This window comes from Stegodyphus dumicola, chromosome 3, assembly GCF_044657685.1.
Source record: "Stegodyphus dumicola isolate Sdum_Otavi_A_Nest chromosome 3, ASM4465768v1".
NCBI lineage: Eukaryota > Metazoa > Arthropoda > Arachnida > Araneae > Eresidae > Stegodyphus > Stegodyphus dumicola.
The window spans coordinates 37555680-38629488 of record NC_140770.1 but is presented as its reverse complement, the minus strand read 5'-3'; the positions used below and the strand labels follow the sequence as shown (position 1 = coordinate 38629488).

The 1073809-nt window shown below is 32.7% G+C and overlaps 5 protein-coding genes, 1 long non-coding RNA gene and 4 other non-coding genes across 15 annotated transcripts; 3 read left to right on the top strand and 7 right to left on the bottom strand.

The window, feature by feature from the left end:
* Positions 1-37891: 37891 nt before the first annotated feature.
* LOC118187699 (endothelial cell-selective adhesion molecule-like) lies at positions 37892-186077 on the bottom strand. The gene is made up of 8 exons (XM_035357976.2): positions 185878-186077; positions 101206-101320; positions 81684-81898; positions 74988-75123; positions 57876-58009; positions 51273-51456; positions 47190-47271; positions 37892-39415 (listed from the first exon to the last, which is right to left on the bottom strand). Exons 2-8 carry the CDS (start codon positions 101255-101257, stop codon positions 39394-39396), a joined length of 825 nt encoding a protein of 274 aa, XP_035213867.1. The 5' UTR covers positions 101258-101320; positions 185878-186077; the 3' UTR covers positions 37892-39393.
* Positions 186078-350978: 164901 nt separating this feature from the next.
* LOC118187702 (U4 spliceosomal RNA) lies at positions 350979-351119 on the bottom strand. Its single transcript, XR_004758003.1, has one exon. It is a non-coding gene; the product is annotated as a U4 spliceosomal RNA (small nuclear RNA).
* Positions 351120-361723: 10604 nt separating this feature from the next.
* LOC118187703 (U4atac minor spliceosomal RNA) lies at positions 361724-361853 on the bottom strand. The gene has a single exon (XR_004758004.1). It is a non-coding gene; the product is annotated as a U4atac minor spliceosomal RNA (small nuclear RNA).
* A 56208-nt stretch (positions 361854-418061) lies between these two features.
* Positions 418062-418134, bottom strand: TRNAM-CAU (transfer RNA methionine (anticodon CAU)). Its single transcript has one exon. It is a non-coding gene; the product is annotated as a tRNA-Met (tRNA).
* Positions 418135-418276: 142 nt separating this feature from the next.
* Positions 418277-443549, bottom strand: LOC146997968 (uncharacterized). The gene is made up of 3 exons (XR_015040176.1): positions 443393-443549; positions 430677-430983; positions 418277-418727 (listed from the first exon to the last, which is right to left on the bottom strand). It is a non-coding gene; the product is annotated as an uncharacterized LOC146997968 (long non-coding RNA).
* LOC118184163 (death-associated protein kinase dapk-1-like) lies at positions 438597-613581 on the top strand. Of its 2 annotated transcripts, XM_085812775.1 has the most exons (20): positions 438597-439723; positions 544199-544312; positions 554093-554191; positions 558172-558270; positions 562772-562870; positions 566088-566186; positions 568423-568521; positions 577547-577645; positions 578839-578937; positions 580565-580663; positions 585267-585344; positions 585455-585662; positions 588438-588563; positions 589323-589517; positions 589700-589962; positions 596882-597070; positions 597522-597704; positions 599452-599658; positions 602433-602605; positions 611958-613581. In XM_085812775.1, the coding sequence occupies exons 1-20, from the start codon at positions 439625-439627 to the stop codon at positions 612634-612636; spliced, it is 3306 nt and encodes a 1101-aa protein (XP_085668901.1). In that variant the 5' UTR covers positions 438597-439624; the 3' UTR covers positions 612637-613581. The 2 variants fall into 2 exon arrangements, with proteins under 2 accessions (XP_085668901.1, XP_085668902.1); XM_085812776.1 differs by lacking the exon at positions 562772-562870.
* TRNAM-CAU (transfer RNA methionine (anticodon CAU)) lies at positions 510059-510131 on the top strand. Its single transcript has one exon. It is a non-coding gene; the product is annotated as a tRNA-Met (tRNA).
* A 6162-nt stretch (positions 613582-619743) lies between the features above and the next one.
* T3dh (Type III alcohol dehydrogenase) lies at positions 619744-696307 on the top strand. The gene is made up of 14 exons (XM_035356281.2): positions 619744-620050; positions 624597-624637; positions 624730-624782; positions 624889-624942; positions 642437-642591; positions 648189-648385; positions 652487-652564; positions 657263-657368; positions 657461-657613; positions 669350-669448; positions 670378-670456; positions 685970-686066; positions 690197-690354; positions 696116-696307. Exons 1-14 carry the CDS (start codon positions 619998-620000, stop codon positions 696197-696199), a joined length of 1407 nt encoding a protein of 468 aa, XP_035212172.2. The 5' UTR covers positions 619744-619997; the 3' UTR covers positions 696200-696307.
* Pino (protein pinocchio) lies at positions 696245-884262 on the bottom strand. 4 transcript variants are annotated; one of them, XM_085812771.1, is made up of 4 exons: positions 884199-884262; positions 708094-708280; positions 705714-705843; positions 696245-696796 (listed from the first exon to the last, which is right to left on the bottom strand). In XM_085812771.1, the coding sequence occupies exons 1-4, from the start codon at positions 884245-884247 to the stop codon at positions 696614-696616; spliced, it is 549 nt and encodes a 182-aa protein (XP_085668897.1). In that variant the 5' UTR covers positions 884248-884262; the 3' UTR covers positions 696245-696613. The 4 variants fall into 4 exon arrangements, with proteins under 4 accessions (XP_085668897.1, XP_085668898.1, XP_085668900.1 ...); XM_085812772.1 differs by lacking the exon at positions 884199-884262 and adding an exon at positions 828076-828109; XM_085812774.1 differs by lacking the exon at positions 884199-884262 and adding an exon at positions 759278-759398.
* Positions 830572-1034561, bottom strand: Gnf1 (germ line transcription factor 1). Of its 2 annotated transcripts, none has more exons than XM_085812770.1 (26): positions 1034402-1034561; positions 1034176-1034274; positions 1023183-1023219; positions 1008644-1008682; positions 987287-987429; positions 981616-981696; positions 975174-975213; positions 971934-972019; positions 969987-970032; positions 967299-967384; positions 964089-964199; positions 953738-953917; positions 953232-953555; positions 947352-947535; positions 940104-940204; positions 939892-940006; positions 936104-936195; positions 930478-930615; positions 925912-926007; positions 925684-925782; positions 925398-925549; positions 919099-919216; positions 918872-919017; positions 916126-916339; positions 910948-911124; positions 830572-830939 (listed from the first exon to the last, which is right to left on the bottom strand). In XM_085812770.1, the coding sequence occupies exons 1-26, from the start codon at positions 1034402-1034404 to the stop codon at positions 830916-830918; spliced, it is 2931 nt and encodes a 976-aa protein (XP_085668896.1). In that variant the 5' UTR covers positions 1034405-1034561; the 3' UTR covers positions 830572-830915. The 2 variants fall into 2 exon arrangements, with proteins under 2 accessions (XP_085668896.1, XP_085668895.1); XM_085812769.1 differs by lacking the exon at positions 830572-830939 and adding an exon at positions 904135-904553 and having other exon boundaries at positions 1034402-1034559.
* Positions 1034562-1073809: the final 39248 nt, after the last annotated feature.

Here is a 1073809-nt window from a genome sequence, read left to right as displayed (position 1 = left end):
ACCTTAGAAGAGATATATATATATTTCTTATAAGGTCCATGCCAGAGAGACGGGGAAAACATGATTTTAAGAGTCAAACGTCACTGGAAAATACAACTGAAGTGTCTGGTGTACAAATATAGAAAAATAACACTTCTCTGACTCCTATGGAACCAATATTTTATTCCATACGATGTTATAGATTCTTATTCATAAGATTTATTTACATTTTACATGCACGTAGCAGCGCGTGACAAAAACTCGAAGTTTGTTTACTTCGTTCTTCGCGGAGACTAGAAGGTGTTGCCATTCCGCTTTAACTAAATTTAATTAGAAATGTAACGGAACTGAAGCGACACTACACACCCCCTTCCTAGTGACAGCGATTATGGAAAATAGTCTTTAAAGTGACTGGGGAACTTCACATGTCTGCCGGTTCTAGTAGTCTTAGTTTTATGATGAGTTTCTGAATTTTCTTCAGTGTTCTTGAGTGAAGGTGTTTCCCCAAGTTCCGCTTTCTTGGAATGGGAGTTTTGAAAAGGAATATCAGAATCTTGCACTAGGAAACATGGCTTTAGTCTGTCTATTGAAACTCTTTTAACTTTTCCTTGGATTTCAATATCGAAGTACTTATCCTTTCTTGCTCTTACAGGATACGGTCCAAGATAGACAGGCTGTAGCGACGAATTATTAATGTTGTTGTATAGGAATACGTGAGAACAGTTGGAAAGATGTTTAGAAACAAAGACTGTTCTATTTCCATGGGTGGTGGTAGAACTTGGCTTCATAGCTCTTATTATTTTCTGAAGGTTTTGAGAAAATTCAGACTGTTTCATATGAGGTACTGTTGAAAAGAATTCACCAGGTAATGCTAAAGGAGTTCCGTATACAAGTTCTGCGGATGAGCAACCTAAGTCTTCCTTGATGGCAGATCTTATGCCTAATAGAACGAAAGGCAATGCTTCCAGCCATGATTTTGATTCGAGTAGATGACATTTGAGACTTGCTTTTAAAGTTCGGTGTTGTCTTTCGATCAGGCCATTTGCCTGTGGATGGTACGCAGTTGTAGTGTTTGTATGAAAACCAAGATATTTTCCTAAAGCTTGAAAAAGTTGGCTATCAAATTGCCGACCTTGGTCAGATGTTATGCGATTCGGAATTCCAAAGCGTGAAAACCAAGTATAAATCAAAGCTTTAGCAATAGATTCTGCTGATTGATCTTCTAACGGTACCGCTTCGATCCATCGTGTATAACGATCGATGATGGTTAGAAGGTATTTGAATCCTTTGCAAGGAGGTAGCGGACCCACCAGATCTATGTTTAAATGCTGGAATCTGTGTGGAGGTACTTTGAATTCTCCCAAAGATGAATGTGTATGTCTGTGAACTTTAGATCTTTGGCAAGATAAACATGCTCTAGTCCATAGTTGGCAGTCTTTATTCATATTGGGCCATATGAAACGTCGTGTTATCAATTTTATCGTGGATCTTATTCCAGGATGAGATAAATTATGGATTGAAGAAAATATTTTCTGCCGAAACTTTGCAGGGATGTATGGTCGATTATAATTTGTAGAAGTATAACAGTAAATTTTCTTGTCGCTGTCCGGTATAGGGATCTGTAGGATTTTTAAGTTTGGGTTGTTTTTTAGTATCTCCAAGTCGTCATCTTCTTGACAGTCTACTATAGTTTGTAAGTCTATTGCAGATGGTACAGAAATGGTGTCTATGCGAGAGAGAGCATCAGCGACGGTATTTTCATGCCCTTGTATGAATCGGATATCGGTTGAGAACTGGCCAATATATGACAGTTGTCTAGCTTGTCGTGGCGAAGCTTTTTCCAAATTTTGTTGGAAGGCAAATGTTAGTGGTTTGTGATCCGTGTATATTGCAAAAGTTCGCCCTTCTAAGATGTATTTGAAATGTTTTACTGCTGTATAGATGGCTAAGAGTTCTCTGTCGTAGGCACTATATTTTTGTTGTGCTGATGTCAAATTTCGGGAAAAGAAACTTAAAGGTTGTTTTTCATTATTCACAATCTGATGTAAAACGGCTCCAATGGCAGTATCGGAAGCATCAGTTGTTAGCGATATTTCAGCCTTTTCCGATGGGTGAGTTAAGTTTGTGGCATGAATAAGTGCATCTTTTAAGATCTGGAAGGCGTTTCTTGTTTCTGCCGTCCAGGTTATTTCTTTTCTGCATTTCTTTTTAATACCACTGAGCAATGTTGTTAAAGGTTGTTGCAATTTCGCACAATTTGGTATGAATCTGTGATAAAAATTCACCATACCTAAAAATCGTCTTAAACTAGTAAATGACTTTGGTTCTGGGAAATTTTTGATGGCATCAACTTTCGTTGAAAGAGGTTTAAGTCCTTCAGCTGACACTTCGTATCCCAGGAATGCAAGTTTTGTTTGACCAAATTTACACTTTGCCGCATTAATACACAGGCCATATTCGTTTAGTCTCTCAAGGACTGCTCGTAGATGTTTTTGGTGAGTTTCTTCATCTGGGGAGGCTATTAGAATGTCATCCAAATAGCAAAACACGAATTATAGTCCGTTCAACACACTGTTCATGAAACGTTGGAACGTTTGAGCCGCATTTCGTAGGCCGAACGTCATGAATGGGAACTCGAATAAGCCAAAGGGAGTGAGAATGGCCGTTTTCGGTATATCTTCTTCGCGAACAGGAATTTGTTGGTACGCTCTAATGAGGTCTATGGATGAGAAAACTCTTTTTCCAGCTAAAATGGAACTGCAATCTGTTAAAAATGGGAGAGGGTATCTATCAGGAATCGTGACGTTGTTTAACGCTCGATAGTCTCCACAAGGTCTCCAATCACCTGATTTCTTCATAGCGAGATGTAGTGGGCTCGACCAGTTACTTTTGGATGGTCTGCATAAACCCATTTGGAGCATAAATTCAAACTCCTTTTTAGCCGCTTTAAGTTTCTCAGCTGATAGTCTCCTGGCTTTAGCGAAAACTGGTGGACCTCTGGTTTCGATATAATGTTCGATGTTATGATTTTTAACTTTATTATTAACTACATTGAATTTTAACAAATCCGGAAAATCGTTAATGATACGTTTATATGGATCATTTACGGCATTTAAAATCGGAATATTATTATTGTTATTTTGAAAACAAGGAGTTCCATTGGTTGTTAAGAATGTAGTACCATCAATCAACTTGCGATTTTTAGAATCTACCAAAAGGTTAAAATTTGCAAGAAAATCCATGCCTATTATCGGTTTGTTTACGTCCGCAATTACAAAAGGCCATGTGAATGATCGTCTGAGTCCAAGATCAAGCTTGTGTAATTTTTGGCCATATGTTTTAATTTTCGTACCATTTGCAGCAAAGAGTTCTAATTTTGAGATGTTTTTTTTATCTGCAGGCAAGGGAGGAATGACAGAAATTTCTGCCCCAGTATCTATTAAAAATTGGGTAGCCGATTCTTTGTCGCTGATGAAAAGACGACTCAGCTGCACCCCTTGTCCCTCCGTCGTCAATGAGAGACGGGGAGCTGGTTTTCCGGACTATTTCTCTGTGATGTTGATGAGTAGTTGCAGGGTTGTTTACACTTAAATGACTTATCACCGAATTTTTTATGATAGTAACAAATATCACTAGATCTGTTACCACTGTAACTCCTATCTCTTGATTTGGATCGGTTACGACAATAGGGACGACTATGACGTTGCTTGCTTAAAGCAGAAACTTGTAAGCTAAGTTCACTAACCTGTTTTTGTAAACTTTCAATCACTTCCGTTTTTACCGTTATGGATGATGCAGTAGCTATTTGGGGAGTAGCAGGGTTTAATTCCCAAATCTTATCGGCCATTGTAGCCACTTTTGACAAATCTTCACTACTAACAGATATAATGTTACGCATATTAACGGGTAAACGTTGATTTTAGGAAATGATTTTAGGAAAGTATCTGTTACTTTATCGCCAGCCAAATTACGCATCTCACACAGTAATTGAGATGGCTTTTTGTCACCCAGTTCTAACTCACTCAGTAATTTTTGGGTTTTTTGAGTCTCTGAATCAGCATATAATGAAATTAGTCTATTTTTAATTGCCTCATATTTATTATCTTGTGGTGGACTTAGCAAAATATCAGATACCTGTGACAAAATATCGGGTTCAATGGAACTTATAACATAATCATATTTTGTTTGATCTACACTAATTTTTGCATTTCTAAATTGTGCTTCTAGTTGAATAAACCATATTTTAGGATCTGGCTTCCAAAAAGGAGGAACTTTAACGCTTACCTTGGAGACAGATGCAGTTGTTGCTTTAATTTCGGTTTCGTCTTCGTCAGCCATTGTAGAATTCGATCACGCCGGGATACACCAGTGAAGTGTCTGGTGTACAAATATAGAAAAATAACACTTCTCTGACTCCTATGGAACCAATATTTTATTCCATACGATGTTATAGATTCTTATTCATAAGATTTATTTACATTTTACATGCACGTAGCATCGCGTGACAAAAACTCGAAGTTTGTTTACTTCGTTCTTCGCGGAGACTAGAAGGTGTTGCCATTCCGCTTTAACTAAATTTAATTAGAAATGTAACGGAACTGAAGCGACACTACAACAACTATGGCAATTGCGAATCTACTTTGAAATGTCCATATCCGAGCTAAGCTTCGCCTAAAAAAGGTAGTGCACATTATTCTTAATTAATATTTCATTAATGCATACTTCTAAGAGAAAAAGGCAAAAATTTAATTTAATTTTTGTCTGCTGCTCATTCTTCCTCTCAGTTTCTCTATTTATTTATTAAAACTTTATATTTAATAACTAAAGTTTGCAGAATCGCTTTTAGTAATTGTGAGCCTTAAATAACAACTAATAAATGACATAAACAAGCTAATTATATAAATATGAAGGTACAAAAGGTGTATAAATCACGCCTCAATTTATTTATTTATTCTTACTATTATTTTTATTTATTGTTATTGCTATTTATTTTCTCTTCTGAGTGTGCTTTTTATTCTACCGAATTATTACGCAGTTCTGAAAACTTTAACATTTTAGTCAAGACACGGTAAGTAAATATTTATTAATTTATATTATCCCTTTGTGTATATTGCATTTAGTCAATACAACTGTTCTTCTACATACAAACGCTGGTTTACTAAAACAATAATATTCCTTTAATTTTCAGTTGTTAGCATTATTTTATGTACAGGTGTTTTGTACTGTGTTATATTCAAGCATAATATTTTAATACCTCGTGTCCTTCATCTTAGGCAAAGCTGATCTTGCCTTTTCCTTCTGATAAATATCGACTACTGACGACGTGCTGCGAGGACGTAAACACTTTTTTTTTCCCTTCAAGTGTTATTCTCAAATTATGCGCCCTTTATTTCTACAAATTCCAATTCCACATAGCCACGCCTTCCCGCTATCTTGCGTCACCAGCTCGAACCCACAGCCAACTCTATAATACAGTCGGCAACAACAACTCTTTAATACAACTCTATGATACAGTTGGCTGGGCTCGAACTGCCAATGTCAACACTTTTGATTACGCCGTATCGGCGAAGAGTTTACCGCTTGTTTTTCTTTAATTTCTTATAATTTTTATATTTGCTAGCGCCTCAGGGCAATCTTCCAAAACTATGGGTAAAAGCAGCGATGTTCACACACACCCTCTGCATCATCATGTCACAAGTTATCCTACTTACGCCCTCCCACTACTTACGCCCACTCATTATTACCATTTTCTCTATCGAAATTTTTGGGTTGCCTTTTTTATAAAATTTCCTTTTAAATTTTTCCCCTTCATAACTGACCTTGAAGTATATTACCAATCCTTGCAGGCACCGATGACCTGTAAAAGTTCATAAGAAAATATCGGCGTCTCATACACCATTTTTTTTAATCCGATGAAGGCGTGGCCGTCTTTTAGGAGGCGGGCCTATTTTTTTTTTTTTTACGTATTTCTCGTTACTGACAAGTCTTCAATTTGCCGCTTGTTCATTTACTTATTTCGCCTCCCTCTAACCTTACGTTTTAAAATACTTTTAATCAACATGTATTAACTTTTTTCTTTCTCCCATGAAGGCGCGGCTACCTTTGATGGGCGGGGCCTTCTGCCACCTTCAGAAATATCGATATTTTTACAGCATCTGTGCCTTCTTGTTCATTTATTTCATTGAGTTTATCCAAGGCCAACTTATGCCTGATTATAAGTTGACCTTGGTTTATCTAAGATTTACAAGAAACTGAGATAATGCAAACAAAGTTTAAAAAAGATAATGATACTCCGCTGGCTTATATAACTGTACTTTTATATTAAAAATCTGTCCATGTTTTCATATTTTCCGTTGGATAATAGTTCTTGATCTTACAAGAAGAGTTAGATTCCCTTTCACCTGCATTTCAGTTATTATGCAGTTTTACCTGCATGAACCTCTTTTGTTTATGTTTATACAAGGGGGTGTGGCGTTTGGGAGTGTTGGGCGCGACCTATGACAGTTCTGTAATGTAGTGACATCTAACGGTAGTTTGCTTCTTTTGAAATTGGAGCGGAAAGTACCACAGAAGCGGAAGCAGGAGTTTTGAACGAGCGTTGTGAATACAAATGTTTCTCACATGTATATATTACATTTGGTAAAAGTTTACAATTGGCCTTGTTTCTTGGCAATTCTTTTTTGACGTCAAGATCGGCACTTGGAAGGCACAATATCAAGATGGCCCATACACAAAACCAAAATAAAAAGTCAAAGAATTGCACAAACTCTGTGTCCATGTACACATCGATCTGTTTTCACTTAAAAAAAAAAAATCCTAGAATTGCACAAACTAGGCATTGCGCACTGCCTTAAATTTGTCCATGTACACATCAATCTATTTTCATTTAAATAAAATCAGGAGCTAAAACAAAGTTAAAACTATCATGGTAAACAAAAGTGAGGTTTCATCGCCAAAATAAAAAAAAAAAAAAAGTCGCTAATCAAAGAGGCACCCAATTCTACACTAGAGCCTTACATTTTTGTAAAAGAGGAATTTAATGGCGTTATCAAACTCAAAGGGCCATTTTGGCATTTTGCGTTGATTCACTATAAACGGCGAATCACTTTTTAAATTGTTCTAACCAAATATTAGAGCCCTTTGTTATATTTGAAGAAATTAAATAATGTAGAAACTGCATAAATATGTATATGTTTCTCCCATTGTGATAAAACAACGCTACCTACAGCCATCAAATTTTGAATAACGTGTCTCCACCCGAAGATAGGCATTTGGAAGCCCACATTTGGAATTTGTTCTACTATCTGTTTCATATTTTGTAAAGTATTTATGACTTTTTGATTACGAAACTCAACGATTTCAAAGCGAGCAAGGGGGGAGGGATTTTTCTTCGAACGCTCGAGACTGTGTATCGGAATAGCTAAATATATGCTCTTTTAAATATTTTGTGATATTGCTGTCGAATTGAATTTTATGGTTTAAGTGCGAAGAGTGCGATATTTAATAAATAAATATACACACAAAATGTTAAAAAAACGCCCCTTTGGGCGTAATATAAAAATCTGAAAGCTTTCGGATTTTTTTTAGGGGGGGGGGGAGTATATTTGCGCTCTTTGTCATTTTTATTTTTGATTTTCAGATTTGCACGGATGCTGCTGTTTAAACACGGGGAAACTATACAAAAGGTTATCAGTGTGAATCCTTTGCATTTTCGGTCGCCTCCAAACTTCTTACTGGCCGCAAGATGGCGCTAATCTGTTGCATCAATTCAAAACAGGTAAGAAAAATGTGTGTGTGTTTGATTATGGTAAAGCTTCGAGGGCTATCTGCCTAAGGGAAGGGATGCCTTCGTGGAGGACGTTCTAAGAAAAACTGGTTCCTATACACGTTACACATGGGGAAAACCACGAAAACGCCCATGCAGCCAGCCCGTTGGCGGGATTCGAACCTCGGACCGAACTACCAATGTTCAGCGACTTTACCGCTCGGCCGCTGGTGGGCCCGTAAGAAAGAAATGAATGCCGAGTTTATATATGTAACATTTAAAAAACACTGATCTGTAGTACACAAAAACAAATACTTATTTTAAAAATAATGATTTTTTTCTTCCCCCTCCCCCCTTTTTTTCTCTTTTTTTTTTTTTTTTTTTATTTCAAGTTTATGTTGCCTTTTTATGCAAACAGCCTCTTACAACAAGAGTTCTTTAGCGATTTTAAATTCCTGCCTAAATCATAATATCAGCTATCCTGAACCAAAGAAAGTCTATGTACATATTCTTTGCCTGAACTGCGTTTATTGGAACCATTTGTTTTATTTTAAAGGTAATTTAGAGCATATGTTTTATTTTCTTTTACCCTTTAAATTATACATATAATAAGATGTTAGCAGGTAGCTACAGAATGTACTAAACTATTTCAGTGAAAATTTTCAAAATATTTCAATCAATTTTTCTGTGCAAAAGGATAGTTTATGTAAATGCCTGTTAATACATTTTAATTTAAAATGTATATATATGCTGTTGCATAAGAGAAAAAGACGTGTTAAGATTTGATGTTAGATACTGACTACACATTTTGTTAATGATGAAATATTTATTTCTAGGAAATCATAAAGAATAAAAGTTTAAATAATGCAAAAGCTGAGCTCTGAGCAGTAATTGCTACATTACTGTGCAAGTTATAATTGTTAGGCATAAGAAAGCAAACTTAGTTTAGAGCATATTTTGGATTAAAAACGGAGTTACAAAATTCTTTAGCATAATATTATTTTTACATTAGCTTGTTTCATTTCCAATTGAATTGGTGAGTGGCAAGATAGTGTAGTGCAAAAAAACACATTCTGAAGTATTTGCAAAAACACTCCGGTTAAATATAGAATTACAGTAACAAATACAGTCGGCATTGTGGTAGCAGAATCTTTTTAATGTGTTTATTTAGTCTAAGCCATAAGAATGTCCCAATTTGCATAATTGTCTTTTCACATTCTTCAAAATTTTAAATAAAATATTAATAATTGCTGGACATGTACTCTTTTCTCGCTCAGGTTTGCTCAATTATATTTTCGCTGTTAACATTAAGACTTCAATATAATTAAGATACAATAACACGCCGAACAAATATAATTTAGAAGTCAAACAACAAAAATCAGCGTTAAGATTCTAGAAACCAAACTTCGCGAATTTCATTTCTCTTGCATCGAAATTGGTGAGCCAATTTCTCTCACTCAACTCTGTTTGAAACAAACGCATTTTGTTTTCCAAAATAAATATTACAAGCAAACTGAGGGAGTAGCCATGGGAAGCCCCTTCAGTCCCATCCTGTCTGCTATCTACATGCATTATTTATGAATCAAAATTGTTTGAAACTTTAAACCTCCCGTTATGGTACCGCTACTTAGACGATACTTTTACTCTGTTTGAAGGTAATAAAGATGATTTAAATAAAGTTCTTTCAACAACGAATTCCATTTATCCTGCTGTTCAGTTCACTTTTGAACTTGAGGCTCGCAATTCTCTTCCGTTTCTCGACATTCTGGTCACACATAACACATCCAACTTCAGTACTACGGTTTACCGTAAACCTTCATCGGTTTATCTTCCTCCACACTTCAAATCATATCATCCGACTAAACAAAAGTTAGCTTCATTTTATTCCTGTGTGTTCCGTGCTCTTCAAGTTTGCTACTCCAAACTATCCCTTGATGAAGAACTAATTAATTTAAAAGCAATAGCTATTGACAGGGGATTTTCACCCAAACATTATTAATCAAGCAGTTAAAAAATTCTCATCTCAACACGCCAAAAAGCACACTCTTGTTTTAGGAGATTATAAAGATTCTGTTGTCATTCCCTTCTTTCCATCAATTAGCTATAAAGTTGCACGTATTTTGCAGAAATTTAACTTTCGGGTCTTTTATTCTCCCATCAATAAAATTCCGAGTTCCATACTCAAGGACCCTATTCCGGATATGAATTCCTGGGGTATTTATAGGATTCCTTCATCTTTTTTTTTTTTTTTTTTTTTTGTTTCAAGATTCAAGATTTTTATTTTCAAGACTTTTTTGTTTGATTTCTAAATTACTAGAATATAGTGCTGCATACGAACGTGTTCGTAATAGATTGAATGCATAAATACGATGAAAGATTGATAAAATTTATTCTTATCACAAGAAATATAACAAAACGCTGGAATTTTCAGAGATATTCGTGCAAGTATTCACAATATCAGGTAGCAGTAATCCGTAGAACGCAAATACGTTAAATAGAACGCAATGCAGCCAGTAGCTATACTTTAAACTACTAAAAACGTTAAAATACAGTGCAGTTCAAAGAGAAAGCTAATTCAGATATCTTCGTTCGCACGGAACTAAACAGATCGCATAAACAGTAACTAAGCAACTGAGCTGAGATACTTTTATAATTGATATTTTGGTATTTTTCCTGGCATTCAGCAGGATGAATCGTTCCTGCTCTTGCCAGTAACCTCAGAGAATCCCGATTGGGCCTGGCATATGATGAAGTCCGAAGATGAGAGTTCTCCATACGAGGTAGAATTGAAGAGGTGATACCAGAAGAGGCCCTTTGCTTCGATGTTTTGGAAGCAACGCATGAGAATGGTCACGTGGGATGTAATGGCGAGTCCGAAACTCCTAACTTGCCAACTACCGTACAAAGTAAAACATACAAGATACAAACAGTAAAAGAAGAATCAAGTAAAAGTTCACTATTTACATTATATACAATAGACAGTCAGCTCTTAAAGAGCGGAAATAAATATCTGCGAATTTGCAGGCATACGGGGGCCAAAAGCTACCTGGCCGATCAGCGGCAGTTGCAATGTCCAGAGTTAGAAAAGGCAGAAATTGCATTTCGCACATGAATACTGGAAGAAACGTTTAAAATATAGAAAGTAACCACTCAAAATGTTTATAAAAATTCGTTCTTTGTGTTGGTTACATCAGAAGATTCTATCGAGCATTAAAAACAACGGAAAATATGAAAATACTTTTCCGTCGAGTCCCTCTTTCCGCCTTTTTAAAGCTTTCAATCGGTTGCGAGAGAGTTCTAGTAATTTCTTTGCTTCTCGAGATTTCTGGAAACCAACAAGGGGAGAGAATTACGGTTACAGCTAACACAGTACTCAATTGAATTTATTCAATTTCAGTACAAATAAAAGGGATATCCATTTATTCAATGTTAAATGCATGTGCTCTTATATTTGTACCTTTTCGGTGTAGCTTTTTCTTAAAACTTATCACGCGCTGGATTGCACTGGAATATACAATAGTTTTAATTATAATTCTACTAACCAGGGCTGTGGAGTCGGTAGGGAAAATAATGGACTCCGACTCCCTGAGATATATGTAAACATATACAAATGAGTTTCAGCTTATTTTTTTAATATAAAAGGAGTAATAGATGCTACAGAAAAAAAAATTGATGGCATAGCAAATTATTTATATTAATTAGCATTTATTATGAACTGGAAAAACTGGCATTAGTTATTTCTAAGAAACAGTATAGCTTCGGCAAGATCTTTGTTGGATGCCATAGATCCGATTGGATAAACTTCAGAGCTGAGAAGAGTCTTTCCACACTAACTTGAGTAGGAGGAAGAGCTCTTACTGTCTTTTAACATTTCAGGATAGATTTTTAGAAGTTCTAAAAGAGGTGTCTTGCAAGCGCAATCATATTTCTTTATTTCTTTAAACGCCGTGTAGAAATCTTGTTTGTATTTTTTTCATTTTTATACATAAAGGCTCTTGGTTCCTTATTTTCATTCGCTTTGCCTTAGCCTTTTCAATATTATCCAAAACTATTTTTCAAAATCTAATTCATCACTGGAAGAGGATGATAGAGACTCAATTAAAATGTCTTCAGTTTGACTGTCCTGATTCGAATTCTCCAATTGTTCTGAGAATAATTTCATTCTTAATGAAAGTTCATAGAAGACTTTCCTTGCCTTTTTAATTTGCTCGTCATCCAAAAAAATTCAGCGTTTCAGATCTACACATATTGAACCCAGCAAGATCTCATTGTCTAGCAAACTAGTTTCTTTTTTCGTCATTGAAGAAATGATTCCTTCTGCAATAAACCCTCCATTTCAGAAAGAACAAGCATCTCATTCTTCCATTCTCGCCTCCTGTGAATTCTTCAGATTGCAGCTTTTTTTCCAACTCTAGAAGTTCATTCCACAGTCTTTCTGTTGGTGAAACTTTAATGTTATCTACATCTTCTAAAAAAGTTCTTAATTCTGAAAAGTTCTTAATTCTAACAACCTCTTTATCATCAAATATGTACTTCCTTACCGCGTTGCTTCATCAATAATTGCTCCTTTTCCTGCTCGCGTCCTAAGAATGGCATCAATTTTGGGAGTTCTTGTTGCTTACCTAAATTTACCAGTGAGATTTGTGACTGAATGAATCAGTTTAATCACTAATGGCAAATATCACATCCATCCTCCTCCCTTATATTTATTTATCAATATGTCAATAAAATAGAAAATGACTATTTATTAATGTATATAATCCATAAAAAATAATAACTCAGCTTGTCATTAATTTTTTTTTCAATTCATTTAAATTTCATTTCAAATTCAAACTGTCCAACGAAAACTGGAGTCGGAGTCTACCTGTTTTTAGCGACTCCAGCCAAAGAATATCTAAGGTTTCTTTTTACATGGTTGACTTAAATCAAAATCAAGCCATCTGGTGATTTAATGTCTTAAATGGCGACATTTCTCTGTGATTTGGCAATTTCTCCTCTTTATTTCAACCTTATTTGATAATTTTATCTTTTATTAGTCCAAAGGGGCTTTGTCCCTGAAGGACTATTGTTTCCGTTTTGCGATTTTGCGTTGAATCACTATAAATGTCCATTTCACTTTTCAAACTGTTGCCACCAAATGTTAGAGTCCTGTATTATATTTGAAGAAATTAAATAATGAGAAATCTGCATAAATGTATGTATATTTCTCGTACTGTGATAAAACAACGGTACATAGAGCCATCGAATTTTGAATGACGTAATCCTTCTATGAATATGGGCATGTAGAAGACCAAATTTGAAATTGGAATTTGTTGTATTATGTATTTCATATTTTGTAAAACTCTAGCGAATTTTTGATTAACAAATTCAAGGATTTCAAAGTGAACAATGGCAACACGCTACAGCGGGGTAAAAAAACCTTTTTATCTCCAGCAGGCGCGGAACTGTGTATCGGAAATTCTAAAGATAGGCTCATTTTAAAATTATTTTGCGACATTTAACTGAATTTTATGGTTTAAGTTCAAAGAACGTGATATTTAATAAGTAAAGGTAACACACATAGCGTTAAAAAAACGGCCCTTTGGACGTAATTTAAAATCTACCTGCAGATTTTTTTTTTAAATTTAGTTTTAACAAATTATTCTTTAATATTTTGATGACATTAACAAACTTGTTTATTATAATAAGAGGTATATTTTCCATATTTTTGTATACAAGCGGGAGTAATTTAAGCTTTTCGATAACAACATTAAGCAGAGCCTACTCTATTATCAGTGTTTCGGATCATTAGTAAGCGCCGAACGTCCTTACATACTATCTACATATTAAACGAGGAGAGCCGGGAATCCTGGACTTCATACCCTCAGCAGGTTTCCATATAACACTTAGTGTACAGGATGAGCTCACGTGAAATATTAAGTTCTATTATTAAATCAGTAGGTAAGAACGCATATATTTATTGAAGCTGTTTATTAAATAAATGCATTTTAATTAGGTATTTTATCTTGTACGCACAATTATAATCCATACTGTAATTTTAGAGCAATTTTTTAAAAATTTTGAGTGATGAATGAAATATTCAGTTATTAAAAAAATAATACTATTTAACACAGAAATAAAATCCAATAGATTAAAAATAAAATTTTTTATAAATATTTTCTTTACTGAGTATCTTTTAAAAACTTCAGGAATACATCTATAAGATTTTAAACTGTATGTAATAAATGCACGTTATTAGTCCAAAGGGATTTGAATCCCGAAGGACTATTAGTTTCGTTTTGGCATTTTGCGTCGGACTCATAAATGTCGGTTCACTTTTCAAACTGTTGCCACAAAATGTTAGAGTCCTGACATATATTTGAAGAAATTAAATAATGAAAAATCTGCATAAATGTATGCATATTTCTCGTATTGTGATAAAACATATATGTACATAGAGTCATCGAATTTTGAATAACGTAATCCTCCAACGAATATGAGCATGTGGAAGACCAAATTTGAAATTTGAAATTTGTTTTATGATCGATTTCCTATTTTTTAAAACTTTGACGAATTTTTGATTAACAAACTCAAGGATTTCAAAGCGAGCAATGGCAACGTTGTGCAGAAAAAACATTTTTATCTCCAGCGCGTGAGTCTCTGTATCGGAAATTCTAAAGATAGGCTCGTTTTAAAACTATTTTGCGATATTGCTGTTGCACTGGATCTTATGGTTTAAGTGCGAGGAACATGATATTTAATAAAGAAAGGTAACAAACACACAAAATGTTAAAAAACGCCCCTTTGGACGTAATTTAAAATCTGAAACATTTCAGATTTTTTTTTTAAATTTGTTAAATGTATTTTTCATTTAAAAAACATTATTTATGCATTTGACTTTATTTCTTAGAGTAACCATTTCCTTTTTCGTCAGTTTATCCAAACTTAAATAAAGTTTCGGCATTTATTATTGAAACTTGAAAACTGTTACAATTTTATACTATATTGTTGCAAACTCTTAATTCTTTGACGATATCTTTTTAATTTCACCGGCTGAAACGGCCGAAAAGTGTTGACACCCAATATTTCTTAGATTAATCATTTTGTTTTGTTCATCAGTTTATCCAAACTTATATTTGGCCTTTCTTATTGGAACTTGAAAACCGTTACAATTTTGAACTATTATTGTTGCAAATTTCGCACTTAGTCTCACACTTTAGCACTTCGATGATATTTTTTAATTCCACTCGCTGAAAGTGTCAAAAGTGTTGACACCCAAATATTTCTTAGATTAATAATTTTTTTTTTTTGTTCATCAGTTTATCCAAACTTAAAATCTTTTCGACTTTTATTATTAGAACTTGAAAATTGTTACAATTTAAAAATATATTGTTGCAAATGTCAAACTTAGGCTCATACTTTGTGCTTCGATGATATCTTTTTAATTCCACTGAGAAAAACGGCCGGAAGTGTTGAAACTCAAGTAAATTTTCCAAAAGTTTAACATTTATTGATATTTGATCTGTGTGAACAATATTTGAAGATACTTTCGAGTTTGTCCAACCATTTTACAGATTTCGATGAGAAGGGATGTGGCCTATTCGTTATTCCCTTTTCTTATATTTTTATGAAAGTCAATTGACTATTTCTCCTGATATTTTGAATAAAGTGCCATTTTTGATTCAAACAACTTTCTTCAGGAGTGTGGCTTGTTTTCTTAGGTCATAAATGAATAGAATATGGAAATATTTTCTCGTGAATTTTGATAGCTTATCTTTTTTTTTGCTGTATCCTTTTGCGATATATTATTTTAGGGTGACGTTATAAATGCAAAGTCCATATGGACGTTTGTCTTTAGCGAATTTGTAAAAGTGAGTAAAGATATTTTTTTAGAAGAACAGTAATATGTGTAAAGGTAAAACTTACTATTTTTCTTCTTCATGGTGGGTCACTGAAAGGAATTCTTATAAAAGAATTCATTAATCTCAAGTGGAAGGCTTGCTTTTAACACCTTTAACAAAACAACATATTTATTTAGTTAACTGATAAATTAATTGAAGTTAAAGGAGATTAATTATAAATACGGTAAGCAGCACTAATTTCTGCTTCTGTTCACTCTACTGTCTCTCTAGTTTTGTCTTCAATTGACTTCAGTTAGTAAGGAAGAACTGCCGAAGACTGGCTCAGCAGCCAGAATTTTGGAAACTACTCGCTATGATAATTACAAATATAAACTTAAATGCAAGACAGCTTGGTAGACTGTTGTAAGATTAAAATGGCACTGAACTTATAAGATACTTTCTCCCTCCTTTCTGCATGCCTTCATGGCGTAAGCACACTCGGTGCGTAATCGAAAGGCCCAGGTTCGAGTCCTGGAGAGGGTACTGCACATTTTTCACATCTCCTGCTTCAAAAATAATCTAATGATTCTACAGTGGTCCCCGAACTAAAAGGTAGCAGATGATGATTCTTCACCACCATGATTTGGCGATTGGATCCTCTAATACCCAGTCACCCTTTAAAAGAGGAAGTACTTTTCTTTCTCCTTTCTGTATGCCTTCGTGGTGTAACGGTAGCACACTCGGCGCTTAATCGTGAGGTCCAGGTTCGAGTCCCGGCGAGGGCACTGCACGTTTCTTACATCTCCTGCTCCAAAAATAACCTAATAACTCTACAAACTGAATGTGTGTTGCACCGTACGATGAAATTATATTAAAATAGATTAGCCATTTCGGAGGATTGGAATTACTTGCAAAAGCTACAAATTATTTTAAACACTTAAAGGTTGTGCAATCGATTTACTGAAGTATTAGATTTATATAATTTCAGTATCTGACACTCAAAATCGAGAGGAGACATTTAGAGAAAAACAGGTTACTATTAAAAAAATTAAAACAGTTTAAATTGACTTCGAATCGTACCTATTAAAATGGGAAACATTCAATTGCCTTCATTCATTCGATTTCAATAAAATTTGAGTGATGTCATTTGAATTAAAGTATGCACATCTGTAATTTATGAAAACTGACTAGGCTGTTTGGAAGGGCACAAAAATCTTAAGCATCTATTTATATCCTGATAGAAGCAAACTCTGTTCAATTCTGTTCCAGAAAACGACGTTATTTTGGTGGAATGTGGATCCTCTTATTAAGTGATATCAGTATGAACAAAATCATTTCGATTTACCCCTGTACCCATGACACTCCTTCAAAATTTCAAAAATTTCATTTCATAAAAGTAGACCGAAGGACTAGAAAAACTACAGTACACCTAGTTTTCACAGAAATCTATCACGTGGTTTTCGACTAATATTGCCAATACACTCGAAGAATTAAGATAAAATATTCTTCATGTAACCAGGTATATTTAGTTTGACTCCTTTTAATGGACTGAATTTAAAACTGTAATAAGGTTTTGCTTGATCTGGTAAAAATAATCCAAAACACTAACAGACGTAAAGATGATCGCTATGTTTGAAAGTAACTTCAGAGACATGAAAATGTTTGAAATAAGCATTTTTATTTAAATACGAACTCTGAAAGTAAGTGTATGTTCTCGTGCTTATAAAATCAAACAAAACTCGTGGCGATGCTACTGAAGTAACAATCAAATTCTCATTTAAAACATAGAATAATAGTCGAAGAGTACACAGCTAAAGTTTAAATCCATGCGAATAATAGTTAACTATATACCTGATAATGGAAAGATATAAGATGATAGGTTCGAAATGTGATTAAAATAGTTATTATTCGATAAAAATCAGTCATTATAACTGGTTGTGTGCATTTTATAATAATGGTTTTGGAACAGATATAATTTCTTTTGGTTACTCGTTCGGCGTTTTACGACAAAAATCATTGTCAGAACCATTTCGAGGTGAGATTTGTCCAACAGACGTATGAAAAAAATCGACAGAAATAGTTAAATAGCTAAGGTGAGCGTCCAAAAGCAAAGAAACTCGATACAAAATCCCAGCAATTTTGATTATCAGGTATACAAAATAAAGAAAGTTCACGACAATGAACGTACTCTATACAGTGGTATAAATAGTAAGAAAATTAAATTTACTTGATTCAGTGATAAAGCTAAAAATTAACCAAAAGACTGTACACTTAGATCTTTTGCAACTGTCCTCATAAAAGAACAGTTTTCTCGGACGATAATATTTTTGTTATCATTTTCACCTTCATGGGTCTACGACATTGCCTCTCATCTTTGATCTATACTAGTCAAAGTCAAGTGTTTAGGTCCTTTCTACCCCCTTATCAACAACTGCTTGTGGAATATTTTAAAGTTTATGATAGCGCTTTGACCGCTCCATAGAACCCAAAGGTTACTGCAATTTTTCTTGTGTTTTTAAGACGCTTTTGAACAGCAACATGAAAGGTTGTCGATATAATTTGAGAACAATAAGAAATGTATATGAAAGTGTGTATATCAGAAAACGGTTTGAAAATTCTACATATTATACAACATTCTAAGTATTATAGAATAAATGACTAAGAAGATTTCGTGTGCCCCGAAACTGAAGCATACTTCATAGTGCAACAACGTGGGGCATCGATACCTCATTAAAGAGCAGTTGTTTGGACTTTCAAGAATAAAGACTAGAAAACTATACATATTAATAACAATGAGTAGATTAGAAATATGTGTTATATATTTCTAGTCTATTCATATTCAATAAGTTATTAATTAATAGACTGAATGAATGAACTAGAAAAAATGTATAAGATTTTAATGACATAATTAATATGAGAACATTGTTGAAGAATATTGATTGAAGAACAGCGTTTTTATATAATTTTGATTTTATTTATTAAATTAGAAATATTCTTTGATTTATTAGTTTAAAATGACAGAGTTAGAGAAATATAAAATATCAAGAAGAGGTATTAGACCGATAACTACGAACCATATCAGAAAAACTAATAATTTATAAAAAGAAACAAAGGTAATGAACTGATATTTTTTAGAAAATTAGATGAGATAAAAGATTTAATACAACGGTTACTAGGAAAAGAGAATAGCTTAAAATCATTAGTTAAAGAAATGTTTGAGTTAACAGATATAAAAAATACAGAAAATGAAGTTGTAGCAACCAAAGAATGGTCTGAAAACATAATTAAGTATGAAGGAAAAATTTCGTGTTTTTATTAAAGAAGCAAAAGTAAGTAAAAGTAACGTCTTGAATTTAGTCACGCAAATTGTTGATGAAATGAGTTTCTCAAATAATTGTAATAGTCTGAAATTAACGAAATTGATTGTAACAAAATTTTATTGTGAATCTAGTAATTTTTTAGAATTTTGGAGCAAATTGAAAATACTATTCACAACAATTATAATTTAAGCAAAATCGGAAAATCACTTATTTGAAAACATATTTGAGCAAAGTTTCACTAAATTCTGTTAGGAAACCCCTAACAGAATTTAGTGAAACTTGATATTTTAGTTTATTTAATTTAGTGAAACGCGTTAACTGATGAAAATAATGGCCATTGCATTAAATTGTTGACCGAAAGATTTGGGAAAAAGGATATAATTATAAATAGTCACATAATTAACTGAATTTAGAAAGGGTAAAAACTTCTAGCAGTTAGAATTATAAACGATAGATTTTTCGTTAAGTTACTAACAGAAAAAGAGGATAAAAATTCCGATTCCGTTGTTACAAATATGGCATGCATGCAGATGCAGTGAAGTATACCGGAAAGTGAAAGTATTTGATTCTGACGCAGTGAAGAAAGTCTTCTAACGATACACTGGGAGAATATCACAAAAAAATTATTATCCATGTTACCTCCTCCGCTATATATTCAGCTTTAAAGGTTCTTCAGCAACTTTCGAGGATACAAAATTTCCTTTTGCTAAAACTATTGAGAAAACTTATGAGATTGCTTAGCGTTTATGTTGCGAGATTTGAAGATTTACTCGGATTAATTCCGTCGTTTCTGAATTCGAATTACAGAAAAATTTAATTTTACTTCTTCATTCTTGTGGATTCCAACTGAGGCGATAGACGTCAAATGAACCAAAATTATTGGATTGAAACCGAAAGCTCATTTTCTATTTATGCTGATAACTCAGTGAAAGTTTCAGGAAGCATTCGTATACAGCCTCTGATTATTTCATTTTTAAAGTTAGCCTTACCACAGAAACTGAAAATATAATTAAACAAAGAATAATTTCAGAAGTTTCAAAACTTTTTGGTCACGTAAGGCAAGTTATAGTCAAATTAATTGTCCATCAACTTTGGATAGTTAGACTTAATTAAGAGATCGACAGTTGGAAACAAAGAACTCTCTAATGAACTCAAATCAGATTATCCCTCTCCCACCACCCAAATTTGGATCCCTGCGTCCCGCTTTGCCCTCCGGAAAATCTGATCACGTTATCTTAATATAAAATACATAGATCTCTGGAACGTGGCGCGTACTTCGCATAAGCCAAATGGCATTCTAAGAAAGGCGTAAACTCGTGATTTGTAAATAAATGCGGCTTTTGGCACGTCTTCGGGTTTCACACATATCTGAAACTATCCAGAGGGGAGGTCTAGCATCGTCATATATTTTGTTGATTTTATTTTTAGAATGATTACCTCGTTATTGGTAATGGAGCAAGTAGATATTTTGTTATGCTGTTTAGTTTGGCTTACGCAGGCTTTTGTAGTCAATTGCAAAACGCCATGCTTCAAAATCTGTAGATGGAAGAATATCTTTCTTTCGGTGCAGTACTACAAGGCCAGCGTAAGTGCTACTTATGGAGGTAGAATTCTATTCTTTAACATTTCTGTTATAGGTCGTTCAGTTATTTCTTCTCATAGCGGCAGGGATTGGGACAAATGGAAAGAGTGATTTCCCATTTGTTAACTGTAATTTACCACTTCAGCTCTGGGGCCTCATCAAATAAATCTGAGAATTTTCTTACCAAGTGCACCAGCTTCGTTCTCTCATCCTTGCTTAATTTCTTCACGTTCAATGTCTGCGGCTCGACTTCTTTTCTCACCATCTTGTTCATGTCCAATCGCACAGTAGCTTCCTGAAAATTAAATTTCGCCCCCACGACCTTCAAGAAATCAACCTCCAATATTACCTTCATCTGTAGAGTTTCGACTAAAAGAAAGAAAGAAAGAAAAAAACACCTTCTGGTTTCCTTCTGAACCTAAAAGCTAAAGCTACTTTTGTCAAGTAGTCACAGTGGGGGCGGCAATAATTCTCCTTCCTTTCAACACCAAATACTCTATACAGGTTAAAGATTTTTCTAAAACATTTTCTGCAAAGAAACTACTTTACACCTCTATATTCAATTATGCATCTGCGGGTACATTACTTAATAGAAGTTAAGTCCATGGGGGGATAGTTTTTTTAATCAACATTATATTTAAATGAATTTGAGAGGGATGTTTTTTCCTCCGGGGTGACTGTACCCACTGTATCAGTACCCCTGATTAGTTTAATTCTTAGAATCTCCCTGTTTTCCCTTTTGCGATTTGCCTTAAATACATGGACAAGTAGATTGAGGAACCTCCTAAATATTTTGCTAAGATAAATTTTTAAAATATAAATTTGTTCCTTATTTTGTATATTAATAAATAATTCGTATTAAGTATTTTGCTAAAATAATGTTTTTAAATATAAATTTAATTCTTCTCCTTTCCAATAATAGTCCTTTTCCAATTTGCAGCATAAATTTATTTCTTCTTTCAAATTATATTTTGCTTCTGTGACTAAGTGTTTTTTGCTGGCGAGCGGATCTCATGTAAAAACGAAAAATTAGATATCGTCGAAAAAAGAAGAAAATACATCCTCCTTTCCCTTCAAGCAATGGCTTCTAAACTTCACTTCCATTAAGAAGTAAACAATTGAGAGTGGATATGTAAACACTTGGCACTGAAATGAAATGAGGTATTGGCATGCATTTAGGATTAAGATTTCGGTGAAAGAGACAGGAAGTTCGATATCAAATTACTTCCTCATAAAGGAAAAAAAAAGTTTCGCTATCTTTTTTGCAAGCGAAACTTAACCTCTAGTGGCCTTTTTATCATTTGAGTGTCTCATTAAGACTGCTAAATTTTTTGCTTTTGTTTTTATGTAAGTATTTGTTTAAAATTATAATTTTTATTATTTTAAGAATTAATATTTTTAATTTCATCCATGTTTTATTTTTTGTAATTTATCCTCTTTTTTAGTCTAATTTTTTATTTAAATATTTTTTTATATAATTTGTCCTCGTCATTTTATATTCGTGGCCTCATTCTTTTTTTAAATTTAAAGATATTTTTAGCACTTCATTTTTAAGGCTTTATTATAAGAAAATGTGAATATCTTTTAAAATGTCTTAGTTCGATTAGTAATGTTTTTTAATATAAAATTTTATCTCTTAATTGTTTTTGGATATTTAATTTTTATTAAAAAAACAATTTAAATCCCAATTTCAAAGTTTGAGCCTGTAAATATAAACAGACTTGAAAAATTAAAAAGCTGTCAATTTAGACATATCTTTTTTAATTCTTTATTTGTTTTATATGCTTTCATATTAGAAAACTTACGCTCATTTATTATTAGTGTCAAGTTTTCTTAGCTGCGGTATTTATTAACTACTGTTATTCATCGTTATAAAGTCTCTTTTTCTTCTTATCATTGTCATTCTTAAATGTAGATCGTTCCGCAGTTCTTTTTAAAAATTTAACCATACACATTTCATCGTAATGTAAAATATTTATTCAGTACTGCACCTTGTCGCAGTACACTGTTTAAAATTGACGTTTGCTGCTGCATTTGCTGCTGATATCAAGTAAAACTGAAGCTTCCAGAGTGCCATCAACGCCATGTATTGGGTGTGCTGCGCTACCTATGCCTCATGGTTGATGCACACAAACAACACATGGCGTTGATGATGTCAGCATTCATCAGGTTGATTTTTCTCATTATGCTTTGTTTGAAATTCATATAAATTGTATATAGTTATCATTTTAAAAGTACACGATCAAACCATCTTGTTTATCAATAATTTCATTCTAAAAAGCAGGGTATAAGCTTACTATAGTTTGGAATTCCCTTACTAACAATTGTATTTACAGAAATATTTATTCATAACAGATTTTCAAACACTGTTAAAAAGTTTCATTTTTGAAGGAGTGTGATGTAGCCGTTCCTCAATAGACACTAATGCCGGCTAGCTTTAAAAGGATTTATTAACAGAGCACACAGGAACGGTTACAAACAAAAGAAATATATATAAAAATGAAACATAAACGAAATGGAACATCAAACATTGAGAATAACGTAACATAGTAAGATATCATCATGGCGGCTGGAGGTCGACTGACGTTTTTTCATATCGCCACGAGATGGCGTTTAAATAAAATAGTTCGGTTACAGTTCATGAGTTCATGGCGTGAATAAAATAGTTCAATTACACTTAAATAGGTAATGTGATGTAGCCGTTCCTCAATAGACACTAATGCCGGCTAGCTTTAAAAGGATTTATTAACAGAGCGCACAGGAACGGTTACAAGCAAAAGAAATATACATAAAAATGAAACATATACCAAATGGAACATCAAACATTGAGAATAACATAACATATTAAGCTTTCATCATGGCGGCTGGAGGTCGACTGACGTTTTTTCATATCGCTACGAGATGGCGTTTAAATAAAATAGTTCGGTTACAGTTCATGAGTTCATGGCGTGAATAAAATAGTTCAATTACACTTAAATAGGTCTGTTACAGGAGTAGAAATAGAAATATTCATTGTAAAATAAATGTCAAACATAGTCAAGCGTGAAACTGTGACAAAAAACACTTTTCTCCCAGCGGGTACAAAATCTTGACAAGCATTAAATGAGATTGCTTAGCGTCTTGTCTTCTTTGTTATTATGAAATCCGCATGTGATAGCTATTTGATTAACACTTAATGTTTAAGCAAGGATTTATGATATTTGGCAATAATTTGAGTCGTTTATATATATCTTCTTCCCCAGACACTTTTAAAATAAATGCGATGTTTGGTTTCTTCATCGAACCTTTGTTAGAAATTCTGCTTGCAAACTTTTCAGTTATTTTAGAATTTTTTGTGTATATACATGTATGTATGCGAGTATTACAGCAAGTGGGGATAAAAAGTAGCAATAACATAGTTCTGATACAATCCCTCAATGTAATTTCTTGCCTTGCCTACAGTCTTCTGCCAAACTACTGGAAAGTTTCATACACCATCAGCTGGTCTTCTGTTTCAGCAGTGAGCCCCTTAAAGTATAGATACGTTCTCTTTGCTCTTGTAATGGTTGCAGTGGTGTTTTTTTTTATTTTGGGAAGAAATCACAACTACATGGACTCGTACCGGGTGTGTATGGGGAGTGTTCCAGTATCTTCATTCTCCACTGTCCAAGAGATCCCTACAGATCTCGTATTATGGCACCGCATATTGTCACGGAGGATGATAGGATTTTTCAGCTGAGACATCATCACTCAGGACAAAGCATTGGGAATCCGAGCGTTCAATCAGGAGAGTTCTCCTGAACATTTATTCATTTTTTGTTGGTGAACATTAGAAACCATATCAGGAAAAAATGCAGCCTTCTATTGAGCATTTTTAAGAGTATATCTCTTTCTTTATTTATGGACAGCAATACAAAAAAAAAAAAAAAAAAAAAAAAAAAAAAAAAAAAAAATGTTTCACATTAAAAAACTAATTGAAGATAAGTATGTAAGGTATTTCTCCCACCTTCTTAGCGAGCCTTCGTGGTGTAGTGGTCAGCACCCTGAGCCGGTATTTCAGAGGTCCGGGGTTTGATTCCCGGCGAAGGCGGTTGCTAAATTTTCATTTCTCTTGCTTCCAAAAAATCCTAATGTCTACAAGTAAAGTATTTATTTAGAGGTTAAATAAACTGACTGTTGTTTAAATTGTTATTTATAAACAAAAAATGTTCTTTTTTGAAAAACATTTTTTAGATGAATTTCACTTCATCCACGTGCTCACCTAATGTTTTCAGTTCGTCAAGGCTTGATTTAGTCGTATTTAAAAATTTGCGAAAAAGTGATAAAATAACTAATTTAGAAAATCATTAGTCAGCTGCTTGTTTGTTTCAAAATTGCTGGAAAGTTCTTTTTGCTGCTTTATTTCTTCCACAGATAAAAAAAATATTCTTGCACGTGTAAGTTTCTTTTTACATTGCATCAACATACGTCACGGTCTCAGGCTTACTTGTATACAACAAAAATATTGAATATGAAACTATACTTTTCTTTGTTCGATCATTTGTACGTTAGTATAATTATTTATTACAGAAAAGAAATAGCTGAAAATATAAATTGTCCAGTTTAAGAAACTGTGAAAATTATCATTATCTGTGCATGACATTTTATATGTATTTTAGGTATTAATTATTATTTATGTTAGTCACTGAGAGAATTAATACACTTAGATATGTAAAAACATTACTGAGAATATTTGTTAGTTTTATCTGCAAGCTGAAAATTATTCCAGGAGTTCTTCCAGTGTATAAGTTTCAGAATAACAAAAATGGAATGAATGCGAAAGCAAATGACTTTATATCACTAACGATTAGAAAACATTTTTTTTAACGTCTCGAAGAGCTATTTATTGTTTTTAGTGCACGCATAGCAAAACAAAAGATACTACCACTTCAGGGAAATTTTTGCTGCAAGTCCAGTGAAGGAGCGATCCAGAGAAATGAATGCACAGTTGTCAATAATTCTTTCTTTTATTACATCTGTGCGCAAGTATCCAGCTGGTGTTTATTTAGGATGAAATAATATAGCAAATTTTTACTTACTCTTTGATTCTGTCATTTTTGAATATAAATTTTATGTTCTATACGCTTAATTTTTGGGAGATTAATTCTTAAACAACTAAAACTTTCGTAATTGCTTAGCTTAAAAATATTTCAGGTATTAAACCGAAATATGTTTACCTAGATCAGACTTCAATTTTTTTTTAGTCTTACTAGCTTACATATTTTTTAGTTTCTAAATAACTGTTTAATTTTTTTTACTTCCAGGTGGTAATCACTTTCCAAATTTGAGAAAGACATTGTAGAGTCATTAGGATATCTTGAAGCAAGAGATGTGAAAAATGTGCAATGTCCTCGCCGGAACTCGAACCTGGACCTCTCGAATACTCGCCGAGTGTGCTACTGTTACGCCACGAAGGCATGCGGAAAGGAGGGAGAAAATACCTTATAACATTTTCAATACCTTATATTTACCTAACATTTCTATATATATATATATATACCTAACATTTCAATACCTTATAACGTTCTCAAAATACCTTATAACATATTACCTTATATAATATAATTATTACTAGGTATAATATATCTTGCTTTTCATTAACAAACAATGTTTGCATTCAGTTACAAGCCATACGTGAAAAATACATTTATCTAGAAAAGCTAATTACAGTAGAGTAAAAGTAAAAAAGAGATATGACTATTTAGAAAAGGGAGAAGGATATTTTTTGTCAGTGTCGGTATACAGACTGACAAATTACGGTATTCAATGAAAAGTCTGGTCAAAAACTTTTTTTATACAACACTTTTCTAGCGCCTTACTAATTTTCAGCGATGAAGCGTTAAGAAGAAACTGCTTCTTTTTTTCATTTTCTTTTCTTGAATACTCTACTTATTTTCCATCTGTTCTTACGGTACTTTCATCAGATCTCACGCTTACTCATCTTTCTTCTTTGAGAATTTCATTTTCTTTCTATATTTAGAGGATGATAGTTTGGTGGATTCAGAGATTTACTCTTTTGATAAAGCTCTCAGTGTCTGAAAGTTTGGAGACTCGTAACCTAAAAGGAAAGGTGGAAAACTATTTTTTCCCGCTTTTTTCTGTGAAATTTAACTTCTAGTCCCAAGCATTAAACTTAAATCTTCAGCGAATTTGAAGGAATTGCTTTTTCGAGTTCATATTTTTTCTTGAAGTTCTACGAATAAAATAAATGAAATTTGTAACAACATCTTTGATTACTTGTTGCAAACCGATGAAAAAAAAAGTAAGCTATTTCATACGCAGTTTTGCGCTTTGAAATGCCAAACTCTGAAATGTAAGTGCTTTGTGCAGTCTTTAAAACTGGATGCAATTTTTAAAACTGGATGCAATTTTTAAAACTGGATGCAATCTTTAAACCTTTTTAAAATGTTTAATCTTTGAGCAATCTTTAAAAATTTACAGTCCCTAGTCTTACACTTCATACCTATTATACTTTTTCTTTTATTATGTATAATTTTTTCTGATGTTCATATTACAAATATAATATTTACTTAATGCTTTAATAGTTCTTTTACTCCAAAGTTTCTCGTACTGTATTAATATGTAATTCTGACATAAAAATATTTTTACCCTAATAAACAGGTAAAGGAGTTTTTCATATGCATTTCTGTAAGCTGCTTTTATTGTATATTTTTCAAAAGCTTTTATGCCATCATTAATATTAAAGCGAGCTCCAAATTCAGCAGATAAAGGGGGAAAAGGAAATGACAGGAATAACTAGCAGTGCACTCTTGCAGCATTTCTTCAGAGTTTTTAGTACAGTTTCATCAATTTATTTCCTAAATTAAAAAAAAAAATGTTTTAAACAGATTTGAATTTTAAAATTGTTTTTTTTCCAGCAGATAATTTCACGAATATATTCATTAACCGAGTTTCATAAATAGCATATGACTGAAATATTTATTAGGTATTTCTCCCACCTTTTTGTATGCCTTCGTAGTGTCTGCACGCTGAGCGCAAATTCCAGAGGTCCGTGGTTCGATTCTCGGTGAGGGCTTTGCTTATTTTTCATTTCTTCTGCTTCAAAATAACCTAATAGCTCTACATTGGCGCTCGAACGAAAAGGGTGGTGGATGATGATTCTCCACAGCTAGGATTTGGCGATTGGGTCCCCTAAAAAAAGGAATTGCACTTTAAAAGGGGGAGTATATAAGGTATTTCTCTCGCCTTCTTAGCACGCCATCGTAGTGTAATGGTCTGCACGCTAGGCGCGTATTCCAGAGGTCCGTGGTTCAATTCCCGTCGAAGGCGTTGCTCATTTTTCATCTTGTCTGCTTCCAAAATAAACCTAATGTCTCTACAGTGGCGCCCGAAATAAAAGGGTAGTGGATGATGATTCTCCACATCCGGGATTTGGCGACTGGGTCCCCTAAAAAAACACCAGTCGTTCTTTAAAAGGAGGGAGTATATAAGGTATTTCTCCCATCTTCTTAGCGTACCTTCATGGTGTGGTGGTCTGCATGCTGGGCGCGTATTCCAGAGGTTTGTGATTCGATTCCCGGTGAGGGCTTTGCACATTTTTCACTTCTGCTTTCCCCCCCCCCCAAAAAAATCCTAATGTCTCTACATATTTTCTTGAATAAAAGCAAAATCATCCCCTGGGGATAGATCCAGAAAAGTCTTAGGTGATGGCAGGAACAAAATTAGCATGTCCAGCACAATGGTCTAGCCGCTTATGAAATTTGCGGTCCTTAGAGCAACAAAAGTACGAATCTATCAATCTCAGTTAAACTTCGAAACTCAAAATCGAAGCCGTGAATTTAGTACTCTATTATTGGTCTGCGAGCTTATTCAAACGAATGTTGAGGTAAAATTTTAAGTTTGTAATAGTTTAAGAAATGTAAAACGAAAATGTTGTACTTGAGTGAAAGGTTTATTATCTTCACTTATTTTGTGTCAAATAAACGCATTTATAAGTTTAAAAAATCAAAATACTGTTAGACAAAATTATAAATTTAATAGCATGGCGTTAAATGTTACAGATTCATCCTATTAAATAACTCTTTGGGGTTTAAATTAAATTTTTAAACATTAAATGTTAGTGATGAAAAATAAAATTTGCATGCTATATCTTCAGCGCTAAAACTAATAAAGACTGTACTTCTATAATAGAAAATTAATTTTTGTATTTCTACTAATTATCTGTCGCGTACAATTTACTAGAGATAACAAATGCCATTATGAAATATCGATCATGAACTTTTTATCATTTTTTCAAACAGATTAGAATTCTTTGATATGATGCAAATTGGCTGAAATTTTTTCTCCCTCCTAAAAGTGTCACAGAAATTAAAGTATCCCTTAAAATTGAATCTTAAACGAACCATGTAAATTTCTTAATTTACTTTTCTTCCAGCTTTAGAAATGTTCTCTGTGAAAGGGTAATTGGATATAAATTTAATTGCACATTTGTAAAGTAGTTATCCGTTCACAAAATCATATAAAAGATACTTTTTAAATCTGTCTGAACAATTGGAAAAACTCTTTTATCGTTGCATATGTATCTTTTGTGTTAATGGACACAATTTCTGCTTCACGAAAATGCTTTTCCACTTACAAAGGAAATTTACAAATAAGTTCATTATAACCTCATCAGAATATTTCGAAATGCAGAGCAGCGAATTTAATTAAAATACTTATATTAGGAACAATTTCTGCAATAATCAAAAACGTTGTACCATGCTTGTAATAGGCCGGTTCAAATTACTTTTCTTTATACGTTACTTTGTTCAAAGCAATTCCTGCGTCTCTTTAATTCCATAGTTTACGACTTTTCTCGCTGGTTGTGTTATACGTCCTATATTAGGTCGAGAAATTTATCGCTCACGAAGCTTCTTTTTCATTCATATTCTCCATATATATAAACATGTAAGTTATATTCTGAATTTTCTTGCCTGTAGTATCTGAGAAGTTGTGTACAGCTTGAAGGAAGACAATAATTTTCTTTTACTTATGTATCTGATGGTATGAAATATTTTATTGTAGCACAGCATTCTATTATATTTATTTCCACACATTTAAATTTTCTAATTTTGTACTTCTATTATATTTTAATTAGAATTTCAGGTTATAGAACAACAATATCTTTGATTCAAGTAAAAAAAAATGTTATATATAAATCAAAGAACTATATATGTATATATGTATATGCATATAAATATATTTATTTCTCACTGATGTTAAAGTCTTTAACATTCATTTTTCTTTCTGATTTATCGGATTATTAGCATTTACGTGCTATTCGATTTCTACACTATATTTCTATGTGTATGCGCTAATAATAACTCGTGCAAATTGCATTTATCCTAAATGCTTTGTATCTCAAATAACCAAACGTGACAAAAGTAGAAGAATTAATCATCCTGTTTCCTTGTATTTAAAACAGCAAACAATTCGTCTGCAAGAAATAATAGTTAACTTTTTTAGGGAGGTTGATTTTACATTAAAATAAAAAAAATCTGATGTGTACACCACATGACTTCCTTGTACGGAATATTAAATTATACGCATTTTTTCTTGAATTTCATTTAAATTGATTGGATTGAATTAAATCTACTTCGTCGACAGCGCATAAACCACAATAGAATAAATGCACTCTTTAAAATTCACTATATTTGTTTACTATAACGACACTCTGAATGCACAAAATTTATATCAATCGAAAAATTATCGTTGCCACATGTTCTATTCAAATACTGTAATAAAACTAAAACGATGTATGAAAGAAATTAAGCAAACAAAACAGAAAAGAAACAGTTTTTCACAGACGATTTAGTATTTCTCCTTCAATTAATTCATCTCTCACTTCGCGACAAGGCAAAAATACATAAAAACTCAAAATATCTGCATTCAAAATTACGAAGTAAATCTTAAACACTTATTTCCTTGAAAAAATTCCAGAAGGGATTCAGCATGATTTAATTCGCAATAATAAATGAAGGCGTTATTTTTGTGTTGCGAAGCTTAGTCTCTCTAGATTGGCAACAAATCTATAATTCTGCTGTTTCAAATATAAACAAATATGTCCGCCATGTTATTTAAAATATAACCGCACTTAAACAGCTTTTAAATTGTTGATAATTGTACAAATATTGCTTCCAGAATTACGAAAGGCATAAAAACCTTAACCGGAAGATAAAAACAACATAATTCAATAATTTGTAAAGCAAAAAATGTACAATTTACAAATATATAAGAGTAAAGATACTGAGATCACTGAGCCGGGTAACAGGGTGGATATATATATAAATATATTTGTATACGTTTGGTGCGGCCGATTGCAACCAAAATACGAGGTGCACATCTACATGTTATAGCAGTCCTATATACAAAATTTCAACGTTCTCATTTTTGAGTTATGCGAGATACGTACGCACGTACGTACATAGATTCGTACAGACGCCACAAAAAATTCTCTTCAGAATTCATTTTAAAGCAGTTTTATAATTTTTTTGGAGGAAAGTTGTCTTATATTCTGTCCTTACGCACAGATATCACGCAAAAACATCGTTAAATTGCATTCGATAGCGGTCAAAATGGATATGTTCGTGGAAGTATGTTGCCTGAAACTTTTCGCGATTACAATACTTCCTTTTTACTTCGTACAAGGAAGTAAAAAAAGTGTTAACACTTTTTTTGCCGGCCGGATAGGTAACTTAGAATAAAATTTCCTTGGTGTTCTACTTAAATTAAATATTTCATGTCTCTATTCGTGTTAGGAACATTTGATAGTTCACTTATTTTGTTCTTAAAGTCTAATAATAAAGAAACTAATTTCAGCCGAGCTAAAATCTTATCATGCCTTACAAAAAAAAATGTTCTTTAATGAAGTCTACTCTGTTTAGCAGAAAACTATCTCGTTCAGTTTAGCCTCAATTAACAAACCTCTCTCCTTAACAATGCGTTAATCTTGACTTAGTGATAAAGATCTCATGATAAATATATTCTAGGACAAGCAAATCTGCTTCGTTAATTCCTGCTAAGTTCTTTTCTTGGTTGATAGAAGAAAATATCTTATTCCTTTGGCAGTTAAGCATGTATTTAAAAATCCTACTGCGTTACTTTATTTTAAACTCGAGTTATACTTTGTAATAAATTTTAATCTGTGTTTTCGAAGTTAGCACGAAATTTTAAATAAGCCTTCTTCGTAAGAAAGTTATATAGCTTCTTATTTCTTTTCTTTGTTTATTTTGTTGTTTTTGTGTAGGCACGCATCTTTTAACAGAAGCCTATCGCCATCTTCAAGAGATAATTAAGTTTTATGCATCCAACTAAATTTCACTTGAAAGAAATAAAACTTTAAGTGATTTTTCATAAGGAAAGTAACTTTGTGTAGTTTAATAGTAAATAAATAAAGAAGTTCAACATAATAATTAGCAGAATTAGGAAACCATTTTTCTGTAGTTTTGTTGGAGTTCAGTCCAGCTTTACCAAAGCACTGCTGTGGCGGTTGTGGATAAATTTGTAGAGCGTGATGTGTATCTATTGGAAGAATCATGTTTGCCTCGGAATAGTACCTTCTGTAAGAAGGGTATGAAAGATCTGTCCATTAAAAGTTTGCTACGTAGAAATATTTCGGAAACTTTAATAAGTTCAAACTAAGGAGAGAATGAGTGCACGCAATATATCTTGCTTCTGTAGATTGAAATTTATGATTTTTATTGCAACAGCAAGAAACCATTGAGCCGCTCAGCTGGTATAGTGGTTAGCGATGAGCCTGGGCTCGAATCCGGGAGAAGGTATGGTTGTAACTGTTCGTTCTTCAATAGGAGACAACAGTGGCCACCTATTAGGTACTTCCATAATGAAATGGTTACCAATCCCGGCCCTTTTAGTGGCGGAAGGCTTTTAGTGGCTTTTAGTGGCGGTGGTAAATAAAGCCCCCGGCCATTGTTAAAAAACAAAAGGAAGCTATTGAAGATCCTAGCAAAAATTGAAGAGAACGATGGGTTTTCAATACTACCTTTGAAAGTATATGCTAAAGTAGTAGTTAGGTGCTCGACTGCAATATCAATATGATTACTGGATTTAATTTCGAGGGGGGAGGCGAATCTTTTATTATTAAGTTCAAAGCGAAAATTGTCCCAGTTTATTGAGACAAGAGTCTGGGAATTTTGATTAAAAGCATTACAGTTAAGGTCGAGAAGTACAGGGATGTGAATTGAAGATAAACAACTTCTCATAGTCACATCATAAGTCATTTTTCGAAACAAAACCAGATCAATAATTGAGGAACTTACCTGTACGCCGTATTTTTTAGGGTGTTCCGGTGCAATAATTTGAATTTGAGTACTTTGAGCTCATTTTAGGAGGCCACACCAGTACGGTTCGAATTTTCATAATGCCAATACTAATGATATATAATGGTATTTTTAGAAATTGTGAGCAGCTTGTTGAAATCTTCCAGCTGTAATTTTACACTTTTCCTCTTTTGTGGAGGGAGATCTGCAGAGATCGCAATTAATGAGGGTGAATTTAGAATAAAAATTTCGATAATCGACGCCTCGAGTTTGCTTAGGCTTGGAATCCTTCTCTGATGGATATGATCTTTAATATAAACAGATGTGGGACTATCCCATATTTCAAGTGGACCAACAGCTTGTCCATCATTAGGATAAAAATTGTAATTTGCAAGCTTGAAAACTATAGCTGGCTGGAATTCGATCTTTTGGACAAGAATAATATCAAAGCTTTTCTCAGACACATAAGCCCTGAATTCATGAAACTTTGCCATAATATCGTTAGCGTTCCAGAAACAGAGTTTTATAAAATTCAAACCTTTAAAAGCATTGGATATTAATGATAGGATTGATCGGAAAATAGAAGGGTTCCATAACTCTCTAAGATATAGTAGGCAACATCAGCACCTGATGGAGCCACTTGACAGTGTAATTTTAAAAGCTAAAAGCAAGTTTTGCCTGTTAATACCAGGCTGTAAAGAAGTTTGGATTAAAAAAAAATTATCCAATGGCGGGCACTTGCCTATTCAGCGCTGGCTCTTCCTAAGGCAAGAAGTGGTGGCCATTTTGTTGTGGAGGCACCTAATAGGGGGCCACCGATGCCTCCTATGAATCGACGGACAGTTACAAATATGCCTTCTCCCGGATTCGAACCTGCGTTCTTCGGTACCGGAGTAGGCTTCCCTAACTACTCTATTGTGTGGGTGGTGACATTTGGATTATAATAGAAAGGATATCGGTGAAATTTAGGTTCGAATTGATTCTGGAGAGGACCGATAAATTTGGAATAGTTGTTGAAGCAGCGTGATGTTTTCGATTGAAATACTGGACTAGGAAAACTCCGGGGTATTATTTTATATATTATATTGTCAGTATTAAGAGGAGTAACAGTCGATTTTAGATTTGAATATTTGTTATTAGAATTTTTGGGATGTTTGATAGATGGATTTGGTACTGCCCTGATTTTGTTGGTTCTTGAATCCAGGAAACTTCAGACAAGATCTCCAGTTGGCGTTATGTGACCTCCACAGTCAGCACACTTGATGGGATCTTCAAAAGGTTTCCAACAATCTTCTGCTTGGTAAGGGCTCGCACAGCGGGCAGACTTCTGGGGCAGGTTTCAAACCTTAGAAGTGAGGAAGAACCCCTAGCGATGTCAACATTGCGAAGGTCCTTTTCGTCCTCGAAAAGATTCAATTTCTCACGTGGGGGCCGAATAGATTGGTCTAATTGAAGATTTGACAGCTTTTAGAATATTGAAGACTTGACCATAAAATAAAGGAAGTTTCATCTTGTTCTTGAATTGTTTCATTTGCAAGATTTTTTGTACTTTATAACAAAATACCTTTATCGCAATCTGCACGACATCAATGAGCGTTACAGAGTGTAACCCTCAAACAGCTAATTTTAGGGGGCGTCCTGATTTTAGATTTTAGAGTTTATATTCAATCTTTTGCTTAACTGAAAAGCGTGCTAAACAACGCTAGTTTTTATTGTTAGTTTAGTTAAGAGTTTAAGAAAATATCATTCTTGTTAAAATTAATTGAAAGTGCTTAGCTTCGTAACTATGGGAGCAGGAAAAACCAGTCAGCCCCAGGCTTGATTAAAATTGGTTTGGCTTTGGAGCTGAATTTTCAAAAGGCTGCTGCGAGGGCTAAATCGCTGAATATGACGCGCTATTAAGCGACTAAAATTTGCTTATTGGTTTCAGTTTTGGAATTTTCAGCTGAGGTTTTGCTGGGATATTTGTTGATTAAATGCCCAGGAGGTTCAATAAATCATTCTGAATCCTGAATACGGATGCGTTTATTGTAGAGTTTCGTTTTATATGGGATTTTATCATTTTTAGTAGTCTGGTCATGTTCCAAATGATTAGTGACTGGCTGGCTATTTTCGTCTGAATTTTGAGGTAGTTTAGGTAGGGAAGGCTAGTAGGGGAGTACCAAGACATTCACAATGTTGATTTAAAATATGAAAAATAGTATATTCACTTTGATGATGAAGCTCAGTGATCATTTTCTCGTTGACAGGATCCATACGTTGTAGTAACATGATTTAGAATGGAGTTCAGTATACCGTTTCTTGAGCTGATAAATGCGACCAGAGATGGTTTCAATGTTCCAGTACACAAATATCAGGAAGAGGTTGTGTATCCATAATAGGAATGCTGATAGATAGCTGGGCCGAAGTCTGAACATTGTTTTGCATAACATTAGCAGAAGTAGAGTCGAGGTTGTTATCATTAGCTTTGAGCTCGGAGCTAGCAACTACACGTCCTCATCATCGGCGTCCATGATGCGAATTCATGTCGAAGTAATCCGAAAATGAAAACGTTTTGCGCTACCTTTTTATACCAACTCTAGACAGTATTACTGGCGCACATGCATATGGGCAGCAATGCAATCCTTTTCATGTGCTATCGAAATATGTGCATGGTGGAAATTTGAAGCGTGTTGGATGCGTCATTTATGGGAGTGTAGTTATCTGATTATTGGAAAACACTGTGGAGTATTACGCTGATCATCTAGTTGTAAGAATGTTGTCTATAGTTGTCTATGGAAGTGAACTCGTGCAAACAGAACTTCAAATATCTAAACTAAATGAAGCCACATTCCACCGAAGGTTGAAAATATTTTAGATAAATTCTAGGACTTTTTCTGGAGGCCAAATAAACATTTACTACAAAGCTAGAGGATGTTTCTACCTTTTATTGTATTTTTTCCCAACAAATTAAAAAAAATAAATGATACACACTCCTTTTTGACTAAATTCAACTGTAAGTTTTTTTCATTTGACTAAACAATCCGTTTTTTGTTTTGAAATTTAGTTTATTTACGGAGATTTTGAAACTAGATGTATACTATTGTTATTTGCTATGTTGAAATTTATGAAGATATTATGTTTCATTTATGTAAAACAAAACGCATAATCTAATGTTTTTCAGTTATTTAGAAAAGGAGTCTGATTACAACAAAACATAGAATCACGGAGTATTGTCTGTTTATTTACTTAAATGCAGCAAACCACATGAGAAATGCCTACTAAGAGGAGGGATGCTATTGTGGAGGGTTGTTCAAAGGAATTTTGTCATGCGTAAACACCGCAAAGTTCAAATCACGAAAATACTCATGCTGTCAACCTATTCGCTAGAATTGGAATTCAGATCAAACTATCGATGCTCAAAGGATTTATCCGCTGGGCGAATGGAAAACCGACTAACGGCATAAAGAAATGCGCAATAGGCCTATTTGCAAGGCGTAATTGCCTTTCAACCAGTACTTAGGCTACAAATTGCCCCAAATTATAAGCCAACATAACATCTACATTAACGTAATATAACTTGAGTATATTATGCTGTGTTTTCATTTTTAAAGTGAATAAATTTAGAGAAAAAATAAGAAATTTCTTAAATAAACTGTAAAACAAAATTAACTTCATTTGGCCTGAAGGGAAAGAAGAAGAAGATGAATAAAAACAAATAAATCTATACAGGTAAGTTACCGATTTGGATAACTGGAGTCAGGATAGCTGTAGCTCTGCTTTAATCCTAAAGTATTTGAGGCTGGGGTGGTATTAGATGGGAGAATGCAGTTGCTTATTAATAAAGTTGTTCTTGAAAGGTATTCAAATTTTATATCTTAGAGTTTAAAATATCCATGAATATAATCTTTTGATAAAGAAAATTGCTATTTATCTTATTGTAAAGAAAGTTGGCTGAATTAAACATATGTGACAGCAAAATATTTCTAATCTAAAGTAATTATGGCTACTCAAAGGCGTGTTTTCGGCATGTAGATAATTTATTACTATGAAAATTTGGGGCTCTTAGCTTTAGGAGCTACGCCTTTGTGAAAGACATTTAAAAGAAAACTGATTTATCTATTTACGTTTATGATGGCGGAAAACATCTAATGTGCTATAACTTTGTACTTGCCAGTGGCAAATCTACTGCGATTAAAATGTTTAAAAAAATTTACAGCTTTTATTCTATCGAATGAGGACTGAAGATTTTATTTGCCATGAGGTATACTTCGCGATTTACCTCATGACCTAGCATATGATGTGAGTTTTTAAAAAATTGTTGAGTATAGGTGTAAAATATTTACCATCACGGTTTAAGATTATTTATGTTGCTAAAATTAGTCTAACTTAAGATTAATTCTGTATTTTATATTAATAGGTAATTTGTTTCTACTATAATTTCTAGCAACATTGTATTCTAACGTTTTATTAATATATAAATTACATTTATAATAAACATCATTTGTTATGTAAGTTTCATCAACATTTAGAGTCTTTCTTGGTTAATTATTGACTCAAAACAAGAAACAATAAAAAGAATCAATATTAGGATTAATTTCAGCTAGTACTTAATACTCCATCAAGGTTTTGCATTTGTTAAGCGAAAGAAATAATTTAAATAAATGATAACAGTAAACCATTTCAGATCGTTGTTTCAGTTCCAAATAATAGAGCTTTAAGAAATACGTAAAATGAGTTTAAGGGATGCGTAATTATAACACGAGAGGCAGTTAATAAAAAAAAGACAGTAAAGCTGACTATTATTAACACACATTGACTGTTTCAAGGCAGCGCTATTCGAAAAGGAATATTGCTAAATAGAATTTTCTAGAAATATGCTTTTGTGGTACAGCTACGTGTTATAACCATTACTGTTAAGGAAATTCGTCATAGGATGTTTAGAATTGTAATTTTGAAGCACATTTTAAGGATAAAATGAGAGCAGACAAAGTTAATGTTGTAAAAAATAATTGAAATGGCATTTCACATGCGTATTACGCTGTAAAATGCGGCGAAATATTTAATAGTATAATCTGGAATTTAACCAACATAACATAATTCACGGTCTTCGTTTTTTCTTGCATAGCAAAAATTTCAAAGAGAAAAAGTAGCGAACAGAAATTTTTATTTACAAAAATATTACATTTTGAAATATGTACAACTTTCAGGAATCATTTGGAAAACCCAGGTTATAAAAATTAAACATATTTCACAATATCTGACAAAATAAATTCAGTGTGCATAGCCAATACATTATGCAAGATAGATTGATTCATAATTAAGTAATAATTTGGTAAGATACCGTTGACATCATGAACATGAAGTGAGCATGATGTATTAAAAAAGCAGTAATGAAAAATTATTAACGTATTTCAGTATTACCTTATTTGAGTAGGAATTCGTTTGAGATTCCCTATATTAATAGACAATTTGCAATGGTATACTTAGAAAATGACAATTTCTGAGAAACAACAAGTCCCTGTCCGTATTTAAATTTTATTACTGCAATGAACCAAGAGAAAAAAATGGCTGATGTCTGTTCAACATTCTTCCATTTATCTCTTTATATGTCTGATTAATTTTCTTAATGGCTGATTTAAGATATCTATAAAAAACTAAGGCAATTTCAAGATGTGTACTAGGGCTGAGAGTTTTGCTTCATGTAATACTTTTAAAGGTAAATGATAATATTTTCTTTAATGTTTATGCCGCATTTTTACACACAGGATAGGACAAAATGAATCCATTTATGAGAAGATTTACATTATACATTACAGACAGAAACGTCATTTTCACGTCACTTCATATTGAGGAAGAAATTTTGAAATAAATATTTGGTTGAAAATATATTCAACGCAATGTTTTTCCTCTCCAATAAAGGATTTGTTACTATTTAGAAGAGTTGAAACATTATCATATAGATCATGCACAAACATATACTGGTTAGAAACGCGAACAACAGAATGTGATAATAAATACGTGCAGTGTTTTAAAACATTTGTTTTTGCATACGTATAACAAATATCTTTGAGAAGCACTATTATTTTTATTAAAATATATACAGTTGTAAAATTTTAGTTGATATATGCACATATCATAGATTATTTGAGAAACACACATACCTGAAAGTTTTTTTACATCTCTTTAAAATAAGGACTTGTGATTATTCAAATTATTATCTCTTTTATGCAAAATGAAAAAAAAAAAAAAAAAAAAAAAAAAAAAAACCAACTAGTTATAAAAGTTTTTATTTCGGTTTCTCAGTGATAATAAAAAATGATTTTTACAGTGCTTTTGGAAGGTCATCTGCTTATGAGAAATGATGAACAGTTGTCAAACTCAAAACAGTGAAAAGAAAAAGTACCTAGAAACTGGACGCTTTTATACTATGCTTATTCCAAGGCATAGCATTACGAAATTGTGAGATATGAATAGTGGCACATAAATAAATACTCGTGTTCAGTATAGTTTTTATTTCTCTCGAAGTTTGATCCATTCGAAACGAAATTTGCAGCAATGGAATATCCACTGTAGAAATTTCCCTTCATTCTCTCTTCCTATACATTCTCGCTCGGAGTTAGTAAAAGGAAAACACATCCTTTGTATCTTCTCAGGACGGAAAACCTACAAATCTAAAAGCAAAATTAAAATTAAATTTCACCCAAAAAATTTTTTTTACATAAATATACAAAATGTTGCTATTGCATAAAACATTATATCTCTTTTCATTTCAGTTTATTACCCGCCGCTTATTAAAATTACTTCCGCTATATCATTTTATTAAGTAGCAGAATTTAATAAACGGCGATTTAAGTCTTGCAAACCGTGATATCGATTTTAAAAATTTCGAGTAAAATAATAACTGCCGATTAATTTATTAAGTAACCTTAAAATTAATTTTATTATAATATTAAGAATTAATAATAAAGTTAAACAATGTACGCAATTTTTAGTTTCATATTAAAATGTTTTTATAAAATATTTTTATAACTACTCTTTTGTTGAAATTTTATCTCTTACAAACATCTATTCTATCTGTGTTTATTTCATATTGTTCAACAATATTTTTTAATTATATTCTGATAGCTTTTCAGTTCAGTATTTCAAGAAATTTTCTTAGAATTTGCAGCGCTTTTCTAGCTTCAATTACGATAGCATGTCATTGAACTTTACTGTATCCCTTTTGTTATCAGATTCTGCAGTTTTTTTAACACTTTCGTAGTCACTTTTTGTAAACGTTGTCTCAATATTGTTGTGAAATGACTCATATTCTAAAAATGAATCCTAATAACTTCCCTCACTAATATCTGAAACAGTAACTGTAGTTTGCAATTCCTCTGAGATTTCTTCTACATAAAAGCCACATTTTCGAAAACAGTTTTTAACTGATTTCAAGGGAATAGCCCCTTGCATTGACTTTCTTTCTTTCCACCGACACTAAGATCAAAGGAGATGGGAAAGTGACTAACAATGACGAGATGGAAAAAAGAAACGGATTGACTTAAGAGCAGCGAAGACTTTCTTTCCACCGACAGCGAGGCAGCCGGTCCACTGGGTAGTTAGCATATCGGCCAGGTAGCCCCGATGACGGAAATAGCTAGATCAACATAACACACTTGTATATACATATTGTGCTCATGACGAGTGCTGGGGGCAGTGCAAACAAGTGCTGGACGAGACGATAGTGCAGTGATGGAAGAAGGGTGCATTGCGGGTGAGAAGAACAATTTCAGTTACATATTTACAGAGTTATGGATAGGTGGTTACAAAAGACACCCACAACGTGAACAATAAATGAGTACAGTGCAATGTATGGGCAATTAACAAAGTGACTGATAAACAGTAAAAGTAATATCTAAAATAGGACTAAATACTAAATAGCAATACTAAAAATAATAAGAAGTAAAATACTAAAAAGCGAAATAATACATAAAATAAAAAAAGGCAAAACAGTGAAAACAATACATAAAATAAGGCAAAATACATAATTCAAGGTTCATAAGTCAGGGTTTACAGTTCAAGAAGATATACAGGGAATAAGAAAAGCCGAATAAGCTAACTTAAGATAAAATTAGTTCATTACAGGTACAGAGCATACAGGGGCTGTGCTGATGACGAGGATGGCAACTGAGAATTACTCCAGCCTTTTGTAAGATTGATGAAGATTGTTATTCAGACATGTCTCTGGATTGTTGAAAACATCAGAGGTCTTTCAGTAACTGAGTTCTTGATAAAAAAGCGTATAATACTAGAAATATTCATAAACGTTAAGGTTATAATCTATATTAATACTGCGCTTTTTCTTACCGCTGTCAAGAACTGCGTTGTGAAGTTAGGCAGAGAAGATTCTAAAGAAGCTATAGTATGGATACGCCCACCAAAGAAATATGCGCGTAAATCGAGAAATGTATGGAAAAAATCGATGTTTTTTGGTATTCGAAAAGAAACAGTAAAAATAAGAGCAGAATTTGAATATTAAAGGAGAGAATGCGTAATTTTAATTCGTAAATTTGACCAGAAATTAGCCTCTTTTTTTTTTTCTTAATAAAAGATAAGATCTTAGGTTTTAAATAACTTAGTTACACAAAACAGCATTTCTCGTAAATTAATAGCCGTATTTGTTAAATTAGATGTATTATGAAGCTATCTTTATTAATATTTAATAATTTGTTATGTATTTAATTCATCTGACGATAAAATCTCCTGACTTACTAGCAAAATAACTTCAATAAGAATTTCAGTTCATTATTAAAAGATTTTTAAACTGAGTAATAATTATAACGACAATAATAATAAATGGTGATTCGTAATGACTGATCTGAATATAAATGAGTTGAATAACTGAAATAACTGAAGATTAGTAATAGTGCCAAGAATGACAAAATTCTGTAAGTTTTAAAAGACCATCAAAATATTGATTATGTTTTCTTAACGAAGCGCTTCTGCTACGATGAATCAATCTGATGAGTTTTTACCGCTACTTGCCACATCATCGGTCACCATTTGATACCTTTTTCGCCTATTTTTTTTAAGAGTTCGTTTCTGATGTTGCTATATTCTTCTCTGAAATTGTTCACTAATTACATGATTTCAAAACTTTCACTGTTGTTGCGCGGTGGTTATGATAAATTATACGCTACAGCAAGTATGAGGAGAATGTAATTATCATCTTTTCGTTCCTTGGGTAACGGAAGGGACTCACATAAAATACCTATACGTAAGACTTGAACTATTTTACTTTCATTTCATATATTTCTTGTCATTTTTTGTAGTAAAATGTGGAAAATAAAACCATTTGAAATGTATTAGATGTTTTGAATTATCATATATGCATCACATCTTTCCCTCTCAAACTGATTTTCATAAGGACACAATTTTGATTTCACTTCTTTTCCCTGTTTTATAGGTGGACATTTAAAAATATAATAAACTAAAATTCTGATATTTATAAATTATTGCGAAACCACTGCTGAAAATGTCGATGTTTTATCAACAAATTTGTTGCCATTGAAAGATACGAAAACATTTTTGTTAATATTGTTGCGTGCTTACGGGTTCGTTATGAAATGAATGCACAAGTCCGATGAAAAATGAACAAAAATTTATTATTATCACAACAATAATGCTTAAATTTTCTCAAATTATCATGCAGTATTACAATATCTCACAGTAGTAATCTTTTAACTACTCAAATGTCCAATAGAACGTAATTCAAAACAGCTAAAGAAAGCTAATCCGCGAATTCGCTACAATCAACAAGAGCAATTTTCTAAACAACAACAAACTAAGCAACTACTACAAACTGAGATGTTTTCCTCCTTTTATAAGATTTTAAAATCACGCGCTAGAATTTTCCAGTACTTTCTCGAAATCAAAAAGAGATATTTATTTATTTAATGCACGCGCTCTTGTATTTTCAATTTTCCGGCTTAGCTTTCTTTTAATATTCGTCACGCGCTGCACTGCGCAAGAAATAAAACCATTTAATTTATAATTGAACTAACATTAGCTTTTTAAATACCAAATTCGTAACAATATGTAATAGTATACGTATTATTGTCATATGAAGGATATATTAGAGATGCCACTTACTTACAAATGATTCAACGTTATGTTGTTAGCTTCAGGAAATGTACGGTGTAGAAATATAGCCATATTTATAATATTTCTCAACAAGATAGTATATCTTTCAAAAGAATTAATGACATGGTAAGCAACAAAACAGTGTCTAATTTTATGATACAAAGAATATAAGTTTACTTGAGTAAGTTGATAAATGTGATATACAAGTTCAACTGAAAAAAAATTCTTTTCCTTTCTTTAAAGAATCGAAATGCATAAATTTCACTGCTAGAAGGCAAATGCATCAAAAATGGCGTTAATCTTCACAGCAACGAAGCTAATGAGAGTTACAGTTATAAGGTATTTGTATTTCTCCCGCCTTCCTAGCGTGCTTTCGTGGTGTAGTGGTTCTGCACGCTGGGCCGGTATTCCAGAGGTCCGTGGTTCGATTCTCGGCGAAGGCGACTGCTCATTTTTCATCTTGTGTGCTTCCAAATAATACACAATGTCTCTACACAGTTTGTAAACACATACTATTAGAATGCAGCATATCTTAAAACGAAACTCTGACATGGATTCATTTACATGCAAATCCATTTTGAAGTGGCATAAAATATTAAGGAAAACAGGTTGCGTTTGTGACCAAAGAAAGTAATATTCTGGCTAACCTTCCACTACGAAGGAAGTTGTGGATGGAGTGACTGTTTGCGACATTTTCTGCTTAGGTTTGAGACTGACTAAATATGTGCACCTCCACAATCTGCAACACTGAATGATCTTCAGGAACACTGCATCAGCGCTGCTTTCAAATATATCACACCAGATACGCTTCACTATGTGGTTAGAACTGGATAACCCTATTGGTGCATTCCGCTTATCAGAAGTCAAGAGTCTCGAATGTTTTGTGATTCAAATCAATACCATCAAAATGCCATGAACTTATGCAACTATCATAAAAAATTTACGAGATCCTTCCCCTTCAGTGCCAAAGTTATATGGCGCTTTCAAATTTTGGGACTGTTTTTGTGTTCATCCTGTATATGCATGTATGTATGTAGGTAAATATTTTCACAACTATGCGTGTATACGTACAGACATATATATATATATATATATATAATATACACGTACACACGCATATTTATATAAATATCTACACGCATAGTTATACAAATAACTAATATATATATGTGTATGTATGTACGTATATATTTTCGTAAGTATGCATGTATATGTGTATATGTGCGTGTATTTATATATAAGATTAAGTTAAAAAGGAGCGAGAATTATGGTTATACTATCTAAGAAAAAAGGTGGGAATATTTAAGAGGTCTTAAAAGTAAAACTGAAATTTAGATTCGTCAAAAAGGCCAGTTGTACGGGACATCAATGCTTGTTAAAACTTTAAAATCATTAAAATTAAAGTAGCTCTGAAAAAAATAATAAATGAAAAATAAATTAACATATCAAAAATTAATCATCCCTGTTTAATGTTTCAAACAGAGCTTACTGTTATATACTAGTATATACTTCTAGTTCATTTACTTCCAGTTCTGTTGCAAAAAGTCAGCTACAGAATATCACCAAATCATGTATACAACTTTAGTACCCAATGTTGTATCATATGACACTGTGAAGGTTTGGTACCTAAAGTTCAAAAACAAGGACTATGGCATTCAAGAAGCAGAGCGCTCTGGTTGGTGCACTAATGTTGATAAGGCCCGCCTATGAGAACTTGTGGAAGAAAATCAGTATGCAAATACAAGAGAGCTTGCCAAGGAGTTAGGCGTTAGTGCCATATCCATTAGTCGCGCTATGCATTGCATAAATTTGACATACAAGTTCAATCGCTGGGTGCCGTATGTGCTAACTCAAGCAAATAAGGACAGACGTGTTCGGGCCTGCACTAATCTGCTCAAATATCAACACAAGGACAAATTCTGCAATGGATCGTCACTTTTGTTGAAAAGTGGATTTACGTTAACAACATAGGCCGAAAAGGAGGTTGGTCTGCGTCCGGTGTGCCCGTCCGCAGCGTCGCAAACGCAGTTTCACCTACAAAAGATCATGCTTTGTAACTAGTGGGATTCCCGCGGTATTATCCTCAAAGACTACCTAAGAAAGGTAAAAACTTCGATAGTAAGGGTGTACAGCGAGATGCTAGTTCGTGTTGACACTGCTATCAAGAAAAAACGTCGAACTGATTTCCGACGCAAAAAGGTAATGTTCGTTCAAGATAATGCAAGACCACATGTGTCTGCAGTCGCCAGATGGACTCTGTAGGTCTCGAATGGGATCTTTTGCTACACCCACCATACAGCCCCGACATCGCTCCATCGGAACTCTACCTTTTTCCCACCTGCAGCTACATCTTCCTTGGTACTGTCTTCCATTCTATACAAGGACGTCCGAAATGAGGTTGATCTGATTTTGCATTCGCGCCCACTAAGTTTCTAGGCGAAAGGTTTTGAAGAAATACCAAAACATTGGCAGAAAATCATAGATTTGGGTGGCGATTACTACACGCACTAAAAGTGCTGCTTTCATGTTTTTTAATAACTTTATTAAGAATGTTTTTCGGAGGAAAACGTTTGTTATAACCAGATATTGATATATATTAAATTTTTATAGACATTTCATTAGTCACCTCCAGAATGTCACTGCGTCACATTTAAAAGATGATACAGTAAGGTAACATCATGAAATTCCTAAATACGTTTGTAATTAATGCATTCGTACCCATTTCAGTTTAGCAAATGTAGTTTACATATATGCAGATATTTTTGTAATTAGAAGTGATATAATTTTTTTTTCCATTAATGGGTTGTGGACTGCTACTTGGATGAAGAAACATTTTACAATTTACACTCTTTTTTCTCCCTCTTCGTAAAATTTCAGTTTTTATAAACCAATTAAGTTTTACCTCTACGCCTGTTTTACTTCCTCCAGCTAGCACATTTTGGAGCATATTTCTTTCAGATAGATTTTTCTTTTTGCTTTAATACTTAAAACACTGTTTTATTTGCTAAAAAAAACTTCTTTCATTTTTTACAGCAAATAAAAGTGTTTCTTTTCTGTTCCAGTTGAAATTCTCGCGTTTTGCGTTCGACGTTTGATTAGTGATCTTCATTTTTTGATGTATATGTTTCGAGCTTCTTGAAGGTTTTTTCGAAGATTCTGCGAAAATTAAGAATTTTTTCTAACATCTCGAAAAAATGCTTTTTCATTGATTATTCGTTTCGATGAGCTTTTACAAACAGAAAAGTAATTCACTAGGAAAGAAAGTGTTTTTGATGGCTTCAAACGTTACTGTTAACTTAATATCAAGAGGTGCTGCATGTATTCATATTGTGTAGATTTTAAATGAATTTAATTTAAATTTTAGTAGACCTGAATTCAAATGAATGATTTCTTAAAATTTATAAGCAAATAATGTATTTTATACTTCTGTATCTGCACGAGAATTAAACTAGCTGAAGGCTGGTATTTTTATTTTGCTGTGACAATGGGTTTTTCTGACATGTCATTTATGTACTTTATTGTGTACACAGCCAGCGTAAGGGCTAGTGACGCTGATTGCCGCACCGATGCACTGGGGTCAGAATCCCGGAGAAGGTATGAATGTTTATAAGCATATACTGTCTGTGCGGCAAGGCGGATCTCAATAAACTTGGCGGGCAAAAAATCCTCTGGAGAGGTTTCGCGGTAAGGAAAGAGGGGTGGGAAACCTCTGATAACTCTAGGCGTGTTCTTCGCTCAAAATTTGGGGGGGGGGAACTGCACAGTTAGTGCTGAAGGACTATACCTGTACGATCAATGATGAACTTCTGATGTCCCGCCACTTTTACCCGCATCTCTAAGTTATTAGTTAAGTTCTTTGTGTTCCTCCTTCGTAAATTTGAAAACACTGTGAAAAAAGATATAAAATCTTTCTATATTAGTGCTGAATTGCTTGTTTATTTTCTTTGACAATACAGTATACCTGTATATAAATACATACAATACTATTTATGAAATTTTATTGCAATTTATGCAGGATAGTGTTCGAATAGTTTCGATTTTTTTTTGTAAAACTGCAATTTTAAGAGTTCATTGGAAGTTTAGAAATATTATGCAAAAATTCTTAGCATTTCAAATCCTGGGTAAAAATTTTAGTGAAGTTTCCTCACAAGGTTGAAAAATTCTATTTATTACTTACAAATTTCCTGGAGTATGAAATTAACTCTTAACTCACAGCCAATAAAGAACAAGGCAACTGCTTTCTAAATTGACTTCCGAAGGCAAACTAAATAGGCTCAAAAATCGTAATTTTTTTTTTTTTACACAGAATTTTCAGCTACCTACCTCATAATGTAGTACCGTATGATATAAATGTAGAATGGAAGAAATGGAACCCCAAAGCAGAACTGAGAAGCGATACTTGCTTCTGTAAAACGGAAACAGAAGAATTATTATTTTAAATTTATTTTGTAACGCATATCTGAAAAAAAGAATTGCAAAAACACACTTTAAAAACATCAACGAATAGAACTTATTATTGTTTAATTCGATACGATATTTAAAGATTTAAATACATTAGACATTTACATTAAAATATGCTAGCATGTTCATACACTTTTGATATAAACTAATAAGGCAAGCAGATGGTATACATTTTAAAATACGTACAAAATATATAAAAAGTGCAGTGGTTTTTTAGCTTTCAGCTTTACTGACTAATTATATAATAGCATGTACTGTTTTGAACCTTTTTTTGATCAATTAAATTTTAATACTGTCGAAGATTACATTTTCGCTGAAGCCCTTAAGGTGTGAAAGAATAATAATAGAATGTGAAAGAGGAAAGTATGACTAAGTGATTAATACTGCTTTATTGTCACAATCCCTTTTTTTATTTGCTGCCGTATGAACCACTTAATGGAAAGATGTTATCTAAGCTGCTGTATAATATAAAATAACCAAGGATATTATCTCAGTTGCTGTGTATTATAAATAAAAAATCTCAAAAACTAAAATTAACTCTTGGTGAGCTATATTTCATTCGAAATTTGTTTAATGAAATTATAAGCTAAGACGGAAGCAGTCAACTTTCGTTCCCTTACGATTTAATTTAATTGTTATTGCGTTTACGTCTGATAAAGGCTTGATTTTATCGTACATCTATAATATCTATGTAAGCTGCAGTATTTTCTGCTTGCACAGTTCAATTTTGCAACTATACAGAAGTTTACGATAAATTAACTTTGTGAATTTATTGATCTGTTTATCTTATGCAATAACTCGCTTAAAACAGAGAGCCAACAGATGGAACATTCTAAAATTTCACAAAGTAACGACTACACAGCTGTACGTTTTCTAGTCATTATAATGTATTATGGTATAAAAATAAAAAATTTAAAAAAAAAGTTCACAGATTACTTAAACGAATGATACTAAGCGATAGTTAGATAAACGATTTTACGGTACAACTTACCTAAACTCAGAAAAATATCTAAAACATCAGAGATGCCCCTCACTTTCATGCATTGGTAAAAAATATGAAACAATTTACAGAACCACTAAATGTCATTTTATATCGAAAGTTTCATCTCTCAAGTATAAATTGTTTTTTAAATCCGAGTTGCATTAACTATGCTGTATTTACGATGGTACCAATCGCGTGAATTTCAGAAATAGCCTAAACTTCCAGATTAAAATTCTTTTAAATGCACAAATTCTATTGCTTTATGCAGAAAGCTCCTTCGAAGCACATCAATTTTGGTTAGCAGGAGTATGGGATCTATATTCAGTGATAGTATATTTGAATCTCTCAATAATAACATTGATCTAGTTGCTATTCAAAAATGCATTATATAAAATAAGCAAACTTTGGATAATATCCCCACTTTCAATTCCTTTAAAAATTGCAGCCACACAATTTTTGTTTATGCTAAAAGAAAACAACCAAAGATGAGTGTTTTTTTATGTCTTCAAAAGCTCTACTAGTTCACATAATGTGTCCAAATAATTTTCTGTATTATTTGGTATATTATATCTTTCGTTTTCATTATCCCTTTCACGTCTGGACCTTTCAGCCCGCGCGGGAAAAAAAAAAAAAAAAAAAAAAAAAAAACTCCGTTGCAAAATGTTAGTTTCTACTTGAGTTCTCGAATGTAGGATGTTGTGGAAATTGCTATCATCAGTTCTCGAGGTAAAAATTCATTAAGTACAAACATAGATTATAATATTGTTAGCATTTATCGTACACAGAAGTTTTAAAACATTATTATTTTTTTAAAGCTGAGCAGTACTTTGTATTTTTCACGCTGGATTCTGAAACATCTTCCACAAGTTTTCAGCGCCATCTTTATGTATTGACCAGCTCTCAATGTTGTCATATTTCATCCAAAAACAGGAACTACGTGGTGTTTCTCATGTTTTGATGGAATGGGGTGAATTCCCAGAATTAGGGGTCCACTGTTGCGATCTGCCTCGTCTTGATGGCCTGCTTACAACGAACGCAGAAAATGCTACCTTTCTGCGATTGTCATAGTGAATAATAAAACAATTGGAAAATTTAAACTACTTAGGTTCATATCATGCTGTCAAAAATAATAATTGCAGTTTCACTGTCTTTATTAAACCTTAAGTTTATATAAATCCTGTTAGGACTTAACGTGGCTCTGCGTTTCTTTCATGCTCTTTGGAATGATTCTTTTTAAACTTGCACAAGATGCTTTCACGCCTGTTTTAGTTATAATATTTCTTTTATGCTCTTTGGAATGTTTTTTATATGCTCTCTTCATGCTTTTGAAATATTCTTATTATGAATAGAGAAAGGGCGAATCTGTCTAGGACCTCAAAGCATTTTATTCAGGGATAACTTACAGATTTCGCATTCCCGAGAATTTGATTTTAATAATTTGTCGACAGATGCCCATATTTAAGCTTTAATTCCATATATAATAGTTGATTGTCCAATATAACTTTTAAAAATATTCCATTATTATTTTCTTAAAGTAGACTAGTTTGTCATATCCAGTGACACTAAACATAATTTAACTACAATTTTATTTTACTTTAAAATGTTTTCTTCCGTTCTTTGAAAGAGGAGCTCGAAAAAAGAGTTCTCTCTTTCAGTTTTAAAAACAGTACGCAAATATTTAACCAGAATGTTTCTGTATGTATGTATGATTTGACGTAGCTAGGTTTAAAATTAACATATTAATATGAATTCTTAAAATGAGCAATAATCAGCTTTAAATTGGTGATGGTGTCAACTGAAGAGGTTTTATGAATTTCTGAAAGAAATCTGCAGAAGCGTTTCACTGAAAAATTTGAATTCTGCTTTCATTTTAATATTGTAATTGCCAGATAAGATTAAGCAACAAACATTGCATTATTATAAGCATAGCTTCATTTTTCAGCCTTTATTGGGCGCGGTTGCTAAGAAGCAACATGTGTTTTTATTGGCTCTTAATAGCAGATTTGCCAGTTAAAGGGTTTAGAAAACAGACAATAATTCTAAATATGCTAAAAGTTTAACTTAATTTTAACTGAAAATACTAAAAGGAAATTATTAAATTTTTCCATTTATATATAGTAAATGATGAATGTACTTTCGCGATATTAAGATCCTAGGATTTGTAACAACATAACTCTTTTTCATCCTAATTATTTCATTACTATTACTATTGTACTTGATGTAGAACTTGAAATCGTATAAAATATGATTTGCACAACTATGAGATGAGTGAAAAAGCATGTATTTCAGTTAAGATAACGGGAAATCAGATGGCGTCGGACCTCCGATAACCGGACTATTCTTCGAACTACGAAACCACGACCCTGCAGCCTGCCCGTCCGTCAGGATACGATTCGGATTGAAATACCTGTTTTGATATGATTTATTGAGTTTACCGCAAAGCACATTACGGCTATTTTCCTAAGAGGAAGAATGCCTTTGTGGAGGAATTTCAAAGGCAAAATACCAGTACAATACTTTACCATTCGGCTGCTGTTGGGCCTCCTTCAAGTGGAAACGGATGCACTTCTATTTAGTAGACATTTTCTGATAACAAACAAAAGCTTTTATCTTTTGCATGTCAGATAAAGGGAAGATTCCACTGCACTTTAAAAACAGTTTATTTGGCATAATTGTTTTAAGAATTTTTATATGTTCTCTACAAAGAACTGTTGATCTATTCATGAAGAATTTAACAGAACATTTATACAGCCTTGAATACTACTGAATTTGTACAACTCATATAAGTATATAAAGAGGTATTTAAACTCTGACCTTTTGAAAGCATTCTTAAGGAAGTCTCTGTTGTCAAATACGATGTTTTTATTTTCCGTCAAGCATCTGCCAGCAGAGATTTGAGTATAAAAGAAGAAAGAAGTATCAAAGAAGTAAATCAAGAGTTTTAAAGGATTTTCTAAGCATACCTCGTATAGTGATTTCTTTACTGAGCATAGCCACTCTTCCGTAGAATGAAGCCTCACATTTAATGGCTATTTTACCTTTCTGAAATAATTTTTCAGTGATCTGCAAGCGCAGTGTTGCGCTGCTAACTTGTAAATTATCGCTGTCTGGTATCACACTTTGATCAACAGTCTCTTCTGTGGGTACCTGACGGAAAGAAGTAATAATTTTTAGCATTCAGCAAATCTGCATTTCGCAAGTGTATTATAATATAACTAAGACTGTTTCTGAAAAGTAATGAACAATGCAATTTTTAAGCGAATTTTAGAGTGTCAAAGAACTTTGTAAATAAAAAGTTGATAGTTTCAAAAAAGACATTTAAAGCTTAAATATCATTTCATGTCAGGCAAATGAAATAAATAAACCTTTTCGTGGAAGAATCAACTGCAAAGAACGTTTTTACTTTATTCGTATTTCCTCTATTTTATTAGCTGCATATACTTCGAAAAATTTAATTTTCAATCAGTTTCAAAGTTGATTATTACCAATATAAAACGCACAGAAGTAAAGACGCAAAGACATAAGGAAGAAAACGCATAGACATAAAAAAGGAGGCCTTCCATTATTAAAATCTCAATTTCTCTTTCTCCCAAGAGAGCATATGAAGTGGTATTTAAACTCTGCCTTTTAAAAGAATTCTTAAAGAAGTCTCTCTCTCTATATATAGCATTTATTATAATAAAAATCATATTATTGAATTAACTCTGGCTATTATACTTTTATTAACATAGCAGCTATTAATTTTTATTCCAAACGTCACTGGTACTGGGTGAGACTTTCGACTTTTCTTAACTGTTTTCCTTGACTCTTAACCAGAAAATATTATGTTTCTATTAAAGTAATTTATTGGTTTTTATTCAAGGATTGAATGTGACGAATCGAATGTGAATTGGTTTGTATTCAAGAATCAAATGTGCGATAACCACCAAATTATTGTGCATCTGCTAAAGGGAAAGTTATTTCCTATTAAAAAGTCAATTTTTCTTTGCCAAATAAACAATAATTTAATTTTTAATTTTTTCTTTTTGCTTTTATTGTAATTTTTTTAACATTTTTGTTTTATTCGTATAATTTCATAATGTATCATACATAAGTTCAGGGAAACTTTAATAGCGTTTTAAAGGTTACTATTCATCAGCCCAGTTTGGCGTTTATATTTCACACTTCTAAGTTAATCGAATTGCATATTAATTTAATTTACTTTATTTAAGTTACAGTAACATTAAAGTACTGTTCCTAGGTGGTAATAATTAAATTCTAATATTAAATATATACACATACATACACACATACAAATATGTGATATTTTAAGTGCATAGTCGATACTGGTACTTTCAGCAGCTTGCAGTTATCAATGGCCGAGGGTGGATATTTTGATACGATGCAGCTCGAAGTCTGCGTAGTTAGGTAGATGGATGCATAAACCAAAAGCTTCCAGACGTGACTGTTTCAAAACGCAATTTTATTCCATGGTAATTCACATGAGATAGACAAGGCATTTGCAGCTGCTTTCTCTGTTCACTGAATATGTGTTGAACTAACAAAAATATAGGTCGTATAAGTACGCTCGTCTGTATGTGAAACCAAATATTGCGAATCCAGAATTGCTTTCCTCAATAAAAAAATTATCTTGAATCCAGCCATGCCTCTTTTCTCAAGTTTCTTTGCTAGGCATCTATTACGCCACCACCAAGTTCCAAATCATTCATATCATGTCGTATACATAAACAAAAAATAGCTGTCATTTGCATAAATATCCCCCCCAAATATTACCAAATATGGAATGTTTGATCGTCAATGGTGAACTTTCTGATGAAAATTAGGCAGAATTTTAAAAGTTTGCGAAATTCTCAAAACAGCGCTGCGTCACTAAATCTGGATTTGCATATTTTTAATTTCCTTTCCATATTAATTCAGCAGCTAATTTTTTAACTATTATATGCTTCTGAATGAGAAAAAGCATTTGTAGTTTTCGTGTATTGCTTTAACTGCATGATAATTTCAATGTTTTATCGAAAATAACCAAAACCAGCTAAGGCTTTCAACTGAACTGCAATGCTAACTTGAACTTTTATTTGATACACGAGAAAATATAGTTGATACAGCACACTCAAAATGAAAGCTGTCAAGTTGAAATTAACTATTGATTTCCCATAAATCGGAAAAAATTAATAAACTGTAATAAAGGTTTTAGTTATCAGAGGTAATATTTTGCTTTCCCTGTGGCTGTTTGGTTAAGAGCAGTTAATGTTGGGAATTCAATGCGGTTTCTTCCCCAGGCAAACTGGGTGACTACATGTTTTCACTGTTTTCCTCACATGTAGCGAACCAGATTCTCTTAGAAAGGATATACCAATGGCCGAGTGGTTACAAGTGGTTAAAAGTGCTCAATACTGATAGTTCTATCTGGCTTCGATCACAGGCGTACGGACGCCTCGCACTTAGTTTTCCCTTCGTGTGACATGAATTTGAGCTAGTTCCCATGTGAAAGTCTTCTACGAAGTTATCTCTCCCGTTAGGCAAATAGCTCTCGCGAATTCTACTTTAACCTTATCTACAGTACACTATATTCCTTATAAAGTCTTCCACGAAGGTATCCCTTTCCCAGGGCAGACAGCCCACACGTTCTTTGCCATATTCAAATAACGTATCCTAACTTGGACCTAACTAAGTTTGCGTCATGTGAATCTAGAAAACAACTGAAAGTACTCACACAAGATTGAAGTTTGGTAGCTGGATTAATGCATTGAATAATTTGGATAGTGGGAAAGATTAACGTTTGATTTAGCTTCTAAGTTTCTAAAGAACAGAAAAGACATAGGATTAGACATAATTTAAACTCAGTTTACTTGCAGAGATTATCAGAGTTAGGAGATTTGATTTATCAGATTATGGCGAAACAAACTAAGGGGTGGTATGTCTTCGCGGAAGACTTTGTAGGAAAATCTTGTTTGTATTCGAGTTACAAATGGAGAATACCATGAAAATGTCTATGCAGACAACCTGTTTGCTGGGTTTGAATCCTTTTAGGATTTTCGGAGCTAGAAACGTAAAACAGAGACGAGAATTAGCCGGTCCTGCACGAGCGAACAACTAGCATCACAAGAAAACTCATGCGAGAACGGAATTTAGTTTTTTTTTTTTTTTTTTAATTTTAATCATAGCAAAGCGTTCGAGGGCTATCTGCCTAAGGGTAAAAATACCTTTGTGGAGGATTTCTGATAGAAATTGGCTCATATCCACGTTGTACATAGGGCAAACTACGACAATTTCCATGCAGCCAGCCCGTTTAATGAGACTTGAACCATGGAAAGACTTACCAGTGTCCAACGACTTTACCGCTCGGCCAACGATGGCCGTTGGGAGAATGTGATAATTCCGTTTATTTCTCCCCTTTTAAAGAACTATTGGACAAAGACATGAAACCCGTTGATTAAACTGTCTCCATCTGCTAACAAGATATGCCAATTAATTGCACATGACAGTGCATGAAAGAATACGATAATTCCTTATAACATTATAGAGAAATTAAGATAATTTTTAGATAAGTGTTTTGGTTATAATTTTGTTATTTGTTAAACTTAAAACCATACGAACGATTGCTTAGGATTCTGGAAAAAAAACACACTTATTCAACTTTTAATTATGCTTCATGGGTTTCTTAACTATAAATTTTTGATGAAATGTATTCTGATAGAACGATGATACTGCAGAGACAAATTATGGTCAAAACGTAAAGCCCTTATTTTGGGCAAAATTACCTTAAAGCGCAGAATTTTATTTAAAACTGCTCCAAAATAGAACAATTAATCCTTTAAAATAAGTTTAAAATAAAAGAAAATAAAAATCATAAAATCAGAAGATTAACCAAACGGTCATTTTTATTAATCAAGCAAAACTTCATAGCACATTCTTTATAAAGCAAATTATTAAACATTGAAAACAAAGACGGTTTTAATCATAATTCGGAGAATATTTAAAAATTTTATGAAATTAACCTTACAGCAGACGACACCTTAATAGAGGTAAACACATTACGGTTTTGTTGTTACATATGTCGCAAAAGCTGCATATTCATTTTTTCTGATTATGGATACAGTGGGCCTATATCCCTTACTAGGAGGATTTATTCGGTATACTGGAAAAGCGGCTGATGCTACAGACGCATGAAAGCAATGATGATTACTTCCCTTCAAAAACACATTTTTCTAGCTCTCTACAACAAATATTATTATAATAGAGAGTATTTCACTCAAGATTTGTCACAAAGACAGAAACCATTTACGAGAGGATCTCAATCAATACTTGCTGAAAAAATAGAACGCATAAGATGAGAAAAAAAAAAGTTAAGGCTGGGACTATATTACTCTTTGGATTTTATTACGTTTCTTTGGCGCTGGTTTATCACGGCGATGGTTATTTATAATATCTTCGTCCTACCAATTCAAAGTTAAAGTTTAGGATCTTCGCAACCATATCAGCCCTGGTTGATCGTAATGCCCTGATATGGATGTAAGGCGAAATGGTTATCGCATACATATCTGCCATGTAAACAAAAGCAAGCGCATTAAGCTTTTGTGAAATAAAATTGAGTTTTTCTCCGTGCTTTTGTGAAATAAAAAAAAAAAAATACTGAACTCCTTTGTCTCCATTTAAAGAATAAAATTTGGTACAGGCTGCGTAGATTATTTCTTGTTAATTTTAAGATGTTTCATGGAATCATGAATAATCTTGTACTTTCATTATTGAATTAAAGGAAATAATTTTAATTAGCAGTTTTGTTAAAAGCTTCTTTCTTAAAGTCCAAGAAACATTCATTATTCTGATTAGTTTCTCATTTCTAAAAAACAGAACGAATAGCCCTGCCATTCTAATTTTAATGTATTTGTAATTCTAGGTAACTCGTAAGTAATATAATGCAGCATTTATACTTGCCGCAACAATATTGTTGGAGAGGAAATGCGTCATTCCTCTGCTAGCCAGTCAAAAGAAACCTTACATCTCATAGCGTTTATTTATTCCTATAACCAAAGAATGAATATTTTCCTAATTGAGGTATGAATATTTTCCTAATTTTATAATTTTCCTAATCCTTTTGTCATAATTTCTTTTGTTACAATTAATAATTTCCTATTTTTGAAGTATAACTCTCTCTTACATGTTGCAAAATTCCTTAGAGTAAAAACGTTGAGACATGCGAAAATGAGATTACAAAATTAGATCAATGGGCCCACCAGCGGCCGAGCGGTAAAAGCTGCTGAACACTGGTAGTTTGGTCCGGGGAATTAGTCACGGCGAACGGGCTGGCTGCATGGGCGTCTTCGTGGTTTTCCCCATGTGTAAAGTGGATATGAGCCAGATTCCCTTAAAAAGACCTCCATGGGGCATCCCTCCCTTTCCATGTAGTGCCGTGTAGTGCGAAGCACGTAATAATAATAATAAAAAAATAAAAAAGTAGATCAATTTTTCCATTCTTTAACATTACATTTCTGAATTATTCTGAGGCATTTAAAACGGACGCAAATCTCTAGCTATTTCAAATTTTCTGGATAACATTATGGATGTGTACTTTGAAAAGAAAAAAATAACAGATCAATTTATTTCAATGTGTTTTTAAGCTCTTCTGCAAGCGTACTTATATGGTGCTTTCATTACTTCTAATCGCATAAATGCATATCAGCAATTCCAGACTAATACATCTACTAAAATCAATCATTGCCATATAAAAAATATGTTTTAATTTATGTTGTGGCAGATGTAATTTAAATTTCAATTCAAGTTTCACGTATTACCCGATAAAATATTCACGGTACTTAAATCCTTTAAGTTCAGCAACTAAACAAAATTAAGGAGGAAAAAAATCTAACATAATCTCTTTCATAACAATCATAGTTTTACCCTGCCATTTGAGTCATCTGGTGGATGTTTCTCTAATTAGTAATTTTTATTAATTATTAAGAGGATTCCAGACAGTAGTACAAGGTGAACTATCAATTATGCAAAACCCCTATTTTTGTGCACTTAACTGCTATTGCGATATGGTACTTAACTTTTTTATCTGCTAAAGATATGGTAAACTCCTAAAAACAATTACTATTTAATTATGCAAACTGCTTTCAAAGTTAAAATTTCATCATGCGTTAACTTTGATAATAAAGCCTAATTCTCTTACATAATCAATACAAATTTTGTTTTGCAGTTTTAAAAGATATAAATAATTAATTTAACAACATTCCATGAAATTCCGGAACTTCCAAGTTGCTTAAGACTTTTTTTCTTGATAATATTCCTAATAACTCACGTCTAATGCTCAAGTTCTTTCCTAATTTAATGCAATGAAAATGGTTTAACATATTTAATTTATAATAATTTTAAAACTGAAAATTATCTGCTTTTAGAATTAATTTTATTTAAAGAGAGGAACACAAATTTTTGTACATGAAACTCGTCAGAAGTGTATGAATAGTATATTTTGAGAAATAAATTCATCTGAATAGAGGAAAATTGGTGAATGAACGAAAACACTACGCTCAGTTTCAAGAAAATTGGCCTAATGTGATACTCACCGGCTGACCATTGATGAACCAACGGAGCTCCGCAGCAGGTTTTGATTTCGCCGACGTGCAGTTTAGTGTAACGTTATCTCCGGAGTCGTAATTCATTTGGCCTCCACTGATTGTGGGTCCTTCCAGGGGCAGTACTATGGATCAGGAATATTGGAAACTGTAATAATGCAAAGCACTCAAAAGAAAATCATTACCCTGCAGATTAAAATATCTGTGAAATATCTGTGAAATGGTTTCGCGTAAAATTGCCAAACGTTTTGCTGCTTTTGTATTTTTTCCCCATTAGATATATTTTGTGTGCAAAATTTCAAAGCATGCAATTTAGAAATATGAAATCAACAAGTGCTAGAATTTGAAAATTTATTATTGCAAATTATTAATAAAGTATCATATATCGTTTAAAGCATACATATGTAAATACAATCTTAAAAAAATAATTATCAAAAAAATCATTCAATATAAATTTATTTAAAATCATTCAATGTAAATTTTTAGACTTAATTCTTAAGAGCGCTTCTAAAAATCCACCAGCGGTCAAAATCACTGAACGTCAGAAATTTCGTCCAAGGTTTTTTTTTTTAAGAGATTTAGAAGATAGGACTAACAGAATTTTTTTCTCTGAAAAACCTAACTTCCTGGACAATTTTCGAAAGGATACTGATTCATATCTCCGTTATCAGTAAGGAAACTAAGAAAACTAATCAGCCATCCGGTCATTGCATAAGGAACTCAGGTTCATGGCTTTAACGAATCGGCCACCAAGTGAATATATAAAATAGGCAGTATTATATACAGGTGCCCACTAAAGTTCGGTACAACTCATTTAACTGACGAACGGCTGCGGCTAATATTCATAAAAGTGGTGTTCGGGTCTAGTAGGGTGGCTATGCACTACTAGATGAGATATCTTTCAGAGCAACCTGGTGGAAAACAACGTCCCTATCTCGAAAACGATACAAGATAGGAGAAAAAAGTGAATTACAAAGTTGTATAGAATCGTTGATTTAGTACGAAAAGACACCTTGTGGACATGAATATTAAGAACAGAACGTTTTAAATGTGCATTTGTTTGTTCGCGATTTTGGGTTTTGATCAATACTCGCTTTAAAAATGTCTTTAAAGGAAAGCCAAGAATGCATTTCTCCTGAAAATATTGGTAATTAAATCTTAGGTAAATGCACAACAGAATTTTCCGAAATTATTGAATTTTCTACTTTATTCTCTTTCACAATTCGATAATCTAGTATTTGTTTCAAATTCTGTATCAATAATACTACAACTGATTTCATCTTGCTAACTGAAGATTTTTTCGATATTTTCTTCACCACTTAAATTGATAATGGAATTAAAAATATTATCAAATTCATTTTGCAGATTTTTAAATTTGGTTTTTAACAATTCTAAATCACTAACACTTAAATCTAGCTCACAAAGTTTCTTTTGCAATTTCGATAAGATAGTTTTCTGAATTCTCTTTTTAGTGAGAACATCTTTTAATTTCGTAGCCATTTTTTGCTACACTTATCAATAATAACAAATTATCACACAAACTTAATTCTGAATTTACTAAATGCAACAGTTAATAATGATTAGAGTTTCAAGGGTTTTTTACTTACCCCTTTCTTTCAGCAACTGGCTATAATCCACGAACACAAATTCCATAGAAACAAAATGGGAAATCACAGTTTTACATTAGATTATTTACTTAGCCGATATCGCTCGGGCTCTACAGGACCACTCAAAATGGTCCGGCTAATTCTAAATGGACTGTAACTCTTAATTAAACTAATTAAAAAACTATAATGTAATATATCGTTATCTTTATTTGACTAATTTGTGAAAGACACTCTCAGGCTTCCACACTCACTCTCTGCTTCGCCATTGAAGCAAACTCTCAAAGGTAATAACATTCTTTCGTAAACAGTAGCGATGGCAGCGCCATCTGGTTTCAAGGGTATTTAACAACCCATTTTACGAATATAGCTGCAGAGCCGTTCAGCAGTTAAACAGGTGGTACCGAACTTTAGTGGACACCCTGTATATATATATATATCTATATATCTATACATATATATATATATACAGGTCTAAAAGTGTAGCTAAAAGGTCCAACCTTATAACTAAGTCATTGCATAAATCTTGTTACCAAAAAAAAAAAAAAAAAAAAAAAAAACGATTAAAGACAATGCGAGAAAGAACTAAAGAATATCCAGTATTTTCTAAAGCATAAAAGAAACCTAGTAAGAAAAACATTTACTGGAACTTAGAGAAATTAAGAAGTTACAAAAATCATGTAGTTCATATTGCATAAATCTGATATCTAAAGATGTTTTATTACATATTTGACAATTAGCGTTTTACAGCCAACTCTGCACGATAAAAATGTTAAATGTGTTAAATGAAAATGAATAACGTAATGCAGTTAAAAATATTGAAGCAAATATATGATAACAACTAAAAAGTTATTTTTGTTATGAATTTTACTTTAGTGAGCCAAACAAGTTGAGAAATTTAGGCGAAAAGGTTTTTTGAATCCAAGAAACATATTTTATATGTTTCTCGGATTTTTTCTTGGATTTCTAGGATTCGAATCATGGAATTTCTAATTGCCGGTTGGAACGCCTCTACAGAAACCATTAGGTATTTTAAAAGCCAGGAAATACGAAAAATCAACTGTACTCTCAACGACATCCAAACCATAGATCTTTCAGTTGCCAATTGGACGCGCAAAGCATTTGCACCACGAGAAGATGCATTGGGGTGAGGGAGTAATTGTGATAATTTCTCATAAGGTAGACAGGGTTGCATTCAATCAGTATGAGAAACATAGATTTTGTATTTTTAGCATTAAGTATTTACCAAGTTTCGTATTATTACCATTCACCGAAAGTTTAAGAAAGGAAGACGAATTGTATTCCTACGTTGAGGTAAATCTCATTTTTACAAATGGTAAGTTACTTTAACATAAAAGATTTTTATGCCCGAATATCATTCATTCTTTCAAATATTAGGGAAGTTTAAAAAAGGCGTCTGAAATAAGGTAAAAAGAACAGTTTTCGGTCTGTTATATTATTGTGTGTATAGAAATATATTCATGCAGATCAGCAGATTTGCCGTCTGGCATTCCTAAAACCTATGTAGTTAACGTTAAAGTTATGTAGGAAACGTGATTTGAGTTGAATTCTAAGAATATAAATGAACTAAAATGCTAAGCCAGTTATTGCAAAAACTCAAAACACAGAGTTCTGCTGGCTTATTTTTAAATTTGGTAACATAAATTATCCTTACATCCTTAGATTTGGTATCCAAATCGGTATTTGCGTCAGCTACAATTCGTTTCCTCGAGGAAATGCAGAGAAATGAAAGGCATAGCTTATTTGTTCGATATCGCTTTGTTTATTATGGGTTAAACTGCATGATTGTGGCTGTAGTTTGAGGAAGTGTTTAGACGTTATGCATGCAAAATTTCCTGTATCTGAATAAAGAATACTTTTCTAGTTACGTAAGCATGTATTTTGATTGCTGTGAAAGTATATATTTTCGAACGTCGATAAAAAGAAAAATATGCAGTTTTGAGAACTTGGTAGTTAACATAATCAGACTACACAAATTAACTTACTGCTATACAATCAGTCTTCGTAGAACAATCACTTTTCATAACTGAAAAAAACCTAATTCTTTTTTTAAGCGTAGAGTTATAATTCATAATTACTGCCAGAATTTAGAAAGTTTTGTATACAAAATATGTAACAAATGCAGACAAGTGTGCATAGCAGTACCCAAAGAATCTTTCAAAGTTTTATTTTGTAATAGCCTCTGCTGCGTAACTGTAGGCTGAAATATAACACAAGCATATGATTTTCTAGTAGTAAATAGAATGCTTACTATCTCTTGGGTTAGCTAGATGTGAGTCCGTTGTGACAGTAAAACGGAAATTTTCTACGAAACATCAGATTTGTACCTGAGGACAACTGCTCATGGGTGTTACGTCAAGCTCAGCTGAGAAGAAGAGTAGCATGTCAGCAGACGTGAACAGGCCAATTTTGGTCTTGCTGGCACAACAAGTCTATAACGCACTGAGGGTTTTTTTTAATCGTATATTTAAGAATGTTAATGGCCGAAGGCCATTAACAATGAAGCGAAGACTCGCCACGCGTTGGCGTGGAATGGAAAGGTGAACACTAAGTGAATGTAGATATTCACTAAATGAAATTTTAAAACAAAAGATCTTAAAATAAAGAAAACAAAGTACTATTCTTGAAAATAAAATAATAAAGTGAGAGTCTGGAAAAAAGTGTAGTGTCCATACAAAGAAATCTACCATTTGGCATTATCATTCTCAGTCTCTTGGCATTACAAATAATTGCAGGCTCCTAAAAAAGGAATATTATTTATTCACTTATTAATGTGCTTCGCCGTTCGGCACTACACGTAAAGGAAGAGATGCCCCGTGGAAGATTTTTAAGGGAAACTGGCTCGTATCCATGTTACACATAAGGAAAAACATGAAAAAGGCCCATCCACGTAAAGGAAGAGATACTACACTACACGTAAGGCACTACACGTAAAGGAAGAGATGCCCCGTGGAAGATTTTGAAGGGAAACTGGCTCGTATCCATGTTACACATAAGGAAAAACATGAAAAAGGCCCATCCAGTATAAGTAATTGCAGTGATTTCGAGATTGACGGAGATGGAAATATTATTAAAAAAGTGGCTAGAATACATTACAATACAATCATGAATGTTTGGTATGTCGATGTCGCAATGAATAACGCAATATCTAACAAACCAAGGAACACTAACCATGATACGTAGAAAGAACTTATATACGAAACAAATAAAAAATTTGGAGAGATTCTTCGCACCTTTTCGCCGTATTCGAATCCAAGTCAAAATTTTATTCGAATCCAAGACAAAATTGTAACTGATATGTTATAAATATGTAACTGGCGAATGCATATTGTTATTATAATATTGCGCCTTTCCACGAAACAAGATTTAGTTTTTATACTCTTTCAATTTAATTGAAACTCAAGTACACAGAATGAAAAAGGATAATTAAAGTGATAAAACTGTTAAAATTTCATTTAGGCATAATGAAACTTACAAATATGGTACGTTCCAAAAGAGAGGAATATTTTCTTAAAATATATATTAAAAGTATGCAATGTTGCTTTTAGTCAAATTAATTAGAATACATTAAAATATATAAATATCGTTTTTAGTCAAATTAATTATCACACTTATGGAGCTTAAATTAACTTCTTTCATAATGCAGAGGTAACACAACTGAAAAATTTCCCTCATTTATAATTAAATCATACGAGTCTTATTTTCTAATTCAATAAATTCGTGAAATTTTTTTAATCTCTTAAAAGCGAACTAAAAAATTCTTTACTGTCTTTTCTTCTTTTTAACAGTGATTTGTTTAGATATGCCCCTAACCTGTTTTCCCAGATATTATTGGATAGATTATTTCTTGTGAATAAACTTCAACAAGTTACTTTATTTTGTTAAAAAATTCATTTCTTTAATTGATTAGTTGCAAAATCTGCGTTCATTTATAGTATATGGAACAACATCAAAGTTTAAAAGGCATCTTATTTTCTAGTACAGAGCGGCAAATATTGAAATTTTTGTCTCTTTGATTCAGGAAATCAAAGTTACTGTTTTGGCAAAATGAAAAACAATTTACGACTTCTTGAAATTCTTACATGTCATCGATGTTACTGCTACATAATTGAATCAAAAATATATGTAAGTGTCATTTTATAAAAAGTAATTAAAATCCCAACAAAAAAGAAATATGTAATGCGTTTGGAATTAATAATAAAAATATTTAGTTTAAACTAATTTAAAATTTGTTTGACATACTTCATATAATTAAGAAATTATAATAAAATCTTACCATTCTAACTTTAAATGAATCCCTAAATCAAGAGGAATTTAATTTAAAACTTAAAAATTATTTATGTTTTATATGAACGCTTAAAAATATGCAAAGTATATATTATGTTATCCTTTCTGTGATTATTAATATTATGTAAATATCAAGTCTATTTTGTATTCGCGCTGATGTGTTTTATTTAATTTCTGTAAAATAAAAGTATTATTTTTACTCCACAAGAATAAAATAGCTGAAACTGGCATTTAAAAACGATGATATATTTGAAATTTTTCATAGGTTTAATCGATATGAAAATTATCACGTCGTCCTAATCAACCTATTCACATTCAGAATTTTATTTGCGTGCGCTAATCAGATATTTTTCGTGAATTAATTATTCGCATTTTTAGACATCAGCCCAAAAGTTTTCTTCTTGCGTCTACTCAAAAGAATCTTGAAGAAAAAATTGGGATTTATCTCCATTTTCGGAGTGAAGTAATCCACTTTGCTTCTCCCAAGACACTTTCAGCAGACAAAATCCATCGATGATTGTGCTGGGATCCGAATGCCGATAGAAATCCTATCGTACAGTATTAGTTTCTTCTTTCCGCCTTTTCCCAAAAGAGACAAGGATGGCACGGATCATCGTGAAGGTGATCGCAGATCTCATACTGAGACTGAAGATAGGATAAAAATCAAAGAAAGTAGTTTATTCATCCTCCTAATTCTCCACATTAGAAATGCACCATGCCCTAAAATCAGTTCTTCCCGCGCAGCCTTGGATATATACACACTCGTGCGCAAATGAAAAGAATTTGCACATTATTTCGAATATCTGAAAAACTAATAGACAGATTTTAATGAAATTTGGTATGTACATTTAAAACAATGAAAGAGATGTGCTATTCAAAAGTCAATGCGCGCAAGATTATCGGTAAAACGAAAGGTTCAGGAGTAGTCTAAAGTGAGATTTGGTCCCGTCTTACAGCCAGACAGGTTGACAGGAGACATACTAGACAGGAGGCAGTTGAGGAGAGCCTGTATCAACCGATTCCACTCCTGCAGCAAGGAAGATTTCAGCTCCAGGATGGTTCTCGGAGCGGGATGAAACTGCTCTCCTAGATATGTTTCACAGGGTTAAGGTCAGGCGATCTGGCTAGCCAATCCATGTGGCGAATCTTACTTTCCAGGTAATGAGCCCTATGTCGACAAACCAGAGCTAACTGTACCCTTGAAAAGTTGAACATAGAGCTCTAAGGTCTTCTCTCCATACCTCATAGCAGTGTGAGTGCTTGCGTTTATATGAAGATAGTTTTCTTCCTTTTTCATGATTTAAAATTATTAACACCCGATTATTCTTAGTTTTTTTTTTTTTTTTTTTCTTTTCGTTTTTCTAATCTTATTTTGCTATTTTAACTAACGGTTATATGGAAATATCGATTGGTTGTATCTTTTTATTTCTCTTAGTTATGTTTTAACTAATCTTTTAGTTACTCGAGACTTGGAGCTTTAGTTTTCCGTGGCTTTAATGTTAAATTTTCTATTCTTATTTTGATTTTTGTCATGTATTATTTGGGATGAAGCCGGGCTGCTGGATATCATTGTTTATCGATTTGAACCGGCTCAGCCTAATTAGAACCATGACATGATAATTCAACCAGGTTGTTCAGGCTGCACCCATTAAGCACCTCACAGCAGTCAGGAAGCATTTGCAAAATATATGCAGGGCTGTGAGACAGTCAAATATAATGCCTACCCAAACAATTACACCTCCACCAACGTAATGGTCCTTTTCTCTGCTGAAGGAGAGATAGTATCGTGTTCCAAACTCTCTAGATAAAGGTATACCAAGAGTCAATGTCCACGCTAATTCTTGACTGTAAAAAACACGGTCCTGCACTGAAGTCTGATCCGTGACGCATGTTGTCTGTACCATAATAAACGCGCTTTCTTGTGCGCTGCATTGAAGAGGACTCAAATAGCGAGTCTTCTGCAATACAGCCCCTATCTCATGAAGTCTTCGGGCAAGTACAGACTGTAAAACTCTGGTTCCAGTGGGAGCATATATCTCACGTGAGAGCTGAGATGCTGTAGCAGTTCTGTGGCGATGCAATGAAAATGTCAAATAACGATCCTCCATTCGTCGTTGGGGATCTCGATCGACCTTGTCCAGGTCTTCTCGATATGGATCGAGTGCCGTGAAACTGTTTTCATGAGTTGCAGATAACACTGGGCGTTGCATTGAAATCTGTTGCCACTTGTGTTTGTGATTGGTCCTGCCTGCAATTTACCGACAATTCTCCGTCTCTTTCCATCATCCCTACGTTCGTGGCTACACACTTTATCTAATACCTTATATATCCAACTCTTGCAAGAAACCTGGCGAATGTCGTGAAGAAATACAAGCCCTAAAATCGCTGAAAACGCCTCCTGCACTCATACTCCCTCCGTAATCACAGCTCTGCAGACGCTTAGGTGTAAGCTTACGTATCTGAGTTTGAATATTTTCATAATCCTTCTTTGGCATAATTAGTGACTCTGGGTCAATAGATTTCGTAAAAATAGACACAATGTGGAAATTCTCTTAATTTTGCACACGAGTGTAGAAACTCAAGTAAAAGACTAAAATTTAAGATGCCTATCAATTCGTAACTTGACAGAAGGGCGGCGATCTTGAGAATTGAAGCCATGAGTGCACTAAATTAATGTAAACACATTCTTTGTTGTTTTTAGTAAGAGTTCGCAAATGATTTTAGTCTGAATAAGGTTTCTCCATTAAACTCTAATTTATGCTTCACTTTCTAAAAAAGTGTACTTTAGCTGTATACCAATTAATTTCAATCAGATTCAGGTCAGTTACTCTGACAGTTTAATAGCATTTGCTAACGTGCTCAGTTTTGGGGATACAATTCTGTCATACGTAGCCAAATCTTTAATCTCAGAAGCGGTTCTACATGAAATATATTTTAGCTGTATATTGGCATAAGTTTTAAAATACGTTGACCATTTCAAACTTAGCAATTTTTTGCTAACATAGCATTTTTTTGCTAGGAAAAAGACTGAAGTGCTGAAGTTTAGAATATTCCTTAAATAATCTAACTCATTAAAAGTTACTAATTCAATCTCTCCTCGATTAACAAGTAAGCATTTGGATTTGGCAGCACATAATGTTATGAACCTTGAAAAGGAATTGCGGTTTTTAATAACATTACTTGAAACTTCTGGAGTAACTAATAGATGAAATTTATAGCAAGGAATTGGGGATAAATATTTCAAATTTTAAAGCATGGCTTTTAAAAACATTTCGAAACAAATTGCAGCAGAATAATAAGCGAGAGATTTCTTGGATAATTTTACAAATGCGGACATGTAGCAATTTTCATCTGAATTATAAAACAATGAACCTAAAATAAATGAAATCTGAGGAAAACAAATAATTTTCAATGGAAAAATTACACACATTACTTGGTAATGGTAATTTGGATATACAATATTGTTCTCATTATGCTTTATTTTCGGTGTCGAAGAGAAGCTAAAGTTTATAACGTAATTTTTACTGCTATTCTTTAATAATGAGAAATAGTAATTGATATGAGAGGACAAAAGAAATTTGATGTACTGAATTAATCGATTCCTTTGGTGAAAAGCAAGTTATCATTAAAAATTATTATGCATTCAGAAATGAGTAAGAATTATGCATAATAAATGTTCCAATCAGTTCCGAATTTCAACAGAGTTTAAGCCAGAGAAGCGAGAAAAAAAGATAATTTTTATAATGTACTTTTAAAAAAATAAATATTAAAAAAGCTGAAGTTTGAAATTGTTCTTTAAATTCTTAAAAATATTCAGTTTACTTTCTTAGCACAAGACTAATATTTCTCAATTTTGAAAAGATTGGGGTATAATTAAGAAAAAACTTATTTTATAAATTCTCATTTACAAACAATAAAGAATTTGCGAATATGTTTTCATCTGAGAATAAAATTGCATTAACTTGTAATGTGATACTTATAATAAAGAAATGAACTACTTCAATTAATGAAGTTTGAATATTACACGGCAGATACTCTGTAGAGAATATCGGTTTTCAATGCATGATTCCGTTTTTATTTCATTGTGTTGACTTATACTTAATAAATAAAGCATTCAGAAGTGTATGATTGAGGTTCAGATGCAATTTACGTTTTGTGACGCTTATAATTTATTTATTTTGATACGCTTTAATTTTTAAGATTTATTGCATATATCGACTCCGAGAAAGCGATAACGCTTGTTGGCGCCAATCTACAGCTATACAAAGAACTTCCCGCTACCGATTGAAAGCTGTCTGTGCTTGCTATTTCCGTCAATTTATGTTTTGTAGAACAAAAATATAGAAAGTAAAATGATCATGGTAAAATCCTAGTATACGGTGCAGCCTTGGCGCGATTTTGAAAATTATCGCCAACACCAAAAATGATCCAAATAACATCTATATATATACTATATACTATGTGTGTATATAACATAGTATATACATAGTATATACTATGTATAACTATATATATTCTTTGAATGATCCGTTTACTACTCATCGTATATGTCGCGTTTTTACTGCTCATCATAAAGTCGCCTAAAGTAGCCAAATCCCGTGTGCACCGGATACTAAGATTAAACCATGATCATCAATCCTTTGAAAAAAGGAAGAAAAAAGTAACATTTAAACGAAGTATAAAAGGAGATGGATATATAATATATAAATAATATATTTCTTTTAATTTTCGTCGGACCGGTAAATTAAAATCTATCCGCGAGCCATAGTTTGCCCATCCGTGCCTTAAGAGGATGCTTCTATGGAGAATTTTTAAGGAAAATTAGCTCTGTTTACGTTACACTTAGAGTGAACCATTAAAACCTTTATCAAGCAGTTGTTTGCTGGAAAATGAGCTCGAATGTTTAGCTATGTTATCTTCTCCGCGACTGGTGGGTTCAGATCCTTTTTAATTTTCAGCTGTTTAATACATGCTTTAATACATTTTTCATTCACTAATTTAGTATATTCAACAATTTTATATTGAAAAATAAGTATAAAGATTGAAATATGTATCTGTACTTAAATATAATAAAATATGTTTTGACAAATTTACGCTTTGTTGAATATTTTTATATTCTACACTATTTCTCAAAGTTTTGCCTTTTGAACCTCTGTAGATCGTATAATAGAAGACCAAGGAGTTTTAAAAAAGCTATTCTTTTTGTATTTGTGTTAATCCTCTAAAAATGTATATTTAGGATGCTCGATTATTTGATGCTTTAATGCTCTTCTACTATGGATTTTTATTTTGATTGATACACTCATGATTATATGAACAGATATCAGCAAAATTCATGTCAGTCTTTTTTTTAAAACTTTCAGATACATTTCGAAATAGGATACTGCGGTAAGATTTTGAGTTTGTTCTATGCAACTGATCACATCTTGTTAACTTTCTTCTATGGTAATGCCAACAATAGTGAATTGCTTCGTGTCACAATGTTTAACTCTTTAGCATATAAAAAGCACGATTTCATATTAAAATATAGGGGATTAATTTTAACTTTTATTCTGTATATATTTAACCATACACAAAGCATTTATTTCTCAGTTTTTTTTTTGTTATCAAGATGTATTTTGTAGAAGTATTGTATTGAAAAAGAAAATTAGGCAGGTGACAGGTGACGGAAGACGGGGACGCCTGGTGTTTAACAGTGGTAAACAGGCATATGTCCCACGCCTTCCCCTGTGTAGAAGCAGCAACTTTAAATTAATAAAAGTATTTACAGTGCAACAAGAGCAGATGAGTGATTGTGTTACATTGCAGTTCAGGTTACATTAGCATGTCATAAATAGTCAAGTGCAAGACATAAAGAGAAAGGGTCTTAAATTTAAAAAAAAAAAAAAGAAAGAAAAAGAAAAAGAAAACAACACATTAATCACATAAACATAAGGCGTAATTAGATGCCAATACTCTTCACTCAATACATAAACTTAAGCATATTGCCAATGCATGATAGTGTTGTATATTGGGAATACTGAGGTATCTAGAGATTCTATACTTACTACAGGGTGTACAGACAGTGAACAAAAGCTTAGTAAAAACATGATACTTGATAAAATACAGGACAAAATACATGAGACACGGAATACATTGATAAAATACAAGAGACATGAAATACATTGATAAAATACATGAAACATGATGCAACTTTAGAAATAGTACACAACACTAAAAATGTGATATACAGAGCGGAATACGTATACAAAGGTATTAACAGAATACAAAACAGAAGATAGTGCATTAAAGATTTATGTACAATGGATATATACACAGAATACCCACACAGAATATCCACACAGGTGACAGGTGACGGAGGACGGGGACGCCTGGCGTCTAACAGAGGTAACAGGCATATGTCCCACACCCGCCCCTATCCAGACGCAACAACTACACATTACACATTAATATGATACATAATTAAGCACACACATTTGAAATACATGACAAATAAATATACATAGAGAAAACACAGTTCAACACAAAATATACAAAACATACAAAACATAACAGTACAATGATACAAAGTACACACAATACGACATTAAACAGCATAAAACATATATAAACATTACGTTAAACACACACATTGCATTAAACACATAAAACATATAAGGTGCACAGTTATAGTGGCAGTTCAGTATAGTTTCAGGGAAAGTACTTTACAGTGGCAGTACTAGGCACATTGCGCAGAATGTACGCAATACCCACAAGTGAAACACTAGCGGTATACAGCATGTAGTATGTATTGTTGCACAGTTTGTTAAGGCAGAATGCAGTCACTGAGACCATTATGAATAGCACTGTTTTATAATGGGAGGCAAAGGTCTTGGCCGTAGGCCTTAATGGTGTTAACGATTTTGCACACTGTGTTGATTGCCGCTTTATTTTTAAGGATAAACTTGTGGAAGGCAGGTATGTTCGTGGGTTCCGGGAAATGGTGCTGTTCTGTGAGTGGGCACCGGAAGATCGGGTGTCCCCTCTTCCCCGCATACACAGCGATCCGTATTAGAAATAGTGCGTCTGTTGAAGTAGTCCGGGAAGGGACCGTGCCCAGTTACAAAGTTAGTAAGTGGAGCGTTTGCTATGAGTCTCTCCGTTGTCACCATCGGTAGAAAACCATACACTCTTCTTCCTGTGTTTCCATGTTCCCATACTCTTTGCCACCACTGGACTGCTGCGCCTTTCAGCAGTCTTTTAAGATGGGAAGGTGGCGCCGGAACAGCGATGGGACGTGCGTTGATGTTTGAGGCTGCCTCTTTGGCGAGCACGTCCGCTGCCTCATTACCTGCATTGCCTTCGTGAGCTTTCACCCATGTCATGTCCACGTGTACCTGTGGGTTATCTTTTAAGAGTTTTTGAAGGCGGATGATCAACGGGGAAACATGGTTGTGTTTGCTTAGGGCCAGCAAGGCAGACATACTATCCGTATAGAGATAAGCTTTTGAGATTTTTCGGCTTATTAGATATTCAACAGCAGCTGTAATTGCTATCACTTCTGCCTGAAAGACGCTATTGCTGTCACCTAGGTGGCCTTTCCAAATGATGTAATTCTTGGCTTTGCCAACAGTGCAGGAAAGCACTGCCAACGCCTTCAGCATGTTTAGAACCATCAGTGTAAAGTGTATGGTTGCTGATGTGCTGTATTTCCTTGTTGGGCTGTAGCATGATGTGGGTGTGGACCCCTAGTCCTTTATGCGCTGGATGTGTGTGCAGCGGTGTCTTGGGGTGCTCAGAAAGTGCTGGACTGTAGAGAGTACCTGCGAAGGAGGCGTCTTTCCTCAAGTGAAGGACTCTCGTATATGTCGCCTCTAGCTCGGCCTGGATGTGTAGAGGGACTATACCTGCTAGAGTAAGGGCGGAGCTCGTGGCTGTTGTGCAGTATGCCCTGCAGATGCTTATGACAAAAGGGCGTTGGAGTGATGTTAACTGCTTGATTTTCCTCGTTGTCATCGGTTGAGCCCAGATTGCAGCTGCGTACAGCGCAATCTTTTCCACCACCGTGCTATAAAGCACTTTTTGAATGTGGGGATTTAGTCCCCAATTCCTTCCTTGAAATTTCCGTGTCATTCTGGCTATAGCGGAGGTTTTTGCTCTCTGTTGCTGCAAATGTGGCACCCATGTTAAGCCAGAGTCCCAGACCACTCCTAGATACTTCTGTGTATCCATGAATTTAATGTTGCGGCCAAGTAATCGGATACAGGGACGACGTACAGGCCTCGTGCCCGGTCTTGGGATGAGGAGTGCAGAAGACTTGGTGATAGAAATCCTCAGCTTAAGGTCTTCGCATAGGCTTGCGAACTTGGCGCACGCTTCGCTGCCATTGGCTTCAATTTCGTCTCGTGTGCGACCTTTAACAAGGAGAGCCGCGTCATCAGCATATGCAATGATAGTTGTGTGATCAGGCCACGTCGCTTCGAGGATTTTGTTAAATGTCAGGTTCCAGAGCAAGGGCCCTGCACAGGACCCTTGTGGGCAGCCTCTGACTTGGGTCTTAGTAACAATGCCATTATTGTTTGCCATAAGTAATTGCCTATCTGTGAGATAACTCTCAAAGACTTGGTAGATTTTCTCCGGGCATTGCGCCTCTCTGAGGGCCTGCTTGATGGCGGGCCACCAAAGGGTGTCGAAAGCGCTCTGGAGGTCTATTGAGATGAATGCAGTCTGAAGATTCTGTGAGCGATTAAGCTGGACTTCATCATATATTCGTTGAAGGGCATGTGTGGTTGAGCAACCTGAACGGAAGCCATATTGCTTGGGACTGAGGAAGTTGTTTTTGTGAATATGATACTTCAGCCTGTTAACTATGATCTTTTCATAGATCTTACCCAACGCTGAAAGGAGACAGATCGGACGAAAGGAGCAGGGGTCTATTCGGTTCTTATCTTTTTTGAGAAAAAGTACCACGTGTCCCTTCTTGAAAGCTTGTGGAAATACTCTGTGGTGCAGGAGTTTATTGAAGTAGAGGCGAAAGAAGGTGGGCCGTGCTCGGAAGGCGACCTTTGAGATTGCATAATCAAGTCCGTCCGGACCCGGTGCCTTCTTCAGTGGTAGATGGCGGAAGATGTGAGTGATTTCCTGCATTGTAATGGGGACATCATCTGGCGTTCTTGGGATCTCTGTGGAGTTTCTCAAAAGTCGCTGGGCCGTCGTGTCATCCTGTTCTGGATCCGCTGGGAAGATTGCATCAAGCAGTGCTGTGGCCGTGGACCCTGCTAAGTCAATTGTTTGTGGTACATTCCCTGGCTGCACTGGCACTTGTGCCGGCTGGAAGATTTTCTGCGTGGCCAGTTTATGCAGGATTCCGTAAGGATTGCTATTGCTGGTACAAAAATTGCGCCAGCTGTTGATTTTGGCTTCTAGAATTGCTTTTTTATAAGTAGCCCGTGCTTGTCGGAATGCAGTTAGCAACCTTTCCGTTTCTGTGCCGTCTACAGCCGTTCGGAGACGGCGACGTAATGCTCTGCACCTTTGGCGCATTTGTCTCAGCTGCCTAGTCCACCACGTAATGCCTTGCAGTTTCTTGGCAGTCCTGATTGGTAGAATTCGCTCGCATGTGTCCTTGAGGGTGGTGAGAAGATTATCTGTGTAGATATTCATATCATACTGGTCATTATGCGTATTAAGCTCCATCTCTTCTCTTCTGAGAGTTTCGCTGAGAATGCGATGCAGATGCCTAATCTTGCCACCCGGAAGCTTAAACCTTTTTAAAATGCTAATGCTGGTGTCTACTTGAATGAGGAAATGGATGTACTTATGATCGGAATTGCTTTCATCATCCATGACAGTCCAAGAGTAAATATTGTTGACAATGTCCGATGTTGAAAGGGTCAAGTCGGGCCAGCCTTTATGATACGAGTTGTCAAATGTCGGCTGTGCACCGGGGCTGTTATGCAAATGCAGGTTATTGCTCGCCATGAAGTTTTCCATTTCGTAGCCCTTAGGAGTCGTGTCACGGTAGCCCCAAATGACGTTGTGGGCGTTGAAGTCGCCTCCAATGATGTGTGGTACCGTAGGACATTTCAGTCTAACGTGATTGTATGCTGTAGTTGCGTCAGTGAGGTCATCGCTGGGGGAGGAATAAACGGAGCTTAGTATGAACTGTTGATTGTTAAAGATAACTAGTACGGAGACGAAATCTCGTTCCATTGAAACCAGGAAAGGTGTCCAGGTAGGGTTACAGCAGGCAATGGCTGCTCTGGGTGCCTGCTCTGCTGTGGATTTCCTTTGGAAGATCTTCCATGCCAGGGGAAAACTTGCCACCTGGCCTTCACGGCAGTATGGTTCCTGGATTAGAAGAAAGTCTAAATTATGATGTATTGCATGTTGTATGGCTTGGGTTGAGGCAGCTTCTGCTCTCTGCAAATTAATTTGAGCGCATCGTATGGGTGTCTGGTGCTGGGTGGTTTCCAATTTTGTTTCTGGTCGATGTTCAGTGGGTGTATTTTTCGTTTTGTGTGGCGTCCATGCTGGTGCGGAGGTACTTGGTCGTTGTGCGTTATTCGTAGATTGTGCTTCGTCGGATTCGCTCAACATACCGTGCATAGGTTGGGCATCGGATGTCGTATGCTGGATGGTTGCAGGGCATTGTACTATGTGTTCGGAAATTTGTATCTGAAGAAAATTAGGCAGTAAAATGTCGTAAGCTTTAGTTCTTAATGCTAAAAATCATTCCAAGTTCAAAATATCTTTAAAATATTATCATACTATCTTTAGGCCCACCAGCGGCCAAGTGATAAAGTCGCTGAACACTGGTAGTTCGGTCTGAGGTTCGAATCCCGAGAACGGGCCGGCTGCATGGGCGTTTTCGTGGTTTTCTCTATGTGTAACGTGTATAAGAACCAATTTCCATTAGAAAGTTTTCCACAAATGCAGTCCTCCCCTTAGGCAGATAGCCCTCTAAGCTTTGCTATAATCACATAAACCAAATCATATTATCTTAAAAATATATTTTAGGTAAGAAACGCATTTTAAAGGACTGATGTTCTTTGTAAAGAAAGTTCCTTAAAAAATAAAGAATAAAGAAATTCTTCAAGTTGTCTATTCTTAACTATCTGATCTTGCTTTATATTGAATACATAGATTACAGTGTAAATTTTATAAATGGAATTAAACATCGTTAAGGCGGAGTTTTCCCGCGGATACTCACTGATAATGTTCATCTCTTTAACAGCCTGAACACAACTGTACGTCGGCGAATCTGTAGAGACTTGGCATTTATATGTTCCTGCGGAATCCAAGGCAACGTTACGCAAGAAGACGACATTGCTGCCAGATTTAGAAAGCTGGAAAAGAAAAAGAAATATTTACATAGAAAAATATCTTTTAGTGACTGACAAAATAACAAGCGATGGAATGGGCTCATTAAACACAAAATAATAACAAAGGACGCTTATTTAAATTAATCTTTCAAATTTAAAATTTTGCAGACGATAAATATAGCGATACTGCTTTTATTCATTTTTGTGAAATCATTGGATAAAGACTGAAGTCAGGGATTAGCCTTTGCTAAATACTCGTACTTAAGAAAATTGTATAATGCTGAAATTATTCGGTATTAATGTGAATTGGATAATTTGGCAATTATAATAAGCCATCAATAGTTAGCACAGAGCGTTCGACCATAAACAAGTCGTTGATCTGTTCCTAATGCTTTTGTGAACAAACAGAGCAGTGAGGTTCGAATTAATTCCTAGAAATTAACAGACGCCCAATGCTTAGAAACTGTGTGTGCTTATAATTCATTTTGTCGACGTGGTTAATGATTGAAATATACCCAGAGACCATTAGCAAGGTTCTGTTCAATAAAAATCGTCCGCAACAAATATTAGCATCTTTGTGTTCGTAGCTCTGCTTTAATACAAGGAATTATTTAAAGAATATATAGGTGTGAAAATATTATATCAACATTCAGTGAATATTAAACAACTTATATTAAGCAACAGAAATCAGGCAAGCGTGAGTCTCACATTATAATGATGCCTTTTTGCTTATTGCTAGTTTCTTTAGCATTTGTTTCAGCGAGAAATTCGAGAACGTGCCAATAAAAGCAAAGCTTCGCCAATTGGTGGACACTGGCGGAGTAGCGAGCAAAAACTTCGCAAAAAGAATAGGGAATGAGTGGAGGACTTTCGAAGGACATGTGTGGATGGTGAGTTTATCATATTTGTTCTGCCGGTATTTTAATATATGAAAATTATGTATGCTTTTGCGTGTGTTTGTGTGTGATAAATAGAAAGGCTCTCGTGAAGCCAATAATCTTCTTTGAGTTCCATGGGCTGTTTGATTTTAATTTACGGCCTCTTCTGGTTTCTGCAATGTATAGTGAGAAAGTCACCAACATTAAAGCATTCAAAGCATCATGTGGGCTTAAAGAATCGGCCTTCAAATTATTAGTGAGTATTCATCAAATTCATACCGATGTTTTATCATCTGACTCGCAAGCTTTGATTTTTAATCTCTGGATAGCAAGATCCGTCAGCGGTGACAAAGCTTGCGATGACGGAGGTTGCAGCAAACAATAGTAACACCTTGGCAAGAGAACAGCACAGTGGGCTACAGGAAGGATATCTTAATCTGGATAGATTGAGTAAGAGACCTTTACCTACTAACTCGGTCTAAATAATAAGTGGCCCATGATTTTATACCTACCTAATCTAACATTTAAATCTAAAGGATTGAGGGATTTAATTTGCAATCCCGAGCAAGAAGTATTTGTCAGACGATTATTTTGCCGTCTGTTTAATATTCAGTGACGAAGCGATCTTTCATTTGTACGGAATGCTAAATAGTATATCGCAGTATTTTGATATCGAACGTAGAATATTGTCATGCGCTTATTAACATAAAAGAAATTTACTATACTAAACCTTTTTTGCACCATTTCATACGCAAATGCGTACAGCCGCTTTTTTTTTCTTAAGAACACTGTGACGGGTGCATCGTACCTTGATATACTGTAGTTGCTACTATTTCCTAAAATGAAAGCCGTTTTAGAAATTTTATACGCCAGTGAGATGGGATTCTATCTTGTTGAGATGTATCGCTACCTAAATAACGAGCTGCCATGGCACTGAATTGGTATACATGTTAAAAATGGTTTAGTGTTGTTTAGAACGAATCTCCTTTGGAGTTATGTTAAAGCAGTGGTGCCACACATTTTTTGCTCCATCCACTCCCTTTCACCATTGATAGAATACACCTCTTTTCCAAAACTTTAAAAATGAGCATATTATTTAGATTATTTTTAACATGTTTTATAAATTAAACAACAAAAAGTATAAAAAATGTTGTTAAATAACAAAACTTGAATAAAAATAGTTTTTTTTTACATTCATAAACTTAAAACTTTTAACGGTTAAATAAAAATCTGACCGCATTACTCTTAGTGGGAGAATTTAATTCTATAATAAAGAATTTCATAAGGTCTTCCTATTCCGAAAGGAATATGTACTTTTTTATATTTTAGAATATTTAGTGTAAATTTCACGAATAAGCACTATATAAAGTTTTTTCAAAATCTTTTCTAATTAATTGGTAACCTTAATTACAATCTAGCCTTTGAAAGTTAATTCAATCTCAGATACAATTTAAACAAACGTACGGAATACAGTAAAAATATAAAACCAAAGTTTATTTCTTACAGTTCTTGACTTCAATCAAAACGGGTTCTATATGTGCTTGCTTCGATATAAATCAAAGAACTATAGACTTAACAGAAAATCTAAGTTTATTACATTACAGGAAAATGTTTCTGAAAGATTCTTTCTAATATCCTGAAACTGAAAGAATCTTAAATGCACTTTTCACAACAGTGTCTGAATTCAACCTTCCTATAAGTATTAATTCAGTGTGACACGTATCATCAGTGTCAGCATAAAAATATGGATAGATAATTCAATAAACCAACAATAAGATAATTATATTTTCATATTCTTAAACAGTTTGTTCATTAATTTTTAACTTTATAATACTAGATGCTTACTGATAATAGCAAAGAAAGAGAGCTTTAGAAGAGAGGTCTTCGTGGTACACCTTATTAAAGAAACTGAATAGTATTCACAATATACGTGTAATAAAAAATCCGGAAGCCCTCACGCCGCTAGTCAATTCATCAATATTCAAGCTTGAGATAAACTGCTGTTGGTCAGCAGACTTATCTACTTGGTTACAAGTAGCTCATATTTCTGGAATGATTGAATGATATTAAAATGCGAAATTGATAGGAAGAAGAAAGAAAACCTAAAATCAGGTAAAAACGTAATAAAATTCTCCCCAATTTTAATTTGCAGAATTAATCTTTCAGAAATTATAATTAGTTATGAAAACATCCTAGCATTTCTTTTCATCTGTAATTTCACTTATAACAGTTCACTCTATAAAATATTTTACATGTAAAATGGAATGTAATAACTAAAACAGTGTTAAAAATGAACTTTCTTCCTCTCGCAGTATAAAAAGGTTATCTCTTTCTGTATACAAGCCTCGCGCATTCTTTATATGTTTGTTAGACAGGAAAGGTAACTTAACCAGTGTTGCGCAGCATAATGAAATATATCAAATGTTAACTTTAAATCTATACTCTTAAAAGAAATGTTACAATAACATAAATCGTAGCTTGAAAAGGAAAGTTTGAAACAAAAACCATGGTATGATACGTTTTATTTAATTATGAAAATTAAACACTTGCTTATAAAATAAAAATGAATTACTCAGGAAAATTCTTTTTATTGCCTGTTTTAAATACTAAAAAACAAATGTGTCGAAAAGCAAGTGTAACGAATAATGAGATGACTTGCCTTATAACTACTAATTAATCTTTACCATTTCCAGAGAAATGTTTCCTTTCCTCATTTTATTTAGTAAAATAATGAGAAACTGGAAACAAAATTCTTCGTTTACAGTAAAGCTTAATTAGGAAAATTAGCAACGTTTTTCCTGTTTCTTGCTATTCTCTACTTCGTCTAAATGTTACCGACTAATTAACTTTCCCATGCTTTGTATCGGTTGGTTTTAAGTATCTTTATTCTTATTAAATATTAACATGAAACGGAAGTTCTATGCTAGTTAACTAAATTAAATTGAAGAGTATTCATAACGTATACAGCTAGCGTTCGTTCACCACGATTCTCCAGCTTTCGCGACAGAGAAATTCTTTGAAGATATTTACAAATAGTTTCTTCTGCCTTGCTTTGCATTCTATTTGATAATAAATATGCTTATTTATCTTCGTAATTAGTTCTTCATTTAAGAGTACATATTTCTAATTCTTTTCATTGTAGGTTGACTTACTTTTTTTAGTGAAAACTATCTACTTGTGTATTTGTTAATCATTGCATAATTTTAGTTCTGTGCTGTTTGTTCTAAAATTATGACTTCTGAGTGTTATGGATATTCTTCTAATTATCTAATTATAATCCAAGGCCACTGCGAATGCCAACGTTTTAATAAAACGTTTGTTTAATATTTTTGAAGATTTTTTTATTTGTGAATAAAAACAATATTACTGTAAGGGATCATAATGTTGCCACTGCTGTTTTTAATAAAATTCGCATCTAAAATACAATCGCAATTCGCTATAATGAGTAGGACACAATAGCGACCGAGTGGTAAAGTCGCTGAACACTGGTAGATTGGTTCAAAGCTCGAATTCCGCAAACGAGCTGGCTGCATGGGTTTTTTTCGTAGTTTCCCCCATGTGTAATGTGTATACGAGCCAGTTTCCCTTAGTCCTCCACGAAGGCATCCCTACCTTTAGGCAAATAGCCCTTGAGGCTTTGTCGTAATCTCATAAACCCAAACTAAAAACCACTATAACGAGTACAATGGAAAAGTGAAAATTTCCTCGTCACAGCTGTTACTCTTTGTAGCTATGCCGGGGGTCTCTAAATATTTTTGATAGTAGATCTCTCATGAATTTTTTAATCTTTCGTCGATCCCTTTTATTTTACTATTTATAATTATTACAAGACAACAAAATGCTAATGTGATTTTTAGATTTTGTGCTGTTTATTGTTTTTTGTTTTTTAGACTACATAAATCTAGAAAATTTATATTTAATAATGATGCTTTACAATAAAACTTGAAACAGGAGAAGTGAAAAATGTGTAGTTCCCTCGCCGGGGTTCGAAATCTGGACCTATCGAATGTGGTTGGTGACTCTTGGCAAGATTAGAAATACTAATTCAGAAGTCAAACAAAAAAAAATCAGCGTTATATTTTCAAAATTTTCACAGGACTAGTTTCGATGGTTTTACCGAACCACCATCCTCAGCTGCAAAACCGGGGAAAAAAAATATTAATATTTTTTTTGCGGTTTTGCAGCTGAGGAATATGGTTCGGTAAAACCATCGAAACTAGACCTGTGAAAATTTTGAAAATATAACGCTGATTTTTGTTGTTTGACTTCTGAATTAGTATTTATTCGGCGTGTTATTGTGTCTTAAAGATTAGAAATGCTTGGTTCAAAGTTAGTCTGTTTCAACCTTAAATCTCCAATATTACATTATATTATGTAACTTATTTCTCTCTCTCTCTTTCTTTTCTTTAAGAGATGGAATTAGCATGGCTAAAACCAGCTTCAACCACACACGAGTTTTGAAATGGAAGCAAAAATGGAAGTGCCACTTGAGAAAATTTGGGATTTAGTCCAAAAGTGACTAAGGGTCACATTTCTAAAAGCCATTTTACCTTCAGTAACAACTGACAATTCAATAAATTCTATTTGTGGGTTACTTCAGTCATAATTTCAAACGAAGTCGGGATAAGACTCACAGTTATAAAAGTAATTATCTTTAACTTTTTTAATTCGTTACTCACGTAATCATTTCAAACCATGTATAAATGTTGGATGCTCATTTAAGTAACAAGTAGAAGACGAATAATCCAGTTTCCGAGGTTTGCTATCATGCTGATACAATTCCTAGACAACAAAATGTTTATTTGCTCAATTGAAAAAAACAACAACAAACAGACTGGCAACATATTGCTTAAAGATACTGTAGATGAGATTCACCCCGTTTTATCGCGGGTACTACTGCAGAAACCGCTACTTTTTGCTAAGTATAAAAGTACTGTATCCTCGCTGAGATTCAAACCATGAATCTCCAGATGCTACTTCACGATATTTATGTGCGAAAACTAAACAATTATTTTTTTACAAATCCTATTAAGTTAACAGTTTATTTTAAAATAATTTGCTTTCACGACAACAATTTCATTGTAGTACTCGATGTACTTTCCAATTCGTTTGTATTCTTGACAGAAAACGCTTAATTTTGGGTTTTGTTAAGAGAAAACAAAAATTGCTGTTTCTATTTCCTATATTATTACATTATTTTCCACTTCAGTGAATGCCTTTTTATATTATTGCTTAATTAAATAGTCCAACTTTTGATTTCAATTCATTCTTTTAAAATTAGACGATATTAACAGTTAAGAGAAAGCTGGAAAACAAATAAAAATGTAAAGCTTTTCTATCTGAAAAACTAAACGCTTAGACAAGATTTGACGCAATTTGAAAATTAAAAGATTTACATTTTACAAATATTCTTTCATGAGAACAGAGCTACAAGAATTTCTTATTGACATTTCTACATAAAAGTTTTTCCCTACTAGAAAACTATTTTTCTACTTTTAAAGTTGTAGCTTTTATTTCTCATGAATTATTATATACTGACAAGAAATTTGTCCATTTTTGTCATAACAGTAACAGAAAACTTTCCAACTTTGAAATGAGCTTTGGAAGAAAGAATTTTCTACATTTCTTTCGCATTTCATTTATAAGCCTTGAAAATAAAAATGCAATCAAAATTTCAGGTAAATAAGAAATCTGCTGAATACTTGCATCGATATCGATTCCTGGTTGAGGAAAATATATTGATTGGTTATCATCCTTCGGCTCATAACGGTAGAACTCGAGATCGTCTTTGTACCATTTGACGACGTACAATTCTTCACTACCCAATTCGTAGCTACACACCAATGTCACGGATTCACCGAGCACAGCAGCTGATGGAACTCTTAATTCCGTGACCTTGACGCTTTTGCCTATGGCCAGACCTAGGAGGAAAAGAGCATAGTTAAGGCCTCTGATATTTCAAGGAAGAAGAAGTTGTTACTTATTCTGTAATTTTTTCTGTTTATTTCAGAACTTATGATTTATATCATGAAATTTCTGTATGAAGAATACAGTTAATTCAACTTATAGTTAAACACTGAATCTTAAAATTTAGCTAGATGGACATGCTTACCACTTATATCAGGAGAATACGCGTGGAGAAGGCTATAACCCCTTACATTCGCACTTTCATAAGATAATATTTACATAAAGATTGAATGGGGAGAGGAACGAGACCCGTGGACTATCCCCAAGTGCTGCCAAATTATCGCCAACCCCATTTTTAGCTCAAATGTTACTGTAGAAACATTTTTTTTTCGGAGAACAAAATAGAAAAATTTAGCTGTGTTCTAGCCAAGATTCAACAATGAGTCTCACACTGCTACCTGGACGTATTAACAGCTTATGCAGCCACAGCACGCACGGCGGAATATGATAAATCCTTATAACTTTGCATATGTAGAGCAAACTTGGTAAGTAAGGTAAATTATAGGCTATGTAATAAAAGAATCTTGCAAATATTAAGCAAAACTAAATATGTAAAAATACGAATAAAAGTTACATATAAAGTAAACGTGACCAGCCGTATTTCTATCAAAAAAGAAAAAACTTGGAAACTTATTAAGATTTTAAACATTTCAGCGCTCAATTTTATTAATTAAATAGTTCTTTCCTAAAAATTATATCGTATAACGTATTATACTAATTAAGAAATTTAAAGTGAAAACCATTAATCTTCAGAGTGTGAGTATTGGAAATTCTAAAGATATGCTCATTTTAAAATTATTTTGCGATATTGCTCTTGAACTGAATTTTGTGGTTTAAGTGAGAAGAACATGATGTTTAATAAATAAAGGTAACACACAAAACGTTAAAAAAACGCTCCTTTGGACGTAATTAAAAATCTGAAATTTTTCGAATTTTCTGTTTTTTTAGTTTTCTGCAGTTTAATTTCAGATTTATATTTCCATCGTAGATATTCGTTTTTGCCCAAAGACCTTTTACTTTATATGACGAAAAATAAATTAATGGATAAGATTGGCAATAACAAGCATATTCGCATATTTATCGAGTGATGATATTTTCAATAATGAACTCTTTTATTAGTGAGGGTGTTAGCGGATTTCTGAGTTAATTGTTTCGCTTTTATAAGCTGTATTGCCCATTATAAAGGGAAAGTCGAATATGTTTTTTATCTATATTCTATACAAGTTTGGTATATTCATGAAACACTTTAAAATTTTTATTTTTTTCTAAAAGATTATTTTTTCTTAATGTCAATTTTTTTAATTTCCGAAATAAGATTATCCTTTGGTTAGGAGTAATAATTACATAAGAATGAGAAGAAAGCAGTTTTTTTATTGGAGTAAACAATCCCGTATCATAGCTGTCAACGATAATTCTAAAAATATTATATTGGAATAACTTTCAAAATAGCTTGAAATTTTTCATTTCATAGTAATTACATTTATCCAGTATAATTTCTTTTGAGCTCATATTTATTAATAATTTCGAGATTTGTTAATGATATTCATAAATAATTGCCTAGAAAATATAAGTTCTCTAATTAGAACTCTGAAAGAAAAAAATTCAGCTCTAATACTATTAATAGAATTTCATTCATATAGTAAAATGCATAAGAAATATTCAATTTTACTTATTTATTGATTGATTTAATGTAAACTGCTGAGTTTTATTCTCCTCAGCTTCAAACGCAAACTCGTTTATACTATTAAATAAAATTTTTTGCCTCTTAATTTGACAATTTGAATTACCTTTATAAAAATAAATCTTTGCACAAAATTCTAGTAATGAAATATTGTACATAAAATAAAAAATGTGATGGTATTAAGACAAAATCGAAATCAGTATTACAGTTCAAATATTGCTTATACCAATATTATGGTGCAGTGACTGTTTTTATAATTAATAGTTCGATTGATTGATTTATAACTATATGGAAAGTTTAAAGTGCTGAAATGAACAGATTTGAACTCATTTCGAGTATTCTGTATAATATGTATTCGAGTATTTCGCCAAACGTAGACACGATCAAAGAGCCTTAGTTACAGTGTAATCAAATGCCACTCAAAGTCAATTCGCTAGCTGACTGAACAAACGTATGCTGACATAATAATGGAAACCCACTAAGTTAGTTAAGAGCCAGTAATCAATACATATTGAGACAGGATCGATTACCTTACATAATTCTGCCAAGTATTTGGAATCTAGTATTCATATTACGCAGGAAAAATCTAAAATCCGGGATGCCAAAGCATTTCACTATATGAATCTGAACTTTTCGGGAACCATAAATGTTATAAGCTTTAAAGAACAAAAACTGTAAATTCAATTTTCGCAACATCTTGTATGAGCACATGGCATGTATTAATTTTATCAGAAAGTTACCCAAAGTTATTACATGTGGGATTAATCAATTTAAATTGAGATGCTTACGAAATTATTTGCTATATTTCATGTATTTAAGGTTTTATTCCTATCTGACATGATATAATATTATATATTTTTGATAACCTGTAGAAATGGGTATTAATAAGCATAGCGAAAACAACTCAGTAATATGATCTGCTGGCAGGATGAGGAAAAAATATCTCATATTTAGAGAATAATTACGTAAATATGAGACATGTAATTCTTAAGAATGAGATACTATTTAGAGAATAATTACGTAAATATAAGACATGTAATTCTTAAGAATGAGATACTACGATTATGTATTTTATCGCATTATAGCACTCATGAATTAAAATGTAACCTGATGACGAAGAATTAAAAAATGTGCTTTAGGTATAGTGTAATTCCTAGTATCTGGAAACGGAGTTTATTATTTTAATTTCGCAATACAAGTAGGATTCCCTCTTAACCGGCTTAAATGGGATGAAATACCAGTTAAAACAGAGATTGAAAAAATTATTTAGTTGACGGAAATGCACTTTTGTATAGTTTTGTAGGTAAGAATTCATTAAATATGTCAATTTATTGCAAACGATTTACATATCATTAGTAGGAATGTTGAAAAAATTCATTCATTGTTTTCTGCTCAGGCTGGAAATTTGGCGATTCGCTGTATGCTTTCGCCTTTTTTACTTCCTTGTACGAAGTAAAAAGGAAGTATTGTAATCGCGAAAAGTTTCAGGCAGCATATTTCAACGAAAATATCCCATTTTGACCTATTTCAAATGCAATTTAACGATGTATTTCCGTGATATCTGTATGTAAGGACAGAATAAAAAAACTCTCTTCCTCCAAAAAAATTATAAAACTGCTTTAAAATGAATTCTGAAGAGAATTTTTCGTGGCGTCTGTACGAACGTATGTACGTACGTGCGTACGTATCTCGCATAACTCAAAAACGAGTAGCCTCAGAACGTTGAAATTTTGTATATAGGACTGCTATAACATGTAGATGTGCACCTTGTATTTTGGTTGCAATCGGCCGCACCAAACGTATATAAATATATTTATATATATATCACTCTGTTACCCGGCTCAGTGATCTCAGTTTCTTTACTCTTATATGTTTGTAAATTATACATATTTTCCTTTAAAAATGATTGAATTATGTTGTTCTTATCTTCCGGTTAAGGTTTTTATGCCTTTAGTAAATTTGTATGCAATTTTTTAGAATTATCAACAATTTTAAAATTGTTTAAGTGCCGCTAAGCCTAATAATGTTTTTGATGGCGGCATTTCTTGTTTACATTTGAAACAGCAGGATAGCGGATTTGTTACCAATCTAGAGAAACTTAGCTTCGCAACAACAAAGATAACGCCTTCATTTATTATTTAAATCATGCTTAATCCTTTCTGGAATTTTTTCGAGGAAATAAGCGTTTAAGATTTACTTCAAAATTTTTAATACAGATATTTTGAGTTTTTATGTATTTTTGCCTTGTCGCGAAGTGAAAACTGAATTAATTGAATGAGAAATACTCAATCGTCTGTAAAAAAAGGTTTCTTTTTTGTTTTGTTTGCTTAATTTCTTTTATACATCGTTTTGTTTGCTTAATTTCTTTTATACATCGTTATTATAGTATTTGAATAGAACATATGGCAACGATTAGATAATTCTTTAAATGATATAAATTTTGTGCATTCTGAGTTATAATATGAACGAAATATAATATTGTTAAGTAAACCTAGCGCCAGAGTGTCGTTATGGTAAACAAAGTGAATTTCAAAGGATGCATTTATTCTATTGTAGTTTATGCGCTGTCGGCGAAGTAGGTTTAATTTTAAATGAAATGGAAGAAAAAATGCGTATAATTTAATATTCCGTACAAGTAAGTCATGTGGTGTACACATCAAGTTTTTAATACCATCACAGCGGAGGAATGCCAGTTGTCCCAAATAGCACAAAGTCATTTCCAATGCTTTTGCTCCATCTGTATCTGATATAATGGAGGTCGCATATTATTGAACTGCATTTTAGTTAATACATTCCCCACCTATATTCCGGAACCTTTTCAGTTTTGAATAAAGGAGAGTGCGATACCGTTAATACACACTTTTTTAAAAATTCGTAACTATGTATTTTAATACGCATTAAAATACATAATTACGAAATTTTCAATTTGTTTGCTTATATTTTTATTTTTGTATTCTGTTTCATTAACTACAGCCAGTAAAAGGGGAGATCCGATTAAGCGGAAGCCGGTTGAAAGGGAATCTATTGTACTTTGAAGTAGAATTCTTCAGATAATTCTTAAATGAAGGAAGGGAATGAATTCTTCATTCCCTTGAAGAAATTATAAGAGTGCAAAAGACGTTTTTAGCTGATATTTGAGTCACTGTTTGATTTTACTATCAACCAGTTGCTTTTTAATTTAGCTGTATTTGCATTTCCTTTTCTTAAATTATAAACTGTAGTCTTTCAGGATGAAAACCGTTTATTCATTTCTTTTTGTCTTTACTCAATTTCATTTCATTTCTTTCTTTCTTGTCTTCGTTTCGTTTCATTTCATTTTTTGTTCAGTTTTGATATAATTTACTCGTTCCTTTTCCTTGATAATGTTAAAATAGTCTTTTGACCTAATTACCTTGTTGCTGTATGTACTCGACCTTCTGTTTTGTCTACAGCTTTCTAGACTTCTTTTTTTCTTTTCATTTTGTTTAGCAAAGCTAACTGACAAGAAATACTGCTGTTGCTTTACTTGCATTTCACACACTAATTAATAGTTAATTCTCTTGTAAAATGTTAAGAATGAGTTCTTAGTTTACTCTTTTATACAACAGCCGCATTCTCTTTAGAAAGAAAACTCGAGGCAGAATTGCGTCCAGCCTTTTCTAGTTTTCAGAATTTCCTTATCATCACGAGTTTCATACATCGGTTGGATATCGATTCCTATGAGAGAAAAAGTTCTGGTATTACGAAAACCTGAAGTTACATTTTTAGATCTCGAGAGATCACATAAAATTATTATAAATCTGACATTTTTCTTAATTTCTGTGAATACTTTTAGCTTTGATGAATCAGTTGAAGTATCAAACTCAATTTCAAATTATTTGTCAGGTAATAATAATATACTCTCTATTTTTCAAATCATAAACTTGTAAAATGTCTTTGCTTTACTCTTCTGAAAAGTTAAGCTTCGTCAAACTAATTAAGTTGCTCACACAAAAGGTTTTGATTCAGAAACAGATACATGTATTATTACTGCAACTCATTTGACATTAAAATCAGTAGCAAATTCTAGTATACTTCCTATTATAACAGGAATCTTAATTAACGGTATCCATATTAAACCATAATTTTCAATTTGATAAAAATTTAGATTTTCTTTTTCATTCAGAGAAATATTCATTTTATGATCCTCGTTAAATACTGACTCTATTTTATGTAACATTTCCTGCTCTTAACAAGCGAAGCCTGTCTTATTTTGTTCATAAAAATGTCTTTTTCTATTTCTTCTTCGTTTGAATTTAAGTATGGATTCGAAGCAGGTTCGACAATCGAACTTAGTATGTCACCGGGAATGCTCAGTGTCCATGTGTGTGGATTGAGCCCGTGGGTGTCCTTAAGATAGGCGCGGGACACCATCAAGATAGATCTTGAACTTCAAATAACTCCACAATCACATGAAATTTTATCCGGGGAGCGAAATGACCATGCAAGCGGAAAAAAGAGACTTATGACTCTTTTTCTGTAAGGTTATGGCACAACAGCCGAGGTACAATAGATTCCCTTTCCTACATAAGAGTTACCTGATCGAGTAACTGCCTCGGAGGAAGATGTGAAATGACAGAACTAATCAGCATATCATGATGCCTTGGTGTGATAGCGGTAAGGATCCTGTTAGAGCAATAATTAAAAAAAATGAATGGTCCGATGATGAAATCTGCTGTGAAGTCTCACTAAACAGCGACTTTTGGTAAATGCAGTGGAATTTCCTGAACTGTATGGGGTTATTTGGATGCTGAAATTCGGGAATAGTGAACAGTAACAGTCCATTTAGAGGAAAATGGGCGTCTTCTCCCCATAGGATTCTCCACTATCACGCTTCGTCGATTTCCACCCTGGCAAGAAATATCAGAGCAAATGACACCCGTTTATCATAATTCTTGTATGACAATTTATGCACGTGGCTTGAATCTTGTATGAATTGAAGAACTTTCCGCAAGATCTTCTGTACCGTAGAAAGACTTAAATCCAACTGTCGCCGGACCACTGCTGCCACCAGCAATGTTCCTGTATGTGTCGTCAACGACTGCAGTCACGACATTAGTTAACGGTCTATTTCTCATCAGTTTTCCCCCTGTAGCAGATACTGTTTCTTCAGACTTCAGAATCCTGCATTTTTAATGTATTAAATGATAGAGGGCCTTTACATAGGTTATTACGACTTCTAAACTCACGAAGAGCGGCAGCTGAGTTCGTTTGGTGAAAGTAAAATCACTTCACAAGTAACGCTAGCTGAAGTAAAATGAAACGCATGTTGAACCAACATTCAAAATACCCTTCAGTGTTGTTCCCCTATTTTTATAAGCTGAATTATTTGTACTGCTGTCGTTTACTCATATGAATTTAATATTTTACCTGCGTTTTTTGCTAATTTTTAGTTGTATAGACGACAGTAACACTAAAAATGAAAACAAATTCAAAATAATGCCCAATAACTTTTCTCATTGGTATCATTAAAAATCAAAAGAATGAAAGAAATTAACAAAAGTATTTTATTATAAATCGATTCATATAATGTATATCTGTTGTTATCATGTTAAGAAAGAAAAGGCAACTTTCATCTTGAACCTCGTGTTAAAAATTTCAAAAATTGACCTCTATTCAGATTTCACAAAATAAATTTCCATTACTTCTTGAGTTTTATTCTATATAGTCCTACTGTTCAATAAGTTATTTAGAAATACATTCAAATACGCACTGTGAGATTTATTTCAAATTTATGCTTATTTAATATAAGTAAGAAACTTTTATTCAAGATTCTGGGATTGGGAAAGGTAAATGATACGAATTGGTCTACATCCTCTTATTGCTGGAGAAATGGTAGCTTAACTTTCTCTGCTTGTATTTTCCAGTCATGTATCTCCAATGCACGATACCTTTGAGACTTACCTTATTTGTGTATTCAACATTGTTTACTATTCTTGCACAGCCTCCGTCTTACATACGAAAAAAGGCTTTAAACAAAATAACAAACAGTGCAGTGTTTCTCCTGACGCAAGAGGGGTTGGGAGGGATGTTGACCTTTTTTCCTTTAGCTCCTTCTCCTGAATTATATATACGGAACCAGTACTTTTTTGAACTCCAAGCCATTTTGAGAATGTTAACTTTAAAATGATACCTTCAGCAACAAGAATGAAAAGGCTATATATTCGTTTGTTGGAGAACATACTGCTTTTCAGTGTAGAATATATTGCTTTGTAAGTTCACACATAAAAAATTCTATTGCAAAATAGCCGTAATTGCTATTTTGAAAACTTTGCTATAGAAGCATACAAACAATTTTAGCATCGTTTAATTTTAGCATATCCCGAAAATAACCATCTACGTCTTCAGCATACAGGCAGTGTAAGTGAATAGTCATTCGTTTTTCTGGTTAGAAATCGGAAAGGTATTTGACGTACCGAATTTTATCAACATATCCGTTTCTTTATGTACTGAATAATATTGTTGAGACATAAGAATTCGCTGATGTCTTTTTAAATAACCACATCAGGTGAGCAGGGAGAAATAGACAATTTATCGTATTTAGTAATAATACAGCAATGTAAATAGTTGCAAATGGCACATAGAGAAGGCAGTCATTAGAAAAATCTTTCTTGTTATATGAGAAATATCGCACGTAAGTGATATCATTCACAGAGTAAAGATGTCAATCTCAATGATCTGTAAAATTCAGCTCTCTCTCTTTGAACCACAGTCTTTCTGAAATTACTCAGATAGTGTTGACAGCTCTTCTGGAAATGTAGGGAAATTAGCTCCTAAAGCTTCAAAAATTCATTTTCCGTAATGTTTCAAATATTTGCTAAGCTAACAAAAAACTCGCCAAATGTAGCCAGTGTCAAAATTTGGCGCTAAAGTGCGTTAGGAGAAATTTTTCCTACGTCTAAGCTATTTTCATAATTTAAACTCTTTGGATTCGAAATCAGAAGATCTAGAATTCTGTACAAGAAATAAGCTTCTGTATACAACATATGCGGTAAAAATTCAATTAGACAAAAATTCATCTTAAAATTGTTACCTAAAATGCAACAATTAAAAAGGAAATAAATCATATCATTGCAATACATTATAACAGCACACAAAAATAACTAGTTGACCAAATGGACTCATATTTACATTAATTTATAGCAAGGTTATCAATCAGTTTATGGGTGTGGGGACATTATGCCCCTGCTCTGAAACATCTGCGATTTATGCTGTTTCGGTAATATTTTTTTTTCTGTGTACAATATCCTTCTGCATTTTTTTCGTAGTTTTCTATAAAACAAGCATGAACCAGCATTGCGACATGAATTAAACCAAAACAGGTAAAGAATTGCCTTAATAAAATGTATGCCATTATTATTATTGATGTACATCTGTTGCTGTTTCCCACACCAAATCATTGCGTGCTGGGGTTCATTAATATTCATGAGGGTGGGATGCGCCTGTGTTGGATAATAGAGTTTGGCACTATGAATAGCAACACCCCTTTTGCCCAATCCTATCCTAGTTTTGATCAAGACCACTTTGCAAGTGCGAATCCAAAGTCCTTTCAAACCTTTTTTCCTACCACAAGCCTCTGGAAAGAAATTTTATTTTGATGGACTTTTATGCTTCATTATTTAGCAAAGACACCAAGTCTCGAATTCATATCTAGTATTCATACCTCGGACCTTAAGCGTCGAAGCAATCTTCACTGATCGCACACTTAATGGCTATTCAATTCATATCTACTGTATTACATGTCAACAAGTTATCCTTGAATTATTAAATGCTTTATCCCCCTTCAAGGAGAAAACAGTTTTTCAGAGGTTTCATGTTCTCATGTGGCTCAGGTTCACAAAGTCACCTACAGAATGTTACCTGACTTTAAAATTGTCTTTAAGTATCGAGTTTTCATGAATCGCTTGCGGTGTTTAAGAAGAAGATATCGAAAGATGGACTTGCTGTCAAAACGAAAAAAGGTGGAAGAAGAAAAAAAGATGAAATTCGCTGAATGGTCATGCAATAAAGCTCGAAATTTTATTACTTTTTTTAGATTTTTGTCAATAAAATTTCTCTGCTGACATTCAACACTTTTATTTCCGAATAAATGTACCAGATAGGATGAAGTAATGCAAATATATCGCTAATTAAATAAGCTTTATATTATACATTTTCAAAGAGATATTTCCTTTATAAACAGGCTCAACGGCGGCCGAGTGGTAAAGTCGCTGAACAGTGGTAGTTCTGTCCGAGCTTCACATCTCGGCTGACGGGCTGGTTGTACGGGCGTTTTCGTGGTTTCTCGATGTGTAACGTGTGTGCGAACCAGTTTCCCTTTAAAAGTCCTCCACGAAAGCATCCCTTCCCTTAGGCAGACAGCCCTCGATTGCTTTGCCGTAACTAAACCAGACTTAACCTTGCTGTAAAGCTGTCAATTTCTTGCAACAGTAAAACTGCTGTTACTTCATATTGGTCGTAGTGGAAGGTATGTTGATAAAGCATATTGTACACACATACATTTTATTTTTTAAACTAGTGTCTATTGCTCTGTAACATATTTTACATATAGAAAAAGCGCAATCAATATCGTTACTGGTTATTAGTACTCAGCAGACGTCGGATTTCACAAATCACGGACCCAAAGATGCTGAGTGGGTAACACAGCTTAACAGTGGTAGCTCGATTCGGGTAAGAAATCCGGAGAACTAGCTATTTGTAAAGATGTTTCCTTGGAATTTTCCCATGGTGTAACGTGAAATCAGCGAGTTTCCCTTAGAAATTTCTTCACAATGGTGTCCTGTCTTCAAGTAGATAGCTGTCATGTATTTTATCTTATTAGAATGAACCACGATTAACAATCTTACCTACGGTAGGAACGTTACCTTGCTTATACTCCAGAAATGGGATGTTATTTATTTTATTTCATACCTCTTTTAAACGAAGGAAATTTTTATACATTCTTATATAGTGGCGCATATTTTCGAATACAGGCAAGGACTAAAACGAAACAAATCTTCATTACCTAAAGGATCCGACGATTTTGTACAGTCATTAGGCTTAGCAATCGAGGAAACATGAATAATGTACCGTGTCATCTCCGGAATTCGAACTCCGAACCTCCCGATTACGCGTCGAGTGTGCTTCCAGTTATACTATGAAGGCATGCGGAAAGGAGGGAAACATATCATATATGCCCCCTTTTAAAGGGCGACTGAGAGTACGGGACCCAATCGCCATATCCTGGTGGTGACAAATTACCACCTTTCAATTCGGGCACCACTTATAAAGTCATTTAGAGTTTTCGAATGAAGGAAATCGAAGAAACACGCAATGCTCACGGCGAGATTTTGAATTCTGGGTCTTCCGAATAACGTCGATTGTGCATCCAGTTACACCACAACGACATGCAGAAAGGAAGGATAAAATACCTTACGAGTTGAACTGATCAACTCCAGACATTTTATATTTTTTGAAGAATTTTATGGCTGACAAAATGAACACCCTCATATTCTCAGAAAGTAATGCTTAATTTTTCATCACGAAAACTTTTCAAAACTCAGTTAGTTAATCAAGCTGAAGGTGTCTGCTTTAGGGTTTCAATTTGAAATATTAATGTAAGATAAATATACAGTACACTACCTTCTTTCATGAATTTTAATGAGATATTCTTATACTAGAATTAATTCAATTTAAGTAGTACAGAGATTAAATTATTTATTTATTTACTTATTCAATTTCATTAATTTTTAATTAATTTATTAATTAAATTTATTTTTAATTAAAAAATTTTAAATTTAAATTATTATTTGTTTATTTAAATATGAAATTAAACAGTTCAAATGAAAAGTAGAAGATGACAGAAAAAAAATTAGCTGACGAATTTATTTGATAATCGCCGAAAAATTTCGCAAAATCCCACGAAATTTTCCAAAATTTGGGATCTTCAGGAAATCCTCGCAGCGACAAAATTACTTTTTTTTTATTCATTAATAATGAATAAAAAAATGGATTTTGAAATTTTATATTTTCTGCTCATAAATACTAAAAACGAAAAAATCCTAAAAAACGCTGAAACAGTCAAGAACTTAACATAATGATATATAAATCTGCATTAAATATAAAAAGAAAAGAATGAACGAAGAATGCAACTGCCGTTTTGTTTCAAGTTACATACCTCTTATCTTTCGTGGAAACTCATTTGAGATTTAACAATGCTTCTCACGTGTCCGAAAATGACCTATGTAATTAAGCATTTGTATCACTCAAACTCCAAACTCTGAACTTGATTAAGCACATGGGCTTAGTTTGTGTGCTGCATGTGTTGAATATTCAATAGATGACGCACACAGTTGTTGAACTGAAAGCCGAGAAGGGAGCAAGAATTTAAATATTCCACTCGGATCATTCGAAGGTGTTCTTAAAACTATCGGAGCTTCAAGGGAAAAAGAAAGAAGCAGAATAAATATCACTTTAAGAAAGAGAGCTCGAAAGTTTTAAAAATATCAATTTTAACAATGTATTGACACAAGTTAGTTATGGCAAGACGGCTGAGCGCCATAAACCAGACGTAGCCACCATAAACCAGTGGTCTTTAAATTGTGCTTTGCGGAACCTTGGGGCTTCATGACACTCCACTAAGAGTTCCGCGAATCAGAAATAGAATTCGAAGATGTATTGAATACCATGTATAGCTAGACAATAAAACTCATCATCTAAATTAATTAATTAAATAATAATCAAAACAATACATTGTTATTACTGCCTAAAATAATACAAAATAGATAATTTTTGATGAGTAAAATAATACTGAATAATAATTTTCTTGACATTATTCACAGAACTTGAAACAACACTTCTAAATTTTGAACGCTTTATTAAAATTATTTCATTTTCTGAATGTAATGGGTATTACATAAAAATAAAATTTTGTAAATTCTCTGAATTGATAAAATAGTTCCATCGGTCTCTCGAATCAAAATAGCTTAAAGATTAACGGTACCAATTTTTGTTGTTATTCCTCTGTTCCTAGAAAGGTACTCTTTCCATTAGAATTACATCCGAGTAACTGTTAATTTAGCTTACATCTTATTTTTCGTCAGATTTTCAACTATAATTTCATTTCACTTTCTGTAGATTTCAACTACGTTGCACACCGAAAAAACGAAGATAGAATCTACAATTTACTGTTTGATACAATCCTCTTGTTTTAATTCATTCATGAACTTTATATGCAGAATTTAGGAATGAGCATAATGCGATATAAAAATAAAAATAACTGTATTTCTATTCGTGAATAGAGAAAACCATGTCATACATATATTCCTTTTGCAATGCCGCGAAAATGCCAAAATATTCTGTTAAAAAATCAAATAATAAGCAACAAAAATGTCCAACGAAATAATATTAAGTTTAATTTTACGCAATTAATTTTTTATCTTTAATTAATACTCACAATATTTTGATAATCAAGCTTTCTGCATTTTTAAAATTGACTATTTTCCTCGGAAATATGATTATAAATCTAATATAAATAAAGAAGAGTGTTCGCGCGTTTGTCTTTTGTGCAAATCTACAGTGTTTTTCTGATGTTGATAAAACTTGGAATATTTGACCTTCAAAACAAGAGAAAAGTCACTGTCAACATAAGATTTCTCAAAAAGCCACCCCACGGGGTCCGCTCTTTATATACATTTATTCTACGTTAATTTAACGAATTTTTCAATAAAAACACACCGATTCTCAGCGGAGCTTTGTGTAGCGACTCTGCAAAGCATAAGAACTTTATGTTCCAAATTTAATCTGATGTTAAAGATCTATATAAAAGAACTGTGTTGCCACTCGGTAAATTGCATTACTTTTTATTTGTTTTTCGAATTTAATGAACAAACTAAGAGATTTAATAAAAATATGTTGCCACTGTCCAAATAAAAATATTTTTGAAGTGTGTTATCCTTCAGCAAAGTGTCAGTTTTTAAATTTGTTCTTCATATTTATTTTATTATTAATTACCAAAGTTAGTGATTTAAAAGGAATAAACGAAAATTCATTTCAGATAATATTAATTTCTAGCTAGAACACTGAAATTACACGAGTTTATTGAAATTATTTCTATCTCTGTATGTAGCATATATATATATATATATATATATATATAGTGAAGAGTCTCCGCTTGTTTGTTTGCGTGTGAGTCAGTCATAGAAATTTTACGCTTTTATTCCGATTTTGAGGAAAATTTGCACACATGACTTTCAAAACAAGAGGAAGGTCATTAATACATCAGATTTGGAAACACCACCTTGCCGGGTCCACACTCACAACAACAAAATACTTTTGATTATTTGGCCAAATACCTACTCATGGTTATATTCTACTTAGATAATATATGATATTACGATAATAATTTCAAACAATCATGGGCTCTCAAAGATGCGTATCCAAATATCTACTCATGGTTATACTTTTCTTCCACATTTTGTATTGTCGCACTCATATGTTCAATACTTTTCTTCCACATTCTGTATTGTCGCACTCATATGCACTCATATCAAAAAAATTAAATTCTTTATAAATGAGATCATAACCTTGGAGATGGGTGTCGAAGAATCTAACACTGTTGAATAAAAAAACATAATGGTGAATTTTCTTTCACCGAGTTTTTTGTAAGCTCGTTTTTTACAGCGACCTTCTTCTATCGGTTACCAAGGAGGCAAAAACAGGTCCAACGAAAACTCTTCTTCACTCAAGGGTGGGGGTGGCAAGCTTGACCCTGTCTCTAAAGAACGATGCTAGATAAGATGATGCTAGTGCGGGCGTTCATTGATGTAACTCCATGTTACAACTCGATCGATGCAAGAAGCCATTCACTTAGTAAAGAATATCTCCGGCGTCTTCCTTTCTCCGGACGTCCCACTAGTGGTCGAAGAATTAAGACTGCTGAATAATGCTTGCAGTTCGATCTGTCTTCGAGCCCAGGCGAACGGGCTGGGTCTCATGTATAACGTAAATGTGATCCGGTGTTTCTTAGAAAGCCCTCCGCGAAGGTATCCCTTAGGCACTTAACCCTCGTGTAATTTGCCTTATTCGGATAACTTAACCTAATCTTTCACCAAATATGAGAATAAATGGAAAAGCTTTTAAAGGAAATGAAAGAGATTGATGTCTTAAACTTCTTTTCAGTTTGAACGTTACCCATCCTGTTAACTGGCAAGAGTTATGGCTCCGCGTTACTTTGTGTCGACTGCAATTTTAATGGCATTACAAAGACAGACTGTTAGTCTTTGCTCAGATTCAATGACAACTTAAGCATAGCACTCACAATTTGCATCTGAAGAGCGGTTATTGGCAACTGCAAATAGAATCTAAACATCATAAGAAGACTGCATTTTATACAGGTATACTTTGAGTTTAAAATAACATCGGTGGAATTGTAGAGTACTCCAGCTACAATTGAACGCCTGATGAAGATAGTTTTGAGAGAAATGTCATGTAAAGTCTGCCTTGTGTACCTCAAGTACCTTACATGATCAAACTGCCTTTTAGGGAACCTGTGGAAAATATCAGCAAAATACTGAGAAAGTTAGAGAACTGAGAAATCAAGGCTGTTCTGACTACTGTAGCCCTTAAAATGTTAATAAGTTAAAAAGTTTCCTCGGTTCTACATACTTATAATCAAATAGTTGTTAAAGGATTTCCTGAGATTAAAAGCTCTTTAAATCGTTTGATGGAAGCAAAACCGTAGATTTCTTGCATGGACAAGTGTAAAGAACTAATTGAAGCCTCAAAGGATGCCATTAAATCTGCCTTGCATTAGCTTATTTGAGTACGATTTTACGCTCGATAGAGACGCCAGTAAGAAGTTATTGAAATATTAGTTCTTTTACAAGAGATTTATGGACACGTGTGTCATTGCTTATTTTATTGAAAGCCTCTCAAAGGCTGAAGAAATCTACTTTGTCACAAGAAAAGAATAATTAGACCTTGTTTAGTCAGTAGAACATTTTCATCATTATGTATAAGGTCATAAACACTATTCATGCATCCTTAATTTGACAATATAATTTTGAAATCCAAAGGATGGAACAGATGGTAGATGAATACAGGGAATAGTAGAATATGACATGCATTTTTCAAGAACATGTTAGGTTGAAAGGTGGAAACACTACTTTAAAGCCGTGAATAATGTGGCTTTAAGTTTTTAGAGGTCAGGCAAGGCAAAATATACACAGCAACACAGAAGATTAATCTTTAGCGCCACGGAAAACTGAAAAAAAGTTTTAAATCGGGAAGACTGAATTGAAATCATTAAAGAAATTAATGGAAACAGCGAAGGGAAAATAATGGACCCAGCTTAGCAAGAAATGGCATCCTTCAGTCTAAAATGGAAAACGCACTCGGCTCTATGGGCTTCACTTCCCCTACGATATTGAGTAGTATATAAGATGGAGGACTAATGATATTATTCAGTCAAATAATTTAGGCCAAGTGTCTTATATCTCTTAGTATATGTAGCAATTTTAAAATGCTTTTCAAAGACACAGATCCTATGTTCTTTTATTTACTGTATATCCCATTTCCTCCACTAATTTGGTCTGTAATTTATGAGCTTTTTATTCATTTATGTCTAGAATGTTTTGTTACTGTTGGCGATGAATATCAAAAAAATATTTATGAAATTAGAAAGCGTTGAATATTCTATATTACTGTCTAAATGTAAATAAAAATTTCGAGTGTACCATAATTAGATCATATATTTCGAAAAATAGTACATTTGCAGCTTTAGATTGACTGCACGTTTCTTTCAAATATCAAATTCAATTGCTTGTAATTTAGGTCGTTATCAAAAGCATTTTACTCAAAAAATATGTGATACAGAAAGCAAAAATTTTATTCTTTAAGTTATTGAAATGACGCTTGAGAACGTGTAGCTACTTTTATAGTAAAAACTAAAAACATAGTTCGAAACTGTTTAGTTTATTTCATTAAATCCAAATACTGAAAGAATGCTTGTAATTATCCTACAATTCACTTCTGTTACAAAGAATTTACAAAGAAATTTTGCAACGGATTGCCTTTTACGCTGAATCATTGACATTTCACTTATAGTACGTCCTACTTCTATGAAATTCAGTTACTGATAAATAAAAATGCTTTCTTAAATATTTTAATGCTGAAAATGTCTCTTTTAAATCACCTTTTTAAATTTCTGCCGCAGTAAACAAACAGGAAACCCAAAATAAGTGGGGGAAAAAAGGAAAATTAATACATTCCTTTTCAAGTTCGTTATGAAATCGAAAGTAAGTGAGCGCCTACTTTAACGAAATGCATTGATTAGGATCTGTGCTTTTTTTAAATCACAGTCCAATTATGGAGATTTTTCAGTACTTCCCTTTAAATTTCAAAGCGGGAATAAATTAAATTCTAACTGCACGCTACTTACAAAAGAAAATGGAATATTACTTTTGAAACTTTGGAATTCTATCTTACATTCTAAATGAGTTTGGAATTCTTATCCCTCTTCTTTTGTGTTCCCGCTATTCCGTCCCGCAGGGTAAATGCGGGAAGTGAAGTTAGAGCAATTCAGTCTTGCAAGAGGAATAATGGGAGATTAATTCACTATGTCTATGATCGTAAAAAAAGCAAAGAAATCAATTAAAGGCAGACCGCAAGGCATTTTTATTTGCGTTGTTTACTACTTTTCAACTACCATATTTTTGAAGCTGAAATGGAATTAAAGTAGCACAAAATGCATGACGTCTGCTGAAATGAACGTTTGCTTACAAGAAGAATAAAATTTGTGTAAGATTCATGAATATTTACAAAATAAAGCTATTTACAAGTATGATAAAATTAATGTAATGGAATAGTACATAAAAGGATAAAACGTTTTGTTTAAAATTCAGCTACTTACAATTATGTCTAGAAATGCAAACGATAGAATAAATAATGAAAATATAAAATAAATAATGGAGTTTTCACAACAGCGTTAAAGAAAACGAATATTAAATTCACTTTTACATTTAAGAATACCGAAGATAAAACAATTGAATTGGTTACTGATTAACCGTTAATTGGTTACTAATTTAAGTAATAAAACTAATCTTTGTTTTCTCAATGTTTTTAACTCAGCTATCATTTTTAACTTTTTGGCCGAATTTTATTAGGAATCACCAGCTATGTTTCTGTTTATTGTTTACTGTAAAGCATTTCGAGAGCTATCATACTTCTGAGCGACTCGTCAGTTGAAATCAAACCATCACAGATTCCCTATACATCTGGTGAATCTCCGAGGAACAACATTTTGAACTACAGGAAAAAAATGAGACCAGGTGCTCGTGTTCAATGATGCTGTGTACGCAACGATTAGTGGGATTTTGACAGAAAACGTATTTTCTCACTACTTATCCGCTAAGAAAAGTAAGTCTTCCGAAAATTTATTAAAAGTACACTTTACCACTTATGTAAATGAGTGAAGAAAAGCTAAATATTTCTAGTACTAAACACTTTATGCCAATTTGAAACTAAAGTAAAATAATTAATTCATTTTCCTTCGAATGTCATCAAAATTCTTGATTTAATTTTTCTACTAACCCTATAATTTGTGAAAACTATCAGACTTAGGTACTAGATGGAAGAATAATGAAGTATTCAACCCATTTGCTCTACTTCTCTGAAAAGATGCAGTCCCCCCCCCTCCAAAAAAAAAAAAAAAAAAAAAAGAAAGAAAATTTGTCTATAAAAATTTTACTTTGCAATGCAGCAACTTCTTCATATTCTTGGGAAATGTGGATGGGGAAACGTAGCTAAAATAGGTTTAATAATCGAAAGATAATTATGTTGGTAAAGCCTTCGTTTAAGATTAGAGAAGTTTCTTATCAGACAACCGAGACATTTAACACTCTTTAGTTTTTCCTATAATATGTTGAATGTGGTCTCTCCAAAAACGCTTATTATTGATAATCATGTTGAAATATTTTCTTTTACTAATTAATGAAAATTTATTGTAGAAAAAGTAAATGTCCTCTGATGAAAATTTCTTGTAAAAAAATAAGTATCTTCCTTAATATTAATTTTTCTGGTCTTATTAATTAGTTAATACAGCTTTTGATATGTTTCTGCTGCTATTTAAATTCCCGTCAAAACACTTTTTCTAAAATATTATTTAAGTACCAAATTTTAATAAATATTTGGTAATTAAGTACTAAAATTAAATTAAATAATTAATTAAATTAAATTTTGTAATTAAAGTAAGTAGATTTGGTAATTAAATTGAGTAAAATTTGATAATTAAGTACCAATTAAAATTAAGTACCTAATTTTCTATAAAAGACTTATGATAATTTCATAAAATCTTCATGATCTATATCATTTTTAACGTGCATAATTTACAATGTTAATTACTGTTACTCTGAAAGCCCATTCTCTTCTTTTCTTTGCTTCAAACGGAGAATCATTCATTCGTACATAAAAGATTCTATAAATGTTAAACGATAATTAGGTCTAAGGAAAAGAAATACAAAATAGCTGCATTAGAGTTCCTTTCGCAGTTAATATTAAAGAGTTAAACTGAAGACTTATACTTACTTAGCACAATGATAGCAATAAAAATTACAATGGCATTTCTCGGCATATTCATGTGAAGCAGTTAGTTACCATCCAGTAATTAACTTCCCCAAATTCCTTCATCTATGAAAGAACCCTGGAAAGAAAAACATTTCTTCATAATATATGCAAAACTAATTTATACCGCAGAAGAAAAAAGTGTTCGCCAAAAACACCGCATCTGTTTATTCCGAATTGAATATGGGATGAATTTTAAACGTATTATTTATTTTAATTTATTATTATTGCATATATATATGTAAGATATAACAAAATACGATGGCTGCTTTAAAAAATAATTGGCGACCTCAAAATTACATTCTAAATTAGGTGCTCTCTCCACTAAATTCATCTGTTCTCACAAATTCGAGATCACTCCAAATTACACAGCACTGCTTGAAAAAGTTAACTAAAACTAATATTGACCAATCATAGCTTAGAATACTTTCTGCACCTACGAAGTGTAAATACTGAGTCACGAGCACTACGCTTCGCTTTTTTCCTGTCTTCTGCCATGCAAACAACTCAACACCGCTTATGTTTCCCTGCTTGAAATGACGTCGTAGCTTTTTATCTGTGTAGATAAAACGTAGACGTATATATAAAAATTATTTCTATTTAACTATGATTGAAAAGTAATTTATCTGCCAAAGAAATAATTTTTGATGTGCCTAAAAAAAGATGGTGATGCGCCAAATTTAGTTTTGTCAACATCTTATTCCTGCCTTATTCCCACAGAATTAATTTGCATTAATTTGCTTATAGAGCAGAACCACTATTAAAACTTAAAGAGGAAAAAAACTGGGTTCACCTGGTAGAAACGGAAAGAAACACGACATTTGAAAGACATAAAACGACATTAATTCAAGCTCTCGTCCTGAAATTTCCTGAAGCGGAAGGTAAATTAGAAGTGTCCGCAGATGAATCAGATTTTGGAATAGGAGCCGTGCGTATGCAAGACGGACAGGCGGTTGCATATTTTAACAAGACACTTAACCCAACTGAAAGAAATCATGTTAGCACCGAGAGGATTAGTAGTTCTTTTGGTGCTGCAGAAACTTCTAGAGTAGTTTGAAAAGGCACCAGTAAATATGTATACAGACCATACGGCCTTTATTCAGGCAAACCCAGAATTTTAAAACTTTATGCTCTTTAAAGCTCTTCATCGCTTTGAACACTATGATTAAACCGGTATTAGAGCTGAAAATTATGAAATAATTGACAGGCTTTTGTTCCAAAGTGAAGGATAATAATGAATTAAAACCGGTTATTCCAGAGACTTTAAAATTAAGTATTTTGCACAAATTGCATGATGCGACAGTTTCAGGCCATCTTCGAAATAAACAGCACAGAGAGTAAGAAAAGCTGTTTATTTTCCACAACTGAAAGATTTGTAACTCAGTATGGCAAGTCCTGTAACCTTTTTCAATTAGTTAAGCCTGATCAGATACCTAAATGGCATAAACGCTACTTTTCCTGAAGAAATAATAGGAAATGTCCTATTAGTTTCTGACCCATTAAGTGAAACAAAACAAAAATAGATATTTTTTTTATCTCTAATCAGTTTTCAAAATGAGTAGAAAGAATTCCAGTCACAAGAGCTTCCGCTAAAATTGTTGCAGGTTAATTTTTTAATGAACTTATATTAAAATATGGAGCTTCACTTAAAACAATACCAGAAAACCGAAAGCAATTTATTAGTCAAATTTCTGAGGATATATGTTGAGATATATTTTAAGAAGGTTCCTTATCGGTTACAGTCGAATATTGCAGAACGGGTGAATAGAAAAACAGAAAAAAATATTCTCATCTAAGTAAAAAATTATCATAAATGTCGGGATGACCGTGTTATTAAAACTTCATTTGCCTTGCAGACGACTGAACTTAACCCCACCGGAAAGATACCAGCTGAACAGAAAGTTAATATGCCCCTAGGTCGAAAATTTTTAGTTCAAAAGAGGTCTGTGAATTTTAAGATGGCAGACATTCAGAAATTAGTGGACGAGGCAATTAGAAATTCGGATATGGCCAGGGAGAAACAAAAGTTTTGGTATGTTAAGAAAAGACAGGAAATTGATTTTGAGGTTGAAGATAAAGTCTTGAAATTTAAACACTCTCTTTTGCATGCACGAGAAAGGTGCGGAAGTTTTTAAGAAGTTCGAAGACCCATTTTTGATTGAGCGAGAAAGGAAAAGAGTAGACCGAAAGGTCACACTGGTTTAAGCTCCAAAGCCAACTTAATCGGATCAAGCGCTATTATGAGCGCCCTTATATGACTCTGATACGAGAAGTTTTTGTGGGAATCACCAAGAGTGAACAACGAAGGACCATCTAGAAATGCGGCGGATACACCGTCAACATCTGGAGTACAATTTCCGCAGGGAAATGAAAGGAGACCGGAAATGATGAAAAAGAGAAGGAAAAAGCTAAGTTCGAAGAGTCTGGAAAATGAAAAGCTACAGATAACGGCTGTCCAAGAAGACAGAAAAGAGATTTATCTCAAAAGTAAAGTATAAAGATCCTGTAGATGCGGCAACCAACCTAGTGATCAGCAACGCCTGTTGGGAAGTCAACGAAAGAGAAGCCCAGTTATGAGAGAGGCTTGCAATAACGGGAAGAGGGAAGAGGTCGGGACAGTGAAGCCAGAATTTACTTCAGCAAGAGCGACTGATGGATGATGTGCCAGGGCAACGGGTGAATTTCTAAGTGAACCAAAGGAAGTTTCCGATGGCACATCAAGTAGCAGGAAAGCGGCCGTTTACAGCAGAGTTCCCGCAGCCCCATAGGAAATCCAGACGAAAAAGAACAGGTCCCAGAAGAGCAAACTACCAGTTAACGAACCAGGAAATGAACGGCCCAGACTCAAACTTCGGATTCATTACAGGAATACTTTCCATTCTTGCAAGAATGTCTGGGTAAACGAATGGAAGTGCTCCAAAGAAATAAATATAAGTGAAAATTTAAATTATTTTCTTTGAATATTCAGTTGATTTTATGTCTTAGTGCATGTATGTTAAGTTTTTCCTCAAACAAGAACTTCCCAGAGTTTATTCAGCAGGAAACCTTTAAATTTAGTTATGCATATATCTTGAAGGATTTTTAATTTTTAGTGTAAGCTTGATACGGTGATTTTAGTCAAAGAGATTGTATCAGAAAAGTTTTGACACATTTTGCAGAATAGATACGTATTAATAAATTATGTACATAGCGATTGCGATGTAAAGTTCAAATTGAGTAATCTTTTGAATGTAAGTAAATGTTTTTTTCCATGAAGTATGTTTGTCAACTGTTTTGTAAAAGTAAAGTGTTCTGTTAACGTTTCTGTCAAAGTGTTCCGATATTGTGTACGATAAAACTTAAAGTACAAGCTAGCAACTGATAATGGTTTGAAATAAAGTAAAAGTGATCTTTAGGTTACTTTAGGTTCTCAAGCCAACACGTAAGATTAAAAAAAATTAAGCTCAGAACACACTTTTGAAATAGGATGTCGTTGAAATCTAATATATCTAAATTATTCACATGTAGGGTTTCAGTTAGCAGATAGTTTGTTGAAAACCCCTTGCACTTCCACACGCACTTGCATACATTACAATGCTGGACAGCATAGGTGTGAGAAACTGAATTTTAAAAAATCAAAAAGTTTATTTTTTAATTTTTTGTGAAAATTAAGTTGATATGTATAAATATCAAACATATGTTTGCTAAATTATTTTTCTTCCAGGCATCTGGAAGGAGATTAGTTTGAAAAAAATGCTGTAGGTTTAGAACTTAAAATCTCAGCAAGGTTGTTAAAGACCTTCGTTGCGAATACTTAAACTCTAGTGGGCGAAAAGGGAATTTTATGCTAATTAACTAGTCATTTGTAATTTTAGTATTTAATATAAAGTCTCCCTTGCGTATTCCTCACCAGAATGCAAATGAGTAGTCATTATTTAAACTGAGGTTTTTACATTTTAAAACAGAGCAAATTTTTGGCATCGCGTGCAGATTAATTTCTAGTTGTAATTATTCGGCCATGCATTCTCTTACTGCTGACACTTAAAGTTCTAATGCTGCCGTAAGGTAGAGAGTCAGCTTCTTAATATAGTAATTAATTATCTAAAAGCCTTTGACTACTGTTCCACGTTTTTAAACATACGGATTTTTAAATCCCTGATATCTTAATTGAAAACCTGCGTTACTTTCAGAGGAGTTTCTGTTTATTTTCGAAACAGTAATATCACTCAATCGTTGCCCAAAATCAGTTATGAGTTTAAATTCGTGCGTACTCTGTAAAATCTAATGCTACTACTACATGTCAGTCGCTTCGAATGAAACACTAAATAGCAGTTAACTAAAAATGACGAAGTGATCTGAAAATATTTAGAATATAAGGTAATAAATAACCATTTTTGAAGCGATCCTCAGCTTTTTTTCCTGCTTAGACTTTTACTTTCTGTTCGTGGATATTAAATGTCAAGGAAGAAAACCCTGGAGGTAAAACTTCGAAGCAGATCTCATGGTTGTTTCACTGCTTTAGGCTGAAAGTCATTAATTTTCCCAACGCTGGAGAAGTATGGTAGAAGCATAAGAGAGCTTCAGATAAGGGTTGAGAGTCGAGGAATATTTCATGAAGAGGAATTTTTATTTTCTTTCTGTAAAGCCTGAGAGATACAAGTGCGTGCCCCTTTTACATCAAAGCGTAAATTTCTAATGTTGAGGGTACAAGTCACAAGAACTAAACAATTTTACCGCTGGCACAGCTCGAAAAACGCATACAATGAAATGTGTTTAATAAGAGCACATTAACGTTTAGAGAAATTATTAGCTTGCAATTTAGTTCTCAGGTATATAAAGGAAACTCTTCTGAAAGGTTACGATTATTGACCTTTCATTTCTTTGCTGCTCTTTGCTCTCTATTGACTGCTCTTTTCTTTCGTAAGTGTTCTAAACAAATGATTCCACTTCTTCTTAAAATAGTGATACAAAATTGTTTCTTTTTATTTAAAACGTTATTTTATTTACATTAAAGAATCAATATATTGCTCTGGATATTTAAGCTAGAATAAATATTTGTGTAATTACACCAGAATTTATATAATACCACAAACTTGATAGACATATCGAGAGATATCTTCACTTTCTAGTCTTTTGCGCAGAATATATGAATTGCATTTTTTGTTCCAGCCATATAGTTGAAGAGACATTAGGGTTTTCTTAATGCTGAGAGACATGAAAAATGAGCAATGCCCTAGCCTGGACTCGAACCTCGGGCCTCTCGAATACGCGCTGACCGTTACACTACGAATCATGCTAAGAAGGCGGGAGAAATGCCTTATACACTACGCATGTTTTTATTTCTTTCTGGTACTTTGCATATAAATTTCAAAAGAAATAATAAACACATTTTTACTAGATTCTAATATTGTTTAATATTTAAATTCATATTGTAAGTGAATAAGCTTTAAGGGGACGGTAGACACTGAAATAGTTAAAAATCCGCCAAAATTTTGAGTTCTTTCTATTGCGCTTAAAATATTTAGCATAATTAAATGTATCATAACTCTATTCAAATATTTCTAACTTTTTAAAAATGTAATAGACATTTAAAACGTGTAAACAACACAACCATTGCCTTTCAATTTGAGAAAATGTAAACATATATATTTTAACAGATATGTACTGGCGTCATAATTTATATAAGTAATTTTTATTATTCTATCTAGCAATGTCAATATTACAAACTGTAATGAATTTAAATTTGCAGGTGTAAATGCTATAAGTATAAAACGTATGTAAGAAAATTCGTTGTCCCTAGTCATTGCAGAAAAGCTTGAATCAGCATTGACTGAGCAAAAGTAAAGGATTTCCTGCTTAAAGAAACAAAAATATTAAAGGTAGTATAAAATACTGAAAACTCTAAAAAATAGTTTTAATATTACAAATGAAAGTAAAATATATCGTTAGGGTGAATTTTAACGTTTTCAATAGATATATTCAATAAAGCAGATTGCTTCTAATTATTCTTCAATTCATGCAGTAAATTATAATAACACGTTTAGTTCTGTTATATTTAATATTATAAAATTAAAAATCTTTAAACAGGAATAAAATAATATTTAATATTTGCAAACCCACCTATGAAGGTTATAATTGTGTTTCTCATGAACATGCATTAAAGGTACGAGTAGTTTATAGCTTTAAATGCAGTTTTCTCAAAGCACTTTCACGATTCACATGACTTGAAATTTAGAAGAAATTATCACGTTATATGCTACTATATATATGGCCATGCAGTTTTGCATATGCGTATATTAAGAAGTTTAAGGTGACTTGTCATCCCCAAATCCATGAAATTACTGATTTTTCATTTTTTTTTTCTAAAAATGTTCTTTAATACCTTTACTATACTAAAAAGAAGTTTTGAAATTATCTGATCATAATAAATAGTGTAAAAAGGTTTTTAAAAAAATTTGACATGCCCTTTAGAAATTTTGACTGCCCCACATTGTGCTATTAAACACGTTGTTAAACGAAACATTGTGCTGTGGTCATCATTATCTATTTTCAAATGAAGGTGATAATGGTGTTTCTCATGAACACGCATTAAAGGTACGAGTAGTTTATAGCTTTAAATGCAGTTTTCTCAAAGCACTTTCACGATTCACATGACTTGAAATTTAGAAAAAATTATCACGTTATATGCTACTATATATATATGGCCATGCAGTTTTGAATATGCGTATATTAAGAAGTTAAAGGTGACTTGACATCCTCAAATCCATGAAATTACTGATTTTTCATTTTTTTTTTAATTTATTTTTTTTCCTAAAAATGTTCTTTAATACCTTTCCTATACTAAAAAGAAGTTTTGAAATTATCTGATCATAATAAATAGTGTAAAAAGGTTTTTTAAAAATTTTGACATGCCCTTTAGAAATTTTGACTGCCCCGCATTGTGCTATTAAACACGTTGTTAAACGAAACATTGTGCTGTGGTCATCATCATCTGTTTTCAAATAGCATTTAATGATATAGGCCTTTTGATCACTGATATATACTGAACCACAGCATGAACTCTGTTCAGCCCTATATTACTTTGCTGATCTTTAAATTATGGTCATGGACATATTCTGAAATAGCCTTGCTATTTCTGAAATAGGATCACCTGAAAGCATACACCAGGTCGCCCGAAAGCATACACAACGTAGGCTATTGGCTAGTCACTTATGTTTTGAGCTAAATTACAATATCTAAGTTGTTATCGAAATTGGCAACTAATTAAAAATATATTTCGTTCTGAATTATTAATGTGATTAAATTAATTCAAACGGTGCAGCAACTGTGGTGAATGCCTAGGGCGCATACTTGAGCCGGGCTTGCTCCTTACTCACACTCTAAAACAAGATATTATAAGTACTAAAATTGCAACTGTTACCCATGCTCTAAAACAGAGCCTACCGGTCTCTTCTTTATAACCACTCCAAGTGTGCACTTTAACCCAGGAATGCTGCATTACGATAACTGCTGAACTCTAAAACAGAACTTAATACATTTAACGCTGTGATAAAAAACATCTACTGATGCCAATGATTATACGTTACGGACTGCCTATGGTTCAAAACCATGTACCTCCACATCAGAAAAATATCTAAGTAGTGAGCAGAAATAGGAAAATTGCATAATTGGTTATCATGATGCACACTAGAGGGAGCTACATTAGCTCGAGAAGTTTAGGGATAAGAAAAATCAAGTTTTGATTTTTTGGGGGGAAGTTTTATGATTTTAAACTTTTTTTTGTATTTTTTATTTTTTTATATTTTCTGGTATTATTTTTAAAACAATTTATAGCACATAAATACGACACTAAAGCAAAAAGCGGAAAGGAAAGATTTTACAGATTAATAGGCTCATTGGCATATGGCACTAATCATAGTGAAGTAAGGATTAAATTTTCGCGACGAAATATCCAGGGCAGCGGGCATGATGTGATTAAATAGTGAACAGATTGATAAGAATGCAGAGGTGGCCATTTTCCAGTAATACTGGAGTAGGAGAATGGTAGAGCAATTACATGGCGAAGTACGTCCTTCAAACATCTACTGAGTACGATGTTTTGTTCTTTGTGTGATGATTGCTGTTATGTGTTGTAAAATAATGTTCCGTAATAGTTGCGCTCTTTTTAGTACTCACACAAAAGTAGTATAGATAACGTTTTGCTGTAAAATAATCTCGTGATCATTTAAGTTACGTTCATTGATTATATTCTTCAAAGTAAAATTTCGTGAGCTTTGAATTATAATAATTATCCATGCTTTAAAACACAGTCTTGTGATCTCTGCTTTCTAGCTACCACGCGTACTTCAAAATACAGTCTCGTGATGTTTATAGTATAATGTCTGCCGTACTCTAAAACAAAATATATATAGATTAAATGCTACAATAAAAATCTACTCTAGCATTTGTTAAACAATATTTGCTTGAAAAAGATAATATGATCTTATTGGAAGTATTCCACTGTGAGTAGTAATATCTATGCTACAAAATTGTTTCAAATGATAATACGAGTACATTACTTTCAATAACTAATCTGAACCTGTCGACAAAATATTTCATTTCATATAGAATTCTAACTGCCTACTATTTAAACCGTTTCCGTGTTTCTCTCTGAATAAAATATTTCTCTTGACCATCTGTGTGAGCGAAGCAGACATTTAGACTATACCTTAAAAGCTACATCATATCTATCCAATTCTAAATTCGCCAACACGTTTTCAAATTTGCTAGGTAGTTAGTTTATGCCCGCCTCTATTCTAACTCATACTCAACACAGAACCTTCACTGTAGAGCAATAGTTAAGATTGAACTTTGCACGTTCCCCACAAGACAAAGTCAGATCGCACGCAAAATTCTAGTGCCGCGAAGTTCTGTATAGTAAGAGCAATTTGTAATTTATTATTCCAGCGGACGCCAAAATACAAAGAGCTACAAGTTTAAGCTCTCTCCGTGTTGGAAAATTCCATTAGCTCTTTCGCGTCTTAGCAGAAGCGAAGTAAATATTTAGGACTAATGGGCTTGTGGTTGATAAGATCTTTGTTATTAACGATTTTAGAGAAGCTGAAGTTTTCCAGATATAATAATTATCTCGATGCACGTGCTCTTCACCACATACATTATTTCTCGTTACAATGAGCCGGTAGGACAACTTATTAAATACAACGTTGCCCTAAGTTCATAAAATTAAATTTATGACCTTTTAAAGGTGAATATTTAGTTCGGCTGAGAGTTAATTCTTTGCTGTTGTCTGAATTAATTGAGGCAGATCTTAAGGATTATTATTTGTAATAATTTAGTGGCACAAGTTATTATGACTCAGCTTCTTTGAGAATATAAAATGTATCACATATATAGGATGGCCTTTAAATAACTTTTAGAAACACTTGAAAGGAATAAAAATATTTGTATTATTTTCTATATTGCCTTGTGGTGTTACTGCAGTGCGAGGTAAGTTTCAATATTCGACCCTAGATGAAGGCAAAGATTGTTTTCAGTCATAAATGTTTTATAAGATACCTATAATAATATATAACTTTATTGCGCGTACGTATAAATAAATTATAGGATATTGTAATGCGCTCTGACGAACAGAAATAACACAGTAAATTTATTTGCAAATAAAGTACTAGTATTCAATTAAAAATTCTCATTTAAAATTTTATTTTAACTGCATAAGAAAAATATTTTTTGAGTAAATTATGTATGAAATTTATGCTGTGGCACTTAATACATATTTCTTTTAAAATGTCTTCTAATTTTTATTTAAGTAATAAAAATATTTTAGTTGTCAGAAAAGCTTTTTGACGGTGTGAAAATAGTCTCCTACAAAAGCAGTGATAGGCAATTTGGACTCGAGATATCAGGAACACGGAGTAATAAGCACTGGATTCAAGAGAATAGGAGAGTCTGAACTGAACATTTTAGAAAAATCCCACTTGAGGACTAATTTTAAGCCTGTTTTGAACTAAAGACTGAACAGTGAACATTCAGGGAACTCTTTCTTAGGTAAATCACTCACGGTTACAGTTGACTTTATTCCTTTTCGTATGTGTTTGTTTAAAACAGCGGTTCTGTAGAATGCGTACCTCTAAGGATAAAACTTAACAGCAATGGCAGAAAACAACAAAGTATTGCAAATTTGGATAATTACGATTTCGTAATATGCAAAAAAGGCACTCGTTATTCAATTTGCATTACTCTTATAAATAAAACGCACAATGATTTAAAACTTAATACTATAAACTATAAATTTTCATTAGCCCTAAAAAATTTAAATACACATATTTCTGTGAATTTTCCATCTGCAAGCTTCTTGTTCTTGTTTCCTAGACCTAAATTATTGAAGCATAATAAATCTTTTAGTATTTGGATTTTTTTGCTCTAAGGAAGATTATAGAAACGTTTCTCGTGGCTGACATACAATCTACAAACTATTATTATACGTAAATTCTCAGTTTTATTAAAAAATCTTTAAAGAGGTTATTCCTGAGTAACAGGAGTAATACCGAGGACGACTTCCAAGTTTAATTCAAATTAACTGTTAACCAGAGGGAAACTGAAAAACACGAGAAAATGGTGTAATCCATACTAAAAATAACAGAAAATTTCTTATTACAGTTTACTGGTATTTTGAAATAATTAGAAATAAAAAAGAAAATTTATTTGTTTCCTCAAATTAAATCAGGATACAATGTCTCGAACACCCACTTGCAGCCTCCATCTTTCTATGATTGTTCATCTCATCGCGCACATGCTGTTTGTTTTAATTTTTTGATTCTTGTATTTTGGAAGGAGTCTTTGTAAAACATAAGAATAAGACTATTTGTATTTTTAAGATTGAGCAATTTACTTTGAACAATAGTTAAACAACAATAGTTAAATATTTAACAATATTTAAATATGCATTACGGATAAAGTGCAATTAAATTACATAATATTGTGGACAAGAACAACTCTCGGGTACAGTGGCATCATGTACTGTTTTTTTTTCTGCTACTGCATGTATTTTACGTTGACAGTTTTGTTTTAAACTGATGGCAGTAAATTTTTCATTCTTCCACAATCAGCAAATGTAAAGCCTTTTTAGGTAAAGCCCGCTTTATTCGCCCATGGATAATTAGGAATAAAATACGATTAAAAGTTCATATCAAGGATTAAGCAGTGCATTTTCCGCTGGCAGTTTTGTTTTACTCTGATAAACTGAAGCAGTAACTTTTGCATTCTTCCGCAATCAACTAACTTAACGCTGTTTTAGGAAAGCGCCGATTTGTTCGCCCAATCAGAAGGTAACTGTGATTAGAAGTTCATATCAAGAAGATACATAAGGAATAAACGGCAACAACTACTTTTTCCGAAACTGTTTAAAATTTCGATTTTATATTTACAAACCTATCCCACCCACATTACTGGAATTGTTCTCTTAGATAATTTATCTTTCTTTACTCATAAAGCTTAAATAGTCAATTCCAGATTAATCGGTTAATTATTTAAGGTAATTATCATAAAACTGGTTAATTAGTTTACGGATGCAAACATTGTTGGTTATGTTAGTTGTTTCAAATTGGCGGCAACGCAGGAAAGCGACTTCCGTGGCAATTTTACGCAGCCACGTATACATTTCAATTATATGGTGTTAGTATATGTGCGAGTGGAAGATAAAGGTATTTTGTTCCCGACCGAGGCAACACCTTGCTTTCATAGAGCCGAATTTATTAATTAAAACTGAACGATAAACATCTTATATTTTTCCAAATGACAACAGTCTCGCGCGCTGGAGATGAAAATTTTTATAATATGCAGTATTGCCACATGTTCGAGTGTATGACAACGTTATTCAAAATTTGATGGCTTTTAAAAGTACTGCCCTTTTTTCATAATGCAAGGAACATATATATATACAGGCAGATACTTCATTATTTAATTTCTTTAAAAATAATAAAGAACGATACTATCTGGTGGCAGCAATTTGAAAACTGACACGCCGTTAATGGTCAACTGACGCAAACTCCCTTGTCGAGACTAAACCCTTTTCGGACTAAAAAGAAAGGAAAAGGAGAAAGAAATGTAACCGTTTAGTTATTTTCAGATCCTGCTGTAAGCCGGCATGCAATATGAATTTGAGACTACTAGGTCACGTGATTCATGCATTCGAGAAGAAAAGAAAACACATATACACAAGCATAAATAAAATTAATACTAACATCAACATCATTGAAGGTTTAATTTTTAAGTATATTATTTTAACTGAATCATTTCCAAGTGGAAATAATTTGGTTTATGTTTTTAAATGTGCATATATAATATTAATGCTTAGATGTGAATATGTATAAAATACAAAATAATTTTAAAACATATATTTATTAATTTTCACGTGCTTTGAAATTAAATCATTTAGTTCTTAATTGATGTGTATGGTAATGAATTATGAAGAATAAGATCCATTTTTTTCACACAAATTTTAATTACCTAACGAAATATTATTTGTACTGTATTTTTTTAAATTAGATATTTTTTTAACAAGAAATCAAAGAAATTCCCAACGTCCTCGCCGGGGCTCGAATCACGGACCTCTCGAATACGTGCCGAGTGTGCTGACCACTACACCACGAAGGCATGCTAAGTAGGCGGGAGAAATTCCTTATATACTCCACCTTTTAAAGGGCGACTGGGGATCCAATCGCTAAATCCTGGTGGTGGAAAATCATCATTCACCACCTTTTTTAGTTCGGAAACCACTACAGAATCACCAGCTCTTCTGCTTTGAAATAACCTAATTGACCTAATAGAGGTTATTTCGAAGAAGGAGAGATGAAAAATGAGCAATGCCTTCGCCAGGACCTTTCGAATATGCACCGAGTGTGCTGTTTATTACACCATGAAGGCATGCTAAGAAGGCGGGAGAAATACCTTGCGGGAGTAATGGCATATTTTTATAGATATCAACAGACTAATGATAACTCCAAGATTGCGTACATAACTATTAATTGCTTTTTCTTATATTAGCATATCAGCTAAAATTTCTCAATGTATGCAAGATTTTGTAACAAACTTAATATGCCAAATTATCGAAATTTAAGATGAGAAATAAAAGGTAAAATACATACAGCAGTTATTTGAAAAATATTCTATCAATAAAGCTTTGGAAAGTTAATATAAAATATTAATTAATATAAAGTGATGTTTTTGATAAAATTTTAAAGGGGAAATAGCTGAAAGAAATAATTATTTATCAAACAAACACTTTGCTAAATTTCTTCAAATTAATGTTTTTAATTCATAGAAAGTTCAATCCAAGTTAAAAAAAAAGAAAGGGATTTTAGTGAATGTATGAGAGAGACTTTTAGTCTAATTAAAGACATTTATCATAAACATCTGTTTTCATCCATTAATTGCTAATACTGTTCTAACAGCTTGTATATACATATATGGAAATAGTTCAATTTTGCGCTGAATCACTGAGACGAATATTCTGTTAAATACTTTTCACTTCAAGATTTTTGTAAAATACAGTTATCGTCGGAAATTACATGAATTAATGTTTTCTCTAATTGATTCATATTAAACATAAATATAATAACATATTACTGCTAGAAATTAAAACACAGAGTAATATGAATAAAATTCAAAAAGCTGTTACAGTCATATTGTTAGAATAAATTAGTGCCACTTTTGCATAATGAAACACGGCAACATCTAAAACAAACGAGCGCCCAAACGATATACAGGGTGTTTATAAATGAATGAGATGGTTTTTAAAATTAACAATAAATCGATGCAGTACCTTACCCGTGGTAAAATTTGCGCCGTAAGTATTGGCAACTGTCCAAGTTTCTCATGCGCTACTTGCTGTTTGCTTGTCATGCTTACTGCGCAGCCGCAGCGTCAGTTTCCAAGATGGCTTCGCAATGGGAAAACGCTTTTGTGAGCTCCGTTTTAAGTATCCAGATCTGTGGTTACAGTGCAGCGTGAGTTTCGTTTACGAAATAGGAAAGATCTCCTCCATGCAAGAGTAAAGCAAGTAGCTGGTACCGAGTAGTAGCTGGTAGTTCGTAAAGTAAGTTCATGAAGTAAGTAGCTGGTAGTTGGTAAACATTGGATGTACGAGAGCTTCTTATTATCGTGTTCTTCACCAAAGCTGGATTGGACGTGCTGCAATGGCAAACAACAACTTTCTTCCATGAGCATTCCGTTTGAGAGATTTAACACCATTTCTTTCTTAGGGGGTTTGTTAAAGACCGAGTTTATGTACCGCCAATGCCCGTGTCTTTTTAGAAAGTTTGTGATCGTATAAAGCATGAATTGCAGACCGTCACGGGAGACATGTTACCCGAGTATGGAAAAAATTTGATTACTGCGCAGATGTGTTTCGCATGACCAAAGGTGCACATATTGAAGGGTTGTGAATAATACGTCAAAAACTTGGATAGTTGCCGCTGCTTATGCTGCAAAGTTTGTCTTTTTTAAAACCGCAGGAATGGATTCTACTTAGTTTCAGATGGAAGAAGTCTTAAAAAGATTTTGTGCTAACATTGTACTTGTGCTTTATTCTTTTCATCATTTTACTATCTCTAATGGAATATACTCCTGGTAATATTGCTTAATATGTAAGCTTGAAGCTATTTAAAACTTATAAATGATTCTCTTGTAAGTTCTTTATTTCAACACTTCAATTTAAATGTTTGTAAAGACTGTTAACTAAACAAACTCTCTGAATCGTTAAATAAAGATTTCATAGTTATTCTAACTTATAATTCTTTAATAAATTGTGCTAAATTCCTTACCTGTGTTAAATACACGACATATCATATATTTTTGGCGTTACAAAGTAAGTTTGCATAATATAGTGATGAAGTACACTGAAATTGATAAATTATTACATTAAAATTATTAGAAAGGACTTTGATTTCGATTAGGAAATAATGAAATATGTATGTCTGTCAGCCCCTCGAGAAAATATAATGCAGAGTTAGCAGACATATCATCCATAGCGTGAGTTCAAAAAGGAACACAAATTAATGCGTTCATTTTTATCAACATGCTTTACTATCTAAATTGCATAAACAGCAATTAATTGAAGTTATTCATAAATACGGAACTTTTAATGCAATGTCAAAAATAATTAACTTAAATAAAAATGAATCTCTGTTCATTTATTGCATCTAAATTACTGAATGATTGATAACGATTTTTGATCCAATTATATTTAAGCATAGGAGGAGAAATACGTTATTCGAGTTGAAATGTCTAGTCAAATGCCTTTTGCTGGTATTTTAGTTTGTTATTTTTTAGAAGACTTCTTCCACATAAAATTAAAATGCAAATCAATAGCTATGTCATTTTCGATGCAATTGAAAATAATGATTCCAGTTTTTTTCTGTATATGTAGAGAAGAATACAAGAAATTCGGAGATTTGAGAATAAATAACCTTTTGAATGAAACGCATTTGCGAGGCGGAACAAAGAACACACATTAGAGCAGCAACCAAAATTTTTATTGATCAAAATTTAAGTGTTATATGTGTGCGGTAGATAGTGGGTGTTAAATATGGTAATAATCCTTGTTGTATTTACTCGGGAAAAGTCGTAATATTATTGATTAATAAAAGCTAAATGCTGATTTCACGTTCCAAGTAAAGATTTTTAAAAAATCTTTCATTCCACAAATGGACTTTATTTAGAACTGCTAATTTTTCTAAAATAGCTATAGTAAGTAATACAATTTGGAAGGACATTCCTCTGAAATGTAGATTATGGAGATATAGAAAATATATATCAAGCCATGCAAAATCGTAGATATAAATAAGTTTTATTAAATATTTAAATAATAAGCATGTATAGTGAAAAAGATTAATCTGAAAAAAAAAATTATTATTCATGAGATATAAAAATGAAAAAAGTATCGCAGATTTAAATTTTGTGATGAGATTCCTAAACATCATGCAATAATTTTTTCTAATAAGGAATAATATCGCCTCACTTATTTTAAATAAATGAATTCGATACAAATAATTTTTATTAACATATAGTTTTAATTTGTTTCTTTTATGTTCTATGTAATACTACTATAAGCTTTAATATTATACTTTAATTCAAGTGTTTTTATAATTGTAGGAAATATTTTCAATGACTTTGTAATTATATGTACATAAATCGTATGAAGGATGATTAAATTACGTATTAAACAGACGTAACTGGTGTTCTCTTTTTGAAAAGAACTACGGGATAGTAATATTACTTTAATGCTTCGGCTATATCTCTTTAGTTTAGATTAGTTTTAGTTTACGTCTTAGCCTCTTAAGTTCAAGCCCAAGTGTCGGCTTTTATTGTACACTCCAAGACGGAGTTCTGTTAAATCTTATTGCAATAATAAAGGGTTATTTACCCTTCCATCTTGTTGTTTCTTGTCACACAAACTTAGCGATTATTCGCTTATTAGATCTTAAGATTGATTCTTCACGCTCAACTGTAACGTAGCTTTTACAAGTGGGTAACTCTACAAGTTTGAAAAGTGAAATGGACATTCAGAGTGATTCGATGTAAAATCTCAAAAAAGAAAACAACGGTCCCTCAGGGACAAAACCCCTCCGGACTGAAAATAAATATAAAAATATAAATTCGAAAGCTTTCGGGCTTTATATCACATCTAAAAGGGTGTTTTATCCATTTACAGAAACATACATGTTTCGAAAGTATTTGGACTAACGCCATGTTATGCTAAAAATATTTAAAAACAGCATATCTTTAAAATTTCCGATAGCCAGGCTCGCACGCTACAGATACAAATGTTTTATTCCCTACAGTGTTACCACTGCTCGGTTTGAAATGGTTCAGTTTTTTAATATAAAATTCGTTAAATTTTACAAAATTTGAAATAGAGAATAAAACAAAAATCCAGATTCCAAATTCGCGCTTCCAGGTGCCCATGTTCGGGTGGAGGACTATGATATTAAAAATTTAATATCGTAAACTCTAGGTACCGTTGTATTTTCATAATGCGAGAAACATACATACAATCATATAGATTCTTCATTATTTAGTTTCCTTAAATATAATACAGGGCGATAATATTTGGTGGCAACAATTTGAAAAATGATTCTGATATTTAAAGGTGATTTGTCGGAAAATGCCATTTTGAGAATAATAGCCCTTTCGTCTTTACAAAACTGCTCCATTATTGAAGCATTTCATAAGAATATACATTATCTTATCAAAAGATTAGTAGGTCTAGACTTTTAAGTACCTTTCTGTATATTTCTTCTTATTTCTGTAGAGCTCTTCAAAAGTACTAAATACTGTACAATTGCATGCATGCATTACTAAAAAAAACCTATACTGCATACTGAACCGTTAGTGAACAAATAAAAAGAACATAATCTGAGGGAAAGGAAAAGCTGAAAAACAACTTCTTTCTGCTTAGGCAATGAAATACAGTTATGGAATCACGGTGCGTGACAAATTTTTCCTTTCTTGCTTTTATTTCCAGCCCCTTGGGAATTGCTTTGATTCAACGCATATTTAACTGTTGGGCTTAGGGTATGTAAATTTTGATGCTTATAATAAATTAAGAGGAAGAAGTAGTACTATAACTAGGTCCTTCATTTATTATGCGGATCTTTCTTTAGAAAGCTTCTCCCTCTTTTTCGTGACCGTAATAGCATCCTTTGTATCAATTCTTGTTGTTTTTTTCTCTTTGTATTATGCATCTTAAGCTTCCTTAATGATCTTTCTTTATAAGACTATTTTATTAGAGCAACGTTTGCTTTGATTTTCACGTTTAGGAGTTATTAACATTTTCTTTCTAAGAACTTTGGCTTCATCGCTAACTATTAAATGAGAAATGCCACGACGCTTTACTTTAAAATCAAAACTATTGTAAGTGAGTTCTAATACTACTTTAACCTTTTATTGCACCACATTATCGTTCTTGATTTATTAGGAAAGTAAAGTTTTGCTTTGTTTATAACTTTTTTCAAAGGCATATTTATCATTACGAATGGGATAAAAACTGCCAAAGCCTTAATTCTTTTGACTAGAATACAATGTTTTTAAAACTGCACAGAAACAAGAAAATTTCCGGATAAGGACACAGTATGTCAGAATGAGACGGTTTTTATACTCACAAAAACATAAAAGCATGTTTTTTGTCATCATGAAACATATATCATTAAACTTTAAAAAGTGCGTTTAAAGAGGACTGAGTTAGCTTCCACTGTTAATAATAAAGAAGACCAAACTAAAAAAAAAATTAAAAAAAAAAAAATCTGAAATGTTTCAGATTTTAAATTACGTCCAAAGGGGCGTTTTTTAACATTTTGTGTGTTACCTTTCTTTATTAAATATCATGTTCCTCGCACTTAAACCATAAGATCCAGTGCAACAGCAATATCGCAAAATAGTTTTAAAACGAGCATATCTTTAGAATTTCCGATACAGAGACTCACGCGCTGGAGATAAAAATGTTTTTTCTCCACAACGTTGCCATTGCTCGCTTTGAAATCCTTGAGTTTGTTAATCAAAAATTCGTCAAAGTTTTAAAAAATAGGAAATCGATCATAAAACAAATTTCAAATTTCAAATTTGGTCTTCCACATGCTCATATTCGTTGGAGGATTACGTTATTCAAAATTCGATGACTCTATGTACCGTTGTTTTATCACAATACGAGAAATATACATACATTTATGCAGATTTTTCATTATTTAATTTCTTCAAATATAATGCAGGACTCTAACATTTTGTGGCAACAGTTTGAAAAGTGAACCGACATTTATGAGTCCGACGCAAAATGCCGAAACGAAACTAATAGTCCTTCGGGATTCAAATCCCTTTGGACTAATAAATAAATAAATAAAATAAATAAATAAATACAAATAAAAAATAAAATAAAAATAAAAAATTGTTTCACTTTAGGATGTTTAACAATAGGAATCATAATAGAAACTGGAGGAAAGTTTATTTCTATTTTATTAGCCCAAAGGGCGTTAAAAGGGCTATGAATTTCGTTTTGGCATTTTGCGTCGAAAACTTTAAATGTCTGTTCACTTATCAAACTGTTGCCACCAAATATTACAGCTCTTTATTATATTTAAAGAAATTAAATAATGACGAATTTGCATAAATATATGTACACATTGTGATAAAACGACCGTACCTAAAGCCATCCAATTTTGAATAACGTACGTATCCACTCGAACATGGGCATCTGGAAGCCCAAATTTGGAATTTGTTTTGTTATCTGTTTCATATTTTGTAACACTTTAATGAATTTTTGATTAATAAAATCAACGATTTCAAAGCGAGCAATGGCAACACTCCGCGAAAAAAAAACCTTTTTATCTCCAACGCGCGTGACTGTGTATCGGAAATATTAAAGATATGCTCATTTTTAAAATTATTTTGTGATAATGCTGAACTGAATTTTATGGTTTAAGTGAGAAAACATGATATTTAGTAAATAAAGGTAACCCACAAAACGTTAAAAAAACGCCCCTTTGGGCGTAATGTAAAATCTGAAAACTTTCAGATTTTTTTTATAATATATATTAATTTAAACCCTAACTCAAGACGTTATAGATCAAGACACGTGTTTCATTGACCATTCATTGATAATTCGTTCCTATGTGTGTTTCGTTGATTTGTGTAGGTGTTTCCTTTAGATGAAGTAGCTTCAGTAGAAACTTTAATTTTATCATGTAAAAATAACAACTAATAACTTTTCTAAAATAACAATAAATCCTATTTTGGATTTCCAAGGAACAGATGCTCATAAAAATAAAGAGAATGTTTGTTTTTACAATTCTTTTATTCTAATCTTGCATCCCAAATTTAATATAACCTAGACTAGAAGAGAAACACGCTAATTTGACAATCAATAATCGTAAAAACAACCTTGTATTTAGCTTAAGTATATTGAAACACTCAATGGATTTCGAGGGCATCTAAAGGTCCCTCCTCATCAGGAGAAAGGATTACCTAGAAAAAAAAAAAAAAAAAAGCAGGCAGAACTTACGAAACGAGGATTCTTATGTGTTAAATGACTATGTGGGTGTTTTGTTCAATATGGAAAATCTTAGTGTGGAGTTCATTAAATTTATTCGGATTGCTTGGGCATTGTGTTAGAAAAAATCTGTGTTATAGGAAAAACGTGTTATAGGAGGGTTCTCGCAATTTATGAATCGTGTTATAAGGAAACCGTGTTACAGGATGCCGTGTTATAGGAGGGCTACCTGTACAGTAAGCCTTTGCTTACTCAAGCATTCGGCCTTTCAATAAGGGTATACTAGTATAAGAAATATAAATTGAACGGAAGCACAAAATAAGATTTCACGTAAATAAACAGAAAAAATCTGAAAGAATTCAGATTTTTATCTCGCTCCATATGCCACAGGGCTTGACATATTTTATGTCACAGGGCTTGTTATGTTTATTTACGCACTGACCTCGCAAATTACCAATCTGCGCTTGGCTCTTAAAATAACTTTTTTTTATCTTTTCAACCTTATTCTTGAAAGCCAGCACATACGCCGCATGAAATTTAGCACAAAATCACAAAATTTTTAAAAACACAACCTGTTTACAGGGTTCTTAGCGGTCCTTACAAGTGCTTAAAAGTCCTTATATTTGAAAATAAAATATAAAGGCCCTTATAGGTGCTTACGTTTTCTTTAAAGCCCTTATTTTTTTGTTTTTAGTGCTTATTTTTTGCTTTTAGTGCTTTTTTTTTTAATCCTTTGTTTTTAATGAACGCGCATTTTTTTCCCGTACCAAAGCCGATACAACTTTTCTTCCTTATATGCAACGTCAGATGGTGAATCATACTCCCGAAAATTGCTTTCCCTCCCTTCCTCTGCATTAACGTAACCTATGGTGCGCGCGAGAGTACAGACAGGTGCACGTCGTTCCATTGGCCAAAGAATTGCGAAAGGTGCACGTCGTTCTATTGGCCAAAGAATTACGAAAACGTAGAAAATTCCGGTACATTCGGTATTCTTTTCCTCCCACCCAAATACTACACACGTTTGAATTTCTATCAACATTTTAATAAATTTGTATTCTCGTTCCGCGTGGTCAGTTCATATTCGTGTTTATTATGATCGTTATTCTTATATTATGAACATATGTATGAATATTTATAATAATATAATTGCAGTAACTGCTGAAGTATAGCTTCCAAAAATGGGTGTGTTTTTATACAGATTAGCTTTCTAAGGAATAATATTCGGAATGCCTTAAATAAAAGGAAAATAATCGAATAGTCAAAATAATTTCGTTTTCTTTGCCAATACACTATACAGTACGGAGGTTGGGAGTTTCTCCGCAAAATCTCTAATATTGAAGCAGCACACTTTTTTTTGTCACTGTCCAATCTGGATTGAATAGGACTAAAAGTTTTTGCGGTCTACCCAACCCAAGCGAAGATTGATTCTTTTCTGGAAATTTAATACAGTCTGTTGAAAATTAGAATCAGAAATACCCCAGATTAGTAAGTCTCTTTCTTTTCCTTTATTTAGTTCTTCTTTCTCCGAATACCGGCAGGTGTTGATTCCGATTGCGTAATATCACATATGCAAGAATTAAGCCGCACGTATTGCGCAATAACGTTTGTGGTATTTTGCATTGATAATTAATTTTGATGTTCAGTCTGAGATTTCTTTATGAACACTTAAAAGAGTTTTACTGTGCTTTCCAAGCAGAATATTTCTCAGTTCCGTTGGTTTTTATATGATGCACATATCGAAATGTCAAAATCATTTATTTAGCCTAAATTTAAATCTAAAGAACGGCTACAATCTCCCCCACTCCTCTTTTTCCAGTTACTATCCGGAAAATTCGGGAATTTCCGAGTATGCTGGTTAGTTAAGCTTTTACTGTTAAAGGATGACTGAATGAAGCAATTTCCCGTCTTCTGATTTCAGAAATGTGCCTCTTTTTTACTTAAATTACTTTGCTTGGGATATATGTTAAGGGAAAACTGTTATGCAATGAAAATTTAGAAAATGTTCAGAATTTTGATTTAAGTTAAATTATTTAAATATTAATATGAGTGGAAAAATAAATTGCATTTATTATTAGGTGCCAAACGAATACAATTAATATGGCTTATTATTATTTATTTTCTATATTTTCAACTGAAATATCATCATTAATTTTTTTAATATAGTTTAGTTCTGCATAGTTTTTTCCCTCTCATTGTAAACTAATTCTGTAAATTGAACTGTCATTTAAATTTTTTTAAAAAAAAGTTAATTGTTTTCCATTGTTGAGGTAATGCTCATTCTCTTAATAAATATTGCATTGCTCATATTTTAAATTACAAGTCTAATTTTTCTTTTAAGGTTATGCAGTTGTGTATAATGTAATTAGACAGGTGCTTATTTTTTCCTTAAAATTTGCTTGAAAAGTGCTTATAGGTGCTTATTTTTTTAACTAAAATGTGGCTATGAACCCTGTGTTTAGAATTCCGAATACAGTGTTAAGAGTTAGGCATAAGTTTTTCTATGTTTTTAGTACTTTCTCCGTTTATCCTAATGTTCATTTTAATTTTAATAAAATGATTTACACACTGTTTTTATATCTTCCTTAACTAACTTTTTGCGTTTTAACTCTACTTATTAAATATTGCACTTTTCGCAATTACGCGACATAAAATTCGATAGCGAAATCAGAAATACTTTAAAACAGCCTAGCTTTAGAATTCCTTATGGAGTGTTAAATGCTGCCGTACATTGTTTATATTCGCTAAAGGTTTTCATTAAAAACTAGCCGCTTGCGAGGCAAGCTGCCTAAAACAGTTATCATAAAAAAGAAAAAATACATATAATGATTGAAATGAGTCTAAATAATGTAATTTCAAAAAAATATTTAATATTTCTCATGAATACATCTCACGTGTTTAATGCATTTATATTTAAACCAATCATATTAAAAAGCACAAAAATATTTATAAAAGCTGTATTTATTGCTTTTAAATCGCTTGGTTTATAACTCAGTAACCTTCTAGATTAAATATGAAAAGGAAATATCTTAGGCTTTACAGAATGGTAACACTGTGGAAAATAGAAGATAAAAGTATTGTTTTTTCCACAATGGGAGCACATTGATTTCAAATAGCCGAGTTTGGTAATTAAAATTAAAAAATTTACATTTTCCTGATCCTACATTTTTCTAAATGGCAATAGTTTGGAGTGCTGGAGACAAACATGTTTTATTTCGAATACTGCTTGCTTTCAAATCGCTGCCTTTGTTAAACAAAAATTCATTAAATTGGTACAAAACATGAAATAAATAAAGAAATTCGAAATTCAAAATTCGGGTTTCCAAGTGACAAGTGAAGGCGTTATCTTTGTTGTTGCGAAGCTAAGTTTCTCTAGATTGGCCACAAAGCCACTAGTCTGCTGTTTCAAATGTAAACAATCAATGGCCGCCATAAAAAAAGGCTTAGCGGCACTTAAACAACTTTAAAATGAAGACACAATAACACTCCGAATAAATACTAATTCAGAAGTCAAACAACAAAAATCAGCGTTATATTTACAAAATTTTCACAGGACTAGTTTTGATGGTTTTATCGAACCACCATCTTCATTAAACCATCGAAACTAGTCCTGTGAAAATTTTGTAAATATAACGCTGATTTTTGTTGTTTGACTTCTGAATTAAACTTTAAAATTGTTGATAATTCTAAAAATATTGCACACAGATTTACTAAAGGCATAAAAACCTTAACCGGAAGATAAAAACAACATAATTCAATCATTTTTAAAGCAAAAAATGTACAATTTACAAACATATAAGAGTAGAGAAACTGAGATTAATTAAATTGCATTCGATAGCGGTCAAAGTGGATATTTGCGTTGAAATATGCTGCCTGAAACTTTTCGCGATTATAATACTTCCTTTTTACTTCGTGCAAGGAAGTAAAAATGAAGTAAATAAGGACAATTTTAAAATTTTATGAAGATGAATTTGCGTGCTAAGTTTGCAATTTATATGCAGTTAAGGTAGCTTAATAGTCATTTTTGCCATTTATACGGAGAAAAAACATTAAATTAGAGCAGCAGAAATTGAATAAATTGTTGATACTTTGATACAGAAATAATTAATTTTAAATGGAAGAATAAAATTCGCATACATTTGTCTTGCAATAATAAATGGTCACTGTCATCTAAACAGTCATCTAAATTTTAACGTTGAATTTGAGTTTTTCGAATAATAAAAATTTGGATACCTTTAGTGGATACAATCCATTGAACACTTAAATATTATTATATTCTCGAAAACGTTTTTTAGAATATTTTTTTGGAAGATGTTACTGGCTGTCTAGCAAGCTGTCTCAAAATTTCATAATTATTAGAGAGAAAGTAAAAGAAAAAGGAAATTCTGTGGTTAGCGATGTCTTTATTTTTAGGAAAATAAACTCTTCATACTCGATTTAATTCTTGAACTAAAAATACCTTGTCAAGTCTGCTATAATAATTAATTTCACACGGAGGACATTAGTCAACTTAGCACGCTCAAACAATCTGTCACACTCTTAATAATATGCAACAAAATCGCCTCCACATAGAGTTGATTACATTCTTTAATACTTCACGATGCTCCAGTAAATGTGACAGCTGCTCTTAATTAAAGTACCATAACTCCTACCTGCAACCCGCTTTCTCTTAATTGCTCTGTCATTGTCAGATACCATTTCTGTACTGAGAAATAAACAAAAAATGTTGTAATTGAAATAGATAGGCTTTTTTTATAAGCCTTCATTTTGTTTTCTAAACGTTATAATTTAAAGGAAGTTTTGAAGAAATATATCTAGCCTTTTGACGCATTACAGTGTAAATTAAATTTTTGCAGCTGATCTGTCAAATTTAACTTTGTTAGTTACCTGTTTAAAACATAAATTTAACGTATCATATTGAGTTTAAAAATGCCTAAGAGAGACCTTGCCGTGTAGAAATTCCTAACAATTCACGAGTGTTCCTAAAATTTCAGTTGATTGAAGAATTTTACTTAAAAGAACCACTTTAAAAATGTGGTACAATTAAGAACTAGAGATTTTTCAGAACCGAGGGAAATGCTAAGGTAAAATGCTAATTCACTCTCTATGCAATTAAACTATTATTATGTACCATTTTTAGGTAATTAAAATTAAGTACCATTCTTAGGTAAATCTGAGATACTTAAAATAATATTCGTTTTATACTCGTTCAGTAGTCAAACCTGCATTTAAGTGTTCAAGTCATTTGCTTATACATTTAGTGCATAAAAAATGAAAAAAGCCTATATTTGTGTTTCATATTCGAAATTAACAAAAGGGTATGCTTTAATGTTTCTTAATTTTAACACATTACTTATATCTGCTGATCGGTCAAAAAATAAGACCAATTAAATAAAAAACTTTAATAGCAATCTAAAAATTTCATGCTATAGTCTAATACCTCGAATAATTTATCATTAAAGTCTGAAAATGTTAACAATGCGGTTAAAAAGTTCAAAAATTACAATCTTATCATCGTATATTATTCCACTTTAACGTCAAAACTATTTCTCTTATTTTAGAATTTACGTATATTTTGATCTTCCAAACAGTCTTTAATGGAATATCCTAATGATTTTATTACATTATTACTTTAATTTTTGGTTAACAAATGGAAATTTATAGCTTTGTGTTTGACTCTATAAAGCCAATGTAGATTTTCTGCCAAAATAACGAACCAAACAATCACAATAGTCTGATTAAATAAAACAAATTTTACTTAATCAGGCTAAGATTAGCTTATTTATTTCAGAATTAATCTTCCAGGAATAAACAACAAAAAGGTTTCCTAGGCAGAGATCTCTAAGATATACCACCTAAAATCACATTATTAAAGCTAAAATTAGATACTAAAAATATCGAATAAAATTAATATGTATGTAATAGAGTGTAAAAGGAAGGAAGTCTCGCCTTATTATGTAGTGTTTTGTGTAAGAGAATTTTCCTAGTTTTCTTCAGCTGAAACAAAGTAGTTTCCTTTAACAAATCTTCTACTCTATCGCTACATCTTAATGCAGATAGCCAAGGCTTATTTTGTAGAAATTAATATACATGATTACTGAATATTAACTAAAATTTTAAGATTAAGATAATTTAATTTTTAGTTAATAATATTAACTAAAATTTTAATTTAACTAAAATTTTAGTTAATAATATTAACTAAAATTTTAATTTAACTAAAATTTTAAGAGTACTATTTCTAAAATAAGGAAGTGCCGCTCAGACGATATAGTGCTTACCATAGCAGCCATATTTGTTTACATTTGAAACATAGCAGAATAGTGAATTAATTCTTTCTGCACCTTCAGTCACTTTTTTGCCGACTGAGAGCAAATCGAAACTTTTAGTTTTGTGAACTGAAAACACTGGCTCTTGGCTGCTGGCCGGATTGCTTGTTTTTGCTTACAAACTGTAATTTTAATTGAAAAAAAATTATAATTTATTTAACTGTATTTGGTGTTTTATGTTTTTCTATATCTTTCAATTTGTAACGAAAATAGTTTGAGTTTTTATGTATTTTTGCCTTGTCGCAAAGCGAGAAATAAATTAATTGAATGAGAAGTATATCTCTAATGAAATTTGAGGAAATAAGTTTAAATGAAATGCAGGAAAAAATACGTATAATTTAATATTCCGTACGAGGAAGGCATGTGATGTGCACATCAGCTTTTTATATCTAATGTTATTCCAAAACTCAGTGCTGTATTTTATTGTTAATTTATATATTATTAGAAATTTATTTTTACTTCTTAATATTTAAAATGGTATAGATACTCTCACAACTCTATTCAAATATAATTCCAAATATTTCAGTTGTTCATTTTTTAAATCACTTGCCATTGACTTTATTAAGAAACATTTCTAAACTTTTAATACCACTCTGAGATTTACTATCATAAATTAGCTATTCATTTGTGAATTTGGCCCACCAGCAGCCGAGCGGTAAAGTCGCTGAACACTGGTAGTTCGGTCCGAGGTTCGAATCCCGCGAACGGGCTGGCTGCATGGGCGTTTTCGTGTTTTCCCCATGTGTAACGTGTATACGAGCCAGTTTCTCTTAGAAAGTCCTCCACAAAGGCATCCCTCCCCTTAGGCAGATAGCCCTCGTGTGCTTTGCCATAATTAAATACACACACATTTGTGAATTTCAGAACTTTTCCGTTTTGCCGGCGCAGGCGATAAAGTCGCCAATAATGGTATAACTGATTCCGAACGGAATATCCTCGCTGGTAACCTTTTACGCATAATTTTCAAAACAAATCACAGCCATTTCTTATCAGATTGATTGTTTCTTTCAACACTGGCATACAATTACAACGAATTTTTATCAGATAATTCAATTTTATGCTCTAAGGCCATTCGCGATAATTTAGTTAATTAGGATGCAATCCCACCGCTCACCCGAAGGCGAAAATATAGAAAAGGCAAAGTCAAGGATTAAATTCATCAATTCTAAGCGAAGTAAGTTTATTATAAATTTAAAATTATTTTAAGTTATTATTATTATTTAAATTATTTTAAGTAAATTAAATTATTTTAGAAGTCATTAGCGAAGTAAAGCACTACGGTTTTACATAATTTCTGAGTAAGCTATTCGTACGAATTAAAATAATTCTTGCATTCCAAATTAAGATTTAACTTGAAATTAATGTAGATAATTACTAAGAGAATTAGATTTTTATATCGTAATTTAAGCGAGATGCGATCACTTAGGGTCACGTGATATGAACCGGCGAATCAGGATGTTGAACCATGAAAACATAGTAAATTCTTAAATTAATTACAAATTTGTGGTCTTTATTTATTGGCTCTTTACAAAATTTTAAACGATATTAAAATGTGTATGCCTTCAAAATAAAAAAATTCTTAGAACTAACATTTTTTATGTATATACTGTATGTTGGCGCCAATAAAGTCTGCTTAGCAAGATTTGTACCGGCGAAACGGAAAAGTATCTGAATTTCTTATGACCTATTTTTTATTTTGAAAATTGGACACTTTCTCATCAGAAGTTTAAAATTTACTGCATTTTTTGTCTCTCGTATAATGAGATTCAGTTTCTTAAATGAAGCTTTTGAATGCCTGTTCATTAAACACAGCTGAGGTTCCGAATGTGGCAGCAAATGATTGTACAGTGGATCAACCGAAGTAATACGGAGGACGGCGCCCACGGTTAATCTGACAGCAGTTGAAAAACACAAGGAATGATAAATAACCTACACTATAATTAATAGAAAAATACTATTAGCAATTTATTTACAATATTAATGAGTTTAATTTGCGGAGTAAGCTCATTTCGTTATGTAAATTAAGTCATAATTTAAAAAGGAGAAGAAATGACTTCAAAATAGAGAGAGTGTTTTTGTTTAACAACAGAAACAGAAAAATAATAGCTGTATCTTTAATTTATTCTTGCAATTTAATTTAGAAGATGACTTAGAAATGCTTATACAGTAGACTTCCCATTAACTGGGGTAGTACTGGGTACGAAGTCTATGGTTAATCGAATATCACAGTTAAAACGACAGCAGTTAAAAAAGCAGAAAGGGATTATTAAGGAAACATGAAATAACGCATATTATTAAGGAAAGAGGAATAATACAGTTGCGTGCGTACGGGTTCGTTATGAAATGAATGCACAAGTCCGATGAAAAATGAACAAAAATTTATTATTATCACAACAAAAATGCTTAAATTTTCTCAAATTATCATGCAGTATTACAATATCTCACAGTAGTTATCTTTTAACTACTCAAATGTCCAATAGAACGTCATTCAAAACAGCTAAAGAACGCTAATCCGCGAATTCGCTACAATCAACAAGAGCAGTTTTCTAAACAACAACAAACTAAGCAACTACTACAAACTGAGATGTTTTCCTCCTTTTATAAGATTTTAAAATCACGCGCTAGAATTTTCCAGCACTTTCTCGAAATCAAAAAGAGATATTTATTTATTTAACGCACGCGCTCTTGTATTTTTAATTTTTCCGGCTTAGCTTTCTTTTAATATTCGTCACGCGCTGCACTGCGCGAGAAATAAAACCATTTAATTTATAATTGAACTAACATTAGCTTTTTAAATACCAAATTCGTAACACTGCCCCCTTCCCAAGGACTGCACGTCCCGGGCAGTACAATCCCTGGACAGGAAGCTAAACTTACAACTGTGGCATAAATGCAACTGAGGCATAAACATTACATTACAATATCAAACAATATAAACAATAAATGCAATAACTAACTTAAACAAATCAAATGCTATCAAATACTAAATACAAAACAAATACTAAATACAAATCAAATACTAAATGCAAATCAAATACTAAATACAAATCAAATACTAAATGCAAATCAAATACTAAATACAAATCAAATCAAATACACATTTATAAACAAAAAGGACCATGGTCTGATACTATTTACAATTATTTACATTACGTACTATGGCCATAGTAATGAGCTAACCTGTCGTAATGAACGACTTTAGGTTTAGAGTTCGAAGACTTACGAATCCGAACCACGACGTCATTCAGCCTTTTTAGGACTGTATACGGGCCATCCCAAGGTGACTGTAATTTCGGACAAAGTCCTTTCTGTCGAGTCGGATTCCACAACCACACCTTGTCTCCTTCGTGGAACTGATGTTCAGTAGCTCTTGTGTCGTAGCGGGTCTTCATCTTCTCCGTCGCCAAGTTGACTCGCTCTCGTGCAAAGTTGTGCATCACTTCAAACCGGGCCTGGAGATCTTGAATATATTCCTCAGACGATGAAGGAGCATCCGGAGGGCGGCCAAACAATAGATCACAAGGCAGACGAAGGTCACGACCGAAGAGCATCTGTGATGGAGAATAGCCGGTAGTCTCGTGGACAGCACTGCGGTAAGCCAGTAAAAAGAGTGGTAATTTCTTGTCCCAGTCCTGTTGGTTTCTGGAAACCACTAATGAGAGGTTATTAAGGATGGTTCGATTGAACCTCTCTACCATGCCGTCCGACTGGGGATGCAATGGCGTCGTTTGAGTTTTGTCAATGCCGAGTAGTTTGCATAGTTCTTTGATTACTGCCGAGGCAAAATTCCTTCCCTGATCGGAATGTAACTGAAGAGGCACTCCGAACCTGGAAATCCAGTGCTGTATCATTACCTCAGTTACTGTGACAGCCTCTTGATCAGGAATAGGATAAGCTTCAGGCCACTTGGTGAAGTAATCAATGACAACGAGTATGTATTTGTTGCCATCAGCAGTTCGTGGCGGAGGTCCCAGGATGTCAAAGGCGATACGTTCAAAAGGCGCCCCTACGTTGTAACGTTGCAGCTTGCCTCGGCTGCGTCTCCTCGGTCCTTTCCGACCTGCACAGGCATCGCAAGATCGGCACCACTTTTGCACGTCATCCTTTGCATTATTCCAGTAAAAGCGCTCACGAACTCTCTGCAAGGTCTTCATTATTCCAAAGTGACCTCCAGTAGGGGTGCTATGTAACTCTTTAAGGACATCAGGAATGCGGGATCTTGGAAGTATAAGTTGCCATCGGAACGTCTTCCCATCATCCGATTCGAATTTCCGGTATAAGACGCCGTTTCGAATGTGAAGTGAATCCCAGAGTGCCCAATATTGTTTGGTTGTAGGACTACAGATAGAAATGTCCTGCCAGGTAGGTTTCTGTTTGATGACTCCATTAAATCAATTATGGGTTTAATGTCGCGGTCTTCCAGCTGGTCTTTCCTGACTTCATCATCACTCCACGGTTCTCGATCAGCCGATGTTGATGTTGTAATTTGCCTTGCGACCGGAGTCAGCAGCTCGTATTTCGCTTCCACCCTGGAACAATATCGACAGTTTTCTTGGCAAGGTCTTCTAGACAGGGCGTCGGCGTTTCCGTGTGATGATCCCTTACGATGACGGATAGTGATGTCATATTCTTGGAGTCTCTGTATCCACCTGGCTATTTGACCCTCAGGATTCTTGAAATTTAAAAGCCAGGTCAATGATGCATGATCGGTGCGGAGCAGGAATTTTCTGCCGTATAGATAGTGATGGAACTGTTCTACAGCTTTGACTATGGCGAGCAACTCTTTCCTGGTGACACAATAATTCCTCTCCGGTTTAGACAGGCACTTGCTCCAGTATGCCACTACACGTTCTTGGCCGTCTATTTCTTGGGACAAAACAGCACCAACACTTTCATTACTCGCGTCGGTGTCGAGAATAAATGGAATCGGTTCACTAGCGTATGACAAATGTAGGTGTTCCATAGTGACGGATGTAGGGAATTATTTGTGCATATATTTGGAAGCAATTATCAGGTGCAAAGTCAGCTTATTTTCATTTCATTTTTTATCTGAAACATACAGATTCATGAATCTATATATCCTCATTCTATGTATTTCATTAATTGAAAAATAAAGGTAAGGATACGGGAAATTGAAGCATATATCTAAAAAAACATGCATTTTTAAAATACTCTTAGAAAATTACAGATTTAGGAGAACAATACAAAAGTGAAATATTCACAGGATTGTCATTGAGGATATAGGATATTATAGGATTATAGGATTTATATATTATTATATATATAATATATATATATTATATAGGATTGTCATTGATTATATGACATATAATCATAGTATATATTGTCATTGAGGTAAATGGCCTTATAGGATTGTCATTGAGGTAAATGGCCTTATAGGATTGTCATTGAGGTAAATGGCCAAACCATTTTAATGATTTAAAGATATATTTTACTTAGTGAAGTGAACTATCAGCTAACAGTAATAATATCGTTTATTTTTTCTACATTAAATATAATAATTGCGCTAGCACTTTTTAAAATTTAATTTCAGTCATTTCTACGGGGTTTATCAGCGTGACGAGAAGTTAAACCTATTTCGCAAGTTAAACTGTACTCTCTTGTTATGTTGTGTGTTGAAAAAGACAGAAAACATTACTTGAAAATTACTGCTTGTAAAAACACATTTCAGATTTTTTTAATTTGTATATTTTCCAGCTAGTCATTGTCTTTTATTTTACAAGCTGCTTAAGAAGTACATCAGTGCTGTAACTGACTCTCATTATAATGATTCATTGCATGCTAAAATGAATTATAGAGGCAAGTCTATTTAATGCCTATCTCGCTGAATTGGCGGGATATCGCCAAACTGACAACGGTTTTAACTACTAATTTTTATCGCCAAATTTAGGGAGGAATCGCTAAATGTCGCCAAACTTGGCGAACATTTGCCGGCATTTTGGAGAAAGGCATTATCACGAGTGGTCGTTATATAGAAAGCGGATTTAATAAACTTTCACACAATGGTTGTTATAATGAACGACTGTTATTATAGTAAGTTTTGAAGACTCTTATATCGATGTGTATATTATAAAACTTTTGTTCTAGTTTTATTTTTAATTTAACTGAGTTTAAGCCATTTATAAACAGTTGATCTAAACAAGGATGGTTAAATTAACGCTTATAAATTTAATTATAGAAAAGGAAAATAATTTTGAGGACTTATCAAAAATGATTGTCAAAACCGCATATTACACATTTTTTGTCTACATCACTGATTAAGTATATTAAGCAGTTATTTATTTTTTTAATTATTATTATTAACTGGAAGCAGTTATTTATTATTATTAACTGGAAGGTGTACAATTTTTAATATAAGTTATCCTATAAGTCGCTGCTAATCTTGCAAGAAAGTAGGCTCACTAAAATATTCTACTTACTAATTATATAAAAAAAGCTTTTACCTTTAGTGTATATATGTTTGCAATAGGTTTGAAACATTATGTGGAGCTGGGAAGTATTACATAAATATTTGACACAATATTATAAATTTTCCGAGAGAAAAGGAACACGAAGAATATATCTAAAATACAACAATTTAGAAAATAATGTAAGTATTCAAATATTCTTTCGGTTTCATTTAAGCAATAAATAAAACGGATGGATAAAACAGAAAATACACTTGAAGGTTTTAGAAAAGCATATTTATTATAAATGTTTTTCACTATTTTAAATGCGAGAAATATACATAATTCATAAAATATATGAAAAACTATATATTTATACAAAGCCGGAAAGCTGCATTTCTGACAGACACCGTTTTTCTCGCATATATTCAAGACTTATTACATTAGTATCTTGTAAATACTTGTATAATGTATTACATCTTAAATGCATGTGTTACCGGACCTTCCATTTCCACAATAACTGACAGCAAGTCAAAATATTATTTGAATCCTATTTGCTAATCTTATGTCCATTCTCATATATCAAGCCCGAATTGTTTTCTATTTAAAATTATACTAGTGTTCAAAATTACCTTTACATGAAAAATACACTAGTTCTTCAACAATTGAAAAAAAATCTGAAATGTTTTAGATTTTAAATTACGTCCAAAGGGGCATTTTTTAACATTTTGTGTTACATTTATTTATCAAATATCACGTTCTTCGCACTTAAACCATTAAATTCAGTTTAACAGCAATATTGCAAAATAGTTTTAAAATGAGCATATCTTTAGAATTTCCGATACAGAGACTCACGCGCTGGAGATAAAAATGTTTTTTCTGTACAACGTTGCCATTGCTCGCTTTGAAATCCTTGAGTTTGTTAATCAAAAATTCGTTAAAGATTTACAAAATATGAAATCGATAATAAAACAAATTCCAAATTTCAAATTTGAGATCGAAATTTAAATAGTATTTAATTAAAAATTATTTATTTGCATATAAATTATTTATTTAATTTAAAATGAATTTTAGAAGAAATTTATGAATTTTTGTTCTAAAAGAAACTTTCAAATATATTTTAAAAATAAGTTTTATTCTTCTGAAAAACAAAACATTACTTTCTTTTGGCATTTGTAAAATATTTTTTCTAGTTTCATGTAAGTATTCTATATCTTTGTGTAGAGATGTAAGCAATTAACAAATAAGAAATCGTCCAAATTAATTTTCAAATGCTTTTCATACTCTAAATAAAGTTTGCGTATAATACTAGAAAAGTAACTTTCACTGGTTAATTTTAACCTAAAAAAAGTACAGCAAAGGTTTTATTCTGTGTATATTGTAAAAGCTACACTTTATAAACAGAAGTTCAAAGCAGAAATATAAGCTCCTTGTGAAAGTTTAAAACGTACGTATATGGTAAAAAATTAAGACGAATATGTTTCATTTTAGGAAAAGCTATTAACTCAGCTTTAAGGAAATCGCATTTTTCTTAAAGAGAAACCTCTTAATATAAAACTGTTAAATATTGCACAAAGAATAGGTAAACACGAAGTGTTATTTTATATTTTTAAGCGACACAGCTCAAAGCTTCTGTCAGATGCTATTTTGTAATATGTATATTTTAATGGCGGAGTTAGAGGTTTAGCATGGGAGACCATACTATTTTCGGATTTAAGACGAGCTTTTTAAAGCTTCTTCGAACAGAGTATCCATAAGTTTTCTGGATGTAGAGTTTGCCATAATAAAATTCAATTACTCGTATTTACGCTTTATCATGAATCCTCAAAACACGCTGTTATGAAAATGTTTTTAGCGATGTATATTCCTTAACATCAGATTCAAAATTTATTGGTATCCTAGCTAAACGTCACTCATTTTCTGTTTATCCAGAGAAATCTGAACGCCATAAGACTATTGCTAAATTTAATTTTAGTTTACCTATGTCATTGGTAATCATTTGTACCTATGTCATTGTGGTCATAAAAATCACTTAAGCAATATATAAATTCCTAGCAGCCTAACCTCTCAAACAATCGGAATGAAATTTTAAATATTGTTATTTGAAGGTACGTTCTAGGGAGTTTGATGATTTAAAACAATATAACTGTCACGATTTAAATGAATGAAATACAATGAAATATTGCAATATTACAATGAAAATATTTCGAAATCTTTGAATGACAATACCCACGTTTTTCTTGCACAAATTAATCAAAGCATTAAAAAGCAATAAATTGCATTGAAAAGACAAAGTCGAGATTACCGCCGTAAATCATTTATAAAAAAACAAAAGCATTTTGCTGTCTCTCAATATGATTGTGCTTTACCTCCATCTGATCTCCCTCATCCTTCAGAAAGAAATGCTGTTAATATTATTCAATTTAGCAATACAATCGTAGATGATTCGCCTGTTTGTTATACTGACGGCAGCAAAATTGATGCCAAGGTTGGCCTCGCATTTGTTGTCTTCAAAAATAGTCTTGAATTTGAGCACATTCAATTTAGAATTAGAGATGAATGTACGGTTTTCATAGCTGAACTTTTATGCTTAAACTTCGCCATCAAATGAATCTCTGAACAAAATAGTGACGTTTCAGATTATCGCATTTTTACTGATTCCCTACCATCCTTGGAGATCCTAAAATGTATTTCTTCCTCTAATAATATCATCATCGAGATTCAAAAACAGCTTAAAAACGTAAAAGATAAAAGTAGTTTGGTTGCATTTTGATTTGTTCGTGGTCATACAGCAGTTGTACGGAACGTACAAGCCGATTATCTTGCTAAGACTGCAACTAAGCGTGAAATTGACACTTTTGTCAATATCCCTAATTCCTTTTATAAGAAGGTCATGTATGAAAGTATTGTGGAGTCGTGGAACCACGCATTCATTAGCTCAAATAAAGGGAGCTTAACTAAGAGATTTTTCCCTTCCATCAAAATGAGATTGTCATGTCATCAATTCTTCACAAACGATAAATTAACCCAATTTCTTACTGACCACGGAAATTTCAAAAGTTACCTGAGCAAATTTGAGTCCTGAGTCTGTCTGCGATTGTAGAGTCGGTGGCGAAGAGAATGTTGAACACGTGCTTCTTTTGTGCCCTAAATATGAGAGCGAAAGAAAAATCTTGAAACTGGGACTGAAAAACTTTAATATTAACTGGCCTTCAGAATTTTACCAATTTATTTCTGAGAGAAGTGACTTTAACAGTTTTCGTCAATTCAGTGTAAAACTTTGTAATCATTCTTAATTTTGTTTCAATTTTCTCTTCTATTTATTTTATATTGTGTTCCATACTTACTTCTGTAAGCCCCATGTGATACTATGTGGTACACGGGAAACTTCCTGTGCTCCTTTTATTGAAAAAAGCATTGTAAGGACCAGCGACAACACAAGAGAAGACAGGAAAAAATTATTATTAGAATTAAAAATTTTAATGTGTATTACGTTTTAAGATAGAGTCATCTCCCGCAACTTTGCAGTTTCGTGGCTACCGTGATCCTCGACCTCACTCCGATGGATCTCTGGTTCTGGAGTTACCTGAAAATCTAAGGTGCACATATCAAACTCACGAGATGTGTCAAAATTCTCAAGTGCTATAAAATGTGAAGTTATACAAATTCCTCTGTATTTAGTCGTTGTTATCAACAATCTCCTGCATGCAGTGCGTTATTACCTGCTAAGGTTGGCACGTAGGAAACTTATAATTCAATAAATTGTTTTTCCTCTGCTTCCTTTTTCTTGTCATTGATCCTTTACAATACTCTTCTTTGAAAATGCTTTCATCCGGAAATTGTTTTATATGGTATTTCGTTCCAATGACACATATGGTATTTCAGTGCCCTCATCAATTTACGCAGGAAAAAAGTCTGTGTTACCATTCGAAAATTTCGAAATTGTTTCACTGTGACCTTAACTGTGAGAGCCCTATGGTTTTAAATCATCACAATCTTGAAATCATCTTATAAATTCAAATAACAATGTTTGAAATTTCATTCTGATTGGTTGAGCGGACAGGCCGCTAGGGGTTCATATATCGAAGAAAATTTTTATGACCACCCTGTATTTCTGAACATGGAAATCTGAAATCCGTTGGTATATTGCTAAAGGCTTACCAACGTAATTCTAAACTATCGAGAAAAGAGTTCGTCCAATGTATTATGCAAAAACAATTCACCCTCAAGAAATTAATTCGGCACAAATATAAGGGGGGGTATCATTTCGATGAGTTTTAGTCTGTCACGGATTGTGCTAATAAAATTCGTGTTCGCTGCTCGAAATTTCAACATTGATTCTGATAACGTGCCTATTCAACATTTGTTTTCAAAACGGGTCATTGCCTGTTATAATTTATAATATGACTTGTCTTATGAGAAATAGATGTTAGAGAATAAAAATTTTAATGCAGTTGCGTAAATTTGCATCCTATACGTATTCACATAGACTTACATCATCAGCTCACAGAGTATTGTTAGCATATGTCTGACAAACATTTTTTTCCTGTGAAACATAAATGTGATTTCTGTTTTGTTGATTTCTGGTTTCGGGAAGATCATTGTCAAAGAAAAAGACAAAAATTGAAACTTAAATCTGTAATATTTAATCGTTTAAGACGTTTAAGTCGACAGAAATCGACTTACAACTTTCATATAGTTTTTAAATTTTGGCAATATGTATAAGATGCAAATTCACTCAACTGCATTGACATTTTTATTCTCTAAAATCCACTTCTTATAAATGACACAAGCCTTAATCGTGCAAGTCAACTTATGCAACTTAGATAATGCAGATCTGAAGGTGATACGTACATATTTAATTACTGATCTTCTTCCATTTACTCTCATGCAACCCAAATTATACTGGCGCAAATACATCAAAATTGCTTCTTTAAGCGATCACGTTGGAAGAAAAAGGGGATCCTTTCTTTTCTCAAAGCTTTCCTTTGAATTATAGCTGAGAACGAAGAAATAAACTATGTATTTTCTGAAGAGAAACATATATTAATAGAGGTTAGAGATTTAATTTTAAAATTCTAAACTTTAACAAAGACAAATTATTTTTCGATAAATCAGAAGAAATTTTATTTATCCATCGTCCTTATGAGGCAGTATATATTCTTACATTCACAGTAAACCAAACGTCTTTTATTGCGTGCCTATGCATGTACATCGTAGAAAATAGCAAGTAATTACTCACTGAGGTGTTGCCCACTTATTCGTCATTTAATATTAGTATTTATTATTAACAATTATAAGGTTTTATATTAGCTAACCCAGTCCTCATATTCATTTGCCTTTACTTTCGTCTGTTCTATCAGAGTACAAGTTAATGATAGTATAAGTAAGTTCAGATTTTATAAGTTTAGGGAGAGAGCTTTTGGCAACTTTTGCTAAGTGCTATTCTGTTTCTTTTCATAACTGGTTGAATTTAAACTCTGTCGGCTTTAGCTTCAGCAAGCCATTTTTGCATCGCGATTACTTAGGCGAAATCAAGGTTCAACTAGGTATAATTAATTTGTAGTATTTCACAATTCAGCTAGACTTGAACGTTTATGCTCTCAATTGCCCGTAAGTCGCAAAGATTTGTTTTTGTTCCCTGCTATCGTCACTTTCACATGTTACTAAATAGGTTTTACATGAAATATTTCCCTTTTGGATTGTGATTCCTGCATTTGCAAGGTAGACGAGACGATAAATCGTCTGACTGTTTCCAAGGCTCTAGTAGTTGTGGCACATTAAAGTAGCGTAGTAGAGCACTTCATAAGGGCAAAAAGAGTAATTACTTATGCGACTGGTGTTCCTTTACATTCATCACGAATTCGCAATATCATAATTCAAAATAAAAAATGCAATTAGAATAAAAACTTAGAACACTTTGAAAATTAGTAAAATATTCTAATTAAGCACTCTAAGAAATTTACATTTATAAAATTGCCGCCCAGGTGGTCAGTTGGTTCTTTTTGAAATTTAAAAGCCAGATCAACAATACATGATCTGTGCGGAGTAGGAATTTTCTGTCGAGGAGATAATGATGGAAATGTTCTTGTTAGAATGAATTAGTGTCATCTTTGCTTAATGAAACTCGGCAGCATCAAAAACAAAGGAGCTCCAAACGATAAATTGGCGAGAGGGGATTCTAACTATATTTTTTCATACACATGTCATGAGAAGATTTTATACTTGCGTTATATTTGAGTCTACGATTTTCTTTTTTGAACACTGTTACCTCATTTTTTGCAATATACTCCTGATATTATTGCCCAAGTCTGAAGATATTTAAAACTTATAAATGAGTTTTTAAGTCCTTGTTTCAACACTTCAGTACAAATGTTTGTGAAGATAGTTAATTTTGACTTGTTTTTTATTTTACGCAAACTCTCTAACTAGTTTAAGATTTCATAGTTAGTCTAACTTATGATTCTTTAGTGATTAGGGGAGCCTACTGAGGTACCGAAGGGCCCGGGTTCGAATCCCAGGGAAGGCATGAATGTATGTAAACGTTTAGTGTCCGTGCGGCATAGGAGCACTCTAAATATGCGGCAAGCCGAAAGTCCTCTCGAGAGGTTAGTGGTAGGGAAGAAGGGTGGGAGACCCTTGGACTCGTCACCTCTGGGGTCAAATCAAATTTTGGGGACGAACTGATCGAAGTCGTACTGTCACCTGTATGCGCAATCTTGCCCCCCCCCGGACTTGTTCTGATGTTATTATCAGACAAATGAGATAAATCACAACACAGCAACAACACACATTAAAATTACAACTCTGTTTTCAATTAATAAAAATTTTCAGCCATATGATATAGCAATTTCAGACAAGTATTAGTAACTTGAAATATGCAGAGTAATTAACAAAAATGGCTGCAGACTTCGCTTCTTTAAATATTTATCTTAGAGACGTAATTTTAAGAAATCTTAGGAAATTTTACAAAAACACTTCGATACTGTGGATATGAATATAAAATTTAACATTTTATATGGTTCCGTAAAATAAAAATTCCAGTTAATGATGTATTCCTTTAGTAATTGAAATAAAAGTATTTGGATGTGTTTACATGCAAAATTATCTGATTTCAGTAATTTTTTAATCTCTGTTACCTACAAAATTTTCGCATTCTTCCATAGATTTTAGGGAAAACAACAAAGAAAATGTTTCTCGCATTACTTATTAAGGGTTGCGTGTTGGGTATGAAAAGAGTTGCTATTAACTGTTTCGCCTGAAAGAATTATTAATTACTAATATTTGTACGAATTTCGCATGTAAAGATACAAAGTTTTCGTAACTTATTAAAGCATAATGAATATTTTGATAATTGGAATTGATACTTTGAAATCGATTTATACTAACAGAATCGTTACCTGACAGTGTTGAAATTATATGACAAAATGTCCTGCCTTATTTTGATATAATTCATTTCTGTAAACACATATCTAGAATCAATATTTTTGAAAATGAAGTTTTAGTCGTCTTCTCGGAACAACCCATGTATAGTAACTTATTAATTATGAAAACTGTGTAACGCAAAAGCAAACATTGAGCTAGGTTTTAAATGTAACAGTGCTCGTTAAATTAGGAATACCCGCTTTATCTATATGCAGCATTTTCAATTAAAAAATGTATTTTGAAAGTCTTTAAATACTATCGACCGAGTGTTAAAAATTGTTAAAACAGTGGTAGTTCGTTTAGAGCTCAAATCATGGTGAACGAGCCTGCTGAATAAGCGTTTTCGTGGTTTTTCCCATTCATAATGTTACAAGCCAGTTTGCCTAAGAAAGTTTCCCACTGAAGTATTTATTTCCTTGTGTTAATATTTCTTTTATAGAAAATCCGCTTTAAATTTATTTTTGAAAGACAAATTTACAATGTGTTCTTTTATATCGCTTATACAAGCAGAAGAAACATAAAATAATATGCATATTTAAAACCAACTTCATGGAAAGTGTTTCTATATACGTAATGTTCTTAATAAAAAGTTCAGCATGCGTAAGATTGTACTTAATTTGAAAGTGTAAGAATCTGCTAGCAGGGTGCGGTCAGACGTTACGAAGGATAAAATTGTTGAGCCTAACCCACTCATTTTTTAAGGAATTTTTTAAGCAAATGAATTGTAAGAATTATTTAGAGACGTTTTGGTTTTGAGACTACGCCCGAAAAGTGCACACGTTTTCTATTCATCAAGTGAAGGTAACAATTTTGCCAGACTAAAAAAGTATTTATATTACTCTCCCCTTGTTTTATTCCTCTAAGTGAAAACGTCACTTAACTGTGAAGCAGCGCGATTTAAAGTCCTCATCTATAGAAGAAAATTAAACAGTTGTCTAATATCAATATTTCTCTAATGTAAATGTTATTTAATTTATATATTTAGCTATTACTCATATCTAAGACTTTTAGCTATTAGGCAGTACTAATAGCTAAATGTCTGTAAGACGTTTAGCTATTAGTAATGTCTTGCAAAAATTTGGATGATGTATTTAGGTATTTTGAATTATATCTGTCTATATACATATATATAATATAAAAGGCGTATTTAAATAAAAGGCTACTAAATTCTTCTTATACAAATACTAAAATATTCAACACATAGCATAACATTTCGCAAAAATTCTGCTGCGCGTTATAGCTGAAAAGGTATTAACATCTTTGAATAAGTATTAAACAGCAGTAGTATAAAAATAAATCTGCTAGATGGGCGATTCTCAACCTTTTGACTAACGCGAACCATGTAAACAAAAACTGAAAAGCTTTAGTACCACCACCACATTTTACAACGATTATTTTTCAATTTCTCAACAGAAATACAAATATATATATATATATATATATATATATATATATATATATATGTAATAATAAAATTCCATAATCAAGAATACACTTAAAATTCTAACTGTATGTCTTTTCATTTTTAATGGCGACGTTCTCTTATTTGAAAGTACGTGGAATTAAATTCACAGCCCCGTAGTCAAGTTGTTTTTCCCGCCTTTTCTACACGTACAGTTTTAGAATGTTCTGGAAATATTTAAAAGCGAACTGGATTGGCTGACGAGGCTGACGTCATTTCTTGGAAGCTCCGCCTTTCCAGAGGCTATAAAAGGACTCGCAAAAGGAATATCGGGGCTTTTTTCTTAAATGTCACGATGCAGTAAACTTCATACAAAAAGTTATTAGTAATTCTTTTTATTTACTCCGTATATCTGATTTTTCTAACTGCTATTTCTCCTGAATAATAATAAATGGATCCTGTTTTTTAAACTTATCGTCTGATTATTTAAGCTACGACTAAAGCTGATACTAAAGCTGATACATATATATATATATTGCCGTTTGCACAAATATTGGCTATTTTTACTAAATGTGCACACATAAAAATATTGGATTAAAAATTGGTTACCATTTTAATTATCGAAATTTAAATTATAATAATTTAATTCTAAAATTTAGTGTGAAATTTGAGCCTGTTTTAGAGAGATAGATCAATTTCTTTATGTCTGGTCTTATGTCACTTAACTGTAACCGTAAATTAGTATCCAACTTTAATTTTGTTCTGTATTTTTTTAAAAACTAAAACGTGAAAGAAAATACTTGTTCACGCAAATAAGTTGTGCAAAAAGGCGATAAAAATTTAACAGCTTTATTTGAAACGCCTTTAAATTCCTTTACTGAGTTCAGCCAAAATTTAACAATTGTATTATTTCTGAAATCTTCAATTATAGTTCGATCACAGGAAACTTCTATCAATTTTCTTTTTCTCTCCGATATTTTTAATATAATAGTTAAAAATGCTTTGTTTCTTTGCGTACCAATTCTAGTTAATGAATATAAACAGATTTTGATTCCACAATGAAACATTATATCATGCAAGGATCTGCGACTCAAACGCAGGATTTAATCTTTGGGAAACGAGCAAGTTATAGCTGTCCGCTTCAAATCAGTGGCCAGTATAACTATCTCTCTACAAATTTTTAACATCTGAGGTAATTTTCAAAACTCAAACCTTGAATATCTTAATCACGTATCTTATCTCGTTCATTTGCACTTAGGCAGCTGAGGAGTATTGTTAAACCATCAAAACTAGTCCTGCAAAATATACAAATATTGCGCTGATTCTTGTTGTTTAACTTCTCCAATAATCTTAATCGCGTTCAGATTAATATTAATTTATTACATTTTAATTCTGCCTCCCTGTGAAATTACCTCTCCTTTATATTTAGTGCTTTATTTGTCTCCGACTAGAATCTCCTAATGCTCTATACTAGAATAAGACCGGTGTATGTTTTCATAGGCAGAAAACATACATTATTAATAAATTATTCTTTTCTTCAGTGTTTAGCGTAATTATATATTAAAGTCATAATTTTTAAAAGTAAAATTTAAAAAATATAATAAAATTTCACTCCTATTTCAAAAATTTCAGGTTTACACACGGAAATATTTTTAATCTTGAAGTTTACTGAAAATAGAATAGTAAATTAGAATATGAGCTCATTAATTCTATTTTGCAGCATTTAAAAACCAGAAATGTTTTGTAATTGCTTTTATCAATGTATATGTATAAGAAATCTTTCAGAAAAATTCATTAGTTAACTAGTTCAAAACCATGGATTTATTAGTTGATTCTGAAGTTTTCTAATTACTTCGATGATATTTAATAAAAGTATAGTTTTCAAAACTTTGTACCAAATAATTTTTTCTTCCATTAGCGGGCATTTAGCCAATTTAGGCTTGGCCATTGCTAAGGCTGAAATGGTAGCACCTTCTATGAAGGAACGGACAATTACAGCTATGCCTTCTACGAGATTCGAGCCGAGGCTCTTCGCTATTGCTTTGGGCTCCCCTAATCACTATACTGTTTCGGCAGCTTTTAATTGGTATAAAATTCTAAAGCTTGTCATCTGATATTTTTAATTTACTGCAAGGAATGAGCTTTTAAATAAATGTCTGTGTTTTTACTTTGCAATATATCCATCTATCGGCATATAGCTAAGCAGATCGTAACCATTCCACAAATGTCTTTTATAACACCGGGAATTTGGTTGCTTTTTTCTTATTCTATAGGTATATTCCTTTTCAGTACTTTATTCTTTAAAATTATTATTGTGATATTATTTTAATCATTAATAAGATACTTAAAAATATGGCAGTTCTCACTTTTAGAGGCAATTTGCTTCTTAACAAATTCAAAAATTTGAAATATAGTATCGACTGATAAAGGATAGAGTGAACAGCTGAAAATGGGGGAAATTTTAAAAGTTACGAAAATATGAAATTAGAGACAACGTCAATGCGGATATTTGATGCCTTTCATAGAAAAAGAATTATTCATATGATTTTTTTTTCAAATCAGAATGATTGCTTTCCTTGACATTTCCTTTCCTTGATAATGTAGCTTTAACATAGTCACCATATTATTGAATTTAAAAAAGTTACTACATTGGTAAACTTTGTTACATTGCTACATTCGTATGGGAACTAACCAATTATTGAACAAAGATCTAACATTTAACTTGAAATGTGATAAGGGACAAGCCATTATTGACCCTTTTGCTTACTTTGTTAAGTAGAAACAGATTATTTCTTCTCCTTCATATAAATTTTTGGACAATTTATAATGCATTGTTTATCAACTCCTAATGATGCTGAGGCTTTACTAACTTACGGAGAAAAGATAGTTTAAATTCAATCCTTTCTGTATAAATAACGCATTTTTCTACCCAAGCGCAAGATTATAATTACAACTACAAAGAGCCATTCTACCTTTTTGTCTCAAAACATTTTAATTTGGATACGATTAATCTGGGACTTAAAGAAAATATAAAGGAACAAAATTACGTGTAATCATATCACTCATATTACGTATAATATTTATACTTCTTACCTTCAGAAGGAAGTTCACATGTTTCCTTATTCATGTATTTTAAAATGATGTTATGAAGACCGATCAATGAGTTTTTGTACTGAAAGAAAAACTGTGTCAGATTAAAATAAAAATAGCTCAGGACCTTCACATGGGTCATCACATCGAATGACAGGTCAGCGCTGTTGATAATATAATGCTGTTTAAATTTTAACTAGGAAATTAGTAAATTCTGTAATTTATGCTTTTGTATTTAGTCCTATATGCATAACAATCATTTGGAAGTAATAAATATAACTGGACTGCACTTGATAGCTGTTTGCAGATACAAGGGAAAATATTTTTTGTTTAAATTTTCGTTTCGCTACATATTCTGATAAACACTTCAATAATCCATGATTTAAATGTTGTAGTGTTTTGTGTTCTTTAATTCATTATTTTATAATTTTATCTTGACTGTCATTTCTACTTCCATCAGCTACTACGAGGATATAGCTTAGTTAAAGCATACAAGATCTAAGTTCTTCAAGGTACAGGGAGAGCTTTTGGCCGGTACAGGTAGGAGCTAGGCTGGCACCTTTGCTGTATTACCGGTGATCGAGGTATTTACTGGTCTTAGCGGGAAATATTAAGCTCCTGCCCAGTTTTGAGGGAGAACAAACACCATAGGGTGAAGAGTATTTAGCATTGATCGCTGACTGTTTCTGAACTATTTTAGCAAGCTTTTAGATTTACTTAATCGACTTCAGCCTATACTAGTTGCTCGCATGATTTCATGATTCATGCGTTTGAGCCAAACTTACGGTAAGACTTTAACATGTGAATTAATAGTTTTATTTAAGATTTATCCCCACATTTACAGTCTGTTAATCCCACAAGAAATGAAGATTTGTTTTTCTATAACGAATCGAATTCTGACAAAAATGGTTTTTTTTATCTTAAATCTTCTTAAGATTTCGATGTGATTTTCACTGAAAATCTAAAAGAGGACGATAAGTCGCTTCACTGTCTAGACGCAGCCAGACAAATTAAGCTTCACGGCAGCGAAATGATAAAACTCGTATGTTTAACTGCAAATAGAGAAATGCGCTTATTTAAATATCGTCTCGGATAGAAATTTCTAAATAAAATTTTTTGATTTATATCTGACATATTAGACCTTTACTAGAAAGGTTATGTTTAAGCTTTATTTTATTGGCATCATATCTGATTGCTATTTTTACTTCCTTGTACGAAGTAAAAAGGAAGTATTGTAATCGCGAAAAGTTTCAGGCAGCATATTTCAACGAAAATATCCATTTTGACTACTATCGAATGCAATTTAACAATGTTTTTGCGTAGTATCTCTACGTAAGGACAGAATAAAAGACACGTTTCCTCCAAAAAAATTATAAAACTGCTTTAAAATGAATTCTGAAGAGAATTTTTCGTGGCGTCTGTACGAGCGTATGTACGTACGTACGTATCTCGCATAACTCAAAAACGAGTAGCCTCAGAACGTTGAAATTTTGTATATAGGGACTGCTATAACATGTAGATGTGCACCTCGTATTTTTGTTGCAATCTGCCGCACCAAACGTATATAAATATATTTATATATATATATATATCCACGCTGTTACCCGGCTCAGTGATGTCAGTTTCTTTATTCTTATATGTTTGTAAATTGTACATTTTTTTTTTTTTTTTGCTTTAAAAATGATTAAATTATGTTGTTTTTATCTTCCGGTCAAGGTTTTTTATGCCTTTAGTAAATCTGTATGCAATATTTTTAGAATTATCAGCAATTTTAAAGTTGTTTAAGTGCCGCTAAGCCTTTTTTGATGGCGGCCATTGATTGTTTACATTTGAAACAGCAGACTAGTGGATTTGTTGCCAATCTAGAGAAACTTAGCTTTGCAACAACAAAGATAACGCCTTCACTTATTATTGCCAATTAAATCATGCTTAATCCTTTCTCGAATTTTTTCGAGCAAATAAGCGTTTAAGATTTACTTCGTAATTTTTATTACAGATATTTTGAGTTTTTATGCATTTTTGCCTTCTCGCGAAGTGAGAACTGAATTAATTGAATGAGAAATACTCAACCGTCTGTGAAAAACTGTTTCTTTTTTGTTTTGTTTGCTTAATTTCTTTTATACATCACTCTAGCTTTATTATAGTATTTGAATAGAACATGTGGCAACGATTAGATAATTCTATTCTTTAAATGATATATATTTTGTGCATTATGAGTTATAATATGAACGAAATATAATACTGTTAAGTGAATCTAGCGCCAGAGTGTCGCTATGATAAACAAATACTCAATCGTCTGTGAAAAACTGTTTCTTTTTTTTTTTGTTTGCTTAATTTCTTTTATACATCACTCTAGCTTTATTATAGTATTTGAATAGAACATGTGGCAACGATTAGATAATTCTATTCTTTAAATGATATAAATTTTGTGCATTATGAGTTATAATATAAACGAAATATAATACTGTTAAGTGAATCTAGCGCCAGAGTGTCGCTATGATAAACAAATACTAGAGTAAATTTTAAAGAATGCATTTATTCTATTGTGGTTTATGCTCTGTCGGCGAAGTAGATTTAATTCAGTCCAGTAAGTTTAAATGAAATGCAAGAAAAAATGCGTATAATTTAATATTCCGTAGAAGGAAGTCATGTGGTGTACACATCAGATTTTTTTCCTACTGGTAAAAGAATTTCCCAGTGCAATTTAGTAAAACAGATGTTGAAGAAGTTTTATTTCGAGTGCTGTGTTGAGTGAAAACATAATCAAAATTTTTCCTATATATTTCTTTATGTAAAGGGGAAGCAATAATTATCTTGTGAATGCAAGCACTAAAAATTAAGCTTTTCCGTATTAAAATCAGTATGTTATTTCTTAGCGCATATACAAAGCAGGAACTGAAAAATGCACTTCTGGTATATGGAATATTCGTGTTTCTTGATCACTGCTTAACAAATCAGGAAATTCAAATTTGTGATGAAGATATTGTGATTCATCAAATTCGGTCATTAATATATTTTAAGGAAGAAAAGAATGCTTTATAATTTTTTTAGTTTTCGAAAAGCTTTCGTTTTAAAGCTTAAAAGATTGTATTTATGAACCTTATTTAAACAAAATCGTGGAAGTTAATATCTTAGATCAGTACGGCTAGTATCTTTCAAAACGGTTATGTAAAATGTCCAGATTTTTTTTTTTTTTTTCAATTAACATGGGACAGTATCGGAGGTGGAAAAAAGATGAAACTACTTTGTTGCTTGTAATTAATACGCTACATTTCCCTAAATTCCAATTTTTTACTCTAGCAAATTATTTAATCCTTCGAGTGTTTCATATTTTTCCCCAAATACAACATTTTGTCAAAATATTTATTGTCAGATAATGTTTCTCCATGAAAAGAATTTTATCCCTGGACGTTAAGCAATGAACATTTATATAATTGTTTCGCTCTTCAAGCTTTCTGAAAGATGACACATATCAAGTTCTTCATTTGATTTCACTTCACTATCATTTTTTTTTTTTTTTCCAAATAAGAAACGCAGTTGGATTAGAAATCCTGAAATTATTTCACAAACCGTTACTATGCCAAAAATCTTTTTGAGGATCTCCCGAATTCCCTAAAACATACATCTAGGGGACACGATTATTTGATTACTGAGTTTATTTCAGATGGGATATAAGACCATCTTCATGACCGTATAGAACAAATAATTAACAAATTTAATATCAGCTAAGTTTATGAAATTCGACAATATTTACAGAATGACAAACATTTTCCTAGAAGTGGGAATAAATAATGAAGTGAAGGACTTTTCCTCAAACTCGGTAAGATCTCATTATTTTAAGATAAATTTCTACAGTTTTTGTTAATAAAAATCTTATTTAATGATAAAAATTAAGTTTTAAGCCTTTATCTTGCCACGAATTGTACAAAATGTCAAATCCCCGTTATCCGGCATGATGTGGATCAATGATATTTCGGATAGCTGAAAGCTCGCGTAGAATGGAATGCAGGAACAAATTTTGGCTAAAATAACTATAGGCATAAAAATTTCAGTTTGGATAACCCTCTAACCTCTTCGTATAGCTTATAGAATTTAACATTATAAAAAAATTAATGCTGAGACTTATCTTTCTAAACGCCATTTATCTTACAGCCCACCAGCGGCCGAGCGGTAAAATCGCTGAACACTGGTATTTCCGACTTGCGTTCGATTACAAAAGAATGGTCTGACTAAATGGTTTCGTGGTTTTCCCTTATGTGTAACGTTTATACGAGCTAGTGTCTCTTGGAAAGTACTCCACGAAGACATACCCCAATAGGCAGATAGCCCTAGTGTGCTTTGCCGGAATCTACTAAACCAAACGAAACCATTTGTTGCATAGATTATGTGTCCTATACATTTGAAAAGTAAAATTTGCATTCCTACCGAAATATTTTAATAAATTTGATTTGCTTACAATGAAGTTAAAAATAAAATGATAAAAAAATAACAGAAACAAATCGTTATTAGACATATTTTACTAATTTTTAAGTTTTTTAAACCGTTCTTTAGATATCTTATATAGCAGCTGTTTTCTTTTTAACCGCGATTTTCTGCTGCTTCTCAGTATCACGACGCTATGTGTAAGTTAACAACAGGTTTATAAATCCTGTTGTTAACTTCTTTCTGGAAAGTTTAATTACTAAATTGCAAGTTTCACAGGGCAGTCTCTCACCAACTAATTTAAAAAGCAGTACCAATGACAGATAAAATCCTCTACCATTTATTAAACTACAATTTCTACTTTATTAATCAAAATAAAATGCAGAAGTGCTCTTTTCAGTGGAATAACAACGCATTAGCAGAACTTAAAAACTTCGAAAAATACAACGAATCTGATTTTATTGTAGTTATAGTACATAAGAACATCTAATCCTTCTACCAGTTAGACGACATAAAATATAAGTAAATACTTCGAAAAGTTTTTGAATCATTCTAATTAGCAAATTCAGGTAGGCAAGATTAGGAATCGCTTACGCATTTAACTAGACTTACGTTCAAAAAACTTATTTCTTAAGCGAACTCTTTTGCATAATCGTCTGGAATAAATGCTAAAGTATTTGAAATAAGATGGTAGAATACTAATTTAAGAAATCCTGGTTAGTAGCTTAAAATAAATATTACAGGTATAACATTTTATATTATTTAAATAATGCAAAAGTGCTATCTTGCTGGCATCGGTTTAACTCTTTTAGATCATAGGCGTAAGACCTTTTGAGAAATGTTTTGTGTCATGTATTTAATATTTATTACAAAGTATTTATGAATAGCTTGCGCAGACTATCCATTTTCAAAGCAAATAGCATAATTCTTGTATTTATTGACTGTTTTAGAATACGTAATAACCATTGACTTTGTTGAATGCATATTATTCCGAATGATACCTGTAAAATGATAAAGTTACAGAATGATCAAGTCCATAAATGTTTCAAATCTAAATAAATATATGTGAACGTCCTCATGTTCGCATTATATAAATGCATTATAAAATCTGTGGCATATGTTAACATCATTAGTATATCTTCTTATATATATGTGTTATATTGTTATTTAGTTATATTAATTTAATTATGTATTCTGTACTCTTATATATTATACTAGAAAGCCCGGCGGTCATACGAAATGACCGCTGTTCTAGATATTATAAATTGTAATTAAAATGATTTGTGCAAATATTATTGTATATGCTCAGAAAAGTCAAAGCAGTAGCAGAATGCTTACCTTTATGCTCCTCTGTAAGCATTTCCGGTTTCCAACATGCACACATTTTTCGGTTACCCAAGTGTTCAATTACAGTTTTATGCAGAATATAATATACAAAACTTCAGCAACCACCAATGAAAAATTTGACAACCATTTCAAAAACAGATGATTGCTAATGTAAACAAATGTTCACGTTCTCCCTGACACTCTCAATTTGCGTTCAGCTGAAAATTCAGTTTAAAATACAATGTCGGAATAAAATCGGGCAAAACTTTAAACTCTTTACGCGAAAGGATATTTAGCATAGGAGTTTGGGTAAACCTACCTGATGAGAATTTAAGAATTACGTAAACCTACCTACGCACAACTCGTTAGTTGATTTCGTTTCCTTTAATTTCTCAACGTTTGCAAGTTTCTAGGTAATTCATATGTAAATATAGTTAAATGCATAATAAGCAACAATTGTATGAATTAAAAATATTTAAATGTTCTTAAATACCATGATAATTTAATTAAAACAATGACAACTGCATGTATGGTATCAGAGTATATGGATTATTTGGATGCCGTGGCAACTTCACTCCATTGGCTAGTACAGTTATGCAAGCAACCAATAAACTAACGGCTACAAACAGACACTTAAGCCGCATTGAGATCACTACTCACTTATGGTAAATATTGTGTGACCTCTACACATATACCTACCTACTTACATAGCATTCTTTCACGAAATCATAAGTAATCATAACAACCTGCAACAACATCACGCGGAACACATATGATCTGCCCTTTAGTTAATCTAGAAAGGAGCTCCTGCAACCTGTGTAGAACATTTCAGGACCTTTACATACAGGGTGTCCATAATTAAACTTGAAACTTGCGAGTAGTCTATAACAAACAATATGCAGTAAAATTGCATAAAAATTGGGTATTGGCAGAATGAAATGATGGGAGTTTTATAGAGGCGGGAAAACAATGAGTTTCAAAAATCACCACTAGATGGCGTTGTACATGATTGGTATACGCAAATGTCGTAACCACAGTAATTCTGTGCGCACACAGCAACCCTATAAAGATGCGAGAGTCGAACTGCAGTCACACACGTTTCCAAGTCAAGAAAGGTAATGTTGTCTCTCCGGAACGTGCTTTACTTGTGAAATTGTTTTACTAAAACGGAGACTCTGCTACTGAAGCTTTGCGGAAATTTAGGTCTTTGAAGCGGTTACAAAAAGGTCCACTCACTAGTCAAGGACTAACAAACATGATTAGGAAATTTGAAGCAACGGGAACATAGGGGATTCAGCCAGGAAGGGGACGAAAGTGTGTTGCAGCACAGGTAATGGATGATGTAGCGATGCAAGTGGAGGAAGAGAGATCGCAAACCATCGGCAGCAATACTGTTCGTATTGCAGTATCTGTTGACCAACCTCGTTTCACGGTTCATAAGATTCTTCAAGAGGTCTGTATAATCCTACGCTACTATCCGTATAAACTGTCCCTAGTGCAACAGCTCTTACCAGCTGATCCGGATAGACGACAAACTTTTGCGTTGCGGTTTCTTGCGCGAGTTGAATTCCAAGATGAATGGCCATTATGATGAAGGAATATTTTAGTGGACCGACGAGACCCACTTTCATATGGAAGGTGCGGTTAACGCACAATGGCCGTATTTGGACTGCTACAAACCCACATCAATTCCTACAAATTCCATTTCACTCTTCGCATGTAACGGTTTGGTGCGGCTTTACCGCAACCTTTATTGAGGATTCGTTTATTTCGAAGACCACAGCACCGCAGGGTCTGTGACATGCACCGTCACCGGTCAACGATACGCTTCATTATTAGAGCAATCCGTTATTCCGGCTCTTCAGGCAAGGCGATGTGATGCAACCACAGTGTTAACGCAGGATGGTGCTCCTCCACACATCGCCCGTTGTGTGAAACAAATGCTCCGTCGCCATTTCGATGACGACAGAATCATCATCCGACAATTTCCTACAGTTTGGCCTCCTAGATCCCCCTACTTGAATCCTTGTGACTTTTGGCTGTGGAGATAGCTCAAGGCCATGGTCTACCGTGATCCCATCACATCTCTATACGACATTAAAGAAAGCATAGAACGCCATGTGCATAACATTCCCCAGTTCATGGTACTTTCAACAGTCGAACATGCGATGTTACGCTTCTAGATGGTAGCAGACAGTGGTGAACATCATATGGAGCATGTTTTGTAAACTTTTGTAGATTATTTATATGTTCTCACTAAAGCTATGATACGCCACCTAGGGATGGTTTTTAAAACTCATTTTTTTTCCTTTGATAAAATACCCATCATTTCATTCCGCCATTACCAAATTTTCATGCAATTCCGTTGCATAGTTTTTGCTACAGACTGCTCGCAAATTTCAAGTTTAATTATGGACACCCTGTATATAGCAAGACACGGTCCGTTTGCAACGTATATTTTCGCAACAAATATGATAGCCAATGATAAATGGGTATGTTTAGGAAAAAAACGCCAGATAATTATGTATTCACCTGTTCCCTGGCATCTAATGTGCACTGCAAAAAAATCAAACTTTGATCTCAAATATATCGGTAATATATACTTAGAACACAAGGCTTCTGCAATAAAATCGTAAAAAATCATGGCGAAACTACAGTTAATGACTCGTGAATAACTGTGCGAATATATAACAAAATTTCACATTTGTTCATGTCAACCATTGCCCAAAGGAATATTGCACCTACAGCTAAATAAAGAAACTCAAAGCTGCATAACAACAAACAGCTTTATACGGAAGTTACCAAAATGAAAAACTAAAATGGCTCACATACTAATAAAGAAATGTTACTAAAATCCTGCAGCATGCTCAAATGAGACAAGAACTCACGCTGCAGTATGTTATTTATCCAATAACATTCCATATGGGGATTTAATTCGTACGGAAATATAAGATTCTTGTAAACTCCCAAATATATACACGTCAAGAAGTTTTAAATGCCTATCCTTATTTGCATGCAGTCTAATGTATTCTTATAATTCTGCTTAAAATACATACATGTATGTGTTTATCTCCTTCTTTTTATGCAGCAATGTGTTAGAACATATTTTCTTTACTAATAGTATAGCTCTGGTACCCCACAAATTTGTCTTTTCGTAGCTTTACGCTCATTGAATCGTTACATAGTACAATAGTGCGACAGAACTATACATGTAACTCTAAAGGCAAAGTCCTGGTGTTCTCTCCTTTTGCTCCTGTCTTATCCTATTTTACGCAGTAATAAATAAATTGAATACAGTTAAGTAAATCAGTGTAAAAGATCCTTGATACAGGTCTCAAGTCTTAAATAAAACGTCCTGGAAATGTTCTCCATACACTATTGTTATCTTCCAGATTCACCTGTGACGGGAGGGATTATTTGTCAGGAGACGAGGAATGTTTCACAGGACAGTTTAACGTTGTTTCATAGCAAATGTACTTGGGAGATAGTAGAATCTCGTGATAATCATGAAGGACGTTGCACTAAAGAAGTGAAACCTATTTCAGGAATTCACGTACTTACTTAACCGTATTAAGTTATATTTATTAATGTGTACAATAAATATACTATCCTATTTTAAAAAATGGTTATGCTAAATAACCATTTTGTATGCAAGGAAAAGCAGAAGAATTTCACTACCCGTGACCATAGTCTATCAAGAAAATTGAAAAAGCAAATTAATTTGGCTGTCTATCTTCTATTAACCAAATAGGAGAAGGCGAATAGTAGCTCTTTTGTAGTAAAAATCAGGAAATTTTATTTTTCAATCACCCGCTTTATTTAAAGTAAGATAATACAATTATAAAAAATAAAGCAGACATATTATGAAAAAATTCTAAACATTGCCTTGTTTCTGAACTTATTCATATTCCCACTACATATTTAGTCTCCACTTTAGCTCCGACCTCTATATGCTAACGATATCAAATTTGCTCTCCTTTCCTATGATAATGTGTTTTCTTTTCGAAGGAATTTTTTCTGAATAAAAATGCTGCACTTTAGGCTGAAAAAAGGTAATACCTCTGTCATAAAACTACGCACATATACTCATAAATATCTATGACATACAACATAAAACTGATAAAAAAAAGCAAATGCAGTCGCACTGAAGAAAATACACTAGAGATAACTAACAAAGCATCATCATAACGTTTAATTTATTTATATAAATTTGTTTCGTTTAAAAATTAATCCCTGAGAAGCAGGCTTATATTCGATTTAATAGCTTTTAAATTAATATCTGCAATATGCATATTTATCAAATGTTATGTGCGGCATAATTATATGATGACATATTCCTGAATTAAATGAAAATGGATAGTGCACATTTCGGCTTATAATATAACGAACTGTCATAAACATTTACCTAAATTTATTTTATAGCCTCAACAACAGTCCATATATATTTCCTTATTATTTAAATTTATTAACAAATAAAATGTATGAATTTAATAGCTTTTAAAAAACGTAAATAAACTATTTTAGATAGCTGGAGTTCTGGATAATGGGAGTTTGGATATTTGGAGTATATTGCATTGTATTATATTACGGTTACAGTTTTTCTTTTTACATGGTGGAAGTTCGATGAAAGCAGTTCGGCCCTATTCTTAATATTCTTTCTGTACTATACTAATAAGAAAAACGACTTTTGCTGTAAAGAAATTTGATGCATTCATTTTAAAAATTTAAAACAGCTATTGTTGTTCTGAGAAATGCTAAAGTTTGAAGTTTGCTTAAAACTACGGGTTAAATGCTTTCGAGAAGCCTTTTCCCATAAGGTAGGCGAAAGCTAAAACTTTTTATCAGAATAGGTACTTCATTAAAATTTAAATTAGCATGAAGCCTTCTAGCATTCTGAAAAAGTAAAACTATGTTAGTAAATTCACGAGTATAATCTTACGTTTTTTAATTTGGGAAACATTGAAAGAATTTTAAGGGATAAATTTAATACTTTTAAAGTATCATACTAGCTTAAGATTAAAAAGTATTGATGCTTTTGATTAATAATCAGCTTTTAAGTCCTTAAAAATGGTCTCTCAAAAATTTACTATACTTGTTCAGATAGATTCGTGAAAGTATTAAAATTTTTTATATCCACATTTATTTCGCAAATGAATATTCATATTTACAATTATTAATTTGTATGTAGTTATAAACCATATTGTAATCTCTAAATATAATAGTGTTAAATAATTATCCATTCTTCATTATTTTAGAAGAAAAATGTAAAATATACATAGATTATGACAGCGTTTCTCAAACCTTTTTTTATGTGGGGACCCCTTTTATAAATTACAATATTCTTCGGGCCATCTTATTCTTGCCACGCTTGAAAGCAGAGCATAAATAAGTAGAAATTTACTTATATTTTAAAAACAGAATTAATTAAAATTTATTTAATTTTATGCAGATATTAAGTAATTATTTTAATAAAAGGAAATTTAAATTCGCTTTAGTAATTCAAGTTTTGATAATCTTTATTTTATTAACTAAAATTAAATAAATGTTGATACCAAGATTAATTAGGTGGATGGACATGCCAGTTTCTTGCACAATTGTTCTAAATTTGGATGTATGCTGGTAAGCTTAAGTATGAGATTGGCACATACATCAAGACCAGTTGATGATAAAAGTCCTTCTTACACAAATATACAGATGCAAGTAGAGTTGTAATTTTGAAAACAAATCTGCATAGCTTATGACATTCTGTTTTCCCTTGTATTGAGTCCAGCGCCAGATATGCAGGGAAAGGCAGCGACAGACATGGCGGTTGTAATGCTTTAAATCTCTTCTATTACTAAGACTAGAGTGGAGAGTCCAAAGGCAGGGTCAGCGATAATAAATTTCATAAAATTTCAGTTTTGGAAGGAAACGTGATAGACGATTGCCATGTATAAATTTAAGACTCTGAGACTTTAGCTGCAGTGTAGTATATGCGGTTAACCGGAATTTTATTTTTTTTTCTTTTCTGAAATCTAGGAGGATCAAGAGAACAAACTTTGTGGTCTGAGGATCACAGTTTGAGAATCGCTGGATTATGATATAAATCACAGTTATTCTTCAAAAAATCAAAGCACTATTCGCAAATATGGATTACATTCAGTTGCACAGTTATATATAAGTCGTGGAATGAATTTCATGGAACAATTTTTCTTAAACATGTATACTTATGTCATATTTATCTTGGCAAAAATAACATTTTAAGCCCATATTTAGTATTTATTTTGATTGTTAAGCAATGAAAGCTAAAGGTTACTGTGATGATTAGTAGATTACATTTTTTAAGTTTATATGCTCAATAATTGTGAACCCTATTCATAGTTGTAATTTATATGAAGTAACAAACCATTCTTTCTTCACTTGAAATATCACTTTTAAATAGTTATTCTTTCTATTTTTAAAGAAGAAGATAGAGCAAATTTTGATTTTCCTTTAAACGTTCAAACTTTGGACCTGCTTACTCGCAAATATGGAATCTACTGAACTGTACAGTATGGGGTGTATGGGGTGTAGCATAACATCACCGACGATTCTTTAAACATGCATACTTGTAGTATATTTATTTTCACAAAAATAACATTTTATCTTAAACGAAACTACCCTATTTATCTTAATTTTTAGATATTAATAGCTAAAAGGTCGCGTATAGTTAATAAATTACAACATGTCTTATTACGCACAAGTAGCTTTTGATCTTCCTTATTGTACGTAAATTGCTTTTCCTATATCTATTAAAGCACTTTTCGAAAGCATTATGCTGGGAATCTGAAAAGAAAATAATAGCTGAAGAAGACAGATAAGCTGTAAGATTAATAACATTAACTTTGGATCTGTTGTCCCTCCGGAGAAATAACCTACACAAAATATATACGTGATTAGTAGTTACATAGTCAAAACTATCAGACGAATGTTCGGAAAGAGAATTCCTGCATCAGAGATTTGTGCAACAGAATTCTCTCAGGAGTCAATATCGAAATGGCAAAGTCCAAATTAGATTTATAATGCATTATAATAAAATTCTTGCCAGCCTGAATATACACGAGGTCGTTGGCGCATTAAAAATATCACCCGCACATTACTCCTAATTCTCAAATTCTGCGTTAACAGTTAGGTCAGCGCAAATTTGCATTACATCGAGGGAGCTACATTATGCAAATTAATGGATCCCAAAGGGCCGAGCACTCAGCACGAAACAGGAGTTTCGCGAAATCAGGCCGAGTTATTCTATTCGCATCTTACTCGTGCTGTATAGTGGTTGTTAGTGCTGTATAGTGGCTGTGGTTCATTTGATGAGCAGAATTTATATGCGGAAAAGGAATCTTCTGGATATATATCCCGCAATCAAAACACTAATTCCCGAACTGAGTTCTTGGTTTCCGACCATAACACATTTTGAATTGCATCTTATTTGAGTAAGAGTTTCTTAATTTATGCGCTTTTTCTTAATTTATGCGCAATTAAATTATGCGAAAATTTTAGATAAATTAATGATGCAGTTAAAAGATTGGAATAAACGGTAATGAACTAAAATTGAAGTATCCAAACTAAAATAAAATATATAACGTATAATTAAATGCACTAAAATTTAATAAATAAATTTTCAGCTATCATATATCTTAGGCATTTGTTATTAAAATAAAACCTTAAAAGGACGGCTAGCAGTGAAAGATTTTTGAACCAAATCAGTTACAAAAATTTAATGAAATTAATTTAATTATTCTCGTATGCGTAATTTCAATGCTAGCAAGTCTATTGTTCTTTGAAATTCTGTTAATAGCTTAATACAGTTCTCATATAAGCGCCCACAATTTCATTTTTATCCGCATATGGCCAATAATATTTTGAAAGAAAAAAATTAGTTTTGCTTTTTTGAAAGCATTTAATCAATGCTGTGAAATTTCAATAAATTTTATACATTTTATTTCATAATTTTTAATCAGTTCAATTCAGTAAAAGTAAAAAAAGTAATAAATAAAGAAAATTATTACTACTGAACGTAGGAAAATCGTTCCTTCCAAGCAGTATGAAAACGAAATACACGTGATACAATTGCTTTTTCATTGTCTTGGTATCTTTTCGAATGCGTATAATTGCATTTTCATCAATGATCTATCTCATTTTCATTTTAAACGTTGTAATTTCTAGCAATGAAGGATAAAATATTTTAATTTAAAAATTATCATAGCTAAAAACTGCGAACCATACAAAAAACAGTGAACAGTTTTCGAAAATTATCTAAAAATCAGTTAACTTGCTTTTGAAAGATTAATTTTTCCGAATTATCCGCTAGTGTAAAGATCGAAAATCGTGATGATTAATATGATCATTCAGAAGGATACGGGAGAAAATTTTTACACTAAATAAAAGCAAATCTGCATCAAATTTTGAAAATGCCCAAAGAAATAGCTTATTTTCATTGCAACTCCATAAGTGGGAAACATTTCAAGAAAAAAGAGTGAGTTAAATATTGATTTCAGTACTTGATCTAATATTGCTTTCAGTATTTGACGCAAACCAGCAAGCAAACAAAAAAGACATAGAGGAATCATACTTAATAAAACCCATTAAAAGCATAAGTTTTTTAAAACCTATCTCTGCTGTATTTTTAATTTGCATAAGGAAACATACATATATATATACATATACATATATATAACATATAATATATACTACAGTTAATTTAAAATTATTTGACGCAGTTTTATTAACTTTTTACCTAACTAGTGAAACATTTATCAAGATCAAGATAAATACTGGAAAAACTTATTAAATTGTTTTCGGTTTTTAAATGAGTCGTACTAAATTTCATATACATCAGAAATCTAAAAGGAGGAACGCGTGATTTTTCTCTTCCCTGATTTGCAATATCTTATTTTTGGATATAAATTATTTTCTGCACATTTACGTGAAACCATTCTGTAGCTATGAAGAAAATATAAACGTTAAATAAACGTTAGAAATATTTTTAAATTTATTTCTTTTTGTGATAAGGCACTATTCTGGTTTGGAAGGAAAACCATAGAAAATGGACCATGGAACCATGGGAAATGGAATTTGCCAAACAGCGTTGGTGATTAATGCTATTAGGAGAACAATAATAGATGGTGTAACGTGAAGCGAATAATTACAAAAATAGGCTGTAAACGTTTCAACATCGTTTAACATTTTATTGCAACACAATTTCGTATTTTTTTATAAAGATATCTCATGCCATATCATGAATTAAACAAGTGATAAAGACTTCAATGAATAGATGGAATGGTAATGAACAGAAGTTGTTTTCTTTTATAAGAAATAATTATATTAATTTATCAAACAGTTAAATTTTTAGTTAAAGTTCTTTTCATGTCTTCCTGAATTTTAGCCCACCAGCGGCCGAGCGGTAAAGTCGCTGAACACTGGTAGTTCGGTCCGAGGTTCGAATCCCGCGAACGGGCTGGCTGCATGGGCGTTTTCGTGGTTTTCCCCATGTGTAACGTGTATACGAGCCAGTTTCCCTTAGAAAGTCCTCCACGAAGGCATCCCTCCTCTTTGACAGATAGCCCTCGAGGCTTTGCCATAATTACACACACACACTTCCTGAATTTCAACTTATAACTTCCGGCCAGAACGTAGTTTTAGAATCGCGTTTGAATGCAAATGAGGAGAAGTATTTAACCGTGAAGTTCTACTGACTTCGTGAGAGAGAACCAGTGATTCTGACTAGCGTGCGTTCGCCTTCTTAGGCTATTATCTCTTAAGCTATTATGACGCTCGGACGTACTTTAGGCCCTTGATAGCTTCACCGTTATTTAGAATAAAGGGCCAACTCTGTTACAATCTTGGTAGCTTCGGCTATATACTTTTAGTTAACATAAGTTTAGTTCTTAGTTTCCTAAGTTCAAGACCGAGTGGCGGCTTTAGTGTAAAACTCCAGAAGGAGTTCTGTTAAACCTTATTGGAATAATAAAGGAATTAAATAATGAAGAAATTGTATGAATGCATGTTTCTTTCACTGTAAAAAACTGTAGCCAGAGATATCAAGTTTTGAATAACGTAGTTCTCCCCTCGAATATGGGCATGTAGAAGTCAGAATTTGTTTTATTATCTATTTCATATTTTGTAAAACTTTAATGAATTTTTGATTAACAAACTCAACGATTTCAAATTCAACGAGTAATGGCAACACTCTACGGGGGGAAAATTTATCTTCAGTGCGCTAGACTGTGTATTCGAAATTCTAAAGATATGTTTTTTCTAAAATTATTTTGTGATATTGCTGTTGAATTGACTTTTATGGTTTTATGTGCGCAGAAAATGATATTTAGTAAATAAAAGTAGCATAAAAATGTTGAAAAACGCTCCTTTGGGCGTAATATAAAATCTGAAAGCCTGCAATTTGAAAAAAAAAAAAAAAAAAAAAAGAATTTTTTTTTTTGGGGGGGGGGGTTATTATAATACTTTCTGTGACAGAAATTTCACCCTCTAGAGTAATATAATTTTCTATGTTTTCAAAACTTCGATTAAAACTTAAAAATAAATACAAACTTAAAAATAAATTTTTATAAGTTTAGTTAATAATCGTTTTCTCATTACTGAGACCAAAAAAAAAAAAAACAACAATTGGTAAAAACTGATTTCAATCCTTTTACGTAATGCGACGGAATGTATTAAATACAATTCTCTATAATACTGTAATAGTATTTTAAGATATATACTCATAAAATACATTAAGTTGAATATTTCTTTTCATAAATTTTCTTGAGTTCTTCAGTAATTAATTTAAAGGTATTTATTTTAAAATTAGTTACTTTGAACAATAGAAATGTTTATTCATTGTCACAGAAAAAGAATATAATCTTTTATATTAAATCTAAAATGATATGCAGTTCTTTAAAAAACATTGGACTATTGGACCGAAACAATAGATGCTATATAACTGTGCTTAACTATTTCAAACACTGAATATAAATTGATTTTTTTAGATAGCTAAAAAGACAAAATTCGCTTTAAACAAATAACAAAATATTTAGAATTAAAAGAAGAAAAATAATGTATGTTTCTAAAAGTATAATGCTTTATATCCTTTGAATTCTTCGTAATTATTCGGTACAGTAAATCATAGTTAATTTAATATGAAAAGATCTTTTGTAATTCAAATTTTAGATTTGCAGAATCATTTTGAAGTTAATCAGGCAAAAGTTTTGACAATGTAGGGTCATCTTAGTTATGAAAAGGTCTCCTTTCTTGAAAAAGTAGACAACTAATTTGTAAGAAAAAATCGCATTTTTCATACGCATTCTTTCATTCTGTAATTGAATAACACCACCAATTAGTAAATGGAAGATTCATGATTTGAATCGCGGCAAAGTCCCTGCTGATTTACTGCGTTTCTTGCTGCCAGAAGCCTAACAGTATTTATAATGGCTCCCGAATAAAAACAGTAGACGATAACTCATCTTCAACTAGATTTAGTAGACTGGGAAAATATTCTTTAAATGGAGAAAAATGTAAAGAATTGCCGCATTCCTTCCTTTCCTCCTGGCCTCTTCTGATGTAGGTTCAGCTAGGGAGTGGATGATCTGTAGTTTGAATCATACCGATGCACAAATGATTATCATATTTTCTGGCTCATTTTTAAGCGTATTCAGTGAGAAATTATATCAGCAGTATTCAAATAGGTCGAAATTTCCAAATAGCGAATACACCTTCAGCGAAACTTTGTGCATAGCAATTTTAATATGCTTTCTTTGAATTCCAAATGCAAACACTGATTTTCGAATGCGAATAAGTTGAACACGTGTAAGAGAGATTCAATTCAAAATATGAGAATAGCTGAGTCAGTGTTAAAGAAACTAATACACAAACATTAGGGAAAATAAAGTTTTCTTGTGCTGACTCCGTAGTCTGTTTTTCTTCATAAATACATACAATGAATATTTCAGAACAAATGCTTTTTACTCTTTAAACTAAAAAAAAGGACTTAGCTTAACTCAATTTAAAAGAATTAATGAAAGGAATAACAACCGCTTCAGAAGCTCGCAGGAAAAGGAAAAACTATAAGCCGATTATCCACTAGTAGATAGTCTTATTAATACATTATTTATTAAAATATTAGATAAAAAGATCGTTATCGGTATCTTTCATTTACAATGGCTGGTATTTTATGAAAAAAAAGCAGCTGAACAAAGAGAAAGAAATTTTTTATATATCTATTGCACATGGGAATGAGAATTTTGAGATAACGCTCGCTTTCTAGCAAATGAAACACAGGTATGGAACTTTGTAAACTTTTTATTATTTTAGTCAAATAGTTTAAAATTTAGTTTGAACTTTTTGTTTATTTTCTACTTCTTTACGCTGGAGTGAATGAACATGTAAAGAATAAGAGAAACTAGCGTGTGGAAGTTTTCTAGTATGATGATCCACAGTGAGAGAAATCAAAACTGCTGTCTAACATTTTATATTATACAATTATGCCATTCATCTGTGATCCCTCTTTTCTCAGTGCTTTATTATATAGTCCTGAAAAGAATCCAAATACTTTACCTTAAATCAATTTATTGGTTAGTGCTTGTTTAATAAATTAATGGGAATCTTATGAAGTTTACTTGTCTAAAGGTGGATGACTTGAAAGAGGATATCAAAGGAGAAACTGACTTATAATCATGTAATAATATGTGAAAAATCAAGAAAGCGCTCATGCAGACAGATCGTTCCACGGAGTTTCAACTTGGATCGAACTTCCAATGTTCTGTGATCTTAGCTACCAGCCACTGGTGGGCTATTTTCTGCTAAAATGAGCTATACTTTTGTTAAGAAACTCGAGAAAAGTATTGATTAGAGTTAGAAAACTTGGTTGTATTATTTATGAGAATTCTGTGAGTTGGATTTAAATTTAAGATTAGATTGTCATGTACAAAAGTTTCGTTATACGTTCTAATTGCAACTTATGTGTAAGTTCTTTAGTAAATATTGGAGTCGGGTTCCTTTTAACTTCATTCTTAGAATAAGAGATACTATCTGTTCTTTAATATTTGGATAGAGGTCGATGAGCCGAAACCTGGGTAACCGTAAGCTGGAACCTTGAGTAAAATTATGATGGCTTTATGTCGCATTTTTGCATGTAATGTTTAGGCTGTAAATAATGTGGTTGTATAATATTATATAGGGATTCTTTACACTGGCAGTAAAACATCCATTCTAAGTCCCTTTCAATTCGGCTTTCTATGCAGTCGGTTCAAATTTCCTGCAATTTTCCTTATTAATTCACGTGCAAGCCGATATGCATGGCAGTGTCCTGGACATATTCATAAGGTTCCAGATAAAAGTGATAAGCCTCTTCATCATATTTTTTCACATCACACTCTCAGTTGTCCACAACATAACATCTACGATTGAGCGGAATTCACAAGTGAGATTTCCCTAGTGTTAGGGAAAGATTCTGTTCATCCAATAGGATATTACCTAGTTGTAGGTAATGTTTCTGTGGCGTTCGTCATATCCAAGTTCAGGGATTCGATGTAAAGTACGAACTTTGACTCACCTGTTCAAATTACGATTTCCCTTGGTCTACTTTACAGAATTTTTCCTCGTTACATAGACTGTACCAGCACTGAATGTTGTTGAGAATACCAAGGATTTTTGAATAGAAATTTTGCTTTGCCTGCACTCCTCTAACGCAGAGCGGTTATCTTGTTTTGATTTTCTAGGCCATAAGAAGTCATTAGCACTGACTTTTGTATGATCCGCGCTTTGAGTTTATTATAATCCTTGAATATGACATGCGTACCTTTGCAATGATCTGTTCATTGTAATGGTACGCATGCATACATTTCTCATGCATTTGCTTTTGAATAAATTCCAGATAGTATTCCGTAACTCGAGATGGCAAACAGACATATCCGAAGCACTGCGTCTGCACGAGCAGAACAGCTGAGTGTTCTACGGTTAAGGTGACTATGGTCCTGTGTTATAGAGCTAGCTTTTGAGGTGTTCAGCTATGATAATTTATCATTTTTAATCAAAATTACTGAAACTAATCGTATATGTCAAATATTCCCGCCACACTTCAACAGTGAATTCTTGAAACAGTGCATCTCATAATAATTGCCCAGTTCAGAACGCATGATGATGGAACTGAATATAATATATGTCGATTTTAACAATTAACTATGATGCATAGTTAACTTTCATAATTCCACTGTTAGTTGATTTATCTCAATGCTTTGTAGTATTACAAATATAATTTTATAGTCAAGAGGGGGGGAATCTGATTTTTTATAATTGCCAACATTTTTTTAACATTTGTATATTTTTGAGTGAGAAGCTTATAGAAGCAGCTGCATAAAGGTGAGGATAACTTAAAATTTAGCAAAGTATTTGTTGAATTAGCGAATACTTGATAAACATCAAAGAAACTTTAAAGTATAAATTTAACTGAGATTCCTAACGTGTATGAAGTGCTTTCATTTACAAAAAAAAAAAAAAAAAAAAAAAAAAAAAAAAAAAAAAAAGGAAAAAAACTGAAAACATACGAAGGAAAATTCTTAAGTAAAGTAGGGAAAGAAAAACTATTTTCTCTACTGATGCTCGTCGATAGAATTTTTAATCACGTGAATTTTTAACGATGCTTAAGTGCGGAATTTGATAAGATGGAAAAGCATGAAATAAAATATTAAGCATTTTCATCATTTTAAATGAAGGACGTTCCAAAACTGCATTACAGCCAAAGCAGAAATTCGTGGTAATTTTTCTTTCTAAACTTTTTCCTTTTCTTTGTTATCTAAGATCTAAGGTAAGCAGTTGAATATCAGTTTGTTCGAACGAAAACGTTTTCTTTTACAAAAAGTATAAACTAAAATTAATTCATTATAAGATGTTTTATGTTAGTTTACCGACAAACTTAATATTAAATTCAATTATGAAAGTTCCCTTTCAATAAAATGTCTGGCTGCCATGATGAGGGCTGAGATTCAAATCCCGGATAAGACATAAACGTCTGGTATTATAGTATCTTCGAAAATGGTGTCATTAAGAGTGTATCGTTCGAAAGTCTTCTTCAAAATGTAGAGATATTAGATTATTATTTAGAATAAGAACGCATGAAATGTAAACAATGCCCCTTGCCGAGACTCGAACCTGGACCTCTCATATATGCGCCGAGTATCCTACCGTTACACCACGAAGGCATGCAGAAAGTAGGAAGAAATTTCCCCTTTTTAAAAGTGCGACTGGGGATTAGAGAACCCAGTCGCCGAATCTTGGTGGTGAAGGACCTTCCTCCACCACCTTTTTTAGTTCGGGCGCCACTGTAGAAACATTAGGTTATTATTTAGAAGAAGGAGGCATGAAAAATGAGCAATGCTTTCGCCAGGATTGGAACTGGATTTCTCGATTACGCGCCGAGTGTGCTACCATTACACCACGAAGGCATGCAGAAAGGAGGGAGAAATACCTTATAAAAAATTTGGTATTTCTAAAAAAGTATATGAGACCCTCGTATTCCATTCTTAGCAGAATTTTTATTCTAGGAATTGCGTATTCGAAAGAGGAGTTTTATCATGGATGCTCATGATCCCCAAAAAAGTCAATGAAAGCTGCTTTTCTGGCAACTACAAATTATTAAGTTATCTATATATTAATTAAGGTTTGCTTTTGTGCTGGGAACAACTAAAAATTTTAATTACACTAAAAATTAAGTTTTTTTTTTTTTTTTTTTTTTTTTTTTTTAACCAAAGCAGTTTTTTGTCTGCTTCCTTCCTAAGATGCAGTTTAAATTTCCAAAATATTGCTCAGGATGCATCAGCACGACAAAAACAGATGTTCGTTGATCGCAAAATGTTTTGAAGAGCCTTTTTGTTTCATCATATTATTATGAATGCTTTAATTAATTTTCCAATATTAATTAATTACATATTACATTCATTTATTATTATTTCATTATACATTCTTCTAACTTTCCCTGTCTTCTTCGAAACAAATATATGCATATGGTTAGAGATAATTATAGCTCATATGTAGGTGCTTTGAGTAATTACATTTAAGTACAAAATTGCACTTAAATGCACGTTAGTAACGGTACGTAATACTATTAATACTGTCTATGTGGGAAAAACTAAGTATACTATTTTCTTAGCCACTTAATTGTCCTTGCTTCTAAAATAATGCAACGAATCTATTTATTTTAGCCCATTTTTAATCTCTCTTCATCAATGGAAAATTGAGTATGGAGTTCATAATTGCATGGATATTGGAAAATTCATTTATTTAATTTTTCTTACGGAAAGAAAATATAAAGAAAGTTAATCTAGCTTTCTATATTAAGGCTATAATAATTCTCCATGCGTAATAGCAGCTGCAAATTATCGACTGACAACGATTTCTTCCTCGATTGCAACACACGGGTTTCTATTTCCCTTAATAACTTTTAATGTAATTATGAGTGTCAATATAGAATTTTTTTCTTGACTATGGGAATTACAAATGTCTTCATAATTTTTGCTTTTCTTCATACTTTCCCTTATTATACTAGGTACTCATATGACTGTTATGTTATAGAGGTTATTCTAAACTAGTAGCAAAGTTCCAATTATTTATAAATTTCAATCAGGAAAGGCACAGAATTATGATAAATAACGTTCATTCGTAAAGAACGTTCATTCCGGTCAGACTATGATTCTTTCTTGCTACAGCTATAAGCCGAAACATCAGCTATTATACAGCGGTGGTTTTCTGACGAACGTTTATACTGTAGAGCAGTGTTTCTAAACCTTTCTAGCGAGTCGCATTCCAATAACTTGATCTTTTTTCAGATCACTATCATCCATCAAATTTAAGTCAAATAGAAATGGATCCAGTATCCATCTCCGAGTTTTGGTAATATTTCCGGTAGAAAAATATCCATTGAATGATTCCCTCAATCGTCTCAAATGTATTACAATGTCGGGTATAGTTGTATTCTTTTCATTTTTTTCCAAGGGAAAGTGCAAAATTCCCCTTTTCTACTCGACGTATCCAAATTTTTAATTTTGCGATAAATGAAGATAATTTTTCACTAGATATTATTATATTTATACCAAATCCTTGCATTGATAGATTCAATTCATTTAAATGGCTAAGTATGTCCGCTAAGTAGGCCAGCCTCAGCATTGCATCATTACTCTCAAAATCTTTTACTAAATAACAGTTTTGACTAGTCAGTAATTGAATAATTTCCTCACGCAATTCAAAAACTCTGTTAAGCATGCGACCCTTAGATAACCATCGTATTTCGGTGTGATATAGGAGCACGGTATGATCAGCACCAATTTCTTCGAAAAATGCGATGATTAAGCGCTCGCCCTCGGATGTACGTATTTTACTACATTTACTGCTGTAGTTAGATGTTGATTTAAACTTTCTGGCAATGCTTTCGACGCAAGTGCATGACGATGCAACATCCAATGCGTTATTATAACTTCGGTAATTCTCTTTTAATATGTGAAAAAAATCCTGAATTTTTGCCTAACATTGCTTTGGCTCCATCAGTGCATATTGAGCCAATCACATTCATTGGTAATTGATATTTAGTAAAAAATCTTTGATGCGATTGAAAACATCAATTCCTCTCGTATTCACCTTTAGTGGCTCACAAAATAGAAATTCTTCTATCACCTCTTTTTTCTTCACATACCTGACAAATACCAAAAGTTGGCTACAATTATCAACATCAGTTGACTCATCCAGTTGCAGGCTTATTTTTAGTGGACTGATTTTTATGTCTTCAATTACTTGCATTACAATATCTTCACTGATATCTTGTATACGCGATCGTATAATATCATTCGATAATGGAATCTGTTGAATTTTTTTATGTGCTTCCGAATCTAAAACTGTTTTAGCAATAATTAAAGAAGAAGGTTTAACTCTTAAGCGATCATGTGAGGTTTCTTTTTTTTTTTTTTTCACATAAATATGCCATTTGATATGACGCTTCCAATAAAGGTTTTTTGAATTGCTGGTCCGCACAATTTTAGGATAGTTCCACTGGCATCAAACCGAGCCTTCTTTGACTTCAAGCTGTTCATGCTATGCGCTTTTTCGCCACCATGCAGATTGTTGAAATGCTCTAATAACTTTAATGGTTTGAGATTGCTGTTTGAAAATATCTTAAAACACAAGATGCATTGCGGTCGTTGCATGCCATCTTTTCGGTTGTGCAGGTAAATCCATAACCGGCATACTTATCGTTCCATTGTCGTTTTTTTTTTTTGACATAGTGGGGTTCACTATTGTCGATTTAATTATTTAGAAATAATTTAATATAATATATATAATGTTCTTACGTTTGTAATATTACTGAATCCTATTCGGCTTGAACGGGCAATTAAGAATGTATTAGTCTCAAGAGGTTTCTGGACAAGTCAGAATACACAATACACATGTCGCAGACACAATAGTTGACTCAACCTAACACAGGCGCAGTAGATGCAGATACAAATCTGTGAATCCATAGATTCCATTGGAGTAGCACATATTGAACTCAGCGCATGCGCAAGTTGGGATAACGTTCTCCACTTGTATTCCCACATTTTTTTTTTCTTTTCTACGTCACCTAGCTGCCTGTTCGCGTTCGTTTGTAGCGTTTCATGCCTTTTCGTAGCGTAGTGTATACGCCCATCAGCACCGGCTCTTTCCTGTGTCTTTTGCCGACAAGTGAGCTAGGTGCTACCAATTTTTATGAACTTCAATATTGGGAACACTATTGCAGATTTTAAATATTTTATTATAAGAAATTTAATAATTTTTATGTTTAGGTAGGGGCTTCTCCCGCACCCCCAAAAATAGATTCCCGCACCCCCAGGGGTGCGGGCATCTCCGGTTAAGAACTACTGCTGTAGAGGAACGAACTTCTTCTTCGAGGGTTTATAATGTAGAACGGTCCTATATCACCCGTTCTATTGGGTGGATTGACGAAATTCTAACGGCTAATGATGCAAAGTATCGAGTTTCAACTATGTTGAAGGCCTCGCTGATCCATAATAAAATTTTAATCTATTATGGATCAACAAGATGACAGATAATGAAACAGAAGGCTACTAGAGATATGTTTTTGACGTGCCTCTAAGAGTAGATATCGTACTCCATTTGTCTCTTCCATGCCAAAAAAACTTTCTTTTCAGAAGCAACCTTAATTTTGGGGAAATAAAAATAATCGCAGGGAAATATAGCTAGAGAACATGCAATAGAAGCATTTAGAATAACGTTTCTGATTGAATAAATTTATGATTAAAAATCAACGTTTAAAATCATTTTAAATGTAAACTACTCCAAACATTTAAAATTTCAGTTTTCAGATTGTAAAATTGTTAAAATCTCAGATTGTAAGACACACCGAATATTATTTGATCTGAACACTTATTTAATCTTCCTGCAATGCAAGGACAACATTATTTTACATATTTATAAATAAAATAGTAAATTAGAAACTAAAAACCTGGATCCTAATTTAAGCAATGCCCAGCAGTGGCTTAGCTGTTGAATACTGGTCATTTGTCGGGGAGTTCACAACTCAGGCAAACGCCGTGGCTGCATCTTAGTTTTCATAGTTCTCTAAGTTGTTAATGCAAGCCAGTTTTCTTTGCAATGGTCCACACTGAAGGCATCCCTCCCTTTTAGGCGAATAGCCGCAATGTGCTTTGCCATATTCAAATAACCTACTAACGTACTTTAAGCGCAATTTCTGAATGGAGTTAGCAGAATCTAAACGTTTATTAAAAACAGTGTAGCTACTCAGTTGGGAGGAATATGAGATATACAGCGCCAATAATTGAATTGCCAATACTCTTTTTCTAAACTTGGATTGTCATTCGTTAGTTAAAGATAATTTGTACTTCCAGTAAACCTGGCAGGAAGAGTAGAAGTGCAGGTGTGGACATGATAGATTAAAATTAGCAATACATGTTTAGAAAAGGATGACTTTTGAAATGCTTGAATTATTTTATAAGGATTACATTTTATAAGGATTTATAAGGATTTACAGCACCATTTTGCACGTAAATGGTTTCAAGATCTTTCGTTTTAAAATATGTATATATGTACACTATACATTTACAAGGTGTGACCAAAAAAAAACCGAGTTTGATCCAATAAATCAAAAATCAATTAATCAAATCAATCAATAAAAGAAAACGAGACTGGTCCTTACAGAATCAGTTCTCTGAGCCATAATCACCTTCAAAGTAGTCACATTCAATATCCACACACTTCTGCATTCGGTGCTGCCACTGCTGGTAACAGTTCTACCAGCAGTAGTTTTCGGATGGACCATCAGGAGATTCTCCGTTTTTGCCTGAACATCTTCAACTGTGGTAAAATGGGGGGATTCCATTTAAGCAATATTTAACTTTAGGAAATAAAAAAGTCGCATGGAGCCAAGTCAGGTGAATAAGGAGGATGCCCCATCACAGTAATGTTTTTGCTGGTCAGAAACTGCTCGAAGGAGAGGACCGTGAGAGCGGGCGCATTGTCCTGGTGCTACAGCCATTCATCGCTCTCCAATTGTGACTTTTTTTCCTAGTTTTTTTACGAAGTCTTTTTAGTACTTCAATGCTTTAGGATTGATTAACAGTCTAACCACTGGAAACCCATTCAATCCTGATGAATGTTCTGAGGGCCCCCAGCAAGTTCATCATCTTCCACACTGTCCCTTTCCCTAAAAACCGCTTATGCTATTCAAACACACGTGCAGGAGACAAAGTTTCATTTCCATAACCTTCGGTTAACATTTGAAATGTTTCCTCCGTGGCTGATTTCTTAAGTTTCACAAGAAATTTGATGTTGATTCGCTGTTCGGTTTTTGCATTAGACATTTTTCCGCCAGAATGACGCACTCAATAACAAAGTACTCCCAACTGGCGTGATCGGTTAAGTCGAAACTGGCCTCATGGATAGAGAAGGTGTGTGGCATGACGTCACCAAAACAGTTGTTGCCAACTCCACTCTTTTTTCAAGCTACACAGTCTCTTTTTTTTTCTGTGTGTGTGTCACACCTCGTATATATATATATATATATATAAGATATATTTAATAGAAAGAAATTAAGGTAATTTAAACATCAAATAAAATTTAATATATTTATTCCATAATATAAAATGAATCGTAATTGCAACTTTAATTAAAGGATACGATTTCTGAAACCAACTTCGCAATTTTTTCAAACTTTTCAGTCCCAAATAATATATATATATATAGCAAACACAAATCCAAAATTATAAATGTTATAAAAAAATCTGACGCGGATATCACATGACTTTTTTCTACGGCCCCTTAAATTATACACATTTTTATTTTACTTCATTTAAACTTATTTCCTCGAATTTCTTTACATATATTTCTCATCAATTCAGTTCTCACTCCGCGGTTAAGCAAAAATACATAAGAATTAAAAATATCTTAATGAAAAATCGTGAAACACAAAAAACTCTAAAACACAGAATAAATTAGAAACAGCTTAAAAACAATTTTCATAATTAAAATTAGAGTTTCTACGCAAAAACAAGCAAATCAGTTAACGGGCAGAAAGACAAAAATTTCGAAATACTAAAATTTAAAGTTTACTTTTGGTCCTACTTGCCAAAAAGACACTGAAGTTGGTGCACAAACTGACTTAATTCACTATACTACTAAGAGTTTCAAATGCGAACCGATAGTGGCCACGTTAGGCCCCGCATTACTTTGTTGATAATTCCAGAACTACCGTATATGGATTAACTAATGACATAAAAATTTTAACCGGAACATAAGAACAACGTAATTAAATCACTTTTAAAGAATAAATGCACAATTTACTAATGTATAGCAATAAAAATACGCTGCTCACCCAGCCGACTAAGAAGGTGAGTACACCCATAAACACATACACACACACATATATACATATATATATATATACTGAAGAGCCAAAATATCATGACCAACTACTCGATAACGCGTTGTGCGAACTTTGGCCAGCAAAAAGGCTACAACTCGCCTTAGCATAGATGCCACAAGTTCTTGGTAAATGACTGGAGCTGTCTCCAGTCAGTTGTATTAAATATCCAAGTTCCGACACGGTGATGTTTGAGCTCTGAACTGCGGCTCCACGACATCCCAAATGTGGTCTATCGAGTTAAGATCCGGCGAGTTAGATAGCCAAACAATTAATTGGAATTCATCCTAATGCTCCTCGAACCACTACAACGCAATTCGAACCTTGTTGTCCGGCTGCACGATTCTATTTCCAGTTGGGAAGACAGATGCTATGTAAGGGTGCAGCTGATATGCTGTTATGTTCGGATAGTCCTCAGCTTTTATGATCTGTTCTACCACAACTAAGAGTCCCGGACCCGCCCAACGGAACGTCCCTCAATGCATAATACCGCCACCACCAACCTTTGTAACCTACTATACAGGGGGGGGGCAACTGTTCGCTTGGAAGACGGCGTACTCTGACACAATCATCAACATCATGAATGCGAAACCATGATTCATCCGGTTAGTCCAACTGTCTTCCACATACGCATGGTCCAGTTTCGATGTTTCCTGGCTTCGCCGTCATTTATCCATTTTGCATAAATACTAAGAATGGCAGGTCGTGAACAGCCTACCAGTCGTGCAGTTTCGGAGATAATCGTTCTGAGTCTCCCGGCCATCACAATCTAACCTCTACTAGATTCGCTTAGATCAGCAGCCTTTCCCATCATTTGCGAAAGTAAGTGCAAGAACGATTCCTTACCTTCTCCCAGCAGCAATTAAACACCATTCCCACTTAATCACTTGCCCTTTACGTCATCCAGATGAGTTCATTGTAACATGTGGGGATGATCATAATGCTTAGGCGCGTCGGTATGTATGTATGTACGTATATATATATATATATAGATTAATCAATATTATTTAGTAAATAAATTATATAGGTAGATAGATAGATAGATATACGGGGTGTTTCAGCAAATCGGTTATAAACTTTCAGGAGAGAAAAGAGTACGTACACCTAGACGATGGAAGAACACATAGCAATGCATGGTCGGAAACGCTTTTTTTGGCGCGGAAGCAACGACACAAATCACAAGAAAAGAAAGAAATGAACAAGGTGAGAAAACATATTTATTATGCTTAGTACAGCAAAAACTAGGAAATGAGAACAAAACGGACAACGATCGTCATCAAAGAAGGTGCTCAAAATTACGAACCCGGACTGTGATGCAGGAACCGTGCGTCATGCATCTTCCATGCGTGATGCACATAGTTGTCTATTTTTTTCTTATTTCTTGACTTATGTTGTATTAAGCATAATAAACATGTTTACTCACCTTGTTCATGTTCTTCTTTTCTTGTGTTTTGTATTGTTACTACCGCGCCAGGAAAACCATTTCGACCATGCATTGTTATGTGATTGTCCATCGTCTAGGTGTACTCTATCTCTCCTAAAAGTTTGTAACCCATTTGCTGAAACACCCTGTATATATACACGTTTAGTTCGACCGATTGCAACAAAAACGTTGTACAACTAGATGTTACATTTCAACGTTCTATGGCTAATCGTTTTTGAGTTATAAGAGATGCATACTTACATCCTTACAGACATCACAAAAAAAAAAAAACAAATCCTTTCGCAATCCGTTTTATAATCAATAGTGTACAACCTAGTCCTTTATTCTGTTCGTACATACACATACCACGCAAAACTAACATTCAAAGGGATTCGAGAGCGGTCAAAATAGATAGTTTCGTTGAAATGTTAGCCGAAATATTTGGCGATTACAATACTTCCTTTACTTCGGACAAGGAAGTAAAAAAGGGAAGAAAATACTAAAAAAAAATTCTCTTAATAAATGGAAGAATCAAATAAGCAGACAAACCAGCAGCTGAAAACAACTATGTTTAAAACGTAAGCTAATACGCTAAAACTTGGAACGGAATATTATTGTTTTGAATCCGTTCCTTCTCAAGGGAATGGCCAATTTCAACGCAACCAACTTGGTTTCATTATAGGAAATCCAATATAACGTTTCTGAATGTTATGAGATGTGTAAATATTTTAATTTATAACTCAATAAATGACACTTGCCGACGTTATTTTAACTTAAAAACAAAAGTAATAAAATGTTGCATAATGTACAATGTAGATGCAAACAAAAGAATGTTTAAATTGGGAACAACATAATCAAAGTAAGAACAATATTGCGTCCAAATTTTAAACTAGAAAAAATTGTAAATTGTACTGAACTTAAAAATTTTTGAATCCTTTATAATTTTATGTAAAAGAGAAAATAATGAGGAAAAATATATAAATTTTTAAAACAGTAAAAATAATGAACATATAAATGTTTTTACAATTAAATAAGACTAATTATTTTAATTCATTAATTAAACTAATTAATTTTTTTATTAATTAGTACTTTAAGAATCACAATTAATAAAGAATAAATTCTCTAGGATTGTTTTGAAAACGTGGAGCCAAAATAAGCACGAATTTGTTAAGGGATTGAATAACTGAGGTGTAGCAGGTCATGTGATATGTGGGTGGGAGGTGAATGTGAGTTTAAATTGGATTGCAGTTATGCGAAAGCGGAAAAATTTTGTTAAGAAATTAATTACGAAAGTAATATATTCCTAAAGATGTAAAAGCCATCTTCCTTTATTTGCTCGCATTTCTTACGAGGTCGTTATTTGGACGAATTTCTTTTTACGTTGCTTTGGTTTGTTTGAGTATTTTAGAACAGCTTTCATATTATTCTTATTTGTTTTTATAATGGTTGTTTGTATTAGAAATTTTGCTATTTCAGGGGCAAATCCTCATTTCATTTTGCAAAATTGAATAAGATATTTCAATTTCTTCAGATCCCGTTTTAATAAATATTTCTCTTTCTCTCTCTCTCTTTAAATATACATATATATTATAGAAGAAAATTATATATATATATTTCTTCTATAACAATACAGGATAAGCAGTTATCATTGCCCTTAGTCATAAGTAAATCGTTATAACTAGCTTTAATCCATAGAAATAATTTTGAATCATATTCAGAAGGCTCTACGTTATAATTATTACTTTTAACAAGAAAAATATATTACTTAATATTTTGATGTCTGTTCTGGTTAAGTAATGTCAAATTTTGATTTCAAAGACAAGAGTGGTATTTCGCCCGTTTCAGTCACTACATTCTTTTAAGACTACTTTAGAAAGCGTTTTTTATCGCTCCAAAAGTAAAGCAATCCATCAGTAAAACATCGGAGTACTTTGAAAGAACAGGAACAAAATAACTAAATTTAATACCTTTGCCATTTTTTCAAGATATGATTTGTATTTTAGTTTCGTCATTGTGGAATTGTATTCTCTGAGGTCTTGGTAGATAAAACAGCGAAATCCATCTTTTTACCTAAGAAGGATTTTAAATAATTTTTGAAAATATAAAGAATAGAGGAGAAAGAAATAAAGAAAGATTTGGGAGCGCATTAAAGATTTTCGTCGCCATTAGATTTGAATCATCAGTTTAAAATGGATTGCGATGAATTCGGGTATAATACTGAATTTGTGTATACTTTAATTATAACTAATCTAACTTTATCTGCGTAGCATAATATACTAATATATAATGCAAAATATACCGATTACATACAAATATATTTTTCACTTTATTTTCTCGTTGCCGAAAAAAAGGGCACAAGCAATCATACATCATTTATTAAAATTTTCTTTTGATCTTGGAATTAAATTTGCAGCTTTTCCTCTTTCTTATTGTACGTAATATTTTTTACTATAGTTTCCAAAATAAATAATTGCTGCATCAAAAATTACAACATATTTCCATTTTCGCCTAAATATTTTTTTCGGGAATTGTGTAGCATGTTTTGAGCCCTGTCTCATGCCTAGACAACAATTGATGCATATTAGATTTAGCTACTTTTATTAAGCCTTAAAATGTCGCTTTTCTTACATAATTTACTCGATTCAGAGATGTTTGAAGTAATCGCGATTATTTGTTTCTTCGCCTTTTAAGTCTACAAACATTATACTAATTTGAAATGGTTTTAAAAGTACTTATTCTAATATTCTTCTAGTATTCGCTTGCTGCATTTTTTAAAGTAAAAGCGTTAGTTGGGTGAAGTTACTTATTTTCCTCTGGAATGCTAATTCTATGATTTTCACATTTATTTTAATAAAAAAGTTCCAATAAAAGAATATTTGGAAAACGGATAAACATAGTCTTCGATTCCAAACTTGTACACATATGCAGTTTCTAATGTAGATGATATTTAATTGCATTAGATGATAATTTAATTTTCAAATTTATGCGCTGTTGCCAAATAACTGTTTCGTAAAGCTCAATTTTCCACCATCTAAATCATCCAAACTTATTCACGAAATGTGCAGAACTGCCGCTGTAGAAAGAATAGAAAATAAATTAACTGATTTTTAATAAATATTTTAAATCTACAAGCCATAGAACTCATAAATTAGGTTTATGTGTAATTGAAATTTTATGACTTCATAAGCAGTAGAAAAGCACAAATTAATATTATAAGTAGACATGATCCAAACATAAATAAACTCCATTTGTTCGATTATCTTGAATTGCTCTCCACCGTTACAACACTTTTGAGTACGCTTTTGCGAAGCAGGGAAAAATGAAAAATCGGTAGGCAATCGTAAGTGGAATATGTATTCATATTGACAACTTGGAAATTAGAGAGCTTTTATTGCACTACCGGGAAGAATACTCTTTTGTGTATTCAACATAAACATAGAATATTGCTCTTTGTCCATTATCATACTCTAAAAGATGTGAATTTCAATTCACAGCTTGCTATGCATAGATACATATAGCATATATACAGTGCATTATACTTCTAAGCATGTTTGCCGAGAACGAACGGGTCGGCTGCAAATTTTCACAGGACTAGTTTCGACGGTTTTACCGAACTATCAGCCTCAGCTGCAAAAGCGCAAATGAACGAGATAAGATATAGTTATTAGATAAGATAAGAATGGCTGGGCAGGAGTTAACCTACTGGTGCCATCTTTTAATGAAACGAGAACTAAAACATAATGTCCTTAGAGGCTGAAGGCAAAGATGGATTGGAATTAGGATCATTTTCGATATCAAGATATAAAGTTTCGATATCAGGAAACTGTAGAAATCTGTAATGCCCTTTCTCAAGAGGTTGCGTTACTAGGTTAGCTAGTAAGAAGGTTTGAGAGCCAACTTAAATTAAAAATAAACACTAAATTGAATCGTGTAGTCATTGATTACTAAACTTAATTTTAAATTAAAACGCACTCTTATTTTAAATTCATATCGCCACGAATGGTTGGCTGAATTCTGAGCACCGCTGGTGCATTTATGTTCCCGTTCTGTTTTAATGAAAGAAAGGTTTATTTTAAAAAACCTTCTTAAGACTGTCCAGATTGTGAGTTCTGTCTATACACAGTAATAATTTGCTTAACTCCTGTTAGAAATTTGGTATTAGTTTATACTACCAAATTAAGTCAAATATTATGTATGAAATAACAAATTCTAGTTCTTCCCCCCCCAACAAAAATGATATAAATAAGGTAAATATGGAAGCTTTAATTTATGAAATAAAACATTGTGAAATATGGAATAAAAGATTTTAAATAGTTTTCACGACAAAAATAACATGTTGCCCTTTCCCGATATACCATTGTTCGATACACGCCTATTTGGGTACTTAACTGCGTATTCTTTATAAAAGTTTCGCCTTTTTTGCTTTACTTTTCTTTTCTTTGGCCATAAGTATGAAATCCTCTTTCTTCAATGGATAGGTCTTGTTGGATTTGGACGAACGCTCGCTTCGGTAGTCCTCTTCATCAGAACTATCGAGTGGTGTCCTATAAAAGGACATTTTCTACCCGAAGGTAATTAATCAGTCAAATAAACTTTTTCAAAAATCAAATTCTGATAATTCTTGATCAAATTCTTCAGAAAAAATCGTAACAACGAACTGAAAAGAACAAGCTCAAAACGTAAATATCTCATAGAATTTTTCTTGTACTGCGACTGTGAGAATTGATGCTCTGTCTGGGCTTATATAGTTTTTCTCTAGCCGCCGAGAAATCTCTAATCCCTTCAATTTCTCGAAATTATATGGAGGTAGGTTAAAGTAGTTACATATAGGGATCGATTACAGTTACATATAGGGATAAAATACAGTTATTTAATCACGGTAACAATTACAGCTATACAGGAACCGAACCAAATTATCGCCAAATTCATACCAAATTTGAAAACTTTTGAGAATTTTTGCGTTATATTATAGAGAAGATACTACGATTATAAATGTAACTTCGATAAAATAATTTACATATATACAAAATTCGTAACAGTACCTATCACTTCTGCTTACAATTTCTTTTCAAAATCTTGCCACCAATTAATTAAAAAAATTAAATAACAAAGAAATTGTGTGTATATATGTGTATTCCTGGCACTGTAGAAAAACGATGGCACTCAGAGTCATCGAATGTTTAATACAGATGGTCCTCCACCCGAATATGTGTATCTCGAAGCCCGAATTTTGAATTTCGAATTTCTTAGCCCAAAAGGAGCTATCAGTCTCGAAACAGGATTTTACATACATGCATAATAAAACGTGTGTCACTTTTCAAATTGTTGCCACTAAATGTTATTGCCCTATAGCATTTTTAAAGAAATTAAATAATGAAGAATTTGCATGTAATGTTTTTCGCATTGTAAAAAAGCGGTGATATGTAGAGTCAATTGAATAACGTAACCGTCCACCCAAACATGTGAACCTGGAAGCCCGAGTTTTAAATTTCGAATTTGTTTTATTATTTATTTCATATTTTGTAAATCTTTCGTGCATTGTTGTTTAAAAAATTCAACGAGCAGTGGCAACACTTTTCGAAATAAAACATTTTCATCTAAAGATACGCGAAGATCGCAAGACCGTTGCCATTCGGGAAAATGTAAGATAGTATTCTTTCAGCTTAAATTAACAAACTCGATTCTATGAAAGCAATGTGTTGCTGAGGCCGGAAATAAAATACTTTTATCTTCCAGGCGCCAGCATGTTGCCTTTCAGTAAAGCCTAAGATATTGAAATTTATTTTCAAAAATTATTGAGCAACAAACTAAGCGATTTAAAAACAATAAACACAGTTCTTAAGTATATTCTCTTCCTACTTTTTAACGCGATTGATTTAAATAAACGTGTATTAAATTCGATGTACAATTAGAAATGTTCAATATTTTAATGAAATAACATTAGATGGAGACATAAAAATCATTATATACTTGTACCTTCTTATGATAACTATTTTAGGTGACTGACCACGCTAACGGCTAGTTTTTAAACAAATAATATAGAGAATATAAAAATATATATGGTAACTTCTAAAAATCTGTCGGGAATTCTAAATATATGCTGTTTTAAATATTTTTTGATTCTGAATACAGGGGCAAGCGCATTTAACATTGAGTAAATGTAATTGGCCGCTATGTTAACTGAAACCGTAATCCCACACTTATTGCTTTCCAGCAATTTCAAGTAGTAGAAAATACTAGAAATATTTCGCAGCCGGTGTAAAACTATTTAAGGCCGAAGAGAGAGCATCTGCTCTGAGTTGTTTAGTTAACTGCTATGTGTTATTGTTGCGAATTCAGCGTCAGATTGGATTAGCTTTCTTTTTAGATATGCTTTGCATTACGTTCTGTTTAACGTTCTCAGTAGTTTGAAGCCTACCTGTTGATTATACTATGAACACTTGTACGAATATTTTTGTGGTAAATTCCAAAGTTATGAAATATTTCTTTTGATAAAAAAATTAATTTTATTGACCAATTACCGGACTTATACATTCAGCCTGTTACGAACCCATACGCACTCAACAATATGATAAATTGAAAAAAGACTGAAAAAAAAAAAAATAAATATCTATGCCAAAACTTAAAACTGCATCGGGAATTCTAAACATATGCTGCTATGCAGAATTTAATATTTTGTGGTTTTGTTGTTGAACCGTATGTGGTGTAGAAAATTATGCTTAATAATAAAGCAAAAAATACAAAAACAATTCTAGTAGAAGCGTGTGCAAGAGCATATTGATAGCCTGAAATCTCAGCGAGATCGGGAAAATCCTTAATAAACCCTTCCGAACGATTGTTGAAATCTAAAAACTTTCTTTTTATTTTATTTTTCTTTTAAGGTTCATTATGCTTGTATTTAATACTACTAACTTTACGTAATTATTTATTTGCTTGTTAACAGAGTAATTAATGGTTTAATCATAATTATGCCTTTTCTGGAATGATGCACACTGTCCAGAAAGAAAAATGTGACAATTCTATATCTCTTCGGTCTACTGGACTGATTGACGAAATTCAAATTGCGTTTTTCATGTCTTGAAAGCCCGACTTAGAATATGTAGTACATTTATATACAGCAGTGTTCTAATATAGGTATTTTGACACAAAATCGGACTTTTTCTGAAATGATATGCCAATTATTTTCCATATTTCGATTCTACGACTCAAATTATGCCTAAAAATTAAATTTTGTAAAATTGGGTGCGACATTTACGAAAAATTCCAAAATTTATCTTGGCGCATTTTTTTCAGTTTGCGCCAAGAATGATTCACTTGGCGAACTTCTTAATTTATAGCAACCTATTTTTCTTTCCTTTATTTTCATTGTGCACGAGCGGGTAAAAAAGTCATCGTTCGTACTTTCAAATAATTTCAACAAAGTGCATAAACCACATTTGACGTTATTATCGCTTGTAACAAATACGCCAAATTTCAAAACTCTCCAATATGTAAATTCATATATTTCTTAGAAAATTTTGAATAAAAAACTCTAATTTTTTGCAAGTGTGCGTAGAAATACATCTACTTTAAGATGTCAGAAATTTTATAGATACAAAAACATTTTTCGAAAAATATTTAAAAATAAATCATAAAAAATGTGCGAATTATATTTAGATTATGCCTAAATTTCGAATTCTGGAAGAAGGAATCAAGTAAATTTAATAAAAAAGAGATATTAATAAATATATATCAAATTCAATTAACATTGAGGAGCTAAAAGTTTGAGAGCTAATTTTTTAAAAACTACTCGTACGATTTTTACAAAACTTGGCAAGTTGGCATAATTTGAGTCGTAGAAACAAAATATGGAAATATTTGCCATGTAATTGCAGAAAACGTCCGAATTTGTGTCAAAATACCTATATTAGAACAAAGCTATTTATAAATCTAATACATACCCTAAGTTGCGCTTTCGAAACATGAACAATTTGAATTTCGTCAAACGGTCCAGTAGAACAGGAGATATAGAACCGTCCCTTTGCTTTTTGCGCAATGTACCTTGGCAATGGCTTGGTCAAGCTTTGGAATAGTATTTAATGTTTTTTAAAATTTATTTCAGATTTTGTACAAAGTTAAAGAATTTTTATTTAATACAGTCAAAGATTTCAAAGCCACAAATGCCAATACTGCTCAAAATGAAACACTGTAGCTTCACTAATTTATATTGATGCAGGGACGTGTAAAATACACATTACTCTTGCCGGGATTCGAACTTCGGATCTCCCGAATATGCGCCGAGTGTGCCTCAAGTTACACCACGAAGGCATGCGGAAAGGAGGGAGGAAATAACCTTATATGCACCACCTTTTAAGGGCAGTTGGTTATTAAGGAGCCCAAACGCCAAATCCTGCTGATGGCGAATTATCTTTCGCTCACCTTTTTAATCCGGACACCACTTGAAGAGGTTTCTACAGAGTTCTAGAACTGTCAGGAAACTGAAGCTACCAGAAATGCAATAGCTGGATTCGAACTCCGAACCTCCCGAACACGTGATGAGCGTGCTTCCAGTTTTACCACGATAGCATGCTAAATACCTTATACAAATTTATAGAAATACCTTATAACATTTTTATCTCCAGTGCTTTAAACTTTTGCCATTCAGCAAAATATAAAATATTTATTTTCAATCATCAATTTCGGCTATTTGAAAGCAATGTGTTGTCACCTGCCTCAAACAGAATACTTTTTATATCCATGCGCTTGTGTGTTGCCATTCAGTAAAAGATATTTAACTTTCAAATTTAGCCCACCAGCGGCCGAGCGGTAACGTCGCTGAACGCTGGTAGTTCGGTCCGAGGTTCGAATCCCGCGAACGGGCTGGCTGCATGGGTGTTTTCATGGTTTTCCCTATGTGTAACGTGTATACGAGCCAGTTTCCCTTAGAAAGCCCTCCACGAAGGCATCCCTCATCTTAGGCAAATAGCCCTCGAGGCTTTGCCATATTCACACACACACACACTTTCAAATTTAATTTGTCACTGAGTAACAAGTCAAATGTCTGAAAAGCAATAAACGCAGTGCTTAAAAATACTTTTTCTACCTTTATCTCTGATTGATTTAAATAAAAATGCATTTAAATCATCGGATGTCTATTTAGAAATATTAAATACTTTCATGAAACAATACTAGCTAGACTTATTAAAATCATTATATAGTATTTTCTTTTTTATAATAAATCTTTTAGGTGGCTGGTGGCTCGAGCGGCTAGTCTACAATGAAACAATGTATCAAATATAAAAAAGCTGTGAGGCAACTCGTTACACTCTATCGAAAATTCTGAAGATATGCTGTTTTTAAATATTTTATGATTTTGCTTTTGAACTAGACTGCATATGGCGTAACAAAGCGAGGAAATCGAAGCTCAGTAATTACGTTAAAAAGAAAAAAAAGTGTGTTAGCAGGAGTGAATCCATGATGCTCAGCAAGCTGTCAATGAGCTCGCTGGTCAATGTCAATGCTCCTGGAATGCTCAGCGAGAGCATAGAGAAACCTAAATGAATACTTTGATGCGCAATTAAAATCTGAATCCATACAGATTTTCTTTTTTTCATTCATATTTTTATTTATTTATTTATTTGGTTCTTTTTATTTCCGTATGTTTTAACTGAAATGAATAAATCCTTTTTTAAAAATTCAGAGTTAAATACACATGAATGCACTTTCTTCTCATGTTTGTTAAATATGCGATTCTCTATGGAACTCGTCAAATTCTTATATCATGGAAACATTCTCTATTATGACTTGTAACGTTAAAGCTGGGTGCGATGATTCTTGCTACAGCAAGAAGTTAAATATAATTTTTTTTAAAAATATGAAACCGTAATATAAAATAAAAATTTTGAATAACATAATATAAAAAAGTCTGCGTTTTTGCCCCTTCAGAGCTGATATAGGAAACAAAAAATTTGTATAGTACTAAATAAAAAATTTAGAAAATATTCTTCCCAACAGAATAATATGAGAAATTAAAAAAATTAATTCATGGAGTTAATTGAAAGAAAACTGTAAATCGTATGAAATAAAGTTTTAAAGAGTTTTCGCTAAGCCAGAAGTAAAATATGAACTAAAAAAATGGGAAAATTACACTACGTAATAAAAATAGCGAACGTTCACTTCAGCTAAAGTTATATATATATATATAATAAAAGTGTAAAAATTAATAATCTGAAATAAAAATCTGCGAAAGAAAACTGTACGTATGTATGAAATAAAACATACGTATGTATGAAATAAAAAATGTTATAAAATTTGTGTGGAACGTTTACTTTAGCTAACGTTATGTATATAATAAAAACGTACAAAATCAATTATCTAAAATAAAATTTTGCGAAAAAAAGTTATATGAACTAAAACAGGAAAATTATATAGATGTGCATATTTATACGAAATAAAAAATTTGAAACAAAATTTGAAAGACAAGAAATGAAGCTGTTTTAAATTAATCACATTTTACATTTCATTAACATTATTACAACGTGCCTGTCTAATTGCACAAAAAATTAGACATGATTTTCCTCAAATTATTTTATTTAGTACTTTTGACTTTGTAATCCTGTCTTAGCTATAAATCCTTTATTCAGGAATATAAAATAAACTAAATGGACATTAATTAAGCAACTATATAAATAAACAATAAACATGTATAGTTTTAATTCTATCTAATTAAGCACACAGATAAGTATACAAATATCTGCTTTCTCCTCTTATGTTATGGCAAAATATTAAATGAATTAATACTAGTTAGAATAATTAACTATTTTTTCATTTAATTTTTTTATTTCATAAGAAGAAGTATAAAATTATAAAATTTACTCCACGAAAGAAAATTGCATACCTCTTAAGAGTGATTAATTCCAGGTTTGGGTTCTGATCATGGAGAAAATAAAACATCAATAAACTTTATTTTCAAATCGAACTGTAAATAGGAAGAAGCGGAAACCTCATTTAAAACTAGCACGATTGTTGACGAAATCGCAACATTCCTCGGTAAAGTTTTCGCGGAAAAAGTGCATTACAGGCGCACGAGACGAGAGCCGAAACGTTGTGAAGTGCCATCAGATGCATCGCTCACACGAGTGTTATTAAGAGCTATACACGAGCGCTATCTTGTGGCAGTTTCTAATTCCCGAAACGAATAAATGCAAGGATTCCTTCAGTGCGCCTACCTAAGCAACTAATTTCTTTGTGCAACTCAACTGATTTCATTGACAAATATATAAATAAAGGCTGACGAGAAGCATTGATATAAAAGTCCATTTCTTTCATTAATGCCTGAAAACTTCATTTAATTTTTACAGGTTTACAGCTTAAATTTAAGTCGAAATAAAGCGAATTTGTTCAATAATAATCTAAGTAATGATAGTATTTATTTTGTAGTCGAATGTTATCTTCTTAATTTTATTTTTGAAATGCAATTCTATTTTTTCTTAGATGGCACACTTAAGATAAAAAAATAATGAACGTCACTTATATGGATGTAGGATTTCGCTTCAGCTGATTCTTAGTAACTCCTGTATTTAAATCTAGTTTAAACTGTGAAATACTTGATTTTCTAGACTTCCGTCAATTCGTAGTAAATTTAATCAATCTTGAAAAGAAGAACAATTACCTCATACTTTCATAGCCTATATCATTTGTTTCAAACTGGTTAAAGAGAATGTCCCTTTTCACTGGCAGTAACATTGTCAGAAACTGAGAGTATAACCCTGCAGGTTCAATAAGAAAGACTACATATATCTTTGTGTTTATTCTCATGTAATAATTAAATAAGAAAAGTTGCTTTTAATTTGTTCGAAATAGCATTCTTCCCAGTATAGACAGCTATTCCTAGCATAGATAATAGTGCAAAATACTTGCTTCCTTTACCATAATGAAGTGTTTACCTATTTACCGTATGCAGTATTGAGGTAGATAATATTATCCAAATCTAGTGCTCATTTTATTTTTAAGTAACTCCTTTTTTTAATGCATTGTGCAGAAACGGAAAGTTTTAGTTTGATATAGCATAAATATTCCTCTTTTTGTCATCTGCTCAACACTCATCCTCCAAAACATTTTAGTGTGTCACTAAAAAACAAAGTCACTTTTACTGTATTGAAATTATTCCATCTTTTGCCATTACAAAGTATCCCAGAACTAGTTGGCCAAAACTAAAAGGTACAAGAATTAAGGTGCGCAACTGATACTCTAGGAACAAACAGCAGCAAATGGAAAGCTCCAGAGCAAATATGTTAAAGAGAAAAACTGATACCAATATAATATGCATACACCGTAATCTGTAATATTGAAACAGAATTCAGTGAAATAAATTACAGAAAATTCACGTGGATACGACAATAAAAGAAACGAAATTCATCAGGAGTGAATAAAAAGGAATATTGTTCCATAGGTTATCGTGCTTCAAAAAGGAGTATATGTTATTCCCTCGTTTGACGGCATCCTCAGTTCACTGGAACTCATCTGTTATGACAGCAAGAAGAACATAAAATTGCATCTTCATATATTTTATTATAACATTCTATGGATTGGAATAAGGGGATCGGACAATTCATCGATGTAGCTACTTTTTGCTAATGACTACGATGCACCTACTATTGAGCTTATGACTAAGATAGGCCCGATAATATGGTTCAAAATTGTGCAGGCGCTTTATCTTGCATGAGTCATACGAATTGACGTGTGGATAAAGGTAAAATTTCCAGTATCACCTGTAAGGTTTATCCTAAGTTTTTAACAGTTATTCTTAGTTAAAGCTGCTTTCTTATCCCTTCAAAATTCAGCTTACAGTATGTTTTTAGAATCGTGGTTAAATGCAAATGAAGGAAGAGCAGTACTTAAGTCGAAGTTCCACTGACTTCGTTCGAGAGCCAAAGATTCTGACTAGCACGTGTTCGCCTTTTGCCTACACTATTACTACACTCGGCCGTATTCCAGGCCCTTGATAGTTTCGTCGGTTAGTTAAGATTTAGGGGCCAGCTCCTGTAGAATTGTGATAGCTTCGGCTATATCTTTTTAGGTAAGCATTAGTTAAGTTTGATTTTTTTAGTACTCTTAAGTTCAAGCCCAAGTAGGGGCTTATCTGTACGTCCTGAGAAAGGGCCATCTGATCTTTGTTTTGAGCAATGAAGGGTAATTAACCCTTCTTGAGTTTACGTTTCTGTTTCCTGAGCTAAAGCGATTATTCGCTTACCAGTTAGTTCTCAAGGTTCCACACACATAGCTATAACTTTAAGGTTGGAACCTTATACACTAACAGTTTGTGTATTTATACACTAACAGTTTGTGTGTGTGGAGCGAAGACGTCTACCTCTTCAAGGCGCTGATGACAGAGAATGAAGTCCTGTGAGATCATCACTGATGAGAATGGAAGCATGCTTGATGCCGACTTTGGGCAGTGGCATGAAGACTAATTGTAGATCAGTGATCTATATTGTTAAAGGATATTGTCACAAAGGGGATTATTTGTAAACAGCTTGACAAAGAAAAAGGGAGAATTTTTACTTATTTCGAATAGCATAGTGGATATGTTGCCCACTCTAAGTCTCAGTCGGCGTATGTCTGAACATTGCGTTTGTTAGATATATCTTTGCATTTGTCTGCAAAGGAAATTCTTAGTGTTGGTTGGTACTTGGTCTGATACTCGTCTAATAAACTTTTGAGATAAGAGTTATCGCTAACGCTGATTAAGAACGCTGATTTTTGTTGCTTGACTTCTAAATTAATAAGAGTTAATTTAGCATTTTGTTGTAACAGTACTTGTACGTCGCGGTGCTATCTGCAGGCTGCCAATAACGCAATTTTACACACCTACTGGTGAAATGCTTGGAATATCGCTTTGTTGACACATCATAAGTTGAGATATGTTCATCAGTACAAGCATGAACTTCCGCGAATTGCAGATCTTATTTATGACGCATGACATCATATTGCGAATTCGAATAGTGAGGCATCGTACAGCTGTCGGTTGTTCCTTCAAGTATAAAACTGGATTGCGGAAGTAAGAATAGCTAATAGTTGCGCAATTTAATATTTATCTTTAATTATAAGCCTCAAGCATCTACTCTTTATGGCACTTGCTTTGTAGAAAACTCCTGACAGCGGAGCTATACAGCAGTGGGTCTGTTGCTATCGGCTGTACTGCGCCACGCATTCGCATTCCCTATAGCAATTTGATACTGGCTACTATATTTTGCCTAGTGGTGTTTTTCTTTGGGAAATATTACAGTAACCAAAATTTCAGTTAAAAATATATTAATTTGGCCTTTTTGACTTAATAATTAATGTATCTGGGTTTTATCGATAAGTGATAAATGGTTAATATAATTATACTAAGATACATGATTTTTCATCAGAGTATGTATGCCTTCGCGGTTAGTCATAAAAATTTAAACCTCAGCAAGATTCAAAAGGAGAATGGAAATTAGAATTTATACATCTTAGACACAATTGGCAATATGCAAAGTCTGACTTAATTCTCATTTAATTAATGACTTTAAGTTTTACCATTGTGTAAAGTGCATGTCATTCTTCATTGCTGAAATATTAAGCATTTAGCTCAGCCATAAGTTCATGTAATATATTTAGTTTAAAACTTATTATTATAGGTATGCAGTTTAATACTGAGAACCTAAATATTGATAAGTCTGAAGATTTTTCAGATACAGCATACCACAATATAAATGATTAAAGATACCATAAAAGAGATCTATGCAAAATCCTTGGTTTTATTAGAACCAATTTTACGCCACGAGTGATTACAATCTATTAAGCAATAAGATGGTTTCGTTATTTTAACTTTCTTATTTTTGCTCAAGAAGTGCTTTAATTTTTTTGGAACTTTTCAAGTGCATTCATGAGTTAACTCATCATTTGAGTAAGAAGTATAATTTTAGACCGTTTGAATGCCTTTCCTTTAAGATACTAATTTCTGATATAAAATGAGAAATGAACATCTCCTTTAACCTTGAACACTTAAAAATCATTGAAATTTAAAAGTAGTTTTAGTGAAAAAGTTTGATATGCTTCGGAAACTAGTATTCTGTTACTAAAAAGCATTAGTTAATAATTTACAATTACTACGATTAAAGAAATGCATTAGAAGGTTGATACTATACAAACAAATATTAGTCATTTGGATATATAATGACTTCGTCCAACTATTATTTCTCCTTATTTTAATAAAAGCTTGCTCGTATTTGTTGGTTCAGTATGCGCGACTTCTCTTATCCGTAGTTCAGAGCTGCAGAAAAACGTATTGCTATAGATTTGTAAGTTTCGAAATTTAAGCCATGTGTAACAATTCGTAGCAAAGCCGAAACATTATATCAGCTCGTATATCTTCAATGCTGGCTTCCTAAGCGTCTGCACGCTCGTTTAAACCCAGTTTAATAACGTGAATGACACTACTTAAGTTATTTGGAAACTACTGATGAATCTTTGAGTAATAGACTAGTATGAAATATATTTTTTAACACTTATTCAATAATATTCTGTGTACTGTATTGTTATTTAAGAGATACTTTATTGCTACATTAGTACATAGCAGGGCATAACATGCAAATGTTAGAATCCCCGAGTAATAGTGCATACGTAAGCTGAGAAGCTCCTTCTACATTGTCGTGTTAGTTATATAAATGGAGGGCTGTAAACTTAACATTAAAAGTAATGTTTCATTGTCAGCCAACCATGTTACTACGAATTACTATACCCCGTCTATAACAAAAGCCTTGATATAAACAAAATGTTTGAAAAAGACGAATAATAGGCATAGGAGAAGGAACCTTTTTCTATCAAGAAATCGCAACTCCTATGAGACATAACCGCCTTGTCGATGATATGTTTGTGAAATGTAGTGAAATGCAGATGTGGACAAGTCCTAATCATGACAGTGAAAACACCGAAATGTTATGTCAACATGGGAAAAGACGCCTCTTTGATATGATAGTGTCGGACCGTACAGGTTCATCTTGTCATTTCACGTTACGTTTGAGCATTGCTACTCAGTGTGTCACTGTCAGCTCCAACAGATCGTTAGCGTCTATTTAGCTATGTATTGCGTGTCTGCATTCCTTTGCAGAGGATTCTTCTGAGACAAACCTGAGGCTCATGAATATTGCCACTGATGTAACGTTGGCTGCAAATTGCCTTTTTCGATGAATCCTACTTCATTTTGGAGTGCAACAATGGTCAGATTCGCGTTAAATGCGATAGGTAGGCCTACCAGCGGCCAAGAGGTAGAAGCCGCTGAACACTGGTAGTTCGGTCCGGGGTTCGAGTCCCGGCAAACGGGCTGGCTGCATGGGCGGTTTCGTGGTTTTCCCCATATGTAACGTGTATACAAGCCAGTTTCCCTTAAAAAGACCTCCAAGGGACGTACCTACCTTTCCGTGTACTGCCTAAGGGCGGAGCATGTAATAATCAAAAAACAAAGCAGTAGGTATGAGAATCAACTTTCGGAGCGCAGGATTCTGCGTAATACTACCAAACGTGTTGGTCTTAGGCACACTTATTAGGATGAAATATCTCATTCATTAAGATCTGAAGGTATTTTCACCTGTAACCGTTATGTCAAGAAGGTATAGTGGAGACTGAAGACTTACCCTTTATTCAACGTATTCCTTAAGATATATTTTAACAGACAATGTCTAATCCGATATTCATGAAACTGTTCAAGACTTTTTCCAACATGTCAGATATATATTCTCTCTTGTCTTGGCTATTCATCAGACAAGTCGCCTTAAGAAACTGTCTAGGATTTCACGGGTATGCAACTTGCTTGAGCCAATACCAATCAATTCTGGGCTCGGATATAAATAATATTCCTCAGGTACACATTCAAAATCCATTTGAGTGTCACATGGGAGTTCTAATTTCAATGTGTACGTCGTTGCTTCACCTTATTTTTGGAATTCAGTACTCTCGCATTACTTTGTAAATTTAATATATTTTGTATCATTGAAAGCTGTGTATGGAATAAACCCTATTTAATTCTGATGAATCTTTCGGAATGCTGAGATTTTGCAAGCAAGGTGATAAATGATAAATCTTAAATATTTGATAGTCGTTTTAGACAGGAAGTTATCATGAAATTCCTAGATAAGAGAGTTGAAGTTAAGAATAAATAACTATTTTAATGTAATTAAACACCTAGCCGGAACCTGCTCTGCTTATGCTTTCTTCATATTTCTTACAAAATGCTTCTAAGCCGGTTTTGAAATAGCTGAAATTGAAATTCCTTTAATAACTGCCTTTGACAATTTGCAAAACAGGTTGGAGAGTCTGTAATATCAGGTTCTTCGCCTTGTTGCAGTCTTTGCGAAGACAACTACGCTGAATTATACTGACATATATTCATGACTCATAAGATAAAAATTTCGAGCTTAAAGCTTCTTCAGAAAATTCACAGGGCAGAAAGAAGTAAATCTCAGCAAGGTTTTGTTCAATTTGCTCTTATTGATAAATTTAAATATGAGTTAAATTTTGACATATTTACCTTACTGCAACCCGTGCTTCTCCTGAAATCCGAGGTATTTCTTTGCGATTGGACCTTTATCTACCTGAGATATTCGGAGATCGTTTTGAAACCAAAAAAATCTGTTTCCTCTAGCGATAGAGACGATTGAAGAATGTTATCAAAATAATGAATGGCTACATATTTACACAGATGGCTACAAGCTTGGTAAGGAGGGTGCAGCCAGCGCCCTTACCTTCAGCCCTATTTTCTCTCATTATTTACCTCTTGGTTTCCAAAGCACGGTCTTTAATCTTGAGACTGAGTCTATTCAGACATGCTTTGACTCCAGAACATTTCTCATTTTCCTCAGATTTCTCAAAAGCTTTCAGACTGCCCACATGATCGATATACAGATTAGCGACGCTAGCTGTCATGATGACAGGCTCGGGTTCGAATCCCAGGTAAGGGATAAATATTTGTAAGTATATAGTATTTGTGTGGCTTGGAGACACTTGAAATATTAATGAGCCAAAAGTCCATTCGAGAGGTTTGATGGCTGGAGAAGAGTGGTGAGAGATCCTCGAATTCAACCACAGAATGTTGTTTATTAATATTTGTGCTGAGTTGTGCAGTTAGGGTGGTGAGATTTTACCTGTACAACCATTGGTGAAATTATGATATGCCACCCAGTCCTTCCTGTCTTGTTCTTTCAATTTTATCTGCTGTACAGGTCATAGACAATCTAGGAAACTAGCTTCGTGTCTAAAAATTTTTTAATGAAGATTATTGTTCAAATATATAATTTGATTCCCAAAAAACAGTCTTCCTACAACGGACACTAACTCACTATGTGACAGCTGGTAATCAGTGTACGGCCAGGGTACGAAAATAACACAATAAGTTTACAGTAAAAGATTATTTAAAGCCATTTGTAAGATCGCAGAAAAAAAGCTTAGAAGTTCTTTCATTTGTATTCATCGAAATCGCATTAAAAACAAAGAACGAAGCAAGGGTTTAGTTGATTTATTTGCTTACCCTTGAGATACTGCAGTAGCTGCGTTTCAACCGCCATAACTGCTTTACTACCATTTGAACCAGGATCGGATTTTTCGGTAATCCAAAGTGTTCTTTCCTTCGCCAAGTTTTAACGGAGAGATGTCAATTCAAACGCCATTGGGAGGCCCCTTATAAATCACACAAGACTCTCTTCAAAGCATTTTGGTGAGTCCCTTCACTTTCGATTTGGTAGTGCTGGCATGAGGTGTTGCTGTTGATTAAAGAAATTGTTCTTTCTGTCCACGGCGTTGCTTTTCTTGCGATTTTGTGAAGTAAGGGAAAACGACATTGCTCTCACTACTGAAGCTGATCCTGAGTTGCTGTCGTCTCTTCTTGATGTTCACGATAAGTATGTTTTCTTTATTCTTTTCGCCATTAGGTTAAAAAGTTAGGATTCATGCATATCATGGACAAGGAGGCGATTGAAAACCGTATCAAATCTGTGTGTGATCACAGAAATCTGGAAGTTACCTGCGATAACTTAGAAAAATTTAAGCAACTTATGCTTTCTGAGTTTCATGCTTATCAAAATTCATTTAATCCAAATAATGCGACTGAAGTTCACTTAGCCCACGTCAATGCTATGGAAAAGGATATACAAATCTTAGAATTATACATTAATGAAATGAAACAAAAAGAAACCCTAAATAATCCAACAGAGGAAACAAATCAATCTGATATTACTGCTAGTCAAAAATCTAGAATCAAAAAGAAAACCACAATAGATAAAGAAGGATACATAACCCCTAGAAAAACTCATAAAAGAACTCTATCAAATTCCGAAATTGAAGAACCAGCTCAAAAAAATAAATTCGAGGAACTAAACCCTGAAGACAATATGGAAGCAGAGGAAGGTGAATTTATTACACCCAACAAAAAAGCAGGACACATTCCCCCTATAGTCTTAGCAGACTTCACGGGTGATTGGGATAAGATGAAAGAAGATTTTGAAGAGCAATTAAATATAAAAAAATATCGTGGAAACCTAAGGGGAGGTACACTGACCATAAGAGTTTATGACTCAGACCACTACCGCACAGTTACTGAATACCTAACTAAACTACTTATTCCTTTTCATACTTATAAACTCAACAGTGAAAAGCCTATCAAGGCAATAATTAAAAAACTTCCAAAAACAGCTAATATGGAACTAATCAAAAACGAAATTGCCCAAGAAGGTATCCCAATTCAAAAAATTCGACAAGTAATTCACACTATTGAAGGAAAGAAAATTCATCTTCCTGTTTTTATAGCAGAATGTACTAGAAATAAAGAAGGTAAAAGAATATATGATCTAAAGAAACTCAGAGGTCTGGATGTCTTCATCGAGCCTTTTAAAGCTCGCCCTGGACCCGTGCAGTGCCATAAGTGCCAAAGGTACGGGCACACACGGGACAAATGTCACTATAAACCTCGCTGTTTAAAATGTGCAGAGCCTCATGAAACATTCACTTGTAAACAAACAAAAAATGACAACAAACTCCCTGTCTGTGCCCTCTGTGGGCAAAATCACGTTTCTTCCTTCAAAGGTTGCAGTAAACATCCTTATAATGTTCAGAAGCAAATCGAAGAATCTAAAGCTTTCAAAGAAGAAAAGAAAAAAGAACAATTTAAATTTAACAAAAAGGATTTTCCTTCACTCCCTGAGAACAAACCAAAAAATGCATGGAATACTTCCAAGGAAAATAAAAACACTATTAAAACAGAAGACACAAACTCAAACCCACTTAGCTTTTTTGACTGGATAAAAATCCAATTCACTCAAGTTAAAGAATTCTTTCAGAAATTTAAAACAGCAAAAACAATATTAGACAAACTAGAGGTCGGTATGGCGGCCTTCGAATATTTCTCAAATCTAAACTATGGATTTTAATCAAACTCATAGTCAAATAAATTTTATCTCAGCTACAAATAGCTTCTTAAAGATTTGTTACTATAATGCAAACGGCATCAGATACCAACAAGTGGAAATTTCAAATTTTCTTACTAGACATAACATTGATGTTATGCTAGTAAATGAAACCCATCTCCGCTCTTGCGACAAATTTAAAATACAAGGCTACCGCATCTACAGAAAAGACAGAAGACATAATAGAGGGGGAGGAAACGCAATTCTCATTAAAAACCATATCAAAACAGCCAAATATGATTTAAATCCCGCTTGTACTATAGAAAATGCTGCAGTACTTATCTATAGTGGTTTTAGAGAACCTTTTCTTTTTATCTCTGTATACAATCCCCCCTCCAGCACTCTTGATCTCAATAATCTGAAACTACTTACTGAAAATAACTACCCCACCTTAATAGCAGGTGATTTAAATGCTAAACATTCCTCTTGGAACTGTAGAGTCACAAATAGAAATGGAGAAAATTTAAGCAACTTCATCCACAATAGTAACATCAATCTCATTGCTCCCAATCACCCAACGCACTATACGCACAACGGACTAGGGGATATTTTAGATATAGTTTTGATGAAAAACCTTCCTAATATTCCTAATCTTGATGTTCTCCCAGAACTTTCGTCTGACCATCTCCCTATAGTCTTCAACTTCTATGGATTTTATCCTCCTCTCCCTAAAGCTCATACAAAAGTTAATTGGTATATGGTTACCGAACAGCTAAATTCTGTTAACAGCAGAGCCACACTTCGTTACGACTGCGATATTGAGCTGGAAATCACCAGATTAAACTCCAAAATTCAAAACGCTATCAATAATGCTACCTATACAGTCAAGAATAAAAATCCCTATGACATTCCAGAAGAAATTAAATCCCTTATACAAGAAAGAAATAGACTTAGAAAAAGATGGCATATTACTCACAATCCTACTGAAAAACGTCATATTAATTATTTAAACAGAAAAATAAAAGAAGACATCGCCACCCATTGATCAAATTCGTGGGATAATTTCCTAGAAAACATGGATCTTTACCCAAACTCTGTTTGGAAAGTAGCTAAATCACTCAGAAATCTTTCACCCAATCAAATTCACCCCCTGTATCACATGGGCAAAATTCACCACTCCGAAGACTCCATAGCTGAAATTCAAGCAAAAGAATTAGAAAACATTTTTAAACAACACGAAAATAAAAATTCTGATCACGAAAAAGATATTAATTACTCTGTCAATAGCATCCTCAACAGTCCCAGCATTAATTTTTTTATGCCTGCATCTCCAAACGAAGTTCAGCAAATTATTAAAAAATTAAAGAAGCGCAAAGCTAAAGGATATGACATGATTTCTAATGAAGCGTTGCAAGCTTTACCTAGAAGATGCATAGTCTTAATTACAAATATTTTTAATGCTTGTATTAGACTCAGCTACTTTCCATCGCAGTGGAAACATTCGATCATTGTTACGATCCCGAAACCAGGAAAAGATCCAAAGCTAGCAAATAATTACAGACCCATCAGTCTTCTGCCAGCGCTTGGAAAAGTTTTCGAACGAGTACTTAGTGCTCGGCTCACCAATCATCTAGAACGCCTTAATCTAATAGACAAGCATCAATTTGGATTCCGCAAAGGCCACAATACCACACATCAAATATTAAATTTAGTTGAATTTATTGCCCAAGAATTTACAAAAAAGAACGGAGTAGCGGCATGCTTCCTCGATTTCGAAAAAGCTTTCGATCGAGTGTGGCATGCTGGCTTACTTCATAAGCTATCTAACTTCCTTTTACCAAACAGCTTTATTAAGCTTATGCATTCTTATTTTAAACATCGTACTTTTCAAGTGCGCTGTGGTGAAGCAATCTCTTCAAAAAAAGTGATTTACAGTGGAGTAGCTCAAGGCAGTGTTTTAGGACCGAAGCTTTTTACAATATTCATAAATGATATGCCTCTACTTTTTCATTCTAATATACTCAAATATGCCGACGACACAGTCATCCTCACCACTTCACGAAGTCCAAATAATGCTTTAGAGAAACTTCAGCTCCAAGTCAACATTATTAACAAATTTTGTCAAGACTGGAAAATCAAACTAAATACTGATAAATGCTGCGTAGTTCTCTTTCGCAGATACAGAAAAAATATCCCAGTGAATATAAATATCCGACTCAATAACCAAGATATTCCTGTTGCCAACTCCTATAAATATTTAGGTGTCTATATTGACAAAACCCTAAATTTCAAAGATCATATTCAATATGTTACAAATAAGGCTAACGCTGCTTTCATTGCTCTCTACTCATTAATTGGAAGAAACTCTAAGTTAAGCCTCCGTACCAAGAAAAATATCTACATCTCACTTATTCGACCAATAATCCTCTATGCAGTTCCAGCCTGGGCTACTGCTCGAAAAATAGACAGACAAAAATTAAATGTACTCCAAAACAAAATCTTACGTAGCATAGTGAACGCACCCTGGTTCGTGCGAAATTCTCAAATTCACAAAGACCTGGATATCAATCCAATTCACGACCAAATCCTAATTTCTGCACACAACTTCTTTGAAGATAAGAGAAATTCTCCCTATGAAGCTATTAAATCGCTTACAGACTATGACCCTACAATTGAGAACGTAGTGAAAAGACCTCGAACGATCCACCACAATTCTAAGTGGTGGTAGTGTATATAATGTATAAAAAAAAAATTACTATTCCTTTGCAGTTACTATTCAAGAAAGATGAACTTTGCAAAATTAGAACTTTATTTTTCATCGATGAATTCTTCGTTTTACTACTTATTTAACCAAGATGTTTACTTTTTATTTTTAATATTTCGTATCGTGTGTTTTAAAATCAAAGTTCGTGGTAACACCAAGTGCTTACTCTCACTCATTAGCCCTAGTGAGCTACATGACCTCATTTTCACCTTTTACAGTTTCCTATTCATTTAATGATTATATCGCAAGTTTAGAAGATTTTCAAGTATTTCAAAAGACATAAGACTCTTAAATTCACAAATAGATGTTGCTTTTACTATGTTCGAACTTTATTTATTGCCAAAAACTACAAAAACTTCATTTTTCGAACTCTGACTCCTCGACCAATCTAAATGAAGGACGCTGATCACGTGCTCCTGCTCTTCTTAACTCACGCAGAAGCTTAGAATTTCATTTCGCTTCTCGCCACCATTTACGTATATAATCACCCATGCTATGCCATGATATGCAACTTAGCAAAACTTATTTTATGAGTTCTCTCATTTATTGATCTCGCCTTCGGGCGCGGTGTATTTTAAATACACCTCTTAAATTTTTAACTTTATGGCCTATGGTAAAATGATAATATACTGGTAAGAGCTCCTAGTAGCTAAAGCCAGCAGTAAAGATATGATCCAAGATCCAAGATCCAAAGCATTTTAACTTTTTATTCTTGTGTAAATTCTGGTTCTGCAATTGAATTTTATATGTGTGTTTTTATTCTGTATTTTACTGTGTAAGGACAAATTTCTAAAAGTGTTTTGTGTATAGGAAATACATATATAAATAAAATTAAAAAGGAGGAAAAAAATCAATTACTCATTACCAACTATGTCAATTATTTAAATCTATAAGACAAATAGCGTAACATTTATCAACAGCGTAAGCCAATGCATTTTTAATAACATTTTGATATTTTTTAACTGTAACGTGACTGTTAATAAAATATGTACTGTTTGGTTAATGGTTTCATTGTTATTTAAAAAAATTATTATAGGAAATATTTACATTTCCTACACGGCATTCGCGAAAAGTAACAAAATAAATCGCAACCACACACAGCAGTAAAAACAAAAGGCGGCTAATTTGTTTGCATGGAAAATATTTATTTTTTGCACGGCAAAAATGTATCACACGTCTGTTAAATAAGACAATTTAAAAATTTGTATATTTGAAATTCTATATATATGGATACCTCTTAAGCCCGAATACATCAGAGCAATAATTGATGCTGTACTACATAAAAACGCACTTGAGTAAAATGCATCGCTGAAATCGGCCGAATTTCTTAAAATACAAACGTAAAGACGGCACAAATACGGTGAAAGAATTGTTTCTATTTTGTGAAGAGACGTAAAGAATAAAGTGGAGGGTCACAGGCCCCTATTGTTTTACAAAATAATTTTTTAATCGCCTTATTGAAATGAATAGAAACTATGCCATGAAATCTTTATTAAAAATCCCTCATTGGAGATGCATAATAAATATTGTAATTTATGTTTAAATGATTGTTTTCTGTTTAATGATGACGCTTAGCGGGCAGATGGTTAGGAAAGCTAGTTAATAACAGAAATAAATAGTCAGCGATATAACATCGAGAATGAAATGCAGCGTTAAGAGTGCGGTGATTTAAAATTATTATAAATAATAAAATTTTATTACTTAAAATATTTTGAAAAGGTCCTCCAGCAGGTGCTTCAAAACAGCAAGTTAACAATCATAACTTTTAGTTTTTTTATACCTAATTTTGTCTTTCTAGTCAAATTCTTGTCTACCTAAGCCTCAGTTACCTCAATTACCTCACCCTTGTTTCAGCCTCGTTAATTTTTGTTTCTATTATTCTGAGCAATTAAAATGATTTTCAGCATTTTATTATTCTTTTAGTAACTTGCTTCATTTCATTTGATACTTATATATTATTTGAAAAATAAATAAAATGTCAATAATAAAACAATTGCTTGATGGAAACTGGAAAAGATCGCAGTTCTCCACCCTTTTCTATTCAGAGGTAATTTATAACATGATACTCGTAAAAACTCGCAGAAATTCAAGCAAAATGATATGTTATTGAAATATTCATGTAAAAATCATTTTCCTAATGCAGATTAAGTACTGAGAACTTATATTTAGCATAGCTACTAAGGAAATAACGATATATTTGATATGCATAAATATAAGATGCTGTAATTGATTAATTTGAATAAACAACAGCATAATTAATTCCAAGGAACATAAGCAAATAGAGAAAAAACTTTAAATATGTACCTAAATCTTAACTAGAATAAAAATGCTATTTCATCTGAAAAGTGGATGAAATTTAAGGAAGTGATAACCATAATAAAACTGAATAATATTCATATTTTAAACACTGAACTAAAACGATAACGTCATTAATATTTAATGTATCTTTAAATTATTCGTTCTGTTTAAAAAGTTTCACTTTTATGTTTTTGTTCATCTTTAAAATAGATATTTTAGTTTCGGATAAAAAATTAATTAATATACGCTATTTTAAATTCAAAAGTTAATTTTCTGCATATATTTGGTACTCAAAGTTGTTTTCATATTATTTTTTCAATGAATCCTCAAATGTTTTCAATAATCAACCAAAGCATCATTTCGATCAGATCTCAGCTTTACATTCCTAGGAATATGAGAAAAATTTTGATTGTTGTTGTTCTCGTGTCCGTATTATATGAAACAACGTTTGCCAGAGCCTATTCCAAAGAGAGGTTGGACTTCTATTTTCCACTCCAATTTTGAGGAACAGCACCACAGGGAGGGGAAGTGATCCGAGGGATTCCCGACCTCTTTCCACTTCCAACAAGCCACATGAAAGGACTTTCGGTTCACTGCATATTTAAAGTGCCCCCTGCCTGGGAACATATGCTTTAAGACGGACACTCTAAATTTACAAACATCCATGTCTTTTCTGAGACTCTAACCCGGAGTACCAATTTGGCACTACTGTACGGTTCCCTGACCACCATAGCGTCTGGGCAACGAAAGGTTTGATTATTAAACAGAAATAAAAAAATATCCACCCTAAAGCAGTATATAAATGAGGAAACAAATGCATAAAAAATTAATTTTTAATGAATTCTAATTATTGAAATTTAATTCTCTTTCTATTATCTCAAATAATTAATTGCATATTTATTTGTAATTTACAATTGTATAGTATCAACACAAATTTTATTATGTTTAATATTATTATTTTACAAGAAACAAAAGTTTTCTCGTATACAAAAACCAAAAATGTTTATTATGTATGGTGCTATCACTATGTTTTATAGTATCATATCTAAGAATCTGCTGATTCAGTATTTGCTACTTCACTTATCCGTGGTTCAGAGCACCAGAGAGAGGGAACATATACTTTAAGTTTCGCAAATTTTGAAAACGAAAGTCAGAATAATCCGTACCTTAGACCAGTGATTTCAAATGTTTTCAATAATCAACCAAAGCATCATTTCGATCAGATCTCAGCTTTACATTCCTAGGAATATGAGAAAAATTTTGATTGTTGTTGTTTTCGTGTCCGTATTATATGAAACAACGTTTGCCAGAGCCTATTCCAAAGAGAGGTTGGACTTCTATTTTCCACTCCAATTTTGAGGAACAGCACCACAGGGAGGGGAAGTGATCCGAGGGATTCCCGACCTCTTTCCACTTCCAACAAGCCACATGAAAGGACTTTCGGTTCACTGCATATTTAAAGTGCCCCCTGCCACACGAGGACCGCGTGTCGCATGCGGTCTCCGAAGCAAATTTATGTGGCCCGCGAATAAATTTTCATTATGTATTTGTTGTAAGTACAGTGCTTATAGTTTTAGAGATATAAAAGAATGGATCAAGCTTATGTGCGCGAGTGCTATAGAAGGGAAAGTGAATAGAACAAATAGGTCGGGAAATTTAACTTATAAGCTTAGAGCTGTTGGCTCTTCAGTATTCTGAAATTTCCGGTTTTTCGCTTAAGTTTGTAAGTACAATGTTTGTTTAAGTTTGTAAGTAATTCTGAAATTTCCGGTTGTTGTAAGTTGTTTCTGCTTAGTAAATTAATAAATAGCGGGTTCAACACAGTGGTTTTACCTGAAATAAATTAAAGTCTAATATTTAATATTTAGTTGTTATTGCTTTTCAGTTATGAAATATATCCGATAGAAATTCCTTGCAGGTACCAATTTTGGACTTCAGCTAAAAAATAAGTAAACATTTGAATTTTTTCCTGTGTTATTATTGTAACTGTTTATGTATGCTTTGATAAATATTCAGTAAGTGTTCCAAAGTAAGTAAATATGGAAAATGGAACTATTCACTGCGAAATCTGAAGTTTATTCAATTGTTGCAGTAAACTCTTCAAATTATGAGGTCACATCCTAACTTCATGATCATAATTATAGCGGCCATCGGCTATCAGTGGTTAGAAAGTTTTGACTGTTATTGCAGCTCTTATGGTATTTAATGTTCTATTTACCATATTGAGGATTTCGAAATGTAGAAAAAGCGTTGCTTGTAATGCCTTGTTCTGTGCAGAGTATTTTGTTATTTAGTTAAATTATTTTAATAATATTTTATATAAATTATTTAATAATTTAACATTATTAAAAAAATTACGTGAATAATTTATTTACGTAATAAATTACGTAAATTATTTACGTATACAATTTATTTACGTATAAAATTTATTTACTTACGTATAAAATTTATTTACGTAATAAATTACGTAAATAAATATTAATTTAATAATTTAATATTTATTTACGTAATTTAATAATTCGTAGGAACAATCTGCTTTTATACAGCTTTCACTATTACTCATTATTATACGTATTCGCCGTAAGCCTTGGGATGTGTGAGCTGCGAAAAGAGTGTTCTATTACTGCATACGTTTCTTTCAAGTATAGCAATGAAAAAAATCTTAAATACTCTATGTATATTGCTTACGTTGAAATACTGGTTCTCTATTTCCTATTTCCTACTGGTTCTCTATTTCCTACTGGTTCTCTATTCTATTATTAGGATTTTTGAAAACTGAATTCACGTAAAGTGAAGAAGCAAATACCATTTATTTCTGGAATTTTCTAAGCATACTTAGATCTTTTTCAAACTGTCAAATTATGCCATACATACGTTAAACCTGAATACTGTAAACATATAGCTCCCTAAAAGGTTCCTTAAAAGATGAAAAATAGGTCCGGAAAACATCCCATAAGTTCCTTTTTACCTATTTTATTCACTTTTAAATACTTCTTATGTTGAAGAATCTTCAAAACGCTGTTTATTTTATCCTTATTTAAAGAGAACAACATATGCTGCTATATGTTGCATTCGTAGAAGAAAGAAGTATAACTACAAAGCTTTTGAAGCAATATGAAGAATTTATTTCCTATAGCTAGTTTTCTATTTAGTAGCAGTCTGCAAGTCTAAATGTAAACAGTTAACAGAGAAATTATTCCCACTAGGAAAATGCTCATCTCAAACAGCTTTTCTTTTATCTATTGTAATACACTAAACAACTGAGAGAAGAATTTTGGAAAATATTTGAAAGATTAATGAGTAGCTTTCTAGAAGTAAAATTAATCATGCCAAAATACTTCCCTGAAGTGATATTTCATTATACATCTTGTTGAAATCACCAAATAAAAAAATCAATTTAGTACATTGTTTCTCTTTCAAACTCGGAGATTTTTATTATCATTATCTTTTATTGAGCTTATTTTGCCCGTTTAAGGTTTCCTTTGTTGCAAGTTGCAGAAGCGGAAGAGCTGTAGTGATTTATACTCGTTAGGTAGAGATTTTCTTTCTTGTATTTTAGAGTTCAAAACTTTGAGATTCAGTTTCACATCTGGGAAGCGAAAGAATAATTGATCAAATCCATTAGTTTTGTTTTCACAGTTCCAAAATTAAAGAAGAATTATTTGATGCTGATGTACATTTCTTTTAAAAATAACGTAACAGGGAAATTAGAAAAAAGATTAAGAAAATAAGATATTAAATATCGTATTTTAATATTCTCTCTTTGTAATCACCAAAAGGATAATTTTTCATTGTTGATAAACTTTATAGGCTTAGTGAAGTGAAAAAGCAAATTTCATCATTGTAATATTACTGTAATAAAGAATTAATACTTTTTGCACAGCTTATTTTATCAAGCTATTTCTTAATGAAAGGGTTATCCATTAACCAATGAAATATGACTTAGAAATACGAACTGAATCAGTAATCGTTAAAACTTAACCACAGCACCCTAGTAAGTTCATTCTAAAACGTTGAAGGCGAGAATTAACTGTAACAAAAACAGAACAGATCACTTTGTTATAAGCCATAATTAGTGCTACCTAACAGAAACGACCTAGCTATCGTTTTAAATCGAGTACTGATGAATATTGTATTGCTAATTTCTAAACTGTAACTAGACATACATTGAACAAGTCTTTACACGCTTTCTAGCTACTGATGACCAGTGACTTTCTAGCTACAGATGGTAATATGCACCATGACTAATGAAAGAACTTTTAATGTTTTAATTTGCTAATTTTCAGAAATAAATTTCAAGAATTAGACGGCCTCACTATCATTATCAGTTACATTATTGTCATTAAACGTGGAATGTTAATAATGATTAAAATTAATTCTCTTTCGAGGAATTTCATTTCGATAGTAATTTAACAGAAACTCTTTATTTTAAAAAAATAGTGTACCAAGCCAATAGTCATAATTTTAAAAAATTTTGGCAGTTGTTAATATTGGGGTTTCATTGCTCGCTTTCAGCATCAAAAATTTTCAAATTGCAAATTTTCAGTCAGCACTAAACGATATAGCGTAATTTTTCTACTTTCCAGAAATATGTTGTTTGATTACTGTTTGTAAAATAAAAAATGATTTTGAGTTCTTCCAGAGCTTTCCATATTCATGAATGCTGAATAATTGTATTATGTTGTTATATCATAATCTAATGCAATATTTTGAGAACAATTCTCTAACACTTATTTGCTCCTAGTTTAAATTCCTGGTTTAAAATACAACACAAATTAAATGAGGGTTTCTAGTTCCTAAAAGTAATGCCATTTAACTGCAAGTCACAACCAAAACAGAAACAAAAAAAATTAGAAATTTAAATTAAATATTTTATTTAAATTACTTATCGTTTCCACGAAAACTGAAAAATAAAATATTAATCTGTTCAGAATAAGAAACCTCGTTGGAGTTTCAGTGAAGTTATTGATATTTTAAAAGACAATAAGCAATGTTTCTACAAATTAATATCAATAATTTTGAAAACATAACTATGGAAAGCGTAACCATACGAAAGAATATTTTCAATTTAAAAGGCGAAATTAAAAATTTGTATTTCACTACATGTTTTGTTAAAAATATGGTGCAGAGTGGAATATGCGTGCGTGGTGTGGAATGTGGAGATTTATGAATTGTGTCTGGCAGAATTCTGGAGTAAAAGAGTAAATTCTAAAGTATGCGTGTATGTACGTACAATGTGGATCTCTACAGAATTAAATTTGAATTCAAAACGAAATAAAAAAATTTAGCTATTCAATTATTCAAGGAAGAATTTCCATTAGAAAGGTGTGTCTGCAAAAAAAGAGTAAAAAACTGTTGATAATGCTTCGTAACAATGATAAAATACGAACAGATGCTTTACCAGTATTTGTAGATAATGGAATTTATTTCATTTTATGCTCATTTTCTTTCAAAGCATTGGGGAAATGCTTCCCGTAACCGAATTATACAAACCAAAGTATCCATCCTTATACAATCAAAACTAACTGAGGTAAAGATCAGATAAACTTTGTGAGGCTGTATATAAGCACTGATAATGAGAGCTATATGTTACGATTAAAGTTGCAGATTACCTGTTTTAAAAGCTACGTCAGTAGATTTTACGTCAGTAGATTTAATAGAGAAACATGAGTTTCGAATTACCATTTATAGAAATGCTAAAATTCGAAATTTTGTATTTTAATTTGGTATCTGATAAAAGTCGTTTAAACTATACAAATATGAAAATTTTACACAGTCAGTTTTTTTATCATGTAAAGTAATTTCTTTTCTGTAAGCTCTTTATACAGGAAATGTACACTTGCTAAATATAAATTTCTTCGCAGGACGTCCACATAAAAGTTTATATCACATATATGTTTATTAACATATACATTTATTAAAAGCCAAAATTATGGTATTAAATGGCATATATTAAATAATTCAATTTTTGCAAAAGGACCGTGGTTCTGTGACCATCAGTTTAAAAGTATAATTTTGGGAGCACCCTGTATAAGACTTATTTTATTTCTTAATTTAAATTTAAAATACATTTACTTAGTTTTGTTTCAAAGTAAATTTGTCAACTCAAAGCAAAGTGCGTTAATTTAGACTATTTATCTTTCTGGATGAACGCCTTCATTATCAAAATCATCTATCCAAGAATATCTTATCTCTGAAAGATCAACCACATTTTCTTTCGAATAAGTTTCCTGCTAAAACATCTTTAAAAGTCAACGGCTGTTTTATATGACTAACATCCATCTAATGAGGCAAACGAGCTAACACAGAAATTTTTAATTTCATAAATTTTGTGAAAGGATGTTGCATAAAAAATTGTTTTAATCGTTTCATAAATGCATGGGAGAAATATTTACCTGCATGCATATGAAACTAAATTTTACCTATATTTGCTTAAATATGCTGTAGAGACAGTAAGTTATTTCGAGGCAGGAGAGATGAAAAATGATGAATGCCCTCACCGCGACTCAAACCACGGACCTCTCGAATACGCGCCGAGCGTGCTAACCATTGCACCACGAAGGCAAGGCGGGAGAAATACCTTGTAGTGTTTCAAATTTCTAATATGTTATTTTTTACTTTTTGCGCGCATCAGACTTTGAAAAGATATTTACTCACATTCAGAAAATTGAAATCCAATAAGAATATAAATCTTATTTCTTTACATGTTTCAAATTAAAAAAAAATCAAATTTAGAAAGAGCAGAAGTACTTCAAATTCATAAATAATATTTCAGATTTAGTTATAAGACTACGAAAGATATTGTGCTTCTAAATTTGTAAAGATATATTACTGTGTGCAAAATATTTTGAAAGCTAGTCAGTGAATTGCAAATAAAAAATTAGAATGCATTTGGTCATGAAAATTTATTTTATAAAACTTTTTCCTTTTTTTATTTTAGGGTTTAATGTAAAATAAAATTGTAAGCAATTTGCTTTATTTGAAAGCCCAGTTTTAATTCTTTGTGACTGTATAATTCTCTGAAATTATAATTCATGAGCATATTAGTGAAAAACTACATTCGGAATCTTTTAACGAACATTCTTTTAGATATAAGAACATAATTATTTTCTGAGAGGATTTCGTCCGTGAATTGTTTTGCGAACATGCAAATGGATAATTCTAATCAAAAAATACATTCGCTGCTTTTCTCTTCTAAAGCAGAAGAAGAGCTTTTCTTTTCCGTCTTCATTTGCATAACATTTTCAATTAAATATGTTTTTTTCATTTTTTCTCCGTTCCGTAAAGCACGTGAAATGTTGTTATTGAATTAAAAGAGGTTTTCTAGGTATATTTATTACATATGAAAAAATCGAGATAACTCTTATGTTTCAATTTTTTTCTGTTATACTTCCGAAATCGCACTGGAATGAATTGCGTGCAATTGAAATGGAAATACAATCATTAGCATATTTAACACCTAAAATACAAATATGGAAATAAAGCATACTTCCTTGTTTTAAACAGCCCATTATTAAACTAAGTGCTTATGCAAATGCTACTTTTATAACTAACCACAATCTTTAATGCCTTTTATTATCGAAGTAATAAAATAATTACTAAATTACTAAGGTATTTACTAAGTAACTAGAAACTACAGATTTCGTTCATTACGTAGTTCCATTATTTTACCTTAAGTTTATTCATTTTAGTGTGTTGAAAGGTTTATTAAGCAAGAGGAAAAATTATTTTTCATAGTTTTTCTAATTTTAGTTATTGTTTAATTTATTAGGAACTATAGTCATTTCACAGGAAAAGGTAGAATTTATATCTTATAGGAAATAAGACTGATAAACTACAAGCAGTTTACCTACACGAAGAAGAGAAACTAAAATGTCCTGCATATATTAGCTACTTTATAAACATATTTAATCAACAGGAAGTTAGTAAAATTGCTTATTTAAAACAGAATTGAAGTGTAAGGTTACAATTTGAAATGCAACCGTACCACGGAGGATTTTTTCTACTAATTTATTCATATATACATTACAGATATGTATCAAATCCAAGATCATAATATATAAGCAATTCATGGCAATACGTAATTTTTTCAAGATGAAAATGAAATTTTCACAAAAATCAGGAGTCAGAACGGAAAATTTTGCATTTTTCCCAAAATAAATACAGCAAAAATATAGAAATATAAAAATGAAAAATAAATCACTTTTTTTTCCGAACTTACTTATACACTTACCTTCGATAAGCAAAGTATACAAAATGGGAAAAAAATAATAAAAAATAATTGAAAGATAACCGCGTTGTAGTCCCCGTAACCTCTTCGGTGTTTCTTTATTTTCTGGCCAGAATTACGATGTCATATATACTATAATACACTCTTTTGAAAAAACATCGAAGCACCAAGAAGGACTTTTGCGATCGTGACGAAATTTAGTATGCAAAAACATCTTGATCGAACATGTAAATTATTAGTTTCATGGCAAATGAACAGGAACTGCGATCATAGCGCGCATTTCTAGTGCGCAATTCGCAAAGTATAAAACCAGTAACAGAGGCGGAAATTTTATCTTTTTTTGTTGCTGCCATTGTAATTCCGTAAAGAAGCACTTCAAGATGCCATAACGACGATATCGAAGACCTTACTGACAACTAAACGACTTTGAACGTGGTCGCATTGTAGGGTTGCTTGAAGCTGGGTGGTCATACCGAGCAATAGGACGCCACCTGCAGCGTACAGAGAGTGCTGTGTAAAGATATTGGCAGCAATTATTGCTACGAGGAAATTGCCGACGAAATGAAGGCTCTAGAAGGCCTCCAAAGTACGGCAACGTCGTAACGACGTTGCAAACTGGTCCTAGAGGTTACAAAGTGGTAGCGGTAACTTTTACGACGTCATTGCGAAGACGCAAAATATTTGCCGTTGCAGCTTGGCAATTTGTCGACGTCGCTGAAACGTCATGATATGACCTCTTTTAGACGTGGTCGTTTTAACATCTTTTTCATAGTTCATCAGCGTTACTTTTAGAATGAAAAGAGACTAAATCTGCTCTTTCAAGAATCTGAAGACCGCATAAGATTTATTTTGCAATGTTTCATTACTTTATTTCATCTAAATATATTAATCTAAGGTAGATTCATCTAATGAAATATAAATTTAATATAAATACTTGAATTATTAAATTTAATTAGTACTAAAAATACGTGTTAAATTATTGTTAATATTTAAAATATATTTTTATAAACATTATAGTAAAATATTTAAAAATGAAACTAATCTATAAAGTAAGTTATTAAGTTATGCATTTTATATATTTTAAAAAATCATATTTCCGAAATCAATGCAAATTACATGCTAGCAATTATTTTACTGTTGAAATATGACTTTATTTATTATTTTTGAAGTAAGGAAGAATTTATTTGAATTAATATGTTGACATAATATGAAACATTTTCCCGCATACAGTGCAAAAAGTAAACTTTTCGCGAAAATATAATTGCGTGAAGATACTATATTCACGGATAAAAATTGGAGCGGTTTTAAGAATTCCGAGAAAACGTCCAATGTTAAAAGACGATGCATATCCATGCATATATGTCTATGTCATAACACAATTAAGAGGCAATCGGCCTAGTGCGGCCTTTACCAATATATTATAAATAGGGTATCTTTAATGATGAGTTGAATCCAGTAAGATGGAACGTACTTTTTGCACCTAGTGCAGAGTCTCTAGAAGTAAAATAAACGTGGGCCCATGATGTGAGGATCTGCAGCTTGAGGATTTCTGCCGCTCGGCTATGCTTGTCCTGAGAGAAGCTGCGAATTAATCTTGATCTGCGAAGTTCAGAATAATCTCGATGGCTTGGAAAGCTTAGACAAAGTTTCTGCATATTTGATTTAGCTGATTAGTTCTCTGAGCTTATTGATTTCATGAGATAAAGGGTTTTCTGATCTTTGAAGAAGTTAATGATTTCTGCTAAATTTCCCTGCGGGTTTTTCTGCTTAATTTTGTCACTGTAAAAGTTTTAAGGCATTTCTTGATTAGTTTGGGTTGAAGCTTGAATGAATTCTGGGAAGTCATCTTTAGTGGGAATTTCTTGTGGTTTTTCTACTCTAAATGATTGAATCTTTTTCTGTATACCTTACAACCACGATAAGAAGAAACGTGATTTTCGTGACAGTAAATGCAAGTTGGTTTTTGAGCTGGCTTTAATTTACTGGTATTGGATCTGTGATTTTGTGCTTACTTACAGCACCTGACCTTTTCAAAGCAGTTATTTTGGGAGTGCCCGAATTCCTGGCAATCCACGCATATTTAACGGCTGTCCAATATATATGTTCGTTATAACGTCCTAAGTGCTATAGCGTATATCATCCATATTAATCGATTATTGTGTTCATGATACAGGTTGGTGCTCAGACAATGCGCATATAATAGAAAAAATAGTGTTAAGGAAACATTAGCATTACTATGAAATATTGTAATCTATAATTATGCCATACTTAATTATGTAGTATTGAAAAACGCTTAATATTTTTTTTATTGATTGCAAATTGCAGTTTTATTACTTCTCGTTTGGTATCTATTCTTCCAAACACTTCGTTTTTTTAAATATTGCCGTTATGTATGTCTATTAGATTACCTCAATAAATGAATGTTGGAACTTAGGTTTTGTTCTTTATTAAGTTAAATATATTCATTATACTTAAATAAGTATATTAAGTAAGTCATTTAAGTATAGTATATTCATAATTTAAGTATATTCTTCGCTTACATTTTATGTGCTTGTGATAACAAAGAAATTCATAATAAACAGAAACAAAATGTTATTTAACGAAGAGCTTACTTTAACGTACTTAGCTTACTATCGTATACTATATTATTTAAATTATTTCTGTACAGTATCAAAAGGAAAGTTATTGATTATAAAAAGTGCCTGAAATGATCATTGTAATCTAGCACGATTCTAAAATGTAGAAACTAAAAATAGGTAAATACATTTACATATGATCAAAAGAAATGGTGTTAAGAAACATCAGCATTACTAGTAAATACTGCAATCCATAATTATTGCACTTTTAATTGCTTACTATTTAAAAAACACAAATATTTTTTTATTAATTGAAAATTTTAGTTTTCTTACCTTCCTACTGCTATTTATATTTTCAAATACTACTAGTTCATGTTTTTTTTTTTTTTACTTAAATAGTGCTGTCATGTATGTTGTTTATAAGGTTATTATTTCAGTTTAGATATTAATATGGGAAGTTATTAGATTTAGGTATATTTTTGTATGAAATATTTTAGATCACATTTATTAACTACTTTATACTGTCTTTCATTTGCATATCTTGGCAATATAGAAGTTAATGGTTATATTTTTTACTGTGAAACGCGAATAAATTTATACTTGACTTCAGATAAAATACTGATTATGTTGTAGAGTCATCATTAGGTTAATTGGAAACAGAAAAGATGAAAAATATGCAACCGCCTTCTCCGGGAATTGAACCACGGACCTCTGGAATACCGGCCCAGCGTGCTACCGTTACACCACGAAGGCACGCTAGGGAAGTGGTAGAAATACCTTATAATACTGCCTTTTTTAAAGGGCGACTAGGGTTTTAGGGGACCTAGTCGCCAAATCCTGGGTGTGGAGAATCATCATCCACAACCCTTTAGGTTCGGGCGCCACTCGTAGAGTCATTAGGTTAATTGGAACCAGAAAAGATGAAAAATATGCAACCGCCTTCGCCGGGAATCGAACCACGGACATCTGGAATACCGGCCCAGCGTGCTACCGTTACACCACGAAGGCACGCTAGGGAAGTGGGAGAAATACCTTATAATGTTACCTTAAGAACCACTTTCTAATTTATCATGACAGGGGCAATTTTCAATGCTCTGAGATTTAACAGCAATAAATGTGATAATGCTGTTATCAGAAACGCTCTTTTTTTACCTACATATGCATCTTTACTTTATTTACTTAAAACCTACTATTAATGTTATATATTTATAATAACCATTTTTATAATTACTCCTACTTCAGGGAAAAAATTATGAAATCTTAAATAATCGTAACTTAGAATTTAAGTTATTTAAAAACTATAGTTTAAAGTACTGAAAATAATTAAGGCTATTATTAATTATGCATATTTAGTCTAAAGAAAAAAAATTTTATTATCTTCTGCTTTTCAGGAAATGATAAAATACTTAAAATTTATATAAATACAAAAAAAATACAAAATTTTAAAAAAGAAGAAAAATATATTAATTATTAAGCTTATTTTTCTGCATAAATCAATATGTAACACAAGAACATAATAACGACATTTTCACAACGTTGCAAAAAGGTGGAATTTTGCGAACATTTAGGCATCTTTAAGACGTCGTGATATGATGCTTTCACAACCAAAATATAACCTGCGAAAGACGCAATAACGATGTCTATGCGACAAAAACCTCATCTGCAAAGACGTAACAAAGACGTCTTTGCAACGATTGCAAAACAGTGGATGTTCGCGGACATCTGGGCGTCTTAAAGACGACCTATTGCAACGTTTTCGCAACGACATCCGTGACGAGTTTGCAATGCCGTTACGACGTTGCTGTGCTACTTGGGCCCTAGGATTACAAATGCGAGGCAAGATAGGATGATTATTCGCCAGGCCCGAACCGCTCCAACGGTATCATAGTCGACTATTCAACGCACTACAGCCACGTCTAATACCTCCCGTGGTACCGTCCATCATCTCACTGCGCTTGTCTGAGGCGGAGTTACGCTCAGAGGTCTTTAAGTCGTTTGCCTTTGACCCCACAACTTCGGCGTAGTCGTCTGGAGTGGTGTCGCAGCCGATCGTAATGGCTGCTGTCAGACTGGCATCGTATAGTGTTTAGCGATGAATCCCGCTTCATTCTTGAAGCAGATAACCACCATGTTCATGTCTGAAGAGGACGGGTCCAACAGTCCGAACCAACCATTGTTTTACGAAGGCATACAGCCATAACCCCTCGTGTGATGGTGTGGGGCGCTATTTCTTATGAGAGCAGGTCATCCTTAGTCATCCTCCGTACATCTTTAACAGCTCAACGCTATGTTGATACCATCCTGCGGCCGGCTGCATTACCCTTCATGGCACGTCATTCTAGAGTCATTTTTCAACAAGATAATGCCAGGCCACATACCGCTCGCATATTTCTGGACTGTCTCCGTGCGGTTGATACCCTTCCTTGGCCAGCGCGGTCACCAGACCTTTTACCAATCGAGCATGTGTGGGGTATTGTAGGCTGCCAGATTCGGGCCTCACAAAATATTGCAGATCTGGAGCGATAACTGATGAATGCCTGACAGAACGTGTCGCAGGATGACATTAGGAGCCTCTACCAATCCTTGCCTTGACAAATTTAAGCATGGGTTGCCGCCAAGGACGGTTCGACCAACTACTAATCTGAACACTCAATGGGTGATTGTGAGGAGTGAACAGGTTCTGAACTTGATATTTTAATCATTTTATTACCTGTATATGAGCTATACACATATTCAATTTCATCAAAAACAACCAAAATAAATCTGCAGTCTCGAAATAGGAATTTTTTCTTAAAATCATCCAATCATTGAACATCGTCAAAGTTCACACATCCAGATCGTTAAGCGACCGGTAGTTCATCTTCATATTCTGACAATTCCTTGGATGGATAAAGCTTGTTCGTTGGGCAGCAGAAACATAACACAAATGTTTTCTACATTTAAGTAGTCAGATCGTTAGTTCATGACATTTTTTTCTATTTAAAAGGCCTGAATTTTGGTTTTGAAGTATGTGCTTATAAGCAAGTAACATGTGCTTATAAGCAAGTAACCCCCCCCCATGTATATATCTATATATCCATATCTATCTATTTATCTATATATATATACATTACGGGTAAAAAGATATGCATTTTAGCTTTACCTCTAAATAGTTTTGCTTCCTCTTTATGTTATTACTTTTAAACATTTCATTTAAATACAAGCTGAAGTTCCGTCTTACGAAAAGATCACTTTAAAAAGTAATTTTAGTTATGAAATGTAATATAATGCGAGAAAACATTCTGTCAAAAAATAGGAAATATTTTAAAATCGCCAAATATAAAAATTATATTTTGCAAATAAAAATACAAAAATGCAGCTGCAAAAAGTTCCTCAGATAGCTTTGTTCTAATATTAAGATCCATTTTTATCACACGTAGGAATTCATTTGAGTTAGAACAATATCTCGTCGTCTTTGGAAATAAAATGTGTTTATTATATTATGCAAAATAATTTTACTGTACTAAATGAGGATTCTTTTTCATTGGTAAACATGGAGAATAAATGTAACGCAATTCACAATTATATATGTTGGAGTGAATAATAACAATATTGTAGTTAATTAGGAGTATTTTGAGGATATCTAAAAATTCAAGATCGTGTTTGAGGAGGAAGTTTGAAATTTAGCCATTTTTCTCAAATATCACTAGATATAGATAACACTATTAAATGAATTCTAAAAACCATAAACGATAAAGGCATGAGATATTTAAATATGGTAATTTTCCCAAACTAGCTCTCGAAACTAATTTTGGAACGGTTGTCGTAATGAATAAATGACTAAATATTTCCTTAAATATTGATTCTTTAAATGTGTAATGGAAAAAGCAATTACGTCTTTCCAAAGATGGGAAGTAGTTACGAATTTTTCTTCCGTCAAATACGAATTCAAATTTCAAGTTAAAAATTTGCATGAAATGTTTCTAAAATTAGCGAATGCAATAATTGGAATATGAAAAGCATAGCATATCTGGAAACATATTAGTTAAAATTGAAAAATATATAAATTGCAAATAAGCTGCTTTGAATATTCTTAATGGGAAGTACGTGATCTTATGAAATATTTGACTGCAGTGGCTTTACAAACAGAAATAAAAATCGTTTGATATGTCAATTTTTAATTCACAAAATTCTTCAAAATATTTTGAATGTGTAGTATTACATTTAAATAAATAACTGTAATAAAGCAACTTAAGAAATAATATACCAATTAACTGGAGAAATAATATACTAATTAACTGAGAAATAATATAACATATCTTGAGTTTAAAACTTAGAATTGTAGCATTTGGTATCACATTAACATGCAAGTGCCTTTCAGTATCACAACAGGCTACAGTAGAAATGTAGGAAATGTGTCAAATGAAATTCCGCATGCTTTTCGGAAATAGAAATTGACCTAAATATTTTAAGATTGAAATGTAATGATTATTTCAACTGTCAAAAGAGTAGAAAGTATCAATTTTATCTGTGCCTATTATTAAATGCGGCAAATTAATGGCAGGGAAGTAGAAATCAATAAAAGACATAAGTCTCGAGTTTTCAGATTTAGAGCTTCTGAGCTTTAAAGCATCTCCTGCAGATTCAATTAGTTAACCTCAGGGTAGTTATAGTCTGATTTGGTTTATCGAGATTACGATAAAGTACTAGGACTATCTGCCTCAGGGAAGGGATGCCTTCGTGTAAGACTTTCTAAGGAGAGCTCTCTCGTATACACGTTACACATGGAGAAAAAAAACGCTAAAACGTCCATGCTGCCAGCCAGCATAGAACAGCATACGCAAATATCATATGTCATGAGCAATTAGAATTTGTCTACACATAACCAGAAATCTCGTACCCAGACTCGAATGAAAAGCTAAATCAAAATGAATTTTTTCAGTATGCGGTTTTCTACATCCACTGTCCTTTGCAAATATTGCACTAACTAGTAATTCTCCAGAGAGGCGCTCTGTTTTCAAAACTAAAAGCTTACAATTAGGCAGAAAGACAATTTGAAATTTCAACTGCTGTGGCAATAAAATCTCTTAAATATATAACGTTATTTTATTCTAATCTTTTGTAAAGATGTAGCATTGTATATTAAGTATTTACTTTAAAAAATGTGCTCGTTCATTTGCAAAGAATTAATGTATTGAACCTTTGATCTTCAATGGAGACCTTTGCCGAAAACATCTAATAAAAGTGAGTATTTTGATGACTATGCGTGGGCAAAGAATATTTTGGGCTGTATTGTGGCATAGAATTAATGGTACTATTCCGTTTTGAGGACCGTAAAAAAATTGCAGCGAAAATATATGCACAAAAGCGCCAAATCTAGCAAACGTGCCCATTTAACAGCGCGCCAAATCTAGCAAACGCGCCCATTTAACAGCGCGCCAAATCTAGCGTACGCGCTGATTTCAGATTGCGTAAGTTGATATAGTTCTATATTTCTTAAGACGCCATTGAAATATTAGTTTAATTTTTAAATCCTTTTTTGATATCCTATGGATTTAACAATTTGGGAATTGCCCATGACGAAAAGTCTGTAGAATTTTGAGTAAAGTGCAGAATCCAACACTGCTTGACGCGTTTTTAAAAATTTCTCATATTCTATCCATGTACACATCGACCTATTTTCACTTAAAAAGTAAAAGAAAATTGACAAAAATGCAATTCTTTTTACCCTTGTAAAAAGCGGCAAACAAATAAGTGTACGATTGCGCACTTTACCGAGAAAAGTTTCATAGAAAAGGCATCATTCATTATAGAAAATTATGTTTGAACAACCAAAGAGATGAAATTATGCTTTAGCGAAATTATGCTTATGCATTTTTTTTACTCGGTAGCGAAATAGCGATGCAGGCATCCATTCAGTTATGTTTAGCAGTTTTTATATAAATTACAAAAATGATCTGAAATAGTTATTTACTCTTATGCTTCCATTCAGTCATGTTTAGCCTTTTTTATATAAATTATAATAATAAAAAAGTATTATACGAAATTAACATTTCATCTAAACTAAATCATCAATCTTAAATAGTTATTTACTATTATACTTCCTTTTTTGCGTTAGGGTTGCCACAATTATTTTTGGCAGCACTGGCGTCAACAATAGTTTGGCGATTTTTTACGGTCCTCAAAACCGAATAGTACCGAATTAATTAATATACTTGCGCAATTGTTGAAACAGTATACAATCTTTGGTTACTTCTAAAATAAACTGAAAAGTTTGAAAATATTCGTATATTTTAAATTTAACTATAACTGCTTGCAGTAAAAAAAATTTTGAATATGCGGCCTGCGAGTATATTTTATGTACCTGTTGTAAATACGGTGCTTATAGTTTTAAAAACTAAAGATATGATGTGAGCTTATACGCCCGAACGCTGTTGAAAGGCAGAATGAAATAATAGATAAAATAAACAATTTGGAGCTTTTTGTCTTTGTATTTGAATACTTGTATGTCAGGCCACTTAATTAGGATCATATGGAAGACTTTTCCGCTTAGATACAGCTTGTTGTGAAATGAACTGAAGTAATAACCGGCGCGAGGCGCTGCTGCTTGTGACGTCAGCCTGCGTGCTGAGTGTTTTCGAATGTTTTACGTGTGGACGAACGAAAGCTGAGCTCGGAAGAGTGATACTGTTTTGATGGAAATAAAGAATGATTTATTAAGAATTTTTTTGTCTTTATTCATAATGCACCCAGCCTCGGGTAGAGGCAGGCCCGCAACTGAACGAACTGTTTTAAATATATTTGATTTATATATTTTCTGTGTTCTTCGTAACATAGTGGTACCCTCGGTGGGACCGGGTGCTTTGAATTAGAATTTTCCGATTGAACTTTTGTTATTGAATTTCGATTTTGAATATACTTTGAAGATGGATTTGATCGCTTTAAAGGCTCAAAGAAAAGGACTTAGAATTGCGTTTTCGCAAACCTCAAGGAAAACCGAAAGTGAATTAACTAAAGAAGTAAGAGATTTGAAAATACTTTCGATTTTGAAGTGTCAACTTTGTGATAAATTCCAGAGACTTGACGTATGCCAGAGTGCTATATCGCAGCAAATTCTGCAGACTGAAGATGGAGAAAAATTATTTAGTGATGATTTTCAAGAAGCGGAGAATTATCGAGATAAGTTTCTAGAACAGTGTGCTCAAATAGATGCGGAAATACAAGCCTCTTCTCCTTCAAATAATTCCGAATCTAGGAAATTTAAATTGCCTAAAATTGAGCTTAAAAAATTCAGTGGTGAAGCTAAAGATTACCTGACTTTTTGGAGTCAGTTCCAGAAAATCCACGATGACAAAAGTATCGCCGATGAAGATAAAATGCAGTATTTATTGCAGGCCATGGAACCCAAATCGAAAGCAGAACGCCTAGTCCTTAGCTTCCCGGCAACGGCAGCTAATTATCCTAAAGCCATCGAACAACTAAAAGAGCGCTTTGGACGCGAAGATTTACTTGTGCAAATCTATGTGAGAGACTTGTTAAGCCTAGTGATGAAGAACGCTGTAACCGGAAGAGCAAAAACGGATCTACCCTCCCTGTATGATGAACTAGAAGGAAAATTGCGAGCGTTGGAAAGTTTGGGAAGAACCCAAGAAAAATATGGGGATTTTTTGACCCCCTTAGTGGAAAGTTGCTTACCAGAAGAAGTACTGATGGCATGGGAAAGAAGCAGAAATCACGACTCCATTGAAACTAAAGGGAATCGATCTTTGAAATATTTAATGAATTTCTTAAAACAGGAAGTTAAGGGGGAAGAGAGGGTTCTCCTCGCAAGAACTGGTTTCGCTTCCCAACAGAACCATCGAAAGAAAGATTATAACCACGAACAGGTAAAGCAAAATGATCCCGTAACAGCATCAGCTCTAGTAAGTCTTGAGAATTCAGGTAAGAGTGTTCCGAACTGTAATTTTTGTGAAAAGAAACATTTTAGTGAAAAATGTTACTCTGCAAAAAAAATGACTTTAGCTGAAAAACAACAATTGTTGTTGAAAAAAGGTGCTTGTTTTTCTTGTCTGAAAAGAGCGAGTCATATTAGTAAATTTTGTCCTTTCAAAGGTAAGTTAAGTTGTTCTATTTGCAAAAGTTGTAATCATTTTGATGTAATGTGTAATCAAAAGCTAAAAAATAATGATCAGATAAATGTTTCAAAAGAGAGTTCTCTTTCTAACTGTAGCAGAAGCGAAACTGTATTTTTGCAAACGCTTTGCGTTCGAATTCGGTGTCAAGGTCGCGAGAAAATTATTCGCTGCATAATTGATAGTGGAAGCCAAAGTAGCTACGTTAGTGAAAATATGATGAGTCAGCTTAAAGCATCTCCACTTCGGGAGGAGACAGTTATACATGCACTGTTTGGGGGGGACGAAACGAAACCTAAACAACATGAAGTGTTTTCGGTCGAGGTCAGCAATTTAAAAGGAACATTCGCATGTAGTTTTGAGGCATTATCGGAAAAAAAGATTTGCGGTTTTATTCCTAAGGTTAAGGATAAAGAGATTTTGAATGAATTAAAAGAAAAAGAAATCGAATTTTCGGATCCATTGCGAAAGGAAATTGAAATTAACCTTTTAATCGGAGCAGATGTTATAGGAAAGTTATTGACGGGAAATTCTATTGAATTACAGTCCGGGGTAACGGCTGTCGAAACGAAACTTGGGTGGACGGTATTTGGCAAACGAAATTTGGGTGCAGAGGAATCTAATTCTAGTGCTGGGTGTACGTTAAAAAAGAGTATTGCACCTGATAAAATGGTGATGCAACAATATTCCTCCTCTGGACGACTTGTAAAAGTTCCAAAAAGACTTGATCTTTTAAATAATGTTTGTTATGAGTTTGAGACTCAACCTGAGTCTCAAGGGGGGGGGAGGATGTTGTGAAATGAACTGAAGTAATAACCGGCGCGAGGCGCTGCTGCTTGTGACGTCAGCCTGCGTGCTGAGTGTTTTCGAATGTTTTACGTGTGGACGAACGAAAGCTGAGCTCGGAAGAGTGATACTGTTTTGATGGAAATAAAGAATGATTTATTAAGAATTTTTTTGTCTTTATTCATAATGCACCCAGCCTCGGGTAGAGGCAGGCCCGCAACTGAACGAACTGTTTTAAATATATTTGATTTATATATTTTCTGTGTTCTTCGTAACACAGCTAGTTAATTTAATTTGGATAGCTGGTGGCGCTTAAGTATACTCAAGCTTTCGGTTTTCTGGTTAAGGTGTAAAGTAAATTATTATTGCTTGTGAAATGCTTCTTTGGCGATATGAAGCAACTCCAATGATGGAACACAGCAATAACTTTTATTTAACACTAAAAAAAATGGCGACATACAAACAAGAAGAGAAAACATATTCTAACATTTAAAAAATAAATTACATTCTTCGTGCGAGAGTCGCACGAGGCACTCGAGTCTGGTTTCAAATATTGCCATTCACAAATACCTTAATGTTCATCTATTTAAATTATTTAAACTACAAGATTTTAATATTATTTAAATCTGTTACACTTGTTTCAACATTTTGGAAATACCTGGAATTGATGTCTATTTGAAATTTAACATTTAACTTTCAGTATGTTTGAAATTCAAAGAAACAGAAATTTCTTGCAGGAACCGGCCTTTAGACTTCAGGTAAAAAATAAATATAAATTTTAATTTTTCTGCTTGTGTTATTATTATTACTATTATTATTATTGTTGTTGTTGTTAATGCATATTCTGATAAGTATTCAGTTAATGGAAATTAAAATAAATTTTCATTTATTAGTCCAAAGGGGCTTTGTCGTGAAGGACTATTGTTTTCGTTTTGCGATTTTGCATTGAAAAATTTAAAAGGCTGTATCACTTTTCAAATCGTTACCACCAAATACTATCGCCCTGTATTATATTTGAAGAAATTAAATAATGAAGAATCTGCATAAATGTATGTATGTTTCTCTCACTGTGATAAAACAACGGTACCTAGAGACAACTAATTTTGAATCCTACTGCGAATATGGGCATTTGGAAGCCCAAATTTGAAATTTGGAATTTGTTTTATGATCAATTTCATATTTTGTAAAATTTTAACGAATTTTTCATTAACAAACTCAACGTTTTAAAATCGAGCAGTGGTAACACTCTACAAAAAAAAAAAAAAAAAAATTTATCTACAGCGCTTGGAACTGTGTATCGGAAATTCTAAAGATATGCTCACTTTAAAACTATTTTGCGACATTTTAAAACTATTTTAAAACTATTTTGGATGAAGTTGTTCTGCAGAGTAAAATTCTGCGCAGTCTTTAAATTTAACATTTGGTTTCCCTTCAGGCATTTTTCCGGTACATTTAAAAGCCAGTCGTTTCTGCCAGTACAGGATACATTGAAAAAGTCGGCAAAGACTTGATGTGGCCTCCCGTCGTTAGCATGTAATGATTTTTTCCCATCGGGTTTTATATTCGCAAAACGTTCTGGTCTAAACGAATGCAGTAGCGTAAATCAAAAGGAAAATAAAATACTTCTGACTGTTAGTAAAAACAATTGTCACAACGAAACTGATGTATCAAATACGTCATTTTATTTAAAATTTCAATTATCATCCAGGATGCCCGCTTTGGAAACGTCAAACCATAATGCTCGTAGTCTCACCCTCCCTTGCCAAAAGTAAACGTAGCACATTCTGTGCATCGCCCATACCCAACAACATGTTACGGTCATTGAGATGTCTTAGGCAATAAAAAGCTAATTCCAGAATATTTCTCGCTTACTATTTTAAAACTCGATATAGGTGTTTATTTTCAATTGCTACATAAAATTAGGTCTTGGAAAAATAAAAACCTTACATACGATAGTGTCTGGCATACTTTATACCTTGTGTCTATATCTATGTACCTATCACTTTGCTATGTGCAATTTGCTTACAATTATGTCACCTCATTTGTATCTTATGTATATATTTCCCAGATCTTGTGTTTTGCTTTGTTTAATGTCGTCAGATAGATTTATTTATGTATTCATATATGTCACACATTTGACTCTTTCTTATGCAACTACTGGCATTTCTTTGCTTTGCACGGTACCATCCTATACTTACTTACACCTTTCTCCGCCTGAATTGGTCGATCGGCTACAGCCGTAGCACGCTGGTCTCTGTCGTCTCATCCTATTTTTCGCCATGGACTACCCGTAAGATTATGCCTATCTTTGCTTCATCTATGTCTTTCATCTGCATTTAATTGTTAGGACTTGCTTAAGTTCGAAGCTTCACATAATCGAAAATCGGCATCTAGATACTCCAGGGTAGCGTCAAGTTGCGCGGGTACCTACACTGCGAACAAATGTTTGCCTGAGCCGATATACTGAAAGGGAAGAAGAATGGAAAGAACATAGATGTAAGCTGAATGCTCCTGGCAAATACCAACGCCTGCCAGAAAAGTAAGACTTTTAAATTATCTTCCACTCACTCTCGCGCATACTATCAGGTTTTGCAGCTCAATAAAGGAAAAATATTTATTTTTAACTTTCCAGTTTCATCAGTCCATTACTGATTAACAAACTGGAATTTAAAAGCGAAAAAAATCGTTTTATAATAGTTTAAACATATTATTATTTTTATTTTTATTTTATTTTATTTAACTTTTTTATTTATTTATTTATTTATTTATTTTTATTTTTATTTATTTATTTATTTTGTAAAATGTGACTAATTAGGGGGTGTACTCCAACTGCGCGAATAAAAACTACTCCCCCCCTGTCTGGGTACAGTACAACTGCGCAAATCTAAATTTCTTCCCCCGTTTCCTGCCGGGGAACTACAGGGTTACAATTTTACTTTTCGAAGCTAATTGAAGCCAAGAGGAAAATAAAAATAAGCAAGTAGGATTACATAACACAAGAACAAGTAAATAATATCTAACATGCAGGCTAATTACTTGAATAACACTAATAAATGCGAGAGCTAACAAAGGAAATAAAAGGTATTAGTAAACATACATATTAGCATTACAAACATCTTTCATTAATTACAATATTAGAGCAAAGAGTGTTATAATAATATCATAAATTAAATAATTATAAAGCATACCAATTATTTTTTTATAAATTACATCAATAATAGTCATGATGTCAGAACTAGACTGAAAAATTTAATATAGTTCACTGGCGGGCAAAAGATTATTCGGTACCAAAGTGTGTTAAAGTGTGCTAGAAGTATTTTTTGTTAATTAAAATAATCATGTAAATGTTTGCAGAAATTAATAGCTAGATTTTAAAAAAATAGTTTAGAGTTAATTTCTTGGCTTATTTTTTTCTTATTAAAGGGATTTGTAAAGAGATATGCTAAGGTAAAGGGATTGCAGTGTTTTTAAAGAATAAATTTAAAAAGTATTTTTACTCTATGAACTGATTTTCCACAGTAAATATGTAAAAAAAAAAAAAAAAAAAAAAAAAAAAAAGAGAGAGAGAGAGAGCTGGGGGATCTTTGGGATTAGAAACTCGAGTCGAACTACCAATATTTAGTGACCTTTCCGCTTGATGTAAGCTCTTTTGAAATTAGGCTGAACAATATATTAAAGAAAATAGAAGATACAGCACATGGTTCACATGTTTAGTGAATGAGTTAAACTTATCTGTATGCCATTATGAAATATTAGGAATGTAGCATAAAACCATCAACGAAGAAGGCAATGTCAATCTAAATCATAGTAATCTAAATGTTAGCATTATCACTATCTGCTATTAATTTGAATACTGCTGAAAAAATTATAAATAAATTATATTATAAATCACATGAATTCGTTGCATTATAAATTACAACAGTTATAAATATTATTAGCGTGATTTAGCGACCATCTTTGTTTACAAATAATTAATTTTACAAATAATTCAGGGAATTTGTAAGAAAGTTAAATAACTTTAAAATAACTTCAATGATTGAAAATGGAAAGCTTAATAAGGCATATATTTCAATAATATTAGCGTGAACTTAGAACCATTTAAGAAATCCAATTTTTAGATTTAATAAAGAGAATTTTTTAAATTCAATTAGAACTGTTTACGTAAAATGGTAAATTTGAAAGTTAAAAGCATTCTACTATCCAAGAAGATTTGTTAATAGTATTTATCTAGACAAGAAAACTTATTTAAGGTGCGCTACAGATCTGATATTTGATAGGTTGATTATGTATCAGTTTTATGTATGTCATTAATCTATCAATTTTATTATTCAAAACTGATATATATATATCAGCAGCTAAAATCTACAACTTGGAAAGTTTTTAATTCATATAGAGAATAAAAATGATCTGGCTCATTATTCTTTTTAGCATCATAAAACTTTAAAATGAGGGCAAAAGAAATTCATTTTTACTTTAACGCCTGCTTTTAAATTAATATTTGTTTTGTATGCTCAGTTTTTACAATATCTGATAAATGAAAATAGAGGCTTGTAGTCTCAATAAAATGTACCATTAATGGCGATAAATGACTTGTTGTAGCACCCCTCTTCTTGGGTGCGTGTATTGTGTGTATTGAGAATACGGCAAAACACACTAGGGCTATCTGCCTAAGGGAAGGGATGCCTTCGTGGAGGACTTTCTAAGGGAAACTGGCTCGTGTACACGTTACACATGGGGAAAACCTCGAAACGCCTATGCAGCCAGCCCGTTCGCGGGATTCGAACCTCGGACCTAACTACCAGTGTTCAGAGATTTTACCACTCGGCCGCTGGTGGGCCCCTTTTCTTGGGAATTCAGGTTAGAAAGAGGGGACAGGAAAACTTGCGCAATTCGTGGATTAGATAAGAAAGGGGTCTTCAATTAAATTTTGCGCAGTTCGTATCCTACCTCAATTGGAATAAATTCAAATGCATTTAATTCAAAATATATATAACTGATAATGTAAAGGAATTAGCAGTTTAATTGTAACTAATAAGAGATATTTTAGCATTAAATATTTCACAACTAATACAAAATTTATTTTTAAAACTTGTTATGATAATTTACGGTTTTTTTCTAAAATTTTCCAAACTTTTTAAATTTTTAAATTTTATATTTTTTATTTATTCTTCATAACTATGTTTTTTGCTCATCAGTAGCCGAGAGGTAAAGTCGCTTAACACTGGTAGTTCGATCCAAGGTTCGAAATCCGGCGAACGGGCTGGCTACAGGGGCGTTTTCGTGGTTTTCTCCGTGTGAAACGTGTATACGAACCAGCTTCCCTTAGAAAGTCCTCCACGAAGGCATTTCTCCTCTTAGGCAGATAGCCTTCAAGTGCTTTGGCGTAATTAAATAAACTAAACTTTTTGATGTTGTAATCTGACGTCTGAAATTTTAAGATCTTTTACATTCATTTCATGTTTAATTACTGATATTTGTATGTTACATTTAACTTCATTCTGAAACACATTGATTAACATTTACATTTATTTCAGTTTTATTGTCTGAGTCGAAAGATTAAATGAATATCAGAAAGGCAACAAACGCAACGCCCGAATACTTTTTCATAATTAAGAATTAATTCACGTATGTAGATAAAAATAAGATTTGTATCTATGGTAATTAACTGACTATTCCACATCATATGTATTAAATTTGTGCCCATTACTTGCATTATTGTATTAGTTGACTTATATATCGTGTACAGAAATTAAACATCATTATACCAATAAATAAATTTACGTAATGAGAAAATCGCATTATTTTATTTCGCTATTTATTCGATGTGTTTTATTTCGCTATAAATGAAAGTTTTATGTCAAGAATAATGACTAAACTGAGCTCTTATCTATCGATTAAATAAATAATTTATCTTGCGCACGGGTAAATTTAATTATTCTCTACTTGGGACATTTAAAGCTTGTATGTATTATCATGTGTAAACAGACCAGATTTTGCAAAATATGCAAGTAAAGGTATGTTTCTTGCAACTGGAAAATACTATCACGAATGCAAATTATTACGTTCTTTAAAATTCCTGCAGGTTATATATAGTAATGATCACGCAAAGAACAATTAATTAGATGCTTTAACTTAATGGATTATTATTATTATTGTTATTTAAGTCGAGCATGCTTTCCGTATAAATAGTTTTTATATGATACATACTTAACTTTTTAAATGACCTGGAATTTTTCTAAATGAAACTTATTTCTAGAGAATAAAAAAAATCCTTTAATTACATAGGAGTTCCTAAAGAATAATTATTTCAACATCCCATTTAGTAAGCATAACTGCTTAAATGTACCAGAGATTTTTAAATGAAGTTTGTTGAAACCTAATTTCAAAAAGGTGCCTAAAACTTCCATTCTCATAAAATTTTAAATGCCATGTTAATCAGCAAAAATTCATGTCGAATACATTTCAAATTTCCAAGTTCAGAAAGTGCTGGATACTCAACAATCAATTATCAATAACACTAAATCAAGTTTACACAATAGGGAACTAATTTGAAGAGGTGGGAGGAAAAGAAAGCTATGAGTCGGAGTCACTATTTCTTCATTTCAAGGATAAAAATTAAAAAAGAAAAATCTGAAAGGTTTCAGTTTTTAAATTACGTCCAAAGGGGCGTTTTTTAGCGTTTTGTGTGTTACCTTTATTTATTAAATATCATATTCTTTGCACTTAAATCATAAAATTCAGTTCAATAGCAATGTCGCAAAATAATTTTAAAACGAGCATATCTTTAGAATTTCCAATATACAGTTCCACGCGCTGGAGATAAAAAGGTTTTTTTTCCTCGTAGAGTGTTGCCGTTGCTCACTTTGAAATCCTTGAGTTTGTTAATAAAAGATTCGTTAAAGTTTTACAAAATATGGAATCGATAATAAAATAAATTCCAAATTTCAAATTTGGTCTTCCAGCATGCCCATATGCGTAGGAGGATTGCGTCATTTAAAATTCGATGGCTCTATGTACCGTTGTTTTATCACAGTACGAGAAATATACATACATTTATGCAGATTTCTCATTATTTAATTTCTTCAAATATAATACAGGACTCTAACATTTTGTGGCAACAGTTTGAAAAGTGAAATGGACTTTTTACAGTGATTCAACGCAAAATCGCAAAACGAAAACAATAGTCCTTCAGGGACAAAGCCCCTTTGGATTAATAAATAGAAAAACAGAAATAAGAAGAGAAGAAAGACATAGCTAAATATACTTCGCCCGAGTCTTTTCACTCTCTCATTTGAAACTTTTAAAGAGGAGGGCTATTTGATTCATTCGGGACTGAAGCTGAGATAAGGAGATCTCACTTGGAAATGTTTGAAGTGTAGGAAGAAAAATTTGTTACTCTAAGAAACGTGATGAAAGGCAACAAAATATTCTACGCAATTCAAGGCATAAAACGTTTAATACGTTTAAATGTAATGTAACAGGTTTAAAGTCAATAAACTTTTACTTTTATAATCATAGAAATTGGTATTTCTTGTATAACTAACTATTCGCGAACCTTCTGCACTGGTATTGCTAATGTTAATAACATACATAATAATAACAACGATATTTATATCATACATATCTAGATCTGTGTGAAGTATATCAGATAAAACATTACTCTCAAAGCATTGAAGTATAAACCCAATCTGCATACTGTTTATTAAATTTTTACATTCAGTTATACGTGCACTTACAACCAGACAAATGTATGACATCTAGCTAAAACAGCAACGGCTAGCTATAGGATAAAAGAAACAAGCATGATATTGTAATACAAGTTTTCAATATTGTAATACAAGTTTACAATAGATTTGCAATGAATCCAATAGTTCATACCAGGCATGGCTGAACTGAGGCATGCGAGCTACATGCCGCTGTAAAATTCTTTATGGATAGTATCGTAGTATGCTACACAGTAGTTAAACAGCAGTTTTAGTTTTGAAATAATATTCTGAAGCAAAACAGAAATCATGCTATGATGTGACCGTGCCTCGATAATAAACAAAAGTACTTATATAATTTTTCTAATTATTTCTAACAAATTTATTAATATTTAATATTTCTAACAAGTTTATTAATAATTTCTAACAAAAGTACCTTCACGATTTTTATTTCAACTACTCTAAATTATCTGTATCTAGAAAAGCTTATGAAATTACCCAGGTTTTAATATTAAAATTTCGTCTGTTGAAATAAACATGAGTTTCATGACATTTACAAACGTCATTTTCAAACCAGTCAGTTTATAACATCAACAGCTTTGGAAAGAATTAATTTCTTCTTCTGAAAGAATATTATCACACGAATGTCTATTGCTTGTAAATCTAAGTATGAAATGCTATTACAGCATATCAATGTGAAATCATTTTAAAGTGCAGAACCGTTATTGAGTGAAAAGCATAAGCATTTACAGATTAAAAACAAATATGTCAAACAGCAACACATACGCCGTTTTTAACTTTTTATGTATTTAAATCCAAATGAGCATATTGATTTCATTTTATTTACACTTTTTTAAAATTTATTTCAAATCTTAACGTTTAAAACTATTTATGCGTTTTTATATGAATTCACATGCTGTAATTTTCAATTACGATCTAAGTTGCAAAAAAATTAAGAAATACTGATAATTTTATTTTTCTTTATAATTATATGAAGAATGCCTAGGTTCCGAAGAAATATATATGTAATATGTTTAGCACATAGACAATTAATTCAACGTGGCGAGTTTAATTAATTTAATAATGTTTTAATATTATTTACCATCATGTTTCATTACGTTTATACTACATATAATTGCACGATATTTTTTCATTCACTGTATTTTACTCTTCCATTTAACATATTTCCTAAATATTATAAAATTTGTATTTTTAAAGTAGTCAGAAAAATTTCAGCATTTCGCAATTTTTGTATGTAGCTATTGCATCAATATGTTGCTTGCACAAATATATTCGTTTGCACAAATATATTGCACAAATATATTCTAATATCTATGTATATTCAGATTGGAGATATTTATTTAGTATTTATGGTTTATGGAATTTGTTTTATTAAGAGAAAAAATATGCAAGGTAAAAATGACGGACTGTAATTTAATACGGATGATTTAAAAAACATTAAGAAATTTATAATTACACCAATATTTGATTGTGGATTCGCCGGTCAATGAGTCTGTAGTACGAAAATGGGTATTAACTCAGTTTTCAAAAATTGCTCGTTATCATGAGAATGTCAACATTCTTTTTATTTCATCTTTTTAAATTCTTTATGCTTGAAACGTGAAATTCTTGAGAGCGAATTATATTGTTCAAATGCAGAACTGTTTTCTCTCCGGAAATCAATTAATAGTAATATTCCCTGTTTTAAAATGCTTCTTCTGGTAACAACTTATTTGGGTAAATGTGTGAAATTTCATAGTTTTCGGCCTTTTCATTTAAAATAAAATATGCAAAGTTTCCATTTCTTTGTAAATAATAATTTAATATGAGATCAATATTATTAGAGCATTGAGAATGAGAGTTTCTAGAGATTAAATAAATATTAAACATATACCTAACAACTAGCATTATTTTACTTTTTCAGATAGATTAGTTCATTTACAGAACTTGTTAGTTTTACCTTAATTAATACATTAGTTTTGTGTTCAGTTTTCCTGTAGTTCTATTCCTTCCATCAATTCACAAGAAATGTAAATTAGAAAATTTTAAGTAGCAAGCGAAAGTTAAGATAGACAGAGTCAAATTTGGAAACACAACTTGCTAAAGCTACTTCTGTCTGAATCCACCCTTTTATTGTCCACAATATTTCTAGAGGTAGAATAGTAGTACTGGCCAAACAGTATCGCAATACTAGAACAATTTGCTAAAACTAGAATAACAATAGCTTAGATATGTAGAATTCGGGGCAGGCTTAATAAGCATTCTGGGGGGAGGGTTGTTTTAGATAGGGTCATAAAAGAGTCGTGCATAGTGTAACAAGTATTTATTAACAGGTTTAAGTTACAAACGAACATTACATTTAACTTTAAGAAAATTGCAGAGTAAGAGTCTGATAGAACCTATCAGGTTAGACACTTGGCGTTTACTAAAGTCCTTCTCTGGCTACTCACCAGAGGGCACCCTTGTTATCACAGTTAGTCTAACAGTTTATGTTAAAGGATTGATTACAGCATTTAATTTAGCAATAGGTATTTATTTTATATTACACACTTTTAACACAGTACACTCTGGTGTACTGACGATAAGCTCTAAGACTAGTCCAATGAATTTTACAATATCTGGGCTTCACCACAACTGTGTGTTTAAGCTCCCCTGCCCACAATCTAAAGTGGCAATACTAACAATTCGCAAATATGTGGCATCTCCTTAGTGAGATGTGTTATGCCTCCATAATGATACGTGTGTACTCCCTTTAACAGCATGTGAACAAGCATCTTCTTACGCAGTGTTAGTGAACGCTTGTGTGCCTCACGGTGCACACATTGCTGGGGCACTGCCCAATAATTAGTGCTACAACATCCTCGTGCCTTTTATCTATGTTCTTAGCGACATAGATAATAATACACGCCTTAGCAATCTAACTGCACTCTTCTGCACACATGAGTATTCGTGAACTCGTCATTCATCATTCAAGATGTACCTGTATTTATATACAACAGAACTGCCTTACACTAACATTGTGCTCCAGCTTTCATGTGACTTTATGTACTCCATTTATCTTTTTGTGCCTTAAGTGACTATGTATGTACCTGTTTTTTGTGCTCTCTGTTTATGCATTTTACGCATTGTGCTTTGTGTATTCTTGCCTATGCATTTTTATGTCTTTTTATGCGTACGTCTTATTATCCAAGTATTTTTAGTTTAACTATCTACTATCTGTAACACCACAGCTTGCCTCTTCAATCCTACTAATGCCCTTGTAAGGCCATGTACTTCCCTTTGACAACCTCAATAATCTCCTGGTGCAGCCTCGTGTGGTTCCAGGAAGCTTTTGCCGTAGTTAGAGGAGGGCTTGGAACACATGCCTGTTTACCTCTGTTAGACACCAGGCGTTCCAGTCCTCCGTAACCTACCTACCTACCTACACACTTTTAAGTGTGTGACCTTTCACAAATCCCTATAATTAAGTCGTTACCTTTTTAATTATATCTGAGATCAGTAGTAAAAATAAGCTCTTAGTTTGAGTTTTACTAGAACAATTTGCTAGAGCTAGAATAACAATAGCTTACCATACGTAGAATTCGGAGCAGGCTTAGTAAGCATTTAATTTAGTTATAGGTATTTACTTTATTTTACACACTTTCAAGCGTGTGATCTTTCACAAATACCTGTAATTAAGTTGTTACTTCTTTAATTATATCTGATACCAGTAGTACAAATAAGTTGTTAGTTTGGATTTTACTTTTATTGCATTTATTAGCGCCTTGGGCTTCAAGTTAAAATTCACATACCATAAATCGTTTTAAGACTAAGAAGTTTCTTACTACCTATGACTTCAGAAAGCTCAAATTACGCTACTCAATTTTATAATCTACCAGTAATAGGTTTCAGGTAGTGTAAATACATCATTAAATGCTCTATAAACAGTTTTATGAGCATTTAAAACAAGTAAGAAGTAAACAAAGCAATAGATTTCTCCTATAGGGGGAACGTTTCGACTTTCTATGGAAATTCTTAGTCAAGGAGAAATTTTAATAAAAAACAAAAGATTAACAATAACAATTACCTCTAAAATTAAAATTGGAATTTCCTACACATAAAATAAAATAATAAATTCGGTTTCGCACAGAAGTGTTTCATTGATTAACTACACAGTTTCCATAAAAAGACACTTTTTTTTTGGCACGAAAATGTAAGAGAACCTTCAGTGAAAAATCTAATATAGTAGACTTGGGATTAAGCGGAGAAACACCATTGATGCCGTCCACGGTTAACACAAAACGACAGTTAATTTAACAAGAATTAAAAAAGGAGGTATGGCCTCTATTATAATTAAAGGAAAATACTATTAACAATTTAACTATATTTTTAAGCAGTATTTATTCTGTAAGGTTATTAATATTTTGATTGATCAGTTATTTTAAGGTTTAGATATTTATTGTAACTTCTCTTTCTACCAGAACGCAAGTCATTTCTCGAGAATTTTTGAATGAAATTTCGAATGAATTTCTAGAGTACTTCGAAGTGAAATTTTGGAATTCCAAGACAGAGCGTATGTCTGCCTCTCGAGGCTCAAGTTACTATGTTTTGCTAGCTTAGATAACAATTTAATTGTTCGGCTTTGCGCGATAATTGCCGACCTTTAAGTTGTTACGCCGGTGAGAAGTTTGAGCCAACTTCGCGTTGAATCATTTATGTAGGAGCTTTGGCTATTATATTTAGTTTTAAATTTTGAATTACCATTACATTAAGTTACATCTCCACAGGTGGTCGGCATATTTGTAAGCATGATCTTTCTTTTATGTTTCTAATTTAATAAAAAAAAAGGTTTTTTTAAACCTTGTTAAGATTTTGTAATTCGTCTCAGACTAAGCGACAATTCGTTCCAAGTCTGTTAGAAGTTTGTACTTGGTCTATACTAACAAAGAATACTATACTTTGTAATTCAACTGTGTAAATTAAATTAGCATTCAAAACCAGAACTCACTTCAAAACAAAACTAAACGCTTTTCCTTTAAATTATTATTTTTATATTTCAGATTCAGTTTGAAACAGATTATAAATAGCAGCATTCTTAATTTATTTTTCGTTTAACAATTTTTTTAATTGATGATCTAACAATATATATATATTCTATATTATGTACAATTAAAGTGCATACCGCTAGGATAAAAATAATTCTTATATACTGTAACATTATCCTATATTATTGCATTTATCTCAAGCATTTTGCTTTCCTTTTCCCATTTCCTCTAGAAACTTTACTTTATTCTATTGAATTGTAATAGTCATTTTCCCATCAATCAGCTACAAACAAACATAACAATTTTTTAACAAAACGTCGGTTAACCCATAATCTAGTTAATCCGCTCTTGGTTAATCGGGAGTTTACTCTATTGTGTATTTGCAAGAATGCTTGTAGGTATCTCAGTTCAGATATCTCATCTCTATATTACAGTGACAAAACAACCTTGATATTTCAAAATAAAACAAAAACTTTCTAACAATTTTTGTCACAATCACTTATTTAAGCGTATTCTTTCCTCATATGTACACATATGTATATATACATCGCAATTTGCAAATATGAAGTAATAAATAGAGAATTTGTATAACTTATGTAGACAGTTAAAATAGCCGAAGATTTTTCCTGCAGCAAATACAATTAGTGAATTTTGAGTTTTTAAATATAAAGCAGCTAAAACGTAAGTTAAAATTAGAAATATGTATCGTAACCCAAAGTGAAATGAATTACTTCTAAAGGTAACGATCTAACATTCCTCACTCTGAAACATTATTTCTAATTGGATGCTTTATTCCCCATTAGACACGGTACCTAACCAAAAGCTCCCTATTTTAACGCGAAGTGGAATATTTGATCACGAAAATGGTGACTAATACGCAAGAAAATGAGAAATGATTGGGCATTTCATTTCCATTAAATGTAATTCTTTGTTAAAAGTCTGTTTTTTCTCATAACACAAGGCGAAAATTATGTACATTCAGATATCAAGGAAGTCATTCCGAGAATATTATTATTAAAATAAGGATCGTTACTTTTTAAGCTTCAGTTATTCATTTAAGAGAAACTGCCATGTAAAAATGTATTAAATAAATCCTTTACTGAGATTTATTCTATGATTTATTTCGCTTTCGTTTTCTACGTTAACAAATGTATGAACGAAAAGCTTAAAACATTTGGTGCGGATTATTTTTTACAGGATCATTCCGTAAAATAGTCTTTTTCTCGATGATATCTACGAGACGTATTTAAAGACGTATTTCTTAATAATAACCTTTAAAGTAATGTTGTGATCACAATGTTGACTTTGAGGTAATTTCTTCCTAACGCTCAGTTAAATAATAAGTGGAAAAAGTGTTTAAAAAATATATAAAGTTTATATTTAACATCTCTACAATAAGCGTTAATTTTCATTACCTTTGATTTTAACTAGAATGAATACTTTTGAAAATATCGTAGCATAATTTTAAAGTCAATGGTGTGAGATTTTTATACTATCAGAGGCAGAAGACCAAACATACCGTATTAAAATATGTACAGCACTGTTAACAAATGTATATTAATGTATGGCAAATGTATATCAATGTATAGCAAATACATATTAATGTATAGCTAACGTATATACGAGGGCACTTCGAAAAGTAAAGATACAATGCTCGCATTCCTTAAAAAAACATTTATTTAGAAAACGTCAGTTACATCTTATTAACTGGATTATTTATTATTTTTCGACATAATCCCCCCCGTTATCCAAACATTTGTTAAGTCGGTGCACGAGCTTTTGTATCGCACAGTCATAGAAGGTTGCCGCCTGTTGGAACCCAGCGTACACACAATTTCCTGTACCCTAACTTGACAGTCACAACTTCATAAAGAGTTGTCATTGACACTTCCTGTATGATCTGATGCCATTCTTTTAATTTGAGACGTCTATTCGCACGAATTGCTTCCTCTGTTCTCTGAAGAAGGGCATCAGAGATCACAGATGGCCGATATGTTCTTTGTTCGTTATGAATATCGGTCCTACCTTCTGAGAAATGACGTCACCATTTCGTTACATTTTGTCGATTCATAATGTTCCCATAAACAGAAACAATTCCTTTGTGAATATCCCCTGGTCGCTGACCTTTTGCATGAAGAAAACGTATGATGGAGCGCACTTAGCATTTGGCGGGATTCTGAATCGGCGCAGCCATTTTAAACACGACCTACTCCAACCAGAATCAACGTTGAAATGCCGAACGACCGCGAGGAGAAAGCTAACGGTTCAAGGTTAACACCTGTGTTGCCAACTTGCTCACCAAAACTTTTCTTTTCCTCTGGCGTACGGTGTATCTTTACTTTTCGAAATGCCCTCGTATGTGTATAGCAAAATGTTCTTCTTTGAATGCATAAGGAAACTCGCGCAAATGAACAATAAGCAAAGATATTACAATAAAAAGTTATATTTCAAATACAATTTATAGCTATATTAAAGATAATTAGTAACTTACGGACATACTTGTGTCAGACACAGAAAACTTTTCAAAACATTCTGTTAGGGAAAACTTAGAAGAAAGAAGAAAAACATTTGTTAAAATTATTTTTATGCATAATGTGCATTTCCCAGAGACTTTTCTAGACGTTATTTTCTCTTAACCATTTGCTGCATCTTGTGTGTTTGCTTTTTCTATACTTTTGCAAACTTTACTGTGTCATAATTCATGCGATGGCCTACATAACGCTATCGCTTTCTATAATAAGTGATTTCTTTCCTTTTGTTGGGGTATTTGTGAAACTCATTGCGCTATAACGCAATATCACTTTTATCTGATTTTACACATCTCACATTTATGATGCTTGCCGTAGTGTTCCTGATTTTCCCTTTCTGTGACATAAATCCTTCCCTTTTCATTATTCCCCTCCCCCACTCTTTATGAAGGGCAAATTCATGATTCCGAAAGCCGTAAATTTCTCAGAATTTAACCAACACCACGCATTATTCATTTACTCGTGTATTCCGTGGATTCCGCGCTATTATTTTGGCTACTTTTCGCTTTTTCCGATTGTTGTTCTTACCGGTATTGGATGGATGCCACATGAAAGTGTCTGCTTTTTTTTTATTCTACTTAATATTTTCAAGAGCATTTTTAAAGCAGTAACATGCATAGTTTTATGGTATTTACACGAAATTTCATATGAAGACAATAATTTTAAAATACATTTTGTAGATACTGTGATTTAATTTTTTTCTTATAACATTTTCAAATAAACCACAAGCTACAGTTTAAAATTAATAATTAAAATAAAATAATAATATATTAAGAATTAATAAATCATAAAAATGCTTATTGTGAATGCGATTCAATCAAAATCTTTAGTAGAGTTACTAGTAGTCTCTTTCAGAGCGATTAATATGTGTTTTAAATTATTTAAAACGAGGAGGGAAAAAATGAAAATTCTATTATACATTAAATTATAGCCAAACGAATCGCACTAAGAATAATATTGATATTTTAGCACTTTTTATTATAATGTTAAACAAAAGTTTTTTCCGTTACGTGTTAACGAAATCCCATCGTAAAGAATAGAAAAAATATAGAAAAATAAGGATAGAAAAAATAAACATTTCCTTTTCTTTCCCTTCAAAGTTAGGTACTTTATTTCTAAAACTTTCATTTCTTTGTTTTAACATAGAATACAAAGCTCTAATTAAATAAATGATATAAAAGTTTATAAGTTTTTTAACTGAAAGTATTTTTTAAAATATAAAATTTGGGAGCTTTTTATCACAATTCATCCGATAACGAATACCTATAGTAACTCGAGCACTGCATATGCAGGCAAAAAATAGTAAGCAGCCCATTTCATATGCATTTTAACGCAGGCAGCTCATGCATTGATTAAATCGGAATGAACAAGTGTATTGAGGTTTTGAGACTTGTATGGTGTAACAGCACTTATAATCCATTATAATTTCAAATGTTTACTTACTATTTTTATTTTAGTACAAGACAGATATATAATTAAATTATTAAAAAAACGAAACATTAAGTTCAAAAAAACAAGATCCAAATCATTCACTGTAAACTACATTAATTCAGTGATAATCATTGTTAAAACCCAAACATATACAACATGAGAGCTAATCCAAAATCTCGAGGGGAAATCGACTATTATTCGGGTTTGAAACATATATTGGAGAGATGAGGGCAATTTTCAATTTGAATGGTTCCGTCAATATTCACACTTTCGAATTTTGTCATGTGAACGGCTCACAATGCTACTGTGTTCTGTAATTCCCGAGTTAAATGCCAGTGTATTCTGTAAAAGTAACCGTATGTTGTGGATTCGCTACCAGTTTCATAATATGGCTATATGCTTGGTTTGAGAATTTACCATTACTGGAGAAAATCATCGGCAAATACTAAAAAAAAAAAAAAACAATAAAAAAAAAAAACAATCTGAAATGTTTCAGATTTTAAATTACGTCCAAAGGGGCGTTTTTTAACATTTTGTGTGTTACCTTTCTTTATTAAATATCATGTTCCTCGCACTTAAACCATAAGATCCAGTGCAACAGCAATATCGCAAAATAGTTTTAAAACAAGCATATCTTTAGAATTTCCGATACAGAGACTCACGCGCTGGAGATAAAAATGCTTTTTCTGCACAACGTTGCCATTGCTCGCTTTGAAATCCTTGAGTTTGTTAATCAAAAATTCGTCAAAGTTTTAAAAAATAGGAAATCGATCATAAAACAAATTTCAAATTTCAAATTTGGTCTTCCACATGCTCATATTCGTTGGAGGATTACGTTATTCAAAATTCGATGACTCTATGTACCGTTGTTTTATCACAATACGAGAAATATACATACATTTACGCAGATTTTTCATTATTTAATTTCTTCAAATATAATGCAGGACTCTAACATTTTATGGCAACAGTTTGAAAAGTGAACCGACATTTATGAGTCCGACGCAAAATGCCAAAACGAAACTAATAGTCCTTCGGGATTCAAATCCCTTTGGACTAAAAAATACTGCAAACTTATGACTTCTGAATTACAGCAAAGACAGTGCTTGGAATAGACAATGCAAGATGGAGCATAGTCATATGTTCTTCTTTTAATACCGAAACTTTTACTCCAGCATTTCGGTAATGAAAGAGCTACCAGCTAATATTTTCTGATACAATGGCCATTTCGTACTCCAGACATCACCTCCTGTGACTCTGCTTGGAAATTTCTTAAATCCGTTGAGAACGCGTTTGGAATTATAAGCCTTAGTTCGTTGGAAAAGAACTTCAGACGTCCTGTTACAAACATCCAAACCTACAGTTTACGCTCAGCAGTAGAGAATGTCGTACGATTTCGTATAGTGTCCGATACACAAAGAAAGTCAATACATCGAAAATGTTGCACATGGTCCAGAAGATTCTGCTGTTGATTAGTAAAAGATTATTTTATATTCGTAATTTATGGAATTATTTTTATAAGTGCACTTTTTATTACTGAAAAATTAATGAAATTTTGTGTAATCCCTTTTCTGTGCATTCATTATAATTATTGACCATGTTTTGGTTCTAAAATGCCCTTTTCGGTAGCCCCTAAACCTCTCCTATCTACGACGTTTTTATACTATTAATTTTCTTAATAATTTTTCCCATGTCTTCCACAGTCTGTGTGTCAAATTTGGTTTCATTCCATTCATTAGTTGAAAAGGACTTCAAACAGGAAAATTTATTTTATAACCATCCTGTGATCTAAATTACAACTTTTGGCTGCATATAGCTTTCATAATTTGATTGCATTAACAGAAATTAAAATGAAAATGATCACTAAACATTTTATGAAGTTTTAATCTCTAACAAACTTTTCCAACTGAAAAGATAATCCATCCCGAAGTGTTCAGTTTTTAGACGTAAAAAATGTATATTTGGGAGTGAGAACAGAAGGGCTTCTAAAATAAATAAAAAGAGAATGAGAATAAATTCCGAAAAAAAAAAAAAACACAAAACACACAAAAGAAAAAGAACTTATCAATCTATGAATTCTTAACTAAATTTCCCACCAAATAAACTTAGTATCCTGTATTAAATGCTTAGCAGTACTGTATTTTGAAATGCGCAAATTAATCTCTTTATATATTTTAATGCTTTGAATTTTTCAAATCTTGACAAAGAAAATGACATGAAGTTCCTGATAGAGAATTTCAAGGCTGTAGAAGCATAAAAACAGTTTAGCAAATCATAGTTTTCTAACAGAGTTTTGCTGTAGAAAATTTTTTTTCTGATTTAATAAATGTAATTTAAGCTGCTCTGTGTACCTTTCATATATCAACAGCAACTGCAAGAATATTTCCAACAGTGAAAAATAAATGATCATATGAGCTATTCCCAATGCAGAATTACGCCGTTTGATGAAAGAAAAAAATAAAACATTAATCGGCGATAGATTTTATTATTTCTTAAGCACTAGTTAACTTATCATAATCTGCAAAAAGTTATTAATTAAAGCGCTCTTTGCTTTCTTTTAGATAAGATTATGTATAACTAGTATATTAAGCAAATGAAATAAATGTGTTGATTGCATTTGGAAAAACCGAAATAACTATATATAAATAGAAAATTTGAATAACTTAAAATGAAGGTTTCATAGATAACTACAATATATTGAGTCTTTACATTTTGCTTTTCATACTTGTCAAACATAAAGTTATTTTAACAGTTCTACATAGAGTCCATCAATAATAATAAAAAGTAATATCGTAAAATGTACTAAAGGGAATGAAAGAAAAGTAAATATAAATTTAGGACTACTCTTTCAAATCTAGTAACTTTTTCTTGCTTACGTTCTTCCGAAATATTTTTAATGGGCGATCACGGTGGTTGTACTGCTTATTAGAAATGGCCCTGAATATCTTACGCCTTTTTATGCGATTGACAGAGCTCATCAATGATTATTTTTTCTGCTCTAAATCAAACAAATAGTAAAGAATTTTTATACACCAGCTGAAATTCCTGAAAACTAATCCGTGCTTATATTAAAACATGATTTTTTCTCTGTTCGATGTTTGTATTGAGCAGTTCATAGAGTGACAATAACCAGAAGTTGTTTATTGTCACTATATCAACTTCTTCCCTAATTTTGTCAAGTAATGTATTTTCAAACATTATATCTAGCAATTTCTATTTCCGGTTAGTCTAAGTGCTTTGATGTGATCCTTCTCAGTATTGCTTTAGACATGCAAGACTCAACTACTATTGACCTTCTGGCACCTCTATGTTTGGAAGGTCAAGGTTTCAAGAAGTTGCCTAAAACTATTCAGACTTAATTTAAAGTAGTCTCTCGCTTTTTCGAGGTGGCAATGAAATAGTACATGGCATTGCCATTGTCTGTTTATCTTACCTTACTCAGATGCCACTGCTTAACAATGACCATAAACTCTTCCTGCTTACAATTAAAAATGAATTTTTGCTTTACGAAATATGGAATCAGACAACTTCCACATCACCAGAAGGCTCTTTATAACAGTAGGCAGCAAATAGGCAGCGACCCATTATGCTGTCCTCTTCTTTCCGAAATCCCTCTGCGCCTCTCTTATTCTTGGCTAAGGCAATTCCAATGAAATAGCAACTAAGAGTAGAAAAATTTTTATTTGCCCACTTCTTCGCTCATTGTCTTAGTTTATGCATAGGTTATTTTTTAAATATAAGTGCTATGAAAACAGAAAGTCTTATGGCTTGTCTCACGAATCTGACTGTAACATCAACATTTTGTCGTTGTGAGGAACACAGCATTCGTTCTTTTGTTGGAATGGGATTTGAGTACCCTATAGGTAACTTTGCCTAGTTCAGCCTAAATTTTGCAGACAAATTTCTCAGAAAGAACGTATAAAAGAGTTTTCCACTTTTCTTCTCCTGCAAACAAACCATTCGAAAGGAGCATTTGCTCAAGATGTATTTTAAATGTTTCCATGCCACAAAGACATTATACAACATCCATGCCTTCACCAAGATTCGATAACATTCAACATGTGGTTCGTAATGCGTAAGCGGAATCTTTATGTGAGAAATTGAGCATGTTCATTATTCGGGACATTTGTTATGCGAGGCGTCATTGTATTTTTTATTATTGTAGCTTCTTTTTCTTTGATGTGATCCTTCTTTCAAATTCTAAATGCCTTGCGAGATCTAAATTGTTTCATTTCCATATTAAACCCTTTCATAATGTGAAAGTTTTTCGATTTATTACTGCAAATAGAATTTTTTTAAAGTGCTGTCATCCTTCATAATCTGTCAGTTTAATAAACGACTCAAACTTCACCATCTATATGTTTTAAAATAGTTAAATTCCGTCTATCTTTTTTTTTTTTGCATGAATAATGTTATCTCTATTCCTTATTTTTATTTTGCGTTTTTTCTATTTTGATTATGGAAAATGAGAAATTGCTTGCTTCTCTTGAAATGTCTCTGTGTTTTTAACATGCAGTTTATGATCAAACAGAATTTCAATTTTGATCATGGAAAATGAGAAACAGCTTGCTTCTTTTGAAATGTGTGTGGTTTTTTAACATACACTTGAAGATTAAATAGAATATTTCTTTTAATATTAGTTTTATCTTGTTACTTTAATTACGAGAAGTTATACAGCATTGTAAATCCCATCTTGTTATATTTAAACTGCTCTGAACTTTGACTAAAACTGTGTTTCAAATTATTTACTACTATAGCCGCATTTAAATGCATTTCATAAACTAGTTGTATGCATATTACTTTAAGCACGCATTATTTTAATGAAGCACGCATGTTATCCTGAACACGCATATCATCTATAATATAACCCCTTTGTTACGTTATTCAGGTTGCTAATATGCAAATTTTAAGTACAGTAATATATTTATTCTGATCCTTGAGATGCATTATTATACACATCAAACTGTGATATATTTTAATGGCTAGGTGATAATTGTTATATTAGTTACTTCTAAATTTATTTTCCTTTCAAAGTAACCATCAATTTTAAATAATAATTCTGCTTTTGAACAATTCAAAATTTACCCAAATAGTTTAACAATTAATAGAACTAATACGAATCAAGATAATATTGAATACTTAGACCTGCTCATAATTAAACACGTCAAAATTAAATTATATGCTAAAAGGAGGAATTTCCAGTTTGATACTATTAAACTAAGTAATTGGAACTCTAATATATTTAGAAAGGTAATAGGTAACACTTTTTACAGCCAAATAATTAGAATACAAAATATATGTACAGAAATAGAAGATTTAAAGGAAGAAATAATAAAGCTAATTAATGTTCAAGTTAATAACTAGGTCCCAACACAATTTATTAATTTATATATTAAAAAGGCAGGCATTAACCTTTCTTTTTAATTTTCTGACTCTTTATGGTATGATAACATTACCTTAAACCTTAACTGGAGGGTAATGGAAGATTTTGTGGAGTAGATGCATTATACTTTTAAATATTAATTAATTATTAATTAATTAATTTGTAAAAATGTATATTGGATTCTTTCCTTTTACTAATGACGGGTCAACTCTTTTCAAGAGACTCAATTATAGCCCAAATTGAGTGAAGATTTTTATCTTCTTCTAATTTTTCTTACTTTTAGCCAGTATTTAGTAAAGTTTTAATTAAACTTCTAGAAATTCAGTTTTAATAAATTCCGATTATTACAAAAATTTCTTACTTTAATTTTTTTATTTCAATTTTTCAAACTTAAAATTAAATTTAATTAATTTTACTTCACAAAATTTTTTCGAACTTTATTTCAAAAACAAATTTTTGATTTTTTACAATCCTTAGTAGTTTGCAACATCTTTTTTCACAAACCATTTCACAGTTAGAAACATTTTTGCACACAAAACACACATTTTCATTACTTAAGAGTTTACTGAAGAGATTTATACAATAGATCTCACAGGTAGCAACTTCACACTAAACTTTACCTTATATTAGCGCTCTCTATTTATACAGTAAGCAGAAACATACTTCTCAACCTTACTTAGTTTAGCAAATGCTACTCCACTCTCCGAAATACAAATGTATAAAAGGTAAGTTAAATTAGAGATTACTATTTACTTGCCTTTTTGGTATTATTTGTGAATTTGTATTAGTTATATGTAGTTTATTTTTGATTTACATGCATAATTCATGTCGGGGAAGTTTTCAAATAGGTAAATGTTTCTAAATTACTTTGGTTTCCTACTCTTTTTACATTGGCAATTAACATTTAATTATTTTAATTCTTAGTCAATTAGCTTTCTAAATTTCTTAAAATTCCCTTTATTTAAATTTTTTAGTAAGTCATTGCATCTGATTTTAAATATTACTATACCCATGCCTATATGGATGACGAAACACGAATTGAGTAATTGAAAACTTAGGTTTGGAGGCAATTTCTCCTTGATAAGATTTGTCTCCTGCCAGCTCGACAATTATTCACTAATGCAAATTCATTTAGTCTTAGAAATTTAAAAAAAAAATTTTTAGGATTAATTTTTTGGAATATTATAAATTTATTTATGGTTTTAGATACTTGCACTTAATTTACATATGCTTTCAGAATTTAAAAGATATTGTAAATTAGTTTTCAGCAATAATTAATCATTTATTTGTATGCAATTAAAATTTCATAATTTCATAATTTAAAATTTTAATTTTAATTAACTTTAAATTTGTTTTGTACGAATAGAGAATGTTTTTTAAATCCAAATTTCATTCGTTGCAGCAATGGCGCAAAAGAATTATTTAAATTTAATTTAACTTTACTCTTTATTATGAAACAATATCGTTCTAATATTGGTATTTTGACACAAAATCGGGCTTTTTCTGAAATGACATGCCGATTTTTTTTACATTTCGATTCTACAACGCAAATTCTGCCAAACTGCCAAGTTCTGTAAAAATTGCACGAGTAATTTTCAAAAAATTAGCTCCTCAACGTTAATTGGATTTGTTATATATTTGTTAATCTCTCCTTTTTTTTTTATTAAACTTAGCTGATTTTTCCTTTCACGTTTCCAAATTTAGGTTCATTCCAAATAAAATGCGCCCGTTTCTTATGTTTAATTTTATAATTTGTATTTTAAAATAATTTTCATACATTTTTTCGAAAAAAATTGTGAATTATAACCTATAAAATTTTTAACATCATCTTAAAGTAGATGCATTTCTAGGCATACCTGTAAAAAATTAGAATTTTTTATTCAAAATTTGCTAAGTTATACATGAAGTTACATATTGGCTCGTTTTGAAACTTGGCATGTAAATTTCATATTTATTTAATTATACCTAACCGAAACTAAAGTAATGCGAGTTTAATGTTATTTGACGCTCGAAAATGGCCATTCTTATGAAACCGAACATTAAATTTGTCAAGATAAAAATCGAAGCCCATTCATAAAGTAGAAGGGCTAACAACAATAGCTCGAGCCTTTAAAAAAACAATTGGACATAAATGTGTTTAAAAAATGCTTTTTCATATTGTTTTATGTAACTATGGGTTTGAATGCTTTCGCCTGTAGTTTCATTACGCCTTCTTCTCAAAAATAATAGATGCACATTCCAGTACAGGAATTCCCAAAGCGCAAATCCAGCTGAATGAATCCGAGAAAGGCTGCTATTTCATAGAGGCCGTGGTACCCGAAACAATACTCGTGGAGCGCTAAGAATAGTTTCGCTAATTATGCAGCAGCAGCCATCCTTGTTAACGATGGAAGAATTGACAGCGCCTGTTATTTGGTGCTGATTCATTTCTTTGGGTTGCATCTCATCCGAAACTAACGAATGCGGGCATTAGATTCCGGTTGAATAAACAAAATGCATCAACTTGATTTCATTTTCTCTGAGGTAAAAGAGACATTATTCATTTCCACGATATCGAAAGTTACTGTTCTTAAACTGAAATTCACGCAGACTTTAAAAAATGTAGCCAGATAATAAGCGCTGCCAATGAACCAACACCAAATGACAAATGCTCCAAAAACGTATCTTCTTGGGAATCATGAGAGAATTATAAATTTAAGCAGAAAAATTTACTTACAGAATATGGAACCTTATGCAATTCGAAACATATTTTCTAAAATAAATTATGATACATATATATGATAAGGAATATGCAAAATAATATACTAACGTTAATTTATAATAGTTCCTGTTAAATTAACTGATCAAATCCTTAACCAACCGATAGAAGTGAAGTGGAATGAAGTAACATAATTATTATTAAATTTGTTTATTTTTATAAATCCAATTTTATTAGATGCTTTATTTTTTGCGTTCATTTATAAGATGTACTGTAGTTTGAAAGCTATTTCTCTTCGTTTAAATGATGAAAAATGTAATTTAATTAAAACCTATTTTATTTAGAATAACGAATATTTATTTTAAAACGATTAATATCTGAGCAGTTAAAATGACGCATAATTATTAACAATATTTTATAGCAATGGTAAGATAGGTATATATTTTTATAGATACTTTCATAGGCACATGGCGCAGAACTATTCTAACATTTAATTTAGATAGATGCAAAATTTGCTTTTACTAGTATGTGTCTTAAAAAAGATTTCGTAATGTGATTCTGCAAATATAGCTTGCCAGAAAGTCCAACAGCCATACCAAAAGAAATGCTAGATATTAAAATATTTCCCTCGGGTAACAGTACTTTTTATTTTGCTAAGATACGACATCGGTTTTCTGGAAACAATAAGCCTCCCTTCACGATGTTCATCAAATATACTAAACATAGAATTATCCATACTATCTGCTACATTGGAAGTCAAATAAAATCAGACACGAGCGATCTAAAACTGCTGTTAAATTTAAATTAATGCATGGATACCGTAAAAGGTAAGCTCTTCATGAATTTTAAACAAACAATATAGACTGATATGTTTAAAATAGAGTTTAATAAAAATAAGAATAAAATTTGCATGCATATTTGTGTGGGGAAGCGCCTTTATTAAACACTGAGAAGAACTTGTGCAAGTTGTTTATTGTTTTTAGTTTTAAACACCTTGAAGGAAGCATTTCACGAGTTTTATTGTTTACATTCCACGGATCTGGCTTTCTGGCAAAACAGGAAGCTAGAGAGAAACACTTATAACAAACCTCGCAGTCCACGAGAAAAATGTATTAAATTATTAACTCGGCTTAAATTATTAATTCTTCTTTTATAATATAAATGCACAAAGTTTGTTTATTTTGAAAAAAAATTTTATATTTTAATAAATGTCTTTTTGCTCTCTTCAAAAATATTATAAACACTTTCCTTTGATCCATATTCCAGCCGTAATAACAACTGTTTACTGAGCTAATTGATTTGATACCACTTTACCATACATGTTTTTCGTAATAATTGAAAGAAATGCTTATTATTTTCAGGGAACAGATTTTGCTTCCTGGCAATATAACTGTTTTGCCACTTGAATAAAATATTTTTTGCAAGCATTTTGCACAAACGATCCAATGAAAGTAAAGCCCAGATACATCTTGTACAATTAAGTTCTTTAATTAAATAAGCATACAATTCCTTATGTAGCATTCGCTTAAAATTTAATATTACCGTCGCCATTTTTTCTTCTATCATTTTGCTTTACCACTTTAAACACATCATCTTAAATATAAGATTTTCTAATGCTTTTGATATTTGAATTACTAAGTGTTAAACTACTAAACCAAAAGTAATGTTTATCTTAAAACTGTGTCTGCATACCAAAATCAAATAGTAATTTCTTTTCAGTCTTGTTATTTTCATTATTTTCCTATTTCATAACTTTCATAATTCTTTTATAACTTTTGAATTATATTTTGAAACTGTTTGTAATTTTAATGATAAGCTCTTTGGGCTATTAGAGTGTAATCTTTGAGCAGCTTTCTTTTCTCAGGGCAGACATTCTTTCGGACGATATGGAATTACTTTATGTCTTTAGATCCGAACTCACTCATATTATCTAATAACTTGTTTGTGCCTCCCAGTATAAAACCTTGACAACTTTGTTCTTCCCCTTCATCTTCATTTTCCTTATTTGCTGCTTTTTTGTTATACATTAAGAATGACTTTATCTAATATATCCACTTAACATTTATCGTTTTTGTTTTTTTCTATTTACACATTTATGTTTTCATTATTTACTAGTTCAAAACCTTGAATACCAGATGTAATTTCTATGTCGTCAGATGCAGCAGGATCCTCTTGTTGACAGTGTAGATTATCAAGTATCAGATTTTTGAGTAATAAGTTTAAGCTGTTAATTTAAATCTTAGCATTATCCACACCATCAACAGAGCTTTTTCCAAAAACTCTCACGTTCTTCATTTTTTTCTAGTAGCATTTGGGAACATTTTTGGAGAGAAACGGATAATAGCTCATGGTTAATCCAGAGTTCTGATCCTAGGGGGTACTCACTTGTAACTGCATTCCTCCGTGTATCCCTCTGTTCATGATGTCAGTCAGTGGTTCTCAAACTTTTCAGAATCGCAGCGCCTTTTTCAATTCATATTTTCCTATGTCATCTTAACCTAAGTATGACTAATCGTGATAAAGAGATTACAAGGAAATAAAACTAGTGTTTATTCATAATTTTTGTTTACTTTATTAATATTAAATTATTAATTACTGCCATAGATGAACCTGCAGATCACTGCACATTTTCAAAACCATAGAATTAAACTAGACACGGCCAATTGTTTCCTTCTCCACGCTGATTTTTGCTCTATACTTGCTTTTTATTACAGCTACCGCTAAAATCCCAGCTTCGCACACATACAACTTCGAAAATGGAATTAATAGAGCTGAGCTTTACCACTCAGAAGAGGATATTCATCTTTTATTGAAATTCAAAATTCAGTCAATTCCACGGTGCCAAATTTTGTTCTCAGACTGTTGTCGCAAGATAACCCGATAAGATTCTCTTCTTCCTAGGAGTAAATTCACAGCGCTTGTGTTAAATGGATTTTGAATCCATGGAGACCTATCAAAATTTTCATTTTTAAAGTGTTTCTCAAATCAAATAATCAGCTGTGATAAGCGCCCTTCGAACGTGGTTTTCACACTTTCAGAACGATTAAGTTCATTTGACGTCAAAAATTGCTGCAATATTAAAAAACAGTCTTTTTCCAAACCTTCATTCAATTTTCTTTTTCATAGTTCGAAAGTTTTTTTCAAAAGTTTTTTTCTTAACTTATTGTCTAATCGTGCTGTTAAAAAGTCTGTAGTAGGTTCGACGACATTTTTAAGAAAGGAAAGAGAAGATAACTTACACTTTCGCATGTGGTAGCCTTATTTTCTATAATCTTTCAATCCTGAAGAATTTTAATACTTCGTTCATGTAGTGGAAGATTTTACATAACTATGTTAAATGTAAATTTATATGTTAAATGTAAATGTATTGATTCAATTTAACTTAACGTAATAAGAATTTTTAGGTTTTAGAGTTATCAGCTTAATAAGAAGGAAGACACATTTCCTTAACACAACCTCTTTGACTATAGTTTTTATGTTTGAGGAAAAAAAACCATTTGAGAAAAATTTCGCCCACTTTAGCATAATATGAGAGCTACTCGTATGTGCTCTTATTCTGATAATTTTTTTAAGACAGCGAGCTCTATTAACACTTACATCTTTGGTGTACTTGGCGAATGATTACTTCTAGTGCCATGTACTGCGTACCTCAGTTGCAGAAATTTTGCAAAGCTTTACTTAATTTTGGTTTCATTTTTGACATTAAATCAAAACCAAATTAAGTTTAAAATCGTGCTTTCTCGCTAAATTTTTCTTTACTCAATCTTAGTTGGATTTAAGCACCTAAATGTATTTAGTACATTTCCTAGAATGACAAATCTCGTCGCTAATTACGACATATCAACCTTCACAGAGATCTTGGTAGGCAATCGTGCCTGCCCCTGAGGATTTTAATCTAATCAGAAGAATATAATAAAATATTCAGTTTATCTTACAGAGAACTTCCCAGCAAGTCTCACTCAACATTCTAAACTCTTAATGAGTTCATCTGGCAGGGCGTAAAATAATTTATACATTCTACCTTACTTACTTGACAACTGAAATGACAGAGCGAATTCAGATGTGCTTGAAATAAATGGTTGAAAATTCGAAGTAATGCACGTCGCTGCTAACTTTATTACATTATGTAGATAGGGAATATCAGTCTATAACAAGTGCCCTCTTTGCGTCTTTAAATTTGTACTTCTTTAAAGTTATTCCTTAGGGTTTATATGGCATTAAGCTGAATATAAAATATTTGTCGTCTTGTAAAAGTAATTCTTTTCTGGATGAATGTAAAGAATATAAAATGAGGATCATTTTCATTCAAATAAAGTAATAAATTTTTAAACATTACTAGAACTGGAAAATAAAATGGCACGCATTTAATTAGAAATTAAAGCGACAAATAAATTGTCGTCTTCTTTTACAAGTTTTATCATGTTTTGTAAGTTATATCATGTTTTATAAGTTACATCATGTCTTATAAGTTCAAAAGGATGAAAGGTCCTTTTATATGTTGCCGAATATTCGTCAGTCAAGAATGTAACCTTATTGATGTCACCAAGTCCACGGTTACTACGCTGGGTGGAGCTTAAAAAGTTTAAAACGTACGCAGATGAAAGACGAAATGAAATTTTTGAGGTCATGATAAAATTTTACAAGATATGATTATTGGCTATAGTCATGGCTGTAAAGGATGCGAACACTAATCGTTCATTATGGGTAATGAGTATAGAACTAAAGAAGAATTACTACTCTAAGGGAATGAGCGTAAGCTTGAACTAAACTTCTTCTAAAATGTTTGATTTTCAACCGCTAAACAAATAATAACTGGTTTATTTAAAACATATTTAACTATAATTAACTAACAGTAACTGTAACAATCCTGTATTCTAAATAGGTCCTCATTCTAAATTTTTGGTCTCAGGAAGCAAAAATTAGACATCAAAAATCGGGCAGAATTAGACCAGTACTTACAATCTAAATTATAATGGGAAAGCAAATATCATTAATAAATAAATAAATCACCTCAAGATCATTCTTATCATGAGCTTAAGTATATTTTACTTAAAAATGTTATGTTATGAGATATGTGGCATTAACCTGAAGATGGAACTATTTAGGATAGTGACTAAAACAGGTATCACACATAAATAGTGAACAGGCATGATAGATACAGTGTAGATGTATCTCTTTCTGAGCATTTTAATGGGGTTATCACATTTAACCACGCGTGAATCTAGGAGAAACTTTTTCGGGAAATGAGATTCGTTTTTCCTACCATTACAAGGTTCCTAGCTGAAGCATGTCTCACCGGAACTGATATTCCGCGTTTGCTACCAGGTATGCTTCAGCTATGAACCTTCTAATGGTAAGAGAATGAGAATCTCGTTTCTCGAAAACATTTCTCTCAGCTTCACGCGTGGTTTGATATAACCCCAGTAAAAGTGCTCAGAAAGAGATAAATTTGCACTGCACCTATCATGCCTATTTTTATAAACACTTCTTCAGCTTAAGCTATTGTTAGAATTCAGGATATTAGGAAACTACCGGTTACACATATTAAAGTTTAAAGCATCACTGATGCATCGTGCTATTTTAGAAGTCATTCACTACAGATACTTTAAAATCAACACTAATGGAAACCATCTTCAGCGTTAAAGGTAGCATTTCATGAAAGCTAGAAATTATAAACAGGTCAGTTTCGAAAAATATCTTAAAAATGAAATATCGAACGACGACACCTTACTTCAGTCGTAATTAACTCAACTCCTCGAAATTGCATTCAGTGCTTTTAATAAAATTCATTCATTCTCCGCAGTTTTGTAATCTCTACTTCGGACACTTGTCTAAGTTATATTGTATTAAAGACCCCATTTCATTCCCTCTTCACTCACTTGGACGTTCTCATGTGAAAGGGCACCATATCTTATGCACATTTTACTGTCTTGTTCTGCCAAGAAATTTTCTCTGGTAACTTGAGAAAATTTCTTGGCGGAACAAGACAGTAAAATGTGTAAAATTTCCACTTTCTCAAGTGGTAACTTTCTCAAATGGTAACTGCAGTATCGTAAACTATAAGCATGTCTATCATTCGAGTATCAAATTATCAAGATTACATTGTTTTTTAAAAACTGAAAACAAAATGACTATATGTAGTCAGAACATGATCATTGAATAGATCAGGGGTTCCCAACACTTTTGCCCCTAAGAGCAAATTCTGGACTATCTGCTGGATGACGGGCACCATTTACTTTTTCAAGGTGAATTTATATTTGGATAGAGTTAATAATACAAGCACATAAAAAGAGAGATCGGTCGCCTTTCGCTTTGTGCTGGGATCTGAGTCGGACACAATTTCTATTTCATTTAAACTTTGAAAACTTTAACATAGAATTTTATTAAAAAGTAAAGCATTTTTATTGTGATCGCACAGCGGCAGACATACGTTAAACGATCGGCGGGTGCAATGCTGCCCGCGGGCATAGGTTTTGGAACCCCTGAAACAGATGGTTAATGGCTGTTGCACAGGAATGTTCATTTACTGTGTGACCATAGTATAGTTTACATTTGTTATTTTTTACCATAAAGTTTCTGAGAATTGTATTTTCTCCTTTTTAATTGACATTGTATTTATTTGATCACAAATTATTTCTTTCGGTTTAAAAAGAATCTCCATTGACTTGCATAAGATTTCTCAGATCTTCCCATTCTTAATTTCGCAGCTGAATAAAGTATCTTAAGATGCTTCCGTTATCTTTCTCGAATTCGACTTAATTTTAACCAATTTCCTTTATTACAAAATTCAGGAAGATAGGTAAAGAGCATTCGAGTTCTTCGACATATAAATAATTTATCTAAATTATTTTTTTAATTTACAAACTGAAAATAATCTGAGTTTTTCTAATTATGCTATTCATTTACCAAAAAATGAGTTCTTCTGATGAACTAGCAAATTAACAAATTTCTCGTTCTTAAGTTCGTGAATTTGTTAGGTAGTGGAACAATTTGGCTTTTTCATATTAATTATACTTTTCTTATCATCGAAATAGACGAATGTTGCTTGATACATTTTAACACAATATTTCCTCGTATATTATCTTTTTAAATGGATATTTTAACATAGTTACGAATAGTTATTTTTAAGTATTTTTCCTTGTAACAACATTCTGACATTCCAGATTTAATTGTGTTGTACAGTTGTTTATTCCGTAGTAGTAACGTATTTCCGTATAATTAAGTCATGTCCTTTTCTTTGTAGAGCCAAATGAAGAAAGTACTTATTGACAAGCAAAAATCTTCACAACGAATTTGGTTGCATTAATATAAAATTCGAACAGTTTAAATAAGTATTGCTTACATGATCCGAATTTTAATGCTTTGTATGTGATACAATTTTTATTTTCTAAGAAAATAATACTATAATTATCTTTTTATTTAAAAAAAAGGGCAAATCCATTCTTGACAAGATATGAAACAATTAATCAATAGGATACTTCTAATTTAAAAACAGATAAGTTATTAAAGTCATTTTTAAAAATAAGCCTTAGATGAATATAGTCTAATAATATTTATTGAAAGCTTATTGTAATTATATGAAGTATAATACTGAGCACATACTATATTTTGAACTTTTATTTTCTTACTCAATTCTTCAAATAATACATAGGTATGTAAATGAAGCTCAGTGCTTAACATCATATTGCAAAATATTTTATTATCAAGAATAATTTGTTATATTTCTGCATTCAAAGATGAAGTTTTTGAACTGACTTTCGATTACAATAATTATTTCTTGCAGAGCCACAGGAAATCCATCAATATCTTTTGAAAGATTTAAGTACGAAACTTGAAAAATAGGTTATTTCCAAAGGGATTCAAAATATTTATTCCTTTTATGCCTTTGTATTTCATTTATTTGCTCTAAGTAATTGTGATTTCGCATCTACTATTAGCAAAGGAAACTTCTAATGTTTGCAGAAGTTTTGAACAATAGAATGTCTTTTATAAATGGTAGTTTTTATTTGTACTTACAAGTGTAGAAATTAGCTACAGAACTCTAAGTTTGTTAGAAATATTTATATAGACTTAGCAGATTTTTTGTAACTTCGAAAGAATTTTTGTGCTGCGTAACTGCATTTCAACAACTCTTAATTATTTGTTATGGGAAATACAATACAATTTACAACGCTTTTCTATACAGCAGTAACAAAGGATGGAAATTGGTACTAAATCCCAGATTCGAAAGAAAGATATATAAGTAAGGAATTTCATTTAAATTTCATCTAGGTCAAAAAAAATTGTAAAAGATATGTAATAATTTTGAAAAAGAGTTTGAGCTGTTAGATGGAAATATTAAAATAGTTTCACCAGAGGAATGGTTCTCAAATTTCGAAGAACGAAATTATTACCCAGAGAATGTCTGGAACTGGAAATCAAAATTTGGATTTCCCTTCCCATAAATAGGTTCAATTATAGTTAAAGTACGTATTCTTTGGATTTAATTATAGAAAATTCCGCATGAATGATTAAGTCGTATATGCGTAGGAAATCTGTCAATTTACCAGTTCTACAACTCTGTTTCCGTATTCCTCACTGGAATGCAAATTAGTAGAGAATACTTAAGCTGAGGCTTTTGGATTTGACACGAAATGTGTTTCTGGCATCGCATGCGCGCTACATGTTTAAGCTCCTGCCAGTTGTAATGGTTGCAATTGTTCGGCTTTGCGTTCTTTAATTCTGACGCTAAGGCAGAGTTAGTGAGCCAGCTTGCAATAGTACCTAACTGTGTACTTGAATACTGTTCAAAGTTTCATTTAAATCTAGACTGTTCTGTGTTATTTTGCGTCACGTCGAATTGTAGGAATTTGCAGCACAAGAGAGTGAGCGCCCTTATATTCTAAATTCCGCTTAAATAAAAGTGCCATTTTAAACTTCTAAAGACTTTATCATTGTTCTCATATCGATGATTCTCTTAGCGTCTGTTAGAATTGTTAGATTAAAATAATATTATTAGAACAAGTGTAACACTGTAGATGAATGAAACAACCTTCTTCTCAGACTTGCCGAAAGAGCTCTCTCCTACTTGGTCGTATCGGACGTCAGACTTCGTCGACCTAAGGTCCCGTATCTCCTTAGCCGAGAAGCGTACCACTTAAGAGGACGCTCGAGGGTGGGAGAGACGATGCTGAAGAAGAGAGCGGTAAGGAGGGTCGCAACCTCAGAAGACTAAGGAAATATGAAATGTATATATGATATATAAAAATTAAATGGCACAACAAATATAAAATGATAGATGTTCACTTAGATACAGAGTAAGCGAAAATTATGCTAACACAGACAAAATTAAAAACACCAGGATATATAAATTATTACCAACCTTTCAGAATCTGGGAAGTATAAGTAATTCATAAAGTAGTATTTATTAAAAAGAAACTATTTTCTGCAAACAACCTGTTTCAGGAATTACTGAAAAACGCTGATCAGTTTTGAGTTAATTTTTATTTAGAATAATTCAAATTTATACACAAATCCCTTCTTTTACCAAGAACGCATCTCTTTGTGAAAGATATTATGTATTATTTAGCCTTCATATATGTTAAACTAACATACATAAAGAATACAATGATATTCGATGATGTTCATAAATGGAGGGAGTAAAGCTAAGAAAAGAAGAGCAAGCTTTAGGAAAAACAGCTAATTTGTGAGAAGATTATGCTGAAATAAATAAATTACAAGCCTAAAGCCATAGGTAGTGGAAAATATATATTAATTGGTCTTAGCAGAAAGGTTATGTTAGGCTATTCAAATTTGGCAAAGCCCGCAAGGTTTCCCACTGTGTAAGTGGGAAAATGTCATCGTAGAGGATTTTGTGAGATAAAGTGGCTTGTATTCACATTACACATAAGGAGGAAGCAGAAAAAAATAAAATCATGCAGATAGCTTGTTCATCTAGAAACAAAAAGGGGTCGAACTCGTGCCTTTGCTTCTCTTAGCCCGCTTTCATCATTTTTTGACTCGCCTTCATTTCTTCTTTAACTGAATCTTGACCAGCTTTCATCTCTTCTGTAATGGAATTGACGGCCCTTTACATCTTTTCTTGAAATGCAGCAAAATCTTATTCTTATCACAAGAAATATAACAAAGCTGAAATTTTCCTCAAAGGTATTCGTACAATATCAATGTAATCAGTAGCTATACCTTAAACTAGTAAAACGTTAAAACGTTAAACAGAACTCAATCCACAGCGCAGAGAAAGGTAATCCGATCAGCAAATGATTACAGCAGCTATGTAAACAACTGAAATGGGATGTTCTCTCTCTGGCTTTTTATAGCTTCTTAAATCGGCCGCGCGAGACAGTTCTAGCAATTTCTGAAAGCAAAATAGCAGAATATCAGAAGAATTACGGTTACAGTTAACATAGTAGTCAACTACATTTGTTCGAATTAAATATCAATTACAGCGATAAACTTTTATTCAATGTTAAATGCACGTGCTCTTGTATTTTTACATTTCCAGCTTAGCTTTCTCTTAAAATTTCTCACGCGCTGCATTGCACGGGGAAAAACAATTTTAATTATAATTATATTAAAAACATCTAACTAAATACACAGTTCGTAACACTCCCCCTTCCGAAGGACTGCACGTCACAGGCAGAGCAATTCCTGGATAGGATGCCATACTTACAATTAAAGCATCAATTCAATGAAACACATCACGTTAAAATAACGAACACAACATAAACAATACTTGCAATAAGTAACTTAAAACAAATAAAATACTAAATAAATAAATGAGTGCAAAAATTTACAAATTTAGATACAAAAAGGACCGTGGTCTTATACTGTTTACATTCTATACTCTACGCACTATAGCCATAGTAAAGAGCTAACATGTCGTAACGAACGACTTTGGGCTTAGAATTCGATGACTTATGGATCCGAACCACGAAATCGTTCAGTTTAAGACTGTGTATGGACCATCTCAACGTGACTGTAGCTTAGGAGAGAGCCTTAGTCGAGTCGAATTTCGAAACCACACCTTGTCTCCTTCGTTGAATCGATGTCCAGTAGCTGTGTCGTATCGGGTCTTCATCTTTTCCGTCGCCAGGTTGACTCGTTCTCGTTCGAAACTGTGCATCATTTCAAGCCGGGCCTGCAGATCTTGGATGCATTCCTCAGGCGATGAAGGCGCATCCGAAGGGCGACCAAACAAGAGATCACAAGGCAGACGAAGGTCACGACCGAAGAGCATCTGAGATGGGAAACAGCGGGTAGTCTGGTGTTTCTCCTCGAACTAGGTATGATTTTTGCAGTTTTCTGAGCAGGGACTTTAGACAAGACGTCGACGTTTCTAGGTGAGGATCCCTTCTGATGATGGATAGTTGTATCTTATCATGCTGAAAGCAATTTGTTGTTTTTGAAGTGCAAGGAAAAATTGTATTTCCTTAAAAAGTCCAATCCGAGTACGCAAGGATCTGTAATATCTGCCACATATACCGTGTGATATTAGGCTACACTTCCAAACGTGATGTTAACGTTTAACTTCCCATCTATGTTGATTTTATGGAGGGTAACACACGATGGCGTCTAAATGAGTTTATGTTTAAATTGTTGAGCTAAACCTTTCCAAAAGATGGTAACCTTAGCTCCTGTGTCAATGATCATATTGCAAGGAATTCCATCGATATGCCCATTAATGAACATTCCATTACTGTTGCCACTCACTGGAAAAATCTTGAGAGCTTTAAAATGGTTTTTTCCACTATATTTCAAACTTCACTCCGAGATATGGGTATTAAGTTGTTTCCTGCATCGTTGCTGAGAAATAGTCTTACTTCCCGTGCCCTGGGGTGTTCTGCAGTTCCTTTATGTGGCCTTCAGCTCCGCAGTTCCAGCACTTTGGTTTCTCGTCACTCTTTTTCCGTCTCATGGCATTTAATTGTCTGTTTAAATCGTATGTGTTATTTTCCGTGCTGTGGGATGTTCGGTAGTTCCACCATATGTGGCCTTCAGCACAGCAGTTCTAGCGCTTTAGAATTGGTTTCTTTTCTCTCGTGTTCCGTCTCGAGGCACTGAATTATCTGGTCAAATCATGTGTTTTATTTTTCGTATCCTGGGGTGTTCTGCAGTTCCGTCGTATGTGGCCTTCAGTACCACATTTCCAACACTTTAGAGCCAGTTTGTTCTCATTCCTACTCCGTATCAAAGCATTGACTTGTCTTGACAAATCATCTAAACGAGCCATCAATTGATCCACTGGCTCGTGGACTTCCGCAGCTCTGACTGGGTCGCTATCTCTACCGGTTGCTTGCTGGGCTGCTTCAAATTTCATGGCGTACACCAGAGTACTTTAAAAATCTTTCACATCCGCCCTTCTCAGAGCTTTCTGTATTTACTACTGGATGTCATCAGTAAAGTACTGCAGGGGCAGGATTTCCCGTTTCTGTCGGGCACTCCGAAAAGGCGAGATGAGACAGCCTCTCAACATCCGTGGCAACTTCCTGGAGTGTTTCGGGGGCTTCTGTTGACGGGATTTTAATTGAAGCCTGCTTTAATCTCTTACACATTTCTTGCCAAAGCGCAGCTCCAACGCTATATTAACTACTTTTCTCACAGAAATTACTGATAAATAAATCGCATGATAAGTAAAATAAATCGCATGATGAGTAAAATAAATCACATGATAAGTAAAATAAATCGCATGATAGGTAAAATAAATCGCGTTAAGTTAAAAGCATTCAGTCGTTAGCATGGAAACAAGCCCATACAGTTCGGTTAGAGAATTCTACCTGCTGATGATTACAAATTAGAAGTGCTGTATAAAATAAGTTTGTTGGCGCAATAATCAAGTGCAAATCTGATAAATACACAAAAGTTTTAAGCATCAATTAATTTAAAATCTTTCCTAATAGACGTTTTGACTGCCAGTTATTAACATTAAAACGGGCTCATTTACATAGCACAATTTCAAATTTCTTTAATTGTTCTGCAGTAGAGAGAAAACGTAATCCTAGATAAACACATACTTCTAGCTACAAAGCGATTCTTTTTTTATACAATTGCCCAATCACCTCATTAACATATTTAAAGTCACCTAATCTCGGAATGAAAACTCCTTAAGACATACTGACATTCCAAAATTCTGATTTGGATGATTAGCAATATAAATTAAGAGGATGTGAAGAATACTTATACATGAACGGACCTTGGGAATCTGGAATATAAATCAAATTTACGCAATGCTGAAGGATAATACACCGAGGATTCAATTGCAAATGAATTAATATAATTTGTCCTAACACAGTCACTTACAATTTTAATACTATTCGTTATTGTTCGTAGGGTGGAGTTGTTTTCTTCATCACGCTAAATATTACTTTGTAATGCATTTCGTAGACAGAAACACTCGACATGATCCTTTCACATCGTCAGAAGCCAAATCACTAGCAAATATTCGTCCGCAATATCTCTTTATAATTATTCGTAAATTGGAATGCAACGCCTCTGTAATCCCGTATCACCGATACTCGAAATCGTTAAATCGGGAATTTTAATGCTTACCCAACTTTTCACTTCTTTCACTCATCAAAGAAGAGTCCCGAAGACAGAGTTTCGGTTGATAATTACTTTTAGAGTCATAAACTCGGTATTTCTTTCCCTTATGCGCATTGTGACAAGAACACCGCACAGATCATCACAGCTTCTTCATAGGAGAATTTTCGTTAACGTCGTTCTCCTTCAACTCTAAATCATTCAGTACAGCTGATCATCTATTCGTCTTCAGTAATTTCGTCTTCATATTACTCGAGTTATGTCAAATTTGGCGAAGTAACAGCCAGATTTCTATGCATTTCTATAAAAACTTTATATACGGATCTTCTGCAAAAAAATTCCATTTCGTGAATTTTTTACTAAAGCAGATAATTAACTGCTGCCAAAGTAGGTCTTTGATTATCATAGAAAATAAGCTTAATAAATATTTACACTTATTTTACAGCTAATGCATGCTTTCGGCAAATTTGTGTCAAAATCATTCAACGAAGAACGAATGTAAATTATTATTTAGTATGATATGATATGAGGGACGCAGCCCGACCCTCCTGGCAGACTTTACGTCGCCCTATGGCCTTTTTGCGGTCTGCGCCAGATTATTATTCAGTATGTCGTGTAAAGGTGTGTCATGTAGCCTTAAAGGAAGGGAAAGTTGAGACAATTACCGTATTTATGCGAATCTAATGCGCCATCGAATCTAATGCGCATCCCCATTTTAAAACTTTAAATAATAAAAAAATTGTTTGTCGGCGAATGTAATGCGCATCAATGATATAAGGAATTTATTGAATCTTATTTTATACAACAATGGATTTGTATATAAACTATCAATTAATGGTATGATAATTTTATTTAAATTTAGATACCATATTTTATACAACAATGGATTTATACATAAAGTAGCAGAACATAGAATTAACCTATTAGTGGGCTATTGTCATGTGAAACAATCATTGTTAATTAGCATTACCGTATATACGGTACCTATCGTAAAATATGAACATGAAATAAATCGTAACATTTCTATCTAGCTAACAGTTTCTACAATCAGTGATTAATAGTAAACGTCTTTATTCACTAATGTTTTCATCACATTGTTGTACGGCGTTTTAGAGATAAACCCATCCGCTTCATAAACCGATCCACCCATCCACGGCTAGCCTTAAACTCTTGTTTCGGTATTCCAAGAACTTCAGCCTCCTCTTTTGCTTTCTTATGGTGTCACTAGTCACAGGTTGTCCATTCTTCCTCCTTTCACGTACAAATTCCAAAACTTTTTCTTCAATTTTAGGGTGTCTTCCTTTGCGAGGGCCAGTGAATTTCTTTCTACTAGCTTTAGTTGCAAACAGTGCTAATTTCTGTTGCCGCCACAAGCGAACATTGCTCTCAGCTACGTTGAATTCTCTCCCTGTCTTTCTATTGCCATTTTTTTTTCAGCATAAAGAATTACTTTACGTTTGAAAGTAGCGTCATATGACATTCTTCTCTGTTTGCCCTCCATTTCGTGACTACGTACTCTGCAGTTTGTATCCTCTATGCAATAATGTATCAACGATAAATGTAACGGTAAACGTAGTCGAGAAATTTGGTTGACGTCATCGGCGAACTTTGCACTCGAATCTAATGCGCACCCCAATTTTGAATACTACATTTGGCCAAAAACGATGCGCATTAGATTCGCGTAAATACGGTATTGCAATCACTGCATGGTCTTGTTCTCTGCGGCTGACGGAATATGACTAATCATAGCCGCATACCTACAATACGTAATGCACTGTAATTTCATTTATTTCAATTAATAATAAAAGCATTGGACATGGAGAGTTTTCATGGATTGTGTAATATGCCAAGTATATTGTTTCAGATATATTTTCTCTAAGGCAACCTTCCATGCAGGTTTTCTTTCCTTCAACTCTGATAACATATTCCTTAGAACCAATCTTATTAGTAACTGCTACTACATCTTGTTTCTATTAAAAATACTTTTAGTATGCAAAAAAAACAAATTTTAATCTTTTTGTACGTTTTTCTAAATTTATTTTTTACAATATATGTGATGAAAGTATTTATGATGGCATGGATATTTCATAATATTTTGTTACCACCAACTTTTCCTGAAGTTATGAGGATACAGCAATCTTCGGACTGAAAAACCTCAGCTACCACACCCTCAAAAGTAACTTTTCGCTTATATTTTAGTTTCGATACATAGCCATCTGAAGACCAGGAACAAAAATCAAATGTCGAAGATTTAAATAGAGACATCTTAGTTTTTAATAGTTTGATAAAGAGGAAACTCCACTTTTCTTCTTTAATTCAACTTTATAGGGGCATTGAGTAAACAGCCCAGAGTTTGATCGATCTGATAGAAAGTACTATAAGCTCTTCTCAGTGATGTTATTAACTTCCTCTTCTCAACGATTTTTCATCTTTCTTGCATAACCCTGATTTTACTGAAACATTATTTAATACAAATACCGAATCTGCCATTTTTTCAAATACTCTGCGGATTTACTACAGCTTAGTAATTTCCAGAGTGTTTGTGAATTTTACGTTTTAGGAGAAGTGTTTAGAGCGCAAAGAACAACTGACTCAGTCCTCAAACACTACAGTGGGTAGATATTGAAGCTTAAGAATTTCATTTCAGAAGTCTTATAATAAACTTTATATTTTGCACAGAATTAGGCTATAATGATAAGATTCTGATATATTACATTAAAATACAAAGTATGCAAAAAACTTCTCATGTATTTCCGATGAACAAAAGCATTTTATTACAAAAATCCTTATTAGGCCACCCACTTCATCCGCTGATGATACTGACTTCGAAAAACGGATAGCTTACTAAATTTTTATATGAACTTACATTTTAATTATATTTCTATATTAAGTAGCTCTAAAATAAAATTATACGATTTGGTTAAGAGTTCTATAATTTAAAATGAATTTGTCACTTTCATTTGCATTACTTAAATTTATTGATTGAGCCCGAGAATTTAAAGGCCTTTTCCATTCAAGTTCCTGAGAAGAAAACGCATCTGAGAATTCTAAAAAATTTAAAGATGGAACAAGATAAATTGAAGATTTTCTTTTCCTTTTCCCCGAAAACACAATTTTGGATTCGTTCTTCTCTACAACTAAAGATTCAGATATTCAAATTATATCTTTACCATTCCAATATGCAGATTTTAAAGTTCAGTTTATTTTGATATTTTTTTTTAATTTGAAGACAGGTTCTTTATTTTGTTCAAAAGTTTTGTTAATGTTTTTTTTATCCGATGGTTTCCAAGAATTCTGTTTTATCCGAATAAAGTGAAATGCTGCCATTTTATACTATACGCTTATAACAACTTGCAGAAACATTTTTGTTTTCAGTTAGTGGATTTCATGGCTTGGCAAAATAAAACGTATTGATTGAGAGACATACATGTTGCCTTCTCAGATGGCGTGCACCGTTTTTAGCATCTTAAGATGTAATTATTATTTTCAGTAAGCGGATTTCATGGCCTGGTAAAACAGAAATTATTGCTTGTAGAATGTATTACTTGCTGTACTTTCCGGATCACATGTGCTTTCAAGCGAAAGAAATTCACATTAAGTCTTGAAAATTAAGTTACTTCATTTTTACAAATTGAATTACATTTTGAAGCTTCTGGAGAGGCGCACTCAAATAGTAATATCATGATTCGCACCGCATGATAAAAATAGGCCCTAGGCAGCAATGTAATTTAATATTTATTAAAGGACATGTAATATTTTATAACGGCCGCAATTTGTCTATATTACTAATGAGGTTAATGAAATTGCATTTACAGTACTAATACAAAGGAAGAATGCAGCTTCAGTAATTTGTGAGCAGGTACAGCGTAAGGTATTATATATTTATTATCATTCATAAATTTACATAAAAAGCTCGTAAATTTATTGTTGCAGTTTAAAAAATATTCTACGCATGCACGCTTAGTTATATAACTCATATCTATTCAATAGTGCTGTTCATTTTAAACCGGTTTTTAGGCATCATGAAACATCTGCAGGGAAGCAAATTCAGAAGAAGCAGACATCACAAAACTCGGAGTTTTGCAAAATACGTTCTTATGACTGATTATCGGAACATCACATTTTGGCGCATGAAGAAAAGCTCCTCCTGAGATCTAAAAATGGAATTTGTAAGAAAGCAATTGAACAGATCATCGGAAATTTATTCAGAAAACTGTCAAGTTGCCCTAATGTAAATTTTCCAAGTTACATAAATTATGCAGGAAGTCTATCTGCTTCACCTTTATGCCTTCCATTTCATGTGAAATTTAGTGAATATCAGATACAAACTTTAAAGATTTACATTCACCTTGTCATTGTTCTTGTGTGATACTTGAGCTGTTTTATATGTTTTGACTGATCTTTCCAATAAAGACATATGTAACAACAACATTCACCAAGTTTCATTGGACTACATTATCTCTTCACAGATTTCTCACAAATTCATGCAAGCTTTCTTATTGGCTCTCAATAAGCAAACTTGATCTTAAGTAGTGACATGACCGTGAGTGAACCACTTTTCTTTCCGAAAGTCTTTCCAAAAGCATTACTTTCAAACATCTCTGCATTCATTTTCAGCTCTTTCTTCTAGAAGATGCCTGAGTTTTCCTCACCCCTTCCCCATCATCTTCTCTCCCATAGGAATCTACATTAGTTCCAACAACTGGTTCTCTTAAATTCACCAGAAAGCGCTATTTTAAGAGCAGACGTTCAATATAAATACTGTTTATCTTAGTAAAGAATAGCTATGATAGGTTGCTTCAATTCACTTAAATAGCGAGGAAAGCGAAGGATAAACACCGTATCTCGCATGTAAGAAACAAAAACCTCGGGGGTTAAGTCAAGAACTTTCAAATCTCTACACTGTGATTGGAATATTACGCTCTACATCCCATCCATTCCCCTTTTGAGCAAACTTGACGTAACTCCTCTGATTAGCATACCAATTCGATAGGGCTTCATCTGAAAGAAAAAATGAAATAATCGCTACTCTACACTAGTTGTAGCATCGATCAAAGACAGCACATTGAGAGAAAAGGTTTCAGTGCGAGACGCTTCTGAAATGAACAAGCGGACGTGGCGTATGCTCGGAAATCTTCACATAAAGCCTTCATGTTTCATTGAGATATCTTTCACCATGCCTTTTTGTAAATTATTATATTTTAATCTGATTTTGTGTGTGTGAATGTCTGTGCATTGCTATTTAATTTCTTGAACATAATAGTCATTACAAAGAGTATATTAAAGGAGTCTTCTTGTTCTTATTTTAATTTTTGTGTAACGTATACGAGGAAAACAGTTGCTCAAATGCTCGTGCTTCCGAGAAAGGGGTGCCTTGAATAGGAAATAACGGGAGGAACTGAAACTTTTTTCCTGAGATTCTAGTTATAAAAGTCCGATTAAATAATTTAGTTTTAAGCTGCGGCTTAGCTGTAGCAACTTATTTTGTTTAAGCTGCAACTTGCTTGTATATAAATTCTACTTGAAAATTTAAAAGAAATTTGATGTCGGTTGAGAATATACGTACGTACACAGAGCTGCATTTAATGTTTCCTGAAATTTTGAAATGTATTCTCAAGATATTCTGGGTGAAAATGGCGCATCATATATTTGTTACTGATTGCATGGCTTTGACAAATCAAAATTCTAGAGTGAGCTACGTTACGAATTCAAATGAGATTTCCCCAACTGCAGCTCAATTTCGGATGCTTTCATAGTTTGAAACATCATATATTGGTCCTTTTTGGCCTTGAGAAACCATTCTTTTTTTGAGTTTTAAGTTTGTTAAGTAAATGTCTCCGAAAATCATCCAACTAATTCTCATCTTTCAACAGTCCCCTTTAAATATGATTAATTTGCTTTAATTTGCATGAGTGTAACTTGTTAAAGGTTGTTAATTATAAAATGGAATGCTAATTTGTAGTTGTTGTAACTAATGACTGTGAGTTAGTTGTTGTAACTAACTCACAACTAACTCACAGTAAAATCAAATCATGCCTACGGTTTTTATCGTGCGAGAACCAGGGGATTGTGTTTGCCGCTGGCATTGGCCTTTGGTCCCTATATGTAACATTGTGACTTAATGCAGACCCGCCCCGATTCTGATAGAATAATCCCCTTCGGTAAACGTGTCCTCTCATCTTTCAAAGGTAAAAAAGTCTCTCATCCTTCTTTCACTACCACCAAGCCACTTGAGAGGACTTTCCGTTCACTATGCATGTTAAGAGCGTCCATGCTGCGAAGATACTGTATACTTATAAAACATCCAGGCCTTCTTTGGGATTCGAATGCGTGAATGATAGCTCCGACAGCGGTACTAACCACTGTACCAATCAGGGTGACATGTTGCATTTTAAATAATTTTTGCATAAAAGAAATATGAAAACCCGTCTTTAAGAAACAATAATGAGAATCCGTGTCTATAACTACTGTATTGTTTATTATAATGCTGTATCCCCACCTTTTAAATTAACAGGTAATTTTTATTTTTAAAGGTAGGGATACAGAATCAGAATTTATAAAAGCAACTGCAACATAATTTGATATTAAATATTATTATAATATTTCGAAAACATTGATTGTGCCAAAACATTGAAATTATGCTTTGAAAAAAATTAAAACTAGAATTATTCATTTTAATGAATTCATTTGAAAAGTTCCCTTTTAAATGAAAAATCTCGCATAAAATATTTTCATGCTTTTCAGAGAATAAATATTCTTGAAATTATCCCAAATGATTAAGTTTAATGGATTCCAAACGTATCCTCAAATGTATAGAAATTTTATGATAATAAGCGAAACCATTTAAAAATTTGTATTTCAATGAATGTAAAACTCACGGTAATGCATATAATGTATAAAATTCTTAAGTAGGTTGAAAATAGTTCCTTACATAAATTAATTACAATTACAAGCATCCGGTAGAGAAGTTTTACTTTGAATTCCTGAAAATAAGGTTTTGCTGCTGAACTATTACCACCACAGAACAGTATTACCCTGATTAAAAAAACTAGACATTAGATTTTGTAATATTCAAGTAGGAAGAACTATTATTATGTTTTTTTCCTGATACAGAAATTAATTACTCTTGTTTTTTGAAAAGCATTTAGTGGTAAACTTTCATTTTCAAAGTGAATAACCATCCAGGTCTCTATGCCTGAACATTGGGATTTTGGTTTATGGACTTCATCAGATGCTAGCAAGCTGCATCTAGCACATTCGCTAAAGGAATACAGCTTTAGAATTCCATGCCTCAGCTCGTACTCTGTCAATGTGAGAATAACCACTGTTGTACTCTCGTACTCTATTATTTGTATATTTTTGTGTTCTAGTTCGCATACCAGCAGATATATATATATATATTTGTTTATATTATTATACTTTTATTATTTATTATAATTTATATTATTATTTGTTTATATCATTTGTTTACATATATGGGGAAGGATTGATGATAAGCCTAACTACAACTAACGAAGTTAAACTAGGATTTATTTATTTACATTAGAATGAAAAGAAAAGTAAAAAGAATAATTGTTAAAGCATTTTGGACACGTCTGTCCTCACTATCATTCACGTCTCATCTCATCTGACCACACCCTAATCTAGAGGGGCGCTCTACATAATCTTAGTTACAGTTACAGTTTCCTTACATATGTATATTTTTTTTAGAAATTTCAATAAAAATAATATGAAATACTTAGACATTAGATTTTTACTTCACGTTTAGCGTAGTAGAAGGTAGTATTCAACATGCCAAATCGATTCAACTGCGCACCAAAATCTTTTAATAAAGGCACATTTTCTCTTCTTAATACTTACATTACCAAAGGTAGTAATTCTAAATATATACTATTATTATTATTGATTTAATACCACGTTAGATGGTGATCTAACTTGACTAATCAGAATGGCACACAATATTATTAAACCGGTTTAATACTAATTAAACTAATTATATACATCCAGCCATATACTGGGGGAAACATAGCACATCGCATTACATTCGTTCGCGCTACACTGTGTAATGCAAACTATACTTACTAAAAGATTTGAATAATAGAATTACTGAAAAATGTTGATATTGTCTCTTTACATTCTAACTGTGTTGTATACTGCAAAATCATTAAAACCCAAACCAAAGCATTTCGCCTGAATTTGAGGATTTATTCATTCAAGTTATTACTATAACACAGCTAAGAGCTTAAAATATTAGTTGCGTCATGTCAGAAATCAATCTTCTATGTCGTCTTTGTTTTTTCAAATGCTTATCTATGTAAGAATTGATAGATCATCCATCAAGAAAGTGCTGTGCTTTTCCCTTGATAAATCGCTTTCCTGCTAATATTTTTGTTATCTTTCCCTCGTTTTGACACACACGTATGTTTCATTTGTACTTAACCATGCAACACTATTTAATCATTTAACACTATATGTACCGCTAAATAATTATTACCCTGTATTTATGTAAGTGAAATACTAGGTACCCATTAGTAACCGGACAAATAAAAAGACCAAACAATAAAATTAAAAGATTGAAAGAATAGATGTGTGTTTACAAAGAGTGGTACAATAATTGGCTTTTTACTGCTAACGCACAGAAGTGCAGTTCATGTAAGTATCGGATTTCCTTCATCACAAATAATTTTTTATCCTAAATTTGGTTTGCCGTATGAACTTTTGTTCAGACGACTTCCCAACACATCTTCTTGACTTGCTCAATATCTGGAAAACTGCAGGTGTATTTTAAAAGGGTTCATCAGTTCGCTGCAAGAAAGATCAACATAGCAATTTGATACTATGTTAGATACTATGACACTAAAAAACGTGATACTATGTTAAGACGAAACTGAGAGAACTCAATAAAGTGTATAAAGCTGTTTTGGAACCCCAAGCGTAGTCGGAAGAAATCTTACCGAAGCACATATTTGGACATTCTTCTCCATGTGATCAAGGGACTAAATGACGAAATAAGTCTATACAAATAATTCCTTTTTATAAACATAAAAGTAGTGCACTACGATGGACTCGCTCCTGATCAAGATAATAAAAGTCAGTTTTCCTTGGTCTTGCAAATTGGACTTCCCTGCACGTGCAGTCCTTAAACATCAATTTACATAAATATTAGCCTTTATTAGCTTGTATTTTTAAAATTTAAATTAGTTTATGTACTTGTTTTACGAGCTTTAATTTATTTATTTGATTATTTATCAGATTTTGTATGCTGGTTTTATGGTTATTTATGTACTGTGTATTTTGTTTATACTGGATTTTCGTTAGTTAAATGCGTTTGTATATATTATTTCACATATTATTTTCCGTACTTTTATACTCCGAGTTGACTTACGTTGGTAGTAGGCATAGTTTAAATAGAATTTTAGATATAGGCACAAGCATTTCCTATTGGCTATTGGCAACGTTCGATGATTTTTCGTGAACTTGGGGACATCCTGCAGAGTTCCGGAAAACGCGCTTTGGAAGGACTAGGAATGATTTTTTTTTCCTAAAAGGTTGCGGAAGTGTTTGCTATTCTCTTTGAAAGACCCTGAGACTGTAGAAGACCTTAAGTCAGAATGAAACAGATGAGCTTTCTGGTTGGTAGCTTCTGCTCTAGACTTTGCTCTTCGAGCGATTCGTGTGATTTGCGATATGTGATATCTCTTGAAGATTAAAGACAATTTTCTCTTAATTCTGTTTTTTTTCTTTGGCTTATTTATAGATGTTTAATTTGCCTGTAACAGCTGTTATATTTTCTCAGCTATGTTTCCAATCTTCCTGTTAGTGTAATCCATTATTTACAGACCTCTACGATCTCGTAGCAAGTACCTGTATCTTCATGTATGCACACCGAGTGTCCAAAATAATAGAAAAGTAAAAATTCAAAAAGCATAGACAGCAGCAAAATATGGTTTCTACAGAAATGGAATCCTTAGGAAATCCATGGAATGTTTTTAATAATGAAGGATTTTATTGCAGGAATACTTGCATTTTTCATCAACGCGTGGTGCTTCAGTTGTGTCGGAAGTTCGTTAAGTGACATAGCGCAATTCACAACACAATTAGATATACAAATGTTAAATGCGACTTATACGTTAGAATGGCTCCCAGATATGGCACGAAATTCTATAGAGTATCGAAGAAGGTTCAGGTGCAGTTAATGTCACATGGTGGCAGATAGCTCCTTTCAATATAACCAATAATGTCCGATTTTTGTACATGTATGACTTGAATAGCCCCATATCAAAAGTCACAAAACGCAAGATCTGGAGACCTTGATGGCCATTCGTGCGGGAACAAAAGACTGAGGTCGTTGTCAAACGTCGATGGCAGTAAGTACTGGGTAGTACCTGTGCTTAGACCCTCCATCCTGCAGGAATTATGTAAGGATTATGTTAATTTTATTAACAGTTAAATTTTAAGTTCCTGTCAAATTCTGAACTTCAACTTACTACTTCCGGCCAGAACGTAGTTTTGGAATCTTGCTGAATATTTAATGAGGAGGAAAGGTATTTAAACCACGAAGTTACTTACAGAGGTAGAGAGAATCTGGGTTTCTGATTTACGCGCGTCTGCCTTTTTGGCCACTCTCTCTCTCAAAGCTGTTATTACGCTCGGCCGTATTCAGGCCCTTGCTAAGCTTCATCCTCAAATACGTTAAGGGGCCAACTCGATTTGAATCTTGATAGCTTCGGCTATATTTCTTTACATAATCTTAGTTTTAGTTTAATTCTTAGTCCCTTAAGTTCAAGCCCAAGTGAGGGCTTTGTTTGTACACTCCCTGGCGGAGTTTCGTTAAATCTTATTGGAATAATAAAGGGTTAGTTACCCTTCTATCTTGTTGTTTCTTGTCACCCGAACTTTAGAGATTATTCGCTTATCAGTTCTTAAGATTCTTCACTTCCAACAATAACTTAGAATTACAAAGGGAGGAATGTTAATCTATGTATCATTTACTTCTCTGAAACGAGAGCTTGATTGATACTTTATTTCTCCTTGGAAAGACAGATTGATGATGTCTCTTAAAAGCGTGAACGACGCACGACTGTGAGAGAAACGATTCGAAATATACCATTTTGGACTTTTTTTAAAGAAAAAGGGGGCATGAATTTCACTCTCATAAGGTCACAGGACACTTGTGCAGCCAGTCCAGTTTTCCTTCTACTGAATAGCTAGTTTGAAAGTTCATGCCATCTCTCGATATGGGTTGGTTTTAGTTCCTGTATACATTGGATGTTGTAAGAATTCATTTTGAGAATGTTCCCCAGTAATCGTTAAGCAATCTCAGTCTCACTTCTCCGGTACTGCCCCAGAGAAAAAAGAATATAACTACTCTGGCAATGCAATTTTTCGTTATCAAGAAAATTCTATGTCTTTCTCTGTATTTTTGTGAGTAACACTTTTTTCTATTATCTGTCTTTTTTCGAAACAATAATATTTAAATTTTTCGACATAATAATATTTAACTTATTTGCTTGCTTCGAATCACCCAGTATATAATTGTTATTATGATCAATTCTATTCGCATTTAGATTTGCATCTAGTAAAAATGCATGAGTGATTTCTATATTTAAAACATTTCTCGTCATTTTATACCCTAGTTAACAAAAGCATGATCCTGCAATTACTTTGCATGTCATGGTAAATTTATATTTAAGAATAAAAGAGAAATAAATCATAATAATTCTTTCTAAATTTAAAACTTTGAACTTATTATTTTCCCATTTCTGTTTTATCGTTTTTGTTCTCCCTAGTAAAAGGAATTACTTTCTTTCGATATGTGATCAGAAGATGATTGGAAGTAGAACCAGTAATTTATCATACATTTCTGCGCATTTATTTCCCTATCAAGCCCGCAAGTTGTCATTTTTATACAATAATACATCTATCAAAGACTTTTATCATCATTCAAATGCTATATTAGATACTGAAGTATTACGATACTTTCTACTCGTTCCGCTTAGCATATAAAAGTGATTAATAGAAAAGGGTACTTGGATAGAGGGTTTCAGAATTCTAATGCTTTCTTGCTGACTGAAGATCAAAGTTTTGGAAGAATAAAATTATATGGTGTGAAACATAAAGCTATCAACCCTTTTGCATCAAATAGCAAATGGAAAATTGATTTTGAAACTACCAGCATTAAACGGACCAAAACTTTTCTACCCCAAATAACAAACTACGAAAGCCATTTCTGCAGTAAAACTGGAAGAAATAAATGCGAATCAAACCAGCTGTCGAAATACACATTATGAATGATTTATTCTGGCATATCTATAGTAATATACAGAGTAGTAACTGAGACCTGCAATAGCTAAATCTGTGGACTTTTCCACTCGTAAAATTTGTTCTCAGTTAAGACACAATAACACGCCGAATAAATACTAATTCAGAAGTCAAACAACAAAAATCAGCGTTATATTACGCTGATATTTTTGTTGTTTGATTTCTTAATTGTTCTCAGTTATAATTATTAAGTTTCATAATTATAGTTATTAACTCCGAAAGAAGGAATATACGTAATGTAAAAGGTAGTTTATCATACTTTCATAACTGTTAATCGTTAAATATGATGTTAAGTGTACAATTTCCAAGTGTTATAAAGCTGAATTAAAATGAAGCGCAACAGAAGGAAATTTTAAGTCTTATTTTTTCTATGTTGCGTGCAACATGGAGTTCATGGACAAAAAGTTGGATTAATGGATAAAAAATAGCTATTCCGGCAGTTTCTCGTTAAATAGGAAACGTTCTGTAAAATCGAAGAAATCATGTTTTCAAGGCGTCAGTAATTTTTCTAAAGAATTCTAACAGTAACTCCCCCCTCCTCTACAAATTTACAAATAGTAAACTGGGAAGAGCTGTCAAATCAAATAAGAGTTGTGTATCTGATTGAGTTATTATACTACTAAATGTACTAGTTTAGTCTTTGTTGCGGAGTTTAGTCTTTGTTGCGTCAACGATTTAAATAAATTTCAATATTCTTCTTGTTCAAAGGAGAAACTTGGTCTGCTAACCTATGTATATAGTAAGGAGGTACTGCTTCCGGTTCAAAAATTCGATAATGAATTTTCAATGAATAAGTGCAAATTAGGGTCTCCCAACACGTTTTTACTATTTCTACATGATGTCTATTTGTCTCTGTGCTTGTATGTGTGAGACGATTTTTTCGTCCACGGTAACACTTATATGAAACTTATAAAAATTTATATTTTTTTAAGCTGTCTGCATTCATATAAAGATTTTATTATATTTTGGGTAAAAATGGACAACTGGAAGTAATCAGTCTTTAATGGATAACTGAAAGTGGTACTTTACTTGGGCTGTTAAAACTAACTTTACTTGAACTGCTAAAACTGTTATGCAGCCTATAACAGTTTTTAATACAAAATTATATTAAAACATAATCCAATACTTTTCAATTTTAGTATTGAATACTTTTATATCCCTTTGTAAAATATATTAGATTTTAGCTAACACTGATAAACCCGAAGTGATACTTTACTTGCAGTCCTGTTTAGACTTTCGTAAAAAAGTATATTATGAGATTATCTACAACGTCTCAAATTTGGTATCTAAGTAGGTATCTGACTGAGAACAACATATTACATTTATAAACATTAAATGTATTCTCGGAATTATGCTAAATGCAACGCAAATTATGAAGACAAGTTCTCGTTACGAATCAGTTAAATGTATTAGCCTTACTCCTCAATTTTATGTCCGTTTCTCTTTTGTGTAGAATTACTTTATTACTTTTCAAATAAATGGATGCTACTAACAGATGCTATAGCTATATATTATTTTTAAAAAAATAATATATGTAAATAGTATATTGTACATTATAATATAAAATAAATGATAGTGATATATATATTATTTAAAAAATAATAGATAGATAGATAGATATATTATTTTTAAAAAATAATATAACAAATATAAATAATATAGTGAATATAAAAAATTATAGCAACACTTGACACTTTACTGAGAATTTGGAAGATATGCTAATTTTGGAGATTTTGTGACATTGTTGTCGAATTTCGTGGCGCAAATGCAAAGAAAGTGACGCTTAATCAAGAAAGTTTAAAATGATAAATAAAAAAAATTGGTCATCTTAAGAAAAAGGAACATTGATATCATAAACTGAGAAAAGACTGAAAAAGAAATGAATGGGAAACACCTAACATTCTATTTATATTTCTTAAGGTATGCCGCTTTTAAAAATTGTGTGGTTCTGAAGTCACTATTTTGTGATTCCGCAACGCTGTATTTGCAGAGGATATAGTATAATTGATCCGATAATTTCAAATCAAAGCATGAAAATGGCTGCGTACATGAGCACAGAATAATAAAACATTAGTAGTATTTATAGTTAGCATTGAGTCATAAAGTTTATAAGTAAACTAGATTTTGTTTACAAGCGATTAGCTGGAAGTGACTGTTTCGTTAAATCTCTTTACTAATTAAGACATAGAATTGGCCGGAGGTCATACACTTACTAATCAGATATTTTGACGGACCATAATACAAAGCAGAACAAAATTCTGCACCAGCGGAATAAGCAACATCTCTTTTATTCGTCTGTAAATATTACTCAAGTAATATAAAATATATGCATAATTATATAAGCCTTCTATCGGTAGGTATTAATATAAGCCTTCTATCGGTAGGAAAGCATTCATAAAAAAGAAAATACTCTTTTGTTCTACCTTTTAATTTGAGGACATCTCTTCTGGGATTTAGTGTCACTATAATTTCTTTTGTAGTAATTTTTTTTCTTCTTTACCGCATGCTTTCGGGGCATGTCCAACTAACGGCTGGAGATCGAATCCCAGTGTTGATTTTCATGTTTCCTACCTATAAATAAGCTTAATAACGTCTGCAGTGGCGCCCGAACTAAAATGTGGTGAAATTCATCAGCACTTCGATTTGGCAATGGAGTACCCTCCTCCCTCGTCGACCTTTAAGTGGATGAAAATATAAAGAATTTTTTCCTTTCGTGCTTTCGTGATGTTATTCTCCCTGGCTATCGAGAAGTCAGGAATCCAAGTCCTGAGGAAGGCATTGATTGTTTTTCATGTCTGCCGACTGTAAGGGTTTTCAATGGACTCTACACATTATTCGAAAGGTTCGATTTCAGTATTACTGGATAGAAGCTTCAAAACCTTTGTTCAGAGTTGTATAAACTTTAAATACGTATTAGCGTCAGAGTAAGCATTAATATGTAATGATTTCCAAAGAAAGCAAACACTTTCGATATTTCAATCACTTAAGGAATGATACACTGAAACAAATGATGCAAGAAATTAAGATGGTAAATATAAAGAGATATTTGAATGGTATATGTGTTAAATCTATGACTTATATTATACATATAATTTGTCAGTCCTTGAGATAGATATAAGACTCGTATAGAAAAGAAAATTATTGCCTCATTTATTTACCGCTTGTATAGGATGTGCCCTGCTTTACGTGCCGCTGAGTGTCAGTTTTTTAATTTCAAGATCTTTTTCACTTAAAGAGAAATTAAATTTTAGGCTAGTATTTTAAATAATCCTACTCGATATCAGCGGCCTCTATTGTCAAATATATAAGCATCAAATATCATTTCAAGTAATTGTTGATAGTTATCACATGTTTATCTTAAGTTCTGCGTTTGAAACAAATTCACCTTACTGTTATTCAGGAGTAATTCTTTCAAAACCTTTTCAAATGTTCTACAAAAAAATACTAGAAAATAACTGTATTTTAGATAGCTTAAAGTATATGTAGGCTTGTTCCAAAATAAATCTAGCCAAGATTTCTTTGGGGTGTATTTCAGTGCTTCTGTTAGATACGGCCAGTGCACACAGTGACAGTTTTAAGCGAAATTAGCACCACGAGGGAATTTTCATCTTACACTAAATCTTACCTCACTGACTCGTCAAAAATCTTAATGTCTCTCATTGAGCTGATTTCTGAACGAAGTACAGAACTTAGAAGATGCGAGAAAGTTAAAAGTAGTCTGACGTTCCCCAAGAGGCAACTTGTACTGTCCCCGAAGTTATATTCCGCAACAACGGACTTCTCGTTCTATTTCCGTAAGTGGAGGATGATTATCCCTAAAGAACTAGAAAAGCTTTTTATCTTGTGGGAATGGAAAGTTTACAGCGGAAAAGAATTCTTTCTATTATAAGGGAATATTGGATAGAATTTTTTTGTGAATCCAAATTCAGTTATAATATGTGCTAAGAGAATTTGAATTCCTCTTAAAGTATCCAGACTAAATTTGGATTTTCCTATTCTTTTGCACATATCAGTTTTTTAACAACTCAACAATAAATAAGTCTGGAATCAATTTTTGAAATTGTTAAAGTTACAATAAATTGTTCAGTGCAGTTATAAAAGCATTCATCATGATTTTGCATTAATAAGAATTTCATGTTGAGTTGAAACTTCCTGCAGGACAAATTATAATAATGTAATTTATGAGCAACATTTTCTGCGCATTTTTTAGACATTTTAAGTGTTTAACTGTTTATACCTGTGTTTATGCTTTTTTAATAGGAACTTCATTTACTGTGAAAAACAAACCTAATTTAAACTTCCCTGTCAGAAGCAATCAAATGATTTCTGATATGCAAATAAAGACGTTAGGTCATCTAACGTTGAACCAACAGCTTTGCGCAAAGTGAATATTTGACCGAATTTCTCCAATAAAATATTGATTTCAGCGTATAGGGACACAAAGCTGTTGTCGAAGTATCATTTCGAAGAATCTGTGAAGTGACGAATCATGGGCCATTTAAAAACAGGGCATACAATCATGGAGGCAATGAGATGCGTGAATATTTCAAGTAAGGCAGTCTTATGCTATGGAAACAATTTCTAAACTCTGGAATGTTGTAAGGAAGCTGGGCAAGGACGTAAATGAATAAAACAGTATAAATATCACTATAAATCAGTATCAGTATAAATAGCTAGCCAGAATTACCAGTCCTAACAGGATGTGTATTTTTAAGTAGTTAAGTTCGAAGACTGCAACCACCACTGTAACTACAGTCATGGCAAACTGTACACTTCACGAAAAGTACTTTTATGCCAGAAAGCCAAGGCTATGTGTTTAACTGTCTTTACAACAAAAGAAGGATCACTGTAATCGATGTAAAGAATATCAGAACTGAAGTGAACACCAATGGTTCCAGTTCTCTTTGCTGGAAGTTTAGCTTAACACCTGATTCTAAACATGTTTGTATCTACAGCGCCTCAATATCTTGCGTTATGGAGCGTGATAATTTCGATAATGCGGATGCAGTGTTATGGGGAAGTGTCATGATCTATGGAGGTATATTCCTACACGTTTTCAGCAATGGAATCATGACCGGCCAGATTGATCAGAAATCAGATATTCAGAATGGAATCATTTCAGAATAGATCAGAAATCAGATATTCAGAATGAGGTCTTAGATCCTTATATAAGACTTTTCAGAGGTGCATATGGATCTGGCTTTTTATTTAGGGACGAAAATGCTCGTTCACATAGAGCATACTTCGTTAGCGAATTCTTTGAAAGTGAAGACATTGAGCAAATACCGTGATCACGAAAGTCTCTTTATCTTAACACGATAAGGAAACTTGTGAGACTACCTTAGAAAAATTGGAAAAACAGTTGCACAGGAAAATCCTCCTCTTAAAAGAAGGAAGCATTGCGCTGAAGAAAGCTTTGCCGGTGGATCGAAACTTAGTTCCTCAAACTGTGATTAACAACGTTACTGCCAGCATGACAAATTGAAGTGATATGTGTATACAAGTGAGGGGAGATCACATTCCATATTAAATTCATAAGCCTTAACTTTTTATGAGTTATTCTTTATTCTAAACTCTTCTTGTAACATATTTATTGTTTCATGCTACAGTTTTATATCATATGTTGTCTTTTACATTTTTTATTTCCTTGTACGAAGTAAAAAGGAAGTATAGTAATCTCGAAAAATTTCGGGTATCATATTTCAACGAAAATATCCATTTTAACCGCTATTGAATGCAACTTAATGCGCGATATATGTACGTAAGGATAGATAAAGGACTCCTTTTCCCCAAAAACAATATAAAACTGATTTAAAATGTGTTCTGAAGAGTTTTTTTTCATGGTACGTATCTCGCATAACTCAAAAACGAGTAGCCTCTCAGAACGTTGAAATTTTGTACATAGGAATGCATACAGATGTGCACCTCCCATTTTGGATGCAATCAGCCGCACCAAAAGTATATAAATATGTATCCACTCTGTTACTCGGCTCAGTGATCTCAGTTTCTTTATTCTTATATGTTTGTAAATTGTGAATTTTTTGCTTTATAAATGATTGAACTATGTTGTTCTGGTTAAGATTTGCGTGCCTTTAGTTAACCTTCATGCAATAATTGGGTAATTAGCAACAATTTAAAAGTTTTTTAAGTGTGGCTAAGCCTAATTTCTGATTAACATGGCAGCCATGTTTGTTTACATTTGAAACTTAGCAGAATAGTGGGTTTGTTGCCAATCTAAAGAAACTAAGCTTCGCACCAACAAAGTAACGTCTTCTTTTATTATTGCGAATTAAATTATACTTAATTCATTCTGGAATTAACATTTAAGTTATTAGCTTGTTTTGGCGTAGAATCTGTCATTGTAATTTAACTTTTTTTTTATTATTATTCTTTTAACTGTATTTGGTGTTTTATTTTTTTCCATATCTTTCAAATTTTGATGAAAATATTTAGAATTTTTATGCATTTTTCCCCGCGAAGTGAGAACTGAATTAATTAGTCGCGCATTTGCCTAATGCGCATGCGCTGAATCATCTATCGGATCTGATTCGGCGCTGAATCATCTGCGAAAAATTGTTTCTTTTTGATTTATTTAATTTCTTTTATACATCGTTTTAGATTTATTATAGTATTTGATTAGAACTTGTAGTAATTCTTCAGATGATATAATTTTTGTGCACTCCGGTTTATAAAATGAATGAGATGTAACTCTTTTAAGTGAACCTAGCGCTGAAGTGTGAATTTATGTATGGTAAATAAATATAGTGAACATTAAAGAATGCATTTATTCTATTGTGGTTTATGCGCTATCGACAAGGTGGTTTTAATCATTAACTATTAATTCAAAATGTTTAAATGAAACGCAGGAAAATTGCGTATAATTTAATATTCCGTACAAGGAAGCCATGTGGTGTACACATCAGGTTTTTTCCTTAGCATTAATATGTTAAGATGTTTTGTATTACGCCACATAAATTCATAAAATCGTAGATTACAGTTTTTGAGAAATCTCTAATTTCATGTATGTGAATATAATTTTGGACATCAGCGTATTTTCCAATAATTTCAGAATAGAAATGATACATAATTCACATATTTTTAGGTTTGGATAATTGATATGTATGCTGTCATCAGAGAAAGAACATCTAACAGACACTATACAAATCACTGTTTTATAAAATTTGATTTCAAATTATGAATTAATTTTTAAATTAGTTTTAAGGTGATAATGTTCACGTGAATTCAAGGCTTTTCCGGATACAAAGCTGCTTCTGAATTTAGTTCTTCAGAAGAAAATCTTAGCAATCTTGTAACTAAAATTATAATATCGAAAAATCGAAAATAGAGAATTAATAGTTTTTGAGGTATAATTAAAAGACGAATAACCCACATGCGATATTTTATTTGAGAAAATCTAAAAGGTGCCAATTGTGGAAAAAGCAAAGTGTAAGAGAAAAGGTCTATGTCTATGTGATTATGGCAAAGCTTAGAGGGCTATCTGCCTAAAGGGAGGGATGCCTTCATGGAGGACTTTCTAAGGGAAACTGGCTCGTATACACGTTACACATGGGGAAAACCACGTAACAGAGAAGAAGCGTCAGTCTGACTGCATTGTTTCAAATCATGGTAAAAATTATTGTTATAACTAACAAACCTTTATTCAGCGATGTGAGCATTACAAAATATGTACTTAATTTATATATTTTAAAAACATCGTTTCTATATTTCAAATATGTGTTTTATTGATTTTATATTAATTAAATTAACAGTGATAACTGTGCTGTAACTGTTACGTGGGCTTCTGTTTTGACTTTAGGCTACGAGGAAATGCTAAAAGTGCTACGAGCTGAGATTAATTGGGAATCATTGACTAAAGTAATGAAATGAGGCTTAAAAAGGTATGCAACTATTTAAATTAGCATAATTTATGTTACACATTATATCCTTTCAATTAAATAATGTGTAATGTTCATGATTTTTAATAAAAAATTATTGAAACATTCCCATTTTAGTCCGTTTTTTACATATTTGAAAGAACATTCCTCCGTATTAACTCCAATAACTAGGATTTTATTGTATTGTCATTTTTATGAATGTAATAATTAAAAATGGTATATATCTAATTTTGACTTTTCTATTAAAAATTTAATTTCTAATAACATTTTTAACTATTTTAATTTCTAATAAAATTTTTAGTCCAAAGGGGCTTTGTCCCTGAGGGACTATTGTTTTCCTTTTGCGATTTTGCATCGAATCGCTCTGAATGTCCGTTTCACTTTTCAAACTGTTGCCACCAAATATTATCACCCTGTATTATATTTTAAGAAATTAAGTAATCAAAAATTTGCATAAATTTATATATGTTTCTCGCATTGTGATAAAACAACATTACGTAGAGCCATCAAATTTTGTATAACGTAATCCTGCTACAAATTTGGGCATCTAAAAGTCCAAATTTGAAATTTTTGTTATCATCGATTTCATATTTTGTGAAACTTTAACGAATTTTTTATTAAGGATTTCAAAGCGAGCCATAGCAACGTTGTACAGAAAAAAAAAACATTTTTATCTCCAGCACGTGAGACTGTGTAACGAAAATTCTAAAGATATGCTTAATTTAAAATTATTTTGCGATATTGCTCTTGAACTCAATTTTATGGTTTAAGTGCGAAGAACATGATATTGAATAAATAAAGGTAACATACAAAATAGTAAAAAACACCCCTTTGGACGTAATTTAAAATCTGAAAACTTTCCGCTTTTCTTTTTTTTAAATATTATTATTTCTAATAAACGTTTTTTAAATGTCATTAGTTATAATTTGTTTGCACTGAAATGAACATATTAGGTCAATATATGTAAGAAGATACTTAACGCAAAAAAATAAAAGAATCCAAAACATAATTTTTATCTCAACATAGAGAATTTTAAAAATCTTTAAAATGTAATACATAAATGTAAAGTATTCAAAATCCGTTTAATCTATCTTTGTTTGCTTTTTATGAACAGGTCATCTAAAAAAGGAGGCAAGACTTCAACTGGGAATCACTTCCGAAACAAACAGAATTTGTAATTCAATTACTGATTAGAAAAAAGGAGACGGACACCAAATTGATAGCCTATTTGTAATTGGATTGGAAAAACTAAGCTTTACGCTTTACAGAAAAAAGAATTTTCTAAAATTGAAAACCAAGGTTTCATACATTTATTTCAGCTTATTTTTTTAGAAAGAGTGCATATATAAGTAAATAATTTGTCTCAATTCAGGTAATTTGAAAATAATACGCATTTTCAATTAAATGCAGCTCCCTTTTTTAATGTGATTGCTTTTTTTGTGTTTTCTTTAATAATAATAGAATTAGAAATAACTTCAATATCCATGCATTTAATTTTTTTTCCTTTCTGGAGAATATTTCATTTTTCCGCGCAGCTCTCAAGGAATGTAAATTTCAGAAAACTGCAGAACTATATAACGTTTATTGTTTATTATGCGCGATAAATTAAGCTATGAAAAAATTAGAAATGTATTTTAATCTAAAGCGCCATGATTTCCAAAGATAAAAATAACTTAGTAACTGCAATCGTAAATGAAAAAAGGTCAAAAGATTTTGCTTTAGAAACGACATGGCGTATGAGCCATCATTCACGAATTAAAATAATCTGGCAATTGTTTGTGAAAATTATTATTCAGATACACTATAGTTAGTATATGGGGACAATACCTACTTCACCGTTTGGTAAATAACTGGTGCCCTCCTATTCTTCTACCTAAACCTATACTTATTTAGGCATAATATTTTTAAATGTATTTAAAATTCTGTCAGTTAAATTATGAAAAATAAAATAAAAATTTTAGGAAAATAAATTTTAAATATTAATTACTGAGAGGTGCAGTCTAGATCAAAATTGATTTCCAAGTCTTTTAAGCAGATAAAAACTGATTAAATTTGGAAGATAAATTAAAAACCTTACGTTTCTGCCCAATGGGGAAGCTGCGAGAACTTCACGAGCACGATAGGTTAAAGACTTCATACTACGCTCAGTGGCAATACTTACCAAAATCATCAAATACTACATGCAGGATATAGTTAGCATAATATATCAGTTCAAAGATTTTGGAAAGTCTCCTTTAAAGTTGTTTTCATCATTAGAAGACTCATTACAGTGAAGGTAAAATGTAGTTAAATTTTTGAAACTTATTTTATGAAGAATACTAGCCCGATTAAACGAATTTTCCTCAATCGAAACCGGGAAATAAACTAAGACTGAGTCAGTAAGCCCTAAAACTAGTCAGCTACAAAGTTTATTTATTTTTTGAAAGTATTTCCTTTTGAATGATTTGATTAGATGAGCTTAGGTTATTTGAACACGGTAAAGTATACATGGATTATCTGCCTGATGGAAGATACCATTTATAGAGGACTTTCTATGGAAAACTGCTTCGTATCGATGTTCCATTTCTATAGATCAGTGGCTCATATCTCACTAGTGGCTGAATGGTTAAAGCGCCTGTGCTTTAATCACTCAGCCACTGAACTTGTGGTTAAAGTTCAAATCCATGAACAGTCTGGTTTCATAAATTTGTTTCGTAATTTTCTGCATGTATAACCTATTACGAGTCAGTTGAATATGAGTCTGTTTCCTTAGAAAGCCTGTAAGGATTATGTTAATTTTATTAACAGTTAAATTTCAAGTTCCTTTCCTGTCAAATTCTTAACTTCAACTTACTACTTCCGTCCAGAACATAGTTTTGGATTCTTTCTAAATATTTAATGAGGAGGAGCGGTATTTAAACCACGAAGTTACTTTCCGAGTGAGAGAGAATCAGAGTTTCTGATTTACGCGCGTCTGCTTTTCTTAGCCACTCTCTCTCTCTCTCTCTCTCAAAGCTGTTATTACGCTCGGCCGTACTCAGGCCCTTGCTAAGCTTCGTAGTAAAATAAGTTAAGGGACCAACTCGATTTGAATCTTGATAGCTTCTGCTAGATTTCTTTAGTTAATCTTAGTTTTAGTTTAATTCTTAGTCTCTTAAGTTCAAGCCCAAGTGTCGGCTTTATTTGTACACTCCCAGGCGGAGTTTTGTTAAATCTTATTGGAATAATAAAGGGTTAGTTACTCTTCTATCTTGTTGTGTCTTGTCACCCGAACTGATAAGCGAATTATTCGCTTATCAGTTCTTAAGATTACTCACTTCCAACAATAACTTAAATTACAAAGTGAGGAACTCTAAAAAGCCTTCCACAAAGGCTATCTCAGAAGGTAGTTTTTGTGTTCTTTGCCCCATCTAAACAACCTAACCGTATTACATTTTGTAATAGTTACGAAAAGCAAACCACAGGAGGTCTGTTAGCCTCGGTTCGAAACCGTATTCAACGGCCTTAACTATTTGGCAACTGTTGAGGTTAGAATAATCTAAACGTGATGGTAAATTTAAAAGAATAATTCAAATATATAAAAAAATTTTATTAGTGAAAAATCTATACGTAGAAACTAATTAAAACTATAAATATTCAGTATTCATTTTATTGGTGTTTAGTCACAACATATTCTATTATTAATTAATTATGATTTATAACTGTCATTATTTAGATGTAAGTAAAATTATAAATGCTGTTTACGAAAAGTAAATATATATTTCAAAACGTAAAATCATATTCAGATATATTTTATAATATAAAGACATTCTTACATATTCTTACATAATGAAACATTAAGAATTAGAGCAATATAGCTCATTAAATTCCATATACTATGTCTCATTTGCTTGTATAAAAAGAAAAGAACAAGAACCCTGTGTCTTGGAAATGGCATTTTATTACAGTAACGATACCTCTGTTAAGAATGTTGTTGCCAAGAAACAGGATATTCCCACGCTGAACCACTGTGAACTGGATTTTGTTTTCATTTGGAAATGTGTTTATTCATTGACAAATTTGTAAAGATCGCACACATATCACAGGCATTTTTTCGCATCTCCTAGGAAGGCAAAAAAACGTCTTACATCATATGGAGAAACTGCCTGTTAAATACTTAATGTCTGTATTTAATAAAGCCATATTTAATCAAGAAATGTCATCCAAACTTTTCTTTTGGCTACTTTACAGTATCTGTAAAGAGATTTCTCTGATTGGGATTAAACTACTAAAAATGGAAGCATCAAGAATTTCAATTAATTATAAAACTTCTTGCAGTATATCCAAACTAATTTTTGCTGTTCTGTGAGGAAATGCTCAAGACTTTAATTTTTCATAGATAAATTAGAATGAATTGCTGAATTAATTAATGAGAACATTAAACATGAAGCTGAGATTTAACGAGAACTCTTTTTGAGGCAAACTATATTTCTTAGAACATTATAAGTTAATAATAAGACATTAGGTATTTTTTGGAAGCAGGCAAGATGAAAAATACGCAACGCCTTTCGCCGGGAATCGAACCACGGACCTCTGGAATACGCGCCCAGCGTGCAGACCACCACACCACGAAGGCATGCCAAGAAGGCGGGAGAAATACCTCATAAACTAAGTAATGGTATTGAACATCACCAATAGCCATGTTCTCAAAAAGTGACAATTTCCACAGAAAAACAAAATTTCTTAGAAATATGAGTAATCGGCTTAGAAAGATTTCACAGAATTTATATTTAGTCTCATAATATTTTTATTTTAACGTATTCTATTCCCTTTAACATCATAAACCATAGGAATCTAACTCTTCTGTATAACAAATCTCATTTTAGTTTTTTGTCTTCTCTTGAAATGATTTCATGATTATGATAATTTTACTATTTCATCGAAAACTTCTGTCTAAAACTGAGGATGAAATCCATAAATTTTAGACAACTTAGGACTCGTAACTTATGTTTCGGTCGTCAGTCTTAATGAACATATGATTATCTTTATGAGAAATTATAGGGTGTCCAAATTACAATGTTGACCAACTCCTCTAACCATCAAATCTGAATTTCTGAGACTATGAATAAACACCATTATATATCATAATTTGTAAGTCATATATGAATTTTTTAAGGTCACCACCTTAGGACAGTCTGGAACCTCAAGTATTCTTCTTAGTAAGGTTCCATTGCATAATAATGAGCTTTCACGTCATGCTACTGACATTGGCACAGTAAGTGTGTATCTAAAACCTTAAATCTTAGCCTTCGGTTTTTGCTTCGAGGGTAGTGAAGAATCTAATATCTTGTTTATCCGCATAATGGATTACTAGAACAGATAAATCTCTTTAAGACGAATACTCTCAGTTCCAGATGATTCTAGAATTATGTGGAGATGTTCACATCAAAGACTATAACTATCAGTGTGTTCAACGCTATTATTTAATTATATTTTCTGAAATAGCTGTCATTTTCCGAGGTGGTCGTCTTGGGATTATGGTCGCCATGAAAAATTTCACGGTATCATCTGCAGCGATTGTCTGATTTGTGCTCACCCATCCTTTGTCCTACTCAATGGCTTCAACGCCTAATCTTTAGGCCCACCAAAGTATAAATCCTGTAGTTTTTCTTTTAGATTCTTGCAAAAAGATTGGTTCATAATTAAAAGATTCAGAACTATGTTTATCTGAAAGAAAGAATCACTGCAACAATTGCAAGCATCAATTCCGCAAGTGTTGATAGAAGACGAACAAAATAAAAATACATAATTCAGAATTAACTAAAATTAAGATTTTCTTAAATCAGAAAATAATTCCTCTGTTTTTTTTTTATATATAACGCGATCAGACAATTATCTGCACAACTTACGATCATTACTTACATACAATTTAGGCTGTTAGTGGCTTATACATAGACGAATTGTATAACGTTCATCAGAATGTATATTAATAATAAATTCTAACGGATTAGCTTATTTTGATGGCGTCTTTTACCGCTATTTTTTGTAACAATTTGCTTTACGTAGCTAATGTTTTATATACATGTTATTATTACTATAATCTTTATTTTGTTGTCAAGCTTTATTTGACACATCCCATTTATATTACGGTTGAAATGGAGCAAAGAATAGTAATAACACAATAATTTAGTCAAAATATATTTTACAGGTTTACTCTGTGTATTCTTTCTGCCAACAAAGATAAAGTTCTGTTCATCAATTAATTCAATGTTTTTATGCGAAGTATTACAATCAACGCTTGTCATAAAGACTGCTTATTGAACAGATCGTTCCTTTACAACGCCGATACAAACTGTTCATAAGTGAGAAGAATATATAAAATTCCCCGACGTTATAGGGAACACTCATTACAACGTTTCATTTTCCTTAGGATACCACAAAACGTAGGAATGATCGTTAACTAAATAAAACATTTTCATAAGAAATTAGCGTTTCCAGGCTATGGATAAGCTAACTCTTTTCATATTCAACAGAAATTCAATTTATTCATCAGATAAATAGTGTGTACCAGATAAACAAAGCAAAACAATTGCTAAACATTTCGAAATTATGGTTTTTGAAAATTTTCTGTAATTAAACTAGCACGAAAAATATTTTAAAACCATACATTGTAAGAATTTCTTGATAAATCTGGGCTGTAACAATAAAAGACCTATAAAATAAAAATGTTTGGCATTTTCGCTGTTAATTAAGTAAATATTTTTAAAAATTCGACTAAATTTTCAAGCAAAGTACAGCAAATATTTAATTTTTTTTTTCTAAAATTGTAAAATTTCAAACGTATATCAAGAAATTTCCTTAATTATGACAAAGGGTAAAAAAAAGCATACAAATTTCAAAAAACTATAATATGAACAGAAAGATGTGATTTTTAAACCAAGATAATAAGACGTTTTAATAAAAGATTAGGAATATTTTGCAATACACTGTAAAATTTAAAATAGGACATCTGTAAACCTAACGAACACAATTCGAATTCCATCCTGCCAAATAAATCTCTTAATTCACACTAAAAACATTTCCTAATATCTAGGAGCATTTCCTGAATGTTCCAGCGTATTTGCAAGAACTAACCTCACATGGCAGAAAATTTTAGTAATCAATCAACGAACTTGAAGGGGAAAACTGCATTTAAGATACAATCTGCGGCGTTCCTGAACTTACTGCGACGACGCCCTCTTGTTCTACCATAGTTGTTGAATATAAAAATAGCTATTAGCATTACAGAATCTTTTTATCTAAGAAAAACGTGGTTTAAATGCCACAAGCGCTCCATCTGATAAAAAAAAGTATTCAGAAAATCTTACCTTCCTGTAGATGCTGTATTGCTTAAAACATGAATGATGATTCTAATTTTCTTTTATCCTTTTCAGAAAAAGAAATGCAAGGACTGAAATCAAATCTGCATGATTTTTCTCCAAGTACAACTGCACAAACAAGGGATAATGACCTCATGAACTCTGATAGCGATCTTTAATGACCGAACCACGAATTCAATCAACTGAAATGAGAGTGCAGATTGAAATTTGGATTTACGAAAAGAATCTGTAATTTTATAAATAATTCGTTACGGTTTGATGCAAAATGGAAGGACAACCTAACCATATAGTTTAACACGCCACTGTTACATTTTAAAAGGAATTATTGAAATTTCGCATTAAGAAAAGCAAACTTTACATCAAGAAAAGAAAAATCAAATCTCCTTTTGTTTTTGTTTTTGTTTCTTTGTGTTTGAATCAGTCTGAATTTGAGGTCTTCCATATTTATCGTATAGTTAGCATCATCTATAATCTTTCAAAAATGGGTATGCAATTTCATCATTTCCATTCATCATAACCGAAAGAATGTAATGTATATTATTTTCAGAGATGACGTCTCCTGTCATACCAAAAGGAGAAAAATTAAGTGATTAAAGATATAATAAATATTTTATTACTGATAATGAAAATTTACAGTTTTGATAAATATTGAAAGAGCCTCTAATTAAATTTCATAGCACGCATATTTTTATACCCTTCAAGATATAAACAAAATTATATATCGTTGTGTGCGTAGGGGTTCGTAATTGATTGAATGCACACAGAATCAATGATAGCTTGATAAATTTATTTTCTTGAAAGAAACACTTTTTCCAAAAGTACTCATACAGCTTTTCTCAGTATGACAGAGCGGTAGTTACCACTACCGTCTAATAAGAATGTTAATCAAAAGACAACATAAAAAGCCTCAAATGCCTAAATTAGAAACAGTGATCTCTCAGCACTCTCAATATTCTGAGCTAAACTCTGAAAGAAACTAATGCTATTTTCGGTCTAGCTGTAGTATAATTATCTGGTCTTTCCGGACATACGTCAACCGGATACAGTTAGAGTTTCATAGTGATCGAACCAGTTAAATAGGTTTAGAACCAAAATAGTTGCCAAGTTTGACGACGTTTAGGGATTTCTTGCTAAATTTGGTGATAAAAATTAGTCGCCAAAACCATCGCCAGGTTGGAACTATGATGCCAATACGGCGAGACTGCCTTAAAGTTCAATGGCGACATACCCCTGTAAACCTATTTTTCAGGCAAAGCTCGCATTTCTGAGACTTTCATGTTGCATTATACTAGAAGGGATACTACAATTTACATATAATTTCACTAAAATTATTTACATATATGCAAAATTCGCAGAAGTATCATTCATATATTTTTATTTTATATTAATAATTAAAGATGGTATACTTTTAATACATGTATATATATGTAATAATAAAATTCTATAATCAAGAATACACTTAAAATTCTAACTGTATGTTCTTTTCATTTTTAATGGCGACCTTCTCTTATTTGAAAGTACGTGGAATTAAATCCACAGCCCCGTAGTCAAGTTGGTTTTCCCGCCTTTTCTACACGTACAGTTATAGAATGTTCTGGAAGTATTTAAAGCGAACTGGATTGGCTGACGAGGCTGACGTCATTTCTTGGAAGCTCCGCCTTTCCAGAGGCTATAAAAAGACTCGCAAAAGGAATGTCGGGGCTTTTTCTTTAATGTAACAATGCAATAAACTTCATACAAAAAGTTATTAGTAATTCTTTTTTATTTACTCCGGAGATATGAATTTTGTAACTGCTATTTCTCCTGAATAATAATAAATGGATCCTGTTTTTTAAACTTATCGTCTGATTATTTAAGCTACGACTAAAGCTGATACATCACATATATATATCGATATAGTAAATAGACATCGATAGTAAGCTTTTCTGTAACAGCTTCAAGAAGAAAATTAGAGTTGCAAATAATATTTAACATGCTTTGCTAAAAAAACAAACTTAAGTTCTTTCTCATTTTAGTGTTTTCTAAAATTAGCTAATTATAACTAATCCAGCGATCGTAAGAAAATTAAGAAAAATCTTTTGCTTTGAGCTGCATATATGTATCAGGGACAAAGGATTAAAAAATAAATGAATAAATAAAACAGAGAAGCATCAATGAGATAAGTGGAAGCTGCTTTGACTTGGTTGACGTAACTGATATAAGTATCTGCAGGAACATCACATAACTCACGTAATAGGATTAAATTAGTTAATAAAAAAGGTAAAAAGTTTTTATCTTTTAGTATTTTAATCTAAATTTATGGTAAACTTCAATTATTTACCTAAGATAAGATTAGCATAATAATAATCCAAAGCACAGACCTCGAATTTTAAATCAGGAGATACTTTTTCGTTAAAGTAATATTATCAGGAAGCATTAGGCTAATAAGCTGCGTACGGACTTAGAATGTAAATGGTTTTTTATCTTCATATCTTAAATATCTTTCTAAGTATTTTTTCCTTCTTTCTTCCTTGCACATCCAATAAATGACTGTTTCTTTCCATATATTTTGTCAAGTTCTGAACAAAGTGCATTGAACTAAAAGAAGAAATATTTGTTTTTTTGTTTAATGATGCTTCTAAACATCACCTTATTTTTCGGTTAATTACCAAAAATTAATCAATACATAAGATTAATTAAGGTATGCATTAATTATGATTAATTAAACTTTACATTAATTAATGAAATACCAAGTCTACAAAGTAAATTTTTAAGGTTGTTTCAGAGAATAAAATCACAGGATGAAGCTTTTATTTCTTTTCCTTTGATTATGTAGAAAAATGAAGAAACTAACGGCACTTTAAACTCTTTTCGAGCATAAATAGATTAAATTTAAATTAATTTCAGCTATGCGTTTATTAATTTCAAAACAAAGCTTCATTGCGTTGCTAAAATAGCTTCTAACTAAATGTACTTTACAAATTATATTATTTTTAATAAATTATAAAAATTCATAATTCATACATTTGAATACATTCATACATTTGAAATTCTGTATAGCTTTTTCTCCTAATATGCTTCTTTAAGTATTGTTCCCATCAGCGGCCAAGTGTTTAAAAGTAATGAACACCGGTACTTCGAATCAGTTTCGAGTTCCGATAAACGGGCTGGATGCAAAGGAGTTTTCATGTTTTGTTCATGAGTAGTGTGAGTACTAGCCACTTTCCGTTCTCCCTAAATGTTTTTCGAGAACACATCCCTCTTCTTTGAAAAATAGCTCTCGTGTGCATTGCTTAAAATAAAGTAAACCAGTTCTTTAAATATTATAATAAATTCATGCATGTTTTGAGGCTAACTATATGATTGAATTAAATATACAAGAACTAATGCATTTCCTTTCAATTCAGGATAATGCCTGCTTTAATACTGTAAAACTGCTTTTACCGAAATCTGACAAAACTAGAACTGCGCGGAAAAACAATGAATTACTAATTCCGGAAAACGGTTATCTCTAATTCTTGACGTTAGAAACATCTTTAACGGATTCTTCCCAAATATTAGAGCCATAACATCACATTGCAAGGAATATTCACTTCCATTTTATATCTTCATGCTGTTACATCTTTCTGCCTTTATCTTTATAAAGTTATTATCTTCAGGATTACTCATTAGCACACGTAATATAAATATAAATTAAATACTTGTAGGGTTTATATTTATTTTAACTAACATTTATTTTAAGCTATCTTTCCTGTCAAGCCTTTACTTTCCCCTAGAATTGCCAATGCCAGAGTATGTAAATCGTAGTAGAAAGCGCAGAGTATTCAAATTTTAGCAGAAGAAATTTGAGTTAAATAGAAGGGAAACGAGATTGTAAGTGTGCTTCTTGAATCACGAGCGTGAAGGTTGCTTGGTAGAAAATTCAAGAACCGCGCGTTTCGGCCTCTGTGCCTGTTTCGGCAGTTCGTTGAATCTTTCAACTTCTTAATCAGAAAGTTTGCTGAATCTCAGCTGTATCTTAGAACGCGGTTAAGTTAGTTACGATTATAGAGCCTCGTAGGTAGTGACCTCGTTATTTATTCATCCTGTCATTTATTTTTAGTTGCATTTTTGTCTATTTTGTTCAACCGCCGGGTCGGCGTAGTTTGTGAGCGTCAAGTGAACGCAACTGTGATTTCTAAAGTGAAATAAAAAGGGAGTTAAACCCTTCTTAAGAGTTTGTGTAATTTCCAGTTCATAGCAGTCACTACTACTGTTGCTGACAAGTTGGGGCTTCCCAACATCATATACTGAAAATTAATACTCAAACATTAGTTTTAGAAGTGTGAATTTACATTTTCTTTATTTAATTTAATAAAGAGAGTAAATAAGGTGTGTTTCGAATAGAAAACGAACATTCCAATTATTGAAATAAGTTCGGTAGAAAAGAAACCCTAGTTTGGCGTAGATTTTCTGTAAAACTCTATCGACTTAAAGGTGATCAAATACAAGTCTTTCAGAAAAAACAACCAAAAAAAATATGAAATAGAATTCAGAACATGAACGATGCTATAGGTATTAATTAATTAAAATTTGGTACCATTCCGTTTTGAGGACCGTAAAAAAATTGCGGGGAAAATGTATGCGCAAAAGCGTCAAATCTAGCAAACGCGCCCATTTAAATAGCGCGCCAAATCTAGCGTACGCGCTGATTTCAGATTGCGTAAGTTTATATAGTTCTATATTTCTTAAGACGCCATTGAAATACTAGTTTAATTTTTAAATCCTTTTTTGATATCCTATGGAGATCTAACAATTTGGGAACTGCCCATGACGAAAAGTGTGCATTAGAATTTTGCGTAAAGTGGCAGAATCACCCACTGCTTGACGCGTTTTTAAGAATTGCACATACTCGGTATCCATGTACACATCGACCTATTTTCACTTAAAAAAAATCCCAGAATTGCACAAAAATGGCACTGCGCACACCTTTGACTTTATCTATGTATACATTGATCTATTTTCACTTAAAAAGTAAAAGAAAATTGACAAAAATCCAATTGTTTTTACCCTTATAAAAAGCGGCAAACAAATAAGTGGGCGATTTTGCACGTTATCCAGATTTTTTTCAAAGAAAAGGCATCATTCATTATAGAAAATTATGCTTGAACAGCCAACGAGTAAAAATTATGCTTTAGCGATAACTCGGTAGCGAAATAGCGATGCAGGCATCCATTCAGTTATGTTTAGCAATTTTTATATAAATTATAATAATGATCTGAAATAGTTATTTATTCTTATGCTTCCATTCAGTCATGTTTAAACTTTTTATATAAATTATAATAATAAAAAATTATTGTTTGAAATTAACCTTTCATCTAAATTAAAACATCAATCTTATATAGTTATTTACTATTATACTTCCTTTCTTGCGTTAGGGTTGCCGCAATTATTTTTGGCAGCACTGGCATCAACAATAGTTTGGCGATTTTTTACGACACTCAAAACCGAATAGTACCTAAAATTTTTATCTATTTTCTTGAACATTAGCCCTAAGGTATTGGTGGTAAATATGAAATTAAGTGCACAAAACGCGTCTCCTTTTCAGGTGAAACTAATAGTTAATCAGAGGACATATGAAACTCACTGCGTCTTGTATGGACAGGAGGATTTTCTGGGAATTTTTATTTTCCTAAACTATCAGTTTAAAGAAGCGAAGAATACTATAAAACAAAAGGGTCAGGTGAAACATAAAAAATTTAAACTTGTGAAATGATATTGTGATATTCATCTGCATATATTTATATGGCCGAAATAAGTCCTTCTTCATTAGCTCGATGACTTGATACTTCGTAGGCGCATCACGGGTTAAACTTTGAAGTGGAATTCCATAGACTGGGAAAAACTGATGTTTGGAAAAAGGAGGTAATAAATGTCCCGAGCGTAGCTCATCTATTAATTTCTGGTAGGTTAGGACATACAGAATACAGAGTCAATTTTTCTAAAACTTCAGTGATTTCCATGGCTATCTTGATCTTTCGCCAGACAGAAATACTCGTCTTGCTTCTTTCGACGAATTTCTTCCCAAATAGCACATGGCACAGCAAAAAAGGTTATAAACTGGTCCGAAAAATTGTCAATGAGGTCATAATAATTTTTAAGACGTCTTTACAACTTACCGAAGACGCAAAATATATGCTGTCGTGTCTTGGAAATTGGTCGATGTCAGTGAAACGTCATGATATAGCCGCTTTTAAGCGCAATAATTCTAACCATTCTTCATGGATTGTCAATGTTACTTTTAGAATGAGAAGAAATCTTTTCTCATAAGAATTTAAAGTCTTCACAATATTCATTTTTTCATTATTTTATTTCATCTAAATATATTAATCTAAAGTAAATGCATCTGGTAAAATATAAATTTTATATAAATACTTTTGAAACCTTAAATCCAATTAGTACTAAAAACCACAAACTAAATTCAGAAGTCAAACAACAAAAATCAGAGTTATATTTTCAAAATTTTCGCAGGACTAGTTTCGATGTTTTTATCGGTTTACCATCCTCAGCTGCAAAACCGCAAATAAACAAGATAGGAAATAATGATTAGATAAGATAAGAAAGCCTGGACAAGAGTAAGCAAGTGGCGCCATCTGTTGGTGAAACCAGAACTAAAACATAATTTCTTTAAAGGTCGAAGGCAAAGATGGATTGGAATTAGGATCGTTAACTAGAACAGAAAGATTTTTTTGAATGTGAAATGCCTCTAGAAAATCCACTTCTCCAATGGAAGATGTTATTTGAATAATTTTGGCAGCAGAAAAATTGGAAGTGTGATTTTCGGACCAACAATGTTGAGCAACATACCGAGTGATATTGTATAATGACTTTTCCGTATTACTAAAACAAAACAAAGACGTTTACCCACTTTGCTGCTGGATTCAGTTCTGAAAATTAAATTTTTGAATTTCTACAATTAATTCCATTAAGAATAAAAGTATGATGCATATAATTTGTACAAATATGCTGCACATTTATAAAAATCCGTTAATTTAGAAAAATGAATTTATGTCCTTTTTGTCACTAGTTTTTTTTTTTTTCTAAACTAAATCACTGCAGTGTACAAAGCACAATGCTGCCTATTGAAACAAAATCTATTTGATATATTGACCCTTTTGTCAAAAAATGTTAAATCCACTTTTAAAGAAATTACATAAAGAAACCCAAAAACTTTCTAGAAGAGAATAACACAATTGATTTTTATTCTATTAACAACGTCTAACTCTTAAGAGTTTCAAACTTTAGTTTCTCTGCGTCTACAAAGCAAACTGAATTATTTCTCTCAGAGAGCGTATTTGCTGCATGTCCCCCATCCCAACTTCTTATTCTACTTCTTCTTTTTTTTTTAATTAAAAACCTTTATTTTATATCAGCTCCGATACCTGAAATATATTTTTTATTTCAGTTTCTAAATTTGTGTAAACTTATTTTCCAGATAAATTTCTTTCCTGCCATGTTAGAAGTATTTACTTTTATGACTATCAGTTGTAACTCTGACGTAAGGTAATAGAGCTATTGGTATAATGGACATTCTACTGTATTTATCAAAATTTCCTTCCTCATAGACCTCTAATTTCATTAGTCACCAATATTTGAAGCATTGAAACACTGTTTTTCTCTAAATAGAAAAATATAATGTTCTCTCTAAATAGCCACCTAAAGTTACTGCATCTGTGCTTTCAATACTGTTCCCTAGATGCAGCCTAAGAATTAGCCAGCTTTCTTCGAAAAGCCCTTCACACCGGCAACCTTCAGGATTTTATGCCTAGAAAAGCTACTCCAGACAGTTTTGGACTTTTAGTAACGTAATTATTTTTATTACTTTACTGAAAACGGAAAAGTACTTATTTTTATACATTTTAAAAGTGTTTCATAAAACAAAAAGTACTGCGTTTTAAATTTTGTTCTACGCCATTTTTTACTATATTATAACTAGTATATCGTTTAGTTACAAATAAATTATAACGCATTTCATTTTAGGAGCTTGAATATGTATCACAGTATATCTTACGATGATAAGAATGCTGCAATACTATAATGTAGCACATTACTATTGAAGTATACAATATATACTACTATTGTATAGGTAATGCTGTATATTATTCATATTTTACTATAATGTAGTATATTACTATTATTATATTTTACATGCTATTTATGTATTACTATGATGTAGTATATTACTATTAGTATTTCATATACTATTTATGTATTATTTTAATGTTTATGCTATATTACTATTTATAATGCGGCACAAAATATATCTGAAAGAATGAAATATAACTGTATAATAATTTCAAATGTATATATATATTTGAAATATATATTTGAAATATATATTTCAAAATTATATTTACTTGATTAACAACAGTCCCATTCTCTACGTACATTGTCTCGCTATTTAAGGGCAACTGAATAATTGATTTTAAACCTATGCCACGTGGCTGTATGATCGATTCTCCTTAAAATGTAAAGTAATTTCTTTAAACTTTCCTTACACATCCACGTGCGCATTTCTGAAATCAGATTAGTTTAATTATTCTCTTCCGTGTTGAATTTCACATGTCTAAAAAATCTGCTTTGAAACATAATATTTATTTCGAACTGCTTTTCTAAATTAATTTGTTAATTTATTCGTCTTTAACAACATTTAGACAACTAGTACTAAGACATTTAGACGGAGACTACTAAGACATTTAGACGGTCTAAATGTCTCCGTCTAAATGTCTTAGTAAAAGACTAGTTTTAGTAATGACCATGCACCTCTCCACGAAACTTTTAACTTTTATTTTATTTTGTTTGTTTTTAGTTTGCTTAGCTGATTATGGCAAAGAACACTAGGGCTGTCTGCCTAAGACAGATGCGCATTCGTAGAGGACCTTTTAAACGAAACAAGCTGATATTCACATTACACATTGGGAAACCCACGAAAACGACCATGGAGCCAACCTGTTCGCCAGGAATCGAACTCAGGTTGAAACTGCCACTGTTAAGCGATTTTATTAACGAGCTCGGCCGCTGGTTGACATACTTTTTCGTTTGTTATGTTATAAAGGTTTCTCCCGCCTTCTTAGCATGCCTTCGTAGTGTATTTAGCAGCCTTCGTGCGTATTCGAGATGTCCGTGTTTCGAGTCCTGGTCAATGATGCTTTGCGGGTAAGTGTGCTTGAAGCCTTCCAGCATGACACCGCAAATGCTAAAGCGGCTGCGCGAGAGGACATTTCAGGCGTATCAGGCTTTGCATATTAATGGTGGCGCACATATGGACGTTTTGGATAAATAAATGTGAATGTTATTAAGTACTCCCGCCTTCTTGGCATGCCTTCGTGGTGTAGTGGTCAGCACACTCGGTGCGTATTCGAGAGATCCATGATTCGAGTCCCGGCGAGGGCGTTGCTCATTATTCACGTCTTTTGCTTTGAACTAACCTAATATCTTTACAGTGGCACCCGAACTAAAATAGGTGGTGGATGATGATTCTCCACCATCAGGATTTGGCGATTGGGTCCTCTAATCCCCATTCGCCCTTTAAAAGGGAGAGTATATAAGGTATTTCTCCCGCCTTCTTAGCATGCCTTCTCGGGGTATAGCGGTCAGCACACTTGGCGCGTATTCGATAGGTTCGAGTCCTGGTGAGGGTGTTGCTCATATTTCACATTTCCTGTTTCGAAATAACCTAATGTCTGTACAATGTATAAAAAAGTTTGATTCATTTTATTGGACGTACGAATAATTGTTGAGTGTTTTTTTTTTATTAACTTTGAATCTTTATTCAGAGAAATTGGAAAAATGTATTTTATTCAAAATATTGTCCATTGTTAACCTTGACTTTCAGGTAGCATACGATCAAGCGTTTAAAAAATTCCTCATCTTTTGGGGCGATCCAAGAACCGATCCAATTTTTGGCTTCTTCGTATGAAGTGAAGTGCTGCTCAGCCAAGTCACGAGTCATCGACCGGAAGAAGTGGAAATCGGAAGGAGCAATGTCTGGTGAGTACGGCGGGTGAGGTAGGACATCGCATTGAACCGTCTCCAGAGTTTCCTTGACGACTTTTGCAGCATGCGAGCGAGCTTTGTTGTGCTAAAAGATCACTTTGCCATGTCGTTTGCATACGGCGGGCTTTTGAGCTTCAATGCTCGGCTCACTTGCATCACTTGTTGTTTGTAACGTTTTCCAGTGATGGTTCCGTAAGGCTGGAGTAGCTCATAACTCCTCCAACTCAGCGTCTTCAAACTTTACTGGCCTTCCTTCGCGTTCTTAGTCGCTGGTTTCAAAATCGCCACTTTTGAAACGCCGGAACAGTACTCACATGTTTTTATTGATGGAAAATGTTCCCCCATATGCTTCATGTACCAATTGATGTCCGTCAGCTGCACTTTTCTTTTTCATTTAAAACAAAAAAGAAACGCATCCCGCAAATTTCGTTTTGTTGCTACAAAAGTTGACATGAATCGAGCACAAAGAAAGTTCGCTGTTTAACACTTCAGCGAAATGAAGCAGACTGATTTTTAGACAGAAATACTGGCGCTTTAACATGAATATAGTTATAAGATTGTCCGATAGGATTTAATACTAGTAACGCCACCTTATGTAAATCCCTCAAAACTTATTTGTACACCCAATAAAAAGAAATGTTAATTCATTCTTAAGAAATATGATCTTAATTCTCGATCTTTTTCTCTACATATCTAAAATTTCTAATTTTCTTTTTTAACTGTTCCTTTAATACACTAACGTCGTAATATGATTTTATATTTTAACACAATTTTACTCCCTTATTTTCTTTTTCAGATACTGCAAAATTTTCCATATTTTTTTTTAATTTGACAGAAAATTTCAGAGCCAGGAGGAAAATGAAAATATGTGTGAAGATAATTCATTACAACTGTTATAAGTAATAAATCCGAATTTATCTTTATTAACTCTGTAAGCGAGAAATTAATTTTTAATCTCTCGCTAATCTTATTTTCTATTGGTATTTATAAAATTCATGTGTTCATGTGCATTGCTATAACTTCCCTGATAAAGTTACCACTATACCAACAGTCGGAACTGAAAATTAAAGAAGAAAATAATATATTCTACAATTCATTGTGTAAAATTAGCGTTTCTTTATAAAGTAATGAAAAATAATTAAACTTTTGTGCATTCAAAGAGTGAATCAATTATCTGCAGGACTCATGAAGAATCTGGAAATGAATTGTTATGCATTATTTTACAGTACTTAGTTAATATATTAATTTACAGTGAATAGTGAAATCTTAATGTTAATGTCTGTAAGAATTAACTTTTAATATATAGTACTGTTTAAACGCTTATCATCTGAATATGGTAAAACTCTTATTTAGCTAGCGGAAAGTCTTGTACAACTAAAGGCGGGTGATTTTTTTCATTTCTCATACAGCGACCACTTTCGGGTGGTCGGCAGCCAGCTGCCTTTTTCCGTCGCCTTCCCTTTAGATCTTGGACACGTGTTTTGCTCGTTTGGAGGCGAGAAGTTATTTCCACTTTTCTGAAGAAGAGAACTGTGTGATTTGTTTATTACCAACGGGTGTCGCAACTTTAACTGAATTACGTTTGAAAACATTCCTGGTTATTTGCGCAGGAAGTTTCTAAAATTTATTTAATGAATTTACTTAATATCAGGATTTAATATCTTAATATTATCTTATCAAATATTTATTTAATATCTAGATATTATCTACGGTCTACTTAATGTACAGGCACTTTCTCTCAAAAGAATCCCCTACAAAAGCGTTCCGTCTTCAGCATGCAACTTTTTATTTAAGTCAAATTATCTTATATTCAGTTAAAAGTAAACACTTAATATCTGGATACTATCTATGGTCTACTTAATATACTAACAATTTTCTCTTAAAAATTCCCCACAAAAGCATTCCATCTTGAGCATGTAACGTTTTTAATCATACGTATGTATCCAATTGAAGTCTGTTCATATGAACAGTGGAATTTTAAGTCAACTTAGCCCATATCTTGAAATAAATTGTATTTCATGTTCAGTTAAATATAAATAGAAAAATTATTTCCAAACGCTGGCTAAATTTTAGAAACGCGTTGATTTAAGTTAGTAAATGAAAACTGTTTTCAGTTTCGAAATGAAAAATGAAAACTGTTTTAAGTTTCGAATGGTACTTTTTACGCACCTAATGAATACAACCCTACCAAATGTATATTAGAGTTAAAAAACAATTAATATTTATTATTGGCATGATAATTTTCGATTGAATAAGGCTAATTCACTTTCATTTACCAGTATGCAACAATTTACATTTACATTATAACCACAATTTACCATTTCATTCAATGGCGCTATTCTTGATTAATGGGTTGCTGTGTTTTATAATAAAAGAGACAAATTTTATACTTGTCTACTAGATCTAATATCTAATGTATATTTCGAAAACGCATTTGCAAAATTGCTTTTCAAAGGAAAATCCCATTACAAGAAAAAGAATATTTCTACGATAAACCAAGAAGTTACGAAACCTTTTTTTTTTTTTTTTTTTTTTGTTTGTTTGTGTGTGTGTGTACATACCAAAAAATTATTCACTGATTGCAGATTTAGAGACAGTTATTAAGGTTTCTCTTTATGTATTTTTTTCCTACAAGCTTCATGTATAAATGAGCAACAGGAAGCAATACTGGAAAACATTCGATCTAGACAAGCATTCGATTAAATACACTCATGTCCATAAATTAAGGATAATGCAAAATCAGGCAAAGGAAGAGTTAGAAGCAAAACAAATTTGACTTATTTGTAAAGCTTATTTATTAAACAAAAGGTAAAGAGCAAAAAAGATGCTACATGTTTGATATTATTAAAAAAATTAGCGACTTTTTCTCCCTGGAGCAAATTACAAAAAAAAACTATTTACAAAAAACCAATATTACATAGTTGATATGATTGTTAATACATTGTATGTCTCCCAGACGATTCAATACAGTCCGTACAACACCTAGGCATGCTGAGTATCAAATTATCGATCTGATCTTGGGGGATATTACACCACTCAAAAAGCAATGCTCTCCGAAGTTCCGGTAGACATGTAGGAGGAGGTTGACGGGCTTCAACTCGTCGGCCAAGCATTCTGTAACATCCCACACGTGCTCTACTAGATTCAAGTCCGGTGAGAATGCTGGCCAGTACATACGGGTGATATCCTCCGATTGAAGGCATTCGCTTACGATGTTTGCACGGTGAGGACGGGCCTTGTCATCCATAAACACAAATTGTGCGCCCATGGCGCCCCGAAACAAACGTACATGTTGTTCCAGAATGACGTCCCGATAGATTTGGCTTGTCATGGTTCCAATTTGAACATGCAGGTCAGTTCTGGAACCCAGAATAATTCCACCCCAAACAAGCACTCCTGCACCACCGTAATGGTGTCGTTTAATGATGTTTTCTTGGTGGTAACGGGTACCTGGAGCTCTCCATATGAACGTCCGGCAATAATCAGACTGCAAGCTAAGCCTGGACTCGTCGGAAAACATCACACAAGCTCACTGTTGCGGTGCCCACAATGCATGCTCTCTACTCCAGGCTAACCGCAGGCGACAGTGAGTTGCAGTAAATGGAACGCATCTGACAGGTCTACGAGCACATAGACCAATCTGCCCTAAGCGTCTGTACACGGTCTGCCTTGAAATTGTCGTACCAGTGGCTGAAGAGAGCTGACGAGACAGGTCTGAGGCTGTGCTCCGCCTGTTTCTTTTGGCAGTAACTGCCAAATACCAGTCCTCCTGCCAAATACTCGACGTTGTAACTCTGAGGCGACCAGTGCTGTAACGTCTATTCATATTACCATCATCTTGGAATCGTTGCCAAAACTTGGAGATGACACCAAGTTCGCCTGATACTTCCAGTTGAGTACGCCCACATTCCAGACGGCCGATAATTCTACCACGTAAAAAATCATCCAAATGCGTCCTTTGTGTCATAACTATTCGGTTATTGCACTGAAATGCTTATAAAGCGCCTGCGAACAATTTTACTTCTTTGCCTTTATTCCTTATATATCACTCTCTTACACTCTCGTCATTGTGACGTACCATCGGTGTCATCTGGTTACTTCCTGAAATTTGCATATGATTCTTGAAGATGTTTGTAGTGATTTTACAGGTGATATATTTATTTTAGAGTTCTGTTTCCGCGTGACTCCGAATTATCCTTAATTTATGGACATGAGTGTAGTACACACTGCTCGATCCAGACGAACACTGCACGCTGTTTTAAATCTTGGCGCATTCCATTCCGATGCTCATTATTATAAAAGTCTTCCTCCAAGTGCGGTCGTCACCAGGCATCTGCTGCTCAGGTGAAAACGTGAAATTGCGAAAATTAAATTCACCACCTGAACCATTATCAACCTTGGTATCAAGTGACTCAACCCAATCGAAACATGAAAAATACGCATAAATAGTAAGTTCCATAACAGAATTAAAACACAAACACTTTCCTTCCTTTAAGTAGCATTGTAACGTATATAAGCAACTAGTGTATTATATAATTTAGTTTATAGATGTAAAAAAAGGCATTTATGAGTGCCGCTATCTTTTTAATATTGTTAACATTCAAAACCATTATAACGGATGCTAGCTCATTTTTGTGTACAGGAAAATGAGAGTGTAAATTCCCTAACAAAGAAAGGAATGGCTGTTCTCCGAAAACCCTGAACTTTTATCCTCCGGGAGATTGATAAATATGGTATTTAAGATGACTTATGGCGCAAATTTGAGCATAAAACCTAGAGGAAAGGTGTAGTAACTCCTGGACAAAGGAGAAAACCCAGATTCTCCTCCTGCTACAACTGTAGCATCATTCTGTCCTTTGACTGGACATAATTCCCTCAATGTTCATCTCTTTTATATAAGTTCAGGAATTCTTCAGTGCGTTCCATTTTTGACTCTGGATAATCCATGGACAAAGATCATTTAAACACACGCTCTGCACTTAATAATTTTAACTCTGTTATCCAAAACTACTAAAATGTAAGTGCCGCTCTAAACCGTTAATTGAGCGCTAACTGTGCTAAAGTATGGAACAATATTTTATGCATTTTTCATTTCCATTTTAAGAGTTCTGTATGAAATTCAAATTGTAAAAATGTATTGAATCAGAGACGGAGATTAGAATTTTTAAATTTAATATTATGGACGTTAGGATAAATTGTTCAGTGCTGTATAATCTTAGTTTAAACTTTACGATGAACGATATTATTCGCTAATTAATTTTCATACATCTTGGGTTTACTAAGCGACCAAAGTGCCAAGGAAAAAAATGTCACCAAGTTTAGGCGCCATACGGAAAAGTCCTTTCAAGTAATAGTATCATAACAAAAATTAAGTAAATTGATAAATAAGGTCTGAAAGGGTTCGTGTTCTCACGGTGACTGCTTTAAAGTTTAATATGCTTTTCAGTAAAGATTATCAATAGAGATGGCCGCCGCCCAGAAAGTATCGTGTTTAAGGGAGCCTTCTGCGGTACCGAAGGTCCCTGATTCGAATCCCAAAGAAGGTAGGGATGTTTGTAAATGTATAGTGTCTTTGCGGCATGGGAGCACTCTAAAATATATGGGGAATCGAATGTCTTCGGGTGTAGTTTTGTGCTAGGGGACCCTCAGACCACCTCCCGGGGTGTCCTACCTCAAACTTGGTGTGACAGTAGAAGCCCAACCTCTTTGTGGCTTTGACAACCATTCTTACTTGAATTTTTTTAGTAATTTATTTCTAGGTGGTCAAAAATCGACAGTAGCAGTTAACGGTTGCATTGTATCGTCAAAATGTCGTAAAATACTCTTTTCTAGGAAGAATGGAATAGTTTCATTTTCACTTGATGGTAAATGTTAAATTGCCTTTATTCCGAATAAATAAAAAAAGTATTTTCAAACAGATTTCTTACAAACGAAATTAATCACAATTCTTATTACTTGGTTTTGGGTTCGCTATATCGTTTGCAATAAAAGAAACCACCTTTGGCGATTAATCTCTAATCCCCAGCAAACCCGACAAGTACTTTGTTTAAAAGTACTTCTTTATGAAATAGTAGATACATTACAGCAAACTGCATTTTTCATTTAAATTTTTTAAGAGCTAAGACTAAGAGTTTTTAAGCTCAAAAACATAAATGTGAATGATTTAAAAAAAGAAATGAAAGACAGCGTTGAAATTTCGCATATTTAAAATTATTTTAATTTTTAATTTTTATATAAGCATTTATTATCATGCCAGTTGTTTAATATTTAATTAAAGGTAATTACAATTCGGTTTGTTTTCGCAATTATAAATTAACTTTACTCCATCTTTCCACTTTAAAAGTGACTGCATTTCAATATGTTAAAAATAAATTTAAGGCAATTTTTTTCAGACAAAACAGCCAAGAATGATTTTAACTCTTGGAGAAAAAAATTCAGTAAAAGTATGCTTAAATCTGGAGAAAATAGATTCACGAGATAGAAACGTTACTATAGATGCCCTAATTGCATATGAAATAAAAATGAGAAAAACAAAACACAGATTATATCTTTTCTAACACTTTTTCTAAATAGAAATAACAGATCATGTTTTATTCGATATGGTTGATGACTCAAAATTCTAAGAAATTCCCAACAAAACTATTTATTTCAGCTGAGCACGGTAACCCATTTTATCCGAGAAGAATGAAGTAGGAGAAAAAAAGAAAATGATTTTTCGAAATCTATTTTTAAGTGTTTGTCTGTAAAGACTTTCACTGCGGAACTGATTTCAGAACGCTTAGTAAAAAATGGTCTCATTTCATCGATTTTTCTGGTACTCTTCCTCGAGAGTTGAAGCAGTTCTGTACATAATTCTTAGCTGATGATTTCCAAAAGAGCATCATGAAAATCTTTGGCCCAATACAACAAATCATTCTGTAATCTCTTCGAAATTACTCGGCGTGGATTGGAGATTTTCTGATGATATCTAAACCTTCATTTTCCAGACCATTTTTCTGGTATAATCCTAGCTTTTACTTTACTGGTTCTCGGCTAGTTAATTGAATTGCGAAATAAATCATGAAGAATTACTGACGTGAGATTTTATCATAAATCATGAACTCGGAGCGAATGCAGACTGTAGAAATTATATGCGACTACATTGTAAGAAATCTGATTTTCTCTTTTTTTGATTTGAAAGTTATCTGTGAGGATAAAAATACTAACTTTTATGGTATATATTCAGCTGATGAGAAGATAAGGAATATTTTCATAATGCTTATATTCTTAAAACCAAATACGAAATATTCAAAATTCTAATGTATGAGAAAGAACTAATTACATCACAGAGTGAAATTTGGTTTTTAAAAATGCATTGTAAGATATTCCTTAAAAATTAAACTCGTTGAAACTTGCTGTGTGGATTCTATTTAAAACTTTTTTCAGTAGAAATATTTTGGTTCAAGTGTCGCAATTTGATGTGCAGCGAAGCAATGGAAACATATTTTTACGCATGTGGACCCGTATACATAAAAGAATTAAATAATTATTGAAGGACGTTTTGTTAATTAATTTTGAAAATATGATTTTAAATTGTAATACTATAATTATTGTATAACTGAGAAGATATTTTTCAGTCGTGATTTCTGCGTCTGTGAAAGTATTTAAGGTAGTATGAAAAATCGTAATGATTACAAAAATCTGTAAAATCAGACTTTCGCCGTCGGCAGGATAGCTGATCCACTGGGATAGTAGATTATTAACCAGCTATATCTTTAAAAGCGTAGTTAGCCCAACAATATGTGAGAATAAAAATTATAATCGAACCCAGCTATAATGTACTTCAAAAGACCAGACGTTTGGTTTATTATATCCAATTCGACAGGAAAAGCATATTATCTCACAAAAATATAAAGATTTTTATATTTTTAGGAAAAAGAAGAACAAAAATTACTGAAGTATTTACTTTTACTTACGATATGCATTGTTACAAAGAAACGATTCAATGACTTTTTTAAAGAATATCCTATATTCAAGCGACAGAACTTGAATAATACTTATACACTCCGCCAAAAAATGATAAGGATAAAAAGGTTTCCTTCTCTACATCATCCCATCATAAGCTTCACTACTCCCTTTTCTGTGAATAATGAAAAATTTCAGAATTTCCGGCATAGTATCAGCCTTGGTCAACTCTGTCTGAAAACCTAGTCAACCATTTCTGATTCAATTAAAGAACCCACTTCTGTTCTTTGGTTTAATGGTTAATTCGTTATAATTCATTACACATCGTACAAAAAGAATGTCTCGTGTGTCGTACGATTTGCTTATTGCATCCTCGTTCTGTTAGATTGAGTGTCACAGTTATTTTATACAGTCCTTGCTTAGAACGCAGAGAAAAGTGAAATCGAGCATAAAAAGAAATAATTTAAGGATGTTTTCCTTTATTGATGGAATATGCATCCTAACATCCTAAATGTGGAATATTTTAAGGTTTAGCAATTTATTTGTTAATAATATCAGAAACTCTAGAAGAAATGCGAAAAATGCAAAAGTTTCTATCAAATAAATTCATACAATTCCGATTTCCACACGTTTGCAATTTCGTTATAGCAGTATATAATAACAGCGAGTGTATCGAAAATTGGACGGCACCAAAATGTTTATTTGATACATCCAAGAATTCGTTCTAGCGAGATTCGACTGTATTTATATTATGCAAATGGAAACAAAAAAAAATCATTATTATTAATGCTGAACATGTATTCATATACAATGTTGGAGGTATGGTAAAAATTTTTAGCCTAGTAAGAATTAATTCAGACTATTCTTAACTTCTAATTGCTACGCTTGTGCTCTCCATTATACGCTTAGGGCGTATTAACTACTGCAGGTATTATTTACTCAGGTGGGTATGAGTTATTTGCTACCTACTCTTTGCGAAGATAGTGGTCAGCTGTCTGGTCGGTCAGCTGCCAAAGAGGTAATGATCAGGTACACATACCACTCTACATGTGCGCTGTAATTTTTTTTTTAAGCCAAAGCGATGCAAATAACTCATATAGGCGCCACGCTTTATAAAATACTGTGTAAATTGAGCGAAGCCACTGTCTAAGAACTAGCCTACTTTGAGAAGAACTTGTACACTCTTCTTCCGGTCATGTTAAAGTTCCAAAATTGCTGCCATCTTTTCAGAAGTTCGGTTTTCAACTCAGCATAAAAATGCGAGTTTGGAAGTGGTACATCTTGCATACGTACATTAGGCTGGGTGGCTGTTGCATCAGCTATCCGTACCAGTTATTCCGTGTGGGTGGGAATCGCCGACTGGTCTCTAGACTAAGATTCGTTGGCACAGAAATGAGAAGTTTCTATGCCTTTGACTATAGGATTTTTAAATCGTCCACCTTGAATGGGCTTATAGGCTGGAAGCGGGGTCTGTATATATGCTTTTAAATTGCCCATTTGAAAGGATGTAGCAAAGTGCTGCCTTCCTGTATCCAAATCAGAATTTTCTTGTCCAGATTCTGACAACTTTATTACCATCTACTAAGCAATATCCGCTACCGGTTTGATCGTGAATACCAATTGTAAACATGTATTTGTCCACAGTCGTTGAAGACTCAACACTATTAGAGGAATTGTAGCTCTGTGTCCTAAAACTAAATTATAATGCAGATTTTGATGTTGAAACTACCTTATGATACTCCCTGTACCATCTCAACTCGCTATTTCGGCACACACATTCAATATCAAAATCTGTTTGTTTTGCTTCCTACTGCCTATCTTAACACTGTTGTCAGATATTTTTGAATCAACCTGAATAAAATATAATTATGATATTATAATCTGCTAACTTCTGTACATCTCCTTTTTTGTTTCGCAAATTTACAATTTTATTCTTGCACTGTAGTAAATAATAATGAAGCATATAATAGTAAGTGTTTTCGTAAAGAAAAATATGGCAATAGAGGGACTTTTTTAACATTTTCATCTAAAGCAGAATTTTAAAAATCCTCAGTGGGATCAAAGTTTATGCGAATTAGAGAGTTTGGTGGATTAAAAGCCATACATTTCTATTTACATTTATCCGTACTAATTTTTTTACATCAATATGTATTATTTGCATGTGATTAATTACCAAAACAAAACCATATTCTAAGAATTATTTAATCAATATTTATAAAATATTATTGAATTTTTAAATACAGTTATATGCGAGGAAAATAATGCCAATACAAGGGGAAAACGCGGTGAAGAGAAAAGATGGATAAATTAGGGATATACTTTAAAGAAATAAAAAAAAACTCATATTATGTGTGAAGAAAACATTAGTACATTCACCACCAAAATTATTTCCATAGTAGCTGTTAAGCGCTTACATAGAAGAAAAATAAATAGTTAAATAAATACCATGATTTCCAAAATCCCTGCAATAAGGGTTCCCTAAATACAATCTGTACGCTTATTTCCACCATTATGTTTTAAATGTGTGCAAAATGATAATGAATACTGCTTGTAGTTAATAAAAAGAGCTAGAATTCAAATTATGAATTTATTTACGTTCATGACCCACCCTTTCTGTTTTTCAATTTCTGAAGCTAGGAAAGCTCTATAAGTGCTATTTTTCATAATCTAATCACATTCAAATCAAGGTTACTGTCTACCCACGTACCTTTGAGATTATAAACATATTAGGTACATCGTAGCAGAAAGTCCTCTTATACGTGCAGTTATTTTATTGTAACTTTTAGAGACATTACGTTATTTCGAAACAGGAAATAATGAAAAATGAGTGAAACAGATGAAAAACGAACAATGCCCCGCCGGGACTCGAACCTCTCGAGTACGCGCCGAGTGTGCTGGCCATTACACTACGAAGGCATGCTAAGAAGGTGGGAGAAATAACTTATATACTCCCCCCTTTAAAAGGGCGATTGGGGATTAGGGGACCCAAACGCGAAATCCTGGTGGAGAAGAATCATCATCCACCACTTTTTTTTAGTGTGAGAGCTTCTGTAGAGAAATTAGATTATTTGGAAGCAGGAGATATGAAAAATGAGCAACGCCCTCGCCGGGACTCGAATTTTGGACCTCTCGAATACGCACCGAGTGTGCTGACCACTACACCACGAAGGCATGCCAAGAAGGCGGGAGTACTTAATAGCATTTACAGTTATTTATCCAAAACGTCCATATGTGCAAATCCATTAATATGCAAATCCTGATACGCCTGAAATGTCCTCTCGCGCAGCCGCTTTAGCATTTGCGGTGTCACATGCTGGAAGGCTTCAAGCACACTTACCAGCAAAGCATCATTGACCACGTACCGCTTAAGGTATGATCTGATGATCCCGAACTTCCCATCCAAAAAGTTCTTCCAAATCTGTCGACTTTGTGGTCGAATATTCGCAAAACCTATCCATCACTTGTGTCATATTTTCGCTCTTGTGCTCATGTTCATGGACCCACACTTGTCACTTAGCTCTCCTCCAAAGTGAAGCTGCTAGTATCTGCTGTAACGTCGTCAGCTATTTTCCCACGGGCTCCCACGAAGTCTGGGAAAAGGAGACTTCAAATGGGCGCCAGATGACCACCCTGATGACACGAATTCTTGAGGTCGAACGTGACCCCCAACAAAGTGCGGAAAGCATATTGTTTTTACGAAAGGTGAAAACTTTCATACAAGTTCTCACGGGTTGTGGAGTGTCCATTGTGTGTATGCGATAGACTGTCGCCAACTGCCTGTTTCTCGAAATAATTTAGATAGACCTCCCAAAAAGACGTTCTGAATTTTCCCACGGAAAATTTCAGTTTCTCAGGCTGTCAAGAGAGTATCTGAGAACAAATCAGCGCCTGTTGACCAGAGATGCTCCGAAAAAGACGTTTAGCGAATCACTGCAGCAGACGCACAAGACACGCCCAGAAAACCTGGACATAAAAACAGTGAGTGAAAATAATTAGAGAGTTTGTTTTTAGTCTGAAGTATACGCAGTCGTTGCGTAGAGAAGAGAGAGCCTTTCTCTTGTATTTTACGGCTCTTCCCGAGTCGCTAGTAAGCTTTAGAGAGCCCCTTTCTCTCTTGTGTATTTTACGGCTCGTCCCGAGTCGCTACTAAGCTCTGTCAAGAGCGGAAAAAGAAACCCTCAAAGAAGCGTAGCCGGACTTTTTCTCCGCTACCTCTGTTTGAACTCAAGTGATTATCGTTTCCTATTGGAAATGGACTACTTTGCTAAGCAAACTACTTTGTTATGATAAGCAGTTGAACTTACCTTAAAATTCAATTTGTGAAATTTAACACTTACCTTATTTTTAATTACGCTACCAATAATAATTGCTACAGCTAAAATCGCTACAGCTAGAAGGTATGTGTTAATTGGTGGCAGCGGTGGGATCGTAAAAACCAATAGACAAACAAAGACGTGATCGTTTTGGAGAACCGTCCCGGTTCTTATCTTCATTCAGAATCAGCCGATTCTAGCAGTGGAAAAGAATTCTTTCGCAGTAAAATTTGGAGAGTTTAACCAGCAGCTGGAAAGGGATCATCATTCAGAATCAGTCCCGGTTCTTATCTTCATTCAGAATCAGCCGATTCTAGCAGTGGAAAAGAATTCTTTCGCAGTAAAATTTGGAGAGTTTAACCAGCAGCTGGAATGAGAAGCGTTCGTGAAGAATCAACTACTACAAAGACTAGTTCCGGATGTGCCTGGGAAAGAGTGTGAAGTAAAATTCTCCCTCGGGTGTAAAGACAAGACACAAGAAGTCCAGACAAGAGTGAAGTGTTGTGAATTCGCGTTTGGTGTTTACCACCCTCTGTGCAGTGAAAGTGCTTTTGGTGTTTAGTGAAAGAAGAATCGCCCAGTCGACTATTGTTCAATTGGTTTCCTTCTTCGGTCATTGAATCGCGTGTGCAAATAGAAAAGAAAGGAAAGAAGAGCTGTTATTTTTTTTGTCTGCAATGGGTAAGTTGATATGGCATTATCTTTTTAAAGAGGCATTTTAATGGAGTTTGTCTTTTGTGTATCGAAATTATATGTTTAAATGGTTACTCGTAAATGTTTTGTTTTTGATGAGTAGAGAATTTTATAATAGTGTTTTCAACCTTTAGAAAGCACGCATCAGTTGTAAATTGAGTCAATAAGTATTGCTCTTTGTGACTAATATTCTTTTGCCAATAAGTATTTAGCAATTTTTTTATATACTGCATTAAGTATGGTAATGTGTTAAGCTGCAACAGATTATTTAAGAAATGCTTAATTTACTTTAATTTTTTTTCCTATGTTGCTAATGGTACGTATTTTATGTCATACATACCATAAATTGCATTGCTATGTTGTTTTACTGTAGTATTTCTGGATAGTGTGAAACTTTCAGAGTAGACAAACTGGTACCTTTAGTTTTATTTTATTGTATCACTTTAAAATTTTGTCACTGGCAAAATGTCATATCTTGGCAAGGGTAGAAAGCAAGACCTCATAAATCTGTCTGTAGAATTAGGTCTAGAAATTCCCCCAAATGCAAAAATACAAGATCTTAAAAACCTCATTGTACAGAGCCCTCAGTATGACGAAAAATTCGTCGAGGCAACACTAGAGTCGATTATCGAAGCGCGAATCGAACAGCATAGACTCGAAGAAGCCGAAGAGCGTAAACTTGAAAGGGAAAGGGAGAGAGAATTTGAATTAGAACGTCTAAGGTTGACAAACGCCAATAATGGCAGAGAAAATTCTCAAAATAATATTCCGAGATCTATGAGAGATTTGCAAAATTTAATGCAGAGATATAATCCCGAATCATCGGATATTTCGCTTTACTTAGCGATGTTTGAGCGTCAGGCTCGCAAAGCGAAGGTAGAGGAAGGAGACTGGGTGTCACATTTGATGGCTGTATTGCCAATGGACATTGTTTCTATTATTCTACGAGAGCCGGAACAGGAGCTAGATAATTACTCCTACGTAAAGAAAATTCTTTTGCAGCGGTTTAAGTTGAACCCAGAGGCGTTCCGCGTCAAATTTGTTCAACACCAGCGTCGTGCGGGTAGTTTATATAAAGACTTTGCTTTTGAGTTAAAAAACTATCTGGATGAATGGTTAAACGGAGTAGACGTACGAGATTTCGATGCGCTAAAAGACTTAATGTTGACGGATCAAATTAAACGTCAAGTAAACAGCGAAATTCGCGAACACTTCGTGGATGAGTGGCCGAGTATAATATCTTCTGCCGAACTAGTGAAGAAATTAGATGAATATGAAGCAGTACGAAAGTCCGTAAAAAAACCAACAGGTTTTACTAAAAATACCGAACAGGATTCAAATATTAACGAAAGGAAAAAAGGAGAATTTTCAGATCGAGTACGTCGCCATGATAATGTTTCGAAAGAAAAAACTGCGGAGAAATGGAAGTCAAGTGTTTTCGAACAACGGAGAATACCTAGATGTTATGAATGTAATTCAGATAGCCATCTCCGACCTCAGTGTCCTCGGTTAAAAAGACAAGAGGCCGCTGAAACTGTAAACAAACTAGGCATTTCAGGATCTCCAGATACATGGTTAGCTCCCTATATGAGTACAGCGAGAGTAAATAATCGAGAACTGCCTGTACTCCGAGATACTGGCTCCACTATCGATCTGATCGGATGGGACCAAGTAACACATCAGATGCTTCTAGGAGAGACAGTGTGGGTTAAGCAGCCGCTAGATTTACATCCCTGGTGTTTACCCTTGGCTCGAATTGAATTAGAGGGAGAGGACTTTGGGAAAGTCATTACTAAAGCCGCAGTGATTAGCTCCGACCTGAATCAAGAATATTATCTGCTGGGAAATCGAACAGCCCGATTGATAGAACAGAATAAAATGCAGCCCCATAAAATCAATGCTGTTATGACTCGCAGTCAAACGAAAGCTTGCAGCAGGAAAGAAAATTCCCCTAGTCAAGGTCCAGAGAATAAATAAGTTGAGCGCCCCGCGGGGCGAATGAATGACGAGGAGGAGGGTGAAATTTTCCCCGTCCAGTCAGCTAACGTCCGAGGCAAAGAAAGGGTGAAGTGTCCTCACCGTTCGGAGAACAGGTCAAGAAATGGACAAATCAAGATAACAAAAGCGGTCATTAACCCACGAAGTGCATGGACTTCTTTAGATTTACGAAGAAAGCGAAACATTTCTAAGAAAAAAACGCTGGTCCGTCAGGACGAATTTTTGTCTGGAATCCCGGAAGAAAGAACTCGGAAAGAAAGAAGTGCGGGAAGACCCCCGGAGCGTTTCCATTCACGATGTGCTGTTCGGAAATCTGAAACTGAACATCGAAATCGAACAGATCACTGGCAAAGTAGTTTTCAAGATAGAAACACAAAATATTTAGCCGTAAGTGGGAAACCCACAGACATAATGAAAGCTCATAGGTGCGAAAACGCACCAAATAAATTGAGATTTTATCTGAATTAGGTACCAATAGGAGCCGACAACTTGTTTTGAGTACAATAATTTTTTGTTTGTTTTGTCTATTGTAGTACTTTGTATTTGTATATTGAGTGTTGATCCTTTTAGAATTACTTAGGATTTATTGTGTTCCTTAGCTTTATAGTACAGTTGCAGCCTTGCAACTTTGAGGTAGTTTACCGCCCAGGCAAATTGAATAAAAATGCTGATGGGCTGAGTCGTTTCGAATCGGGCGAAACATAGAGTGTAAAGAGGTGATCATGCCAGTTTCTTATCTGAATAAGTATTTTGTATACAGTTAAAGTGTAATATAAGAATATATCATCAGTTATTTTGTCCCTTTGTTAAGAATATTTGTGATGTGTATGTATATATATATATATGTGTGTGATTCTGATTTTAAATATTCCATTAATTCTCGCCTCTAAAGTTAATGCCTTATTGACTTATATGTGAACTTTTCAATAGTGACATTACTAGTACTGTTATTAATCAATGTAGCTGTGTTCCTGTAAAGGTGTGTTCCTGTAAAGGTGTGTTTGAAAGTGTTATCGAGAGAACAGTTTATTTCGTGTCATCTTTTAAGTTAGTGAAATGATGAGGAGAACTTTCCTCTTCGTTTCAACTCGAGAAAAGTTCTTCCGAAGGGGGAAGGAATCCATAGCTGTAACGTCGTCAGCTATTTTCCCACGGGCTCCCACGAAGTCTGGGAAAAGGAGACTTCAAATGGGCGCCAGATGACCACCCTGATGACACGAATTCTTGAGGTCGAACGTGACCCCCAACAAAGTGCGGAAAGCATATTGTTTTTACGAAAGGTGAAAACTTTCATACAAGTTCTCACGGGTTGTGGAGTGTCCATTGTGTGTATGCGATAGACTGTCGCCAACTGCCTGTTTCTCGAAATAATTTAGATAGACCTCCCAAAAAGACGTTCTGAATTTTCCCACGGAAAATTTCAGTTTCTCAGGCTGTCAAGAGAGTATCTGAGAACAAATCAGCGCCTGTTGACCAGAGATGCTCCGAAAAAGACGTTTAGCGAATCACTGCAGCAGACGCACAAGACACGCCCAGAAAACCTGGACATAAAAACAGTGAGTGAAAATAATTAGAGAGTTTGTTTTTGGGGGTCGACGTAGAGAACTCTGCGAAGCTACTGGCTAGGATCTGTACCTAGGCAGTCTCGGCCACGGGGGTATAAAATTTATGAACTTGGTGGTTCTGAAGGCTCTGGGAAAGGTCACTTATTGGCCGGCCTCGGAGTCTGGCACGTCCTAGCGCGGCGTGGTGCTAGTAACCCGTGGGGATTTCCCCCGGGGTCGCTGGGTAATGTCCCGCTGCGACGGGCTCGCCCGAGCGACTGGCAGGAGCATTTGACGACCGCTGCTGCCTGGTGACGTATCCAGGTGGTGCGCGGCTCTGCTGGAGGGTAATAGTGGAGGTTGAACCTCCACGACGTGCCCGAAGGCAGAGTCGACCTGTAGTGAGCTTAGTTCTCGGAACAGGGAAGCCAAAACCCATAGTCTGAAGTATACGCAGTCGTTGCGTAGAGAAGAGAGAGCCTTTCTCTTGTATTTTACGGCTCTTCCCGAGTCGCTAGTAAGCTTTAGAGAGCCCCTTTCTCTCTTGTGTATTTTACGGCTCGTCCCGAGTCGCTACTAAGCTCTGTCAAGAGCGGAAAAAGAAACCCTCAAAGAAGCGCAGCCGGACTTTTTCTCCGCTACCTCTGTTTGAACTCAAGTGATTATCGTTTCCTATTTAAAATGGACTACTTTGCTAAGCAAACTACTTTGTTATGATAAGCAGTTGAACTTACCTTAAAATTCAATTTGTGAAATTTAACACTTACCTTATTTTTAATTACGCTACCAATAATAATTGCTACAGCTAAAATCGCTACACTGCCATTGTTCTTCACCAAGCCCAGAAAGGCGAGACAATGAACTAACCAATGCACAGACTTTATTCACCTCCCCAAGCAGTTACGAGTCAATTACGTTAAAATTCATGTGAAGAGCAGTGTGGCCATATCAATGATCAAGAACGGATGTTCGAATCTGAAGTACCTTACCATCTTTCACTGTTACACACATTTCGCTGAGATATAAAGGGACTTTCTGGATACACTGTACAAGATACTTTTAAGTTGGGACTAACCGCCTGAAAATTTGTGGCAGATATTTTTTTTATATATTCTAATCCATACAAAATTAATATTAAAAAACAGTGGAATTTGTATCTAAAAATAGGAATTCCTTTAAAACGAAAAATTTGCAGAGATTCACAATTTACGTTGATTGTAAAACGAAGCAACTGATGAACAAGCAGAAAATTCTAAACAACTTCAATAATAAAATAAATTCCTTTCTTCAGTCCAAATATGTTACAAATGCAGTACATTTTTGTTAAAAAGTTTATTTGCATATTCATATGAAGAAACTTTACCATGATGAATTTGAGAAAATCCATTCAGCTGAATTCAACTGAAATTTTGTTTCTTTAGATCCAAAAATGAGCGCCAATTGCGTGGTGCATTATCGAAGTTCTACTGCATTATTTTTTTTTCGTGTGTGTGTGTGTGTGTGTGTGTATGTGTGTGTGTGTGTGTGTGTGTGTATGTGTGTGTGTGTGTGTGTGTGTGTGTGTGTGTGTGTATGTGTGTGTGTGTGTGTGTGTGTATGTGTGTGTGTGTGTGTGTGTGTGTGTGTGTGTGCGTGTGTGTGTGTGTGTGCCATTTCTGTGCAAAATAAGCATACTTTAAACAGAATTAAAATTAAATAAAAGATACTTTCATAGAATTTAAATAAATAAAAGATACTTTCGTAGAAGCCAGAATGTAAATGATGTACTAAGTTAAGAAGAAATGAGATAATAGGTGAAAGTTGGTTTCCAGTTTTTAAATAAGTTGATGTAATAATTAATATTTTCAAAGCTTTAATTTTATAAATATCATCATCAAAATATCAAGTCTAATATAAATCCACTTCGTACGTTTATTAAATAATATAACCTTTAAACTATATTTGATTATTTGTATAAACTAAGTATTAAATTGGTAAGATTTAATTTGTCTTCATATAAATTTTAATCCGTAGAAGAAGCTAAATTCCTTTCTTCATGTAGAGAAAAGAAAGAAAATATGAGAAAAATCTTAAAACATTTGCCAGTATGAATTAAATGAAGAGGTTTACTCTGGTTGAGAGATCTATTAGCTTTAATGACAAGTTTTAGTTTTTGTCGATGCTTAATATTAAGTCCCTGAAAAAATGTTTACCTTATTCTGCTCCGTGCTATTTGTGAGAAAACAATTTATTTTTTAAATAATAATTTGAATAAAACCGAATGATTTTTAAATGGAATCTTTGATACTATTTTGACTCACAGTTCTTACTATCTCACAAAGTTTAAATGTTTTTTTTTTTTTTTTTTTTTCCAAAATTTGAGAAGAGCGCAGAGATCTGAATAATCACAGTTTAGAAAGCCAGAGTCTGTGAAGTAAAACTGAGTTGAAAGAAGTATTTGAATTTATCTTTTGTCTTGAAAATCAAATAATATAAAACTGTATTAATCACAAATACTGAATTAATCAAATAATATAAAACTGAATTAATCAAACTGAATATAAAACTGAATTAATCAAACTGAATATAAAACTGAATTAATCAAATTGAATATAAAACTGAATATAAAACTGAATTAATCAAACTGAATATAAAACTGAATTAATCAAATAATACAAAACTGAATTAATCACACTGCAGGCGGTGAAACTGAACGATGATAGTTTTCCGCAAAATTTGGCAGTGTATATTTATTGCAATGCATAGCAAAGGAACAACTGCACAGCAACGGATCTACAATAGCGTAGCAATTACACTATAAGAACTCATTAATTACAACGGAAGATGACTATGATCATGAAGTGAACAAACTTAGATCACGTGGGAATACTGCGTAAAACAAATGTAAGTCACTGATAATTCACAGTGTATTCAACCCACTATTTTCGAACAGAGTGACTTTTATGACATGTAGTTCTTTGCCGTTAACGTCTTACTATGTGAAAGGCAAACTCAAATTTTGCTTGTCGAAAATTATGTTCTTTTACTCGAAAGTTCAAGATCATGATTCCTCTATATGCTTCTTAAATATGTTAATAGCATTTAGAATTACAGTTACGTCTGCCCACCAATTACAGAGGACTTAAGAATGCTGAACACTGGTAGTTTGTCCGGGTTGAGTGCGAACAGGCTGGATATAGGGTGCTTTAGTGGCTTTTTCCATGTGCTTAAAATACGAGCCAGCTTCTCTTGGAAAATACTCCATGAGAAAATTCCTCCTAATGGAAATAATCCTCGTGGCCTTTGTCATAATAAGTTATCGAAACTGGTGCTTTAACATGAATTAAACTAATGTCCTCTATTTGATATAAGTTAATTAGGATCTGAATAAATTTAAAATGTTGGAGAAACGTATTATTCAGCAGATGATTACCAAATATACCCATTGTTACTTCAAACAATTTCCTATTATGATTATTACGCAAATCATTTCGATTTAAATAGCTTAATAAAACATGAGGTTACTTTAAGCCACTCTGCATTATCCAATTATGCGATCACTTCTGGCTACGAATTAGCACTTAATAGTAGTTGAATTGACCCGCAGAGGAGACCTAATAAGTCTGGTGCCCTTAATATGTCACATCCATTTGGTTTCCGTCATCAGTATATGCCAAAAGTCACATAGCCAGGATTTGAGATTAATTACGTTTCTATTATCCTGAGTATTGCTGATGAAACTGTATACGTTTCAACTTGAAAGGTAAGGAAACAATGAGCAGATAATTCTGTAATACATAATTCAACTCTTATTATGCTTCTATAAAGAGCAATCGCTTAAAATCTCTGTTTTAAGCAAATGATTTTACGACTATTAATATGCAAATGTAATATGAATATGCACTGCTACTGAAGCCATGTTAGTAAACAATGTATTCCAACCGAACGTTGGCAGATTTAATTTGTGAGGGTAATTTTTCCTATTAAAAGAAGTTAAACCTTTTACACAGCAACTTTATTACCTTTTTATTACAATTTATTTTTTATAGGAAGTATTATTTTTTCAAAAAATTAACAAGTAAAGCATTTGTTTATTTTTAGATGACAGTGTAAAATGCATCTCTTAATTTCAGTACCACCAACAGACAGAAAAGAACTTTATTTCAGATAAAAAATTTTCAGCGAAAAGTTAAAATATATCTGATAAATATTTTTGTTACAAGAGATTTCGGCTTTAACTTTATCGCATACATGTTATTCATAGCCTCATGTTAGAATCTGATCCTTTTGCACCGCCTGTTAAAGTGTACCCTGTAGAGACATTAGGAGACATGTGCAATGACCTCGCCGAGACTCGAACCTGGATCTCTTAAATACGCGTCGAGTGGGCTAACCGTTGCACCACAAAGGAATGCTTAAAGGAGGAATAAAATTACATTCAGAGTCTTAATTTTCTTTTCATTAGGTCTATTATTCTGAAATATGTTCCTCAGAACTATTGAGAGCTTTGACGATACAATACTTTTTTTAATAAATAAATACTTAAAAACATATCCTTAGGCACCGTGCCTAGAATGAAGTAAAATTCAAGGATAAAAATTACCATTCATTCTAAGACTGTAGAGACAATTAGACAATTCGGAACAGAATGCAGCCGTGGATCTTCCACCTGCTGGCTATATCAATGCTTTATGTCTCGAGAGCACGAGCAAGAAACTGCAAAAATTTCTTTATATTTTCCACCATTTAAAGCTGATTGAGAAGAGATACAAACCTAGCTTCCGTGTTATGTTGCATCGTTATTTGAGCTGACAAAAGGTACTATCTAGAAAAATGTGTCAATTCTACAACAACAGCGATTAACGGATGCCAGTTCCTTTCAGGCCACTTAGTTGTTATTTATACAGTTTGGTGTTAATTCTATCAACTCTCTATACACTTTAAAAAATTTCAGTTCCACGTTGCACCACTGGCATATTCACAAAGCCTACAGACCATTTCTACTACGGTCTGCTCTCATTGGATGAAACATCTGCTTGTCGGTCATATTTGAAATGGCGAGTTATCGCCTTGTAGGCGTGGTAATTAACGTCAAACAAACCTTGCAGGCTTTCAGTACAGTGAGGAGAAACAGCGTTTATTTCCTTCGAAAATTGTTTATTTTATAAATGAAAGCTGAGGGGAATTGTGTGGAATATATTTTAAATAACCTACTGATCTTATTAACAGTTTTTCTTAACTACTGATCTACTACTGATCTTATTTTTTTTGTATTTGAATTTAAACTCTTAAAAGTACGATAATTGTTTTGCAAGAAAATAGGTTTACAATCAATCAAATTAAACATTTAAGAGCATCGGATACATATTCTTTTAATCTAAATTATGAAAGTTAATATAACTAAAATTATATTTTATTCCATTATGCTCTGTTTCTATAGAAACGCTTTTCGGGATCTTGGTGCATAATCTTGCTACTGGTACCTGCTGCAAAGAGTCCAAACCAGTAAATAAAAATAAGAAAAATTATCATTAACAAAAATAGAGAAAATGAAAGTGTTAAATTTTTAACACCGCACCCGAAGGCGAAAAGACCAATAATGATAAAGTCATTCAATAAAGTGAGGATAAAAATAAATCCGTCCAGAGCAGAATTCGTAAAAGTCTCGAGCGGGGATAGAACCGGCGACCTAGAAGTCCGAGAAATTTTTCCATCCTCGTTACCGTTGAGCCGCGGTTTTGCCGTTAGCTTTCGCACACTTTTCGGTACACTGATATAGAACAGGCTGATATAGAAATAGTATAGGCGATGAAGCAAAAGTCGCCAAGTAGAAGATTCTGTAACCCTACGTTTCCTGTTTCAACCAATCGGAGCAAACAGTAGAAGAAACGGTCTGTAGGCTTTGCGAATATGCGCACCACTGTTATGGTTCGAAATAAGTAGAAGTTCCGAAACATAGTTGACTTCATTTTTCTTAAAAGCTCTATTTATGGTGAAACCTCGAAATGCTTCAAGTTTTCACCAGTTTAGGGTAATATGTTGCAGCCAATCAAAGCAAAGCATTCAGCGCATTCCTGGTTTTTCCATGTTTTGAAAGTATGACTGCGGCTATTTGCTTGTGTTCGCGGGGAGTCGCCAGAGTACGTCATAATTATCAGGTACGTATGATTTTGGTTTATTCTTCATAACTATGTTTTTATTTATGTATGTGCATTAAACTTTGTGTATGGATAAAATGTAAATACAAAAAAACTCATTCATCAAAAACGTTCATTAAAACTCATCCGCACTAATTTTTTAATTATTTTGTTTAGGTAGAAGGCGCCAAGTGTAAGTATTGCGGTTACTACTATACATAACGTAGCTGAATGAACTCTAAAAAGAGATTCCTCGGTTTTCCTATGGTTCTATAACAGGGATGGCTAAACTTCAAGACAATGGGAGCCGCATGATTGGTTTTATGAACGTTCAAGTGCCGCGAGTCCAAATTTATATCGTTTTAAAAATAACAAGACAGGTTTTGAATATAAAGAAACTTTTGAAGTAAATTAATGAATATGTTATTAACATGATTATATATAAATATGAAAAAACACAGCTTATATCTACTGTTTTATGTTAAGTGCCAAGAAAATAAAAATCTGTAGCTCTTGTACTAGGCAACTAAGCATTTTTTCTTCTGGTAGAGAAACCAAATATTTTTTTCTGATTTCCTTTATACTTCTCCGTTTATAATTATTGTTGTTTTATTTTAGTAGAAGGTAAATGAATCGGAAACATATTCATTGGTGCACAATTACATAAAAAAATGTTAGAGTAAAATACAAATCATTATTTAAAAGAAATTGAGTGTTTTTTAAACAAATGAGCAGTCCTTTTAGAAAGGATAAATTAAATGATGCACGTCAACGCACACTGCAGAGAAACTTTTATTCGAGGAAGAATACTTATTTTAAAAAACGCTGTTAACTTCTTTAGGCTTTTGCTTAAAATGCAATTTTTTTCCCCTCCACGCAATTAACATAAGGACCAACATACTGAGATCATTCGAATCTTTGGATTCTAACCTAAGAAATTGTTAAATATTTTTTCTCAAAACTTTGGAATAACTACTTTTACTGATGCAGACTATAGAAGAATTCACCAAAAAATTAATATGATTGCAATTTCAGTTGTATTTGAATAATCAGTATATCTCATGACGGCCCTGACTGATACAGTATTTCAGCCTGACATCGAACGGAATCTGTCAGAATTTTTTAGTAATCAGTACACTGCGCAGCATTGAAAATTCTCGAAACTGTCCCTCGGATCGTTCCGATAATTTTGAACATAGATAAAGAAGTTCAAGTGCATCATTGAAAATTCTCGAAATTGCCTCTCGAATCCTCCCGATAATTTTGGACACAGATCGAGAAGTTCAAGTGCATCATTGAAAATTCTCGAAACTGTCTCTCGGATCGTTTCGATAATTTTGGACATAGATAATGAAGTTCATGAGCATCACTGAAAATTCTTGAAACTCTTTCTTGAATTGTCCTGATAATTTTGGACATAGATAATGAAGTTCATGCGCATCATTAAAACTTCTCGAAACTACCTCTTGAATCTTTATGGTAATCCTGGATATACATAACCTATTTTTAATATATCTAGTAGTTCATGCCAGGTTATACAAACGCTTCGTTGAGCACATATTCCATCTGTCTACCACCCGAAGTCTTTAATCTAGCTGTTTAACCTTTTAACTGTCATGCCCGAGATTATCTCGGGCACAGCACTGTTGTTCGAAAATGTCATGCCCGAGTATTTCTCGGGGTATTTTTTTTTTTTTTTTTTTTTTTTTTTTTTTTTTGAGTGCATCATATTGTCATACCCGAATATATATCGGGAGGTGTTTATTTCGGCTACATTTGGTTTTTCCAATAAAAAAATTTGACAATTTGTGTACCCAAATCATCAAAATAACTTGACAGTTAAAGGGTTAATTTTTAGCTGTATCAAGTACAAGGCAAATCAAAACTAATGTTAAAGAAAGAAACTTACCTGTCACTACTATAATGAATTTATTTCGCAAACGCAGATATAAAATGAATGCGTAACTCTTTATATTTCTATGGACATACACAGATGTTCAATGTGGAGGCCTTTTGTAGCACTGCAGACGTCTGCACTAAGCTCTTGACAGGTACGGATCCATCATATTCTAACTGTTCCACCTATAAAGGCGGTCAAATGACTGATATGTATTTGACTTATATATATATTATTATATTTTTCTAAGTAAAATAACCTCTGAGTTATTTTACTTAGAAATTCAAGACCAGAAGAAAATTAAAAATAAGTTATTGTCAGCCTAACGGTTAGATAGTACAACTTTCCATTGAGTTACCTAACCTGTGTATAGAAAATGAATCGCAAATGGTGTCTGTAAGCAGAGGACCAGTGGCGTAACTAGAAATCTTGGGCCCCTATGCAAAAAATTTTCCTGGTCCCCTTTCCCAATAAATTTAAAAATATTAAAAAAAAAAAAAAAAAAAAAAAAACGCGAAAAGTTTAAAAAAAAAATCAAGGATTTTTCAGGAGCCAATGTTTTCATGATGATTTTTATCACATCTGGATTAACTGTTAAAAAATAAAAGCACGTTCTTAGGGAACCAGTTGAAAGGTACGTAACATGAAGAAAGAATAAAAAGGAAAATAATTTCCCGTGACCAACTAGTGAAATGAAAATTTGCTTTAGTCTGGGTATTTGACGTCGAATAATTTTAATTCTGTTACTTAAGACTTTTTGTGTGAGTGCGAGAGACAGATTTTTCTCTCCTTTCACTGAGATGCATACTGATAATAAATGAATAAGTCTATATAAAAAAGGAACATGTCGACGTATAGCATTAAGAAAAGGAAGAAAGCCTAGATTTGCGGAGATTTTTTATATAAAATCCAAGAAGTTTTACATACTAATGTTTTAAATTTTTATATAAAATCTATTAAGATCAAAGAAAACTATTTGAACATACAATTTTTGTAGAAAATATGTATGGTAAAGTTTTTTCCGTCTTTCTAAAAAAAACCTTTTGGTACACTAAATTACTTGAATACATGATTTTTATAAAAAATATGAATGCTAAAGTTTTTTACTGTTTCCTTTTAATTTTCCTCAGTCCATACTGCTCTTCTCTAATTTTTTCCTCCCTCAGTAAGTGTAATGATAACATTGGTGGCCAAAATTCATAATAAAGAAAAAAAATCCTTCTTTTAAAATTTGCGTCTCCTAATCTTCATTTCCGCAAAATTATTTATCAATACTTGGACGTCCATTTACTCAGCCATCTCAGCTTCAACGCTCAATAGTGAAAGGTTTGACAACCGATCTCGTGTACTGTTTCTTAAATATGTTTTTATTATTTTCAGTATTAAAAATGACCTCTCACTCGTGGCTGTGGCTACAGGTAACGATAAATACAATATAAGTGAATTGCACACTCCCGAATAACTGCTTGTCATGTCATAATATTTTACCATTGCTAATTTAGCTAAATCCTTAACGGATTTCAAATTTTGGATTTCTGTTCTGAAAGTATTTATAAATAATAAAAGTTGCACTTCCAGTGCAAGTCTTCTTTATATGTTTTCTGTATTTTTGAAACATTATTAATAATTTCCGTATTTGTTTTCAATGGCAGTGTTTTAGGTTCCTTATTTCTCTTTTATTTTCCAAATTTAGTTTTTATGTCTCATTTATTTGCAATAAACTCAGCTTCTTTCACAATGTCTTCAAACTTGTTTCCCATATCTTGCATATTAATAGAAACGCTTTTTAGATGTTGATGTGCTCCATTCAAGTCGATTGATTTTCGATTGTCGAGCCGATTGATTGGTTGATCGATCCTGCACTATAGCGCAGGATGTATTTAAAAAATTTTGTTTTTAATTTTGGCCTGTTATGATGTTTCTTAATGTATGGAAACATAGATTATATTTATATTTCATATTTATCATAAAAATATTTAATTAAATTAGCTGAATTGAATTTTTAGCAAGTTTTAAATTATAAGAATTTAGTTTATGATTAATTTAGATATTACAAATCAATAACTTATCTTTATAATAAAGAATTATATTTGAGATCAATTTGAAATTTAATTTTAAAGAAAAACTTCTGTTTGTTCTCGCCAAAGACTAGAGAAATGGCATTAGAATAAGAGCAAGTTCAAGTTCAGTTTACTGTTCTGAGTCATCAGCCAATTTACAAGTATACTTGAGGGATAGCGTTTCACACGTCAATGCAGCTGTTTTTACGAAGAAAGGGACCCCACCTCCACTATAAATGTCCAGTGTCTTCCCAAGTTGAGTCACAGTAAAACTTTTATCCAAGACTTTACTGTAAAGATATCAATTGTCCATTTCCTTTTTAAAACGCTGAAACATCTATTTTTTTTCTTTTTCCCTTCAGTCGAATTGTACTACAGTCAAAAGTCGTTAATCCGGACTCGCCGGGACTTCGGCGATTCCGGATTATCGATTTTTCCGGATTATAGATCATCAGTTTAAATCTCGTAAGAAGGCATGCAGAAATTCTAAAATTAAAAATATGAAACCGTAATTTATGAAATAAAGAACAATTATGATCTAAAGGGTATCAAAATTTGCAAAAAGAAAAGGCTTGATATTTATTTGTTTACTTTATTAAACATTTCTTTCAATGTAAGTTGTTTAAGTTGCTTCATTTTATGTGATAATACTTTCTCTTTAATTCTATAAACAGACATAATTTCTTGCTCAGTTACAAAGTCCCGCTGTTCAAGTCCCGTTAATTGCTGTGCCGAGAATACCGACTAACTTGTCAATCGAAATTTTTTCGTTTTCACTAACCTCTCTGTCACATTCTTCATGTCTTTATCCATTTTTTGCAGCAATCCCACTTTTTGTTTGTTGGACATCGAAACATACTTTCGTTTTGTAGATCCTTTGGAAGTTCCAGCATCGGAAATTCTATTTGACATAATCGAAAGTTCAAGTTTACTTTTATAAAATTGCTCTTACAGTCTGCAAAAAATAATAAGCGGGATCCAATTCGAAGATTAAGGAACAACGCAATCATTAACATTAACTGAAATAGATAATTAGATAATTTTAGCTTACACCGTCCGTTATACATTAAACGCGCAGGCGAAAACGTATTCTGCACTTGCGCACACGCATATGCGCAGTAGTCAAGGTCTTACGCTCACGCGTAAAACGCCTGTGCGCATGTGCCAACGCGGCGCATGCGCAGAAAGTTTTTAGCTTTGAGGTCCGGATTATAGATCATTCCGGATTATGGGTGTCCGAATTAACGACTTTTGACTGTATTATTATTGTCATATTCCAATGATACATAATACACCACCTGTATAATCATAATACATAATCATCATTATTTGGTGGCAACAATTTGAAAAATGGATACACCGTTTATAGCGAACCAACGAAATACATATTATATTAAATTGTAAAAATCATTCACATTAATAAATTCAATTTCAAATTGAATATTAGGACTGATTTTTGGATTTGCGTTTAAGGGAAAAGCTAGTAAGAGATTCAATATATAAACAAAATTAAACGCTACCGGAATGACATATTATGAAAATTACGAAATGCAAATAATATACCACGATTTCTCTTAACTTGCAAAGTTCATTCCAAAGTACCAGAATCCTAGTTACTTCTTTGATTTATACTTAAAAAATATGTCTACTGATTACTCGATTACAATGTGAATTATACAGAAACAAATTAATATATAAAATAAGTACTTTATAATAAATAGTTACAATTAATTTCACCTTCCACCGCTTTTTGATTTGGGATTGCGAAAGGAGAAACCTTTCCTTTAGGGGGTCGCCTTTAATAATGTTTAGGTTTGAGACTAAGGAATACAAAGGAACTTTTCCTATTTTTCGCTCACTGCTATCCCTAAACTGGGGTAGGTCATGAAGTCATTATTTCATAGTCGAATGCTCGAATTTTAACTTTTGCAAACACGTGAATTTAGCTGTTTCAGGTGCTTCCAAGGGCCTCCTATCTGCGTCATACACAGAGAATTGCGTCACTGCATCATATAGGTAGGGGGCCCTTAAAAACTTAAAAGAAAACGAATTCTATTATCTACATATACTTGAAGATTCTAAAGTTAAAAGTAAATTGGAGTCAAAGCAAGGCTATTCCTCAACTATATTAATATTAATAAACATGTAAAAGCGGTTTAACACAAAATCAAAACATATCAAAATTAAAATAAGAATTTAGTACAGTAGTACAAATTGTAAAAATAAAAATGAAAAGCAAAAGGGAAAAAATACAAGATAAAAATATAAAAATAATAATTAATCTTCTTTTATTGAAATTCTAATTCCGAACTCATCAAGGGAAAATGAATTAAGGCTTCTAATTATATGTAATGGAATCCGTCTTTTAAGTTTAAACATGTAAATGTAGTTCAGCAGGACATTTAAGGGCCCCCTAAGCCTTCGGACCCCTATGCGACGGCATTCCTTGCATACCCTTATTTACGCCACTGCAGAGGACACTTTAGAAAATAAAAGATCAGACTTTAAAAAGGGTGTTCACCCATTTTTGTAAACATTTTGATTTTCTTCATCAATTTAAATATTAATTTTAAATTAAAAACGTTACTCGCAACAAACTGGAGTAAGATTTAATTATCCTTTGCAGCATTAAAAATACTCTTTTCTTTAAAAAACTGAACTTTCGCTGAAAATTAAACAATGGATCGAAAGATATGTTTTTGCGCTGTCCGAAGAGAAACATATATATAACATTCTTATTCAATTATTAAAAAAAAGATGTGAAAAGAATATTTTTAATTTTTCTACACGTAAAATAAGTGATGTAATTAATATGAAAGGATTGAAACATCAAAGTTTACATATGGCTGGAAAAAAAGGCGAAAAAATGCATATCCAACAAAGATACGTGCAGCTCTTATTAAATCTAAAGTCGCATCTCATGCTTTAAAGGAAAATCCATTCCCTCAAAGAGCTATTGCAAAATCTTTAAATATCTCTGTAAGAACCGTGAACAAAATTATAAAATCTATAAAATCTGATTTAAAGCTTGTAGGGTTTCTCGCCCTTTGTCTAAGATGAACGTCGAGGAACTTAGTGAATTATGTAGCGCGTGAACAAAATTATAAAATCTGATTTAAAGCTTGTAGGGTTTCTCGCCCTTTGTCTAAGATGAACGTCGAGGAACTTAGTGAATTATGTAGCGCGTGAACAAAATTATAAAATCTGATTTAAAGCTTGTAGGGTTTCTCGCCCTTTGTCTAAGATGAACGTCGAGGAACTTAGTGAATTATGTAGCGACTTATCGTTGAGTTCAAAACAACTAAGACGTAGCTCAAGAAGGGATAAAATACCCTTTTATTCACTCAGAATAGTTGTTCAGTTGGCCCTTTCTCGGGCTTACAGGAAGCCTTTAATAGGGCTTTAACTCAGACATAAGTAAATAAGAAATAACTAAGCGAGACTAGACACACTTATCTAAATGTAGTTGGCCTTAAATTAAATTAGCCGGCAAATATCAATACGCACGTATAGTACGGCCGAGCGTAACAGCTTCAAGAGCGATTTAGCCAGAAGGCAAACACGCGCTACTAAGGACTCCTACTCGAATACTTCAGTAGGAGACAAGATAAGAGATGGAGAGGAAGGTTACGCCAGGTCACATATGGCAGGGAGACATCTGAATGATAGTTCAGGAGGAAATTCCACCGTCATCATCTTCAAAGGTCGAAAAGTGATTTATTATTGCTGACAGCCTTACTACACAATTCAGTCCAAATAACGATGCCTACTATAACCGTCCGGTTACACAGGGGCGCATACACTAACGTGTTGAACATTTCTTAACACAACCCATCACGCCTGATCTGAGGCCGACTGATCCAACTGAGGTGCTGGAGTTCATCGATAAAATGAAACTGAAGAAGGCCCCTGGCATAGATCAAATTTTGAATCGCATGATCAAAAACTTCCGCATTATGTATAAGGTGTTACTTCCCTGACTGTTGGAAAATTGCCGCAATCATTCTTATTCCAAAACCGGGTCAAAATTTAAATCTCCTCGTCAACTACAGGCCTATTAGCCTCTTATCATCTCTCTCAAAAATATATGAATTTGTTTTACTTAAACGCCTGGAGGAATTCTGCCGTGATCGAAACTTAATAATCCCGGAACAATTTGGCTTCCGGCCTGAACACTCCACGGTACACCAGTTACTCCGTGTAGTGGAATTCATTCACAAGGGCTTTCGTAAACGAGAGAAAACTGGAATTGTCTATCTTGACATTGCCAAGGCCTTTGACAGGACTTGGCATGACGGGCTTATTTACAAGTTCATGCGGCTTGGTCTTTCGGCACAACTCATTAAAACTATCAACTCAACTCGTACCTGACGGATAGATCCTCTCGGTACGAGTTCGCCATGAATACTCAACTTCCCGTCCGATCTGTGCTGGGGTCCCACAAGGAAGCTTGCTCGGACCTCAAATGTTCAACATCTACGTAAATGACATACCTAAGTCACCTAATGTCGATCTAGCTTTACATGCGGACGAAACAGCCATCATGAACCAGCATTCCAACACCTCCACGGTAATTTCTGCACTGCAGAATTATCTTTCAAGCTAGAGCTCTGCCTCGTACTGTGAAAGATCAAAATTAAAATGTCGCTAAATGTGCTGCCACTTTATTTATCCTAAGTACTTTCCCAAATTTACCCCTAACTTGCAGTTCTTCGGAGAACCAATTCCCTGGGTTCCTACCTATGAGTATCTAGGAGTGATACTTAATTCAAATTTAACCTGGCAACCTCACATTCAAAATACAATTTCCAATGCGAAGGTTGTCAAAACCCAATTACTGCCTTTTTTTCGCTAGAAATAGCGACTTGTCCACGAGAAACAGGATTTTGCTTTATAAATCAATGATAAGGCCAATTCTGACATATGATAGCTCAGTATGGGGCGCAGCAGCAATTACTAACAGGAAACATATCCAAATCTTTCAAAACATTATGCTACGGCAAATTTATAAAGCTCCTTGGTTTGTTACGAACATTCATAATGCAGCCAAAATTCTCCCCATAAATCGTTTTATACAGCGACTTTCGGCTAACTTTTTCCAAAAGATTCCTTCGATTAGAAACCCCGTACTCCACAGCCTCCCAGTTTATCATCCGGGAATTGCATCGTCTAAAAAGAAACCCAGAGCTATTCTGGAGAACGCATATAATGCGCCTCCTTACCAAGAGACGTTGCTATGGCGACGAGGCGCCTCGAAGGTTTCAATACACTCGTTCGCTTGCCACCCCCCTCCCCGCCTGAGTGAATTCGCTGATCTTTCAGCTTCCCTCAGGGTCACTCTCTCTTTGTCCCGTAATCGGGCAATCTTACTTCTTTCAACCGTAAGCGGTTGTTATCAGGCTCTAAGCACATCTTTGTTCCCTTCTTAAAAGGGTTCTATTGCAAATTTAATCTCTTTAAGAGAATTTAATGCTTTTTCATTAGTTATCATGACACTTAAAGTTAATGCAATCTTATTATATTTGTAAAAGTTTCTCCTCAGAGGCATTGCTGGCCGTGTCTCTTTAATTCAAACTCGCCTAACGAGTTCCCGCTTTTTTCCTCCCCCAGACACGAAGCACTTGCGACTTGAAGTTTTTCGCGAGTGTTTCCGCTGTCGTGTTGTTAACACCAAATGACCATTGATCAAGAAAACATAGATGCTTTTCAAAATTCATGATGTAAGCCCTCCAAATTGATTCTGGCCCTTATTCGACACCAAAATTACTAAATTAAGTCCTTCAGTGTTTTTACCTTTTTTCACTTTCAGTGTTTCAGTCCTTCAGTGTTTTTACCCTCTTTTTGGTGATAAAGATAATTTTTTGACGATGTGGGGATAAAGGCTACATGCCTAAGAGCCCCGTCATAGAACCCTTCCTTGGTCGTTGGTCCAAAAGTGATTTATTTTCGAAACGGATTCTTTGCAGATGAAAACTCGTTTATAGTATCAAGACCAACTTATAGCACTTTTCTGTGGCTCCATCTATCGGTAGGTTTGGAAGCTGGCCAGGAAAGGAGTTTTAGGCTTAGTGAAGGTCTCATGTGCTGCCATCTGTTGAAGGAGTATACAATCGTCTTAGCTTTCTTCAGGAAACTTCTTGATACTCAACTCATTGTAGCGTGAAAAACAACTCTTAGTTTTTCTGAAGGGCTCTTTGCAGATTTAATTTTGCCGATTAATTGAATGACTGTAGTTAGAAATTGCTTGATCTTTACATCTCTGGGCCAAGTCAATATTTCTTCAGTCTCTTCCGGTGGCGGTTGTATCTTCTGCTTTAATTTTGAGCTGTAAGTGTAATTTTGTTGTGCCGATTTCTGCTGGGCTGGAACTTCAGCTGTTTTTGGTTCCGCGATCGTCTGAGGAAAATTGTCCAAACTAAAGCCTGGAATTTTTTGTGCCGGAGGTTTTGGCTTAGGTTCCTGATTTTTGTTTTCAAAACGCTTTTTATAGTAACTACACCCCCTGTAGCTACTGATGTGGGGTCCACTGCAAAAAATGGTTAATCTTCGAATTATGGTAACTTGGCGATTTTTTGGCGAAAATTTGGCGACCAACCCTGCTAGATTTTTTTGACGCCATTTTGTTTTCACAAACTAAAGGCATTTTTTTTTCTTTTTTTTTTTTACTGAACATTTTTTTTTCCAACAATCTGCTAGCCGAATTACGCTTACGCTAGAACTTTTATGGAACAAAAGTGCTTAATCATGACGAAGATTAGGTGCGATGTTGGGAGAAAGTGCAGAATCGCCCACTGCTTGCCGCGTTTTTAAGAATTGCACATGCACGGTATCATCCATGTACACGTCGACCTATTTTCACTTAAAAAAACATCCCAGAATTGCACAAAAATCGCATTGCACACACTCCATGACTTATTCATGTACACTGCTAAAGTCCTAGCTAGTAACCTTTATCGCCTTACCAAAATGTCGGCAAACTACCTGTTACCATATTCCAAAGATTAGCCCAAAAAATACATGTGGGTGTTTGTTCCTTTGGCATCTGGCATAAATTGCTGCAATGCGGTAACCGCATTTAATGCACCTCTCTGGCTTATTACAAACAGATCTGCGAGTGTTCATATTCTTGGCACTTGTAGCACTGCACAGGACGACTGCGTGGATTGAATTTCTCGATGGTACAGTTAAAACTGAACATGTTAGAAAAGTTATGAATGAATTGTCCGCCGGTATTTTTCTTCAATTCGAGGAGGAAACTCGGCAGTTTTGTTAACATAATACTAGATGGCGCCACAGTGTCTCTAGTCTAGTCTGTGCGACTATAGCCGAAATGTCGCGCGGCTGCACAACTTGTCCGGCTCTTGAAAATAAGCCCAAAGGGCACATGACGTTGCAGTTTCTTGACAAATTTAGAGAGGTCAAAGGTGATTACAGGGGGCGACCATGCGTCGCAAGGCCTTTAAAGGCGCGCACATAAGAAATTCGCAAAGCAGGAGCCGTGAGGATCTGTGTGAAGTGTTTGTGTTGTAACATTAAAGAAAACACAGACAAAAACCTACAGTATCAATCTTGACATCTGACTTTAAAACACATCATAATAATTAAACATATCATACTTTATTACATACATGCTACAGTAACGTGAAAAGGAAATATATAAATTACAAATGAGAAATAAGAATATATACACTATATACAATATGTACAAGAGCATTGCGTACCCATCATGAAAATCTTACGTGGGAAAATTTAAGTCCCTGGCGAGGTGGGCCGTGAGTGGTCTTAACGAAGCATCTTCTTCAAGAATCACATAATCCAAGACATTAAGATCAGTCATGTGTTCACATTCCTGAGCCTTATTAAAGAATTTGTTATTAGCATTGTGTAAATACGTCTCGACGGTGTCCATTTTCAAGTCACGGTGTAGAGTGTAATTTGAGACGTAATAATGTGCATTAGTTATCATTCGCAGAGTTTTATTTTGTAAAATTTGTAACTTGTCAATCTCCTTCTTCTGAACAGTTGCCCAGGCGGGAGAGGCATATGAAAAGATAGGTCGTATGATAGATATATATATATGTCTTTTCCTCTTTAAATCTAATTTGGAAGTCGCAGACAGAAGCGGCGTGAGACTTCGTATGACTCCGATAGTTTTACCTCTAGTGCAGTTAATATGTTCTTTCCAGAGGAAATTTGAACAATATTTTAGTCCGAGGTAGGTAGCACTTTTGACAACAGGCACTACAGTGTCAAAGAGTATTAGCTGTGTTGTCAAGGGATGATTCATCTTATTTTTCTTAAAGATTAGTAGTTTGGACTTATCAGCATTGATTGCTATTTTCCATTTGGCGCACCAATGTTCCAGCTTGGGCATAAATCTCTGCAGTTTCTTTAGGGCAAAATTCGGTGTCCCAGACTTGACAGCGAAAGCTGTGTCATCTGCATAGCACCCCATGAAGAAGTTTTGATCAAGTTGTTCAGCAGGTAAGTCTGCTACGTTAAAAAAGATAGAGTACTGGCCTCAAAATAGATCCCTGTGGGACCCCGGCCTTTACTACTTTCGTAATAGATTTACTTTCTCCAATTTGAATGTGGAAAGTTCTGTTTGTCAGGAAAGAGTAAATAATTTTAATCAGCGCATCACTGAACTTTAAGCTGATTAACTTGTAAATAAGCCCCTCATGCCAGACGCGGTCGAACGCCTTCGCCACGTCTAGCATAAGTAAGGCAACATATCTCTTGTTGTGCAGAGCAATGCCAATGAATTCGTTGAGTCGAACTAGCTGTTTAGTCGTGGAAAGTGCTTTTCTAAAACCAAATTGTTCTAGAGGTAGTTTATCCATGTGAGGCTGAATACGGTAAGGATAATTCTTTCTAGTATTTTACCCATAGTGGGTAACAGGCTAATGGGCCTGTACCCTTCTGTTTTCGTAAGATTTTTTCCCGGTTTAGGGAGTACAATCATTTTAGAAGATTTCCAGATTTGCGGAAAATAACTGTTATAAAGACAAGTGTTTAGAATGCCTGTGAGCCTGTTGACCATGTTAATAGGCAGCCATTTAAGCGCCACATTATTTACGTTGTCCTGCCCTAGGGCCTTCCTGTTCCTGAGTTTTTTGATGATGCTGAGTATTTCATGGGGTGAAGTGAGCTCAAGATGACTCTGCGTATCATAGTTATCCACCCAGTCAGAAACAGTGGAGTTTACTAAGGTAGCAAAATCCTGGTTAGATGGTGATGTGTTCTGGGTAAACTGTTTTTCAAAATGTTCAGCAAGCGTATTACATTTTTCACTATTTGTAAGTGCAATCCCATGCTCATGATAAATTGGTCTGTTTACCGTATTCTTATTTTTTAAACGTCTTACAAAAGACCAAAAGGAATTACTTGGCTCATTAAAGCTTTCTATCTTTTCGTCCCATAGTTCCTTACGGTAAATACTGATCTGTTTTTCGATTTCTCTACTGAGCCTATTCATGTCTTTCTTTGTGTTCGGGTCATAGGTAAGGTGAAACCTCTTTCTGATCTTGTTCCTGTCTCTGATAAGATTTTTAATTCTAATCGGTAGTTTATTTGTGATGTGCTTTCTAGGAATCTTTCTGGTGGCTGCGTCATAAGCATTTTATATATCTGTCGTCAGCTGCCTCGCAGCACGCTCTATGTCATCGGGAGTGCGTAACATAAGGTTTGTGCGACTTTCTGAGAGTATTTCATTATATTCCCTCCAGTTCGTCGTATTGATTAGCGCTTCCATGACTTCCTTAGTCGTGCCAAGAGTCGCAATGACTGGGCAGTGATCAGAGTCCAGATCCTGTAAGACCTCTAGGCTAAAAGACAATGAGATGGTAGAAAGGAAGATGTCAAGTATATCACCCGAATTACCGTTATTGGGCAAATAAGTGTGCTCACTCGGCACATGTAAATAAACCGGGTAATTATTAATGAATTCCGACAATTTAATACCGTTGTTATTAGTCCTCCTGCAATTCCATTCTTGGTTCTTTGCATTTAGGTCACCTGCTAAAATAACCTGCTTGTTGATATCCAAAATCTTTGCTAAGTAATTGACATCGAGAATATTCTTTGGAGGATTATACATAGAGTTAAAATACACATTCCCATAGTGCGGGAGACGGACAGATACCGTGACCAGCTCGTGTCCATTAAATCGCTCGTCATTGATAAGACAGGATTGTAGGGAGTTGCGGACAAAAATTGCGACCCCCCCACCTCGGTGACTTAGTCGATCGCATCTATAGCAAACATAATTCGGAATTTTCATCTGGGTACTCAGCGTAGCAAAAGTCTCTGTAATCATCGCCACGTCAATATCATGATCCCTGAAAAAGGTAGAAAGTTCCGTAATTTTATAAGCAATGCTTCTAGCATTCCATGTCATGATTCTAATAGGGGCAAGCGTAGGTCTAACTTGACCCATTAACGATTGTAGTGGAAGTTTTTATTTCCTGATTGTTTTCATGAATTCCTCTGACCTGCTGTGAAATTTGAAAACCAGCAGTTTTTATAACGGAAACGAGTTCCGCCAGGTCAGTGAAGACTTGCTTCGCTTCACTTAAAATGTCAGAATAAAGTCCAGAGGACAACGCCTGCGAATAAGTTTTGTTTTCAATAACCCTACTGGGGAAATTGATTGTTTTATCAGTTTTTCTTTTCGGGAATTTCTCACACCCCCTGAAACTGGAAGTGTGGGAACCCCCGCAATTTACACAAATCGGAGGCTTTTCTCTATTATTTCTATCAGGGCAGTCTTTCACATAGTGTTCTTTGCTGCATCTGACACATTTGGGTGCATAATTGCAACCCGCCTGTGTATGATTGAACCCCTGACAACGAAAACATTGCAGGGGTCCTTGTCTTCCCATATACTCTTTAACTTTGATTTTCATATGGCAAAGAATTCTTTCATTATAGATTTCTTTAGATTTCTCATTTTTTGGAAGAGATATTAAGAATAACGGTAGTTTAGTGACTTCCCCGTTGCGTCGTCTGGTCATTTGTTTGATTTCCTTTATTTGGTAATTTAATTGCTCTAATTCGAATTTAATGTCCTCAATTTGGGAGTTTACAGTGAGTCCTTTGAGGACAACTTTTAAGTATCGGTCCTCTGGGAGGATATATGAATGATGTTCCACGTGTTTTTTATTGAGAATTTGGACAACTGTCCGGTAATCTTCTGGAGTTTGCGTAATCACTTTGATACTCCCATTAGGAATCTGTTCTCCGTGAAATTTAATCTGTTTTTGTAGGAAAATATCACTTATTTCCCTCCATTTCAGTAAATTTTCTCTTAACGTAATTGGGGGAATTTTGGAGTTTTTATTATTTTGCTTTGGATTATTTGTGGCAGTGGAGTTATCATTATCCGGTTGTGTAGTATCCATGCTTTCATTATTTCGTGTGTTTGTGTTTTCATTGGCTGCTACTAGTGTAGCTGATGTATCAGCATTTCCCTCCTGACTTAGTGGTTTTTGTGGAGTACTTTTAGCAGGACTACCAATCTAAATTTTCTTAGCATTGGGTCTTTGGGTACGTATTCTGACAGTTTGGTCACCTTTAGTTTTAGGAAGATCTTCGTCAGAACTTGTGGGTTGATCTAGAGAAATTTCCTTTACGGAATCAAAATTATTATGTATTTTAATAGGGCTTCTGTCCCTATCAGTTTCAACTTTACTTTCATATGACGTGTTTTGCTGTGTTTTATTCAAATCCTGTTGTGTTAACTGCTTATTAACTACAACTAGCATATCAAACATACTCAGTAAGAAGTTATGCATCTTACCTTCTGTATCTGTGAAAGTGCCATTTTGCAGGCGAATAGTCTCTAGTTCTTTAATTTGAATCCTCACGGCTTCCAAAATCGTATCCATATCGCAGTCCAAATCCAAGCAATCCTGCGCCCAAGTCAGCAATCCAGAGTCCCGCGCCCCGGAACCGGACCCACTCGACGGTGTTCCGGCAGACGGATGAGCGGGCGGAAGTCTACTAGGCCCCTATCTCACACCTGACAGCGTGAGCCTGGGGGTAACTAAGTAGACACAACGACCAAAATCCAAAAATTTAATTACGCGCACGCAATTAATTTAAAATCTGATGTTTTAATTTATAATGCAAAAATAATTACGCAAAATAAAAGCGCCGAAAATCAGTAGCAGTATAGCGCGGTATCACTCGTACCAGCAATTAAGCTAATTCGCAAGAAAAGGCATAATTAATATAAAAAATCCTAAAATAATTCAAAATAATAAAATAATAAAAGCATCCAGGCTTTTATAAAATAATACTAACCGAGGATTAGCATTTAAAAATGCTGATGCAAGCGGATAGTAATTAGCACGTGGTCGCACTCCGCAACACACGTAAAAGATCAGACAGGGCGTACACGTGGTAACAGGACCGGAAGCAGGCACAATCTCAACGACGAACCTTCTCCTATGGCGTCCACCCCTCGAATGATGATGGCGTCACAGTGCCCACAGTTAAAAATATTAAGTACTTGGGTATGATTCTCGACGATAAACTTACATTCAAGCCGCATATTGTGTATATTCGTGAAAAAGCTTATAAAGCTTTTACATCTGTTTATGCCTTAATAGGGAGACATTTAAAATTACAACTAAGTACTAAGAGAATTAATTCTCTATCTTCAAGCTATAAGACCGATTTTATTGTACGCAGCACCAGCATGAGCCGCTACAGCCAGATCAAACCGCCAATTTTTGCAAAGATTGCAAAATAAATTTCTTAGAACTATTACAGACTCACCGTGGTTTGTAAGAAACACTGAAAAACATCGTGGAATGAAAATCAAACCATTAGATTGCGGGATCTTAATTGCCTCACATAATTTCTACACCAAATGCGATAATCACGAAAATGAAGCTGTGCTTAGCATAGGAGTTTATGATTTTACAGTCATTCAACGCTGCAAAAGACCAAGAACGATACACCATAACAAGTTATGATGATCGATGAACATAGTGTATATAGTGTTTTTTCTACTTTTCATATTTACTCTTTATTACATTTACTTAATTATGCTGGCAAAACGATATGGACTTTGTGCCCCCGTGGCAGCCATGGACCTTATAAGAAATAGACTAACCCAAACGGGTTTTCTCCTTCGTCTGAGGCGTTGCCGGCTGTCACATTGATCACATAAGTTTTGTTTAAAATTCTAAATTGTGCTGCTTTTTTTAAATTATGGATGAGTTTTAAATTATGTATGAGTAATTTCTATAAAGGAATTTTATTTCAATTATATTTCATAATACATCATAGTGATAAACATTTCTGCCTCCTTAAAAATGTTTATACATTTAATTCTAATATTAAAATAGTATTTAACCGTAATAATTAATTTTGCTTGTATTTTACAGTGATTATTTTTTTTAATTTATTTTTAGTTCTGCATAAGTTTTTTTTTATTTACTGTTAATTTAATTTATTAGCCCAAAGGGGCGGTAGCCTAGAAAGGCTGTTAATTTCGAAGCGGCATTTTGCGCTGTTTTACTATAAATGTCCGTGTCTCCTTGCAAATTGTTGTTACCAAATATTATCGCTCTGTATTATATGTAAGGAAATTAAATAATGAAGAATCTGCATGAATACATGTATGTTTCTCGCACTGTGACATAAACGACAGTATCTAGAGCCATCAAATTTTGAATAATGTTATCCTCCACCCGAATATGGGCATCTGGGCGGCCGAGTTTCGAATTTGTTTTAATCTATTTCATATTTTGTAAAACTTTAACGAATTTTTGATTAACAAACTCAACGAGTTCAGAGCGAGCACTGTACGGAAAATAACAGTTTTATCTCTGCGGAAATTCTAAAGATATGCTGTTTTCAAATGTATGTGGTTTACTGGCGAAGAACATGATATTCAATAAATATAGGTAACACACAAAACGTTAAAAAAAGGTTCTTCTTGGGCGTAATATAAAATCCGAGTGCTTATAGATTTTATTTTACCTTTTTTTTTTTTTCTTCTTCATTACACTCAGAAAATTTTATGCTCCGAATTTTATAAATTTCTAAAATAAATATTCCACTTTAATGTTAATAATTTAATGATCATATAATGAAATAAATATGATCGTTTTGTAATGTTATTATAGTTTGGAAAATCACTGCCTGAAAATGTTCATTAAATTTTTTAAAAAATTATCAGATCTTGTTTAATTTTACCTTATGTATTTCAAAGCATCGTGTACTATCAATCTTATTTAATTTAACTTTATTTTTACGCAAAATTAAGTTCATAAATTTTGTGCTTAGGGTTTTTACCGTTTTACCAAAGTAAATATGTTTGTACAAGAATTACGCGTGAAAAAAATGCGCGAATGGCAGTAGACTTAGACTCTATAATTGACCGAGCTATTGCGAAGAGCAATGTTGCCGGTTCCAGAATTAAAGCCCTAGGGCACTTGACATAAATAAATCCGGACGTGGAGAAAATCTCAGATGACATAACGAAGATAAGGGGAAGAAGAGAAGTACCAAAAGGAGCAAGACAATCCAATCGGACAAGTTCGCAAAATGTGACGAGAGATCATAGCTTTCAAGGAGGACCCAAGAGAGTGGAAATCAAGGACAACAATACGAGAAGATACACTACAGCAATAGTTCCAATGACAAATTCAAATACAATTAAATAACATCAATCAGTAGTGCTAAATACAACACAATACAAAACAACTATACAACATAATTTAAATACAATTATTCAACGAAGCTACAGAAGAACTTTAATCAAAATCAGATGCATTGGAAGTATAAATAGCTAACATTTGAGGATCTAAGTGTAAAAGTTGTCATCTCCTCCCATGAAAGTGCGAGCTGCAAGTGGTCTGACGCTTCTATCTTCGAAGAGAATTTCATAATTAAAGACTTGGGAGTAATTAACAAAGTCACATTGCACAGCTTTGTTGAAGAATTTTTCATTAGATCTGCTGATGTAATCTGGAATCGTCTCAAGTTTTAAGTCTCTGTGTAAAAGTTTATTGCGGATAAGATAGTGTGAATCAGTAATAATGCGCAGAAATTTGTTTTGCACTACTTGTAATTGATGCAGTTGAGTTTGAGTGACCGTGTTCCAAGCAGAAGCAGCATAACAAAGTATCGGTCGAATGCAAGTGGTATATATATGTTTTTTGGTACGCAAGCTAAGATTTGAATATTTTCCAATGACCGGGAGAAATCTGCATATTATTCCCATGGCTTTGCTCTTGACACTATTAATGTGATTAGACCATGTGAGCTTTTGGTTCAAAATAATTCCTAAGTATTTGGCCTTTGTGACTAGGGGAACAGCTTCTTAAAAAAGGTAGAGGTCTTTAAAAGCAATGTTTTTCTTAGTTTTACTAAGAATTAAAAGTTGTGACTTGCTAGCATTGATTTTTACTCGCCAATTTTGTGCACCAGTCTTCTACGGCATAGAGGTAATTTTGCATTTTGTCTATTGCATGATTAGCTTGAATGGATTTAATTGCAATCGCCGTATCGTCGCCATAACATGCTAACAGAGAGTAATTGTCCAAATCAGGGCGAGGAAAATCATATGTAGAAAAGATATAGTACTGGACCGAGAATACTTCCTTGTGGGACGCTGGATCTTTATAGGTCTTGAATTGGATTTTTCATTTCCTTGAGCGGCGAATGGCAGTAAAAAGTGCTTTAATGAGATATATTAAATCCTACTTGGAAAAAAACTGTGGCTTTCATAATCTCATCATTATACAACGTATCACATTTAATAATTAAAAAGAGTTATGCGATACAAACGCCATAGGCTTCAGTGTTGAAGTAAACCAGATCGTCCCTACTCTTTCTTTCCGACATGTCGGTGACGCGCGCCCCGCCCACTGGGTTAGTCTATCTCTTATAAGGTCCATGCCCACTAGAGCATTGTGTCACAAGCTCTAGAGGCTCGGTGGTCACGCCTTGAAACCAATGCTCTTCAGAATGGCATTTGCTTATTTCTCAAATAGGAATGTTTATTTTTAATCGGATATAGATAAGGAGTTTTGAAATCACAAGAGTTATTTTGTTACTAAGCAATACATGCACTTGCCCAGTAAAAAGGTGTTTCTTTTCCAGAGACTTTTCTCTAACCTCAACACACTTGCTCCCCAAGCTAGTATTGTGATTTTATAAATTATTTCTTGTGGTTTAAATTTAATCTAAATATACTTTGCTGTAATTAAAAATAAAAATCGCGTAAAGTTTTATTTAAATTAAAAATATTTTCTGAATATTTGGAGACGAAATACAAATAAAATAAGTATAAAGGGGAAACGAATGATCCGTACCAAAGCCAAAAAGATCTAGCCCCCTCCCCCAATTAACATAAAAAAACCACAAATATCATGTGCCAGATGAAAAGAAACTAAATAACACTGGACATATACCAGTGAAATTTAGATCCAATCAGTGTACATTTTGTAGTACAAAGAAGAAACATCATAGAAGAAGATGCACGTGCGAAACGTGCAATGTGGGTCTATTATGCATGTACCAAAAAGATAAAACATGCTTTGAACAGTTTCACAAAAAATATTTGTTCTTTGAAAAAAAAAAAAAAAAAAAAAAAAAACCAAGTCTTTTTTTATCCTTATTTTACTTAGTTTTTTTAATCCATGTAGCCAAACGTCCTCATTATGTAGGTACTTATAAAAATTACATAAATGTTTATTCTTTAATTTTTTTCTGACGATTTAGTTTGTAAAATAATGTAATTATTATGCAGTTCTTACATGCATTTTTTTTAACAATTCGTAAATTTCGTCATTTATTCGACGGAGAAAGGTAAGTTTTTTTCCCTACTACCTAGGTACGTTTCAAAGTCCTAGACGCGCTATGGTTTCACAGTGCGACCACCACCACAAAACAATGGGCAAGAGTAGATTTTTTTTAATTCATATAATATTTGTCTCTAGGATCATAAAATCAATTTCTAGAGTTTTTAGTTTAAAAAATTATAAAAATAATATCGCACGCGTCAAAGGGTTAAACAAAAACCATCATCACGTAAAATTTTAAAGCCTTAAAATTCTTTTGATATGTTTCTTTCCCTCAGCTTTTGTATGTAAACAAGCTTCTGAATATTGTGTGTATGTGTGTTCAGCTTCATGTCATTTTTTCGTCTTCCTGAATTAAAAATATCATGATTTTTTTAATCATACTGGAGATAATCTGTTTTCTGCATAAATGATATTTTAATCTATAATATATATATACATTAGCATTTCGTATAAAATATATACGTGGATGCATTCTTAAATTTTAATTGCATTAAAATGCTATATATCTATATACATATAAATTTAAATGCATTAAGTATATATATTAAATGCATTAAATATATGTATGTATGAAAGGCGAGCTTTCTACAATTTATATATATATATATATATATATATATATATATATATATTATTACTTTTTAGCTCTCGTATTTGTTATCTGTGATCCAGAAACATTTGAATGCTGTCTGTACTAGCTTCAAAATTTTAAAGCGCATCTCTCATTTTAATTAGTGATGTATCAATATGCTGTGCATGAATTTGTGTCTACTTGGTTGAGTGCTTTGTGGTTGCACTTGAAGTAATAGAGATTCATGTTGAATCCTTATATATATATATATATATATATATAATTAATAGAGGTAATACTTTTTGTTTTAGGGAAAATGGCTTTATTTTTTTTTAATATGCAGTCAATGACATTGAAATACTTGGTATTCAACACTAGCAGTCTCAAAATATTATATTCCCTCCTTCCCAAACTAGTTGCTACGCTTAGGTCGAAAGTTTTGTTTTAAATTATTTGCTACATTTCAAGTAGGTGGAGTCAAAATAACTTTCGATGGAATTTAGCATGATCAGTAAAATTACACAATGTGCTACAAGGAATGTAACGCTGCATACTAGATTTTCATTCTCAGTTTTTACTTTTCACAAATGTAGCACTTATTTTGGGACAATTATGTAAAGGGATCGCATGCTGTTAAGCCACGCCCCATTTTGTAAGGACTATACCCCCGTATGTCAGAAAGATCGTGTTTATGTGATTAAGGCAAAGCCTCGAGGGCTGTCTGCCTAAGGTGAAGGATACCTTCGTGGAAAAATTTCTGAGACGCATTGTCTCGTATAGACAAGACAGATCATTGAATTTTTATTTAATTAGCCTGAAGAATTTAAGCGATTACTGATGGAAGAGTCCTTACAAAATGGGGCGTGGCTTAAGGGTGTGCGAAAGCTGGATTTTTGAAACTAATTTAGTACTGATTTAAGGAGGGAATGCTTGGTATTACTTACGGTTGTTGATGATCCCTGACAATTCTGGAAAATGCTCATACAGAATCATAAAATCTTCCGTATCAATAATCAGTACTCAAATGTAGCAGCAAATTTGAGACAGAGGGAGTATATGATTCATACATGTTATTATTATATGCTGTAGGTAATATTGAAATACTTGGTATTCATCACTAACAGGCTTAAAATTTTATTAAAGTTTCATCGTAATTAATGTCATTATTATATGCTGTAGGTGATATTGAAATACTTGGCATTATTTTGAATATCTGTAGTGCTATGTTTACTCTTCAGAGCTCTAAATCTGCATTATTTAAAATTTTACTTTTTTTAATATTTCCTAAAAAAAGTATTTTATATTAATTAAAAAAGAGAAAAAGTCTTCAGTACCTAAAAAAAATCTCTTTTAGAAATACTTTTTCTCTTATGTATTAACAAATTTTAGATCATCATTCATTAATTTCTTAATTACATATTTAATATTGGCTCCAAATTATTTTGTTGCACAGGACAACTGTTATTAATACAATGAAAATTTTGCGCTGAAATATTTTATGTTCTGAAGCTACCTGCTAACTTCGTACTATATAAATATTTAAAACCAAAACATGTGCTCTAACTTACCCTTAAATTAGAATAGGTAACTCAAATAAGTACAATTAAAAATAGCTTATACCTAGATGTAAGCAGGAATTAAAATCAAGTAGCTGAGGTTATAAACGAAAAAAAAAAGGGGTAACTTGAAATTTCATGCTTTCTTTCTAAATAAAAATATTTTTATTAAAAAGAAATGTATGATTTCTGACTACTACAGATTAATCGTTCCTAAATTTTGTATATAACAAGATAATTATTTGTCTGGGATACCATTCTGCTCATTGTTAACGCAAGACCAAGTATAAGTTGGCCAAGTATAAGTTGGTCTTGAGTTCTTTCTGTATCCTACAGATGGCACTACATTACGGAACTTTTCTCTCCGTTCATCATGACGTCTGGCTTTCTCCACCCAGTGTGGTTGTGGCCTTCCTTTCTTCCTCCTTCTTCTGATTTCTCCTCAAGAGATTTTCCATGTCGAGAACTTTTTATTGCCATGTGCCTCAATGCATTAATTTACGGAGCAGGCATCGTTGCATTTTTCATAATAGTTCGGTATGACTATTCCTATGCCACGCCATAAGCACCTTTCTTCTTTCACTACGCTTTTCTGAAACACTTTACTAAGCACATCTTTTAAATTAATTCATTTTTATACATATATTTAACAGATTAAAGAATCATAATCCGATGTTAATTCGAAATAAAAAAAAAAGTCTTCTTTTATTTCCATAAAGAACACAGTATCTATTTTAACAAATATTAAATTTGCACGCTCTATATTCTGCAAAAAGAGGCTGCGACATTGGCCTTCACCACTAAACCACGCCTACTCTCAAATTTGTCCTGGCAGTGCACAGCCTGTTATTTATTATTCACTGAAACATTGCTTCATACTTTTTCAGCTATAAAATTATAAATTAATAGCATGTTCCTTCTGCTAGTTATTTACACTTTTATAGTTGAAAAAAAGTAAGAAACAGTAAATTTCAGGGAATCGTAACATGATACGCACTACAAGGACAAATTTGAAAGTAGGCGAAGTTAGTTCCTTCTATGTTGTTTATCACGTAACTATTAATTACTGTTTCTTGTATTTTTTTTTTTTTTTTTTTTTTAGTCCAAAGGGATTTGAATCCCGAAGGACTATTAGTTTCGTTTTGGCATTTTGCGTCGGACTCATAAATGTCGGTTCACTTTTCAAACAGTTGCCACAAAATGTTAGAGTCCTGCATTATATTTGAAGAAATTAAATAATGAAAAATCTGCATAAATGTATGTATATTTCTCGTATTGTGATAAAACAACGGTACATAGAGTCATCGAATTTTGAATAACGTAATCCTCCAACGAATATGAGCATGTGGAAGACCAAATTTGAAATTTGTCTTATGATCGATTTCCTATTTTTTAAAACTTTGACGAATTTTTGATTAACAAACTCAAGGATTTCAAAGCGAGCAATGGCAACGTTGTGCAGAAAAAACATTTTTATCTCCAGCGCGTGAGTCTCTGTATCGGAAATTCTAAAGATATGCTCATTTTAAAACTATTTTGCGATATTGCTGTTGCACTGGATCTTATGGTTTAAGTGCGAGGAACATGATATTTAATAAAGAAAGGTAACACACAAAATGTTAAAAAACGCCCCTTTGGACGTAATTTAAAATCTGAAACATTTCAGATTTTGTTAAGAAGTTGCCTCTGCGTGAACTGGTTGTACTTTTTTTTTTTTTTTTTTTTCATTTTAAATACCCTAAAGTGGTTGTATGCCTTCGTGGAGGATTTTCTAAGAGTAACTGTCTCATATACACGAGAAAGATCATTGATCAAAGATCATTACTGGTGTAAGAGTACTCATAAAATGAGGCGTGGCTCAAGGGTGTGCGAACCCTGGATTTTTTAAACTAATTTGGCACTGATTTAAGGAGGGAATGCTTGATAAGTAAATGTTGTTGACTGATAACGTAGCACCCTGAAATTTCTGAAAAATGTTCACACGAAATCAAAAAATCATCAGCATTTTTAAAGTAAAAAGTATTCAAATGTAGCAATTAATTTGATTCTACCTTGTATGGAGAATTCTCATCTTCGGACTTCATATGTCAGGTCCAGTCGGGATTCTCTGAGGATACTGGCAAGAGCCGGAATGAATCATCCTGCTGAGTACCAGGAAAAACACCAAAGTATCAACTAAATTCTTTTTCGTAATTAGCAATATTTATGAGTAACTATTGAAGGAAGAGAATAATTTAAATGAATAATTTTTAAATGAAAGTAGTTTGTGGCTTTTTCCACAGTTAGGAATTATTGTGTTGAGATATACATGTTTTCATGAAAGTCAGAGGATATATTTTTACTAAGAGATATAGTGTTGTAGAATTTGAAAATGAGTTGCATTTTCACATTTATTGAAAAATAATCCTTTTTTTATTTAATACCAGAGTACCAGAGACGGTATTATCTCATTCAGTGTTAAGTTATTGACTTACAGGGTGTAAGCTTTGAAGAAATATAATTTTGCTTTACTAAGTGTATGAATTTATAAATTGAGTTTAACTTCAATCACCACTTCATAGATTTCAGATATTATGTGAGTTTATTTTAATTTAGATGCTCTCAGTTATTCAACTATAACGTTCAAATTAAATATATTGAAAAATTATTCTTATTTTTTTTCCTACGTAACAAAATTACTTATATAATTTTTATTCCATTATTTTTTAGTCACGCTCATGCTAAGTGATAATTAAGAATAATTTTCCCGACAAATCGGAAATATTTTTGTAAAAATATTTAAGGAACATGATAGAGTAAAAAATAATATTTTTGACAAGCAGAACATAAAATGCAAATAATGTTTAAATTGCGCGTAAATATCATTTAAAACATATTTACGCGCTACACATTTTTACATACTAGAATGCAGTTTTCAAGTATGTCACTGATATTATGCTAGAACAAAATTTTAACACGTTTGCACTAAAAGTACTGTCACATTCTTGCCACTAGGTGGCGGGCATCTCTTCCTTTACTTTTGCTGTAATTAAGTTCCGAGAAGCAGTCGAGACTGGAACCGCTTTGAGGAGCGTAAAGACTCAGAGTTAAAAATGTACTGTCTTAAAATAATTATCACCTACCTTGTAAATAGTGTATATTAGCTTTTTATTCCAATAAATAATTAAAAGACAAGATGGCCTGCTAATTGTAATAGAAACTCTTACTGGAAAACGTGATTATTAGAAGCCTGGCGTCGAGAACACTGAAGATGCAGCAGGTAAGGAATTTTACATTAATTTTATTGTAAATAGAAGAACCTGATGCAACATTTTTATGGCGCCCGAACAGGGACGCCAGGTTTTTTGAAAAGTTCTAATAAAGTGAATTCAAAAGCTGAATATTAAAATTGAAGATTTTAATACTTGTTCTTGAAGTATTCAGCAAAAGAATAATTTTGTTTTCTAAGTAAGAGTTAAATATTTGTTTTTCATGAGACGTATATTTTTTGTGTAAGTGTTTGAATCTAAGAAAGATAATGGCTGAAGTAGATAAATTAAAAAAGAAAAGAAGTATCTTAAGAACTGCCGTTACAAAACTATTTAAGAAAATCGAAAGTGAATTAAATAAATCTGAATGTAGTATTAATGAGCTCGAAGAATTGTTAGAACAGCTTAATGCTAAAACCGAAACACTAGCTAATGCCGATGTAGAAGTTGAACCAATTCTGAGTGTAGATGAATTCGAAATTACAGAACAATATCGTGAGAAGATAACGTTATGGAAATTTAGGCTTAAGAAACGGATTAAGGAACTTAATCATGACTTAAATGCACCGAACACACAGCAAAATATAAAAGACACACCTAATGTTAAATTACCAAAACTTTCGATTCCCGTATTTTATGGGAACAGTAGTCAGTGGCTTACTTTTTGGAATAGTTTTGAGTCCTCAATACATAATAACGAATCATTGAACAAAGTAGACAAATTTAATTACCTGAAAGCATATTTAGGAGGAACAGCTGCTAGCTGCGTTCAAGGACTTCCGTTATCGCCAAAGCATTATGATTCAGCAATTCAAATCTTACACGACTGTTTTGGAAGGAGAGACATTCTTATTAATGCGCACATGAATAATTTGCTGAATATTGAATCATTAAAAAATGCGAATGACATAAAAACATTTCGTAACTTGTATGATAAAGTACAAACGCAGATTAGATGTCTCGAAGCGTTAGATGTTGTATCGGAATCTTACAGCGCTTTGCTGTGTCCGATGATTTTGAAGTTATTGCCTTCAGAATTAACGCTTGAATTTCATAGAACACAAAATGTTGGCACAGATTATAACATAAAAGATTTAATGTCATTTTTACACGCAGAACTTTCATCCCGCGAACGCACAAGGTCAACGGTTTCGCAACAGCAAAAAGTATCCGATCGGCGACAGTCTTCTTTCCCCCCTGCAACGAAAAGCGCATATGGTTTCTCAAATAGACATAATAAACCAAAGATTCCGACCGCTACAGATTTGTTTACAAAATCCGAAGGCAGAGAGGAAAATATGAACTGCGTCTTCTGTAATCAATTTCACAAGACTTATGACTGTAGTTTCGTTTCCGGCTTATCATTACAAGAAAAAAGGGACATTTTAAAAAGAAAATGTGCTTGCTATAAATGCCTAAAATTACACCATTTGGCTAAAAACTGCAGAACAAAAATAACTTGTTCTATTTGTAAAAAACAACATGCAACTATTATGTGTAATAAACAAAATCCTTCTGTCGAGGTTTCGGAAATTAAAAAAGACGAACAGATAGAAAATAAAGTACTTTCAAATCAAGCAGGATGTTCAGAAGTATATTTGCAAACTTTAATTGTTCGCATATATGGAAGAGGGAATAACCAATTTGTTCGAGCGATAATTGACACCGGAAGTCAAAACTCATACATAAGCAGGTATGCAGCAGAAAGGTTACAATTAAGAAGCTTAGGTGAACAAAGTGTAACCCACGGACTTTTCGGTGGCATAGAAGTTTCGGAAAAACATAAACGTTATAGAATAAAATTGGGTAGCGTAAATAAACGGTATAATTGCGAAATCAATGTATTGGATGAAAGAAAAATATGTTCTTCGGTCCCTAAAATCAAAAATATACACTGGATTGGGGAACTTAGAAGAAGAGGAATTTACGTCAGTGATGTTTTTGAAAATGGAAATTGCAGATTATTCCAGGAGAACCCCCAAGAGATTCATTTGTTGTTAGGGGCAGATGTTGCTGCAAATTTATTTACAGGTAAAATCGAAGTTCTTCCTTGGGGAAGATTAGTTGCTGTAAGTACAAGACTTGGGTGGACAGTCATGGGGAAAGCGAACACTGACAATTATGAAATAGAAAATTCCTTTTCCACGCTTTCGTTATCTTTACATATTTCTGATGCCACGTTGTCAGAACTGTGGAGGCTTGATGTTATCGGAATAACAGATCCAGTTACAAAAAAGGCTAGAGAGGAAAGGGATTTGCAAGCAAAATTGCAATTCGAAAATTCTGTATCTCTAAACGAAGAAGGGCGTTATGAAGTCGCACTTCCGTGGGCGGAGAATCATGTACCACTCTCCACCCACAAGGATTTAGCGTTGAAACGTCTACAATCTACCACCCAGAAACTTTTATCTCAAAATTTATTTTCTTCATACAATGCAGTTTTTAATGACTGGTGTAACTTAGGAGTGATCGAAGAAGTTAAAGAAAATATTGCGGTTGACTTTGGACATTATTTACCGCATAGACCGGTGATCAAAGAAAATAGCTCAACACCAATTCGACCGGTGTTTGATGCGTCTGCGAGGAAACAATCGTCTCCTTCTCTAAATCAGTGTTTGGAGTGTGGACCAAATTTGATAGAACTAATTCCATCTCTTTTGTTGAGATTTCGGGAAGGCAAGTTTGCTGCTATAGCAGACACTGAAAAGGCTTTCTTACAGATCAGTGTAAGGTCTCAAGATAGAGACTGGCTTCGGTTTTTCTGGTGGAATGATGTGGAAGAAAGGAAAACGAAAATATTTCGTGATACTAGGGTAGTATTTGGGGTTAAGAATAGTCCTTTCCTTTTGGCAGCTGTTATAGAATTCCATCTACAAAAGTACATGAAAAATTCTTCATATGAAACGGAGATAATAGCTAAATTCTTGCGTAGCTTCTACGTAGATAACGTTGTTGCCAGTTTTGACAAAGAATCCGAGATGATCCAGTTCATCGAAAAATCTCGAGAAATAATGTATGAAGGAAAGTATAATCTTCGAGGTTGGGTTACATAACGGAGATAACTTGAAACATGAAACTATTTCACCCGTATTGGGTCTGTTATGGAACTCTCAGAAAGATAATTTAACTTTGAATCTGAATTGGCTAGAAGATTTTGAAATGGGTATAATAACGAAGAGAACAATTCTCGTTGTAGCACACAAAATATTTGATTCTATGGGAATTGTGAGTCCTGTTCTCTTGTATCCTAAAGTATTGTTGCAGAACCTGTGGAAAACAGGAATTTCTTGGGATACTGAAGTTGACGAGAGTACAAAACAAAATTTTGTGAATTGGTATAAAAGCCTTTTTCTCTTAAAGGAAATATCCCTCCTACGTTGGATACATTCCAGCAAGGACAATAGGAAGTTCTGCAGCATTCACAAATTCTGTGATGCCAGTAGTAATGCGCATGCTGCTGCAGTTTTCTTGAGAACTGTGACGAATTCTGGAGTTGAAGTTCATCTGTTGGCATCGAAGTCTAGAGTAGCTCCCGTAAAATCTATTACGATCCCTCGTCTGGAATTGATAGCTGCCACGATAGGTGCCAGACAATGCTCTTCTGTTTTAAATGGTTTGCAATGGCAAAATATGGAAACGCATTTTTGGACGGATTCTACAACAGTTTTGACATGGATTCAAAGGGAAGAGATTGTCTGGGCTGTCTTTGTGGAAAACAGAGTCAGGGAGATTAGGAAACTGACGGATCCAAAAACGTGGAAACATATTGCTGGAACAAAAAATCCAGCTGACCTCCCATCAAGAGGTTGCACCGCTAAACAACTTTTAGTAGTTAGATGGTGGGAGGGCCCCGACTGGCTGAAGAAAAATCAGGAAGAATGGCCTAGACAAAGGGAAATACCGGACATGGAAATAGTGAATTCAGAAAAAAGGAAATCAGTCATTTCTGCACTAAATACGCAAAGGGTAGAACATTTTTTTGAGAAATATTCATCTTACCATAAAATGTTAAGAATAACTGCTTGGATATGCAGATTTATCAACAACTGCAGAAGACCAGATTCTAAACAATCAGGAGAACTCACGGTCCCTGAAATAGAAACTGTAGAAGAAGAAAATTTTCTCTGTCCAATTGTATTGCCCTCAAATCATGACTTAGTTCATAGGTTAATTTTAGATTACCATTTGCGACTAACCCACGCTGGTGTGCAATTCGTACTAGCCAATATTCGACAGAAATTCTGGGTCCTGAGAGTAAGAAAAACAGTACGTAAAGTTCTTATGAAGTGTGTTCGCTGTAGAAGATATAGCGCAAAGAATATAGAGACTGTTCCAGCACCTCTTCCTGAAGATCGAGTTCGAGATGCTCTGGTGTTTGAAGTGACCGGAGTCGATGTAGCCGGTCCTCTTTATTTACGAAAAGGAAAAAAGGCATGGATCTTGCTCTTTACTTGCGCGGTCTATCGCGCGATACATCTTGAACTGATAGAAAGTTTATCAACTAATGCGTTCATCTTGGGATTAAGGAGATTTATTGCCAGAAGAGGTCGTCCAAGTATTATTTACAGCGACAATGGCACTAATTTCGTTGGAACTGAAAATCTTTTAAGATCGATAGATTGGAAAGAAATAGAATGTAATTCAACTAGTATGAGAATACAGTGGAAGTTTAATCCCCCAACTGCTTCATGGTGGGGCGGTTGGTGGGAGAGGTTGGTACAAACAGTGAAGAAGATGTTGAGAAATGTTCTCGGCAAGTCCTGTGTCTCTTATGAGGAAATGTTGACTATACTTTGTGATATCGAATCAGTAATCAACTCAAGACCCCTTACGTACCTTTCAGAAGATCCAAATGATCTTACGGCACTAACTCCTTCAATGTTTCTACAAGATGTGCACGACATCGGAGTACCAGACTTAGACTACCTGGATACCATCAATCTGACAAAAAGATACAAGTTCTTGCAGAACGTAAGAGAACATTTCCGCAAAAGATTTCGTGATGAATATTTATTTAGCTATCCTAGTGCAAAAACCATCTAAACGATCTACTCGGACTATCAACAAAAATGACTTGGTGTTTATCGGCAGCGACAACAAGAAGAGAATAGATTGGCCAATAGGTCGTGTTGTAGAACTATATCCTGGGAAAGACAACGAAGTACGTGTTGTCAAAGTGAAAACTGCAACGGGTGAACTCCTAAGACCTGTGAAACGTATTTCTCCTCTCGAACTTGATAGACCTAACTTGTTTAGTGACTTCACCATGAACATAAAAAACTCTGCGGATAAGTGTTACAGTGATATGAACTATCAAACTAGATATGGACGTAAAACTGTAAAACCTCTTACATATTTTTAAATTGCTATATTAATTTTTGTTTCTTTTCAGTATTTTAGAAATTTAATTGTCCTAACAGTTGTCAATTGGAACATGTTATCTGGATATGGTATGAATGTAATGCAGAAAATATTTAGATGTGTAATCCTTCTTTGTAAGTATTAATTTTAGAGCATTAGTTACTTTTCATATTTGTGAAAGTTGTACTTGAATTTTTGTTTGATTATTGATAAATTTTGTTTTGATTTTCCCATCTTATCGAGGTAAAATCAAAAGGTGGGAGGATGTCACATTCTTGCCACTAGGTGGCGGGCATCTCTTCCTTTACTTTTGCTGTAATTAAGTTCCGAGAAGCAGTCGAGATTGGAACCGCTTTGAGGAGCGTAAAGACTCAGAGTTAAAAATGTACTGTCTTAAAATAATTATCACCTACCTTGTAAATAGTGTATATTAGCTTTTTATTCCAATAAATAATTAAAAGACAAGATGGCCTGCTAATTGTAATAGAAACTCTTACTGGAAAACGTGATTATTAGAAGCCTGGCGTCGAGAACACTGAAGATGCAGCAGGTAAGGAATTTTACATTAATTTTATTGTAAATAGAAGAACCTGATGCAACAAGTACATTTCAAAGCGCTCTGAAAACCAGTACAATTCACCAGCTTACGTTCGATCTCATGTATTAAGAGAGCTTACATAGGTAATTCTTTCGGAAACTCACACTACGCACTTATAGTTTACCTGTTTCATGCAGTTTACGAAGACATTCCAGTAATGACTACTGTTTTAAACAGTCGTCAAAGTTAAATGCTGCGTATTACTTACTTTCGTTAATAAACCCCCGAAGGGGTTCCCAAAAATTGCCTGAGCCGACGGTATTTCACGTCGACACGGCGGGGTATTGGGAAAAGTTTTCAACTAGCAATAGTCACGCCTCGGTAGTACCTCATTGGCTATGACACTGCCTCTGCGCAAAGCTGACGAAGCTTCAGTCGGGCATAATACAGTACACTTTTTATTTCTAGCCAAAGTGGTGAGTATGGATTAATTAGTGTGGAAAATTGTTTTTGTGCTAAGTAATGCACCAGAATGTTGACTGTTTACTCGTAGCAAGTATTGGGATCGAATAATAATAATAATAATAAAAAAACATTCCCCCCCACCAACACTACGTACGGAAATGTAATGATAGTTGTAATAATGATTCATTGTAATACTGATTTTTGTAGTAATGATTCATTTTAGATGGATTGTGAAACGTAATTTGGAAAGAATGGATTTAAAATAATTATATTGATATTTTGCATAGTAAGAATTTCAAAGCGATCTTTTGCTACAGCACTGTAAGTGGCAATTGTTGATATGAGCTCTGGACACGAAAGGTACAACGCAGAGCCTCTTGAAGTAGGCGAGACTTAGAGAGCGCATTTAAATATGTCGAATCCGGACACTTTGGTCCGTGAATCGGAGTTCCTAACCACTATACAGGCTGGGCGGGACTTGAAAATACGGCAGAAGTAAGGAATTGACGTAAATAAAGCTTTGAAAATTAAATATTTGCTAAAATTTAATCTTTTCTTTCAATAAAGAAATTCCAAATTAACTAAATTATTTAAAATTAACATGTTATATCTTTCATGCATTCAATTGACATGTCTACAGTTCCCCCCCCCCCCCCTCGAACATCAAGCATTTTCGCACAACTTCAATGCTTGCCGAACAGTAAGCTTCGGCGTTGATGAAAATGAAAATAAATAGCAATTTTTATTTTTTCCAAATAAACAATACAAATACATCGATTTAGTCCTCTCATTTATTAAATGATTTTTCTAAGAGGCAAAACCAAAGTCATGAAAAGGCATTCATATTTTAAGAAAGGTCTGGTTTACTTTGACTATGGTAAAGCATTCAAGGGCTATCTAAAGGAACTGATGCCTTCGGGGAGGACTTTCTAAGGGAAACTGGTTTGTATACACGTTACACTTACACACGAAAACATCCATTCAGCCTGTTCGCCGGATTCGAACATCAGACCGAACTACAGTCAAAAGTCGTTAATCCGGACTCGTCGGGACTTCGGCGATTCCGGATTATCGATTTTTCCGGATTATAGATCATCAGTTTAAATCTGGTAAAATGGCATGCAGAAATTATAAAAGTAAAAATAGGAAACCGTAATTTACGAAATAAAGAACAATTATGATCTAAAGGGTATCAAAATTGACAAAAGAAAAGCTTAATATTTATTGGGTTACTTTATTAAACATTTCTTTCAATGTAAGTTGTTTCAGTTGCTTCGTTTTTTATGTGATAATACATTTTCTTTAATTCTATAAACAGACATAATTTCTTGTTCAGTTACAAAGTTCCGCTGTTCAAGTCCTATAATTGCTGTATCGAGAATACCGACTAATTTCTCAATCGAAATTTTTTTGTTTTCAATAACCTATGTCACTTTCTTCGCTATCGGAAGCGAATTATAATGACGAGGCATTTGATTTAAATCATATCAAAGACAGAGTACATTGAGATGAAATACTACATTGAGTAAGCAATTATAAGCCAAATAAAATAAAAACATCTGCCCTTAAGATAAGGATAGTGCTGATAAATCAACTTCCAATTCATTGCACGCCGCCGCGGCGTTAAAGATAAACAAAGTTTAGATAAACAAATGTTTAAGTTTAGATAAACAAAGAATATGCCTTTTTCCATTTTTTGCAGCAATTCCATTTTTTGTTTAATGGACTCCGAAAGATACTTTCGCTTTGTATATCCTTTACATATTAGTAAATATATATCGGAAATTCTATTTGACATAATCGAAAGTTCAAGCTTACTTTTATAAAATTGCTCTAACAGTCTGCAAAAAATAATAATCCGGATCCAATTCGAAGATTAAGGAACAACGCAATCTGCAACATTAACTGAAATAGATAATTAGATAATTTTAGCTTAGCTTATCCCGTTCGTTATAAATTAAACGCGCATTCGTAAACGTATTTTGCGCACGCGCACACGCAAATTCGCAGCGGTAAAGGTCTTACGCGCATGTGTCAACGCGACGCACGCGCAGAAAGTTTGTAGCTTTGAGGTCCGGATTATAGATCATTCCGGATTATGGGTGTCCAAATTAACGACTTTTGACTGTACCAATATTTGGCGACTTTACCGCTCGGCCGTTCATGGGCCATTTTAAGAAAGGAGAAATCTGTTTACAGCAGTAGTTTCTATGAGAAATATCTTTACCATGATTCGCCCCATCATAAAGTATGTTTTTTATTTCATTATTTTATTATTATTATTATTATTTTTTTCTCTGTTTAAATATTTCACGTGCTGGACAAGTTTACAGCATTACAAATTTTGGTTGTAACAGACAAGATTTAGTTGTAACTTGTAAACAGACAAGTTAACAAATTTTGGTAGATCATAATTAAAGAACTTGTTCAATTAAAACTTCAACGCAAAACTCTAAATGGCAAAGTGGAATCATCGTAATCTCTCAATGGTAGACGCATAAGACACGTTGATAGTTAACCAAATTTTCACTGCATTTACATCCTTTTAATTTATCGTTCATTTTCTTACTAGTTTTTTTATTTGGCAACTTGTATATGTAACATGAAAAATGAGCTATGCCCTCGCCGGGACTAGAACCTTGGACTTCATGAATACGCGCCGAGTATGCCATTGCACCACAAAAGCATGCTAGAAGGCGGGAGAAATACCTTACATACTCCCGCTTTTAGAGGGGCGACTGGGGATTAGGGGACCTAATCGCCAAATTCTTGTAATGGAGAATCATCATCTACCACCTTTTGTAGTTCGGGCGCCATTGTAGAAACATTAGGTTATGTCGAAAGTAGAAGACATGAAGAATGTGCAATGTCCTTGCCGGGACTCGAACCGTGGACCTCTGGAATACGCGACGAGTATGCTGACCAGTACACTACAAAGACATGCTAAGAAGGAGGGAGAAATACCTTTTAAACTGCAAGATTTAAGCTAATATTTTCACGGATTTGAACATGTTGTTTGGCCCAATTGCGAACGCAAATTTGAAATAGGACTTATATATATATATATATATATATAATTTATCGAGCAAAGCAGTAATAACAATTTTGGTCAAGAAAACATCTTGCGCAATATGCTGCAAAATAAGTAAAAATAAAAATTGTAGAAAGCTCGCCTAAAAGTTACCAAGAACTGCTGCTCCAAAAGGTTAAAGACGTTTTCAAAAATTAATACACATGAAAAGCAAATCATTAGACATGTAAAACATAAATACAATAAAATTAAATAACAGAAAAAGTTAAAAAGTAAGCGGAAAATGGTAAATTAGCCCAATTCGACATCCAAACAGGCTTTTCAAGGGAAATTTCAATTATTTGAACGTCGAATCAAGCTAACCCCATTACGCGTTTCGCCGAAACAGACAATTGAAACTTTTTCGCTAAAAAATTTTTGACAAAGTGTCTTGGAAATTTTAATAGTCTCAATTCTCTGTTCCAATTTCCCGACGCGTCCGCTCAGAAAGACACATTAAGGTGTTAAAATATGTAAATCAAAATCAAACTTTCTAAATCTAGTCTAAAATTAAAATCAAAACGAAAATAAATAGCGATGAGCTATTAGTCCTTAAAATACAAATATATTCGGGCTGGGCCTGCAAGCTTAAAGATTAACAATTTAATTTTTAAAAACTGTAGATTTTATGAAACTGAAAGAAAACCTGTATATATATATATATTATTGCTTTCTGTACATTTTACAAGTATTCACTGTACTGATATTTTATGTGTGATATGCTATTATAATTGCAAATCGCTGTTGCAAGATTTATATGAATTGTCGTCACTTAAAAGCTACAAGAAATACTTATTTTACGTTGATGTACTCTTCCGAATTTATTAGCAAGACATACTTTTTCAGTTCTTCGAGCTCATAGAGATGGGAATGAATATTTAATGCTCTTTCTTGACATGTGCTAAGTATTGTTTCAGCACATTCCTCTCGAATGCTAGCTGAATAATACGATTTAGGCATCCAGCTTGTTATGAGTTCGCATTTAGAATCCCCTAATCCAATCCATTGTGCCTATGCTCGCGCTTTAAATCTGAAAAAAATAACTTTAAAATGTTAGGGCTATTCTTTCCGACAATCCTACTGAAGAACATAAAAGAACTGAAATTTCACTACATCGTAAGAAAGAAGTAGAAGTAGAAAGTTAAAGAAGTAGGGCAGATTATTCTGCAATCTGATTAGGAAGTTTGCGCTCGAAACTTAGCAGAACTCTGAGAACGTTATGTTAAATCTTTAGCAAAAGATAAATCTTCAGTTTCAGATAAAGATGACTCATGGAAAGATGCCCCATGAAGTAAGAAACTACGTAAAAAGAGTTCTCCCAATTGGAGGATGATATCCATCCATTGAATAGAGCATCAAATTTCAAGAGCTGACTCTGAAGAACACCAAGATGACCATAATATGGAAGAATAGGCGTCAGTTTGCGGAAATGCGTCTTACGTTATGTCTAAAAACCGGGCCTTGAAGATCCCAGCCATTGTGATTACCAAGTCTGACATAAATTGGAAAGCTCTTTAGAAAGAGATTAAGAAAGTTCTCAATGGGGAGAAGTTAGAATTTAAATTAGAAAAGGAGAACCTTAAAATTAAATTATTTAGCATGGAAGACTTTAGGAAGGTTAAAGCAAAATCTGAATCAAAGAAAATAGCCTTCCATACTTTTCTCATGAATTCAGGCAAATACTTACGCAATGTTCACAAAGGCCTGACAGTCCATTTCGTTTCAATGAAGTTAAAGAGGAAGTTGAAAAACTTAAAGTACTTGTTTTAAATTACAGACAATTGCAGAGAATGGCGGATGCAGTAGCAGTACACTTATCCATCTATTATCTCGAAATGCCTAGTACGGTAGAGGGAAAGAAAATTTTTGATAATGATAATATTTTAGACATGAAAGTGAAAGTTAAAGCGTACAAACAAAGACCGGGCCTGACGCAGTTTTCACTGCCAAAGATACCGTCATATTAACTAACCTTTTTTTTTTTAAATGACTATTACATCTTTTGAGTTGAATGAATTAATAAGTTCATATTCTAAAATTACAATAATGATAAAAAATCTTTGAATGTAAATACATTCTGCACACTCCTTTATTACGACGACTCTATTGGGTTCACATTCCTACAAGCACCAAAACTTTCAGGCATGTAAAATTGTATTGCATATAGAAGTAACTTTACGGATCTGACATAATTAAATCAATCGCCCTTGAGAGGTTGACAATAACACTTCCCTAAACAAATGCAAATGAAAAAAATCTGATGTGTACACCACATGACTTCCTTGTACGGAATATTAAATTATACGCATTTTTTCTTGCATTTTATTTAAACTTATTAGATTGAATTAAACCTACTTCGCCGACAGCGCATAAACCACAATAGAATAAATGCATTCTTTAAAATTCACTTTGTTTACCATAGTGACACTCCGGCGCTAGGTTCACTTAACAGTATTATATTTCATTCATATTATAACTCAGAATGCACAAAATGTATATCATTTAAAGAATTATCTAATCGTTGCACATGTTCTATTCAAATACTATAATAAAGCTAGAACTATGTATAAAAGAAATTAAGAAAACAAAACAAAAAAGAAACAGTTTTTCACAGACGATTGAGTATTTATCATTTAATTAATTCAGTTCTCACTTCGCGAGAAGGCAAAAATACATAAAAACTCAAAATATCTATATTAAAAATTACGAAGTAAATCTCAAACGCTTATTTCCTCAAAAAAATTCCGGAAAGAATTAAGCATGATTTAATTGGCTATAATAAATGAATGCGTTATCTTTGTTGTTGTGAAGCTAAGTTTCTCTAGATTGGCAACAAATCCACTAGCCTCCTGTTTCAAATGTAAACATCAATGGCCGCCATTAAAAACAGGCTTAGCGGCAAACATTTTACATAACTATTTAATTAGCAACGACCTCAATTTTGCTGCTCCCACTTCTCCAACAAGATTTGGTGCTAACGGAAACGGTGAAGTTTTGGACATTGTACTTCTTAAAAATATTCCTCATACCCCTCTCTTAGAAGTAATAACGGACTTAAATTCTGATCATCTTCCAGTGAACTTCGACTTTTATGGCTTTTATCCCCCGTTAAAGAAACACAGAACTAAGATAAATTGGACCCAATTCTCTGATACTATGAAAGACTATAATTGCAGAAATAATTATAATCATTGCGGTGATATCGAAGATAAAATTTATAAATTCACCACTAAAATGAAAGATGCAATCAATAATGCGACTTATCCCTGCAAAAGCACTAATTTTCTCTCCCTTCCTAAATATATAAAAGATATTACAGTCAAAAGTCGTTAATTTGGACACCCATAATCCGGAATGATCTATAATCCGGACCTCAAAGCTACAAACTTTCTGCGCATGCGTCGCGTTGACACATGCGCGTAAGACCTTTACCGCTGCGAATTTGCGTGTGCGCGTGCGCAAAATACGTTTACGAATGCGCGTTTAATTTATAACGAACGGGATAAGCTAAGCTAAAATTATCTAATTATCTATTTCAGTTAATGTTGCAGATTGCGTTGTTCCTTAATCTTCGAATTGGATCCGGATTATTATTTTTTGCAGACTGTTAGAGCAATTTTCTAAAAGTAAGCTTGAACTTTCGATTATGTCAAATAGAATTTCCGATATATATTTACTAATATGTAAAGGATATACAAAGCGAAAGTATCTTTCGGAGTCCATTAAACAAAAAATGGAATTGCTGCAAAAAATGGAAAAAGGCATATTCTTTGTTTATCTAAACTTAAACGTTTGTTTATCTAAACTTTGTTTATCTTTAACGCCGCGGCGGCGTGCAATGAATTGGAAGTTGATTTATCAGCACTATCCTTATCTTAAGGGCAGATGTTTTTATTTTATTTGGCTTATAATTGCTTACTCAATGTAGTATTTCATCTCAATGTACTCTGTCTTTGATATGATTTAAATCAAATGCCTCGTCATTATAATTCGCTTCCGATAGCGAAGAAAGTGACATAGGTTATTGAAAACAAAAAAATTTCGATTGAGAAATTAGTCGGTATTCTCGATACAGCAATTATAGGACTTGAACAGCAGAACTTTGTAACTGAACAAGAAATTATGTCTGTTTATAGAATTAAAGAGAATGTATTATCACATAAAAAACGAAGCAACTGAAACAACTTACATTGAAAGAAATGTTTAATAAAGTAACCCAATAAATATTAAGCTTTTCTTTTGTCAATTTTGATACCCTTTAGATCATAATTGTTCTTTATTTCGTAAATTACGGTTTCCTATTTTTACTTTTGTAATTTCTGCATGCCATTTTACCAGATTTAAACTGATGATCTATAATCCGGAAAAATCGATAATCCGGAATCGCCGAAGTACCGACGAGTCCGGATTAACGACTTTTGACTGTATTACAGAGAAGAATAGAAAACATAAGGAATGGCAGCGGTCCGCAGACCCTCGTGCCAAAAGGCACATCAACTTTTTAAACAGGAAAATCAAGCAAGAAATTATGGAATTCAGAAACAAAAAATGGAACTTTCTCCTATCAAACCTGGATCCTCAAGATCAAGCAGTATGGAAAATTGCTAAATCTCTAAGAAATAGCAGACCAAATCAAACTCATGCAATTCATCACATGGGAATCTCCTATCAATCTGAGGACGAGATTGCTAATATAATGGCTAATGAATTAGAGAAAATATTTCAACCTCACCCGCCTGAGAATAACTCCCAAGAAGAAGAAGTTAATTTTACCATTGACAGTATTAACAATTATCCTATAACAAATTTCATTCCCTTTACTTCACCAAGAGAAGTAAGAGAAATTATTCACAAACTCAAGCCAAGGAAAGCCAAAGGCTATGATCAGATTAGCAATGAAGCACTTAAAGCTCTTCCTAGACATTGTATTACTAACATAGTAAATATTTTTAATGCCTGCATCCGAAATAATTATTTCCCTCAGCAATGGAAACAGTCCATAATAAACCAAAGAAAGATCCTAAACTCGTCACTTCCTACAGACCTATCAGTCTTTTACCTTCACTAGGAAAAGTATTTGAGAAAATCCTCTGCTCAAGGCTCACTAACCATCTCGAAAGACTCAATTTAATAGATGATCTGCAATTCGGCTTCCGCAGTGGACACTGCACGACTCATCAAATTCTCAATTTGGTGGAATTTGTTTCGCAAGCCTTTACTAAGAAAAACGGGGTGGCTGCATGCTATCTCGATTTCGAAAAGGCCTTTGATAGAGTGTGGCATGCAGGCCTCCTGCATAAATTGAATAATTTTATGCTTCCAAACAGTTTCGTAAAACTCATTAGTTCCTATCTGAAAAACAGGACTTTTCAAGTTCGCTGCGGTGACGCCTTATCTGTCAGAAAAAGAATTCATAGCGGGGTGCCGCAAGGATCAGTTCTTTCCCCCCGGCTCTATAATGTTTATATCAATGATTTCCCGCACCCATTCAACACGAAAATACTCAAATATGCTGACGACACTGTAGTACTGACTAAATCCAGAAGTCCCCAGCTCGCTCTAAGTAATTTACAAATGCATCTCAATATGATCAATCACTGGTGCAAGACTTGGAAAATTAAGCTCAACGGCTCTAAATGTTGTATTGTGCTCTATCGGAGATACAAAACAAGATTAAGAGTTAATACTGATATCTACTTAGATAGAACTCTAATCCCTGTAACTAATTCCTATAAATATTTAGGTGTTTACATAGATAAATCTCTCAACTTCAAAGATCATATTTCTTATATCTTAAACAAAGCAAATGCAGCCTACATGGCAATTTATCCTATTATCGGCAAAAAATCGAAGCTCAGTCTAAAAATAAAGAAAATGCTTTACATATCTCTAATTCGACCGATCATGCTATATGCAGTGCCGGCATGGGCAATCGCCAATAAAACTGAGCGCAAAAAATTGGATATACTTCAAAATAAAATTCTACGTAGCATTGTGAATGCACCTTGGTACGTGAGAAACTCTATAATTCATAACGACCTGGATATTCCATCTGTGCATAACTTTATACTCATGACAGCTCACAACTTCTTCGAGAAGATGAAGCATAGTCAGTATAACGCAATTAAAGAAATGTTGGATTATGATCCAACCATTGAATATACTGTCAAACGCCCAAGGACAATTCATCACAATTCGTTATGGTGGTAACTTGTAAAATTTAATTTTAAAATTTACTTGAACTCTATCCTATTATTTGTGTTGCATCTTATACTTATGTTAATCAAGAAAATTTTTTATTCAAGATTTTTATGTTACTATTTCATTTTTTAAAATTATTTTGTATGAATTTTTACTTTATCGTATGATTCTACGAACTTTTGAACTTTTTACGGCCTATCTAACTACTGCATACTTCTGAAGGACTTTGAACTCTTATGCCATTCACAGCTTCAAACTGTCTTCGCGCCATTTTCATGATGTCTTACTATTGCTTATCCTGCACTCTTACTAGCTATATCGAGCTCACCACCTGCATTTGCCATACAACTCATTGAACCTGCCTACATGCTTCAATTTAATGCCATTGCTTACCACTGCACAATTTTTATGATGAACGCCTACTTTCGTAAGTATTAAGATATGCCTGCTCACGCAGCTGAATTTTCTTCGCCCACGGGTGTTGGTACTTCCCTAGTACCATTTATTTGAAAATATCTTTGCCTAGTGCACTTTAATGCGATCTACTACTCTTTAGTAGTTAATGACCAGAAAAAAGTAAGTCATAAGTCAAAGGCTTAGCGGCAATTAAACAACTTTAAAATTGCTGATAATTCTAAAAATATTGCACACAGATTTACTAAAGGCAAAGAATCCTTACAGATTCTTTGACTAAAGGCATAAAATCCTTAACAGGAAGATAAAAACAACATAATTCAATCATTTTTAAAGGAAAAAATGTACAATTTACAAACATATAAGAGTAAAGAAACTGAGATCACTGAGCCGGATAATAGAGGGGATATATATATAAATATATTTATATACGTTTGGTGCGGCCGATTGCAACCAAAATACGAGGTGCACATCTACATGTTATAGCAGTCCTATATACAAAATTTCAAAGTTCTGAGGCTACTCGTTTCTGAGTTATGCGAGATACGTACGTACGCACGCACGTACATACGTTCGTACAGACGGCACGAAAAATTCGCTTCAGAATTCATTTTAAAGCAGTTTTATAATTTTTTTTGAAGGAAAAGAGTATTTTATTCTGTCCTTACGTACAGATATCAAGCATAACAACATCGTTAAATTGCATTCGATAGCGGTCAAAATGGGTATTTTCGTTGAAATATGCTGCCTGAAACCTTTCGCGATAACAATACTTCCTTTTTATTTCGTACAAGGAAGTAAAAAGTGCGTCACTATGTAAAGGGTGGCATTTAATTAGTCCGGTAAATGTAATTAAAATTCATTCAACCCTACACGGGTTCCAAAAATTGCACCCATACACACCTTACAAAGGTGCGCGGTGCGGTAGACTATGTGTCACATGGTTGTCAGCACACTGCTCTCACATTGCGTTCACTGAGCAGATACTGCCCAAGACAAGAACGGTACCTACTAATTCTCTAAGCAAAAATCTCAAATAAATATTCTCAAAATCAAACTGGTAGGTAAGCGTTTTATGCTATCACTTAATTTTTGTTTTAAGACTTATTATATTACAGAATATGATGCTAAAAGAATGCTAAAATACATTCCCCTTTACATAATTCTAAGTTATGAAAATAAAAGTTTGAAAATTGCCCTTTGAAAAGTTAATTTAAAGGCATAATTCTCTTGGCCACGCCCCATTGATAGTCACGCCTTTGAAAAGATTCGTTTACAATTCTAAATATTGTAATTTTAATTTGTATCAGTATGAATAAATTGCTCCTGTTTCAACTCATGGATTTATAAACTACTCGGTTTAATCGTAGTATACAGTACAAACGGAATTTGGGCGACATTATGATGATCAGTAAAGGCTGTGTTTATGATGAGCAGTAAATGAGACATTTTGGTATTGGCGACAATTTTCAAAATCGCACCAACTACTCTAACTGGGATTTCTTTGTGCTCTAGTGTAGAAATGGGTGACCCTTCGATTAGCGACAATTTTTTTTTTAATTTTGGCGATGAAACCCCATTTCTAGTTACCATGATAGTTTTAACTTTGTTTTAGCTTCTTGATTTTATTTAAATGAAAATAGATTGATGTGTACATGGACAAATTTAAGGCATTGCGCAATGCCTAGTTTGTGCAATTCTAGGATGTTTTTTTAAGTGAAAAACAGATCGATGTGTACATGGACACAGAGTTTGTGCAATTCTTTGACTTCTTATTTTAGTTTTGTGTAGCGGCCATCTTGAAATTGAGCCTTCCTGGCGTCGATCTTGGCGTCAAAAAAGAATTGTTAAAAAGCAAGGGGCACCCAATTGTAAACTTTGATTGTTCTGATACTGTTATATCGACATCATGCAACACCACGAATCTGCGAACATGGACCTTATAATAGATAGACTAACCCAGTAGGCGGGGCGCGCGTCACCGACATGTGGGCGAGAAAGAGTAGGGACGACCTGGTTTACTTTAACACTGAAACCTACGGCGTTTGTATCACATAACTCTTTTTAATTATTAAATGTGATATGTTATATAGGAATGAGATTATAAAAGGGACAGTTTTCTCCAAATAGGATTTAATATATCCCATTAAAGCACTTTTTTGCTACATTTCGCACATTTTTTTCACGCGTAATTCTTGTACAAACGTCTTTACTTTGGTAAAACGGTGAAAACTCTAAGCACAAAATTTATGAACTTAATTTTGCGTAAAAATAAATTAAAATTAAATAAGATTGATAGTAGAGGCTTTGAAATAAATAAGGTAAAATTAAAAAAGATCTGATAATTTTTTTAAAATTAAGACACAATAACACGCCGAATAAATACTAATTCAGAAGTCAAACAACAAAAATCAGCGTAATATTTTCAAAATTTTTACAGGACTAGTTTCGATGGTTTTACCGAATCACCATCCTCAGCTGCAAAATCGCCAACCTATACTAACATTACAAAACGATCATATTTATTTGATTATATGACCATTAAATTATTGAAATTAAAATGGATTAGTTATTTTAATAATTCATAAAATTCGGAGCATAAAATTTTCTGAGCGTAATGAAGGGGAAGAAAAGTAAAATAAAATCTAGAAGCACTCTTTTTTTAAAATTTTGTGTGTTACCTATATTTATTGTATATCATGTTCTTCGCCCGTAAATCACATACATTTGAAAACAGCATATCTTTAGAATTGACGCATTGGAGGTAAACTGTTATTTTCCGTACAGTGCCGCTCTGAACTCGTTGCGTTTGTTAATCAAAAGTTCGTTAAAGTTTTACAAAATATGAAACAGACTAAAAAAAATTCGAAATTCGGCCGTCCAGATGTCTATGTTCGGGTGGAGGATTACATTATTCAAAATTTGATGGCTCTAGATACTGTCGTTTTTGTCACAGTGCGAGAAACATACATGTATTCATGCAGATTCTTCATTATTTAATTTTTTTACATATAATAGAGGGCGATAATATTTGATAACAACAATTTGCATGGAGACACGGACATGTATAGTAAAACAGCGCAAAATGCCGCTTCGAAACTAGCAACCTTTCTAGGCTACCGCCCCTTTGGGCTAATAAACTAAATTAACAGTAAATAACAAAAATCTTATGCAGAACTAAAAATAAATTTAAAAAATAATTACTATAAAATACAAGCAAAATTAATTATTACGGTTAAATACAATTTTAATATTAGAATTAAATGTATAAAAATTTTTAAGGAGTCAAAAATGTTTATCACTATCATGTATTATGAAATATAATTGAGATAAAATTCCATTATAGAAATTGTGCTATAATACTCATCTATAATTTTAAAAAAGCAGCGCAATTTAGAATTTTAAACAGAACTTTCAAAAATTCGTTTTTAAATATTTTAGTGTTTTTTACATATTTACACCAATAAAAAGCATAAAAATTGCAAGAGAAAATTGCTTGTTTGAAATTTTTTATTAGTTCAGATTTAAAATATTATTTTCTAAAAGAAGTAGTTATAAATTTCCTTACAGCATAGGAAAAGCTGAAAAAATATCCAATCCTGTAAGCATGCAATAGCTTTATAATTATTTGGAATACTAATTATGCTTGATAAATATGCTAAATTTTTAAAAATCAATCTCAATTTCAAAATTAAAAATATGTAGAAATTCTAATTTGTGAAATGAGGCGCTACAGACAGCCGCCTTTTTTTTTTTTTTTTTTTTTTTTTTTTGACAATTATACACGCTGGAATAGGCAACCAATGTTAAATTTCTGCATGTCGTCCCTACTCCTGCGGATGTGATCAAGGTGACAGCCGGCAACGCCTCAGAAGAGGGAGAAAACCCGTTTGGGTTAGTCTATTTCTTATAAGGTCCATGTCTGCGAATCGTTGTCTCGACAGAAAAGCGTCTAAGGAAGGTGTTGGTCCGCGCTTAATTTTGAACGTGATCGAATTTCAACATAAGAACAATTCTTTACTTCTTTGTATCCGGCTGTCTTTGCAAAGTGTGAAACATCAGTAAACAATAAGAAAACACAGACGTACACCAGGGCTAAAGAAAAAGAAGGGCTAGGTCATCCGTTTGAAGGGGAACGATGCCGATACGAACCCAGTTGGGGAGCAATGTGACGTCACTGGGTTCGTCACCTCGTCTACTGACCAGAGCTTCACAGTGCGAAAGCTTAAATCTTTACTTCTTATTTCTTTGAAAGAGGTTTCTTTGACTTGAAAATTATAGCTGAGGATATTTTTAAAATGAATTAGTGTTTGTAACGGGAAATTATTCAAAAAAATGGAGCCTTGTGCCGTTGCTACCTGCGGTAATGCGTACCATAATACGAAACAAACAAACGTGATATTTCAACAATTTCCGTACAGAAACCTTCAGTAGACGAAAGAATGGCAGCATAGCAAGCATACGTTTTTCTGTTTTAATTTTTATTATTATTATTATTTTAAGCCCAAAGGGCTATTAATTTCGTTTTGGCATTCTGCGTTGAATCACTATAAACGCGGCATCACTTTTCAAATTATTGCCAGCAAATGTTAGAGCCCTGCATTATATTTAAAGAAATTAAATAATGAAGAATTTGCATAAATTTATGTATGTTTCTCACATTGTGATAAAATGACAGTACCTAGAGACATCACATTTTGAATAACGTAATCCTCCACCGAATATGGGCCCTGATTTGCCTGATTTGGAATTTGTTTATTATCGATTTCATATTTTGTAACACTTTAATGAATTTTTGATTAACAAACTCAACGATTTCCATGCGAGCAGTGGCAACACTGTATCCCCCCCCCAAAAATATTATCTCCAGCGCGCGAGAATATGAATCGGAAATTCTAAAGAGATGCTCATTTTTAAAATCCTTTTGCGATATTTCTGTTGAATTGAATTTTATGGTTTAAGTGCAAAGGTGTGGGTCCAGTATTTAATCAGTTCATCATATCAATGTTCAGTTTTCTTACTGAGTTGGCTTTACGAATGTTTTTGGCCTTTTTATTATTAACCTTTTGATGTTTACTTTATTTATCAAACATCCCTTTCTTGGCGCCTCCTACACATAAAATTCGATTCAACAGCAAAATCTCAAAATATTTAAAAACATTTTTCTTTAAAATTTCCGACAGACAGTCTCGCGCGCTGGAGATAAAAATGGTTTTTTCCGTACAGTGTTGCCACTGCTTGCTTTGTGATCGTTGAGCTTGTTATTTAAAAATTCATTAAACTTTTTACAAAATATGAAATAGATAATAAAACAAATACGATATTCAAAATTCGAGCTTCCAGGTGGCCATGTTCAGGTGGAGGATTATGTTATTCAAAATTTGGTAGCTCTATGTACAGTTGTTTTTTCACAGTTCGAGAAACATGTATACATTCATGCAGATTCTTTATTATTTAATTTCTTTAAATATAATACAGTGTGATAATGTTTGGTGGCAACAATTTGAAACGCATACGCCGTTTACAGTGATTCAACTCAAAATGGCGTAACGAGACTAATATCCCATTCGAGAATAACATCCCTTTCGAGCCTAAAAATTAATCGAGAAAATGGAAAATTATGGAAAATGAAAATTTATGTTTTAACCATATATACCGAAATACAAATAACTGCATTAGTGAAACAAAAGCGAATTAAATTGTTTCCAAATGGCACTTCAGAAAGCATTGTAATCAAATGATTATGCGTAAAATGATTGGTAGATATCAGCAATTTTCCTTGAAAAGCCTCCCCGAAGGTTGAAGAAAATTCTTCAAAATGTATGGGAGCAATTGAAAATCATATTTCTAAACTTAAAAAACGGCCTTCGTCCCTCAATAAGAACACGATTCGTTTGTTTTGCTGATTATGAACAATCATAAGAGTTTGACACTTAAATTGGAATGCATCCCTTGTGTCGGCAATAAAAGTTAACCATAAAATAGGTAAATGGAAATAAATCATGTAAAGTAATTCATTTTATTGTATTTAAAATAAGATTTTATTATTTGGTTTATTATTCATAATGTTTTATGTGATTTATTTTATGCGTTTTTGGTTTTTTATGAAACTATACAAAACAAATCATGAAATTCTGCATAGAGATAAATTAGCATTAGAATACATGTTTTTAAAATATAAGACTACACTATTCCTAAGAAAGTATATAAATGTCAATTTAAAATATTTTTATTAATTTATGAGTAATGGACACTGCATAGTAATCCTGATGATCAATAATAATGCTTTCATAATAGTCATTGTCAAGACTTACAAAAAACTAATTATCTCATTTCCAGTGCTAGTTGAAAGACAAAATTAAATGAAGTGAAATTTGTTTGGATTTAATATATTATGAAATTTGTTGTTAGCATTCATTAGCTTTTAATCAGATGAGTTTGTAAGGACGTATTCTGAAAATACGTTTGCATAATTTTATTTGATATTTCTATAACCCAACTTGTGATATTTTAACTCAAAAAGAATTATTCGTAAATATAGAAATTTGTCAATGTTTTTTATCGATAAGTTACTATTTACATACATTTCAAAAAATATTGTAGAAAAAAATTAACCATAATTAACGAATATTCGACTTTAAATATTAGTTTAAGGGTTATATTTTACGCGTACTATAGTTTAATTAAATCGACCATAGCTACATTACTAGGTCAGCTATATATCCATACACATTGTAATTTCATTAGATAAAATCTCTTCCTCATATTATTTACCGAACAGTTGTTCAAAAACTTTTGATTTTCAAGCAAATACTCATGAAACAGGTGGTATAAGGCACTCTCAAAGCAGCAAGCGAACCCATCTACGTCATCACTCTCTTTTTCCGGTTTCAGCGGCGAGGAGCTGATGAGCCAGCCCTTTAGCCCTGCACGTACATAGTATATTATAGATTTTGGAGTGATGCTGGTGTTTGATAACAATAAACTTATTTACATAATAGGCGGAGTTCAATATCTCTCTAGTAATGGAAAGAAATTGTGCTACGGAATCGGTATACTGCGATACTGCTGTGGTATTCTACTTTTCTATCGCCAGGCCGATACTTCTCAGAATTAAAAGTAGTCCCAAGGCAACTTGAGAGTGCATTGCTCCTAAATGGAGCACGAGGGAAAAGCTTGAAGAAGCGGAATTGGTAAATTGCCACCTTCCTTAACGCCTGGACACGCCCCTCTCTTCTCGGTTTCAGCGCCCGGCCCATGAAGGAAGGACGTACTACCATATAATTGTTCTGCCATTAATTGCTTTCTCGTACTCTAAGTACTGAAAAGTGGCCACCTCTGTATTGTTGTCAAACGGTTCACTCTTTAATCACACTTTGATCTTAGCCAAAAGGCCGAGAAGCGATTCTTTAATCACACCATGCCCCCAGAAATAAATTTCTGCCCTGGATATTTCCTCGCGAAAATTTAATAATTTACTTCACTATGAATTAGTGCCATATGCAATGACCCTATTAATCTCTGAAATCTTTCCTTTCCGCTTTTTGCTTTAGTGTTGTATTTATGTGTTATAAAATTTAAAAAATACAAAAAAACTTTTTTTTTTAAATTTTATATATATATATTTTCAATTTTATATATATATAAAATAAAAAAAAAAAAAAGTGTAAAACCATAAGACTTCCAAAAAATCAAAACTTGATTTTTCCTATCCCTAAACGTTCTCGAGCTAATGTGGCTCCCTGTAGTGTGCATCATGATAACTAATTATGCAATTTTCCTATTTCCGCTCGCTACTTAGATATTTTTCTGATCTGGAGGTGTATGGTTTTGAACCATAGGCTTTTCGTAACCTATAATCATTCGCACTGGCAATATTGCAAATAACATGGCAAAACAGCCTATGATAAGCAATTAAAATTAAATAATGCTATTTATATTTTTAAATTAATATAATTTACTAAGCATATATAAGAAGGCGTATTTTATAAATACTCATAGCATCATTAACGCGTCAGCATGGACCTTATAAGAAATAGACTAACCCAAACGGGTTTTCTCCCTCTTCTGAGGCGTTGCCGGCTGTCACCTTGATCACATCCGCAGGAGTAGGGACGACATGCAGAAATTTAACATTGGTTGCCTATTGCAGCGTGTAAAAATGTCAAAAAAAAAAAAAAAAAAAAAAAAAAAGCTATCTGTAGCGCCTTATTTCACAAATTAGAATTTCTACATATTTTTAATTTTGAAATTGAGATTGATTTTTAAAAATTTAGCAAATTTATCAAGCATAATTAGCGTTCCAAATAATTATAAAGCTATTGCATGCTTTCAGGATTGGATATTTTTTTAGCTTTTCCTATGCTGTAAGGAAATTTATAACTACTTCTTTTAGAAAATAATATTTTAAATCTGAACTAATAGAAAATTTCAAACAAGCAATTTTCTCTTGCAATTTTTATGCTTTTTATTGGTGTAAATATGTAAAAAACACTAAAATATTTAAAAACGAATTTTTGAATGTTCTGTTTAAAATTCTAAATTGCGCTGCTTTTTTAAAATTATAGATGAGTATTATAGCACAATTTCTATAATGGAATTTTATTTCGATTATATTTCATAATACATCATAGTGATAAACATTTTTGACTCCTTAAAAATTTTTATACATTTAATTCTAATATTAAAATTGTATTTAACCGTAATAATTAATTTTGCTTGCATTTTATAGTAATTATTTTTTTAATTTATTTTTAGTTCTGCATAAGATTTTTTTTTTATTTACTGTTAATTTAGTTTATTAGCCCAAAGGGGCGGTAGCCTAGAAAGGTTGCTAGTTTCGAAGCGGCATTTTGCGCTGTTTTACTATACATGTCCGTGTCTCCATGCAAATTGTTGTTATCAAATATTATCGCCCTCTATTATATGTAAAAAAATTAAATAATGAAGAATCTGCATGAATACATGTATGTTTCTCGCACTGTGACAAAAATGACAGTATCTAGAGCCATCAAATTTTGAATAATGTAATCCTCCACCCGAACATAGGCATCTGGACGGCCGAGTTTCGAATTTTTTTTAGTCTGTTTCATATTTTGTAAAACTTTAACGAATTTTTGATTAACAAACTCAACGAGTTCAGAGCGGCACTGTACGGAAAATAACAGTTTACCTCCAATGCGTCAATTCTAAAGATATGCTGTTTTCAAATGTATGTGATTTACGGGCGAAGAACATGATATTCAATAAATATATGTAGTATCCGTAAGTGCGACACAACCACCAGAGGGCCTCACCGATGCGCCAGCAGCGAGGTGAAAGAGGAGTATGACAGAGACTCTTCTGCTATCCCACGCGAAGGTGGTGAGATGTCTGTCTACACGTGAAGGTGTAGAATAAGGAACTGTAGTTTTCCACGCGAAGGTGGTAAATTGACTTTATAACATTAGCAAGTGCGAGTAGGCACTAATCGATTATGTAATAAGACTGGTAAAACTATACAGAATCCTGTTTGTATCAAACGGCACTTGTACTTAATCTAATTTGTACCTTTTCTGATTATCTTTATTAAATGTTCTGTGGTGTGGAAAACAACGTTGGAATTGTTATTTAGCATCTTCAACTCCCCCACTACATATAGGTAACACACAAAAGTTTTAAAAAAGAGTGCTTCTAGATTTTATTTTACTTTTTTTCCCCCTTCATTACGCTCAGAAAATTTTATGCTCCGAATTTTATAAATTATTAAAATAATTAATCCATTTTAATTTCAATAATTTAATGGTCATATAATCAAATAAATATGATCGTTTTGTAATGTTAGTATAGGTTGGCGATTTTGCAGCTGAGGATGGTGATTTGGTAAAACCATCGAAACTAGTCCTGTAAAAATTTTGAAAATATTACGCTGATTTTTGTTGTTTGACTTCTGAATTAGTATTTATTCGGCGTGTTATTGTGTCTTAATTTTAAAAAAATTATCAGATCTTGTTTAATTTTACCTTATTTATTTCAAAGCCTCGCGTACTATCAATCTTATTTAATTTTAATTTATTTTTACGCAAAACTAAGTTCATAAATTTTGTGCTTAGAGTTTTTACCGTTTTACCAAAGTAAAGACGTTTGTACAAGAATTACCCGTGAAAAAAATGTGCGAAATGTACCGAAAAAGTGCTTTAATGGGATATATTAAATCCTATTTGGAAAAAACTGTGGCTTTCATAATCTCATTCCTGTATAACATATCACATTTAATAATTAAAAAGAGTTATGTGATACAAACGCCGTAGGTTTCAGTGTTAAAGTAAACCTGGTCGTCCCTACTCTTTCTCGCCCACATGTCGGTGACGCGCGCCCCGCCTCCTGGGTTAGTCTATCTCTTATAAGGTCCATGCGCGTCAGGTCCTGAGCCCAGGCGAAAATTGCGCCGTATTGCTTTTTCTCCCTCTTATTTCTCCCCTCAGAGGAAATCAATAAGGAATTTTTTAATACCAGGCTCTGCATGGAACTCTTTGCATGACTGGGAAGTATTGCTCCAGCAATAGAAAACCAGTACAATGCAGTGTACTGTATTGCTGTATTGTAAAAAATTTTAGTTTAACATTTTAACATGGTGGAGAAACAGATATTTACTCTTCTGTTGACTTTTCACATGATCATGGGAAAAAAAAAAAAAATACCGTTTTATATGTTTGAATTGATCTTTCCAATAAAGCCATATGTAACCAAGACTTAATAGAGAAGGGCTAGCTCATAGAGCTTTTCCCTCTGAAGCAGCAAATGAGACTCCAAATGCAAGCTAATCTAATCAACAAATACTGTGAAGATTGGAAAATTAACGCAGCTAAATGTTGTGTTGTTTTATACTGCAGATACAAGAAAAATTATCTTGTTAACTACAATCTAAAAATAGATAATTCACCAGTTCCTGTAGCAAGCTCATATAAATGCTTAGGAGTGGACGTCAACAAAGCTTTAAATTTCAAGGATCATATCCAGTATACCATCAATAAAGCTAATGCAGCATTCATGTCTCTTTACTCCCTGCTTGGAAGGAAATCTAAATTAAATCTAAACACCAAGTGAAAACTTTGCATCACCCTCATTAGACCAATTCTACTTTATGCAGTTCGTGCATGGGCAACTGCTGGAAAAACTGAACGCCAGAAAAATAAACGTCTTACAGAATAAGATTCTTTGAAGCATTACTGAAGCACCTTGATTTGTGCGTAACGCGCAAAATCATAAGGATTTAAAGATTCTACCGATTCACGATCAAATACTAACTACTGCACACAACTTCTCTGAAAAAAATGAAAAACTCGCAATATCTGGCTATTAAAGAACTCACAAACTATGATCCCACAGAGGAACTTGTAGTAAAAAGACCGTGAACTATCCATCATAATGCATTATGGTGGTAGTGTCTGGTATATATATTTTATTCTACTTAATTCACGTATTTTAATACTCTTCTGTTTTGGACTTTAATTGCAACTTATATTACTTACTTATTTTACTTATTATTTCTATTTAACCAAGAATTTATTTAGTATTGTGTAGTGTTTTATAGCAAAGACTTTGCTTACAGTGAAAAATTTTAGTTCGCAGTCTTATGACTCCTTCACTCGCTACTGGCCATCTCGCATCACATGGTGCTTATTCTGCTACTTTAAGGAAATAAATTTTCTTGCATGATTAATTAATTGTACTGTACCTGAATTGTGTTTCTGAAGAATAAGGACATTATTATCTCTTCAAATTCGCCTTTTTGAACTTCTACAGTCTTATTTTACGTTTTATTCGGCAATTTTATGAACCTTAGGACTTATTTTGCACCGGCCACTGCTAATGACATGCCATTTAATTGCATTTAAAAATTACTATTTATTGAGTTTATCTCATGACTTCGATCTCGCCTTCATGCTTAAATGCTTGCTTAAATGCTAATTGCTTATGCTTATATTAGCCCAGTTGGGCTTTAATAAGATATTGATCTAATCCCCTAAGGACAATCAGAATGTCAACTATCAGCTAGTTCCCAGCCGGGAAATCGGAGCGGGTAAGGAAAAGAGTGACAAAGTCCAATCATCAAAGTAACTTAACTCTCACCCCTGAGGCAAGAGTAATAATCACGTGTATGGAGCTATGAAGACGGAAAAGAAATGAAAATACATGAAATGTGCATAGGATACGGTGTTGAACATGTAATAAACAAATGAAAGTGAAGTAATGTACGCATAAAAATGTGTTATTTGCATATTTAAAAACGAGTGGGCTAAGTGACAAAATTGTGATCCCTCATTCTGTGAGCCGTGAAAGGCCTCATATTGTAGTCCTCAGGAATGCAGACATAGTTCAGTACAGCATTAAAGTTTCCTTTACTGCAATTCAAACTTTTTTCAAAGAACTTCCTGTTAAGTTTTTGCAGATATTTCTCAATATATTCAACTTGCAAATCATCGTGCAGGAGTTTGTTACGGATGCAAAAATGCGCTCCTGTAATGGTCCGTAAGATTGTGTTTTGAGTCACCTGCATATGTTGATATCTGAGTCCGTAGCAGTCGCCCAGACAGGGGACGCATAACACATAATTGGTCTTAAAATGGAAATATAAATCTGTCTTTTCCTTCTCAGATCTAACTGCGAGCTGCGCCCTAGCAGTACTTGTAATAGTTGAGCAATTCCTCTGGTCTTGTTTGTAATGTAATTGACATGCGTACTCCACGTGAGTCTTCGATTCAAGTAAACACCTAAATACTTGGCTTTGTTTATCATCGGAACACGTTGGCCGAATAGGTAAAGTGGCTGAACTGAGACCAGTATTTTCTTCCTTCTAACAAGAAGTAGCTGTGATTTAGTCGCATTGATGGAAATCTTCCACCTGGAGCACCACTCCTCAGTGCCCATAATTATATCCTGCATAACAGAAATTGCCCTGTTAGGCTGAATGGATCTGACCGCTACAGCGGTGTCATCCGCATAGCAGGCCAGCAATGTATTTCTGTTGAGTTTATCCCGCGGGAAATCAGCCGCATAGAAAAGATAGAGTACTGGGCTAAGACAGGACCCCTGGGGGACGCCTGCAGCGATAGTTTTGTATCCAGAATGACTTTGCTTGCAGCTAACAGTAAAGTAACGATTTGCAATATAAGATCTGGTGAGTAAGATCAGTTCTCTAGGCAAATTCATCATTATCAATTTATATATTAAGCCCTCATGCCAGACACGGTCAAATGGGTTGGCTACGTCCAGCATGAGCACTGCAGTACAACTCTTATGATGCAGAGGAGAGCCGATAAATTCCACAAGCCTAATCAGTTGTTTAGATGTGCAAAGTTCGCTCCTAAATTCGTACTGATCTTCCGGAAGTACCTGTAAATAAGGCTGGAATTTCCTTAAAATTATTCGTTCAAAGATCTTGCTTATATTAGAGAGCAAGCTTATGGGCCTGTGATTCTCCGCCTTAGTGATGTCTTTTGCAGGCTTCGGTAGTAGGAAAACTTTTGCGTACTTCCAGCAGTCCGGGAAGTAGCATAACGTAATGCACATATTAAAAATGCTGGAAAGTCTTGTGATTCCACCGCGCGGGAGGTTCATGATCATTAAATTTGTAACTCCATCAATACCTGGGGCTTTCTTGGGGTTCAATTTGGAGATAATATCCGTAACTTCTCTTAGATTAGTTAAACCATCGGCATTTAGAACCGTGGGAGCACCTAGCCATTCTTCTACTTTCAGACTTGGGTCTCAAAGTGAATATTACGAGGTGTCTGATCGGGAGAAAACTGCTTTTCAAGATGTGAAGCGAAAATCTGACGTTTGTCAGTATCTGAATAAGCAGTCACGCCGTTGGCAATAATTGGCCTATCACACTGATGCGTCCTCTTTAACATTTTTGTAAACTGCCAGAAGGCATCACTGTCTAAGTTTAACTCCTCCATTTTATCATTCCAAGCCTCACACTTTAATTTATGCATTTCAAGCTTAATATGCTTACTGATCCTATTTAACTCCGTTTTAATAATTGGGTCCCAGGTGATATTATACCTCCTTCGCAGCCTGTTTCTTTCGGCTATGAGAGATTTGATGTACCTTGGAATCTTAGCGATTTTACAAGACCTTTGAGTAACCTTGGTGGCCTCATAGTAAGAGTCATTAAGACATGTAGTAAACTTATCAATTTCCTTGTCAATATCAGAAGGGCTTTTCATAGCACCTAATTTAGGGAGCCTCACTTTCACAACATTGTGGTACATTCTCCAGTCGGTATGGGTCTTAACATTCGTATAATTAATACTGGTGACCCCTAGTGTAGCAATCACAGGATTATGATCAGAGCTTAAGTCGTCTCGAACCTCCAGCACCATATTAATTCCTGTATTAGACAAAATGATATCTAGAATATCAGGAGTGTACCTGATGTTGCTGGGCTTGAACGTCGGCACGTCAGGTGCAAATATACCAACTGGGTGGTTACTGATATACTCTCTCAGTACTTTACCATTGTGATTGATACTGCGGCAGCCCCAATCTTTATACTTACTATTGAGGTCGCCACCAACAATCATTATTGAGGAATCCGGAATAATATTTTGTAACATTTCCTCAGTTAGCCTATTAGTAGGGAGGTTGTAGATTGCCGCAAATAAGGTATCTCCAATCTTAGGCAAGCTAATAGAGGCAATCACGATTTCATAGCCCTTGTCTCTTTCAGTCGAAATTAAACAAGATGAATATTTACATTGAACGTAGATGAGTGCTCCACCTCCTCTGTGATGTAACCTATCACATCGGTAGGTTCTATAATTTTTGATGCTAACTCTGTCTCCTGGCGTGATGTGCGTCTCGGAGATCAGGCAAATATCAATGTCGTTCTCATGCATAAAGTCCTCCAACTCATCTTTCTTACCTCTCATGTTGTTAGCGTTCCACACTAACATCTTGATTAACCTAAAATTATTATCTTTCCTATCCATGATTGGGTTCATTATTGACCGCGTTGAAACTACTAGCATTTGCGCTGGGAGCTAAATTTACTTGTAGAATGCCGGAAGCCTTAATAGCCTCAACAAGGTTTTTAAGCCCTTCAAAAATACTTCTAGCTTCATTCTAGAGTATTCATTGTTTGCCCGCCAACAGCGGCGGCATAAGATTTATTGATAATTACTCTATCACTGAAATTCTTCAAAGGCGGATTTTGAGTATTTATTTTGGGAAAATTCGGGCAACCCCTGTAGTTGCTTTGTATGATCTAATTGGCAATTTATACACTTAGGTTTATCTTCTCTTGGCATGGTAATCTTTTGAATAATGATCGCCAGCGCATTTCATGCATTTCGGGTAATGCATACATCCTGCCTGGGCATGATGAAATGCCTGACACCGAAAGCATTGTACCGGCCCTTTCCTTCCTTTGTAAGCTTCTACTTTAACATTCAGCAAACATAATTTAGTTATATTATGTATCCCTCTCGCTTTTTCATTCCTCTTCAAAATAACTAGAAACAGGGCAGATTAAAATTTTCTCCATTTCTGCGTCTTACTAATTGCGAGACTCGTTCAACTGGGAAACCTCTATCTATCAGTTCATCAGCTATCTCTGAGGTTGGCGTGTCGATAGGTAAGCTGCGTATAACAACTTTAATCTTCTTGTTTTCGGGTAAAATAAATGAGTGATATTTCACTCCTTTGGCATTAAGTAATGCAGTTAAACTCTTATGAGTTTCTATACTGTCAACTTTTAGCTCATAGTGGTCTTGAGCTTTCATTATACCTGATTTTAGCTTAATTCCTGCATCTTTAAACATTTCCTTATATTTTGACCAGGAGTATTTACCATCTTGTATAATAATCAAGGGAGCTTTATTGCTCACTTTATTTGGGTGTATGAATTTATCCACATCCTGCTCATTATTTTCGGCAGAATTGGTACCAGTTTCATGATCATGAGCATCACCTATTAGCCCAGCCGGGCACGTGACCTCATCTGCAGCACCGATAGGCCGCACCATGCTTTCCGTCCGGGACGTACTCGCAGCCGGCTTCTCGGGGATCTCACTAGATCCCACCTTTCAGGCAAAGAATCTCCTAGAGATTCTTTGTTTCAGGTGTGGTGTATTTCTCAATATACCTCTTATTTTATTATGATTACTAAGGACCTTTGGTAAAATGCTTAACTACTGGTTAGAACTCTTAGAGGTTGATGCCAGAAGAAAAGATACGATCCTAGATCCTAGCGAGAACATGGACTTTATAAGAGATAGACTAACCTAATGGGCGGGGGCGCACGTCACCGACATGTCTGAAAGAAAGAATAGGGACGATCTGGTTTACTTTAACACTGAAACCTATGGCGTTTGTATCACACAACTCTTTTTAATTATTAAATGTGATACGTTGTATAGTGATGAGATTATGAAAGCCACAGTTGTTTCCAAATACTATTTAATATATCGCATTAAAGCACTTTTTACTGCATTTCGCGCATTTTTTTCACGCGTAATTCTTGTACAAACATCTTTACTTTGGTAAAACGGTAAAAACGCTAAGCACAAAATTTATGAACTTAATTTTGCGTACAAATAACGTAAAATGAAATAAGATTGATAGTACGTGATGCTTTGAAATAAATAAGGTAAAATTAAACAAGATCTGATATTTTTTATGACCATTTTCGGGCAGTGATTTTCAAAACTATAATAACATTACAAAACAATCATTTATTTGATTATATCATCATTAACTTATTAACATTAAAGTGGAATATTTATTTTAGTAATTTATAACATTCGGCGCATAAAATTTTCTGAGTGTAATGAAGGGAAAAACGAAAAGGTAAAATAAAATCTAGAAGCACTCAGATTTTATATTACGCCCAAAAGCAACTTTTTTTTTTTTCTAAAGTTTTGTGGTTACCTATATTTATTGAATATCATGTTCTTCGCCCGTAAACCACATACATTTGAAAACAGCATATCTTTAGAATTTCCACACTGGAGATAAAACTGTTATTTTCCGTACAATGCTCTCTCTGAACTCGTTGAGTTTGTTAATCAAAAATTCGTTAAAGTTTAACAAAATATGAAATAGATTAAAACAAATTCGAAATTCGGCCGTCCAGATGCCCATGCTCGGATGGATGATTACATTATTCAAAATTTGATGGCTTTAGATACTGTCGTTTTTGTCACAGTGCGAGAAACATACATGTATTCATGCAGATTCTTCATTATTTAATTTTTTTACATATAATAGAGGGCGATAATATTTGATAACAACAATTTGCATGGAGACACGGACATGTATAGTAAAACAGCGCAAAATGCCGCTTCGAAACTAGCAACCTTTCTAGGCTACCGCTCTTTGGGCTAATAAACTAAATTAACAGTAAATAACAAAAATCTTATGCAGAACTAAAAATAAATTTAAAAAATAATTACTATAAAATACAAGCAAAATTAATTATTACGGTTAAATACAATTTTAATATTAGAATTAAATGTATAAAAATTTTTAAGGAGTCAAAAATGTTTATCACTATGATGTATTATGAAATATAATTGAAATAAAATTCCATTATAGAAATTGTGCTATAATACTCATCTATAATTTTAAAAAAGCAGCGCAATTTAGAATTTTAAACAGAACTTTCAAAAATTCGTTTTTAAATATTTTAGTGTTTTTTACTTATTTACACCAATAAAAAGCATAAAAATTGCAAGAGAAAATTGCTTGTTTGAAATTTTCTATTAGTTCAGATTTAAAATATTATTTTCTAAAAGAAGTAGTTATAAATTTCCTTACAGCATAGGAAAAGCTGAAAAAATATCCAATCCTGTAAGCATGCAATAGCTTTATAATTATTTGGAACGTTAACTATGCTTGATAAATATGCTAAATTTTTAAAAATCAATCCCTATTTAAAAAATAAAAATATGTAGAAATTCTAATTTGTGAAATGATGCGCTACAACCAGCTTTTTCTTGACAATTATACACGCTGCAATAGGCAACCATTGTTAAATTTCTGAAAGTCACGAAAAGCGTCTCTACTCCTCCGGATATGATCAAGGTGACAGCCGGGAACGCCTCAGACGAGGGAGAAAACCCATTTGGGTTAGTCTATTTCTTATAAGGTCCATGGTCACCCCCCTCTTCTCACTACCAAGCCTCCTTTCACCCTGCCATCGTTATTCACCCTCCGGGCCAAAGTGTCAAGAGCCGGAAACGTACCTCGATCAAAGAATCTCTAAGGAGAAGAATGAAAGCTTCCATAGACGCAATGTAAACCTGTTTCGCCTTTGCGCGGCTGTACCGAAGAGCCACGGCTATGCAGTGAAACACCAGCGCAGGGTGAAATTTAAACAGCGCAGTTCGAGGAGATAGTAAATTTTTTACTTTGAAATAACTCAAAATGTTTTATTTTCATACATTTCTGGAGTTTTATGAGCAAAAGGATGTTAGTTGGAATTTTGGGGCGAATTATAGAAATCCTGTCCAATTTTTACTTTCAATTTAAACAGCAAGCCGTACGAAGACAAAATTTAAATGAAATAAATTTCTTAATTTATTTCTTCTGTAAACTTAAAAAGGGGGGAAAACACATGCCATACAAAACGTAATAAATTTTTATGGATCCATAGTTAAAATTTTACAGTGAAATTTTAAAAGCAAAATTTGCAATAACTAACTGAAAGAGAAAAAAATATTTAAAGACAATTAAAGGCACCCCTAAATAAATTGAAAACACTGAAATACATTATAATTATCCGACAACAACTTTAAAAACAAATTACCATGAAAACGTTTAAACAATTATTTGGAATGACCATTGTGAAAACCAAGAGCAAAGTTTTCACCCAATAGCCAAAACCATTTCACTTACAGCATTACATTTAAAGTCTTTAAAAGAATTTCACATAGCTAAAACCAAGTACCTCTGACTACAACAACAAAGAACGTTTTCGAACAACGTGGTAAAAGGTTGCTAACATGGCCGACGGCATGCTGCATTCTTTGATGCTGCTTTGTTGCCTCCTGATGTTATTTCGCACATGCGCAGTGAGGTACGGAGGGTGGATAGCTTTGGAATGGTTTGCCCCTTTAAAGTAATCTTCAGGAATATACATGATGTGTCTCTTCGGTCTGACGGAGCCACATTTGCCCCGGGGAACCTTTACTTCTTCTCCTTAGAGATTCTTTGCCTCGATGGTTTTAACAGTTTAACATGAACAGCAATATCCCGGCAGTAAAGATAATGAATGAAAGAATGAATTAAGGTGAGATAAAGAGTTCTTTTGATTTTGAGGGATAATTTAGAGTTTTTGCCTATTAGGCTGTATAAGTGCACAAAAAGCCATATTTGCTTTATTTGCTACTGCTTTAACATGATAAGCGAAAGTGAGCCTATTATCGATCATAACTCCTATATATTTGTAAGAGCTTTCACGAGGGACAACTTCATTCTTAATTTTAATCTCATTATGGACGAATACACTTTTTCTGTAACGTGTGAAAAGAACAACACAACATTTGCTTGAGTTTAAATTTATCTTCCAATTCTCACACCATTTATTTACAATGCTAACTGTAATTAAACAGTGGAAAATATTAAAATGATTTTTCCAGAAGGCTTCCGAGGAATTTTTTTCTGCCAATTTGTTCGTGAAGGGAGGCGTGGTGATTGGAGCCTCCGCTGCATTTTGCAAGTCTACTGAAAATATTTTAATTAAAAAAAAGAAAAAAAAATTATACCTGCCACTAACATTAATAAAAGATGGTTTATAAGTAAAGCACTCTTGCAGTTTGAACTGGAACCGGTCTAGTGTTATTCTCAAGAAAGAGTACTTCTCGCCTAGCGCTGGAGATGTACTTTTTAATTACTGACTCTGTGATTGCGTGTAATCGGAGAAGGACATGGTTTGGAGCAGCGGCAATGTGTGAATTGCGTGTGCAGATTATGTTGTTACGCTTTAGAATTATCCTAGGATCACCATGCCTTATCAGGAACTTGCTCTGCACCAATACCATTATCGTGACTACTACACTAGAATCAGCCTTAACCTATATACAAAACTTTTATCCAAAATGTATGAAGCATGATTCTGTTCTCATTAATAACAGAGGTAAATATGATTATCTCATTGATCGTATGAAAAGTCTCGTCTGGTATACGATAATGTACGCTGGTAGTTGTAATTATTGTACATATTTTACTTACTTGCTTAATCAAGATCTTACGTACTCAAGTTACATTTTCATTCTTACGTCACCTAGAGAGGGCGCCACCTGTCAACTACCTTAATATGCGTCATTTTAGACCTAGTTAGAAATCTAACCTGAAGGATCCGCCTTTTTGTATCGTCTTTCTATCGACCACACCTCTTGCATAAGATATTAACAAGAAAATTAATACTGAAAAAAGTAAACTTTTATATTTTAATGTTCACTTAGGAAAGAACAAATTTTTAACTTTTATACTAAGAACGTAGCTTGAATTCCTTCAAAAACTCAATTTCCATCCTCAAAGAAGCAAGTGCTTCAAAATCTGGTTATACCTACGCTCCGCCTACTAACGGACATATAATTCGTTGTGCGGAGCATTTGTGGCAGATAAATCTAAAATTTTTTAAAACTTCAGACTTGGTTCTAAGATAATTATTTTCAACCAGTTTGATACATTTATAACAAATAGTAAGAATAAAATCAGATTAGCAGATTATAACTTGTATTTTGGGTATAAAGCAATACGGAATGTTTATGTGAAATACAATTATGTGCATACAATTTTCATTATCAGAAATATTAAAATTAGCTTGAATCAATCAAAGAAGGAGCATTAAAAATCATAGAAGTTTAATATATGCAAGTAAATAAAAGAAAACCTTAGCTTATGTTTATCACTTAGTGACGATAAGCTTATGTTTATCACTTAGCACATAAACCGAGCCGAAATGGCAGGAATATCGCGCGAAACGCAATATCTATCACGCTCTTGCCAGCACCTTGATTATTCCTGGGTAGGGCAAACCTCGCATGAAGAACTTAGGTTGGTAAATTCTGTGAGTAATGGAAATTAGTTATAAATGAGGCCCATGCCTGTGAGAATTGTACGGAATGCACGTAGTAGGAGAACATGCTAAATAACTTAAAGAGAAATCATGTATTTGTGAGGGGCGGAGTCAAATCGGAGAGGAGGCCGTATCCTGGAGTTGGGAAATTTGAAGGTTAAAAATAATTTAAAAGTTCCAATTAAAAAAAAATTCTCAAAGGTTCCAGATTTTAAATTACGTCCAAAGGGGCGTTTTTTTAACGTTTTGTGTATTACCTTTATTTATTATCATGCTCTTTGCACTTCAACCATAAAACAGTTCAACAGCAATGTCGCAAAATAATTTAAAAATCTTTAGAATTTCCCATACACAGCTCCCTGCGCTGGAGATAAAACAGTTTTTTTCCCCCCCGTAGAGTGTTGCCATTGCTCGCTTTTAAATCGTTGAGTTTGTTAATCAAAAATTCGTTAATGTTTTACAAAATATGAGACCGATAACAAAACAAATTCCAAATTTCAAATTAGGTCTTCCAGATGCCTATATTCGCAGTAGGATTACGCCATTCAAAATCTGATGGCTCTACATACCGTTGTTTTATCACAATGCAAGAAGCATACATACATTTATGCAGATTCTTCATTATTTAATTTCTTCAAATATAATACAGGCCGATAGTATTTAGTGGCAACAGTTTGAAAAGTGAAACTGACATTCAGAATGATTCAACGCAAAACCGCAAAACGAAAACAATAGTCCTTCAGGGACAAAGCGCCTTTGGACTAAATTATGTGAATTGCGACTTATTACCCTTTAAAATGATCAGGAAAATATGAGTAATGCAGGGACAGAGTCGTAGCTACGGTTTTCAGCGCCCAGGGACAACTGAAGATTTCGCGCCCCCTACTGCTTGCCAAGGATGGAAAACATTTTATTCTAAAATGGCGTACCATCAGTTTGGCGCCCCTTGGATTCTGCGCCCGGGGACAGATGCCTCCCTTGCCCCCCTCTAGCTACGCCCCTGGCAGGGAGACAGAAAGGATAGAAGTGTGGTATTTTCACAGAAATTTCTAAAAGGAAAAGCGAAACGCTACTCTTTCGTATCAAATGATATAGCAGATTAATTCACGAAAAGCGTTATTCTTTTATTTTGAGCTACTTCCATGAATGCTAAAGATATGACTACTAAAATTAGTACAGAATTTTTGCTCTTATGAAAATTCCTTTTGTAACAAAGGTACGATGGACATGAAATATTTCGATATGGAGGGGGGAGGGAAATGTGGCACATGTCAGCGATAATAAACAAACGTTAACATGATTTCGATAGGGCACATGCGCTAACTGCTCCATCTATGAAACGAAAAAAATAATAATTACCGTGGAGTCTATGAGGCGATAATCCCCATATATTTCTAGTACATTTTCTAATTTCTTTACAAGTCTTTCAAGATCCAAAAGTTTTTCGACTCATTCACGACATTTCAGATATAGCTCATCAACTTAAAAATACGCATAGCACCATCCAGAAAATGCTTTTAGTATTCCCCACAGTTGAATTGATGCTAAAATTCGCAGACGAAAATTAATTTGTTACTATACTTAAGATTATGCCATGTTTATCTCTTCACGACTTGCAGATTTTACTCACAGAGGGCGACACATTAATCGCAACCTTCTACAAAAACTGGATACGTATCGCATAGACAGCGTCATATTAGATCATTCGCTGAAGGAAGATATGCTTTACGTTCCACCTTCTGTGGATTTTATGATTTTCTACTGCGCATATCAAATAGGGTCAATAGTTTTGGAGTAAAGGCCGTCAGGGCAAATACTTTCTATCACCTTAATTCACCGCTAGTTTCTTTATGCTGCGTGATCAGAACACTAAGCCAGAACGAAATTACACGCAACGTACAATTACATCACTTTCTTCGGGCATCATGTTCCCAAATTCAACCAGGCTGCTTACCTAGGAGCAGTTAACCGCTTTAGTTAAACCGCTCATTCACCTGGTCAACGCACATAAGACGAGCTGGTGGCAAACCCTGGGGAATTGCCATGAGGCTATACCCCCTCTTTAATATCAACTTCTGACGCTAATCGCAATATTTACCTTTTTCTTATTCAGCCCATACTTACATATGCCTCTCCAACATGAGCAAATGGCTGCGAAAAGGATATCCAGTCTCTGCAGATAATACAGAATAAGATTCTCAGGATTATTACTAGAGCCCCGTACTACGTACGAAATAAAAATCTTCACGATGACCTCAAAGTTGATCTCATCTCCGAGTTTCTACACGGACTAAACTCAAAATTTTATGACAAGCTGTTGTGTGACGCCCCTAGTGGGATTCCATCACAAGCTCTGGTAACAGCAAGATAAAGTCCTGCTGAATACCAGAATGCCAACTAAAGTACCAAAACACGAAAAGTACATAGCTAGTAGTCAGAGTTCGTTATCCTGGAAAGGAAGCAAAAGGTTCATAAAACAAGCTAAGATAAAGGAAAAACTTTCAAACCGGCTTGAATAAAAATGATACTCTAAAAGCACTTCACGTAAAAATACATCAAGTGAGATTTCAGAAGAGAAAATTTAATAAATCTGGAAAACAGGAGAGCATTTTCACCTAGGTTTAGGAGATCAAACCACAGTTCTAATGGATGGGAATATGAGATCAGAGATAAAAATAGGTACATGAAATACAAGCAAGAAATTAAAACAGAGGCAAAAAAAATAACTATGTACAATATTGTTACAGTTTTTTTTTATTCTTCTGACACCAATTAATGCGTTTTTCTCTTTCTTCGCGTTCGTACGGGGTTCGTAGATTTGGAGTGAATAACGACGACACTTTATGAAGTATCAAAACACACTTTATTTACCAATATTAATCAGGACAGCTCCAAAACACTTTTACAGTCGTCGAAGATCTACTATAAACACGCTCGAACAATCAGCGACACAGCTTTGACACTGTCAGGCAATAACGATAGAGATAGCTTCACTGCAAAGCACCAGAGTACAGCTCTGCTTGGTCGTTCTCGGAACTCCACATACTCTCGAGATTCTCCACGCTACAACCCGCGATGCAGTCGACAACACGCTTGGCACTCGCTGCCCAGCTGTCAACTCGATCCACTCCACAGGGACTGACGCGCTAGATGAGACACACACACTCTCGATGAGAAACGCACTCACCCTGACTGCGGACCAGCAGGGTTTATATAGCTTTCGGCTTGTGTTAGAGAACATTTTGGGCTAAACCGGTAAGAATTCGTTCCAGAAGGTTCTCCATCCGTCCATGGGATGTCGCCAAACGGGGGATTTCTCGCCAAATGCGGCAACCCTGCCTTCCCTTGCCATTTTAATGCAACCCTAAAACTGCTTTGAGGGGAAGCTACACTTACCGTGCCTTTACATTTCGTAACAATATATAGTAGTACATGTGTAAAGTTTACATTAAAAAATTTTAATGTCTTAGGATGTACAGAGTAAGGACATAAAATTAGTAACCGCCCGCAACCGGCCGGTGGAAGTGACGGCACAGAAAAAGGGCGCGCCGCCATCTTGGATCCCGTGACAATCGGAAGTGATGCGTTAGAATCACGTCATGCACAGTTTCGTTTTATTGTGTGGCAACAACCATATTTTCAAAGTTTTATTTGTTGTGGCAATGACATTTTGGGGGGGGGGTTGAGGCAATGAGCTCTTGAATATGACATTAGTTAGAATGACATTAGTTCTAATTTATTATTTTCAATTATTCAATATGCAATTATGTTCCTTTATTATTTTAATTATTAAATATGCGATTATTTTAAATTATTTACTCTATTTTATACGTGACTAATTTTTACTGCATTTAATATCATATTCCCTGAATTTTAAAAATAACCCCCAAAGGTTGGGATTCAAACCTATCATCTCTGGAATGGAAGACTTGCGCGTTACCTCAAGGCAACCCTTTCATTCCTACAAACCTGTTATTTCACCTTGTCCACCATTTTGTCCATTGAAGCATGATGTCATTAAACTGAAGAATTGCGCATGCGCGAACCAGCTTGGACATGAAAATCGCGTTACACATTTGTTTTTTCACGACGGCGAACGCATACAATCTTGATGAACAATCTGATTCTCGCTAATAATAACCTTTTTGTAACCACAAATGATCATGTTTGTTTCTTGAAACGCACATAGATTTCTTTTGGGTCCTAAATCATTACTTTATTCTTTGCTGTTCTAAATGTAAAATTTTGCCACATATTAACAATTTCTCTTTTTATTTTACAAGCATATTTTATTGCTTTTTTTTCTTCTCGTTCTTACTAAATTTCATTTATTAATTTTTTATTGTGTATGTTTTGCTTTTGCAAACGTAAATTTTACTGTCGAAAATTAATATTTCCACGATTTTATGCCTCCAAAAGTAAATTTACATTTTCTTTTCCCTTTTTTATTTTGCAAAAGTTTTTTCCCCTCAATTTTTTTCCTTCTCACTTCTTAGGAAACTAAATTTTATTAATTTTTTATGCCGCATATTTCTGCAAAAGAAATATTTTTTCACAAGTTTAATTTTTCTCTTTACTTTTTATTTTAAAAAAGTTTTTTTCTTTAGTTTAATTTTTTCACAAATGCAATTTTTTTTTCACTTTTTTAATTTAAGAAAGTTTTACGTCATTTTTAATTTTTCGTTTTTTCTTTTAAAAACTTTATATTTATATTTTTTACTTTATTTATTTATTTATTTTTTCTTTTTCGGTTACAAATGAAAATTTTTTGTACTTCAAAAATTTTTTCTTGTTACATTTTTTTTACCCTTATTTCTTTCCCGTGTTTTAAATACTTACTGATGCTACATTTCCATTTTTCCAAGAGTAAACTTACATACATTTCTCTGTCTATGAAATTTAAACTGGAATTTACACGCATATGAGATCACTCTGCAGGCCTTCATGGATAATATTTTCTGTAACTTACATGTTCATTCTATGCAATTTGCTTGTTAGAATATTACATTTCTTTCTTTTACACTGCTAACATTCAGAACTTTCCCTTCTAGTGTATTATACTGTGCTATTAACATTTAACAGAAGATCCTCGGAACTTTTCTTCTAATGCTCTTCAGAACTTCTCTTCTTTCTTCTTGCTCTAATGCCAAAATGGCACCAAAATCGAAGGAGCGACTTTTCGCTCTAGTAAAAAGCGGTCCCTTCTGACACAAAAGAAGGAGTGTCCCTTTCTTCTTTCGCTCTTCTCGATAGCGAGATATAGCCCGATATTCGGGTGAAACCACACACATTACAATTAGTTATAAATACTCTGCTCACTCCTTGATGGTGCAATTTTTTATATACTTATTTTATATTTATTTTATTTGCAAACTGAAAATTGGTATTTGCTGTATGTAAAGTTTATGGCTGAGGTAAAGTTTTAGATCTTTGGTTAATATTATCTCTTGAAAAAATGATTTACACTACTTTTTAACATACTATTGTGATTTTAAATATCTGACACATACTTAGGTCTTAGGTCTTCGTTTATTCAATAGGTATACGACCCTGAAGTCTTTACCTATCTATAACTGTCCTTAGTAGCAATCCTAAAAGTGAAAAAAAAAATTCCAAATATTGGAATAAACCTGTACACATGAAGTGTTGAATTACATCCAATGTGGCAGTATGTAACAGTGGCGTAACTTGGGCAAAATAGCGATTTAACATCTGAAGCATAACTTTCACATCGTAAAAGAAATTTAACACATCTGTAGCATAAAAACTTTGGCATAACTTTCACATCGTAAAAGAAATTTAACACATCTGTAGCATAAAAACTTTGGCATAACTTTCTCCTCGTTGGTACTAAGCTTGAGTGTCCTCCTTCCTCCGTGTCTTAGAGCAACAGAATAGCGTGGGCATAATAGTTGAGGCAAATAACAGTAGTGGGCGGAGCATGGTTGCACTGACTAAACGTTGAAGTTTTATACACATAAGACAAATCAAAGTCCTGCCTCCGGGGGGCGCAAAGTCCCTATCGCTTTGCAATAATTAAGCAATAATTAAGTAAATATAAATACGAGTAAGCAATGAAAAGTAGAAGAAACATTAAATTCACTATATACATCGATCACCATAACTCGTTATGGTGTATCGTTCTTGGTCTTTTGCAGCGTTGAATGACTGTATAGTCATAATCTCCTATGCTACGTACAGCTTCATTTTCGTGATTATCACATTTGATGTAGAAATTATGTGAGGCAATTAAGATCTCGCTATCTAATGGTTTGATTTTCATTCCACGATGTATTGCAGTGTTTCTTATAAACCACGGTGAGTCTGTGATAGTTCTAAGAAATTTATTTTGCAATCTTTTCAAAATCTGACGATTTGATCTGGCTGTAGCGGCTCATGCTGGTGCTGCGTACAATAAAATCGGTCTTATTGCTTGAAGATAGAGAATTCTCTTAGTACTTAGTTGTAATTTTGAATGTCTCCCTATTAAGACATAAATAGACTTAAAAGCTTTGTGAACTTTTTCGCGAGTATACATAATATGCGGCCTGAATGTAAGCTTATCGCCAAGTATTTAATATTTTTAACTTTTGGTACTGTGGCACCATCTCGTGTTATGTTGTTTACTTCTTTGAGGTTGTATCTAAAAAATATGACTTGAGACTCAGTTGCATTGGTCTTGATTTTCCAAGCGTAAAACCACTTGGTGAGGATATTAACGGCTTTTTGAAGCTTATCTCTTGCTCTTATGGGTCTAATAGAACTGCACATGATTGCAGTGTCATCCGCATAGCAGGCAAAAGTAGTATTTGGGATATTTGGCATATCGTTGATGTATAGACAAAATAATATTGGCGAAAGTAAACTTCCTAGCGGAAGACCGGCCTGAATAATTTTCTTGCTGGATAAAGTATCTTTAATTTTAACCTGAAAAGTTCTACTGTCTAGGTAGCTGAATATTGTTGTAATAAGGTCCGGAGGAAATTGATAATTTATCATTTTGACAAGGAGGCCAGCTCTTCGTAATCGCTAGCGAAAATGTTTGCTATATCCTCAGCTTTATGAAAAGCCTGGTTGTTATGTTTAATTGGGCCAATGTTGTTCTTCTCCTTTCTGAGCGCTTTACTAATTCTCTAAACAGTAGAATCTGTGTGGGACAGGCTGTCTACAAAATTTTCCTATGCCTCTGAGCGATACTTAATCATCATAAGATTAAGTTCTTTATTGCATTTATTAAAATTTCTTCTATCCTGCGGATTTTGAGTTCTCTGAACAATCTTCCGAAGTCTGTTTTTCTCTTTAATTTTTAATCTGATGTTGTAGGGGAGGGTTATGTCTTCATTTTTAACAAACTGCGCATTTTTTAAGGCACTCTGGATTTTAATATTTAAGTTTTGTATAGCACTGTCTATCTCTTCTTTTCAGTTAAGATTTGCGTTAGAAGTGATGTTATTATTAATTTCATTCTGGAACTGAATCCAGTTTGTCTGAATCTTCATGGGAGGTAATCCATGTCGTAGCCCGTAGAGGGTAAAACGAACAGATAAATGATCGGAGGATAGATCATTGTCCACACTGAGATAAGGCTGTTGCAAAACATTAAAAGTAAGCATAATATCTAAGACATCAGAGTTGCTGCGAGTCATAGGGCGATATACTACTTCTACTAGAACTGGAACTTACATGCAAAATTCCGTTACCACTAGACTGGTTTAAATCAGAACTTTGAGGATTCCGCACTGGTGGTACTGCGGTAACCGCATCTAGAAACTGCTTAATTTGACTACAAGCAATTATACATTTGTCATTGTATTCTTCGCTTATACTATAATCTTCTTCAATTGAGTTAACATCAATTAACTCTTGTGTTTCATCATCAAACGTTCTCAAATTATTTTTCTTTTCGATTAATAATTCAAACAATTCCCGTAATTCTTTTATCGAATTTTCTTCCACTTCTATTTTTTATTTATCTTCAATTACTTGTAACAGACGATCTCAATGTGAAACGTTTACGTTTCAATCTGTCTAACTTAGCTTCCATTTTATTTAATTTAAATACGCCCAAGAGAGCAGTAATAAATATATACTAGTTTACTATAAAATAATCACTAAATAATTACTTTAAGATTTCCTTACCTTTATTTGGAATTCCATTGTTCCTTGAATATGAAATATCCATTCTTAAATCCAAATCGAAACACTCAGATCGAACGCACAAAAGCTACTCAAAGTCGTATTCCCTGCCGCATGCACCATATAATAATTGTGCGTTTCTAAATGAGATGATGGTGGTTCAGTGAGTTTTAACACTTTTTACACTCTTAACAATATTGAGCATCAGCGCCCTCTAGGCCTTTTCCCCTTTCAAATTATGCAACAATGGTAAAGATATTCTTTTGACTACGGTCGATAAGATCCCAGTTTTTTATGCCAAGATATTGCGCGGAAGCGCAACGTCTCCGGCTCAATAACAGAAATTTTGCCTGTATGGCACATAATGAGAGTGTTACAAGACCGTGATACACTAAGGGAGGACTAAGGAGGTGGAAAGGGTTGTGGCTATCAGTAACAATGCCTGCGAAACAAGTAGAGCCGTAATATGGAGAAGCAATAAGTGTGAGGTGTGATCCAAAAAACTGCGCGAAGATTTAAAGGATGAAAGCAGAGAACATAAAACACACAAAAATACGATACATTTAATCAAACAAGTAAATAATACAAAAATAAAATACTAGTAATATAGTTAAAGCTATATACACTACGTATACTATATACAGCGCAATAGTTAGGTGGGGAAATTAAAGAGTTTCGGGTGAGGTGAGCCACGAGCGGGAGAATATCATGATTCTCTTAAAGTATTTCATAGTTAAAAATATTGTTACGAAATGTCCAGGCGCGGTAAGATAGCTTCCCCGCAAAGTAGGTTTAGGGTTGCCATAAAATGGCAAGAAAAGACAGTGTTCCCATATTTGGCGAGAAATCCCCCGTTTGGCGACAAAATTGGCGATATGGCATGGAAGGATAGAAAACTTTCTAGAACGAATTTTACCGGTTTAGCCCAGAATGTTCTCGAACACCAGCCAAAAGCTATATAAATCCTGCTGGTATCCGGAGAGTTAGTTCATTTCGGAGTGCCGATCTCATGCTAAGCAGACGTGTCACACTTAAGCTTGCAAACGCATCGTGCTTTATACGAAATATTCAGATTCACAAGGAACTTAAATCCGACCGATAGCAGACTCTCAGTACAAGCCATAACTTCTTCAGCAAAATAGAAAGGTCGAGTTATGAACATCTACGAGAACTGTTAGACTACCATCCAACTACCGATAATGCAAGAAAAAGACCGCGAAGCATTTTTGACAATAACAAGTGGTAACCTGTATCTATGTCAAAATTTCAATTTCACTTTAATTTTGTGTGCACTTTCCTACTATGAGAGACTTCTTTGCAAAGAAGGACTTATAGACTTTGCCTTTTACTCCTGGTAGACTAAAATTTTGTGTTTTTACATTTGTTTTCGTTTAATTCTTAACTTGCTCTGCACAGAGAGGATTTTGGACTTAATAAATACTACTAAATGTAGTATTTAATCTCGATGTACTCCGTCTTTGATATGATCTAAATCAAATTCCTCGTCATTATAATTCGCTTCTGATAGCGAAGAAAGTGACAGAGGTTATTGAAAACGAAAAAATTTCGATTGACAAATTAGTCGGTATTTTCGACACAGCAATTATAGGACTTGAACAACGGAACTTTGAAACTGAACAAGAAATTATATCTGTTTATAGAATTAAAGAGAATGTATTATCACATAAAAAACGAAGCAACTTAAACAACTTACATTGAAAGAAGTGTTTAATAAAGTAAAGAAATAAATATTAAGTTTTTTTTTTAAATTTTGATACCCTTTAGATCATAATTGTTCTTTATTTCATAAATTACGGTTTCATATTTTTAATTTTATAATTTCTGCATGCCATCTTACCAGATTTAAACTGATGATCTATAATCCGGAAATATCGATAATCCGGATTCGCCGAAGTCCCGACGAGTCCGGATTAACGACCTTTGACTGTACATATTTTTTGACTATGTTAGAAGTTAACAAGGCCATCACTGATGACACTAATAAAAATCAGTCTACGGCTAGCACACATCAGGAAGTTGTTTGGGCAGAGACATGTAGCAGTAAGACAGCCACTACAAATGTTAGATCACGTAGTCCTATTAAGCTGCATAGTAGGCAAACCTTTAGATCAGGCCACCAGTTCTGATAATGATATTATACCTCACAAATATGGTGATAAAACTGTGCGCACGAGGCAACTTAAGAATGTTGCTAAAAAAGCAAAGATTGTTGCACAATAAGACTCGGAATCGACCCACACTGAAAAATCCTTACATGTACCTCAATCACAAAACACAAATGAAGATATGGATACTACATCTAATGAACTAATGAATCCGCTAATGAAAATAACAAGCAAGATGACGTTAATCAAGCGAACTCTAAACTGCCTCCCATCACATTAAATGAAAATAAACTCGCATGGGAGACAGCCCACCAGCGGCCGAGCGGTAAAGTCGCTGAACACTGGTAGTTCGGTCCGAGGTTCGAATCCCGCGAACGGGCTGGCTGCATGGGTGTTTTCGTGGTTTTCCCCATGTGTAACGTGTATACGAGCCAGTTTCCCTTCGAAAGTCCTCCACGAAAGGCATCCCTCCTCTTAGGCAGACAGCCCTAGTGTGCTTTGCCATAATTAAATACACACACCACACCGCATGGGAGACATTCGTAAGCTTATTAAACAGCGTGGATATGGATATTATAGTAAAACTTCAAATGATAAAATTAAGATTTTTGCACACGATCTTGACAGTTATAGGGGTATTATAAAAATTTTCACGGATGCAGATGTAGAGCATCACTGTTTTGTATTACCAGAAGAGAAACATATCAAAGTCGTAATAAGAGGTCTTACCTCTTCTGTTAAAGTTGAAGACATTAAGGAGGAGCTTAACGCCCTAAATTACGCCCCCTCGGACATTAAACAAATGACACGCCGCCGAAATGGTGACGTTACGAAACTGCCTCTTTGCCTCATTACTTTACCAAAAAATGAGACTTCCAAAGAAATCTATTATGAGCACTATCTACTAGATTTTAAGGTAAATATTGAAGACTATAAGGGAAGACCAAGACTCCTGCAGTGCTTTAACCACCACACTCAAACTGGTTTCAATTATACACCTAAATGTGTTCGCTGTGCATAAGAACAATTTTCATACCTATGCCCTTTTAAAAACGACAAAGATAGAACCCCATGCTGTGGAAACTGCGGTTCTGAACATACTTCAAGTTTTCGTGGTTGTATTAAGTTCCCGAAAGCTAAAAATGACAAACAAAAAACTTACACCAGCAGAGTTGTGGAGAACAAGACATATTCACAAGCTCTTTCCGCAGGACTATTCATTGAAAAAATTCAGGAAGCCAAGGAATTATTTACTGATCTCTCAGAACTCTTAGCAGCCATAAAAACCACTGGTATTGAAACTACACAACAAATGAAGGAAATTACCCAACTAAATAAGAACTTCACTTCTACCAAACCAAAATAATAATGGGTTAGATACAACCATGACAGAGCTCCGATAAAACTTACTGTTTGGAATGCCTGTGGCATTTCTAATAAGATTATGGAGCTGCAATACTTTCTTACCAATTATGATATAGATGTGGATTTAATTACTGAGACGCATGTTTCACCATGCAATAATATTAAGATTCCGAATTATATGTGCTACAGGTGTGATAGGTTAAGTCATCGCGGTGGGTGAATCGCAATTTATGTTAGGCGATCCTTTCAGTCATGTCACATTGCAGACTTCAGAAATATCGGTCAGGAGATGATTAAGGTAGCCGTACTGCTCCCTTATTACGGCGTAGTGTATTTCTGTGCCTTGTAAAACCCGCCCTCGGTTCTATTGGATGAAGACATCTTAAAGAGTTTCTTGCCTTTAAACACGCCCGTTATTCTCGGAGGTGATTTAAACGCAAAAAGTGAAGAATGGAAATGCCGACGTACTAATAAAAATGGTACTAAGTTACATTATTTCATCATGAATAACCCTGTTTCATTCTATGCTCAGGAGGTTACACTTATTTCTCTAGCGATCCCAGTAAGGCTGACATTCTGGATTTAATTTTGACTACTTCTTCTATACCCATGTACTTAGAAGTTAAGCAGGAAATGACCTTGGACCATGTCCCGATTATTGCTACTCTTGCATCCAGAAGAAGGAAATTAGTTTCACTGACTGGACATTATTCAATCAGCTTCTTAGCGAAAAGCGCACCGGCATGCCTAAGCTTAAAACTCCTCAGGATATAGACATTACTATTGACAGACTTAACCAATTCTATTAGTCTCGAATTACCAGTACCACTCGTAAACTTCCTGCCAATCACGATGTGGATGGACTACCCTCTTTTATTCGAGAGCAAACCAGAGAGAGGAATAAGCTCCGAAAAATCTGAACTTCGACAAAGAAGACTTGGAACCCAGCCCACAAGAAAGAGCTAAATAAGCTAAATCGAGTTATTAAAGATATTTACAAATTCAGACAAGAAAAACGGAAGGAAAAAATATTCAGTTTGAACGAGCCTAACGGAGACTTTTGGTCCTTCGTTAAGCGCCTCAAAAATAGTTCCAATACAATTATTCCTATTTATAGCAATAATTGTATTGCATTGACTAACAAAGACAAAACGAAAATTTTCACTGATCATCTTGAGCAGCAATTTAAACCAAATGACTTACACTGTGACTATAGCTTCATTTATGACGTTCGCTACTTTGTAAAGAACTGGATAAATGCGCCTAGTGTCAGAAACAGGACTCAGTTCACTACCCCAGCAGAAGTGCAGGGTATTATCAAGACTCTGAAAAAAAGAAAAGCGTCTGGTCATGACGTTGTCTCGAATATGGCTATTAAGAATCTTCCCCGCAATATTATCACTCATTTTATAAGCATCATCAACGCCAGTTTAGAAAATTCTTACTTCTCGCGTGCTTGGAAGCTTGCCAAGATCATTCTGCTACCAAACCCAGGAAAAGAAGTAACCAGACCGGACGGCTACCGCCCAATTAGCTTGCTCTCGGGCCTCGGGAAGATTTACGAGAAAAATATCTATGTTCGCTTGCAACCCTACTTTAACAGACTACCTATGGAACAATTTGGTTTAAAAAAAGGCTTATCCACAACCAAACAATTAGTTAGACTCACCGAGTTTATTGGCAGCGCCTTACATAATAAGCAAAGTGTAGCCTTACATAACAAGCAAAGTGTCGCCTTACTCATGCTGAACGGGCCGAAAGCCTTCGACCGCGTCTGGCATGAGGGGCTCATTTATAAGCTGATCCAGCTAAATTTTGACCGAAAACTTATTCTGCTAATAAATTTTTGTATTGTTAACAGAAGATTTCACAGCAGCTTTCTTAGATTCTATGCAGATGACACTGCGTTAGTGATCAAATCTACCCGTCCGACGCACGCTATTCAAAAACTGCAGAACTTTTGAACTAACATTGAAGACTAATGCATCAAATGGCGCATCGCAATAAATGCTCAAAAGTCACAATTAATGATTATCGGGAGAAGGGAAAGAAAAAGTATTAATGCTAATCTCAGTCTTTTTAAGGAGATGATTCCATTTGTAAAGGCAACTTATTTAGGGGTTGTCATCAATCATAAGTTCACGTGATCGGATCATATTGACAAGCTCAGACGAAAGGCTTTGTATATTATTCACCAATTAAATCCACTGCTAAGTTCAAACTCAAAAATCAATCTGGTCAAAAAGAGCCACATCTACACTGCTGTTACCAGACCAGTGCTCTGTTACGCCTCACCGGCATGGGCCACGGCCACCAACTCAGAAGTTGCAAAATTACATGTCACCCAAAATAAGTACCTACGCCGAATTACAAACGCCCACTACTTTGTTAGTAACGATACCTTGCATATGGATTTAAAAATTGAGTATATGGATGACTACCTGCAGCTTACAAACGAAAAATTCTTCGCTAAAGCACGTTAATGCATACATCTAAGCTCTTTAAGTGTTTTTAATTATGAAATTCTGAAATGAATAATGAAATAATTAAAAATAATTTAATTAGTCGCCTCCTCGCAGCCCACCTCACCTGAAATTCTAATTTCCCCACCTAAATACTGCACTGTGAATAGTATAGATAGTGTATATAGCTTCAACTTCATTACTAGCATTTTATTTTGTTTCATTTACTCGGCATTATATTTTGTGTATTCTCTCTACTTTCACATGTTATTGTTCATGTAGCATTAGGTTCACACCTCGCTTTATTTGCTTCTCCATTTGCTTCACTGGCCTTGTTACTGTTGGCCACACACCTTTCCACCCTCTTAGTCCTCGCTTAGGATACCACGGTCATGTAGCATTCACATTATGTGCCATATAGGCAAAATTCCTGTTATTGAGTCGGACACGTTGCGCTGCCGCGCAATATCTTGGCATAAAATGCTCGGATCAGCTACCTCGTTCCTCGTCTTTTCCCATCACGTTGTCATCATTTAAAATTCGAGGTAATGAGATATTCGAAACACCTCTTGCATAGTTTTTTAAAATAAAACTAATGCATTTAAATAATTTGGAATCTCATAACAGGCGGGATTTCAAATATTTGCGTTTTTAATACATTGTATTTATTAAAGATACAAGTTTCCATGCAAGGATGTTTTAGCACGTTGTTTCTTTGCCTGGAAAAGCCGAAAGATATGATATACAATATTAATTTTTCAGTCGACCTTTAAATAGAGCAAAATAATACTAATAAATTGCGCTGGAAGGTTATACATAATGTTAATTTCAATTAGCCCAGAATTATAATTCTGCTATGATCAGTTTCCAAAATAAAAATAGTGAAAATTTTACCAAGTTGGATTAAAAAGTCGTCAGTATGAAGAAAAGGCTGCAAATTGGGTTTCTGATTTAAATCAAGATTGTAATTTTAAAATCTAAATTAACTTTTTGCTTTTAAATCAATATTTTTATAAAATGTGTAACAGAAGTTAGCATTAATTATTAGAATATTGTTGTAAGTTGTAGAAGTTATATATCGTTTTTTACAGAAACTGGTATTAGTGCACACATAAAAAACAGGATTAAGAGCAAATAAAATACAAAAAATGAGAACTATGTAACATATTGTGTGGAAATTAGTGGTCTGAAGATCTTTTGACTTTACAAATTGAATGCCCTTGTTATTACTGGTTCATTTCATTACATTTAAATTGTATTATATAAAATTAAACGGACAATTCTTAGCTTCTAAAAAGTTATAATTTTATTTTAAGTTGCATAACTGTACAAATATTAACACTCAACGTCACAAATATTCTAAAATTGTCCTCTGAAGCTATATTCAAACGACAAGCATTTAACAAAGTAATGAACATATTTCTGCAGTCGGTGAGCTATATGTTACAAAATGAAAGGAAACGGTGTTTTCTTTATGCACAAAAATCCAGCTATCTGGAATTTCAGAATTATTTATGCATTTTAAACAATCACTGAAAGAATTAAAATTATATCTATATTCATACTCTTTTTGATATTTAATACTTTCAGTGATAGCAGCTTCTATATGTCATTGCTCAGTCAGGTGTTGTCTTACAGGCTCTCGCACTGCTGAAATAGATGATGAATATTTTGGACAATTGGGAAAATAGTAGGAACAGCATCCTTCTGCAAACGAGGTTGTTTTAATTTTACTTCTATAGTTTCCATCGTTTTTTCATCAAACGCTTGAGTAGTGCGTCTGATGGCAGTGTCGGCAAAATGAAGTTCACATACCTAAAACATTATATAAGTTTACTTTAACTTCTACAACAAAAAGTTTGTATTAACTTTTATCATTAACTTAAAATTTTTTTTTCCTCATTTCAGCTTTGGTTTCAATTTTTATGATGTTCAAATATGTTTTATTAAACAGCGGGAAATAAAAGAAAAAAATTCAATTACATAGCATTCTACTCCCTAACATATTTCAACAATTTAAATGAACATGCATAAAAAGCGATAATTAGCAAATTTACGTCATCCAAATCTACTTTAATGTCAATTAATCCCATTATACGCTGCCGATTTCAGAGCACATAATATACACTGGTGTGCAAAAATTCAGGACGAAGTCGAAAAATGAGCATATCAGCTGAACGAAGAGGCAGAGCGGACAGAAAGACCAATCAGGAGATTAAGTAAGGTGATGTACAGTAGCACATGCGCAGATATGCAGGTAGACGTAATGGAGGAGTGACTGAGTAGTATAAAGCATGTTGTCGGTGTAAGATCAGTGTTTCTGGCAAAGAGATTGCACGCCGTATAGCAGTTAAAATCACACCGAGTTGCTGCCTCAGCGAGAAATGGCGAATAATCAATCTGTTAGACGACATCTGGATGCTTTTATCCGAGGTCGAATCATTGGGAAGTTGGAGGAAGGCCGCAGTGTGACAAGTGTGGCTGCAGATTTCGGAATTGCTCACAGCATCGTTTCACGACTTTAGAGACAATTTCAAACTACAGGAAAAGCTATCCGGGGGTTTAGTAGTGGTCGTCCACGAGGAACCACACCCGCAGATGACCGGTATATTGCCTTACAGGCCAGACGAAACAGGCGGCAGACAGCGGGAGAAATCGCTAGACACACGACACAGGCGACTGGACGACCGATATCACGTTTTACCGTGGCTAGAAGACTGCACGGTGGTGGTCTGTTTGCACGACGCCCTGTACGGTGTGTACCTCTAACGCCTGCCCATCGGAGAAGGCGTTCTCTGTGGTGTCGGGAACACCGGAATTGGAGAGACAATGAATGGGGACGAGTACTCTTTACAGATGAGAGCAGATTCAGTCTGAGTAGCGATTCTAATCGCATACTCATCTGGAGAGAGCAGGGAAGCCGCAATCATCCCTCGAACATCATTGAAAGGGGCAGGTATGGAGGTGGCGGTGTTTTCGTTTGGGGAGGCATCATGCTTGGTAGTCGTACAGACCTTCACATCTTCGACGCAGGTTCAGTCAACGGGACCCGTTATTGTAACGAGATTCTTCTTCCATATGTGCGTCTTTTTAGAGGCGCTATGGGTCCGCAGTTCCTTTTCATGGACGACAATGCACCATGTCATCGCACAGTAGCTGCCGAACAGCTCTTAGAGAGTGAGGATACTGAACGTATGGATTGGCCGGCACGATATCCGGATCTCAATCTCATCGAGCATGCATGGGATTTTCTAGGCAGACGCTTGGCAGCTCGTACCTTACCACCAGTAACGATTCCGGAGCTTCGATTGGCGCTGCAAGACGAATGGGCAGCAATGCCTCAACAACTCATTGACACCCTCATTCTCAGCATGGGCAGACGCTGTGAAACCTGCCTAGCAGTCAGGGGAGATCATATCCCCTATTAAAGACCGGGTGTTTCTTGCTGGACGCCCATCACAGGGATGTTTCGGCCTTCAGTCGCATTGCGCTCCATGCTACTTTTTCAATAAAGCTTCTTTTTATCCCTCTGATTTCTCTTTTAGTAAGTGTTGCTTACATTACTCATGTCCTTACGTATTGGGGATCTTACGGTATTAAATGTGTTGATTTGGAAAGCTTTTGTACAAAGTTATATTGAAAAAACCGTCTCGTCCTTAATTTTTGCACACCAGTGTAGTTCTAACTTTTCGAGTCTGTATATTTGATATGTTGGTTAATTAAGGGAAGCTTGGTTCAAAATTAGTGAGAGTTTTAAAGGTATTTGTCGAAAAGAATTCGACAGGCTAGATACAGTGCTAGAAAAGACTGGTCAGTAGCTAGATACAGTGCTAGAAAAAACTAGTCTTCTAGTTGTTCTTCTAAAAAGAATTTCTGTGCTTTTTTTTTGCGAATGTATGTTCCATTTATTAAGCCAGAGTTAGATTAAATCAACTTCACCTTGAAGCTTAGCATGCGCGTGGTGAGAATTGATGGAGTTAGTAAAGCAGTATTATCAGCATGTTTTGCAAACTCAATTACTGCGATGTTGGGTAAATTATTCATGTAAATAATGAAAAGCTACGGAGCAAGGATTCCTCCTTGTAGAACGCCAGCTGAGATATTTCTACTATAGGAGTTGGAATCTTTAATTTTAACTTTAAATGTTCTATTTTTAAGATAGTTATTAATGAGAATAATTAGGCTGAGAGGAAAACTGTAGTGAATGATTTTGTAAATTAAGCCAAGGTGCCACACTCTATCAAATGTTTTCATAACATCAAGGACAATTGCAGCCCTTTTCAAGGTTCCACCGATTTTCTCCACGGTGCGAGCTTTGATACTTCTGTATAGGGCGGCGCCAAGGCGAATTCTATAGTTCTATTTCCCGCACCTCAGGTAGTAACCCAGTGGGGTACTCTCGCGTCTGAAAAATAAACCATTACGATTTCTTAAGAGAGAATTAAAAGGAGAACAGAGAGAGGTTAGGCCTATGTCTACTTAAGTGGCGATCAACCGGCAGTCAATAGGAATAAAGCGGGGAAGTTCAGAAGTCAGGAATAAGTTGAGTTGTAATAAAAATGTGTTGCATAGCGCCTGAGGTTGATGTCAAATTTTAGTAGTTCGTTTTTAAAGTTGTAAGCATAATTTACAGCCTCATTAGTGACTGCTTTGTTAAAATTGCTATTAAGTTTAATGATGCATATTTTCAGGTGTTAGAACTTTAGGTCTCTATGTAGTTTGTTTCGAACGAACCAGGGAGCTCCGGTAATTTTGTGAAAGAAGTTGTTTTGAAAAACTTGTAGTTTATTGAAATCAGTGTTGGAGGCAAAACTCCAGGCGGGTGTGGTATATGTGAGGATGGGGCGTAGTAAGAAGCGTTGACGTGTTTCTTTCTGGCAAGGTCTAATGGAGATGAAGGATCGAGTAAATGTTTGAGCTTTGAGATTCCAATAGCTTTACCTACTGATATTGAGATGTGTGTATTCCATGTAATAGGGCTTTGAAATCTAATTCCCAGATAAGTAACCTGATTGTCCCTTGGCACCATATCGTTAAAAAGTGTCAAGCTCCCATTGGTGAAATAATGCGAGCAACCTGATGAACTGTCAAAAAGCCTTTACTAAATCCAAATTGAATGGGGAAGCTGATATTATTATTTATTACAGGTTCCTTTAATCTGTGCTGAATAATATTTTCGAATAATTTGGAGATTGCATGTAATCAACTAATTAGTCTGCAACTGGAAGTAAGTTTGCCATCTTTTCCAGGTTTAGGAATAACAGTAATTAGTGCATGCTTCCAGTCTTTAAGATATAATATTAAATTTCAATTGATTCCATAATTTTTTTAAAGCTCGTAAGCCAAATTATCAGGTATTGAAAGCCAGTGAACTTGAAAAACTTCATTTGCCTTCGCTTGCAGTTTACCTTTGAAAATGGGAATGATATAGATGGAAGTGCCGAAAAGCTATTCTAGGATAATTTTATTAATTTTGACAATATTAATGTCTTTCTCTTTTGAGATTTAAGTTGTTGCTGCTCGTGCAGATTTCAATAATTTTATCTTTGTCTTCAGTTTTTTAGCAGTCTTTACTTCAGCCTAACATTAATTGACAGCTTGAAGTCATTCATTTCTCCTTCAGGTATTTAATTCGATTGTACTCAAATATCGTTCCCTTTATAGTTATTATTTTCCAAAACTTTAGACTCCTCCTTTAGAGATTTCACTTTCTTGAATCAACAGAAAAGAATTATTTTGAATTAGATTCGAGAGATTGGAAGATATAATTCATAATTTATATTATGATTATAAGTTAAACGCGCGTTCCATAATTCTCTCTAATAGCTATGTATTCTGTCCGAATACATGAGATTATTGAATTTATGTTGATCATGGGATACACGTGTTGCGACCTGATGACTCTTATTTTGAAATATGAGTTAAAATAATTCCCCTTTTCGGAATATTTACTTATTTTGTACAGTATGCCTTTTACTAATTATGTATTACATTATTTATTTATGTAATCATTTTTATATGTCATAAAGTAATGTCCCATGTATACTTTACCCTAACCCATCACCATACAATGAATCAGAATAAAATTCGACGTGAACAGACTGAATGGAATGTGCTCAAGAGTGAAGTTAATAATAATCGAGCTTTTGTGATTACCGCTGAAATGAACAAATTTCGACTGTTAACATAGATTAATGTGCATCTAGTAATTAACATTCGTTAAGTAACACTAATTATTAACATTTGTTCAGTAACAGAAATTAAGTAACACATAATATTTGTTTTCACATCGCAACGTAATCGACGCATTGAAAAACCAAAATAGCATTGGTATCTTGAAAAGCGCTTGAGCAAAAGCACATGCAAAGAAGAAGTGGGAATGAAACGCAACATCTACCCAAACAAAATGTACAGTTGGAACCCAATCCGCGGTTTCAATTATCCGCAGCTCACAAAAAAGTGCTTTGAAGTTTCAAAATATGCTCCAGCTGACAAACAGCCTGTAGGCTTCGAAACAAGTTAATTCACGACGGAAATCACTACAGTGTGCATTTAGATCTGGAGGAAGGAATAAGGTCTCTTTCCTCCCTCCATGATGTACATGCATACACCTTTTCATGGTATTTTGATCAAACAACGTTTTTGTTTGTTTTTCAGATGTGTAAGACTGATTGGTTCTGAAATTTGTCAAATTCATATATTACATGCTTTAAAGCTTATTAGTGTGAAATTATTCTGAAGTGCTCTTTAAGTCTGAATCAAGGCGCTGTAACTTTTACAACGTTTGCCTTAGACAATGCTATACGTGCACAAAAGCATATTCAAAGTGCCCATTAGAATATGTACTTCTATCCTGTTTTAGATACAAGGCATCTTAATAGATCTAAAGAGCATTGATATTTTAAATTAGAACAAAGGAAAAATTATACAAGGTTATCAATATGGAATAATATATTTTGTATTATACTGGCAAAATTTAACTTTCAGTTGGCTAAGAAATATTATTTAAATTATCTGATTTTGTTAACTGTCAAACAATGCCAATGATTTGCAAGTTTCGGAGTGCCTATGGTTCAAAACCATGTACCTCCACATCAGAATTACTAAAAGTGAGTAGAAATAGGAAAAATTTTGCATAAGTAATTTACTTGATGCTCAATAGAGGGAGCCACAGGCTCGAGAAAGTTTAGGAATAGGAATAGGAAATTAAAAACTTAAACATCATAATTTTTTTTTATAAGTTTTTAGGTTTTTATAATTTTTTTTGTACTTTTATATTTTATACTTTTTTTGGTTTTTATAATTTTTGTACACGATACAAACACTAAAGCAAAAAGCAGATAGGAAAGAGTTTACGATTAATAGGCTCATTGGCATGTGGCTTGTGTTGGATAGTGCAAATAATAAAAGGAGAACGCGGTGAAAATATTCATAGGCAGATTTAAAACCTGCGGGAGATGTGATTCTAAGCGAACAGATTGATAACTTTGCTTGAAAATCTTGATTGCCGGTGCTGATAGTAGAATAAGCAATTATATGGCAGCTCGTTGAAGAGACGTCCTAAACTGTCAAACAAAATAATTAATATAATTGTTCACGCTTTCTGCGATATAAATGTACTGGTATGTGAGTCTAATATATTTTTTTCATGTCATTTGTTGGCTAACTGATTATGAATTTTATTATATCAAGTCATATTTGGTGTAATAATCTTCTGCAGAGCATATTTCGTTTTTTAGAATACTTTTTGACTGAAAGATTTCAGTTCAAATCATCGGCTGTTGATATCATTCAGTTGAAATCAAACTTTAGACTCATCAGTATGTTTATCTCCCTACTTCAGCTGTTATATTAAATGTTCAAAGTTTTGAACTCAGAACAGTTATATTTTTTAATTCAGCAGAAACGTAAACCTTGTATAAAATTTTAATGAGACAGTAGCGTAGTAACTTCTACCCCAACGGAAGGCACAAGTCATCATAGACGTTGGGAGGCCCTCTGGCTTTAGTAGAAACGGTCAGTTACAACCACGGATCCGTGGTTACAACCGTGACTTCTCCTGGATTCGAACCCGGGCCCTTTGGTATCGCATTCATTTTTCCCCTAACCAATATACTATATTGTCTGGGCAGTCTGCTCAGTAACAAAATAAGGTGAAAAAGTAAAACTAAATAAATAAATAATAATAAAAAAAAAAACATTATTATTCTTTTCTATATGCTTAAATTTTAAAATTTTCTTCTAAGATAAGATATAAAATGTTAATATTTCGGTTATACAAGTAAACAAAGTTAAAGAAATTTATTTAGATTTTTTTTTTTTTTTTTCCCTAGCAGAAACGATATTTAAATTGTCGAGATTATTAACCTTGAAAAATAAACGGTGAAAATTACTAACTTTATAGAATAACAAAAAATTTTGAGGATCTCCATCGAAATCGATTTTTGCAAGTGGACAGCTGCGGATAAAATTAATATCCTTTGCATATCTTTGTTTTCTCGGTTATAACACTTTCATAAGTGAAGGTATGATACTGGCTAGAAAATTTCCAAAATTATGTACTTTAGTTTAAACTGCGTCCTCGTATCAGAACGCACACATTCTTATAAATTTATCTAGTGGCCTTTTTGGAAGTTGTACTAGATGTATGTTGAAAAATAAAAATACAGGAAATGATTTTGAGTGAGTTCCATACTTAACCCCAGCGAAGCTGAGTAGGGTTACTTAATTTATTACTTAATTGACTCTGTGATGTTTAAAAATTAAAAATTATTTAGATAAGTGCAGAATATCAATTTTAAGCTAAGTTTATATAAGTAATGAATAAATGGAATTTGAATTAAATTAAAAAAGAGTTTTGAGGCAGCATTAATTATAGATAAAAAACGACAGCATTTTTGAAGCGGCATTAACACAAAATATATTTTTACATTATCATTTCACGAAATTTTTCAGAAACCGTCAGCTGATAATATTTGAAAAATCGTTTTATCCATAAACCTGATTAGAAATGTCTGATTAGCTAGCTTCACTACATTTTCAAGATCTAATTATACATCCTTATTCGACTATAGATGGCAGCACCATCTAATAGATTAGGGTAAAACTACGGATGGTAGTCTTTAATGTGATACGGATGGTAGTCTTAATAATATTTTTGAACCACAAATAGAAGCTTCGGCTCCAGAGTCGTAGCTAGGGTTTTCAGCGCCCAGGGACATCTGAAGATTTCGCGCCCCCTACTGCTTGCCAAAGATGGAAAACATTTAATTCTAAAATGTCGTAACATCAGTTTGGCGCCCCTTGGATTCTGCGCCCGGAGACAGATGCCCCCCCCCTCTAGCTACGCACCTGTTCGGCTCCCAAATAATTACTGAAATATGATTTTGAAATGATGAGTTTTGTTCATAAATGAAAAGCTTTAAAGGGTCAAAGTGTTTTATTCAATTATCTATATTTCCGAACTTTTTTTATACATGAAAGCTAGACTTCAAAGTATTTAACAATCTAATTTAGTAATACATTACTCCACAATGGTATCCATGAGTTGATGGCTAGTACATATGGCCCACCAGTGATGAATTTGTAAGTTACCGTGTCTTCTAACAAAGGCCATGGTCTCAACTGGCTGAGTGGCCTAATTCGAGCTTTGTGTTATACGTGTTAATAATTTTGCGTTTTTTATGTTTTAAATTTTATTTTATTTCTTTATTTAATCCAAGCAATATAATTAGTAACAGATTGGAAAACAGAATTCCTAAAAATATAGTTTAAATTTTGTAAATTTTCAGGAATTCTAACCATATCGGATGCATAACTAATTTACAATATGTTTATGCTGTTACCGGTAATAAATTTTTATTCAGTAGCTAATTTATCACTGTTAGAGAAATGGTACATTGGTTTCCAAAAACATAAATGCATTAATCATTGTTTATCTGTTTTGATTTTTATAATACCTTTCCAAGGTGGGCCCACCAGCAGCCAAGCGGTAAAATCGTTGAACAGGTAGTTCGGTCCAGCGGTCGAATCCTGGCAAACTGCCTGGCTGCACAGGCGCCCTGGCGAATTCTCCTATATATAGGATGGACATGAGCCTGTTTTCCCCTACTGTCTCCCATAGGGCATCCTTTTCCTTCGACGATACCATTTTATGGCGATACCAAAGTTTATCAGCAAAGCATGGTCGTGTAAAATTACAATAGCGATCAGTATCAGTCTCATTAGATATATTCTACTCATCAACTCTGTTTTTTAAAAACCCGCTAATGACCAAATGACTGTTGAATACTTGTAAGTTGTTTCTCAGTTCGAATGTCGACGAAAGGGCTGACTACGTGTGTATTTTTCGTGGTTTTTCTCATGTGTAACGTAAATGTTGTGTGTAAACAGTTTCCTTTACAAATCCGCTTTTCGAATTGAGAACATTGTTCTTAATTTCATGATTTTAAAAAAATCGACCATGTCACTAAGGGACTAATGTCACTAAGGGATACCTTAGGCAACTACAAGCAAATCCTATGTCAACTTCTAGTTATGCTATGCTGGTTTGTAAGGTATTTCTCCCGCCTTCTTAGCATGCCTTCGTGGTGTAGTGGTCAGCACACTCGGCGCGTATTCGAGAGGTCCGTGGTTGGAGTCCCGGCGAAGGCATTGCTGATTTCTCCTCATCTCTCCTGCTTTGGAAATAACCTAATGTCGCTACAGGCTATTTGGAGACATATAGAGGTCATCAACAGACCTCTACATGTCTGTTGAGAGCTCTAGAGTAAGTTTCAAAGTTCCAAAAAGAAGTTTTATTAATAATAGGTATGCAAAAACTCAAACCATCAAGGGAAATCCCAGTTTTCTAGTTAATATACTTCTCTTCAAAAAATCAAAGAAAATATCATATCACGTGCGCGAAACTTACAATAGCTGGATTTGGATGTTAGAGGGCATTAAAGTACATTACACAAGAAAAATGTGTGAAATGGCATCATTAGGGACAGTATAACTCATATTGTAACGCAAACGGAGTTAAATGTATTTTCGACTATTCAGCATGACGTATTGCATGTTAAACAATATGCGCAGCTAAAGAGTTTGTGTTTCTTTGATCAGGATCAGATCCCTATATTGCATGTTAAACAATATGTGCAGCTAAAGAGTTTATGTTTCTTTGATCAGGATCAGATCCCTGTCGTATCAGAACACCTCATTTAATATGCTTCTCATCTTCTGATCCTATCATTCTCCATTATAAAAAAAAAACAAGTCCAGTCTATTTACAGATATCAAAACAGGCATTATTCCATTACTTTCCATGGATATCATGTGCGCTGAAATGTATGTGTTGAATATCATATTGAAAGAGACTAGGTAATAAATTTTCACATTTCGAACAGAAATGCTATACAAACATTTCGCACGGAATTTTTTTGTAAACTTAGTAGTATTCCTATTTGTTAAAGAAATCAATGTGGAAGAATATTTCCGATATCTGATATAAACTCTTGCCCAAAGAATGTTTGATCTGAAAATAGCTGATAATATTATAACACTCTTTTTAGGGTATTAAAAAGTGTTTATAATATTATGAACTATTATCAGCTAGAACGAATAATAATTCAGAATAAACACTTCTTCCTAGATTTTTGATCCATTACCACCTTTATCAGTATAATTTTAAGACCTGTGCTCGAATCCCGCAGGAGGCATAGCTATTTGTAAGTCATCAGTGCGGCGTGGAGGCACTTAAAATACTGGAGATTGAAAGTCCTGTCGAGTGGTTTGTAAGTACGAAAAAAGAGTGGAAGACCCTCGGATCAGTCTTCTCTGAGGAGGTTTGATAGTTAAAAGATCAAGATTGAGAAAAGGGCTGTACAGTTAGTGTGAAGGGACTATACCTGTACAACCAAATAGTGAAATTCTGCTATCTGACCCACCTCTTTATGTCGTGTTAATAAGTCCCGTAGAATACTGTTATCAAACGATTCTCCAGCAGACTGTGTTTTCAAGAAGTAATAAAACTTATGCAGAAATAAGAATATAAGAATTTAGTATTACAGTTGTTGCAATTATTTATGTCATATCAAAAAATTAAAAGAAGTAAATTTAAATTAAGAATCCAAAGATCATTTTATTGTAAAGAATGTAAAAAGGAGCCTTTTCTTCCCCTCTTCATGAAAACAAGACGTGAGCCTTTTTTTTTTTTTTTAATGATAACCATGGCCTTATCATAAAAAAATGTTATCTGAAATTGCTCTGTCCCATTTAGTTCGAATAAATAAAGTTTCACTGTACATGCAACCAAAAACGTCAGAGAACTTATCTGTACAGCTTAGCTCTTTTAGTTCTAATCCTATATTGAACAATACATTAAAAATCACATATATTATATTCTCTTTATTTCACAAGAAAATTTATGTTTATGTTTTACCATTGCGGAAAATGGAGCAGAATTAAAATTATCATTTTGATGACATTTGAATGATCAAAAGAACAAAAAATCGTATGTGTACACCATATGACTTCATTGTACGGAGTATTAAATTATATGCCCTTTTTTTCCTGCATTTCATTTAAACTTATTAATTAAAACTTATTAATTAACTTTATTGAATTAAATCTACTTCGTCGATAGCGCATAAACTACGATAGAATAAATGCACTCTTTAAAATTCACTATATTTGTTTACCATAGCGACACTCTGGCGCTAGGTTCACTTAACAGCGTTATATTTCGTTCATATTATAATTCAGAATACACAAAATTTATATCATTTGAAGAATTATCTAATCGTTGACACATGTTCACTTCAATTATTATAATAAATCTAGAACGATGTATAAAAAAATTAAGAAAACAAAACAAAAAAGAAACAGTTTTTCACAGACGATTCAGTATTTTTCATTCAATTAATTCAGTTCTCACATCGCGAAAAGGCAAAAAATACATAAAAACTCAAAATATCTGTATTAAAAATTAGAAAGTAAATCTTAAACGCTTATTTCCTCGAAAAAATTCCAGAAAGGATTAAGCATGATTTAATTCGCAATAATAATATATGAAGGCGTTATCTTTGTTGTTGCGAAGCTTAGTCTCTCTAGATTGGCAACAAATCTACTATTCTGCTGTTTCAAATGTAAACACACATATTATCCGCCGTGTTATTTAAAAATTAGGCTTAACAGCTTTTAAATTGTTGATATATTGCTTGCAGATTTCCTAAAGGCATAAAAACCTTAACTGGAACATAAGAACAACATAATTCAATCATTTTTAAAACAAAAAATTCACAATTTACAAACATTTAAGAGTAAAGAAACTGAGATCACTGAGTCGAGTAACAGAGAGGATATATATATATATATATATATATATAAATATAGTCATATATGTTTGATGCGGTCGATTGCAATCAAAATACTAGGTTCACATCTACATGTTATAACAGTCCTATATACAAAATTTCAACGTTCTGAGGCTACTCGTTTTTGAGTTATGAGAGATACATACGTACCTACGTACAGATACCACGAAAAATTCTCTTCAGAATTCATTTTAATTTATTTTTATAATTTGTTTGGAGGAAAAGAGTCTTTTATTCTGTCCTTGTGTACAGATATCACGCATAACAACATCGTTAAATTGTATTCGATAGCGGTTAAAATGGGTATTTTCGTTGAAATATGCTGCCTGAAATTTTTCGCGATTACAGTACTTCCTTTTTACTGTCTGCTTCCTGAAATTTGACTAAGGTTAGCAATGCTTAACCTAACAAACGTTTTGTTATAAATGTTCTGATGTTTAACTTCCTTATAAGAATCTTATGTTTACTCTCTTGTTTCAGTTTGACATTAATCATTAATATAAATATTTCAAGTAAAGGCTATAGAGCTGAAATGTGGCCGTTATCTTACGACTACTAACTTCTGATATTTGTACCTCACCTCTTGGATTATGCTGCTCCAGTTATTCGCTGGCTTCATGAAACTTATAGTTATATGCGTGTTAACTTATTTATAAAGAATCTTCATAACGTTTTAGGAATATCAATATCTAATTAGAACTTGTATTCCAGAACCATTGCACTGCTGCTATTAATCTGCTCACATATTGTTATTTGCCTGATCTTCAGATTTACGGTGTAGCATATTCTGAATCATTGATTAGCATGCATTACCTGTGCATGAGTATCAGACTTCAGTTTCTTTTATATTCATTAGAAGTCCAGTTTTCTTGTTTCAGGGCCTATGCTAGCAGCTATAAAAATCCTTTTCGCAGAAACGTGTAGAACACGGATATTGATGGCTGCCGTAATAGCCTTGGGATTTTCGCTTATGTATTGCCAAGTGCTTTATTAAAGAAGTTTATGATACTGTGAAATTATTTCTCATGTCTTGCACAGTTCCTAATAGTTACTATTATTTTCGCAAGTTGTAAATTTTATTATTTTTTCTTCATACTATGATCGCTGAATTTTTTTTAAAATCATTAAATAAATCCTCCTTTTTAAGACTACTATCTGAATAAATGTTGAGAGTTTGACCGTTTTTAAGATATTTGCCCTGACCCATCTGACACCTTTTCATTAAAATTGCAAATTTCAGGCTCATGCGTCTCAAAATCATCACCCCAGAATTTTTAAAATTTTTAAATACAGAGCGTATTTGCACATTTTTAGAACGATTTCAGTGGTGTTTAATTAAAGTTTAAAATGTAAAAGGTACTTGTTTAAATATTCGACCTGACAGTCTTTTTTTCTGATCTGTACGACTGCATCGTGTTTTCCAAGATAGAAGACCTTTTTATAAAATATCCAGGAGTACTGATTTCCATTTCTCTTCCACTACTTTGTAGAGCCCATCAATTGTTCTGGGATTGAGCTCTGAAAATGCTCTTTGCAGAAGATAGTAGTCCTTAGGTAAAACGTCAGGAGACTTCGCAGGAATACTTTGAAAAGTACATTTGCAATACCTGCATCAGTCCTCATTTTTTCAAAAAATCCAGTGGTACTTTTTGAAGCATGACCTTGTTGCTTTGTCTTGATGAAGTTTCACTCATTGAAAGTCATTTATAGAAGAAATGGAATTTCTTCTGGAAATATCACACGTCAGACTTTCTCCTGATAGTAAGTTGGGTTGATTTTAAGATATTTAGTACATTTTTGTCAATTTGTGCAAAAAAGCTTGTACAAATGTATATAATGTAAGGTTTGTACATTTTTTCTCTTCATTTTCAATAATAAATAGATCTTTTTTATTCCAGTCATTTAGGTAAGCTCGTGCTTCATCAAGGGTCACAGTGCATTTTTATTTATCTTTTGTTAAATAGTTTTCGTGCCGTCTTTTGCAAATTTATTTTTTTTAGTTTTTTTAAATTTTAAATCTTGGTCTATAATTATAATTATTTATTGTTGCCACAGATGCAATTAAAGACTGCAATTTATTTATGCTTCGGCAGATTTTCTCTTGCTGGCAATGATTTAACTTTAGGAACATTAGAAACAGTAACCTTTTTAAACATTTTTAACCTTTTTAAACCTTTATCCGATATTCGTTTGGACTCATCTTTCTCTGTAGAAATAATGATTGATGGTTTTTCCCCTTCCGATTAGTAATGCTGCATATTTTGCATTTAGAAATTTTAATGCCACGCATTTCACAACGTTTTCGAGATATGGAATAGGAATATTTCTTTTCGAAAACGCAAAAATAGTCCACAACTTGTTTACATGCGACATTTTGAAAGAAGAACAAAATTTAAAGACTGCATTACTCATTTCAAATAATAAGGTGTTGATAGAAATTTTTGTTCGAAAACATTTCATTTTAAAATTCTTTCTCGAAATCTTTCTAAAAATGTGTAAACACTACCTGTAATTATTTTGACTCTCATGTGGTACCTGATTTCATAGTAATATTCTGAGAGAAAGTTTATCATCTTTTGAAATTCTGTCGTTATTTTTAAATTAAGTTTCTTGATCCAGATATATTTCAAATTCAGACTATCTTTCAGTCAGAACATATAGTATCACAGATTGATTTAACTACCCGCCCACAAAGCAAGCGGACTATAACTGATGTATTTATTAGTATTTCACAAATCATTATTATATCAGTTCTTTTGTAGAATCGCAATCATAGCTTAAAACTGGTTTTCCTAAAGTAACTGCACACAATTACACATAAAATATTAGATGTGTAGCAGTTATTGTTGATGTGAAGAGTTATTCCTCACAGTAACTCTTCAGATCAACAATAACTACTACACATTTTAATCGCAAGATACTTTCTTTTGTATTTAATTATTCTGCTTATTTTCGTAATCGAATGAGTTATAAGATTCAGGAAAAAGATAATAAAAAAATACAGAGTAACTTAATTTAGTGTGCAATAAAACTCAAAATAAAATCTTGAAAACCTCGACTGACATTTATTGATATTGTATTAACTTGTTTACCAGGTTCTTCATAGTACGGTGTATTTTGACTTTAAGTTACAAGATCATGTTAACTGAAGGGAGATTTTGAAAATACTTGGAAGTATTAAAAATTAGCTAAATTGAGATACTCATTATATAACGGACGCTAATTGAACGTAAGAAGGTTAGGCGCTTTTTTATTTTTTTAATAAAAATAAATAGGTTAAATATTATATGACAACAAATTCATAATGCTTCTTTATTTATATTAACTTAAAAAACTGCTATTAATTCAATACTTAATTCATCGAAGAGTTTTTGCTAATTAACATTGTTGGTTTGCTCTGTTGAGTAGATGTGGTTTAATAATTTTTTTTTGTATTTTCCTGAATAAACTAATCTGAAACTTAAATGCTTAAAAATTCAGAAGGTTTTTAATTTGATTTAACAGCTTTAACGTGTATAGTTTTGGAAATTATAATTTTCCTGCAATAAAACTTCAAACTAGTAGTTTTCTTGAATTTTGAATCTAAGGAACGTTGTAGAGTTATCAGGATTGTTTGAAGCAGGAGACATAAAAAATGTGGAATGCCCTAGCCGGATCTCGAAACTGGACTTCTCGGATACCCGCCGAGTGGGCTAACCATCACACCACGAAGGCATGCTGGAAGGAGGGGGAAAATACTTTATAATGTGAGCTTCAAACAAAACTTCTAAGAGTAAACAAGCTAATTGTAAATAACCTTAGAACAAGTGGCATTCCTAGAATAAGTTTTATCCATCCTCCAAAACACACCCTAAAAAAAGTGTAACGACATCCCGTGTTCTACCATTCTTGCAACAAGGTTTTGTTCAAACATGATTTGAAAATATATATTTACGAAATTTAGATTTTAATATAAAATCACACTCTATAAGTTGAAACCAAGGAAAAGCTAAATGAACTGAAATGCATTAAAATTTCAGAGACAGAATTGTGAAAAGCTCTGGATCGAATTAATGTCATATCTTCGTCAATGGAAAATTAATCGCGTTATTAAACCGTGTGTTGAAAACGTGTATTAAATCTGTCCCTATTAAATTCGTGTATCCCTATCCCTATTAAACGTTTGTTGAGAAATATGCGGTCAGAATCAACTCCATCTGAGGCAAATTTGCTAAATAAAAAGCTCCATTCCATGAAATTCGTGAGGCATTTTCAAAAAAAAAAAAAAAAAAAAAAAAAACTGCAGATTTTTATTGAAAGATGACCATAAAAATAAAAATATTTGTAAAAGTAAATACGGAAAGTTAGGGAGGCTATTTTTCAAAGGTAAACACTTTATCTTTAATGGCAAAATGGATGATTAAAAAATAGCTTGATTTATCTAAATTAATGTACATTCTTCATTGGTAGTTAATAAATATGCTCATGATACTCACAAAAGTAAAGTGACGCAGGTCGTTTTTTATTTGTAGATTTACTTTACATTTTACGCTAGTTTTTTTCCCCTACGAGACAATTTCATACAAGTACCATTTTTAGGTATCTTGCGACAGTGTTACATTCACTTACATTTGCAATCTTTTATGTAAAGCAAAACTCATCCATCGTGTCATCATCAAAGCGAACTAATAACTACATCTTTCCTGAACTAGGAATGACACAATTACCTGCCACCTGCAATGTTAAACAGCATCCATAAGCTATATTCTTCTTCTCCTTTTTTTTTTTTTTTTTGCATTCTATTTCATCAGTAAGTCATGCAACAGCGAAGTCACCTATCGAAGTCTGAGAAACGAGGTTTCGATGCAACGCACCATTAGTTATATGGGGAAGAAGGATACCTCGCGCTTCGCAAAAATAAGTGTCATCTAATGCTTTAGCTCGACATTTGACAAATCTTTAAGATGTCTTTCTGTTAAACACAGAACGCTAAGAGAAAGACGTTGAACTGTCCTTCTTATCTGTTAGTTTCGTTAGATAATATAATAATGTTTCCTAAAAGCAGAACTTTTGAGTTGATGGAGAGCAATCATGTTCCCTTGCGTTCTTTTGTAAGTACTGATAACAGGGTGACGTGCATGTTTTAAACACGGAAGGTAAATGTAACGCGCTCGTTAAGCATTTCAACTGATTTATTGTTTTCCTATTATGTCACTACCAGGTAAACGGAAAAGTGACTTTCTGTCATCAAAAATGTCAGTGCAAAATACTTAATGTATCATTTGACTAAAATAGAGCATACTCGGCGTATTTTCTAAAATGGCTCTATGAGAAATAAAAGAGTTGCGTTTCCAAAATATCGGCACGCACATTGTTTAAAAAAACGATTTCAGCACATAGAAATTAAATGACAAAATACGTTGTCCCGATTTTAAGATTAAAATATTTTTCGGCAAAATGGTTCATTTCATATTTTTTATTGACATTAAGAAAGAGTATAACTATACCGAATCCTCATTTTGCTCAGTTATTTATTGAAATAATTCGTATTTGTGAATTAAAATTTTTCATTGTTTTTTGTAAGTCATTCATTGTTTCATTGTTTTAATTTTAACATGTGGAAAATGGTACAATTTGCTGGGGTAATTTGCAGCCGCAGAGTCAAATTCTCAAAATTTTCGCATTCCGGGATTCGTACTAAGAATTTAACGAAGGTTTTTGCTGTCAAGAAATGGCATAATTACTTCGGGAAAATGTCTACACTCTATATGATATATTCTTAAACTGAAATTTGCATGCATGAAACAACTTAATTCTGGAAATGTATTCAACACCGCTATTTCAGATTAAAATTGCCATTTAATTGGACAACGTTTTTATACATTATGTGATGTAAAACATAGTTTCTTCATGACGTAGCACAGAAAAGATCATTTGATATCGAAATAGTATGTCGGGACTAATAGGCAGCGGAGGATGACTTTACATAACTTCGGAAGACGACTTGTAGTGTTTCGGAAATCCAGGAAATCTTAGAATAATTTAAGGTTTTGTTTGCATTTTGGAGCACGATTATTCTGCAGTGCAGTTGAGTTTGATTGAGGAATTTTCGATTTTTTTTAGAAAAGCTTTCTCTCTGTTTTTCCAAATGGATATGGATCAATGATAAGCTGAAACATAAAATAGTCGTTAACATTATTAGGTATAAAATGTATTGCATTTTTTTTAAATCCTTTATAATATAGTACATACCAACAAATATTTCTAAACGCTTATGAAGGTATCACGATGAAAACAACCAGACTTACTGATGAACAAAATTAATTTCTAAAATATAATTTTATAAAATTTTTCAATTTTTTTATGATTTCCTGATTCCTATATTTTACGTCCAAAATGTATTGAACGTACTATTATGAACATGCATGCGAAAGATACACTATTAAAATTCTGAATACGAACTGTTTCTCAGAAAGATTAAGAAAGGAAGATCAGAGTTTTAGCTAAAAGAGCACTCATTTCTGGATACTTGAATAATTTCGGGGTTGAATCTCAGTTCAGCAGAAACTCGATCAATCGAACTTGTGTAAGTTTTGAAGTAAAAAACAAATACATCAGTTTACAATTTAATCTTTATCGAATAGCGCGCTGGAATGGAAAGTGATAACATATACCTTTGAACTAAGTTTAAAATAACAATCTAAATCTAAGTTTAGGATCTAATTTTATTTTAATTAATAGTTGAAACATTTTTTAAAATTCTGTCTGTATAATAGGAAATTTTGAAATGGCAGAAATAGTCAAATTCGAATTAGCAAAATGCAAACTATAAAATTTAGTTTAGATTTTATGTCAATTCTTATTTCATGAGCGCTTGATAGCAAGGGGTATAAAAAACTTACGTTCTCAAAAACATTACTTATTACTAAATAGATTTAAGAAAAATCATTGCTATTTAAAAACTTCTCTGAAACCATAAGTCTCTATCAAACGTCTGTCTGTTCATTTAAAAGCATTGTCTTTCTAAAGAAAGGATGTTAAGATTGCCACTCCGAAAGGATCAAAAGAAATACCAGATATCCGAAAGATATCGATATCATAAAACGTGTTACTGAAGTTCCAGTATACTGAGTGCTCATACATGCGCGCCCTTTAGTATTTCATAATGAGAACGCACATAAAAGAATTATGTTTTGATCAAAAGTACTTAGCTAAAATCAACGGGTAGAACGGTGGAAAATAATTCATAATTGCATGAAAATGTAATTCTCCCTTGTGTCATAATTACTGTCAAATATCTTGATAACCCCATAGTAAGAACTATTTGAATTAATGAAAAAACTGGGTAATCTTCTCATAACACTGAAATAAACATACGTATTAAAGATTTCGATGCTTAGGAAATTGATTCTCTTTAGAAACCAACCGGCATTAAGAAATTAATAAAAACTTTAGCAAAACTAACTATAAACAGATTTCGTACTTTCCTCAGATTTGAATATGAAGTGGTGAAAAGCCCAAACATTTTAGAATATTATTTTTATTTTGCATGATAAGATTTATTCATAAAAGATAAATCATAACTCCCATTAAGTCTTAATTTGCATTAAATATCATAATTTATAATAAAATATAAATAATAACTGATAAGTTTAAATTCACACATATAGTTAAAATGTTCCTTAACAAAAATTTTCAAATTATAAGTGTAGTTCTAAAATTTTTATGGACAATCTGAGAAAACATAATTTGCAGCATAAGAGTCCTAACGATAATTTCTTTTAATATAATGTAATCGTGTTAGTGATATCCCGAATTACTATGAAACTATAAAACTAACTATAAATTTCACTGCTAACTATAAAATTTACTGAAACAGCATTAACTATAATATTTACTGATATCCTTTTCCAAAAAATTCAAAAAAGAAGACTCTGTAAATATTCTCTTTACACGGTTACGCTATTAAATGTAAAGTATTAAATAACTGTTTATCAACCGTAAAAAACTGTTAGACAATTTTTTGTCCCATCTGACATTTTAGCTGGAAGTACCGCAATCAAATTAAAATTGAATGTTGTATACAACATTTGGAAAGCCTAACTTAAACCTATGCTTGCCCTGATTGATCATTTGCGATAAATCGCAGCAAGCAAACCTTTGCCCGGCAAGCTAATGCAAACAGCAGAAAATCGAAATAGAATAACAACAAACCTAAAGTGGCATACGCTTTCTAATAAACTGTAAACCTAGCTAATTCATTGTATTCTTTTGGATATTGATGAAAGCAAAAGTATAGAAAAACAAAAGGATAAGAAGTCTGGTTCATTAAAATAAAGGTCTTGGGGGCCTCTTCGCATTGTTTCTTGTCTTTAAAGCATAAATACATGAAGGAAAGTATGTTGTAGAGACATTAGGTTGTTTCGAAGCAGGAGAGAAGAAAAATAAGCAATACTCTTGCCGAGACTCAAACCTCTGGACTCGCGTCGGACGGAGACCTCGAATACGCATCGAGCGTGCTTGACACTACACCACGAAGGCATGCTAAGAAGGCGGGATAAATACCTCATATACTACAACTTTTAAAGGGCGACTGGGGATTAGGGGACCCAGTCGCCAAATCCTGATGGTGGAGAATCATCAACCACCACTTTTTTTAGTTCGGGCGCCATTGTAGAGACATTAAGTTATTTCGAAGCAGGAAAGATGAAAGATGAGCAATGTCCTCGCCGGGACTCGAACCATGAACCTCTCGAATATGCGTCGAGCGTGCTGACCACTACACCACGAAGACATGCTAAGAAGGCGGGAGAAATGCCTTATAATGTATGCGTACTATGCTTAGATCCCAAGGGTGAGCAGTTGAAAAAATTTTAGTGAAATTCTTGTAGGATATTAGATACTAAAATGTTTTCGTGATATCAGCTACTTTTACAAGGAGAACACCAGAATTTGAAAGTGTCTCATTTTGAGACACATTAGAAGCTTCGATGGCATCAGTTTATTTAAGAAAAGGTGCTGAAAAACTTGTATGCACGTTCATATCAAGGATTTTATGCAAATTTTAAATATTTATTTGAAAGAGGGAAAAAATAACAAACATCGGATGTTATCAGAAACTGTGCAAGAAATTTCTTCACATTAGAGATCCATCATTTGTAATAGTCGAGAAAATTGTCTTTTTATCAACTATCTAGCTTTTCCTGGATGACGTCATCCCAGTTACCTAAGCGAAAGAACTTTTAGTTTCAGGAAAACAAGAAATAAATTGTCGTTGTTTAGAACAGTGTGTAGCTTGCATCAGGTTGATCTTCGAGGTAGTAATGGAGATGTTTATGTTCATTGTGAGTAGAATTCATCTGTACATAGATCCTTGAGGTCAATATGCTGAAAAATATTGAAAAATTAAGAAAAAAAATTAAGTAGAAAACTGAAAGCCATTTTAAATAAAGTTAAATGGATTTTCCAAATATTTTTAATTTGAAGAATGGTATTATGAACACATTTCAGATCTCAGTGAAATTCACTAAATACATTCATAACAGTCAAAGGATTTATATAAAGAAAAAAGAACCTTTAATTAAAGCCTCGCGTGATCAGTCATCCATTTATGTGGCTTCACATTCCTTATTCTTTATTTTATCCAAAGAAATTTATTTTGGACTAATATCCACACACCCAAAGTGACATTGATCGTCTACCTCATATATATTTCATAACATGAGGGTGTGCCTTCCTAATATGCACGTCTAGATTGTTAGAATTTAGAACAATCGAAAACCTAGAACGATTTATTCTTCGGATCAAACAAAGGTCAAGTGCGTTTTGCTTTGATCCGGATATTTGAAGGCATGAATTGCAAAACCCTAAGGGATTAATATTGTTCACTCATGAAACGGAATGGCTATGTAACTACATTATGAAGGAATTGATTATTTATCTAATTATTAACTTTCTAGGTTAATTTTTATTCAGAAACGTGTTTTCAAGATTACTAATATGCTTCAGGTGTATAATTTAATAGCAATAAATAAAATTTTCATAATTATCGTATTTGACGGCGTATAAGACGCACTTGTTTTCTTTGCAAATAGGTCTGAAAAACGGGGTGCGTCTTATACGTAGGTATTGCGTCTTATACGTCTATACTCAGATTTTGATTACTTTCATTTCTGGAAATGTCGTCTATTCGGAGTTATGCGATTTTTTTCTTCTTTCCTTGCTGAGTGTGGGAATATTATAGTTACGTAGAGTTCAGTGAATGCGCAGTCGTCGACGATCACAGCTGGGTTCGTTTAACTTCCCAATTTTTGTGAACGACTTTTAAGTGTGTGGAATGTCTTCTGTTAAATTTACTTTTGTTGGCAAGTTATTACTATAACATAGCATACACTAATACGTGTGATTGCGTGTGCTAAAGAACATGGACACAGGGCTGTAGAGAGGCATTTCAGGCCACCCCCAACTGAGAAAATGATAGGAACGTGGCCGAATCAGGAAGAGGATCAAGAAAAAGCAACTCACAAGTAAACATAACCTACAAATGGGAACAAGTGGCTCTTCTTTTAGCTATGGAGATGGGTTCTGAGTTTTGACGAAGAATATTAAAAGGTGTTCTTTTCCAGATAGATTAGGTGTTTGCAGAAAGTATTACTTTGTATTTGTATTACTTTATACACTGGTGAAATAAATTAAGAGAATTTGCATATTTTATAGAATTGCATGAAAAGAACTGAGCTGAATAATAAATTACTGCTTCTAGATAAAATGCAAATCTTGTACGGCAAATACGTGAGCGTACACGTGTGTGTAGGCGGAGCCAGCAGAAAAACAGGCTTTATAAGCGCGTGGACCAGTAAGCCGAATTGCGTTCATTTGACCGCGTCTGGCATAAAGCCTAATACATAAATTGATAATGATGAGTTTGCCTAGAAAACTGATCTTACTCACCCGATCTTACGAGCATCTCGTATATTGCAAATCTTTACTTTACAGTTAGCTACAAGCAGAGTCATTCTGGATAGAAAACTATCGCTGCAGGCGACCCCCAGGGGTCCTGTCTTGGCCCAGTACGCTATCTTTTCAATGCGGCTGATTTACCTATTCGGCCAACGTGTCCCGATGGTAAACAAAGCCAAGTATTTAGGTGTTTACTTGAATCAAAGACTCACGTGGATTACGCATGTCAATTACATTGCAAACAAGACCGGAGGAGTTGCTCAACAATTACAAGTACTGCTAGGACGCAGCTCACAGTTAGATCTGAGAAGTAAAAGGTAGAATTATATTTCTATTTTACGACCAATTATGTGTTATGCGTCACCTGTCTGGACGACTGCCACGAGCTCAGATATCAACATATTGCAGGTGACTCAAAACACAATCTTTCGGACCATTACAGGAGCGCATTTTTGCATCCGTAACAAACTCCTGCACGATGATTTACAAGTTGAATATATTGAGAAATATCTGCAAAAACTTAACAGGAAGTTCTTTGAAAAAAGTTTAAATTGCAGTAAAGGAAACTTTAATGCTGTACTGAACTATGTCTGCATTCCTGAGGACTACAATATCAGGCCTTTCACGGCTTACAGAATGAGGGATCACAATTTTGTCACTTAGCCCGCTCCTTTTTATATATGTAAATAATACATTTTTATGCGTACATTACTTCACTTTCATTTGTTTATTACATATTTAACACTGTATCCTATGCACATTTCATGTATTTTCATTTCTTTTGCATCTTTACAGCTCCATACACGTGATTATTACTCTTGTCTTACGGAGGGAGAGTTAAGTTACTTTGATGATTGGACTTTTTGTCACTATGGCCGATGGGCCCTCTTTTCCTTACCTGCTCCGATTTCCCAGCTAGAAACTAGCTGATAGTTGACACTCTGATTGTCCTTAGGAGATTAGATCAATATATAGCTTATTAAAGCCCAACTGGGATAATATAAGCATAAGCAATTGACGTTTAAGCATTTAAGCACGAATTGCGTTCGCTAGCACACCTCAGTGAATTTCTTGGTGTTATCTTGCAGCAATCGGTTAAAGTCACATCGGAACAGTAAAAATGAGTAACCACTAACGTTTAGATGATGGAATAAGGTGGCGAATTGTGGGTAGGTAGAGGCAGGCCAATCGCAAGTCCAGATATGCAGAGAGCTTAATTTAACGCCCAGCGTCGTGTGTAACTATGGAAACAGTTCTAAGATACTGGTTCCATCGAAAGAAAGCCTGAGCAAGGTCGTCCAAGAGCCACGACGGTCAGAGAAGATCGCTATTTGTACCTTTTTAGCGAGGCGTTACAGAGGGACTTCAGATTATCAGCTATCTCTGGACCTGTATTCAACCACAGGAACCCGTGTAACAAGGGTGACTGTTTCCAAAAGACTGAATGAGACAGGATTGTTTGGCAGAAGACCGGCTGTTTGCGTCCCGCTTAAGTCTACGGACATGACAGTCCGATTAGCATAATGCAGGCAGCATAGTGATTGGAGTACGGAGCAACGGGCGACCGTTCTGTTCACCGACGAGTCCCGTTTTAGCCTAAATACCGATTCTCGCCATACTCTTATTAAGAAAGAGGCAGGGATGCGTTACCTACTCTCCAATGTTCCAAGGCCCCGAGTTCATCTTACAGGATGATAACGTGAGGCCACATAGAGCTCTTTTGGTCGACGAATTTCTCGAGAGTGAGGATATTCGCCGGATGGATTGGCCAGCCAGCTCTCCAGACATCAACCCTATACAGCATGTCTGGGACGCTCTGAGGAGGGCAATTGCAACTCGCAACTCCCCTTGAAGAACCATCCAGGAACTGAAAACAGCATTGCTGAATGAGTGGGACCAATTGCCACAGGCACTGATAAACTGCCTTATTTCCAGTCTGACATCACGCTGCGAGGCCTGTATGGCTGTAAGAGGGGACCATACCCCCTATTAACCCATTTCTTTTGTGTCTTTTGCAACTGTTGTTTCAGACCTTCAGACTCCCATGAGTGTTACACACGAACATGTGTGTATATTATAACTGTTGAATGTTTATTTTGTTTGTATTATATCAACTATGTTCACACCAGATTTTATTAAAATCTGTGCAGTAGTTCTGGAGATGGTAGATCAAATATGAAAATTCTCTTAATTTATTTCACCAGTGTATTTAAAATAATGTAAATTCATTATAATGATCCGTAATAAAGTTTTATCCTTCAAAAATATGATAAAAAAGCTATGCGTCTAATACGCTGGCAAATACTGTATTTGATTTTGACCTACATATTCAATCTTTACGCGTAGATCTTCGAAATTATTTAAGGAAACATGTTAATTTTTATATTATTAAAATTAATTAATTAGTTACCATTATAAAAAAGCCAATCATGTAGAAATTTAAATTTTCTTTTAAGCAGTTATATTGTGGCGTTTTCATACACAGTCAACAAAGCAAAATAACGGTAATTTTTTATTTGTGTTCGTCTATTCGAGTTTTCATACACAAACGGATTGTGATTTTTTCCCAATAAATGCTCAAAAAGTATCGAATTAAAATAAAGTACCAGATGTAAAGAACGCCGCGTTAGAGCAAAATTAAACTGACTAGTTTTATTGAAAAATTCAAATGTCGTATTTTATGGCACTTTATTCTTCATACTATATATTATTTAAAACTTCACAGCTCGTTCAGAAGACACAAAAATTTCCCAAATATTTTATGAAATGGAAACTAAAATTAAAAGATAAAAACTTTGTACGTAAAATAATCGCAAAGAAAATGTTTTTTTTTAGCTAGCAGTTTCTGAATGTGCAAAAAAATTCCATGCTAATATAATCTGAATACATATTAATCTTATACATATTAATCTTAATTAATATTAATTACATCTGGTACTCATTCGGAAGCCTTGGTCTTTTCGCGAAATGCAGACATTGCTACTAGGTTTGATTAATACAGTTTAGAAAAATTTTATCCATAATTCCGAAAGAAGGAAATTAGCGCTGGTAGCAATTAAGTTAACTAAACTAAGCAAGCATTGAAATAAATTCTTGGAAGTCCAAGCAGAAGCCAGCTTGGTCGATTGTCGAATTACACCCCCCCCCCTTTCCTATTCCCCAGTTGCTAAACACGAAGCCATGAAATTCTATCCATTTAGCATTTTTTATCTTCTTAATCTGCATCTATAAAAAAGGAACAGTCTGTCTGTGTGTCTTTCGTTTGTGCTGCGCGTAAGCTAATAGACCCGGGGCTACGAAATCTGGTACATAAAGTGCATCTAGACAAGAGCCACTACACCTCTCAAAGTGATTTTTTCAAAATTCAAATGAGATTTTTTGTTTTTTTTATTTTAGTTTTTCGATGAATTCGCATCAAATCGATAATTCTCTCTCATTATATCAGCAACAATGGCACGCAGCCATTGTTGTTGATATCAGCACTTTTGCCACTCGGAAAAATGAGGGCGATAATTCTGTGCAATTTTTTAATTTAATGTTTCTCTTGGATACTGGACGTTTGTAGAGAGAAGGCAAAGGGAAGCTGGTTAATTTATTTTTTAGGATAATTAATTGGAAAAACTTCCGATTTAAAAAAATTGTTAGAAAAATTGTCAATTTACTTAATTTAAGTAATTCTACGTTTTTGTTACTATTAAGCGTCATAAGAAACAGAATTGTATTCAAAACAAAAGAAGACCTGGAAGACCATCTAAGTTATTTGATGAAATGAAACACTTTATTCTAATGCATGTTAAAAAGAATCCAAGATTGAGTGCTTCTAAACTTGTTGCGGAACTACGTGAATTCCGCAACTTATTAAGGAATATTGCTTATTTTGTTCTAATTTTTTTATATGTAACACACTTTTATTGAAATTTTTTTGATAAAGTTGTTCTGCAGAGGAAAATTCTGTGCAGTTTTTAAATTTAATGTTTGGTTTTTCCTTTAGGCAATTTTCCGGTATATTTGAAAGCCAGACGAATAATACATTTTTATTCTTTTAAGACTATTAACGCATTTAAGTTTATTCTATAGTATATATAATATATTCTATATAAAATATATTCTATATATTATGTAGTAGTTAAATATATATAATATCTGTTTTTTTTAGGTTTATAAACATAATTTAACTGGGATTTTTCTTTTAAAAATACTGCAGAGGACTCATTCTTATCAAATAGAACTGCATTAATCAAGATTTTTGTCTTAGAAAAACTCTTGATTTGCTTTCATGCACGGATTCTTGTCTAATGTTTGTAAATAATGGCGAATTAATTTCAGAAAATTACAGATTTTGTAAGTTAGCAAGCAATATCAGGTAAAATTATCAATGAACAATTTTCTTTCTCTGAATCTGCCTTGCTGTAGATACTAGTCACTGTTTTTATTGTATTTTCTTACTTTTTTTCAGATTATTGTATCTTTCGCTTATTTTGAAACAGAAAAGTTAACATGCTATGAAGTAAAAAGTGATCCTATTAAATATATGACAGACTGATTACATTCTCAACAAGGATGGCTACAAAAAATGAAATCTATCTTCAACAATGAATAATGAAGTATTAGAAGTATTACTTACAATTCATTTCATAAAAGTTATCTTATCTTCCATCTCTACAACATAATGTTAAGATTTAAAAGAATTCGTGTGATTTTTAGTTAATATCTATCATTTATTCTCATTTTGGAACCGCAGAAATATTCCATAAAACTTCACTTTGAATACACACTGTCACACAAAAATGATCGGTCAATATAAATTTTTTTATACTTTTTTAAGTAATAGCAGGAAAGCTATTACTTAAAAATAAAAAAGTAAAGAATATCTTTCCTTTGAATACACATTTTTTTGTGCTTCCTTTTAGTACTAAGTAAATTTGAAAAAATTAAATAGTAAATAATTAAGTTTTAGGTTGAAATGGCAAAATCACGCAAAATTAATCGGGCAATTTTAGAATTTCTTATTAAATTTGTCTACAATAAATAAAAAACGAACTTTTATGGAATCTTTTGGTTAAAAAAGGCAGGCAACAATCTAAGACCGTTTGCTTTTGTAAATGGAATGTTCATTTTTTGAGAATATTCGTTATTTTAAATGTTTTCGTACCATGGCTCGCTCCCGAAAGGAAACATCCTTAGAAACCCGTAGATTAGTTGACGATTTGCATCAAAGGAAAGGAAAATCTGTTATAAAAATTGCCGATTTACTTAATTTAATAATTGTACAGTTTTTGATATTATTAAGCGTTATAAGAAACATAATTGTATTGAAATCAAAAGAAGACCTGGAAGACGATCTGCGTTACTTGATGGAATGAAACACTATATTCTAATGCATATTAAAAAGAATCCAAGACTGAATGCTCCTAAACTTGTTGCAAAACTATGTGAATTATATAGAACATTTATAAATCCAGAAATTGTGAGAAAAATAATGCGATCTGCAGAATATTATGGAAGAGTAGCAAGAAAAAAAATTTTTCAGTAAAAAAACAATTGAAATCTTCGAATTTCTTTTCTCAACATCGATGGAACAAAAGATACCCGACTACTGGAAAAATCGTTGTTTTTTAAAGAAAGCAAATTTAACATCTTCGGCTCAGATAGACGAGTGCTGTTGTGGACGAAACCTAAAGATTAATTTTGGAAGCAAAACTTAGTACCAAGCCAAACTTACTAACTTAAAGAAGATCGAGGAGGAGTTATGATATGGGGATCTATAGTATATTCCGGAGTTGGTAATATAGAGTTTATACATGGTATATTGACATCTTGAAGCGAAATTTGAAATCTTGAAGCGAAATCATCGATACAAAAACTTTAAATACAAAATACTTATACAAAATAATAAATTCTACCAGGACAATGATCCAAAGCAGACTGCGCACAATATTAGACTCTGGCTGCTATATAAGTGTCCAGAAGTAATTAAAGCAGCATCCCAATTACCAAACTTAATCCTGCTGAACATATTTGGCAGGAGCTAGGATGAGAAATTCGAAAACAGAACACATCATCGTGGCAACAGCTGAAAGCTGTGATTCAAGAGAAGTTGCATAAAATAAGTCCAAAAATAACAAAAAAAACTTGTGTAACCAACAACCAAAAGATTAAATGAAACGATCAAGTGTAAAGGTAATCCCACAAAATATTAAGAAGCAAAAACAAAGCATTTTTTTGTGATTTTTGGCCGTTACTAAAAACGTTCGATTATTTTTGTGAGAATATTTCTCCTCATTAAACAAACAATATTGACTTTTGAATTTAATTTTCATATTTTCGAAAATATAAATATTTATAATTACTATAAAAAGAAAGTTGAATTTACATATAATAAGAATTACAGCTTTTAGTTTTGTTTTAATTCAGTAAATTCAAAATGTCCGATTATTTTTGTGAGCCACTGTGATTGCATTAGCCTTTTCAAACAGCAATTCAAGAACCAAATAAATGTGTAAAATATTAATACAATAACCTAAAATTTTACATTTCCATTACTTTCGACGTCAACACTTTTTTTCCTTTTTTTGGTGCCATTGTGTATTCTGGATGAATATAAAGAAAAGTTCGAAAAAAGGTAGAAAATGAGCTTCATCAGGTCGTTTTCACGTATTCTGTCCATAAAATCCAGCTTCCCAGAAATGCTTTACAGAATCATTTCATAAATGCGGATTCCATCGACTATTCCGAGGTTCAACAGACAATTGTTTACACAGAAAAAGAGGCCATTCTTTGTTCTCTAGATAAAGAGAGAAGCCATGCAAGGTGCTTACATTGTCTTTGTATGACATCATGTACGTGAATCTGTAATCGATAAGTAGGCTTTCAATGCTTTATTCATCGTACGCATGTCTGGCCAGCTTATTTTACTATCTGAACAAATGGATGAAGTTTCTATGAAGATGCATTGTTCATTAATAAAGATTGTATTATTTTTTCCTCACCTACACATCTTATAATTGTTTTCTCCTCAAAAAATATTTATGCTCCGAACATCATATATAAATGATTTCAAATTATGAAACCACAGAAATATCCCACAAAATGTCACTTTGTATATAATTGTATAAGACTTTTCATGTAGCAGTTCCAGAACCAAATGAATACGTAAAATATTATTACAGTAATCTGAAACTTTACATCTCCATTACTTTCGACTCTATCACTTCATTACCATCCATTCCATTTTATATTTATGTTATATAAATATAAAAAAAATGTTAAACAGCATCATATCTAAGTTGCAAGTAAAAGCAAATTTGTAGATTACAGGTTTTTTACAATAAGATTTATTTAAATCCATATAAAGGAAATAAAATTTATTGCCATTAAGATAAATTATTTCTTTTAACAAAGACAATTACTTCAAGAAGATTATAAAAATGACGGATGATCATTACGTGCCCTCCCCCCCCCAAAAAAAAAATCCCGTTTAGTAGGTTTTTTTCTTAACTGAAAGAATGGAAATAAGTAATATTGAGTAAGGGAATTGAAAAAAATAGATAGATTGCCTAGATTTTTAAATCAGCATTTTTTTTCTATTGCTTATTATTTAAAGATGCTTATATTATAATACAAATAAGCAATTGCGCATTTCATGCAAAAATGGGGTGAAATCTAATCGTTCTTTGATGGATTGTGTAAATGATTTGGTAAATTAGCTTTTAGTTAGGGTTACCTCGAAAGGAAGTAAATTGTCAAGAAAGGAGAGCATTAAAGATTTGAACAAATTATATTAAAAAAAATTTGTGAGTTTTTGCCATTCCACGAGGAAATTATCCGTTGACAAGCAACTGATTTGACAACCGTTCAGAAAACAAATTTTGTGACTGAACTGATAGTTATTTATGAGATATAAGTTTTTTTATCTTTCTGTCTTTTGTAAGACCTTTTTACTTCCTTGTACGAAGTAAAAAAGAAGTATTGTAATCGCGAAAAGTTTCAGGCAGCATATTTCAACGAAAATATCCATTTTGACCGCTATCAAATGAAATTTAACGATGTTTTTGCGTGATATCTGTACGTAAGGACAGAATAAAAGACTCTTTTCCTCCAAAAAAAAATTATAAAACTGCTTTAAAATGAATTCCGAAGAGAATTTTTCGTGGCGTATGTACGTATGTACGTACGTACGTATCTCGCATAACTCAAAAACGAGTAGCCTCAGAACGTTGAAATTTTGTATATAGGACTGCCATAATATGTAGATGTGCACCTCGTATTTTGGTTGCAATCGGCCGCACCAAACGTATATAAATATATTTATATATATATCCACTCTGTTACCCGGCTCAGTGATCTCAGTTTCTTTACTCTTACATGTTTGTAAATTGTACATTTTTTGCTTTAAAAAATGATTGAATTATGTTGTTCTTATCTTCCGGTTAAGGTTTTTATGCCTTTAGTAGATCTGTATGCAATATTTTTAGAATTATGAACAATTTTAAAGTTGTTTAAGTGCCGCTAAGCCTAATAATGTTTTTGATGGCGGCCATTGTTTGTTTACATTTGAAACAGCAGAATAGTAGATTTGTTGCCAATCTAGAGAAACTTAGATTCGCAACAACAAAGATAACACCTTCATTTATTATTGCGAATTAAATCATGCTTAATCCTTTCTGGAGTTTTCTCGAGGAAATAAGTATTTAAGATTTACTTCGTAATTTTTAATACAGATATTTTGACTTTTTATGTATTTTTGCCTTCTCGCGAAGTGAGAACTGAATTAATTGAATGTGAAGTATTTAATCGTCTGTTTCTGTTTTGTTTGCTTAATTTCTTTTATACATCGTTCTAGCTTTATTATAATATTTGAATAGAACATGTGGCAACGATTAGATAATTCTTTAAATGATATAAATTTTGTGCATTCTGAGTTATAATATATGCCACAAGAGGCTTCGCACTATTCACCATAATAGTCGGTGGTAATGTATATTTTTTCCTTTTCTTCTTATTTAGCCAAGATTTTACTTCATTTTCTTTACTTATAGATTTACTTATCAAATTACAATGCGCTATGGACTTCGTTCCTGCCAAAGCAGGTAGACTTTGTATGTAAATAGTTTTTACGCTCGTGAAATGTTTCAAAGTACAACAAATTGTGTTTTTTCATCATTTCGCTGTCCAGTTATTGCTTATCAGAAGAATAATTTTTATGAAATTTTAAAAATGCCGTACAATACATCCTGCAAGATATGGCGCAACTAGAGCTCCAGTTAACTAAAATGCTTTTCATTCCTACTAATAGATGGCACCATACGACGCCTCATTTGTTCAAAGTTTACTTATTCTACGGACGGCGGCACAGGAGCCTCCGTCCCTACTAATCTCTGAGTTCTAGCACAGCATGTGCACAAGTACTTCCATATTATTGAATACAACTTACTCGATTCCTCAAGCATTTAAAAGTCAAGTATAATATATTGGTAAAGGCCGTTAATGGTCGATTGCCTCTTACTAAGTGATAATACATAGACATAGACATAGTTATAATATGAACGAAATATAACACTGTTAAGTGAATCTAGCGCCAGAGTGTCGCTATGGTAAACAAATAGAGTGAATTTTAAGGAATGCGTTCATGTGGTCTACACATCAGATTTTTTTAAATAAATATTCATATATTTAAAACTGTTGCATTGCTAATTTTCCTCAAGCTTTTTGTAGCTTTTCCCAGGAATACTATTATTTATAATTATAAATGCATATTATATCTTTTATATGGTTTAAAAAATTAACGATCTTCAAAGAAAAAGTATTTTATGTAAAATATGTGTTAAATAAATTATCAGAAGAATTAAATTTTTAAAGCGAAAATGAGGCTAAACATGGGCTATCTGGCAGGGAACAGGGAGGAAAGGAAGCTTTATTATAAATGACTTCGTAACAGTTAGTTTGGGTAAATGCGATTCTAACTGGAGTTCTATTTCCAAGAAGAGATTTTTTTTTTTATTTAAAAAGGGGCAACATTTAAAGAGAGAATTTAGAAAACTTAATTTTAGACAACAAAATATGCAAATTTTCATAATAAATAAAGAGAGATAAAATTTTAAAAAAGGTATTTTTTTAATAAACTTGATCATGAAAATGTAATTACTGCATACGCAAAAAGCTCAGAAGAGGAAGATACTTTTCCCATAATGGAAACACAGCCGTTTAATGAAGCTTGGGATTGATAAAAAATAAATAAGTACATTTTATAACCTTAATATGCCATACCTCTAATCAATGAACGACAGTTCTAATGTACAATATTTCGTCTACGTATTTCTGATATTTATAAATGAAAAATATCATAGCTTCTTTCCACCATAAATTTCTAGAACTTACCAAATTTTTTGTACTAATTCTTTGCTTCATGTAAAACAAATTGTCATAAGATAGTATGCCGCCCAGACGTGATAGTGGTTAGTGATTCTTACTGACATACCGAAGACCTTGAATCTCAAAGACGGTGTGGATATTTCTAAACGTACAGTGTGTTTGCTACCCCTCCAGGTGCTCTCCGTCAAAACTGGGGTGGAAATAGAAGTCCAAACTTTTTGAGGCTCTAGCAACCAATTCTTCCATGGAATATGGACACGACAGCAAACAAACATAAGATGGTATTTGTTCGAAGCTTAGCAGTTGTGTTCACCTACATAAAATACAACTAAATTATTAAAATTTATTAAAAATAGAAAAATTGTAATTTTCAAAGTGTAAAAACACACACATTAAATGCCCACTGAAGGATAAGTACATTCCCTCACTTAGTTCAATCGACGGGCTTACTAAACTATATTATTCGGGGGGGGACAACCACATCTTTGTATACTTTTACAATTTCTTTGAAAGATACAAAAAGATACAGGATATAGTTTGGACTCTATCTATTCCTCCCCCGGAAGGGGAAGCATGTACTAAACACTGGGTCTTTGAATGCACCAGTCAATATTCGATGGCAGTTTGATTACATAAATATTATCTGCAGGCATGATACCTGATACAGAAAATATGCTAAGTATATTACTGTAACTATTCCACAATATTACACTGCACCACTTAATACTTTACACACTAGAAACACTCCGCCACAAATTACTTACAACAAATTTCTATATATTATATTTCGTTAAATATAACATTACATTTGCAATTAATTAAGAAGGAATAATCTTCTTGTTACCGTTGTTGAAACAAGCAGCGTAAGAATCGAAAGTAAATATGTGACTTATTTAAAAACGTGCTATCGGGATATAAATCTTTCAGTTTCATATCTTCTGCAGCGCAAGCACAATTAAAGAATATCTAAAAGTAGGCGATTCTAACAGAGTTCTAAATCTATAAATTCTCTAAGAAAATTATTTTATAATTTATTAAAGATTCAATTTTCATTTGAAATCGTTGCTTGCAAATTTAGCTTTTGAATCCTTCTTTCATCTTGAAACAGATTGCCGAGGAAGTTCAAGTAGCAGTAAACCTCTGTCTTTTGCTCATTACAGATGCAAGAGGAAAGAGCTTTATTTATGAATTAAATTGTGCTTAAAGCTGAATTGGAATGAGAAGAAAGGTAAATAATCACAACAAAAAAATTGTCATAGCGAAAAGAAGGATATTATTTAAAAAAAAGGGACAAAAAGATAGAAAAAAGAGTTTTCTAAATTTCCTGGAAACGTGGAATAGCACAAAAGTTTATTTACTCGAAACCTGGTTCACATTTATTCCACTTGTAAATTTATGAAATAGAAATCTGCCGAAACGGATGCATTAAAACTAATTTAAGTTTTTTAAAAGATCCTCCCCTCAAAAAATATTCTTGTTATAACTTAAAGGGTTATATTCTTATTTTGTTATGTCTTGTTATGCCTTATCATTTTATTATGTACTTGTAAATATATTTAAATTAGTACAGTAGAAATATCTTAAGCATTTATCGTTTCATGAAACAATGAATACTTAGAAAGTTTTCAAAGTTTGAATTTTCTTTTTTCCCTCTTTTTAAATCAAAACTTTCTGGCAATTCGTCACTTTCAAATCATCTTTGCTTTTATGAATATCATTAAGACCATTAACATCAGCTTAGACACTTCCAAATCTTTTAAACGGCTTGTCATAAAATATTGGATGGTACAACATTTTTCTCCGTAACTTTCATAAGGGGCTTCCATTTGCTTCTACAGCAATTTTTTCATCCCATAAAACACAGAAAGCGTTAAAGCATTAAGTAGTTTAGATGCACTTTATCGCTCGGTTTCTTTATTTTTTCATTTCATTTTTTCTATAGCAAAAATTTGAGTTTTGATGTTACTTAGAAATACTGGACTACACTTTAAGATCATGAGAAACTACCTTCCTTAATTTATAGCCCAATGCTCAAAACTTCATCACACCACATCTTCCTGAATTTATAAAAACACTCATTTAAAGCGAAAAAAAAAACTGTCAGCTCACAATACTTTATTTATTATTTTTATTTATTTATTTTTGCCAAATGGCCGGACTCCTTCTTCTCAATACCGATATTTATATTTGTGAGATAGAAGAAGGGCAACTAAGTTTTATGGATAACTAAGTTTAACAAAACAACTAAGTTTTATGGAAGAAGTGAATCTAGACGCTTAGTTTCGGACTAGCAGTCACCTATTAACTTTATTGTCCAGGTGATGGCATTTATTTACAATGCGATGAGCTTTTTCAAGCTTTTAATTAGAATTTTTAATTTTAATATTGCATAAAAAATGAATATAACGGAATACAAACATTAACTGAAAACGAATTCTTATTATTTAAAATTTCGTTTATTTGAAAGTAAATCACTTTATTTCAGAAATTGCATGATGGACTTGCAATGGACTTATATTCTAACCTTAAATTGCTAAAGTGAGCAATGTCACGCCTTAATAATTTCCATCATTTGCTTCGTTGGCTTATTATTATGATACTGCATACACTGATTTCCTTCTGGCTATGGGCAAAAGAGCTACCTAAAAATCAACATTCATAATTTGTTTTTCTAATAAAAAAATTTTTTTCTACTACACCACTTGTTTAATTGGTTACATATCTACAAGATGCAATCATAACTAAAGGATTAGTGACTTTTTTTCTTTTTCTATTTTTTTTATCATTGTATTATCAACTCTTCGTTCAGAGAGCATGAATAAGATCCCTCTGTAGATCTAACGGTTGAAAACAATAGTTACAAACTAAACCTAATTGCAACAAAATTCAGAAACAATGGTTACTTTGGTTCTAATCAGTATGTACTGATACTGCTAAATATCTATTCTCTCCATGAATAAATTGTGTCTTGATAACCTAAGCATAATTTTTCAGCCATACTATGATTTATCTACTGCTGAAAAAGTGATTTATTGCTGAATAGCATATTCTATCTGCCTTTAGTATTGGTGGCAAATTTAGCTGTCGTTTTTGAATTTCTTCATAGTGTATTGAAATGCAAAGTAAATTTTTAAGATAATTTCCAGCCTGGATGATGAATAAATACATAATATTTTATTTTTTATATGGTAATTCCTGTTCTTTATTCTAAAGGCTAAGTAATTATGAAGCAGCATGCAATTTAAAAAATGTTAATTTCCACTATATTATTGCAACTGACGGAAGTAAAATAATATCTAAAATAGTATTAGTGAATTGTCTTATTTATTTTACTAAAGTGCCCTTTTTCTACGTCTGTGCAAGAAATCCTTTCTTTATTGGGATATTCTCATTTAAAAATTAATAATTATTACAATTTACGCGTTCATAACTGATAAACAATGATATAACATTGCTTTATTTTTGTGAAAACCATGCTGAACACATCTATAATATTGGAATGCACTAAATTTCCCTTTCTTATAAGTTTGTATTCAAGTAACCAAATAAATCATATAAAAACACGTTATTTTCAATTCAGATGACGACAGGTGTTTTTCAGTTGTGAATTACCTTTGATATGTAGCAAATTTTACCTTCGCTTATGCCACAATATACTGTATGGTTAAATTAGAGTGAGCTATTAATCGATTGTATCTTAATTAGATTAAGCTACTTACAATCACACATACGGGTTATTTATGAAAAAATATATTAATTTGATGTAGATTTTTTTCACCCTAGACAAGTTTATGTTCACATCATGCACGAAATGAATCATAAAAACGCATTGCTGCCACCCCTTTTTCAGTCGCTGAGAATGAAACAACTACTGTTAAGCACTAGTGAAGCAACCAGTGTTGCACTAGTGTAAGCAACTAGTCTTTGAGATCCACTTGTCCACTATTCAATGATATAATGCTCGCGTTACTCCTAAAGTTATTCATGTCACAAAGAATATCTATATAAATAGTAACCAGTGGCGTAGCTTGAGTGGGGCAAGGGGGGGCATCTGTCTCCGGGCGCAGCATCCAAGGGGCGCCAAACTGATGCTACGAAATTTTTTAATGAAATGTTTTCCATTCTTGACACACAGAAAGGGACGCAAATTCTTCAGTTGTCCCCGGGCGCTGAAAGTTCTAGCTACGCCCCTGATAGTAATAGTATTAGTTATTCATCCCTATTTTTGCTAAACCCCTTAAAGAATTCATGTCTGAGAGGATATTTTTGCGAAGCCCTTGAAAGTAATTATTGTCTCAGAGAACTAAATATTACATATATATAACGTATTTGTCACTACTATCTGCGAAATGCTTTAGATTATTTATGTTTTAAAAAGCCTTCACGTAAATATTAAGTATGATTAATTTATTTATTATTATTTTTGGGGAAGTACTCAAATAATAATTCTCTTGTGGAGCTTCTATATCATATATAGTAGTATTAGCCTAATCATCCTACTTCTTGCTAAACAATAGAAATGAGGATGAATTCAGCGTTTCTCAAAAGAAACGCTGATATATGGAAAATAATGATGATCGCAACAAGTATGGAGAACTATTCCTTCTACCAATGAATAATTAAATATTTTTTAACAAACGTGTTTTCCTTTAATACGTCCTAGGAAAACCTACTAATAATTCCTGAAAACAAATATTTTCTAAACTAAATATCAGAGATTAAGTGCAAAGTGAAGCATATTTTGAATATGTCATTTAATTTTATTTTCAGAATTAGGCTTCCTAAACAATAACACAAGGTATAATTCTACATGCTTATTTATGTAATGATATGGGAACAATCTTAAGGGTTTTAATGCGGTATCAATTTCGCGACTTTGGAAAGCTCACGTTATCAAAGAGGTTAATTTTTCTTCCTCAAACTGCGACTCAAAACTGTTAAAAGCAAGGCCTCAGTTGGTTCTATGAAGTGGCATTTAGAGTTTCCTCAAATTTGCTTTCGACAATTTGATGAATATAAGTATTCTACTCGTTTTATTCAACTTGTTCCAAACTGGTGCGCCTGTTTATTACTGATACAATATTTATCAGAATTTCAAAAATACAGGCAAAAATTTGAGAAACAAGAATTCAAATTTACCTACAATTACTTTTTGTTGATGCAGAATAAGAGACGAATGAATTCCTTATTTGATATTTTAAAAATAAAATACAAAAACTTAATCTTTAACAATTTTATTTGAATTTACTTCTAATGGAAAAAAGGAAAAAGAAAGAATTTTTTTTTTCTTTTTGCTTATGCCATGAAAGATGAAAGACTCTTATGAACATTGGCTTTACATGTAACATATAGTTCTTCCCTTTCTTTTGAAATTATAGAAATTCTTATGGAAATACATTTAATTTTGTTCGCTTGTTCGAGATGATGCAATTTACTTTACATAGCAGCAGGCTAGCTTACCAGCATCTAAGGATACAGCGACACATAAAATGTACCCTAACAGTCTAACTAGCAACGTACGGACTTTTGATTTACAATTAGAATACACCAAGCCACATGGACTTTATTTTTCCAGGTATAATGGATCCAGGATCTAGGTATATCCAAGATTTAGATATGGTGTTATGACCAAACATTCAGGCAAAAGATTTCAGTTGATTCAACAGAGGTAAATATGAACACATTTTTATGCAAGTGGCGAAATGAAATACAGTGATACCTCGGTATACGTCGTTAATCCGTACCAGATACTTGGATACACGCCAAACGAAATTTGCCAGTAAGAAAAATGCCAGTAAGAATTTGCCAGGGAAAATAATTAATCCGTTCTTATGGAAAAAAAATCCCCTAATTATGATTATTACACAATTAAATACTAAAATACAAACGCAAAAGGTAAAATATTATTGCACATAATTGAAACATGGTTTATGTGGTATGGTACATAAATATTATTCTGCTATCGAGACCAAAATGAATTTTTTAACATGGTCTAACATCTATGATCTTTGATCGGTACTCGATTTCATCCCTTTTGCAACGTTACTCTATTTAATAGCTTCTTTGTTTTTCACAATCTTGGACACTAATGTACTCGGTATACGGTACGCAACAGCTAAACTCCGGATGCATATGCCATCTTCATACTTTTCAACAACTTTTTTTTTTCACCTCAGTGGTGATCCTGGTAATTTTCTTCTTTTGAAAATGCAGAAATTCAGATAAAGTATGGGTTGTTTACTGAATAGTAGCAACTGCCGTACTGACGCTTATGGAGATTGTCTCGAAAAAAGTAAACAAATGTAGTGCACACAGTCGTTACTCATTGAAAACTTGAGTAGTATTCCAAACAAATATCGTATACCAAACAAAGATTATTCTGTCCAAACAAGACGTGTACCAAGTTGGACAGGTTTTAGAGCTGACGGATTTTTATAATAATTTAACAAAAAAAAAAAAAAAAAAGTGTTCAAGACTAAACTGTACATTTACTTCACTCAGTCGCCTGCAGTTGAGGATTCGTAAAAATTCCTTAAATGGCATTACTTTCTGATTTGCGAAGATAAGAAATCCGCTTGCTGGGAGTAATAAACATCTCGCAGAGGTTCCTTCGAAATGTTAAAAAAACCCTCTGTAGAGAGTATTTAATAATTAATTATGTGAAAAATTAGTGAAATAACAGCATCTAAATTAAGAGACTGATGGATCTTTAACCAGTGGGAACAATCCATTTTTTTTTTCAAAGGAGCTTCCTTTTTATGATTAAGTTTCATACTTTTATTGACACGATTAACACCGTTGCCCAGAATGAAAAAGCTTCCTGTAGTTTATATCAATGTATTTATTGCATAGCAGAGTAATAAAGTGAATCATTAAAACTAATATATCTTATTGGAGAAGTTAAACAACAAGAATCAGAGTAATATTTGTAAATTTTTGCAGGACAAGTTTCGATGGTTTAATTAACGCAACCATCAAAACTAGTCCTGCAAAATTTACAAACATTACGTTGCTTGTTTAACTTCTCCAGTAATCGCTATTCGGGTTTTTATTTTAACCTAAACTAATATGCCTTTAAACTACATTTTTAGTACCTTTCGATAACAGCAAGATTATCAGTTTATCGTTTATTGTTGAAATCAGACTTTCATGCAGTGATTTCATTGCTAGTACTTCTACACAGAATGTTGTCTGCTAGACGTTATAAAGGACCTTAGAAAGTTCGTTTCTCTCTCACCTCTTTTTAAAAAGTGACAAAGAAGGAAGTATCAACTCAAAGAGCTAAAGAGTGCTACAGGCTGAAGAAATATCCTTTAAATGTTATGTTAATAATGTACGTTAATTTTATGTACGTTACTTTCTTATATTCCAGACTTTGGTTACTTCATGGAATGCTTATTATTCAAAATGTTTTATGAAAAAATGAAAAAAAAAAAATAAAAAAAATGAATTATTATTCAAAATGTAATGTCTTATGAATTGACTTATTTATTTTAAATTTTGCCATTTTTTTTTTTGTTGACGATATCAGAGAATATAAACTTGCATGCAAAGGACATACGTAAAGGCTGAGATACGTGCAAATAAATCCTGCATTTACGTAAACTACAACTTTTGTGTAAATATAGGACTGATTTCATTCCAATATTTGCAATAAGAGCATAAGAGTCATCATAAATCACCGAATATTTTATGCCTGAAGCCAAAGCAAAAATTCCTATAATAACAATAATAACAGCCATAACATTTCATACCCAAACATAACGAAAAAAGTGGACATGTATTTTTTTCAATCGTTTAGGAAATCCTGGTTTAGGAGAGAGTGCTTGGGGCTCTTTCTACCCTTTCCTCCTCCCACCCCAGTCCCTGTTAGGTCACGCTTGCAGTTTGATGCTGCAGATTGCTCCCAGCCAAAAGGAAACATTCACGCGCTGTGAGGCAAACGGGGAACACACAACACTGGTTCTACAGGTATTTCGCTCTCCTTCCTGCTTCGCGCATACCGGAGAAAAAAGCACGCGGACTAATATTCCTGTTAGTTAGTTATTCGGTTCTTCAGGTATCCTACCGCCTTCGCGCCAAGGAGATGCGAAAGAACAAGAGAATCATCTCGCAGAACAACGTGTCTATCGTGCTGAAAATTGTTCTCTTCTCTGTGTGTATGTAATGATGATGTGTATATAACAATGACTGGATCTTCAAGGATAGTTTTAATTTTGATACAGGATTGATTGCAGAGTATCTGTAGGATGCTTCCTTTTTGTAACAGATTTTGCAATTTTAATTTTAATAATACCAAAGATGATGGTCATTCACATGCATAAAATGACGTTGGTATTTGATGTACGTAATATGCTATCCAAGAAATGTATTAAAAACATATAGCATCAAATCATCGTGTAAATATCCAATAATTTTATATTTCTCATGAAAATATGTGAAAATATGATCGATGTTAATCAAGTTGAAGATAATTTCTCTATCGCCTAAAAATACAAAATCTTTAAATAAGTCAGAATTGTGATGCATCTATTTTAATGCATGTTTTCACGGTGAAAATGGATTTCTTAGCTTCCTAAGAATGGCATGTTTTGAGATTATAAAAGAAGGATTGAAAATGTTGTGACGCTGCGGAAAATCTCTGTTTGGTGTTTGCGTTTACATGCTTTAAATACCAATATATGCATAAAATAATAAATTCTAGGCAAAATGTTTCATTAAATAAAATTTTTTAAATTTATATATCCTAATATGTTCTTATATCCTAATATGTTCTTTAATTAGACAAGAAGAATATTTATTCGACCAATAAAACTGAGATTGCTTCTCACAGGACATGAGGATATTTAGATAATTTCAACGATTTTGAAACACCTCTGATTTTATGATCTGAAAAATTGGATAGATCGTTAAATGATGGTTCAGTATTCGATTATCACAAAGTGGAGATCGAAATGATGGAAACTAACGAAGACGAAGAGGAGATCGAGGAAACTGTTTACTTCGATCAATCAGTGGATGACGTCGATAACTTCGTCGTAGTTTCTACTCTGGTAAGTGCACTAGCTCACAGTTTCTAGTTCCAAGCAAATAATATATACAACTGCATTTCCTGTGTATTTAAAACTCATAAATCCTAAGACTAAATTAAAAAAAATCATTTTGTATATATAAATAGAAATTTTGGGGAATTCTATTACTGAAAATCCTGCATTATTAAATTTTTTTTGAAATCTCTACAGAATAAATTTCATTTTAGAATCATCCTATTTCAATAAATCATTCTTTATAAATTTTTTCTATTTATATAAGTTCTAAAAATTTTTGAGAATTCTTGCAGTCTATTCTTCATACAAAATCGATGTATTTCTGAAAGTAATTCAAGGTGAAGATTTTAGAATTTAATTTCTCTAAATCCTCCATCATGAACCTTGAGAATTCGTGTGAATTAAATTCCATTAAAATTTTTTGATATTTCCGTAAGTCATTTATTATGAAATACGTGGAAAACTTTTTCCCCTTAAATCATCTATTATAAGATCTGTTGAAAATACTCTCAGACTAAATTTGAATCTGAAGTTATTTTTCAGTCATTCATTCACTGCGAGTTTTTTAAAAAAATGTATTTTATGAATTTTATTCTAGAATTGTTTCTACTTCTGTAAAATCCTTCATTATAAAAATTTTATCGTTTGTGATAATTAAAATTTATTCATTCTTTATAAATCTTATAGTTCACAACAAGAAAACATACTACAGCAATACAAAATCCAACCAAAATATTTTAAATAAAATTATTTAAATTAAAAAATTTGGTTGAAATTATTCAAATTTAAAAAATAATCTCCATATTTTGAAATAACAAGTTTTTTAATATTCGATATCTAACCACAAATTATTACGGGAAGCTGAGTACAGCAAATGAAAGTGTAAATTCAAAATATCGAAGTTTCTAATAAAAAAAAACTGGAGTTTTCTTTCTAATATTTTTGAAAAGATAAATGCTGTGCTTGTACGTTTAAAATATGAAATAAAAATTAAAAGATGGCAGTTTAGAATTGGGAAATATTTACATGAAAAATGGTTTATTCTAAGACGTTTTTCTTCAACAAAATTTCTGGAAAATGGTTACTCAAACTCAAATTTCATGTATTGTATAAACGTTTTCCTTCTATTTTACAATATCAGGAAGGAAAAAATATTCTTTTGATGAATATTATAAATATATTAACATAAATAAATGTGCTTCTTCTGTTCTTTTTAGGATAAAACAGCTTCATATTTTATAAAACAGGATTTTTCAATGCAGTACGCTACGCACACTGCATAAAAGTTAAGCGGAGTTTCTGATTTAAAATTTAGCGATAAAAATATGAAAATTTAAATGTATTAATAACATTGTGTAAGAAGCAAAACGAAAATCACTTGATTCCTCGATACTCTTCCAATCATAATCATTATTGGACTGAAATTTAGAATCAAGATACGTTTTAATGACTAAGAAGTCAACGCTTCTAAGCAAGCGCAAACATATTTATGGTCTTGTTTAATCGAAACTGAGTAGAATTACTGGCATTCAGCGATTTTATCCACACAGCCCTCGTGTGCTTCGATATATCTTAATTTCTCTGAATTTAAGATACATCGAAAAACACAAACTCTCTGAATATCTCTGAATTAAGATATATCTTTCACCGTGAAAGAATGCTGTGTTTCGACATTTTTCACTCAGTGTGTAATGCATTTGGGGCTCTACATAAATTAAACAGATTAATAATTCAAAGTAAAATATATTTTTGTCTTGCTGTCGTCTGCGAGAACAATTTAATTGAAGCCTTCGGAAAATCGGAGGTCCAAGCGGCTGTCTTCATAGTCTGTGCTTGTAGTCGTTCATTATCATGAAACATAGTATATAAGCAAAACGTTTTACCCCTTAATAAGGTCAATATGTAGAATTATCTAGCTTGATTTCAGAGGGAGAAATTTAGATATTTATCTACAAAAATATCTAATATCTGAACGTTTCTTTCCCGTCTTAGTGTTCTTATTTCTGTCAGTAATGTCTGAAGTATAAAACGAAGATAATGCCACTCTATGATGTAAAAGATCTTTCATTTATCTTTTCTAATTGTAAAACTATGTTTCGTTTATATTTTCCTTTATAAAAGCAAAGTTAGCGTCATAACAAGATAAATCGCTTGAAAACGTATCTGTACTGTAAACACAGGCAACGTATTGTGTTATTAGCACTTGTGACAATGTCGTCAATGTCAATATTATTAATAAATTACATTTTAAAAGCGTATATTACGAAATCCTCTCTAATTTCCTCATCAATAAAAGTGATAAAATTTTGAAACAAATAGATAACAATCATCTAGATTTCTTTTTTAACTTCTTTCTTGTATTAATTAATAATATTTTTTGCTTTGCGATTCATTCTGTTTTACATTCAGATAAGAATGCAACCAAAAACGTTCGAACTCCTACAACTGAAATAGTGTTTTAGTTTATAATGGAGGTGATATTTAACATTACTTGTTTTGCTAAGAAGATATTTGGAGTGTAGTAGATGGTTTTCAGATGTTCTTTGGAGCCGTTAATTTAAAAACAAAACCAATGTGTTTGTTTGATTTTTCGAGTTTTTTTAAAATTCGATATGTAATATCTGGAGTTTTTAAAATTATTTTGGAAAAAATTCTGATAAAATATGTATAAATATTTTCAGTTTTCTGTTTTAGTTTACATATTTTTGAAAAAATACTGCATAGTATTAGAAATCGATTCCAGTTTATTTTAAGCTTCATGTCATACGTAGATCATAGCGGTGAAATAGTATGTAAATAACAGTTTCTCATAATTAAAAATAAATAAATAGAAATCACTTTTACGTTTTGCACTGCAAACAAGGCTTAACTATGGCAGCCAACGTTTAGGGCTTAAATTATAAACTGAAGGATTATGCACTATCCACCATATTACATCATTTATTTGTTAAAGCTCCTCGGAATTTGGAAATGTTTATTTTAAAATTGTTCAAATTACTTATTTTCCACATTTTTTTAGTAATTCTTTTGTTACAATTTCTGTTTGAGTAGAACAATTTTTTTTAAATGATACTTGCATATTATTATTTTCGATTTATAATTATTGTTATTTCTTGTCATGAAAGCTACAGAAAGTAAGAGGTATTAAATTCAAAATTCAAAATACTTGCTTAAGGTCAGTCACATTTTAGAGGTTTTCTATCACATTCTAGAGATTAGATTTATAGAATGCAATACAAATGAATACACTAACTGAAAAGTTTATGTTAATAAGAGGGACGGGTATTCCAAATATATTTAAAAAGTTGAAAAAATGTATGCATAAATAAGCATTCTATATAAATAAACAATATAAATAAATAATATAAATAAACATTCATTTAGATAAAAAATTTCGAAAAAAATATAAATATATTAATTCATATTACATGAAATATTTAAAGTTTTATTTTTTAACTGAACATGTGAGTAAATAGAATGGAAGAATAAGAATTATATATAAAACATCGTATATGAAACTTCAAGTCGTGTTGCGTTTCATTTGCTTAATAGTATCTATGTCCTCTTAAAAGGCACTGTAAATAAATGCAATAAATTAAAATATTTGCACTATACATATTTTATTCTGTAATAAACACAGGCAAGGATGTTAAAAATCTAAAAGGATCCCCTTACTTAATTTCTACGGGTCGCCTTTTCAAATTTTCATTCTAAACATGAAAGATTTTCTCAATGTTTTCGGGATTAGACTTTTCGTGCTCCATGGAGCTACGTGCCTCTACCACCCCCTCTCTACGGAAGCGGATGAGGGAAATGAGGAAAGCAAAGTGTGCTGGGGAGGGAAGGAGGAGATGAAATGAAGAATGTCATATTTACATCTGTCTGGCGGGGGGGGGGATAACGATTCTTTCTTAATAGCTTTAAATCTTATTTCTAAGGCTTCTCGAAGCACGTGTGGAACTTCTTTGAAATCTAATTTTGGGATGTATCCTCCTTCATATCGGATGGAATTCCGAGATGAGGCTAAAAATAAATGGAAAATATTCGAAAAAATGATGTTACTGAACTCTACGGCGCATGTCGTGAACGATAGTCGACTTTAGTTACGAGGGAATCATGTGAAAAAAGAATGTAAGGTTAAACTTTTATACATGACATGGTTCAAACGGTAAGAATTTAGATGTTTTTAAAGTATTATGTTTTTGTTGCCTAAATTTCCTTTTCATTTATAAGTTCATATATATAGACTAAGTTATAATGACTTAATAAATATAAGTGGTAAGATCATTACTGGTTATAACACAATACTTTTAAGATATCGCATATATAATTTCTCAAAAGAATTAAACTTGCTTTGTTCAATTGACTGACTGTAATAGTTTTTTAATATTATTGAACTAAACCGCGTTTGCAAATAATAATCGAGCTAAATCGCGTCTGCAAGGTCATTCTTTCAATTTTCACATCTATTTCATCAAGTTATGTGAAAAATTACAGTAAACAGCATCGGAGATTTTACATCATTTCCTTAATTGCCATGAATAATATCAGTAACTCAAAGTTTATCCTATGCCATGAGGATCTTGGTGCTTCTCAACGATCAGCAAATATATGAGGTTTTTCAGACATCGGAATATATATTTAGATTATGTAGGGTAGCACGTTGATCTCAAACACAAATTATGCAGGATCGAAAACAGCTTCGGGCCATTTTTTTTAAAGAAATGAAAATTTGTTAACAGAATAAAGACTTTTTTAACTAAGTTTTAAATTAGGCTTCCTAAATAGTTATCTAGGCCATACATAAAGCATAATGCAAAAGCAAAAAATTCAAATTTATATTTATTTCCTACCAAAAATCTAGAGTCTGGTATACGAGAAAGATATTTTTGTCGATTCCCATCGTAAGTCCAGTTCTTATTACTTTTCATTTGTTAAAAAAAGGTGTTCTAAACAAGTCGATTATTCTTATTGTAAAAGTTCGTAACTGATGATATTTATTTTTTGAAAAATATGAACAAAAGTCAACCAAATATGTATTTTCAAATCTTTGAATAAGATTTATATCATATTGTAAATTACTTAGCTCTGTTTATAAACTATCTGCTACATTATCCCTTTTCGTTTTTAATGGCATTTGAAATAATGTAAACTCGAACATCAAAAAGCTAAAATCTTGAATTCTTTGCAACAAATACATAATTGAAATGTATTGTCGGCCCGCACGAAATTGCTTTGAGGGCCGCTGTTTTGAGAACACTGACAGAGCATACTAGAAACCCCTATCGTATCATTTTAATTTGATCGAAATTACGTTTCTGTGTTAGATATACTAACAAGTACTCTGAATTCAAACATTCAAGTATGAGCACAATAAGGCAAACACTTAAAAAAAGTGAACAGCTATGAAATGAATTTTAAAAAATGGGTTACTAAAAAAGACATGCAGGATTTTCATTTCGGATTTTGCCTGAATTTTTCAAAAAAAAAAAAAAAAAAATTAGATTGTTATATGACTTTACTCTATTCTGTGATTCTATTTTTCTACTCTGTGATTTTTCAAGAGGATTATTACATTGCAGTTGCATTCATTTATCATTCGTGCTTAAACGAAACTTTATTTATCCTCATCTGTCTATCATTATTCAAATGAAATTTCATTTATCATTCTCGCTTATCACTCGAAACGTTAGACATTTAAATTATTTTATTATTATTTTACGCATGGCTTCCTAAACATAGTTCTGAATGTACAGTCTCACTTTCTTTGGTAGCATAAACTGGTGAACTCTAGAATACATAGGAATAATCCTCTTGTCTTAACTGCAAGTCAGAAGAAGAGTGTAAATAGCCCTTCTATTTTAACACAAAAATTTATAATGACGCGACTTGGATTTACACAAGCCAAGCACGTCTGGCTTAACAGAAATGCGTAATGTTGAACTAATTCAAATGTGATAGATTAGCTTAACGGCTCACAGAATAATTTAACGCTCAGGAAAGGCTCTGATTTGTAGAATCCGACGGAGACAAGTCGAATGGCTAGAAGTGCTCAACGCCACAGAATCAAATCGCTAATAATCACGGCACAACATGGCCTGGATTAGACAGATACCGACTTCCGAAACTCTTGCTTAAATAGCACTTCTTTCTACCTAAATCTGAATATGGTTTTGTGATGAGCACATCTATTCAAAATTGAAGATCCATGGTTGAAATACCAAGGAAGACGGAGTTTATGTTTCATATTTCCTGCTTCGAAAAGATCACCTAATAATCTTTACAGTGGCACTGGAATTAAAATATACGAGACGAAATCTCTTCACTCCATGGATTTGGCTGATAGAGTATCGTGTCTCTTCCCATTCTTTCTTTAATTGAGAGTTAAGGAAGAATTCAACGTACATAAGAGTGCTATTATAGCAATGTAGGCTATTGTAGCGTAATAGGGTAGCAAAATCCTATAAATCTAAGATCAGTGTTTCGAATCCCGGCGAATATGCTGTTGTTTTTTCACTTTTCCCCTTTCGAAAAGCCCAGCAGTACTCGCATTAAATTTTCAATACATCCGATTGATATTACGTACTAGCATTCGCAGCACTTTAGTAAGATCATAAGGATATTCATGGTATTATTTATGGTCATATTTTTGGTTCATTAAGTAAATATTTTGAAGGTATCCCAAATAATCATCAATTTTTGTATTTGTAGATCAGACGTCAATGATTTCTTTGTAAATCATGGTCTCCATTTTTGAATTTATACTGCATTCAGTTAGTATAAGTCAAATTTTCTATATGTTTAATGTGGTTTACTGCTGCTTTATATAGTACATATTAATAAACTCTAAAAATATGCTGAATAAAGTAGTTAAAAATGATACCCTTTTAAAATTTTATAAAGTTAGCATTATCAGGACAACTTTCTTTTAAGTTTTCAAAGACCGTGATTACATCTTCTGATAAAATTTTACTGGCACCAATTATCCCACTGTATTAACAAAGTTCCTAAGGTAATTCACCCGTAATTGAAGCTTTTATATTACAATTAATTTTTTCGTATATAACAATTTTCAAATGGTCGAGCTAAAATGGAAGCTTTTGGAAAAAAAATTTCGATCAATGATAATATTATTTTTAATTGAAAGATTTGAGAGGCCTATTATTACCTATTGCTTATTTATGAGAAATTTAACTTCAGAGAAGAAAATGCTTCCGTAAATAAAAGCAAATGCTGAATATTTTATGTTAGTTTTGCAAGTTTTTTGTTCACTAAACCAGAGAGAAAAGTTATGGATATTTGTTTTTTAAAACGACTAATTTACGATTTTCATGACTCTTCGAAACGATGATCGTATTAGTTTCACTTTACTTGTCAGCTCTTAATAATTATAATAATAAAGATGTGTGTTGTATTTATTCACTTCGAGGTAAAATATTCAAGCCCAATCAAATTAAGAAATCTTTTCCAATTCACATATCATTTCAAATTATGTTCTAACTTATAACATGTGCTAATTGACTAAATGAAATTTATAACATTATATAGTACATTCCTTTCTACAGATTGTTTCTGTTCATGCATGTTTTCTTTTAAGTTAAAAATAAAAGCTATAGTTAATTAATAGATTTTTTTTAGTAATATGCACATCAGTCTTTTATACATCGTCTTCTCTTTTAATTTTATTAAATCTCTAAGGACTTATTAGATAATAAAATTGGTTATTACTACTAAAAATATTTTACTAATAAAATTGGTTGTTACTACTAAAAATGTATTGCTAGGGTTTTTTTTTTTTTTTTTTTTTTTTTTTTTTTTAAGATCGTTCCGTAGACTTCGGAATCTTTACATTTCTCACTATTCTTACGTACGTGTAAATTCTCGTTACAAAAAAAGATTCTATTTTTATTTTTTAAAGTTTTTGTGTATTCAACAATAAGCCTCTGACATTATTGAAAAAATAAAATACTAAACAAATTTGTTATAAATGGAGTATTACATTTAATATCAAAAGTTGCTAATCAATGACACATTTCAGATTGTAAGGTGGAATCTGAAAGATCATGCAGTACGCTATTTTTCTTTCACAGCTAGAGTTCATTGAGGTTATTTATGATTTTTTGTATGGGAATGAACTGAACCATACAAATTATTGCGCCATTGAACCAGAACTACACAATTTGAAGATTAGATTTCATTTTCAAGGGTATGCAATTATTTCGAAATGTGCTAAATCTAAGAAAATAATTTTAAAACCTGAAATTTATTTTTATTCAAATTAAAAAATTTCCTGAAATCTTTAAACCGTTTTTAATTGCACTGCTTCTTAACTTTTTAACTGCAGTATTCATCCCAATTTCTTCGTACTGCATTGCATGATGAAAAAGCAAATTGAAAACGTTGGATAAACCTAAGTATCCCTATTTTTCTATTTTCTATTTATGAAAGGGGCAAAACCCATCGCAGCATTAGAACAGGTAAACTCCCTACAAAAGATCATCTCCTCTCAATCTTGAAGGCAAATTCCGCTTTGATCCGTCCTCGCTAATCTCACTGTTAAATTATGCTTTTCTATTATATTTATATTGCTACCATACGAAAGAATCTAATTGTTAAATTAAAAAAGTTCTGAGCATATATGTATACAGGGTGTCCCGTAAATGTTGCGACAAACTTCTGGGGGGAGACAGGGCATATCATAATGATTAAGAATTGCATAAGAACTCCTGCCCAGAAACGTCATTGTACGCCTCCAGAGGGTGTTACAGGAGAGTGCTAGTAGAAAGTGAGGATTGCCTCATTCGAGCGGTAGGCACCATACGAAGAGCAAGAATCGCTATACGAACGGAGAGCTTGTGAACATGTTCCAACTTGTAGTTCCAACATGATGGAGCGCCTGCTCATTTTGGACTTGGTGTTCGTAGCTATTTGAACAGATCCATTCCCGCATCGATTGATTGGGCGTGGTGGACTGGTTTCCTGGCCCTCACGCTCAGCGGATTTATTGAGCCTTGATTTCTTTTTGTGGGGCGCCATCAAAAGTATCGTATATCACGATTCTGTTGTGTCTGAAATGGACCTCATGGCAAGACTCACGTACGCAGCTGCTGCAATCAAAGATACTCCATGGGTTGTGTTTGAACATGTCCGGCAATCAATGGTCGGTCGGTGTCGGGCATGCTTGGCGTCTGATGGTGCAAACTTCGAGCATCTGGTTGTATCATTCATGCTGTCGTACACCATTTGTATTTCATGTCCGATAAATGTTTCAAATTCATCACGCTCTTGTTTTCTTTCCCATTTTCTATCTCTCCTACCACTTACCCCTGACATTTCTGAACACGGGTTCCTACGCAATTATTAATCCTTATGATGTGCTCTATCTCCCCTACAAGTTTGTCGCAACATTTACGGGACACCCTGTATATATAAATATGAAAATTAATGCATATAATTAGAACTAGAAAATATATTTCACATGTTGAGAACTAACCACTAGGGAAAAAAAAATTCAGCAGCTAAATTGCTAAATTTTCTGAAATTAATTAAAAATTCCAATGAAAAAAAATAACGCTATTTCTTAGAATAGCTTTTATTAGAAAAGAATAGCTTTACGTAAGAAAACTAACTTAACCTCATGTAGAAGTATGAAAAAAATAAGCAAAATTGAAAGAGCCGCTGCAAAAATTATTTAAAATATTATTTTGGTGCAGAATTCACCTATGCTGTTAATTATGTTTGAATCCTATTGGTAAGGAATTAAGTAATTAGAGTTACATTACATTAGGAAAGATGCTTGATCAAAAATTTGATGTCTTCATATGAAACATTGCCCAATATTGTATTAAGATAGGACCCTAGGTATTTAATATTTCCGAGTACTGAAATATTATGATAAAAAATAATAACTTGTTTTCACAGCTAGTTTGTCGTTTTAACATATTTTTGTATCTATGAAAGGGCTCTAGAAATGTGCTGGAACCTTTAAGAAACTTAAAAAGAGTCACATAATCCTCACAATGACACCTCGGCATAAAGGCGCAAGTTCTACCTTATCAAATGAAATGTCAGATTAAATCCAGCACTTTCACACCAGCGCTGGTACCGGTATGAAAATTGCTTAATTTACATAATTGTATAGGAAAATATTTTTTTTACATATCCTCATCTTATATAATAACGTTAGCACATTTATGGCACCCACATAAAATTTGCAAAACAGCTTCACACATACACACGGAAAAAAAGGGGGAAACAGTTATATTAAGTAAAAGATAATATTTTATCTTTTATAAATATGTTAACTAAGAATATTTCAAATTATTTTATAATTAAACTTCTTTCATCGTAATTTTTAAGTAATATAATATTACTTATTATTAAGTATTTTGCTGTTAAATAACACAAATTAATTATTAAGTATTTTGCTGTTAAATAACACAAAAATTATTTTCATTTAGGTGAAAATAAAGATTTATAAGGAAAATCAGATTTAATGGCAATTATTACAGTAGACGCAGGGGCGTACCGAGGGGGATGGGGTGTGAACCGGCCCAGGTCTTTGATGAGGGGAACCTCTGAAAAGGGGGGCCTCAGGAGAACTCTTTTAACCTATTTGTAGGAATATAAAATATATGTAGGAATAAATAGAAATATATAAATACCTGGCATGAGGAATATAAAAAGGACAAAGGGGCCTGCAGTGAAAATGGACTACCAAGAGACAGTCCCTAATTTATAGTTGGTCTTAAAGTCTTTTTTGATAGTGTGTGTTTCTGTTACTTCTTGCGAGAGAAGCTGTTCAAATTTGAAGTTGATTAAAAGCTGTCTTAGATCAATAAGAAGCCAAGTAAGCCTTAAGATTTGGCAATCCTTCTAGAAGAAACACTTCTAGAAGTCAAAGCTCGTAAAAAACAGTTTTAGCTTTTTTTATTGACAGAAAAATTAAAAGATTTTTTTAAATCACCAGAAATAGCAGATTAATAAGCTTTTTTAAAATGTTTGTCTGATAGATGCAAGTTGTTTTTTTCCCTTAAGATATTTTGCTTTCCAAATCATTTTACTATTTAATTTTAATTAAGTAAAAGTTAATTACAAAATTTGTTGCCATTTTGTACGGAGATCATTCATTAGGGTTAGAAAAGGGAGATTTCCGGCTTGGGACTCGATAGCTGTAGGTTTCCAACTGAGTAGGTAAATTCATTTCTAAGAAGCAAGACCTGCAACTTTACTTCATTTCAGCTTACAAACGATAATTACCCCTGGTGTGCCAACACAATCCATTTGCATAAAAGTATCGGCACTGTTGTGAAAATCCAGGGTTTTTCATAAAATTGCAGCCAGCATCGTATAAGAGAAGCTTTTTTGCATAAAGATGCCATGAATTTATTTGCTATTTTCCCACTTGAGGTATGCTGTCTCAAGTGGAGTGTCTGGAGTCTTCAAAAAAGGTTACGACACTATTATAAATAAAACCTATTTTAAAGTTACCATTACTTAAATAATTTTAAGTTATCGTTATATAACGCGTTTAAATTTATCGTCATTTATCCAATTTTAATTCACCAAATCAATTAACTGTTTCTCTAATGCGAGGGAAACAAAGACGATATTGAGGGTTAATTTATATATCTACCGATATCACAGTATCATTTTTACTACAGGATTAAATTAAGATAATGACACGCTTATCTTATTGATTATTTTTTGATGCAAACAGTAATGTATAAGGAAACTTAGAAAACCATTTGTAGCAGAATTATATTATGCGTACTATAGAAGATGAAACACTTTTGTATTCTATTTTGTGTAAAACGACATCAGTAAAAGGCATAATTTACTTCTAAAAGTTTTATATCCTGATGCAGGACTATTTACATAAAAGTTATTTGATTATAAAATGATAGGAATTGTAAAACTAATGTTGTGATTTTTTCTATAAAGTGAAATGGTTAAGAAATATGAAGTTAACCCATTAATTTTTGTTTTAATTTTACACGAGTTTTTCTTTCGTCTCTTTTTTTCCCTGTATAAAACAGGTTTCTTTTTAAAGGAAACACTGTTTTAGGATTATATGATCTGATGAACTTTCAACTAGTAACCTAGAATCTATAATTACTAGTTCAGAAATTCCAGAGCTGAAGAGAGAGTAAGCGTGAAGCATGGGAAAATACAATTTTCAGTTTCTTGCAGTTTACGTTAGAAAGTTATGCAGAAGGTTACATTTGCTCTACAGTATGTTATGAAGTACGTAAAAGTACTAGAAACATTTCGTTTACTGTGAGAGTTACTGTTACCAAAGCGTTAAAAAGCTTACTCGCATTTATTTCTTTTTGCTTAAAAACTGTCTTTATTTTGATTAGCTAAACCAAACAGGTTTTTTTAGGCAAAAAGTCCATTGCAATTCAAATTGGGTTTCAAGGAAATTTTTCAAAAGGTGCCGAAAATGTTTCTTGAAATTTAGGTACTTTTTCTGTTATATTATTTTATTTTTGGTATATTATTAGCCCAAGGTGGCAATTTGCCCAAAAGGGTTATTAATTCCGTTTTGGCATTTTGCGTTGGTTCACTATAAACGGCGTTTTACGTTTCAAATTGTTGCCAGCAAATATTACAGCCCTGCATTATATTTAATGAAATTAAATAATTAAGAATCTGAGTGAATGTATGTATGGTTTTTGCACCGTGAAAAAGCAACGGTACCTAGAGACATCAAATTCTGAATAACGTAGTCCTCCACTCCAATATGGGCATCTGGAAGCCCAAATTTGGAATTTAGAATTAGTTTTATTTATCTGTTTCATATTTTGTAAAACTTTGTAAACGATTTCAAAGCGAGGAATGGCAACACTGTACGGGGGAAAAAATTATCTTCAGCGCGCCAGACCGTGTATCGGAAATTCTAAAGATATGATCTTTTTAAATTATTTTGTAATATTGCTGTTGAACTGAATTTTATCGTTTAAGTGCGGAGAACATTATCTATCTATATAAAGAAGAATGTCTGTGTGTTTCTGAGTTTGTTTGTTCGAGATTAACTCCAGTCACTACTATAGCTATTATCACCAAACTTTCTACAATTCCTTCCTGTAAGGTCGACGTCCACTTTTTCAAAAAAAAAAAAAAAAAAAAAAAAAAAAGGCCAGAATCAGAGACATTAATTAAAAACTCTGAATACGCTAATTTTCGTCCTCATTTTTCTGAGTGGCAACAGTCTCGAACGCTGGAGATAAAAATCTGCTTTATTTCGAGAAGTGTTGCCACTGCTTGCTTTCAAATCGCAAAGTTTGCTAATAAAAATTTTTCAGTTTTACAATGAAATAAAAATAGCATTGCAAAACATTAAATACATTATTCCCGATTCCAAAAATTCCTTCGTACGACTTTAATCAGCTGAGATTAATTTTTGTACTCATTTTTCCAAGTGGCAACAATCTCGCGCTTTGGAGTTAAAATTGCCTTTCTTCGAAAAGTATTGCTACTGCTAGTTTTCAAATCGTAGAGTTTGTTAATAAAAATTTTTAAGCTTTACATCGTGTACTTCCGCTAGTATTTAATAAATAAAGGTAACATACAAAACGTTAAAAAGCGCCTTTTTGGGAGTACTATAAAATCTGAAATCTTTCAGATTCTTTTTAACTTTATATTTTTAGCTATTTATTATCTCGTTTTGCGCTATTATCTCGTTTCAGCTATTTATTATCTCGTTTGTTAATTCTTTATTTATTCCCTTTTTTATTTATTTTGTATGTATGCTTATTAAATTTACCTCTTTTTAAAATTCTTTGTTGTTCAAAAATTTTAATAATCTTTTTTAAGTTAATATCTTTTTTTAATGTCGTGATCATTTTTTTAAATAGCCTTATAATATTTTTCTGTAGAATTCAATAATTTTTATGGAGTGTCTTGTTGACTTAAATAATGTCGTTAAAGTAATCATCCTTCACAAAGATTTGTTTTTATGAGTTGAACTTCTAGCTGGGATTCAATCCATCTTACGCTCAATTAACTCTTCCTCATTTGGCCCAAAATGAACGAGTAAAAAATGAATCGAAACTTGGTAAAAAACAGTAAGTACATCAAAACACAGATTTATATGCTTGAAGAAGTAAATAGATACACAGAAAAATATTCCTTTCCTCACAATAAATAGTATTGCCAAACATTATTAATCATTATATCTACAATTTACTTTAATTCAGGTTGGCCTGATGGTAGATATAATGTTTTGATGTAAGTTTTCCTTTTTATTCCTTTTTGTTCCGTTTGAAGGCGGAATGTTGATTAGATTTGACTGGAAAGATTTCTGAACTTCTTACATTCTACAAAATGTAAGCAGTTAATAAAAATAAGTGTTTTATTAAGATTTTTTAGATCCTTTTAAAATTAATTTTAAATCAACAAGTTAAGTTACTTGAAGTTTAATTGCTTTTATTATCAATTACAATCTACAGCTTAAGCATAATCACTCATATAAGATTCCTTAAAGTAATAGTGTGGAGATCAGTCGCAAATGTTGGAACATACATTCTCAATTGTGGTAAAATATTCCACTTGTTATTTGCTCGTTAAAGTAAAATTTTATGCTTGGATGAGCAATAAAATTCCCTATTTTTGGTCAAAGAGCATAAAATTATTTCTAACCAACATGCATAAATATGCATAATAATGTAAAAATTTTAATTAAAGTCTGTTTAGAATGCTCATGCATAAAATCAAAATACGTATATCGCAATACAGTTTCACTAAGTTTTCACCTGTAACAAAACTTCTATTTCTAAAGCTTTCTTTAAAGATGGCTGTTGATTACTCCAGACTCGCCAATCACAAGTGTGCAGATGACTCTCAATATTTACACTAATCTGTGCACAGCTGACTGATTAAAATTAATAATTCCGGAATTGATAAGAGAATAAATAACTCCAGAAACAATAAGAAAGTGAATAAGTCAAGAAATAGTAAATCGGAAATAAATAACTGAGAAATCTGCAGGAAAAGAAAGTAAGAAAGAATGATTTTCAATTTTACAATTAAAAATTAGTTAAGAGAATTTTATCAGACATTATTTATTGCAAAAATATTTGTTACAGTTTGCTGATCATTATGTTATTATTTTCATTCGGAAAATGTAAATATGAAATACACTCGTTGCTTCTACCACAAGTAACTGCAAGGCGAACTAAGTTTACTAGACCAGTGTGAAAATTTTCTAATATGATCTTGTGCCAAACTGTAGAAAAGCGGAAAGCTTATACAAGTAATTTGTCCTCATCATCGTTTAAAAATCATAACACTTAAGAAGACGCCGGGTTTTTTTTTTTTGAAATTGTAATAACTACAGTGATCATTCAGGTAATTAACAAAACAAGGTATATGAGGGAAGTATATGAGAAGTGCTCAAAATCTAATGTAATCAAAATTAGATCCCGCATTATTTTGCAAAAACTTCTTTATCTAGTTTAAGAGAGATTGACTCAGATCTTTTTTCTCAAACAAAACAAATTATCTTTGTCATTACCAGTGCCGTCTGAACAGCACTAAACTAATGTATTTGGGCCTCCTATGATAAGCACTCATAGAAATGTGTAAGTAGATTAGCATGGCGTTCCTAATGTCGCCAGATCCCTTCGAGAGTGCTCAGTGGGTCCATGCGTTAAAACGGCTTTCATAGTTATACTTACTCATCGTTTCTCGTTGTTTTTACAAGACAAAAAAAAGATTTATACGAAGGATATTTTGCTTTTTCAATAAGAGAAACATATATCAGACTCTCTCGAAAAGTAATATCTAATAAAACGTCTAAAAATGAGTAATAAGTAGTTTCTAAAATAAGTAATGTCTAAAAATGAGTCTAAAATTTCAGTAAACCAGTTATACAGAGATATATATTTCAAGGTATTTACGAGTACTTAAAAATACATTTTGCTTTCCATTTATTTATTCCTCTATTAGGCTTTCATATTTTTGTTATTTGTCTAAAACTTCTTATCAGGTTTAAAGAGTTTTGGAAAAAAGATAAAGGGGGGGGGGAGGTTGTTAAGTTTCCTGAGAAAAAGTAAAGATAATTGCACGCGAAAAGAAGAGTGCTACGACGGGAAGGGCGTTCTACTGTCGAAGCGATTCACTTTCTAGTTTATGCGAATGGTTCTAATGAATGGCAGTTTTTAAACAAAGTTTTAGATTTTTGGCAGACTTAAGGCAATTTCTGTGAAACTATGAATTGAATATTAACAAACTGAGCTTTCCCGGATCTTTGAACCGAATAATATGTTTCTTATGGTATATTTTAGCATTTCAAAAAATAGAAGTTGGAATGGGAGTGAGAAAACGGATTCTCTTACTGGGTGTTATTGAAATCCTAAAATACTTACAAATGCAGTGAAATCAGTTTTTAAAAGATATAAAGAATGTATGCAATTTATTAAAATACGTTCAAGAGAGTTTTTCCTTCTTACAGTTTTCTACCTTTTTACTGCAATATTCCTCATCTGATATTCAAAAATTGGAAAGTAAAATATCTTCCTTGCTTAATATTCAATAGGGAAATGCGTTGTTTTTATGTCATTTGGATCATCTATATTTATAAAAAGTTTTGTGAGAGATTTGTATGCTTTCTGTTATATACTTACAGTAAATCTTTCATGGATCGTTAGAAGAGTAGTATATTTCACTTAACCTATTCACTTCGGATAATACGCAAAGTCCGTCAGCTAGTCTAGGAAAATCAGAATTCTGAATTATCAAAGCTTTATTTTCTAAAAATTATCATTATTCTTTATTTAAATGGGAAATCATTTCAACATATTTAATATCCACCGAGAAATGAGTAGAAGTTTTTTAAAAGTACATATTGCTTAATCTGAGTTTGCTGGTAAACTGCTATAAAATTATAATGGTTTTTGCATTCATCCACTAATTATTTTACTGATTATTTAAAAAAAAATACATTGCTATTATTTTACTTTTATTTATTTATTTTTTGAAGAGCAATTTTTGGTTGGCGTTTGGTAGCGGCGAATGCAGAGGGTGTTTATGAGTAATTATGTTTTACTGTCTCGCCTTTTTTCTTGGAAATCCGGTTTTTTGCTTTTCTTCATGCAAGAAACGTAAAATTTTGGAATGGTATTTACATGGAATGCTGCGCTAAAATAACTTGTTAAAGCATTATAACAATAGTCTCTGTACCTAATTTATTAAACAAGATCTTTGAAGTTCGGCTACGATATGTGGGTGAGTTTTACTTTTCTTGCTGCTATCAGATTTAGACTTGTTTGTTGTGTTCTTTTTAAAAGTTAAAACGTAGTACTACGTTCTACGTTCATCCAATAGTAAACCTTTTCTGTAATTTATTATAAAATAAGTATAATAATGATATCTTTCGCTTTGTAGCTCCAAAATTATTTTTGAAATTCCGTTTCATGAACGGAAACATATATATCGCTGCAAAACCGTCCAGGGATCTTTGGTGGTCATTTGCAATGACGATAGATAGAAGAATAGACTAGGGTTGCATTCAGTTGCAGAGATTGAGAAATTGACGAAATATAGAGTTAAAACTGTATCGGAAAAGTCTACTGGAGTGTGCAACATTTCTTAATGGCTGTAATAAAATTAAATAACTTCTTTTCAAAATCTGTTAAATTAGTGAACTTTTAGAATTTTAGAGAAAATGAATTTGAAACTTACTGACTCTAGAACATGTGTATTCTTTTTTCAAAAATTCACCAGTTTTATAATAGCCATATTTTAGTCATCATTAGTCATATTTTAATGTAGAAAAATTTAACATAAAAAAAACACGCATATGCGTTATGATTTTTGAAAGACAAATTTTATACGCAGAAATCTTATAGCACTATTCTTACTAGACTTTCGCTATTCATTATTTCTCTGTTCCTGGAATGGAATATTATGAAACGAAAGCTGAGTTGTTTTTAACTGAAAACAGTTAAAGAAGCCTTCGGAGGAATTTCTTACTTTTGTATTTCTACCCCATGCATCAACACAGGTTTCGTGAAAGCCTACAAAGCTGTGTAAACACCGATTCCAAGAACAGATAAGTTATGTCTTTGACTAAAGAGGAAGTGAGTTACATGCTGCAGATTTAAACTTCGGGTATTAAAGTAATAATAATTTTAAAATAATCACTTCCGCCTCAGATTAAACGATCAGAATTCTCATATATCCCTAGCAAGTTAAAACAAAAATTATTTAGAAGTGAAAATATCTGCACATGCACTTACACGGATATTGAGCAATCAACAACACACGAGAAAGCTGTCTCTTTTCAACTTGTCGTGGTTCGCGGCAACTGGAGGATGTCCATACGGTTCGCTGATCGTCCGCAGCGACGCACGACCTTCGGTCATTTCACCCATCGGTTTTACCCCACATTTTTCGAAAAATTCCATGGTTTGAATTCACTGAGGTTGTACGATGCCAGTGGAGCTCGGCAACTTTTCAGTGGCAGGTAATTTGCCATGTAATAGATCCTGTCCATGAAAAAGAAGGCAGAAAGAATTCTTTCTCTTCACCAAAGAATAAAAATGAGCTTTAGGAGAAATTTTTTGTATATTCTAAAGAGTTTAAATATTCCAAAAAGGATGGTTAAAAAAAATTTAAATGCTGTATAAAACAGAGTTGAATCGTCAAAAGTAAAAGTTATAGCAATCCAAATGAAGATAATGGGAGATACTGGTTAAACTAATCTGAAAGAAAGAAAAGTAGTAAAGTTCTAAAAAAAGAAAACAAATAAAGAAGTAAAATTGAAATCTAAAACTTCAGATTTCAACTGAAATGGTCTTAAATGTTAAAAACTTTTATTAACCTGTAGTATAGACAACATGTCACTGTAGGTCACCTTTATTACTGTCTTCCATTTTCTGCGCCATGTTGTACAATAGGCTGTCGAATATTCACTTTTATGCATTAGTAAAAAGTAATTTTTTTCGTTACTTGAATATCACGAAAATGCGTGATCCGTAAACTGGAAATTATAGGATATCAAAACCGGCTGAAACATTTGTAATACCTTTATTGTTTACAAACCCCACAGAGTTACACACTGTGTTCACAAAATTCTTTACCTGGTATTTATTTCCGCAACCGTTGGTCCTAGACCTATATTCCAGTTATAAAAATGTTTTAAATGATGCATAGATTCATGTTTTTGAAATTTTAATTAAAAATTTATTTTGCACCAATTGCGAAATCGAACTTTTTATATATTCCTCTGGTTCCTATACTTAGAAACATTTTGTACTCGTCATAATAATTAAAACACAAACGTTTGACTCCCGTACTATTGCCAGAGATATTTAATTTCAGAATCTGCATTATTTAAAATCATTTTGAATTTGAATTCCGCGTCGGTCAAGGAAAAAGTTAGGACAATTTGAAGTTGATTTTTTCCCCTTAAATGCCGTTCAATGATATTCTTTTGTGGCCTTTACTTATAATTTGTTATATTTGATATAGGCAAAATAATTAAATTAATTTCATACAATTTTACATAAATTTTTAAAGACTAAAAATGCGTTATTAATATTTTCATAATCTTCTTTTTTGAAAAAAAAAAAAAAAAATCTGAAAAGTTTCAGATCTTAAATTAAATCCAAAGGGGTGTATTTTTAACGTCTTGTGTGTTACCTTTATTTATTAAATATCATGTTCTTTGCACTTAAACCACAAAATTCAGTTCAACAGCAATGTCGCAAAATAATTTTAAAATGAGCATATGTTTAGAATTTCCGATACACAGTTTCGCGGGTTGGAGGTAAGAAAAATATTTTCGTACAGTGTTGCCATTGCTTGCTTTTAAATCGTTGAGTTTGTTAATCAAACATTCGGTAAAGTTTTACAAAATATGAAATCGATAATAAAACAAATTCCAAATTTCAAATTTGGTCTTTCAGATTCGCATATTCGCAGTAGGATTACGTCATTCAAAATTGGATGGCTCTAGGTACCGTTGTTTTATCACAATGCGAGAAACACAATACATTTATGCAGATTCTTCATTATTTAATTTCTTCAAATATAATGCAGAGAGATAGTATTTGGTGGCTACGATTTGAAAAGTGATATGCCGTTTATAAATTTCCAACGCAAAATCGCAAAACGAAAACAATAGTCCTTCAGGGACAAAGTCCCTTTGGACTGAAGATCATACCTATTAATATTTCCTCAATAATCTGCATAGAAATGCTTGCATGCAATCGCTTAAAATCAAAAACCTTTTATAAAACGATATTTTATTTTCAATTACGTACGAAAGCAAACGTTTCGCTCTTTAATTTGTGTACGGCCCCTGATTATAATTCCCGATTTTTATATCAAATATCTGGATCAATTTTTGTTACTCCGCTTAGACAGAATAGTGGTTAGTGACTCCGGCTGCCGTAGCGAAGGACTTGTGTTCGAATTTCGGAAACGACATGGATCTTTGTGGCATGGAGGCACTCTAAATATATGGCGAACCGAAAGTTCTCTGGTGTGCTTTGCGGGTAAGAAAGAAGAGTGATGAACACTCCTCGGGAGCGTTCCTTCAAAACAAGTGAGAAGTAGAATTCCATCCTCCTTGAGGCTCTGGCCACTGTTCTTCCACGAAATATTGACTCGACAATAAATAAACGACTTTATATCGTAGTGGAGTCAAACATTTTGTGTTTTATTTTTTATGATCAGTGTAATATTTTCCTAAATATAAGTATAGGGACCGGTAGAACATATAAAAGTTACATTTCATTATTTTCACAAAATAAAAATTTTTAAATTTTTGCAAAAAAATACAAAAACATGAATTTTTAAGTAATTTAAAACATTTTCTGTAATTAAAAGTTATGACCAAAAGTTGCGAAAATAAAAAAAAGGCCGTGTAAAACTTTTATGGATACGGTGTATATTGTAACAAACCTCATGCGACTAACACAAAAATACAGACCAACTCCGCTACGTGTATTTGCAACGGTAATTTTTGTATAGGTGAAATTTTTCTAAAGGCACTTGTTTATCTTGAAATTATTGTTTATATTTATAAAATGATCACATTTTCTGTGAAAGTAATCTTGAATTATTGGATTTTACAGATAATTTCTTCGGGTGTTAAATGTCTGATATAATACTAAGAATTACTATCACAGACAAATTATAGATTTCGCTAGATAAGTGTTTTCGGTATTTTTCGGGAGCATTGAAGTTATTCAGAAATGAAGAGTAAACGCCAGGCTTCGTTGCGCTTCACCTGAAATTAAGCACTACATAAGCAGTTTCAGTCTCTCTAAAATTAGTTCTAAATGTTTTGTCTCTTCCCTCTTTAAATTCTAAGGACTCTTTTTCTACGCCTGTTATTACAGAGTTATGATGTGTGATGCTTCTTTGGCGATATGAAGCAACTCCAATGATGGAACACAGCAATAACTTTTATTTAACACTCAAAAATGGCGACATACAAACAAGAAAAGAAAACATATTCTAACATTTAAAAATAAATTACATTCTTCGTGCGAGAGTCGCACGAGGCACTCGAGTCTGGTTTCAAATATTGCCATTCACAAATACCTTAATGTTCATCTATTTAAATTATTTAAACTACAAGATTTTAATATTATTTAAAGCTGTTACAGATGCAATATACTGTTTCTTCTTGGTAGTCTTCTTTTGTATGATTTCTGTCTTTTGCTGTTTTGCTTAGCTCACATATTTCCTTGTTATATTCAATGAATATTTTCGATGTCATATAATTAGATTACTTGTAAATTCCGACCGATAATGTTATTTCAAGTTTCAACACGCATGCGTGTTTTCATTTGAGACATATAAGGCTGTCTTGCTTTATCATTGCATTTATACATATATGCTCTTCTTAATTAACCGAAAGATAAATGTCTTATACCATCATTAATTGAGATGCGATCGTGTACACATGGCTAAAGTTCATTTACGACACTGTATTTTGCACGAATTCCAACAAGGAAGAAATGCTACAACAGAGCGTTGAAATTTAGTGGCAGTGCAGTTTCGGTTAGAACGTGCAATTAATGTTTCGAAAAATTTGAAGCAAGTGATTTCGACCTCAATGCTAAGCCACGCTCTCGACGGCTGTCTTTGATAGATGCCCATCTTCGTACCTGCCACATCCACCTCTAAACCGAGTTTGAGTCAGAATAAGATAATGCTAATTCAGAAGTCAAACAACAAAAATCAGCGTTATACCTACAAAATTTTCACAGGACTAGTTTCGATGGTTTTACCGAACCATCATCTTCAGCTGCAAAACCGCAAATGAACAAGATAGGAAATAATGATTAGATAAGATAAGAAAGCCTGGACAAGAATAAGCAAGTGGCGCCATCTGTTGGCGAAACCAGAACTAAAACATAATTTCTCTAAAAGCCGAAGGCAAATTTGGATTGGAATTAGGATCGTTAACTAGAACAGAAAGATTTTTATGAATGTGAAATGCCTCTAGAAAATCCAGTTCTCCAATGGAAGATGTTTTTTGAATAATTTTGGCAGCAGAAAAATTGAAAGTGTGATTTTCGGACCAACAATGTTGAGCAACAGAAGACCTCTGTGTTTCCTTTTTTCTAACATATGCCTCATGTTCTTTGACGCGAAATTTTAAGGCTCTCTTAGTTTGGCCAATGTAAATTAAACCACACTGGCAAGGAATCCTATAAATACCCCAGGAATTCATATCCGGAATGGGGTCCTTGAGTATAGAAGTTGGAATTTTATTGATGGGAGAATAAACAACCCGAAAGTTAAATTTCTGCAAAATATGTGCAACTTTATAGCTAATTGATGGAAAGAAGGGAATGACAACAAAATTTTTATAATCTCCTAAAATAAGAGTGTGGCTTTTAGTGTGTTCAGATGAGAATTTTTTAACTGCTTGATTAATAATGTTGGGTGAAAAGCCCCTGTCAATAGCTATTGCTTTTAAATAATTTAGTTCTTCATCAAGGGCTAGTTTGGAGGAGCAAACTTGAAGAGCACGGAAAACATAGCAATAAAATGAAGCTAACTTTTGTTTAGTCGGATGACATGATTTAAAGTGTGGTGGAAGGCAAACCGATGAAGGTTTACGGTAAACTGTAGTACTGAAGTTGGATGTGTTACGTGTGACCAGAATGTCGAGAAACGGAAGAGAATTGCAAGTCTCAAGTTCAAAAGTGAACTGAATAGCAGGATCAATAGAATTCATTGTTGAAAGAACTTTATTTAAATCATCTTTATTACCTTCAAACAGGGTAAAAGTATCGTCTACGTAGCGGAACCATGCCGGGAAGTTTAAAGTTTCAAACAATTTTGATTCATAATAATGCATGTAGATATCAGCCAGGATGGGACTGAGGGGGCTTCCCATGGCTAATCCCTCAGTTTCCTTGTAATATTTATTTTGGAAAACAAAATGTGTTTGTTTCAAACAGAGTTGAGTGAGAGAAATGAGCTCATCAATTTCGATGCAAGAGAACTGAAATTCGCGAAGTCTGGTTTCTAGACATCTTAATGCACCCTCCACTGGGACATTGGTGAATAATGATTTTACATCAAAAGAAACCATGAGTAAATTACTAGGAGAAATGTTTTTAACATTTTTTACAAACTCTATTGAATTTTTTATGGTGTAAATGTTATTGTCTAATAGAGTGGAAAATCTAGAAACTAAATATTTAGCTAAAGGATACGAGGCAGTACCTAAATTTGATACAATAGGGCGGAAAGGAATACCACTTTTATGAATTTTGGGAAGAGCAAAATTTATAATTTTATTCTCCCATCAATAAAATTCCAACTTCTATACTCAAGGACCCCATTCTGGATATGAATTCCTGGGTATTTATAGGATTCCTTGCCAGTGTGGTTTAATTTACATTGGCCAAACTAAGAGAGCCTTAAAATTTCGCGTCAAAGAACATGAGGCATATGTTAGAAAAAAGGAAACACAGAGGTCTTCTGTTGCTCAACCTTGTTGGTCCGAAAATCACACTTTCAATTTTTCTGCTGCCAAAATTATTCAAAAAACATCTTCCATTGGAAAACTGGATTTTCTAGAGGCATTTCACATTCATAAAAATCTTTCTGTTCTAGTTAACGATCCTAATTCCAATCCAAATTTGCCTTCGCTTTTAGAGAAATTATGTTTTAGTTCTGGTTTCGCCAACAGATGGCGCCACTTGCTTATTCTTGTCCAGGCTTTCTTATCTTATCTAATCATTATTTCCTATCTTGTTCATTTGCGGTTTTGCAGCTGAAGATGATGGTTCGGTAAAACCATCGAAACTAGTCCTGTGAAAATTTTGTAGGTATAACGCTGATTTTTGTTGTTTGACTTCTGAATTAGTATTTATTCAGCGTGTTATTGTGTCTTAATTATAGAAGCCCCAAACAGGCTTACATTTTGCTTTCTTTTTTGCACGGGGTGTGGCCGCCATTTTGGGATTGTAGGAGTTTCGGTGAGTACATTTTTGCAATTTTCAAGTTATGTTTATGTTTTGTACATTTGGATATTGTGCTTTGCTTGTCTGGTTTCATGCATTTTGCTTACAAACGTTTTGTTTTCTATTCATTTCAGTGACGGCATTTTTCTACTGTTTTGTGTGTACTTTATTATAGCTCAGTTAATTTAGTTTGATTTTCTGCATTGTTTATCATGCCTTCATCCGTTAATCGTTTCACTAAATTACGCTTGAAACGGCAAAAATTCCTGAATCATCTTGACTTTTTACTTAAATGTAAATGTAAAAAATTGATCCCCAATTTTATTCAAATCAAATCTAATCAAAAACCTTCGAGTCGCGTTTCAAGAATTCTGTTAAATTGCAAGCTTGCCTTACTTCGGTCCGTGATAAGGGATACACGTCAACAATTGTCCAAAATTGAACATGAACTCTATAAGCTTCATCTGGAACTCGCTAAATCATATCCAAAATTCACTGCCCTTGAACAAAAGTCTTGGTCTAGAACGGAGAATGCAGTTAACCGTCATAAAAACAACCTTGCAGTTAAATTCGAAAAACTTCTTTTACAGTCTTCCAGTTCAAGTAGTTCAAAAAATCTTCCCATTGTAAACATCAAGCCAATAGTTAATATTTCTAATGTTAGTCTTTCAGAAGAACAAGAGAGAATTCTAAAATATAATTTTAACTTCTCACAAACCTGTAAACCCTCGATTCCAAAGATTTTGGCTCCTATCGAAAAAGCTTTCAAGTTCAGTAAAGTTTCAGATTCACAGAAAGAAATGATTAGGCATCTTATCTCTCATAATGTGAAATTCAATAATAAACCTTTGAAACCAAATCTAACTGCGAGAGAAAGAGCTACAATGCGCGAAATTCATTCTAACCCGGATATTATCATTTCAAAGGCCGACAAAGGTGGCCAGATAGTAGTCATGGATAAGAACACTTACATCGATGGTGTCACTAAACACTTAAACGAAGGACCATATAATCCGATCCCTAAAGATCCTTCACCTTCGGACTTATCCAAAATAAAAACTGCGATCAAATCTTCGCAAATCATTTCAAGCAACTTAAAACATTCGCTTATCCCATCTGTTGCGAATTGTGCCAGATTATATGCTTTTCCCAAAATTCATAAAAGTGGTATTCCTTTCCGCCCTATTGTATCAAATTTAGGTACTGCCTCGTATCCTTTAGCTAAATATTTAGTTTCTAGATTTTCCACTCTATTAGACAATAACATTTACACCATAAAAAATTCAATAGAGTTTGTAAAAAAGGTTAAAAACATTTCTCCTAGTAATTTACTCATGGTTTCTTTTGATGTAAAATCATTATTCACCAATGTCCCAGTGGAGGGTGCATTAAGATGTCTAGAAACCAGACTTCGCGAATTTCATTTCTCTTGCATCGAAATTGATGAGCTCATTTCTCTCACTCAACTCTGTTTGAAACAAACACATTTTGTTTTCCAAAATAAATATTACAAGCAAACTGAGGGATTAGCCATGGGAAGCCCCCTCAGTCCCATCCTGGCTGATATCTACATGCATTATTATGAATCAAAATTGTTTGAAACTTTAAACTTCCCGGCATGGTTCCGCTACGTAGACGATACTTTTACCCTGTTTGAAGGTAATAAAGATGATTTAAATAAAGTTCTTTCAACAATGAATTCTATTGATCCTGCTATTCAGTTCACTTTTGAACTTGAGACTTGCAATTCTCTTCCGTTTCTCGACATTCTGGTCACACGTAACACATCCAACTTCAGTACTACAGTTTACCGTAAACCTTCATCGGTTTGCCTTCCACCACACTTTAAATCATGTCATCCGACTAAACAAAAGTTAGCTTCATTTTATTGCTATGTTTTCCGTGCTCTTCAAGTTTGCTCCTCCAAACTAGCCCTTGATGAAGAACTAAATTATTTAAAAGCAATAGCTATTGACAGGGGCTTTTCACCCAACATTATTAATCAAGCAGTTAAAAAATTCTCATCTGAACACACTAAAAGCCACACTCTTATTTTAGGAGATTATAAAAATTCTGTTGTCATTCCCTTCTTTCCATCAATTAGCTATAAAGTTGCACATATTTTGCAGAAATTTAACTTTCGGGTTGTTTATTCTCCCATCAATAAAATTCCAACTTCTATACTCAAGGACCCCATTCTGGATATGAATTCCTGGGGTATTTATAGGATTCCTTGCCAGTGTGGTTTAATTTACATTGGCCAAACTAAGAGAGCCTTAAAATTTCGCGTCAAAGAACATGAGGCATATGTTAGAAAAAAGGAAACACAGAGGTCTTCTGTTGCTCAACATTGTTGGTCCGAAAATCACACTTTCAATTTTTCTGCTGCCAAAATTATTCAAAAAACATCTTCCATTGGAGAACTGGATTTTCTAGAGGCATTTCACATTCATAAAAATCTTTCTGTTCTAGTTAACGATCCTAATTCCAATCCAAATTTGCCTTCGGCTTTTAGAGAAATTATGTTTTAATTCTGGTTTCGCCAACAGATGGCGCCACTTGCTTATTCTTGTCCAGGCTTTCTTATCTTATCTAATCATTATTTCCTATCTTGTTCATTTGCGGTTTTGCAGCTGAAGATGATGGTTCGGTAAAACCATCGAAACTAGTCCTGTGAAAATTTTGTAGGTATAACGCTGATTTTTGTTGTTTGACTTCTGAATTAGTATTTATTCAGCGTGTTATTGTGTCTTAATTAAGATAATGCTGTGTATATGGTGGCGTGTCCAATGATCAATACATTAGAAGCTTTTAAAACTAACGGAAAAGTCAATTTGGAAAGATACTGTCAGCAAATGGATGATTAAAGAAAGCAACCAAAAATGAGAGACTGCAGTCTCTCATGGCGATGTCAGTAGATGGCCATGGCGATGTCAGTAGGAAGCATATTATACTGCATTAGTATAATACCAAACCACATACTGCTTTACCGAATTGTCAGAAAATCGAAGAACTAAGTTGGGAAATTCTGTCACTCCATACTCTCCAAACCAGCAACGTTTGATTATTACTTGTTTATTTCCCTGCAAAATATTTTGAAGTGGAAAACGTTCAAAACTCAAGAAGATGTCAGCCAAGCTGTTTGAGTTCTTCGCCTCTAAGAACAAGACAGTTTGCAAAAATAGTATTTACAAATTACCATCATGCAGGTCATAACAAATGATGGAATCAATATTGTACAATAATTATTATTTAAAATAAGTAATTTTTTTTTTCACTTCCCAAACGGACAAAACTTTCCGCTAGACCTCATAAAGGCATTTTCCCATTCTAATACTTTTCGTTCTTGAAACGTCCATTTTATATTATTTACTTCGCGTATTTGTTTCTCTATACTTTCAAGAGCAATTTTCCAAAAATTATTTTGATATGTTTGTAGAACAACATAGCCATAAGATTAAATGCTTTTTGTGAATGACAAACGTAAATATTTTCCTTATTAGTTAAAACAAAATAAAATAAAAAAAAAAAAAAAAAAAAAAAAAAAAAAAAACACTGGAAGGAGACTTATTCCGCAAAAAATAAATATTACTAAGTAATGTTTTAAAATTATAGACTGAATCATTTTATGATGCATCAGCAGGAATTTTCATTGTAATATACATTTCTGTAAAGAGATGCTTTCCCTTATAAATGTAGCTCATTTAAAGGCAAAAAGATGGGAATATATAATCTTACATCTGTTTGTTCGAAAAGTTCAGAGTATTTTGTAAATAAATTGTGATATTATAACTGCCTTAACTCGGGTTAAGCCTCCGAAGCAAAAACTCACAAATTTCTTTTTTTTTTATCTCCCAGAAAAGCGTTTATTACTTTTTTGAAATTTTACTGATTATTACTTTGGACAAGGCAAATTTCCTGATGTGAATGGCTTATAAAATAAGGGTTTTAATTTGATTATTCATGCAAAAAAAATAATAGAATTGGATACAAAACTATATATATATATTTTAATCCAATTCTGATTTCTTGGTAAAATTTATTTTTTCAGCCTGCGTTATTTATCATATGATCAGAAGATTATTTAGTTTTATGTAAAAATATGCTCATAATATGCCAATTTCCTCACTATCATATACAGTGCAACGGAGATAAATTTAACAAAAAATATTCAATGGAAATTTGTTTGACAAGTTTTCGCTTTTTATCTGCCTATGTATTTTCTTACGAATGGCAGTAGCAAAGATGAATTAGAAACTTGTCTTGGAATGATCAAAATAGCTGACATTTCAAGCTACTTAGACTAATTTTATTTTCAACATAAACAGCGAAAGTGAATCTTGAAAAGCTTTCAAAATTCTTTATTATCTGATTATCTGCAAAGAAACTTTTGAACGAGTTTCAGTTATTGACTATTCTTGTGTAAAATTTGTTTCAACAGGGAAAAGGTAACGTCAAATACTTTGGGTTGAAGATTTAATTGCATTTGACATTACATATAATTATTTGCGTAGAAAATAAAACCCTTGTCAGCGACAAATACATTCATGATTGAGCTTTTAAAATTGTTCCTCATAGCTTTCTGCTTTCACTTGCATCATTTTTTCGACGTGTACTTTTAAATATTTCAAAACTTTTTTATCTGCTTTTATTTCAAAATTAATCCTTATCAGATGACTCTTGTAATACTCATGGCGCAGGTATTTAAATGGTGGATAAACGATCTTTAATCTTATGATAATAATAAAATTTGAAAGCCAAAATCCTTACCAGCAAACAGAAAAAACGGGAAACTTAACTTCACTATTCTTAACCATGCTTCCATATTGTGATCTGCGCAATTCTTTATCTGCTTGCCTTTGTGCTCTGAATGTCATGTCTATCAGTTCTGTTCTGCCATCACTGACATTGATATGAAATATATGAAATCCGTGCTTAAGATGCTTTATTGTGTTATTAATGAGAGAAATATGCTTCTGTAAAGATGATCTGTAATAGCTTCATCATGCAGTTATTTCTCCATGTAACATCTACGAGTTTTTATTTCATAGGTTGTAAGGTGTTTCTCCCACCTTCTTAGCGTGCCTTCGTGGCGTAGTGGTCAGCACACTCCGCGCGTATTCGAGAGGTCCATGGTTCGAGTCCCGGTGAGGGCATTGCTCATTTTTCATCTCTCCTACTTCAACAATACCTCTACAGTGGCGCCCGAACTAAAAAAAAGGTGGTGGATGATGATTCTTCACCACCAGGATTATTACTTTTGATCTTCGATCGGATTTCCTAATCCCCAGTCGCCCTTTAAAAGGGGGAATATATAAGGTATTTTTCCCTCCTTAGCATGCCTTCGTGGTATAGCGGTCAGCACACTCGGCACGTATTCGAGAGGTCCGGGGTTAGAGTCCCTGTGAGGGCATTGCTTATTTTTCATCTCTCCTACTTCAAAAATACTTAATGTCTCTACAAGGTATATAAGATAATAAAATGTAAATCAAAATTTTTACTTTAATTTATAATAAACCCTTAGCTGTTCATTTTAATTTGGCTATTTCCCCTTTCTGTCTTTAAAAGAGTAACTGCTCTAAAGTGGGTTATTTCAAAGTTAATCGCTGTCACGTGATTATTGCATGACGCCAGTGATGCATGCATTTACGTAACGCTTCAGCCAATAATAATTTTAGAAAGTTATTAATACCCAATCAAAATAAAGGGGTATTTCCTCCTGAACGCATCTCATTCTCTTTCTGCTTTTCTGGCTATTTAAATTGCTCCTGCTGCTTTCCTTCTCACCGTGATATCGTAAAAGGTGTAAAAGTTCTGCAAGAACAGATGGGCTTATTGCGCCGATTTATCAGTGATACACCAAGAATGTCTGTAAAAAAAAAAAAAAAAAAAAGAATATTAATCACTGGTGACAGAAATTACATCTTTATGCATCGTCGGTCATCATTAACAATTATGCTATCAACATCTGTCTTCGATATTAAAATTATTTCATGTACATAATATGAAATTATTGTCCGTACTCCTTTCATTTTGGAAGAATGCGGACAATAATTGTATGTTTTTTTTTTTGTATTTTTCATTTAACTCCTGCATCATTTCCAATAAATATCACCATTGTTTGCTATTTCTCTAATGAAAAAACTCTAGAGTAGAAGCTTTTCACAATAGGCAGTGATCTGATACTTTTACTTCTTATATTCCTGTGGTAAATTAGCCGTTCTAATATTCTAGATTAATTTGCATAAACCCGCTGTTCTTTCGCTAACATACAGCTACAAAACTATATACTTCCATTCTCTCAACCTTTAGTCTCATTTAATTTCTTCTCTTTTTATAAAACACTTATGTTTAGCAGGTTTTTAGTTCATATCTATACAACAAACATTCACTGGTGAAATGAGAATACTTACATTAGGAATTATATTATTGTGTTTCCTAGCAGATAAAAAAAAGCAGAAATTTAGATTTGTATCATTTGCTATGACTGAAATAGTTTCATTTGATCTTTAGATTACATAAACTTGATTCCAGAGCTGCTGTTTAAAAATTAACTAATAAAACTATTACATATGCAAAATTTCATACTTTGTTATCAAGTATTTTTTTTCTTCTTTGCTGTTACGTAAACCCGTTGAATATGTTCTCATACGTACTAACTAGATTTTGCTTACTAATGAGAAATTAAATTTGGCTATTAACATCGAAGCTTCTTATCAAATTACTCGCTTAATTCTTTTATAATTTTATTGAACTTAAAATTTTATTTCTATTTTTATTATTTGTTAATTTATTTTACTCGTTTTCCAACATCCAGTTAGTTCATAATATGGCATTCATAATAATTATAATAGAGAAAAGACGAGAGAAAAAGGACGTCTAGTTTATTATATTGGCGTATTTTCATTTGCGAACGCATACATCTAGCTGGCATATTTATCTCTGCTAATGAATCCGCCTTCATTATATATTCATAATATTATCTTTAGATTACCGTTAAATAATTATCAAATAATTATTTTTAATATTTAAATTTAGGTTTTCTTCCCGTCAAGTAATTTAAGGTAATTCAAAAGTATGCCTATTTCCATAAATAACAGTTATATTTTTACTGAAATAATTTATTTTAAAAATCGATAACATTCAAGTAGGGATTAAAATAAACGAGAATGTAGAAACATTAGTTTTTTTTTTTTTTTTTTTTGATAGCAGGGGACGAGAAAAATAAGCAATGCCCTCGTTGGGATTCGAACCTGGGCCTCTCGAATACGCGCAGTGTGTGTTACCACCACGAAAGCATTCTGGAAGGCGGAAGAAAATACCTTATATACTCCCCCTTTTAAAGGACAACTGGGGACTAGGGGACCCAAATCCTGGCGGTGACGAATTATTCTCCACCAACTTTACAGTTCAGGCGCCACTGTAAAGAAATTAGGCTATTTTGAAGCAGGAAACATGAAAAATGAGCAAGGCCCTCGCCGTTACTGGAACCTGCACTTCTCCAATACGCGACGAGTGTGCTACCATTACACCACGAAGGCATGCTGGAAGGAGGGAGAAAATACCTTAAGGCGTTTAAAATCTGATTTTTTTTTTCCCAAGCCATGGTTTTCACTTTTAACTTCAGTCACCAAACGGCGAAGTTATGACATTTCTATTAGAAATATTATAATATTTAGCGTACTTCTTAATCCTCTTTATTTTTTCTGAAATCATATCCTCTCAACAATTAAATAAATACCGGGTTTTCAATATACATTAAAGATTTAAGTAACTGTAGAGAGACAGTGTTCTTTCCAATCGAATGCGAAAAACTTTAATTTTCGCAGAACTGATTAAGAATCTCCCACTGTTTTAAACTATTCGAATGTGTTAAAGCGAAATCTTTTATGATAGGATGAATCTAGGATGTCACCGATTTGAGAACTTTGTTCATTCTCGGAGTGGAACACAAGAAGAGTGTCGAGTCTGTCTCTTGATACACCTGCACTGGATTGTCCAAAGAAATGGTGTAAGTGGGCTTAAAATATAGCGATAAGCTTAAGATGAAGTTTAAGATAATTCGCCTCCTTGGTTAAGGTTCACGAAGCAAAGACAGGAAGGATTTCGGCTATTAGAGGTACTTCTTTTGTTCTTGCGTTGCTGGAGGACGAAAAAGTGACTGTTCAAGGTGATGGTGGTATGTCGGATTTTAGAGCACTTAAAACGAGCAAAGCTTAAGGACGAATGGCATCTGAAACAATCTGATTCTATATTAAATAAAGAATTCATGAAACAAGTGTAGAAATTTTGCCAAAGCGAGAAATTCACTTTAGCTGAGCATATTTGAAAAGCAAACTGATGTAAAAAAAGTGCTAGTTTAATTGGTTATGCTTTTGCTTGAACTTATAATTACAAATTAACCCCCTTTTTATGCCTCATTTATAATTAACATTTTGTTTCGCTATCTTCTCTTTGGAATAAAACTTTGAGATCATTACGTGTTTATTTCATTATAGAATAAAATAATTTCAGTATGGTTTTCTATAATAGTTATCAAATTAAAGGTATGAAGACTTGAAATGTTTTTCCGATCTACCAAATACATCACTAGAATAAACCACTCATAAATTTTCCCCAAACATTTATCAAAAGTCTAAAACGAAGTGGAAAATTCACTAAAAGTATACCTCACAAATATTTACAAATAATTTGTATAGTTAACTTATGATGAACGTAACATAATATTTCTAATTTTGCTTTCCTACTTCATACAGAAAGACAATTACATATCTAAACATTTCAAAAGGTAATTATTTCTCTTCTTCCAAAGAGGTGGTGTTGAAAAAAGAGAAAAACTAACACTAAAGTTTAAAAGCATAAGTAAAAATGGCAGAGCTTAATAAATTTTATAATGTTTCGAGGTAAAGAAACGAAATTCGGATGGGTATTCTTAATATTAATTTAATTCTAACAAAAAACAAATTTAATTTGTTGAAAATTTACCCAGTTGGCCCTGAATATGATAGAACATAAGTGACCCATCGCTAGTGAAAGGATTAAAGTACGCGTTTGAATTCGAATCAGTAAAATATGGATAAGAGCAAGTTTCCCATAGAAATTCCACCTCGAAGACAGCCCTTCCTTCAGACAAATAGCCATCGCGTGCCGTCTATAATCAAGCATATAATACCAAACCAAATTGAATTATATCTTTAAAAAATGAATTCAAAACTTAACTGAAAGTTATTGAATCACATCTATGAAAAGAATTTCATCATATCGGACTTGAGTTTCACACATTTACTTTGTGAAAATGCATTTGCCTTTTTATTCTGATTTGTTGAAAAATTTGTCACAAGCTTCTGCTGCATTTCTTAATTGATCACACACAGCTTTATTGTACATTTCAGCAGTCATTGCTATATAACTATGTAGAGCTGCTGACTTTGAATTTTAAGATGTGTCTCCCATTTTGCAGATGACCTTTTTTGTTGCTAATTAGAGCAGACCTGATTCTAAGCTGTTTCATTTAACAGATTTGTACATTTGCGGTAACCTGCGCAAACTGGAGCAAAAACTTAAACTTGCCATTTTTAAAAACACTTTTCCAAGTACTATCGAGAAAAAGATCCTTGTCTTTTAGCACGCTCAGTGTTTTCCTCCGAGCATAAAATATAATGAAAGACGGATCTTATCTCTTGAAAACTGTTGATATCCGGTTACTTTCAAGGTAGAATATGGTTGCAATGAAAGTTAAAAATATTCCCATAGGGCATAATTACTAAGTTCAACCCGAAGAAATATCACGAATACACACACACATAAAAAGAAGTTTGACACCCTTGCGTGCTAGATTCCACTTTTGTTGAAGCACTCAACTTTGCTGATATTGCATCTTATCGCAAACAAAAGGTTCATATTCATTTGTCCCGTGTGCGAAAAGAAAAAAAAATAGCTCTTAACCTATCTGCTTACAATGTCGTCTAAATATAAATCATCCAATTTGTATTGATCGTTTAGATCCATGTCGCAGGCATTATGCAGCTCTTATTAGTTGTTTAACCTGAGACTGATTTGTTAAGTATTGTATTTGATATGTTATTGGGAGTTAAATGATCATCTATATTTCTGTACAATCATGTTGTTTTAAATTAATTGGTCATTTAGATCAATGTATAAATCGTTTTTTAACCGAATGATTTTTTAGACTAATAAACAAACCATATTTTTCACGATTATTTAAATATTTGCTGAAATCGTATGAATTTGAGCTGAGTGATTTTCATACTTAAGCTTGAATTATATGATTTTGAATTAAATATTCCTTTAGATCCATGAGAGAAACAGATTATTTCGAATCAAATTATCTTTTTTATTTTATTTGAATTAAATGCTCAAAGTGTATTTTATTTTGAATTAGATAAGAAAAATAATAATAATGATAATTAGATAAGTAAACAATAATCATGATAATCATGATAATTAGATTCAAAATATAATAATAATATGGATAATAATTAATGAAATAATAATTAGATTCAAATCATTATCATGATAATTAGATTCAAAATAATAATCATGATAATTAGATTCATGCTCAAATTATATGGATTTTGAAGTAAACGGGTTTTCATGCCATTCCACCTCGTATTATTTTGAAATGCGGATAATCCTCGTCTTACGGCAAGTGCTATTCCAGAGGTTCTGTAGTAAGTCGATTCTGACGTAAGTTTAGGAGTCGTTGGATTCGTGATATGATTGATAATAGTTATATAAATTACGCCTTTTTTAATATAAAATAGGTTTAGAAATATATTAACTTACGTAATATATATAAAGAATTTATTTGCATACATGCTTTACGAAATCAACATATAACTCTTAAATTAGATAACATGAATCAAAACACAAAATTATGTAAAAGATGTCTTTAATTTTAAAAAAAGGTGAGAAATTTTTATTAATTTGTACGATTCATCGTAACTGGAAGTAGTTTATTTTATTGGAAAATTCTGTTCGTCTGTTTGGTGCCATCAGTATTACCTTGGTTTTTTTTTCCTTCATATACTCGTACTACGTGATGACATCTGACAGTTTTTCGGAGCAGCATTTCGACTTTGACGAAAGGATCAGTGTTTTGATTCATTTTCCCCGAGTAACTGAATTCCTTGATTTAATTTAGAAGACGTTACAGATAATCCTTTTGGTAGTAATTTGCTATGATGTTTTCTCGTCTTCATCAACCGTCATTTCATTCTTTACAATTATTTCATTTTTGAAATTAATCAAATCGTTTTCAATCAGTTCTTCACGAGTCACTAATTATTCGGCATTCTTCACATTGATGGCTAAATACAGAATACATGCTGCTTTATTTCTCCGCCAATTTGTTACAAGATATCATCGTTATTGTATTCTTCCAGCGTTTACTGTAGCAGCAACATTTTCCAAATTCGCTGCATGCCTTGTTTTGAAATTCGTTCTTTACGATTCACTAATTGTTCGGCATTCTTCACATTTATATCTAAATACAGAATGCATGCTGCTTCATTTCTTAGCCAATTTTTTCCAAGATATTGTAGGGTTTATATTTATTTTAACTAACATTTATTTTAAGTTTAAACTATCTTTCCTGTCAAGCCTTACTTTCCCCTGGAACTGCCAATGCCAGAATATGTAAATTTTAGTAGAACGCGCAAGGATTCAAATTATCAGCGGAAGTATTATAATTTAAATAGAAGGGAAACGAGTTCGGTGTGTGATATTCTTACTTCACGAGCGCGGAGGTAGTTAGCGAGAAATTGAAGAACCCCGCGTTTCGGCCTATGTGCTTGGCGGGAAGTAGTGTTAATCGTTCAAGTGAGTTTCAAGTCTGCTGAATTAGCAGCGGTATTGTAAAACGCGGTGAGTTAGTTATTTTAGAGAGCCTCGTAGTTAGAGTCTTGTCTTAAATTTCTTTTCAGGTTATTATTTTTATTTGACCGCCGAGTTGGCGCAGTCTGTGAGCGTCAAGAGCACGCAATTGTAATTTTTACGTTGAATAAAAAGGGACTTAAACCCTTCACAAGACTCTGTATTTTATCCAGTTTTCACAGTCACCTCTTGGTTGCGTGCAAGTTGGAGGCGCGCAACGTTACATTGGCGCCCGAACTGAAATGGCCGAAAATTGGATGGAAGCCGCTGGACAACATCAAGAAATGACACGCCAGTTAGAAGGATTTGGATACCTGGTCCAGACTTTGAGAGCGTCAATCAAGCCAAACGTCCATTTCGACGGAAAAAATTCGGTGGCGGTATTTCTAGAAGCTCTAGAAAACCACTTTCAGCTCTACCCTGTTCCTGAAAGACAAAAAGTTGCCATCGCCACATCAGCACTAAGAGGACAGGCCGCGCTATGGTGAAAAAATATAGGCAAATTTTTATTAGGGGAATTTGGAAGCCAGACATATACATTTGAAAATTTCAAAAAATCGTTAGTAAAGGCCTTCCCCATAGTGAAAGATCGCGCACGGCTGGAAGCCGAACTATATAGTTTCTATCAACGGGATATAGCAGAATTGACGGACTTTATTCTACGAAAAATCAAGCTAACGGATATGCTGTATGGAAAGAAACCCGATGCGGAGATTATTGAAATAACCCTGCCAAGATTGTTCACCGCTGTTCAAGACTACTTTGAAATTAGAAACCCAAGCACATTGCAGGAACTCTTCGAATTGGCGGTGAAGTTTCAAAATCGCAGAATAGCGGAAAAAGCGAGAGGGGAAACATATTCTCAAAGTACCCGAAGGAAATCTTCAAATGAGGAAACCAGAAATGGAAATCGCTCTTATGGGGGAAAGAGCTATCAAGCTAACGCATCGAAACTCGAAGGTCAAGGCCCAAAAAGAAAATTTGAAAATAAACATCCGCGTACCCAGAAGACACAGATTGAAAGGAAAGCTTTAAACGAGTAGAGGGGCCTGTGAAAGGGAGGGTCCAGACCCCGGAAGTTTTAAAAAAACCCTCAAATAGACATTTAAATACGGTCATCGTAAAAAACTCACAGCTACCAATTATACAAGTCCTGGTTGGCGATGTACCAGTAGAAGCCCTCATCGATACAGGAGCAGAAGGAAATTTTATGAGTGAAAATTTCTTCAAAAAGAATTTTTATAGGGTACGATTATTTAAAACCAAAAATACGGAAATTATAGCGGCGCAAGGAAAAACATGTCACTGCATCGGGAAATTATCATTAAACTTACAGGTAAAAGAGGAGAGTCTCAAAGTATTAATTTTTGTAGTGAAAGACCTGCAAAACTCTCTTATTTTAGGTATGGAGTTTTTAAGGGCCGCGAGGGCCAAATTAAATTTTCAAGATAGTTCCGTGGTGTTGGAGATGGACCAGAGGGTGGTGGAACCTGTGGAGACACCTGAAGTGGACCTTAGCCATCTGAATGACCATGAAAGGAAAGCAATACAGCAAGTGGTGAGTAATTTTTCTCATTTGTTTTCAGAAAAACCAGGAAACTGCCAAATAGTTACGCACAAGATTCAATTAAATGCCGAAAAACCTTGTAGGACTAAACCTTATCGGTATGACAAACAAAAAGACGTAATCATCGAAGAACATATTCAGGAGATGTTAAAGAATAAAATAATAACGCCCATAAATAGTGAGTACGCGAGTCCAGTCGTACTATGTAGGAAAAAGAACGAGTTTCCTCCTTCGGATAAAAGGGCTTGGAGGTTTGCTATTGATTACAGAAAACTAAATAGTATTACCAAATTTCCAGTTTACCCTTTGCCGGTTATAGACGAGATCATTAGACAGATCAAATCGACAAGATATATGTCTACTTTGGACTTAACGTCTGGCTACTATCAAATAGCTATGAGACCCGAAGATATACATAAAACCGCGTTTATAACAAAATCGGGCACTTATGCATTTTTACGCATGCCTTTTGGGTTGTGTGGGGCCCCATCAACATTCCAGAGAGCTATGGACATTGTTCTAAAGCCTGTCCTAGGAAAATCAACTTTAATTTATTTAGATGATATAATTATAACGAGTAGTACGTTGGAACAACACATTAATGATCTAGAACAAGTTTTTAAATTATTAAAAGAGGCCGGTCTTACAATTAACGCCTCAAAATGCAAGTTCGCAACTAAAGAACTTAAATATCTCGGTTATAAAATTTCGCAAAAGGGTATAGAAACCCAAGATTCAAAAATAAAAGCTATTAAGAATTTCCCACCGCCCAACACCGCCAAGAAACTTTCTTCTTTCCTTGGGTTATGTTCTTACTATCGATCTTTCATAAAAGATTTCGCTAATATTGTTGAACCACTCTTAGTAATCTTTTGATTACTAAAAAAGGGGTAAATTTACGTGGACAGCGGAAGCTAACACAGTATTTGAAAGATTAAAAGAAGCGCTCATTAATGCCCCTGTTTTAAAATTCCCGGAGGGGGACGAAAACCTGGAAATTGCAGCAGATGCGTCAGACTATGCGGTGGGTGCGATTCTTATGCAAAATAACCATCCCCTGGCATTTTTTAGTAAAACGTTGTATCAGACACAAAGGAATTATACAGCTACAGAAAGAGAAACATTAGCCGTATTAATGGCTGTACACAAATTTCGAGTTTATTTCGGCAAATCGCCAGTAACAGTCTTTTCGGATCATGCGGCTGTTGGTAGACTTTACTCGGGGAAAAACCTAACGCCCAGGTTAATAAGATGGGCTTTAAAACTCCAAGAATATAATATCACAATAAAATATAAACCGGGTAAGGAAAACAATGTAACTGACGCACTTTCTCGTATAAAACTGGACGATGAAGGAAATGAACTTAAATGCGCTGTGTTGACTTCAAAAATTTTAGATTCTAGAGATACGGTTATTACTGAACTGAAAGCTGATCCTGAATTTGGAAATATCTATGCTTATTTGAAAGACCCCGAAAGCTTTGAGCACACAGATATCGATGCGATAAGAAATAGAGCAAAAAACTATGAAATAATAGATAATTTATTATTTTATACGAAAACAACAAACGAAAATCTTGAGTATAAACCAGTCATCCCAGCCTCGCTTCGATTAAGCATTTTGTAGGAGTTGCACGAAGCAAAAACAGCGGGCCATCTAGGGGTCAGAAAGACTTTAAAAAGGGTACGCGAGGCGGTATATTTCCCGCAATTATACAAAATAGTAACGGCGTATGTCAGGTCCTGCAATCAATGTCAGTTAATAAATGATATTAATTACAGTCCGGCCGGGTACTTAAATAGCATTCGCGCTGCATTTCCGAATGAAATTTTAGGCATAGATCTTCTTGGTCCCTTCCCCCAGAGCGAGTTAAATAAAAATCGTTTTCTTTTAGTAATAGTAGATCATTTTTCAAAATGGACAGAAATTGTTCCACTTAAACGCGCGTCAGCCAAAACAGTCGCAGATGCATTCTTACACAGATACATTTTAAAATACGGTGCACCGATAAAAGTCATTAGCGATAACGGAAAACAATTCATTAGTCAAATATTTGAAAACATATGCAATGGACTTGGCATACGCCATATCAAAATGGTTCCGTATAGACCACAGGCTAACATAGCAGAAAGAGTTAATAAAAACATAGTAAAAATAATTCGCAGTTACGTGAGCACACATCACAAGCGCTGGGATGGCTACATAAATGAATTAGCTTATGCTTTAAGAACGGCAAATCATGATACTACGGGAAAAACTCCAGCAGAATTATTTTTAGGCAGAAAGTTAATTACGCCTTTAGATAAATTATTCTTTGTGCAACAAAGAGAGCAGGAGTTTAAACAAAAAGATGTGCAAAAGCTGATTGATCAGGCGCTTAAAAGCTCGGATACGGCAAGAAATAGGCAGAAAATATATTATGATAGAAAACGCCGTGAAGCAGATTTTAAAGTTGGTGATAAAGTATTGAAGCGGAAATTTTCTTTATCAAGTGCCCCAGACAATTTTACGGCAAAGCTAGCTCCAAAGTTTGAAGGCCCCTATGTAATTCAGGAAATCAAAGGAGTAGTATTATATCTTAAGAACGAGAGAGGGGAAATCTGTAAAGCAAGTCCCGACCAGGTGAAAAAAAACTATAATCCAAATGATTTTGAAATCCTTAAAAGTTTCTTGCAGGACTCAAGTCTAAACGAAATAGAAGGTCCAGAGACAACAACTATTCCACCACCCAAGAAACAGAGAACTGAAGAGAGACCTAGCCCTTCTACAATCCGGACGTCGGTATCAAAAAGAAAAAATAACTTTCAGACTCCAGCGTTTAAGAAAAACAAAAATACAGATGCACCGGTTAAAGAAACCGTGGTAAAGAGAAAAACACCACCTACAAAGGATTGCAGGAAAAATTATACATCAATGAGAACGCGCACACGGCCACAGAGTCAGGTGCCAGCAAGGCCGCCGTTCCGGAAACTGAAACGGCAACAGGAGGCACAAAAATACGAGGAACAGAAGAAATTCAAGAAGGACTCCAGACCGGAGGACGTCAAGACCAGCCGTCCCAGGGAAAAACGGAAATGCCAACAACCAGACGATTACTCCGCCAAGAGGCCAGCATGTAGAGGACGCAAAAGAAAAAGCAACGTGGACGACACTCGGAGATCAATAAGGAGAAGATTGACATCCATGAAACCTCTAACTTGGGATCAATTTTGCCAAAAACGGATGACGGAGTTTCAAGCATCGAAAACTCAAAGATAAGTTAAAACCTTCTATAATTTTTTTTCTCTTTTGTTCCGAAATGTTATGCATAAGTACGAAGTTCTATGTTTTGACGAAAGTCAATATGTCTCGGTTGAAACTTAGTTTTGTTTTACTTTATTTAGCTAAGGCAAAAGTATTATTTTCTTTAAGTGTAAAAGCTAAAATCAAGCATTTTCTGTTGGTCGAAAGACTAATTCTGTTATGTTAAAGCCAAAATTTGGCCGAAGATAAAAATAACTTCGTATTCTTGTATTAATAAGAATTTTAGTTTCAGTGCCGCCAGCTTGGCGAAGAATGAGTAAAGTAAAAATTTATTTTCTCTTATTCATTTTATGGTAAATTGTAAAAATCATATGTATTAAAATTTTGTAAATGTACGTAAATACTTGAATGTTATGTAAAAGTAGAATTTAGTCTAGAAGCATAAAATTGTAGATGCTAAAAGTGAATGCTTAAAAGCAATGAAGTCAAAATTTAAGTATTAAACTGTAAAGTCATGCTTTAGAGCGAAAGCCTGGATGTTTAAAGATGAATGAGGGGGAAGTTAGAATGAATGTGTTTTGTAGGGTTCTCCACCTACATTTGAATTTTTAAGAATATTAAAGTAGCTCATTGAGTTGTAGAATGTCGAGTAAGGTGTGTCTATTTGGTCGTTGAATTCTAACAAATCATGGTGGTTAGGGGAAGTGTTGTAAGACTAAAACACGAATATTCCCGTTTGACACCACACACGGTGGAGAGCCAGGGTAAAGTTAAATTAATGCTTGAAAAATTGAATGAATGTGAAGTAAGCAATAACTAAGAAAAACGAATCGTTAAAAACAAAAATTTATTGTGTCAAGAAAGTGTAAATTATAATGTATGTAGAAAGATACTGATACTTATTCCTTCCAGATGCTGGAAGGAAAGACCAAGATTGATTGATGAAGTCCAGGAAAAGTTGCTGTAAGAAGAGAGAGTTAAAACGAGCAACAGAATTTTAGTATACAATTTGTTACATACGATTTTTTTTTGTGTAAACGAGGTTCTCGCCAGTTAGTTCAGAATTAGAGAAACTTACAACAGGTCGTTTGTAGGACCTGCTTCCAAGTTTTCCAAATTCTGGCAGCGGCAAATGTAGGGTTTATATTTATTTTAACTAATATTTATTTTAAGTTTAAACTATCTTTCCTGTCAAGCCTTACTTTCCCCTGGAACTGCCAATGCCAGAATATGTAAATTTTAGTAGAACGAGCAAGGATTCAAATTATCAGCGGAAGTATTATGATTTAAATAGAAGGGAAACGAGTTCGGTGTGTGATATTCTTACTTCACGAGCGCGGAGGTAGTTAGCGAGAAATTGAAGAACCCCGCGTTTCGGCCTATGTGCTTGGCGGGAAGTAGTGTTAATCGTTCAAGTGAGTTTCAAGTCTGCTGAATTAGCAGCGGTATTGTAAAACGCGGTGAGTTAGTTATTTTAGAGAGCCTCGTAGTTAGAGTCTTGTCTTTAGTTTCTTTTCAGGTTATTATTTTATTTGACCGCCGAGTTGGCGCAGTCTGTGAGCGTCAAGAGCACGCAATTGTAATTTTTACGTTCAATAAAAAGGGACTTAAACCCTTCACAAGACTCTGTATTTTATCCAGTTTTCACAGTCACCTCTTGGTTGCGTGCAAGTTGGAGGCGCGCAACGTTACAATATCATTGTTACTGTATTCTTCCAGCATTTAATGTAGTAGCAACATTTTCGAAATTCACTGCATGCCTTGTCCGGAAACTTCTTTCCACGAAGTTCCAATACATTTATCAATCTCATATTTTTTCGCAAAAATTGTTTTAATCAGCATCATACCTTTTTGCAGATATTATACGTCTCCAGAATGATTTATTACCTATCTCAAAAAGCAAATATTGAAATAGATACAGCATCATTAAAGGTTGCATAGCACATTTTGTAAGCGTAGCAACGTTTTAACAATTAGCGCCGTGCGCATAGAAAAATGTATGGGCTTATGTATAGGCTAGTGGTAAATTTACGTTAGAGAATTTTTAATCTTACATTTTGACCATCGTAAAAGCGAGTCGTCGTAAGTCAAGGAAAATCTAATAGTAGTAATAGATCTTTTGTATTTGCATATGACCCACGGTCCGTATTCATTTTTTGAAGGTAGACAAGCTATAGAGTCATTTAGGTTCGTCAAAGCGCGAAATACGAAATTATGCATTGCACTTACCTGGATTCGAAATCTTGACCTCCCGCTTGCTAGACACAAAAGGCACCCGGTAAGAAAGGAGAAAATATTTACAAAGCTGGTTTCTAAATTTAGACAATAGAATGGCTAAACGTTTTCGGATGGAATTTTCTCTGTTTAGCATAAATTGGCATCTGCATATATAATGCATTTTCAAAGTTCTAAGATTGAATTTTATCAACCATTTTCATTGAATTTGCTAAACAATAAATCAAAAATTATTAACACATTTCAAGTTGCTTCTATTGAAATATTGGGCGCTTACGTAAAGGAATTTGTAGGAAAATATTCATTTGATTTTAGGCAGGGGCTACCTGCGGTTACAAATTAAGTAATTAAATAACCAGAAACAAGAAAGTTTTACCCGTTCAATGTTCTTGTTTAACATCTTCTTCGAGCGCAAAAATGTAATTTTTTTAATTATATCCTCTATTCGCCATATTTGGCATTTACGAATTATTCTCTGTTTTGGAAATTAAATACCTTCTCAAAAGATTTTGTTTTGAGAGCATTTTAGAAATCGAGAAAACCGTAACGATGTGATGAAAAAGCATGTAGAGAAATTACTTCTACGAAGCAAACCAGAAGCTCTATGAATGTGCTAAGTAATGTATGTCGTATCAAAGAATAGCTCTACATATAATAAAAGAAAGAGTCTCTGTGTGTGTGTGTGTGTCTTTCGTTCGCACTGCGCGTAGCTAATAGACCCACGGCTACGAAATTTAGTACATTGGTGCATCTAGACAAGAGCCAGTGTACCTCGAAGCGATTTTTTTCGAAATTCGACTTGGAATTTTTTTTATTTTATGTTTTGTGACGAAATCGCGTCATTTTGAGACATAATGGGCTATAGGAAAGCGAGATTTTACTCTACGCACTCCATTTTCACATCGTCATGAAATGTAGGCACTTAGCTATTTTACGAACTTAAAATAAATTTCGTGTTTCAATAAATCGATTAAATACGAATTTATTTAACAAAGGGAGCTTAACACCTTTTCAACGGGATTTTTTCTAAAAAAGTTTATTTTTTAAAATGTACAGTTTATTTTTCTTTGATTTTTGGGCACGTTAAACTTTCATCCTTGCGACTGCTTTTACAAAAATAATTTTTGGAAAAATGATAATATTTTGTATTTTTCAAACGAAGCTTCCGAGTACACTTCTCACATCTCACATCTTTATAAACGTGATTTTATTTTCTGTCTTATTGTTGTTGATAGATTTTTGATGAAGTCGCATCATTTTGAATAGTTTCATTCTTTTAGAAATATGGGTTTGGCAACAATTTTTCATCGTATTTATGTCACTGTTTTTAAGAGATTGGCATATTTCATTGCCATTTTTTTATATAAATGCTACATTTTTTTATTGATTTTTTTTCATAAAGTTGTTCTGCAGAGTAAAACTCTGCGCGGAATTTTTTGTTGAGTTTCTTTCATGTTATTTTTTGCTTATTTCACTATTTGTAAGATATTGAAAAGTTTTGCTTGATTTTTTTTCTTCAACAGAAAGTTGGTTAATTTTTTTATTAGGATAATTAATATTTGTATTTAGGAATATAGCTTATTTCATTGTAATTTATTTCTCTAGAAAATATAAGATAAAATATCATTAATTATACTTTGTTTTTCAGAATTTTTTGTTTTTTGCATTCTTTTATGTTATTTATTGCTCATTTCACTGTTTTTAGGATATTGAAAAGTTTTGAGTGATTTTTTTAGGAAACAAAGTTCTTAACCTCCTTTATACCATTTGAGTTCTTAAGATTTTTGAAAGGAAAGTTGATTAATTTATTTATTAGGATAATTAATATTTGTATTAAGGGATATTTCTTATTTCATTGTAATTTTGTTATACGTAATAACCTTTTTTTATGAATTTGTTCTGCAGAGTAAAATTCTACGCAGTTTTTAAATTTAAGGTTTGGTGTTTCCTTCAGCTTTTTTTCCGGTACATTTGAAAGCCAGACGAAGGCTGTCAGCGAAGCTGCTAGTATACATATAAAAGACTATCAATGACAAAACTGCTTTCTTCGGATCTTTTACCCTTTTTTTAATTCAGTCCTGTAACTCTGTAGATGCACTGTGTGGGTACTGGCTATGGACCGAATGTAAAATCACATTTTAGTATTAAAGTAAAACTCACAAATGTAGTTATTACAGAATAGGACTGGATTCCCGATAAGACATTCAACCTGAAAAGCACAGTTATTCTATACCTCGCGTTCATTTCATCAAAATAAGTGAGCTCATTTTTTAAATCACATGTATTAGTTATTTTACAGATAACTAGAACTCTGACGATAGTTAATGCATTACAAGCCATGTAGAAATAACTTTAGTAGCTTCACAATTACTCACATCAAAGAATCAGATGTGAATAAGATTTAGATGGTTACGCAAAATGATTAGGTAATTTGCTACTGCACAAAGGACTGTATTCTTTAATCTGATTTACAAATTTGTTCTCCCATTCTGTCTGAAATTTATCTTTTCATCTTTGTATTTTTTAGCCTTGCAATTACTTAGACAATTTTTTTCAGAAACATTCTAAGATATATGATGATGAATTGATTCTATGATGTAAATTGAACTTTGTTTTGAAATATTTATATTGCTTTCTGATAACAACGCTGCTCGATTTACCACAGTTTCTGATAATATGTGATGCTATTGTTTGAAAGCACGTGTAAATAACATAATTCTAAAATTATACATCTAGCAACTAAATAAGAAATTTGATAGTCTGATCAAATCGAGGATAAAGAAAAAGAAGTGGAGCGAATTTTGTAGGTGAGGGGAAGAAAACTGTAGAAACTATTTCGACTTTTATCAGAGCGGGAAATTAGCCATGCCTTGGTCGGAAATCGGCCATAAGACCTTTAAATTGCTAACTAGATGTACTTGATCGTTATACCACCACAGCATATGAAAGAAATGCGTTTCATTTTTACAAAGCATCCTCAAACTAACAGGCGTTGGAAACTGTGAGTATGTTCAGGCGCTGGCTCGAAGCTCAAAATAAAGATTCCACCGATATATTTCAAGTGACCGCAGTCAGAAATTTAATTTTACTGAAAACTATAAACAGTTAAAAAATAGCTGAAAATTCCGTAATTTGTTTTAAAAAATATTTTATAAAACTTACAAACATAGAGTATGAACTATATCGTAGAATTATTTATGCGAACTGATTGGAGCAAAGCCATTTCAGATAAATTTTTTTCGGGTAGCCTGCAGTAACTATTATTGGAAGTTAAAATAGATATAAATAACTGTAACAGTATTAGTAATCTTTACATTATAGAAAGCTCAGAAGTGGCAGAGATGTAAGACCGCTAAACAATAGTACCTAATAATGATATGCTTGTACCCCTGCCTTCGGTCCAAATCTCAACGAACGATCTAACTACATGGGACTTTTCGTGGTTTTCCCCGTATGTAAAGTAAATACGAGCCATCTTCTCTTAAAAAATCCAAATCTAAAACTATTCCAATATCTCTGTTTCTCTCTCTATATATAAATGAATGAAAAAAAATCAAAAAGGTTTCAGATTTTAAATTACGTCCAAAGGGGCGTTTTTTTAACGTTTTGTATGTTACATTTATTTATTAAATATCATGTTCATCTCTGTACTGAAACTCTAAAATTCAGTTCAACAGAAATATCGCAAATTAATTTTAAAATGAGCATATCTTTAAAATTTCCGATACAGAGTCTCGCGTGCTGGAGATAAAAGAGTATTTTTTTTTTCGTGCAATGTTCACATTGCTCGCTTAGAAATCATTTAGTTTGTTAATCAAAAATTCGTTGAAGTGTTACAAAATATGAAATCGATAATAAAACCAATTTCAAATTCAAATTAGGGCTTCCACATGCCCATATGCTATGGAAGAGTACGTTATTCAAATTTTGGTGGCTCTAGGTACCGCTGTTTTATCACAATACGAGAAACATACATACATACATTTACGCAGATTCTTCATTATTTAATTTCTTTAAAATATAAGACAGGGCGAAAATATATGGTGGCAACGATTTGAAAAGTGATACAGCCTTTGAAAGTTTTCGACGCAAAATGCCAAAACGAAATTAATAGTCCTTCAGGGTAAATTGCCCCTTTGGACTAAAATAGCAGTTCAAAGCCTTATCTAATTGCGTGCTGAAAGCATCAGGAAGTGGTGATAATAATGAAGGATAAAGTAAATAAACTAAACATACGTTGAAATCCATCCACAAGCCATATGCCCCCCCCCTCCGAAAAAAAAAAAAAGAAAAAATAGAAGCATAGTGACAAACTGCATGATAGGCGCAAAAAATGTCAAAATTAACCTCTTCGTCGTCCGTAACGCGTCTAGTCCGTTCAAGTGAAACTTCTGCAGGGTGACCGTAATGCGCTTCAACCGTTCTTCTACATTTTAAAACTTTTAAACGTTTAAAACGCTTTCTAAATGTTTACTTATTTGAGTTTTTATTTTTTTTTTGTTCTAATACCTCCTAGAGGGCAGTACTAATCAGGCATTCTATTTCTAATTGAATTCCTCCCCCCAGGGAATATGAATATGAATATTTGCGCCATTTTACATAAGCTACAAGACAGCGCGAGAGATCTTCAATGTCTACTCAGCAGAAAAAGAGAAAAAATGAGGGTGTGGAAAGACGAGAAGGATATACGTTTGATGAGTACAGTCCATAATAACTCTATGATTGATGTTGAAACACGAAAAAGAACTGTAAAAAACCAATAATTGTAAAAGATTACAACAACAAAACGGGAGGAGTGGACAGCCTGGATCAGATGTTATCAAATTAATCCTACTATTAGAAATAAGCAGAGATATTATTACTTTTCCATTATGCTTTATTTCCTTAGAATTTTAATAATATTAATTTACATCCATCCACTACGAAAGTTAAGCATGTACAAAGAAAACAACATTACACGGTGCGAAAGACAAAGGGCCGCTGGGGAGAAATTTTCGCGGACAGGAGAGAACGGCGAAAGGGTTAAAAATGAAAAAGAAATTTACATATCCTGCTGCATCGTCATCAGAGGGTTAATGCAAAGAAAGACGTAAATACATCAGCCTGTTTCTGAAGCAACAAAGACACAAATTAAAGTTTGGTATTTAAAATAATCTCAGAAAATTAATGAAAGTAATCTTCGTCTTTATCAGTCGATCCCTTAAAGGTCGTAGTAAGTAGTGTAATAAAGTGCAAATTAATAACATCAAAATCATAAGCAGGCTTAAAAAGTTAAAATTATTTTATTATTATTTTGAGCTGAAAAATGCCATGTAAATACGATGCCTGAAAAAATATCATAAAATATAAAAATTTGAAACCGTGCAGGCCAGAGTGAATCAGTTTTTGCAAACTTATAAACTTATAGCATTAAAATCATAAACAAGCAAATAAGTTTAAAAATCTAATAAAAATTATTTTCATTTTTAGGAGACCGAGTCGAAAAATTTAAAGCAATCAAATGAAAATTTGATCCAAAAAACCTAAAAATAAAAATAAAAGGAAAAGTTAGTTCTTAAAAGTCTGTAACACCTATAATCATTGAAGAGAAAAAATGTTAATTCGACGTGCTTAGTAGCAAATGACCTTTAATAAGCCTGACATATGCCAAGTAATGAAATAAGATAAATTATATATTTTTAATTGGTTATTAATAATAAAAATAGTTAGGAAAAGTATATATAGTGAATATAAAAATGAATATTTCGTAAAAGGGAAAAAACATTGAATTATGTATATATAAAATAGCATACATAAAATAGTATATATAAAAAATATATATATAAAATAGTATATAATCTGATTCACATCATTATAGGAGCAATATGCACTCCACATTCTTGGATAATTTTAGCACATGGACGGTAGAGAGAAACTTCGATGTAGACTAGCGGGAAAATGACTACGCATTCAGAAGTGTTAAAAAGTTTCGGTTCTTACTTGAAACCTTGTTTAGGGATTTAGGGTCGATTAGTATGCTGGCTAGGATCTGATCTAGGCATCCTCGGCACTGAGGCTGTAAAACATGATACCGCTTTCTACTGCTAGAAAGGGCAGCCTATACAGTACCGGAGGATAGTGGCTTCGCTCAAACGTAAGCAGCGTAGCGGTCAAGAACATGGAATTATAGTCAATGTTTCTTACCCTCGTCGTGGTCTCCGCGCACACAAGGTTTGACGAGCGTCTAGTGGGCCGGTTTAGATACGGAATCGATTGCGAGAGTTATATTTTGTTTCAGTCTGCGTTTCGGGATTGAGGTCCCCAGTTCGTAGCATAAAGGAATTTGCTGTATCCTCTCTCCGAGGATATTTTCGACTAGTTTGCCCACCTCCTGCCTAATATCTAGGCATCACAGTTGGGAACCTGGTCACTTTATTTGCATCTAGTTTCAGGAAGGGATTTGAAATTTTATTGATTATTCAGGATTGGTTAAACGATATCTGCCTTGCCGTGTTATTACGAAAAAAAAAAAAATGTAGCAGTTGAGATTGATGTGCTGCAAATAGTTACTGTTTTTAAGACAGAAAGGAGATTGTACCCTGATTAAAATGAAGAATAAAAGGGACTACAGCGAATTAAATTTTTTTTGTTAAAAAAGTTTGCTTTATATACTATATATATGTATATATATATGACATAATAAAAGCAAGGAAAGAAAAAGCCGAAACACTGTCGATGCGTACTTAGATCCATATTGAAGAGCTCTGATTGGTAGTATGACTATGTGTTGACTTCGTCAGTATCTAAAAAACTTGGCAGTCGAAGCAGTTTTAATTTCATTTTTATTTGCAGTTGATATTTGTGGCTATAGTTCACTTAACACTCGAGTTGTCCCTATTCAAGAACATTTACATTTTTGATATTATTGCAATAGCAAGCATAGCAAAATTACATCCAAGCAAAACAGAGACAGAAGCTGAAGTGCGTAGTTATACAAGATGGAAGCACACGTATTTTTATCTTACATATTTCCCCCTTCAAAGAGAAAAAGGCGTGGCGACAAAAAAGCCTTTTTAGAAGAAAGCATTACAGAATTAGCAAAACTAGGTAAATACAACAGTGAGAAAAAATCACAAAATTTGATATAAATAATTTTTTAAAGTATAAAACCTTACAAATATAAATTTTTTTTTTTTGCGATTTTAATTCATTTTTTTTTTTTTTTTTTTTTGTGTATTTATTTTTTGGATAGTGAGCAGCATCTGCTGTGCTTCTGGAAGACCCTGATTGAGGGCTTCGACCATTGTAGAATCATTCAGTTTTAGACTAGATCCATATCGTAATTTATTACGAAAATAAAGATCAGTATTATTAAATTTTTCGTATGTGACAGATACAAAGGCATTAAATATCACTACCTCTGCACTATAAAAATATGTACTGAATTTTTCTTTTACTGCTCCCCAGTCTTTGTCTAAACACTCGCGAAAGAAGCATGTAAGTGCTTCTTCTCTCAGCCACTCACAAAATATTAGCGGTTTGTCCTTATCTTGAATATTTTTTGCGTTGCATTTTTGTTCAAATAGCAGAATGTAATTATCCACAGGAATATCACTTTTGGATCCATCAAGAATAGCAAATTGGAATTTTGTTGCGTCGATAGTGGCGATTGATTCCTGCGTATTTATTGACATCGCAGCTTTAGCTCTTGTCTCCATTTTTGAAGCACCGATAATCAGTTTGGAGGAAACTCAGACTTGAAGCACCACACTTCGTAGCCGGCGAAGAAAAGCAAAGCACAGGGAGATTCGCAGATGATTGATGCCTGATGTCCTTGACTCGCTTTACGGTAGACGATGAATTTAGAAAATAAATTCAGAGGAGCTTTTTCCACGCAGAATAAATCCTACCGGCTAATTAATAAAGCTGTAATATTTTGGCAGTCGGGCACATGAATGAAGCTTGGCAGAAATGATGACACAGAAGTTGATTGTTTCAATTCCACATCTTTATTCAATTGAAAGGCATATCATCACTCTTTACTAAATAAGATTAAATTCAATGCGTCATAAATATTCTAACAAAGGCAGATGAGAGCAATAGAGGGAGAAAGCGATCTCTCTGACGCAAAATGGCGAGAGTTCTTTATTTATAGAAACGGTTACGTAATAGATTGGAATGTTCTCGAACGTACTGGTCTAGGGGGGAGATCCTGAAATTGCGGAAAGTTAATTAAAGGTTGCTTGTTCGCATAGAGCAAAGCCAACGTGTTTTTTAATATTTTACATATATATTAAACAATTTGCATTTCTATTTCGTTCAAAATGAGTGTTCTACTTCTTCCAGAATACCTCTATCTTCTCAGCTGATATATTCTATAATATATCAGCTGATATGGATTCACATATCTTTCTTTAGCGAGATATGAGGACAATAAATCAATTCCTTTAATTTTTATATGTTAAAGACGTCAGTAAAGTATTTGGTGTCTAATATAAGAAATGTAAATATTGGTTTCAATTTCAGAAATTCTTTTGGAGTATTATTCTTTTGGAATATCATTCGTTGGACACTGACAGATTTCCCTTATTGAGTGGCAAAAGTTCACGTAAAATCTTCTGTTTCCAAAACTGTATTGGAATTTATGTTTGCTTCCGTTTTTGGCAGTTGATTAACCTGTAAATGAGCTCATATGAAGTAAATCTTTATTGAAATGCAGTCAATTACCGATTAACCAAAGCAATGTCTGGGGCGACGCGCATGATTAACTTAGAATTACGGGTAATCCAAAAGCACTAAAAATGATTAGAAAGAGCAATAATCCATATTATATTTTATAGAAGAGCACTATTAACGCTCTATCTGCATTTTAAAGCTGTTTAAACTGAAGAATCTGTTCATCTGGTTACGTAAATTAAATCAGTATTAAAAGTTCTCTCTCAGTCTGTTTTTCCTCACTTCACGATGCACATGCTTTTAGTTTCTATTTACATTACCCTTGTTCTTCAGTGTGAAGTAGAAGATTAATGTCTGTACATTAAACTTAGTTTTAAATAAAATTGAGCAAATTACGTTTCACGAATAATTTAATAATAATTATATATTCTATATTTTCTATTATTACTAAATTACGTGTTGTTGGAGGATAAAAACAACTTCCAGATATAACTCTTACATCATCTACTATCACTGTGGTTAACCCTCGCACTTTTCATTCCTTTTTGTATTTTCCGTAGACAGTTTTGTGTTATGCTGATGTTTGTGACAGCAGTTTTGTATTCTTTCCACAATAAGCAAACTTAACATCCCTTTATAGACAGGGCTTGATTAATCTGCAACTCTGTTAAAACTACCCGGATAACTGGGAGTTGGTTGTAATACATCAATGAACGCAGATACTTGACGTCATCTTCCGAACAGAGATTTATTTCCGAGTTCTAGGCTTTTGTGTACAATGTACTGGTGCTATTTGTTGGCATTGTAAAATATGTATTTTTCTCGAAGTCATGAAGCATTTTAAAAACATTTGTTTAAATAATTTTGTGATGACTGATCCTTGGAAAATATGATTTTTTATTTTTAACACTGTTAAAAATAATTATTACAACAAATCCTGGTTGATAAATTTAAGTGTTAAAATAATTAACACTGTTATTTATTTTTAACACTTAATCTTAAATTAATTCAACAAGATTTATTGTAATATGATTTTCATTAAGTGGTGCATCCATACACATAATAGCAGATGTTTTTATTTTCTGCATACTGCGCATTCTGTTTTACATTTTTTTTCATTTCTTGCTTTATACTTGTATTATTTATGACTGAAATGGATAAAAAATGTTTGCGAAACTTAGTATAAATTATATAAATATTTAAGTTTACATTCTACATCTGCGAAGTTTTAAAACTGAAGTTTTTGAACTAGCTCTACTAAAGCTATTTAATATAGTGGCAATAGTCAATAATATATCTCGGCTTGCATCCTGTTCGTCTGCTTACGAACAGAAATTTGAATGAAGTTTTTTGTTTGATTTTATGCAGCCGATGGCTACTGTTATGGATTCTGTGACTAAACTACGAGAAGCAAGAAATTTAATTTTCACACTGCAACCATTATTAAGCAACTTACTGCAAATAAAGCTTTAACTTCTTATACCACTTTCCTTATTTCTCAGATTTGCCCGAGCGATATATTTCCGCCTTCCTAAACTTAATCTCGTTTTGAAAGTATTACAAGCTGTCATTTCAAAAACTCATAAAACCAAAATACTGTGATAAAAGAACGGTTTAAACATTGACTTCTGTGAAGCAATTCTTAAGCTTTATGAAAGTATAATGATCTGTGTCGCATCGGAAAGAATATATATAGAAAACTAAATAGTAATCAAGTTGCTTTCTTCAGATGTCAAATTTTATATGATCCTACAATCTGTGTAGATGAACTCTGTATAATAATATATGTCGGACTGAATTCTATTTGTGGAACAATTTTTTATTGTTTCAGAGGCGTTCCTCTAAATTATTTTTTCAAAGCTCGAACAATCAATCAAAAAATAATATGTATTCTTCGCAAAATGCCATTCGGGATAATCTCAAAATGTATTATTTCTTAACTCCATTTCTTCCGTTAAGACTCAATTGTAGTTTACGTTTCACTTGAAGACATACATAGTTTGATGATATTACAGGTTCGATTCAGTAACGCTCTAATTCCCCTCAAATGCAAGCAAACGGCAAAATAGCAAAAGTTTCATACCTAAGGCTTTTCTGTAACTTTTATTCTATAGTTTCTTTTAGATTTAAAAACGTGCCACTTTTTAAATAAATTTCTGCGTAGGATTTCTATAATTATGCAAATTACATTAAGAGGGAATAATTTGTTAAACATGTAACAAACAGTATTAGAAGAATTGTCAAATACAGTGGATCTGTAAAGTTTTAGGACTAAGTTTAAGACTAAATTTTTCTGTTCTTTACCTTCCGTATATAATCCTTTTAAGCATATGCAACACTTTTCATGCCCCCACAGCTGCTTGATTTCTTTGAAGAATCTGTCTTCCTTAATATCTTCTATGCTAATAAATAATGTACTTGGGATGAGATTTTATTTAAAGGTAGAGAAAGTAGTCTGCTGGTACGAAATATGGTGAACATTGAGAGCAGTTGAGAATTGCGGCGATTTTCTTTGCTAGAAGTTGCTTGACGATAATCGATCTGCAGTAGAAATAAGCTATTCGACTGAGATTTGATCAAATCTAATGCGCTGATTGCCCTTCAGAAGTTTCTCCATAACATCTTTATAAAATTACGGAGTTCACCGTCTGACTATAGAAACGATATGCTTGTAATTTATCCCTTTCAGATAGAAATGAAGATTAATAAGAAAAGCGGAAAATTTCATATCCAATTCCAATTTGGGAGGAAAATACCAGCAATTAGTATTTATGTTTGCTTTGCTATTTTGATCAAATCATAAAATGCAGAAATTTGAGCTACTTTCGAAAGATTTAATTTCTACATGAATTTTTATTTATTTTTATTTTTTCAAAAAAATCCACGTACAGTGTTTTCATTGATATCAAGCTGATCAGCCTCCATTTAATGGGCAGGGGACAGATTTCAGCAACGACTGTCTATCTTCTTCGACATCATCCATTTCTGTTCTTTTTCGTGTTCTCATCAGTTTTAGACTGTGAAGGGCGACCACGTCTAGGTTTATCATTACCTTTGCATCCATTAACGAAATCGTTTATAGCATCGGAAAGCATTTTGTAAGGTTAATGCTTGATCTCCGCATGCTTTGGACAACATTTCAAACATCTCCATTGTTCCCACCCCCCCTCTCTCTCTCTTTTTTTTTTTTTTTTTTTTTTTTCCTGCTCAGATTTTAAGTACGAGTCAGCAGATTCACTGGATGAATGTAAGCGATTAACTGCATAGAAAATTCTACCATAAGCAGATATTTTAGGTTAAACAAGCCGATAATAAAACTGCTGTCAGTTACTATTAGGCAGGCTGTTGGAATTTCTTAAAACACAAATCCTAAAACTCTATAGACGCCTTGTGTATATTAAAAGCAAAGAAAACTATTTTCTTTCATTATACATGACTTCCGTCTATTAGGATGCATTTCTTAAAAAATTATTAGATATTAATATCATTATTAAAATTTAAATATAATTAGCAATAGAAAAGAAGAATTCTTTTCTATTGTTAATTGTAAGTATTTTAATTATATAAATTCTTATTTTATTTTTATTTCCAACTTAAAAAAATTAGAGTTCTGTGTTAAGATATTGAAAATAATTTAGTTTTAGGATGTAAAAAATAAATTAAAAAAATAACAATAAGCATCATTTTTCAACAAAATTATAGTACGGCAACTCAAGCATAAAATATCTAAATAAATGTAATTCCAAATTTGGCGAAAATTATGCATTGAGCACTTTCGTGAAATGTTTTCGAATTTAGATCAAGGCTGTGACATTATCTTTAAAAATACCTATAATCGTATTTCAAGCATTTCGGTTGATTTCACTTGCTAGCGCAAAGTTTGTTGAGAACTCTGTATCAAAGTACACTTGAAAGCAACCGAACTAACGAAGTGTGCTGAAGAATCCCTTCGCATTTCTCATACATGAAAATTTATACATGATATACAATAATATACACGAAAATGTGGATATACATGAAATATATGGATATAGCATGAGTATATATGGATATATATGAAAATTTAGAGCTCTGATTTTTACGAATTTAAGTTCTTTATATTTTGGCATTCCCAGACGGAGAGAAAATATTCTGGCATTTAAAATAGAGAAAAATCTGATGTATACACCACATGACTTCCTTGTACGGAATATTACGTTATACGCATTTTCCCTGCATTTCATTTAAACTTATTTCTTCGAATTTTATTAGAAATATATTTCTCATTCAATTAATTCAGTTCTCACTTCGCGGCAAGGCAAAAATGCATAAAAACTCAAAAATATCTTCATTAAAAACTGAAAGATATAGAAAAACATAAAACACCAAATACAGTTAAAACAATTTAAAAAAGAAAACAATTTTTACAATTAAAATTACAGTTTCTGTACAAAGACAAGCAATTCGACCAGCAGGCAAGAAGGCCGATTTTTCGGTGTATAAAACTAAAAGTTTCCTTTTGGTTCCACTCGGCAAAAATACATTGATGGTGCAGAAAGACTTAATTCACTGTTTTGATAAGTTTCAAATGTAAACAAATATTGCTGCTACGGTAAAAAAAAGGCTTAGCCACACTTAAACAACTTTTAAATTGTTCATAATTCTACAACTATTGCATGGACATTAACTAAAGTTATAAAAACCTTAACCGGAAAATAAAAATAGCATAGTTCAATCATTTTTACACCAAAAAGTGCACAATTTACCAACGTATAAGAATAAAAAAAACTGAGCTCACTATATATATATATATATACTTTTGGTGCGGCCGATTGCAACCAGAATAGGAGGTTTACAACTACATGCTATAGCAGTCCTATATACAAAATTTCAACATTTCTAAAGCTACTTGTTTTTGAGTTTAGCGAGATACATACATACGTACGTACAAACGCCACGAGAAAAAAAAAAAAAAATTCTCTTCTGAATCCATTTTAAATAAGTTTTATAATTTGTTTTGGAGAAAAGAGTCCTTTATTCTCTCCTTAGGTACGGATGTCACTCTAAAACATCGTTAAATTGCATTTGATAGAGGTCAAAATGGATATTTTCGTTGAAATATGAGACCCGGAATTTTTCGTGAATATAATATTTCCTTTACGTCGTACTAGGAAGTAAAAATGCTTATATGATAAATTATGATTTCTCAAATTTAAAAGTTGTCTCTGCGTTCCAGATTGGGCAAGAAAATTGCAACAACCTGATAAGAAAATAATTCGATTGTTTAAAATTATATATTAGATGAATACAGAGTGATATGGAAAAAGAATCTAATGTTTTGAAATTTATGCTCAATATTTTTAATATTATGAGTTTTATCCCATATTGACGGAATAATGTGAGATGTAGCATTCAACAACTACTTTAAAAAAGAAGGACGCTCTCAAATGCATATTGATGAATGTGTTATCTTACAGAATTCTGATCCTGTCGAAATGTTACAGCGATTTGTATTCATTATCTATATAAATTAATATTTATGAGACATCGAGCAAAATAACTTTAGAAATAAAAAACTGTGCTATTTTGCATAACAGCAGTGTCAGCGCAAAAGAAGCGGAACTACTCCATTTCTGGAATTTTTGTTACCGAAAACAACGTTTGTAATCAGATAAATCAGCATATTTTTTGTATGTCTTAAAAAATCCTTTTCGTAAAAACTTGCAGTAGCTGCCAAACAAATTCTATTATATTATTTGAAATCTTTAAATTTGTACAAAATATAAAATTAGCAAAGCAACAATCTTGTGTTTGGAGTAGGTTTAGCCAAGAACTCAACCGATTTCGAGGACAAACGGGTACAGGTCCCTCTTTATCAGGAGCAAAGAAATCTGCAGGACTGTGATTTCAATACTCCTGTACCTAAGGTTATTTCTTTGCTAATCTTATGTTTCACTTTGGTGTGTTTCTCCTCTGTTTTGATATGCAAAAATAGACAACTTGTTTTTTTTTTTTTTTGTTTGTTTGTTTGTTTTCTTGTATGACTTTTGGCATTAGAAACGTCTATAGTGCGGAGTGTTTCTCAAGGTTCTGAGCAGTTAAGTTATATTACCATACATTTGACATTCACGCGAGTTGACCCATATCAGCACTGCATGAAATAATAAAATTTTATCTTCCACACTCTGTATCATAATTTCTCAAATTTAATCAATCTCTAGTTGCTTAACAAAATGAAGATGTCTAAAGCTATAAACACACATCTTAATGAATTGAAATCGTCATTTTATTTTCTTAATAAGACAAAAATTTATATAATTTTAAATATGTTTAATCTATAATATATCCAGCTGGTATTATTTTTGTAAATATTGTATAAGATCATCTTTATAAAGAAAATCGTAATCTCATTATAGTTTTCCTAATATATTCATAATTTTAAAACAGCTTGAAGAAGTGTCATGAGTTTTGTGTCCTGTAAAAAAAAAAACACTTGTAAGCCTCGGCAGAAAGCGATCCAGTAAAATAATTGCGTAGCTATGTCTTGAATAATTAAATCTTTTTTAATATATATATTAAATAAATTCACAAATCTTCCCATGTTGATACATATTTGTGTGTGATAATTTATGATGAACTAATACTACAGTAAGTTTCTCCTTTATTTGATTTGGCATCACTATTTTCCACACCTCGTTTTAAGTACATTTTCGATATCTCGACTTCCCGGAAGATTTGTTCTTAAATTATTAGGCTAATCGTTACTGTTTACCTTAAAATTGTTTTAAGCCTTAAATTTTAATCAGCTTATCAAGTTCAGATTGCAATTTCTTTTTAATCTTACGATTTTTATATTTTTAACGTTTAAATACTTTTAGATCCTTCTGAAACTTCAGTAGTTAACGCTTCGAAATGTTAGACTGTAATCTAGATTTTTAAGATATTTATTTATTTATTGTTAAGTAATTTTTATGACTTGAGACATACACTGAAAGTTATTTTTTATATTTTCCAAAATATTCGCGAATATATCTTGTGCATGAAAAAGACATATTGTAAATTAAAATTGGATAATGTCATTATACTACCCGTAGAACTGCTCCCAAAAGTTTTATTATTTCTGTTTTTATTTGAGCTTGCTCTTAAGTGTCCAGTATTAAATATATAATTGAAAGATATAATCGATTAATTAAAAAATCGAAATAGCATGCCCAGTAAAACTTGAACCAAAGTCAGGTATATAAAATCATCGCAGTACTGTTAATAACTATAATATTTCTTTAAAGTTTACATTTCTGTTATATATTTTCTTTATTATGTAAAATCGCTGAAAAAATAAATGTTTATATCCTGTAAGAACATCCTGTAAGAACATAAGCCTGTAGTAATAACATAAAATCATCAGTTTCGTGCCATGTCGTATATTCACATGACTACAGATTATAAATCTCAAAGGAATCCCGTATGTGCCTGAGAGTTCTGTAGCTTATACATTTCATTAGAGTAAAAACTACGTCTAGCTGAAGAACAAACAATTCTCCTAAATGATCTTGCTAATCGTGTGCATGAAACTCATTATGAACCATGTCGTTTTAAGCCCTCGGGCAATTTTTCTTTGCTTTCCGAGTACGATGATTGAAAAGCTACAACAGAAGAGATACAAAGCACTGACAAGACTGAGTGTCATTTGTAAAACTCACACAATGATTATTCTACAGTGCTTATTAACTAACAAGCGGGCACTGCCGAAGAATGGCAATCACAGAGAGAATCCATCCACGCGCAACGGCGGCAGAAAAAGAATAAAATAAACAGAAATAAATGGAAACCATAATTCAGTTGCACAAAACGCCTAACATCGGTCAGACGCTGCGAAAAGTCATATTCACTGGCGGTGAGTGAACTCCAGCGGGCCAAACAAAATCCAAATGAAACGCAGAATTAGATTCTATGCCTCATTTAATTCTGCATCATAGCGCAGATTTTGCGCAACGTCGAACAGGTAACTGTGGGAACAGCGAGAGTTGCGTAGTAGTCAAGAGGATAGTTAAAGCTAATGAAGACCTACTGATGTATCGTTACCCCAGTCCCATACTGTGTTATACCAGGAAAGTTAATGTAAGGTATCTGGGGACGCATACTTTCTCATTAGTCAGAGAAGAAATTAATAGTTTTTTGATTTTATTTTCCTGCTTGAAGGTAACGGGGAAAATAAAAATGTATTATTTTATAAGCTGAAGTAACTCTCTAAATAAACTGCTTCAAAAATTAGTAAACTGTAATTTATATACAATAAATTTCATTAATTAATTTGTAAATGAGTAGTAAAAACAACATGTAGGATTACATGTTTAAAACTAGTAAAGTGTATAATTGGATATACTTCTGGGGTCAAAACACTCTGGGAAAATGCTAATAGAGTTTTGATTGAACTTTTAAGAAAATCAGTAGGTAGTTTTCTTCGAAGTAATATCAATTGAAACATGTCAATTTGCTCCAGCTCTGGCAGCTTTGCGAAAGTGTTTCTTTTGCTATCTGTCGTAAAGTAATCATAGCGCCTCTTTGTATAGTTGGAAGTGCCTAGAACCATTGACTTCGTAGTAGCATCCTGATTAGCGTAGACAGCGTAGATTGATCAGCGTAGACAGCGGGATCATAGGGTGAGAAATTTGGCAAATAATGATGGTCGGTTCATGACACTGAGGTGTTTCTAATTAAAGAAAGCCAAGCTTCTGTACTCAAAATGCGATATCACAATTGAATGATCTAAAGATGAATTAACTTTATTTGCACTACAATGCAAACTACTTTGCCCTAAATGAGGTCATTTCATATTTATTCTATAAAAAGTCTGCTTATGCTTTTTGCAAGCCAAATTAAAGTACTGTGCGTTTTACGCAGGTGGCACACGACATTCAGCCAGGTAGGGGGACTAATTTAAATCTACTTAATCGAACAAAGTTCAGCAAACTTTCAGCCTGGCGTTGAAGTTATCATCTAACGAGCAGACATGAGTAGGATAGTAACTGTATTATTGCTCGAAATTTTTAGAACTATTCTTTTGAATTTTATTCCATTTAATGTGGTTTCGCGAATATAAAAATTTTCTTCAATTATCGAGTATATATCTCATATAAACATATATACATATTTTAGTCTTTTTCATGTTACTTTTAATTTTAATTTGAATTGCAGTGATACTTTTCGTATTAAATTAGTTTTAATATGACTGTTTGTCAGATTTTTGAAATTCTATAAAAGTCTTTTTATAAATTGACATAAAACAGATTTCCGTTGCCTGTTAATCTAGACAGTTTCAAGCAGAATAATGTTTTTTCTAAACTTAAAAAAGTGCCGCATAATAAAAATTTACGGATATATATATATATATATACATATATATATACATACAAGGATGATAACTTTAAAATTAATGAATTTATTTTAAAAGGACTTTAAAAGTAAAATCCTGCGCAATTGCTGCAAAAATTAAAAATTTTAATAGAGAATATATAAATAAAGAATTTTTTCCAAGGAATGTGAAGCGAAATTTCGTTTTCTGTCGCCATCTACTATAAAAGAAATCTTAATTTAAAATAATGGCCTTTAACTCTATACTACCGAGATTTGAATGATCAAAAATTGGGTAATATAATCTTTATTTAATTTCGTACTGGTTATTTCTGTTAGTCCCACGTAGCTAGAGGAAATGTTTTCTTCCCCCTCCTCTGGAAAAGGATAGTACGATATCTGGATGGCCATGAATTTAATTTACGGAATTTCATGATTTAGCCCGGCCCACCAGCGGCCGAGCGGTAAAGTCGCTGAACACTGGTAGTTCGGTCCGAGGTTCGAATCCCGCGAACGGGCCGGCTGCATGGGCGTTTTCGTGGTTTTCCCCATGTGTAACGTGTATACGAGCCAGTTTCCCTTAGAAAGTCCTCCACGAAGGCATCCCTCCCCTTAGGCAGATAGCCCTTGTGTGCTTTGCCATAATTAAATACACCATACACACACCATGATTTAACTCGTGACCACACCGTGAATTTTTTTCGCACCACGATAAAATTATTGTTCTAGCGATGAGGCTCTCTCTTAGTCCATAAACACGCTGCCGTAGAAAACAGCTGCAAACCTACCTGCACGATATGTCTTTCACCGTCGCAACATTCACACTCATTTGATTCGCGTACTTATGGAACGAAGAATGTCATTTTGAAAGCGGAAATTGAAAGAACAAAGCTGCATTAACTCTTCTTGGTTAATTAAACGCAAATTTTACATTATTCCTTGTGTTAAATACCTAAAACTAAAGACCACAGAACAGAAGATTTAGAGACTTAATTTTCATAATGCTTAGGATATTTACTTAAAGGGCACTTACACAAAGCAGTTATATTTTTGAAGATTTTTTGATCCGAAATTAAAGGCTTTAATAATAAGATTTCTTTTTATATACATATGTGTATTAACATTTTAGTGCATCCTTTCTGTTAGTGAAAGAGTAGTTTCATGACATTAATTTGCGTGAATAAAACAACCAAATTAATTCTTCTTTTGCGTATTAAAATATTTTCAGTTTAGATAAAAAGTTCTGCTTTCAGTTACTTAAACTTTTAACCTATTTAATAAATGAAATGAAAGTGTTTAAACAAATTTCTATTGTATGCAAAGTAAGACGGCCACACCTTTTTAACCCAAAGTATTGTGGACAGACTCATGAAAAGGAAAAGGTTGAAACTTTTATAAGTAACTCTTTAGCCATCAAGAAAATTCCTTATCTTTATCTTCTGTTCTAACTTTCATCAAAAGTGAATGAAAGAAGCAATAATTAGGGAAAGTATAATGGAGAACGATGAGTATCATTAATTCCATTTCTTGTCAGTGACATTGTTTGCGTCAACTACATCAAGCGGTGCTAACGTGAGTCATCTCCAGTGAAATGCTTGTGTGAAACTGTTTGCTCCATATTTGAAACATCTTATTTAATTGGTTGATCTATTTTAAGTAAAATATACAATCAAGTGCATTGTAATTTCTTATTTATTTGGTACTGTTAATAATCAAACTATTTTGTGTGTGTCTACAATGCGTAGCAGTAAGAAAGATAATAAATATAAATTAGCATTCAATTGAAGAGGAAACGCAAAATTAGTTAAGGAAAGTGTCACGTTGAAAATACCTCTTATTTCTTCTCATGATGCAGCAGTCAATTTCTAGAGAAATTAATTTGGATGAATATGCAACATTTTGCCGAAATACTTTTAAAAAAACAAGGTTACTTTATTGTGAGTAATCTATTCGTCAAATGGAATATTGTTTGATTTTATTTTCTCAGGAATAGTATTATTTCAATTTAAAAAAAATACGTGACTTTATATTCTCCTAACTAAGAAGTTTATTCAGTTAGTGTCATGTTGCTAATAATTATAAATGTCTGAAGTAGTTATCGGTATTTTGCTTGAATGCTCGGGCACTGGGCTATTATGGTGTAAATGTTTGAGATTTGATTGCTGTGTAAAGGTTATAAGATCTGTTTGAATTTAAAAAAATAAACTCTGATAAGGGTCACGAAACATTTATTTTACAGTCATGAATATTTGAGTTATGTTTATCAGTTTAAAAATCCGCAGTTATATGAGAAATGGATATATTTATTTTGATCACTTTTCAAATAAATGCAGCAGTAATCTCGAGAAGTGTCAAGAAGTACCTTGTGTACTTAATTTTCACATTTCACGAAGTGAATGGGATTAAAAAAAACTATATTTTTAAAAATCCATAAAATTTCAATGCAGAAAAATTTAATTAAACTCCATGCCTGGCTGTTATCAAAAAATTAAATAAACGTTTACTTTTAAACTGGATTCGGAATACTTACTTTCTTCAGTGTATCCGTACTTTATTGATGACTACCAAACCGCATTCAATTACTCACAATAGCATTTTAGTTTCACAAAACTCTCAATCACATTAATTTGAGTCAGCATTTGCATTACAATTCATATTTACATGTGGCATTATTTTATCTACTTTATGAATTCAACAATGTATTGTCCAAAATATGATAATGAATGAGATACAGCTAGATGAGAAAATATAGACGTTACTGGCTCTATGTTTTTTTACTTGTAATAATCACAACAGCATTAGTATTGTTTACATCTATGGTTAGATTTAGATCTAATGAGAGATTAGAAGGTTGTAAGAATAGTATTGATGATGATACTCAGGGGATGTTTTCAAGCTTCAGTTAAATGATCTTCCGTCTGAGTTATTAGCGAAAGTTCTCATATCATTAATTCGATAAATTGCTTATGTACAAAATTGCTTGCAGAATTTAAAACATAGACTATTGCATGGTATATATTTAATTACAGATTTGTCGTTGGATGGTTGAGGTCCTGGCTATTTGAGCTCCAAAATTAACGCAAAAGGTGCTGAGACGGTTCAAACATCTGAAGAATGTTCTCAGAGTAAAGTTTTCCTATAAGTATTCGTCAGTACGTTTAAATGCTGCGGAACATGTCGTGGAATAAATTCAGTATCAGGATAGTTTCTTTCGTTCGCTTATGCTCTTGTAATATTCTGGATTGGTTTATATTCTTTTATGATGGTTAATTCATATTCAAGCAATTTATCTACCCCTTTTTTAAATATTTATAACTTATTTCTTCTCATTTCCAAATTATTTTAGTGTTGTTTGTAGCTCAAACCAAAAATGGTGCTAAGCTGAATTTCATTTAATCTTGTGCTCACGTATCTGTATGTTGATGTTTCCGCTCAGTATTTAAGTGTTTGATTGAAAGACCAAGATAAAAACTCTTAACACTTTTATAATTTACCTTTAAAAGAAGAAATTAAGTATTCAATATCTTGACCTATTTTTAACTTTCCTTTTCTTCCCTAATTATCGTGTTCTCGCTCACAGATATGAATGACCTCATATAACGTTGCTCGTAAAGTGGTCACAAGATTACTCACATTACTTATTTCTTACTTTTTCACAGAATTATACCTCTTAAGTCACTTTCCTGGCAAAGTTATATTGCGTTAAAGCTACGCTTATAAAAATTTAGGATTTTCAAAAATTAAGCAATACGTCCAATTACATGTAAAAATTCCTCTCCTTCTTGAGCTGAATAATGTTATATTTCTGAAAATTTTTTTTCCATAGCTATAGCTTTTTGAACTCTTTTGTTTGTGTTATAATGTTATGAAATCAGTTAGATGCAATGTTATAACATTGTATAATACGAAATATATGTATAATACTTAAATACGAAAAAATGAAATGTTTGGAAGTTTCATATAAGAGTTCTATCGATGACGAACAATTGTTACACACATGCGTACAGACAAAAATCATCGTAAAAATATTAAACACGTATTTAATCCGTACTTGTTCACTGAAAACACACTATCGAATTTTTGAACCTGAAAACATTACCTCCCTTACCTATGTATATATAGGTTTATAAAGAAATTTTCCCTCACTTGGGTGATATTGTAGTTAAAGTAATAAAGGTTAAATTTGCAGTTGTTGATCGCTTCATCCTCAGTGACAGGAAATATTTCTTTAAAGGAGTTCCGACTTGCTACTTTTTTAAACCTGAATTTCGTTTTTAAACATACTTGGGAAACTTCTTCCGAAAGGTTCCGTACAAATTAAGTAACCGTACAAATTGCAGTTCCGTACAAATTAAGTAACTGCTGCCCTCATAATACCGAACTCTGATGAAATCCACTATTTTTTTTTCCTTTTTAAGTTCTTCAACAGTATAACTCTTATGCTTTTCTAATGACCAAATTAGCCCGAACTTTGAGTAATTAAGACTACTTACGATTTGTTGTAAAGTTGTAAAGGTATGCTATTTGCATTTGTGCTGTAAAGGTATCCTATTTGCATTGCAACAGATACTTAATTTTTTTCCTGAATGGGTATTAAAATTCTTAGAATATGACATCATTCTACATATAAACATATTCTACATATAAACATATTCTACATATAAACACCTGTCACAACATAAAAAGTGTTTCCATTTTTACGATTGTTGCTTAACATCTGGCTTTTTGACTGTCTGTTCGCTAAATTTTTATTGCATTTTGTGAGAGTTTGCCCTAATTTCAAACCTAAATAAAGTAATAAAATATAATAAAACCTTTTATTTAAAATTTTTACGGGGAAACACTGGTAAAGTATAATTAGTTGAGCTGACATTACCTAAAGTAAATATTTCTATACCATAATAGTTTGTAGGGTTTATATTTATTTTAACTAACATTTATTTTAAGCCATCTTTCCTGTCAAGCCTTTACTTTCCTCTATAATTGCCAATGCCAGAGTATGTAAATTGTAGTAGAGTGCGCAGTATATTCAAATTTTAGCAGAAGTAAGTTGAGTTTAAATAGAAGGGAAATGAGATTGTAAGTGTGCTTCTTGAATCGCTGACGTGAAGGTTGCTTGGTAGAAATTTAAGAACCGCGCGTTTCGGACTGTGTGCCTATCTCGGCAGTTCGCTGAATATTTCAACTGCTTAATCAGTAAGCTCGCTGAATCTCAGCTGTATTTTAGAACGCGGTTAAGTTAGTTACGATTTCAGAGCCTCGTAGGTATAGTGATCTAGTTATTTATTCATCCTGTCATTTAATTTTTAGTTTCACATTTCTGTTTTTGTTAAACCGCCGGGTCGGCGTAGTTTGTGAGCGTCTAGTGAACGCAGCTGTTATTTCTAAAGTGGAATAAAAAGGGCTTTAAACCCTTCTTACGTGTTTGTGTAACTTTACAGTTCATAGCAGTCACTACCACAGTTGCTGACGAGTTGGGGCCACACAATACTACAAGTTATATCTCATTTATTCTGAAAGGGTGATCATTTTATATTTTAAAATTCTATTTCATAAAAGAACTAATTTATTTCTCCATTATAAGTAAGTAACTTTTAATCAGAAGCAAGTTAATTGAAACTCATTTGCCATTAACTTTTTATTTCAACTTCAGATAGTTCTTTTAATAATATTTTCTCCCAGGGACAATTTGCTGTGCTAGTTGAGATTTGTATTCAGTGGGCCTCGCTGGAAGTACGGAAATTATTGTGAACCGGCTTCCTGGCTTCCTATGTAAATCCCTTCTGGAGAACTGAGCGCAGAGGACCACCAGTGGGTTCGGAAATTATTCTATCTATGTTTGATAGGCACGCCACGTCGAAATACGGTTGAAGGTGAGAACACTTCTGTCAAGTTAATCAATCCCTAAAAAGTTTTTTTTTTTTTTTTTTTTTTTTTTTTTACCGAATCTACTTTTTTTTGCCGTATAGGTAGTTGAGATGAGTTCAGACAAAACTATGAGAGCGCATGGTTGGGAATGGTAATGAGAGAAGATATTTTAGATGCTGTGGCATTTTATAAAAGTCATTTCCATCTTTTTAAATTTGAAGCAACATTAAGACACCGTAAAACTGAAGCTTAAAGTCGCGCTATGGCAGTAACAATCACAGTCTATTTCTTAAATTACATTACGCGTATCTTTTAATTCTAATTTGATAGTATTCGAGAGAGAGAATGGAAGCAGAGAAGATGAAATAGCTATATTTATATATCAGTTTTAAATAAAAATAAAAAACCCGAAAAGCTGATTCCATGGGAGAATCTCTTTCCTGAAAATTTGCTCCTATTTCAACTGTCACGTTTTCATTTTCATTTCTCTTCTCCCCTGAAGCATGTACGCTACTTAATAGTTTCTAAAATTTCGTCAATTAGCTGTACTAATAACGACAGATATTTTCTATTAGAAACATTTCACAGCTGTAAGAAGTCCGTAACTCGAAAATTTGTAAGGAAAGGTATCCTGAACTTTCCGTATTTCATACAATTAATTGAAATATGACTATTAAACATTTTTAAGTTAATTTCGTTCTGTACTTATAACGGAGAAATAAATTAGTACTTTGCTCGATAATAGATTTTTAAAATATAAAAAAAAATTAAGAGATAAAAATATTTTTAAATACCGAAATGTTTTTCGTTACATGATTAATGTTAATTCAATATAAAGCACGGTATCAGTCCCTATTTCTGTTTTTTCACCTTTAAATAAAATTTTATCTAATTAACAGAACATTTTATTATAATTTTTAAACTGATATTTTGAAGAATGTTTACGTTACAAACATTTCAATGAGGGAAAAAGGAAGAGAACACAAACGAGTTTAAGAATGTTTTGCTAATAACTAAGTATAAGGATATCCAATTATAATTACACAGGTTTTAATTACACAGCTGTCGTAGAAATGGGAAAGAGTATTTCTTTGCCATTTTAAATAAAACTTAAGCAGCTTAAGGTTAGGTTACGTTACTTATTAAGTGACGCGTAATGCTCTCGAGATTTATCCGCCATAGTAGGAGTGCCTTCCCTTATGATTTTCTCAATAAGCTGCTCAAAATAAATTTGGCAACACTAAAGAGATGGAGAGATTTTGAAGAAGGTGAAAGTCCTGGAAGATTAACGTAACTAAAGACAGTATTTAAATTTAACGAATACAGTTATACACAGAAATTATTACGTAACGTATTCAATACCTTGACTGAATTGACTGAATTAAAAAGATTCCCCTAATGAATTTTAGATACCTTTTCGTGCAAATCTCATAAAATAAGCATAAAGTTGTTTTTCAACGATGCTGAAAGATTCTTCCATGCTTCAAATAGTTCGCGTGTGACTCATAAAGAAAGAGAGCACAAAATTCTTTACAAAACAAAGAAAAATAAAACCTCATTGAAGTTTGCCCAAAAGAACTCGTTTACACTATTAATGTTTTTGGTATTTTTCCAATAAGTTATGCAGTAGTTTTCTGCAGAGGATTTCAGAATATTCACTTAAGTGTGACAGTAATATGCTCTGGAAACTGCCAGCAAATCATCCGAGGAAAGATTATTTATGATTTATCTCAATTTGATATGATGATGTAAATTCTCACAATGTGTGGTTTATCCTGAAACATATGGTAAAATAAATGATGTAGAAAATAAGCTGAAAATACCTAAGGTGGTATTTAAAATGAATTTCTGTATATATATGGTTTGCAAAAAATTCATCTTTATCAAATTTCCTTTGCTGTAATTTTGGATTATTTAAAATGTTAAAGATATATTAATTAAACCTTTTTTGTATTAAATCAATAAAAGTAATATAAAAATTACTGAACTCGTCTTAATTTTAAGCGCATAGTTGCATACAATTCTTGCTACATGCGCCGGCCGTTCATTCGGTTTAATACAAACCGATATCCCTGTCAAAAACTGAAAAGTAATCGAAATGCTAATCAGATCCGTTTTTTTCTAAATATAGTTATTATTTTTTACAAAAGAATTTTGTAATCGCAGAAAACATAAATAATACGCTACATATTACTTAAATAATGCATTTTATCCGTACGAAAATGTAACAAATAACTATAGGTTCAACTTTAAATTTATGAAAGCGATGGTAAAATCGGAAGAGATGAATGCATGATCAGAGTTCGGAAAATGTCAAATTGCCGAAAAGCGACCAGCAGTTCTGTATAGATATAGTATTTATAATACATAAACAAACAGAATTAGTTATAATAAATGTACATATATAAGCATTTATGTTTTCAACTTAGTAATCCATCTTTTCCAGCAAGAATATGTTAGGCAATTTTTATTTTTATATTCCTGACCTTTATTGATTATATATCTTATATTCGGTATATTACTTTACTCACATTGCTACGTTATATTGCAGAGTCATTAGGTTAATTGGAAGCAGAAAAGATGAAAAATATGCAACCGCCTTCGCCGGGAATCGAACCACGGACCTCTGGAATACCGGCCCAGCGTGCTACCTTTACACCACGAAGTCTCGCTAGGGAAGTGGGAGAAATACCTTATAATATTAACGTTATATCGATCTTAATATAAAACTCTTATATGTATACTAACTAGCGTATACATAACGTAATAAGTATACATATTTATATGTACACTTATTACGTTATAATAATACTATATTAATGTTATATAAGGCATTTCTTCCGCCTTCTTAGCATGCCTTCGTGGTGTAATGGTCAGCACTCTTGACGCGTATTCGAGAGGTCCGAGATTCGAGTCCTGGCGAGGGAAACGCTCAATTTTCACTTCTCTTGCTTTAACCTAATAATTCTACAGTGCCACCCTTACTAAAAAAGGGTGGTGGACGATGATTCTCCACCACCAGGATTTAGCGACTGAGTTCCCTAATCCCCAGTTGCCCTTTAAAAGAGGGGGTATATAAGGTATTTCTCTCGCCTTCTTAGCATGCCTTCGTGGTGTAATGGTCAGCACGCTCGACGCATATTCGAGAGGTCCGAGGTTCGAGTTCCGGCGAGGGCAATGTTCATTTTTCCCTTCTCCAGGTTAAAAAAATCCTAATGTCTCTACAGTTATACGTAAATATTATATTAAGTTAATATCACATATCTGTAACGTTTATTAAGTATTTGATTAACCTTTAATAAGTAAGTTATTTTTATGTTAATTCTTTTCTATTTTCTCTATTTTCCTGTCAACGTTCTACAGAATGCATATTACATTAAGTTCAAAAAGCACGTGCAAGTAATATTTTGCCAGCGTGTATTGGTAATATTAGTGATTTGAATCAGTGATTCAACAAACCAAATCGTGGGCTACTAGCTGCTGTGTTGGTGACAGTTAATGAGTTAAAAATTTCTTTGTTAAAAACCGGTGTTAGACGAAGAAACGTGAGTTGGAGAAAAAGCTACAGGAATAATTGTGACTGTGCTCTTGTAATTTGTATACCTTGAGTGAACTAGTAGCCTGAAAATAGTGAAGTATATTTTTGTATATTTGTGTTTTTTAGTTTGTAGTCTACAAAGCCTAAAAATAAATTTTCAGTTTAGTTTTTTTACTGTGTCTGTTAAGTGAAGTTCAGGGCACATTTTTAATTAGTTTGTGATGACGGTATTTCATCTGAGGAAAATAAGGTTAAGCACTGTAAGGGAAATTAATTTAAGCCGAGCATTGTAATCTTTTAAGCATTAAGCTCCAGCGCTTCGTTTCTGTTTAAATAAATTACAGTAAAATTTAATCCTTTGTCATTAGTGAACCAAAATTAAAAAGAAAATTAATTAAGAATATTTAAACTCCTTGTGCATCACAAAATGTTACATAAGGCTTACTTTTGTGGCCGACAAAATTGAGAAACTTCAAAATTCACTAGATTATTTTATTTCCGAAATAAAGAGAAAACACGAAAAAAAAAATATTTTAAATTACGTCCAAAGGGGCGTTTATTTAACGTTTCGTGTGTTGCCTTAATTTATTAAATATCATGTTCTTCGCACTTAAACCATAAAATTCAGTTCAACAACAATATCGCAAAATAATTTTAAAATCCACATATCTTTAGAATTTTCGAATACACAGTTCCGCTTGCTGGAGATAAAAGGTTTTTTTCCCCCGTAGAGTGTTGCCATTGCTCGCTTTTAAATCGCTAAGTTTGTTAATCAAAATTTTGTTAACGGTTTAAAAAATATGAAATAGAAAATAAAATAAATTCCAAATTATTAGAGCTTCCACATGCCCATATTCGGTAGACGATAACGTTATTCAAAATTGGATGGCTCTAGGTATCGTTGTTTTATCACAGTAGGAGAAACATTCATACATTTATGCAGATTCTTCATTATTTAATTTCTTCAAATATATGTCAGCAATTTGGTGGCAACAATTTGAAAAGTGACTCGGACATTTATAATGAACCTATAAGGTATTTCTCCCGCCTTCTTAGCATGCCTTCGTAGTGTGGTGGTCTGCAGTCTTAATTAATAGTCTGCAGTAGTGTGGTGGTCTTCCAATTAACCTAATGTCTCTACAATGGCGTGGATGATGATTCTCCACACCCAGGATTTGGCGATTGGGTCCCCTAAAAACCCCAGTCGCCCTTTAAAAGTGGGAATATATAAGGTATTTCTCCCACCTTCTTAGCATGCCTTCGTAGTGTGGTTACCTGCGCGCTGGGCACGTATTTCAGAGGTCCTTGTTTCGATTCCCGGCGAAGGCGTTGCTCATTTTTCAAGCCTCCTGCTTTCCAATTAACCTAATGTCTCTACAAACCAATGCAAAATGCCAAAACGAAAATAATAGTTCCTCAGGGCAAATTGCGCCTTTGGACTAAAAACGTATTACTATGTAAGAAAATCTTGAAAATAAGTTGTTAATTTTGAAGAGATAACGGAATATTTTGGACTGCTTCCCTGCAATTTGCAGTTTGTTGTGATATTCCATTGCATCTGTTATATGTCTATAATAATACTCATACTTTTTACACCTTATTATCTATCATTTTAATGATAAATAATTTTTAACGATAGCTAATACTGTTACGAAATGTACAGGCGCGGTAAGATGGCTTCCCCGCAAAGCAGTTTTAGGGTTGCCATAAAATTACAAGATAAAACAGGGTTGCCACATTTGGCGAGAAATCGCCCATTCGGGGACATTTGGCGTCAAAATTGGCGATATACCATGTACGGATGGAGAACCTTCTGGAACGAATTCTTACTGGTTTAGCACAGAATGTTCTCGAACACAAGCCGAAAGCTATATAAACCCTGTTGGTCCGCAGTCAGTTAGTGTGTGTGTGTGCCTTGTCTAGGGAGCTGATAGTCAGTCATTGAGAGAGTGTCTCGAAGTCTAGCGCCGAGGTGGTCGTCGAGTGCATCGAGAGAGTCTTTTAGTGCATCGCGAATTAGTGCATCGTCGAGTTTTGTCTTAGACTGTGCTGAGTCCAGAGCTATACTCTTGTGTATCGTCGAGTGCATTGCGTGGAGAGTCTCGAGAGTACGTGGAGTTCCGAGAACGACCAAGCAGAGTTGGGAGCTGTACTCGGGTGCTTTGCGGTGAAGCTGTCTCCACCGTTATTGCCTAACAGTGTGAAGGCTGTGTCGCTGAACGTGTCAGCTTGTTTATAACAGTTCGACGACTGTAAAAGTGACTTTGGAGCTGTCCTGATTAATATTGGCTAAATAAAGTGTGTTTCGATACTTTATCAAGTGTCGTCGTTATTCACTCCAAATCTACGAACCCCGTACGAACGTAAAGGAAGAAAATAACGTAACAACTGATCTCAGAAAAGAAGAAGAAAAACGCAACAATACAATTACAAAAAAATAGTAAATAATATATTTTTTTTAATTCTTGAAATACAAATTAAGTTGCTAATTTTGAGCAGATAACGGATTATTTTGGACTGTTTGCATGCAGCTCGCCATTTTTTATGATATTCCATTTCTATAATAATACGCACATTATTTTACACCTTACTTTCTATAATTTTTAATAATGTAGAAAATTTTTAATTATAAATAATTTTTATTAATACATTACAAAAAAATTAGTAATTTTTTTAATATTTTGCATTAACCGGTGTGCGGTTGCAATATTAAGCAGTTTTTTCTTTGCAAATACTCGTGATATCTGTCAGTTGCAAATTTGTAATGCAAGCAGTGTTCGTTTACGTCCACGACAGTACGTAACTTGAATGCGAGCTGAACTCGTTGATCACTATCAAAGAAGCTAAGACTATTTTATTCGTATTGAATAGAAAGGAAAAAAACTCGAATTTCGAATTTCCTCAATTTCTTCAAAATTTTTAATCTTCAGCAACAAACACTTTTTGCTTTTATAAATGAAAGTTAACTCATGCGTATTAAATGGCAAAAAAATACTAATATGTTGGTAAATGTCAATGATGCACTATCTGGGACAATCGCAGGGCAACGTAATTAAATTTTCATAAAATGCAGCCAAGAAGAAAGCAGATCTAGCACAAATATAATGGTTAATTCATTTTAGTTAAAGTTATTATGAAACATTCTATGTCCTGTTTCATTTTGTGCACAATCATTTTCTTTTTTTCATCAAATGCTTTAGAAGTGGTTAAGAAATTATTGCAAGAGAAAATATCCTGTTGCAAGTCAAGTTCTTTTTCAGCTTACAAATTTTTAACCTTTGGGGTATCAATCAGATTCGTGCTTATTATCTAATAAAATAGTTGTAAATGTTATACTGTATTTATAAATGTATTTATAATAGTTAGTAAAAAAATTAGTAAAATTAGTCAACAAGAGACAACAAGAGATTTTAGTTTAAATCGTGTTTTTGGAAAAAAATTAAAATTGACATAATTTGAAAAAACAGTTCAATCAATTAATAAATCAAGGATACCATTAATTATAATTTCTTTAATTTAATAACCATTTTATCAATTTTTGCGGGAAAATAAATTTTTAGCTTTTTGATGAAGGAATTCAGTAAATGCATTTTCATACTAAATCCATTTTTAAATTCCCTTTTTTTAATTTTGTATAAATATAAAGAAATAATAGTTTGGAAATACAGTATGTGCAGAATAAAGCAATATGGTTATTGAGGAAGGATTTTCGTAGTCCATCTGAATTAGATTCGATATGGTCTTATCCATTATAGGATCATATGTTGTTGTGTCAAGACTACACCTTTCGGATTGACTAAAACTGGTTGTTTTTCGGCAGTTTTCATTATCCTCGTTACGTCCACACATGGATACATCCATCATGACGTTGTACATAGAACTGGGATTCGTCTGAAAAGATGACGTGGTGCCATTCCTGTGTCCAATAGGTGTGGCAGTGATGGAATGTGCTTATGGCAAAATATTGGGTCAGTCCATAATTTCGGGCGCATTTTTTGGTAAATTTTTAAATAATATAATAAAACACAATTTAACATGTTAATCAATTATATATTTTCCTCCATTATCTACAATGTCTCGCCATCTTACAGGCAACTTTTTTATGCCATTGCTGTATATAAACTCTTTTGATGCAAAAAACTTGAAAGTTCATTGTGTACATCCTGTTTAGAATTTAATTTTTTCCCAGTAAAAGATTTTGTAAGGCACGAAATAAGTGAAAATCACTTCGGGCAATATCTGGGGAATAAGCAGGATGTGGCAAAAGCTCCCAATTAAATTCACTAATTTTTTGCAGCGTTGTTCGAGCCGTATGCGGTCTAGCGTTATCATGATGAAGCGACACTTTCTTGATATTCACCAATCGTGGGCGGTTTTTGATCAATTCTGACTTTAGACGGCAAAGTTGTTCACTATAAACTTCTGAATGAATCGCTTGATATGGTTCTAACAGTTCAAAACATCCTGAATAGGGTTCATCATCAATGCTGCTTTTTCCAACTTAAAATTTTTTAAACCATTTCTGGGCCGTCCTTACACTAATAGCGTGTTCACCATGAACACTATTGATTTTTATCGCAGCAAACCTGGCAGATTCACCACACGAAAATAAAAAATGTAGCATAGCACGTTTGTACTGATTATCTATATTCATCTTCTATGGATACTAAAATGCGTTCGATATTTAAGTGCGTTATTAAGATATATGCTTTCGATATATTATACAGTTCGATGAACTGAATAATATGTTAGTCAAACGATGACAAGTTTCAACAGGTTCAAAATTATATTGTTTTAGTAAATGCGTCATAGTGAATTCCACACATACTCTTAATGCGCACGAACTTATGGACTGACCGGATAGTAGTGTTATCCGGTTATATAAATTAGAAACCCCAGTCTTTTCACTTATACACAGCGTAGATAGCATTACATATGCATGCTTTGTGTGCAAGTGCAGGAATCCTAATCATTTGCATATCCTAGCATGTAGTACCTTTCGTGCAAGTTTGACGTTTTGCTACATACCACTTCATGATGTGGCAATTTTAATAGCCAGCAGTGTAGCTTTCTGAACATAGCTCATTTTCTTCTTATGCGTCTGTACTGCTGTGTAATCTAGGTTCTTCAAGAAATAGTACATTTAAAGATTCCGTCATTGAAGTTCGAATCTGTAGCTTTCTACTCTCACATTGGACAAATGACAAATTTCCTCGAATCTAAAGTCTCCTATATTCTGGAACTTCTCTAATTTTTTAATCTAAAATCTTGAAGAACCTTATATTAACTTTGCCAATGTTATGACTTCTATTTGTTTAAACATTGAAATTTTAAAATAAATAAGAACAATTTCAAATGCACATACTATTATAACCACAAATAATGTAAAATCAAATTAACTGCTCATCTGAAAGATAAATTTAAAAATAAATTTATTGAGCGTTGAAACTGAATTTAAAAAAAATTGATAGAAACTATTCAAAAATCGTATAATTAACATGTATTTATGACTGAAGATAAATGTTCTTTTTGTTATAAATTAACAGGTTTTGTGATTTTAAAAATAACAAAATCCAGTTTTGTAATAAATACTAAAGTACACAAAATAAGACTCGTTTTAAGAGAAAACATGATCTCGTTACATTGGTAGAAAATAATTACCTGCTAAAATCATTTAGAATAATATTTATGATCATTAACAAACTTGACGTGAATACGAGCCAGTTCTCTTCAAATGTCCTCTACAAAGACATTCATTCCCTTAATGAGTTAGCCTTTGCGTCTTTGCCATATTAAAGTAACCTAAACTAACAGACTTTAAACTGATTTATCACTTTTAATCGAAATTAATGCCAGAATAAGGCTGAATTTTATTTTTCCAGTCAAAAGTGACACTGTATTTATTAAAATGGAATTTGCTTTTTAAAACTAGAAATTAAATGCAGTTCAACCCTTTCTTTACTTTTGATAACAAGGCTGCATTTTGCGTGTGGAAACAAATCAGCTAGTATATTTATCTAACCTTTTAAAGGAAATACTAGTGTTACTTTGTTTCCTTTTCTCTGCTATGCGATATGCATTTTATCTGGATAAGCATGTTTTCAAGTAGATTTTATCTTACCAAATAAACGGGAACGTAAAAAAGTAAGATTTTCCACTTACTTCTGCAAAATACCTACTTTCTCAGAATGACAATTGTTTTGATTTTGTTGTTACCTATCAAATTAGCTATCGTAAAAAAATTGCATCAATTAGGAAAATAAATATTTGATTAGTTATGCAATACTTCAGTACATAATCAGTTTCAAGCTTTAGTTATAGCATACTTCTGAAGACTAAGTAATCCCAACTTTCAGAAAAAAAAAAAAGGATGGGCTTAGCTCACATGCCTTGTATGTAATTTTTGCATCTTAACCGTAAACATTTTCTTCTTTTATTATTTAAAGAGTATGGGAAGGAAAGGGCGATGGTAGTCTAGCAGGGGTGAAACGGATGCAGGGGACAAAAACGTTTGAGAGCGACTGGGTCTCGTTACTACACTTACATTCATTAAATTATAATAATTATTTTTTAAAATAGATTTCTTCAAAAGTATTTTTCCCATAGAAGATTTAAATAATGAAAACCGCCAGATTTTCCAAAATAAGCATTTAATATTCTTAGCGAAAAATGAATTAGATTTTTTTAATTTGCATTAAGAGACTCTTCAAACAATGGAAATATTTTCTCGGTTTTTAAAATTTATTTTAGTAGCTTATAACTAAACTTATTGATCCAAATGCAACACTGATGATAAAAGTAATGCTATATTATCAGATTGGTATAAGAAGGTCTCCTGGTCTTTAGTATAGGGGTCATGACACTCCTATAGATACTTGTTTCAATCTAGATATAACATTTAACGTATTCCAATTATAATTCTTTTATTTTCCCTCACTATTATATTTTTATCACTATTATATATTTTATCACTATTATATTATTCACTATATATTTTTATCTTTTATTTTTATTATTAATCATCCTTCTTTTATCTCTATACTTAATTTATATTTAATTTTATCTCAGTATATATGGATAAATATTTGCGTGAGTGTATCCTGAAATTTACAGTTTTAATTCTTCAGCCCATATCTTAATTAGGAGATTCCTCTTCTTATTTGGATATCCCATATTTAAACATGCACTGTTCCTAATACACTTCTTCAGAACCTTACTACTGACCATAAGAAAACATCTCTGTGTACTCATCTAAGAAAATTTGCACTTAGAATAGGGAAAATATCTTTGTATATTTCTGATATGATATCATTTAATCACTAGCGTTTTCATTAAATTCGCACAGCTCTCCCTTTTCAATCATAAAAAGTCCATTTATAATATGATGGTGCAAAACTTTCTTCCATTTCTGTAAAAGGATTACTTCTAAAATATCAGAAATCCTATGAGGTAATGAGAAATCTTAAAACTGTTCATTAGTTCAGGTATTTTGAAACTAAATCTTTCCCTTCTCTGATTTTCAAAGTCTAATTCTTAATGTTCCTAAATTTTTTAAACTTGATTATAAATCCTCAGTGTTTTGCATTCGTCATCAATATTAAACTATTTGTACCAAAAATTGCCTGATAAATTATTTTTAAAATTGTAGAGACATTAGGTTATTTTGAAGCAGGAGACATGAAAAATGAGTAATGCCCTTGCCGGGACTCAAACCTCGGACCTCACAAATACGCACCGAGCGTGCTGACCATTACACCACGAAGGCATGCTAGGAAGGCGGGAGAAATACCTTATATACTTCCCCTTTTAAAGGGCGATAGAGGATTAGGGGACGAAATCGTCAAATTCTGGTGGCGGAGAATCATCATCCACCACCTTTTTTTTAGTCGTAGGGACATTGTAGGGACTTCAGGTTATTTCGAAGCAGGAGACATGAAAAATAAGCAATGCCCTCGCCGAGACTCGAATCTCGGACCTCTCGAATACGCGCAGAGTGTGCTGACCATTACACCACGAAGGCATGCTAGGAAAACGGTAGAAATATCTTATAAGACGATGAAGAAAAACTGGGAAAACACAAATTTTTATGACATGAAATTCAGCTTCTTCTCATTAATAATATTATATGTACATAACCCCAGTGGTCTAGTGCTGCGGTCGCCAACCGGTGGTCCGCGAAAATGTTTTGATGGTCCTCAGAAAAATTGGGACATTATTTATATTTTTATGAAGATTCAGTTTAAAAAAATGACGAGTGACAAAACCTATTATGGAATATGGATTATACTTTTTTTTTTAATTTTAGCTACTTTTAGCGAAATTCCTTCTGAATTTAGCAACATTTTAGCTACTTTTGCAGGTGTATCTAGCGACATTTGAAAGGGAGATTTGGCATGCATGGATATGCTGCTGTTATCAATAATTGCGCGAACTGGAATTCTCTTTCTTTCTGAATTTCAAACATATGCTATTGTAAACATATGCTGCTAACTGTGTTAATAACAGTTTTTCTCCGAGTCAATAGACAACCTGACGATTTTTATGAGAACCATCTGCATTCTTGTTTTTAATTGCATCAGTGGAAGTTTCCGTTTTTGTTTTATCTAACTGTTGATCGACGGTGCCATTGCTGAGTAAGCGATGATTATTATGTTTACAATAATTAAAAATTAGCGGCATAACACTTTCAGTTTATTGATATTGCTTTGCGTTTGCCGATTTGTTCTTGCTTTTAAGTTCCTTTTCAGTGATATGGAAATGTGAAGCTTTCTTAACAAGAAGGTAAGATTTTTGTACTTTTCATATAATTTTTCAATTTCAATGTGAACGAACTATGTGTATCAGTGATATGTTAATAGTGTTTTAATTGCTACTCACAACCAGTAGCCTGAATTTCCATAAAGGCATGCTGCTGAACACCAAATGTTTCGAAAAGTATATTAACAAATGAAAATTAGAATTACATGTATTGGAAAGTTGAATATTGTTTATGCGTATTAATATGTTGTTTTTATGGTCTGTTTTAAGGGTTTTTTTAAATTCATATTATGGCCCGCCAAATATAAAATTATATATGTAGTGGTCCGTGAAATTCGAAGGGTTGACGACCGCTGTTCTAGTGAGTTCGAACTCTGATGAACGGGATTATCCCTCAGGGAGATAGCCGTTTTGTGTTTTGCCGTATTCAAACAAAATATAATATTACCAGTATAGGGAGGGATAGTAAGACGGAAACTAAGAAAGCTAGGAATTTGACAAAAACTTTTTTGCCAGTGCCGCAAAAAATTACTAAAATAATACCGAGAAGAAAAAATCATGGTTAGTCAGAGAACAAGTTTGAAGCAAGGCAGACAAGTAATTCACAATGCAACAGGCAACGAAACATAATTCCTCCAAACTAATCAAATCTACTACTTTTCGATTCACAACAAGCTCTCTGGCAATTCATTATGACGTCAGTGTTTATAAAAGACAGAGTACGAGTGTGGCAGGAAAGGAGAAGAAAAACACGTTCCGTGAATTGTGTAGTTTTTCATTCTCAGAATACACAGGTGCTGCGGAAGACCGTCTACGAAAGATGAAGTCATGCGTGTTATTTTATTAGATGGGTTAGTAGTGGTAATGCAATGCTGTCACGATTTTCTATTGTTAATTGTCTATTTCAAAATAAGGTCAACGCAGCTTTTGAAGCTGATGGTTACCGAGAAGCGCGAGATCCATGATACCGCTTACCAAAAATGTTTTATTGGGGTGATTGCTTCCCCTGATACTATTTTCTAGATGCTCCTAAAGCATTAAAAAGGTTAATATGTAATCCTTGCACGTCACTTTCTAATCACGTGTGATGAAATACCCGGAACTTCTTTACGAAGAAGCATTTTTCTAATTCCTTCCAGATCTGGTTTGGTGTTCAAGTTCCTGTTAAGAAGAAAAGTTAAAAACGTAAGTTGTGGGTTTTACTTCATTTCGGCGTTATGGTGCTAATCGAAACCTATTTTCAGCCTAAGAGTACTAATGACTTGCAATTAAGTTTTTTTTCCGTAGTTAATTCTAATTTCAACTTCTTGTATTCCATGAGGCTCACACAATTAAGTTATACCGCTAACAAAATAAATAAACAAACGTACAATAACACTGCAAAGGAAGAAACAAATTATAAAATAAATAATTAGTAAAAGAAAAAAAATTAATTTAATTTTAAAAAGTAATAAAATAGAGAAACCTCGATAATATGAATTGAGAATAGAATTCCTAAAAGCAGAAATTGTCTATTTAGTCCGGAAAAATTCGAAAACAAATCAGTGACTAAATTATAGACAAGTACTTTAGAGTTGCCTTCCTCTGCTGGACATGATGAAGATAATTAAGAAGAATATGGTTAACATCTTCATCACCGCCACAGCAGCTCCACAAAGTGCTTGAAGCAAGTCCAAATCGCTTTCAATAGCTTTTAAAATTACCAAAATTACCATGTCTAGTCAAAAATTGAGTTACTTTAAAATGTGTTAAAAATTGATCAACTTTTATTCTGTGAAAAATTTTAGGAAAAAAACTTTTGGCTCATTGTGCTTTTGGTGAGATCAGATAATTTCTGTTCCAAATACAGATAGCATCATTTCTGTAAAAACGCTTCCGGTGAGAAAGAGGAAGACGGAGATTTAAATCAATGTGGAGTTTCGTGGCTAGCTTTGCTAGAGCATCAGCCTTCTAATTTCCAGAATTTCCACAGTATCCATTCAATTATAATTATAGAGAAGCAAGAGGATCATTACATATTAAAATGCGCAATCATCTCGAACCACTCCAAGAATTTTATATCCACTTCACAGCAAGATTTAAACACAGCAACTCAGCCTGAAAAACAGAGCACTTATCACTTTTGTACTGTTTGAAATCTCTTTCTTGAATATCTTCATAAAGAACAAAAGCAAAACCAACTTTATCATTTATCTTACTTCCGCCTGTTAAACAAATTAATTTGTACTAAATTTCAAAAATAACATCGGATAGCCAGCAGCTGGTGTAGGATTTCTGTTAAAAGGATGCTGCAAAGAAAAAAGGGAATGCAAAGAAAAAACTAGAAGACTGGCCGCCAGGAAAATTTGATGAGGATTAGCTTTCCTTCATATAAATATTGCTCAAAATTCCAATAGGTGCGGGTAAAATATCAGCCACAGTAAAAAGTGCCTTTAACGTATATGTCATTAAAATTTAACGAGTACTATAAAGCAATGTTAAATTTTATAAAATGGAATTAAAAATAGTTCAAGTTCGTTGTGTTTTCGAAAAGAAATTAAAGCATCTTAACAAATTTGTAGTCTGCAACAATTTTTTGTTCGGCGGGGGAGAGGAGAGGGAAGCAAATTACTGATGTACAAATTAGAATTAATATTCTCATAACATTCATTAGTATTTCTAAGTTACACATAAGATGTGGTTGGATTGAAAAAAATCCTTTCCTTAACATTCTTTTATTAGTTTGATCATAATAAGAAGGCAGTGAAAGCTGTGTTATTATTCGCTTGATTGAAGTAGAAAATTATTGTATTAGAAATATATATATATATATCTGTATGTGTGTGTACATAAGGGATAATAATTAATAATATATATTGAAACAAAACATTTTTGCAATATATCTGATGCTAGCCTAGACTCCACAGCTTTAAAACTACGGTCAGAAACGCTTTTAAAGAGTTTCTGCCCGCTGTTTTGCAACAGAAAGCAGTGTAACTAGCATGCCTCGATCCACATTTGATTCTTAAAAGTATTTATGGTATTTAACTAAGGATATTGTTGCGTGCGTACGGGTTCGTTATGAAGTGAATGCACAAGTCCGATGAAAAATGAACAAAAATGTATTATTATCACAACAAAAATGCTTAAATTTTCTCAAATTATCATGCAGTATTACAATATCTCACAGTAGTTATCTTTTAACTACTCAAATGTCCAATAGAACGTAATTCAAAACAGCTAAAGCTAAATTAAGCTAATCCGCGAATTCGCTACAATCAACAAGAGCAGTTTTCTAAACAACAACAAACTAAGCAACTACTACAAACTGAGATGTTTTCTTCCTTTTATAACATTTTAAAATCACGCGCTAGAATTTTCCAGTACTTTCTCGAAATGAAAAAAGAGATATTTAATTATTTAATGCACGCGCTCTTGTATTTTCAATTTTCCGGCTTAGCTTTCTTTTAATATTCGTTACGCGCTGCACTGCGCGAGAAATAAAACCATTTAATTTATAATTGAACTAACATTAGCTTTTTAAATACCAAATTCGTAACAATATGATTGGTATTTATTAGTCGGTTGGTCTCAGATTTCTGTCTTGTATGTATTCTCAAAGAAAAGGTAAAAAACCAGCGCCTCACCGCCAAGTCATCTGAGTTACTTATTGTGAAAGGTTATTAGTTATTAGAATATTGTAAGGCTCAAGACGGCAATCTGCTTAAAGACAGGAATGCCTTCGTAAAGGACTTTCTAACGGAAATTGCCTCGTATCAAGTTATGCATGGAAAAACCATGAAAACCAACCATATAGCCAGCCCGTTCACCTTAGATCGAACCTAGAAATAGCTATCTACAAGCATTCAGTGGCCTTTACCATTCTGTTGGCGGGGGAGGGGGTGAAGGAAAGGAAAATAAGTAAATATGTAATTCATTACTTGAAAACTTTAAAGCGGTTTATAATAAAATGCATTTGTTATATCTTTTCGAAAATGAATTTGAAATTTAAAATCAGCGTTAGCTTGGCATGCAGCATGTAAAAAAAAAAAAAAAAAAAAAAAGGAAGAAAGAAGGTGTAGAAAAATCATTCAATTAATATCATTTTCCATTCTTGTTCTAAACGAGGGCAAAGAATTTTTTTTAATCTATTAGAATTTCAAAACTTTGGAACAGATATTTTTTCAGATATATATTTATATGTTGAAATTTTAATATTATAGACATCAAACAATCGTAAAAAGAGCAATATTCCAAAATTCACCAAAAAATCAGAAAGTAAAGATGTTTTATATAAATTTCGTTTAAAATATTACTTCCGTTTTATTCGAGGGTACAACTAGTAAAATTCTGAAATTTTAGGTCGTTCGTTAAACGAAGATATGTACGAAAATCGTTGTAAAGTTAAATTTAAAAAAATAGTCTAATTCCAAGCTTGAAAGCATTGCTTTACTATATTATATTGTTACTCTCAATAGAGCTTAACAGTTTATTAGAAAATAGTTGTAAACAAGAAACAATATTGATATGTCTTATTAATTTTTTTTCCTTTTGCAGATTTTTTTTACTGAATTTATTTTTAAGTTCCAATGTGTTAATTTATATTTATAAATGATTAATGCTAGTGCATCTTTCAATTAAATATCTGGTAACTATAGAGTTGATTTTCTCTTTATTGTACTTGCTTTGACACTAATGTTTGTTATATGTTCAATGAAAATAATAAATTTACATGTTCCTGATTTTTAATGTTACTTAGTGCTAACGTTTGAGCAATTAGATTATTGATTGTTTAAATTTTTGCTCGGTATGTTACTTCAATGTCTCCAGTAGGGTTGCACTGCCAAAACGTTTGAATACTCCTAAGGTAAGGGATAATGCCATCATATACAGACAGCCGCAAATGAAAATTGCGGCTATCTCTGGCTGTTACGTCACGAAGAAGCTAAACACTGCGGATTCAAAACCAAATTCATTTTTTATTTATTGTTTTAATGCCGCAGAATGCTCAAAGAATTAAATCAACTAAAACAAAATTTTGAATCGCCTCGGCAACAACAGCGCAGTAAATTTGTCGGTCACTCATTTATACAGAGAATCGGTACTTTATCAAATCTGCGCGACGTTTCAGTCAACGAACAGCGTAGATTTTTTTCAAGGTGATCCTTCTAATATTTTTCTCCTGTTGCAGACAATGAATTCCTCTTCATAAGAGGACTGTAAAAAGCATCGTAATAAAAACATTCCGCGGATTCTTTCGTAGTCAGGTCATGTTCATATTATCTGCCTCGTTCTTGTGCGAGAGGAAGTTCTGATTCTAAACGATGAATATTGTATTCATTCGCTGAGAGAACTATTAAGCAATCACTCAAGTGTGTTTTGAATCTCAAATGCTTTAGATTTCAGAGTTGAGATAAACGATTTCTGTGCTGATATCTGTGATTGCGAATATTTTTCACAACAAAAAAGAAACTGTATTAGATAGTAAGACTTCCTGTAGTACTTTTTCCTTATTCCAGTTTGGATGAGTTGGTATTCCTGAGAAACTGAAGGCTGCTCAATAGTATTTACACCATAGTCGAAGAAAAGGGTCAAAATTTATTCAACGTTTAATTTTATTTTAGTTTTTTATTATTTATTACTTATATTTTTAGTTTATACAATGCTGTTTTTAGTTAATAGTAATTCCAGGAAATCCAGGAAACCTAATGATTCCAGGAACCTAATATTCCTCATTCCAGGAAACCTAATGATTTTACAGTTCTTAGGGTTTCCTAACTTGATACGGCTCTGCGATAAAATTAAAATGGAAATACCTACCTTACTCGAAACTTAACGTTTAAAAGAAACCGTTCCTTTAGATTAGAGGTGAGCAAAAGCTGGCTTGCGACCATAATGCGGCTCTTCTAATTGCTCATTTCAGCCCCTTATGAAATCTTGGCCAATGGTATTTTCATCAGCAGCACGAGTGCCGTGTATATGCGCATACATACCCAGGACTAAACTAAGCTGAGAATGCTAGATGTGCCAGAAAGCATCTGTATTCACCGAAAAATATAATCCTATTATTTCTAGCAGCTTTAATTATGCAATGAAATATGAATGTTGTTGAGATAAAAAGACTGGGGAATGTGTTACCCTCCTTCGCGTACATGCGAATCACTGCCAAAAAAAAAAAAAAAAAAATACCACAGCAAAAGACAGACTCTAGCATGCTCGCATAATGCACTAATAAATACTTTTTGGCCCGTGGTGAAAAGTATTTGCAAACCTCTGCTTTAAATTTCAAATAGAAATAAACGAGAAGTTCATGAATACAATCCTGAATTTTATAGTTTCCGAAATTTTACGAACTGTATTTCTCTCAGCTGAAATTCTCAGTTCATCCAAATTTAGATTATTTATTAGTAATTACAAGAGATGCAGTTTCAGACCAGCGCTAAAAATTTATCGCTAAAATTTTTTTTTATAATTTTAACATACGGAATCCATAGATAATTTATTTTCATCCTTTCGTTTTTAATCTTTTTCATAGTTGATTGTGCCTTTGATAAAATCGTGCAGCCTATACGCATAAGATGAAGGATCCCCTTTGTGGAACACTTTTAAAAGGTCCAGTTTAGTTGATTACGGCAAAGTACGCGATGACTATCTGCCTAAGGGGAGAGATACCTTCGTGGAGGGAGGGCTTTTTAAAGGAAACTTTGCTCTTACCCACTTTACGGATGGGAAAAATCACGAAAACGTTCATGCAGCCAGCTCATTCGCCGGGATGTGAACCCGGATCGAACTACCAGTGTTCAACCATTTTACAGTTCAGCCGCCGGTGATCCGGAGTTTGAAAGAAAACTGGATTATATTTCCCATTACAAGTGAGGAAAACCATGAAAAGTCCATACATTCCTCCCGTTCTCTGAGAATTCAACCTGGGCAAACATTCATAGCTAATATACTTATTTTATCAAAATTTTCAAAGTCTTCGAGTTTGGGTTCCAAGTTTGTCAAAATATCAAAAGAAAGTAAATGTCTGTGCTACTATGATTTTTCAGAAGTTAATTGCAAATGCAAATATTTCGTGATGATTAATTTATTATTTATACATATTTTTAACTAAGGATGAAAGGTTTGAAAGAATAAGGAATATTTATTTTTAATGTCATTTACTGGGAAAAATTTTAAACATGGTGGGTATATATTAATGTTTAATATAAGCGCTAATTATTTAATTAAGTTACGCAGAACGTAAAAATAAATCTGGAAATGAATTAAAAGTTTAATAAATGCAAATACTGAATACGTAGAATATTGTGCTGTTTTAGCATTTCTTTATTCTACCCATACCAATTCATGCCATGCGCATAAAGATGTAATAGAAATGATGCTCTCCCGCATAAAAATGTATGAGAAATGAAGTAACAGATTTGTTCCGTTATTAAATTGCTTTAAGCTGAAAGCTGAAATGCCGCTGGAATTCATCTCAAATCATACAATATTTTTGAAAAAAAAAAATATGACTGGTAACACTGAGCGTAAATAGTGTCATAAATTTTAAGTGATTTCTGTGGTATGTAAGATTGGGGAAGAAAGCCTTTAGCAATTAACGTTTTTCTCCAGGTATGTGACAAGTTGCTTCTTTGTCTAGGTGGAAAACGCTTTATTAAAAGCATGTAATAACTAGTGATAGGTTATGACAAATATTTTAATTAGAAAAACAATTGCAGGGAGAAAAGGCATCGCCGTATTTCTAACTTTTGTATAAATTTAAACAGTTTTATTCGTTCGTACATTTATTTTCAAACTTTTTGGAATTTTATTAAAAGGTAACCTTTGTGCAATCTGCCGATGCTGCGAGAATTTTACTTTTGAGATTAATATAAATGTTTCTTAAAATTAAATCTGGTTACCAATTATTTAGGAAGACGTTCTTTCTCCCACTTTATAATTTCAATTGAGTTTTTGTGTTTGGATTTTTTTCTCATTTATGTACTTGTTAAGTTATGGAGAAAAAGTGCTGTATGGAAAAAAGTGTTTTATTTTGAAATTTTAAAAAATTCCACCTGTAGAAAAAAATATAAATTTTATTTGTAAACTATGCAGCATCAGATCTTCGCTAAATGCCATCATTAAAGTGAACAAAAGATACATCTTAAATATACAAAAAAATTATACATTTGTAAACAATATGAGTAAAATATTTATTATCTAATTAATCTAGAATATTTATTATTTCTGTCGTTATATTTGATGAATGAAAAGTTTAGAATTTCTTTTTCTAATACGTTATCGTCTGCTTCAAAAACAAATCGAAATAGTGATGAAATTATATATTAATATGGGAACTGCAATTATCTATATACGAGGGCTATCCAGAAAGTAGATTACGTTTTGGAATAAAAAAATAAACAAAGTATAGGAAACAAATTTTATTATATACAGATGAAAGCCACACTCAAATACTACTTTTCTACATAGTCACCATACAAATTAAGGCATTTATCGTAGCGATGTACGAGCTTGGAAATTCCGTCGTCGAAAAATTCGGCCGCCTGCGCCTTCAACCACTTCGTTACCTCTTCTTGCAGCTGTGCGTCGTCATCAAAACGCATTGATTGCAATTTCGTTTCACAGTTCACATGTTTCACCCATGTTTCGTCACCAGTAACGATGCGATCGAGTAAAGAGTCACCATCCTTATGGTAAGCGTCCAAAAAGTTCAACGCTGCAGCCATTCGCTGATTTTTGTGGTCCTCTGTCAAGATTTTTGGAATCCATCTTGCACAAAACTTGTGGTAACCAAGCTTTTCGCTGATGATTTCGTGCAACAAACTTCGCGAAATTTGTGGAAAACTCAAAGAAAGTTCCGTTATTGTGAAATTTCGATTTTCACGGACTTTAGCATCGACTTTTTCGAGAAGTTCGGCGGTCACTATGCTGGGTCTCCCACTTCGATCTTCGTCGTGAACATTGGTTCGGCCATTTTGAAATCTTATGACCCACTGACGCACTCCACCTTCATTGATAATGTTGTCCCCATACACTTCACGAAGCTGCCGATAGATTTCTATCGGTTTACAGTTTTTTGCAGTCAGAAACCTTATTACTGAGCGCACTTCGCAGCTCGCGGGATTTTCAATTAACGCAGACATTTCAAACCGTCACAGTATCTGAACGGAGCACAGCACGAACCTCTCACTAGCACGGCTAGATGCAGACTGAGCTGCGCAACGCTCTGACCCCAAGATGGCCGCGCTAGCCCCGCCCCTAGCGGACACAGACGGAAACGTAATCTACTTCCTGGATGGCCCTCGTATTTCTTTCTTTTTAAAAAAGCATTTTAAAAATAACGAATTGTTTTATTAAATGACAAAACTATTTTATTTAGAAAGAAAGCCGAAAAAGTATCTACATGATTCCTTATTGAATTGTATTTCAACATAGTCCATAGAATTCAACAACTCTCAAATATAACGATATTATTGAAGTCGTTTCTGCATAGTTCTGAGTGCACAGTAAACGTTTCTTATTACTAAATTAAGAAATTGATTCAAATTTCCTGGATGATATACTATTTCAAATTATACTGGCAGCTTGGAATGCGGAAGATCAGAAATATTTTCTTAATTTCTATTTTTGTAAACCACCTGCATCAAAATCAACTAGTAATAATAGATATAAAAATTTCCAAAAATAATATTTTCATAATGTCATTTAATCGAAAGCATTTAAGAATCTTATTCCCATTAACAGAAATTTTTTATTGTTAGCTCATATTTTCTGCAGTCTTCATCCTGAATAAAAGAATAACTAATCATAATAAAAATACTTGAAAATGTGAATAACTAGGAGAATCAATTATTTCTTTTCTAATCTTAAACTCGATTCTATCGGAAACTCAATGGGAGTGAATGCACATGTGGCCTAGAGTATTAAAACAATACTATTAATCGCTAATCGATTTGCAATGTTATCTTTCCCAAGTAACAATGAGACCTCCAAAGAAGGTTCGATTCGTAAGATCAGTAGCGGAATATGATATCGGAAAAGAAAGACAATATATTGATCTTATCTCTAGATATGATTGAGTTTCGAGAAATGGTAACTGTGGCTTAAACATTATGGTATCTTTTTGCCCTTTTATGAGGCCAGGTGAATACAGTTTTGTATGGGTTGCATGTAAGAAAAGACATTTAGCATTCACTAATGCAGTTGGCAAGACTTAAAGGATTATTTTTTTTTAATTGCAATGTTTTATATTGCAATATTATTACCGAAGCACGTATGGAGATTTCGGGAATCTAGAGATTAGTTCTTTGATTTGTAGTGCTTTAAGTTATGTCTTAAATCTTTAAGTGCGATCGTAAATCAGATGGAATTCTCATAATGTTTCCAAAAATTAGATCAGTTCTTTAACTCGCGAAATCTTGAGATATTATATTAATTAGTTATAATGTACAGAACAAGCGTTCCCAAAGTTTTCAGGCACTGGAAGGTTTAAAAATATTTAAAAAATATTTAAAAAATATATTTAAAATATTTTTTAAATATTTTTAATATTAATATTTTTAATTAATATAAATATCTATATATTAATATAAATTATATTAATATAAATATTAATATAAATATTTTTAATTAAAATAGTTTTTAAATATTTTTAATTAAAAATATTTAAAAACTATTTTTAATATTTTCAGGCATAAAATTCTTTGGATGAATTGAATTATAAACAAAATAAAAAATATTTTAAAGAAGATAATTTGTTGCGAAACGATTTATGTATCTCAACTTTGAGCTAACGTTTCATGTATGCCATGTGTGAGCTAGATTTAAAGCTGCAATTTTAAAGCCAAATTTATAGTCTGTTTCATACAAAATTATTTAAACAAGTAGAAAATAATGATAACAGTTGTTTGCTATTCACAAAGTGGGTGATGAAGGATTTTGTGAAATATTCTTCGACCTTGAATTTAAGTATGTTTTAAAATTCTGGACTGTATATATTTATTTAAAAAAAACCTTTAATAGCTTTGGTCCTTTAATATTGAACCCTGTATTACAATCTTCTCAAACAACTGAAGATAATGAAAAAATAGTAAGAAATCCCTAAGTATTTTTTATTTTTATAGGCTTCATCTTAACAATTTACGTAGCTAAAGACGCTAATTCTACTTTAATATCGAATTTTCAAGTATCATATTTAAATAAAAACTATCCAAAAGAAGGCTTTTGTATCTTTTAGCTGTTAAAACTCTTAGTTTCAGAGGATAAGATATACAGTAGCTGAACGCGAAGCTTAAAGGCAGCCTTCTGCTTCACTTTTCTTGATGAAAAAAAAACAGTCAACATTTTGGTGCAAAGCGTCTTGGATTAAGTTACCATCACAGCCCAGAACTTTATTTATTTATGTGATAACATAGTTGTAACTGAATTTTAAATTTATCTATTAACAGGTGTAGAGACATTAGGTATTTTTGGAAGCAGGTAAGATGAAAAATAAGCAACGCCTTCGCCGGGAATCGAACCCCGGACCTCTGGAATACGCGCCGAGCGTGCAGACCACCATGCCATTGTAATTCTTCTGGCGCTAAACTGAAGTATTTTTTAATATAAACATCTAGCAAATATTCTCAACAAAAGCAGTTAAGCATTTGTAACTTTCTGTTTTCATTCTAGTGCATAGAGAGTGTGCTGTGATGAAAAAAAAAATATCTCAAGGAAGGTAATGAATTATACAGTTAGAAAGCACGAAATGGCGCAAAAGTAATTAATACCTAGGAAACAACTAAGATTTATTCATAGTTTAAATTCTGCTGTTAGGTCGATAGCTTTAACATTTAAGTATTAAGATACCTTTTTTACGAAGCTTATTTTATCCACTGCATAATCTCAAATGAATAAACATAAATGATGCTATTAAACGAGTATGATAGCTAAAATATTTGCTGGTGAGTAATAACCTATAAAACTAAATTTAAAAAATGCTGGTAAACTTCTGTACCAAGGTAAAAACACTTGTATTTGGACTGAATAATAATTAGTATCTATACCGAGATAATTTTTGCAGCTCCCTGTATAAAAAGAATGATTATCTGATCCAACTCTTGCTCATGCTAAACTACTAGCGATTAAATTTAATTACTATTACCGAAATTATTGACAATTCTTAGACTCATCTCTCTTAAATTTGCTACTCCACCAGTGGTCGAGTTGTAAAGACAGTTCAATACTGCTAGTTCAATCTGCCATCGAGTCCAGGCCAACAGGTTTGTTGCATTGTTGATATTTGTGGCTTTCCCCATGTGTAACATGAATACGAACCAGTTTTGGTTAGAAAGTTGTTCGCGAAGGCATTCCTTCTCTTAAGCAGATAATCCTTGTGAACTTTTCTATATTCAAATAACCTAAATTTCTTTTTTTTTTTTTTTTTTTCAACCAGAGCTGATGAAACGCCATTCTATTCTTTCAATAACTCAAAACAGAAATAATATAGTAATATAACTGTGTCCATCTTCTTTTACAATGTGTTAATTTCCATTTTCAAATAAGAATTCGGAAGACCTGAACAGCTCAAAATTCTTAACAAATAATTAAAATAAGGACTTGCAAGTGGGTAAATTGTATTTAAATAGCACACTTCACTTCATGTTGTCCATCTGCATTGCATTATCCGTTTTGCATATTTTCGTATACATATTATGAATCTTTTCTATTTCCATATGTAAATTATCCATTTGAGTACCTCCGTGTGAACATTTTCCGCTTTTTTTACACCCGATCGCATTTTGCATTAAGTTTCGCTTTCCGTGAAACATCACCTAAAAGAATTCCCTGAGTTATATTTGAAGAAACGGAGAGACTTATAAAATTATGAAAAAAAGCGTGCGAATTAAGCAGTGAATTTTATCAGTAAGAATTAAATTAAAAACTAAGAGCTAATTTATGGCTGCAATTTGGAAACGCTACTGATAAAGAGATAGCAGTCTGTAGAGCCAATGAAACTAATTTTGATACCCAAGAACTGAAAATATGATAGGAAAAGAACACAGTGTGAGTAAGAAAGATAAGAACTCTGAAGGCTGGAGAATTTTTGCCTTGATGCGGTGACTAAACAGAAGCCAGAAGAGCTTAAAAAAGAAAATGAAGTTGAATTAGCATAAGTATTCACAGTTGAGCAATAGTATATGCACAGCGATATGGATGAATAAAGTCAATTTAAATTTGCTAATACAACAGTTTCTAGGTGTGTTTTCAGAAGTGACTGCAGGGAGCTTCGGTGACCCCCTTTTAAGTTTGTCTCTAATTTAAGAGAAGCTTGCCCTTTTTGTTTGCTTATTTATTTCTTCCACGGAAAACATATTTTGAGTGTGATAATCATATATTGTTCTCTTGTTCTTTACGATTAGAGCCTCATTTAGTTAAGTTCAGTCAAATGTGTTATAAGTATATAATGTGTTATAGGTATATAATGTGTTATAGGATAAAATTTAAATATTGTAAGGAAAAGCCATCTGTTTTCAATAAATTTATTGTTGAGTATCAAATTGCTTAACATCAAAACGATCGACTGAAGTACTGTTACTTAATTTTCTGGAAACAGATTGAAGATACAAAAAAGATCATTTTTGACTATATAATATGTTTGAGATTTAATGATATTCTCGCTTTACTTAAATGAGAAACTTTTAAGAGGTCTTAACCAATGTGTAAAAACCATTTTGAAAAATCTTACCTTGGCCTTAGAACCTCTCAGATGAATTCACGGGAATGAAGAAAAAAATAATGTGGGTCATTTCTAGCAAAAAAATATGTCGCATAATTAGATTTACTCATTATTTCATGTTGTGATATTTTATAATGTATTTATTTATTTATTTTATTTTATTTTAAAGTTTTTTTTATTTTATTTTAAAACTTTTTTTCCACTTATAATTTTGTGGATTTTCTGTTCGCGTGAAAAAGTAAAGCATTTAATTAGAATTTGATGTTTAATGTTTATAAGATAAAATGTGAACCCTCTTCTAAAAATTCATAACTCACTCCTGCGTGTGTTATATATTACTTGAAAGAACATCAAAATGATTTCCAAAGTAAAGAAATTGACGTTTATATCTCTTTTGAATATTTTATTAAGGAAAACAGAATCTGAAAATCTATTTAAATTTTTAGTATTATTTTGATTAAATTAGGTTGTAAAATCTTGTATTTTTAGTAAGCATGAACTACAGAGTTTTAAAAAAAACTATTGAAGAATTATTTTAGTCTTAAGAAATAAAACAGAAGAAAGAAAAGTAGTCAGAAGAAAGGTGTATAACACCCTTTTATCTGAACACAAAGAAGTAACAATGACCCATTTTGGGTTTACATAAACCAACACTTCTGGCTAGACTTGAATAAATAATATAATAGAATTAGTCTAACAGGATAAAGTAATGCGCAGGAAAGGCTCTGGTTTGTAGAAAACCGGCGAGATAAGCCTTAAGGCTAGAAGCACTCAACGCCACAGAATCAAATCGTAAACGTAAGTCACGGTACAACATGGCCTCAAGTAAGCATAACACGTTTTAAAATTAAATTGCGAAATTCTTCGCTTAAATAGTACTTCTTTCTCCTTCAATCTAAATAAACTCTGGCTATCTCACTTACATTCTGGCGTGAAAAGCGTGGGTGAAAAGAGAGTGACAGAAAAGTGATTGAACTTAAAATTAACTATTAGTTAAAAATAAATAAATAAATCCTCACAAGGTTATTAGGAATATCGCATCCCCCATACGTTCTCTTGTGATGCAAGTGATGATCATGACCAGCTAGCATTGAATTCTGCGGAGGGCACTGTTGATTTTTCATGTTTACCGCTCCAAAACATATGATAAGCCTCAACAGTTGGGCCCATCTAACATTTAGTGGACGTTAACTCATCATTATCTTTATTTGCTCTGCTGGGTCTTGTGTCTTTAGAATATAAGAAATTATCCTATTCTTCCCGTACTTGGTCTCGCAATGTAAATGTTCAGCTTATCCAGCTAGCAACTGGAAGATCTCTAAATCGATTCTCGACTAGATCATTGCTGATATTTCACGATTCCTGTTTCGAAAGCCTAATAAGCTTCTACAAGGTCAATTAAAGCCACAGAAAATCCGAATGGTTAAGTTTTAAAGATACGCATGCATCAGTTACAATTTTACAGAGGCAGCTTTTGATTATCCGTGTTTTCTGATTATCAGTTCAATCACGATTATTAGTTAACATAGACAGGAGTCTAATATTTGATTTTTGTTCTGAGGTACTAATTGCAGTTTATAAATATATAAACATAAAATAAGAAAACATTATATAAATGTTAAATTCATGTGCACATGAAAAAATAGTGAACTACTGAAGATTATCTTTAACATTAAGGATTTCTTATTTAAATACGCAAGAACGTTGGCCGAAGTAACATCCAAATGATTGTTTGAAACCTTTCGTATAACAGACTTTGTTCTAGGTGAGATTGGAGGCACGTTTAGAATTCTTTTTTTAATGACAAGGGGAAAAACTAATCGCTTTGTAAACAATGGCAAGAAACCTGTTGTCAGCTTAAATAAGAGCTCACGTTTCAAGGTTCTTTCACAATGAATTCGTTTTATTGTGTCCTGAAAAATCACCATTGCAACATTGTAAGTTATTCGTAAATTGGCATTCTGACACATGAGTTTGCATTCTTGTTAGTTTATTGCTCATAAAATTTCCATATACTTAAACATCTATTTTATTACTTTTACTTTTGCATAGTCTCATTTTAACAACGTATCTGCACTTTTATAATTTGTTTTTTTGATTTGTTTACAAAATTTCATTTATAGGCGATCAAAATCCTTACTATAAGAATCCCATTATTGCTAGAAAAAGCTGTTACGAGCCTCGGCAGAAGATGCCTCCGGCGCTATTTGGTATAGCATCAGCAGAAAGGAAACAGATTATTTAAATAAAAGTTTGAATTCATTTAGAAACTCGTTAAGCCTAGCTTCTTGGAAACAGTCTATAGAGTCCGCCCTTTAGACCCATCATGAAAATGATAAATGATAATGACGTCCAGGCTTTGAGAAGGGAAAGTCAAAGTACCAGTTCACGAGTAATAAAATTTAGCTAAGCTGTTTATTAACTAAGCTATTCCACAACATGTAAAAAGAAAGAACCATTTGTCTCAGATCTTGTCTCACGAAGATATCTGTCCTTAGGGTAACAAACCCCACTCACAGTCCTGAAAAGAAATTATGCAGTCCTGATACTGAATTGCTACTGAATTACGTAGTCCTGATACTGAATTACGTAGCATGCGTCTTGTATGCTATGTAATTCATTATCTTGCTTATATGTATGTAATTTTATTCTCAGTGCTGAACTCCTTATCAGATTTTATTTTCACCGATGAAAAATTACGGCTTTCAAAAATTTTGCTAAACCTGTGAAAATAGATGGTAGGGTTTTGTAGATCTGCGGATACTAAGTCCTTTCATGGGGCTCATGTAGTTTTATAAAATTTTTCTATGGTCCAAAATAGATAAATTTACCATTAAAGATAGAAAGAAAGAAGCAAGCCGAAGCTTGGCAATGTGGCCCTGTCGTTTTTTAAATTACTTGTGCAAATATGGGCAAGTCAGCGTAAAAAAATGCTCGGATTGCAAAGAGTTAAACAAGCAAAGCTTTCTCGAAATTATTTATGTTAGAAACATCTTTATTGGGTTTTGTTTTACAATATCTGGACTTTTACAGTACCATCCAAACGATTTGCAAATAATGTCATTGCGAAGTATTAATATCATTAAATATTCATCCACGGGACCTTGCAAATAGTTAGTTTCCAGACTTCTGCAATTCAGCATGACTTAAGATCTTTCAGTTGACCTTTCCAGTTATAGTTATTTAATAAAATAAACGATTTTTAAAAGCAGTAAATGCACTTCTTAGTAAATAAGTCTTTATTTTATTTTCGAGAGTATACTTATATCTTGTAATTCAAAAATGTGCTTTTAATGTGTAATATATTCAGCTGATAATTCTGGGGAATATTTTCTGCTATTGGTATTTCAAAGATATTTTGTTTTCTGCGCAAGACAGTTTTAGTATTGTCTGCCTGTACGTAACTGGTGAAATATCTCCTCACAGTGACCCAGCAGCAGTCCGTTTAGTTTATTTGCAAAGTGATTAAGTTAAACCGAAACAAACATACAAGAATAAGGGGAAACTAGGGCGCCATTTATTTTTTTTATCATGGCATCTAGATAGCGTACGAAAAACCAGAATTCGATTCCGGATGTTAGAAATTTTGCAATTGAGTTGAAAAGCTTTCATCGTTTCTTCTTAACGTAACTTAGAAGTAACTGCAAAAGTATTTCGTTTGTCTTTTCAAAAATATTTGTTCTCTCTTTCAGCATCAGCTTTATTTCCTACCACAAATACTTGCCGAAAAAATACTGAAGGTAGCTGCATATTTATTCAGAAAGCCCGCGATGTAGTATTGCCACGCAAGCCTTCAAGCCAAATTTTATAAATTCGCCTTCTTCCCCCCCTTCCCCCCACTGTTGTGAAATTGAGATTTCATTTAATGTTTCGAAGTTTTCTTTGTCTTTCCTCATATCAAAATACTTTCAGGAAAATTATAGACACTTTTTTTATTATTTTCCTTCGAATAATCATTTCTTGTTCTGTTATAATTGAAAACATTTTTACCTCTACACAGCATTACAAGTACAACAACATTGTATTTTTTCGTTCTCCAGAAACTGTCTTTTATCAATAATAGCAGGAAAAATCAAAAATCGGAATCTAATTTATTTTTAATCTCTTAATATTTGTATATGATCCATAGTCATAAAAACCGACAGTGATATACAGTCTTCATGACTTTAGCTTTTAACTCTCTAATAACTAAAATCTGATATTCTCTTTTGTATATCTATTAAAGCTAAATAATATACAAAATACACTTGATTCTTATGGTACTATTGTGAGAAATTAGATGGAATATTCCAGTCAAAGTAATAAATGAAAAAATGTCTTCAGAAAAGACAGAAAACTTTAAATTCGACAAAGCGAATTTGCACTATAAATGCCATTCATTTCAATGTGTAGTACATTGTTTCAATGTATCTGAAATTTTTCAGATGATAATAGCACGAAAAAGACACGTAAATTCTTTTGGTTTCTTCTTTACTTTTTATTAATATCATTTAGCTTTAAATCAATATTTTTATCTGAAAAGCATGGCGTGAATACAGTAGAATGTCGTAAGAAAGTGAAATATATAATCGGAACTAAACTGTAATCTGAAGTCGGAACTTATCAATATTACAGGAAATGATAATATCGCTTCTGTTCCAGAAGTTGTCAGAGTCTGAAGAAAACACAATAAGAGATGTATGTGCTAAAGAGATAACTCTTATCGACCCTCCTAATCTGAAAATAGAAACTCTGAAACTTTCATTATAGTTCCTAAGTGGTTTATAATTTCATAATCTCAAAGAAAAAGAATTGGATAAAAATGTGTGTTCCTTCAATGATTTTAATATTTAAAGTAAGAGTTAATACTTTTTTAAATTAGCTCTTGATTGAATATATCAGCTGCTACAAAATTAGGAGTTTGTTTCCTGAAAGTATAATAATTTATAGTTTTCCTGAAAAATGTAGAAAGAACGTAGTTTTCTGAACAGCAAACAGTTTCTGTTTACCAGAAAATAATTTTTCTCTGTGGTAACAGATATATCTTCCTAAGTGTGCCGAATTTTTCTGAAATAAAAAATTTAACAGAGAAATTCTTCATCGATTTTGTATGGTAACTTCAGGTATTTCGTATTATATTTTATTATATTCATTAAAAACTCATAATGTTTAATAAATGTAAGAAAATCATGCAGGCTTCTAATTAGAACCACGAAACATTTTATCTTAGATTAGCTAAGCAGTTTTGCTTTCTGAAGATAACAGATATCTCAAATTCTCTCGAAACATATAATACTTTAACGGAAAAGTAAAATTGAATTTTCTGGAACATTTAATAATATCATAATGCTTTAACTATGTTACTGCATTATATTAATTCCTATTTTCAAAATAAATAATTATTAAATGTTACCAATTGCCGTTGAATATATGTCTCAGCCTATTACCATGTAAAGTGCCTACTGGAAGTAAAGGAACTTGGCGTTCGAAGAAAACCATGCTAAGCTTACAAATTAAAGATTTAATATGATCATTTCGCGAAACTTAGTGAAACTATTAAAATATGTATGTTATAAAATGTTGGTTATAGCATATAATCTGGACTTATTTTACCTTATATAACTGGAAGTCTCTATAAAAGGAAAGGGCTCAACCATTCCCGATTAAGAATTAACGGATAAAAATATTTCATCAATTTACCTAATACAAGTTCAATGTTATGTGAACGATAATATTGTATATTTTAATGTTATGACCTACTCATGCATTCACACCTATTTTGATAATTGTTCAATTTCTCAAAACTTTTTTACAATTAATTTCAAATTAAAACTCTCAGTACATTTTAAAAGGCGAACTACTTGGGCTCTCTTTTTCAGAATCAGGTTAGTCTTTAAAGTGAAACGGTATCTAAACAGAAATAAATAAAGTTTTCCCATTTAAATCAATCCCCAAGTTTGAATTTTTTAGCAAAACAGTAGAATACCTTTTCCTGGAGAAAAGTATCTTTCAGCTTCATGACGCTCCTGAAATTTTTATAATCTAATAAAAAATAATAAAAATGTTCATAGAAAATTGCTTTCGTGACAGGCGCCTATAAAAGATTCCTTTTGCGTGAAAGAAATGTTTACAGGGTCTTTGTGTTCCCAGCAATGTTAATGCATTATTCACGTGACAACAAGGAACAATGTTACATTTTGAACTATTTCTGCTGTAAACAACGCAACTCTTGCATTTAAATTGAGTTATGTGGCACAGATTCGGAGACAGTAATTTTAAAAGATTTGCGGAAGGGTGAAAAGGAAATTAAGCATAGGAACTAGAAATGAAAATCGGATAATCAAATGTTTTGCAATTGTTTGAAATTCCTTGAAAGTGCATTTTCTCAGATTATAAAGAAAGATAAAATTAACAAGGTATGTTTCAAGAAATGAGAAAGTGTTGACAAAATATTGTTATATTTGCGTTTTAAAATATTGAATGCTAAGATTGTTGAAGCTTATGTCACTCCTCCCATGCTGTTTAGGTATTTTTTGGAGTAAGAAAAATAAAATAATTAATATAAAATATAATAAACATGTGTAATGTATTCTAATGGAAAAAGCTTAAAAGTGATATTTTGAAGAGTCGAAACAATTTTGATTTTTTAATCTCTTTTCTCATTTATTCGCATCATTTATTAAACTTAACTTGACTTTTACCCTTCTTTTAGATTAAATATGGTTACTTATGTACATATAAGTTTCTTATCTATGATATAAATACAATCAATAAAATATTGTTATTCAGAGATTTTCAAAAAAAAAAAAATTTCTGAAAGTTTTCAGATTTTTAATTAGGTTCAAAGGAGCGCTTTTTTTATACATACATACGCGTTTCCAGAATAGCTTAAAAATAGCTTATCCTTATAATTTCCGATAGACAGTCTCGCGTGCTGGATATAAAAATATTTTATTCCGTACAAATGGCTTTGAAATCGTTGAGTTTCTTAATTAAAAATTCGTTCAAGTTTAAAAAATGTGAAATAAATAATAAAACAAATTCGAAATTTAAGATTTCGGGCTTCCTAGTGTCCATATTCGGATGGAGGACTACATTATTCAGAATATGATGGCTCTTGGTTTTGTTGATTTCTCACAATGCGAGAAACTTGCAGCCATTTATAGAGATTCTTCATTATTTAATTTTTTAAATATAATACAGGGCGATAATATTTGGTGGCACAGAATCATCTTTTTTTACCTTCTTTTTGATGGTACAGAATGAGATGAATTTTCCTTTTCTAAACCAACGTAAAGCTTGAGCTTGCCAGACTTCGTTTGTACATCGGCACAGTAGTGTTTCTTCAGTTATATTCTCTTTCTTAAGTTCTTTTACTTCCTTCTTCCTTTACAAAATTTCCGGAGCACCAATCATTACCTTAAAGATAGGCGGTTCTGGGAAAAATAGTATAAGGCAAAATAAAGAATGCTGAATTACAAGTATTCCTTGGCTAATCATTTTTGATTTAATTATGAAAATCTGCAACATATAGTTGAGAACTGAGGAAGTTAATTCCTTTTTCTCGACTGAAACAATTCATTTTTATACAGTCTTTTTTTTTTCGAGAAAGTACCTAGATAATAATATCTAAAAGTTGAGGAACAAAAATATTTATGACCAATTTCAAACGCGAGTATTCAGAGGTGGCTAGAAGAGCGTGTCTGGAGATGATAGGCATTCTTGCTAGTACGATCTGTCATGCGCAGTAATAAATCCGATTAATGAAATTCGAGCTTATGCCTTTTTTATCCCAAGAAGAATTTTGTGCTTTATCTGTTTTTAAACGAATAAAATATTTCATCGTTTCTTTAATATCTACCGAAATGTATCAAATTAAAAAGCACTCATGTCTGCATGAGAAAATTTCTCGCATCTCGTTCATTTACCTGCTTCGTACTAAGAAACCAAAGTGGATAAGGAATGTCTTTTGTTTAATACTACTTTAAAAGTTTTTCTCACTCAAAACTAAAAGAGCGCAAACATAGATCCCCCCCAAAATATCTTTTTTTTTAGCTTTCTTATAATTCCATTTATTTCTATTTCCATATGCATCAGCTTTCTGCTGAGTTAGCATTTCATTGGACTGATCGCAAAAAGCCCTTTTCAACAGAAAAATGAGTGTATGTTGAAAATGAAGAATTAAAAAAAAATTTTTTTTTAAGCTCTGCCTTCCCTTCTCTCATTTACTGAATACCTAAATGAATGTACAATAATTTCATAGTTTTAGGCTTTTTAAATTCAATTAAAAACACTAAAATGATTAAAGTTTCCCATGTTAGCAGATATTAGAAATTTTTTCCTGGAAGTATGTAGATACTAATGTAAATCAAAATGTCTTTCCAGGTATTGTAAAATACACACTAGTGTGAAAAACGTAAGCGACAAATTCATTTTTCATCATACACACATTATGAGATATAGAGTGTCTATTGAAAACGGCTTTTTGCGATCAGTACAATGAAACGCTAACTTAACAGTAAGATGATGCATATGCAAATATTAGCACTATCACAGTCAGAGAGTAATTCAGGGGTAGTCAGGAGACGCAAAACGCGAGGAGTCAGTGCGCGAAATGCAAGACGTCTTAAAAAGAAAAAATGAAGGCGCATTTCCAGGGGGTCTTCTGGAAGTGAAAGTGAGATTGTACCTGCAATATGGCTACAAGGATGCCTTTACACGTGATAGAATAACTATCAAGCTTGACGAGAGACATTTGACGTCTGTCTCTCAAGAATTTAGAACTCATAAATGTGTTATTTCACGAGCTTGAAAAGCATTCTATACGATAGGTACATACAACTGTAAGAAAGGTTGGTAGTGGTCAGCCAAGTAACTCCAAATATCGCAGGGTGCAAGCTGTTTTGACTGACTGACTGATAAACCTATCGCCAGAGTACCACTGAGATCAGTAGTTTATCTGGCTCAATCAAATTTATGCCAATGGTCGCAATAACATAAAACTATCCTCATATAATGTCCACCGTAAGGAGGAGCAAGGACGGATAAAGGACAGGAAGTCCAGCAACGCAAGAGCTCACTACTAAGTAAACAGGCCCAGTTTAGGCGTGACTAAGTGAGTCATATCAGATGAGTAACAATTGTGAAGAAAAAACATTGAGTAGATAAAATACATACAAATACAAATTACATGAAGTAAAGTGTAATAAAGATATGAGATATATACACACTATGTACACTATTTACAATGTGGGCACTAGGGGGAAATTTCAAGTCCCTGATAAGGTGGGCCGCAAATGGACGCAAATTGTAGTCCTCATTAAAGATTTCATTTTACTCATTACATTAAAGATGTCAAATTTACTCATAGCTGTTTTCTGGCTCTGATATACGCAAGCTGTTTTCTGGCTCTAATGACTTATATATCACCATGCAGGCGAAAAAAGATGTGGAAACCAGACAGCGGTAACACTGCTCAGCAACTGATATGCTTGCATGGGGAGGCATTATGATAAACGGAAGGACGGAGCTCCACATTTTCGACAGAGGTTTACTTTCCGGAGATCGTTATTGTGATGAGATTATGCTCCCCTCCCCGTACGTCTTTTCCAGAGGATCATTGTTTCCGACTTTGTTTTTATGGATTTCAATGCACGGCCACACAGAACTCATGCTGTTGAAGAGCTCCTGTGAAGTGAAAGTGTCCACAAAATGGATTGGTCGGCCTGTTCCCCTGATTTAAACACTACTGATCATGTGTGGGATAGTTTATGGAGACGTCTGGTGGCCCGATCTTATCCTCCTGAGAACACCAGACAATTAAAACTGATGCTTCTTGAAGAATGGGAACTCTTATTCCAATAACTGTTAGATAATATAGTGTTGAATATCGACAGACCGTGCAATGTAAGAAGTCTTCTTAAAAATGGTCTGTTCATCCACCGTCCTGAACGTTGCAAATCATTGACAGTAACAAGTCCTGAACGTTGCAAATCATTTATCACTGCAGTTGGGGGAAGATTATCTTCCCCCAACTGCAGTGATAAATGATTTGCTTATCCCTTATTAAAGATCTTTTACTTGTTATTCTTCCTCTTGGCCAAACAATTTTTTTGTATCAACACCATTCTGTCAATAAAGCCTCTTTCTGTCGGTTTCATACTTTATGCGTCCTGTTCATTTTTTTCCTACTACACTTTCCTCATCCTTTAAGTACTATATTGTGCTCTTGTAGTATGAATCTCATGTCTCTCAATTGTCAAATGATTTTTTGCTGAATTAAGAGTAAAATCAGAAAAGTTGCCACGTTTTCTATAGTACTGTACATCTATATGTAGGTTTGTATGATGCAGAAACATAGACGTTTTGAGTAACTTTATATCTGACGTGCTGGTTAAATGAGTTTGTTTTGTGAAATATATTTAATTTTGCTATGCGTTGAGTAGTTACGAGTACAAATAGCCTATCTTAATCTGTGTAAAATTTGGTTTTATACAAAATAAAATAAATACAGTTCTGTATAGAAATAAATATATTGCATTATTTTCAGAAGATTAATAATTTATAAAATCAAACAGATGAGTTTGTTTCTTTAATGCTGTTAATTAAACAACAGTTGCACATATATGATAATAAGATGTAACAGAAATACCAAAACTTATAGGCAAACATTCCGCGTTGAAAGGATTTAATTTTATAGGAATGCTCCATAAATTTTGAAGGATCTAATAAGGATTTTTCTTCTTCAATGTAGAAAAATTCTGCACCCGTAAAAATATCTATGGTTTTTGGAGAAGAAAGAACTGTGCCAAATTTTCTTGAATGAGAAAATCACCCCCTCTCACACCCTGTCGAATTAATGTCTACCTATAAGCATCCACTAAAAATACAAATAATGTTTAATTTAGATACAACTGCATATTTGTGTAACATCTAGTTTTATGTCATGTTTAGTCTAACGTCTGTGTTAGGGTAAACAAATCGTGCATATTATGCAAATCATTCTGTCTATAATGGACATCATTGGTCCTATTTGTGTCTATAAAAGTTGAATTTTCTTTGATTTTAAACTATATATGTGCAAATACAAAGCTGTAAATTTGACACAATACTATTTTTAATTTTTATTCTATAAATTTGAAATCATAAAGCATTTTGAAGTTATAATCTGATTATGACGACTAATGTTTAGAATGAGAAAATGATGATAATGAAAATTTAATTTTAAATTGTAAATGCAACCGATTTCTTACATTCTCTCCTTTTTTATAGCAAGACGGAAATTTCGTTGTGGAAGCATTGTTTTCTGCCGTAGAAGAAGGTAACATTGCTGGATTGGAAGAACTTTTCACCATATCTCGCATTGACCCGAATTTCTGTAATAAGGTTAGTTTCATTTCAATTAGATACTGACTATGTAGATACTGACCATTATATGTAAAGCCATCACTGCATAGCATTTCTAATGATACTCGGCATATTAAATTATTAAATCAAAATTCTTCAGAGTTTCAGAGTACTGATTCACTTCAAAAATTACATGTAGATATAAAACAGCAAGTGCGATTTTAAATGATATCTAAAAAATGCATTAATGATTTAACCGTTTAATCTATACTAAATGTATAATATTTAAATAATCAACTTCAAAGGAATTTAGCCATTAAGTTTACCTTACATTAAATTCAATTCTAAACTTATTAACCTTTCGTAATAAAAGGCGTGCTCTACCAAAGAACTAAACCGAAAATATCTTTATCTAGGTCTGTAGACAAAAGATTTATTATTGACAAATTAAACTGTTGTCCACTATCTCTTCATTTCTGTTTGAACTATGTGAACAAGATCCCTTATGAACATATCTTTACATACAAACATATCTAACTTGAAGTGTTTCAAGATAGTTTGATGTAATATGAGAAGTCAACAAGCAGAATGCTTTTCCTTCCCCAGAAGACCGTGCACATCAATTTCTGTGCCGATGCAGTCTACTTGAATTTGGTCCGGCATGGATATCCACTGTGACGCCAAAGCATCGACTGTTGCTTAGTTTCTGGGAGAAAGTGAGCAACCTAAGTCTCATCAACTGCAACTATTCTGTTGATCTCGTCGCCTTCGTCGTGGTATCCCTACAGAAAAGTCAATGCTGCTGTCATGCATTTCGTTTGTTGTTCGGGTGTAAGGTTATTCAGCACCCACCTGGCGCACAATTTCCGGAATAACACAGTTTGCACAGTTTGTAATATCCGCAGGAAATGGCCACTGAGTTCCGTAACCGTAAAGCGACGATTCTGCAACATGCATTGCCGCACCTGCTCCACGAGGGATGGCGGGCCGCAACGCTGTTCGTCGTGCACATTTTGCCTATCTTCAGAAAATTCTCGACACCAAAGACGAACCATCTGCTTGCCCATCACATCCGGTCCATACACTAAACACAAATGGTGATCGATTTCGATCGGCGATACTTCCTATGCGTTTAAAAACTTTATTAGAGACTTCACCTAGCAGTCGGCGGGAGAAGAAATAAGAGTCGGTATCTTTTCGCGCTACACCAATGTTAATGTTGAAAACAAGAAATTACAACTACCGCATACGATAGCCATATCCACAAACTATGCGGTTTGTGCCTTTGCGTTTTGGTCTTCTGGTGGTGTGGAAAACTTACTTTTCGGATGGTCCTCGTACTGCAATATTTCACTGGAAAGCGAAACTCTCGTACAATAACTCTGATAGCAGGTCATAGGTTTCGAGAGAACCATGAGTTCCAATTACAAAATAAATGAAGCTTTATGATCAGGCTGCTTTTGCTTTAATCCTCATTGAACGGAAGTCATCTTCAGAAATCAGTCTTGGGAAAATGTCTCCTACGGATCTTTAATATTATTTATCTTTTAAAGATCTTTTTACGTTTTTATGATGTTCTATTCCTTTACAAAAAGTATGAAGACTCTTTAAATTAATTACAATGTTTAGAATGTAATTGAAAAAGAAATCCTGTATTTTATTATGCATATTGATTTTATCGTGCTTAAGATTTTGTGCTAAGCCAATTATGGCTATGCGTTTGTGTATTCATAGAAGGCTGGGCAAGAAGATCTGTCATAACAATGGGGTTATGAGAGGATAGAGTTGGAAAATATATGAGCATTGTTTGAGATAAGAAGAATGTTTATTGCGATTTATTGAGTCATAATTTTTCGCGTCTTTACGCTTAACATTAATAAGCTCGCTTTCTCTTCAGTTAATATGATCTGGTAATAGCACCTGGAATTTTTGCATAATGCTTCGAAACATAGCGACAAGAATTTGGTGAATCTTCGACCAGACCTTCAATAATCCATACCTGATGCAATCCTTTGATTTGAACAAAATATGTCACCATATACCTCTGAGATTAGCAGTATTGCTCTTCCAGGATTTTTATTCTAACCAGTTTTTGATCAGTTCGATCTCTTTCACGGCAGAAGAATCACGTTCAAAGTGCTACACTGTATACAGGTGCTTAAAAGTCACATTATACATGAAATTTACTACTGATTCTGCTCAGAGTTAAGCCGAAATTTCATTTGTAATTAAAGGTTATGGTTATTGGAATATAAATCACGTTCTAAAGTAATGTTTAAGATGTGAATGTGTCTCAACAGACTGCAATAAATCCTCTTCTTATAACTACAGTGCTCATGGATAACACCACTAGTGCTTCAGTTCCATTACATTTTTTACATTATCATGAAAACCATTAAATCTCTACATCCCAACGTTTTCAAGTACAAGTTTTAGAGTCTTTTAAAAAATTTTCGAATCGGGAAATTAAAAAAAAATGTTTTTCGTTCCGTTGAAAATATGTCTTTCGTTCTGACATTAATCCAATAGATACTATCTCGTACTCTCTTCCACGTGAATGCTAATAACAATTTTATTCTCTATAAAAATACATGAATCTCCATCAATCTGTTTTTTTATTAAATGAAATATTTGAAATTACATAAAAATGTTATTGAAATTATTATCATTAACATCACATATAAGTAATATTATGCATAATATATATAAAAAGCAGCCCATGCTTTAACATCTGTTCTGATAATCAGGAGTGCTAAAAATCAGTACTCCTCCAAAAATCAATATTACTATTTTAAATGTTTGAGCAAACGTGCTCTAAATGAGAAAACTTACGAAAAGCTTTTCTAGCATTTTTAGCTCAAAAGAAGGAAGAAGCATTTAGCTTTTGGTAAGTTTTCCCCAGCACTGTATGTTAGTGTATGATAAAGCAATTATTCCATTTACTGCATTTTTCATGCTTGTATTTGTTTGCTGTAGGTATAATGCATTCTTTAGCCTTTACCCTTATAATGTCCGAGAAACGTAGAAATAAGGTTCACTAAAGAAGAGTGACAGCGTGCTGTAGATTCAGAAAGTTTGCATTGTCTTAACTCTCTGAATGTACAGCATATAATAGAGGAAATCGGGTTCCTGACTGAAAGCAAACCAAGACAACGAAGAAATTTCAATCAAAATGTTTTAAGGTTTTCTCTATTTAGCAGAGAAAAGGTGTGTTCTGCACATAATTTGTACACATAAGGTAAAAACGTGAAGTGAAAGGCAAGCAGCCTGAAAGGATCAAAGTATCAAAAGTAGAGACAGTTACGCAAATGTATATGCACTAATGAAATACTTTTGAATTGAATAAAAAGACGTAGGCATGGAAAAAAAAATAATATGTTTAGTATAGCAATTTAAATTTATTTAGAACTATCTTACTCACAATAAGCAATAAATGTTTTACAAAAACTACAGATAAAAATGAATTATCTCCTTGACTCTGTGTTTTGGAAAAATATAAAGGATCGTCAAGAAGTGTTGACATTCCAGTTTTCATCTCCATAATTGCCTCAATTCTGATGTAGAATACGCAAAGAATGAATGTTGTGAGATGGTTTTGACATCATCGTATTGTTTTCAAATGTGCACTTCAATATGCTTTAAAATTTCTTCTTAAAAACATCTTGTGATCAGTCTGTCACCTCAAAGAAGTTAGGATTAATGAAGTGAAGCTTCTCGAATCAGTAAACGAGTGAGCGCGTGCCACTGGAGGATTTCATAGAGTAAGCTCTTGCGTAGCTATAATCCAACACCAAAGCTATTAGTGAAGCGTGTAATTGTCAAATTCACTTACCTGAAATATATTAAATATCAATGAAATTCTTGCGTTTCGTGCATTTGTGCCGCAGGGTTTGTTTGCTGTAATCATAAAAAGCATTATGATTCCTGCGATTTTGTCTTAAACTCCTTCAGCGAATAAATATTTTTTGAGTGATAGTCTTTGGGCGGATGAAACCGTGGTCTAAACAAACGGAAAGGTCAATAAGAAAATGCTGTTTAATGAGCTATCCAGAATTTACATACCAAACTATCCACGAAATAGCACATTACTTCATCATTAAATATATGATGCGATTTATGAATAACATACGACTAGTTTGATCCATTTTTTTATGATTATATGGAATGAAATAGCTATATTTGTTTTCATAAAATACTCTTAAAAATTGTTTGGTTGGCGGTTGCTACCAGTGTCAAGTGCCCTTTCGCACAGAAATGCTTGAACTTGCATTTTCTTTGAAACACTTTTGGAAATAAATTTTTAAGTAAAAATCTTTGGAACTTCCCCCATATTTGACTTTTATACATTTCTTCCTTGGATATTTTCTGAAGGAAATAAGTGAGTACAATATTTTAAACTTCATGCAAAACTTAAAAAGTTGTAGTAGAAAGAGTAAGACAGAGCTGTAATAGATGCAGCTTTTATGTAAAATGTATTCATTACGACAGATTTTTCAGGCAAAAATTTAATGCATATAGTATTATTTTTTTGTTTACTTCTACCAAAATGTACTGTTTAAATTTAATTTAGTTTAGTAGAAATAGGATATGTATTTTGTTTTATGCAAATTAAATTAACCTGTTTTTCTCGTTTCAGTACGAAATAAAAGTAAAATTACATATTTAACTTTAGGCTTTATATAAATAATAAAAAAAAATTTAGTTATGTATTTTATTTGAAATAGAAATGTGTTGCACATTTAAGCTAATCCAAAAAAATTTCATTGTCCAACTTTATTGAAAAAGTATAATTCTGTATTAGAAAAAAGGGGGTAAGCAGAGAAAGAAAATTTCCTTACCTAATGTAAAATAAATATTTTTTTTGGCCGCACAAGAAAAAAAAATTACAGCGTATACGACTGTGGCTTCAGTTCGGATATTTAGAAGTCTACTCAAAGAAAATTATATAAAATATCAACGGGTAAGAAATTGTTGTTGTTATGACAAATCTCATTTGTCTGACCTAACCAGAACAAGCCAACGAATTTTATCGTGGTAAGCAGTACAAAATTGCGTCTCTGCTTGAGCACCATATAGGTGACAATACGATTTTGCACAGTTTCACCCCCATTTTGAGAGAGAGCACCTCGGGGGGGGGAACGGAGTTCTAAGGTCTCCCACCCTTCTTTCCCTACCACCAAACCATACGAGAGGACATTCGGCTCGCCATATATTTAGAATGCTCCATGCCGCAAGTACACTATATAACATCCATGCTTTTTAGAGAACTCGAGCCTTCGGCAGTCAGAGTCACTAACCACTCTCCGTTTGGCGGCTTCGGTTAAGAAGTGATGATAAGCATACTGACTGACTGGCAGGTTATTGCCGGCAATGCAGTCCTGTGAACTGCGTATCCGGCTCTATCAAACTAGCCCCAATGGCGACATCACGATAAGTCTATCGTCACGTACATACAGTAAATAGGAGGTGGCAAAGAAAAAAAAAGGGGGGGGACCGGCATCATTCGGTCAGGAGAGCTAAGCATTATGGACAGAGGTGGAGATGTTGTCATATAATACAAACAAACTGTTTTCATATATATGATAAGCATAAGAGTTAACTCTACTTTTATTTAAGTCAAGCAAGCATTATAAACATTAAATTGCGTAATGATAGTGACAGAAAAAGAGTATGTTAACAGAAGTTTTCTCTCTAGTATAAATCTTCTATTTTTTGCATACAAACTGTATTTTTTGTACATTGTTTCTTTTTTTGCATTTTATTTACTTATTTATTTTTCGATATACAACGTGAAAGCGAAGTTGGTTGTATTCTATGAAATATTATACAACGTGAAAGCGAAGTTGGTTGTATTCTATGAAATATTATTGCTGTGGTTTCTAACCATAAAATTCGTTTCGTCGTTTCATTTCGGTAAAAATATTTTCCTTCTGCTAAGTTTTCATAATTTCTTTCTGTGAAAATGCTTTTCTTAAATCTCTCAAATTTATTCCGGAAATGTTCTTCATATTGATGGAAAAGGAAATGAATAAAATTATGTTGAACGGAAACTGATGAATCCATCAAAACGGGATTGAGAGTATATTGAAAAGTCAAAACAAGTCCTGATTACCTGACGTTTTGTGACATATCTTTCCGTAGGCGTTCCCACCCTTGTCCGGCAACCAGCATCGCAAATAAAAGATTAGGCACGGTATTGTGATTCGTGTTTCCGCTGATGCATTCCAATCGTTGCGGCATCCTTTGTTGAAAAACAGACAGAGAGGATACAAATTTTTCGACAAACTGGTTTCAAATGTATTTGTATATTAATGAAAGTATTTAAATATTAGTTTTAGACTATTACATTCATTAAAATATGTCTCGAATTCTACTTATTATTTTTGCTGTAAGATAGTCTCATATTAGCATTACTAGCCTATATGTTAAGCAAGGTTCCTCAGCTGAGTAAAATCTTAAAAATTTTTCACTGTACTTTCTATTTACGAAAACAAATTTTTAATATTCTATAAAGTTATTTTCGTTTTTTAAGTATGAAAAATGCGTAAAGCCGCTATGAGAATTATGTTTCATAGCAGAATTTATGAAATTATTATGTAACTTTACGACAGCAAAATATGTTTCCGCTTTATTAGCACTAATCCAATAGGCACAATCGTCTATACTTTTCTCCCTAGAATCTAATAATATGTTTAATGATCATAAAAGTATACATACATCACGATTAAAAATAGTAATCAGTTTCTTTTTCATATAAAATGATTAGCTTAAGTTTTACATGCGCAACATTATGCCATTATCCTCTAAAATCTTCGCCAATAAACACAAACACTTCAAAAATCAGCAGATTATTTCAAACGCAGGGCAAAATGGCTAAATGAGTAAATTTGCTAAAGATTTTTTAGACATTTTTACTTTAAACTTTACTTTAACGAATCTGCTTTTTGATTAGTTTTCCCTACTGACGTATGTCACAGATTTCTGCATCTTAAGAGTATCGGTATATCAGTTTATTGTATAAGGAAGATGAAAAGAAACTGTGTCCATCCATATTCTAAAGCTTAGGGAAATTCGCACTTTCCTTTAGTTGCATCGCACTTTCCTTTAGTTGCCACATTAACCACTCCTAGCTAGTTCTACAAGATTCGCGCAACTGAGAGATGATATCATGTTGTAAAGCTTTCTCGAAAATTATGACTGTATGAGTAATACTGCCCACAGAGAATCTCAAAGCATAAGAATATCAAGAACAATGACTCACATATTAGTTTCCTCGTTTGCGCCACATATTGCAGAGTTTTCCTTAAAATTATTTATACAAATGAAAGGTTAATGGAATATGCCATAAGTTTTCAGGCATTAAAACTAATTTTTAATTCTTTTTTCATAGAATACAATCAGTTCTGCTTTTACTTGATAGTTAGGAAAAAGCATGAAAAACGAAATCACGTCTAAAAAAATATAGGTTGTATGAAAACTACAGACTTTTACCAGACATGAAAACACAAAATTAATAGTCATTTTTAAGTACTACATTAGATGAGAATCTTTTCTAATTTCTTTAATTAATTAATAATATAAATTTTTATTTAATAAATCTATAAGGATCTTAAGTTTTACTAACGTTTATTTTATTTTAAAACTTTACTGTCCTCTCTTATTTTCCACTGCCGGCCAGAATAAACGCGTTAATCTGTTTATGCAAATTGTGCTTGCTAACGCTTAAGTATTTAAATTGTGGCTTTTCGCCAAGAATAGAGTTAGAAGGAGAGAGAGTGAGCCTTCTTGCCACTTTATTTCACGCGTGCTTTCAATCAATTGCTGTCCGCCTTTAAGGCCCGAGGTTTAGTCCTCATGATATCGAAGACATATTTTACTTTTCCGCAGTTTGCGTTCTACATACGTCATAATCTTAAAGGCGTCTGTGTTAGTCTGTCTTAGTGTTAGTCATCTGTGTAAAGTATTCGAAGTTAGCTAGCTCTTAAATTTAGTTAGCTAATAGTTCTTATTGTCTTACGTTCATATCACAAATGGTGGTCTTTGTATCTCGAAGTGCGTGAGCACCCGTAAAAAGTGGAAAATAAAGGGTAATTAAACCCTTCTCATCTTTGTTATTCCTTCTACAATTTACAAAACATAGTCTTCAGTAGACTCACTGTTCTTTTCAGGACACCTACATGTTCCCTAAACAGATTAGAAAGAATAGTAGTCATGATAAATCTTAAATGCTTATTTATTAATAAACAATGAATTATTATCCAATTAATTGTTCATTTATTAAATCTTATACCATGTTAAAACATCTAAATATGCCAAATATGAAATGAGAGATCGGAACTAAAATAGAGTAGCAATTCAATGAACAGTCATTTTTTTTTAATCGTTAGCTTTTGTTATCCGTCTGCCACTGAGACACTCTTACAGACAGAATAAAGCCATTAAAAAATAAATGTATGTCCGAAAAAAAAGATAATTTAACTTAAAATAGAATGCACTGTAAAATAAAATCCAATCTTTTTAACCTTCGCTTTAATTTCACTCTAGTAATCTATTTATATCTTATCTGAACTTTTTGACCACCAATCTGAAAGTCGTAGTGACCAAAAGTCTTCATAAATACATGTGGCTTCGATTTAATTTTAATTAAAAAATATATCTAAATTTACAACATCTCCACATACTACATCATATCTAAATTTCCTACGTATGATGGCTTATTGGTTGATTTGCAAGTTACAAGTAGCCTTCATTCTTTAGATTGCTGGAAACAGCACCCTTTACGAGATAAAATGTACTTCAATTAATTTAAATTCCTGTCTAAATTTACTGCAGTGCATCACACTGGTGATATGGGTTGACTCTCTTGCTGTAGATGTCTGATAAGTAATAGGCTAAACATATAATGTATTCTTAGATGTATCTTTTATTTTGAAAATATGTTTAAATTTATTCACTGTGTCACAGAGATAATAAGTTGGTTAATTCCAAGTAACCCTCAACGCATAGGTCATGGTGACCAACAACCTTGACCATCTATGACCAATAACCTTGACCATCATGGTGACCAACAATGCATGGCTGATAAACACATGGCTCCAAGTTAATTTTAATTCAGATATTTATCCAAATTTCTTGCCCCACAGTGGTGACATATGGATTTACCCCAACGTATCTTTAACCTATAAGTAATAGGTGAAAAATAGGCTTGTTAGTCATCGATGCAATTGGTTTCATTTTAGTTTAAAAGGCTAACTCAGTTTAATATATCACTTCACACCGGTAAATTATACCAACAAGTGACTCTCAATCTGTAGGTAATCCATGACCAAGATTTTTGATTAAATTAAAATCATTACGATTTGATATTAAATTTTAACTTAGCGGCTTTTCAAATATTGTAGTTCCTTTGTATAAATATATTGCGCACATTCAAAGGCTTTCACTGACTCGATATGACTCACAGAAACGAGTAATTTTATGCAAAATTTTTGTTTTTAAATTCTACATGTTACGTTTGTCAGTAATTTCCCCTTGCATTTCGAATTCAACAGCTCTTCGCTGCCTAGGTAAATATTCCGCCAATCATCTGCTGAAGCTATTTTCAGATAAATTCTTTTTGAAATTTCGATTTAGTTACTGAGCGAATGTGATTTGTTTGGATGCACTATTCATAATATTTAAAAAAACTTTATTGGTTTTTTTTTCGAGCTAGACAGAATATATAAGTAAGATGATATCTGTCAATTTTTAACAATAATTTCACAGTTTATGTTATTAAACTATGAAATTAGTGCTTATTATGCTTGTTTCTCTTTGTAGCACGGAGAAACTGCAGTCCATATAGCCTCTGGTCTGGGACACCTGAACGTTGTGAAATTCTTACATTCCAAACGAGCTAATATTCATGCTCTTGACAGCGTAAGATATATATTATTTTCATTTCTGTTACTTCAGGTACTTGAAATCTTTCACTGGGTTTTTAAAAACAAATAATCTTCTCTTTTTATGTTCTGTATGTATTTAAAGACAATGGCATATGAGACAATATTTTTGTATTCATTATCTAAGAGTATATTTATCTTAATAAGTTTCCTTAAAAATACTTTAAAATTTCTTTAAATTTATCTCTTTAATGAACATAAATTTTTATTACCTCACTGACTGAATATAATAAAGTATATTTTTCTATTAAATGACGTTTCATAAAATAATAATGAAATGATTTATCAAAATAATAGACATACTGCGTTACACAGTAGCTAAAAGGCCCGTGCTACAGGCATTTGAGTGCTATCTAGTTTAGAAATAGTAAATTTAATCCCTTAAACGGAAATGAGGACTCTGGCCCACTCACACTTTCCGTAACAAACTCGTCTCTGTAGGACAATGCAGGCTACGTACTTAAATATTTAAAAGGTATACAAATTTCTTCTAAGATGTAAAAATATTATTATGATATTTATACATTCTTTTGCCTTTTTTTTATCTAAAATTGCCTCATTGTAAGTAACAGAGAATCACTTGAAAGTGAATTGTCAAGTAAGAGGTTAATAATCCCCCCACGAACAGCATATAAACACAAGCTACTGTACGAAATAACGACATGAGATTACAAAATACAAATTAACATAACCCAATGCAAAAATGTGGACGTATTTGTATCACATCATAAAAAGAACTTGTAGAACTTGGTAGCAGGTTTATATGTTTATGCTATTGTAGATCATTGCATTATATATAAATATACTTTATATGTTAGTTGTTTAACATTGTCTATATTATGAGGAATGCGCAGAATGGGTTTAAATGCATAAATAATCTATATTTGTTCGTATAATTTCAATTCAATAATTACGCTATGCAAAATTCTATTCCTATCTTGCATGTGCTATGCAAAATTCTATTCCTATCTTGCATGGTACATGCATCCTATGTATAATGGGGAAGCTATCTGCCTGTTTCTTTAGATTAACTTTCTCACCTAGAGTCATAATATATCTTACTGGAATCTATTGCTGATTGCTTTAATTTTATTCAGTTGTGTACAGTTATATACAAAATATCGCAAAAATATTTTAAATTTAAAATTTTGTGCGTTTATTTGTATTTATTTAGGAGAATATCTTTTTTGTTTTACTAAAAATTATAGTTCATCGGTGGCAAGGTGTATAGACCGCTAATCTCTAAATAGCTGTGCTGGGCCAGATGCAGGAGATTTTGTGTTTTCCCATGTTAATTTAAATATCTACAAATTATGTTAGATGGTCATCCATTAAGGTATCCTTTCTAAGTAATACAACTCTCATTGGTTTTTATTATAAATTAACCAAGTAACTAAGCATTTTCAGTGGCCAGAAATATTAAAATAATATTTAATTAAATGCTTTCAAATGCACATTTTGGTCCAGAAAAAATTATAATTTAAAACAAATGTTACAATTAATAATAGTAAAATATTATGTCTTTTTTAAAATTACATTTTGATTTGAAAACATTAAAGGAAATATTTATTGAATTGCAGTAAGAAGAATTTACTGAATTAGAGATTATTTAAATAAGTGATATGGTAAACCGTTAATTATGCTGTTTTCTGGATAAAATATTTTATTTTACTCTTAACAAAACCACGTTTCAGATCTGAAAAATAAAATCTGCTTTTTTTGTCCTGATTTACCATTATAAATTTAAATTATAATCTTTTCTTTAGAACTGCACAATCATTCTTTCTTTCCTACACAGTGTTTATATCTTCAACTATTTTATCTGTAAAGAACAAAATATAATGTTCCCAAAGAAGAATCAAACTATTATTTGAATTCACAAGCATTGTAAAATATATATTGTTTTGTGCTCTAGAAATTCTCTTATACTGAAATATGAATGTGCATACGTACGTAGAGCAACCTGGAAAAATTACGTGCATCAAAGCAATATATCTCTAAACGTATAAGAAATCTTTCTTTCTTCTCTTTCCTTTTCTTTTTTTTTCTCCCCATCTCCGTTTGCAGAAACCCACTCTGAGATTATACAATGATTATTAAGACACCTAAGAGGCTGACCCTAGAGAAAGAATTTGTCTTGCTTTCTGCTGGAGTAAATCTTTCCAAAATTAATATTGAGCATTTTTGTCTGTCAGGAAAAGAAAAGTTAAAAAAACTGTGTAAAAAAGCTTAAAATTATCTAATTAAGAAATAAGTTTATTAAAACATCTGCTTAAAGGTATTTGTGTTACAGAAGAGTCAAAAATTTGCTTTTAAAATCATCTAAAAATCTTAGTAAACATAAAGCCACATACAGTTTCCCGCGCATTCCGTTTACTATTACGTTGCATATGAACAGTTACAGTATTATTACTGTATATCTACATTTATTGTTTTCAACACTGTTCTGTTCTTCATACTTCACAATGTATTTTTTGAATTCAAAAATTATATGCATAAGTATTAGCGTATAAAATACGAAAAGGGGAAATATGTGAGTAAATACAGTCTCCTTAGTCCGCAGTAAAATTATGTCAACCATAGAAAGAACCAAATCTTATTGGCTCACTTATATGAGAATTTTAACGAATCTCGCAGAGGTATGCATTGAATTGCATCTGAATTAGATGTACCTAATTAATAACGAGTTGCTGTTACTTTAGAAGGAGTTAACAAGTGAGGGGATGTATTCCAGACGTATGGCCTGCCAAAACATCTTTTAGAATTTCTCATAAATCAGTTAAGAATACTGGTGGTGAAGGACGTACTTGCCCACATTTTTTTATACAATATTCCAAACATGGGAAGTAAATCTGAATAAAATTTTAATAATTTTTTATACTTATAAACTGAAATTAAATGCTTAATGGAATGGTTAAAGGCTGACAGCATTCCCCACATGAAACTATGAAATCCTCCCTAAGGGGAGAAATTCCCTCCTGAGGACCTGTGGTCTATAGGAAACATTCTACACCATTATTAAGCGCTCATGGTCTTGTACAGTTCATACCTAGGACCTGTGTCTATGACTGCATGGGACTAGACTTATTCTTGGCCTGCGTTATAATGCCTTCGTAATCAAAACTCAGCACTCTATGTGTTGTCTTTACACTGTATGTATTGTCTTATGGGCAACATAACTGTAGTCCATGCAGACTTTGAACACGGTAGCATGCACTGACAAATGGTATAGTAATTCTTCGGCTTCTAAAGCATATACGGTGAAGCGAGCTCTGCACAGTTTGTCTGCTGCCTGTTGATTGGACGTTTACTCAATTAGATGGTCATTTCAGCTATTGTTTGGTGTCGTTAGCTACTTACGGATATGACTGAGACGTCGAAGGCCACGTCATTTAAGGCTGGTTAAACCTTGTTTTTGTTATTATTATTCTTTCATTTTCCGTTATCCTTATACTTTCTCCATGCTCTTGATACTGTGCAATGAGAAAATCCCAGTTCTCGAACTGCTACTAAAATTGAATGAACCCATGCGTCCAGCACCTATCATTTGTCTTCAATCCAAAGCTTCAAAAATGCGATCGATTTTTAGTAATCTTTTAATAATTGCTTCAGGAGTACTATACTTCCAGCTACATATTCTGCAGCAGCATCCTCATATGATCAAAAAGGATAATGTTTTTCATGCCAATTTCAGTGACAGTGTATAAAAGATAATTCTAATGTTTTTCGATATGTTTTCTTGAATCATGATCTTATTTGACACCATGTATGTAAATTTTTTGACTATCATTAAATGCATATTATGCTTTGTACATATTATGCTGCAGGTAAATTTCACTTGACCTATTTTTTAAATCAGAACTTTCATCTGATGTAAAATAATTACTTTAGTACTATTGTTACTATTTGTAAAGTTTATTATTCCTTCTATTGTGATTATTTTTATTATTATTTCAGCATGGAGATAGTGCTATCTACTGGGCTGCGAGACAAGGCCATGATCATATTATCCGCTTCCTTTATGAAGAAGGAGTTAGCGTTGATATCCAAAATAAGGTATCTTATCTAGTTAATACAGTAAATTATATATATATATATATATATATGAAAAAACATTAAAGACTATGAAAAACAAAACGAAACTTGATTCAGTTTTTCTTAAATGCTGGTGATTGAATCGAAAGTGGCAATACCCCTTGAAAAGTCAGCCTTTTTTTATAGAATTAAAAATAACTAATTTAACAGTTATTTTTTCTAGAAAATAATTTTATGCATTGACAAATATATGACAGGGATAATTTGGTTAAATAGTTTTAAAATACGTCTGGAAATAAAAACGTATTTCAAATTTTGAAAGGCTGTTTGACATTCAGTTGCCCATTTATATGGAGTAACTTTTTTTAAGTAAATTTATTAGAAGGAGGTTCTAATTTTCCATAATTTGGAATAAATTTATGCTACAAATTAAGACTTTCAAGAAATCTTTGAAATTCTTTAATATTTTTGGGAAGTTGTAATTTTTTAATAACTAATTACCTATATCTGTATTGATATTTTTCAGCTTGAACTGCATATCCTAGAAAATTTATTTCTACTTTACAAAGTCCTGTTTGAATGTTTCAATTTAATGTTTTCTTTTTCACATATATCAAATATTACTTTAAGATGTTCTAAAAGATCTTCAGAATTCTGAGAAAATGCTGTTATGCCATCTAAATAATTTAAAGCGACTGAACTTGATATTGATTTAAAATATGTATAAGAATATCTATTTAAAACATATATATCGAGAATTTTCTAACCAAGAGGTCATCTGTTGAATTCATAAAGACTAAAATTTGTTGTTAAATGCTAGTTTTTCTGTATCTTTTTCATTTAATTTTATATGCCAATAACCAGATGATAAATCCTTAAAGTAGCAAAAATTATTGCATTGTTAAGTCTAGTATTACTACATCTATTCTTATACTGGGTTTGGAATATATTTTAGTGATTTGGTTAAGTTTCCTATTAATCAATACATCATTTAGTTTTTGCATTCCATCTCTTTTATAGGCTAAAACTGCAGGGGCAGTGTACGGAGTAGATGAAAGTTTCATGATAACTGAGGGGGGCATGTGATAATTCTTCTACTTGCTTTTTAATTTCATGATTTTCTTTAGATGATGCCTTATATGGTCTATATATTACAGAAAATTCTGAAGTCAATATTATTTTTGGAGTTTCAATATTAGTACAACCCTCATCCTATTTACGTTTTGCAAATATATGAATATAATTATTTAATTGTTTCAAATGTTCATTTACACAGGAATTTTCACACGCCTTATTTTCAACATTATTAAAACAATCCTTTTCATTTTTGGTATTTTCATATAAATATAAGAAATTACAATTAAAATGATTACTTATTCGCACGCCTTTGCTTATAATTCTCTTAAACTGATATACTTCATATTTAGTGAAATTCATTCACAATTTAAACAAAGTAACACAAGATTAAGACAACAATAAATAATTCAAACGAGAATTTACAGCGTTAAATACCACATTTTGACTAACTCTTTCAATTTTGCGTGACAGTTTAATTGATTTAGTGACTAGAATACCTCCAGATAAAGACAAACACTTTCGTGAAGTTTCTTTTAAGAGAGCTCTAAAATTATCAGTACAACTTAAAAGTTATTTCAGAAATTACATTTACCTGACTACCTGTATCTATAATACTGGAAAGTTACTATTCTCTACATTTAACCTCAAATATTGTCAATTTTTAGATGACATTTTATTTTGATAGGATGACGGTGAATTAGTCTTAAATAATGGATATTGTGAATTTGGATAGCTGTGTGGTGAGGGTGAACGTTTGTTCAAACTGGAATTTGAGGCAAATAACATCTAGGGTAGAATGGTCTTGAAGTATTATATCTTGGATGATTAAAATATAGACTTCCACCCAGGAAGAGTAAATCTGAGCACATTCTTGGTGCTTTTTGGTTGCTGAGGTAAACCTGAAGTTGAAAATAATTTTCGATCTAAGGAATCCAATTTTGAGCTTATATTCTGAACAGATAGGGATAGTGCTCTGGCAAGCCATGAGTTAAAGATTCAGTAGAAATTTTATAACTTAAATCTAATGTCGAATCTAATTTTAATTTCTGACGGAAATACTTATCAATATCTTTAAAATTGTTATATAAACAAAACAAATTTATTAAATGTAATATTTTCTGAACTAGAAAAGTAAATTAAAAATTTTTCCTTTAATACATTGCAATCCTTATTTTCGACCTATTCTTGGTTACAAAACGACAAGGCCTCGCCTTTTGAAAGATTTGGGAATATGGTTAATTTATATGTCTGAAAAATACTCTTTACAATACATCGTTTTTCAAAAATAAATATTTGTCTACAGGAATATCTTTGGTTGAATCAAATATGTTATAGATAAATTTATTCTTATTTAAGGAAATAATTTCGAATTTTTCAGTCATTTTTTGAGGCTGTCGACCTTGTATACCTTTATAATTTTGTTCCAGAATTAGAATATTTCGTACTCATTATGATGATAAAATAATTTAAGCATATAAAAACCACGTTAAAACATTACAAATTAATTATTAGATAACATTAAAATTGCTAACAAACATATAAATTCAAAATGATTTGAAAACTATTGAATTATTAAGCTTTCGAATTGTAACAATGCTGCTTTTTACTCTGTATGCCTGTGAGTGTATTTACTAAGTTTTAATACTAGATAAGATAAGTGTGAAATAATTGATTACATGAAAAAGTAATTTAATCATTATGCATGATTTTAATTTTAATGATGATGAAATAATTGTATTTATTGAAGTAACTTAAATTAAAAATAATCTAAGGAATAAAAATCTGCAAAAAATTTCAAAAATAAATTGCCGTTACTTTAAATTACTTTACAACAGTGAAAATGAATCCCATAGCAATTACTTTGTTTTTATGCTTCCTAAATTCGATACACCTGCTATGTAACGATGTATAAGTTAATATTCAAACTTAGTTTTGTAGAAAAGTTTCTAAGCATTTCAATACTTTTAATAGAATTTAGAATTTTTTTGAGAGGGAAAGAAGTTATATATCACTTTAAAATATTTTTATTTAATGTTTTTTATTTAAAATTAAGTTCCATTTCTTCAAGAGCAAGAAGTTTCTCACTTCTGTAAAAGAGCGGCCGCTATCAGATTCCTCTCGAAATTGAAAGAAATGTATTAAAAATCCACTCCAGTTTGTTTTTTTCGCTTAATTTTAAATTTTACCTTCGCGTGTCTGTCTCGTTTATTTTTCAAAAATTTCAACAATCATATCTTAAGTTAATAAAAATATCTTAAACTTTCATGAATATTTTAAAATACCCATACTTTTCTATAAATATGGACGATTCGATCTGTTTCCATGAATTGAATTGTTTGCGTCGAGTGAGTACAGTATTCATTCGCACATGTTGATTATCTTCCCTAATCGTTTACTAAGATTTATTCAGTCACACTGACTTATTTTTCGTTTAAATTAAAACGTAAGGAAATTAATTTTTAATTTGGGTCTAAACATATGAGCGAAAAATAGACAGCCGTTTATAGAAAGGAGGAAATAAGTGAAAAACTGACTAGTATTATACTGAACTAGCGTAAACAGTTCTGTTGAAATATTCCTGTATTCCCAATAGCTCTGCCAATAATTGTTAGATCATTGTTTCTAAAATTTACTGATTAAGCTAATGTACATTAGTTACTAATTTAGTACTAATTAAAAAATTTCATACAATGGGAAAAATCTTTCACTATTTCGAGCATTATAAAATATTTTAGAAATTTTAACTTAATAAAATAACTAGGTTTGCGGTATAACAGCATTGCATGTCACTTAAATACGTAAGTTGTAAAAGCATTATAGACAATACTGCTTTTTCTGCCTTCTTAAACAGTTTTTTTACGTTGACTAAAATACTCTCATTCTTGCGCATTATAGCGGGAACTTCTATCATTTATTTACTTAATGAAGTGCTATAGTGTGGACCGGAGGAAAAGGGGATGAATAGAAGTAAATATCGAAGACTTGAAGCAAGTCTAATGGAAAATGGAGACGGATAAAATCATGCTTTTAAAATACCAATAATATTTGTATATCATGTACTGTAATCGAGCACAGTTCAGTTGCTTACTAAAATCAGAACATCCTTTTAAATGTGTGCACGTTTACAAATTGCAGCAATAATAAAAGAGCGTTCCTTTATTACGTATTTTCTTTTTAACTTTTAAATCCATCAAAACTAAACCTTGTCTCATTTGTAAATAAGATTCCATATACATAAAAGTGAATGATTTTTCTTGTTTTGAGGCTTATCTGAACCAGTTTCTATTTAAAATTCGAAACAAGTCGCGGAGCAAAGTAAAATCAATCAACATATTTGACACACCCATTATTTTAGTGATGACTCGGTTAGGAATCCACTTTCTACTTTGTATTCAAGTTCATTGCCGAGTATGCCCTAAAGCTTTCTTTTCTTTGAACTGCGTAGGCCAAAGAGACAGCACTTCACGTGGCGGCCCGTTACGGACACACCAATGCCGTGGCTCTCCTCTGCAGGTGCTGCACGGACGTCAACTTGCCGGATGAGGTCAGCATTCTTTCTCACTGAGTTAATTAGCTTCTTCCTTATTTAAATGAGTATTTAAAAGAAAAGGTTAATATCAGGGCCAAATTATTCTAAAAGGTGAGTCGAAAGTCTACCCTGCGGCAGCATTTTTACAGGTACTGGTAACGTCAGACAAGTGAGCATTAGAGTATAAAACACGACAGTTTTTCTTTGGTCTTAATGTACAATGATCTTAAAAACCTTGAAAGAATGATCCTTCCTGTGAAGGGTAATTTTAATTATTTTTGTTGGAAAAGTCAAGGCAAGTCTGTTTTACGTCCAGAAAAGTTTTGAATAAATCTGGAATTAAAATTTCTGACATAAATACCCATCTACTTTTTCATACTTGAAATGTTCTCCACTTTACTGAGAAGTGACACTGAAACACATTATGTTGTCAAGTTTTGACAGTAAAATCATTCTTGTGATTGATCCAAATGAAATGAAATGCGTTAACAATTTTAAAGTATAAAGCGAAATTCATAAATATTTAAGCTGATTGTTAAAATTTTATTATTGAATTCAAAGTATAATCTATAGGGAAAATGAAATATTTCATCTTAACTACGTGTTGTTTTCAATTTTTAAAAATAGCTTTCGATTTGTATTTGATTACATATAGATTTATAAATAAAAACATTTTACCGAATACCTGCAATATATTCAATCTTTTATTCGTATAGAATTTATCACTTCTTAATAGACTTGTGCATTCGTTTTTCATATTGTTGTTAGATTAAAAAAATTATAATGGCCTTTCCCCAATTATTTGAGTCTTCAAATAAAAAATTACAAGAAACACAATATTTATTTTTGTTTGTTTCCAACTCGAAAGCGGATCATTTAACTGCCAAAGCCAGAATATCGTCTGAACAAGGTATGATATTTTTTTAGGGGACAATGCAATTCGATTTTATCCACTTCTTGCAATCAAATTTTAATTAAAAGTTTTGTGAGATTTTGCCATAAAATTATTATCAAAATTTATGAAAACGTTGCAGTAACAATGAGTATTAAAATATGTTGCGACATTAGGTTAATTGGAAGTAAGAAAGATTGAAAAATATGCAACGCCTTCGCCGGGAATCGAACTGCGGACCTCTCAATCACGCGCTGAGCGTGCAAACCACTACACCACGAAGGCTCCCTAAGAAGGCGGGAGAAATACCTTACAAACACACCACAGATCTAAGCTTCTCGATTTCAATTTGGGTAGAAAAATTATGTATGATAAAGACATTTCTCAAAATGATATAGAAAACGGGGGTTGGAGAAAGGGGCTTGTATGGATAACAGAAATAATTTGGGTCTTTATAATAGTGACGTGTTATTCAGATGACAACATACAGACTGAACAAAATGCTAGAAAAATTCCACTTTATTTTACAGCAAACTTGTTTGAAAAGGCTTTTACAAACTGAAAATTTACCATTATTTTTAAACTTAAAATCGTGATAAAATAAGAAAAAGGAGTGCATCAAAGATTTCAAAATGTAGAATAGGCTTTATTTTTATTTTTATTTATTTATTTTTGTTGAACAGAGAATCTTGAATTTTCAGTGAATGTTTTTAATCATATGATGAGAATAATGATTTAAATCACCGCCTTCATATTCTGATTAAAAATATTATCGTATTGAAACTTTAATTTACATCTTCAAAAAGGGATAACTGAGATCGGTGCTTGAATTTGATCCTTAAATTTAACTACGATGCTGGTTTTTAAAAGTGTTTCAAAATATTTCGATGAAAATAGTTATACACGTGTAACGTTGCGCGCCTCCAACTTGCACGCAACCAAGAGGTGACTGTGGAAACTGGATAAAATACAGAGTCTTGTGAAGGGTTTAAGTCCCTTTTTATTCAACGTAAAAATTACAATTGCGTGCTCTTGACGCTCACAGACTGCGCCAACTCGGCGGTCAAATAAAAATAATAACCTGAAAAGAAACTAAAGACAAGACTCTAACTACGAGGCTCTCTAAAATAACTAACTCACCGCGTTTTACAATACCGCTGCTAATTCAGCAGACTTGAAGCTCACTTGAACGATTAACACTACTTCCCGCCAAGCACATAGGCCGAAACGCGGGGTTCTTCAATTTCTCGCTAACTACCTCCGCGCTCGTGAAGTAAGAATATCACACCCCGAACTCGTTTCCTTCCTATTTAAATCATAATACTTCCGCTGATAATTTGAATCCTTGCGCGTTCTACTAAAATTTACATATTCTGGCATTGGCAGTTCCAGGAAAAAGTAAGGCTTGACAGGAAAGATAGTTTAAACTTAAAATAAATGTTAGTTAAAATAAATATAAACCCTACACACGTATAACTATTTCCACGGAATTACACATATCTTAGCATCACACTAAAGACAATTTCAATTACATGAATGGAAAATGAAAGCATCACATATGTAGCTCCATAATCAAATCTATTGTGCTATATGCAGAAGTAAATTAGGCTCCTACAAATTGCTAAATAAATTACATATTTCACCGAATCAATATTTCAGAAATGAATGCACTTCGCTATTTTAGGAGCACTGATGTGCACAAAGATTGAAATACCAAGAATATAGACAAAGTTGGATTTTCTATGCAAGCATGTTAGTGAAATGATAAAAATCAAAATATTACCGTTTCTCGTTACTATTAAAAATAATCTTGCAGTGGAGGAGAATTTCAAAAGTTCTAAAGTAGTGTTTCATGGCTAAAGATGGTGATTTTGTGATTCTCCTGCCCCTTCGTGACAAAAGACAAGTGTTTTTCATTCTAAAATATCCTTAAGGCGTTAATATGCACAAGGAATGCTTTTCATAAACGTAACTCGCTACTGAAACATGCTTCATAGGAGGCCTATATACATAATCGGAGCATAAAATTTCCTCTATAGAAATTTACGCTGAATGAGATATTTTTAATTTTAAACATTTAAAGATATCAAATGAAACAAATGCGCCAGTGTAGGTTCTAGTATATTTATATGCAGATTCCCTCTTCTCAAGAAAATGGAAATCGGCCAATTAGACAGCATGAGTTCTCGTCCTCAGCCAAATTCTGCTACGAGCAATGAATTTAATGCTTTTACTATGTTCTAAAGACATTGTGCATTTTTACATTTAATGTGATTTTCTTTCTTCATCTTTCCTATCAGCTTTCTGTGAAAAAGTTTTACATAACTGTGTTTATTACAGCATGGAGAGACAGCCCTGCATATTGGCGTATGGCACGGATTTCCGAAAATTGTGGATACATTGTGCAATTTTGGAGCGAAAACTAATCTCAGGAATAAAGTAAGTTATAACATCTAAGCTACTTAGTAAAAACTGTGCTCACGTTTTTAACGCATCTAATATAATTTCAGTAATTTGTAAAGCTTGCCTTTATGATTAAGGTCTTTATGATCCTGAAATTATGGAACATTTTAAACACTTAGCGAAAGAATAATTAAAATTCTTGTTATTAATACATTTTTGTTAACAAAGAACACCTGAAAGCTAACGTTACTACGAATGAGTTTTCCCAAAATAACAGGATTTAAATCGAGTTATTAATGCAATAAAAAAGATTTAGCTAATTTTTGCATTAAAAAGTTTTGAAACTGTTAGTGTAACTAAATAATGCAAATAATTAAATAAGCAAACATCATTTTAGCTATTCGTGACCATTATCTATTTTAATTTAACATGACTCTGGCTGCCCTTTTTTTGCTTTTTAAATACAAGTAAATCAAACCATTCACTCTGAAAAAGGCCTGTACGTGGGAAGGTTTGAAACCTGTTTAATATATAATTTAGATATCCGATGTTTTTATAAAGCTTAGATAATTCGTTACTTCTAGATATAATTGCCGTCAATGTCGATGTATTTTTTTCCCCTCAGCAGTGGCAGTTATTGCAGTGAAACGATTCATTTATTGTTCATAACATTTACGAAAATTGGCTTCTAGGTTGCTTCGTTGTTAGTTATTTGGTCTGTATGCTTTTCTATGAATAGTAACTTAATTTTGGGGAAAAGTAAGAAATTTGTTTGTGTCGGACTAGTAGTATAGTACGAATAGCAATCACGAATAAGACTGATTTATGAGGCTTCAGTATGTAGAACCATATTGGTCATGAGCATTACAAATAACAGATAAGTCATTTGAAAAAGTATATCGACATTGCTGGTAATTATAGTTAAAGGTAACTAAGCTTTCTAAGAAATAAGTAACCAGCTGTCTAAATTATTTTTGCGAAACACTGAATGGATATATCCACTTCTCTACCGCCCGTTATCTGTTATATGTGGTGGAACACCTGTTTCTAGTAGCGAATTCTCACATATTATTTAGAACGAAGCAAAAATGATTAGCATTAATATCAAAAGCGTACTATTTTAATATTAGCTTCTAGTTTTAAAAAATGAACTACAAAAGAAAAAAAAAAAAAACCTTTTCTCAAAATTCTTTCACAGAAGCGTAACATTTTTCTCCTATCCCATAAGCTTAAAAAATAGTTTATGTCAAACATCATACACAAAAATTCCTTCTCTAACATTTACTTTTTATCAGCGGCTTAAACCTGGGAAATCATCAGGGGTCAACTCGTTCTGGCTTTGATCCTCAGTAATTGAGCAAAGCTGTTACACGAAGTGTTCGTCATTTTTCTCATGTGTGATGTAAATACAGTCCAGCTTCCTTCAAACCATCTGTTACAAAACTACCTCTTTCTAAGCAGATAGCTCTCCGGTTTGTCATTGTTAATCGACTAACAAATTTTATATTAGGAGTTAGTTATTCGTTTTAGCTAGTTCTTGTACTAGTTACCATTTATAAGCAGCTTTTGTTATGTTTTGAAATGATTTTTACCCTTTTGCATAATCCTTTGAAAAAAAAAATATGGTGGAGCTGTTAATTTCTATATCTACTAACAAATAGCTTTTCGACTAAAAAATAACAAAAAATGTGGGTTTGGATACTTTTGAAAAAAATGGTACCTTGTATTATGTTTGAAAAATGAATATTTAGCAGAATGAATCTCAATGAGGGTGTTGCATACGTTTCAGTAGATAAACTTTCTATTTTTAATTTCAACTATCATGATGCCCTCTGTCTAATACAAAGAAGAAAATGTGAATGCAAATTTTTCATGTGTAAGTTACTTCAAATATTATTCCTTTATTTGTTGCATCATAAACTGTTTTTCATCTATGTCATGTGTTATTTTTAGCTATTTATTAATTAATTTTATTCTGTGCACGATAAAAGACAAATTTGCAACGTAACTTAAACGACTCCAAATCAGAACCAAAATACTAAGTTCCATGATATCATGTCTAAAGCATTGTACAGCTAAGACATTCTGGAAGAAATAGCGGTGGTTGTAAAGGCTAATAATGTTTTATATTTAATTTATATCATATAATCAATACTTTCTTTCATTTCGTTTTAAGCGATTGTACCTAGAAATGTTGTCAGTATAAAAGATAATAAAATTCCTCCGACTGCGTATGCATTAAACCTTGATGCCTGGTTTGTATTCCTGACAGGAAGAAGAAACGCCTCTTCATTGCGCTGCAGCCAGGGGCCACACAGACTGCATCAAGAGCCTTCTAGAAGCAGGCGTTGATTTGAATCTTGTCGACAAGGTGAGTTCTGTCACTGTTTATGTCACGTGTCACGAACGGAAGTCACTTTGATGGGTTATTGTTTGAGGAATCTAACGTGCGCAAAAGAGGATCTAACCCCACATCGTTATTAATACTTACCAAGAGATATAGGTACCCGTGCGTGACAGAAACGCGTCTAGATTGCTGTGTGAAGGGCATAAAGGTACCTCATGCGCCAAGCACGTGGTGATGAAATTCCTGATAGCTAGTTGTTCGGATGCTTCTAAACACTTTAGAGCTACACTGGTGATTTAAGCTTCCGATAACTTTTCATTTCCTAGTCTGAAGACTGCAGTTAGACTGCCTAAGTAATCTAGTGTCTTTGTGTTAAAATTAATGTTTCAAAACGTCTTAAAAATAATCCACTAAAATGTAGAATTCTACTTCGAAAGGTAATAAACATAGAAGTTATTGCTTTTCTCAACAATACCGAAATGCGGAAGAAAAGATTTAACACTTATTTTGCTTTCAATGTCATCTATTCAAAAATAATAATGAAGCATATAAATGTGCTTCAAGCTTTTTTTGATACTCATTTTCTGAGTTAAAAAAAAAAAAAAAAGAGTTCAATTATATCATGTCTTCTTAAGGAATAACAACTTAAAAAGAGGATTTTTTTTTTTTTTTTGTCCACGCTTTTGTTTTATAATTCTTTCATTCTAAAAGCTTTCTGAACAGCATTTAATTTCTTTTTAATCTGCATATTCTGCATAAATGTGTTTGTGTGTGGTGTAATTATGGCAAAGCCTCGAGGGCTATCTGCCTAAGGGGAGGGATGCCTTCGTGGAGGACTTTCTAAGGGAAACTGGCTCGTATACACGTTACACATGGGGAAAACCACGAAAACACCCATGCAGCCAGCCCGTTCGCGGGCTTCGAACCTCGGACCGAACTACCAGTGTTCAGCGACTTTACCGCTCGGCCGCTGGTGGGCCCTCTGCATAAATGTCTTTTTAAATAAACCTAATTATTACACAAGTTAACTTATACTTAAAACATTATAATCTGAGCTGCAATTAATATCTTTTCGCTTCTAGTCAGCTGGTTTAGTTAAAATTCTTAGTTTAGATTGAGAAAATTATTCATTTGTAACACCCTGGAAAAACACGTTCATCGATCTTATTTGCAAGTGAATCTAGAAGGCCTATATGGTAAAAGTAGTAGCACTAACTGGATTTGTGTGCGTTGTAAGCAAAGTGAATGTAAATAGATTCTAAAACTTCTTTATGATATAGAACTTCTAGGAAACTCTGTATAATGACTTAATATATTGTTCTAAGAAGGTAATTTTGAGCGAGAAGGTACCGACTTCGGTAAAAATAGTAGTTTTTATACGGCTGGGCTTAGAATTGAACGGACTTGGGATTATACTAGGTACAGCTATTTTATTCCATGTGGCTTCAGTTCTATGTCAGAATTCATCTGTCGCACTCGTTGGTGAGTTTGCCACCCAAAGGGTATAGTGAATGGTGATGTTGACTGCCATGTCGATGGGCCCGGTTCGAAGCTCGGATGTTTAGCTTGGATGTTCGTAAGCGTATACTGTCTCTTCGGCAAGGGGATATTCAAAATACATAGCAAACTGAAAGCCCTCTCGAGAGGTTGCTAGTAGGTGGAGAGGGATGAGAAACCCTCGGACCGCTCCAGGGACGTTCTGCCTCAATTGGGAACAAAATGCACGATGGGACTATACCTGTACCACCAGTGGTGAATTCTTGAAGTCCTGCCTACTTTTACATGAGCCTATACCTGGCTGGTGAGTTTTTCACGCCAGTTCTTCTGCAACCATTAATCAAACGTTTTCAGTTGATAAAGAATCGGATAACTCAGCGATCATGGCAGGAGTTGAAAACCCTACACATTGAGAAAAATAGAACACTACGGTCATCATGTGGTCTCCCATTGCATGTTGGAAACGGGACGACGAAAGTTCCAAAAATATGGAATAGCCATGGGCACCTCAGTAATATAACGGTAGCTGCTCAAAGTACAGAATATAGAGAAATGAGATTAAATACCTAATAGAATCAATCTATGTCCATACCGATATGAATGTGAAGAAATGTAAACTTCCAACATTCTCTTCTCTGTACCTACACGCATGTATACGGCCATCAAGCATGCCCTAAGCAAAAGCGATGCTCGTCAGAAAATGCGACATTATGTCATTCATACATCCATGTGTGCCATTGAACTCCCCGCTGTAGGCGCTGATTCTTGTGCAGTCAAAGGAGGATCGAAATAATCGTTGTAATGTTGACAATCATGTAGCATAACAGACGTCTAGTTATCTTCAGACGAACTTTTCTAAATTATTCTTCAGACAAATCAATCTTCAAATCGACTTTCAGAGCAAAGAGCAGTGCTTCGTAGATACACATAATATAATAATTAGCTGATGAATTATTCCTTCTTTTACAAAGTTGTGACGTTGCTATGCGATTAAATGTTCTAGCCAGTTATCATTTTCTAAGTTAGTAACGTATAGCTAAGCTAATATAAGCTGAACATGTTACTGTCCAATGAAATCAGGTTTTTTTCCTTTTGAGAATCGGAGAATAATTCAGCATTCTTTTAATGATTTGACTTTAGAGTAATATATTACGCCTTATAAGTAATTTTTGATATTTGTTAGCATTGTGAACAATTTTGTGTGTGCTCATAAAAAAAAGGAGATCCCAAAGTTTTAATTTGCAGTTACCTAATTGTGGATAATAATCTGCCTTATATTTATCTATCATAGCTATTGTCAAAATTTGCAAAACAATGCACAATTAATAATGCATTGGTTTAAAATTATAACTATTGCATTGTAGATTTAAAATTTTGAAGTACTGTATTTCGTGCAGATAGAATTAGCATCACGTTATGATGCGGGAAATGTTCTATCCAGAGTAAAGTTTTCTGGTGAACAATTTTTCAGCTTTGCATTGCCTTTAAAATTTCTATTCCGATCTTTCATCTTCATTTTATTCATTTCAATATTGCGTGTGGAGATGGATTATCACATGGTTTTGCGTGTTCATATTTTCCCTTGAGAAAACATTATTTTGAAAATATTATGTTAACTTCCGAGGTTATCTGCTTCTTCAAGCTACATTATCAACAATTCATTTCTAACCTTTCATGATATTTTTTTCCGATCAGATGTTATCAGGAAGATCAAAGTGTCAACGACCAAGTTCATTGTGCCATTAGCTACATAATGACGGTTCATCAGTTCTCTGCTTTGTTTAGAAAATCTTTATGAATGTTATATACAATGCAGTCGAAAAGTTCTTACGGGAAACATGGATTTTAATTGCAAAATCAGAGTTATCCTATTATGCAAAAATATGCCTATCAGTAATTAATTCTTATAAAATGCTTCTCGCATTTTATAGGCAGCTGTATTTAAATACGATCCTTAGGATAATCACTTATTCATGAATATTAAAAATCGTATTAAATATTTATTATACTTATTAAAATTATATTCGCAATAGAAAAAAATATCTGATGTGTACAACACAAGACTTCCTTGCACAGAATATTAAATTATACGCATTTTTCTTGTATTTCATTTAAACTTATTGGATTGAATTAAATCTACTTCTTCGATAGCGCATAAACCACAGTAGAATAAATGTACTCTTTAAAATTCACTATATTTGTTTAGCATAGCGACACTCTGGAGCTAGGTTCACTTAACAGCGTTATATTTCTTACATATTATGATTCTGAACAAAATTTTATCATTTGAAGAATTATCTACTTGCTGCCACATGTTCTATTCAAATACTATAATAAATCTAGAAAGATGTATAAAAGAAATTAAGCAAACAAAACTAAAAAGAAACAGTTTTTCACATACGATTCAGTATTTCTCTTTCAATTAATTCAGTTCTTACTTCGCGAAAACGCTCAAAATATCTATATTAAAAATTACGAAGTAAATCTTAAACACTCAATTCCTCGAAAAATTTCCAGAAAGGATTAAGCATGATTTAATTCACAATAATAAATGAAGGCGTTATCTTTGCTGTTGCGAAGCTTAGTCTCTCTAGCCCTCTGGGCGGCCAGAGGTTTCGCTAAGAAAGCACAAATTTCCCAAAACTTACTATGAGAACAAATTATTTTTTTTATTTTAATGCAAACTCTCCTGGTATTTCATACCTGGATTTGTTTTCTTTTGATATATTGCCATAATTTCGTTGACATATTTTAATACGCACGTATATATACGTTCTTACAGATATCACAATAAATATTCTAGGCCGTATATATACGGCCTTGCCGCTTAGAGGGCTAGATTGGCAGCAAATCTACTATTCTGTTTCAAATGTAAACACACATATCCGCCATGTTGTTTAAAAATTAGGCTTCATCGCACTTAAACAGCTTTTAAATTGTTGATAATTCTACAAACATTGCTTGCAGATTTCCTGAAGGCATAAAAATCTTAACCGGAAGATAAGAACAACATAATTCAATAATTTTTAAAGCAAAAAATGCACAATTTTCAAACATATAAGAGTAAAAAAACTGAGATCACTGAGCCGGGTAACAGAGTGATATATATATATATATATATATATATATATATATATATATATGTAAGATAAAAATATATGAATCAGAATTATAATATAACTATAAACATTAATTCTTCCTCTCTATTCTAAAATCGTAATAACTTATCTGCATTGCGTCATTCAGATTAATCATGCGATCTTACATAATCGTTAATACCAGATTAATCCTGTCTTGACTTTTTATAAATATGTGATGATTTCAAAATGCGTAGAAAGCTGTGGAACTCTCAACAGCTTACGATACTGCGTAGATGACCGAGAAGACTGTAGTGGCTTGATTGGGAATTCAGATGACTAGTTACCTTTTTTATTTTTTACATTCGTTAAACGATGTGAGATTAGTTGAAATAAACTGCACTGAAGTTCCACGCCTGTAGGGTCGAAAATCGTCTGCGCCATATTATTGTAATGAAACTGTGGTTCGAAGGTGGCAGAGTGGAAAGCATGATGACGCAATTTAGCACAACATATCTTGAAAAATCACAATCTTTATTTTTTCCATGCATATCAAATCATCCTTTTTCATATAAGATATTTCTTAATAATATTTGAATACATAAATTGCAGTTTGAATTAGAACGTTATCGTAAGCAGCAGCAGCATGGTTTATAAGCGTCTTGCCACCAGGAAAGCTATTCGGTAAAAAGAGAAAGGTTATAGTACTTTCATAGCAAGAAGGCTGAAGTTTCAGTTCACACTTTTGGTTTAGATGTAATTTGATTGGACGAGAGGCATCTGTTACATAAGATAGAAAAGTCTGGAACCTGTGAGAAGAGATGAATTTAGGGGCAGATTACCAAATTTAGAATGTTAATTTTGAGGTCGTCAATTTTTTTTTTTTTTTTTTTTTGAAACAGCTATCATATTTTGTTACTTACATATCCCCTCCTTCAAAAGAAAAGTTGGGTGAGCAGGATGGAAGAACAAGCATTAGAGCAGCAAATGTGAAAGATATCATTCTGAAATACAAACATATTAACTTTTAAACAAATTTTCTTTGTGCTCTTATTATGACAATTAAGCCGGCAGGATAGTTTCCTGCAGCCTGAAACCTCAATGGAAAATTTAATTCAGCTCTTCAAATCATCGTTTTGTGATAAATCCAAGATAATGTGAAAGAAGTGAATCATCAAGTTTGTTTTTTCAGTGTTGAAAAAATAACAGATCATTCTTCTTCTGTGGTGTTTTGCAAGTGCTTCAAAAAAATAATCACGCGTAGTGTTTACAGATTGAAAGTAATCTCTCGATAAATTGAGAAATTCGAATGCCTAGTGAAAAGGAAATCATCAGTGAATTACCGTTTTGGAATGAAGCATTACAGCGGGTTCAAGGTCGAACTGAGTTAGTGTTTGCAAGTATGTGCGACAGAAAATTATTTGCACTTCCGCTTTTTCAACAGCTCAAAAATTATTCCATTCGTGTGAATCTAGCTCAGGAACTAAATTATTGAATGTGCTGCGGATTCTATAGTTTTCATTTCAACTTTGGTTAAAATTTCTGCAATTTGTTTTGAGAAAATCTGGAATTCTTGTTCATTAATTTTTCTAATTTTTCTAATTTTTCATAATTATGTGTGAGCAAATTAAGTAAGTACTTAATTTTAAGCTATTTAAATTATTCATAGGGAAGGATATTAAGATAAGTTTTTATGTTTTTGAAATTTTGTTGAGAATTTTGAATACAAATTTTATAATTATTCTAAAAATGAAGTAGGTGTAAAAAATAAGTGAAATTATTACAGATATGTAATATGAAATTATGGTAAATGCATGTTAAATTTATGAGTGATTGTATGTTAAGTATAGTGTATGTCGAGAGAGTACCGGGTTCCTAAGCAGAGGCCTGTAATTACCTCTGTATAGTTGTTCCCTTCACCCTCTTCAAGCAAGGTAATGTTGGAGGCTCTCATTTTATGAGTGTGTGTAAATTTTTTATATTATTATTATTATTATATATTTTTTATTATGGAATGTATTAGTACAGTTCTCAAAGGCCAGTTACCTTAATGCAAGGAACGGAGGCCTTTTCAAGTAACTGCCTAGGCACCCTGGGCCACCAGTGCCTAGAACACACTGGTTAGCTCAAGAGGACAGCCCTATTGATGGATATGTTTGTTTAGAAGTATTGCGAGGCCTTCCAGTATGGTAAAATAAAGGAATTGTAAATGAAAGATGATAACGGTAAAACCATAAATTCTGAAAATCTGATGTTAAATTATAACTTATCAGTATAGAAATAAGTATCTTAAATATTTATGTGCATTAAATTTAATTATAAGTAATGATTATGTAAAAGTTTATTTTGTGATAACGGTGAAACCATAAATTCTGAAAATCTGATGTTAAATTATAATTTATCAGTATAGAAATAAGTATCATAAATATTTATGTGCATTACATTTAATTATAAGTAATGATTATGTAAAAGTTTATTTTGTGATATTCTGCGATAACAAGAACCTTCCCTGAAGAATTATGATTATGTGAACTCTCAAACAAAAAGACTTTTGGACCGAAATGCTGAAAAATTCAATAGGACTCTAAAAATTAAAAATTAATTTTAAAAAAATTGATATTTATAAATTATACTTTACAGGACAAAAATTTTATGATTTATTTTTTTTTTCAACATTTGCTAGTACTTTAACTCTTTCTCTTTAAAAAGGCTTCACTGTCACTACGCCTTTTTCTTTTTGAAGGGGGGAATATGTAAGATAAAAATATATGAATCAGAATTATAATATAACTATAACCATTAATTCTTCCTCTCTATTCTAAAATCGTAATAACTTATCTGCATTGCGTCATTCAGATTAATCATGCGATCTTACATAACCGTTAATACCAGATGCCTCTTGACAACCAATCACTGAATTGTAAACCAAAACTTTTCTCTTCGCGTGCTTCCATCTTGCATAACTACGCACTTCAGCTTTTGCCCTCTACTCTGCTAAGATGTAATTTCGCTGGCCTGCTTTCCTTCTCAATTATATCAAAAATGTAATGAATGTTCTTGAATAGGCATAACTAGAGTGCCAAAGTGATTGTGGCCACAAATATCAATTGGAAATAAAAATGGAATTAAAACTTCCTCGACTGCCAAGTTCTTTAGATATTACCAAGTTAGCATTATTAGCATACTGCGCAATCAAAATCTTCTTCAATATGGGTCTAATCACGCATCTACACTGCTCCGTCTCATTTCCTTTGCTTTTATTATTACATATATATATATATATATATATATATGCGTTTGGTGCGGCCGATTGCAACCAAAATACGAGGTGCACATCTGCATGTTATAGCAGTCCTATATACAAAATTGAGTTTTTGAGTTATGCGAGATACATACGTAGGTACGTACGTACAGACACCACGAAAAATTCTCTTCAGAATTCATGTTAAATTAGTTTTACAATTTTTTCGTAAAGGAATCCATTATAAGGATTAAGGATTCCTTTAATCTAATCCTTTATTCTAAAGGAAAGGGGGAAAGGAATCCTTTATTCTGTCCTTACGTACGGTGTCACGCAAAAACATTGTTAAATTGCATTCGATAGCGGTCAGAATGGATATTTTCGTTGAAATATGCTGCCTAAAACTTTTCGCAATTACAATTTTTACTTCGTACAAGGAAGTAAAAAAAAAACTAAATGATTATCGGAAAGCCGTAGTTTACCAACTGCTTTTATACAGCTGAAAGAATAAGTTGTTGAAAGTTCATACGAGTAGAAAGTCGAAATAGGAATATATGGAAGAAAATGAAGATAAAAAGTTACGAGGTTTATCTTGATCTGGTAAAAGTTAATTAGTCCGAAAGCCCTAACAGACGCAAGTGAATTATCGCTATGTTGAAAAGTAACTACAGAGTCACAGAAACGTATAAATAAAAATTTTTATTTAAACATAAATTAAAATATAAATGCACGTTTTTATGCTAACAAAATCGACTACAGCTTGTGATGGTGCAACTAAAGGAACAGTCAAAACCTGGATTAGCGGTCAAGGACTACTCTATTTAAATATGCTCGAAACTGGCTGAATAATTCTACTGGCATATCCAATTTAAATGTCGGCAGCGATAACATATAACGCAAAGTCTAATAATTACAACTATTAGAACTGGTGGGAACTAAAGGAAGCTAACACGCACAAGCCAGAAATACGTTCTGTCTTTACTACAAAAACCTCAGTTTAAATACTATCTAACTCATTTGCATTTGCTGAAGAAACGGAAAGGAGAAGTTGTAGTAAAAGTTGAAATTATAAATAACTGGTTAATTTAAGTAATAACGTTACAAAGTAATGTAATTATCCAAATTAAACTCAAAATGATAATATTTTTCTTTAAAATGTAATTCTGGTGTAGAAAATAGTAGTGCCAAAAAAAAATTATTATTGAGACTTAAATATTCCTTTTTTTTACTGCAGTGTGAAAATACAGCCCTGCATTTGGCTATGAGAAGACATCATGAAGCCGTTGCATTTTTGCTGTTGCAAGCAGGATGCCAAACTGATGTTTTCGATAATGTAAGTTTACAATATTTTTTTGTTTACTTTGCTTCTTTAGTTTTAAGACTTATAAAGTAATATATATTGAAAAATGTATATGATTAGATTTTAAAAATTAATTTGTAGAATAGTAAACGTTTTACAAAACTATACATTTAAAAAATTCTGCGACTGCAACACTTCATGTGTTTAATCTCTGAGTTTAAATGGCAGCATTCCCATTATTTTCTTTAGATTTTGAACCAGACATATTCTGTTATAATAATTATTGTAGTCCTTAAATGTCATTTATGAACCAGTTCTTGTCGAGACACAGAATCAACAAAAAGATACTATGAACTTTCTTTTATTATTAAGGGGCCACCGTATTTTCCTCATGTGTTTACCCTCCCCTTATTTTTTTTTACTTGTTTTATCATCCGAAAATCGAGGCAGAAATTATGCAAATAATTTAATTTCCGAAGAAGGCAATTACAGTAAAACATAACAAATGAAATGTAGCCGTGGATATACTACAGGTAACTATTACAATATTATTTCTTTAAAAGAAACCTATATTCCAATAAATATGCATAATAATATTAACATAACAATTTCAAATAAGATATCTTCATTTCTACTTTACTGTAATTTGAATATTGCCCATTCTTATTATTATCTTTGCTATTTCTTAGGCCTCGATGATCCATAAATAAGAAGAGAAAGTTAATGTGCAGCTGTGACTCAGCGAAATAGTAGACAGAATGTCATTTCGTGTTTATTTTGCTGTGATGGATCCGTTCTAGTAATAGGCTGGCATAAATTTCAACAGTTAGAAGAGAAAGGTTTGGTGTGACCTTCGCAGATAGTTTACAAGGGTTTATTTTTGTTACTAAGACAAAAACATTTTTTAAAATTTAGTGGATCTCTTTCTCTAAACGTTATGAGAATGGAGAAAATTATTCAAATTAAAAATTTTTCAAAACCTCTCGTTAAAAAGCTAAGGAGAAAACTGCGAAGGAAATACGGTAATACGGTATTACAAATTAAAGTCACAATTATTTCAACCTATTTTTTAACTTATAACGAAAAATTATATTTAATGGTAAAAATTCTGAAAAGCTGTATCACCTTAAAGTTGTTTTTGATATTAAACTATATTATGAACTGAATATACTATTTTCTGTGGGTTAAACAATTTCATGAACTGATATAGTGTTTTTTCTATGTAGCAAGGAGAAGGACCAATCCATATTGCCTGTAGAGATGGGTTATTATCACTGGCTAAGGCTCTGTGCGCGTCAGGAACTAAAGTAAATGTGCCAAACAAGGTAAAGAAAAAATGTTCAGACTATTTTCCTGAAATTAAGATAAATTTATAATATGAGGATTTTATTTCATTAAATACTGATGTTGAATGGAAAATTTCAGTAGGATTAATTGTTTTTGATTATGAATAGAATAATTAATACATTTAGATATTACTATCTACTGTTTAATACCGTATAGTGAGTTAAATACTACAATTATTCATGTCTTTTACACATTTGATAAAAAAAAATTAATTAAAAATTTAATAAATGAATGTAAATTTCATGCGCAGGTAAAGCAATACTGTTTAGAATTTCTCAAACGCTATTAACTTTTACACGTTAAAATGTATCGTATGTTACATATTTGAATGTGACTACTACATGTGTGAAAAATAATGCGTGATTTATTATTAATTTAAAACTTCTGACTGAAAGCTTAGTGTCTAGGTAAAGGGAAGACAGACTGAACATTTATTTCAATCTTTATTTTTTATTTACTTTCTTTTCCCGCCAAAACTTCAAAAAGTCTTCGGCAAGAGTTTCAGTTTTACAAATAGAATTTTTCTAAAATTTTCTTCAGCTGACTAAAATTTTCTACATTTTCAATGTATTCTTCTTATACACATTCCACTTTTCGGTCTTATATTATAAGCTTTTCTTAAAAAAATAATTATAAGCTTTCGCAAATTTTTTTCAGTTCCCTCATAAAATATAAAATCAAGAATTACCATACTTGAATTTCCCATAACTGACATTTCATGTGTGTTACTGACAGAAAAATTCATTTAACATTATTAAATAATTTTTTAACTTTTTACATTAAATAATAGGTAAACAATTTCCTTTAAATTTAATTCGAATAAAATAAATAAAAAATCTGAAAGGTTTCAAATTTTAAATTACGTCCAAAGAGGCTTTTTTTAACGTTTTGTGTGTTACTTTTATTTATTAAATATCATGTTCTACGTACTCAAACTATAAAATTGAGTTCAACAGCAATATCGCAAAATAATTTTAAAATGGCCTCACCTTTTGAATTTCGGATACAGAGTCTCGCGCGCTGAAGATAAAAATATTTTTTTCGTACAGTGTTGCCATTGCTCGCTTTGAAATCGTTTAGTTTTTTATTTGTTGAATTTGTTGAAATGTTACAAAATGTGAAATCGATAATAAAATAAATTTCAAATTCAAATTAGGGCTTTCACATGCCCATACTCTATGGAAGATTACGTTATTCGAATTTTGATGGCTCTAGGTGCCGTTGTTTTATCACAATGCGAGAAACATACATACATTCATGCAGATTGCTCATTATTTAATTTCTTTAAATATAATACAGGGCGATAATATTTGGTGGCAACAATTTGAAAAGTAATTCACCGTATATAGTTTCCAACACAAAATAACAAAACGAAATTAATAGTCCTTCAGGGCAATCTGCTCCTTTGGACTAAAAACAAATTTTAAATATTAAAAAATTAATATACCTTAAAAATTAAAATACTTTAACCAGATGTGTATTCATATTTTCGAAATAAAGCTCCCTGTAAGCAGCTCCATTTTTACGAAAGAGAGGTTTGAAGATTTGAACATATTATAACCTTTTTGTTCATACTGCAAAATTATTTATTTTTTACCATTTCAGATGGGATTTTATCCTATTCACCTTGCTGCCAAAAATGGACATATCGAAATAGTGAGAACACTCTGCATAGCTGGATGTATTGTGGACCAAAAGAATAGAGTATGTTCATATTTTTATTTATAAGCTTTTATCTATATTTCAGCTGCCAATTATAAACAAGTAATTTAACCTCTAATAACCTGTTCTAACTCCACGTATTTCTAGGAACTGCAAATAATGGTGTACTTAATATAGCAGATTTAATATAAAAAGCATAAAACCATGAAAGTATGATTATTCAAATGTATTTGGAAGTGAATATGTTCCAAAGATAGTTTATGGCTATCTGCAATAGTTTTTTTAAATTTTCATGGACTTTATAATTCTTTATGAATCCAACCTGTTCAAAACAAAATTAAATTTAAATTAATTGAATTGAATTTAAATTCTTAACTCCGTCAAGGGAAAGAGAAAGTGAATCTTTTCATGACTAAGATGACCAATTCTAAATGTGACAAGTATTTCATGAACACGTAAATAAATTTCGATATTGATAATTACAGAATTATTGTTTAAGATGTAGCCTGACTGAGGTCATCAAATATGTATTAATGTGAACACCAAATGTATGCTCTGAAACTAGAGTATTTTATGTATTAAAAATCAAGAATCACATTTCTATAATAACAAAGGTATTTTTTATGGAAAGCAGCAGATAATCTTTTCCAAATGATTAATTTTATTCTTTCTCAATATGGAGTAATTTATCACACATAGTAAGCGCCGTTGAATGTGATCACGTTTGTCCACGGCTATTTTGGTAACAATGAACGATGAGTAAAAAAAAAGCGATGGAAGTAAACTAATTTAATATAAATATAACAAAAAACACAGCATTTTAATTAGGAAAAGGCAGAAATTTGTTTATGACCTCTTTAATATCTTTAAATACAAAAACCCGTCTATGAAGGATTCATAACGTTTTTGGAAATTATTTGACCGATATTGAACCCCTAGTCTTAATACCTGAAGGGCGTCCTTCGTTGAAAGAGAACATGACAATATAAAATTAAAGAACATGCCAATTTAAAATTAAAAATTAGGCAAAAAAGAAGAATCTTAGTAGATCTTTTTATGTATTTTTTTTCTCCTCAGGGAAAAGGAGGGGAAAATTCTACAGATTATTTTTAAATTTTGAATTTCGTAAATTTGAAATGAATCTTAGTGAACATGCCTTCAAAACTCAAAGTAAAAGTATTAACTTTTACATCGTAATTAAAGGTTACGAGATTCCTGGCAGTCTGCCTGAAAGGAAACTGGCTGAAAGGTACAATGGACGACAGACAGTAAATATGATGGATCATTTACTTTATGAATATCACAAATGCGTTGCTATTTATGCGCAGTCCTAATTAATATTCTAATGATGGTTAGCAGAATAAACATAAATTAAAGAAAAGAATTAACATAAAAATAACATGTTAGCTAACATAAACTTAAGAAGTTGACCCAGGTAAAAACATAACAGTTAAAGGTAGAAGTAGGCAGGACAACAGAATTTCACCATTGGTCATACAGATGCAGACCACCACGCTACTTGTGCAGTTCTGCCACAATTTTGAGGGAGAACACCCCGAGGGGCGATCTGATAATATCCCATTCCTTTTCCCCTTCCACTAACATCTCTAGAGGACTTCCAGTTCACCGTGTATTTTGGGTACCCTCTTGCCGCACAAACACTATGTGCTTACAAACATCCATGCCCTCTTCGGAATTCGAACTTGAAGGCCTTGCCAAGTTCAGAATATTGAATAATCATATGGTCCTGCAAAATTTAAATCTCACTGGGTATTAAATTTAAGTTACCTATAAAACTCTAGCAATTTACATTTTCTACACTGATTGCAATGAGCATTTTGTACATTTAAAGGCAAAACATAAAAAAATTCCACTAGAGTTCTGATCGGCTGCAAAAGTAACATTCTGGTACTACGTTTTTTGTAAAATTACATATTCGATTCATTTGTCTGTTAACGTAAATCTAGAAGCAGCTGTGCTCAACAGAATGCTCAATCCAGATATATTAAGTAATAAAAAGCACATATTATTTGCAATGTAATGGAGAGCTATGATGTTAGTATCGCATATAATAATGTATCTGATTAGATCACATAATCGCATATAATAACGTATGCATCTGAAAGATTATCCAGTCACTCGAATTTCAAATCTGCATACGGTAGCTTTTTAACGATTCTAGGATTCCTTCCAATAGTTACTTAGATTTTTCGTACAAAATGAGATCCCAAAAATTACGTTCTTCTACATAATATATGAGCAGTATTTAGGAAATATTTGAAATATGATTCCTTACCATAGTAGCTGACGGGTAATTCATTGAACTGAAACCGGACAAAATGGATTCTGCATTTTCTAAAGTGTGAACCGCATACATCCGGAATTTTAAATATTTTCTATTTTGAATTAATCATATTTTAAGTTTCTGTGAAGTATGTGGGTTCACGCTTCTTCAGCCTTCAGATGGCTATTGATAAACACCATGCTTCGCTGAATCTTGCGGTATTGCTATGCGGATTGACAAGGACATAAAATAATTAAGACATAAAATATTTGCTGGTTTCATATTTATGCCGGTTTGCTTGACTGAGAATAAACCGCTTGACTGTAGGTTTAAGATAACATGAATTATTGAAATATATCTGCATAAAATTCGACTGAAAATAAAATACTGGGGCAATCGTATTTGCCATGAGGGAACTTCATTTCGCGCCATTGATCACTAAAGCAACCCACTAGCGACCATTTCTATGATTTAACCATTTGAAATCCCTTACGTATGGTTTGAAAACAAATTGTGTGTTACTTAATTATTTTCATTTATAGATTTTATTGCTCTGTTCCGTGGTAGTTTAAACAGCAAATAGTTTTAAATTATAGTATCACTCTTGTATATAGAAAAGCAAATACGCGTGTACGTATGAATATATGCATGGGATAATTTTGGACAGTAAGATCAGATAACTTAACTAAAAAAGCAAAAGGCACCAATTATTTTTTAATCATAGCCAGAGTGTGAAAGATGTAGCTCGCACACGATAGACGATAGCGTGAAACTGTTGCGTAGATGAATGAAATTTTCATAATACATGTTTATTACTTGATGACTGATTACTACAGCTTTTTGAATGATACAGCACAATGGGTGCAATCTGCACCCCGCAATTTCGTATACGCAAATCGCATTGTTACAACAGTTTAGTTGCCAAACTAATTGTCAATTAATTACATGCTTATGTAACGAAAGCAGAGAAGAAAAATTATATATTAAGCAGCTGGAGTTATTTATAAAATCTGAATGCTTTGTTTCAATCCTGAACAGCGATTGAGCAAACAACAATGCGGATAAAAATTATGTCCCAAATAGTGCAGTACATATTTTTTGAAGGGAGATGTATTTAAATTAAAATCAGAAATTAAAAGGTCCATTGTCATTTTAATTAGATATTTTCTTTCATATTTTATATCTTACATATCTACCCCCTTCAAGGACAAAAATGCATGGCGGTAGAAAAGAGTTTTCAAAAGAAAGCATTAGAGCGTGAGCAAAGGAAGAAAAATTCTGTGCAGGCTTTTCTTGATGAACACAGGACAATGGGTGCAATCTGCACCCCGTAATTTTACATACGCAAATCACATTGTTACAACAGTTGAAATTGCTATGCGGTTAATTTATAAGCTCCGAATGCTTTTTTTGAATCTTGAATAGCGATTGGGCAAAAGCGTACAGCAATGCGGATAAAAATGATGACGAAAATGGTGCAGTACGGAATTTTAAAGGGGGATGTATTTAAATTAAAATCAGAAATTAAAAGATCTATTTTCAATAAAATATTGACAATAAAAAAAACTCATTGGCGTAAAAGGAATCTATATCAGAATCAATGTATGGATGAATCTTTATTCCATAACTCATGAGCCTTTTAAAAATGAACCAACACAAGTTATATTCAAACAAATATGAATATCTTGTTAACAAAATTAGTCGCTGCTGATATATTACTGATAAAAATTCTGTGTATTATATCATTTTGAAGTTATTCAGTATACTGATTAATAAATGCTTGAAAACTAGTACCATAGTTTTTTTACTGTTTACACCAACGACCTTTGCTGTTTTAGAAAACGAGGATGATGTATTTTTGTCATTTGAAATATTTACCTGTTTTTAATAAAATATCTTATTTTTCTCATGTTATCGCAAAATAATGAGTTTTTCAATTTGATATACGTATGAAAGAAATAGCAGTCTTAGAAATGAAGTCTTAAAAATGAAATGTCTTATGAATGAGTCTTATGAATGGAAAATGAGTCTTATGAAAGAAATAGCAGTCTTAGTTATGAAAGAAATACAGTCTTAATTCTTCTCGAGTGACTGCCAGCCAGATGGGTAATTTTAGCCTTATATCCTGCGATTATTATTTTATGGATTAAAATAACAACGGTGACCTCAGATTTCTTCTGCAAGACTGCCGCGAAAACATACTATAGTTCAGATTTTTAATGTATTAGAGCTTCCAGGGGCTACATATGTAGTATAATAAATTTTTGTAACAAAATGGTGAAATTGTAATCTGTGATTGTAAGATATTTTTGTATAATAATTTTGTGAATGATATTTATCATTGAAACAACTTAATTTTAGGAGGGAATACCAGCAGAAATATCGGCTCTTGCTCAGGGCTATAACGATATAGCAGATATTCTGAACAGATTAAAAAATGTAAGTTTTTCTTTTGTGTCAATATCAAATACAACTGTCAGTCATAACCTAAGAGATAAAACTGTCATAATATGCCTGTCATAATCAAGATTTCTTTCCAAATGCCTCAGGAGCAACAGAGAGAGGATTATATCAATCAATTGACAGCATCTGTTCAGCCAATCACTCGTATCCAGCTGAAAGTCCTCGGCCATAGTGGTGTGGGCAAAACATCTTTGTTGGACTCCCTCAAATGTGGATACTTTAGTTCCTGGTTTAGGAGATCTAAGTCAAATTCCTCGTCTTCTGTTGGCAGTGGATGCGTTAAAATGAGAAATGGTGAGTAACAGTTTAATTTAAGACTTTCATAAGTCATGTATTTTCCAGAATTGTCTCTGCTGTTTAGATAAGTCTTCTCAATATTCTAGAAGTACAGGCAACAATTTATTGAATAATCCACATGGTTAATTCTTCAGAAAGAAAAGATAAGTTTTAAATGAGAAAAACAATAAAAATCTGAAAGGTTTCAGATTTTAAATTACGTCTAAAGGGGCATTTCTTTTAACATTTTGTCTGTTACCTTTATTTATTAAACATCAAGTTCTTGGCACTTAAACCATAAAATTCAGTTCAAGAGCAATATCGCAAAATAGTTTTAAATTGAGCATATCTTTAGAATTTCCGATAAGCAGTCTCACGCGCTGGAGATTAAAAATGTTTTTTTCTGTACAACTTTTACCATTGCTCGCTTTGAAATCCTTGAGTTTGTTAATCAAAAATTCGTTAAAGATTTACAAAATATGAAAAATATAATAAACCAAATTCAAAATTTCAAATTCACATGCCCATATTAGCAGTAGGATTACGTCATTCAAAATTCGATGGCTCTATGTACCGTTATCACAGTGCGAGAAATATACATACATTTATGCAAATTTTTCATTATTTAATTTCTTCAAATATAATGCAGTACTTTAACATTTGGTGGCAACGGTTTGAAAAGGGAAACGGACATTTATAGTGAACCAACGCAAAATCGCAAAACGAAAACAATAGTCCTTCAGGGACAAAGCCCCTTTGGACTAAAAAGTAGAATACTTTTCAGAAGAAGAATTTAAAATTTGAAGCAATAAGAATTCATTTTTTCCATAAAGATATCTCAGATAATTATTCTGAAGGTATAAATTTTTAATCCTTCTATGCCCTTTGTCGCCTTCAGAAAAAAGTGTTTTAGATGTTGTGCTCTCCAATAAATTTAAACTGTTTAATTTCTTTCTGATTCGGCTGAAGACAATTTCAACCAATTGACTTCATTATGTACAGCGGGAGTGTTATCACGAAAATTTTAAATAAACGTATCTTATAATTCACAGAAGTCGGAGTTGAGCGAAATAAATTACAAAACCGTATGTGAAATAAGCAAGGAGAATTTGAGGACCTTCTTCAGCAAAAAAGCTGAAATTGCTTCAAGTTCTATGTGAAAACTTCAAAAGATGGAAAAAAGTCAGCATAATTCTTTTGTTTATATATGAAGGCATTTTGAAACTCTAAGTCCCAAAACTGCACAATTTATTAAAATTTTGAGAAATCAGTTGCCAGTTTTTCTATCATGCCACTAAATCTGACTCCCTTTCTTCAAGGATGGAAAACACAAATTTTTATTTGAAAATTCTTCTATGAACACAGTTTAATTTGATATTTTTAATATAATACATAATTAGTCATACTTCTAAGTGCATATAAATAACATTAATTTTCTGTTTGCTGTGGAAATTGAAATCAAATTAAATTTAAGCATTTTATTCCCTGTTTTTAGAGTTCTTACTTAATTTTGCAAGCTTCTACCTTCTTCATTAATTGGGATTTAAAACGTAATGTAAGAAATAACCAATTTTACTAGACATATAAGGTATTTTTCCCACTTCCCTAGCGTGCCTTCGTGGTGTAACGGTAGTACGCTGGGCCGGTATTCCAGAAGTCCGTGGTTCGATTCCCGGCGAAGGCGGTTGCTAATTTTTCATCTCTCTGGCTTCCAAAAAATCCTAATGTCTCTACAGACAGACTGTATCAAGTTGTAAAGATGTAAATCAGTGGTTCATTTTCAAAGCTTTTACAATAAAAACTAAACCAAATTAAAATTCGTTCATTAATTTCGTTGTTTTCAAAAATATGATTCCCTTATCTCTGCACAGAAGAGTTGCAACTATCATCTTGTAGAGACATCAGGTTAATTCGAGGTCGGAAAGATGAAAAATTAGCAATCGCCTTCCCCGGGAATCGAACCACGGACCTCTGGAATATCTGCCCAACGTGCAGAATCAATACACCACAAAGACACGCTAGGAAAGATGGAGAAATACCTTATAATCTTTTTTAAATGGAATTATTTAATATTGACACTTTATGTTTCGAAAAATGTTTTACGTTTCCTTAAATTGTATTTAAAACATTAAATTTCTTCATTCTTAAGGTAATTGAAAGAAAATCCTACGTAGAAAACAAAGTGTTAAATATTTAATATATTAAAGCAAAATGTAAATTTCGCTTATTATCCCAAAAGGCCATTTAACTTCGAAACACGATTTTGCGTTTTTCACTTTAAAGCGTTATTTCGCTTTCATTCGAGTCTATTGCCATTCCGAAAAAACGAAAGATATTATTCTTTTATATTTAATATGTCTGTTAACAAACTAAACTATTTCAAAGCAGCAAATATAGTTCTTAAGAATATTACTATTTTACTTTTTAATCTGACTAATTTAAATGAAAATTTAATTCATGATATGTCTAATTAAGAACATCAAATATTTTTATAGAATTACATTACATATTTTTTGCTTTTTGAATATACAGAAGATATATAACGTTCCGTATTAGTCTAAATGCATATTCATCTAATATACTATAAAATGTTTCGCTATCCCACCTGGGCCATCTCGATTAATAGTCTCTATCGATATTAAGCTTTAAAAGAGCACTTTATGGGATCATTAAAATGCGAACTCTTTCAGATTTTTTTAATTATTAATTTTCATTGCTATGTTTTAACGTAATTTTAATCTCGCTATGTTCACATATTCAAATTTTAGATAATATATTTTTTTTCCCTCGCAGGCACTCATTCCAGTAAATCCAGTATTGAATCTGACTACTGCACGTCTGATGAACCTTGTTTATCATTCGAAACCAATTTTGACAGCTATACCCATGGCATTGATATACATCAAGTCAATATCTCAGGTATTTTGTTTATTCAGTTATGCAAATGAAGTTACTCTAAACCCCAGAAACCTAGACTATCGTAATTTAACAAAACCCTTTCAAAGAAATGAAAATAAAAGTTCTTTGTTTCGTTATTCTTTCACAGGAATGAACCTTAGAGCTACATAAAAAATCCATTTAACAGAGAAAGAGAAACTTGCGGAGTTATTAGGTTTATGTCTTAAATTTTTAATAGTTCATGTTTACGAAAAATATCCTTTTTAGCAAGGTTTAATCACTCACCATACATATAGGCAAGTAAATCATGGGCTTTCAAACTAAAAAAAATTTCGAATATTTCTTAAACTTTATTAAATAAACATTGCATTAAAATGTTTCTGAAAGGTACAATAATAATTTTATTTTCCAGGGGCAAGATAAACGAACATCTTTGATGCAAAACAAACTTTATTACAGATGTGTAGTATTTAAAAACACTCCCTTATTCTTGGCATCAGTTTGTGTTTTATTTCTATGCCTATTAAAGCTGATTCAAAATTCGGAGAAATTAAATCTTGGAAATGTGACATTGCATCTTAATATTTTAATGGAAATATAATTAATATACATCTGCTTAAATTATTTATTAATTTTGATGTCAATCAAATAGCTCATTAGCTTTTAATTACTGATGTAGGTAATAAGCAAGTATTTTATTTTTCTTATGAATAGTTTCAAATATTCTTTTTCTTTCCATACTGTTCAGCGAAGGTCGCTTATTTCAAATTTCATTACTAGGAGTTGGAGATTTAAGCTTATGGGAATATTCTGGACACGAGCCGTATTATTTAGTTTACGACAGATTCTTGGGAAATAGCTATTGCCTTCACGCTATCGTCTTCTCTTTGAACGAACCTTTTGATGTTCAGATGCAGCAAGTCATGTTCTGGCTTTCTTTCCTTCAAGCCAGGATACCTCCTCAGGAACCTCTTGGTAAGCTTGTTTTATTTCAGTTCAGTGTTATTAAATCTTTCAGCTCAATTTGTTATTTGTTGTAAATCAGCTCGGGCGAGATGCACTCTTTTTAAATCCAATGGAAATTTTAAAAAATCGAATGCCATTACCGTGGATTTTAATATTTTTTGCGATTAACTTCGTTTGAAATTCTTGTTTAGGTCATTGTGGCAAAAGCAACTCTGCTGCAAAAGTAGTATTAGTGGCAACCCACGCAGATCAAGCGAACTGCCAAAGAAGCAATGTAACCAGTGAATACGTAAGTACAGAAGCTGATGCGATTTTAGAGGCGGCTTGTCTCAGGTTCAAGCACATATTCGACATTCATGATGTAGTCTATGTAATGGATGCGCACGTGGTCGGATCCCAAGCTATGAAGTCTCTAAAGCAATATATCAGCAACTGTAGGAATGCCATCACACAGGTATATTTTCCTTTTTGCATATTGCTGCATTAATTAAAACTTAAATGTATATATTATGTATATTTGGTGTTACTTTGGTAGACGGCTGCACGGATTTTGAATTTTTTTTTGGGGGGGGGGGGCGAGCGATACCACTTACGGTAAACCCATTGCTATACAAGTTATTTATGGTAACTGATACTTTGTTGTCATTTTATTTAAAAAATAATGCGTTTTATTATGCATAAATTTCGTGTTTTAAATATTATTTATGGCTTCTAAATATTAAAAATCAATTTAATTTTGCATTTTTATTTGAAATAAAAATTTTATTGTTTATGATATTTTATGGAATTTCATGTTGTGGATGATGTAATGAATGATGTTACTTTACTTTAAAAGTAATTGGTTTTAATAGCTATAAATTTAATCTAATGTTTTAAGCATTATTTATGGCTGTTAAATATTAAAATAAATTTAATTTTACATTTTTTAAAATGATTTTATTATGTATGATTATTTAAATAATTATAATTCTATTCGTGATGTAATCAGCTCCCTGATTGGTTACAAAATATTTGTGCATTAACGAACTGTAATCAGCTCCCTAATTGGTTACTGAATATTTGTGCATTACCGCGGCATTTTAAAATTTTATTATTTATCTCTTCGAATTCCTTAGATTACGCTTTTCAATTTTTTTTACAAATTTTTTAAAATTTTTTCCCTTAGATTGCATTTTTTAAATTATGTTACATTTTTCAAATTTTTTTATTGATATCTAAATTATGATTCCGATTTTTTTTTGTGTTACTTATCAATATACGACAGGTTAAATACTCAAAAAAAATGTAAGTGCATATTTTTCTTTTACTTTATAATTGTTTACTTAAATTTTTATTAAAAAATTAATAGACTATTTTCAAAAACTTCCGAGATATTTATTGCCACATATGTTTTAATTTTAAATAATTATATCATATAAAAAGTATTTTAAAGGATTTAAATGTAAGTAATATTTTAATTCTTTTAAACGTTGGTATGATGTTTTTAATTCGATATTCAATTTAAGTAATATTTTAATCCAGTTAAACGTTGGCGCAATGTTTTTATAGCGGTGTTTTTATTCTATTTCTTTGCTTTATGAAAGTAATAACTTAACCTTGCTTTAGTATTTTATACTCATAGTAAATGTATTTATTTACATTTGTCTGTCTTCAAAAACGACATTTTCAACAAAAATTAATCCATTATTTTTAACGATATTTATTTTTTTAAAGTTTCGAATACTTTACTCTGCGTAAAATACGTAAAAACAGCGTTTTTCAAGATGGTTGACGATTGTAAAAACCGCGCCAAAAATTGTACCAACGTAAATCGCCAAAAATCCGTGCAACCGTCTACCAAAGTAGCACTATATACAGTGTCTCACAAAAGTGATGGGACACTTGTGCTTTACATTATAATAAATAACACTGTAATAAAATATATTAAAAAAAGATGTAAAAATTTTTTGTGGGTGTGTTTCATACTTAAATTTAGTAACAATTATTACTAACATACATTTTCTCAAAATATTAAAATATTAATTTAATAAAAAATACAATTGTTTAGAACGAAGCAAAAATGGCTCACATAAGTGATGAGACACCATTAGATACTACTACTTACTACAATAAAAATATTTTGGGGTTTTTTTATTTTTACTCAAAAGCAATTGGCAATAATTTATAAAATCGTCTGCAGTATTTCTCTCCAGTTTGTTTTGGAATTTTTGTGTTTTTTAGCTCTGTGCAGCCATGAATGCTATACAAAAAGAAACTTTACCTGAAATTCGAAAATTAGTTATTAATTTGCATATTGAACTTGGAAAATCTATTAGAGAAACTGCTGAAACATTTAACTTGAGTCATTCAACAGTTTTCAATATCATTAAACGATATAAAAAGAATCATATGATTCAGGATAAAAGAAAACCTGGCCGACCTTCAAAGCTATCCAATGGAATAAAGCGAATTATCGTTCGAAATATTAAAAAAAAATCCAAGAATGAGTGCTCCTAAAGTTGCTGCTGATTTACAAGCATTATATGGAGTAATTGCTAATCCTGAGACTATTAGAAGAGTAATTCGATCTGCTGGATATCACGGTAGAGCTGCCAGGAAAAAATTCTTCGTAAGTGAAAAGAATAGAAAACTCAGACTGGCTTTCACAAACTCCAACATAAATAAGAATTCTGATTACTGGAATGAAGTTATATTTGCTGATGAGAGTAAATTTAATATATTTGGTTCTGATGGTAGAATCTTGGTGTGGAGAAAACCCAGGGAAGAATTTCGCAAACAGAACTTGGTGTCAACAGTACAACAGTAAAACGTGGTGGAGGAGGAGTTGGTATGGGGGTGTACGTCGTCCGCTGGAGTTGGTAATCTTGTTTTTATTGATAGTATAATGGATCAGTACAAGTATATTGACATTTTAAATCAAAATTTGAAATCTTCAGCACGAAAATTTTACCTTCATAACGATTTTAAATTCTACCAGGACAATGACCCCAAGCACACTGCTTTGAATATTGGACTCAGACTGCTGTATAGCTGACCTGTAATAAAAACACCACCACAATCTCCAGACTTAAATCCCATAGAGAATATTTGGCAAGAATTGGAATCAAGAATTCGCAAACACACCATTTCTTCAAAACAATTAAAATCGGTGCTTCAAGAAGAATGGGGTAAAATCACTCCAGAAATCACAAAAAAATTAGTGGAATCCATCCCAAGAAGATTAAATCATGTTTTAAAAGGAAAAGGAAATCCAACAAAATATTAAAACCTTTTAAAAAGTAAAATTTTTGGATAAATATTTGATGGAAAAGTAAGTGTCCCATTTTTTGCTCCGTTCTAAACAATTGCATTTTTATTAAATTAATATTTTAATATTTTGAGAAAATGTATGTTATGTAATAATTGTTACTAAATTTAAGTAAGAAACGCACCCACAAAAAATTTTTACTGTTTTTTAAATTTATTTTACTACAGTTTCCTTTTGTAAAGCACAAGTGTCCCATCACTTTTTTGAGACACTGTATTTACTTCCAGTTATGAAAATGAAACAGATATTCTGACATTTCCTATTGCTGTACTATCATTTTTCATGTCGTTTATGGGTCATTTCAAAGAGTAATTTTAATATTCTTTATTAATGCTACCGTAATATCGCTAAAGAGTCTATTTCTAAAAACCAAATCTGCAATTCAGTTTGTGTTTTCTTTAAAGTTTTTCCAAGATTTATAGAGTGAGGAATTCTGAATGGAGAGCCTTGAGTAAAAGTTCTAAGTTTGTTAAATATATCCCACTAATAAAAATCTGATTCTAATAGAATTTTAAAATTTAGGTTATTTATGTATAATGAATATAAAATAGGATTTTTGAACTTCACCATTCTAGATCCCCTTGGATCACATCAAATCTTTCAGTCTGTTTTCAGTACTTCCGCATTTTGGCAAAAATGCATTTAATAAAATTTGCGACTTATTTATAAAAATGGATTTCTTTAAAAAAACGGAACATTTTTCTCAATCAAATTGCTCCTCGTAAAAGGAACAGAACATGCATAGTCCTGAGTGTTTGTTATGCTACAGTATCTTAATTATTCACAAAATATATAAATAAATAAATAAAATTATAAACTGTTTTAGAACTTTTTTTGACTGATCTTTACAATATGGTAACTGGTAGTTTGGCGACATTTTGGAGGCGATAAAGGTTACTACCTGGGACTTTGGTAATAATGTGAGCAGTACTCAGTTCCGATTACGCATTATTTTGTGTGAGGGAAATGAGAGATCATGTAATATTAATGGACGAATTACGGTTCTTTAATCGGAAAAGGGGGGAAATCGGGAAAAAATCTGGAAATTTTGTATTTGCCTTTATTCTGTGTTGTGTGAAACAGTGTTCGTTAATTTTTGGATCCCATGGCCCTAACTAAAGTGAATTCGAAATGGGTATTTAGTGGGATTGAAAGGGGTAATAAGTGTTTCTTTAAGGTTGTGCGAGATAGAAGTAAAGATGTTTTATTAAGTTATTTATTTTACCTGGTACCTTGGTGTGAACTATAAGTATGATTTTAAAGATCCTGAAACAGAAATAAGAACAGTTTATCGGACACGTAATCAAGATTCTGAAGAAGAATAGGTAAGTTAGTATTTTTAATTATTTGAGGATATTATTTTTATGCATTGTTCTAAATGTAAGTAAATGTGGAAGTAAAGTAATTTGCGTAAACGTGCATGGAAATAATTTAAATATTTGACACTAAGTATTTGTAACCATTTGTAATGAAGTAAAGGTATGAATTCGTTGGTGACGTGTATAATGTAATAGATGATTTAGAGGTAAAAGTGTTTGGATATTTTATTTATTTTATACGGGGAAATGTTCATATTTGGAAAGGGTATGTACTTTTTCGCGATCAGGTAATTTCATATATGTTCTTTTTACCGGGTTTAAAGATTCAGAAAATTGTCATGTATTTTCGTGAAATTTTTCTAATTTATGAGAAAAAAGCAGTGTACATGGATATAGTGAAGAGTGTGCGCAATGCCATTTTTGTGTAATTCTGGGATGTTTATTTAAGTAAAAATAAGTCGGCGTGTACATGGTTTATGTGTATGTGTTATTTTGAAAAACGCGTAAGGAGTATGGTATTGTGCACTTTTTTCCAATTTTGCAGTGAATATTTGTCATGATTAAGCAGTTTTGTTAGATAAAATTTCTAGCATAAGTGTAATTCGGCTAGTATATTGTTGGAAGAAGTGTTCAGTAGATAAAAAGAAAAGAAACATGTCTTTACTTCGTGAAAACAAAATGGCGGCGGGGAAAAAAAATAGAGGGTTGCTGTAGGAGAGTTGGTCGGCAAATTTTCGCCAAAAAAACGCCAAGTTACCATAATGTAAAGATCAACCCTTTTTTTCCCCCAAATTTGATATTATATATCGCCCTGGAAATAAAAATAAAAACTGCAGACTCTTTAGCAAGAATAAATGCAGCTATAAAACCACAAATAGATCTAAAGGCACTACATGATGAACTTTGTTATCCCGGAATAACTCGAATGTATCACTGGATAAGATCTAAAAATTTGCCTTTTTCACTAGACGAAATTAGAAGAACTGTTAATTCATGTGTATGCTGCAGTGAAGTAAAACCTCGCTTCTATAGATCTGAAGGACACTTAATTAAAGCAACTGCACCTTTTGAAAGACTAAATCTACACTTCAAAGGTCCTTTGTCTACGGCTTCCCTAAACCGTTTCCTTCTTACTAATTGTGGACGAGTTTTCAAGATTCCCTTTTGCAATACCTTGCCCTGATATGTCATCTGCTACTGTTATTACTTACCTGCAAAAATATTTTCTCAATTTTTGGGATGCCAGACTACATACATTCTGATAGAGGATCTTCATTTATGTCTCGTAAATTAAAATGCTTCTTAACTTCACTTAGTATAGCAACAAGTCGCACAACTGCGTATAATTCTCAAGGAAATGGCCAAGTAGGGAGGTATAATGGAATCATATGGAAAACCATCCAGCTGGCATTAAAATCAAAGAACATGGCTATCGAACGTTGGGAGGGTGTTCTGCACCCTGTTTTGCATTCGATCCGATCACTCTTATGTACAACAACAAATACAACACTATATGAGCGTATATTCATCCATGCTAGAAGATCATGTAATGGACGTTCTTTACCTACGTGGTTAACACAACCTAGAACAGTATTAATGAACAACCATACATAAGCTAATAAATATGAGCCTATTGTGCAGGAAGTGGAGCTCATTGAGGCTAACCCAGATTTTAAGCTTGCATTAAACTTCCAGATGGTAGTGAAGCCAATGTTTCAATACGATATTTAGCACCCAGAGGAGATACTCCTATACATGCCCATGATATCGGGTTGAAAACCAACAATTTTCAAATTCTTTTGCTCAACAGAATGAAGATTTGACCACTGAAGCTCCTGAACCAGTATCGAAAACTGTAAGCAAATCACCAGAAGAGGATCCCCAAGACAGTGATTTACCGCGGTCTAGCAGACATGAGGTTTGTGAAAAGACTTCAAATGATAATTTACATGAGAGTGGATCATTGCGTCCAAAAAGGCAGAGACATCAGCCTTCTTATCTGGCAGACTATATAACTTATTAATAATATTAGGGAGGGGTGAATGTGGTATAATATTTAATATTAATGGCAGCACTAACATTATATTGCATGGAGTGGCAACAGTCATTCTTAGTTTAAATATTGTTTTTACAATGTAACATTTGATATTCTGTTTTATGTGCAGTTTTAGTTGATTAAAGCTTCATTTCAGCTTCTTAAGGAAAGTGGTTTATTATATTTACAACAGTAGATCAAAATCTTGAACATTAAACTCTCTCTCACTCAAATCATTACACTTCTAAAAATGTCTAAAATGGTAATGAATGATAAAATTCCTTACATTCTCCAACATCTAAAAAATGACTCCCGAGGGAGGAGACTTTGTCGCTAAATCCAGACGATAATAAATTAATTATTGTCCATCATATTTTGATTGGGCGCCACTTTCGAGGGAGTCTGTTAGAATCTTTAGAAGGCAAGAAACCGGAAATATCAATTTTTGCCCTCGCCAGTGGTTGAATTCCATATCTTCTAACTGCTAGCTGGTCGTGCTCCCATTTACTTCACGGAAGCACGAGGAAGGCGAAAATTGATTACAGCTTCTGTATGACTCAACAGTCCCATCTTAGGAAAAGTGATAAAATCTCAAATCATTTTATTAACGCTTAAGATAATATTATTCTTTTCCCCCCTCTTTAATGTTTTCGTATTTTTTTTTTCTTTTTCTGTGATATTTCTCAATCAATATATTATTTTGTCCGTTCAGGAACTTCCAAAACAGACTGGTTTCTTGGAAGCGATGCTAGTCCATCTCCAGAAATGGCGTCAAAGCTCAACTCATTTTCCTGTTATGTCTCATCAACAGTTTTGTGACTTGGTTCACTCTCAAGTCAACCCTTTGGCCAACATCGAACATATCAAAGTTATGATTGATCAACTGCAGCTCATGGGAGAAGTAAGTATTTTCAATTTTCTCATTTCATGATTGATGAAAATTAATTTCAAAAACTTATTTCCTAAGTGATGAGTCATAATACTAACTTTAAACGTATAGAAAATTGCACATTTAGTAAAGGAAGAACTGTGTAAATTTGAAACATCTTAAACTTTAGCACAAAATTTTCTTTTTAATAACATTGCTTTAGTCTGTATTATTAACTTTAAATATGAGGTAGACTTTGCTTTGTCTATCTCTAAATATATTATATATTTTGTTTAAGTAATAAATTATTGTGCTTTATGGCCTGTATACCTTTGTCATTTTTTAATTTCATTGAAGGTTTCCTTTTTGGATTGTTAATGTAACATTTGCCTTATATAACAAATAATATATATATAATAAATATATATAACATATGGCAATATAATGTATAAATGGTTTCATGACATTCTGTTTCAATTTCCAGTTATTGTTTTTAAGACTGGAGACTCAAGACATGATTGTATTGAACCCTCGTTGGTTGTGTGTAGATATTATCGGTCACATGTTATCTCAAGAGCATCTTGAGACAGCTAAAATAACAGGAACATACACTGTGGATGATATTCAACTTTTGTTTCCTGATACAGATGCCTTAGACCTCTTACAGGTATGTACTTCAGTTGCTATTTGTAAGCTAACAATCTTTGATTTGTTTATTTTCTTCAAAGCATCACACGAAGAGAGATTTTACTGAGTGATGAAATATTTACGAAAACAAATAATTGAAAAGAAGTGTTGCAAACGTTTTAACTACCTTGCCTGTTTTTAACGGCTCTAAACTTCAAGCTATAACTACTTCACCTGTTTAACAGCCGAAAAAAAAATTTCATATATATCTGAAGAACTTAACATAATTTCTAAATTAAATGACAAACTGGGTTGTGACGTGTCAACTTTGGGGGATTCTTTCACTAAGCATAGAGATTATCATTAGATTTCATGTTAATAAACTGAGCTGATAACTAACTTAACTAAAACAGTGAAAAGGAAAATTAAAAACTTTCTGTTATCAAATCAAAATCTACTACATTCGTTATTTTTCTCATTATAAATATTTAATTAATGTGTGCTCTCTAACTTTCAACCTATTAAAATATTAAAATTTCATTTGTTTTTCTTCTTATAAGTATTTAACTGTTATATATTGTTGCAATTGTACTCAATAGTTAGTTATATAGTTAATAGGGATACGTAGTTTCCGCATTCAAAAAATAGAAATTTCGCAAAGAGTCAAAAATGAAAATTTCACATTTATTCTCAATAAATAAATAACTAAATAAATAAGAAATGATAGCCACTGTTTCTATAATCAACTGAACTGCTGTCCTAGTTATGAAATATTTTATTCTTCTCTCATTATAACAAGTGATCAGTCTGTTCTTTGAATGCTTCTTTATCAGAATATGTGTAAGATTGTACATACTTACGTCTTAAAGTATCTCCAGAAAAAATGTCATCTGAACAGCTTCTAAACATGTATTTTATCATAGCCTTAATGAACCCTTCTTTTTTCATTGTGACATGATTTTACACTTGAAAACTACAAAACATCACTTAGAAACCACTTGAAAATGAATCTATGGTCACAAATTCTTCAGCTTTTAAGCAAGGTTTCATGCAAAAACTCCGTAAATCAGTTCTGACTTGAAATTATTAATGATGACAATATATACCTTTTTCTTCTTCTTCTTTTTTTTTCCCCCAGCACGAATTTCTTTATCCTTTTACTTGCATATAAAGTTCTCAAAACGTAAACGAGGGGGAAAATAGCGCTATTTCACTATTGGCGAAAAAAAGATTCAATAGCAAAACTTTGGAAAATTAATACAGGTTAATTTATTAGATATGAAACCATAGCCTTTAAATGCTAAAATTTTATTTCTATATTAAAATTTAAACAATGATTTTTTTTAGCTGTAGAACAAAAAGTAAGATTTTGATTGGCTTTGGTATATTTGCTCTTATTCAGGAAAATCTTTGATAAAATACTCGTGAATTTCCTAAATTGCAGTAAATGATGAAGTAAAAAGGAAAGAAATAAAATCTGTAGTTTCTGCTTTTGTGTTTGTAATGAAAAAAAATTGTGCCTTTATAATCACACTTTAAATTTTACTGCACAAAATTAAATTAACTGCTTAAATAAAAATAAGTATTAATTTAAAAATGAGTATTAATCTTTAATTAACAAAGTCACAGTGCAACATAAATCATTTCAAAAGCTATTAGGCACGTTTTATCCTTAATTTCTCTCTTTATTAACCGTAACCTAAGCGCAAGAAACGAAACAAACAAGCAACGTACTCAAAACAAACAAGTACTGCAGCTTCCGAAATTTAGTTATGTTCTTTGTTCAGGTGCTGGAGTCTCTGCAATTGTGTACGCAGTGTGATAGCAACGGAGACATCGAATATGAATTTCCTTGTTTCAATATGTTGGATTCTCAAGACTATCTTTGGGATAAAAGTGATGTACGATATACGAATGCCGTTTATGGAGGTGTTAGAATACAATGCTGGCCAGCTGACAAGCATCTGCTTAGATGCGTAATTCCAAGACTACAGGTAATTGCTTAACAATATATTTTGATATTTTTAATCCTGATTTAATTAACTTCACAGATATTTCACTTGCTTCCATAAGCACTTTTGTTCTCATTAAACTTGGTTATGTAATTCTTTCTGTAACATTACATCAAGCTACTGTATAAAAAGCCGCCCAACAGGGACAGTAGTTAGCGACATTGACTGCCGTATGGAAGCACTCCAAATATGTGGCAAGCTAAAAGGCCTTTTAGGAGGTCTGTGGTAGTTCAAGAGGAGTGGGAAATCTTCAGATCCGTCCCCTCGAGCTGTTCTCCATTAAAATTAGGTGCGGAACTGAAGAAAGTCGTACTGTCGCTTATACCGTGCTCAAGACTCTTGCCAAACGAACGTCGCAATCTTGCGCACCTTGCAACTATGAATTTATTTCGCGGGCTTCTTCTGATGTTACTGTTAGACAAGTGAGATACGTCACAACACAACACAGTCACTGTATACAAATTAGGTTGCATTTTGTATCAATTTATGTAATTGGTTAGCAACATAAAAAAGTATATTTCTACATCACTCATTATTTCGCGTACTAATTGAGAATGAAGAAGTTCGAAATAACCATTTTGATAGAACGAACTCCAAATACCGCTTGTTAAGAAAATGGCAATGCAGAGTCACCATCTATTCCCAAACAGATCAAAGTTAATCAGTTAATACTAGCAGTATGCCTGAATGAGTTACTTTCTGTGGTCTTAAAGAAACTAGAAATAATTATTAAGTACGGAATCCATTTCCTAAAAGTTCGTCCGGAAGGCCCAGAGCATTCTAGAAAGGTGCAGAGCTGATGACTGCTTTCTGTCGATTAATAAAGACATAACATTAACATGACCATTCTTTCGATTTGCAAAAAGCATGGAAGAGCGGATTATCTGTTCCAATGCTGTTGTCATCCTCTTTTTGTGGCAGCTATGACAAACACTATTTAGCTTCTCCGTTTAGAAAGCCTTTAGGATAGAAGTTCATAATCTAAGCAGCCAGTTAAGTAGTCTGTAGACATGAAACTGTGACAGAGAAAGTATGTGAAGTAGACTAACAACTAGTGGAAATCGATATTTTTCCATATATCCAATATTTTCAGGAGGATAGCAGATTAGCTAACAATTAGAACAAATGGAATAAGCTCTATTAAATTTGAAATTTCAATGCTTAAGAGTGTAAAAGTTATATATTCTAGACTCCTATATATGTTCTTATTCCAAGATTAGACCACGTTTACATATCATTTTTGCATGGCTCATTTCTTGAGCCATACAAAAATTATATATAGCTCAAGCGATAGAACCCGTTATTTCCCCTTTATAAGTACGATGCTGTACCCAGCTGAGCTAATGAGCCGCCAACAGAGGCAGGAGTACAGTGAACTTTCTTGATGCTGTAAGTATTCCTATGCATACGTTGTGGGAAGATGATTTTGTCAGATGCAATAGTAAGTCGAAATAATTTTCGAGTTTTGAGAACTATACATAAAGAAATCTGAAAGGACATGTAGCGTTAATCACTGAAAAAAAGATGTCAAGTCGTATTGATTACTCTATACATAAATGACTATACTAGATCACACATTGATCATGCAAGTCACCATTAATCACAACAGGTAGCTCTGGCACTTGTAAGTATTACTAACCTCTTAAATGATCTCTTAACGTCAGATGTCACGGTCACGCCAAAAACATGTCCTGCTAGCGAACAGTACTACTACCTATAATTCACTAACAAGCGTGTTTCGACGTTAATTCTCTTGCATCTCACACGCACTGCCCGCCGTCGCTCACCCACTTTATGGGCCCAAAATATCTTTAGAAACTTTGACTCACCACAGAAGGCAATTTTGTTTATCATAGGTCTATTATTCGATAACTGTAATTCTTGCAAACTTACTGCATCGTTGGAGATGGACTTTCGTTAACAGCGCGGCGTTAGTTCGTAATAAAGAACTTCACTGTGATTTCTAGCATCTTTCTGAAGGTTCATTTAAAAAATTAACTGTTGGAGTTTCGTGCATGAATTGTCCTTCACCTGCCAACCAAAGGCAATGTCCTTTTTTGGTGTTAGAAGCCTCTAGAGTGTAAAAGATAAATATTAAATTACACTACCAGATACAAAAACACAGCGAGGCTATTTTAAAATAAAATATGATTCTTAGAGCTACTAACTATTCTTAGCACATCTTGACTAAAGAAACTCGGAAGCAGCCCATACAATTATCTTTCGATTGCGTTATTGATTGTGATGTATCTAATTCATTCGGCCTCTGAAATAGCTTTACAGTCGAATGCTTGTTTTCTGTAGCATGAAGAAGTGGGAATCATTATTAATCTCAAAAATTGTCGCATTATTTTGATGGGGTCTTTTCCGTACGGAGTGTATAAAGTTTGAATAGTTAGTAAAATAGGAAATCTGGAGCCCTCAGTCTCTTATATGAGCAACATGACTGATGTTTATATGAGCAAACATGACTTGCCATTTCAGAAACTGGAGTGCAACTTGCATTCTTACTGATGCATAGCTCTAGTATTCTGCTGCTGTTGCAGTAAAATATTATAGCATTACTGATGTAAATAAAAAAAACTTAATTGGATAACCTTCTCTGCGTCAATAGTGTTTTTCCCCCCTCGTGTTAAATACGCTACAAACCAAACAATTTCTCCATGAAATTCTCATATATTCATTAAAATTTAATATGAATATTTAATTAAAGCATGAACGTTTTTTGAACTAAAAGTACGTTTATGAATTTTCAGGTTCAGCTCAGGAGATATTCTCAAAACCACGTGGCAACAGATTGCTCCCTGCAGCAGTGGAGGCAAGGTAGTAATTTCACGTATAGTAGCATTCAAGGGCAAATAACTCTAGGAGAATTTGGTGAATCTATTGATGTTAAAATCAGAGCGCCTTCTTTTTTACGAGTTGAAAGGTAAATATCTCACAGTTATTATTTTTCTTTATTTCTGGTGCTTCCAAATACAATTCTGAAGATTTCAGCATTGAAATCAATATCTGTTATCTTGTTTTCGTGGTAAACGTTCGAAAGAACTTCAGAAGTGCATATAGTAATTACGTAAACTAGAAAATAGAATTTGATGCGGTAAAATACGTTTGTTAAAAAGACAGTGTTTTCGGAACGCTTGAATACTCATTCCACTTATGATGATACTTTTACATGACTTCATCAATTTATATAAGTGAAAATTTTAAATTCAAATTATTTTCAGACTTAGATTTTAAATAAAATGTAAATTTTGTTTTATAAAAATTAGATTTGTAAAATTAATGTTATGAAAAAATATTGCTTCTCACTATTTTCAAAGACTGAACGGCCTAGCATTGGCAGCTTTAAAGGTTGTTGAACATTGGTTTCAAACACCGGGGAACAGCTGGCTGCATGAGCATTTCTGTGATTTGCCCATATGCAATGTTAAATATGGGATTACTCCCTTTACAACTTCCTCCACGAAGACATTCCTTCTTCAGGCAGATTATCCTAATTTATTTCCCCGTAATTCAATAAAATCCAGTCAAACATTGAAATATTAAACAATTCATTATTTATTTTAAAATTCTAATAATGAAACCTAATATCTTAACTGTCTATGGAAGCTAGTAGAAAGGTTACTATTATATTTTTGTGTATATCATCTTTAGACTAAATTTAAAAGACAAGATTTTAGAATTTTTACAATAGGTGTTAAATCAGCTGCTGGTGTTTATTGGGTTTGCAAATCAAAATGCGTCTTAGAAGGAACTATAAATCAATCCAAAAACCAGTTATACATTACTAAAACTACTGTACACTATATCATGAAGAAATTTCGAAATTTTAGTTAGGAAGATTAATAATAAATTTAAAAGACTAAAATTCAAAAAGGGACAGAAATATATTGCTTTATGAAAACTTTACAGCTGTAATCGAATTCCATTGTCTAAATATCTGAAGCATTTTCAGGACCTTTAATAAGCGAACTTGTCTTGAAGAACAACGAAAGAATGTGTAAATGCAGTAGTTTATATATCCAAAAAATGCGTCCCAGCAGAGTTTCTTGAACTTTTATGATGAAACGATAATACACTAATTCAGCGTGGTCCAATCCGATGCCCGCAGACCACATACCGCCCTCTTATTCATTTTGTTGGCCCTTACCCTCCTTACTGTAAAAAAAAAAAAAAAAAAAAAAAAAAAAAAAAAAAAAATGTTAGTTAAACATTTGGAAAAGCAAAAGACCCTCCTTACTGCTTTAAATAATAAATATTAAATATAAATAGTTATATTAAATATAACAATTAAATAACAAAAATTATACGGCTCAGTGAAACAGTGAAAACCTTTGTAAATATTGTAAATTTAGTAAGGGGAGACAAAGCCCAGAGACAGAGAGTATTTATTGCATTTGTGGACAATTCGAATGCTGAGTATGCTGACATTTCATTGTACTGTCAAGTGCACTGTTTAAGTGCTTGAAATTGTCTGCAACAGTTTTTTGGGTTGAGGAATGAAATTCTCGCTTTCCTCAAAAAAGAAAACATTGGGCATGAGTATCAAGAAAAATTGGAAGAAATCCAGTTTTTAAATAATCTTGCTTTTCTGACAGATTTAACATCTCATCTAAATGCTTTAAACTTCAAACTACAAGGCAGGAAACGAGATATGTCCCAGCTTTATGGACATATTGAAGGCTTTCGCCAAAAAAATTAATGTAATGCAAATTTCATTGAAGGCAAATAATACGGCACACTTGCCATTTTGCCAGACGCTGAAAGAAGAAAATGACACAAATTTTAGTATGTTTCATGAAATAATTACTGATATTAAGAAAGAGTTCCAAGATTTTGACTCCCCTCCCAAACTTTCATTGTTCTCCTATACTCTATAGAGATTGAAGTAAGTGAGGTGCCTTGCGACCTTCAAATGAAAATTTGTAATATTCGGGCTGATCCATTCTACCAGACTAAAAAGTGTTATGTCACTAAACATTTCTGGAAGCTGATTTCTAAAGGACGTTTTCTCAAACTGCATAAATTCTCTTTGCAAATTTGTCTGGAAGTACATATGTGTGTGAAAGTACTTTTGCTACTCTCAAACAAATTAAATCAAAAACGAGAAATCGCATTGAAAGGGCTTCACTGGAATTAGGCCTGAGACTTTGCCTTACTGAAATTATAGTGGACATTGATAAACTTGTATCAAAAAAGCGGTGCAGATCATCACATTGATTTCTAGACTGTAAAATAAAGTGATATATTAAACTAGTGATTTATATGTACTCTGGCCCTCACTCTCCTATATTAACGTTTGATTGACCCTCGGGTAACTAAAAGTTTGACCACATTGCATTAATCTATGAAAGTATTAGTAATTAATTTTATGAACTTAGAACTTTTAGAACGCCCGGCGGTCATACGAAATGACCGCTGTTTTAGATATTATAAATTGTAATTAAAATGATTTGTGCAAAGGTGTCTGCTAATTTAAACTGAATTACCCAGGACATGCGGTGAGGACGCTTCTTTGCTTACTGCCCCACGGGGTACCCCCTTCTACTTGCTTAATTGCCTAAAGTAGAGTTCAATGAAGGAAACCACTGGCGGTACATTTCTTAAGAGCAACCGCTAGTTTAATCAATAAAGGTGATTTAAATAATGAAATGTTAATTCACATGTCAAAGATCGTTTTGTACACAACATTTCTTGTGTAGATCTTTCCATCATTTTTAAGCTCGCCTTGCAGAGGACCATTCATTATTTTTAATTTTACGCCCGTTCTTTCACGAACTCTTAAACAGGCAACGTAAAGTTGACCGTGTTCAATTGCAGGTTCAGGTAAAAATATGCCAACATGCTTAAGCGTTTGGCCCTGAGACTTATGGATGGTCATAGCAAAGGCAAGTTTTACAAGAAATTGTCTACGTCTCAATTGAAACAGCAACCTTGTACCGTGGCAACTTCAGCCCATTGGCTAGTACAGTTACGCAAGCAACCAATAAACTATCAGCGACAAACAGACACTTAAGCTGCATATAAATATATATATATATATATGGGGTGAAGTAACATCATCTCCTCCGAAATGGCTGGCTCTCGGGCTTAGCGAAGCACACCGTAGGATTCCGCAAGTCCGTGGCACGCCATTTTGACCATTCGCGTCTTCTTGGGACTTTAATTAACCGAGATATTAATTAAAAACTAATTTTCCCTTACGTTTTCCCTACATTCTCCACTTTCTTTCTTGGGTTTTCCCTATTAGAGGGATTAGGCTACGTGCCAAATTCTTTTTTCTCGAATATCTACGGAACGACGCCGAATTGAAATTCGAGACGCGGATCCTCGAATTTCAAAAAATTCTCCGAATCCATCGATACCGTTCTCATCTTCGTACGACTTTAATCGGCCGAGATATTAATTAAAAACTTCGGAAACGTTAATTTCCGCGCTCATTTTTCAGAGTGGCAACAATAAACTATCGGCGAAACACACTTTAGCCACTTATATATATAAAAAGAGTAGTGATACATTATTAATCATGCATTTATATCTCTATATATAATAAAAGAAAGAGTCTCTGTGTGTGTGTGTGTGTGTTTCGTTTGCGCTGCGCGTAAGCTAATAGACCCACGGCTACGAAATTTGGTACATAGGTGCACCTCGAAGCAATTTTTTCGAAATTTGAATGCAAATTTTTTTAATTTTATGTTTTGTGACAAAATCGCGTCATTTTGAGACATAATGGGCTATAGGAAAGCGAGATTTTACTCTACACACTCCATTTTCACATCGTCATGAAATGTAGGCACTTAGCTATTTTACGAACTTAAAATAAATTTCGTGTTTCAATAAATCGATTAAATACGAATTTATTTAACAAAGGGAGCTTAACACCTTTTCAACGGGATTTTTCTGAAAAACTTTTATTTTTAAAAATGTATAGTTTATTTTCCTTTGATTTTTGGACACGTTAAACTTTCATCCTTGCGACTGCTTTTACAAAAAGAATTTACGAAAAATGATAATATTTTGTATTTTTAAAAAATCTTTTAAATGAAGCTTCCGAGTACACTTCTCACATCTTTAAAAATGTGATTTTGGCAACAATTTTCCTGCCTTATTCTTGTTGATAGGTTTTTTGATGAAATCGCATCATTTTGAATAGTTTCATTCTTTTAGAAATATGGGTTCGGCAACAATTTTTCATCGTATTTCTTATGTCAGTGTTTTAAGAGATTGGCATATTTCATTGTCATTTATATATATATATATATAATACATTTTTATTGATTTTTTTCCTGCGCGGAATCTTATGTTTTTTGAGTTGCTTTCATGTTATTTTTTGCTTATTTCACTGTTTGTAAGATATTGAAAAGTTTTGCATGATTTTTTTTCTTCAACGGAAAGTTGGTTAATTTTTTATTAGGATAATTAATATTTGTATTAAGGGATATAGTTTATTTCATTGTAATTTTTGTCGTGAATATATAACATAAAATATCATTAATTATACTTTGCTTTTCAGAATTTTTTGTTTTTTGTATTCTTTTCTGTTATTTATTGCTTATTTCATTGTTTTTAAGATACTGAAAAGTTTTGAGTGATTTTTTTAGGATACAAAGTTCTTAATCTCCTTTATACCATTTGAGTTCTTAAGATTTTGCAAAGGGAAGTTGGTTAATTTATTTGTTAGGGTAATTAATATTTGTATTAAGGGATATTGCTTATTTCATTGTAATTTTGTTATACGTAATAACTTTTTTTTATGAAGTTGTTCTGCAGAGTAAAATTCTACGCAGTTTTTAAATTTAACGTTTGGTGTTCCCTTCAGCCATTTTTCCGGTACATTTAAAAGCCATACGAAGGCTGGCAGCGAAGCTGCTAGTATTTGAATAAAAGCAAAAGTTAAAGCCATAATGGACTTTAATGGTGAAAATCTAGCGCTATCGCTGCTAAAATTGTGAAAGTAAATTTATTTATTAATTTCTATTATAATTATGTCTTAGGAAAGGAAGTGTTAAAACTATTACAAACTGAAGTTAGGAAGTGTTAATTATTCAAATTGCGGGGATAAAACTATTAAAATACTTGTAAAAAACTTAGAAGAAGTTTAAAATTTGTATAGGTATACATCAAAAACTCACATTTAAATGAAAGAAAAGAGAATAGTACATTATATAAAAAGTAAATAAATTATTGCTTATTTTTTGGAAGAATTAAGGAGAATTAATCCTCCTAAAAAATATGCAATAATTTGGGTATGACCGTGTTTCGTCTCCTTCGTATGTTTGAATGAATTCTTTACTAACTGCAAAAAACTTTATAAAATTTTGGATTTAAATTAATAATTTTAAACAGCCAAAGACCAGATGGAAAGTAAGGAATATTTGTATATCTACAGGGTGTCTCAAAAGATCGTTGTCAAACTTAACATGCTAATCTGTCATACCAGGACAAACAGGATTTATATAGAAACTTGTGTTCGAAAATGCGAACGGCGACCGCTAGAGGGCAATGTTTGCAAGCGTACAGAAAGAAAGGATGTCGAAAGAAGTATTAATATGACATTTATTTAAGAACATGGTTAAATCATGGAAGATGTTCAAAATTCCTTCCATTCGCTAAATTCTATGCTTCACAATGTCGACGCGTAGATTCATGGATCAGTTCAAAATAAGCACATGTGTCACGGACACGTGCCGCCGCTTCTGCGATCCTGGAGGCGAGATCCATGTCCGATAATACGCTCATCTCGTACAACATGGACTTCATGTATCCCCACAGGCATAAATCCAGGGAAATCAGGTCGAGGGAACTCGGTGGCTATGCGACTGGTCCGCCTCTGTCAGTCCAGCGATCAAGATATGTCCTACCCAAGTATTCCCGCATAGTGCTGCTAAAATGTGGAAGTGCTCTATCGTGCTGAAACCAGATGTTTTGGTGTGTAGCTGCTGGAACGTCAATGATGAGATCCGCTACACTTTTTCCACAAAATGTCCATAAAGAACTGAGTTAGTAAACTGATTCATTCTTCTACAACGTCCTCGCCTGAAAATCGCTCTCACTTCCCACTCTCCCATTGTGCTATAGCGGTCTCCATACGCATTTTCGGATACAAGTTTCTATGTAAATCTTGTTAATCATGGTATGACAGACCAACATGTTAAGTTTGGCAGCGACCTTTTAGACACCCTTTGTACTTAATATTATGTAGCAAAGCAAAAACGTTAATAGTTTTCGAAATCCACAGTTTAAGAAACACAGTTATGGAAAAATTTCATGGTTAAGTATATGAAACTAAGGACAAGTTGTATTTCAGTGCTGTAAAATTTCACTAAGTAGCCGCTAACGTTCGTACTTTTAACACTAAAGCGGTTTCTTGCTGTTTTGAAAGCTAAAGATAAGTTCAACGAATTTAGCAGTGTAATCGTTGACTCTTTGCATTAAGTTCACGAAAATTTATTTTTATAAAATGGCATTTTCTTTTTATTTTAGTGTTTAATTAGCTTCACATAACCCTACCTGTCATTAATTGAAAAAAAAAATAGTTTAAATAAATATACTAAGGTTTTTTTTCATTGCAGTCTGTATTGTTAACGGTGCAGTAGCATGAAATTAAAATCACATGTATGAGCATTAACGTAACAAGATCGTAGTTGCAATGATTAAAAAATTATAATGGTTTCAATACATTGTATAGCTTTTACTTATCTCTACGAAAAGTCCTGGAAAATTTTGCACACCAGTTGTAGTGTTGCTGGCAACCAATTTTTAAAATATATGTTTCGCGTAAAGTATAAATTTGTGATCTCGTGAATTCCGGTAAAGTATTTCCATTCCTTAATTTTCTAATAAGATAGCTTTGATGTACACGAGTTTCATCTTTCTTTAAATCTTATTTACTTTTAAACATAATTTTTAAATAAAAGCCTTCACTAAAAAGGTGCAAAAGTAAATAATTGTCTACAATCATATAAAATTAATCTTTCCTTTAATGAAAATTGCAAACAGCAGATATAAAAATTAGCGAACCAGTTTACTGAAAGAAAAATTAACTCATGAAATCTTTCTAACGTTTTATCATTTTCTGTCACTAACTTTCTTTGATAAAACTTTCTCAAAGTAACTTATATCTTGATATTTTGAATTACAGCTATGATTTATAAATAAAGCAAATCTCATATCTGTCTTGTCTATCAAGATCGCTCATAAGAATAGGAGGGGCGGACTGTAGAGCGCTCATACTTACACTGAACTCTTGCCCTTCTGTCCACAGCTTTCTCACGCTAAGTAACCAGAATGAACTAAATGCAATTTTCTTGAGGAGTTGAAACTGCAACGTTAGAAGTAGTTGCATTTTAATAAGTAAAGCGCACTGTGATGTTTAAAGCCAGGGATTCACACAATAATTTTTACTTTTACATAAAAGAATAAAATTCTTAATTTTACGTTAATTAGGGAAAATGCCAGGTAATATTGCACTGTATTAGGGCTTCGAAAATTTACATTAGAAATAAAAATTATGATACGTTGAATTCATTTTGTTCAGAAAAGAATACGAAAAACTTATTTCATTTCTGAAAAAACAGAAAAGAAAAGAAAAAAAGAGAACAAAAAATCGGAGGAATTCATAGATATGAAAGTAGATACTCTTAAAGATTATGGAATTTCCTGCCTAAAAATAAAAGAGAAACCTTATTATTAAGTAAGCCAGCAGCTATGCGTTAATTCAGATTTTATCCCCAGAATTTGAAAATTAACAGTGTTTTTTCTGTCAAAGGTTTAATATAATAATACAGTGAAAATTATTCGAATCACAATTTTAATTCGTTCCTGAAGACCATTTGTCATCCAAAGTGTTGGTAAACAGAAGCTATTTTCCCTATAGGAGTTAATGTAAAATTGATCAGTCTGTTCCTGACACCACAAATGATAGCCTTTCTTTAAAATACAGAATAGTACCTAACACACAAGTTCATATTACAAAACTTGTATACGAGCCAGTTTCCCTTAGAAAGTCCTCCACGAAGGCATCCCTCCCCCTTATTCAGATAGCCCTAGTGTGCTTTGCCATAATTAAATACGCCACAACACCACAACATATTACAAAACCAATGGAAATAATTAAATCTAAGCCCCCCCAAAAATAATTAAAAAAGATAAATACAATATTAAAATTTAAAATAGACGAAAATTTAATTTTTTCTTACTCATACGGTGGTAAATGGAAGCATAAGTGAAAAATGATAAGGACAAAATGTTGATGTTTGGATAAGAAGTCCTCTTCCATAACAACATCAGGTAACCGTCTTTCTGTGACATCTTGTTTTTTGCCTTTTATTTTTTGCTTAGGTTTTAACGCCATACTATTTGAGATTCATTGGGCCTGCTTTTTACTCAGAATTTTCTCACTGCGATTTGTTCTCATCTACATTTTAAAAATGTTTCTAAAATAGAGCATGGCTTTGAGGATGAGACTGCTTATGCTGTGGTTTTGTGTTGTTTTATCATATTGTTGGCTGCTATGTTATCACTACATGAAATTTTGCACTTTATTCCACTCTGCACATATTTCGCGGATGAGAGAACTAAGTTTATCTATTCTTTCTTCCTCTTCCTATGAAGATGTTATCCACAGTCGACTTTTATTGCTCTTTCTGAAGTTGTAAGGTTCTTTCTTGTTGTACTCAATTTATATTTCTCTAGTAACTCTTGCACGTCTTCATTGTTTTCCATGGTTTTATCTAGAGACGTAATGTTATGGCAACAAAAAAAAAACCTAAGTATAAAAACATTCAAAATCTCTTCCTGCAACAGAATCTAACCATGCTTTCCTCCAGGCCGAATTCAATTCCTGTAAATCACTTGAATCCTGTCTTTGTTAATGAGAATTAAACAGTGAGAAATATTAAATTGATGTTCGTAGAAGTCCTTGAGGGTTAATTCTGTGTCAAAAGCTACCTTAAAACCCAATGAAAATCATTGGTTGCCGAAATGAGTGACGTTTTAAACTCGAGACTGCGTTCATCATCAAATTTCTTTAAACGAGGGCTCAGATAATTTTTGTATGATGTGATATGTCAAGATAAGATGTTCCGCTATATCTTTTCATAATGCTTACATTATATGTATGTATACTATTTCAGATGCTGTTCATAAGCATAACTGGTATTAACTCCATTTCTTAAGTTGAAAAAAAATATTTAATATTTTTAATTATAAAAAATGTAAAATAAGTTACTATAGCATTTTAGAATTAAAGGGAATAAAGTAATGTTTTTATTTTCTAGCTTTTACTTCTTGTCAAGTCTTTTGGGAGTGATTGATCACACTATGTCTGAAATGTGCCCAGGACTTCTGTACGAGAAACATGCCATCAGTCCTTCACATTTGTGCCAACATCTTATTCAACCGCTAAGTCATTCTTCTTATGCCTTATTGTCAACACTTCTAGAACAAGGGCTGCCTGGAAGCGTTCGCATGTCCGATGGAACAATTATAGAACATCTTACCGACGTCATATGCTTGGGATCTCCAGATATTGTTGGATCAAATAACAATTCAGGTGGTGTTGTTCTAGGCCCTCAACTGCATGCCTCTAATCTACCTTTGCCAGTCCATCAAAGACTTTGCGCTCTTTTGGATCCACCAGAACCAATAGGAAGAGACTGGTGTATGTTGGCTGTCCTTTTGGGACTTACGGATATGCTACCACATCTTGATCCTGGAGACAATCCAGCGCAAAGTCCTACCAGCCGAATTATGCGCGAATGGCTCAAAGAACCTTCTAGCACTATAGAGTGTCTCATTGATAAATTGAAGGAACTAGGACGACTAGATGCAGTAGAGGTCATTATGAGGACAGCCCCCTTTATCAAAGTATTCCCTATAGGAGGAGAAGTATCTAATGAAGATATTAGTATGATTTGTAGTATGTCACACACTTCCAGTTCTAATATATCTCGGTAGCTTTCAATGAACAGGAAGGACTGAGAAGTAGATCCATAGTTTTCAGTGGAACTATAACAGAAGGTTTTTCTAAAGCACATTTAAGACTTTAATTACAGGATAAATTTATCTTGTTATTGTTCTAATCATAACAGAAAATTTTTACTTGAATTTCTTTCTGTATTCTAACTGAATCGGACGCAAATTCGGTTCTTTACTATGTACTTGTTCTTCGAGCTTATTTCAGTTTTACGAATTTATTTTATTCTTACAGGTGATGTAAAAAATGAATATAAGTAACTTATAAAATGAAGCATTATTGTCAAGAGTCCCTTATTATTCCGTCCATTATGTTTCACACAAAGTTTTGTGTTGATATATTTATATCTTTTAATGAAATGATTAATTTCAGTTAGCTTTTAAACTTTGGAGTAAATATTATTGATTTGAATCATCAAAATTTTAATTAACGTTTTAGAAATGTTTGTAAGAATCTACGTTTACATAAACTTCAGATAGAATAACTGTGTATCTCATATGTAAAAGAAAATTATCTTCTACCCTTTCCGATTTTGCCAGGAAATCTAAAAAGGGTTTTTGTTCTTATTGAAATACTTCATAAAATTCTATCTGTAGTACTCATTTTCATGCTCATTTTTTATAATGTGAAAATCTTAGACCTTGCAGATTCTTCTGGAGGAAATATTTAAAATGGACATGTGCATGGAGTCTAAAATATTAAAAAAATTAAGGTATTTTGCTTCAGAAAACGGGAATTTAATCAATTACTATATTCGTACTGTAGAAGAACTTGACATTTCTGTAAAAATACCAGATTTGACTCCAGGGAATCTGCTCAATTGAAGTATTACTGTGAATAGATTTGGTGACTGCATATTTGTATGAAAAATCGCTGCTGCTGAATACTTATGTTTTATAATAAATAAACTGAACTTTTTGTTGTTATGAATTTGTTTCTTAAGTTTTCATTCTAAGTAAATGTTAATTTCTTTTTAATCACTTTCTGAATCTTGCTTCAGAAAGAATTAAAAAAATTTTCCGTAGAATGTAAGAAAGAATGTTTGTGTAAATAATTATGCATTTTAGGAAAAATGGATTTTTGCAGCTTTCCTATTCGAAACATTTCCGTCGTAAAATTTATTTTATTTAATTCACTTTGCTTAAAAAATAAATCTTTATTCATTAAAATGGCAAAAACGAATAAATATATCAATCAAACAATATAAAACAGACTTCTATTTTTCTAAAATGATCATTTTAAAGCTTACCGCGACAGCAGGCTTTCTCCAATAAAACGATCACTCGATTCACAAAACTAATTTTGACAAAATTATATTATTATTTGACAAAAGTAATTTTGTCAAAGACAAACGTCTTAAAGGCCTCTGTGAGTGTAACCCCGCCTCAGACAAGCGCCGTGAGATGGTGGACGATACCACGGGAGGTATAGCCGCAGCTGTAGTGCGTTGAATAGTCGACAATGATACCGTTGGGGCGGTTTAGGCCTGGCGAACAATCATCCTATCTAGCCTCGCATTTGTGTTCCTTGGCCTTCCAGAGTCTTCATTCCATCGGCAATTTTCTTGTGGCAACCATGGCTGCCAACATCTTTGCACAGCATTTTTTATACACTGCAGGTGGCGACTTATTGCTCGGTACAAGGACGTTAGAATTCTAACATTCTTTGGCTCGGTATGACCACCCAGCTTCACTCAACCCTACAATGCGACCACGTTCGAAGTCGTTTAGTTGTCTGCAAGGTCTTCGATATCGTCGTAATGGCATCTTTAGTTGCTTCTTTACGGAATTACAATGGCAGTGACAAAAAAAAGATAAATTTTCCGCCTCTGTTACTGGTTTTATACTTTGCGAATTGCACACTAGAAATGCGTGCTATGACCGCAATTCTTGTTCGTTTGCTTTGAAATATTGATCATTTATTTGCATGTTCGATCAAGATGTTTCTGCAAACAAAATTTCGTCACGATCTCAAATGTCCTTCTTTGTGCTTCAATTTTTTTACAAAAGAGTGTACTTCTGCGTATGTTTCAAAGCCTATCTGTTTAATTCCAAATGTGTCGTTAATTCCAAAAGCATTCCTTTCAGGATATAGCGTACTTTGCAACAGCATTTCATAAACCTGTGTCTTCAAATAACGACATGGAAAAAATTGCATTACAAATACTGAGATATGGAGACGGTGGCAGATAAACTACTATGATGTTTTCTGTTAATGAGCTCTGTTTTCTGTTGTCTGCTAGTGAGCTTGATATTGCATTGCGAAACTGGAATTAAAAACTAAGCTTATTAGTTTGTCTATTATGAAGATAGTGTCTTCACAGAAGAAGCTCAGAGGTTAAAAGAACCTATTATTAATCTGTGCGTTATCAAAAAATGGGGGTTAGCCTCTTAGCATTATCTAATGTGTGTGTTATTGCCATGCTTACATAAAACTGAAACACTAAACCTGATAGTTTTTGATATTTTGCCTTGGTCCTTTAAATGTACTTTTTTTTTTTTTGGAGGGGGGAGGATACCTTTAGCTGACATTTATAGATCTAGTTGGAAAATACACACGTAGTGATAAAAATGGGGTGGAAATAAGCATATGACATAAACATACGTTAAAACATGATTTTCGTCATGTGAAAACATCACACAATTTCTGAACATGATGGAACCAAAAGTCTCCTTAAAGTCTCCGTAAACCAATACATATGCATTTCCACCAGTTTAATTTAAATACATACTAAAAAATTACTTCATTTTTTTTATTATTTTATGCTGCAGACATTTAAGCGAATATACTCAGAATACTCTCTTTTATTTAGCAGAAAGATTTATTTATATTATTAGCACAGATTCTATTAGTAATACTTTTCAAAAAAAACTTTTAGATTTTCTGCATTCTTAAGAAAAAAGGATGAAGAAGCGATATAGTGTGAGCTCTTGGAACCGTTCGGTATTAGTGATCCTCATTTCCCACACATTTATCAAAATGCGCATGTTCTTTAAATGCAGATAAATGAATGCAAATACGAATATTGAAACAAGAATAGTTCACAAATTCGAAGCAAAGATAGAACGCAATGAACCTAATTGATAGTAATGGAAAAGCAAGTACAGGAATAAGAAAGAAGACGCATTCATAAAAGACTCTGTGAGGTAAATTTTGTTTATTCTACATATGAGCTGCATCCTTCAATTTAATTTATTCACTTTCATGTAAAATTTTAAAATAGTTGGTATATATTTAGGGGTTTTGCCCACACTAGTTTTTAATGCAAATTATTAAAACAGTCCCAGACATATAAGAGAAGTATGCAATACACATGAAAAAAACCTTTTTCAAAAAGCAAACAGCAAATTGTAAAATATAAACTGGAAGAAGAAAATGTCATATTTCCAACAAATTGTAAGCATCTCAATACACAAAACATGAACATATTTTCTCTGCTAAATTTCCAAATGAGACAAGTTGGAACCTTAGCTTGATCAATTTCACGAATTGTGAATGAAAAATAATGAACCTCAAAGCTACAAACTTTCGGCGCATGCGTAAACGTAATATACGTTTACGCATGTGCATATGCGTTTACGCATGCGCATAATACGTATACACATGCACGTTTAATGTATAACGGATGGTATAAGCTAGGCTAAAATTATCTAATTATCTATTTCAGTTAATGTTGCAGATTGCGCTGTTCCTTAATCTTCTAATTGGATCTGGCTTATTATTTTTTGCAGACTGTTAGAGCAATTTTATAAAATGTAAGCTTGAACTTTCGATTATGTCAAAAAGAGTTTGCGATTCTGCAGCTTCCAAAGGATCTGCAAAACGAAAGCATGTTTCGATGTCCATCAAACAAAACATGGAATTGCTGCCAAAAAATAGATAAAGGCATATCCATCTCAAAATTATGCGAGGAGTATGACATTGGAAAATCAAAAGTATATAACATACCGCTTCCGATAGTGAAGAAAGTGACAGAGAGGTTATTGAAAACGAAAAAATTTCGATTGACAAGTCAGTCGGTATTCCCGACACAGCAATTACAGGACTTGAACAGTGGAACTTTGTAACTGAACAAGAAATTATGTCTGTTTATAGAATTAAAGAGAAAGTATTAGGACAAAAGATGAAGCAACTTAAACAACTTACATTGAAAGAAATGTTTAATATGTTTAATAAAGGAAACAAATAAATATTAAGCTTTTTTTTTTTTTTTTTTTTTTGTAAATTTTGATACCCTTTAGATCATAATCACTCTTCATTTCATAAATTACAGTTTCATATTTTTAATTTTATAATTTCTGCATACCATCTTACCAGATTTTTCAAACACTACCACTTTGTACATATTCTGTAAATACGAGGCGTATTCGGAAACTAAGTACCGTTTTGAAAAAAAAAAAAAATAGTAAAACAATTTTTTTCGAATCCAATTTTATTTTTACATGAAAATACATGTCTTAATCTATTTTTCAACATAGTTTCCGCCAATGATCAAACACTTATCATAGCGGGTGACCAGTTTTTGTATACCATCGTCAAAGAAACTTCCCGCCAGTTTCTATAACCACGACTCCACAGCATTTTTCATGTCATCGTCAGATCCAAAGCACTTGCCACCAAGCTCGCGCTTCATGTGCAGGAACAAGTGATAGTCGGACGGCGCCAAGTCCGGGCTTTACGGCGGGTGATCGAACTGCTCCCAATGAAACTGTCGAATTAACGATTGAGTGACACCAGCAGTATGGGGCCTAGCATTGTCATGGAGCAACACAATTCCGTTACTGAGCATTCTTCTTCGTTTGTTTTGAATGGCACGCCTTAGTTTTGTTAAAGTCTCACAATGTCGTGCCGCATTAATGGTTTCACCTTTGGGAAGAAATTCAGTAAGCAAAACGTCTTTCCTATCCCAGAAGACAGTGCACATGATTTTTTGTGATGACATTGTCACTTTGAACTTTTGTTTTTTCGGAGAATGAGTGTGTCTCCACTCCATCGATTGTTGTTTCGATTCTGGTGTGAAATGACACACCCAAGTTTCATCACCTGTCACAATTTGGTTTAAAAAGTTTTCTCCCTCATCACTGTACCGCGTGAGAAATGTCAGGGCACTACCAAGTCGCTTTGTTTTGTGAACATCAGTGAGCATTTTTGGAACCCATCGGGAACACAGTTTGCGATAATTCAAGCGGTCAGACACAATTTCGAACAAAACAGTACGTGAAATTTGTGGAAATGCCTCTGAAAAAGTTGTCATTGTGAAGCGTCTGTGCTCATGAATTGCTTCATCAACTTTCCTTACCAAATCATCGGTGACAACAGAAGGCCGACCACTCCGAGCCTCGGCGTGGACATTTGTTCGACCTGCATTAAACATTCTTACCCACTTTCTCACCATTCCATCACTTATCGCGTATTCACCGTAAACTTCTGTCACTTGACGATAAATTTCGGCCGGTTTAACATTCCTCGCTTTCAAAAATTTAATCACGGCACGAATCTCACAGTCAGCGGGAGAACTAATTGTCTTAAGCATTTTGAATATGCACAGCAAACTAAAAACACAACATAGAGCAACCAAAATGGCCACAATTGAAAGTCAGTGAACAAGAAAGACTAGTGTGCATGCGCGGGACGCCTACCACAGCGCTGCGACGGCGCTAGAATGAAACTGTACTTAGTTTCAGAATACGCTACGTATGTTCATTTTCATTACTTTTGTATTGCCTGTATCTTACATCTGTAAATTTTATCTATCAATGTGTTTGTATTTGCATAACATGTATCCTCCGCCAGATAACCAGATTGACGTTCTCGCTGATAAAGCACATTCTGCTACAGTACAAAGTCTTTAATCCGGACGTCCATAATCCGAAAGATCTATAATCCGGACCTCAAAACTACAAACTTTCTGCGCATGCGCGTGTAATGTATAACGGACGGTATAAGCTAGGCTAAAATTATCTATTTCAGTTAATGTTGCAGATTGCGCTGTTCCTTAATCTTCTATATGGATCCGGCTTATTATTTTTTGTAGACGGTTGGAGCAATTTTATAAAATGTAAGCTTGAACTTTCGATTATGTCAAAAAGAGTTTGCGATTCTGGAGCTGCCAAAGGATCTTTAAAGCGAAAGCATGTTTCGATGTCCATCAAACAAAAAATGGAATTGCTGCAAAAAATGGATAAAGTCATATCTGTCTCAAAAATGAAGCAATTTAAATTTAAATTGTTGATCTATAATCTGTAAAAACCCCTAATCCGGAATCGCCGAAGTCCCGACGAGTCCGGATTAAAGACTTTGTAATGAACTGCTAGGTAGATCGAAATCCGATTGGCGAAAGTCATTGACTCAACACCCAAGCAAGGAAAATTAAGTTATTTTTCCTAGCCCAGAGGTTAAACAGAGTGAAATAAGACCGTTTTCTTAAGCTTGGAGTAAATACTTATACCGGAACTCTGACAATAGACAAAATCATGTCTGTTTTTGACTCTGGACAAAAATCGTGACTTCGCACTAACTGTTTTTATGCAAAATGATACGCAGCTGTTTTTATAAAACATTATATCCAGTTTGATACTTTTCGTACTAAGGTCCAAAAGCCTGTCAAAGTTGTTAACCGAGTATTAAATAAAGACAAGACTACTGAAGAATTTAAAACTAAACTCTCCCCAGATGGCTTTCCTGTAATTAAAGATTTCTAGTTTACTAGGAAAAGTAATGATACGGAATTAAAACTTCCTGAATTTCGTCTTCTTGTACAGTGTACTATGTTCTACAACAAGTAGGTTACAACAACTTCTCCTGTCTTAATGCCTTATCTGGATGCCAAATAATTTTCTGTTCACTGCAGTAGAACTTCGTCGCCATCTGGCGCGGTAAAAGAGACTCAAAATGTTTTTCTTTCATGGAATATTATAATTTATGGTAGTAAAGTTCTTCGGTCGAAGAAGACTACCTACTGCGATAGATTCAAGTTCAAGGTTACGCGGAAATCTTGTTTTGCGTAATCTTTGCTTTTCTGAAACGAATTAAAATAAAATCCTAAAGTTTTTAAAATAGCCTATAGAAGATATTTCATTTAGCTTGATAATACAGTTTATTTCTCAAAAAATATGCAACGTGTCGGTGCTGACACTGAAAATTTGAGGATGTTTACGTAAAGTCTTGTTTACGTACATCAATTACGTGTAGTATCACTTAACCGTAGCCTTTAATTTCGGATTTTTATCTTGTTGCTACGGTAAACAAACCGATCAGATACTCGATTATCTGATTATTTACTATACGTTGTTACTATACATGTGGTTATTAACAGGAGAGGAAAGGAATTAAAATTTGTAGCATGGCAGGGAAGGAAAAAATATACCATTTACTTAGTAATATATCCAAAGCCTCGTAAGTGCTGATAAAATTTTTAAGGCTTGTTTGCTTCTTGATATAAATTTATTTAAAATCTTTTAAATGCATTCAATGACTTTTAATCTTTTAAACATATTCATTCTTCCTGAATATATTCCTTTTCATAAAAAGTGCATCATACATATGAATTCGTATCCCCCAAACAATATTTACCGATTATTCAACATTTTCTTATTTAAGATTGTATTAGCAGTGGGCGATTCTGCACTTTGCCCGTTTCAATTTTTTTAGTTTTAATTGAATCTTTTGTTAATTATATTGTGGTAAATTGTATTAAAGCTGCATTTTTTGTATTTTTCTTTGTCATGTTTTATTCCTTCAATTATATTCCTTTATTATTAAGATCTCCATATTTAAAGAAAGGAGGCTATAAATGGGCAATCAAAGATTTCCTTCTTGTAGGAAACTAATTCATGATTTGTTGATGATATAAATTATTTATTGTTATGAGCCAGACAGGGGCGTAGCTAGAGTTTCCAGCGCGCGGGGACAACTGAAGAATTTGCGCCCCTTTCTGTGTGCCAAGAATGGAAAACATTTCATTAAAAAATTTCGTAGCATCAATTTGGCGCCCTTTGGATGTTGCACCTGGGGACAGATGCCCCTCCTTGCCCCACCCTAGCTACCCCACTGGAGCCAGATATATTTAAATCAAGAATGTTTACCAAATTGTTGGTTGTGAACCAAGATAAAATTTTTTATTTTCATTTATTTAATTACATTCTTGCTCTGAAGCTATTTTCATATACTGTTAAAAAAAACATGTATATGGTCCAAGAGAATTAGTAAATCCATAACTCGTAGTGTTTTTACATTAAACTGAAAGGTGAATCAGAAAGGAATTCAATTTGAAAGGCAAGAAATAGTCATAATATTATTCCCTGGCAATATAATCCCTAGAATAGCCCTGCTTGCTTGAAGATAATTCGAATAAGAACACACACTAAAAAAGAAAAAGTCGTAAAATATGAAGCAGCTGTGAGATGTTTGGATTGGATAGAAATTCTAAGATGGGCAAATGTGGAAGCATCTCATAGGGGCTATGGAAGTACTTATCTCTTGACGCCGCTTCTAACGGCCGCTAACGTTAGGGGCTAAAGTGCAGAATCGCCCACTTATTTGATTGGCATTTGTTTGGCACTTTTTACAAGAGTAAGAAGAATTGGGTTTTTGTCAATATTCTTTGACTTTTTAAGTGAAAATAGGTCAGTGTGTACATGGATAAAGGGAGTGCGCAATGCTATTTTTGTGCAATTCTGGGATTTTTTTTTAAGTGAAAATAGGTTGATGTGTACATGGATACCGAGTATGTACAATTCTTAAAACGCGCCAAGCAGTGGGCGATTCTGCACTTTCCCCCTCATAGGCACCATGTGGTTAAGGGCAATGATTATCATCAAAATGTCTAATTTTTATAAAGCTATTTAGCATGTAGTACATCTTCATTATTTTCTATTATATTTCATAGTTTTATTTTACTTAATATGTCTAAAAAAATTCCGTTTTTATTTCTGTCTAAAGATATCTTTATTATTTTATATCGTTTAATAATGGTTTTTCATAAGCCATACAGAGGTTAAAGGTAATTAAAGCATTGCAGTTTAAATTTAGACAATTCTACACCAAATTAAGATTGCTTCTCTCTCTCTTTTTTTTTTTTTTTTTTTTTTTGCCTGATTGGAACTTTTGCAATAGCATGTTTCATGTTTCTCTTCCATTTGAAAGCATTGTTATGACATGGGGGAGAAGAGTTTTTATTGTCATTAAGATGTAAAGAGAAATATTAAAGCTCTCTAAGGAGAAATGGAAAGCTTTTCATTTTAGTGAGTATTTAATTTTTATTAGTAAAGGCCCTGTGTCGGTGAATCTTCGGATTACAGTAACTTGACGATTTTTTGGTGACCAACCTGCTACAGCAACCTGCTAGTTTTTTTTTTTTTTTTTTTTTTTTTTTTGGACGTCATTTTGTTTTCACGAAGTAAAGGCATGTTTTTCTTTTTACTCAAAATTTTTTTCAATAATCTGCTACCCGAATTACCTTATGCTAGAACTTTTATGGAACAAAAGTGCTTAATCATGACGAAGATTAGGTGCGAAATCGTTTCCAAGTGCTTATTATCTAAAATCACGATCGGAAGTTTCCGGAAAGTAGTGAAACAAACGTGCACGTAAATTTGTTTTTATAGGGCAAATTTATGTATGAAACATGTAAATAATTTTTCTCATAAAATAGAAAAATTTGCACTAAAATGCAGGAAAATTTTGTGAATCTTTGTAGTCGGTAAAAAGGACATGTTTGAAATAACCTGATCGCTAAAAAGTATATATACTGTGCAAGCTTTTATATCTTCAGCTTGCATATACCCTTTCCAAGGATGAACATTTGCACGTACAAAATAAATAAAATATGCAAGAAATTACATTAATTTTCTTTTCCCTGTAAATTATCCATTGTAAAAGTCACCACAAAATAATCTGTGACTGGAACTGTGTACTTCTCAGATTATTGCTAAAGTCCTAGCCTTTATCACCTTACCAAAATGTCGCCAAACTACCTGTTATCATATTCCAAAGATTAGCTTCTGTATCTTCATAAAGTACATACTTTTTCTTTGTTTAAGGGTATTTGGGCAGTTTAGGTTTGAGTTACAGTATTGTTGTATTCTCAAGCAACCAATACATACAAATATTATATTTTCTGAGGAGACACTCATACTTATTCTATTTTAAAATCTTTCCCAACGACCCAGTATTTTCACAAACTCTACAACCCTTCGGTCCACATTAGGCCGAGTTTTTGGGACACTTCTGTACTACATTTTTTTCAACTGTGTTTTTAAATAGGTACTTAAAAGTGGAAGGGAAATCTAAAAAATCCTATATGAGATTGGGCACTTGCCTATTCAGCATTGGCTACTCCTAAGATCAGCCAAAAGTGGTGGCCATTTTATCATAGAGGCACCTAATAAGTGGCCACCATTGCCTCTTGTGAAAAGGACGGACAGTTATAACCATGCCTTCTCTGGGATTCAAACCAGGTTCTTTGGTACTGCAGTAGGCTTCCCCTCCCTTTACCAATATAGGATCTGGGCGGCAGATATAGATTATCTCTCTCTCTCTCTATATATATATATAGAGAGAGAATATATATATATATAGAGAGAGAGAGATTTACATATATTAATGCAGATGTAAGTGTTAAATGCATTAAGTCCAATTCTTAAATTGCACTCAGTTGTCAGGAAATACCTTAAAGATTAAGTTTTTGTACAAATTTATTTTCTACATTTCTGTACAAATTTATTTGTCTACATTTAAGTTTTTGTACTATGTAATTTATTTTTCTAGTGACTTTTCATAAAAGACAGCATAAAAATGATTTTAGTATTGCTGAGAGATTTGTAATTAATTTATATCTTGTGTGTGGAATAGATGTATTTTCTCAAGTTTCTATGCTACTAGATTTTATTGAAATATTTTTGTTTCCTCTCAGTTACTTTCTTAAATTAGTGGAGAATCAACGAAAAGAAAAATAGTAAGGGCTACTAAAACTGTAGCAGCATAAATATGCTACAGTATCGTTGTGCAATGGAATCAGTAGAAGGTGAAGCTGTGTGTTTCCCCCCCCCCCCAGTTTAAGCCAATTTATGCCCTGCAATTGAATCAAAGATGCAGCTTTATTTAGTTCAGTATTACCAGAAAGAAATAAGTTTGGAATCATTTGATTCACACTTATTAATAGGAATTCTGTGAAAATTGCACCTTGGTTCATCAGTAAAATCTGTAATTCTAAATTATGTTTACTCTAGGAGATAAAATATTCTAGAATTCAGGAGCTTTCATATAATTTAAAATATTAAGTTCATTAGGTTATTATGATATAAGTACATAATGATAAATCAGTCCTCAGTTTAATTCATTAATATGCAGAACTTGATCAATCTCTAGGCTCACAAAGCTTCAAATTTTAGGGGCCCCTAAATCATTATATTTTATAGTCCTAATCTTTCTGCATATAAGCAGATAAAGGGAGCACTAGAAGACATTGTGCCAGAGACCCTAAACTATCTCAATTGTGCCTTGATGATTGACATTACTGTCTAAATATGCATTTCATCATCGTTTTCTCTAAATTGATCATGAATCCATCATAAAACTATGAAGATTGCTTAAATAAACACTGTTATTAAATGGAAAGCACTTGCTTTGAATTGTTAAAAGATATTTCCATGAATTCAGAGTACAGAACTTTAAGAGCAACATAAGAAAGAATTATGTGATCTGATAACATACTGGCTTAAACAAAGTGTGTATTTTTTAGAAACAGTGAACAGGATGATTATTCAAGAAAGAATTTGAAAGTTAAATAGTTGAAATAATTGATGTCTGTATAAACCAACATAAAGTAGATGCAAAATATTTCTTCATATATTAGTAGGATGAAATATAAGCTAAGTCATGCCTCATTATGTAGTATAGAAGTAAAATTTGCTTTTATTATTTTTTTATAATTCATTTTAAGGTGCCGATGTCCTGCGCATTCCAGTGCAGTACATCTGCGAGGTAAGTGCAGAAATTCTCTCTCTCTCTCTTTTTTTTTTTTCCCATAGAATTTTTTTTATTTGTTCTTAATTTGTTATTCCCTTTATTAAAAGGAAATCATGGATTTACTCCAAAACAGAATGGTAATAAAGAATATGCATTTGAGGTAAATATTTTTTATTTTGAAAATAAAATATGAATTCAAAATTTAAATCTTTTTAAAATCTGACATTTTACATAGCCAGTTGCTTTTCTTTCTGTCTTATTTATAGATGACTTGTTCTAGTGTTCGATATGGACCAGGAGTTACACAAGAAATTGGAATGGTAATTTGTGTTAAAATTTTATTTAAAAATGCATTTAATTGCCAAACTGTACTATCAAAAATAATTCACATTTTAAAAAGCAATAAAATAAATCCTGCAATTTAAATTGCCAAACTGTACTTTTGTACTATAAAAAATAATTCATATTTTAAAAAGCAATGAAATAAATCCTACAGTTTAAATTGAACCCTCTCTTTCAGCTATAGAAACAAAATATACAAATAAAAATTATATGGAAATTAAAATTTAAATCAGAGAGGGAAAATTTTGTTTATGTTCTAAATTAATGCAGAATTTTCAAGAAACTTAAATTAATAAATACTTTAGCTGTTGTAGACATTTAACTGATAGTAGTTTGCTAACAGTGACCAAGCACCAAAGCTCCCAACCAAGAGCCTGCTAAGGCATAAAATCCAAACGTGATTGAATACTCCAGCATATGAGTATCTAAAAATCATTTAGCAATCACACAGCCTGACAGTAAGACTTGACAGTAAATTTATGAGCCCCTATTGCACCTAAACAGATCACCATAAAAGCAATGGCTCTAGTCCTGTAAAGGCAGCTAGCTAATCTCCCCCCACATAAAGGAAGAAAGCGACTTATTCATTGCTGCCCCTTCCCCACATTATGGGAGGATTCACAGAAGAAAACAGTTAGCTGACATGGGCAGTTAAGCAACAACACATTTAACCTATAACATGTTTAGCTGACAACACATATGTATAGAAAAAAACAATGTTTTAGACCAAGTTTGGGCAGACTTTTCCATGGTGCAGGCCACTTCTAATTTTTTCTAGGTGTTGCGGTCCACCCAGTAGCTTAAGTGTGGTGAGAAAAAGGTGTACAATATTTATTATAACTTAATAATAAATATGGAATATGAACTTACTTACCTAAACCTACGTAAAAAAATTACTCTTTTAAAATTGCGTTTGAAGCAAAACACTAGATACAAGCATGATAATAATAGCCATAGATATAATAATTTCAAATGATGCAATTCTTATCAAACGATTCAAAATACATTAAAAAATAAATAATTTTTACCTAAAGTTAGTTCGCAAAGTTACCGTATTTGACGGCATATAAGACACACCCTTATTTAGAAGGCCACACACAAGGAAAAAAAATTTCAATAGTCCGAAACAATCATTGAATGCAATTACCAAACATACTTTTATTAAGGAAAATTAACAAATGGCAAGCTGTTTTGAACATGATATGTAAATTTCAATAATGAATAAATGAATGAACGGCAAGCAATCAAATATAATACAAAATAAAGCAGAAGCATGCACTTTGGCATAGTTTAACATTACTAGTTTATACTGAATTGTATAGCTTAATCTCTTGTTTCCTGTAGTCATATTTTCCAGGGTATTTTTTTAAAACAAATAGTTTTAAGCACTGATACCGACATGGTTATACAGAGTAGCACCGATACTGACACGTGTGTCGGCTGAGTCAAAGTCTATGTAAAGAAGGAAAGGCTCCATAGACATAATATGACCATCGAACCTGTTCGAACTTCGACATCAGCTTCAAGCTTTGGCGCTTTTTGGCGACAGATGTTTCACGCATGCGCAAAATAATTATGGCAGATGTAGAAAAAGTTATGTTTGTCTAGACCTTTATCCGGGCTAAAAATAGCATTCAGTATTGAAAGTTAACCTGTGTCCTTCACGTATAAGATGCAGGTAACTTTTTTGAGACCAAATTTAGGAAAAAATATTCATCTTATATGCCGTCAAATACGGTATATTTAGTAGAAGAGGCTCTACTTTTATACTCTTATATATGCCCTAAGATCACCAAATTTGGCAATATGTGTTCTGCACGCTGGTTTTTCACGTGATGATTTTGGAGACGATGTTGTTTGTATGGCAACCCTTTTGACGTTGAAACTTAACTCTTCTGCTGCAGTGGTTTAATTGCTCGTTGGTTCGTGTCGTGTGTGTTTTGAAATGGCCTATGTTGCAACGACAGGCGTGGTGGCAAGATTTCATTCGCGTATTTTAGATTGTATGGAAAGTAAATTTAGTATTAAAAGGTGCGATGTTGGAGTTTTTAACAAGTCTTTTGTTCATGGGTGTGTATTTTTGGAATTTGGAAGACTGAAATGTATTTTTGGAATTTCTGTGGGACTTTTAAAACGGAGTCCGAAATGTAGAGCTGCTATGAGAACTTGGCGTTTCTGATAGTTCTTGTGTGGATCTGCAGTTAGATGGTTTCTTGTAAAGTATGTGGCTGTCAGCGGAGTTTAAGATTTGGATCATGGTTTTCGTGCAATAAGTTAACTTTGGAGGAAGTTTTTATCATTACTTTCGAAATTTTGAATCACAGAAAGACATGTGATATAGCAAAATCGTGGCACTTTTGTTCACAGACATTGTGTGACTGGCAAAATTTTATTAACGAATGTATTATGGTAAGTGCATTTTATTTTGTAAAATGTTTAATTTTTTTTAACTATGAATTTCTGTTGTTATTGTTGTTTTTTGAATTGTTTGTATATTTTGTTGATTTGTGCGCAATGCCTAGATTGTGCAATTCGCAGATGTTTTTTTAAGTTTAAACAGGATGCTGTGTACATGGTATTCTTTGAAATTTATTGTTGTTATGTTCATTTACTAAAGCGAGGTGTGCGTAGTTCATAGATTCTTTTGCAGCCAAGATTGTGCAATTTGTAGATGTTTTTTTAAGTTAAAACATATCGCTGTGTACATGGATTTTTGTCATATATTTTTGGTTAGAAACTTTACGTTTTCGCTACCTAAATTTTTAATTTTTGTTTCGGATTTTTAGCTTGTGTGTTCAAGACATGGTATTTGGAGACATTTTAGGCTTAAAGTTCGAAATGTAGACAAAAAATTTAGATAGTAATATGGCACCATGGAGTTTGGCGAGAAATTTGTTGCCAAGTGAGGGTGTGTATATAAGAGTAGTTCCGTAGAAGACTTAGTCTGCATACTGTCCACCAATCTTGAATATCTCGATATATAATTACTAACTGCTAATCTTGCACTGGATTCTAACTGGTCATCTGTGAGATGGAAATGATATATTGTATTATATTCATTGTTGACAATGCAGATTCACACAGGTAGGTAGAGCCAAAGAACAATGTTACGTGGCATGCGACTTTTTTTAAAATAGGATACTTTGTCCACTAAATTCCAAAAGTTATTCTTTGGTTCTGAACTACGTGCTTTTAAAATTATGTCATTTTGAAGGAGAAAAACTTTGTTTTCTTCAAGAGGTAAAAAGAATATATAATTTACATTTTCAGTTATTTCTTCCGCATCAACATTGTCAAATGGATAACACATGAATGTAGCAATTGGTTCTAGTCTAGTAAATTTTTGAAAACACCTCTCAAATTCCGAGTGAAGTTTTATTATTTCATCATAATATTCCTTTTTGTTTAATGTACCTCTGTTTTTAAACAACTCGTCAGAAATATTTTTGAAATTTTTTAGTTTATTCTTCATTAACTGGGAAGATATTAGCTTTAACTTGTTTTTGAAAGTATTTACAAATCCAGTCAGTTCCACTATTGTTTGATTTTTTTCCCTTGCAGTTGTCAGTTCATTAAGATGGCTTGTTATATAAACAACAAGAGCTAAATCCATCAACCAAATGTCATCACTAAGTTCAACATACACTTTATCACTTCATCATTTGACTCCAAAAAATCTTTTACTTCTTGTAGTAGATCCCTGAATACTACCTAAAAAAATGCAAAATTAAAAGTATACTCTGCCTTAACCATCTAACATCCGCATATATAACAATTCCCCGTAATCAGATTCATTTTCTTCTAGTTATGCCAGAAACATTCTTCTCTGAACACTTCTTTCTGAAACTGAGTTCACAAATTTGATGCAGATTTCCATAACATGGCGCATATTTAGAATTTTACAACAAAGAGCCTGTTGGTGAATAATGCAATGATAAGAAAGGAAATGCAGTATATTATCATCTTTGATACACATAGCCAAAAATCCATTGACTGCTCTGGACATTTATGGGGCCCCATCAGTTGTCATCGATACAACTTTATAAATTGGAATTGTTTTCTTCCCTATATATATTTTGAAGCTGCAGTAAACATCTTCACCCCGTGTTTTCTTCTTTAGATGTAATATTGTTAATGATTCTTCTTTTATACTTGTTAAAAAACATTCTTACAAAAATGCAAAGTTGAGAAATATCATTTGATATGTCCGTAGATTCATCAAATTGCAAGAAAAAGTAAATGCAGTTTGCAATATCTTCTGTCAACTGATCAGTCAGATCAGAATTCATCATTTCTATTTTCATTTAACATGTGCTTGACAGTTCTACACAAAAGCTGTACGTCTTTAACCGTGGAAATAATTTCATTTTTGTTCATTTATGAATGAATCAAATACTAAATCGCTGGCTTCCAGAAACACTTTTTTCATCATTTCTCCATCTGCGAAAGGATTTTTATGTTTTGCTAACACTTGACTCACAAGGAAAGATGCAACTGTTGAAGCCTTATATATAGTATTGGAGTTAATAAAATATGATTTTTGCCTGATTAATTGTGATTTAAATTCATTTAACTTTTGTTTACGAATTCACTTTTTTTAACGGAAAATCAAAACTTCTATGCATGCTTTTGAAAAACCTTTCAACATTTTCTTTTTTTTGGAAGTGCCACACTTATATGGCATACATAGCACAGAGATTTTGTATTCAGCATTGTAAAGAAAAACTGTTCTTCCCATTCTGTACTAAAATTGTATGTTTTTCTTTTCTTAACACTTGTTTTCGACATTGTAACCCTTTTTTAAAATATGACAGATTACTATTTGTACTACAAAACCACAAATAACACAAAATTGTCAAGTTTGAATGCTTGAAGAACATTATGACTGCTAGACCGTGGAACATTATTTATGTATTCAGTGCAGCAAGCAGCGAACACATGTGAACCAATGAATCTGTTACCTACATGTGTACTTAAAAATCCTTTCTAAAAAGTGCTTCCAATGAAGGTACATGCATTGTGTACACATTCATCGAATCGTTTGCTTAAGTAAACATACTCGCATCGATTGGGAAAAGGCGATTCTCCAGTCTGGTTGGCGTTGGTGTTCCATAAATATATTTCTTTTAGTATGCACGTCTAAGGTCTTAGTAAAGGCATTAACCTCAAAATGTCTTCGTGGTCCACCGGTCAATACCAATCATCTTAATGTCCACCCCTGTTTTAGACAATCTAAAGTTTGTCCATATTTATCTGACAAATGGCTGTTTCTAAGGTATACATCGAGAAGGTTTATAGGCAAGGACCATATTTTTGTCCGTATATAATACTAAAGGGACTTTAAATTTTAAAATTCGACAGAAAAGCATGTGTATTTTGGCATAGATTGTGAAATCAATTTCAAAAACAATCAAGCTTAGGAATGAAAGAATTTTATTGGGAAAGAAATCAGTAGAGCAAAGTGAAAATTAATGTAACATGATCTGTCAAGGAAAATATTAATGAAAAATGAAAAAATTAAGTATTAGAAATTTGAAAGCATTGAAAAATTAACATTATTAGCTAAATGGATTTCTTTAAACCTTCTCACATTAACAAAAATTTTTCTTCCTAAGTTAATGACATTAATTTTTCAATACTTTCAAAATTTTAATGTCTTTCCTTTTTCATGTTTCATAATTATATTTATCAACAAATCATGTTACATTTGTTTTTTCTTTGCTCCACTCATTTCTTTTCATGTAAAATTATTTCACTGTCTGACTCCTGAAATTTTCTTTCCCCCTTATGAAATAGAGAGACCTATGTCTGATTTTTCTCAAAATTGATTTCAAAATCAATGTTAGAATAAGGTTGCTTTCCTGTCTAATTTTAAACTCATATTCAGAAAACGTCTCTTTAGCATTAAATGAAGACAAAAATTTGGTACTTGTCCATAAACCTTCTTGTTGAGTACCCTGGAACCAACCTTTCTATTAGATAAATATGAATAAATTTTACTAAAACATTGCTATGTGTTTTTTGAGTGTATATTTTACTAAAACATTGCTATGTGTTTTTTGAGTGTATAAGGTACATACCTTATATTGTTGGTTAAAATGTCTTGTCTAAATGTCCATGTTAGCTAAATGTCTTGTTGACTAAATGTCCCTATTAGTTAAATGTCCTGTTGGCTGACTGTCCATGTCAGCTGGGTGCATTCTATATATTATGTTTTTTAAATATGCAACAAATATTTGATGAATGTATTAAAAAAAGTAGACAAATGAAAATAAAGTACAGCAAAAAATAAAGTTGTTTATTATGTGAATTCCAGTTTCATATATTTAACTTATATCCTCCCTTTAACAGCATATTGTTGTGAAGCTCCTATCAGTGCCCCACAATTGGTGGTTAATAAACTTTAAGTGATGCAAACCCAAGCTGTTCACTTGATTGCAGGAGCTGTGAAGTCTACACCTATTGATGCAATGTTATTGTTGACAGGAAATAAACCCTTCCAGGATATTATGATATAAGGCATTTCTCCCACCTTCTTGGCATGCTTTTCGTGGTGTGATGGTCTCCGCGCTCAGCACGTAATTGAGAGGTCCGTGGTTCAATTCCCGGCGAAAGCATTACATATTTTTCATTTTGCCTACTCCACAAAATACCTAATGTCTCTACAATGAAAAAGAGGACCTTTGTTCTGTATGAAAAGCTAATGCAGATTCAGGATCCCTACTGGAGGAACTACATAGTGAACCCTAGGAAATTTAAAACTCGGTATCGATTTATTCAAAAAGTCCTGGACATGAAGAAAGAGCTTGAGATTCCAGGTAATATACAACCTCTCTTGACAACCAGAAGCCCTTTAGAGGTGATTAATGTCAAAGTAAGGCTAGACATAGTGGAAGCCATCCATAGAAAAAGAAAAGTTACACCAAGCGTTTTGAAATGTCTTGCTTTGGAGACCATTGCGACTAAATATCCACCTATTCAATGGCTGCACATTTTTACCGATGGTTCTCAGTTTGACAGTCATTTTAAGGTTGGGGCTGGTGTATTTTTGAATCTCTTCTCTTTCTATTCCCTGCAGGATACATGTTGAAGGTATTCGTGGTTCATTTTTGTTTACTGTTACAACTTCGCTAAATCGAGACAAGCAGATGAATAAAACATAATTAAAGTTCTTACCTTAATAAAGTGTAATCCAAGCTGCCGATGTAAGGAACACGATCATTATATTAGCAAACACAAAATAACAAATTTATTAGGTATTAGAAGAAAACAAAATATCTAGAGATGATTACAAGCGTTGTTTACTGTCCATTGCATAACGCGAGAAGTGAGTCATACAAGTAGAGATTGTTTACTGTCCGCGAGAAGTGAGTCATACAAGGAGAGAATGTTTCTCCTTTTCGGATCAAGTCCAATCACAGTTAGCGGGGGTGAGGGGGAAAATTAACGTCGGAGTGTACAGCATCATCGCTGTCATTATGAATTGCTCCACAATCTCCCACTCGATGAGTTCTGTCCGAAGTAAGGCCGATTCCTTTTAATAAAAATTCCAGCTGTTGTCTGGGCAAAGGTTTCGTAAACATATCTACAACATTTTATATCGTAAACATATACATCATTTTACTGTTGCAGTGTTTTAATTTAACAATGCCTTGATTTTGTAGATCACATACGTAGTGATATTTCACATCGATGTGTTTGGTGTAACTGCTTCCTTTTTCTTTTCTGGAAAGATTTATGCATGACATATTGTCCTCGAATACAATGTTAGCTTCCTGTTGAGCGAAACCTAAATCAGTTGTCTAATCCATTGTAGCTCCTGCAATGTTAAAGCTAGAGCGATGTATTCGGCTTCTGTCTAAGATAGGGCGACACAATTTTGTTTCTTCCTTCCGCATGATACCGTACTGTTTCCTATTTGAAATATACACCGGTGTGCAAAAATTAAGGACGAGACGGTTTTTTCAATATAACTTTGTACAAAAGCTTTCCAAATCAACACATTTAATACCGTAAGATCCCCAATACGTAAGGACATGAGTAATGTAAGTAACACTTACTAAAAGAGAAATCAGAGGGATAAAAAGAAGCTTTATTGAAAAAGTAGCATGGAGCGCAATGCGACTGAAGGCCGAAACATCCCTGTGATGGGTGTCCAGCAAGAAACATCCGGTCTTTAATAGGTGATATGATCTCCCCTGACTGCTAGGCAGGTTTGACAGCGTCTGCCCATGCTGAGAATGAGGGTGTCAATGAGTTGTTGAGGCATTGCTGCCCATTGATCTTGCAGCGCCAATCGAAGCTCCGGAATCGTTACTGGTGGTAAGGTACGAGCTGTCAAGCGTCTGCCTAGAAAATCCCATACATGCTTGATGGGATCGAGATCCGGAGATCGTGCCGGCCAATCCATACGTTCAATATCCTTACTCTCTAAAAGCTGTTCGGCAGCTACTGTGCGATGACATGGTGCATTGTCGTCCATGAAAAGGAACTGCGGACCCATAGCGCCTCTAAGAAGACGCACATATGGAAGAATAATCTCGTTACAATGACGGGTCCCGTTGACTGAACCTGCGTCGATGATGTGAAGGTCTGTACAACTACCAAGCATGATGCCTCCCCAAACGAGAACACCGCCACCTCCATACGTGTCCCTTTCAATGATGTTCGAGGGATGATTGCGGCTTCCCTGCTCTCTCCAGATGAGTATGCAATGAGAATCGCTACTCAGACTGAATCTGCTCTCATCTGTAAAGAGTATCTGTCCCCATTCATTGTCTCTCCAATTCCGGTGTTCCCGGCACCACAGAGAACACCTTCTCCGATGGGCAGGCTTTAGAGGTACACACCGTACAGGGCGTCGTGCAAACAGACCACCACTGTGCAGTCTTCTGGCCACGGTAAAACGCGATATCGGTCGTCCAGTCGCCTGTGTCGTGTGTCTAGCGATTTCTCCCGCTGTCTGCCGCCTGTTTCTTCTGGCCGGTAAGGTAATATACCGGTCATCTGCGGGTGTGGTTCCTCGTGGATGACCACTACTTAACCCCCGGATAACTGTTCCTGTAGTTTGAAATTGTCTCCAAAGTCGTGAAACGATGCTGTGAGCCATTCCGAACTCTGCAGCCACACTTGTCACACTGCGGCCTTCCTCCAACTTCCCAATGATTCGACCTCGGGTAAAAGCATCCAGATGTCGTCTAACAGATTGATTATTCGTCATTTCTCGCTGAGGCAGCAACTCGGTGTGATTTTAACTGCTATACGGCGTGCAATCTCTTTGCCAGAAATACTGATCTTATACCGACAACATGCTTTATACTACTCAGACACTTCCCCATTACGTCTACCTGCATATCTGCGCATGTGCTACCGTACATCACCTTACTTAATCTCCTGATTGGTCTTTCTGTCCGCTCTGCCTCTTCGTTCAGCTGATATGCTAATTTTTCGACTTCGTCCTTAATTTTTGCACACCAGTGTATATCCGGATGTGGATTTTCTGTCAGAGGTATCTCTTGCCCAATCAGCGTCACTGTAAGCGTTGATGACTGGTACACCATTGGATTTTAGATGTAATTTGTAATTAATTGTAGCTCTCAGATATCGTATGATTTTAATGATACCGTTCCAGTCCGATGTTGATAGATTTTCTACTTTTCTGCTAAGTATTCCAACATTTTCTATGTCAGGTCTTGATACTGTTGCTAAATATAAAAGCGCTCCCACTGCTTCCCTATAATTCCGATTATCGGGGAAAACGTCATCCTGGTTGTTTTGATTCTTCATAGAATTCGTAGTCATGGGTGTATAGCTTAGTTTCTTTAGTGACTCTCCGTCGAATTTTTCAATCATACTCTTAATCTTGTTAGCTTGATGAAGTTTAAAGCTTCCGTCTTTTTCTCTTTTGATTTCAATTCCTAGATATGTAGACACTTCTCCAAGATTTCGAATGTCGAAATATTCTTTGAGAATTCGTTCAACTTCTTGAATTGATTCACACTTGTCACTCACGACTAATATGTCATCAACGTAAACGATTATGTAAGTTCTTGCGTTTTCTCGATTAGTGTAAAGGAACATGGATCAGCCTTTCCTTGAACGTATCCTTGTTTGCGCAGGATTTCAGCTATATTGTGATTCCAGTTTCTGGCTGCCTGTTTTAGTCCGTAGATACTTTTATTCAGTTTACAGACTTTATTTGCTTCTGAAGCAGAGATGTAGCCTTCTGGTTGCTTCTTATATATATATATCTGCTTTCAGATCTCCATATAGAAAAGCTGTTTTTACATCGAAGTGATTTACGTGCATTTTCTTTTGAGCTGCTATTGCCAAAATAGTCCTTATTGTGGTATACATTACGACTGGTGGGAATGTTTCGCCGTAGTTGTGCCCAAATTTTTGGCAATATCCTTTAGCTACTAAACGAGCTTTATATCTGATAACATTACCTGAAGCGTCGGATTTTGTTTTAAATGTCCACTTGTTTCCATTTGCTTTCTTTTTTTTTGGAAGATCGACTAGTTCCCATGTTTTGTTCCTCTTCAGTGCTTCCATTTCTTCTTTCGTAAATTTTAACCACAGTTCCTTTTCTTTGGTAGGAAAAGTTTGCAGTTCTTCCCAGTCTTTAGGAACTTTGATTTCTTCATTCTTAGCCATGTATGAGAATCTGTTTGGTGGGATTCCTTTAGTCGTTCTGTGGGATCTTCTCGGTAATAGGGGAATTTCTTCTGTTTCAATTACTTCCTCTGTAATAGCATTTGGACGTGGTTCTGTCAATTTATTTTCTTTAAAAGGCCATTCTTCTATTTCCTCATGCTGATCATTTAATTGATGAGGCATTTCTTCTTTTTTGTTTTCATCGAATATTACGCTTCTTCTGATCACGACATTGTTTGCATGTGGCATGTAAATTCTGTATCCTTTAGTATGGTCACTATATCCGACAAGAATTCCTTTTTCTGCTCTTTTGTCTAGTTTGCTTCTTTTCTGCTTTGGAACTCGACAATAAGCTGTGCTGCCGAAAACTCTGATATGGCTTAGATTCGGCTTCTTATTATTCCATTGTTCATACGGTGTTTTTTCAACTGATCTTGATGGTAGCCTGTTTTGTAGATAGGTGGCTGTCATTACGGCTTCACCCCAAAATTCTCTTTTGAGTCCTGAATCGAGTAGCAGGCATCTTGTCATTTCCATTAAGTATCGATTTTTTCTTTCCGCTCTACCGTTATGTTGCGGTGAATATGCTACGGAGGTTTGATGTTCGATTCCCTCTTCCTTTAGGTAGTCTTCAATCTCTTTGCTTGTATATTCTCCTCCATTGTCTGTTCTTAAGACTTTTGGCTTCTTTCCAAATTTGTTCTTCGTCATGGTTACAAATTGTTTTAATTTGGAGATAACTTCATCTTTTGTAGCTAGCAGATAGATCGTTGTGTATCTCGAATGATCGTCGATGAATGTTATGAAGTATTTCTTTCCTCCTAGTGATGTCGTACCGATTGGTCCACAAATATCTGAATGTATCAAGTCTAGAACTGATTTTGCTCTATAGTTGTTTAGCTTGGGATACGGCAATTCAGTCATTTTGCCTCTGATACAGCATTCGCATTCTTTTTTCTTCTTGGCTTCTCCGTCAATCCTTATTCCGGTTGCCAGGTCATCACTCTTTAGCCTCTTGATTGCTTCATAATTTCTGTGTCCTAGCCTTCTATGCCAAAGATCTATACTATTTTCTCTTCTTTCTGCAGCTGCAAATTTGGCTGTTTTTCTTTGCGATTCAACTAAGGTATATAAATTTCCTTCTGCTTTAGCAATTCCTATGTTTTTATTTTTCTTCTTTATTCTGCAAATATCTTTTCAAATTCAACTGTAAATCCTTTCTTTGTAATTTTTCTTACGGATATCAATCAATTCTTCTAAGTCAGGAACGTACAGAACATCTACGAGTCTCACTTCTATTTCATTATCTTCGTTGTCTGTACAGTATAAGTATCCTTCTCCTATACCTTCGGACTTCATCTGCGTGCTGTTGACAATTGTTATCTGCTCAGTTTTGCTTCTATCCAGTTTGGTGAAAAAGTTTGTGTTATCGGTCATATGACAAGTAGCACCTGAGTCAACTGACCAATTTGAATTTTGAAGTTTTCTTTCTCTGGTGACTTCGAACGTGTAATTCTCAATCTTCTCACGATTCTTATCTTCATTTTCATCTTCATGTGTATCCTCGTTTACAGCAACTTTCGTTTTCTGTTTATTTCCATAATTTCCTTTATTTGTTTGTTTTTCATTCTTGAAAAAAAAAGTTACTTTCGTTTTTATCTTTTTCTTTGTGGTTATTTAAGAATCTGCACTCTTAGAAAAAGAGTGTCCTATTTTTTTTGCAATAATTGCATCTTCGTTGATTGAAATGCTTGAATTTTGTGTTAAAATACGTTTTGAAGGCAGTCGTTTCTTCTGCTCGCGTGCCTTCTTTTCTTCTTAGGCATACATCGATGAGTTTCGTTTTCACGTATTCCAGCGCTAGTTCTTTTTCTGGGCGTGCTTCTAAAGCTGTAATAAGATTTTCGTAGCTTTTTGGTAAGCCGCTTAGTAAGAGCGCTGCAATGTGACTGTCCTTTATTTCTTCACCGATTTCTCGCAGTTCGTCTACGATTTCGAGCATCTTGTTGACATGTTCTTCGAGTTTGTATTTGTTTTCTGCTTTTAACGTATACAGCTTTCTCAGAAGGTAAAGTTTACTGGAAAGATTCTTTCTTTCATGTATTTTCTTTAATTCATTCCATATTACTTTGTCATTTTATTTCTTATGTGTACGATTTGGTTGTCTTCTACGAGTAAACTAATGGTAGCTTGTGCTTGTTCATCTCCATTCGACATTTATTTCTTTTGGTGTATCATCTGCTATTAAATCCCATAAATTTTCCTTTCTCAGGATCATTTCGAGTTTGTATTTCCATACTTGATAATTGTTATTGTTTAGTTTCATGATCAAATATTTATTTTCGCAGCTAGTAGCCATTTCTGCTTCTGTATTTCGAGTGCGCAGTACACAACTATGCAGTTTTGTTTCGCTTTTGAAGACAGGCTTGGCTATTTCCTTTTTCGGATTATCCAGCGGTAATTTATGACAAAGTATCTTTTCTGTTTTTTTATTCTTGATAGCTTATCTCAACATATTTTATGCGTTTAGTTGAAGTAAACATACTGTCGGTCTCATAATCTATTGTTGAAGGTGTTCGTGGTTCATTTTTGTTTACTGTTACAACTTCACTAAATCGAGACGAGCAGATGAATGAAACAGAATTAAAGTTCTTACCTTAATAAAGTGTAATCCAAGCTGCCGATGTAAGGAACATGATCATTATATTAGCGAACACAAAATAACAAATTTATTAGGTATTAGAAGAAAACAAAATATCTAGAGATGATTACAAACGTTGTTTACTGTCCATTGCATAACGCGAGAAGTGAGTCATACAAAGAGAGAAAGTTTCTCCTTCTTTTTGGATCAAGTCCAATCACAGTTAGCGGGGGTGAGGGGGAAATTAACGTCGGAGTGTACAGCTTCATCGCTGTCATTATGAATTGCTCCACAATACATTGGTACCTTCTTTGATGGCGAATTAGTAGCCATCTGTATAGCCTTACAGCAGTTCTTAGCTATTCATTACAAGTTTGCAAAAGCAGTCATTTTTTTTTTCTATTCTCACATAGCCATTCAGTCAATTAGCTCTGCTGAACGCCCATTAACACCTGAAATTTTGCAATGTCAAGAATTCTTGAGAACTCTCACTTTAAAGGGGAAACAAATCATTCTCCAGTGGGTGCCTGTCCATTCGGGCCTTTGGGGTATGAACAAGCAGGCTTACTTGCAAAAAGAGGTGCCAATTTACTACAACATCCTAATACAGTCATTTCTTATTGGAGGATCAAACTGTGTTTACGTCTGTAAGTCTGTATGTTAACTGTTTGTAAGTTTATTTACGTCTAATATACAAAATCTTGAGACTTTTACAGCGTTCAAAAGTTGAAGAATGATAAATCCATCTCTTATTCCCAATAATCCAAGATATTATGTAGTCGCGGCTTTCCGTCTGTCTACAGGACATGATTGCATTGCCGCCCACCTGCACCACGTAGGCATTTCAGGTGATCTGATTGGCCCACTTTGTAATTCTGAAGAAGAAATAGACAGGAACCACCCTGCTTCAGTGTGGGGCTCTTCGTGGTCTTAGAAGAGTTGAGATACTAGGAAGCAAGAGAGCTTTTTAGGCAATGACTTCGGTCATTTTGTTCTTAGATCTATTGTGTGTAACCCTTTGTTTGTAAGATTTTAGTTCTTTGTAACTTTTTGCCCAGCCATTGGAAATAAAAAAAAATATTTAAATATGCAAATGAAGTCTAGCATTATATCTAGAGATTGAAAAAAAAAGTATGATAGTAATTTAAGTCCCTTAAATAGTGTAAGTCTTAAATGTCTAGAAATAGCAGTGAAGTGTTTAGATTAACAAGAAAACTCAGATACAGTTCTGTTGGAATATTTAAAAGTGTGTAATATGCCTGCAGGCAAAATTGTTTTCTTTCAAGCAAAAACTTTACAATCTTTCATTTATTTATATTTAAAAAATTTGATTACCTTCCAGTTTTATAAAAAATATCATGTATTTTAAAAAGGTGGATGAAGGCAAATATTATTATTCAAGTGGCTGTATTAAGCTGGGTTAAGCTGGAATAAATTTTATGTGGCTTGTATTCCTGCAATCTTCTCGGTGATTTTATAGGAAATTGAAAATTGAAAGATGCTTTTGCAAATGCAGGAAGAGAAATTAGCTAACAACTGTAGTATTTGTAAGATAATAAGTGATATAGTTAATGTCATGAAGAAGTTTTTCATACCAGAATTTTGCCTTTAGCAGCCTTTTATTCGGTCCAAGGTTCGAATCCCGCGAACGGGCTGGCTGCATGGGCGTTTTCGTGGTTTTCTCCATGTGTAACGTGTATACGAGCCAGTTTCCCTTAGAAAGTCCTCAACGAAGGCATCCCTCTCCTTAGGCAGATAGCCCTCGAGGCTTTGCCATAATCACACACACACACACTCAACCCTTAGCAGCCTTTTAAATCTCAAATTCACAATCAGGAGACATTTATGCTATTTATAACAAGCAAACTCAGACATTATGGTGTAGAAGGAAAAGAAGTTATCCCTGTGCAGGATTTTCCCATCTATCAAAGCTTGCATTGCAGACAATACTTGACCCACATAAAGTATTGTTTGGTATTTCAGTATGACACATGATGCATGTGGATTTAAGTGCAATTGGACCATGCTTTTTATTCATGGATGAGCTATGTTACAGTTATATTTCATATTTGAAATAAGCAGTCATGTAACCTGTGTTCACCTTTATCAGGTGATATTAACTTATCAGTACAGTCAAAAATCGTTAATTCGGACACCCATAATCCGGAATGATCTATAACTCAAAGACCTGAAAGCTAAAAACTTTCTGCGCATGCGCCGCGTTGGCACATGCGCACAGGCGTTTTACGCGTGCGCGTAAGACTCTGACTACTGCGCATATGCGTGTGCGCAAGTGCGGAATACGTTTTCGCCTGCGCGTTTAATGTATAACGGACGGTGTAAGCTAAAATTATCTAATTATCTATTTCAGTTAATGATTGCATTGTTCCTTAATCTTCGAATTGGATCCCGCTTATTATTTTTTGCAGACTGTAAGAGCAATTTTATAAAAGTAAACTTGAACTTTCGATTATGTCAAATAGAATTTCCGATGCTGGAACTTCCAAAGGATCTACAAAACGAAAGTATGGTTCGATGTCCAACAAACAAAAAGTGGAATTGCTGAAAAAATGGATAAAGACATGAAGAATGTGACAGAGAGGTTAGTGAAAACGAAAAAATATCGATTGACAAGTTAGTCGGTATTCTCGGCACAGCAACTAACGGGACTTGAACAGGGGAACTTTGTAACTGAACAAGAAATTATGTCTGTTTATAGAATTAAAGAGAAAGTATTATCACATAAAACGTAGCAACTTAAACAACTTACATCGAAAGAAATGTTTAATAAAGTAAACAAATAAATATTAAGTTTTTTTTTTTTTTTTTTTTTTTTTTTTTGTGTGTGTGTGTGTGTAAATTTTGATACCCTTTAGATCATAATTGTTCTTTATTTCATAAATTACGGTTTCATATTTTTAATTTTAGAATTTCTGCATGGCATCTTACGAGATTTAAACTGATGATCTATAATCCGGAAAAATCGATAATCTGGAATCGCCGAAGTCCCGACGAGTCCGGATTAACGACTTTTGACTGTATTAGTTGTGCTAGTTTTTGAATGTGCTTATTGTAAATCTAATCTCTTGTACACTTAATACATTAATGTAAAAGCAGCCATTAAATCTGTCTGTTATTGAAGCAGCTTTATTATGACCAAATTTAGTTGGCATGTTTTCTGACTATTGATTATTTGTTAAGGACATAGGAGAGATATGCATATAGTGTATAGATTTGGAGCATGGAATTTTTGCATTTAATATTTCATTATTGTAAGTATGTCAAGCAGATGTATTTCTGACCGTGAAATTAACTGTGCAGTATTGGGAAATGCTGTATAATAAAAATCTGTGAAATTAAAAATATGAATCATAAGGAGAATTAAACATCAAACAAGTTTTACTACCAGCAGCTTAAAAATTCTAGGATCAGGAATTACTTCACTGTTAATTAACTATTGAGCTAAACTTATTTGAATGATTCTTATCAACTGAATTTAATCTTTGATATTTAAGTAATATTGCATATTACTAAGCAATATTGTATGTGTTTTTTAAAGAACTTGTTACAAATTTTACTCTTATGTATCTTGTAGTTAAATGCTTAATAAATTATACTTCAAGCAAGTATTCAAATCATATTTACTCATTAGTTTTGAGATTAATTGAAACTCAAGAGTGAATATTTCTCTGTAGCTAATATTTGTCATTTCTTTTGATAAGTCTGTTTGAAAAATTGATTTGGGTCCATAGTACTTAAATATCAAAGATTAAATTCAGTTGATAAGAATCATTCAAATAAGTTTAGCTCAATAGTTAATTAACAGTGAAGTAATTCCTGATCCTAGAATTTTTAAGCTGCTGGTAGTAAAACTTGTTTGATGTTTAATTTTCCTTATGATTCATATTTTTAATTAGTTGTGTTTTCAAATAAAATTTATCAGAACTAATTATTCTGGATTGCATTCATTATAGTGTTTTATAATCTATAAATAAAAATATTGAAAAATTCATGTCATTTGTATTTTTACAAATTATGTAATGTTTTTGATAGTGAACAATGAAATATAAACATATACTTGAATTGTATTAAGAAAAATATGAAATATAAATTTATTTATATGTATATTTATACATTTGCATGTATATACTTATTAATTTGAATATTTTGTTTAGGACTTGAAAAATTTAAATGCTAAAAAAGTGTTGTTGATGACAGATTCTAATATAAGCACCCTTCCTCCGATGACTGAAACTTTGGACTCCATTCATAAACATGGAATAGAGTATGATGTCTTTGATAAAGTTCGCATTGAACCAACTAATGTGAGGTATTTATTTTATGTATTTCTTCATTATGATGTTTTATACACTACTCAATAATCAGTTGCTTTTGGGATAAAGAAGAAAGCATTACTATTGGTTTTGCTTAGTGAATAGAAGCTAATTTTATAATGTTAGCAATATATTAATTCTTTGCATAAAGCAGAGAAGATAAAATAATTTCTATGGGAAGTATAAAAGTATTAAAGCATTCACAAAAATATTAAGCTAAAAAAGAGTTTATAGTAAAAAATGAAATATATATATATATATATATATTTAAAAAAAAACTTTAAAACTTAAGCACTATATGGTAAAAATATTTTTTTTAATTGCTACAGTATGCTTGGTCATATGTTATTAGAAATAAAATCATAAGGCTGCTAACAATGACAAATGTCAAATTAAGAATGTCAAAGAGAAATTTAAGGGAATTGAATGGAATTATTTTTATGTAGAGTAGTATGCCTGAAGCCACTGGTAACTTATTCTAAGACATATTGTGGATAACAGCAAACACAAACTGGTTTGGAAACATGGCAACTACTTCCTTATTGACCAGTGTAGCTTCTCGTACAATTTGAATGTTTTTGACGTTAAACATCTTCCTAAACCAATGCAGCATCCTTTGCTTAATATAAAAAAGGTTGTTTTTCTCTTTTAACCCATCTTTTTTTTTAACCCTGTTTCTCTCTTTTTTTTTCCTTCTCTCCCTCTCCCATCTAATTTCACTCCATCCCTTAAAAAAAGAGATTTTTGCACTAAATTTCCCTTAACTCTGTCTTTAACAATCTTTCTTTTCTCATTAGCAAATCTTTGTTGCAGCACTCAACATTTTTTTATTTACATTACAGTGGCTTCCAAATGTGAAACCAGTGATACTATCAGTGCTTCTAAATTTAAGAGAAGCAATGGTATCATATGATTAAAGAGAACACAGAAATTTTGAATGAACAGAACAACAGAAGGGGAAAAATAATCATGTCCCCAATGTCTTTCTCTCTCCCCCCCAATCTCTTTGTGTCAACAGGTTACTTTTTTAATGTTCATGCTTTCCAGTAAAAAACTTAAGGCCTTTCTCTGCTTTTATTAGCATTTTATCCTGTGATATGGCAGTAATTTTTGCAGTTTGCAGTGCAGCAGAAAACTAAAATGAATTTTTTTCTTATGCTTCAATATTTAACAAGATTCACCATTGCCATAAAACCTGTTAGTTTCTGTGTATGATTATTTTTCCCCTTCTGTTGTTCTGTTCATTCAAAATTTGCCATTCTCTTTAATCAATAAGATACCATAGCTTCTCTTAAATTTAGAAGCACTGGTAGTATCGCTGGTCTCATATTTGGAAGGCACTGTAATGTAAATAAAAATAATTTGAGTGCTGCAATATAGTTGCTAATGAGAGAGAAAGATTATTAAAAGCAGAGTTAAGGAAAATTTAGGTGGCAAAATCTTTTTTTTTTAAATGGATGGAGTGAAATTAGACATTTTTGGTAGTCATTGCTCGTACTGTCATTTTTATAGCTGTCATGAGGGAAAGATCAGTTAAGAAAAAGACAATTCTGAAGGGCGACCTGTAACTGGAAACTGTACATAAGATTCCGAAGATGACCATTTCCATCCTTCCTTTCCATTTAATTACATCATTTGAGAAGGTGATATAAAAATTACATATGATCATATTGTATAAGTTATGGACTGTTAAAATTACATATTGTATAAGTTATGGACTTCACTAGTGGCTGCTGAATATTGATGGTCTGAAATAGCTTTGAATGCAGATAAACAGATTGGCTGCATGTTAGTTTTCTGTGGTTTTCCCCATGGGTAATAAAGACATAAACTAGTTTTCTTTGGCCCACGAGTGGCCAACGATAAAGTCGCTGAACACTGGTAGTTCAGTCCAAAGTTAGAATCCTGTGAACAGGCTGGCTGAGGGTGTTTTCATGGTTTTCACCCATGTTTAACATGTATATGAGCCAATTTCCCTGAGAAAATCCTCCATGAAGGTGTCTTTCCCTTAAGACAGATAGCCCTCGAGTGCAGTGCTTTGCCGTAATCCAATAAACGATATTGAAACCAAAAAAAACTAACCTAACATACCTTTGAAATTCTGTTACTGTCCTAATACAATTTTTATTGGCCCTATATTTTATATATGTAACTATTAAGATCATGATGGAAAAAAATTGTAATTTTTTTATGTAGAATATTGTTTTATACTTTTAAGTTCATAGACTGGGAGAAAAGTAAAAAAGAAAGGAAGTCGCTGAAATTAGGAAAATTATTCTCTTTAATCGACATGCAACAAAGTATGTGACATCATCAACTTTCAAGAACCTTCTGTATAATAAAAGGCACAAGATTTCATTCAATTCATTTAAATTTCTGTGTGATTTAGAAACTCACTCACATCATCTTTCAAAACCATGGGAATGCTAACTATGAAGAATATAAAAAATCTTTCATTGTTAGCAATCTGACGATAACTAAGAAAACAGAATATTTTCTCAAAAATTGTGAAATTTGGTATATCAAGTGAGAAAGTTGGAAAAACTGTCATTTGGAATATTATTTTTCAATCTATTCAGTGGTGCAAAGTTTAAAAGGTGGCAGAAATTAGTTTGGAAATTAAGGAAAAAAACATCAGCTTTAAATTAAAGAAAAAAAAATCTATACCATATTTTGAAAAAAGTTTCTGTACAGTATTTAAGGAATACATGCTTGTGCAGAATTTTAGAAAATTATGTCTGTAGAAGGAGACTGGGAAAAAAAAAAAAAAAAAAGGTACTATATTATGCTGTTGATCATGAAAGTTGACTACTGTTGGTCATCAAAGATAGTGGATATCATGTCAATGTTATACCAGTCATTGCTGCAGAATTCTAAAGGATTTGATACTTCTTTATTTAATCCTCTGAGCACTATGACTGGCTTCATTCTGTGGGAAAACATTCAGTCATGAATTTTTTTAATGACTTTGTATATATTAACAGATAATTAAAGATATTTTCCTTTTCTTACTTTCTTTGATAATGCAAATGTCATCTTATAATGAATGTCATTTTATGAAAATAGAGACTAAAATAAGTAATTATGCAAATATAGCTAATAAATGACATTTAAATCCTCGTGACATATCTAAAAACCCACACCACTCGGAGGAAAATGAACAATCAGTATTCTATCTGCTTTGTTACTGCACTTTGTAAAAAGACTTTCATCAATTTCTACTAGTTTGTTAGATCCCTTAGTTTTAACAAAAGCATTGCTTAAAATGCTTTCAGTACAGATTTCTTCCTGGTAATTATTCCAACCTGTGTTTTATCAGCCATATTCAGCTAAGCATATCTTGTCCAGTAATTAACAAGTATCTTTTTTATAGCTGAATGCCATAACTTAAATATTAATCCACTGCTTGCTTTTCTATAGAAGGCAATTCCTAAATTTTAATCATGTTATCAAAATGCCAGAAAAAATGTGTAGCAACTATAGCTAATTTATATTCTTCTTTATAAGTATAAAAAGTAGCTTATAGAGTATCAATCAGAGTTACATCAAAGAAAAGAGTTGATGTTATCATACTTATCCATAACTGATGCTAAATTGTAACAGCTTGGCAATAGTTTAATACTTGACAAAATAACACTTACATATAAAAAAGAATTTCCAGATTTGGCCCTAAAAATAAAAAGCTAAATAAAACTGTGTAAAAAGTTTGTTTGCAAAATGGCAAACGATATCAATCAAACTTGTACCAAACAGACTTTTTTAATGTGCTAGATTTTCCCAGAAGCTTCCTATTCATTAAAAGAATTAAATCTGAATGTGCTGATGAAGATTTTTATTTTAATATCAGTATTAAAATTAAGATTAATTTAAATGAAAATTTTAATCTTATCTTGAAACCCTTACCACTGTTTCTGTAGCATTTTTTTCCAATCCTCTTTTTATGGCAATTTAATAGAATGTATATATTAAAATTCCAAGAGCATATCATGCAAATTTTTCATTGTAAATATTTCTTAAAACAAATTTATATTGTTTCTATTTTTCAGATTCTACTGATATGAACACTAAGTAAAAAATGTAGCAAAGATAAAAAGGGGTGATAAATAAAAAGAAATAAAGCCCTAAATGTGAAATCTGACTTGGGAGAGAACATAAACTAATAAGAAAAATAAAATCAACTTTAAAATGGATTACTAATATATATAACAGAGCAGAAAGTAGATAACAAAAGAATAGCACACTAAATTTCGTTATAACTTTAAACACCAGTTCTTAAATTCTGTTATATTCTAAATTGTTAAAAAAGTGTACAAAATATAAGAAAATATTGTTATCTATTGTTAGGAATTCATGTTCATTCCTGTTAATCATGGAGCTGAAAAACGATGTCACGACCATCTACGTATGAGTGCAAACAGTGAAAATTTTCTGAGGAGTCATACATATTAAGATGATGATCTACATTCTGTGGGAAAACATTTTTTTGGCCTTGTCTCTTTGTCTTTTGATGTGGCCACAGAGTTTCTCTGATTAAGTTATGGCATTTCTCTGTCCTATGATTCCAATGGAAGTGCAGGCATTTTTAGTGCCAAGTCAGAAAAGACTGCTGAAATGTTATGGTATTGTCCCAAATAGAAGTTTCTGAATGAACTAATGAAGAGTTTTAGTATCAATGGATAGCGAAATAGTCAGCCCATTGACTAATCTTTTGAAATTTATGTTTTTATTTTGTATTGTTTCTCCTATACATATAATAAAATAAATCATACATGTAAAATAATGACAAGCTTAAGTTCTTTAAAAATAATTCTCTGTCGTAAGGCTAATGAAATGACTACGAAATATCATTTCATATATCATCATCATGTGACTGTTTCCATATTTCCTTGGAAATGATTACATAGTTTCTAAACTAGGTCATGAAAGAACAGAACTTCTCTCTTCTTGAAGTAGTAGTGCTGCTTATATTTTTAAGTGTAGAAATTTGCCTAATTAATATTTTTTTAAATCATTCCACCGAAAAACGTTCTCGGTTGATTATACTGAGTAATGACGAGAAAGAAATTAATTAAATTAAAGTTGCATTAAATTAAAATAATATTTTTTGTTTTGTGTTGTACATACATTTATATTTTTAATAAAAATTAAAGTTATTTATGTAGAATTAAAAAAAATACTTGGTTTTAATAAGTTTTCGGAACATAACTCCCCTTTTTCGTACTGGCTCTGGATCTCGTACAACATGGTTTCACACAACATGGTATTTTTTAGGAACCTATCTATCATGTTATAGGAGGGTTATCTGTATAGCTGCATAAAATAACATTAATTATGTAAGAAATTGAATGGGATCAGAAGGTTAATTCATTATATGTGGGATTTGTTATAGAGGGGTTCAACTTTTGTATATCATAACAATTGCACATTTTTTTTACATGGTGAACAGTTTAATTTATTTTTCATTTTATATCACAAACTATCTTGATGAAGAAATTTAGTAATATTATTAATATTTTCCTCTTTTAGTAATAAATTACTTTTCTCTTAATTTAATGCTTCTTTTTTACATGTGTGTTCTGAATTCAAATCGCAGTTTCGAACAAGCTATCTCATTCGCTAAGAAGAAACAATATGATGCATTTGTTGCTGTTGGAGGTGGTTCTGTGATTGATACATGCAAAGCTGCCAATTTGTACTCCAGTGATCCTGAAGCAGAGTTTTTAGATTATGTGAATGCACCAATTGGAAAAGGAAAGCCTGTTACATGCAACCTGAAGCCATTAATAGCTGGTGAGCAATTCTCATTTGTAGTCAATTCATTAATGTTTCTGTTTCTTTCCTATGCTTAATTATTATGATTGATAGTACAGTCAAAAGTCGTTAATTCGGACACCCATAATCCGGAATGATCTATAATCCGGACCTCAAAGCTAAAATCTTTCTGCGCATGCGCCGCATTGACGCATGCGCATAGGCGTTTTACTCGTGCGCACAAGACATTTACGACTGCGCATATGCGTCTGCGCAAGTGCAGAATACGTTTTCGCGTGCGCGTTTAATATATAACGGACGGTATAAGCTAAAATTATCTAATTATCTATTTCAGTTAATGTTGATGATTGCGTTGTTCTTTAATCTTCGAATTGGATCCGGCTTATTATTTTTTGCAGACTGTAAGAGCAATTTTGTAAAAGTAAGCTTGAACTTTCGATTATGTCAAATAGAATATCCGATGCTGGAGCTCCCAAAGGATCTAGAAAACGAAAGTATGTTTCGATGTCCATCAAACAAAAAACGAATTGCTACAAAAAATGGATAAAGGCATATTCTTTGTTTATCTAACCGTTCCGAAATCTGTTTATCAATTTCACGCTGCTCTGCGCGGGGGGGGGGGACGTCGCGGCGCGCAATGAACTGGAAGTTGATTTGTCAACACTATCGTTATCTTCAGGGCAGATGTTTTTATTTTATTATATGTAGTATTTATTATTCGGCTTATAATTCCTTACTAAATGTAGTATTTAATTTCGATGTACTCCGTCTTTGATATGATTTAAATAAAATTCCTCGTCATTATAAATATCACGAATACAAATCAAATAGTTTTCTGGTTGCAATTTTCTAATTTCGGCTATGCGTAAGGTATGCTTTACGCATCCGCGCGTTGAAAGAAATGTTTAATAAAGTAAACAAATAAATATTAGGCTTCTTTTTTGGTAAATTTTGATACCCTTTAGATCATAATTGCTCATTATTTTATAAATTACGGTTTCATATTTTTAATTTTATAATTTCTGCATGCCATCTTACCAGATTTAAACTGATGATCTATAATCCGGAAAAATCGATAATCCGGAATCGCCGAAGTCCCGACGAGTCCGGATTAAAGACTTTTGACTGTAATAGTTTTCTGTTGATTTTATAATATTTTTCATATACAGAAAAAGTCCAGAAATCTGCAAAGCTTGGGACAAGAGGTTGTGCGGATTTTAGGATTTTGCAGATTTCAGGACAGAAAAGATAAATAAAAAGTGCAAAATAAATAAGGCGTATTAGATACATTTAATTAAATTATTATATACATTATTGAAATAATTTATTATATGCATTAAATTATTATTACATATATAAACTGATTATATTATTCATTGTATTATATGTACACAGCATCCAGGTTTGCCGATTTCGCCTCATGCAAAGATTTCCGGTTTCGGATTCTGGTATTAAAATCACTGTTGCTGTAAAATTGCAACAGCTTTTCTTTATTTTTCTGTATATCATACACACTCATGTCGCAATTCCATACGATTCTGCTATAAACCGAGGACTGGAACTTTCCCCATCTTTTGCAGAATTTGCACTTTTTGCATTAACCGTCAATGCAACGTGTTTACGTTTTTCAACGTTGCAAGCAGTAAAATCATGAGTGCGTTTCTTATCTGTCATTGTATTAAAAAGGGCTGAAATTTAAAATATTCTTAATTTATCCACAAAATATCTGGGTTAAAAAAAAAGGCAGCACTAAATAATCTTGTGAAATAACAAAGCTCAGAAAATATAACAACATGAATCGTGAACTTGAAAGAAGAGTGAGTGAATCATCTGCTTTTTTACCTCGATGCAAATTAGATGGTAAAGAACTTTTATCATGATGTCAATAATTTGGTATTTTCCATTATGGCTCATTATTATTCTGTAATTATGACGTCATTATTCAGTAAGTATTTTTTCTTCAATATTTTGTACTCAATGTTACGGTTTCCGGAACCTATAAACTGAATGTTTATATTTTGAGAGGCACTGCAGATTTCAGGAGTTGGCAGATTTTCAGGTCAGCGGATTTTCGGTATTGGACTATATTTCAATATATTCTTATATTTTGTTTCTCTTATATTTATTTAGCTCTGTGGTATTATATTATTCACAGAGTAGTTAGATATTCTGCATTAGTGAAATAATTTATTTATTATACATGCTATTTTCATTTTCAATATAGTAACACATTCATATAAATAATATATTTATATCATTATTTAATTACGAATCTCTCAAATGTGATGTAAATGCAGCTGTAGATATTATTAAAAGTAGGGAATATATTACAATATATTACAAAAATTATATATTTCTTTGAATAAAGACTATATTTTTCTTTATTATGTTTTATTTATCTCTTCATTCATTTTACTCTTTCAATAGCATGATTTGATAAGGGCCAGTAATAGCTATGATGAACATATGTTGAATTCTAATAATGTATAAACAAATTATGAATAAAAAATGTTATCGCATTCATAGCTATGCACATACACTACTGGCCTATAAAATTGCTAAACCAAGAAGAAAAGCAAATAACAGAACATGCAAAATTCAGTGCACAGACAAGCCTTTTTTGGTAGTAACACAGCTGTAATCTGGCTGGGTATTGAGTCAAACTGAATTTGGATGACAAACCCAGGTGCTTCATTCCATTCAGCTTTATGTCAGAACTCCTCAATCATAATAGCTTAGGTGTGCCAGTCTTTTGGTAATCTATGGCCAGATATTCTGAATTGGCGAGAGATCTGGAAAATTTGCTGGTCAGTATAACAGTTAAACACCCTCTATGGAAGAAGATAAGGGCAGCATGTAGTTGTGTATTAATTTGTTACCTTTTTATAGATGGCATCATGTAGGCCATCTGTCAAAGCATAGGCATACAATAGCAACAATACATGTTAATGCATGTACCATAGAGCATGGTACATGCGTTAACATGTATTGTTGTTTATCACACAACTGTAAGCGAACTTGTCTTTACTGCAGTGCCAAAGGAAGTTGCAACAGTGGTCGTCGTGTCGACAATCCATGGTGCTGCAGACATTGTCCCACTGTCTGTGCAGATACTTGTTGTCCTATACAAGAGCCCGGTTTCTGAACCTACGTAACATAGCCATATGATTTCACAAAGGCAAGAGGATAATATATCTGTCATCTCAGGCATTGGTGGCCTGGAACTGATGAGATCTTATATGGCATTCTGTATGGCTCTGCAAAATCCAATGATTCCATATTCACTTGACAGCCATGATATCCCAACCAACATGAATGGTAGTGTCATGGAATAATAAGCCTCAGTCTCGAGAGGCCGCAGTGAAATTCCAGTATGTGCTAGTAGGAGTTTCTCCTTCTTATATGAGGCATAACATGACCTTTACAAATGGTCAGATGCAGTTTCCAAATGAAAAACCCACCTTGCAGTCTTCCCATTTATACTTAATTTAGATGACATTGAGTATAAATTACTCATATATTAAGTACGTGATTCATACCTGCTTTGTGCACATGTGCTGGAATGCTAGTCATTATTTGCATATCCCCATACCTTTGTTCCAAATTTGCCATTTGTTGCATATACCTTTTGTGGTGTAGCAATTTTAATGACCAGCAATGTATTTTAATGATTTTGTCAATAAGCAGTCTGTTGGTAGGCAGAGGCAGTTATGTTATTTGTTTAAAATATTTTAATTTTTTAAGTATAGTTATTAATATTTAAATATACATTAGTGTTATTCTTAAAATCTAAAGTATTTGCTTCATAAGTGATTTTTTATTAATTAAAGTTAGAAATGTTTTAGTGAAGTTTTTCCAAAATTTAATCCTTATATTATGCATGCTGCAATATATTTACCATCTATGTGACCTGAGAAGCATTATCATTGCATAAAGCAGAATATTCTTTAATTTCTCTGCAACCTCACAAATAGCCAATTCATTATTATTTATAGCATTATTGTAAAAGCAATAATTTAGCATAATTATAAAAGATGTTTCTAATGTCCTGTATTATCAATCTCAGTGCAAAATATACACTTCCCCCCCTCCCAGTGTATGTTATTTATTCATTTTTAGTGCCAACAACTGCTGGAACAGGGAGTGAAACCACTGGTGTTGCTATATTTGATCATGTGCCACTGAAAACAAAAACTGGTAGGCTGTCATTAATTTTCTTGTTTAAAATTGATTTTATATGTATATTTTTTAAATGTATTTAGAGAAAAAATTGATTAATTTATGGTCATATATAAATAATTGAAATTGAGCTACAATTGAGGGAAGGAGGAAAAAGAAACCTGCCTAAAATTATACCTACAAAGCAATTAGAATTCTCTGTGAATATACATGTAAATATATTGAACAAAGTAGCACAGGAATTATTGCATATATTTATGATGAAAATTATTTATATTTGTTAACAGTTTTGAAATATAACTAAAAGAATATTATTATTTTAAATTTACAGCAGTATATTTGATTTTTTTTTTTTTAATTTATAGTAGAAAAATGTCACATAAAATAGCAATTGCATAAATTCATATGACTTTTTTGAAGATTAGAAGGCATTTGAAAGTAATAATGAAAGCTAATGAAATGATTTATTTGCATTTTGTTGATATTTTTAAGAGCAGAAATAATATGTGAAAGAGTACTGAACATAATTGAATAAATTTAACAGTTTAAAAGTCTGTTATTCTTTTATTTTTTATAGATTATAAAGTGTAGAATAAAACCATAAAATGTGAAGCGCTAATTTTTGTGTCATTTGAATAAAAGTATAAATTGTATTTCTAATAAATTGCCTTTTTTTTAAAGCATATTTTTAAATATTCACAGAAACATATTACCATTTCCTAGAAAGCATATTTTTGAGTACTCATAGAAACAAGAATACTCTTGAATTTAACTAAAAAATATAAAATATTAAGGGAGCAAAAATCTCTCTGCTATTAAAGATTCTGCAAAAGAGATTAGGAGATAATATTTGACTTAAGCTATTGAAAAGAGCATTTAAAAAAAATCTTGTTTATTCGAAAAAGTTTGAATAATTGAATATTTCAAGTTAAAGAAATCTGAGAAATGTTAGCATTAAATTTTAACCATTTGAATTCCCTTGACAGCAATGATAATCTCAGTTTATTCTGGAGAAACATTTACTTCGGATTTAGAATTATTGAACTTGTATGATATGCAATTTCAGTAAGCAAGTCTATTACACACCTACCAGTTTCAGCTACTAAAATTCATTTCACATGGAACCAAGTTTGTAATCTCATTAACTATGTTACACTGATTTCCAAGATCATCTTCACCTGCACAAAAACACCGATTAATCAAAAACTCTTGTACAAATAGATTTGTGATGATGAATAAGTCATAACACATTTATGCAAAGTAAAAGCCTTGAAAACAGAGGTCCTTGAATTCATGTGCACGTATCACATGTTCAGGTAGCTAGTGAGAGTTTGGAAAAGTAAGTTCCAATATAAGATACTGTTTGAATTAAAATGCTCCACCATTATAGCCATCAAAGTATTTGCATACCTAGAAGGAAATTTTCACCATATTTTTTTTAAGATTGTCCCATAATTAATCAGTGAAACTCAAATCAGAGATATATTTATTAAATCAATGTTTCGGGTTTCAAAAAATTTATTAATCAGATTTGTTGAATTGGATACACATCATTAGCACTCAGGACTGGAAGAAAGATTATATCTTTGTATGATATACCTTTATCTTGAACACATGCATATAATAGAAAAGAAACAAAACGTAGAAAAACAATTTATCTTCTATTTTTATTTTTTGGAATATTAAGTAAATATTATTTTTAAATTAGTAAATATTATTTAAAAATATGGAATGCCATTCTTATTTTGAATTAATATGTAAAGAAATTAAAAAATAGAAAAAATTACAACACTTACATTATAAATTTTGCTCATTAATTTCAAAAAACACTAACTGAACTTCTAATTAAAATATCCATGCAATGAAATCTGCCTGTTTAATTTTTGTTTTTGGTCAATCATTCTTTCTTCTAAAAGGTTTTAAATTCCATGAAGCAATAAATTAATCATATTTTTATCAGTTATCTATCACATTTTTCTGCTTATTTTACACTTCCTTTGTGGCAAATCACCACCATCAACAACTTTTAGTTGTGGTTCTAAATTTCACTAAGGATTCATGGTACTTAATGCAAAATCATCACATGCATGTTTGCATTTCATGCATGCATCAAATTGTTAACTTCAAATTAAACAATTAATTTCATTAACATCAGAAATAAACTGCCATGGTCAGGCTTGCACATTGATTTATTATTATTGTTAGAGTGCATTGATAGGAAATAATAGAATTAGTATAAACATTTTAAGAATGCAATGATGCAATTATTAATTTAAAGAACACAGTAATAGGTCCTGTATGATAAAATCATATTGAAATAAAGAATACAACTAATGTTTCACAAATACATAAAAAATTTGCTATTAAAAATAGCTTTTCTGATGGAGATAAATTTCTTGATTTATACACTACTTGAAATATTTGGAGTTTATACCAAAACTAGACATTTTGCTGATTGCTTTAATGAATGCCTTCAGTGATTTGACGTGCATTAGAAATTTGTCTTTGAAAACAATAATTATCAACACAGATGTTTATCAAATGTTCTCAGACATATTGGCAACTCTTAAAAGGTGATAATTTGGTTATTCTTTATTTCTCTGGCTACATCATTCAAGCTCTTGCATTGTATTCAAAATAGGGTTTTTTCTAGTTTGGAGACATTTAGTTAATTAAATTAAAAGAAAATTTTAATTTTTACTTTACTGAAGGAATGAAAAACTGTGAAGAGAAGAACTGGATTCCTTCCAGGGCAACATTACTACTGGCATATCATTGAAAGCTGATGAATAATTTATTGACCGGCTCAAGAATACATTACTAAAACTGAGTTTTAATTGCAGTAAATTGACACAATTCTGATTATCTGTCGAACAACCTTATCCAGTTCTTTCTATTAAGCATTGAAGATATTACTTCTTTATTCATCTCCATACCTTTGTGAAATTGCATTTTTGCCATTGGTAGAAATTAAAATCAAGTATTGAAAAAAGCTGCAATTGTCAAACTCTTTGCATCTGAAAATAATTCAAAGCAACCTGGACTGCATTGCTAACATCAACAGCAATCGAAAACAAATGCACCCTTGACACAGAAAGAAAAAAATAAGCCTTATTAAAAATCCTTTTTGTAAAGTTAAATTTAATAATAAATAATTATTTCTTTTACTGAAGTTCCTTTTGGGCTCCTAAAACCACTTTCTGAAAGAATATGTGCTCTTTATCTCTAAAAAAAATTCACTGCATTGAGGAGGAAATGTATTATTATAAATTCAGTTTCTAAAATGTAGGTCACAATGCTTAAAAGTTTTGGAACTTCTGTTCTAGATTATTATACCGTTGTGCTATAAGATTTCAGAAGGTACAAAATCAAACATATAAATTCTTCCAAGCTCTTGAAATTTTATAAAATACAAAATTAATTTTAAAAAATATTATGAGAATTGCTTTACATGCAAATATTTTTTGTGAATGAAGCAGTAACTGCAAGGTAGGGCATTTGAATCCCTTGTGATTTGTATGACTCTATAACTCTGCCTTTATTCAGCTACTATCTGTGAGATATGATTTAATTTTGTTTTGTTATAATCATAAAAGTATCTTTATTTAGATGTTCTGCGTTATAAGTAATCATTATTTCCCATTTGAAATAATGTTTTATTATATGTGACTATTTTTAGATAGGATGCATTACTTTCCAAGCATTTTTTGCTGTATTGAATTTGCTGATTTTTCATTTTTCTGGCTACTAGTCATTTGCACAGCTAGCCAACTAAAACAGTTATTGTAACAAAGTGGAAAAAATGCACTATAATGATTTTATTATGTCCAGCTAGTGTAATTTCACAAGTCCAACTAGTAATTGAACTAATAATGAAGATGAAGATCTACATTTACTGCTTTTAAATCACTTAATTTCTAATCTGTGAAAGTCAGTTTAAATGTGAAAGAAAACTTAAAACATCTTACATTTTGCCAAATGGCAACACTGATGCATGGAAGATAAAAATATTTTATTTTGGGCAGTGGCAACATATTTCTTTTAAATCAGTAAGTTTGTTGATTAAATTTGAAAGACAAATCTCTTATACTTTGCCATGTGGCAACATATTTCTTTTAAATCAGTTTGTTGATTTTATTTCAATTAGTTTGTTGATTTTATTTGAAATAAATATTTTAAACTTTTCTGAATGCAACACACTGCTTTTAAATTGCTGGGTTTGTTAACCAAATATTCATTAAATTCACACAAAGTATGAAGTAAATAAATAAATAAATTCAAAAATCGAACTTCAAGATGCACATGTTCAAGTAGAGGACCGAATGTGCTCAAAATTTGGTGACTCTTAAGTGCCATTTTTACCCAGTTTGAAGAACATACATACATATATACATTCAGATTCTTCATTGAGATAAGAGCCTGAGAGCAGAGGTTTGATTATAAGTTAGAAAAGCTACTTTTCATTAAAAATGTATGAAAATTGAATTATATTATAGTACTTTTTATAGGTAAGCCGTAATTTAAATATTTTTGTATTTATTTCCATGTCAGTTTTAACTGCAAATTAGTTTTTTCTTAAATTTCATGATGTTTCTCATAAAGTTCATTTTACATCTGTATAATGTTGTTATTTTAAACCTTTTTTTAAGCGTTTTTTAAACTTTTTTTTCAAACACAAAAGTAAATAATGTGTTTGATCTATAATTGCATTTTTAGGGATTGCTCATCGGGCTCTTCGTCCAACACTTGGAATAATTGATCCTTTGCATACTCTACATATGCCTAGCAGAGTAGCAGCTTATTCAGGATTTGATGTTTTATGGTATCAAGTTATTAAATATTTCAAACCCAATGAATAATGGATGTGCTGTGAAAAACTTTAAAGATTAAATGCCCTCCCCCTCTTTTTTTTAGCCATGCTCTTGAATCTTACACTGCAATTCCCTTCAATGAGAGAACTCCTCGCCCTGAAAATCCTGTGCTTCGCCCTGCATATCAAGGTAGTAATCCAATAAGTGATATATGGGCCTTGAAAGCTCTAAGAACAATACAAAAATACTTTAGAAGGTATTGTTTGTGGGGAAATTTTATACTTTATTGATTTAGTACCAGTTGAAAAATTAATGAAAGGACCATTCTGTTTCTAATTATGTTGCATATAAAAAAAACTATGTAAATGTTAGTGTAAATATTGACCATGCTTAACAGACCTTCATTAAAATATACCATTTTTATTTAATTAAAATTTATATTAATTTAATATTTATTTAAAATTTGTTATGCATATAAATATATATATATAATTTTTTAATTATCAATTTATGTTTTGAGTAATGAGTTCAAATGTTAAGAAAAATGTATGATAGATGCTGCTTCTTTTCCTGTTTTAAATATTTGTGACGTTGATAAATTGATGAGGAGAAAGGAAAGTTAATACATTTAAAAAGAGTACAGAGAAAATACATATATTTTTTTCATTTCATTCATTAAACTCTTGCTATTATTTGCATTAATTTGCTTTAAGAACTATGTAGTTTATCTATATAAAAATTGTATTACAGTGGAAGCTCATTAATTCAAACACGAAAGTTTTCAGAAAAGATTTTGAATTATCGAACTTGTTGAGAGAAAAAATACTTTAAAAGTGTATCACTGAAGAAGAAAAAAATCTCTTAGTATGTATAATTCCATATAATATATTATACTATGCTATCTAAAATTAAACATATTAAAAAGCAATAAAAATGTACCTTGATTATAAAATGAAGCAGAAGATATGCTGTAGAAAGTAAACTTTAATTAAAAATATGAATTACACTTTTGTAGAAAACTGTAAAATGGATGTTTGGTTTTGTTTATTATGCCTATATTTTTTAGCCAGCTTCTCAATTTGAATTAAACATTCAATTAATTTTCAAAAGAAGACTCAATCTGAATAAATACTTTCAGAGTTTATTATGGCTTATAAATACACTCAGAGTTTTTATAGAGTCCATTATGGCTTGAACATTAGGATGCTTAACAGTCTCTGCATTCTCTCTGAATCCAAAAAGGTCTCTTCTTTTTCATCTTATTGGATAGATTTTATTATGTCATCATCACTCAGTTGTCCACAGACTTCCAAATCTTCATCTACCCTTGCATAATCAGAAAAAGTTGCATTAGCACCTTTAATATTTTTTTAATTAAAAGAAAGCTATATCAATATCATCACATTCTTTGACATAATTGATGTCTTCGACGTGCATAAATTTAGAATTTAGCATGACTGTAGCAGTTACTAATTGTGCTTTTTTTAACAGCATCTGATGTGGCTTATAGATCATTTATAGCTGTCAGCAGAGTAATGTCATAGTTTTAAAGAAGAAATGATTTGTTGTAAAAGTCTCTTATGATTATTTGTTTTAAAATTCTGGATGATTCCTTTATCCATTGGTTGTAGCTTCGCAGTTGTGTTTGGCGGCAAATATTCAACCTGTATGGAACTCGGTTCTGAAAGGTTATTGTGGCAGATTGCATTATCCACAAGTAAGAGAATTAACTGCTCAGAATTAACCCCCCAAAAACTGCTTATCTATTCCTTTTAAGCAGTTACTGAAGATGTCTCATGTCATCCATGCTTTTGTATTGGATACATAATCAACTGGCAGTGTTCGAATTTCTTTAAAACACAGTGAAATTTTTGACTTTCCAATCACTAATAATTTCAGCTCTTTGCTCCCATCCATATTAGCACAAACTAAAGCTGTAATCCTCTGTTTACTGCTTGTACCTTCTACGCAAGCATCCCCTTTAAAATGCAATGTTTATTTGACAATTTGGCAAGAGTTTATTAAAAAATGCAGATTTGTTCATTAAAAAATATCTTTTCATAAGTTAAGTAGAGAAAAGTCCTGACGGTTTCATGTTGAAATTAGTGTATACGTCTTCATTTACATCAGAGCTTTGGCCACATACAGTATAATAAAAAAATATTGTGCCTTGACTTAAACTGAGAAGCCATCCATCACTGCATTTAAAATCTTCAGTATCCATTCAACTTGCCAATTCAACAGCCTTCATTTGCAGCAGGGGTCCATTTATCAGAAAATTTCGAGATCTAGCCTCCTGGAGCCATGGCAGTAGAGCTTTTTCTAAATCTTCTTGGGATGCATTTCTCATGCGTTTCCTTCCTCTAGCAAATTTAGAATTGATTTCTTGTTCTTCAAATAAGTAAACAAGATTATTTTTTTAATTCAATAGTCAGCTGCTAACTTTGTTTTATATTCGCCATTCTCTACTTTCTTTAAAACTTCTACCTTTATCTCCAAAGTTAGAGATTTTATTTTCCATGTGTAGACATCCTGAATTTTTACACGTTCACAGCACATTGTGATTAAGAAAAACTAGAGCACATTAACCTGTCTACACTGCAGGCAAAACTGGTACAGCTCTCTACAATCTGTACTAAGAAAGTTTTTTCTGAAATTCTAAGAAAGTTGATAATAAATAAACAAATGATTCTCCCCCTACTCTGACCTATTCATAAAGGATTCTGAATGAATCCAAGGAAACAGGTTAGGCCAGGGAACTTTGTCCAATGAGCACTGATAAGAGGTGGACAGTAGGACAATAACCACTGGTGTTTAGTGGAACTGCAATAGTTAGAAATGCAGGCAAGTGCTTTTTTACATAAAAAAGAAATACAGATGATTTTGGCACAAAAAATAATAAATACAGTATGTATTTTCTTTGTTAAATGAGGAAAAAGAATTTTTTTTCTTTTGTCAAATTTTTAGTGGGAATTAACTAACATGATAAAAATTTAATTTGAATTAGTGAATCAACTTCTTAATTTTTCAGTTAATAAAATTCTTCTTAAGTCACCCTTTAAAGATGTTTATAAGAAATAAATAAAATGAAAACAGATTAATAAAAATTAAAGAAAGTAAGCCATCGGTCTCCATCTAATGTTGTTAATAAAAGGAATAGGATTAATAGTCTGGGACAAAAGCAGTAATATTTAGTTTAATTTAGTGAGTTTTTAGACTTTTCTTACCATGTTCCTGGATGTTCAATTTGTTCTTGAACTAGTATCACATCTACAGTATACCCTCAACTGTGCGTTGAAGGAAATATTTTATAGAATTTTTATTCTCAGGCTATCTGATTGGTTGACTAATACGAAAACCAGTTCTTTGGAGAAACCATACAAGGAACAATGCTCTAAAGGTAACATTTTTTGGCTAGGAACCCTCCAGTGGTAATCTCATTTCTTGGAAAAGCCTCGTACATTATTAGATTTGATAACCCCATTTATGCTTTTCAAGGACTAAATTTGTATGGCTACAGTGTTAGAATTTTTAATCATATAAATCTGCTGCTAATAACAATCAAATCATATCTCGAAAATTATTAATCTTCTGTCCTAAATTATGTGACTGCAGCCTGGATAATATCAACTGGCAAATCATTTTTAATAAATGATGTGAGATTAAAATGCTTCTACCTTAATGAATTCCAGTCCAGGCTTGAGTGATTTTTGAACCATCAGGCAACTGTTTCATTAGCAAATTGTGGGCTGCCTGTTCTAGATTGAAATTTATTAACTAAATTGAAGCTCATTAGTCTTAGTTTTTTTTTTTTTTTTTTTTTTTTTTTAAGTATTTAGTGTTTAATTTATGCAGTATGTGTAACTTATGGTGATTTCCTGTTATGTTTTTACCACCAATCCTCGAATTCCATATCACAGATTGTGTTCTTACTGCATTAATATAAATATTAACAAGACATAGTGCACAATAAAAATTAAGCTTTATTTAGGAACTTCGCGCACACTGCCCGACAGCCTGCCTGTTTCGCTCTGCTCGCTACTCGTAAGAAACTTCTCCTCTAGGGTTGCCACACTTATCGGAGGGCGCAAGGCGCGCTCCTTATCGCCATCACCACAGAGTTTCCCCCCAGTTCCTTTAATGGCTATTCAAAGGAACGACATAGGTTATGAAATTATCTCGGAGTATCCGTGCTGTTGGGTATTTTTTTTATGATTACAAAATTAGAATATAAAATTAGAAAAGATCAAAATGCAATTCAATATATAACAAGGTATTGACACATATAATAAACATGAAATAACAAGAAATATGTTAAGATATGAATTTTAAAAAAGTGTTTTAAATTGTTATGTAAGAAGCAAGTTTCTTAGGGAAGTGAACATGTCTTACCGATCTGGTGACAGTTTGTGTCTTAAAGAGTTCGTTTGCAGATTTATTCTGCTGAACTGTCTTTAAGTCTTTATTTGTTTTCAGTTCAGGCAAATTAGAGTCCGAAAGCAAATAGGCTGGTTTCACACGGTCTATAGACACAGTAGATTTCAGACCGCTAATATCGTGAAAGTTTTGTCCGTTCTAGAAAGGACTTTATGCGGACCTGTATATGGTTGGCACAGAGGTGGCTTTACTCGATCGACACGTAAGTATACATGCGTACACGACTTTAAGGTAGCACTTACGTAACATTTTTCTTGGCAATGTGCAGATGTTGCTATTGGATTCAATTGTTGCATTCTATGCCGAAGATTCGTGATAAATTGTGTGTCATACGGAGATATCTTAGATGACGTTATCATATCACTAGGCAGCTTGAGAGTTGTGCCGTACACCATTTCAGCACAAGATGACTGTAGATCCTCCTTTACGGCTGTCCGAATACCAAGCGTAACAACTGGTAGTGTTTCAGTCCAGTTATTGGTCTCGTGAGCCTTGAGAGAAGATTTTAAATGTCGATGAAATCGTTCAACAATGCCGTTGGACATTGGATGATAGGCTGTTGTGATTCTGTTCGTACCTAAAATGCGCGTAAATTCTGCAAAAAGTGCGGATCTCATTTGAGAACCTTGGTCTGTTGTTATGATCGATGGGCAGCCAAAACGAGATATCCAACAGTTGAAGATGGCTCTGCAAATGGTTTCCGTTTTCATATCCGGGATAGGAATGGCTTCAGGCCATCTGGAGAATCTATCTATTAGAGTCAAAAGGTACACGTTGCCTTCTGATGGAGGTAACGGTCCGACGATATCCATATGGATTTCTGAAAAACGTGCATCAGGAAGAGAGAATTTGCCCAGTGGTGCTTTAGTATGCCTAGTAATTTTCGATTTTTGGCAAGATTCACAGGATTTCACCCAATTTTTGATATGACGTTTCATGTCGGGCCATACATAACGAGAACAAATAAGCTTCGTAGTAGCTGCAATTCCTGGATGTGACACATTATGCAGATGATTAAAGATGAGTCTGCGAAAGGAATTCGGAACAAATGGACGAGGAATGTCTGTTGATATGTCACAAAGAATATTACCATCAGAATACTGGCACGGTTTAAATTCCAGTTTCAAAGATGATGTGTTGTTTTTGAGAAGGTCTTGTACCTCCGGATCATGCTGTTGAGCTTCCGAAAATTTTTTAAAATCCAAAAATGGAGATTTTGTTATGGAATCAATTTCGATTCTTGAAAGAGCGTCAGCAACGATGTTTTTTGAACCTTGCACATGCCTAATATCAGTAGAGTACTGAGAAATAAAATCTAAATGGCGCAATTGTCGAGGTGAACATTTATGAGGGTTCTGTTTAAAAGCGTATATTAACGGTTTTTGATCCGTATAAATTATAAAATTTCTGCCTTCTAACATGTGTCGGAATTTCTTAATTGCAGAATAAATTGAAAATAATTCCCAATCGTATGCGGACCATTTCTGTTGACTTTTATTGAGTTTCATAGAGAAAAATGCTATAGGTTCCCATGTTTGTTGAGACAACTGCATAAGTGTGCCGCCTATTGCGACGTCTGAGGCATCTACCCAGGTGCTTAGCTGGGCTCCGGGAATAGGATGTCTCAAAAGGGTAGCCTGAGCAATGGCATTTTTGGCAGCAATAAAGGCTTGTTCAGCATTCTCGTTCCAATTTAATTGTGGGGATGAATCCTGAACACGAGAACGAGATTTCTTTTTATTAATATAGCCTTCTAACAATTTTATTAAAGGAGAAAGAATATGTGCTGCTTTAGGTATGAAACATCTGTAAAAGTTAAACATGCCTAAAAATCGGCGAAGCTGAGTGAGAGTGGTAAGTTGAGGAAAATCTAAAATACATTTGACTTTGTCAGGAAGAGGTTCAATTCCGTTTTCACTAAGGTGAAAACCTAAGAAATCAATAGACGTTTGACCAAAGGTGCATTTTGAAACATTTATGCAAAGTCCATATTCCTGAAGTTTGGAAAATAAAGCTTTCAAATGCCTGCAGTGTTCTACAGAATCTTTAGAGGCTATGAGCAAGTCATCGACGAAAGCGTAAACACCTTCTAAATCCCGCGTGACTTCATCTATAAAACGTTGAAAAGTCGCGGATGCATTGCATAAGCCGAATTGCATACGGGTACTTTCGAATAAACCGAATGGTGTGCATATGGCGGTTTTGTGGATGTCGGCTGGGTTAATTGGTATTTGATGGTATGCCTTAATCAGGTCAACATGACTAAAAATTTTAGTACCGTGCAATGCAGCAGTAAAATCGGCTAAGCATGGAATAGGATATTTGTCTTTTATTGTTTGAGCGTTCAATGCTCGATAATCTCCTACAGGTCTCCATTCCAAACTTCCCTTTTTTGGAACCATGTGAAGTGGGGATGCATAATTGCTGCTCGAAGGTCTCAAATGCCCCAATTGCATCATAGTTTGAAATTCTTGTTTTGCTATTTTTAAGCGATCTGGAGCTAACCGACGAGGTTTTGCAACCACAGGTGGACCTTTAGTTATGATATAATGAAGGGTGTTGTGTTTAACAGGTTGGTTAGGATCTGGTAATCTAGTAACTGAAGGAAATTCTTTTAAAATTTTGTGATATGGTGTATCACTAAATACAGTTTTTACTGAATAAATGCTTGCATTTTTCATGCAACCGACGGTTTTAAAATGCGTTTTTAAATCTTTGAGACATTTGTTTCTGAGATCAGGCACCAATTCAAAGAAATGGAGAAAATCTGCTCCAAGAATGGGTGTACTAACATTTGCTATAAGAAAAGTCCATGTAAACTGTCGTCTTAATTTGAAATCCAAAGAAAGTGTTTTTTGACCATAAACATGAATAGTAGAAGAATTAGCAGCGAAAAGTGTTTGTTGGGACGAATTCCGTTTTTGAGAATTATTTGCTGGAAGTAAGGACACGTCAGAGCCGGTATCGACCAAGAATGAAAGGTTTGTTCTACGGTCACGAACGAACAGGCGACGTGAAACTTGAGGCAAAGAATAAGTCGCCTCTATTCTTTGCTGGTTTCGTTTCCCTGCCATGAACAAGGTTTTGTACATTTGTCATCTCTACACTTTTTCCCAAAATGTCTATGATACCAGCAAACAGAATAATCTCTCCTTTTGGAATTGCTTCTTTCCTTATTGCGATCTCCGCGATTTGGTGAGCGACCACGAGAAAGAGAAATGCGATCAATACGTTTGTTTAATTTTTCTATTTGTTTAAATAATTTATCCTCAAGAGACTGATCGACTGTGCGAGAAACGGCACAAGTCCGGGGTTGGATTTACTTCTAAAATTCTGTCGGCAATTTCTGCAGCTTTATCTACAGTTAAATTGGAAACCGCTGCCAAAGTAGACTGAACAGTCGAAGGCAAACGTTGAAGGAATAATTCTAACATTAAGTTATCAGGAACATTTAAAGATTCTGCTTGACGTTTCATATTTCTAAGCAAATCGGAAGGTTTTCGACAGCCTAATTCTTCTCCAGATAATAATTGGCGAATTTCTTGCTGAGATTCTCCTGCACGATTTATTAACTCAGTTTTAAGCTTTGTATATGGATCAATAGGATCTGGTTTCATAAGTAAATCCCGTACTATTGATGCAATATCTGGAGGAAGATGAGCAACTACATAATTATATTTAGTAATGTATTCTGTGATAGGTTTGAGGGTGGCAAGAGCAAAGGTACTTTCACACATAATAAACCATAAAGATGGGTCTGATCGGATATAAACCGGAATTTGGACGGCATAAACATCAGACATTGTGCAAGGTTTTTAAGCCAAAATAAAAGCAAAAATTTAACTAAAGAAAATGAAATTAAATGATAAGTAGAAAACAGAATTATAAAATGATCTATAATTACTACTCATCTGTGATCCGGAGGATGAAAACCGATGTAATCCATTACTTCTGGTTTGGAGATCTTGAGTGATGGCTTGTAGTCAAAACCGAAAGTGCTTGAGAACTGTTCATACGATTTAACACAGTCCGGGTTACCATTATTGGTGATTTCCTGTTATGTTTTTACCACCAATCCTCGAATTCCATATCACAGATTATGTTCTTACTGCATTAATATAAATATTAACAAGACATAGTGCACAATAAAAACTAAGCTTTATTTAGGAACTTCGCGCACACTGCCCGACAGCCTGCCTGTTTCGCTCTGCTCGCTACTCGTAAGAAACTTCTCCTCTAGGGTTGCCACACTTATCGGAGGGCGCAAGGCGCGCTCCTTATCGCCATCACCACAAACTATCTGGTATATGTGGTGCTGACATATTTATCATTATAAATAACATCTATAGTGAAATGCAAACATTTCCAAACGGTAATGTAAAAGGTCGTACCTTAATTTCACCACAGGCAGATGAACTTAATCCATAGGATTAATATGATTAAGATTTTGTTATAATTTAGTTATTAAGATGAACTTAATAACTAAATTATAACAAAAGTGAAAAAAAATATATATCTATTTATAGAAGATGCTGGAAATGACTACTTTTCTTTTTTGGGGGTAGTAGATCGTTATGAATTTGTAATAACACGCATATATTTCTTATGATGCTAGAAGTTTTTTCACCACTTTATTCAAATTTTAATCTGTTAACTGGGTATGACGAAATTTTTCGTCATGCTGGGAAGACTATTTCAATGCGTATGACGAAATTTTTCGTCATGCTGGGAAGACTATTTCAATGCGTATGACGAAATGTTTCGTCATGCTGGGAAGACTATTTCAATGCGTATGACGAAATGTTTCGTCATGCTGGGAAGACTATTTCAATGGGCATGACGAAATTTTTCTTGCAATCTGTCACTTGACCGTTGTTCAAGAAAAATCGATCAATGAAAACACTTGTCCGCTTATAAATTGTGATAACACTCCTAATTTGCACAACTTAATTTCATTTTAGTCTGCATTTCCGTATTTTACATATTAGTAATAATTTGTTGATTTGAGTAATTGTTAGTTTTTTATAAATATGGCTAAAAATTATTGTGAAGCAGAAATTATTTTTGAATTGTCTGAAAGTGACGATGAAATATTGCCTGGGACGTTTGGTAAACGACGTCGAATTCTAAGAATAAGTACCAGTTCGGAAGAAAGCGATAACGACTTCTTTACTGATGGTCCGGACATTGAATCAAAGGATGATGATGTTATAGACCAAAATACTCAACCGACATCAGCTGAATGGAAATGTGAAAGAATATTGCGATCGCCTTTCCCGTTTTTATCTCAGTCTAGACTTACATTTGAAGGACCTGAAGAAAAGGATTGCTTTTTTTATTTCGAGAAATTTATCGATGAGAATTTTGTAGAACTTATTGTGGAACAATCAAACAAATACGCCGGACAGTTTTTTGAAAAAAATACTTCCATGAAACCACATTCAAGATGTCTCTCGTGGGTTGACACAGATGACCGAGAGATGAGAGTATTTATTTTTTTACTAATTTTGCAAGGAATAATAGGAAATCCTTCTTATCGGCTTTATTTCACAAAGCGAGAAAGTCTGGAGACTCCATTTTTTTATAAAATTATGTCAGAAAAAAGATTCCAACTGTTAGTAAAATTTTTACATTTTAGTGATAACAATGCTTTCGATCTAAAAGTGTGCAACAAAAAAAACCTACAAAATCGATTCCATTTTGAACTATTTGAGAAACAAATTCAAGGTGTTAACATACTAGATAAGGAAATATCTGTAGATGAGTCTCTTTTGCTATGGAAAGGAAGACTGTCTTGGAAACAGTACATTTCATCGAAAAGAAGTCAATTTGGTGTTAATGTGTATAAGATATGTGAAAGTAAATCCTGATACATAAGTGATTTCATTATATATACAGGTAAAGACACGCAGTATGGTTCGAACTATCCAGAAGAACAGAGACCAAATCGTATTGTTCTTGAATTGTGCCACGATTTGTTGGATAAAAGATATACGCTATACCTCGATAATTGGTACACTAGTACCGATCTGGCTGAGAAGATGTGCAGAAGAAAAACCGATGTTGTAGGAACAATGCGAAAAAATAGAAAGGGAATACCATCTGATATCAAAAATTGTGTTGTGAAAAAAGATGAACATATTGCTTGGTACAGAGACAAAATAATGATTATGAAGTGGAAAGACAAAAAGGATGTAATTATATTGAGTACTATCCACGACAATAAATTTGTAGAAATAAAAAAACGAAGGAAAACGATATCAAAACCGAAAGTTATCGCTGACCACAACAAAAATATGGGAGGAGTTGATCTTGCTGACGGACAAATGAAAACTTATGAAATCGCTAGAAACCAAGTAAAAAAGTATTACTATAAGATATTTTTACATGCACTAGACATAGTGGGTTTGAATGCATATCTTTTATACAAGAAAGATGGCGGTCACCTAGATAGGCTTCATTTCCTTATCGAAACTGTAGAAAAAGGTGTTGAAAAATATAGAGACGGATCGCAGTTGCCGTCTACTAGTACAGGACGATCATCTTTGATACCAAAACCATCTCGACTCTTTGAAAGACATTTTGCAGACTATATACCATCCGACTCTTCAAGAGTAAATGTAACGAGGAGATGCAAATTATGCTATTCCAAAGGTCTTAGGAAAGAATCGAGATTTTGGTGTCCCGACTGCAGTGTTGCTTTGTGTATGCCGCATTGCTTTAGGGGATATTATACGAAATAATTGTTTAAATTTGTTCAATTAATTTGTTTTTCCGGATTAAAAATGTTTAATTTTAATATTTAATATCATTAAATATTTTAAAACGATTTTCTTTTATTTATTCCTTGCGATGTGCTGAAATTACTGCAAAGGAAAAAGTCCCCATTGTGAAACGATTTTACTGAAAGCTTATTCCCCAGTTAACAGGTTAAACTCAGATCTTTCTTTCTGTCTCCCATTTCCTGTGGTTGGTATTTCACCTTGTAATGCAGATAAGCATTTTACCAAAGGTCAGACACATTTTACCTCAAATAGCAGTACTTACTAATCTTTTTCATTGTTAGATTAAATAATATTCACAATGAAAACCTCAAGAATTTATAAATTGCACTATTTTCTCTCTCATAGTGTTTCACTTGGCAGTAATGAATTTCAGTATTATTTATTTTCATTATAAGTTTATGTTTACAGTCTTGGAAGTTTTTTTTTAATTTATATATATATATTTTTTTATTTAGATATCGGATAATATTTTCAACTGAATTACAGAAATTATATTATCTTTTGCCAGTAATCTTTTCTATGATTTAAAAAATGCAAATATCAAAATTAAAAGGTTATTATTCTGAAGGAAATTATTATTATGTACTTTAAATGAAATAAATGTAGTTTCATTGTGAAAGAATAAATATAATATTTGCCTGGATAGCTTTGCAAGGAAATTTAATAGATAATTTTTGTTTATTGAATTAATCATTAAAAATATTTTATAACATATTATATAATGCCTTCTAATCTTATGTTTATGTTTACTTATAAATTTATTTATACAGAGCTGTAAAAAATTCAGGTGATTATGAAGCAAGGTCTGAAATGCACTTGGCTAGTACCTTTGCTGGTATAGGATTTGGAAATGCTGGAGTACATTTATGGTAAACTAATGTGTTGATCATTTATATAAAATTTCTATAAATAATTAGTTATATAGTTTTCATTTTGCAACAACATTTTACTTTAATTGTAAAAAATGCAGAGCTTGTTATCTGCTTTATTTTTTATATCTCAAATTGAAACTAGTAAAAAAATAATGCGAAAAGCAAATGAAAATAATAAAATGCTGTGTATAACATCATCGCTTTATTTAATCTGCCAAAGCTATTTTTTATGAAAATAAAATTTTTTTTAATTAATTTAAACCTATTTACAAGATCTAAGTTTAAAAATTTTATTGAATGTAAATTTTAATGTACTATAATATCTGGAATCTTAAAAAATTGTTGTTGTGAATATCAGTATCAAAGTACAATGCTTCCAGCTGTGTAATGTTGTAATTGATCTGATGCATAATTATATTTAGTGCTAAAATCTTTCTCAAAGGGTATGTTGGAGGAAAGGGTGAAAGAGGAGACCAGTTGTCTCGCTGCCACAAAAAAATCTTTGTTGAGTGAAAAATATATCAAGGATTACTGAAGTAATTTAGACTTCTAATGAAATGGGATTCTATCAGAGGTAGCAAACATAATTGTTACATCAAGAGATAAATGCAATGAAATGTCTTAAAATAAAGTAACCTTTAAATAAATGTAAAATGAGAAATATAATAAGTTACAGAATTGGGGATGTTATTGATCATCAAAGAAATAGTAATTTAATACTTTTGTCCATTTTCTTTGAAATCTGAAATGCAAAGTCCTTGTGTTAATATTTTTCTATTAAACAGAATAAACCTTTTTATTTAACAATCTTTATTAATCTTATTTAATCTTATTACTTAATCTTAAACTTATTACTTAAATCTTTATTAATCTTATTACAAATAATCTTATTTAATATGTAGCTTACAAAAGCTTATTTGTTTTAGTCATGGAATGTCATATCCAATATCTGGTTTAGTGAAGGAATACAAAGCCTCAGAATACAAATGTAGCTATCCTATTATAGTAAGTCAATTCTTCTTTATTTTATGATTTCAAATTGTCTAACAAAAGTCACTGTTATCTGGCTAACTTATTGAAGCTACAAACGTTAATGATTGGCACAGTTATATGTTTGAAAGGAACTGTCATTAATGATTTGTTTTTGGAATTTCAAAATCAAATCAAATATTTAGACTGCCATTAATGATCACTTATGCATATTGCATCATGTAATTAAACAACCTTTAGGTTAAATTGGAAAAAAAAAAAATGCTTAAATTTTAAAATGTAGAAATATTGACTTGAACGAAAATTTGGTTTAGAGACTCATGGTAAGATAATTTGATAAGATAACAACAATAAAAAAAAAATAAATAAATAAATAAAAAGAAGAAGAATTAATATTTAAATAAAAATTTGTCCTCAAATTAAGAATTATTGTCATTGTGGAAAAGCAGAATGTATTAAACCACATGTTTTAAACTGAAAAGCTAGTTAATTATTAAACTGTATTATTAAAGCAAATTATTCAATCATATTGATAAATTATAAAATGCTAAGTTAATTATTAAATTAAATCATTAAAGAAAATTATGGAATATCTGAATTCAAGCTCATCTGGAGTTGAAAGTGTAGTAGTTTCAAAAGTTTTCAGCATAGTCAGCTAGAATAATTCAGTATCTTAACAGAAAACTTAATCTGCAAGGAAACAAAGTGTAAGAATTCAAGAGGATTTATTTTGATTTGTTGTAGTTTTTAATCAGATCTTTCAGATTTACTGTATATATGTGTGTGTATAATTTTTATTTGGTAATAAATATTGCATTTTTTTGCTAGTCTTTTATGAATAACCAACATACCATTAATAGTTTGTGAATGATTCTCTATTTTGATGAAAATTCATTTTAATTCTTTTAAAATCTATGAATTTACTATCCAAAATTTATAAATCATAGTTACTAAACAACAATGAATCAATTTTTATCAATACTTTACTTTCTGAATAATAACCACTGCTATATAAGTGTTGCTGATGCACCCCATACCCCACTGTCAAGAAAGCAGATATCAGAGCACTGCAGGCCATGGCTCGCTTTGGACTGTTGTGCCATTTAGTTTAGTATATAAATGTCCTGAGTGTGGACATAAAATATTATATTTACTCAAATATTTCTTCTCTTTTTGTTCTAATTTTACCATACAAAAATTGAGAGGGGAATTTCTAAACGACATGGTTACTGTAAGAATATAACAAATAAAAAATAATCATGGGTAGACTATCACAATATTATTTATTTAAAAGAAACCCACATTCTAATATTTCTACTTCTTGTATCTTTTTTCGCCTGCTTCTAACATTGTCCACTGCTAATCCCTAGGCCTCATATCATTTAATGCTGCTGGAACTATTGCCTGTATAATCTGCTAAAGTTTGCAAATTTTTACAGTGTGCAACTATCATTTTCATTCAGTGTTTCTTCCCTCATGTAGCAATCTTCAGAACCATCATGAGCAGTAGACCCCATATTTTTTAAACTCTTTACCATTATTGCTTCATCAATCAGAGCCCATGCACCAATACCCATCAGCAAATCAGTTAATAAGATGAAAACGACAACTATAGGGATGAATTCATTTTAAAAGTTAGGAAAACCAGCTTTCTAAACATCTTTGAAAAAGGGGAAAATTACATGAATACTTAAAAAATTTTAGAACTTTGTGCTAATAAACGATTACATATGGTATATAAGTACATATAGAATATCTATTATGCACAACACAAGAATACTTGTATAGTAGTGTTTTATTTCAGTACATTATCTGGCAGGGAATTCTGATTTTTATAGAACCATCTAAAGACTAAAACATTTTTTACTAGAATTTTTTTCTGAATTGCAGTAATTGAACTTATACTAAAACTAAAAGAGCAGTTTTTTTTTTTTTTTTTTTTTTTTTTCCCCAGCCTTATATTAAGAATAGGTGAATGAAAACTTTACATAGGGCTGAGAACAGCATACAAAAATTAAATAAAAAATTCAGATGAATTTGTTTTTTAGCTCAAAAAGTGCTATGGATCTTGAAAGTAGATTTTGTGTTGGTTCACTATAAATGGCATATTACTTCTCAAATTCTTGCCACCAAATATTATTGACCTGTATTATTTTAAAGAAATTAAATAATGAAGAGTCTGCTTATAGTATACAGTACAAAGTCTTTAATTTGGACTCGTTGGGACTTTGGCGATTCTGGATTAGGGGTTTTTCCGGATTATAGATCATCAATTTAAATCTGGTAAGATAGCATGCAGAAATTACAAAATTAATGTCGATTTCAAAGTATGATTTTAAAGTATGGGATCACTGGTATAATTTTAAATCCAGAAAATATCACTCAATTTTAAAGAAAGTGATGAAGAGGTTTTTGAGAGTGAAAAGATTTCATTTGACACTTTAACAGGAACTCGCAACATGGCAATTACAGGCCTTAAAACAATGGAACTTTGTAACTAAACAAGAAGTTATATCTATAAATAAAATTAAAGGGAGAGTATTAGCACAAAAATCTGAACATCTTACATTGAAAAAAATACTTAAGGAAACAAACCTATAAATATTAAGCTTCTTTTTATAAATTTTGTTTCCCTTAGAATCATAAATGCTTCATTTTTTCACAACTAACTATTTAAAATTTTTAACTTTATACAGTCAAAAGTCTTTAATCCGGACTCATCGGGACTTCGGCGATTCCGGATTATCGGTTTTTCCGGATTATAGATCATCAGTTTAAATCTGGTAAGATGGCATGCAGAAATTACAAAATTAAAAATATGAAACCGTAATTTATAAAATAAAGAGCAATTACGGTCTAAAGGGTATCAAAATTTACCAAAAAAAAGTTTAATATTTATTTGTTTACTTTATTAAACATTTTTTCAACGTGCGCATGCATAAAGCATACATTACGCATAGTCAAAATTAGAAAATTGCAACTAGAAAACTATTTGATGTGTATTCGTGATATTTATAATGACGAGGAATTTGATTTAAATCTTATCAAAGGAGTACATCGAGATGAAATACTACATTTAGTAAGGAATTATAAGCTGAATAAAATAAAAAAATCTGCCCTGAAGATGAGCATAGTGCTGACATATCAACTTCCAGTTCATTGCGCCCCGCTACGTCTTCCCCCCCCCACAGAGCAGCGTGAAATTGATAAACAGATTTCAGAATGGTTTGAGAAACAAAGGATATGCCTTTATCCATTTTTGCTGCAATTACACTTTTTGTTTGATGGACATCGAAACATGCTTTCACTTTGTAGATCCTTTGGCAGTTCCAGAATCGGAAACTCTTTTTGACATAATCGAAAGTTCAAGCGTACTTTTATAAAATTGCTCTAACAGTCTGCAAAAAATAATAAGATGGATCCAATTAGCAGATTAAGAAAGAACGCAATCTGCAACATTAACTGAAGCAGATAATTAGATAATTTTAGCCTAGCTTATACCATCCGTTATACATTAAACGTGCATGTGTATACGTATTATGTGCATGCGTAAATGTAAACGCAGAAAGTTTGTAGCTTTGAGGTCCGGATTATAGATCATTCTGGATTATGGGCAACCTGATTAAAGTCTTAGTACTGTATATGTATATTCCTTGCATTTGATAAAAAGAACTGTACTCAGAGCCATTAAATTTTGAATAATGTAGTCCTCCACCTGAACATGTACATCTGGAAGCCCGGATTTTGAATTTCTAATTTGTTTGACTAATTATTTGATATTCTGTTAAACTTTAATGAATTTTTGCTTAAAAAACTCAACGACTTGAATGTGAGCAAGGGCAACACTTTGAAATAAAACGTTTTTATCTCCAGCATATGAGCCTATTGCCTTTCAGAAAAATGTAAGATACTTACCTTTCAGTTTTAGTAAACAAACTCCACTCTATGAAAGCAATGTGTTGCCAGGCCAGAAATAAAAATACTTTTATCTACAATGCACCATGTTGCCATTCAGTAAAGTCTAAGGTACTTTCAAACTTGTTCGGGAGCGTTACTGAATAATAAATTAAGTGAATGAAAAGCAGTAAACACAGTTCTTTAAAAAAAAATTTTTTTTACTTTTTAATGTGGTTTATTTAAATAAACATGCATTAAAATCATTAAATGTCTAATTAGAAATAGTCAATATTTTTATGAAATTATGCTAGACTCATTGAAATCATTATATATTTTTTCTTTTTTGTGATAACTGTTTTAAGCTGTGTGGCTAGTTTTAAAGAAATAATATGGTGAATATAAAAATGTGTATGCCAACTATTAACATTGTATTGAGAATTCTAAAGATATGATGTTTTTAAATATTTTGTGATTTTCTATTGAATTGAATTTTACATGGCATGAATGTGAAGAATGTATATTTGATAAAAAGTTAACATATGAAAAATTAATAATAAAAAGAAGAAAAAAAATCTTTGCTCGCCATGTTACTAAGAAAACTGAATATTGATAAGATTGAGAAAAGATTGAAAATATATATATATAAATGTATGCCAACACTTAACACTGTAAGAAAACAATGCTTAATAATCAAGCTAAAAAGACAAAATAAATAAATAAATAAAAGGGGAATTTGAAAGCCTTCATATTTTATATTATGCCCAAAAGGGCATTTTTTGAACGTTTTATGAACCTTTCTTCATTAAATATTGTTTTTTGAACCTTTCTTTATTAAATATCATGTTCTTCGCACTTAAACATATAAAATTCAGTTCAACAGCAATATCACAAAATATTTTTTCGAAATTGTAAGATAGCTTCCCCACAAGGAAGGTTAAGGGTTGCCAGAAAATGGCAAGGGAAGGCAGAGTTGCCAGATTTGACCCAAAATTGCCCGTTTGGTAACAAAATAGACAATATGCCATAGACAGATGGAGAACCTTCTAGAATGAATTCTTACCAGTTTGGCCTAGAATGTTCTTGAACACAGGCCAAAAGCTATGTAAACCTGTCTGCACACGGAGTAGCGGTGTGTCTCATCAGAGTCTCTTAGTCGATCGTGAGTCTATTGAGTGTCTCATAATCTATTGAGTTTTATCGTCAGTCTACTGTCGAGTTGGTGCATCGTTGAGGCTATTGTCAAGCGCATCGTGAGTTGTAGCATGGAGAGTACATTGAGTTCAGAGAATCCTTGAGTTCCCGAATCAGTTCATGACCAAACTGATTCAGTAGCTGTACTCTAGTGCTTGCCCTGAAGCTGTCTTCACCGTTTATAGCCTGCTAACCTGAAGGCTGTGCATGTGATTGTTTCAACGTGCTTGTTGTAGTTTTTCTATGACTGTAAATGTGTTTTTCAAGGTATCCTGAGTAATATTGCCTAATAAATTGTGTTTTCATTCTTCATCAAGTGTTGTCGTCAATCACTCTAAATCCACGAACCCATAAGAATGCAACAATATTTAAAAACAGCTTATCTTAAGAATATCCGATCCACAATCTCGTGCGTAGTATAAAAATATACCATTCAGTGTTGCAATTACTCACTTTAAAATCATTGAGTTTATTAACCAAAAATTTGTTAAGGTTTTACAAAATTTGAAATAGATAATAAAACAAATTCAAAATTTGGGCTTTCAAGTGCTCATGTTTGGTTGGAGGACTATTCAAAATTTGATGGCTCTAGGTACCATTGTTTTGTCACAATGAGAGAAACATTTATGCAGATTCTTCATTATTTAGTTTCTTTAGATATTGATATATATAGTGATAATATTTGGTGGCAACAGTTTGAAAAGTGAATCAATGCAGAAAGTGAAATGATACAAAATGCTGTTTTGAGACTAATAGCCTTTTGGATCTATTGCCATTTGGGCTAAAAAGTGGGCTTAGCAGAAGTGAGTGCAAGAGTAGTCTGGTAGACTGCAAACTCAGTCAGATCATAAAAATCCTCAACAAACCCTTTTAGGCAAGCATTAAAATTTGAAACTTTTCAGATTTGTTTTGTTTCATTACTTTTTTGTTTCATTACTTACATATAAGTAAATTATAGAAAGTTAAAAAAAAAAAAAAATGTTTTATAAGTTTGGGAAGGGGTGATGATTAAATAGGGCTTACTCTGGCTGAATATTTGGTGCATCTTTTTTTTTTTTTTTTTTTTTTTTTTTTTTTTTTTTTTTTTCAATTAGAAATAAATCTAGTTGAAAGTTCGTTTAACTAATTTATTTGTAAAAAGTATTTCTGAGCTATTTTATTTCATTTCATTTTACATTAAAGAGATGTATAAGCATTGTGATTCATAATATTTTTAAATGTTTTTAATTGTTATACTTAAATTAGTGGTCTTGTTTCTATTTTTGTGTACACTTAAATATTTTTATCATAGGAGGCAACAGAAAAATATGTGAGATTTGAATAATTATTCGTGTGTTAAATTTTAACGTTACTTTAGATAACTTTAAAAAAAATTATATTTTGATAATTTCTATAAGTTGTTCATTGAAACTCCATAAAGTATGCTCATTTTCATACTTTTTAATTCCATTTTTTAAACTTTTAGGTACTTTCAGCCCTTTTCTTATCCTTTTTTGGAAAGAGTACTAAAAAGATGTGATGTTTGCTTTTTTCCTGTCTCTCTGAACTCCTCCTATCACCTTCTTTTAACCCCTACCATTGTTGTTTGTATGGTTTTCTCAAGAATGTTACTGGTTTTTCATTAAAAAGTAATTTCACAAATGTTATGTTTTTATTATATATACATGCAAATGAGGTTAATCAGGTGAAATGTTTTGTGACCTTGAAAATGGAAAAATAAATGCAAATGTAAATCAGAAGTAAAATAAATTTTATGAAAAACTTTATAGTCAGATCTATTTTTACGTTTTAGTTCAATAATATTCTGTGGATGTCACTTACATATAAATTTTAACTGAATGGTTTTCAGTTAATGTATTTCTTTGCATTTCATTTTGATTGGTGTCAAACTTTACCAGTTTCAAATTGATGTTATAATTATATAAAAAGGAATATTAGTCAAAAGAAAAGAGTGAAGGAAGTAAATAAAATACAGTTGAAATTTTTGTGCACTAGAATAGTTTAACTAATGGAATCCACTCAAACTTCTCTGAAAATTTGAAATCAAGGATAAATATTAATAAATGTACACATTTTTTGCCTTTTGAAATGAAAATAATATTTTGTGAATATAAAAGTTTTATCCATTTTAAAGTAAAAATTTTATTCATTGTATAATTATTTATTGTATGAAACTACTTTATCTTATTCTTCAATAAAACCAAAAATGAAGCAGGATTTTGCAGGACTTGAATTTCTAATTAATATATAAAAAATATATATTCTGAACAGAAACTTTTGTTTTGTTTAAAAATTTTTTTTATTTTAATCATACGCCATATGATTAAAATATAATGAAAAATTATATGCATTTGTTGAAAATATAAAACACTAAGTAAATGAAAGTTGTTTAACTTCAGTCATTTATTTATTAAATAACATGTTCTAGGTGTATAAGGATTTATAAATTTTAAAACTGATCTGATATTATTATAACAATGCTAATATTTAACATTGATTTTGTAAAAAATATGTTAAACTTAATTAGTAGCAAATATATATATGTAAATTTTTAATGCATATAAATCTAAGCATAAATGGAACTTATGTCCCTTTATAACTATTATCTTTTCAAACAAATGATGTCTGAAACATTATACATGGAAAAGAGAGCACACTAATTTGAAATGTAATTTCCACCACAATTCATATTTAGATTACTGTTAAAAGATTTGATACTTTCCGTTTATCCACACTCGCCACTGAAATGTCGCAAACTCATAGCTATCTAAAAGCTAATGCAGCTAAATCGAATGTTAGCACAATTATTTATAATCAAGGCATTGTACCCTTTATTTTAACCTTAACTCCAAACCATTGTACTATCATGTATCATTATCTAACATTGTACCCTTTACTCTAAACGCCTGCTTCGAGTTCAAAGATAAATTGTACTGCGAGTTATAAGGGGTGACCAAACTATTAGTTTACAATGCTGTTTTCTCTCTTGCCGCATTTCCACTGCTGGATTTGTTTATTCTGACCTTTATAGATTACAAGAATAGTCTTGCAAACTGCTCCAGTTCTCATTTTGACCGTTTATTGCCCTTGTCTGTTCTTCCACATCCTTCTGTAAGACAACCAGTACAGATTCTGGATAGTATGGAAACCGATGTAAATTCATTCTCACTTGTGTTGTATATGGATGGTAGTAGGATTGATGATAAAGTTGGTTTTGTTTATGTTATTTTTGAAGATAATACTGAAATTGAGTACCACCACTTTCGCATTAGAAATGAATGTACTGTATATATTTCTGAGCTTCTGTGTATTAATTTTGCAATTAAGCGGATAATTAGCCAGGATGGACATGGTTCCAGCTACTTAATCTGTACGGATTCACTCTCTGCTGGAGTCCCCTAAAAATACCTCTTTATGTAATAATATTGTTAATATACAGCAGTCTCTCAGAGATCTGGAGAATAAGGAATAAGGATATTTGAGTGTTTTTTACATTTGTCTTTGGTCATTCAGGTAATTATGGAAACGAGAAAGCTGATTGGCTTGCTAAGAGTGCAACTAAATATGATATTAATGTTGATGTAAATATTCCAAAATCTTATACAGTCAAAAGTCTTTAATCCAGACTCGTCGGGACTTCGGTGATTCCGGATTATAGATCATCAGTTTAAATCTGGTAAGATGGCATGCAGAAATTATAAAATTAAAAGTATGAAATCGTAATTTATGAAATAAAGAACAAATATGATCTAAAGGGTATCAAAATTTACCAAAAAAAGCTTAATATTTATTTGTTTACTTTATTAAAAAGTTTTTCAACGCGTGCATGCGTAAAGCATACATTACGCATAGTCCAAATTAGAAAATGGCAACCAGAAAACTATTTGATGTGTATTCATGATATTTATAATGACGAGGAATTTGATTTAAATCATATCAAAGACGGAGTACATCAAGATGAAATACTACATTTAGTAAGGAATTATAAGCTGAATAAAATGAAAACATCTGCCTTGAAGATAAGGATAGTGCTGACAGATCAACTTCCAGTTCATTGCGCCGCTGCGATGTCCCCCCCCCCGAGAGCAGCGTGAAATTGATAAACAGATTCGGAATGGTTAGAGAAACAAAGGATATGCCTTTATCTATTTTTTGCAGCAATTCCACTTTTTGTTTGATGGACATCGAAACATGCTTTTGCTTCGTAGATCCTTTGGCAGCTCCAGAATCAGAAATTCTTTTTGACATAATCGAAAGTTCAAGCTTAGTTTTATAAAATTGCTTTAACAGTCTGCAAAAAATAATAAGCCGGATCCAATTATAAGAATAAGGAACAACGCTATCTGCAACATTAACTGAAATAGATAATTAGATAATTTTATTTTAGTTTATACCATCCGTTATACATTAAACGTGCATGCGTAAACGTATTATGTGCATGCGTAAACGTATATGTGCATAATACCTTTGCGCAATTGCGTTTAAGCATGCGCCGAAAGTTTGTAGCTTTGAGGTCCGGATTATAGATCATTCCGGATTATGGACGTCCGGATTAAAGACTTTTGACGGTATCAAAAAAACATTCAAAGCTAAAATGATTGAGCAGTGGAACTGTGATTATATCTCTTCTGATAAGGGATCTGTTACAAAAATATTCTTCTCAACAATTTTTGAAAGACTGAAAAGTAAGGACTTGTTGCTCAATTTTAAAGTTACACAATTTTTGACTGGACATGGTAAGTTTAATGTTTATCTTGAACATGTTACGAAATGTACAGGTGCAGTAAGATAGCTTCCCCACAAAGCAGTTTTAAGGTTGCGACATTTGGCGAGAAATTGCCCATTTGGTAACAAAATTGGCAATATAGCATGGACGGTTGGAGAACCTTCTAGAATAAATTCTTACTGGTTTAGCCCAGAATGTTCTCGAACACAAGCCGAAAGCTATATAAACCCTGCTGGTCCGCAGTTAGTCGGTAGTATCGAGAGTGTGCGTCTCTCATCGAGTGAGTGTGTCTCGTCTAGCGAGTCAATCCCTGCGAAGGCGATCACGTTGACACCTGGCCAGCGAGTGCCGAATGTGTTGTTGAGTGCACCGAAAGAGTCTCGTAGAGTATCGCAATGTGCGTCGTCGAGAGAGCATGTTGAGCTCCGGAAACGACTGAACCAAGAGTCAGGAGCTGTGCTCTGTGTGTCATTGAGTGCATCGAGAGTTGTAGCATTTAGAGTCTTGAGAGTATGTGGAGTTCCGAGAACGACCAAGCAAAGTCGAGAGTCTCCAGAAAGTAGAGTCGGGTGCTTTGCAGGAAGCTGTCTCCACCGTGATAGCCTCATAACCTGAAGGCTGTGTCATTGATCGTGTCAGCGTGTTTATTGTAGTTCAGTATTGTAGTAGTTTATTGTATCGACGTCTGTAAAATGTGTTTTGGAGCTGTCCTGACAATATTGTCTAAATAAAGTGTGTTTCGATACTTCATGAAGTGTCGTCGTTATTCACTCCAAATCTACGAAACCTGTACGAACATGAAGGAAGAAAATAACGCAACAACTGGTGTCAGAAGTGGGATACGCAAGCATGAGTGTAGATGTTAATGCCGCCTTCAACTGATCCAGATCCGTGGAGTGATGAAAAAGTTAGACAAGACAAATTAGCGGATCCTGACATTAGGCCAATAATAGAACTGAAGGAATCATCCAGTACAAAACCCGAGTGCAAGACATTTCCATTTTCAGTCCTGCAACTAAAAGATTCTGGGCTCTCTGGGATTCACTCCACTTCCGAAATGTCGACTACCGGAGACTAAATAATGTCACTAAGAAAGATAGTTACCCTCTTACCAGGATTGACGATACTCTAGACATCCTATAAGGACACAAGTGGTTTTCCACCCTGGACCTCAAGAGTGGATACTGGCAAGTGGAAATTCATCCTGATGATAGAGCGAAAACTGCATTCACTACCGGTCAAGGACTCTGGCAGTTTAAAGTTATGCCTTTTGGATTCTGTAACGCCCCTGCAACATTTAAACGCCTGATGGAGACAGTGCTTTGTGGTCTATCTTACGAATCCTGTCTGGTGTACCTAGACGACATCATTATAGTGGGCCGTACTTTCGAGGAACATCTAGAAAATATCAGGAAGGTGTTCCAGTAATTGAGAGATGCCAACCTTAAACTGAGTCCTTCGAAATGCAAGTTGTTCCACAGTGAAGTTACCTATCTCGGGCACGTCATCTCTGCCGAAGGTGTCCACACAGATCCAGAAAAGTTGTCGGCAGTTAAGGACTGGGAACATCCTGTGGATATTCATAAACTACAGAGCTTCCTGGGACTCTGTACTTATTACAGAAAATTCGTGAAGAGGTTCTCCAACATTGTAAGGCCTCTGCATAAATTAACAGAGAGTAAACAAAAATTCGTGTGGACTGAGGAGTGCGAGAAGTCCTTTAATCAGTTGAAGGTGGCATTAACATCCAGCCCGTGCTCGAGTATCCCACTTCTGACACCAGTTGTTGCGCTCTTTCTTACTTTTTCTGACACCAGTTGTTACGTTATTTTCCTCCTTTACGTTCGTACGGGGTTCGTAGATTTGGAGTGAATAATGACGATACTTGATGAAGTATCGAAACATACTTTATTTAGCCAATATGAATCAGGACAGCTCCAATAACTCTTTTTACAGTCGTCGAAGATCTACTATAAACATGCTGGAACAATCAGCGGCACAGCACTGTCAGGCAATAATGGTGGAGACAGCTTCACTGCAAAGCACCCGAGTACAGCTCCCAACTCTGCTTGGTTGTTCTCGGAACTCCATGTACTCTCGAGACTCTCCACATGATGCACTCAACGATACACAAGAGTATAGCTCTCGACTCAGCACAGTCTAAAACAAAACTCGACGATGCACTAATTGACTCTCTCTCTCGATGCACTCAACAACCACCTCAGCGCTAGACTTGAAGACACTCGCTCAATTACTGACTATCAGCTCACTAGACGAGGCACACACACTGACTGACTGCAGACCAGCAGGGTTTATATAGCTTTCGGCTTGTGTTTGGGAACATTCTGGGCTAAACCAGTAAGAATTCGTTCCAGAAGGTTCTCCAACCGTCCATGGTATGTCACCAAATGGGTGATTTCTCACCAAATGTGGCAACCCTGGCCTCCTTTGCCATTTTATGGCAACCTTAAAACTGCTTTACAGCGCCTTGACATTTCGTAGTTTAAGCTGATGTCTTCCAATTTGTGTTATTGCAATCTTAGCATTCACCAAAGTGTTTTCTACCTGCTTTTGGACTGCCCATTGCTTGATAAAGCAAGAAATATATTGAAATGCAGATTAAAATTAATTGGAATTCATTGGTCACCGAAATGTTATGATTTTGTATCTTCAGCTTCGGCCTACCGAGCTTTCAACGATTTTGTTGACTTTTATTTTAAACATCATAAATGATTTCTTTATACATTTTTATACTTTTATGTTTACTTTTTCCCCCTCCTTTGTGTATGATTTTATTGTATTATTCAAAATTGATGTTATAACTTACAATTTTGCCTTTTTTTCTTACGATTTGTAAGTCTCTTGTTATACTTTGTGGTGCACAAGGATTTCTTTTTCTTTAAATAATTAAAAAAAAAAAAAAAAAAAGCTAATGCATAAGAGGCAACGTCCATTTTTTAAAATGGTTGCAGATTAAAAATTCCATACAAGAGCAATCAATCAAAATTGGAAAAGAAAAAAACATTGGTAATAAAACACTTTACCTTTTTAAAAAAAAAAAAAAAAAATCTTTTTTTTTGTTCTGTTGTTCTCCCCATGTACACAGCTGTCTGTTTTTGCTTAAAAAAACATTAAATAATTGGACAAATGAACATTTTGCACTTGTGTTACTCACATACTTGGGTTACCACATAAATCTTTTCAGCAACATCAAAAACTGTCATATTGCTATTTTGGCAACATACTGCTTTCCTTCATGAATATTTTTTTGCAACATTTTGATGGAGGTGCAGATGATTAGAAAGTACCAAAAACTTAAAGTATTTTGAAGAAAATAATTCCATAGTCTCCCTTCTCCAATTAGCAAAAATTATTATGCTCTTTGAACTTCATTGTCTTTTCCAAAACACATAGTGTTTCCTTTTCCTTCCCTTTCTAAAACAACTTTAATAAATTTTAGATTGATTACCATTTTTAGCTTATCTTTGTTATGTACTTGTATATTTTGAAGGTTTCAATACAGCAGCAGTTATCTTTGTATCTTTTGCCAACATTCAAAAGTGGTTTAAAAATCATTTTCTCAAGAAATTTTCTTTTAAATTTTATATAGCATTTGTGTTACATTGATCTTAGATACTCTTCAGAAATACCATATTTGCTCAAATATAAGATTCAGATTAAGAAGAAGGAGTTTAATTATCATATTATTATATAGAATAATTGTTTTGCTCAAATGCTAAATATACCATAGATTTCTGTGTATAAGGCAAGAATTTTGGAACATTTTGTAGGCATAAATTACAGGGGTCTGCTTATGTGCAAATCCGCTTATCTCACAAAAAAAAAAAAAAAAAAAAAAAAAAAAAAAAAAAAAAGGTACTTTTCCATTAGCTGGGTGCTAGCAAAAAATTACCAAATAAGCACTTTTTTACTGCTTTAGTTTATATTTCTTAAGTTTGTGGGGAAAAAATTTAAGTAAATATTATTCATTTTGTGAAAATGAGTTACTTTATTTTCAATTGAATTGTTGCATTATTGTCAAAACAGAAAATATGATGGTGAAATTTGCACTTGTCAAATGGAAAACAACCACGTGCTACCTTTAGATTTTGGTATGTCTACTAATTCAAGAAATTGATTTTCTTCACTTTTAAACTTGTTTTTTTAATTAGGAGAAATGCCATGCAACCATACTCTTGTTAGAATTTTCAGCAAACATGATCATCTGTAATTTGAAATTTCCCGTGTAAGAATTTCTCTTCCCACTCATCCTTCAAATCCAGGAAGGAAAAAAAAAAAAAAAAAAAAAAAAAAGATGCAGAAAATAAGACTGGCACAAATACCACACATTATATACAATACAGCAAATGAATGAGAGGATGTGCTTCCTAGCTTTAGATAAAGTTACCAAAGTTAAAACTATCGTCATTGGCATTTGGCGTTTTACTTTAGAGTGCTTTGAATGGATAATATTCCACCCCCTTTATATGCTTAACAACATTTTTGCCCTCATCGCGACATGTTTGAATGTTACAGAATTCCGCTCCCCCCTCCCCAATTTCGGTTTTGAATTTTGGATAAAATTTTTTAAGAAAAATTCCATTTTCAGCTTATGCACAGATTGGTTTATATTCAGAAATATATGGTACTATGCAAGTAATTACCACCTGCTGTTAATTATAATGGTTTGTCTTTATTATAGTTTTTATATCTAGTTGAGTAATTTAGTTTAGGCCTGCATCCCCTATGCTGGTTACAGGTATGCTTCAGAACAAATAAACAAATAACGTATCATCAAGTTTCCCTAATTTTTCTTGCAATATGTGCTGTCATCAAATATTAACCTAGATATTTACTTTTTTAACTTACTTTAAAATGTCTCTCTCTATTTTTGAGTTAATATGGTATTTGTTTTGCACAACTGAATATTTTTATTCATTTTCATCAAAATTTTATAAATTATATAGCATGTCAATTATCATATAACTGTATGTATTTTAAATTCAATTTTCATGCTTCTACATAAATTCTGTATCACATTTTAAAGAGGGGAATAAAACGTTGCTTTAAAAAAAAATATTCATAAATAGTTTCTTGTTTTAAAAAATATATTTTTTTAGTTGAATGTGAAAAATCTTGAGTATTGGTGAATATTTAACTTTTTAAAGTTCTTTTAAACTGTAATTTAATTTTTGCAATTTCTTTGTTGATGAATGTTGTTCTAAATGAGATTTATGTCATTTTAATGATTAATAATTGTATAATTTATTGTTTGAATTTACCTAATTTAAGTCTTATCATAGTTTGAATTTATATATGTTTTCACTTCTATTGACTGAAGTGGAAAATTATGGATTAAGTTATGAATAAACGGCATATTTATATGCACTTTTATTATCAAATATTTATATTTTAATTCCTTTACAATTTGGAATTAAATTTTTGATATTTTCTTTTTAATTTCCTTATTTTTATTTTTTTAACTATTTTAAATATTTTTTGTTGTTGCAACTACAGTTTAAAATTAAATAAATACCAAATTTTATTTAATTGTACAGAAATTATAATTAAACTTTTGAAGAAGAGGTGATTTTACATTAGTTATCTTTCAATTGTTTAATTTAAAAGTTAAATTGTAAAATTATATACTTCATTTTAGTAGCAATTATGAAATTATATATCATCATTAATTTATTTAAATTTCTCTTCAATAGCCCCATGGCCTTTCTGTTGTCATCACTGCACCAGCTGTCTTTCGTTTCACTGCACCTGCTTGTCCTGAACATCATTTAACAGCAGCTGAAGTGTTAGGTGGGTATTCATATTCTAATTAGATTAGTAAATTCATAAGTAAAGGCAAGTTAAACATTACCTATTAATGATACAAACATGAAAATATCAGTATGTATTAGAATCTGTTCACTTTAATTAAAATATTATCATAGACCTGTAGAAGTTTATTTTTAAATTTCTGTTTTAATGTACACTTAAAAATTAATAGCCAAGTTATAAGTTACCTGCTGCATTCAGAGTAGATATATAATGTCTGCAAACATGCCCATTTCAATTTCCTGGCTAATGGTCTGTGATATGGTCAAACAGTTTTACAGTGCTGACCTCACAATATGCCTGTCGTCTCTGGCATTAGTCATAGGAGGGCATTGAGATCCTGTATTCCTTTCAATATGACCCTCAGCAATCCATTGATTCCATATTCGCATGACAGTAATTGGATACTAATCAGTGCGACCGGCGATATCATGGTATGATAATCTACATGAAATGTAGTTCGATGAAAATATCATGGTACCATAATCTACACTTTCGATAGGTAACGATCCTACCTCTATTGAATTTAGAAACTTGCTGGTTAGCATTTCCTCTTCTTATTTGAGGCATAACATTATATTCTGAACAAAGCACTTTCCGAATGAGAAATCCACTTCACAACTTTTCTCTTATGCAGTGCTTCAGATGTGGTTTTTAAATCAATACATCTTCTATGGCTTGCATAATGCTGATGACGTAGCTGATTCAGAACTTGAACTCAAAATTTCGAGAACTGAAAACTTTCTAATTTAAATCAAAACCTGCTCTTAGTGAGCCTCCATATTGCACACTTTTTAGCTTCAGCTCTCCTGCAGTCGAGATGCTATTTCACTCCATTTGCTTTGTTGGGCTGCTAACTGCGCCATTATTTAAAATGTGATATTGTATGCAAAACTGTGGGGTGTGTATTGCACCCATGATCATGTGTAATGAAAAATATGTTTTTGATAATTAGTTCATATGCACCAATAAAAGTTATATTCAATTTGGTCATGTCTGTCTAGAAGTCTGTCCTTCGAGTGTCATCCTTCTAACTACGCAGTAAAGTCTCCTCAGAATATAATGCAAAGAATCATCATCAGTCATAGGAGCTTATTCGTAGCCATCTTGTTACATATATAGAGAGAAAATTTTTAAATTCATATTTCATGTAATTCTTTCCTAGATTGTATTTTTCATCATGTTGCTCTAATATGAATTCTCTGTTCTATTATTTCTATTTATTTTTTTTATAAAATTCAATATACATGAAAAAAATCTGCTTGCTTTTACTATTTTTCTTAGTGTCAGTGTCAGTGTCTTAATGTCAGGATTTAAAATTATAACTAAAAATACTTTTTAATCATTATTTTCAAAGCAACCTGTAAGGAAATGAAATACAATATTCATTGCTTATTAAACTCACACTGGTTAATAACTCAGCCACTTATTACATTCAAAACTTCAAGAATCAAAACAAATACATACTGATCAATAGAAAAACACCATTTATTAAATTCATTTCCACTGATTTTAAAACACTAATTGGCAAAAGACTGATTCTTTAGATCCAGAATAAGCTGACTGTTGTTCAATCATTTATCCTTTAATTTTGTTGTACTTCAATAAAACAGATTCTGTAGAAATTTGAGCCACTGTAGTTAGAATTAAGACCCCTGGGGCTGTTGAGTACCCTTCCGTTGTCCCTTTCAGACACGAATTGCAAGGCTCTTTGCAGACTAGAGCTGAGAGTGACAAAATACCTTTACATGATTAACAAAAGCAGTCATCTAATGGAAACAAGTTCTTTGATTGTAAATAAGTGAGTGTTTTTCAGGATTAAAGAAAAAGCGGTCCTTAAGTGAGCAATGGTTACCTTTCTTGAACATCAGCTGGTAGGGAGTTGGAAATACAAATGCACATTAAGTTTGGATGATGTTCTCAGAAAATATGAAATTATTCCTTGCATTGTTGTACATTATCAGTCTTTGAATAGAAAAGAGAATAATCATTTTAGGGTGAAGAAAGGAGAACAAAAGCATTGGTTATGCCTATAGTAACCATGACAAAGTCAATTTGACAAACAAAATGCAATCTTCAATGCTGGCAAGAAATGAGAATTTCGGATTTGAAAAAATCACAGGAAGAAACATTTTTTGTTTGACGTGTGCATGACATAACATGTCGAAAATGCCTACACAAAATTATTTAAGCCTGAAAAAAAGGATAAACTTCTGAAAGATAATGATATGTGAGTGCTGCCAAAGAGAATTTCCATTTAAAATGGAATTTCTCTTTGGCAGCATTGTGTAATTGACTTAAATAAAGAAACAAAATTAATAAAGAACTAGTAAAAAAATGCAAATGTCTGAAGGAAACACAAAAGGAATGGTAAATCGAAAGACTGTTCTAGAAACCGTTTTTCAAGAATGGTTTCAAGGTGTGAGACTAAAAGATGTTCCTATTTCTAGAGCTGTATTGACCACAAAAGCTGTAGAATCCACTAAAAAGTTGGGATAAAATGTTGTGCCAACAGATGAATGGCTCACAAATTGAAAGAGAGATATATAACATTGTTTATCAGAAACCATATAGTAAGAAGTAAGGAGCAGATCAACATTCAGCTGAGAACTGTGTAAAACGTGTTTTACCCAAACTTCTAAAAAAATACAAATCACACAAAATTTGTATCACGTATGAAACTGGTCTGTTTTACAGAGCATTACCTGAACACACATTAATGTTTAAAAATGAAATAAACATCTGGTTTTAAGAAACTGAAAGAATGGATTATTGTATTATTAACATGCAATATGGATGCAACAATTAAGAAGAGGCTTATATATTATTAGGAAAAGTAGAAAGCCTGGATATCTGAAAGGAGTTAAGAATTTATAATAACAAAAACTCATAGATAATAACCAGTATTTTTACTGATTTTCTTTAGGAATGGGATAGACAACTGAAAAACGAAAAAATAGTTTTACTGTTAGATAACTGTGTTGTACACCCCTCAGATATTGTTCTGAAAAATATTAAATTAGTGCTTCTTCCTGCAAATTTCATTCAGCTTTAAGACCGGTGTATTATAAATGCTTTCAAATATAATTACAGAAAAAGTGTCACTGAAAAAAAAAAAAAAAAAAAAAAAAAAAAAAAAAAAAGATAAACAAAATTGAATCGTGAAATGCAAGCACTTTGAAGGAGGTAATTAAGTCTGTATCTTTGCTAAAGGCTCTGCATATAATATGACTTACTTTAACTATGTGTCACTGGTTGCAGGCACCTGGGCAGTTGCTCTATCCTGAGTGGAACTTCATACCAAGAGAAGCATCTCCCATGGCTAACATAGATTGTGAAAAAGTGGTAAAAAGGGCCCAGGCTATTTCTTCTATGCATATTGTATTCAATGCATGGATAGCAGTTCCAAAACACATTGTTAGAAAGTTAACACACGTTAGAAATTGCATTAAAAAATGTTGTTTTTATTAGAAGAATCCACACAGGAATAGCAAGTTATTTCTAATATTTCGTACATCACCGAGAGAAGTTACGAAGATTCATTTTTGGAATTACTGGTGATAGTATTGAGATAGCATGTGAAACACTGACAGCGACATTATAGAAAGTGTTAAAAAAGCTCCAGAACTGAAACTGGCAGTGAAAGTGATATCGAAGAAATTGACTACATGCCAACCTCAATTGAATAAAGAAAAGCACTGCAAACTCTAAGAAGAGCTCTTGAATTGAAAGTTGAAGATCAGGAAAGCTACCAGTTGCTTCGCAGACTTGGAAATACAATTGAAAGCCTGGTTGATGAACAATAGAAAACATATAAAGAACAGTTCATTATAAAAGCTTAAAACTTTGTTAGGTATGTAATTATAAATTTTTTCTTAAAAAAATTGCAAACAGCTTTAGCATTAATTTTTAAGTAATAATTTAAGCATTAATTATTAGAGTAATTTTTAATTACTATCTTACGAAATAAGTTCAAAGTTAATGCTGTAATTTGCAATATTTAAATTTTTGTCTATTAAACTCGGTCACTTAAGAAACTCAAATATTTTTGGAATGGAAGTGATTGTAATAAAAAACAGGTACTGTAATTATTTCCTTCTTATGTTTACTAGGGAAGAATACAGTGAATGTTAAAAGGGAAGATGCTGGTAAAGTACTGGCTGATGTTGTTCGTGAATTTATGAGTGACTTGGGAATTGAAAACGGACTTAGTGGATTAGGGTTTACATCTAGTGATATTCCATCTCTTGTAGAAGGAACATTACCTCAGGTGAGCACTGTTTAATGTAAATTGATTTGAAATCATACCAGCATGTCAACAATTTACAGCATTTAATTTCTTATTTATCTCTGTTCACACGTTATCTGATAATGCTCCTTTAATACTCAATCCACAACGTAGCATAGGGGACGTTTTAAAAAATTAATTTGCCCATTGGCAATGTAGATTTTGGCAAATTTTCATGTATGTATTCCACAGTATTTGTATAAAAAATTTTAAAAGAAAAAATGATACTCTTCTGTTTTGATGGCCGTAAAAAAATTGCAGCGAAAATGTATGTGCAAAAGCACCAAATCTAGCAAACACACCCATTTAACAGCACGCCAAATCTAGTGCATGCGCTGGTTTCAGATTGCGTAAGTTTATATAGTTCTATATTTCTTAAGATGCCATTGAAATACTAATTTAATTTTTAAATCCTTTTTTGATATCCTATGGATTTAACAATTTGGGAATTGCCCATGATGAAAAGTTGGCAATAGAATTTTGGGTAAAGTGCAGAATCACTCACTGCTTGACGCGTTTTTAAGAATTGCACATACTCAGTATCCATGTGCACATCGACCTATTTTCACTTTAAAAAAAAATTACCAGAATTGCACAAAAGTGGCACTGCACACCCCCTTGACTTTATCTATGTACACATCAACCTATTTTCATTTAAAAAGTAAAAGAAAATTGACAAAAATCCAATTGTTTTTACCCTTGTAAAAAGCGGCAAACAAATAAGTGAGCGATCCTGCACTTCTGAATTCCGATTCTGAATATTTTCAAAGGAAAGGCATCATTCATTATAGAAAATTACATTTGAACAACCGAGATGAAATTATGATTTAGCGATAAGTCGGTAGCGAAATAGCAATGCAGGCATCCATTCAGTTATGTTTAGCAATTTTTATATAAAATATAATAATGTTCTGAAATAGTTATTTACTCTTATGCTTCTATTCAGTCATGTTTAGCCTTTTTCATATAAATTATAATAATAAAGTATTATATGAAATTAACTTTTCATCTAAATTAAAATATCAATCTTAGATAGTTATTTACTATTATACTTCCTTTCTTGCCACAATTATTTTTGGCAGCATCGGCATCAACAATAGTTTGGCGATTTTTTACGGCCCTCGAAACCGAAAAAATACAATTACATTAAAATATTGTTAATTAACCAAAGGATATAGCAAACTATATTTCTAATATAAATAGTTGATATTGTAATAGTTGCAATTGTAAAGTGAGTTATAGAAGCATTTATTTGAGGTTCTACAAGACAGTGTGAGAAGAAACTATGAAAGCAGTGACAAAGATATGATTCATTTCTGATGACAAAGTTTCATGACAGCTGTCTGCTTAATAGAGATAGGAAAAACTGTACTTTTATGACATTAGATCAGAATCATTCACTCACTAGACTGAATCAGTTCTTTTTTATGACTCATCACACACTAACAATATCCTTGATGAAAAAGATCAGACTGGGAATGAATCAAAAAGAGTTTGGACAGAATGAAGAGCACATTCTTACCAGCCTACAGCTCTCAAAAATCAGAAGATATTTCTCAACAAAAAAAAAAAATTCTTTAAATAATGAAAATATATATTTAATAATGAATTAACTTTAAATAATTATTAATTAATATCTGAAAGTTCAGCTACTAACCCTTAAATGCAAACAGTACAAAAATATTTGCATGTTAAAAAAAGTTATTTCCAGTTTTCATACAAATGCTATAAACAGTTGCAGATTTTGTTTTCATTAAGAAAGTAACTTCATAATTTTGTTCATAGCAATTGCCAAGTAGGCCTGCTTTTGCGAATAAAATTTCCAGAAGTAATGTTAGATCTTTTTTCTGATATGCCATAATTATTATTATTAGATCTAAATTTAATCCTTGTTTTCACAACACTGAAATCCACTCGCACTCTGCATTACGATGGGGAATTTTCTGGATGGCCAACATTATTCTAGACAATTTGGTATTTTTTTAAAATTCCATCAGCATCTTTCACTTTTCTAATTTAACTCCAGTAGATGTCAATCCTAGCTGGTTTTATAACTTTACCTAAGTTTTCTACTTGCAAACTGTAAAATTGCAAATGCAATTTATCAGTTGTAACATCAACATCAGTCTTTCATGACTAAATGAAATAAAATTGGAGATCTATTTAAAAAATATCTTACCTCAAAAAAAGATGCATTTGTTAGAGCAGAAACAACTCCAGATGTAAAATCATTTCATCATTGATTGGAAATGTATGTAATCACATACTTGGCAGAAGTAGCTTCTAATGTAGAAATAAAACTTATTTTTGTCTTCCTCTGAAGTTCTACCATTAATTTGTTATTTGCAGCCCCTGTTACCAAATCTTAATCTTTCTTCTAATTTTCTATTTCACCATAAATCATATCATGTATAGAATTAGAAGACAAAACAAAGATTTGGTGTAACAAACTTTGATAAAAATGTCTTTAAACAGATCATAAGTCATTGATTGTAAAACATGAACTAATACACTGTCAAGACATTACTTAGTCAGGAATTAAAATACTAGATATAATTATTTCTATTCCATCACTGTTTACATCCTCAGATAGCTAAATTACATTCTATATTTGTTGTAAGTGAATATAGAAATTTAAATATATATGCTGAACACCATTCAAAAAAAAAAAAAAAAAAAAAAAAAACACCTCTGTATATCCTAGAGGCATCATATCTATGTAGAAAAAGCGTCCCAAAAAATGTTTCTTACAGGATACATACAATGCACTTAAATTTACAGCAATATGCATTATGCTATCAATGATTTTTTTTTTTTTTTTTTTTTTTTACCTAGGAATCCCTTTTTAGAGTTTTATTCAGCTAGGTTAAATATATTAGTAACAACAAAACGGTGAAAATGTGCTTTTAGTCTTGGTGCTTCACCTCTAAAATCATTAAAAAATTATTGTGAATGAGGTTTAACAACCGTTTTGTTGTTACATTTATACACAAATTTTAATGCACATATATAAATCAAAATGTAATTATAGTTCAGTTTAATGTACTTGATTATGGCAAAGCACCTGTGGGCTATCTGCCTAATGGGATGGATGCTTTCATGAAGAACATTCTAATGGAAACTGGCTTGCATGCATGTTATTCAGGGTGAAAACCACAAAAATAGCCATGTAGCCAGCCTGTTCACCAGAATTCAAACCCTGAATCAAACTATCAATGTTCAGCGATTTTACCGCTCAACCACTGGTGGGCAAAAAGCATACTTATGAAGATTAAATAAAAATATATGCATACCTTATAATTATAGAATACTCCTGTCAACTATCAATGAACACATGCAAAGAGCCACCATTAAGCATTTAAAACATGGGAAAATTGGGTAGTCTCTGAATGCTTAACTTTAACTGCAATATACTACCTTAAAATGGTAAAAAAAACTGAACGACTGTGGAGGTTATATCAAAACTATAAAATCATGCATCACAGAAGTGAAAATTTTCAGTGTATTCTGAACAGAAGTTACAAGTCCATTTGTTGGTAAAAATAGCAGATATCAACAAAACTGGGCCTAGAAAATTCAGAGTTATGATGATGTTTAATTTCTCATAACTCAGTTTTGTTTTTATGTATTTATAACTGTTCATTTCACAACTTTCTTCACAGCAAATTTTATTGAAATTTCTATAATTATAAACATTACAATTTCTATAATTATCTTTATAATCCTGACCTCAAAAATATTATCAGAATAAGTGCTTTTTTTATGTGATGCTTCAAAGAATTTTCTTCTCTACTTACCCTATTATTTATTTGTTTGTTAAACATATTTTTGGAATTTCAGCAATATATATGTTAATACTTGAGATATTTTGTCATAAAAGCAAATTGTGTTAGTTATAATGGTAATATTGTATAAGATAAATGTGCAAATACATTTGGTAAAATTTATCACACTTATGGTCTCCCTTCACATTTGCAATCAAACTGCAAAATTGAAAGAAGTCAAGAAATTTATGTATTTCTGCACTCAAAATTTTATACAACATCTACAAGCAATATTTTATTTGCTATTTAAAAACTATTTTAATAAAATAAAAATTTAATTTTCATTTTTGAATTAATATAAATAATTCTCTACCATCTTCAGTATATTTTGACTTAAGATATACTTGATATATTTCTAGAAGACTATATGTGGCTGATTATCCTAGGCAGATTTACTAGTATCATTTATGCTGTATTTAAACTAATAACTCGTTATGAGCACATAGTTAAAAAAAGCATAAATACAAGTTTCTAGGTCATGCTGTTATAAGCTGGAAAATATGCATTTACTTCAAATATTCAAAGTGATGAATGTATGTTTGTGCTATTTAGTAACATGTTAGAGTGAATTTCATCAGAACAACTCGAGGGGGATTTCAAAATACAAGTCACTATTATTAGGAAAGTAAAAGTGCATCATCATCAGAACAGAATTGCATCAGGTAAACAAGATACAGATAGGAAAATTATCAGTCCTTCATAACAGATAAGCTTTACAATAGATTTAAAAAGAAAAGCAAGTATTAATATAATATTCAACATCTCCCCCCAACACTGAGAAAAACCATTTCAAATGAAACTTTACATCGAATTAAATCACCCAAATCTTTAATTACTTCTTTCTGACACATTAAGTGGTACAAAGATCACATATAAAGGACTTTAATTGAATATTATAGAATCTAAGGTTCTCCCTCAGAAGGTTAAATATGTGTATCTTTGCAAGTAAAAGGAAATTTACAAGCCAGAATATCATTTTTTAGCTGTAAAAGTTTTGCTGACACCAACAGACTCAATACAATGTATAGTTTATGTTCACTTAATCAAAACAACTATAATAGTGTGGCTATTTATTTTTATCTTTTCTTTTTTAAAACAGAAGCCATGCAAGCATTAAATACAATCATAAAAATAGAGTAGAAAAGTGTTCCTTTTTGATTATATTTTAATGTAAAATACTCAATATTTTAACTACATTCAGCAATTGGCTCGTGTAGATTAACTTATTACAGAACAATATATTAATATTTTTCTGTTCATCTTCCCCTGATAATAATTTACTTCGAATGACAATTTTTACATTGCTATAACAGCCTTTTCCTTCATTATAAAGAATATTTCTTCAATATTGATTTGATTTTCAGACTGAATAATTTCATGTGAAAAAATTCACTTATTCCATTTAGAGATAAACTTTTATTAACTTTTGCATCTGTAAACTGATTTTATTTGCTTTTCAGCATAATAGGAAAATTTGCCATGAAAATAATTACCTTCTTTAAAAAAGCAATCTTTTTCTTACTTTGTTGACACTTATTAGCTTTATCATTTAATCTTTACCAGATTTCTTTTTTAATACACGGACAAGCTGTATACAAGGTAGGTATGTATCTTTGACAGAGTGGTTTTTAATTTGCAATATCATACAATAAATTAATACAATAATCAAAATAGCTATTATGTAGTTATCAAAATTCTAAGCAAGCATTTTATTTTTCTTGAAAAATCTTAGTTTCTCATGATTATTGCAGAAAAGGAATGTTTATTATAGAATATTTTTCATAGTTAAGTTTTTACATTTATACTTATTCCATAAATATTCATATGTTTTAACCTATAGCAACAGATAAACTGATAAATCTTTCATCATTTCATTTAAATGCTAATTGTAAATTTTAATTTAAAATTTTTCTTCATAGCAAAGGGTAACAAGATTAGCTCCACGTGGTCAATCACAAGAAGAACTGAGTCACTTATTTGAAAAATCGCTCACTGTGTATTAAAATGCTGCATCTTAATGTTTCATGTTCAAGAAAGAAAATGCACTATTTACGATGAAATTTTATTACGAATTGAATTTTTACAATAAAAATGTTACAATTGAAAAAATAGCCTGCATTGAGTTTTTAACCTTTTAAATATTAATAAATAAAGCTTGTAAAAGGTGAAAACTCAAAAATTGTTCTATGAATGATTTAAGATAAAAAATTTCAGTTTTAGATTTTCTTCCAAAGAGAAGTTGTCATTGTCCATCAACTTACTTCGTCCCCTTTTTTTTCTTTAATACAAGCAGCTGCAGAATTTTTAATCCATTCACTCTGAAAATTCTTTTAAAATCCCCTCCTTGGGAATTTTTTTTAATAGCCAACTTTTTTAAAGTCTGAACACAAAATTTTTGACAAATTTTCTAGTTATATTCACAGTATATGAGTTTCTTGAATGAAGGTTTTAGGTTTTGATGCTATATGAATACAATGATAAGAGTTCTGGAAGTTGGTATTGTCTTCTGTCAACTTATCAGATTCCAAAATATCTGAAGAATTCCACTGGAAGTTCAAAGAACATGATCCATGCCACTCAGCTTGCTTATTTGTACGAGACTGAAAAACAAAATGAGAAAAAAAAATTAAACGTCTGAAATATTTCTACTTGCAATTAACTTTATAAATGAAAGCATTTAAAACAGCAGTGAGCAGGGAGAGGGATATTTTAACTAGAAATTGCAAGATAATTCTTAAGACTTTTACAGACCTCCTTGCCAATTTCAAATTTATTTATAAAAGTTTTTCATCACCCAAGAAAAGGAAAAATAACAGTAAACAAGATTTCATCTTTGTAATCAGTACATAAAAGTACTAAGAAAATCAAATGATATACGTAATGAAATCCTTGCTAACTAATATTTAATATTTCCATGTTTCACTGAAAGTAACTTCAGACATTCACATTAAGAAGGTGCTCTTGTATCCATCAAAAAATAGAAAAATTAAGTTGTGTTTTGAGAAATTACTGGAACCTATATTAACAGTCTATCAACAGAGATCTTCCGAGTTGGTATCTTTGGGAAAATGTAACATCAGAAATGATACAATGAAAATGAGTAATTTATGTGAATTCTCTTGTAAGCAATTGATACTTTAGCCTTCCTCAGTTATGAGTCATTTAATAGCCTTTCTTTTTACATTAAGATAAAAATAATGTTTACATGTGTTAAAAATGAAAATGACAAAAAATCTGAAAGGCTTCAGATATTAAATTACATCCAAAGGGACCTTTGTTTATTAATATCATTTTTTTTGCACTTAATCCATAAAATTCAGTTCAACAGCAATGTCACAAAATAATTTTAAAATGAGCATATCTTTAGAATTTCCGATACAGTCTCGCACGTTGAAAATTCCTCACTTTGAAATCGTAGAGCTTCTTAATAAAAAATTCATTAAAGTCTTACAGAATATGAAATTGATAATAAAACAAGTTTCAGATTTGAACTGGGCTTCGACATGCCCATATTCAATGGAACATTACATTCAAATTTTGATTACTCTAGGTACCGTTTTATCACAGTGCGAGAAACATACATACATTTATGCAGATTCTTATTTAATTTCTTTAAATTAATACAGGGAAATAATATTTGGTTGCAACAATTCGAAAAGTGAAACAATGCTTATCGTTAATTGATGCAAAATGCCAAAACAAAATTAATAGTCCTTCTGGGCAAATTTCCCCTTTGGACTAATAAATTTGCAGACCAATTTCAAAAGGATAACTTTTTGAAAAAATACAGTAAACAGTGAACCAATTTTAGTTTTAAGTAAAGATATATCCATAGAATAATAAAAACTGCAGTGATGTTGAAGATTACAATGAATTGGAAATGGGCAATATGAAGCAGCCAGTCCAAATTATATACAAATATCAATTTTTTTAATTAAATTCTTATCAATAATAAATATTTCATTCTTAGTGAATTCCCTCCATGAAATGATGACAAAGTACCATTTATGATTTTGATAATAAGCTCTAAATGGTAAATTATGTAAAATGTTTATTTTAAATCTGGTATGAATAAGACTGGTCACAAAGAAAATATTCAGTGCTTCATGTTTTATTGAGAAAGGAATATTTTTGATATTTTACATGTGAAAGACTCACAGTCCAGAAAAGGAAGTGAGAGTCTAATTTCAATTATATGGTTACTAAACAATTAAATACTTTTACAATTTTATCCATTCTGAAAGTGATTTTTCAAAACTCTTATACTGCACGTTGGAAATGGGCAATATGATATGGGGAATATTGGCAATATGAAATGGGAAATATTTCACAATTCATACTGTACGTTAGAAATGGGCAATCTTCTTAAGTTAACAGGTTACTTTTGTAATAATCCTGGACTTTGAGATAGTAACAGCATTACTCAGAGAAAACATATTTTAAAATGTCCCTATCAGTGTTTCAAGGAGCAGGATAAAATGATGCAGATATTGAAGATAAATTTGACTGGACTTGAACAATAACATATATAAATTATCAAGTTTATGGACAAATAATTATATTTGCCCACTACACATTCAAAACCTATATTCGCCTATACAATATTAATAGTCAAAAGACTGATATTAAAGATCCATGGTAAAAAAGCAAGGACCTGAAGTTTTTCATGACAACATAATGAGCAAATGGAGCAGAAATATGTGCAAGCACTTACAAGAAAGTAAACAGATACACTGCAATTTCAGACTTATGTTGTAAATATTATAATGGTAAAATGTATCTGCCATTGCAATTTGCATGAAAAGTTTATATATTTCAATCCAATGTAAAGTGCCTAATCTCAGCTTTTATAAGAAGCATAGCTCATACCCATTCATAAAAATTTTCTTAAAATAATGTTCTGATTTTATGGTTTAAAATCTTGACCTAATGATCTGTATACTTACACATATACATATATACAGTACAAAGTCTAAAATCTGAGCCTCTGGATCACCAGCAATACCTTCAAGAATTTTTTTGATATGCTTTATACATGTGCATTTAATAATTTTTTCCCCATAATAAAACGTGGAGAATCCTAATTCTTAGTTTTAGTTCAGCTATGAAATCCCAATTGAAGAAATAATTTATTAGCATAAATCTGTGATGAATAACTCCATCCCGGCTGGGCACACAGCATAAAGCTTGGGACATATCTCCACTGAAATATCATTGATTTTACACTTATGAAATAACTTATATCCCAGGTTATTTTTTCCTTTCATCACTTACTGGAAGAAATAACTCTCCCAGTGATGCCTAAACATTTTTTTTTAATATTGGTAATAATATCAAACAGCACGGTAACTTTTATGTGGACATTATGCTTGGTAATGTTTACAGATTTAAGGGAAATGTTGAGCATGTTGACTACAAATTTAACAAATTTCATTGTGTATGCAAGAAAAATTTTGTAAATGACACTCATAGGCCAAAAGATTTAATTTTGTGCTGTTTGAATTAATAACTGCTTTGTTGTTAAGATAAGTATATGTGGAAATTATTCGGAACTCAGATAAGCCTTAAGCATATGCTGTTGCATATGCAGGAATGAGCTGTAAGTATAATAAACAACTAATGCAATTTTGGCCTAACTTCCTCTGTGTGATAGAAGCAAGAGAAAATTTAGCAAACAACACATCTCTAGTCACCAATAATAGGATACACTGCCAATAGTGTATAACAGACACTAACTAAGCTTTATGATGATAGCTGCAAATTTGAAGGTTTTCCAATTTTGCAAACAAACGTGAAATTTTTCAATTAATGACACTTACGAAAGAAATGTGGAGAAGTGGTAATAAATGAAGATGGTATAATAAGTTTTTCCATTACAATGACAATGCTCCAATCAAACCAATTAATGAACAGCAAAATCTGTAATATAGTTCCAAATGCATAAAGTACTGCTACCAATAATGAATAAAGTGACAGGTAACCAAAAACAAAAAAATTTCAACTGACAATTTGTTGAGAATTCTCCACACAGCAATTGTAAAATTTGAACATTAGAGTTTGTAACTGAACAAGAAATTGTCTAATTCAGAAGTCAAACAACAAAAATCAGCGTTATACCTACAAAATTTTCACAGGACTAGTTTCGATGGTTTTACCGAACCATCATCTTCAGCTGCAAAACCGCAAATGAACAAGATAGGAAATAATGATTAGATAAGATAAGAAAGCCTGGACAAGAATAAGCAAGTGGCGCCATCTGTTGGCGAAACCAGAACTAAAACATAATTTCTCTAAAAGCGGAAGGCAAATTTGGATTGGAATTAGGATCGTTAACTAGAACAGAAAGATTTTTATGAATGTGAAATGCCTCTAGAAAATCCAGTTCTCCAATGGAAGATGTTTTTTGAATAATTTTGGCAGCAGAAAAATTGAAAGAGTGATTTTCGGACCAACAATGTTGAGCAACAGAAGACTTCTGTGGTTCCTTTTTTCTAACATATGCCTCATGTTCTTTGACGCGAAATTTTAAGGCTCTCTTAGTTTGGCCAATGTAAATTAAACCACACTGGCAAGGAATCCTATAAATACCCCAGGAATTCATATCCGGAATGGGGTCTTTGTGTATAGAAGTTGGAATTTTATTGATGGGAGAATAAACCCAAAAGTTAAATTTCTGCAAAATATGTGCAACTTTATAGCTAATTGATGGAAAGAAGGAAATGACAACAGAATTTTTATAATCTCCTAAAATAAGAGTGTGGCTTTTAGTGTGTTGAGATGAGAATTTTTTAACTGCTTGATTAATAATGTTGGGTGAAAAGCCCCTGTCAATAGCTATTGCTTTTAAATAATTTAGTTCTTCATCAAGGGCTAGTTTGGAGGAGCAAACTTGAAGAGCACGGAAAACATAGGAATAAAATGAAGCTAACTTTTGTTTAGTCGGATGACATGATTTAAAGTGTGGTGGAAGGCAAACCGATGAAGGTTTACGGTAAACTGTAGTACTGAAGTTGGATGTGTTACGTGTGACCAGAATGTCGAGAAACGGAAGAGAATTGCAAGTCTCAAGTTCAAAAGTGAACTGAATAGCAGGATCAATAGAATTCATTGTTGAAAGAACTTTATTTAAATCATCTTTATTACCTTCAAACAGGGTAAAAGTATCGTCTACGTAGCGGAACCATGCCGGGAAGTTTAAAGTTTCAAACAATTTTGATTCATAATAATGCATGTAGATATCAGCCAGGATGGGACTGAGGGGGCTTCCCATGGCTAATCCCTCAGTTTGCTTGTAATATTTATTTTGGAAAACAAAATGTGTTTGTTTCAAACAGAGTTGAGTGAGAGAAATTAGCTCATCAATTTCGATGCAAGAGAAATGAAATTCGCGAAGTCTGGTTTCTAGACATCTTAATGCACCCTCCACTGGGACATTGGTGAATAATGATTTTACATCAAAAGAAACCATGAGTAAATTACTAGGAGAAATGTTTTTAACCTTTTTTACAAACTCTATTGAATTTTTTATGGTGTAAATGTTATTGTCTAATAGAGTGGAAAATCTAGAAACTAAATATTTAGCTAAAGGATACGAGGCAGTACCTAAATTTGATACAATAGGGCGGAAAGGAATACCACTTTTATGAATTTTGGGAAGAGCATATAATCTGGCACAATTCGCAACAGATGGGATAAGCGAATGTTTTAAGTTGCTTGAAATGATTTGCGAAGATTTGATCGCAGTTTTTATTTTGGATAAGTCCGAAGGTGAAGGATCTTTTGGGATCGGATTATATGGTCCTTCGTTTAGGAGTTTAGTGACACCATCGATGTAAGTGTTCTTATCCATGACGACTATCTGGCCACCTTTGTCGGCCTTTGAAATGATAATGTCCGGGTTAGAATGAATTTCGCGCATTGTAGCTCTTTCTCTCGCAGTTAGATTTGGTTTCAAAGGTTTATTATTGAATTTCACATTATGAGCAATAAGATGCCTAATCATTTCTTTCTGTGAATCTGAAACTTTACTGAACTTGAAAGTTTTTTCGATAGGAGCCAAAATCTTTGGAATCGAAGGTGTACAGGTTTGTGAGAAGTTAAAATTATATTTTAGAATTCTCTCTTGTTCTTCTGAAAGACTAACATTAGAAATATTAACTATTGGCTTGATGTTTACAATGGGAAGATTTTTTGAACTACTTGAACTGGAAGACTGTAAAAGAAGTAATTTTAAGGCTTTTGATGTAAAATCATTATTCACCAATGTCCCAGTGGAGGGTGCATTAAGATGTCTAGAAACCAGACTTCGCGAATTTCATTTCTCTTGCATCGAAATTGATGAGCTAATTTCTCTCACTCAACTCTGTTTGAAACAAACACATTTTGTTTTCCAAAATAAATATTACAAGCAAACTGAGGGATTAGCCATGGGAAGCCCCCTCAGTCCCATCCTGGCTGATATCTACATGCATTATTATGAATCAAAATTGTTTGAAACTTTAAACTTCCCGGCATGGTTCCGCTACGTAGACGATACTTTTACCCTGTTTGAAGGTAATAAAGATGATTTAAATAAAGTTCTTTCAACAATGAATTCTATTGATCCTGCTATTCAGTTCACTTTTGAACTTGAGACTTGCAATTCTCTTCCGTTTCTCGACATTCTGGTCACACGTAACACATCCAACTTCAGTACTACAGTTTACCGTAAACCTTCATCGGTTTGCCTTCCACCACACTTTAAATCATGTCATCCGACTAAACAAAAGTTAGCTTCATTTTATTGCTATGTTTTCCGTGCTCTTCAAGTTTGCTCCTCCAAACTAGCCCTTGATGAAGAACTAAATTATTTAAAAGCAATAGCTATTGACAGGGGCTTTTCACCCAACATTATTAATCAAGCAGTTAAAAAATTCTCATCTCAACACACTAAAAGCCACACTCTTATTTTAGGAGATTATAAAAATTCTGTTGTCATTCCCTTCTTTCCATCAATTAGCTATAAAGTTGCACATATTTTGCAGAAATTTAACTTTCGGGTTGTTTATTCTCCCATCAATAAAATTCCAACTTCTATACTCAAGGACCCCATTCCGGATATGAATTTCTGGGGTATTTATAGGATTCCTTGCCAGTGTGGTTTAATTTACATTGGCCAAACTAAGAGAGCCTTAAAATTTCGCGTCAAAGAACATGAGGCATATGTTAGAAAAAAGGAAACACAGAGGTCTTCTGTTGCTCAACATTGTTGGTTCGAAAATCACACTTTCAATTTTTCTGCTGCCAAAATTATTCAAAAAACATCTTCCATTGGAGAACTGGATTTTCTAGAGGCATTTCACATTCATAAAAATCTTTCTGTTCTAGTTAACGATCCTAATTCCAATCCAAATTTGCCTTCGGCTTTTAGAGAAATTATGTTTTAGTTCTGGTTTCGCCAACAGATGGCGCCACTTGCTTATTCTTGTCCAGGCTTTCTTATCTTATCTAATCATTATTTCCTATCTTGTTCATTTGCGGTTTTGCAGCTGAAGATGATGGTTCGGTAAAACCATCGAAACTAGTCCTGTGAAAATTTTGTAGGTATAACGCTGATTTTTGTTGTTTGACTTCTGAATTAGTATTTATTCGGCGTGTTATTGTGTCTTAAGAAATTGTCTGTCTACGGAATTAAAGAGAAAGTATTAGCACAAAAAAGGCAACTTAACCAACTTGCACTAAAAGCAATGTTTAATGAAACAAATAAATATGAAGCTTTTTTTAAAATTGTGATTCCCTTAAGGTCATAAATGCTTCATTATTTTATATCGGGTTTTAATTAAAGTTTCCCACTACCGCAAATATCATTTGCGTAAACAGTTCATGCCGTGTTTAATCACATTTTGTCAATCAATTTGTGACATTTGAAAAAAATCCTTGCTTTAGAATACGGTTATGAAATTTGTAAAAAAAAATCATCAAGTATCTTTAAGTACAAGGCGTCTGAAATTGAATTATCATCCTATCAGATTAGAACTTCCATTTATTTTCAGTTCTGTTACAAAAAGTCAATTACAGTATGTCACCAAATCATGTGTACAGCTTTAAGTACTAATGTTGTACGATATGATACTGTGAAGGTTTAGTACCGAAAGTTCAAAAACAAGGACTAAGACATTCAAGAAGCAGAGCACTCTGGCTGTCCTACTGATGTTGATGAGGCTGCTTGCAAGATCTTGTGGAAGAAGATTAGTATGCAACCACTCGAGAGCTCTATGGAGTTAGACGTTAGTGCCATGTCCATTAATCGCTATGCTTCGCATAAACTTGATGTAAAAGTTTAATCGCTTGGAGCCGACTCTGATAAGGACAGACGTGTTACAGCCTGCACTAATCTGCTTGAATATCAACGCAAAGACAAAGTTTTGGACCGGATCATCACTCGTGATGAAAAGATTTAATTCAACAATACAGGCCGAAAAGGAGGTTGCTCAGCGCCCGATGAGCCATCAGCAGCATTGCAAAGTGCAATTTGACTAACAAAAAAATCATGCTTTGTATCTAGTGGGATTGCCATGGTATTATCCACAAAGAGTATCTGGGAAAAGGTAAAACTCTCGACAAATATGGTGTTCAGAGAGATGCTAGTCAGTGTTGACACTGCTATCAAGGAAAAACATTGAACTGAGTTCTGGTGCAAAAAGGTAATGTTTCATCAAGATAATACAAGACTACATGTGTCTGCATTCACCAGCTGAACTATATATAGACTCAAATGGGATCTTTTGCCACATCCACTATATAGCCCCGACATCGCTCCTGCAGACTTCTTTTTCACATTCTACATCTTGCTAGTGCTATCTTCCATTCTGCACAGGACATCCAAAATGATGTTGATCTGTTTTTGAACTTCTCCCCTGAAACTCCACCGCGTTTCTGGGGAGAAGACTTAGAAAAACTACCAAAACTTGGCAGAAAATCAGATTTGGGTGGTGACTGGTACCCACCCTAAACAGACCACTTTCCCCGTGTTTTCCCCCCTAACTTTAAGAAAGTTTTTTAGCAAAAACATGTCATCTTACTAGATTTAAACTGATGGTCTAATATCTGGAATCACTCACATCCCGATAAGTACGGATTTCAAATTTTGTATTGTATACATAAAATGGAAGTAAGCTGTAACAGTTACTCTAAATGTAACTGAAAAGCCTTTCATATAAATGGCAAGACATGACTGTCTATTAGTTACAAAAAAATATTCTCTTTCTCTTTAGCTTTATTTTTTAGCAAAAAAAATATTCTCTTTTGTATACGTTTAATTTTCTTGCAATATTTTGATGAAAACTTATGTCCTTATATAACACACTATCTAATTTTTTTTTTAGTCAACCGAACATGTATTCAAGCCTAAAACTGTGTGTATTGGTACATATGGCCACCTGTATTTTCCAGTTGCAACACATTTTACATTAAATTTTCAATACATTCACACTAATCTCTTAACAAAGCACAATAATATATAAAATGATTGACACTTACTGATTCTACGTCTCTCCGCCATATACTCCCACATTGTCCATTACATTCTGGACATGGTCTGCACATGGCATAGCCCCCACATTCACTACAATCTAAACTAATATGATCATCATACCAACTCACTCCACAGCTGTAAAAAAAAAAATTACATTTAAGTATACCAAATTAGTATATTAAACAACTGCAACCAATAAATTTTATTTGATAAATACTGTTTTCTTTTTGTTACTTCAGTATTTGTTTTTAATTCAGTATCAAGCATTCAAGTATGTAAAACTTTTTATATTGTTTTCTCTTAACCGAAATCAATATCAGCTTTTCAATAGTTTTCTTATTACTCAAGTATGCATTTAAATGTTTTTTTAAATGTAAAACTGAAAAATACATTTTAAAACTATAAAGCAAGGTTTTATTATGCACTGAAATAAATGTGTATTAACATGAAAACCCAAATATTTCGATAAATAATATACATTACAAAGTCTTTAATCCGGAATGATCTATAATCCGGACCTCAAAGCTACAAACTTTCTGTGAATACTTTTACGCATGCACGTTTAATGTATAAAGAACGGTTAAATTGGCTAAAATTACCTAATTATCTATTTCAGTTAATATTGCAGATTGCATTGTTCCTTAATCTTCTAATTGGATCCGGTTTATTATTTTTTGCAGACTGTTAGAGCAATTTTATAAAAAGTAAGCTTGAACTTTCGATTATGTCAAAAAGAGTTTCCGATTCTGGAGCTGTAAAAGGATCTACAAAGCAAAAGCACGTTTCTATGTCCATCAAACAAAAAGTGGAATTACTGCAAGAAATGGATAAAGGCATGAAGAAAGTGACAGAGAGGTTAGTGAAAACAAAAAAATTTCGATTGACGAGTTAAGTCAGTATTCTCGGCACAGCAATTACAGGACTTGAACAGCGGAACTTTGTAACTGAACAAGAAATTATGTCTGTTTATAGAATTAAAGAGAAAGTATTAGCACACAAAGCGAAGCAACTTAAACAACTTGCATTGAAAGAAATGTTTAATAAAGTAAACAAATATTAAGCTTTTTTTTGTAAATTTTGATACCCTTTAGATCATAATTGTTCTTTATTTCATAAATTATGGTTTCATATTTTTAATTTTATAATTTCTGCATGCCATCTTACGAGATTTAAATTGATGATCTATAATCCCGAAAAATCCCTAATCCAGAATCGCCTAAGACCCGACGAAGTCCGGATTAAAAACTTTGTACTGTATTACAAAAATTTATAATAAATTATTTAAAATCTAACAACATATCTAGAATTATAACAATAGCCATATACATAAATACTTTATTATTTTATTTATATTAATTTTTTGAGCGACACTACCTCATATCTAACTACAAGGTACTTTACTTCACCACTATACTGTAAAATATTTTGTTTATGTATTTACTCAAAATGTGTTATTAATTCATGACTCAAGACATATGCAATCATCAGTTCCAATATCTGCTCAACAAATCTCCAAGCCCAAGAATTTAAAAGAAATAAAAATCAAGAATTTGTCAATATATTGGTTATAACTTTTACTGCACAGCACTGGAACTGGAATTTGAAATAAATATGTCTTAAATTTTGTGGGTGACTCAATTCTATTCAAGTAATTTTTTTTTTTTTTTTTCCTACAAAATTTGATATGCAATTTTTCCGCATTATCTTTCCAATTTTGAAAGACATTTTACATGGCAGTAGTAAACAAGCATGTTTGTAATTACAATAAAAGTGATAAATATTACAACTCAGTTCGCAAGATGTTTGGAAATGTTGCTATTCCTATTACACATGAAATCAATATTTTTGTTATTTATAATTTAATAATTTTGAATGAATCAAAGTCAAAATAAAGTCAGACTATGACATGAAAGTTATGATATTTTAAAATATGCATTTAATGAAATTTAGATCGCTAGTAATAATCAGATGCTTTTTAATAACTAGATGCTTTACAGTAAATTTAATACTGCTAGAGGAAAGATAAATTCAGTAAAGTTTTTTGTACATGCAAGATACTCTATGTTCAAACATTCATTTAAAATTAAAAGTTGACAGCATTTTTAACAAAGATGCAATGCATGGGAGCAATATCTTTATGTGTTAAACATATTCTGAAGATTATAGCTAACACAAGATTAATGATACCTGGAAAGATTATGGTACACAATTTAAACATTAATTTTAATAGCTCATTCTTTGGTTGACACTTCAGGATTTTACACAATTATTAATAACCTTAAACAGTATGAAACACATGTATAAAATTTCATTAAAATGTATTTGCGTCTAATATACATTTATATTTCAAAAGTCAAAGGAATATGCAGAAGAAAAAATATTTACTTAGAACAGGAATAATACTGTCTTTTAAGACCTTCAAGTGTTAACATATCTGAAGTATCATGTTGCAGATTATCATTTTCAAATTCTAAATTCTCTTTTTTCTCTTCACTTGAGCAGTCTACCACCTGCTGGAGAGACTCACTCTTTTCATTCATGTATGAAAAATGCATTATGTTCAGTTTGGAATCTAGAAAAGAAATAAAGCTATATAAATATATGTACACAGAAAACTGTTTTAAACATATTGTTTCAAACAAGATAATATAGGTATTTGACTTCTATGTGAAAACTGAAGAAAATAGAAAAGCAATTTCAAATAACTGAAAATTTAACTTTAATAAAAAATAAATAAAAGTTATAATAATTTCAGTTAATATAGATCTGTAGTTTAACATACAATTTATATTTCAACATGTCAAAATCCGAAGAATCGGATTAAAATCAAATCAAAGAATAATCAAAGATTCCGTAACAAAATACATTAAGTCTCTGAAAATCGTGATTATGAACATAAGCACGCTTTGACAAGTTTCCTTGCATAGATTTCATTTAGTATTAAAAAAAATAAAGTTAATTTATAAATTAGATGCCAAACTTTATATTTTAATTATAATACACTAAAATGTTTCCTCCCCCCATTAGCTTTCAATATTATTTCATTCATATAATATATTAACTATGAAAATTAATGTATTTCAATATGCAAATAGAAAATCAAATATTTTAAATAGTTTAATAATAAATGTTATTTCAATTGTGATTCAAATCATAATGCACAACAAAACATTTCCAAATTTCTAAGGTTTGGTTTAAAGATTATGACAAAGCAGACTAGGGATATCTGCCTACAGGGAAGGGTGTCTTCAAGAAGGACTTCAAGAAAAACTTTCTCGTATACAGGTCACATGAGGAAAATCACAAAAACTCCCATGACATCAGGATATTGACCTAGAATATAACCCAGGTCAAAACTACCAATGTTTAGAGACTTTAACCACTCAGTCGCTAGTGGACCCTCTAATTACAATTACAACAAACTTTTTTAATAATAAATAATGCTCAGAAGACATTTTTAATAATGAAATAAAATTTAAAAACTTCAAATAATATTCATTACAAATTACACATGACAATTTTGAATTACAGAGATACTCAATTTAAAGTGCTTATTACATTCATAAAACACTCAAAATTAAAAAAATTCAAATTCAGCCCTGAAGTAGCTTTAAACCAGAGCTATAATTATTTGAAAAATTAGGAGGACATTTTTGATAATCTTAGATAAAGTAAGATTAAACATGCAAATAGGACAAATTAAATCAATGAAATGAAAGGCATCGACTGACTGATACAGTTTCTATTTTACTGAAATATATAAATTCGTCAATTTTACTTTTTATTCATTACTTTTATGCCTAATCCCAACATTTTTTTTTTTTTAAACAAAATATATTTGAGAAATTATGATGGATACCTGTATTTCTACGAAATTCTGAAAAATACTATTTACACTCTCAGAACCTACCTTTGCTACCTCAGTTTGAGAAATTTTATCTAGTTCAAGCCTCAAACAAGATGAGTTTGGGTATTTTATTCACTACTGGTCATTAATATTTTTTAATCAATGTACATTTAATTATAAATTATTTTATTTTTATTTATCTTTCCCAACAGCCTTACAAAGGGAGTCAGCACTTATAATTTTTTAAATTGTAATTAATTGCCTTGGTTTAAACCAGTTAATTACAAGATTTCTATTAAAATCTGGCCATAACATCCAAGAAACTCAAGTACAAGCCAATTTAGATTCCACACCTTCTCATTCAATATTAATTCAAATAACTAATATTCAACAGAAAAATTTAAAAATTCCAATGCTTTTCAGACAAGATCTTATTATACCAAGTTTAACTATTCATAGCATGATAAATAAAAAGTAAATGACAAAATTAAAATTACAAAATTAACAGAATATAGGGAAATATTTTGCTTACTCTATGCACAAATTTATTTATACACGAAAGAAATCTCTTTTCAATGCTTAAGTGTTCACGTTTTGTTTTTTTTAAAGCTTTTCAGTTAAAGTGGCTAATGCATCAACAGAAATTTGATTTATTTTAGTCAGTTTGTGAACGCAGCAGCATTTGAATCAAAAGCAATCACATAGCCTGCTTTTAATTAATCAACAAAATATTGTACAATTATCAGAAGTTTGGAGAATAAAGTATTTTACTTACTATGCACCATGATATAAGTCAAATTTTCTACGAATTTCAATTGTTTACAGAACGCTCTTTGAAGGTACGATAACCTCTGCTGACAGCGGCACTCGCATAAATTGCTACAGTTCAAGGAATGGATCGTCGCGTCTTTCAACCCAACGACAACAGCAGTCAAAAACTGCGCCTACGCTACGCATGCGTAAATTGTTTGACTGGGCTATGATTGTGGAGAAAAACGTTTACTACTGGTTCATTTACTCGTAGACATACGTGGCTTATTCACAAATAATGAGGCTGAGCACTGCAGCTAATTTCAAAACATATTTTTGAAGATAATTATCATGGCATTCTTTACCGCGTATCTGGAATTTCGAATATTGATCCACATCCAATAGTAAAAATAGTTCTCATTCAATTAGAAGAATAAAGTCATTTGAATTGACATCCATCGCCAGTTTGAATATAGCCATAAAAGAGAATGCGTAATTGAAAGTGAAAGAATGAATTTATATTATTACGAAGGACCCTATGGTTATCTGCCTAAAGGAGATGTTTTCGTGGAGAATTTTTTTAAAAAGAAATTGGTGTCACACTTGGAAAAAACTACACAAATATCCATGCATCCAGCACGAGTGCTGGGTGCTTTGAACCTCAGATGAACAATCAGAGTCCAGCGATCTTAACCACTGGGACGCTGGTAAGCTTGATAGTGGACTTTTTCGGAAGAGCTTTAACATTTTTCATTCAAAGACTTTTAAAAATTGTATCCATTATGTAATTAATACTGGAGCGATTCGGTTTCTTTTAACAGAATATGTCCCTGTTCTAAAAAGATCATTTGGAAAGCTATCCTTTATCAGTGCGTAAACTTTCGTCATGAATCCATGCAGGGCCTGGTTATCTATCACCTAGGAGTACAATCGTCAACGGCCTCAAATCATCTTAAAACATATAGTTTGTTTTTCCTTTGTGAAAATACGGAAAGTTTTCAAAGAACTCCTTAAAAAGGTTTGGTTTGGTTTATTTAATTATGGCAAAGCACACTAGGGCTATCTGCCTAAGGGGAGGGATGCCTTCGTAGAGGACTTTCTAAGGGAAACTGGCTCGTATACACGTTACACATGGGGAAAACCACGAAAACGCCCATGCAGCCAGCCCGTTCGCGGGATTCGAACCTCGGACCGAACGACCAGTGTTCAGAGACTTTGCCGCTCTGCCACTAGTGGGCCCCCTCCCTAAAAAGATTCATGTGCCTAGAATTCTGAAGTGTTTACACCTGTTCTGAACTCTTGACATTTTCTGGTATTTCAAGTCAAATCATTCTTGGCAGAAGCAGAACAATTTGACAAATCTACAGAAAGTCTAACGGCTTCGAAAGTAAACGAATAGTTATGTCTTATCCAGTCTTGGATTATAATCGCTCAATACAGTGGTTTCAAAATAGCGGCCCCTAATAGACTGCGGCCTATAAATCAATTTTTTTCTAATTTAATTAGCATTATTATGGCAAGAATTTGAAAAAAGATTAAAGATTAATGATTTTTGGCCTGATTTTACATTTTCAGAGCCATTAAAAATGAAATAATGCTCAAAATTTACAAAGAGCTAATTAATTTACACTGATATAAGTCTTATTCTAAGATTAGATGCGGATTTGATGGACTTTTTTTTTTCGCATCTGTCAAAAAATTATCAGCTATGAGTTTTTGCAATAAGAATAATCGCTTTTTTGATGTCTTTTCTGTAGTTGAAAATTTATAAGAAAAAACGATCTGTTTCGCCCAACGAGCATCTATAATTTGTGATGTTTTCTAGAAATTTTTCTTCGAGGCCACTAAAGTTATCAAAATTGAAATGCAATGAAGTTGTAGATGAAAAAATGAAGTTGTAGATTTAGAAATAAAGAAGCTTATAACTATTTACATGCAAATATGCATACACAGAAAAACATGTATTTGCATATTTCATTACCTTTTATATATATGTATTTTATATGCATCAAGGAAAAATTAAAAGATAACATGTTGTCACTATTTATTCTCAAGATTTGTATCGCTTGGAAAGCTGTTACAGGTTTTTTTTTTTAGTTAAAATTTATTTAATAGTTAATGCTAGATTAATACTCATTAGAATTACTTGAAATAAATGTCAAATCTAAAAATTTAATATTTAGCTATCAATATCTTTTATTAAATGTAAGCAACAGAAATTTCCTGCAGATGACCAACCTCTGTATTTCAGACAGGAAACGCCTTTGACACACGCAATATTAATTTTATAATGTTTTAATTAAAAAAACTCTAGAAGTCAAATACTATGATCCCAGAGACAAATAGGATCCATTATCTGCGGATGGTGACGGTGGTGATTGCACTGTAAAACCAGCGCGCACCTAGGACTTAATACATAATTTTTTTATAGCAGTGAAAACATGGGAACGTACATAATGAGGATAAAAAAACCTCGGTGATTTTTTTTAATAATGTCAGATAACAAAGCTACTTTCTGTGAAATTGTTCAAATCATGTTCCATCTTTCATAAACAAAATAAAGAAAATAATAAAAAGATATACGTGCGAAACTGCACGTTTCGCACGTATATCTTTTTCTGTGAAGTTTCTCCCTTGAGCTACAAAATGTACACCGCGGGGATTTGCATTTGGCGTGTGTTTCACGTTCTTTAGTTTCTTTTCGTCTGGCACGTGAAGTTTGTAGTTTTTTTATATTAATAGGGAGGCTTGGTCCACCAGTGGCCGAGCGGTAAAAGCCGCTGAACACTGGTAGTTCGCTCAGGGGTTCGAGTCCCGGCGAACGGGCTGGCTGCATGGGCGTTTTCGTGGTTTTCCCCATGTGTAACGTGGATACGAGCCAGTTTCCCTTAAAAATATCTCCACGGGACATCCCTCCCTTTCCGTGTAGTGCCCAAGGGCGGAGCACGTAATAAGCGAAATAGGGAGGCTTGGTCTTTTTCGCTTTTGTACGGATCCTTTATTTTCCTTTTGTATTATTCATCGTTTGAAATGGATACAATCAACAGTATTTTTAAATTGGGATCACTTTCTGGAAGCATTCGATATGTAAGGAACGAATTTCTAATGGTGAAATCAACAAAATGAAAATAAATTCAATGCCACCATTTATACTTTTTGTCAATTTCATATAAATTTTTTATTGGTCAAAGTAGTCCCACATAACCCATATTTTTATTATAATTCATAATTGCCTTTGGACATTGAATTTGAACTTTTTTGTCCAGTTTTTTTTCCTTTTCTTTCTACAGTGGATGGTATGATGGGTTCGACTACGCTAGATAAAATAGTAACACATCTTTTGTCATCACTTACTGCCCAGTCAAAGTCACCCAGTTTTAATTTCTTATCTTCCATGAGTGTTTTCGAAAGGTTTTTTTTTTTTTTTAAGTTCATAAGATACAAAAAAAATTATCCATGTACACCCCATGATTTTTACCAAACAACAGTTCATTTAGTATTTTTACCCCTCTTTCACTGAGATTTACTTTTCGACTTCTGGGTTTTACTAGTATAAATTTCAAATTTACAAGCTTAGCCGCCTTCATTGCATCGCATTCACAGTTAATACCGTGTTTGATCGGATTTTTTTTAGACAAATATTGTTTTGGTGAAATTCTTACATTTGAAACGAATCATGGCTTTGTCAATCGAATGATTTTTTCGGGTCTAAACAGATTATCGAATTTTTCCGACAAATGAGTCAATAGAGGCCGAATTTTATACAGTTTGTCAAACGTTTTGTCCTCTTTTTTGGCATTAGGCTGTTATCATTCAAGTGCAAAATGCCTAAAATCCATGAACTTTTACTGCCATTTGCTTCCCCACACAAGATTCCTTCAATATTTCGTTAGTCGACAAGAAATCTCGATAGTATGTTTTTCCTGAAAAAATAATTATATCTCGAAGAGATATAGGTGAAAATGGCTTACTTTTTTGAGTTGCATATAAAATGGTTTCAAAAATTAATTTTTCTAAGAATGAACTAATAAAAAAGACAAATATATCTTCCATAGGTTTTGGTTCTTCTATAGAGGTAATTTTTTCAGTTGGGCCATAATCCTCAGAAAATTCAGGAATTGATTTAACTGCATTCCATGTTTTACATATTACCTGTGCGATTCTGGAAATTTATATCATTTTCTGACCGATTATCAGTTTCATTTTCTAAATTTTCATAAGCAGGAGGGAAGGTAGTAAGGGAGTGTTTCCCTTTCCATAACTTTCATCCTCATGGACCACCGATTCTGGGTCTGAATGTAGTTCAAGTAAAGCTAATGCATCAGCTATTTCTAGCCTTTCGAGAGGCATTTTAAATCTTAGCAGTAAAAGAAGATGTTTATAAAATATTTTAAATTTAAATAAAACGGTTACGCAATTTTTTTTAATTATAGGAAAATATATTTACATTATATTTAAATCACACAAAATAATTTATAAAACCACTGGGCAGGTGCACGTATTGTTTAGTAATAAAATAACTGTGCTTTCAATCCCTCTCATAACCGGGTAAAAATAAACACTCCTCTTTGAGAACAGCAAACAACATTGTAAAGACCAGTGGTTTCAGGGCGCAACCATTGAACCACTAGACACTTGAGCAATGTGATGCTCACAAAGATCTAGGGGTTGTTCAGTGGTCGCACCCTAAAACCACAAAGCAAATGACATAAATACGCAGAGGTTGTTCATTATGTACCTTAATTATTGCTATATTTTTATTGTTTATGATAAAAATGATGATGTGCGATGAATAACTTTTGAAATTTAAAGAGTTTATATAAAAGGAAGTTATTTTGCCTCATTGAAAATTAATTTTAAAAGGCCTCCGATTTGAAGTACTAAGACCTCAAAAATGTATGGTTCTAGTCATTTCGTGTTCGAGGTTAAAAGATAAGTAATCAATAGATTTTCACTCAATTTCGGAAAGATGAGGGAAAAAATTCGAAAATTTGTGGTTTCACGGCGCTATCACTGCTTGTCAAGGGGATAAATATAAATAGGCATTTTTTCCTTTGAATCATTAATATTACTGCTAATGGATGTTTCGATAAATTTAGTAAATAAAATTTAGTTAAAAAAATTTCTTAAAAAACTTTTTATTCTGGTTAAAAAATTAAAATAGGGCCGTCACGTTAAAATAGGCAATAGACCGTCACGTTATAATAGTGGTGCTTGGTGTTTATTAATTAGATTCTTATCTGTCACCGATTTGATCCAGAACAGGCGTAGTTTCGATTAAATAAATTTCGACTACCTGTGCTTTCGTTTGAAATAGATTCCATAGTAAAACCGCGGTGCCGATTGGGAAAACTGCTTTAACTACCTTACAAAAAAAAAAAAAAAAAAAACAGCAAAAGGCGCGACTAAAAATACGAACGCAAACAATTCCCAATACGCACAGAACACAAGCATTTGTTTAAGAATGGCTCTAGCGTCACAATACCACGTAATTCCCGGAAAACTCTACTCACAGCATTCAATACCCACGCATCACCGTAAGGAAAAAAAAAAAAAAAAAAAAACTTCGAACACAGAACGCACGAAGCAAACTTCATTCAACAAATCGCGACGCTTCAGCTTTCGTTGTTGATGCGCATTTGTTCCGAAACGCTTTAGGAAAACTTTTTTAAACGAAATAAAATATCGTAATTGAGAAAACAATCAACAACGTAACAAAAGAGTAAGAAACAGTAAACAACTGTTTCGTTCCAATTCATGGAATGGTTAAAATGAACGAATTTTAAGAAAATTTGAATAACAATTTTAAACTACAGTTAGATCTAGATTGATTATACGCAATGTTGTGCAACAATATTAACATACATATTATTTCTATGAATTTGAAGACTCCGATTTTTAACTAATTAATTTTAAAGCGCAAGACTTTAAACACGAAATTCGAAAAAAACTGCAATTTTGCTACAAAATTTGAGACTTTCCCATAGTAATTACTACAGAAACTAAGATCCCAAAAACTTTAAAAAGATTCAGTTGGTGTTCAACCAAGCCAACTAATATATTTAAAAAATCTTGGTATTGCTGGAGAGTATGGCTCTTTAATCAGATGATGGTCCCCTAGATTTCGCCAACCAGCGGCCGAGAGTAAAGTCGCTGAACACTGGTAGTTCCGATTCCAGGCGAAAGGGCTGGCTGCATGAGCATTTTCGTGGTTTTCTCCATACGTGACGTTGATACGAGCCAGTTTTTCATAGAAAGTCCTCCAAGTACGTATCGTCTCATTAGGCAGATAGCCTTCGCATGATTTGGCGTGAACCAAACTAAATTAAAAAGCCTAGATTTCAACAATGTTAAAGTGAACCTTGTCTTAAAAGTTATCAGAAAAATATATTTGGCCCTGGACTCCGATCAATTAGACTGAAAACTTTTTCTTGCGAATCTTTAAAGTGTATTCAAATATAAAACGAGTGTAAAAAAGTTCCCAGAATTCCACAACGCTGGAAACGATTCATACGGATTTAATCATCTTTACTTTTCATAAAAACCTGTTCCATAGTTACCATCTGCCGGGTTTTATATCTGTTCTTCAGATTGTTGCAGCAAAAAGTTCGAAATATATTTCTATATGGCGACATCTTCTAAATTCTCTTACTGTCGCATATGTGTTCAATAGTGCCAGCTCATTATGGAGTAGAGAGAAATGAGATCTCCTGGCAAACGACTATCCTGTACAAATTCAGAAATGTAACAAACTTTCATTCTGCTAGGAGATGAACTTAACAAGATTCATCAAGATATTTGTGCGAATAACAAGATTCATCAAGATATTTGTTCATGAATTTAACAAGATATTTGTGCGTCAAAACTAGGGGAATGGCTTTGCAATGTCTCCTGGACACATCGCAGATTCTTTTCGATGTACAGCTGTGGCATTATTACATTTTCTGACTTGATATGATTGCCTTAAAGCTAATTCTTTAGTGTATTCTCTTTGCAACTCTAGACATTCCATGGACAAAGAGCATTTAACCGTATGCTCCGTCTGCACTTCATAGTTTAAATTCTGTGACTAAAAAGTATTCGGAAGCAAAACATTTAAAGGTTAGCGCCAAAGCCAGACATTTGTAAATAATCAGATAAGCAGGATACGCTAATTTATGAAGTCACTAAAAGCAATTAATACTAATCAGAAGCCAACAGTAGAGTTACCAACTAATCAATAGCGTTGCTTGAAAGGTTTACTCGTGGCTCTGCAAAATTTTACATCTGAACGTTTTTTAATATGAAGAGGTTTTTATAAAAGTATTCAAAATCACCATACTCGTATCTAAGATTTAGTAAATTACTGCACATTGTCTTTCCATAAAACTAATTTAAACTTTCAGTTTTCGATTTATTCCAATTGACCTGAGAATTCACACGTTAATATAGCTTAGCCAATGCAATTCACTCAAAACCGTTTGTTGCAGTGCGTAACATATTTATGCTGATAAGGCATTGTATATGACACAAACTTTCACAACAGCTTTTTAACAGAACAACGATTCGTCGATGGCAGTTTAACAGCCCAGAGGATGCTTGTGTGTGCCGGCACTATCTTTCAACTCTATAAAGATCGTCTGCACTTGGCAAATATCCGTGTAATGGCAACAGCCCTTGAATGGCTTGTCAGATCTCCGTATACATATGACATATCTAGATGCTGGTCATAGCTATCTAATGGCGTGAATTTGCTGAGCAGTAAAAATATCTGTGGTAAATTACAGCATTCGTAAAATCACAGCAAAACAATACTGGACAGTTATATACGAGTCCATGGCAATCCCTATGTCTTCCTGCCAGAAGGAGCTATGCTTCGTACTAGTATGCAGATTCTGAATCCATACATTAAATGCATCTCCAATTTAATCATTTCTTATTTTATCTCTTCATTGCTCCCATCAGCTTTCATTATCACAAAGTTTCCATGCACGTGAACTTTCAGTAGATAAAATACATTTCAGAAATATTTTAATAATGAATTATATTCCAGTACAGTGATATATAGTTATGTATGTTAATAACAGATTTCATCTTCACAGTTTAGGCGAGACCCTTTAAAAATTCAGAAATGCATTTTCTACGAAAAAGTAGATATTATGTTACATAATTTTTTAAATCATTCAACATACGGAATAAATACAAAGCCCAGCAAAAGTAAGGCCATTAAAGGCCATAAGGTTGGCTGCATAAGATGGGCAGCATTCTGAACATTTCACCTAAAGTGCACGAGGCGCTTCATTAATATAAATGCTTACGATTTTCGTTAAGAAATCTAGAATTTTGATCCTATAATAAACAAAATTTTGTATAGATTAACGACTCATCCAAAAATGGCGCTATTTCTACCATATTTTGTATGTTTGGAATTAAACGAATTTTACTACAATGTATTCAGATCAATTACATCAAAGTCTACTCAAGGAACAAGACATTTAGAAATCATTTTTAGGTATTGAAAAATATTCCTTGGATATTGATATAAGTTGGCGTTGAAAGTTCTCACTTAATAGCATTTGTAAGCTTTGAACATTGAGACAGCTGAAAAACAGACAGCTGGATGCATGCGAAAGCTGTCTGCCTTACAGTAGTCACCTTCTGGAAGATTTAGTGGAAACCGACTCGGATTCACCTTAAAGTTATAGGGAAAACCTTGAAAAGTACATGCAGACAATCCGTTTATCGAGAACTGAACCTGCGGTTTTGCAGTCATCCCCATTTGTAAAACCTCCAGACAAGCCTAATCTTAATTTATAAAATTTTTCAAATCAAATACTGAAGGAAAAGCGATACTTTTTGAAAGAAAACTTAATTAGTTAATATTAGGTTTTAAGCTGGTATAGTTGAAACATTTAAGTATAACTAGAGCTGTTGGTTCCAACAAACTTGTAAATAAAATTGCGCTTTCAACGAATACGTTTCAGATACATAACCAGTTTTTGAAAGGGTGATACGTAATTTTAAGTTAATAATACTGTTACTGAAGAAGTATCAGATGCGTTTTTTCAAGTCAAAAAGAAAAAGGTTTATGATGCGTGGGTCCGTAGACCTGCACCGTATCAGTGAAAGGTTAAAAATAGATAGCCGATAAATCAATAAATTACGGTACTTTTCCGTTTTGCCGGCGCAAGCGATAAAGTCGCCAATAATGGTACAACCGATGCCAAACGGAATATTCTCGCTGGTAACCTTTTACGCCTCATTTTCAAAACAAGTCGTAGCTTTTTCTTATCAGATTGATTGTTTCTTTCAATACTGGGGCTAAATCGCAGAATAGGCTGCATCAGTCGATGCTGTGTTTACTTCTCTTATGCTTGGACACGCCTTTTTATGACGTAATATTGGTTACGCCTCTTATAAGTATGCTATAGCTTCGTATTTAAAGAAAACTTATATTATATTTAAACTGAGTTGAAATAGTAGGTTTATAATGTTCTGTGCGAGATTTTTTAAATTGTAAATCTACTTTTGTGTGTTGTGTGGTATTGTTAGCATTTAGCGCAACGAATTATCTCTCACAAATGTATTATTAAGATACCAAACGATTGAAAACGATCATTAGCAAACGATTGAAAATATTGAATGCATGAATTAAAAATTATAACCGTAACTTCTGAAAATACAGAAAAGAATTCTTTTGCTTAAAGAATGTTTTGATTATTCATGAGTGTGTTTAATTCGGTGCTTACTGCAGAATGGATGAGTATTTGAATCTGGATTTCTTTTATCAGTTGGAGCGAAGAGATAAAAAATGTGTTATTGAGTGGTGTATGGAGAAAGGTTTGATTGCAATATCGTATAAGTGCCCGATTTGTGGAACAAATATGAAACTAGTAGAGCGAAAAAACCGTATAGGCGGTTTTGAGTGGATGTGCAGAGTTACTGGAGGCGAATGTAGGCATCGAATTTCAAGATCAATTCGAAAGAACTCCTGGTTTGCGAAGAGTAAATTGAGCATGTGTGATGTTTTGCGAGTTACCTATATGTGGTTGGGTAAGTGCGGGAATGATTTTATACGAACGGAATTACGTATTGCTAAAAATACGGTGACAGATTGGAAAAGTTTTTGTAGAGAAGTATGCATGGAGTTATGTTTGAAGGAGAATGTTAAGTTGGGTGGGGAAGGTGTCATTGTCGAAATCGACGAAAGCAAGTTTGGCAAGCAAAAGTATCATAGAGGGAAAAGAGTCGAAGGAAAATGGGTTTTTGGTTTGGTTGAGAGAGGAACAGATAAATGCGTCTTTAGAGTTGTTGAAAACAGAGGTGCCGAAACATTGCTGGAAATCATTAAAGAGAATGTTCTACCAGGATCGATTATTATATCCGATTGTTGGAAAGCGTACGACTGTCTCGAGTTCGAAGGGTATGCGCACCTGAAAGTCAATCATAGCTTGAGTTTTAAAGATCCAGAAATGTGGTGCGCAATGCCGAGTTTGTGCAATTCTGGGATATTTTTTTAAGTGAAAATAGGTTGATGTGCACATGGGCAAAGCCAATGTGGTGCGCTATGCCGAGTTTGTGCAATTGTGGGATGTTTTTTTAAGTGAAAATAGATCGATGTGCACATGGGCAAAGCCATGTGGTGCGCAAGGCAGAGTTTGTGCAACTCTGGGATGTTTTTTTAAGTGAAAATAGATCGATGTGCACATGGGCAAAGCCAATGTGGTGCGCAATGCCGAGTTTGTGCAATTCTGGGATGTTTTTTAAGTGAAAATAGGTCGATGTGAACATGGGAAAAGCCAATGTGGTGCGCAATGCCGAGTTTGTGCAATTCTGGGATTTTTTTTAAGTGAAATAGATCGATGTGCACATGGGCAAAGCCAATGTGGTGCGCGATGCCGAGTTTGTGCAATTCTGGGATTTTTTTAAAGTGAAAATAGGTCGATGTGCACATGGGCAAATCCAATGTGGTGCGCAATGCCGAGTTTGTGCAACTCTGGGATGTTTTTTTAAGTGAAAATAGATCGATGTGCACATGGGAAAAGCCAATGTGGTGCGCAATGCCGAGTTTGTGCAACTCTGGGATGTTTTTTTAAGTGAAAATAGATCGATGTGCACATGGGAAAAGCCAATGTGGTGCGCAATGCCGAGTTTGTGCAATTCTGGGATGTTTTTTTAAGTGAAAATAGATGGATGTGCACATGGGTAAAGCCAATGTGGTGCGCGATGCCGAGTTTGTGCAATTCTGGGATGTTTTTTTAAGTGAAAATAGGTCGATGTGCACATGGGCAAATCCAGTGTGGTGCGCAATGCCGAGTTTGTGCAACTCTGGGATGTTTTTTTAAGTGAAAATAGATCGACGTGCACATGGGAAAAGCCAATGTGGTGCGCAATGCCGAGTTTGTGTAACTCTGGGATGTTTTTTTAAGTGAAAATAGATCGATGTGCACATGGGAAAAGCCAATGTGGTGCGCAATGCCGAGTTTGTGCGCGATGCCGAGTTTGTGCAATTCTGGGATGTTTTTTTAAGTGAAAATAGGTCGATGTGCACATGGGCAAAGCCAATGTGGTGCGCGATGCCGAGTTTGTGCAATTCTGGGATTTTTTTTAAGTGAAAATAGGTCGATGTGCACATGGGCAAATCCAATGTGGTGCGCAATGCCGAGTTTGTGCAACTCTGGAATGTTTTTTTAAGTGAAAATAGATCGATGTGCACATGGGCAAAGCCAACGTGGTGCGCAATGCCGAGTTTGAGCAATTGTCTGATTTTCTTTAAGTGAAAATAGATAAATGAGCACAAGGACACCGAGTTTGTGGAATTCTTTAATGTTTTTCGAGCGAATACTGATCGTTGTGTAAAAGGGAAAACGAGGTTGTGCGTGATGTCGAGGAGTAATGTGACTTTATTTATGTGCAATGTTTAACATATCGTTTGTGTATTTTAAATTTGTATTGTTGTTTTAATTGTGAATTATATTTAAGACATAATTTTTCATTTAAATTGTATTTTTAATTTTTTGTTTTTTGATATGTTTATAACGCTTTCCGATTTACGATATATATGGATAGTCCGACGATCGACTCAACAGTAGCAAAACTGTAAACTTTAACGCTTGAAGTAACGTTTACCTCATATTTTAATACGCAGTGTTTGGTATCGTAATTGCAAATAATATGTGTGTGTGTGTGCGTATGTGAAGCATTGCTTAGTGTTCCAAGTTTGTAGTATTTATTTTATTATATTATTTTCTTTCATTCTGAGAAATTAGATTTTTTTATTTATTAATGCGTAGAATTCTAGCATGCCTGCACAGAATATAGCGTGATTTAGGAATTTTAGAAACTGATATGAAAGCTGTGTAATGATGTTCATATGCAATAAAAAATATTCTTTTTTTATTAACGTAAAGTTTAAAATTTTTAGAAATAATGAAAATTGTCTAATTATTGGTATGTAAGGAATTATGTCGTTACGTAGCAAGAAGGTAATTTGTAAAAATGATAAAATTGAAATGTTCCACAATATGAATTTAAATTAAAAAAATAGTTCATTTGTATAAATAAAAAAAATTAATAAAAAAATAATAATTTAATATTGAAGCTCTACAACTATTAGAGACTGCGACGTTGTTTATCGTTTTAATAATTGGTAGAATTCGCTCACTGTATCATGGTAATTTTATAAACGATTTATTATACTTATCAGTAACGCCTAAACTTAAATGTTATAAATGTAAATTAAAAGTAAAGAATTTGATATTAATTTACAATAATAAACAATTTATTATTGTTATTTTTAAGAGAAAATAGAAAGTACACGTAGTGTAAATGCGAGACTACATTGTGACGTCATAAGCTTAGTCCCACCCATTTAATGACGTCACGCAGCTCCTCATACTGAACTTTGTTGATGCAGCCTATTCTGCGCTTTTACCCAATACTGGCATATAATTACATAGAATTTTTATCAGATAGTTCAGTTTTATGTCTAAGGCCATTTTCGGTAATTAGGTCAATTAGGATGCTATCACAGCTCTTACCCGAAGCCGAAAATATACTAGAAAAGGAAAGTCAAGAGTTAAATTCATCAATTCTAATGAGAATGCATTAGTGAAGTAAAGCACTGCAGTTTTACATAATTTCTGAGTAAGCTATTCGTACGCATTGAAATATTTCTTGCATTTAAACTTGTGTTTCAAATTAAGATTTAACTTAAATTAATGTAGATAATTACTGAGAGCATTAGATTTTTGTAGAGTAGTTTACGTGAGATGAGATCACTTGGAGTCACGTGATATGAACCGGCGAATTAGGATGTTGAACCATGACAGCATAGTAAATTCTTTAATGTCTTTTTACAAATTTATTGTCTTTATTTATTGGCTTTTAATAAAGTTTTAAGTGATATTAAAATGTTTATGCCTTAAAAAAAAAGAATTCTTAGAACTAAAATTTTTTATGTGTATACTGTATGTTGTCGCCAATAAAGTCTGCTTGGCGAGATTTGCGCCGGCGAAACGGAAAAGTACCTAATTACTTCAGTGCCGTCAGAAGTACAATAAATCATAGACATATCTATCACGTGCACTTTCAATAGTCTTATTCTTTTAGCTAAATTTTTAACGCATCTGTTACAGTTCTAAATAATTGTAGATTAGAATAAAATATATATTACTCAAATTACTTGATAAATAACAGCCGCAAACCTAAATCCTAAACGCACTAAAGCTAAATTACAATTAAAAATAACTGTAAATACGTTGAGTGCACATATTTTTACATTCTGGTGGTCTGTTTCCTCGACATTTAGAACATTCAAATTACATATCAGCAGAAACAAACATTCTGGTAATCGAATTTTATTTAAAACAGTCATCAAATAGCCACTAGCTATTTACTGGCTTTCGTTTCCCGCCATAGAGAAATATTTGCACATGTTGCACAACTACACACACAAAAACATTTAGGTTACAGCGTTCACGAAATTTATTATTCTTTAAATTCACGTCTATTAGTTATCTAATTTAGGGCAGGAGAAGTGGACGGGATACCAAAACTTTACCAGTGGTTTTTCAACTCCATCGCACTAACTCTAGAATTCCGTCCCAGATTTGATGGAGAACACCTCTTTAGGATGGATCCGAAGGTCTCCCATCCCTTTTCCCCTTATCACCAGCTCGTCATTAATGTAAGCTCCTTCAAACTGCCAGAAATTATACAAAATCTTTAACCTGGATTCGAAGCTGGCGTCATCGATACAACAGCCAGTTTTCTAACCACCATACCGATATAACCACTGAATTAATTATGTAATGCAACAAAGCGGAATAATTTCTGCATAAAGACCGTTAATCCAAAAATCTCAAGAACAAAACCCCCTTTCCTATTTTACGCTCCTTTTCCTTTTGCTTACAGTGAGTGAATTTTTTTTTTTTCCCCTAGGAGATTTTTGAAGTTCCTTCAGTACGAGAAACTATAAAACTTATTTTGTACAGAAAAGAGATAGTGTACATATATTTTTGAATAGCTTTCACATTTCTGAGAGCAGAAATGTTAAAAAATCAACTATGAGCTCGCCGGCAATTGTGCCCGAGACTTCCCAGTTGCTAGTTAGATGTCTAAACAATTTGAATTCAAGAGCACACCGGAAAAATATTTTTAATTCCTTTATTTACCCCAAGGGTATTGCAGAAGGCATGGCCACGACTCGTTACCATATAATATTTACTGTAAGTATCGTAATTTATTTCCTCAAAATTTACGAATTGATCATGGAAAAAACTGCTATAAGTTAGTTACTAAAGTTTCATTGAAGATACCTTAACAAAACAATATACGCTTTTTAACGCAGTACACTTCAGTGTTTTGTCCTTTACACATAAAAGAAAATCTGATGTCGACACCATATGACTACTTTCTACGTCTATTAAATTACACACACTTTTTGCTGGACTGAACTTAAATTTGTCTTCTCAAATAACTTAATTTACCGATCCCTCAAAGTGAGTTGACAACGGCATCAAAAATTGCAAATGTTGAATTGATGGATGAATTTTTGTCCTACGGGAATCGAAATTTTTGTACTTTTATTTTTTCATATCGAGTATAAAAACTTTACTAAATATAATTGTAGAAAACCAAAGTTAAAAAAAGTTAAAGAAAACCAAAGATTAAAAGTAACCAAAGTTAATTTTTCTTTAAATTTAAAATTGTCAAAACATGAATATTTTTGTCATTTAAAAAATTTCTGCAACTGGGTGTATCTACGACAAGCGATTGCGAAAATAAAGGCAGCATAAAGACTTCTATAAGACATGTAAAGGGGGTTGGTGTGTATATGTATAGAATAATTTATTTCCTAAACAGTATTGATTAATTAGGATTTCTCTACAGTAATTGATTTTTACTCCAAATTGAATTGACTAAAATGCTTCATGAGAATAAGTTCTTTGAGTATCAGCATTGGTTCATAATTCCTACTATTCGCGGAAATATTTGGCCTGACTAGAATTGCCGGTTTGGCTTTAACTTATAGCTCGAGTAAAGACGAAACACTTTCGTATTTACGTATTTTTATCAATTATTGTTCATTGAACGGGACTTGGTTTGTTCCCCTTGAAAAGTCAACTAATTTCCGATCAATGACAATGATTATATGTTTTAATTTTTCCTTTTACAATTGAAATATTATTCTTCGTGATGATTTAACTCCAGTCCCCGTTAAAACATTATTAACATTTTGCTTTCAAATTACTTCAAAACATCTTTCAAAATATAACTTACCAGTATGGATGCACACTTTTAAAATAATTCTACTTTAATTAAACTTAGGAGATAATATAATCAATTAATCAATACTGTTTAGGAAATAAATTATTATTAACTAACTTTGCAGCAATTGCGCAAGTAATAATAACATGTATTCGCACTAAATGGATTTAAGATCTTACAACATTTGTATAGAATATATATATATATACACACACACATACACTTTTGGTGCTGCAAATCGCAATAAAAAAACAATCTGATGTGGACACCACAAGACTTCCTTGTACGGCCTATTAAATTATATACATTTTTTTACTGTATTTCATTTAAACTTATTTTCTCGAATTTCATTAGATATATTTCCCATTCAATTACTTGAATTCTCACGTCACGTCAAAGCAAAAATACGTAAAAACTCGAAACATCTTCATTAAAAATTGTAAAATACAAAAAACCTAAAACGCCTAATTTCTGCAAAAAATGTCTTTAGTAATAAACCTCAGAAAATAAATTGCTTTCGGAAAAGTTTACAGAACTTTAGTTAAAAAAATATTTTATATAGTAGTACATATATAACGAATTATAATTCTTGGTTCTAAACTTAACAGAGCAATAAATATTAAAGAAGTGTACCAAAACGAAGTATTTTATTTACTAAACACCATGGTAAAGCACAAAACAAATTCGCAGCAACAGTACAAAATTTGACGCTACCTACAATTTTAATGCAGTAGCAGACAATATGATAAGAGAAAGCGGAATGAGAAATAGACAGAATGAACTGACGGAAGTAGGCAAATCAGAGCAGTCAGTTATCACGTGGTTACCAGCAGTTTCAATCACTTTGTTCGCAACACATTTTCGAAAATTAAACTTTGAATGGTGGTTGGGAAATGCTATCTAGGAAATTATCCCGCAGTGTTGATTTGAAACCTAATGGGAAGAGATAAAGCATGCTTCAAACAAAGGTTCCGCTCATCCCTTCCACCAGATACACAAAAAAAGGTGTTTCTCAAGCTCAATCACCACTCTTCCATGCCATATTCACATGCCATTAAAACACATGCCATTACATAAGTCTTTATTTTTTTAAGGTAGTAGCGTATAAATAGAAATTGCAGTTCTATTTATAGACAAGTATAAAAATGCAAACTATGTTTGAGGGGGATAATTTGGGGAAATCTTATTATAAATAATGTATAGGATCTTTTCAAATTTTCAATTAGGACAGTTTTCAGAGAAGAATTTTGGGAAAATAAGCCGATTAGATTTCACAAAGTACACTAAATTTGGTTATCTACACGTGGCAAAGCACATATGGGCTATCTGCTCAAGAGGAGGGGGACTTTCGTGGAGGACTTCCTAAAGAAATTGATTCCTGGCTCAAATTACACTTGGGGAAAATCAAACATTTAATAATATGTTTAATACTTATGTTAAACGTGAATAAAAAACAAACGGTATTCATATTATGGCATTTTTAAAATTAAAAAGACAATTTTCAAAAAATTACAAAATTGAGTTTTACGGCCCCCAGCCTTTATTTTGCAGAAGTTACATTCATTATAAAAACTGTCCATTCTCGACAGATTTGCATAGAATTAGACTCAATGGCATAAACACGTGTTAATACGCGGGAAATGGCAGCTCACGGCTTGTTTTCATCTTAAGCGGGCTGCCATAAACTATAATATATGAGAAACCAATACACACTGTAACCGATTATGTCTATAGCAAATACTAGTAATTCTATTAGTTATGTTAATGCTGAAACATTTTTTCTCGTGTGATTACTTTCATTGTTGATGGCTTATTTAGACATAGAATTCGATTTCTAATCATAGCTACCTATTAATCAACTAGCAAGCAGTACAGCAACTTATCAGGACTCTTCGGCTGTAATACATCACTGTATTAATCACATTAGTATTGCTCATTTCAAAGAAATTATTTTTCATCACCTTATTTTGCAATTAATTTATAAGAATAAGTTCTATGTATTATAAAATATTACCTATAATTTTGTGAGTAAGTTGTATTGTCACCCCATTATTAGGATGGTGTCAGTTTTATATTTTCACAATAATTTTTAATAGAATTAGGTATTGACTCAATAAGTTATTCTTCTGACATGGATTAACAGCATTTACGTATAATTCATTCTAGTAACGTTGTTGTTTTAACTGCAAAATTTTAAAATGTCTCATGATACGAGTATTTCCAACTTGCACAGTATTTATTTATTGTTAGTGATATTAATAAGTATTGTAATGGAATGTGTAGTCTAGTTATATCGAATATAAAATGAATTCGAGTCAAGAAATTAATAACTGCCATAAAATGCCGAGAGTTGGCAAGAATTTAGTGTGGTTTAACAGCTACAGAATCGCAAGCTTTCTCGTCAGCGAAATAAAATGTAGATTTTATAGTCCTCCGTGAAATATAAGTAAGAGCACCTTAAGCTATCTTTATTTAAGAGCTTTAGTAACAGAAAATCCCTTGCCACATTCTTAATACCACGCTGACAAATTCCGCACCCATTTGAAATAATTTGTAGAAGCAGATTAACGGTGACTCACGCAGAGTATTCAACCCCTCCCCCGACACCTCATTCCTGTACACAAACGGTGTTTACACATGTGATGTTTATCGGTCCATTCACACAATTCCACAGAAAATCTAAGAAATCCATTTCTTTTAACAATTTACGAGCCATGTCACTCACTGTTGACCGACGATATAGAATTTAAAAAAAATTAGTACATTCTTTAATCAAATTCTACATAGAATTCCGAACGCTAGTAAGCTGGCGAAATCTGATATTGCCAGCTAAACGGAAAAGAAGACAAAACGGCGTTTAATGTGTTGATCTAACCAAATCTGTCTCTACAAATAATTATATATTTATACATGCCCCAAGACTACGTATATCATAAGATTAGAAAACGACACTTATCAGTGTTTCGAAATTTCAAGGAGGGAAAGTCCTTTTATCTGCTGTCACCGCATTTACACACATTCTTTAAAAGGTCCTGAATGACTCAATGTCGCTTCCCCCCCAATATATGTAGATTTAATTTAAGCTATAAACCGGAATTCGGAAAATGAAAACTCATGCTTCTGCTGATGGCATCGGCTCAGTTGCGTAATTGCCGTATTTTCAGTTTCTCCCGTGGGAAGACACCAAAATGCGATATCAGTTTTTAACGCTGAAAGAAATCTCTTTTTAAAACTGATGTTTTCAACTATTTGAAGGCAAACATACTAAATTACACAAGATAAGACGGCAGAGCACTTCTAATGAAAGATAATTTACTGCTATTGGGTACCAATAGCTAATTTCGCTGAACAAGATTCTCGCTGAACATCTTTCCTTTTGTTCTAATCTTAAGAAATAATTAAATTGCTCAGCAGTTTGCATGAAAGAAGAGAACTGTGATAAATGAATCTTCAACAAATGCAGTCAGTCAAATACATAACATAAAATATTTCAGAGAACGTTAATTAAATAGTAATTCAGGTTTGAGGAACCTCCATAGCATATTAGGAGATGTATACAAGTTGCGCAACGCATTAAGGTAAATTTTGTAAGCACATAAATACATAACGTGTCCTACTTGAGTATCTGATACATGCGGAATCAGATTCACAAGCACTCGGTAAGGCTTTATCTTCCGATATTAACATCGATTGTTACTCAAACAAAGTGAAGAGATTCTAAACGCAAGACCACGAAACTGAAAAGAGTTAAAGGAAATCTAAGTAAGATCTAATAAGAAAAAGGGCACTTGACCTATTTTTTGCGAGAGAAATTGGAGAAACAGGTAGATAAATTATTTCAAGAACACGTACTCTTCAATTCCACAAACATGTTCACCTTTACATGCCGCTAAGTGTTTTATTTATGATACATTCTATACTCGTTTCTAAGACAGTTTTGATTTTCAACATCTCGAACACCTCAACAACGCAAATTCGAGTCGTTAACGGGTTTCAATGAACTTTTTTTTTTAGACTTATCTTACATAACTAACGGCTGTCAGGGTTGTCAGTAGATAGAAAATGGGGGTTCTGCTGCACGGGGTGTGGGGTGTGGGCGTGGTCAATGACATCACAGAGGGCGGGGCCAAAGGCAACGTCATCACACTAGAGGGGCGTGGTCACGAGTGGAGTTGAGGTGTTGGTAGATTGCTGATTGAGTTGTAGACCTCCTGCTTTTCATTTAAAGTTAGTTTTTTTACATTGGCAACGGGAAATATTTTCTGCATCTTAATTTTGATGATATAGCGATGCTGCCCTCTCTTGACGAAAAAGTGAATTATATGTTTTAGAAATATATTTTTTAAGTCTGGTGTTAAAATTATTCAATGCGCGACTCTGAAAACAATGTAAAAGAAACAAATATAAAAAAGACTTTCCTTTAATGATAGTTCATCATGTCATGAAAATGAAATTACAAGATAATTTGTTTTTATTACTCAATTTTATTCTGATACTTTTATCCTTTCTAGTTTTTAAATGAAACTTTAACTTATTTCTTAGATTTTCTGTTCATAATAACATATTCATTTACTGTCATATTTTTTTAATACTTAACACGTTTCTAATTTGTAATATTTATTTAATTTCCACATACTATTTTTTTTCATACCTTTCATAAATTTCAGCATACCCTGATTTTTAACTTATATGTTATATTTCACAAACGTTCCCGCACATGCTGTTTATTTGTTACATTACTTAATTTTAGATGCAATTTCACACTTTTTTTAACGTTATAATGTTCAATATATTCTGAATTTTAACTTCATTTACTTTTTTTAAACCACTCTAGTATTCTATACACACTTTAACTTAGTGGTATGAAATTGTATTTAAAAAGAAACGTTTATTTTTCGTGATCTTAGTTCTTTTACTAAATTTTCTACAGAATTTCTAATTTCTTTCACGTGTTTAACAATATCTTCCTTACATTACCGAATATTTTTTAAAAAAACTTAAGTCTATAACTGTTAATTGCTTTTCTTACGTTCATGATTTCCCTTCTGTGTTTATATTTCTCAATTCTAGCTTAACTTATTTATTATAATGTTTTTATTTCTGTCTCATCACTCGTAATTCCAACATTTTATCCCTTTTTATTCATTTTAACGATATGGATTGTTTACATTTACTCCATATTCAAATATTTCCTTAGAATTTTTATAATACTTGTTTTATTCCTCGATCATAATAGATCATCTACAGGTTTTACTCAGAAATTTCCATTCACAACTTCAGTCACGAACAACAGTTTAATACCATTTATATCTAAATGTATTTCTTTCTCATATAGTTTTATGGTCTTCAAAGTTTCTAACATCATATTTAGTTTTAAATCCCGATTACCTTTAAGTGTGTTGATAATTTTCATTTCTAATTTTACAACCACGTTCAGTGTTTCATCCACACATACCAAAATATTTCTTACATTTTCTGATATTTAGTCTATGTCATATTTCAGTACTTCAAATGAATTTACACTGCTCACACTATTATTTTTTCATGTTTTAGAGACACTAACTATACTAATTTTACTATTTTTCCTGCACTAATTGCATCTATGTCAGCACTCATGCTAAACTAGCAATTGTTTTGCATCACATGCATAAAGAAATTCTTAAAACCAACTTTTTCAATATCGTACTCAAATTACTGTTTTCCAGATGGGAATTACCAGTATTCTTTGGTTTTACTCTGTTACATCTTTTTAAATTTTAACATCTTACTTTTAATTCTAACATACATCTTTTAAACAGATTTTTCTTTTAATGATAGCCTTACCTTATTTGTTCAAATTAATTCTTTCATTCACCTTCTTTACTACCTTTCAGTACCTTCATAATTCACTATGCAAACGCAATGTCTTTCACTGACATTCTGTTTAATAATACCACAAGTTTCCTTAATTGACAAAAAACGAATTATTTCTCATTTCAAAATAGAACTACTATATTTTTGCACAAACATTACCTTTATCCATTCAAGCCACCCCTTAACCTGTAACTGACGTAGCGATAGGAAAGGAGATTCTTATCATATGCTCTTTCGACATTTGAGGTTTCTAGATCTTCTTTGACAAGTATATCAATACCATCAGAAAATATACTTAACACTTTTACCCAGTTTAAAGGCAACATACTGTTATAAGAATGGTTTTAGTTAAATTTATAACACAAATAAACGCATTTTGTGCTAAATAGGCATAAACATTTAGATTCAGAATATTTCTTTTTAATCCGATGTAAGACTTGAATTTCATTCATGATACGGATTGTCTCTTGATTTTCTTTTTGTTTACCTTACACTAATAGAAAATTTTTATTTTACAAGTTCAGCTTTTAATGAAATAGAAATAAAAACTACGATACACCTGCTGTTTTTAAGAAAAGGAACTTTGATATATTTCTGGAAATGTAAATGCTTTTAGAGTTTTCTTTCAATAACGTTGATTTTCATTACTTTACTAACTTCAATAATTCTCTTATTAGCTAATATGAATGAAAGAAGATTGTCAAAAATGTGACACAGTATAATTCTTACGAACATATGTACCTTTACCAGCATACAGATATTACCGATTGAAATGAAGAAAGATACAGATATTTTACTCCAATCTACATTAAATTTTAAAAAATATTTAAACTTTCATACATTCCAAAGAATAAACGAAAACTCAATAGATATTGTTATGTTTGTATATATGAGATAAAAGTTTTATGAATGGTATCTAAAGTAATGCTTAGAACTTCATAAAAGCGAACATTCACTATGTTAATACACATATCATCAGTTATTTACATTAATCAATGTAATATTAATCATTACATGTACTATATGCATATATAATTAGTCTAATTGTCTTACAATTATATTAGTTTAATTGTCTTACAATTGAATCATTAACTATTGAGAGAAAGAGGTTCATATCTTACACTATTTAATTCACATGGAACAAATTTTTCTATCAACCACATTGAACCACGTTTATTAAATTCGCCAAAGCTCTTTTATTTCTGCATTTTCACACTCACGACACATTTTAAATGTAACTATTGATTACCATTTCAAACACCGATATCATAACTCAGTGTAAAACTACATCATAACTCATTTTTTCCCTACTAACTACAATTTTATATATTCAAGAAGTACATCTAAGACATGATCATTTTCTATGTTCTAGCAAATCGATTCAATTGCAAACATACTATTAAGACTTGCGATTTTAGAAGACTTGCATGTATTAACGATGTCAACGTTTCTTCGTTTTTGTAAGATTCGCATCAAATCATGTCGCATTCGAATGTGGTGTAAGAGATCACTTTTTCTTTTAAACACTTGTAAACAATGGATGCAATTTATAAGAAGAGAAGTATCATGCTGTTTCAAAACATCATCATCAGCATATATGTGTTTCTTTTGACACCGGCAACATTTAAAAAAAAAAAAGTTTCGTGAGATATTCTTCAAATTCTGTTTTACTTGAAAAAATGTCCGAACTTTCAATACGATGTAAAGTTTCATATTGTTTTAAATTCTTATGCTCACTAAATATTTTTTATCACGATTTACTCTTAAAAGTAACTTTATAAGTTTTCATATCCTTTTTACATGAAAAGAACTTGTGATTATTCACTACAAAATTCTAAGACGAGAAGCTTCGCGACTTTTCAAACTACAAACTTAAATTTCTTAGGACATACACTACATCTGATGTTTCTTTCATGAGATTTCAAATATCTCTTCAGATTACTCGTATTCAAGAAACCTTACAAATATATCACATAAGTTCAGCGAATAATCGCTTCATAAACTCTTAAATTTTCAACACGAGTGAATCACTTGAAGCATATACTGCACTGTAAACATACAATACTTAAAAAAATTGTTATAAAAAATAAAAATACATTCATTTCACCAAGAAGCTTTTCTATTTAAATACATTTATTTATTTCCAAAGAACAAGTTTCTGTATTACACATAAAATATACTTAGAATTTTCTTTCATTAGTTAATATCAAATTGACAACAATATCCATTTACTGATATTTGATATACATGTTTGCTTTAAAATTAAAACTAAAATTTCAATATATTTCTATTAAAAAAAACATAATGAAAAAAAAATACTCATAACATCAACCAAAGACAGAAATTTAAATAGAATACCTGTACTTATATTAGTGCATTTTTATAATCTTCATAACATTTCGATTCAAAAAACCTATTACAAAATAAATGAAACATTTTTTTCTGCCTTAAAGAATCTCTTATATTTTTAAAATTAATACATAAAAATATATCTTCACCAATATATTTAATTCTGTCCTCAACACTTATTATAATGCAATCATGTCTTGTTTGTGAAGGATGATTTACAATGCAACCTTCGCATTTATATAGCTTTTTTATCACTGAATTTAATTCAGTTTTGATAGAGTTTATGAGTTCTTTAAAAAGTTCATCATCATCACTTACCATATCCGAACAATTCTTTTTACATTTGATTTGCAACGGTAAAATAATTTCAAAAATACTTTTATATAAAGTATTAGATACATCAGGAATAATTTCTTTCAATTTTTTTAAAATATCACAGTTTACTTTTAGGTATGTAGGTTTTAGTTTAAAAGAATTTTCATCTTGTTTAAAAACTTGTTGAAAAATACACTCACCTTCTTTGTTGAAAACTACCAACTCATTATTGCAAATGATGCTGGCACTCGTATAGACCAGATTAAATTCATATATTTTTGAGGAAAATTCTTGCCATGTTGCAAGAGTTATAACAACACCGCGTGTAGTAGGGTATAATATTTTATTTTGTTCCACACATTCACGTAGATGAATGTTCATTCTGTTTTCAAACTGATTTATGGACACAAAATATCCCCAACCAAGAGTCCACTGTGCAATCAACTTCGAACTTTCTTTTTTCTGTTCTCGATTATTCGGCATGAAGATATTTTCAGGAACAGATTTCATATAGTGCGCAAACCAGTCATCCTCTGGAAGTTCATCCTCATTATCTTCCAAGCGTCGTTTTTTGATTTTCGAAATTTTTATGTTTCGGAATGTGATACTAATTCTAGGATCTTTAACGTCAGGTTGAGAGGGTATTCCATGCATCCAAAATTGATTCGTTGGGGGTTTCATTACAAGGAGAGTTCCATGAGTTAAGTCCACGCTTCGAGATGTGAAATTTCGCCTGGTAAATACCATTTGACGTTTTGCACCTAAACTGATGATAGGTATATCACTTTCAGGTTCGAGACAAGTTTCATTGTCTTTATGCGTTGAAATTTTCGCCACTCCGTCAGGATAATAGTTCAATAAAGCAAAATTATATTTTTTGCCAGTTATCGTTTCAACATAATCTTTTACATTTAGAAGAGTTTGAGTCCATGGTTCTGCACAAATGCTCGTTCCAGAGAATTCGTAACTAAGTCCTTCATCACCAAAACCGAGTACTTTTCTTCGTGGAACATACTGAGTCCCATTAATTTCAAAACTAATATTTTTAAAATCATAATTTGATAGTTCATCTAGCAAAATATCAGCTTCATTTCGTGAATAAAATTCTTCGTATAATTCCACATTTAACTCTGTATCACATATTCCTCATATTCGCTTTTGAATCTAACGACAATTCTGAATGATATAGAAATACGTAGCATTCTTAAATAGCAAAAATTATCTAAAACATACATTAACGAAATGATTTCATCAACACTTATCGTAATACATTTTTGTCATGTCTTGTTTGTGAAGCCAGTCTTTCCGGCGTCATATGTGTAAAAATAATCATGATAGGATAGTGGGAAAGAGTTATAGTGTCCTAATGTTGTTATTCTGAACCTCGATATTACATATATGCATAAGGAGAATCTTAAAAGCATCATCCACTTATGATAGAGTAATGGAAAATTTCTAAAACTCTGCTAATCATACGCGAAAGAATGTATTATCTTAAGGTTGTTGTTGCTATTCCAAGTTTGACAGTACATACAGAAGTGAAGGAAGACCCTTGATGAGTGCTGCACGTTATCATGATAACGTGAAGTCTACAGCGCTTATCAAGGATCTTCCTTCACTTCTGTATGTACTGTCAAATTTGGAATAGCAACAACAACCTTAAGATAATACATTCTTTCGCGTATGATTAGCAGAGTTTTAGAAATTTTCCATTACTCTATCATGATAAGTGGATGATGCTTTTAAGATTCTCCTTATGCATATATGTAATATCGAGGTTCAGAATAACAACATTAGGACACTATAACTCTTTCCCACTATCCTATCATGATTATTTTTACACATATGACGCCGGAAAGACTGGCTTCACAAACAAGACATGACAAGAATGTATTACGATAAGTGTTGATGAAATCATTTCGTTAATGTATGTTTTAGATAATTTTTGCTATTTAAGAATGCTACGTATTTCTATATCATTCAGAATTGTCGTTAGATTCAAAAGCGAATATGAGGAATATGTGATACAGAGTTAAATGTGGAATTATACGAAGAATTTTATTCACGAAATGAAGCTGATATTTTGCTAGATGAACTATCAAATTATGATTTTAAAAATATTAGTTTTGAAATTAATGGGACTCAGTATGTTCCACGAAGAAAAGTACTCGGTTTTGGTGATGAAGGACTTAGTTACGAATTCTCTGGAACGAGCATTTGTGCAGAACCATGGACTCAAACTCTTCTAAATGTAAAAGATTATGTTGAAACGATAACTGGCAAAAAATATAATTTTGCTTTATTGAACTATTATCCTGACGGAGTGGCGAAAATTTCAACGCATAAAGACAATGAAACTTGTCTCGAACCTGAAAGTGATATACCTATCATCAGTTTAGGTGCAAAACGTCAAATGGTATTTACCAGGCGAAATTTCACATCTCGAAGCGTGGACTTAACTCATGGAACTCTCCTTGTAATGAAACCCCCAACGAATCAATTTTGGATGCATGGAATACCCTCTCAACCTGACGTTAAAGATCCTAGAATTAGTATCACATTCCGAAACATAAAAATTTCGAAAATCAAAAAACGACGCTTGGAAGATAATGAGGATGAACTTCCAGAGGATGACTGGTTTGCGCACTATATGAAATCTGTTCCTGAAAATATCTTCATGCCGAATAATCGAGAACAGAAAAAAGAAAGTTCGAAGTTGATTGCACAGTGGACTCTTGGTTGGGGATATTTTGTGTCCATAAATCAGTTTGAAAACAGAATGAACATTCATCTACGTGAATGTGTGGAACAAAATAAAATATTATACCCTACTACACGCGGTGTTGTTATAACTCTTGCAACATGGCAAGAATTTTCCTCAAAAATATATGAATTTAATCTGGTCTATACGAGTGCCAGCATCATTTGCAATAATGAGTTGGTAGTTTTCAACAAAGAAGGTGAGTGTATTTTTCAACAAGTTTTTAAACAAGATGAAAATTCTTTTAAACTAAAACCTACATACCTAAAAGTAAACTGTGATATTTTAAAAAAATTGAAAGAAATTATTCCTGATGTATCTAATACTTTATATAAAAGTATTTTTGAATTTATTTTACCGTTGCAAATCAAATGTAAAAAGAATTGTTCGGATATGGTAAGTGATGATGATGAACTTTTTAAAGAACTCATAAACTATCAAAACTGAATTAAATTCAGTGATAAAAAAGCTATATAAATGCGAAGGTTGCATTGTAAATCATCCTTCACAAACAAGACATGATTGCATTATAATAAGTGTTGAGGACAGAATTAAATATATTGGTGAAGATATATTTTTATGTATTAATTTTAAAAATATAAGAGATTCTTTAAGGCAGAAAAAAATGTTTCATTTATTTTGTAATAGGTTTTTTGAATCGAAATGTTATGAAGATTATAAAAATGCACTAATATAAGTACAGGTATTCTATTTAAATTTCTGTCTTTGGTTGATGTTATGAGTATTTTTTTTTCATTATGTTTTTTTTAATAGAAATATATTGAAATTTTAGTTTTAATTTTAAAGCAAACATGTATATCAAATATCAGTAAATGGATATTGTTGTCAATTTGATATTAACTAATGAAAGAAAATTCTAAGTATATTTTATGTATAATACAGAAACTTGTTCTTTGGAAATAAATAAATGTATTTAAATAGAAAAGCTTCTTGGTGAAATGAATGTATTTTTATTTTTTATAACAATTTTTTAAGTATTGTATGTTTACAGTGCAGTAAATGCTTCAAGTGATTCACTCGTGTTGAAAATTTAAGAGTTTATGAAGCGATTATTCGCTGAACTTATGTGATATATTTGTAAGGTTTCTTGAATACGAGTAATCTGAAGAGATATTTGAAATCTCATGAAAGAAACATCAGATGTAGTGTATGTCCTAAGAAATTTAAGTTTGTAGTTTGAAAAGTCGCGAAGCTTCTCGTCTTAGAATTTTGTAGTGAATAATCACAAGTTCTTTTCATGTAAAAAGGATATGAAAACTTATAAAGTTACTTTTAAGAGTAAATCGTGATAAAAAATATTTAGTGAGCATAAGAATTTAAAACAATATGAATCTTTACATCGTATTGAAAGTTCGGACATTTTTTCAAGTAAAACAGAATTTGAAGAATATCTCACGAAACTTTTTTTTTTTAAATGTTGCCGGTGTCAAAAGAAACAGATATATGCTGATGATGATGTTTTGAAACAGCATGATACTTCTCTTCTTATAAATTGCATCCATTGTTTACAAGTGTTTAAAAGAAAAAGTGATCTCTTACACCACATTCGAATGCGACATGATTTGATGCGAATCTTACAAAAACGAAGAAACGTTGACATCGTTAATACATGCAAGTCTTCTAAAATCGCAAGTCTTAATAGTATGTTTGCAATTGAATCGATTTGCTAGAACATAGAAAATGATCATGTCTTAGATGTACTTCTTGAATATATAAAATTGTAGTTACTAGGGAAAAAATGAGTTATGATGTAGTTTTACACTGAGTTATGATATCGGTGTTTGAAATGGTAATCAATAGTTACATTTAAAATGTGTCGTGAGTGTGAAAATGCAGAAATAAAAGAGCTTTGGCGAATTTAATAAACGTGGTTCAATGTGGTTGATAGAAAAATTTGTTCCATGTGAATTAAATAGTGTAAGATATGAACCTCTTTCTCTCAATAGTTAATGATTCAATTGTAAGACAATTAAACTAATATAATTGTAAGACAATTAGACTAATTATATATGCATATAGTACATGTAATGATTAATATTACATTGATTAATGTAAATAACTGATGATATGTGTATTAACATAGTGAATGTTCGCTTTTATGAAGTTCTAAGCATTACTTTAGATACCATTCATAAAACTTTTATCTCATATATGCAAACATGGCAATATCTATTGAGTTTTCGTTTATTCTTTGGAATGTATGAAAGTTTAAATATTTTTTAAAATTTAATGTAGATTGGAGTAAAATATCTGTATCTTTCTTCATTTCAATCGGTAATATCTGTATGCTGGTAAAGGTACATATGTTCGTAAGAATTATACTGTGTCACATTTTTGACAATCTTCTTTCATTCATATTAGCTAATAAGAGAATTATTGAAGTTAGTAAAGTAATGAAAATCAACGTTATTGAAAGAAAACTCTAAAAGCATTTACATTTCCAGAAATATATCAAAGTTCCTTTTCTTAAAAACAGCAGGTGTATCGTAGTTTTTATTTCTATTTCATTAAAAGCTGAACTTGTAAAATAAAAATTTTCTATTAGTGTAAGGTAAACAAAAAGAAAATCAAGAGACAATCCGTATCATGAATGAAATTCAAGTCTTACATCGGATTAAAAAGAAATATTCTGAATCTAAATGTTTATGCCTATTTAGCACAAAATGCGTTTATTTGTGTTATAAATTTAACTAAAACCATTCTTATAACAGTATGTTGCCTTTAAACTGGGTAAAAGTGTTAAGTATATTTTCTGATGGTATTGATATACTTGTCAAAGAAGATCTAGAAACCTCAAATGTCGAAAGAGCATATGATAAGAATCTCCTTTCCTATCGCTACGTCAGTTACAGGTTAAGGGGTGGCTTGAATGGATAAAGGTAATGTTTGTGCAAAAATATAGTAGTTCTATTTTGAAATGAGAAATAATTCGCTTTTTGTCAATTAAGGAAACTTGTGGTATTATTAAACAGAATGTCAGTGAAAGACATTGCGTTTGCATAGTGAATTATGAAGGTACTGAAAGGTAGTAAAGAAGGTGAATGAAAGAATTAATTTGAACAAATAAGGTAAGGCTATCATTAAAAGAAAAATCTGTTTAAAAGATGTATGTTAGAATTAAAAGTAAGATGTTAAAATTTAAAAAGATGTAACAGAGTAAAACCAAAGAATACTGGTAATTCCCATCTGGAAAACAGTAATTTGAGTACGATATTGAAAAAGTTGGTTTTAAGAATTTCTTTATGCATGTGATGCAAAACAATTGCTAGTTTAGCATGAGTGCTGACATAGATGCAATTAGTGCAGGAAAAATAGTAAAATTAGTATAGTTAGTGTCTCTAAAACATGAAAAAATAATAGTGTGAGCAGTGTAAATTCATTTGAAGTACTGAAATATGACATAGACTAAATATCAGAAAATGTAAGAAATATTTTGGTATGTGTGGATGAAACACTGAACGTGGTTGTAAAATTAGAAATGAAAATTATCAACACACTTAAAGGTAATCGGGATTTAAAACTAAATATGATGTTAGAAACTTTGAAGACCATAAAACTATATGAGAAAGAAATACATTTAGATATAAATGGTATTAAACTGTTGTTTGTGACTGAAGTTGTGAATGGAAATTTCTGAGTAAAACCTGTAGATGATCTATTATGATCGAGGAATAAAACAAGTATTATAAAAATTCTAAGGAAATATTTGAATATGGAGTAAATGTAAACAATCCATATCGTTAAAATGAATAAAAAGGGATAAAATGTTGGAATTACGAGTGATGAGACAGAAATAAAAACATTATAATAAATAAGTTAAGCTAGAATTAAGAAATATAAACACAGAAGGGAAATCATGAACGTAAGAAAAGCAATTAACAGTTATAGACTTAAGTTTTTTTAAAAAATATTCGGTAATGTAAGGAAGATATTGTTAAACACGTGAAAGAAATTAGAAATTCTGTAGAAAATTTAGTAAAAGAACTAAGATCACGAAAAATAAACGTTTCTTTTTAAATACAATTTCATACCACTAAGTTAAAGTGTGTATAGAATACTAGAGTGGTTTAAAAAAAGTAAATGAAGTTAAAATTCAGAATATATTGAACATTATAACGTTAAAAAAGTGTGAAATTGCATCTAAAATTAAGTAATGTAACAAATAAACAGCATGTGCGGGAACGTTTGTGAAATATAACATATAAGTTAAAAATCAGGGTATGCTGAAATTTATGAAAGGTATGAAAAAAAATAGTATGTGGAAATTAAATAAATATTACAAATTAGAAACGTGTTAAGTATTAAAAAAATATGACAGTAAATGAATATGTTATTATGAACAGAAAATCTAAGAAATAAGTTAAAGTTTCATTTAAAAACTAGAAAGGATAAAAGTATCAGAATAAAATTGAGTAATAAAAACAAATTATCTTGTAATTTCATTTTCATGACATGATGAACTATCATTAAAGGAAAGTCTTTTTTATATTTGTTTCTTTTACATTGTTTTCAGAGTCGCGCATTGAATAATTTTAACACCAGACTTAAAAAATATATTTCTAAAACATATAATTCACTTTTTCGTCAAGAGAGGGCAGCATCGCTATATCATCAAAATTAAGATGCAGAAAATATTTCCCGTTGCCAATGTAAAAAAACTAACTTTAAATGAAAAGCAGGAGGTCTACAACTCAATCAGCAATCTACCAACACCTCAACTCCACTCGTGACCACGCCCCTCTAGTGTGATGACGTTGCCTTTGGCCCCGCCCTCTGTGATGTCATTGACCACGCCCACACCCCACACCCCGTGCAGCAGAACCCCCATTTTCTATCTACTGTTGTCGCTTTAATTAACTTTAGTATGGTAAATGTAACATCAAGTTCTACTGATTAAATTTGCCAAGTATGTTCTCTACTTCTTTCATCTTCTTTGAATAATCAATAAAAGCAGTTATAATTAATGTTCTCCCAATCGTTAAATTTTGATTGGTTTGGTTTATTTAATTACGTCAAAATTCACAAGGGTTATCTGCCAAAGGGGAGTGATGCCTTCGTGGAGGAGTTTCTAAGGAAAACTGGCTCGTATACATGTTATACAAATGAAAACCAGAAAAACGCCCATGCAGCCTGCATGTTGCATGAGCATTCATGCAATCCATTCGCCTGGATTCGAATCCCGGACCGAACTACCAGTGTTCACTTACTTTATAGTTCGGCCGCTAGTGACCCCACGTTAAATCTTGAAATCCCCTAGAAATTTTTTTTTTTTTTTTTTTTTTTTTTTTTTTTCCCTTTTAACAGTAGTTGAAGAGTTTGGGCATCTTTTTTAAAATGTTAAGATACCACAGATTTTGCTAATTTCTAATGTTAACTTCTTACTTTTGGTGGCTGAAGTTTTAACTAGTCTTAAAACTGATAGGTAAGCAGATAATTTACAGTAACAAATCACGTGAAGACTGCGAAGGAATATCCCCATGAAAACCTTTAACATCTTTAATGACAAAGGAACGCATAAAACTTTGTTCACCTTTATTTCAATCATTTTGGAATACACTTCGGAATTTTGTTTAAAAATTTGAAATTCCATGCTCTAAATTTAATATATTTCCATTCCGACCCAGGTTATTTATGTGGAGATGTTGAATTACGGGCTCTTCCACAGCTGCAGAATTTGGGCATCAACAACACAGTTGTTTATCAATATGGATGAAGCTTCCGCTTACTTCAGACTTGCTGTTCATAGGACGTTGGTCCCAAATTCACCAGCTCCTTATCCTTGGCCGCCTCGAGAGCCCACCAGCGCCGAGCGGTAAAGGCGCTGAACACTGGTAGTTCGGTCCGAGGTTCGAATCCCGCGAAGGGGCTGGCGGCATGGGCGTTTTCGTGGTTTTCCCCATGTGTAACGTGTATAAGAGCCAGTTTCCCTTAGAAAGTCCTCCACGAAGGCATCCCTCCCCTTAAGTAGATAGCCCTCGTGTGCTTTGCCATAATTAAATACTCCACCTTGGCCGCCTCGAGGTCCGGACCTTGCGACACCAAACAATATACCCTGTGGGGAATCATCAAATCATTCATCAAGAAGAAGCGGTTCGTGAGCAATGATGTTCTGCGGGTAAGAGTGCTTGAAGCCTTCCAGCATGTGACAACTGATAAAAGGGATGAAGAGTGCATCAAGCTGTGCAGGGATAATGGTGATACACATACGGACGTTTTGGACAAATGAATGTTATTAAAATTACAATGAAATAATTGCACGCGTAAAGGGCCATTTTGGTCTCCCTGTGTATTGTATTATCTAATACATTGTTACAACAAGTTCATTTTCTTTTCCCTACGAAGCTTTACGTATCATTAAAGTTCTTAAATCTAATTAGATTTCGCGCCAATGTCCGGCACTAAGTGAGGCTCCATTTACCCACTAAAGTATCCACTTTATTTTGTCCATAGAAGAGAAAAATAAATATCACCGTTTTTTGAGCTCGAGAATATTATTCCTTCCATTAACGAAAGAACGAAGTACCTGACATCAGTTCTTTCAAGATAAGACTTTCAAGGAATGTCACATTAACTCTGAAGACAAAATATGCTGCTACAGATTTGTAATGCTAATATGATACATTAAAAATATAGGCAAAGTGCTTAATTCTCATTTCAAAAGAGGAAGAAAGATCGTTTTTATATGTAAAATCTCAGGATATAAACGACAGATATTTCGATGCAAGTATCTGAATAATAAAAATGATAGTTAAGATCGATAAGTTTTGAAACATATCATCAAACATCGGTTAATCATATCAGAGATTTGTAACAATTTCATTTAAAAGATTTTCGGATCTACTCGGCACAGCAAAATGCATTTATTTGTTCAATGAATTATGGCAAAATGTATAAAACTTAACTGCTTAGCGGTAGAGATACTTTCGTGGAGGCCTTTCAAAGAGAATTTCGATCCGCAGAGCAGAGACAGAAATCTTGAGATTAGTTTGACCGTTAAATGCGCGCGTGATATACACAAAAAATACTGCTGCAAAATTTTAAAAAGCTCCGCATAATCGTTGCGAAATATTCTATCATCGGATATCATGAAAATCAAGTTAGTAGAAGTGGGTCAAAAACAGAATTAAAAGATCTGAGGTTAAGAAACAGGAAAACCAGCCCAAATAAACCTTTAAAAATATTGGCAGTATCCAAAATAACAGACAAGTCCAGTTTCATGATATAACCATCAACTCTTATTTAATATGAATCTTTAAACCGAAATGTTTTACCAAAAATACGTAAGCCCTTAATAGGATGAATACCAGGATATTTAAAGAGCAAAACAGTTATGTCAAGTAATTATAAGTTGTAATGCTACTCATTCTATAGCGAATATAAATTCAGAAATAATTTAGCCACTCCAAAATAATGTCAATTGAAGACTACCAATTCTGAATAGAGACCTACAACACGTTTCAATTTCTGCAATAACTGACTATCAGAAGTAGTCTTACTATTAAAAAAACTAACGACAAAAACTGACGACCACAAAAAGGACCGCAAACCATACTGAAACCACAAAAATCCACTGATACCACAAAAACTGACGACAAAGTTATGAATGCATCTTTGAACGAATCCTTTAAAGCCATCAACATTAGCGTTTCACAATGTTTCGTTTCAAGTCGTTAGACTAGGGAGATAATTATGAAATGTTTTTAAAGTATGCTTAAATTTTAAATTAGATGTTTCATGATGAAATATGGGAAGCTAAAAATATATTTAATTTAATTAGTTACAAAACTCATTTATTTTACCCCGTTGCAATTTCAGGAATAAAACATTTGGACACTGAAAAAAAAAAAAAAAAAAAAAAAAAAAAAAAAAAAAAAAACCCTAAAGTAATATTTATAACTAAAGGTTTCTCTACAATAACTGTTTCGGTAAAGCTTACAAACAAAAAAATTGAGGTCAAACAAATTTCATATTACAAGTGGTGGTTTTAGTGTTTGTCCTCGCAGCATGGAACACTAAGCGCGTTCCAGAAATATTAAAGGTCGGAGTGAAGGACACCACTTAGTTGGAAAGAAACCTTGGAAAGTAAAGAAGTTATGCTTGAGAAACCTCAAGACAACATTTGAAGTGCCCCATGAACTAGCCAAAATATACGAATGACTAACAAGTCTAAGGGTTTTAAAATCGAGTACAATTTCCTTTCGTCGAAAAAACACAAAAAACCAACAATGCAATTGCCAAGGTCAGACACAAGCTTTAGATTGGCAAGACAATACATCCTTTACTAAATTATGTGTTCATACGTCTCATTCGATTTAAAAAGTCTAGGAATGTACAACTGTCCTTTGGACGAAAAATCTTCCACCATATTCCATTTCGAGTGCGCTGAAAATAAATCATTTTCCAAAAAGCGGCAAATCAATACTATGTACAACATTCAGCATCATAGAAAGAAAAAATGCAAGACAAAAATCATTAAAAAATTAAATTAAAAACGTTAGAATCTTCATTTAACTAACTCTGAAATGCTACCTGCATTTTAAATAACGATGCTGTTTACTGTTCTTTAAAAACCGTGTATATCTTGAAGCTATATCAAGCCACGAAAAGGCGCACTTGTAGCCGAGCGGTAAGACTGCTGAATATTGGTAGTTCGACGTGTGTTTAAATTTCAATGAACGGGCTGGATGCCTCGAAGTTTCCCCAAGTGTTACGGGAATGTGAGCTAGTTTCCTTTAGAAAGTCTTTCACGAATTCGCCTCTCGTCTTAGGCAGATATTCCTCGTGTCTGTTGCCACAATCCAAATACGCATGAGATGTATCATAACAATAAGCAATTTGTAAAATAAGAACTTAATAAAATGGAAATATTTACCTAATGAAGCGAATCTATTCAACCTAAGAAACTAGTGGTATCAAAGACACCATTAATGGATTTCTGCATAAATTAGATATACAAAGGTTGGTTTGGTTTATGTGAGTATGGCAAAGCCTCGAGGTCTTATCTGCCTAAGGGAGGGATGCCGCCGTGGAGGACTTTCTAAGGTAAACTGGCTCGTATACACATGGGAAAAACTACTTCCAGTGTTCTTCCAGTAAGAGAACTTCCAGTGTTCAGCGACTTTACCGCTCAGCTGCTAGTGGATCGATATACAAATGTAAAATACTACACGAAATATGAATAACAGCGTGACTCTCGCACATAAATGTATGAAATACAGTACGGCTAATGAGATGAAACGGGAAAGGAGCATGAGTAAGAGGCATTTTTTTTTTTTTTTTTTTTTTTTTTTTTTTGTAGTCTCACGTGCTCTTATCTCCGTGATGAAACGTAACAACTGGCTCTGGACTAGCAAGATCAGTAAAACTTCAGAATTCCGAAATACTTGAAATACCACTTAAACCTCAAGTATATAGCCGAATCAAGTTGAAGTACTGGTGTTGCTCTTAAAGCAACGTTTTTAACTTGCACACATAATTAGAAGACAGTCTGCTTTTAAAAAGTAAACTGAACGAAAGTTATATTTAACACAAAATAAGTTTGCTCTGTAATCTTAATCAACTTTTTAATCAATTATGGCAAAATATCCATAGCTTATATGTCTGAAAAAGAGGTGCCTTCAAGGAAGACGGCTCGTGGTCTTATCACACATCGCAAAATCCACTAAAACGCTCATACAGCTACCCGGTTTAGCGGAATTTAAATGCAAGCTAAACTACCACTGCTAAATAATCGAATCCCCTGGTGGGTCATTTTAATCAAATACCAGAGAAGCCATACACTTAAATCGTCTTGCGTAGTTTTTTTGGGTTTTCATTTCTAGTAAATAAAGTATTAAAGTAGAATGAAACCAGAACTCCTTTAAGCCAGTCTCAGATTCTTGACACAGCATTCTTTCAGGAAACCAGAAGTCAGTAACGCCTTTCTGTATCAGCACTAAAGTTTGTCCATAAATATAAAGCTCTAATACTTTGGAAAATTTTATGCTGATTGAGGAAGTTGGCGTAGGTAAGAGCCCCAGAATACTGCAAAAGCCTAGGGCCCGTGATTTTGTTAAGACGACCTATTTTTCAATGCCTATTTCCTCTGCTTTTAAACAGGATCATGAGAAACTAATTTTGGTCTCAAAGCCTAGGCGAGTCTAAAATACTTTCAGCATCTTACCTGGATGACCGAGTTGCTCCCTCTTTCTAGCAAGAGGTGTTAGAAAATATTTTTTTAAATTTCCTTAAAACAAAGCGTGCGATCTATTTTTAATCATCTAAAATTAAACTAAAACTTTTATTGATGCAAATTAATAAAACTAATAATACTCATTCAAAAAAATAGCACTTGCACTAACATAACACTGTCTTACCAGCAGTAAGTCCATCGGCTGTGTTCATCTATCGGCCACAATTAAATATCGAAACTCATAATATATTTAAAAATTAAAACACACAGACATGATTTTACATTTCAGAAAAACAAAACTAAGCATTTTAAAATTAGCATATTTATTACCGCATGAAAGTTGCGGGTTTAATATGATGGCACGTAAATTCGAATGACTGCCCTGTTTACTAGACCGTCGCAGTAGTTTTAAAAACAAGCTGTGTATAAAATGAAGCTTCCTAGCATCATGTATTGATATATATATGAAATTTCCTCGGCAAAACTTGCTAAATTTACAAGCCTTCGCCAGCTTTCTTCCATGTAAATTTCTTGCTTCATATCAACTTCATCCTTTCCCTCTACCGCTTCATTTTTTTTTTTTTTTTTTTTTTTTTTTTTTTTTTTTGAGCACAAGATCAATTATTTTGTCATATGCTGGAGGGAATGTCACGGAAACAGAACTGTCTACATCCACCCAAACCTTGCACCTCTTCTTTACTTTCTCCGAATACGTAATTAAATACAATGAATCCACGGACGCCGAACGCGACTTAAAATGAGGAGAAGCTTTGTCAACGGAGTCGTCTTCAGCAAGCCCACCAGCGGCCGAGCGGTAAAGTCGCTGAACACTGGTAGTTCGGTCCGAGGTTCGAATCCCACGAACGGGCTGGCTGCATGGGCGTTATCGTGGTTTTCCCCATGTGTAACGTGTATGCGAGCCAGTTTCCCATAGAAAGTCCTCCCCTTAGGCAGATAGCCCTAGTGTGCTTTGCCGTAATTAAATAAACCAAAACAAACAGTCTTCAGCAAACACGATCAGACCGACAGCGATGTAATGTTCTTCATATCTTCCCAAACAAAAGAAAGTAAATCTGACGTCTTCCAACGCGAATTTTTTGTTAGAAATTATGAACACTTCATTCGAAGTTGCATCAATGCATAAATAAGGAGTTGTTCATCTATATATTTTAGATAATTCCTTGGTCCATAGTTGGACAGGCTTTTTGCGTCAAACGACAGAAACAATGTTTTCTACATTTATATATTATACAGTCTAAATTTCGGATTTAAGTTTAGATTTTCAAAAAATATTGCCGATTAACTGAGTGTCAGTTAAGAGAGATTTTACTGTATTATATATTTGTATGTTTGAATCAGTGAAAAGAAAAATAAGGTCAGTTTACATTGGATACAGACAGAGTGAGTACCTCCCGTTCTGTAATATATGAACACTTCTAGTAGATTGGAAGAAAAATTGTGTTTAGTAACTTTTTTTTTAAACAATACCTTATTATGCATCAGTTACATCATGCTTGGTTTCATAATACTCTCAACAGCATCGCCTATTTTACCCAACGGAGAAGCAATGAACTAAGCCGGCGCCGGAATTTCGCTTTTTTCTTATTCTGCAAACCACAAGATGACTATTCGAACTAACGTCGCCTTGGTAATTGCACCTTCAGGGTATAACTACTCCCCTTCTAAAAAATGCAATAAATAATATGCTGCATATTTTCGCTTGTCTCCTTACCAAAACGCCTGTTTGTTTTGCAAGTCGGCGGGCAGCGACCTTGAAGCAAGCGGCCGGTCTGCAGGACGTTCGTTACCTTGAACCCTGACAACTATCGAATTCTATAAATAAAAAAAGTTCCAAACACAAAATCTCAGTCGCGTGTAGCCGAGTGAATGGACGGACGATCACATGTGCACAGCAGACAGTTCGCTGACCCCCCATGGCAAAAGGTCTTCAAAACTGACAGCTGATTATTTCTTTATCGCACCCGAAATCTGCGATCAGCTGGATATCCCACTTTTACATTCAAATTCATCAACTAATAAGGGACAGGGGGGAGAAATAAAATTATTACTGAGACAACTACGCACAGAGACGATTCTAATCTGTGGAAATGATTGCATCAGAGAACACTTACTTTGTTCTCAGAAATGTTAGTCATTTTTAGAAATGAGGTTTTACTATATCCACCAATACATACCAATATCTAAAAACACTTTTAATGTTTGTAACAAAAAATGAACATTCTGGGTACAGATGATCAGGTAATAAATTGTAAAAGATTAAATTGTCCTATTCCATTCAGGCAATAGGGTACTACAAGTAAGGTAAATGGCGGGAAGGAGGATAAAGTAAATTAGTTTTGATAGTAAATGATGCCAAACTCTTAGGTTAGTATATTTTGAGTTAGAATTACTAGTTAAATAAAAATAAGGAGGGTGCAAAAAGCTATCAGTTGTGAACCCTTTGAATCTATCAGAGGGCGCTCTCAATATGAAATCAATTACATCAGGAAGTTTCGATTTTAAGCATTGTAAATCGATCTTGAGACACTGCTACAAGCTCCATGAGTAATCCTAGACCCTTGGATTCTTCTTTGAGAAATAAAGCTGAACAAATCCATGCTGTCATTTATAACGCCCTGCCCAGTGTACTCTAAATTTTTGGATCAGATCTAGAATCTGATCCAAGATCGGCAGGATTACTATCCTCATATGTCTATGAGGTGGTACTGGAATTTGTAAACGAAACAAGTTATTATCACTTTTATATTTTTGGTTGTGAATAACGAATACTTAAGATTCATACCATAAAATACTGTAATTGAAATATTTCAGCATAGATCTATAGTGAACAACGATAGTGGCTAGTGTTCTTGAAAACATATACTGTATTTACATATAGGTACTAAATACCATAAAATCATGCTTTCTAAGATACCTAAGCAGAAGATCAAAAAATGCATTAGGCTTCATTCTAAACAAACAAGCTCATCGCATTTTAAACGATAGTATAATCAATATAGGGAGAACCTCACTAATTTCTTAAGCTAACGATGAAAGGTTTGAACTGATAACTTTTCGAAACGAAGAAAGAAATATCAAGGAACGATATTAGGAAATATTAATCTCGTTTGCCGTTCCTAAAAAAAAAATCACAAATGTAATTTTGGAAAGGTTATTTTCATCTATTATTGTATTAGAGCTCTATCTGATTTTATCAGTTAAATAATCACCATAATTTTATCGAAGTGTTTACATTTATCAGAAATATGTTTGATTTATGCATTTTAAGGGCATGTCCTAATATAAATGAAAGCAAAACAGCTTTCAGCAGATTAAAAAAAAATTAGGTTTCTATAGCATAATCAAAACGAAAAATTGCAGTAAAATAAGCATATTTTGTGTGAAATAATTAGCTTTATTCAAGCCAGCAGTCTAGCAGTGTAATCACGCTATTCAACGTTGCTCAACTAAAAACATGAAATACCACAGCTATTCAAGGCATCAACCATTTAAAATTAGTCAACGTTTTGTTTAATTTTATAATTTGTATATTTCATCTGACAGGTTCGAATGTGGGGCATAATAAGCGCATGCTATAAAAGGCGAATGCAACAGAAATTTTCCGTTGTCAGATTACAAATAATGCAGCTTGGCCAGGTTCCATAAAAATATTTACGCAGTAAATTGCAAAATTGTTTATGTAAACAATAAGAATAGATTAATAAAGATTAATTACGTACACCTTGTACAAAAAATGGGACAGCTCTCTATCTCCTGTTCTACTTGGGACGATTGGCGACAATTAACTTGTGTTTTTCATACCTCGGTTTGGTTTATTTAATTACGCCAAAGCATTCTAGGGCTATCTGCCTTAAGGGGAGGGATGACTTCGTGGAGGACTTTCTAAGGGAAACTGGCTCGTATACACGTTACACATGGGGAAAACCATGAAAACGCCCATGCAGCCAGCCCGTTCGTGGGATTCGAACGTCAAACCGAAGTACCAGTGTTCAGCGACTTTACCGCTCGGCCGCTGGTGGGCCCTTTTCATATCTCGAAAGTGCGACTTAGGATATATACAAGATTTATATACAGCATTGTTCGAACATAGGTATTCCGACACAAAATCGGATTTTTTCTAAAATAACATACCAATTTTTTTCCCCTCGATTCTACGACTCAAATGCCAAAGTACTAAATTCTGTAAAATTCGCACGAGTAGTTTCTTAAAAATTAGCTCTCAAAATTTTGGGTCCTCAGTGTTAATTGAATTTGGTACATTTTTAATAATATCTTTTTTTTATTAAACTTATTTGATTTTTTCTTTCACAGTTCAAAATTTAGGTTCAATCCAAATAAAAGTCGCAAATATTTTTTGATTTATTTTTAAAATGTGTATTATTTAGTAATTTTTAGAAAACCTTTTTGAATTATAACCTATAAAATTTTTACCACCGCCTTAAAGTAGACGTAATTCTAGGCATACCTGCAAAAAATTGAGAGTTTTATTCAAAATTTCTGAAGATATACGTGAATTTATTTACTGGCAAGTTTTCAAATTTGGCATATTTGTTATAAGCGATAATAACGGCAAATGTGCTTTCGCACATCGTTAAAATTATTTTATAAAGAATGAAAGATGCGCCTCACTTTTTTTTTCCGTTCATGCAAAATGAAAAAAGAAAAAGGAAAATAGGTTACTATAAATTAAGAATTTCACCAAGTGAATTAATCTTCGTGCAAACCGAAAAAAACTACGCCAAGATATAGTTTTAAATTTTTCGGTATGTTTCCCACCAAATTTTACAAATTTTAATATTTTGGCACAATTAGTCGTATAATCAAAATATGGAAAAGATCGGTACGTCATGTCAGAGAAAGTGTCCTATTTTATGTCAAAATACCCATGTTAGAGCAATGCTATATAAATAGCACATATTCTATGTCGCGCTTTCGAGACACGAAAAGGGCAAATTAAATTTCGCCAGTCGGCCCAATAGAACTGGACATATAGAACTGTCCTTTTTTCTGTGCAAGGTGTACATTGCCGATTTGCTGCAAAACTGAACTGGATAAACGAAACTGAATGGCAACACTAGCGATGCTTTCCAAACGTAGAACATCTGTTTTCGTATGCCATTAATATTAATGATGACAACGTTACATTTATTAAACATACAGTCAGTCCAGATTTACCGCAGGCGTATTAACAGAGCCATGCCTCCCCAAAATTTAATGGTTTAAAAAAAAAAGCATGAAATAATAGCAGTGATAACAGGTCACTTATTATAGTTTAACAAATACTATTATTTCAGCAATGACAACAAATAACCTTTTTCTAGATATGACACAATTAATATCAAACTCGGTTAGATGTTAATCAAAGACTAAATATGAATCCTGTTACTCAAGTTGAGAGTTACCCAGAGTTCACTACAGAAACAAATGTGTGTTGTAAGGTTAGTTTCGAGGATTTTAATCAAAAATTCGGGGATCAGAAAACACTGGAGAAACAAAGAATACAAAATATTTATTAAAATGGCCACCCAGAAGGTAGAGTTGTTAGGGGAGCCTGACTGCGATACCGAAGGGCCCGGGTTCGAATCCCGGAGAAGGCATGGATGTAAAAATTGTCTGTCCCCTTCATAATAATAAAGAGACCACCACATCTGGCCTTAGGAGTACCGATGCCGGCATAGGCAAGTGCCCGCCATATTTATTAAAATTTCGTTTCTCAGTGTATCATTGTTTATATTCTAAATCGTATATATGGATTCGTGCCAGTGAGTTCCAGAAACATGATAATTTTGCGAATTCAAATTTTTGCATAAATTAAATCCAAAAATGGATTAGATATAGCTGAAGAAATGGCATGAATCTATCAGTCTACCAGAACTGTTTGAAAAACAAATGAACGTACTGCAATTAAAGAAAAGACTTCAATGGAAATTGTCTACCTCTCGTGTTTCTATAAGCTTTAAAAACAGTTTGTCGTTCAAAAATTTATGTATGTGGATCGACAGTTTTAATTCAGGGAGGAAGATTTAACGAGATTTGGGTAATATCTGAAATATTAAAAAAAATTTTCCGCGTGATTCAGCGGTTATCAAGTTTCAAATCCTTAAATCTTGACATTTAAAACGCTTGGTGGTAGTGGTGTATTTAATTATGGCAAAGCACACTAGGGCTGTCTGCCTACGGGGAGGGATGAATTAGTGGAGGACTTATAGGGAAACTGGATCGTATACAAGTTACACATGGGGAAAACCACGAAAACACCCATGCAGCCAGCCCGTTCGCGGGATTCGAACCTCGGACCGAACTACCAGTGTTCAGCGACTTACCGCTCGGCCGCTGGTTGGCCCTTAAAACGCTTGGTACAAGAATTTTATCGAGTTATTACTCATAATTTTTAGAGGAACTATATTGTCACAGAAGCATAAAATATTCATATTAATGCAAGCATGAGTTCGAGATGTCAGCTGTTAATTTGGTGATGGGAATTGTTTGAAAGCTATGTAAACGAAATTGAGAAATTATTTAAACCTACTGTAATTTGATAACCACTATATTTGCTCAAAAGAATGGTAATACAGCATTGTTCTCTGTATTAGAATGCCTGTATAAAACACACAAGTACCCAAGAATGGAACAAGTTTCATCTGTATTTGCAAAATGTACTCTTATAATACAGTACACCATTAAAAAATAAAGTTTTCGCAACAATTTATATAATAATTTCATTCGAATTAGAAAACTTAGTGTAGCACAGACCACAATCCATTAATTTTCCAATCTATTAATTTCCTATTCAACTACGCGAACCGGAAAATATGAAATGTTAGAAATTTCGCGATTGGCTGGCAAAGGAAATCCTCTTCGAACCATATGAATCGTAATGAGAGACAACATAACCGTTACGTAATAAGAGGAATTCCCAGATGCGAAATGAAGGCTACACTCAAGGCTGTGGAGCTGTCCCAACCTCGCATTTTGTATATCCAGCCAGCTCCGATTAAAACAAGTATAAGGGATAATTGAAGCTTTCGAACATCATGACCTAAAAACCTCAAACTAAGTCTTGTTTCGAAACGAGATCTAGAGTTGTTTCTACCAATATTTACATACTTCGTTAGATGATAATATTTTAAAATAAATTTGTCTACATAATCATCAAATCAAAATCTTTTGCGAAGTAATTCCTGTCTATAAACTTCAATACGTTTCTAAATTTATGAAAATCAAAGACTAGCAGCACTTCATAAATGTAAGATGACATTTAAAACATTTAGATGTAAATGTAAGGATGACATTTTACACATTTTCTGTATGATATTTAAAATGCTTGAACTTACTTATACCATACTTTGCTTTAAACGCATTTATATAATATAGTGAAACTTAGTGCAGCATTAAGCATGCAAAATAAATACAAATCATCTGACAGATGCTATAATATAAATATGACAGCTGCAAAAATAAAGGAAGATTTGGCGCGGATTTCAAATGAAAGACTGCGTCTCAAAAAATAACTTAAAGGTGGTAATTTCAAATAGTTACTCCGTAACGAAGAGACTCAAATTACGAAAACAACGCCAATTTATAGCAAGTGTACTCTTGCTCGGAGTGGATTAAGCCACGAAAACAATGTTAAGCTACTTCTAGGTTCCATTTCCGGTGCTGAATGAGCGACTGCATGAAGTTTCACCTCCTCCAAAACTGTATTGTATATACAAGAATATCCCTTCACTTGTATAGATGTCCACTGCATACATCAGTCATACCTGTACGCATCAGTCATTAATTGTATATTCGTTCCTGTGTAAATTGTATATCTATGTCAATTATATTTCTTATCTATATCCGAGTCAAATGTCTGCAGATGAATGGTTTCCAGTTTTATGACGTACTTTGTTCCTGTATTTGGTACATCAGCTCATGTTACTGTGAAATTTGTCAAATCTTCACATAATTTGCATCTGCTCGTAAAGCAGTTTCTTGATGTTTCAATGATAGTCGACCTGAAAGTCATGTCTTTCTGGATTTAGCAACATTTCGCCGCTTCTGCAAATAACTGAACGCTGTACTGATATATACTTTAAAATGAATGAGTTCAGTCTTCAGTATAAAGTGGTTTTCCTTGTGCAGCGTGAATATGACCATGTTTCCCTCAGAAATTTCTCTATGAAGACAATCCCTCTTCTCTGGCAGATAGCCTCAGTCCTTGTAACATAAAAAACGTATATCTTAATGTTTTAGTGGTACTTACGTATTATCGCAACCAGGTTGGCGCGATTTGTAAGTTTGAGTAAAAAAGTATGAATAGAAAGAAAATGTACATTTATTAATTAGATAATTTTTAATACAGTTTTTTATATTATTCTTACCCTACTTACGGCAACCTTATGTTAATTTATTAAAGCGAGGTGTGCGTGGTTCGTAGATTCGTTCGTTGCCTACATTGTGCCATTCGTAGATGTTTTTTTAAGTTAAAACATGTCGCTGTGTACATGGATTCTTGTCAAATATTTTTGGTTAGAAACTTTACGTTTTTGCTATCTAAATTTTTTGTTTTTGTTTCGGATTTTTAGCTTAAATCGTGTGTTCAAAACGTAGTTTTTGCATGTGCGAAAACTGCGTTTTTGGAGACATTTTAGGCTTAAAGTTCGAAATATAGACAAGAATCCATGTACACAGCGACATGTTATAACTTAAAAAAACATCTACGAATGGCACAATGTAGGCAACGAACGAATCTACGAACCACGCACACCTCGCTTTAATAAATTAACATAAGGTTGCCGTAAGTAGGGTCGCCAAATTTGGCGATTTATGCGAATTTTGGCCTGGTTGCGTTAATACCTAAGTACCGTTTTAGTTTACTTATTAAGTCAGCCTTTTTAATTATTTAATGTTCAGTTAATCTAAATCTCTTTTCTGTCAATCGGAAACCATAACATTTTTATAATCGATTTTCGAAAAATTTATCTGTCTATATGAAATCAAAATTTCCGAATAATAGATGTAAAAGGAAAGAAATGAGGTTTATGTTAATCTTCTGTCCTAAGAAATTTTGGTACTATTCGGTTTCGAGGACCGTAAAAAATCGCCAAACTATTGTTGATGCCAATGCTGCCAAAAATAATTGCGGCAACCCTAATGATTGCGGCAAGAAAGGAAGTATAATAGTAAATAACTATTTAAGATTGATGTTTTTATTTAGATGAAAGATTAATTTCATATAATACTTTTTTATTATTATTATTTATATGAAAAATGTTAAACATAACTGAATGGAAGCATAAGAGTAAATAACTATTTCAGATCATTATTATAATTTATATAAAAATTGCTAAACATAACTGAATAGATGCCTGCATCGCTACAGACTTATCGCTAAAGCATAATTTCATCTGGTTGGTTGTTCAAACGTAATTTTCTATAATGAATGATGCCTTTTCTTTGAAAATATTCTTGGTAAAGTGCAGAATTGCTCACTTATTTGTTTGCCGCTTTTTACAAGGGTAAAAACAATTGGATTTTTGTCAATTTTCGTTTACTTTTTAAGTGAAAATAGGTCGACGTGTTCATAGATAAAGTCAAGGGTGTGCGCAGTGCCATTTTCGTACAATTCTAGGATATTTTTTAAGTGAAAATAGGTCGATGTGCACATGGATACCGAGTATGTGCGATTCTTAAAAACGCGTCAAGCAGTGGGTGATTCTGCACTTCACCCAAAATTCTATTGCCGAGTTTTCGTCATGGGCAATTCCCAAATTGTTAAATCCATAGGATATCAAGAAAGGATTTAAAATCGAAAAAGGATTTAAAAATTAAACTAGTATTTCAATGGCGTCTTAAGAAACATAGAACTAGTATATAAACTTACGCAATCTGAAATCAGCGCGTACGCTAGATTTGGCGCGCTGTTAAAGGGCGCGTTTGCTAGATTTGGCGCTTTTGCGCGTACATTTTTGTTGCAATTTTTTTACGGCCCTCGAAACCGAATAGTACCGAAATTTTCATTAAATGTAAATGCTTTTTAGAGAACAATTTAAAAGGTGGGGGAAGTCCTTTTCCTTGGGATTTAATAATGTTAAGTACATTTGCATCCACGGAGAAACAATCAGCTTGGGTGCACGAAGTATATCGTATATATGTAAGAAAATAACAAAGAATCGTTAACAGCTTTCAAAGTACCATACATAAATTAGCAAGTTATTTATGTGAATAAAGGTTTTCAAATTTAAAAAAATTTTTCTTTAAATGCAATCCTAGTTAACTAGAAATTCTAATAATAATCTTTTCTAACAGAATGCCGTTTTTAGTTCTAAATCTAAAATTCTATAAATCACACAAGACAATATTGTAAACTTAAGACTTCCTCTATACCAACGCCAAATATTACTCAACGAGTTGCACGATATCGCTTAAAAACAATTTACATAAAAAATACAAGGTCAATTATCCAACATGTTTCATGACTTTAACTACAGATTTCAGTTGCATTTTAGAATTAAAATCTCTAACATGAAAGAAAAATGTTAATCATGAACTGAATTTCGACTAATGAAAGTTTCTTATGATGAAGTATTATTAAAAATTACATTTACTTTCAGAAATTTCTAATTTTCACAGTACATCAGTCGATTATTAGTCACACTACTTACAGTAAATATATTTAATACTTACAGTATTAAAATCACTCAAAAATAAAAGTTCGACAAGTAAATCAGTTAATAAAATAATACAAATTTCCTTAAGTTCACATTAAATTAAGATCTAAATAAATAACATGAATAATCAACAAATTCAAATAATCAGTTCTTAGAAACTTGAAATTAAGAATTTTCAAAGGACAGAATGGAAATTTAATGAACTGAAAATATACTTATTTATTAAATAAAATTCTACGAAATTAATACATGAAATTTCAGGAATTAAAACGCTTTGAAATTAAAATTATTGAAACGTACTTTGAAAGTAATACTAGGGACTAAACTGAATGATTTATACTGCTTTTCATTGAACTAAATAAACTTTCATTTAATCCACAGCAAATTGTTTTTGGTTCTCTAATTGTTATTTAACAAAATGCTTCAAATAAAATGTTTTATTATATTTAAACCACGGAAAATGAAGTAGTGGTCAAACTGCATCAAAGATTTTGAGTTAGTAATTAACTACGAAAAAAAGTTATTTTAACGGAAACTACACCGAAATTTTAAGACAGTTATGAAGTATACTAGAATGAAAGTAAGTATAAATAATTAATTTCGTTAATAGTCGAGACAAATAAAAGACTGATTAACTTTTTTATAATCATAAGCCAGAATTAATATAAAACTTCCATTTGTGAAATAAGAACATACACTATGAATAATTTAAGCGCCTTTAAATTTCATTCATTTAAAATTGCAGTAAAGTTAGTTTGTTAGCCTTTTAATTTAAACAAACATCAGTGGGAAAAAAAAAGAATCAAGATAATAAAACAAAGCAACCGTAATTGGAAAGAATATCCGAGAATATTAAATTCTAAAATAAATGATCACCTAATCCCAAGAATCTCGGCGGTTTACCTGCTGATCTGTCAAAAAGCAGTACGCTCAACAGGTGTCTTAATAAATGAAACACATAAAAAGTTGAAAAAAATTTCCTTTCTTCAATTTCAAATTACTGCTACCTTATTTTCAACTTCCACAAAAAAGAGAAAAATTTATTTTTAATTTTCGAGAATAAAACATAAACTTACGCATTGAGTGAGACAAATTTCGCTGCAGAGTGATAACAACGAGAAGAACACGTTCAAATGGCACTATCTCGCATGGTACGAAGGGTATATGCTGTGTAAATATGACGTCACAGCGGAACGAGAAAATTATTGACGGAAAGAATGGAAAAAATGAAACTGATAGTGACGTCACAATTATCGCCGTCGGCTTGGAAAAGAAAAGAATTTTATCAAAACAAAACCAAAAAAAAAAAAAAAAAAACTGAAAGTATTTTATTTTTGGCTCGACAACTGCTAATTTGCGTAGGTATCGCCGAATAACAGGAAAGATTTATTCTTTTTTAATACCGTAACATTTAAATGTCGAAGCAACAAATCTTTCTTCATGGAAATAAGTAGATGGGAACAGTCCAATTTTTAGTTTTATACTTTTAGCAGCATTTGTTGTTTGTGGTAAAAAAATTGGATTTCAGTTTCAATAAATATTAAGTTAATATATGCTGAATGTGCGGGTTACTTTAAACATTAATAAATTGTAATGAATATTAAAGTCTTCTTACGATCATTTAGTAACCAGTAAGTTTCATGTTCTTTCAGGTTGCCTTTAAAAATAAAATCAAGGCTGAAAATTGGAAGTACTGTCGTAGGCTTGAGTACGAAAAAATTCAAAGCATTTCTTGTAAATACATTTGACATTTCTGGGTTGTTTTATGTTAACCAAAATGTTAAACTGAATAAACTTAAGATGTTTCCCATCATAATTTTTATAAATGTTGACTGCTAATCAATTTGTATTTATCAGAGATTGCAAGATTCATAACTTGACCATGTAAAAATGGTATTAACTAAAAACAACAAAAAATTGAAAAAATAACTACTTGTATTTCTGTGAATGATATACGTATATTATTCATGGAAATACAAGTATTCGTCGGCTTGCGACGAGAATTCCTCGGCTTACGACGTTTCCAGCGCTCCTTTCGTAAGTGGATTTTGATATCGTTGATAACATTTTTTATAAATTATCATTTTATTTAACATAAAATGGGTTTAAGAATGTAAAAACTTAAGCAGCATCTATAACGAATTTATTTTGAACATATACACATATGCACTATATACATATATATATATTTTTACGTGCTGTTGCTTTAAATTAGTTAACAGGAACAAAGAACAAAAACAAATCAATGATACCTTTAATTAAAAATAAAGTATGAGTAATTAATTGTTTCTTATTTGGATTATTTGTTTAGATATTATTGCGGCCGGCAGCCGTTCTTAATCAAAACATTTGTTAATCTTTTTATTGGGATGTGGGAATAACACATAACTGTTTCTTAATTTTGCTTTGGTTTTGACCCATATTTCGACAAAATTCACATAGCTCATTTTGTAGGCACAGCAATATTTTAAGTCACACTGTGTCGATCATAATATATATATATATTGTTGCGTTTTTCTTTCTTCTGACACCAGTTGTTACGTTATTTTCTTTCTTCACGTTCGTACGGGGTTTGTAGATTTGGAGTGAATAACGACGACACTGGATGAAGTATCGAAACACACTCTATTTATCAATATTAATCAGGACAGCTCCAAAACACTTTTACAGTCGTCGATGATCTACTAAAAGCACGCTGGAACAATCAGCGACACAACCTTCACACTGTCAGGTAATAACGGTGGAGACAGCTTCCTGCAAAGCACCGGACTCTGCTTGGTCGTTCTCGAAACTCCATGTACTCTCGAGACTCTCCACGCTACAACTCGCGATGCACTCGACGATACACGAGCACAGCTCCCGACTCTTCGGTTCAGTCGTTCCCGGAGCTCAACAGGCTTTCTCGACGATGCACTAACATACTCCTTCGGTGCACTCGACGACCGACTCAGCACTCGCTGACCGGCTGTCAACTCGATCGACTCCGCAGGGATTGACTTGCTAGACGAGACACACTCACTCGATGAGAGACACACACTATCTGACTGCGGACCATCAGGGTTTATATAGCTTTCGGCTTGTGTACGAGAACATTCTGGGCTAAACTCGTAAGAATTCGTTCCAGAAGGTTCTCCATCCGTCCATGGTATATCGCCAATTTTGTAACCAAATGTCGCCAAAACGGCTATTTCTCGCCAGATATGGCAACCCTGCCTTCCCTTGCCATTTTTATGGCAACCTCATAACCTGTTTTTTAGGGGAAGCCATTTTACCGCGCCTGTACATTTCGTAACTCTCTCTCTCTCTATATATATTCTCAAAGCTTTCAGATTTTATATTACGCTCAAAGGGGCGTTTTTTATAACGTTTTGTGCATTCTCTTTATTTATTAAATATCATGTTCTTCGCACTTAAACCATAAAATTCAATTCAACAGCAATATCTCAAAACAATTTAAAAAGAATATACCTTTAGAATTTCCGATACACAGTCTCGCGCGCTGGAATTTTTTTCCCCCCTCGAACAGTCTTGCCATTGCTCGCTTTGAAATCATTGAATTTGTTAATCAAAATTTCGTTAAAGTTTTACAAAATATGAACTAGATAATAAATCAAATTCCAAATTTAGGCTTCCAGATGCCCATATTCGAGTGCAGGACTACGTTATTCAAAATTTTATATCTCTAGGTATCGTTGTTTTTTCACAGTGCGAAGAACATACATACATTTATGCAGATTCTTCATTATTTAATTTCTTTAGATATAATGCAGGGCTCCAATGCATGGTGGCAATTTGAAAAGTGAACCAACGCAAAAAGCCGAAACTAATTTGGGGCAAATTGCCCGTTTGGGCTAAAAAAAAAAAAAAAAAAAAAAAAGAAGAGAGGAAAGAAGAAGGAAAAAAATATTTGAAAGAGCTTAAATTCTAACGGTCGCACAAAAAGGTTTGTTAAGGTTGTTTCTACGTTTTCGCTGAGCTCGCAATATATCAATCTCCTGTTAGACTTACTCCTGCGACCCCATTTCTTTCCGTCTTTTAGTTTTATTATTAAACATAATTTTCTTCGCTTACGCCATGTACATTTCAGAAGCAAAATCACAAAAAATTTTAAAAGCCATATGTGTTTAGAATATTTGTTCAAGTGTCAACTGTTTGCATACATTTTTTTTTTTTTTCTTAGTTTATCATATCAATGTTCAGTTTTCTTACTAAGATGTCTTTACAGAACTTTTTGTGTCTTTTTATTATTAACATTTTGTGTGTTAAATTTATTAATTAAATACCATGTTCTTCGCATTTACACCATATAAAATTCAGTTGAATAGCAAAATTACAAAGTATTTAAAAACAAGCATATCTTAAGAACTTCTGATATACAGTTTCGCGCGCTGGAGATAACACTATTTTAATTATTAATACGTACAATGTTTCCACTGCTCGCTTTTAAATACGTACAATGTTTCCACTGCTCGCTGTAAAAAATTCATTAAAGTTTTATAAAATATAAAATTCGAAATTCAAAATTCGGGTTTCCATGTGTACATGTTCGGATGGAGGACTACGTTATTCAGAATTTGATGACCATAGGTACCGTCATTTTTCAATAGTGGAAGAAACACACATACATTCAAGTACATTCTCCTTTAATTAATTTCTGAGGGCGATAATATTTCGTGACAGCCATATGAAAAGTGATTCAGACATTTAAAGTGATACGCCTCGAAATTCGGTTTCGAGACTAATAACCCATTCGGGCTAATGCCCTATTTAAGTTAAAAATTCATGTATACCCAGAAGAGTATACCAGAATACTGTAACTTTTTGTTCTTCTATTATTTATACAATTTTATCTCATTAATCTTAATGTTTGGCAGTCGTAAGTCGGAGATTCGTAAAGCGAGGAATACCTGCATATGCATAATTAATATGCTGAATTCACAATTAAATTTAAATATATTTTAACTGCTGACTGAAAGCTTATGTATTCTCCATATACCTTAGGTCTATTGTTAATTGAAACCATTTATTCTAAACTATTATTCAATTATCATTCTGAAGAAAAATGTTTAACTCTGAATGAGTAATATCTTTTAACACGTGTTTAAATCAACTCATTATAAAATTATCAGATCATCTCTCATAAATTTTAAGATTAAATTCTTCACAGAACCCAACAATTAAGCTAAGGGAAGATAAGTGATTTTTTTCATAGAAAATGCTTATCAGAGATTGTCACCTAATTGCATCATAACAGCTTATTTAATACTGCATTACCACGTTAAGTATGCTATTATATAATACCAAAAACAGTACTCCAAGTCACTCTGAACTAACAATTAAGAGTTAAGACACTCTGATTTATTAACAATTAAGTCACTTTGAACTAACAATTAACTAACTAATTGAGAGAGTAGATGCTGTTTTCGGCTTACATAGTTTTCATCCGGTCGCCGAGAAATGTCTAGTACTTCTCCAAATTACTGGAAGACATACGAGGGCCGGATACGGTTACAGTTGCTTCTGAAATCAATTACTGTTATGCAGTTACTATACCTATTAGGGTGATACAGTGACCGAACCAACAAGTTTGGCGAATTTTAACGATTTCTCGCCAAATTTGGCGAAAGCAGTCACCAAAACCGTAGCCAGCTTGCGATATCTCACCAAATTAGAGAGAGAGAGAGCCATTTACTCAACTTAAATAGATTTGCCCCTGTATTCTTAATTTCCCCGCAGAGCATCGACTCTCAAGATTTTCGTGTTGCATTATACAAAAAAACAATTTCACGTATAATGTATTAAAATCATCTATGTACAACATTCGTAATAATATTTAAGATTTTTACTATTGAAAAATTATTATTTTATTATTATTTATTTCAAATTCAATTAATTAAATTTTTATATATTTTTTAATAAAATATGTTAGTTGAACTTCTCAGTTTTATTGCGAAATATATTTGCATTTCTTCCTTATTTTTTATGCAGACCTGGAGATCTTTAAAGAATCTTTTTTGAAAAAGTAAAACATTCTAATTTTCTTTCCTTAAAAAACTCATACGCACAAGATTATTTTCGTTCACTATTCTTTTCGTTTATAACGTGAAATTATTCTTGAAAGTAATGTTTGAACCAATCTGATGTTTCCGTTTAGCGACTAGAGGTCATTACGCAAAATATCTAGACAGTGACTAGACATGCTTAAAGACAAAGCGTCTTTTCATGTTCTGAAGGAAAGAGTATGTCATTATGTAGTGAGAGTGTGAGAAGCATGTTTATGACGCCATTTTTTTTATTCTGTAGTACTTCTTTAGAAGAAGGAAAAAAATTGAAATGGGAAAGTACTGAAAAACGTTATTTCACTGAGGCTCGTAATGATATGTTAAAAGAAACTCAGAAGAAGTAGGGAATCAGGAACTCGTCCAATAAACATTTCAGTTGTTGTTATAGAATTATAATTATATGTTTACACAATGTGTGCAAACACATGCATCTTGGAAACACTTAAATGGCGTATGATATAAATTCTTCAGGTTCAGTTACTAAAAACTTTGATTTATAATTATATTAATTTCTTTTGTAAATTTATTGAAATGCAACCTAAACTATTCATTAAGAAATCGCTTTAAATCGCGAATATGTAGATTAATTTTATGCTGCTGCTTTATTTGCCCGGTATTGCAAACAGACGTGGAAAACTTGGTAACTCTGTTAAACGAATATTGTCGAAAGGGGTATTTTGCCCTGAAGGACTATTATTTTCATTTTGGCATTTTGTGTTGAAAACATTAAAAGGCTGTATCACTTTTCAAATTGTTGCCACCAAATATTAGAGCCCTGTATTATAAGTAGATAGAAAACACGGGTTCACCCACACGCGGTGTGCGGTGTGGGCGTGGCCAATGACGTCACACAGAGGGCGGGACCAAAGGCAACGTCATCACACTAAGAGGCGTGGTCACGAGTGGAGTTGAGGTGTTGGTAGACTGCTGATTGAGTTGTAGACCTCCTGCTTTTCATTTAAAGTTAGTTTTTTAAAAATTGGCAACGGGAAATATTTTCTGCATCTTAATTTTGATGATACAGTGATGCTGCCCTCTCTTGATTAAAAAGTGAATTATATGTTTTAGAAATATATTTTATAAGTCTGGTGTTAAAATTATTCAATGCGCGACTCTGAAAACAATGTAAAAGAAACAAATATAAAAAAGACTTTCCTTTAATGATAGTTCATCATGTCATGAAAATGAAATTACAAGATAATTTGTTTTTATTACTCAATTTTATTCTGATACTTTTATCCTTTCTAGTTTTAAATGAAACTTTAACTTAGTATTTCTTAGGTTTTCTGTTCATAATAACATATTCATTTACTGTCATATTTTTTAATACTTAACACGTTTCTAATTTGTAATATTTTATTTAATTTCCACATACTATTTTTTTTTCATACCTTTCATAAATTTCAGCATACCCTGATTTTTAACTTATATGTTATGTTTCACAAACGTTCCCGCACATGCTGTTTATTTGTTACATTACTTAATTTTAGATGCAATTTAACACTTTTTTTAACGTTATAATGTTCAATATATTCTGAATTTTAACTTCATTTACTTTTTTTAAACCACTCTAGTATTCTATACACACTTTAACTTAGTGGTATGAAATTCTATTTAAAAAGAAACGTTTATTTTTCGTCATCTTAGTTCTTTTACTAAATTTCCTACAGAATTTCTAATTTCTTGCACGTGTTTAACAATATCTTCCTTACATTACCGAATATTTTTTAGAAAAACTTAAGTCTATAACTGCTAATTGCTTTTCTTACGTTCATGATTTCCCTTCTGTGTTTATATTTCTTAATTCTAGCTTAACTTATTTATTATAATGTTTTTATTTCTGTCTCATCACTCGTAATTCCAACATTTTATCCCTTTTTATTCATTTTAACGATATGGATTGTTTTCATTTACTCCATATTCAAATATTTCCTTACAATTTTTATAATACTTGTTTTATTCCTCGATCATAATAGATCATCTACAGGTTTTACTCAGAAATTTCCATTCACAACTTTACAGTTTAATACCATTTATATCTAATTGTATTTCTTTCTCATATAGTTTTATGGTTTTCAAAGTTTCTAACATCATATTTAGTTTTAAATCCCGATTACCTTTAAGTGTGTTGATAATTTTCATTTCTAATTTTACAACCACGTTCAGTGTTTCATCCACACATACCAAAATATTTCTTACATTTTCTGATATTTAGTCTATGTCATATTTCAGTACTTCAAATGAATTTACACTGCTCACATTATTATTTTTTCATGTTTTAGAGACACTAACTATACTAATTTTACTATTTTTCCTGCACTAATTGCATCTATGTCAGCACTCATGCTAAACTAGCAATTGTTTAGCATCACATGCATAAAGAAATTCTTAAAACCAACTTTTTCAATATCGTACTCAAATTACTGTTTTCCAGATGGGAATTACCAGTATTCTTTGGTTTTACTCTGTTACATCTTTTTAAATTTTAACATCTTACTTTTAATTCTAACATACATCTTTTAAACAGTTTTTTCTTTTAATGATAGCCTTACCTTATTTGTTCAAATTAATTCTTTCATTCACCTTCTTTACTACCTTTCAGTACCTTCATAATTCACTATGCAAACGCAATGTCTTTCACTGACATTCTGTTTAATAATACCACAAGTTTCCTTAATTGACAAAAAGCGAATTATTTCTCATTTCAAAATAGAACTACTATATCTTTGCACAAACATTACCTTTATCCATTCAAGCCACCCCTTAACCTGTAACTGACGTAGCGATAGGAAAGGAGATTCTTATCATATGCTCTTTCGACATTTGAGGTTTCTAGAACTTCTTTGACAAGTATATCAATACCATCAGAAAATATACTTAACACTTTTACCCAGTTTAAAGGCAACATACTGTTATAAGAATGGTTTTAGTTAAATTTATAACTCAAATAAACGCATTTTGTGCTAAATAGGCATAAACATTTAGATTCAGAATATTTCTTTTTAATCCGATGTAAGACTTGAATTTCATTCATGATACGGATTGTCTCTTGATTTTCTTTTTGTTTACCTTACACTAATAGAAAATTTTTATTTTACAAGTTCAGCTTTTAATGAAATAGAAATAAAAACTACGATACACCTGCTGTTTTTAAGAAAAGGAACTTTGATATATTTCTGGAAATGTAAATGCTTTTAGAGTTTTCTTTCAATAACGTTGATTTTCATTACTTTACTAACTTCAATAATTCTCTTATTAGCTAATATGAATGAAAGAAGATTGTCAAAAATGTGACACAGTATAATTCTTACGAACATATGTACCTTTACCAGCATACAGATATTACCGATTGAAATGAAGAAAGATACAGATATTTTACTCCAATCTACATTAAATTTAAAAAAAAAAATATTTAAACTTTCATACATTCCAAAGAATAAACGAAAACTCAATAGATATTGTTATGTTTGTATATATGAGATAAAAGTTTTATGAATGGTATCTAAAGTAATGCTTAGAACTTCATAAAAGCGAACATTCACTATGTTAATACACATATCATCAATTATTTACATAATTCAATGTAATATTAATCATTACATGTAATATATACATATGTATTTAAAGTTTAATTGTCTTACAACTGAATAATTAAATATTGAGAAAAAGAGGTTCCTTTCTTGCACTATTTAATTCACATGGAACAAAATTTCCCATCAACCACATTGAACCGCGTTTATTAAATTCGCCAAAGCTCTTTTATTTCTGCATTTTCACACTCACGACACATTTTAAATGAAACTATTGATTACCATTTCAAACACCGATATCATAACTCAGTGTAAAACTAAATCATAACTCATTTTTTCCCTACTAACTACAATTTTATATGTTCAAGAAGTACATCTAAGACATGATCATTTTCTATGTTCTAGCAAATCGATTCAATTGCGAACATACTATTTTAACAACATTAAGACTTGCGAACATTAAGACTTGCGATTTTAGAAGACTTGCATGTATTAACGATGTCAACGTTTCTTCGTTTTTGTAAGATTCGCATCAAATCATGTCGCATTCGAATGTGGTGTAAGAGATCACTTTTTCTTTTAAACACTTGTAAACAATGGATGCAATTTATAAGAAGAGAAGTATCATGCTGTTTCAAAACATCATCATCAGCATATTTCTGTTTCTTTTGACACCGGCAACATTTAAAAAAAAAAAGTTTCGTGAGATATTCTTCAAATTCTGTTTTACTTGAAAAAATGTCCGAACTTTCAATACGATGTAAAGTTTCATATTGTTTTAAATTCTTATGCTCACTAAATATTTTTTATCACGATTTACTCTTAAAAGTAACTTTATAAGTTTTCATATCCTTTTTACATGAAAAGAACTTGTGATTATTCACTACAAAATTCTAAGACGAGAAGCTTCGCGACTTTTCAAACTACAAACTTAAATTTCTTAGGACATACACTACATCTGATGTTTCTTTCATGAGATTTCAAATATCTCTTCAGATTACTCGTATTCAAGAAACCTTACAAATATATCACATAAGTTCAGCGAATAATCGCTTCATAAACTCTTAAATTTTCAACACGAGTGAATCACTTGAAGCATATACTGCACTGTAAACATACAATACTTAAAAAATTGTTATAAAAAATAAAAATACATTCATTTCACCAAGAAGCTTTTCTATTTAAATACATTTATTTATTTCCAAAGAACAAGTTTCTGTATTATACATAAAATATACTTAGAATTTTCTTTCATTAGTTAATATCAAATTAACAACAATATCCATTTACTGATATTTGATATACATGTTTGCTTTAAAATTAAAACTAAAATTTCAATATATTTCTATTAAAAAAAACATAATGAAAAAAAAAATACTCATAACATCAACCAAAGACAGAAATTTAAATAGAATAGCTGTACTTATATTAGTGCATTTTTATAATCTTCATAACATTTCGATTCAAAAAACCTATTACAAAATAAATGAAACATTTTTTTCTGCCTTAAAGAATCTCTTATATTTTTAAAATTAATACATAAAAATATATCTTCACCAATATATTTAATTCTGTCCTCAACACTTATTATAATGCAATCATGTCTTGTTTGTGAAGGATGATTTACAATGCAACCTTCGCATTTATATATCTTTTTTATCACTGAATTTAATTCAGTTTTGATAGAGTTTATGAGTTCTTTAAAAAGTTCATCATCATCACTTACCATATCCGAACAATTGTTTTTACATTTGATTTGCAACGGTAAAATAATTTCAAAAATACTTTTATATAAAGTATTAGATACATCAGGAATAATTTCTTTCAATTTTTTTAAAATATCACAGTTTACTTTTAGGTATGTAGGTTTTAGTTTAAAAGAATTTTCATCTTGTTTAAAAACTTGTTGAAAAATACACTCACCTTCTTTGTTGAAAACTACCAACTCATTATTGCAAATGATGCTGGCACTCATATAGATAAGATTAAATTCATATATTTTTGAGGAAAATTCTTGCCATGTTGCAAGAGTTATAACAACACCGCGTGTAGTAGGGTATAATATTTTATTTTGTTCCACACATTCACGTAGATGAATGTTCATTCTGTTTTCAAACTGATTTATGGACACAAAATATCCCCAACCAAGAGTCCACTGTGCAATCAACTTCGAACTTTCTTTTTTCTGTTCTCGATTATTCGGCATGAAGATATTTTCAGGAACAGACTTCATATAGTGGGCAAACCAGTCATCCTCTGGAAGTTCATCCTCATTATCTTCCAAGCGTCGTTTTTTAATTTTCGAAATTTTTATGTTTCGGAATGTGATACTAATTCTAGGATCTTTAACGTCAGGTTGAGAGGGTATTCCGTGCATCCAAAATTGATTCGTTGGGTGTTTCATTACAAGGAGAGTTCTATGAGTTAAGTCCACGCTTCGAGATGTGAAATTTCGCCTGGTAAATACCATTTGACGTTTTGCACCTAAACTGATGATAGGTATATCACTTTCAGGTTCGAGACAAGTTTCATTGTCTTTATGCGTTGAAATTTTCGCCACTCCGTCAGGATAATAGTTCAATAAAGCAAAATTATATTTTTTGCCAGTTATCGTTTCAACATAATCTTTTACATTTAGAAGAGTTTGAGTCCATGGTTCTGCACAAATGCTCGTTCCAGAGAATCCTTGATAAGCGCTGTAGACTTCACGTTATCATGATAACGTGCAGCGCTTATCAAGGGTCTTCCTTCACTTCTGTATGTATTGTCAAACTTGGAATAGCAACAACAACCTTAAGATAATACATTCTTTCGCGTATGATTATCAGAGTTTTAGAAATTTTCCATTACTCTATCATGATAAGTGGATGATGCTTTTAAGATTTTCCTTATGCATATATGTAATATCGAGGTTCAGAATAACAACATTAGGACACTATAACTCTTTCCCACTATCCTATCATGATTATTTTGACACATATGACGCCGGAAAGACTGGCTTCACAAACAAGACATGACAAGAATGTATTACGATAAGTGTTGATGAAATCATTTCGTTAATGTATGTTTTAGATAATTTTTGCTATTTAAGAATGCTACGTATTTCTATATCATTCAGAATTGTCGTTAGATTCAAAAGCGAATATGAGGAATATATGTGATACAGAGTTAAATGTGGAATTATACGAAGAATTTTATTCACGAAATGAAGCTGATATTTTGCTAGATGAACTATCAAATTATGATTTTAAAAATATTAGTTTTGAAATTAATGGGACTCAGTATGTTCCACGAAGAAAAGTACTCGGTTTTGGTGATGAAGGACTTAGTTACGAATTCTCTGGAACGAGCATTTGTGCAGAACCATGGACTCAAACTCTTCTAAATGTAAAAGATTATGTTGAAACGATAACTGGCAAAAAATATAATTTTGCTTTATTGAACTATTATCCTGACGGAGTGGCGAAAATTTCAACGCATAAAGACAATGAAACTTGTCTCGAACCTGAAAGTGATATACCTATCATCAGTTTAGGTGCAAAACGTCAAATGGTATTTACCAGGCGAAATTTCACATCTCGAAGCGTGGACTTAACTCATAGAACTCTCCTTGTAATGAAACACCCAACGAATCAATTTTGGATGCACGGAATACCCTCTCAACCTGACGTTAAAGATCCTAGAATTAGTATCACATTCCGAAACATAAAAATTTCGAAAATTAAAAAACGACGCTTGGAAGATAATGAGGATGAACTTGTAAGGATCTTAAGTTTTACTAACGTTTATTTTATTTTAAATCTTTACTATCACTTCTTATTTTCTACTTCCGGCCAGAATTATAAGCGTGAAGGAGTTTATGCAAAGTTGTCTGGCGAACGCCAAGTATTTAAGTGTGGCCTTTTTGCCAAGCAGAAGAGAGGAAGCCGTGAGTTCGAAGCAGGCCGCTTACCTTAGAAGTTACGCAGTTGCTACTTTGCCTTCCAGGCCAGAGGTTTTAATCCTCTTGATAAATTAAACGTATTGTAGTGTTCACAGTCTCTGTGCTACATACGCTTCCTATTATTATAAGGCCAATCTTATTCTAAAGTTAAATTAGAGTTTAGTTTTATTTTGATATCTTTTAAGTTAGACCCCGAGTGGAGGGTCATTGTATTCCGAAGTACGGAAGTCATTGTATATAAAGAAAAAAAAATAAAGGGTTTTGTATACCCTTCGTCTGTATCCTGTCTACTTACTACAATTAGTGAACATAGCTTTAGTAAGCTCTCTGTTCTAGTCAGGTCATTGTATGTTTCCGAAGAAAGTTAGAAGAAACATTGAACCTGATAGTGGCGCCCGACGAAGAATAACCATGGCCGAGTTTCAAGAAGAACCTGTGCTGCCTGCAGAAACAGCTCAGAATCCAGAAATGCCAGCTGCCGCCCTGGAAGGATTTGGGTATATTGTCCAGACCATGCGCGCTTCGATGAAACCAGAAGCAACGTTTAATGGAAACTCACAGGTAACCAGTTTTTTGGAAAAATTGGATGACCACTTCATGCTCTACCCCGTGCACGAGTTTCAAAAAGTTACCTTAGCTACCAGCGCTTTGAGGGGCCAAGCGCTTAACTGGTTCAAATGTATCGGCAGAAGTCTCTTGGGTCAAGCAGGAAGTCCCACCTATACCTACGAAAATTTCAAGACTGCCCTACTAAAAGCCTTCCCTGTTGTAAGGGATCGTGCGAAATTAGAAACAGAACTTTTCAGTATATATCAACAAAGAATGGAAAACCTCTCCAGGTTTATTTTAAGAAAAATTCACGTTTTCAAGCTCTTGTATGGAAACCGTCCGGATCCTGAAATAATTCAAGTGATTTTGCCGAGGTTACTACCCCAAGTGCAAGACTTTATTGAATTGAGAAATCCGACTACACTGGAAAAATTATTTGAGCTAGCAATCCAGTTTGAAAGTAGAAGAACGGCGGACGTCGAAAGAAGACGCCAATATCAACAGCGAAACCAATTTGGTACGCCAAGACTACAGCAAACTCAAGCACATGGCTACGGAGAAAAAGCGAATCAGTGGGCAAGGAAACCCGAGCATTCAAAAACAGCCGGCGAACGTCGACAGTTCAATAGCAACCCAGGAAAAAAGTCTCAAGGCCAGTGGAGAAAGAAGGAAAGCACCGAAAGAAAAAATAATTTAAACTAAAACGGATTTCTGCTGACGAGAGGGTGCGGAAATCCGAAGGCCACGAAAACCCCTCTTCCTACAAGTTAAATACAGTAATGGTGAAAAATTTAACTCTTCCGAAGATTGAAGTCTTGGTAAATAATATCCCGGCCACCGCACTCCTGGATACCGGCGCGCAGTGTTCCTGTGTGGCAGAAGTCTTTTTTAGAAAGTATTTTCGCAAATACCGCATATATAATGCGGATAATACAACAGTATTAGCGGCGCAAGGAGAACAATGTAAGTGCGTAGGTAAAGTACCTTTGTACATCCGTATCAAGGACGAACAAGTAAAGGTGATGTTTTTTATAGTAAAGAATTTGCAAGCACACTTAATACTAGGAATAGACTTTCTTTCAGACGCACAAGCTACACTGGATTTTAATGAAGCGTCTCTTAAGCTGACGATGAAACCAGTGCGTGTAGAAAAGGTTGAACCGCCAAGGGTAAATCTCGACCACCTGCCTAATGACGAGCAAGATAGAATCCGACAAGTGGTAAGTGAATTTGCTTCCTTATTTAGTGATATTCCAGGATTTACCCAGGTTACTAACCATAGTATTGACACCGGAGATGCATTGCCGGTTCGTCAAAAACCATACCGGTATGATAAGAATAAGGAAAAAATTATAGAATGGCATATTACCGATATGCTACGTAAAAAGATCGTAACGCCTATCTCAAGTAGTTATGCTAGTCCGGTGGTTTTATGTAAGAAAAATAATGATTATCCTTTGGAGCATCCAAAAAGGTGGAGATTCGCTATTGATTACCGTAAATTAAATTCCATAACGAAATATCCGGTATATCCGTTACCGATTATAGAAGAAATTTTAAGGAACATAAAATCAACCAAATTTATGACAACTTTAGACTTAACGAATGGTTATTTTCAAATAGGGATCAGGCCTGAGGACGTGCCTAAGACTGCTTTTATAACCAAGTCTGGCACTTATGCATTTTTGCGAATGCCGTTTGGCCTTTCAGGCGCCCCAGCAACATTTCAGCGATGCATGGACATTGTGTTAAGACCTGTTCTCGGAAAGTCCACATTTATCTATTTAGACGATATCATTATTACTAGTGATAATCTAGACCAACATGTACAGGATTTAAGACAGGTGTTTTCTTTATTAAATGAGGCCGGTCTAAAAGTTAATGTCGAAAAATGCAAATTTGCAGCCCCTGAATTAAAATATTTAGGTTACAAAATATCGCAAAAAGGGATCGAGACAGATGAATCAAAAATAATCGCTGTACAAAAGTATCCGACTCCAAACACGGCAAAGAAGCTCTCTTCTTTTCTAGGACTTTGTTCATATTATAGGTCCTTTATAAAAGATTTTGCGGCTATCGCTGAGCCATTGTTAAAATTAAAAAGGAAAAAGGCAAGATTCTCGTGGACGGCCGAAGCCAATAGTGCTTTCGAAAAATTAAAACAAGCATTAACGCAAGCCCCTGTGTTGAAATTTCCTGAAAAGGATGAAAATTTAGAAATTTCAGCGGATGCTTCGGATTATGCGGTAGGAGCGGTACTTTCGCAAAATCAGCAGCCAGTAGCATTTTTTAGCCGAACTTTAAATCAAACACAAAGAAACTATTCCGCGACCGAGAGAGAGGCACTTGCAGTTCTGTTAGCAGTGCAAAAGTTCCGAGTGTATTTTGGAAAGGCGCCGATAACAGTATATTCTGATCATGCGGCGGTAACTAGATTGTACTCTGGAAAAAATTTATCCCCAAGGTTAATAAGATGGGCACTCAAGCTGCAAGAATATAATCTGGTAATCAAGCATACCCCCGGAAAGGAAAATATCGTAGCAGATGCCCTGTCACGAATTAAATTAGACGAACAGGGTAATACCGTAAAAGTTGCAATGCTGACAGCGTGTACAATAAATTCCCGAGAAACTGTAATAACCGAACTGGGTAAGGATCCTGAGTTTGGAAGCATTTATGAGTATTTGAAGGATCCTGAAAATTTTAGCCACCAAGATATTGTGGCGATAAGAAATAGGGCGGCCCATTACGAACTAATAGATGGTCTATTATTTTATACAAAAACTACGAATTCCAACAACGAATTTCGACCTGTTATCCCAGCTAGTCTTAGATTAAATATCCTGCAAGAGCTCCATGACAGCCCTTTAGCTTCTCATGCTGGTATTCGAAAAACTACTCAACGCGTACGCGAGGCAGTCTACTTTCCTGAACTGCAAAAGTTAACAAGGGCGTATGTCCAGTCCTGCCCAACATGTCAAGCCGTTAATTATATTAATTTCCGCCCGGCCGGGTTTCTAAATAGTATTAAATCCGAATTTCCAAATGAAATAATCGGCATCGATTTATTGGGCCCTTTCCCAAAAAGTCAGTTAAACAAAAGTCGCTATCTCCTTGTTATAGTTGATCATTTTAGTAAATGGACCGAAATTGTTCCCTTAAAACGAGCCTCCGCGAAATTAGTTACCGATTCTATTTTAAATAAATATATTTTAAAATACGGGGCGCCCCTAAAAGTTATATCGGATAATGGTCCTCAATTTGTAAGTAATATATTTGAAGACATGTGCCAAAAACTGGGCATACGTCATTTAAAAATGGTCCCGTATCGGCCGCAATCAAATATAGCGGAACGGGTCAACAGAAATATAGTGAAAATTATCCGTAGTTATGTTAAAAATTTTCATAAAAGCTGGGATAACTATGTCAATGAATTTGCTTTCGCCCTTAGGACCGCAAAACATGATACAACGGGAAAAACTCCTGCTGAGTTATTTCTAGGCAGAAAGATTATAACACCGTTAGATAAACTATTTTATGTGCAACAAAGAGCCCCAGAATTTAAAATGGGTGATATAGAAAAACTAATAAAAGAAGCAAAAAAGAATACAGAAGTAGCACAAAGAAAACAAAAATTGTATTATGACTTGAAACGACGGGGAGTAACTTATAAAGTAGGGGATGAAGTACTAAAAATTAAGCATTCACTTTCTTCAGCACCAGAAGATAAAACTGCCAAATTTTTCCCACGCTTTGAAGGACCATATGTTATAGAAAAAATAACTCACGCTGTTGTAGTATTAAAGGCAAGAAATGGTGAAACCTGTTCCGCAAACATTGACCAGATAAAACCATTCTATGACCGTAATAAAATGCAAATCTTTTCAGATCTTTTGCAGGATCCGGTACGGCAGACACCGCAGGTACAAGTTCCAGAGGTGGGAAAACGACAAGTACAAGGGCAAGCCAATGAGAGACAGAAGCAAGTGAAAAGAAAATTGCCCCGCGGAAAAATTGAAGGTACAAAGAAAAAGAAGCCGTTCCACCGTCCAAAAAACAGAGTTCACGAACACCCCCAGAATGAAGAAGGGAGAAGGACGACGTATGTGGAAAAGACCGGGAGAAAGGACGGCAACTATAACCCGGCTGTGAAACGGAAGATTGACTCATCCGACAGAACTCTCCGCAGCAAAAGTCGCCGAACTGCGGAAGGGCCATCAGCGGCGGAGGAAAAAGTACAAGAAAAATTTGAACGGCCAACAACGAGGTCCAAGCAGGATCACGACAGAAGTTTCCCGGTTCCACCAAGACCAGCTGCCTTCAAACGGCCAAGACCACAAGCAGAGGACAGAAGGAAGATGTTCAAGGGTGGCCGTAGTGGTGAAAAACGGAAGCTTCCAGAGGAAAGCACTGAAGGGCGAGCCCGTACAAGAAGGAGGATCAACCAAGCAACGGTCTGCAGCACCTTTAAAGACTGGGCCCAGAAAAGGATGTCTGAATATTACAAAGATAAGTAAAATTTTGTGTTACTTTACAAACTTAAGTTAATCTTTCATTCTTACTGCAAGTGGCAGATTTGAAGAAGTTTTACCTCATGCGAGGTCTACCTTTATCGCCAAAAGGGCGAGAAATGAGTTGTGACCGATTTTCTTATTATGTTTTTCAATTACTCGCGCGTAAAACTAAAGTTGATGTATAATAGCGTTGTATAAAGACTTAAATATTGTAAAAAGTTATTGTATAAATTTTATTTAAAACATTCTAACGAGAAAGACGTTTTAGTCTGAAAGACTTTTTGAAATGTAGTATTATTTCAATGTAGAAAGAATTGGCACTTGCTTTGAAAAGAATAGAAGTTAACAATGTACTACTAATGTATGTTTTCAAATGTGTAAAATTAACGGCATCCTGATATGTTCTTGTATACATGTGAACTGTTATTTTGAATGTTTAGAAATACCGTGATATGGTAAAAGTGAAAGTAATGTTAAAAAATTTGTTATTCGTGTGACTGTAAAGATTAAATCATGCTGAATATGTGTTAAAGGTTGAATGATGTAGTTAGGCTCTCTGACGCTACACTTTAGAGTTAGCCACTTTCAGAATAGTACCTCAGGGTCTAGAGTTGAAATTAGGGTGTGTTAAGAGGTCTCGTATGTTGAATTTTAACACGTTAGTGTTTTGATTGTAGGAGGAAGTGTTGAACACATAGACAGAAACACATTCGTGTTTGGTGTTTTTACAACACATGTCAGAGAGCACGGGGAGAGATAATTAAAATAGTCATGAATGAAATAAGAATGTTAAGAAAAGTATATTCTATATGTTATTTGCAATGTCATTCTGTAACATTTCATTAAACTAGTTTTCCTTCCAGAGATCTGGAAGGAACCAGAATTGAATAAAGCTCCTGTTTTGATGCAGTACAGATGAAAAAGAAAAAAGATTGTTGTATATTCCGGGAGCTGCTATTGTAACAAATTTCTTTCTTTTAAAATTTTCTAGTTTCTAGCTAAGTTATGTTTGTAAAAGTTTGGCCTCGCGTTAGTTTCTAGAGCTAAAAGTTTTCAACAAGGTCGTTTTAGACCTCAGTTTCAAACTAATTAACTCTGGCGGGAAGTATGTAAGGATCTTAAGTTTTACTAACGTTTATTTTATTTTAAATCTTTACTATCACTTCTTATTTTCTACTTCCGGCCAGAATTATAAGCGTGAAGGAGTTTATGCAAAGTTGTCTGGCGAACGCCAAGTATTTAAGTGTGGCCTTTTTGCCAAGCAGAAGAGAGGAAGCCGTGAGTTCGAAGCAGGCCGCTTACCTTAGAAGTTACGCAGTTGCTACTTTGCCTTCCAGGCCAGAGGTTTTAATCCTCTTGATAAATTAAACGTATTGTAGTGTTCACAGTCTCTGTGCTACATACGCTTCCTATTATTATAAGGCCAATCTTATTCTAAAGTTAAATTAGAGTTTAGTTTTATTTTGATATCTTTTAAGTTAGACCCCGAGTGGAGGGTCATTGTATTCCGAAGTACGGAAGTCATTGTATATAAAGAAAAAAAAAATAAAGGGTTTTGTATACCCTTCGTCTGTATCCTGTCTACTTACTACAATTAGTGAACATAGCTTTAGTAAGCTCTCTGTTCTAGTCAGGTCATTGTATGTTTCCGAAGAAAGTTAGAAGAAACATTGAACCTGATAAACTTCCAGAGGATGACTGGTTTGCCCACTATATGAAGTCTGTTCCTGAAAATATCTTCATGCCGAATAATCGAGAACAGAAAAAAGAAAGTTCGAAGTTGATTGCACAGTGGACTCTTGGTTGGGGATATTTTGTGTCCATAAATCAGTTTGAAAACAGAATGAACATTCATCTACGTGAATGTGTGGAACAAAATAAAATATTATACCCTACTACACGCGGTGTTGTTATAACTCTTGCAACATGGCAAGAATTTTCCTCAAAAATATATGAATTTAATCTGGTCTATACGAGTGCCAGCATCATTTGCAATAATGAGTTGGTAGTTTTCAACAAAGAAGGTGAGTGTATTTTTCAACAAGTTTTTAAACAAGATGAAAATTCTTTTAAACTAAAACCTACATACCTAAAAGTAAACTGTGATATTTTAAAAAAATTGAAAGAAATTATTCCTGATGTATCTAATACTTTATATAAAAGTATTTTAGAAATTATTTTACCGTTGCAAATCAAATGTAAAAACAATTGTTCGGATATGGTAAGTGATGATGATGAACTTTTTAAAGAACTCATAAACTCTATCAAAACTGAATTAAATTCAGTGATAAAAAAGATATATAAATGCGAAGGTTGCATTGTAAATCATCCTTCACAAACAAGACATGATTGCATTATAATAAGTGTTGAGGACAGAATTAAATATATTGGTGAAGATATATTTTTATGTATTAATTTTAAAAATATAAGAGATTCTTTAAGGCAGAAAAAAATGTTTCATTTATTTTGTAATAGGTTTTTTGAATCGAAATGTTATGAAGATTATAAAAATGCACTAATATAAGTACAGCTATTCTATTTAAATTTCTGTCTTTGGTTGATGTTATGAGTATTTTTTTTTCATTATGTTTTTTTTTAATAGAAATATATTGAAATTTTAGTTTTAATTTTAAAGCAAACATGTATATCAAATATCAGTAAATGGATATTGTTGTTAATTTGATATTAACTAATGAAAGAAAATTCTAAGTATATTTTATGTATAATACAGAAACTTGTTCTTTGGAAATAAATAAATGTATTTAAATAGAAAAGCTTCTTGGTGAAATGAATGTATTTTTATTTTTTATAACAATTTTTTTAAGTATTGTATGTTTACAGTGCAGTATATGCTTCAAGTGATTCACTCGTGTTGAAAATTTAAGAGTTTATGAAGCGATTATTCGCTGAACTTATGTGATATATTTGTAAGGTTTCTTGAATACGAGTAATCTGAAGAGATATTTGAAATCTCATGAAAGAAACATCAGATGTAGTGTATGTCCTAAGAAATTTAAGTTTGTAGTTTGAAAAGTCGCGAAGCTTCTCGTCTTAGAATTTTGTAGTGAATAATCACAAGTTCTTTTCATGTAAAAAGGATATGAAAACTTATAAAGTTACTTTTAAGAGTAAATCGTGATAAAAAATATTTAGTGAGCATAAGAATTTAAAACAATATGAAACTTTACATCGTATTGAAAGTTCGGACATTTTTTCAAGTAAAACAGAATTTGAAGAATATCTCACGAAACTTTTTTTTTTAAATGTTGCCGGTGTCAAAAGAAACAGAAATATGCTGATGATGATGTTTTGAAACAGCATGATACTTCTCTTCTTATAAATTGCATCCATTGTTTACAAGTGTTTAAAAGAAAAAGTGATCTCTTACACCACATTCGAATGCGACATGATTTGATGCGAATCTTACAAAAACGAAGAAACGTTGACATCGTTAATACATGCAAGTCTTCTAAAATCGCAAGTCTTAATGTTCGCAAGTCTTAATGTTGTTAAAATAGTATGTTCGCAATTGAATCGATTTGCTAGAACATAGAAAATGATCATGTCTTAGATGTACTTCTTGAACATATAAAATTGTAGTTAGTAGGGAAAAAATGAGTTATGATTTAGTTTTACACTGAGTTATGATATCGGTGTTTGAAATGGTAATCAATAGTTTCATTTAAAATGTGTCGTGAGTGTGAAAATGCAGAAATAAAAGAGCTTTGGCGAATTTAATAAACGCGGTTCAATGTGGTTGATGGGAAAATTTGTTCCATGTGAATTAAATAGTGCAAGAAAGGAACCTCTTTTTCTCAATATTTAATTATTCAGTTGTAAGACAATTAAACTTTAAATACATATGTATATATTACATGTAATGATTAATATTACATTGAATTATGTAAATAATTGATGATATGTGTATTAACATAGTGAATGTTCGCTTTTATGAAGTTCTAAGCATTACTTTAGATACCATTCATAAAACTTTTATCTCATATATACAAACATAACAATATCTATTGAGTTTTCGTTTATTCTTTGGAATGTATGAAAGTTTAAATATTTTTTTTTTAAAAATTTAATGTAGATTGGAGTAAAATATCTGTATCTTTCTTCATTTCAATCGGTAATATCTGTATGCTGGTAAAGGTACATATGTTCGTAAGAATTATACTGTGTGACATTTTTGACAATCTTCTTTCATTCATATTAGCTAATAAGAGAATTATTGAAGTTAGTAAAGTAATGAAAATCAACGTTATTGAAAGAAAACTCTAAAAGCATTTACATTTCCAGAAATATATCAAAGTTCCTTTTCTTAAAAACAGCAGGTGTATCGTAGTTTTTATTTCTATTTCATTAAAAGCTGAACTTGTAAAATAAAAATTTTCTATTAGTGTAAGGTAAACAAAAAGAAAATCAAGAGACAATCCGTATCATGAATGAAATTCAAGTCTTACATCGGATTAAAAAGAAATATTCTGAATCTAAATGTTTATGCCTATTTAGCATAAAATGCGTTTATTTGAGTTATAAATTTAACTAAAACCATTCTTATAACAGTATGTTGCCTTTAAACTGGGTAAAAGTGTTAAGTATATTTTCTTCTGATGGTATTGATATACTTGTCAAAGAAGTTCTAGAAACCTCAAATGTCGAAAGAGCATATGATAAGAATCTCCTTTCCTATCGCTACGTCAGTTACAGGTTAAGGGGTGGCTTGAATGGATAAAGGTAATGTTTGTGCAAAGATATAGTAGTTCTATTTTGAAATGAGAAATAATTCGCTTTTTGTCAATTAAGGAAACTTGTGGTATTATTAAACAGAATGTCAGTGAAAGACATTGCGTTTGCATAGTGAATTATGAAGGTACTGAAAGGTAGTAAAGAAGGTGAATGAAAGAATTAATTTGAACAAATAAGGTAAGGCTATCATTAAAAGAAAAAACTGTTTAAAAGATGTATGTTAGAATTAAAAGTAAGATGTTAAAATTTAAAAAGATGTAACAGAGTAAAACCAAAGAATACTGGTAATTCCCATCTGGAAAACAGTAATTTGAGTACGATATTGAAAAAGTTGGTTTTAAGAATTTCTTTATGCATGTGATGCTAAACAATTGCTAGTTTAGCATGAGTGCTGACATAGATGCAATTAGTGCAGGAAAAATAGTAAAATTAGTATAGTTAGTGTCTCTAAAACATGAAAAAATAATAATGTGAGCAGTGTAAATTCATTTGAAGTACTGAAATATGACATAGACTAAATATCAGAAAATGTAAGAAATATTTTGGTATGTGTGGATGAAACACTGAACGTGGTTGTAAAATTATAAATGAAAATTATCAACACACTTAAAGGTAATCGGGATTTAAAACTAAATATGATGTTAGAAACTTTGAAAACCATAAAACTATATGAGAAAGAAATACAATTAGATATAAATGGTATTAAACTGTAAAGTTGTGAATGGAAATTTCTGAGTAAAACCTGTAGATGATCTATTATGATCGAGGAATAAAACAAGTATTATAAAAATTGTAAGGAAATATTTGAATATGGAGTAAATGAAAACAATCTATATCGTTAAAATGAATAAAAAGGGATAAAATGTTGGAATTACGAGTGATGAGACAGAAATAAAAACATTATAATAAATAAGTTAAGCTAGAATTAAGAAATATAAACACAGAAGGGAAATCATGAACGTAAGAAAAGCAATTAGCAGTTATAGACTTAAGTTTTTTTAAAAAATATTCGGTAATGTAAGGAAGATATTGTTAAACACGTGAAAGAAATTAGAAATTCTGTAGGAAATTTAGTAAAAGAACTAAGATGACGAAAAATAAACGTTTCTTTTTAAATAGAATTTCATACCACTAAATTAAAGTGTGTATAGAATACTAGAGTGGTTTAAAAAAAGTAAATGAAGTTAAAATTCAGAATATATTGAACATTATAACGTTAAAAAAAGTGTTAAATTGCATCTAAAATTAAGTAATGTAACAAATAAACAGCATGTGCGGGAACGTTTGTGAAACATAACATATAAGTTAAAAATCAGGGTATGCTGAAATTTATGAAAGGTATGAAAAAAAATAGTATGTGGAAATTAAATAAAATATTACAAATTAGAAACGTGTTAAGTATTAAAAAATATGACAGTAAATGAATATGTTATTATGAACAGAAAACCTAAGAAATAAGTTAAAGTTTCATTTAAAACTAGAAAGGATAAAAGTATCAGAATAAAATTGAGTAATAAAAACAAATTATCTTGTAATTTCATTTTCATGACATGATGAACTATCATTAAAGGAAAGTCTTTTTTATATTTGTTTCTTTTACATTGTTTTCAGAGTCGCGCATTGAATAATTTTAACACCAATCTTATAAAATATATTTCTAAAACATATAATTCACTTTTTAGTCAAGAGAGGGCAGCATCACTATATCATCAAAATTAAGATGCAGAAAATATTTCCCGTTGCCAATTTTTAAAAAACTAACTTTAAATGAAAAGCAGGAGGTCTACAACTCAATCAGCAGTCTACCAACACCTCAACTCCACTCGTGACCACGCCTCTTAGTGTGATGACGTTGCCTTTGGTCCCGCCCTCTGTGTGACGTCATTGGCCACGCCCACATCGCACACCGCGTGTGGGTGAACCCGTGTTTTCTATCTACTATTATATTTAAAGAAATTAAATAATAAAGAATCTGCATAAATGTATGTATGTTTCTCGCACTGTGTTAAAACAACGTTATTTAGAGTCATCCAATTTTGAATAACGTACGTTTCCGTCCGAATATGGGCCTCTGGAAGCCCAAATTTGGAATTTGGAATTTGTTTTATTATCTATTTGATATTTTGTAAAACTTTAACGAATTTTTTATTAACAAACTCAACGATTTAAGAGCGAGCAATGGCAACACTGTATTGGGGGGTGCCTTTTTATCTCCAGCGCGCGGAACTGTATATCGGAAATTCTAAAGATATGCTCATTTTAAAATTATTTTGCGATATTTCAGTTGAACTGAATTTTATGGTTTAAGTGCGAAGAACATGATATTTAATAAATAAAGGTAACACACAAAGAGTTAAAAAAATGCCCCTTTAGACGTATTTCAAAATCTGAATACCTTTCAATTTTTTTATGCGATTATTTGACTTTTATTCTCTAGCCAACAAACTGAAATAATACGACTCTACTATATTAGTGGAGTGATACATCTGTGACTATTTAAGATCATATTTTATTACTATTCATTCGTATTTGTATCTTATAATTAATTTATTGTATTTTATTTACTTCTTGCATTCGGTATTAATTTTATTTTAAACTTCTGTTATTATCTGATACCATGTTCGTAATTCTCGATAATATAAAAAATAAATTTTAGCGCATATTTTGTAATATTTATTCCATTCTTTACGTAATACTTTGAAGGCAGATGGCTTTAGTGAGCTTTGCCAAAATAAAATAAACCAAACTTTGAGAATTAAACTGTAACTTTTAATTCTTCTATTATTTACACAATTTGCTTTCATCCATGTTTGACTTTAATAATTTTACTTGTCCTTACTGCATTCGTTTATATTGAAGTTGAATTCATTTTCATTCTCTTTCAGATTTTTGAACGTACAAGTTGCCTTATGGATAATAAAAGCTTATAAAAAAGGTATTTTGCTAAAATTCTTTTTGTTGTTGCTGATTTTATTAACCGCGTACTAAATAACGTCAGCGATAAAGCAAGGGTGTTTTTCAAAAAAATTATTACCGTCACACAAACATGTCATAACAGTTCAGAGTTGAAAATGATTAACTAAATGCTGGTTTAAATATTACCAAATAATGCCATGGATAATGGACACAACGGTTGCCCATTAATATGAGCATTAAACAATAGAGAAAATTCAGCTTCTGGCAGTGATTTCGAAAGAAAAGATTCATTGCATTTGCAAGAGACAATCAAACAATCTGTCTTCTTCATACGTAAATAATTTGATATACTAATAACATTAGTTTATTTGCTTGAAATGTAATTGGTGCTAGCTGTTCAGGAGTAGAAAGCGGAAAAAAAGGAGAAATGCTGAAAAAAAAAAAAAAATCTGAAATGTTTCAGATTTTAAATTACGTCCAAAGGGGCGTTTTTTAACATTTTGTGTGTTACCTTTCTTTATTAAATATCATGTTCCTCGCACTTAAACCATAAGATCCAGTGCAACAGCAATATCGCAAAATAGTTTTAAAACGAGCATATCTTTAGAATTTCCGATACAGAGACTCACGCGCTGGAGATAAAAATGTTTTTTCTGCACAACGTTGCCATTGCACGCTTTGAAATACTTGAGTTTGTTAATTAAAAATTCGTCAAAGTTTTAAAAAATAGGAAATTGATTATAAAACAAATTTCAAATTTCAAATTTGGTCTTCCACATGCTCATATTCGTTGGAGGATTACGTTATTAAAAATTCGATGACTCTATGTACCGTTATTTTATGACAATGTGAGAAATATACATACATTTACGCAGATTTTCATTATTTAATTTCTTCAAATATAATGCAGGACTAACATTTTATGGCAACAGTTTGAAAAGTGAACCGACATTTATCCGTCCGACGCAAAATGCCAAAAAGAAACTAATAGTCCTTCGGGATTTAAATCCCTTTGGACTAAAAAAAAAAAAAAAAAAAACTCGTTCAGGTTATTAGTGCTCACATAAGAGGTCGAAGGCGCATTTGAGAAGCGCGTTTGCTACTGGCATCTCAAAATAAGGATGGCAAATGCGACAACAAAGAAAAATATTTCATACTAGATTATAGAAGTAAAATACACGAGAGTTACAAGCACAGCAGCAAGTCTATTTACATTCACACTAAAGTAAATTGTATGGTAACCTTTGACACCCTAATGTTTAAAAATATGTTTTTACAAATTTCACTTGCATCAATTATCTTGATGTGAAACATAGGCATAAAGTTAGCTTTTGTCGAGATCACACTTCTCCGAGTTTGGAAATACATAAAAACTGGATGCTGCATACAGGCACATCACATGCTGAAAACATTTCGTTAACACTGAGAGTTGATTTCATTTATATGATTTGAAAAGAAAGTACTTCCACGTTTTTGACCTCGTTTGACACTTACGTTATTCTTACGCGTGGAATGCACAAAAAGAAACGAGCATTTAAATACGCCAAGTCTTTTTGTAATGTCCTGTATTTAACACTAATAGTGCACATTGAGTGATAGTATCTGTCATAATACTATCATATGGAATCGTCGGGTTTATTTCTGGGAAGGAAACACGAAAAATGAAGTTCGAACGCTTTGCGAGGATTCGAACTTCGGACCTGCCTACTTCTAGCCAGAAGTGTTTCCATTTATATCACGAAGGCACAGATAAGGAAGGAGAAAATTACCTAAAGGAATATAATGACATATTTTAATACCTCAAAGAGATTTTGTTGTTGCCAATTAATGATAAAAATCTTTGGTATTACAAATAAAAATCTTAAACGTTCTCAGTTGAAATAACAGTCGAATAACGATTATCGGAAATGTTCAGGCAACAAAGAATCAGCGCAGTATTCATAAATTTGTAGGACTTGGTTAGAAGGTTTAAACATAGAACCCTCTTCTTCAGCTGCAGATGTGCAAATGACGAAAGAGAAACTGTGCTCAGGCGATAATAATAAGTCATTGTAATCACCTGAGCATAGACTTCTCTTTCGTCATCTAAACTTCTGCAACTGAAGAAGGTTCTATATTTAAATCCTTCGAAAGTAGTTCTGAAAATTAATGACTATTATGTTGATTCTTGTTGCTTAACACCTCTAATCATAAAAGTTGTTAACAATGGATAATGTTTAAGATCTTTCATTTATCTAACATACTATGAAAGTGTTTTGCTCATCAGTGTAAAAGTGAATAACTTAAAAAACAATCTGCAACTCACAGTACCTTTGCAACAGATGTAATTTTGGACCATTAATATAAAATTAAATTTCAAGGACTCATAACATGTCGATTTTATTCGAACAGAAATATATTGTATAATATTTGGATATTTCCCTTTAAGCATTAAAAAAAGAGAAGCAGAAATAAAAGCTGGAGTTTTTGAGACATATTTTTTTCCTTAGCTATAAGATATATTTTTTATTTAATAATAAAAACAGTTCTTTGAAGACTAATTGCGTAACTGATATATTTTATATGACTTGCAGATATACAAGGAAACTAAATAATTTATTTTACTTGCAGAAAAGTACACTAAAAAGAGAATAATTTTTAACATACTAAATACGATGAAATAATCCAAACAGCTTATTTCCTACATAAGTCATGGAGGTAATTGACATGAAATTAAATCTAAAGTGTGGGCTATCGCTGTTAATTAGTCTGCAAGCAAAAATGTGGATCATTGCCAGTTAGAAATTAAAATAGGTTATTTGAATAAGGTAAATAACAGAAAGGCTTTCTGCGTTAGGGAAGGGATGCCCTTCGTTTAGGGTCTTCTAATGGAAACTAGCTTGTATTCACGTAATACTCGTATATACAGAAAACCAATCATACAACTGGCTCACTAGCCTGGGATCGAACTCCCAATATTCAACGATCTTAACCATTCGGCCTCTGTTGGCACTCCTGTGTGTAGGCCAATGAAAGACTTTATATAAGCGAGATGTCTTTATATTATTTATGCTGAGACACTCAAGATTTAAACTCGGATTTAATAAAATTTGGAAATGATTTATTCTGAGTTTTCAAACAAGAAAATGGAAAAACAAAGAAAAGACGTTATAAATTCAAGACATTGTTTAATTTATAACGTTGCGCGCCTCTAACTAGCACGCAACCAAGAGGTGACTGTGAAAGCTTGTATAAACCACAGAGTCTTATAAAGGGTTTAAGTCCCTTTTTATTCAACGTACTAATTTACAATTGCGTTCTCTTGACGCTTACAAACGGTGCCAACTCGGCAGTCAAAATAAAAATAAAAACCTGAAAAGAAATTAAAGACAATATTCTAACTACGAGGCTCTCTCAAATAACTAACTCACCGCGTTTTACAATACGGCTGCTAATTCAGCAGACTTGAAGCTCACTGGAACAATTGCAACTACTTCCCGCCAAGCACATAGGCCGCAACGCGGGGTTTTTCAAATCTCTATAACTACCTCTGCGCTCGCTAAGTAAGAATAACTCTCCCTCACCGAACTTGTTTCCTTCTATTTAAATCATACTACTTCCGCTGATAATTTGAATGCTTGCGCGTTCTACTCAAATTTACATATTCTGGCATTGGCAGTTCCAGGGGAAAGTAAGGATTGACAGGAAAGATAGTTTAAACTTAAAATAAATGTTAGTTAAAATAAATATAAACCCTACAAATTAATTCCCATTAAGTTCAGTAACTGTAAATGGACAAAACTATTCAATCTCTGTAAATCCTTATATTAAAAAAAGGAGCGGGAAGAAAGAAACAGAAAAAAAGAAAAATCTGGAAAACTCTTCAGACGTTACGACCAAAAGGGGCGTTTTTTTTTAAGTTTTGTGTGTTACCTCTGTTTATTAAATATCATGTTCTTCGCATTTAAACCGCAAAATTCAATTCAATAGCAATATCACAAAATAGTTTTAAAATGAGCATATCCTAGAATTTCCGATACAGTCTCGCGGGCCGGAGACAAAAATGCTTTTTTTTCCCCGTACAGTATACCATTGTTCGCTTCGAAATCGTTCAGTTTGTTAATCAAAAATTCGTTAAAGTTTTACAAAATATGAAATCGATAATAAAATAAATTCCAAATTCGGGCTTCTATGTGCCCATATTCGGTGGAGGATTATGTTATTCAAAATTTGATGGCTGTAGGTGTTTTATCACAATGGAGAAACATACATACATTTATGCAGATTCGTCATTATTTAATTTCTATAAATATAACACAGTGCGATAATATTTGGTGGCAACAATTTGAAAAGTGAAACGGTCATTTAAAATTTACGACCCAAAAGGCCAAAATGAAATTAGCCCTTTTGGCTTAAAGAAGGTGTTTGGGCTAAAATCTTTACTAATCATTAAAACCTTTTTTTTTTTTTTTTTTTTTTTTTTTTTTTTTTTTTTTTTTTTTTTTTTCCCGATTACTGCAAGTCATAAATAAAAAATCATTAATATGATTTTTTATTAATTATTTACAGCAGTCGGAGAAAGATCTTAATTCCTATGAAATATTATTAAATTGCGATTCTGGAGTAGGTATTCTTTCCGCGATATTTTGCAGTCAAAGCAGGCCTTTTTTCTGAAAAGAAAGTGAGGATAAGCACGACTTCACTCTCAAGATGATACACTCTTTTGCAAAAACATCGAAGCATCAAGAAGGACTTTTGTGATCGTGACGAAATTTGGTATGCAGAAACGTCTTGATCGAACATGCAAATGATCAAAGCTTCAGAGCAAATGAACAGGAATTGGGATCATAGCGCATATTTCTAGTGCGTAATTCGCAAAGTATAAAACCAGTAACAGAGGCGGAAATTTTATCTTTTTTTGCTGCTGCAATTGTAGAAGCAACTAAAGATGCCATTACGACGATATCGAAGACCTTACAGACAACTAAACGATTTCGAAAGCAGTCAGATTGTAGGGTTGCGTGAAGCTGGGTGGTCATACCGAGCAATAAGCCGCCACCTGCAGCGTACAGACACTGCTGTGCAAAGATTTTGACAGCAATTAATTAGTCTGCAATCAAAAATTTGGTTGGTTGCTACAAGGAAATTGCCGACGAAATGAAGCCTTTGGAAGGCCAAAGGATCACCAATGCGAGGCAAGAGGATGATTGTTCGCTGTACTGTACTCAGGAGCTGGTTGACTTTGTATTTAATAACAAAGATTATTATCACAAAGATATTTACTTTATTATATATTTATTAATCATTTTGTTGCTGTAGAGGAACGATCTGGCTCCAAAATATTTTAAATTCTCAATCACAAAGCTGTAAGATCTGTTACAGCAAGTACACAAAAGAAAAGAATACTCAATTCAAATTACGTAGGTCGAGAGTATAACGCGCTAGCAGCGCCTCCTGTCGGCAACTCTTAATCACTACTGAACATTCGCTATGCCTGAACCGCCCCAATGGTATCATTGTCGACTATTCAACGCACTAAAGCCACGTCTATACCTCCCATGGTACCGTCCACCATTTTACAGCGCTTGTCTCTGAGGCGGGGTTACGCTCACAGAGGTCTTTAAGACGTTTGCCTTTGACCCCACAACATCGGCGGAGTCGTCTGGAGTGGTGTCGCACCCGATCATCATGGCTGCCATCAGACTGGCATCGTATAGTCTGATGGCGATGAATCCCGCTTCACTCTTGAAGCAGATGACCACCGTGTTCCTGTCTGAAGAGGACGTGGGTAGGGGTCCCAGTCAGCCTTTGTTTCACAAAGGCATACAACCCATGGAGGTAGGAAGTAAGAAGGAGTCGCCCTAAACAAGTTTCTCCGTACCCTGCTCTGAAGCACCGGCGATCCCTACGTGGTGACCAAAACATTGGGTCATTTACCATTGAGTTCTATGGGATTTGACGCGCTCGGGTGTAAATATTTTGTAATTACGTCGCAAATATACATATAAATGTATATATTTTCTTTTTCTACAACACTTCAGAGTCCTAAGTATGTGAAAACAACATATTTTTAAACAACATTTCATTCTGAACGGAATTAAATGCTATACTTTTCTCAGAATGGTTTAATTTGAATGAAATATTTTCACAAGTTTTCGTTAATTACATTAGAAAAAAAAAATTAAGGTAGTTCGATTTTATTCGGTTAAGGTACAAAAATTAAGATCAAAGTTTATTGTATTATTAATATTAAAATTATGCATTATTTCTTTTCTATTTATAGAGCTTCTTCCTAAAATACTTTCTTAAATATGACATGATTTTTTGGCTTCTTTTAAATCGAAAAATGTAAGTCAATTTATAATTAATGCTCTATTCGGTTCATTTTAAATTAGAGAATTATTAGGAAAATAGTATTTGACTTTCTCTGAACATTTCTGAAAGGGAATAAAATAAGTTTTTTTTTTTTTTTTTTTTTTTTTTTTAAGTATTATTTAAAACTTGTAACTGAGTTATTATAAAATGTAAAGGGGAATAATTCTTTTAATTATACTTATCAGATTTTTTTTTTTACCCTTTATTTCAACAATACATATTCCAAAACTCTTTATTACGTTCTTAAGTGTGCATCTCATAGCATTTGCTTTACAATACCTTTTAACAGATTGCTTTCCAATACGAACAATTCTTGCTTAAATAGTTTTATAACGTATTTGTCAACAGGATTTCAATTTATGTTTACAATTCAATTTTAAGGTTATTATATATTTAGATAACATTTATAATCATTATAAATTAGATACATTTAATCATTAGATTTCTTCACAGTACTTTCACAGCCGTTTATAAGTGAATAAATTCTTCATTTCAAATACATTTATAAATAATTTAATGAATATTTAAGTATTTTGTCAAAGGCAGATACATGCTTTTTGCAAGCACATGCATAAATACCCATACATATTTCCTATTTATCATTTCCGGCATGTGCAAATCTTTAATTTGTGTGCATTCACTATATTTTTCGTGTAAAGTAATTTACACTAATTTAGCATACACCCGAAAATTTTACATAAAAAATATATATGAATATAATTTGAATGAAAATTATAAGTATTATTTTTAATACCCACTCAAAGGTCAGTTTTTCTTCAAAATTCCCCCACGATGGCATCTCTCTCTTTAGGCAGATAGCCCTTGCATGCGTTACTCTATTTAATAAAATCTTAATCTGACCTATGTGCCTAATTACAAATATTTTAACATACATAATTTTATATTTACATTTAGCCATCAAGTTTCAAACTTTTCAAATCTTCTAGGAAATAAATTTTGGCAGATCTCTTTTAGCAATTTTCTTAAAATCTATATTTTTGTAGTGCAACAGCTTAGAATTTTATAAAACAAATTCATAATCAAAATCGCTGTTGTTAGTTATCGAAAAATAACCAAGATGTGATTTTTGCGTAAATGTCACTAAACTATACAAATTGCTATTATCCATCTCACTATGAATGTTTCTTTCATGCGAAAGTGTCCCTTTTTCGATTTTTATGGAACTGTCGTGTGTCGAAATACTATCAGAATTTTATCAAGCGAGCTTCTGAATGTAAACAAAAAACACCCCGTCTGGTGACCCAAACTTCAAAGCAGTGCTTCACTTCTAGCGCGGAATGGCCCCTCTTCCCTTTCCTACCTCCATGATACAACCATAACCCCTGGTGTGATGGTGTGGGGCGTTATTTCTTATGACTGCGGGTCATCTTTAGTCATCCTCCGTACATTTTTGACAGCTCAACGATATGTTGATACCATTCTGCGGCTGGTTGCATTACTCTTCAGGCACGTCATGCTGGCGCCATTTTCTAGCAAGAAAATGCCAAACCACATACCGCTCGCATATCTCTGTACTGTATCCGTGCGGTTGATACTCTTCCTTGGCCAGTGAAGTCACCAGACCTTTCACCAATCGAGCATGTCTAGGGCATGGTATGCCACCGGATTCGGGCACCACAAAATATTGTAGATCTGGAGCGACAACATATGAATGCTTTGCAGAATGTGTCGCAGGATGACATTAGGAACCTCTACAACTCCTTGCATCGCCGAATTCAAGCATGCATTGCCGCCAAGGGCGGTTCGGCCAACTACTAATTTGAACACCTAATGGGGGATTGTGAGCCGTGAACAGGTGCCATGACATGACCTTGATTTTTTAATCATTTTATTATCTATGTGAACTATACACATATTTAATTTCATCAAAAACAACAGCTTTCTTCCTGGTGCTTCGATTTTTTTTTACAAAAGAGTGTATAAATAACATTATTAAAATGTGCTTTTTAAAAATTGCTTTGACTTTTTAAAAAAGAGTGATATTAGAGGTCACAAACATTCAATAATTGCTTTTCTAACCATTAAACAACTGCATATCAACATTTCGTAAATATTCTGTACTAGCACTTCATATTAAACATTTCCTCAGACGACACACAAAGTTCAAAGGTAGATGAGAACAAAATACTTTAGAATCACACAAGCGTAGCGTAGGAATGATTACATTGCTTTCTTCGTGTCACTTGCTTTTAACCTTTGAAAGATAAGCTGTTGTTTGTATCAGTGAGTCTATGAAAAGACGTAAAGTCTTTGAAAGTAAGTCTGTGAAAAGACGGAGGGAAATTAAGGATAAGACGATACTCAAATTTTCTCATATCTGAACTGAATTTTTCGAGTTTTTTTAAATCTCGAATCCTTCAAATCATTCACATAAGAATAAGAAAAATGAAAAGGGGGGGCTGTAATTGTTATTAAAAGTGTTTTTTATTAAAAAAATAAGTAAAATGTGCGTTAAATGAAAAACAAATTTAGGAATACCATTTGAAAATATCCGATTTTAGCACCACATTACATCCTTGTGTGGCCTATTAAATTATACACTTTTTTTTTTGCTACACTTCATTTAAACTTATTTCTTCAAATTTCAATGGAGATATATTTTTCATTCAATCAATTCAGTTCTCACTTTGGGACATAGCAAAAATACATAAAAACTCAAAACACCTATATTAAAAATTGTAAAATATAGAAAAACCTAAAACACAAAATAAGTCATATAATTTTTTTTACAATTAAAATTATAATTTCGGTTATCAGATTTCAAAGAAAATATCCATTTTGATCGTTCCCGAATCCATTTTGACTGTGCTTTTTTGCGTGACGTCTGTACGTACCAACAGAATAAAGGAATATTTATTCCAGACCCGATTTTAAAATGGATTCAATATCGGTTTATCTGTGACGTTTAAACGTAGGTACTCGTATATACATACGTATCTCGCATAACTCAAAAACGATTAACCGTAGAACCGTAGTCCAAATAACCGTAGTCCTCTACTTGAATATGGACATCTGGAGGCCCGAATTTGGAATTACGAATTTGTTTTATTATCTATTTCATATTTTGTAAAAATTTAACGAATTTTTGATTTACAAACTCAATGATTTCAAAGAGTTCCACTAACACTGTTTAATTTGTTGTTGTTGTTTTAGTTATGCTCACTTGTCTGAGAGAAACATCAACCCAAGCCCACAAAATTCGTCATGACAAGGAGCGCACATGATACGCCTGTCGTTGGCAACAGCCTTGAGCACCTTGCAGGTGATAGTGAGATTTAGCCAATGGAGGTAGGAAGTTCTTACCTCCATAGATTTAGCTCAATTTCGCCCCCAATTTTTATAGCGAGTAGTCTGAACAAAGAATCCCTAAGGAATCTCTAATTGGTCTGAAGGGACAAGGTCGAGGGTCTCCCACCCCTCTCCCCTTCGACCAAACCACACGAGAAGACTTTCGGATAGCCGCATATTTAGAGTGCCGCCATGCCGTACCGATGCTATACATTTACAAACATCCATGCTTTCCCTGGGATTCGAACCCGGGTCCTTCGGCACGGCAATCAGCGACGCTAATCACTATACCGACTCTTTACTTTGATTAGTTTAAATAAAATTGCATTTAATTCGTGATATATCTAATAGAAAATATTACCTATTTTTATGAAAATCGTAAAATCATCATATGATTTTCTTTTTTAGAATAATAATTTTAGGCGGCTGCCATCTCAAGCGGTTAGTAAAATAAAATGAAAATAAAATCACCCAATTTAAATCACATCTTCGTATTTAACGCTGTGTATGATGCAAGATAAAGTTCTGTTTACGACAAATGAATTTTAAGTCTTTGATTATCTAAAAAATGATTTAATACAAGAGATATACATAATACAAGATGTGTGAGAAACAGTATGATCAGTCTGAAAAGCAAAACTCCATTTTAGTAATTGCAATTATTACAGAAAAGATTAATTGACCGAAATATTTAAAAAGAGAGGCAAGAACCAACAGAAGAAAAGCATCACGTTACTGTGAATGACATGGAATCCGTCTTGATGTAGAAAACGTAATTTCTGAAGCATGACAGCAGGAAGGAAAATTTAGCAGTCTTATAGAAACAGAATTGTTCCTTAATTTAGGCGGAAATTATGCAGGATATTTCTCAAGTACTTAACGGTAATTCGTAATGTGCCAGAACTTGTCTGCAGAATTTTTTAGAAGTTATTTTGTTAAGATAATCGTAAACTAAAATACTGCGTTTTCCTTGTTTCCTAAGTTAATTATGTTTGCTCATTAGTCGTTTGTAGAGCATTTACTTTTAATTTATTCTAAAAGTTCTGTCATTTTGAGACGTGTTTACGTTCTTTTTAATATTCCTTAAGCTTTTATTTGTGCACGCGGCACTATAAACATAATTTTTCGGAGGGTGTTTGTTGCTAGTGCACTTTCTGAGATGGAGCTAACCGCTACAAATTATAACACCGTGAGAACGAAAATAAAAAATAGGAGGCGTTGTTCCCTTCTTTATTATAGAAACGTCTGTAGCCTGCGTTGCATTACTGTGCTTATCATCCACATTCTCTGGCAAACTGGCAACTCTCAAACCAGTTGCTTTTAATGCATACAACTTTTGATTTATTTTTAAAACTATAACAGCGTATTTCTTACCAATGTAAAAAGCATGGTTATTTAAAAAAAGGGGTGCACGTGCTTAAGGGGACTCATACACCTTAAACCCCTCATAATCTTCGAATATGTGACTATTGCAAGAATTGGGATATTTTATTTATTTTAAAAGCAATTACTTACAAATTTTTACAGCTGACTACATGATATAGCTGCTTTGGAAACTAGCAACCAGAAAGTTTCTGTTGCCACAAATATTTTTGTAATTTAATCCTCTTTGTGACAAAATATTTCGCCATGTTTCCACCTTGCGCGCATGATATTTTAAAAATGGCTAAGGGTACATACTTGAAATTAGATGGAATTCTTTATATGGGCACTATTTTTTAACTGAACCAACAATCTGATGAATATTTTAATATTGAAAACGTTTATGGACGAAAACATTACAATTTTTTTTAATAAAATACATTTTATAAACTCAACTCAAAATAAAATAAAAATTTAACATGAAATTTTTAGAATTTTAGGTTCACAGTAATTTCCAGATGTTATAAAAGCTATATATTAAATATGGAATTAAATTATGAAGCAGAATGTTTTAAACTGTGCGCGCAAGTTGGAAACATGACGAAAAATGTTGTCACAAAGCGGATTAAATTATAAAAATATTTGTGGCAACACAAACTTTCTGATTACTAATTCAGAAAGCAGCTATATTTTGTAGTCAGCTGCAAAAAGTTGGTAGTAATTGCTTTTAAAATAAATAAGTTATCCCAATTCTTGAGACAGTCACCTATTCGAACACTTTATGGGTTTTAAGGTGTATGAGTCCCCTTAATTTCTATTAGGTCAGGTTTTTCAAACATGGCAAAGCCACGAGCATTATCTGCTTTAGAGTAGCGTTGGCTTCGTGGAGGACTTTCTGAGGGAAACTGGGTCGTAATCACGTTACACATGGAGAAAACCACGAAATCCAACCATGCAGTCAGCCCGATCGTCTGAAATCGAACCCAAACCAGGTCGAACGACCAGTATTTTATGCTTTTAACCACCCGGCCACTGGTGGAGAAATTTTTTAGAATATTACTAACTTTTGTATCATTGGTATAATAACTTCTCTAACTACCTAGCCAGTATAAATAGTATTTATTCCAAGTATTTTGCATTTTGCCAAAAACACTTGGACAGCTGCAGAATTTAAATAAAAGACGTTTCTTAACTCTTTTATTATATAATCTCTCTGCACCGTTTTAAAATTTAAGGCCAGTCGTATTTATATGCAATGAGCTCATAAATTGAGTACATTCTTAAAAATTGGTATTTTTAATTTCAGTTTACATTTTTATATCAAATGGAATGTTAAATGCTGTAAGTAAGTTTGTCGAATATATTTTTTGTCCTTCGGAGCTACCTGGTACTAAGTTAAAATTTATTTCAGATAGAATTTCTTTTTTATTTCCTACCTCAACCTACATATTAATCGAGCCTTTGCAAATTAAGTATAATAAATAAAAATGTACTACTAGATCACCTTTAACGTAAACAAACATACTACGAGTTGTCTTAGCATGCAAAATGATGGTTTTTCCCTAACCTTCAAAATGATTTCTGATTCATCTATGGTTGTTAGTCTGTCTGTCTGGCTGCCCATGACCTATAATTTACTTTTTTTACTTGGTTGAAGGAGGAATGAATTTTCTATTTAAATATTTTAACTGAGTTTAAGAAACTGACATATGAGGGATAAAATGACATAATAAAATAGTTTAATTAAGATTCAATATTTATCACCATTAATTTTTTATGATGATAAATATCAGAATAAAAAAGAAACTAAAACTGTATTCTAGAGCCTCCTGTATTTTTTTTTTTTTTTTTTTTTTACAGTGAGCCTTATTGTTAGTCTTATACAATTATTTCAATGATATAAAAGTTAATAAATCTTGTTGCCATCGAAAATAGTATATAATTTTAAAAAATAAATGAGAGAGCTCATACAAGAAATATGATAGCAGCTACTTACCTGTCAGCAGACGATTCGTTTTAAGAAGCAAAAACTACATCTTTAACATGAAGTTCAGTACTGCAGATTAGGTTGTTAGCGAGATTAATAATAGTTTAACGGCATTTGTTATTAAACTGTTTTAGAACACTTCATGACTAGAAAAGTTCCTTATATTATCATGTAAATTTGTTTAAACGTTTTCGGGAGTTTCAAAAATTATACGACCATGAAACCGAGTTCTTGCATAGCTATGCTTAGTTTAGTCTAATAAATCATCAGCAAAAATAAGGATATTATTATAAATTGAACCAAATATTTGCTGTTTATTTGCTTACATTTGTTTGCAGTTGAACGTTTGTTTTACAATTGCACTATTAATGAAGCTTATATAACTTTTTTAGCGCTTAACGCATGGATGCTTATAATGCTAAAAATATCATGATGATTGAATGTTTGCTTTTTGGACTATAAAGCATATAACGCTTGCAACTTATACTCATTTTTGCGATATAATAAATTTATTTTTAAATTTTATTTTATAAAGCTTATATATTATTTTTATTTTATAAAGCTTATAACTAATTTATTTTTATGACCCTTAAAAAGGCCCGGCGGTCATACAAAATGACCGCTGTTCTAGATATTATAAATTGTAATTAAAATGATTTGTGCAAAGCTCATCAGTCTCATTTTGCCGAGAAAGACGCATTTACCCTACGACTGAAGCAAGCCTTGTCTTTCTCTGCTCAGTGGTTTCTTTTTGTCGAGAAAGCCGTTTTTGTGCAGCTTTAACTCCTTTTCTCTCCTCTTCAATGCTGTATTTTTTAGGAGGCATTCTTAAAAGAAATTACGTTAAGACGTAATTTTTATGTAAAACAGATGATTGTCAATGCAACCAAATGTTCACCTTCCCCCTGACACGCTCACTTTGGTTTCAGTTGTAAACCATTTCAAAAACAGATTATTGCTAATGCACAGTTTAAAATACAATTTCGGAATAAAATCGGGCAAAATTTTAAAGTCTGTACGCTAAAGGCTATTTAGCATAGGAGTTTGGGTAAACCTACCTGATGAGATGTACTACGCACAACTCTTTAGTTGGTTTCGTCTCCTTTAATTTCTCAACGTTTGCAAGTTTCTAGGTAATTCATATGTAAATATAGTTAAATGCATAATAAGCAACAAATGTATGAATTAAAAATATTTAAATGTTCTAAAATACCATAATAATTTAATTAAAACAATGATAACTGCATGTATGGTATCAGTGTATATGGACTATTTGAATGCCGTGGCAACTTCACCCCATTGGCTAGTACAGTTACGCAAGCAATAAATAAACTATCTGCGACAAACAGACACTTAAGCCGCATAGAATAAAGGTAACGCATGGACGTTTAAGACGCTCGAGCTATCATGTTGTTGAATGTTTTCAAACCTCTAGTGCGATTTAAAATTATAAAACTTTCAGATTATTTTTTTAAGTTTTATATTTTATTTTAGAGTATTTCTATATATTTTTTGCGTTTATTTTCAATTTGCGTGCATTAAATATAATTTTATTCTTCTAACTACTTTATTATGCTTTAGTATTTATATTCAGCTATAGTGCTTTAATTTCTGTAGTACTGTACTGCTTTCATTTCTGTGTAAATACATATTTAGACTTTGTAATCAGCAAGAGTATGACCAAAAACATCAACTATTAAACTTACCTAAGTCCTAGCAACAAATTATGCCCACCCAATTACTGACATTTCGCGTTTTCTTTCCAAAATTGGTTATATTATGGAAAATTTTAGGAAAGTTAAGTCGCTGAAAATTTTTTCATGCTGCTTTTTGCTCAAATTATTGAGTTTTCAATTCTGTTCTGCCCTTATTAAACTTCGACGTTATGAAATTTGAGCAAAATTTATCATGGATTTTGAAGTAAATTCTTTGCTTCTGCTTTAAGGTAAATTAAAACGGAATCTCTTTCTCCGCTTTTTTATTTATTTATTTATTTTTTTAAATTTCTTATCGCTTTCAGCGGAAAAAAGCCGTTTAAGAAGGTTTAAATTTTCTTCTTTAGACATGTATTTATTCAAAAAACCTATATGAAGAATCAAGCACATAATAACATATAACTATGTACTAGCTCATTTTGATCGGGTTTTATGATTATCTAAAATTACAACGTAAGTCTTTTATAGGATTTTTCTCTTTTTTTAGTCCAAAGGGGCTTTGTCTTTGAAGGACTATTGCTTTCGTTTTGCTATTTTGCGTTGAATCACTATAAATGTCCGTTTCACTTTTCAAACTGTTGCCGCTAAATGTTAGAGTCCTGCATTATATTTGAATAAGTTAAATAATGAAAAAATCTGCATAAATGTATGTATATTTCTCGCATTGTGATAAAACAACGGTACATAGAGCCACTGAATTTTGAATGACGTAATCCTACTGCGAATATGGGCATGTGGAAGCCTAAATTTGAAATTTGGAATTTGTTTTATTATCGATTTCCTATTTTGTAAAACTTTAACGAATTTTTGAGTAACAAACTCAACGACTTGAAACCGAGCAATGGCAACAATCTACGGGGGGGGGGGAACCTTTTTATCTCCAGCACGCGGAACTGTGTGTCAGAAATTCTAAAGATAGGCCAATTTTAAAATTATTTTGCGACATTGCTATTGAACTGGTTTAAGTGCCAATAACATGATATTTAATAAATAGAGGTAACACACAAAACGTTAAAAAACGCCCCTTTGGACGTAATTTAAAATCTGAAACTTTTTTTTTTTTAATTATTATTTTTTTTTATGTTTTATTCATATTAATTTCTTCACGGAAAATCTCACAAATTGTGAATCACCTGCTCACAGATATGAAGAAGACTGTGATGAATACATATGAACAAATATATTAATTAGACTATAGCTTTTTTATAGTTGAATCTTTCATGTTTTTAATACTTTTCATAGAATATAAAAAATTCTAGAAATAAAAAAGGGGCCTTTTTTTAAACATTTTTTTTTTCTGTTACACCTAATATTTAGGAAGAAAATAATTCTTGAATTTTCAGCAAAAATATTTCACTAACTCACAGAATGATAGACAGCCTTTCATTAAATATAGGTTTGGTTTATCTGATTATGGCAAAGCACTCGTGGACTCTCTGCCTATGGGGAGGAATGCCTTCGTAGATGAATTTCTAAAGGAAACTGACTCGTTACACATGGGAAAAACCAGGAAAGTGCCTATGTAGCCAGCCCGTTCGACCGGTGGGCTGAACCCCGGTTCGAACTACCAGTGTTCAATAACTTTACGCCTTGACCGCTGTTGGGCTTCATTACAGGCAAAAAATGTCAGGAAAACGTCTCTTTAAGAACGACAATGTAATAGAGATAAAATATTGCTTTCGTTCGCTTGTATTTGCCAGAATGTTTTCGAATTTCAAGAGTGGGATTTACTAATCCGTTTTATTCAGTAGCTCGATAGCCCTCGAGTGCTTTGGTATAATCGATTAAATAAACAATCCCTTTTATTCAGTGAATTATAGATAAGAATTTTCATGCTTTCTTTGGCAGAAATCATTTCCGGAAGGAATGTGCATTTTGACAATTTATGAGTGTCTTGTTATTTCATTCCGGAGAAAAAATCAGCAATGTTGAGAGAACGTTTATCTCTTAGGCCAGAAATTGCGATTTTATGATTGTGAAAGATAACAAGATTTGCAATATTCTAACGCTGAGCTTTTACCTCCCACTTCCAGAAATTCCTCAATTCTTGCGTGGAGACGAATTATGATAAACACTTTGTTGTATTAAAATACCTCCCAGAGGTATGAAATTTTAATTTCTGAGTCTTACCTGATGCTTTCAACACAGAAAAGAGCAATATGCTTCTAAGTTTCAGACTGTGAAATACGAAAGTTGAACAAATATAAGAAATACCTAAGTACTTTAAAAATCTAAGATATTGCCTAATCCAAACACAGCTAGAATTTAAATCTATTTAGGTTAGTGGTGGAGATGTACTCACATTTCGTGAATTCGCCGAAACCTTCGGCAAATCATCCAGAAAATATTATAAAATCACAAAATTGGAAACAAAAGAAGTGTGAAGAAATTGTAATGCCGGTAAACCCGGTGTACTAGTATAGAGCAAAAAATAACCTAAAAATTTTAATAGAAAACTGACATTAATTTATCGGCAATCCGGTAAATAAAATATACCGATATAACATGTATGTGTTTTTAACTAAGCATCCGACCTGCCTGAAAAACTCTCATAAGTTTAAAATATTTTCTAAATTTTCACTAAAGTTTACTATGTTACTTAAAGTATTTCAGCTATGGTATGTTCAGAAAATGCCTTTTGACTTTAGGATGTGTTTACAGGAGCATATAATCTAGGACCTGTGCTCTAGACAAAATGCGAAAGGTTCTTTTTTAGCGTTTTTTTTAAATAATAGTCAAAGACGCTCAAAGGGGCGTTTTTTTAACGTTTTATGTGTTACCTCTATTTATTAAATATCATCTTCGCACTTAAACCATAAAATTCAATTCAACAGCAATATCGCAAAATAATTTTTAAAAATGAGCCTATCTTTAGAATTTCCAATACACAGTTTCGCGCGCTGGAGATAATTTTTTTTTTTCTATACAGTGTTGCCATTGCTCGCTTTAAAATCGTTGAGTTTGTTAATAAAAAATTCGTTAAAGAGTTACAAAATATGAAATCGATATTAAAACAAATTTCAAATTCCAAATTCGGGTTTCCAGATGCGCATATTATGGTCTAGACGTATGTTATTCAAAATTTGATGGCTTTAGGTACCGTTGTTTTAACACAATGCGAGAAACATCCATCCATTTATGCAGGATTCTTCATACTTTAATTTCTTTAAATATAGTACAGGGCTCTAAAATTTGGTGGCAACAATTTGAAAAGTGAACCGAGATTTATAGTGAATCAAGGCAAAATGCCAAAACGAAATTAATAGCCCTTTGGGCTAATGAGAAAAAAGGAAAGCTAAGAAATGGTTTGCATTATTTAACGTACAAAAGTAATTTTGTTTCGAATAACAAAATCTGAGGAGGCGGCTTATAAATGATCTCCGAAACCATTGCTTGAGGCTGCATCTTGAAAATCACGAGTCAGATCAGTGCAGCAAGACTTAAAATAGCATATTGAATGAGACCTACAACCGTTACTTGAAACACTCTATTAAAAGCTTTACAATTTAAAAAAGTTAAGGCCAAGTAAACTATTCCAAATCCAGCCCCTACGTAGGAAAATGTTATTTGTATCTCGCTAACAATTAAAAAAGCGAAAAATTTGTTTCGTTTGATTTTTTAGAATACAGCAAGTTCAAGAAATTCGCAGAAGACCGTTTTTTCTTATCTTCAGTAACTTTTGAGAAAATGATGTCTAAATTTGGAAACCCGATAATGCTTTCTTTCTGCAACAATCATCATGATAGTGCATTCGTTGTATATGACGCAGATTGAGATAAATTTCTAACTTGTGTTTTGGAAACTCTGTGGCATACTATATTACCATGCGTCTACCTTCTCTGTAAAGCACAACAAGTAAATAAACTTGTAAAAATTCAATTTAAGTTCTTCCTTTTTAACATTTATTTTAAATTATTATAGGATGCATTAATGCTTCGAATACTAGACTTTTTTCCATTTTTAAGGTAAAACTTAAGAAAAAATAATATCCTTCAGTTTCATTAAAATCTTTGATGAAGCTAATATTTTCATTTCTTATCTCAAAATCTTGGATTCTAGACTTTTCCTAACTACAACTTTTTGTTCTGTTACGAACACAAGGGTTCCAAAATAAATTTATAAAATACTGCAGAACTTGATCCAATTACGTAACTAGTATGAGAATAATTAGGACGTCGCATAAGAAACAGGCAAAAACAGACTTTAAAAGACTTCGAATCGAGGCAGTGAATTCAAAGGGTTTCAAACGAGAAGAAATAAATTCTCAGATTAGTTTAACGTATATTTTACTCTTTCTCAGATTCTTCTACACATCCTTTACTTTCTTTGGTAAAAACATTTTGCTACTTCTTGAAGAAAGATAAATTTCATTACTGAATTGAGCAGATATCCATAGATTTTTAACCTGGTATATTAATGGCAAGCTGCATGGCGCCTAAACGTTTTACTTCGAATTGCCAATCTTTTAGAAGGCAATGCTAATAACTCAAAACAGCTTTGAATACCTATTTTTTTTCATAGAGTCTATGTTTTGTCCTTGATTTTTCTCCTTATCAGTTTCGTTTTGATTTATCAACAACTGCTGTGATTTTTACTCAAATATCCTTTAATATAAAATTCACTGCAACTGGAATTAGTATATTCCGTAGAACTAATTTCATTTCCGATCTCTCAGTTCCTCACTGAATATATTGTGGCCTCTAAAACAATCTGTGTTAACCAGTGATCGAGTGGATTAAGTCTGCTGGGTATTTACGTACTATGACGACTACCTAGATATCTCGTCAAAACTGGCGACATTTGTAGGTTATATAGGTTAACCCAAACATATGTTATAGAGGGCGCTAAAATGAAGAGCAGTTACCACACCTTTTTTGCTACATTTACGCAGACTATTACGTTTAGGTTAAACATGTGAAACTTTTTGTGATTATTATTTTCCCAATGGATATCAACATTTTCTAACTTCCTTCAAATGAAGAAGCGATAGAAATTTTCAGACAGGCTGCAATTTTACCCAAAGAACGCATTTGTAAAAACGACCATCATATGAAGTTTTATAATTCAGGATTTTATTGGAGATGCAATGTCAAAGATTGTCAGCAAAAGTTTGGTGTCCAAATTGGTACGTGCTTTGAAAACAGTCGTATTGAATTTTTAAAAGCTTTAAGATTTATTTACTTATGGGGAGATTGTTTTAATATATGCGAAATATAAAATAACGTTACTCGTCCTCTTCATGTTATATTAAACGCTTATGATAAACACTAAACTACGTATTAAATCAACTATGATAGGCGTAAGAACTGAAATTCTGTCACGCGGATTAGCACTTTTAAAATAAGCGTTTTGAACTGAAATTTCCTTTCATTAACTTGAACTTAAAGGTTTGATCAGAATTGTCTTCAGTACAAAACTGACGATTTTTCAGTGCAATGCTTTCAAATTGCAATACATACTACGAAGTTAAATAATATCGCTCACATATACAAGTATACACCTCTGTAGTTTCGCCCAAATTCTGATTCTTTTAGGAAAGAAATAAAGCAAAAAACTGAAAATTCAAGAGCGGAAAAGTAGTTAGTCGTATTAAATAAAGCTGGTTGTTCACGAACTGAAAGAAGTGGTAAAAAACAAAAGTTCGCGCTACTAATTTATATGCAAAAGAGGATATCTTAAAATTAAGTTAAAGAAATAACAGAAGAAACTTTTATTTTAGTTTTCCTTCAACAATGAATATGTGCGTACAGATGGAAAAGAAGTCCTTAACACGGAAGGAAAATTTTGTTTAAATTTCTAAAAGAAAACTAAACATTTTTATTTGTCTCTAAAAATACTATAGGATTATTCTTTGTAAATTATCTAAAGTTTTTCAGTTCTGCTAAAATAGACAAGCAAGTTATTATCTCGTCTACGAAATAGCAACTGAGTATTGACAAAATTTAAATAAAATGTTTTAATAAAAGCTTTAAACTGAATAAAATGCCCAAGTTGTGCTTGCAGTTTAATTCTTCGCAGCTTGAGAATTATCAGTAACAGAAATGTTAAACTTAATCTTTCAGTTAACTGGATGCAAGAGACTACAGATGAAAACAGCCTACGCGTTGGCTCATTTATACTAAGTGCGCGATTTACTTCGGCTAGCAAAATGGCCAATGCCGGTTAATTACTACTGTAGCAGAGCTAGACGCGATAATAGTACTACGGCAAGCATCATTGGCCAAAGCTCTCTAAAATTATAAAAAACCCAGGTTTATATGCTCTTAACTCGTTTGTATCTTGGTGAGAATTAACGAAAAAGAGAAGTGATAGTAAAGTTTCAAATTATAAGAAAATGAATTAAATAACATAAAATAATTCTTTAGGACACTACATCACATTACCTTTGAATAGCAGCAAATTTTTAATTATTTTCTCATAGCGCAGTTGTTCTTACTCTTAATAATTTGCTTAATAAATTCCGATAAGTAAATCCCTCTTTAGTGATTTACAATAAATAATATCCAAATTCAGAACTGTGATGTAGTTTAATCTTGTTTCAGCAAAGTTGCTTTGTTTAACTAGGCATTTAAATTAAACAGTATCATAATTAGCTATTTAAATGCAAAATCGAATATTCAGCTTTGAAAAAAGTGAGTTACGATTCGCTTTTTTTAGGCCTGTTTTTTTTTTTTAGGAAAAGCTCTCGAGAACTATCTGCCCAAGAGGAGGGATGCCATCGTGGAGGGCTTTCTAAGGGATACTGGCTCGTATATACCCTACACATGGGGAAAATCATAGAAACGCCCATGCAGCCAGCTCGTTCACCGGGATTCGAACCCCGGGCAGAACTACCAGCGTTTAGTTATTTTACCCCTCAGCGGCTGGTGGACCAAATTATGATTGTAATGGCCATATAAGTGAAACATTATAAAATCATGTAATTAAGGTTTATAAAACATCCTTAATATAGACTTTAAAAACCTTGACATATTTAAAATTTATTGATATAAATTTTAAAACTTCCAAAATTAAATATCCTTCTCAATTAAATGGACTCATCAACGGCTGAGCAGTAAAACTGCTGAGCATCGATTGTTCGACTCGGGAAATGGGCTGGCTGCATAAGTGTTTTGTGGTTTTCTCATGTGTAATGTGAGTACGAGCCAGTTTCCTAGGAAAATTATCCATGAAGACACCTTAGGCAGATAGCGAAAATGTGCTTTGCCATAATTTATTAACGTGAATCTAAATCCAATTCAACAGATGTTGGGCGAATCATAACTTTTATCAAATTTAAATCCTAAAAGGTTCTTGGATATTTCAGTTCCTTCATTTAAGGGCGTACCGATTTAAAAGTTTTAAAGTAAAATTTAAAACCTGTATTTAATGAACAACAGATTTAAGAGAATTTTTAAGAATACAACTATATTTATACAAAAAGTACAGATAAAATAAAATGAAATTTATTAAATGGAGTGCATAATTAAATTTTCCACATAATTTGACAAAAGCATTTTAGTAAGAGTTGATTTTTTTTAAAAATTTTTCAGTAATTTATTTTAAGAATTAGCATGTGCAAACTTGAATATAGAAGGATACATTCTTTCCAGTGGGAGAGAAGAAAGAACTTGCTTGTTTCTACGATTTTATAAAAGCGTTAATTTTTAGAAAGCAATTTTTAGAAATTCTACAAAAGTGGAAAATTTTAATGCAGACATTTATTTTTGAAAACTAGGATTCAAACTTGCACTAAGTTCAGCTTATTTCGATTGACAAAAATGGCATAAACACCTAAATTTTCGACACAGAATAATTTTCAAGATTCGGAGATTGAAATATCCAATTCGGACATGCAAGGAGTTTCAGTGATTATAAAAGCATAGTAGTATCCACCGAACTCTGTTCTGAGCATATTTTGTTAGATTAAAAGAGATAATAACTAGCAATATTTAAATTACAACTGATGGCTGCTCATAATTTAATAATAAAAAATAACTTTTTAAAAGAAAAAGATTTTATGAGTTGTAGGTCAAACTGATCTTCATTTTAAAGATACTTATTATATTTTTTAATTCATTGCTCACTTTTCCCTCTTACGTAACAGCTATAAAATCTAATAAGGAATATAAATTTTCGCGCGTATCTTATTGAATGAACTGCTTCAATGTATTTTGTAGAAGAGAAAATATTACATATTAGCTCCAAAATCGATACATGGTTTAGCGTAACAAATACAAGGAAAAGAACATCTTTTACAGATTTTATTAAAAAGCTGCGGGCAAAGCCACCAGATGAATGGGCTACGACCAAAGTAATACAGTCAAAAGTCGTTAATTCGGACACAATCCGGACATAATCCGGAATGATCTATAATCCGGACCTCAAAGCTAAAAACTTTCTGCTCATGCGCCACGTTGACACATGCGCATAGGCGTTTACGTGTGCGCGTAAGAACTTTACGACTGCGCATATGCGTGTGCGCAAGTGCAGAATACGTTTTCGCGTGCGCGTTTTATGTATAACGGATGGTATAAGCTAAAATTATCTAATTATCTATTTCAGTTAATGGTGATGATTGCGTTGTTCCTTAATCTTCGAATTGGATTCGGCTTATTATTTTTTGCAGACTGTTAGAGCAATTTTATAAAAGTAAACTTGAACTTTCGATTATGTCAAATAGAATTTCCGATGCTGGAGCTCCCAAAGGATCTACAAAACGAAAGTATGTTTCGATGTCCATCAAACAAAAAGTGGAATTGCTGCAAAAAATGGATAAAGACATAAAGAAGGTGACAGAGAGGTTAGTGAAAACGAAAAAATTTCGATTGACAAGTTAGTCGGTATTCTCGGCAAAGCAATTACGGGACTTGAACAGCGGAACTTTGTAACTGAACAAGAAATTATGTCTGTTTATAGAATTAAAGAGAAAGTATTATCACATAAAACGAAGCAACTTACATTGAAAGAAATGTTTAATAAAGTAAACAAATAAATATTAAGCTTTTTTTTTTTTTTTTTTTTTGTAAATTTTGATACCCTTTAGATCATAATTGTTCTTTATTTCATAAATTGCGACTTCATATTTTTAATTTTAGAATTTCTGCATGCCATCTTACAAGATTTAAACTGATGATCTCTAATCCGGAAAAATCGATAATCCGGAATCGCCGAAGTCCCGACGAGTCCGGATTAACGACTTTTGACTGTATTTATAAGTTAAAAAACTGAAAATAAAATGAATTACTGGTTTAATGTATTGTATGCAAAGTTACTAGTTGCGGCCAAGCAAAATTTATGAGTTCTATGTTTACCTGAAACGAAATTGCATAAAAATATTTCAAAAGGAATGAAAATAGTTCATTCTTTCCAAGCAACGACCAATTCGTAAATAATTTTTTGTTGCTGTTGTTGCTGCCCAACCAGGAAACAAAAACTTTGGGCACTTCAGGTTAATACGTATACGTATGAAGTCATATTTTAATTTAATATAATATAACATTTTGTTTTCAATATCAATGAAAGAATTAAAACGGAAATAACATACCGTGTCAATTATCTTAATTTGAAACAAAAAAGTTGCCAATAGCAGCTGTTATTTAAAATGCTTAAATTAATGAAACATACAAACGTCACATGTAATCGCATGCTTTCTTCAACGTCAGAATATGACGTTATACAATAATAATATATTTAATGTTTGGTAATACTATTTTTATTTCGTATTTTGTAAAACTTACAAATTTTTTATTAAAAAATTCTACGACTTGCGTTTTCTCTACGAAATTAGCTTTTTCAGAATTTTTAATTAATATCTCGGTTGATAAAAATTGCACGTAGATGAGATCGGTTAAAATGACTCTAGACGAATTTTTGGAATGCTAGAGTGCCTCTCTCGAAACTAAACTCCCCGCCGTTTGAGAGATGATACGGCAAACAAACAAACAGACGGACGTGCACAGACTTTAATAGCATAGATTAATAGCAAATTAATCAAAGGAAAAACAATATTTATATTCTTCATTTTAAAGTAGCAAAAACAATACGTATATAATATATAGGCTCTAGAATCACCTAAATGACTCCCAATTAATATATTAATTACATATTTGTTACAGCTGAATTACGAGAATTCTTTTTCAATAAATGATCACGGACGTCTGTGACGTAAAAAGTAATGTTTATTCGATGAACAACATAATCAGTTTACCTTAACGGTGTATCACGATCTTGACACGTGTTCCAATTTTTTTCTACTTTTGTTTGTCCCCTCCCTCGTTTCCTTATCCAAACCTTTAATTAGTGAAGTGCGACCGTGGAAAAAATGGAGACTGTTAGACGCGAACGTAAATCTTCCATAAAACAGAAGGTGTATTTGCGGAATCTGGCAATGAAAATTACTTGGAAATCTGCGTTCAAGTTCGACTGGTTTAGGTATTACATAAATCGAATAATTTATTTCTCTGGAATTTTTTTGATTATTATTTCTTTAACTTTGTAAACAACCATTAATTTTTAATGCATTTTAAATTAATTTCCAAGAACTACTTTCGAAAAAATAAATTAGCAAAATTATATATTTTTTTCATGGCTAAAAAAAATGAAAGTACAAATTTCCCAATACTCTTGAGTATCGACTTCATCAGCCAATATTTGACATTCTGAATAGACTACCTAACACTTTTACATAAACTAACACTAATGAATGCTTAACCTTATAAAACCACAAAATATAACATATTATAAATTAATTAGTTTTCTCATTATTCACTTAACATTTATCAATATAAAAGATACATTTGATGAAAACTGATAACACTCCTAATATTCTGTTACAGATTGGTGAGATTGAATAGATAAAACAGAAGCACTATAAATTCCGTTTAAAATTCAATCTTAAATTGGCTTCATAGAAAATCGCAGTGCATTTCACGAGGCCCAAGTCATCATACATCAATGCCACAAAGCCTTTCATGTAAAACTACCCGTCCATTTGTAGTTGGATTTTTCTAATTTTAAGACGAGGGGTTAAAATCTGAAGTCATAAGGTTTTTTTTACATTTATTTGTTTCCTTACTTTGTTAGAATCAAATTTACTTGGCTAAAAAGTAATCCTGTGTTACTTTAAATGCCATTTTTGTGCATAGGTTTGGATTATTTGGTTATCACGAAGCATATTAAGGCCATCGCTTAAGGGAGAGATGCTTGCATTGCATGCTAGGTAAATTCTTAAACGCAGGCATTTTCCATATTCTTTCTTGAATCTTCCATACTCTTCCTTCCGTATTGCCAAACACCAAGATTAGGGATCAATTATATCGCGTATATGATATCTGTTTGTGCTAAAATTGCATCTTTTCTAGATGCTATGCATATACTCTCGGATGACTAGAAATAGCCATTAAAATTTGAAATTCAATTCGGCTGACAATCCAGAATGGGATTTTATTCCAAATTAAAATCTTTGTTTTTAAAGTGTTCAAAACTGATACAAAATACCTATAAACTTTGCCTTCGCCTATTACAGCACATAAATTCAGGAAGTCTTCTACCACGATATAGCTTGGAACAAGTAAAAAGTAGTGCCTTAAAGTGCCTTTTACTATTCTCCCACGTTTATTATCTCGTCTGCAGTTAGTTTAATTTAATACGGCGCAGCAACAAGAGTTAACTGTGCAATGGGAGAGATGTCTTTGTAGAGAACATTTTAAGGGGACAATCTCCTATTTACATTATCTAAGGAGAAAACATGGAAACAGTCTTCTAGCCAACCCATTCGCTGGTATTCCTATAATGGTATTAAGGTAAAAAATCAAGTTTATTGAATGACTAAATACTAGGGTTCGGCCATATGCATGGCGAAACATAGAACGTTTCTGAAGCTTGCAAAACTTTATAGAAATTTTCGAAACGATGCTCTTATTAACTATATATCCACTAATATAAATCGATTGCCAACCCCCTTTTTTTTTTTTCCTACCAGAATCCAAGTGGTTGAAACGGCTATCTCTAGTAGTTCAACCTGCGTTCGAGCCCCGGAGACCCTGCTATATACATGTTGATTTTTCCCGAATGTAACATCAATATGAGCCATTTCTCTTATAAAGGTCTTCCTCAAAAGCATCTCTTCCAGATAAACCTAGTGTGCTTTGTGGTAATCGAAACAGACTCAATCTCCTACCCCCTGCCCCCGAATTTATTTTTCCATTCATAGGTAAAATAATGTCTAAATGTTATTTATAATGTGTTCCGAAATTAATTATAAGCATGTAATCTATTTTATTTTAATTTTACCTCTCCTTCCATTAAAATTTGCAAATAAAAGAGGAAACTGTTTTCATTATTTGTATCATTGAATTAAATAACATAAATAATACATCTATGCAATTATAGTTAAATTAATATTGATAAAATTGCATTTATTCATATTTAGAGCTATATTTTACTTTTCGTATTGCTGTGTATTTCTCTATAATTATAGTCTTTTAATTAAATATATACAAGGAATCCCGCAAACAACAGAAATACATAAATACATATAAAAGGAACAGGAATACAATTAAAATCTAATTCAAAGTTATCAAGAGAAAGTAGATCAGATTCAATTGAATCCCATTTACTAGGAAAACCACTGTGTTTCTTTTCATTTAAAATCAGCCGATGAACAATTTTAAATTATTTAATTATAACTGTTCATCTGAAAAATTCTGGATACGTCCTCTACACGGCCGCTTTCCTTTCAGATGAAATAAAAATACACGAAAACAAATTTAAAAGAAGTAAATTCAATATGCCTAATAAAGCAAAAGTACAATATATACTGTTCACTAATACTAAAATTCAAATTTAAACATAATAATTTACAAAATATATTTATAATTAACTGAGAACAAAATCTGAACATACTATTGGAAGAAAAAAAGAACCAAAGACAGTAATGCAAAAGGAAAAAATAACGCTAATGGTTGCCTGTTTGGCGCTACTGGCGATAGAAAGTTTGAAAACTCCCAAAATGTGAATTTATAGTTTATAGTAAGATATTTTTTAATTTTAAAATTGGAAAGCATTAAAGTAATGCCAATAAAAAAAGAAAAGAAGAAAAAATAAACGAACAAATGTTAGCAAAGAAAAAAAGTTTCACACCATGGGTTTATCATGACGACTCAGAAGACTCAGAATAGAGAAGGCCCACAGTTAATTAAAGTATAGTCAAGAAAAATTGTACAGTAATTACATATTTACAAATTACACTATAAATCCTTCTAAAACAGTCTTCTTTATCCTTCTCTTGTCTGAGCATTCAGATAAAAAATTCATTACCCTAAAACAATTTTTACCCTAAAGCAAGTAGATTGTTAATGAAGTTAACTGGAAATCCATTTTCTTGTAATATATTAGTAAGAAGAAGAATCTCTTGCGGTTGATGTTCATTTCATTTTCCGTGTATACTTTTTTAATGCTGGCAATTTGATTAAAAATTGTATTTTCAATAATTCGGTATTCTAATTTATGAGTTTAATTGTTGAAAAATTGAATTCTCTTCAAAAATTCTTACTGAGATATATAGAGATAATTTATTCTTATTAATCTTGTTAGTTTTAAACAGTTTGGGTAGATGTTGCTTATTTCAATAAGATTATTATCATTGACTGTAATAATATCATCTACACCTCTGAACGTATGTGAAAATTTATTAAAATCATCTTCTGAGAGATCTTTAACAAACTTGCACTCTTTAGAAAATAAATAGAGGTTACATAAGTGAGTCGAATGAGAACTTTCCATTAGAATACCATTTGTTTGCAAGTAAAAATTGTTTGCATTCTTGACAAAGTTATTAAAAAGTGAGAAATAGAGATAATCTTTCCATTTTTTTAAATCTAGTGTAGTAAGCATTTCAGGAAAAAAAAATTGTTCAAGAAGACTTTCATAGATTTCTCTAAGTAGATATTTTTCTCTTTCATTTTCAAGAATATGAACTCGCGTATTGTTTCAATTCTTTGTAATAATTTTCATTCATTAATAGAAAATATGATAATTAATAAATATCCAAAATTGTTATTCATAAACATATATCAATTTAGTTAGCATAAACACATCAAGTCTCTTTATCTAAAGAAAGCTGTTTGATGAAAAATTGGCCCTTCTTAACAGTATTTTTCTGGAAAACCATGAAGCACCCATTCAATCGAAATACTTAATCTCTTGGAGTCACGTCTAAGGCAAAACCATGATTCCGCAGAGTTCAGCATCTGAACCTCTGATGGGACAACATCGGATTACATCATTTAATCTAAAACGTCTTAGGAGATCAACAAAATGCTACGATTTTCTTTTCATTGTTTTACGGTATCAATCAAGGTTTTAATCAAGGTACTTAAGTATTATCCTGTCGACCTTGAAGTGTTGCCAGGCAACACGATTTAGCGCCAGTTGTGGGTAGTTAATAACACACTCATAACATCAGCGCTGTCTTTAGATATAGCCCCCCAAATGATTTTCGAGAAATATCCCCTCTTTTTTTATGAATAAGGCTATAAATTAACTGTTAATGTTGCATTTTTTCTTGCATTTTGGGAAAACATTCTTAATTTGGTTCTACAGACAGCAAGCAGTGGATTATTTTCAAAGTTACAAAGTGAAAAATTTTATGTATTAATGGACACGATATGGACAGAATCTATTACGTGCGTGAAGTTTGTATGTTTTAAAGAGAGCTTCTGGTAAGATTGCGGAGCCTAACAAAATAGTACAAATCAACAAAAGCCTTTTTAAGAAATTCAAAAACGAGGCCTAGTGAATACTGATTATTCAGAATTCCACAGAAACGAATGGTATATCTTCGAGAGGATCATCGTCAATTTTCCTGGTTCAATAGTAGCCAGCTTTCACTGTCAACGAGATAATACGTAAGTATCGTTAAAAATTATTTTTTTTAATGAGTTTGCCTACTCTGGCAGAAATGCGAAGTATTTCAGACAAGGAAAGTAACTTGGAAATAAAGTCAAAAAAGTTTTTCTAGTAATGTAGGATAAAGATTGCTTGACAAAGAATTAAATTTTACATATAATTTGTATAAACTTCATAGTTACCCTTTCTGGAAGGCCCTTTTTAGTATCTTTTTCCTACTTTAATTGAGAAAAAAAATTATATTTAGAAATACGTTTCTTCAAACGGCAGAAGGCAAGTTTCTCAGAAGAGGTCTAAATTTATCTTTTAACCTGATAACGAAGCATTACTTACTATCAACAAAAGTCTACGTTAATTCTGAAAACATTCCTTTCTCTATTCAAAGTATAATAAACCTTACCCATAGCCTGATATTTTAAAAAATTACAGGCACTTCCCAGGACGTAATTTTTAAATTTGGAAGTGCCAGAGTCCTGTGGAGTAACATCGGGAGAGAGGAACAAAAATAAATAAATAAAATAATAACACGGAGTTAAGTACATACTTTCATTTCGTCCAATCTCTATCTTTATTCCTCACTAGGAACGTCTTCCCCACCAGTTACAGTGAAAGATATAAACGGAAAGGTACAATTGTTGATGTTTTCATGTCTAATATCTGCAAGGAAAGAAAACCTTTGAAGTGGCATGATTTTTGATTTTTTCCAGGTATCTTTCACGCCTAATATCTACAAGGAAAGAAAACCTCTGAAGTGGCATGATTTTTGATCTATTCCAGATATCATACATGATACCTGGAATTTTTCGTGATTACTATACTTCCTTTACTTCGTACAAGGAAGTAAATATCTGAAATATATCTGAATATTCAAATTTTATATTACGCCCAAAAGGAAGTTTTTTTCATTCACAGACACATACACGTTTCGAGAGCATTTTGGCTGATGTTCCTTTAGGCTAAAATATTTCAACGCAGCATATCTTTAAAATTTCCGATAGACAGTCTCCAGCGCTGGAAATAAAAAAAGTGTTTTTTTTTGGGGGGGGGGTTGCTCGCTTTGAAATCGTTGAGGTTGTTAATCAAAAGTTCGTTAAAGTTTTACAAAATATGAAATAGACAATAAAACAAATTCCAAATTGCCCTTATGAAGAGATCTTTTCGTCAAGTGACTTATGCGAGCTGCAATTCGCGCTCCTGAAAAGGAGAAGGAAACGCCAACTTGGTGTGTGCTTGATGCAATGAAAGCTATCGCCGCATCTGGAAGTCCGTATCATCACAACACATACACAGAACTAAGAATTCTTTGCTTGCTCTTAATGTAAACGGACCTGAGCCTGTTTGCCCTCGAAATCGATAGAATCTTGACAAAAATCTACGCTAAACACAAGGGTACTGCTTTGTTAATTTTGTGACACATAGAACTATTTTAGCAGAACCTGAAGCCATTAAGACACTAATGCCGCTGATCAGTTAGATAACGACAACGATACAATTACGCATGACGCATGGCTTATTCAGCAAAAGACGTAGCAAAACCTGTTAGTTAATTACGTCACTGCAGATGACTATGTCACCGTATGTGCTGCAGTGGAATCTGATGCATACAAGCAGTTGTTTCTGAGGTGCAAGAAATATCACCAGAAGAAAGTAAGGAGGACAATAATTTGATTTCGGGTCCAGCCACAAAATGGTTCAGTTTTTGTAATACAATCTAAAAAAACTTAGCATCATAAAGTTTTGTCGATTGATTAAAGAAAATACTAATAATAATTTAAAATCAAATTTTACGACATCGTGGAGTTTGAAAAATTTTAAATATCAACAAATTCCTTTTCCTTTTTTTTTTTTTTTTTAGACTAATGATTGAAAAACATTAAAGAATAACAATTCCAAAATTTTCAATTTACAGCCAAATGAGAGCATTCAGGAGTGTCAGGATATTTAATCTTTCAGTCAAGAATGTTCATCAGCTGATTAAAATTACCCGCCCCCCCCAAAAAAAGAGTTTCTATGTTTTGCTTTTAATCGGAAAAGAACGCAAAGGAAGAAATATTGTAATATTATCTACACTTACAAATTCCAGCTGAGTCTCTTATATAAGACATCATGAGCTAGTACAGTGCAACAGGTGCCAAAAAGAAGTCTTACAGAAAATTAAAATTTACTGAGATATCACAAGGGCATGAGTGCTTCCTTGGCAGAAAAGTGTGCCAAAAATTAAAACTAAAATTAAAATAGGCGTACTTTGCAGTAGTGGTCATATAATGCATTATAGAGGCTGTCCAAAATGCTATAAGGCTTGATATGGGAATTCACCTAAATTAATAAAGAAAAAATATCGTTATTGAAAAATGACTTTAACCAGTTTATTTATACAACGCAAAGCTAATGGAACCATCATAGGTTGATCTTTCTGGAAGAAATTATTAAATATGAAAAATTAGTAACTTCTAACGGCTGCAAATTAGATTATCTTAGAGATCTAAAATCTATTTCAGCTGTGGTTAATTCGCTGTTTATCAGAACTCAAAAATGTTAAAATTCTGTTGGTAAGTTAGATTTAGCTCCGAGTCATGATATTAACTAAAATTTTAAATGAAAATTTTCCTCTTTAATGCCTTTCAAATATTTGAACACTGGACTTCGTTTTACATCTGAAAACGTATTATTTATGCTAAATCTGAATTCCCCCTTTTTTTTTTTTTTTTTTTCATTCTACGTACGATTTGAAATTTTCCCAGATTAGCTAAGTAAAGATCTGCATATTGAGGTAAATGTTCAGAAGTGTTAAGATGAGGGATGTTATGAAATCTGAGATGCACATAACTGCATTTCTTTTTCGTGTTTTTAAATTTTACTTTGCAATAAAGTAATAGAAATTTATGAACGCTATTCCTAATTTTTTCTAGTGAATAAAACCTTAAAAAATGTATACTCCAGCCCTTTTTAAGTAAAAAATTAAAAACCGTTTATAAATAATAAATATGATAATTGTGTCTAATTTCAAGTCTCTCGAAATTAATTTACATCTCTTCGTTGCCCTGCGTTGGCAACATGCTATGCTTTCGAATGGTCGTTCATAGCATTCGGTTGGTAGAATGAAAGCTGACCTGTATGTGTTTTAATACTTATTTTTTTACTTAAGTATGTTATCGGATTTTTATTAGATGTTTATATATGGATGTTTAATTATTATTGTGTTAACACTTTGTATAAACTGAGAGTAGCACCATCTGAATATCGGAGAGATTGTAATATTAAAAAAAGAAAAAGAACTTTCTGTTGCTTGCAGTACACTTATATTAAACACCAAAAGTAATTTAAGGAAAAACAGTTAACATTTGGAAGCACGCTAATAAAAAAATAAAAAAAAAATTAGCAAACCTGTAGCTCCTGATCTTTGAATCTGAAAAACAGAGAAGCTTTTTCTCGGAGCAGAACAAATCTGAAAAAACGCCAAGCAACTTGAAATCCAAATTTGACTTCAAATCACTTTTTTTAGTTATAAACTGATTTCGATGCGAAGTTATGTCAACTTAATTTCATTACTTTAAGTTTTTTTTTTCTTTTCTAGTTTGTAACTTTAAAAAATATTCTATAGCATATTTTACACATTTGTAATTTTATTTTAATTTTCATAATAATGAAACACTTATGGAAGAATAAGAGCTTTTATATATTAAACTTCTTTTAAATGTAATAAAATCAAAATTAACAATTAATGTGCATATAATAGTTAATGTTAATCGCGGGGATAAAATTATATGTTTATTATACTACAGCCACATCATTATAAGTTTGAAACAAGATTAAATAAAAAAGTGTAAGTTTTATAAAAAGTTACACCAATCTAAATAATGGATTAAAACAGCTTAGATCAAATAAAATTTAATGAGAAAAATTAGGCTGAAAGTCATTAGATGAAAATATGGAATTTGGACAATGAAAAAGATGTGACGATACCGTTATATTAACTTTCTCATTTCACTTATTTTTAATTCCCATTCGAACAGGCTGAAAAGTAACCGCCTCGTTAAATTATACAAAGAATTTCTATATTTTTTCCCTTGCTGTAATCTTCCATTTCTAAAAATCAACTGAAAAGATTTACACAATTAGAATTTCAATATTTTCATTCTGTTTCTCGCATTCTTAGTAATTGCAGGCAGTTTTTATTTTTCAAAGGTAACGTATTTTAGTCTGCAAATGATTAATTAAAGGAAAATTAAATTTTCATAACATGAACAGCTTCAAACAAAATATTCTTAAATTAAAAAATTAACAAAAATTAGCAAAAATAAATGAAATGGAAAATTAAAAATGGAAACAATGAATAACAATGTAAATTAAGCAATGAAGTAGGCAAACTAAAAGTGAAAGGAAATAGACATCCAAAACAAATGTCAGCTATTTCATCTTGAATAGATATGTTTTTTCTCTCATTCTTGAGGCAAATTGTAAAGAAAAATGGTTTTATCGATCAATAAACATGACGCGTCTGAAATTCCCGGTTATTCCTTGGGAATGAAAATCATTTCTTTTCTGTTTCTACAGCGGCAAATTTTATGTGTCACTTGGTTTCGGTCAGCTTAATTGTCGTAGTGCGTCATTGATCTTTTTTCGTCTCCTTTTCCGACAACTGTTATTGTTAAGCGCGTTTTATTTTTGAAGAGGGAAATAATCCATAAATGATCTCTTGTTTTACTGAACAACTTCAGACTATGGAAACATAGTCTTTCTTCCTAAGCACAATTTTTAGAATCAGTGAAAACTGAAATTTGTGAAATGGTTTAGTAACTTCGAATACGCCTCCTCAGTTTTGGTGAAAATGGCAAATATAGCCATTTTCCAAAGGCCAAATTAATCTGAACTTTTTAAGAACTGCTATAAGGAAAGTTTTTCTGCATTTTGTAACATTCGAAGCTCCGCCTACTCAAGTCTGATGCAAAGGTTAGAAGTGGAATACGTATAAAATATTCTAAGAAATTACTTCGTTTCCTAGAATTTTTGTAAGCTTCATCATATTTCTTACAGAGAATCTTAATGCTAATTCCCTGTCCACACGGTTTAAGTATCTTATATTTTCGGCACTGAATTATATTTAGAGAATTATTTCACATGATTATAGCTGAAAATGCAGATTTTATAAATAAATAATTGAAGGGTAAGAAGCGAATTCGGTCCTTTTCTAATTATTCTTAAAGCATTTCAATTTTTTAAAAAAAGGGAACATTAATACAGATCAGTGAACTAAGGTGCTTTAGAGGACAGGCTAATTAATTAGCTCATAAATTTTAGTTTTCATTAAATAAAAATTAATTCAACTGCATTCGATAAGAAAGACAACATTCGAAAAAACAGTCTTTTATTTTCGCAGACATAATTTTTTTCTTAAATATTGAAATACTGCAATTTATATTAATTAGTAATAACTACCCAAAACGCAATTTTAATCGTAATTTTCTCTCTGATAGACTCCTCTTTTAATAGTAGTCGTTTAGCATTTTTCTGGGTTTATTTTCCTTTTTAGTACGCTTACGTTATTTATATATATATATAAGAAAGATTAATTTTTAAAAGCTTATGCTAAAAAATACGGTACTTACGTATTATCGCAACCAGGTTGGCGCTATTTGTAAGTTTCAGTAAAAAAGTATGAATAGAAAGAAAATGTACATTTATTAATGACAGATAATTTTTAATACAGTTTTTTATATTATTTTGTTTTAAAATATAAAATAGCAATTAAACCCTTCCGGTTTCGAATTTGAATAAGTTGCAGAATTATTTTTTCGGCGGAAATCTTTTGGCTATTGCTTTTAGCACTGATTGAAAACCGTATTCGCCATAACCATGTACACGTCGACTTATTTTTACTTAAAAAAACATCCCAGAATTGCACAAAAATGGCATTGCGCACACTCTTGACTTTATCCATGTACACTGCTATTTTCTCATAAATTACAAAAATTTGCACGAAAATGCAGGAAAATTTTGTGAATCTCCACATGCTCTTTTTACAAAACTACGTATAACACGTAGGGTTGCTGTAAGTAGGGTCGCCAAATTTGGCAATTTATGCGAATTTTGGCCTGGTTGCGATAATACGTAAGTACCAAAAATACATTTGACTCTATAGTTCCTTAGCAAGAATGTAAAATCATGCAACAACTAGAAACAATAATAAAGCATTAAAAATCATCTCGTAAAAACTAAATGTTAAAATTACAAATCGAGATGAATACAAGATCAAAAAGGGAGAGTAAAAAATTGATAATTTTAAACGCACAAAAAATGTTTTAAAAAGGATTTTTGTAAAATTAAATATATTTACAAAATATAGCAAATATGAACGAAAAATTGCAAAAAATTGTAAATAGCTCAACTCGACGCTTGAGCCGGATTTATCAAGGGAAAAGCAGCTTAAAACTCGAATCAAGGTAATACCTAAAGCGCGTTTCGTCAAACGATAATAATTGAGACTATAAGCTTGATTTCACAAATAGAATTTTCCAACTCAATGGTCTAAAAACCTTTGGTAAGTCTCAATTATATCGCTCTTTTCCCGACGAACCGTAATTTAAATTGTAAATGTAAAACTTACTAATTATCATGAAAAAGCTTTACAAGAAAGCCTAATTAAGCAAATGTAAAATTACAAGAAAACAGCTAAAGCTATTGACGAGCTGTACTTTAAATTGTAAATGTAAAACTTACTATTAAACAAGAAAAAAACTATACAAGAAAGCCTAATTAGGCAAATGTACAATTAAAATAAATAGCTAAAAAGCTATTAGTCCAAAAATTACACAATTTTAAGGAAAAACTCTCTAGCCTGAAAATTATAAACTTTTTAAGGAGAAGAATCAAAAGAAACATAATAAAAACGTATCGAAATGGGTCTTGCAATGACCAAAGAATAAAACAAAATAAGGACGAAACATACTTACGTCCATAGCAGTGGTCTGTTAAATTTAAAATGATCAAATTTGCTGCAAAGGGTTGCTGTATATATATGTATGTATATGTACTGGAAACAAATTTAGGACTAATGAACAGCAGGAATTTTGATGGTGTAGAAATGTTGATCCATAATGAATAGGAGACTGGCAGCCAAGGCACATTAAATCTTCACTTTATTTTCAGTAAACATATTTATTTCAGTAAACATTCATGACTTCCTATTTCAGCACTACGGAAGGTAGAAAAAGCAAATTTCCAATAACTATCAAATAAATAAACGCAAAAACAAATTTGCATTAAAAATTCTTGTGCAACTTCGGTAATCCTGAATATCGCCTTCTTCATGAATATTTTAATGAGCAGTTTGTAAAATTTCATATACTAAATCATAAAACTTCAACTAAAGGCTTTTAAAATAAAAGTATTTGATATTTATCGAGTTACGGTTAGAAATTGCTTCGGATTTACTTTTAAATTTATATTTTTTACTGTACATATTGACAAACAAATTACAAGAGCTATAATGTGACCAATTCTTTTTTTTTTTCATCTATATTATATTATGTACTGCTAACAGTGAATCGTTCTTTATTAACTACCCATACCTTTTGATAATATTAGTGGAACTTGAAAAATTTCTATTATCCATTAAGACAACGGTTTCGCAACTATAACGCATAATTGATATTCCCCAGAGAGTTTGATTTTCAGCTTTTGCCTTATGTGTTCTAAACATGTGTAAATTAGAATTGACATTTTAAGTTTGAGAGTTAAACTAATTTTGAAAGTTTCCCCCTCTCCAACTAGAGCAATTTCATCCATATTACCTTTCTTCAAAGATGATCCAAAAACTTCTCATCCGCAGCAGTGAAAATGCAAATTTTGGCTGCATTTCTTTTACTCTCCTACTCACTTTTCCGGTTGGTAATCCATGTAAGAATTAACTATACCACTGAAGTTCCATTTTTGTGAGATCAGGATTGATTCCGTTGTCAAATATTTACCCCTGGTGTTAGCAAGAAAAGTTAAGTGAATGTTTCGTCTACGTGAATTGTGACTGACTGGGGCAAAAAAATGTTCTTTTGCAGGAAATTGTTGATTTTCCACGCTTAGTGACCGGCTTCAAAGTACACTGCCCTCATAAAATACCTCCAGACAAAGAGTCTGGGTGGATTTTTATGGTTTATTGCCCTCTCTCAAAACTCGCTTTCACCACACTAAATGCAATGAATATGTATTAAAAAACTTCGGGGATACAGTTCTCGAAGGAGTCTAAACAATGCGTTTGATGCCTTGGGGGAATGTACACATATTTACAGCATACTATAAATACCTCATATCTGTTTTAGTGCGTGGAATCATTTCATTACTAGCATCAAGAATAGGATGTCAAGATGCCTGGATATCTAGACATGTCAAGATATTAAGATTAACACTCTAGGAAAATCAGTAGTTTTGTACAGAATTTAACAAAATTTAAATATACTTTCAGCTGATTTTATAATTAAGCGAATCTAAACTATCGCTTTGGGGCGGAAAGATAAAAGGCACCTATTTTGCGCCTTAGCATAGAAACGTAGGCTGTTAATTCTCTCCACTTTTTTAATTCCATCAAAACATTGTGTAATGTATATGAAATAAATAGGATTGAAACTTTATTTTAGTGAAATCTTTCATAGTAGCGCCCTCTGAAAGTGACCAGAAAAAATCGTCACAAACAGATAGACAAACATCATTCTATTCTAAAAATAGTAAATACGAGCTTAGAAACCCTAAATCGTGTTTATTCACTGAAAATTCACGAATTTTTGGACAGAAACGTTACCTCTGTTGGCCTGTGCATATAGGTTGGTAGGAGGTAAAAAGTTTTAAAGGATCTCTTTAAGAGAATTCAAAGTGTTTGAAAAAAATATTGTCATGAGTTCTGTTTCTTTGGTATTTATCACCTTACTTTTAATTTCAACATGAGATGTACACATAAAGTACATCAGAATTTATTGAACCAAAAGAACAGTATATTAAGAACAGCAAAATTCAGAGAAATTCAGAGCAAAATTCAGAGGTTCAGAATTCCGCGTTCGTCAATTCAGAAAATTGAATAAGTACACAAATACATCAATAAAAGTATTAGTAATAAATATTACTAATGAAAATGATCCTCTTGGAAGGAGTTTCTTTTAAATTACACCAAGTTTATGTTTAATTTAATATTTATTTAAATACCACCACTTGTCACAACTTTTAAAGAACGTATTAAAAAAAAGACATTTCACCTATATAATTTCCTGAAAATCTCATACATCAAGTTTCCATTTCAAATGGAATTTATTATGAGGGAGTCTTATTCATCAGACAGCTGTCTGAAGTACTTGAATACATACAAGCCTGTTCACCATCTACACCTGTATATGCAAGTGTCTAAAATATGAATAAATAATTCATGATTTGTGTGTCTGAAACATATGTATTATAATTTAATCGTATGCAAAAGTTTAGGGAATCTGGTTTTGGCACAAGCACAGATTTCAGTGCTCGAAACTAATGTTTGGTTTTAAGATAAAGTAATAACACAATGCACATAGCTGAAATAAGGATGCAATGATAATTAGTATGTCTCAAGCTTTTAATATCAAGATTTGGTTGGTTTGGTTTATTAGATTACGGCAAAGCACTCGAGGGCTATCTGCTTTGAGGAAGGGATGCCTTCGTGGAGGACTTCTTAAGGGAAACTGGTTCGTATACACACTACACATGGGGAAAACCACGAAAACACCCATGCAGCCAGCCCCTTCGCGAGATTCGGACCTCGGACCGAACTACCAGTGTTCAGCGACGTTACCGTTCGGCCGCTGGTGGGCCCTGTTATATCAAGTGTTAATATCAAGAAAGAATATGTATCAAAACCCAGTTAGAGTCTTTCTAATTATTTTTAAGGAAAAATTACCTATGTCATATCAAAATCAAACGGCATTTATCCTAAGGGATCTGAAAAACACACTTATCAGATGAATCTCATCGTGACCATTTTATTGACCCCGTCATTATCAGAGCGCAAAGTCTAAACAAATGTTATTTTATTCTTGGATGAACGGAAACATTGACTTTTGAGATATTTTCCACACTTGGCAATTTTTGTGTTATGAGAAAATAATTTGAAAATAAATGGGTACATTTTGGTGATAAAATATTCTGTACATCTTGCACTGCAATTTTATTCATTCCTCGGGAATGGCCAAACCCCATGCGTCATTTAGCCGTCTCGTATTCGAAGGTGCACTAGAAGGAACCATCGATTTTATCACAACGAGAACGGTTAGGTTTCATCCTAATTTTGACGGAGAATAAGCCCGGAAGACGGATCCGAGGGTCTCTCATTTCTTTTGTCTTTCCGCCAAGCCTCTAGAAAGACTTTCGAATCGACACTGTTTTAAGGCCCCCATGCCACACAGACACTATACACTTACAGACATTCAAACTTTCCCCGAATTTGAACCCCGACGTTACGACAAGGCAGCTAGCAGCGCTAACCACTATACCGCTTCGAACGATTGAACAGCATTGTAAAATTGTAGCTAAATTAAATTATATCATATACTAAAATAGTTCTAAAATTGAATGATTATGTTTACATATGAAATTAAACAAATGTTAATAAATCTTAAAGTTACTACTTTAACGTTTGTGTATTACCGTTTCTCTGTCCGGTAAAGTTTGTTTGAGGACCCACACAACTGTTATATAAAACATTCACTTCAATATTCGAATCTCAGTTGAAGTTAAGTCTACAGAAGCATCCCCCTTCCCACAGAAAAAAAAATCATAGCAACATAAAAGTTTGTTACTATTCCTACTTGTTGAAATCTAATCGCTGAAGAATATGTAGATTATATACTAAATGTATTATTTCTGACTATGTACGGTCCTTACAGAGTTGGGTATTTAGACTGACCATTATTTCGCTTCTCTGAGCAAGTAAGAAATCAACAGTTTTAGTCAAGAAATTCGTTATGAATATGAGTGAGAGCAGTGTTCGGACCACGGACGGCTTTCACCGACTGTTTGGATATTATCCGGATCCCTCAACTGTCCAGAAAAATAACAATGCCAAACAGGGGCTAGTCATTATGACTATATAGTATTTCTGGTCTCAGAATCAAATTCGGGCACCTAAGAAGAAGACCTCACATCGAGAAAATTCTATGCAGTTCCTCTGCACATTGGGAATCTTAAATATAGTCAGAAAATCGAATTTCTTACCCTCCAAAATCTGAGAAATAACACTGAAATTGACGTAATGCTGAAATACTAGTATATGTATGAGACTTTAACGTTTGTGTATTACCATTTCTCTGTCCGGTAAAGTTTGTTTGAGGACCCACACAACTGTTATATAAAACATTCACTTCAATATTCGAATCTCAGTTGAAGTTAAGTCTACAGAAGCATCCCCCTTCCCACAGAAAAAAAATCATAGCAACATAAAAGTTTGTTACTATTCCTACTTGTTGAAATCTAATTGCTGAAGAATATGTAGATTATAGTCGACTACCTATTCTCTGAGGATGGATTAATTAGACACTGCTTTTTAAAAAAATTAAGTTTGCTTAACGCAGAGCAACTGAAATATTACTATCATAAATTATCAAACCTGTATACTGAAAATACAGTGAAAATGGACATGGGCAAACAACGGTAACAACAGATGCTATCACAGAATTTTGAAGTTTTTTTCTCACAACACTGCGTAACTTATATAACTCGGAATACATAACTATTGTAAAATCATCCGTTAAATTAAATTGCCCAATCTTGAAAATAAATCAAGTAAGTAGCCATTAACTTTCTGTTTAATTGACTTCTATCGACTCCTATCGTAACCAAATGAACTTATTTTCCTGATTAAACTGCTTGAAAATCTCGCACATACTGGTTATTTGGTAATATCATTTTCTATTAATAACCTTATGGGTTTTCTTTTTTCCTTTGTTCTTATAATTGCCTTCGGATTAACCGTAATTTTAAGTTAACCGTGGGCATCGTTTCCGGTATTACTGCGATTAATCGGGAGTTGAATGTATTGCAAACCTGACGCCAAATTACTGCCCTAATTTTACATTTTAATGCTGCATAATCTCTTAACTTTTATTCCTTATTTGCTGATATTTTTTGGCATGCATCGGTATTAATCATACCTATATTCTATGTAGCATTTCAGTATTTATTGCTGTGCGGTTATTCAGTAGCTCTTAATTTTTCAGATAAATCTAAATGCTGTAAGATGGTTAAAACCAAACTATGTCCCAATGAAATGATCTTAAGAAATCTATAGTACAAATATTTTGTGCTTGTTATAGTTTTTTGTTAAATGTTTTGTATTCGAAAGTTTGGATATTCGTATTTTAAGTTAAGGGGGCTCATACAGCTTAAAACCCTTAAGATCTTGGAATACGTGACTGTTTCAAGAATTGGGATGTTTTATTTATTTTAAAAGCAACTAATTCCAACTTTTTACAGCTGACTACATAATATAGCTGCTTTGGGAGCTAGTAACCAGAAAGTTCGTGTTGCCACAAATGTTTTTATAATTTAATCTGTTTTGCGACAAAATTTTTTATGCGTTCACGTCATGTTTCCACCTTGCGCGCAAGATATTTTAAAAATGGCTGAAGATACATATTTGAAATTTGATGAAATTCTTTATATGGGCACTATCTTCTAACTGAACCCAAAACCTGACGAATATTTTTAAATTAAAAATAATTATGGCCGAAAACATTACAGATTTTTTAAATAAAATACCTTTTATCAACTCAACTCCAAATAAAATAAAAATTATAAAAATTTAACATGAAATTCTCAGGATTTTTTGGTTCACAATAGTTTACAAATATTATAAAATTTATATATTAAATATGGAATTAAATTATGCAACAGAATGTTTTAAACTGTGCGCGCAAGGTGGAAACATGACGGAAACGCATGAAATTTTTGTCACAAAGCAGATTAAATTATAAAAATATTTGTGGTAACACAAACTTTCTGCTTACTAGTTCCCAAAGCAACTATATTATGCAGCTAGCTGTAAAAAGGTGGAAGTAATTGCTTTTAAAATAAATAAAATATCCCAATTCTTGCAACAGTCACATATTCCAAGATCTTAAGGGTTTTAAGGGTATGAGTCTCTTTAGAAGAAAACAAAAAATTGAAATTCAGTGAAATAATAGTGAAAATAATTCACCATTTTTAAACATCTGTACTTGTTGTTAAAGTAGACGATCCGATACCCGTTTTCATCAGTCTAGCTGTTCCAGTTGAATCGCTGTATTTATGCGTCCATGAAGATAAGTTATTTCTTCGAATGGGATCACTAGTCCGTAGTTCGAATCTAATTTTATTGGATATTGAACTGATTCACAGCTCATTTGACTTAAAATGAATAACTAAGACCGAGGACGAGTTTTAAGAAAACATCTTAAAATCATACACTAATATAGCTGCTTTGGGAACTATAAACAAATAAATAGTTGAACAAATAAATAAATGTGTAGAAACAAATTCTTTACTAAAAATAACATTGTGAATGATTGCTGTATTATTACGCTTCATGTCTAGAAATTAGTACATGTTTTGCTACTACAGAAAAAAAGAAAGTAGTCGAACAATTTTTTTATATTTATAAGTATATAACTTGCGCTGTTATTCCGTATAAGAATCTATGACATTGAAAAAATTATAGTACTTCAAGGAAAAAACTTTAATACTCTTGTCGTATAATTTTGTCGACAGTTCTTTGAGATATGCAGTTACTTTTTTCTGGAACTCTTCGTGAATGATGAGTTAAAGATTAAATTTTTCAGCAGTGTCAACACTTTTCAAATTATATGGATGACAGATGTCAGCTGGTAATGATGCATTAAATATGAATATTTTTTGAAGGATTCTATTTACTTTCTAACGTTAAATGGAATAAAATGTTACAGAAGAATTTTGTCTATTAAAAAATTTTAAGTAAAAATTGTATATAGTTACTCTTTTCCCTTTTATCCATCCTTTAAGCTTCTGTAGTTCTGCTTTGTCTTCTTTCACTAGTCTCTACAGCTGCATATTTAGGAATAAATAGTAAACTTGCCACTAGCTATCAAAATTCATAAAAGCAACGTCAAGGACAACTGCAAACAGTGAGATAACAGCTTTAGATTTTGACCAATGTAACAGCAAAAGGTCTCAATTTCATGTGAGCTTTTGGTGATAATTTTATACAGAATGAAAATGAAAGTATCTGACGAGTGTTTGAAATGTGCAATCGGCATATTATGATACTGTGCAAGTACTTCTTATAAAAACTGTTTTCTCTGTTTCGTAATATTCCTCCTCGTAGTTGCAACGGAATTGTTACTTTTCACTCTAATTATCTTCTCCTGTTGATTGATTGATTAACAATTCTAATAAATTAGTTAACTCCTGTTGAGTGTTGTATTTAATGAATGCGATACTAAAAAGATTATTTAGTTATTTCCAATCATTATAATCTAAACAGAATGAACAGTTGAACATACATTCCATATTGAAAATTACTTTCTGCAAAATTTCTAGTATGATCATTAGGGTTAAGTACCGTATTCAACTTAAAATTTATATTGCATATTCAGCTTAAAAAGAGTATAGTGAGAAGATATACGTGACTGAATGAGAAGCGTTGGGAGTGGCTAAATTGGTGGAAATGAGAAAATGTCTCTGCAGGTAAGATCAAAGAAGGAACATATTTATTGGAGAAGTTAAACAACAAAAATCAGCGTAATGTTTGTGAATTTTGCAGGAATAGTTTCGATGGTTTAAATGCAGAACCACATTTCTTCAGTTGCTTAAGTGCAAATGAGCGAGATAGAATATGGTGATAAGAATGACTGGAAAGAAGTCAAGCTACTGGCACCATCTGTTGATGAAACAAGAAAACTAAAATATAATTTCCTTAAAGGCTGAGGATAACGACGGGTTGGAATTAGTGTCGTTAAATAGAAAAGAAAGATTTTTTGAATGTGAAACGCTTCTAGAAAATCTAATTCACCAACGAAGATGTTTTTTTAAATGATGATTAAGATTTTATAGAGGCGTTCCACATTCAAAACAATCTTTCCGTTCTAGTTAACGACCCTAATTCCAATCCGTCGTTATCCTCAGCCTTTAAGGAAATTATATTTTAGTTTTCTTGTTTCATCAACAGATGGTGCCAGTAGCTTGACTTCTTTCTAGTCATCACCATATTCTATCTCGCTCATTTGCACTTAGGCAGCTGAAGAAGCTGGTTCTGTATTTAAACCATCGAAACAAGTCCTGCAAAATTTACAAACATTACGCTGATTTTTGTTGTTTAACTTCTCCAATAATCGTTATTCAGCGAATTATTTCAACCTAATTTAAAGGAACATCTTGTCACCAAGTTACAGCGGTGAGCTATGCACAAGAAGCGCTTCGGTGATGGGCTCCATCTGTGATGGCAAATATCATTCGCCATTAGAAATGCCGGATTTCATTAGATGGGCTCGAATTTGAAAACTGTTTTCTTTTTTTTTTTTTAGTCAAAAGGGGCTTTGTCCCTGAAGAACTATTGTTTTCGTTTTGCGATTTTGCGTTGGTTCACTATAAATGTCCGTTTCACTTTTCAAACTGTTGCCACCAAATGTTAGAGTCCTGCATTATACTTAAAGAAATTAAATAATAAAAAATCTGCATAAATGTATGTATATTTCTCGCATTGTGATAAAACAACGGTACATAGAGCCATTGAATTTTGAATGACGTAATCCTATTGCGATAATGGGCATGTAAAATATCAAATTTGAAATTTGGAATTTGTTTTATTATCCATTTCCTATTTTGTAAAACTTTAACGAATTTTTGATTAACAAACTCAAGGATTTCAAAGCGAGCAATGACAACGTTGTACAGAAAAACCATTTTTATCTCCGGCGCGCGAGACTCTGTATCGGAAATTCTAAAGATATGCTCAATTTAAAACTATTTTGCGATATTGCTGTTGAACTGAATTTCTTGGTTTAAGTACGAAGAACGTGATATTTAATAAAGATAACAGACAAAATGTTAAAGAAACGCCCCTTTGGACGTAATTTAAAATCTGAAACCTTTCAGATTTTCTTTACCCCCTCCCGCTAATCGAAGCGGTTATATACAAAGTGCATTCACGGTCCGAAACAAGTTGGGTATCTGTTTCGAAATTTCGACATAAATATGACGATTTGTGCACTTTTCTCGAAATTTGATGCTCTCAGTTATGTAGAGTGGAGGGAAATTTTCAAATACGTTTTTTTTCTTCCATAGTAGTTTGTTTGGGTTTCATTAATCTTGGTGCTTCTAAAAAGTTTTACACTCAACATGCATAGCAGAATCTCACAATTTTATATGGATCATTTTCGTAATTAGCAGAAAAGCTTTATCTCTGCTATAAACAGACTTATTAAATTTGTCCTATAAAATTTATAAATTAAATATTAAAATCACCGTAAACTCTTGCATAGAAAATTATTTTTATTCAAAGTTTTTGAGTGTTTTAAGATCAAATTCAAGATTCTCTTCTTCAAATCATCAGAAAGGAAAAATGCACTGACTGCAACATGATTTACTTAATCAAATACGCACTGCGTCTGCAAAATACATATGAAAATTTACAATTTTGCAAATTTTTGATAATCTACGAGCTACAAAGTTCGCATAAAATAAAATTTGAAGAAAACTAAAAAAAAAAATTATTCTTGGTCTTCATTGTACAAGCCTTGTAGATATATACAGAGCTTGGAGCATTCAGAAAACTTTTCCTGCTTCAAAATAGTTGACTCTACAGCTCATTCAGTATGTCAGTGTTCAGAGTGCTTCCCTTTCTGCAAACAGAATAACAAGTTAACACGCTGATGATTGATATTACTTAAATAAGAAGAGATTATGCATTTAGATTTACAGAAAAAATTCCCATTTTGTGTATTTTTTAGTTTGATGAAAATAATATCTTTAGCTTCAAATAGTATGTAAATGAAAATTAATTTCATTGCTTCATTTTAAAAGGAATCAAAAATTGTCATTCTGTTGATTTCAGAGCCGCATTTAGACTAGATAAAGCCCTAAGTTATTTGAGATATGGGGCCCTTTATAAATCCAGGTATTAAACGTCAGTGTCCAAATATGAATTTTGGATACCTAGAGGGTTTTTTTTGGGTAGCCTCCAAGGAAACGGGGACCCTAAGCTATAATTTCTGTAGCTTATACGTAAATCCTGCACTGATTGATTTATATGAGCTATTAATTCGTCCAAAGAATGACGAAGAAAAAGGCCTATACGAAACGTTAGTTTTCAAATACGTTTTTGTAAATAAAAACCAGTCTTAAATGGAAAGTGGTTTACTTAACATGAATATTTTTTATTAAATGTATTTTGATATTAACTTGAACATTTTTAATTAATAAATTATACTTTTTATAACTTGCACATCCATCTGAGTAGTTTTAATTAACTAATTTCATTTTTATCTGTACAACAATTTGAATATTTTTAAATATTCAATGTTAATTTTATTAAAAATTTTTCAGTTAACCAGCAAAGGAAGGTCATATTGTTTCAACTTCAGAACATTAACGATCAAAGCTAAGACGATATTCAGACAAAGTATACGTTAATTTACTTGTCTTTCATTAAGAAGCACTATATTTCTTAAAATATCTACACATGCTTAACCTTCATTACTTAAATCTAATATCTGAAATAATTATTCTTCTCGTCCCTCAACGGCTTTAAAGAAGATTAAACAAAGATAACAGGATAGTGAGTTCTTAGTCACGACCGACTGTCACCTACAAGAAATATAAGACCAAATGTAAACTAATCATGAAAGACCGGAAAAGAACAAGCGGCATGGACTTTCTCACAAATAGCCAGAAAGCGATGACTGACCGCTTATCGCTTCTGGTTAATATGCACGCATCCTGTGCCCTTTCTGTATCCTGGATCTGGCATTTAAAATTTTAAACAGTTGTCTAGTGGAAGAGTGTCAAGGTTTCTCATTCTTATCGGTATTAGATAAGGTATGCTATATCTCTGGTTTCCTAATTGAGGAGTTTCACAAGCACTGCAATTAAAAAAAAAAAATGATATAGCTATATTTAGGTTGTAAGTAAGTAACAGTAAGATGGTTGCCGGTGCTTGAGTACTTGATGTCAGCTTATCGGTTCACAGGATTAATAAAAATATCGCCATTTTTTTCGGTAAATACCAGTTTTCTGATAATAGACATAAAGAATTGCTTGCTGCTCCATATACAGGAATTCTCCATTTCAAATTTAGTTATTGCGGAAATTTCTAAAAGTGTTATTGTATTCGGTGAGTCATAAAATTAAGTCCGTTACAAATAAATAATAGACGCATGAGAGGATAATGTTGCCAGTCGATGATGTTTCGGTATTATAAAAGTGGCGGCTGCTCATCCGCAAAGAGAATGAATCTTTAAAAAGTTAGGAACTACTCTGATATGCGCCCTCAAGGCGCCAAATTTCTCGCCAAATATTTTTGGCGAGAAACTCCACGCTGCCATATTGCTATCTAAATTTTTTGTCTACATTTCGAACTTTAAGCCTAAAATGTCTCCAAAAACACGGTTTTCGCGAATGCAAAAACCACGTTTTGAACACACAATTTAAGCTAAAAATCCGAAACAAAAAATTTAGATAGCAAAACCGTGAAGTTTCTAACCAGAATTATTTTACAAGAGTCCATGTACACAACGATATGTTTTAATTTAAAAAAAATCTACGAATGGCACAATCTAGGCAACGAACGAATTTACGAACTACGCACACCTCGCTTTAATAAATTAACATAACAATAAATTTCAAAGAATACCATGTACACAGCATCCTGTTTCAACTTAAAAAAACATCTACGAATTGCACAATTTAGGCAACAAACGAATTTACGAACTACGCGCACCTCACTTTAATAAATTAACATAACAACAATAAATTTCAAAGAATACCATGTACACAGCGTTCTGTTTCAACTTTAAAAAACATCTACGAATTGCACAATTCAGATGGTACGCACTAATCAACAAAATAACTAAAATAAATTTCAAACAATATACCAATTTTATTACCAATTTTTATACCAATTTCATACCGCCTTTAACATGCCGCCACGTAATCACTAGTATCGTATTTATATAACAGCCAGACACACTATCCAGAAAATTCATACTATGGTTCACAAATAAATAAAATAACAAATAATCACAAATCCCTACTTCTATCACGCACAACCACTAAAAATAATCTCCCATACCTTCTTTCCACACCTCCAAATACCCATTGCCCCTCAACAGGATGACCACGACGATATTTCCTTATGCCGAACTTCAATTCAACAACTTTCACCATTAAATCTTTTCCCCCTAGCTTCTCAGACACAAACTGTTCAACGTCAACAGGGTTGCCATACAACACGCAATCGCGCCAAAAACCAGCGCAGAACATATATCGCCACATATGGTGAAATTAGGGCGTATATCAGAGTTGTACCAAAAGTTATTTTATCTGCACTTGATAATAACATTTTGCAGTAAGTATTATTTTACACTCTTAAGTGTCATTAGTCACTCTTAAGTTTTAGGGTTGCTATAAAAATGACAAAGGAAGGCAGGATTGCCACATTTGGCGACAAAATTGGCGATATACCATGGAGGATGGAGAACCTTCTGGAACGAATTCTTACCGGCTTAGCACAGAATGTTCTCGAGCACAAGCCGAAAGCTATTTAAACCCTGCTGGTCCGCAGTCAGTTAGTGTGTGTGCCTTGTCTAGCGAGCTAAAAGTCAGTCACTGAGCGAGTGTCTCGAAGTCTAGCGCCGAGTTGGCCGTCGAGTACATCGAGAGAGTCTTTTAGTGCATCGCGAATTAGCGCATCGTCGAGTTTTGTCTTAGACTGTGCTGAGTCAATGAAACGATGAATTTTCGGTGTTGTAAAAAGGAATAAATCAGGAGAATCAGTTCTCTAGGTATACCAAGGTTAATGAGCTTGAAAACGAGCCTCTCATGCCAGACGCGGTCAAAGGCTTTTGCCACGTCCAGCATAAGGAGCGCAACGCTTTACTTGTTACGGAACACAGACCCGATAAATTACAAAATCCTGACAAGTAGTGCTAAGATTTTTACGAAATCCGTATTGGTCGTTTGGTAGAAGATCCAAGTGAGGTTCTGATCTTTTGAGGATGAGACGTTCATAGATTTTAATATATAACAACATCTGTTGCACATTATCATCTGCATCCATAATAAAATTGAACGGGTGGTAATGAAATTTTATAGTAGTCTACTGATCTCAGTTTTTTTCTCTGCGTGTATGTGTATATGCAAGTATATATTCTAGTTTTATTCAAACGGTTACATTCTTTAATATTCTGATTTTTTTTTTTTTGTTTGTTTTTTTATATCATTTTATGTTCGAAATAATAGAAATGTGGAAACGAATGCTGAAGTTTTTAAAAATAAAATTATTTTTGAGTTTTAATTTTATTCAAAAGAAAAGATTTAGTTGTAAGAATTGGCAGTATTATACATTAAAAACGAAAAATTAAGAATTCGAATTATTTTCGATACTTTTAATTAATGGCAAATATTTCTTCGAAATGTTACAATGTAATTTAACATTCCCAGACTTCTCCTAAAAACACAGCAGTAATTCTTTTCATAACAAAATGATATTATATAAAACAATAATCCGTCCGCCTATGTTCTGCTTTCATGTGGCGACATGCAGCAGAAACGAATTTCTACATAATTCAAATTTTGCAAAATAAAGCCCTTAGGGAAACGGCCGATGCTTATTTCTTTATAAGGAATAGCACTTTACTTACCAATTTAAAAATCGGAACCATAAATAAATATATTGCTAAAACTGCTCACGATTTTTACTATAAATATCATCAAAGTGTTCATTTCAGTTCAAAATTACGAAACAAGACCACAAGAAAAACACATGCGTACCCAACTAATATTCTTCTTCTGTAATATAGCTTCACTTTAAGGCGGCATTGTACCGACTTTCGCATAAGGAAAAATTTAAATGCTTTTGACGGACAACCAACTACTTAACCTACACCTGACTTTCGCTTCCCGCAACAGTAGTCTAACCAGAAATTTCAAAAATACTACAAATCCTTAGGCGCTGCCCTACCGAGATAGTGGTTTGTGACTCGGACTACCCTGCTGAAGGGCCGAGGTTCGAATCCCAGAGAAGGGATGGATGTTTGTGAATGTATAGTCTCTGTGCGGTATGGGGGCACTCAAAATATCGGCGTGCCGAAAGTTCTCTTGAGAAGTTGGTGGTAAGGAAAGAAGGCGTAGGAGACCTTTTGATTCGTCCCTCTGAGATGCTGTGCTTCAAAACGGAAAGGGGGGGTTGTGCAAAGTCCTACCGTTACCTGTATGGGAGCCCAAAGCACTTGCCAACGACGGGCGCAATGTTGTCTCCTTTCAACGATTAATTTCGTGGGCTTGCTCTGATTTTAGACAAGCGAGATTAGTCACAATAACAGAAACAATGTGTCCTTATAAAATTTTCAGATTGCAGGTTTAATTTCTTTTTTAAAAATACACATATATAAATATTATTCACTACAAATGAGAAAAAAAATTGAATCATTATTAAATTCAAGTAAAACTGACACAAAAACAAGGAAATTAAGATTTAACTGAAAGATGAAAGGGAATTCAAATACAGCAAACACATTGTTATTGTAGAAAGGAACCTTAAGTTAAATTTTTTGGCCGTTAATTACATATCGGTGAAATTCGGATCATTTCCGAAACCTAGATTCAATATTACTCTGAATATTTCTGCTTACATTCAGGTAATAAAGTATTATCTTAATATTATTATAAAATTGTAATATTATTATTATTATTGTAATAATAACAGCGTGTTTGTTATATTGTCTAAACAGAAAATAAATAAACTCCTAGATAAATTTTTGCACTATGAAATATTTTTTCTCTTATAGGCACATTATGAAGTTCAAAGTTTTTATATTTAAACTAACTAAACATTTCTATAACTTACATTTTTAGTTTCTTATATATTAGTAAAATTATTTACATCTTTTTATAATAAGTAGCATGGAGCTTATAAAGTTATTATGGATATTTTGTTTTTAATAATATTTAATTTATAATGTATCCAACTGATAATTTTTACAAGCATCTACAGCTTTGTCGCTATTAGCGAAATATATTTCTAATGCCATATACAGAGGGTGTTTATGCATTTTTAGAACAGTTTCGATAAAGAATTTTTTTTTAAAAAAGGTATTGTTTTGGAATAAAATTTCTGACAACATATTATTTGAAATGAGAAATATTTATTTATCAAATGCCTGGCCATTGACCATTTGGCAACAAGCTCTCCAATACTTCTTTACAATACAGTCCAAACTCTTAAGTGCAAAGCACACATCCAGATGAGCAGCGTCCATGACTTGTCCAGAAAGGCAAGCACAAAGCACATAAAAGTGAGACAGTCAGTTTAAAACTAAACAAATGAGCACCAAGGCAGTCATGTCCAGTCAATAGTCTAAACTCAGCCACAGTAGTAGCACGAGGAGAGTCCGAGACACAGACGGCTTTTAATAGCACCCTCCATGACTTATCTTTGGTAGCACTAACACCAGCATTACGAAAGGATTTTTTTATAAATCCTACTGATTTCAAGTTTAGCAGAGTGAAAAGATAGGTCTCTGGAAGACCTTTGGAGAATATCCGTACCTTTCTTTTGCCAAAAGGTCCGCCATCTCATTTCCCCAAAGGCAACAATGTTATGGCACCCACTGGAAAGCAACCTTTGTCTGAATTCTGCTAAACATCTCCCTGCAGCTCTGGAGACGAGCACTTTGTTTTCCTGGGTTGCTTGCTAAGGCCTGAAGAGCGGGACTTGAGTCTGATAAATGTAAAGCCTTATCAAGAGGAGAGAAACGGGCAGAAAACTGTTGAAGGGCTAAATGGATGGCCTCGACTTCACCGTCAAAATGGGTTGTATGAGAGCCAACATGTAGGTAAAAGGAAAACAGATCACAGAAGAAGCCAGCGCCCTGGGTGAAATCCAAAAGAAAACAAACAGTGTAAATATGAAGCCACTCATCAGAAATGAGAAATATCGTCTGTTACTTCAAAATGTCGCATGTAAACAAGCTGTAGATTGAAAGATACCTTTTTGCTATTTCCGAAGAGAAATATTCATATTCCATAATTCCAAAACGCTGTGAACCATCACTAAGCGTAAAATAAAAAAACATTAATAATCATAAAGGGAAAAACCATCGTTCATTATTTCTACATGGAAAGAAAACTCCAAACGAATACCCGAAAAAGATACGTACTATTTCTAATGCTTATTAAGTTAAATCTTGTTAACAAAAGATTGTTCGCCGGTGCAGAAATCAATTGCAAAGTCTTATAAATCTACAGCGACAATAAATAAAATAAAAAAATAAAAAAAAAAAAAAAACTGAAATGTTTCAGATTTTAAATTACGTCCAAAGGGGCGTTTTTTAACATTTTGTGTGTTACCTTTCTTTATTAAATATCATGTTCCTCGCACTTAAACCATAAGATCCAGTGCAACAGCAATATCGCAAAATAGTTTTAAAACGAGCATATCTTTAGAATTTCCGATACAGAGACTCACGCGCTGGAGATAAAAATGTTTTTTTCTGCACAACGTTGCCATTGCTCGCTTTGAAATCCTTGAGTTTGTTAATCAAAAATTCGTCAAAGTTTTAAAAAGTAGGAAATCGATCATAAAACAAATTTCAAATTTCAAATTTGGTCTTCCACATGCTCATATTCGTTGGAGGATTACGTTATTCAAAATTCGATGACTCTATGTACCGTTGTTTTATCACAATACGAGAAATATACATACATTTATGCAGATTTTTCATTATTTAATTTCTTCAAATATAATGCAGGACTCTAACATTTTGTGGCAACAGTTTGAAAAGTGAACCGACATTTATGAGTCCGACGCAAAATGCCAAAACGAAACTAATAGTCCTTCGGGATTCAAATCCCTTTGGACTAATAAACCAAGATTTACAAATCAAAAAAGCTAAAACATATTATGTTTACCAGCTTTTGTCAAAAAATCTGACTCAACGCAGAACAATTTGTAGAACGCTGTATGAAAACTGTTTAAGAGACAAACAGAAATACATTGTGACCCTTGATAAAGCATGGGTTTACCTAAAACGAAAAAGGTCTATTATCAAAAAACGAGGAGAAAAAAATGTGCCAGCCTGTTTCCGTCAATGCAGGGAAAGTTTCAATAAGGGGTTTATGAATGTCGCAAGATTCTCTTACAATCGGAAATTAAAAATAAGGGAGTGGAAAATACTTTAAAATCAACGCACTGTACTATAAAAAGGTAGTTTGACGTAGTTAACATACAAAATTCCATTTCTGTATACCAGTGACTTTCAAAGAGTGAAACTTCGTCAAGACAAAGCAGCAAGTCATATTTCAAAAGTACCACTGCATTCCTTGGAAAAATGAAGACTAGTACAGATATGCAAGTGTACCTCCTTAACGTATTCCTAAAACCTTTGTCATTTCAAATATCATATCGTGCCTTTGATCTCTTGAAAAGAGCTTTTTTAAAGTGCAAACCCACAATGACTGATGTCTCTGGAAAGCAGTAAACGGCCCCGAAATCGTTCTAAAAATGTGCAAACACCCTCTGTATCACGTACCTTGCTCGCAGAAACGTTTAGCTTTGCTTTTTATGATTTAAATGTACTAAAATAAGCTTAAATAGGTAACAATCATATGTAACAATCACTTTAAACGTCCTTTTTTATTTGAAGTAACTGCGGATTGAGGTTCTTTATTTTATCGGAGATCTGAACTGTATCACTGATATCGTATCAATCTTCATTCCTTTCAAAAATCGTAAATCTACAACATATATTTTAAATAACTGTGGTAAAATTTTCTTTATGAGAAAATTACATAGATATGTTACTAATTTTTATCGTTTAACTGCTTTCATGATCAGATTCATGTTGGAAATTTAATAAAAATTGCCTACAAGGATATTTTTAGGAACATTTAAAATTCAACAAGTTTAAAAATCTCATAAGAATTATATTTGTAGATTAAAATGCTACACTAGATACATTTACTAACGTGATAGAGTAAATTTGTGCAAATTTACTCTATCATGTTAGTAAATATAATGTCAAATGCAAAAGCAGTTCTTTTGTTTCTTTTTCCTATAAAGTCATATATCCATTTGGTTAAAAATAATAATAAGAAGAAGAAAAGAAAAAAGGACTATTATTTATATTACGCATGTGCAGTGTCTTTAAAGCGTATATTGACATTCAAATCCAGTTTTACCACTACATGGCAGACAATGAGTATTGAAGAAATCGTTATGAAATTCAAGGATAATGTCCTCTCTTAGCATACTTTCCTCTGACGGTAATGACACTGTTAACAACGCATTAATGTACTCGACAATAATGAGAGACTTGAATGATCGTACTGAAATAATGGATTTTGTGGTGAAATGTCATAAAGAATATTCTGATCATCAGCTTACGTTTAAATTTCGTATGAAAGAAAGAGCTTTGAAATAAAAATGGTTTAAAAAATGTCCTTGAGGTCTTCTGCGAATTATGAAAATGGCTCGGTAATTTTGTATGTTTCTACAAATACATTAAAGGAAAAATATACTCATACACATAATCATTAATTCCGATGTCCGGCCTTCTTTTTGATAACATTAGCTCGAATGCACTTTGAGATATTCTAATCAATTCGAATCCAAATCTGATGTCTTACTGGAAACGTGTCGCAGCCGATAAATCTAGGAATGCGAATTGTATATGATGAATATAGGTATAGGAGCAAGTCCTAAGTATTTCAGCGCCCTAAGGTGTTTATTGATTTGGCACTTCGTATCAATTAAACATACTAATTTAAAAGGAAATGCACTTCTGTTTAGTTATGGCTTGAGAAAGAACTTAGCTAACGTCTTATTGCTCTTGCTTGAAAGACAACCTTTGTAACGGTGCTCTGTAATAAAAGTAGCAGCAGCTGTCAACCCCAATTCGTAACGGGAGAAACCTTAACAAGGATGCCTGGTATAAAGAGCCCTCGTCTTATAAAAATTAATTTCTCATTTGTAAAAAGCAACTTTCATAAAGTAGCATGGCACATTTATGTCGGGCTTTCCCTGTGTAAGTGCAATGCTGGCCATTAAAATTGCTGTATAATGAAGACGGCATTCAACAAATGTCAAATTTGCATGAAAGGTATTATAGGATGGGATATGCAAGTAATTAACATTCCAGTGCATGCGCACAAAGCAGGTATGAGTAACGTTATCTGCTTTGCATATAAATAGCAAGATTGCACAGCGAGTTTCTCATATGGAAATGACATTTGAGCGTTGGTCATTTGTGTAAAGATCGTGTTATCCCTCGTATAAGATGGACAAATTCCTACCTGTATATGTCGGAATTTGACCGCCGAACGGTTTGAGGTTTATTACTTAGTGTCATTTTTACTTGTGTTGATCGGAATCTCTTGACTCTCAGACAAAAATGGAATCAATCTGTCCAAGAAGGTCTTACTGAATAGAATCTCAATGGGTCTGGGTCACTAATATCTGATAGGAGAGACATGTTGTCCTCTAAGCCTTGCAGGATAGTACAGCCACGTCACGGGACAACAATTGTTCACACAGACAGGGACAGGGAAAGTAGACAGAACACCAGAACTCTGCCTATGGATCTACGACGACGTCGGTAGCACCAGGGACTTTCTGCCCACGGAGACCATCATTGCGGCTGCTTGCCTTGATACTGCATCAGAGACAGACGTGTCTACAGCGGTGCGACGAATGACAGCACCAGACTCTTGGGTGTCATCAGGTCATTTTATCAGTCGGAGGCGTATTTAGTTCTGCGTACAGCATCATGATGGACATCTCTGTGTGAGGAGGCAAACAAGAGAGGGAACGTTGCCAGTTTGCATTCGTTATCGTCATACGGAACGAGGTGTGGAACTAGTGTGCTGGTATGGGTGCCACAAGACACACATCCCGGCACCTCTTCTTCGCATAGCCGGTAGGGACCGCCTTGCATTTCTGGCATGCTAAGGCTCGTGCCTCTGTCCTGTCTTCTAGATTTGTATGATGTTATCCTTCTACAATGTAATGCACGATCACGTGTTGCTCGCGCTCTCCTGACTTTTCTCGATGCAGAGTGGATTCGACTTTTGCTCTGGCCAGCATGTTCTTCAGATCTCTCACCCATTGAGAATATGTGGTCATGGGTTGCCAACAGACTAGCACGTCACCATTCGCCAGCCACTATAATTGTTGAACTCTGGCATGGAATTGAAGTCGCATGAAATGAAATGCCCGTATCTGTCATCCAAGCTCAGTTCGACTCGTTATCCAGCCAAATTACAGCTGTTCTTCCTGCCAGAGGTTACAGCTCTACGCACTGAATTTTGCATGCCGTGTATCTCAGAATCATCTGTAAATTTAATCATTTCTTACTAATATTGTACTGGATATGTACAAAGAATAAGATTTTTGCTATTTCCTTTCTTTCCTGGTGTAGCAATGTTAATGTCCAACAATTTAGTTTTTTAACTCACTACTCTAACAAAAAACCAAACTAAAATTCTGTTCGTATAGCGGACGCCGCATAAAGTTTATCGTACCTTTACGAAAGTCGCGCCCTTTGCAACTTAGAAAATCATCTTCATAAGACTGCGATCATCTTTATGCCAAGGGGCCCCTACGAAAGTTTCGGTCTTTTCGAATAGCAACCAACTTGTATAAAGGTCCTGGTACTCACACTTGAGGCCCACCGGCTATAGGGTATAGATAAAAAAAAGTTCCGCTGAACAGAGTTTTAACCAGAATTTAAAACCAAGACTTTCGTAGTGACAAGAAATTTTACTCATGGCTCATAATCCAAGTTCGAATCATATACTTTATATCAAAATAATACTTTTTATAAATTCTAAACCACTGCGCACTTTCTTATAAAATAACCTTTCTATAAGTCCCCCCCCCCGAAAAAAAAAAAGATCATTTTAATTTTGAGAGTCGTTACGCAGTTGATGCCATGGTCTTTCGAGTTCAAAAGTACTTTCTGTTAACATTGTACACAAAGAGAAAAATTCAGATTTTTGAAGTTGTTTGTCTTTGAACCCATCAGATGCCAGCATTACCATAAATAGTATTCCAGTTACAATCGTAAATCATCAAGCTCTTGAAACCTTAAAATTAATTTCTTTCAAAAATATTTAATTATATCAATACGTTTATATTTACTTTCGTATCTACTGTTAGTATAGAATCAAATTTTAAAATTGCAATCTGTTCCTGCTCAACGTTTTTTTGAATTTTGATTTTTTACCTTTTACTCGGTTTTATTAAGCTTATACTTTACGCATAAGCAGCAGTATTCTTTTAAGTATTAACGTACTATCACCTTCTGGGTCTGAGTTTAAAAAAAAAAAAAGCTGAAAAGTGACTTGAATATAGGTGAGACAAAATGATATTTGCTTAGACACGTATAAAATTGATTAAATATAAACTTATGAAGTATAAATAAATAAACTATAAAATGGAATTATAAAGTTTTAACCCGTTGCTACGCAACTTTTCTTTGAATTTTCAAATTTTACTTTTTACTCGGTTTTATTAAGCATGTACTTTATGTATAAACAATAGCACTCTTCCAAGTATTAGTATACTAAAGCCTTCTAAGTTTAAAATATCTGACAAGTGTATATGGGTAAGCTGAAAGAATATTCGCTTAGACACTTTCAGTATCTCTAATGGTTCAAAAGTTCATCTTTCTAAGTGCTTAAACCAAATATATTATTGATATTTTTTTAAACAAATCTCATCAAATACATTTCCTATCTGCATGTATGTTGACTGCGAAATAGAAAGCGGTAATATCTATTTCACTTGTTCTCATAAATGGCATTCCACGATCACATTCATGGTGTCATTAACTTCAGTGTAGGGTACAGGAAGTTGAAATTTCTTGGTATCAAGAATATTTAGAACACACGAAACATAACCATTTCACAGTTTTAGAGTTCAGGAATGACGATATATTTTACTAGAAGTTTTACGAATTCCATTCTAGAGAGATTAAAATTTACTCACGGTTAGCTAATTTCTAGATACGCATAATTAGGATAATATTAAAAAAAGATTTTTATTTTCTGTATTTCATGCATATGTAGGAATTATGGCATTTATTCGGTGTGCGCTTTTGTGATATAATGTTTAGCACCTGTAGCTAGTATCGTCTGATCCATGATTCGATTATTGAATAGAGTACAGTTTCAAGTTTCCTGCCTCGAAAAAGACTAACAATTTTTACAAATGTTAATAATAATAATGTTTTCAGCAATCATCTATTAGCGTAACGCTTTCTTGCTGTTCGATATGCAAAGCTACTGCTAAGAATTTCGGTCTGAGAGATGCACTTTCTAATTTCTGTTCTATTTTCTCTTTTAGACTTTATATTCTTTCGACTGAAATCGGAAACATTATCCAGTTTTATTTTTATTATTATTATTTTTTCGGGTCTAATTATTTTATAATTTTCAGTATCACTCGAAATAAAAATCTTAAATTTTAAAGGTTTGTTAAATAAGCACGAAAGCATGCTGTAGGGTTTTTGAATAAAAACCAGGATATTCGAAAATATGCCTTTTATAATAAACTATGCATAATTATTTAGAATAACTCTTAATTCAATGTCTGAACTTAGGTGGATGACTCCGCTTATGTACATCATGGGATGTTACCACGTTCCAAGTTTTTATATTACATGATAGACTCTTTCAACGACTTGTACGTGCTCATTGCTCTTATGTACTAGTATTTACTGTAAATTGTCGTGTACAGTTTATTTTAATTCTGTCTTAAATTTCTATTTTCAGTATTTAATCTCTCTGGTTGTGACATTCATCTCTTTCGATATATTTCGTATCTCTCTTCATGTATATGGCTACTTTGGGGTCACGAAAATAGCAGTACTTCCCTTTCAATTCATCTCTTGCTCTCCTTTTTGGAAACGCGGCGTATTCGAAAACTAAGTACCGTTTTGAAAAAAAAAAAAAAAAAAAAAAAAAAAAAAAAAATAGTAAAACAATTTTTTTCGAATCCAATTTTATTTTTACATGAAAATACATGTCTTAATCTATTTTTCAACACAGTTTCCGCCAATGATCAAACACTTATCATAGCGGGTGACCAGTTTTTGTATACCATCGTCAAAGAAACTTCCCGCCAGTTTCTATAACCACGACTCCACAGCATTTTTCGTGTCATCGTCAGATCCAAAGCACTTGCCACCAAGCTCGCTTCATGTGCAGGAACAAGTGATAGTCGGACGGCGCCAAGTCCGGGCTGTACGGCGGGTGATCGAACTGCTCCCAATGAAACTGTCGAATTAACGATTGAGTGACACCAGCAGTATGGGGCCCAGCATTGTCATGGAATTCATGAGAACAGACGCATTCCTCTTCGTTTGTTTTGAATGGCACGCCTTAGTTTTGTTAAAGTCTCACAATATCGTGCCGCATTAATGGTTTCATCTCTGGCAAGAAATTCAGTAAGCAAAACGTCTTTCCTATCCCAGAAGACAGTGCACATGATTTTTGTGATGACATTGTCACTTTGAACTTTTGTTTTTTCGGAGAATGAGTGTGTCTCCACTCCATCGATTGTTGTTTCGATTCTGGTGTGAAATGACACACCCAAGTTTCATCACCTGTCACAATTTGGTTTAAAAAGTTTTCTCCCTCATCACTGTACCGCGTGAGAAATGTCAGGGCACTACCAAGTCGCTTTGTTTTGTGAACATCAGTGAGCATTTTTGGAACGCATCGGGAACACAGTTTGCGATAATTCAAGCGGTCAGACACAATTTCGAACAAAACAGTACGTGAAATTTGTGAAAATGCCTCTGAAAGAGTTGTCATTGTGAAGCGTCTGTTCTCATGAATTGCTTCCTCAACTTTCCTTACCAAATCATCGATGACAACAGAAGGCCGACCACTCCGAGCCTCGACGTGGACATTTGTTGGACCTGCATTAAACATTCTTACCCACTTTCTCACCATTCCATCACTTATCGCGTATTCACCGTAAACTTCTGTCACTTGACGATAAATTTCGGCTGGTTTAACATTCCTCTCGTTGAAAAATTTAATCACGGCACGAATCTCACAGTCAGCCGGAGAACTAATTGTCTTAAACATTTTGAATGTGCACAGCAAACTGAAAACACAACATAGAGCAACCAAAATGGCGACAATTGAAAGTCAGTGAACAAGAAAGACTAGTGCGCATGCGCGGAACGCCTACCACAGCGCTGCGACGGCGCTAGAATGAAACGGTACTTAGTTTCCGAATACGCTACGTATTTTCAAATAACTATTTTTGGGGTATAAGCAGACAACTCTTTACTTGCACGGAAAGCTGCAGGGTGATTTCACATAGCCTGGTTCTAGTAGCTGTTTCTATATCTTCGATTCCGGTTGGTGGAAGAAAGTTCTTACTAATAACACTTTCTGAGGTTCCCAAAAGAAAAGCTGCAGTCAATAACGCGTGGCACGAAAAACTTTCCAGTGGGATAAGACCTTTAGGTCTGAGCTTGCTTTCTTTTCTCGATAATTTTGCTATTCAGAATGAAGATTAAATGAACTAGAGAAATATGTAAACATTAAAAATTTTTAATAAATGAAATATTACATCTGAGAGTTTCCAAATAACTGGCAAAATTTCCAAATGAGCTTCACTACCGCGGCTGCGAAGGCATTCTTAAAAGTCAAGTGAAAAATAGTATCTTAATGAAAACATTCAAAAGATTTCCTAATTAAAACATTCAAAACAAAATTTCCACGAATCATAGCAAAAATAATATATTACACTCAACAGCTTTCCCTTCGAATTAATCGGATTTCTACTGCAATAATAATAATAATAATAATAATAATAATAATAATAATAATAAATAAATAAATAACTTTATTATGAGTATGGCTTTTGACTTGAGCGATACTACAGGAACTTGAAGAAAGAGTTCACATCCTTATTCGGAAGCGGAGGATGTCAATATTTGCTCAGTCGAAAACCAGCTGGATACTAGCAACGGCGAAAATGATTTCCTCATTATACAAATCCAGGTGCTGTGATGACACACTGTTGTCAGATATTTTAAAGAACGCGCTTCAGTTTCATTATCTGTCTCAGAATTGAATTTAAAGAGATAACTACAGCACATTGACACACAAAATAGGTGCTGCCGTTCTGAGAATATACAAATCACTTTTTATGAAAATATGAAACAGTGTAACGTAATGAAAAATATATTTGTAATAAATATAGTAGAATGGTGGGAACATTCAGTATAAATAGTTGAAAATTCATACAGTTCCAAGGAAAAGAAAAATATTATACCTGTGAAACATAAATAGGTAACATTTTGTAGATTATCGCGATAATCTACAAAATCTGACGTCAAAAACGTTTTTAACGTCTGACGTTTCTGACGTCAAAAAAATCCCAGACAAAAGGGCTGCATCTGTTAGGCGGCAAAGCACTTTTTGACGTCAGAAACATCTATATTTTAGTTAGTCTTTCCGTTTTTTAGAGGCTCTTTATATTATATTATGCTATTAAGTCATTTATCATTCATGCCGCCTAACAAATGCAGCGCTTTTGTCTGGGATTACTTTTAAGACCTTTAATTTATTATTCACATCATTTAACAGGTTCATAATTCTCAGCGGTATTGTCATTCGACATCGCTTAAAACAGGTGTTTCTAAAGTGGTCGATAGAGACCTTTATGGAGCGCTCAAACAATGACATAGCTGTCAAAACTTGCATAAGCCGAACTTCTGTTGTTAGGAAACCAGCTATTGCTACGTCACGGCAAGTGGTATACGGATTTTGTCTAAATGTTCTAACTGTTGAACTTTATACCAACCTGGTGTATGAACCAACCAATCACAGCGAAGCAAATACTAACTAACATCGGTCGACGATTTCGCTGAGTCAGCGGCATATTCACGCATGCACAACTTTCCTGCCTGCTCTGACTCTTCATTTAACTTCTCTGGCTGAAATATTGTTCCACAGGCTGCAGCAAAGCTAATGACCTTTATGTTTTATGATTTGTGTGAGAATAGACAATCGTGACAGTTATACCACCGTCTAAACAGTTCCTCAGGGGTTGATATGACAGTGAGAAAAGTTGATAAGAAAATGTAAATTAATAAAGAACTAAATTTTAGTGATTTAATTTCGAAATTAATTTGATGCAATTTTTTATACATATAAAGAAGTGATGGATAGTTTTGGGTGAAATTCCAGGAGAAATTTTTTTATTGTTTTTGAGTTTCAAAAGGATTTAAAAAACTATTTATAAAAAAATTTAATTTATATATTAATTTTATATTATAAAAAATTCATATATGTAATAGATTAGATTCCGTAGCAGAACACCGGTGGTTCTATCCACAATGAGCAGCTAGGATTTTGATGCCGTAGAATCCTGAAACGCCGATCCACAAGGAATAAAAAATTTGGCAGTCAAGGTATATTTCATTTAACTTTTATTTCAGTAAACATGTTGTGGCCACAAACAAGTTGGCACATTAATTGTGCCTATTCCAAAAAGTTACATTTCAGATATATTTGCAGCAGGATAGAAGGAGCAGACAGAATGCAGTCCGGCTAGGCAAATGTATAGAAAGTAAGTGCGTTATTTCAGAGAGAAATCTTAATTCAGACTGAGTTAGTTTTGGTTTTCAATGCATTTTGATTGGATGGTTAATACCGCTGTAAAATTACTATTGGCTGTTTGAGTTTTAGTTTCATTTACATCATTAGAATTATGTAAGAGTCATATGACATAGATTTTTCTCGAAATGAAGCAGTGCAAATAGAGGTTACTATTTTCAGAATACAGAAGGGAATACAAAATATTACATATTCTAATAATTTTTAGAATACAAACTTTTCTTTGCTAATTTAATCTTTAACATATTCTTTATTTTTCTTACATATATGTATATTAAAGTAAGTTTCATTAACTGTTTTTTTTATACTTGTGTAAATAACCGCAAGCAAATCAACTGTGGCGGTGTTATCAGGTTTAAATCTCTCACTTTGAAGTAATTAATTTTAAATTAACCTGTTATCTTATTATTTTTCTTTTCCTATACACTGACTTTTTGTCAACTTTCACGGAGAGGAAAACTACTTTAAGTGTTTTATTAATTTCAAATGACGGTTTAGGTTGTTTGTTTACTCTGTGTTTCTGCTGTTTGCACTAGCTTGCCGGGAAAGACTTGCTTTCTTTGATTCTCAAGAGTGATTATGGAAAATCAAGGTTTACTTTAGACTCTGCTGATATTGTGATTACATTCAATTTACTTTTAAATTTGTGTTGAGTAACTTGTTATTTTGCGCTCAATATGGTGCAAGTGGCGTTTTTATTAATTTCATTATGTGTAATCTTCAGTTTGACGTGTTAATAAATGTTCTATTTGGAGGTTACTTTGGTTGTCAAGTTAGGAAGTCAGACGGAACGGAAACTTATCTTTGACGGTTACTTTGGTGAGTTAGTTGGTACTTTAAATTTAATGGCATAACCGTATACACTTTCACATCGATACTGATCACCAGTTACATTGACAGCGTCAATCAATTCCGCTATTTTAATAAAAGCTTTAGTGTATTACATCTCATTGCACATAAATACTCTCGATTATCTGGGCTAGTGCCGGGGAAGCAGGTGACGAATAACTGAAGAACACATATAATCCAAACTATCAATTTCCATATATATTAAATGTGTTTATTTCTTTAAAAAAATCATTGATTTTAATTTGTTTCTGAGAATTCGTATATGTTTTTCGAATTTCACTGCGTATTTTTTAAAGTGCTGTTTTATCACTGTATTCGAATACCCATTGATAGATCATGTTTAAAGAGTATCAACAAAAGTCGGGGCTAATGTAATTCTTAGTATATTTTTCGCTTGCATTTTCAGTATCTCTCTCTGTCTCTGCTGTTCTTGTGATATTTGCAAAACGATATCCGCATCATTCAAACCTTGAAAACAGCCGGAGTCCTTTGGTATACCGAATTCAGAAACAGCTTCTGACAATGCCTATCTCACAAAGACCCACTTTGGGTTCCCGCTCATACAGGGATTCAAGGCAATGAAGATGCTGACCTACTGGCCAAGCATGCTGCCAACTGCATGGATATATTAGAAAGACCAACTAAACCTCCTTGGTCTCATATTAAGCGAACAACTTTGACAAGTCTGCTACAAAATTGGCAAAGGAGATGGACAGAGGCAGAGGTAGGACGAAGTACATTTCGCTTACTGCCAAACGTTAACATGGAAATAAAGACCCACTGTGCTAGCCTAACATAGTTCTTGACAGGTCATGGACCATTCCCAGTATACCTGAACAGATTCAGACTTAGGGATACTCCTTTCTGCGAATGCGGAGAGGAAGGCGACATGGACCATTATTACTTCCATTGTGTACATACAAGAACCTGGCACTTGAAGAAACCAGCGGACTGTGCCTGGGCAATGTGGACGTCTAACACACTCAAAAACAGAGTAGCCCTTGGTAAAATAGAGAAAATCTCAAAACACAGCGTAAGCAGAAACAACCGTGAATAATATTATGTTTCAAATGTTTAGAATTCAAAGCAGATAATCAGATTAACGCTTGGTGCCTGCAGTTATCAAACTATAAAAACTGTTATTAGTATTAAACCTTGTTAATTTGGAGTTTTCCCCGCCGTGATGGTATATAATTCCGCTTGGTTCATGCCCGTGGTCGGAAGCCATCATAGCGGTGCACTCACTCACTCACTCTTAGGATCCTACGAAATACTAAAAAAGTAAATATATATATACATTCATAAGAACGCATTCATCATAATTGCGGAACAGACCACGAAAGGTCTGAGGATCTCATCTCTATAATCGCTGAGCCATTAATAGTATATTTCTGATGGATCGGCCAAGTCGTTACAGCGGTTACAGAAATAATGTTCTGAATCTTTACTCCGCCTTCCCTGAAGCAGACACGTTTTTCACAAATGCAAAATTATTCCAAATGCCATAGTCGCTCCAAATGATTAGTCTTCTATTGTCAGGTTGTACATTAAAGCGGAATTTGTCTGAGATGAGGACATTGTTTCATTTATTTCTTCTCTGAATGAGATGCTCTTGTATCCATTTTCTGCGGGCAGCTCGTTAACCCGCTGTTAAAGAAATTCAAACCACCGGTATGCGAGCATACAAACGAACACTATGAAGTCAGTTTTAAACAGTTTGAGTTGGTGCCAGTATTCCTCAGAAGATCCTGTTGCCGTTCATATTGCGGTTTCTCCTGGTATTTAGTAATTAAGTACATGCTTTCATTTTGTGATTCTGGACGCCTGCAATCTTCTCCTGATCTTCACGTAACATTTCCAGTATCCAAAAAGCAATTCCATAATCTGGAAATGACACTGGGATTCTTCAAAGACTTTCGTTACGATGGGTTGAGTTTGACATTCTTCTAAATGAGCGATGGTTCAGCAAGCTATTATTTAGGCATTTGCTACGAAGCATTCAGCTCATGTCAATTGTTTCTAATCTAGCCCTACATAAAAATACTGCTGTTCTCTTTTCAGTTCTTATCGAAAACGCATAGTTTCTGCATAGTTCTCGTTGTCACAGGCAAAATCTGTATATTCAAAAATTTGTAAACCGGGGAAACTGGGTGAAACGGAGTTCTTTCCTTTCATTTTGGTTGAAAAATTAGTTCGTTTTTATGGTTCTTTCATAAGAAATAACAATTTCTTCTAATTATTTTCAGCAGTGTATATATTTAAAGTTTCCTGCCTTAAAGTTTGATAATTATTTTAACTTTTCAATGAAAATTGTCATTAGTGTCTAATACAGTTTTTCGACTCTGTAAAAAATTAAGTTGGATTTAAATTTCTACTGTGTATGTAAGAAAAGAAGTAATGCTTAAAGATTTTCAAATCGAATTAATTACTGCAAAATCGAATCGAATTAATTACAATCAAAAATCGAATTAATTACTGCATCGTTACAAAATCCGGTCAAACTAGAAAAAGAATTGCATAAGTTTGTTTTTCTATAATTTCAACATTGTTATTTGCGCCATGCCCTGCTACAGTTTCCGTGAATTGATCGAAATGAAATTGAAAAGCTCTCAGATGTGACCACTTATACTACTACATATTAGTTTCAAAAGCTTAATGGGATTTACTGCTGATGTAAGATTTGCAATTTTGACATTTGATACATTATTTTGGAAGTAATCGCTGTTTCTGTATTTATTACACGAACAAAAAATCTTAGCACTTTAATTTAATACCTCCCCTTTTTTTTCGGTAGCAGTTATATCTGCTGCTTTAAGTTGCCAGTAGTTTTTCAGTTTTAGTTACCTTTATACGTTACAAATATGCATCAGTACACAAAAGCGATCTTGCTGCTAATCGACGATATATATTATATAACATCCTTTACTTATTTTCGCTATTTATGAAAGCCCTTCACACAATAGCGTAATAAAAATAATCAGTTTATTAATTATTTTGCTTTTGCTTGTTAATAGTATCATACAAGTATCTTTTTATTCTGCAAAATTATAAATAAAATATTTTTCTATGATCTCATTTTCAAAATTTCTTTTTTACCCCAAAAATGCCGTTAGCGCAGAAGAGCTATTATTATCGAAAACTGCATTTTGCATCGAATCACTAAAAGCGTTGAATCACTTTTCAGTTGTTGCCACAAAATATTATTGCCCTGTATTATATTTAAAGAAATTAAATAATGAAGAATCTGCATGAATGTATGTATGTTTCTCGCACCGTGAAAAAACAACGATACCTAGAGCTATCCAACTTTGTAGTCTTCCACCAGAGCATGGGACCTAGAAATTCAAATTTTAAATTTCGAACTTGTTTTATTATCTATTTCATATTTTGTAAAACTTTAACGAATTTTTAATTAAAAACTCAACGATTTTAAAGCGATCAATGACAACACTGAACGGAATAAAACAATTTTATCTCTAAAATTTTATCTGTCTATCGGAAATTCTAAAGATAAGCTGTTTTTAAATATTTAAATTTCTTTTTAAAATTTATTTTAACGATTACATGCATTTTTAATATTTTGGTATTTCTCTATGCCATTTTACACTTAAAAACGAAATCCAAATAAATTTTATATTCCTTTTTAATTGAAATTTAATTTTTACTTAATAGTACAGATTTGTTTTGGTCTCTTGGCAACAGCAAGAATTATTTAATTTTACATTTCCTTCTGCAATTGTTTCAGTTTCTTTTATGTGTACAGAAAAATATTTTTTGCTGAACAAGGTAAACCTGAATAAGTTTTTTTTTCGATATATGTTGAATCGAATCATTTTTCTTGAATATTCCTAACAAAATTAAAATTGTACTTTCTGCAAAATTATTCCATGATGCTCATAGAACTTGCTTTTGTGGTTCAGTACTTTCCAGAAAATAAAATTATTTATGCAACTCGATATAAATTTTTGTTTTAAAATACTCATGAAATGAATGAAATGAAATATTGAATGTGATTATTTTCCAAAGTGTGGTGAGTAAAATCCTAGAAGCAAAATATAAAGATATTTTACAAATTGTAGAATGATAAAGCTTTAATATACATCTCTCAATATTGTGAAGTTTTATTAAGTCCAATTTCTTCAGGACTGCAATCTGTAATTTTTCAAATTGTGAAACTTTTTTTTTTTTTTTTTTTACTTTTCTCTAATTTGGAAACGTAATTAAATGTTCCATGAGGTAACTTCTAACCACGTGTTTTTAAATGATCTGATTTTTTTAGCCAAAATGGGCCGGAAGGGCTATTAATCTTAAAACTTCATTTTACGTCGAATCATTTTAAATGTCCGAATCACTCTTAAAATTGTTGCCACCAAATATTATCGCTCTGTATTACATTTAAAGAAACTAAATAATGAAGAATCAACATGAATATATGTATGCTTCTGGCACTGTGCAAAAGCAACAGTACCTAGGTTTATCAAATTTTGAATAACAAATAGTCCTCCACCACCTTAAGATGCGCACTTGGAAAGCCAGAATTCAGAATTTGTTTTATTGTCTATTTCATATTTACTAAAACTTTAATGAATTTTTAATTAAAAAGCTCAACGATTTCATAGCGATCAGTTTGCAACACTGTAGGGAATAAAACATTTTTATCTCCAGCGTGTGAGACTGTCTATCGGAAATTCTAAAGCTATGCTGTTTTTAAAATATTTTAGCACGTATTTAAATGCTCTCAAAACGTGTATGTGTCTGTAAATGGAGGAAAAAAAAAAAAGGCCGTTTGGGCGTAATATAAAATCTGAAGCATTCAGACCTTTTTATATTTATTTATTTTAATGAGATAATTGAAATGTAACTGCTCGAAGGATCCCTATTGCACTTTTATTCTGCAAATTTCAGTGTTAAACGAAATACTGAAATTTCACTGTTCAGAGCAAATACCAGATGTCACTTTTCATCGAAACTGGAATATTAAATTGCTTGAAGTTTCTCTCTTGTAGATTAACCGAAATTATTACCATGGATACAATAAAGATGAAATGCTGGCTTCACATGCAAGGATAATTCTGAAATTTTCTTATCAGCGCAATTCTGTTATCTTTTATTTGACGTAAATTACTCCTCGGTCAGCTTTGACACTGATGTACTTACGTATTTGTTATCACTGAAAACTTACTTCATGTAGAGCAAACCCCAAATAAATTGAATTAAATATTTTAAATGAAAAATCCCTTACTTCATTCTAAATTACTCCAACAAATTCTAAATTTCTGAAATGTTTATAACAATTCAATTCCATACCTCAAAAGGGTTAAACTGCATTTTCAAATTACGATAGCAACTTCCGTGTGATTTATACTTTCTCTTATCATTGCCAAAAATGAGTTTTTCATTACAGCTCAAAAAGAACATACATTATGCAACATGAAAAGAAATAAAATTTATTAATAAACATGATAAAAATTTGGTTTGCTTTACTTAATTATTACAAAGCACTCGAGGGCCATTTGCCTAAGGGGAAGGATGTCATCGTGGTAGACTTTCTGAGGGAAACTGGCTGGTGTACATGAATCAGGGAAAACCACGAAAGTACCCATGCAGCCAGCATGTTCGCCGGAATTGGAAACCGAACCCAACTACCAGTAAACAGAGACTATACCATTCGGTCGCTGGCGTACTGACAAAAGCTTGAAAAAGAAGGTTTGCCATGACCACATTTAGAGACAATTTTAAAGGAAAACATGTAAAAAAATTTCGTAGCAGCAATAATAGCACTGTAACGAAAAGATTTATCTACTCGTGTTACACAGGCGAAAGCTGATGTGTACTTGAATCCGAACATTAAAAGGAAATTAATCTTTCGCGTACCTTTGCATTAAAAAAGGAAAGAAAATTAACTAAAATGCGTAAAAGTTTCAGTTCATTCCATAATAGATCTCGTTACTGGTAAAAACGTATGACTATTTTTAATTGAAAGTTTCTGCAAATGTTTTAGTACTTTGAGATATTCAAAAGTCTCCAGCTTTAAATGATTTTCTGAATGAAATTTATAAAAAAGGGAAGTAATCTGTTCACAAATCTCTTAAGTAATATGTAAATATATATATATATATATATATATATATATATATATGTAATAATAAAATTCCATAGTCAAGAGTAGACTTAAAATTCTAACTGTATGTTCTTTTCATTTTTAATGGCGACGGTGTCTTATTTGAAAGTACGTGGAATTAAATCCACAGCCCCGTAGTCAAGTTGTTTTTCCCGCCTTTTCTACACATACAGTTTTAGAATGTTCTGGAGGTATTTAAAGCGAACTGGATTGGCTGACGAGGCTGACGTCATTTCTTGGAAGCTCCGCCTTTCAAGAGACTATAAAAGGACTCGCAAAAGAATATCGAGGCTTTTTCTTAAATGTCACGATGCAGTAAATTTCATACAAAAAGTTATTAGTAATTCTTTTTATTTACTCTGGATATCTGATTTTGTAACTGCTATTTCTCCTGAATAATAATAAATGGATCCTGTTTTTTTTTTAAAAACTTATCGTCTGATAATTTAAGCTACGACTAAAGCTGGTACATCACATATATATATATTTATATATATATGTAAGATAAAAAATATGAAAGCAAACTTCTAAACTTAATTCACTATAACTTCCATTATTTTCTATTTCATTTGAGAACTTCCTCTATCTGTCCTAAAAATAGCGCTTAAGTCTAAACTGCGTCATTCAAATTAATCATGCGATCTTACTTAACCCATAATGCAGATCCCTCTCGACCAATCACCAAATTGCAAACTGAAACTTTTCTCTTCGCGTGCTTCCATCTTTCATAACTACGCACTTCAGCTTTTGCTCTCTACTGTGCTAAAATGTAATTTCGCTGGCTTGCTTTCTATCCCAACAATATCAAAAATGTAAATCTTCTGTGGAAAGGCACGACTAGAGTGCCAAGTGATTGTGGCCACAAATATCAATTGGAAATAAAAATGGAATTAAAACTGCCTCGACTGCCAAGTTCTTTAAATACTACGCAATCAAAATTCTTCTTCAATATGGATCTAAGCACGCATCGACACTGCTCCGGCTTTTCCTTGTGCTTTTAATATTACATACATATATATATATATATATATATATATATTGCTTTGATGTTGAAAAATAGTTTGAGTATTCGTTAAACATTTATACATTTTTTCATAACTTACAGCCTAGAATCGAATTTCAGTGAAGCAGAGACTGTAAACTGTGGTCCCTATTTATGCGCCTATATAAATTACTACACAAAATGATTTTACGGATAAAAAAAGAAGTGTTTTAATTTTATTTAGGTGGAATTAAAATAAGATTTGTGTTTCGCTTTAGTCGCACAAAAATAATTTATTTGTTTGATTTTAGTTTATTAAAAAGTTGATGTGTACGGAATATTAAATTATACGTATTTTTTCCTGCATTTCTTTTAATCTTATTTCCTTGCATTTCTTTAGAGATATATTTGTCATTTAATTAATTCAGTTCTCACTTCGCGGCAAAGCAAAAATACATAAAAACTCAAAATATCTTCATTAAAAATTTGAAAGACATAGAAAAACATAAAACATCAAATATAGTTAAAACAATTAAAAAGGCATTTTTTACATTTAAAATTACAGTTTTTAAGCAAAAACAAGCAATTCAGCCAGCAGGCAGACTTTTCGGTACACAAAACTACGAGTTTCGGCAAAAAGACACTGAAGGAAAGACGTAATTCACTATTCTGATAAGTTTCAAATGTAAACAAATATGGCTGTCATGGTAAACAAAATTAGGCTTAGCTGCACTTAAACAACTTTTCAATTGTTGATAATTATACAACTACAGATTAACTAACAACATGCAGATTAACTAAAGGCATAAAAACCTTAATCGGAAGATAAGAACAACATAATTCAATCATTTTGAAAGCAAATAATGCACAATTCACCAACATATAAGAATAATTATAAAAAAACCTGAGCTCAGTCGAGTAACAGAGTAGGTGTATATATATATATATATATATATGCTTTTGGTGCGGCCGATTGCAACAAGTGCACAACTACATGTTATAGCAGTCCTATGTACAAAATTTCAATGTTCTGAGGCTACTCGTTGTTGAATTATGCGAGATACATTGTAGTTATAGTCTCTACGATCAGGTCTTACGGTGCTCTGAAAATTCGAAGTGGAACCATCGCTAAATTACGCGAGATACATTCATTCGTACGTACAAACGCCACGAAAAAAATAACTTCTGTGTCCATTTTAAATCAATTTTATAATTCGTTTGGAAAAAAGAGTCTTTTATTCTGTTCTTATGTACAGGCGTGACGCAAAAAACATCTTTAACTAGCATTCGATAGCGGTCAAAATGGATATTTTAGTTGAAATCTGGTACCCGGAATTTTTCGTGATTACAATATTTCCTTTACTTCGTACAAGAAAGTAAAAATGGAAGCAAGATTATATATTTAGTTTTACAGCAAACGAAAATTAAATATAATTTTATTGTTCTAAAACAATTTTTTGTGCTTTATTATCTATTATATTTCATTTCTATCGAAATAAAAGGGATTGGAACTTTAGACAAACAAAAAATTATTTTACAAGCAACTCCTAATTAACTGAGTAATACAAGTACGACATCAACGGTTATCTCAAAATCGTAGTTGATCAAAGGGCAGTTAAAACACGCAGAAAAGATGAACAACTCATATAATAATCAACAGAAAATATTATAAATAATTGACCAGTATGACCCGTATTTTCAAATAGTCTAATCTAAGTTCACTTGGTTACATAAATTAAATTGGTATTCAAAACCAAAACAGCATATTGTAATTAGCGAAATGTTAAACGTCATTAGAAATGAAGAAACAAAGATATAAATGGCATTAAAGAACAATAATTACAAGAGAAACTGAAAAATAGGATTAAATGAGCTTAGTTTTCTTCTTTATCCTACAATGCTTATATATTCCAGATTGCAGGTAATTGGTGCCAATAAAAATAATTATCAAATATTATAACATCGTGTGGTACCACTGCTGCTATCCTACGCAATTTTTCTCTCCTTTTATATTTTCCGTAGACAGTTTTGTTTTACATTTTGTTTTGTTGTATGTTGTTTGATGATTAAATTTCACAGGACTCTTCTTTATTGAAGAACCCCTCACCCGAATAGGGCTCGGCTAATCTGCAAGCCAGCTATTGGCCTTGATTTATCGGGAGCTGAATTCGCGAACCAGCATTTTTTAATTTTACAAGACCTTGTGAACTGTATTCTTTAATTTTGAAGAAAAAAGAGCATTTTGCACTTATATTTGTGAAAATAATATAATTTTATTTTTTATTTGTATAATAAAATCATTTTATGTTAATTATACTGTTACTAAATGTACAGGCGCGGTGAGAGCTTCCCCGCAAAGCAGTTTTAGAGTTGCCATAAAATGGCTAGGGAAGGCAGGGTTGCCACATTTGGCGAGAAATCGTCCATTTAGCGACAAAATTGGCGATACGCCATGGACGGATGGAGAACCTTCTGGAACGAATTCTTACCGGTTTAGCCCAGAATGTTCTCGAACACAAGCCGAAAGCTATATAAACCCTGCTTGTTCCACAGTCAGTTAGTGTGTGTCATGGAGGTAGGAAAGGGAGGAGGGGCCGTTCCGCGCTAGAAGTGAAGCACTGCTTTGAAGCTTGGGTCACCAGACGGGGTGTTCTTTGTTTACATTCAGAAGCTCGCTTGACAAGATTCTGATAGTATTTCGACACACGACAGTTCCATAGAAATCGAAAAAGGGACACTCTCGCATGAAAGAAACATTCATAGTGTGATGGATAATAGCAATTTGTATAGTTTACTGACATTTACGCAAAAATCACATCTTGGTTATTTTTCGATAACTAACAACAGCGATTTTGATTATGAATTTGTTTTATAAAATTCTAAGCTGTTGCACTACAAAAATATAGATTTTAAGAAAATTGCTAAAAGAGATCTGCCAAAATTTATTTTCTAGAAGATTTGAAAAGTTTGAAACTTGATGGCTAAATGTAAATATAAAATTATGTATGTTAAAATATTTGTAATTAGGCACATAGGTCAGATTAAGTTTTTATTAAATAGAGTAACGCATGCAAGGGCTATCTGCCTAAAGAGAGAGATGCCATCGTGGAGGAATTTTGAAGAAAAACTGACCTTTGAGTGGGTATTAAAAATAATACTTGTAATTTTCATTCAAATTATATTCATATATATTTTTTATGTAAAATTTTCGGGTGTATGCTAAATTAGTGTAAATTACTTTACACGAAAAATATAGTGAATGCACACAAATTAAAGATTTGCACATGCCGGAAATGATAAATAGGAAATATGTATGGGTATTTATGCATGTGCTTGCAAAAAGCATGTATCTGCCTTTGACAAAATACTTAAATATTCATTAAATTACTTATAAATGTATTTGAAATGAAGAATTTATTCACTTATAAACAACTGTGAAAGTACTGTGAAGAAATCTAATGATTAAATGTATTTAATTTATAATGATTATAAATGTTATCTAAATATATAATAACCTTAAAATTGAATTGTAAACATAAATTGAAATCCTGTTGACAAATACGTTATAAAACTATTTAAGCAAGAATTGTTCGTATTGGAAAGCAATCTGTTAAAAGGTATTGTAAAGCAAATGCTATGAGATGCACACTTAAGAACGTAATAAAGAGTTTTGGAATATGTATTGTTGAAATAAAGGGTAAAAAAAAAATCTGATAAGTATAATTAAAAGAATTATTCCCCTTTACATTTTATAATAACTCAGTTACAAGTTTTAAATAATACTTAAAAAAAAAAAAAAAAAAAAAAAAACTTATTTTATTCCCTTTCAGAAATGTTCAGAGAAAGTCAAATACTATTTAATACCTATTTAATTATTAGGAATTAGCGAAATACTTATTTAAAGTATTTCGCTAATTCCTAATAATTCTCTAATTTAAAGTGAACCGAATAGAGCATTAATTATAAATTGACTTACATTTTTCGATTTAAAAGAAGCCAAAATATCATGTCATATTTAAGAAAGTATTTTAGGAAGAAGCTCTATAAATAGAAAAGAAATAATGCATAATTTTAATATTAATAATACAATAAACTTTGATCTTAATTTTTGTACCTTAACCGAATAAAATCGAATTACCTTAATTTTTTTTTTCTAATGTAATTAACGAAAGCTTGTGAAAATATTTCATTCAAATTAAACCATTCTGAGAAAACTGTCCTGTGAAAAGTATAGCATTTAATTCCGTTCAGAATGAAATGTTATTTAAAAATATGTTGTTTTCACATACTTAGGACTCTGAAGTGTTGTAGAAAAAGAAAATATATACATTTATATGTATATTTGCGACGTAATTACAAAATATTTACACCCGAACGCGTCAAATCCCATAGAACTCAATGGTAAATGACTCAATGTTTTGGTCACCACGTAGGGATCGCCGGTGCTTCAGAGCAGGGTACGGAGAAACTTGTTTAGGGCGACTCCATCTTACTTCCTACCTCCATGGTGTGTGTGCCTCGTCGAGAGGGCGAGTGAGAGTGCATCGCATAAAGTTAGTTAGTTAGTTCTGAGCACTGGCCCCCAGCTCACCTAGCAGGCAAAACCTGCCATATGGTTATGAGGGGAGGACAGGCCAAGCCACAAAGACATAACACACACACACACACACACACACACACACACACACAAAAAAAAAAAAAAAAAAAAAAAAAAAAACACGTTAAGTAGATACATACATTCCAAACACTCTCGATGAAATAGTATATAAATGTGTCGTTTCCATTTCTGTGTTTTTTCCTAAGTTTAAAATCTTTATAAGTTTTACTTTCAATTAGTTATTATTATTCAAATCTTCTTTATATTATCAAAATTCACCTTAAATTTATAAGTTACCTCAATTATTCCTGTTTTCAGTATGATTTTCTGCTTTGTTATATCTCGATACCAATATTCTTCTTATTCTCATTCACAGTTTGCATAATATCTCTTGCAAATTTCATGAACAATTTATAATTACTAAATAAATCCTCAAACTTCGCAAATTTATATTTTTCTCTCACACTTCCAGTCAGGCAACAGTCCTCGACGAAATGCTTTGAATCGCCGAATTTATTACAAACTTTACAAACCTCGCATAGAATGCGATTTAGTTAGTATCGAGTTGGTGTCTCGTCTAGCGAGTCAATCCCTGCGGAGCCGATCGAGTTGACAGCCGGGCAGCGAGTGCCGAGTGGGTCGTTGAGTCTCGTAGTGTATCGCGGTTAGTGCATCGTCGAGAGAGCGTGTTGAGCTCCGGGAACGACTGAACCGAAGTGTCGGGAGCTGTGCTCTGTGTGTCGTCGGGTCATCGCGAGTTGTAGCGTGGAGAATCTCGAGAGCACGTAGAGTTCCAAGAACGACCAAGCAGAGTCGGGAGCTGTACTCTAGTGCTTTGCCGTGAAGCTGTCTCCACCGTGATAGCCTGATAACCTGGAGGCTGTGTCGCTGATCGTGTCAACGTGTTTATGGTAGTTTATCGACGACTGTAAAAACGTGTTTTGGAGCTGTCCTGACAATACTGGCCAATAAAGTGTGTTCGATACTTCATCAAGTGTCGTCGTTATTCACTCAAAATCTACGAACCCCGTCCGAACGTGAAGGAAGAAAATAACGTCTAATATAAGAAATAATTGGTGTCAGAAAAGAAAAACGTAACAGTTGGTGTCAGAGGTGGGATTTGCGAGTGAATGCCAGTGACTCACCTGCAGAGGAAAGCCATGGCGGAAGAAACGAAGACTTTGATGGACCTTTTAGCCGAGTTGAAAGCTGGACAGGAAGCGATAAAATCTGGATATAAAGAGATGATAGCAGAGATCAAAGCCGCACTGAAAGAGATGAAAGCGGGACTGGAAGATAAGAAAGCCCGGCGGGAAGAAATGAATGTCGAGCAAGAAAAGGTGCGAGAGCAATTCCAACAGCTGAAGTGGAGCTGTTGGAGAGATTGCAGAAGAAACTGGAGCCATAAAAGAAGATGTGAAAATGGCAGTAGTGGCATCTGGAGAATCCAAGGATGAAGAAATGAAAGAAGTAGCTAACGAACTGCCTGAGAAAGATCCAGAAATGATCGATGAAATATCTAACGGGTTTAAAGAAAAAGAACAAAAACATGAAGAAATAAAAGACGGGAAGGAAGATTTTGATTCTCACGTGCCTGAAGTAGAGATAGAAGAAAGCGAAAATGCGACTGATAGTGATAGCGAACTGATAGTGAAGTTATGAATACGAAGTCAGCAAGTGTTGAACCATCTGAAAGTGCATGTGATGCAAAGATGAGAGAAGCTGATGTACAGCTTAAGCAGTACGCTCCAGTACTGCAAGAAAATTCACTCACCTCGCAAATTATGTGTGCGTCTTATAGTGCAGGTTATGCAGAATTTCGAATTGGTTCCCAGGAAACGGAGGTAAATGGGCATGCACCAGCTGCTGAAAATACCGAGGTGAACTGTATACATGGTGAGAATAAACTACAGAGTGGTGAACGAACTGTTTTAGATTTTCCTGTGGATGAAAAGTCTGAAGGAACTGAATCTCCAGACTGTGATATGCAAAACAGAAATACATCTGCGAACTGCAGTGGAAAAGTATTTGACCCGGGTATAAATTAATGTACAGACTAAGACTGAAATTCATTCAGAACTTTAATTTGTATAATTTGAAATTGTGATGTGTTTAATTTATCTATATAACTTGAACATAGTGTAAATATTTGTTTCTTTTAAAATTGTTATGTGTTTAATTTGTGTATAATACTTGTACATAGTGTAAATATTTTTTTTCTTTAGTTATGTTATTTATTTGTTTTATTATGTTTTGTTTGTATCGAATTTGGCTTCTGACCAAAGGTTGTACTGCCCGGGACGTGCAGTCCTTGGGAGGGGGCAGTGTTACGAAATGTACAGGCGCGGTGAGATAGCTTCCCCGCAAAGCAGTTTTAGGGTTTCCATAAAATGGCAAGGGAAGGCAGGGTTACCACATTTGGCGATAAAATTGGCGATATGCCATGGACAGATGGAGAACCTTCTGGAACGAATTCTTACCGGCTTAGCCCAGAATGTTCTCAAACACAAACCGAAAGCTATATAAACCCTGCTGATCCACAGTCAGTTAGTGTGTGCCTCGTCTAGCGAGCTGATAGTCAGTCACTGAGCGAGGGTCTCGAAGTCTAGCGCCGAGTTGGACATCGAGTGCATCGAGAGAGTCTTTTAGTGTATTGCGAATTAGTGCATCGTCGAGTTTTGTCTTAAACTGTGCTGAGCCGAGAGCTATAACTCTTGTGTATCGTCGAGTGCATCGCGACTTGTAGCGTGGAGAGTCTCGAGAGTACGTGCAGTTCCCAGAACGACCAAGCAGAGTCGGAAGCTGTACTCTAGTGCTTTGCAGTGAAGCTGTCTCCACCGATATTGCCTGACAGTGTGAAGGCTATGTCGCTGAACGTGTCAGCGTGTTTATAACAGTTCGACAACTGAAAGAGTGATTTTGGAGCTATCTGATTAATATTGGTAAATAAAGTGTGTTTCGATACTTCATCAAGTGTCGTCGTTATTCACTCCAAATCTACGAACCCCGTACGAACGTGAAGGAATAACATAACGTAACAATACTAAATACTTATTGGGCTTAGAGAAAAAAAAAATATTTGCCAATTAACTTTTCAGATCTTCTGATTATCCGAATGGGCTATAGTCCCGCTTAGTTCAGATATTTGGAGCTCTGCTGCGTTAAAAAATGCCATCCCTCTTCTAGATTATTTTTACCGAAATATATTGCTTAGAATATAATCATTGATAGTCTGAGGTCAAATAACCGTAAGAAATAAGCTTTCAAGAACGCTTTCTGATTACAAAGGAGGGAGGGGGAATAATAGGATCAAGTGTCTATCGTGATTAAATGTCTAATCCTAAGCTGAACAGATCGAATATTCGCTTAAGATTATTTGTATCTTATGTTATAAACTATTATTAAAAGCGATAAAGCCGAGTAAAGTGCTAGTTGTGCAAACTTCTACGTGATAAGTGAATGGTAGAAGCTTCCACTGTCTTTTCCTGAGATGAACTGCCACTTTCAAAAATATCAAAAATATCTTATCTTGTTGACAAATATATTATTAGAATAGCATAGGGGATCAGATAAATAAAGCTGTCGGACAAGTTTCACTCGTATTTCACATGATAGGCTCTTTATTTAATGCTATGTGAAGAATTTTCTAGCAGATAAACACGTGTACACGAGTCCGATTTTGCTTTCATTTTTCAGTTCGATATCCTCCCCACCTGTTTTTCACGATTATGGGTAAAAGGTGACTGACACATATGGTGATCGAAGGAGAATATTCTCTCTTTATCTTATTTAGCAACCCATTAGTACGACTGTACTGACGAAGGGTGAAGAGTTTATAATTCGCGTGCGAGTTAGGCGAAGATAATCTGTGTGTACATCTGTGCGAAGAAAAAACGGGGTTTAAAGGGAAGATTATTATTTCTGTGAAGCCTTAGGTACAGAATTTTGTTCTAAGATCTCCAACGGCCGCTTTTTTTATTTTTAGAAGGGAAAAATAAAATTATGAATCACAGAGTCTGGTACTTCTTAAAATCTGTGTTCACTGGTTTAGTCTTAAAAAACATTCTACACTGAGGCTCATGCGAAAGATGGTTAGCAGTTGTAAAGAATGTATTAACTTCCAAGCAAGTCTCTAAACTAATGGTTTTCAACGGGTTCGGTAAAAATCCCCTCGGAATCTATGAAATTTCAAAGAAGAGTCAGTGATGATCAGCGGGTCGACTGAGGGTCGGGAGCGCATAAAATAAATCTGAAAGGAAAATATATTAAAAGTATATAATATATACAGTGGTACCTCGCTATAAGACAATAATTCGTTGCAGGTCTATGGATCAAACTTGACACATACCAAACGAAATTTTCCAATAAGAAACAAAAGGCAAATAATTCAGCTCCATTATTATAAAAAGTGTTTCATCGTTATTACTAAAACACTGTTTTATATTAAAATAAAAATGAAGTGATTAATTTATCAAGCCATTTTATGTTTAAGTTTTTTTATATGCAATTATATATTTGTATTATGATTATGTGTATATTGCATATAATAAAGAAAAATGTAAGAAGTCGATTCAGAAAACCACTCCATTAAAAGGAGTCCATGCAAGAAAAAGAGTGGGAATCCTTGACCTAAACCTTCTTTCGCTCAGGCGAATACGGCCGTCACCCAAGTATTATTTAACTAAGCCGAGGAATAAGCGAAATTAAGTAACACTTACGCCAGTGGTCTAAATCTCAGTGCCCCCAAAGCAATTTTATGCGACTCACTAATACATTTTAATTATGCATTTATTGCAAATACGGTTATTATAGTTTTAGAGCTATAAAGATATGGAACAGCTTGCGTGAGGGACTGCTGTCGATTGAAAAAGGATAGAATAAATATGTTGTCGAATAGAATCTTTGTCACTTTATGCATGTACGTCAGGCCACGTGACAAAATAATGCGGAAGAATTTATCTTGTCGGTACAGTCAGTAAATTTAGCTGGCTAGGCGATAGCTGGTGGCAATTCAGTATTCTGAAATTTCCGGTTTTCCGACTAAGGTTACAAATAAATTATTTAGTTGTTAATTCAAAATATTGGAATTAACTGAAGTAAATGTCAGTCTAAAATCTAATATGTAATTTTCAGTGCATTTGAATTAGAAGAATAACCAATAAAAATTTCTTGCAGATACCAACCTTTAGACTGCAGATAGAAAATAGCTAAAATTATTTTTTTTTCCCTTTCTGTTATTATCATTGTTCATGTACGATTTGATAAATATTCAGTAAGTGTAATTTAAAATATATTATTATTATTAGTTTGTTTATTTATAAAAAAAAAGTTTTGAAGATTTTATTGAAAAACGTGTTCTAACTCGTCAGCTCCTTTCAGATCGAGCATTAGGCCCGCATGCAGTTTGAGTTTGAGACCACTGACTTAAGCGACTAGGCATATCTCTGTATATTCTAGAGAGTGTATCAGTACAGCGTTGACAAACTTTCGGAAGAGATAGAGTTTCCCTAGACGATGAGAAATCACGTAGGAATGCATGGTCGGAAACGCTTTCTTGGCGCGGTCGACACAAAAGTCAAGAAAGAAAGGACACGAACAGATGAGAAAGCATGTTTATTATTCAGAGTACAACAAAAACAAAGAGAAAACAACATAAAGAGACAACGATAATCATGAAAGAATGTGTTCGAAATTGCGATCCGGCCCGTGATGCAGGAACCGTGCGCCATGCATCTTCCATTCGTGATGCAGATCTTCAGTGCGGAGGTGTGAGGCCTGCATCACGGCCCCGGGGTCGTTAATTTAGAACACCTTCTTTAATGACGATCGTTGTTTGTTTTTGCTCTTATTTGTAGGATTCTGCTGTACTAAACATAATAAAACATGTTTTGTCTCACTATTTGTGTTCTTCCTTTTTTGCTTTTTGTGTCGTCATTACTGCGCCAGGAAAACGTTTCCGACCATGCATTCCTATATGATTTCCAATCGTCTCAGTGTACTCTAGCTCTGCTGAAAGTTTGTCAACGCTGTACTGATACACCCTGTATAGTTAAATAATAACCCAGAAAGAAAACTTAAAAGTTGATTCTAAAATTTGTAGAAGCTCTAAAAATTAGAATTTACGATAGTTGTTCATTATTATTCACGGGAACTTGGTCAAAACAAACTGAAAACTACCAACTAAATTGAAAGTACTGAGAGCTATCAACTACTAACTCTAAACAAACTCTCATTACCTTTCATTTAGCTGTCTAACTGAACGAACATTACATTTCGATATATGAAGAATTAAAAGTTTATTTTCCCACTATAATACTGTAAAAAATAAATTGTCATAGCGTCAAATAAATTTTATAGAAGAGATAAATGATACAAATATTTTTTTTAATGTACTCAACGGAGAAGTACAACTATTCGTATAAGTACCTTGGAATTATAACTTAATGCAGATGGATCGATCTCAGTACAGAATTCATGTTTGCTCAAAATTTGTCTGTGAAATATTGCGAACTATTATTCAGAGAAATTATTTGGAAAATTCTCTGAAGGCGAGCAGATGGAAATGCGTAACTGTTAAAGATTCAAGCAACAAAGGCTATAAATGTCAGCCTTGTTGCTCAGTCAGTTGCTGGCTTGTCAGTAGTGTGTTGCCCGTATATTATGAAAACAGCTGTTCCGCGAATGTACAGTGTTGACACGACAAGTTCGACTTACATCACCGGCTACAGCTCTTTCTAAAGGCTGACTCTTTCGCAAGATCGATATTTCAGCTTGTTGTTGAACGTTTGTAACAGAAGAATATCAACTTCTACTACGGGAGAAACATGCTTGTGCATGGGCTATTTGTATTCCACTCACTTCTTCATACAGAGTATGGAACCTGAGATGGACAAAAGAACGCATTGTAAGACGTTATTTTTAATAAACTATTTTGACTTTCTATAACTTCTACATTCATAAAACTTTCACCAAAATGCGGATCAGGTTGAAGAATGTTACAGAATTGAAAAGCTTGTTGGCTTATATGTTAAACAACCCGATTATCTTATGATTTTGGGTTTAATAATCTCTGCTTTCGTCAACTCTCATCAGAATGTAAATGAATTAATGTATTTAAGTGCCGAGTTCTTGAGTTTGAAAAAGAACTTTTATCAGCTTATTGACATGTTTACGCCTCTCTGCTCGGAACTGATTGATCGGCTTTAGCTTCAGCAAGCTTTGCGAATATTTATGGGCCGAGATAAATCTTATTTAGGCACATGTTCATTTGTATTTCATATTTTGATTTGATTGATTGATTTTATTTATTTATTTTACATTTCCCACAAGTAGTGGATATTGAATTTCTGTCATCGCAGTAATTTTGTGTAATAGATTGACCAGTTAATAAATACGTTTACTGAGCCTTCATTTCGAATCTCAGATTACAGTAGTAAAAAAGTAAGACGGTACTACAAGTTGTCTGACTATCTTACGGTTCTATTAGTTTGACAAGTTTAAAGTAGAGGAGAACTTTACAAAATTTTTTGACCATAAAAATGTATTGACGTAGGCGAATTAATAACCTAATAATAAAGTATTCAAAGATTAGAGTGCTAGGTAAAGATTTTCTAAATTCTCCATTCGTTATGCAGTGAAATGACGTCAGAATAAGAGTTATTCTGGTAACTGTTTGAAATTACCGTATTTATGCGAATCTAATGCGCATCCCCATTTTAAAACTTTAAATAATAAAAAAATCGTTTGTCGGCGAATGTAATGCGCATCAATGATATGAGGAATTTATTGAATCTTATTTTATACAACAATGGATTTGTATATAAACTATCAATTAATGGTATGATAATTTTATTTAAATTTAGATACCATATTTTATACAACAATGGATTTATACATAAAGCAGCAGAACATAGAATTAACCTATTAGTGGGCTATTGTCATGTGAAACAATCATTGTTAATTAGCACTACCGTATATACGGTACCTATCGTAAAATATGAACATGAAATAAATCGTAACATTTCTATCTAGTTAACAGTTTCTACAATCAGTGATTAATAGTAAACGTCTTTATTCACTAATGTTTTCATCACTGGAATCCTCGCAGCTCTCTTCGTCAGAAGCAGATTCATTTCTTCTTTCCTCATCATCGTCATCCTCATCCTCGGCGTTTCAGAGCACGTCATCGTCACTGCCATTCAATGCATTTGAAATGCAGCATTTCTTGAAAGATTTCACAATCATTGGTGCTTCGATGCTTTTCCGGACAGCAGAAACCCAGTATGCAACAATGTGCGGTGCAGCACGCTTAATTTTTCCTGTCGGGGTCAATACACAGTTTGGCTCACAAAACCATTTTTCGTACTCCGCCTGAACGTACCCCTTAAAAAGTTTATTTATACTAACGTCCAGGGGTTGTAACACAGACGTCATCCCTCCAGGAATGATAACAAGATCACTGCCTAGGCTGTGCATCTTCTTTTTTACGTCGTCAGTGAGATGACCACGAAATGCGTTCAGACAAAGCATTGATGGTGGATTAGAGAGCCCACCGGGACGGCGTTTCCATACATTTCGGAGCCAATCAAGCATTAATGATTCCGTCATCCACCCCTTCTCTTGGTTTCGAATCAGGACATCATCTGGGAACAGCTTTTCATTCTTAGGGGTTTTAGGGCATGTTTTCCGTTTGAGGATTAAGAATGGGGGAAGTTTGCACCCGTCTGCTGTTATTGCCAGCATCACTGTTACGCGTTGTTTTTCACATCCCGAAGTTTTGATGATACCTTCCTTAGTCCCCTTCTCCGTAATGGTGTAGTTACGAGGCATATCAAACCAAATTGCCGTCTCGTCAGCGTTGCCAATTTGCCCCATTGAAAAATTCTTTTCCTTCCGAAGTGTGATGACATACCTCTGAAATGTTAGTAGTTTTCCCTCAAAATCTGCAGGAAGCTTTTGGCATATTGTTGTACGTCGTCTTAGAGATAAACCCATCCGCTTCATAAACCGATCCACCCATCCACGGCTAGCCTTAAACTCTTGTTTCGGTATTCCAAGAACTTCAGCCTCCTCTTTTGATTTATTTCTTATGGTGTCACTAGTCACAGGTTGTCCATTCTTCCTCCTTTCACGTACAAATTCCAAAACTTTTTCTTCAATTTTAGGGTGTCTTCCTTTGCGAGGGCCAGTGAATTTCTTTCTACTAGCTTTAGTTGCAAACAGTGCCAATTTCTGTTGCCGCCACAAGCGAACATTGCTCTCAGCTACGTTGAACTCTCTCCCTGCCTTTCTATTGCCATTTTTTTCAGCATAAAGAATTACTTTAAGTTTGAAAGTAGCGTCATATGACATTCTTCTCTGTTTGCCCTCCATTTCGTGACTACGTACTCTGCAGTTTGTATCCTCTATGCAATAATGTGTCAACGATAAATGTAACGGTAAATGTAGTCGAGAAATTTGGTTGACGTCATCGGCGAACTTTGCACTCGAATCTAATGCGCCATCGAATCTAATGCGCACCCCAATTTTGAATACTACATTTGGCCAAAAACGATGCGCATTAGATTCGCGTAAATACGGTATAATATCATGCCGCCAGAACTATCTTGTCTCGGACTGCTTTCGAGAAAGTCTGGTCACTCTATTTACACTGTAGTAAGCGTCGAATGTTTCTGTTCAGAGATTAAAAAAAATTTATAAATAGATAAAATGGTAAAAAAAAAAAAAAAATGTTTTACACATGTACACTTTTTGCATCGTTAATTTATTTATATATACTATCAATTGCCAAACGGGTGTGGACAATAATTAAAATATTCGTTTTTAAATAAGAATGTTCTGGATGAAATATATTTTTTTATTAAGTGAATTGTTAACAGTCTTCTTGGTAAAAAATTTAATATCAACAAAAATGAAATATTATGCTTCCAAACAGCTTTTTTTCGACTCAATAGGTAGAAGCCTCTGGAGCGGTTAGACTAATGTTTCTGAACGTGGGGCCCGCGCCCCACAGGGGGCAATACGAAAATGGACTCGTCCACCGTTTAAAGGAACAGGGAACGTTCAAATTTCCGAATTTTCTCCAAAAAGTCAACATTTTTCGAAATTTCATTTTTTATTCCCAAAAATAAAGAATGATGTAAGTGATGTACACGTGAAAAAGTTTTTAAACTGCGATGCATTTTAAATATTTTATAAAGAATTTTCGCTGTAGACATGGATATTTAAATGCTTTTAATGGGTATTTAAATAGCTGACACATTACACTTTCCAGACGCTTTTCACACATGTCAGCCAAAGAATTCAACTTATTTTTTACTGCACGAAGTGAAGAAGTTCTTAATCATTCTTACATTTTTTTCCCCTTCGGCGCTTAGTGAGATGAGTGGTGCAAGCAAGAAAAAAGTTCGTCAGTATTCGGAGGAATATTTAAAATTAGGTTTCATAAGATGAACGGTCACCTTATTGTCTTTTATGCCTTTTATGCCTGACCAACGGATAAATGAAACGAGATCATCTTGAGGCACATCTGAAGGCGAAACATAATGCCCATATTAATTCAAATTTGAATTATTTAAAAACTTTTAGAAAAATTTGGATAAAACGAGTAACATTAAAGTCCCTATTTACTGCTCATAATGCGACTGTTAACCGTACTCTTGAGGCTAATTATCAAATTTCATTACTCATCGCTAATAGGGGAGAATTTAATCAAACCATCAATATCAGAATTTCTTAAAACGGTTCTAGAAAGAGATGAAAAGGACGGTTAAAGCTGTTAGCAGAAGAATAGATGAAATGAGTGAGGATATAAGACAGAAGCCTCTGGAGGTTAGACTAATGTTTCTTGTTTAAAAGCTGAAAACAAGGAAATTTTTGGTGCAAACGGATGAATTAACTTTGAGAGACAGTGAAGCTGTACTATTATAACTTACGTAAGATATATTGATAAAGGTTATTTTGCCGAAAAATTGTTATTCTGTAAGTCATTAGAAAGCACCACACCTCCAGAGATATTTATAGTAAGCTAAAAAATTACTTAGATGTCAAAACTATACCAATGAAAAATATAACATCTTGTGCTACAGATGCTGCTCCTAATATGATGGGGAAGAAAAAGGGTTGCTTAAAATTGATGAAAGATGAGAATCGTCTGTTCAAGTTATTTCAACAAAATGGTACCAATGAACAAATGATACTAAGAACAAAATGATACTAAATGAAACTTATACCATTATACCATATGAAAGTTATACTTCACACTGAAGTAAGATGGCTGTCGAAAGGAAACTGCTTGAAATGATTTGTGGGACTATTTGATACTCTTAGTTAATTTTTAAGCGACAAACCTGAACTGAAAGATGTGTTAACGTTTGATGGTAAGGCATTTGTGAGTTATTTAGCCGATATCTTTGAAAAACTAAATATATTAAATAACCAACTTCAAGGAGCAAATAAAACTCTTGTTGGAAAAGCGAAAGTATTGGTTTCATTATCCTTATTGAATTATGCCAGGCAAATATTTACGACAAAAATTTTGCTGTATATATGCCAAAACGTTTCATTGGCTCCCAAAGTGTGAAGTGACTGATATCGTTATACATGTTATTGTCGATCATCTGAAAATTTTATCGGCTGATTTTAAAAGAAAGATTTTCTTATTTGAAACAAACTGATTTCCCAACTTATATGATGCATCTAATGTTAGTGGATTTGGCTGATATTTCAAATATGCAGTTTCAAGAAGAACTCACAGAAATGCAAAATGATAAGTCAATTAAAACTTTACTTAATATAAAGGGAGCGATGGCATGGCTTTGTGAGGAAACCGAAATCAAATATCCAAATGCAACCAAAATGTGAAAGAAAACTATTAATACTGTTTCCATCTTCATATTTAGCTGAATGCGGATTTAGTGCTATAAATGTTTCGCTGCTAAAAAGAAAAAATCGGCTGGATATAATAAAACGGAGAGACTTGAGAGTGAAGTTAACTAAATTGGAGTCTGGCATAAAATCTCTTTGCAGCAAGCAGCAATAGCAAGGATCTCATTAAACTTAAGTAATAAATAATTACTAATACCTAAAATAATTTAGAAAAAACTTTCAATAAAATTATTTTTTACTTCAATTTCAATTCTCCATTATATGTTTTGAAAGTTTGCTTACTGTGTTTGCTCACAAAATTTCCTAGTGACTTCTTCCCAAAACCTATCATTCAAGTTTCTTTCGATAACATTTCGATTTTGGAATGGTAAAAATTATGTATATGCTAGGAGGAGCATAAAAATTTTTAGAGAGGATTAGGTGGGGCATAGCACAAAAAAAAGTTGGGGAAACACTGGGTTAGACCCTTGAGTCAAGAGGATTCCACCAAGGCCATGGTGTCACGAAGATTCTACTGAAGTTTGTTTTCAATTATACCATAGCGCAAATAGTAATTAAAAATCCCGTACTATTTGTTGATTGTCTGTTTTAACATTAGTTCCGAAATCATTTTGATATACAGTGTCGAAACAATTTATTTAAGCATTCATATTGGGGAAAAAACCTGAAGTTTTTATCCTTTTCTTAGTAAATAACCCAGGCTTATTGATCCTTCCGTTTAGTTTTAACATCAGAAGTTTTTTTCCCTTTAGTTATAATACCATATAAAACCGTTTAGTTTTAACATCAAAAGTCGTATAAGCGGATATGTTATTCGTAAGACCGGTTAACAGACAAAGCTTAAATACATTTGACGTCATATGCGACCTTCCACAATAAAGAATATTCGTCTCGACGTCGCAACGCCATTCACTACGGGTAAATTCACTGTAAAAATAAACAGAAACTTATTAACTGCGGCCTTTAGTTTCACCTATTAATGGGACTGGCAATATTCAAGGCCACTCTAAAAACGAGTTACGGGCAGATTTTACGGATGAATTATGGATGTAGTGCTACATTTAATGCCTAATGTTTGGTACATAATAACTGATGTACTTACATTCTTTCCTTATAAATTTGCTTGTTCAAACAAGGAGACAATAGGTGAGTGCTACATTATTTCCTAAATTTTTGTTCTTCGGATTGTACTTTTATTTAGCAGCAGACTAGTCCATTATTTCAATTAGAATTTATTTTTGCTGTTTAAATAATAAAGGCTGCTACAATTTGAAACCAATCAACTGAAAAAAAGAGAGAGAATTTTCTTTGTCCTTGATATCAAAGTCAAATTGAAATGCAAGTTTGATTTTCTTGTTTAAGACAGATATTTCATCTCTCCATGTTAGAAGTGCATGTTCAGTCTACCGTACACTTCAGTCGCTGAATACCAGTAATAGTTCAGTAGTTTAGTAGTTCGGACCGAGGTTGAATCTCGGGCAATGGATCGCCTGCAAGGTTAAGTAAGGTATAAATACAGGGGTCACCTATTATTTACCCTGAGTATGTAGATAAAGGCCCCTTACTATCCACTACTACCTTAGCCTTACCGAAATATATATATTAATGCATTTGGTATTTTCGATTGCAATAAAAAAAAAGATGCACAACTAGATGTTATAGCAGTCTCATATACGACCCATGTTATAGCAGTTCATCATTCTACAGCTAATCTTTTTTGCGTTAGAGATACATACATACGTATGTATGTACATCCATTTTGAAATCACTTCTTAAAAAAATGTCATTTATTCTATCCACTATTATCATGAGTACAGAAGTCACGCAAAAAAAATCTTCCAGATGGATTCGGGAACAGTCAAAATAATAGGGGGAGCGGAAAGTGATGTCGTTTCTGCTCATGTTGACAACAACAAGCTAAGAGCAGAAGTGGAAGCAAATCCATATCAAACACTCTCAACCAACCTTGGTCGACCATCCAAGAACATTTAAAGCAGAATGGAAAAATAAGCAAAGCAGGTGTTTGAGTCCCCCATAATCTGTCCGGAAAGAACAAAGCCAACCTATCCATTACATGCAACGTATTGCTTCAACGGGCACCATACAGAACCGTTTTTTGATCGTTTGATTAGTGGAGACAAAAAAATAAGTCCTATATGATAATCCAAAACTCAAAAGGCAGTTTTAATAGGGGTTACAAAGGGTTTACATCCCGAAAAGGTGCTTCTGGGTGTTTGATGGAGTATTCGCGGAATTGTTCATTTTGAATTGCTGAAACCTGGAAAAACTGTTAATGTAGACCTTTATTGTGAACAATTGGATGGAGTGAACCAATCTTTAATCGAAAAATATCAATTGTCAACGGAAAAGGCGCCATTCTGCAACATGACAATGCAAGACCGCACTGTGCAAGACGGAACACTGGAAAAAATTAATGAAATGGGGTGGGAAGTACTACCATACTCACCTACCATACTCGGTCGATATCACAGCATTGGATTTCCATTTATTCGGATCCCTACATTTTCTTAGTGGCAAAAAATTTGAAAATTTGGATGATGTTCAAAATGTCCTCTCGAGATATTTTACTCCAAAACCAATTGATTTTTATCGGTCCGGCATTGAAAATCTGCACATTAAATGGCAAAAGGTTGTTGATAACGAGGGTGACTATATAATGATTAAAAATAAAAACTTGTTACAAATTTATTCCTTTGAATTTAATGTAAGAAAGCGACATTACTTTCCGGTCCCCCTATTAGATATTTCCTTTGGAATACGATACCGAAATTTTTTACGATTGCAATGCTTCCTTTATTTCCAACAAGGAGGTTAAAAAAATTACTTTTACACTTTATGATAACGATACTACAATCCTTCCTCAATAATAAGTTGTCACTCTAGGTAATCCAAATTTATGTCATATTTCCACCTCAAAGCATATCCTTTCATTACAAAGAATTCATTATTTGAAAACTGATTTTAAGAAGAGAAATATATTGCTCTGCTTTTTAAGAAAATCAAGGTAAAAGTAAACTGTAGTCATAAAAGATAAAAGCATCTGCTGGAGCTATAATATAACAATGAAAACACACTTACCTTAATGCTATTAACTATGTATAAATCGTTTTATAATCTATTCTCAACTTCGTCCTCTACTGCGATATATTTTTTACCTAGAAATGTTTAAGTTTTTAAAAGATGAGTCCATTAATTAATAGTTTATTATTATTATTTACTTGCTCCGGGATTAGGCACCGCAAGGAAGAAAGAGATGCCTTCATGGTGGACTTTCTAAGGGAAACTGGCTCGTATACACGTTACACATGAGGAAAACCACGAAAACGCCCATGCAGCCAGCCCGTTCGAGGAAGTCAAACCTCAGACCGAACTACCAATGTTCAGTGACGTTACCGCTCGGCCGCTGGTGGGCCTAATTAATAGTTTAAGACTGAATTTCAGCCGCCCAACCGGTGTAGTGGTTAGTGCCGTGCCGAAGGACCCGGGTTCGAATTCCGGAGAAGACATGGATGTTTGTAAATGTATAGTGTTCGTGCGGCATAGGTGCACTCTAAATATGCAACAAGCCGAAAGCCCTCTCGAGAGATTGTTGGTAGGGGAAGAGGGGGTTGGGAGACCCTCGGACTCGTTCCCCCGGGGTGTTCTCCGTCAAAATTGGGGCGGAACTGAGCTAAATCGCACTGTCATCTGTAAGATGCTCAAGGCCAATGACAGGTGTAAACTTGCGCTCCTTGCCACGAGCAATTTCGTGGGCTTGGGCTGACTACAGGTGACACAAGTGAGCATTAACAACAACAGACTGACTTTTATCCTCAGAGGACAAGAAAGATGTCAATTACAATACTATTAGGCATTTCGTTCTCAGTTAAACCGCTTAAAATGCAGGGTCTGTAGTGCGTGGTTTTGCTTTTACGCAAGATATAAATTTTGTAGAATATTATCTTCAAACCTCCTAGTAGTATCAAAGGCTTTCTTCTCTCCCCTTCAATCTCAAGACTTATGAACACAGCTTCAAAACATGAATATTACCGACCATTCAGCGAAAACTCCAAGGAAATTTCCCTTTATAGTAGCAGCTATGAAAAATAATAAATAAATAATCATTTTTCAAGCTCCAAATCTACTGTAGGACTGTCTGTATACAGCAGAGTTTTTAAACTGTGAATCGCGACCCCCGTTGGGGTCGCCAAAAACTTTAGAAGTTTTGATATTTCATTAACTTATTATAATAATTGTACAATTACCAAATATTTTTACGCAATGTATCCGAAAATAGATAAAGATAAGACAATACAGAAAAAGAAAATACGAAAACGTTTCGACGCATTCTTTTTATAATATAAACGTTCATTTCACTTGTTTTGCACTTGACGCTATCATTTCGTCTGTCACTTATTTAAAACTTTCACATTGTTCTATGTCTTCAAATTAGAAATTAAAGTGAATGACCTAAAACTGGAATAGTATATTATAGTACAAGTGCAAAAAATTGACAGTTTCGGTCCCGCGTGTGTCGAATTTTGCGCAATGCTTATGCGGTCCACGAAATTTTCGTAAATATTATGGAATCCTGGGTTAGCGAAAAAAAATCTCAGTGATAAAAAGAGGTCGCAACTTCAAAAAGTTTAAGAAGCCCTGGTATAGAGGAAAAATTTCATTCAAAAACTTGAGAAAACTAACATTGTCACTAAATGAGACACACTATAATCTCATTTATTAAACATGTTATCTTTGGTACAGTCTACAGATGTTTGTACAGACCAATGTTATAAAAACAATGGTGTTACCATTATCTGTTATTGACGAGAAATACATTCATTTTATTATCTATAACCCTTTTTTTCCGTAAATAAGATAATAAGTAATGAAAGTAAAAGCGAAAACAATCAGAACACTACATCGAGTAAGTACGCACAGCACTGAAATATTTGGTGAGAAAGTGCAAATTTAAAATAAGCAATTTAAAATAAATAATAAAACAAAATTAAATTCTGCGTCGGGTGTGCTGCTTTAACCATGAGGCCGATTATTATCAGCCAGGAGGGTTGCAACATACTCGTAAACTAAACTAAACAGTTTTTCACAGACGATTCAGCATTTCTCATTCAATTAATTCAGTTCTCATTTCGCGACAAGGCAAAAAAACATAAAAACTCAAAATATCTATATTAAAAATTACGAAGTAAATCTTATTCCTCGCTTCTTAACACTTATTTCCTCGAATAAATTCCAGAATGAATTAAACATGATGTAATTCGCAATAATAAATGGAGGCGTTATCTTTGTTATTGCGAAGCTTACTTTCTCTAGATTGGCAACAAATCTACTATTCTGTTGTTTCAAATGTAAACAAGCAATGGCCGACATGGCAAAAATTATTAGGCTTAGCGGCACTTAAACAACTTTTAAATTGTTGGTAATTCTACAAATATTGCACGCAGATTGATTAAAGGCATAAAAACCTTAACCGGAAGATAAGAACAACATAATTCAATCTTTTTTAAAGCAAAAAATTCATAATTTACAAACATATAAGAATAAAGAAACTGAGCTGACTGAGCCGAGTAATAAAGAGATATACATGTATTATATACTTATGGTGCGGCCGATTTGAAACCAAAATACGAGGTGCACATTTACATGTTATAGCAGTCCTATATGCACAATTTTGCTGCTCGTTTTTGAGTTATTCGAGATACGTACGTACGTACGCACAGATGCCACGAAAAATTCTCTTTAGAATTCATTTTAAATTAGTTTTATAATTTTTTTTGGGGGGGGGGGCAAACGAATTCTTTAGTCTGTCCTTACGTGCAGATGTCACGCAAAAACATCGTTAAATTGCATTCGAATAGCGGTCAAAATGGACATTTTCGTTGAAATATGATATTCGAAATTTTTCGCGATTACAATACTTCCTTTTTACATCGTACAAGGAAGTAAAAAAGGAAGAAGAAGAGGCTTCTTCAGAGTAGATACTACTGAGGATTTGCCCTTGTTCAGTACAAATGCAGACTTCTTTTTGCCTCAAAAGGCTTGAATGGCGTAATTTATTTGTTAATATCATTTACACATATGTAGTTCTAACATGAAGGATATATGATAATGAACGACATTATATGCACACTTGAAAACTATGCATGCTGCCTCATGAATTTAAAACTTCTGGAATTTCAGGTTTCTCAGTTTACAATTTTACCAGATTTTTTTTCAAAACAAATCCAGAATTTTTAGCCAGAATGAAGTTCACTATTATTTTAATTTTCTGAAAGCTTTTTCTCTTTTCCTTTTGATACTTCTTTCACTACATATAATGTCGCGAAAAATTATTAAGTTCTTTATCTAACATTAAATATATTCATCTATGTAATAAAATTGTATTCGTTATCGCGAGGTAATTAGTAATAGATATAAATAAGGTTACATAAACATTACTGTTTTGACTCGAAATTCCAACATCATTTAATATCTGATTTATTTTCATTTTACAAACACACAGAGATTAATAAGGCTATCTATATGTATGGTTTAACATAATAATCAAGTGATCCGTTAATCTTAATGAATGACATTCAATATTTCTGTAGTGTATTTGCCTTAAAGCAATACAAAATGAAACAAGGGTGAAAATACATATATAATAAACATAAATTGTAACATATGGAATGAAATTGAACTAAGAACTATAAACGTATAATATAACATTAAAAGCCAATAAACACACAAAATGACATTACAAGTATCAAATACTAGTAAAAAGTCAATAGCAGCTCCCAAGTCTATGCGTTTCACAGGTACTACTCCGGCGACCACTTCGAGTTACTGTTACATTTTCTGGAACCTCGTTATCACTAGGATCTGTTTCTGCGATAACCTTTGTTTTCTGAGGTACATCATTGCAATTATCGGCAGAAGTAACCTCCAAAGGATAAATTGAAGGTTTATATGATTGAAGGCTGAAAGGTTCATATGACTTCACCACTGGCTACTCGCAGTTTTGCTACACGTTTAGTATTGTCTTTGCCAAGAAACAGTTCAATTACCCGTGCTAAAGGTCAAGTTATCTTGTTTGGATTCTTACTAGGACAATTATTTCTACAGAAATTGGAATCTGCTCCGTGAAGATTTCTTATCAATTCTCCAAGATATTATTTATAAAAACGTTTCAGTAGATTTAGCCGTAAGATATGAAGGTAACGCAAATGTTTCAGTAAGTGCTGAGAATCAATTAAATCCAAATCAATAGTTTCTCGTTTGCCTAAATCTTGAATAAAGCGAGTAGGCGTAAGAGGTTTCAGTTCATTAGGATCATCTGACAAATTATATCAGTGGTCGTCCATTTATAGTGGCCTCACGGTCAGCGAACAAATTCGACATTTCTTCATATGCGACACAAAATTTTCCTAAACATTTTTGAAGAAGTTCCTTGATACATTGAACCATTCTTTTCCCAAACCCGCAATACCACGGGACAGATGGACGGCTGAATATCCACTTGATTTTCATTAAAGCACATTTCCCTTGAATGAAATCTCAGTCCAGAGATTTCAAAGCGTTTGCTGCTCCTGTAAAACTTCGTACCATTATCAATATAAAGAGGAGAATATCTTTCTCTCCTAGTCCGAAATCTTCGTAATGCTTGAACTTGTAATGCTTCGTAATGCCTCAGTGGACAGCGAGGAAACTAGCTACAGATAAACTACTTGATAGACAACACACGTGAAAAGTACTAACCCCGCTTTGCTTCCTCCACGTAGGGAAAGAGGTCTAGCCAATCCTGCACCAAGTACTTGATCATGCACTAAGTACTTAGTTACATTCTGTCAGGAGGAAAAGGAATTAAATCTGAGTTAACATTTCTGGAAGTCAGTTTCTTGTACTGTATACATTGTCGTAGAACTCTTCTGGCAACTCTTCGTCCTTTGGGAATACAGAATCTTTCTTTTAACTGCGTTATCAATCTCCCAGCATACATCAAAGAGGTATGGTATACAATATCAATCTCTCTAGAATAGGATGATCTGGTAAAACTATACAACGAGTAAAATTGTTTGGGTCTTGACTGAGAATGAGTCTTGTCTGAACCTTATCGTATCATCATATTTCTCACGTATTTCAGAAGGCCATTCAGATTGGATAATTTTTATCAGAGTGTTTTCTGCCCTTTCAATCTTTTCATATGAGACCGCATCTTTTAACTTCTTAGCATTTGCCTTGATGTTAAAATTTCAAAAATAAACAGTCATTCGGAGAATTCTTATATAGCTGGAAAAATACAAAAACATTTCGCTAAATTTCTTTTCCTTCTCAGTGACTAGATTTGTGACCAACTGTCTTGCGTCGTTCCAGGAGTGTTTTCTCTCGAACAGATAATTCCGATATTGGCTAAAACTCTTTCCTTCCACACAACCAGGTTGGACATTCTCCAACACTGGGAGAAGGTCCCACCAGTCACAAGCTCAGGTGCGCAAGTCTGCAGGGCTGACGCTCTCTGGAACGCGTGTCCAATCATCTAGTTTGCCATTTGATGGACTGTTTTCAGTCAATTTCCAACGAAGGTGTTCCATGGTTCTGTGTTTGTAATCTATGCCAAAACTATCACAGAGTCCGTCCAAACGTATGTCTTCAAAGGAGAATTCAAAACTCCTTTATTATTGTCGAACCAACTCTACCACAACTTAGTGCTGCCACAGCAACTTAGGAGTTGCTGTGGCAGCCACAGCAACTCCTAAGAGCTTCAGTCGCGCAATGGTCGGCCTTTTATCAGAGCTATACTAGTTTTTGCCAGAATCATTGAGACTTTCACTTCTCCCCTTTCTTGACAGAGGAGAAAACTTTCACTTTTCCCCTTTCTTCACAGCGGAGCGCAAGCGTATCTTTGAGACGAAGAATCAGTAAATATGTGTAAGCTAACCGTTTCGAAAGATCCATGCAATATCCTTCGAGGAATTCCTTATTTCTCAACAAGCTCAAAACAATCTTCGATAATGCAATTGCAAATCGGATGACAACTCTTCGTCTAGTTCAAGCTAAAGCGTAAGGCTTCTTGGAGTAGTAACTTTGGCAATAGTGTCCCAGGTGAAGTAAAGCGTATTGTATATGCTGTTAACAATAGAAAGTAACATTCTCTTCGTAACAACTTCATTAAATCCCATGTCAGCTTGAGGACCAACGCAGTTAAGTTCATCGGCCTCTGTGTTCTATTTAAGACTAAGTATGCTTTGACTTTAATGATATTGAACTCTGGTAGGAGGTCAACAACTTAGTTCAAATGACGCTTCGTTCATTACTTGTATAGCCTGAGATTTCAATTACTTCAGTTCTTTAACATCATTAACACTTGTAACTAGATTGTCAATGTAAAACTTATTAATTATATTTCGAAAGTTTTCTGTGTGGAATTCCTGCACTCCTAAATGGTATTTTATTGGCATTCAGAAGAAAAGGCCTGGAAGAAGTGCCAAAAATCATCGGCAGTGTCTATAAATCTTGGTGCATTAAGCATCTTCTCACCACAAGAACCTTAGTACATCTCTGTCTTTGACCCTTAAACCTTTCGGCAGAAAAGCCTGTTTTATGCCAGCAACTACTCGCAAGGTACCTAAACGAAATCTCAGCAGTAGTGGTGGTATCTGATGTATCAAACTTGGTCCAAACACTCAAACACTAGTTTAGTTTAAGGACGCATATCTAAGTCGCTATAAAGAAGAGTCGAACACTGGGCGAACCCTTCGCAGTATTGCTGAATGGCCTGATAACATGCCTATGAGGAAGATATGACAAAACCTTCAAAAAATGCTCCATTGGAACAGTTTCTATTATGCCTTCTAATTCCCACTGTTGGAATACATCATCGTAGTTAAACGATTTGGTTAGGTTGGTCGAATATAGAAAAGCATGAAGAGGCTATATACCGAAGGAAATGGATGAATTTCTGATAACCGTTCTAAAGAAAACTGGCTCGTATTCACGTTAGATGTGAGAAGCGCGAAAACCAAATATACAGCAAGTCAGATCGCATGAGCTTGAACGCAGGCCAAACTCCCAGCACATCTCGGTTACTGGTGTGGCCCCGATAAATAGGCTTTTTTTGTCCACATATCTAGGAAACTGGGCTGACTGATTGGGAATTTTTTTAATTTTTTGCATGTGTAATACGAGCTAATTTTCCACAAAAGTCCCCGCGAAATCATTTCTCTAATTTGAACACGCACAGGAAAGCATGAATACAAAATACATAGAATCGGCAGAATACACAATACATAGACTCAAGGAGGTGTTGCGACTTTTCATGAAAAAAGGGCGCTGTTGCCCCGAAAGAATGTATTTTATGTGTTTTACGTTATGTAACTGTTGGTGCATCGTTGCGTTGCTGCAGTATTACTATGATATATTTTGTTGGTTTTTTTCATTAAAATATAAAAGAACAATGCAGTTGTCAATTTCGTCTACCAAATCAAGATCAAACAACGACCGATGTCAATTCATCGACACCAAAGTAGCTTTCGTATTCGAATTATCGTGTTGCATTCGTCTTTCGGAGTTCGTATTGGGGGGGGGGGGATTCTAAGGGAGAACTATGTTTACAAAATATATAAATGACAAAAAAATACAACTGAGCGCAACAAAAAATTATGTTGTCTTATTGTACCGTGTGTGTTACAACAGATTATACGAGTTTCATACACACACACCACACACAAAAAAAGGATTTAAAATTAAGGTCACAAAAACGCAAATAAAAAAGTGACTCGTCCCCTTAACGACAAAGATGTTAAGTATCATTTACTTATCCTTCCTGAGGATAAGAACCTTAAAACAGCCATTAAACATGTTATACAGGACACTAATCCCGAAGAGGTTAACTCATGGATAAAAATTATACGGTTATACGGTCACGACGCTTCATTTGCATCATTTGGGGAAACCAAAATATACCCAGTTTTTCTAGTTGCCCAAAAATGAATGATCCAGAAGCATACTAGAAGAGGAGGAAAAATTGCGAGGATTATAGTACATCAAACTAAGATCTTACAGAGGAAACATTGGATCAGTCAAGTGCTTCCGATGTCAAGGTTTCTACCGCTCATAAAGAACCTGCAACAACGAATTTCGTTGTGTAAAATGTGGCCTAAATCATGACTCCCGGAAATTCAACAAAGACAAAAATGAACCAGCTACGTGTGCAAACTGCAGATAGGGACACACTACTTCCATTAAAGGTTGTGAAAAGTATCTGCAGCCGATCAAAAAAGACCAAATAAAAACTCATACAGACAAGTCTTTTATAAAGATATTTCGCCAACCCCCTTAATCAGTTAACAGCATAAACCCAAATGTTATCTCAAGAAGCTAAAATGATTTTTCATGATCTTGCCATCTTGGTAAATTTTATTAAAAGCTTAAGCATTCCAACCTTAGTTAAAATTTATATTCAGTTCTATTACAATTTTTCATTTCTTCAATTTTCGGAACTTAGCATTATTAAATATTTATTATTTTTTGCAGCACGGATTTTTATCAGCAAAAATATTTCATTCAATAGTTAGAAAAATCGGATGTTAAGAAAAACAATGCATTTTACATTAACAACAAGATAACACAGCAAATCAATAATTATCAGTTTGGTAACCCAAAAATTTGTACAATGCTTCGAAGTTAACGTAAATCTACGTCACTGAAAACAAGCTTCAGAGCTTGAAAGTCAGTTTTTCAAAGTAAAATAAAATCTATAAGCTATAACCAACGTGTTTTTTTTTTAAGATAGAATATAAATTTCCACCAACCTGAAACAGCCAGGTGTTCCTCTTGGTGTACAGAGTACGGGGAACCCATTAAGGACTGCACTACAGTGATTTCATAGGATACTTTTAAGACTTGGAGCTCGAGCCGTGCATGTACAGTTTGAATAAATAACAAAACGTAGTAGGAAAATAAAGTCAAATTATCTTTGTGCGTGAAATAAGAGTAACAACTTTTCGTTCCAATTACTCACTCACATGGAACGAAATTTTCCTGGCGAGCAAAAAGCAAACAGAATTTTAATTCAGATCTGCATGGGGAAGGGGGAAAAAAAAAAAAAAAAAAAAAAAAAAAAACCGTTCTAATCATTGTAAAATCTTTGTGCAGAATAATTAGCAAAGCACGTGTGATTTAAATTTTGATAATGATGTTAAATACTCAGACATATAAATTCAAAATAAGCATTTCAACTGCATTATATCCATCAATTATTTTTTAAGCAGTAGCAAATAATAATACTCTCCCTGAAAGCAATAAAAAATAATTTGCAATTTGTGTTCATCTTGTAAACTGAGCTGATCATCTCATTTTGAAGAAAGTCTCATTCATGTGCTTTATGCATCAACACGAATTCCTTTACATGAAATTTATGGTATCATTTATCAAGTATGCATTTCAATAAATTAATAAAAATTTGACATATTTTCACTTATTTGATTTAAAATTCACAGAAATTTAAAAAATATTCCTTCTAAGGCACACTACTAAAAAAATATAGGTTAATATTCTATAACGTTATACAGAAAGCCCAATAAGATAAAATACATTGGAAAGAGAACTAATGTACACTAAGTAACTCCTTATTAATGAAAAATATTTTTCAAGTTTACAAATATGAATATATGATACGCGTTTTTGAGAATATACTCAGAACTAGTTGAAACTGCTTTTAAATATGACTCGGAAATTTACAAGTTGATGAAACATTTTTGTGGAAAGTTCCGCAACGTACTTTTCAGCACAACTTAGCACGTTCTGTATCTTAGGAAACAAATAAAAGTCGGGTAACTAGTTAAGTGGGGGGAAAACAGGTCAGAGGAGAAAAGCGCAAAGTCGATTTTATAGAGAAAACTGATATACATTTGAATATTCTGAGATAATTACACGAAAAAAAAAAAAAAAAAAAAAAAAAAAAAAAAAAAAAAAAAAAAAAAAAAACTTTTCCATAAAAAAAATATAAAAGAAGTCTAATAATATTAATTTCAAAATAATGGCAACAGCTATTTTGCTTTTGCTAAAAAGTGTTTCGGAAACTGCGCTTTATACCATTTATTATCTTGTTTATTTTTCAGATTCAAAATATTCTATAATAAGCGCTAAAAGGAAAAGTAAGGTCCCGATTTAATATGGCAGGGAAAAATATAAATATCTTATTTTTACATTATTTTAGAAAGATGATTTTAATGTATTATCATTATTTTAATGATATCGATCAATGTTAGATAGCATTTGGGGAGGAAAAAAAACATTCACAAGAATTTTTTGCACACATTGGTCTTAAGGAACTATCAGTGTTCAGCGATTTTACCGCTGGTGGGCCCGTTAACAGAATGATAAAACTTTCAGAACAATGCGTCCCTAGATATATAATTTATTGCTGGAGAACTAATTCTTGAGACTCATATTCCGATTCACACATTATCATGAGAGCAGTATGCACCCCACAATTTTGGAAGCTTAGCACATTTTCAGACAATGGACGACACAGAAAGTGAACAGCGACGTGTTTTGTTTGAAGCAAAGAAGTAGAAAAGTGTACGACACATTTAGAAGAAGCGTGAAAAAGATAAAATAAGTTTTAGTTTCAATAGAAATCTTATTTCAGTGATCGAATAAGAAGTGTCTGCATCGCAGTGTTATGCAAGATCTTATAATGTGGATTAATTTTGAAATTAGTTTTTTTGCTTGCAGTTTAGCTTTATAGGTTATAAACAGTACTATTTTCAGGACAGAAGAAGGAAGTGCTCAAATTAAAATAAAGAATAAAAGGCACTATTGCCAATTAAAATTAGACGTTCGTTTTACTTGTTTTTATCTTACATATATTTAATTATCATTCAATACAGCAAAATTAAACAAAATTTAAAACGTTACCATAACAAAATATGAAATTGTGTGAGTATCAGTAAAAATTAGTTTATGATTAACATTTTACATATACCGTATATTTCGATTAACATTTTACATATAACGCACACTTGTAATTTCAGACTACATTTGTTAAGTTTTAGGCATATTCGTCATATAAGGCGCACCATTTTCCTTACAAAGAAACCTGAAAGATGCGATGCTCTTATCTTTTGAGGTCATTCATTTGAAGTTCTTTCGAACAATATTATACTGAATTGCCAGACGATAAGAAGAGCAATATGTATGGAGAGGAGAATGTTTGAGGTAGTTATATAATTCTGCAAAGAGGGTGGATTAAAATTAATGTACGAATGCACAAGAATTCTAGTATTTCGAGGAAAGGAGGACAAAATTTGTGGTACGAATGCCTTTCCAACCCGAATGAATTTGCGGAATTAGGAGTCAGATGTTTTCACTTTCTATAATCGTTTGAAGTGAAATTGGAAGGCTTCAGTAAATCACATTTACTCCATTAGTTGCTCTAATGGAAACACAGTGCTGCTTTCAAATGCAAAGTTATTCAGCTTGCAAAAGTGGAAGATGGAACGGATGATGATTATTTACTTATGGATCAGAGTCACAATGATTTTGAAGATCAAACAGAATTCGATGATGTGCTTGAAAATATAACGAAAGACGAACTTTTCATGTTATCAGAAAATGAAAATTTTTAATTTCATAAGATATATAATTTCTTTTAACAGCATTTAGGTACATGTAAAAATCGAATTTTTGTACGCTAATTTTTAATCTATCATTTTTATATCCGGCGTATAATGCCCCACCCAGAAATTTCGATCTTATTTTCCTGTTTTAAAAGTCCGTCTTATACGGTTTATAAAATTTAATAACCCCAATTTCTCTTAGTGTGATTTAATCTTTCATTTCCGAAAAGTTCAAAAGGAGGAAAGGTATTATATTCATTCATTTATTTATACTTTGCAGAAAATTTAATTTTCTTTATATTTCACAGTAGGTTTTATCATACATATATTCATCTTTCTCAGCTGACTTTTAATAAGACAGAGGATAGTATTTATTCAATTAACTTGTTGATTCATAATGTGAACACAGAACTAACTATAATGGAAAAACGAAAATAGTACAGCATTTCGATGAAAGGCTACAAATAAGAAACCAATACTGTTTTCCTCCTACATTTACACATAATCTTTCAGTCGACTATCCTACTAAAATGGGTTGTTGCTATCTGCAGATAAATTGTAAGCATTCCTTAGATCAGCAGCTTTTAAATTTTTGCAAGTCAGTATACAAGCCAGTTTTCTCTAGAGTCCACGGAGGAATCTCTCCTCCTAGATCTCAGCCATCTCTTAGAGAAGCTCTAGTTTAGATAGTCATCCATGTTGTTTATTAAAACCTGACACATTAAATAATGGTGATAATTTCCCCATTTTGTATTGTTTAACTCTGTGTATCTACTGAGGGTGAAATTGAGGTTTTTCAATCAGGTAATTGTGGCTCCATTGTGCCAAAAAACTTACTTTCTTCTTCATTGAACCTGTGCTTGGTGTGACATTTGTCTCTGCCAGTTCAGTTTTCTAAATTATAAAATATAGGGACTGAAGGAACACATAAAGTGTTATATTTGTAATTTTTACAAAACTGGTTTTTAGTCCAAAGGGGGCTTTGCTCCTGAAGGACTATTTTGCGATTTTGCGTTGGTTCACTATAAATGTCAGTTTCACTTTTCAAATCGTTGCCACCAAATGCTAGACATTTGAAGAAATGGTACAACTCTGATATACGCCCTAATTTCACCAAATGTGGCAATATGTGTTCTGCGCTGGTTTTTGGCGCGATTGCGTGTTGTATGGCAACCCTGTTGACGTTGAAAAATCTTTCGCTGGAGTTCGTTGGTTCCCGTCATGTTTTGTGTCTGAAGCTAGGGGGGGGGGAGATTTAATGGTGAAAATTGTTGAATTGAAGTTCGGCATAAGGAAATATCGTCGTGGCCATCCCGTTGAGGGGCAATGGGTATTTGGAGGTGTGGAAAGAAGGTATGGGAGATTATTTTTAGTGGCTGTGCGTGATAGAATTCGCTCGATTTAAAGCTATTTTGCGATATTGTCTTGAACTGATTTTATGGTTTAAGTGCGAAGAACTTGATATTTAATAAATAAAGACAACAGACAAAATGTTTAAAAAAAGGCCCCTTTGGACTAATTTAAAATCTGAAGCCTTTCAGATTTTTTTTTTTACATTAAAATTGCAAAAACATGAATCTTAGTTCTTTAACACATTTTTTCAACTATGACCGAAGGTTGTGAAACTAAAAATTGGGTGAGGATTTTCGTGAACATGGTGTATTTATAAGGAATACGATAAAAATTAAACACCACAACGCAAGGCTAAATAATTACTACATAAAAGAAAGTTCTAAGTATGTAGTATGCTGTAAAAGAAGCTTAAAAATTATTTTTATTAACACTGCCATATGCCCTGAAAACTTCACATATATTACCTTGGAAGCTTTCTCTAGGTTTTTGTTATTTTCCATGAGTCAAACTTGGTATGCAGATTCCTTTTAAAAGGTTTTTAGAGATGCTCTGGATTAGAACACATTCTATAAAGTAACTCGCAAGTAATGTCTGAGATTGCAAACTTGACTCCAGAAGCACTGATTTAAGTCCCTAAGGCTGAATCCATGTAAATAGACCTGGGTAGGTCAATGTTCAATATAGAACTGGATCAATGTGGAAACTTACGATTTTAGGACCATAAAGACAAAAAACTGACAAGACCACTAGAAAATAGTCATGGGTGATGCACTCTATTATCATGCACCAGAGACATATGGATTGATCTCCATGACTCTTAATTTGACCAACAGCTTTGATGGGCACTGATATACTTCAGTTCAATTTTAATTGAAACTGCCATCTACTATATTTAATGAATTGTTCCACAATAACCTTATACATTGATCTAGTTAACCTGCAACAGGTAATTAATGTCCTTGAAAGTCATATTCAGTTTAATTTTATTTAATTTTTAATGATCTACCTAAATGACACAATTTATAATACATTCAGTTAATAGATAATTTCATTAATATATGCAGTATTACTTTAAAAGATGTTCTTATACCGTATATTCTGTAAAATATTGTTTTCATACAGATATTTAGAGGCCCTAAGCAAATGAAAGTTCTGATGCTCCCCAACATATATTTACAGTAAGTATTATGTCTCCTTCTCCTCATTCTTTCTAGCTGCTCCGTACATTCCATCGCAAAACCGGCAATAAAATATTTTTCGGTCCACCCTTTCCCCAAAATACCTTTTTGTGATGCCGTAAGTATCTGCTTATTTTGCTTAATGGTTAATCCAGCCCCACTATTATAGAATCATTAGGGTTAAAGTTCTTACAGTGTACTTTTATAATGAAAAGTCTTGGAAAAGTTACTCACTAGTAACTTGAGAAATTGGTTAAGCATACGATATCCTCATCACATTCATCATTGCATATGTAACATACAAACACTAATTACCTGCATAAACTTGTTACGACAGTAGATTTGCTCATCTGCAAAGAAAGACTTTGTTATCACCAACTCTGACTAAATTGATCTGCCATCTCTTCATACAACTCACTTATTCTTTGCACAACTGTACTATTAGAAAACAGAAATGTTTCAACTTCTTTTGAGTCCTTTAATACTGAAACATAACTCAATCATATGCTCTATCATTGGAAGAACTAAGAAGATACTACATTTGTAATATACAGCTTAACATCTTTCATGCTTTGCAAATTAACATGATTTGTAACATATATAGCTTTTGCATAAGGCTCAATTATAAGGTATTTCTCCCACTTTCCTAGCGTGCCTTCGTGGTGTAGTGGTTCTGCACGCTGGGCCGGTATTTAAGAGATGCGTGGTTCGATTCCGGGCGGTTGCTATTTTTCATCTTTCCTGCTACCAAAAATATACCTAATGACTCAACACAGTGACATGTAAAACCTTTTCCTATGATGGTTTTAATTCTCGTAGCTTTTGTTAAAAAAAAAATGAAGAGCTTCATTCTTCATCTTATTTCTGTTTTAAAGACTCATTTCCATCAATTTCCATTACTATTCATACATCATTTGAAAACTGTCATATCTGACAGATGCTGAGCATTCTTCTTGTGATAAAAGAAAGTGGAAAATTAATAAACATTTAAATTATGCATCTATTCAATAACGAATTATCAAGCTTACCACTTCGGAAATTCAAAACAAATTTCGTTATACCAAAAATTTGTTTATTTCTGCTTTCTCCACCTGCAGTCTCTAACATTCACCATTTGCTCCTTTGCATTTACTTTTTGGGTCAAGAAGACAATCAGCTCTAGATTTTCTGCATTTTTGAATTTCTGCTGGTGTTAATGAGGGGTAGTTTGAACCATCCTTCAGTTTGGATGGCCTTACATCTATCAAATTTATGAATGATCAGTTATTTCTTTCATTTATCCTCCTATTTAAAAACTTTATTTCTCAAAGTTTGATGTTGTAACATTAGGTCAAGTCCACAGATTAATTGTTGCCAAGAGAAGAGGGTTGCATTAATCACTGGCTTTGGGCACATTAAGAAAAGTCAGTCTCTGTTTTAAAGGAAAATTCCTAGAGGACCTAACAGTCTTTCATCCCTTTTCAATAATCTCTTGAAAAACTTTCAGCTCGACCGTATGATGCCACAATGGCCTCATGCAGCAAAGGCACTATTAGAAAAACTTACAAATATTCATGCCTTCTCTGGGATGGGAATCCAGGCCAAGGCTATAGCAGCCGACTTTTTTGCTACTATAACAACAGCTCTCAAAATTTAACCTTTTATACCAAGTTTCTCTATCTTTAAAATAAGATTTTTAGTTTGTAATTAAAGATGAATTTGTTATGGTTTCTGCATAAGGTTTGAAAGTATTCATGCAGTACTCAAAGTTAGATATATTTACAGGGTGATTCCAAATTGTTTTTACAAAATAAAGGAGTGATAGTACCCATCCAGACGAGCAATACCATAGAACATAGGGTTGCATTCCATTCTCACAGGCAGAAAAGAGGAATATTAGAATTCCAACCTGAACTTACAACAGTGTAGGGAAAGTAAATGAATGAAACCAAAAGTTACAGAATCAGATTTATTGTTTAGTGAAAAGCTCACAGAAAATGCTCAAAATGCCGACTACACATGTCGCTGCACAGTTGACATTGATGAAGGAACAACTGTCACACCCTCTCGAAGATTCCTGGTGTTGTGTTAATTTTGTCCTCAGGCATCTCGTACACTAAAGATTTCCTGTGCCCCCAGAAGAAAAAATCCAGTGGGATGAGGTCCGGTGAGCGAGAAGGCCAAGCCACATATCCGCCACTTTCGATCCATTGTGCGGAATCTGTGGCTTTCAAAAAGTTATGGAAGGTGATAGAAAAAAATGTTCTGGGCTCCGTCGTGCATAAACTATATGTCTCTCTGGAGGGGGAGCTTGAACAACCTGCAATAAACTGGGAAGCACTTGTTCCCAAGAAAATACGGTATGTTGTGGCTGTCAAACGGTCTGGCATGATGTAAGGGCCTACCAGGTAATCATCTAGCATACCTTCCCAAACGTTCATAGAAAATTTCTGCTGGTGTTAATGAGGGGTAGTGCAGTGTGGATTTCTGTCAGACCAAACGTGTTGATTGTGTACATTGAAAAGGCCTTCTCTGCTGAATGTCGCCTCATCGAAAGATAATATTAATGCAGGAAATCATGATCTTTGATGATGATGAAACTTTGATCTTAATTTTTGTACCTTAAATGAATAAAATTGAATTACCTTAATTTTTTTTTCTAATGTAATTAACGAAAACTTGTGAAAATATTTAATTCAAATTAAACCATTCTGAGAAAACTGTCTTGTGAAAAATATAGCATTTAATTCTGTTCAGAATGAAATGTTGTTTAAAAATATGTTGTTTTCACATACTTAGGACTCTGAAGTGTTGTAGAAAAAGAAAATATATACATTTATATGTATATTTGCGACGTAATTACAAAATATTTACATCCGAATGCATCAAATCCCATAGAACTCAATGGTAAATGACCCAATGTTTTGGTCACCGGTGCTTCAGAGCAGGGTACGGGAGAAACTTGTTTAGAGCGACTCCATCTTACTTCCTACCTCCATGCCTCGAGTACATTCCCTTTTGCTTAACTGTATGAGGTGAATATCTGCCAATTCCTTGTACGTGTACTCCGCCACAGCATCCACGAAAAGTTTCGGACGACGTTGTCAAGGTAATACTTGAAGCGATGATGTTGTGCCATTTTCAAGGACACTGTTTGCTCTGATTGGCTTTCTCCGTTACCAACTGAGAGCAAAATGCTGCTTCTTCTCAGTGCAAATTTGCATGCGGTTAATTCTTGAGTCTTAGAAAATAGTCTCCTTGTTCTTCCTTGATGCATTTCTACTTTCCTCTTTTCTGCCTCTCAGAGTGGAATGTGACCCTATGTTATATAGTAATTATTGCTTGTCTGGATGGGTACACTCACCCCTCTTAATTTGTAAAAACAATTTAGAATTACTCAAAGAGGCTTTCCTTTTAACATTTTGTGTGTTATCTTTATTTATTAAACAGCATTATCTTCGCACTTAAACCATAAAATTCAATTCAACAGCAATATCGCAAAATAATTTTAAAATGAGCATATCTTTAGAACTTCCGATACACAGTTTCACACGGAGGTAAAAATGTTTTTTCCCGTACGTTGTTGCCATTGCTCGCCATGAAATTTTTGAGTTTGTTAATAAAAATTCATTAAAGTGTTACAAAACATGAAATCGATAATAAAACAAATTCTGAATTAGGGCTTCCAGATGCCCACATTTTGTGGAGGATTACGTTATTCAAAATTTAATGGCTCTAGGCACCGTTGTTTTATCACAATGCGAGAAACATACATACATTCATGCAGATTCTTCAATATTTAATTTCTTTAAATATAACATAGGGTATATATATATATAAGATAAAAAATATGTGAATCAAAATTATAATTTCAACTAACAGTAAAACATTAATTCTCCCTCTATTCTAAAAATCGCAATAACTTCTCTGGATTGCGTCATTTCTAGATCATTCCATGGCCTGTGCAGCTCTGATGATGTAATAATTGGAAACTGAAACTACCATTGTTAAACCAAAACTTTTCTCTTCGCGTGCTTCCATCTTTCATAAGTACGCACTTTAGCTACTGTCTGTGCTGTGCTTCGATGCTATTTCACTACGCTGCTTCCTATTGCAATAATATCATCAATAATATACATGTTCTTGAATAGGCACGATTAGGGTGCCAAGTGATCTGTGACCACATAATGTTCAATTGGAAATAAAAATGGAATTACAATCGCCTCGACTGCCAAGTTTTATTTACGAAGTCAACACATTAGCTTACGACGCAATCAGAATACTTCCTCTTCAATATAGGATAACTATGTATTGAAAGTTTTTCGGCTTTTCCTTTCCTTGCTTTTATTATGACATGTGTATATATACCATATATAACAAATATAGCATATTTGGTGGCAACAATTTGAAAAGTAAAATGGACATTTAAAGTTTTCAACACACAATGCCAAAATGAAATTAATAGTCCTTCTGGGCTTACGCCCTTTGGACTAAAAATGTGATGTGGCCAGAACATGATCTCTAGTTGACATGAAATTGACAGAACAACAAAGAGCTTTAAGTAAGCTACAACTGCTGGTTGATAATTTATAAATAAAATGTAATTTTTTCACTAATTTTATAGCTCAGTGTTAATTATAAACAGGACTCACTTTTATTATTCTATTCTCCCCAGCAATGGACAATGATAACTATTTCATATACACACATGGTTTGACTTGAAAATACTGTATCAATAATCATATACCCTCTGCTCATACAATGTTTTGGATTCACATATTAATGACTTAAAAATAATAAAACTTTTTAAAAGCACCATATCTTTAGAATTCCCAATACAGCGGCAAGTGTCACTAAGCATTTTGTTTTATATTCACTGTATTACATGATTTCTTTTAAAATAATATACAGAGATAACATTTGGTGGAATTCCACTTACTTGAAAAATGATTCAACATAAAAATGAAACGAACACAGAATTGAGGCTAATACATTTAATTGTTTCATAATGAGATCTTGTCATTATATTCTTTTTGCATTTAGCATAATTCCAAGAATATATTTAATGCTTGTAAATGTAATACAATACAAAGTCCGTAATCTGGACTCATCGGGACTTCGGCGATTCCGGATTATAGATCATCAATTTAAATCTGTTAAGATGGCATGCAGAAATTATACAATTAAAAATATGAAACCATAATTTATGAAATAAAGAGCAATTATGATCTAAAGGTATCAAAATTTACAACAAAAAAAAGCTTAATATTTATTTGTTTACTTTATTAAACATTTCTTTCAATGCAAGTTGTTTCGTTTTTTGTGCTAATACTTTCTCTTTAATTCTTTAAACAGACATAATTTCTTGTTCAGTAACAAAGTTCCACTGTTCAAGTCCTGTAATTGCTGTGTTGAGAATACCGACTAACTTGTCAATCGAAATTTTTTTGTTTTCAATAACTATCGGTTTCTTCACTATCAGAAGCGCGTATGGGTAAACGCTTTACGTGCATGTGTAACGGACGCGCGCATGGGTAAATGCTTTACGCGCATGCCTAGCGAACATGCGCATTAAACGCACATGCGCAAGTTTGTGGCTTTGAGGTCCGGATTATAGATTATTCCAGATAACGTACGTCTGGATTATGGACTCTGTACTGTAATATGTTATTCTCAATTTCATACTTATTTTAGATATAAAAATTTCAGAAGTTTTGGAATATCTTATAACATATTTTTCATGAAGATCAGTTCACATCTGAAAATAAAAGTATCATTTTTGCTTCACCAATTTTAACCAAAATCTAATACGTTGTTCCCATCAATATAAAAGTTTTAAACACTCAAAAGTTTCGGATTATATTTTAATATAGTTTCCCATTAAAAAATTTTACTAGCTTCAAGTAAAGTATCTTCTTGTTGTCCATTAAAGAATGTATGGGCTTCTTTTAAAGTACCACTTCCAATTTTACCCCAAATCTAATCAACTTTTTATACAGGGTAAGTCAAAATGAATGCCCCAGTTTGATAGGTGTACTATACAAAATGTAATAAATGTATTCATTAAAACATACATACATGCAGAAGTAATATAAGCAAGTTTTGAACAGTCGGCAGTAGATGGCACTGGAACTCCACTCATCATCATCGTTTCTGCGAAAACAAAACAGGCAAAAAAATAATGCCTTCGTAAAATGGTGACACAACAGCAATAAACGTTTTGTGTGCTTGAGTGTTATGTTAGCAATTCATATTTCTGTTCAGTGCCACTTCCAAACAAATTTTGGACATACAGCACTAGATCATAAGGCAATCTGTTGTTGGTATACAAAATTTCAGGAGACAGGCTGCATTTGTAAGGGAAAAATCACAGGTCGTCCGTCAGAACAAGACTTAGTTGAACACATTGAAATCAGCTATGTGAGAAGCCCTCAAAAATCGACATATGAAGCTGGATGAGAACTGGGAGTAGTTCAGAAAACTGTGTGGAGTGTTCTTAGGAAGTGTTTGCAATTGGTGCAACACGTGAAACCTGAAGATCTGTAATGTCAATTATCCTTCTATGATATACTTTTGACGCTCATGGAGGACGAGGAATTTCTGAAAAAATTAACATTCAGTGATGAATCAATTTTTCACATTTCTGGATTATTAAATAAGCATAACATGAGAATTTAGGTTACTGAACATCCACATGCACTAGTGCAATACCAAAGTGATTCCCCTAAGGTTAATGTATTTAGCGCAATATCCTATGAAACTATCTATGGTCCATTCATTTTTTTCTGAAACCACTGTGATGGGAGGAGTGCACCTTAATATGCTCAAATTATGGCTTCTGCCTCAGGTACAAGAGGATATGTCTAGCTTTATTCTGTAGCAGGACGATGTACCGCCACATTTTATGACTGAAGTGCGGAACCACCTCAATAACACATTACCACAATGGTGGATTGGCCACATATCTACAGCAGATAATGCATTCTTGCCTTGGCCACCACAATCCCCAGATCTCGCCTCATGAGACTTTTTCCTGTGGGGTTTTGTAAAAGATTGCATGTATGTGCCTCAGGGTCCAACGACCATGACTAATTTGAAAGCCCATATCATAGCTGCTATTGCAAAGTTTGGCAAAAATTACATTTCATACTTAATGTATGCCATATAACAAAAGGAGCACATATGAAACATTTGTGAGGACTACATTCAAAACTTGCTTACATTACCTCTGCATGTATGTACATTTTTGATTAGATTTTTATTTCACATTTATTACATTTGCGCAGTGCACTTACGAAATTGGTGCATTCATTTTAACTTACCCTGTACGAATGTAAGAGGTTTAAATACAAAAAATGAAACTTTCTGGAAGTTTGATATAGAAGTTATTGTGGATAAAAAAAAATCATCATACATGTACACATAGACACACAAGACATCATTCTAAAAATATTAAAGAGGACACTAATTCATGCTTATTCACTGAAAACTCACTGTGGAATTTTGGGACCAAAAATATTACTTCCCTTGTCTAAGCAAACTGACTGGCATGAGGTAAAAAGGGCATTCTTAAACTATCTATATCTAATTTTGGTTCATATGATCATGAAAAGAACTATAATAGTATGATTTTAATGCTTCAGATTTAAATTAGTTATCTGAAAAATAATAATTATTATTGATTATTCCTTCACTCCTATGTCATTTAAAAAATATTTGTTTTCCTTATCAAATTGTTGAATTAGAAAAAATATACATTTATATTTATAGTGCTAATATGTAAGTAAGTTGGCAACTTCCAGTTTAATGTTTATGGGAACACTGAAAAATTTTTTATAACACTTCAGTTAAATTAATCATTCAGAATTATGATGATTTAAAAACTTTGGTAATGATGTAGTGCAAGATCTACTGTTTTTCATTAGTTATCTTACCCACAATGGAATAAATTCATGTTGGTGAAGAAACTGGATTGTTAATTAATTGATGGCTATGGCTCGATAAAATTCAATAGCTTTCATATTTGAATCGTGCAATAAAATGACAAGGAAAAGAAATTATTAAAACATCAAGCAATTTTAGTGGCATGATCTAAAAAATATGTGTTTAGCCTGTTATATTTTAAATATGAAAATACAAATAATTAATAATACATAATTAAAAATGACTCCATTGATTGATTTAATAGCTCATTTGAACTAAATTTCAGTAGTTTCATAAAAATAAAAAAATTCAGTAGCTTCCATATTCAAACATGAATGAAAATGGCAAGGAAAAGGAATGATTAAAACAAAACCAATTTTAGTAGCACCATCTAAAAAATAACTAGCAAACTAGAAGCATTAGACTGCATACGCCATCATCACCAAAACTCTGGATAATATTATTAATAATAATTAAACTTCTGATTTGATTTATCATCCTTAATACAAATTTCTGGGTTAATATGCAGCATCTTTAGGTTATCAAATTTCTATTTAAGTGACCAAGTCTTTAAAATCTTCTTTTCTCAGAATAGTGATTTGCCAATATCTATTATAAGAAGAAATTTAAAAATGATACATAAAATAATTTTGAAAGATTGCCAGTTTTAAGATAAAATTAAGTAGCAACTAACTTGTATAGCTACAGTGCTTTTTTATAGAAAGCATAATAAGTTGCAATGTACTTAATGTACTTTACGAGAAAATTATTTATCCTTTAAATACTCTTTGTTCATTCATTTATATTTCACCAGCAGTTTTTGAATCAGGTCCATTTACAGCTTCTTAATTTCAGATTGATTGTGCTCTTATTTAATTTAAAACTTAAACTGCACTGCCCTAACGGTATAGCAGTTAGTGCCACTGACTGCTTTGCGGAAGGGCCCGAGTTTGAATCCTGAAGAAGATATGGATGTTTGTAAATGTATAGTGACGATGTGGCATGTTGGCACTCTAAATATGTGGTGTGCCGAAAGTCCTCTTGTGTGGTTTGGTGAAAGGGGAGAGAAGTGGCAGACCCTCGGACCCATCATGCCTACAGACCACAACAACCAAGTAACATTTAGCCCCATAAAATGCGTCCAGATTAATCTACAAAGAGCACAGGCAGCATCTCAAGCAGTCACTCATGCAACATCCCATGATGCAGATCCACTCCTGATACAGGAACCTTATTGTAGAGAGGGTCAAGTAGCAAGCCTTCCCATATCGTGGAAAGTCTATCAGCATAAAGCAGAAACCAACGAACAATCCCCCAGAGCCGCAATAGTATGCACCAACCCATCCTGGTCTCCGCTAGTCATCAAGCAAGAACGAGACTTCTTTGCCATCTTACTAGCATTCAATAACGCACAGTACATAATAGCTTCAATTTACTCTTCCCCAACAGACAGTATCACTGGCACCACCTCATACATTCTTGACACCATACAACGATGCCCTTCAACCCCTCTGTTTCTTAGTGGTGATTTTAATGCGCATAACACCATATGGGGATATGCAGATACTACGACGAAGGGACAGGAGCTTGAGGACTTTCTGGCAGCCAATAACATTCATCTATTAAATACACCCGATTCCCCACCTACATTTGATAATACCTATCATGTGGGCTGGCCAGATCTCACCCTCTGTTCAAGCAGTATCGCAAACCTAGTGCAGGACTGGACTGTGGTCGATGATGAGAGCTGCTCCGATCACAAATACCTTCACTTTCTCATAAACTGCGACACGAAAATCACAGTCCTACGTAGGTACAGGCTTCCAGGCAACAAGATCCGCCCCCTCAGTCGCTTCTTCACACGCATCTTAAGTAATGAGGAAAACAACCTTGCGCTTCACAACAGCCCAGAAGGCATGGAGATTTTCACAGACCGACTACTTGAAAACCTTAAAGCAGCCTGTAATGAACTACTCCCCACACGCGCAGCGAAGAAAATACCAGGAGTTAAGTGGTGGACGAAAGAGCTCAGACAACAACGGCAAAAATGCAGAGCTATCAGACGCCGCATACATTCCACCACCAATGAAGACAAGAAAATCCAACAATTAGCGACATTCCGCAAAGAGCGTGCTCTTTACAAAAACAACATACTAGCGGCCAAAATTACCAGTTGGAGGAAATTTTGCACTGAAAACAGCAATCCGTATGGAATCCTCTACAAGCTAGCCTCAAGTAAAATATATCAGCCAGCTCAGATCTTCATGCAGCCACCAAATACAAGCAACGACAATCCAGTACAAAATACAGCCACCACAATCCTCAACGAAGTCTTCCCCACAGACAACGCGGAGGAAGATACGCCAGCACAGAAAATTGTTCGCATGAATACCACCATCCCACCGACTCTACATGATATACCATTTAGTGACAAGGAAGTCAAGCAAATTTTCCGACACCTACCCCTGAAAAAGGCCCCCGGTCCGGACGGCCTGGACTATAGCATCATCAAAGTTGCCTACAAAGCACGCCCCTCCTTCTTCTACAAATTCTTTAACCAACTGTTCGACAACCAAATATTACCGCAAGCATTCAAGAAAGGACAAGTTGTCCTATTCCTGAAAAAGAATAAAAGCCCGCAAGACCCGCGCTCTTTTTGCCCGATATGCCTTTTGCCAACCCTGGGCAAAATTTACGAGAAATTAATTGTTAACAGACTAAAATATCATCTCCATAGCAACAATCATCTCAGCTCCAGGCAGTATGGCTTTCGCACAGGTCTGACCACTACGCATGCCCTCTGCAAAATTCGTGAAACAATTCAACGCAATAGCACCACAGGTTTCCATACAGCTTTCATATCCATTGACCTCCAGAGTGTGTCCAGCGATAAGACAGGCCCTCCGAGACGCACAGTGTCCATCCAACCTCCTCAGCGTTTTTAGTAGTTATCTAAAGAATCGTAGTCTTCTCATAGCCATCAAAAACGATACTACCTTCAAAGTGCAAGAAAGAGGATGTCCCCAAGGCTCTTGTGCTGGACCGATTCTCTGGAATTTAACATTCAACGCTGTACTGGATGCAAACTGGCCACGACATACAAGTGTCATCGCCTACACAGACGATGCAGCTCTTCTTGTCAAAGGTCGCACTCGTGCGGAGCTCGAGAAAAACGGCACCGAAGTCTGCTCCCTCCTCGCCAATATCTGCAGCAACTTAAAGCTTACGATCTCCACCGCAAAGTCATCAGCAATAATAATACCCAAAGCAGGCACGAATCCAACGCGCCGCCCCTGCATCAAACTACAAGGAGCCAACATAAAGATTGTCCAAACGCTAAAATACCTAGGTGTAATCTGGGATAAGAAACTAACCTGGATCCCTCACATCCAAGAACTAAAAAACAAAACATCAGCTATAGCCAGAAAGGCCCGCGCCTTCCAAGGTAAAAACTGGGGTCAGAATCATCATATTCAGAAGATCCTCTACCATGTGGTAGCTGAAAAAATAGTCTTGTATGCTGCTGCCGTATGGGCCCAACCGATGGGAGGACGAAAGATCAAACATCTTACATCTCTTCAACGACCATTCGCCCTGAATCTCTGTAAAGCGTACCGCACCACAGCCACCAGCTCAGCGACAGTCCTTGCAGGGCTCATTCCACTCCACATGCGGGCAGAACAAGAGGCAGTCTACACCACCCTCATATACCTCCGCAAAGATGCAACATTTGGCAACTTAACATACAGCCCTCTGCAATTTCAAAGCCCAGGTAACACTCTTCACACTCATCCTGCACGTAAAGGCACAGGAATAAGAATTAACATCTCACGGATACAGCCACTGTCAATGACACGAATTTCAAGGGATACGCAAATATACACCGACGGCTCTAAGCAGGAAGACGGAGTAGGCAGCGCCTTTGCACACTATGACAAAGGAAGAATCATCCATGTATGGAAAGGACGCCTTGACTTAAACAACAGTGTGTTCCAGGCAGAGGTGCAGGCAATTATAACCACGGTAGATTACATTTTCAATAATAATATAGAATGGGCGAAAACTTTCACTGACAGTATGTCAACGCTTCTAGCACTAGATAATCACAACCACACCTCGCCCTTGATCATCAAATTACAACTTTTACAGCGCAACCCGCAGAAACATCTCTCCTCAACATGGATCAAGGCACATGCAGAAAATGAGGGGAATGAAGCAGCTGATAGCCTGGCCAAGCAAGCAGCCACTGATCCAGAAGCTGAAAAAAATCACAATCCCAGCCCCTCCTTCCTACCTCAAAGGGCTATTACGGGGTCAAGGCCTAAATCTTTGGCAGGAAGACTGGACGCACTGCACAACTGGAAGACGTACATACAGCTACCTCCCGAAAGTCAGCACTGAACGCAACATTGCAATAGCTCCTCTTACGGCTTATATTACGGGACACAGCCCATTCCCGACCTACTTCAATAGACATGGCATAACAACCACGGACATATGTGCCTGTGGAGCGGAAGGCTCCCCAGACCACTATGTTTTTGAATGCCATCTGACAGCAGGAAATCACCTCCCTCTTCCCATCAACAATAGTGAAGCTTATCACCGCTTCCTTATAAAGCACAAACCGGCAGTAAATACAATTTGCAAAGTTGTTAACAAGCTCAAGAGAATGGGCCAAGATTTGTGCTCTCCTCATTAACCAAAACTGTCAAGGCATGATACACTAACTAAGTCAGCATGCAGTTCCACATTCTCAGACACATAAGTCTACTCCTAAAACTTACATAAGTCCCTATTACAGACACCTTTCAAATAATGTGCAATCAAATGTATTTAACATTTCCTCTTCTGTATATGCATAATACTTAATTTTTTATTTATTTATTTATTTTATTTTATTTTTATTTTTTTCCCCCCTATGAGCCTGTATTTTAATCCTATTATTTTGTAACTGTATTTTTGTATCTGTATATTTAATTTGTATTCTTATTTGAATTTTATTGTGAATGTGCAAAATTACCATAGCAAATTGCAACAACAAATGTCAAAACGGTAAAACGAATGCAATCTGCCCCCCTTGTATGGCCATGTGAATGCTCTTGTTAACATCCTAAAAAGCTCCCGAGGCGGCCTCTTGAGGCCCCAGGGAGTTGTTCCTGGTTAGTGGAGGGCGCGGGACACATGCTTGTTTACCTCTGTTAGACATCAGGCGTTCCCGTCCTCCGTTACCAACCGACCAACCAACCCCCTCCCCCCGCATGTGCTTTCCATCAAAATTAGGGGCAGACTGTACTAAATCACACTGTCTGAATGCTGCTCAAGGCTGTTGCCAATGGCAGGCGTATTCTAGTGGTCCATGCCACAAGGAAGAGCTTGGGTTGACTCAGACAAGTGAGCATAAGCAACAACAGCAAAACTTAAACTGCAGAGCTATTTCGTCAAGGAAATATGCCTGTTAGGCAAGGAATGGTAAAAAAGATAAAAATTTAAATAACTGTGTATATAAATTTAAAATGTATAGTTAGGTAAAGCTTTGTGTAGTTTTACAATCATTGGTTTCAGTACTCTCGAAAGGCAAAAAGTTGCATCATGGAAAATGGGGCCATTAAATTGCTTTCCCCAGACTTTATTGATCAATAGAAATGCTTCATATGGAAGGACTCCGTAGTACTGAGAGAGAAAGAAAATTAAAATCCCAAGGTAGCAGCATTAGGATTTATTTATTTTAAAAAAAGCCTTCAAAATTTCTCATGCTTTAACAAAAATTGCTTCATGACCCAGAGCCTTTTTCTCAGTAGAACATAACTGCTTACTGTTAAATTATCCAGCTACAACATGTGATTTTTAATTGAAGAAAGGAAATGTGAAACCATCCCTTAATTTCTTATGCTGTATTAATTAGAATTATTTCAAATAAATATCCAAAAGAAAACTGGCTTCATGTTTATACTGATGGCCAGCTGGAAAAGACAAATCCTCAGGTGCTAAATTCTATTGCATAATTATTTTAAGTGGAATAACAATATTGGACTCTATGCTTCTAATCTTGAGCAGAGATTGCAACCATTATTAGATTTTCATTTTAAAAAACTTCTTGAAGGTGAGCTGTTCTCTTTGATAATTCCCAAGCTGCTATTGTAGCTGTAAGTTCTTTTTAAAAAAGTAACTCAGCTTGAGTAGATGAAGTAAAAATGAATACTTGTCAAATTATTCATTCAGGATTGGAAATTGTGTTGCAATGAATTCTACGCTACTGCAACTTCCCAAAGATGGCTTATACCCTTGTAGATCTGAAAAACCTCTTTCTTTGTGCTATACCATCTAGTTTCTTTATAAATTAAAAGGATCATGAAAATTCTAATTTCCACCCATCACAAAGAGGTTTCTAAAGTGAAATCTTGAAATGATCTATACATTTCTCTTCTTTCATCGAGTCTTGCAGTTTTTAATGGACATTTTAGAATACTCACCAAATATGATATTATACAGGTACATCTGCACCATCTGGGTAATGTACACTTTTCTTTGCTAACTCCTCTGACTGCTTTTTCTGCCACTGCATAAAGCTAAATTATTTTAATGATTATAATTCTGACAACTTCAAGGCATTTTTATATTGTCTGTTTGATGGAAAATGGCTAATGCAACTTCATCCTTAACATTAAAAAAATATTGGAATCAAAAAATTAATATACATAATATATATATAGTTTTAATATTAAAAATACACAATATGATACAATTCAACTTTCAAACTGAGATGAAACATGCATTATATAAGCTTAATTCATTTCAATAATTTTGAGAATGAATTCTCAATAAAATTCAGTACTGTGATTTTAAAAAATAAATTTATGCAATATTTAAAATTTTAATAGATTTTAAAGAATTTTAAATTTTAATCGAATTTTAATAGATTTTAAAATTTAGTACTCTAATTTTAAAAAATAAATTTATGCAATATTTAAAATTTTAATAGATATTTAACTCCAGTGTATTAACACCTAACACTAGATCTGCATGCTTATGACTTGATTTTCTTCTTTGGATTTTTCTTTTCTTTTGATGTAGAAGCTTCAGAAGTTGCATTCTTTTTAGTAGGCTTCTTGATCTGTATTAAAACAGTATAAATAAAAGCAGCAAAACCAATTAAAACAATAAAGCAAACATAAAAATTGAAATAAAGTTTACAAATAAGTTCTTGTAACAAAATGTCAAAACAATAGAGACTTTTCTGCAAAACTACTGCAGTTAATTTCTTTTATTGTCTACTATCACTGGTGCATTATTTGAGCCTCAGATACACTCAGAATTATTTAACTCTTTCGCATTGATGGAGGCTAAAATTGGTTTCTCTCAAACATCTGAAATGCTTATATATATGAATTTTTGTTGGAATGGATTTCCTTTCTCCATGCTTTCATATCTATGATGCGTAGAATGACTACTAGCAGACATGACTTCATGCTAACTGGGTATTTTCTATTCAGTAGCAACAGGCATCTGTTTCATTCTTCAAATGCTTCTGGCCACTTCTTTCACCTAAATTTATTCTTCCCATTTGGGGAGGGATACATTTAAAATAGTGATTATCAAGGCTGATACTAAAACTCAACCAGCCATCTCTCCTGTCTACAGTTAGAATGAATTCAATCATAAAGAAGTTAAATAAAGTTTGAAGATGTATTATGCTTTGTTAATCATCTCTGTTTAACAATTTACACTACCATATTTTTATTCTTTTCATAAGTTTTTATTTAGCTCACTTATGGTGTCTGTCATTATGGGCTCTGATTGATTTTTAAATTATTTCCTGACAAGCTAATGAACTCAAATTTTGCACACACACAATTTGTGTATGACAATGCATTGTAAAATTTCACTTTTAATGAAAATTTTTATTTTTAAGCATTTTTTAAAATTGAAAACTTATCTTAAATAATTTCAAAATTTAATTCAAAATATTAGATTTTGTTGAAATAATGTTTTGTATTATCTGCATACCTTTGTTTAGAGAGTAAACTAAAAAAACTCTGAATTTTAATTTTTGCACTAATAGATCAAGAAAAAAAATCTTTTAAATTTTGTTTACTTAAAAATTTTACCAGAATTTGATTTTTTGGAAAATTCTTGAAAACTGCTCTGTTTTTTTAGGACCATTTGATACCTATTATTTAAAATTCAAAATCTTTTATAAAACAATGAAATTTTTATAGATTATAAAATAAAAAAGGGTTCTCTTTTAAAACAAGAATTACAAAAAGATATTAATTTGTCAATTTTCTACACAATTTTTGAAAAAATATGCAAAAGAGGAAATATTACCTCTTCACTGGCCATCACATGACTGGCTTTGAAACATTATTTGAAGTTATATACATATACAAGAAACATTATTTGAAGTTTTTCTTTTTTTTTTTTAAACTTTTGCCTAACTTCTTCTAATATTGATTTATCTCCGCCTTGCTAAAAAGATATAAAAAGGGGGGAATTAAGTTTACTACAGAAGTCTTTTGTGATTTTATAAATGCTACTTTTCCCCTTTTCACTTCCTTGTATGAAGTAAAGGAAGTATTGTAAATCGGGGAAAATTTCAGGTATCATACTTCAACGAAAATATCCATTTTGACCACTCTCGAATCCATTTGAACGATCTTTCTGTGTGACATCTATATATACAGACAGAATAAAGGACTCTTATTCCCAAAACAGATTGAAAAATGGAATTAAAATGGATACAGTGGGGATTTATGAAAAATATCTCTTTTTTAAAACAATTTCATAATTTTATTTTATAAATTTTATAAAGAATAATTTTATAATTTCTGCATGTCATCTTGCTAGATTTAAACAGATGATCTACAATCTGGAAATTTCTGAAATCCGAAATTGACGAATTCAGATCTCGGACTTAGTATTTCATTATATTCTTTTATGGGACTTCAAAATTCTACTAAAAAATGTAACTGTTATAAAAATCTCTAAATTTTTGCAGACTATGAAAACGAATTCTTCTCCCTCTTTTAAAACAAAAATGATTTTTAAAAAAATTCATTAGGTGATTTTCTAGAATTTTTTCAAAACTAGTTGTGTAACTTGCTAGATCGAATGTGTGCCAGATATGATAATTTTTATAAGAAAACTTGAAATTCAGAAGCTGGGTAGCAAAGTCGACTGAAAAAAAGTATACCGTATTTGACGGCATATAAGACGCACTTTTTTTTCCTAAATTTGGTCTAAATAAAAGTTACCTGCGTCTTATACGTGAAGTTTATTTAGTTGCACCATCAAGAGCTGTGGCTGATATTGGAGCACAAGAGAGTGCATTTATGTTCTAAATTCTGTCTAAAATTAAAAAAAAAAAAAAAGGTTATTTTAATCTTTTCCCAACTTTGTAGTTACTTAACTTACTAAACTTACAACTACTTAATAACTTTGTAGTTACTCACAACTTTGTAGTAGGCATAGTGATAATTCACTTTACATCTGTTAGTGTTTTTGGACTAACTGACATTAACAGATCAAGTAAAAGCTTACAAATGTATGAAAAATATATAAAAGAATATAAAAATAAACTGAAACAACATTTTTCAAATGTCTTGTGATAGCTAATTCTGCAATATACTCGAAGAGTTGATGCTGAAGGTGCATAGTTGTGTAGAAATGCTGTTTTCTGGAAATATCAATCTTAAGTTGAAGGTTGAGAGTAATTGTGGTCATGCTAATTATTATTTTGACTTTATTGTGAGTGGCAGCTCACAAATTACTCACAATTACTCTGTATATACTCACAATTACTCACAATCACAAATTACTCTGTATTGTGTGGTCACATGCTTTTTGTTATTATGGATGGCCTTGTCACTAGACATACTGGAACGGATATAGCAACTAACATTCTCAAGCTAGTCAATGTTTGAATCTATTGATTCTAATTTTTTTAGCACCATATATATCAGCTTAAAAGACTTGGATAATCTTTTTGTTCTAAATTTCTGCAGTTGATTGCCATTTTCTTCAGAATTTCAGAACTCTTCATTGAAACTCAGAAGCAGCACATTAAATATATGTATTATCCACTTACCCCTCTAATTGTTCTCACAGTTGCATACATGTCTTAAGTGTTTGCTATAATCCTTATATCAACTCAACACTTTCAATTTATGGCTTTTGCATAACTATCACATTTTTTCTACAATATTTTATTGAACATCTGCACTGTCTTTATTGCATAATTAAACTTTCAGTAAATTCAGTTTTGCTGCAGTCTCTATGGGTCCTAAATTCTACTACAAAGTGCTTTCCTAAGTTCTAAATTTTCACCGTGCCTTAACTTTGGATCCCAGTGCTTTCCCTATATCATAAAATCTTCTCATCCCTTAATTTTGTCGCTCTGCTTCACCTAAATTACGAAAATTTCGTCTGGCCTAAATTATGCCGTTCGGTGCCGACATATTCTGCCGCCACTTCTGGGTTTATGGTGAATAACATATCAGTTATTCTTAATTAAAATAGCACTAAATGTAATCTTTTGACTATTTGAATCTTTTGAATCTATGAGTTTCATTAACAAAATCTATTTTTAGCATATGAAAAGAAATTTTTGTTGAATTTTTCCTCGTCAACATTTCTTAGAGCATTTAAAAAATCTATAATCATCGCCAAGCATAATGTTAGCATAAAAGGTTGCCATACTATTGTTATTCAACTACTAATATAAAAAAAAGTTTAGACATCACAGCATGAGTTATTACTCTCATGTATTGATAAACATGCAGTGATGAAAGCAAAATATAATAAATAATGACTCGCCAGATCGGCGTCAGGAATATAAAATAGGTGAATTTTGGTTTGAGATCTATGCCAAGTAGATACTCAGCTACGGAGCCAAATTATTAATCTAACAAATTTATGCTTACATGATTGTTTTTCCTTAACAAGGTATTTTACTTAGTGCCTAAATGAAATTAAGAATCGGAATTTTTAAGTGAAAATCTCCACAGGTTTTATTATGGAAGGAAAAATCAGATGTGCATGCGTAAAGCATTTAAAAAAAAAAAAAAAAAAAAATCGTGGCATTTAGGTCCAGATTTTAGATTATTCCGAATAATGGGCATCCGGATTTCGCACTTTGTACTGTATATATAAAACTGAATAATTAAAATTATGTCTTGTAAATTATATGTACATTTAATTTTCATTTAAGTCCTCAAGCATGTATATCACTAAATCTACTAATATATGGTTGAAGGAAGTATTTTAAATCACTACTAATCATAGAAAAAAATCAGAATCCATAAATCATATATCTTTATTCTGGATTTGATTTCCGCAAAAAAATAGAATTAAAACACATTTATATAACCAAGAATAATACATATAACTATTAAAAAAATATACAATTTATTTATAAATTATGAATGCAAAGATTTATATGTAGCATGCTTAGCAAGCTAAAGTTCTGATTTTGAGAATGTTTTCTGGTAACACAGTTCTTCATTTACCTGCATATTTATTAGTTCAATAATAACTGCTTCGACCTAAATTTGGTCGAAATTCAGTCTGATGATTTTTTAATAATACAAACAAATTCTTTTATAAACTGCACTGAATGAGGTATTATTCAGACAGTAAGCATTAAACAATAGGTGATAATTTGTATTTAATACACCCATTCATATTTTTTTAATTTAGCAATTTCTCCTCATGCTATATCAATACATAAATCTACAATTTCTTTCAAATCATCTATTTGATACATAGAAAACTCAATTTCCACTTGATTAAGATATTTTTCATCAATAATAGATGGGAAAGTATTCATCAAGGAAAGAACAGATGAAAATGAAACTTCAGTTACCAAGTTGATGTCAGCAACTTTGACATGTTTTATACATGGATCACTAGTGGAAATTTATCGAACTTTTTTCCAAATAAAAATATATATCTATTAACAACATTTTGATTTCTGAGCCAATTAATTTTTCAGTAGCTTTTTTTGCAGGTATATGAAAGACAATCTCGGATGGTTATATTATATTTGGTTGATGCATTTTGCTACACGATGCTACACCTTTAAATTTTCCCATCATATTACTAGCATTAATTACCTGAAGAAAATGATAAGCAATTTTTCCATTCTAAACCTCTGCTTATAAGGTTTTAATATATATAATTAAAAATACCTTCTCCGGTATTATTCATGCATTCTCAAATAGAAATAATGAAGTAATTATCACTCCCTTTTCTTTGCTATAATATGTTATAATCAAACAGCACTGTTTGTTATTATTATTACTTCCATCAGTTCTTAGAGAAAATGATGTTTGCACAGTGATTTTATAATATTGGCAACAGTATTTTCTGCAAATGTTTTCACAATAAATAGCAGTAGTTTTGGTATGGTCGCAGCTAAATCTTTTTGCTGTGGCAGAATCCGGAAACATTGAAATGAAACAAAACAGCATTCGGCTTTTATATCATTTGTTTCATCATCTTTTATGAAGAAATTTTTTATTTCTTTAGATTTTAGTGCCAAGTTCTTTATGCTTTTGAGAAAAAACATGCCGTTTAGTCATCCTTTTTGCCATGCACATACGAGAAGTCTTTATTGCACACACTGCAATGTGCGCGATTCACAGAAATTTCAGATGCTTTAATGCATGGAAATCCTGAAGAATATGAATCTTTAAATTTCTGCTTCGATAATTTTAGCTTCTTCATTCCAGGCAGCATAATTAACAAAAAACTTCCAGCTTAATCCTAGATCCCACACTGCGTTCTCACCGTAATCTAAACAATGGAGTTATTGACAACTATTGACAAGTGATTAATGGTTGGAGTTACTGGTCTATGATTGGCTATTCTTCAAAACCAGCAACGCACTCAACACGTGATATATGATGACACGAGTATTCAGCCAATCATTGGATGAATTAGTTGGTTCCTTTATGCGTACTAGTTCTCCTATCCTGTTTCTGTAAAATCCGTAGTTTTTTCCATACTTTTCGTAGCTTGTAGTTTTTTTATGAATTTGTAGAAACTACGGAGAATCTGCAGTAGTTGGAGTCTATGTATATGTAAATATTAGCTATACTCAAGCAAGGTATGTATGCTAAATGCAAAATAAGTTTTCAATAGAATTTTGATCATTCATTTATCAAAATATATGGGTCTGTGAAACCACAGTCACAACATCTATTGCAATTTTAGTCAAATTGCATATTATACTAGTCACAAATACACATATACACAAATATTTCCAATATCAACAGCTACTAATTTGAAGTTGAACTGAATATCAAGTATGAAAGAAATTGTACTAATTTATTTAAAAGAAATAAGATAAAATTAAATTTACATTCTGCATATTAAAACTGTTTATCACTGTTTACTATTCCAATAAAAATATTTAAATGGCACTGAAATTTATTAATTCTACAAGAAACATTTTCATAGACGAAAATGAATCTAATAGTAAAGAAACCGAACTTATGAAAAATTACCTTGATCATGGCATCATTTTCCAAACTATCATCTTCTTCCTCTTCTGATTCATATGCATCATCCTCCAATTCCCCTTCTAAATCTCTTGCTGAACGCTTTTTCTTCTTTACATTGGTTACAGCATATGGGTTCTTCCCACCTTCTTTATTATATGCTCTTGTAAAAGCACTTTTTACCTTTAGTAATACACCAAAAATGATTAAGTCACATTTACTACGCCTGAATGAACTTCAATTAAAACATAATATTAATTTACAATCCTTCCTTTTAAAATAACCCTAAGAAAATCTTTTCTATCTACAAGTGTTGAGTATTACTTTACAGTGTACAGTGAATGTATTAATTTACAGAGAATAGTGAATTTATAATGTTAATAGAGAACAAATTTTTAATATATTATTGTTTAAACTCTATTTTTTTCATTTGAATACAGTAAAGCTCTTAATAAGCTAGCAAAAAGAATTGTATTGATCAAAAGCGGAGATGTTCATTCCCATGAGGCTACTCACCTTGGGGTCAGAGGTCGGAGGACCCCTTTATTTCCAATCTGAACATGTGTTTTGCTCGTTGGAGGCGTGTTTGCTTTTCTGAAATGAGAACTTTGTGATTTGTTAATCACAACTCGTGTTGCATCTTTGACAGCAAAATAGTTAAAAACCTTCCTTGAAGTTTAGCACGAGAATGAGCATGTTACTTTTAAAAGGGATTAGATATTTCTTAGAAATTTTGCGGTAAATTATTGCTTTTTTTCTTGATGGTTAGAGAGAGTTGAAGATAAGTGTTTGATTGGGTAAATATTAATTTATAGTTAATTTGAGACAATTATGAACTTAGAGGTAGTCCGTTGGTTAGAGTTACCCAGGTTTTAAAAGTTGTTGGACGATAGGCAGGTGCAGATTTTTTTCACCTTATTGAAATTTGGAAAAAAAGGGGGGGAGAAGAGAGAGAATAAAGTTTTTGACAGTAGTCCAGCAGCCTAGCAGCTGACTACGGTCTAAGAATCCAGTTTTTCCAGGTGACGAAGAATTGGTTTGTCGCACTTCTTAGCTGCCCCAGCCACGAATGAAAAGTTGCATGCAAATTATTTAAGAGTGTCATTGTTCCTGTAGCTGACTAGAAGAGTTCCTTTCTTTTTAATGGAAAAAGGTGATTTTTAGCCACTGAGACTTTAGCTTGAAATTTCAGGTTTTTTGTGGCCTAAAGTGTTGAGGAAATTGCCTGCTTGCTAAAAAGGGTGCGTGGATAGTTTGAAAACGTCTTAAACTCTACAGGACTAAATGATCAGCCCAAGCATATTAGATATCATGGAACCTCTTTAAGTTAGATATGGAAAACACCATGCTTATTTGGTGAGGACCTTCAATTTAATTTATGGAGCATTGTGTTCGGAATCTATGAGCAATTTATTTTCCTTAATATTTAAGTGTTAAGATTTTGGAAGGTTAATTTCGAAGGCATGAGCATTCATTTTTAATGTTAGATGAAAATCTGAAATGTTACTAGCTACTAAATTAATAATTGAGAAAGTGAATTTTAAAATGTTTATTTGATATAAGTTATAACTTAAATTAAATTAATAGATGAGGGAAAATCTTAATGTTTCATTAAAGAAAATATCACTGATTTAAGGTGCATAGAATATATTAAGTAATTTAATTAATGAAATGTCAGATGATGAAATATTGCTGTATTACTGGTGAGGGAAATTAGTATGTTCCTCAGATTTAGTTTGAGATGTGAGTTTTAATTTGTGAGTGACTTTAAAATAAAGTTCATGTAGGGTCTGTATTCAGTTTTCCCAGTTATTTTAATTTATGCTATTCAAGAAAACTTAATAAATGTGTTTAGTGGTTTAATATTGTATGTTTTATTTGAGTTATTTTATATAGTGGCTTGTTTCATGTAATCCATGTGATCTTAGAGGAAACATGGATTTTTTTATTCGAACCGGGGAGGGGATAAAGTTATAGAGGAAGTGTAATTGGGAAATTAATTTTATGTGTATCTGAACTATATGATCGGATTTTTATTTTACTTGAACTGGTGATTGAATTCTTTCTAGTGTAGTTAATCCTTCCCTGGTGATTTGAAGTGTTCTATGTTTATATTTAAATGGATAGAGTTTGGGGCTATCTTAGAAATTGTTGTACTGATACTTACATTTTTCAGGAAAGACAGAGAATTTAGTTTTATTTTATTGGGAAATGGCATTTATATAATTTGATGGTGAATTGCATTTTCACATTTTGTATTTAATTGAAAAATAATCTTTTGATTTTATACCCAAACACCAGAGAGAATATTATCTCATTTCTGGATAAAGATATTGACAAAATAGATTGAGCTTTGAAATACTATAAATTAGTTTACAAAGTTGATAATGCAAGCAATTTAGTTTAACTACAATCACAGTATCGAGAGTTTAGATAGAAAATATTTATTTTAATTTAGCTGCCCAGCACCAGTTGTTCGTTGGTCTCAGTGATTCAACGATAAGGTTCAAGTTAAATATTTGCATAAAACAGTTTAAAATTTAACTTTTTTCTACTTAACAAACTCTTTTTTCCCTGCTACATAACATAAAAATAACTATGATCTGTCAGAACACTTTCATTTGTGACAGCAACAAACATATTCCAGTTCTCACATTTTACAACATTCAGTACTATTAGAGTAATTATTTTTTTATGAAATAGTTAATTTTTTAAATAAATAAGAAGGTAATTTTATTTTCATTTGCATACAGGTTTTTCCTACCAGCATTTAAATCAATAAAATGAAATATATTTCTAACAGAGCAACTCCAGATGAATTCATTGTAAACAATATTACCAGAAAATTCATTAGATGTCAACTACTATTTTCATTTTACACTTTGAATTTAAAAAATTAAGATAGAAAGTGAAAACTAAATGCATTTAATGTTCTTATAAAACAACAAAGAAAGGTTTCATGCAAAGTAAACATCTTTGTTTCCTTAACTTCAAATGAAACTGTAAATTATATTTCTCAATATAACATCAATATTAAAGCCTCATATATTTTCAGATAGTGACCACTTTACCAACAAATCTGTTCTTAACCGCTTAACTGCAGTGGAAAAAGTATAAGATTCACTCCCCAGTGCCAAAATTTTTTTACACAGACGTGTGTAGTTATGCGATGTTTTAGTGGAAAAATAAGTGCAAGTTTCACTGTTCACTTTCATAAATAAAGAATAAAAGAAAAAATGAAAATACAAAATTTAATGTTTAGAGTAAAAGTATAATAAAAAATAAAAGACCCCCAAAATTGGAGTTTTGATCAATTTAACTTCAGACCAGTAAAGTGTAATATCAGGTTTTAGTGTTGTACCTTGTAAAATCAGTATACCTAAAAAAAAAAAAAAAAAAAAAAAAAAAAAAAAAAAAAAAATTCTTCTGAATTGGTTGGATGCCATAGGCAAGTTTTTCATATCAAGTCGTACCTATACTCATGCATCTTTCAGAGAATAGTCACAATCCTCTTCAATTGATGTAATATCATATTCTGAGGTGTCCAATCTTGAAGATGACAGAATTTGTAAAAAGTGTTCCTACTGCAAACAGTAAATGACAAACGGGAGACACAGAATAAAAAGAATAGGTTTTACTCAAACAGAAACACACGCAATAACTGTGCAGTCATTAGTCATCACTGTCAGACATATTTGTTAAAAAAAGCACCTACTACAAACGGTAAACAAAAACGGAAGACAGAGAATAAAAAAAGTATGTTTTACTCAAACAGAAACACAAGCAATAATTGCGCAGTCATACTTTCACCGTTTCAGAAACATTTCCCTCTTCTATACATATGTCAAGATTATTGTGGTGTTGCATTATAAAGCTTTGCAAATAATTTTACTGGTAGCAGCTCAAAGCAAATGACAGTATTTCGGAAGGGTGTATATATATATGCCTGGGGCAGTTAACCGCATCGGCTGAGCAAGGCGCATATATATATATATATATACACCTGCATCAGTTAAGGGGTTAAAGACTAAAATTTATTTGGAGTCAAAAACAGCAATATTTTTAATTGTGTACGGAATATTTAGGGGAATTAACAATAATATCACTTATGGACGTGAGGATATCGCCATCAGCTGCTGCCACAACATGATTAAATTTAGTAAATGGCGCAATAGCCACTGGTACCTCAGGTAATTTCCTAAATTTCCGATAGCCCAATCTGCCTCTGTGTACAGTAAACAAAAAGTTCTGCTTCCAAACAAGTCACATACCAAGTTGGACATATTTCAAAGCAAACGTATACCAAGGTACTCTTGTATTATTAAATAAATAATAGAAGAATTGCATCTCAAAGATATATGAAATGGTGCATCTCAAAGAGCAACAGGAAGAGGAGGAAGTCCAATTTTACTGGTAACTTTGCGATACAAAGTTAATGTCAGTAACGTTTTCTAAGTTTGAGGAAAAACCTTTTTTTTTTTTTTTTTTTTTTTTTTTTTTAAATTAAGACCTAACTACTGAAGTAAAGTCTGCTGTGATGCCGAACAGTGTTACTGTCTTATTATGCTGAACGAAAATAAAACCTATATAGACAAGTTTAGGTGCTTATTTTCTTAAGAAAGAAACTCCAGAAATTGATGTTGCTGACCCATCTCACATGCTAACTCCTTCAAACTTTCATACAACTTTTCCATAACAAATGTCCCCTTTATTTATTGATGAAGTTTGAGATGGTAAACCACAGACATTGACTCACCTCCACACATGCATCAAAGATGACAATCCAAGGTATGGATTGTACAGTAAAGCAATTGCTTATGTATTTATAATGTACTGTATTATTTTAAATTGAAAATGTATGATTTGTTTTAGTATTTTTAACTGTTTATTTGATAGTATTTATAGTTCTTATCTAACAAACATCGTAAGGAGATACGCGTAATGAAACTAGTGAAATTTATGGGCAAATGGTTGTAACTTGTTTGTAAGGTGTAGATCATTCGTACCTGTAAATGTTTTATGCACTTATTTCAGTATTTTGGTATTTATGTACTGATTTGGAAGGGGGGAGAAAAATTCTTAACACAATAATATTGAAGTGTAGCAATGAAATTTTAATAAATAGTCGGCAATTTCTAGAAAATAAATCTCTTAATCGGAAAAGTAATAAGCTTGCTTACTTACTTTTGTACTAATTTTCGTTCGAGGGTCTGTCTGATTTGGCCACAAAGACAAATCAATTATGCTATCAAAATCTTCCCTAAGTAAGTAATAATTTTCCATTATTTTTAGCACTTCATTTACACCTTCTAGTTCATCAGTTATTAAAGGTCTGGTGAGAGCACGCTTCAGAAGAGGCAAATATTCAAGAGCAACATCAGTTTTGTTTCCAGTGATCCTGTAAGACCAGGTAAATTATTAAAGCATTCTAATGTAGACAATCAAAAAAATTAAAATGGGAAATACTCTGCCTCCCTTGCCCAATATACACATAAAATGTTTCCTAATCGCTGTTTAAGTTACTTTTATATAAGAAGTTTTAGAACAAAGCCCTGTTATCAAAACTTTCTTTATTATGTGAATTAAATAACTTACAAGAGAATGGTCTAAGTATTTATTGAAAAATATATGGATAAGTTTACAAATGACTTAGAAGGTCAAGAAATAACTATTATTATAACTAATTTGAAGTTCTTTTTAAGTAGAAAATAATTCATTACAGAAGAATAATTCAATTACAATGCAACATATGGCACTGCATGCTTTTTAGATTCTTTTCAGAAATCAGCATGAATGAGTACAAAATTTTAATGGAAATTAGACATTAAACCTCAGTTTTCCTCTGCAGTTTTATACATAGCATAGAAACTGTTTTATTTTTTAATGGTTTTAACATCATATATTATTTTTCATTCTTCCATTTAGTCTGAAATTTTAGAATTAATCTAAATAAAGGAAAGATCAACTGCACAAAGGAATGGAGGGATCATGATACATCTCCCATTACAGTAGGCCAATTGACAAATTGACAACATCCAACTAGCATTTTTTTTTTTTTTTTTTTTTTGTCTTTAAATACAACTTAGGCTGCACATCATATTTATGTATAATTTTGTGCAAATGTACATTTCTCGACACAAAATCAACCTTTTTTTTTTAGAGTGACATGATGAATATTTTCCATAATGCCTCAAATTATGCAAAAGTTAGAGTTACCAAACATCTATCAATTGCAGAACAGGACCCAGTTCTTTGGTACTATTTTTAATGTTCGGCTGACATTTCTGTTTCTTAAAAAAATATTCAGCGTTTTCTGTAACAAATTAACTTTTCATCATCTGATCAATTGTACTGTGTATGGTTGAAAGCATAATTTTAATGCATTATAAGCCATAATTACTACCATATTTCCTTTTTACAAAATGATAATTATTCCAATAATTACTTTAACCATATTATAAACTATAATTACTAAACTACTTACTAGGGCACTATTTATACAGTTATGTGGGTGGAGAAAAGTAGTAATAACAATGGAGGCATCTAAAATCTTAATGTGAGAACACAGCAGTCATTGTACATTCTAGATATTTTCATGTTTTGGACTGGAAATGTATTAATTAATTGAACACTGGCAAATGGAGTTTTCCTGTGTTTTTGAGTTTGTAAGTCTGTAAGTGCTGATGTGTATAGAATTTGAGATTAATATAATTGTATCTGATTTCATATGTCATGTTTAAAACAGAAAGGAAAGAAAACAGAAAAAGAGAGTGCGGGTTCTCAGAAAAAATAAAAGTAAAGTACCCATGCTTTGTATTTGGATGAAATGAATGAAGGTGAAGTGAAATACCTAATTTGCGATAGTTATGTTAATACGAATATAAAGGTTTTTGTGACTTAAAAAGACATCTTAATGCTGAAAAGGATGATAAGATCCAGCTATACATCTGGCTCAATGCTTAATTTTATAATTGAAAAGCTCATGCCCCAGATGCCACACTAGTATGCAACACAATTTTTCACCATCAAATTTATACAAATAAAATACGCATCTGAAGAATACCATTTAATTTGGAGTCTCATGTGCAAGCTTAGAAACGGAGCATTTTATTTTAAAATTTACACTGCTATATAGCACACTGTTTGCCGAAGACAGTTCTTGATGTCTCGGAGACATCAAAGTCTACAATGATACATGAAATCTATGATGTCTCCTAGACGTCATTGGGTGTCAAAGGGTTAATGAAATTGTACAGTTAAATTAAAATTAAAAAATGTTTCCAGAATCATAACATTTGGTTTGTGCAAAGACTAACCCACAAGCCATTGAAAATAACATAACTTCACCTTATACAGTAAATGTTATTACTAAAACTCTAAATGACAAGGTTCAATATTTTGGCCTGGGAACGGATCCAAACAATAACGGCGCACTGAAAATTTTCCCAACTGTAAAATAGTATCTTGATTATAAAAGAAATGGTATTGAAACCATGAATTTTTGAATTTGAAATTTTTTTAGATACAATACAGATACTCTAATGAAATGTAAATGTGGTTCTACATGCACTGCCTTTGTTGGAGAAAATGCAAATGTTAAATTTAGTTATTTCTGTGTAATATGAATATAAGCCAGTTTCCTTTAGAATGCCCTTCACAAAGGCACCCCAGTTCAATTCATATTATGGAGCTAAATTTTTAATAGTATTTTAAAAAAGCTAACCACGCAATTTTAATAAAATTTTATATTTTGATGTAATTTTATGTATCAGATTGAAATATGAAAATAAATACATTGTCCTCCTTAATGCAATGTACCTTATTATAATTCATCTCACAGTTGTGTATTACTTGCTAGTGTAAAAGGGTTTTTACATGTAATGATAACAAAGAGACATAGGATTATGCAGAATGCATTTTAAGTGCTTACTTCATTCGCATATGCACATGAAGCTCTTGGAGCACACGGTCCATATGATTTCTATTAGAATTTTTTCCAAGCCACGCTGGAAAATTTATCATCTGTCTTAAATGACCCCGCAAAAGTTCACCAGGAACAACACTAGCAAATATGGCCTAAAAATAATGAAAGCTAAACTTAAGTAGAAATATAAAGAAAAAAAAATAATAATGCATATCATTTGTATTCATACTTACTTGAGTAGGAAGAAGACCCCAACTATTCTGTGTCCTAATTCGCTTATCAATGATATCTCCAATACAGATACTATCAGCAGCTTCACTTAATAATGTAAGATGTTTTTTGGGGTCACCTCTAATATGATTGAAAGAGAAAAAAATAAGACAAAACAGAAAATTAATACTAAAAAAACTATTATTAATTACTAAAAAAAGTTAAATGTTTCAAAATAAACTGTTTTCTGATAAAGAAAAAAAAAATTATAACTGTTCATTTTCTACACACACTCAATTAGAGAGAAAATGCTAGCTTTAACAGAGGAAAATGAGATACAGATTGATAGAAAGTCTGAATTAGACATTAAATTAAATTTATATTACAATTAAATTCACCATTCCTAGGCTACACAAATTTTCTCTTTTATTACACAACAGAAAAGGCACTAAGAAGATTCCTGTTACTTACATTACATATTCAAAACACAATGCACCATTCATTTGCTTTAAAAAAAAAATAAAAAGTCTAAAGAGGCAATTTGCCCAGAAGGACTATTAACTTCGTTTTGGCATTTTGCATCAATTCATGATAAGCGTTGTTTCACTTTTCAAATTGTTGCCATCAAATATTATTGCCTGCATTTTATTTAAAGAAATTAAATAAAGAATCTGCATGAATGTATGTATGTTTCTCGCATTGTGATAAAACATCAGTACCTAGAGCCATCAAAATTTGAATAATGTAATCTTCCATAGAATATGGGCATGTGGAAGCCCGAAGTACTAATATGAATTTGAAATTTGTTTTATTATCAATTTCATATTTTGTAACACTTCAAAGAATTTTTTATTAACACACTAAAAGATTTCAAAGTGAGCAATGGCAACATGTACGAAAAAAGAAACATTTTTATCTTCAGCGTGTGAGACTCTGTATTGGAAATTCTAAAGATATGCTCATTAAAAAATTATTTTGTGATATTTCTGTTGAACTGAATTTTATGGTTCAAGTGCGAAGAACATGATATTTAAATAATAAAGGTAACAGACAAAAAAAAAAAAAAAAAAAAAAAAAAAACTACCCTTTGGACGTGATTTAAAATCTGAAACCTTTCAGATTTTTTTGCTACTTTTCCCCCTCTTTTTCCCTTGTTAGAAAGCTTACAAGCTCTGATGTTAATCCCATATAATAAAGATAAGAATTTCACAATGCAGTGAACTTTAATAGCATGCCCTCCTCTTAAAGAATTTCATTTAGAAATTTCTTGGCTAGTACATTTTGCAATTCAGGGAGGGAAAGGCAGTTTTCAAAAACAATTTTTTTTTTTTTTTTTTTTTTTTGCATTACTACATTAGATTTTGGGAGAAAGAGTTCAAGAATATTATAGACAAAATCAATACTATTTTTAACAAAACAGAAAATTTTACATTACTACAGTTAACAGGAAAATTCCATAAAGATTTTGAATGCCTAATGTAACCTTGTTGTACTTTTCCTTTTTAATTACATAGCTCGTTGTAGGCTTCAGTACCCATACACGTCATTTCTTTGCTGCATCTTCTAATATGTTTTCGAACAATTTTCCCTCCCAGAAATCTCCAATAGAAGTTGTTGGGAATTTATATTATAAACGAAACTTATCAGTATCAATATTTAATTTTTTAAAAGATTAAAGCCAATGATGTCTCTATGGCATCCAAAGGCATATTAAATATATAAATGCTATGCAGTGACTTAACATGATATATGCATTGAAACTTTGCATCTCTGTGAAATTTCTACTGTAGATTTAAATTCTAATTCTCTACTTGCACCTGCTTTATCCCTTTCCCTTGGCCTTTCATTTTTCCAGCTAATTTCTGTAGTTTGAATCTGTTCAATATTACAATAAAATACTTTTAAATTTACAATAGTTTATAAAACAAATTTAAAATTCTTAATTTATCTTGAACCTATTTTCCGAGTTGTACTCTTTAATTACTTGTATCTCTACCTGTATCTGCTTTATACCTTCCCTTTGCCCTTTCATTTTTCAAGCTAATTTCTGTAGTTTGAATATATTCAATATCACAATAAAATACTTTTAAATTTATAATAGTTTATAAAACAACTTTAAAATTCATAATTTACCTTGAATCTATTTTCTGAGTTGTACGCTTTAATTACAATTATCATGATTAATAATTTTATATAGTATGTCGTAAACATTTTTTAGCTGAGATATAATAAGGGTTGAACTGTTTCAGTTTTATTTTCTCATCAAAAATAAATTGGATTATTGTTTAAAAAAATTGTTCAAATGCAATAAAGGGGAAAAAATGTTTGTATTGATTTTTACTGCATCATTTACTATCACAAATTTAAAGTAAGAACATCATATACAGTACTAAGACTGAAATCTAGATACCCTATAACCAGACCTCCCGACCACCAGCAAATTCTTTTGGGGGGGAGAGTAGGATATGCTTAATGCTTCCCACATGCGGAAGACACTTTTTCATAGTCAAACATGTGTTTCGAAGGGCCTAATTCTTAATTTCACGTTGGCACTAAATTTAACATCTTCATGTTAAAGAAACACAACAACTGATTAGCATAAATCTGTATGATCAATAATTTGGCTCTATATCTGCCTGATTACATAGCATACATATACAATCAAAACATTCTACCAAAATTTATCCCTGATTTTACACCTACCCTAACACTTATCATATAATCCTAATGCTAGCCTGGCAAATCAATTTTTAATTATTTTTTTGTTTTCATCACCACATGACTATAAACTCAGGACAGCTTTTAAATACCAGTAACTGAATACCAAAGCCTTTTATGCTAATATACCTTTTATGCTGACATAATGCTTGGTGATGTTTACAAACTTTGCAAAGTATATTGAAAAGGAGAGATTTTTAAAAATAGATTTTGTAAATGATAAAGTAACTGATCAGTTGTTCTGATATGATTTAAGGGAACTTTTATATTATGCACCACCAGGTGCTAAAAATGGCACATGGCAGGTGATGATATATATGCCATCACCTGCCATGCCATGTCTGCATATGTGTTTAGGTTTGTCATCTTTATCCTTCCATTAATACCTATCTCTACAGATTGATGACCCTACTATCTGCCTACTACACTGAAATGCCATACATTGTTATAACTAGAAGCTTTACAATTAAAATGTGTGGCAAGTACACAATGGAAAAGACCACCTTAAGTACATAACGGAATTTATTTCATAAGGACTCAGCCTCAAGCATATGTGAGAAATAGATGTAAATATGACAAAAATTATATAATTCAAATTTAATTTCGGAACTACTCTGATATGAGCCCTCAAGTCGCCAAATTTCTCGCCACACACTTTTGGCGAGAAACTTCATGCTGCCATATTACTATCTAAATTTTTTGTCTATATTTTCAGCTTTAAGCCTAAAATGTCTCCAAAAATGCGGTTTTCGCACATGCAAAAACTACACATGATTTAAACTACACATGACTACACATGATTTGAACACATGATTTAAGCTAAAAATCCGAAACAAAAACAAAAAATTTAGATAGCAAAAACGTAAAGTTTCTAACCAAAAATATCTGACAAGAATCCATGTACACGGCGACATGTTTTAACTTAAAAAAAACATCTACGAATGGCACAACGTAGGCAACGAACGAATCTACGAACTACGCACACCTCGCTTTAATAAATTAACATAAGAAAAATAAATTTGAAAGAATACCATGTACACAGCATCCTGTTTAAACTTAAAAAAACATCTACGAATTGCACAATTTAGGCAAGGAACAAATCTACGAACTACGCACACCTCGCTTTAATAAATTAACATAACAACAATAAATTTCAAATAATACCATGTACACAGTGTTCTGTTTCAAAAACAACAATAACGACAGAAATTCATACTAAATAACCAATGAACATAACATTCTATAAAATAACAAGAATAAAATAAAATGCACTTACCATGAATTAATGCTTTTTCGAGCAGCAGAAATACCAATTTCATACCGCCTTTAACATGCCGCCACATAATCACTATCGTATTTAAATGACAGCCAGACACACTCTAGAAAATTCATACTATGGTTCACAAATAAATAAAATCACAAATCCCTACTTCTATCATGTACAGCCATTAAAAATAATCTCCCAAACCCTCTTTCCACACCTCCAAATCCCCACTATCCCTCAACAGGATGACCACAATGATATTTCCTTTTGCTGAACTTCAATTCAACAACTTCTACCATTTTATCTTTCCCTCCCATCTTCTCAGACACAGACGTGAATCAACGAGCTCCAGCGAAAGATTGTTCAACGTCAACAGGGTTGCCATAGAACATGCAATCATGCCAAAAACCAGCGCAGAACACATATCACCGCATTTGGTGAAATTAGGGTATTTATCAGAGTTGTACCTTAATTTCCTTAGCCCACAGTATGAGCAAGAAAAATTTTAGTGGAACAAATCTTTAGTTGCCAGTCATGAATACATCACCAATAGTGTATAATGGGTGCTCAATAAGCTTTATGATGACAAACATGAATTAAGGTTTTCAAATATTGCAAATAAAAAGCAAAGTTTTCCAATTAATGGAATTTATGAAAAAATGTAGAAACGTTACAATAAATGAAGATTATTCAGAAGACAGAACAGAAGTATTCCATTATTATGACAATAATAATGGAATACTTCTGTTCTGTTAATGGATTACTTATTTTATTTTGGCTGTCAACTAAAGCAAGGAATACAACTAGTGTGTTCCAGAGCTTTTTCCATATAAAAGTTCATAACTAGAATAAATTTATAAAATATTTCCATAAATTTTAAGGAAAAACTGATAAACAGTCTAAGGACTCCAAAAAGTTATATAATAACAACAAGAAACTTTTTTGTGTCTTACATAAATTTATGTAAGATACAATAGACAATAATATTTTAATTTCAAAATTTGTTCCTTTTCAAGAAATTTTATATGCATGTTGAACTGGCTTATTTCTTGTGTAGAATTTTGGATAAATTTTGTGCCAGACTTTGCACACCACTTTTTGCAATGATTTTCAAGCATCATTCATTATAATAAGTTTAGAGTACATGTGCCTAAATTTGTTATAGCAAATGAAACTCACTGCATATAATACCATTCTTTTCTTCATTGCATTTGGATAAGAGTTTTGAATAATAATCTGATTTAATTTTGAACCAACTTTTAGATATTTGAGGTTAATATGCCTTCTCTGAAACTACTATAAACAGATATGAAATGTGATAACAAGAAGTGGAAGTACAGTTCATACATTTTTGGCGTTCAAAAGTGTCTTTAATTTACATGCAAAAATATCTCTTGAAACTTTTACATTTTTCTGCTGAACAGATAGCATTTCCAGTTAAAACCATTCATAATTTATTATGTATAGTGCCCATTTTTTAAAGTCTTTTAAATCTACATTCAATGGAATCTCCAAATCATCTCTTAGTATTCTTCATTTATAATGTTCTCCTTTAATTTATTTATTAATTCTGTTTAGCTAGTGATTAGTCCCGATTTATTTCTTTGATGAGCATACTTCATGTATCGCATCTTCAACGATTATCCTAGATAACTACTGCAACCACAGACAATATCAATCAGACATTTTTTTTCGGGAGGGGGGGGGGGAAGTCTGCTGATAATTTTAATTAACAGGTCTTTTCTTTTTTTCTGACAGCTTTATGTTTTAGACTTTAAGCAATTGTTTTCCATTTTAATTATTAATTTAAATTTAATAATGGGACAATAAAATAATATTTTTAAGAAATTATATGTACATGCACAGACAAATGCATATTAAAAATCATAAATTTTAGAATATTTCAACGATTTTTATATGAATAAAGGGGTGTTTATTTGAACAAATTTCATTAAAAAAATACACTTCTAAAAAATTACTTCAAGAATCTTGTGCAATAATATATTTATAGAGAATAGTTCTGAATTATAAAGCATTTTATATTATATTACAATTCTTAAAATTATCATTCATTGCTGATAAGCTATAAATCAAGTTTCAAATTCATCTAGATATTTTCATGCGCATTCTCTCAAAATTTCCTTAAAACTGCAAGGGATAGAAATATAGCATGTGCTGTAGGAAATGGCTTGGCATAATAGAAATGCAGTAGGTGCATGGTATATAATTTGGCTCATTATGAATGCTCTCTGGACATAACTTAGCATTTACCTTATACATCAATCAAAATCAAATAAAAGCTTTCAAATTTCATGTACAATAGGGAGGAAAAAAACTTACTCAGCTGCTTTTGGTACAACATGAATATAATTTTCTTGCACAAATAAAGGAGCTATGGAGTAGTCATGAAAGAATAAATCAGATTTATCCATAAGAGTTGCTTTAGGATTATTTCCAATAGCGAAAACTTCCCTTAATACATCAAAAGGTCCCTACAAAAAAAAAAAAAAAAAAAAGAGAGAGAGAGAGAGAGAGAGAGAGGCAGGTTTAATTAAATTTATGAATAATTATTCTTATTTTTCATCTATAATATTTTTGGTTTACACAGAAAGAAAGGGGAAAATACCATTTTTATATGCTTGATACCTCTACCAATATCACTTTTTGTCTGTTCTGCAGAAAGGCCTTTTGATTTAGCACTCCATACAGACATATTATGCAGAACCTTAAAAAGAAAAAAAAAAGAAAAAAAAAAAAAAACAGATATTTCAAGTACTTTTATGATTATTAATCATGAGAATGCATCTAAAAATAATAAACACAAATAAATAAATAAAAAGGAGATTTGACTAACTTGACGAATATCTTGGTTTGCAGCAACAATAACATCTTGGAGAGCATCAGATGATACTTTAATACCTTCTTTAAAAGCTATAGACATCATAGCTGCCTATTAAGTAAATAAATATAAAATCAATGGAATAATGGTTACAACACAATGGGTTTTAGTTCATCATCAACATCAGTTGTACAGAAATTGAAACATTTTCTCACAACAAATTGAAGAAATTTATAAGTAACCAAGTAAGTTATAGGAAATTTAACTAAAATGAAAAAATTTCTAAGCATAAGTTAACTAAGTAAATTATAGGTATTAGTCTATTCATTTTATATACAATATTTGTAAATCATTCAGCTAAATATTTTATTATCAAATCTAGATCTACTCTTAAAATAAAATCACATTTAATGTATGTCTCAGTTATCATGAGCAGTACATACTTTAATTAAAAAAATCATTTATAGATATCTTAGAAATGATAGTTTTACAACTAATTCTCACAATTATTTATTTTTTTATGATAATGTACAATCATTCATTCTGCAAAGATTAGCAACACACTAACAGGCTGAATGTACACCGATGAAAAAAATCAAATGAGAAAGAATAAAAAGGTTCTTTATTTTAATTCTACTTAATGAAGTTTAGTGAAAGCAAGCAATATGGCAGCAAGGTCAACATTATTACATAGGCCAATGGGTTTCATCTTTGCTACAAAGAAATATCAAAAATTTGTACCTGTTTCTTTGGCATGTATGAAAACGAGAGCAAAGGGATATTTCAGATTCTAATTTCAAGGATAGTTTGAGTAGCTGAATAAAATTCTTGTGTGTGGGAACAAGAATATGTCACAGAGAAGGCATATGACAGACTGCGAAAACTGGTATGTAACTGAAAGAATGGAAACAGGACAGATCCTGTATCTACAATTAACCAAATGAATTATGCCAAGAATATGAAACAGTTTAAGACACTAGTGATGAGTACAGACAACCAGGACAAGGTCAAAATGTGCCACAAGACTGTTATTTAGAAATGATTATTAAAAGAAATAGATAACTGATACCATAACAGATTGAAATGGAGTTTGCTTCAGCTATAAGAACTCAACTAGGCAGATATACCATGAGTGAAAAACTCCATAAAAGATTGCTGAATGTAAAGAAAACCATCGTTTGTGCCTTGCGAACTTGGGCTGTAAAATGCTTCCAGTGTAAAATGCTTCCAGTTGCATATCGTCATGATTGTTATAATGTGACTAATTCCAAACACTAGAATCAAGTTCTCTTCATTGATATGTCTTGCTTTTGTCTGAAGAGTGATTCTATGCATGCTACAATCTAAAGGAAGCAAAACACATGAAGTCATAAAACATCTATAAAGGAACTGAGAGAAAGACGATGAAATCATGATATGGGCAGGTATCATTTTGAATAGACACAATGACTTTATCGGTATAAATATGTACTCTTAAATGTATAGAGATAAGGTTCTTGATCCTTGTGCAAAGTTATCTTGGGCTACAATCTGTAACAACTTCCTCCTAAAGAAGTAGATGAAGACACCTGCATATCCTTCAGATATAAATCTGACAGAACATGTGTAGGGCATATTAGGATGCTCATTTGCATCATTGCAGTTTTCATCCAACATTCTTCAAGAGTTTGAAGACACTATTAATCATGAAACATTTTATTACTGCAAGAACTCCTAGACAGTCTAATATACAGCATGAAAAATCATGCTTATATTCATGCTAAAGCTTATATTTTGGTTAAGGATGACCAAACACCTTAATAATTTTTCTATTTATCTCTTAAAAAATTATAAGGACAATTTTTACTGCCATTTTTACATCACATTTCTTATGATCTTATAACACTTCTTTTAATAAGTAAGTCTGCATTTCGAATATATGTCAAACATGATAAAATAACAATCTTGTGCAAGTTCCATGTTCTTAGCTGCAAAATTATTCAAGTTACATGTGTCTGTATAGTTGTTCCTTTAATTTTTTCTGCCAGTATAAATATGCAGGTCAGGACTTGCCCCAGAAAGGCCCTTATCTGATGAAAAATAAAATATTAAATATGAACAGTTTTTATTGTCTGAATTTGCAAACTGGAAAACTTATGATAATTGTCATTTAATCTGAAAAAATCTGTCAATACAATAATTATATCCAATGATGTTTACTAATAATCTGACTAAACTTAAATGACCACTTAATCTTCTTATTGTATAGAAATAGGACAAAACATATGAGTACATTTTGCCTTTGTAGAGGAGTTTATATGGCAAGCAGGATCATAACTATGTCACATTGAACAGAAAGACCTATTACACTACAGGAAGTAGGGATTACACTAGGATTAGCAGGGGAGACTAATAACAAAATTACTAGTGTTCAGTGATTGTATAAAGTAAGTTGTAATTTTAAGCATATAATATATTCATATGCACATTAAATTAAGAAAATATAATTTTAATGTTTTACTAAAACCAACACTGGAAACTATAAATTTTGGGCTAAAGATTTACCTGCTAAAATCAATTACAATTAAAATTTTACTTTTTTTCCCTGGAGGGAAGGATTTTTATTCCATTTTAAGCTAGTTTGAAGAAAAATATAATTATATTGATACGCAAATTTTACATCTGAATTTCAGTATGTTATATCTGAAAGAAGCCAAAAAATACTGAGCAACTGGAAATCTAACACATCCAGAAATGTTAATGCTTATTTCGCCCTCTACATTTTGATGTTCACTTCTACATATTTTTTGCATGTTTCTAATTGGAAATACATCTAGTTCATACATGCACTTTAATTTACCTTAAATACTCATAGATCTAATCTCTGCCATTAAGTAATTAATTATCAAGCAATTAATTAGAATTTCTCCATGTACATGCATGTATATATACTGGTTTTTATATGTATGCTTTTTATTACATGCACATATACTGCAGATTACTTTTGTTTTTCCTGTAACAGTGTGCAGACAAATTTTTGTGTCACTGAAACAATTTTTTTAGAATGTATTGTGGCATTCATTGTGTGTTTTAAACAAAACTTATTAGCAGATCTGGTTTATAAAATTTTGCTCTGGAGGTTTTTTCAATCCTAGATACAACATGTTTCAGAAGACTTACTGAGATATCTGATTGCAAATTAAAAGCACTGATTTAAGCTGATCAGTCGGCACTGGATTTTTTGACAAAATGATACTTGTGATTTACTGTAAAGTTTAGTAAAACTCTTGTCTTTTCATTTTACAGTGGAATAGCCTTTCCAAGAATATGAATATATGGTAGATCTTTAATGTTTTCCTTGATAGTTGCTAACAGTATGCTCATAGACCATTTTGGTACTTGAAGAGGAAAACATACATATTTCATATTTCAGGAAGAATACATCCCATCTTGTTCTTTCTCCTCATAAACATTTTTTTGGGGGGTGGGGTCAATTTCAACAATTACACTGGAGCCTCTATCTTTTTCTCTGATATCCTACTAAAGGATTGGCACAAAATTTTCACATACAGGTTTTCTCATCAACAACTGCTTTTCACTTCATGTCACTGAAATCATTTCTTTACTCTAATCGTAAATGAATATCAGAGATATTAGAAAAACTCAATTGTGATATTACAAACAATACTACTTTACGAATACTCTGTAATATACAGAAACACTGCACTGCCATTAAATGATGTCTTCAAAATACAACTTCATTTCAGGATTTTTTGCTTTAGTAGTTAAATGTCATTTTTTTGAAAAAATAGTATGGATTATTCCTCAATTGTGGTCAAAGCCACATGATTTGCTTTTGAAATAATACCAATATGATCCATTTTTAAGTGATTAATAACTAATAATTACAAATTATTGTTTACAGTAAGAATGAATGCAAAAGATCATAATCCAAGTCAGTTTTAACAATATTAGAAGAAGCCCATGTGATCAATTTGATGAGATCAATAGGAAGTTGTTCATTTTACCAAGAAACAAAATTATCTTCAATGTGTTAGCCTAAAAACAAACAAAAATGAGATGCTTGGAATTGATGAATTCTCAAGGTATTGTATTCCATGACTACAATGCAAAACACCGTACATTTTTAGTCACTTGAAAGAAACCACTGGAGATTGGTTGAATGTGTTACCAAACCTTCTACTACAAAACACTGTACATTTTTAGTCACTTGAAAGAAACCACTGGAGATTGGTTGAATGTGTTACCAAACCTTCTATATAGCCCAAACATTGCATAGCGAGACTACAATTTATTTCATGGTCTAAACACTCTTTGGTAAGAAGAATTTTCATTTTAGATAATAATGTCAAATCCCAATTGAAAATTTCTTTGAAGGAAAAGATCAAAAATTCTTTGAGAGAAAAATCGCAGAATTGCCTGGAATACGGCAAAGAGATATTGAACAAAACATTACCAATTTAAGTTATTTTTGTGAATAAAAACACATGCATAAATATGCGTGAGTATACAGATGAAAACAAATTTGTAATGCATATTTTTAAAATAAAATTTAATTTAAAAAACTTATATCAAAATTACCTTTATTTGCTCAACTCGGGGCTTCTGAAATCGCAGATCAAAACAATAATTGCTTAAAGATCTTATTTTCGGGTGATTTCTATCATTACAGATGCATATGATGGGTACTTTGGAGGCCTTGATGAAACTTATTAATTCCTAAAAATTGAAACTATATTATCATTATAACAATAACATAAAGCAAATTTTGTCACTGAATAATTTAAGTTGCACAAAAATATTATTAAAAATAAGACGTAAATTCAGACTATTAAAAAAACGGAAATAAACAAGTAGCACATTATTTGAGTTTGGAGTCCAATCTAGGGAACTAGAATTCCAGTTTGTCAGTTACGGAAACTACATAAATGGAACCTATGTATGCCTACAATATATTACAAACTGAATGTGAAGGCAGTGTTAAGTTATAAAATAAACTGCTGGTCATCCAAAATTACACAATAAAGGAAGTATCCAAACAGCATGAAACTTGTATCATGTTGTATACCATGATGGAATATGCAAATGAGATTACGATTTCAGCGCACATTTTGGCCGACTCTGGCACTCCTTACAATCCATATATAAAAGGATGAAAGACTGCCATTTTGAATAATGTGAATTGTTCTCTCATAAGATTTTTTATGTGTGCAGCTTCAATATACCTCATAGAAAAATATGAGCATCATTTGAGCGCATTTCTGAGTTTGACTGAGGTAGAAACGCTGCATATAGTGACTGTGGATTATCCTTCCAGGAAATCGGTCATTGTGTCAGATGTAGCCAAGCAAAAGCCATGTGAATATGGAATAGGTGGATGAGAAGGGAACGAATGACATACAAAAGCAATTGCAACTGCCTCATCTCACCACTCGACGAGAAGACAGGCATATTGCACGCATGGCACTGAGGGAGTGCAATGCCACATCCACAATCACATCACAACGAATGCAGTCTGTAACACAACAACTGGTGTCTGCATGAACAATTCAACATCAATTGCAGTACAATGGATTGTCTGCTAGGTGTCCATTGCTTTGCTTACCATAAAGCACAAGCAATTGCATCTGCAATGGTGCACTGAAGGGCAGAGATGAACATCAGAATGGCACGATACTGTGTTTGCAGATGAATCATGCTTCTGCCTGCAGTACCACAATGGTTGGGTTAGAGTTTGGAGATGCTGTGGGGAGAGGTTGCTCGACTGTTGTGTTATGCATCATCATGCTGGTCCAGCACCCACTGTTATAGCATTGTTTTTTCCCAGAGGAGGTAAAAAGACTAGACCACCAAATTTGAAATATCAAGGCAAAAGAATCAAATTTGTAGATAATATGAAAGATCTTGGCATTATGATTGATAACAAATTAAATTTTATAGAACATTTTAAGTTGGTACAAAGACGAACTGATCTGATTTTATTAAATTAGAGAAGAACCTTTTCAGCAGAGATTTTAGCCTTGAAATCCTCCATTCTAAAGAAGATTTACTAAAATGTAGTGCTTCCAATCATCATGTATGGAATAGGAGCCTGGGAATCCAGGGCAGGGGAACTGGTTAGATTACGGATGAAGTTAGACAGTATTCAGAGAGCTTGGGGTTTAGCTTTAACCCGATGTTTTAGAACGGTGCCTACTGAGGCCGTCTTTGTGTTGGCTGGGCTGCCTCCTCTCTCAAATTTATACGAATTTTATTATGAGAAATTTTTATTTAGAACTGGAGGAATGGAATTGAAAATGTATGAAGATTATTTAATTACAAAGAATGTTTTTGAAAAATTTTATATTACATTTAATATTCATTCCTTCCAATAGATTTGGTTTTGTTTTTGATAAATGTAATCCAACTGTTGATGTGTTTGATATTTATACAGATGGTTCTGGGGTCAGAGGGAGCATAGAAGCTGCCTTTGTTGTTTTTTACTATGGAACTGAGGTGGATTATAGAATGTTTAAGTTGAACATATATAATTCAGTTTTCCAGGCAGAAAGTAAAGCGTTCAAACAAGCCTTATTATGGATTAAAAATACCTTGTTTATACCCACGTCTGTAAATATTTACACTGACTGCCTGTCACTTCTCCATGCGCTCTCCCGCCCAGACAATTTCAATCCATTAATTGTCGAAATTAAGAGTCATTTAGAAACTTTGAGTTCATATTTAAATATTAAGCTACATTGGGTTAAACACCCATATAGGCTTTATTCGTAATGAGAGAGCCAACGGCCTGGCCAAGCAGGCGGTCTTAAATGTCAGTGCAATGGATACTGAAGTAACAGGTTTGAAGAGAATTGCAATTCGAAGAATGAAAAAATTTTACGTTAACAAATGGAAAATACAGTAGTTCTCTTCACCTAAAAACAAAGGATTTATGGAACTAATTAAAATCACAAATACAATGAAATGTATGAACAATATTGATGTTAATCAAGTTTTAACTGGACATGGTAGGCTTCCGTTCTATTTCAACTGATTTAATCTGCAGGAAAATACATTATGTAATAGTTGTCAGGTTGATGGTGATGCTAGGCATTTCGTCGTTGATTCTACGAGGGTGGGAACTTCAATAGGGCAACACAGCTGAAAAAACACTATGCAACAAAACTCTCGCGTATACCACACGTGAACTACGTACCTACCTTACCTCTCAGCGAAAAGACTTGTCCTGCCTATGTCACGCACATGCGGAGTGATGCGAAGAATGGTTCCTTGTATTAGCTCGCGGTCTAAAGTAAATGTTGTCAGGATGTTTTCAAAACAAGAACAGATATGTTGGATAAAAATTGAATGTACCAGATGTCGTACAGCATGACAGTGTCATCAAGGGCTTCAAGAGGCTTGCGGGGAATCTGCATTGCCTTACAGAACCGTAGCAAGATGGGTGAAAGCATTCAATGAAGGACGCCAAAACGTGGCAGACATGCTGCGACCAGGTCGTCCGAGTGTCAGCGATGCAAACATGCAAGCTGTTGCCGCACTAATGGACAGTGATCACCGCCAAACGATTCGTCAGCTGGCCGGAAAAACAGGATTAGCGCATACGACTGTGCTGCACAATCTGAAGGAACGCCTGTCCATGAGAAAAATTGCTTCACGATGGGTTCCACATCAATTGACAGAAATGCAGAAATGGCTACGATACGATGCTACCCGAACCCACCTGGAGCGCTATGAGCACGAAGGAGATGCTTTTTTATGCTGTATCATTACGCTGGATGAGACTTGGGTCCGATCATACCAGCCAGAACTGAAATGCCAATCAAACAAATGGTGTCATCACGAGTCACCACGATGTTCGAAATTTCGTCAGAACCCCAGCAAAGTGAAAGTTATGGTGATTCTAGTGTACGACTGTGATGGTGTCATCCTAACACATACCGTTCCCCCACAGCAGACCGTCACTGAGCAGTATTACTGCTCATTTTTGGAGCACAATCTCCGACCAGCTTTGAGAAAAAAACGGCAACACTTTCTGCAGAACGCTCCTCTCGTTTTGCATGACAATGCTCAGCCGCATGCAGCGCAAGCTGTGACTGATTTGTTCAAGCGATGGGGCTGGGAAGTGCTTTACCATCCACCATACTCCCCAGATCTAAGCCCTTGTGACTATGACTTAATTCCTAAGATAAAGGAACCACTTCGTGGCACTCGCTTCCAAACTGTTCCTGAGATTCTTGCGGCAGTAGACCGGCCCATTCAAACTATCAACAAAACAGGCGCTGCTACAGGTATTCTGCAACTTCCACATCCTTGGAAACGGGTTGTACACGATGCTGGCGACTATATTGAAGGACTGTAAAACATGGTGACATGAATCACTTTTGTATTCCTTGTAAATAAATAGTTGCCACTATTAAAGTTCCAACCCTCGTAGTTTAACAGCCCCTATTAGACAGATTTTTAGCATTACTGATTTTAATAAAAGTGTCATTAATTTTAAAGCTTTTAAATCATATTCTATTGCTCTAATGAAGTTTACGAATGAAAATAAGGCGCTAGTAGGAATCTTCTGTTAAAATTGAATGTATTTATATGGGTTTTAGATATCTGTGGTGTTCTATGTTGTAAATTTGTGTTTATGAATTTTTTTGTTTGTTTGTTAGTCTGCAATTTTGTGTTAGATGTGCTTATTTATTTTTGATTTAGTATTTTTGTTTGTTGTTTGGGGGTGGCTGGGTTACTGGCTGCCCTTGTTTGTGGAGATACGGGGCCCCTTCTTTTGAGCTATGGGGACACTCATGTCCAGGTGGGCTGAAGGGAGCCTCCAATTCTTACCCACTGTTATGGTGTGTGGTGGCACTGGATTCTACTCCTGGACTCCCTAGTATACATTAATGGTACGTTTACCAGACAGTTGCTATATTTCTGAGGGTCACAGCCTCTTCTCCTTCCTTACCTTCAAGGTTTGCGTACGGCCACATTTCAACAGGACAATGCACGATCACACGCTAAATATAATGTTTAAGTTTGCTTCTTAGCCCACTATACTGCTTTTTACCCTGGCCTGCCTATTTTCCAGATCTATCATCCATCAAAGATGTCTGGTTAATGATTGCAACACATAGCCCATTAATTCTGTACCCACAGGTACACCAGTGCTGCACAGGTACACCAGTACCAGTCCACATGTATCCAAAGATGAACTTGGATACATGTGGAGGCAGCATGGGTTACCATTTCCCAATAACACATACAAGCCTCTTTCTCTGTGCTGCAGCATGTAGCAGCAGTTATTGATAAACATGGATGCAACACTCATTACTGATTTTCTTATTCTCCTCACTTAAAAGGAGGTTGTATTTCAAATCAATTAGCACTGATATTATGTGTAATCTCTGAAATAAAATTAACTTTGATATCTCTTGTATTTCTTCAAGCTGTATTTCGGATGGCCAGCAGTGTAATTAAGTCATGACTACGAATAGATGGGATGAATTAAGTGCATATAAAAATAGAAAATGAATGAAGTAAAATGCTTTAGATTTAGCAGTGACAAGATTCAGCGTGTAAGGATATTTAATGCTTTTTTTTTTATTTATTTACAATTGTTTTATCAATAATATAGCAGTATTTAATAATAAATAATTAAAATAAGCAAACAATATAAAATATCACATAAATAAGATACATTGAACTGTCTTTAAAAATGTTGCACTCAACAAAAAAATTTCCCTTCGGAGTTTTATCTTCCTAATTCTAATCTGTCATTTTTGTAACGTAAATTATCATTCTGGAACTGCATACCTTCATTTCAAAAAAGTTTCTTTATACCACAACAGCACTGAGTGTGTTAATAACTGAATTCCAACATATGTAGATGCATTTTATCTTTTCTGGATTAAATAAAATGCTTCATTGTTAGTTTATTATTTTAGTTTATGGTACTGAAACATTAATCAGATACTGGAAAGGAACATATATTTTTTTTCACAAATTTAGTTTTCTAATTCAGTGTTGCTAGAATAACATGCTCTAGACAATGTTTTCCTCCAATCATTATAAAAATATGTTTCAAGTAATATTAAAACTGTTTAAATAGAAGTATATTAATTAAAAAACACAATAAGCACAAATTCTGAATTATTATTTTTCAGCTACTGTAATTTTAAAATATTTTATATTCTCGAATAAATAATCTTGCATCTACCTGCATTCCCCCTCTGTCTTCATTTCCTGCCATGCCATCAACTTCATCCATTATGATAACATGTTTCTTAGTCACTTTACCAATACTGTCAGCTGAAAATGAAGAAAAATTATATAACACAAAATACATCATTTGCTTCTTAACCCCTTCGTGCCAGGTAGTGCAAATGCACACTTATCGAGGAGGCTGGCAGTGTCTTACGCGAGCGTCTGTCCAGGGCCTGGGGCTTTTTTGCTATTAAGCCTAAATCCATGAAATTTCTGAAGTATCAACGCATTGTTTAATAATGCTCTATAGAGTATTTAAATGGCTTATGCTTTATAGATATTTTTATATATACTTTAATTACCTTATTTCTTGTTTAAATGCATATTTTACACATTTTATTTTCATTACTCACCATTTTATGACTTTTAACATTATACATCTGAAAACTAAATATATTACTTAAAATTCTCTTTTCGTATGAAAAATTTGAAAACAGGGATCTACACACAGTCCTACATTACATTCCTTGCACTCGTTTGTCGTTTTGGAGGATTTTTTTGGGAATGTGAACAAACGAAGCATCATCGTCTCATTTTCTTATCAGTCTCTTCTGAACAAAGTTTTGGAAAATGTCTTTCAGTTAATCTGAGCGGATTTAATGATTCTACTGATCTTGGTATGATTGCAATGATAAAAACAGAAAGAATTCACGTCTAACAAGATCTAATTATTTTCTAAAACAGAAAGAATTCACGTCTAACAAATTTTCTATTAAAAAATATTTATTCGGCCTGTTTCTATTAAAAACAGAAAGAATTCACGTCTAACAAGACCTAATTTAAACCGAAATACCCAACGCTTTAGCGAAAATAAAACTCCTCTACTTACAATAAACTACTACCACGTACGAATTTAAAGAGACATCATAAATCACGCCATTTGGAAAGATTTATTTCCCTTTTTGTTCATATTATAACTCAGAATGCACAAAATTTGTATCACTTAAAGAATTATCTAATCGTTGCCACATGTTCTATTCAAGTACTATAATAAAGCTAGAATGATGTATAAAAGAAATTAAGCAAACAAAACAAAAAAGAAACAGTTTTTCACAGACGATTGAGTATTTCTCATTCAATTAATTAAGTTCTCACTTCACGACAAGGTAAAAATACATAAAAACTCAAAATATCTCTACTAAAAATTACAGTCAAAATTCGTTAATTCGGACACCCATAATCCGCAATGATTGATAATCCAGACCTCAAAGCTACAAACTTTCTGCGCATGCGTCTCTTTGACGCATGCGCGTAAGACCTTTACCGCTGCGAATCTGCGTGCACAAAATACATTTACAGATGTGCATTTAATGTATAACGGACGGGATAAGCTAAGCTAAAATTATCTAATTATCTATTTCAGTTAATGTTGCAGATTGCGTTGTTCCTTAATCTTCGAATTAGATCCGGATTATTATTTTTTGCAGACTGTTAGAGCAATTTTATAAAAGTAAGCTTGAACTTTCGATTATGTCAAATAAAATTTCCGATATATATTTACTAATATGTTAATGATATACAAAGCGAAAGTATATTTCGGAGTCCATTAAACAAAAAGTGGAATTGCTGCAAAAAATGGATAAAGGCATATCCTTTGTTTATCTAAACTTTAACGTTTGTTTATCTAAACTTTGTTTATCTTTAACGCGGGGTGGCATGCAATGAATCGGAAGTTGATCTGTCAGCACTATCCTTATCTTAAGGGCAGATGTTTTTATTTTTTTGGCTTATAATTGCTTACTCAATGTAGTATTTCATCTCGATGTACTCCATCTTTGATATGATTTAAATCAAATGCCTCGTCATTATAATTCGCTTTCGATAGCGAAGAAAGTAACAGAGGTTATTGAAAACGAAAAAATTTCGATTGACAAATTAGTCGGTATTCTCGACACAGCAATTATAGGACTTGAACAGCGGAACTTTGTAACTGAACAAGAAATTATGTCTGTTTATAGAATTAAAGAGAATGTATTATCACATAAAAAACGAAGCAACTTAAACAACTTACATTGAAAGAAATGTTTAATAAAGTAAACAAATAAATATTAAGCTTTTTTTTTGTAAATTTTGATACCCTTTAGATCATAATTGTTCTTTATTTTGTAAATTACGGTTTCATATTTTTAATTTTATAATTTCTGCATGCCATTTTACCAGATTTAAACTGATGATCTATAATTCGGAAAAATCGATAATCCGGTATCGCTGAAGTCCCGACGAGTCCGGATTAACGACTTTTGACTGTACTAATTATTAAAAATTAAGTAAATCTTAAACACTTATTTCCTCGAAAAAATTGCAGAAAGGATTAAGCATGATTTAAATTGCAGTAATAAATGAAAGCGTTTCTCTTTGTTGTTACGAAGCTACGTTTCTTTAGATTGGCAACAAATTCACTACTCAGCTGTTTCAAATATAAACAAGCAATGGCCGCCATCAAAATAGGCTTAGCGGAACTTAAACAACTTTTAAATTGTTGATAATTCTAAAAATATTGCATACAGATTTACTAAAGGCATAAAACCCTTAACCGGAAGATAAAAACAACATAATTCAATCATTTTTAAAGAAAAAAATGTACAATTTACAAACATATAAGAGTAAAGAAACTGAGATCACCGAGCCGGGTAACAGAGTGGATATATTTATAAATATATTTATATACATTTGGCGCGGCCGATTGAAACCAAATTAAGATGTGGACATCTACATGTTATAGTAGTCCTATATACAAAATTTCAATGTTCTGAGGCTACTCGTTTTTGAGTTATGCGAGATACGTCCGTACTTTCATATGCACGTACGTACATACGTTTGTACAGACGCCACGAAAAATTCTCTTCAGAATTCATTTTAAAGCAGTTTTTTAGTTTTTCTGGAGGAAAAGAGTCTTTTATTCTGTCCTTACGTACAGATATCACGCAAAAACATCGTTAAATTGCTTTCGAAAGCGGTCAAGTGGATATTTTTGTTGAAATATGCTGCCTGAAGCTTTTCGCGATTACAATACTTCCTTTTTACTTAGTACAAGGAAGTAAAAAACAATTTTTACAATTAAAATTACAGTTTGTAAGCAAAAGCAAGCAATTTGGCCAGCAGGCAAGAAGGCAGATTTTTTGATGCACACAGCTGAAAGTTTTGGTTTCGTCCCACTTGGCAAAAAGAACTGATGGTACAGAAAGACTTAATTCACTATTATGCTAGGTTTCAAATGTTAACAAATATGGCTGTTATGATATAAAAAATTAGGCTTGGCCACACTTGAACAACTTTTAAATTGATAATTCTATAACTATTGCATGCACATTAGCTAAAGACATAAAAACCTTAACCAGAAGATAATTACAAATATATAAGAACTAACAGAATTTACTTATATAAAATAATAGCAAGGAAAAGACCAGAATACCGTCGATGCATACGTAGATCCATATTGAAAAATTCTGATTGTGTACTATGCTAACGTGTTGACTTCATAACATCTTTGCAGTCCAGGCAGGAATTACTTCAGAACTACTACTACTTACTACTGGAATTATTTCAGAAATGATCTACTACATGTTAAATTATTAAAAAAAGATAATAAAGATATAAAGATAAAAAAGCATTATATTGTAGTAAAATAAAGTAACATGTTACTATATACTACTTTAATTTTAGAAAAGGGAAGAACCTTTAAATCAAGAGATAATTTTTTTTTAAATGAGACAGCAGAAGGAGATAAAAATGCACTATTACCTTTAAAGCAGTCAGCTAAAGTTTGATTGCCCAATAATTCTGAAACAGCCACTTGTAAAATTTTCTTAGACCTTGTATCTGAAGCATTAAGTTCAAAATAATCATACCCAGCTTCCTGGAATAATTCACAGACTTTAGTTTTATAACTAAAAGGTTTCCAATAAAAAGATTTAAAATATAAAAACTGAAATTCAAACACATGATGGCATTACTTTACAAACTAACTGTGCCGTAGTAGTTTTTCCAACACCAGGTGGACCAGACAGAAGTGCAGCTTTGTATGCTGAGCCATCATCACCTGCATTAAACCGTCCTTTAAGAAGAAAAAAAGTAAAACTTCAGTGAGGAAACATTATTTTAATCTTCTATGCTGCTTGAGTTCAAAAACAATTACTGCATTTACTCACATATTTGCTGCAATAGTTACCATTTCTGAGGGCTCAGAAAAAATATGAGAAGAATAAAAAGTACATACAAAGAGATGAATCAAAATTCCTTTATTCTACATTTCACAGAAGTCAATGTAATTGACTTCTTTACTTCAAAGTAATAACTGCAACTGATTTTAAAGTAATAAATTCAACTGACTTCAAAGTAATCAAGTAATTTACTTACTTTTTACTTACACATATTTAACACACACATTTTACTTACATATTATATTTTAATTTTCATGCATATCTTGCAAGTTGCATATATTAGAAGTTCTCTAAATCATACGTTGAAGGAGCTAAAAGGAGGGGATACATCAGAAGCAGAAATATACGAGTATAAATAGCACTTCTTTTTGAAGCCAACCATAATGGTCAGTAAACACTTTATCCATTACTAAAATAATATTGATTTATTAACCCCTTACTCCTCACAAAATTTTGACAAAATTTATTAAAAAGTCATGAATTTTTTTATTAACGTTTTTTAATGTTTATGAAATTTAAAATAAATTCATATAATAAACACTATATTTTTCATTAAATTGAACAGTTTCTTTAAATATGTAAAATTTTTTAACTTACCTTATTATACTTTATATTTGGCTTTCCTCTTACAAAGAAGCTATGCAGAAAAGCTTCAATGCAGGCCTTTAAGATTACATTTAAATTTTGGAGACAAAATTTCCCGTACGTTTTATTAGGTGTAGTATAACTTCCTGATTTTTTTTTTTTTTTTTACTTAAATTATTTTTTATTTACTTAAAGTAATACACACTGAGCTAAAATTTTTCCCTATTTAATAATTTACATATTTCCTTTTTTAGGACATTAAATAATGACTTTTAACAAGAAGACAACTAATCCATAATTGAGTTATGTACAGAAAATTTCAGGTATGATTATTCGTCAATAAAAACATTGTTTCTCGATCTGAAACGTTTCCTGACCTCCCAAATAAAAGAAAATGTTTGGAAGATTCCTTTAGTACAGAAAAAAGATAAACAAATACTTCCAGTATAAAATTAAATCATATATTTTACACATTTTAAAATATTTTATATGTTTCATATTTATAAAATTTGAACTTTTATTGCTAATTAAAATAATACATAAAAAGAGGCACAGGAAAAAATTAACAAACTGTAGTTTACACTACTTAATAAAAAAATTACATTAGAAAATCTTTACTTCTTTTTCCACTGAAATGCCTCATTTCAATTAAAATAAATATAGTAAAAAACTAAATAACAACAAAATTTTTTTGACTTAATTTACGCTATTTGTAAAATTTTATTTTAACTAACCCAGTTATCTTATTATTGTGGCTTTTCTGTAACTTCTATTTTCATCAACTTTCATCAGAACGCAAATAAGTTTCATGCAGAAATATGCTTATAGCTGATAAATTTATCAGCTTAGCTTAGGCTGGTTTACAGACAACATAGGCTGGTTTCATTCTGCCCTAGAATTTCTGCTGGTGCAATATACCTTGCTGGCACAAGTTTCTGCTAACAATGATTTCTTCATAACAGCTTAGTCAGGGTAAAGCTAAAATTTAGGCTAGGCTTGCTAATTTTGTACTCTACATTTGATTCAGTTTAAATGTGTGTTTTTTTAACGACTAGTCAGCAGAGTTCCTGCTAATATTTTTAATTTGTGTAACCATCAGGTTAACATGTTAATAAATACTTTTATTAACCTTTTACTTTAGTGGTGATATTTCAGTTAAAAAGTTAGATGAGGTGAAATGTTATCAAGCAGTCTATTATGGTTATCTTGATGTTCTGGCAGTTTAACGTAATAAGACAAAATGTATATTTTTAATAAAAAAATTTTTAGATAAAATGTATATTTTTAATAAAAAATTTTTTAGATAAAATGTATATTTAAAAAAAAATTATAACATTAAAAAATCCTTAGTTCATTCTTCATTGAACTAATTTACATCCATTATTCAGCTAACCCTGGTATTTACATGAACTATGAGAAAAATCATGAAAATGACAGGCAGTCATTACCCTCAGATGTCAGAAATAGAACCCAGAGTAAACTTTGATTTAATCCTGATGCCATGGGCCTGCTGATACCTGCAGGAATTAAGCATACTCTCCCTTGATTATCTATGGTTTACTTCTAAACATCACAGAAGTTCTTATTAATAAAATATTTGGTAATTTAGGGTTTACCTCACAGTAAACCACAAAAAGATGACCTTATGGATACATAATTTAACCCGTTAACACCAAATGTGCGAGTACGGACATGGAAAACACCAGTAAAGAAGGAATAACAACACCAGTCGGGGTTGCAAGTAAAATCAGATTTCTTTCAGATGAATTTCATTCTACTGTTAAAAAGTCATTGCTTGCATTTGGTAGCCAGACACTACAAATACTTATTTCATATTAATATTTATTTATTATTATAAATTTGTTTACTACAAATATTTATATTTTCAATATCACTCCCCATGGAAGAAAAAAATGGCAGTTCATCAAAGGTAAGCTATATTTTTTTCATTTTCTTTATCTCACAAATGTTGTTAGTTTCCTAACAAGCAGAAAGTTTGTAATTTATGAATATACTTCCTTTGTTTGAAATAAAAATATTCCTTTTAGGAACAAAAGAATGTTAGTATAATCACATGATCACACTCGGCAGCAATAGTGTTATTTTTTTCATGAAAAGCATCTTTTTGTTTGTATTTTCATAAAAAAGTATTTAATTTTTGGAACATAATTGTGTTACACTCATAATTTAGAGAATAGTTACAAATAGCTACATTTTAAAAATACAAAATGCCTTTTTTTTATCTGAAACAAATTACACTTTGTATTTTATTTTAGATGTATTTATTTCCATTTTATGCTCATGATATTACTTAGGTTTTAAAAATAAGTAAGTCTAGTGTAAGTTTTATTCCCCAAAGTAAAAATTGTAATAAATTAATATTAAAAAGTTCGAAAACAGTAAAATAATAATATAAAATAATGAAGATAATTAGCTTTTATTTTCTTAATTACTTTTAATTACACTTTGTGTTACTCAGAGATAATGTGGAATGCTATATATTTATTAAAATAATCTGCTTATAAGAAGGGATTAACTCTTGAAGAAGCATTAGCTATATTAGCTGAAGATGATGATTTTTAATGAAATGCCTGAATCTCCTGTATTAAGAGATGAAGACCCTGGAGATAATGATATTGGTGGCCTACTAGATAATTTGACAGGTTGCCAACTCAGATGTGGGTCTAAAATAATATTTTGGAGACATGATGGAACTCCAGAACAAGAAAATGAAAGTTTAACACAAAATGAGAATATAAAATGACAAAACATTTTTAAAAAACCTGATGTTTACACCACGACTTCCTTGTACAGAATATTAAATTATATGCATTTTTTCTTGCATTTTATTTAAACTTATTAGATTGAATTAAACCTACTTCGCCGACAGCACATAAACCGCAATAGAATAAATGCATTCTTTAATATTCACTTTGTTTACCATAGTGACACTCTGGCGCTAGGTTTACTTAACAGTATTATATTTCATTCATATTATAACTCAGAATGCACAAAATGTATATCATTTAAAGAATTATCTAATCGTTGCCACATGTTCTATTCAAATACTATAATAAAGCTAGAACTATGTATAAAAGAAATTAAGCAAACAAAACAAAAAAGAAACAGTTTTTCACAGACGATTGAGTATTTCTCATTTAATTAATTCAGTTCTACCTTCGCAAGAAGGCAAAAATACAAAAAAAACTCAAAATATCTATATTAAAAATTACGAAGTAAATCTCAAACACTTATTTCCTCGAAAAAATTCCAGAAAGAATTAAGCATGATTTAATTCTCAATAATAAATGAATGTGTTATCTTTGTTGTTGCGAAGCTAAGTTTCTCTAGATTGGTACAAATCCATTAGTCTCCTGTTTTAAATGTAAACAATCAATGGCCGCCATTAAAAACAGGCTTAGTGGCAATTAAACAACTTTAAAATTGCTGATAATTCTAAAAATATTGCACACAGATTTACTAAAGGCATAAAATCCTTAACCGGAAGATAAAAACAACATAATTCAATCATTTTTAAAGCAAAAAATGTACAATTTACAAACATATAAGAGTAAAGAAACTGAGATCACTGAGCCGGGTTATAGAGTGGATATATATATAAATATATTTATATACGTTTGGTGCGGCCGATAGCAACCAAAATACGAGGTGCACATCTACATGTTATAGCAGTCTCATATACAAAATTTCAACATTCTGAGGCTACTCGTTTTTGAGTTATGCGAGATACGTACGTACGTACGCACATACGTTCGTACAGATGGCACGAAAAATTCTCTTTAGAATTAATTTTAAAGCAGTTTTATAATTTTTTTGAAGGAAAAAAGTATTTTATTCTGTCCTTAGATACAGATATCATGCAAAAACCTGATTAAATTGTATTCGATAGCGGTCAAAATGGATATTTTCGTTGAAATATGTTGCCTGAAACGTTTCGCAATTACAATACTTCCTTTTTACTTCGTACAAGGAAGTAAAAAGAAATTTGGAAATATGAAGATTTGAAAGCATCTCAAGAATTATTTCCTGGAGAACAGAATGCTAAGTTCAATGATATGACTGCAGTAGATATATTTGAAATGATATTAAATGAAAAAATTTTGGAGTGTTTTTTTTTTTTTTTTTTTTTTTTTTTTTTTTTTTTTTTTTTGCTACCAAACCACAAATTTTGCGCTTTTCAAAAATGCTTCTGATCCAAAAGTATATTTCCAAAATGAAAGTATATTTGGCAACACTAATACTATCAGGATATATCATTTTTCATCTAAATGATCCTTTTCAGATTCTTCAAAATATTTGAAAAATAAACTGGTTGCAAATTCTATGCATCAGGATGGGTTCTTAGAAATCTGTCGTTTTATTCATTGTACTGACAACAGTCAAATGGATCAAAATTATAAAACATGGAAACTAAAGACCTTTTATGTCTGCTTAAAGCGAAGTTTATCTGTTTATTCAAAACTGAGCAACACCTATGTTTTGATGTAATTATGGTAGTAACAGCTGTAACGTTTGTATGTGGTAAACCTATATATTTCAGCAGTTTGTACGTGGTAAACCTATACATTTCAGGTACAAAGTATGGTGTCAAAAAGGATATCTCATACATTTTGAGATATATCAAGGTAAAAATCCAACAAAGAATAGTGCATATGGAAAAGAATTTAGTAAATGTGCTGCATCATTTCTTCAGATGCTTGATGAATTGCCAAATAAAATACAAAACTTGCCATTCAAATTACATTTTGACAACTTGTTTACAGGTCTACTACTAATAAAATTATTTAAAAGACCAAGGATATAAGACAACAGGAACAATACAAGAAAACATAATACCAAAAAATGCCCTTTACAAAATTCAAAAGGGATGAAAAAATTAATCACAATTCACATATTATTCAAACAAGAAAGAATGAAAATAGCCATTACACGATGGGTAGAAAATTCTGTAGTTACTGTTGCATCAACAAGTGATGGAATCGAGCCACTATCACACATCTCAAAGTACTCTAAAACTAAAGAAAAGAACATAAAGACCAGCTATTATTCCAAAATATAATAAATACATGGGAAGAACAGACAGAATGGAGATAATCTCTCATATTATAGAATTTCTATAAGAGATAAAAAATGGTGAGGGCCAGTATTTACTTAGCTCTTTGATAGAAGTATCCAGAATGCATAATTCTTATAAGAAAATCTGGAGTAGATACATTGTAATTAGATTTTCGAAGAGAAATTGTTAAAACCTATATCCAAAAATATGCACTTCCTCCTCAAATACAATACCAGTACCAAGAGCAACGTATCTTCAATGATGGATAAATAAAGAGTGTTTTGATGGAATAGGATACCTTGCAGTTCCCTGCAAAAGGCACCATTGTTATTCAGATAACTGCAAAATGTGCAGAGTGCCAAGTTGGACTATGCATTTCTTGTTTTGCGGATTACCACAAAAAAAAAAAAAAAAAAAAAAAAAAAAAAAAAAGAGAGAGAGAGAGAGAGAGAGGACGAAACTGATTTTGTATAACAACAATTTGGCGTTCCGAAATATATCTTAGAGTTTAAATTTTGATGGAGTTCAAATATCTTACTATTCTCCTTATAGATTTCCTAGCAGTGCTTCATTTTCATCTTACTGTGTGTTTTGTTAACCTTTATGTAACAAATTTACACTAAAACTTCTTCAAAAATTTGCAGTGAGTTTCATTATTATTTATTCCACTTATATTTAATTAATTATTAATGCTTGTTCTTGAATTATATAGTTTTATGAAGGAAAATTAGCTTTTATGGAAATGATCGATTTTTATGACATTTACCTAACTCTAATAAATGTTAATGCTGAATGTGATCATATGGACATGGGCTATGTCTCAAAACATATTTATAATTTTTTTTTAAATTACTTTCACACCATTCTTAAAAGATCCTAAATATAACACTTTGAGATTCTGAACCTATATGTAAAGTTTAAAAAAGTCCAGCATTAAAGAGTCAAGTCCAATTTTCAGTGAAGTCTAAGATAAGGTACTTAATCAGAAAATTATTTTTCTTTCTCTGCTTCAGTAGCCATTTGTAATATCTTTATACAAATCCAATATATAGTTAAAAAAATATATAAAGTAGCAACACGGTAGTATGATTTTTTATTGAACACCTAATTAATTTTTAAGCTTTATTGCATAAATGTCAATATTTCTATAAGCAGTACTCAATCATACTTGAAGTGAAGATTACTCAGAATTACTATAATCCTATATTAATAGGATCTATTTCACATTATTTAACACCAACAATGCTCAAGAAATTTATTACATTAAAACAAACTTTAGCTACTGTGTTCTATAATATAATGTGCAATGTTTTAATTAACATCCAAGATTAATGCAGAAAATAAAAGTTTCAAACTTAAATAACATATAAAATCATTACCAGGGATAGGCTTTTTGCCCAGTCTTCTACTTTTTGTCCAATTCACTAACCAATGTAAGAGTTTTTTAGCATTACTTTTATCACCTTGTTGTCCAATAACCTGTTTTAGAGCTAAGGGTTTATACTTATCAACCCACATAGAATGTCCCTGATCATCAGACTTTTCTGACTTCACAGAACTCTGCTGCAGGAGGAAAAAAAATGTACATAAGATATAGACTGGAAAATAGATTTATATTTACTGGTATGTGCTTTGAAGATATATTGCTTTATGCTAATAAGGTACATTGTTTACAGAACGTACTTAGTATTCTCTTAAGTTAAAACAAAATTTATGTTGTATTTCCCGTATGTAATAAACTTTAGATTAACCCTTTGCACTCGAGCAATGCCTCTCAGGCACCACTGCATGTGATGCAATAACTCGAGCGGTGCCTGAGAGGCACCATTCGAATCGATGTGTTTATTTGTGTTTGACCTAAGGAATATCGCTTGAGAGATCTACTTGGCCTTTTGTAGATCATATTACGAGGTGTCTGAATAGCTATAAGGATGTATTATCTCAAATAAAGGTTGTCTTTGCAATGCTTATGCGATTAAATGTCTTATCTCAAAAACACTTGCAACCGCGGGTAGGACTCTGTCTTCGACATCAGTTCGAACTCAATCTTCTTGCTGATCGCAGTATTTCTTTCAAAGTTACTGAGCCCAATAAGTATGGAACACGACGAAGAAGTTACTTCTAGCGAAGATGAGTTTAATTTTTCGGCAATAACGAACGAAATTACATCACTACATAGACAGCTTGCCCATGAGAACGAAGACAGAAGTGATAAAGATAGTGACGACATTAGAGGAGCAAGAAGACGAAAAATCTGAATAATCGATAGTGAATCTGGAAGCCAAAGTGATTGTACAGAAGAGACTGAACCTTCAAAATGGACAGTGTGCGCAGAATCCAAAGAAATCCCCAGAAGAATACCGTTTATCCGGTGAAAGACAAGTAGGACCACACGTATTTGCACACGTAAAAGAACCAATAGATTTTTTCAAATTATTTTTCACCAAGGAATTAGTTACTGACATAGTGCAAGAAACTAACAATAACGTTGCAAGGAAGGTGGAAGGGAAGACCTTATCATCCTGTTCTATATGGCGATTATGGTACGATGTAACAGTTACCGAATTTTGGGCATTTATTGGGGCAATCATAAATTTGGGGACAATGCCACTGGCAAAAATACAAGAATACTGGTTGAAAAATGATACTAGTTATATTCCGTTTTACTCAGACACGTTTACGACAGACCGATTTTGTCAAATATTTTGGAGACTTCACCTCAAGACAACACCCTCAGAAAATACAAACCCTAAAACCCGTTTGCAGTTAGTATCTGGTTTCCTCAAGTATATAAATGAAAGGTTCATGAATTATTTTGTACCCGGAGAGCAGATTTGTGTGGATGAAACGACTGTCAAATTCAAAGGCCGCACATCATTCATTACATACAATCCAATGAAACCTACAAAATGGGGTAATCGGGTTTATACGCTCGCAGATTCAAATACCGGCTTCATTTGTGCTATTCTGCCATATTATGGATCTCTAACAACAGAGACTTTGATAAGACCCGATCTACGGGTATCAACCAGAATACTGCTACATCTATACAAAATGATACAGGATAAAATTCCCGGTGTTCAGAGACACCACATATTCACGGACCGTTATTATACGAGTTACATATTGGCAGAAGAATTACACAAACAAAAGTACCACTTAACTGGGACAATCTTGACAAATAGAAAGCACCTGCCATGTGAAATACGAAAGCCAAAATTTGAGAATCGAACCACATGTGCATATCGTAAAGGTAATATTTTGGTTCTTGCGTGGAAGGACAAGAGGATTGTGACGGCTTTGACTACTTGGAATAATGCGGGAATAACTCCTGTATGAAGAACTCTACAAGGCGGTATTGAAGTTATAAAAAAGCCCAATGTTATTGTAAATTACATGAAATTTATGAGCGGTGTTGATTGAGCTGACCAACTGGCTTCGACATATTGTTTTTTAAGAAAATCGGTAAAATGGTGGCGAAAACTATTTTTGGGGGGTTTGGAGATCTGCTCCATCAATTCATACATTCTTTATAAATCAGTAAAGAAGCAGAGAAATGAACGGCCGCTTAGTCACCTACAATATTTGAAAACTTTAGTGGATCAACTGAGAGAAGACTTTCGACAAAAACATCCCAGCACAGCTTCTACTTCACACAGCATTTCTGAAGCGATCCAACTTAATGGGAAGCTGCATATTATTTTGATGGGGCAAAAAAAAAAGATTGCAAGGTTTGCTCCCAAAGAACGTCCCAAAGGCGACAAACTGTATACTACTGTGACACATGCCCCAACAAGCCAAGGATAGTCAAGCAATGAGCAAGGAGATAGTTTTGTCAAATATCATACGAAGCAAAATTTTAGAATGTAATGTTTAATACATGTATTTCATTAAGTTAAAAAAATATGTATAATGTTAAAATATATGAGTTTAAAGTGTTTTATTGTGTCTAAAATTATTTAAGTTAACAATAAGGAACTCGTGATATAAGCGGGAGTGGCTGATTACTCTCAAGTTGCTGGTTCATCCGACAGAAAAGCGCCTCGAGCGCAAAGGGTTAAAATTAACGATTAAAGTATATGATATAAAAATTAAAAATAATTGTTATGTCACAGATTGATATGTTATTTTTAAATATGCTTCTGTAACAGAATTCACTAACTACAGTCAAAAGTCGTTAATTCGGACACCCATAATCTGGAATGATCTATGATCCGGACCTCAAAGCTACAAACTTTCTGCGCATGCGTCGCGTAAGACCTTTACCGCTGCTAATTTGCGTGTGCGCAAAATACGTTTCCGAATGCGCGTTTAATGTATAACGGATGGGATAAGCTAAGCTAAAATTATCTAATTATCTATTTCAGTTAATGTTGCAGATTGCGTTGTTCCTTAATCTTCGAATTGGATCCGGATTTTTATTTTTTGCAGACTGTTAGAGCAATTTTATAAAAGTAAGCTTGAACTTTCGATTATGTAAAATAGAATTTCCGATATATATTTACTAATATGTAAAGGATATACAAAGCGAAAGTATCTTTATCTAAACTTTGTTTATCTTTAACGCCGCGGCGGTGTGCATTGAATTGGAAGTTGATCTGTCAGCACTATCCTTATCTTAAGAGCAGATGTTTTTATTTTATTTGGCTTATAATTGCTTACTCAATGTAGTATTTCATCTCGTCTTTGATATGATTTAAATCAAATGCCTCGTCATTATAATTCGCTTCCGATAGCGAAGAAAGTAACAGAGGTTATTGCAAACGAAAAAATTTCGATTGACAAATTAGTCGGTATTCTCGACACAGCAATTATAGGACTTGAACAGAGGAACTTTGTAACTGAACAAGAAATTATGTCTGTTTATAGAATTAAAGAGAATGTATTATAACATAAAAAACGAAGCAACTTAAACAACTTACATTGAAAGAAATGTTTAATAAAGTAAACAAATAAATATTAAGCTTTTTTTTTTTTTTGTAAATTTTGATACCCTTTAGATCATAATTGTTCTTTATTTCGTAAATTACGGTTTCATATTTTTAATTTTATAATTTCTGCATGCCATTTTACCAGATTTAAACTGATGATCTATAATCCGGAAAAATCGATAATCCGGAATCGCCGAAGTCCCGACGAGTCCGGATTAACGACTTTTGACTGTATTCCATGATTCAAAAAAAAAGCATTTAGACATAATAAAAGTTCATCAAATTTAGCTTCATACATATACTTTAGATATCATACTTTAGTTTGGATTATATTAATCTGAAATTTAAAAAATTAAAAAAAGTTCTTTCTCATATATAATTTAGGTATTTAATAGGAAAAAAAAACAAATAATATACAAATAAATATATAGAGGCAAAAAAGGCAATTTTTAGAATTTTATTAAACTGATTATTGACAAAAAAATGGCACACTTAAATCATTTTTTTTAAATTTATGTAATAAATTTTTAAAGATGTTTAGAAGCCCATTCTACATTTCATGAGCTGCTACAGCCATACAAATAATTATATAACACAGAATGGAAAATTCTGAACACATAAAATAATAAGTGCGAACAAATGTCTATAATATAATTATGAAACACATCATTTCACAGATTAAGTGACTAATTTTTTAACACTTAGTTTAAACTGTAAAGCTAGAATAATGTTCTAAATCTTTAAACTTAAAATAAATATATACTACCAGACACTGAAAATGCAACACCAAGAAAGAGTGGCCAGAAACTGATGAAACTCAGCTAACAAAGAGATGCAGCAATGAACAATAACCATTCTTTATTTTGAAATGATATGCATAATACAGAGCAAGAACAGCATCAGTTCTGTAGGTTGTAGAACTACCTTAGACGGAGACATATGAAGCAACATGTCTAGGTACAGAGTCAATAAGACTACTGATGGTGTCCTGAGAAGTGGCTCTCCACTCCTTGTCAACCATTTACCACAATTCGTCTTCTGAACGTGGCAATGGCAGGGTCTGCAAATGGCACCCAGTCACATCCCAAATGTGTTGAGAGATCAGGACAGAACAAAGGGAGAAGCATCTGTACACCTTGCAGAGCATGCTGGCTGATGCACTGCTCACATCAGTGTGCGGTCAGGCTTTATCCTGCTGATAAAGGGCACTGGGCACTCCCTGAAGGTAGAGAGTGTCACCAACCACAGCATATCATCGGGCTGTCATAGTGCCCTGAATATGAACTAAAGGTGACTAGAACCGAATGCAATTGTTCCCCAAACCATAATGCATGTTGCCAAACACTGGGCCATTCCACAATTGCTGCCGGATTGAATCTGTCTCCACATTGATGCCACATTCGCATGCGGCAATTATCATTGGAGAAACAGAAGCATGACTCATCATCCGAGAACCTGACCCTATGCCATTCTGTCGTCCACATGGCTCGAGCCTTGCACCATTGCAGACGTTGCCGTCTATGATGGAGGATCAATGGCAGTCTTCTTAACAGACTCCATGAGTTCAGGTCACTAGCCACCAATTGATGGCAAATCATTCTGGTCGATATGGAAACATCCAAGGCATCCTGAACATGCTACAGAATGGATGTAAAAATGGCTTGTGGGTGCACCACTACTTGTCGGGGAATGTGTCGATCCACGCGTGCTGAAGTCGCTCTGGCTGCACCAGCACCCCTCGAACTTGCCACATTTCTCTGTTCAAACCCTCATCACCACGCCAGTGCACTTTGGATGCATCAAGGTGTGTGTCAGCAGATATTTGCTGTATGAACCAACCTGCCTTTCTCAGTTTGATCACTATGCCCCTCATAATACCATTTGTCTGCTGGAACTCCTTTGACGATGGCCTGGTATTCTCTGCTGTTACACGTGCCCTTAGAGACAAGACCAAATTTTCTATGATGATTTCCCTAGCAAAAATAATGACACAAAAATTAAACATTCTGCACCTATACTTTCTTCAACGTGTGCTGGAGAACAGCGGATTTCACATCATTCGCATAACATGGTGATGTGCATCTACACTGAAATTGTCATGATTTTTGGGACACTCTTTCTTGATGTTGCATTTTCAGTGTTGGGTAGAGTATAAATAAAAAATATAGGTTAAAAATTATTTCATACACAAGAACAGCTCATTAAAAATAAAATCCATAGCAAATTATCGCAATAAATTAATGAAGATAATCTAATATTAATCAAGCATGTATAAGTTTGTTTAAATGTAAAAATTTGATTACAATATACTAAAATTCAATATTTTACCTCAGGTTTAGGAATTTCCTCAAATTCATCCAATGTTGATTTCTTCAGATTAGAATCTTCCTTTTTTAATTTCATTTCTGCCACCTTTTTTGGGCTAGTCTTATGTACTGGCTCCTTATGCAATGAAACACTTTCTTTAAGATTCATTCCATTAATTTTATCATCTTTAATACTTTCTGAAGAAGTTTCATTTAATTTTGCAGCTTTGGGAGATTTGTTTTCTTTAAACTTATTGGACTTTGCAGAACCATTTTTTCCAGGCATAGTCCTGATTAAATCAAGCAACCCGTCTTCATCTAACTGAATGGTTCCAAATTTCTCAGCCTAAATCAGAATGCAATAAAACTTCAGCTACAAAGAATATAGCTTCCATTTTCTTCATTGTGACAAAAATAAAATGTCTTAAGTTCCTTCAGATATAGAATAAATATAATAGAATTGAATACAGAAAGATATAGAATATAGAAATTATTTAATAGAAATTATTAAAAAAAAATATGAAAAACCTTTTCTAACTTGCTTGCTCCAGCATCCCTTCCAATGACAATGTACTTGGTATTTTTAGACACGGTTTTCATTACTTTTCCACCATATTTTTCAATTAATTCTTGGGCTTCTTCTCGCTCCATTGATTCTAAAATACCAGTAATAATAAAAGTCAAACCAGCCAAGCAGTCTTCTTCACCCTAAAAAATACATAAATACATATATAATATTTGTAATTATGTGTACCCCAATATATAATAGAAATATTAATATTTAGTTTTCATCTCTTCAAAAGATCATTATTTGTCAAAAATCAAACATAATGATATAATTAAATTAAAAATCTTCATAGTGATTATATACATTGCACTCAACCTTAGATGAATCATAATATTTAACATGTGTCAATACATGAACCTGTTTAAAATATAAATAATATTGATGATAATCATTTTTAAACACGAATTATTTACCACAGGAAAAGAATACCATAAAAGACTTTCAATAAAAAATACCTTAATTATAAAAATTGGGATTAATTAGAACATCCTTGCCAAAATTAAACGTTCAGCAACGTATATTATGTATAAACAAATTAAATTAAATGAAAAATATAACAGAATTAAGCTTATGAGAGATAGTCATAATAATTTTCACTAGAAAATTTGTATAAGTGATATTCATTTTACATCATAGGAGATGTGGAATAGAATAATGATAAAAATGTGCAATACATAAATTTTCTTTAACGTACCTTTTTTTCCCTCTCATTACATTTATACATAAATCTTTCTTTGTTCAAAAGACTGCTGCTCTTTATTAGCTTTCTTTTCCTTTAAAAAATTCTGACCAGCAGCCGACTACGGAGCACCAGTATTTTATTTTGGGTTCAACCAATGTCCAATCACGGAGCACTAGTATTTTATTTTGGGTTCAACCAATGTCCAATCACGGAGCACTAGTATTTTACCTTGGATTCAACCAATGTCCAAACACAGAGCTTTAGTATTTTATCTTGGGTTCAAATCCTAGACACTAAATGGCTGGTACAAGATTTTCTCCCACAAGAAGTATATACATGAGGCATTTCCTCTTGGAAAGTCATCCGTGAAAGCACTTCTAAGTCAAATAGAACTCAGTAAGTTGTAAAAAACCTACTCATGAAGTTATAAGTATCTTCTCCTCTATCTTTTAATAGGTTTCCTATTCTGGACTTCATACTGCTCAACGAATAAAAATAACGTCCTTCAAAGTAATATTTTTTTTAAGTTAGAAATCTATTGTCAAATTCACTGAATATAAAGAATGTTCAAGTAGTGGATGGCATTCATCAGTTAAAATCTATCGTACAGGAAATATGCTATAAGCTAGTTGCATAGCCTTGATGCTTTACAATAATATTTACTTCAAATGATACATATGAAAATTAAATGGAATAGTGAGTAAAAAAAAAAAAAAAAACAGCCTTGCTTTATTATGAAATCTTCCAAGATCAATGACTAGCCCTGAAGATAATGCCTACAGCCACAGCGTTAATTCTTACATTGCACCAAATATTTAAAAGAAACATAATAAGCATAATAAAATTTGAATTTCGGTGCTAAATGCCTTTTATAAAATAATATATATTTTTTAATTCCATAATATGAAGGATTTGTGTATTTTTTAAATTCCTTTAAACTTCTAAAAAAATACTTATAAAAGTAATGCATTAGTAAAACAAACATTTTTATAGAGATATAAAATATAACACACACAAGGAATATTAAAAATACTTTCAAATTATTCAAGTATTAAATCAGTGTAAAGAAAATATTTTTTTTATAATTTCTACTGGCAAGCACGATAAGAATATACATCCCAAAATAAATTACAAGATAAAAATGTGTAACTAAGTTACTTAAAAAAAGTGGAAACAAACATAACAGCAGAGTATTCATTTATTATTATTCTAATTTCTAATATAAGCCTCACATAAAGAATGTTACTGATGCAGTATAGTTTTGGAATCGGGTGGACCACCAGTAGCTGAGCAATAAAATAACTGAGCACTGGCAATTCGGTTTCAATTAAAATCCGAGGAAACAGGTTAGATGCATCAGTTTTCATATTCCCCCAAGCATAAAATGAATATAAGCCAGTTTGCCTTAAGCAGAAAACACTCATGTACTTTCACATAACCCAAGTGGATGCATATGTCAATCATATGGCAAAGAGTACTAACAATACAAAACATGCTATGTTGTATCATTTACATATTTTAACCAATCTTTACATGAATTTCTTTGCTTAATGCTGTAATGGTAGTTAACCTTCAGCAATTTGCATAACATATAATTTTTCAGAAATATTTTCTATAATTAAATTGTAGCACAGCCATTCTTTTTTAGCTAATTCATAATGATTTCCATTTCATAATTCTCCATAACAACAGAGTATCCACTAAAACATAATTCTTTTTATCTTTGCAGTAGAGTTTTATTTAACAACATAAACAACTTGTATTTCATCATTAAATATGGTAGCGAATTAGCCAAGGGAGCATTAGAATGGAGCAGTATACTTAGCGTACCCCTGCATTCAGATGGCTACCCCTTTTGGAAGCACTTTGCTATAGTATACTTAGCCTACCCCTGCATTCAAATGGCTACTCCTTTTGGAAGCACTTTGTTATATATAAAACAACTAGTTTTTTAGTAAAGGTACCATTCAGGATTTCCAGTGTAAGTGATTTCAAGAGTACTCCAGTTTGTAATGGATTTGATAATATTTTGCTTAAAGCTGGGTTAATTTTCTAGAAATCGAAAGAATTAGGAGGTTATTTTACAGCTGATCATGGTATGGCTTCTAGATTTTAATGCATAGAATTTTTCTGCAATTTAAGAAACAAAACTGTTTTTCCTTCAATTTACTTTGTCGATGTATTTTCTATTAATAAAATCAAGGCATCAGATGGCAATGTTTAACTGATTCAGTGATCAACTTTTGTTCTTAATTTTCCATATATTCAAATTCATTAACCCATTAAAAGCCAAACCTATTTTGCTCGACATTCCTTTCATACTGTAAGTTACAAAATCAATGGGGCAGCTAGTTCCTAAGAACAGATGCAAGGAATAAAAAAAATCTAAAACTGGATCTTAGGGGCCGACACGGTGTTTAGTATATTAAATCTGCTGCGAGAGGCAATGAATTATCAAGAATTCCTGAGAAAAAATTTAAGTTTTCTACTAAGTCACCAATGTAGATGTCAAAATTTAAATACAGTACAAGTCTGTAACCCGGACATCTATAATCCGGACCTCAAAGCCACAAACTTACGCATTGCGTTAAGCACAAAAAATGAAGCAACTTAAACAACTTACGTTGAAAAAAATGTTTAATAAAGCAAACAAATAAATATTAAGCTCTTTTTTTTTTTTTTTTTTTTTTTTTTTTTTGTAAATTTTGATACCCTTTAGATTATAACTGCTCTTTATTTCATAAATTATGGTTTCATATTTTTAATTGTATAATTTCTGCATGCCATCTTACCAGATTTAAATTGATGATCTATAATCTGGAAAAACCCGTAATCCGGAATCGCCGAAGTCCCGACGAGTCCAGATTACGGACATTGTACTGTAGTATGTAATTTTAAATAAAATACTGAGAGAGACTAGCAAGTGGTTGTTCATATTTTAAAAGGTTATTATTATATTATTATAACATACTCTCTTCTGACATCAGGATCATAACCAGCTGAGAACATTAGAATTGATTTTCATTACTCCTGCTAATTTAAACAATGACTTTCTTTTCCAAATCCTATGTAGATTTGAAATCAACACCCATCAAGTTGTATTTTTAACTAGGGCATTCTTTTTAGTTTGACTAAATAATGTCATCTGTTAGTCTGAGAAGTGAGGTTATCTAAAACCAGCTTATTCATCAGCTGGAAGTTGTCCCTAGTCTTAAAAAACAATCGAATCTATCTAGGCTAAAATCACCAATTCTGAAAGAAATTAGAGCAGAATAATCTGATCAAAAACTGATCTTTTTTACTTCCTTACAAAGTAAAGGAAATATTGTAATCATGAAAAATTCTGGGTACCATCCAATTTGCCCACAACCAAATGCAATTTAACAATATTTTTGCATGACATCTGTATGTAAAGACAGAATAAAGGACTCCTTTTCCCCAAACAAATTATAAAACTGATTTTAAATTGATTCAAAAGAAATTTTTTCATGGTGTCTGTACACACGTACGTATCTTGCATAACTCAAAAATGAGTAGCCTCAGAATGTGGAAATTTTGTATATAGGACTGCTATAGGAAATTTTGTATATAGGACTGCTATAACATGCAGTTGTGCACCTCTCTTTTTGGTTGCAAATGGCCGCACCGAAAGTATATATATATATATACCCACTCTGTTACTCAGTTCAATCAGCTCAGTATTTTTTATTCTCATATGTTGGTCAATTGCGAATTTTTTGCTTTAAAAATTATTGAATTATGTTGTTCTTATAAATATATATATAGCCACTCTGTTACTCAGCACAGTGAGCTCAGTTTTTTATTCTTATATGTTCGTAAAATGTGCATTTTTTGCTTAAAAAATGATTACATTATGTTGTTCTTATGTTCCGGTTAAGGTTTTGATGCCTTTAGTTAATCTGCATGTAATATTTGTAGAATTATCAACAATTTAAAAGTTGTTTAAGTGTGTATATTTTTTTTTAACCACAGCAGCCATATTTATCTGAAATTGAGACTTAGCAGAATAGTGAATTAATTCTTTCTGAACCTTCGAGTGAGACCAAAAGGAAACTTTTAGTTTTGGGCACAGAAAAAATCTGCCTTCTTGCTTGCTCGCTAAATTGCTTGTTTTTGCATAGAAACTGCAAGTTTAATTGTAAATTGTTTTTTAATTGTTTTAACTGTGCTTGATGTTTTATGTTTTTCTATATCTTTCAATTTTTAATGAAAATATTTTGATTTTTTATGTATTTTTGCCTTGTTGCAAAGTGAGAATTGAATTAATCGAATGAGAAATATATCTCTAATGAAAATGAGGAAGCAAGTGTTTCATATTAGAGGAAAATACTGTTGCCAGTCTGTTTCGGACATGTTTACGAGTAGCACATGCGCATTAGGAAAGGAGCATTGAATCGCTTGTGAAAAACTGTTTATTTTTTATTTGTTTAATTTCTTTTATACATCGTTTTAGATTTATGATAGTATTTGAATAAAACATGTGGTAACGATTAGATAATTCTTCAGATGATATAATTTTTGTGCATTCTGAGTTATAAAATGAGCGAGATGTAACGCTGTTAAGTGAACCTAGCACCACAGTGTCGCTATGGGAAATAAATAGAGTGAATTTTAAAGGGTGCATTTATTCTGTTGTGGTTTATGCACTATCAACAAAGTAAATTTAATTCAATTCAACAACAGGGTTTGTACACATTTCTGCACACGGAAATTAAGTACTTTTAAGGACCATTAATGAAAAAAGTTAAGGACCTATGAGGAAATGGGAACTGAATAAATTCAATTAAAAATATTATTCCATGCCTGAATTTCACTTTTGTAATACCATCCTAAAAATAAAATAGATCCCTAAGTAATATGCATTATTACTAAACATGAATTAATTAACATAATTATCAATAAGTTTGAGAATAAAATAAACTTCAGTTTATCAAGTAGCATTAAATGTTTTACACTTATAATAGGTTGGACATATTTGAAAGAAGATAAGTGACATTTACTTTTTAGTAATAGTTAGCTTAACGTTGATTCCCCCCCCAGACGTTCTCAATTGGTGATACGCCTACCACTGGTGGTACACAAGAAAAAAATAGGTGGTACACAAAGAAGCAAAGTTTTTTTAACTATTTATTTGAAAAATTAAAACCCCAACATACTGATTGAGTTTTTTTCTCTAACACCCGTAAATTTATGCAATATGAGCTTTGTTCAAGAGGGTGGTGGTAGTAGTACTTTGTAGTGGTGGTACTAAAGGTTTTCAGTTTTTGTTTAGATGGTACATGTTAGTCAAAAGGTTGAGAACCGCTGGTCTAGAGATTTAGTAAATAGAAGGTAGATTTTATGTAAAACATCATAGGTTAAAATGAGAAGTAAGATCATAATCAGCATGATTCATAACAAAAGACTGAATGTTATCACCGCTGCTGCTTGTTTAGAGAGACATCTGCTGATTAGAACAAACCTGAAAGGTCTGATGTAGGCACAGTTGGCAAGTGTTGAAAGTTAGTCAGGTTCTGTTTGATGTAGTTAGTGTTATAGCTTTGTGTAGAGTTCCAGGGGTTGTAACTCAGTTAATATACTTTCAGGTTCCAATAAGCCATTAAAGCACCAGAGGTGATAAGTTGTTTTGTATTATTTTAAGTCTCACTAGATGGAAAGAATAAGTTTTATTTGAATTTCTACATTTTTGTGTTTTATCTTGAAACCACAGTGAGTATTAATGAAAAGCAATAACTCACTTTAATATGTAGAGATAATTTTTAAGGGTAAGCAGTTAGTTATAAATAATTAAATTAGGTAAATAGGTAACCTTAGTCATTATGGATTCATATGGCCACTATTAAATTTTATTTTTAAACAATATTTATTAAAAAAAGCCCTATTAAAATCAAAATTTAATCAAATTTCACAGTTTAAAATATATGTACGTAGCGTATTCGGAAACTAAGTACCGTTTCATTCTAGCGCCATCGCAGCGCTGTGGTAGGCGTCCCGCTCATACGCACTAGTCTTTCTTGTTCACTGACTTTCAATTGTCGCCATTTTGGTTGCTCTATGTTGTGTTTTCAGTTTGCTGTGCACATTCAAAATGTTTAAGACAATTAGTTCTCCCGCTGACTGTGAGATCGGTGCCATGATGAAATTTTTGAACGCGAGGAATGTTAAACCGGCCGAAATTTATCGTCAAGTGACAGAAGTTTACGGTGAATACGCGATAAGTGATGGAATGGTGAGAAAGTGGGTAAGAATGTTTAATGCAGGTCGAACAAATGTCCACGCCGAGGCTCGGAGTGGTCAGCCTTCTGTTGTCACCGATGATTTGGTACGGAAAGTTGATGAAGCAATTCATGAGAACAGACGCTTCAATTTGACAACTCTTTTAGAGGCATTTCCAGAAATTTCGTGTACTGTTTTGTTTGAATTTGTGTCTCACCGCTTGAATTATAGCAAACTGTGTTCCCGATGGGTTCCAAAAATGCTCACTGATGTTCACAAAACAAAGTGACTTGGTAGTGCCCTGACATTTCTCACGCGGTACAGTGATGAGGGAGAAAACTTTTTAAACCAAATTGTGACAGGTGATGAAACTTGGGTGTGACATTTCACACCAGAATCGAAACAACAATCGATGGAGTGGAGACACACTCATTCTCCGAAAAAACAAAAGTTCAAAGTGACAATGTCATCACAAAAAATCATGTGCACTGTCTTCTGGGATAGGAAAGGCGTTTGGCTTACTGAATTTCTTCCCAGAGGTGAAACCATTAATTCGGCACGATATTGTTAGACTAGGAAAACTAAGGCGTGCCATTCAAAACAAACAAAGAGGAATGCTCCGTAAAAGAATTGTGTTGCTCCATGACAATGCTCGGCCCCATACTGCTGGTGTCACTCAATCGTTTATTCGACAGTTTCATTGGGAGCAGTTCGATCACCCGCCGTACAGCCTGGACTTGGCGCCGTCCGACTATCACTTGTTCCTGCACATGAAGCGCGAGCTTGGTGGCAAGTGCTTTGGATCTGACTATGACACGAAAAATGCTGTGGAGTCATGGTTATCGAAACTGGCGGGAAGTTTCTTTGACGATGGTATACAAAAACTGGTCACCCGCTATGACAAGTGTTTGATCATTGGCGGAAACTATGTTAAAAAATAGTTTAAGATATGTATTTTCATGTAAAAATAAAATTGAATTTGAAAAAATTGTTTTACTATTTTTTTTTTTTTAAACGGTACTTAGTTTCCGAATACGCCTCGTAATTTATGACACTGATTCTTAAAGGATATTAGAATAATTACACATTAAAAGCTACAAAACATTTATGTTTTGTAACAACACTCAACAAAATATTTATCTGTCATTTTGATTTGAAGCTTTCCCAAACATTTTGGCTAGTTTATATCGATTTCCTTCTCTTTAAGCATCTTTTCTAGCAATAATTAGAGATTTGTCTCAATATGCAAAACCAATGCTCTCGCTAGTTTCTGCGTGCTTTATCTCCTAACTTGTCAACCTCTCTACAATGTACCTATGAGGGTTTACTTGATCTCTTATGAGAGAGTAGCCTAAAAAAGCGGACATGTGCTAGCCAAAATACCTGGTATCGCTCTCACTAAGACAGTAGAACTTTGTGGTTAAATACTGCTCTTCCTCATCAGCATTCAGACATGATTCTAAAACTATGTTCTGGCTGGAAGTAGTAAGTTAAAATTAAGAAGCGATAGGAAAGGAAGTTTAACTCAAAATGTAGCTGTTAATAAAATTAACATAATCCTTACAAGTGCAGTCGAATTTAGGAGAGGAGGATCCTTACAAGTAGAGTCAAATACACTATGCAGTCGAATTTAAGATACACAGACATTGCATCAGATGGGAAATTGCCTAGTGCCAGCTCTGTGTATGATGCATTAAGACATATTAAATGGATCTTTTAAATTGTAAATTTTCAATTCTATTATTAATAAGAAAATCCTTTTCTATAATGCCCTCCCAAGTGATAGGATTAGAAGCATTTTTGATATTTTCCATGCTTGTGTCTAGTGAAAAGTAGTGAAAATAAAGGGAAGATAAACATGTTAAGAAAAAGATTCTAGTATCAGGAGTAAAACATTCAAATATTGTTCTTCATTCTTCATTGTTCTTCCAGACCTTCTCCAAAAAGTAAGAAATTCATCGCAAACTTTCTGTAAAATACATCCATTATGCGTTGATATCATGGAGACATTTTTCATTTTGTCACATATTTCTCGAATCTTCTAGAATCGTGGGTCTATAAATCTTTCTTTCAAATCCTTCTAAATTTTCCAAGGTGCAATGCCAAAAATACTAAAGAAAAATTATCCCAACCAATTCTGTAACAGCTAAAAGCCAGAAATATTTTGGGGGAAAAAAAGGAGGGAAAAAGTGTAAAATTAATTTTATAGAGAAAACTGATGCATATTCTGAGAATTTTGAATATTTTGAAACAATTGCATGGGAAAAACGCTTGCTATGAAAAAAATAAAAAGAAAACGTTTTAACTAATTACATAGCTAATTTTGCTTTTGCTAAGAGCTGTTTCGTAAATTATGCTTTATAGCATTATACCTTGTTTACTTTTCAGATTCGAAATATTGTATAATAAGCTGCCAAAATAAAACTTTAATATGACAGCAAAAAATAAAAATGTTTTATTTTAATTTTATTTTTAAAATATAATTCTAATATATTACCATTATTTTAATGAAATTTATCAATGATGTTTAAAAAAAATTGGCAAAAAATTCTCAGATTTTGGAATTAAAAATTTTCTATAGAAACTGATCTTAAAATCACCAAAATGTTGACAAGTCGCCAAATTTAGAATTGTTTAATAAAAGAATTCACATTCCCAAAATCGAAAATTGTTTAAGAGCTCTTTATTACAAAAAATGAATTTCAAAATGCTTATGTTTCACTTCTTGCTTAGAAACTCGAGTACCCCATCATTTATATTAGAAATAGAAACAAATATAACCCATGAACCCATTCAAAAGATTACCATATACGTCAGTGAATCATCAAAAATATTCCTCCAAAATGCTAATTCACACTCAAAATGGCAGTCGCAAAAACAGACAGAAATTTCAGATGATTAAAATTAAGGACTTTCTATTGATTTTGGCCAAAATTAAGGACTTTTAAGGACCAAAAATCGATTCCAAAAAATTTAAGGACTTTTAAGGACTGTACGAACCCTGAATAAGTTTTAATGCAGGAAAAAATGCTTACAATTTAATATTCCATACAAGGAAGTCATGTGGCATACACATCAGCTTTTTAACAATGGCTAACTTCATTTCCTTTTAATAGCTAATGAAATAATTTTGTTCTTTTGTTCACTAAAATGTGTGTCCAGCCCAATCTAAATACGCAGTGATTGTCAACAGCCCCCCTTCACTTTGATGCTTAAAAACCTTTGAGATTCCAACCAAATCTAAACAAGCATTTCAGGAAAACGTTAGTATAACATTTCATAATAAGCAAGATGAGACTGAATAAGTGTACGTTCTAAACAGGAAATCAATTATAAATACCAAAAATACATTATAGAAATTAATTCCTAAATTAAACATTTATGAAACTTACTTCAGGTATAGGTTTTGAGCCTAGTGCCCTAGGGCCTTCTCGTGCCAGATAACTAGCATAACTTGCATTACCCTTATGCTTTTTAACTGGTGGTTTCTCATCTGGCTCTTTCTGAAATAATTAACAAATTAATATGGGGGGGATAAATAAATAAAATTTTTATTAACAACAATTTATACAGGCAACTTTAGATACATAAAAAAAAATCAAATGCATAAGCTGAGAATTCTCATCAAATGTTGTTACAATGATATTAGGTGATAAAATGTGAGATCTGTAACTGAAATAAAAGGAAATATATTGATTGCTTTGGGGATTATGTACAGTGTTTGAGAAGTCTTAATATTTTAAGAATGACTCAGTTTGAGTCAAGTCCAAATTACTGAACTGGAGGCTAAAGCTTAACCAAAAATTTCTAAACCCACCAGTGGCTGACTGATTAAGGCCACTGAATACTAAGTAGGTTGACTGGGATTAGAATCCAGTGAATAGAATATGAGAATGAGTAATTTTGGGGATTTCCTCCATGGTAGCAAACAGTGATTATACATATTAAGTAAGCTCTTTTCACTCCAATTTAAATTTTTAATAGAAACTTAAATAAAGTACTTTATTAATATGGCAGTTGTTCATGAAGATTGAATTGCTAACATTGCATAATGTAATAAAATCCAGCAAAACTCAGTGTAATGTAGATGGATAGATGGCTAGTCAGAGAAAATGATGAGTATTAGGCAGTCTGAAAAGGATATGTAATCCACTGTTAGAAACTAATCTATTAAAATTATGTACAACTCATAATACATTGTTATAACTATATCTGTCTCTTTTAATACATAAAATGCAAATCAATATATATTGTAGCAAAAATATAATTATTGCACTTTAAAAAAAAAGATAAAAAATCATATACATAAAAACAAAATAACTCGGCCTTCTTGAAGATAAATCTGCTGATAATTGATAATCTCTCACTTTCATCCCTTTTTCATGCTGTTTCATCATATAAATGAAACATAGAATAAAATTTCTTAATGCAAGATTTCCTTATGAGCTTACAGTATGTCACTATATGACATCATCATAACATTTCCACTAAACAGCTGCCAAGCTTGATATATGAAAAACTGGGGAATTTCCAAGATGTTTTTTGCACAGCATGGTGATGCCATTTCAAAAGAATTTCAAAATAATTTAAATTTATTTTATAATGCAAGCTTTAGATATATTGAACTATCTAGAATGTGATTCTGATGTAAAATATAATAATATCTAGTTAAATATTCTAAATTTTATGGCCTTCAGCAAATTTAATTTTGTAATTTTCTAATGCTTTTATACTGTGAAAATCCTAACTAAGAACTTTTATTTATTAAAGTATTTTTAAATAAGATGAAAATAAAATTCATAATTAATGTACAGACTATTGCATGGGCAAAATTAGTAACCATTTACAAGTTTTAAATACAAATATTAATTGATTAAACATTGGGTGACTCATTGTAAAACTTCTACATATATCTACAGTATATTAAGATAGTTCAGATCAAATAAACTTTAAAAAAGAAAAATTATGCTGAAAATCACCAGAGATGGGAGAATGTAATTTGCACAATTTAAGTTTCATTAATTGAAGAAATTTAATTTACTTCTGGGAATCATTTTCCAAAATGAAAAACAAACATTAGAAACTGGAAGAATTAGTAGCTATGCTATGGTCTTTCCCATCTGCTGGTTCTTTAAATTTTTCTTCTACCAATACAACTGTATTATTTCCCAGAAGGTGATCACTTACATTTTGTCTCATCTATTCGCCATCATCACTATCAGCAATTTTTTCACATGTAATTTTCATTTTTACATCTAAAATTTTCCACTATTTCTAGTTCTCTTGGAAATGATTTTTAAGAGGTACAACAACTCTCTTCAAGAACAAATGAAGATAATTAGCTGAAATTTTTATGGTACAGTTATGCTAATGTTTATGCATGTCATCCTGTATCCATCAGCAGAAGGTGCAAGGGATTTCTTGTTCTCTACATTTTAAAATCATTACTTATTAAACTTTACTTCATGACCACTTTGTATCTCCTTCTCTTATATCTAAATAACTAAAATTAATTATTAGGTTTAAAATTAAAACTTTTTTGCATATATAGTTTATACATCATAGAAAATCAAAATATTTGTTGATGCAGTAAAAGCCCACTTGTTCAGCATTTAATTAAGTGAATATTTCTTTTTTAAAATTTTAGATATTTCTTTTTTAAAGTAAAATTAAGCAAAAAAGATATTTGTATTTCCATTATAAAGCAAGAATATGGCTATGATTTTAATCAAACAAAAAATGCTACCAAACAGTGCAATTTAGCACCAATAATGGATAAACATGATGCAATGCTTTCTCTTTAAGTAAACCTAATTCTCAATAAGTCAGTTTAATTTCTGTATAAAATTATACAAGTTAACCATTGCCTACCTGTATTTCAATCGCATTTTGAAAAAAATTATAAAATTTGGGACTTATCATCAACACAATAAATAGCATGTAATACAGTATTTTCAAGTTTATGCAATTTTGTCATAGAGAAAAGAGTCACTTACTTGAAAATGGATATACACAGGCAGTGCAATGTAAAAAATTACAATAATTTAAGAGTTTATATACTATGTCTGTAACCTGCATATTGATTAACTAAAGAACGATGTGTTCCTTCAAACTTCTGCTGGAATGACTGTTGTAAGTTTAGCAAGATTTCCACCAATTTTCATTGTCAACAGAGTTTTGTAATCACATATGATATTTTACTTCAGTGTTTATGCCTGAAGTGCTCTTTTTTGTTTGAATATCTAACATAACTTAAATGTAGGCATTTGATATTCAAGTTGACAACAGATAAAATGCCTCTTTTTATAGTTTTAGACCAGAAATTTTTTCTTCCATTCATTTGGTTTTTCTACCATGAATGCGTTTCTTAGACACACAATTATCTAGAATTCTCGAGTACCAAGTATTTGGCATTTCCCCAAGTTTTCTGGATAATCGAGTTTTTTACTGTAATTTGAATTTAAATTCCATTCCTCTCACACTGATTTCTGATAGATTTGCAATCACAATCTTTTTTTACTTTCAAGTATTATGGAGATTCATTTTAAACATAATTATCGAATTTTCAAAACCACAAGAAAACTAATATGTACATCACTTACCTCTATATGAGGTTTTACACAATTTGCAATTAATTCCATTTTAGCAGAGGTGTGTGATTTAGGACTTTTTTTTGGTTGCACTTTTTCTATAATATATGGGAAAAAAATATCAAAATCCTGAAAATATTAAATACTTTAAATTAAATATTTTGATATAAAAGATTTTAAAATTATATTGAAAATCTAATTTTTACCAGTTAGCCATTTTTTACGTGGTATTTTATTAAACTGGGTCTGATTATTATAGATCACTTACAAGCACAATTTTATCAATTTATATATCAGCAAAATTTACTTGCATAACTGAAGCATATTATGTTTTGCTTTCATTTGAATAAAGCTATCAGCTAATCTCTTAACAGTCAAACCCATTCTCCTTTGAGGGGGGGGGGGAAGTAAACACAAATTCTAACTTTTAAAAATCTTTAAAAAAAAAAAATGCATAGTGCAGTGGTCTCAAACTTGCAGCCCTTGAATATATCTCAATTATGTATTTGTTGCAAAAGATTTCATGATTTTCATCATTTGAAGTCACAGTTTTATATTATTTTTGGTTCTCTTGGAAATGATTTTAAAGAGGTAAAACAACTCTCTTCAAGAACAAATGAAGATTATTAGCTGAAATTTTTATGGTACAATTATGCTAATGTTTATGCTTGTCAAATAAGAACCCTTAAAAATGAAAATAAACCCTTAAAAATGAAAATAAATAAAGCACCAGAAGTTCTATACACGGAAGCAATTAATTTACTATCTGATATAAATCTTATTCAAAGATTTAAAAATATAGATTTGATTAACTTTTATTTTACTTGTAAAAATAAACAAGCTCAGTTACAAATTTTCGCACTAAGAATTATCATTTTACTTGAGAATAAAGATAAACAAGCTCAGTTACAAATTTTCGCACTAAGAATTATCATTTTACTTGAGAATATATTTATATGTGAACAGCATTTTGTCACAGTTAAAAATTAATAAGAACTCGATTGACCAATGAGCATCTACAATCCATAATGAAGACAATTTTTCTCCAAGGTTACAAACTTCATCAGAATCAAAAAGCCATCAAGTGTCAAACTGTAGTAAGAAATTACAGAACTTTATAATTATTTTACACACTAGCATATGTATTTTTATTTATGCACTGAAGAAAAATTTAATAAATAAAAGAAATACATTACATTGTCATTATTTATTCTCAAGTTTTGTTCCAATTGTAAAATTTTCTCTGAAAACTCAGAAAGTTTCACTAATTTCTTACTTTTAGTTTAAATTTCAGTAAATTATTTAATGATTAATTAAACAGTTACAATTATTTAAAATAAATAAAAGTATACTAATATACTCCTTATCTGCACATACTATTTACACTGTTACTAGAAATCATGAAATTTTAAACTATATGCTGATTAACATTCTTTTTAATTGCACAACATACTTTACTACCTGCATGTATTTTTGACATCGTTACTAAAATCAGAAATTTCTAAATCATAGCAAGAGAGAAAATATATGAGTAAATACAGTATTTTCTATCCAATAATAAAACTACTCCTGTATTCAAATTTTATGAAAGCAATGAATAATTGAAAAATATTGTCCATATATAGAATGCTGGGCATTGATATAATATACTTTTATGCCACATGACATAGTAATATTTCAATAAACATAAAAAAAGTTATTTGGAATAAAATAAAATACTAAAATAATATTCAGATATTAAAAAATAGTTAAACAATTTTATGGCTGATTATTTACAGATAATGCATACCAACTGTAGGTTATCTGTGGGCACAATACCTATGATTTTAGTATTAAGCTTTTAAATATTTCATTTAAACACTATGAAATATTTAGAAGATGAACATAAATAAAATATAATCACAAAACATGAAATATATTAAAATATGCAGTGGTAAAATACAATAAACTATTTTAAAATCAGATTATAGTATTTAAATTATACAACCCATGTCTCTTAGATAATTAAATAAATTCAAATTGACTTCTTTTCTGATTAGACAGACAAGAGGTAAGTTAAAACTATTAAAATACCTTTGACGAAGACACTTCAAAAGTGAATGTACATACCACAGCATCAATAACTTAGTAATATATTATTTACTTGCGAAACATTGCTTTAATAAAACAAACTTTTAATTAAAAATTCAAATAATGTTAATTAAACAACAAGCATTAGAAATAGTAACAGATTAAACACTGACTGAATCTAATCAAGACAATTCAGATTAAAAGAAAGAACAAAAAACATCATGCTGAAAATCACTAAATGGTGGGGGAAAGGAATTTGCATTTATTGTTCAGAAATAAATGGAAATTCATAATTGCAATAACTGCAAATTTATTCAGGGATCTATTGAGGCATGCAATGAGTAAGAAGTTAGAAGAGTAAGCAGGCTAGTTAGTGAGTGTTAGATAATGGTGTGCTACACATTAATAAATTTTCCATTACTGACTTTGGAAGACAGATTGAACAAACATAGTAACTGAAAATTAAAAAGTGATAAACACAACGAGCAAAGAATATTATTCAGCATTTAATAAAAAGTAATGGAGGCATAAAGAGGCAAATTTAATTAATGAACTGAACTATGATGTTAAATAATCATTTATATCTTTATACATTTGAAGACAAATGCTTAAAAAGATTATTATTATTACCTTTATTTAACTTAGGGCTTTCTCTTTTGCCCACTTGCTTTTGAACCTATTTGTAAAAACATGTTCCAGTAAGAATCAAGTTCAAATACAAAATATAGTCAAATATTAAAATTCCTAGCAGTTTAGTAAGTGATTGGGGTACCTTTAATTATTGATTATGAAAGTTTATTATGTAATTCTAGCATTACTTTTTAAGCCAGTGGTGGTGAACCTTTATGGAGCCACGTGCCCCAAACTTTTTTTTTTTTTGAGGTGACCGAGTGCCCAAAATCTCTTTGATTAAATCCCCATCAGAGAGCGGTTTATCATGTTTTGTCAGGCACAGTGAAATTTGGAAGCTGGCCATTGTTAGATGGTTTGTTTTAGAAAGATAATTGCAGAAACTAACTTTCTGGTAATTATAATTCCTCAATTTCCCTTCAATAAACACCTTCCACTCAACTTCATCAAATTCGGCAACAATCTTGTGGTTGGTGTTAAAGTGCCATCTGACACTAGATGTGCGACACACAACACTTTTCTCACACAGAATGCATGATGCTTTCTTGTTGTGTTTCATAACTCCAAATGATTCTGTCCAGGTCTCTTGCAATGATCATCCAACATCAATGATTAGTTTTAGTTTTGTCTTTTTTTGCCGGAATCATTTGTGAGGGTTCAAGACCTGGAGTATAAAAAATTTATTTAACAATGAAAGTATTAAAACTCACCGGCAGTTTGCAATAAATTTGAATTCCTTTAACAAACATTAGCTGTTTCAACTTTGGCATAAATATGTATATCTTTTCTATGCCGATCTATGAAAAATCTTACTTCCAGGCTTAGGCCCTGCCAGTGGCATTATGCAATAAGTAAGTAAAATGTTCAAGAACAGACTAAAACAGTTATTTAAATTACATAGTATCATTTTATTGTGAATATTGATTAGGGAAGTAGTATTTTAGTCATGTGCCTGCTGATGAGGCTCTGCGTGTCAATTGTGGTACACGCGCCATAGGTTTGCCATCACTGTTTTAAGCAATAGGTTAAAAAAATGAAAGAAGGTGGAAGCAAATGAATTATTAGACTTTGAGATAAATGTGTTTAAGAAACTCAGTATACATATACAACTAGAGTCAGTCATGCTCCTGCATCTGCTGATTCATTATTCATGATTAGCTGCAGTATTCCACTTTTTTAAGCAAACATATAAACCATTCATAAACTACAAAATGTGTCATATGAGAATGAACTACAACATGGTGAAATACAGCTGCTAAACACTCTGCATTCCAGTTCCTGATCATGAACACAAATACACGCGAGTTTCAATTTGATTATTAGTTTTTTATATAATGTTTTGGTGAAAAAGCATGATGTTTATTATATTTTTTTATTCTTGAGACCATACATGATGCTACACTATACAAGCACACCATTAATTCAATGTCCTATTATCTCTACAGAGTTCAGCTAAAATATCAGAATCCCTCAAATTTATCCATATGAAAGAGGAACTATGTTGTATATGTGCAATGCAGCTTACTACATTTTTCAGTATTGGTAATGTCTCACTGTATACAATTATAAATTAATTTTATCATATTTATGCAAGTTACGCAAAACAATGATCTCAGATATGTGTGGCAGGTCTTGTAATACTTTATAAACAAATATAAAAGCACTATAATATATAATTTTCAATATATATACATTTGAATGCAGCTGACTTTGCCTTATAAAATCAATCTGATGGATAATATTGATAATAATTACCCGAATTTTAGCTTTTGTTAAGTACCGAGTTGACAGATTCTAATGAATAACAAAATGATTCCTGCCCTTCAAGTCTAACAAAATTACAACTAAAAATTACTTTTACATTACAAAATTATGAAGGTTTTCAAAATTATACCATTTTAAAAATAATCGCAGAATTTTCAATACTAGTATGCACATTATACATACCTCTATATGAGACTTTACAGAGTTGGAAGTTTTCTCCACTTTAAGAGGACTGTGGGATTTGGAAACTTTTTTTGGTGATACTTTTTCTATAAAATATGATAAGAATTACAAAAGTCTTGCAAAAATATTTAAACTAACTATTTAACTTGGAAAACATTTCATTCTGCTTATCATGTGATATTTTCAAAATCCCAAAATACAGTGTTATTCAGAAGTCTCCTAACTCTCATTACAAGTATTATTTACTGTAACAATGAAAAACATTTCTGAGTACTGGTATTTGGAGTAAATGTGTTTGATTTTTGATGAAATGTTCATGTGCATTACAGAGCAAAATATCACACATAGTGAGAAGAAGGTGGGGAAAAAAACATTAGAGTACCATAGTACCATAATCTCGCATAAGAATAAAAGTTTGCTATGTTAGAAATATGTTAAAAGCTGAATAACATTATAAATGGCCATACATGATACCTTAATGAGAATTTTGAACACAGTGGTGACAAACATAAGTCATCATATGGATTTATAGAAGAATATGGTAGTAATTTTCTATAAAAGGATACTTTTTGTCCATCTTAGTTATAACTTTGTAATCCTATGGGTTAATATTATACAAAAAAATTAGCAGCATATTAAAGGTCAGACATTTTTAGATTAAAGTTCAGGAGTTTCTGTCTCAAACTGTCTAACCTAATCAGCACCCTCTACAACACTATCAAGAAGGATGTACTTTGAAATCTAATCCTCCCTTTGGATGAGCTGCTTTAATATTATTATTTTATGCCTCAAAAAAAATTAACCTAGTTTTTGTAGTATTAACTAAATGGAATATGCCTGGTGTAATTGTGAAGAAAGATTTTGGTGATATTTTCCTCTCATTCATGAAAGCGATAAAAAAGGGTTAATTCCTTCTTTCCCTTATTTCTATACATACTTACTTTCTTTAATGAAGATCGGAAAGATTTGAAATTATGTCTAAAAAATATGACAAATAATATGTACATTAAAATGAAACAAATAAATAAAAAAGGTACAGCTAATTAATTTTTATCAAGTGTCAATCTTACCAGTCTCAGAATCTCTTTTGCTAAGACATAAGCAATAATAAAAATATTTTTAAACACTACTCTGGTTGCTAATGATAAAACTTAATTATTCATTCAAGAAATAATAATCAGCTTTTAAGAGGAAAATTAAAAGATCAAGATAAATCAAATTTTCAGGAAATATTATTAATTCAATAAGAAAAAAAACATGAAATTCTTAGAAATTTATATATCATATATTTCCGCGCATTACCCGAGAATTTTTCAAACTTTTTCTAAGCTAAATTATGGAGGTCAGCTTGTATACAAATCTGCAAATCTCACAAAAATCATAGGCATATTTCTGTTAGTTCAGCCGGGAGCAAGAAATCATTGTCAAATATCACACTTTTTTATTTAAGTTTATGGAATTTTTTTTTAATGAAATGAGATATTCACTCTTGAGATAATAAACTATTTTATTTTTCAAATGGTTTATAATGTTCGTTTAGTGCATCATCACCAACACGAAAAGTCTGATACTTGCGAAATTTGCCCCTCGCTTTCTTCAATCTTGAACTCGTTTTTCAGAGGATGTGACAGACAGAGTATATGAAGCCCAAACACCTTCTCTGTTATAATTACGAATCTGCTCCAAATGTTTGACCAAGTATTAAGCTTATCCGATAACTCCAATCATTAACCAAAGACTTACCTCCACTTTTGCCTATAAAACAACATTATCAACAGATACTAGTCTTCCTGAACAAGGTAAGTGAGTCACAAAGATCATAATTAGTCAATTCAAACCTAACAATTAGACAATTCAAAGCAAACCACCTTTGGTATTTAGAGACATCTAATGAGACTGGAAAACATCACAAATGCTTTTTACAGCTTTTGCTGCATTACTATTTTTCTGAAATTTGAATAACATGCAATGCTGAATATGCTGCTATTCTGGTTTTTGGCTTGATGTTTCATCAAACAGGGATGTTATAGAAGGGAACTGATTCATAAAACGAAAGAAAAGAAGTTAGTTTCACTTGCAAAAATAACTTTCTCAATTTCAGTGTACACACTCAAATGAGTAGTATTAAACAAATGGGGATATGAATAAATATGACATTACTTTCTTCCCTTCCTTAAGTTCTTTTACACTCACATTCAACATTTTTACTGCAGTAATAAAATTATACTAAATATAATATCAGTTTTAGAGTGAAAAAGTTGAACATAGCCCTAGTATTCCTTAAAAGAAGTACACTTCCATTCCATTATTCAGTATATTTGAATAAAAAATTTTCCAAAGTCTAGGTCATCTTGGTGTAAAATTTTTATATTTATATAATTCAAATGCATTGCGTCTAAAATAGCTGTTTCTTTTATTAAAATAATATTCATCATTACAAGACGAGCATCCCCGAGAACTTCATTTTCAATACTTATATACCCTGTTTATTAAAAGACTGAAATATAAACAAAATTAACTGAAATTTGAATCAAATCACACATAAAACAACATTTATAAGTAAAATATAAATTATACATTTTTTACTAACTATGTTTATAAACTTTAATTTTACATTAAAAAAAATTAAAATAAATTGAACACTTCACAAATCTTTGTTCATTTAAAAGTTTCCAAGGAAAAAAAAAAGTGAAATTAAAATGCTATGAAACAATTTGAAACACAAAAACAAAATTATAGCATCTTTGCATCAGATTTAATTAAGACAATTCAAATCATTATTCTTACTTAAAAAAAAATGCACTACACAATAAGCATAACTGGCATTGTTGATATTAGATTTATATTGGAATACTCATTTTAAGTAAAGGAAAGAAAGAGAAGTTTATCACATTATAAGTAAAATATAAATTATACATTTTTACTATGTTTATAAACTTTAATTTTACATAAAAAATTTAAATAAATTGAACACTTCACAAATAGCATAAAATGTAACTTATGTTTTTGATAATTAACAAAGCATGCATTTTTAGTAAATAAATTTATCAATTTATAAATGATGTATATGTTTTACAGTTCTGATAATTGGAGTCACAATAAAACAATTGCTTTGATAAGTCAAGTCAGAAAATGAGCATGGCTGAACTTGAACTAACAATGGGAAGCACTGCACAGACCCCAGATAGATAATCATATGCTACAAATTGTACATGCAAATGGTTCAAAAGTTGTTATTACCTTTATTATGACTTTCATTTTTCTTCACTTGTTTTTCAACCTATTCATAAAAATGTGTTCTTGTAAGTAATTACTTTAAGTCATTAAATGCTTTCAACAAGAATTGAAATAAATATGCTCAGTATAGAACAACATTGATTATGGCACATATATCAAACACTGATTATTAAAATTTATGACATTACATTTTGCTGGTGACAAATATTTCAAAATTTTGGAATTGCATTAAAAAACTGAAAAGCACAATTATAAAATGTTATACAAGAGAAAGAAAGAAAGGGATTAAGAATATTTAGACCAAATAAATTTAAAATCAAATAGTCTGAATATATAAAGAAGCCAATACATTTACTAGGTTCAAATCTGAGAAACATTGAAAAGAACATTAAATATCAAAAGAAAGCTTTATGCCTGCTTATGACGAATGGCTTATACTATCTTTGATGTAATCTTTGGTATTTCTCTTAAGTTTCTTTTTATCATGAAGCACAATAAAGAAAGGGAGGGAGATATAAGAAGAAGAAGAGGATTATAAGAAGGAGAGGTGCGTCTTATATAATGAAAGATGAATAGTTGAGTAGTACATACTCAATTATTCATCATGATGTGAGTTAATGCAAACTGAAAAAATGAATAGCTATGGTATGTAAATAGTAATGTGGGAACTGTAACTGTAACTAAGTTTATGTAAGAGTGCCATCTAGATTAGGGTGTGGTCAAATGAGATGAGACGTGAACGATAGTGAGGACAGACGTGTAATAAATGTTTTGATGATTATTCTTTTTACTTTTCTTTTCATTCTAATTAAATAAATAAATCCTAGTTTAACTTCATGAGTTGTAATTATGCTTATCTTCCCCATATATTGGTATTAGAAGTTTCAATTTTGTGCTCATAGTTGGATTGTGCCATTTGGATTACTAATGTTCACCCAAACGGATTACAGGTGAGCAATTAACATTTATCAATTTCATTTTGACTGTACAATTGTTTAAAGTAATAAACATGTCTTCAGAAGAAAATTTTGAAAAGTTAAAATGAAAGCGTAGTATTGAAAGAAGCAGTACTACGAAACTAATTTCAAGAATCGATGTTGCTTTAGCAGATGAAAATGTTACATGTGATATCTTAGACGAACATTTAGAAGTTTTAATAGAGAAAATGAATAAACTAAAGTGCTTAGATAGTCAAATTGAACATTTCATTGATGTAAACTTAATTGAGGAAGAAGTAAACACTAGCACTGATTACCAAGAAAAATGTCTTAGGTATACTAACAAAGAGAAACAGAGAGTTTTACTAACTCATCGACATCTGAAAAACTGTTAGGTACTCTAAATGATAGTTTAAATTTACCCTCTTTAGTTAAACTTCCTAAGTTAACAATCAAACCGTATTCAAGATATAAGAAATTGTGGAATGAATTCTGGAATTCATTCGAAACCACTATCGATCGAAATGATTCACTTTCAAAATTGAAAAGTTTGCCTATTTAAAAACATATTTGACTGGAGGAGCCTTAAGTGTAGTACCTGGTTTTCAATTAACTGATAAAAATTACGACAACTGTGTAAAGTTACTTAAAGATTGTTTTGGTCGAAAATATTATTATAATTGATTCTTTTATGAGTAAACTTTTAAACTTGCAAAATTTTAAAAACTGTTCAAATGTTCCAGCTTTGAGAAAGTTATATGATGAGTTCGATATCGCTATACGAAATCTAGATTCATTGCAAGAGGATTCAAAATCCTATGGTCCACTTTTGATTTCAATTGTTCTAAATTTATTGCCAGAAAATCTTGTTTAAGATTTTAAGCGAAACACATATTCAAAATGCGATTAACAATTTCTGACCTTCTTTCTTTTTTAAAGTGCGAAATTCAATCTTGTGAATCTACATTTTTAGCTACGTGATAGAAAAGGTTTCTCAGCAAATTCCAGTAATTATCAGTCATCTAAATGCTATAATTGTAATGGATTTGGTCATTTATCTAAATTTTGTCCCGACGAACATCGCAGACCCAAATATTTATCTTGTGGAAATTTCGGTCATAAATCCTTTACCTGTATTAAGAAAACTCCGAAGCAAATTGACAAAAATAACAGTCCAATATCTGAAAAAACGAATGCTGTCACATCAATCAACTTTCATGCGCCGAACCTACTCTATAAAGTAATCAAAATTAATGATATATCACTCACCGCTATCATTGATACCGGAAGCGAAGCAACGGTTCTGTCTAACGACATTTATAAACAAATCGGGAATTACGCTTTAAGTGTGTTTCCTAATATGTTAACTGGCTTTGGTAATGACAAAATTAAACCAGTGGGTTATTTTACAGCTGACATTTTAATAGATACAGAATTATTTACAACTAATGTTTATGTTGTAGACAGTAATGTAATGCCATTTGACGCTATAATTGGCATGGACATCCTTAAACAGGGTGAAGTTAATATAAACAAAGATGGTGTTCATATTTCTAAACATGTTGTTAAACAAAATGATCCGGAAGATGTGTACAGCAATAATATTTCTCTTACTCAAACATTTGAACTAGAAATAGGTCCTACTGCTACAAAAGAACAAGTTAAGCCTCATTTCCACTACTGCGTACGAACGCGTTGCGTCAATTGAAGACACGCCTACGGCATCCGTACAAGCGTTTCCACTGCCGCATATCCGTAGAATATTTTCATTTCTGCCGCTAGGTGTCACTGTAATATTTTGGTGCCAAACAAGCACTTCGTGAGTTACGACGCTGAACATCTGAATTTTTCCCGTTTAAGCGAGTATTGTTTGTTTGGGATTTGATATGGATCCTGACGTAAACGCAGAAAAGTTTTGTTTACTAAATTCCATGTTATTGGAAATTTTTATTTCTGCTTATGAACTGCGAAAGTAAAGTACGCTAGCAATTTTTAGATAAATAAGGTTATAATGAACTTCACTAATTCCATAGAAGCTGAAGTAAATTTTAAAAAATTTTTTGCGTTTCTAGAAGCCTTAAATATTAATGAAATAATATATATATATTATTAAAACTAAAATGTACTGTTAGTGAAAAAATAAACAAATAAATAAATAAAATAAAAAAAGTTAAAGGAATTAAAAAATAGTTGGTACTTTAAAAATACAGAGCAACTGTAAAGAAAGGTTCACAATATTTACACAAAATTTGCTATGCTTGTATACTGCTGACTTCAGGGTCATAACTGGATAATTTATTAGAAATCTCGTTTGTTTTAAAATGCACTATGGGCAGTTATATTTTATGCATAATCCATAAAATATTATTTTTAATTTAAACATTTCTAATTCATATCTCTTTTTATAGAAGAAGTTATAAAAATAAGATTTTTCTCTTTATATATACACACATTAGGTAAAGAAAATGGAAATATTTAATTAATTAATTCTTGCACTTCTGCTGGAGAGAACTGAATTTAAAAGCAATTATTATAGTAATTTTTTGTTAAAAAATGTTTAGGGCATTAATACTGTCTCATGTTAACTGGAATGAAAGTTTAGAGTAGTAAACATCCCAAAGTCTGAGCACATGTATATACATTCACATAAAAGTGAAATGAAAATATATATATATATATCCACAGGGTTTTAAAATAAATTAAATTTAAATAATTCTCTTGCGCCGTTGCTACATGGAATGAAATTTGAATTTAACAAACATTTTCTATTCGTAAAAAACAAATTTAAAGTTAATTAAATTTAAATGAAATTTAATGCAAACAAATAAATGATTAATTATTGCTGTGAACTAACATACAATATCATTTAAATTTTGAGAGCATATGTAAATCAAGTGCAAGTATCAAAATCCACGAATAAATATATAATTCCAAAAATTTATTTATTCTATTATTCACTTATGCATTTTTATAAATTTTTTAGGATTAAATCTATCCTATTATTCATTTATGCATTTTTATAATTTTTTAGGATTAATAAGCTATCCAATTATTCACTTATGCATTTTATAATTTTTTTAGGATTAATAAGCTATCCAATTATTCACTTATGCATTTTATAATTTTTTTAGGATTAATAATCTATCCTATTACTCACTTACGCACTTTTATAATTTTTTTAGGATTAATAATCTACGCATTTTTATAAATTTTTTAGGATTAATAAATTTTTGGAATTATATATTTATTCATGAATTTTGATACTTGCACTTGATTTACATGCGCTCTCAGAATTTAAATGATATTGTAGATTAGTTCGCAGCAATAATTAATCACTTATTTATTTGCATTAAATTTCATTTAAATTTAATTAACTTTAAATTTGCTTTTTACAAATAGAGAATGTTTGTTAAATTCAACTATATATGTACAGGGTATGCTTTAAATTAGTATTATATCATTTTCAAACTTTTTTGCAGGGGGAATTTTAAATAAATAAGAGTATAAATAAAACAATATATTTAATGCATATAATAATATAAATAAATTATAAAACACGAATATAGATCAAATTGGAACAAAAAGCTGAGAAAGTTGCAGACAGGGTGCAAAAAGCGTATGGGATTCGAACTCACGACCCCCAAAAGTTAACATTATATAATTAAATATTATATAGATTACAACAATAATATATACAGGAGCTAGGAGCCACTCACGAAACGCATGGAGGCAGCATGTGGGCACGGAGGCCACACGTTCCCCACCTCTGGCTTAACCAATCAAAATTAAATTTTGGATACTGTTATTTGAAAGTATGTGCTTGAGATTGTAATTATTTAAAACAATAGAGCTTTCATGATTACGGTTACTGTGAAATAATTTTAAAAAGGAACACCCACATTTTTCCCGCGCAAATTGATCAACGCATTGAAAAACCATAAATGCCATTAGAACAATATACATGTGATGAAAATTGCTGGTGTATAATATTTGCTAAGAGGAGCATTGTAAAGGACCAATGACAGCCAAGAGAGAAGAGGGAGAAAACTTTTATTGGAACTGCAAGTTTTCAATAAGCCCATATTTGCATATGATAATACATTACATGTGGGAGATTGTTGACAACAATAATGGTCCTAGCACTGCAGAAGGAATCTGTATCATTTCATGTTTCATGGCATCTCTTAATTCTGACATATAACATTCATATATGTTCACAGGTGCTTGGGCAAGTGCTGCAATAACTACCACTGCAAACCCATCCTAACTCTTAAGGATTTTTGTTCTTGGTATTATCTGAAATATAAGGGTGTACACATCAAAACCACGAGGCTTGTCAGAATTGAAAGATGCCATAAAACGTGAAGTTATATAGATTGTGTTCCTGTGATGTTATGTTCATCATTGTTGTCAACAATATCTCACATGCAGTGCATTATCTTCTGTGGAGGTGCACATATTAAAAATTTGTAAATTTAAGTAGTTTTCCCCCCTCTCCACTCTTGTGTTGTCACTGGATCATTACAATGGTCTTCTTTGCAAATGTTTTATGCCAACAATTTTCATCATACATGTATTCTTCCAAAGCCATTTATAATTTTTCAATGCACTGATCAATTTGCTGAGGGGAAAAGTGAGGGTTGCCTTTCGAAATTTTTACACCATAATTGTATTCATGAAAGCTCTATTGTTATAAATCATCACAATCTTGAACACATACCTTCAATAAATATTACCTTAAATTTTATTTTGATTGGTTAAGGAATAGGCTGTTAGGGCTTATTATTATCGAGGAGTTTTCTTATGACCACTCTATGTGTGTTTGTGTATAAAAAAATATGTAAATCAAAATTCTAACAGCCCATTATTTCCCCTTTCTAGTCTAAAAATAACATGATTATAATAAATCTCTCTAAACTGCACCATTTTAGTTTAACTTAATTCTCATTATATAATTCTTATATTATGTTAATTATGCATGTATTTATATGCATAGATTGAGTTATTTTGGCTGTGTTTGCATCAAAAATACATTTATTATTACACATACACACATATTATATATGCATACACACACAAACACATGTATGAAAATGAATAAATACAGAGGAAATAGCAATTCAAATCCTAATCCATTTGAAAGCAGCAACAAGTGGTGGTAATAACACAAAAAATATAATAAATTAAAATAACACATTTAAAATCCATCCTATATTCAATTCAGAAGAAACAAAATGAAAAAAACTAAGATTCCATGTGTTTTTTTTTTGGGGGGGGGGCGATGTTTGGTTTGTTCCAAATTGAATATGGGATAGGTTTTTAAACTTCTTATTTTAATTTACTTTATTTTCTGCATTACACACTTATATACATATACACACATACACATATTTATTTGTTTCTAAACAATTTCAATGCGTCAAAATGCTTCTTACTTGCAAGTTACTTCCTATTGATAGATAAATTGATTAACTAGTCATATACAATCTAATAAAAATTAAACTAACTTCGGGCAATTTTTCTGGACTTAACCTTGAAAGAGTTTCTTCAAAGTCATCATCTTCATGTATTCTTTTAATAACTGACTTCTATAAATAAATAAATTGACTAATTAAATATATGAAAAACAGAAATGAGGATAATGCATATCTAAAAGACATAATACATATTTTGTTCCTTCAAGATATTGGAGGACATTCAAGAGATGGGAAGGGGATCATTATTTATATTTCAAAATATATAACATCCATTCAATGTAATTTTCCTCCAATGTTTAATTTTCAATAAATTTAAAATTGTAAAATTTTCTAAATTATCAAGCTATAATGAACTCTTCAATTTTAATAATAAAAAATGGCATATGAGGAAAAAATTTTCTATAAGATGGGTGTAAGAGAAATAGGGACTTCAACAAAAATATTCTTTTCCTACATGATAGTTCTTCAACAATTACATTTATTGAAATAGGGAATCCTTCTATGCAACAACAGCAATAAAATTAAAGAGACAGAGATGCAAAAACTTGAAAAAATGAATTTTACTGTACATGCTAATGTTGTGTGATATTATGTCTAACTTCAAACTAGCCAAAATAAAATTTCAAATAAGTACACCTTTATTAATGAGAATTATTCAATAGATATGATAATCAGATAGTGCAATTAAATCAAATGATAATATGTTCCTTTTACATGAGTCAATAATCAGTAAACATATTTTTTTTTAATATTATGTAATATTTTGGGGCCAATTTGCAGAGATAAATTTGTTTTAAATCCTGTAATGTTATAAAAATTGTTTAACAAAAAAGGAGAGAGACAACTATATAATTAGAAATACTGCAAAAATAGACAATTAAAAATACTACAAAGGAGTTGATATTTATAATAAGTAATTGATGTTTTTCAATAAAATATTAAAATACTGCCCACTTTGAATGAAAATTTAATTTTAGAGATTAATACATTTCATTAGTGAAACTGTTAAATGTCATACCAAATTTTACTTTAAAAAAAAAGGGTAGCATGTTAAGAAATGGATGGGGCCTTTTGTTAAAAGAAAATGTTATTATGATGCTATTTAGATTTATTTAGATAAAAATGCTGTTTAGATTATACAACACAATTTCAAATTGAAACAAAGCTCATACAGTAAGAAATTATTTACAAAAGGTTTTAATTCTAGTTAGTTGTTTTTAATTCTACTGAGCATGCTACAGAAATTCTCTTTGATGATGACCAGATACATGCTGTCATGGACTAGCCAAACTGATGCTAACAGTCAGTCTATTTAGCCAAATTTATGAATTATAATTATTCAAACTGCTCACTGTAATGACTTGTTTTCAGTAAGAATCTGTTACTTATAGATAAGTAATAACATTAAACCAGTGATCACCAAAACGTCGATCACGAGCTACTAGCAGCTCACGGGAGCATTTTCAATAGATCGTTTTCAATTGATCCGGTTTGCTAACCTTGATTCCCCCCACTGAGCTGACACTGACAGGGTTGCCACTCAAATAGGAAAATGAAATTCCCTGACTTTTCCAGGTTTTCCAAGTGTGTTTTAAGAAAATTCCAGTCTATCTGTGTAATGCACATTGGCTGTGCTAAGAGGTTAAATTAATTATGGTACCACTTGAAAACAAAAAAATTTGCCAATTACATATGACTTACATATATATATTACATATGACTTATAAATTATCCCCAAAACATTACCATTATAACTATAATAGGAGTTGTTTTCTCCACTGAAGAATGAGATTAGAATCTGCCCAATCTATATTAAAAAATGTCTGTTTTTGCAGACATTTCTCAGCTTAAAGAAAGAAAAATCTATTTAATGATATTTTTAAATAAATTCAGGTATTTTATATTTATTTAGTAGCATGCATAAGCAAAACATATATGCATTAAATTTTGTGATGGTATGTCATCATACTGCTAGAATTAATGTCAGGATTATGCAGAGAAACTCTCCTGAAATTTGAAGGTTTTATTTACTAATAAATAATAAATAAATTTAAAGAGAAGAAGCAACATTAAATAACATAAATAACATTAAAATAAAGATAATTATTTAAAAATTGATTGGAATAATCAACGATATTTTGGTGAATATAGTTACATTAAATTGTTAGCCTAGGTGATTGTTTACTATTTTTTATTTTACTGCAAAATGACAAATAAGGCATTTATTTAAAAAAAGGGAGGGTTAAAAAGATTTTGCGGTAAAATCCTAATATACGCTATGGCTTTGGCACAATTTTGAAAATTGTCGCCAACACCAAAATGACCCGTTTACTGCTCATCATAATATCCCCAAATCCCGTGTATATGATACATAGAGGCTATTCTAACCTCCATGTTGCCCTATACTAGAATTAAACTGCTTTTATTTTATATGAGAATACGTATTTTCTTTAGTTCAACGTGCACTGCATATGCACATGGGAGTCTCTCGATACTCGTGGTTACTGAAAAGTAAAAGTTGCTGGAAACTTGCTTTGCCTTTCGCTCAAGACAATCTGATTGGAGCAGCGAAAATTGGCACTATGCCAGCTGGCCAAATGATGCTCATGCGATACATAATTCGCCTAGAAAGTGATCGGTTCCAACTTGCTTTTTTCGGGGGGAATATCCTTATGAAATTCCCTGACTTTTCCAGATTTTGACTAAAATATTTAAATTCCCTGACTTTTCCCTGAATTTTTTGGTCAATTTTCAAATTCCCTCACTTTTTACGGTTTTCCCGGTAGCATGGCAACCCTGCACTGATGACAAGGGGTGCACACGACAACAAGTGCTTGTTTTTTCCGGGCAACTGCCATTGTCAGCCTTATCTCATAGTTGATTGTATATGCATGAGGTTGTGCATGCTATGTTTTTCGTGTGTATATGAGACATTTGCTAATTTGGGTAGTTTGATTTACGCATTGGTACTAAGCCAGGTTTGTTCTACTGATGGCGTGTTCAAGCAAAATTTTATCGCTTTCATCCGGAATGGGAAACTGATTGCTCCTTTACTCAGGTAGAGGATAAATGTGTGTATTTACTGTGCTAAGCAAGTGTATCAGTTGGGAAAAATGGGAACATTGAACTTCACTTCAAAATCATTCACGCAGGGATTGAAAAGGATTTTCCACTGAATTATGCTCTAGAAAAGAAAAGGTAAGGCAGTTAAAATCTAAACTTAATGATTAACAATAAACTTTTTCAAAATCATTAAACAAAAATAAAGGAGCGACTAAGGCGGCATTCCGAGTTTCAAATATTATTGCACAGGATAAGAAACCATAGGAAGACGGTGAAATAATCAAAACTGCATTTTTAGAAGCTGCAGATGCATTATTTGATCGTTTCAAAAAGAGAATTGAGATAATTTTTGCTATTAAATCTGTACAGCTTTCTGTAAATACAGTAATGAAAAGGTTATGAGTTTTGATGTTACTGACAACTTAAAACTGATCGCTGCAGCTACTTCACTTGCAACTTGAAGAATTGACTGGTATAGTTGATACAGCTCAGTTGACCGTTTTTGCAAGAATGGTTTTTGATAATTTCGAAATAAGAGGTGAGCTGGCAAAGATTATACCATTAATAGACATGTTTTTAGCTGTTAAAGACCTTATCACATTTCAAAATATTTCTGTAAATAAGTTGTTGGGCTTAACTAATGGAGCTCGTGCAATGGTAGGCAGAGAGAAGGAATTCATAACTTTGTGTCGTAAAGACAACAGCTTTCCGAAATTTATGTCTTTCCATTGAGTAATACATGATGAGTCACTATGTGGGAATTTCTTAAGTATGATGTAATGAAAACACTCATAAAAATATTAAACAAAGTTAGAGCACATGCAATTCAGAGACGCTTGCCCAGAGCATTGATTGATGAACTAGATTGCCAGTATGGTGATGTAGTGCTTCATATGGAAGTTCGTTGGTTGAGTGGAGGAAGAGTTTTACAGCGTTTTTTGCTTTTCTCACAGACTTCACCAAAAAGTTAATATTTGCAGCTTCTTCAAAGTAGGAATAAAGATACTGGTGGAACAATTTCAGATGTTGCTTCATTCTTCAAAACCCTGGAACTGTGGGATAAAAATATCATCCAAGGTGAATGCAAACACATTGTCTGTTTGAAGCAAACCCTTGAAAAGAAAGGATCTTTAATGCCTCCTTAAAACAACAAACAATATATTGAAATTATTTCAGATTTGAGAAGTTTACAAATGCTTCCAAGATTTCAGTTGTTGTACAGTTTGTCAAATTGCCTTTTAAAGAGAATGATTCTGAAAAGTTCTCTTATTTGTGTCATGGAGCATTCTGATTTCCAAGAAGATAATGCTACAGTGGTGTTTGAACTATCTGATTTTCAAAATAATTTATCTGTAAAGGCCTCTTGTTCCTAAAGAAAAATACTCACTTTTCAACCAGGCTTGTCTCAAAGTGAAGGCAATGTTTAGCTCTACATACCTGTGTGAAATTTCGCTTTCCAGTATTAAATTTATTAAAAATAATACCGAAACAGACTCCAAGATGAACACTTGGACAACTGTATTCGAATGACAGCCACTTCCTATTCTCCTAACATTAAAAACTCATTGGTAGCAAAAAAGAGTTACACTCTTCTCATTAAAAGTCTAATCAAAATATTTTACTACATTTGTTATTTATTAATAACAACACATTCAATTTCTTTCTTATGCACAGCTCAATTTCAGTTTCTTTTTGTTATATACAATTTAATTGAAACTGATTTCATATTTACTAGAAATATAAGTTTATAGGCAATAAACAAATGTAACTTTTTTTAAAAAAGCTTCTTTTAAAGCTTCTTTTGGCTAGTAGCTCATAGTAGGATTTAAAAAACGGTACAGTGGTTTAGAAGCTTTGTAAGTTTGGTGACCACTGCATTAAACAGATTTTTCTGTATACACAAAAGTTAATATGTTGGCTACATGTTTTCTGCCACAAAGGAATTGCATTTATATACTGATAAACAAGATTCAGAAGATTTTAGGATCAATAACTAAAATTAAGAAAATTCACACAATGCAATTATGCTAAATGTAACACTGTTAGTGTAAGTGTTAACATTTTATGAGTTATTTATGAATGTTATTATAAGTTTAAAAATTCCATCTCTTTAACTTGTAAATAGCTACATAACCACAGTAATACACAACACACAAACTTCCTTCTGCACTTGTAACGAGCAATTCGAGAATTCTCACTTACTCTATGCTTTGGAATCATGATAATTTATAGTTTGCTTCAATAATTTTGTACAAAATCTTATTTATTTCCCTTAATAGACATTTTGCATATTTCTTGGCTGAAATAGCTTTATTTTTTGCAAATTTGCATATGATTTACAAGTAACTCTTATCTTAAGGATCTCCAGTGTGACTGAAATTTTCATATATAGTAAAAATTTATAAGCAGTCCAGTGCAGTGCCACATACATAAATCTTATTCTAATATAATTGCATATACATATAATATTTAGATAGTAATGGTAAGGCATCCAGATAGTTATTGTAAGACTGTGTTTAGTAGAATACAAAACTAATGTCATTACTGCACCCAAATACCATTAAAATAAATTTTTCACAAATTTGCAAAGCAATGTTTTAAAGTATCATGACAAATTAACAAAAAAATATTTCCAAACCTCCTCTTTTAATATTTTTTTCTTTTCAGATCTTGACACAGGATTTGATCCAAAAAAGTCAGAAGGTGATACTATTTTTTTCAGAATCTCATTAGCTTTGGCTTGCTCAACTTTTCGAGGACTTCTTTTACTAGAATTTGATTCTACAAAAATAGTTAAAAAATTCCTCATTATTATATATATGAAAGTAAAGGGGAAAAAAAAAAAAAGAAAGAAAGAAAAAGCTTCTCTGAAACATAAATGATTATTACTGTAAATATAAATGAAAACAACACAGCACACAGATCTTCTTCTGTTCTCCTGAAAAATATGATATATTTCACAAATAACAATAATATAAACTGTATTTGAAATACTTACCTCCTTACTTTCACTTTTTATGGTACCTTGATTATTTACATTCCACTTTTAACACTCAACAGATTTCTGTGTTTTTGGCATATTTTCAGCATACACATTACAATAGCCAACCCAAACATGAGCATAGCAGATATATATTTGAATACATATGGATTTATATTTAATTGTCATTTCACTATACTCTATTTTGCTGCATTCTTTTTGCATTCACTGCAAAAATATAAATAGTGGTCATAAAAATTTTTCTTTTTCATACAATTTCTTGTTTCAAATAAAATTAGTATTATTAATATTAGTGAATAGAACATCACTTATGAGCAATAAAAATACCTAAGCAAATATCTTTCATCAACCTATTAAGTTGCTGATGAGCTGTCAACTTTGTAAGGGGGCAGATAAGAAAATATTCCTTTTATTTACATAACAGTGTAAATCGAGTAAAATTTAGCACTAAATCCAATAAAATTTTATAAACATTTAAAGGTCTTTCAATAAACTAATTATGATTACTACCAATATAAAAACAATATAATTATAAGAATAAAAGTGATAAAATACTTCTTTACATTTTCAAGGACTAGAAACATTCAATTTCTTTCTCTTCATAATTAACATATGTAATATATGGGTGATAGGTTTATAATCTACCACATCATCACAGCAATTTAATATTATCTCATAAAATGGGGAAAAATCTTATTTTTTTAATGCAAAACTTGAATGTATTTAGTGAATAAAACTTTTATTCTGCATTTAATTTTGGATAAAATTGTTAATATTTCTTTGGTCCAGAATTAATTCTAATGTCATGTAGACAGAACACCTTTTAGATGATTGCTAAAAAAATAAAGATCCAAGAAAATACATCCTGACAGTAATAACCAGGTTATAAAATTGAAATATTCTTAAGACACAAAGTATTTTTGGCATGAAAGTAAGATGCACAAAAATATATTTAATGTTTGTTATATATAAAATAAATTTCATTAAGCACCATAAAAACGATCTATAGCAGGGATTCCCAACTCTTTTCTTGCATCAACCTTTTTAATGAATTTTTTTCATAAATCCTCTTACGTTTTTCTCTGTAATATAAAGCATATGACATAATCACAACACAAATAATTGCACATAAATTACTTGAGGATCACAATTATATTAAGAATATGTACAAAAGTTTTTGGGAAAAAATGATTTTGTTATTTTTATGAACAAGTTTTAGAAACAAAATCAGATTCTAATTGCATAAAAGTTCACTTTCAATTATTGTGATGGTTGTGTTTGATGAAGTGATACATGTTTTAAAAAATATTTGGCATAACTTAATCACCTTGTATAAAAATATTAAACTTGTTTCTTATTTCCTGTAGACTGATTTAACTAAAGCCTCCTTCCACTAGGTAAAAAGTGTGGAAAGTCAATAATGTTGGCTCAATAACAATTATTTTGGAATATTCCTCTTGGGTGACTTTTAAATTCTAAAACTTAGCATACTTATGTAATTACTTAATACTTATGTATGTCTACTTTAATGTAATCAGATGTTTCCGCATCATAATATTAAGATTACATACACTGCAGTTCAACATTTTTATAAGTTATCCACGCACATCTAAATTTTTTATGTCCTGGAAGCTTTTGTCCAGGTCCATGCATTCAGAAGTGCTTAAAAATAGATAAATAAATGCTGATATATTTTATGACAACAAACCTGTAAAAGTAAAGTACATATTGAACAAAATGACTGTACAGTGAATTTCAGAACGTTTGAACTGTTTCTGAAAATCTGACAAATAATGATGATATTCCTGAAAATACTTTTGAGACAGCTGACAAATACTGGAAAGCTAATACAAAGGACAATGTACAGAAATATAATGGTATGGTAAAAAATTTTGATGAATTGTGTTATATTTCTATGTTTATGTCTAGCTCTATGCATCCAAAAGTGCTTAAAAATAGATAATGAATACTGAAATATTTTACGACAACAAGCCTGTTCATTTGGATAAAGTAAACTACATATCGAATAAAAAGCTAAATATTATACTGTGAAGTGAATTTTACAAAGTTTTAACTTGAATCTGACAAATAATGATAATAAATTTCTGAACATGATTTCGAGACAGTTGTTAAATACTGGTAAGCTTTAATAAAGAAAGAGGAGTACAGTAATAAAATTATGGCCATTTTATTTTGGAGTAAATGACACTGTTTGAAAAAAATCTGGCAAAGAAAAAAGTTCAGCAGTTATCTGGCGATATTTGCACACTGTTTATACATGAAATCTACATCATGTTCCATGCATTCAAAAATGCTTAAAAGCAGTTCTTGCAAGAAATTTGGAAAAGATGCTATCTGTAAGGCATTTGAAAAGACTGATTTCCTGTTTGAAATTAAATCAAGCAATGATTAACATAAATAATACTACCTATGTTAAAAGAAAATGTAATGCATTGTCAACTAAAGAATGCAAAAGGAATTTTCTCATTGACGAAGTTCACATAAAAACAAAAACTGCAAACAAAGTCAAAGCACTTTTTGGTTTTTGTGAAAACGAAGTCAATACAGAAGGAACAACAACATTAAGCTTTTATGGTACGCTCATTATTTTCAAAATACAAAGAATTTATTGGACTGCACCAATACTTAATTTGAACTACTGAATATTTACTTCATGTAACCAAACCAGCTGTATTATTACTCATATACGCAGGCTTTAATGTTGTGCATTTGATACCAGACAATAATAGAATTAACTGAAACATGTTCTCTAAATTGTCATCTTCACAGAGTTTAAATAGGCATTTTTGTGTAGCTAATTAAAATCTGTTCACAATCAATGATTAAATAAAACAGAAACATTTATTTCCACAAAATTAGAAAATATTGTTACTTTTTTTTCTTTTCTGACACCAGTGCTTACGTCATTTTCTTCCCTCACGTTCGTACGGGGTTCGTGTGAATTTGGAGTGAATAACGACGACAGCACTTGATCAAGTATCGAAACACACTTTATTTACCAATATTAATCAGGACAGCCTCCAAAACACTTTTACAGTTGTCGAAGAACTACTATAAACACGCTGACACAATCAGCGACACAGCCTTCAGGTTATCAGGCTATTATGGTAGAGACAGCTTGTAACGCTGCGCACCTCCAACTTGCACGCAACCAAGAGGTGACTATGGAAACTGGATAAAATACAGAGTCTTGTGAAGGGTTTAAGTCCCTTTTTATTCAACGTAAAAATTACAATCGCGTGCTCTTGACGCTCACAGACTGCGCCAACTCAGCGGTCAAATAAAAATAATAACCTGAAAAGAACTTAAAGACATGACTCTAACTACGAGGCTCTCTAAAATAACTAACTCACCGCGTTTTACAATACCGCTGCTAATTCAGCAGACTTGAAGCTCTCTTGAACGATTAACACTACTTCCCGCCAAGCACTTCCCACCAAGCACATAGGCCGAAACGCAGGGTTCTTCAATTTCTCGCTAACTACCTCCGCGCTCGTGAAGTAAGAATATGACACCGAACTCGTTTCCCTTCTATTTAAATCATAATACTTCCGCTGATAATTTGAATCCTAGCGCGTTCTACTAAAATTTACATATTCTGGCATTGGCAGTTCCAGGGGAAAGTAAGGCTTGACAGGAAAGATAGTTTAAACTTAAAATAAATGTTAGTTAAAATAAATATAAACCCTACATTTGCCGCTGCCAGAATTTGGAAAACTTGGAAGCAGGTCCTACAAACGACCTGTTGTAAGTTTCTCTAATTCTGAACTAACTGGCGAGAACCTCGTTTACACAAAAAAAAATCTTATGTAACAAATTGTATACTAAAATTCTGTTGCTCGTTATAACTCTCTCTTCTTACAGCAACTTTTCCTGGACTTCATCAATCAATCTTGGTCTTTCCTTCCAGCATCTGGAACGAATAAGTATCAGTATCTTTCTACATACATTATAATTTACACTTTCTTGACACAAGAAATTTTTGTTTTTAAACGATTCGTTTTTCTTAGCTATTGCTTAATTCACATTCATTCAATTTTTCAAGCATTAATTTAACTTTACCCTGGCTCTCCACCATGTGTGGTGTCAAACGGGAATATTCGTGTTTTAGTCTTACAACACCTCCCCTAACCACCATGATTTGTTAGAATTCAATGACCAAATAGACACACCTTACGCGACATTCTACAACTCAATGAGCTACTTTAATATTCTTAAAAATTCAAATGTAGGTGGAGAACCCTACAAAACACATTCATTCTAACTTCCCCCTCATTCATCTTTAAACATGCAGGCTTTCGCTCTAAAGCATGACTTTATCTACAATTTAATACTTAAATTTCGACTTCATTGCTTTTAAGCATTCACTTTTAGCATCTACAATTTTATTCTTCTAGACTAAATTCTACTTTTACATAACATTCAAGTATTTACGTACATTTACAAAATTTTAATACATATGATTTTTACAATTTACCATAAAATGAATAAGAGAAAATAAATTTTTACTTTACTCATTCTTCGCCAAACTGGCGGCACTGAAACTAAAATTCTTATTAATACAAGAATACGAAGTTATTTTTATCTTCGGCCAAATTTTGGCTTTAACATAACAGAATTAGTCTTTCGACCAACAGAAAATGCTTGTTTTTAGCTTTTACACTTAAAGAAAATAATACTTTTGCTTTAGCTAAATAAAGTAAAACAAAACTAAGTCTCAAGCAAGACATATTGACTTTCATCAAAACATAGAACTTCGTACTTATGCATAACATTTCGGAACAAAAGAGAAAAAAAATTTATAGAAGGTTTTAACTTATCTTTGAGTTTTTGATGCTTGAAACTCCGTCATTCGTTTTTGGCAAAATTGGTCCCAAGTTAGAGGTTTCATGGATGTTAATCTTCTCCTTACTGCCCTCCGAGTGTCGTCCACATTACTTTTTCTTTTGCGTCCTCTACATGCTGGCCTCTTGGCGGAGTAATCGTCTGGTTCTTGGCATTTCCGTTTTTCCCTGGGACGGCTGGTTTTGACGTCCTCCGGTCTGGAGTCCTTCTTGAATTTCTTCTGTTCGTCGTATTTTTGTGCCTCCTGTTGCCGTTTCAGTTTCCGGAACGGCGGCCTTGCTGGCACCTGACTCTGTGGCCGTGTGCGCGTTCTCCTTGATATATAATTTCTCCTGCAATCCTTTGTAGGTGGTGTTTTTCTCTTTACCACGGTTTCTTTACCCGGTGCCTCTGTATTTTTGTTTTTCTTAAACGCTGGAGTTTGAAAGTTATTTTTTCTTTTTGATACCGACGTCCGGTTTGTAGAAGGGCTAGGTCTCTCTTCAGTTCTCTGTTTCTTGGGTGGTGGAATAGTTGTTGTCTCTGGACCTTCTATTTCGTTTCGACTTGAGTCCTGCAAGAAACTTTTAAGGATTTCAAAATCATTTGGATTATAGTATTTTTTCACCTGGTCGGGACTTGCTTTACAGATTTCCCCTCTCTCATTCTTAAGATATAATACTACTCCTTTGATTTCCTGAATTACATAGGGGCCTTCAAACTTTGGAGCTAGCTTTGCCGTAAAATTGTCTGGGGCACTTGATAAAGAAAATTTCCGCTTCAATACTTTATCCCCAACTTTAAAATCTGCTTCACGGCGTTTTCTATCATAATATATTTTCTGCCTATTTCTTGCCGTATCCGAGCTTTTAAGCGCCTGATCAATCAGCTTTTGCACATCTTTTTGTTTAAACTCCTGCTCTCTTTGTTGCACAAAGAATAATTTATCTAAAGGCATAATTAACTTTCTGCCTAAAAATAATTCTGCTGGAGTTTTTCCCGTAGTATCATGATTTGCCGTTCTTAAAGCATAAGCTAATTCATTTATGTAGCCATCCCAGCACTTGTGATGTGTGCTCACGTAACCGCGAATTATTTTTACTATGTTTTTATTAACTCTTTCTGCTATGTTAGCCTGTGGTCTATACGGAACCATTTTGATATGGCGTATGCCAAGTCCATTGCATATGTTTTCAAATATTTGACTAATGAATTGTTTTCCGTTATCGCTAATGACTTTTATCGGTGCACCGTATTTTAAAATGTATCTGTGTAAGAATGCATCTGCGACTGTTTTGGCTGACGCGCGTTTAAGTGGAACAATTTCTGTCCATTTTGAAAAATGATCTACTATTACTAAAAGAAAACGATTTTTATTTAACTCGCTCTGGGGGAAGGGACCAAGAAGATCTATGCCTAAAATTTCATTCGGAAATGTAGCGCGAATGCTATTTAAGTACCTGGCCGGGGTGTAATTAATATCATTTATTAACTGACATTGATTGCAGGACCTGACATATGCCGTTACTATTTTGTATAATTGCGGGAAATATACCGCCTCGCGTACCCTTTTTAAAGTCTTTCTGACCCCTAAATGGCCGGCTGTTTTTGCTTCGTGTAATTCCTTCAAAATGCTTAATCGAAGCGAGGCTGGGATGACTGGTTTATACTCAAGATTTTCGTTTGTTGTTTTCGTATAAAATAATAAATTATCTATTATTTCATAGTTTTTTGCTCTATTTCTTATCGCATCGATATCTGTGTGCTCAAAGCTTTCGGGGTCTTTCAAATAAGCATAGATATTTCCAAATTCAGGATCAGCTTTCAGTTCAGTAATAACCGTATCTCTAGAATCTAAAATTTTTGAAGTCAACACAGCGCATTTAAGTTCATTTCCTTCATCGTCCAGTTTTATACGAGAAAGTGTGTCAGCTACATTGTTTTCCTTACCCGGTTTATATTTTATTGTGATATTATATTCTTGGAGTTTTAAAGCCCATCTTATTAACCTGGGCGTTAGGCTTTTCCCCGAGTAAAGTCTACCAACAGCCGCATGATCCGAAAAGACTGTTACTGGCGATTTGCCGAAATAAACTCGAAATTTGTGTACAGCCATTAATACGGCTAATGTTTCTCTTTCTGTAGCTGTATAATTCCTTTGCGTCTGATTCAACGTTTTACTAAAATATGCCAGAGGATGGTTATTTTGCATAAGAACCACACCCACCGCATAGTCTGACGCATCTGCTGCAATTTCCAGGTTTTCGTCCCCCTCAGGGAATTTTAAAACAGGGGCATTAATAAGCGCTTCTTTTAATCTTTCAAAAGCTGTGTTAGCTTCCGCTGTCCACGTTAATTTACCCCTTTTTCTTTTGATTACTAAGAGTGATTCAACAATATTAGCGAAATCTTTTATGAAAGATCGATAGTAAGAACATAACCCAAGGAAAGAAGAAAGTTTCTTGGCGGTGTTGGGCGGTGGGAAATTCTTAATAGCTTTTATTTTTGAATCTTGCGTTTCTATACCCTTTTGCGAAATTTTATAACCGAGATATTTAAGTTCTTTAGTTGCGAACTTGCATTTTGAGGCGTTAATTGTAAGACCGGCCTCTTTTAATAATTTAAAAACTTGTTCTAGATCATTAATGTGTTGTTCCAACGTACTACTCGCTATAATTATATCATCTAGATAAATTAAAGTTGATTTTCCTAGGACAGGCTTTAGAACAATGTCCATAGCTCTCTGGAATGTTGATGGAGCCCCACACAACACAAAAGGCATGCGTAAAAATGCATAAGTGCCCGATTTTGTTATAAACGCGGTTTTATGTATATCTTCGGGTCTCATAGCTATTTGATAGTAGCCAGACGTTAAGTCCAAAGTAGACATATATCTTGTCGATTTGATCTGTCTAATGATCTCGTCTATAACCGGCAAAGGGTAAACTGGAAATTTGGTAATACTATTTAGTTTTCTGTAATCAATAGCAAACCTCCAAGCCCTTTTATCCGAAAGAGGAAACTCGTTCTTTTTCCTACATAGTACGACTGGACTCGCGTACTCACTATTTATGGGCGTTATTATTTTATTCTTTAACATCTCCTGAATATGTTCTTCGATGATTACGTCTTTTTGTTTGTCATAGCGGTAAGGTTTAGTCCTACAAGGTTTTTCGGCATTTAATTGAATCTTGTGAGTCACGATCTGACAGTTTCCCGGTTTTTCTGAAAACAAATGAGAAAAATTACTCACCACTTGCTGTATTGCTTTACTTTCCTGGTCATTCAAATGGCTAAGGTCCAATTCAGGTGTCTCCGCAGGTTCCACCACCCTCTGGTCCACCTCCAACACCACGGAACTATCTTGAAAATTTAATTTGGCCCTCGCGGTCCTTAAAAACTCCATACCTAAAATAAGAGAGTGTTGCAGATCCTTCACTACAAAAATTAATACTTTGAGACTTTCCTCTTTTACCTGTAAGTTTAATGATAATTTCCCGATGCAGTGACATGTTTTTCCTTGCGCCGCTATAATTCCCGTATTTTTGGTTTTAAATAATCGTACCCTATAAAAATTCTTTTTGAAGAAATTTTCACTCATAAAATTTCCCTCTGCTCCTGTATCGATGAGGGCTTCTACTGGAACATCGCCAACCAGGACTTATATAATTGGTAGCTGTGAATTTTTTACGATGACCGTATTTAAATGTCTATTTGAGGGTTTTTTTTAAACTTCTGGGGTCTGGACCCTCCCTTTCACAGGCCCCTCTAGTCGTTTAAAGCTTTCCTTTCAATCTGTGTCTTCTGGGTACGTGGATGTTTATTTTCAAATTTTCTTTTTGGGCCTTGACCTTCGAGTTTCGATGCGTTAGCTTGATAGTTCTTTCCCCCATAAGAGCGATTTCCATTTCTGGTTTCCTCATTTGAAGATTTCCTTCGGGTACTTTGAGAATACGTTTCCCCTCTCGCTTTTTCCGCTATTCTGCGATTTTGAAACTTCACCGCCAATTCGAAGAGTTCCTGCAATGTGCTTGGGTTTCTAATTTCAAAGTAGTCTTGAACAGCGGGTAACAATCTTGGTAATATTATTTCAATAATCTCCGCATCGGGTTTCTTCCCATACAGCATATCCGTTAGCTTGATTTTTCGTAGAATAAAGTCCGTCAATTCTGCTGTATCCCGTTGATAGAAACTATATAGCTCGGCTTCCAGCCGTGTGCGATCTTTCACTATGGGGAAGGCCTTTACTAACGATTTTTTGAAATTTTCAAATGTATATGTCTGGCTTCCAAATTCCCCTAGTAAAAATTTGCCTATATTTTTCCACCATAGCGCGGCCTGTCCTCTTAGTGCTGATGTGGCGATGGCAACTTTTTGTCTTTCAGGAACAGGATAGAGCTGAAAGTGGTTTTCTAGACCTTCTAGAAATACCGCCACCGAATTTTTTCCATCGAAATGGACGTTTGGCTTGATTGACACTCTCAAAGTCTGGACCAGATATCCAAATCCTTCCAACTGAGTTGTCATTTCTTGGTGTTGTCCAGCAGCTTCCATCCAATTTTCGGCCATTTCAGTTCGATAAGTGTTCGGGCGCCAATGTAATGTTGCGCGCCTCCAACTTGCACGCAACCAAGAGGTGACTGTGGAAACTGGATAAAATACAGATTCTTGTGAAGGGTTTAAGTCCCTTTTTATTCAACGTAAAAATTACAATTGCGTGCTCTTGACACTCACAGACTGCGCCAACTCGGCGGTCAAATAAAAATAATAACCTGAAAAGAACTTAAAGACAAGACTCTAACTACGAGGCTCTCTAAAATAACTAACTCACCGCGTTTTACAATACCGCTGCTAATTCAGCAGACTTGAAGCTCACTTGAACGATTAACACTACTTCCCGCCAAGCACATAGGCCGAAACGCGGGGTTCTTCAATTTCTCGCTAACTACCTCCGCGCTCGTGAAGTAAGAATATCACACCGAACTCGTTTCCCTTCTATTTAAATCATAATACTTCCGCTGATAATTTGAATCCTTGCGCGTTCTACTAAAATTTACATATTCTGGCATTGGCAGTTCCAGGGGAAAGTAAGGCTTGACAGGAAAGATAGTTTAAACTTAAAATAAATGTTAGTTAAAATAAATATAAACCCTACAAGCTTCACTGCAAAGCACCAGAGTACAGCTCCCGACTCTGCTCAGTCATTCTCGGAACTCCATGTACTCTCGAGACTCTCCACGCTACAACTCGCGACGCACTCGCTGACACACAGAGCACTTTTTCACAGCTCCCGCCTCTTCGGTTCAGTCATTCCCGGAACTCAACACATCTCTCGACGATGCACTAACCACGATACACTAAGAGACTCTTTCGGTGAACTCGACGACACACTCGGCACTCGCTGCCCGGCTGTCAACTCGATCGACTCAGCAGGGATTGACTTGCTAGACGAGACACCAACTCGATACTTATTAACTCGCACTAGGGTTTATATAGCTTTCGACTTGTGTTCGAGAACATTCTGGGCTAAACCGGTAAGAATTTGTTCCAGAAGGTTCTCTATCCGCCCATGGTATATTGTCAATTTTGTCGCCAAATGGGGGTTTTCTCGCCAAATGTGACAACCCTGCCTTCCTTGCCATTTTATGGCAGCCCTAAAACTACTTTGCGGGGAAGCCATCTTATTACGCCTGTACATTTCGTAACAATATAAAGGAAATATCAAAAGCTGATTTTTCTCTTTTGCAAAAAGTATTTAGTTGCAATATAAGGTACAAACTAAATTCTAAAGTTGTGTATCCTATGTGCATTTAAAAAACAAAAGCTGTACAGATTTTTTCATGATACAACTAGTGTAGCTGTAGAATTTTACATCCAGCAGGATTTATGTTTTGTAAATGGTAAGGTGACAGCAATTTTTCTGAAGTTATTAAAAAGTAATGAGGCATAACAATTATTAAACATAAAAAAAAAAATAACATTTATTGCTAACCCAGATTCTTGAGAGTTGAAATCAGTATCCGAAGAAAGTTCTAATTTTTAGACTAGAAGCATAGCAGAATATGACATAACCACCTTCTGGAATTTTAAGGGAAGCAACATATTTTAATTTGATACACACTACAAAATGCATGATATTGAGAAGTAAACATCTTTTTTCAAATGGAACACTGACAGGTAAGTTTCAAAGTGACTATTGGGAATTTTCATTTGGTTTGTATCATTAAATGTCAGGTAGTATACATTTCATGTGACTATACAGAACATTTTAGAGAGTGAAAAGTGTATCTATACTAGATTCAGACAAGTTAGGAAATGTCCCTATTAAATACCCTTTTGATGAAATATTTTGTGCAGCAAATTTAGTGACATGTGATCTCTTTGTGTCTATGATACTCATAGTGATGTGGATTTAAATGTATCAAAGAATGAACAGCAATTTTAATACATATAGCTGGTTACTTCATGCATTCTTTGAAACTTCAGTGTATAATCAGCAAAGAAAAATTATTAAGTTTGTATAATTTATTGACTGAAGGGGGAGTTTATAATAGTCTTTCATCATTCCAAACTGCAGAAACCAAAGATAGTGCAAATATTTAGAACTGTAAACAAAGAACAAGAAGAATCAAAGAAGATTTTAAGAAATCATCAAAATTAGTTTCTAATATTATAATCCACAGTTATTGCCTTTTTAGAGTACTTATATAAAAAAAAATTTTTTTATAAAACATATTTTCAAAAATGCCACAGTCAGCATTTAGTCACTATTTCACTTTTTAAAATGTACATAATTAATAGTGGCTATTTTGGAATAAAATCTGCCAGTTATGCAGTTGAGAATTCTTCGATACTCTCATGAAAATGCAAAATACATTTGCAAATATTTGTTTAAACTGTACAAAAGTTTTAGCAGACAGTAAGTTTTCAGCTTCAAATGACCAAAAACTTTAAAATATATATATATATATATATATTAAAAAGTATTTTTACTGTGTTAATTGCAAAATGAAGTTTCATTATTTTTCTTACAGTATTTGCAATTCCAAATGCTGCATAGTTTGTGCTATTTAAAAATCTGTTATGTGTATTTGTTAAGTCATTATCATAATATGATATAAATATGGATGCTTGAAGTTAGGTTTCTTTAATATTAAAATATATTCAGTTTTCAGGGCTTAATTTTTTATACATTTCTGATAATATGAAAATTTTTGATAAATGAAAAAAAAAAAGAAAGAAATTCATTGTATGCTATTTAATGATGACTAGTTTTTTGATACACATAATATGCTACTGTGGATATTATTCAAAAAATTTTCTGTGTAACATGAAAAAAAATTAGAAAAAAATCATTTTAGAAAATGTATTGTTTGAATAAAATAATCATGATTATTCCAGAGAGATGTTAAAATATGATAGAAAGAGAAGATGTTAAGAAACCACTATAAATATGAATATTTGAATATAAAATTTAGTTTTATTTTCATTGGTTAATTTGATATATTTGTAAGAAAGAAACAATAAATTTAAAAAAAAAAAAAAAAAAAAAAAAGATTTTATGGCATACTGTTTAACACTTTCCAGCACGCTACTCTTTAAAGTTGGAATTTTACCAAAAAAAATTGTAGGCAGTCTATTTAGGCCTAGGAGAGTATGCAGGTATAATTTTACAAAGACTGCACAAACCGTTTCCATTTTGTTGGTGTGTCTGAAGCGAACACACTGAGCCGTACGAGCTGCAATAGATGAGCATTGCTGTAAAGAACATATTACAGTAAAATACTTTGTCTATGATTTAAAAACACTAGAATCTGATCTCTGTAGCAGATTTAGCATAACACAAGGTGCACCACGGAGAGGCCTGCTACTCTACACACACCCCAAAAAAAAAACCGGGGAAAAAAGGAAACTCTCATTGCTTTGGCAATGCTGAGGCCTCTCCGAGCCATTTACACAATTTTAAAATAATTAAAATACTATAATATTTACAATTAATTATTGACTAGAAAAAGTAATTATTAAATATATATACAAATAAAAATCGACAGAAATCAAAACTAAGCAAACTACGCACGATGAAAGCAAGAGGGAAAAAAGGGGTCTGCTCTCGCTGAAAATCAATTAGCTAAGTGAAAACAAAGCACTGGGGTCTTCAAAACCAAAAACAGAAAAGAATAAAAACAAATATAAATAAATCTGCGCTTTCAGCCTCCCCCGAGTTTAAAGCACGAGACCAGATTCTGTGACTCACTCCCACATGACAGGCACTACCAGTACAGTGTGTTCAGTCCGAACACACCATACACTGAAGGCTGCACTGTATGCAATATTTCAAAGATGAAAATTAAAAGTAATACAGAATAGGCAGATTAGCATACGAACAACAAAATTATAGATTTTTTTTAAATGATATTCTTTATATTTAAAAAAAAAAAAAAAATCTGAAACATTTCTTTGAAAAATCAGTGTCTTTAAAAACAGAATTATCTTAACGTTAATGATTTGCTTGTGTGGTGCTGCCATCTATTATTAATAAAAGAGATTAAAAGTAACCATTAGTGTAGTTTTCGTGATATTTATCGATTTTTTTCAGTGTCTAAAGAGGGAATATTTTCGGTTTGTTCACACCGAACACACTGTGCCGGAAAGGGTTAACAAAGAGCAGGTTTAAATGCATATATTACGTTATTGTGCATAAAGCTTTTACATACAGTAGAGAAAAGTTATTGATTTTAAAAAGTGTATGAAATGATTATGGTAATCTGAGATTCTCCTAAAATTACATATGTACATTTACATAAGATCTAAAAAAATGGTGTTAAGGAAACATGTTAAATCTATAATAATATCATGTGTTGTAATCTATAATAATACTGAATGTTGTAATCTATAATAATATCATATGTTGTAATCTATAATAATACTGAATGTTGTAATCTTTAACAATATCATTTTTATTTGTGTAATATTAAAATAACACTAAATATTTTTTATTAATTGAAAATTACTGTTTTGTTACTTTTCTTTTGGTATCTGTGCTTCTAAACACTGGGGAGTTCACTTTTTTTTAAATAGTGCAGTCAAGTACACTGCCATCCAAAAGTTAAGGAACAGTATGTTTTTGTGTCTAATTTGAGAATGAAGTCTTGGAGAAACAGTATATCACAGTTTTTTGAGTAAAAATGGGTTGGTTCTATTAGAAAAATGGGTTCTAATAAGGAATGTGTCCACCCCTAGCTGCAATACATTAGTGGCAGCGATGTTCCATGCTGTCAATCAAGTTGTCAGTCAGTGAAATGGGAAATAACGACTATATGTGGAGTAATCCTTGTTCAAGCTCATTTAACGACCTTGGAGAAGTAAGTCCTTCTCCGAGATCAGCAACCTTCTCCCAAGGTAATCCCAAAGATGCTTTTTTTTATTTTGAATTTTGATTGAGAACTGCACTAAACTCTTTCTAGAAGATGCAATAGCTGGATCATAAAAAAAGAAAACAAAATGAGAGATGAGCATAATTTGGAGATAATTATGAATGTCTTTGTTCCTTACAAAAAATGAAGCATTGAAAATTTGCCTAAGCAATTTAGACTGATAAATTTGGATATGTTTTCTGTTAGCCAGTGCAGCTGAGCCCCAAATGGGACTAGAATGAGAATCGGCCTTATCATAGGCCTGCAGAGCAAAATCTTCTTTAAAAATGACAGGTTGCTATTTCTAGGATAGGAAGGGTGCAGACTCAATTTGACAGTGTTTGCATTTGCAATAACTTTTTAAATGTGAAGATATCAAGTTAATTCAGAATCATGTATAACTCCTAGAAACTTCTAATTTGGAACCCAGGGGATTGGCTCACCAAAGAGAAATACGTTATCCAAATTGGGGATGTTTCTTTACAAAATGGTGACATATTTAGCAACATTATTTTAGATTTTGTACATTCTGAGCCAGAGTTCAAGAGCTGAAAGGTAAATCCGCGATGTAGATATCATGGTGGTGTTGGAATGGGGAGTGTTAGAATGCCGAGATATGATGGCTCATCATCTGCATAGAAAGCGAGATAGATACTTAGTGCTTTAGGAATGTCATTAATATAAATGTTGAACATTCGAGGCCCAAGTAAACTGCCCTGGGGCATGCCAGCATAGACTGGGTGAGGAAAGGAGAATTCATGGTTAACTCGCATGTGAAAAGACTTTGTGGACAAGTACCAGATAATACTTTTAATCAAATAAGCTGAAAACCAAGTTGCATGAAATTGTAGATGAGCCCATCATGCCAAGTTCTATCAAAGGCTTTGCAGTGTCAAGATAGATAATTCCAGTTTTTTCTCACTTGTGAAAGCCTTCTAGAATGAATTCAACTATATCAAGTAACTGGTATACCTTGGAATATTTAGGCTGGAAGCCGAATTGTTCCAAGATAATCAAGTTTTGGTCACAGTTGAATTCATTCAGGCATTTAAGTAAGACATACTCATAGACTTTTATGAAGAGCAGACTAATGGGGCTGTAGTTGATAGGTAGATTTAAATTTTGTCTCAGGTTTGGAATGGGTGTGACTGCTGTAATTTTCCAACAGTCGGAAAAGTAACTTCTTCTATGTATGAAATTAATAAGGACCATAATCCAGACAATAACCACCATGGAAAGGTTTTTAATCATGCAACTTGAAATAGAATCTAAGCCTAGGACCATTATGGGCTTCAGTTTCCTGATAAATTCTAGAACCTTTTTGGAATCAGTAGGCATTAAATCAGGCAAGTGACATTGAATTTCCCCCCCCCAAAACACTCTTTTTCAGCACTTAAATTAACTTACATATAAATTTCAAGTACTTCAAAATAATATAATTTTGATAGACATGATTCATCTGTGAATTGCTGCTTATTCTGATATTTTCTCTAATGTAAGAAAACAGGAAATCTCTTATTTTTCAGAAGAAAATATATTTAATATCCATTCAAAATAATAATATTGTTATTACTTTGAAGGGACTATAGTTTTTATGTTTGTGTCAGCACTCATAATTACTGTCTGAAGAAACCTGCTTGAATTTTTAGCTAATAAAACCAACCCTGCAGTAAAATTATCAGAAGTTATACTTCACCATATTATTTTTTTCACTTTCTCTCGAATTAATATTGCCGAGACTAAAACTGTTTTCTCTATTTCTGAAATTAATTCTTATATTTTTTAGAGACTAGATAAAGAAATGCAAGTTTTCAGAGTTCCACATTTAATAATTTTGGTTACAGACATAGTCTTTTGGGTGAAATCATGCCCCAGATTTGAAAAACACTTGATATAAAATGGAAATGTCAAACATCATGTGACATTTCTATTTTTTAACTTGTTTGTTCTTAAACTTCTGGCAATATAATTCTTATTTACTACAGTATAACATTAAAATAACATTGAGACAATACACAAAATGTAACTATGCTCGGAATCTGCTCTCTGTAAATGGTTCAATAAAGCCATTACTGCTTTCAAACAATTAATTCTCACCCCCTATTAAGCAAGTCTATTAATCTCTTGCACAAAATACAGCAACATAGGAATCAAGCAATCAAATAGTGCCAATGAAATATGCACAAAATGATAAACTCTTAAATGAGAAGTCCATTTTTAAATTAAATACTATGCATATATCTATCCTTCTATGCATGTGCTATGTCACAAACTTTAATTATATTAATGTTTGTTTTAAGTTAGCTTTATTCGAGTAATTTTATCTATACTCATGTATATTTTAAACTGGTAAAAAGAGTATTCTTAAATTGTTAAAGCTTTAATTAGCTCGGTATTCTTGAAACTGTACCAAAGACAGGAAACTTTTACGAGTACACATCTGGTTTATGGCCTTTTACTTAACAGTAGAAATGATGGCAGTTAAGGTGATTGTCGAATTTCTGCGCTCGAAATTTTACTAAATTGGGTGGGAAGTCATAAATCAGCTTTCTCATGTTCACTTGTTTTCGCTTTGTTAAATTTGCAAAGTTTCTTTCAGGATAATGGGGGTTTGTGTAAGTTTAGGTAATTGGATTTTCTTTTCGTTAGTTTCACTGTTAGCTGGGGGGTCTATTTCCCACGTTTCTCCCGAGTACAGATGGCCAGGACTCCTTTGTCGGATTTCACCTTGTTTTTGATTCATTGTGGGGATGAAATTTCTCAGTTAAAGATAAAGTATAATTCTGGTGTTGGTGAGATTTAATTTTATGATTTTTTGTAAGCCTATGAAGTTTCGGGGCTGAAGAGAACGAGTTTACCTCAGAGGCTGCCCAATGTTAGAAGTAGTCTGATTTTGGGCTTCAATGGAAAAAAAAAAAGTAGGAAAAATTGTGGCAGGGCTTGACCCCTTGCGGGTCTTGCTTGCCTGTCGGAGCGAAATCTGATATGGAGTGATTTGAGCAGCAGTGATGTGAAGGAGAAAAGTGAACGAGAGGTATTTTGCCCTGCTGCTGGCTTTATCATGCAGTCGGGTTGCCTGAGCAAGAGGGCTTGGGCTGCATCTTTCTTTGTTCTAGAGGTTGCATTCTTTTCTGCGAAATGTTGGAAAAGTTTTTATGCGAGATACAAGGAACATTTTCCTCGAGATGTCTGGAGAAATATGCTCGAGCTGCAAAGAGCATTTGACTGAGAGCTGATTAGAGCGAGATGTCTAGAGCAAATCTACCAAGAAAATTTAGAACAGATTTTTGCCCTGCACCTGAATTTCCAGATAACCTCTTCTGAACCTGAAAATTTGACATTCTCAAAGTGAATATGCCTGACACTTGGAAGTTGCGGATCGATGTGTAGTTATTACTATCCGGCTCCTGTGGTTCTCGACGCCTAGATGTTCCACACAGAAATATGTTCCTGAAGAACGAACTTTTCACTGATCTGGCGATTAGTTTTACGAAAAGTATTTCACCCCATTTGAATATTTTGAATAATGACCAGTTAATTTTAAGTCTGTAAATGAAGGTTTAAAGATTTGTTTTACCAGCTTAATTAGTGAGCTAATGAATGTCAAAAATAGTAAACTTATAAATTAATATGAATATGTTAATTTTGGAATGAGATATGTGTTATTTTTCATCTTAAGGTTTATTAGTAGGGAACTGATCAGTTACCCAGTTATCGTATGTTGAATTATTCTAGAAATTAATAAATGTGTTTGCTTAAAATTTAATTGCATTAGTGTTTTTTTTTTCTGTCATGTCACTCAATTTTTTGAGCCGGGAGGCTTTTAAGAAACATGGAGTTTTACTGTATTTGGTATTAATGATTTTTCCTTTTTACATGGGTTCTCACAATGCGCCCTAATGTACTAACCACTTAAACTAATTGTTTTGATTATGTATTGAGGTTGAGTGATAAAAGACATTTATGTGATTGATAGTTTTTCACTCTTATTGATTATTATTTATTATTTTATTTAGTTAGTTTGTCCGGCACCATAAGTCAGTTTTAAGGTTTAAGTTTAGAAGTTAAAACCTTTAACACGTTGAGTGCAGTGGCGGTCCCTGGGGACTGGTAGTGAACTCTCGTGTGGCTGGCGTCGCAGTGAACTTTCCGTGTGGCCAGTCCCAGAAACAAAAATTCCAGTGCCTTGGCCGAATTTTCGTTTGGCTGGTGTCGGTCTGCAGGACCGACAGTATTAAAGTTAAAAATAAATATAGTCTCAATGAAATGTGATCAAATTTAGTTTTAATGAAATGTATTGAAACATTCTAAACAAAAATACGCTTAGCTCGCTGCCGGCTGAATGGAAAGGACAGCAAATTCAGGGCCGCACTCAACATGTTAATTTTCAGTATCACAACGGAATGCTATGTCACGAATTTTAATTATATTAATGTTTACGTTATCTTTATTCAAGTAATTTTATCTGCACTCATGTATATTTTAAACTGGTAAAAAGAGTATTCTTTAATTGTTAAAGCTTTATTTAGCTCATTATTCTTGAAACTGTAACAAAGACAGAAAACATTTACGAATAGACCTTAAGGAATATGTTTATGGCCTTTTACTTAACAATAGGACTGATGGCAGTTAAGGTAATTGTCGAATTTCTTCGCGGGGGGAGGGTTTAGTAGATTGGGCAGGAAGTCATAAAATTGGCTTTCTCATGTTCACTTGCTACCGCTTTTTATATCTGCAATGTTTCCTTCAGAACAGTGGGGTTTCTTGTAAGTTTAGGTAATTGGAGTTTCCTTTCGTTAGTTTCGCTGTTAGCTGGGGGTCTATTTTTCACGTTTTTCCTGAAGTATAGATGTACGGTTGCATAGTGAGATTTTTCTTGTTTTTGATTTGTTGTGGAGAAGAAATTTCTCTGTTAAAGATAAAGAAAAATTCTGGGGTTGGTGAAATTTAATTTTATGATTTTTTTGTAAGCCTATGAAGTTACGGGGGCAGAGAGACCGAGTTTACCTTAGAGGCTGCACAATGTAAGAAGTCTTTTCTGATTCTGATTTTTGAGCTAAAAGGAAAAGGAGAAGTGGAAAGTATGGTGGGGCTTCCCCTTTGAGGGGCGAGAGCCAGCTGTTGATTCAGATTTGAGCTGCTAAGTGAAAGAGTTCAAAAGGAGAAAGAGCATGGGGGCTTGAAGCCTTGCTCTTACAAATGGCATGTACCAGCGGGCTCCAGTTATGGTTTTCCTTTGGAGTCTGGTATAGAGTGATTTCGAGCAGCGGCGATGTGATACAGAAAAAGCAAAAGAGGGGGTCTTGCCCTGCTGCCGACTTTGCCGTGTGGCTGGTTGCCTGAGCAAGAGAGCTTGGGCTGCATCTTTCTTTGCTCTAGAGCTTGCATTCTTTACTGTAGATGTTTAAAAGTTTTGTGTGAGATGCAAGGAACATTTTCCTCTCAAGATGTCTGGAGAAACGTGCACGAGCTTCAAAGAGCATTTGACTGAGAGCTGATTACTACTTTAGTGCGAGATGTATGGAGCCAAACCTACCAAGAAAATTTAGAACAGAATTTCCCTCTTCATCCGAATCTCCAGTTAATTTTTTCCGACCCCTAAAATTTGACATTCCCGAAGTGAATATGCCTGACACTTGGAAGTTCCAGATCGACGTTTCGTTGTTACTATCCGGCACCTGTGGTTACTGATATACATTTCGTACAGAAATCTGTTCCTGAAGAATGAACTTATCCTTGATCCAGCAGTTAGTTTAAAAAATAAGGCTTCACCCCGTTTCCAGAAATTCTTGTGCAGAATGGACTTCAACGTGTGAGCGTTAGTTTATTAACCTTTTTTCAAGGTGTTGGCTCAAGGAAATAGACTTGCTCTGTGAATAGGAAATTCGGACACTCCCCTCAAAATTATATGTTCCGGAAAATCTGTAAGTGATTTTTAAAATTTGTCTACCTCTCTATCTTTTCTAATTCCATAGAAGTAAATCATTTATTTTATATAACTACTAAGTGATTAGAATATTTTGAATAATGACCAGTTACTTTTAAGTCTGTAAATGAAGGTTTAAAAATTTGTTTTACCAGCTCAATTAGTGAGCTACTGAATGTCAAAAATAGTAAACTTATAAATAGTAAACTTATAAATTAATATGAATATGTTAATTTTTGAATGAGATATGTGTTATTTTTCATCTTAAGGTTTATTAGAAGGAACTGATCAGTTACCCAGTTGTTGTATGTTGAATTATTCTAGAAATTAATAAATGTGTTTGCTTAAAATTTAATTGCATTTGTGTATTTATCTTTTGGGGGGGGCTGTCATGTCACTCCATTTGTTTGAGCCAGAGGCTTTTAAGAAAAAACATGAATTTGGTGTTATTGATTTCATTCCTTTTTACACAGGTCCTCACAACACGCCTAATTATATTAACCACTAGAGATTAACAACTAGATCATATGTTAGGGTTTATTGATAAAAAGATATTTATGTGCCTTTATAGAAATTTCACTATTGATTATTATATATTATTTATTTTGAGAGTTATTGTCCAGCACCTAGAGAGTTTGAGTTAAAGTTTAAAAGTCAAAACCCCCTCATTTTCAGATATTCAACACATGTATATACATTTATTTAATAAGATTTTATTGATAATTCGGTAAACAGCTCAACAACATTTAAAACATGTATGAACAAGAAAGTATTAAGTAACAAAAAGAAAGAAACATTATATCAGCATACCTTGCTTTGCAGATTTTGGAATAGGATCTTCTTCAGAATCTAGAAAAGCAAGCATAAGGACATGAGAAAATATAAATCATTTTTTTATTTATAACTAGTTATTTTATGTGGATCCCACGAACTTAAATATATATATATATATGTGTGTGTAATAGATTCTGTAGTAGAACGCAGGTGGTTGTATCCACAATGAACAGCTAGAATTTTGATGCCGTAGAATGCTGAAATGCCGATCCACAAGGAATAAGAAATTTGGCAGTCAAGGTATATTTAATTTAACTTTTATTTCAGTAAACATGTTGTGGCCATGATCAAGTTGGCACATCAATTGTGCCTATTTGAAAAAGTTTACATTTTTTAAAACTTTGTAGCAAGAAAGCAGCAGCAGACAGACAGCAGTCCAGCTAGGCCAAAGCGTGGAAAGCAAGTGTGTTATGTTTAGAGTGAAATCTGAATTCAGACTTAGTTAGTTTTGGTTCTCAATGCATTCTGATTGGATGATTAATATTGCTGTAAAATTACTATTGGCTGTTTTAGTTTCATTTACATCATCAGAATTATGTAAGAGTCATATGAGATAGATTTTTCTCGAAATGACGCAGTGCAAATAGAGGTTACTATTTTTAGAATACAGAAGGGAATTAATTTTTGCTGCTAATTTAATCTTTTACATATTCTTTATTTTTCTTACATATATATATATATATATATATATATATAATTAAACAGTCCTATAAAAGTCACTACATTTATTTTACTTTATGTTATATGATGAAATTTCATTTTTATTTGTGTATTCATTATTCATTTATACACATTACAGCAAATATCTGCACCTTTGCCTAGTGCGGATTTGCAGAATGCGATTTCACATACATGTGCTATCTTAATTGCCTCCATTTAAATTATCCAATGCTAGAATTTTATTCATACGTGACTGAAGAGTGATTGTGATTGATTCATCAATATTGAGTGCTTCTTAGCATCATCTCTGGCCAGAAGTTTTCAAGAATTTTAAAGGATTCCCATCCACTGAAAATCAAGCCGAAGAAATCACACAAACTCCAAATGCAATATTATTATTACTATTGGAAGCCTAGGATTTTCAGATATGGAAGAAGGAGAAGCCAAAAAATTAATCGAAAACTAATCTTATAACACAACCACTCATTAAAGCAGTGATAAGGAAGAAAAAGATAATGCTCCTTTAGCTTGAATTTAAGCAAATTGTTGAAAAAATGAGATAAATTGTCTGATTTTGCAAAAGTGGTTGACCCACATGAAGAAATAAAAGGTCACTTAATAAGAGATGAAAAATTTTGCACTTCTTACCACAAAATGTTTAGAGAGTTGCACCAGTAATTGACCCAAATAAAAATCACCAGTGTTTAAAACAAATACTTGCATCTTGTATGCATTAAGTAGTTTTAAAAATCCTTCCAATTAACATTTATTTTTTTCTCTTTTAATTACAACAATATTTAGCTTTGTTCAAATTATACATACTTTCTTAATCATGTGGCTCAATGCAGAACAATTTGTATAACTCTGTATGAAAATTATTCAGCAGGAGATAAATGGAATGACGGAGCATGCATTTATCTATATAACGGTCACAAGAAAGTCTATTTATTACTAAAAACAAAGAGAAAAAAAATTAAAAACCTGGTTCCTCAATGCAAAAAAGTTTTAATAAGGGGTTTATGATCGCTGTAGGATTTTCTTACAGTGGAAACCTCAAAATAACATAATTCTTTCAACTAAATTCTTTCATAAAGTTAAATTTGCTGAATGCAGTTTTGCCCTATGCACAATGTATCAATTATGTAAACCAAACATTAGGTAAGGGTTTACTGTATTTATTTGAAGATTATTACAGTACACTTCAAATTATGATATTATAAAAATTGTAATTCTGCATTTACCTGTGTAATATTCTTATTTTTTCATTAATTTTACTGCAAGAAAAATGAGAGGGGAAGAACTACATTGTGCATATCATTTCAGGGACAGGTGGAAAAATAAGAACTTTTGTGATTAAAAAGCAGATATGAATTGTATTCAGTAGCAGTGTTCAACACTACTTTTTTACTTACAGTATATGCTGCTACAGAGAATGTTTACACATTTTTAGAATGATTTTAGGGACCTTTAATTAATGTTTAAAATGTATTCCTTTTAATGTTCGATCTGATACCCTCTTTTTGGACAACTATGCATTGTGATTTCCATGATAGAAGGGCTTTTGTAAAATTTCCTGGGGAATTGATATCCAATCCTTTTCCTCTACTTTCCAGAGTCCATCAACAGTGATAGCTTTGCACTTAGAAAGAGTTCTTTTCAGGCGACTAAAGGCACATTAACCCATAGATGAATCATCAGAAAACTTTGAATATGTTAAAAACGTATACAGTACAAAGTCCGAGATCCGGATGTCCAATATCCAGAATGATCTAAAATCCGAACAGGCACCAACTTTTAATTTTTTTTTTTTTTTTTTTTTTTTTTTTTTTGTGTGTGTGTGTGTGTATGCTTTAAGCATGCACTTGTGATTTCCCCCACCCCCGTGCATAATAAAACATGTGGAGAGTCCGATTCTTAATTTCACTTCGGCACTAAAAATCTCATTATTGATGAAACAATCATTTTAGCATAAATTTGTATGATCAATAATTTGGCTCCGTAGATGCATATCTGCTTTGCATACATCTCAAACTGAAATATTCTACATAGATACATCGTTGACTTTACACCTACTAATATTTTGTATTCCTGACCACCAATTATTTATTACATTTTGCTTTCATCACCGCATGTTTATCAACACATAACAACTTGAGTAATGACTCATGTAGCAATGCCTAAACAATTTTTTATAATAGTAATTGAATAATAAAGAATACAGTAACCTTTTATGTTGACATTACGCTTGGCAATGATTAGAGATTTAAGTTCAATATGCTAAGAAACGCCGAAGAGGAAAAATTTAATAAAAATTTCTTATTTTTAGTGCTATTGAATTAAGAATAACCAATTTATTACTCACATAAACCCAGAACCAGCGCCAGGGCTTATATGACCGCAGCAAAATTTAGGGAAGACAAAAGGAGGCGTTTGGCAGAATTTAATACCCACAGAGACTGCATCAGGCAGTAAGATATCTGGCGCTGGCCCTCAATAAGCCTTAGTATATGTGGGAATTTATTTATTTGGACTCAGATAAGCATGTGCAAGAAATAGACATAAGTAAAATAAATAACTAAACTAATACAATTCAGGCTTATCTCAGTGCACGATAGAAGCAAAATAAAATTTAGCGGAACAACTTGCCTTTAGTTGCCAATATCATGATACATAGCCAAATATGCATAGTGAATGACAGCTAAATTTTATGATAATAGCCGCGAATTTAAAAATTTTTTGGATATCACAAACAAAAGGTGAGATTTTCCAATTAACGGATTCTGTAAAGAAATGTGGAGATGTGGTAGATATAAAAGAAGTTTTTTATTGCGATGACAATGTCCTCAATTATCAATCAATTAATGGAGGGTGAAACCTGTAGTACGGTTCTAGATCCAGAAAATACGGCTACCGATACTGAAGAAAGCAACAGAGAATTTACTGAAAACGAAAAAATTTTGATTGACAAGTTAGTCGGGATTCTCAACACAGCAATTACAGGACTTCAACAATGTAACTAAACAAGAAATTATGTCTGTCTACAGAATTAAAGAGAAAGTGCTAGCACAAAGCAATTTAAACAACTTACATTGAAAGAAATGTTTAATAAACAAATAAATATTAAGCTTTTTGTTTTGTAAATTTTGATACCCTTTGGATGAAAAATGTTTCATTATTTCATGATTCCCATTTCATATTTTTAATTTTATAATTTCTACATGCCATCTTACTAGATTTAAACTGATGATCTAACATCCGGAAATATCTCAAATCTGGAATCGCAGAAATCCTGATGAGTCCAGATCTCAGACTTTGTACTGTATATGCAATACCCGTATCAGTCTTCATTTCCCAAGGAATGCAGCAGTACTTTTCGAAATATGACTTGTTGCTTTCCCTTAATGAAGTTGCACCCTTTGAAAGACATTGGGATAAAGAAAGGGTATTTCTTCTGTAAAACTCGTAAAACTTTTTCTTGATGGTACATCGAGTTGATTTTTTAAACACTTTTTTTCTACTCTTCTTATTTTTAATTTCCCACTGTAAAAGAATCATGCGACAATCCTAAACACCTTATTGAAACATTTTTGCATTGAGGAACCAGGTTTTTTTAATTTTTTATCTTTGTTTTCAGTAATAAATGGACATATTTTTGTTAAAGTCATTTAGATATGTGCATGCTCCATCATTCCATTTATTTCCTGCTGAATAATTTTCATACAAAGTTATACAAATTGTTCTGCATTGAGCCACATGCCTTGGCAAAAATTACTGAACATTGTTTTTTAGCTTTTTAAGTTGTAGGGTTTATATTTATTTTAACTAACATTTATTTTAAGTTTAAACTATCTTTCCTGTCAAGCCTTACTTTCCCCTGGAACTGCCAATGCCAGAATATGTAAATTTTAGTAGAACGCGCAAGCATTCAAATTATCAGCGGAAGTAGTATGATTTAAATAGAAGGAAACGAGTTCGGTGAGAGAGTTATTCTTACTTCGCGAGCGCGGAGGTAGAAATCGAGAATTAAAGAACCCCGCGTTGCGGCCTATGTGCGTGGCGGGAAGTAGTTGCAATTGTTCCAGTGAGCTTCAAGTCTGCTGAATTAGCGGCGGTATTTTGTAAAACGCGGTGAGTTAGTTATTTTAGAGAGCCTCGTAGTTAGAATATTGTCTTTACTTTCTTTTCAGGTTTTTATTTTTATTTGACTGCCTAGTTGGCACAGTTTGTAAGCGTCAAGAGGACGCAATTGTAATTTAGTATGTTGAATAAAAAGGGACTTAAACCCTTTATAAGACTCTGTGGTTGATACAAGCTTTCACAGTCACCTCTAGGTTGCGTGCTAGTTAGAGGCGCGCAACATTAGATTGGCGCCCGAACACTTATCGAACTGAAATGGCCGAAAACTGGATGGAAGCCGCTGGACAACACCAAGAAATGACAACGCAATTAGAAGGATTTGGATACCTGGTCCAGACTTTGAGAGCATCAATCAAGCCAAACGTCTATTTCGACGAAAAAAATTCGGTGTCCATATTTTTAGAAGGTATAGAAAATCACTTTCAGCTCTATCCTGTGCCTGAAAGACAAAAAGTTGATATTGCCACATCAGCACTAAGAGGACAGGCCGCGCTATGGTGGGAAAATATAGGAAAATTTCTACTAGGTGAATTTGGAAGCCCGACGTATACATTTGAAAATTTCAAAAAATCGTTAGTAAAGGCCTTCCCCATAGTGAAAGATCGCGCACGGCTGGAAGCCGAGCTATATAGTTTCTATCAACGGGATACAGCACAATTGACGGACTTTATTTTACGAAAAATCAAGCTAACGGATATGCTGTATGGCAAGAAACCCGATGCGGAGATTATTGAAATATTACCAAGATTGTTACCCGCTGTCCAAGACTACTTTGAAATTAGAAACCCAACCACATTGCAGGAACTTTTCGAATTGGCGGTGAAGTTTCAAAATCGCAGAATCGCGGAAAGAGCGAGAGGGGAAACATATTCTCAAAGTACCAGAAGGAAGGAGGAAACAAGAAATGGAAATCGCTCATATGGGGGAAAGAAATATCAAGCTAACGCATCGAAACTCGAAGGTCAAGGCCCAAAAAGAAAATTTGAAAATAAGCATCCGCGTACCCAGAAGACACAGATTGAAAGGAAAGCTTTAAACGACTAGAGGGGCCTGTGAAAGGGAGGGTCCAGACCCCGGAAGTTTTAGAAAAACCCTCAAATAGACATCTAAATACAGTCATCGTAAAAAACTCACAGCTACCAATTATACAAGTCCTGGTTGGTGATGTACCAGTAGAAGCCCTCATCGATACAGGAGCAAAAGGAAATTTCATGAGTGAAAAGTTCTTCAAAAAGAATTTTTATAGGATACGACTCTTTAAAACCAGAAATACGAAAATTATAGCGGCGCAAGGAAAAACATGTCACTGCATCTGGAAAGTATCATTAAACGTACAGGTAAAAGAGGAAAATCTCAAAGTATTAATTTTTGTGGTGAAACACCTGCAACACTCTCTTATTTTAGGTATGGACTTTTTAAGGGCCGCGAGGGCCAAATTGGATTTTCAGGATAGTTCCGTGGTGCTGGAGATGGACCAGAGGGTGGTGGAACCTGCGGAGACACCTGAATTGGACCTTAGCCATTTGAATGACCAGGAAAGTAAAGCAATACAGCAAGTGGTGAGTAATTTTTCTCATTTGTTTTCAGAAAAACCGGGAAACTGTCAGATCGTGACTCACAAGATTCAATTAAATGCCGAAAAACCTTGTAGGACTAAACCTTACCGCTATGACAAACAAAAAGACGTAATAATCGAAGAACATATTCAGGAGATGTTAAAGAATAAAATAATAACGCCCATAAATAGTGAATACGCGAGTCCAGTCGTACTATGTAGGAAAAAGAACGAGTTTCCTCCTTCGGATAAAAGGGCTTGGAGGTTTGCTATCGATTATAGAAAACTAAATAGCATAACTAAATTTCCAGTTTACCCTTTGCCGGTTATAGACGAGATCATTAGACAGATCAAATCGACGAGATATATGTCTACTTTGGACTTAACGTCTGGCTACTATCAAATAGCTATGAGACCCGAAGATATACATAAAACCGCGTTTATAACAAAATCGGGCACTTATGCATTTTTACGCATGCCTTTTGGGTTGTGTGGGGCCCCATCAACATTCCAGAGAGCTATGGACATTGTTCTAAAGCCTGTCCTAGGAAAATCAACCTTAATTTATCTAGATGATATAATTATAACGAGTAATACGTTGGAACAACACATTAATGACCTCGAACAAGTTTTTAAATTATTAAAAGAGGCCGGTCTTACAATTAACGCCTCAAAATGCAAGTTCGCAACTAAAGAACTTAAATATCTCGGTTATAAAATTTCGCAAAAGGGGATAGAAACGCAAGATTCAAAAATAAAAGCTATTAAGAATTTCCCACCGCCCAACACCGCCAAGAAACTTTCGTCTTTCCTTGGACTATGTTCTTACTATCGATCTTTCATAAAAGATTTCGCTAATATTGTTGAACCACTCTTAGTAATCAAAAGAAAAAAGAGTAAATTTACGTGGACAGCGGAAGCGAACACAGCTTTTGAAAGATTAAAAGAAGCGCTTATTAATGCCCCTGTTTTAAAATTCCCTGAGGGGGATGAAAACCTGGAAATTGCGGCAGATGCATCAGACTATGCGGTGGGTGCGGTTCTTATGCAAAATAACCATCCGCTGGCATTTTTTAGTAAAACATTGAATCAAACACAAAGGAATTATACAGCTACAGAAAGAGAAACATTAGCCGTATTAATGGCTGTACACAAATTTCGAGTTTATTTCGGGAAATCGCCAGTAACAGTCTTTTCGGATCATGCGGCTGTTGGTAGACTTTACTCGGAAAAAACCTAACGCCCAGGTTAATAAGATGGGCTTTAAAACTCCAAGAATATAATATCACAATAAAATATAAACCGGGTAAGGAAAACAATGTAGCTGACGTACTTTCTCGTATAAAACTGGACGATGAAGGTAATGAACTTAAATGCGCTGTGTTGACTTCAAAAATTTTAGATTCTAGAGATACGGTTATTACTGAACTGAAAGCTGATCCTGAATTTGGAAATATCTATGCTTATTTGAAAGACCCCGAAAGCTTTCAGCACACAGATATCGATGCGATAAGAAATAGAGCAAAAAACTATGAAATAATAGATAATTTATTATTCTATACGAAAACAACGGACGAAAATCTTGAGTATAAGCCAGTCATCCCAGCCTCGCTTCGATTGAGCATTTTGAAAGAGTTGCACGAAAAAAAAACAGCGGGCCACCTCGGGGTCAAAAGACTTTAAAAAGGGTACGCGAGGCGATATATTTCCCACAATTATACAAAATAGTAACGGCGTATGTCAGGTCCTGCAATCAATGTCAGTTAATAAATGATATTAATTACAGCCCGGCCGGGTACTTAAATAGCATTCGCGCTACATTTCCGAATGAAATTTTAGGCATAGATCTCCTTGGTCGCTTCCCCCAGAGCGAGTTAAATAAAAATCGTTTTCTTTTAGTAATAGTAGATCATTTTTCAAAATGGATAGAAATTGTTCCACTTAAACGCGCGTCAGCCAAAACAGTCGCAGATGCATTCTTACACAGATACATTTTAAAATACGGTGCACCGATAAAAGTCATTAGCGATAACGGAAAACAATTCATTAGTCAAATATTTGAAAACATATGCAACGGACTTGATATACGCCATATCAAAATGGTTCCGTATAGACCACAGGCTAACATAGCAGAAAGAGTTAATAAAAACATTGTAAAAATAATTCGCAGTTACGTTAGCACACATCACAAGCGCTGGGATGGCTACATAAATGAATTAGCTTATGCTTTAAGAACGGCAGATCATGATACTACGGGAAAAACTCCAGCAGAATTATTTTTAGGCAGAAAGTTAATTACGCCTTTAGATAAATTATTCTTTGTGCAACAAAGAGAGCAGGAATTTAAACAAAAGGACGTGCAAAAGCTAATTGATCAGGCGCTTAAAACTTCGGATACGGCAAGAAATAGGCAGAAAATTTATTATGATAGAAAACGCCGTGAAGCAGATTTTAAAGTTGGGGATAAAGTATTGAAACGGAAATTTTCTTTATCAAGTGCCCCAGACAATTTTATGGCAAAGCTAGCTCCAAAGTTTGAAGGCCCCTATGTAATTCAGGAAATCAAAGGAGTAGTCTTATATCTTAAAAACGAGAGAGGGGAAATCTGTAAAGCAAGTCCCGACCAGGTGAAAAAATAATATAATCCAAATGATTTTGAAATCCTTAAAAGTTTCTTGCAGGACTCAAGTCTAAACGAAATAGAAGGGCCAGAGACTGCAACAACTATTCCACCACCCAAGAAACGGAGAACTGAAGAGAGACCTAGCACTTCTACAACCCGGACGTCGGTATCAAAAAGAAAAAAGGATTTTCAAACTCCGGCGTTTAAGAAAAACAAAAATACAGATGAACCGGGTAAAGAAACCGTGGTAAAGACGAAAACACCACCTATAAAAGATGGCAGGAGAAATTACACATCAAGGAGAACGCGCACACGGCCACAGAGTCACGCGCCAGCAAGGCCGCCGTTCCGGAAACTGAAACGGCAACAGGAGGCACAAAAATACGACGAACAGAAGAAATTCAAGAAGGACTCCAGACCGGAGGACGTCAAGACCAGCCGTCCCAGGGAAAAACGGAAATGCCAACAACCAGACGATTACTCCGCCAAGAGGCCAGCATGTAGAGGACGCAAAAGAAAAAGCAACGTGGACGACACTCGGAGATCAATAAGGAGAAGATTGACATCCATGAAACCTCTAACTTGGGATCAATTTTGCCAAAAACGGATGACGGAGTTTCAAGCATCGAAAACTCAAAGATAAGTTAAAACCTTCTATAATTTTTTTTCTCTTTTGTTCCGAAATGTTATGCATAAGTACGAAGTTCTATGTTTTGACGAAAGTCAATATGTCTCGGTTGAAACTTAGTTTTGTTTTACTTTATTTAGCTAAGGCAAAAGTATTATTTTCTTTAAGTGTAAAAGCTAAAAACAAGCATTTTCTGTTGGTCGAAAGACTAATTCTGTTATGTTAAAGCCAAAATTTGGCCGGAGATAAAAATAACTTCGTATTTTTGTACTAATAAGAATTTTAGTTCCAGTGCCGCCAGCTTGGCGAAGAATGAGTAAAGTAAAATTTTATTTTCTCTTATTCATTTTATGGTAAATTGTAAAAAGCATATGTATTAAACTTTTGTAAAGGTATGTAAATACTTGCATGTTATGTAAAAGTAGAATTTAGTCTAGAAGCATAAAATTGTAGATGCTAAAAGTGAATGCTTAAAAGCAATAAAGTCAAGATTTAAGTATTAAACTGTAAAGTCATGCTTTAGAGCGAAAGCCTGCATGTTTAAAGATGAATGAGGGGGAAGCTAGAATGAATGTGTTTTGTAGGGTTCTCCACCTACATTTGAATTTTTAAGAATATTAAAGTAGCTCATTGAGTTGTAGAATGTCGAGTAAGGTGTGTCTATTTGGTTGTTGAATTCTAACAAATCATGGTGGTTAGGGGAAGTGTTGTAAGACTAAAACACGAATATTCCCGTTTGACACCACACATGGTGGAGAGCCAGGGTAAAGTTAAATTAATGCTTGAAAAATTGAATGAATGTGAAGTAAGCAATAACTAAGAAAAACGAAACGTTAAAAACAAAAATTTATTGTGTCAAGAAAGTGTAAATTATAATGTATGTAGAAAGATACTGATACTTATTCCTTCCAGATGCTGGAAGGAAAGACCAAGATTGATTGATGAAGTCCAGGAAAAGTTGCTGTAAGAAGAAAGCTTTTTAACGACTAACAGAATTTTAATTGTTACATAAGATTTTTTTGTGTAAACGAGGCTTTTGCCAGTTAGTTCAGAATTAGATAAACTTACAACAGGTCGTTTGTAGGACCTGCTTCCAAGTTTTCCAAATTCTGGCAGCGGCAAATGTAGGGTTTATATTTATTTTAACTAACATTTATTTTAAGTTTAAACTATCTTTCCTGTCAAGCCTTACTTTCCCCTGGAACTGCCAATGCCAGAATATGTAAATTTTAGTAGAACGCGCAAGCATTCAAATTATCAGCGGAAGTAGTATGATTTAAATAGAAGGAAACGAGTTCGGTGAGAGAGTTATTCTTACTTCGCGAGCGCGGAGGTAGAAATCGAGAATTAAAGAACCCCGCGTTGCGGCCTATGTGCGTGGCGGGAAGTAGTTGCAATTGTTCCAGTGAGCTTCAAGTCTGCTGAATTAGCGGCGGTATTTTGTAAAACGCGGTGAGTTAGTTATTTTAGAGAGCCTCGTAGTTAGAATATTGTCTTTACTTTCCTTTCAGGTTTTTATTTTTATTTGACTGCCTAGTTGGCACAGTTTGTAAGCGTCAAGAGGACGCAATTGTAATTTAGTACGTTGAATAAAAAGGGACTTAAACCCTTTATAAGACTCTGTGGTTGATACAAGCTTTCACAGTCACCTCTAGGTTGCGTGCTAGTTAGAGGCACGCAACATTAGAAAGTTGTAAATCTTAGTTTATTATTTCATTTATTGTTGCTACAGATGTGTTTAAAAACTTTACAGTTGATTTCTACATTAGCAGATTTTTCTCTTATCACAAACAGTTTAACTTTAGGAACATCGGAAACAATATATATATTTTTTGGGTATTCATTTGGAGTCATCTTTCCATGTAGAAGTAATGATTGACAGTTTTCCCCTTTCCAGTTTATAATGTTGCATATTTAGAACAAAGAAATCTCAATGCCATGCATTTTACAATGTTTTTGAATTATAAAATAGGAATATTTCTCTTCGGGAAGCGCAAAAACAAACTCTTCAATCTACAGCTTGTGCACATGCAACAATTTGAAAGAAATTTAAAAGTAGTAGAAGATATTTCTCATTTTAAATAATAAGCTGTTGCCAAATATTTTTATTCCAAAATACTTGTTTTTTAAAATTCTTAATCGAAATCATTCTAGAAATGTGGAAACCTCTTTTGCACTACCCTTGGAATATGAGCAGAAGCAACAAATATTTTGTATCCTATGTAATTTATATATACAGATTTTTATTAGCAGTAAAGGCTTGTAACAAAACATTTCAAAAGGAACTAAGAAAAGAAAATTTGTAAAATACATGTTCAGGGCTCATAATATCCGACTGTAACTGGTAATGAAAGGCATGGCTAGAGCAGAAAGATAGTGGATTGGCTTTTGACAGTTGCTGTTATTGGAAGCAATGGAGAAAAAGTGAGTACTGTCTTTATCAATGCCTCCAGAAGGCCAAATCATTATTTATGTTGTACCCCTTTGTAAATAATTTATACAGTGCCTTTTTTTATCTAAATTGGGGGGGGGGGAAATCTGGTGTGTAGAGCACATAACTTTCTTGTACAGAATATTAAATTATATGCATCTTTTGCTGCATTTCATTAAAACTTATTTCTGTGAATTTCATTAGAGATATATTTCTCATTCAATTAATTCAGTTCACACTTCGCTGCAAGGTAAAATACATAAAACCTCAATATCTTTATTAAAAATTGAAAAATATAAAACATAAAAATAATTAAAACAATTTAAAGAACAATTTTTACAATCAAAATTAGAATCGTTTTTCAGTGCACAAAACTAAAAAGTTTACTTTTGGTCTCGTTTGGCAAAAAGACACTGAAGGCGTAGAAACTGACTTAATTTGTTGTGGATGCTATACTGAGTTAATATATGGGATAATTTAATAACTGAAATGATAATTTCAGAATGGATTAAGAATGATTAAATTCAGAATATTAAAAGATCTTTGTTTTGTGAATATTAGTTTCTCTGGATTGGCAACAAATGCACTATTCTGCTAAGTTTCAAATGTAAACAAATACGACTGCTATGATTTAGCCACACTGAAACAACTTTTAAATTGTTGATAATTGTACAACTATTGCATTCAGGTTAACTAAAGACATAAAAACCCCAACAGAAGATAAGAACAACATAATTCAATCATTTTTAAAGCAAATAATGCACAATTTACCAACATACAAAAATAAAAAATCTGAGCTCACGGAGCTGAGTAACAATGTGGGTATATATGTCTACACATATATATACAGTAAGACCCCGCTTAACGCTGTTTCGTTTAGCGCTGTTTCGGTTTAGCGCTCTTTTATTTCAACCCGGGGATTCCACAAAATCGCTCGCAGCATACGGGGACTCCACGAAATATTATGCAGCGATAGGTTTCAAATACATATCCGAAAGAGTGTACTTGTATTTCAAAGAGTGTACTTGTATTTCTTGTTTGGTGCGGTATTGTACAGACATATTTTAAAGGGGTAAATGTGGAAGATGTCGAAGAAATAATTCAAGAAGCAGTGGCTAGTCTTTCTAATGATGAGCTCAAGGAATTAACTGAACAAGAAGAAAACAAAAATGTTGACAGCAGTGATTCAGAAGAAGAGCAAAAAGAACTTTCGATGGCGTTTGTAAAAAGGAGTTTGTCTACCATAACTGAAATAATGGATCAATTCATTGAAAATGATCCGAATTTTGACAGGAGCTCAAAAGTAAGGCGTGGTGTTAGAGATGCTCTATCCGTTTATGAAGAACTTTTAAGAGAACAACGCAAAAGAAAAAGGCAAACAATATTAGATGCTTTTGTCACAAAAAGGCAGAACACTGAAAACGCGGAAGGCTAACTAAATATGACTGACTTAGAATTTTATTTGTTTTTTTTAAGAATATTCGTTTTGTTATTTATATTTTGTTTTTATTTTTGCAAGAAATAATAATGTGGTATTAATTTGGGCTTTAAGATATAAATGTTTGGTTTTATTTTTATTAAAAAAACATACTTTTTAAATTTAATACCTAACCAATTTCCTAGCCATCTTCCCCTAACCCCAATATTTACATGTAAAGATAGCCTCGTTTAGCGCTGTTTCGCATTACGCTCTACTTTGATGGAATGTATCCCCCGCGTTAAGCGGGGTCTTACTGTATATATATATATATTTATATACTTTTGGTGCAGCCGATTGCACGAAAAAGGGAGGTGCACAACTACATGCTATAGCAATCCTATAAACAAAATTTCCACATTCTAAAGCTACTCGTATTTAAGTTATGCAAGATACATACACACGTAAGTATGTACAGGTGGTATGAAAAAAGCCTCTTCTAAATTCATTTTAAATCATTTTTTAATTCGTTTGGGGTAAAAGAATCCTTTATTATGTCCTTATGTACAGATGTCACGCAAAAACATCATTAAATTGCATTCGATAGTGGTCAAAATGGACATTTTCGTTGAAATACGGTACCCAAAATTTTTTCTGATTACAATACTTTCTTTAATTCGTACAAGGAACTAAAAAAAGAATGACCAATTTTGGGCTAGGATATTGAAAGCTGGAATAAATTGCCTTGAATGTACATACAAAGAAATGAAGTCTCAAAATTTTTAGGAATCAGTGATCTTGAGCAGTCCATTTTCTGAATTCAGATATTAAATTGAAATTATATGATTACATGAAAAGTTTATATATCATACAATAAAAAATGCTGAGGGGAGAAAGTTACAGTATCTTCTTGCAAATTGATTATTTGAACATTTAATGGTTAAACAATATTTCTCACATGAATTTGGTAATTTTGAAAATACTTTTTTGATACACAGAGCAGATAAATAACACACACACACAAATAAAATAAATAGCAAAAAATTTCAAGAGAAACATATTACCAGAATCAACAATCCTTCTCTTTTTAGATTTTGATAGCTAGAATAAAAATACAATGATAAAAAAAATCATGAAAGCTACATTCATTTTGACAAATTCAAAGAGAATCAAATACCATAATGGATATGTTACCAGCAAAGTAATGAAATGCCGGCATACTATAGAATGCCTAGGCATTCTATGTAATGTCATACATTTTTAGGCATGTACAGTTCAATACCATTAAGTGTAACGTTTTTGTACTTGGTTGAAAGTTCTTTCAACATTCTGTCACCCTGTCCGTGTACGGTACTAAAATGAGTTTTCATGAAGTATGGGAAATGACTCAACATCTGTGATGCAATACTGTATAGTACTGGGGCTTTCTTTAACATGATAAATGAATGTACTTTTGTTTTTAACAAACATCACAAACTAACAATTCAATGGCCAGTAGTCCCATGGTTCCTTCTTAGTAGTCATTTTGGCTTTTTTACATCATTTATTAACTTCTGGTTAAGTAGCTTTGGTTCTTCAAAACGAATCAGAAATGTATTTCTTACTTTGCCTGTTTGTCATTTAGCATTCTATATAGAATGCCTAGGAAATGTGTGAAATATCAATCGTTTCATACATTGCCGGCTAGTTTTAGGCATTATATACAATGCCATTCTATGGAATGCCAGATTTCAAACTTTGCCAGTAACAGATATATTAAACAAAAATTGCACATTTTTCAACTAAAAAAATACATGCATAACAGATCGAAAAAATATCAAGAAAAATAAATGAATTTAATTTTTGCACACGGAAAAATTAAAAAATTCATGATTCTAAAAAGCATATCTTCAACTCGGGAATTCTCATCCAGAGGGGAATTCCTTCTTAGCGAGGTTGGGTTAAGTTAATTGATTGTTAATTTGTAGCCCCTTCCAATGAAGGTCATGAAAGGATGTTCAGTACAATAACACATGAGTCATTGAGCTGCATTAAAGTGAATTCACCAAGTGATTTATCATTCATAACAGTTTTTTTTAAAAATTAGTTATAATAAGTAGCCAAAATAACTTTTTTCATGATAGCTTATTTTTAAAATATTACTTCTTAATTGTTACACATGTATCATCAAATCATATTAACATAAACAGAAATAAATTATTACATGATACCATTTAATGTACTTGTCTTATTGACCTTGTATATCTTGAAACTAAAATGGGAAACATTTATGCACCATGATGGGATTTAAATGTTAGTGAGAATTACAAAAACAGTTATATCAAAATGCAAATTTTAATATCAGTTAGATCCCTATTTCTTTCAAAGATAAAATTCTAAAATTTTTTTCTACAAACCTATAAAAACATATCTTTTAAAATCATCATCATTATGAACAGCTTGCTAATTTATTATTGAGTTTCCATTTCAGATTCCTAAAAGACATGAAATGATACTGTCTTTTAAAGTTTGAATATTCTGTCTAAACTTGCATTTTCCAGCATCATATTTTCTAACAAAAATGAAATCATTTGAATTTCAGAAATCCATTAATTTTTCAACTCCCTATCATCTTTAGTACCTACATAGTGTTTACTACAACTACATCTATAGATTTGTCTGAATTATAGTGCTGAGAAATGCCCAGCTGCGGTGTTTTGCCTTTGCAAAACGAGGTTAAGGTTGCCAGATTTGGCACATAATCGTGCATTTGGTGACAAAATCAGCGATATGCCACAGCCAAAGCAAGAACATTCTAAAATGTATTCTCAGCGGTTATCCGAAGAACATTATTGAAGGCAGGTTAAAGGCTATATGTATATCCTGTCTATACGTGGAGTAGGTTTATTTTGAATTCAGTAATGGGTAAAAATATATTTTAGGGTACCCCTTGGCAATTTTTGGCAGTACATGGATACCGAGCTTGAGCAATTCTTTGATTTGTCATTTTGGCTTCTGTAAAAATCGCCGCTACATAAAGCCAAAATAACAAGACAAAGAATTGCACAAACTCAGCATCCATGTACACATCGACCTATTTTCACTTAAAAAAAAAAAAAAAAAATTCCAGAATTGCACAAAAATGGCATTGCGTACTGCCTTGAATTTGTCCATGTACACATCGAACTATATTCACTTGGAAAGTCAAAAGAGCAGCCGACAAAAAATATATAATCTGAATAAACTACATTTTAAATCAAACAATGAAATAACATAGAAAACGAAATTCATCTTAGCACTACACGAAGGAAATATCCACTTACCTTATTTATGTATTTATGCATCTTCAGTCAAACAAAATTTCTTAACAGCAACCAAACACTTCCTAAAATTATTTGAACTGGAATCTGTACACTGGTGTCGCCACATAAATTCACAAAAATAAGAGTAAAAAAAAAACCTCCGTTTGAAAATATCCAATGTTCAACCATATGCATTTCTTTCCTTCAAATAAGACACTTAATAATGGCTACTAAGTAAACCTTCATTTACACACCAGACAATTAATGCTTTTTTCTCTTTCATTCCAAATCCTACAGAAAATTCAAATTAATCTTACCACATTCAGCCAATTTACAGTGTAAACCATAAAATAACAACATACTTATCCAGTACACACAAGCCCTTACCCAAAATCCAACGCACACTTTCCAAATTTTTTTCCCGTGATTTAAGTTCACAGCAAACAATTATGTCATAATAGGGTTTCCATAGCTTCAACTACTCGTGTTGTCATAAATCAGACAACAACTTGGCGATAAATGAAATAACAACTTCGCGATAATACAAGGGGTACCCTAAAGTCAACGCTAACCCAGTAAAGAAGTAGAGTATCCTGAGTTCTGAGATTAGCTTGAGAGTGATCGACCAAGTCGGGAGCTGTACTTCAGTGCTTTGCCATGAAGCTGTCTTCAACATTATAGCCTAAAGGTTGTGTTGCCGATTATGTTTGTTGTAGTTCCTCAATGACTGTAATGCGTCTTTGGAACTGGATTGTGTAATACTGAAGAATAAACTGCATTTTGATTAAGTGTTATCATCAGTTACTCCAAATCCACGAACCCGTAGAACACAACAAAAAGATCATCTTCATAAAATTTAACTTCAACTGAAAAAAAAAAAAAAAGAATTCAATTAAATTTATAATCACTTTGGACAAAAGGAATACAAGTACTTCGACTTATGCAAACTTCAAGTCACACAGTTCCTTATTTTGTTTTATTTATGTTTGTAACTAATTTACATTTGAAACTGTCAGTAGTTCAGAAAATGCTGATACATAAAACTTTTCTCTGACTATATTAGAGCTGATTTTAAAGAAATAATATGCAAAGCATACTATTTTATGCTAAATGCTCTAAAACTGCCTACCCTTCTTCAAAAATGGCAATTAAATAAAAATTATGTTCATACACAATGCACCAAGTCACTTTTCATACTTTGTTACAGAAAAAATGAAGAACAATAATTGAAATCCTTTATTTCTTTTTATAATCTGCTTTTCCAATTACAAGCTGAGTTTGTTAAATTTTATAAAGCCATTGTCTGAAAAAGAACTTGTTATGCAGCACATTTATTTTAATACTATTGTGTATTGACATGTATGAAAACTACATTCTTTGCTACTTATTTTAATACAGTCCTTGATCCTGTTTCACTGACATGCTGTATTTATATGCAAAGTTAGATCCTCAATTTATGCGTTTATCAATGATCTCACTCGTTGTGCAACTTAGGATATTGCCATACTAAGTTCACACTAAGCATGCATCCAAGCAGTTATCAAATATAAAGTTATGCATCCAACAACCACAAATAAAAAAGCAAAGTTTAAAATTTAATTTTTTTTAAATCTGTAAAATGATTACACAAGATTCAGCTACCGAAAATATAGATCAGTACGAATTATATAGAAGGCATAACTGTAAAAAAAAATGATTTTCATAAGACTAGAATTGCTAGAAATCTTGTCCATGCTTTCTTGAATTCAATGATGTAAAGTCCAGCATGGACATTGTCCTTAACCAGAAATCTACTCTAGACTAATGTATTCTCAGCCAGTGCTTTCCAGGATATTGGGGTTGTTCGGATTATTCACACCCCTACCAAAAAGTCATGAAAAATTATTGAGATGACACAGTATATCACCAAAACGTATTTACATGGCAGCACAGATATGTGCATAGCACACCTCGGTTTATTGTATATGCGGATTTGCACTTCTGGAATTCAATCCAAAAGTTTCTTTTTCATTTTCCTCATTCGTGTTTTTTTTTTTTTTTTTTTTTTTTTTTTTTCCCCCTCCTGGCATTAAATGCATATTTTTTCTGTTCATAATGAATCGTAATCAAAGTTTGGATTTCGCTGGCTGATGGGAAAGAAAGCATTGCATATCCGTAGAAATAGGGCATCTGAATTTTATGGAAATGTGATTAATCTTCCATAAGGAGGATGAGCACAAATCTTGGTGAGAGTTTTTATTTGGCGCAATTTCAATTTGGCTGTGGTTTCTGGCTGTGTGTTTCCTTGTGGCAAACATAGAGCTTTTGTAAACGCATATGCACTTGTGTAAAGGTATTATGCGCATGCGTTAATGCATTATGCATTGACACATGCGCAGAAAGTTTGTAGCTTTGAGGTCCGGATTATAGATCATTCCTGATTATGGACGTCCGGATTAAAGACTTTTGACTGTACCATAATTTTAGGTAATGTTTTTCAGGTCAGTTAATTATTTTTTTCATTTTGTTTTTTGCATGTGGCAACCAAGAGATGTAGAACATTTAAAGTGTTGAGGAAACGTAGTTCAGCACGTTGAATTCCACGACCATAGTAGCTTGTATGTTTTAATAAGTTTATGTTTTAGCGAGTTCATTTTTAGTGAATTTGAATATATTTCCATGGCTGACAATTTTTTTTATGCGAGTGCACAGATATTTGGTATGTATTATTTTTGTGGTAATTTATTTGTTTATTTTTGTAGTTTTTAGTTTCATGTTTGTGACTTGAATTTTTTGTAATTTATTTTAAACTGATGTTTTTAATTTGTAATAATTTATCCTTGTGTTGTATTTAGTGTCATTTACATTTGGCAATATTTGATTTTACATCGCAATTGGCAACTGCAAAATGAAACGGCGATGTGAAGTTTGACATCACAAACGAAACAGAGTTTGACACCAACTTACTCCACTTTTGGAAGATTAGCCGGAAATGCAATATAAAAACTGTATGCAGAGTATTACAAGGAGGATTAGGAACTAGTGTGAAGACAGTCATATTTCATTTATAACACCTATCTGCTTTATTTGTAGTTGGCTATTGCATATGCTGAATTCATGCAATTCTTTGACTTTTCTTAATGAAAATAGATTGCTGTACACATAGAATAACAGACCCCAAAAAATACAGAACGTTTTATTGAAAAAGATCAGTGTTTTATTACCAGTGCTTCTTGCTCTCTAAAATTTTATTGGTTGATTGCTCTTTTATCGAATTGCTAGTGTGGTGGCATTCTTGCCTTTGACACCTTAGCTGCATAAAAAAATTAGTCCCCAATGAGTTCACAGCTGCTTTCCAAAGTTGATAATGAATAATTCCTTTTTTTGGTGCAGGTAACCAAAAAGTACCTTCTTTACAGTAAAATTAAAGATACAGGCAGTTCTGACTCTATATTTACCTCTTAATCAGATGTTAAACGGTTTGCCTGAAAAAAAAAACTTTTGGTACTACTCTTATGTGTGCCCTCAGGTCATCAAATGTGGCAATATGTGTTCTGCACTGATTTTTGGCACGATTGCTTGTTCTGCGATGGTTTTGGGGACGATGTCGTTTGTATGGCAACCCTTTCAACATTGAAACTTACTCTTTCACTGCAGTGGTTTTGTTTGTTTGTTGGTTCATGTTGTGCACATTTTAAAATGGAATGTTGCAACGAAAGACATGGGTGGTAAATTTTAGTCATGTATTTTAGATTGTGTGCACAGTAAATTTATCAGGTTCAGTGTTTCTCTTTACTTGTTTGGGGAACATTCCAGAACCTGAGTCGGAACAGGGAGCTTACTAAAGCTATGTCCAATAAATGTGGGAAGTAGACAAGATACACAAGAAGGGTATACGAAACCCTTTATTTTTCACTCTTTACAATAATTTCCGTACTTCGGAATACAGAGACCAACTACTTGTGGTCTGAACGTAAGAATATAAAAATATTAACTAAACTCTAACTTAAATTTGGAATAATAAACAAGGGCCTACGTGGAAGATTGGCCGTATATTAACAGGAAGCCGTAACACTACAATACGTTTAAAATTATCAAGAGGATTAAACCTCTGGCCTGGAAGGCAACCAGCAACCGAGTAAAACTGCTAAGGCAAGCGGCCTGCTTCGACTAACTCCTTCCTCTCTCTCGCTTGGCAAAAAGCCACAACTTGAGTACTTGGCGTTCGCCAGACAAATTTGCATAAATAAGATAAAGCTTTTAATTCTGGCCGGAAGTAGAAAATAAGAAGTGATAGTAAAGATTTAAAATAAAATAAACGTTAGTAAAACTTAAGATCCTTACAAATTTAGTATTAAAAGCTATAATGTTGGAGTTGTTAACAAGTCTTTTGTTCACAGGTGTGTTTATGCAGATCAAAGTGTATTTTTGGAATTTCTGTGGGAGTCAGGACTTCCGAAGCGGAATTTGGCATGTCAGAAATGTGGAGCTGATCTGAGAAGTCGTACGAAGAAGGGCGTTTTTGATAGACTTGTGTGGATTTGCAGGTAAAGTATATGGCTGCAGGCGGAGTTTTAAGATTTGGGTTGTGGTTTTCGTGTGGTAAGTTAACCTTGGAGGAAGTTTTTATCATTACCTTCGGAATTTTGAATCACAGAAAGATGTGTGATACTGCAAAATTGTGACACTTTTGTTCACAGATGTGGTGTGACTGGCAAAATTTTATTTACGAATGTATGCTGGATTTTGTATGCTCTCGATATTTTTGCTGTTCGAAGAAGCATTCATTAGGGTAAGTGCATTTGATTTTCTTGTTCTTATTTTGTAGAATGTCATGTTCATTGCTTCTTTTAGTATGAATTTCTGTAGTTACGGCTGTTCTTTGAATTTTTTGTAATTTATTTTAGTTTATTTTGTTGATTAGTGCACAATGCCTAGATTGTGCAATTCGTAGATTTTTTTTAAGTTGTACACAAACCCTGTGTACATGGTATTATTTGAAATTTCTTGTTATGTTAATTTATTTAAGAGAGGTGTGCGCAGTTCGTAGATTCCTTCACTGCATAGATTGTGCAATTCTGTGATTTTTTTAAGTTAAAACATATCATTGCGTACATGGATTCTTGTTAAATATTTTTCGTTAGAAACTTTATGTTTTTGCTATCTAATTTTTTGTTTTTGTTTTGGATTTTTAGCTTAAATTGTGGGTTCAAAACATGGTTTTTGCAGGTGCGAAAACCGCAGTTTTGGAGACATTTTAGGCTTAAAGTTCGAAATGTAGACAAAAAATTTAGATAGTAAAATGGCACTGTGGAGTTTTTCACCAAAAATATTTGGCGAGAAATTTTTCACCAAGCAAGGGCATATATAAGAGTAGTTCCAAATGTTTTATTATTTCAATCATTATATTCATATAATATGGCCAAATTATTTTGTCTCTGAACATTTATGAATTTAACTACAGTAAAAGTCGTTAATCCGGACACCCATAATACGGAATGATCCGGACCTCAAAATAACAAACTTTCTGCGCATGCATCAACGCACAATGCGTTCACGCATGCGCATAGACGCTTGCGAGTGTGCATGCGCGTTTAATGTATAACGGATGTTATAAGCTAAGCTAAAATTATCTAATTATCTATTTCAGTTAATGTTGCAGATTGCATTGTTCCTTAATCTTCTAATTGGATCCGGCTTATTATTTTTTGCAGACTGTTAGAGCAATTTTATAAAAGTAAGCTTGAACTTTCGATTATGTCAAATACAATTTCCGATGCTGGAGCTGCCAAAAGCAAAAGTATGTTTCGATGTCCATCAAACAAAAAGTGGAATTGCTGCAAAAAATGGATAAAGGCATATCTTTTGTTTCTCTAACCATTCCGAAATCTGTTTATCAATTTCACGCTGCTCTGCTCTTCGGGGGGAGGGAACGTTGCAGAACGCAATGAATTGGAAGTTGATCTGTCAGCACTATCCTTATCTTCAGGGCAGATGTTTTTATTTTATAAGGCTTATAATTCCTTACTAAATGTAATATTTCATCTCATTGTACTCCGTCTTTGATATGATTTAAATCAAATTCTTCGTCATTATAATTCGCTTCGGACAGTGAAGAAAGTGACAGAGGTTATTGAAAACGAAAAAATTTCGTTTGACAAATTAGTCGGTATTCTCGATACAGCAATTATAGGACTTGAACAGTGGAACTTTGTAATTGAACAAGAAATTATATCTGTTTATAGAATTAAAGAGAAAGTATCATCACAAAGCAACTTAAACAAGATCATAATTGTTCTTTATTTCATAAATTACGGTTTCATATTTTTAATTTTATAATTTCTGCATGCCATCTTACCAGATTTAAACTAATGATCTATAATCCAGAAAAATCGATAATTCGGAATCACTGAAGTCCCGACAAGTCCGGATTAAAGACTTTAGACTATATATCTAATTCACAAAGGCTTGATAAGATTTTAAATTTGATCATGCTCGTCACATATCATTTATTTTTATGCCACTGAAGATAAGATATTTCACTTGTTTTCTTTTAAACATTCGAAGAGCTTTATATCTTCAGGTTTGAGATCCACTAGAATTCCACATACACTCAAATTAATACACCATATTTAATAGCATTTGTCTCTTTTTTAAGCTTATAACTCTACTATTTTATGAGTAAACTAACAGCTTTGCTAATTTTTAATTTAGCATAGTCAGTAAATTTTAAAAGGACAGAACTACTCTGACATGCGCCCTCAAGTCGCCAAATTTCTCGCCAAATATTTTTCGCGAGAAACTTTACGCTGCCATATTACTATCTAAATTTTTTGTCTACATTTCGAACTTTTAGCCTAAAATGTCTCCAAAAACGCGGTTTTCACACATGCAAAAACTAGGTTTTGAACACACAATTTAGCTAAGAATCCGAAACAAAAACAAAAAATTTAGATAGCAAAAACGTAAAGTTTCTAACCAAAAATATTTGACAAGAATCCATGTACACAGCCACATGTTTTAACTTAAAAAAACATCTACGAATGGCACAATGTAGGCAACGAACGAATCTACTAACTACACACACCTCGCTTTAATAAATTAACATAACAACAATAAATTTCAAAGAATACCATTACACAGCATCCTGTTTAAACTTAAAAAAAATTCTACGAATTGCACAATTTAGGCAAGGAAGGAATCTACGATCTACGCACTCCTCGCTTTAATAAAATAACATAACAACAATAAATTTCAAATAATACCATGTACAGAGCATTCTGTTTCAACTTTAAAAAACATCTACGAATTGCACAGTCTAGACATTAAACAACAAAATAAACTAAAATAAATTTCAAACAATTTAAAAAAACAACAATAACGACAATAATTCATACTAAAGAACCAATGAACATAACATTCTACAAAATAAGAACAAGGATAAAATAAAATGCACTTACCATGAATTAATGCGTTTTCGAATAGCAGAAATATAAATTTCATACCGCCTTTAACATGCCGCCACGTAATCACTATCGTATTTACATGACAGCCAGACACAGTATCCAGAAAATTTATACTATGGTTCACAAATAAATAAAATCACAAATCCCTACTTCTATCATGCACTGCCATTAAAAATAATCTCCTAGACCCTCTTTCCACACTTCCAAATACCCACTACCCCTCAACAAGATAGCTACAATGATATTTCCTTTTGCCGAACTTCAACAACTACCATTTTATCTTTCCCTCCCATCTTCTCAGACGCAGAGGCAAATCAACGAGCTCCAGCGAAAGATTTTTCAACGTCAACAGGGTTGCCATACAACACGCAATCACACCAAAAACCAGCGCAGAACACATATTGCCACATTTGGTGAAATTAGGGCGTATATTAGAGTATAAAGCAATAACTCAATACTAGATACTTATTAATTTAATGAAACATAGATACTCACTAATAGATAACTAAACCTAATAACAAACATATCTAAAATAAGAGTAAAACGTCTATTAAATCAAACAGGATTTTAAGTCTCATTCATAGTATTACAATCATTACATGATAAATTGATCAGTGAACAATTTTCCTTCTGTTAACGTAATGAAATTTTACTATTAATATATTAACTGCCACCTATAAGATAATTCGTAGCAGGTGATGTTGCCAAGAGGACTAATTTCAAGATAGCTTAATAGTATATGTTGCAGAACTAGTAATTGTAAACTGTACAAATGAAGTATATATGTTTGCTATGTAAAGCTCTTAACTTTACTGTTAATTAAAAGCTGGTGACAATTTTGGCACTATGTAAAGTTCTTAACTTTTCTGTTAATTAAAAGCTGATGACAATTTTGGCTCTTAAATAACGGGAGTTTAAGGAAATACCAAATAATTTGCAGTGAGAACTTTGCTACTTGTGCCAACTATGAGCTTAAACATGAACCTGCCCCTTCTCTTCCCCAAGAATGCATTCTTTATGCTTTCTGGTGACTAGTATTACTGTTATGTGTTATAATTAGTATTTTGAATATATTTTGTAATCAAACTCCAAAAATAGTTGTTGCAGTCAACGTGTTAAATACTAGCCACTTTTCATTATTTTTAAAATGTTTGAAACAGAAATAACTTTTGATAATCAGAGTAACAGATATGAGTAAAAGATAATGTATACTAACAGAAATAAAACTTTTAAAAGGGAGGCTAGTAAATTTTATAAAACACTAAGCATCTTACTCAAATTTACTGTCAATGATAACATCATGAATGAAAAAATTAAAATAAATTCTGCACCTTAGCATCCTGCAAACCAGCTGTTTTCTTCGAATTTCTGAATTCTGATGAATCTGCATTCACAGATGCTCTAGCGGAAGTAAGATACTTTCTGATATCCTGAAAAATAATAAAAGTTAAGCTGTAAAATTTCAGTACTTCACAGTATTCACAGAAATTATAATTATTCTATTCCTGATCATATTACTATAAATTTAGCTATTATGAGCTCTGGTTGTTTACGTACCATGTCAACAAAAGATTAATACGGGAACCTTTCACATTAATGTTTCAAAAACAAAAATACATCATAAATCTTAAACAAAGCATAATGTATAATAATTGTCCATTTTATACTATATATTTCACGCGCGCTTTCATTATTTTGCTGTGAGCATGTTGCCATTCAGAAAAGAAAAAACATCTCTCACTATACTAACTGTCACTATACCAACTATATAACTGTGTCTACTCATCATATAAAAGGAACTAGTAGAAAATAGAGCATTTGGAAAAGCATTAGACTATTGTGGACTTTAAAGACTTTATTAGCTGATTATGGACTTTGCAATAATTTTCTTAAAAAAAAAAATCTGAAATTTTTCAGATTTTAAATTACGTCTAAAGGGGCGTTTTTTTAACGTTTTGAGTGTTACCTTTATTTATTAAATATCATGTTCTTTGCACTTAAACCATAAAATTCAGTTCAAGAGCAATATCGCAAAATAATGTTAAATTAAGCATATCTTTAGAATTTCCGATATACACTGTCTCGCGAGCTGGAGATAAAAGTATTTTTTTTCAAGTCCGTTACAATTATGCGACTACAAACGCTGACGGTTTACGGAAGTTAGCGGGTCTCACGTGACTGGTGGCAACAATACGTCACAAACTATTTGTGTGGGTTACTATAATTGGCTGTTTTCCACTTTTTTATGTGAATTTCGAGAAGTTTAGTTTATAGAAAATCCTTAATACCATGATGTAAACAAACAACGATGGCAAAAAATTATTTGGTAACTACATCCATTACGTATTGATAAATGTTTCGACATAATTACATATAACTGCATTAATAACCAAATAAAACAAACTTAGATTACAAATGCGTTGTGTAATGGAGCATGTAACTAAAACTTCAGAATTGTAGAATCCGTAGATTTTTTTTTTTCCGAGTTAGAAGTATAACAAAATACGAGCAGTGTTCTAATAAATTTTTAAATCTTCATATTCTTTAATATTACTGCTGTTTTTGATAACATGATCATAACATAACTGATAATTAATTATGCTGCTGTTTTTGATAACATTAACAACTTTCGTTGGTGTTAAAATAAAATCTTTTAATTCTGCTGAATACTGCTTTTCATGAAAGCACGAGAATATTTTAATGGGATTATTAAAGTATCTGTAATAAAGAAAAAAAAAAAAAGTAGGTTAGCAATAAACAGTAAGTAAAAGGAAGATTACTAATAATATATATTAACTATTGTATATATGTGTAATTTTGTGAATTGTGAAATAATGATATTTGTTCATTTTATAGTTTAATAAATAAAAATTGTGAAAAAATTATATTTGTTTATTTTATAATTTAATAAATATTATGAAAAAGCTACGTACTATTTAAAAAATCATTTGCACTTTTTTTTCATTATTGCATTTAAGTTTTATTCATTATTTGAATCAATATATATAAGAATATAAGAGAATCGTATACATTTTACAAGTAAAATATTATACGCAGTATGAATGGAGATATGTTACTGTAAGATCCTAAAGTCTGGTAAATCCTAGGTTTTACCAGTAAAACCTAGCTTTTACCAAAGTAGCTTGTTAAAAGCTCGAAGTATGCTTTAATATGATTCCACTTCAGCCTTTGAGGTAAAACCGAGGAGTTACCAATGCCTTCTGGTAAAATCCTGAAACGAGGGATTTAAATCAACCTTGAATAAGCCTCCACACACAAATTCCGTCATGACACTTTTCTGTTCCTGCCTCTCCTTATTTGCACCATTTGCAGTCTAACTTGGACATAATTTAAATAAGTGTAAGCAGCTATGATCTAAAAAAGAAGAAGTTTGTCCACAAGTGCAGAATCGCCCACTTATCGATGTGCACATGGACAAAGTCAAGGGAGTGCGTAGTGCCAAGTTTGTGTAATTCTCTGATGTTATTTTAAGCAAAAATAGGTCGTTGTGTACATGGACACTGAGTTTGTGCAATTCTTAGACTTGTTATTTTCAAGTTGGCGATTTTGAGAAATGCGCTAAGCAGGGGTGATTCTGCACTTTCCCTGAAGTTCGTTTCCATTTTTACATACTTTGCTTTTTTTATTTTGCTGATGGGAAATGAGTGATGTTATGCGGAAAAAGATTATGACATTTTGTCTGAATTTGTAAAAAATAAGCCTGATAACTGCTTTTATTTAACAAGTGAAAAATGTGTGATGGAGAAACAAACAGTTCATTACAGAAGGTTGAAACGCTGTCGTATCCTAATTGGAGGAAAGGACAAACTTATAATATCACTATTTGCAAAAATCCTATATTATGTTACAACTGATGAAATCTTCAACACAGCACTCATATTGCAATTGGCCATGGTGAAAGAACTTGCATGATTAAAGAACTGAATCGTAAGTACAAGAATGTAACAGTAGAACCTATCTTCACATATCTAAGACTGCGAACCATGTCAGAAGAAACAAAAAACTGTGAAAGAGGGGATTGTAATTAAATCAGTTGTGCATAGTGAAATGAATTCTCGATGCCAAGTCAACTTTCTGGATATTTTCATAGCTTTTGGAGCCCTGAACATTCTTCATTCTGATAATACGAGGGAATTTTGCAACCAAATCAAATCATAAACAGTTTATGTGAAATGTGGAGTGATATAAAAATAGCTCACTGAAAACCGAGACACAGTCAGTCACAAAGTTCTGTCGAACGGGTGAACCAAGATGTTGAGAACATGTTGGAAACAAATAAGATAGGAAATTGGTCAGAAGAATTAAAATTTATTCAAAAATAAAAAACAAAGCATATCAGGAGGGATTCAAATGTTCATCTTAATGAAGCTATCCTGTGATGTCTTGCAAAGTTGTCCTATGAAGCTAGGACTTGCTAACTCAGTTTTGCCACATAATTTGATTAGTAACATGACCACTGAACAAGATTTAGAAAAAAGTTATAAGTATGTATTACTAATGAATGTGTGGTTAATACAGAAAATGGGAAAACTAATCTCGAATCAACAGTTGATTTAGAATCGCAAGATAATAATAATGCATATGAAAAATAATCAGGCATAACAATGGAAGCAGATACTGAAGTTTGAATTGAAATGAAAGAACGAGATATATGCTCTGACACAACGGGTGCAATTATCAAGAAAACTCAAAATGTGAAAGTGTTTCGAGAGACAGTTAAGGAAGGACTTCAGAAGCAGGCAAAGAAGATGAAGACTGTGTCTACTAAAAACTTTCCAAAACCTACATTTGGACAAATACTTTTGTAAAAATGTTAAAATAAAAGTACCTGGTATTGATAGATCAAAAATGGATCCAAAATCAATAATAGCCGTTATTAGAGATATTTAAGATGATGAGTTTTTATGTTTTTAATAGTAAGTTCGGTAAATTAAAATCGTTGTAAACAGGAAAGCAGTTTATTTTTTGTAAAGAAAAATTTTTTGAACATTGAAGAAGTTGGTATAGAAGAAGTAAGTGTATGTGAAATAGTAAAAAAAAAAAAAAAAGATTTCTTTAGTTGGGGGACAAGGACTTAGAAAATGCAGCTGTTAAAAAAAGTGTACTATGAACATCTGTTTGTGCAAATCAGCTGATCTACTTTGTAAATCCAAATGCCATAACAATCAAACTTGTTGTAACAGGTAATAAAATGTATTAAAGTAGTACTAAAGAAAAACATGCTACAATTTTCTTATTTTTTTAGTTACATGCTTATTTAACTCTACCTTATATGTTGTGGTATTTCAATTCCTAGGTTTTTAATCTTTTTTTTTTTCCTCGTTTTCAATCTTAGAACTTTGTATTTATCAAGTAATAAAACAGAAGCTGCTTACAGTATCATCTGTATTCAGGCTTACAGTACTGGATATTAAGATCCTTCAAGATTCAGAGTTATTCAAGTTTGGCATGTTTGATAGTGAATATAAGTAAAATATGTTACAAATAAGAAATATTTGAATTTCAATTATTATACTTGATACTCAAGTCATAAAAATGTTATTTATTCCTTGTTAGTTGAAATCATATTTTAGGATATTATGAGTTAAATTTCGTAAACTATATACTTAAAAAGAAAAACCTTTGAAAATTTGCCCTTAGGTGATAAAACAATATTAAAATATAGCATATAAGCATAAAATTAGAATTCAATAGCCAAGCCAGAATTTAAATTACTAAAGTTTAAAATGCTAAATTTAAATTACTAAAGTTTAAAATAGTGTGAAGAAAGTCTCACGTTATTTCGAGCTTCCCAATAATGTTTAAGTAGAGAATTCTTTGTTAGAGCAGGACAAAGAAGGAAGTGATCACTATGCATAAAGCCAGAATGGCAGAGATAATCAAGACTATTAAAAATTCCAGTCTTACTCATATGGACAGCCCAGCAATGATATTCCACTGCTAATCAAAACACAACTATTGTATCTTCACAAGAGCACCAGTCTAGTAAATCATCAAAATCCTTGAGTTTTTCCCTCAATGTAAATTAAACAAAACCCTGCTGAATTTTAAGCTTCGTGGCTCAAAGTTTATCTGAGACATCTATGAAAGTCTAAGAATGTTGTTGAAACTGGAGTTGGAAATTTGTATCTCATGAGACATGCACAGTTGTCCAGTTCAGTATAAAAGTAACTCTTAGGGTTGTTTTTTTCAATGCCAGTCAAGGTGAAGAATCTGATTTTGCATTTGTTCTAATTTGTTCTTCAAATCCTCAAAGGCAGTTATTAATTGAGTGCTGGAATATTTCATAACAGTAAGTAGGTTTGTAAGTTGTAAATAAAGTGGAAGTCGCATATCCCCACCTTACTCTTGTTGTTTAATTACATTGAAACAATTATTTATCCTTAACGTTAGTTCCTCCACCCATTAATTCCAAGACCAATTCCTATTTAAGACAATTACCATGTAGTTAAAAGTTTAGAAACAATTATTTCAATGATAATTCCTCCAATCCATTAATTCCAAGACAAATTTCTATTTAAGACAATTCCCATTTAGTTAAAAGTTTAGTATTGAGGCACATGGATATTATTATATAAAACTCCAAGTCAAAAGGCTTGTGACACAATACAAAAGTTATACAGGCAGGCTTTTCTGTTTCTATGCATGTTATTTAATTGGCACCAAGTACTCAAGTCTTCATGACATCATTTAATTAACTATTTCTGTGTACCTTTTTTGAGGATGGAAGACCATATCACCAAATTTTCAGCATACATCAATACATTTACATCCCTATCTTCTAACATAAATATAAGATTGTTGACATGCATATTACAAAGGAACAGCTGAACATAGTATCCTAGGGAAGATGGGACTGAAGTTGCTTGTGATGAGATATGAGTAAAGTGTAATGCAATATGTTGTGTTATTCATAACACAGTGCATTTATTATAAGACAGATCATAATTCCACTGCGCTAATGCTGCAGCCATCCAAATTTTGATAGAGAACACCCCTGGGGATACATCTGAGTGTCTTCCATTTCTCGTTCCCTGCCACCAAACCAGACAAGAGGACTTTTGGCTCACTAGTCTTTTTAAATGGCCACATATCACACACATACTATTACACTAACAAACATCCATGCACTCTCTGGAATTTGAACCCAGGCCCAAAGTAGTATACTTTTAATGAAAACATAATTATAAGGTGGCAGATGAAATTTTGGTAGTTTGAATTTATTTGACATTTCCTATGTTATTAATTTTATGTGTTCAATTGTTATTATTTTCACTTCTATGTGCGGTTTTTATTGTTTCTTTTTTGTGCCAAAGAATTCAACGAGTTCATAGTACAACATCTGTCATGATGCAATAACTTTTTTTTTTTCTCACAGTTTACATAAATACAACTTTACAATGTTTGTAAATAATGCTTTTATATTCAATTATCTGGATTTAGTATTTAAAGTAACAATACTTTTCCATTATGTGCCTGCCACCCTTTTTGACACCTGTGAAAGAGAAGCTAAACACATGTTGAGACCTAATGGTAGCATTATTGGTGGACTGCGTGTATGAACAAGAATAATTAAATACCCGCATACTATTACAATAATACCTATAAGATGTGTGGCAGATGCATAATGGAAAAGTACCAAAGTAACTTCAATTAAGAAGAAGAGCTATCAAAAGCTCAACATTGGCTGGGAAATTTGTGAAAAGTATGTAATATTGAGAGAAAAATTGTGAGATTTTGCATAAATAACTAAAATAAAATAAATTGATGTAGTTCAAGAAAAATAACTGAAAAGGCTGGACGTAAAAATCCTGAGTTCATGACAGTTACTTCTGACTATGATCCTAGTATAAAGTGACCACATTTTCATTGAGACAAAGCGGGACAAATGGAATGAAATAAAAATTGTAATTTAGTTATGAAAGCAGACCAATAATTCAAAAAATATATTTTATTGTATACATTCATATACTTTTCTATAAATATACAAAAATATATTTATTATTAACTATTGATAACTATAAAATATTTGCAAAAAACAATAATTTGAATATTATATTTTTTAATTAATTTAAAATTTAATTAAAAAAATTATGATTTTCATTCACGGTTATATTTTTTATCTGAGTGAATACTTTGCAATAGATTCGGATCATTTATTGAAATGTCGTGAAATTTCTCACATAAATTGGTCAAATTATATTTTACCCTTAATACAGATTTTAGAGTTTTAATGTTCAACTGCATTTTTTGAATTATCCATATTTTATTGATACTAGAAAACACACGTTCTGTTGCTGCATTTGTTCCTGAAAGAGCATGTGTTCTAAAGTTTTCAAAATATTTTCATAAGGAATATTATTCTGTTTAAAATGAAGGAATAACTCCGTCCATTTTTTATCTGTTTCCACATTTGCAGACAACCAACATTTCATTTTTTCTTCAGTAACATATCTTTTTACCAATGACACCTCATCAAAAAGACCATTTTCGCAAATATTATTTTTCAGAAAATGGTTACTACTATATTGAAAAGATTTTTCCACATGTTCCCATAAAATCTCCTTTTTTAATGTCACCCAATTCTTTTATATTCAATTTCTACGCTTTCACAAAAATCCTTCAAACTTTCAACACGTGCAGTATATATATAAAAATATGAATAAATTTTTGCAATAATATTTTCAAGATCCACTGGAAGTAATTCAGATGCTGTTTGAATAGTATTGTGTAGAATGTGTGCTGGACAAGCTACTCTAATAATTTTGTGGTTCAAATGTTCGTTAAGTTCGTAAAAACGTTATTGATGCTTCTTCTAGCTTTTCCACCAAAATTTGCATTAGTGTTATCCTCACAATAGGCAATGATTTTATAGTTCAAATTATTATTTTTTTAAATAGTACTTATTGAATCAAAAATTATTTCTGAAGTTTCACCCGGCAGTAAAATAAAATCTAATATTCTAATTTTAATTTCTGTTTCTAGATCAAAAAGTTTAACAATTGTGGAAAATAATTTTAAATCTTTGTGGCTGGAAGCATCATAATATATGGATATAAATGTGCATTTAAAATCTAATAGTTTCTGCAATTGTGAAAACGAATACAGTCAAAAGTCTTTAATCCGGACTCGTCGGGACTTTGGCGATTCCGGATTATCGATTTTTCCGCATTATAGATCATCAGTTTAAATCTGGTAAGATCGCATGCAGAAATCATAAAATTAAAAATATGAAACCGTAATTTATAAAATAATGATCAATTATGATCTAAAGGGTATCAAAATTTACAAAAAAAAGAAGCTTAATATTTATTTGTTTACTTTATTAAACATTTCGTTCAACGCGCGCATGCGTAAAGCATACATTAGGCATAGTCGAAATTAGAAAATTGCAACCAGAAAACTATTTGATTTGTATTCGTGATATTTATAATGAGGAGGAATTTGATTTAAATCATATCAAAGACCGAGTAGATCGAGATGAAATACAACATTTAGTAAGGAATTATAAGCCGACTAAAATAAAAACATCTGCCCTGAAGATAACGATAGTGCTGACAGATCAACTTCCAGTTCATTGCGTGCCGCGACGTCCCCCCCCCTCCCACGCAGAGCAGCGTGAAATTGATAAACAGATTTCGGAACGGTTAGATAAACAAAGGATATGCCTTTATCCATTTTTTGCAGCAATTCCACTTTTGGTTTAATGGACTTCGAAACATACTTTCGCTTTAGATCCTTTACATATTAGTAAATATATATCGGAAATTCTATTTGACATAATCGGAAGTTCAAGCTTACTTTTATAAAATTGCTCTTACAGTCTGCAAAAAATAATAAGCCGGATCCAATTCGAAGATTAAGGAACAATGCAATCATCAACATTAACTGTAATAGATAATTAGATAATTTTAGCTTATACCGTCCGTTATTAAACGCGCACGCGAAAACGTATTCTACGTTTGCGCAGAAGCATATGCAAGTCGTAAAGGTCTTGCGCGCATGCGTAAACGCCTATGCGCATGCGTCAACGCGGCGCATGCGCAGAAAGATTTTAGCTTTGAGGTCCGGATTATGGGTGTCCGAATTAATGACTTTTGACTGTATAGTGAAAAAACATTACAAATAATTGCTTCAGTTTTTGTCGTTGCATCTGCAAATTTTTTGTTGTACAATGTTTTGATCATTTACGATGTGCAATCAATTGATCTGAAACTTTGATTGTGGTTTATAGTGTGGAAAGCAAATAGCCCTTCAGCTAATGCTAGCTGTTCCTCCATTAACAATAGATATTCCTTGACGAGACGTAACGACAATGATCGAACACCACCGAGTAAATCTAACTTATTACATCGCTTATTTTATGTGTTTTTTTTATTTATGTATTTTTTATTTCTTTATATTTACTATAATAATTAATAAATAATAGGTAATATATTTTAACAGTACATTTAAAATAAGAAATGCAGATGTTTTCTAAAAATGCGGGACATTTTTAAAAATCTGTGGGGCACGGGACAGTCCTTCAAAAAGCAGGACTGTCCCGCCAAAATCAGGATGTGTTATCCTAGTAATTTTGACATTAGTAATAATGAGAGCAATAATTGAATTGCTTTAGCATTTTTCTCTTCATAAAAGAAATTGAGTAATGTACTTCAACATTGATGTGATAAGATAGAATCCTTCTGTAAGTGATGCCAAAGAACTGAAAGCTCTGCTAGAGAAAGGGGATAATTATTTTATTTTAGAAAATATTCACCAAATCATTGCATCAGGGACTTGAACAATGGAGATCATAATTAATTAATCATAGTGAAGAAAAAGACCATGCATTTTGCTTCTGTTTTAGCTGTTTTTCAGTAATAAAAAAATCATTCTCTTATGATGGATATAAGGACTTGGAGCATTTACATCTGCCTCTGAAATGAAATAAAAGATGTGTAAAAACCACCTGAAACCTCATGAGAGCTGGCACTAGAATCTGTGCGGTCACACCAGATGACATTATTTAGAAATAGGGGCCCACCAGCGGCCGAGCGGTAAAGTCGCCGAACATTGGTAGTTCGGTCCGAGGTTTGAATTCCGCAAACGGGCTGGCTGCATGGCCGTTTTCGTGGTTTTACCCATGTGTAACGTGTATACGAGCCAGTTTCCCGTAGAAAGTCCTCCAAAAAGGCATCCCTCCCCTTAGGCAGATAGCCCTCAAGGCTTTGCCATAGTTAAATAACCTAACCTAACATTTAGAAATAGTTGAGATTACAACAAGTGGGAAAAAAAATCTAGTGTTGAAAAGGCCTAATCGTGAATCCCATAAGAAATGATTCACTTGTAATCTAAAATATGAGACAGTAGATTCGATGCAATAAAATTATTAAATGTAGGCTTTAGTGTACAAAAGCATAGCAAAACATGTAATGGCCATTTCCCAAAGTTCAGCTGAACTTTTATATCCAAATTGTTACTGAAAAAATCTAAAAGACTACTTTAAATTATTTCAGAAAAAAACATTAAAGTAAGTTGGTTTATTTTATTTCTGGAACTAAATAAAAGAAAATAATTTATGCAGAAAAGCATTAAAATATAATGATTTATTTTGTTTCTGAGAAGATAAAACAGAAGAAAAGTTATGCAGTCAGGAATGCTAAGTAATGCGACATATTTTTAGATAATAGTCATTAAATGACATAAGCAAAATACATTATAAGGTTTCTTATGTGGATGAAGGTATGTTCCATGTATAAAAATTTCTGAAAATTTCACATATGAAAATATATTCTGAAAATTCAATTTAAACTGAATATTTATATTAACAAACATTGATCAGATGCAAATATTCTTGTCCCAAACATGTGTGCTCAAAGTCATGACAGTAGATACCACATGAAAAGAATACATTTAGGAGTTCCATAAATAATGCATTAGGGATTTGAAGCACAGAGCTGATTTTTATATTATCTCTTTACATTCTCTGAATCATAAGAACTGATTGAATTGGAAATAATGCCTCAACGTTTTCTGGTGAAAGGTCTAGAAATTATGTGTTTTTATAATTATAAATATCAATACATATTTTTGAGGTTACACTGAGGAATTTTTAAAACATATATTGCAATGCTGACTCTAACTAAGTAGAGCATCACGTAGATATTTTTTTGCCTTAAGCAGAGGCATACCCCTATGTTTATTGAAATTAATGATATTTATACACTTTCATATTCATTGAAGATAAATATTTCAAATCACAACATTCTAACACTTATAATATGTTCAATCATAGCTTTATATATTCAGAAAAATTATGTTACAAATAATGATCTATATTTATAAACTGAGAAATGTTTAAAAAATAGCAAATATCAAAGAAACAGAATAGATAGCAACATAAAAAATGCTGTACTAATTATGTAATTTTATATACAGTCAAAAATCGTTAATTCGGACACCCATAATCCGGAATGATCTATAATCCGGACCTCAAATCTACAAACTTTCTGCGCATGCGCGTAAGACCTTTACGGCTGCGAATATGTGTGTGCGCATGCGCATAATACGTTTACGCAAGCGCGTTTAATGTATAACGGACGGTATAAGCTAAGCTGAAATGATCTAATTCAGGTAATGTTGCAGATTGCGTTGTTCCTTAATCTTCGAATTGGATCCGGCTTATTATTTTTTGCAGACTGTTAGAGCAATTTTATAAAAGTAAGCTTGAACTTCCGATTATGTCAAATAGAATTTCCGATATATATTTACTAATATGTAAAGGATCTAAAGCGAAAGTATGTTTCGAAGTCCATTAAACCAAAAGTGGAATTGCTGCAAAAAATGGATAAAGGCATATCCTTTGATTATCTAATCATTCCGAAATATGTTTATCAATTTCACGCTGCTCTGCGGGGGAAGGGAAACGACACGGCGCGCAATGAATTGGAAGTTGATCTGTCAGCACTATCCTTATCTTCAGGGCAAATGTTTTTATTTTATTTGGCTTATAATTCCTTACTAAATGTAGTATTTCATCTCGATGTACTCCGTCTTTGATATGATTTAAATCAAATTCCTCCTCATTATAATTCGCTTCCGATAGTGCAGAAAGTGACACAGAGGTTATTGAAAACGAAAAAATTTCGATTGACAAATTAGTCGGTATTCTCGACACAGCAATTATAGGACTTGAACAGCGGAACTTTGTAACTGAAGAAGAAATTATGTCTGTTTATATAATTAAAGAGGAAGTATTATCACATAAAACAAAGCAACTTAAACAACTTACATTGAAAGAAATGTTTAATAAAAAAAAAATAATAAATATTAAGCTTTTTTTTTTTTTTTTTTTTTTTTTGTGTGTGTAAATTTTGATATCCTTTAGATCATAATTGTTCTTTATTTCATAAATTACGGTTTCATATTTTTAATTTTATAACTTCTGCATGCCATCTTACCAGATATAAACTGATGATCTATAATCCGGAACCGCCGAAGTCCCGACGAGTCCGGATTAACGACTTTTGACTGTATATAATTTAATTCTCCTTACCTTTATAGAACAAAATCATCAATATTTTTTCCAGAAGGAATTTGATAGCTTAATTCATATTCTATACAAAGAATAGATGAAGATGTTTCATAATTTTTTATTATTTTAAAATTATAGAAGCTTCTCTTACCATCAGCTACAGTAACTGGGAATATTAGCCTTATTTCAGCTTCAAATTTCATTATGATTGAACTAGGCTGTAATTAGAGAATTATCTTCAAAAGATTTAAAGCAGTCTTACTGTTCAAATAACTGGTTTTTAAAGCTAGAAAGTTGTGATGAAATTTTTATTTGTATATCATTTAGGTATTTAAATGTTAAATTATAAGCTTCTTCATTTGGATAGCTTAAATTTTATTAATGTTAATTTTTCACTGATTAGAAAATGAAAGTCAAAAGATAACTCGTTAAATTTACATATCTCAGTTTTATTTTTATTTATTTATTTATTTATTTTATTTATTTATTTTTTATTTTTTTTTTTTTTTTTGTTGTTGTTGTTGTTGTTGTTGTTGTTGTTGTTGTTGTTGTAAGATTAAAACGTTAAACTAATAAACGATTATTACTTCTTTCATTTCTACTACGAGAATTCCCCCCCCCTACAAAATTAGTTCTTTTATCAATTTATTACATTTTCACCTTCTCTTCAGATTAGGTTACTTATATTTAAAGCTAAATATCAAATTTCTAAAAAATGTTTTCAGAAATAATTTTGTCTTCATTCTAATCAATGACAATCCCTCTTTTTTATATTTATATAAATAATTCAATTCAGTTGTAGATTGTCAGGATTTCTTTGATATGGGAGATGTGAAACATTAGCAATGCCTTCGCCGGGACTCGAACCTAGACCTCTCGAATACGCACCGAGTGTACTACCATTACACCACTAAAGCATGCAGAAAGGAGGGGGAAAATACCTTAGGGAACCCAATCGCCAAATCCTGATGGCGAAGAATCATCATCCACCATCTTTTAGGTCGGGGCCACTATAGAGTCATTAGGTTATTTTCGAGCAAGAGGATGTGGGAAATGAGAAATACCCTCGTCAGGACTCGAACCTCGTCCTTTCGAATACGAAACGAGTGTGCTAACAGTTACATCACGAAGGCATGCTGAAAGGAGGGAGAATAACAAAGCAAAATAAAGGAAATTTTCTCCTAGGAAATTCGAAATGAAATTTAGAATGCAAAAGTGGGCTATTGTGGTAATAATTGGCAATTAAGAAAGCATTTTTAGATTTGAATATAAGCTACCAGATTATAAATAAAGGTACAGCAGTGTAAATAAAAACTAAATAGTAGAGTAAAGCAGAAGAATTATTGCTGATTCCATGGACAGATCCCGACTTTTTAAGAGGAATCATAATAACATATATATATATTGGGTTTTAACGAAACTTTCCCGCCACCGCAAATATCGTCTTCGCAAACATATTTAATTCTGGCGTGTTTAATCATATTTTGTCAAATGGTTTTTGGCATTTGAAAAAAAGAGATTTGTTTTAGAACACTCATAGAGATATTAGGTATTTTTTGGAAGCAGAACAAGGGAAAAATTAGCAACACTTTGGCCGGGAATCGAACCACAGACCTCTAGAATACTCGCCGAGTGTGCTGACCACTACACTACGAAGGCAGGAGAAATTCTTTATATACTCTCCCTTTTAAAGGGCGTCTGGGGTTTTAGGGGACTCAATCGCCAAATCCTGTGTGTGGAGAATCATCATCAACCACCCTTTTAGTTCGAGCGCCACTGTAGAGACATTAGGTATGTTTTGGGAGCAGGAGAAGTTAAAAATGAGCAACACCTTCTCCAGTAATCGAACCACGGACCTCTGGAATACGCGCCCAGCGTGCTGACCACTACACTGCGAAGGCATGCTAATAAGGCGGGAGAACTAGCTTATACACTGTGTTGTGAAATTTGTAAAAAATTATCGTTACTTTTAAGTACAAGGTGTCTGAAATAGAACTATCACGCTACCAGATTAGAACCATCATTTACTTCCAATTCTGTTTCAAAAAATCAGCTACAAAATGTCACCAAATCATGTGCTACAGCTTTAGGTACTAATGTCGTAAAATATGACACTGTGAAGATTTGGAACCGAAAGTTCAAAAACAAGGGCTGGGCTCAAAAGCAGAGCGCTCTGACAGGCCTACTGACGTTGATGAGGCCCACTTGCGAGAACTTGTAGGAGAAAATCAGTATAGAACCCATCGAGAGCTTGCTAAGGAGTTAGACGTTAGTCCCATATCCATTAGCCACGCTATACGTCGCATAAACTTGACGTATAAGTTCAATCGCTGGGTGCCACATGAACTGTCTCAAAAAGATAAGGATATACGTGTTCGGGCCTGCACTAATCTGCTCGAATATCAACGCAAGGACAAAATTCTGGACCGGATCGTCACTTGTGATGAAAAGTGGATTTACTTCAATAACACAGGCCGAAAAGAGGGTTGTTCTGTGGCCTGTGAGCCCGTTGGCAGCGTCGCAAAGCGCAATTTGACTAACAAAAAGATACCTTCCAGAATACGTTGGCTCAGGCGAGCAGTGTGTGGTCGGGCGTTGTACTGCTGAAAGAAGGCATTGGCCACTCCCTGAAGTTACAGAAGTGTCAGCAGCCGCAGCACATGATCCACGTATCATTGGGCCGTCATAGTGCCTTGAATACGAACTAGAGGTGACCTGGAATCGTAAGCAGTTGGCCCCCAAACCATGATGTCGCGCAGTGGAGCGTTCCACAATTGCTGCCGGGATTGAACTTGTCTCCACATCGACGCCACACTCGTACGCGGAGACTATCATTGGAGAAACAGAAGCTAGTCTCATCCTGAGAACACGACCTATGTGCCATTCCGTCGTCCACATCGCTCGAGCACGACACCATTGCAGACGTTGGAGTGTATGATGTGGGGTCAATTGCAGTTTCTTAGCGGACGCCACGAATGCAGGCCACTAGCCACCAATCGACGGCAAATAGCTCTGGTCGATATTGGAGCATGCAGGGTGTCTTGAACATGCTGCAGAATGGAGGTAGAAGTGATTTGCGAGTGCGCCACCTCCTGTCGTCGAATGCGTCGGTCCATACGTGCTGACGTCACTCTGGCTGCACCGGCACCCGTCGAACTTGGCACATTTCCTTGTTCCAACCATCGTTGCCACAGCTGGTACACTGTGGACGCATCAAGGTGTGTGTCAGCTGAGATTTGCCGTATGGATCAGCCTGCCTTTCTCAGCCCGATCACCATGCCCCTCTTAAAATCTGCTGTAACTGCCTCCGTTGACGGCCTGGCATTCTCTGCCTCTAAGATAAAAACAGATTTTGTACGATGATTTCCCTAGCAGAAATAACGGCACTAAAGTTGAACATTCTGCAGGTTCCTTCCCTTATATCTTTTTCAACGTGCGTTGGAGAGCTGCACATCTCACATCATTCGCATAATTCGGTGAGGTGCGTCTACCCTGAAATTTGCGTAATTTTTAGGTCTGTCCTGCTTGGTGTTGCATTTTACAATGTTGGGTAGTGCATTTTCTCTCATATCCTTGTTTTAAACAGTGCAGAATTTCGATTTTTCTACCGTTAGATAGGACGAAAAATAATATTCCAAATTAAGAGTTTTTGGAACTTCTAAAGTAATTTACCAAATTTGTACTTTTTTAAAAAAAAATCATTCAGTTTTTTTTTATTATGGCGTTATTCTTGATTGTGACGAATTTATGATTCGAAATATTTGATCCTTCGTTTTTAGCAACGTACAGTTTCAAGTGATGGGCATTTAATTTGCATACAAATGCAGATTTCAGCAGGTAAATTAGGTACTAATTATGTTAACAGAAGCGGGCTTGGAAGAGTTTGGCGCGTTTTAAAATATTTTGAATTTTTGGAGAGAGATTATGTTGCAATAAGACATTTTTAATCCTCAAAGCGTTCCCTCAAAGCTATCGGCAAATAATGTTTACTTCTTAAATTTTATTTGAAATAAAACAGAGCCTGGTATATAACGCAATTCGAAAAGGAAAAATTTCCATATTAAAAATTAAAGGGCCTGAAATAAAAATAGAATTTTTATCTTATACAAACATACACATATACAAAGTGATTAAAAAATATCAGCCAAAAATGAAAGGCAGATAGAGGGGATGAAATAAAGAGATTTTGTAATGGAATATGTGCGCTTTGAGGGGATACAGGCCGTTGTTGAGCGGTAAGTAAAAGCTTTTAGCTGGCGAAAATCGTCGTTACTCTTGCAGATTTGGAGCGGCATGCATCCCTAAAAAAACACGAAATTCGGCGGTAAAGCTCAGAACCAAGGATACTGCCTTGTGGGATACTGGATCTTATAGGTCTTGGAGTTGACTTTTCATTTCCTTGTGCAACGAAGAATGTACAGTTTTGCAAAAAGGAGAAGATCAGAAAAATAAGTTCTCTAGGATCTAGTTTGATAAGCTTGAAGATGAGCCTCTCATGGCAGAGGCGGTCAAATGCTTTTGCCACGTCCAGCATAAGGAGCGCAACACTTACTGTGAAATGCAGATCCGACGAATTCAACAATTCTCACGAGTTGGCAAGTCATGCTAAGATTTTTTCTGAAGCCTTATTGATCGTTAGGTAAAAGATGAAAATATGGCTCGATTCTTGTAAGTATAATTCGTTCCTAAATTTTTCCTAGGCTGGATAACAGACTGATAGGTCGATATCCGTCAGGTTTGGTGAGAAGAAAGGTCTTTGCTTTATAACAAGGATCAGGAAAATAATTTAGTGTGAAACAGGCGTTAAGTATGCTGGCAAATTTACTGATAATATTTCTGGGCAAGTTACGAAGCATTTTGTTGGTATCTTATAATGTCGTGAAAGAAAGGAGTGGCACTTAAAAACAAAGGCCATAAATTATTGATAATAATTATTGGGTAATTTCTTTTCATCCCCCAAACTTTTTTTTAAATTTATTAAATGAAAATAAAACAAATGCATATTGAACTATTATTCTGTATAGGAAGCATATCCAAAATGATATAAGGGAAAAATTATCTGAATAGAGGAGAAACGAACAGTGCGTTTCACAAATGGGATGACAACTCTACGCTGGAAAAATAAGCTTGACATTTTCATGTTGATTCATATGCATAATCTAGTGGTTATACACTGACTACCAATAAGTATTTGGACACCTATGCAAATGATGATATCTGCGGTCCTAAGGTACGTCAAGGACTCCGACGGTATATATCGTGTAGGAAACAGCATCGGCTTTAGTCGCGTGCAAGATGCCTCGCAGTTCGGAGCTCTCTGATTTCGAGAAAGGTATAATTATCGGGTATCACAAATGTGGCCGATCCTTAAGGGACATATCTAATGATCTGAAGTACCCAAAATCGACAGTGGCCTATGTGATTAAGAAGTGCAAGGTGTGCGATGATTGTCGGAATGTGCCCCGAGTCGGCAGACCAACGAAACTGGAAGATAAAGACCGACGAGTGCTGTCCAGAGAAATTCGGAAGAACCACACCCAACCAATGTCCCTCATCCGCGAGGAGTTTCTACAGGTATCCGGGAGTATTGTTTCAATGAATACCATCCATAAGGAAGCACATTTGCTTGGTTTTCGTGGTCGTGATGCTGCCCATAAGCCTTTGATCACAAAGTCCAACCGCGCTGTTCGGTTAATGTGGTGCAAAGCACATCGAAATTGGACCGTAGATCAGTGGAAACGGGTTCTTTGGAGTGACGAATCAAGGTTCACCCTTTACCGTTCGGATGGCAGAGTCCGGGTCTCGCGTCTACCTGGAGAACGTCTCCTGCCAGAATGCATTGTGCCAACAGTCAAGTTCGGCGGAGGTGGAATTATGGTCTGGGGGTGTTTCTCCTGGTATGGGCTGTGACCCTTAGTCCCCATTCATGGTAAGCTCAACTCCGATGCCTACTGCACTATTTTGGATGATAATGTGCTTCCTACGTTGTGGCAGTTTTACGGGTTGGACCCGTGTTACTTTCAGGACGACAATGCCAGTTGTCATGTTTCGACGTTAACCAAGGCTTGGTATGGTGCCAATGGAGTTCATCGAATGGACTGGCCTGCCAAGAGTCCAGACCTGAACCCTATCGAAAACCTCTGGGACGAGTTGCATCGCCGAATTCAGGGGTGCAATACCCGTGCAAAATTGGCGAAGGAACGTCTATGTCTTCTCCAAGCCGAGTGGAAGAATATACCACTAGCTGTCATACAAAGACTTGTGAAAACAGAGTCGTAGGTAGGGTTTTCAGCGCCCAGGGACAACTGAAGATTTCGCGCCCCCTACTGCTTGCCAAGTATGAAAAACATTTAATTTTAAAATGTCGTAACATCAGTTTGGCGCCCGTTGGATTCTGCGCCCGGGGACAGATGCCCCCTTTGCCCCCCCTCTAGCTACGCCCCTGTGTGAAAAGTATGCCCTGGAGGGTCCACGCTGTAATTACCTCTCGTGGAGGCTCTACCAATTATTGATTTTGAATAAAATTATTTTGTCTTTTCTATCACAGGTGTCCAAATACTTATTGGTAGTCAGTGTGGCTGCTGGGAAGTCAAAACTCGAAATTGCAGCTTGTTGCTATTCCCTCGTGTCTAACGTGATTTATAAGCCGCTATCTCTCGAAGTCTTCGACGAACTTAAAAGTTAAATTAATTAATTAAAGAAATTCGAGGACTATTTGTGTGGGAAGAGATGCCGTCGTAGAAGACTTCCTAAGGAAAGCAGGCACACATTCACGTTTTATATGAGGAAAGCCATGAAACCTTTCATGTTCGCCTGAATTTTAACCCCGGTTGACCTACCAGTGTTCAGCGATCTTACCACTCTTTCGCTGGTGGGTTCCTCCACAAAAGTATCCATATTTTAGGCAACTAGCAATGAACTTCTGAAAACTAATGAGCAGATTTTAACGAAATTTGCTATGAATATACATTTATAACAGAGAAAGAGATGTATTATTCAAAAATAATTTCATATATGCGCGATTGTCAATAAAGTTCACGATGCAAGGATGTCGAAAATCCACGTTGTGATATCGAACTAAAAATAAGTGCAATATGAGCTATGTGTCCCTCTCACAGCCAGACAGGTCGCGCAAGGTGACGCCATATTGGACATGAGGCAGTTAAGGAATCCCTGTGTCAGGCGATCCCACTTCTACAGCAAGGCAGTTTTCAACTTCGCTTTAGTTCTTGGAGGGGGAAATGGCGAGATTAAACTGGACTACCAAAAGCGTCATCGAAGACATGTTTTATAGGATTAAGGTGAGGACATCTAGCTGGCCAGTCCATGTTGACAAATATACTTACTTTACTTTACAAGTAATGGTTGACTAGCTGAGCCCTTTATAGACGACCGTTATCGTTTATTAACAGGAACCCACCACCAACTGCGCTCCTGGAAAGTCGAAAAGAGAGCTCTAAGATCTCTCTATACCTTGTAATAGTCTGGAAGCATTTGTCAAACACATGCAGGGTGTGTGGCTATTCAACATAATGCCTGTTCAAACCATTACACTTCCACAACCATAATGATCTTTTTTCTGATGAAGAGGGGGTGGTATCTTGTTGCATACTCTCTCCAGATAACAGAGGCGTAGCTAGGTTTCCAGCGCCCGGGGGCAACTGAAGATTTTGTGCTCCTTTCTCTGTGCCAAGAACTGAAACATTTCATTCTAAAATTTCGTAACATCAATTTGGCGCCCCCTGAATGCTGCGCCCGGGGACAGATGTCCCCCCTTGCCCCACCCTAGCTACGCCACTGCCAGATAAAGATACGCTAAGAATCAGTGCCCCAGGATGAATCGCGGCTCACCTGTGAAAAAGCACGCTGTTCCGCTGAAATCTGGCTCAAGGCACGTGTCATTTATACTATGCTAAACATGCTCTCTTCCGTGCTGCAGTGAGCAGAACACAACCAGAGATTTTCCTGGCATACAGCCCTATCTCACGAAGCTTTGAGGCAACTGTAAAGCGTAAAACTCGAGTTACATTGACAGCACACATCTCACGTAACAGCTGTAGCGGTCCTGTGTCGCCGCCCTGAATGTGCTAAATTATGATTCTTTCATCGTTTTAAATGTTTGTGGACCTTGTCCAGGTCTTCTTGATATAGATCCATTGTGTACTTCTCGGAAGTGCATATAAAATAGGAACGCTATAGATCCATTGTACTGAAACTACTTCCGGAAATTGCAAATGACACTGGACTTTACATTGCAGCCATCTGCGCTTTTGACTGTCCTATCTCCAATCTACTGACAATCCCCCCCCCTTATTCCATCATCTATACATTCTTGGCTACTAATTTTACTTGATACGTCATAAAATTTACCCCACTCTTGCGAGAAACACAGCAAATGTTGTGAAGAAGTACAAGTACACAAATCGCCGAAAACCCTTCGTGCGGCCTAGATCCCCTCCGCAGATATGCGTACGCTTTATATTCGACATGTTTCATCATAATTCTTTAGAGCCATAATTAGTATCTTTGGTTCAATACTTTTTGTAAAAATAGACATAATTTGCAAATTTTCTTAATTTTGCACTTCAGTGTAGTTATGCCAAGGCCGTCTTAACGCATGTGTTCCTCAGCCCCAAGTGCGTACGGGCCCTATGCTTATGCGTTTATATTTCACTTACATTTCATTTTTCTGAGCAGTGGCTAGCTACATATCTCTTCAGGTGTTAAACTGATGTTACGAAATTTTAGAATATTTTTCATTCTGTAAATTTTACTACTTTCATGGGGAGGGCACAAATAACCACTATAATGGTTTGGTTTATTAGATTACGGCAAAGCACTCGAGGGCTATCTGCCTTAAGGGAGGGATGCCTTCATGGAGTACTTTTTATGGAAAACTAGCTCGTATACACGTTACACATGGGGAAAACCACGAAAACGCTCATGCAGCCAGCCCGTTCGCGGGATTCGAACCTCGAACCGAACTACCAGTGTTCAGCGGCGTTACCGCTCGGTCGCTGGTGAGCCTCTATAATGACTCTTCTTATTAGGGAACAGTAATAAAGGAGGGCAGAAAAGTGATTTGGATCGTGCCTTTCTAAAGGGCTTTACAACCTTTTTTTCGCTGTTCTAAAGGATGTTTTCCGCGAAAAAGCGCGAATTAGGGAACTCAACAACATGTTTCAGCTGTTTTTAGAATGATGTCTGTTTGTGTGTGAAAATTTTTTCATCCACAATAACACTTGCTGGAACTTCCAAAAATTCCCATTTTCCATATTTAAGCTTTCTACATTCGTACATAAAGAGTTGATTAGATTTTGGGCAAAATTGGACAACTAGAAGTGGTACTTTGCTTGAAGCTCATAAGGCCTGTTTACACTACTTATACTCCAACCTAGAGCAAAACTTGTCAGCAGTCAATGTGTGAATGACATTTTTACAAATTTGAAAATGTGCATATAAAGCATATTTTTATTACCCATTTATTAATTTTTAATTAAATCATTAATTGTAATCCATTTAATTAGATTAGCTTAAAATATCTCTCTATATAAAATTGAATAAATAAAAATCTTATAAATTATATGCATATTTTATTAGAAATTTTCCTTTTATTAAAGCAGAAATATCAAAATTTACTAAAACATTATTGATGCAAATATTTTAAATCACAAATAATCATAGAGAAAATTAGAATCCATAAATCGTATATATTTAGGTTTCTGAATTCTGATTTCTATAGAAAAATAAAGTTAAAAAAAATTGAATTTTAGATACAGAAGAATAGTACATATAATGATAATAAAATTACTTATAATTTCTTTACAAATAATGAATATAAATATTTATAGGTAGCATGCTTAGTAAGATTAAGCTCTAAATTATGGAATTTTTTAAATAAAGTTTCTTTTCCCATTATATTTAACTTTTCAATTAGAACTGCTTCAAGAGTTTCATGCCTAAATATAGTTAAAATCCGGTCTTATCTTTTTTTCTTTTAATGGAAAAAAATTCTTTTGCAAGCTGTATTGGAACTTAGTATAAAAAAAGATATGAATGGGTGCATTAAATACAAAGTAATGCTTTTTGCTTTAATAATAAGCAAAAACCACTACTTTGTATTTAATGCACCCATTCATATCTTTTTTAATTTTACAGTTTTTCTCCATACTATATCAAATCTGCATCTTCTTACTTTCCAGTTTTGGCATTTAAGACTTTCATATCAATGGGAACAACTAGATTTTTCTTAATATTAATACACTGGAAGTGATACTTTTAACACTTGGAACAGGCTTTTGTAAAAAGACAAGAGAAACTTCTGAAATTTGGTATTTAAAATAGGTACGTGATTGAGAACAACATATTATATTTATAAGCGTTAAATGTATTTTGGAATTGTGCTAAATGCTATGAGAATAAATTCATTATGAAGCAATGAAATGTATTAGCTTTAGTCCATAATTTCATATTTATTTCATTTTTCCAATAAAAGAATGCTTTCACCAAATGTTACTGTTACGTGTTATTTTTAAGGATACAATTTAACAACTATACAAAGAAATGGACTGACATAGTTGACACTATATTGAGAATTCTAAAGATTAAAAAAATATATGATTATGTCATTGATTTGTGAATCCGAAACGATATATGACCGCACGATGACTTCCGCGAAAGTCATCCTGTGGTCGTATATGGTTCCAAGTCCACAGGATGACTTTTCATGTACCATTATTATTTTTTTTTTTATATTTGATGGGAGGAATGAATACTAAAAAATGACCAGTGTTTATAATTAAGACTGAGCCATAAAGTTAACAAATTAATTAGATTTCATTTATAAATGATCAACTAGATGCTGATAGTTCACTTAAAGCTCGTTACTATTCTGTCAATTCCACGTCTCAAAATGGTTAGAGGCCACATTTCTTAAATCTGAGGAATATTTAGTTGCAATATTTAAAAATAACAGAAATCTGGAATAAAAACAAGTGAAACATATCATCCATCTTCTGTGAAATAAACCATCTGCTTTTTTAACAATTAACAAGAATTCAAATGTAACTTTACCAGATGTTCTTTAAATTCTATATGGGGAACATATTTTTATATGTCCTAAAAGCAATTATTTCCTGAAAGCTTTACAAATATATTGCACAGTCAATCACAAAAACAATTGCCATTGGGACTTAATCTTTTCTTATACTGGCATGGCATCCATCCATATAAGAGATCATTCAGCTACCATGCAACTAACAAAAAATTATTTCAACAAAAAAGTGTTTTAAAGCATAAAAAAATATGTTACATAAAGACAATAAAACTTAAATTTATAATTTCACTTTTAATGTTACACAAAATTTAGATCATTAATAACAGCACAATCAAGATTAAATATCCTGTTATATTAAAAACTTCATTAATATCTAATTCATCAATCATCTGTATATTTTGTATGTAATCAGCCTTTATGAAACCAGTCATACAAGAAGAAATTCCCAATAAGTTACCGAAAAATAGAAATCTGGTTTTCATATAAAAAGCAGGAAATTATGCTTAATTCTTTTCAGTCATTTCCTAAAATATATTTGAAAATTCCAGAACACGTTAAAATAGGTTCCCGGATAAAAGACCACTGGACAAATCCCATTGTGATAATTGCCAGTGCAACAAATACCTATGTGGATAGCAGCCAGTGACACATTATGAATATAATTTACTTAAATAATTATTAAATACAGCAGTATTATATATCCATAACATTTAAATGTTAAAATACAGTAAAAGCTGGACTATCAACTAACTGGAAAATTTTTAATTTCAGAAAATTTAAGTGACATATAAAGCAGGGACAGGCCTCCAGAAACCCTGCTAACTTCTAAATTGTGAACAGATTTACATTTACACACCTTTCTTACATTCCCTCTTCCCCACTGCTATATCCATCATACTGTTCTAAGAATTCCTCCAGAGAATAGGCCTCACCCAAGGCTAACAGTAACTATAATAGTCCTTATTGTTGGCTCAGATTCTTCTCACCAGTTGTGAGAAGTTACACATTTCAGTTCCCATTAGAAGTCCTTTGTTACTACTAGAGGGGAACATAGATTTCTTGTGGTGAGCAAACAGGACCAAGGTCACTGCATAGAGTGGAAATTTGGAAGTGCACTTGAACACAGGTGTTCTATCAGAAATTGTTTTCACCTGTTTTACTAACAGATTTTTCATTAAATTGGTCCTCAAGTTGAATAGGCTATAGGTAACAATTTCTAAACATCTTTTATTGCGACAGGAAATTAATATTGTATCTATTTTGAATAATTATCCATCTACTGACTGAAAATCTTTGCCAGAACTTGACTGCAAAAATGGAAGATTCTTCATATAAAAAACAAAATAATTAAGTTTTGAAAAAGGTGAAAACAAGCAAAATTTAATGAATGACTTTAGCATCGGATTAATTATAATTTATGACATTAAACTAGGAAAAAATGAATGAACAATGGTGATACAAAGTGCAAAATTATCATACAAAATTTAAGTTTTTGATATGCTATATCCTTAACTTGAATCATGATATTAAATAAAAATTGGCCATTTTCTTTAAGCTCCTACTGGAATGAATGGTGCAAATTTGGCAATATCTCCTTTAATTTTCATGATGACATTTAATAAGAAGATATTTTAATTTTATATGCCAAAAGCCTAGCAAATACATACAAATTTATTTGTGAAGTTTTTTTTAAACGTTACATAATCAATTGTAGGCTTTTGATTAGAAGCTGATAACAAATAAGAAGACAGTTTTTATAGTATTAGACCTGAAATTTCTTTCTCCATTAACAGGACTTTTCTGCCAATTGCATTTTATATATGCCCACCAGCGGCCGAGCGGTAAAGTCACTGAACACTGGTAGTTCGGTCCGAGCGGTAAAGTTGCTGAACACTGGTAGTTCGGTCCGAGGTTCTAATCCCGCGAACGGGCTGGCTGCATGGGTGTTTTCGTGGTTTTCCCCATGTGTAACGTGTATACGAGCCAGTTTCCCTCCTCTTTGGCAGATAGCCCTAGTGTGCTTTGCCGTAATTAAATACACCAACACCACACCATTTTATATATTATTATCCGGAAATTTTATTTATCAAGAATTTGCATATCCCAAGCATTTCATAGTCCATCTCTTACCGTGTAATATATATGAGAGTCAAAATATGTATTATTATAGTAGTAAATGTGTTAATGAAATAGCAATATAATCATAGAAACTTAATTACTGCAGTTAAACCGATTTTTACCATTTCATTGAAATTTTATTATCATTTTCACATATTCCTTTAGTTAGGGATAGATTTTTGTTGTTGCCTACATAAAAGAGAAAGCTTAAAAATTGCATCCCTGATGCTTACTGAATATACAAATTTTATTTCATTCATGTACTGAATTTTTTGATATTTCAATCTTCACTTAAGTTACATGCTAAGATTTATTTTGAAAGGAAGAATGCCTGGAAGTAAATAATTCTTAATATTTCTTCTTTATTACCTATTGCTATGTAACACTTCAAGAAGCGTTTTTTTTTTACGATTCTTATTTTAAAGTTATTTTGGAAAATGCTTTCAGTTTACTTACACAGAGCATATTTCTTCATACCCTATGTATACATGAACTGATTTATTAGCTTAAAAACTGATCCAATATACATTCTTCCACTTATGGAATTTTTCAAAATAAGATGAAGACTGACTCCAAGACATTGAGGATTTTGATTAAAAAAATAACTTTTTCTATAGCTCCCAGAGAGAAAAATCTCCAATCAGCAAAATATGCACTGATCTGTTAAAAAAAATTCTATCTATGTTCGAACTTTGCAAAAGTTAATGTTTAATTGACTAACAGAACAGGACATTGTAATGGCTTAAGCTATTCATTCTGAAACATTTTCCACCACAACATTCTGAAAAAAAGAATGGCGGCTTTGAAAGTTCCCACGGACAGAGCATTTCTTAACGAATTCTCAGAAAGAAAGTGACCAGCAGCCACAAAACAAACTCAAGTTTTTGTTCCTCTTATAGTTGTCCGAAGGGAGACATTGTTCTGTTCCCTTTCATCAGTTTATAGGTGCCTTGTCTCAGACCACCTGGTTTGAGTCCCCAGGCTGTCTTCATTATATCCGATTTTTAATCAAGGTTCTCTTGCCAGTCAAGAGGCACTTTTAAAATTACGAACAAATGAGGATCCTCAATATTTTTTCAACATGCCCAGGACAACTTGAACAAAATCATGGAACGCAGTTTTAGAGAAGGAGTGAGAGTGAGTTACAGTAAGTGAAGAGAGAAACCTTCTCTTGGTTTTTCCAGCTTGGCCATGCGCAAATTTTATTTCGCTCTGCGTAGAGTGACATTAATATCTCTGCCAAGAGTTTACAGTGAGGTAGCCTCGCGTTACCTTACCAGACAGCATCCAACTCAGTCCGGGAACCACTAACTTGGAGAGACGATTAATTCTAAACAGCCTCATCTTGAATTATTTTGAAACAAGAGCTTTTATCTAGAATCAGTGCTAAATGGAAACTTTATTCACAATGTCTGGTTGTTATAGTTCCCCCCCTCACCCTACAGTGAGTTTATTTATTTTTGCATATAGCCTAGAAAGAACTCCAATAAATTTATTTACACTACCTCTTGCCTTCTGAATTCGTCACAGCATGGAGGACTTCATAAAGACTGGCTCATATTTACATACACAGTATGAGCAAAGCTATAAAAGCAGTGTGAAACTAGCCTCTTTGCCAGCATTCAAACCTTTGTTAAGTGATAAAAGTTTAGAGCTGTTTTATTCACTTAGCCACAGGTGAAACTGATAGGGTCAACTACCCTCAGGATGTTTGTGACAGCAGTCGTATGCTTTTTTTTTAATCAATTAACTGAATATTAAGAAGTTTTTATTGTGAAAATAGTACTTATTACAAACTAAGAGTCATCCTTTTTGAAAGTTGAATTCCTTGAACTAAAATTTTTGGTAAGCTGGCCCTTTCTTGAACTGCTTTATAACTGTTTTCTTACCTTCCTTTCTTGCTAAGTCAAAATCAGACAATATCCTTTTGCATTAGAGGTCATATAATGTCCTTTGTGAAATTTTGAAATACGAAATAGTTTATCTTGTGATCTTTTAAGAGAAGCTGCATGCCTTCTTGTGGCAATTCAAAAATGTATTAAAAGGTAGTTTTATAAATACAATCTACATTTCCTCCATTTGGAACACCATGGAAATTAACTATTTCAAATCTGCATTTTTATCCTAAGCTGGAAAACATTAATGCCCTAATTGCCAAATTTTTTATCTTAATGATAATCCCGAACTCTATGCAAATACGAATACCTTATTGTATTTTATTAAAATTAAAACATTTAAAAGTTGTGTTTTAGCTTCACACTGCTGCCAGTTACTGTTTCACTCTATAGATAGCTACTGATAAACATATATTCGATTACCTGCTGGGTTTTAATGGTTCATTTAAAAAAAAAAAACACAGAAAATTTGAAACTAGTATATGCACTTCTGATATATAACTAGAAATAATAGATTTGATTAACAACTTGTCTTAATTTTAAAATGTCAACGAAATAACATCTGCTAATGAGTAAAGAAAGTATATCTGACAAGTGAAAAATTAAGACTACTCAGTCAGTTTAGGACCACCGTTGACTCTCCCAATATTAGTAATAATAAAAATTAAATTAAGATATTATGAATTTTCTCAGGGGGATTATTGAATACATTTTCTTCTTTGAAAAATAAAAATAGTTAGAAAAGGAATGAATTTACTCATTAACATATTTAAAATGGAATTAAAAGCGAAGTGCAATCAACAAACCAAGTAATTATTGTCCTGACCAGAAATTAGTTGACTTTTATAATTAATAGATGCGAAAGAGTTTCGTCTTTTTCTCCAGTAAGAATCAAGATTTAACCCGCGAGCACATGCACCGATCCGACGAACACGAGAACACGCGCCGGGTATGTCATACCCGAATAAAAAAATTGTAATTAAAAATTTGTCAACAAAAATTAATCGTTTTTTTAAAAGAAATTAAATGTAAAACCAAGTTAATACTTCATTTTAGACAAAATAGGAAACAATAAGGCGACTTACAATTTTTTGAACATTGTTTACAAAATGAGGTCATATGTTCCATACATATATTTTTGCTACTATTTTCACAAATGAAGTTGTGAAGTAGTCTTTCTATCCTTTTTCTTGGGACACTCTGTACACCTCTTGTAAGTCATTTTAGGGGACAGTTCATTGTTAACATGTTCATCGGTGGTCAGTGTTTGTCCAGAATCAGGAACCACAGATGCTCGCCGTCATTCATTTTGAACATTTTTCTATTAGCTGCATCCCTAAGGCTTTGAGAAAAGTACTCATCCCGTTCACGAGTGAAATTTTCTCGTATTGAATAAATATAAATATTTTTATTGTCAACTACATGTTTTAACATATCTTCATCAATAAGCAATGACAAGGAATCTAAAGGTGTTGAGAATTTTTTAGAATACTTTGTATTTCCAGGGAGTTTAGTTATAATATTTTTGGAAATTTATTTTTGTTCCATTTTTTCCAACATAAAAACTCTGCTACATTCTAGAGTTTCATTTTCTGTTTCTGTATCTGAATCACTACTCTCTATGGGTGAATCATGATTACTATTATATTCTTCGTCATCAACATCTTCCTCTTCTTAACTAAATGAATCCTCATCAGAAGAAACTGTTTCAGGGAGATTTCTCAATCTTTTCATCTCTTCATCGTAAGGAATATACGGCGCCATGCTTACAACTCAAGAAAAACCTATACTAAAGCTTGAAAACGAGAAGTGAGAAGTGACTCGCTGAGAAACACGAGTACACGCACGGGTATGACATGCCCGAACAATGCTGTTCCTAAAAAACCGTTGCACTTGCCATCTCAGGAATTTCCCCCATTTAAGTATGTGATCTTGAACTCAGCTACACCAAGCTTCGTCCTTTTATGAAATAATGGGCGAGAAATATACAAAAAGAAAAATGCACATGGTTATGATATACCCGCCGCGTGTGCTCGCAGGTTAAAAAGCTGTTTAGTAAAATTATTCAAATTGCTCATAAAAAAACAGAAACTGGTCATCCTATCAAACTTGAAATGCAATCTTTAAATCGGAATATATAATTCTTATAAGAGCAAGTTTTATTTTCTTACCTGAAAAAATTGCTTCATGACACTTCTGCCTTTATTTAAAAACAATGCAAACTTTGTAAAAACAAGTGTACAAAAACATATTCTCATAAGACAAAAATGAAAATTCAACATTAAGAATGTATGAAAAAGAAATTTTACATGTACATTAAATATATTTATGTAAATAAAATTTAAAAAGTAAATTCTTCTAGCTATTGCCTATGAGCTAAAGTGATACTTTGGTTCCTTTGCTAAGTAGTATGAACACAAAGTAAAGATTCAATTGTAATTCAAAAAGTAAAAACATAAAATATATGAAATAATAGTTAAGAAAATTAGAAAGCTTAACTTGATTTAAACTTAAAAGTTAATATGTAGAATAAAGTTGAAGCTATTTCAAAACACATTAGAAAAAATACTACCCCCCCAAAAAAAAACTACAGCTGAGCAGCGTCGCCTTGCATTTCCCCATTAACCGCTGCTTAGTAGTTTTTGTTTTTTAACATTTTTTTTGTAGTATTTTTTCTAATATGTTTTGAGATAGCTTAAACTTTATGCTACATACATATAAACTTTTAACTTTGAATCAAGTTAAGCTTTCACCATTTTCTAACTTTCTTAATTAGTATTTCATATATTTTGAGTTTTTACTTTTTGAATTACAATTGGATCTTTACTTGTGTTTATACTACTTTGCAAAGGAACCGAAGTATCACTTTAGATCATAGGCAATAGCTAGAAGAATTTACTTTTGTCGCATAGGCAATAACCACAGTGGGTTTATTTTTGGTGCTTTTATCCTCCTGTCACTGTTAAAAGGTTATAGTACTAGAAAAGCATAAAAACAGTATTTTAACACATAACACATTGTGAAAATCTAACTTAAGCATTAACTATAAAGAATACTTAAAAATTCTTTTTTTCAAATCCATTGAGACAATATAAAAATACACAGGTTTCCATGCCATCCAAGAGGTACTGTGCAAGCTCGTTACCATGCTGGTTTCCCTAAACTAACATTTTTACATAGCTGCTCTTTTGGTAACGTCAATTCTGAACATTCAAAGAAAATTATATCAGCCAGTTGAAAGAAAAATGATAATTTAAGGCCTATATAAAAACTATGTTACAAGGCTTTAAACAGCCAATTTTGAAGCTAAGTACCATCAAGTGTTACTAAAAATAACAAGACAAGACCAATTTAATACGGGAAATACATTTCAGAATTAAATTTCACAAACATTCAATTCAAGGTTTAAAGCAAGAAGAAAGAAAATTCATACTAAATGCAGTCTTTGAATTTACAAGTTACGACAGTAAAATATATAAAAAAAGCTTAGGGCACAGGAAACACAAGATAAAATACTACCTACGTGAGTTTAATGCTATATCAATAGGTCGGAAAACAAAAATTAAATAATATTTAAAACAAATGAATTATATATTTAACATCTATATTTTCACAATCTCTCCACCTAATTGTGTAAAAATAAACTTCCTAAATTCATATGAATTGAAAGCCTGTTTAACATCTAAATTTCTGCTAATCTGATAGGCATAATAACAAATGAATACTCCACAACTCATGCCATCATTCTGAATAGCGTGATTGGGAAACGAACAATACCAATTATCACATATATCTAAAACATTATTAAGGATTCAAATTTGCCTTCGGCTTTTAAAGAAATTATGTTTTAGTTCTGGTTTCGCCAACAGATGGCGCCACTTGCTTATTCTTGTCCAGGCTTTCTTATCTTATCTAATCATTATTTCCTATCTTGTTCATTTGCGGTTTTGCAGCTGAAGATGATGGTTCGGTAAAACCATCGAAACTAGTCCCGGTGAAAATTTTGTAGGTATAACGCTGATTTTTGTTGTTTGACTTCTGAATTAGTATTATTAAGGATACTTTGCCACAAATGAATTAATGAATACACAGAATTTTGAATGGCATTAAAACCAAGTGGATCATAAAACTGAAACATTCTATCTTTAATCTTTGCAACAAGTAAAACCCAATGATTATTATTGATAAGAGCTGGAATAAAAAAGAAATCAACAGATGCAAAATCAGCTTTTTTCCATACATTTGGAGTTTTATTACCTGACTGAAAAAATGGTGTATGGTAACATTTGGCAGCTATGGAAGAAGTATTACGAAGAATGGTAAAAAAAAAAAAAAAAAAAAAAAAAAGCATCAATAATATTGTCACTAAGCCAGCCAAGCTGAAAATTATTATTTACAGCCTTCAGGGCTAAATTTCTTCATTTGAAATATAAGGATCAAGAGATTTTATATCGAGAAATGTTAGATGTGTTTCCTCAGCTCGCAGAACACATTTTGAAATATCGGATACATTAAGCCGAGGGTAAAAGAATTATATTTAAGTAAATTGCTACCTTAATTGTGGTATCCTGTGATGATTTATGATCATTCACATTAATATTATTTGATAACCCTAACAAACCTTCCTTGACATTTTTTTTATTGTAAGTATCGGGATAATCTAGAATTTTACGTTTTATACCTTTCATAGATGTTGTACGAAACAGAGTTTGACGTGATAATTTTAAATTTGGAGCAACCTGAGTAAATGGCATTTTATCAGAAAAATCTTTCAAATGGTTTGATTTTATTGCACCTTTACAATAAGAAACTATATCTTTTAAATTCTTTGTTATACTAGGTATTAATATCTTTTGGATTGTCGGATGCGGAAACATAACTAATAATTCAGACATTAAAGTCTTACAAGTGTTAATTTAGGTTCAGTGTTACACACAACAGTATCTGAAATAGCATTAGATTTTTTAATCAATTCTAGAGGGGAGTAGTTTTCTGCTTTAAGGATATCTGTTGCAATTACAGAAGGACTTGGTTGCCTGCATGTAATTGAATGTATTTTATGTACGTGTTTACATAGTGTGCTGAAGTCTGGACAATTACAATTATATAAATGATGACACAGATTTAGACAGGAGAGGTTAATACACTTTGAATAACACTGATCTGTTTCTGAACATAGTTCATGCAACCGCTTAACTGTATATTGAATATTTTTACGTGTCTGTGATTTTATAGACCACAAACAAGGATGTGTTTCTGTTACATCACTATCAGGTATTTTCATTCCAGATTCATGTCGTTTATTATAAGTTGGCGGGTAGATGCTCTCTTTACAGTTAATTTCAACTTTATACTTATAAGCCATGTAAATATCTTCTTCAATTTTTAAAAGCACATTAATTAAATTATCAAGGCGTCTGTTAAATTTACATGGTTTTCAATTTATTGAATTATAAAGTAAATTATAAAGTACATGGTTTTCAATTTATTGTGAAATGACTTGCAATACATGTTAGTATCTGTGAATGCATGAGGGAAGTTTCTGTATGCCACTGATCACAGACTTGCTCGACAAAAATAATACTCCTCAAAATAATTTACAAACGATGGTGCAACAGCTCGAAACTTTTGAAGGAAATTATCTATCATAGAAATAAATAAATAAATAAGAATTAGTTTCTTCAAGCAATATAACTAAATTAAAATAAATTCCATCCCTAAGTTTTTGACTTCAAACCATTCGAAATAAACTACGTTGCCATGCACGATGTACACGCTATTTACATAGTATATGTTTAATACCTGGACCAAATGCTTTTTCAAATGCAGGATGTGTAGTTTTATCATCATCTGTCATTAAACAATTAATATTAAGCTCAGGTATTACACATTTGATACTAAGAAATAAATTGTACATCGTATCCTGATCCAACTGATTTGAAATAAAATGTGCTACGGGGTAACCACTACCAAATTCATCTGGGACAATTAAATTTAGCAAATAAAAATCATACCGACTTGTTTTGTGAGTAGAATCTATACATAAAATCCTGCCACAACCTTTAATCATCATTTCTTTTTGCTCCTTTGTCTGCAATCCTAGTGCAAAAGACTTATTTGGAAAAGACAGCGTGTCAAGGCCTTTCGGACCATACAATGTTGGTTTTCCTCGAGATTTGTAAATAAGAATAGGGTCATATGATTCCTGCCTAAGTTTCTCAACCATGGCAGCAACAGAAAGTGAATCATCACTAAGAGAAGAAATCATTACACGCTTTACATAGTAATTTATAGTCCTATGTGTTACAAAATTATCTTTAATACTTAAGCTCTCTCTATTATCACATGATCCACTTCCATCTCGGATAAATTCCTGAATTTGATCGGTGGAAACACCTAACTGAGCATAAGTTTTGATTTGATCACGACAATTCTGACTAAGCTGTTGAAATTTGGTATTTTCAAACGACAGCTCATGATTGTGACCTGAATAAAAAATAGCTGTCACAAGATCTTGTTCCTCAGAAACTAAAATTCTGGATGGACATCTGAAGCCTAATGGTAAAGAACCTTTAAGATTTTTTCTACTTGAAATTGGCACTGTTTTTTTTTTTTTTTTGTGTGTGTTACATTGAAGTGACAACAATATTAATGGTATGCTTTATTAACTTTATGTTTACTCCTAGAACACTTCTTAAAAGAACTGAATGTTTCCTTAGAATGACATTCTAACCACAGCTGAAACTCCACCATTGATGAAAATGTAAGCTCCTTCACATCCATCTCACAATTGTGAAATTCAGCCAGATGTTTATTATGATCACTAATAAACCGAAAGGATGCCTTGCAATCAGGAAAAATACACGGTTTACGAATATTTAAATTATTTTTAGAACAGCAAAACTTCTTATGATGAAAAAGGTTACTGCGGGTTTTACAGTCTATCTCACAGTTGTCACAAATATATGATTTTGAATCAATTTCAGAAGACACAGATTTACACTTTTTTTTATGATTAAAAAATGACTGTCTTGAAGCATATGACTTCATGCATACCTCGCACGTTCTTGGATATTTATTTTCTATTTCATCATTCTTTATGATAGTACATAAATTATCCTTATTTAAAATTTTACAGTTACGTTTGTATCTTGATAAAGTTTCTTTACAAGAGAAATCTTTCTTACAACATGGACAAATTAGTCTTTATATTTGGGTTAACAGAGGTAATAACTTTGCAGATTTCTTCAACATACTCATCTTCAGATTTCTGTACATTACTTTCACCCTGATTAGAATCATTTGCACCCCCAAACTTAATGTTAGAACATTCTGAATAATTTTTAAGAATAGAAAACTTGTTAAAATGAAAACATGGATGGTAAGAATTAAAATTTGCACAAGAACCAACAACTGATGGGCAAGTAGTGGAATTGGTGACAAGCTGATGAATAGATGAAACAGAGCCGCGAAAGCCAGTAGGCTGAGAAGTGACTAACGACATAAAAGAAAATTTAGATACAGATGTAGTAGCATTCTGCAAATCTGAATCAGATCAAACAAATGAACCCTTAAAAACTGGAAAATTCGACATGGAAGTACAAGAATTGAAACTGATACCAAGATGAGATGATGATGAATTGGAATCCGAAGAGCCTGCAGGTTGAGAATTAGACACTGAATTTCCAGGAAGTTCAGAAACAGCTGCAGTATCAGGAAGTTGAGATCCAGTAGAATTTAAAACACCTGATGTAGTGTGGACAGTACATTCGAGAGCTGGATAATCCAATACATCAAAACACTAAAACTGCTATCCAAAATCGTACTAGAAAATCCATATTTTAAAACATCTGAGTAAAGTGGCTTAAGAGGTGGATCCAAAAAATTTACACTAGTGCCAAGTGAATATTCAAGAAGTGGAAAATCTGATAAACTCGGAATACTGGGATTAAACAGAGCTAGTAAAACAATCATGCTTTAAAACATCTGAATAAAGCGGTTTAGAAGAAGAAACATGACACAAAAAATTTCTAGAATTACAAACCCGAACACTGGAAACTAAAGAACGTTTCACAACATCTGAAAAGAGTGGTTTGGAAACAGAAGCACCAAGACTACTACCCAAATGAGTACTCAGAACAGAAGGAATACTGGTTAATGCTGGGAAACTGCTAAGGGATGTAGAACAAAATGGTGCACTTACCTCTGCAACAGTCAAACTTCTGATATCTTTTAGCAAAAATTTTCCCCAGCTGATGATTACCTCTCCGATTAAGGTGTAAACCGTCTCTGGATAAACAAGTACTCCAAGAATAATCAAAAGAGCTGCAAAAGAAAAACCCATCTTTACTTTCGTATGTTGCGAGAAGACTTGAATTTATTTTTAGTATCTTCCTATTAAGTTCTTGTAGGTGATACGTGTTACAATCTCGATATAAATCCCGGCATCATGGGAGAACACCTGAAAACAGAATGACCTTCGGGTTTAATCGTTCAATTCCCTTATATAGACAACCATATTTACGATGAATTTCATCTAAATCGTCATTTGAATTATTGGTACCAACGTGGACGAAAACTAAATGAAAATGGTTGTTCATAAAGGCGATCTCACGTGTCAACCTTTCAATCCTAGCTCCTGGAAAGCAACGAAAATCAACTTCGTAATCAGGTAAATTCGCAGACAAATATTCTTGTAAATATTTAATTATAGAATTCCCGATTATGAGTATTTTCATCTTTTCAGATTGCTTAGACTAGATTTCAGATTACTTAAACACATAACTAAAATAAGATAATTAAAACTCAAAATATCAGCGCTAATACGACGTACCTTGCTACAACAGCAGCACGAGCAAGCAAAATGGCGAGAACCTGTATTGCTTACTTCCAAAAATTACATTTTTCAATTTTGGCGCAAATTACGGTAACCTCTTAGTGTTGCCATCCGTCACGTGAGACCCGCTAACTTCCGTAAACTCTCAGCGTTTGTCGTCGCATATATCTGCAAACCTCTTTTTTTTTCTATATAACGTTGCCATTTCTCGCTTTTAAAGCATTGAGTTTGTAAATCAAAAATTCGTTAGTTTTACAAAATATAAAATCTATAATAAAACAAATTCCAAATTTGGGATTTCAGATGCCCATATTCGCAGTAGGATTTCGTCATTCAAAATTCGATGGCTCTATGTACCATTGTTTTATCACAATGCGAGAGAGACAATCATTTATGCAGATTTTTCATTATTTAATTTCTTCAAATATAATGCAGGACTCTAACATTTTGTGGCAACAGTTTGAAAAGTGAACCGACGTTTATGAGTCCGACGCAAAATGCCAAAACGATAGCAATAGTCCTTCGGGACTGAAATCCCTTTGGACTAAAAATGTGTTTTCAAATGCTTCAGTGTATCGTTAACCGACTCTGCTTAAATTTTGTCTCTCCGATTGGTTCACGTGGCCATAAGGCCAATTTTAATATTTCCACAAATTTACAAGTTTCGAGACTTTTATCTACTTTTACTGTGTTTTAAATTCAAGAAGTGCTTCTTATTAGTTACTCTTTCACGTATTAATTTGTTATCAATGGTTATAGACTCTAATGAATTGCAAAAAATGAATTACTACTTTTGTATGTTCTGCCAATCCGATTGCGACTTTCAGTCACATGTACATTAGCTACTCTCACGTATCCATGCTCATTCTCTTAGCCGACGAAGTTCCTCGGTATGATAAACTGCTCTAGCACCTACTCAAAATTTCGCAACCATTTATAGCTTACTTTACTGTGATTTAATTCATATATAAAGAATATCTCCCCCGTAGGACTTGCCACCTCGACATTTTCGCCTGCGGGTGCGGTGCTAAGGCACTCTAACTGATTTTAATTAAAAGGGAGCGGTCACCGGCCTTAGTTGAATTATAGGCAAAAACTCTCAAGTAGTTGAAACCTAGAATATGAAAAGGATGATCTATGCTCGTCTGCCTACGAGCTGTCTACGAATGACTACTGTTATTTGTTTGGGTATAACATCATCTCCTCCGGAACGCTGGGTCCCTGGCTCAGCGAAGCACACCGTTGGTTTCGTCACGTCCGTGGCAAGCCATTTTGACTATTGGCGTGTTCGTGCGACTTTAATTAGCCGAGATATTAACTAATCAGTAGGCATTAGAGAGTTGACGACAGAAACTATACCAATTACCACCACCATACTATGTGTCGACGCTCGAAAACAAAATGGAGCTAGATGTCAAGCATGGTGATGCTGTTTTCGAAAATATGTCTCTGCGCAACTAATCGGACATTTACCATCCTTGCTGTAGAATGGCTAATCAAATGTTCTCCATCAAGGCTGCTTTCAGAGCATTACTGAACCACGGAAAATGGATTTGAGATTTACATAGGTAATGATATTTTTTAAATACCGCAGCAAGCATACATTAGGTTTTCTGATATTAAACTGGTATCTTTGCAACAAATTTAATTAGACTTTATCAGTAAATAATCAGTTCAATAAATGAAAATAAAAAATAGGGGATCTTTTCCAGTAAAAGATAACACATGCAAAGCTTTTTTTTTTTTTTCCCTAAAATGTACCAATTTGAAACTTAATAGCGAGAAAATATCATCTCATTATAACTGTGATAAAATTTTCTGAACATAAGAAATTCATTTTCATATTTTTTTTAGTTAAAAATGCTGCATTTATTGGTTAGAAGTTAGTTCAAACAGGACAAAATTAAAGATGGATTGAATTAGTTTGAATATATTTCTTACTGTTTTTTACTCTTTATATTTAATTATGAATAATGTAAAGAGAGTTCAGCATGACCAAGTATTCGGAATACATAACTGAGTTATATTTTAAAATCTTGTCAAATCAATTTGAAACATAATTCAGTTCTTCTCGAACAACAAAGATATGGAAATTTTTCACGGAAAACGATAAAAATATCAAAATCAAAATTGACATGTGATTTGTAAAAAAGAAAACTCATTATGACAGTAAAGAAAATTTACTGACTGAAGCAATATATTTCTATTAGCTTCATTAAGATTTCGCCAGTTTACATCAAGCTGTGTATCTAAGCATTTTACAAAATGAATTCTAAGAACATATAGTGAACCTGAGTTTCAGAAAGCAGCGCATCCTTTTACTCTGTATCACGGGAAGAACATCAAAACAAAAAGACGAAAGTGAAAGTCATTTGGCCGCGCCGCCATCAGTCGACGAAAAAGGTGAGTTTATGGTCGAAGGTCCAAATCAGTGAACTGAAAAATCTAGTATAAGTAAAAAATGTTAAGGATGGGGAATGTCAGATGGATATTTGTGCTTTTCTCTGGGAAATGGAGAATATCTAAGAGAGCTGAAGCAGTTGGTAGGATGAGTGAGAACTGAATAGAAGAAATTTCTGGTAAGGTTTTGAATATAACCTTGAATTGTATCTACTTTGAGATCACAATGGGTATACGAATTTGGAGTGAACCATGGCGTGTTGATAATCTCTCTGAATGCTGTGTTTTGAAGAATTTGGATGTGTTGAAGGTGAGGTTTGGCAGCGTGGACCGAGCAACAAGATAGATACTGTTATATGAAGTCGTTGGGCCCAAGACAGGACTAGCATAGAGTAATGCTGGTCGAAGTGTAGATTTATATAAGAAAATGAGAGACGCGAAGAACCTATTCTAATTAAATTTAACATATATACAGTTAGTATTATTACTAGCAATAAGGGGGGGGACTGAAAAATATCTTCAAATTAATCATTCATAAAAAGTGCTGCAAGCCTTATAGCACGTAAGCTGTAAATTAATTTTATTATTTATTAATTGATATGCCTATCTAACGAAGAAAATTATTTTTCGAACGTTGACAATAACGCAATCTATCGCATGGAAACATAAACATTTGTTAGAGCGTTAGGAAGCTTAGCCGCCTGGCGACTCGAAAATGTTTACATTTGGAATCGCTCATATCCAACAGCAGCTCCATTTACTGATCACGACATTTTTGAACCCGTTTGAAAGCTTTTGACAGGGTATGGCATCGAGGCCTTATTTACAAACTAATCACTCTCCCTCTTTTCTCAGCGACAGAACATTCAGAATCAAAATCGGTACTGCTTACTCAAACACCAGATTAATCAAAGCTGGTGTCCCACAAGGGTCGGCAATTTCGCCGTACCTTTCTAATATTTATACACAAGACATCCCTAAAGACCCTTCTGTTCATCTTGCGCTCTTTGACGATGACACCGCCATACTTACTAAAGCCTGCACAGTTATCGCCGTAAGAAACCAACTCCAAAACTATCTCATAAAACTGGAAAAATGGCTCCCCCCTTTGGAGGATTAAAAT

What these genes read in the sequence shown, in the direction of transcription:
- Pino (XM_085812771.1), bottom strand. Translation starts at nt 884,247, where the DNA reads ATGGGTTCCCCGTACTCTGTACACCAAGAGGAACACCTGGCTGTTTCA. An exon ending in CAGTATTATTCCTGTTCTAA is followed by an intron (nt 705,844 to 708,093) that starts GTAAATATTTTT and finishes TTTTTTTTACAG; the next exon opens with CTGTGGAGTGAGTTGGTATG. An exon ending in GGCGGAGAGACGTAGAATCA is followed by an intron (nt 696,797 to 705,713) that starts GTAAGTGTCAAT and finishes TTTGTTTTTCAG; the next exon opens with TCTCGTACAAATAAGCAAGC.
- LOC118184163 (XM_085812775.1), top strand. Translation starts at nt 439,625, where the DNA reads ATGATGGAAACTAACGAAGACGAAGAGGAGATCGAGGAAACTGTTTAC. An exon ending in AAACTAATCTCAGGAATAAA is followed by an intron (nt 566,187 to 568,422) that starts GTAAGTTATAAC and finishes TATTCCTGACAG; the next exon opens with GAAGAAGAAACGCCTCTTCA. An exon ending in ATGCCTTAGACCTCTTACAG is followed by an intron (nt 597,705 to 599,451) that starts GTATGTACTTCA and finishes TTCTTTGTTCAG; the next exon opens with GTGCTGGAGTCTCTGCAATT.
- LOC118187699 (XM_035357976.2), bottom strand. Translation starts at nt 101,257, where the DNA reads ATGAATATGCCGAGAAATGCCATTGTAATTTTTATTGCTATCATTGTG. An exon ending in AACCAGGAATCGATATCGAT is followed by an intron (nt 75,124 to 81,683) that starts GCAAGTATTCAG and finishes TTTCTTTTCCAG; the next exon opens with CTTTCTAAATCTGGCAGCAA. An exon ending in TAAAGAAATCACTATACGAG is followed by an intron (nt 47,272 to 51,272) that starts GTATGCTTAGAA and finishes TCCGTTTTACAG; the next exon opens with AAGCAAGTATCGCTTCTCAG.
- Gnf1 (XM_085812769.1), bottom strand. An exon ending in CTGGTTTGCAGGATGCTAAG is followed by an intron (nt 1,023,220 to 1,034,175) that starts GTGCAGAATTTA and finishes TTTTTATTCTAG; the next exon opens with CTATCAAAATCTAAAAAGAG. An exon ending in CATGTGCATATGCGAATGAA is followed by an intron (nt 916,340 to 918,871) that starts GTAAGCACTTAA and finishes CTGGTCTTACAG; the next exon opens with GATCACTGGAAACAAAACTG.
- T3dh (XM_035356281.2), top strand. Translation starts at nt 619,998, where the DNA reads ATGGCAGGGAAGGAAAAAATATACCATTTACTTAGTAATATATCCAAA. An exon ending in ATAAAGAATATGCATTTGAG is followed by an intron (nt 624,783 to 624,888) that starts GTAAATATTTTT and finishes TCTTATTTATAG; the next exon opens with ATGACTTGTTCTAGTGTTCG. An exon ending in GCCACTGAAAACAAAAACTG is followed by an intron (nt 652,565 to 657,262) that starts GTAGGCTGTCAT and finishes TTGCATTTTTAG; the next exon opens with GGATTGCTCATCGGGCTCTT.